This window comes from Anthonomus grandis, chromosome 9, assembly GCF_022605725.1.
Source record: "Anthonomus grandis grandis chromosome 9, icAntGran1.3, whole genome shotgun sequence".
Taxonomy (NCBI): domain Eukaryota; kingdom Metazoa; phylum Arthropoda; class Insecta; order Coleoptera; family Curculionidae; genus Anthonomus; species Anthonomus grandis.
Genome location: NC_065554.1, coordinates 24,697,204 through 25,669,078, shown reverse-complemented (window position 1 = coordinate 25,669,078; position 971,875 = coordinate 24,697,204). Strand labels below are relative to the sequence as shown.

The window sequence follows — 971,875 nt, the reverse complement described above, 5'->3', positions numbered from 1 at the left end:
ATCATACTTTACGAATACACTGGATTTAATTCAATAGGGACCTAATAAAAAAGCGTGTTCTCATAGCAAAGTAAAGCCGCAACAGAGGGCCAATGACAAACAGCCCCGGTGTAACTGGTATAAGACATTTTGTAACAAAAATGAACCTTCGCTCGCCGGACATAAATTTTTAATGGAGCTCGTATAGGGTGCGGGGGGTCTTAAAGGGATAGACGCGACGGATAGTTTATGGGCCTGCGAAATAAGTTAGAAACGAATAGAGCAAGCAGAGAAAGAGGGAGAAGTAGAAGCAGAGGAGGAAGAAGAAGAAGAAGAAGAAGAGGGAGGCCTGGAAAAGCCGGAACGAACGTCCAAATGGAAATGTTGCAGTCGTAAAGAGGGTAATAAGGCATGTTTACGGCACCTGGAAAACATAAAGCCGGACCCGGCCTGTCCAGGTACGCCTTGCTTTATTGGGTTAGGGCCGGGAATAATTGATAGATAAATGTGCGGCGCGGGAAATTGGATTGCCGCGCGCCGTCCTGGAAAAACATATTCCGTTCCCTTGTAAATATTTGATTTTTCTAATTAAATGGGGTCGTGCCCCTCCTCCACCCCCCCGCCTAGTGATTAACGGCTTAGTTGTCTTTTTTCGTCCTTTCTCTTATTTTTGTTCTGCTTTCGGAGAGTCGACATTTTGTAAATTGCAATTTTAAACAACAATTTCCCTGAAGGAGATAAAGTGGTTATTGAAACTCTTAAACTGGAGGGAGTCTTAGTGTCTTATTTATAAAGTAGTCTAAAAATTACGAATTAATAACGAAAAATTTAATAAACCACCTTGAACACGAGGCGGCATCCTCTGGAATTGGTATACTTGCAGTGATTCCTCAGTTGAGATCAGCCAAACCATTCAATAAGGCCTCGTATGAACCATGTAACCTAAAAACAAATAGTGTTGGTAAAATTTAAATTTGGCGCCAACAAATTTCAAGTTTAGGTGGAGAACGTACGATCCAAACCAGAAGCAGCTCTGTCGATAGTACCCACCCATATCGGCGCTTTTCACAATTCACCTAAACCGGGTTGCACCGACGGGACGAACTTAATAAATATACCTGGACTGCCAATTCAATGAAAAGTAAATGACCACTACAAAGGGGCCGCCATTTTGCGTGATTGTGTCCTTTCGATGTTGGCCACTCTGATAAATTTCAGTTGTGCCAATTGTAGGGAAACAAAACAATTAAAGTTTTTGAGAGGTTATGTTTACAAATACAAAATAAAAAGTTACATTTAGTTAAGAATTTAAGATAGTTGTTTGATCTGTGATTTTTCTTGTACTTCTTCAAGAATATCGTTAAAATTTATAAAAAAAGTAATCCTCACCTAAAGTGAGACAAAGTTTCAATTAACTCGGGATAGATGCACGCATTTTAAACTATTTGTTTTATTTTTCTCATAATCCTGATTCTTACAAATCTAAACTTAAACTTGAATTTTATAAATTCTAATACCATGAAAATGATGATCTTCATTTAAATTTTTGCTTGTATTTACTTAACAAATTCAGTTAAATACACTTTTATTTTCTTTCTATTTTTACTGTTACGACTTTTACTTTCCTTTTATGTACAGTGTTTCCACATTAATTACAGTTATTTAATATATTTTTTGTTGGCAACACTAAAAATGTTCAGAGTGACCAACTTCAAAAGCCACTACAAAAATGGAGGCCACAGAACACAAATATAGAGAAATACGTGTTGCCTAATGAACAGACAGAAATTCCATTGACGTTGTTGACAAAGACGGGGGCAACCATCTTGGGTGGCGTGTGGCGGGAAATTTAAGCCTGATCTATTGCGCGATATTTAAATTTGAAGTAATTTGCAGAATTACAGAAGTTTATGCGTTAACTGACGAGTGATGAGAGATATATTTAAATAAAATTTTAGAATTATTAAAATACGCTTATCAGTTTCGAAATACACCACATTTTATTAACATTGTTAATTTTAAATGCTGGGAAAAAAAATTGCATCTCAGACATCCCTCATCACTTTATTCAAATTTAGTTCTCAAGATATTGCTTATTTAGGACATTTGAATAATTTAGATATAGATACTTACCAAGAATTATAAATTGGCACGATAGATATGGGAACAAATTTAAAATAAAACAAAAACTAAACTCTTTTAAATGTTTTATTTTGAAATGAATTAAAATAAATATAACAAAGCATTTTAAAACGTATAAAAATAGTTACAATATATTCTAAATTAAATCCTGTAAACTGTAAGTATGGTATAAATAAGATCTTTTATGTAAAAAATGAAATTGTGGCATTTATAAAACATATTTTAACTGAAAATCCTAATAATTTCTGGATTTTCAGAAAACATTTTCTGCTCTTTTTTGTTTTCATAAGAGTTAAAAACATTATAAGACACATGTAACAAAAATATGTAGATAATAAATTAAACATATATATTTTTTAACCATCTATACAATTGTAACAAAATAATATATATCCACATATGAAAACAAAATCTAAACTCTAATAACAAGAACTGAACCTATTCCTTAAAATAAATCTGGCTTCTCATTGTGAATAAATTAATTAATAATTACTATTTATAACACAAATACATATGTTCAAGTTAATATGCATGTTTTTTTCTTTTTTTTTAGTACAAGCAAATAAGCAAATTTTTGGTTAGTCACAATCAGGTAAAAATGTCACAAGTCAGTGAGGTTGTCTCCAGTAAGTATGGAACATGGAACATAATAAAACAGATTAAGGCAGTATATGTATTGTCTAGTCAATATAAAATTCTAATTGGGTTAAAATTAATTATCCTAATAAGTATTTCATCCTAATGATCCAAGTATTGATTATCACAGTAGTTATGATCACAATTAAGGTTCTAAATAATACTTTAAAGGGTTTTATATTAGTCTATAATTTTACTTTAAGCAAAAAACATGATTTTAGTTATGGGTCAGTAAATAAAATAGTACTGTAAAAAGCATTACATTTACTATCAAAATGTCTCAGGTAATTAAGCTTAGATATTTTAAAAATATTTAAGCAATAATTTAAATTCAGCGATTTACTAATATTTAGCCCTAGCTATCTAATATCTAGCACTATCTATTAGCTGAAAAGTTAAAAAAACAAAATGATTCTGATTGAGTATCATGAGTATTAAATGAGGGTATTCAAGATTTTTGGTAAGCTAGTGTTACCTTGAACAATTTGTTTTACAATGTCATGCTGGTCACGAAAAGAGAAGTCATTAAAAAATGTTAATAAACCAACCAAAACTTTTTCTCTAAATGACCATGGTTATCCAAAAATGTGTATAACTTGGTGGATTAAGTCGATTAGGGAAATCAGTTTTTGAGGAGAATATGTCAATCTGAATGTCATCATTTTCTTTAAACTAAACAAATAGATGTTGTGTTTCTACTCCATCTGAATTAACTAAATATCATTTCTACTCTAGCATTCTATCTAAGTTATACAGGATTATCAGGGTTGTTAAAATCAGAACCGGAAAAGTGTTTGGAGGAAACTCGATAATTGGTGATATTTTTAGTCAGACTTACATGACAGATCTTCTTTCAAGATTCTTGTAAGGATGGATTTAATGGAAATTTTAAAAAATCTATGATTTCTGTGACTGTCTGGGGAATTCTTAATATACAAACTAGTGCATAAAGTATATTTGCATGAATATCTTAATGTAGATGAACACAAGAAAACGGAAATACTAGACATTTTCCTAGTGGAGGTCCAAGAATTAAAACTGAATTATTGTAAAAAAAATTTTAACTTAATACATCCAAGATGCACCTCAACATTCTTAGAAAACTGCACTTAGGTATGTCATAATTGAAATTTACCTGTCTCCTACTCTATGTAGTTGCACGATGATTCGATCTTGGCACGTAAAGAAAATAATGTATTAACCCATGACTCAAAAAAAACTACAAAAAGCTATAAAATTACTTAAAAACTTTAAATTGGAAGAAAATCATAAGGCTTGGCTTGTTTTCCACCCAAAGAGAACCTAAAATAGACAATCGTCAAATACGACGGTTGAAATGTCACTATTGTCATAATTGTCATATTTGATGTACGTCAAAAATTAGTCAATCAGAATCAATCGGCCATCTTGGGTGGTAGACTATTCCGCCCCGCAACATTCAACCTTCATACCGGTGATGGCGGCTACCAGTGGTAATTTTTGGGTATCGTGGCCATATGCATTAGCAGTCCAGGTATATTTATTAAGTTCCTGGCCGTCAGTAACCAAGGCGTTTCAGAATTAACCCTGTACAAAAAACCCCACGTTTCAAAATTAACCTGTGAAATCAGCTGGTTGCGACCAACGACCAACGACCGGGATTTTAAGGTGGAATCCCGGTCAAATAGATTCTTCCTAGGATTCCTAACCTAGTTTTGTATATTTTGCGGCTTAGTTTTTGTAAATTTGTTGTTGCTCAATTTTTATTTTGATTTTTTGTGGATATTTTAAGTTTATATTGATGTTCGAGTGAGAACAGTGGAAGAATAACATAAAACTTTCATACAATGTGTTTTTTCTTTGTTTACAGGTGCCGACTATAAAGAACACAAACTGATTGCAACAAAAACTGAGACCCTTAAAATGGAACAGGGTCGTTTTTGTTTGGTTTTCAGTTTCTTAAACATCAAAACAGTGGCAACCTTTTCATCTTTTCATGAAAATAACCTCCTGTAAACATGTGTGTAAACTTCACGATTGTGAAATGGAACCGGGCACAAATTAAATGGATTGCAAGAAACTGGATCCAATCCGCACAAGATCGAAATACGTGGCAAAATTTGAAAGAGGCTTTTGTTCAACAGTGGATCTTATAACCTCGGCACGATAATAAGAGTCTCTTAACTTATCAAACTATTACAGATTATAGCTTGTGACAAAAATTCATGTTTTCAATAGAACAGGCTGCATCAGTAGGTCCCCCCTTATCGTTTGACTGCTTAAAAAACGTGACTGGCAAACGACAAGCAAGCAAGCAAGTAAGCAGCGGCAGATAATGGGAATTCAATTTCCAGAACCGTCCCGATGTTAAAAACTTTTTAAGTTATTTACGTACTTGTAGCCTGGATAGGGGGGGCCATTTGTCTATGTCAGCCGTGTCGCGTTGCGCCTTCCAAAAAACTAACAACTCCCCGACCCCTTTTATTTTTGCTTTTCACTTTGCCGCGATGCCTTTTAGCTGCCTTTTTTGGCTCCGGTTTCGGTTAACTTTAAGGGTCGATCCGGGGATTTTTCAACTTCTCTTTTAATTATTTATTTTTTATGACAATCGGGGGAAGATTGATTTAGAGATTAGCGCGGTTACTGATACAGTATATGACTTGAGAAGACAATTCTCAAGAGGTTCTAATATTTTACTAAACATTTAGCTAAGTGCTTTGAAGATCTCTACAAGAATAAGGAGATCAGTGGATATGGATCAATAAGTTCTAAGTCAATGTCTCTAAAATGAAAATGGCAATCTTTTCTGAGGAGTTAATGTCCTCCGCACTTTTTGATGACTATCATAAAATAATTATTAATAAATATATTGGAGATTTTCTAATGAAGCGAGTCCCGTTGCTTCCAGAATCAGACCCTACGTAAAAAATTTGGTTTAGAGATTTGACGATCTGTATAAAGTTCTGTATAAGATAGGGATACAAAGGGTAATTAGTAAGAGATTAAATAAACGATATTTGATGATCATAGAATCAGTGGATCACTGGATAAACAACTGGTTTATATTAACATAATAATCGATTTAAGTTTTCAGATAGATTTCTTAGTTTTTGATTCCTCTAATGTTCATAGAAGCATTGTTTAAAGTTGTATTGAAAAAAAAACTTTTAGTAATACAGTCTTTTAAAATACCACACCATACATTTACTTACTTAGAATATTGATTTTTACAAATAATTACGCAGTGAAGGATCTAATTACAGTAACAAAAATTAGTGTCATATTGGAGACCAATGAAAAAAAAGAATAACTGATACTGTCATCTCAGAATATTCAGAATATAGGCTTAATGAAGATTTTTAAAATTAGATGGATTAGTTGTAATAGTCCTTTTGTAGCATGGCTCCCTAGGTCTCTAAACCTCACACCTCTGGATTTCTTTCTGTGAGATGTTATCAATAAAGTTTATAAAACTCTGAAACTGGAACATTAGTAGAATTAAAAGTACTAGAATAAGACAAGCATGCAAACCAATTTTTAGACAAAAATTATGAAAAATCTGCATAAAAAATAGGAAAATTTATGAAAAATCCATTAGAAATCATAGTGATTTTGTTAAAGGCGTTGACTTTTTTTTTATTCAGTGGCGTCGTAAGTATGCACAGAAAACTAAATAATTTATTTTAATTACACACCCTTTATAAATATTTATCAAAATTAAAACTTAAGTATCTTTGGAAAGGAGGAATCAATATAATTTAATAGATTTGAATTAAATAGTGTCCTAAAAGTAGTGTACTCTTGAATAAAAAAAAAAACAAACCTCGTTAAAACGTACGCCTATGACGTAACGCATATTTTACCTAGGCAAAATCACAGCATAAAGAAACGTTTCTTTATGCTGTGGCAAAATGTGCAAATTAGTGGGACACCCTGTATATGTATAAAGAACTGTTAGTCTATCTAAAAATAATATTGCAATTTTGGATATATCAAGTCTCAGTTTACAATACTGTTTCTATTCATCATCCGAAAATCAGTAATAAAAGAAACACTGTAAATATTAATGTTTTTAACAAATTTCTCTGGTAGAGCCATGTAATTTTTTATATAAATAAAATGAGATAGTGCATACATTTTAGGTTAAAAAAACTTGGCAAAATCCTAATCTGGCTTTAAATCATGATTCAAATAAGCTCCAAATTTATTTAAACCAATTTTATTTAGATCAAATAGTTTTCTTTCAAAGAAGTATTCAATTTTATGATTAGTGCTTAAATATACATTAACTTATTATAAAATAACTTCTAACTTGATGCAAAAAAGAGACTGATATCCTCCAGCAGACTTTAAATATTGATATTGTGTTTTTACCTTTGTTTTGTTTTGTTGATATTGTTAAAACTATTAATTTGTTAGCAACTTGAGTGTAACTTTGTTTCTATTGATCGTCATTAGGAGAGGTTCCAGCTTCTAGGCGTGATATTTTACTAAATATTTAGTTGACGGGTTTGAGGATCTTTACAAGACAGTTGATTTTATGAAATGGTTATATAGTTGATATGGACCAACAAGTGCTAAGTCGATATACTAAGGGCCAACGTCAGTTTATATTAAAATGGTAATATCTTCTGTCTTATGCACTTTTTGATGTCTTTCATAAACTAATTATTAAGAAAGAAGCTCGAGATTTTCTGACCAAGATCTGATTATGTGAAAAATTAGTTTTAGCGATTTGATGATCTGAATAAAAACCAAAGGGTAATTAGAAAGATATTATAAATAAGCCATATTTGTTGATGATAGTATCAATGGATTCCTAGATGTCTACCAAAGATATCCCGTGCCAACGCATGTCAGTCAAAGTTTAAATGATTTTATCTACTGTTAATCTGTCTAAAAATATATAATTGTAATTTTAGATATATCAAGTCTCAGTCTACCATACGGCTTCTATTGATAATCAGAATATCAGAATTAAAAAATACTGCACAAATTGCTCTATTAGGTGTAAATACAAGGAAAATATTGTGTATCTCTTTACACCAATCCTACAAAATAGATTTTAAATCTAATACTTGACAAAATCCTAATATACTTTGCAATCATGATTTAAATAAGATCCACATTTATTTTAACCATTTTAATTTAGATACAATAGTTTTTTTTAAGAAATGTTATTTCATGATTCTAAATGACTTCTGACTTGATGCAGGAAGAATTTGCTATTTTCTGGCAAACTTTAAATAGCCATATCCCAAATACTACCAATCTTATGATGAATGAGTGCAATTTCTATTGACCTTTATCAGGACAGTTACAGATTCTTGATATTTTACTAAATATTTAGGAAACTGCTTTGAAGATTCCTACAAGGATCCCAACGCAATTTATTTTGTTTTAATAACTTTTATTTGATGATTTTAACTAAGGTAGATCACAAGATATGGTCCAATGAGTTGATGCACCAAGGAACAACTGACCTCAGTCTATGTTAAAATGACAATATCTCTTAAGGAGCTTACGAATATATCCTATGCAGTTTTGGTGACTGATGATCATAAAATTATTACTTAAAACCAGCACATTTTTCTTATTACAAAGAATTGAGAAATTATACAACATGGGCTATAAGAGCTGAGAAGAGGGCTTATTTGAGGGATAAATTTTTGATTTCAACTGTGAAGGAAAAATGAGCAGAGCTGTAGAAACTTAATTTAACAGAATCAAAGAATAATAATAGAATTCCTTAACATTTAACTGAAAACCTAAACAATATAAATTCGTTTTTTGCTAATCCAACATAGGTTACTCATCCGTTAAATAATGATCTAATTCACTTTTATAGTACTCACATTAAGGAAGGTATAACAAATATATTAACTTTTGAACCGGTAGTAGAGGCAGAGGAGGCAGAAGTCACTAAAATTATATATGACATTAAAAGCAAAGCTTTTGGGTCTGATCAAATAAATGCCCACCTAATTCAACTTTGTTGCCCTCGTATTATTCCTTACATCACGCATATTATTAATGTCTGCATTGAAATTGGCTATTTTCCACAGCGTTGGAAGCATGCATATGTAATTCCCTTACCTAAAGTTAATGAACCAACTGAATTTAATCATTTGCGTTTTATAAGCATTCTTCCGGTCCTGTCGAAGATCTTCGAAAAGGTACTTGAAGGTCAAGTGAGAGCATTTATTGGTGAGTTTGATATCATTCCTTCAAAGCAATCTGGTTTTCGCCCAGGATTTGGCTGCTCCTCCGCAATGGCAGCTGTTACAGATGATCTGATTAAGTCGGTTGATGACGGGAAAACAAGTACTTTAATCCTATTGGACTATAGTAAGGCTTTTGATATGGTAAATCATCATATTCTCATAGCAATTTTGCATTACATTGGTTTTAGTACGTCATCTGCACGGCTTATTAGATTATACCTTGCAAATAGATATCAGCAGGTTATGTCTCGGGACAGGCTTTCTGACTGTCTTCAAGTTATTGCTGGGGTGCCACAAGGAAGCATATTGGGTCCTCTCCTTTATACAATTTATACTTGTAATTTTATTGACAGTCTTCAGTTTTGCAATTACCATCTTTACGCCGATGATACTCAGCTCTACTATTCTTTTAATATACGTGAAGTCGACATTGCTAACGAGAATATAAACCTTGACCTTCAGAGAGTTTGTCAAACCTCCGCTGATCATAATTTAAAAATTAATCCTGCCAAATCAAATTTTATTATTTTTGGTAATGAAGTGTCAAAAAAAGTTGCCCAGGAGCGCCTAAGTCTTAAAATTGACAATGTGAATATACCTTGTGTAAAACATGCCAAGAGTTTGGGATTGGAAATAGATAGTGATTTGCGGTTTCGGGAACATATAACTTCAAAATTGAAAAAAGCTTATTCAACTCTCAACTCTCCGTATTATTTATTCTAGTCGTCATTTTTTACAAAAATATATTAAATTATTGCTATGTGATTCGTTAGTGCTAAGCCATTTCAATCACTGTGATGTTATTTATGGGCCTTGTCTTGATAGTTTTGAATCTAGAAGGATTCAAAAAGTACAAAATTCATGTTTACGTTTAATTTATGGCGTCCGTAGACACGAACACATTTCACCGTTTTTACGTAAATCAAAATGGCTTAACATGTACAATCGTAGAAAACTACACATGAATACATTTTGCTTTAAAATTCTTAAAACAAAAAAAACCAGGATATCTTTTTGAGAAACTTGAATTTAGAGTTGATGCTTGTAATCGACCTTTGCGTTTTAATGATAAAGTGTCCATACCTAGACATCGAAAAGAAATATTTAAAAGATCATTTTCATATTGTGCGGCTAAAACTATAAACCTATTTTCACCGTCATTTTCAAACACTTCGCTGTTGAACTTTAAAAAACGACTTAAACAAACTCTGATTATTTAACAAATAGGCTCTAACTGAATTATAGGGGTAAGCTTGTCTAACTGGATCTCTTAAATAGCTGTGATTTCTTGAAAAACGGTTTTTAAATTACGTGTTGAGTTATTGTTTTTTTTTTTTTATTTTTTTTTTGATTTCTTGTGTTTTTGTTTGCTGTTTTTGCTTTGTGTTTCTATTTTTATCTCTGTATTTCTGTTTTACATTTTAAACTTATTCTAGGTATTTTATGGTTCTATGATTTTAAATTATGTGTTTGCTTTGGCCATTATGTATTTTTGTATTTTGCATTTATTTTTAATTATGTTTATTTCAATTTTGTTACTCTACCTTATTTTGTAATGATTACCTTAGATTCTAAATATTTAAAAATGTAAAAGTTTTAATTTAAATGTGTTTGGGCTTAAGCAGTGCCTTACAACACTTCGATTGTAAGGTGTCTGAGGAGCCCTTTAGGACATATTGCATTGAAATTTCTGTATTTTTGATTAATATTGTTGGTCCTAATAAACGAATTATTATTATTATTATTATTATTATTATTAAAAAGATACTGAAGATTTTCTGATAAAGAGCTCTGCTGCTTCTAAAAAATGAAAAATTAGGTTAAGAGGTTCTACAAAGATCTAAAGGTATCTGTACAAAGAATAATATTAAACTAAATATACCATATTCAATAATTATAGTATTAGTTGATTACGAGATATCCTTCAAAAACTTCTCGGTTAATGCACCAAGAGCCAACTAACGTCGGCCAAAGCTTAAATAACCATATCTACTAAATCACAATCAAATGTCAGTTTACCATATTGATCATTATCAGAAGATCAGTATGAAAAAAAAACTAAATGTATATAAATTGGCAAACAATCCTTTGATATTCTCGCATAATTCAACCTCAATAAAGAAAACCACGATTCTCCCTACTTATCGTTTTATTCAAAGTGAAATTTCCCATCGTACCTATGCCCTCATTACACAAACAAAAATAAAAAACGGTAAATCGCCCCAGATAAAAAAAATAAACAAAAAAAGTTTCCTATTTACTGCACTAGACATATAGACACTCTTCAAAACATTTTATGTTCTTACAAATTATCGAATATTCGTTATGTGCCTCTACTTTTTATCGTTTTTCAGTTCCTCCATGTAGCGATACAAAGACACTTGACTGTTGGATATCTCTGGATCCCCACCAGGATCTCTGGCATGTTGAGTCTCGATTGGTATCGATTTGTCGCGAGAATGGTTATTGAGATAATTCATAAACTCTTCTTCCACGTTCCTCTCGATCGGTTGCCCTGTATTCAGCAGTTGCTCCAAGATATTGTAGACGTTACTGCCATTTGATAAGTTATTTTTATAAAAGCCGTTCTTAAGCACCTTTGGTGGTGCCTTATCCGCCTCGGGATTCTTGGAATGTTTTCTCCTGACCAGTATGGGTGCCTGAATTAACGGCTTCTTCATCTCAACTCTTTTATTAGGGATGATTTCCTTATTAACTCCATTTAACCTCACATTGCTTCTATCAGCACTCAAACTAAACCTCTTGACAGTAGTAGACCTCATAGAACTTACGTTAGAGCTAGTTTTGATACTGTTCAACTGCTGCTGCAGCTGCTCGTTCTTCTTCTCAATTACTTTCCGTCGCTGAATCTCTTTTTGCAGTTTGTCATTGAGCTCCAGCACCTGCTGCTTCGTTTCGTTTAGATTGCCAAACTTCTGTGTACCTCTTTGAAATGAATCCAGGGTTCTTGTTTTCTTTACTGCTGGATCCCATGTTACCGCACTGGCTTTGGAAGAAGCGGTCTTCATGGGGGCAGATCTTGTTTTATGTATCATATGGGCAGTGGTGGCAAGGGAAGACTTGGATGTTGACGAATACACTGATGACCAAGTTAAAGTTACTGCAGTGGCGCACCACTGGAACTCCGGTTGCACTCCAAACTGTCTGTTTTTTAATATTTGAAAGACCTTTTCTACTGTGGCCATGTTCAGTAAGTCGTTTTGCCGCAAATCGATGATTTCTATGGTTTTATTATACTCCACGATATCGATGATCCTATTGGAAACGTTCTCTGTGAATCCGCATTTTTGCATGTCCAAAGCTTTTACCCACAAATCGTCCTCGAGCTCGTCCAAGATAAAATTCAAACCAGCATCTCCAAAGTACTGGTTGCAATTGATCGTGATTCGCTTGATGCCTCGCATTTTCCCAGCGTCCGGATTCTCATACCTTAATGAGCTGTGCCAGCTTTCGCAATACCTGTTGATTTGTTGATATTTGATCAGTTTGGCCAAGTGTTCTCCACTGACTGGGGAAAGGTTACATCCAGATAAATTGAGCACCTCTATATTGGGGGTGAAACGAAGATACGAGCACACAAGCTGACAACCCTGATCCTGGATCGAACAATTTGAAAAAGACAGGGTTTTTAACGTCTTGTTACGCTTAAGTGCCTGCAGCAAGGGCTCTAGATATTGCATAAACAACGGTAAACCATCTAGTTCTAAATAAGTAAGTACCTGTGTGGATCTTAAAGAGTTTGAGATCGACTTGAGGAGTTGCTTGAGTACGTACGCGGTCCAGATGCAACCGTACTTCCTTTTAGCGCCCCTCGCCTTTTCTTCTGTGTCTATTTCGTGTAAAAACTGGCAATTTCCTATCCTGCTTCTTATAGCGACCACGTGAAGACTGGTGTCTTGCCTTAAGGCGTTTAATACCGGGGGCCATTCTTCAATTTTCAATCGATCTGCTACGAAATCGAGGACCGTTTGGCACTTGGGTTTGGCCGGTTTTACCGATGGCGCAGGTGTAATGTTTAGGCGACGACACAACTCTGTATACCACACGTAGAAGACGTTCACCGGCTTCGGGTTGTTTTGCTTGTTGATGACGGACGATTTGGGTTTATCCATCAGTTGACCGAACGGTTGACTATTTTCTTTCGACTATTTTAAAACAAACAACATTTAATTGGGATTTATTTTAGTATTTGACAAACAAGAAAGGAAATTGACGTGACGTGTTTGATGTTTGAGTGGCAATTAAGAGGAAACAGGTGATGTACGGTGCGGTTGCTTTTGTTGTATCACAGATTTGGGTGAGTTAGGTTATCGTGAACTATATAGGGGTATGTTCAATATGTGTTTATAATTGTGAGTGTAAAGAAGTAACTAGGTTGAAGGGAAAAATGTGAATAAGTTGATAAATTGGTCTAAATCACTTAATTTATTACATAATTTATTTAAGAAATTTGATATAGAGTTGAATGAATTCATAAACTATATAAAAAATATTATAATAAGAAGTTGAGACAGGAATATGGTCGAAAAACCACCAAAACGTCAAGATTTTGGCTTACCTAAGACCTATATCCTGGTTGCAGTTTAACAATAAGAGAAGAATTGTTATAAAATGATTGTTTTTATACGTAATTAATTGGATAAAATAAATTGGTAAATAATTGGATAAACTGCAATAGAAAAACACAATTTCACAATAATACCGAGGATAATAAAAAACTGTTTGCCTCAAAGTTTGCCTCTCCTAAGACCTATATCCCGGTCGCAGTTTAAAAATAAGAGAAGAATTGTTATAATATGATTGTTTTTATACGTAATTGGATAAAGTGCAATAGAAAAATACAATTTTACATTAATACCGAAGATATTAAAAAACTGAGACAGGGATATGTCCGAAAAAGCAGCAAAAAGTCGAGATTTTGGCTCTCCTAAGACCTGTATCCTGGTTGCAGTCTATATGATACCATGTAAAGGCCTTATGCCTCAATCTTCGTTGTACCATACTTGCTGTTTGTACTAATTGTCAAATAAAAATTGTCGTTTGAAACGTACTTCGCACAATAAAAAACGTAGTCGGCGCAGTCGGTAGGATCAATACAGATTGCCAGAATAATTAAGGACTACCAAAAGCTGATTGCTCAACAGCTCTGATCCAGAAAGCTGAGAACTCACCCTGCAAGCTCCTCAAAGTTAATGTGTCTACTTCTATTATACAAACCATTACCAATGAGTTTGTAATGGTAATCCCAACTTCCTCAAAGAATAAAAATCCAGATGCTCTGCGTTTCAAGAAGAATCTTCCTCGTAACTAGACCCAGTTTGGTCCAAATACCATATAAATGTGGAGTCAAAATCCTAGGATTCCAATTTTGGAATGAAGAAACAATCCTGGACTATGTACACCTTCAGCTACCAGAAATATCCTTTGCTAACATTGAATTCCAATTATCTATTAAAAATATTCCAGCTCGACTCTATCGATCCGATCTTAATAAAAGCACTTCAATACTAGGCAAGAGTTATCAAGACCCTTCCAAAAGGAGATGACCAAATCCATCCTGCTACATGGAGTTTTGCCACAACCCTTGGAGTCATACTAATCCTGTGCTGTATAGCCTTTGCAGTATAGGAGTTATTCTTCAAGAAAAGAACAGTTCCCGAAGATCCAGAACAGAAAGAAGACGACACCAAGAATGTTGAAGCAAACATGACATCCCTGTTGCTTCAATCTTAGAAGGGAGGACTTATGGCCACAATATTGACCACTCTGTATAAATTTTTACTTACTGTAATGTTAACGTTGCTTTATATTATCTTTTGCTGTATTTGCTAATTTAGTCTATATATTATCATGTAAAGGCCTTATGCCTCAATCTTCGTTGTACCATACTTCCTGTTTCTACTAATTGTCAAATAAAAATTGTTGTTCAAAACGTGCTTCTCACAATAAGAAACATAACTGGCGCAGTCGGTAGGATCAATACAGATTGCCAGAAAAGATTTTGATTGGGCTTATTTGATTTGGTTGGACATCAGTAGGTTGATTCAAATTTAATCCAATACAAAATTGCCTGGCATTAAATTGAGTTGCGTTGCATCAGATTGGATTAAATTGGATTGGATTGGGTTCGGTTGGGTTGGGTTCGTTGGATTGGGTTGGGTTGAGATGGATTGAGTTGGGTTGGGTTGGGTTGGATAGGATTGAGTTGGGTTGGGAGGAGAGAGTCTCTCTAATGTATTGACGTAAAAAATGCATTTAGATGGACTTGGAACTCTTCGTTTAATAAACCAAAATAAAACTCTGCTTTACTACTAGGGAAGGAGAGAATATTATATTCATTGCCCATTCTATGTCGACGAAACTCAATATTATTACGATAAAAAGACACATTTCTTTTCATTAATTTTGAGATTAAATTCTACCAACTTTGGCAATACACGCTTGACATTTATATGACATTTTTTAAGGTTGGATTCGTAGACTATAATCTCATCAATATAGCAATTAACATTTTTAATCCTAAAAAAATTAATAATTTCAATTTTAGATTGAAATACACTTGGTGTTGAACTTATACGATAAGTTAAAAGATTGAAGCAAAGTTGACCTATGAGGATATTTATTGTAAAAAATTCTCCTAAAAAATCCTAACATTGCTATTTTTCTTTAGCATATTAACAATATGATTTGCTCAATTACTATGATATTTAACCCTTGTTTATTTGAGTTTAATACCTTGCTTAAGCTGTTTAATTGACAAGTTAGACTTAGACTGAAAACTAGAAATAAACTTCTTTCAAACATTATTTCAACAACGTAGTTAGGATTTGAACATTGAATTTGATAAATAGAATCAATAATCTAAGACTGTATTCTTTCAAGATGGATTAAAATTATTTAGCTTATTACGCCCTTATAATGATCCAAATCTATTACAACTATCTAAAATAATCAGTAGTACCTCATACCTGTTATTTACAAATTTGATTCAGAATTGACATATTTGCACCAGTGACTTACCTTGAGCTTAAAATATTAACAGGCTTGATTTCCATATTTGAATTTATTCCAATTTATAATCATTCATGTGCAATACTGACTTAGACGCAACAGAAACTATTTTTAAGTAAATATTTTTATTATTAATTAACTTCCAGACTTACAAACTAGTTACACCTAACCAACCTCTTCCCTTTATCCTTCCCTTCTTGATTTTCCTTGTCATCAGTTTCAACTCGTACTCGGTTCTTGCATAATATTGATTTTACGGTATGACCCATTTAATTGCAAACAGGATTTACATAATAATTAAAACCAAAACTGTGACCGATATTTTGATTTATATGCTATTGATTGAGTTGCTGATTACTTGATTTCTAATGACTTAATTTATTACGAAATTATCTTAGTTTGTTGACAGACCTTGCTGCACCCTGATTTCCTAAACGTGCATCTGTCTTTCAGCAAGCTCCATATCTACAGCAGCTATCTGTCAACAATTCCTTTCAATTGACTCAGCACAGACCACACACAAACTAATCTCTAAAAGCATCGTGCTCTATGCTCTTTGCTTAGCTCATCATATTTTTTATTACTTAATTTGAAAGGTGGTGGCAGTAGATTATATCGACGATTAAACGGCAAAAGGCCCTAAGCCGCAAATTTTGTTTTTATAGGAAACGTGCAAAAATTTTATTTTATAAAATGTATCTAAAATTATTTTTTAGTTTTTAGAAGCATATTGTCAGATATTATTGTACACTGTCATTAGTCCTTGAATGCAGACCCATCTATTTTAAAATAATTAAAATGTTGATTAGGCCTTTGTAACTTACACAGATTTATAAACCTCATAAAGTTATGTGAGTTAGGTCCATAACTAAAGTACCATTTTAAATACCTACCTTCACTAATAGGTTTAATAAAATTAACTAATTTAGACAATAATGTCTATATTTTTGGTTTAAAAACCAATAGCATTTAAGTATTTATCAAAATGTAACAAAAGTAATGAAGTAATGAATCTATGAAAACTCTTCAGTAGGATTGTCTTCTTCATCGGATTCAGGTAGAGTTAACATCATTTCTTCTTTTCCAGTAAGGTCCAGTAAGGTCTATATAATATTTTTTTTACACATTTCGGATGCTATTTAATTTCTTTGCTGCTATTGACGGCAAAGCAGGGTAAAGTGGAGGTAATTGCATATTTCTGGATCCACGTGTATCCAAGAAAATGAAATTGGGGCATCCTTAAGAGAATATTTAAATTGGACTTCATTAGATTCTTTAAGAAAAGTCATTTGGGCTTTGTATTTTTGTTTTTTTTCGTCTGATGCTTCCTGCTCCTTATATTCAATGCAAGTATTGCATTTATCTCTTCTAGGAGTATGAAAACCTATATTAAACAGACTCACTTACAGTATTAAATTTATTTTCATTTGCCCAAGTCTTGTAAAATGTATACAATCTTTTGATATTTTTGAATTCAACCGGTAAGTACTTCTTTGTAGAACTGCTCCTGCAGTAATGGGATGGTATTGCAGGTAGCATTTTTATATATTCCATAACATGTTCTCGTGTTTCCTCTATTGTTTTATTTTTTGGAATTGTGTTTTTACCTCTTCTATCGTTTTGGGGAGTTTTATGCCAATGGTCGTTTTATTGGTACAAAGCCTGCGACTTCGTTTTTCGTTTATACACAATGTAGAAAGAAGAAACTGCCTGCACACTTTCTCTTTGCTATTATTTTTAGGTAAATTATAGTTTTTTATTACAGTTCGTCGACTTTCAATGTTTTTTGTGTATTTTCTTTTCATTTTTTCAATGCTAACACAGGATATTAAAAATGAATTTTGCTCTTGTGCATTGCCCAGTTTCCAAAATTGGTTAAAAATTTCTTCTCGCTCTTCTGCTGAAAATGTTATTGTGCAATTATGTTGACATGATTTGCACGGAATTGCCTTAAGATGTCTCGCAGGAATAATTTTTTTCTTTGAAGACCAGTAATCTTTGCCTTCTGCAAGTAACTGTTTGACAACCTTTCTTTTATTTGTTTTTTTTGTCTTCTTTTTCCATCGTCCCCAATAACATTTATCTCTTCTTCGCTATTATTTATTTCTTCTTCATTATGAGTTTCCATTTCGTTAGCCACCCTTTCGATATTATTTTCACAATCATTTTTTTCACTTCGATCATGATGAATAAACACTTCAAGTGCTTTTGGATCATTCTTTTTCTCAGTATGATCTTTAGTTGGTCTTTTCCTTTTAGTATGTATTTCTTCATATTCTTCTAAGTCCGATGATTCTGATTCTTCTGTTGTATTGTAACTACTGTCATGCATCTCATCGTTGGATTGGAAATTATGTTTTTGAACATGAATAATATCAGCTTCGTTTTGATTCATCTCTTCAATCTCAATAACATTTTGATCTAAGTTAAACTGCGGCTGCTCGAATGCTGCTACCACTTGGTTGGCGAGAGTTAGCAATTCATCATCGTCAATATTCATAAGATTTTCAATTTCTTTTACATCTCCTATTTTATTTTCCTTGGTAGCATCAGTTATTAGTAGTAATTCATCTTTGTTTGCTTTGTCTTCATTCTCATTTTTTATTATATTTTGATCTTTAACCATCAGTACCATTTTCTTAGTTCTTCTTTTTAGGTTTGCCATTATAATCACAAATTCTGTAAAAAAAGCCATGCTAAGTAAGTACAATAATTTCAAAATACAAAATTAAAGAAAATTTAATTGTTATTTCATTAATTTAAATTGAACTAAATACTCTAAAATAAATAATTATGTTAAGAAAAAATGAAGGGCGTATGCCACATGTATATAAAAAAATATTGTTACAAAAAGGCCTATCCCTCAAATATTTTAAAGCAAATGGCCCTAAGCCTCAGTCATACAAAGCAAAAAGCCCTAAGCCGCATAACCTCAAATTATTCTATTTTGAAATAATTATTATTGCAACATGCAAAATATAGTTCAAAGTATCATCCAAATACTACATACCATAGACTTAGTAAAACGTAAAAACCAAGTTGTACTTATCCTAAACTTGCTTTTCTCACAAGAACTGAATGGTTTATTAAAACTTTGACGACGCTTCAGCAGGGTATAGCAGAGAGCGGGATTAAATGATTTCGACTGTCAATGTCATGTGGCTAACATAGTGGCAAACTGAAAATATTAATTTTCCCTATAATTTGAAAATATTTTGATCGTTAAAGAATAGTCTGTGGCTTAGGCCTTTTTTCATGGATTTCTCCAAAAAAAAACTGCGGGTAAGGCCTTTTATACTCAAATTTTTTTTTTAATAGGTGATACTTTTTTATGTGATTTTTTTTTTGTTGTGGCCTAGGTTTGATTTTTGTTATTGTAGCCGGTATATATATTTTACAGAGGCTTAGGGCGTTAGTTTAATAAACTCTTTTTTTCCGCTATTATTTTGAAAGAAAAATGGCATTTTCGGGAAAATGTGGGTTAGGGCCTTTTGCCGTTCAACAGTCGATATACATTTCATACATTAGATACATTTTCCTTGATCTTATTCTAAATAATTATTCCAACCTTTTGTTTCCTTTATTGATGCTCTGACAATACATCATTATATCTAAAAAGGTTGTGAATTCAATATTTCTTTCAGGCTAAAAGGTTTTCCAGAATGGCTAAAAGAATCCATTGTTACCACTATTTTTAAATATAATATAGGAGAAACAATATAATTGATTATCGACCTATTAGTATATTAAAAAAGCCTAGGCAAAATTTTCGAAAGCGTCTTGGATAAATCAATAATATCACACCTGACTAAGAAGATCTCAGAATTTCAACGTGATTTTCTTCCTGTTAAAATTTTGAGTAAGCAATAGTTTGATGTAATTTGCACTGATTGTGCAAAAGCATTTGACAAGATCAGGCTTCTTTAGTAGATCATTAATCTAATAATAAACCGAACTATCAAGCCGAAGCTAAAAAGTAAAAATTGTCTTGCCTGACATGCATATTGCTACATCGGGAGTACCTTGAGTTCTTAATTTTTTTCGATAATTTGCCTGGAAGTCTAAGACCCTCTATTGGGGTACTATTTGCAGCTGACTTTAAATTGTCGAAACCTGTAAGTACGGACTATAATAATAAGGCTAATAAGACAGTAATAATAAGGCATCTTTAGTATGCGTCAAGTGTCTAGTCACCAATTTGCTACAGTCACAGCAATAAAATCGAAAAGGTGTAGAAGCATGTCCATTCACAACAGGCATTACAACCATTCATAACATCCTACTCTTTACTCCTTTACTTCCGCTTTTGACTTTATGTAGACATCAGCTACGTAAGCGATTTTTTAATAAAAAATACTTTTGTTTTAAATGCCTATAACCTCACAAGCTACTAGACAACTATCACGCGACCAAATAATACAAAATGAATCTTAAGTGACTCTAACGTATAAACAATTGATATGAGGGAGGTATACAACAATTTTTCATTTGAAGTACGATTTTATTAGAGTTATATTCAAATATATATAAAAACTGACCCAATAAAGCAATACAAAAGAACCTCATAAAAATTTATACCCTACAGGCACATGGTGACACGTCCATTTCGGATTTATTAGTCAGCGAACTTTTCTTTTTCTTCGTTTGCAGTAAAATTATTGATTGTAATTTTTATTGGGCCATCAATGTTACCGTAATGTATAAATAACAAAAAGTCCTTTTGTCCCCCTGTATTTAATGACTTCTAAAAGAAATTTTATTACGTTTTTAATTTTGAATACTATACTTCTTTTAATAAAGTAACCCCATCTTAGTCCTTTCATATTTAAATCACTTATTTTACCGGAACCGTTATACCCTAAGCCTTCAGCTGATAAGGAGATTACGATAAGGCAATTAAATACACGTAAATAAAACAATAACATTTTATCTTATCATTTAGATGACTAACTGTCTATAGGAACACAAATATCTTAGTACCTACTGTGTTGTGGTTTTAGTGCGTAAATAGTGATAAAATGAATAACATCGACGATTTCTCTTCGCAAGAAGTAGTTATGCGTACCGAGGAAGGGAAAAGTCAACCTCCTAGACCACACTCTACATCAAAAATTCAGAATTTCCTGAAAAAATCCTTTAAAATCAGAAAACGAAGACAAGTGACCACATTAGTGACCAGTAAAGAACTCAAAGAAAACATTTCCAGACCGGAATCTGTGCAAAAATTTGTGTTAGGTACGAATTTCGAATTTTCGCGGAGTTCTATTAAATCGTGCCCCTTTGATATTACTGGGTATGGACATTTTTTATTAGTGGACGAGTTTTATGTGAAAAAACCGAATAAGATGCTTTTGACGGTGTTCTTGTTTGAGAAAATTATGATTTTTACACAGGTGAGTAATCTTATTGTATCTTACTGTAACTTACAAATTTATATTTTTTTAGAAAGCTCCTGACGAAGAATGTTATTTTTATATGGGCAGTTTAAATATGGAGCATGTGGCATTATTACCGCCAAATAAAAACCAAAAAGTGTTGGAACTTAAAGACTTTTCTACTAGCAGCAGGTTTCACAAGGACGTCATTTTAAGCTTTAAAGCTTCCTCCGAGCAAGTGCAGCTTAAATGGAAAAATACTATAGAGAAGTGTTTGTGGAATCAGTTGCTTAGAGCGAAAAATGCTCAAAATGGAAGAGAATTAGAAATATTATGATATTAATTATAAGTTATTTATAACGCTCGATAAAGTAATTCATTTATTATTTAAGTCTGAAGTGTTTAATGCAAAACCAGCTTTGATAAGTGTTAATATTTGAGTGATTTGTTATATATATTTTAATAAAATAACACTTGAATATTGACGGTTAAGAAATATTTAGTCCCAAATGAGTGAAAGTTGATTCGCCTATTTTAAAATAATTATTTTATCGTACTCCTAGTTTTTTTACAAAATTATTGTCAATCTGTGCTTAGAATAACGATTTATACTTCTGAAAAATTATGTTTTAAGATTAATTAAAAATTTGAAATTGGACCTAGGGTTCATTTAAGTTGTGCATTAAAAGCAATGAAAAATATTGATTATTTATTCAATATTACTCAGGGATATTATTAGTAAATTATATGGTTGCAATACTACTGAAAGCTTAATATCTTAGCCATGTAACTAATAAACCTAAATGTCAGGTTTTAAATTCTCTAAGAGCTCTATTTCTCAATTTTCGATTTTTTTTTATCTCTCTTTTTATGTTCTCTGTTATCCAGGGTTAAAGTAACTTTTACATAGATTTAACGGCTTAAGGGTAGTATATAAATATAAAAAATAATCAATATTAAGCATTTATCATAAGGTTTTTTAAATAGATTAATGTTAATATCTTTTGTACTTAACTATTTAAAAATGTGTACTAAAAATGCCTGGTTTAAGAGCCACCTTTGGCTAGATGTTAGGTCTCTTTAGTAAAATTTTATTCTAAAACAATACATTATAGTATTACTATATACATTTTTGTACTTAGTTATTTCATACTTAATTTTCTTACAAAGAATGTATAGATTAAAAAAAAAATAGTTCCTAAAAATGTTATTTGGCTAAATAGGTTTTATCAGAATAAAAAGCAATTTTTAATTATTGTTCCTTACAATGGAAGAAAATTACAAAAAATATTTCATCCAAAAAATGTAGTTTGCTCGAAATGTGTGAAAAAAATATATATTTCTTTATATTTGTAGTTGATTTTTTTAGGGCCGAAATCAAAACTATGGTACAATTAATAAAAAATAATTTATTATAAAAATTTATACGAATGTTTAATTTTTCAGCAGAATCACATTTACATAAATACAAAAGAAATAAGCAAAATCATTCAATTACATCAATAATTCTTAGTTTTTAACTACAAAACGTATATCATAGGCATTTAAGTTATGCAGATTTTTTAAATACTCTGACGAATTTATTTGAGTCTGCTTTGTGTTACACGTCGTATATCATTAAAAAGAGTATTAACTGGAGATGTTTTTAAAACTACCTGAACATCTTGATAGATTTTAGTTTTTTTTTGCGTCAAGTTAAAGTTATCTTTCATAACTTTTTTTGCTACTTGTATTAACTTTTTGACCTCCAAATGAATTATTTCGGTATTATTTGTACTTGATATTGATTTTTTTAAATTCAGGATACATTACAGACTAAATACAAATGTAAAAAAAACCGTGAAAAATGTGCTGAAAAAATTTAAAGATGCCAAAAGGCATAATTTTTTGAAAATCCTGAAAATAACACAAAATCAATGATATAAAAAAACCCGAGACTTTTAGAACACATGTTTATTAAGAAAATATCTTCTATCTGAGCCTATCTATATGCCCACTAAGTTTGGCAAACCCTCCGCCAAACACCCTGTATTAAGTCCGTACTATTATGTATAACTTTAGTCATAAACTTTTTTCTAAAATATATAGGGCTTGATGTTGACCCTATGACCCTTAAAAGTGAAAACTATTACTGTATACCTTAGAAGCAAGAGAAGGTAAGTAGGTCATTTTTGTTTACTGCTTTTTAATCTATTAATCTGATCAACTTAATATTTCAGTTTCACATTTATTTAAGTAAGTTAATTTAAGTAAGTTTTGTAAGTTTTATTTAAAGTTGTAACATATTTCCCTAATAAAATGTAATGTTTAATTACTTTTTTTAGGTAATTGAAGTAAAATTTCTATTTCTGTCTATTCAGCTAATATTATTTTGTTAGGTTTCCACATAGTTGAAGAGGAGAGGAAATAAAAACCCCAAGTTTCGGTCTTAAAACATCCTTTATATAGAAAGAAAGAAAGAAGAAAGAAAATGTGCTGTATTGCGTAAGAATAATCTTGTGTACAAGCGTCCTACAAGCTAAAAATTGACAAAACAATGAACAAAATTAAACACAAGAAGACAAAACTTTTTGAACATACTTAAATTAAAGATAACTAAATAAAACAATCAATTACTAAATAAAGGTAAACTTATTGACAAAACTAGAGAAGAAAAAAGGAAAAAAAACTTTCCAACATGTCCAAGGTTAAAACCTATCATTAAAAAAGTCATCCAGGTTATAATATGCCTTTGCCAATAAAAGCGTCTTTAATTCTCTTTTAAATTTCTTAACATCCGATATACAGTGCTTTTCTTTGAAGTCCCCCCCCCCCCCCCGATTTATTTTTTGAACGGGTCAAAAAAAATTTTTGAAACTTGGCATAAGTAAATTGGTCTATAGATACTATTTTTCACTGTAAACTAGGTAGTTGTAAATTCCAAGATGGCGGCTGGGCGACATCTTGAGAAAAAAATTTAAATAGAAAGGGGGGTCGTGTGGTACCTCATTTTAAATGTCTCAATGAGTACTTTATAACCCTGAAATATTAGACCCATATCTTAACTCGTTTCAAAATGGCGGCCTAATAAAAAAGTATTTTTTTTTATTTTAACGTTTTACATTTTTATGATTTTTGAATAGGTAAAAATCAGTGTACGAAAATAGATGCGTCACTATTTTATTTTGACATAAAAACGACAGTTCTAAATGTCAAAATAACACATAAGCGCCATCTTGAATAAATGCATTAAATAGAAATCTTGTGTTACCTCATTTAAAAGGTTTTATTGAGTACTTTTAATTTTAATTTTTTTACTTATGTAAATTAATGAGTTTTTGGTAAGGGAAGGCGTAGGAATAGGTGGGGAAACACCATTTACACGACGAGTCAAATGGCCAGTGTCAGAGGGTAGTTTGAGAATTTTGTGAATAAGAGCAGCTGTTTCTAAGATAAAGAGTGAAAAAAGTCTTTTAAGTTCTGCTAAGTTAAATCTCTTAACTTAGCAGAACACAGGTATCTAACTGCTTTTTTTTGAATAACAAAGACAATGTTAATTATCCCATCAGCTCTTGTAACCCATGGTTTTCGTTTCTTAGTTTTAAGCCTCATTTTAGGAAAGCGCTGATTCATCTTATCACACAAAACTTGACAAAATATTTTCATTCCAATTTACCGAAGCTGTAGCAGCAGAAAAAGCATTGAAATTTCTCCTGCTGAAAATTCTTTCCATATAATGAGATGCAGATAATACAGTATTATATGGCATTTTAGCAAGAATAGCTTCATGGTCGGAAATACCAGATGGGAGTACTGTGCATAAAACGTCATCAAAATTTGTACAGAAATAGTCAATTGTAGTTGCAAATGAAGAAGTTATTCGTGTGCGAGAAAGAACGTGCATTTTCAAGTCGTAAGAATTTAAAATACTTAAAAGAGAAGTACGTGGCAAGGTTTCATCAGTGTAGTTGATATTAAAGTCACCAGCCATTATAATCTTAGAGTGTAGGGACAACTGGGATAAAAGAGAATCAAGTTTGTCCAGAAACATAGCAATATCTTCCTATAAACACAAAGAATATATAAATTAAAACGCTTACAAAAAGAAAGAGAGAATTCAAAAACATTCTCTAACAGAAGATTATCATACTTATCAATATTACAAAATCGTTTCAATCGTTTGCCTAGCCAAGATCATGCATGGTTCCTCCATGTATAGATTTTTGACGACAAAAATTTGATATAGGAATATAATCAGTGAGAACATATATGTACCGAAGGTTACATGTTTCGCTAATAAAGCATCATCAGACCTTATAAACTAGATGACCTGCTTAATGTAGTTGAAGTCAGTCTAGGCATTTAAAGTCATTTGTAAAATGAAACCATAAGTTTGATTTCCTGGAATAAATAAGAAAAGGCTTCAAGTGCCTGGAAGAAATAAGCAATTACTTTGAATTTTTGCAAGAATTTGGAACTGAGTCAATGTAAGGTCAAGTTTAACCAAGACAAATGTGGGTACTAACTAGGGTGTCACATCTCCAGAATGTCAGAATCAGTAATGGTTTATCGCTTATTAAGCATTTTATTAGAATCTAGTATTTAAACGTAGCAAATGCTTGAAAGGAACAAAAGGAATGTTTCTGAAACATCCTCACTTTCTTAAATCGACGTGAAAAAATCAAAGAATCAACATTGTATATGGTCTCAGGTGCATAACTTAAATGGACTCAACGCGCATTTTTATATTTTTTAATAAAACAGCTCGATTAAATGGCTTAAAACGTTCATTCACTAAATGAACATTTTTTTCCTAATTAATTTATTATTTCTCTATAACAATTTCAACATTCAGCAATTTTACATAGAGTGTTTTAGCTAAACATAGGTCTAGGCATTTTTTTATTGAATTCGGCACCTATCGAAGAAATTCAAAAGTGTAAATTTAGTACTACTTATATAATGATATAATTATAAAAAAAGAAAGCCTAATTAAACGGAATTAATCCAAAGAAAATTGCCTATTTTTAACTTACTATAAAGTTAATTTAGGCATTTACAGTCATCTGTTATTTTCAACCTAAACCTCGATTTCCTTGAACAAATAAGAAAAGCCTTTAAATAACTGGACGAAATAAAAAATTATTTTAATTTCTTGGAAGAAATAGAAACTGACTCACTAAATACAATTTATTCCAACTTTAATATTTCCTAATATAGTTTACATCTAATCAGAAATATACTCTTTAGTTCAAAATTATGCATAACTTAAATGTAGACGATTAAAACCTGCTAAGTTTCGAGACTCGGCAATTAAAAAAAAAGGGTTATTCAAGTTTTGGAAACAGGGTTGCTCAAGGTTTTTAGGGATGTAAATGCTTCAATTGGCTTTAAGTCGACAAAGTTTAGATATCGAATCGTGACATTAACCTGCAATTTACGCAGGCCAGTTTCGCAAAGCATCTTTTCACTCTCGACCATATTTTTGGCATTGAGGATACAACCTTGCTGCAACTAGTAATTTTTTATTTTTTCGTCCTTTTTTGATTTAACCAAAGTAATCCATCTTTTTTTCTTGAACAATTGTATATAATAATATGTATATCTTAAATTTCTCTTCCGATCGTGTTAGTGGCTGTCTAAGATGATTTAAATAATTAGTTCTTGTTTTGATACTCTCCAGTATAATTAGATTGCAAATTTACTGTTATTTAGGAGCGAAGATGCCCTGTGAGACTTGTGTGACTAAAACTCTCGCGATTTTAATATAAAAAAAATAGCATAATCAAGCTCGTATAGAGCAGTTCCTCAAAATCACGTTACACATCTCACCTTAACCGCATCACCCAAACACGCTTAGCGATTCAGAAGCCACCTTCAGTAAATTACTTATTAGTTTCATCCCGATGGAAACCCAATTACCACCGGCTCAGGATCTGAGATAGTTATACATACTTCACACACACCGAGACCTGTTGTGAATAATTTAAGATCGGTGTGAATATCCCTCTCGGTTCGGAGGAACTTCAAACGCGGATCCAAATACGCTTAGATATTATGGAAATTATTAAATCTTGGGGGTTTCTTTGAACCGAGTCGAATTTACTTGGAGACTATATACCTTTATACGTGGGTCCCCCGATCACTTATATTTGCATTTAAATTTGTGTTTGTAGTGGACATTGGGGATTTGTTGGATCCCTTTTTTTCTCGTCTAATAAAAGGAAGTGGATATTGCGTTACATGTTTCTATGAATATCTTGAATAGTAAGTCGGAAATAGTCAATTTTCTTCAACTTAGTTGCGTTAAATTAGGTTTTCTTTTCATTATAATTATTAACGAAGATCATCCTAAATGCCTGAATTTTTTAATTCAATTTACAAATACAAAAATATTTTCCAATAATAATTAAAAGTATTTAACTAAATTAATATTATATAAACTAAACTTTGATAGGTCTTGAAGTCAATAGCAAAATGCTTAGATTTATATTGAACTTTAATAGTCTGTCTAAAATTCCTAAATATTGAAATTGTTATGAAAAGATAATAAAATAAAATTACTAAAAAGTAACGTTTAATCGAGTTGTTTTACAAAACTTTTGAAAAATATGAAAATGTGCGTTGAGTCCATTTAAGTTATGCATTAAAGACCATAAAATTTCTTTCAATGGTCATACGTCGAGGCAAGAAAGTGAGGAATTTCACAAATATTTCCCATGTTTCTTTTAAGGCATATACCTTATTTAAATAATTAATCTGTAAGTGTTTTATTAAATGCTTCACAAAGTATAAAAGATTATTTATTTTAAAGTCCTGGAAATGAAACACTTTAGTTTCTGCCTTTCAGACAAACTTGTACTAAGTGAGTTCCTATTTTATTCTGGAAGTCATAGTAATTTTTTATTTCTTTCAGGCACTTGAAGCCTTTTCTTATTTCTTTCTGGATAACAAACTTAAAGTTGATAATTATAAATGGCTTCAAATGCGTAGACTGACTTGTACTGCTTCAAATATTATACAAACTTCTGTAGTAATTTATGTGATTCGCTATTAAATGAAGATGTATCAAAAAGTGCCTTCAAATGTGCTTGAGTATGCCTATGATAGAGTCTCGTTTTTAGTAAATCAATCGCCACTAAGTAATTATTATTAGTTATCTCTAAATATTCTAGAACTGTCCTACTTTTTTTTTTCCTAGAGAATTCAATAGACAATTAAATAATTGATTATTATCGAGATTGTTATTTCTGTGAATCAATGTCTCAAAGTTTCTAAAAAAGTGCGAAAATTTGCTATAGTCACCTTCGAATGTTGATACTACTAATCTGGAAAACTGTATTCTTAAAGTTTACCTTAGCCAATACTTCGTTATTTATTTTTGAATGCTCTATAAACTTTATTTCTGTTATGAATCCTTAACATTACTCATAAAATTCAATCGTTATTAAACTAATCTTTAATTCAGTTGCGTTTTCATTTTCGCTAATTTTTTAACGAGTCTAGGTAATTCATTTGAATTAAAAGAAATTGAAAATAACTTCAATTACCTGGAAGAAAAGTAATAAATTATTGCAATTTTTTGTGGAAAGATAAAAGGACTTTAACTGCCCAGAATAAATAGGAAACTAATTCAAAAAATCTAAAAGAGTTTTAACTGCTTGGACAATACATGTCAATGCTGGAATACAACATAAATTTACGTTTAACTTAAATCGTCTGTTTAGAAGCATAGAACCCACTTGTCTTTCTATCTCCAACTGCCTGGAATTAGACAATAATTATATATATTTCTTCCAGGTATTTGAGGCAAAGAGAGACAGAAGAACTGTGTCTAAAAGCTCAATTTGTTAAAGAGAGATAATAAACTCATTATAAATACATTATTTGTTTAGATAAGCAACGTTTTTGAGGCCTTAATTGAGTTGTTTTACAAAATTATTAATAAATATAAAAATGGGCGCTAAGTCCATTTAAGTTATGCATTAAAAACCGTAAAAAATCTTGACCATTGATTCTTAACTATTGTTAAATAAACTGAAAATTTTTTGTTTTGACACACTAGTACTCATATCTGTTTTAGTCAAACTTGGTCTTCCATTAAGTGAGCTCCTATTTCTTTTAAAAAATCAAAGAAATTATTTAATTCTTCCAGGCAATTGAGGCTCTTTCTTATTTGTTCCAGAAATTCAAAATTAAGATTGAAAATTACTGAGGCTACTTTAAATTCCTTGACTGATTTCGACTACTTGGAAGCATGATAGCTACTTGGAGAAATTCAAGTTTTCAGTTTTATTGTTTGAAGGAACTACAAACTTCAGTATTTTGGTGAAAGACGAACAGATTATGCCTGGAATAAATATTAAACTAATTTAAATTACCTAAAATAGTAAAATTCATTTTCTTGGTCAAACCTGGAATAGAGCAAAAATAGCTAGGTAAAAAAAATTGCTTGGAAGAATAAAATATGAAACTTTTACAAAATTGAACAGAAAAATCAGTAGAATTTTACTGGTATGTTTCTCAAACCAAAACAATAATTTTTATAATTACTAAATGTAAAATTACTATTTTTAAATAAAGGTTAATCATGCACGTTTAAGTTATGCATAGCTGGATCAGAAAAAAAATCCTAAACAATTTATTACGTTTATTAAATATGGAAGAAAAAAATACCCCGAGGCAAAAATTTGAAAATGCAACACGTACCCCCAAATATATTTACATATAAATTATCGTCGCCAATGAGATTTGCAATATAGCTCGGCGACGATTGGTAAGCGAGTCACGTGCGACGTCTGCGAGACGGAGGCGAAATAAGGCTGCGTTCACAGTAGCGACACGTGTCCTCCTCCTTCTCCTCTTCAACCCGCCTTCCATCGAGTCCTCCTATGTCCTCTAATTTTTTACCTCCCTCGACTTTCGTTCGTAAGTTTTAATGCCCTCTACGCCCTCCATCGTGATGACAAGATGCATGTAGCGAATACGTGTTTGTGTTTAGGGCTTAGTTTTTCGTTGGGAGGTGGTTTCTTATAAAATTTTAGTTACATATTGTTCTCAACTTTTATTCATGTTTACTGCATTTTATTGCCCTCTTATACTTAATTATTATTACGTACGTTGACGCACTATACGTGTTTTTAAAGTTACCTAATTAACTTTTCGGGATTTCTGAAACTTTCTTGTAACTTGACTATTATCTGTTGCACAATGACTTCAGTATTTTAGGGGGTTGGTACTTAAGGATCAATGGTAGCGTAAAGTTGAAAAATAGAGGTAAAATTATAATGTTCAATATGCTCAATAAATATTTCAAATTTTCTTAATGTGTGCCTAATTCAATTACAGAATGCTTACGTTTTTATTAAATTTAAACAGTATCTAAAATTTGTGACACATGTATTTACATATCGGAAATTATATTTATTATTTATTTACAGAGTGACTATATCGGTAAATGAGGAACATTTAAGAACACTGTTTTTAGAAATTAATTTCTTTGCAATTTTTTTTAACAAATGAAACAGAAACTAAATAATTACTTTTTTATTTTGTTAACAAATACAGTTACCTAAATCCTTACCCATTTATTTACTCTCCCAAAATTTACTATATGTATACAGTATAAGGTAAAAATAGATTTGAGACTAAAAATTAATAAAAAGTGTTCTTCAAGATCTTTGATATATGATGAAATTAATATTCATTAATTTCATTTCCTTGATGGGTGCCGAATTCAATGGCAGAATGCTTAGATTTATGTTTAACTTAAACAGTGCGTCTAAAACTGGTCTGATATGGGTAATTAAAGAAAGTTTTAGGCAACTGTTTATGGAACTATAGAATTCGCTGTTTTTAAAATGTATTCAAAAAACTAAATTAATAATTTATTAAATATTACATCATTTTTATGTAGAAAATAATTAGAACATTTCGAGTCAATATTATTTCATAACGGATGCCTTCAATTGGATTTTCATATCTACAAAAAGCCTAATTTTTGCTACTTTTATCACGTAATAAAATTAGAGAAAAAAATTATTTAGTTTAATTTATATTAATGTTGTTGAATTGTTGTGGAAATATTCCTTAATTACCTTTTTTTATTTAACATTTCTTTCTTGAAATTTTATGTTTGTCCAATTGTTCTCTCAATAACTTAATGTATTGTAATTGTAGCTTGGGCTGATTAGCCCTAGATAAGTCCCGGTCAAAAGTATCCCTCAAAATATCAATATCTATTCCTAGCCATGTATTTAAGAACTAGAAGTTGGTCCACTTCTGTTTTTTTGACATTTTACTGAGAGAGAAATAAATAGAACTTTCTAACGGTTCATTATTACTGAGCGCACACATCCGACTGAAGATGTTGCGCTCAAATGCCTCGAGGGCGCGCCACTGCATATCCTTTGAATTTATTTTAGATAATAACTTTTTTTATACTTGGGTTACCGAACAGATGGAGTGGTCACGTGATCGTTCTGCGCCGGAGGTGTGCCCTAGAGCATCCATAGGGTTCATGACTTGAGGTTTTATTTAATTTTATTAGTCGAGCGGCTTTAGATCGTTTTGGTTGAATTTTCTGCTATTCGAATATTTGAATCTTTGCAATATTGACAAGTTGAGATTGTGTTTATTTTTTTGTTAATTTGTTTGTTAACAAATAATGGCTGACGCGCCACGGACACCCCCATTGTCACCCCCCAAGGGCCAAAATATTTGACCATTGCTGAAAAGGAAGTGATTATGAACATATATAAATATATACATATATAATAAAAGGTAAAAGCTACTTAAGTAATTCTCAAAACCAGATTATGATCATAAAATTATATTTTATTATGGCCGGGTTCATCAGAAAAAAGCGCTCCCTGAGCGCTCGATTGTTGCTCAATTGAGCTTGACAATGTTCCTGTAAATTTACTTCTTTATTACTGGCCATGCTACGTAAATTTCCTTATTTACGTGAATGGCTTTTAATTTTTCTGAATTATGTAAAATTCGGATCTAAATACCATGAGATATGTAATTTTACGTAAACTTTACCTACTATAATAATAAAATTACGCAAAAACTACGATAATATCGTAAAAATACAACCAAACTTCGAAAATTTGTAATTTTACGACAGATTTGTTAAAAGACGCGAAAAAAGATGTGGTGCCGTAATGCCGTCCTATACAAACGCGAAATTCGAGCCAATCGACAGGTTGCAACAATAAGAGGTCCAGAGGTTTTTTCGCAGGGGATTTAGTAGGTGTTTACTGTTTAATACCATCAAAAGGTGAAATTCGGTGGCTGTTGATGGTGGTGATTACGTGAATGTAATATATTATACGTTTGTTTTGCTGGGTAAGTAAATATTGGTATTTGATTATGTACAAATGTAGATAAAGAGTTTTATAACAACGTAGGATATTCAACCTTCACTGAAGCTTTTGAGTTGTGTTTTTCTCTCTACTATATTTTTGGTGTAAAATTCCCCACACCAATTAGCACTAGCTTTGAACTAATTCAACGATACATCCTCAATGATCATCCGGACATGGGAACCAAATCGCGAAAGGCTATATCGTCAAAAAAAAAAAGTAATTGCGTTAATAAAACATTTGGCTGCAATTTCGGAAACTGCCAAAAAAGCAAACCTTTAATTGACCTGAAAACCCAAAAATTGTAATAAAAACTTTAGTTCTTTGACTATATTCATCACGATATAGGCACATATTGTGCATACTATACTTGTATATATTTAAATTAAAATATATGTCATAGAGTTTTTTTTTAATTTTTATTTAATTCAAGATAAATTTAATTCTCTCAGAATTTTGATTTCACTTTAATTACTTAGGTGAATATACCATAGAGTTTTTTTATAAATGTTTAAATTCTTTAGTAGGACTGTTATATATTATTATAAGTATCTTTTTTTAAGACAATGTTTATTTTGTGATAAACTCAGGTATTTTTTCTAGCTATGATAGATATAACTATCAGTAGATAAGTTTAGGTTATCTTATTTGTTTGCTGTTTAACTGTTTTGTTTTCTTTGTTTTGTAAGGTAAGGTTTTTTAGTATTTATATTTATAAACCTTGTTTAGGATAAGTGTACCCACATACTCGTATATTTATTGAAAAGTTAGGTATGAGAGTACAATTAACAAAATTAAATATAATGCTTAAACGTTAATTAATAATAATCAGTTTGGTTAATATTAAAAATTATCCTTTTTACGTTTGCTGAGAAATAATTTTTTTTTGAGAAATGAGAAATAAAAATTTCATAAACAACAGTTGTATTTGTTATACATTTTAATATACATAAGTTGCTATTTAAAATGACGTTTTATAAAATTTATTTAAAATGCTTAAACTTACTTTAAGGTGCTTACTACTATACTTACTTACTATCACTTATTCAAAATGTTCTAAAAGCCTAATTATTTGTTTGCTTTAATTTTATAGTAAACTAGCATCAATTTTACGAAAAATTTACAGTAGAGTTGTAGTAAAAAAATAGTTAATCAGTAAAACTTTACAAGTACAGGGTTGTATTTTTAAAACGAATTTACGACATCTAAAGTAAATTTTCTTCTTTTTTTTAAAAACAGTTTACATTTTTTTCACAAATAAATTACAGCAAATTTATAGAAAAAAACCATTTAATTAGTAAAACATTACAACTTATAAAATTGTAATTTTACAATAAATTTACGATATTCTTACAATATCTGCTGTGAATTTCCTGGTTTTTTGTCGAATTTTTACAACATTAATTCAAGAATCTTACACAACATCTATCGTTAAATTAAATATAACCAGTAAATTCATTTTTACATGAATGGCGTAAAATTACAAGTAAAAGTAAAATCATCACAATTTTTACTAGCGTCATATAACCAATATTATTTGTTGGAAATTCACGTAACTCGTTTTTACTGTGTATGACAATTTTTATTGGTCCTTACTATTATAGGCAAAACTTCCAGCGCTCGGTTCTGATGAACCTGGCCAATTACACCCTAAATGTTTGACCTGGCACGATTACTTAAAAGGATTACCTATCCCTTTTCGGTAAACGCCAATATATTAACATAACTTTGCATAACAAAATACTTAAAAGGGATTATTATATCATTACCTGGCACAACCTCAAAATCGGTTTGGACCCATTTTACAGGCGACTACATTATATTTAAAAAAAAGCTGCTTACAAACCAAAGCTGTACGGTAAAATAATTTAAAATAAGTAGGCATAATTCTCCTCGTCTAAATTTGCCAAGGTTGCATTGATGGGCGGGCCTATATTTCGCGCACATCATTTACTCCATCTGTTCGGTAATCCGACTATAGAGCCTTGGAGATGTAACTTCATAATGTGATTAAGATTCTTCTTTAAATATTTACATTTTGGCATATTAAATGTATTTATTAAACCAAAATACACGCCAAATAATTATAAATGTTAATAACTGATGATCTAAAGCAATAATTTTGACACCTACATCATTTTTTCTAAGATTAATTTAAAGGTAAATAAAAAAATATATATTTTCAGAAACATTATTTATTTTCCAAAATTACTTAGCATTTAGCATATACCATTTAAATAAAATTTCTTCGATTTATTCTTCATCGACATTGGAATTTTCGGATATCCATTGTCTGTAGTGTATGAGATTAACAAAAGTAAATCCTGTTGAAAATTGACACAATGGTTTATCCTCTTGATATATTCTACCGGATGTAATTCCATATTGTACTCCATTAATAACTAAAGGTCCACCAGAGTCACCAGCACAAATTCCCCTGCGTAAGAAATTCAATATTAGTAATAAAACCTTATTACTTAATAATTATTTTAATAGTAGAATAATCAAGTAAAACCGACTACTATCAATAATGTTAAAAGACCTCTGAAAAATGAAATGTATAAATTTCAAACCAGTAAAGGTGGTTCAAAAAGAAAAAAAAAAACATAAAGAAATTGACGAAAAAAAATATAATCTGTTTTAATGATGTACTGATCTTCAATCGTAACTTCTTCACCTTTGGTTATCCTGTTTAGGTAGACAAATATTTTCACTATCATCACACAATATGTCTGCATCAGGAATTGTAAGCTTGACAGCATGTAAATCTTCAGTACGTTCGTTGTTAGACATCATACCATATCCAGTTGCTATAGCGGTCTTACCGTATAACAAAGATTCAGATTCACCTTGAGGTGGCAAACTAGTAAAAAACAATTATTTTTTAAATGTTTGCTATTACTCGTTGTTTAAAAATGTACATATATACAGGTTGGAGAATTGAAAATTACGCATTGTAAAGAAACTCCTTAAAATATATATAGTTGCTGCGAAACCAAGTTCTTCCTTTCATTTAAATCCTCTCTTATTTAGAGTAAAAGAATTTTTAACAAATACTTTTTTAACCGTCGCAGTACTACTAAACTGGCGATATTAAATGACCCGCTATTTCTCCAGAATTATCACCAAATGACTTTTATTATTAGAGTTATTTTATATGATAATCATTTACAAATACGATGAGCCCTATGTAATGAAAAATAACGCCTTAATTTTCATTATGTTATACACAGGGACCCCTATCAAAGTAAGAAGCTCACTAAAGTCACGGCGTACTAAAAAAAACAACGACTTTAAGCACGTCTCTGTATGTAGTGATCGATTCTCCAACCTGTATATTAATATATTATAACACCAATTATTACCTGATTTTATTAATTTTCTTGGAATATTCCAATTGATCTTTAAGAACTATAATTGCGATATCATTTTTCATATCTGATACTGATGGCACTCCGTTGATAAAAGCACATGTAGCTTTGAAATTTGGATGTAAGTTAATCTTTTCAACTAAAATATCCGAATTAATATGATCAATCGTTGACTTTCCTGGGGTAATAGAAATTTCCTCGGGGCGTTGTTTTACCCTAATGTAATATAAAAAGTATAGTAAAACATTGTAATATTGTAAAGCAGTTTTCATTTACCATGTTTTTTCGCTATATTTATCTGGTTTTATTACACAATGACCAGCAGTAAGGATACATTTCTTTGATATGATAGATCCGCCACAGCCTTGTCTGTCATTCAAAACGAATACCTGGTACGGATATTTATTTATCGATACCTTCTCGCCATTAACGATCCTATTCTCGAGTGCGGCCTTAAAGACAATTAATAAAATCAGTACTTACTAAATTTTATAAAAATGTCTATAAAGTTGGAATTAAAAAAATATTAACTATTTACAAGGCTTCTAGAATTTGGATGCGTAGTAGCAAACTTATTTTATTCATTTACACGGGTGCTATCGTATCATTGACAAGGTTTACATCGGAAAAATTAATAAAATAGAGACAAATAGTAAAAAGTTTGAATATTGATAATTTGTTTGTTTTTGAATATGCCAAAGAAGTGTTAATTAATTTATTCAATAAAATTTAAAAATGTTTAATTCTGAACTATTGTTGAGTTAGCTGTAATGAAGTTCATCCAGCAAATTTTAAAAATAATTTTAATTATATTTATAATTGTTGTATAAATAGATTTTTTATTTGAATGCTGTCTGACACAAATGAGTTATAATAGGTATTTTTGTTAAATAAAGTCCTGCAATAATTTTATATAATGAGTGAACTCAGTAATTGTTCATGTATTATATAACCCTATATCCTGTATACCCTATATTATGATGCTATATTAAATCTTTTACCCAAAATACTATTAAAATGTAACAAATCAAATCAAATCAAATCAAAATTGGTTTATTTGTCAAAATGTACAGTTTTATAGGTCAATAAAAATTACAAAGAAAAAAAAAATTACATTGACAAATAGGACTATTCTCTCGATTATAAAACCGTTTTCCCTAGTTAGCACAAGCAAAGAAGGGATGAAAAAGCCCTTTACAATTTACAGAAACAATTTTACAAAAATAAAAATAACGTTTTTATATAGGAATGCAAAGTAAGATATAGAATTAATTAACCTAAGATTTTAAGACAGGCAGCGGCAGTGTGACAACGGACGAGCGCAAGGAGAGAGGACAGACGAGGCGAAAAAACACCCCAAAAAAATAACCCCAAGATGCGTGCATCGGCCTAGGCTATTAAAAAATATACGTATGTATGTTACGGAAAAAGAAAGAATAAAACTAAAAACGGGATTTTAAAATATAATCTCCGAACATTCCACTGAAAATTAGCATATTATATACACATGTATATCTTCTGTTACATGTTACTATTTCTTGTATTATGTTATTATACGCATTATCACATTTTATATATCACCCTACTTGAATTAATTGCCAATTATTTGTTCCATAAGTAGTTTAGATTTTATTTGACCAGAGAAAGCTCCCAAGGGCATTTGCTTTATGTCATTGTTTAAGCCATTCCACATTTGAACAGCTACATACTTAAAAGAACGTTGAAATGCTGCGCTTCTATGCAATGGTACGATAAAAACGTTATTTCGTGTGGCATGCGCATGTTCGAATTCTTGAAACTGACTTCTTAAATTAAATGGTTGATTATTATTTACTATGCGATATACAAAATTATACATATGTAGCTTTCTTCTATTATTCATATTTAATATTTTATTATTATTGAGATAAGGCGATATATGGTTTCTGTAGGGATACTATAAGAGAATCTCATACAGGAATTTTGGACTTTTTGTATAATTTTTTTATTTTGTGAAGATAAAGAATTTCCATAGACTACGTCACCATAATCAAACAATGACAAAATAAGACTATCGCACAATAAGTACTTTTGTTTTGCCGATAAATTTCGCTTAAACTTAAAAAGTTTTTTTAAACGTAAATAAGCAGTTTTCGTTTTATTTTTTATGTGTAATTCAAAAGAGAGAGAGCTGTCAAATATAACGCCTAAATTTTTTGCCTCGGAAACAACAGGAATTGAAGTATTATCAATAGATATAGGATTTAAGGATAAGTTGTGTTCGAGCCTTTGCCTTATATTAAAGTTGGAGCACATAATAAGAATTTTAGATTTTGTGGCATTAAGCTTAAGATTATGATTTTCTGCGTATTTATGTCGACTAATTAAATCACTATTAAAATTTTGATAGAATAGATTTATATTATTAAGGTGAATTGGAATATAAACTTGGGAATCATCGGCATATTGTTGCAAAGTGGCGTGTTTTATTACTTTGTACATATCAGCCACGTAAATAGAGAAAAGTAACGGCGATACTATAGAGCCTTGAGGTACTCCCTGGTTAAAAGGTGTAAATTCTGAGTAATGCTTTTCAGACTGCCGAACCACCATAACACAACTGTCTCTATTACGCAAATAATCCTTGAAAAAATTTACACCGCTCTCTGAAATACCAATATATTTTAATTTTGCCAATAACATTTCATGGTTAATCGTGTCAAAAGCCCTACTAAAGTCCAATAAGGCCATACATGTTGGCTGACCATTCTCCTCATTTACCCTAATATCATTTAAAATACCCACCAAACTTGTAGACGTGCTAAAGTTTTTTCTGAAACCGGATTGACAATCGGGGATAATTTTATATTTATCAACAAAATTTGAAATTTGATTAAAAATATGTTTTTCCAGAATTTTAGATGATGCTGGTAGAATACTAATTGGTCTGAGATCTTTATGCTCTTTTGGATTTGAATTTTTTGGAATGGGTTTAATAATTGCCCTTTTCCACACATTTGGAGACTTTTGTTGAAGAATACATTCGTTAATAATATGCAATAAAGGACTTAAGCAAAAAGGCAAACACAATTTTATATCTTTTATAGAAATACCATCGATTCCCGTTGCATTTGATTTAATAGTCGAGATTATTTTAATCATATTGTCTCGGTCCAAAAGCTGGAAATTAAGTTCTACATTATTTATGGTATTATTTTGATAAAATTCAATACATTCTTTACTTGTAGTATCAGGTAGGGTGGAAACAGTATTAAAAAAATTGCCAATATCTGTTGGATTTGATATGTTAGTAGGTAGCTCGTTTTGATATCTTTTTCCTTTAGTTAAGAATAGTTTATCTGCTATTCTCCAAAATTCTTGTCCTTTTTTGTTTGATAATTGATTAAAAAATGTTATTTTTTCTCGTATTATAGCATGTTTTGTGTAGTTTCTTAGCTGTTTATAATATTCAAAATGAGGCTGAGATTTACTTTTCAGATATTTTTTATGAGCACGATCACGTAATTTGATAAGAGTTTTTATATTTTCGGTTATCCATGGACAGTATATTTTCTCTTTAATAATTTTATTTTTAGTCGGAGCATGTGTATTTAAAAGCTGTAAAATATGTTCATTAAAAAACTGCACTTTGTCATTAATATCTATAAGGCGGTACATCTGATCCCAATTTATAAGCAAACCATCGTTTATAAAATTTTCCATATTTATGTTGTTATAAACTCTGAAAGTCATGGATTTTTTTTTAACCTTTATGTTATCATATTGAAATATTGAATAAATCAGATTATGATCCGTGATTGTTTCTGCTATGGCAAGCGACTCTGAGTTTAATGACACCAAATCATTACTGCAAATTATATAATCAATAAGGGTACCATCACCAGTGTTCATGTTAATTCTTGTTGGTTCTGTAATACGCTGTGAAACATTGAAATATTCTAAAATAAATTTTAATCTATTTGAATATGTATTTTGTTTTAAAAAATCAATATTGAAGTCGCCTGTTATAATTACGTAATCGAAACTTAACGTTTAAAAAAGCTGGTATGCTATTGGCAGGTGCACGATATATCGTAATAAGGGCGAAAGATCGTTTTTTAATTGAGAATGATATGCCCAATACTTCCAAATTATTAAAAGCCAAATTTAAGTTGTTAAATGTTACAGAATTTTTTATATATAGTGCAATTCCTCCACCACGGCCCTCTCTGTCTTGTCTTATTAACTTATATTCTGGCAAATTGAAACATTGGGTTTCACAGTTTTTATCTAGCCAGGTTTCCGTAAGGGCAAGAAAATCAAAAGGATACTGTGACATATACCAAGAAAATTCGTCAAATCCTGTATTCATTGACCTGATATTTAAGTGACCCACCGATAGGTTTCCCATAAAATTACCTACCAAATCCTGCATAATATTTTGATTATCCGATACACGCACACTACTGAGATCATTAGCCATAATCTATACAATTAATTTTAGTTTTAGCCCCCCGTACCCCTCCCCAAGCTCCCCCGACCACAACTGCAACACCAATCCTGCCATAACCAATTAATATAAAACCCTGCATCTTCAAAACAATAACACAGCAAAGCACCGGTACGCATATATACAACCACTCCAGATATATAAATTCATACCCCTTGAAATGGCAATACCTTTTAACAACAGTTTAAAAGAAAGAAAATTATCCTAGTAGACCAACCCAAATATTAAAAACGAAATTATAACAACACCAAAACAACCCCACAGAATATTTTAAATATGTATTTAACATATTGAAAAACAGCAGAAAAAATCTAACTTTTCCTACCCTTACCTAATCCTAATTACAAAAATTATGTTCTTGTTTATTCATTAATTTCTTTTTTTCTTCAGAAATATAGTGTGCAAATGACAATAAAAGAAAACACATCAAAAAGTACTTACAATTCGGTGTTAAACACAATCGCTTTATTCACTATTTTTTAATCCGGATAATTCTATTTCGTTGCTAATTCTGTGCACAGAACCACCACACTTCACATATATGTTCCCATTAAGGGTCCATACATTTGTTTTCCCGAATTGATTTACTGCATTATTTAACAAGGCTAAACGGAGCCTTGTAAGGTCTTCCTTAATTTGGATACCACTTTTATTTAAATATTTACGCGATTTGAAAATGGACACACGCGCAGCGTCATTTGTGAACTGAACTAAGATCGCCGGTGGTCTATCGTTAAGGTTTTTAGATGGTACGCGATAGCATTTTTTGATGTCGGAATTCTGAATATTACATTTTAATTTTTTAGTAAAGAGGTCTTGAACTGTAGCACGTACATCTTCGCTTTCTTGAGCCTTAACACCAAAAATACGTATGTTGAGACTGCGCAGAGACTGTTCTTGGGAATCCATGTTGTCTTTTACTTGTTGATATTCCCCTTCTAGATTTTTAAGTTTTGCTTCCAGGGATGTTATTCTGTCATTCTGCACCTTAAATCTTTCTTCGAATTTGTTCTCAACGATCCTAGCCACCTTGTCAGCTATCTCTTGGAGAAATTTGTCATTGAAGGTGGCCATAATCGTCGATTTAATCTCCCGAAGATCGGCCGATGACAGACCCATATTTGTAGTTTTGACAAGCTTAAATTCAGCACCAAAATAGCAACTTTTACTGAAAACTTCACAACCACTGGATAAAGTAAACCTTAAAGTTTACTTTGCGATGCAGAGGAATAATTTTCAAAACTTGGGGACAATATATTTTAGAATTATTTGAGGAGCGGTCCTGAACGCAACCGATTAACTATACAGCGCCATCTGTAACACTAAATACCTTCATCTACAGATTAGATTGAAAAACCTATCAGGTATTTTGTAGCACAGCACGTGTACAATGTTTAGTAGACATTTTTGTCTTTAATTTAATAAATGATGCCATAAAAATGCTGAGCTTAATTTACAAAAAATAGATAATTTTATGGTCCTGTAATAAAAAACAATATTTTCCAACAAAAATTAATTTAGTTGGTGCAAGAACGTGTTGCTGCAGCGACATGCGTATCCCTACCTCTATTATTTAGTCCTTCCTCTATACACGTTCGGCGGTTGAAAAATTTCGAATATGATTTTTGCGTAATGTGTAAGAAGGAGACGGAGTAGAGCGAGAACAAACTTGGCTCCACCCTGGGCGGCTATCGCGTCGTCGTTGCGCTTATCAGCCCGGTTAAAGTTCGGTTGCAATTCCTCGCATACCTATGTACGTGTTAGCCGATCATGTTTACAATTTATTTCAACCTTTGGTACGAAGGATACGGTAATAAAATAAAAATGGTTTTCACTGTTGATCAAAAGATTAATATCATTAAATGGTATTGTCATGCGGATAGTGCAGAAGAAGTTGTCGGCCGTTTTATATTTGCATATCCTGATCAGCAAGTCCCTACTGCTAAAACAATTTATAATATCTGGCATAAGTTTGAGCAGTCGGGATGTGTAAATCGGTGTGCAAAATGTTCTAGTGGCGATCAGAGAAACCTCGTCGAACACCTGACGCTAGGATTGAAAAGGAGGTCAAGGTGTGTACTTTTGTGGAAGTAAGTGAACCTTGTTCTAGCTCCCAAATTTCTGAAGAAATTGATATTCCAAGTCGTACAGTGCGTGATATTTTGAAAATATAAAATTAAAAACACTCAAGAAATGTTTCCAGAAGATCAAATAAAACGCTTGGAGTTTTGTAAAACCTTAAGAGAAAAAATTGATCAAAATGACGACTTCACAAGTAATATTTTATTTACAGACGAGTCATCTTTTTCTCTTCTAGGTCGACATAATTCTTCAGTCGTGAGATATTGGTCTCGGGAAAATCTACATTTGAGTGTACCGTTACGAACTTAATACCCGCAAAAGGTAAATGTTTGGGCTGGTATTTTAGCCAATCACATTGTAGGGCCTTTTTTTATTGATGGTACCTTAAACTCTGAGAGATATTTACTTTTATTGCAATAAAATATTATACCCGCTGTACGAAACTTGGATGTTAATTTTGAGAAATTTGGTTTCAACAAGACGGATGTCCCGCTCACAACGCTAGACAAGTGCAGGACTATTTAACAAACACTTTGGTAAACGGCTTACACAAGAGGTACCATACCATGGCCTTCGCGATCTCCAGATCTGACGCCTTGCGATTACTTCTTATGGGCCTATTTGACGGAAATTCTTTACTAACACCGACATGAAAGAGCCGTTAATTTGGACGAATTGCGACTTATTAATTAATAAGAAAGCGAAGCATACTAAGACAAACTACTCAGACAGTATTTTCTAACCTCTTTTTGATGTTGTAGATCCTGGAATTTTTTGAAAAAAATTATTAAATATTTTGTAACTGACGCAAGCCATAAAAGGTACTTAGAAAACACTAGCTGTTAAGGATGTTTTTTTGACCAAATAGACTGGTAAAAAAGGCAAATCTAAGTTACTTGAGTATCTCGAGTAGTATCAGCGCTAGGATCTAAAAAGAGTCTCAAAAAAATCCAAAAAATCTGATTTTCACTGAAAAAAATTTAGAAACAGTCGCAGTTATTAGATTAGATTCCTAAAAGAGTATAGCCAATAAAGAGAAAATATAGGGACTTAATTTACGTGGGTGAGACGTATATTCCCAAATGCAGGTAGAGAAAATGGTTCTGTTCCTAATGCATATTTAACCTTGAATTATTTTAAGAATTGAAAGTGGATGAGGAAATTTCATGTTAGATATAAAACCAAAATCTATTGCGGTTTTTGATATTGTCCCATACCACAATAAACCAATAAATAAGTCACCAACTTCCATGTCAAGAAAACGAGAAATGTAAAGGGGAGTGAGAGGAATCAACCTTATATTGATAAGTCCAATAGTTCATAAACCGCAAGAGAGTACCTTTTGGCTGAATTGAAAGAATATATGACCAAAAAATACGTAAATTTTAATTTCAAAGAGTTATACAATATGGTCTAAGAAGTCTCTGTGTAAACGAGCTCCAATACAACCGACAAAAATACATTTTAAGGGAACCAACAATATACACGGTTGTGGAAGAACTTTAATTGTGTGGAAGAACTTTTAATTGGTAATTTAGATAAAAAGGATAGTGATACAGCGAGTGATATTAAAGTAGAAGAACACAGCGAACAATCTGCAATAGAAAAACTAAATGAAGACGATCAAGTATAATGCTTGATTGTTAGAAACAATAAAACATACGCTTATTTAAACATTTCTATATATATGTTTTATACCGTTCCTAATAAGACATACATTAATAAACTTGTGTTTAAATATTTTTGTTGACATTTAACATTTTTAGTCACCTAACGGGAACCAATTCAAATCACACTATTAACGAGTTGTACAAAAATAAATCATATTTACCATCATAGCAATAATAATATTAAAGCAGTTACATTCTTACGTCGTTTTTTTTAAAAATCAATAAAATAACCTCTTAATAATCAACTTATTTATTCTGCAAGTAAACGTAGCACAATTTATTACATTTCTTATTTTCGGTTTTATTTGTATACGAATACTTTCACGCTTTTGTTTGCGTATCTCACTTAGGTACTAATTCTTAAAATTTTAATACTTGACGAAAACCTTTGAAATCTTAATAAAATTAGTTTCAAGGAATAAGATATTAACATATTTACTAAAAATTGTTATTTTCCCTTACCTGCAATTAATCAATATTCAATCAAATTTTAAAAAATTAAATACTAAAAATATATACAAATAGTTTTCCAGATAAAGGTAAAATTAAAATAAACTTACTTGCTTTGTTAGTTGAACAAAAACAATTAAAACGGACAAAGTTAGAAAGTACTTCATTTTTACAATTTGTAGTAAAAATAAATAAATCGAAACTTCAATTAAAAAGTATAGCAAAATCAATGCTCTTATATACAATTTTTTGAGATATAATAAAATTTTATTTATCACGCTCACCTAAAAAAAAAATTATACTTTTAGGCGTGACACGTGTTTAAAATTATTATCAATCGTGTTGGGTCTGCACGAATTTGCATACTACACGATAGTTGTGATAAGAGACAATTTTGTCTTATATAAAAAAATATTATTTAAATAATATAAAAATGTTTCATTAAGATTTAATAGGTAAAAGAAATACTACAAATAAATCACCAGCTGATGCGATTTAAAGATCTCGCTATTAACGTTCTGCCATGTAACTGATCAAATTTATTAATTATTATTATTTCCTCTCTATATCGGTGTCAAAATGGAATATTGAAATCCGAATACGTCAATTTTTATTATTCTTGCTAATTTTTTTCTGAAAAAAATTTCTAAACAGGGTAATGGAAAAAGAATTATATTAACCAATTTCATTTTTTCGAACGGAACATCCTCTACAGGGTGTTTCGGAAAATGTGGAAAATCTCTTGGATTCAGAAAGAAAATAAAAACATATGGAACTTTCTTATAAAAAAAGACACCCTATATGTAATTTTTTTAAAAGCTTCAACTGTTGTGATGTGCTCCTCTCAGAGCATCATCAGGCTTAGACATACACCTAAACAACATGTTTTTTGTATGATCTCTTGGAGAAAGAATAGATAATATATTTCTATTTATATATTAAATCAGTTCTTTTATTAGTGTACAAACACCCTGCTTAATAACAACAATATATTATAATAACAACAATTATCCCTTTCCTGACTCAAACGAGTAACTAAAGATCTCTAACATATATTAGACCTATACTTTATAAAATTCTCCCTATAGACATTAGACGCATCCATAGCAGAAATCTAATTAATAAAAAAAAATCGCAATTTGTGAGTCAAAAGTTTTTTTTGAGATGTTTTTACTAAAATCTTGGGCAGGTCATAAAAGACATTTGAGATTTAGGTATGTAAGTCAGTGTTAAAAGATAAATTTTGCATTATGGCTAAAATAGAATCAGCAAATTAATTTTATAAGTGTTAGATGTGTACAATTTTCTTTTACAAACACAGTCTAGGTGTACAACTATTCTGTAAGTTACTAATGTATCTCTTTTTCGTAATATGTATGAAAATTTAAAAAAAAATTAAAAGATATTTATTGTCGTAAAGGTAGTAGATGTATCTTTCGGATTCATGATGCTACCTGCTTTCGAGATTGCAGGTAAAAATTGTACTATGACATAAAAAAAAAAAAATTTTCTCGAAAATTTTGGAAAACTGTTCTTTGAAAGAAAATTGTCATTTACGGTTTCAGCGACCTCATATTTGCCTAAAAAGAAACTATTTATAGTCAAGGTACATTTTTAGTGTAATAATGCAAAATAGCTTAAAATAAATAATGAAATACAAATTTTGAATGCGATATATATATTTATTTTCCTCATATAGGTATATAACATATATTAAATAAGCATTATGGATTAGTTGATAGTAATAGCATTTTTTGACAATAGCATCAGTTTAATATAGTATTTTCAATTTATTATTCTTCAATACCATTCCCTCTGAGATCTTCACCAATAACATCATCTGCTTCATCGACATCGGAATTCTTGGATATCCATTCTCGGTAGTGAATAATATTAACAAAGATAAATTCTGAGGACTTTTGACATACTAAAGGATCAGTAGGGTTAAATATAGCGGATGAAATCCCATATTGTACTTTATTTATAACCAGAGGCCCACCAGAGTCACCACTGCAAGTTCCCCTGCATAGAAAAAAATTATTTATAATTGGTACAAAAATCCTATTAGTATATTTATTTAATAGGTGTTTCATTAACAAATAATAATTTATGTTTAATTTTATATGGCAATTATTTAGGCATTTCTTTACCTTTGATTTTCCTGTTCAGCTAGACAAATCATTTCATTATTATGACATAATGTATTTGTCTTAGAAATTGTAAGGTTTACTGCGTATAAATCTGTTGTAGAAATACTGTTATACGTTAGGCCAAACCCAGTTGCTACAGCCACCTTACCATAAAAAATAGATTCTGATTCACCTTGAGGTGGCAAGCTAATAAAAAATAAAATGCAATCATGTAATTTATTATTTAAAATTGTATCTATAGCTTAAAACTTTGTTGTAGTCATTCGATACCTGTTATTTATTATAAAAGGTTTCTTTGTGAAGCATTAGCATAAGAATGATACGAAGCTATTTACAACACTAAAGATTATCTAAAGTTCATAGTGGAGCTATCAAAAAGTCCCACTTGTAACAAAGAGCACGAACTTATCAAGAGTGAAAAGCCGAACTTATTTAGGTCCTATAGAAAAAGAAAAACAGGACTGGAATTTAATTCCAGGACCACGATACGCGGGGTTAAACTGCATGTTTTATTTTTATGTAATATTTCGGATTAAAGAGACTGTCGGATTGATTTGAAAATATTTACCACATCCAGAAGAAACTATTTTCGGTAATGTATTTACAATCCAAATAGGTTCTTAATTTGTCTTAAATTGTCTAAATAAGCCTTAAAAAGCAAGAAGAATAAACACAATTAGAAGCGAATGCTTGGGATTTCATCTTTACATAAATAAATAAATTAACTCCTATTTTTTGAAATACTATATATAAAAATTTAAAAAGTTACCTGATTTTTGCAATACTTGTGGAATATTCTAATAATTTTTTAAGAAAAATTACAGCAATATCATTTTCCGCGAGGGTCCCCCCTATAAGTTTGTGGTTCTTGAATATAAATGTAGCTTGGAAATTTGGATGCACGTTTATTTTTTCAGCTGAAATAGCCGAACTAGAATCGAGAGTGCTTGCCTTTCCTGGAAGCACAGAAACTTCCTCGGGTGTGATATATGTCCTAAAGTAAGATAAAAAAAAGTATTACTATGCAGCAATTTCCAATAAGCTTAACTAAGTTTTTACCATGTTTTTTCACTATTTTCATCTGGCTTTACTGCACAATGACCAGCAGTAAGTATACACTTTTTTGATATGATAGATCCCCCACAAAAGAATCTAATACTGCCATCTAGATTTTTTCTAAATAAAGATACCTGGTAGGGATAATCTTCAATAGATACCTTTTTACCATTAACGATTCTATTGTCAATTGCTGCCTAATAATTAAAAAATTGAGTTAATATATTACATATAAATTAGGGAATACATATTTCAATATTATGATTATGCATCAATTTCCTATTACATCCACTTAATCTTAGGATCATCATAAATAAACCTGATATACTTTTAATTTTTTTTTAATTCTAAAGCACTAAGAATTTAATAAAAAATATATAAGAAAACTTTATATATGTTTTTTTTTATTTACCTGCTGTGATAATTGGACAAGCAAAACTAGAACACCAAACAATTTGAGTGACCTCATTTTGAATATTTGTAGCAAAAAATAATTGAAAATTCAATGGTACAATTTAACCAACAGGATGCGCTTATATATGGCTTTTTTAGATATAATTAATTTTTATTTTTCATGTTTCTATAAAAATTTATAACTCTTACGCGTGATACACGCCTGAAGTTATCATCAATCGTGTCAAATCTTCACGAGTTTGCATGCCGCACGATAATTGTGATAAGAGACTTGGCTATAAAAAAAAGACAATAGAAAATAAATTCTTTAGACTTAATAGGTATATTAAACTTGATACATTAAAATTTAAATAAAAAATAGACGTTTGAGTTATCAATTTATAGTTAATGGGCATAATTAAACCTAAAATATTGCGCTCTAATAAAAATCAATGCAAAAAGGATCTTTTTAGATAAAATTAATTTTTATTACATATGATACAAAATAGGAAGGACATACATTTGGAATTATTGATAAACACGTCAACATTTAAGAGTTTTAGGATCTATTGCAAGTATTATAGCCAATACTTCTCTTTATTGTTTGGTAAAAGAAAAACATGAAAAAATTAAAAAGCATTAAAGCAAGGAATATAAATCTACTATATCTCTTTAAACTAACATTGTCTAAGTGTGTTCATATTTGTATATCAAATTTTAACGTATTTATAATATTTTCATATAGTTTATAATAATATAAACCAGGCAAAAAATCTGACATAGAAATCCGGCTTTAAACAGAATTTAGTAATGTGGCTGCAAATTCTTCTTTTGAATAAAGAAGGTGAAAATCATCTTAAGTTCGGATGAATTTTATTATATAATAAATAAACGCAATAGCTGATATTTAAATGTACCCAAATTTATTGTTCTAATTTAATTAAAGGCCTTGGCGTGAAAATGATGTATGCCACATGCAGTAGGTTTTGAGAAATCGCCTCTGGAAAATCATTTTTAATCCACAAAATCAAAATTAAATTCTTTTTATTTGAATTCGGTCGTAAAAGATAAAACACCTTACCTAGTCTTATACCAATAAAAAGGTTTTAAAAAAAATCACTAGATTTACTTTTTTGGAATTTAATTTGCAAAAAAATGTGGCTTGTATCCTTTTACATGAAAAAATAAAGGTAAACTGAAAAACATAAAAGTTAAATGAAAAATAAATTAATTGTCATCACTTAATGGGTAGTCTTCATCCAAATGCTCTATATCCATCGGTAATGCCCCTTCTTAACTATCCAGTTTTTTTGCGCCAATATCCAAAAAAAAATGATGGCTTACTTTAGGTATATACGGTAGCAAAAGTGATAAATTATCAAGTTTTTTGGGGTTTATTTTTATTGGCTCCATATATTTTTGTTTTAAACATTCTGTTAAACATTGCCTTCTAATACCTTTTTTCCAATATTTACATTTTTAAAATTTTCATTTAAGTAATGTTTTATCTTTAAAAGATTGGGATTTACGCTGTCAAGATACAAATTTTGCTAAAGGCAACTTTTTCTTTTTCATCGGTAAGCTTTTTTTTAGTAATATTTCCTTCTAAAGATTTGAATGAAAAGAAGTCTTCTCTCTTCTTGCAGTAACTTTAAACGGATTGGTTCTCTTACACTAACTTACTACCTCATACCAATCTGCTGGTTCATATACTGCCTTTATCTTCTTTTTATATTTCTCTATCATAGCAAAGTCCCTATCGGGCGGAAGATGAGTATGCCCCACTACTAAGAATCTATGCTCTATGGATTCAAATACACCTTCTGTAACCAACTGCTTCCACAAGCTCATTAAGACCCAGTTCTTATTTTGACCTCCGCAATTATCTGTATATACAATAAGGTTTTTGGGGAGGTGTTCTTGTTCTTTGAAATGTTTAAAGAGAATACTGGAAATCTCATCGCTACCTCTTCTACCAGTATTCTCAGACCACATGTACATATAGCCCTTATCATTCACACAGTCATGGACTCCAAGATTATATACCCATGCCTTCCTTAAGTAAAAAGCAGGACCAGTTGTTAAAGAGGGTACAGGGAGTGCTTGCTGAAGGTCAAATGATAATAGGTATGTACCCTTTAAAGCAGCCATTTTTATTTCATTCTTTAAAGTATTTTGCATTGCTTCAGCGCGCCTTAAATGCAACTCCTTTTCTGTCTTTAACTCCTTTAGAGATTCTTCATCTTCTTTAGAATTCTCAATGTTTACATCTAGTTCATCGTATATCTTGCAGGTATCGCTTCTTGGTAGCTTAAATCCTATATCAAAACTCAGAACAAAATATCCTTCTGTATCTATCCTGACTTATAGATATTATATTTTTTTCAACCCACCAAGGCTTATAATAATCATAGTATAAAGAAGATATATTGAGGTCATGATTAATGTAAGTTTTATGAGGATTTTTTTCCTACTGTAATGGCTTGTGTATTTTGGAATAATATTAATATGGTCTCGAGCTGACTGGCAGGCCTCCTCCTATATTTTATTAGGACGCACTAGAAACTTCCCTCGTTGATCTGGTTTAGGTGTGGTTAGGCCTTCAAGCATTTGTTTGTACAGAAGCTGTAATCGCTTCTGAGACGTCAGACCATGAATGGAAATAAATTCTCTTTTACATATTTTTACATTAAAGCCATTGACCCTCACAAAATAGTGAAAACTAAACTTCCGAGAAGAGATAGCTCTCTTTGTTTTCTTGGGGTATGAACGTTTTTTTGGCAACTGCTTTATGTTATGAAATAAATACGCGTTTTGCTTGTCATAATCGCCAATATTCCAAAAATCGTCAAAAATTTTATTTTCTGTACCTTGAAGCAACATCCTACAGTTTTTGTTGGGTAATTCTGCAGTTTAGCGGTTTTTGTTAAAACTAACGAAAAATGGTCGGGTTTTTTGCAAAATGGGTGGATTTGGATATATATTTTTCACTAAGAGTGGCGGAAAGCCAAATTTTATCACGAAGAGGGTGTTATCGCGCACTAAATCACTCACTATGAGACATGAATAGAATAACGTCATTAGAATAACCCTGTATTCGATTAGTTTTGACAACAAATAGGTTACAACTAAGGTGAGATTAGGTGTGGTGTTGCCAGTTCTGTCGTCTACTGCGTTTTGTCACTCTGCAGCTTCAGCCTTGTCCCCAATGTGGCTGACTCATGAGTGCCTTCTCTAAAGTGGCGAATTCACTCTTTATTTTTTAGTCATGTGAAATGTAAGATATTATGCGTAAAATAAATTCACAAAAACTGTTTTTACCTTTTCTTGGTGGGTTGTCGACTCTGGGAGTATGTGTGCAGTGTTTTGGTTTGTTCCGTTTCTCTATCACCGCGAGGGAAACATAAGGCGCTGCGCACAGACCATAGATATACCCAACCCAACCCAACCCAACCCAAACCAAACCAAACCAAACCAAACCAAACCAAACCAAACCAACCCAACCCAACCCAACCCAACCCAACCCAAGCCAAACCATTAACACCCAAGAGTTTATGGAATGGGATGGGATGGGATGGGATGGGTTGGGTTGGGTTGAGTTAGGTTGGATTGGGTTGGGTTGGGTTGGGTTGAGTTAGGTTGGGTTGGGTTGGTTCTTAAATTGCTGAAGCACCGCTCATCAAATTTTGCGTATTTTTACAATTTTTTTTAAATGGCCTAATTTTACCCAAAAAAAATTAAAAGTGGCGGAATGATACGATATAATTCGCCGCGAATATTGAATTTTGATAGAACTTAAAAAAAAGAAATTTTAAAAATGATATACTCCTAAAAATAAATTTTCAATTCAAACAAATTTGTGTTTATTACATGTAATTGACATTTTAAGTAATATGTAATGAAACTAGTGTATAATGTTATGATTATACACTAGTTTCATTCATCATTTTTTATATGTTATGATAATGAATGAGTAAAAAATACAGAGTGAATTCTCCACTTTAGAGAAAGTCAGACTGGAGACAAGGCTTTAGCTGCAGAGTGACAAAACGCAACAAAACTGGCAACACCACACCTAACCTCAACTCAGTTGTCACCTTTTATAAAAGGTAAAAAACACGAAATCTACAGCATCACCTTTACCTTTTATAAAAGTGTATGACCAGCATCTTTGGGGTAATGGATGAATTTTTCAGTTGTCACCTATTTGTTGACAAAACTAATGGTATACAAGGTTAATCTAATGATTAATCGCGTCCTATAGTGAGTGATTTAGTGCGTGATGACACCCTCTTCGTGATAAAATTTCGATTCCTGTAAACAAACAATCCGCTAAATATGGTTATTTTAGTACTCTGACAAACATATTGGGATGATGATGACATAATGTAAATGTTATGTCAAAAAAATTAAAATATAACTTTGAAAAATGTCATACTTCCGTAAGGGAGTTGCCATAAACGTTATTACAGATATTTTAAGAAAATACACAAAAATAATGGCAAAAATACATAGCTACAATTTTCAGAAAAAATAAGGTATATGCCACAAAATAAGCCAAATAAGTTTCAAAATAACATAACTAAAATTTTCAGTAAAAGGGTTTAAGCCACATAACCTCAAATACATACCTGTTGCTCTTCACAGGATGATGCACCCTGTATTCATTTTCACTCTCTACGTAGTCTCTGTCTTTTACACTATCGTCAGAATTCCATCCACCGCTATTTTTTTCACTAGAATTACTTGAAAACTCTTTAAACTCTCGAGAACATCCGGCACGTGGGCTACTCATAATGGCGGCTTGTAACCTTAAACCGAAAATTTTCATCATACAGCAGATTTTGTGAAAACGACACTTTAGCACAATAGCGCCAACTATTGACCGATCATAAAAATATGCTGTATGTGGCTAGTACCTTTATTTACGAATAATTTCAAATAAAAAAGTCGGGTATCAGGATTTTGTGGCTTGCATCCTTTTCACGCCAAGGGCTTCAATTGAAGATGACCAGACTATAAAGTAACCTCCTGCCAGTTATACCAAACCACTTAATTGCACGTAGAGAAACACCACTCACGCCTCTATCAAATATTCTCATTCTATTTACAAATCTTACACAATGGTTGTGAATATACTGAACCTCTCCTGAATCATTTGTTAGAAGGTACAAACTATATACAGCATCACAATAAGTATAATGGTAAGATAAAATATATTAAGGAGGTACTTCTGACTATTAAGTAACTTCAGGTTAAAAAAAGGTCTTCATTATATATTGATCAATACGCTCATTAAATCTCAACTCGACATCCAAGAGTTGATCACCTACATTAACCCGAAAATTCTGGAAGATATTCCTAGATTGCACCCTACCGAAAAGAAGAAATTTACATTTACTTCATTTTAAATGAAGCAGTGGTCACTTGCAAGAGAGGTTGTAAAATACCTTATCACTTGAGGAGGAAATTACAAATAAATTGGAATATCACCGGTATATAGATGAACTGATGAGTATTAGGTATTAAGAATTTTTCATAACTGAAGGTGAAGTCAAAGTTGGTCCTAATTTTTCAGGAAAACTGGCAAAATAAGAGTATTCAAAACTGGATAGTAGAGTGCGCTCAATGGTCCTCTACAAGAGGCACCAAGAATTTTTAAAATATTTTTGATAAGTATTTAAATAATCGACAGATTTGTCCGGATGGTTCAGCAAAAAAAGTGAAAATAATGTATCAGGTGACGTCAAAGTCTTTTCTGATTTTCCAAGACTAGAGTTACAAGAACTGGACAGTAGGGTGCTCTCAATTATCCTATACAAGGAACACCAATAATTTTCAAGATATTTTTGGTGAGTTTTTATCTTATGGACAGGTTTGTCTGGATTGATCAGAAAAAATTGCAAAAAAGGTGAAGTTGATGTATAAGGTAACGTTAAAGTTTGTTTTAATTGTTCAAGGAAACTGGCATGCCCAAAGCTATTAAAACTGGATAGTAGGGTGCGCTCAGATATCCTCTACAAGAGACATTAAAAATTTTCAAATGACTTTTGACTAGTTTTTGAAATATTTATTGTAACATTCTCTTTTAAACTCTATAAAACTTTATCTTAATAAAAATTTATTAAATAGACCAGTGGAAGCCGTAGCGAACCATTACTAAGTGTTACATGGGGGGACCAATGTGTCTGGTCAGCAAGGTCAACCAAGTTCCAAATATGTGTCATCGGCTGCTTGCAACCGAACCGACTCGATCAACCTGAGTCGACATTATTTTTATTATTATCAGGCAAACAACAATTAACTGTGCTTTTAATAAGTGGGGCAAGGAAATAATGTTTAATGTTTCTGGATTACCGAGACCATCCATGGACAAACCGGAGAGTCCTGATACAGTTATGGCCAATTTATACTTTTCCTTTATTTTTCATTTATGTTTTTATTGAATGTAGGTAAATAATGATATTATTTAATTTATTTTTAATTTAGTTAAAATCTATATGAGAAAGGGAGTACTAAATGGACTCGCTGTATAATAAAATAAAGGTTATAAACTAGTGAATAATTAATAAACAACACTAACAATTTTTTTTTAATTTATTAAATAATCACAACACTTAAATAAAGCATCTTTAAATTATTATTCATCGATACCATTTCCTTCACCAATAAGAGCATTCGCTTCATAGACATCGGAATTCTTAGATATCCATTCTCGGTAGTGAATAATATTAATAAAGTTCAATCGTGTCGCATATTGACATAAAGGAGGAACATTTTTATTATTTGCACCAGATATAATCCCATATTGTACTCCATTTATAACTAGAGGTCCACCAGAGTCACCGAAACAAGTTCCCCTGCATATAAGAAAAAATACTTATTATTACGGGAAAAATCCGATTAGTACATTTTCTTAATATGTTTTCTCATAAACTGCTTTACCTAGAATTTTCTTGCTTAGGTAAACAAATTATTTTATCGTTTTCACATAATATGTTTGTTTTGGGAATTTTAAGGTTAACAGCATACAAGTCTTTAGTCAGTTTATTATCATACAGTCGGCCATATCCAGTGGCTACAGCGGTTTTACCATATAGCAAAGATTCTGATTCACCTAGAGGTGGCAAACTGATAAAAAAAATTAATTAAAAAAAAAAGAGAATTATACAAATGTTTAAGATAAATCCATTATAATCAACGGTTAAAAAGTTACCTGACTTTTTTAATACCCGTGGAACATATTAATGAAGTTCCAAGGAATATAATAGCAATATCATTTTCGACATCTTTAGCTACAATTTCTTCGTCTTTTAAGAGAAACACAATATTGAAGTCTGAATGTAGATTTATTTTTTCAGCTAAAATAGCTGAACTTTTGTCTAAAACGTTTGATTTTCCTGGTAGGACTGAAACTGTATTGGCGTTATGTTTTGCCCTATATAAAAAGAAGGTTTAATTAACTTCTATAATCACTTTATAACAACAATTTTGTTTACCATGTTTTTATACTCGTCAAATCTGGTTTAACTACACAATGACCAGCAGTGAGAATACATTTTTTTGATATGATAGAACCGCCACAGCTACCAGAAGGATTAAAAAGATACACTTGGTATGGGTAATCGTCTATGGAAACTTTCTCGCCGTTAACAATCCTATGTTCGATTGTGGCCTAAAATAAAATCATTAAAGTATATACTTTAATGAACTTAAATATATATTTGGTACTTTAATTTGATTCTTTATAATTAAATATTTGTAATTATTCACAACAGTTTGTCATTTTGTTACACAGTATTTTTCTATTACCAAATTGTTTTTCTAAAAATCTCTTGGGTATATATTAATTATTTTAATGAAGAATTATTAGACCTAGAATGAATTATAAATAGCGAAAAGTATCTTTAAAAAGTGACATTCATATTTCCTTTAAATACGTGAATTTTCTAAATTTTTTTATTAATTATACGTATGAGATTTATTGAAATAGTGACGTAATACTCAACATAAGATTAGATATAAATAAAAGCGATTATAAGGTTTATCATGTAAAGATATTCAAGAAAATTAAATAGGTACATCTAGTATAGAAATTGTGCAAGTTGTAATATAATTTTTAAAAGGAGAAATGGTTTTTAAAAATTCCGGTAGCTGAGAATGATAAACTTAAGATATCCCTTGAAAGACAGATTGACGAGTTATTAACAAATGTACAAAGTGTGGAAGAAGAACGGCGAATACTTAAAGTGTCCTTAAATGAGACTCTTGCTAAACTAGGTCATACTGAAAGCAAATGTCAGGATATTGCCAATAAATTGCAATCGGCGCAAGAAGAAAAAACTGTTGTGAGTAATTTCTTGGATTTAAATACCAATGAACTAAGAAAAGTTTCTCAATAAAAAGAACAGATCCTGGAAGCTTTAGAAATGAGCAATAAAGATAAATTAGAACTGGAAAGAGAGATTAAAAAGTTAAAACTTCTAGAGAGCGAAAGGAACTTGCTTGTAGAGCAAAATTCGGTAATTGAAGCCGCCTGCACAGACTGGCAAAAGAAATATAGTGAGGTTTGTGAAGATGTTGCAAGAAGAATCCAAGAGTTTCGCCTAGAAAAAAAAGAACTCCAACAGCTACTTAAAAAAAACAATGTTTTAAGTGAAATTTAATTTAATGAACTACAAAAGAAGTACAATGATGATATTAAGATCAAATCAAAGCATATTGATGCGTTACAAATAAAAATGGGTTAAAGACTTAAAGAAGCTTTAGAAAAAAATTATAACTTTGCTGCCAAAATTAAAGAAAAACTAACTGAAATTCAAAATAAGCATAGTAAGGAATTTGAGGCTATATCAGACAAATTTAAAATAAAAAAAGAAGGTATTTGCAACAAAGTCTTAAGAGTAAATGGCCAGCTTACAGAACAAATTAAACTTAATAATTTAATGGACAAAAAATCCCAAGACATACATAAACAATATGATTTTCCTTCCCCAGTAGAGGTGATGTCAAATGATTTTGAAACATACAAACTTGCAATGTTTGAATAACTTCAAGGAGTTTTAAGGGAAAAGGATATAGAGATAAAAAATGCTGAGAAGAGTTATAAAATGATACTGGAAGAGCTTGAAGCTCAATTTAAAAAAAACGATTGCGTTGAAGCAGCAAGGAAGAAACTGCTAGAAGATAATTCAGAGATATTGGAAAGTCTTCAGAAGTTAATAAAGGAGAAAGAAGCACTTTTCAATGAGCTTTCTATGTATGTACTGCAAGCATATTAAAATTAAATATAAAAATTTCTGTATTCTTCAGTAAAATATAAGGAATTGTTATTACCGGTTGTGATAACTGGACAAACGCAATCAAAACACAAGAGAATTGGAGAAACCACATTTTGATTATGTGCAGTAACAAAATAATCCAATTGATGAAATTTAACAAAATTGAATATATTTATATACGACTTTTTTAGATATAATTAATATTTGTTTCTCATGTTCACGTAAAAATTAACGACTTTAAGGCGTGACACTGGAGTCTGAAATTATCATCAATCGTGTTAAATCTTCACGAATTTGCACGATGCACGATAATTGTGATAAGAGAAATTTTTTTATTATTTGGTTGAAAATATCAAATAAAACTAAGATAGCTTTAATACTCAATAAACAAATATTAAAAAAGTAATTATTTAAAAAAATAAAAAAGAACGTATACCTTTATTGTTAATTTGGCACGATTTTTTTTTGAGATAATTTTTTAATTTTATTATTGTTATTGGCGTAAAATTTTCACGAATTTGTTTGACTCACGTGATAAGATACATTTTTTTATTATAGAGTCAAAAAATATTAAATATACAAAAAAAAATCATACAAATATTATTTATTTAATTTTAAATAACTTTTTTTTCGTCCTAAATTGGAAGATGAAACTAGTATCTCAATAGGCATAAGAAATAAGGTTCATAAGGGTAAAGTTGCGTATTTTGATCATTTTTATATTGCTCATTAAAATTAAAAAAAAAAAAAAGATTCTGAAAATATCATTTTTTCAATATAATAATAATAATAATAATAATAATAAATATTTTTTATTTGCATGGAAGAAACAAAAAAAATACAAGTTTACAAAATCTAGCAATAAATTTACGCAAATTATTGTAGAGCAAAATCAATTACACTATTCCATAGTCACATTTTTCATCCTGCATAATAATCATCTACAAATTGAGGATACGACGTTGCATCCTTTAGAAACCGTCATCAACTTTTTCTTGTTTAAGACACCCAATTGTAATAAACCAGATATAAATAGCAGCTATAACGAAATGAAAAAAAAACAGACGGATATGAACTATACGAAGTGGAAAGAGACAGAACTCATGAAGATATAAGAAAATTCTATAAGCAAGTGAACATAAAAAAGGGTTTCGCCCAAGAACCTCTACACTGCTGAATAATTATAAGAAATAGTTGCAAAATGCCAAAGTGGACTTACAAATAGTAACAAACCAGCTATTAAAAAAGAAATTGAAGAATGCGTTGAAGATGATAAGATGAGCTAAACTAAGTATGAGAATCTTCGAATAGCCCTTGTTCATGTCTATTTAGCTTCTGTCAAAAACGGTTTTTATTTTTGAGTTTTTTTTCGTAAAATGACCATCATTCAGTTTAAGCACATATAGGACTCTATAAAAAAAACTTCTTTAAAACCTAATCAATTACATTAGAGACAAACGACTACCTTGTTCTGTTCGTATATTAAATCAATACTTTTAAACCAAAAAAGTTCAAATTACACCACTAAAATCCACCCCGTTTTACATCCCCTAAGTCGAAACTTGCATGTTATACGGATAGCGATCAGACATGCACCCGGGAGTCCCCAACTGCGCAAATTTCCTAACCCAAAATACCTAATTACCGCTGCAATACGATTTTTTTCAGTTGCGAACCCCTAGTTTTGCAATAGTTTGTATGGTAAAAAGCGCACGCAAGACCATATGCCACTACGGTTTGTTTGCGTTAATACTGAATAACTTTGATATCAAATAGGGCCGAATGACGTTCAAAAAAAAAAAAAAAACGCGAATCATTGCCGGGACTGACTAATAAACCCGAGGGAGGAAAAGGATTGGGGGAACAACAGAAATATTGTTACGACTGTTTTTTATGTTCCGGGATTTACGTCATCGCATTTTATAGTTCCTATTTGGCATTACAAATAGTTTCTTCGAAAGATAACTGTATCCAAGGGCTTTGGAAATGTCCTAGTCATCTAGGGGCCGGACGAGTAATAGCGGACAAAAAGGTTAATTTTTGTTTTAAGAATTAATATTTCCAGAGATGTTTTAACAATGAAAACTCTCTCTTTTTCACGGAGATATTATTTAAGGGAACCTGTTGGATAACTTATTAGCTCAGGAAAGTTTGGAGGAATTTCAAGAACATTAGTGGCTGTTCAGTGCGAGATGCATCAATTATAGATTCGAAGTTTTTTCCTCTTTCAACCTCAGTTTCACGATTCTCTTTCAACAAATCAATTAAGCTACTGTCTTAGACTCCTTCGATGATATTTGAATCTTCTTATCCACCAAAAAGTACAAAACTTCCTCAAGGTTTGCAGGATGTTAACTAGTTGCTCTAAATCCTGACTCTCAGTTGGATTAGATTTTGACTTACCTCATATTTCGCATCATATTTTGACTTACCTCTTTCGATCTGATCAAGAACTCTCTCTTTTTTTTTCTTTATTGGGACCTATACAGCCATATCAAGCATCTGTATTTAATGTGTGCCGTTAGCTCTCAGGATTTTTCTCTAGATATTATATGTACCATATCACATTTGGTGGTTATTCTCGCTGGTGGATTCGATTTGAGGCAGAAAAAGCTCGAAGAACTACATTTGGTTTCTTGTCGTTCATGATGCGTCCAGCTGTGATAAACATTAAAAGCTTTATATACAACCATTTATAGTAAAAGGTCTCCAACTCTCAATGGTTACACGCGAATTGAACTCATTTCATTCTCTTCCTGATCTTGGGAACTTGGATCTAGGTTCATACTTTAATTTTATCATAGTTATAATTGCTCTAATCGCTAAGTCAACATTGTTGAAGAAGTTTATTATGTCATCACGGTCCACTGATTCTCCGGATTTCCTTATGGTTGAAGTTATTCTGACACTTAAATGGTTGTTTTTTTATAAAAATGATTGTAAGAAATCAGGTCCTGGAAGTTATTTTTTGATTATTTGATTATTTTTTCTTATTTGTCCAAGAAGTTAAATATATAGCCAACTCACTGGAAGTTAGAACCAAGTGTTGCTAATTTTTTGTTTTGACATAACTGTATAAACCTTGTGCTCTTACAGCTATGTACCTTTTCAATGTCAGATTAGAATTATTCCAGTTTTTCCTCGATAACGTTCGTTGAGGGTGCATGGAGTTGGATTATGAAGGCAATACATTGTATATACTATCCTGAGCAAAATACCCTATTCTCGTTATCTGTGATGCCACTGGTCTCATCCCATGTTGTGCCAGTTTAACCTCTTCATTTCTCTTTTCTCATTTGCCAGTTTATTAGATATATGATATTCGGATATTCCAAGTAGCAATGTTAAATTTCCACCCTATTCTTGGCACTTTCTGACGACTTGGATGTACAGGAACTTGAATTGTTAAGTTTTGTGCACAACTATAAGTCAACCATATCCAAGTGGCCGATGAAATGTTCATATAATTCCTCTATTCCAGACAGTTCAGTATTTCGTTTACTATCTATATCACTTTCGGATTCGATATTAGTTCTATCTACATTAATAAAAATCTGATCGGCAATAATTTGTACTGATGATTCTTTTGAAATATGTTCTTGTTTAATTTTTTTTTTTCAATGAGATTTTCATTTGTGGGTCGTCAATTAACAAGATTAATTGTTGCAATTACGAATGTCTGAAAGTCTGATGCATCCTGGCAAATACTTTAATTAAAAAGTAATTAAATATCTGTTCGTAGATGTCGGTATAGTTGTTTAAATTGACGTTTATGAAGGAAGATCAAGAGTAACTAGGTCAGGTTAGTGGCAGTGCCAATGCTTAACGGGAAGAAAGATGAAAAAGAGAGAAGAGGATGTTTGAATTGTTTTTTTTGTTTTGTTTCTCGATCTTCTTTAAATTGACTATTTCTATTGCTTATTTCTATTGTCAACGTGAGTGTTCAGGCTCACTTAATTTCAGGAAGAAATTTTCTATACAGATTCCAAGGTTTCCAGGCCAATTCTTTGGACAAAAATGCCAGGGACTAAATTGCTAGGATTCCCAATCAAAGACGCAAAAAATTGTTCCCATTTTGAAAAAAACCTCTAAACAGTTTTTCTCAATTTTCTTTAACCCCTTACTGCATGAATTTTTTGTTTTTTATTAAAAAAAATCTACTAGTACGAACCTGAACTCAAGATTACGTTAAAAATATTTAAAAAATTCCTTCTTTAATAATTTTTCCTTGTTTTTTTTGTTCATATATGGCACATTATTCATTAAAACAACATTTAAAAACTGTAAAAAATACCTTTATTATTTTATAATAAAATTTATTGAGTGTGAAACTTGTAAGAACAGTCCCTATCATTGTTTAAATAGAGAAAAACATTACATTTCTCGCATTTTATGAAGTTTTTTGCGCCACAGGAATATTTGCATATTTGCCTTTTATTACACCATAATGGAAGATGATCATATCATGCATAGGAAAATCGGTTGCTGGACCCCTTCTTTTCTTGTTTTGCAAATTTTCCATAGCTCCGCTTGGACGACCCCGCTTTCTAGTAGAACCAGCTTTGTTCATGTTGTTGTTTGTTAATGTTCATTGCCACCTCTTCTCCAAAGAATCCATGCATTGACAGTCATTAGATCAATAATATGAAAGAATATACGCATGTACCATTCCTTGGATCTGAGTTTGGTCCTATAGTATCCTAGCATCGAATCCAGGAGGTCGACACCTTCCATATACTACTGATTGTAGATCGTTACAGCTCTTGGACATGGAACCATTATATGTGTCTTATCCTTTTTTGAAAATCCTTTCACCTCGACTGTTGGCATACTTCCAGCATATGCTGATAAAAGGTTGACTAATTTATTGTCAATAACAGAAATTTTGGTACCATAAATTGTGGCAACATTCTCTACCTTAGCTCCTTGGCCGTTCTTTTTTAGTTCAGACTCTTTTGGCATATTACTGTTTGGCACTCAATTTATTCTAACTGTTTTTAGTAGTAACAGACCCTGTTTCGTATAAGATAAATTTGCAATGGAACGCTATTGAACCAATTATCGAAAAATATCTTATGATTGGGTACTGTTTGTGTTAGCCGCAGAACCACGCTTGAACTCACCCCTAGATCAGGTAAAATATTGGTCCGACTTCCAGCAAAAATTTCATAATCGTAGAAAAATCCGCTAACTCCACTAAGAACAAACGCCTTATATCCTTATTTGTGGATTTTTTGCGGATTATATTATTTTATGGACGAACGCGCTTTTGTAGGAATTATCTGCTCATTTACTTATAGCTAAAAATTTCTCTTTTGAAACTTTGAGTAGCTGCTCTCGTAGTTTACATAGAATCGGTCAGATTTTGAAAAGTTCATCATGTAATCCTGATTACCGGCAGCAATAGCATCGTTATTGTTCGCGAAATGTAAAAAACGTTTTATTTCCTTCCATCTGTTACACGACATAACATCTGATATCAATTGGTGACTCAGGCTGCAGTTCCAATAACTTCTAGCGTTTGGCAATTGCACTATTGACATATAAATACGGGTGCCTATGAACTGTTCTAGCTTATTTTCAGTAAGATCTAAAGGTTTTTGAGGTCTTTTTTCTATTGAATATAATATAGTTTCATAAACTATATTATTGATGATTTCATTTGTTAGAAAAAATTTGAAAAATGCATAAGGGGAATCTGCTTGCTGCAATTCAGGTGGCGGGTTAGTAGAATTGAGAAATTTTATATCTTTATCTGATGTTATAAAATGACCTCGCTTCCAAGTTGGATGATTTTTACCTCTATTCTTTATTAGACTACACCGTAATTGGTTCAAGGAAATATCATCTTCGCTGTTTGAAACGCTTTCTGAATCTGTTTCTGGGATAACCATTTTTGATTCATTATTTTCTATTGTATCGTCTTCAGAGTCTGACTCTGGAGCTAATATAATAGGAGGAATATCATCATCTGATCTAGAAGTTTTTTTGAGCCCTCGAAGTCTTTCGGATCCATTTTCCTAAAATACCAGAAAAAATACAATAATACCTGGTTCAGAAAGCATGTTGTGCCATATGCAGTTTTGCACAAAACCGGTTATATGAAATTTGTGCCATATATGAACATATCATGCATAAATACTTTGAATTGAGGTTTGGTTTATAAGGGTAAGGCTTAGGAACAGTTATTGTGCCATATATGAGAAGCAGACTTGCAAAATGCATTTTGTCCAAATTTTCCATATTTGAGATAGAGATGGCGTTGCATTCCTATGATGAAATACCAACTTTTTATGAACATTTAGACAGTCAAACTGCATTTCCCGTGTTATTAGGTGGTAAATTTCGCCCAGACAAACAAACTGATTTAAGTCCAGTCACGTTGTACTTTTAAAGCGCATTTTGTCCGTAAACGTGGACAAAACGCATTTCAATGGAGATTTTGTTCATTTTAGCGATCCACGTGTTAGAGCTCGGTGTTGTTTACAAACTTTTTATAAAACTAGAATAAAAGTATTGTTTTCGAAAAAAATGGAAGGGTTAGAAGGGGAGCATATTGTTGGTGATAGTGTTGATAGTGGCAGTAGGAAAAGACAAAGAAATATAATAAGTCGTGAGAGAAAAAAGCAAATAAGGTAATTTATAAGGTTAGGTTTTATAAATTAAGTTAATATTTTTTATTTAATCTCTAAGGTCCACCAATTTGGATATCAATCTCGACAATTTTGACGTAGTTTGTGATCATAAAAATGCTAATTTTGATTGCCAAGAATTATCAAAACAAGCTCTGCTAGAGATTCGCCAAAAGTTTTTTGAGCACCCTGACAAAATTAAGCAGGATAACTTATTTGCTAGCTACATGGATATTAAGGAGCCACAAAGAAAACGAAATCGAAAAGAAAATGGACAGCCGCATAATTTTTCCGTTAATTATTTTGTAAGTTTGGTCATCTAATATATATTTTAAAATATAACTAAGTTCAAATTCCTTTTAGGTGTTTCTTAAAGGTACTAAGAAACAAATTTGCCAGAAACTCTTTCGGGCTCTGTTCAGCGTTTCCCAAAGGCGAATAAACACAATTTCTAAAAAAATTAAAATTGGTTCAACCCTTACTGAAAAAAGAGGAGGAGATAGAAAGTCTCACAAGTTTGCAATTAAATTTAATGAGGTAAAAAAATTTATAAGCAATCTTAAAGGCAAAGAAAGCCACTACGGCCGTGCCAAATCAAGAAGAATTTACTTATCTGCCGAATACAATATTGCCAAACTTTGGAAAATCTATAATCAAAATGTGTCGGCTGATAAAAAAGTAAATTATAAATACTTTAGTAGTTTTCAATAATCACTTTAATATAGGCTTTGGTAGCCCGGCTACGGATGTATGTAATTTTTGTGTTCGAACTGCAACAAAAATCTGTAATGCCAGAAATATTATTGACAAAAGCGAACTGCAGACCAAACTAAAAGTTCATAAGGTTAGAGCATCTCAGTTCCACAAAATAATGAAGGAAGAACTACCTAGCTCAGTGTCTTTTTGTTTTGATTTGCAGCAAGTGCAGGTTCTTCCAAAAGTTCCCATACAAGATGCTTTTTATGCACAGCAACTTTCAATTTACTTCTTTTGCATTACAGCCACTAATTGTAAAAACCCAGTTTTTTATTCATGGTTGGAACACCAAGCTGGTAGAGGGGCCACAGAAATTTCATCAGCAGTACTTGATTTTTTAAAAAGAACTAATTTTGCCCCTAAGGTAGACACTCTTCGGCTCTTTTCTGATGGATGCGGGGGGCAAAATAAAAACAGCTTTATCATCCACATGCTTATGTTATGGCTGCACAGCTTTGCTCCAGAAACAATTAAGAAGATAGAGGTTATCTTCCCAGTCCGAGGACACTCTTACCACCGTCTATAGATTACAATTTGTTGTAATCTATAGACGGTGCTCTTACCTTCCAGCAGACAGAATTTTTGGGAGGGTGAAAAAGATCCTAAAGCGACACGCGGTCATAAAAACATCTGAAAAATATTGTGAACTTTACAAACAAGTAGGAGAAATTAGACAACTTGGAACGAATTAGTCATTGGTTAATATCAAAAAAGCTTCAGTCTCTTTAAAGAAAGTAATAGGAATTAGCTTAAGTAAGAGAATAATCATTAAAAGAGGTACGGTCTCAAAAGTGGTGGTAAAATCTGAATCGTTATATCGGACGGATGATCCAGCAAAAAAATTCCAAACTTTGCTAAAACCCAAAAAGCGCTTGGATCAATTCGTTCTTTCTGAAGTACGGCTTGGACATGAAATAAAACAGAAAAAACTTGATAGTTTAAAAAAATTACTTGTTACGTTATCTGTGACAAATGGTACGACACAGACCCTGAGTTAAGATGGATGGCTGAAATATTTGAAAATCTTGCTGTAAGCCATAATGAAGATCAAGAGTACGAAGATGGTGAAGAAGCTTGCGAATGCGCGAAACTGATGAAAATAACTTCATTTAAAATTTAAAAAAAAACAAGAGATATTGTTTTTTTGTTTTGTTGACATGTCTAATAATTTTGTTTTGTTTCATGTTTATGTTTGAATAGAATACTTTTTCATTTAAGACAGTTTATTCATTTTGTAAAATTATAATGACATTCAAATTGCATTTTGTCCACCAATTTTTTCAAGTTGTTTTTTCACTTTCTTGTACAGAAACTCGTAATCTAGGTCCATACACTCAATGCCATTATATGATGACATAATTTTTTTTTCTTTCATTTAGTTTTTGTATAGTAGTTTTTTGCGTTTTCTGAAAATTGGTAAAAATGGTCAAAATGCAATTTGCAAGTCTGCTTCTCATATGACCCACTATGCGGTAAGAGGTTAAAACTGCTCATTCTCTTTTAGTATTAAAATCTCAATCAAACATAGAACAAATTATATAAAATAACAATTAGTCGTAAGACTCAAAATAAAGAAGTTATGGAAAATTTTTGAAAATTGGAAAATTTCTAGGTGAAAAATGTGAAAAAAAAAATTTTAAGAAATTTTATAATTTTTTTTTTATAAATTGATTATTTACTTAAAAAGCTTCAAAAAAGTCTCCTAAAGGAGTTTTGAAAAATGTACCGGAAAAAATGTATACTTAACTTGCCAAAAAAGTAATAAGGAATATGTATCCATATGAAATGTTCATATATTTGGTTTTTATTTTTTTTCAAAAAAGAAATTTTTATTTATATTTTTAGAAAACTATTTGTTGAAGAAACCAATTGTTAAAACAAAAATTATTTGGAATATTATTGCGCATCAGATGCAATAGAAAAATAATTTTGTAGTTCAATAGTTTTCCACAATTTTTCTTATTTTTTTAACAATTAAAGGAACTATGTAAAATTTTCTTTTACGATTGAAATCGTAATCAAAAATAGAACAAATGATTAACATTTAATTATAAATTTCAAAATAACGAAGTTATGGAAAATTTTTGTAAAATTGACAAACTTTTAAGTGAAAAAAATAAAAAAAATTTTTTTGGGAAATTTTGTTCTTTTTTTCATAAATTCATTAGTACCCAATTTTCTCAAAAAAGTCTTCCTTAAAAAATCCAAAGGGATACCCATGGGAAACTGTTCATAATTGGACCATTGTTATTTCTACTGTACATTAATGATATGGTAAGAGTTTTTGAAAAGTGTAGGGTGGTATTATTTGCAGATGATACAATGGTGTATATTATAGGCCAAAAATTACAGCAAATGCAAATCGACCTAAATAATGAATTGAATAGTTTATTTTTCTGGCTTTGCACTAACAAATTGTCTTTAAATACAGCTAAATCGAAGTTTTGCATATTTGGCAAAAAGTCACGACTTAATCAAATAGACATGGATAGTGTGAGCATTACTGTAAATGGGGATAGCATTCTTTATGAGAGTAAAATTAAGTATTTGGGTACTATTCTAGATGCCAATTTAAACTTTTGTGCACATGCAGACTACGTCATTCGAAAATTCTCCAAAAAAGTTGGATTTATTGTGGAGTGGGAAGAAACCTATCCATGAGCACAAAGTTACTTTTGTTTAATAGCATTGCACTTTCGCATTTGCAGTATTGCTCCACGTTGTTGTTTAATCTGCCACCGTATAAAATACACCAGTTGTAAGTAATACAGAATAGAGCTATGAGACTGATTTTAAAATGTGATCGATATACACCAATTAAATGTATGTTAAGTGTCCTAAATATGATGTCTGTGACTGAACGTATAAAGTTTAATGTCTATTTGTTTATATTTAAATTGAAACATCGTTTGTTACCCAGCTATTTCTGTGATAAGTTAAAATCGTTTGAGGATGTAGGTACACACATACAATACTAGACATCGTCAGGATTTCGCCATAGTGGATAGGTGTAACACTGTTCAGTTACTTCATTTGATTTTATTTAGAGGCTCAATAGAATTTAATAAATTGCCTGTGATAATTAAGACCTGTGATCATGTAAACCAGTTTAGGAGGCTATAGAGAAAACATCTTTTAAATAGGGATAGCTAAGAGTATTTCTATTTTCTTTTTTTGTGTTATACATTATATTCTTTTTATGATTATAGTTATAAATTTTATTATACCAATAATTGTTGTATACGTTTTCTTTTATTACGCTGATCACCACTCTATTATACCTAATGTAGCCCTGTATGTAATGAACTTTTATTGGTTTATTATTATTATTGTAGTTTATTTTCTTTGTAGACCTTAGTACTGCTTTATATTATAATTATAATTATTGTAATGTATGTAGCTATTATGCTAAATAAACTTCTTTATTTATTTTCTTTCTAGAAAGTTATTGGTTGGAAAAAAAATCGTTAAAACAAAAGTTGTTTGGAATATTAATGCGCATCAGATGCAAGAGAAATATAATTTTTAGGTCCAATATAGTTTTCCAGAAAACTTGTAAATAACCCCTTATCAACTATATCCTATTTTTTAGAAAAGTATTGGAAATAAGGAACATTTCTTTTTAATATTAGAGTCCTAATTAAAAATAGAACAAACCCTAAAGAATAATATTTTGTCGCAAATTGAAAAATGAGTCATAAATTTTTTTTTTAATTGAATATTTATTTTGGGAAATAATAAAATGCCCAAAAAGGCTTTAAAAACTCTTATAAAACATTGTCAAAAAATATACCAGAGACAAGTTATATCTAATTTTCCCACAAAACCTTCTTTAATAAATCCAAAGGCTGGGTAATGTTTATAATATATATTTGGGTATAATTTTGGTTTTATAATTTTTTCTAAAAAATGATTGTTTTGAGAAAGAAATTGTTAAGGTAAAAGTTGTTTGGAATATCAACGTGCATCAGATCCAATAGAAAAATAATTTTTAAATCCAACTGTTTCCTTGCAAATTGGGAAAAAACTCTTAACAATCCCTCCTAATTTTCTCAAAAACTATTAAGAATATAGAAAATGTCCGTTCCTTTAAGTACTAGAGTGTATTGAAAAATAAAGAAAAATAATCTATAAATCCCATGAAATAATAAAATTATTAAAAATATAACCCGACGTTCCCCCGAAAAACCGATTCAGCCAGTAGAGTCGGTTCGGACGACGCCAGCCGCCGCGGCGCCAGGCAGGCGTCGGGTCGCCTTGCGTGCCCTAATGTCACTCATTTGCAGGGGGTTTATTGCAGCAGTAGAGTTAAAGCGTCGTGATGGTTGCAGGTACTGCTACCGCTCTTTGCTGCAACTGACTTTGTCCTCGTTTTAGTTGGAAAAGGTCAGGCATAAGGGATAGGGCAGGAAACTCGTTATTTTACTGTTTCAATACAAAAGCGTATATTTGTCGAGAATTTAGTTAAAGTAAAAAGCTTTCTTTGCAATGCATGTTGAGTTTATTTGTTTTTGTTTACAGAAAAATGAAACTTGAACTAACTGAGTTTTGTGTTTATTGAAATAAATATCTTCTTGATATTTTTCAAGTACATATTGTATATTTAAATGAATCTTTTAAGGGTATTAGTAAAAAAAATTTCTTTGGACCTCGTTTTCGAGCCTAGGTAGTGCCTGGAAGAATAAAAGCTTATTAATAATTTCAGGATTGATTTTTGAACATTTTCAGGCAAGCTGCTAAAATTAGACATATCCAGGAATCAATATAATAATTCTTTCAGACAATTTATGAAAATCCGAAATACTAAAATTAAGTGAAACTTTGAAGAACTTGCTTAGATTTGATTGGAGCAATCGGTAGGATATCCGGGAATATTTAGAATGGAGCATTTACCATCTGCAATGGATATATTTTGGCTTGAAATGCCTAAAAGAATAAAAATTTATTAATACTTCCAGGCAGGCTTTTTAAAATTTCCAGGTTAACTATAGAAATTGAGGATGTCCTGGAATACACAAAAAATGTCGTTTGTCCAGGCAATTGAGCAAAACAATTTTATTTTAATTAAACTTTATCTAGAATTCAAAGAATTCGCTTAAGTCATTTAAGTACCAAATACACTTTTCCTACTTGTAGTATCTTTTTAAAAGTATTTTAAAAAGTAATAGCCAATTAAATTATGCATATACGCAAAAGAATCCTTAATTAGTTATTAAATTAAAAAAAATTACATTTTATCTAAAATTCAAGGAATTTGCTTAAGTCATTTAAGTACCAAATACACTTTTCCTACTTGTAGTGCCTTTTCAAAAGTATTTTAAAGAACTGAGCATAATAGGCAATTAAATTATGCCTATACATAAAAGAATCCTTAATTAGTTCTTTAGGCAGTTGATTAAAATCTGGAATAGAAAAAATATAGTTCTAAATAAATTTGGGGTAATAATATTTGCAGCTATACAAAAAAAAACATTTTTATTGTTTTCCTGATCTTGTTGTTAATAATCACAATGAACATAATTTTAAAATTCCTGAAATAATTCGTAGCCAAAAATTAAAGTAATATCTGTATAGATTTTTAAATTCAATTGCACTTTTTTTGAGATTTTTTTTTCAAAATCCTTGTAATATGTATAAATTTAAATAATATGTGTATGAATTTTTAAGTTTGGCCAATTAACAACAGTCAACTAATTAGTTTTTGAGTTATGGGGATTTTGTAATTTTTTTAGAAAAAGCCCTTTTTTCTCAAAATCCTTGTTTTTCTTAAAATTCTGTACATGAACCAAGATTTCTGAAATAAATCTGTAGTAAAAATTATTCGAAGAATATGTGTATATATTCTGAAATTTGGATTATAATTTGTTATTTAATTATGGGCATTTTGTAAAATTTCTAGGATTTTTTCTAAGTCTCTGCAACATTTCTGAAATATGTCTATAGTCAAATTATTCAAAGAATACGTAGATAAAGTTTCAAATTTCAATTATGTTCTCATGATCTCAAAATTCCTGAAATACGTATTCAGTCAACTTATTCAAGGAATATGTGCATACAAATTCAAATTTGGAGTCTGGCTAGATTTTGAGTTATAAGCATTTTGTAAAATTTTTAGGAAAAATTTATTTTTTTCCAATATCCTTGTTCTTCTCCAAATTCTGTGCACACATCCTAGTGAAATTACTTAAGGAGTATTTAGGTAACACATTTAAATATTATTATTTATTTCAGCACGAATGGGTTTAGTGCCCACCTTAATTAAGTTGTACCAGTAAAAGTTACTTGTATTTCTTTAATGAAAGCAATATATACCGATACAAAAAATAATTACAAATAATAAAATACTACAAATGGAAAATTAAATACTAGTTTTAGTAATGAGAACAATAGCTATTTTAAGTTCGATTAAAACACCATAGTGTTAAAATTTTAAGGATTATGGTAGTAAATTCAAAAATAAATTTTTTGTTGCTTTAATTGGTTAATTATTTTCATTTATATATATTCTTGTATCTTCAAAAAATAAAGGAAAAATAGGATATATATACCTTAATTTAAAAAAAAAAATCCAACCTATTGCTTTTAGATTAAAAGCTATATTTAGTAAAAAAAATACATGTTTAGGGTTGGCAACATTTATTAGCGGACGTAGCTAGAACTTTGAAAACTCCGACGCAGCAAGGTAACATATTAAAGGACCGATTTCAATATACGTCTTTTTTATATCGGCTATTACTTACCCTGCATACTTCAGAGTAATAATTAATAATGCTATTTACTTAGCTTCAAATACTGGACTCAAATGGGTTAGGCGATGTAACTTTAAAAATTCATTTATTTTTCTCTTTAAACCATGCTAATTATTAAAATTCGATGAAGACTGATCATCGATCCTGGGCTAGGCAAGTGATGACTAAAGCAAATCATGAAATTAAATTAAATATGCAAAAATGTACCACTTTCTCCCAAATAAATATGACTTTATACATTTTTTAACTGTAATTAGGAAAAACTAAAATATTTTTTTCTTTTTCTTTGGAATCTATTTATTATTCCAATACAACAGGCGCATTCTTATGGAAATTTAATGAGAATTTCAAGAAAATCCCCCTCTTTTTTCTAAGCCTTGTTTGGTTAGTTTTTTTCACATCACATACGCTTTAAAAGGGAAACAGAAAACCCGACACATGGAAGTTAACCCGAGCAGGGCGCGAAAGGGAAATGGGCCCGTCAAATGCGACGGCTCCTACGGGAATCGCCTGGATTTCCTCCGCACCCGGACGCTTTCCGATTTTTACTTGAAAATCTTTTAATTCGGTTTTGTTTGGGGACGAGGCGTTCAAGTTGAGTTTTAAATTTCACGCCGGATAGACACGAAATGGCCTTTTTTTTTATCGCGACAAAAATCAATTTTATAGAAGGTGGTCAAAAATTCGATTTTTTTTTTTGATGATTTTTAATACTGTCGACCATAAGGGACTTCTTAGTGATGCTGTGTAAAAAGTACTAAATAAAGATCAGCAGACAATCGTTATCAAAAGTTGTATAAATCGCGTTAAATTTAAGAAAAGATGCTCATGTCAAGTGGTGCATTTATATATAATTAGAGAGCATCACAAGTTATGTATAACCTCTAAAATGATAATAGATATCGGGTATGAGCCTGTAACAAAGGAGCAATCCACTGTAAGGTTCTTCTCTCGATAAAAAAGATCAAATGTGTGTCCAAATCACATCGAAGCAAATTTCCATATGGCAACATTTGCATCCAAAGAAATAAGAAATTATAATCTTCGACAATAACTGTCATAAAAAAAATTGTTTTCTCAAATTATCAGTTTTTTCCCCATAACTCTTATCTGATTGCCCTATATTTCCGTTGAAAAAAATTTTACTTTTCCAATAATATGATTATTTTTTGTACATTTAAAATTAGATGAGATACATGCACTATTTGGATATTATGCGCATAATCCTCACTTTTCCAGGAGGGATTTTAAAAAAGAGCCCTTTTACACTTGCTTTTCATAAAAGCCTTTTATTGCGATAAGTTTTAAAGAAATTTAATTCAAACAGTTTCCCAGAACGCCTTCCATAAAATTTTCTCCTCAAAAAACGGGTTCACGTCTTTAATAAGTGATCATTTTATTAAAGACGTATATTTTTTCAGAATCTATAGGATATTAAAAAAAATTGGAAGTGTTTTTGCTTAAAAAGAAGTGTATATTTTGGTATCATGGAGATATTGACCTCCAAAGTTTGGGTCTTTTTATTTTTCGGGTAAATAATTACGGGGGGGATCGAATTTTTCAAAAAAAATTGATTTTTTTCCAATTTGAACTAACTATACTAGCAGCTTGCTCCGATCACCTACATCAACAAAAAACTGAATTATGAACGGGATTCGAGCAGAACTAAGGAAATGAGAGCACTTCGAAAAAAATCAATTTTCGACCTCGTTTTTCAGACCAAAATCGGCTCTAAAAATGCGATACCTCTGCTAATATGAAAGCTAATACCTTGCGGATAGTTTCGTTGTATTCGGAAGGACAAAACTAAGACAAAACCGTTAGAATTCTCCTGATAGTGCTGATGGAAGCCGAGATATCAACCTACAAAGTTGGGGATTTTTCATTTTTCGGGTATACCCCTCCCCGTATCGAATTTTTCACCAAAAATTGATTCGGAAAAAGTCATTTTTCGACTTTGTTTTTGAGCTCAAAAACTGACTTGACGAAAAACGTGATATCTCGGCTAATATAAGAGCTACGACTTTGTGGATAGTCTCGTTGGATTTGGAAGGACAAATCTAAAACAAAATTAATGGAATTTTTGAGATAGTTCCCATAGAAGTTGAGATATCGATCTCTAAAATTTTCCACATTCACTATGAAAAAAAATAGAACTTTCTTCTATTTTGTATTTTGTTTCTCTACATTTTTCAAAAGCATATGTTATATTTAATTTGTCAAAGTTTTGACATTTCTTTTTTTATTCTAAATTTCTGCTATAATTCTTTACATCCTAAATCATCATCAATAATCTGTTACATCCTCGGAAAGCTACTGCAGACTATACTTTGAAAAAAGATAAACACTCTCTTCAACTTGTATATATTTATTTTTTGAAGATATCTATGTTTCGATATTTTTTCTTATATTATTTATTTAAAAAAAAACTGTGCCTTGCTCAATTAGAAATAAGTAAAAAATCCTATAACATTCAGTTTTTGCTTTGAAAGTACGTAGATATGGGATCTATTTGCACCTAATGTAATTATAGAAAAATTTGTAAATATTTTAAAACTTTTAGACAATCATATTATTAATTAAAGAAAGTTCCCTTTTAGAAAAATCTGATTTAAGGCATTGATTTTCAAAGATTTAAGAACACTAATTCAAGCTATTTTGGAAAAAAAGCAAATGAAAAATTCTCAACCTTAGAGGTTGGAGTTCTCTCATTTAATTCAAAGGTATTAAGACTGTTTCTAAAAAAGCACAGCCGCATGTGCGAAAATGAGATGCACTTTCAAAAGAATGTGTTACCTACCCCATTTTTTTATATGAAACTCAGTATCTATAATAAAGATAATTGAGGAGAAAATTAAACAAAAAAAAATTCGTCTGCATGTTTGGACAAAACAACCGTGAATATTTTTAAAAACTGTCTGATAACTGCACCTTTTACAGAAATATTAAATTACTCAATGAGTAAAAAACAGTAAAGTTTTCACTGTATCGATTGTAAAATTTTGCAGTTGATGAATTTAAAATTACATAATACCTAATATCCAAACGGATTTATAAGAGATTGCAATTATAAACCTGATTTAATGCCTTAATCACTGAATATTAAATAAAAAACAACGAAAGAATGCCATCCATATACCTCAACTTTGTTAAGGAATTTGATAGAGTTCCTATGTTTTACAAATTAATCTTAGGAGATTAATTAGGTTACAATTCTAATTATAAATCTCTTCTCTAATAAACCAAATATTAAGCTTAAAAACCGTCTTCATAAACACTTTAAAAAAGGCAATGTAGATGTAGATGCCGTTGAAAAATGTAAGAACTTGAAGCTAGTAAACTTACATTCTATCAGGAAACCATAGAAAATAATGTAAGTATTTTCAATTTTTTATTAGAATAACGTGGTTTGTCCCTTGAAACATTTCCATATAGTCTAAGAGCTGGCTACGTAGGTCGACGGTTTAATCGGTAAACGTGAAATTTTGTTATATCCAGGCTCGGTTGTTACTGACATAGCAAGGGGCAGACCGTCACAACTCGCCCTGGACGGAATAAATGAGGGTAGAGGGTTAAACATGTAATTTTTTTTATTAAAATTTTTTGATTAGGTACAAAGCTGACAATTTGCACTAGTATAGGAGACGATATTAGAAAATAGGAAAAAAATTGTCAGAAGTCTACGCGAAAGATAAAGGGTCGTCAGAAGTCGGTAATGTTGCAAAAATTTTCGCAACAATTTTATCACTAGGTACACTTCTGACATTTTGCATACTTATTTCATAAATCAAATTGAAATTAACTGCAAGTCGTCAGAAGTCCAGGTGGAAGAATAACGGATATATTAATAATAAAATGAGCATCGGCGCTCCACTCCCAGCTTCATAATATCTCATATTTTATTTTTTTTGTCATTAGGTTCACTTCTGACAATTTGAGAACATAATTTATAATGTTTGAACATACTATTGCTCGACTGTCAGAAGTAAATTCGGAAGACATTGCTAATTGTTAATAAATTAATAATTAAAAAAATTAGAAAAAAATATTAATTTTATTTCATTAGAGATTTTAAATATTTATTGAATTTTCATATTATTATATACTGATATTTGAATATACCATTTTTTATAATAACATAACAATTGTTTTATTTATACGACTATTACAACATATATATCTAACATTAACCGCATACTTATACTAATGAATCGCGATCAAATTCAAAGTCATCATCGCTGATATATGTGGTTTCGTCATCGTCAGCTGAAACTACAAATCAGTAATTTAGTTGAATTTATAAATTGTCAAAAGTAAATTTAAAATTACCTTCCGACTGTTCACTGTCAGTGAGAATATCTTTGACTGATGGTGGCAATTGTGGTCCATCAGAGTCGCACAAAGAAAAGAATCAAACGAAGCCGCGTTTGTCCATATGTTGGAGATGTTGGAGATAAAATGTGCCCTCTCCATATGTTGACCTAATTCTACATAGCAAGGTGGCAAGAAAGAAACTTCGATATTTTTCAATTGTTTTTTTTTGAAAGTGCTTATTTGTATTTTTTATCGTATAGTTTCGGTAAAATAATTCATATCAGACTTGCTTAACTTTCTCGCATGATTTAGTACCGTACATGTTACAGACAAACGATTTAATGACCGATAAAGTGTTTTTTTTATTGGCGCCTGTATTTCCTAAATTGGCGAATGTATTTTGATAGTCTATTGATTTAGAGTTTATAAGGACGTCGTTTACCTTTTCTGTAGAATGCGGGATTATAATCGCATCCTGTCAAACCGTGAAATCCCGGTAGTGCTCTGCACAAGTCCGATTCAAGGGATTCATGTAGCGCATTAATATCAATAATCAATGACGTGACGCTTATCGGAAATACCACATTCGATCCATCATACTTTAGATTTAATTTCATGAAAGTTAATTAGTTAATTTACCTGAGACACTCCCAAAAGACGCCGATGAGTTCTTTTTTTTTTCAGGAGATGTCAATTCGGCATATTTTTGTAAGTACTTCTTTGGAATTGCCAAGAAATTTTTAGAACAAATTAAATGGTACCCATGAGTTTCAGTCACTTATTCAGGAAGATCAATGTCGCCGTATTTCATGTGCAACGCTTTACGAATATACTTTCAATACAGAAACGCAAATATATTTGATGATGAAAACACGCTAACAATCTGTACGCTTCTATATATTAAGCTAAACTGCCGCTCGTGCCCACATTCCTCCAAATTGAGCAGGTGTTCAGAAGGGACCGTATACCTGGTCATGTACAACGTACTAAATGACACAGCGACAACGCTTTAGTGGAAAATTTCCAAATGGAAATCTAAAATTTTAACGGTATATTCAAATATCATGAAATAATATGAATAATCAATAAATATTTAAAATCTCTAATGAAATAAAATTAATGATTTTTTTTTTCACTTTTTGAATTATTAATTTATTAATAATTAGCAATGTCTTCCAAATTTACTTCTGATAGTTGAGCAATAGTATGGTCAATCAATTTAAATTATGTTCTCAAATTGTCAGAAGTGAACCTGATGACAAAAAAATTGAAATACGAGATATTATAAAGGTGGGAGTGAAGCGCCGACGCTCATATTACTAATAATATCTCCGTTATTCTTCCACTTAGACTTTTGACCACTTGCAGTGAATTTCAATTTGAATTATAAAACAAGCATGCGAAATGTCAGAAGTGTACCTAGTGACAAAATTGTTGCGAAAATTTTTGCAACATTACCGACTTCAGACGACCCTTTATCTTTCGCGTAGACTTCTGAGAATTTTTTTCCTATTTTCCTATTTTCTAATATCGTCTCCTATACTAGTGCAAATTGTCAGATTTGTACCTAAGCAAAAAATTTTCATAAAAAAATTACATGTTTAACTCTCTACCCTCATTTATTCCGTCCAGGGCGAGTTCTGACTTTTTTACAAATGCTAATAAGAAAGTTGTAATTGGTAAATAGAATGTTTATAGCACTTCTTCCTTGTTTATAAATGAAAGTTCCAAAGGTTTTTTGCGAATGTTCTTAGAGTAAAGTGAAAGTTCTTTGAATAGGTTTAAATTAAATATTGTTCTCCTAATAAAGCAAAAATAAAAATTTTAGTTAAAAAAAAAAAATTTCCTTTTGTTTATAATTTTATGATTACGTAATAAATCAGGAAATCATACTCGTCTCCCTAAAAAAGATACAAAAAATTCTCGGATTACGATAACTTTTAATTCCTGTTCCCGTATTTAATTTAAAAAATAAAACACACAATGGTCAAGTTCAAGTTTAAATAATTAAGCACGTCCACCGGAAATTTGACGCTGAAGTTTATTTAGTATAAAATAACCCGCCAGGTAGGAACTTTTAATTAATTAAATATCGCTGTGTAAGACTCGTTTAATATTATTTGACAACAAAATGCAACTGCCTGCTGTTTTAGCATTTCTGGTTATTGTAGGATGCATGGTAAGTCTTCTTGAAATTATTAGTCATTAAAACATTATAAAATCCGTAGTTCATACTTGCAGTAGAATCGTAGATTAAGGTAAAATTAAAATCCTGTAGTTTCCTTCTATTTATTTATTAAACATGATTCGGTTTTTGAAGATTCCCGACATGTTTCGAATACAGCGGTGTCCATCATCAGGAGGCAAAACGTTTAGAATTGGTATCAGTTATACTATTGATTTATTCTTAAAAAACCCTGTATTAATTATTATTGTTTTTTTATTTAAATCTGAATTATAATAAATAGAGGGTTTTTTTGACATGAAATCAACCCTGCAATTAAAACCTGTTTCGGAAAACATGTCGGCAATTTTCAAAAACTGAATCATGCTTAATAAATAAGTAAAGGAAGGCTGCAAGATTTTCATTTCACCTTTACATTATTAATTTCAGACTTGCAGTGCTTGTCTTCCTCCCAAATGCGCTAGTGCACCTCCAAACACCTGCTGCTTCAACGCCAAACACGCCCTCTACACAAAATATCCCTTACTTTATGCGATTTACTTGCACAGAGCCAAAGATTTGGTGAAAAAACTGGAAGGGGTGTGTCCATGTCCTGCTCCGGTCCTTGTTACCCCGCAGCCCTTGAAGACAGTCGTAATGATGCAATCGGGATGTTAATTACGATAGTTTCAATGTAGTTTTATTTTTGAGAAAAATAAATTGTAGCCACATTATAGGGTTTCTTTTTTTTGGTCTTGAGCAAACACCGGTTCTAATACGACAACAAATTCACTTAGCACGGAATTCCTTCTCGAGGGTCCTCAATAAAAGAAAAGTCTTCGGGAAAAAGGGAGTCGCTTATCCAGGTCAATTGCGTCTGGTCACGTCCAAGTTTTGTCCGAAACTGCTGACGGAATTGGCGAACTATAAAGGATAAGCCTCCGTTGCTTGTATACTTGAGAAACACTGATTTTCTGAATTACTTTTTGGTTCTTTTTGTTTTTTTTTTTAGGCAATGTTGTTGTTTTAGGTGACAATTGTCTCCAGAGTTCCATTAATATTTTTATTATTGAAAAAGTTTTATTTCTGTATAGCTCTATAAGCTAATCTTGAAATGTCAATTTTTAAATTTAGGCACTTACGTGTTTAATTTGTAAAAGATTTTTAAAGCATCTTATAAAAGGAACATTTTTAACATCTAAGGGTCGCGAATTCTAAACATTGAATCCCTTATATGGATAAAACTAGGTACACTTTTTATATTGTATTTAATTTGCCATTATTACGTATCGCATATTTCTAACTACTCTGATATTTGATTTAAAAATATTATTTGTCCTTTATGCAAATTATGTATTTTTGTTTAATGTTATCCTATTGTTATTATCGCGATATATCTATTTTATAGGACGGTTCTTTAAGCCAGTGAGACACACTTCACGCCGGTGGGGTCTGTTAGGGTGACTGAATACAATACAAGGGATATTGACCACAGAAACATAAGGGAATGAGATTTGGAATTAGGATAACTATTCTAATTAAAAATCTAAAGTAAATACTATGGCAGATTATTGGATAATTAAATATTTTTGCATTTTCTAGTGCCAATATTAAATGGACTAGCCACTTACATTCCACGCGTAAATTAACCACTAGCATCTTGATATCTTGAGTGTATTTTTTACATTCAAAAAATATGTGATTTAGGTCACCTGTAACATTACAATTAGTGCACATATCAGTAGGTAATACTTTAATTTTGTTAAGGTGTACTGGGTAGTAAGCATGTCCAAATTTTATACGAATTATAGTTGTTTTAAAACACCTTGGCACATTTAGTTCACTATGCCAGTATGTAGAAGGTATTTTTGGAACTAATTTGCAATAACTTGTCGGAGATTTTTTCCATATTATGGGGTTAACCTTATAAGACCAAGCATACATCCTATCAATGCCTTGAAGATTATACATGTGGAGTCCGATAGTATACCATAGTTTTAGTTTCTGTCTTATAAAGCAAGTTTAAGTGCCTTTCTAATGGCACTTGCCTCAGAAGTAAATATGCTACAATTTTTGTCAATTTTGAATTGATATTGAACGTCTAAGTCAGGGATGCATATTGCTGCTCCATTGCCTTTTTCACTCATTGATGCATATACAGGGTGACAATTTCAAGAGTAGCCATGACTTATAATTTTTAAACCGTAAAAGATATAAAAAAATGCTTAAAACCGTTTCTATAGTAACAAGGGGGAACCAAAATGATGAATTTTTTAGGGATATACTATCATTCCCTTAACCCCCAGAGCCACCCCCTTAAAAATTTTAAATTGGAAGGGTAGTCGAGTGATACCTTGTTTGAAAGGTCTATTAATTCCCTATATTTTGCCGTCTTACTCATTAAAATCAATGCAACCATTTCCGAGATATGTATGTCCTTTTAAATGTTAGTCAATTCATTTTACTATCAGAATAAAAATATTTATTCTGATACTAAAATGAATTGTTAAAAGCCAAAACAAAACTCCAATAAATAGTACACTTATACTGAAATTATTGAATTGTCGGAATGGTATTTGGCGATGTAAAAAAAAGGAAAATTTTCGATGCCTGCCATTCTCGAAATATTTGTTGTTTTTTGTTTATTTAAATTTTGCCTTAAAATGTTCAATTTTTGGTTTGGTTAGTAATATCGTGGTTCTTTTTGTGATTTAAAGTTCTCTCACTGCTCTAGTTTTATTTTTACAATGGTTTATACGATCGCCGAAAGAGTTGAAATGATATTTATTTATGGTTCTCAAAATCGCTGTTTTCGTAAAAGTGCCACAATATTTAATGAGAGGCACCCAGATAAGCAGGTTGGGCATTATTACATCCAGAAGTTGGTAAGAAAATTTGAAGAAACTGGGTTTGTAGGTAATATAAAGAAAAATCAGCCAAGAATACTGGTTGAAGCAACTCAGATTGAGGTTCTTGGGCATTTTGCTATGGATCCTGGTATGTCGACTCGTCAAGCAGCAGCTGCCACAGGAGTGTCTCGTGAATCAGTACGAAAGATATTAAAAATTAATAAATTCCATCCTTACAAGCTACAGATTGTTCAAGAACTTGGTGATGACGATTCAGACAGCGGATCGAATTTTGTGAATTAATGACCCAAAAAATAATAAATGAGCCACGTTTTATAAAAAACATTTGTTTCAGTGACGAGTGCTCTTTTTATTTAAACGGTAACGTTAATAAGCAAAACTGCCGTTACTGGAGTGATGAGAATCCCCATATTTTTAGAGAAGGGCACACCCAATATCCCCAAAAAATTAATGTGTGGGCCGGAATTCTAGGGAATAATATAATTGGGCCATTGTTTATTGATGATAATCTAAATGGAGAAATTTATGCTGAAATGTTCGAAACAACTGTTGAGCCTTTAGTAATAACGGAATTGGAAAACCAAAGGGATGAAAATGGAGATCTTGTTCTTGATGAAAATTTATTGCATTTTCAACAAGATGGTGCCCCACCACATTATGTATTGCCTGTTAGAGAGTGGCTAGATAATCATTATCCAGACCAATGGATTGGTAAAAGAGGACCTATTGAGTGGCCGCCAAGATCGCCAGATCTCACCCCTCTCGATTTTTTTTTTGGGGTCACCTAAAATCGGTCGTTTTCAAAACGCAGCCTGCCACCATTGAGGAGCTAAAACAAAGAATTACACAAGAGTGCCGATTATTAACAACTGAAGTTTTTAGAAATGTTCGTCAAGAGTTTGAAAACAGATTGTACTTTTGCTTGCAAAATAATGGAAGCCACTTTGAGCTTTTAATAAAATAATTAAAGTTCAATGCAGATTTTTATTGTTTTAAAAATAGAATAAACGCAATATTGCAGAGTGTTTTCCTAGTTCTTAACCATTTGTACTAATGTTCAAATGTTAAATATTTTATGACATTTTCAAAATATGTTAATTTTATAAGAAATTAAAAAACACTTAAATAACCTTTAATAAAATATTAAAATTGGCATAACTCTAAAATAAATGCATTGATTATTATAAGTAGGGTCGCATAATATAGGGAATTAATAGACCTTTCAAACAAGGTATCACTCGACTACCCTTTCAATTTAAAATTTTTAAGAGGGTGGCTCTGGGGGTTAGGGGGATGATAGTATATCCCTAAAAAATTCATCATTTTGGTTCCCCCTTGTTACTATAGAAATGGTTTTAAGCATTTTTTTATATCTTTTACGGTTTAAAAATTATAAGCCATGGCTACTCTTGAAATTGTCACCCTATATATGTACCAAGTTAAAAAAACTGCAACAAAAAACTACTCTAAACTGTCTAGAACAAATGGAAAAGAACTCGAACTGCCTGAAAAGTAGAAATCGACTCTGTCAAATAGACCTCAACTGAAAATGACTCATGAATAATAAAACGAACTATAAAAAAACTGTGTTATAATTTTTATAGTCTTATAGACGATAAAGTCGCGTAATAGACGAAAGGGAGCGTAAGCATCGACATTTCTAGGGCCTACCCTAATAAAAGTGGGAACACGCCACGGCAAAGTTTCGCATCCTGATCGAAAGAGGAACGGAACGGGCGTCGATCCGGAACCGTCGTAAAAAGGGCGCCTGCCAGCCGGGCGTCGCGACGCGGCGCGGCGCCCACACCTGCATTAAAACTCCGATATACTACGCCTTTTTACATTATTACAAAGTACAGTTTGGGATGTGGGCGTAACATGCATTTTTAATCATTTAGCTGGATGATATATGGGAGAACGTTCGGATCATTTTGTATATTGCGAGGGATCTGTTTTTTTTGTTAAGGTTCAGATGACCTTTTGTATAATTATGGAAAAATGTATATTTTTATATTATAGTTTTTCTTTAGGAAGTTAAATCCAACATCACTGGCAATGTTTTTAATGTTCCATCGGAACATGTTATTATAAAGGGTGTTTCAATAAGAACGGAAGATTTGAATTGCGCGCCATGTTTATGACTGTCAAATAAATGTCACCTGATTATAATGTGACAAATCGAAAGTTGACAGATAAGAGTTAGTAAATATGGAGCACTACAGGTTAGAAAATTATTATCAAAATGGTAAAAGTTTAATTGCCACACTGAGACAAAGAACAAAACTTTTAAATATTAAATTCACATTTTTTTATACGTTCAAAGAATTTTTAATGTTTGACGAAATATTAGAAAACGTTAAAAAAAATCATTGGTTTAACAATATGAAACACTTCAATGAACTAACACCTAGATTAAATATAGCAAATATATTGAAATATAAGATCAAAGGATAAAACGACATCAGATCTACTGTAAGAATGAGACAAGAATATTAAGCTTTACGAATTGTTGAAAATTAAATGAGAATTTTTTGGCTTTTGTTATTTCTAATTTTTATAGACGGTCCAATTTTTTCCCTTTACGACATTCATCTAATTTATTTATTAACTTATTTCCACTTTACAGATTATATTGCAGTTGGTAATTAATTTTAAATCTACTTTATTTTGGCTCAATTTAGTCGGAATCAAGTAATATTAAATAAGTCTATTTTTATCATGTATATATTTTCTCATAGAGATTACACATATTAAAAAAGACGAGAATTTAGATGTCTATTATAATAAGAGCGTAGCTCTTATAGAGGGCCGCTTCTTTTTGGGAGTTTTCGCACGACCTCGGGACTCGTCGGATAAAAGTGCCTATAACTTTTTTTCTAATTAGGGTAGAGAAATGATTTTTACCTTTTTATAATCTAGAAATATGAGGCTTTAATCCGATTATTTACAAATTTTCATTTGTTGTTTTGTTTAGGACTGGGACGCCTTCAAAGTCAAAAAATTTTTTTCTCCAATTTTTTCAATGGGAATTCGCTACAAGTCGCAACGCTTCTTTGAATGTTATGAAACTTTACGGATCGATTAAAGTTTGACGACTTTTTTTGAAAAAATCTTTTTTTTTTTGGGAAAAAAAATCAAAAAACCCAAAAAAATGGATTTTTTTTAGTTTTTTCTGTGTAAAATTTTTATGGTGCAAAATTTTAAAAAATTTCATTTGGATTAATTAAACCTACACTCTTTCGAATAAAATAAAGTATTAAGTTTAACGCTATCATTTATACAGGGTGAGCAGGGCTCAGAAGAAAATACCCTTTTTCACACTTTTTTTTTTCCAGCCATAATAACTTTTTAGCGGCACCCGCTAGAGCGAAATAGCTTATAGGCGGTTTGTAGCGTGTGATAAGCAGAATCTTTTACAATTTCAATCGTACTTCTAAGTAAAACCGTTTATGAGTTATGAATTTTTTAACATTTTTTGACTTTGGAAATTAATTGTGCGCACCCGGTATGTGATAGAAGAACCAAAACCAATCGAGCAGATGCGCCATTCATTTTACTATAACATACTAAAATTTAGTTTTCTCGCTATTTTTATAAGTACCCTAAAAGTATTTTTTTTTCAAAAAAGTCGAAGTACGAAAAATCGCTAAAAATCTACCCACACAAGAGTCTTTTATGGCCGGCGTCTCCATGGCAACGAAAACGGCGATTTTCGCCGAAAAAAGACCCTTTTTATAATCGAAATTTAACTACTAAAACCGATTGGAATTGGTCCAGAAATGATGTTAAACTGTTCCTAAGGCTTTAAACTATTTTTCCATGTACAAATCATAAGGTAAAAACCTTTTTTTATACCCGAAATCATCGTCTGAAAATGGTCGATTTTGACGTCTACGCGCGATTTTAATGCGGACTTTTATGGTGGTTTTGACAACATGGCGTCAACGTGGATGAATCGGCTCGGACTTGCTTCCTAATTTCATTGATAAAATGGTTAAAATAGCTCAGAACTTCCTGAAATTATTACGGAAGTATTCAAGAGACTCTGGAGAATCCGAATATGTGCATATCTTTTACCAAATCGGGTTCTTTTAGCCGTGATAATTCGGCAACGTTTGACGTTTTAGCATTTTCCCTGTAATATTATAATATTCATGCGACACAGTGTCTATACAAGGCATTTTGCTAGACAAAAATTACAACACAGTGGGTCCTAATGATAAAAAAAAAATCTAATCGGGATTTAATGAGTATTATTATTTTATGTGGTAATTTTTTTTTTTGAAACTTTTTTGGTATTTGCCCGATTTGAATGAAATTTGGTATTTGGGGTTTATTTAGGAAATAATTATTGATTTTTAACAAAATTTAAAAAATTTAGAAATAACAATATTGAATTTTATAGTCACGTGATAATCAGAACTTTCTTCCTATGGGTCCGATTTGATTGAAATTTGGTATTTGGGGTTTATTTATGAAACAATTATTGGTTTGTATCAAATTTTTAAAATATTGAGTTTGAGGGTCACGTGACTATCAAAACGTTTTTCCTATGAGTCCAATTGGAATTTGGTAATGAAATTTGGTATTTGGGGTTTATTTATGAAATAATTATTGGTTTGTATCAAATTTTTAAAATATTGAGTTTTAGGGTTGGGTTGGGTTGGGTTGGGTTGGGTATCAAAACTTTTTTTCTATGGGTCCGATTTAATTGAAGTTTGGTATTCGGGGTTCATTTAGGAAATAATTATTGATTTTTAGTAAATTTTTTAAGTATTAGCTTTTAAAGTCACGTGACAATTAAAACTTTATTCCTATGGGTCTGATTTCACTAAAACTACAGTCATATTATATATTAAAGCATACTTAATTTCGAGCGGAGCTCTTATCACATCATGGTTCTGTGAAGCATGATACCCCAAAAACCGTGTCTCAAAGCTTGTAAGACATATAACGCGATTTTTCAATGGTTATTTCGACTTGAATTGTATTAAAAAAACTTTCTACTGATTAAAATTAAGAAAAATTTCTACTGGTCCCAACTGATCAAAGTACTTGTTATTGGCTGTTATATATATGGGAGGTAAAAATTAAGAGCATTTCTAGTATGATATGCTGGTAAATTAAGAGGTTACATAGGAAAAGAAGATCATCAATAAAGCCATTTAGCAACTTATAAAGATAAGGAAACAGGAAAATTAGATCTACGTCACTCTAGTCACTTCATATTGTAAATATTAGGCATTATTATTGTAATATTTAATTGTCTTAATTTTTTTTAATTAAATTTACGGGAGTCCCCATTTTACAAAATAAATGTACAAAATAGATTATTACATAATAGATAACTTAACCTAGTAAGTTGATACAATGTAAATAAATATCTAAGAACTGAGTTGACACCATTACAGCCATAGCCTGCTCAGGCTATTCTTAAAAACGGATAGTGAACTACTACGTAAATCAATGTTATGAGCGTTTAAGACACTCAGAGATCTATCGATAGGACAATGACGGCCATATTCAGTTCTGTGCATAGGAACATGAAAAAGGTCAAAATTGCGTAGAGTTCTATTTGGAACATTGAGACCCACTTTAGAAAGAAGATCAGGAGCATTAATCATGCCATTAACCAGCTTAAAGACAAAACAAAGATCAGCGTTCACACGCCTTTTGGCCTTAAGGTTAAGTCTTACCGTCATGTCCTCACGATGGTACTCGTCAAAGCTAATGCCCATTCTAAATGCAGCACACCGTAAAAATGCATCTTGATAATCCATCATCCAAATATTGAGCCTCAATCTGTTCATCACTGACCACTCACACAAAGCATCAAGGTCTTCCTGAAGTTTGGCTATATTATTCACCTGCTTAATCTGCATGCAGAGCTTCAGGTCATCAGCAAACATACTTACAGAACTATGATTGATCACATTAACAATATCATTCACAAATAGATTGAAGAGCAGAGGGACACAGTGAGATCCCTGAGGAACCCCTGAGACTACATTAGTAGGTGCAAAAGTATGCACCATCACACTCTGAGTTCTTACTATCAGAAAACTCTTTAGCCATTTTAAGAGGGAGTTATGAAAACCAGCACTTTCCAACTTGGCCAGCAAGAGACCAGCTATATGTTTTCTCTAAAAAACATATAATACGCCATATTGTTACTATCTGATGATACTATCGAGTTACACCAGATATTGGAATAAATGGCTGAGATTTTTATACTTTAATATTCACTAAATGCTCCCTTTCACAAAGACACTCCTTAAGTAAAATCTGTATTGTTGTGACGAATTCATAATGAGTTATTTTATTGGGTATTACGTCACTTATAACATTAATTATTAAAATTATTATTACTTATTAAAAATCATTTATTATTATAAATTGATTTTTGCTGTAAGTGACGTATAAAATAATAAGTGACCAATAAAATAAGTAACTCAGGGCATTCCTTAAAAAACTATAAAATTTTCATAAAATGCACATTCACAGGTGAAACCCTGTCGAAAGCTTTTTCAAAGTCAGTGTATGTAAACTTTATTTTTTCTCGAAAATTTAAAGCATCAGAAAACTCTTGGATAGCATTCGTTAAATTGCCTAAAAAGGCCTTAGATTTAAGAAAGTCATGCTGAAAAACGGATTATGTATTATTCACACTTTATGTGTGATGACATTAGGTAACACTACTTTGACAGAGATAGAGTGTATCACAATGATTGTGATTGGTCAACATAGATGCAAACATGTTAGTTTCAATTAAATAAGTTTCAATTAAATAAGGTCAATAAAGCAACATAAAGAAAATCAAAAAAGCCCATTAATAAGAAAGAGGGTATAGCCTCCAGTTCTACTGCTTTATTATCTTTTATGTCTCTTAATGCAATTAATACATCATCCATCTGAACCTGATTAGTTACCACTTCATTCTATGGAATTTTGGGGTTGGTAGCAACATCATTTGAGTAAACACAACCAAAGCAACACAAATTTTATTTCCATCATTAAATACTTCATTAGAAATATACATTGAGTTGGGGATATGAATGGAGCTTTTATTGGAATTAAAAAAGGTCCAAACCGTCTGAAAATAAAATGACAACACTTATGTTGCGTTGAATGATAGATATGTCATTTTTGTAGGCATTTTTTTATCTTATTTTTAATTTCACTACTTATGTTTTTTTGAATTTGTAAGTAAATATTATTTATTCTATATTTTTACTTTTTATAGCTTTATTTATGGCGCTAATAAATCAAACCAGGTATTTCTTTGCAGAAGTTTTATTTTTGGGTATACACAAGTCAAGAATTTCAAATTTTTTAATTCTTCTAATATAGCTCTTTTACAGCTATACTTAACAATATTATTTTGCAATTCAGTATACACAAATAAAGTCCAATTCCTATGCAATTGCCTTTATTTTATTTTTTTAAAGATTTATTGATGTACGTTGTATCTTCCTATGAGGTCGTTAAAGGTGGTTTTAAATAAATTGATATAAATTCAATACGAAATACTTGTCCGATACTGCTAATCGCTGCAAGAGAATAAGGACCGTACTTAACATTTAAATATTTTTACTGGAAGTTTTCTAATAGAAATCACGGGCAAATAAAGAAAAAAATAGAAAGGAAATTAGAAATGAGGCAGATCTTATCGAGGAAATAAATAAAAATAAAAAATGTTCTTAAGGCAAGAATTATTCATTTATAAAGAAAATCCAAGAAATATAATATAATAATATATGGTCTTAAAAAAAGTTACAACGCATTGAAGGATTATCAGAAAGTATTGGAACTCATAATTAGAAACCTTAAATAAGATTATTCCTATGCAGAAATAAGGAATATTTATAGATTTGGTCGTGGTATAGATAAAACTACATACGTCCAATTTGTTTGTGAACCTATCACTTAAGTCGGACATACTAAAAACGATAAAAAAATTAGAGACACATCTACATTTCCTGGAAGACTAGAAGCTCAGGGATTTTAAGCTAGCAAGAGAGAAAAACCACACAGCATTATAGAGAACAATATTCTTCACTTTAACTTTACCTATAAAGATCTGGAGAGACTTGAAGCAGGTAAATTAAAACCACGAGCTTAAGCTATTGAAGGCTAACAATTAATCAGAGGTGACAGTTAAGCAATAAAAAACTCCCATAACACACTTTTCAATTTTGAACAAATTTTTTTAAAACTATTTCGAATTTCCATCCATGTAATAAAACTCTTTTTTTTTCAGGTAGTTCACAAACGCTCCATTGACATTTAATTAATTTCGATAATTACATTAATAATTTCAGTCAACGTCTTTTATTCATATTTCTTTAAATTCACACTGTCAACGACACATTACTACTGTAACGCATTACTCTCCTGGTTTAATTATCCATGCTATCTGTTGAAGGTCCGTCACTTCTCTGATTGTCTGATATTGACAGGTCAGGTGACAGGTGGGGTCGTTATGGATTTAGTCGGTACTGCGTCCATTTTTCGACGACTTGTTCCCGTGTTGCAGGTAGGAGCGCACGTAAAAGGCCAGCTTTTTTATTTCCGAAGTTTGTGAAGCAGGAAGTGGCCAATATGGTTTATAATTTATGATCCTTAATCTTGTTTCTTTAGGGAACCGTTTATTTCATAATTCTGGTGCAGGATGCCCAAGATTTTGATGGATAGATAATGAAACTTAGCAAGGTGAGTGTGTCACATTTTTAACGCCATTAATTTTTTATCGACAGTGTATACAATGGCAACCGTTGTTTTAGGGTTTTACTTTTCCTCTTTATTTTTCTTCAATTGTTGATGGCTGCAGGCTGTTGATTCCCCGGGAAATTGCTGAAAGCGGTGGAGCTGGAGCTAGAGTTAGAGCTAATATTAGAGATTCCCAGTCCGGATAGCAAAGCTACAAATGGCATACATTCACAGCTTCGGTTTTGAAGGCTAGCCATTCATTTCTTGGAGGAATTTACAGGCCAGTTTATTGCATTTATTTAAATATTACTAACATAGATTTGTCTCACTTATTTACATTTTTATTAATATACCTTTTATTTCAATTTAACGTTATAAATATTTAATCAATGTCATAATTTATTACGTAAATTTCTTATCTATAATATTCATTATTTTTCAGTACCCTTTTTGGTAGTTAAGTAGATATAACACGGTTAAGGCTGATATGCCTTAGGTAAAAAGGTTCATAAACTTTCCCCTGCGTAATACAAATATATACTAAAAATTTTTCAAGTGCTGAAATCTATCTAGTAGCGAAATCATAATTTAAATGATACTTTTATCAAATTTATTTTATTCATATCAACATAATTCATAGCGAATTATTAACATTTATCAGATTAGAACATGAGGTGTGTACATATCTTTGATGTAAATATAATTTGGTTGTATTGTTGAGATTTTTTTGCCTCTTTAAATCTACCTTATCCAGGGTCACTTAATTGTTAATTGAAACCTATATACCAAGTCTTTTTCTTAGTTTTCTTTCATTTATAAAAAAGAAACTAAGTGGCGCCCTCTTATTTAATACTTATAATCAAGTTTAGATTCTTTAATAGCCAGTCATAAGTGAACCTTCGAACAATCCCAAGCCTCCAATAATTCTGAGCTACCGTCTGCAAACTCTTGGTAAAATAGTAACACTTAAAGTTAACGCCACACTGTGTATAATCATTATGACTTATTCCCAATTTTTGACGTAATAGCTTCTGGATAGCGACTCTTGGTTTTACTTGCTAAACATATTCCCAAAGGCAAAATTCATTTTGTCATTTTTTAGCAAAAAATAAAAGTCTATTTCATTACATTTTCTCCCTCCTTTAGGGTGAATTACTATACTTAGGCCTAAAACTAAACGCTTTTCCGTGTTCACGTTTTATTGTCATTGTCTTAGTATTTCCTGGAAAAAGGCCCCAAGAAGGTAAAAGCCACAGGAAATATTTGGTGAACTCAGAAAGATTTTTTTTTGGTAAACATTGAAATTTCCCCGGCTCTCCCTCTCTCTTTCTCCTTGTTGCCCTTCCAGTAGATTTACGCCCTTCTTTTTTTATACTCCCATAAAATTACTAGTAAGTCAATTACGCAACCGTAAGGTCACGCACAAGGTCTTATGGGATTTGACGGAAAAAAAAGGGCTTAAGAAGGGAAACAAATTTTATTATCGGTAGCGACGGCGGCGTCGGTGTTAAGAATATCAGTTTAAGCTTTTTATGGGAAATTTTTATGGAGGGCCTCTTGGTTTTCCTAATAGAGTTGAAAGGGCCACCAGTATAACAAATTACATCTGTTATCAAGACGTGAGTAAACTCACTAATAATAACTTAAGTAGTTTATCTTAAGCATCTCAGAAATATTAATTAAAATGAATTCATCAGATGATGTTACTGTTTTAAAAGGGGATTTAGGGGTAAAGTTTCGAGTATTCCAGGCAGTTGAGGTCATTTTTTATTTATTTCATGCAAGTAATTTTTAACTAAAGCAATTTTAATATTTGTTGAGGCAGTCAAAGCAATTTATTTATTTATGCCAGGCAATTGAAGCCATGTTGTATTTTTTCCCTGAAATTCATTAATTTCTAAATTTTCTTTTTTCCAGACCTGACACTTTCTCCCACCTGTTCTCAATAACAAAAAGCATTTTTCTTGACTTTTTGAATACATACCATTATTTTTTTGTGGTAACTTATAATGGACATAATACTGTCTCGATAGAATTTAAATCTGGCGACTGTTTTAAATACCGGTCTGGCAAAGTTCTTTGTTGCGTGCAAGAGGAAACGACAATGCTGCATCGATTCCTTAATTCCCTTTTTGCTGTTGCAGCTATAAGGAGAAATTCAAGATGCTGCACGCTTTGGTTATATCTGCGTTTAATTAGAGGGGGTGTATCAGAAACACTATCGTCCTTGACACATAGACGTTACTGTAGTTAGTAATAGTTAGTGCAAGTTATATATACTCAATGACATAAAAAGGAACTAAGGTACATCCAGAAGAAATAATTTCTTTAATTTAATTTTTTGGCAATTCGCTTTACTTGGATGGAAATAAAAGACCACAATCCAAATGATGGAGTCTAGCTAGTCCTGAAGGATTCGAGAGATCAACAAATATCCACAATACTTTCAAAAATATTTGACAAGGTACTTTGCCATCAGATGGTTCGTTATTTTTTTGATAAAGATATTATTCCGGCTACACAATGTGGCTTTGGTAACTTTGGTACCTCTGTATCTCTACTAAACGTACTGGATGATATTATTTTTTTTTTGGGGTCGGTGGAGAAATTCTTTATGAACACTGGTTACGCGGCGCCGCCCCCAGTAGTGTGGGACTCAGTGTCGAGTCTGCTTCATCCTGTACCCACTAAAACTCCACCGCTGGGTGGTGCCTTGTGGCTCCCTACACTGCGGTCTGCTAAGAAGCAGTCCTATTGTGTCCCATATGTTTAATCCCACAGGTTCAATTCTGTAGCTTCAAGGAAGTCCAGGATTGTGCCCAGTGGTAGATTTCTTATACCCCCAGGGTTTCTCTTCCCCCAGGAATGTTGCCCTGGTTTGATTAAATGCTTCACAGAAGCACAGTATGTGAAGAGTTGTTTCGTCCTCCTCATTGCATCCCCTACATAGCGAGGTAACTGATTTCCCTAGCGTATGCAGGTGTTTCCTGCTGGGCCCGCGACCCTTCGCAGTTGTTGTCTGGAGAGGCCCAGTATGTTCTCAACCTTCTTGAAGGGTGGGCTGCCTATAAGTTGTTTGGATTGTTCCATCTTTGGTACTGGATGATATAATGGACGCTATTGATAAGCAACAGATTGCTGTTTTGCCGCCTTTAGATTTCTCTAAGGCGTTCGATACGATAAATCATGCACTTTTACTAGCTAAGCTTAAATATTATGGCTTTTCAATGAAGTTTATTCAGTTAATTGAGTCTTATTTGGATAATAGATTTCAGACAATATTTATAAATAATTTTTATTTTAATCAGGCAGACATTTTGTCTGAAGAGCCTGTCCTGAAACCTCTGCTTTTCCTTGCATATACAGCAGACATTCTTAAACCTTTAAAAGTTTGTAAGGTGCAAGCGTTTGCTGATGATACGCAGATATACAGTGCTTTTCTTTAATGGCCCCTCCCCCTCTTTATTTTTTAAACAGATCAATTCAAAATATTGAAACTTGAGGTAATGCAATTGATAAATGAATATTATGTTTTAAAATTTCAAGATGGCTGCTAGGCGCCATCTTGAAAAAAAATTAAATAGAAAGGGTGGTCTTGTGGAACATTATTTTGAAGCTCCTGACGAGTACTTTATAACCCTTGAATATAAATTAAATATATTAACCTACTACAAAATGGTGGTACATTTACTAATTACCTGAATACATTAACATTTAACTTAATATATCGAATAAATACATTGAGTTTAACTGAGAAAATGTTGGAAATGCTGCCTTGAACTTTACACCGAACATTTTCAAATACACTAACTTCGATATTTCTACAAATATTCGTTATTGTCTGTCGTAAATCCAATACTGAAGCAGGTTCAGTTTCGTACACCTTTTGCTCCAAATAGCCGTCAAGGACCTGTGACATGGCCAGCTCGCTTGCCAGATTTGACACCTCTAGACTTTTTTTATGGGGCTATTTGAAGCAAAAGGTACGAAACTGAACCTGTTGAATTTTTGTGATACATTCTTATTCATTATTTTAAGTGCACACTTTTATCCTCTCTGTTCCGCAGTTAGTAGATAGAGGGTGAGAGAAATATTATAGTTCTCAAGACCTTAATTGGATTAACCGATACCTGGAAGTAGTGTCATATAAGTCTTTTATGTTTCTAACATATGAAGGTTTATGAGATCCTAATCCTTTATAAACCTATAATTGTGGCTTAATTATAGATTCTGGTTAAATAGTAAAACTGCAATATCCACCCATTAAACCATCCTCCCGTGTTCCCTATTCGGGATCGTAGCAATTTGGCCGTACTTGTTTCCCGTAACTGGCGAGTCCCGCACTAGTTTATTACTATGTCAAATTCCTAATACTCTCGGCCGTGCAATATCTATCCCGTTCCCGCAGTTATTTATGCGGGTATATACAAATTGCGAAATTGCATATTAAGCTTATTGCCGCAGTCGTAAAGGAGGATATACGCGGTCGTGTAGCAGTTTGCCCTGATCATGCAGTCTTGGATTAACCATCGTGTTTACAATTCTAAGGGTAATATTGTTTAATTGAGAGGGAAGAAGGGGGGTTCCGTAAATGGTTATATGGCCAACGGATCGCGTTTAAAATTTCCCAAGATATAAAAAGATCCCAGTAGAAATTATTCTTGAATAAAACCCCCTTATATCTCGTATAACGAAATTATGGCTGAAAGTGAGAAAATGCAAGAGACACCAATACCCAAACCCAATTATTTTATTTCCCAGGCCAATTTCCGCGCTCAACTCGATTCTTGTTTGCAAAAAGGAAAATCTCGGCTTTTCTTTTGCGCGACATTAAATTTATTTTTTTTTCTTAAGATCCTTCAAACGCCCATGGAAACTAATAAGAATCCTTTTAATCAAAAAAATTTTAATTAACTTAAGATACAAGAAAGATTAATTTCTTAACATAATCTTCTAAAAAGATTTTAGTAACTCACACATAATTCTTGCTTAGGTCAGTATTAATTAAAATATAAGTATTTATTTGGCTAATTTGCCCCAGTCTTACTGTATTTCATTTTAGTATTAAAACTCTATATTAGCTTTAAATAATTTGGCTCAATGTATTTCTTTTAGTTCCTGCTTGGAGATTGTTGTTGACTTTCAGAATGTTAATTCAAAGAGAATTGGTCATTCTAGATCTCTTGGATAAACAGGGCTGCGATCAAAATCTTACCACATCAGAACACTATTACGAATATCTTAGGATGCCATTTAAACTGAAAAATGCCTTAGCGGGTTTTCAACAGAATGTAGACAACGTATTAAGAGGCTACCAATATGAAATATGCGCCATTAATTTGGATGATATTGGTATATGTTGTATTATTTTTTAAAAAGGACAAAAATCAGATTCAAATAACTATGCAGGGGAATCAGTTAACCAGTTTAAACTGTTTACGTAATTTAGGTCTTCTGATGGATACTGATCTAGGTTTTGGAGAGCATGCTAATCTGAAAATTAAGAAAGCATAAGGGTTCCTTAAGGTTGCTCTACCCACATCTGTGCAGCAGAAGATGCAACTCTCTAATAGCCTTGTTCTGAGTAATTTTAACTTTTATGACGTAGTTTATGGCCCGTGTATAGATCAGAATGACCAATTCCAAATTCAAAAAGTTTAGAAATCCTGTTTGCGATTTATTACCAATATCTCATAATCTCAAATCAATACCAATATCTCATTTAGCCTTACCTTTTAAATAAAATTAGGTATATGACAGATTTGCACAATATAAATGCAAGGTTTAGAAATTTAATAACTCTATCAGAACATACTACCGCAATATTTAAATGGAGTTTTTTTATAACGTCTTTCGCTTATACAATGGACTTTTGTTGCATCTTAAAAGCCTTACTGTTAATCGGTTTAAAAAACATCGAAAGATGCAGCTTTTGAGCATTTGCTATTCTGACAATGCATTTACTGAATTCTTCCTTCAATGATATTTTAATCCTCTTATAATGTGTTTGATAAATTTTTCTTTATTTGTTTACACGAAGCAGCACTTTGACGTTTGTAACTAAATGCGATGATAACACCATCTTTCAAATGCTACCAGTTTGCTTATTTCAGCCGTTTTAAGTATCCATGCTTCGACACCATATAATAGAGTTAAAAATATATTGCATCGACATATTTACTAGATACTCTCAAAGTTTACGTATATTTTGTTGCTCTATGATAACCGTATAGGTATTTTGTTTTCTTCGTGTGCTATAGTTATTTATTCTTTACAGCAGATTCTCCAGGTATTCAATACTATCTATTGTTACTACTGTATCGTCGGCATATCTAAAATTGTTGACCCTATTTTATTCCTTCGGTCCTTCTGCAAGAGCTTCAAAGATACTTTAACTATAAGAGTTCAAAAAAGTAGGAGATAAAGTTCACTCTTGGCAAACATTACGCTGTAATTCTATAACTTCAGATATAAACAGTCTAATCTAATTAAACTCTAGCTTTTTGCCTCCAGTACATGTTTGCTCTTAGTATTATATCCAGAGGATAAAATTTCTATTAATTGTTCGTGTTGAACTCTATCAAGCATTTTCTCAATATCTTCAAAACAAATCTTGTTTCATGTCCAGTCATCTTTGCCTAGAAAAATTTTAATCCAGACAGTGACCATATCTCCTTTGAACCCTAGCTGGTTGTCACTTATTTGTATATTTTATTTTAATAAGTTCTATTATGAATAATAGGCGACAAAACTTTAAATTACATAACTCAGAGTAGTGATCATAAGTCACCATCAATCAACTTCAGTAGTTCGTTCAATTTCATCGGAATTAATTGCTTTTTTTACTTTTGGTCTGTTGAATAGCATGAATAACTTCTTAAACGATTTCTGGTTCTGTTTTCTGCAAAATCAAGACCTAATTCCTGCCTAGTGTCGCAAAAAAAAGAATTTTGATGTAATTGGTCCATTTTGTTTCTGGATATCTTATATCTATCATATCTGGAAGTGAAAAAATATTTTTTTTTAAATTCGTTTGCAGTTTTCTCCTACAAAATGAATGATCTTGATACCATATTTTTCTGATATAATTAGACCAAATGAATTCTGATCTGAAGTGGATAATAAGCCACTAATAATATGATATAATGTATTATACTAATTTGAATTTTCTAAATTTTTTGAGTTCTCTTTTACAGAATGAATATTATAAATTTCTAACATAATTTGACCCACTGTATACCAGGAACATCACTTCAATTTCTTCATGAATTTTGAGTGAATCAAAAGTGTGTAAATTTTGATTCATTTTCAGTTTTTATACCTGAACTGTTAATGTACTTCTTCGTTTTTCTTATCCCATTTTCAGGCAATACATATTTTTTTAAATTAAAGAGTAATGGAAAAGGCATACTTTTAGAAACTTGATATTCTTTGGGTTTACCTATTTGACTTAGAAAGAAATAGGGTGTCTTAAGAAGTAAGCTCTTTTTAGCTTTTTTACTCAGATCTCTTTGAAAATTCAGCATCAATGTACCTTTCCAGATAATTTTGTAATCCGAGTTTTCTGGAAACTCTACCTCTTACCAATAATCGATTCAATAGTTTACATTTCTAAAATTTTTTCAAGTGCCTTGAATAAGAGAAAAAATTATTTTAAATGCCTTGAAGCAAAAATAACTCAAAAGCCTGAAATAATTATTTCTTCTAACCTGTCTTTTCTTCCAGGCAGTTGAGTTATTATCACTACCGAAAAATTAATTTCTGGAGTGCAGTCGCCTGTAACCAATATTATTAATTAGTTTTGCCTGGAAAAATTAATTCCTCTAATTTTTTTGTCTTAAACTAAAAAAAGCTGTTGTCTGCAAAATCGAGACTTTATTCCAGCCTAGTATTGTCAAAAAGTGTTTCGGTTCATTTTATAAGTTGTTTGTTGATATCTGTTATCACATATGGAAGTGGGTAAATTTTGCTTAAAAATCATTTGCAGTTTTCTTTAACAAATTCAATGATCCCGATACCATATTTTTCTGACATAATTCGAACCACTGCAGACGGAAAGCATCATTTCCTCATAATTTTTCATCAAATTTTGGTCCGAAATGTCTTATTATGACTAATATGAATTTTTTAAATTTTATTTGAGTATTCTTTCAAATTTTGTTTTACGGAATGATCTTTATATTATATTATGTTTCTAACATAACTGGACCCACAAGTACATTAGAAAGCATTAGGGTGTCTTAAGAAATAAGCTCTTTTTAGCTTTTTACTCAGATCTCTTTGAAAATTCAGCATCAATGTACCTTTCCAGATAATTTTGTATTCCGAGTTTTCTGGAAACTCTACCTCTTACCAATAATTGATTCAATAGTTTACCTTTCTAGCATCAAAAATCCCCCAAGAATTCACTTTTATGAAAAATAAACAGTCTAGAAAAAAATTGTCTTGCTGAGCACAGGTTTCTGCAGCGGTTCTTTGTGACCTGCCAAAAGCTTTTAATTGTAAGCACATTTTTTATGGAATCTCGATGTACCACAGATGATACGACCTGTATATATTTACTAGGGTATTTAGCTTATATACAAAGCGAAGCACAAGTAATATTATGCATATCATAACAGGAAGCTTAACGATGAAGCTCATAATTTTAGCGTATGGGGTTTGCTCACTCCGAATGATTGAAAATGACATCAAGTGCCTTAAATTAAGCAAAAAATTACTTGAAATGACTTGAAACAAGAACTCAAATAGCCTAAAGAAATTTATTCTTTGAACCTGTCTTCTCTTCCAGAGAGTTGAAATTTTATCACTACCGAACAATTCATTTCTGGAGTGCAGTTGCCCGGAACCAATAATAATAATTGGTTAGTTTCGGTAATTGAATTCCTATTCCCACTTAACGAAAGGAGGTGACTATAATTGTCTTTTTTTATTACACATCCTTTTAAAAAAATTAAGTAAAATATTATGGATATCTAATAAGTTCTTTCTGGTAGAACCAAAAAGCTTCTTGTATATACTGTAGAAAATATAGTTTTTTTAAATGGTCTTAAAAAGGGCAAGCAATCAGCATCGGAAAGTAATCAAGGTGTATCATCCCACGTCTGAATCTCCGATCGGAAAAACAGCATTACCTGCGGCAAGAAGCGCATAAATCTGTTTGTGTGGAGCCAGCATTGCCGAAAGCGAGCCGTCGTCGTTTTCTTGGGCCAATCGATTGTGTGACATCTTGTCTTTATGGTCCACAACCCCCAACATTTCCAATTCCCTGCCATATTGCGGATGCTCCACTTGTGGAATTGCTTCATCGGGCATTTCGGGGATGTTGTTCGCTCGCCCGATCTATTTAGGTACGAGTATATATACGGATGTGGCGTATTGAAAGGGTAACATTTATCTTTAACTTGCGCTATAAATGGTACAGTTTTTTTTTATTTATTACTGTCAACGTTTCTCTTTACGTAAATTAAATACCTATGTAGCGGATTGTAACGAAATTCAGGAACACACTTTTATTGGTCGTTTTATTGCTTGCAGGGTAAAAACTGACTAAACAATTAAAACTGAACAAAATATCACGAAGCGCCTCCTTTTTAAAGCCCAATAGAATAATTTCGAAATATTTAGAATTCTTTATAGTTTATAATTCTTTATAGTTTTTGCCGAAAAAGACCAATAATTTCAGGAAAATACTGCTAGTCAAAGCAAGCAAGCAAGCATATAAATTCTAGAAAATGGAAAATACAGAGATTTACAATAATATAATCTAAATAACCTAAATTGGGGCCGAAATAAGGCCCTCAGACAAGATGAACTACTTAAAAACTAGACACTATAGAAGCAAATATAAAATAAATCTAAATATAAGTAGAACCCTAAATAAGCCCTACTAATTAACTTTAAACGAAAAAATATATATAAAATAGTACAAAAACTAGAAGAATAATTTACGTTTTTACATTTTCGTCATAGTATAATCAGGACAATAATATACTAAAACAGTCTGTACAAAATCCTAGAACATATTGCTGAAGTTAAAACAAGCAGATTTAAAACAACTTACTTTAGTCCAAAGTTGCTTCGTTTCTTAGTTATAAGGTGTAAATTTAAAAAATTAAGTCGATTTTATTTAATTTTCTTAATATTTTGCGACATACTTCTTTGAAAATTGGTACCTAGGGTTTTTTTAGTATGAGAAACTCGAAAATGGGCATCTTTTTACTGTGGCTGATAAAGAGCGCTCCATACTGCAATGTTGATGGTGTAAAATAGCCGTAACTTTTTTCCAAGTAAGGTTTTTTGTAAAGGAAACAATTTTACTAACATTTCTAAGTAAAAAAAGTACTCTTATTAAAACCCGCTAGAATTAACTGTTACCAAGATATTTCGTGTTTTTAGTCTTTCATGCCGCACCAGAATAATAAAAAATTGGAGTGAAATTTTTTGTGTTGTTACTTTTAACGTAGTTTGCAGAAAGATTTTTTTAAAATTTAATGAGAAACAATAATTTATTTAAAGTAATTTTATTTATCATAAATTTTTAACAATAATTGTTTAAAATGACCTCCGTCCATATGAATACACATATTAATTTACTATACATTAAATATTATGAAAGTGAAATACTGCGAGACTCTTGATGATGGAAAGGTAATCTAGTGAGTAAATTAAAAGTTGGAGGTAGATTTGTGCCAGTCTTTCAAGAAATTAAATATTTTTTTAAATTTCTTCCTGGTAGGTACTGTCATTTTTTATTATCTCTCAAAGCTATTTTTATGATTTACTTGTTTTCTTTTTTTTTGTAAATTTAAAAAAAGCATTTTTTCCATCTAGCCATTTTGGGTTTTCTTATTGCAACTAAATTTATGTTTAATATTACTCCATTTTAGAGATTACATGCTAGGAATTATACTTTTATTATACGTTTCTTTGAAGGATCGTTATGAATTAACATTTTATGTATGTAGTGATCAAAATTACGTAAGAAAAAATAATTTCATGATTTTAATTAGTAAGAGTAACTTCAGATAAAAGAGCAGGTGCAGCAGGAGCAAATATGTTAAAGGAAGAAACTAATATCCAGGAAAAATTTTAGCCAAGAAGAACTTCTTAGACGTGTATTTCTATAAAACCGACAAATGAATATAATACACAGAAATAATTAATTTCTTCAACTTATCTTTTTTTCTAGGCAGTGAATCTTTCTTTATGATTAATAAAAAAATACTTTTTGAAAAAAGTTATTTCAATAAAAAAACTGTTCAATTGTCTGAAAACCATATCAATCCAAAAAAATGTAAAAAATATTATTTTTCTGGAAGCTGAATTTTATCAATAAACTAAAAGAGAAAAATGACAAAAACTAAATTTTCCTAACAAAACTTTTTTAAATTAAACAAAAAATCAACATCCTCCTTATATTAAATTAAGAAAAAAGTTGTAAATTCTAACCTACTAGTTGATTATATTTGATAAAATATATATTATTTTAATACGTATAGGAAATATAAATAATATTTAAGAAAATTTTGGAATCTGATAAAAAAACATTTATTTAATATCTGATTTTTTCCATTAATTATGAGTGGAAAACTGATAAATTTGGTATATATTTTACCAAAAAAATCATATAAATTAATAGAAAATCAAAAATGCATTAAGGAAATTTAATAATTTTAGGATAATTTATTGATTGAAGACAACTTTTTTATTTTAATAAATTAATTTCTTTTTTGTGGTTAAAAAAACCTAAAATACAAAAAATTTATCATTTTTATATATTAATCATTAAAAACTACAATATTTTAATTTATATATGTACGAACAAAATTAAATAATAGGGAAAATTTTAAAATGCTATAAAAAAGGTATTTTTTAAATATTTACTTCTTTTTTGATTTGTAAATTTAAAAACCGACCATTTGGTTTATTACAAAAAAAATCATAGAAATTAATAAAATATATAGAAAAAAATTCGTGTCAGATAAAAATAAAGAAAATTTAAAAATAATAATAATTTGTTTATTTAGCAAATTTGCTACATATAAATTATAGTGTATTAATATAATTTTATTATAATGAATACCAAATACTTTAAATTAGGTAACAAGAGTACTAGTAAGTACAAACTCAAAATTTACAATATAAACCTAAAACTAGTGTGTTAAAAAGTGTAAAAATAAAAAATAAAAGCACAAAACAAAACAATCAAAATATCAAACCACTTACATATGCACAAATACAGGGTGGCCATTTGAAAACGAAACAGAGCCTATTTTGGATCCCTCAGAATATTTGCGAAAAAATCCTCGGACCCGTCAATTTTTGATTCAAGGGGGAAACATTTTTTTGCTAGTTTCGACCTTCTGAGGGCAAAGCCCTAGCGGGGGTGACAAGGGCCCCCAAAATTTTAAATGGAACTCGACCCCCCGTCGAGTGAACCCTTATTTTGAAGGTATTTTTATGTGGATTATAACACTAAAGTTTTAAATCGTTACTATTTGCCTAGTCGATACAGGATACAAAATGTTAAAATGTATAATTTTAAATAAAGGGCTTAAAGATAAAATCAATTAAGTAAATGTTCAAAATATTGGCCTTTGACTTCCATACAATAATATAGGTTTTGTTTAAACCTTTCCCGTACATTTTGCAAAATTTCTGGGGTGATTTGACGACATTCATCAATTATTCTTTGTCGCAAATGGTCTAGTGATGTTGGCTGACTAGCATAAATTTTAGTTTTTAAATGGCCCAATAAAAAAGATCTAACGGGTTTAAGTCCGGGGAACGAGGAGGCCATTTAAGAGCTCCTCTTCTTCCAATCCATTGTCCTGGAAACGTTTGGTCCAAATATTGACGAACCCTTGCAGCATAGTGGGGTGGCACCCCATCTTGCTGAAATACTAGACGATTTTCCAAGTACTCGTTGTTATTTTCTAGTATCTGCACTAATGCTGGATGAATTGTATTTTCTAATAACTCCAGGTCTCTCCTGTTAAATTGCCAGGGGCCTACGATATGTTTTAAAAAAATACCAGCCCAAACATTTAATTTTTCAGGATGTTGTGTATGCACCTCACGAAATATTTTGGGATTTGAATCAGCCCAATAGCGACAGTTGTGACGATTCACAGAACCGTTTAGGAAAAAGGAGCATTCGTCAGAAAAACATACATTAAATAAAAAGTGTGGATCATTGGCGGCTTGTTCAGATATAGTTTTACAAAATTGTAGTCGCCTATCAAAATCGTCTTTGTTTAGTTCTCGTACGAGATGCATTTTGTACGGATGAAACTTGTTTTTTTTAATATCTTCTGAATGCTGCTTCTCTTAATATCAGACATAGTTGATAACTTTCTTGTGCTCAGTGTAGGATCTTGCACAATATGGCCTAAAATAGCTACTTCATTCACCACTGGATTATCCATTTCGCGCTTTTTATTAGCGACAGACCCAGTTTCCCTAAATTTTTAAACCAATTCCAAAATGTACATGCGATAGACCTGTCGATTAGCGTGTTGTAGTGTGTTAAAGAGCCGGGCAGTTCTATTAGCATTTTCATTGTTCGCAAAGAAAAGAGAAATTATTTCAATTTTTTCAGCAAGTGAATAAACCATTATCACACTCAATGTTATAACTAACTAACTTTAAACAGCTATTTGTTTGACACACGATGATCTGACAGCAGTAATTGACAACCACTATTAAACTTCAAAATGTTGCTATAATAACAGTCTCAACAATAACCAAGAGTTCCCTTGCAGAATTGGCATAGATACCTACGGGTATTTAAAAAAAAACAGAAAGTACGGTTCACAATGTAGGAGAACAACATTTTTGTATTTCTTTAACTGCTAAATTTACAAGCATTTTTTTTCGTAAAAAATGTTGTCATGTTTTTGTAACTTTTATTAGCCCCTGCATCGACTAGGTAAATAGTAACGATTTAAAACTTTAAGGTTATAATCCACATAAAAATACCTTCAAAATCACTTGACCCCCCGTTCCATTTAAAATTTTGGGGGCCCTCAGGGGGGCGAAACTAGTAAATAAATGGTTCCCCCTTGAATCAAAAATTGACGGGTCCGAGGATTTTTTCGCAAATGTTCTGAGGTACCCAAAATAGGCTCTGTTTCGTTTTCAAATGGCCACCCTGTATAATTTAACACGATACTATAAAAGAAATTTTATTAATTTTACAGTATTTCTGAAATATACTTTATTTTTTGAAATATACTTTTATTTATTTTTATACTAGTATCTAAAGTAAAATTAAACATTTAAGATACTCTTTAATTGTTTTTATTAAAAAATACATTATTTTAAAATATATATAAAAATTTAAAAAATAATAACTAAAATCTTAAAGTGCGATAGAAAAAAGTATTTTTTAAATATTTATTAATTTCTTTTTGAAATTTAAATTAAAAAACCAGCCATTTGGCTTATAATTTAAAAAAAAATCATGTAAACAGGACATTTTTTTAAAGGGTTTCTTGAAATTAATTAATTAAAAATAGTATTCTAAGGTAATAAAAAATAAAACAAAACTTAAAATTATTAAAATTGGATAAATATCAAGAGAAATTTTTAATTAATTAATCTCAATTCGGTGAAATTGTCACAGTTTTTGACATTAGGCTAATTGCTAAATTTTGTCAAACCTCAAGGTTAAGAATTGAGGTGAGTTTGGATCATATTATATCTATTGACCAGGATATAGAGTGCACGATTTTTTGCGCAATATGGATGAATATCTGAGAAAACTCTTAATTCTTTACATATAAACTTATCGAAAAAACTTAAGGAATTCTAGGTTCTTTGAAAAATAATAGTTTTCAAAAAAAAATATAACGTACATCCCATTTTATCTCTTTCACAAAACAATACAATTTTTTTTACTCAAAAAATATATGTTATGATTTACAGGCAATATTTCTCTAATAACTTGCTCTATTCTGCAGTTTTTTAAGTCGATCAATCTTGTATCGTGGCGAGTTGATTGAGTTATATAACAAGTAATTATAAAAACATGAATACCCATATTATGAAAAGAATAACATATAGAATTTCGAATGTAATATTCATAATTAATGCCAGAAATACTGTCAGATCAATTCAAGTATTAAAGACTCTGATTCCCAATCCATCTATATTAAAAATATTAATGTGTTGTATTATGTACTCCAAAAAATATATTTTATGTGTATTATACCCATAATTATAGGAAATTAATTTACTTAAAATTAATTTAAAGAGGATATTTGGAAATATTTAGATGAGATACTATACATATTGGTGACCCAACGTTTTTTTCAAACCTTTTTACAGGAAATTACGAGACAGTTTTACCAAAAACCAAAAACTTGAATATATTAGCGAAACCTGTGCCGAGACTAAAAATAAGGACTTTTGATTATTAGTAAAATTGTAATTTGAGGGTCACACCAAAGGTTCTAACCATAGGACTTTTTACAGGAATTCGAACCTAATTTTTTTTTTAAATTAAAACTCAAAAAAACGCCTTCAGTACGAGTTCCGAGACGTATTATTTCATTAGGAAACCTCCTTTTCCTTACAAGTCACCGAGTATTTTCAACCCCGGATACGGCAGTAAAAAGATCCAAAAACGTGTACAGAAAACGCAACTAACTCGAGAACTTTTTTACGGAACCGGCCCCTAAATTGAATTCGCATTATCCAAAAGGGGGGGGGGGGGGTGGGAGAAAGAGGAGGGATGCTGGACAAATTTTTTTTTTTCGAGTCACGTACGGTTAATGCGATAACGAACGACGACAACGTCCCGCACCGACTGACAATGAGTATGATATCATTAGTTTCAATTAACATATTAATGGAATTAAAAGTGAAGTTTTTACGAAAAGTTGTAGCGATTATTTTGGTAAATTTATAATAAGAGGTTTCATCAATTTTAGATTAAAGATCTTTGATATGTTGTCTATTGTTGTAAGTTGATTAGCCCTAGGCTAGACTTCGCTTTTTGTATATTTTGGTATAATAAAGACATTATTTATTTATTTATTTATTTATTTGATTGTTTTTTGAACCAGCTTTCCTCGAGAGAAAATACGAAGAAAGTTCGAATAATTCATTTTTGGACGCAGTTTAATTAAATTTCCAGACAATTCAAAAGGAGTGATATTTTTATTCTTTAAAGCATTTTTTTCCTAATAATAGGAATTAACAGAAAACTTTTGGAAGAAATGTAAAGTTGAAAGAATTAATTTTCCAGGCACCAAATTATTATGGAATTTTGTTTTGCTAATTTTTGTGTAATTTTTTTTAAATTGCATCAAATGTTTGAAATATTTAAAAAGGGACTGTGAATTAGGTAGTTTTTAGGAAACTAATCATAATACATTAAGATAAACCAGAAATATTTACAAAACTTTCTCAAAATATACCGGCACATACGAGATTCATCAACAAAAAGGCTTCATCCATTTTCTCAAAGAGACCAGGTACAACATAAGCAAACGAAGAAAAACAACCAAGTTACGGTCTCACAAACACTTATTATCGACGATACGTATTTCGCTCTATTAGAGAATCATCAGGTCTAAAACTAAGACACCAAATACACATCACATTTTACACAAAATTGAATTGTATGTAAAATGTGATGTGTATTTTGGTGTTTTAGTATTAGACCTGATGATTCTCTAATAGAGCGAAACACGTGTCGTCGATAATAAATGTTTGTAAGATCGTGACTTGCTTGTTTTTCTCCATTTGTATACGAGATTCATTCCAAGTACTTTCTGTAATATTATATTAAAAATTATAGTATAGATGGATAGTGAAGGCGAATTTTAAAACACTTAATTGTAGGCTTCTTAAGAGTTCTGTTTATAGATTCTATAAAAAAACTTATTTTACATAAAAAATTTCGAAAATTCTCAATATAAATTAAGAAATGTTCAGAACTTTAACTGTCCATTTTAATAAGCAGCCGCATAAATAGTAAAAACGTATGTCCCGGTTAAGTACAAAATTGTCCCTAAAATAACTCGAAAACTTCCTGTAGCGAATCCAGTAAACTACAGCTAATTCGGAGAGGTGGTAGATGGAAAATATTTACGTCGTGCCAGAGCCTGGAAAATAGTTGTCCCCAAAACTTTCCAGGACTACGTCTGAATATACCTATATATATATAAACCCACACGCGCTTATGTAAATTGCATTAAAACCAGCAATAATTCGTTTTGTTGATACGTTGGGGATTCAACTGTCCATGACTCACCCCTTCAGCCCGTCAAAATAATATTCAATTAAGCAAAAACGCGTCCGCCCTCCCTCCCCAATTTACGTGTCATAAAATAAAAATAAACGGGCGCGCCATTTTCGAAAACGCTTTATAAAATTTCATTTAATGATGGTAGGCATACATATTACTACATACGGCTCGTAAAACTGGCAAAGTTATGGCTTTCGAAACGTTATGGCGGAATGGCAAGGGGTAGTGGAGGGCGAGAACTTTGCCTAGAATTTGCCCTTTTATTTGCATACTATATTTGCCTGCCCTTCATGAAATATACGATATTATTATGCAAACATGTCATTGAGGAAAAATGAGGGTTTTATGGTTCATGATTGGAGTGCCCACTTTGCGTCATGTTATATGGATTAACGGGAGGCGAAGGGATTAAAGTGATTTACACGAGTTTCTTTTTTGGAAAATAATTTTTATGTTATTGGTTTATTCAGTACTTCATTGTATGTGTATTGAGTGGGATAAAAATCTTACCGAGGAATAAAAATATATTATGAGAAGCAAAAAATGTTTGGACATATTTATTTTTGAGTCATCTAAGTCCTAAAGATAATAATAAAATTACCAAATATTGGCAAGTAATTGCCCTACAGAATAGTATATGACATACGTATATTTTATGGTTTAATAAATATACCTTGGCCATATACGGTTAATAAATATACCAATAGTTTTAATTTAAAAACTGTATTTTTGAGCCTTGATAATGAAAAGTTGTCTGGAACAAAAAAAAATTTAAATTTTTTCTTAAATTCAATGACATCTTAAAAAACTGAATTTTCACTTATTTGCGATAAAGAGTGGTACAACTACTGCAATTTTTATATTGATACGCTTGCTTTCGAGAAATAAATTCAGTTTTTTCACGGTTTACTCGAAAACCTTAAGATTATGTGATCACCTATAATTTTCTTAAAAACCATTTTTTTTAGGCAATTATCTTCTGCAAAAAAACTATTTTTCAATGACCTCACCCTTAGCCCCCCACCCACCCCACACAACTTACCAGTAAGGAATTGTTATAAAAAATCATTATTTTCCAGAATAATACGCATGAATAACAGCTGATTTTGTCATTAATATCTAATGTAATAATATAATTTGTTTATTCAAATTTTATATAATAATAAATTTATTCATAAATTTTTAATACAAAAACAATGCCATTAGATTGGATGTTATATGAAAACGGTGATTTTTTAAAAGACATTCTTACTGGGTAAATGTTTAGGGTGGGTGGGGGGCTAAGGGTTGAGTTGTTGAAAAACAATGTTTTTGCAGAACATATATATTCAATATTTAATTTAGTAAGACCGTTTATTTAAATTTGATATCATTTTATATATTAATATTTAGTATAAAAATAGCGTTTTTAGATTATACAATGTGGACAAAAGACAGTGATTTTTCAAAAGAATTTCATCAAATATATGAGGTGTAGTAACCGAGTTCAAAAACTAGAAATGTAAATCCCGTGTCCACTTTTTTCAATACCAAAATGTTCTTCCTTTTGTAAATAGAATCGTATATGATATACGTATATTCTGCAGTTTAATAAATATACCTTAACCATATATGATTGATAAATATACCAAAACCAAAAATTCGTTGAATAAATTTATATTTAACGATAATAATATATGATGTGTTGCTTGGGTTGTTAGATTTTCTAGATAAAATTATTTATGGAAAACGGCGCAGTCTTACCCGCTATACATTACGCTGTCTTTTTAGCGTGTACCCTACAACTTGTCAGCCCTACACAAACGATTTGACAATTTAACTGTACCATCTTCATATTTTTTCTCACTTGCTATTTTAGTAAAAATAGTCCTCTCTTCTTTCCTGCAATCTTATTCTCAAGTCATGATTATACAATTATACATTGCGTTACACACAAATAGTCAACTGATTTCTTACTCACGTACACACTAAATACCATTACATAAAACTAGTAAAAATATTTACTTATACTGTATTTATTTACGATTTAAAAGTCGCGCCAATGTTCTGATTGAACTGGCCCCCTAGTGGCAAAGCTTCGCTAACTTTTCACGCGTCTCCAGAGATGTCGCGCGATATTCTAAACCATTTAACTTTTGCACTGGCATACACTGTTTATAAAATTTTACAATGATTTTTCAAAAAAAGTATATATATATAAATATAAAACAGTTTTTGCGTGAAAATTCACTGCTTTCTCTATACTCGCTCGCGGTTTTACGTCCAATTTATTTAGGGCGAACGTAACTGCAGATATTAATCGCATCCCTGTACATTTTATTAACGAGTTAAACCGACCAGAGTGTAAAACGGCAGTAAAAAGGGCGGCAAAATACGTTTTAATCGCCCAATATTCCCGGCGCCTTCGGTTTACTATCAATAGAACGGTCATTCTTGCGGTTGTAAATGAAATTTCTTGTTTTTAAGGACGTTTTAGACATTTTAAACTGCCTAATAAAACGAAAGGGTAAATTTTTATTTTTAAGATTATTTCAAATATTTTTGAGGGTGGAATATTCATATTTTTAATTAGATTTTTCTTATTAACGAGGGTATTTGGAGGCATTAAAGCGCAGTTAACTTCCCGAAATATTCTGCATATATTGTAATTCATTTAAAGTCAATTGAAGCAATTTATTAAACGTTCTTACGCATTATTCTATAAAATAATATGATGTTTCATTTGCCACGTCACAACTAGGGCACAGGAGACTGCGCACCAGATATGCAGCACTGGGATTCTAAAATTACGATTCAACACAATTACTCGATATGTCTGATTCTAAATAAAATTTTTAATCGTGAGTGTCTTGCGGATTGCCTGGTTCTTAACGATTTGTCGACGATACGCTTGGGTATATCGTATGCACCAGACGATATATCTTCTTCCTTATTTAATACCTGCATAATGTGCCAGCATCCTTTTTTAAACGTATTTGTTGCATTGATTTTTTTCCAATAGTCATACCAGGTTTTCATTAGTATATTATCAAGAAGCTTTCTTAAAAACAACTAATAAATCTAATTCGACCCTATTTTCACAACCTTCTGTTAATAATAGAGGCAGAGGAAGTAGAGTTAACATTGAATGGGCAGTTTTAGTATGTCAAGATTTTATGCCACAGATTGTTACCAAAGAAGCATTGGACAAGATTTTAAATTTGGAATTAGCGGAACTACTGCAAGTCGTTGGATCCATAAAATTACTGAAATTATTGACAATCACCTTGCTGATCGATTCATTTTTCAAATATAGGAGATGAGATATTTCAAATATAGAGACAAATTAATAAATTAACATTTATGGAGAGATCCAATTTCCCTGGTGTTACAGGTCCTATTGATTGCACCCATGTTGCCATATTAAAACTAAAAGTGGATGAACACAACAAGTTTTTGTGACTTGAATTCAATTATTGTTTCCCAATGTATAGTGGTGGTTTTAAACGACATTTTTTTTATTTTAAAGAAATATTATAGGCATATATTTAAATAAAAAAACAGAGGCGAAAAAAAATTTATAAAATAAATCTAAATTCTTAAATAGTATTTATCAAAGACAATTGACGCTTCCATCTGTCAAATATTCGAGAAAATAACAAATATACCAAGAGACCTAAATAAAACGAGTTTAGCCAACGTTTAATTTCTTTCAGGTATTTTAAGTAATTTTTTTGCTTTTTATATAAATTCGGAATATTATATATAATTTTTTAATTCAGTATAATAATTTTATTTGGTTCTCACAGGCAGTAATTTTTATTACTTAGTTAGTAGTTTCACTGCTTCTTTGGCTGCCTTAAAGATATTTTAATAAACCTTTAACTGCCTGGAATAATTACAAAATTCTCTCTTTGGGTTGCTATAATATATTACTAGTTTTTTTTTTTATTTCCAAGATTTCCAGGCATTTTTAAATAATTTTGACTCCTTCTTTCACTTTTATACCTGAAAGATATCTAAAAAAACCTTCAACAGTCTGGAAAAAATTTTAAAAACTCCTTTACATGTTCGCAGGATTTTTGAATTCTAAGAAATATTTTTTGGTCCTTCGAACCGGATTTTACTTACCATTTATGTACTGCTTCTGGTACTTGATATGTATAATTTGATCTAATAAATTGGTTATTTAAATATGGTTTTGTACTTTTCTTCTGCATTCCTTATACACAATATTCATTTTTTCTGGGTTCCTTAAACCAGATTTATTTATTATCAATTTTAGCAAAATGTTATCTTGTAAGTTTTATGTTTTTTTATTTTTAAATTTATATAAATTTATTGTTTTGCAATATTATTAAGCCCCTTTGAATGAAAATTTATTAAAATTATACAACAGTGTTTGCCAAATTTCATAACTTTTTGGATTTATTTCTTAATATTTAGATTTTAGAATTGGATTTATTTCTAAATATGTAATTTATTTTTTCAGATATTCTTATTTTAATAAAAAACTGACCTAAAAGTATTTCGCGCTTCTATTTTCATAATTATTGACAGATTTTAAATAATTTTTTGGTCCTTCGAGCCAGATTTTCAAAAACGAATGGTTGGAATTCATCAACTTACCAAAATTATGTCCCATTTCATGAGCAATGGTAGTATCAACCAAACCAACTGTTGGCGAATGATCCATACTAACTCCACCAGAATATTCGTAAGTACACATCGGTCCCTTCAAGGCTTTTCCCACTACACCTTGGTCAAAACTGAATTTACTACAAAAGTATTGTTGCTATTATAATTATTATTAAATTGTACTTAAAAGTTGCTTACGTTAGCTGTTGTGCATTATCGTTTGGATGTTCTAGGATAAGACGATCTTTCCTATAATGCAATAAGCTCTTGAGGGTGTCGTCGCCGTTCTTGGAAAAAGTGATTTCGTCATACTCACTCCATATTACCACCCCCACAAGGGCTATGAAAATATTTAAGGGAGAATAAAGCTAAAAAAATTATTTTAAGGATATTATTGAGAAACATGGTTTGAGCTTACCCCATTGATGATATTAGCAATATTTTTGCAATGGTCTAAGACTCTGCGTGTACTCTCTTCTAGTTCTTTAAATTCTCTGTTGTCCACCACTATTACTAGCTCTACGTATTTTGATTCTTTGTTGGCGTTATATGGTCCCCAAATTGGGGATTTTGATTCGTCAGTCGATCTTTTATACTGAAAATTATAAAAATTATCAGAAAAACGGACATTTATTTTTAAAACAATCAATTTTAATTATAAAAACTATTAAAAGTTGTCATCCTTAAGAATTCACGTCTATATTAGTTCTTTGAACAGGGCTTTAAAATAGCAAATTTTTATCGTCAAAACAAGCTTAAAGAAATCATGATTTTCAAAATGTTTAAAGGATTAACAAACCTAGAAATATCCTAAATTTATAAACTTCCCAAGAATGGATTAGTATTAAAATGCTAAATTTCTGATGTTTTTAGGGATATAAAAGCCTGGAAGTAACATGAATTTATAATTTTCTTAAGGAGAAACCAGTATTACAAGCTTGGAGACAACTGAACTTTAATAAATTTTCCAATTACAAGGATAAACCTAAAATGCCTGGACATAACTGATAATTAATGAATTACCTAGGATCAAAATCGTATTACAACCCGCAAAAAAAAATTAGTTTTTAAATTTTCCAAGGATAAGTAACCTTGACGATGAAAAAGAAGTAAGTAAGTAAAAAAGACGATGATATATATTTGTTATTTTCCCTAATATTTGACAGATGGAAACGTCAATTGTCTTTTCTATTGATAAACACTAAGAATTTTCATTTATTTTGTTAATTTTTTTCGGACAACGAACCTTGAGCACGTTTACTTTCAGACTCTTTTAAGAAGTGGGTACGTCAAAACAACTTGAATCAATTCAATCATTTTACTCCTCCGGTCTATGCGGATACAGTAAAGGAGTCTTATGAGTTTGAAAAAATATATTTCCGAAGAATTTTACTATATTTCCAACTGCCTGGATGCAATTTTCAATTTTTTCAGCTTTTTCTCATTTTGCTTATTCTTAAAAGAAGATTAATTTAAAGTCAAGTTCTTATTTAATCAATTGACAATGAGGTGACCTTCTCATCAATTGTATGTAGTCACGTGGTCTATTCAGAGAGTATCATTATAGTAGCATTTTCACTCTCAGAAAAGATAAAGAACAAGAAACGTAAACGAAAAAAAAGCTAAATAAAGTAGAGAAACAATAAAGAAACGCACTCAGAAACCTGACAACTTTATGGAAATAAATTTTGCAATAAGCCTAGTAAAGCGACGCTTTTAGTGGTTATGGAAAGTTTATAAATGCTAGAACTATGAGCAAAATGCCCCCTACTAAATAGTTATTTCTATAGTTATCAACAGTTATACAAGCCTAAACACCAGCAAAAGTTACTGCAGCCAAATTGAAACAAATGTAAAGAAAAAAACAAAATAAAGTAAAAAACGAAACTAAAAAAGAAATGAGAAAACATGAGACCTAAAACAAAAATAGCCTCAAATACTAAAAAAAAATACAATGAAATAAATTCTAATAAACGAAAAGTGACAAATCCAAATGGAATAAAATCATTAGGGAAGCCTGAAATCAAATTTTTCCAATATTCTTGCTGACATGGAAAAATATTTTCAATTCCTGAAAGACTTTAAAAATGACCCCAAAAACCTAAAATTCATTAAAAAAAATAACCCTTGAAAAAATATAAAAGATTACTGCTAGAATCTGGAATAAAACTGAAACTAAATTTGTAGCTTTTTCTTATCTTGATTAAAGTTAAGTCCTTATTTAATCACTTGAAAATGAGTTGACTTTCTTAAGCTCGTAAAAGCAACAGCTTATATAATTGTAAGTAGTACCGTGAAATCATTGGAGAATCCGTAGAATCATTGGAATAGTATTTTCACTCTAACAAGGGACAAAGAAGAACAAGGGTAAATGAAAAAAAAGCTTAACAAAGTAGGGAATAATAAGGAAATTAAAGAAACGCATTCAGAAACCTGACAAATTTGAGGAAATCCATTAATAAATTTGGAAATAAGCCTCGTAAAGTGACGCTTTCAATTATTATGGAGAGTTTATGGCCGAATGCTCCATACTAGAAATTTATTTAGATAGTAGTACAAGCCTTAATACACTGAGAGACCAGCAAAAGTTACTGCAGCCAAATTTAAAGAAATGTAAAGGAAAAAATAGACAAGGTAAAGAAATAACAAGGAAACTAATGAGATGCGTACAAAAACGAAAAACAAAACAAAAATAGCTTCAAATACATGGAAGAAAATTACAGCGAGAATGGAATAAAATCTAATTAATGAAAAGTAATAAAACAGAATTGAATAAAATGATAAGGGAAGCCCAGAATCAATTTTTTAAATATTCTTAGGACATGGACAATTATTTATAATTCCTGGAAGACTTCAAAAATTACCCAAATGCCTAGAATTCATTAAAAAAATAGCTTTCCACAAAAGTGCTTAAAAAATATAAACGATTACTGCAAATGCCTGGAATAAATTGAAAAATTAATTAAACTTATCTTCTGAATATAGCTCAGCAATGTATAAAATAATATTTAAAAATGTCAAGCCTACCAAGAGTATATTGGTTATCAAGGTCTTTGTGTATCAGTGATTAAATTATTAAAAAGTTCCTTATAATTACAGTAGCTACGTATCACTCTTTCAAATTTGACACAATCATTAAAACAAAGAGACATAAAATCCAAGCCTAAATGGAACTTTTCAGCTAACCATTGTCAACGTAGAATTAGTTAATTGATTATAACGCAAACATAAGGAATCATTATTTTTGATATCCAGACTACTTACCAGTCCAGAATCGATTTTATTATCAAGAATGTGATAAAAAAGAAAGATCAGTTCTTCTAACTTCACTCGTTAATATCTCTGATAATTCTAAAACTATTGCTTAAATTGCTTTAAACCTTAAATAAAAATAATAGAGAACACTCCTTGGAATATTGTCCTTTTCAATTCAAGTGAATGTTCCTAGTAATTTTTCAGATATGGGACTTAGAAGTGAGTGGTCAGTTTGAAGATCAATCGGTGCTCATGTACGTCACTGCTTAAAATGTCCGATATTTTCCAGGATCTTTCCCCGGTTGCGTATGTAGTCATCCCGTGAGACCTTAGAACATTGAACGACTAGAATAAGTAAGCAACAACTTTTCAGGAGTTCAACGTGTGCCTAGGGGCAAGGGGAGGTTTTGCTTACAAAAATATTCTCCGATTCTCTCATGTTAAGCTTACACACATTTTCAAAGAGGAAATTTTCAACACATATTTAGGATTAAAAATAAAAACGCATCTAAGAGCAAAAATAATATTTTCAAATAAAAAAAAAATTAATATCGTTTTTATTCCTGAAACCAAAAAATTTGGAATGGCAACACCGTAAGCAAAACCTCACTGATGCGTGAAATGTCATTCTGTCAAATGGCTTTATGTTAACATTCGGTATATATAAAGTTTTTACTGGGCAACTGCTGTTATAAGATGATATCAGAGACGGAGAAACGTCGTCATAAACGTAGAATAGGCGATTGTAGAATAGAAATAAACCTAAAAGCTTGACTGTAAAGTGTGTGAAATACAAAAATCTTTATATTTTTAAATTTGAGTATCTCTCTGAAAATACTTATCTAATAATAGACTATAAAAAATTAAAAAAGTTTGTTCCCTTGTTTTTATTAATAGGACTGATTTTATTGTAGTCTTGGCAGAGAAATAGTATGTTAAAAATTTATCTCTTTAAACCTGAATTATTATAAAATCTATAAAATATTTAATTACCATGCTTTTCATAAACGGTAAAATTGTGTATATGTAAAGCATAATCTATTATTAATAAATATTTATCAGGTAAATCATTTTTGACGACGCCACTGGTAAAGTTTCCTTGTGTCGGTAGCATCAATAATGCGATCAAGCGGCGTTGCCATGTTGTTGCCCTTTTCTCTAATATCAACAATCATTTAACTTTAAATATGGACTTATATATTTTAATATGGACTTTATAGAGTAACTGATCACATTTTATTAAAAAATAATTCATAATTTATAAAAGAAGAAGAGCAGTATTATTTTGTGCCTATTAAAATAAATAAATTTTTATGATATACATATAGTGTTTTTTTTGTTATTTCTACATAAGCATTTGGCATCATTGCATCAGAGATGTTGCAATCAAACAAACTTCCCATAGTTCCATGACAATGCTAGTTCTAGCCCTTCAATGTTTTAAGCGTGACACAATGGTTCCCATCATCGCTGATAATATCACTAGAAAAAGACCACGATGAGACCAACTGAGATCTGTTGATCATTGGAAAGACACTGAAAAATACGACTTCTACTTAACAACGTGCTGAAGGAATGTCTTTTAAATGAAAGAACGGCTGAAACCTCTTTCGATGAGCAAATCATGCCATTTACTAGTTATGTTCACACGAAACAATTCATCCGCGGAAAACCTCATCATGTACTTGGCTTTTAAATGTACGAGGTGCGTCTGTTGAGTCAGCTTTGATACTGATGTATTGAATATATCCGCATGGTATTGAAACTATCCAATACAGTTCTTACAGGAGTTTCTATATTTACAGATCGCTACTTCACTTCAAATTCCACTCCTTGATTCCCTTCGTTAGTGTCAGATTACATTAAGACTGGATTAATCATGAGGTTACTAAAAAGGCAGCTTTACCCAGCGATAATAAACTCAAAGAAAAAGGAAGAGGATCTTTCTTGTTAGAAGAGGATCATATTGGTGAAGTGGTTCGACAATAAGCCTGCTCACTTTGCCTCATTAGGTTCTGATGTAGAACCTAAAGATGGTCAAAAGCCTGAAATAAACACATCGATATATATCAAACCTGTTACTGTTACAGATTATAATGCCTATAAGGTGAAGTCGATCTACTAGACAGAATCATTGGAAAATATTTTAACAGCGAATCAATAAATGGACTTCTCTGTGGTTGCTGATTTATCGAGCAAGGAAACAACGGATTACTTTGAGTTCAAATTTTCTATTACTATGGCACTTGTTCTTAAAAATAGTAACACTACTGATAATTTGGAAAGCTCGGTAAAGGACAGTCGTGATTTTAGCTATAAACAAAAACCGCGTTCAAAATCTAGATTTTCAGGATGCAATTAGCGCACTTTTGCTAGGTGCAAGTCTTGTAATGTCTACCTTTGTTGCAGCCGCAAAAGAATTTGTTTTCTACAGTTTCATTAATAATGATGTTCAAGAAAATGATTTCTGAAATGTACTATTTTTGTACGAATAAAGGTCTTAAGTATTTTTTATGATATCTTGTTTTTTTGCCTAAAAACTACAATTTCTTTATTAGCGACTTTTACCTTAAGTATTCATAATTTTTACCACTAAAATAGATGCCAATATCGCTCATCTTTACCTAGGATGCAAGCACCTACTTCTGAATCTACAGTATACATAAGTACTTGACCTTTTTCTTAATTTGCTAAGGCTTCTGATACTGTTCATTTGCCTGTCACTATAACCCATATTCATCGTCTGTATAAGCCTCCTCATAGAATCCTAATAGAGCCACCAAAGTATATCGTCAGCTATTAATATGTATGTTATTTATCTCTATAAGATATGACACCCCTGCTATGTCGCTAGTACCTATATACATTTCCTGCAGTGACTCCACTAGGTCCATTTTAAATTAGAACCTCATTTAACTAAAACCCCATAACTTACCCTAAAACATCAACTCAAAACATGAAAAAAATTATTTACTCCCTACAACATCTCATTTTTCCATAATTGCATTCTAACATGGCGCTCGTAGGGACTTGTTTTACTTTTTCTATTCGAACGCAACGTATGTAGTACATGCTAATAATATACACACAATACATGGCTAAAAGGCGGTGCTTTGAAAAATATGCACTTTAAATAATGTAACTCGATAAAATTCGTGTAGTTTTCCATGTAATTTAACTTTGACATTTGCAATTGACGGCACGCCATAACGTAATAAGCCGTTTAAAGAATTTCCAAGGGCGTGGGTAACGATATCAGGAGAAATGCAGCGATATATAAGAATATTATTTTCCGAATTTATTTATTAGTTTTTGCTAAAATGAACTGAATTGGTTGAGGCAAACGTGATATTTGCCCCAAAAGAACGGGAAAAATGCTATACATATTGGTATAGCATTATGATATTGGTATATACATAGATGTGGGATATAAGTACATCGTGTTCATTATAGACTACTTTAGCAAACTGGTTGAGGCCTAATACCTATCACCATACCGAGAAGTCGCTACCGTTGACGACTTTTGATTAAAAGAATAAATCTGCCGATTTGGAGTAGCTTTGGTCCAAGGACGAACGAACCGATGTTGCTATGTTGGTGAGCTATGTAGAAAAATTGATGTCATTCATAGTCAAGTTTGCATTAACAGTCAAGATGCCAGAGATCGGATGAAGAAGGTAGATAATGTCAATACCATAGACCAGAGGTACAACAATGGTGACTTGGTTTGGCATTACGCCCCTTAAGAGATGAAAGGGTTTGGCACCGAAACTTGAAACATGAGCTGGTAAGTTTTAGAGAATAAAATAAACTTGTTATGCATGCACAATGACCGAAGGTAATGAATACAAAATTTTCCTTATAGCCAATACCTAACTATTCCTTAACAGAAACACAAATAGTAACAAATTAAAGTCACAAACTGAGAGTGCTCATATAGGTTGTTCACTTATTTAGGTGGCATCAATATAGTAACAGATGTGGCATATACAGTGCATCCCAAAAGTTATGCCTAAATTCATTTAAAATTCAGGGGTGTGTTGGAAAAAAAAACGCTCGGACCCGTCGATTTTTATTTCAAGTTGCGCATTTTTGTGCGTGAAGTTTGTATATACAGGGTTGCTCAAAAATAAATTACGACCATCAACTTAATTTTTTTAAATGAAAGCACCTTTTTTTATTTCATCTTTGAATTCTACGTAGTTTCATTCATCATGTCCTATACCTAAAGTCAACAGTTATTGAAAAAAGACGATAGGAAGCTATGGCGCGCACTTCTCTGCGAATTCTCTCTTGCAAGTCGTCTAGATTATTTGGCCTATTAACAAATACCTTTGACTTGAGGTATCCCCACAAAAAAAAAGTCCATTGGTATTAGGTCAGGCGACCTAGCAGGCCATTCGATGGGTCCTCTCCTTCCTATCCACCGATTGGGAAAGGTTTCATCCAAAAATGTACGCACAGTGGCAGCATAGTGCGGAGGAGCGCCATCTTGCTGGAAAATTAGTTCTTCGTCAGGATAGTCTGGGTCCAGTGGATTTGGAAATAAAGCTAGTAATGCTGGAACTAATTCAAATTGGAAAAAATCGAGATACACTTGTCCCGTTAAAGTCCGTTCAAAGAAAAAGGCACCTATTACTCTTCCGAGAACTATTCCACACCACACATTTAGTTTTTGAGGGTACTGGGTGTTTACCTCCATCATCCAATGCGGATTTTCTGTTACCCATTATCGACAATTTTGTCTGTTCACACTGCCATTCAAACAGAACGTGGCTTCATCGGAAAAAATAATATTTGTTACTAAATTATTACTTAGATTGCACATGTTTTGTAAGTGTTCTCAAAACTCGTTTCGCCTATCGAAATCGTTATCAAATAACTCTTGCACAGGAATAACTTTGTAGGAGTGATATTTGTGCTTTTTAACTATTCGGTGAACTATAGATTTCGCCATGTGTAAATTTGCCCCAATCTGCAACAGAGGAGTGCATGGATTTTCTTCCAGAGAAAGCAAAACGTCAACTTGTTCATTTTCATCTCGAGCAGGATGACCAGATTTCAGAAGCAGATCTCTAACATGACCAAATTCTCTAAATTTAGCCTCTATTCTACTCACCACCTTTTGACATATCGGAGGACGATCAGGATGGATTTCATTGAATAATTGAGCAGCTTCTCTTTGAGTACGTCATCTATCAACAAACCCAACCATGCACAGAATTTCTCGTTCCGTTAACTTTACCATTGTGAAAACCGCGACTTTGCTCGTACACTTTTTACTTGACAATATAATTTTGCTCTGTATAAAAATTCTCAGAGATAAGGTGACTCGTAAGGTGAACTTCAATAATAATGTTCGGTCGTCTTTTTTTCAATAACTGTTGACTTTAGGTATAGGACATGATGCATGAAACATACGTAGAATTTCCCGCGAAATTCAAAAATTAAATAAAAAAAAGGCGCTTTCATTTGAAAAAATTAAGTTGATGGTCGTAATTTATTTTTGAGCAACCCTGTATATACAAACTTCACGTACAAAAATGCGCAACTTGAAATAAAAATCGACGGGTCCGAACGTTTTTTTCTTTTTAACACACCCCTGAATTTTAAATGAATTTAGACATAACTTTTGGAATGCACTGTATAATATATTTAACCAGAATACACTGTACAGTCTTCGTGGGATTAGTTTTGACAAGTTTTATACACGGTCCAAACTGGGCACAAAATGTGTAATGATTTGGTTCTCTAGGGCTCCGTTTTCGAATTATCCAAGAGTTTTTGTTTTTGGATTTGGGTTTGCTTGAGTGCTTATAGTTCTTCTAGATCTTTGTATATTGACTTGCTTAGTAAAATGGAATTTTCCTCCTGTGAACATTGACTGGTCTCGGTAGTGCCTTACTTTATTACTTTATGAGAAGCAAAGTTAAATAATATTTTTGGCAATGTGTTGGATTTCATGAGCCTGATCTAGATGATGGTGTTTGAGCAGAGAATGTTCCATTGACAAGTTTTGGTGCTCAGCAGATCCTCTTAAAGGCAATGAAATCTTTTACCCTGATTGGTGCTTTGAAATTGACAAAGGCAAATCATCATCGGAGCTCCACTCATCTTCTGTGTTGGTTTGATTTGAATTTGATGCAGTTTATTTAAGACGCCTTTGATTTTGATCTGGTTAACTTGTAACTGAGCAAGTGCAAATTTTTGTTTCGAAAATATATCCGGATTGTATGATAGTATACAACAAATTTTATAAGCTTGTACCGTTCTTTTAATTAAAACGATTGTAGTATAGGTTTTTGAGACCAAATCAGCTAATGGAAACTAAGTTACTGGAAAACCAAGCTTATTGACGTGCCATTTGTCACATCTTGCGTATATGTGGTTTTAAGCGGAACCAAAAAATTCCTGTCCAGTGGTGACTACTATGAGAGTACTGATAGAGTACACTTCTGCTAAACTAGGACTATATCTTTAAACGAGCTATTACAAAATGGTCTATCCACTCTATGTAAAGATCGCTGTTAATAGATCCAGAGTCAGAGATAACTGAAGTGTTCTGATGGAGCTTTTTCAGTTAGTTCAGTGTTCATCCATTTTCGGTGAAACGCAAGTACAGAAGGGAGATAATTAAAAAAAATTAGCGTAATAGAAAAATAGATTAAAAAAATTAGATGTCCCCTTTCACTTAAAAATAATTTTGGCTCACTGTACTTTCTTCCTTAGAAGTAATAAAACAATTAGGTACTGTTGAGGCCTATATGATTATCGAAAACATTATGCACCTCTTGGCAACCGCGTATACCTGGGTAGCTTATATCGACGGCTCCGTGCACCGGTATGAAGGTTGAATGTGGCGGGGCGGAATAGTCTGCCACCCAAGATGGCCGATTGATTGTGATTGTCTAATTTTTGACGTACATCAAATATGACAATAGTGACATTTTAACTGTCGTATTTGACGATTGTCTTTTTTAAGTTTTCTTTGGGTGGAAAACTGGAAAACAAGCCAAGCCTCATGATTTTCTTCCAATTTAAAGTTTTTAAGTAATTTTATAGCTTTTTGTAGTTTTTTTGAGTTCTGGGTTGATTCTTTTTTTTAACAAACGTGCCAACATCAAATCATCGTGCAACTACATAGAGCAGGAGACAGGTAAATTTCAATTATGACATACGGAAGTGTTTTCTAATAATGTTTAGGTGTATCTTGGATGTATTATCATTTTCCAGGATATAATTATAGATTTAATCCTATTTTGGACATATCTATGTCACTGTTCTCAATTTAACTTTTTTTTTACAATTCAGTTTTAATTCTTGAACCTTCACTGGGAAAATATGAAGTATTTCCTTTTCCTTGTTTTCATCTAGATTAAGATATTCATACAAATATTCTTTATTCACTAGTTTATATATGACGAATTGCCCAGACAGTCACAGAAATCAGAAATTTTTTTAATTGCCATTGAATCCATCCTTACAAAAATCTTTTCTGTCATGTAAGTCCGACTAAAAATGTTTGCTCCAAACACTTTTCTGGTTCTTAAGTAGAAATGATATTCACATGGAGTATAAACACAATACCTATTTGTTCAATTTAACGAAAACAGATTGACATATACTTCTCAAAAACTGATTTCCCTAATCGACTTAATCCACCTTAAATTATACACATTTATGGATGGATAGCCATGGTCATTTAGTCAATTTAGAGAAAAAGTTTTGGTTGATTTATAAATATTTAAAGTATAAAATCAAAAGCCAACTTCAAAACGACAACAACAATCTTTAAGTGGTCATTCTAAAAAACAGAAAAATATTTGACAATCTAAAATGCCTTTAAAAAAACAAAAATCCTGAATATCCTCATTTAATACTCATGATCCTACACCTACACAATCAGAATAATTTTGTTTTTTAACTTTTTAGCTAAGATTTTAGTATGTAATATCTTATTTTTTAAAATACCTAAATTACCTGAGACATTTTGATAGTAAATGCGCTATGCTTTTTACAGTCCTATTTTATTTTTACTGGCCCATAATTAAATTCATATTATTAGCTTAAAGTAAAATTATGGACTAATATCAAATCCTTTACAGTATTATTTAGAACCTTAATTATTGTAATCATAACTAATGTGATAATCAATACTTACTAATAATGAAAACTTATGTATTTTGGATCATTAGGATGAAATACTTTTAGGAGATTTAATTTTAACCTGATAATATATAATATTGTATACACAATACACTGTCTTAATCTGTTTTCTTATGTTTCATGTTGCATACTTACTGGAGACAACCCCACTGACTTGTGACATCTTTACCCGATTGTGACTAATCAAAAGTCATATTTTGCTCGTACATATGTATTTGTGTTATATCTAGTCAATATTAATTAACTTATTTACAATGAAAAGCCAGATTTATTTCAAGAGATAGGTTCAGTTTCTGTCTTTATAAGAGATTTATAGAAGAGATTTATATTTTGTTTTCCATAATTTGTGGATATATATTATTTTATTGCAATTGTAATATATATGTTTAATTTTTTATTTAGGTATGTTTGTTACATATTTCTTATCATGTTTTATACTTATGGAAACGAAAAAAAGCAGGCAATTTTTTTCTGAAACTCCAGAAATTAGGATTTTCAGTTAAAATATGCTTTATACCTGCAACAATTCTATTTTTTACATAAAAGGTGTTATTAATACCATACTTACAGTTTGCAGTATTTCATTTAGAATATATTGTAACTTTCTTATGCCCTTTTTAAAACCCTTTGTTAAATTTATTTAAATTCATCTTAAAATAAAACATTTAAAAGACAATTTAGCTTTGTTTTTTTTATTTAAAATTTAGTCCCTTATCTATCGGGCCAATTTATAATTCTTGGTAAGTATCTATAGCTAAATATCTTAAATAAGCAATAAGCAATGTCTTGAGAACCAAATTTAACTTAAATAATATTTTAGTTGATGTGTTAATTCTTGACTAAAATGATGAGGGATGTCTGAGATGCAATATTTTTATTTTTTCTCAACATTTAAATTATCACTCGTCAGTTAACTCATCAACTTTGTAATGCAACTGCAGATTACTTGAAATTTAAATACCAGGCAATAGATCAAGCTTAAATTTCCCGCCACACGCCACCCAAGATGGATGCCCCCGTCTTTGTCAACAACGTCAATAAAGCTGTCAACAGAATTTCTGTCTGTTCATTAGGCAACACACATTTCTCTATATTTGTGTTCTGTGGCTCGGTGGAAGAAAGGAAGGGGACCAGACTCCTCTTCAACACGCCGACGCGAAAGTAGCGTCTCTGCACGTTACGTAACAGTGGCATAAATTATAATAATAATAATAATAATAATAATAATAATAATAATAATAATAATAATAATAATAATAATAATAATAATAATAATAATAATAATAATAATAATAATAATAATAATAAATCATTATATTGTTCTATAACATTTACATAGTTTATAATATTTACATACATATAATGCTGGAACTAAGCATCCCTCCCAAGGAAGGGGCTGTTAAAGCCCATGCATTGCTATACACTTTTCATTATAGCACTCAAATAACCTTCACAATAATTCCTCAATTTTTGCCAGTAACCCAATTATATATAAAGTAGGCAAAAAGACCTACATTAAACCAAACTAACAATGTGGACGAATAATAATATTATTATCTACATCTACCCTAGATCTGCTAAACTCAATGATAAAAATCTAAATTTGCTAAAGGAGTTGCTGCCTGATTTTATTTTTTAAATACACAACAGAAAAATGAAATGTATTAATTTTGAATTTAATACATTTAATTTTAATCGTTTGTTTTACGTTTCTCTTATAAGTTGTAATAATTAGTTTAAATAATACATATGTAACTGATTTACATTTCTACTTTAATAAATTAATGTTTAAAGTAGTGGTCCTTCAAATTATTAAAATCGAACAAGTCACGACAACGAAATTGGTTTCCACAGACCAATAAACAGGTACTTCCTCTTATATATATAAATTCTGTCAAAGCTACTTTAAATCAACCTTTTTAGCCTTCTTGTGAGAGTTGCTTCACGAATCCCTATTGATTCTTGTATCAATCGTTCACTTTTCCCTTACATTAATTTTTTCAATATTTCGTTCATTGACCACACAGAGATAAGGCGGACAAGATTGTAATGAAGATGATCTTTTCTCAAAAGAAAGTCTTTTCTATTATAGACAGACTATCCCAATGTCAATCGACCTATCCATCTCATTGGCATAGAGGAATAAAAAAAGAGATGCCAGGATAGAACCTCCTTCCATCCTAGTTGCCTTCTTGCATAAAACACACTATTTGCTCCCTGTGAGTTAGATGTGACCTTAAAAAAACCAAATCGAAGCAATAGTATATTATGTCAAATGCTTTGGTCAAATCAAAATTTGGTGCATAAACTATCTCTTCTTTATCCAATTTACAGACCATTTTCTATTTTAGTTTGGTTGAATTTTTTGGCCTCCATTCATATTGGTGATCCACTAAAACTCTAATTTGAGCTATGAAACTCTTCAGTCTATTGTACACTGTCCTCTCAAAAACCTTCGACATGAGTTCGAGAGAGATGAAAGTGGTCATGGTGGTTATGATTATTATGGTTATGATTATTATTTTGTTGTTCACCTTTTTTTAAAATACAGGTGATGACTTTTGCTTTTTTTAATGCTGCCTGATTCGAATAATAGGTTCATGAGAGGAGTTTACTTATGAATTCTGCATTCAGGTGAAAATCTCAACAAGAGAAGATAGCAGGTAGGCCTGGTACACTGGTCAGATGGAAAGCACAAAGTCAGCCTGAACAATGTAGAACTTAGTAGGGAATTTCATAGTTATCATAAAGATTTCTTCACTGTCATTCTGAGTAATGGAGCGTATGTTTAGAGTGATAATTGAAATTTGTTACTAAAGAACGAAGCTATTGCTTTAGGATCAATAAGATTGCCATCAGTTTTTAAGAAGAGGCAATTACTTACTACTGCACCTAAGGATTAGCATTTCAAAAGGGGTGTTGATGCAAAAAACCTACCGCCCTCACTGCTTTAAAATACAATTGCATAAAACGCATTTGCGGTGTCAGTAACCCCTCCGACCCCCGATGTAAAATATTCGATCTGCGCCCCTGACGTTGCCTAACAACAACAACAACACAACGAGCGGCAGCGGCCCATTCGAAAGATAATAATTAAGACCGACAGAGGCATTAATTTAAAAGCAAACCGACACAAAATTTGTCGCTGCAAATTCATGATTCATCAAAATAATGGGTAGTAATGAATCATTGTTTGCAACCCTATCGCGCGCACTTTACGCGAGGGTTAGACTTAGCAAATTGAATGTTCTGTTTTGATTGTATCTCTTTTCGTATGTATGGGGAGGTACGAATATGTGAATATTTTGCTGACTAATTGGGTTTTAAATGTGAGACGTTTTTAATTTATTGCGGTTTTTGGCATTGTCGGATTCGACCCTGATAAGCGAGAATGTTACAGGAGCATATGTATTCTGAATGCTCCGTCCTGTATTACTATAATTTCAATTTAAGAGACTTTGATAAAGTATTTTGAAGTAAAAGAATAAATTGAAAAAAAGTGTTTTTATTAGACCTAGGACAATATGTAAGCCAAAAGCTCCAATTTCAACGCCTCTTTATATGGAAAGAACTAAATTGGGATAGAATGGGCCACCTTTTTCATAAAAGTAATTTGTTATGTGACACCAGAACCAGTTTCATAATCTTTGAAACCCCATTAAATTTGTTGGAAGATCTGCTATACAAATAAGTCAGAAAAAGAAGAAGAATAAAGAGAAACTTACTAGAAGATTAAAAAAAGAAGAATAATTAAAAGGCATGGTAGTTATTGTATTATCCGGTCACTGTAATTATTGAAATAAATAGAGGTAAATGATTGAATGAATGAAATGAAGGTGATCCTTATCAAGATAAAGAAGAAGCAGATGGAAAAGAGAAAAAAGAAGAAGTAAAGAAAGAAGAAGAAAAATGCAATTGAAGTAAATTTTTATGTCTTCCAGGCAATTGTAGTGGCTTAAAATCGTCAGTTAGGACTCTAAAAGGTGTTTTTCGTTTACTTCTTCATCAAAACTCCACCCTTTCAAGCTTATTCATCCATTGAATCATTAAATTGTAATAAACAAAGATGCCCTGAATTAATGGAAAACGTACTTTGACTGCATAAAAAATGGAATCTAAATGCTTGAAGTAAAACTGGAGAATTGCTATTTGACTGGATCAAATAAGAAACGGTCATTAAATGAAACAAGTAGTGCGCCTGAAAAAAAATAGTAAAAGCGTTAAGTTGCCTAGAATAAATGTAAAATTGCTTCAACTCCGTAGCATTCATAAAAACCGACTTCCACTGCCTAGAAAATTAAATTTGCTTGCTTGGAAAAAAAGAGAAATTACTATGTGACTTACTTTAAACATGAAACTCCCTCTAAATAAAATTAGAAATAACTTGAACTGCCTAAAATAAGTTATACTGCCTAAAATTAATAGACAGGGGCTTCAACTGCTTAGAAAATTAAATAAAATTGCTTGGAAAAAAATGGCCACTTGGCTGACTGAAATAAAAAATACCTACCAAATTAAATAAGAAATTCTGCGACTACCTATAAAAAAGGGATATAAACGATCAACTATCTAGAATAAGGAATGTCTATAATAATATAAGTAAAATAAGAAAAGACTTCAACTGCTTGAAATCCCCTAAACTGCCCGAAATAAATTAAAAATGAATTTAATTGCCTGGAATTAATGTACGAGTTCAACTGCTTAGAAACAGCAATTTAAGGGTATTTCTTGTTTGAATCAGTCATTCTATTTTGTTTTTTAGATTTTTTACTCAGCAGCTTAGCTCTCTTTAGTTTTTTACCTAGTAGTTAAATCTCATTTTTTAGGTTTTTGAAATATTTTCCAATAACTTTAGGCATTTTATTTTAAGACTTTTAATCATTTGCTGATTTTATTTTAAGACTTCAAACTATTTATTTCTATATTTTTAAAGTAATTTAAGCCAATCTTCCAAGGAACCGACTTTCCATTTGTTCTAGGCAGTCCAGATTTATTGTATAATAATTAAATAGTTAGAATATTGAACATAAAAAAGTAAACAGGTTTAAAAATTGAAAAAAATGTTTTTTTTCTACGCGAATTTACTGTGTATACACATATTCAATTAAACTCATTATTTGACTTTCAGTAAAAAAAATTCAACTGGATCCACAAATCTTTCAAAATTAATAGTCAGGCACAAGCCAGCTTGCTAAAGTCACAGTATCACGACCATATCACTAAGGCATTTAATCAAAAACATTCTATATAATTTTTCATGTCGTACTTTAGCCTTCAAGTAAATAGGACACTAGTAATTAACTAAGACCTTTCAACATAACTCGTAATAATCATAACGCAGGTCAATTGAACCTAACCTCTCATAATAATTGACATATAAAGGAGGATCGAGCGTACAATACTAAAGGTGAATTCACATGACTTAGTAACGGAATAACTAACTTATGACAGTATTCCATCTGTTGAATTCTTTTACAAGTTAAAACCCTAAGACCTTGTGCAGTTACTCTGGTACGTCACATATATTTCCTATTTGAGCTATTTAAATAATTTAATTCAAGGAAATCAAATTTATTTTCCAGGCAGTTGTTGTAGTTACTCCTTGTATCTATATCTCTTTGTATAATGATTTGCTTGATCTATATTTGACTAAAACATAAAGATTTTCCAAGTACTTAAGAAAATGCTTTTTAAATTCAAGTAATTTTTATCAAATTTCCCTGGAAGATTTTAAGAGATTTTGCACCCTGGTTGCCAATTCTAAGAACTCTATAAAAAGGAAACGTTTGAGCATAATAGATGATGCTCTAGAATCTCAATAGGTAGTGGATCAAAAATAAGTAAAAGGTTATTTGAGTCGATATAAACGCACACCGCCACACCGGTGCAAATTTAATCCTCTCGTCCGTATTTAACGCATCGTATTGTCACCTCGCCTAATGTACCGGACAATACGTCAATTAGGTTAATTGTGGCCGCGCCAGATAATTAACAATAACCCGTTTCCATGGTGAGGGAAAAGGAAAATCCCTAATGGATGCTGACCAGACACATACATATACAGAGCTCTGGTCGGCCCACGTGACTGCATGTATAATGTGTTCCGAGTATGATGTGGTTGAAATATTAGGGGACCATGGTAATTATAGCAATGGATTATATACGTAATTTGTATAAAACTGGACTTGACCACAAAATCTGAAAAAGTAACATCAACGTGTTAGTGGATGAAGAAGGGTTTGAAAGACTACTTCGCAGGATAAGGGATCAAAAATTCAGGCTAAGCTTGACCCCAAGAACTGCAAGTTTGAGAGGTTCTAAGATCCCTTAGATAAATTCAGTAAGTGTGTTGCAAGTAATGAAAAGGCAATTGAGGCTATTGCTGCACACATGGACGTTACGGAACAGACATCTAAGAGAAATTCCTTTCGTATTTGTAGACTGGAATTGCCTGAGGGTACAGATCATGTTGAAGCTGTTCTTTACGTCATATAATAACGATTTCATATCAATAGACTTGGATTAAGCTTTCCTCTTTTCTGGTGGCAAGAGAATGAAGATGCATATTGTTATAGTTAATTTTTTTTTTCAGTTGCAATTTTTGATGATTTAACTAAACGACGCTACCAACAAATGGATGTGATGAAAGAAAGAAGTATGGTAATAATAATGTTTATTCTAAGTTGGGCAGAATTTATTATTGGGATTCTCTCATACGAAAAGTGTTTTAAAATAACGTATTTATTAATAATGCGATAAGTCTCTATTCTTGTCACTTTTTTTCTTGAGTCTTGCCATTATCGAGTAGTAAGTATTGTTCTATTTATATCCAATATTCTTAAAGGAATTATATTTGATTAAGTAAAATTGGATATTGAGTAAACCAGTTTAATACTGCCTACGCCTACGCAGTCAGATTTCCGAACTGGTCATACACCACCACTATAAAATGTAATGACAGTGATGATACTTTTAGACTATAGTAAAGCAAGTGATATGTTAAATAAAACTATACTTTGCCAGAGGCTTAATTCACAAGGAGCCATAGAGTTTGTATTGGCTTAAGAGTTCCTAATTATTTGCACGTCTAGAAAGGTGTTCCTCCTGAGTTGCGGATGATATTCAAATTTATTTCTAATATTTTAACTATGATGTAAATGACCCTGTGGCATGTATGACCTTTGATCTTCAATTCATTTCAGAAATATCCAATGCCTCTAAACTTGTTCTTAATAATTCTATATCTTAGTTATTGTTGCTTGGATCGTAGCCCTCTGATAATTTCGAAATTAATGAAGGCATGATTTTGGCTCTTTTTGCAAAGAATTGAAGCATTTGGATTGACAATACATTGAACCTTGAACATGTCTTATTTACTTCAAAGTACTTATTTTAAATTAATTAAAATGAAAAGGTTCTAGTATGCAAACTATCCAGATAGTATCCAAGCTATAGAAATCTTTATTGTTCCGGATTCAAGCTCTTAAAGGATGAATAAGCTTGAATAAGCTCCTGGAGCTTTTAGCAAAGATCTAAATCGGCAATATTTACTGCCCCACCTGAAATTAAAATTACAAATATATCGACAATTTTTTTAAATATTCAAAAAAAAAAGAACTTTAACTGCCTGGAAGTAATTAAATTTTTTCCTATTTTTTTATTCTTTACTTCTTGATCATTGTATTGTGACGATATTGTAAAAACTTACAAACTAGTTGATTCTTTGTCATTTCGGAATGACACACCACACGACGTCTCGAAGGCGAATCTTCCGGAATAGTCAGCCGAGTATATAAGGAGCCGCATCGCCGCTAGGAGTTGGTTGTCAGTTCAGTAAAGTGAAGTTCGAAATATTGGCGCGAAATTTAAATAAGACATAAATAGTTGTAAATAAACACAGTGAAAATAAATATATTTCTTGTTCAAGCGATAGTATAGATAGTAGGGTAAGTGTATAAATAAATTAGTTAACTATTTTTGACTGTTTTGATTTACACCTAACTAACGGTAAAACCAGTTTCCTTATATAATTAAGGACATTTCTTATTTTATTTAGTTAGAAGTTCTTCAAATTTTTTTCAAAAGTTAAATTCCATCTTCAAGTATCCAAGCAGCACATCATATAATATTATCGTGAAATATATATTTATTGAACTGTAGAATATACGGATATCAAATACTATTCTGTTTTGGTATTAAATATTTATTGATATACGTATATATAATTATACCAAATTTAAATAAACAAACTGTTATTAGATTGGACTTTAATGACAAAACCAGCTGTTCTTCATGCGTATTATTTTGGAAAACAATGATTTTTTAAAACAATTTTTTACTGGTAAGTTGTGTGGGGTGGGTGGGGGGGGGGGTAAGGGTATTGTTATTGAAAAAGGTTTTTTTTGCAGAAAATAATTGCCTAAGAGAAAAATATTTTTTAAGAAACTTTAAATAGGTAGTAAGAAAATCTATAGTCTCTGTATGTATCCTTTTGATGAACCCTACGGTTTTCGAATAAAACCTAAAAAACCCCTATTTTATTTCTTGAAAAGCAAGGCGAATCGCTATAAAAATTGCAGTAGTTATTTTCATTTTATAGTTGAAATGTAACCAAAAATATACACCTGCTGTAAACCAAAAATAAACGTTAATTTAACTAATCATATGTTGCTTGGGTAGTTAAAGTCAATTTTATTTGCTTTAGGCAATTTAATGGATTTCACTTTTTTCCGGGCAGTTAAAGCTGTTTCTTGCATAGTTTACTGAAGATTTCTTAATTGGGTCTGTCTGGTAGCTATTTTCAAACAATTAACTGTTATTTTCTAGCCAGTTAAAGCCATTTCTTATGTCAGTTAATTAGCCAGTGGTGCCCCATCTTGTTGAAACATCAGTTCATTTTCTAGAAGTTTATTATCTTTTTCAAGTAAGTCAGTTATTCAAGTTTATAATTTTCAAATTTAATATTTGTATTAATAAGAAATGTCCAATAATATGATTTTCCAAAATACCAGCCTATACATTCAGTTTTTATGGTCGCTGCGTTTCTCGAAATAAATAAGAATTCGTATCGCTCTAGTATTGACAGTTGTGTCTATTGACTTTACCATATAAATAAAAGGAGCATTCGTCCGAAAAACAGACATTGGACATCAAATTTCTCTCACCATTTAACCTTCTCACTAAAGTACTCACAAAATTGTACACGACGATGAAAATCATCTTCATTTAGCTCATGTACTATGTTTATTTTGTAGGTGGAGTAAAATTGCCAGATTATTTCTTGACAAACTCTTTAACTGCTGTGAAGCCCTTGTATGTGACTTCTAGTCGATTAACTCATAAGGGGTTTTAGCCTTAAAGGATATTTAGATGAATACTACTGCGGTCAGTTTAGTACTGTGTTTAATAACGTAATTTTCTCTTATTTATACAAACTTAACTATATGCAATATGTGACATAATTAGTAACAATGATTAAAATGCAATAGATAAAAACTGCTGACTGCTGCGGACTGCGTACCTGGCCTCGTTCGGTTTGCTATGTTATAGGTGGTTTTATTTTTCAAGTTCAAATGATAATTATGGTAAAAAATATTATTGAACTATTTTGTATAGTTATCCCGATTTTATGTCTAATATGAGATAAGACATTCTGGCCACTCGACAAAGTGGTATCTTCTTTGGTTGACACGCTGCTGTACAAATGGAGGGGTTCAAGCTGGATTCCATTTTTCACATCTGGATTCTCTCGTTGTATTGGCTGCTTTTTGGCTGACTTCCACTTGTAATAGGAAGCTATTAGTATGTCAATTGCCAATATAGATATTACCGTGCTATTTAGTTCCTTGTAGCTGATATTCTATTTCTGTTTCTTCATTCATGAGGTCGCTTATAGAGTCAGATGGGTAGAGCACTGGTTCAGTCTCAATATTCTTGATTTGCCCTGTTGTATTCAATGTTTTTAGGTCTAAATTGACAGGTTGAACCAAAAAGGTACTTGCTGTTATGGTTATTGTGTCTCTTCTTTGTGGTCTTAGTACATTTTTCTTAGTCTTGATTAGGCAGTTCTGTGCTATCTTGATGATACATTCAATTTTTTTCTTAAATGTGCATTGCGACCCACAATTGATTAAAGAGTGGAAAAGATTTTTAGACAGGATCCAATAAAACTAAATTTCTAGATTTAAACGTCCTAATGGTTATGGTAACTTATCACGCCATTTCTGTAATATCTGGTGACGATGTTTTTATGAAAAAAGCTGTAATTTAGTGTTCTGAAGAAGACTTTATAAATATTGACATATAACTTATAAAAGTTTTACTTTTATTGGACTTCTGTCCAACATTCCTCTACTTCTGTTCAATTTTCTTCCATTCAATCAAACTCAATGAAGTTCAAGAATCTTCATTCAAGGCTTGTTTATTTTTCCAAGCTGTTCATCATCAAATTTATCAGTAATTTTCAGAACTTGCACAGAATATTTAAAATTTTAAATAATTTGCTGTCACCTGCTGCCCTAACACTAACTTTCAACCGACTTACCTGTCACCTAATTTGTCAAAAATATGTCAACATTATTATCCAGCAAATCCTAGAAAAAATCTCTTAAAAAATAAACCTACTCCACCCCAAAAAACAAAATAATGAGCAGAACAAGCGATCACAGTCAGGCATATCGTAAAAGGAAAACTTCCAGATCCAACTCTGATCAGGAGGACACCGAAGACACCGAGCGTAGAACCTCGTCGGAACCAAGAAAAGTTCGAAGGATTACTTCCAGCACTAGAGTGAGTACAGGTAAGGGATCAGCTCAGTTTGTTTGCAAATTCTACTTATTGACTTAAAAGATCGCAGGTCGAATTCCTCGAGCTCCGAAGATGATTCTCTGGACAAATGTCCGATTTGTCTTAAATGCTTTAAGAATCAAACGTTGGCGATCACGGACAGCTGCAGACATCACACTTTCTGCCTGGACTGTTTGCAGGAGTGGTCCAAGACCAGAAAGACTTGCCCAGTGGATAGAAGGGAGTATAGTTCCATATTAGTATTGGATATAAGAGGAAAGGTCACAAGACAGTTAGCCATTAATCCCGTGGTACCCAGTACTATTGGTAAGGACTATCAAGGTTCCTTTATTGAGCCATTTTTATAATTTCTCTTTTGTCTTTAAGTGATTTCATGGTCTCCGCCCTACGATGCCACTTTCTGCGAAATATGTGGACTAGTAAACAACGAAGATGGTATGCTGGTATGCGATGGTTGCGGCATGGGATTTCATCTCTACTGCCTCATGCCACCGATGGATAGCCATCCGAACGGCATATGGTTGTGTAACGACTGTTGGGATTATTATAATTAATTTTTTTTCGATGCAAACAGAAATTATCGTGTAATGAATTTATTTTAACGGTTTTATGTTGTATATCTTATTATGTAAATGTGTTTTTTATCGGTAAAAAAATACAGTGCTGGTATGCTTTAGGGAAGTGTTCATTTCTTATTCCAACATATCAAATACTAGTTGAATTTTATTTGCTAGGCAGTTGAAGTTATTTGTTAACGATAAAATTGGTGTCATAGTTAAAACTGCTTGGACTTAATAAATATCTCTCTAAACTGTCTGTAGGAAAACGAAAAATACTATTAACTGCCTAGGAAAGATTAAAAAAGAACTTTGAAGAATAAAAAGACATCTATAAAAAGTAGCTTTAATGGTCTGGAAAAATAACTGATATGACTTCTTAGATAGGGATGGTGCCGAATCGCCAATATAAACCAGGTTGTTAGGTTTAAATTTCTTAAATCAAACAACCAACATAACCTCAACCTATTGGCAATAAGGGTTACTAATATAAAAAATCCCTTATTATTACAATAATGAAACTTCGGATCTTCATGGGTCCAGGAGAGATTTCTTAAGTAATGTTAAAAAAAATATATATTTCAATGAGAAATGTATAATTACAAGACTTTTACTTTAAGAGGAGGAAAAAGATGTCATACACTTCAGTGCTAAATTTTTGGCAAAACTAAATTTAAGGCGAGACGGAGCTAAGAGCTTTGTGTGGTGTCTGGACATGTTCTATGGCATCTTATAATTCGTCATCATTTCATTCCTATCTTTGTGTTTTAGGCTTCAAACCTTGAAAAGTGCTCAGAAAACTGTGTATCTTAAAATATTATTTAAAGAAGGCAAATCCAAATAGCATATATAAACCATTCGTAAAAATCAGGTTGGTTCATTATGCATCCATTCTGTTGGGTAGATCTACCTCGTATGGCATTTTGTCGTTTTTATCTGAGGTTATCGATGAACTTGAGGCAGGTAAGAGCCCTATGAGGATCTTTCGATTATGTCAGCCAGTGGGGTCGTCTTAAATTGGTTCGCCTCCTTTTTATTATATCGGACACAATACCTGAAAATAAGAAATAAATTAGGTTCATATTGTGCTCATTTGTAGATTCATTGTCGTCACGTTAATATCTACATGGACGATACATCAGCTGTTGTTCGACAACAAAGTACAAGCAAAAGGCACATTACCGCAAAAAGCATTGCACGAGCTCAATAATTGGTTTACTCTAAACGGACTTCTTAATATCAAGAAAACAAATTATATGGTTTTTTGCACTCATCGGAGTTAAGTAAATCTTGATCTTGACATGCATTTAAGCAATAATGGTAGTTTCTTGCTACGTCAATAAACAATAAAGTTTTTGGCTTGATACTAGATGTCACTCTTTCATGGGAGGCACTCCAATGACTTGTCATTAAAATTAGGTAGCCTTTGTTATGCCATAAGAAATATTAGGTCCTTAATGGATAAAAACCAGTTGGTTTGTGTATACGGGATCCAGTTATATCCAGAGTATCCCCTAAAAGTTCCTTTAGATCGCTTTTTAGTCACCTTTAACTGTTCCATGTATGTATATTAGGGTGGAGCGAATTTTCGATTTTTGGAATTTTAATTACCCTGTATGCTTAATAGGTGCCTATTGTAACCGTTAGTAAGCCAAAAAAAACTTAACGTCAGAAAACAACTTCTTCGGCTGCTGAAAGTGCCTTAAAATTTCGGAAATTATTATGTTTTTTATTAATTTAGCGAATTTTTTATTTCTTAAAATTTAACCACCCTGTATGTTTAAAAGGTGCCTATTGTACTCTCAAGTGAGCCAAAAAAAACTAAACGTCCAAAAACAATATCTTCGGCTGCCGAAACCTCCTCAAAATTTCGATAATTAAAGATAGAATCCCATCTATCTTTAATTATCAGAGGGAGCCATTGGTAAGACCCTTGAATCGTGTGAAAATTTACCAGTCGTACAGTTTGAGAAAATTGAAACAATTTTACCATTAGTTGATCTAGAAACTGTAAGTACCGATGCAAAGTATTTAAATGAGATGTATCAAGGAATCTCTACTGGAGTTTTAAAAGACGATTGGGCTCTAAAAGCACCAGGGAAAATGTCACACTCTAGATGGCTTACCACAGCCAATAGAGTCCTAAGGTTATACGTTGCTACCAATGAGCCCTCTCAAAACCTTAAAATGTTAACAGAGTTTATAGTAAAAGTGTATGCCGTATGCTGCTTTCAAATTAAATGCCATTGGTCTTGTAAGGATGATGCTAGGCACTTGTTTAGCATTATAAATAAATCTCGTTACCTCCCTGAAGAAATAAAAAAAGGTATTGATCCTGTAATTGAGAGAAATGGATTTTTTGCGCACCCAGAACATATTTTATTAGCCATGTTAGGAGATGATAGAAAACATATTCGAACGTTAGCTTTAAGAAGGATTTTAAAATGCAGATCAACCGCAAAAACCGAGGATGTTAGAATATTTCGCGTGAATAAATTGAATTTTGATTGTCAAGATTATGTCGACTTAATTGACTGGCAAAATGTTGTTATAAGCGAGCCCCCATTAACAATGGAAATTTCGAACGAAGAACTAACTAACATGATTTCTTTGGTTCCTGATGAAATAGGATTATTAAAATTCCCTTGTCATTCACAGGCAGTTGAACGAGCAGTTAAGTTAGTTACTGAAGCCTCTATGGCGGTTTATGGCCCTGAAGCACGAGACGGATTTATTAGAGCTCCTATTGAATCAAGACAAATATTACCGCAATTTGATACTAAAAAACAATTCTTAGCAGTTCTAGAACAGAAAAAATAAAAAAAATTATTCTAAGGGTGGAACTCGAGATGCAGCCACCTCCACGTTGCACCATTCATCCACGTGGTGAGTTCTGGGTAGTTTTTTATGTAAATCTAGCTGAGAGCTGCATGTTTGGCTTTTATGCAGTTTTAAAGATTTTTTTAATTTTTACATTTTCAAGGTCATTTCGGCAGCCGATGGAATCGTTCATTCGAATAAGTCATTCGAATTTTTTTGGGTAAATAAGAACCCCGAAAGGCATCTTTTGCACACCCAGGCATATTCGTTTTCGAAAATTAGTTATTTTGGTTCAGTTTTTGCTCCACCCTAATGTATATGTCGTAGCCAGATTACGAAACCTGTCGTTTTATAAAATGCCTAGTCGTTTTATAAACGGCGGCCAGATTGTCAAATATTAATTGTCAACTCATTATTTTGCTATCTGGCTAGCCATTTAATAAAACGACTAGGCGTTTTATAAAACTACGCTGACTGCTTGGCCTAATTATTAAACCCTAAAAAGACATTTTATCGTTTGATATTATGACATTGTGACGAGTGATACAATTTTGTCTTTTAAAAAACGGCGGCCAGTATTAGCCAGATACTCAAATTTGATCCATAATTTCAGTTTTGCTTGATTCGTTTAGTTACAACTCTTCTTTAACATTGATGACATACCAGTTGTCTTGCAGGATATATGGGCATCAAAGTATTTCCGAAATGGTAGTAATGGATCAGGACAATGTCGAAGAGAATAATTATATGGATGGTAATATTATTTTACAGACAACGCATGAAATAAATCAGGTTGAAGAATTTCCAAGTTTTTTGAGTAATGCGTTAACTTCGGGGTCAACGATTATTAACTGTATAACCAAAAATCTTTGCAATTGCAATCTTTGTGAAAAGAAAGAATTAATAAAACCACAAATAACACAATGTACAATTGGCCAAAAACGTGCAGCTAACCAAATGGCCTAAATAACTAAAATAAAATTCAAGGTTTTGCAAGTGGGGGAGCATATATCTATGGAAGTTCCAAAATTTGATAGGGGTCCCCTTGACCCAAAAGGGGTACTAGGGAATATTCTGGATATACAAAATGGGGTATACCAGATAGGTCGCCTTAATCGATGGTTTTCCAGAGACGAATTAAATCCAGTTGGCAATTCTAACTTTAATCCGTTTGTCTCACCAGATGTTAATATCTCTCTAAGGGAAGCAGTTTCTTAGGTTTCGCAATTTGGAGGACAAGGTTTCAAGAAATGTCAGTGCAAACCTAGTAAACTGCAATGCTGCACTAAGAGATGCCTTTGTTTTAAGGCTCGCGGAAAATGAACAAGTAGGTGCCATTTTAGTGGTCCATGTTCCAATAAATAAACTTTTTTTTCATCAACGCTTATTTTGTTTTTTTTTTATTTAAGTAGGGTTATGTATACATAATACATAATAAGAATATTAAATGTTTATTTATTTTTGTATTTTTAGTGTTTTTTGATTTTTGATATGAATAATTTATATTTTATTAAAAACTTAAAACTAAATAGAATTCGTATTTTACAAACCGACTGAAATACTCAATTAATATTATAATTATACGAAACAATTAATATTTGACAATCTGGCCGCCGTTTAAAGCGACTAGGCGTTTTATAAAACGTCAGCTTTTATAATCTGGCTACGATAGATATATTTTAAGTGTGTATATTTGGTTTTAAAAATCTTAATGACGTATTTGTGACAAATGGTTTTTTTCATAATTATCCAACTAGACTAAGAAATGATTTAAATTGGTTGCGTACTAGATTAACTCTTTCAAAAAATTTTATTCCGAAAATATGTCCAAAAGCATTTTATAAATTACCAAATAACATAAAAAATTGCAATAGTTGGTCAAGAATAACTGGCTGTAATGTATATATTTATTTATGTTACTGTTTTATATGCTTAATTATGTTTTTGAGTGTGTAAACTAGGTTTAGTGATAGATTTAGGTATATAATGTTTGCAATTTTAGCTTCTTTAAACATCCAGTGTATTGTATTAAATTTAGATAATACACATTGTGAATTTGAATTTAAACCTATATTATACACAGGGTGTTCCTTAAAGACGTGCTAATATTTAAGGGGTGATGCCTGGACCCATTTTAAGAAAAAAAGTTGCTATGAACATGTATTCTAAACGTCTTAACTTTTGAGATACAGGGTGTTAAAGTTTCCAAAAAAAAATCAGTTTTTTAATAATAACTTAAACAATATTGTAGATTTCATGATTTCATGTGAAAAAAATACTACGCCACTGCTTTTTCTTAAAATAAAAATTATGTTTTAAATCCTCAATCGCTTTTTAGCAAATTTAATAAGGAATAATAGCAAACTTTACATAGGTTCACTAATTTTATGTAAATTTAAATAAAGTTATTTAGGAAGAACATATTAATTAATTTACCTGAAACTTTTGCAAGTACTGGTGTTGCCTTCCATGATTTTTAACAAAAATTTTTTCCCGATCCTGCAGGACAATTCTCTTATTTTCAGTCTTGTTGATGTCAGTCTTTTTCTTGAGTCTGGATTTTATATTATACATTTTTTTGTACATTTGACTTGTCGTTATTTGTGACCCAAAATTTAGCTTCCACTGTTTCTTGATCAGTTCTAGGGCTTGGCTTTTTGACTGTCGGACAGCTGATGTTTGTGACTTGGAAAAAAGTGTGGAAAAATCACGTAGCACGTTTACAAATTCTATTATGCAATTCCCATATTCCGCATATCCCACACGAATATGCGGAATGCGGCAAAATATCGAGCATCTACTGTATGTGTTCGGAGCACATACTCCTCTCAGCGAATTATTTTTATTCATGTTTATATTTTTATCATATTTTCATCATATTCATATTTTTATCATTAAAACGGAGAACAAACTAGCACTTCATGCTAATGCTCATGAGTACATACTCGGAGTTTCAACTCAAGTGTTATTTTCATATCAGCCATTATTTATTTATTATTTTACCTGCTAAGACCCAAAACAGCAACGGCGATATTTCTTACTAAAAGTCCCCTATCAAGAAGCCATTACGTCGAAAATTGGAAATCAGTCAAGATCAAGATACGAGAGTTAATCCGGGCGTGGATCCTTTTCCCTCCTTCTACCCCCCTATTCTTATTTTTGATTCCGGACCTACGGCGTCGGATATTCTCGGTTAGTTTTCGCCGTAACGGCCGGGCATATTAACTTACGTGTTCGGAATGATTATTTCCCTTTTCCTAAACAGAGTTTTAGGCGAACATCGAACGAAAAGAAAAGACAAAATAACTTGATGTATCGCCGGGGATTCCGGTACGAAATTGGAAAAAGATTGTGGTTAGGGGGGAGAAAAAAATAACTTAAATTACGTTTTGACATAATTTTAGCATCAGGCAGCTTTAGGGTGTCACGTTTCAAATATAAGAAATTTGGTTAGGAACAGTTAAAAACTAATCAAATCGTTCTTTAATTCCACCTAGATTGAGCTCAAATTTTTTCAACTGGAAATATGAGGTTCAGTCCAGGTATTACAATGTTCACGCATACATTTAATAAAAAAGATAATGAAAACAAAATGAAATGCATTTAGTTATCAGTGAAACTAGTAAATCGAGGCCTTCAATTGCCTGAGATAAAATTTAAAAAATGTTTTATATCAACTGTCTAGAAATAAGAGAAAAAAAATTGAATTGTCAAAAAAAATAACGATTTATTGCTTTTTACGTCTGTTATGAATCATCATGTCTCAAAAAATAGGAAAAATATGTGATTTTTATGATTGTTTTCATGTTTATCCTATTTCGGTTTAATTAGCGCATAAATTATCCTGATAAATTTATCAGATGACAAGTTTCTAATCAACTGTGCAAAATAATTTAAAAAAATGCATTAATTGTATAATTAGATCTTTCATAAATTAAATAAAAAATAAATCAGCTCTATTGATATATAATATTCCGTTTATTAGTAAGTATATTTAAAGTTTTGATTACAATTTTGTTTAAGAAATAGAATCACAATATCAGCAAATTTTAGTGAAAGTGGTTTATTTTTAATTAAATATTTAAAGCAAACGCTTTAATTCAATTCTAACCTGATAAAAAAAAACAAATTTTATATTTATTTATGTTTTTATTTACTAGGGAGCAATTGAAAACAGAATTGTTAATACACGCACTTACATACAATACACTGTCAATACTGCAATACAATAACGATTTTATTTTCGTTTTGTTATTTTCCACGTTTTTTTTAATAACACAACTTATAACAATTATTAATTTACTGTGAGGAAAGCGTTATGGAGAATTATTCTATTATGGTTATAACACCTGGTAAAGGTAGAAAAAGAATAGCAGATCCCTCGAAATGGAAATCTATACAAGCAAAAAGTGCAAGGTCAGTACTCATGTATTTATGTAATTAGTTAGGTACATAAAAGTACGTTTTTTGGAAGATACAGACCCAAATCGCTTGCAAGTCTACCAAAATGCAGCCATAAGAAAACCTTTGCTTGTGCTGATCTGACTATGCAGGAACTTAGGAAATTTCATGCATGCTTTTATCAAAATAAAACAAAGATTGAACAGGACAATTTTATTCTGACGCATACTTCCCAAAATGTTCCGAAGAGACGCCGTCCAGTTAAAGGTACACGCAGCAATTCAATTTCTTTATCTTATTTTATTAAAACAAAAAAAGGAACACTGTCGGTTTGCAGCAATACATTTTTATCAATTCTTGGAATCTCAAGATTTAGAGTTCAGAATTTGAGCAAAAAAATCTTATTAGATGGTTGTCCTCCCAAAGAAAATCGGGGTGGTGACCGAAAAAGCAGGCATTATGTTCAAAAAAAGCAATGAGTCACAAATTTTATTAAAAGATTAAACTGTGTAGTCTCATTACACGAGAAATAAGTCCGAACGTCAATATATGGCAAGTGATCTGAGTATTAGAAAACTTTGGAAAATAAACTGTAGTGAAAATAAAGATCTAATAGTGAAATATGATTACTTCAGGGACATTTTTACAAAAGATTTTAATATAAGCTTTCAAACCCCAGCTACAGATGCATGTTTGTCCGTGGAATAAATCAAAATAGAGCCTAAATTCTTTTTAGATTAAAAAACCCTGGATTTCCTGGACAATGTAGTCACCTCACTCTCCTGGAAGACATTTATTAAATGTATTTATATAAAAAAATGCAATTGTGATGTCAATGCAATTTTTTGCGCAGAGTGTAATAATGCAACGAGACCAAACTAAAATTAAAGTTTTAAAGCAGAGATCAATTTAAGAGAGATAATCTCCACCTCATGGTCCTCGTTGTGATCTACCTCATAAAAGTTTCTTAAATCAGGATAATTTTTGAAAAAATGAAGTTGTTGTACAGCCGTCCAGTCATATCATAAAAAATTGAAAGAACTCGTCCATTATCTCAAAGAGACTTATGTAACTAGAGAAAAAATGAAAACTCCAAGTCTCAGTCTCAAAATGTCTTTTTTATTGTTCAGGTGACATGTTTCGCTAATGAAGCATCATCAGACCTTATAGCTAGGTGACCTGCTAAGTACTCATCAGTACTCATCAGTACTTAGCAGGTCACCTAGCTATAAGGTCTGATGATGCTTCATTAGCGAAACATGTCACCTGAACAATAAAAAAGACATTTTGAGACTGAGACTTGGAGTTTTCATTTTTTCTCATATCATAAAAAATGCTAAAATCTACATTTATTTAAAAAAAATTTATTAAGGAATTTTATTGATCAAGATATAGGCTAATATATTTAGTATTATTTATTTAATTCTGAACAAATAAAAAGCCTCGTTTAAGAAAATATACGCGGTGTCAATTTAAAAATCTCTTCATCTCTTAAACTAAAAAAGGTAGAAGAATTTAATGTCGTATTCATTTTAAACAGGTAGGGGGAACAACAATCACTATATTTTGGTTATAGAGTGCGTCACCCCTTAGGCCCGAATAACCCCAGTTTTAAATGGCACCACCCTTTTTGTAATTCCTTAAATTAAAGGTCTTTTGGAGTAATTAGTATTAATCTGTATAAGAATTTTTCATAAATTTTATATAGAGTCAAAGAACGGTTAATTAAAATTAACAATTTTTTTATATTATAAGTGTTATTTTATTACGAAAATCCGCATGTTTTTAGGAAAAGACATACACAATATCCAGAAAAAATCAATGTGTGGTCAATACTTTTGTCGGCCTCTATTTATTAATAGCAAAAACATGATAATGTTGAAAACCACCATTAAACCTAGAATTGTCGAAGAAATAGGAAATCAGTAGGAACCTAAATGAAGATTTACTAGAGTGTCAATAAGATGGAGTTCTCCCGCAGTATATTTTTCCTGTGAGCCAATTTTTACATAATGCTTTTCTAGATCAGTGGATTGAGAGAAGAGGTCTGATGGAATGGCCGGCGAGATCACCAGATCTATCACCCCTCGACTTTTTTCTCTTGATTCACTTAAAAACTATTGTGTTTAAAATGCAGCCAGGTTCATTTAATTATCTTCGGCAACGTATTATTACAGAATGTGCATCTATTCTAAAGAAGAGTTTCAAAATGTGAGAAAGGTTATACTATGACATTTCCTTAACCTGTATAATATTTATACTACATTATGCTTTTTTAACTTTTTTTAGTTTTAGCATTGAAAATTTTCAAATTGAGACCCTTTATAAACCATATTATTATGCGTTAAATAATTTTTAGTTCAATATCATATCTATTGTTTTTAATCAATATTTTTATGGCTTTTTTTAAAGCCAAATAACAAAAAAATAGTCTCTTATCATAAACTATCGTGCGGCATGTATATTCGTGAAGATTCACCACGAATAGCAATAAATTTAATCGTGTGGTCACGTCCAACAATTTTTATTTTTCACTTGAATGTGACCAATAAAAATAAATTGTCTTTGAAAAAGTCGTATATAAGAGCACTGATTTTTGTTCAATTACACCAATTGAATTTTTAATTATCTTACTTCTGTAAATAGTTAAAATGGTATTTCTTCAACTTTTTTGTGTTTTAGTGGTGCTTGTTCAGTTATCTCAACAGGTAAATTAAAAAAACCGATTAAAATTGAATTAAATTTTTTATTTAAACTTTCCCTTGCTTAAATTGAATTTTGTATTTATTTACTAGGCCGCAATTGAAAACAGAATTGTTAATGGTCAGAGAGTAAAATCTATAAAAGAATACCCATATCAAGTGGCACTGTTTAGAAAAAATTCTAGATTAGGCGCTTATCAACGGCAATGTGGAGGATCTATAATATCAAAAAAATATATTCTTACAGCCGCTCATTGCGTAACTATTGAATATACAATGTAAGTGCACCATTTAGTCTAACAAAAGTCAAAAATTGTTTCTATTATTTAAGGCAAAAATTACCAGCTGAACAGGTCTTTGTTATAGCGGGAAAAACAAGTGTAGCCAAATTTGATAAACAACTAGCTCACATAAGTAATCAAATAACAGTACATCCAAATTACAAATTAGAGCTCAATTCCGAAGGACACATTGTAAAAGTATCAAATGATATTGCTCTAATAAATCTTAAGGATCCTTTAGAATTATCTGAAGAAATTAATAAAGTCAGGTGATATAACATCTTTCTAAATTTAAAATATCTTTTGATAATTTATTTGTTTAATTATCCTATATTTATAAAAGCTTTTTATAGGTTACCAAAAAAACCCGAATCAATTTCTTGGTTTTACGGTAAAACGGCGGTAGCAACTGGATTTGGCCTAATGGATAACAATGAACCCACTACAAATTTATATGCTGTGAAACTTACAATCCCTGAGGAAGATAAATGCATCCGAGATAATGGAAAGCTGATATGTATACCTGAAGACGAAAGCCACAGGTAAATATTTGCATATTATCATATAGTGCGATCTGCAACTAAAAATTAATTTAATAATAAATAAATGTTGTTTGTTTAAATAAAAACAGTATTTGTTAAAATTTTTGAATAAGATCCTAATAAAATTAATAATCGTTTGTTATTTGCGCAGAGGAATCGCTAAGGGTGACTCTGGAGGGCCCCTAGTTGTAAATGGGGTACTATGTGGAGTGATACGTGGAAGTACAGAGTTTATATCCGAATCAAGTAATTTATCAAGACTCTTCATCTTTACTAATGTCATTTACTACAGGGACTGGATATCTGAGAACTCCGATGTCGATGAACATAATACCGATAATAGTAACCATCTTAAGGACACTAGTATTGAAATACGATAAGTCAAAGATGTTACTGTTAATTTTATTACATCAGTAATAATAAAAATAAATAACCTTTACAGAAAATTGCTGAGATTTTATTTTTCCGTAAAACAGAATCTGAATATATATCAAGCTGATTTATTTTTTATGTAGTTTAAAAAAAAAATATGTAAGTGATACAATTAATGCATCCCTTTTTAAATTGAAAGAAGTCGTCCATATTCTCAAAGAGACCCTGATATAAATAGATCAAAGGAAAATAACACAAAGTCTCGGTCGCAAAAAAATTCTTTAATTTGTTAGAGTGGTGACACGTGTTTCGCTCCTAAGCGCATCATCAGACCTCAAGAAGGTTAAAAACACGCCCGACTGGGTCAAATATACACACACACTCAAATTTTAGTTGACAGTTGTAGAGAATACAATTGTTTATAAGTGATTATTATAAAGCAGATTAGAAGATTTTAGCTGAAAGTTAACCGACCTCAAAAACTACCTGAAAATAGCTCTAATAATGATCTATTATTATTTATATTTCATAATTTCAGCTAAAATTATTATTATTATTATTATTATTATTGCGTCTTTATATATATTTCCAAACCTCTATACTTGATTCTGTAGGCCTTAGGCAAAAAATTCAACAACCCCAACTGCTTGGAAAAACTCAAAATTCCTCCCAAAATAAGAAGCATCATTAAAGAAGTTGAGTAATTTTCTACGCAGTTGAAGTGTTTCGATTTACGTTCAAATGCCTGAAATAAAAACAAGATTTTTCAGGCTTTAGGCAAAAAATTTTTTAAAGTCCAGGCAATTTTTTCCAACTTCAACTGCGAAAGTTGCGGAATAAGTCAAAATTCCGTTGAAATAAGAAGCATCATTAAAGAATTTGATTCAGTTTTCCAGGCAGTCAATGTGTTTCGAAATAACTGCCTGGAATAAAAACAAAATTCTCCAGGTCTTAGGCAGAAAATTCTTTATAGTCCAGGCAGTTTTTTCTAACTTCCACTGTGTGGAAAAAGTCAAAATTTCGCTAAAATAAGAAGCATCATTAAAGAATTTAAGTCAGTTTTTCAGGCAGTGAAACTCTCGACTTACCTTCAACAAGCTGAAATAAAAAGAAGTTTTTCCAAGTCATAGGTAGAAAATTCTTTATAGTCCAGGCAGTTTTTTCTAACTTCCACTGCCTGGAAAAACTGGAAACTTATCAAAATATTTAGAAAACCTGGAAAATGTTAAAAATCTGAAAGTTTCTGCAAATAAAAACAAAACTTTATCCTAAAATTTTAAATTAAAAGAAAAATTATTTGAAGTGTTTAAAAGACGTAGAAAATGACCGTAAAGCAACGGAATAAAACGAGATTTTATTCCAAATGCCTGGAAACATCAAAATATTTAGAAAACCTGGAAAATAACCGTAAAATCCAGGAATAAAACGAGAATTTATTCCAAATGCCTGGAAAATTATCAAAATATTTAGAAAACCTGAAAAATGTTGAAAATCTGAAAGATTCTTTAATTAAAAATAAAAATTTATCCTAAAACTTTAAAAATTAAAGAAAAATTATTTGAAATGTTTGAAAGACGTGGAAAATGATCGTACAGTCCGAAAAATCCAGGAAATATTTGAAATTTATTTAAAAAATTCAGATTTTTAAAAACTGAAAAGAAAAACTTATTTTAGAATATTAAAATTATAAGATTTTCTTTATTAATTAATAAATAATATTTAACTCGGTTATAATAAATGCCACAATTTGTAAATGTAATTTGATTGGTCCATATCATCTTCTCAAGAAAATTGAGATAATCAATATACAGTTTATGAGATTTAAAATTTAAAAAAATTATTTGAAATATTTGAAAGACGCGGAAAATGAGTGTGAAGTCCAGGAATAAAACGAGATTTTATTCTAAATGCTTGGAAAATTAACAAAATATTTAGAAAACCTAGAAAATGTGAAAATCTGAAAGATTCTGTAAATAAAATCAAAAACTTATCCTAAAACTTTATAATAAAAAAAAAATATTTGAAAGACGTAAACACGGAAAAACACAAAGAGGATTATTAAACAATTTAAGTCATTTTCTAGGCAGTTGAAGTGTTTTAAATTACCTTCAACTGCCTGGAATAAAAAAAAAGACTTTCCAGGTTTTAGGCATAAAATTCTTCCTTAACCTTCTTATATAACTGAACGTTCTTTATAACAGTTGGCAAAATAGTTTGGATTTGCTAATGTAATTTTTTACAGGGACTGGATATCCAAGAATTATGATGTCGATAAAGAGAATGCAGTATTGAAGTTTAATAAATTGAAAATATTACAGTTGTATGTTGAAATTCTGGTGAGTTTTTAAAAATTTAGTGCATGTGCTTGAAATGTAAGATCATTAGAAATAAACAACTTTTACTAAAAACTGACGAGATTTTGATTTTTTTCTTAAGACCTAATGAAATTTTTTAATATATAATATTATTTATATTTTGAATGAATAATATTTAATTAGGGCAAAAAGTATTTTGTGGAATCCTTTATGGTGCTAGTTTCTTGGTTGTCTGCCATACATTCTCCTCTATTATTAAAATTCCAGAGACAGTGGTATATTCTGTACTGGTGAAAATCATCTAATGCAAATTTTCTTAAGCAAAAACAATTATAATTAAAAAAACAATAACTCCTAGTCAGTTGTTGTCCCAACAAACAAAAATTAACCGAAAAAAGAGCCCTTTCATTGATTAAGTATTCAAGACAAGAGGTTTTTCCATTAAAATATTTTTTTTTTCAGGGGACCGCATTTCAAGTAAAAACGTGCTGTTGTAATTAAATTCCTTTTTAAAAAATCAGTTAAGACCGACCTCTTTCTCGTCTTTTTTCCGTCATTTTTAATTTGCATATCGCGCCCGCGATTTTTTTTTTAATTATTTTTATTATTATACGATATCGGAGAATGCTTAAGAAACGGTTTTAAATTCATATAATTTTCCCGATGAAGAGGAACAAATAAAGCCGCTCATATTCGTAAAAATCTGGCCGCCGCAATCGTACACACCTGGATATCTTGGTTGTCTGGCAATATCCCCATATATGTAGAAATTGAATTTTTACGCGGAACATCGACGGTCTTATTTGTTTTTTTAATAAATCACGGCCGCATGTGCTTTTTATGTCGCGATTTTGGGTATATTAGACCGGCATATTTTTTTATGATTCGCTGTACACAAATATACATATATAGAAAATAATGCTGAATATGGAAACCTGTTTTGGGTATAAATTAGGTAGTTATTATAATATTGTTACTTTGATTTATGTTTTATAGCGGTTTTTATTGTTGCTACATTTAATATGACGATCTCTTTCGGACTTTTCTTTTTTTCATTATATCGGTGTCAAAAACTTCATCCACGACATTTCTGCACATGAAAATCATCAAGAGATAAAATGAGGAATCATAGAGACTACATACTGATAAACCGGAGGTACCAGAATAGTATAAAGCATATAGTTGCCTATTAAGTTGACATTTAAGTAATCTGTCATATTTGACAAATGACATTTAAGTCATTCGAGGGAGGTAGAAAAGCCATGGTCGGGTATAACTTTTTTTTATTTTATATTTTTCAATTTTAATACGGTCCTGATTTTTATAGGAAGATTACAAATAGCAGTTGACTGTTAGCTCACCATTCACATAGCCTACGTTGAGAAAGATATGAAAAAGAAAGAAAGAGAAGAAAACTAAAGTTGTCTATCTATTTTTTTTATTTCATATTAATTTTTTTAATGTCAATCTTCTGTGTAAGTAGACTTTAATCAATCCAGATTTTAATGTCACATATTAATAATACGATAGCCAGTTGATGTTTATCTGTCATTTTTGACCATTGACATTTAGGAAAAATATAAAAGAAAAGAGAGAGAAAGAGAAGGAGACCAGAGACGTGGCTCTATTTTTTTAAAATGTAATTTTTATCTCATTTTCATTTTTTTTCTTAATCAATCTCGTGTAATGTGCTTCTGATTTTAATGTAAGTTGCGTTTGTCGGTTGACGTTTAACTCATCTGCCATTTTTTGGCTGTTGACATTTAGGTCATCTGACATAATGTTTATCTATATACTCGGTTGATATTTATCTGTCATTTTTGACAGTTCACATTTAGGAAAAAATAAAAAGAAGCGAGAATGAAGGAAACCAGGGTCGTGTCCCTAATTTTTTTTAATTTCATATTTATCTCTTGTAAAACGGGTTTCATTTTCAATTCACATTTAACTCATCTGTCATTTTTTACGGTTGACATTTAGGTCATCTTTCAATATTTCAAAATTGTCGACGTGGCTCACGTCAACAATTTTGAAATGCAACAATAAAAGAAGAGAGAGAAGGAAACCGGAGTCGTGTATCTAAGTTTATATAATATTTATTTTTTCAAACTCAATCTTCTGTGTAAGACGGTTCTGATTTTAATGTCACATATTAGCCATGCCAGCTAATGTTTAGCTGTATAACCGTTTTATGCTTATCTGTCATTTTTGACAGTTCACATTTAGGAAAAAATTAAAAGAAGCGAGAGAGAAGGAATCCAGGGTCGGGTCCATAATTTTTTTTAATTTCATATTTTTTTCATGTAAAACAACTTCAATTTTTAATTGACAAATGACATTTAACTCATCTGTAATTTTTGATAGTTGACATTAAGGGAAAAAAAACAGAGAGAGAAAGAAGGAAACTAGAGTGGTGTCTCTTTTTTTTTTTAATTTCCTTTTTATTTCTTAAAACTCAATCTCGGTCAGAGGTCCTCATTTTCAATTAACAGTTGACGTTTAATTTCATCAATCATTTTTTGACAGTCGACATTTAGGTCATCTGTCACTTTTTCAAAATGGCCGACGTGGCCAACTTTCAGAAATAAACAAAAGAAGAAGTAGAAAAAAGCCATCCACGGTTAAGTATATGATATGCGATTGACAGTTGACATTTTTTTTCTGCTATCATGCATATTGGTGACCGTTGACTAATCTATGTACTATATATTACGTAGAAACAATACTACGGTAACTTGAGAGTGAAACTAAGAAACAGGAAGAAAAAAGAAGAAAACTGAATCAAACACAAGGGAAAACATGAAAAACCAACTTTAAAAACTCCTGACAAACAATCCTGAATAAATATGGAAAAGGCTTGATAGCTCTGAAGAAACAACAAGTTTGAAACCCTGGATAACAGTAGAAATACTGTATTTAATGAGTATCCAAATCATAAAAAACAAAAAACGCTTGGACTAGAAGCCGATGTGAAGCAGACTTCATGACAGCTTAAATTTCCATAAAAAAGTAAAACAAATAAAAGGCACTAACAGACATAACATTATGATTAAGAAAGACTCATTGTAAATCAGTAAGAAATTAAGCTCACTTGGTTAAAATAAGCAAAACTCCTTTTTTACGATAACCGAAAAGAAGTAGAATCAGCTGTAAGATTGTTGAAGAACGGTAAAAGTTCAGGGTATGATCACATATATATACTGAAGTGCTAAAACAAACGATAATTTATGCATAACTTTTAGAAAAGTACGTCCAAATAGCGTAAGAACTTAAAATTTATTAGCCTAATAAGCTATGCATTTAAAGCTTTCCTCAGAGTAATTAATCTTTGGATACGTGATAGATCAAAAGAAATGAGCAATGAGCATCAGTTCTTGAAGCTTTGGTCTTGCTAGAGCTTCCAGTACAAGAAATCGATAATCAACAACAATACTAGGAGAAATCTGAATAGTTGAAAAGGTTATTTAAATCATAAAACAAATATATTGGAACCAGAATGCCGAGGTGAAGATAAATGACACAGTATCTACCGAGGTTTTTGATGTAACTAAGAAATACCCAAAAAGTGGGATGGAGGCAAATCGCTAACGCAGCCAAAACTCATCAAGGGTTGTAGTGCTATCCAGAAGAAGACAACAGCCTTTTAGTTATTTGAGGAAAGTGCGGAAGATAGGACCAAAAGAAGAAGAAGAAGAAGATGCCATAAGCATAATTTTATTATGATTTCTGTTTGCCTGAAAATCTTGTAGTCCTCTTTTTCTTTATTTCAAGCCTTTTATGTTCTGGAACGAGTTTGAAAATTTCGTTTTTGGTCTGAATGTGCCTCCAAAGGTATACGAAACTGGCAGATTCACTCTTTTTGCAATGCTAAATTACTTATTTCCAGAGGATTTGCAGAATTGTATTGAGGTAAGTTCAGACAAAGACAAAAATGCAAATGAAGCATAAACACAGATTCAACTGCTGTTGTTGTGATAAAGTTTGCAGATAAAAGGACAAAAGCCAAATTAATTTTAATAATTGATTCAAGTCTTTATGTCCATAGAACATCTGCAGGAACAGTCAGAGACTTATGAATAACTCTGCAGCTTATGTTTAGTGAAAGTGGGTTTTCAAGAAGAAAAAACTTCCTAAGGTTGCTAATTTTTACAAGATTAGATTCTTATGACTCAAAGGAGAGTTACATAAACCAAATTGCAGAAATCAGATGATGTTTCAGAGGTACTCGCTTTAATCTAGATAAAGAATGAGTAGGATCATTTATGCTTGCGAGTTTGTCAAAAAGATTTTTGCCAAAGATAATGCTTCTGATGTTATATTGGACTGTATCCAATATCTTCTTTTTTAGAAGTTCCCCATTTTGCCAAGGATCACCGATGATGGTGATTCTTAACAACTGAGGATCTTTTTCTTCAGTCAGACTTGCAGTCCTCTGGACAGAATATTTTTGAGACTCTTCATCGATCTTCCTTAGTTTGTGTGAGAGGGGAACTATTGTCTTTTGGACATTGTTTTCTTATGTGACCTGCTTTGCACATTACGGAACTGCAACTTCCCGGTCATTGTATCTTCCAATAGCTTTCCTAATGCTCCACTTGACTGATTTCTTAAAGTCGTCCTTCTGTTAGAATCACATACCGGATACCAGCTTGGTTTTTGTTCATGTTCTTGATAGCTTCGAATTGAAGAGTACATGTAAGTGCATCTGCAAGATACATAATTGAATTTCCATGATCTCTTCCTGAACATCTGGATATGCCAGTCGAACTAAATATGCAACATCAATTTCAAATTCTTGTAACAATCTTGTAAGAGCCAGAAATCAAGGGATTTCTGGCTCTGATTTTTTAACACGTTGACTGCCAAGCACGAGATAACTCGTGGTGGGCAATCTATAGCCAATCGCAACTGTTTTACGGCGCCCAGTACGACTAAACTCGTGGCGTTTACGTTGAAATTTGTGGTGCTGGGCGCTCGCAATAGACCAGTAAAACTCATTGTGGCGTCATTTTTAAATTATATTTTCATCTTGTTTAGTACAGAGAAAGCAAAATGCAGTGACACAAAAAAAAATTTAAATGTTTTAGTTCTAACAAAAAGCGGAAAAACATAAACAGTGCCTTAAAAATAGGGAAACTTAATTGCTAGTGTTTAGAGATAGTTACGATAATGATATGAAGTTTACAAAAAAAATAATTAAAAAAATGTTGTTTAGTCATTTTTACTTTAGGTGGTAGTCCTTGAAGCAATATTTCCACACATAAGGCTGGTTTTTCTTCACAGACATGACAAAAATAACGTGTTTCTCGTCGAAGTTTATTCGAAGTACATACACGGTAAGGTCTTGTAGGTCGTTGTTTTTTTTCGGCTGGTGGTATACCTTCCAAATAGTGAAAATCCCGCTGCTGGACTTTTATCACCGAGAACACAGTAGGCACAAACATCTCTCTAAATTTTAAAAATTTTATGCTGCTTCCGGTCGATTCACGAAACAGCAAGTAAGCATTATGTATATATATTTCCAGAATATGCAATGCAATCTTTTTCGGCCATCTAATGGTTTTTCTTAGTGAGCTATAGTAACTTAGCATTTGATAGGACTGGTCGATACCTGACATTCCTGCATTGTAGTCCTTTATTAAATTAGGTGTCACAGAAACTTTTCCGTTCCTGTTGCGCACTTCAATCATTTGTACTTTGTGCATATTTGAAATCGTTGGGCGATAGTTGGGCGCCACAAGAAACTTCTGCTCGGACACGCCCGACCACGAGATAACTCGAAAGTTGTTTTTTTTTACAAAAAAAAAATAAATATAACATATGATATTAGAAATGTTGATTTGTAAGCCATTTTGACTAATTATTTCAATTTTGACATAGTGGCGTCTGAGAATGGTTTTTATGTAAATGTCATGGCAGTCAACGTGTTAACTGCATATGGTAGATACGATCCAGATGTGACTGACCATGATTCATCTCCAATTAGTCACAGACTTCTTGCTCTTCAAGTGATATTCTTGCAAATGACTTAATATTTAAATGAAACACTATTAACTTCGATTATTAGATAAATTAGATTTTCTTCCAAAACATCACTCTATTCCATAAGTTTCTCTACATAATAGTAATAATAACGATTAACTTAATGTGTCATTGGTGCTCTCAAACTACACCCGAATGTGCTTCCCTGAATCATCTTGTGGCCCCGAAACGACCACTCAATTACATTTTAGCAAAACCCCAAACTAACCGTAACACCTCCAAGACGTAATTTTTGTAATTTGTTCTTGTTCCCATATAACGTAATAACCCAGGTACGTTTTATAGCCAGTAAATAACTGCCTGTGCGAACTTAAACCCCGGTCCTACGTGGCTCCGCTTCATTGCCGATAAATAACTCATTTTCCGACCGAAATGAAAGTGCGCTGCCTGCTTTTTAAAGTATATTAAGGGCTACACAAGTTTCTCTTCTTCCTCTGCGGTTATATTCGGGTTTTCTTGTCTTAATTCCTCGTAATTTTTGAATAAATGCCTTTTGCGCCACGTAATCACTAATCCGCCGCAGTAGCAGAAGGAGCATAGGAATAAGATGAATCCTAGATAAGTCATGTATCTGCCCAGTTCGCTGGTAAGGATCTTCGATTTTCCGTAGACGAATATGACCGTTTGTTGCATCCTAATGTCGTCTACTTGACACGTATAGTTTCCCTTGTCTGGAACAGTCACTTCGATCAAATAAAGTGAGTTGAAGGTGTCTACTAGGACATGAGGGTTGGAGTTATCACCTGAAAGAGAGTCATATTACAGAATTTTTTTTTAAAAATATGTCAGCCCTGAACCTCTTTTTAACTCTTTTCCATTTTTCCTCCAGATAACGTTGTTTTCTAAGCTCGATTCTGGACACACAATTGTTATGTGAGAACCCTCTTTTAATACAAAATGTCTCTTGTATTTGAAGCCCTTTCCTTTGCCCACTTTCCAACCTGGAAATAAAGTCCAATATGATAATCACATTTTGCCTAATTTTTGAGATTGAATTTGCTTGAGAAATTCAGGTCAGCTGAAGTTTTCAGATCAAAAAATCCATAGATTCCATAGAACCTTGGATAATAAGTAGGCTTGAGGTAAGAAAGACTTAGAGGTCATGGGATTTTCTTTATTCTAGGCAATTGAATATATCTACTAGTACTATTGAGATCGTACTTCCAGGCATTCAAATCTTCAAGGAACAATATGATCATAATTTCACTGATAAGAATCTGGTGAAAAGAGTTGATTTTAAGAAGAAAAATAATCAAAAGGTAAATTACTAGTATTCGAATTGAATACTGATGTTGGTCATTTGATATTCCAGAGACATTAAAAAAAAGTTGTATATACATATATATAAGATTGACGAAAAGAGAAAATCTGAAAAGCTCTTGGAAAAAAACTTTAAGCAAGAAATTGTCAATAACTGAAAATCTGTTAAATACTTTCAAAGAAAACTCTTCTCCTTTTATCTTTTTTGCAGCTGATACTAAATAGCATTTTCTCATTTCCTTTTTAGAACTATTTTCCATACCTTTGTTAATTCCCTCCGCATCAGGATTACATACGCCTGTGCACTTATCTTCAATAATAAAATCCGGAATCTTAAACGTAAAATTACTGATATAAGGAAACATTTGCTGCAACCTGCTGGATCTACAAGATAATGCTGGTGCTTTATATAAATAATCTTCTGCTGGTGTCGCATTTTTAAGGTTTCCTCCATAAGGTGACAACTTAATCCTAAAGAAAAAATTGCTGTAAAAACAATTGATTTAACTTCTCAGGCTTACCTACAAACTCCAGTTTTCTTAATAACCCCCTCGCCCTTGGGCTTACCACAAGATTCACATGGTCCAGCGGTTCCCCATTGGGTCTCCAGTTCCGCATCTATTTTCAGATAATCTCTTAAATAAACAAACTCGGTTGCTGCGGATTCTTTAAACAGTTTATTAATGGGTACGAAATTGTCTTCGTAATACTCAAGCCAATCACTTATAGAACCTGTAAGGGTGATTTTATTATATGTAGATGCTACTGATTAGCTTACCTTTTTCAATTGCTTTTGACTTATTTGGGCTTACAATGTCTACAAGGAAATTGAACTTTTCCTTATTAGTTTGATCCTCAAAATGGATACAATAGTAAAACCCCACGTCATTCGTTTGAAAGTTATTGATAATCAGGCTGTGCTTGTGGTTTACTTGGATTTTGTTCTTGTTATTGTCATTGTTCATGTCTAACTATTAAAATAATAAAAAAAAGCGATTGTATGATTGTATAGCTTACTTGGACTTCGTGAGGCTCAGAATACCCCAGCTGATCAATCTTGAACCAGTTCTTCGGCTGATCGCTGAGCTCTTCATTACAAAACCGACATTGCAAAATGAGAGTTTGTCCAATAATCGCGTCTACAAGGGCATATAGGTCATCCTTATCGGATGCCACCAGTCTTTCTCTCTCACGACATTCCTTAGTTTCTAATGGAACAGATTCATCTTCAGCGTCTTCTCCATTATCTGGAACAGTTTGAAGAAGTACCGCAACTATTTGAATGGAAATATAGAAAATGGTTACGAATGCTTTTTGACACATTTTGACAAGTCAAACCTCAGTAATTTTATTGATGGAAATTGCAAGCTTATTCCAGGCAGTTGACAAGTTAGTTGACTTTTTATGATCTTAAGAAGGTAATTAAAGTGATGCACGAAAGAGAGTCAAAGTCAAGCTTAGGGCACGTCGCAGGAGATAGAAAGAGACACACATGCATGAGAGAGAGAGGCAAAGACTCGCATAAGAGAGACAGAGGCAGACATACAGAGAGTCAAGGTAATGTTAAGGTTAAGTCGCGTATTCACGTGTGTATACTCTCAGAATGTTTGACTATTTCAGGCATTTGAGTGAATACTTCCAGGCATTTCTAACTTATCTCGGGCATTGGCTCTATGTGGATTATATAGATACAGAAAAACTATATTTTAACGTACAAATGACAGTTTTAGCTTTTGTAATGACTTCATTTCAGAAAGTTCTGAATAGAAAGAAAGGGATGTTTATGTTGGATTTCTTTAGCGTTTGAGTTCACCCTAGAATTATTCTTCTAGGCATTTTTAATTTAATTCAAGCAAATAAGATTAATTTTTTTGTAAGATGAGGCATTTGATATCATTTAGGAATTCTTCCAGGGAGTTGGAGCTCTGTAGAACTCCGACCTATTTACATTATTTTTAATTTTCTTTTTAATTCCTTCAAAAGAAATATGGGTTCCACTGATTATCTCAATCTCATTTCCTCCTTCAGAATATTCTTTCATTTCTCATGTAACAGATTCATCAACATCTTTTTCATTATTCGAAAGAAATTGAAGAATACATTACCAATATTTAAATGAAATCATAGAAAACGAACCTCAATAACGGCTGCGTTTCCAAGCAGCTGAAGTCATTTTTGTTGTACTTTTAATCAGTTGAAGCGATTTATAATCTAGTTTAGTTCGTGAAAGTAATCGTGAAATGTGAAACTAAATAGGGTTTATACTTAAAAAAATATACATTTACATGAACCAATTACAATTTTGCTAAAAATTTCAATTGCTAGATATACTGGAAACTTGAAAATAAGAAAACTTATGAAATAAAACAAAAGTCTTTACAATAACATACTTAAAGCAACCAGTAGATTAACAAAATTGAACTGAAATAATCTATGGTGAGTATTTAGGAAGCCTTTATATAAAAATGATAAAGCTGGTGCTGAATTCTATGGCGGAATGGCAGTTAAAATCCGACAACGTTTCTAGACATTTAGCATCTAATTTTCATTAAATCATAAAAAAGCCATGTAGAAATCGAAGCTTGTTTCCAAAATTTGAAGTCTTTGCTTTACGTCAATTAAAATATTGAGTGAATTCTTTCAGAAACGTAAAGTAGATTATTGCTATATGATCCAGATTTTAAAACAAATGTTGAAATTTTTCCAGGCATCTGAGGTCAATTCATATTGCTTCCAGACATTGCTACTCATTCCTCCAAGGCAGGTTAAATTAATTTAATGTATTTGAAGCCATTTTAAAATCCTTTTTACTAACTGAAGCAACGTCTTGAAGGTAGTTGAAATCATAGCTTACTTCTTCCAAGAATTTGTATGTGAAATGACTACATCACTTAATGACTATTTGAGAACCACTTGCCATTCTACCATTTAATTCAGTACCTTGTCCTTTTTACAGCATGTAATTTTCGGTAACACATTTAAGCTTCCGCATCAACATTTGCCATGAAAAAACTTCCGAATTTTAATTTCCCGATTAAAAATTCCCAATTTAAAGGTAGAATTTAGAATTTAGATCGGAGAATTGTTGGTGCCGAATTCTATGGCAGAATGGCAATTGAAGTCCGATAACGATTCTGGACTGAATATCTAATTTCTGTTATTGTGATAACATCTGTAAAAATTTATACTTCTTCCCGAAAATTAAAGTCGTTGCTTTAGGTCCATTGAAATATTAATTAAATTCTTACAGGAATTCAAAGTACAAAATTGCTGTATAGTCCAGACTTTAAGATAAATGTTGAAATTTTTTCCAGGCATCTGAGGTCAATTCATATTGCTTCCAGACATTGCTATTCATTCTTTCACGGCAGGTAAGATTTTCTTTAAAAAATTAACTTTAAATTAATGTAATGTATTTGAAGCCATTTTAAAACCCTTTTTACTAACTGAAGCAACGTCTTGAAAGTAGTTCAAAACATAGCTTACTTCTCACAAGAATTTGTATATGAAATGACTACATCACTTAATGACTATTTCAGGACCACTTGCCATTCTACCATTTAATTCAGCACCTTGTCCTTTTTACAGCATGGAATTTTCGGTAACACATTTAATGTGAATTGTTAATTGGGAAGTTTATTTAAAGTCAATTTAAAGGTAGAACAAAACTTAGATCAGAAAATTGTTGGTGCCGAATTCTATGGTAGAATGACAATTGAAGTACGACAACGATTCTGAACTTTTACTATCTAATTTGGGTAAAAATTAATACTTCTTCCTAAAATTTGAAGTCTTTGCTTTACGTCCATTAAAATATTAATTAAATTCTTTCAGGAATTTAAAGTACATAATTGCTGTATAGTCCAGACTTTAAGACAAATTTTGAAATTTATTCCAGGCATTTGAGGTCAATTCATGTTGTTTTTAGACATTGAAAGTCATTCCTTGAAGGCATTTAAGATTTTCTAGAAGGAATTTAAAGTAATTTTAAGTCACTTCAAGGTCTAATCTTATAAAGTCAAGTTACTTTAATTTGTATACAAAACTACTATAGCACTTGATGGCCGTTTGAGGACCATCTGCCATTTTGCCATTAAATTCAGCACCTTGTTCTTTTTATAACCTCAAATTTTCGTTAATACGTTTAAGCTGCTGCATCAACATTTACGATAAAAGAACTCCCGAATTTTAATTTCTTGATTAAAAATTCCCGAAGAAAATATTCCAGAAAATTTTTCTGGTTAATAAACAAATTATTTCGAGAATGCATGCATTGGGTGAATCATGAATCATGAAAATTGTTGGTGCTGAATTCTATGGCAATTAAAATCTGACATCGAATCTAGATATTAAGCATCAAATTTGTGTTAAGTCATGGAAAGAACTCTAAAAATGTCTACTTCTTCCCAACATTTAAAGTCGTTGCTTTAAGTATTGTTAATGTTTTTAGAAATGTAAAAAGTAGACTATTTTGAGGTCAATTCATGTTATTTCCAGACATTAAAAGTCATTTTCTTAAAGGGATTCGCTATATAATCTAGGAAATTTATTTCTGTCTTAGCTCAGCAGCTTTTTCATTAACTATTTAAATAAAAATATGAAGAATGTCTTTTGATACCCTTTCAAATAAGTGAACCTCAATAATTTTATTTATAGAAATGGTGTATAAAAAAAAAGGAAAAACAATCAAATAGTAAGGAGCAATTTCTCGGTATATTTGCAGTGCCATTTCGCATTTCCTCGACAAAAAGACCGTCGAACGTTTATTTCAGCAATTTAAATTATCCACACATGATTTAAGAAAAATTGAAAATCCAATCGGGCATTTTGCCCCGGCAATGTCTTGTCTGTGACAGCGCGTTTTGCATTTCGAGTGCTTTGCTTTCGATTTGAACAAAAGGACGATTTTCGATCCAAATGTTGAGTATATTTAGGGGAATATTGGTAGCTCAGACAATTTCGTGAAGAATGTAAATTTACGATGTACATTGATTGATCAGCTGTGCTATTTTGAGCCCTATAAAGTCTAAGTAAGCTAGAGAATTTTACAATCACAAAATGCCTTAATTATTTTTATAGTTAGATATAAATAATGACCATAACAAGAACAGAACCCAAGAAAACCACAAGCACAGCTTGATTATCAATAACCTTCAAATAAATTAATTGGGGCCCAAACCAATGAAAAAAGTTTATTTTCTCATAAGATGTAGTAGGTTGAAAAAAGTCAAGGGCATTTTAAAAGGTAAATTGATCATCACACCTACACAAGATAATAAAATGACCCTTACAGGTCCAATAAGTCATTGGCTTGATTATTACGAAGACAAATTCCTTATATAAAGCTTCAGCATTATTCTGTCATTGAAAACTCAAAAATTAGTCCAGGCATCTTAATGATGTTTTCACTTAAATTTGAGGCAGTTCGAAAGAAAGAAAGATCTAAGTAAACTTCTCAGATATGAATAACTTTTGGAACTACAAAAGTTTCTGAGTTTATATAGGGCAATTTAGGAGGCTAAAAATTGAGTTTTCGGAACGAGATTTAAAATAGAGAATATAGAGACATTTTTGAGTATAAGTCAAAGATTTGTTAAGATATTTTTAAATTTATTTTATAAACTGCAGAAAGACTCCTGTGGATGAATATCCTGTATAAATCATCTTTTTAGATGTAAAATTAATTTAGCTGCAGCAGTTTTAGTTAAGCCATATTTTATAGCAATTTTGCCAATAAAAATCCGACTTCTATCCATGATAACTCAAAAACTATTTCAGGCATTTTAATGAAGTTTTCACTCAAATTTGAAGCAATTCCTAAGAAGTATATTCTTATGTAAAAAGTTATTGTGTTTAAAAAACTTTCTGATTTACAAGAGGTAGACCTAGACGAGTCCAAAAGTGACAGAGATCAGTTTGATCATGAGGGCGGTTTTAAAGGTCAATTCATGGTCAAAGTAATTTTTTTAAATGAGAACCTCTATATTTTATAGCGGATTCGAAAAGAGCGAGAAATTTTAGTCAAATCACAAAAAGCTCTTTATTAATGTTTCTGTCTTAATTCAACATTTAAAAAATTTTTTGGCAGATAGATCAAGCATACATTTTTAAATAACCTTAACCATCTTGATCTTGAGGTCTATTAACAAGGTCATTTTCAGGTTGTCTATAATAAATTTTATTTTGGAATATTATAAAGTTCAGAAAAAAAGACTTATTATTATATAGTTTAAATAAGCACTAATTATATTCTTTGTAGCGTCTTGAGAATAGCCTAATATAAGCCGAAAGGTCGGCAGTATTATTATCTAAAACATGAGTTTTCTTTGACTCCACATCTTTTTCACTGAGCAATAAGCATAGAAAATCTTAGGACGTATAAGTGGTCTTACTTTTTATAAATTTTACTGTGACGTTCTCTTTCCCTTTAATTTTGATCTATTAAGAGAAGACATGTTTAAAGAGGTCCTTCTAAGACCTCAACTGACTAAAACCATTTTTTTTTTAATTACTTGTTATAGACATTATAAGACATCCTTTTTAATTATGTTACTTTATTCTTTATATCAATAAAATCCTTTTAAATTTTTTACCAGCAGTTTCAGGGAAATATTATTTTTATTATATTATTATTTATTCCGTTAAATATTTTTACCGAGATCAACTGCCTGGAATAAAAATGGAACTTGAACAATTATTATCGTCAGTATTAAGTAATCAACGTTTGACTTTTTCTTTAATAAAAATTTAAAGAAATTACATTAAATGCATACCACTCTCATTTTTTAGATAAATTGTTACAGTTATTCATCCAGGCACTTGAAGAATTATCGGAATCAACTGCCTGGAATAAAAACGAAATTTTTCCAGGCTGTTGAACCATCATTATCGTGAACATTATGTAGTCCATGTTTGACTGTTTTTTCTAAACCTAATTAAGGAAATCTAGATTTAATGCATAACTTAAATGCATATGACTCTCATTTTCTTAATGAATTGTTATGAATATGTTTTCCGACACTTCAAGAATTATTGGAATCAACTTACTGGAATAAAAACGAAATTTGTCCAAGCATGGTACCATCATTATCTCAAAGTAGTAAACAATTCTTTTTTCTAATAAAAACCTAATTAAAGAAATCTTGATATTGTGCATAATTTAAATGCATAAGACTCTTTTTTAACTAAATTATTACAGTTACTCTTCCAGTAAGTAAACACTTATTGTCCAGTGGACGTACTATATTGGTCGCAAATGTCCTGCGTGGGATGGTCCAAATAAAAATACCCTTGAGGATATTCATTAGATGTCTCTTGGATAAAGAGACTTTGGATCTGAAAGGCTAAAACGTGAAACTAAAATAAAAGTGATTTTTTTTCTAAAATAAGCCACTTTGTAAAGTTTTTCTCCCATCGCTTTTATGTCCAATAAATATCCGAAAAACGTAAATATGGTTGTCCCATAAATATCCACCGGATAACCAATAAGTCACTCATACGTTTATAGTACTACCCAAAAAACGTCTATGAAATCGACTTGGGATGATCCCATTTGTGGTCCAAAAGCACGTCACACCAAAAAAAGATTTTATGACATGTAACGGAACGTGCCTGGGACTTATTGTATGTCCCATTTTTGCATCACTGGAACGTCCAAGATACCAACTTATGCTAACTGGGTACAGGCAATTAAACTATCGTTCTCTGGAATTAAACCAACACTATTCCAGGTAGTTATTATTATCGTGAACATAAGTCGTCGACGTCTTTTTTTAAAGGATTGTTGCAGTTATTCTTCCAGGTACTTGAAGAATTATCGGAGTCAACTGCCTCGAATAAAAACAAAAATTTTCCAGGCTGTAGAACCATCATTACTGTGAACATTAAGTAGCCAGTGTTTGACTATTTTTTCAAAACCTAATTATAATTAAATTTATTCTACATTTAATGCATATGACTCTCATTCATGAATTGTAACAGTTATTCCTATAAACAGTTACAGAATTATCGGAATCAACTACCTGGAATAAACACAACATCTTTTCAGGCAGTTAAACTATCATTATAATGATCATCAAGTAATCAATGAATGAATTTTTTTCTAATGTAAACCTAATTAAAGAAATATAGATTAACGTGTATAAATTAAATGAATATGACTCTCATTTTCTTAAATGGGTTGTTACAGTAATTTTTTTAGGCATTTATAAGAAGAATTATCGGGATCAACTACCTGGAATAAAAACGAAATTTTTCCAGGCAGTTGAACCATCATTATCGTGAACACTAAGTAAACTACGAGTGACTTTTTTCGAATGCAAGCCTATTTAAAGAAATATAAATGTAATGCATAACTTAAATGCATCAGACTCTCATTTTGTTAATGAATTGTTACAGTTATTCTTCAAAACACTTAAAGAATTATCGGAATCAACTGCCTGGAATAACAACGAAATTTTTCCAGGCAGTTAAACCATCATCATCGTGAACATTAGGTAAAATAAGATTGACTTTTTTCGAATGCAAACCTATCTAAAAAAATGTAGATGTAATGCATAACTTAAATACATACGACTCTCATTTTGTTAATAAATTGTTACAGTTATTCTTCCAGGCACTTGAACAATTATCGGAGTCAACTGCCTGGAATAGAAACAAAAATTTTTCCAGGCTGTAAAACCATTATTACTGTGAACATCAAGTAGCCAATGTTTAACTATTTTTTCAAAACCTAATTAAATTAATTTTACATTTAATGCATAACCTAAATGCATATGACTCTCATTAATAAATTGCATCAGTTATTCTTCTAAACAAATAAAGAATTATCGTAATCAACTACCTGGAATAAACACGAACTTTTTCCAGGCAGTTAAACCATCATTATAATGATGATCAAGTAATCAACGAATGGATTTTCTTCTAATGTAAACCTATTTAAAGAAATGTAGATTAACGTGTATAAATTAAATGCACATGACTCTTATTTTCTTAAATGGGTTGTTACAGTTATTTTTTTAGGCACTTATAGGAAGAATTATCGGGATCAACTACCGAGAATAAAAACTACATTTTTCCAGGTATTGAACTGCGTATTAATTAAACATTAATTAAACTGCGATTGACTTATTTTAAATGCAAACCTAATTAAAGAAATCTAGATTTCATGCATAACTTAAATGCATACGACTCTCAGGTTTTTAATGAATTGTTACAGTTATTCTTTCAGACCCTTAAAGAATTATCGGGATTAAATGTCTGGAATAAAAACAACATTTTTCGCATCCATCATTATCGTGAACATTAAGTAAACTACGATTAACTGTTTTCGAATGCAAACCTATTTAAAGAAATATATATGTAATACAGAAATAGTACAGAAACAGAATATAGATGTAATAAAGAAATATAGATGTAACTTAAATGCATACCACTCTCATTTTGTTAATGAATTGTTAGTTATTCTTCCAGGCACTTAAAGAATTATCGGAATCAACTGCCTGGAATAGCAACGACATTTTTCCAGGCAGTTGAACTACCATTATCGTGAACATTAAGTAAACTAGTATTAACTTTTTTCGAAGGCAAACCTATCTAAAGAAATATCAATGTAATGCATAACCTAAATGCATACGACTCTAATTTTTTTACTCGTTATTCTTCCAAGCAGTTAAAGGATCATGCTTAACTGCCTGGAATAAAAACAAAATTTTTCCAGCTGAACTATCATTATGGTCAACATCAAGTAGTTAATGAATGACTCTTTTTTCTAATGTAAACCTAATGAAAGAAATCTAGATTTTATGCATAGCTTAAATGCATACGACTCTCACTTTTTTTAACTGATTTGTAACAGTTATTCTCCTAGGCAGTTGAAGAATTATCAGGATCAAATGCCTGGAATTAAAACGACGTTTTTCCAGAAACTTGAACCATCATTATCGTAGTAGTGAACGATTGACTCTATTTATTAATATAAACCTAATTAAGGAAATATAGATTTAATGAAAAACTGAAATGCATAGGACTTTTATTTTTTTTATGAATTGTTAGGCAATTAAAGAGTTATCGGGATCAATTGCCTGGACTAAAAACTAAATTTTTCTAAACAGTTGAAGAGTAATTATCTTGAACATCAAGTAGTTAAAGAATAAATGTTTTTCTAATGCAAACCTAATTAAAGAAATGTATATTTAATGCATACGATTCTTATTTTTTTAAATGAATTTTTTCAGGTATTCTTCCAGGAAGTTAAAGTATTATAGAAACGAACTGCCTAGAATAAAAATTAAAATTTTCCAGGTAATTGAAATAATGTTAAGCTAACGTTTTAAGAACTCTTATGATGTCTGAAAATATTGATCTTTCTCACATTTAATTCTAAGTTGGTACTATATGTTGGTATTGAAATTTACATGAAACTGGCTCAATTACATATCGACTTGTTAAATAAAACCAAATTTTGTTTCAACTTTATTTATTACTCAACATTATTTAAAGCTTATTAATTTCTTGATCTGAAGACAAAGCCATATTAGTATATTGGTATTTATTTGTATGTTGAAAAGTGGGCGAAAAAAAGCATAACCTAATTCCCTGTATATCGAATGCAATAATATTTTCAATCAAACCTTATCAAAGTCCCTGAACTTGCTCCCGTATATCTAATATGTCAAAAATGTTAAAGTTTGGGGATTAGACATCAAAAACTCTATTTTAAACTTGTCGGATAACAAAAGCAAAATAAAAAAAGGAACAAACATTAAACACCTAACAAACCTTTACTTAGCCGAGCAGTTAAAGTCGTTTAGATATCGTACATCAAAAATGTAATTTCCGGTTCCTAGGAAAAATATTTCGCGGGAGGCGCTTTGAAAAGCCATAATATAACGGCGATACGCGGATAAGGAAGTGGCACGTCTTGTCGCAGGGCGATTTTTAAAAAAAGGGCACAAGGGACCCTATCTACCGTCGTTCCGACGTTGTGCCGTAATGCACCGCTGGAATCTCGCATTTTATTTCGTTTTATTTTATACGGTGAAAGGGCCCGGGCTCTCTCTCTCGGCATCTGTTTGAATTGGCGAAACTTCAATGGTCATGGGATATGTTGTTATTATGTGAAATTAAATTCTTTCTTTTTTTTCTCATTCTATTTGAAACGTCTGACTCGGTATGCATTGTCCTGGTTTTATATCATGTTATATAAAAGTTAAGCCGATATTTCGCTCAAGTTTTAATTGATAATTTTTTTCATACTAATCTGATTGAAGGCATATGGTTGGATCCTTTGCTATGGCATGGCATTCAAATCACAAAAAACAACAAATTTTTATTTCGGTTGTGTCCTTTTAATGTTGGTCACTCTGAGCATTTTCAGTGTTGCCAACAAAAGATATGTTAAATAACAGTAATGAAAATGACGACGCTGACGTTTGACGTGTGAGTATAGCGGATTGCCTAGTTTTTGACGATTTGTAAACGACGTTTGGGTATATCGTCTACAACAGAAAAATGCATTCTCCTTATTTAATATGTGGATAATGGATCACCATCCTTATTTAAATGTATTTCGTTCACTGTTTCTCAAAACTGAAATAAAATGCATGCATCTATCTCAACCTATCAAGTTAATTGAAACTTTGTCTCATTTTAGGTGAGGATTACTTTCTTTCATAAATTTTAACGAAATATTAAAGATTATTATTATGTTTTGTTTTTACTATGTTATGTTATTATTATAAGCGTATAATATTATTATTATTATTTATATTAATTTTTTTTTAGCCTCTGGTGAAGTTAGTGAATTTTTTTTTTAGTCACTTTTGTTCGCTTATAATAACTCACCCTGTATACCGATCTGGCCCAAAAAGGATACAGACATGAATTACCAAATAGTGTTTTTATGCCTAAAAATTTTAATATATTTGACAGCGTTAAAATTGAGATCTCGTGAAAAAATTAATTTTGACCCGTTTTTTTACGAATTTTTGACTTTGACTCGGTACCGCTCCTTTTGTGGGTACCGAAAAAAAAAATGGTTTACAGATCCATCATTCTCAATGAATTGAGAGGCCATATGCCAAATTTTATCGTTTCGCTAGCCATACAGCATAAAAGACTATATAGTAATTCATGTCTGTATACTTTTTGGGCCAGATCGGTATACAGGGTGAGTTATTATAAGCAAACAAAAGTGACTAGAAAAAAATTCAAACTTCTCCAGAGGCTAAAAAAAAATTATATCAGTAATAATAATAATAATATACGGTAATAATAATAAATAATAACATAACATAATAATAACAAGCAAAATAGGCAACTCTCTTAAATTCTTAACTAATTATAACCTATTTTGTATTTGTAAACATAACCTCTCAAAAACTTTAATTATTTTGTTTCCCTGCAATTGGCACTACTAAAATTTGTCAGAGTAACCAATATTGAAAGGATAAAATCACGCAAAATGGCGGCCCTCTAGTAATGGTCATTAACATTTCATTGAATTGGCAGTCCAGGTATATTTATTACGATTGTGATTCCGGGGTGTATTTCTTAGGGTAGATTAAAAATGTAAAAGTAATTTCTTGCAGTATAATATAATCATTAAAATTGGTGTTCTTAGTAATATTATAATTGTTTTCATTGGTAATTGTTCGATTTTTTCACCTTTTTCTATATCATCGTTTAATTTTCTAAATAATGTTTAGATCGTCTGGAAATAGTATTTTTCTCTTGTAAAGTGTCTAATTATACTCAAAAAACATAATTTTATTCCCATGCTTATCTTATCTAACTTTTAGAGTGAGATAGAGATATAAAAATCAGAATCCAAAAAAGGAGTGATCCAACTGCTTGTCACCTCTATAGCAGTGATACATTTCCTTGAATTTCTCTCCATATTAAATGAAACATCCTTTATATACAGAGACACAAAGAGAGTGGATCTTAATTGAACAAAACTGAAAAGTTATCCGCATCAAAAAAGAAGTAATAAAACAAACTTGCCAACCGACTTCCCGCATTAACGCCGCGTGTTCCGTGACAGCGGTACGTACCTAAAAGTTCGGCCGTATTGCACAATTTGCAGACAATTAAATTTATTTATGTCCGGTAGCGTATTAAAATTCAACGATGGTGCATAGGGTGCCTTGTACCCGCCCTTTCTCCGCAACCCCTACACCCTTCGTCCTACCGCTGCTCCATTTTACTCGAATCGGTTGCCACGCGAAAAGCTTCTTGTCACGTGAGCCAATTTTCTATAACAAAGTTTGCGGGCTTAAGAAAGGAACAAGTCACATTGGGTAGTTGCATGTTAATTTAGTGAAATATTGAATTTTACTTGGGAGAATAACTGTGGAGCACATTTAAGCTATTTATACACGTCCCAAGTTTTTCTTTTTCATTTTCATCACTCCCATATAGGTATTATGTATTACTTTTTTTTTCACAATTCAAAATTAATAAAATTTTTGTCCTGACTGACTGAATCATCATCGCAGAGCCCAAACTACAATAGCTAGAAATGTGAAATTTTGCCAACGGGTTCCTTCTATAATGTAGGCACCGGATAAGAACGGATTTTTCGAAATTCCACCGATAAGGGGTAAAAAATGGGAAAATTGTTTCCCGTGACCTCGAGAACTAAGGAGTTTGAACGAAGACTGCCCGCACCAACGAGTCGCAGGCATCAACTTAAGAAAAAAAAATTAACTGCAACAATGTTTGTTTATAATGTAGACCCCGGATACGAACGAACTTTTCGAAATTCCACCGATAAGGGGTGTTAGCGATATGATAAATATCGCTGATTAATAAATACGATTGAAAAAGTGCCTCTGTATTATTTATATTTTGGTAGACATAACAACAAGGCGGGTCCATGCGAGACTGATACCCGAGAGGTGACTCGACTCAGTCTTACCGCTCGTTCTGCATCTAACAAATCATTTTTAAGATTATTTGTGTCTTGGTTTTATAATAATTATATTATATTGATCGCGCCCCTTGACCTCCAGAAAAACGGCGTGGCAATTGTGGGTTACATTTACTATTATTGGAGGCCTTCTTCGACTTTTTTTTATTTTCACGCGAGCAACGCCGCGGGCATTCAGCTAGTAGTCCATACTTGCAGTAGAGTCGTAGGTTAAAGTAAAATGAAAATCTTGCAGTCTCCCTCCACTTATTTATTAAACATTCATTTATTTAAAATTCCCGACATCTTTCGGACACAGTGGTGTCCATCATCAGGGGATAAAAGGTTTAAAATTGGTATTAGATATACGCCCCAGGGTTTGATTACATGTCAAAAAGGCCTCTATTTATTATTATTGTTTTTTTTTTTAATTTAAAAGTTCAAACAAAGAAGATAGTAACTAACATCCAAAAGACTATATATATTGTAAACCATAAATTACACTGTTTGGAAAAAAAAATTTTTTTTGTTAAGCAGTGTTTCAAATCGCAACAACTTTTTTGACAAGATAACTGCATTCTACTACAAAATCTGAATCAACAGAAACAGACCTCAACTGCCTGGAAGAATTATTTGTTTAAGCTACTGCAAATGCTTGAAAAATTGGACAAGGATTTTTTTTTCATGCAGTATAATTTGAATTACACTGCTTGAAAAAAACAAATCAAAGCAATTCTCAGGTGTAGTTAATTTTTTTAAAACTGCCCAATTGCCTGGAAGAAGCGAACATGATTGACACAAAATGAATGACAGTGTACCTAACCACGCCCATAGTTACTGCGGATGGGGGAGATTTTGAGACCACTTTTTAGGTTAGAATTTCCATCTGTTTCGGTTATAATAATTTCAAGTGCCTAGACTAATTTTTCGTCTTTTCTACATAAAAAATAACCTTTAAAAGTCGTCTCACCATCATCACCTTTTTAAAATCTAATTTGTCCATACTAATCTAGAATAAGAGAATAAAGAATTTTATTACTTTCTTATTATATAAATTAATTTTTCCCAAGGTTAAGTCCATGCTGGCCAACGATCAACATGGCTTTGTTTTTGGCCGCTCATGTACTACAAACCTAGCATTCTTCTCTCAGTTTGTGTGCGAAGCACTTAATGATAGAGGTCAAATCGATGTTATCTACACAGACTTTCAAAAGGCTTTTGACCAGATTAACCACTTCATCCTAATAAATAAGCTTGAACGCCAGTTTGGATTCTCCGATCGCTTGATAAAGCTCCTTAACTCCTATTTAGTTGACCGCTCTCAGTTTGTAGTGGTCGAAGGCTTTAGATCTGCTTGTTTTTCACACACCTCTGGAGTTCCTCAGGGCTCTAACTTGGGCCCCCTTCTCTTTAACGTTTTCGCTAATGACTTGATCTCCACCCTCAATTGCTCTCGGTTAGCATATGCTGATGACCTAAAGCTTTTCCATAGGATCGACTCTATAGCAGATTGTGGTCAACTGCAAAAGAACATCAATACTGTACACCATTGGTGCACTTTAAACCGGCTTAACCTTGTGTTTGTGTTTCCAAGCTACTTTCGAATCAAAAGTCCAGTTGTCTTTAATTACTCAGTTAAAGGAGAGTCCCTGGTAAGGTCTACCTGTTTTAAGGATCTTGGAGTCACCTTTGACCAAAAATTTTCTTTTATCCCTCACATCGAAGATACTGTTCCTAGAGCTACTCGCATGCTGGGCTTTATTATTAGAAATTGCAAACTTTTTTCGAACACTGCCACTGCCAAAACTCTCTACTATGCATTTGTTAGATCCAGGCTGGACTACAGCTCCCTCATTTAGTCTCCCATTTACAACCAGCACATTCACCTAATAGAATCAGTCCAACGGCGATTCCTTAAATCTTTGGCATTTAAGGATGATGGAGTCTATCCTCCAAGGGGTTTTGACCATAACCTGCTGCTCTCTAGATATACTGAACGCGAAGTCACCTGCGAAGGGGAGAGAAATGCATTCGGTGAAATTCTTGTTTAATTTACTTAACCATAAAATTGACTGCCCATCCCTTTTGCAAAGGATTTGCTTTCATATACCACGCCCAGGATCTAGACAGTGTCCAGCTTTTAACTTGGACACAGCCAGGTCTAACATTCTGTACCAGAGTCCTATTCACTTTATGTGTCAAAACCTTAACACTATTGCTGATTCCTGTGACATTCACCATGACAATTTGGCTTATGGTCGGTGGGGGACGCTAGGTTCTTTAGTTTTTAGTTTGAATACATTTATTTACTCATTTTTTTCTGCTCTTTTGATTTAAATTAATTCTTGATTCTTATCCTAATTTAGTGTCGATTTTTTATTATTTATTTTCTCAAACTCACTACTTTTTTTTATTATATAGCAATTCTTTTATAGTTTAGTTGCATGAATTTAATACAGTTCATGCATTCGTACTTGTACATTTATATATTTAATTGATTCTCCTGTAACTGGGTATATGTAACCTGTTGGAAATAAAGCTTATTATTATGATTATTATTACATTTTAAACACATTATTTTATTAACCGTTTCACTTTTGTATATATAGTCTTTTGAATACTAGTTATTTTTTTATGTTTGAACTTTTAAATTGTATAAATTTTATTAATTTTGAATTGTGACGTACGTTTGCCTTTATAAAAAAAAAGTTGTGTTATGACATTTTATGTTTTGACCCCTTTAAGGAGAGAGTTTCTTGTTAGTTTTATTATATTTGCTTTTCATTATTTAATTTCACCCGTAGCACTGATGATGGCTATATGTGAGCCGAAACCGCTTTGCTAGTAGTGAAGAAAAATTATATACACGTTATACAAATCGCTTCTCGGTTTTTATTATTGTCTACTATTTATCTACGTGTACACAGTCATCTTTGCAAGTTATATATTCTTGATAAACTATAAAAATGTAAGTTTCTGGTATTTTAAAGAGCTTTTAATGCTTTTCATTGGTTTTTTAATCTTTATCCTAATTCTAAATTCGCTTGTCTTAAAAAAAGTTTTGCACTGCATTTTTATATATCTAAAATAATATTTAATTTAGTCAGAATTTTTAGAGTAATTAAGTAATTAAGCCCTTTAGAAACAAGAAGTTTTTTTTCAACTACATATGCCACTCAGGAAACTTGAACAGTTCAAATACGTGAAAATTAATAAAGAATTCAAGGCAAGTGAATTTGCATAGTCAGTGTTGGTTTCTTAAAGGTCTAGAAAAATAAAAAATAATTAATTGACTGCAAATGATTAATTGCCTATAACTAAAAAACCACTTAAAATACAAATTTGAAAATTTGTATATACACATTGTCTAAGCAATTTGGTTATGCAGCGATTTTCAAAAAATACACAGCGTATTAAGAAAAAACGCAGTTTTGGAGAAAACAATTTTTTTTTTTTGATAATTTTTATGCATATTGTCTGAATAATTTCAATATACACCTATTTTAGTGATTTTCAAAACACACAGGGTATTACGAAAAACCGCATTTTTGAAGGAAACAATTTTTTTTACCCGAAAAATTCCGCAAAATGCCTAAACTCAACAAACACTTAAAATACCAACTTCCCAATTTGCACACACATTGTGTGAACAATTTGGTTAGACACCTATCTTAGCGATTTCAAAAAATGCACAGAGTATTAAAAAAATATGAATTTTTAGAGAAAAACTTTTTTTTCCGAATAATTCCACAAAATGCCCATTACTAAAAAACCACTTAAAATACAAATTTGAAAATTTGTATACACATTGTCTGAACAGTTTGGTTACACATATATTTTAGCAATTTTCAAAAAATACACTGGGTATTAAAAAAAAGCTGATTTTTTAAGGAAACAATTTTTTTTTCCCAATTAATTAATTTACTTAAAACGAAGATCATTTAAGAAAAGAAAAAGCTACTGAGGATTCTGAGAAGGAAATTGAAAAAGAAGATCTCGGTTTCGAAATTATAGACTTGACTGAATTAACCAAGGAGAAAAAAGAATCAGATGAAGAGGTTGGGGATGATGAGGATGATTTACCATTATCCACTCTATTACGTAGTTCATTCTGACTCGTTTTTTTTGTGTTTCCCAATGTTTTTACAGTATTGAATTAAAAAAACTAGTATTAGTTAAAAAGCTGTTTTTTTAATAAATTACCAATATTACCGTAATATTACCGGTAATATTACCGATTTTTAAATTACCGGTAATTTTACATCTATACATGGGGCATATTTTTATAACAAAATTATCTGCAATAAATGCTCAATATATTTGTATAACCGACTTTCTATTAATAGTAGACATAGCAGTAAGATAACACCACCATTACACAAAACCGCTCCTTTCAAGCAATAATATACCAAAATTATTATAAGCAGACGAACCAACTAGTAATAAACTAACATAAAACTTTTATGTAGGATAAAACATAGGAGGTATTAGGATTCTGGACCAATTATTGTATTTATCATCTTGTTATCAGATCTGTAATAATCTTGTATAAAGGTATTTGGGCAACATTTATTTGCCTGAAAAAAATGTATCCCGTCAAAACATCAATAATTTAACTAAAAAGCATACGCCAAATATAAGTTCTGAGCCGCGTACCTCCGATAAAATATATTCAGAAACCGATTCGAGCCGACCTCCACCTTCCTTATCATCGGCAATTAACATGGAAGTTTCGCTTTCGCGAAGTTATTAGCTGGGAGGTTGCAAATTGTATAATAATCCAGTCAACTTTCTTACACCGAATGAATATTCATGGGGCGATTATGCAAAAACCTCCGGTCGAACCGGCTAATGTGAAAAATATGGCGAGACTTGCAGAAGTTTTTAATGGAAGGCCTTTGATACACCTATTCGGAAGTTTAATTTAAGGATCTTTTTACGATGCCATTAAACGTCTTGTTCAGTGGCCGAAATTAAATATGTTAAGCGATGCGGTATTTTATAAAAGAATGATGAATAAAGAATGATAAATGTGCATTCCAGATGCATGACTTCCGACGAAATCAACGCGAATATCATTATGAAACGTTTGAGATTTTGTTAATGTGTTTAACAGAGGGGTATTCGTCATATATTGCCAAACAAATAAATTGTCGACATTTCAACCCTAAAGTAACTTTAATGATTAATGGAGACCCTTCCCTATTATTCCTCTTAAGTTGAAAACAACAATTCCGAGTGGGTTTCCTACATAATCATAACCCGAATCGGCCTTCCTTTACATGAATACACAACTTAACGGAGACTTATGAGACAAATCCGTCCAGTCATTCTAAGCCAATATCTTCGAAACATATTTGCCAACTGGCCCAGAGCCAGGATAGACGTCAAAATGGGCGGATTTGGACAATTGAAGTTGTTGGTTTACATACACATTTTTTTTGTCCTTCGAATATGATTTTTTAGGATAGGTCTTAAAATTAAATGATAAAATTAGAAGGTGAAATGAGGTTTTCGTACGTAATCGAATAATCTACATAAGTTAAAAAATAGGATAGTAGTAAAACAACCGGTAAAATACAAACAAAACAATTAAATTTAACTTTAAGAAATACCAAATAAATGTTAAGCAACAAGACTTAAAAAAAAAATCAGTAGAATCATATCCGATGCAACTAATGAGAATATACATCCAGAAAAACATCGAGTTTAAGATTTAACAGTAACTCTTCTTTAAATTATAAGGAAATCTTTGAATACTGTAACAATTTTTTTTTTTTAACATTTAACATGATAGACGTCAGTGTTGTAGTGCAGAATTATATTTAAATTTGACGTTGTGCGGCAACATAAGTTGCCCTTTCTTCACATTCGACTTAATTAATATAAAAAATGTTGACGCGTGACTGGTCCTCTTGCAGTGTTGCCACGTTCAATTTTGTCTTTGTATCAAAATAATTTTTTTTAAGTTGTTATTATTCACATGTGAAATGATCAGTTTTGTACTGACAGTGGTGGCAAATAATTGTTAAACTAAATATTTGCAAATTTAAGTAGTCTGAGCACTTTGGCGTTTTGCGTAATTATTGTCTTTATGATTAAATTTCCTGTGTAGCAGGAAATGTTTCTAGTGGTTATAATTTGTCGCACAATTGACAGCACTAATTGCCGAACAATCGCCAAATTCCAGTTCTGTCATAATAAACTCCTTAAAAGACAAAAGCCACTATAGGAAAAAAAATAGTTTTTTCATAATTAGTCATATACATCATTTTTGAGTCCACAGGATCCTTTAAAACAAATAAATAAGTAATATACTCTCCAATAAACCTAAATAAACTCCAATAGCTGGTGGTTGTAATTTAGGAGATCACAGGTAATCCAACACAAAACCTAACTTGTTATCCAATATATCTTTGTCACAGATAAAGGTTTCATCAAGCTTAAGTATAGTACTGAGATTGCTTATAAACCAGTACTTTGTGACAAAAGATCTATCTCCAGCAAGTCCTTAAAAGTCTCTGAGTTGTCTTTGAAGAATTCGTCGACTGATTTTTATTTTTTTTTATTTTTTATAATTTTGATTGGCAAATAATTGTACAACTTTAAGCCAGATTAAGTGATTTTAAAAAGGTAGTATACTTATGATCTTTTGTTGAGTAAAGGTATGAGTGTTTATGCATAAATTCTAAGGTAACTATAATAATACAATCACTTTAAATCAAGCACCAGAGTCTTCAAAAACAATAGTTTTCTGGGATATGTTTCTGATTTTTAATAAATAATGTTTAACATGCATATTAGTGACCTGATTAAAGAGCCATCACCTGATATTAAAGTGTTTTTACTTAAAAAAGTTTATAAAATTTATAAAGCAATGTACCAATTTGGTAAATTAAAACATCGATACGAATATCTCACTTTAAATGCTGATCAATTCGTACCCCTAGGTAAGTTAATACTGGAAGTTCTTTCTATAGCTGCATTGCCGTTTCTATTGAAGTTCTTACTATCAGCACATGAATGAATATGCAAGCTTTCAATATACGTAATAATGGAAATCTCCAATATTGCATTTACATACAACTGAAAGAATTATTATCAGCAATTACTCCAATCACTTTCACACACCTTAAGTCCTATGATCCAGATAGCTTTTTTGAAATCCCTCTTAGTCCACAAACATCCATACTGTCAAGCATAATCTTATGATCTACAGTGCCAAAAGCCTTGGTTAAATTCAAAAATATAGCCAGAGGATTTCGACCACTATTTCAGATACTTTGAACAAAATTAGTAACTTTGTAAATTGCATCTATTATTAAACACTCTTCTTAAAAACGAAGCTGAGACTCAGAAATTGTATTATGTTTTTAAAATGTGTAAGAAGTTCTATTTTAATAGTTTTTTCTGCAATTTCAGTGATAAATTTTGAAGCAGCAGATTTAGGATTAGTATCAGAATAAATGTAAGTCCAACACCTTTGCTTAAAAATACTCAATTTTAGTAGTTATAAGGGTTAAATTTTTTTGTTGCTTCCAAATAAAGTAGAGCTGAATAGTGATAAATGGTTTCAAAATCAGTGGCTTCCGTTTAAAATAACTTAAATTTGAATTTATTTTTAAAAAAATATGATCTATATTAGACTCCGATTCTTCCGTTTGTTAGTGATATTATTTATTATTTGAAGGAATCCTTGAATTGCACAAATATTAAGGTATGACTCAACTAGTCTATTATTTTTTGTTAAATCGATATTAATGTCGCCTGTAAAAATGTCGACTTATGCACTATTTTTAGTTACTGCCAGGATTTCATTAATCTCTCTTCTCAAAAATTGATCGGATTTTTCCTTTTTAACTTTATTTATTTTTAATATTTTATTAATTTTCCAAATCTTCCATTTGCTTATTCAATATCTGAATTTGCTTATTCTGTTTCTTCATTTTATTTTTAATTCAATGTTTATCGATTTTTTGAATTAACTCGTCCATTCACGGATTATCAAATTTGCTAAAAATTTCACTTTTTACCATTTCTCCAATTTTCTTTTCTTGCAAAGCAGTCAATCTTTTCATCATTTTTTAGTTGTAATTTTCCTATAATAATAAAAAAGAAAAAAGGCTTATCAGTATAATTATAATTCGACTTCTTTATACTTTATTGTGCACAGTCGATAAGGTGCTATTTTATACGAACGCCCGACTTCATATATCAGAGGCAGGTGATAGGAACTGGTAGATTATCATGAATACTTTAATAAATACACAGTATTAAATCGAGAATCAAATCTATTAAGTTTTTGTTTGTGTTACGCTTGAACGGAACACATATTTAACAAAAAACTTCAGTCTGTAATAACTGGTCTGCCTTACACAGTTTGGGAGGTCTTCAAATCAACACTACTGCTAAAAGTCATGTGAGTTTCAACTGCTGATTCTAATAGACAATAAGCTGTACTTTCAAATATACATTTCAAATATACAAAAAGTTGTTCAATATCTAGAAAAAGGGCAAACATTTATATAATTGTGGAAGATCGTTCACGTAAATAAGGAAAAGCAAAGGACCGAGCACTGATTCTGCGGTCTGAACGCGATCTGAAAAAACATTTAAGGGCAGTTAATAATGATAATATTCTATATTCAAACATGCACAATAATTATTGTTCTTAATTTTTGCGTCTTAAACATTAACTTTTCGAAAAAGCGAAATTTACTCCATGCAAAAAATGCATTAGAAAATCTTCAATTTAACCTCCAGAAATATAAAAATACAAATAAAAAACCAATATGTTCAAATAGCAGTGTATAAATATATAATATATAAATAATAAATATATATAATCCCGTACGTAGAGTTCATCAATACGTAAGAAAAGTACAAATTCAATATGCTCCAGAGTGTTCCTGAGAGGTGAGATGCGATAGAAAATTAAAAAGTGAACTTTTTATCCCCTTTTGGGCATATTATTATAAACCAATCTGACTCCCATGAATCTTTGCCGATCGCTATGAAATTACATCTCTTGTCTGTAAAGTTGAAAAATACATAAGAAAAGGACATTTTTATAATGATTTATCTGTTCCTGAGAGGTGAGATGCGATAGAAAGACAAAAGTGGGCTTTTTACGGACAATCTGAGTCTGGCCGTGAATAGTGGTCTTAACTGAACGATCTTTTTACAAAATGAAGATCAGAGTTATAGAACTCATCAGAAAGCCTAGACTCCATTACATATTAATTTGAAAGTTGAAAGATGTGAATGTTGCCTAGTGGCTTAAAGCTTTTGGTTTTCAAGCACTCTATTGTTTTCTAGTTTAACTCCATTGACTAGCCGTCCTGATATCACTTTTGATAAATCCCACCCATCGTCTTGGTCTGAATGGCGATCTTCTATATTAAACAGTAGCAGGTTATCTGCGTTTTTCTATCTTTTCTGAATTACACTTATAACCGATTCTTGTTGTATCGAATTGGAATGTTTGAACCGGATATTCTTGTTCTAGTTCATCCAGTGATTTAATAACTCTCTTTCAGTACCTTTTGCACTTAAATACGAACACATAAAACGATTCAACTTTACAACTCTGTTAAAAAAAAATCCGAAATTTACGTTGACATACTCCAAAAATAAAAACAAAACCACGATTACGTATAGTACGTGCTCGATAGAACCGTCAGCAATTAGTAAAATATAACGAGGTGACACGATTAGAGTTTAAGTCCCGGTCCGTTCGAAATTAATGGTTATAAACAAGTGGTTTCGAGTGGTTCAGAACCGCTCGAGATTCGCACAATTATTGTTTTATGCCCCCTGCTCCCTCCCGAACACTTCAGGGTTCGAGGGTGAACTCTCGACTGCCTTCGTGACTGCTGCTATATTTGACCGACTTCGGATTTATAAACTTTAACGTCGGTAAAGTTTAAATTGGTTTTTCAGGTGGCATTTATGACTATTTTGTATATCACTGCGCCAACATAAATTTATATATAAAATTAAAATATCGATACCCCTCAACGTCCCTATTAACACTCAAAAACCACAGTCATAAAATTTGATAAAAAGGGCACTTCTACTATTACATCACGACAATGAAGGTGTAATTTACCCTCGTACAATGATGCGAGGTGGTGACTGAAAAGGGATCAAAACAGATCCTATTAGAGTCAATAAGATTCATTGTTCGCTCAAAATAAGGTGTAAGCAGGTAAATGTTGGGGTGGCTTATTGTGGGTTAAGTATCACATCTTTGAAAGCATTTAGGGATGACAATGGATTTGGGGTTAAAGGGTTGAGGGTTATCGATAAGTTGTAATTAGGAACATAATCAAGACAGAATTGATTCATTTATCCCGATCTCAGTCTCAAAAATTAGAAGAGGATGGGAATGAAATGAGGTTTTTTCGGGTATAATTAGACACATTACGGAAGAAAAACACTATTTAGATTCGCAGACACTATTTAGAAAATTTAATGATGGTATAGAAAAAGGTGGAAAAAACTTCTGATTATTTAACTGCTTTGTACCATATAAATTCTGATCTTCATGCACTTGTTAAAGTCTCTAGAAAAAATGAAAAAGTATAGATCCCAGAAAAATTGACATTTCTGATTTCTCATCTATATAGTGTTAAGAGAATTATAAATAAATAAAAAAATATTAAGGGGCTTAATAACAAATATAGAAATATGAGGAAAATCTTAAATTTCATTAGCGACTTGTATTTAAATAGTCCATTTGAACAACTAAAAGTAGCTCTCAATAGTTACAAATAAAGATTGTCTATACATAGTTGTCTATTCTAGGAAGTTGTGAGGTCTTTAAGGGGGTATAGTAAGGAGGAACCAAATAAAAGCACTCCTCAGGTGTCAACCTGAGGAGTTTCAACGTTTTTTCTGCAATGTTAGTATAGTCAGGGAACAGACAGTCGAAAAGACGCTTCCAAAACATCGACCTGTGCACTCGAAGATATACTTTTGAAAAAATATGTACTCTGTGGGGAATAAGTTCACGGATGCAAATCTGGAAGGCTCCATTAAATTAGCAATTGCAAAAAAGAATAAAAATATATTTTTCGATTATTTTGATTTATCGTAAAAAAACAATTTTTAGTGTTTAACTCCCGATTGTGACGCCGTTTTTCAATATTTTTTTTTAAATTCTTGCAGCATTCAAAAGCATAATCATTCTAGATTTTAACGCAATAACAAAAAAGAATATTGTATTTATACAGAATTTTTCAGATTATTTAAAAGGAGGCGCGGTACCAAACCTGAGGAGAACATTTCAACATTGAGCAAATTTTTGAACGGTTGAAGTTAGATATATGATTAATCGACGAAAAATGTGCCAAATGGAATGGAAAAGTTTTTGGTAAAAAAAAATTATGTACTGGTAACGGTTTGCGAAATACGATTTTTTTTGTCAAGCGCTGAAACATCTACTTCGCTGCTCGCCAGAGTCTGGTGCGATGGTGCGACGCGACTCGGCGACGTATATCGTCTCTGATATTAAACATACAGACAGAGCTATAATGTAGAATGTTGTGAATATTTTGGCCTTTACCGGCAAGAAAAACTATTAGTTGATAGTAACTAATTTTGATCTAAACATCATTTGATCAAACAACAGGGATTAAATTGGGTGAATAGAGAAACAAATATATTTATTTAAACAAATAATTTATATCGACACTATTCATTTGTATATTATAATAAAAACAACTATAAGATAATGATAACACAAAAATAAAAAATAAATTTACTTCGGAGTAGTTACGTTATAAACTATATAAGGCTAAAAAAATATATCAATATATTTGGGTAAGTAAACTAACTTAATTTAAATTTAAAGAACACTTCAATTTTTAGTACATTGAAGTTTGCATTTGCAGCACACATTTTCGAATTTTGCATCGGGACGAATACCTATTGTGGTCAATTTTGGAACGAGTAAATTATTTTCTCTTAAATCCCAACCAAAATCAACGGGGTTGGGAATTTCTGGGTTTATTAAAATAGCGCTCTTCAAGACAATCAATTGATACGCAGCTCTTAATATATGCTGATGAAATGCAACCTCGGTAGGTGGCAAATTCCTTATATCTGATTTACAGGTATGAAATAAAAGAGCGCGTAATTTATTTAAATCACCTGTAAATAATGGCCTAGCATACAAAATTAAAAAAAAATATCTAGCCGCGTTTTTTAAATTATTTCAATTCTGGCCAGCATTTTCAGGATAAGTAAAAAGTGCTTTTAATTCTCGTAACTCAAACTTTTTTTTAAAGCGCTGGTTTTGGCTTTTTTAAATATAAAGCTGACTGTATCACAACCAGTTAAAATGTAAATACTCAAAAGAAAACTACCCAAATTCATTTGAGCATTTAAAGACTTATCCATAGATAATTATTTTATGACGTGGTGCATTGCTATATATGTGTCAAATTTATGAAACCAGATTTCCTGAATAGATAACATAGTAATAAAGTAGAGGGACAAAACAAATATGTCGGTATCAGTGGCCTCTATTTTTATTTGACAGTACTGTAGGTTTGACAAGTATAGGATAATGGCAAATATTCTAGTGTCGGCTTCATTGTGGTGAGAAAAGTGTAGTTCTGGTAGTATTCTAGTAGTTTCGGAAGAAGATAAAGTAGTAGTACTGTTATTTTCTATACTTCGTATATTTGAGGGAATAAATACTCCGACTGCCGCATCTTGCAAGTACCTCTGGGCTTCTGGGTAACATATACAGTATCCTAGCTGGTTTAATTTTTCAATCAGAAATTTTTGTCTGTAATATAATTAAAATAATTAATCTAATTTATATTTAAAACAGTAAAAAAATATTAAAAGAACCAACCTTTGCTTTAAAAGTAATAAAGCCAGTCCAATACTTTTTGATGTCTTGATACCATTGCAATACAAAATATCTTGACATATACTGACAACCTTTTTTTTTCCGAATCCCTTTTTAGTAAAATCCTATGTTTTGAGGATGTTGTAATACGTCGCGTTATACCGTGGTGGGCCGCGGAGTTGATGTTTCAGCACTTGACAAAAAAAATCGTGTTTCGCAAACCAGTAGATAATTTTTTTTTCACCAAAAACTTTTCCATTCCATTTGGCACGTTTTTCGTCGATTAATCATATATCCATCTTTAACCGTTGAAAAATTTGCTCGATGTTAAAATGTTCTTCTCAGGTTTGGTACCGCGCCTCCTTTTAAATAATCTGAAAAATTCTGTATAAATACAATATTTTTTTTTGTTATTACGTTGAATTCTAGAATAATTAGGCTTTCGAATGCTGCAAGAATTTTGAAAAAATATTGAAAAACGGCGTCACATCGAAAAATATTTTTTTATTCTTTTTTGCAATTGCTAATTTAATGGAGCCCTCCAGATTTGCATCCGTGAACTCATTCCCCACATAGTATATTATATTGTCAAAAGTATATCTTCGAGTGCACAGTACATGATCGAATTTCGGGGTGCTGATTCGCGATAGTATTTGATTCATTAATGAGTCTCACACTGTTAATCAAATGATTTTTACTTGACATCTCTTAATACATTGTCAAATATTTGAAATTTATTAAGAGTAGTACATTTTTATGTTTTTTGAGAAATTTAAACATTATTCCAGGCAGTTAAGGTCAGATTTCTTTGAAACTGAAAAAAATTTCTTACTACAACTACACCCAAGATATAATTTTTTATTTTTTTAATTATTACCAATTTTTAATGGTTTTTTTGATATAAAAATAAATAATTGGATTAAGACACCTAGAATTAATCAGTCTTTTTAATATACAGACAGGGTTATTCACGATATATGACACGGATATTCTGGGTTAAAAAAATGGAATTATTAGAAGCGTATTAGAAGTATTTTTTAAAATAATTTGCATGATATACAGGCTGTTTCAAAGTGCAGAAACATATTAAAGTTATGTTTTTTTTTAAGGAACACCCTGAATATTATTTGATTTTTGGATTCAACAAGGTAAATAAAGGTAAGTTTTACCAAGCCTAAATATCAAAGTTTCCAAAATATTTTGTGTTTTGTAAAAATATACTGACACAATTTCGATGATAAATTTCTGAATACCGATTTTCTCTTTTTCTATCATATTTGCACTGAGGAGAAATAAATTATTAGATTTTACGCTCTACGATTTAGATTAGGATGTTCAAAACTTAGGTTAAAAATAATACAGTTTTTTCAAGGCTATAAGTTGCTTAATTTAAATATAACACCCTCTATTTTATATCATCGACAAATGTGACATTGAATCCTTCTTCAAATTTAATGAGGTCTTCCTATGCCTTAACTTTTTTAAAATACATATTGATTTTTTGCTATTTATGCTCTGGTCATTATTCTCTCAAAAACCAGTAAGTTTTTACAACAGATAATAATTTAATTAATTTCCTATTTTTTCTTTCCTCAATACTGTACATCTGGGTTATGTTGGTAGGCTTAAGTTTTCTCTGTAAATTAATTTTTATTTAACTGTTTGCATTTTATTATTGTTTTTTTTTTTAAGAATTTCGATTGTATGTGAATATTATCTTTTATGTATATATGCTATATTAATGCAAAATAAATTTGACTTTAGCATAAAAAATATATGGAAAAATGTCCAAGAATTACTAATTAATTCAAGGGTTTCAATTGGTACAAAAACCTCAAATCTAGAGAGTATTGTGCCTTTGTGAGTATTAGACTCACAAAAATAGTTCATATATCAAATTAGTCTCTTTACCTTACTCGAAATACCTTTTTTGTGAATAAAAATGTCATAGAACTAGTACTAGTTAACCAAAATCTTTCTAGGTACGTACGTAAATTTTTATCCCTAAATCATAATTTATATGTACATAGAATTCATTTAAAAAGTGTCTTTTAAAACATTGTAAAGCAATTATATAAAAATACAAGAACAATTAATTAGTTCAAGGCCTTTAATTTGTTTCAAAAAACTCATATCCTGGGAGCATTGAATCTTGGTAGATAAAACTGGGTCTAGCGCAGAAAGTATTAGATAGACAAATATGGTTCATATATCAAATTATTCCTTAAAAAATACCTTTTTGTGAGCAAAAATAGCATTAAAATACCTTAATAAATTATTAAAGAAGTACACCAATTTTTAACATAGAGTCATATTTTGTACATAGAAGTTATCCAAAGTGTGCCTGTTATAACGCCGTAAAGAAATTACACAAATATGTTAAATGACTTAGAAGTTATATAAAAATAAAAAAAATAGTGAAAAAAAATAATTATTTCAAGGGTTTCAATTGGTTCCAATAATCTCAAACATAAAGACCATTGACAAGTAAAATTGGATCGACGTCAGAAAGTGTCACACTCACAAAAATTGTTCATATATCAATACATTCCTTAGGAAAGAACCCTTTTGTAGGTAAAAATTACATTAATTCTCATAATTTTAAAAAGACTACAAATATGTAGTGACCGAAGTACCCTCATACCAAAATTTCCTTAGGTACGCCAATTTCTAACTTAGAATCAAATTTTTTACATAAATTTTGTCTATGAAATGTTTTTTATACTACTGTAAAGAAAGTATAAAATTATCTTAAATTGTTTGAAAATTCTAGGGAAAAGTGTTCAGAAATGATTCTGATCATTCTGATGAGGGATTTTTTATTTTTTTACCCCGTGATTTAGCCAAAATATTCCCTATCGTGTACATAGATTTTATCTAACAAATTTTTTCTATAACGCTGTAAAGAAAGTATACAGGGTGATTTTCAACCTATGTGCATAAAATTGGAAAATGGTAGATGAAGATCAATAATGTAAGATCAATTTTGGTTTCCGAAATAAAGTGAAACAAATGTGAACAGAACGTGTATTAGACAAACTTATTTTGTTTATTAATAACTGATACTAAACAAGTCATAATGATTGGAATTTGTTGTTTGGAATCTTTAGCAGTACTTATTTTCACACGAACAAAATAAAAGCGTCAAATGTAATGGCGCACATTTTTACAAACGAAGAACTTGTCCACATGGTTTTGGTTTACGGAGAAACGCATCAGAATGCAGTGGCAGCAGCTGATCTCAAAAATTAGAAGAGGATTTTGAGGTTTTTTCGGTATAATTAGACACATTACGGAAAAAAAACACTATTTAGATTCAGACACTATTTAGAAAATTAAATGATGGTATAGAAAAAGGTAGAAAAACCTTCTGATTATTTAATTGCTTTGGACCATATAAATTCTGATCTTCATGCACTTGTTAAAGTCTCTAGAAAAAATTAAAAAGAATAGATTCCAGAAAAATGGACATTCCTAATTTCTCATCTATATAGTGTTAAGAGAATTTTTAGTTCTTTCCTTTCCAGCCTAACAAGTACATTTAATGAAGTTTTGCTAATAAAAACACAAAAAATCATAAATAAATAAAAAAATATTGAGGGGCTTAACAATGAAGGTAGAAATATGAGGAAAATCTTAAATTTCATCAACGAATTGTATTTAAATAGTCTATCTGAATAACTAAAAGTAGCTCTCAATAAGTTACAAATAAAGGTATAGATCTAAAATTGTGAAGACAAAAAAGATTGTCTATTCAAACTATTTTGTGAGGTCTTTGAGAGGGAATAGTGAGTGGTCGATTTGTTGTTTGTGGACTGTATTAGTGTATAATATACAGTCGGCAATTCTTACGTTCAATAATGAACAAAAATTAAAATAAAATGTGAAAAATAGGTACCCTTGTAAATAAATCAACGAGAAATAGCTTTATTGGTTCAATCTCTACTGCTCTAAATCACATGCACTAGGAAGCAATACAAGGAATAATATGGAAAGGACCCACCTGATGAATACTGCTGTATGTCTTATAGATGTAAAATTGCAGATACTTTCCAACCATACCCACACAAATATCCCGCTAGAAGGATCAAAATGGTCGGTTTGTTGTTTATTGGTGTAATTCCACTATTGTTTTGGGATGGTTAAACATGTCTTCAAGCTCATTACAGATTTTTGTTGGCAATCGAGTAATGAACATTCAAGAACTTACCTGTGTTTCTGAGTGGCGCCATGTACCAACTCTTGATAATCCAGCAGATCATATATCGCGTGGAGTAAAACCAATTGACCTTATTTCACTGGAAATCTATTGGTCGGGTCCAGAGTGGTTAAAACTTGACGAATCCGCGTGGCCTAAGCTTCATTAAAAAATACCTTTTTTTGAGCAAAAATAGCATTAAAATACCCCAATCAATTATTTAGAAGTTCACCAATTTTTAACGTAGAGTCATATGTTGTACATAGAACTTACACAAAGAGTGCCTGTTATTAGGCCGTAAAGGAATTACACAAATATCTTAAATAACTTAGAAGTTATATTAAAATAAAAAAATACTCAAAAATAATTAATTAATTCAAGGGTTTCAATTGGTTCCAATAATCTCAAACCTAAAGACCATTGGCAAGTAAAACTGGATCTACATCAGAAAGTGTTACACTCACAAAAATGATTCATATATCAAATCATTCCTTAGGAAAACCCCTTCTGTAGGTAAAAATTACATTAATTGTCATAATTTTTAAAAAACTACAAAAATGTAGTGACCGAAGTACCCTCATACCAAAATTTCCTTAGGTACGCCAATTTCTAACTAACAATCAATTTTTTACATAAATTTTGTCTATGAAATGTTTTTTATACTACTGTAAAGAAAGTATAAAATTATCTTAAATTGTTTGAAAATTCTAGGGAAAAGTGTTCAGAAATGATTCTGATCATTCTGATGAGGGATTTTTTATTTTTTTACCCCGTGATTTAGCCAAAATATTCCCTGTCGTGTACATAGATTTTATCTAACAAATCTTTTCTATAACACTGTAAATAAAGTATACAGGGTGATTATTGATTTGAAATGGTAGATGAAGATCAATAATGTAAGATCAATTTTGGTTTCCAAAATAAAGTTAAACAAATGTCAACAGAACGTGTATCAGACGAACTTAATTTGTTTATTAATAACTGATAGTAAACAAGTCATAATGATTGGAATTTGTTGCTTGGAATCTTTAGCAGTACTTAGTTTGTTGGTGGCTGTGATCGTTTTCGATCGTTATTTTCACACGAACAAAATAAAAGCGTCAAATGTAATGGCGCACATTTTTACAAACGAAGGACTTGTCGACATGGTTTTGGTTTACGGAGAAACGCATCAGAATGCAATGGCAGCAGCTGATCTGTATGCCCAAAGATTTCCCCGAAGATATCACCCGAAATTTTAAGGCACTAGTTGTTGTACCCGTTTCATGTGCAGAGGGTACAAACCCTACTTCCAAGAGATTTGCCGCTTCGAGTACACTTTTGTAAGTGGTTGTTACATCACCAGCAGTTAAGCCCAAACTTTACCATGAACATTTTAGTTACGGATGAGGCAAATTTTACGCGCAATGGAATTTTCAACTTACATAACACTCATTACTGGGCTTTGGAAAATCCGCATATTACACGGAGAACATACTTTCCACAACGTTATTCTGTAAATGTATGGGCTGGAATTCTGAACGGGATGCTCATCAGACCTTTTATTCTGGAAAATTGTTTGACTGGTGCTCGGTATTTAGAACTTTTGCACAACAATTTACCAGTGCTTCTTGAAAATGTGAATCTCAACGTTAAGTAGAACATGTGGTTTCTTCATGATGGTGCTCCACCACATTTTTCACGACCAGTGCGACAACATTTAGATCGCGTGTTTCCCAGACGATGGATAGGCCGTGATGGTCCAGTTGGGTGGCCCCCTCGCTCGCCTGACGTTAATCTATTAGACTTTTATTTGTGGGGTCATTTGAAAACAATGGTGTATGTAAACGAAGTTGATACTGAGCAAGAGCTACGACATCGCATAAACGCTTCGCCTACAGCCTGGTTTGGCCCGTGCATGTACGTTTTCATGGATTCGACGAGCTCAAGTCTGTATCGAATATAATGGAAACAACTTCGAACAGTTGCTTTAAATTAGTTTAAATTAAACACGTTAAAAAATACACGTTTTTTATTTAAAAAAATATGGATATCTCCAAAACTAAAAATATTTTACTAAATTTTTTTTTTCATTATTACTCATTATTACTCATTAGCTATCATTTCCCAAATTTATGCGCATAGGTTGAAAATCACCCTGTATAACTATCTTAAATTGCTTGAAAATTATATGGAAAATTGTCCAGGAATGATTCTGATCATTCTGATGAGAGATTTTTTATTTTTTTACCCTGTGGTTTAACCAAATTACTACGTGCCGTGAATAATCCTGTATATTCTTGGTAGAGAACAGACAAAAAATTGCTTAAATCATTCAAGTAAACTACACCTTACACCGGTAAAAACTGAGACCAAAACATATGCTAATAAATCTGTTACAATAGCAAAATTAACTGTTCCCGTATTCCACCTGAGTATAGAGGCAAACTAATCAAATTCCAATTTCGATGCAGTATTGACTACAACATCATCATCACCATCAACATCGTCACCGGTTCAAATTATTCTGGATCTGTTTTTGGGGGACTGGCTGGATATCTGATAATCTCATCTTAAGGACGCGGAAATTCTGCTTAACTTTGATCATCTTACGAATGACGTACGGACGCCGAATATAAAACAGACCGACGATCGCGTATTCTTGTCAGCGCGTCGCGACGCCGCCATTATTTTTACTTTATGAAACGTAGTGGGAAAGGCTTGAGGGATATTGAAAGCATTCTTCTTCCTAAATTATGTTAGTTTTATGTAAATTGGGAGGGAGGGAAGGGGATGGTTTTTAAAAACTCCCGGCATTACAGCGTGTCGTCGGGAAATATTGCATTTCTGACGCGTCGCGAGACTGAAAGGCGAGCTGGCTTAACGCTGATGTGCCTTGAATTTTATCGCTGATTAGAAGTTTTCTTCTCCTCGTATACCTCACTTTTTTTCCAATTAAAAATCAACCTTAATTATGCTGCAAAGCGGGCTACTGTTGGTGATAATAAAATTGCCTGGAATGATTCACATTTAACGGCCTGGAAACGGGATTTAAGTTTTACTTTTCTGGGTCATTTAGCAGTTTTGATTCAACTCCAACTGGAAAGGAATTATGAAAGAGTTTCCGGCCTTATCCAAGAGCCCCACTCTTGGGTTGAACCTTCTGGACAATGATTTTTGATTTTAATTTAGCTAAAAAGAGTTTTCTTTAAAATTCTATAAAAAAATATACCTTCCTCTTCTGCTTTGCCTGCCTGAAAAAAATTAGAGAAATATTCCAAGCAGGTAACCTAACTACTTTCCATTTTTCTTTTTTTAATTCAACTGCCTGGAAAAATAGAATTATTTATTTAATGTCTTTAAGATCAGTAATAAATAAATTATTTAAAATATTAACAGCAACATGATCTCAACCTATTACTGTCCAAGTTGCCTTATATTGGCTTTTCCATTAAGCACTTTCAAATTTAGTTCGATAATCGATATTGCTGTGTGCTTTTTAAAAATGAGCATAGCACATTAAAATCTAGATAATAAAAGTTGAAACTCAAGGATCTATACTGTTACTACTTTTTTTTAAAATATGTCGCAGATACATTATATAATATGCTGATGACTCACAACATTATTTACCTCTATATTTTACCAACAGAATTACAGTATTTAGTTTCTAGTAATATAAGTTCTATGATTTAATTTAATTTATTTCTCAAAAGCGTAAGATACATAAACCGTATATGAAGTGTCACAAATCAAATATAAGATATAAAAGCGTTGCCAAAAACTCTTTTAACAAAACTAAAAACAGATACAATGAGACAAATCATTATGATAAAATACGACAAAATATATTGAAATAGAATAAAACTAATCTAAGAAAGAATGACAAAACTAAGGGTAACACGACTTAAAAAGGTTCAGGAAATAGTCACTATGTGAATAAAGCACATTCCTGGCTAAAATTGAGTTCATTCTTCTCTTGTAATAATTAAAATTTTGGAGGTATTGAATGTTGCAGGGAAGCTTGAGATGTTGCTTTAATTGCCTGGAACATTGATGAACTCTTAAAAATGATACTGGTATGTGATGGAAAGCTGAGAAAGGTAGAAGTATAGCGAGAAGATTGACACGCTATTGACCTTCTACACTCAGCACCATCAACTATGCCTATCATAATTTTTGCAATATGAATATGGTCGATTCATAATATGTGCATGCGCATAAAGAAGAATTGTGTTAATTTTTTTTTTAATTTAGTTACGGCAAAACATGACGAGAATAATTTATTGCTCAAATAATCAATATAACTGGACCAACTCAGCATAGAATTTATATTGATACCTAAATAATTTGTTCATTTATAATAGACTCATAATTAGGTCGATCCAGGTATAATTTTGGATTGCGATAAGAAGTGATTTTTAGAGTATTAAGCCGTTCATAGCACATCATTTTAAAAATCTGAATGAGTCAATATTTGCAAATCTGTGTGACTGAATTCTCAGATAAGTGGGAAATTGTTAATGAGTGTCATCTGCAGACTGATAAATTGTATGATAGTACAATTGTTTTAGTAAATAACTGCAAAATAATAACAAAAGTAAAGGTGAGAGTATTTTGCCTTGGGGCACTCCGTATTTAACATTTTGGATTTTTTACCTAAATTTGTAATTAAGCATCGTTTCTGATTTGAATGTAGTTTGGACAAATTGCCAGATATATGCGATATAGGCTAAAAGAATCAAGTTTATGACCCAGAAAGCCCTTGTTGACAACAACAATAGACCGTTTTATATTAAGCTGATCATGAATATGATTTGAGCTTTCAAAGAACTGTAAATAATATATCTGTAAATATTTCCATGTAAATAGTTTTTGACATTAAAAAAATATTTAAATATTAACCTTAATAATGGTTTATTTTACTCATAAAGAATATTCTGATATGCATTTAGTTAATGGCGATTCGCTGTGTAATGCTAGATTAGCTCAATGCTAAAAAATGTATTAACAAGAGACATCTATTGCACTCTACGTTTTCTGCACTTCATTCATCAGTGGCTGAGAGAGAGACAGGAACAAGTTATTCCAAAGAACCACAAAAGATGAAGATACCCCATTATTAACGTTGTTTATGTAACGTCTTACTTAAAGAAAACCTATATGTCATTTTCAGACACTTTAGACTTTTCCCACTGGTTGCAAAAAACCACGACCATCAGTTTTTTTTTTTAAGATTTTGTTTAGTGATAAATCCCTCTCTAGAAAGAATGGAATATTTAATATTCCTGATGCCCATTATTATTCAAATGTTGAAGAAAATCCTTACGTTTTTAAAGAAGTCACTTAAACGCTAATGAATATTTAAAACGTATACCAAAATAAATGGCTAGGAAGAAGTGGTCTGATTGGTTGGCCTTTTAGATCTCCCGATATAAATCCATGTGATTTTTCCATTTGGGGAAATTTAAAATTGTAAAATAATAAAAGTATATGCCGTTCCCATAGAAACCCAGGAACAGTTTTGGGAAAGAATTTGACATGCTTACAAATAATTCCAAAATAAAGTAGAGATTTTTCAAATAATTTGCTTAATGGACACTTAATTTAAATATTTTGTTAGTGTTGCTGTTGTTATTGTTTTTTCTTTTTAAATTAAAATAACGATTTTTCATGTAGCTTAAAGTTTATAATAAATAAAATTATTTAAACACTAGTATTTAGTGCCCAGAAATTTATTTATGATATAAAATGCTGAAAAATTGCATTGATTTTCCAAGAAGATAAATTTAGTTCATTTTAAAATACTGAACTTAAGAAAAATACTTTTAATAATTTTTTAATAAATATTATCAATTTGACAATTCCAAAAATGACTTTTATAAACTTACGCAAAAACAGTGCCTTAAATAAAGAAAACTGATGACCACAAATTTGGCTTAAAACTAAACAAATATTTAAAAAATAAAATTTATTTTAGCAAAAAGCACCGGCGTATTGTTTCTTATTAAAACGTCTTATGGACGCCACTGATGAATTTGCTTTATTAGGCTTTATTAAATCTTAAGGTGCTTGCGCAATTTAAGATACAACGATTTTGCAAAAAGATTTATTTAGTAGAAAGGTTACCGTCTATACAACATTTTAAAATAAAAAAATATTTAAATGAACCGTACTAAATGACGTTATTTTCAAAACATTGCTATGCGAAAACTCTCCAATATGTCAGTTTTGCACGCGGATATGCGGCAGTGTTGCCATACTGGACAAAATTCCATAAAGTCATTTAATGGAAGGAATAAATATCGATTTTCACTTGGAATTTCTTGGAAAACTTACAAGTTGTAAATAAATTTCCTATTGTTCAATGTTTGTATTCTAACATGCCCCAGCTGTTAATATATATTTTTTTTTAATTTAAAAGTTTTTAAAATTTTTTGATAAGGATCCCTTATTTGATATGTAAAAAATGGACATGGAAATAAAGTTAAACTAAAGTAAACCAACTGGACTTACCCCTTCAAGTAATAACATAATATGTAAGAACTAGAATATAAGAAAATAGTTTCAATCCGGCAACGCTGTAGTGATTATTTTGAATCTCCTGCATATGGTGTGTATCAAATGTCAACAAAATGACAGTTAATTACATTAAACTCTATACTATTCGTAACTGGAATGGCAACGCAATGATAACTGAGGCAAATTTAGTTGCTAGGCAACCAACAGTGTGTACGAACGGGTGTCCCCGTCCTTGTTTATCTCATTGCTTTAAATAGTGTCTTCGCTCCTATCCTTTTGGTCCAGGGGACCAGTTTGGAACGTTTAGGTCGTGTCTGTAAAGAGCCTTACAGGAATTAAAAAAAACACAAATTATCAAGTGTACTTAAATCTGGCCAGTCTGGGGGGCCAAAGCTCATATTCCAAGAAAAGAGAGGACCAGTTGTTGAGATATCATGCTTCAAAGAACCAAATGTGTTTATATAATCGCATTGTATGCTAATATAATGTGTTATATATGGCAAAATTTCTTAATTGCATTTAAATAAACTCTAAATATCAAATTTTAACCCAATCGGATCAATAGCAAAATAATTTCGATAGTCACGTGACCTGAAATTCAAATGTCAATTATCTGTCAAAATTTATTAAATGTATCCCAAGGAAAGCCCAAATACCAAATTTCCACAAAATCCGACAAATAGCAAGACAGGTCACATGACCCTAAATTCTATAATTTTAAGAATTAATTAATTCTCAAATCTCAAATCCTAAATTGCATAAATTTAAATAATCAAATTATTCAATATCATAAAACTCACCTATTACCTTTATCCATATTTACCCATATAAATTAAATTGATCAATACGGTCCACGGTATATAAATTCGATTATTTTTAAACGAATAAAAAGTGCAAATTTGTTTTTGAGCCACCCGGTTTGGCCTTGAGAAAAGCGGCATTTTTTTAAGACGTCAAAACTTTGCCGAATTTTCCTGGCCGCAATAAACAATTTCCTTAAATGGTATGCACATTTTCGAAAAGCCCAGAGTTTTTCTGATTAGACGGTACCCTTAATTGACAGCTCTCGGATAATTTTCATTAAAAATTCAAGGAAACTGTGACACCCTTCCAAAAAAAAAAACATGCCGAGGTACCTGCTGTTGGCGGCCATATTGGATTATTTCACCCTTGTGGAGACGTTTAGCGAAAAAAATGGACTTCTTTTAGAAAAACGCATTTTTTCAGTACTTGCACTTTAGATGGAATGCTGAAATTTTAGTATGTGTTGTAGAACAGGATTTATGATTTTATAGATAAGGTTTCATTTTCTAATAATGTACAGGAACGCCGCAAATGAATAGAACGCGAAAATGCAAAAATCTCAAGAACTATTAACCTTAGAAAAATTCTAAATTACACATAAATAATCGGTGCAATATAGTATTTAACACCTGAAAATATAAAATGTCCAGGCGGCGCCACTAGGAAGTTATTAGAAAAAATATTAATTTTGGGTCGGACCTTCATGAGAACGGTTAATTATTGCTCGCCCTGTATGGTTCACAAAAATTTTGATTACACGGCATTTGAAAGAGAAATAATGCAGCTTCTTTTTCTTTCATACAAACATTTTCTCTTTATTTATAAAAAATACGGATTTTCGGGCTCTAGGTGACGCCCATAAACATATAGTAGCTAACGCTCCTATAAACAATACAAAATTCATATTACTAAATGAACAAAAATCGATCGACGAGCCCATTCCTACCCGCGAATAAAAGCTCGCGCCACCGTGCACCCCCGCGCGGGAATCACCCGAACTAATCGAAACGTCATCAGCTGCTTGTGCTTTCATCGACGATGCGACGCTCGCTTGCTTAGTAAGCTTTCGTTTTTTTCGTGAATTTTTGGTTGTTTACGCGCCCCGCGACCCGTACAGTGCGAAAAATCAGTTTTTCCATAACGAAGTGCCAGTGCCAGTGAGCCCCAACCGCCCACGCATCCATTCCGGTAAGTGAAAACATACATGCACTTTCGGCCGATTCTAGGTTAGGTCCGATGAAGAACGTACGATAATATTATGGCCTCCCGTTCGATACGATTCCGCTGGCTAAATGCCTCGGGGGTGGATTTATTTAGGGGTGTATGACCTTTGAAGGGCAGGTAGAGGGATGGTGGGCTTTAAACCCCATTAGTAAATACATAATAATAATAAACATGATTTTTGTGACGCATGTCGTGTGTGATTTGACGCGCAGGCTGATTGGCCAGAGGCGGCTCGGTTGCCATGGTTATTGTTTGTTTTGGTTTTTTTTTTCTTCTAATTTTTATAATTTGTATCCTAATTAAACTTATTAAATAATGTTTTAAATGAATGAATCGGATTTAATTAAAATCGACTATTTCAATCGAAATCATGGCGTCATAAAAAATTACAGACCTAGGCACTCTAGATTAATAAATAAAATAACCAAGATGGCGTCTCTATGAGGTATGTCATTGTATATAAACAATTTCTTCAGTCTCAGTGTTAACTTTTTTGGGGATGGTCCACCTCTCGAAGGACAAATAGAGAGGGATAATTGGCTTTAAACCCCAATTGTAAATAAATAATAGTAATAAACATCCTTTTTGTGACCAATGTCGTGTGTGTTTCAATGTAAGGTAATTACAGGGCCTTTTCCCATATATTGAGATTCCCCTCTACAGGGGTTAAGTGAAAAGTACAAAAAAAAATTTCTACTGCCCTGCGTAAAGTGCTCACTTTATACAAGTCTTGTATTGTTTGTGCGTAAAATTTGGGCTAAAATGAATGAGGATTGATTAATTTTACGGAAAACCAGTGACGTACATAATATTTAAAAAAAATATTTAGTCTTCTTTCATGTATGTACATCAAAAAATGGCTCTTGATACTGAAAGGGCGTGTGCTAAATTTCATAAATATATCTAGGAAGTTAATAAAGTTATGATGAAGGAACGATTTTTTTCTTAATATTTTAACACCCTGTAGCTCAAAAGTCAAGGGGTTTAACTGTTCATCTTTAAATCACCTAAAGACTAACACCCTTAAGTGTCAGCATCTTATTCTGTAGTACCCTGTATTTACATATGTATATCATGATTGAAATGAATCATCATAGTACATGGGTTTTAAATTGTTCATTGATTGATTCAATAAATGATACATAGTGCATATACACAGAAAAATTCAAATTGAAATTAAATCAAGTCGAATTTACAAAGCAATAATAGAGAATACTTTAAGTTAATTTGTCATAGTTTGACATATATTTTTCTTTTATAAAAAATGAAAATAAGTCTCACAGAATTTAATAATTTTTAAATCAAGTCAAATTTATATGGCAATATTGTATCTAGTAGAAGAAATTTTATAAATTAAATAGAAAAGACTGAAGATTAACTGGTCATTTCTATTGTGAAATTGATTTTTGCATGTCAAGAAGTTTACGAAAATCATAATTTATGTTTTGAAATTAATAAAAAAATTGAGTCAAGTCGAATTTATGACAATCAGACGCATTGTAAAGGAACTTTTTTTTATTTCAAAGAAAGCCGTAGATTAATTGATAATGTGTCTTTTAAAAATATTTTTTTTTCGCTAAGAGATCCTCCTAAGAAAAATACACCTAATGTTCATTAAATCAAGTCGAATTTATATGGCAAGACCGCAAGTAAATTGGTCGGTGTGCGTTATATGTTTTTTTTTTATATGAGAAGGTGTCAAAAGAAATTAAAATTTACGTTTGAAAAATCATAAAAAATTTAAATCAAGTCGAATTTACAGAGCAAGATCGCAAGAAAATTGGTCGTTATGAAATATGCAATTTGTTTTCATAATGGAAGGGTTTCAAAATAATTAGAATTTACGTTTGAAAAATCATAAAAAAATTAAATCAAGTCGAATTTATAGGGCAAGATCGTCAATAAATGGGTCGTTGTGAGATGTACGATTTTTTTCATAAAACAAAAAAATTATGTTTGAAAGTTCATTAAATTAAGTCAAGTCGAATTTATAAGACACTATCACAAGTAAGTTGTCAGATGCATGATTTTTTCATGTGAAAAATTTTCAAGAAAATTTATAAAAAGAATAAATCAAGTCGAATTTATGACTTATTGCATAGGAACTTCTTTACAATTAAATAAAGAAGGCCATAAATTAATCGATAATTTTCTTTTTATTAAGAGAACCTCCTTGCAAGAAAATTAGGTTATGTTTGATAATTCGTTAAATAAAGTCTAATTTATATAGTAATAATAGAGAAAAGTGCAAGTTAATTCGATGTGATTGTAAAATATATTGTTTTTCAAAAAACAACAGAAATTTACAGAAATTCGTAAATTTTAAATCAAGTCAAATTTATATGGCAATATCGTATCTAGCAGAAGAAATTTTATAACTCAAATAGAGAAGACTGATGATTAACTGGTCATTTCTAATGTAAAATTGATGTTTCCAGGGCAAGAAGTTTTATGAAATTATAATTTATGTTTTAAAATTAATAAAAAAATTGAGTCAAGTCGAATTTATGACAATCAGACGCATTGTAAAGGAACTTTTTTTATTTCAAAGAAAGCCGTAGATTAATTGATAATGTGTCTTTTAAAAATATTTTTTTTTCGCTAAGAGATCGTCCTAAGAAAAATACACCTAATGTTCATTAAATCAAGTCGAATTTATATGGCAAGACCGCAAGTAAATTGGTCGGTGTGCGTTATATGTTTTTTTTTTTATATGAGGTGTCAAAAGAAATTAAAATTTACGTTTGAAAAATCATAAAAAATTTAAATCAAGTCGAATTTACAGAGCAAGATCGCAAGAAAATTGGTCGTTATGAAATATACGATTTGTTTTCATAGTGGAAGGGTTTCAAAATAACTAGAATTTACGTTTGAAGGATCATAAAAAAATTAAATCAAGTCGAACTTATAGGGCAAGATCGTCAGTAAATTGGTCGTTGTGAGATGTACGATTTTTTTCATAGAAGAATGGTTTAAAAAAATATATATTTTTAAAAGTTCATAAAAGAATTAAGTCAAGTCGAATTTATAAGACAAGATCACAAGTAAGTTGTGAGATGCATGATTTTTTTCATGAAAATTTATAAAAAGAATAAATCAAGTCGAATTTATGACTTATTGCATAGGAACTTCTTTACAATTAAATAGAGAAGGCCATAGATTAATCGATAATTTTCTTTTTATTAAGAGAACCTCCTTGCAAGAAAATTATAGGTTATGTTTGATAATTCGTTAAATGAAGTCTAATTTATATAGTAATAATAGAGAAAAGTGCAAGTTAATTCGATGTGATTGTAAAATATATTGTTTTTCATATTGCATAGTTTTACAGAAATTCGTAAATTTTAAATCAAGTTGAATTTATATGGCAATATTGCATCTTGCTGGGGAACTTTTTAAGCTAATTGAACAAAAATTGAATGCAAATTAACTGGTAATTTTTATCGTGAAATTTTTTCATAGAGAATTGCAACGAAATTACAATTTAGGTTTAAAAGTCCATTAATTTAAATCAAGTGCATGTTTGTATAGCAAGAGAATCCAAAAAAATTAAAATCATGATTAAAATTTCATTAAAAATTGACTCACGTTGAATTGGTATTATAGTAATGCCCATAAATCCACTTTATCTAAATGCTTATTTGAAAATTTATAAAAAATTAGAGTTAGGTGGAATTTAAATAGCTAAAAGGCTAAAAAATTGAATTACTAATTAAACATTAATAATAAAAAAGGTTATTCAATATTTCATATGTCTTGTCGATAGACCTCTTTTCCACGTTCATTGTTGATTATATTGACAATTTTTTCAAAGAGAAACTAGGAGACTTCGACTTTGAACCAAATTTTGTAGAATCAATGTAGACACAAGTCAACACTCCAATAAAAAAAGATAACAACCCCTCGACTAAAACCAAACCACCCCAAGAATCCATCAAACAATAATTTACCCCAGAGCGACAACTTTCGGGTTCGAAGGACCAAATTTTGCAAAAACGCCACTCCTGTTCCCATACCAACCACACATGCCACAAGTGATTTATTCCAAATAAACCCAGCCAGTACTAATCTGAAAACCAGAAGTTTTAAGGGGCCAACAAAGGACCCTCACACATACTCGCGTTTCTTCTTTCGGATAATGCGAACCTCGAAAAACTGGTCTTCGATCAACTCGCGAAACTAACTATATAGGTAACCAACCGGTCCCATTCTTCAATCCGCCTTTTTGGCATCTTTTTTCCGGTTCTTTTATATTGTTAACGATGCCGTTTCTAGGAAGACACTCGCTTCAAAAAAAAAAGGACAAGATGGGTTATAACCCTGTGCTTATGGTGTTAACAATTAGTAAAAAACAAAGATGGCATCACTCTTATGTATTGAGTACCTCATGGCGTATCTAGATAGGAAAAACAAGCCCAAGCAAGAAGACTAATGTTCTTTATTTAAATATATAATGTATCACTATCTAAAGCACCTTTGAGGAGAGGTAAATAAGACCAGTAGGTTATATAAGCAACAAAAAGGTCCACTATAATGAAATTGATCTAGTAATAAAATCCTTATATATGGTACTACTAAGAATGGTTTATTTGATTTCCGAGCAACTTTTCCATTTTTTTAAATTAATTTTTAAAGCGCTTTAGTGACCATTTGAAAAGCGCACACCTTAATGCAATAAATAAATATAAATGTAAATTTTACATGCTGATAAAATGTTTTTATTAATCGAATAAAAACATCCATTACCATGTAATGTAATAACCGAACATGGCGTTATTTTATATTTGAAATTTGCTAATATTTGCATGGATTTGTGTTTGGTTTCCACGTGTTGTTAAGAAGAAATTGAAAAATGAACATTCAATTATGATTAATAGTTACGATATCATTTATTTCATATATGATTGATATTTTGAATTAAATTTAATTAGTAATGTTTGAAATTGTAATATTTTGGAGCTATTACATTATTGATAAAATTCCAGTTTTTTGCGTTATTTTTATCAATTTTTAAACGTTTTTTAGATAAATTCGTTAAGGCATCTCAGGCATCAGGATTTGGAATCATTTTTATTTTCGCCTAGGCAATTGGAGTATTTTATTGTTAAAATTAAATAAAAATTATTCGGAATGTCTGCCTAAATTAAAAAGGAGTTTTTCAGGTAATTGAATTAATTTGCCATAAATTCCAGGCCTTTGGAGTAGTTCTTGATTGTCCCATATAAGCGTGGGGAATTATCTTAACTGACTGGAAGATATAAAAGATTACTTCTAGTATCTACATTTTTTGCCTATCAAAGGAGCCACCTATAACTTAAGTAGCAGTAAAGTACAATATCGCAAGGTCTAACTGATGTCTGTCATATGCAGAAATGATCACCCTAATTTTAACTTGTATCTAGAATTATTTAGGATATACTAGATAATTCCAAAATATCGAAACCTAGCTGCCTAAAGCAGCCTTATTTATTTATATTTTGCAATGCTGGAGGTACTTTGGCTAACCTGGAATCTTCCAACATAAATACTTTTTCTAAATTGTTACTATTGAAGAGGCTTTGTCTCTAGACATAAATAAATAAGTCATCGAGAGCTTATTCCAGATATTCGGAAATTTATATTTGAATGCCTGAAATTATGTTGGTATTCCAGAGTAACCCAGTTCATTTTAATCAAAACTTCCAAGAATATATTATTGCTTCAACCTCGTCTAGAAGTTTTGATAAAATTGCTCTGAAGCAGTGTTTACTGTAATGCAGGAGTTAAATTTTTTCATAAATTTCATGCTTGAGACTCATTGGTATTTACTAGAGAATGGCTCTGAACTCTTCTGAAGTCTTCAATGTTGCCTGAATCCTAATTGTGGGAGGAAAGTGAATTTATAATATATGCCAGGCATTTGGATTAGGCTGAAATGCAAAGGAAAAACTCACTTTGTCTTTGCCTCATAAATTGAAGTAATTAATATGAAGACCTGGTCTAGAAACAGGAGAGACAGAGATGAAACACTGATTGGGTTATACAGAGATCTTGGAATCTATAAAAGATATGAAGATAGTTAACTTGAGACAACGTTGAGAATTTTTGAATATTTTGAATTTAAAAAAAAATGATTTTATTTTCTTCTGAGCTTATTTCTTATCTGATTTTAAAATAATTTGCACTTTTGCATTGCTACATGATGGCGTTTTTATATTTTGTAATACGACGTTTCGTCTTTTACCAACCATTAACAACTCTCTTTTTTCTTATGGGCGCTATATTGGATTTTTAGATTTTTAAAATCTGTGCAAAGTTACCTTTTTAACGATGTATCACAAGTTAAAATTTACTTTTTGTAAAAAGTCGAATTTTTGAAAAAATTCAATTTGCCACAGTTGGCTGTGATAAACTGACAAGACAGTATATAAACTGTCATAAATGTCACTTGTTTTAAATATTTGTTTGTTTTGTTAGCATTCTAGTACAAACTGGCAGGTACTTTACTAATAATTTAAGCAATTATGGCTTTTACGAATTAAGAAAAGCAAGATATGATTAAAATATAAGATATGATTAAAACAGAAATAATGAAATAATAATCGCATTTGGAGCTAACCTAATCCTTAGTATTATTTGAAAAAATTGATCTTTTCATTTTAATGTTTTAAAATAGGTTTTTCTTTAAAATTTTTGAAGTTCAAATTTTTAAATTTTTTAAATAAATTTTAACAATTTCAGGATTTTCCGAGTCCTATTATATTATTCCAGGCATTTAAAATAAAATCTTATTTTATTCCTGGACTTCGGGGTCATTTTCCACGTGTTTCAAATATTTTAAATAATTTTTCTTTCAATTTTTAGGTTTTAGGATAAGTTTTTGTTTTCAATTTGTAATTCTAAAAATGTAAACTTTAAAACAAAAATTGAAATTTTCCAGATTTTTCCAACATTTTAACATTATTCCAGGTATATTTGGAATAAAATATATATTTATTCCTATAGGCCTTATGGTGATTTTCCATGCATTCCAAGTATAAATTTACATAATTTATCTTTTTATTTTAATGTCCTAAACTAATTTTTGTTTTCAATTTTTAATTTCAGAATTTTTTGAAGTGTTTAAATTTTCTGGATTTTCCGAGCATTCTTATATTATTCCAGGCATTTGAAATAAAATATTGATTTATTCCTGGACTTCAGGGTCATCTCCACGTGTTTCAAGTATTTTAAATAATTTTTCTTTGAATTTTTATGTTTTAGGATAAGTTTTGGTTTCCAATATTTAATTCCAAAAATGTTAACTTTAAAAAAAAAGGAAATTTTCCAGATTTTTCGAACATTTTTACAATATTCCAGGCATATTTGAAATAAAATTATATGGTGATTTTCCATGCCTTCCAAGTATAAATTTAAATAATTTATCTGTTAATTTTAATGTCCTAAAATAATTTTTGTTTTCAATGTTTAATTTCAGAATTTTTGGAAGTTTTTAAATTTTCTGGATTTTCCGAGCATTCTTATAATATTCCAGGCATTTCAAATAAAATGTTGTTTTATTCCTGGAACTTAGGATCATTTTCCACGTGCTTCAATTATTTGAAATAATTTTTCTTTGAATTTTTATGTCCTAGGCCTTATGGTGATTTTCCATGCCTTCCAAGTATAAATTTAAATAATTTATCTTTTAATTTTAATGTCCTAAAATAATTTTTGTTTTCAATTTTTAATTTCAGAATTTTTGAAAGTTTTAACATTTTTTGGATTTTTCGAGCATTTTTATATTATTCCAGGCATTTGGAATAAAATCTTATTTTATTCCTGGACTTCAGGGTCATTTTCCACGTGTATCAAGTATTTTAAATAATTTTTCTTTGAATTTTTAGGTTTTTGTTTCCAATTTTTAATTCTAAAAATGTAAACTTTAAAACAAAAATTGAAATTTTCCAGATTTTTCCAACATTTTTACAATATTCCAGGCATATTTGGAATAAAATTATATGGTTATTTTCCATGCCTTCCAAGTATAAATTTAAATAATTTATCTTTTAATTTTAATTTCCTACAATAATTTTTGTTTTCAATTTATAATTTCAGAATTTTTTGGACGTTTTAACATTTTCTGGATTTTCCGAGCATTCATATATTATTCCAGGCATTTGAAATAAAATCCTGTTTTATTCCTGGACTTTAGGGTCATTTTCCACGTGTTTCAAATATTTTAAATAATTGTTCTTTGAATTTTTAAGTTTTAGGATAAGTTTTTGTTTTCAATATTTAATTCCAAAAATGTTAAAATTAAAAAAAAAAAATAATGAAATTTTCCAGATTTTTCGAACATTTTTACAATATTCCAGGCATATTTGGAATAAAATTATATGGTGATTTTCCATGCCTTCCAAGTATAAATTTAAATAATTTATCGGTTAATTTTAATGTCCTAAAATAACTTTTGTTTTCAATTTTTAATTTCAGAATTTTTGGACGTTTTAACATTTTCTGGATTTTCCGAACTTTCTTATATTCTTCCAGGCATTTGAAATAAAATCCTGTTTTATTCCTTGACTTTAGGGTCATTTTCCACGTGTTTCAAATATTTTAAATAATTTTTCTTTGAATTTTTAGGTTTTAGGATAAGTTTTAGCTTCCAATTTTTAATTCCAAAAATGTTAACTTTAAAAAAAAAAGTGAAATTTTCCAGATGTTTCGAACATTTTTACAATATTCCAGGCATATTTGGAATAAAATATATATTTATTCCTAGGCCTTATGGTGACTTTCCATGCCTTCCAAGTATAAATTTAAATAATTTATCTCTTAATGTCCTAAAATAATTTTTGTTTTCAATGTTTAATTTCAGAATTTTTGGAAGTTTTAAAATTTTCTGGATTTGCCAAGCATTCTTATAATATTCCAGGCATTTGAAATAATCTTGTTTTATTCCTGGACTTCAGAATCATTTTCTACGTGTTTCAAGTATTTTAAATATTTTTTCTTTGAATTTTTAAGTTTTTGTTTCCAATTTTTAATTCCAAAAATGTTAAAATTAAAAAAAAAAAATTGAGTTTTTCCAGATTTTTCGTACATTTTTACAAGGAATAAAATAATTATTCCTAGGCCTTACGGTAATTTTCCACGCCTTCCAAGTATTTAAAATAATTTATCTTTTAATTTTAATGTCTTAAAATAATTTTTGTTTTAAATTTTTAATTTCAGAACCTTTTAACATTTTCCAGATTTTTTTAAGTATTTTCATGATATTGCAGGCATTTGGATTAAAATCTTGTCCTGGCATTCCAAAGTCCAAGTCCAAAGTCCTGGAATAAAAATGGAATAATTTTTCACGTCTTCCAGGTATTTCAAATCACTTTTCTTTTAAATTTAATGTTTTAAAATAAGTGTTGGTATTTAATTTTTAATTTCAGAATTTTTGAAATAAGTCTTAACAGTTTCCAGACTTATTAAGTTTTTTTATGTTATTCCAGGCATTTGAAATAAAATTTAGTTTTATTCCAAGATTGTGAGGTAATTTTTCCATGTCTTGCAGGTATTTGCAATATATAATGTTCTTATTTAATTAATTGCTATTGCGTTTTTAGGATTTTTTTTTTTAATTTGGGAAATTAGCATGTTTTTGATTTTTATGGACTGACTTTTTATGACTTTTGGACATTTAACGTAATTATGTAGGTTTTCCAGAAAACTGCATTAATTTTATATATTATTTCAGACATTTACGGAAATTTTTACGCCTTCCAGGTATTTCAATAATTTTTTTTGAATTTCCAGGATTTTTGCTTAATTTTTTGTCTTCCAAGTATCTAACGTAATTTTGTAAAATAAAATTGAGAATAACTTCAAATAATAAGGGTGTAACTCTGAAGTATTCTGAAGTATTTCTGTCTAACGTGTCATATTTATTGACAGTTTTAATATTGTCTGTCTTGTCAATTTATACACAGCCTATTGAGACAAATTTGGTTTTTTTCAAAAATTCAGATTTTTGAAAATTAAAAATATTACAAAGGAAATTTTGCAAAGATTTTAAAAATGCAAAACCCAAACATAGCGCCTGTAAGAAAAAACAAAGTTGATAATAGTTGGCAAAATACGAAATATCGTACTAAAAATTTAAAAACACAAAAAAAAATGGCAACGCAAGTGTGCAAATTATTTCAAAATCTGATAAGAAATAAACTCAGAAAAAAATAAAATCGATTTTTTAATTAATCTTCGGAACCATTCGGAATTTTTAATTTTTTTTAATTGCCTAAAGCTCGAAAATTCTCAACTTTGTCCCAATTTAACTATCCTTGTATCTCTTATAGATTCCGAGGTCTCCATGTTGAGAGTCAAATTTGAATCACCCTGTAGAGTGGCTCTAAACGTTTGTGAATAGTCTGAGTTGATAATAATATAATTTCAAGGGGAAGAAGCTGACGTTGCAGGAACAGCTAATATTGAGAAAAGTGTATCTGTAATTGTACTTCTTATTAGCAAAATACACTCAAGGTTGCAGCCCAAAAAACTAAAAACACTTTTAAACTGGCTCTACTGAAGCACATTCACCTACTGATCCTCAACTTGGTTAAGACCCCTTTGATAAACAGCCCTTATATGACTTGCCTTAATTAATTTTCCATCAAATGCACCAAACCCGATGCACCCACATCCAAACAAACCTAAATAACGATTAGCATCAATTCGAACGTCCAATATTTATCTCCCGAAACAGATAGCCTCAAATTGCAAATCGGATTATAGGGCGGGAGCACAAACAGCGCTAAATTCATTTTTAATACACTGCCCCCTTCGCCCCTTATCATCCCTCACCCCCGCGCGGGGCGCTCACCCCTTTTTGCTCGCGAAAATTGGATTTTATTAGCGAAAATATTGAAATAATCATATATTCATGTGTGTGTGTGCTCGTCGTTGTATCGAGGGCCATCATTATAATGTACTCTATTGTAATTATTATAGGCAATTTATTTAATATGGTCCAACGAGATTATATCGGGCTGAAATGGATGTAGTGCTTCATGTGGTTTATTGTTATGAGGCCAACATGCTATAAAGAAGAGTCTGAAGGATCCGCGCGTATATTAAACGATGAACATAAATAGAGGATAAAATGTTTCAATGGTTTAGTTGAGTTTTAGCGCCAATTGGACTTTCCAATCAAGATCTGGCGTACCATTTTTATTACAAAAAATTCTTACATTTTACACTGACTTCCTCAGCTCTTTTTCTTCTTGCGTACTCCTAGTTTTTCCTGACAAAGTGACATTTTGGCGCCCAACAAAATCAAAAGTAGGTTGATGGTGGGCAAAGATGCTAAATCAATTAAGAAGGTGGTTCTGTTATCTGTGAAACAAGTCATGGATCCATTAATGACGTTACAAATATCAGCATTGCCATCTATTGAGTTTTTTTTTTTTTAATAATGTCAAGGGCCAAGGACATTACAGACGGAAACTTTCAGCCGCAAATTCCACAATGTATAAATAAGAGCTCGTCGTAAGGAACACCTTCTTATCAGCATAAATTTTCGCGTGCCGCTCACCGCGAGACAGCACCGGGAGAGATACGGGATCTCTTCTCACTCCTTCTCCTGCTCCTTTTCCTGGAGCCGCTTGTGTCGCCTAATTTAAATTAAGGACCCGGTGCAGGAAAACGGGACACCTTTCGGGACGCGATATAAACAAGCGAAAGCGGAGATGCAACTTCGTAATGGGCGCAATCAGTGGCGACCTGGGAAATCCTTTCAAGAATATATAACCTGACGTGTGTGAGACGATGGGGGCTTTAGTCCAGTCGTTTGCTGGAACGAAGGTAAACAAGACGATCCGGTGACTTGAGAGGTTGTCTGTTTGCTCTTATAATAATTATCTCGGCAGTGGCTTGGATATAATTTATCAACCCTTTCTGTTGGCCCTATATAATTCGTTTCAACAAATCAACGGGCATCAAAATTTCCAAAACTGAAAAAGAAAGAAGTTCTTCGCAAGCAAAGTTGCCCATATACTCGCAGTAGTCGCCTTTATAGCCGGAGATTACGTGATTCCGCGAAAACGGTCTCTCCAAGCAATTTGGAAGAGATACAAAAACCTAATTAGAGCAATATCTTGTTCTTATTTCAGCGGGTGCGGCACAGCGAGCATGGGATATCGCTCCGCCACCACGGGCCCCGGATATTATTTAAAGCCCGTAATGAGTCTAGTTACACTCGCGAAGCCAAATTGGGTATAAACCGAAAGGCGACTAACGATCCATAAATTAGTTTTGTAAGCCCTTTAGTTTTCCTACGGCGTACGGTTCGTTTAGACGGAGAACATTTTAAACGAATTTTATAACATTGACGTTATCGCAATAAAAGGCAACGCTTGAATGATGTCGCGGAGATATTCGAAGCTTAAACTACAACTATAGTTGCAGGTGCTCAACATAATTACTCTCTGTAGTTTAAAAAAGAATTTTGTTAACAGTACAGGGAGTTCTTCAGCTGTTTTTTTCTTGCATACCCCTAGTTATTATAGAAATCATATATTTTGGCGCCCAACAAAATCAAAATCGGTCTTGATGGTGGGCAAAGCAATCAATCACCTTTGGTAATAGTACCTGAAGGCGTGGAGCGGTATAGATAAACATTTTCGATATAATAATAATAATGACAGCTAATATAAAGGTCTTACAATAATAGTACATATATAAATACATACAAAACATGATTAAAAGGGACATAAAAGTAAATATGATAGTAGTATAATGTTCCTATACCTACACAAAAAAATTAAAAAAGCTCTTAGGAATACTTGCTGAAAGGAAAAGGAACGAAATCTATATGAACAAAAACAAGTAAGATAGAGAACAGAAAAAGGTACGCTAGGTAGGCTTCTTTGTCAATAAAAAAAAAATTAACTTTTAAAACCTTCTTTTGTGATTGAATATTATTAAAATTAAGAACAAAATTATGACTAAAATGCTGAAACATGGTACTTTGATGTTGAGGCACTGTAAGTCTATAAGGAAACCTAACGTTAATACTGTGAACGTCATTAAAAGTATTCAACGCATTTTAAGGCAAAATACACTAAATTGAAGAGGCCTCCTATAATACATTTTCAATCAACGAATTACGTCATACAGGGGCCAAATATGATCGGATTTACGCATCACAAATATAAGATTTGCACTTTTTGAATGCGATATTTACTATTTGAATCCAAATTAAAACAATATACACATTCACAGTAATTAAAATTAGACAAAACAAGAGAGTTGCACAATATTGTATCAAATGCCCTACAGAAATCCAGAACTACCAACGAGGTATGTGTCTGTCAGATACGCGGAAAATCTCTAATAAATTACTATTACTATTAATAGAGATACAGTAAGCATATAACTGATCGTAAATAACTCTTTCAAAAATGTTTGACCTAAAAGTATACTAATCAGACGAAGTTCATTTAAATCAGTGGTTCTAGTGACCTTCAAAATGGGTTTGCCAATAGATGTTTGCCATTGATTAGTAAAATAATTAATTTCCAGACAACAATTAGTGATATGAGTAATATACTTAACGATAAAGGGAGTAAAATACTTACGCAAATTTTATCAACGCCACTTGCATTAGAATTTATATCTAAAAAAGGTGAGCGTCGATCACCTTATATACCATATTAATAATTGCATCTTATATGGTCCATTTTTGCTAAAAATTCGTAAATTTTAGACTGCCACAGTGCGTGCAATGCTCCAATACGGCCTGAACCACCTTAAATTCACTACATTTGTAGGTGCTTATAATAAATACTCGCAGTAGTTCACAAAAGAATTTTACTAGCTGTCCAGGCAGTTCTTTAGCAGTCTTTTTTTTACGTACCCCTAGTTATCACCAAAATCACATATTTTGGCGCCCAACAAAATTAAAAGTCCGGGCAAAGGCATTCACCGTGAGCTCTTACTTTGACTGTTTGAATATTGAATTTATGTGCACAATAGCACTAGCTCTTTATGTGCACAATAGCACTGAAATGCCATGACGTAATGATGGGTCTAAATTGTAAACAAAATGCCTACCATACAAGAATCAGGAGTGATGATCTTGACTTCTTTGCAGACATGTAAATACTCTTTAATGTTAGTCAGTTTTTTCTACATTTTCTGAAGTTCTGAGTCTGCAATATGTACTAAAAGTTATTCTTTTTGGTACAATATTATGTTAGGAATGAATAACCCTCAATCAAGGTTTAATTTTCAGCACATATTATGGCACATAAACATGTTCATAATAGAAATATTTACTCATTCCAGATCAGCCAGAAAATTTTAGCTCTGTCAGGACCACTTCCTTGTATTAATCTCCTCCCTAATTACCTTTTTGCTGAAAAATCCATTTGTTTTCATTTAGGTTTCCGTAAAGCCTTTGACAATGTCAAGCATATTTCAATCCCTCGAATTTGGAACCCTATATAACAAGTGACAAAAAAATATGAAATATTTTCCAATAGAGGCGATAACCAGAATATCGGGTCCCTGATTACATGCGAAATTTTAATACCAATTAAGCTACAACGTACTAATCCAGGTCTAATAAATCCCCCAACTATACAAGGGATTTATTAAATTAATTATTCTAGCTTATTAGGCATTACAATCGAAGCCTTGCAGTAACCCGTGCAAGCCTAACCTTATTGCCGCTATCAACAATAAGCCGAAGCGTTTCGGCATTGTGTTTCCGTTTATATAATTCGAAAACTGATCGATCCGAAATCTAATGGTTGCCCCAATCCCTGGCTCCATTCAAATTAAATACACGTAGTAATAGTTGTCAAAATAAGATTTCCGGATAACTTTCAAATATATAGTTATGAGTTCTACGGGCGCACTTTCAATGGAGGTGCTTTTCAATTTGATTGAAATGTCTGGATTCGAATACTTATTATGAACTTATATGTATGCCAGACGTTTTGGGTTGTCAATCAATTATTATAAATATTAATAGAAAAGGTTGCGGATTAGCAAGTTGTTGAGTTAAGGCGTTTTAGCAAATTATGGCTGTCTAAATTTATCTTTTGGTGACCAAATTTAATGAAAATTTTTTGGCGTGCAATTGATACAATTCGATTTCAATGCTTCATTTGAAAAAGTCAATAAATTGATTGCCTACAATGACAATAATTAAAAATCAATTCTCTGGGAATTTAAGCTTCGAGTACTTAAAATAAGAGAAGATAATTCATGGAGCATCTGTATAAAAAAGGCCATGGAATTGGAAATTACAAACAATTTTGTATTTTTATGCGTAAATGAAATAAATCCAGTCTGGAATTAACCACAAAATCATAAAATGAGTATATCACTTAGCTGCTAGGATTTTGTTGGGCGCCACAATATGAGACTTTGATAATAACTAGGGGTACGCAAGAACAAAAATAGCTGAAGTACGGCTTGGATTGGAAAAAATTAACATTGTACTGCACAAAAAGAATAAATTCAGCAGGGTCTGTTTGAGAATGAACTTCCATAAAAATAAGTCCAATATCTGTAAATTTATAGTATGTATAATATTAATAAAATCAGTCAATTTCAAAATCGCTAAAATCAGACCAAAAACCATTTGGCTCCAGGACCTGCAATAAGAAGACATTGAAAATCAATTATTTCAGGCAGTTGAATTCTTCTGTTTTTTTAGGCAGTTGAGTCAAACTTTTTCATGTAAGGTAAATAATTAATTTATATGATCATCTGGTTTACTTGATCTTGATTTATTGAAACAGTTTGATTCCATCATTGCTAATCTTCAATCATTGAATCAGTTTTATGGACGAAAATGCGATGAGATTCAAACTTTCTTAACTTAAATATTGATTCCAGGTTCTATTAACATTAATGCCAAGACTAGATCCTGGTCAAGTGATTTCTACTTTATTTGGTCACGTTGGATTGCATGCAGCACTTCAATATATTCTTATCTCAATAGCATTCTGAATATTTGATATTACAGCTTTCTGCAACTGTTCTCTACTATGTCAATGAATATTTGAAGGTTATACTTGCAATAATTGCCAGAGGCTTTAACGCTCAACTTTAACTTGGGTCATATAATTTTTTTATTATTGAATCAAATGCCTGGAATAAGATCCTAAAACTACTTTAGCGTATGAGAACGTTGCTGCTTATTTGACCGCTATCCCCAATAATCATTTTTTGAATTGCGTGATTTTAAACCAGTGCGTCATATATTCTCGTTCAGAAATATGTAGGGGTTCGTAATAATAAAACTAGAGGCTCGTAATTTTAAACGCATATATTTCGAAGACTTCCAGGACATTTTAAGACACATCGATTTTGTTCATTTTAAGACACATCGAGTTATCAGCACCACTTCACATTTATTCAGGCAAACCATTAGCCATTTTCGTAATTTTCACGAAAAACTGCTGAGGAAAGCTTCACAAAATTAAATTGAAAGAACTCGTCCATTATCTCAAAGAGACCTACGTAACTAGAGAAAGAAATGAAAACTCCAAGTCTCAGTCTCAAAATGGATCATTTTTAGACCTAAATAAACGAACTACCAAAGCTCTAACATATCACGAATATTAAGGCAATTTAAGTGGAAGAGTGAAATGCATTAAAAACCCTTATAATGCACGTGAAATATGCCCTCTTGTCTCTAAAGACCTTAAAGGCTTAAAAAAGTATAATTTCATATTCATAAGGAAGTTATCGAAGAGTAAAACTGTAAATAGAACTAAGCCCTCTCATGTGCCTCCCCAGACTTAAATTTAACATTCTTTAAATCGGCATGCTTGTTAGTTATGGTAGTATCATCTGCAAAGAGCGGTTGTTGTCAAGTAAAATCATTGCGAGGCAAAAACACCACTAGCCCAAGACTCTACTCACTCTCTACTTTTGCAGACTCTACAAATCATCGAGTTCTTTCAGTAAGTCATGAGAGACACCGAGTTCCCTTTCCTATGATCATGATCTCTCTCGTTTGTAAAGGTCGGAATGAGGATTGCAAAAATCAGTGTCGTTGTCAAAAGGGTGTTCTATGGCTGTAGATCATTATGAGGATATTCCTGGTTCATAAGTTAAAAATAGAGCACTCTTTTGCTCCTAAATCTTCTGATAATTTTAATCTTATTTAACTCATTCTTCTGCAGTTCCTTTGGTAAAATAGCTCCGTATATTTCTTCTTCTTAGTATGATCTTGATTTTTTTGACGTTTGATGTTACTGGAGCTTAAATGATGTTCAACGGTTCATAAATCTCTTCATCTTCTGGTCAATACAATCGACAAGTGCGGTGCAGTCTTCACTGAAAATAGTAAATACAGTGAATTCTCAATGAGGTTTGATGAGGAAACTAATATTCTAAAGAAATTGTCTCAATTCTTAACTATTTTCCTGACTGTGATTAACCATCGGAGTCGAAAATATATCTTCGTTTTATAGGTAGATAAGGTCCGTTTGGCTGCATCACTTGATCCAGAAAACGCTTGCTCTTGTCATCCTTTGCTTTTGCCTTCTTGGGAATTTTGGGAATAGCTTAGTGCCTCCATCCAGACCGTCGATGTATGGGGACCATAGTTTCACTTTTATTTGACCATGATGCGACGAAATGGAAGCTTTCAGCTGAAATAAACGTCTTTAATGCAGTGATTTTAACCTCGATTCTATTCTCGAAGGCTCTATAGTCATTAATGCCATGACTAGATTCTGTTCTATTATGGCGTTAATTATTTGGTAGTTATATTAACAATGATTGCCTTGCCTGCTTTCGTCTCACCATCATATCAAATATCTTAAAGGAAAAGAAGTTTCAGATTTTCAAAAGATTTTCCAGAGACTTTTAACGAATCTTGTTATTATTGAATCAATTAGATAAGAATCAGTGTCTTTGTCAAAAGAGTTTTACATGGCTGTGGATCCTTGTCAAGATCTCCTGGTTTCTAGGGTGAAAATGAAGCACTCCTTTTCACAGAAATTTTTTGACTATTCTAGTCACATTTGATTTATTCTTCTGTAGTTCCAAGGTAGAACAGCTTTCTGTATTTGCTCTCTCTCTATTTTCATATTGTTAGAGGTCACTGATGTCTAGTGAAAAAAAAAACTTCTTCAATACTGTATTTGAACCTCGACTCCACTGTAGATTCTGCTTAAGTGATTTCTGGTTTATTTGGTAACGTTGGGTTGCATTCAGCACGTCCATATATATCTATCTCAATAGCATGCTGAATATCTGATATTAGAGCTTGCTGCAACTGTTCTCTGCTATGTGAGTGGTTATTTGGAGATTATACCTGCAATGATTGCCTTGATTGTTACTCTCTAACTACCGTATTAAATTAATAGCATATTAAAGGCAAAGAAGAACAGGTTTCTAGAAGACTCTTCAGAGACGTTAAACTCTCAACTTTAACTTGGATCAATTAGCCTATTATTGAATCAGATGCTTGGAATAAGATCCCGAAACTACCTTAGTGGATCAGAACGTTGCTGCTTATTCGACCGCTATCCCCGATAATTATTCCTTGAATTATGTGAGGGTCAATGATAAACCATTGCGTCATATTTTCTTTTCCATAAATATGTAGGGGTTTGTAGTTCGTAATTCAAGTGTTTTATACTATAATAGTATTGGAGCTCATTCATGTCTTGTGAATAGATAAGGAAAATGTTATCCTGAAGAAATCGTCTCAATTCTTGATGATTTTTGACTGAAATATAGGTTCGTTTTATAGGTGGATAATGTACGATCAGCTGCATCGCGTGATCCGGAAAACCCGTACATCGTCATCCGGTTTTGCCTCATTTCGAGAGCAGCCGAGTGCCTCCAACCAGACCGCCGTCGTCGTCGTATGCGGACCAGACGCCCGATTCCGGGACGTCCAGACGTCGCGACGCCCGTCCGGATTTGACTGCGTATATATCCTTTATTAAGGACTTTACTATCTTTGGGGACAAACGGGCCCGTCCGCGATAATTTGTGTGCGTTTTCTGTTATTGGTTTTGTTGTAGTTTCTTTTTATGGCCTGATGAGTTTTCTCGTTTTATTTTTCTTTTTTTTTCGGCTGGATGAGTCAGTCTTATCGTTTGGATGATAATAACCTGGTTTTCCGGGAAAGTAGGAAAATTATGGTTCTGTTTTAGTTTTTCTCATGTTCAAGAGGCCTAAGAAAATTATGTTTTTTCTTGATGTAATAGAAGTACGTCCGAAATTCCTTAATAAATTGTACCGCACGGACTCTTGATATCAATTTTATCGCACTGCAGTATAATTCTCCAATTACCAAAGGTATCATTCCCGAATAAACCTGGCACAGGAACACCTGGATATTGAGAGTGGTGTTAAATAAAACAGCCCATAAATAAACGAAATGCATCGAAATTACCATATTTCTAGCAGCACCCTCGACCCCCCCCGCTCGAATTGTAATATTATATTATTTGACGTGTAATTAATTCAATAAAAACATTGTAATGGGGTTTCCGGATGCAGACAAAAAGCGAAATTTGATTGAGCCTACCTCCCCCCAAAAATTTATATTTATTTGTTTAATTACGGCGCCAACTCGCGTATGGGTTCCCTGTTTAAATTAAAATAATATTTTGATTTCCTTTTTAATATAATTCTCGTGAGAGTTAAAAAGCTTGTTTGACTTGTCGGGATTTTGTTAATTTTGTTTTATTTGGTTAAGCCGATGTTTGCACGGCTAAAATGCATGCACATGTTTGGATTATGACATTAGGCTTTGGGCATTTCAATTTGTTCGTATGAAATTTTTACTTTTGTACTTTTTCGAGGTAGTATAGGACCTAAAGGGTAGTTTTAATAAATTCTTTTTAAAATTAATCATTTTTTCACTGTGCATTAAATTGTTTGAAAATTTATTGGAAAAATATGCGTGCGCATTTTTCCTTTCTTTTATTTTCATTTTTCTTATTTAAAATTTCTAAGCATTTTTTTCTTAAGGTTCAATCAATGAAATTCCAAAAATCCAATTGATATAATAAGAATAATAGTGAATTTTCTTGGTTCTCCTTTAAAACTACGACAAATTTTGATTTGATATATTCGTCGAATTATATTTTATTATTATCCGTCATGACAAACATTTAAAAAGTGTAGAAAGTAGCCTTGAAAATTGAAGAATTTCTTTAAAAAAAGATAATTCTTAGGAGAAAATGTCTATCTTTAAAACCACGAAAAATTTCTTCCAGGAAATTGTGTGTATTTAGACACTTGACATGGAGAGAAAGTAAGAACTGGACAAAGAACAGTAAGATATTGAAGAACTAGAAACCACCTGCATTCTCTACAACAAATATCAAGATTTACAAAATAAATTGCATTGGTCGTTTGCTATCATAAGAACTCGTAGGCCCACGTTGGGCGCCAAAATCTCAACAAGATAAAACCGCCCGGTAAAAAAAAAAAAAAAAAAAAAAAAAACTCGTATATTAACAGCCACTTGCATTAAACAGTAATGAAGATTTAATTGTAAAAAAAGAGATTGAGTAATGCTCAAAAGAAAACTGTCTACAAAAACCTCAACCAAGATCACCTACATAGTTGAATTTGTTCATAATTAACGAGAGTGAAAAGATGACAGAGATAGGGAAGCACGTGATAGCTGCCACTAAGTTTCCTGGATGAATATTTTAATTCTTTTGGGCAGTTGAGTGCATTTAACAATGTCAGAGGGAGAGACAGAGAGAGAGGAAAGTAGGAGAGCCTGGAAGAATATTTTAATTTTTCATGGAAGTTGAGCACATGTCCTCATCTCAGAGAGACAAAAAAAGAATAGGTGAGCCTGGAAGTTTTTTAAAATTTATTCCAGGAAATTCAGTGTATTTAGCCACCTGCCAGGCAAAAAAAGTAAGAGAACAGCCTGCGAGAAGAACAGAAAGATATTAAAGAACTAGAAATCACCTGTATTCCCTACAACAAATATCAAGGATTAACAAAATAAATTGTATTGTTCGTTTGCTATCATAAGAACTCGTGGGCGTAGACCCACGTTGGGCGCCAAAATTTAACACTGCACGGTAATTAAAAAAAAAATGAAAATGTCGCGTATTTACAGCCACTGGTACGAAACAGTAATGAAGATTTAATTGTAAAAAAAAAAGAGAATGAGTAACGTTCAAAAGAAAATTGTTTACAAAAACCTTAACCAGGATCACCTACATAATTGAATTTGTTTATAATAAAAGATAGTAAAAAAAGATGACAGAGATAAGAAAGAATGTGTTAGCTGCCACTAAGTTTCCTGGACGAATATTTTCATTTTTTTGGACAGCTGAATGCCTTTGACAATCTCGGAGAGAGAGAGAGAGAGAGGAAAGTAGGAGAGTCTGGAAGAGTATTTTAATTTTTCATAGTAGTTGAACTAGAAACCACCTGCATTCTCTACAACAAATATCAAGATTTACAAAATAAATTGCATTGGTCGTTTGCTATCATAAGAACTCGTAGGCCCACGTTGGGCGCCAAAATCTTAACAAGACAAAACCGCCCGGTAAAAAAAAAAAAAAAAATTGTATATTAACAGCCACTTGCATTAAACAGTAATGAAGATTTAATTGTAAAAAAAGAGATTGAGTAATGCTTAAAAGAAAACTGTCTACAAAACCTTAACCAAGATCACCGACAATTGAATTTGTTTAAAATAAAAGAGAGTGAAAAGATGAGAGAGATAGGAAAGCACGACCGTGATAGCTGCCACTAAGCTTCCTGGACGAATATTTTTTTTTTTTTTGGCAGTTGAGTGAATTTAACAATTTCAAAGAGAGAGAGAAGAAAGTAGGAGAGCATGGAATATTTTTTAAATTTCTTCCAGGAAATTGAGTGTATTGAGCCACCTGACAGGAGTAACTAAGAGCCTGAACGAGGAACAGAAAGATATTGAAAAACTACAAATCACCTATAAACTACAGCGGATTCTCTACATCAAATATCAAAATTGACCAAGTAGATTTTATTGGTCTTTTGCTATCGTAGGAACTCGTAGGCTTAGACCCACGTTGGGCGCCAAAATCGCAACAAGATAAAAATTTAAAAAAAATAAAAACGAAAATGTCGCGTATTAGCAGCCACTGGTACGAAACAGTAATGAAGATTTAATTGTAAAAAAAAGAGAATAAGTAACGTTTAAAAGAAAAGAGTCTACAAAAACCTCAACCAAGATCACCTACATAGTTGAATTTGTTAATAATTAACGAGAGTGAAAAGATGACAGAGATAGGGAAGCACGTGATAGCCGCCACTAAGCTTTCTGGACGAATATTTTAATTCTTTTGGGCAGTTGAGTGCATTTAACAATGTCAGAGGGAGAGAGAGAGATAGGAAATTAGCAGAGCCTGGAAGAATATTTTAATTTTTCATGGCAGTTGAGCGCATTTAATCATCTCAGAGAGAGACAAAAAAAGAATAGGCGAGTCTGGAAGATTTTTTAAATTTCTTCCAGGAAATTCAGTGTATTTAGCCACCTGCCAGGCAAAAAAAGTAAGAGAAGAGCCTGCGAGAAGAACAGAAAGATATTAAAGAACTAGAAATCACCTGTATTCCCTACAACAAATATCAAGGATTAACAAAATAAATTGTATTGTTCGTTTGCTATCATAAGAACTCGTGGGCGTAGACCCACGTTGGGCGCCAAAATTTAACACCGCACGGTAATTAAAAAAAAATGAAAATGTCGCGTATTTACAGCCACTGGTACGAAACAGTAATGAAGATTTAATTGTAAAAAAAAAGAGAATGAGTAACGTTCAAAAGAAAATTGTTTACAAAAACCTTAACCAGGATCACCTACATAATTGAATTTGTTTATAATAAAAGATAGTAAAAAAAGATGACAGAGATAAGAAAGAATGTGTTAGCTGCCACTAAGTTTCCTGGACGAATATTTTCATTTTTTTGGACAGCTGAATGCCTTTGACAATCTCGGAGAGAGAGAGAGAGAGAGGAAAGTAGGAGAGTCTGGAAGAGTATTTTAATTTTTCATAGTAGTTGAGCGCATTTAATCATCTCAGAGAGACCAAAAGAGAATAGGCGAGCCTGGAAGATTTTTTAAATTTCTTCCAGGAAATTGAGTGTATTTAGCCACCTGACAGGGAGCGAAAGTAAGAGAAGAGCCTGGGAGAAGAACAGAAAGGTAATAAAGAAATAGAAATCACCGGCATTTTCTACAACAATAATTATCAAAATTTACAAAATAAATTGTATTGTTTGTTTGCTATTATAAGAACTCGTAGGTTTAGACCCACGTTGGGCGCCAAAATCGCAACAAAATAAAACCGCCCGGTAAAAAAAAAAAAAAAAAAAAAACTCGTATATTAACAGCCACTTGCATTAAACAGTAATGAAGATTTAATTGTAAAAAAAGAGATTGAGTAATGCTCAAAAGAAAACTGTCTACAAAACCTTAACCAAGATCACCGACAATTGAATTTGTTTAACATAAAAGAGAGTGAAAAGACGATAGAGATAGGAAAGCACGTGATAGCTGCCACTAAGCTTCCTGGACGAATATTTTATTTTTTTTTGGCAGTTGAGTGAATTTAACAATTTCAAAGAGAGAGAGAAGAAAGTAGGAGAGCCTGGAATATTTTTTAAATTTCTTCCAGGAAATTGAGTGTATTTAGACACCTGACATGGAGAGAAAGTAAGAACTGGACAAAGAACAGTAAGATATTGAAGAACTAGAAACCACCTGCATTCTCTACAACAAATATCAAGATTTACAAAATAAATTGCATTGGTCGTTTGCTATCATAAGAACTCGTAGGCCCACGTTGGGCGCCAAAATCTCAACAAGATAAAACCGCCCGGTAAAAAAAAAAAAAAAAAAAAAAACTCGTATATTAACAGCCACTTGCATTAAACAGTAATGAAGATTTAATTGTAAAAAAAGAGATTGAGTAATGCTCAAAAGAAAACTGTCTACAAAAACCTCAACCAAGATCACCTACATAGTTGAATTTGTTCATAATTAACGAGAGTGAAAAGATGACAGAGATAGGGAAGCACGTGATAGCTGCCACTAAGCTTCCTGGATGAATATTTTAATTCTTTTGGGCAGTTGAGTGCATTTAACAATGTCAGAGGGAGAGACAGAGAGAGAGGAAAGTAGGAGAGCCTGGAAGAATATTTTAATTTTTCATGGAAGTTGAGCACATGTCCTCATCTCAGAGAGACAAAAAAAGAATAGGTGAGCCTGGAAGTTTTTTAAAATTTATTCCAGGAAATTCAGTGTATTTAGCCACCTGCCAGGCAAAAAAAGTAAGAGAACAGCCTGCGAGAAGAACAGAAAGATATTAAAGAACTAGAAATCACCTGTATTCCCTACAACAAATATCAAGGATTAACAAAATAAATTGTATTGTTCGTTTGCTATCATAAGAACTCGTGGGCGTAGACCCACGTTGGGCGCCAAAATTTAACACTGCACGGTAATTAAAAAAAAAATGAAAATGTCGCGTATTTACAGCCACTGGTACGAAACAGTAATGAAGATTTAATTGTAAAAAAAAAAGAGAATGAGTAACGTTCAAAAGAAAATTGTTTACAAAAACCTTAACCAGGATCACCTACATAATTGAATTTGTTTATAATAAAAGATAGTAAAAAAAGATGACAGAGATAAGAAAGAATGTGTTAGCTGCCACTAAGTTTCCTGGACGAATATTTTCATTTTTTTGGACAGCTGAATGCCTTTGACAATCTCGGAGAGAGAGAGAGAGAGAGGAAAGTAGGAGAGTCTGGAAGAGTATTTTAATTTTTCATAGTAGTTGAACTAGAAACCACCTGCATTCTCTACAACAAATATCAAGATTTACAAAATAAATTGCATTGGTCGTTTGCTATCATAAGAACTCGTAGGCCCACGTTGGGCGCCAAAATCTTAACAAGACAAAACCGCCCGGTAAAAAAAAAAAAAAAAATTGTATATTAACAGCCACTTGCATTAAACAGTAATGAAGATTTAATTGTAAAAAAAGAGATTGAGTAATGCTTAAAAGAAAACTGTCTACAAAACCTTAACCAAGATCACCGACAATTGAATTTGTTTAAAATAAAAGAGAGTGAAAAGATGAGAGAGATAGGAAAGCACGACCGTGATAGCTGCCACTAAGCTTCCTGGACGAATATTTTTTTTTTTTTTGGCAGTTGAGTGAATTTAACAATTTCAAAGAGAGAGAGAAGAAAGTAGGAGAGCATGGAATATTTTTTAAATTTCTTCCAGGAAATTGAGTGTATTGAGCCACCTGACAGGAGTAACTAAGAGCCTGAACGAGGAACAGAAAGATATTGAAAAACTACAAATCACCTATAAACTACAGCGGATTCTCTACATCAAATATCAAAATTGACCAAGTAGATTTTATTGGTCTTTTGCTATCGTAGGAACTCGTAGGCTTAGACCCACGTTGGGCGCCAAAATCGCAACAAGATAAAAATTTAAAAAAAATAAAAACGAAAATGTCGCGTATTAGCAGCCACTGGTACGAAACAGTAATGAAGATTTAATTGTAAAAAAAAGAGAATAAGTAACGTTTAAAAGAAAAGAGTCTACAAAAACCTCAACCAAGATCACCTACATAGTTGAATTTGTTAATAATTAACGAGAGTGAAAAGATGACAGAGATAGGGAAGCACGTGATAGCCGCCACTAAGCTTTCTGGACGAATATTTTAATTCTTTTGGGCAGTTGAGTGCATTTAACAATGTCAGAGGGAGAGAGAGAGATAGGAAATTAGCAGAGCCTGGAAGAATATTTTAATTTTTCATGGCAGTTGAGCGCATTTAATCATCTCAGAGAGAGACAAAAAAAGAATAGGCGAGTCTGGAAGATTTTTTAAATTTCTTCCAGGAAATTCAGTGTATTTAGCCACCTGCCAGGCAAAAAAAGTAAGAGAAGAGCCTGCGAGAAGAACAGAAAGATATTAAAGAACTAGAAATCACCTGTATTCCCTACAACAAATATCAAGGATTAACAAAATAAATTGTATTGTTCGTTTGCTATCATAAGAACTCGTGGGCGTAGACCCACGTTGGGCGCCAAAATTTAACACCGCACGGTAATTAAAAAAAAATGAAAATGTCGCGTATTTACAGCCACTGGTACGAAACAGTAATGAAGATTTAATTGTAAAAAAAAAGAGAATGAGTAACGTTCAAAAGAAAATTGTTTACAAAAACCTTAACCAGGATCACCTACATAATTGAATTTGTTTATAATAAAAGATAGTAAAAAAAGATGACAGAGATAAGAAAGAATGTGTTAGCTGCCACTAAGTTTCCTGGACGAATATTTTCATTTTTTTGGACAGCTGAATGCCTTTGACAATCTCGGAGAGAGAGAGAGAGAGAGGAAAGTAGGAGAGTCTGGAAGAGTATTTTAATTTTTCATAGTAGTTGAGCGCATTTAATCATCTCAGAGAGACCAAAAGAGAATAGGCGAGCCTGGAAGATTTTTTAAATTTCTTCCAGGAAATTGAGTGTATTTAGCCACCTGACAGGGAGCGAAAGTAAGAGAAGAGCCTGGGAGAAGAACAGAAAGGTAATAAAGAAATAGAAATCACCGGCATTTTCTACAACAATAATTATCAAAATTTACAAAATAAATTGTATTGTTCGTTTGCTATTATAAGAACTCGTAGGTTTAGACCCACGTTGGGCGCCAAAATCGCAACAAAATAAAACCGCCCGGTAAAAAAAAAAAAAAAAAAAAACTCGTATATTAACAGCCACTTGCATTAAACAGTAATGAAGATTTAATTGTAAAAAAAGAGATTGAGTAATGCTCAAAAGAAAACTGTCTACAAAACCTTAACCAAGATCACCGACAATTGAATTTGTTTAACATAAAAGAGAGTGAAAAGACGATAGAGATAGGAAAGCACGTGATAGCTGCCACTAAGCTTCCTGGACGAATATTTTATTTTTTTTTGGCAGTTGAGTGAATTTAACAATTTCAAAGAGAGAGAGAAGAAAGTAGGAGAGCCTGGAATATTTTTTAAATTTCTTCCAGGAAATTGAGTGTATTTAGACACCTGACATGGAGAGAAAGTAAGAACTGGACAAAGAACAGTAAGATATTGAAGAACTAGAAACCACCTGCATTCTCTACAACAAATATCAAGATTTACAAAATAAATTGCATTGGTCGTTTGCTATCATAAGAACTCGTAGGCCCACGTTGGGCGCCAAAATCTCAACAAGATAAAACCGCCCGGTAAAAAAAAAAAAAAAAAAAAGAAAACTCGTATATTAACAGCCACTTGCATTAAACAGTAATGAAGATTTAATTGTAAAAAAAAAGAGATTGAGTAATGCTCAAAAGAAAACTGTCTACAAAACCTTAACCAAGATCACCGACAATTGAATTTGTTTAAAATAAAAGAGAGTGAAAAGATGAGAGAGATAGGAAAGCACGTGATAGCTGCCACTAAACTTCCTGGACGAATATTTTAATTTTTTTTGGCAGTTGAGTGAATTTAACAATTTCAAAGAGAGAGAGAAGAAAGTAGAAGAGCCTGGAATATTTTTTAAATTTCTTCCAGGAAATTGAGTGTATTGAGCCACCTGACAGGACTAACTAAGAGCCTGAACGAGGAACAGAAAGATATTGAAAAACTACAAATCACCTATAAACTACAGCGGATTTTCTACATCAAATATCAAAATTGACCAAATAAATTGTATTGGTCGTTTGCTATCATAAGAACTCGTAGGCTTAGACACACGTTGGGCGCCAAAATCTCAACAAGATAAAAATAAAAAAAAAAAAACGAAAATGTCGTGTATTAACAGCTACTTCTACGAAACAGTAATAAAGATTTATTAAAAAAAAGAGAGAATGAGTAACGTTCAAAAGAAAAGAGTCTACAAAAACCTCAAAACCAAGATCATCTACATAGTTGAATTTGTTTAAAATAAAAGAGATTGAAAAGATGACAGAGATAGGGAAGTATGTGATAGATAGCTGCCACCATGCTTCCTGGACGAATATTATAATTTTTTTAAGCAGCTGAGTGCCTTTAACAATCTCAAAGAGAGAAAGAGAAGAAATTAGGAGAGCCTGGACGAAGAACAGAAAGAGATTGAAAATTACAAATCACCTGTAAACTGCAGCGGATTCTCTACATCAAATATCAAAATTTACAAAATAAATTGATTGTTCGGTTGTTCATAATCATAAGAACTCGTAGGTTTAGACCCACGTTGGGCGCCAAAATCCAACAAAGTATGACCGCACGGTAATTTAAAAAAAAAAAAAAAGAAAATGTAATGAAGATTTTATTGTAAAAAAAAAAAAGAGAATGAGTAACGCTCAAAAGGGTCTACAAAAACCTTAACCAAAATTCACATAGTTAATTTTTTTTTAAATAAAAGAGAGTAAAAGGATGTCAGAGATAGGAAAGCACGTGATAGCTGCCAGTAAGCTTCCTGGACGGATATTTTAATTCTCTTGGGCAGTTGAGTGCATGAGAGAGACAGAGAGGAAAGTAGGAGAGCCTGGAAGATTTTTTAAATTTCTTCCAGAAAATTAAGTGTATTTACTTTTTATACTGAAGAACTATTTCATCACCTGTAAACTGTACTGGATTTTCTACAACAAATATCAACAAAATTCATAAAATAAATCGTATTGTTTGTTTGCTATTATAAGAACTCGTTGGTTTAGACCCACGTTGGTCGCCAAAATCGCAACAAGGTAAAACCGCACGGTAATTTTAAAAATACAAAATTGAAAAAAAAAAAACGAAAATGTCGCGTATTAACAGCCCTCGCCATAAATCAACCGGGTTCGTAATTACCGGTTTTAAAAGAACAAAAAACCGTATAAACATATAAATTTTTTACGGGTAGTTTATAGACTGACAGCATTGATAAATCCGACGGGCCCTAATCCAACACACACGAGGATTTTGTTTTTAACACATGTCCCCATAAATTTTTCGGTACAATCACCGGACGAGCGGTTTATTTAAAACGAGAGAAGAGAGAGAGGTCGGGTGGTGAGGTTTTATTGCTCTGCAATGGATAATGTGGCCCGCCAATAATTCAGCATCTTTTAGGGAAAAACAGGTTTTTCCCATCCGCGATAATCGTCAGCTTTTCAGGAATTCTTTTACCACCGATTACGGTCTTGAGGCGCTGGTTTATTTGATGCACAAACCTTGTCCAGGTTTTGTTTTGAAAATACGTGACGTCTAGTGGGAAATTAGCAAATAAAGCTGATAGTGTAAAATACCTCCTGAAAATTGTTTAAATATAAATCTGCCTGCCTGAGTTGTCGAGTTCTCCTAAAACTGGAACATCCTGTTTATGTACACCTACATCATAATTTACTTCCTCAGCAGAGTTACATGGCAGATAATTAATTAAATAAACCTGGAAAAAAAAATAATTCGAGAACAAGATATATGGATGCTATTGAGGTAAATAATTAGAAAATTCCCACCGAGCAAAAATTCTAAAAATAGCCCGAGTTTTTCTTTTGATACTCTCGGCAACTTTTCAATTTACCCCTACGCCTCTTGTGTATAAAAAGCTCAACCCGCGGAAATTATTCGATCTAACGCGGTCTCACAAAGGGGCCTCCCTCTTTTACCCCATAAAGTAAAAAACTTTCACAATAATCGGAGTTTATGCGGAAAATACATGACCGAATAACGAACGAACCCCCCCCGGATTTTTAAATTCATAATAAGCCGGGGGGGAGTAATGTTATATTATATCCGTGCTCCCTGTACGAACTTATCATTGACTCATTTTACAGTCATACTACGGGAAAAAAGTTTTTCTTTATGGATGGTTTCTTCTGGCCCTTTATGGGTTAAAGTTTTCTTTTTGAGGAAGTCATAGATTTTCGAGCGTAACGTGTTAAAAAATTCCTAAATCTTAGGGCCTACTTATTTTTTCAGTATAGTATTTAGTTATCATATCACAGAAACTTACATTTAAGAGAAAATTATCACATAATAAAAATTGTCAATTTTTTCCTTACGATGAACTTGCTTATATATCTTGGGAACATCATGCTTTATTTATAAAAATCGTACCAACTTTACTGTACAATTTACAGTACAACTTGCGCTCGTATCTTTAATCAATAGTCATAAAACAACTACCATCACTAAACATATTTAGAAGTAACTTATAAAAATTGCCTGAGTAACATGTGGCACATGCATTGTATATTAATTGTTTTTATTTTTATTTATTGTTTGTTTTTTATTTTATTAAATTTAACTTATTTTTGGCAATGTATGTTAATTACTGATTTTATCTGTTTTAAATGCTTTTAAATTAATTATTATGTGAAGTACGTTATTACTTTGCTACACCAATAAGGTTTTATGTATTTTTAAACAATAAAGCGACTCTTTGACTAAGTGCAAACTTAAGGAATTTAGCAACATTGAATCATGACATATGATAATGAAAATTTAAATTAATTACGTGAGAATTGGATTAGATGATATTGACATTCGATAGATAAATGATCGACAATTAAAAAAATATTTAATAAAAAGCATTGAAATGTACAATATAGGAACAGAAAAAAAATCTCAAATTATTTTTTCCTTAAAAACTGGAATTTAAAAAAAAATATTATTTTTGGATGTTTTGGTTGAAAACCACTCAAATCGACAACTTTTCAGCAAGTTTTAGAATTTTTCAGGGTTTTTGGAACCGATATGACGACTGAAATTTATAATCAAATTTCTGTTGTCTAAAATCGTCAGAAACAACGTCAAATTCTCAACGATTTTAAATCGATTTTAAGGATTATATATGAAATTATAATTAATTAAATAAATTCTAATTTTAGCCACTATAAATAAATAGACAGAGACTTTCCTTAAAAAATTCAATTTTAGAATTACAACCAGAAAAAAAAGTTTTCATGAAAATTTTATTGATTAATATCGACTATTCAAAGAATGGTGGAAAATTTTGGAAAAAAATCACTATATTCCATGAAAACTATGGAAAAATAAAAATGGCATTTATAAGTTTATTGATCCTTAAAAGAGAAAATTGACAATACAAAACACAATTTGTTTTTTCTTTATTTGTTTATTGTTTCAGGGATTTTAAAAAGTGACATTTTGAAAAAAAAATGGCGTTTACTTTCCAATAAAAAATTGATTTTTTTTTTCTAACTCACTCATAAAATAACGAAAAAATGGTGGAATTAGATAAGAAAATTATTATTTTGGAAAATTGATTTTTTTAAATATTTTTTCCAAGTTCCAGGATTTTCCTGGATCTGGGTTAATTAGGATTTTTGATGCCGATATTGATTATAAATTTCAGCCTAAAACCGACAGAAACAGTGTCAAATTCTCGACGATTTTAAATCGATTATAAGGACTATATATGAAATTATAATTAATTAAATAAATTCTATTTTCAACGATTATAAATAAATAGAAAGAGGCTCGAAGAAATCCCTTAGAAAATTCAATTTTAAAATAACAACCAGAAAAAAGAACATTTTCTTGAAAATTGTATTGATCAACATTGACTATTCAAAGAATGGTGGAAAATTTTGAAAAAAAAATCATTTTATTCTAAGGAAAAATAAAAATGGCATTTATAAGTTTATTGATCCTTAAAGGAGAAAATTGACAATACAAAACAGAAAATTTTTTTCTTTATTTGCTTATTGTTTCGGGGATTTTAAAAAGTGAAATTTTGAAAGAAAAATGGCGTTTACTTAATAAAAAAATTGATTTTTTTTTCTAACTCACTCATAAAATAACGAAAAAAGGGTGGGATTAGATAAGAAAATTATAATTTTGGAAAACTTATTTTTTTTAATAATTTTTCCAAGTTCCAGGATTTTCCAGGATCTGGGTTAATTGGGATTTTTGATGCCGATATTGATTACAAATTTCAGCCTAAAATCGACAGAAACAGCCTCAAATTCTCAACGAGTTTAAATTGATTATAAGGACTATATATGAAATTATAATTAATTAAATAAATTCTATTTTCAACGATTATAAATAAATAGAAAGAGGCTCAAAGAAATCCATTAGAAAATTCAATTTTAAAATTACAACCAGAAAAGAGAACATTTTCATGAAAATTGTATTGAGCAACATTGACTATTCAAATAATGGTGGAAAATTTTAAAAAAATCACTTTATTTTAAGGAAAAATAAAAATAGCATTTATAAGTTTATTGATCCTTAAAGGAGAAAATTGACAATACAAAACAGAACATTTTTTCAAAAGATTTTAAAAAGTGAAATTTTGAAAAAAAAATGGCGTTTACTTTCCAATAAAAAAATTTTTAGAGAAAAAAAAACAGATTTTTATCAATAAAATAGTGAAATAAGAAAAATTAGAATTTTGGAAAATTGATTTTTTAAAATAATTTTTTGAGTTGTTTGAAAGCGAAACTACTAAAAAAATTTAAAACTCCAAATACGTAAATAGCGGATTATTTTTCAGAGAAATGTATATTGAGCCGATTATGCCGATATTGAGTATAAATTTCACTCCATAAAATCCACTGATTTTACATTGTAGGTAAAAGAAGGAGACTTGAAGAAATCCAAAAGGAGGATCTTTAGAGAATCCAACTTTGAAAAGACAACTGAAAATAAAATTCAAAAATTTTATGAAAATTGACGCATTGGAAAAATGCTCTATTTATTGTTTTTGATGGATATTGAAAATACTAAAAACTTAAACACTGCTAATTATAATAAAAAAATTTTACGTTTAATTTTTCAGAAAAATGTATGGATTTTTGGAAAATGAGTTAATGTAGATTTTTAAAACCAAAGAGGATCTTTAGGAAATTGAAATTTAAAATGGTGAATAATTTTGTAGGAAATATCATTTAATTCTATAGAAACCATGAAAAAAATTAAAGGAAATTTTTAGGTTAAAGTACTGATTAAATAAAAATTTCAAACGAGATAACTTCCTTGCAATTCATTGCTTCTTTCCACGTCTCTATTTGCAAACATGGCTGAAGTTGAATCTTTCCCTGTACCACTTCTTCTAAATATAATTAACTGCTTACTCTGTTCATTGCACTCCTTTTAAAAATTTTTAATAAAATTAAATATTCTTTAAGGGATATTGTCTGCAGACCTTGGACTTTCTTAGGAACATTTCCATTATCCATTCCCTAATTGCCCTTAAGGTGTCATTGCCCACAAATTAAGCCATTTTGCAATGCTTACCTAACTAATAAAACTACACCATCAGTCTCCATGATTTTTATTGTTTACAACAATTTAAAAATACACTTTAATACTCGACGATTGTTCCTTCTTGGCTTCACCCATATTATTAATGCTCTTCAGAAAATTTTGAAACGCTACTGAGCTGCTGACCAACCTCTTGGGTTCTCCACTTTCTGAGTCAGTAGTAGTAACTCCAGACTCTGCACTGCCGATCCTCACTATCGGGTTGTTACCAAAAAATGGAGTTTTTTCATGCATTTTCACGGCGAGATCGTGAATTTTTTGAAACTGGCATTTGTTCCTTTCAATTAGGTCTGCTACTTTATCAGACCAGTAGCCGTTTGCTCTAGGGGTGCTACTGCTCGAAAAGCTGCTATAGTTTGCCGATGACGGGCACTTCTTTGAATCTGAGCCCATGCCAGATAAACTCAACTCGGATGCGAGCTGGTCCATACTTTCGGAGCACTCCAGGTTGTCTTGGTTTAGGTTTTCCAGATTTTTTTCTAACTGCTTTATCTTTTCCTGGATTGTTTTCACATCTATTTCTGTTTGTGATACTGATACAAGAACTTCGGCTGCGTGTTGAAATGTAGTTGACTCATGTTTGAGATCTCTTAAGTAGTCTTGCTGAGTCTTGCCATTGTTTTCATCCTTTTCTGGTAAATCTTCGCTACTGTTTCTATTGTAAAGCGTTTGTTGGGTGGCAATGAACCGTTCGTGGAGTTTATTATACTCAGTTTCTAAAAGTTTCAGTTTCTTCTCCAAGATCTCTTTATCTCTGCTGACTTGCTCGAGCTGGCGCCTTAGCTCTTCCATGTTATTTAAAAAAACTACTAAAACTCCAAATACTTAAATAAGCGGACTATTTTTCAGAGAAAGGTATGGAAGTTTCAAGGATTTGAATTTATAGGGATTTACAAATGCCGATATTTTTTTATAAATTTCAATCCATAAAATTCACTGATTTTACATTGTAGGTAAAAGAAAGATTTAAAGGAATCCAAAAGGAGGATCTTTAGAGAATCCAACTTTAAAAAGACAACTGGAAATAAAATTCAAAAATTTTATGAAAATTATATTGATCTGTTTATTCGATTGAATTGTATTGAAAATTGAAACATTGGAAAAATGCTCTATTTATTGTTTTTGATGGATATTGAAAATACTAAAAAGTTAAACACTGCTAATTATAATTAAAAATTTCTACGTTTAATTTTCCAGAGAAATGTATGGAATTTTCTAGGATTTTTGGAAAATGAGTTAATGTAGATTTTTGATACCAAAGAGGATCTTTAGGAAACTGAAAAAAATGGTGAATATTTTTGTAGGAAAAATCATTTAATTCTATAGAAACCATGGACAAAATAAAAGGAAATTTTTGAGTTAAAGTACTGATTAAATAAAAATTTCAAACGAGATAGCTTCCATGCAATTTATTGCTTCTTTCCACGTCTCTATTTGCAAACATAGCTGAAGTTGAATCTTTCCCTGTAGCAGTTCTTCTATATAGAATTAACTGCTTACTCTATTTATTACACTCCTTTCAAAAATTTTGAATAAAATTGTGTATTCTTTAAGAGATATCGTCTGCAGACCTTGGACTTTCTTAGGAACATTTCCATTATCCATTCTCTAATTGCTCTTAAGATCTCATTGCCCACAAATTAAGCCATTTTGCAATGCTTACCTAACTAATAAAACTACACCATCAGTCTCCATGATTTTATTATTTACAACAATTTAAAAATACACTTTAATACTCGACGATTGTTCCTTCTTGGCTTCACCCATATTATTAATGCTCTTCAGAAAATTTTGAAACGCTACTGAGCTGCTGACCAACCTTTTGGGTTCTCCACTTTCTGAGTCAGTAGTAGTAACTCCAGACTCTGCACTGCCGATCCTCACTATCCGGTTGTTACCAAAAAATGGAGTTTTTTCATGCATTTTCACGGCGAGATCGTGAATTTTTTGAAACTGGCATTTGTTTCTCTCAATCAGGTCTGCTACTTTATCAGACCAGTAGCCGTTTGCTCTAGGGGTGCTACTGCTCGAAAAGCTGCTATAGTTTGCCGATGAGGGGCACTTCTTTGAATCTGAGCCCATGCCAGATAAACTCAACTCGGATGCGAGCTGGTCCATACTTTCGGAGCACTCCAGGTTGTCTTGGTTTAGGTTTTCCAGATTTTTTTCTAACTGCTTTATCTTTTCCTGGATTGTTTTCACATCTATTTCTGTTTGTGATACTGATACAAGAACTTCGGCTGCGTGTTGAAATGTAGTTGACTCATGTTTGAGATCTCTTAAGTAGTCTTGCTGAGTCTTGCCATTGTTTTCATCCTTTTCTGGTAAATCTTCGCTACTGTTTCTATTGTAAAGCGTTTGTTGGGTGGTAATGAACCGTTCATGGAGTTTATTATACTCAGTTTCTAAAAGTTTCAGTTTCTTCTCCAAGATCTCTTTATCTCTGCTGACTTGCTCGAGCTGGTGTCTTAGCTCTTCCATGTTATTTGTTGCTTCTTCCAACTTATTTATTGCAAAGTTCTTTGTTTTTGTGTGGGATCTGAATTCTTTGCTGGCATTCTCCAACTTCTTTAGAAGTTGAGCCTTTTCCTGAAGCAACTCTTGCACCTGCTGATTTGCTGCTCGGCACTCTTTTTTAGATACAACTAACTGCTTGCTTTGTTCATTGCGGTCCTTTAGGACGGTATCCAACTTTCTGGATAAGGCAGCATGTTCCTTAAGAGATGTGGTCTGCAAACTTTGGAGTTCTTGGGCCAATTTCTTGCATTGATTCTCCAGTTGCTCAACGCTACTGAGGTCTGGTTGGTCACAAATGAAAACGTCCTTTCTGAATAGGGTCCTGCAAGTCCTGGCAGTACCTTCTGTGGATGTAGATAAGTTGCTCTCGCTCCTTTTCATAAGATTTGGACAACTTGTATCCAGGTTGATGCGATAACGCTTATTCAGTTGCCTAAAGTTGATTTCTGAGCTTCGTCTAATTTTAACTGGGATCTTACTAGAACTGTTTCGGTATGGATGAGGTGAGAGCAATTTAGAATAAGTTGTTAATTTTTTGGACCAGCAGAACCGAACTATTAGTTTCGCAGCACTACATATTAATACGGAAATAACAAACGTGAATGTGTTCCAGATTAGTAAAGACCATCCAAACTTGATCCCTTTGTATTCGAGCCGATGCATGTTTTTCTCAATATTTTCCACCATCGATGGGTTTTCGTATAAGTCGTTCAGCTCTTTTTTGTACCTGTGGAAGTTTGAGATGCCCAGGATGTCGGTCAGGCACAACACGATCCAGAAGACGAATCCGTACCCAAACAGGGCCCTCCAATAAATTCTCATCGTGAAATTTAGTTTGTTGGCTCGTCAGGAAAAAATTAACAAAAATGAGATGTGAAAAGTTACGTTTTTGATTCAAACGTTCAAAGTGACACGTGATTTATTGGTGTGTCAGCAATGAAATGTCTAAAGTTCTTAGTATGTTCCCAAGGTAAATTTTTTTAGTATTTCGGTAGTGACAGCGTTCTTCAAATTTGGTGTCGGTTTGCTTAATTTCATCTACTCGGTTATCCTACTCGACTGCGCCAGCTGATATTCAATAATCAGAGCGTTTTATTTCATGCCGTGATGTAATATTTTTCTTGTATAATTAGACCAATTATGCCGAAAAAACATCATTTCTGGACGATCCAGATGCTATTAAATGAATGAAACGATGATGTAGGAAATAGGTTGAAAAGCTGGGTTATCATTTATATATCCTTATCTCAGTTTAATAATTAGAAGAGTATTGGAACCAAGTGATGTTTTTCTGGTTTATTTTGACTAACTACGCCAGAAAAACACTATTTACAGGCGATCCAGATGCTATTAAATAATTGAAACGTTGATATAAGACATGGGTTGAAAAGCTGGGCTCTCATTTATGTATCCCTATCTCAGTTTAGTAATTAGAAAAGTATTGGAACCAAGTGATGTTTTTCTGGTTTATTTTGAGTAACTATGCCAGAAGGACACTATTTCCAGGCCATCCAGACGCTATTTAATAAATGAAATTATGTTATAAAAAATAGAGGGACAAACGATATTTAATAATTCTAATAGGTCTGAATTTTCAAAAAAAACAGTTTAATGTCGCATACCTACCTAGTTTTTCGCAATTAAAAAAATCCAAAGATTGCTGTGAATTAATAAAATATTTGTTTTCGTTTTAAATAGACTTTGTAGCGACTTTTTAGCATTTAGTAGCATTTGCGTAACATCTATTATAATATCTAAGATTAACAATAAATTGAAGAGCTTTTGAAGTGTTTTTTTATCGGTATTTATAATACAATAGTAAATTGGCCTTGGATTTGACATATCATTGTTACGAATTGTCACGGCAACCTGTCAATTTCTGATATAATTCGAGTTATCCATAAATTTCTCACTGTAATTATAAATTCATCATCATTGTTGTATTATAAATTATAATTATTATGATCCTAATCGCGTTTATTGTATTGTTATTTATTGTTCGGTTATTCTAGTTTATTTTTATTCGTTATTATTGAAAATGCAAAGCTATACCAGATCGGAGAAAATACACTTCTTAACAATGGTCATGATCCACCATTTGAAAAAATTGAGTTAGAGCCGAAAATACGATTTTGCAAACTTTAGAGGCATCTAGGAAAACTGTGAAAAACAAAAATAGTCAATTATATTTTTCTAGGACTACTAGATGTTAAATTATTTAAGGCACTCTAGATTGAAATTTAAAAAATCAAATAATATAAAAGTTAGATGTCAAACGTTGACATATGGGGTATTTTTCTTGTAGATTGTAATTTCCTATCAAAATATGTGAAAAAAGTTGGGGGTTCCATTTAAAATGGGAAAGTTAAGATCATTTCCGGTTAAACCGAAGGTGACAGAAAACAACTGAATACGTCAGCCAATCCCAATTTGGATGCTACACCCACTTTTTTACAAAATTTCACTTTTTTAACTAAAATTAACAAATGTATAGGGGTGAACCACTTTCCTAAGACACCAGTTTGAAAATTGGAAGAGAATGAGAACAATATAATATAGAGACCATATCTGCTGGCTGCAGCTACAGATAGAGAACATTTTTCAAAATTCAATAACATGTGCATGACCATCCTACTCGACTGCGCCATCTCAGACTGAAGAAATACACAATCTCTTTGGAATACAAATATTTGGGCTAAAGCGAGTATATATTGGTCTTAGGAACAATTGGATCATCTATATTTATGTCAACCCGTTTCAGAAGCAGACCATTTCATTTGATGTTGTTGATTTGCTGCAGATCAGCATTAATCTTATGATGAAAGGTCTCTTAAAGTATAACTTTTCACCCTGTAAGCTGTTTACAAGAAAAACCCAAAAATTAGCAGAAAATCCTTCTCCATAAATAGCTAATCCAAAAGGGCAATTTCTATCCCAATAGAGAGTGATCGTCGTCAGTCAGCGGTTTAGTAACGGGCAAACGCGTACTATTTAATCCGAAGCACGCGTGTCTAAGGGACACGTGGGATTTGGGGGGAAAAGTGTAGAAATAGAAAGGGAAACGGGAAGTGCCCTTTTTGCTGACGTCGAATTGCCCTCTACCCCCTCCTGTCCCCGAACTACTTCTAAATTAGCAAAGTAGAGGACGCAATAATGGGTTTCTGTGGCCGTGTTTATTATACGAAATGCGAAACGTATGCGTGACGTCGTTCAAGACCCGCCAACCGACCAGACATAACCCTATTTCACCCCGGTGGCTGTTTAGAGTTTAGGGTTATTACCCACACGACGGTGCGACGTGACTCTTGTAAACTGCGAGCGGTGTCTTCGATGTTATTTAACTCCGTTTTATATGATACTTACTATAAAATGAACGTAAAGAATGTTCGGTTGGAGTTTTGCTATTTTACCACGCCAACTTTGTTGCCATAATTTATATACACGAAGGGTTTTACTCATATAAGTCTTGGTTTTCTTATGTGGGTATAGTTGCCCTTAACGACAAACTATTTTCTATGATCTGAGCGGAATAGTTCGCAGGTTAAAGTGTTTTTATGTCCTGTATACTTTTCATATCCAACGGATCTATAAAATCTATATATTTAGTAAACATGATAATCCATTTCTAAAAATCTTTACTGGACTAATATTCAGCTTTTCTGGAGGTTAAAGATTTGTTATAAAAAGGTGCATGCTATAACAAAGACTATTCTTATGAACACAGTAAAAATCTAATTTATTTATTTTTAATGAAAGGAAAACACTCAGAATTAGGGTCTGCATCAGCCGATCTATATAAATTCATTATAACGAAATATTTGTATTTAAAATAAAAATATTTATTGGGAACCGTGTCAAACCCCTCTAATAAATCCATCAACGCATCTGTTTTTCTTGTTTAATTTAGACTATAAATTAATTGGACCTGCCAAATATTTATTTATCCTTTAATTGCAATTTTTTTGACCTATCCAAGGCTTTCGATGGTGTCAGAGGTTTTGGATACACCTGATAAATGCAACATCTTTGCTGATATTTACTACTTAAACTTTGTCGCTATCCTAAGCCCATAAAGCGTATTTTAAACATTAAAAAGTTGCGGTTAAATGCAGCCAGTGCCAGACAATTTATTATAAATTATTCAATAGACATTTTCATCGGATCGCATGCAACAAGGTTGTGTACTTTTGTTCGGTGTCTTATTTTGTCGGGAGCGTAGTAGGAATATGGCTCGCGATTATCGATTTTGTCATTAATTGGTCTGGAATATAATCGGCCGGGCAGGTTTTTAGTCAATCGATATGCCATAGACAGGAAAAATTTAAGTTGACTCCATATGGGTTTAATAACCTTAACAATGGGAAGCCTTGGATATAATTATGAAAGGGCTCATTTTTCTTAAATGACATTTGTTATGTATTTTTAAAATGACATTATGTTTTTTTTTGTTTCAGGAAACTGTCTAATGAGTTCTAGTAATTTAGCCTTTAATTGGTAAGTAGTGCTACGTAGTAACACAAATACCTCCAGCTAAATAATTTTATATTCAACACATCAAATCCAGTAACTTTAAAAATGGAATTTCATTAGAAGTACAATCAAAGGCCTTGGAGAGGTCACAAATAATTGCTCATAGTCACCATCCATAGTTTGTAGGGAATTAAAATTGTTTTTATTTTTCTAAGCGAAGACCATGCGTCAGTCAAAAAAAAACCATGATATCAAATTTGCTAAAAAGTGATTGAAGACCTATAGGGATGCCACTGGCAGAGAAAATATTTTTTTGCACATCAAAAAATGCGTCTTAATGCATAGAATACATCTACCAAATTTCATAAAAATGTCTTTAGTATTGTTTAGGTTCTTAGTAAAAAACTGATTTTTTTTGAAAATTTTAAGACCCTGTATCTCAAAAGTTAAGACATTTAGTACACATGTTCATAGGAACTTTTTTTCTTAAAATGGGTTCAGGAATCACTTCCTTAAATATTAGCACCTCTTTAAGTATATTATGTACTTCATTCAAATTTAATACTAACAATCATGCTAGCCCTAAAAAGAATTTTTGTGCAGAAAAATAGGAAACATTTCCTTTTGTCTTTATTAATTTAATATTATTTATAATTTTTTTTAAATTCGGTTTTTAGCGCTTTTTTTCACTACTTCTTAGGGTTAATTGATTTATCTTATTAATTCTGCATTTGTTGTTTTTATTTACGTCCTAAAAAATCATATTTTTAAAGTTATTCCTGGGTTGATTTTGTCAAAGAAATTAATCAAATATGTAAAATTTCCTTAACAAGTGCCGAATCCGATGGTAGAATGCTCGAATATACTAAATAACTTGCCTGGAGTTTTCAACTATTTTTATAGTGATTTTTTTAAAATTTACTAGTGACAAAGAAAATAGAACTAGATTAATACACATTGTTCTTGTATATCTCTAATTTATGGTGGAACTAGAAAAATATCTAATACACCCGTTAAATATTTCACAATTCCCTAATGGGTGCTGATTTTCACAGCAGAACGCTTAAATTCTATGCCATATTTGGATTATGAGTTGAAATTTTCTGTTTTGAGTAAAACTTTTCTGGGTGCCGATTTCAGTTGCAGAATGCTCAAATTTATATCACGGGCAACATGTTGGGAAGGTCCAAGAATTCAATCAGATATGTTAAGTAGGCATGAAGTGTGCCGATTTCAATAGCAGAATGCTTAAATTTATATTTTAATTGAAATATTTGTAGACTATACTACGATAGTAACGTTTTTAAAAATGTTGATAATTTTTTGCCAATTTTAATTTAAAAAATATTTTATTTGTTAAATGTTTAATATTTTACTGTATAATTTAGAAAAAAATATTTATTTTTTTAGGTTGGCTTGACCACTACGCTACTTCTGTATTAAGGATTAAATTTGTCAAAGGAATTAATCAAATGTCTAAATTTCTTTGATGAGTGCCGAATTCAATAGCAGAATGCTCGAATTTAAAAGGCTTGCTTGGAATATTTATAACATTGCATAGGAAAAACATTATTTTATAATCGTCCTTCTTAAATCTTAGGTCTGAGTTGGCTTATTATGCTACTAAGAACGCGAAAAAATATTGAATTTTTCGGTTACTGTTTGAATACTGTTCGTGTATTAAGATTATATTTTATGTGTTTGTATATAAGCAACATTAATATTCTCATTGATGCTTGGCTCTGAGATTGGGTATTATATCTGAAAATATGAGAAAATAGTGACTTTTATTTTTTCCTTATTGTGTATTTCTTGTTGTCTTTTCCACATCTTCCTTAATTCTCTTTCTTTTCCGTACCAGATCTATATTGCAAAAAAATACATTCAAATTTTGAAAAAATGGTCGTTGATACGTTGATAAAATTATAAAATCTAAAAAAGGAGGAACGTCTAGAAAAATCCTCTATACCAAAAAAATGTTTAGTGTGTTAAATTCTCCAAATAAGGAATTTAAAAAAAAAATTCATTCCTATTTTTTGCAGAAAAAAATTACTTTAAGTGAATGAGACAAGATAAAAGATTAATTTGCTTGAAACATTAAAAATTTGTCTAAAAAAAAATCAATAAATGCTTAAAGAAATATTATACTTCAAATGTCTCAAAAATGCGTATAATCAGATGTCATGATGTATATTTGTTATGTATGTATCCTTGTTTATATCAATCTCCTGATAATTTACTTTTTTGTGAGTGTGAATATGATTGTCAACGTGCATTTATACGCTTAAATCAAATAAATAATTCTAAAGAAATATGTTAATCAGTCTAATGAGGAATAATGTACAAAAATACTAAATAATACCAAATATTTAAAAAAAAAACAAAATAAGGGCACAGATTTTTAGGTTTCGAAGATAAATAGTTTTATAAATTTATGTTTATATGGTGGTTTGACCAATGTTTTTTTTTTCTAAAAGAATAAGAGCAAGAATAATAAACAGTAAAAGCCCCAGGTATAGAGTCAAGTTATTTTGATTGATTATCAAGTTTATATAATTTTATTTACAGGTGTTTGTACATCTAGGTGTCTCTTCAATGTTGTTCGACTATTAACATAGCTTGGAATGACTATATTTTATGTAACATGATTTCTAGTCTTATTACATAATGTAATACATAAAGTAACCAAGTTGATTAATAAATTTGAACTTTGAATTTAAAGTAAAATAGTTTCTTATAATTTTTAGGTTGTATAGAAAATACCCCAAAAAAATATTTAAGGTGTTTTTATAATTGCCAATCATTTTCAATTTTTATAGTGTAGTTTGTACAGTTAAAATGTATTATATACACATCAAAATGGTCTAAAGAACACTTAGAAAAATAGTTTTTTTCGCCTTATAAATTTTTATATATTTATATTTTCATACGGAATAGATACTACCTTTAATATTAAGATACCAACGAAGTAAAATAAATATTTGGGTACAAAAAATCATGCTAGAAGAGCGTTTTTTGCTACTTGCACATTTTGTCGAAATAACGCAGATTATAATTTTTAAATTCTAACGCAATATCGCATTTTCTGTGGTTCCAACCGAACAATTGTGATTTAGTTTTTATTCAATAAAAATGGAAAGACGACGTTTAACTCGAGAGGAAATGCGAAGAGCAGTCGGAATGCTTGAGGCAGGAGCAAGTCAAAGAGACGTTGCAAGAGCTTTGGATACATCTCCTACACTGGGAGAACCGTTTGTGGACAAGATATAGAGAGACAAATGATGTTAGAGTACCGCATCAAGTCCCGTCGCCAGTTACCACACCTGCCCAAGACCGTTTTATAACTTTGCAACAGCCTCTGTTTTGGTTCAGCAGCTCTCACGAGTGCATAACGTCGAGGTTTCAGGTCAAACTATTAGAAACCGTTTGCATGAGAGAGGACTTCATGCCAGAAGACCCCTAAGGGTTCCTCGGTTAACTTTAGGAAATCGAGGTGCAAGATTAACGTGGTGCCAAGAACATGTTAATTGGAATCAAGAAAGATGGGCCACAGTTCTTTTTACGGATGAGTCTCGATTTTCATTTTATCCTGATTCTGGTAGAATTCGTGTCTGGAGAGAGGAAGTAATTGAAAGTCGTTTGCGTCATGCCCGGGAAGTAGTAAGGCAACGTGGTGGATCACTAATGTTTTGGGGTGGCATTAGACTTGACGGAAAAGCGAACCTCATTTTTGTGGAAAATACAATGACTGGAATAAGTTATAGGGATAGTATAATATTGCCTGTAATTGTTTCATATTTACGCGAAATGGGCCCAAATTCGTTGTTGCAACAAGATAATGCCCCATCACATCGAGCACGGATTGTACGAATCGCTATTGAGGAAAATCAAATCAATCTTCTACCCTGGCCCTCTACCTCACCGGACCTTAATCCAATTGAGCATGTTTGGGATTGGTTAAAAAGGCAACTTCTTCAACGATTTGACTTTTTTCAAAGCGCTCTGGAGCTTCGTCTTGCTGTGACACATGTTTGGGAGGAGTTGCCCCAATAATTAATTAATAATTTAATTTTAAGTATACCTAGGCGATGCCAAAGTGTTATTAATAATAAAGGTGGACCATCTGGCTACTAGTTTAATTTGTATTTGGTGAATTTTTATTTTTATAATTTTTTTTAATAAACGGTAATAAATGGGATTTTGTTCTTTATTTTTATTTGGGCCCTAAATTATGAGTAAATTATAATCTACAAAAAAAAGTTAATAATTATTCGAATAATGTAAAAAAATTGCAATAATTAACTTTTCTCCAATCTTCTCAAAAATATTAATATATTTGTATGTGTTCCCTAGACCATTTTGATGTGACCATGAACCAAAGGAGTTGCCGCCCACGACGCCGCCTCTATCTTCGAGTATTGAATTCTACAATCAAGTGGTTCTTTACTCAACCTATTACGGCCAAGCCACCCTTCCCTATAAACCTATAGTAAGGCTGCTATAGGGTAATAGGGAATAAAAAAGGTTTAAGGGAACCCTCCCTAAATCTTTTCATGGGTTCTATGTGTCCCTAAGTTATAAAACGATATTCTGATTTTGATAATATATTTTCTTTTATATACCCGTGTGTTGACGAAGTTTTCTGTTTAGGAGATTTTAATATTATCTTTTAAATTTTAATAATCCCCTTACATCATTATTGGAAATTATAATCTCACTCAAATAATTTAAGACCCAACCAGAGTCTCAGCTACTTGCAGCACTCTTCTTGATGCAATATTTGTGTCTAATGTGTCTCTGATACATAATAAAGGTGTCATTTGCGCAGACAACGTCTCAGATCACAACTTGGTTTTCTGTGTTTAAATTTAAACAGGGTACCCATAGTTCCTAAACTAATTGAGTACAGGTGCTTTAAAAATTTTAATAACCAACTTTTTTTTACAGGATTTATATTTCCTACCATGGGATAGCATTTTATATCAAAATAATATCGGTAGTAAGCTAGTACTTTTTATTAATTTAATTCAAACACTTTTTAATAAACATGATCCTTTTAAAAAAGCAAGAATTACTAAACCTAAAGCTCCTTGGCTAACATCTGAGGTACTTCTTTTCCAAAAACAACGCAATGAGGCATTAAGGAAATTCAAGGCAACAAGGGATATACAAGATTGGGAGAATTATAAATTTCTGAGAAATCATACTCTGGCTACAATTAGAAGAGAAAAAAAGAAGCACCTTAATCTGTTGAGTAACGAAAAAAATAAACGTCAGCTTTGCTCGTCATTAAAAAAGTTTAACATTTGTAGAGATAAAAATAATACCAATATTCCGGAACACCTGTCTGATCCAAATCAAATTAACATCTTTTTTTCTCAATTTCTTCAAAATTCTGCGAATTGTGATGAACAAGTTCAGTGTTATAATAACGGTGTATTTGATAATAGCCTGCATTTCACACTTAATCTTGCAACTGTTGAAGATGTAAGTAGAATTTTAAATAGTATTAAGTCTAATGCGACTGGTGTGGATCAGATTTCACCAAAAATGTTAAGGTATTGTAGCCCCTTTATTGATAAGTACATATGCCACATAATAAATTGTTGTATAGAAGCTCACTATTTCCCCGATCAATGGAAAATTTCGATTGGTAAACCCTTATCAAAAGCTAGCCCAGAAAATTATAACGACTTACGCGTTATAAGTATACTTCCAGTACTTTCAAAAATATTTGAAAAGGTACTTTACCATCAGATGGTTTGTTATTTTATTGATAATGACATTATTCCGGCTACGCAATGTGGCTTTAGGGAGAACTTTGGTACCTCTGTAGCTCTACTAAACGTACTGGATGATATAATGGACGCTATTGATAAGCAACAGATTGCTGTTCTGGTGCTTTTAGATTTCTCTAAGGCGTTCGATACAATAAATCATGCCCTTTTACTAGCTAAGCTTAAATATTATGGCTTTTCAATGGAGTCTATACAGTTAACTGAGTCTTATTTGAATAATAGATTTCAGACAATATTTACAAATAATTCTTGTTCTAATCAGGCTCACATTTTGTCTGGAGTGCCCCAGGGTTCAGTCCTGGGACCTCTGCTTTTCCTTGTATATACAGCAGACATTCTTAAGTCCTTAAAAGTTTGTAAGGTGCAAGCGTTTGCTGATGATATGCAGATATATACAGCTTTTAAACCTGATAATCTTAAAGAAGCGGAGATTGGTATAAACAACGACTTAAATATAATAAATCAATTATCTAAAAAACATAATTTAAAATTAAATTCATCAAAGTCTTGTTTTATGGTTTTTGGAAATACAAATAAAATTACAAATATTAAAAGTGTAATAAATGTTCATGTGGAGGGCTCTAAGCTTTCGTTTGTTGAAACTGCCAAAAATTTAGGCATTGTGATGGACAGTAAGTTGAGATTCAGGGAGCATGTTAAAAAAATTGTTTAAAAATCGTTTGCAGCTTTAAAACTCTTATATAGTAATAGAGATATTCTTAATCTAAGTCTTAAACGCAGCCTATGTGAGGCCATGGTGCTCTCTAATTTTAACTACTGTGATTATGTTTATGGTTCTTGCTTAGATACTGATTGTAAAATGCGCATACAAAAAATTCAAAATGCCTGTATCAGATTGGTTTATGGCTTACGTAAGTATGATCATATTTCGCAATATTATAAAACAATTAACTGGCTTAAAATTCTACGATTGTCCATCGTAGAATTCTTAATTTTTCCACTTTTTTGATAAAAATCATTAGCAGCCCAAAGGCACCTGCGACTATAAGGAATAGATTGTTGTTTAGAGCAAATGTACACGGGGTAAATGTTAGAGCTAGAAATAAGTTAACCGTGCCGGTCCATAGGAGTGCTATGTTTCAGAGATCGTTTTCTTACAATGCTGTTCAGTGCTACAATAAAATACCTACATAATTTGTTGACCTTCGTGCAGATAAATTTAGGAGGAAATATAACATTTTTCTTATGAATATTCAAAACAATTCTCTTACTATTTAATATGTATCAAATTTGCTGTTTTTTATAGAAAAAAACTTTTTTTGTGTTATATTATAATTGGGAATATTTCTTTAGATATAACATGTTGTTATAATATTACTTCAAATGCACCCTGATCTGGTTCAGTGGAGTAGCTATATAAAGCTAGACTGCGCCAGGTTCAGGTACTTTGTTTTTTTTTTCATTAAGTTTGTAATGTATTTGAATAATAAAAGACATTTATTATTATTATTATTATTATTATTATTATTATTATTATTATTATTATTATTATTATTATTATATCAAGTAATTAATGTATTTGGTTTTGTCTGCTTGATTTTTCTTCTATTTCAGTGTTATTTGCTAAACCTTGTTAAAAAATTTGGCTTAATTTAGCAATATTTTATAAATCACATAACAAAAAGCGCCCATTCTTTAAAATATAGCTTATTTGCACGTAATTGATCTCAAATTCAATTCAAACATCAACTAAGGACTTAATAGATTTATTTATTATCTATATATTTCTAAATTGTAATGCGCGCAGAAATTCGAATCAAAACCACTCTAATGTAGAAGGCACCTTTACCACCCCTTCAGGAAAATTTAATTCATTTTTTCATTCATTTTTTAGTCCTGGATGGCGCTGAAATTCATAAGCATGTGATACGATTTCTGATATTGTTCCAGGGGGGATATGTTCTGTGATTATACCTAGTGACAAAATTGTTGTGAAATTATTAGCGACTTCTGACGACTCTTTATCTTCGTTCTAGACCACCTTCACATATTACATCCATGGCGACTGACGAGTCTGTATACAAGCTTAGACTTCTTAGTATATGCCCTACAATATAAAAAAAAATACGGGACTGCAATATTTAAAAAAAAAAATCACTACATCATTTTATTTCATCTTGACCTCAGAAATGTTAATTTAATATCAACGTTAGGTTAAATTCGGATTCTAGAAGAATGAAGGATTACTTTGATTCGAATGGCTTCTTTCTGTCATATACAGGGTGTTCGTAGTTATCATTCAAATTTTACGAATTTCAAAACTTCATTTCTCGGTTTTTTTTTTAACTGTACACCCTGCATATTTTTTAGGCGTTTAATGAAGAATTAATAAATGGACATTTTTGATTATATACCCATATTAGTTATATTTAGTTGTTTTTAAAATATTCACAATAATAATTAAACAAGCATATTAACACCGTTATCCTTAAGTGTTCCATATGTACTCCGTTTTGTTCAAAACGGAGGACTGAAATTTGCACTACGAAAATTAAAGTTTTCCCAAAAATTTTAAAATATCGCTGTTTTAATACTTTTAATTATCCTTATTGATTTTTACTTTCTAGACTGAGTTTTCATTTGAACATAACCCTAATTTCAATTCGAAAAAATTAAACCTGATGGTTTTTGGTAGCAAAAATGCAGTAGAATTAGTAAAATCAAATTATGAATGTTTGCGTAAATAATAATAAATTTCTTTTTGAAGAACTAGCGCGGTCTCAATCTTGGTATTCTTATCGATTCTCATTTACGTTTTAGTTCACATATAGAAATGTGATAATGATGAATATTAAGGCGTACCAGGCTAAAGATTCTTTTTACTAATGGACACTTTTTGCACTTTAAACTCAAAAAATGTTAACCGAATCACTCGTTCTTTCAATCTATAATTATTGTAATTTTATATATTCTCCTTGTCTTTATATTCTTCACAAAACATTTAAATTTCGATCTTAAGAAACGCCATCAAATTTCTCATAAAAATTACTGAATTAAAATGACTCAAAGTAGAAAATATTTTGGGCAATATTTTTATAACACGACATTCTGCACATTCTGTAAACATAAGAAATTTGACGAAGTTTCCAATGCCCCAATTTCGAATTAGTTTTTATACTAGATCCTTTTTTTACAATGCAATTAGCTTAATCAACTTACTTCCCGATGAATTTCGCCTCTTTAATTTCAATAAATTCAAGTTTAAATTAAAAAAATATTTACTAGAAAAACAAAATTGTCCAGTAAATGTGTGACCTAGAGTTTTTCTTTTTTTATACAGAACTTTTAATACAAGAATTTTGTATTTACATTATGGTATACTACCACTTTGCTGCCCATGAGTTTTTGTTTATGTTTATTTTTACTCTCATAGTTAAGGCCTTTGATCCAGCTAGGGTTAATTCAAGTAACAATATTAAAGTAACGAATTTAGAAGCTTTGGCTCCAAATATCTTGTTAGTGAATTTAATAAATCATGGCGGTATAAATTTGTTTGAACAGTTCGGTAATGAAAGGTTCCTAACTCAAGTGCCTAGTTTTAAGATTTTGTTCAAAAACATTCGTTCATTCGTTTATAATATGTTAATGTTTATTTAAATTTTTTGGTCTATGCGCTTTGCTCGAACCAAATACTTGTTTTCTTGGTTATTATTAAATGGTGAATAAAGTTTAATTTTGTATATTGGGAAGGTTGTTGGTACTTCTCGGGTTTTCTACCCATTAATTAGGAGTAATTCTAGTATTCTAGTATTCTTCTATTAAATTATATTATATTTATATGTTGAGAAAATAAAAGTATATAAAAAAGAAAGTAGAATAATAAGGAAGGAAGGAATTGTTTTTGGAAGGCGCCCAATTGTTCCTTAAGGACTTTTTGTTTATTCTCATAGTTCAATGTAGTATATATTTTTCTTATATTAACAGTTTGTTGTAAGTAATGGTTACGAACGTATTTTGTTTCATCTAATAAAAACCCCAACCCAACCCAAACGTCAAAAATAAAAACTGAAGGTAAGGGTGTATTGCAACTTCTTGATTTTTTTCAAAAACAAAATAATCGTCAATTTTTTCCATTTAACCAATTTTCTATTTCCAAATCCCCAATCTCATACATGCATACCGAATTCGGAACACACTGTATAAGCTGTCTTAAAAGTCCCAAAACTTCTCCCCATTAAAGAATATTCAACGTAAAACCCAATTAAAACTCTTTATTTCCACGGATGAAACTGACCATCAGTTTTCCCTTGCATGAGGGGGTAAAAAAGGGGGCCAATATCCCTTAGGAGGGTAAGTGCGTGTGGCGGCGTCTTGTAGCTGCCGCCGCCTGGCCGCCGGCTTACATAATTAGGCGGCCCTGCGTCGTCGGCGGAGTGCGTCGGCGCGTCGCCTAGCCGCCCTTTATTCCCTCCCTTTCCTCTTGCCGCCCTCCTTCCACCGTCGTCGTTCTCCTCTTCTTCCTTCCAAACCCGACCGGAGCTTTTCGCGTTTCGCAGTCAGTTCCCTGCTATCCGCCTGTACGCTTATAGCTTGACCGCCGAAAGCTTTGTATCAGTGTCTTGATGTCTCGAGGCGCGCTCTAAACGTAAAAAAAAAGAAAAAATATTTTTTGACTAAAATAAATTTCGAGTATCTAAAGTTTGTACTACCTCGCGCGCCGGCACTGCTCTCGTTTGTGCGTCGGTTCGTAAACGAATTTTTTCAGTAAAAAAAAAAAACAAAAATTGTAAAAAAAGTTTGTTTTTTTGGCGCCAGTCTAGGAGGAGAGTTTGTCAATCGCGCTTTGACGTGACTCGCGGTTGTATAGTTTGATCGAAGGCTTGTGGACACTTTTGTTGGTTTTTCTGGGATTTTTTCCGAGTTTTTCAACTAATTATTGACAACCTGTTTTTTGCTTGGAGCGTCGACACTTCTTGATTGCTGATTCAATGTGAGTCTTTAAATTTTTCATTAAGTAATCTCGACTAGGTTTTTAGGGCTTTAAAGCTCACAATTTTTTTTATCACTACCACATCTTAATATATTCCTTGCTTACCGGCTGAATTTATCAAAGAAATCAATAAAACAACCCAAATTCATATTCATTTTTAAATTCATAAACCACACAATTATTTTATTTAATGGTGGCAGTTTAGGAAAATAGCATTAGAACTAGTATAAAATGCTATTCTATAACTCACTTAAGACTTCATGATGGGTGCCTAATTCCATAGCAGAATGCTTAGAATTATGTTTACACATTAGCCACTTCGTCATTCTTGAATTTGTTAGACACGAATAAAATAAGTAAAGCTTTTCTAAGGACGCCTAAGGAAAATAATATTTTTCTTTTATTTATAATAGTGGTAATAATATTATGCGGGGTATGTAAAGATTTGAAATAATTTGTTAAAAAATAAGTTATATTATAATGGTAATTTTAATATAATATGGGATTCTGGCCATATTACGAATGTGAAAAAATATTAATGCGGTGTAAAAGAAGGTATTAATGCGTCTATACCATTAATAAATCCACTTGTTTAACTGCTATATGTAGATGTTATCTAGTATTATCCTATTCCTTTCATCTTAATTGGTTGGCTTTTAAAAAATTAAAAAATCATCAATTCGAATACATAGACTCTAATGGGATCTCAATCCCCCATAGTATTTTGTGGCACTACTATAGATCTTAATAAATTTTGTCATTACTTTTTGAATAGCATTTAAGTAGCAAAGAAAAATTTTGAATTCGCAGCATATTTTGAAAAAAATGCTCATTTTAAATCAGGATTTTGTTCCAAATCAAAAAACGCAAAAAATGGGTTTTTTCTTAATAATTAGGTAATAACCTTTTTTCATGGTACTCTAGAGTAAATAATAAAAGAAGAATAAAACATTCAAATTTTTCAATTGCAGAATGCTCAAATTTATATCATAAATAACCTGCTTGGAATATTTAAAATGATGGCTCATTTTCCACTTTTTGGCAATCTTAACTTCAAAAATCACCTAATTTGCAGAATTTTAATATATCCCACGCATTTTATTTGTTACGCTAAACATTTGATACTATTTTGCAACTCGGGTCTTATGAAGGTTAAATCTATAAAAAAATTAATCAAATATGCTAAGTTGCCTTGCATGTGTGCCGAATTCAATGGCAGAATGCTCGAATTTATATTTTAAATCACAAATCTGAAATATTTATAGCTATTCCGATCGTAAGGTCCCATTTTTTACTTTTTGCCAAATTTAACCTCAAAATTAATTTATTTGTTTTTACATTGACTTGATCATTACGGTACTTCTGTATAAAGCGTTAAGCTTCTCAAATAAATTAATATTTCTTTGACGAGTGCCGAATTCAATTGCAGAATGCTCGAATTTCTATTAATAATGACTTGTCTAGAATATTTAGAACTATTCTTACAGTTGGAATACAGTGGAATATTTTTAATTTCTGAACAATTGTTAAAATTAATTTTATTTGCCAAATTTTAATTTGCTGGACACATTTTTTTTAAATTACTGGCTCAAATGTCTAAATATTGAAAAACCATTAACTGGTTTTTATGGTTTAAATATGGTAAAGAAGAAAATCAATTATGCTTAGTTTCGTAAAAATGCTAACGTTTATAAAATGAATAATGTTCGATTTTTTACCTTTTTATAAATTCAACCTAAAAATTACCTTATTTGTAAAATTATGATTGATGGATGCCGAATACGTTCATGGATTATAAATTAAATCTGTCAAATCTTACACGAATGAAATGAGTAGAACTTTTCTATGTGCCGAATCCAATTGCAGAATGCTCAAATTTATATCACGGATAATACGCTTGAAATATTTATAATGCGTTATTTTTCACTTTTAGGCAATAGTAACTTTTAAATTATTTAATTTGCAGAATTTTAATATGACCAACATATTTAATTTTTTATTTTAAGCTTTGAAAATATTACTTTTACAAGTTGAAGAAATTTTTTAGTTGTAAGAGATATCGGTGTTAAAATGTATAATCAATTAAGATATTGGTTGCATGTTTCGCTTCTACATCATCAGACCTAAAATCCATCACATACACCCATACTACATCTATGAACTCCACGATACCACTGCGAGTAAAATTTCCTAACCACAACATAAAATAAAAAAAATAAAAAATTGAAATAAGTCCTGCGGTTTATACATCTATCTCTTATTTTAATTTACTATATAGATTTTGATACCAAAAATTTGCTCTATATCTCTGAAAATTTTACTCTATATCTGTAATTTATGTAGAATTAAAATAAAATATTTAATATACTCGTTAAGCGTTTCATATTTTCGTAATGGGTGGCAAGTACAATGGAATTATACCTAAATTTGTGCTTACAGTCTAACCACTACATCATTCTTGTATTGTGACACCAATAAATAAATATCTTGTGTATCAAATTCAATTGCAGTATGCTCCAATCTATATCATGGATAACGTACTTGGGATATTAGCAATAACACTTCATTTTTCACTTTTTGGCAACTTCAACTTCCAAATGGTTTAGTTTTACTAATTTCAATATGTCTAACGTATTTTATTTCTTATACATTGAAAAAAATAAATAAACTATTCCGGCACTTGTGTCTTATACAGGTTAAATCTACCAAAAAAATCAGACAAATATGCTAAATTGAATTAATGTGTGTCGGATTCAATGGCAGAATGCTTCAATTTAATTTTTAAATTGCATGGATTTCTGAAGACATGGTTGATGTTGATGAGCTAGTTAATGGACGTTAAATATGAAAGTTATGCTTCTTGCTTTGAAATCTATTCTAAGTGGTGACCCATTGACTTTTTGGCAATTTCAACTTCAAAATTTAAATATATATATGTTACTGTATTAATTAGAAACAATAAGATTTTTTTAGGTTGTCTTGAAGATTACACTCAGTGGTTGAGTTTGTCAATGTGAAAAGAATTAATGAGTGTCGAATTCAATAGCAGAATGCTCAACATAGTCCAATGATAATAACCTGGAAGATCGGTCAAATGAATGTAAAACGGCACGAAATTTTAAATATTAAACATTGTGTAAAGCTGTTCATACAAATCAATATTTTTTTAAATAAATCATTATCCTAGTATCTCACAACCTAAAGACGTAAAAAAATAAAAACCTTGGCAAAAAAATACCACGTATGTGATTTTTCCAAATTTTAAGCACACTAATTTTAAATGCGTGAAAATTATACTTTTATTGCTAAAATATGATAATGTCTCAATCAGCATGTATGTATTTAGCAATGTAATATACTAAGGGCTTCTGATATCATTAAAATGTTAAAATGCACTTTATACTAAAACTTCCAATTATGCCTAATAATGTAAAATTTTTAAGCCTGAATTAACAAAACCTAAATATATAGAAACTTTAGTTACAAACAAAAGTAAATCCCTTGCCCTCCAATTTAAATTTAAAACATAATTTGCGAAATCGTTTTTGTGACAAATAATTAGGATTATTTAAATAAATGCGGTACGTTAAACATTAAATATATAGAGGGACGTGTCCCGTAAGGCTTATTGCGTCCATGTGCCCGCCCCGATTTACTATTATTATTTCAATTAAATTAACAGAAACAAATTAAATATTCGGCAATATTTAATAATAATTTCATTTTCGATTTGTGTCATTTTCAAATGTTGTTTTCATTAATTAAATGATCATATAATGTTCCCTTTTAATTGTTCCCAAAATTTAATGTATAATAGCAGGTCAGCCTTTAGTAGCTAAAACACGCTGTATATGTTTTGTTTTGTCACTTTTGAGCAGTTTTTAAACTAAACGTTATTTTATTTTTAAAACTTTAATTATTAGAGTGCCTTAAATAACCTTCAATTATTTATTTTATATGAAGTAATCCCGATTTGCTTTTTTTGCAATTAGAGAAAATATTCAATATACACATTAAACATTTTTATAAATTAAATAGTTAAATTTATTTTTAGAGATTAACCTTTTCGTCATTCTTGGATCATGAGTAAACTTTGTCAAAGACACCAATGCAATAAGTAAAATTTTACTGGTGTGCTGAATTCAATTGCAGAATGCTCACATTTATATCCTTATTAACAGTAATGGAATAGTTACAATAATGCTTCACTTTCAACTTTTTGACAATTGTATTTATATTTTTTACTACTGCCTCAAATGTCTAAAAAAGTGATTTACATATGTTAAATAAGCGAATCAAATATACAAGTTATTAATCAAATATGCTGAATGCCGAATTCAGTGGCAGAATGCTTAAATTTTAATATTGTGGCATACCTTAATTATTTGTATAAGAATTTTGATAGGAACATTTTACAAATTAGTATAAAATTGCTGTTTTCACTTTACGGCAATGTTAGCTATTTTATTTGTGAAATGTTAATATATTACATAAATATTTTAAAATATTTATGGCTGTTATGGTCTAGGTTTATATAGGTTTATATCCCTAACCCAATATTGAATTTTTCTACATTTACTTACTTTTTTTTTCGTACTGCTAGAATCAATTTAAATTTGGCAAACATTTTCTCGATAAGTGCCAAATTCAATAGCAGAATGCCCGAATTTATACAATAAATGATTCGCCTGGAATATATACATTTACTTTTATAATCACGTTTTTAAAATTAATTTTTTATTTTTTGACAATTGCTCTCTAAAATTATTTTAATTTGCAAAAATTTCAATTTATGGACACTTTTAATTTCTTGTCTAAACCTTGAAAAATCTTTAATGGTTTAAGAATGTCATAAAACTGATTTAAGTTATCTAAGTTTCTTTGATGAGTGCCGAACTCAATGGCAGAATGCTTAAACTTATGTTTTAAATGACATGCCTGGAATATTTATTGATATTTCGATAGCAACGTTTAAAAAATGAATAATGTCCCATCCTTTAATACGTTTGACCAATTTAGCGTCAAAAGCACTTTATACGTAAAAATATTTACGGCGTTTTTAAGCACTATCAGATATGTAAAATTTCCTTTATGACTGCCGAATTCAATGGCAATATGCTCGAAATTATATTTTATTCTTAACTAGTGATGATATTTTTCGTTTTATTCATCAAGTATATTGAAATTTCGTCTGACTTCCTCCTACTATTGATAATAATCAACAAATTAATAAAATACTCTCAGACTATTATTACATTTACCTGTCTTTATTAACTTAGCCCATACCATCATTAGTAATTGTTGTATTAATGTGCGGTAATCACTCACCAGCCAGAGATCGCAACTGCGTAATACAGTTAATTAAATATTTAGGTCGTAATGTAGATAGGAACTAGACAGTCATATTAATTTTATATGAAATATTTAACGGCAAAACAGGAATTTGCACAAAAAAAAGTGTCGCAACGTAAGAGAAACCTAAAACCGATGCAAAATATCGTTTTACTTCGTCGGACTGGCAACGATTATTATTTCTCACAGAAGTTTTTGTGCGAATTAGACATGGACAGCTTGAGCATGAAGCGCTTTAATGCAAAAACTGTTTTTTACGTAAGAAAATGTTTATTATATAAGGGGATTTTAAACAATTAACGTTATATATTGATTTTAGAACATAAATTTCTATTCAACCTACGCCACTAAAGCCATGAACTATTAATATTCATAAATCAAGCGCACACGTAAATGAACATTCTAATAACAATTTCGTATAAATATTTAGAGGCAACTAACCGAGGTTTTATCAGAGTTTATTGATAAATTCTGTTTTATGCCTTGTTAACAAAAACCTTTTTTTTTCGTTTGATAATTTGTTTTAGTAACCGAGTTATAGCAGGTTTGTTGCTCAATACCGGAAGCATTGTAAGTTGTCCTTGATTAGGCGTTTTTTAATTTTCTATTGAAAATCTTATGAAGGCATTCTGTGTGTGAGATAAATCTATCAAAATCCATCAAGTTGAGTATTATAGGCAAAAATGGGCTTCATCTTCTATTTGCCGGTTCTCTACTGAATAACCATTACAGGTTTTAAGAACTCATCAGAATGTCGATGTTTTTTTTTGTACACTTAAGGGAATATTGTTCCCAAGATTACCCCCTCTAAAAGTTGAGTAACTCAAATAAAATCTCAATAACTACCAAAGGCAACTTAATAAAATGAAATGCAGTTAATCCGAGTTTAAGACGATTCTAATAAAACTTTTTGTTTTACTGTGAGTTTTTTAAGAGAGTTTTTTTCTTTTTCTGCTACTCATCTTCTCTATAGCCTGTTCTCTTTCCATTCCTAATCAATCAAATTTATAGTTTTTTGATGGCTAAATTTTAAAACTCATTGAAAGGTCTCATGGAGGACTGAACGGTTAACGTGTTTGCCTCAAAATACTTAAATTTTTATATAGCTTGCGATTATTAGGTTAAAAAAATCAAATACGCTTGAAAACATTTTAAACGGTCTTTTTTTTAATCTAATTACAGGCAGTTGAGTCAACAGACTGCTCTACTTCTTCTTTTTCTTCTGTAACGTCAACTGCCTGGAAGAAATAATTGATTTTTTCCTTTACAGGATTTTCTTCGTTTCTTTCTAAGCATACTGACAGTAGAACTAATCCACAGTTCTTCTTGTTCTTTGGTAACATGCCTTTTAAAAATTATTAGTATTTCTTACAATATTTAAAAAAAATATATTTTTTTTGAAGCCTACTTTATCATTTTTAAATATCTTCCAGACATTTGACGTCATGTTTTTTTCCCTAATCGTTCCTGAAAAAAGCTACAAATATTTATTTTTCTTTAGATTTCTCATTCTCTCTCTCTTCTTCTTGTTCATCTTGTATAAGGTTCTTTTTGTCTTACAGCTCAACTCCTCCATATGCTGCTTTCTCGCAATTTTAAATCTTGATTTTCTGGAACTTTGAAAGTCATTCGGAGGTCGGATGGAGGACTGAACGGTCTAAACATACACAACGTTTGTTTTAAACTATTTAAATTGTAATCTAGCGTACTATGACTATATTAAAACAGTCAAGATGGCTTGGAAAAGTTCTTGAACAATCTTTTTCTTTCGTTTTTTTTTCTAAGTCTACTTACAGGCAATTGAGTTAACCTACGGCTCTTTTTCTTTTCTTTCTGTTCCTTCGGTGACATCAACTGCCTGGAAGGAATTATTCGTTTTTTCTTTTACAGGTTGTTGAGTAATTATAGCAAAATGTGGTTCTTTCTTCCTCTACAGTTCAACTCCTCCATATCCTTCTTTGTCTCTTTAGAACCCATTAGTTATTTTTTATATCTTCAGGACGTTTTATTATGACCTTTGGTTTTCTGATGCACAATTATTTTTGAAAAATGGTCCAAATTTTTCTTTTTCTTTTCTTTTTTTTCGCCTCCAACACTGGTACTTACAGTACTTCTGAAACCCAACCAAATACCTTGACTTATGACCTGATAATCAGCATTCTTTAATTCTGAAAAAGGAATATTTGTCCATGAAATATTCCGTGATGGGTGCCCAATTCAATAGCAGAATGCCTAATATAATTTTTTATGTTATAATCCAAAGTTTTATCTATTCTATTTGAAATTGGTAAGATATTAAATTTTTCACAGTTTTAGAAAAGATTGCATTAAAACTTGAATTTTGAAATTGAAATGAGCCACATTTTCCTTACGAGTGCTGAATTCAATACCAGAATGTATAATTTTTATGCCTGAAAGAAAGTTTTTCCTTGACTGCTTTTTGGAATCTGATTTCTCTACTTTTGCCATTTTAAGTAAATTTTTATTAAATATTTCAATTTTCCTTAGTGGGTGCCCAATTTAATAACAGAATGCGTACATTTATTTCTATTGATCTAAGGTACGCCAATCTTGGATTAGTTGAACTTGTCAAGGATATCAATGGAATAAGCCAAATTTTCTAGACAAGTGCCGAATTCAATAGCAGAATGCCTAATCTATTGCCTTAAAAATCGTTCATCTGAAAATGGGAATAATATTTAATTATTCTACTTTTCTCTTAATGATTTTCTCTTTTACACTAGAATAATCAAATTTAAATAAATATATATTTTTTTTTAACTTTAGATTGACCACTACGTTAGTCTTGTATTAAAAATTGAATTTGTCAAGGACACAATCAAGTGTATTGAATTTTCTTGATGTGTGCCGAATTCAATAGCATAATGCTTAATTTTTATGACTATAAAGAAGTTTTTCTATGACTTTCTTTTTAATCCTCTACTCTTGCCATTTTATGTAAGATATATTAATATTTTAAATTTCTTTGGTGGGTGCCCAAATCAATAGCAGAATGCCCATTTTTTTTTTAAGCCCAATGTCTAAAATATGATTCATCATATCTGAAAATAGATAAAATTCTAAATTTTTCGGCATTTTTATTAATTACTTTTACTTATTTTAACCACTACGTGATTCTTGTAATATCGATTGAATTTGTCAAGTACATTAATCAACTGTATTTAACTTTCTTGATGAGTGCGGAATTCAATAGCAGAATGCTTAATTTCTGTGACTATAAATAAATTTTTCATCGACTTTCTTTTTGTTCCTTTACTCTTAAGTAAGATTATAAAATATTGTCAAATATTGCGAATTTCATGCTTGGTGCCCAAATCAATAGCAGAATGCCAACTTTTTTTATTTGAAGTTTACTGCCTAAAATGATCTTTATCATATATAAAAATAATATAATATTGAATTTTTCTACTTTTTTTAGTAATTGCTTTCTTTTTTACTATATGAACAACCAAATTTAAAAAAAAAAAAAATTTTTTTTTACTTTTAAATAGTCAACACGCTATTATTGTGTTATGACTTAAATTTGTCAAAAACACGAATCAAATAAACCAAATTTTCTTGATGAGTGCCGGCTTCAATAGCAGAATGCTTAATTTCTGTGACCGTAAAGAAGTTTTTTTATGACTCTCTTTTTGGTCCTCTACTCTCGCTATTTTCAGTAATATCCATTAAATATTTTAAAATTTCTTGGTGGGTGCCCAAATCAATTGCAGAAGTCTGCCTAGTTTTTTATTTTCAGCATATTGCCTAAAATATTATTCAACATATTTAAAAATTACTATAATCTGGAATGTTACTCTTTTTTTTATTAATAACTTTCTTTTACATTAGGTCAATAACCAAATTTAGAAAAGATATTTTTCTTTTTTACTTCAGAACAACCATAAACAATTATTATGTGTTCAATTTCTTAGGAACAACATTTTTTCAAATGAACGAAATTTTCTTGATCAGTGCCGAATTCAATGGCAGAATGCTCAATTTACTTTTTTTTGTATGTTTTTCTTACTGAAAACTAGTTCCTATGGTCCTACCATTTAAAAAAAAAATTCTATTGTAACTTCTATTAAAGCAGAACCGTTATACGTTATTTTAAAGATCATAGATAAGCCCAAAAGCTAAACCAATAATCCATCAGGACATAAGAAATCAATAAATCTAGGCAGATTCGACTCGTCAATCAAAAAGTATTAAAAAAGCTGGTCCGAGGCGATACAAAGTCGAACGGAGAAAGTTTCTGGTAAATGTCAGGCGACAAGAAAGGGGGGATCCGACTAAAATAAACTGAAAATGGCAGCCTGGGGGGGTTCGACCTAACCGTTGTCCGTCGCGTTTACTATATCTAATCGATTTTTATATACCAGGGACAATAGAAATAAAAACGATCTTGCGGGGCTGATATCGATACGATCCGGTCGACTCTAACTTAATGATAAGGCTCCAGGCGGGTATTTCAAAAGAAAAAAAAAGATGACAAATGAGCCGGAACAATAGATTTATGGCGGATCAGGTTTCCGTAATATGAATTAGGCCGTAAGGGCGCGCGCGGGTAGGGAAGAAATGAAAATACGACTTTCCGTCTTTTTAATAATTCGCCCCGTTTCCACTTTATATTTGTTTCCTTTTAAGCTTGACAGTCGAATCACGCAAATTGAGTTTTATTTGCGTTTTTCATAATAACGTGATTTTTCAGGCCGATTTATTTTTTTATGAGGGAGTGTCAAAGAGATTGCTTTTTGATCGTTATCCCTCCTATATAGATAAAGTAAAAAAAATAATTCCAGGAAAATGGAATGCATGGAAGACAATTCACAACTATTTCGAAGCCTAATTACAAGAATAAGGGGTGAATTTCATTTTCCTGCATAACCGAAAGTCCTCAAAAGTTAAAACGGACACTGTTCAAAACAATGGTGTATCTCACCCTAAACTTTTTATGAGTACTACCTGACTAGTTATTCATTAAATAACTGAGCCTCTAACTAAGCCCAGGAAATAATACCACATACTATGATAGCTATAAAGCTTGGACTCTTTAATGCTGATTACTGCTAGCCCAATCACTACTTGAATATTCCATTCTCTCAACAATAAAAATGGTAAAACTGCCCGTCTTTACCCCAACCAACAACCTTGACTTGTGACCCCCTAATGATCCTCATTTGTAAAATTGAATTTGCACAGTAAGGAATTACTTGAGATTTCTCTGATGGGTGTCCAATTTAATAGCAAAATGCTTCAATAATAATTGAATATTTCGAATCAAAATATTTTGAGAACGAATTACGTAGTAGTTAAAGTGGATAGACTTTTAAATGATGATTACTGCACACTGAATGCTCCTAATTTAAGGAATGATCTTTTCTGAAGGCATGTCATATAGATTGACGTGACCTCTTGATCTCCTTCTTCTATTTGCCTGTTTATGGGTCTTATTTGTACTTTTATGGGTTACTTTCGTATTCCAAGGTACACATTCTTCACAAGGACTGTCACATAGTTCTTCACAAATGACTCCTGCTTTGCTATTCTCATTTTATCATTATTTAAGAATATTCTTATTTAAAACAATGTTGACACTCCTGTTGCACGATCATAGTTGAGAGATTTCAGGTTAATTCTAAAAAGGCAACCAGTTTTTATACTTTAATGAACAAAACTAAATTTGTTATCAATCTCTAACAACTGGATATGTTGATATTTTAATTTTGTCAATATGGTTTATTCGAAAGGTCTTATGAGGGAATTAACTTTGTGAAATGATTTTCGTGATAAATCTATCAAAATAGCAAATAAATTTATTTTTTGGCTCTTGTAGGCCGTTTCCATATTTTTCCGTTAAATGTTGAGTGAGTATTAAGTGTAGAGAAGAATGACCTTAAGGTATCATTCCTCTTAAGATGGCCACCCCTCAAAATTAATTTATCTAAATAACTACTAAACGCAACTGAATAAAATGCATTACAGATTAACGAGGACACATTCCTTTATGTACTTTGTAAAGAGTGGAATTTTTTGTGATTTTAAGTTTTACAAAGCCATAAAAATGTTAACATTGTTACTCAAGAACTCAATCATCTATCTTGACTTTTGACCCTGATGATTCTCGTTTTTAAAATTAATTATTCGAGATTTCTCTGATGGGTGCCCAATGCAAGAGCAGAATGCTAAAATTTATGGTCCTAGTTACTTTCTTTAGTTAAACCGTTGATTGAATATTTGGGAAGATACGCAACCTTATGGGCTAAAGCGTGACCGCAAATATGCGTGAAAAATAGATGGCGATTCTCTCCAGTATGCGCGAAAATAATTTCGTCCGTCGCTTCTCATTAGTAATCGGCCGATCATCCCTGAGTCGTGTGGGAGAGTTTTTGCACAGATTCGTGTTTGCCGTATTGAAATTTGGTAGTTGTTAAAAAATTTTCTTGGATATCATAATCACAAATAGATAGATATATGTAAATGTGTTTAGTTTGTGAGACAATGGCTCCTTTAGGCAAAATTAATCAGTGTGCGTATCGTGGGTGCAATAATGTAAGAAAATGTAAAAACAATGTTCTCAGTTTTTTAAGATAGAAATATTTTTAATTAATAAAAGTTTTGCAAAATCAAATAATGTATCTTCTCTAATAAACCCATCAGAGAATTTTTCAAATTTATGTCAAAACACAATAAAATCCTTTAAAAATTAATAAAATATTACTAGATAAAATAAATATAAATAAACCAAACCTATGTCCACAGCATATTGATAAATTTTTGCATTTATTAATTAAGACTTTGATTTATAACAACCTAAAATGGGAATCTCAAAATCTTATTAGAAAATCTTTAAAAAAATCTAATTATAAACCTCACAGAAAATTATCTATTTTATCTACAAAAATCAATCCGAACTCTTAAAGATATTGTCTCTTCATGTCTATGAGAGCCATTTTCTCTTTTTCTTTTTTTTACTTTAAGAAAATTTTAAATCAATATATTATGTTTATGGTCTTTAGTATTTTAAGTATTTTCAATAATTGTTTTTATGATGAAATTCATTCATGAAAAAGATAAAAATAAAGCCTAAAAAGCCTTTAAAGTTATTGAGAAACTGGTTATAGTACGAATGGTAGCTTTCCTAATTAAAAAAAAAATCATATTTAATGAATGTCGAGTAATGTTTTCATTCCTGGAGAGATTATATTTGAGCTTGAAGAAGGTCACTTTGCTGCAGCGGTATTCTGCGACTTCTCTAAAGACTTTGACTGTGTCAACCATGGAATACTGCTTGGTAAGCTTTCTAGATATGGGTTTAGGGGAGTTGCTCTAGAATGGTTAACATTTTGTTTTGTTAGACAGAAAAAAGTTTGTTTGGCCAAATGGCAGTTTGTCTGAACTTTGTGTAGTAAGCAGGGTTCGTTTCTCGGTCCTATTTTATTTCTATTGTATATAAATGACCTGGCGTCTCTCCAGATAAGAGGATTCTTCACTATTTTTGCAGATGACACCACTATCTTATGGGCAGACAATAATAAAAGCACATTAACAAGAACAATTTCTAAAGATTTATTAATGATTAAACAGTGGTTTGATGCTAATTTGTTGTCTTTAAACATAGATAAGACTAAATTGTTAAGTTTTTATGTTCAGAGCAGTTCATGATTCACAACAAAGAATTGGAAGTGAATAATTTTAACAGATTTCTTGGAATTGTTATCGATCATAAACCTTAGTTTTATGGAGATATGTCAAAAGGCACAAACTGGCTAGACGATGTTATGCTATTAGAGTGGTTTTAAATGAACTGAGGTTGATATCTGCAAAAACGGTCTATTTTTTTTTTGTTGAAAGTTGGAACTTACTTTCATACAAAAATACCTACAGTATGGAATAACATTTTGGAGTTGCATTATTAAACGGCTTTTTGACTCGATGTTTGTTTTTAAAAAACGAGCCATTAAATATATGTGTCATAAATCTCCACAGGACATGCAGACCCCTATTTAAAGATACTTTCCTTGTGTGGCTTGTTTATTGTTGAGTCTGCTTGCCTAATATACAAAAAATATAAATTGTATCTTCAAAATAATGGCTCCTTAAAACATTATAATATCAGAAAAAAATATAATATTCCAATGCCCATCCCGAAAAGTGAACTAAGAATTCTCTTATTTACTTGAGCATAAAAATTTTTAATCATTTTCTAAATGTCATAAAAGTCTCTAGAAGTTCTCCTCGCTTTAAAAAGTCCTTAACGAACTTCTTAAAAGCAAGTATTTTATAGCATTAGAATTTTTTAAAGATAGTTAGGAATAGGCCAATAGTATATAATTAGTTTTTGGTAAAGATGTAAAGGTTAGAATTTGTGAAAAATTGAAAATACATTTTGTGTTTATACTAGTATGTTGAACCCACTATTGTGTATTGTTTTTAAATTATGTGTTAGTAATATGTCGATTAATGTGCCTATTTTATATCATAAAAGTACCAAGTCAACAAGTAGGTACCATGTATTTATGAATAAAGTATGTTTTGAATTTTTTGAAATTCGAAATTGTATTTTAAAGAGAGAGAGGTATATAATATTTAATAGGGATGATTACAACTACTCACTAGAAATTACCTCGTTAAAAAAGCAATTAAAAGGGTTATTCAAAACTGCAAGTGGCCAACATGGCGTCGACAAGAAGAGACAAAGTTGATTATGACTCTCTAAAGAAGGAACGTCGTATTTAAAAGTTAAAGATGTTAACTTGTAAATGAGAGAAAGTGTTTACAACAATGTATAAACGATTTTATTTTATGTTTTCAAATAACGCCAGAAACAAATAAAAAACCATTTTGCCAAATTTCACCTTTTCCTGAATATTAGGAAGTATTTGGCATTTTTCCAATTTTTAGATTGCATAATTAAACCATTTACTGCTCATCCTTACTTTGGGCATCTTGTATAATCGCGATGAGACCCTTCATACTGTTAAACAAAATATTTTTTTTTTTTCTTATTAACTTTTTCTAGTTTCAAGAATTAGTAATTAAGTGTTTGCCTGTATTGCAAATTAAAATATGACCTATTTTCTAAATTTTATAGTGTTGTTACACCCTTATTCAAAACCTTTTAAATTTTGCGATTTTATTTTTATATTAATTTCAGTTAAAGGTATCTATTTTTCAATATTTTTGTCCAAAAAAAGTGTACTTCACAGATCTCAGTACCCTATACAGTTTTTGAGATATTGGCTGGTTTCACAAACCCGTATTGTCAAAAATCACATTACGGGCTACTTTTTGCAAAAAATTATTGACTCTAAAAAACTATAGTACCGTATATAGATATTAAATCTTTAATTATTTAATATACTCTTTATATTTACGTGAAACCTACCTATATCATCATCTTTATTTAATATTGTTGTTAATTTTCTAATTAATAAATAAAAGCTTATTGAATTTTTCTTTTGTTTTTATTTATTTATTTTTGTCTCAAAAAAGGATTTTGGTAAGTAATTTATTATTTGTTAATAAAATTTAAGTTGTAAGAGATAGCACCTTCCAATACATTACTTGACCACCACATTTATCTAGTTATTTATGCGACATCACAGCTCATTTAAATATCGGCAATAACAAAATAAATAAAAGCGCTGTTATTATCATCGCCCTTGTCTTAAAAAAAATAACAAAACGGCCGGGCGCCCAAAGATTCCCGCGTCGTTAAACTGCAAATGGTCAATATAGCGCCGACAAAGAAAAACAAAGTTGATGATGGCTCTTTAAAGACAGAACGTCGTATTTTAAATTTAAAGGTGTCATCGTATAGGCGAGAAAAAGTGGTCACAATAATTTATTCATTTAATAAATACTTTTGTCATATATTTTGAAATAACGCCAGAAAAAAAATTAAATGATTTTGCCAAATTTAGATTTTACCTACAAAGTATTTAGATTTTATTATAAAAGGACACTATATCGCTCAACTTTCCTCTAATTATACCACCTCTATTGACGTCCTTTATAACCGTGATGCGGGGTCTTTAAACAAAATGTTTTTTTTGTTACTAGGTATCTTTTTATAGTTTTAAGTATAGTTGTAACAACTGGTAATTGAGAATTTTCCTGTGTCGCTTAAAACTTAAAATGTGGCCTATTTTCTATTTCTATTAACATCCTCACTTACAACCCCTTACTTTACAGATCTCACTACGCTGCACAATTTTTCAGATATTGAATCACATGATAAAATGGGTTACTTTTTACAACAAATTATTGATCAAGAAGTTATATTACCATCGGTATTAAGTCTTATGAATAATTTCAATTATTCTTTATAATATTTACGTGAAACCTACTTATATCTTAAAATTTGTTCCATATATTTTATGTATATTAGTTTTTAGTTAATGAAGTGCAACGGGCTTTTTATTTAAAAACTTGACCCTCTTGAACACAAAATGGAGGAAACATAATGTTTGTTGGAATTATAACTTGTATTAAACTTTGTTGGTAATTTTGTAAAAATAGCTTTTTATATATATTTATGTATTCATTTTTGTCTCAAAAACATATTTTGGTAAGTAATTATTTGTTTATAAAAATAAACTTTTAAGAAATTTCAATATGCCTCCACCCTTAAGTATATCACTTATCACTTGACCACCACATAAATGACACCGTGTTGTATGTTCAAAAAAAATAATAAAAACATAGCTGGCAGCATCATCCCATATCTTAAAAAAATATCCAACACGGCCGCGTAACCGGAGATTCCAGCGTCGTTGAAAACCTGACTCAAAGAGGCCAAAAGCCATGTCCACGCAGCTAAAATAAAATCGTTCCTAGATTTGACGCTTCGCGGCAGCACCACACGGTGCATGAAACTGAACGGCAATCCGATAGTCGACCGGGTACGCTTTTTAACACAGGATTGCGTATCTTCCCAAATATTCAATCAACGGTTAAACTTTGCTGAATTCAATGGCATAATGCCTAATTTTTAAGCCTATAACAACGTTTTTTTATCTTTTTTTGTTCCTCTACTCTTGCTATTTTAATTTAAGTTAATTTCATTAAATATTTCAAATTTCCTTGAAAGATGCTTAATTCAGCAGCAAAATGGTTCAATAATAAAACATTTCAAATTTCATGGTAATATATATTTTACTTATGCCGTATGGCTAAAACTCACTCTTGTATACATATTTTGCTTAATATTTTCAATTTTAGTGTTCAAATATTGATCTTTGCAATTAGTATAACTAGAATAATTTTTTCTAATCTGCTAACCGGTCAGAAGATTTGAACTTGCGAAAAATCCACTTATTAACCATATTTTTTTTTTTTTAGCAAATAGGAACTGTTTTTTGCGTAAACACCTGGTAAAATCACTAGAGTTTGGAAAAGTCAGAATTTGTTGAAAGCAGTTTGAATTTGTTTTATTAAAAATATTTAGGCCCTACTGTTGGGCGCCAAAGTTATCATTAGACTCACTGAAAAAATGTGTAAAGAATTGCACGACTTAATTTATATTGATGATGTTGGCAAGCTTTCAATTGGTCAAACGCAGATGTACAATTATTTCACAGAGAACACGATTGTGATACCTCTTGCGATAGTGCCACGTGCCTTATTAATTAATAAAATCTATAAGGATTTGTTACACTCAACAGAATTTTTTCAAATAGAAAAGAAACCAATGTACTTAATGTTCGAAGCTTGTTTAACTCCATGTTTTAGAAAATGTCATATTGCAAAGTATATTTGTTATCTTTCTCATACATTATATACTATCCTTTCTATTTACTCACCATGATGTTGTAATAAACTTTTATTATCTTTGATTTTGCATGTGTGTGTTTTTTTGTCTCTCCTAGTCTCTCGCCTCTATTTTTCTTTTTCACTGATTGCTTTTGGGTTAAATTGAAAAAAAAAATTAAATGCAATATGGGGTAAAGATTCAAAAAATCGACATTTTTTATTAATTTTTTGACATTACCAACATTAACTTCTCGTTAAGTTGTTCCTCCTACTTCTTGGAGACCTTCTAAAAATACTTGGACTCGACTTTGAAACGGTAATTTTCAAAGAATGAAATTTTGTTAATCTTCAAAGTTTTTAAGCAAGTGTTTGCTTTATTGACCCTACTGTTGGGCGCCAAAGTTCTCATTGTACGTTTCGTTTGTTATAATCTTATCTTGCTTGGATTTGTTTACTTTTATCTATCTAATGCATTGTTTTATACCATTGCATTATTAATTTCCTAATACTATTTTCCTTTATGTTCTACTGAACAATATTCTACTCATGTTCTCAAGACCTTAATATTTTATTTCTCTTTCCACCGCTTCCTCATATTTTTATTATAATTTAAAAAGGCCATTATTAAAATTATATTTACAGTCAAAATTCCAAAATTTGTTATACAAAATACATGGAAAAGTTGAAGTCTCAATTAATAAACCCAAGACCACGTACTCTGCGCCATATGCTTTCACTATCAAATAATAGTAGGGTTCCGAGGCCCGCGCATTCACCGAATAATAATTTATCTTTACCTTTAGCCCTGGTTTTACATTAAAATTGATCCATAAAACATCAAATAGGACCAAAAAACCCTCTCAACAAGTTTACTATAAACATATTACCAAACTTCAAATAGGCGATATATTCCAGCAGCTTCGTTCGACTCAACATGACGCCAAAATTCGCGTTATTCGATCCATCAATAATTGGTTTGAAAAACTGTCCGGCAGCTACGGTTGACGTTTAATAAGCGACACTCAGGACACAGCTGTTTGTACGCTAATTAACTTTTCGAAAAATCACAATAATTTCCATCATATTTTTGCAAAACTGTCAATGATGTCATCTAAGTACGTTCAGGCGAGACGTGGTCTGCATTACACGTTTTTCCATTGTGTCTTTTACGGCGCGCGGTAGTTAAAACAAAATGTTAATTAGAGGAACGGCCATATAATACGCTTTTAGCATATGTATATATTTACGCCGGAATAAACAATATAATCCTCTTCATTTCGCTTTTGTTGTGTACCTCGTAAGCTTTTTAAGGCGATTCACTTTGCTGGAATTAGGTAACTTTATTGTCGCCTATAGTAATACGGCGCACTGGTTGATTGTCTTCTTTATGAGTTGTAATGTTGAAAACATTAACATTGTCGATTATTTGCATGTTTTACATTGAGAGAGTCAATGGAATTCTCTTTTGTCAGTATTCTCAGGATTTATAAAGGGTCACATTTTAATGATTAAAACATTATAATTAATTTTCATTTAAATATATGATGCGTGGATCTGAGATGGGTTTTTATTGTCAAAAATTGATACAAAGTTGTTTTTTTTCATTTACTGTTTTGGATTGCCTTGACGTCTTATTTTTTTACATCGGTTTGCTCCAAATATCAAGTTCAATAGACGAGTAATTTTGAGTTTTGGAAATAGCTTGCAAAATAGTAATTATTTCTTAAAACGTCTAGAGAAGCCTTCAGAAGAAAATGTAGAGCTACTTTAAAACAATAAATTTGATAAATTCATACTGTAATGGCCTTAGCTCAATCCAAGCGCAAATGACACGTTTAATGATAACTTGGCGCCCAACAGTGGGGCAATTGTAATATAAAAATATGGATAAAAAGTGGATTTAAAAAAAAAATTCTACCGAATTTCATGTTTCAACTACATTCTGCATTGCCTCGAACTCTATTTATCTTACGTAGTTATGCTCTCTATAGATGAGAAATAATATTTCATTATTCTACTCCTCTATATCTCAAAGTGATATAAAATTAGAATCCAATATATGTACAAATGACGCAAAAGGTGCTCTATATAAATATTACTTAAGATCCAAACTCATCCAAGGAATTGTACAAGAAATATTAAGGTTTATATGTATTGGAGTTCGAAAAACATTTTTAACCTTTAAGGAGCCCATTCATTTTAAAGTCCAAAATCTCGAAAGGTATTTGATGGTACTTATATGAAATATCCAGAATAGTATTGGGAAAAGTATCCAAAACCAATATTTGTCAATAACCAAATCGATCGAAGCAAAGGTTTTTGAGATATTGTGCATCAAGAAATATGTTTGACTTTGCAAAGTTAAAAATTTTGAAAACTATTGCAAATATTTGTATAAAATAAAGAGTATAGTATTGGCCAAAGAATTTGTAATAATAAATATTGTTGAATCCAAGCAACAGTTTTTGAAAAATTAAATTTTATTTGCAGTGAGATCCAAGAAACATGATTGACTTCTAATGTGCCTACTCACTTCAAGGTCCAAAGCTCTGAAAACTATTAGAGATATCTGCATGAAATAAACATTATAGGATTGGCTAAAGTATTCTTAATAAATATTGGCCAATATCCAAATCGATCCAAGCAAGAGTTTTTGAGATATTGAAATTTATTTGCAGTGAAATCCAAGAAATGACTTCGAACGTGCACACTCACTTTAAAGTTTGAAGTACCGAAAACTATTGGAGATATTTGCATGAAATAAATAGTATAGTATTGGCCAAAGCAGTCTTAATAAATATTGTTTAATATCCAAACCGATCCAAGCAAAATTTTTCGAGATATTGAATTTCATTTGCAGTGAGATCTAAAAAACATGTTTGATTTCTAAGGTGTCTTCTCTCTTTAAAGTCCAAAATTTCGAAATCTATTAAAGATATTTGCATGGAATAAACAGTTTAGCATTGACCAAAGTTTTCTTAATAAATATAGTTTAATATTCAAATCGATCCAAGTAAAATTTTTCGAGATATTGAAGTTTTTTTTGCAGTGAGATACAAAAAACTTGTTTGACTTATAAGGTGCCCACTCACTTCCAAGTCTAGATAGGAGATAATTTTATGAAATAAAAAATAAATGGAGATATTTTTGTGAAATGAAAAACATAATCTTTGCTCTAGTATCCAGTACAAATGTTGTTTCTTCTTCCTCATATTAAAGGCCATAGAATAAGTATATGAGCCGTTGCAAGTCGTCCTCATTCTCTGCCATAATTAGGGTGTCATCGGCATGACATACGATGTTGATTGCACATGTTGTGAGTCCCTCTACTCCCTCTATGTTTTTAACCTGGTTTATTATTTCTTCCATTATTAGATTGAAAAGTTGTAGGCTTAAGGAATCTCCTTGCCCTGTTTTTAGTTCCTCTGTCATCTTTTGGTTAACCATAACAATATGTCTTATGACTCCGTTAAATCCTATGGTGAGTCCTTTCCGTATTCCATGCCTTTTCCACTACTTCGTTGACTATAAAGACAGCATCGATATTTGACCGATTTTTTCCTGTTTTTCTGATTAATCCTTATAGAATACTTGCGATGTTATTACATGTTCGTTAATTATTTCTACGCTCTTCGTGAACAGTTTTAGACTGAGCTGAGTAAGGTTATGCCTCTATAGTTTTCTGGGGATTTCTTTATTATTTTTTTTTGAATATTTTGGATTGTTTTAGTTGTTATCATTTTGTTAATAAAATTTTGTAAGTTTTGTCATTAGCTAGTGCCCTCTATATTTTAGTCCGGATGTTTTCATATTTTTACACATGTCAGTTTTCGAGTATTCATTCTTTTAGCATTCCCCGTAGCTTCTTTAGTGCTATATTCTGGAGGTAAACGTTTTTCAGAAATTTCGTGGTTCTGATTTCTTGTTTTTTTTTTCTTTCCGGTGTTTCGTTACTTTTATATCTTAAGTACGCCTCACCTTTTCCTTAGATTTCGGTGTTTACCATTGTTTTATTAACCTCAACTTTCCTTAGACCTAGAGCCTCAATAGTACTTTGGGGAATGACAAAATAATGTTATGTTGTCATTCCCCGTCATTTCCAAATTAACCACTACAAAATTAGAGAGTGACAGGTCCAAATTGAAAATATTTAGATTTCCTCCACGGGATCCAAATGGGGTTCCCGTTGGTTTTCCGATTGCTGATTTTCATACGTCCTGACAAAGGCATTACCTCTGCCTCTTTGTGCGAATCCTCTATTAAATCTACCTCTTCTATTTCCACTATAACCTCTAAAACTTTAAGGAGGAGGGGTCAGGTACCTGGTAATATCAGTTTGACGCTGGTATTGTCCTTCATAACATAACAATAATTGTTTCTACCCCGATAGTAATTTCCTCGCCTTGGCTTGTGCTGACTTGATGTGAACAACACTGCAGATAAACCGGATTTATTGCTTATTGCATTATAGCTTCTTGACATGTTCCAAAAGTTCCAGCTTCCAAAACTAATTTTATTTTTTCTGAATTTGAATTGTTTTTAGAGCTTTTACAACAATATTTGAAGCATATTTCTCGGCTACAGAAACTGGTACACCTTCGTTAATATATGCTCTCTTCAATTTTGTGGCTAAGTCCTCCACTTCTGCAGCGTATTTGGACGGCTCTTTGCTGTGCTGTCTAAGAGATAGCAATTTTGCTAATATTAGCTCTGAGCTTTCGCTTATTATGCCACTTTTTATTTTATGACTAATATCGGCTAAAGAGTCTCTATCCCCGATTAAGTCTCTAGCTCTTCCTGTCAATTTTGTTCTAACATGAGCTACAGCATTTTGCTCATTGCCTTCGCAATTAAATTGCAACAGGGTAAGTGAATCTAAAAATGACTGAAGCCTATCGACTGAACCATCAAATTCTTGAGCCAAAGTCTTGCTGGCAAAGTTAAAAAATTCAATATTTGTCATTGCCATTTTTGTAAGTGTCTGTATTTTCTGTTCTTGATACGTATTCCCTAATTCCGATTCTTGTTCTTCTTCTTCTTTTCCTTCTTCACTACACACCAATTCTTCGTCTACTACTTCCGTATTTATGATTTCAGTGCACGAGGTTGGTACCTTATAAGGCACTTTAAGAACCTGAAAGTATCTAATGACTCTATCTCTTGCGGAAGAGAATATTTTCTTAACGTGATAATATTGCTTTTCATCTAATGAACGATAAATCGAAATAACTATTTTTACAAATTAATTATAATATCTTACAAGATTATCCCTAACCTCGATATGTATTTTTTCAGACTTAGGCACTTTTGCTTTTAAAACTCGTTTTGACTCATTTGTAATTAACTGTTTTAAATTTTGCAATTTTACAAGGATCTCTGCTCCGCTTTCCGTCATAGGGTTAAATAAACATTAGTTCATTTAAAAAAAAAAAAAAAACAAAATTAAATCAAATAAATTAAGAATATTTATTGTTATAGTTATTATGGTACCATTATTTTTGCAAAATTCCCAACTTATTAATTAAAGGCCAATTAGAATTTATGCATCAACTGTTTTTTTTTTTTTTTTTTTTTTTAATTACGCAAGTAAAATATTTAAACTTTAATCGTGTTTCAGAGAGATATAGCGATATTTGGACTGCAATTCCTCATTATTCTTAGTTTACCTGAAACTAATATGTATACGTAAAGCTAATGTGCATAAAACTTTTGTTCTTAATCTGTGACAATCATGTCAGGATTCACTTTGAATAAAGTTTATAAATAGAAAATCTTCTTATGAATAACTTTACTAGCGTAGTCGAAAATCAAAAAGCCCCTGGTCCCAGCAAAATACAAAAATAAATGTACATACCATTCGGCTGCCTTTTTTTTATTTTTTTTTGTAATACTTGCATTTTCTGGACTGAACACATAGTTTATGATACCATCCGTTGTACACTACACGTCACCCGCCTGGGTACGAAGCGCCATGCTACGTGAAAGGTCTCTTTTTAGGGTCCTTCGGTATGATTTTCGCACTTTTAGAAACACTATTACCGCTAATAATACTTGCATTATATACTTGTAACTTCGGCGTGTTTTGAACTGGTCTTTCCCATTTTAATGCCCTTTGTTTTAACTTTTCTTTAGCTAAATGATATCTTTTAGGGCAGGATCGCCATGTAATGGCCCAATCACATAAGGTTCAAAAGGTGTCAAAAGAAACAACCTCATGTTTTGCATACGTATATTGTACCTCGACTGACTATCACTAGGCAGCCTAGATACCCCCAATTGGTGTTACAAAAGAATATTGCTTACAATGCAGTATTAATAATTGACACACATTAATCAGTTACCTAATAGTAATTTATAAAATATATAGAGTGATTGAGATTTAGATAACTTACTTGCACTACAATATATTTTTCGCATTACATAGATGTAAATGTTGCTTGCAAGTCCAAATCAATTTAAGCAACATTTCCTGGAATGTTTCGACGTGTAGTCCGAGAACAGGTGAATTATCTACTATTAATAAGGAATACCACACCTACGTATCAATACTGGGCGACTCTATAATAACCATAAACTAAATCCATTTCCACAAATGACGTTATGATGTGAGCGCTAATCTATGGCGTCCCACATTCCACTTAATCGAGGCACATATACTGGCCGTGGAATTTATCCAATTTAAATGATTAAACCCGAGTGAAATTTCGGGCATATTTATGTGGCCGGACGCGTTAACCTCCTAGCTGGGTTAATCAGTAGGATCATTACGGTCAAAGGTTAAGAACGCCACCGCATATCTTGGCTCGATAACCGAGAATGTACCAGGTGCGAAAACTATGGGACATTCTTGAGATAATTAGGTCTAAACGGTGTCGGTGTGTTAAATTGTGTCGTACGCCGCTGGTTTTCCCACCAAACAAACACGCCATATATGGGCAACGTACCGCGAAAAAAAAAAACTGTTCCGAATTTAAAATTCGGTAAATAAATGAATAATTCAGAGCAATTGCATCAGAGCCGGCGGCTTGTGACATCCTGTTTATGGTCCGTTTACTTCGCCGTATGCATGAGTTAAAAGGCCGGGATATCAACTTGAAAAGGGACAGGAAAATAGTAATGAAAAAAATAATTGAGGTTTTTTTCAAGTGAGATTTCATTAAATCTGACGTATTTACCGACACTGTGGTATTGTGAACATCCCCCTTCAAAACTCAAAAAAAAGACCATCTTTTCGCTGACAGTAAAACGAAAATCCACTTCGGGCAATAATACGCCCCATAATCGAATTCTAATCGTGATTAAGCAGGAAACTAAATTTGAAAGAGGACTTTCTGACTAGTAAAAAGAGATTTTAAATTAAAAATATCGATTTCGCAAGGGAGAGTTGGGCTTTAACATGCATAGTTAATCTGCATAAGCCGATGGCCCAACATGTTAAAACAAAATCGTGGGCTGTAAGAGGCAAAACAAAAAAAAAACTGAGACGTGAAGAAGAAACCCACACGAGAAGAACACGCTCGGACCCCGGTCAGTCTGATAAACCTGACAGAAGTATGAAAATATTAATGGGTCTGTCTAAAGATTACATATGATTAATAATTACGAAAGGTTTAAACAGCGGAGAAAGAGTGTGGAGAGGTTTAGACCAATAGGTTTGCTTGTAAAGGTTTAGTAACATTTGCATACATACTATGCTTTTTGTTTCATGTATCTATTTATCTCGACCAGTATTTGAGATTTTGGACTTTGAAGGCCTTGGACACCTTAGAAGTCAAATTTGCTCATGGGGCACCACTGCATATTAAATACCATATTTTAGAAAAATTTGCCTGAATCGATTTGGAACCTAAACAATATTTATTAGGAACATTTGCCTACGTACTATAATTTTTGTTTTTTGGATCTATGTTAAATACTATTTAAGATTTCCGGCTTTAAAGTGAGTGGACACCTTAGAAGTCAAACTTGTTTCTCTGACATCACTGCATAGAAAATCTGATGTTTTAGAAATTTTTCCTGGATCGCTTCGAAACTTAACCAGTATTTGTGGGATACATTTAGTTACATACTAAACTTTTTGTTTTATGCATGTATCTCTAATAGTTTTGAGATTTTGGACATTGAAGTGGGTGGGCACCTAAGAAGTCAAACTTGTTCCTCGGGCTTTATTGCATATATTGCTTATATTTCAAAAACTTTTGCCTGAATCGATTTGGGACCTAAACATAATTTATTAAGTACATTTACCTACATACTACAATTTTTGCATTACATGAATGCATTACATTACATCATTACATAATTTTTCATGAATAAATATCTCTAACAGACTTAAGATTTTGGCCCTTAAACTGAGTGGACACTTTAGAAGTCAAACTTGCTTCTCTGTCACTAGTGCACTAAAAATTCCATATTTCAGGAACTCTTGCGGGAATCGACTTGGAACTAAACATTATTTATTGGGTAGATTTGCCTACATACTATAATTTTTGTTTCGTGTAAATATCTCTTACAGTATTTGAAATTTTAGACCTTGAAGTGAGTGGACACCTTACAAGTCAAACTTACTTCTCTGGCACCACTGCATATAAAATTCCATATTTCAGAAACGTTTGTTGTTTTGATTTGGAACGCAAACAGTATTTATAGGACACATTCAGTCACATACTACATTTTTTGTTTCATGCACGTATCTCTAATACTATTTGAGATTCTGCACTTTAAAGTGGGTGAGCACCCAAGAAGTCAAACTTGTTCCTCGGACTTTATTGCATATAAAACTCAATATTTCAAAAACTTTTACCTGAATCGATTTTGAACCCAAACGTTATTTATTAAGTACATTTGCCTACATACTATAATTTTTTGTTTCATGTAAATATCTCTAACAGTATTTAAAATTTTGGACCTTGAAGTGAGTGGACACCTTAGAAATCAAACTTACTTCTCTGGGACCACTGCATGTAAAATTCCATATTTCAAAAACTTTTGTCTGAACCGATTTGGAATTTAAACGTTATTTATTAAGTACATTTACCTACATACTATACTTGTTGTTTCATGTAAATATCTCTAACAGTATCTGAAATTTTGCACCTTGAAGTAAGTGGACACCTTAGAAGTCAAACGTACTTCTCTATTACTACTGCATATAAAATTCCATATTTCAGAAACTTTTGCCTGAATAGATTTGGGATCTAAACATTATTAATTCAGTATATTTACCTACATACTATAATTTTTTCCTTACGTAAATATCTCTATTAGTATTTAAGATTTTGGACCTTGAACTGGGTGGACACTTTAGAAGTCAAACTTCCTTTTCTGGCACTACTGCATTTAAAATTCCATATTTCAAAAACTTTTGCCTGAACCGATTTGGAACTTAAACACTATTTATTAAGTACATTTACTTACATACTATAATTTTTGTTTCATGTAAATATCTCTAATAGTATTTGAAATTTTGGACCTCGAACTGAGTGGATATCTTAGAAGTCAATCTTACTCCTCTGACACGACTGCATATAAGATTCCATACTTCAAAAACTTTTGCCTGAACCGATTTGGAATTTAAACGTTATTTATTAAGTACATTTACCTACATACTAAAATTTTTGTTTTATGTAAATACCTCTAACAGTATTTTAAATTTTGGACCTTGAAGTGAGTGGACACCTTAGAAATCAAACTTACTTCTCTGGGACCACTGCATGTAAAATTCCATATTTCAAAAACTTTTGTCTGAACCGATTTGGAATTTAAACGTTATTTATTAAGTACATTTACCTACATACTATACTTGTTGTTTCATGTAAATATCTCTAACAGTATCTGAAATTTTGCACCTTGAAGTAAGTGGACACCTTAGAAGTCAAACGTACTTCTCTATTACTACTGCATATAAAATTCCATATTTCAGAAACTTTTGCCTGAATAGATTTGGGATCTAAACATTATTAATTCAGTATATTTACCTACATACTATAATTTTTTCCTTACGTAAATATCTCTATTAGTATTTAAGATTTTGGACCTTGAACTGGGTGGACACTTTAGAAGTCAAACTTCCTTTTCTGGCACTACTGCATTTAAAATTCCATATTTCAAAAACTTTTGCCTGAACCGATTTGGAACTTAAACACTATTTATTAAGTACATTTACTTACATACTATAATTTTTGTTTCATGTAAATATCTCTAATAGTATTTGAAATTTTGGACCTCGAACTGAGTGGATATCTTAGAAGTCAATCTTACTCCTCTGACACGACTGCATATAAGATTCCATACTTCAAAAACTTTTGCCTGAACCGATTTGGAATTTAAACGTTATTTATTAAGTACATTTACCTACATACTAAAATTTTTGTTTTATGTAAATACCTCTAACAGTATTTTAAATTTTGGACCTTGAAGTGAGTGGACACCTTAGAAGTCAAACTTACTTCTCTGGCACCACTGCATATAAAATTTCATTTTTCAGGAACTCTTGCCTGGATGGATTTGGAACGTGAATATTAATTATAGGGCACATTTACCTTAATGCTACACTTTTTGTTTTATGCATGTACTTCTAATAATAATTGAGATTCATGTTAGTTTACACCTAAGAAGTCAAATGTCATGTCATGTCAATGTTTGTAAAAAACCTTTGCCTATGTACTATGCTTTTTGTTTTATCACAATATCTAACAATTTTTGATATCTGAAGTCAAAAAGGCGTTCTTTAACAGCACGTTTTTTTTCTAAATGTTTATAAAGGACAAAAATAAACATTACATTTCTCTCACTTTAAAATTTATTCAAGTGTGATCTATTTGCATTAGGCGTTGGATTCACACATCCTCTAAAAAGCAAGAAAAACCAGCATCAATTAATAAACATTAAGATCACTTACTCACACTCGGCGGCATTTCAAACATGATGTCATACAAAACAACCGGTTTCGTAATAATGTCGTTAAATAAACCTGCACTTAAGAAATATCAACTCGCTGCTAGAGTGCAATATCGCAGTTAAAAGACTTTTGACTTTTGCTGAGAAACCTGCTAATAAATCCTTTTAATTAATAAAATAATCTTGTAACTACGCCCATACGAATTGCCATAGGTATCAGCGACAATGTTGCTAACTCGACCCTGACCAGCGTAAATCCGCCAGACAACAATGAGCTGCGTGAAACCCGTAGAGTCTTATCGCTCATTTAAAAAAGGCTTGAGTAAGTTACTTTGTATGGATTTTATTAAAAAAAATTAAAAGTGTCGTCATATCTTAAAAACCAATTTTTTCGAAGCCCCGCAATTCGATTTTTTTTTCGGACAAATCCAATTACCTATACAAATTTTAGGAGGCCTACGGTCGGAATCGTTTTCATCATTTTCGAGGGTCGTCTGAATATAATACGGAAACCCGTGAATGTTTCCTGAAAATTGAGAATTATTGTTGAATTAAGCCGTGGTGAGGGGAGCTTGATTAAATTCGAGAAATCTGTAAATATTGGCGATGGCAAAAAGAGGTGAGGAGTGAATCAGTATTTGCCAACAAAATCCAGTTACTTATCACTTTTGTTTTTGCTTTAAAAAAATATTATTTAATACTATGCTCTTTATTTCATGCAAATATTTGCAATAGTTTTCGAGATTTTGGGTTTTGAAGTGAGTGGGCTCCTTAGAAGTCAAACATGTGTCTTGGACCTCGACACATGGAAAACTAAATATTTCAAAGACTTTTGCATGGATTGATTTGGTAATTAAACAATGTTTGTTCAGAATACTTTTGCTAATAATACACTATTTATTTTATGAGAATATCTTTAATAGTCTTCGAGATTTTGGGATTTGAAGTGAGTGGGCTCCCTAGATGTCAAACATGTGTCTTGGACCTCGAGACATGGAAATTCAAATATTTCAAAGACTTTTGCATGGATTGATTTGGTAATTAAATAATGTTTGTTCAGAATACTTTTGCCAATAATATACTACTTATTTCATAAAAATATCTTTAATAGTCTTCGAGATTTTGGGCTTTGAAGTGAGTGGGATCCTTAGAAGTCAAACATGTGTCTTGGACCTCGAGATATGAAAAACTAAATATTTCAAAGACTTTTGCATGGATTGATTTGGTAATTAAATAATTTTTGTTTAAAATACTTTTGGCAATACTATATTGTTTATTTCATATAAATATCAGTACTAGTTCTCGAGATTTTAGACTTTGAAGTGAGTGACCACCTCAAAAGTCGAACATGCTTTTTGGATTTCATTGCACAGAAAATGAATTATTTCAAAAATTATTGAATGTACTTTCTGATACAGATTAAATATAAACTCAGATATAAGTATTATAATAGACTAAATTTTGAGAAGAAAGGTCTTCTGAGCAAACGGCAAATCAAGTTAAAACATGGTTAATAAGACTCAGCAAAAAGTTGGTCTTAACAAGAACATATTTTGTTCTGATCCAGTCAAAATGTCGACCTAAAAACTACGTTGTGGTTTCAGAAAATTGTATGAGTAGTATTAGTTAAATAAAATTTTAAGATTAATAGTCGTTTCATTTTTAATTATTAAAGTATTTAAGCTAATGCATGGTCGTTTTTCTAAGTAATATCTGACTTAATCTGGTTATATTAGAGAAATATTTTGACAGTTTATAAGTTAATGGTGATTTTGAGCAAGACCTCAGAAAATTTACTGTATAATACTGTACTATTTATTTTATCCAAATATTTCCAATAGTTTTTGAGATTTTGGACTTTGATGGGAGTGGTCACCTCAAAAGTCAAACATGTTTTTTGGACCTCCATACATGTACACCCAAATATCTCAAAAACTTTGACTTTGATGTATTTGCATACTTAACAATATTTGTTAAGTGTACTTTTGCCAATAATATATTGTTAATTTCATGCAAATATATTCAATAGTTTTCAAGATATCAGACTTTGAAGTGAGGGGCCACCTTAGAAAACAAACATGCTTTTTGGATTTTATTGGATATACGAACCATTATTTAAAAAAAAACTTTTATTTAGATCAGTCTAGATATTTAACAACTTATCAACAATAGTTCAGCCAATACTATACTCTTCGCTTCATATTATTATTTTTAATAGTTTTCGAAATTTTGGACTTTAATGTGAGTGGGAACCTTAGAAGTCAAATATTTCTTTTGGATCTCACTACATGGAAAACCAAATTTGTCAAAAACTTCTGGTTCAGTCGATTTGAATATTTAACAGTATTTGTTAAAAATGCTTTCGCCAATACTATGCAGTTTATTTCATTCAAATATCTTCAATAGTTTTTGAGATATTATAGTTTAAGTTTACATCTTAACTGTTAAATATCTTTTTTGAACCTCCCAGCATAGAAAATCCTAGAAACCTTGAATGTTAATCCGAAATCGGTCCCTGGACTAAGTAGATTACCAGAATATACCCAATGGTATATAGAATCTGTATCTACTGTTTGAGTTTCCTTAAGTTTCCTTTTTTTTGGATTTCCTTGAATTTCCAATTTTTGAGCTACTTGAAATAGCCTCCAACTGCCTGGAATTAATGATTTCGTACAGGCACTTGAGATCATATTTGCACTCCTATACTAAAAACCTCTGTAGTTTGAATCTCTCTATATTTCCTTTATTTTCTCCTTTTTTTCTTGAATTTTTGTTGAATATTCAATTTTTGAACTACTTGAAAAACCTTTCAAGTAGTAGTTTCAACAGTTTCACCATTAAAAAAAATAATTTGAATTACTAGATCCCTAATCTTTGGGATTTTTAAAATCCTATTGTAGTTTTAATTTGCTGTCATCTGCATCCAGAATATTTGATAAAAAATTTCAAAGCTTTGCTAGATTATTCCAAAATTCTACTCTTACTTTACTCTCTTTATCAATAAATGTGTTAATTTAAGTCTGTATACAGGGTGTCCCATTAGTGCGATAACAGACGATAGCTCCTTATACAGTGATACAAAAAAAAAATTTATACAAAGTTACTTTACTGTCTAAGGTGCATAACATAAAAATATTTTTGGATATACAGGGTGATTCATAAATGTGATATGATACACAACTTTTTTAATTTAAATGGAACACCCTATATTTTATTGCATTTTTGGATTGCTTTAAAAATTCTGCATATCTTTTATCAAGCATCGTCTATACCAAAACTTATCCGTTTGTGAGATATTTAATATTTTATCAAAAAATCGACGTTTGCACGTCTCCACAAAAACAAAAATAATTCACTCATTTGGGATCCTACAAGCCAAATCTTTTGTAGATTGTTAGTGCACACTCACACTTACTTTATGGTCCTATGAGAATTTGATATTCTACAGGGTGTTCGCAATACTCTATCCAAAACCTAAAAATGTAAACAACCATATCTTATTTTTTTCAAATGAATTTTTCGAAAGAGGATATGGTGAAAATGATATACTGTTTCAACTGTTTGGATGCAATTGAGGTAACTTTACTGTTTATTGGCAAGCGCAGTTAGATAATTGAAAAATCCACTGTTAACAGAATCACATGTTTTTATGTAGGTACCTACAGATTATGCAAGAATTATCTGATAAAGATTTTGCTAAACGTTTAAAAGACGTATTGAAAAGACTAGACGTTTGAAAAGAACAATTTATTAAACCTTAAACTTTAAAAACAGTAAACGGAACGGATTGAAAAGCATTTTTAAATTTGGCATTTTATTAAATTACAACAAATTTAATGATATCAAAATGTACAGAAAAGAAATTTTGCTTACTTTCTGTAACATTTCTTTATATATTTCCTCACTTCGGAATATTTTCTCACAGGTTATAAGTCCCAGGACCTAAATCATAATTTATTTCTTCCAGGCAGTTGAAAAAGGAAATATATTAAGTCAATTTGGGAGTGTGGAGCTCTATAGGATGTAAAGAATCCAGGTTCAACTGCCTGGACGAATTAACTAATTCTTCCTCTTCTCTTTTCCATATTTTCTTACAGGTTATAAGTCCCGAGACTTAAATCATAATTTATTTCTTCCAGGCAGTTGAAAAAGGAAATATATTAAGTCAATTTGGGAGTGTGGAGCTCTATAGGATGTAAAGAATCCAGGTTCAACTGCCTGGACGAATTAACTAATTCTTCCTCTTCTATTTTTCATATTTTCTCACAGGTTATAAGTCCCAGGACCTAAATCATAATTTATTTCTTCCAGGCAGTTGAAAAAGGAAATATATTAAGTCAATTTGGGAGTGTGGAGCTCTATAGGATGTAAAGAATCCAGGTTCAACTGCCTGGACGAATTAACTAATTCTTCCTCTTCTATTTTCCATATTTTCTTACAGGTTATAAGTCCCAGGACCTAAATCATAATTTATTTCTTCCAGGCAGTTGAAAAAGGAAACATTTCAGTCAATTTGGGAGTGTCGGAACTCCATAGGATGGAAAGAACCCAGGTTCAACTGCCTGGACGAATTAACTAATTCTTCCTTTTCTATTTTCCATATTTTCTTCCAGGTTATAAGTCTCGGAACTTAAATCATAATTTAATTTCTCCCAGGCAGTTGAAAAAGGGAACATTTCAGTCAATTTGGGAGTGTGGGAACTCCATAGGGTAGAAAGAATCCAGTTTCAACTGCCTAGGCGAATTAACTAATTCTTCCTCTTCTCTTTTCCATATTTTCTTACAGGTTATAAGTCCCTGTACTTAGATCATAATTTATTTCGTCCAGGCAGTTGAAAAAGGAAATATTTCAGTCAATTTGGGAGTGTGGAGCTTCATAGGGTAGGAAGAATCCAGTTTTAACTGCCTGGACGAGTTAACTAATTCTTCCTCTTTTATTTTCCTTATTTTCTTACAGGTTATAAGTCCCTGGACTTAGATCATAATTAATTTCTCCCAGGCAGTTGAAAAGGGAAATACTTCAGTCAATTTGGTATTGTGAAGCTCCATAGCGTAGAAAGAATCCAGTTTCAACTGCCTGGGCAAATTAACTAATTCTTCCTCTTATATTCTGTAACATTTTCTCTAGTTACTTCTTAAAAAACATTGCGAATTCTTTGCTTCATGTCGTTTTTGGTGGTAAAAGGCCTTTGATAAACCCGATTTTTCACAAACCCCCACAAGAAAAAATCGAGTTTTGTGAGGTCAGGAGATCTGGCCGGCCAAGCAACTGGTCCTCTCCTGCCAATCTATTTATTTAGCAAATGATCATTTAGATGGGCCCTCACAACACGGCTAAAATGAGGAGGCGCTCCATCTAATTGTAGCCACATTCGTCTTACTGTTTGTAACGGTAAATCATCCAGCTCTTCTTCGAATTCATTTTGCAAAAAATGTAGAAAGTTCTGACCGTTCACTGTCCCATCAAAGAAATATGGTCCAAGAAGCTTTGTCCCAATGATACCAGCCCATACATTAAGTGACCATCTATGTTGATGATCCAGTGGTATCACATGCCTTGGATTTACATCGTTGTATTAATGGAAGTTGTGTCGGTTTACAAATTCATTTTTATGAAATGTCGCTCCATCAGTGAACAACACAAAGTCAAAAAAGTCCTATTGCAGTTGGATTTGATGCAAAGCCCAGCGGCAAAAGTTTCGGCGATTAGCAAAATCTTGATCGCTTAATTCTTGTACAAGCTGTACGTGATATGGATGAAATTTATGTTTCTGGGTGATTCTATTAACAGTGGATTTTTTAATGTCCAACTGCCTTTCAATTTGCCTACAAGAGACATGCGGATTTTCTACTAGGGCTTGCATAATAGGCATTTTATTTTGTGGATTTGCCCCTGTTTTTTGTCTTTGTGACATTTCATAATTTAAATTTCCAGTTCTTTCAAATCTCTCCTTTAGTCTTTCAAATGCCAATCGATCCGGATCTCTGGATCCGGATATCTCGGTGCATAAACTCTGCTTGCTAGTAAACAATCTTTCTCACTTGCACCCAAACAGTAAATCATTTTCACCATATCCTCTTTCGAAAAATTCATTTTTAGTGCAAAAATGTTTCGCTTTAGTGATAAACTGACAACACTAAATCTTCTGTCAAAGTAATTGCTTGATTTTTGTGCAATTGCTATTGCAATTGTTATTCTTTTAAATTAAAACGCGACTATTGTGGATTTTAAGGGCGAAATTAGGAAAAAGTTTAAAAAACTCGATAACTATTACAGATAGGTATAGGACATGCTTAACAAAAAAGAAAGCTTATCACATTGTGAACATTTTAAGATAAAAAAATATGGGTTATTCCATTTGAAAAAAATTAAATATGGTTGTTTACATTTTTTGGTTTTGGATAGAGTATTGCGAACACCCTGTAGAATATTATCGAATTCTCATAGGACCATAAAGTAAGTGTAAGTATGCACTAACAACCTACAAAAGATTTGGCTTGTAGGATCCCAAATGAGTGAATTATTTTTGTTTTTGTGGAGACGTGCAAACGTCAATTTTTTGATAAAATATTAAAATCTCACAAACGGGTAAGTTTTGGTATAGACGATGCTTGATAAAAGATATGCAGAATTTTTAAAGCAATTCAAAAATGCAATAAAATATAGGGTGTTCCATTTAAATTAAAAAAAGTTGTGTATCATATCACATTTATGAATCACCACTGTATATCCAAAAATATTTTTATGTTATGCACCTTAGACAGTAAAGTAACTTTGTATAAAATTTTTTTTTTTGTATCACTGTATAAGGAGCTATCGTCCGTTATCGCACTAATGGGACACCCTGTATATTGAATAGGGTTGAATTATAATATACAAGGTGTCCCAAAATATGTGCCAATGTTGTCGATTTAACTACAGTTGCTGGTTATATCAAAGCAAAATCTATATTTCAACTAATTTAGGTCGAAATAACCGATATTTCTCTTAAATACGCAAGTAAACGCATTACAACTTATTTTTGTCATCGATAAATTTTAAGTTGTTTTAAGTCGGTTTTATTGCGGGTGTGTCCTAAATTTTGTCCACGAGTTATTTATGACGTTATGTGTCTTGATTATCTTTAGACAGGTCATAAACAACTTCAGCTATTTGAACCGAAAATATAATTATTTATGTTATCTACATCAATGTTATAATACTCGGTAATAGATATTTATCTTACGGTTTATTAAGGAATTAACGTTACCGTTGACTATTTTTAGGATTTCTTATCGAATTGCGCTCGATTAAATGCAGGTTTGATTGCTGCATGTTGGGACTGCCCTTGAGAACACTAACCTGACGGCTAAAAATTAGAGAATAATTCCTCTGATAAAATGTTGGTTTAACGATAACGCCATAACGGATGAATAATACTGCGACAAGTCGCAATATCATGTGTATAACTTGATTTTACATTGGCGTTAGACAAGATTTTTTCATGACCGCAATATGCGTCTGGTAGGTGGGCAGTTGTATGAATAGCTAATAGGTGTAAATGCAAAAACAACTTATTAGTTCAAATTTAATAAATTTCCGTGAAAACCTACGGTCGTTAAATATAGAACAGGCCGCAGGAACTTTTCACTTTTGAAACCTCTCACCGCAAGACGAACACTTTTAAAAAGGCGAGTGAAATTTTCAGATTCCTCAGATATTGTATATTTTTAGACGACGGCGTTAAACGAATATTTAGGTCGGTTCGAACGTTGTTTTTCCTTTTCTAAGGCGTTCCCGCTCGCTCTGTGTTATCCAGCGTATGTTAAAAATAAATTTTAACTTATGCTTCGGGTAACACGAAAGGAGTCCGAGTATCGTATCGTAAACTTGTTTTTTTATTCTATAAAAACTCTTGAATTATTCGAATTTTATTTATTTTTTGAGTAAAGCTGTATAGGGAGGTCATAAAGCAATATATAGCGTTAGACTGTCTTTGAAATAGCACCATTGTGCTCGGACATATCGCTTTCTTGTCACATCTCTTCACAGAAGGTAAGTAAGTAGCAGTATTGCTTATTACTGAGAGGTATGCAGGGAAAGTTATAATAGATAAAAAAAATACGTGAATTGCAATCGACTCTATGAAAAGTCATCTCTTCGCGTTGAAGTTTTCAAAGTTTTACAAGCTAAAATAAATATTTGATAATACATATTGACAACCCTGAATATGCATATCTGTAAAATAAAGGCTGTATTTTTTTTACTAAGTATAGTTTCTGGTCTAAGTTTAATTGAGTACTTACATTTTTACATTTAGTAAATGTTTAGGTTTATTTTATTTTAATAATTAAGAGAATTATTAAAATAATTTTTTTCCATGATTTTTTGAAAGTACAAGATTATTTTCTTGTGTAAGTTGCAAGGAAAAAACGCCAAAAATTTTTTTTTATTTTAAAACCATAATCTTAATAATTAATAGGTATAATTTCTTATATCGCTACACTGTATACAGGGTGTTATTGAAAATACTGTTTATTGCAACTTCTAAAGCTTAGAGAGAATAACTTTGATATTATAAATTATTTTGGTGTTTTAATCTAGTTTAGGTGTTTTTATATTGACTACCGACCTATTGCAGTAATTTCAGATTTCTGCACAAAATTTTGAGAAAAATAAGGATTTGGGATGAACACTTTTTAAAATTTTTAGCACAGATTTATCATGAATAGAGTTTTCGCGAGCTACTCTTCTGGCTGCAGTTACCGGATTTTCTTCCATCGCTAACAATACATTTAATTGGGTGTTTTTATCGATTTTAGAAGACCTTTGTCTTGAAACATCCCTCAGGTGCCCAACTTCTCGAAATCTGCTTTCGATTTTACTAACCGTGCCTTGGTTAATAGGTGGCAAATCTGGATATTTCTGCCTGAGTAAGTGGACAACCTCTAGCTGAGTACGACTTCTGTCCCCATAACCAATCATCATTAAGATTTCAATCTTGTGGGATTCGGATAAATAAGGCATTTTTTCAATATAAATTAACTTATTTAACAACTGGTTGAAATTCACTTTAACAGTGACACTACAACAATGTCAGGAAATGTCTCGATACCAATAAAATAAACAAACACGCCAAAAATTTACCAACATAAAATATTTCGAGACTTTTAATAATTTAATGGTTTTTTTTTTCGTATTTCTCCTTTAGATAATCACAAAAGTAAATAGGGCAATTTAATCAGGAAAAAGGGCTCTTTTCAATGAGAGTTCCTGTCCCCTTTGTCCCCCCATTTTTCAATGAGTCCCCCTGTAGGTGAAAAATTACAAAAACTATCTTGAAATGTGAAAATAAAATAAACAAAAATCGACGGGCCTCAGGAATTTTGCGAGATAAAATTTGATTAGTTTTAATTGAATATTAATTACAGGATTTTTGAAAAAAAGTGGATTTTGGAAGAAAACTAATTTTTTTTCATAAAAATTTCTTAAATCGCCAATAACTCAAAAACTAATTAATATTTCAATCTGAAACTTTAACCTCATCTTCCTCGAATAATTTATTTTATAATTCATTTTTTATTTCATGAATTTTGGATTTACGTATGAACAGACTGTTGAAAAAATTGGGATTTTGAAAAAAAATCCTAAAAATTTAACAAAATGCTTATAACAGAAAAAACCAACCAAAATCCAAATTTAAAAATTGCTTATTTCCCACGTGCCGGTTTACTTTTTAATAAATTTAACATAGGTGCATGTAACTCGAATATTGTTAAAGTACATTTTTATCTTCAAAGGGAAACTTTTTTTGAGTTAGGAAAAAGATCGGCAGATATTCACAGAAATAAAACACCGAAGTCTTTTTTTGTGTTTAAATTGACATGTCAATAATTTATATCAGTATCCTCGAATGCACGGGTCTTGAGATTTGGCTTGCAAAAGTAATATAAATATTAATTGAGATGTTTTTTTACTAGACTTGAGAAAATGCAACTTTTTTTTATTCTTTCAATTTCTTTTTTTACACGTCATCAAAGCAATGAAGCAAATGGTTTTTTCGAGAGCAAAGGAAATTTACTCCTAAATAGAAACTCGACGGATACATTTAAAAATTAAACTTTTTTTGTATAATTTTCATCTTTATTATTACATTCTAAAATAGATAACTTAAATATCAAATCCTTATAGCTTATATAAAAATTATAAAAAAAATGTTGCTTGCAGTTCAGGTATAACTATTACCTAATACAAAACGACAATTGAATTAAATTATTATATATTTATAGGTTATAGAAGCTTTTGCGTTTATTCAGTATTTAAATATGAATAAAAAATAAAAATTTTACTTTTATATATTTTAAATTGCTTAGACCCGGATTTCAGGGATATTAAGATTGTATACAGAATCTTTCGAAAAAATGGGGTTTGAAAGAAAATTGTGTTTTTTTTCTAAAAATTTCATAACTCAAAAATTAAACAGAATCCAAATTTCAAACATTTCTTGAATAATTTGACTAGAGATATATTTCAGAAATTTTAAACTTGTGTACTGGATTTTGAGCAAAACAAGGATTTTGAACGAGGATTTTTTCGAAAAATTACTCAAATCACCAGTAATTCAGAAATTAATCAAAATCCAAATCTTAATCTTTATCCACATATTTACCTTGTTCTTGGAATTTTGAAAAAAAAATTTACAAAATGCTGATAAAAGAAAAATCAATCAAAATCCAAACTGGAACATTTATATACGGATTTCTTAAATAATTTAATTAGACACGTATTTTATATATATATATATATATATATACAGGATTTTTGGAATAAATGAATTTAAAAAAAAATATTTTTTCAAAAAAATGTCTCAAATTGCCAATAACTCAAAATATAATTAAAATTCAGAAATGATACTTTTTTCACATCTTAATCGCATAATTTAACTAGAGACGTATTTTAGGAATTTTGGATTGATGAAGAATTTTGAGAAAAACATGGATTTTGGAAAAAAGAATCCTAAAAATTTCACAAAATGCCCATATCTGAAAAACCAAGCCAGAATCCAAATTTAAAAATTTATGCACATATTCCTTGAATAATTTTAGTAGACATGTATTTTAGAAATTTTAAGTTTATGCACAGGATTTTTGGGAAAAATGGATTTTATAGCAAAATTATTTCTTTTATAAAAAATTCTCAACTCGCCTATAATTTCCAAATTAATCCAAATATAATGAAAATCCAAGTATGAAATATTATACACAAATTCCTTGAATAATTTGACCAAAAACCTATTGCAGAAATTTTGGATTAATTTTCAGAATTTTGAAAGAAAACATGGATTTAAATAAAAAATTCTAAAATTTTACAAAAGGCTCATAACTCAAAAACTTGTCAAAATCCAAATTTGAAATATATACACCTATTCCTAGAAGATACGTATTTCAAAGATTTTAAGTTTATGTACAGGATTTTCGGAAAAAATGTATTTTGAAAGAAAATTACTTTTCTCCTAAAAATTTCTCAAATCGCCAATAACTCAATAATTAATCAAATATAAAACTTTATATAGATATTCCTTCAATAATTTAACCAAAGTCGTATTTCAGGATTTTGCATACAGGATTTTGGAAAAAAAATCCTAAAAATTTCACAAAATGCTTATAACTAAAAAAATAGTCATTATCCAAATTTAAAAATGTATACGCGTATTCCTTGTATCAACGATCAACGCATTATTTCAGGGATTTCGGATTTATGTACAGGATTTTGAGACAAACAAGGATTTTGAATGAGAAAGATTTTTTTCTTAAAATTTCACAATCTAGGGACTATTCAAATTTGGAAATGTATACAAATAGTTCGTCTAGACACGTATTTTAACTTTATGTATAGGGTTTTTGGAGAAAATAGATTTAGGAAGAAAAACATTAGTCACAATCCAAATCTGAGACTTTAGCCACATGTTCCTTGAATAATTTTACTGCAGGCATATTTCAGGAATTTTGGATTTATGCACAGGATTTTAAAAAAAAGAAAAATCATTTTTTCTTACAAAAAATTCACAAAATGCTCATAACTCGAATAATAGTCATATTATGGATTTCAAAATTTATAGATGTATTTCTTAAATAATTTAATTAAAGCCCTATTTCAGGGATTTTGGATACCTGTACATTCCTGTACATAACAGGAAGTTTGAAAAGATAAGGCAATCAATAAAAATGTTTTCTCTTTTTAGCTGAAATTTTACCAAGTCGGATATTTTAAAGCTGTTATCGGAACATGATATTGATAAATTAGTAGGGGGTAAAAGTGATGTTAAAGCAAGCATTATCCGAAGTTCGTGAAACTAGAATTTTGGTGGCATGTTTTGAAAATACTGTGGTAAGCTCTTTTTTTGATACCTACCTTTTAAGTCACTTTTAATTATTAAAACTAATTTAGTTAAATTCCCTTTCAGCTGAAAAAAAAGCGAATGAAGTATTGAAGAATCCAATTCAACTCATGACAATGCTATACACTACCAAGTATAGTAACGCTTGATTCTAATATGTGTTTTCAAGAAGCTTCTTTTACTGATAGAGCACGATGATATAGAGTTGACAACATTTTAAAAAACTAAAAATGTCATTTTATTTTTTATTGTATATTATATTTTTCATGTGATTTATTTTTTAGATTTGTAATATATATTTGTCATTTTTGCAATTGTCATCTTATTTATCCCTCATCAAACATTTTGTTTACAGAATTTAATTATGTAGACAAGTTATACCGGGTACTTTTAAAGCACCCATATTACGTAATTGGGCGTAATTTATCTCATTGGACAATTTAAGAATAATGATTAGCAAAGAATATTGGTTTTAAAGTATACCATCAACACCTTGATAAGCTTCATTTAAATATAGAAAATATCAAGAAGGTATTTGTTTCAATGAACTCAAAAATTGATTAGTTTAAATGGCTTCTTTTTTCTTTGTGTCCCGATCCCCCGTCCTGCTACTTTTAGATCCTGCCGAGTATATTTTTATAATTTTTGTGCTGAATAAACGCAAACGTACCGCAAAAAACAGCCTTTGATCAAATCCGTGAATTCGTGTATTTGAAGTATAATTTTTCTCATATTAAACGTGATCCTAATTAATAATTAAATTAAATGTCTCGAGGAAAGCCACGATGTTCCTTAATTTGAAAAATCTAATCAACAAAAAGGAGAACGACATTTACTTGTCAAGACTTAAAGAGCAAAAAAAAAGAGAAGGAATTAATTACGCAACCCTCTTGTCCGTTAATTTCGCGGTCTCCCTCCCTCTTTCTTCCGACATTGTCGGCTCTCATAAATACCATTTTCCATATAAAAGATAAAATATTGCGGTATTAAATTCCGCTCTCTCTATCTCTGCCTCTCCCTCTCTATCTCTAGTAGCGACGCCCGAAGATTTGCCTGTAACAACTTTGAACGTAAGCGACCGCTTTTTTAATTAGTTTCGAGGGCCAATTTGTTGAAAATTTTGGGCGGTATTAAACTTTTTGTTGAAGCGAAACAAGCTGTGCAGATATAATTTATGAGATCTTCTTGCCGCATATTGGTTCAATTATTACGCAAGAGTTGCTCTAAATTTAAATTTAAAAATTCAAGTTTATAACTTATGGGGAAACTAAGAATATGGTAATCCATACTTCAAAACCTAAAACCACTCAACTACTTATATTTGAGATATAAGTTTTGTGATGGTAACGAATAAAGGTCGCTCTATAGTGTTTGGACTTGCAGTAACCAGCATTAGAAGGTCTATTCAACTAAGGAGTCTTCTAGCTCTTTTCCGAAATAAAACAAAGTATTCTAATGATTCACGGTAATTTAATACAGGTTCCCAGAGGTAAAACAAAATTATGAGAGCAAACTTGCGAGGAAGGTTGTCAAAGAGAGTCTACCAAATATAGGCCAAGAAGACTGGAAGAAAAACCAATGAATTAATTACGAGACTAATAAATGCGCTTCAACTGTACAAATCACTAGGGGCAAATGGGATCTGCAAAGTCCAATGATATACCCCAGGCAAGTTTAATAATTTTCCAACTATACGTGACTCCTCAATAGACCTTCTGCAATTGTATTAAGTCTAGCCTAAGGCAAAGGACAATCTGTTAAACTTCAAGGTAAAACACAGTAATAGTGGTCCCTAGGCTGTACCCAAGGAAGTGTTCTGCGATATACTTGTAAAAAATTAATGCATTGCCTGGTATTCGCATATGACTTCTCGATAAATGTTAAATGTTTGACATAGAGGCCACGCATAGAAGTTAAACATTATGCAACTAAATTCAGCGCTCATCTTAAAAATTTGGCTAAGGTAAGTAACTAAAAAAATAAAAAAATGCAATAATTGACTATTTTCAGATATTATGGAAAAGTCTTTGGGAAAAATCTAGGGCTATTTTCAAAAGATAAATCTATGATCTAGAGAAATTAAAATTGCAATGCCATAAAAATATTGATTAAATAGATAAAAATAATCAAATCCGAGCAAATTGAACTTACAAATCAAACGTTCAGTCATAACTTTGGCGCCCAACAGTGGGTCAACAAGTTTTTGTATTTCTAGCGCATTTCATGACTCAATTGTATTGCGTTGAAATTTATTTTTGTTATGTAGGTATGACGAAAAACATCATTTCATTACAATCAATCCTGATGCTTGACCTGATATGGGTTTCCATGTCAAAAAATTAGAAGATTTTAAACTAACATCAATGGAATTTTCTACGAATACCAAATTAATAACGAAAAAATGAAAATATTGAACAACACCATGAACACTGGTAGAATAACCAGGATAAAAGCTCCTTAGTTGACTTAAAGAGTTTAGTGATCTGATGAGATTAAGGGATAAAACTAGAGCGAAAATTAAAAAGCACCGAACTCCAAAAATCTAGATTTAACTAATTAATATTTAAACTATGTGAATTTTTTTTCTCTTAAAATAAAAGTAGAAAAGATCTATTGACACAGTTTAAAACTTTAGCAGTAACAACAAATTGAATAACATGTTTTCATGGGCCTAATGTCTTTGATAATTTCTGTATGAATATTATACCAAAAGATGGTAGACCCTTCAAATAGCATTTAGTATAAAAGCAATATTATATGTCATAATAAATTTAGCTTCAGCCTAATTTTAGAGATAACTGTTCAAGAAACTCTTGCTTAACTGATAATGAACCAGGGGAGGTTCTGATGGCTTGGGTATCTTAGTCATTAAATTGTGCTTTTTGTATATACTTTCTCACCTCGTACCATTTTACTATCATTGGTATATCAATACTCTGGGTATACCAATTGCTAAAAATAAAGATATAAAATTTGACTGCAGAACTGGCAACTAAAGAGTTGAATAAAAATGAAATTATGTCGTACACTCTGTCGAAGTTCAGAAGTAGATTTAGTTCTACTACATCACTCTCACATTTAACTGATGACATATTTCGAGCTACTGATAATGGAAATTGTACTGTATGAGACTTCAGTAATGCGTTTGACACTGTTTAAATAATGTTTTAATTTTAATTTCAGAAATTGTCTTGAAATATTTTAGACTGTGGAAGTGAATTCAAAAAAGCATTTTATTGAATATTGGGAATATTAAAAAAATATATATCTTATTTCTTATTGGAATTGCAAAGGAAAATTGTAATGTTTTAAAATTAAAATTAAAAGAAATAAAAACGAGGTTAAAGGTCTTACAATGATTTTGCACATATTTTAAGTCTAATAATAACTTTGGCGCCCAACAGTGGGGCCTAAATATTTTTAATTAATACAAATATTTTTATGAGGTTTCCATACAATAAGTTCTTGTTTGTAAGGCCAAGAAAGTGATAAAAGGGCGATATTTGAATCTATATCGCATATCGTGTTTCTCCATTGAAAGTCTATTATTGGAGAAAAAACATGAAAACGAGAGCCTAGGAGAGATAGAAAACAAGACACAAGTGCAAGATTGCCAAGATCAAACAAAGACAAATAGAGTTTATTACAACATCACGGAGAAAAAGAGTAAATAATGTGAATGTACATGTGTTTTTACTAATTTTTTAAATATTTTGTTCATTTGACGTTTTAGTTCGATAAGAAAAAGATTATAGAATTTAGGAGCAACGTAACATATATTTCTTTGCGAATGAGATTTTTGAAAACATGGAGTTTCGACATTTTTATTCGTCATTGATCTATTGACGTATTTAGTTCGAACATTGTTTTGGCACGTTTTAAGACAAGAAGTTGTACTATTGTAGAAATCACATAAATTTAGAAATTGGAGGGACACAGTCAATGGTCTCCAATATGTTTTTTTTTTTTTACATAATCTAAGACCATTGACTTTGTGTCCCTCAAATTTTTATTATTAGGAGGACTCTTTGAGACAAATGGACTACTTATTTTAATTCAAATACCTTTAGTATTACCAAATCCATCATATAGTGCAAAGGTATAAACGTTTGTGAACAATAAAAGGTCGGAGATATTAAGGAGACAATTTCCTCGTATAAAATTTACACTCGACAAAGAATAATTTTTTCCAAGCATATCAGATGATCGGGTACGTACTCAACAAGGCGAAAATGAAGATTATACCTATCAACCCTCTAAATGACTTTTAATATCCTCGAACATCTTATCCATTAATGCAGTACGACGCTGTAGGTTATTCCCAAAAGAATGTCCACCTGCAGAAAATCCTTGTTATAGCCATCGCCAGTTTGAACCATATGTTTCTGTGTTTCTGGAGAATATATTACGAAGATTGCGTAAGGCCAATCTTACCGTGGGCCGAGAAAAGTGTTAATTTTAATTAAATAATCAGTCAAATCAATATCGCAACACAAAGCGATCAAAGGATGATTAACCATTAGTTACTTGTTTTTTGATAAATTCTCTAATACATTTTTCGAATCCCTGCATTACGTTTAGACCATCTCAGAAATTCATCCATTATTGTCCCCTATTATTTTATTGATTTGACTTGTTTAACGCAGTCACAACCTGTAGCTTCACATTATTCTTTGTGAATTTTATATAATTATTTGATGCTTGATCACCAGAAGTTTTGCTTTATCTAAGGCTCAACCGGTTTAGATGGAACCTTTACATGACTCGCATATCAGCTTATATTGCTGCTGTTGCAGTGTCAGCTGCGTATAACACCAATTGGAAGCTCGCCAACATCATTTGCACGTCTTTTGAACAAGTCTAGTGATAACTTTGGCGCCCAACAGTGGGACAAAAACAGAACACTAAATGTATCCAAAATCAACAATTTTTTTTTCTAGGAGTAACCTCTTCAAAGTCGAACCCAAGTATTTTAATTCCGGTTTAGTTCCTATTTGTAATGTCAAATACTCCCTATAGGTAATAAATATCATTTTATTCATTTCTTCCTTGTACCTGGAACTGTTGTCGAGTTATGGGCACACAAATTTTAACATTTGAGAAAATGTTAACTCTTTGTACTCAAATCGAAAGTGTATTTGAAGTGAATTCGTGAAATGAAATTGTGTAAGTGTAAGTGAATTCTTACAGCTTTCATGCACTTCAACCGCTGTCTGTCTTACCAGAATCTAATGTAGAAAAAATAAATATTATTTGGGTAACCGCTGGCAATTATTGCAAAGGCTTTCCTTTAATTTTTGGAGTCAATTGAATAAAGAATATGTTTATACGTTACTTCAGAGATCTAAAATGGAATCAGCAAGATTCACCTGTAAATATTGGCACATTAGTGTTGATAAATAATGACACTTTTCTCCTATGTTTTGGCAAATTTGTGATATGGGAAAATTGATATTGCCATAGCATAAAAACAGATTAGATAGATAAAAATTAATAAATCCAACCAAGCTAAACTTACAAATGCAGCGTTCATTGAATACTTTGGCGCCCAACGGTGTGTTTTAATATTTCCAATTAAGACAAACCAGAGCCGTTTTCGAAAATCAACAAAATTCCTTTCTAAAAGAGTGACCTTCTGAAAGTCAAACCCAAGTATTTTTATCATGTCTCCATACAACAACAGTTCCTGTGTGTCACCAACGATAATGACTGGTTTCAAGCGCGTTATCGATTTAATAATAAACTTGTCGTTTTTGGCGTGGTTTTGTTGATACAGGGCGATAAAATGTATATTCTTAATAATCTTAATGAAATTTTGTTTGCTCGCAGTTTGTTTGCTTTAATACGCTTTCGTCACTGATGCCATTTTTATCGATTCTAAAGAGAACGAACGTTGAGAGGGGCAGGGAAATTTCCCACATAACAAAGAGAGAAAAATTTGTTTATACTCAGTTTCATGTAAATTAATGAACGAAAAAAACAGAGGAGTAAATCCTTTTTAACTGAAGAGGTGTCGTACCGAGCGCGTTTTATGAAAATATGATTCCTATATACGCGAGGCATTTAAATTGCAAATGGTCGTTAAATCGCTTTTCGACTGTTATTCTAAGGATCGAGATAAAATTATACTTTGACGTGACGATACATATTTAACGTGGTCTATACATTCATCGGTCTGTTGGTGTTTGGAGTATATAATCACGTGGTCAAGACAAATATTGATTCGTTTATTACAATTTGGTCGTATTGATGCCGCCGGTTTTACCTTAATGGATTCTGAAAATGGTCGTTCGGGATTAAATTTGCTTGTTTGTGAATATTTGATGCTTGATTTAGGCCAAATGAAGGATTTACTTTAATATGTCCTGTTAATATTTCACTTATATTTGTCAGTTAATAAATTCAAAGGGGAATCATTTATGAAATCACTATGGTTTAACCATACTTTTTCCATTTTAATCTATTCAACGTTTGTACCTCGTACTTTGGCCTGGATATTTTGACATCCTGTTCTCGCCATTATCTAAATGCATCCAAGAAAGCTTTTACATAAATCACCTTTAAAGCCTGCCATAACCGTTCAAAAATTACTTCCACATAGACATTAACTGACTGACAGCGAGGAATACTAAAACAAAAGATCGTAGTCCATTAAACATTTCACGTGACCTAATAAAGTAAACGATTGCGAGAGAGGAGACGACATATACATAGAGAACGAAGTTAGAAAAGGTTATTTAGCACATGTTTAAAGGGGGGTAATGAAGGCTCATCAAAATGTAGTTAAAAGCTCGGAGCTCGCTCTGTTGCCGGGGCATTAAGTAGATAGACACCGTCGCCGATGGAATCGTCGAGATATGACAGAATCGGGGTTTATCGGATGTTTTATCGGAGTCGGAACACGTGTGTATGGACCCGAAGAAGATGATGATGGCGATAACGGAATTGGCGTCCTAATAAGACACGAAAGTTTTTCGATTTAAAAATTTTTGGACCTACATCATCAGTCTTTTCACCATATAGCTTGGAAATGTTAGAATGCAATGTTGTTAGATATGTGAACGTGTCGCAGGGCATACATTTTTAAGCTAATATGTCTGGAAACAAGAAATATATTATAAGCAAGTTCTAGGCCTAAAATCTATATTTGAATTGAAGAATATAGGCCGAAACCTTGGCAAAAAAAAAAACTTATTCTGCTACCCTTAATTAGGAATAAATTACTGGAAACACAGAAGGTTAATTTGCAACCACACTGTTGGGCGCCAAAAATATGTTGGGAATTTTGCTCTTCAAGGTTCTAATTTGACTGGTGTTTGCGTTTCAAAAATTCACATCGACTTTATGTAAAGTAAGTTCATTTTCCAGTTGTGTCTTCCTCCAACGATGGTATTTGTATGGTTTACTGGCGCACTCTAGAATACACAATGATCCTGTTCGTGACATCGTGGATTTCAATCGAAAAATGGAGAATGATTATCCCTAGTCTAAGGAGGAAAACAAGGAAGTTAATGTGCTCTTCCTATTTAGTCTTTAGTTAATTCTTTGGTTTTCTAAATCGCTGAATAGGTTGCTCGTTCCTGGTCTGTACCAGATATCCAATTTGTTTTTGAGAGTGGTTAAGATCGGTAAAGTAGTAAAATCTATCTATCGGTAATGTCGAGAGTCACATTTAGGCGAGACAAAGCGATCACTGGAGATAACGACGAATGTTTTAAAAGTTCTTCGTTCTCAAGGTAAAACCTTTGAGTTAAAAGTAGAAGTCACGAAGTCCAGCATCCGAAAGGTCCATTAGTAAAAATCCGTTGCGTTCCTGAAGTAATGCATCCTGTGTGCTTTCAGCATTAAAGTTTATTAGCTTATCGGTGGGTCTAGCGATAGTAGTTTTAAGAAGTTTCACGAAATTAGCTGAGTTTCGTAGAACGGTATTACCCTGAAGATGACGTATTATAGGCCGAAACGTTGGCAAAAAATTACTTATTCGGCTACCTGCAATTATTGGCAATTGAAAATTATTGGAAACACAAAAAGTTAATCTGGAACTACACTGTTGGGCGCCAAGAATATTTCGTGAATTTCGCTATTGAAGGTCCTCAAACTTTAGTGTTTGAGGTTAAAATTTTGATTTTTTAAAAAAGGTTTGGCAAATAAGTTTTACTTCAGTATTAACTACTAAGGAAATATATTTCCAAAGAATACATTTTTGTTTTACTACCCTGACGATGGTGTAATCTATGCCGAAACGTTGGCAAAAAGAAAACAACTTATTCTGCTACCCTCAATTGACAATAAATTATTGGAAATGCAAAAGAATAATATGCAACCATACTGTTGGGCGCCAACATTTTTTCGTAAATTCTAATTCTAAGCAATTACATTTTTTTTTATTAAAGAATATTCTGGCAAATAAGTTTTAATTCTATTAAGGAAGCATATTTCCAAAGATTACCAATAGAGAAACTTAAATCCATGATAATTATCGTATCAAATTAAAATTAGTATTATAGATATAACAAATTATTAATAGGCATTTAAAAAAAGAAAACTAGATTATCTAAACTAAGCTAATTCTTTTAATTTCGTCTAGGCTATAGTAAAATATATCGCATTGATCCTGTATAGACTCGTATTTATTGCAAGCTCTAGGTATAGGCGAAAATTTTGTTATGTTGGTTCTAGATATTGCAAGATACAAGGTTTGAGAACTGGAGTGTGTAAATTTAGAAGTTGCAAAATCTCATCCGTTTTAATTAAGCCATTAATTATTTATAAAAGAATTGTACATCTCCCAAATCTCTTCTTGCCTGGAAAAATTTTATCTAAAAAATTTTCAAGATGACGATTATGTAAGAAGCCGATTTCCGAGTACACTTTCGTATTTAAACCAAAGGAATTTAAGAAATTTTCGTTGCATATTTTCAAGCTCTTGAAAATGGTTCTAATAGTATGGCGACCAGACTTGGGAAGAATATGCCAAAATTAAACGAACACAGATGAAGTACAGGAGTTTAATGCTAGAGATATTCTCAAAGAATGATTAAAATTAAAAAAATTACCCTGACGATGACGTAATATAGGCCGAAACATTGGTAAAAAGAAAACAACTTGTTCTGCTACCCTCAATAATTTATTGACAAATTATTGGAAGCACAAAAGGGTAATTTACAACCACACTGTTGGGCGCCAAGAATATTTCGTGAATTTGGAACTTTGATGTTTGAGTTTCAAAACTCGCCTCATCTTTTGACAGGTTTGGTCAACCTTGGCAAATAGAGGCTCATAGTCTTCATGCAAAATAGGTTCTTTGATTTCTTGATACTGTTTTTTTTATTTCATAGTAGTAAAATAATAACATCCGGTACCGGTGGTTTTGATGATATTCCAAAATTAAACCCTGAAACTGAATCCTTGAAACATTTAATTCCGAGCAATGCCTTTTAATTTAAAAATAGTCTGGCAAATAAGTCTAACTTCCAAGTACTAATTATTAAGAAAATATATTTCCAGAAAATACATTTTTGTTATATTACGCTGACGATGGCGTAATCTAGACCAAAACGTTGGCAAAAAGGAAACAACTTATTCTGATACCCTCAATTGACAATACATAATTGGAAACACAAAAGATTGATTTGCAACCACACTGTTGGGCGCCAAGAATATTTTGTGAATTTTGCTCTTGAAGGTCTTGAAACTTTGACTGGTGTTGAGTTTCAAAATTCACATCGAATTTTGCAGGGTGATCAATATTGGTAATGATAAGTTCATAGTCTTCATCTAAAGTAAGTTCTTTGATTTCTTGTTACCTTTAACTTTTTTCCCCCTTAATTTCTTGTTACCTTAAATTTAAATTCCAAATAAATGTTTTTTATTTAAAAATAGCTGACAAATAAGTTTTACTTTGAAGTACTAATTATTAGGGAAATAGATTTCCAAAGAATACCTTTTTTTTTATACAACGGTTAATTTGCACCCAAACTGTTGGGCGCCAAGAATATTTCCTGAATTTTGCTCTTTAAGATACTCAAACCTTGACAGGTTTTTGATTTTAAAATTCCCCTCAACTTTTGATAGGTATGGCCGTGCATAACTTAAAATAACATAAACAATAATTTGTAAAATAATAAAAAGATTTCTTATTTTTTGGCCAATTTTCCTCCGCTCATCCCTCAAAATACGGGTTAATTATGAAACAAGACTAAAAAGAAATCCCACAGGAATAGCCGGGGAAAAAAAAAGGGGGAGACCTGTACGATCGGGCCACTTCGTCACCGTTGGCCCTATATGCGAGGCTTATCCCTCTCAGATCGATTGGTGACAGTTCGTAAATAGGTTATTCCGAAAGAAAATAAAAGTTTCCCGGGGTTTTCCTTTCTCTTTTTCGGGATTAGAGTTAAGTAATTTGTGTTTACGGGTCTGTGCCTCGATTCTTTGATGACAGACTGGAGGGGGAGAGATCCGTTTCTTCTTGTTAGGGTGCGGCTTATAAGCCTTTATTTATAACGCTGCCTGACGTGAATCAAATTTAATTTAGGTGTATTATGTTGGTCCGAAGGTCGACAAAGTAATAAATCACCTACTAGAAAAACCGCTAATTAAATCCCGCTCGTAAACTTCCTGCCTCGCCGCCGCATCGCGATAGGCCAATATATAAATGAAACAGAATCAACCTTCTGAATAATTCTTTTGTAATTTCGCAGCTATAGGCTCGTCCGACCGAAACGGTTTTAACTTTAAAAATCAACAGCACAACGGATCATTATTATTTTAGCGCGGATAATTGTACGTCTTTTACGTTTTAATTGCTATAAAGACGTTTTATAGGAAAGGATTATTTACCTTTTTGCCTAATTTACTTGATGAAATAGTAATGACTTAAGTTTAATACTATGTAGGTAATATGTATATAATAAAGTAAACAATTAAAAAGAGATTATAATACTCACTAGATTAACTTTACTAGTACCGATTAACTGATATGAAGGGTTACTATAAAATTCCTAGTCTTTCTACGATAACCAAATAAATATAAAGTTCTTGCAAGGCTAGAGCGAATTAAATACATGCAAAAGGTGTCTAAAAAATGTGTCTCTACAAATACCCCTAAAATAAATACCATATCTCAGATGGGATTTAACTAAAGCAAAATAAACACCTCTAGACGATCTTTTACGCAATATATGAGTTCTCACTCACTGCATAACATTTAATCTTGTTGGCTGAAGAAAACCTTGAATTTCTGCACATTTTGAGGATCAAAATTGAAGATACAATTCAGTCTATACTTAGTGTGTCTGCTATACTTAAAAGTGCTTAAGTTAGTCTTGGAGACATAACAAATTTGCACTATTACCTAGTGCAGATCTTCTATTAACGAATTACTCCTCAAAATGGTAGTGTCATCTAATGGTGAACTTTCCCGTTATTTTTCCGCTTAGATCATTGATATAGATTAATAATAATCAAGGGTTATTAAGCGACTTCAAAGTTGGTGTTGGAAATGTTGGATAATTGGTATCTCTCAATTTACTAAAATATGCTTCACGTCAGTCTAATTCGTTAAAATGATTCTTAATTTTAGTCAATTTCATGTCCTTAGAGAATCATTAAAAAAATTATTCCAGGCAGTTGAAAATTTAATGAGTCACAGCACGTCAAAGTTGACGTTGGCTAAATACTGACCCTAAATTTATTCAAAAATGTATTACGTCATTCTGATTTATTCAAATAACTTTCAATTTTCACTGACTCATTTTTAGGGTCCTATTAAATTATTAAAAAAAAAAAATTCCAGGCAGTTGAGTCAAGATTTAAGGCGTCAAAATTGAACTTAAAAATATTGTATAAATTGAGCCTCTAAATTGATTAAAAAAATGATTACGGCTCTTCGATCCATTAAAACAACTTTGAGTTGTTACTGAGTAATTTTTAAGGTCTTACTGAATCATTAAGAGACCTCTTCCAGGCGATTAAGTCATGATTTTACGAGTCACAGGGTGTCAAATTTGACGTTGGTAGTGTTGGACAAATTGTGCCTCTAAATTGATTAAAAAAATTATTGCGGCATTCTGATTCATTAAAATTACTTTTAATTTTCAGTGAATCATTTTCAAATCGTTAAAAAATTATTCCAGGCAGTTGAGTCAAGATTTAATGAATTATAAGGGCATCAAAGTTGAGGCTGGAAATGTTAAACAAGTTCTGTCTCCGAATCTACTAAAATATTTATTATGGTACTCTGGTTAATTAAAATGATTTTTAATTTATACTGAGTCATTTTAAGGTCTTTATGAGTCATAAAAAATTATTCCAGACCGTTGAGTCAAGTTTTCAAGTCATAATTTGATAAAATTGAAGTTGAAATTATTAGATAAATTGTGCCCCTAAATTGATTAAAAATCTAGCTACACAACTTTGATTCATTAAAATGACTCATTTTCATTTCTTGCTGAATCATTAAAAAAATATATTTTAGGCAGTTGAGACAAGATTTAAAAGTCACATGGCGTCAAAGTTAAGGCTGGAAATTTTGGATAAATTGTGTCTCTAAACCTAAAAAAAATTATTGCGGCACTCGGGTTTATTAAAATAACTTTCAATATATACTGCGTCATTTTTAAAGCCTTAATGAATCATTAAAAAAATATTCCAGGCAGTTGAATTAAAATATAATTAGTAACAGGGTGTTAAAGTTGACGTTAATAATATTGGTTAAATATTGACTCTAAATTTATTAAAAAAAAAAAATTACGTCCCTCTGATTCATTAAAATAACTTTCAGTTTACAGTGAGTGTTTTTTAAGGTCTCATTGAATTAACAAAAAAAATATTCTAGGCAGTTGTATTAAGATTAATTGAGTCATAGGGCGTCAAAGTTGAGGTTGGAAATATTGGATAAATTGTACCTCTAAATTAATTAAAAAAATTATTACGGCACTCTGATTCGTTAAAATGACTTAAAATTTTCACTGAATTATTTTCAAGGTCTTATTGAATCAATAAAAAAATCATTTTAGGCAGTTGAGTCATGATGTACTGAGCCATAGGTCGACAAAATTGAAGTTGAAATTACCGGATAAATTAATTTAAAAATTTATTACGGCACTGTGATTCTTTAAAATAACTTCCAATTTACACTGAATCACATTCAAGGTCTTATTAAGTCTCTAAGAAAATATTGTGGGCAGTTCAATCGTGATTTCAGGAATCACAAGGTGTCAAAGTTGAGGTTCGTAATGTTGGTTAAATATTGACTCTAAATTTATTTAAAAAATTACTACACACTGCGAGTCATTAGAATTGCTTCGAATTGTCACTGAGTCATTTTTAAAGTCTTATTAAATCATTAAAAAAATGACTCCATGCAGTTGTGAGTCATGATGAAATTAGTCGTACTTCGACAAAATTGAAGTTGAATTTATTGGGTAAACTGTGCCTCTAAATTGATTAAAAAATTCGCTGCGGTACTTTGATTCATTAAAATAACTTTAATTTTTCACTAAATCATTTTCAAGGTCCTACAGAATCATTAAGAAAAAATTGTCAGGCAGTTGAATCAAGGTTTAATTAGTCACAGGATGATAAAGTTGACGTTGGTAATATTGGTTAAATATTGACGCTAAATCTATAAAAAATATTATTACATTACTCTGATTTTTTTAAAATGACTTGTAATTTTTACTGAATCATTTTCGAGGTCCAATTGAATTATTGAAGAAATTATTCCAGGCAGTTGATTCAAAATTTAATGAGTCACCGCGCATCAAAGTTGACGTTGGCAATGTTGGCTAAATATTGACCCTAAATTTATTCAAAAATGTATTACGTCATACTGATTTATTCAAATAACTTTCAATTTTCACTGACTCATTTTTAGGGTCCTATTAAATTATTAAAAAAAAAAAAATTTCCAGGCAGTTGAGTCAAGATTTAAGGCGTCAAAATTGAACTTAAAAATATTGTATAAATTGAGCCTCTAAATTGATTAAAAAAATGATTACGGCTCTTCGATCCATTAAAACAACTTTGAGTTGTTACTGAGTAATTTTTAAGGTCTTACTGAATCCTTAAAAGACCTCTTCCAGGCGATTAAGTCATGATTTTACGAGTCACAGGGTGTCAAATTTGACGTTGGTAGTGTTGAACAAATTGTGCCTCTAAATTGATTAAAAAAATTATTGCGGCATTCTGATTCATTAAAATTACTTTCAATTTTCAGTGAATCATTTTCAAATCGTTAAAAAATTATTCCAGGCAGTTGAGTCAAGATTTAATGAATTATAAGGGCATCAAAGTTGAGGCTGGAAATGTTAAACAAGTTCTGTCTCCGAATCTACTAAAATATTTATTATGGTACTCTGGTTAATTAAAATGATTTTTAATTTATACTGAGTCATTTTAAGGTCTTTATGAGTCATAAAAAATTATTCCAGACCGTTGAGTCAAGTTTTATTGAGTCACAATTCGACAAAATTGAAGTTGTAATTATTAGATAAATTGTGCTCCTAAATTGATTAGAAAATTAATTACACAACTCTGATTTATTAAAATGACTTTCAAATTTCACTCAATCATTTTCAAGGTCTTGCTGATTCATTAAGAAAAATATTTCAGGCAGTTGAGACAAGATTTAATGAGTCACGTGGCGTCAAAGTTCAGGCTGGAAATTTTGGATAAATTGTCTCTCTAAATCTAAAAAAAATTATTACGGCACTCGGGTTTATTAAAATAACTTTCAATATATACGGAGTCTTTTTCAAAGTCCTAATGAATCATTAAAAAAACTATTCCAGGCAGTTGAATTAAAATTTAATTAGTCACAGGTTGTTAAAGTTGACGTTAATAATATTGGTTAAATATTGACACTAAATTTATTTAAAAACATTTTACGTCCCTCTGATTCATTAAAATAACTTTCAGTTTACAGTGAGTGATTTTCAAGGTCTCATTGAATTAATAAAAAAAAATATTCTAGGCAGTTGTATCAAGATTTATTGAGTCATAGGGCGTCAAAGTTGAGGTTGGAAATATTGGACAAATTGTACCTCTAAATTAATTAAAAAATTTATTACGGCACTCTGATTCGTTAAAATGACTTAAAATTTTCACTGAATTATTTTCAAGGTCTTATTGAATCAATAAAAAAATCATTTTAGGCAGTTGAGTCATGATGTACTGAGCCACAGATCGACAAAATTGAAGTTGAAATTATTGGATAAACTGTGCCTCTAAATTTATTAAAAAATTCGCTGCGGCACTTTGATTTATTAAAAAGACTTTAATTTTTCACTAAATCAGTTTCAAGTCCTACTGAATGATTAAGAAAATAATCGTCAGGCAGTTGAATCAAGATTTAATTAGTCACAGGATGATAAAGTTGACGTTGGTAATATTGGTTAAATATTGACCCTAAATTTATTAAAAATATTTACACTCTGATTTTTTAAAATGACTTCTAATTTTGACTGAATCATTTTCGAGGTCCTATTGAATCATTGAAAAAATTATTCCAGGCAGTTGAGTCAAGATTTAATGAATCACAAGGCTTCAAAATTCAATTTGAAAATAATTGATAAATTGCGCCCTAAATTAATTGAATAATGTATTAGAACATTCTGACTAACTAAAATCACTCTAAGTTATCACCGAGTCATTTTTAAGGTTTTCCTGCATCTTTAAAAAAATTATTCCAGGCAATTGAGTCAGGATTTAATGAATCACATGGCGTACCACTAAATTTTGATTAAAAAATGAATTACGCACTTCTAATTTATTAAAACGATTTTGAATTTTCACTGAATCATTTTCAAGGTTTATTAAATCATTTAAAAAATAATTCCAGGTAATTAAGCACCGTGTGTAAAAGTATGTACCCATTTTTAGATAAACTTCTTTAGTTTTTCGTTAATAACTCTTTATTGACGGCACCTAGGAGTTTTAAAGTTTTACTATTTTAATAACTGTTTCAAACTTATTTTTTGACATAATCTGCATCTTTTTACATAGAGTAGTTTTTGCTTTACACTTTTTTGACTTTGACGCTTTCTACTGGCTTCTATGATATAAGGTAGACAATGCAATTTGTGAATGTTAGGCAATGTTTAAATTTACAATCTTCCAGACATTGCTAGTTTTATTGTATTAGATGAAATTTGTTTTTGTTATCCGAATTTCTATTTAATGTGAAGTTCAATATATCTTATTTGAACAATAGGATTAATTCGTATCAACCAATTTTACAGTTTACCTGAAAAACAAAAATAATTGTTTCTATAAACACGTGTTTGTTACATGCCCTTATTCCAATATAGACATACGTTGAAAAATATTTTCTGGATTTATTTGAAAGTCCTTAAATCCACTCTACTGGATTATAAGGTTACCCATTATTATCCAGACACTCTAAAGCAAAAACTACACAAAAACAAAAAAAAAGAAGTGATTCAATCCCGTCATCTGGCCAATCCGCTTAAATCGCCCACCGCATTCAAAATAACGCACATCTGCTAATTGATTTGTTGTATTGTTTGGGTTATGCTAAGGTCAAATTGTTCAACGTTTATTTTCAAGCTGCCACTGCTAAAATGTTCACGAAGGATGGATGGATGATGGTGATCTCATGTTTAGTCTTTAATTTTTTTTTATTCAGTAAGTAGTACATGCTCTCGGATCCTTTAAAACTTTTATATTGGCGCCGCTTATTTTTGTTAAATATGTTGGCTCTGTTGGTGATCTCATATCACGCTTGTTTAATTTTTTTTTTTAATTATATTAGAAACGTTCGGGTCCTGCCTGATGACGTGACTGTTTATACTAAACTAATTGGCCAGTTAATTTTGGTTATGGCGAAAAAATATTTTGTATTATTGGTTCAATAAAAAATAGAGCCGCATGAAAAACAGCAATTACAGCGTGTAGTATGGAGAGGAATATGAAATATATGGGAATTTTTTAAATAAAATCATAAATGAAGCTACAAATCAAATTACCATTCAGGGTAAAGACGTGGCAGAAATAAAAAATAATAATAAAGGCATTTTAAATTACCATGATTTTTTTTTCGTTGAAAAAATCCATGCTAGGAGCCACCCGAAAAATTAAAAATTTTCAACATTGAAGGACGATAACCCACTAGAGCTGTAAGACATCATTTCATAGTGTCAAGTATTCATGTGTCTCAGATGGGTTTAAAGGTTAAACAGTTGGTTAAAAGTGAATTTTTTTGGTTTTTTACCGCATTTCGTGGTCTAGGCATACATGAAATCGTCTTAAAGTTTAAATTTTATTAACTAATGAAACCCACTAGAGACGTGAAGCATCATTTTATGGCGATCGTCAAGGATTTATGGATCTTAGATGGATTGAAAGGTCAAAAAGTGGGTAAAAAGTGCATTTTTTAGGTTTCTACCGCATTTCATGGTCCATGCATATTTGGAATCATGTTAATATTTCACTCTTATTAACTAATTGAACCCACTAGAAACGCGAAGCATCATTTCATAGCGATCGTCAAAGATTCATGGATCTCAGACGGGTTTAAAGGTCAAAAAGTGGGTAAAAAGTGCATTTTTTAGGTTTCTACCGCATTTCATGGTCCAGGCACGCCTGAAATCACGTTGAAATTTCACTCTTCTTAACTAATTAAACCCACTAGAGACGTGAAGCATTATTTCATAGCGATCGTTAAAAATTTATGGATCTCAGATGAGTTTAAAGGTCAAAAAGTGGGTAAAAAGTGCATTTTTAGGTTTCTACCGCATCTCATGGTCTAGGCATACCTGGAGTCATCGTGAAATTTCACTTTTCTTCACTAATTGAACCTACTAGAAACGCGAAGCATCATTTCATAGCGATCGTCAAGGATTTATGGATCTCAGATGGTTTGTAAAGGTCAAAAAGTGCATTTTTTAGGCTTCTACCGCATTTCATGGTCCAGGCATACCTGGAGTCATCGTGAAATTTCACTTTTCTTAACTGATTGAACCCACTAGAGACGTGAAGCATTATTTCATAGCGATCGTCAAGGATTTATGGATCTCAGATGGTTTGTAAAGGTCAAAAAGTGCATTTTTTAGGCTTCTACCGCATTTCATGGTCCAGGCATACCTGGAGTCATCGTGAAATTTCACTTTTCTTAACTGATTGAACCCACTAGAGACGTGAAGCATTATTTCATAGCGATCGTCACGGATTTATGGATCTGAGATGGGTTTAAAGGTCAAGAAGTGGGTAAAAAGTGCATTTGTTAGGTTTTTACCGTATCTCATAGTCCAGGTATACCTGGACTCGTCGTGAAATTTCACTTTTTTTAACTAATTAAACCCACTAGAGACGTGAAGCATCATTTCATAGCGATCGTCAAGGATTTATGAATCTCAGATGGGTTTAAAGGTCAAAAAGTAGGTAAAAAGTGCATTTTTTAGGTTTCTACCGCATTTCAAGATCCAGGCATACCTGGAATTATCCTGAAATTTCACTTTTCTTAACTAACTAAACCCACTAGAGACGTGAAGCATCATTTCATAGCGATCGTCAAAGATGCATGGATCTCACTTGGGTTTAAAGGTCAAAAAGTGGGTGAAAAGTGCATTTTTTCGGTTTCTACCACATTTCATGGTTCAGACACGCCTAAAATCATCTTGAAATTTCGCTCTTCTTAACCAATTAAACCCACTAGAGACGTGAAGCATCATTTCATAGCGATCGTCAGGGATTTATGGATCTCAGAAGGATTTAAAGGTCAAGAAGTGGGTAAAAAGTGCATTTTTTCGGTTTCTACCGCAATTAATGATCCAGGCACGCCTGGAATCATGTTCAAATTTCCCTTTTATTGACTAATTAAACCCACTAGAGATGTGAAGCATTATTTCATAGCGATCGTCAAAGATTCATGGATCTCAGATGGGTTTAAAGGTCAAAAAGTAGGTAAAAAGTGCATTTTTTAGGTTTCTACCGCATTTCATGGCCCAGGCACGCCTCGAATCATGTTGAAATTTCACTCTTCTTGACTAATTAAAGCCACTAGAGATGTGAAGCATTATTTCATAGCGATCGTCAAAGATTCATGGATCTCAGATGGGTTTAAAGGTCAAAAAGTGAGTAAAAAGTCCATATTTTCGGTTTCTACCGCATTTCATAGTCCAGGCACGCCTGGAATCAGGTTAAAATTTCACTCTTCTTAACTAATTGAACCCACTAGAGACGTGAAGCATCATTTCATAGCGATCGTCAAAGATGCATGGATCTCAGATGGGTGTAAAGGTCAAAAAGTGGGTGAAAAGTGCATTTTTTCGGTTTCTACCACATTTCATGGTTCAGACACGCCTAAAATCATCTTGAAATTTCGCTCTTCTTAACCAATTAAACCCACTAGAGACGTGAAGCATCATTTCATAGCGATCGTCAGGGATTTATGGATCTCAGAAGGATTTAAAGGTCAAGAAGTGGGTAAAAAGTGCATTTTTTCGGTTTCTACCGCAATTAATGATCCAGGCACGCCTGGAATCATGTTCAAATTTCCCTTTTATTGACTAATTAAACCCACTAGAGATGTGAAGCATTATTTCATAGCGATCGTCAAAGATTCATGGATCTCAGATGGGTTTAAAGGTCAAAAAGTAGGTAAAAAGTGCATTTTTTAGGTTTCTACCGCATTTCATGGCCCAGGCACGCCTCGAATCATGTTGAAATTTCACTCTTCTTGACTAATTAAAGCCACTAGAGATGTGAAGCATTATTTCATAGCGATCGTCAAAGATTCATGGATCTCAGATGGGTTTAAAGGTCAAAAAGTGAGTAAAAAGTCCATATTTTCGGTTTCTACCGCATTTCATAGTCCAGGCACGCCTGGAATCAGGTTAAAATTTCACTCTTCTTAACTAATTGAACCCACTAGAGACGTGAAGCATCATTTCATAGCGATCGTCAAAGATGCATGGATCTCAGATGGGTGTAAAGGTCAAAAAGTGGGTAAAAAGTGCATTATTTCGGTTTCCACCGCATTTCATGGTCCAGGCATGCCTGGAATCATCTTGAAATTTCACTTTTCTTAACTAGTTAAACTTTACAGTTTGTCTATATACTTTGATAAATTCTCTGCAACCCTTGACAAGCAAAAACTTGTCGAAATTATCGGAGGTTAAGTGGTAATAAACCAAAACATAGAGATTTGAACAGGTTATATAAATTCAACAATATTCAAAACATTTCTTAACACTTAACACTAACACTTAGGAATATTTATTTTTTCTGCGTTACATCACAGATGTATGTCCAATGTTCTTTGACTATTAACACAAATTGGAGTATCTAGACTGTATGTAACCAAGTGGATTAATAAATTTTCATTTAACACTGTTGTGTTTGTGAATCTTTGTTGTGCCTTGACAATATAAGAATGAAGTTAACAATACGGGGTGTTCGAAAAATAGACGGAGATATTTCAATGGGTGATTCCTTGTAAAAAAATATGAGAAAAAGTTTCTATAACCCTGGGTTCGGAAATGCACAGTTTTCAAGATACAGGGTGATTTGAAATTGAAATTTTTTTTAAATATTAATTAAAAAAAAATATATGTACTCGATTCTTTTGAAATTTTGCAGTATCGTATTAAGAGGCTAATTTAGCCCTAATTAGATTAAAATTATAAGGTCCAGTTGCGCCCCGGGGAACATCTTAGCAAATGTTATTGGCAAAAAAATGTACGCCACTGCCGTTTGATTAAGCATTTAAAAATACAACTTTTTAGCCTTTTCTATTTTTTTCGTAGTTTTATTGCATGCCACTGGACAAAATTGGTTTTCTAATTTTTGGTAAAAAAAATCATAGGTGCCTTGGAAAACAAAATCCATTTCTGCATGGAGGTTTGACATTGACAATAGTGTCAGTTCTCCTAGAAAAATAATTAATGTTAATAAAAAATTAATATTAAAAAAAAAAATTATCACCCTGTATCTTGAAAACTGTGCATTTCCGGACTCATGTTTATAAAAACTTTTTTTCATATTTTTATAAATATCACCCATTGAAATATCTCCGTCTATTTTTCGAACACCCTGTATAAACCTTAAACCAAATTATCTATATATTTTAGGCATTATTAGTTGGGTTGTAAAATGGGAGAAGAGAATCAATCATATTGTTTGAATGAAAATGTCCAAAAAATAAAACACTCAAATCCCCCTAACTCTTCATTTTATTTAAACAATGAACGTTTCCTAGTAATAAAAGCGAACAATTTGCCAAACCGATAAAGAATCTCCATTAAATTAATAACAATTCGGGTTCCAGTTTCACGAGCGGTTTCGTATATCCAAAAACGGCCCCAGGGGCGTCCGGGGGAAAACACATTTACGTTAAGTCTGCGTTATTTATTTGACAATAATGGCCCCCCCGGTTATGATGAAACAATAACGCTTAAATTTCGAATGAAAAGGTACGTTCGCTTTTTGTTTCGTTAATTGGCTTCAATTAGCCGCCATGCCGGTCGAAAATAACCGAAACGAAATAAATCATTTCTGTATTAATAAATAAAAATATATTGTTACTGTTGAATCATCACTCTATACATTTTAAAGTAATATCTGATGTAGTTTTTGAGTTATATCCTTTCTCTCCTTTAATGCGTAACGAGACGGATGGCATTGCGTGCAAAAAAGAAATAAGGTGCCAACTCAAATAGCACGCAAAGTCGTAATAAAAAGGGTGCTAAAACATTAATTAATTAAATTTCCAGTCATTGGCATAACGTGATGTGTATATCAAAATTTCATGCTGATCCCAACCCAACCACAAAATAAATCAAAACATAAACTAAAAGTAATGAGACAACACAATAAACACAAACTACCAACGCATGAGTCGTGGTGAATGAATGGTTCCGTAAGGGGGCCGCCCATCAAGTCCCATTTAGGTAACTTGCCCATCAATCATTCAAATGGTGGTACCATAAGAATAAATAGACGCACCATAAATATTACTCGTCGTATGTATGTCGAAATGGTTGATGTTAAACCTAATACGGGCAAGATAAATTCTATTTATTAAGGATGGAAAAATATTTGGGAGTATTAAGTTTTTAGATAATATGGTGCTAAGTGAAGTTGGAATTGATAAGTTAATTTCTGTGTCTGGTTGAAAAATTAAAGATGAAGGAGTAAGCCGATGATTAGGGTGTAATTGTGAATCTTTCAAGTAGCTATTATATCTTGGAATGTCTCAGTGTTTTATCATATTTTGTGAAAAAAAATGCTTCATATTTTATTAAAGAGAAATAGTATTGTTTTGCGCTTGTCAAAATAAGCATTTGTCATCATTGCACCAGAGATGTTGCAAGCAAACAAACTGTCCATAGTTCCACGGCAATGCTCATTCTAGCCTTTCAATGTTTTAAGACGACCATTTTATATGGCTCATATACAACGTCAAATCATTAAAAATGCTAAGAGGCTAAAGATGGGTCAGCAATATCCAGTTTACGATATTTACTATAGTTTTTGACAGTGTCGGCTTAATAAAATTTGTTTAATGTATGTCTTAATTTTCGAGCTATTTGGCTTCAAAGTGAGTGCTCACCCCAAAAACTATCCATTGTTTTATCCGCTAATTAGTTTAATTTTTTTCTATTTTCACACTTTAGTTTTACAGATTTTTTATGTTGAGTGGTCACCTTAAAAAGCGACTTTAGGGCTTTTAAACTTTAATCATATTCCAGGCACATGATTTTAGGTGGTTTCAGACCGACATTCTCATTTTTAAAACTTTGCCAGGCATTTGTATTTATTAATTATTGCCTTTAGGCTGAATACTTGGTCCACATCCACGCAGTTTACCGGAGCAATAGAAATTGTCAAATTTGCTCGAATACAGTCCCACCGAAGTTTATGTCGCCGTCAGGCTGTTTCTGTTTACTTGATTAAACAATTAGGGAGTAAAGCTCGACCGAAGGCTTGCAGCTAAATCTATTGTGTCGGGACCGTTTCTGCTGCTGCAACTGCAATTGGACACTACGCTCAACTGCACGACAAACTTTGTTTTAAGTAGTTTCTCGAACTTCTCCAAGTTTATTCATTCCTGCCGTCATGCGAATTCTGGATTGTTTCGAAAAAGCAGACGTTAAGATGTCGCTATTAATGTAGGAGTTGTTGTTTTACTTGTCGCGGATTTTTTTCAACTTAATGAGACCTGACATGTTGGTTTTTGTTCTTGGATAGTTTACGTTTTCTCCATTATATTGTCTGGATGGTTAATTAATATGATTTAATGAAGTGAGAAAGTTTCCCTTAATGTTAAAGCTCATAAAGTTATTAATAAATAATTAATTTAAATACCTGAAAAAATTGTAAACTTGCTTAAAGTGAGACCACCCAAAAGCATGTCACAGTGTGTGACTTGTTTTCTGCGAAAGTAGGCGTCCAACCAAAGCCATTACGTAAAAATTTTGTTTTTATTCTCAGCATGGTGTAACGTTTATTATAGATAAATAATATTGCATTTATTTCAGCTGGGAGTGTCCAAAGATAACGCGTTTCTAATAAAATTAGGGTCTTAAAGTGTATTTTGTATGGAAAAATTAGCTCTTTGCAATAATTAATTTCTGGAAAAAATTGCTGTTATATTATTAACTGAATGTGAAAAATAAGCGCCTCTTAGATAATAGAATGTGCCTACACAACATTAATTAAAAATAAAATATTGTATCTTTCTAAAAAATCCCGAAAAAGAGGAATGACTACAACTGCTCTTAACTGGAAAATAATTAAGATCTACCTAATAGCCATAAATAGTTATTTAGGTGCCATAAGAAAAATCCTTTAAATACCTGTCAAATGGATATAAGTTGTTAGCAAATAAATTACTTCATTTACCTGGAAGTAAAAAATAATTACTTTAGGTGTCGGGAAAGTACCAGAAAAGGCTTATAATTAAAAAAAGCTTCTAGTTTTAAATCCCAAGAAAAATATTAAAAAATGCTTGAAATGGCTGAAAAAATAGTATAGTTATATTATGATAATAAATAAATATTATAAAAATAATTTAATAACTAGTAAAAAATACTTACTCTGACTAATTGGAAAATAAAAGAAAATAGTTCTATTTTCTCAAAATAAAGGAAATGTACTAATAAGGGCTGGAAATAAAATGAGAGTGACTGTAAGTGACGAGACATTTTAATTTAAGTGCTCGAAGAAAATTGGAAAGCGCTCAAGACAAATAGTGCCAAAATACATAAAAATTCTTGCAAAATAAAACCAATTTCTTACAAAGTGAATTACTTGAACCACTTGGAAGTAAAACATAATACTTAAAGTGTCTGAAAAATAAAACAAGAGCATGCAGTAACTGGAAATAGAAATATTTTAATTTCCTTATGGTCTTAAATAAATAAAAAAATAATTTAAGCACCTAGAAATCAACTAATTTTAGGTACTAGGAAAAAAAGAAAGTGACTAGACAATCAAACATTTTAAAATTTTTAAGTATTCAGAGAAAATTGGAAAGAGCTGCAGTGTCTAGAAAAAAATTTAAAAATGCCTAGAAAAATGAGAATAATATTTTACAAAATAAATTGCTTCAACTACCTGGATGCACAGAATTTTTTTAGTTATTATAATTGCCTAGAAATATGATTAAAAAAAATTAAGTGCCTGGAAAAAATACGATAAGTTTAAATATTTTTTCTCAAAATAGTGAAAACGAATTTTGCTTGTGAATGTTAATTAAATTATCAAAAATAATTAAATTATTTTTATTTGTTATTGCATAAGAAAGAAATTTTAAGTGCCTTTAGAAAATTTAATTTACTTTAAGTGCCTTAAAAATATTCCCGATTTTAAAAGGTTGATAAATAAATATACAACAAATCTCAATGTGCCTGAAGGAATTAAAAAAAAAAAATCAAATGTAAAAAAAAATATGAAAGTTGCATAAAAAGACAATTGAACTATAGCTGCTCAGAAAAGTTAATTAACAATTTTATTTCCTCAAAAATAGGGAATGCGGTAATTTTAAGTCCCAGGAAAAAATTGGAATGACTTAAATAGCTTACAAGAATTATGTAATAGCTTCAATTGACCGGAAATAGAAATATTTTAAATTAGGTGCTCTAAGAAAGTAAATAAATAATTTAATTGCTTAGATAAATTAAAGAATTTAAGTGCCTCAAAAGATATAAAAAATTGCCTGGCGAGTAGAAATAAGTCTTTACGAGATAATTTAAAACAATAATAATAATAATAATAATAATATTAAGTTCCAGGAGAAAAAAGAATGACTTTAATGGTTTATATAAATTAAGTGACTGCACATAGAAGTTTTTTAAATTTATAACTATATTAGGTAAAGAATTTAAGTATTTAGAAAAATTGAAGACTTTTGGTGCCAAAAAGAAGGAATCAAATATATAGCTTAAAATGCCTAAAAATACAGGAAGAATTTAAGAGAAAAAAAAACGTCAACCACCTGGAAGTAAAAAAATAATTACTTTAAGTGTCTGGAAATTAAAATTTAAATTATTTTGGAAAAATTACTAGAATAAGAAAATAAGGAAGTTTAAAAAGTAAGAAGAAAGAAAGAAACTTCTTAAAAGAAATTAAGAAGATGTATGAATAGACAAGAAAGATTCAGATCAATGGTTTGTAATAGAATGAAAAAATAATTGATGGAAAAAATTATGTCTGGTACAAATAAATGAAAATTTAACTGGCTAAAATAACACCAATTTCTTTCCTTTTCAAGATAAAAGAAAGAAGTAATAATGTAAAGAAGTAGTAATTAAAATCAAGGATTTACCTTTAGTGCCTGGAAGAAAAGTTTTTAATTGCCTTAAAGAAACAAATAAAACAAAGAAGCCAAAAAAGATTTGTAAAATTAGAAGAATGAATGTAAATAATAAATAAAGAAGAAATGTAAATAATAGAGAAAGAGTCGTTAATAAAATTAAGAATCAATCTCAAACAGAAATGGTAGTAGTAGCTAAAAATTGTAAAGACTAAAACAATAAATAGATAAACAAATTTATGCTCGAAGTCCCTTGATAAAAAATCAACGGATTCTTTACTCACTATTTCAGTTGGAAGCGCAAAAACCTATTTATAATAATAAAATCCGTTATACATCAGATTTTATATATTCCTTCAACCCTTTAAAGCAGAATCTTAATTACGCACATTATACATTAAACTAGTCCCCCACAGCATCTTTTGCATAATTAAGAATTTCGCTTTAAGTACAAAGGGAAAGGGTTCAAAGTTATTTCCCCCTTATGTGTGCTGCAGAATCAATTGACTGACCGGTCCACGATTCGGACAGATGGCCCTTCACCCTTCGCCCTTGAAATAGTGGGAACAAGGGTTGAGATATTTTGGGGCAAAGACGTTGCGAACTTTAAAAGCAATCAAATTAACGCATAAACTAATATTTATTAAGGAATTAACGTGAAGGTGTCGGTTATTGTCGATCGTGGGTGTTTCGCGTTTAAATAATTCACTTGTCGTTTTCAATTTGAAATTTAAGCCGCCACTTTTTGTGTAAAAATTACCTGACGGTGGGCGTTTCTAATGATACACGTAACTCGAATGAAATTGCGAGTGTGTAAGACAGTTTAGATTATAGATAAGGGCCATGTTTGGGTTTCGAACATGTGTAAAATGTGATGGAGGATAAAGGAATTATTAACAAATGGATTTTTTTTATGCAACCTTTATGGCGAATAAAGCGAAATAATTTGGTGATTTGCTGAACAGGTGAACGATGGAATAACAAATTTACCGCCGAGGTTTACGGTGCAATATAAATATTTACGCTGACCCGGAATGTAGCTATATAATATTTCTGGAATATGTTTATCTAATGGATTTTACCTGTTTATGCTTAGATGATGTATTCATGGCTTTTTCATGGTTATTTTAAATATTAACCTAAAACTAGGTGCAAAAAATTATTTTATTTAAATAAAAATCGTTAAAGTATAGAGAGTTTTTGAGTTTTGGCAAGTTCTAAAAATGCTCGGGACATTGCAAAAGGAATGAAGAATTTGACTTACTTCGACTTCAAATGTTTTGTAAAATACGCTTTAAAATGTGGTTTATTACCTGTCAGAGTTGTTTTTAGCCAATGGGTCTCTACAATGCAAAATCACTCAACAGTCATCCTTCTCATATTGTTTGACATAAACTCGATATATACATTTCAATATATACATATGTCAAACATGTTATCTTCCTTTATTTGACGACTAGCTAGTGTCACCTAGAATAGTAAGGGCTTCCCCAGACGCTCCACTGCTGCTAAACAGTAAGCATCTCAACGAATTAGACAAAGGATATATTTCTACTATAACCTTCTGTTTATTCGTGTCAATCGAGCCCCAGGTAAGGCCCCCAGTCTTACCAGACAGCACTCGAGGAATTGCGCATTCGTTCCTAATTGAACAGAGGCTTTCACACCTACTTGTGCGGGCATCTTCAAGATAAATAATATTAATAAAAACAGATCTGTACAAAATTACTCATAATAGCCACATATCTACTCAAGATCAACTATTTCTCGCATATTGACCACTATTAGATTTAGCAGCCTGGTTTAACCAGTAAACACAACTCTTTTTCCAACACACCAACTTACACACATTTCTCTCAAATGTTGCTTTTTGACTGCCTCGCCAATTAATATTTTTGGGTGTCCTCTTGACTCAATGAATATTAGAGATCTTTAGCAATATACGTTATTTTAAATATATCAAGTTGTTAAGTGATTATGGAATTAATTAAATTGAGATAGAATTATTATAGATCGTTAAAAGAGTTTTGTTTTAAATGAGAATACATATATTAAAATATAAAAATATATAATATAATAAAATGATAAAAATAAAATATGTTTTACAGTTTGAAATAAATGGACCTGCTTTATTCAACATGGAAAAAATCGTTGATGTAAAGAAATTAATTGAGAGTGTCTCAACTGCCTGGAAGAAATTAATTCTTCATCTAAGAAAAATTTGGTTAATTTATAGTGTCACTGTAAACAATTTGGTCACATATTAAATTCGTGTTGGCCCTTATACAATACAAGTTTGAGAATTTGACTTAAATTGCATCTGTTTAAACGAATAAAAATTAAAACAATTTTTTTAATGTTATTATGTACATCTATGTAAATTGTGTGCGAAGTGTCTGACTGAGTTTCAATTCCCTAGACGAGATAGGATATTTAAGATATTCACCTCCAAAATCCCTTTGTTAGGCTTAGAATTTGTGAACAATATTTTGCACACTGATGAAGGGTTATATAAGAAAACTATCTTCCCAAATTCATGTCTCTAATTTTCTTATTTAAGGAAAAATCCTTAATAAAGTGTTTGACTGAGCTTCAATTCCCTAGACGAAGATTTAAACTTGTAAAATTCTTTTGTTATGCTTAGAATTTTTGAACAATATTTTACACAGTGCTGAAAGGTTTTAAAAAGAAGCTACTCTCCAAAATTCATATCTCTAAGTTACATTTTTCATGAAAAATCATAGATGATGTATAGGGCTTAGGCTCAATACCCTAGACGAACAGGCGGACCTCCAGTATCCCCTGGTTAGACTTGGAATTTTTAATCAATTTTTTACACAGTGCTGAACATCGATAAATTATTTTCTGAAATTCATGTTTCTTCAAGTTTATTCACTAAGGAAAAATCAATAATGAAGTGTCTGAGTTTCAATTTCCGAGACGAACACACTGATCTTCAATATCGCCTAATTAGGCTTTGAATTTTTAAATCCAAAATTCATATCTCTAAGTTAAATTCTTCAAGAAAAATCATAGATTTAGCATCGGATTGATTCTCAATACCCTAGACGGATTAGACGGATCTCCAGAATCCCCTGGTTAGGCTTCGAATTTTTAATCAATTTTTTGCTTAGTGCTGAAGGGTTATATAGAAATACTATCTTCTAAAATTCATGTCTCAAATTTTCTGATTTAAGGAAAAATGCCCAATAAAGTGTTTGACCGAGTTTCAATTTCCTAGACGAAGACCTCGACCTTCAATACACTACTTTTAGGCTTGGAATTTTTTAATAATATTGTGCAGCACGGTGCTGAAGGGTTTCATAGATAAAGTACCCTTTAAAATTCATATCTCTAATAAAATTCTTCAAGAAAAATCATTGATGATTTATCGGGTTTACTCTTAGTACCTTAGACGAATCGACGGACCTCCAAAATTCCCTGGTTAGTTCAATATTTTGCATAGTGCTGAAAGGTTATATAGAAAATCTATTCTCCTAAAACCTTGTCTCTAAGTTTATTTATTCAGGTAATATTCCCAATAAAACATATGAGTTTTGATACCAAGGTGTTAGCATGTTAGTTGGGGACTTTGGGAACATTGACACCTTAAATAAAACAAGTCTATCAAACACTAGGTATGAAAATATGCCTCTTTATTAAGGTTACATCTCGCTTAATCAGAGTAACATACTAAGGCAGATCACTATCATATTAAGCTTTAGTTTTTTTCCAACCAAAACTATCCTACTAATAATATTAAGAAGCATGTAATTAACTCAGTATTCTGGTGAGAGGTTTATCGAATTAAAAAAAATTAAGTCTTGGCATATTAAAACGTTGTTAGCTTAACAAAAATTATAGGTACCCTAAATAAGATATATATACAAAGAATTAAACCAGGGATAACTGAAGGTATACTTCAAATGAAGATACAATGATTAAAAAATAAAAATAATGACGCACTGAGACTTGAATACAATAATATTAAAAATATTAATAAAATTTCAGGTGATGCTTCTAATGAACTTGAAATTAAATCTAACCAAGATATAAAATATGGCAAGTCAAGTTTCTGATACCACAATTCCTCTAAATCTAATTTATCCATCTTTTTTAAATCCCATGTCGTCAAATTATATAACAAAAAATTATAATAAATAAAAACAGTTTGCCAGGTCTAAATGGCGTAATAATAATAATAATGGCGTCAAGGTGTGTTGCGGTATTTATGGATCTAGCGGAGGCCTTCGACATTATCGCTCAGTCTGAACTACTTCTTGAAAAATACGGAATTACTAGTGCAAAATCGAGCAGATAGATAAAACTAAAAATTCACGGTTAGTACAGTAAATCTGTCAAATTTGTGACGAAAAATTACCTACACACTTTTTTTGCGGAAATCGTTGAAAGAGCATACAAAAAGCCTAACTTGAAATTTGTGACCTCGACGCATACCGGGTTTGCGAAAAAGCTCAAAAGTTTTTTGGATTTCATTTATCTCGGGAATGGTAGGTTATTGGAAAAATTTGTAAGAACAAAAAATGTCGGAGACATCATTTTCTACAACTCTTCTCATTGAGTCCACTTGCTGCGATAAAAATTACAAAAAGTAGAAGTACCCAAAAAAGTGTTTTTTCGCTTTTTGGGATAGAAAAAATTTGTTTATTGCAACATTGTCAATGAAAAAGTAGTTCGTCTCAAAAAAACCTACAAAATTCATTTAAGAAATTTTCTTGGCCGATAAACCGTTCCTTAGTTATAGCGTGTACAATTAAGACCATTTTGCTTTGTATGAGGAAATCAAGTTTTTTCATACTCAAAATATTTAAAAATGTTCTTCCATATTTACAATAAGAAAAAATATTTTCAGTTGCAAAATTATAAATAATAATAATGAACAATAAAAAGAAGAAAATGAAAAATATTATTTGATTATTTAAGAAAATAGTATATGAATATTAACTTTTGGTCAAAAGAGATATAAAAAAATGTTCATGCGCAGTCATATAACATTAAATAAAAAAAATATATAAATTATCTTGCTAGAATATTCCGTGGTGGTAAACTGTGTAAGAATTCGATGAAAGTTGTTTCTTTCATGATAATCTTTGTTTAAAATGTTTTGTACTTACATTAATCCTTGTTTTATCAGCTTGTTGCGCTTATCACTATTATGTGGTTATAATTACAGTAAAATTAACTCAGTCATTACTTATTAATTCATGTTTAATTATTAAAATTGTTTATAATTCTCACTTTGATGAGGTTACATAAGATTTTTTCATTTTATAATAAAATACGAAAAAAATTATTGCTTATTATTTCAAACATTTATAATAGGTGCAATTGTTTATTTACTTATTTATTTATTCATTTGACGTGTAAATCACTCTTTTGCGATAATAATACATTGTAGTACATGAGTGCACAATATAATAATAATGTAAACAAAGTTGGAAAACTTAATAAAATTAAATTAACTTAGTTGGTGATATACATATGCAAGTATATTCGTAAAAATAAAAAAATAACATAATTATCGTGTATACATAATTCTTACAATTCGCGGGTGCATGGGAAAAAAGTTGTATGTCAAAAATAGCGAATTTGAGTAATTCGCACTTGAAGTGTTATTTTGGGCTGTGACTAAAATTTTAAACATATATATTTTTTTTTTGCTTAGAATCAAGTAGAATAAAAGGAGCATTTTTATTGTAAAGTAAATTAACTTTTCCAGTGTTTGGTATAAAATAGTATTCACATTTTTTTTGACTTACAACATTTAGATTTTTTAAAATTTTGACATAACTCTTTTTACACAATAAAAAAAACAAAGTATCGAATATAACATGTAACAATGTACGAATGTACTTACAAAAGCTTTTAAGGGAAGTAAAACTATTTAAGTCGTCCTCCAATATTTAATAAATTTAAAAAATTTATATATATTCTCTACATATGTTTCGAGAGTGTAAACTCTCACCTTCAGTTTCTATTTTTGGAACCAATAAAACTGGAGAATTCCATTCACTTTGTGCCCTTTCAACTATGCCATCTTGGCACATTTTAGTTACTTTTTTATGTATTTCATCTTTTTGTGAAAGAGGTAATTTATATGGTTTAACATAAGAAGGTGTGGCATTATTGCAAAAATGTCAGTGCAAGGGTAAGTTTCCATCATTTTGCGTTTGTACTTAGTTTAAGACCATTACTTTTGTAGTTATTCTCCTGAAGATGAGAGTTTACACTCTCGAAACATGTAGAGAATATATATAAATTGTTCTAAATTTATTAAATATTGGAAGACGACTTAAAGAGTTTTACTTACCTTAACTTTAAACACCAATTCAACCAATGGACTATTTCTTCAACTTAAAAGCATTTAATTTTAAAACAAAGAACATATTCAAATTATTTTAAGAGAAATAAAATATTACTCATCACTTGATTTATCTGAACTTGCATCAGGATATGTATCAGCATTTTTGTCTTTGGTGGTGGTCAAATTTTTATAAAAATCCGCAAAAGTGTCACTTGCAAAAAAATTTAAATGCATTTGTAGCATGTCTGACATAGAGCATTTTACACGATAAAAGTGTAACTTATCTCGTTAGACACATTGAAAATAATGGACTTACGCGTGTATAATGACTTAGTTCGTTATTCCCATACGTAAAGGAGGGTTTTTAAATTCGGCTTCTGACATAAACCAGTTTTGACAAAAAAATGACATAACACCTTTTTCACATGCACCCGCGAATTATTGAGCAGAATCGCAGCGTAATTAAGAAGTTACTGCGTAATTGAGACGCTATAAGTACGGAACGGTTTATCGGGCAAGAAAATTTTTTAGATGAATTTTGTAGGTTGGTTCGAGACGAACAACTTTTTCATTGACAATGCTGCGATAAATAATTTTTTTCTATCCCAAAAAGCGGAAAAACCCTTTTTAGGGGTACTTTGGCGCCATCTATTTTTTGTCATTTTTATCGCAGCAAGTGAACTCAATGAGAAGAGTTGTAGAAAATGATGTCGCCGACATTTTGTGCCCTTACAAATTTTTCCAAAAACCTACCATTCTCGAGATAAATGAAATCCAAAAAACTTTTGAGTTTTTTCAAAAACCCGGTACGCGTCGAGGTCACAAATTTCAAGTTAAGCTCTTTGAATGCTCTTTTAACGATTTTCCGTAAAAAAAAGTGTTAGGAATTTTTTCTTCAAAACGGCCTTTTTTGCGACAGATTTACTGTACTAAGTACATTGCTTGAATCCCTATTTATCTTATACATAAACTCCCTTTTATCGTTGCGTATTACTGGCAAGGACTCTTATGCAGACGACACAGATCATAAAGGGCATAATGAATTTAATTTTTTATGTTCTATATTTGTGTGCCTGTACTTACCCCACCTCCACAACCTTCGCTTAGGTTAGTAATTTACTATTTTCCTATATATATATATATATATTTTTATTGTCTAAAATAATTCTAGCTAAAAACTAATTTACTTTAAAGCATATTTTTTATGAAAATTAAAGATCCCTTCAACAAAAAGTTTTCGGTTCATCCCGAATGAAAAATGAACGTTTCCTCACAAACAACCCATTTTTGATAATGGCCGGCGAAATAATCTGAAATATCCCAAGATGGATTACCGTTGCCTTTTAACTGATGGAAACTCGTTTGTTTCGAGTCGTTTATCTTTATTACGAGTTGTAATATAGGTAAGGCATAATTAAGTAGCCCGAGCATAATATTTTGTGTCTGTGAATTTCATCCAAGAGAGGCCTAGCCCCCCAATAATTATCAACCGATTAAAGATAACATTCTTAAAAATGACTTGTCACGATTTACATAATACAAATTACTAAGAGGCGTTGCCCCAAGTGTTTTTTTTTGTAAATATTTGGAGCGCGGTCGGATTTTCGAGCCTAAAGTAGAACGTATTAACTCAAGCATATAAAAGTTTGTCAACTTACGTTTGTTACTTAAGCCTCCGCTGAGTACTCTAATTATTTTTTTTCCAGGTATTTAAAGTAATTTCTACATTCTTAAGGCACTTAAAACATCGCAATTTTCTTCCTGTAGGCACTCTAAAATATATCGTAAAATTCTTCTTTCAAAACTAGTTTTTCTGTCTTTTAGGGATCATTAGTTTTTTCCTACTTTTTTACCTACTTTCTGACTAAATTAATTTTTTTTATTTCTTTGAGATGGTCAATTAGGCAGTTCTAATTTTTTTTCAAAGTAGTGGAAGTCAAATTCACTACTTTGAAAAAAAATTACTTTAAATTACCGTATTTTTTTATTTCAAGCACTTGGAATAATTTCTGTTTTTTTGAGGCTTTTTCCCAACTATATAATAAAGATTTAATGCAATTTTTTTTATCGACCAATACAAGTCCTTACTATATTCTTGTAATCAATTGAAGTCATTCCATTTTTCTATTAAGTTCCACTGTATCCAGGCACTTAAAATTAATTCCTCGTAATTTATTTAATTTTATTTTTATACAATAGATGCCATTTTTACTATTTTGAAAAAAAAAACTGCCTACTACGCCAACGCTTATATTCGTGTATTTGTTATTATCTTATTTTCTCCTGGCACCTAAAGCACTTTCTATTTTCTTGCGGCACTTAAAAGTCAGGTTCGTCAAATAAATTAAAAAACTTAGATCATTCACAATTTTTTAAGTAGTTATCTGAAGAGCAAAGTATACATTGAAGAGGCACATAGTCACCATTTATTTTATTAGGAAAGCAATTTTTAATAGTAAGGAAACATCGGCTAAATGGTCATCATTTTTACCAGATTTAACTCCCTAATGAAGATTATTCTCCGTATCTCCCTCACAGCAGAAACGCGTTATTATTTTTCTCATCAATTTTCTAATTCACACATTTTCTAGATCTCATTTGAGTATATTTATACAATTTTTTTAAAACTAATTAATATAATAAAAAATATTGATTAAAGGGCCACCTTAATCAACCGGTTTAACTTCCCTAAATATTTTCTTTTGGATCCAAGTTATATTAAGGTAATATGTTTTTTTTTCAACGAGCTTGTAGGCATCTAAAGCCTTTCCTGTTTTTTCAGACATTCCAATTTTTATTTCCTTGTCTATAAAATAAAGGAAAATGAATCTAAAATATCAGCTGACCTATATTTCCCAATTAATCTATTACTACTTCTCCCTGTTCCAGACAGTAAAAGTGTTTTTTTTTCACATTCTTAAAAACAACTTAAACGGTAATAAACGTGTACTTTACGGCAATTATTATCGTTCCCTACTGAAAACATCATCATCGTAAAGACTACTTTGTAATGGCTTGTTATCGCGCACTCTCTAATTAAATCTACAAATGCAACTTGTACGACGTTCGACGCACAGAAATAAATCATGCGCCCGATATGGCAAAGATGGTAAATGGGACTCAATTACATAAGTAGCTATTATGTCATTTGGCAAATTACAACGATAACATATTAGGGATTAAATTTTGTTTTAATTGCCTAATTACATACAGTATGCAAAGAGGAATTCTCCAGTTATGCCAGCAATGTGATTAGTGCTTAATGTTATGAATCCGCCTCGGCTTAAGATGCCTCTATAATAAAATTTGGAATTAATCCTATAGTAATTAATTTTATATGGGATGATGTTGAAATTCCCCGCTATTTAGACATATTAATAAATTTATGTGTAGAACACATGGTATATTTGTATATACGTATTACATCTTTAATTCCTTACACGTACCAATTCACATTGAATTTATAAAAATTCTCCTCAAAAAATATCTACTTTCGTTAAAAATCCAGCAGAGAATTTACAACATTTTCACTCTAAATCAAATCAGTTATTCAGTATTTTTTAACTTGGGAGCAGCATTATTTCATAATACAATCCGGTTCAAAGGACCATTTTTAGGTGTGAATTTTATGGGATGGAGCTGATCTATAAAATTATAAGACGTCTTAAAGGTTACGAGTAGAAACATAATATTTAGAAAGCTACATATGAGCCAAATCAGGTTTAAGCAATTTTAAACTTTTTATTACTAAAAAGGTTGATAGTAGCAGGTTGATATTTTAAAGCCAAAATACGTTTGTAAGTAAAGAATATAAAATTATTGCCTTAACCCTAAGGTTAATCTTGTATATCTAAAAATTTTTTAAGAATGTATGGAACGTTCCGGCTCAAAGGACCAGAATTTAGACTATTCTGGTAATTTTAAAATGCTTACAAATAAGATTTTTTTGCATGGAAATACGTATAAGTTAGGTGACTCGGCTCAAAGGACTAAAATACGTACTTTAATATTGTTTATTATTATTTTTCAAATATTTTTCTTAAGATATTTAAATTGTATTCAGACTTGATTTATTCACATATAAAAAACGTGTTTTTTTTTTAACTAAATAAACTTTATAAATTAGACTCAATTAAATCAGATTTTCTGGCTCGAAGGACCAAAAATTTTTATCAAAGAAATACTTGAAGCGCATTGATGAATAAAAAAACAACTGCTGAAAAAAATTAATAATGAGGCTTATTACCTAGAAAGAAATAAAAACTGTTTTCCTTTAACTACTTAAAAGATTTTCTTAACAAGATTCAATAACTATTGTAAATATTTCGTGCAGGCATTTGAATTATTATTTGAAATACGTACCAACTACATCCTTACACGTACCAATTCACACTAAATTTATAAAAATTCTCCTCAAAAAATATCTACTTTCGTTAAAAATCCAGCAGAGAATTTACAACATTTTCACTCTAAATCAAATCAGTTATTCAATATTTTTTAACTTGGGAGCAGCATTATTTCATAATACAATCCGGTTCAAAGGACCATTTTTAGGTGTGAATTTTATGGGATGGAGCTGATCTATAAAATTATAAGACGTCTTAAAGGTTACGAGTAGAAACATAATATTTCGAAAGCTACATATAAGCCAAATCAGGTTTAAGCAATTTTAAATTCTTTATTACTAAAAAGATTGATAGTAGCAGGTTGATATTTTAAAGCCAAAATACGTTTGTAAGTAAAGAATATAAAATTATTGCCTTAACCCTAAGGTTAATCTTGTATATCTAAAAATTTTTTAAGAATGTATGGAACGTTCCGGCTCAAAGGACCAGAATTTAGACTATTCTGGTAATTTTAAAATGCTTACAAATAAGATTTTTTTGCATGGAAATACGTATAAGTTAGATGAGGTGACTCGGCTCAAAGGACCAAAATACGTACTTTAATATTGTTTATTATTATTTTTCAAATATTTTTCTTAAGATATAAGATATATACAATTTAAATATAGACTTGATTTATTCGCATACGAAAAACGTGTTTTTTTTTAAAACTAAATAAACTTTATAAATTAGACTCGATTAAATCAGATTGTCTGGCTCGAAGGACCAACAATTTTTATATTTCTTTGTTACTGGAAGCGCTTTGTTAATTAAAAAAACAACTGCCTGGAAATATTTACAATGAGGCTCACTACCTAGAAATAAATAAAAACTGTTAACCTTTAACTACTTAAAAGATTTTCTTAACAAGATTCAATAACTATAGTAAATAATTCGTCCAGGCATTTGAATTATTATTTGAAATACGAAACAATGTAGTCTCTCAACCAATTAACTCTATGAGAGAAGATGTTCCTTCTATTGAAGATATTGATGATTTATATAAATTAAAATTTTTTATTTTTTTTTTTAGAGCTGTCAAACCAAAGAAATTATGCTTGTATGCAGTGGTCTTAATTCCATAAAAAAATCCATAATTTGAGGATAATTTATGCATTTAGAAAATTGAATTACAGTAGAGAAGCAGAACATTTATCATCAAAAAGTTAATAGCTTGAAGCGGAATTGGTCCAGTTCGAAGGACCAAAAATATACCTTTTTCCCATTTTTGGGCGCAATATACTCGCCATACTTCGGGAAATGAAATATTCCAATGGAAATTGTGAGAACAGTAGTCTACTTTTACTAAAAAAGTAAACTTCTTTTCTTAGGTCTAGCAGAAGGTAGAAACAGATAGCAGATAAGACTCTTTATGTATTTAAGGCTGCTATGACAAATTTTGAAGTCATTTGGTCTTTTTATAGGCAATTTCTTATATTTTAATGCCTCGGAAACATGTTATCTGCTATTATGTTATACTCTTTTGTTACAGGCATTTACACACTTCCTTATTTCTTCTAAGTAGTTAAGATAAATTAAATTTTTATTTCTTAAAAAGGGTGAATCTAAGAAACTGGATATTTTTAAAATTCGAGATATGAAAAAAATGTCAGGGAACTAGATCCATCTCAATGTCACACGTTTATACATTTTCCTTGAGTTGAGACATCATTATCCGCCCTTTTAATAACAGTATAAATAATTTGTTATATATATTCCAGGTAGTTAGTTATTTATTTCTCTTTTTTAGCTAATTGAAATGAATAAAGTCAATATTTTTGGAAGCAGTAAAATTCCTATGCAAGCAATTTTTTAGACCTTTTAAGCCATTTTTTAAGTCAGCTAAAAGTAATCTTTTTTAAATAATAATCGTTGTTTTTAAGGTTAAATGACTTTGAAGACTTTATCCGACTCGAAGGACCAGTAGTCTACTTTGACATTGCTCCTATTATTTGAAACAATGTCTTTAAGTCCTAAATACGTATAAATTACACATGATGATTCGATTCGAAGGACCAAAAATTAACACTTTAAGCACCATGTTGCCAAAAAGGGTAACGATCGTTTTTCTAAGGTCAAATTATTTTGAAGAGTTTGAATGGCAAATAATATACTTTTACATTGATCCTATCATTTGAAACCAAGTCTTTTAAAGTCTAAATAGGAGTAAATTTTATATGAAGGTATGACTCGAAGGACCAAAAATTATCACTTTAAACACTATTTTACCAAAAACGGTAATAATAGTAGTTTTTAAGGTCAAATGGTTTTGAGGAGTTTATCCGATTAGAAGGACCAGTAATCTACTTTGAAATTGCGGCTAATATTTTAAACAATGTCTTTATAATGTAAATACGGATAAACAACACATGATGATTCGATTCGAAGGGCCAAAAATTAACACTTTAAGCACCATGTTGCCAAAAAGAGTAACGATCGTTTTTCTAAGGTCAAATTATTTTGAAGAGTTTGAATGGCAAATAATATACTTTTACATTGATCCTATCATTTGAAACCAAGTCTTTTAAAGTCTAAATAGGAGTAAATTTTATATGAAGGTATGACTCGAAGGACCAAAAATTATCACTTTAAACACCATTTTGCCAAAAACGGTATTAATCGTAGTTTTTAAGGTCAAATGGTTTTGAGGAGTATATCCGATTAGAAGGACCAGTAATCTACTTTGAAATTGCGGCTAATATTTAAAACAATGTCTTTATAATGTAAATACGGATAAACAACACATGATGATTCGCCTCGAAGGACCAAAAATTAACACTTTAAGCACTATTTTGCCAAAAAGGTTAAAAATCGTTTTTTTTAAGGTCAAATTATTTTGAAAAGTTTACTCGATTTGAATAACATTGATCCTATCATTTAAAACCATGCCTTTTAAAGTCTAAATAGGAGTAAATTACATATGAGGGTCCGACTCGATGGACCAAAAAATAACACTTTAAACACCATTTTGCCAAAAACGGTAATAATCGTAGTTTTTAAAGTCAAATGCTTTTGAAGAGTTTATCCGATTCGAAGGACCAGTAATCTACTTTGACATTGCTGCTATTATTTAAAACAACGTCTTTCAAATCTAAATAGGTGTAAATTAGTTATGATGGTCCGACTCAAAGGAACAACAATTTATACTTTAAACACCATTTTGCCAAAAACGGTAATAATCGTTGTTTTTAAGGTCAAACGATCTTGAAGAGTTTATCCGATTCAAAGGACCAGTAATCTACTTTTACATGGCTGCTATTATTTAAAACAACGCCTTTAAAATCTAAATAGGTGTAAATTAAGTAATGACGGTGCGACTCGAAGGACCAAAAATCCACATCGATTCAATCTATTCAACATTTAAATGACATTAAATCAGCAAACTAAAGCGACGTCGACCGAACCGGCAACGCGGTTGCAAAGGAGGCCGTTCAAAAAATGCCGAGTTCGCGCGCACCGTTTCAACCGCGTTGCCCCTTCAGTCGTCATCGTGTAGCGCCGATATCAACACACACAATTCAACTCACACACGCACACAGAAAATTCAAATTCGTGTTCTCTCTTGTTCCCTCCGTAACGCGCTTTCGCTTTTTTTCTGTTTCAGACGCCGAAAATATTGAAGACGCACGTGTGAACGTCCGAAACGTGGTCGTCGTCAACAACAGGGATCGCAACAACATGCGCTAGAAACCAATACAACTCTACCCGTACCAGTTCGCTTGCTCGTTGTTTTTCATAACTTCCCTGCTTCCTCCTATAAAATAATTAATTATACCAGGATCGCGTGTATGTATAACAGTGACCTATTCGTATGATGAACATTATCAGCAGCAATTCAAACGAATAATTTTTTCGCTAAAAGTGTTAAGCTAAGTGCATACTCTCTCTCTTTCTCTCGCGATTTTTCATAGTGATTTACCGCGCGTATTATTACTGAATTAAATTAACAAAGGAAGAAAAAAAAGTAACAGAAATCGCAGATATGGCTATGGTTAACCTGTTAAACGGTAAAGATTCGCGCTGGTTGCAGCTCGAGGTGTGCAGGGAGTTCCAGAGGCAGAAATGCTCCAGACCGGATACCGAGTGCAAGTTTGCTCATCCCCCAGCCAATGTGGAGGTGCAAAATGGAAGAGTCACCGCATGCTACGACAGTATTAAGGTGAGTCATTTTTTTAAATCTTGTACCGGATCGAAGGACCAAAGAATCTTAGACAGTTAATATGTATTTAATGTAGTGGATGATTTGGACTTGATACAAGGAAGGTTTTTAGATTTTTGCAAGCTCAAGGCTTGAAAGAATGTCTGAAGTAATGTAATTCATGTAAATCGTTTATAAAATTTGGAAGGCGATTGTGTGGAAACTATGAGTTTTCTTGTCATAGTTGCAACGGTCCTTGTACAAACATATTCTTCTATCTCCAATGAGATGACCAAGAAAGTCGTACCTTTTATAGTTCATGAGTATTTTTGGAGGTCAATGTTGGGCTGTGAAATTTTGGTTTTTTGAACAATCTGTACTTCCAACCTATTTTTATGATCTATGGAATGGAAACTTGCTGCTAATATAATAATCCTTAAGCCTTAAAAAATGCTATGCTGTGAGATGGCTGTCAGTCAGTTTAATCCCTATGCTCAATAAAGATGATGGTCTCTGAAACTTATGTTGGTATCTAAACTGGATTTACTCAAAAACCATTTGAGCTATATTAATGTACTCAATGTTAATGCATTAAGAAAACATTAATCAATACACTTTATTAAGGCCTCAAAACAATTTGAGAATCATGTATAAAATTATTAACCAATTTAACCCTAGTGATAAGGTTGTATTTGTATCGGATCGAAGGACCAAAGTATCTTTGTTAATTGAGATTTTAAACTGTTAGTATGTCGTTACATAATGGATGATTTTGATCTGATTTAATGGAAATTTTTGGTGTTTTGCAAAATCAATGCTTAAAGAAATGTCTAAATTGATGTAATTCCTGCAGGTCGTTTATAGAATTCGCAAGGCGATTGTATAAGAACTATGAGCTTTTTTATCATTTTTTATTGGTTGTTGTATATTTTCGGTCTTCTGATTTCAATGAGATCATCCAAAAAGTCGAAGCTCTTATAGTTTATGAGTGAAACTTGGGAATTTTTCATTGGCTGTATTTCCTGCAGATCTTTTCAGAACCTCTCATTGCTCTTATTGTGTTTTCATGATCTATGGAAATAGAACCTGCTTCTTGTCTTGTAAAATTCTTCAAAAAATTAATTTCTAACTTGGCAAGTTTTCTGCATCAGCCAGATTTAATTCCTATGATAAATAAAGATGTTGGTGTATGAAACTGATGGCTGCATTCAAACTGGATTTACTTAAAGGCCACTTAAGGTATATTAATTAAATAAAAGTCAATGCATTCAGAAAGCATTTCTTTACAAGTTTTTTTTAACCGATATAAAAATAAAGCAATCAAGCTTAACTATATTATTAATTCTTATGGTTCTTATATATTCTGGTCCTTTTAAATCCATTGAGACGTACCTCTTATAGTTCTCAAGATTTGGTGTTTTTGGAGCCCAATGTTATGGTCAAATGAAATTTAGGAATTTTTCAAGGATTGTAATTCCCCGGTTTTTCATGATTTATGGATAAATAAATATTTTCCTGAAAATTGCAAAATGTAGGTTAAGGTTAAGTTAAAAATTGGTTCTCTTTTTTTGAAAAATGACACTACTTAAGTTAAAAGCAATAAAAAAAATACATAGATAATCTTTTCCAAGGAATTGGAACATTTAGAGGACATTTGGTTTAAAAAAATGTTTTTTGTTTATTGAGAGTTACTTGAACCAACTATAATTTGAATTGTTGGGTAAATAAATTTTTTTAGTGAAAAATTTGTGTCTGAGGGTGTGTACTTACTCAAAAAATACAAAAATTTTAAGAAAAACTTTGGAAGACAACTGTAAGAATATTATGCGTTCTTTCTTCATAAATTTAATGGTTATTACAGGTTCATGCCTTTCCAAATCCAGTGAGACCATTCAGAAAGTTATACCTTTAATAGTTTCCAAATCATTGAAATTAATAATTCGGAGATTAAAAAAAAATCAAAAAAGTGAAGTTTAGGAATTGTCAAATTAGAGAATCTAATAAAACCATTTTATAAAGAAGGAGCTCACAGTTTTCCTTTGGTTGTCTTCCAAAATTTGCAATTTAAAATAATTTTTTCAAAATTTGAAAGGGTTAAGATGGGATTTGAGATCTACAGGAATTTATAAATTTCACTTTTTTGACAATGTTTATTAACCCATAATTAGCCTTCCAAGATGCCAGATATTGGAAAACTATAAGAAGTACGACTTTCTAGATGATCTCATTGGATTAAGAAGAACGATAATATAAAAGAACCGTTGGAATTATAAAAGAGGAACCCATATATTTCCCAAAATCAACTTCCAAAGTTTTGATAGATTTTTTAATTTTTCCAGTAGCTAGATTTTACCAACAAGAGTCGAGAAAATAATACAATACGATTATAAAACTTTCAATCAAAGGAATTAAAAAAATGACTAATATTAAAAATACAAACATGGCAAAAGACGATAGGTAAAAATTAGTGGAATTATTATACAAAAACAGAATATCCCGACAACGCAAAATTTAAAAGTGTAGGTAACCTATTTTTCATAATAATAAAATGAATTTTCTTATAAAATGAAAAACTTTCTTAAAAACTTTGGACAATAATAATTTAGAGAAAACTTGCTTCTTAAAATTACGATAGTTCTTGAGACATTCGAATTTTTGTTTAATGAGACTCAAGCGGCAAGTCTCATTTTAGAAGTGACCACTCACTTCAAAGTTCAATATCTCAGAAATTAATTGAGCTACTCTTATCAAATAAAAAGCATAATACTTGGGAAGGCATTCCCAACAAATACTCTTTAAGGCTCGAGCCAGTCTTAGCAATAGTTTTAGCGATATCCGAATTATTGTCATAATTATTTCTCAAAAAATTTATAGAGACATAAAATGACCCCTTAACCATTCTCAATCCACCACCATTTAAATCCACTTTCTATCTAAAATATTAAAAAAGTTACAGGCAATTTTGTTAGAGGACAATTTTTTTTCCAACTGTCTGACTCCATTTTGGGGGATTTCTCAAAAACTAATTATTTCTCAAAAAAAATTATAGAGATATAAAATGACCCCTTAACCATTCTCAATCCATCACTATTTAAATCAACTTTCTAACTAAAATATTAAAAATGTTACAGGCAATTTTGTTAGAGGATAATATTTTTTCCAACTGTCTTACTCCATTTTGGGGGATTTCTCAAAAACTAATTGAATTAAAAAAAAATTATAGAGACATAAAATGACCCCTTAACCATTCTCAATCCATCACCATTTAAATCAACTTTCTAACTAAAATATTAAAAAAGTTACAGGCAATTTTGTTAGAGGACAATTTTTTTTCCAACTCTCTGACTCCATTTTGGGGATTTCTCAAGAACTTATTATTTAAAAAAAAAATTATAGAGATATAAAATGACCCCTTAACCATTCTCAATCCATCACCATTTAAATCAACTTTCTAACTAAAATATTAAAAAAGTTACAGGCAATTTTGTTAGAGAACAATTTTTTTTTCAACTGTCTGACTCCATTTTGGGGGATTTCTCAAAAACTAATTATTAAAAAAAAAAAAATTATAGAGACATAAAATGACCCCCTAACCATTCTCAATCCATCACCATTTAAATCAACTTTCTAACTAAAATATTAAAAAAGTTACAGGCAATTTTGTTAGAGGACAATTTTTTTTCCAACTGTCTGACTCCTTTTTGGGGGATTTCTCAAAAACTAATTATTTCTTAAAAAAATTATAGAGACATAAAATGACCCCTTAACCATTCTCAATCCATCACTATTTAAATCAACTTTTTAACTAAAATATTAAAAAAGTTACAGGCAATTTTGTTAGAGGACAATATTTTTTCCAACTGTCTGACTCCTTTTTGGGGGATTTCTCAAAAACTAATTATTTCTTAAAAAAATTATACAGACATAAAATGACCCCTTAACCATTCTCAATCTATCACCATTTAAATCAACTTTCTAACTAAAATATTAAAAAAGTTACAGGCAATTTTGTTAGACGACAATATTTTTTCCAACTGTCTGACTCCATTTTGGAGGATTTCTCAAAAACTAATTGAATTAAAAAAAAATTATAGAGACATAAAATGACCTTTTAACCATTCTCAATCCATCACCATTTAAATCAACTTTCTAACTAAAATATTTAAAAAGTTACAGGCAATTTCGTTAGAGGACAATTTTTTTTCCAACTGCGTTTTGGGGAATTTCTCAAAAACCAATTATTTCTCAAAAAAAATTATAGAAACATCAAATGATCCCTTAACCATTCTCAATCCATCACCATTTAAATCAACTTTCTAACTAAAATATTAAAAAAGTTACCGGCAATTTTGTTAGAGGACAATTTTTTCCAAATTCCAAATTTTTCCAAAACCAATTTTCCGTTTTGGAAAATTTCTCAAAAACTAATTATTTCTTTAAAAAAATTATAGACACATAAAATGACCCCTTAACCATTCTCAATCCATCATCATTTAAATCAACTTTCTAACTAAAATATTAAAAAAGTTACAGGCAATTTTGTTAAAGGACAATTTTTTTTCCAACTGTCTGACCCCATTTTGGAGGATTTCTCAAAAACTAATTATTTCTCAAAAAAAATTATAGAGACATAAAATGACCCCTTAACCATTCTCAATCCATCGTCATTTAAATCACGTTCCTAACTAAAATATTAAAAAAGTTGCAGGCAATTTTGTTAGAGCACAATTTTTTTTTCAACCCAAGGAGCAATTTTCACCTTTAATGTGACTACTCAATTCTAAGTCTAATTTTTCAGACGTTAATAGGGCTACTCATATGAAATAAAAAGCATTATACTTAGAAAAGCATGCTTAATAAATACTGTTCAAGGTTCATGCCAGTCTAATTAATAGTTTTTCAGTTATTCCAACTTTTTTTGAGTGCGGCCCAATGAGCATGTTTCATTTTCAAGCTGACTAGTCAGTTCTTAGACTAATTTCCCAAATGTTAATAGTGCTGCTCTTATAAAATAAAAGGCATAATGCTGTGCGAAGCATGTTCTAGAAATTGTATATAAAGTCCAACCTAATCCAAAAAATAGTTTTTGCACTATCCAACTTTATGTCTAGTAAGGTCCAAAGAGCAAGTTTCATTTTCAAATTGACCACTCACTTGCAAGTCCAATATATCAGAAATGAATGGACTTATTTTTTTTAAATAAAAAGCATAAAACTGAGGAAAGCAGGATCAACAAATACTGTTTAAGGTCCAAGGCAGCCCAAGCGATAGTTTCCGATTTATTCGAATTTTTGCCGAGTTAGGCCTAAGCAAATTAATGCGACTATTTTTATGAAATAAAAATCATGATTAAGGCCCAAGAAAGTCTACTGTTTATTTAGAAAAAAAAAGATCTTTAAGTATGCACCCAGATATAGTTATTATGCAAGATGATGCTCCTGGGCAATTTCGTCTATCAATGAGAGTATTTTAAATCTAAGTTTAACTGGACGGGACGTGGAAGACCTTGGCCCGCATAAAGTCCAAACTTTAACCCAGTAGATTTTTAAATATGGAGGATACATGAAATCAGTGGTTTATGAAAATACACAATAATAAACCCAAGAGATCATCGATGGTAAACATTCAAACTGCTGCTAAGTCAATTGAGCAATGAGCGATTTTTAAGTGAAAGAATTTTAAAATGTATTGAAACAAATAAAATTCATGTCGAACATTTACTGGCAAATATTGATAGTTTTTGTTTTTAATTTATCTTTCCTATCTTATCGTCTATTCGAAGTGTCATAAAACCATTTCAATAGTTTATGAATGTGTTTTTTTTGAGTGCATTGAAAATTTTATATATCGATCTCTCAAAAAGGGTCAATGGTAGAAGATTCTTAAATTAGGCCTATTCTAAAACAGTTGCGGATGTTCTTCAATAATCGTAGCACCAACGACCATTAATGGAATGATAAACTGGGATACAATAAATAAATATAAAAGACATATTGAGATCATGATTGTCTTACTGCCTAAAACTGGTCCTGAAGATCTTTAATAAAATGACTTCATAGCTCAATAAAGTGAATCTACTAAGGCACCAAATCATGCAACTCTCTTCATTTAACTTTCCTTTTTTCCTAATAAACCGATTGATCCGTAATTTTTTTTTCTAGACTGAACAACAATCGTCTCAATTAGAAATACTTAAATCTCGCATCCGAAGCCGCGTTTGCACGTTAAAACTAATTAAACGCGAACAACTGCGCGATGACTTTTTGAAATGCGACTTCAGTCTCCTTAATTAGCCTCGTATTCAGCTCAATTTTACCTTTATTTCATTTCGGATGTGTGTGTATAAACGTGAAAGTAGCGAACGTTGCACGGAGTAGGTAATATTAATCTCCGGCTTAAAGGTGAACAAACTTGAAATATTACGACATGTAAATTTTCGGCTTGTGCATGCACTCCGCTTATCTCGCCTCACATCTTCGACGATTACTCTTTTAAAACTCGTCATGTAATGTTACACAACCGACCCGTTCCATCCCGTCTGGCTTTATGTACAAATAAACGTATTTATTTATCTAATGGTCTAAATATAGTCCCGACAGTCATGTTCGAAGCATCCAAGCATAAAGCGAACGTTAAAAATCTCGCGTTGTAAAATAAATGTTTGCAGATGATGATAATGTTGCCACTGGATATATAATTCGGCTTTCGGGTAAACAATGATTCTTTTCATAATGCTCTGATACGAAGCAACATCACCGGCCTAAATCAATTTTGGTATCTAATTGTGCTACGCGGAAGTGATTACGTCCCTTTACGTGTAGCGAAATGGGCCTTGATTAACGCTCATTCAAAATAAATTAACCAATATTACTATAGGGGAGACCATGTTGTGTTGTTTGTATATTTATAAAGGGATGGGCATATTGAGGATGAATAGTTGCTCTGATAGAATGAGTCCCCGGAGGCCATTTTAGGGGAACATCTACAAATATTCATTACAAGCAGATATTGGAGTTTTTCAAGGTCCCATAAGAAATCAGTTGAAGAAAAAAATATATTCAGAAGAGTATGCTCTTCAAATGTTTATTTTATTACAGGCAGTTTCAGAAATATTGCCTTTTTTTGTTTTTTGGGATTTAAGATCAATGCCTGATTTTCAGGGTCACTTTAAAGTCCAAATGCTAGAAAACTAATGGAACTAATCTTATCAAGTAAAAATCATGATATTGAGAAAAGTATTGTCTACAAAACTTGTAGGTCTAACAATATCATCCATTACCTGAGATAAGGTGGTTTGACCACTTATTATTTAAATATTGCAACTTTTGATTTTTCCATAGTCTTCTTTAACATTTTTGAAAGTAGAAGAAGAATGGATATTGATCAAATATGATTAAATTGTGTAGTGCTTCCAGTTTTAGGCAGAATGGCTTTTTTCCTAGCAAATATTTATTATGTGAATACTTCCAAGCAAGCCGTCACGTCAGCTTCAGTATGTACGTTTTTTTTAGTCCAGTTCTATTATTACACTAAGGATTTTTCAAAAAACACTTGAAATAAGGACAAAGTACCAAAAGCGTCTGTTTACGACCATTTAAAAAAAATTTAAATAGACTTTTGTAATAATTGTTTGTTCTTTCTCATTTTTTTTGTTTAATTTTTGTATTGTTTACTGCCTTTATTATGTTTTAAACATTTAGTGTTGTTCAGGGTTCAAAACAATCTAAGTAAAAATGTCTACTATAAAAGAGATATCACCCATTTATAGTAGTGGCAAGTTCAAAAATAAGGCTTGGTCTCCAAATTGACCACTCACTTTAAGGCCCAAAATCTAAGAAATTACGGTCACTATTTTCATGAAACAAAAATCATGATGATGTAAAGCTTTTACTACAAATTTTATTTGGGGTGTAAACCAATGCAATTAAAAATTTTAGAGATATCAGTAATTTTTAGCAGTGGTTCTCAAGAACAATGCCTGGTCTTCAAAGTGACTACTCACTTCATATTCCAAAATCTAAGAAATTATTAACACTATTTTTATGAAACAAAAAGCATGATACTAAGTAAGTTTTACTGTGATTATTAATCGAAAAAAAAATTCAGAGATATCAGACATTTTATGTAATAGTCTCCAAAACAATGTAGAGTCTTCGAAGGGACACTTCACTTCAAAGTTCAAAATCTAAGAAGCTAATGGATCTATGCTCATCAAACAAAAATCATGATGCTTAGAAGACCTTTGACTATAAATTCTATTTAAGTTGTATCTCAATCCAAGTAAAGAATCCAGAGATATCTGTCATTTTCATGATGTCCAAGAACAAGGCTTGGCTTTTTATAGTGATGACTCACTTCAAGGTCCAAAATCTAAAAAACTAATGGCACTATTTTTATCAAACAAAGAGCATGATGATTAGAAGATCTTTTACTGTAAATTTTATCTAGGATGTAGACCAATCCAAATTAGAAGTTTAGACCTACCTGTCATTTTTAGTAGTGGTTCTCAAGAGCAATGCTTGATTTTCAAAGTGATGATTTGCTTCGAAGTCTAAAATCTATAAAACTAATGACACTATTCTCATCAAACAAAAAGCATAATGTTTAGAAAAGCTTTTACTACAAATTGGATTAAGATGTAAACCAATCCAAATTACAATTTCAAAATATCAGCCATTTGAAGTAGTGGTGTCCAAGAACAATATATGGTCTTCAAAATGACTACTCACTTCAAGTTCCAAAATCTAAGAAACTAATAGCACTATTTTTATGAAACAAAAAGCATGATACTAAGTAAAGCTTTGACTATGAATATTATTCAGGGTATAAATCAATCGAATAAAAAATTTCGGAAATATCAGAAATTTTATGTAATAGTGTCTAAAAACGATGTAGAGTCTATTTACTTCAAAATCCAAAATCTAAGAAGCTAATGGATCTATGATCATCAAACAAAAATCATGATGTTTAGAAGACCTTTGACTATAAATTCTACTTAAGATGTATAACAATCCAAGTAAAGAATTCAGAGATATCTGTCATTTTGTCATGATGTCCAAGAATAAGGCTTGGCTTTTTACAGTGATGACTCACTTCAAGGTCCAAAATCTAAAAAACTAATGGCACTATTTTCATCAAACAAAGAGCCTGATGATTAGAAGAGTTTTTACTGCAAATTTTGTCTAGGATGTAAAGCAATCCAAATTAAAAGTTCGGATATTATGTCATTTTTAGTAGTTGGTGCTCAATAACAAGTCCTGACCTTTAAAGTGATGACTCACTTTAAAGTTCAAAAACTAGGGAACTAATAACACTAATCTTATAAAACAAGAAGCATGATGCTTAGAAAAGCTTTTACTACAAATTTTGTTGAGGGTATAAACCAATCCAGGTAGAAATTTTAGAAATAGCAGGTATTTTTAGCAGTGGTGTTAGAAAAGCAAGGCCTAGCCTTTAAAGTGATGACTCATTTCAAAAGTCAAAAATCTGTAGAACTAATGATACTATTCTCATAAAACAAAAAGCATGTTGCTTAGAAAAGCTCTTACTATAAGTTTTATTTAGGACGTAAGCTAACGCAAGTAAAAATGTAAGAGATATCAGCCATTTTTTGTAGTAATATCCAAGGAAAAGTCCTGGAGTTGAACGCAATTTCTACATGACGTGTGTGTGGACAGAAAGGCTCGTTGTTGTTGTCAGGTGAGGTTTTGGTCAAAGACAATATCTAAATATTTGACAGTAGACTATCTGAGTGTGACTGGCGAATTTGGCTACCACTTGGGATTTTCTGAAAGTAACTTTCAGCCTCAATCTGTCCATCTAGGAGTGGCTGGTGAAATGGTTATCACCACAGCATCATCAGCATACTATAGAAAGGTGTTATACTATAAGCCACTTAAAATCTTACAAAGACTCAAGCAATATACTACAGATCATTTGAGATACGAAAGAAACAGACCACTCTTAATTACTTTAATACTATCTAATTATAATTTTCTAACAATCAGATATGAAAAACTCCTTCACTCCATTGTCTCCATCACGAATCCACTCGAGAGAGACGACACAAGAGAAGATCGAAAACCGAAACAATAATTTAAATTTCGTCGTCGTCGCTGTTTGGAAAAGTGACGACAGCTCAGTACAGTAGCGACAGCGTTTCGCTGGAAATAAACGATAACCGAAAGCGAATATCGAATAAACGCTCAGAAGTGATCTCATTGTGTAATTTCTGCGCCGTCTATTGTTACCGCGATTTGCTTTGTTTAACGCCGCAGCAAGAATACCGTTCTTATCTATTAAACTGTCTTTATGTTAGTGTTTTTGATGGTCGGATGACTATCAGCGCTAATGTTATTATTTCTAGGAAGGAGGAATTCAGTCGTGAAAAGTTTTGCTTCAAAAAATTGGGTCTGCAAGGTTAAATTATTAAACTGTTCGTTTAAATTTTGATAGGCTCTATCCACCATAGCAATCTTTAATAAGCACTGTAGGATGATGTGACGGTGATAGAATCTTAAGTTACCATTAATCAGAAAAGCTGCAGTGAGGTAATTTTTCAAGCTATCAAGCTGGTTTCCTTCTTCTTATCCTGGTGTCCATTGATATAGGTTAAAAATGATTCAGGCATAGATACAGGCATGAAATGTATTGAAAGTGAGGAAACAGTTAAAGTTTTTTTACCCAAACAATATGATTAAAACATGTGTGCTCCTACCTCGAAGATTCCAAATAAAGCATGAAATAAAATGTTGAATTAAGGTTCAATTTAATCCTGGTCCCACTGTGTATCTAAACCACGCTAATACAGGTCGGACCTAATTCGTTCTAATAGCGAGAGGCTCGAAAAGCCCGAAACAATGGACGACTTCCTCAATTTTAAATTAACCGCGGAGACTTGTAAACGCTCAAGATGAAATATGTCGGGCAAATTTAGAACACGGGGCCAGAGCAAGAGAGAGAGAGAGATAAAATGGCGCGAAATAGTGCTAATTTTATTACTCGGTCTGTCGTATTTTCTGGCTAATGGTTCGGCCTGGATTTGGCCTCGGCAACACATTTTGTTATACGGTTTTAGTTTAAATTTTAAGTAGCCATTGATCTTATTGAAGCACTTAAAGGTTTTGGAAGCTGAAAATAGTTGCTGGATTGGTCTGTTCCTATAAATCTTCAGGGCTTGTAGATTTGAACATCATTTTTCTAAAGCAGTCTTTCCAGAAAATCCGTGGTAATATGGAATGTTCTGGTCAAGTTAAGATGAGTCTCCCAAGAGTTCTGACATATATTTCAACATTTTTCACATTTGACCATCGTTGTAATAAATTCTGGGAAATCTGTTAAAGTCATTGTCTAAATTGACCATCATTTCATTGCAAATCTTATAAGAGTCGACTGTCTTAACGTAAAAGTGCAGATCAAAAGTATAAAAAGAAAATTAGTCTAGGTATGACTTACAGTAAATGAATTGTCATAAAGATGACAATTCTACAATTCAAAATGTGGACGCTATCTTGGGCAAAACATTCATTCAAGACAGGTCTTCAGTTCAAAATGGCAATAACCCTCTAGTCCATTTCCCCATTCTTAGGACAATTTTGTTTCTATTGCGTAGGCATGGTTTATAGAAATACGAACTGTCTTTTGACATAGAAATTAGACTTCTACAGTTCATAAACGCATGAGTCGACTGTTTTAGCGTAAAAATGTAGATCAAAATCGTGCATAGAAACAAAATTCATCTAGGCATAACTTATAGTAGATAAATTGCCTATTGACATAAAAATGACAATTCTACAGTTCTAAATGTGGACGCCATCTTGGGCAAAGCATTTATTCAAGATCATTTTTTTTCCTAAAAATTTGGACGCGGTTCATATTAAGAAGATAAGTTTTTTTTTTTTTTTTTTTTACAAGATTGACGAACAAAAAAATTACAGATCTACAGTTCAAAATGGCTACAACTGTGTAGTCCATTTCCATTATATAAGCATGGTTTATATCAAGACGAACTGTTTTTTGACGTAGAAATTACAGTTCATAATGCCAAGTTGACGCCCAAAAGAAAATTAATTTGGGTAAGGTTCGTTGATAGATTAGCTTTTTGAATAGTGTTGCATTTACTGTTTTAAAGGCGTAATCAAGTGCTGAACAAAATATTGCGTAACTTCTTCGTTTTGATCTGCAATCCATTAATGGATCTTGCAATGGTGACCATATTTTCAATTGCCACTATGTCTAGTGGTGTGGATGTTATGTAAACCTGTCCATTGTCTTATATACTGAACCAATGACATCTTCTTTCTTACAATTTCTCTTCTGCCTTCAATGTTTCCTTCTATAATTAATTGCACAAATTTTTTATTGCGGACAATATGAACGAAGTACTTCTCTCTTTTTAATAGTGCCAAATAGTCATTATTAAAAATTCCTTTCAAATCTATTACTTGGGCTTTCGAAGGGATCTTGAGAATTCTGCGTTACACACTTAAAAATCCAACGCTTAGCTGTATCGAGAATAATCACTATTCAAATTGTTATCATTCATATCCCTCGTTCAATATGTAATGATTATCAAGTTCGAAATATCGGAGGTGCGGTCCTGTGACACCCATTTTAAAGTTTCTGTCGTCTACTCTTATGATTTCAAGATGTTACGTCACTCTCTTTCAAAAAACCAAAATAGCAACCTAGTGCCTTGAAGAAAATATCCATTATTCAACCCTTTAGATCTCGTTACTGGTTTGTTCAAAGTATTTGTAATGTGTGCAATCGAACTTCCTAATATTAAAGGTAAAAAATTTAGTTAAAACTAACGAGGTTCGCCTAAAAATAGTGATTTTATTTTTCGATCGTAATTATACGAACAATATTAAATCAAAAGCCGAAATCTAATTGTGCTTTATACGAAACGAAAGTCCGCATTGCCTTCACTTTCTGCCGGTTAATAAATTCGACGCTTCGGTTCGCTGGTTTGATATATTTGCCAATTAATTTTTAGCCTTGAAGGCGAACCGTCTCTATATCTGGCCTTTTTTTTTCCTATAGCGTTTAATGACGGTCCTCTTTTTTCCTTTTTGGTTGATAGGTAATGAAGAAAGTGGAAACAGCATCTGTGTTTTAGGCCGTGAATTTTTTATTTGTTTTTGAGTATAAATCGTCAAACATATTTAAAACGTATTTTACGTATAATAATGCTAAAGTTTTTTTACGAAACATATGATATGCTCTTTCCATATACGTTCAATATAATAATTAGTATAAATATAGGGTTTTTTAATGTTAAATCCGAAGCATATGATGTAGGTTTATATTAATCCCCTTTTGGCTTTATACGTTTATTCAAATAGGAAATTGTGTGACTTGTTCGGCTTTAAAAGCTAATACTATTTCACACTATAAAATTTTATAACCTAATCAGATCTATCATTTGACCACATAAGTGGGTTAATAATTTTAGCTCTCCTTTGTTGATAGGAAAGTAAAATTACCGAAATTGTGACCTTACTAAATGCTAGTTCTCGGCCTTTTTTGGTGTCTAAATATTATAAAACATGCCCGTATTATACGTAGATTTGACACTGCAAAATATTGTCAAATGATCTGGTCTAACCAAACAGGTCACTTATTGTTAGTCTTGTTTGTAACAGGACAAGACAGGACAGGTAGTTCTATTAATAAAAGGGACACCTCTCACCAGTATTACAAGCATTAAAAATTTGTTTGTTTTGATTCAGAAAATAAATAGTGCCACCAGTGTTCATACCAAACTATAAGGTATTATTATTCTGTCCTTGGAATATTTATAAATGCTATATGATTGACACTTAACTACAATTGAACTGCCTGAAAGTAATCAAAAATTAGCTTAAGTACTTGGAAGAAAAAGAAAACTGACGTCAATAAAATGACACAAGACGCACAATTCGCCTTCAAGGAATAATGCCAGCAATAACCTGAAATTTCTGGAAGAATAACTGAAATGGCATTGCTAGTATGATTGACACTTAAGTATACTTCAATTGCCTGTAAGAAATTATAAATTACTAGCATTAGGCAATTTTCCCTTTGTCAATGTGGCATTAGAATTATTTACCTTATTTTTACAAACAATTGAGAGTAAGTATTAAAAAACAAATTTTTATTTATTTTCGTATGAATTTCAAATTCGTATGTATGCATGCATGTATTTTTTGAAATCCAGCAGGCTTGAAAAAATTAGAACGTTGAGTAGAGGTATACTGTATAATATGTAGATCCTTAACGTAAATATGTGTAATGTACAGAGTGGCCCAAACTCTAGACTCACTAATGGGAACTCAAAAGTCGTAAGAGGTACAGTGACAATCGGTTGACAACTTCTTGCAAAATTGCCGATTTTTGTGCCTTGATACAGAGTGTAACACGAAAGTGATAATTTTAAGGCCTGATTCCTTGTCATTTTTTAACTAAAAAAGTTTACATAAGCATATATCCAAAGATGCTTCGTTTTCGAAAAATGGGATGTTAAACTTTTTTCTTAATTTTTCCAATAAATTTATAAGGAATCTTTAAAAATTCCAGAAGCATTCCTACTGGCTAAGTCAAATAGTTTTTGTGTAAAAAAATATCGCTCAATCAATTTTTTGTACGTGTAAATTTAAGAAAAGAACTAAAAATTTACGATTTAAATAATTCGATTAAAGCGCAAGCTATAAAAGACTGGCTAAAATTAGCCAAACATCTTTATAATGCAGAAGCATCGTAATATTCTCCGCTATTAAATAATCGTTTTAATTTTTATATTTTGTTAATCGCGAGAGTCTTTTTTTCCTAGTATGTGCTATTTTTTACTTGCTATTTTATTTTAATCAATCCTATAGAAGAAAGTGCATTCGATCGATGTTTAATTTATTTTATTAAAATGATAAATGCGCCCCTAAAAAGTGTGTCTAGAATTCTTCATCGATGTCTTGTTTTGTGAAATTGTATGTCAATGTTAAACTGACTTTAAAAAATTTCAAACTTTTTATAGTTTTTGTTTAAATTTAGTAAAAAATTATTACACGATACATTTTTGACATAAATTCTCTAAAAAGCATCAAAAGTTAGAAAGTCAATTCTCAAAATTTATTAATTTTAATTTATTCACCTCTCTTATACTGATCAAATATCAGTATATAAATCTTAAATTCTGATCATCAATATAGTATACAATTTATATACAGGATGGTCCATTTAACTTAAGACATCGCAATATTTCGAAAACTAAACATGTAGCCAGAAAATATTTCATGTGGAGATTGAATGGTTTCCAGGGGGCTATAAAATGACGTCATTGGTTTGACCTTGAGTAGACGTCTTCAAAGTCAACTTCACTTTTTTGCATAGAAACCTCTAGTATCTGATTTAGCGTTAAAAAATAATTAACTTTCATCTGACACTTTTTTACATGCAACCTCTCCTTTTCAAGATATTAATTCTTGATTCTTTTACGATTTTTTTCCTTGACAATGACATTAGAAACAGGAATAGCTTTGGTTTAGCAGTTCTTCAATATTGTTGTGATAAGGCATTGTTGATCAATGATCAATGCAAGTTGTTATGATACGAACATTTTCAATAGTGAACAGATCTCACGTGTTTATCCCAGGTATTTCAGGCGATTGTAAACAAATACTGATGAATAAATTAAATAAGAGATTATTTTGGTTCACAGTATTCGTTCAGTTATCATGTATTTGACTATTTTGTTGAGTGACTATGGAATGCTTAACAATAAATGAAAAAGTTGAAATGGCCTTATCTATGGTGAATCTTAACGGAATATTAATAGAGCCATTGAACTGTATACGACATCCTCAACGACGACTTCCATCGCGAGCATCATTTTATTGTGTGGTGAACCACTTTATAGAAGATGGAAGTGTGAGAACGATAAATCGATCACGAAAGAGAAGCATTACCAATCAAAATAATGAAATAGCCGTCTTAGCTGCAGTTGCCCATAATGCTGGAGTCAGCTCACGATCAATTTCTTTTTTGAAATCTCCAAAACAAGTGTCCTGAGAATTTTGAAACCTCACAAGTTTCATGTTGTCGTTAGATCAAGAGCTTCACGGGAATGATTCCCGAAACTCTTCGTGAGTGGCAGATTTAATTTTCCAATTTTTCTCCTCACTCGTACGCTAAAAACGTATCCATGTTAAAAAAAATATATATATATATACATACATTATTGCAGGTGATTAATCAGCTAAAAGCTTAAATAGCATACATTTTATTCGGCGCTTATAAAAATACGAAAATACTTGGAAACGTTAAAAGCCACTCGAAGAAAAAACAGAAACGTGCAACATTACTTTTATTATGTTTCGTGAAACTGCAACATGGAAATTTTATTTAAAATCACCTCTTGCCCGATTTTTATTTAGTTTATTCGAGTTGTGCCCGAATGAGAAATAATTGTAATTTATACGTTTTTTTTTATTATTCTTGAAAGCTGCGATATCTGAGGACAAATATACCTCAATATTTTTGTACCAAAGATTTGTACATTGATGAGTTCATCTATGTCGAATAACAAAATATAATGATATAATTTAACGATTATTTTGTTAGTAAAGTTGGCGCCCAACAGTGGGGAGAATTTTCTTCTGGGAATTATTTTGAACCATTTTGACTTTGAAAGTTACAATTTTGAAAAAGTTGATTCAAGGTCATGTGAAAAAACTTTCTCGAAAACTCTGTTGATAAATTTAGGAATTAGCCTTGGAATTTGAAAAAAAAAGAAAAATTAATTATTCCAAGGCGAGAATGCTCATTTTTAAACTCAAAAAAGTTAGAAATTTGATAATTGGAATCCATGTTTTTCTAATAAAATCATTGGATTCTGAATTCGGTATTTTTTCCAAGAATCTTAAAACCGAAGAAATTAGCGTTTAAAGTTAACAAAAGATATCAAAAAACAAGTAAAAAAAATGTTTGGCGCCCAACGGTGGGAGGATTTTTTTCTCACGTTTACTTTCTAAATAATTTTAGTTTATTAACTATTAACAGGACATTCCATTTATCTAAAATTTTTTTGAAAATACAATATTTCTTGCTTCTTCCAGAAAATTGAACATATTCTTTATAAAAATATGGTTTTACCTTGATTAAGCCTATTCCAGGCAGAACTATTTGACGGAAATAAAAACTTAGATTTCTACTACTTTGAATGAAGTTTTCCCTTGGAAGAAACTAGAATATAAGAATGAAAAATAGCAATTTTCTTGGCATTGTGTAGAGCCTCCATTCATATTGGCAAAAAATAAGAAATTTAGTTTTTCTAGCGGATTCTTTAATTTCCATGTACTCAAAACTTTCAAGAAGAGTTTAAAGACGATAGTATTAAATGGCACTTAATGTAACTATGGTGTAGTTAATCGTCATAGCATGCATTATTCGGCAGTTGAAAATCCCAGGTGGTTTCGTGCGATAGAACATCAGCGGCCATGGTCTGTGCGGTGGAGCAGTCCACTGGCCGCCACGGTCACCTGATTTGACGCCCTTAGATTTTTTTCTATGGGGTTATTTGAAGGAGATCGTATATTTCATTTATTTTCTCATTTCATATTATCATTTATTGAAATAATTTTCTGACTTTTTTTGTTTCAATTTCCTTTATTTGAACTTTGTACGTTACGATAGATACTTTCACTCCTTTTGATAGATTATCAGATACTACCTACAAGGGCATTGTCATTGTCAAGGAAAAAATTTGTAAAAGAATCAAAAATTAATATCTTGAAAAGGAGAGGTCGCATGTAAAAAAGTGTCAGATAAAAGTTACTTATTTTTTAACGCTAAATCAGATACTATTAACAAATAGAGGTTTCTATGCAAAAAAGTGAAGTTAACCTTCATTTGACCTTGAAGACGTCCATTCAAGGTCAAACCAATAACGTCATTTTATGGCCCCCTGGAAACCATTTAAACTTCACATGAAACATTTTCTGGATACATGTTTAGTTTTCGAGATATTGCGATGTCTCAAGTTAAATTGACCACCCTGTAGAAGAGTAACAGTTATTACACATTTCTGCTAAACATAAATCTGTTACATCATAGTTGGTTAATATACGATTAATATATGCCTATATGTATATACATATCCTAAGCAATACACAATAGTTAAATAAACGTTTATTTTTGGTTTACACCAGGTATATGTACATTTTTGGTTGAACTTTATAAAGTATAAAGATAAATAACGGGTAAAATATCCGCATGATATACGTTGAGCAATTTAATATTATCTTATTTATGTGTACGAAGAAGGTTTCTTATATGCTAATAATATACACGTTTAAGTATGGTATATTTAAAAACGTTTACAAAATGCTTTTAAGAAAATGACCTTCTAAAAGTCTTACAAGGTGTTAAAAATTAAAAAAAAAATGTTTTTTAAATAACTTTTAATTGATTTTTAATAAACAGACGTGTTTTATGCATCAGAGGGCAATTTTTGACGCACAAGAAAAAAAATATTTTTATCTATACACGTATATATCTGAGTGTATTAAAAGTATATCGCAATCTACACAGTGGCATATTTGTGATATCGGGGTCATTTTATCGAATATTGTGCTCTGGTAATCGAGTTTAAAAACTAGATATGTAAATCATGTGTCAATTTTTTTTAATGCCGAATTTTCTCCCTTTTGTAAACAGAATAGAGTATGATCTAAAGTTTAATAAATATACCTTGACCATATATAGTTGATAAACACACTAAAACCAACAATTTACTAAAAAATCGGTTAATAAAGATATATTTAACAATAATAATATATGATGTGTTTAAGATTTATACGTAAACATACATCTATATATACATACGTTGAAGTCGTCGACATTTTGAAGTTTATAAATCGTTTTACGTATATGTCAACGTAACAGATGGCAGTAGATTATTTTTAACCTTTATTGTACGACTCAATGGTGCTTGGGATATTCTTCAACTGCCGCAATATATTCGCGATAATCTTCAATAAAACAAACTTTGCTGCATTTTTTTTAAATAAATTTATTTGTGGGGTATTATTGCTTCAGATAAAGGGATTGCGAGCATCTACTTCAAGTGTCAAATAATCTTCAATAAAAGGGGCTTTCTTGTATTTTTTTAGTGATTCATTTTATATTTTTGGGGTGTTCATCTTCAAACAGGGATTCTGGGTATGTACTTAAACAGTCAAAAGATCTTCACTAAAACGAGCTTTTCTGCATTTTTTTTTAAAGAATCTTAATAATTTTTTGGATATTGGTCTACAAACAGGAATTTCAAGCATATACTTTAACTGTAAAATGATCCTGAATAAAACGAGCTTTTTCATTTTAGAAAAACCTCCAAAAAGTCAAAGCAATTGCATCTGTAATAATAATTGTCATGATTAAAAACAGATGTTCTGGTATAGTAACATGATGATGACCTTCTGCCGACGATAGGCCCGATTAGCATATAAAGCCAATAAATTGACGTCGAGTTGATTCATCCGCGATGATCATCGGCCTTATAAGACGTAAGAGAGACCGCGACCGACCATCGACGATGGTTACGGCCGAACAATGGATCGAAACGCGATCGAAAGCGTCTCGCCGATCCGAGATGGCACCGTCTATATATTCGATAAAGCAATTTCAGAGGCCGAACTGGTTTTTCCTTCGTGGCTGAAATCTTTGCTTGGCAACAGGCGAACACCACCGTCGAAGAGTGAATGTGCTGCTGCTGCTGCTGCTGCTGCATTTTCGTACGAAACGAAATGAGTCGAGTCGGCTTGCTTGTTCGGTCTAAGTGAAATGGGTTGAACTTTAATGTTTAGTCCCGTGCGCCGTATGCTTTGGGTCAAGTTCAAGTACTTGGAGTTTCAGTTACATGATGGATTTGAACAACGTTTCTATCTAATATAAAAAAAACCTTAGTAAACCTGATTTTCACAAACGGCTCAATACCAAAATATTTTAAACAGTCGATTATCACGCCAATACATCAGAAAGGCCCCACAGCAAAAATTGAGAGTTATCGCCCAATCAGCCTAATAAAGCATTAAAGATCGTTTAAAAACGTTTTTGAATTTACTTGGAGTTTTATCAGATGATCAATTTGGCTTTTCAGAGGGAGGTAACATCAGAAGTCACTAAAAACCTAAACAACGATCAAAAATGCATAGCTGTTTTTATTGATCTTGCTAAGGCCTTTGATACTGTTCGTCACAATATTCTTTTAAATACGTTAGAACATTATGGGGTTAGAGGTCTAGCAAAAAAGGTACTCCAAAGTTAATTTGAAGAGAGAGAACGATACGTCAAACTAAATGGTACCCTCAGCGATCCAGAGATAATAAACGTAAGTGTGCCACAAGGTACAATACTGGGACTAATTATATTTGTCATATACATAAACTAAAAATATCTGGCCAAATAGTCAGCTTTGCATATGACATGACGTTAATATTTAGAGTCAATACATGGGAAGAAGTAAAAAATACTTTGCGTGTGGGTTTTGGGCAGATAAGAGATTGGTTATGTACCCAGAAACTGACGATTAACATGGAAAAAACAAATTATATAGCTTTTTCCTTATGTAATAAGAGCAGACCACTTTTTACTAGTATCACTATCAACACTAGAAGAAACGAAGTAATCACAGTAATAAACAAAACAAAATATCTTGGAATTTTAATTGTCCAATACTTAAAATGGAGTGATCATATTTATTATCTTTGTGGTAAATTCCGAAACCCAATACAAACATTTTACGTTCTTCGAGAAATACTGGACAACAAATTGTGTTTGTTTGTGTACAAATCTTTAGTGGAGTCTCTCCTTTCTTATTGCATAATAGTATGGGATGGTACTTACAAGTCTACTCTTTAACCGTTAAAAGTTGTCCAAAATTATATTCTTAAAGTAATTTATAAGAAAAATTGACTTTACTCAACTGAGCTACTATACAACTCTAATATTAGCAATATAAATCATCTTTATATAGAAAAATTATGTTCTTTTGTACATAGTACTGATATTTCAAAAAAACAAATCACGCATTCCCAAGGTACCAGGAGTAATATGTATAATAATCTTACTTTGCCACAGAATCATAAGCAAATTAACCTTCATTTTATAGATTATTTAGGAGCAAAACTTAAAACTTAATCCCCTCTGATATTAGGAATATAACAAATCAGAAAGTCTTCAATCGGAAGGAAATTTTTAATAGTTTTAGGCCATTATTAGGATAATTTTATTATTTAAAAAATAATAGGTTATAGTGCAGATTACCAACTAATTTCTGAATTGTTTCTCTTTTCTACCTTATATTGAATTATCTATATCTTGTCCTTTTATTATTATTCTTATTATTATTATTATTATTATTATTGTATCAAATGGCTTTGAGAGCGGATTGTAGTTGTATATATATGTATATGTAATGTAGTTTTTGGCTACTTAAATTATTCATTTAAAGAAATTTAAGAAAGAGCTGGAATCCAAACATGCTAAAATAAACAAATTTCTTTAATAATATATTTTTATAGGCATACACAAGTATTAAGTTACTTAGGTGCTTATTTTGTACTTTTATAAGAATTTATGTAACGAAATTTTTGGATTATAAATAAATGAAAAAAATAAATATGTTAAAAAAGCATGAAATTGCCTGGAATATGTATATATGACATGAGTAACATGATTCTAGGGAGCTGAAAATAGGGAGATGATTAAAACTAAGTGCTTCAGAAATAACTTTAGAAGGACTACCAATGGGTGCACCGACAGCTCAATCTAAACCTTGACCTCGATATGTCGATGACACATTGAAATAAACTGAAATTAATTATTGGAACAATTTACACATTGGGACAAAAGCGATACAAACTTTCTGGAGCACATCAATAATATTAGATTAAGCATCAAGTACATGATGCAGGTAAAAACTGAATGAGCGCTGCCCTTCTTAGACCCATATGCAACGTATGAATTGAACCTCGATTAGGTATTTAATCCCGTTTAGTTCGAAAATTGTGGTTTAATCAGACGCTAAGTTGAATTTCTTACATATCTTGTTCTAATAAATTAATTTTTATCAATGACGTCCATAAGACGTTTATCGTAAATACTATTTAATGAAAATAAATTTTATTTTTTAAATCCTTGTTTAGTTTTCAGCATATTTGTATTGATGAGTTTTTTTATTTCATATCAGTAATAGAGCTTAAAAACTAGATATGCCAGTTTAATAAATATACCTTGGTCGATAAATGTACCAATAGTTTTTATTTAGAAACAATATTTTTGAACTTAGATAATGAGAAGTTGTCTAGAACAAAAAAAAACACTTAAATTTCTTTAACGCTTATTGACATAGAGATTTTTCACGTTTTACTCGAAAACCTTAAGATTGTATGAGAAAACTATACATACAAAAACTATAGATTTTTTTATGACCTATAATTTTCTTCAAAGGTATTTTTCTCTCAGGCAATTATTGGCTGCAAAAAAAATGTTTTTCGATAACCCTGCCCTTACCCCCCCACCCGCCCCACACAACTTACCAGTAAGAAATTGTTTTAAAAAATCATTGTTTTCCAAAATAATACGCATATAATAACAGTTGGTTTCATCATTAATATCTAATCTAATAACCCAGTTTGTTTTTTAATTTGATATAATTGTAGATATGTATATTAATAAATATTTAATACAAAAACAATGATATTAGATTGGATATTATGAACGAAAAGCGTTGATTTTTCAAAAGAATTTCTTACTGGGCAAATGTTTGGGGCGGGTGGGGGGGTAAGGGTGGTTTTGATAAAAAACAATGTTTTTGCAGAAAATATACATGCAATATTTATGTTGATAACACTGTTTATTTAAATTTCATATAATTTTATATATAAATATTTTCTATAAAAACAACGATATTAGATTGGATAATATAGACGAAAAACAGTGATTTTTTAGAAAAATTTCATCAAATATTTAAGGTGTAGGTAATAAAAATGGAATCCTTGGAATAAAGTAAAATTCGCTTTAATTGCATTAAAAAATTTAAAAATTACCTATATACCTTAATTACCTAGAAAAATTAAAAAAAAAATTATCGACCTTAAAAATTAAATATGTAAATCCCGTGTCATTTTCTTTAAATGCCGAAATTTTGTCTCTTTTGTATATGCTATACGTATATTGTACAGTTTAATAAATATACCTTGACCCTATACGGTTCATAAATAAATCAATAGTTTTAATTTAAAAACTGTATTTTTGAACTTAGTTAATGAAAAGTTGTCTAGAACCAAAAAAATACTGATATCTCTGTTTCTTTCTGACACTTATTAACTTATTTTAAAAAAACTAAATTTTCACTTATTTGCCATAAAAAATGGCACAACTATTGCAATTTTCATAGCGATACGCCTCGCTTTCGAGAAATAAAATCGAGGTTTTTCACCTTTTACTCGACAACCTTAAGGTTGTGTGAGAAAAGTTGAGGTACAAAAACTACAGATTTTTTTATCACCAATAATTTTCCTAAAAAGAATTTTTTTCTCAGGCAATTATTTTCTGCAAAAAAAAACGTTTTTTAATAACCCTACCCTTACCCCCCCACCCACCCCACACTATTTACCAGTAAGAAATTGTTTTAAAAAATCATTGTTTTCCAAAATAATACGCATGAATAACAGCTGGTTTCGTCATTAATATCCAATCTAATAACACAGTTTGTTTATTTAAATTTGATATAATTATATGTTAATTAATAATTATTTAATAGAAAAACAGTGCAGTTAGATTGGATTTTAATATACGAAAAATAGTGATTTTCAAAAGAATTTCTTATTAGTCAAAAGTTTGGGAGGGGGGGGGCAATATATGCAATATTTATTTAAATTTGATATAATTTTATATATAAATATTTAGTTTACAAACAGCGTTATTAGACTATGATAAAATGCAATTCTCGGATTGCTTGAAAAAAATGTAGAATACAGTAGAACCTTGGAATGTATGTTACGTTCATTTTGCAGATGATATCACTATCGTGTTGTATGCAATGAATTTAGAAGTGAAAGAGGTTCTTCTGTAAATGACATCTTAAGTCTGCTTGGCCAAATGAATGCATTTTGCCATGGAAATACATGCTTGCGGGATATCTTAGACGAAATTCACTTTAACTATGATAAGTCATGTTAAAAATAAAATGAACTCAATAATTCCTATTTATAACAAACACCACCGTTCTCTTTTTCATCTTCTCTATCCCACTTACACGTAAACGAAGAAGAGAGAAAAAAAAAAGCGGAATCGTGCAACGTAAAGATGCTGCTAATGATAGCATTTTCGGACGGACGACGTTAATTAACATACATTAGAAAAAAAAGGTACGAAGCCCGGGGGTACGTACCCATTACGGTTTTGTTCGCGTTCACGAGGGAACGGTAATAAAAACGTAATTGTTTATTAGCGCGATTTCGTGTGTTGGATGATGAAAGTCGATTAAGGTTCGAGAGCCTATCGGTCATGGTTGATACATTATATCGATTATACGTGATGTAAATTTCAACAGTTCTCGTCTCAACTTATTAGTCAAAAAAAAAAGGAAAAGTTTGGATTTGCACCATAATACCAACTAGCAGGATCGTTTTTTATTAGGTTTCAGTTGGAGTGTAAGAACTCTGGATTGGATCTCTAACATCAGACTTCCTCACTTTAGTCTAAAGCTATTTGAAGCTTGACTAGTGATTAGAAGTCCTGTCTTTGGTGTAAATAGAGTATGAATATTTCATGTTTTGCTACTGAATTTGATAATGAGCCTATATTTGTGAAAAGTCTTTAAAACTGTTGCAAAATCCTCTTTGTGTCTTCAGGAAAACTATTTCAGGTTCTAGCTTCTTGGCTTTAAAGTGATATAGTGCCATCGTAGCATTTATAAATTCTTCCAGGCAAAATCTTTTACCAATTTCCAAACAGTTGAAGTCAAAAATTGGAGATCCAAGAAGAAGAAGACCAAAGTTCTTGGCATCAAAATTGTGACAAAGATTCATAAGCAAACTATGCAATAAGGCAACCGAAAAATCCAGTTGTTTCAATTCCATTTCCTATTCGAATAAGACAGGATGCGTTGTGACAGGAGATTCTTAATAGCACAAAGGTGGAAAGTGGGTTCTATATCTATCAAAGGAATTACAATGAATGATTTTCGGATGATAGCCTGGATCTTGAATTGAATTTATTTGTTTTAGTCTTTGATAGACTGTAGAGTTCATTTTGATGATGACACTATTGCTTCAATGTCAGCTCCAATGGGTTTATTTGAGTATTGAGAAAATAATAGAAGACTATAGGTAGGATTCTTTTAGCCGATGACAGTTAGTTTGTCAAAGCTCATTTGATAGTGTCAACAACTCATAAGTTAGTAGACGATGCAATTAATGACGAAGCTTCCAGTTCTTCCAATATTATTTTTCATTTAAATAAAAGAGTGACTCTATAATGCAAAAAATGTTCCTTTAGCAGATGACACCAATATTTTGCTTGCATCAGATTGCAACGAATGATTTTAGGATGAGAACCTGGAATATTAAATTGAATTTCATTCCGCTTCAGTCTACCAAAGAGATACAGTTCGTTTTGCTGATGACACTACAACTTTAACAACAGGCCTTATTTGCATATTTGGCAAATAGTAGAAGATTATAGGTACAGTAGTTTTTGCCGATGACGCCACTCTTTTAATTGTCAAAGCTCATTTAAAGACAGTGACAAAGACCCATCAGTTAGTAGCTAGATGATGCAGTCACTCATATAACAAATCCAGCTGTTCCAGTACTATTTATCTTTTTTGCAGATGACACCACTAGTTTGGTTGTAAAAAAATGATTCATTGACATTCTCAATGGCAGAGAAGTTGGATTAAAATTAATTGAAGTGGGGACTATAGTCCCTGTTGCTAATAACAGCTCTATTTCCATTGAAACATGTGCTTTTGAAGTTCTATTGAATTTAGTTAAATTATGGTTTGAGTTTTTATGATATTGCGTTGAGTTAATTTACAGAAAAATTAAATGATTTAATTTGCCGATGACAGTACTATTTCAATTGTGAAAGTTTATTTGACAGCTACAAAGACTCATAAATTAGAAAATGATGTAATCAATTAAACAGAAAATCCAGTTGTTCCAATACTATTCCTCATTCAAATAAGATTAGACTCTATAATGCAAATGACGTTCCTTTTGCTGATGATACCTATAGAAGGCTCCATTGGGATCTGAATGATAGATATGTGGAATGTTGGTTATATATCCATAAAAATAATCACTATTAATCATTTTGTGATGATAATCTGGTTTGTGATTTGAATTTTATTATTTTAATCCTTGGTAAACTGTAGAAGCCTAATGTACATTCTATTTTACTGATTTGTTCGATTGCAACAGGTCCCTGTAAAGCTCCATGGATTTTACTGAAATTATGGTTTGAGTTTTTTTTATGGACTTTAAAGTTAAATAAATGAGATTAAGATTGGACACTTATATAATTTAATTGACTTTTACGTCCATATATTTAGATGGTCTCCTTTTTCCAATTGTTAATTGACCAAGCTCCTTTGACAGCATCACAAATTTATGATTTAGTAGATAATGCAGTCAATCAAAAAAAGAATCCAATTGTTCCAATACTATAACTCATTTAAATAAGATAGGAATCTATAATGCAAATGACGTATCTTTTGCTGATGACACCAATGGTTTGGATGCAACAGAAGGCTGCATTGGGATTCTGCATAATAGAAAGGTGGAAAATATATCAATGAAAAAGATCACAGCGAATGATTTTGTTGTAATGATGGTCTAGAATATTAAATTCAATTATTTGATTTAGTCTTTGGTAGACTATAGACACTACTAGTTCGATGACAGCTCCATTGAGTTTGTTTCAATATTTGGTAAATTCTATTAGAGTTCTTTTTGCTGATGACACCACTATTTCGATTGCAACAACTGCCCATTGAGTTTACTGAAATTGTGGTTCAAGTTTTAATGATATTTGTGACATTTTTATAACTTTAAACTTCAATCAGTCTACCTGGACACTTATATAATTTAATTGACTGGTACGTCCATATATTTAGATCTCTTCCATTTATCAATTCCTTATAAAACCACTGAGAAAAAACCCACAAAACACGATATCCGAGTCTAAAAATACAATTTAGCCACCATGTTTAACATATACATATATAAATAGGGAACACTCATATAAATTTATGAAAATCGTTTGCCTATTTCTGTCGAGTGTGTGGGCGCGAAAACGCTTTTGCCACGGCCTCGGTAATAATCTAATCTCGTCATCCTTTTACTCGAAATCGAAGAACATAGACTAGAGGATTTTTTATTGGATTAATTTGATTAATTGAACAGAAGCCTAAGGGTTTTTTAGGCTATTTTCGTAGTGAACTACGAATACCACACTGTTGGGCGCCAATAATTATTTTATCGAAAACCATCGGATTTACGAAGTTTAATACAACGATCACAAAAGGTCTTTCGGTGTACGATCGCTTTCAGTCTCGCCGTCATACGATCATTTACGAAAATGGAGTCGGATGATTATACTGGTTTGGTAAATTTCTATTATTACGAAGGCGTAATAGTACCAGCATCTATTTTAGTAAGGAAGGCCTTTACCGCTTACTTACTCTTTAAAGGGCAAGATTATTTGGTTTAATGGCGTGTTTAAGTCAATAAAAATGTTAGTAAACTAGATTTTATCGGATGAACTTAGATCACGTGAGTTGGATGCCAAAAGTGTGTCGAATGCTTTTCAGAGGTCATAGAGCACATCTTCCGTTCGCTGTGCCAACAATTTTGTTTAAGATTCTCAAAATTTCTTGGGAGTTTAGTCTGACCTCTTTCAAAGCTTGGCATTCGGGCAGAGTGATTTATTTAACAGTTGGAGTTAATTGGAACTCGAATTGAAAATTATTTAGATCTTTTTGGTTTAATGCAAAAAGGGAGAGAAGGTAGGGAAGGGTTTTTTAACTCGAATAACGGTTGCCAGATTTTAGAACCTTTGAGTTGGAAAAAGCAAATTTTGTTAACTGACTGGTGTAGTTTTTCTTTTCTTCCAGGCACTTAAAATTTATTTGCCTATGGTGGTATTTCTTGGTTATTTGTGTAGTTAAAGAATTTTTCCTTCTTCCTGGAATGTGAAGTTATTTATGAGGAAACAGTACCAGACCGAAAGTGCCTGGAATATCTTAACTGTTCCTTAAGTAAGATTCACTACCCTGGACTGCCTGCATAAAATTATAATAAAGTCTATCAACGCAAATTGCCTAAAATATATTTTTTTTGTCCAGGCACTTGAGGGTTATTTGCACAAGCACTTGATGAGCTTTTTCCTTCTTCGTAACGTGAAGGTAATAATGAAAAAACAGTCCGGTTTATTCCTGTTTTTTAGCCTCGAATATATAAGCCTGAATTTTTTTTTGTCTAAGCAGTTGCAATTCATCGAGTGATTTCTTGGTTCTTTCAAGTAGTACATTTTGATTTCCTCCTCAGTCACATTTTAAGTGCCTGGAATTTTTAAAGTATTACTTCCTGGAAATCACTATCCTCGATTTCCTGAATGAAATAATAATAATTGCCTCAATTGCCTGGAATAAATTTTATATTAAAATGGTTCTTCCAGACAGTTGATCATTTGTCAACTTCCAGGGAGTTGATGTTAATAAAAATAGTCTTACAGGCAGTTGGAAAATATTGTTTACCCAATTTTAAAAAGTTACTCATTTGGACTCTCTCCAGGAAATTGACATTAAAGAGTGTGTTTTTCCAGGCAGTTAATCACTTGGACTTTTTTCAAGAAGCAAGTCATATTCACGAAAAATTTGTTCTAAAGAGTGGAAAGGCTGACTTACTTTTTTCAGGCAATTAACCTAAAATCTGGTCTGCCTGGAAAAAAAATAATTTTACTAAATATTTAAAGACATACTTCAATTGCCTAAAATGAAGGAAAAATGAGACTCCTTGGATGGACTATGAACTGAAAAGCAAATTGAAGTGCCTGGACAGAAGACCTGATTTGACTGCTAACAGGAAATAAAAAAGTCTTGAATGGACCTAAAATTGATAAAGACTGACTTCAGCTTATTTCAATAATCCGGGAAAACTCAAAAATAACTTTGATTTCCTAGAGGAACTCCAAAATGAGTTCAACTACTTGCAAGAAGTAGAAACTGATTTCATCTGTTTGGGAAATGTGCCAACAGCAATAGAAAATCACTTTAAAAGCCTCAAGGAAGCCAAACAAGGCTGCCTGGAAGGAAACAAGATTTTAATTATGTGAGATAAGAAATTACGTCAATTTCTTTGGAAGAAGTGGAAAGTGACTTTATTTGTCTGGAAAATATTCTAGAAAATATTTAAAATGCTTATGATATGCACAGCTTTTGAACTAATTTAATTCAAGCTACAAGTAAAAAATTATTTTTTTAAGGTGAATCCTTCTCTTGCAGTTTTTTGAGTTTTATTCTGAACATAATTTAACCGCAAATAATTTCTCTACAGGAGCAAAAGGAAAGGGCGCAACTAAAAAAAATATAATTATTTTAGGGCACTATCATACCAATGGTAAAGCCGGGTCTACATTATCGATTTACTCGGGATAGTCGCAGGCGCAATTTTGGCGCCCAACAGTTTTTAGCCATTTATCATATAATTTCCCCAGACCTGGCTGTGTGGGCGGAAATTAAAAGAAGTTGAAACTGATGACAACAGGCTTGAAAAAATTACGATTTTAATCGTGTGAAATAAGAAATTACTTCACTTTCTTTTGAAGAAGTTGCAATTATACTCTGATTTCATGTTTTATATTACCAACAGCGTGCCTCAGGCTATTGAATTAAATTGATAAATCTAGCTAAAAGAACCTCCTGGAAAACTATCGTCAAATACACATTCCAGATTTAAAATTTCAGAGGCACGAGGGAAAGAGAGAAGAAGAAAAAAGTGAGACCTGCCTCAAAACAAAAACGGCGCCCATTATCCATAACGACCGCGGAACGCTTTTGCAATCGTTTCGCCGATAATAATCCTTCACTCTTAAGGAATTTCATTGTTTCTTCGGTTTTGTTCGATCGCCTTGGGGAGGAAGCGCTTTGTTTCACCCCTTTTTTCGCTACGCCACCATTCTGTGCACGCCTTGCATACATGACGTCACGTCCGAATTAGAGACAATTCATCCCTCTACCCCCTTTTTTGTGTTTTGGGCCGGTGGTGGTCAGCATCGATCCCGATTTTCTTGAACCTACTAGGGATGAGGATAAGCAGCATCTATAACTGAACAATTTGTACTAATAAGAGAGACATTAGAACAAGCATAGTCAATTAATGAGGATGAAAACTGTGACGTTTAACATGCTTTTGTAGATTAAAACATATAATTAAATTGGTCAGCAAATGAAGCAGAGTTAAGAGCTTCTAATTTATTTAAAAACACATTAATTTTAGAGGTGGGTGACCTGTAAATACATACAACATATGAGTTTAAACTTTCCTAGGAAATAACAGTTTTTTTTTTATCTAACAGATTAATAAAACTCGTAGTTGCTCGAAAATTATTATTGGTTCGGAATTCAGTCATAAGCCACTTCTGTCAATTGCCATTTGTCAGTTTCCGATGTTTTTGCAACATTGCAAATGAATTCTGTAATCAATGGCAATATTAACCTAAACGTCAAAATGATTGAAGTTGCTTCTGTCAATTGTCATTTGATAGAGTATTTGTTAGAAACTGAGAACCATTTTTTAAGGTAGTTTCCAGAATCTAGATTTTTGAATTTATAAAGTTTTCCGAACCAGTGGCGTCTGTCATAAAGAGACTGAAAATTCAGGCCTCAACTGCCTGGAATAATAAAAGAATTAAAAATAATTAAGCCTGAAATAAGAGGTAACTCTTCATAACTATGTTGCCTGAAATTAATATTTGTACGTAGAATCATAACGAAATTATTGTCTAGCTTAAAAGGCATAGAGTTTCCCGCAATAATAAATTTATGACTTAACTAAAAATAATGCCTGGAATAATATAATAACACAGTCAATATGCCTAAAATAAAAAAAACATGGTAGCACTGCCTGAGAATAATAAATTCATGTCCTTACAAACACCTATGGATCAACTGCCTGGAATAGCAAAATAATTAACACATCTAGTTACTTGAAATAATAGATTTTTAGTCATTGGACGTTTCGCCTTGAATTATCATGTTAATAGACTGTGCCTAGAATTTCTTCTAACTAAATGCCTAAAAAGAATCATGAATTTATGATTTAATTGTATAAAATGGGTAAATAAGAAAATTCTCTATTGCCTGAAATACAGAAAGTCGATAGATTTATTCCCTAACTCGATGACTCAATTGCCTGGACGAAATCATGAATGATCTGTCAGGCAGACATAAGGAAATTTATAGCTATATTGCCTTGAATTATCTAATCATTAAGCCATGCCTAGAATTGCAATGAAATAACTAAACTGCTGAAAATTTAAAATAAAATTCATACTTGTCTAAAAACTTAAATTAAATCAATACCGTCTTGAATAACAAAACGATGAATTGTGCCTAGAATTCTTAGAGTACATTGATCAAATTTAGGATTAGGCTACCTAAAAATTTTGATTGATTTTTTTAAATATTTAATTGAAAAATACTTGTGACTATCTGAAATAACAAAATAAAAAAATAATTCATATTAATCATACTGCCTGAAATGAAACAAAAATTTATTACTCTTGCCTGGAATTTAAAAAACCGTCATGGTTGAACTGCCTTAAATTTATAGATCTATGGTTTAATTATGTGAAATTTGTAAATAAGAACAACCTGCAAGTCCAATGCCTGAAATAATAAAAGCGTTCACATCTTTGAAATTAATTAATAAATATAATGACAAAATCCAAAAGCTAACTGATTTAAAATTAATTGGGTCTATAATTTATTTTAAATGTCTTTTTTGTTCTTTAATTGCTGCAGAGCTTCTTTGTCCAATGTAGGTGGTTTGATCATAAAAGTGAAAACTTAAATTTAATTTTGGAAGACGTCGTCAAATTTTAGGTTTTTAAGATGCATGACTTAATTTGGTTGAAGCTGCCTGAAAATATAAAAAACATAGTACAATATAAATATAAATAACAATATAAATATATATTGCCTAGAATTTAACAAAGATCACCTGTTAAAAAATCCCTGATCTAAAATTCCTGAAATTCAGGAATTGTATTTATAGCAGGACTGTCTGGAATTATTAAACCAAGAAACTGTGCCTAGAATTATAAAAAAATATTAGCTTGCCTTAAATTCAAAGAAAATATATGGCCAAGATGATTGATTTTTAATTAAAAGAAATTTTTAGGTTCACTCTGTTATTAGCTGAAATAAGAAATAAATAAAATCGTACATGTGCCTAAAATAAAAAATTATAATTACTGAAGTAATTTAAAAGAATAAATCCATATTTTTTTTGCCTAGAATGTAACAAAAATTTGTGACTCAACTGCCTGGACTAAATCATAAAATGATTCATAAACCAGAAATAAGACTAATTCATTTATTTAAATTAAAAATAGTTTTATTATTTTATTCCAATATTAACATTGCAGACATATAAATTGACAATGTTCCTTTTTTTACTGACATGAGAAAATTTATAAATAATATGAATGGTAATGCAGACTGAACAGCGATTATTAGAAATTTTGAAAAAACTTGATGGTTTAAAAGCGTAAAATTATATATTAATTTTAATATATTAATATCGATAAACGCAATTTTTAAATGAAAGCGATAGTACCTGGAATTACGAAATAATAAAATTGTACATGTACAGCTAAATTTTATTTAGTAGAACTATGGATTTAATATTTTTAGAGAGTCCTGCTATGACTTTTATTTAAATTTCAGGCAGTTTAATAATTTGAATATAATTCTAGGACCGCTTATTGGTTTGATAATTTAAGACAGTAGAACTATAGATACAATTGTCACATTTCTTTACATGGATTGTTTAATAATTGGAGATTCATGACCATGACATCGTTCAGGCAGCTGAATTTTAACATCAATCACACTATTTTATTATTTTGTTATTTCAGGCAGTGGAACTACATATTTCTTCCATTTTTTCCAAGATATTTCTTACAAGAATTTTGTAAAATAGCAATTTGTCAACACTGTGTTGTCAGCCGTTGTCATCAATTCAACATCACGTTAAGAGGTTAAAGCTATGATGAAAGCCGTTAATAATAATTGTTTTTATTACTTCCAAGTGTTCCGCAGAAATAAATGTAATAATATCGTGCACGTATCTTTTAAAAAATAGTAATTCGGAAGACGGTTTCTGAATACAGACATTTTGCAGTTTCGATAAAACTATACTAAAACTACTTTAGTTTTAGTGGTCTTTTGTAAAAAGCATTCTAAAACTTCTCATCGATATAATGCAATGATTGCTAATGAGATTCTGCCTTTAGGTTCTAGGCAATTTAGTAATTCTATTTTAATTTTAGGCACAGTTTAACGATTTGATAATTCAAGTTTTACTGATTTAAACAAAAATCGATCACTTAATTGCCTGGAATAATAAAACCACTTAACTACCAAGAATTCGCCTTAAAAAACCATTATCTTTCTTTTCAATTAAATTGAACTAATCGCTCACAAAGTGAAATTGGATTAGTTGTATATTTATGGTTTACAAGGAAATACTAGAAATCCGCGAACTAATGCATCATCAACCAAACATCCAATAACAATAAACGTTCAATGTATATGTAATAAAATCATTATTTATCTGGATTTTTTTTTACAAAAAAAATAGCGATTTGGCGAAAAAAATAAAAATGAGGTCACAGATGGGCTGCATTAAGAGCTCTACAAACTACACTTTAAAAGATAAACGCACTTTTATGGCCCGTTATGTACACAGATAAGCTATCGCGTTTTAGAAATAATTTATTTTGCTTATATATGGTATATATATACGGTCGCGAAATTATTTTTAGCCGCGGTCGGGTGACAACTTTAATCTCGTAAAGGTTATACGACATGTTTTATATGGAGATTATTGTGTTTAAACGATATACTGGCGTTTCATAATGGGTTGGTCAAACGTGAAACGTTTGAGAGGCTACTGGTTAATTAGCTGTATGTACCACATCGTTGACCGGAATGCGGGCTGGTTGCCAACAATATGTCTCGTCAATCAATTAGTTGCTTTATTGTCACAAATTATTTGAATTTAAGTTTTGAGATATTTTTAGGGGTCTACAGTGGTTTCTAATGGCTCACCCTATGCTGACTTAATTCCTCGGTCTTCAGAGCTGGACTTAACATACCTGCAATTTTTGCAATTCTTTATCATAAAATTATCCAAAACGCAACATAAATCGCTTGTTTCTCTAACCATTTTCCTACATCTTACATTTCAACAAAACTCATTGTTTATCTTGCTTTCTCCGCGTAAGCGACTATATCAGGCGGCTTTCCTTATTCCGGGGGAAAAGCAAATTTTCCGACCGTGTGCGAACGTAGCGGGATTTTCGACTCGGTATTTTCCAGACACGCAAAGTAGAAAATATGACATTTGCCTCGCGTCTTATATACGAATTTTCATCCTCTCCCCTGTCCCCTTCCTCTACCGGGAACTATTTTCTTCCCGGCTTAGGGGGGAAGGGGCGGGAGATGCAACCCCATCTCACCCCCTCGCCCGCCCTTTTTCATTTTTGCTTATATAAACCTCGTGCTCGTATTTTTCCTTATGGTAAATATGCCGATGTTTGAGGTGGCTTTGAGTTTGTTTTCTGAAACAACTGATAATAAATTAAAGATAATAAAAGCGTCATTGGAAGACGATCTGATTAGGTCTGAAAATAGGGGAAAACATTAACTTTTTTTAATCTTTCCAGCATTTGATTCCTCTATAACTGAGTATATTGAGGTTTAAAGCTTAATTTTACTACTTCAATTTACTAAACTGCCTGAAATAACAACAGCGGGAGACTGAAGTGCCTGAAATTATCAAATTAAGAAAAATGCTTAAAGGAAATTACACTAATGTTTAATTGAACTGCCTGAAATAACAAAAATTGAATTTTTCGTTAGACTTTCTGAAATTATAAAGCATTTACTACCTGAAATTAAAAAAAAAGTGACTTCTTTGATAATTATAAATCAATCCAACCATGCAAAAAAAAACTAATTAATTGACCTTAATAATGAGATGAGTTACCCTCTTAGGGACTCAAGGAGATTGTATCAAGTGCTTATAACAAAACAATCTCAATTGCCTAAAATTTCAAAGAAAAAACTTGAAATTTTAGGCAATTGAGAAAACTTAAAAACAACAACAACTTAATACTTTGAACTAACTAGTTCAAAGTATTAAGTTTGAAATTAAAAATATATTAATAAATCGACTTGTCTGAAATGCGTAAAAGAAATAAAGAAACCACACTTGGAGAGAATGAAATTAATCTTAATTGACTTGCCTAAAATAACAAAAATTAAATTTAACTGCCTGGAATAATAACACTATTTACTGCCTAAAACAAACAAAAATGTGACAATTCTTTTGCATTTATTATTACACCCAACCATTCAAAAATAAGTAAAGAACTTACCATAGTTATGAGGCTTGAGTATTTAAGATAACTGTAACTCTATAATAATAACATACCGGCCCATAAAAAAAATCTACAAATGCCTGAAATTAAAAAAAAAAATTATATTATTTATGGTCAAAGGTCAAGCTTGAAATAATAAAATAATATTTAACCGATTTAACTGCCTGAAATGCGTGAAAAAACTTGTAGAGAAAGAACTGCCTGATCTTACAGAAATTGAATTTGTTGTTCAACTGCCTGGAATAATAAGATTACTTATTGCCTGAAATTTATTTATTTTTTAAAATAATTATCAACCCACCTAACCCTTTAATAGTAACTGAATATTTAGTCATGTATTCACTTATACTCCAAATTCTCAAGAATGCAAGGCAACCCTATTAACTGCCTAAAATAATTTTTGTATACTAATTATAACTGAATGGCCTATAGGAGGCTCATTTACTTGCCTAAAATTGCAAATAATTTTTTTAAAAAAAGTAATAAATTGCCTAAAATTTTAAGGAAAAATATTTATAACAACATTAGTTCAATTGCATACAGCCTGAAATTATAAAATTATAATATATCGACTTCTCTGCCTAAAATGCTTGGAATAGCCAAAAGAGTTGCAGAGAAAGATAGTTTAGCAGTAGAAATAATAAAAGTTAGATTTGTTGTTCAACCTGCCTGAATTATTAAAAATACTTACTGCCTGAAATGTTTCTACTTACTAAAAAAAATAAATTTGTCCAAAATTCAAATTGGAATTATCAAATTACTCGTCTCTGCAAAATTAGATAAGTTAAATGTATTCAATTGCATGGATTAAAAAAAACATATTTTTTTAAAAAAAAGAAACCTAGATCACGAGATCATGTGCCTGAGTAATTTTTAAAAAATTGGTAAATTGTATAAAATAATAAATAGTAGTAAAGATGATCCGTTAAAAATAGTCTACAATTGTCTAAAATTTGAATGAAAAGTCCTTGTAAAAAAAGTAAGTGAAGGTATAAAGCCTGAAATTATAAAATAATAATTAATCTGCTTAACTGCCTGAAATAATATTGAAAGGAAACTCAATGTGAAAATTTGAATGGAATTTTAAGGACAAATGCAAACAACAAAAATTAAATTAATTAAGTCTCCTAAACAAATAAATTACAAGAGCCGTAATTTAACTGCCATAAAATCTTTAATTATAAAAGTTTAAGAAAATATAGTGCCAAATTCTTAAAATAAAAAAAAATCTAGAACTCAACTACATGTTAAATTGAAAAAGTCTTGTAAGAAACGGTTTTAAAACCTACAAATATAGAAAAAAAAATCCTTGAAAAAAATCCCGAAAAGATGCCTGCAATAAAATTTAAAAAAAATTGCAAAAGTTTGAGGACATTACAAATTATTTCAAAATTTCTGAAAGAGGTAAAATAGCCTTGAGTGCCTGAAACAAAAAAAACAAAAATTGCTCCAAATTTCTAGAAGACATTTAAAAAAAAAATAATTTTAAATCCCTGCAACAAAATCTAATTACCTGAATAATATAAAAATTCTTCAAAAACATTAGAAGTAACTTTGAATGACTGGAATAAATGGAAAAATTGCTCTGCATGCCTGGAATAACATAAAAAATACCCTAAATGAGAACATGAACAATTTTTTTTTAATTCCTGGAAAATTTAAAAAGAAAAAGTTAGAAAGGCCTGAAAGTCATGACAATGGTTTCAACATTCCTGGGATTTTTTTTAAAACTGAAAAATAGATCATCTTAACTGTAAATAAAAAATTTAATCCTTTGAAAATTCTAAAAAGAATCATAGCTCAACGGTCGTGAATAAAAACTGTATATTCATTGGCAAACTATATGAAATTAAAAAAGAAAACTCTTGAAAAATTTCCCGCCAAACTACTTGAGTGAAAATAATAAATTAAATTTAACCGCTTAAAATAGACAAAATAAAACTCAATAGTATGTTCCCTCAAATAAAATGAAATTTTATCTCAATTTACTAAAATTTTTAATTTATTTGTATACAGGGTGTCCGGAAGCTAGATGCAATCCTTTAAGGAAGTGATAGCTGACTTAATGTCAAACATTTTAAGCTAAATATGTGTAGGTCGAAATTTGTTTATAAATTTTTAATGGCAATTTTTGCATTTTTCTCAAGAAATACCAAGATTTCACACTTAAACGGTAATAGAGCGCAAGTTACAATTAGTATCGGAGTTTCAAAGTTTATTTTGTTTTGTCAAATTATTTTGTTCAAAATTGTTTCAAAACTTATTTTGTTTTGCAAAAATTGCCATAAAAAATTTATAAACAAATTTCGACCTACACATATTTAGCTTAAAATGTTTGAAATTAAGTTAGCTATCACCCCCTTAAAGAATTGCATCTAGCTTCCGGACACCCTATATAGGTTTAAAATTATTGTTTTAGTTAATTCAGGCAGGTGTATGTTAAATAAAAAAATAATGTAACTGCCTGAAATAAGACAATTGCTAGAATATTAAGAAATTTAACCTAAACTCAACTGACAGACAGAGAAATTAAATAGTTTGATGACATGACTACATAAAATTTTAAAAAAATTAGTCCCACTGCCTGGAATTGCAGTCCTACTCGACTTTGCAGAATTAAAAAAAATATGTCAACTTCAGAAAATAATAAAACTTGACTGCTTAAAAATGTAAAAAAAAATAACTAAAGTAAAAGAAAAAAATTACGAGACAATTTTGAGACAGTTGTCACGTAATTTGAGTGTCACACCAAAGGTTCCAACCATAGGACTAAAGTAAAAGAGTGTCTTGGCTGCTTAAACGTTAAATATAAGGAATCTGTGAGACAACTGCGTATAAAAAAAATCAAGATCCCAACCATCCATAGCCCAACCGCCGGGAATAAAACCTTTATTAATTAGTTGAAATTGCTCTAAATTAAAAATGATTAATACAGAACTCAGCTGCCTGAAATGAAGAAATTACACGACTGCCTGCATTTAAAAAAAAAGAAGTCTTAAAACCTTAAAATTTGCCAGTAAATTATTTGAAAATATGCTAAAAATCCTACTAAAACCGTCTGAAATAAAACGACAAATAAAGCTAGAAATAAAATTAACTACTTGACGTGATGACCAAAATTATGAAAGCAATTGATGGCGTGATTATATTAAATTAAAAAAAAGAGATTTTTTTTTTAATTTAGAAGAAAAGAAGATTATATAATTAGAGAAGAGAAGAGAGAGAACATTTTCTTAATATTTCCAGCTTCAGGTGGCCGATTGCTCCTTCTTTACTCACACCTTTTCTCTCTTTTATTTGTCGAAAATCAGTTAAATATGAAACAAAAAGATCCAGAATCCACGATGATATACAAATTTACCCGATCGAGTTCAATTTATTGGTGGTAATATACAAAGTATTTTTACAAGTCAAAAATGCGATAAACACAACAATACTATATGCTAAAAAATCTTACACAAACATTTAAAATGTCTTTTGGTAAAATGTCTCCCTCTAAAAAACTATAAAACCTTAACTATAACTTATTCAGGCTTCACATCAGATTTGAAAATTAAAATCCAAAAATTCATCTACTGAATAGAATGAGTTTTTGATTAATATCTTCTTTAGTTGAGTATTAAATTTAAAAAAAAGGCAGTTCTGTAAGTTAAATATATAATTAACGAATTTAGTAGTCAAAAACCCCACACCACTCCGACACCTAGTCAAATGTACATATTCCATGTACTCTATAATATTGTTTATTTTTATGTATTCACAGAAGATTTTCGAGTATATAAACTGATGAAAACGTAAGTATGCCCAGATTGGCAGAGGCTCATCTGTAGTCTTCCCTAAAGCTCAGTCCACCAAAAATTCTAATTCTCTGTTAGCATAACCGATATTAATGTTAACTAAGTATGGATTGCCGAAGAACGATTCGACCGATTTTCTTCACCGTATAATCGTATTCAAGTCAAATTAATTATTATTTTGATCGTTTACTATACAGGGTGTCCGCTAATTAATGGTACATGGAAAAACCACAGACTTCTGATGTAAAAATATTACGATTTAACTATATTTACCTATATCCAAAAGTTGATATTAACTGAGATACAGGGTGTTAAACTTTTAAACTTTTAAACTTTTTAAAACGAAAAATTTAAAAATTCAACAAAACAGTAAACTGGATGCAAAATCACAGAAAACACTAATTAAATATTTTCTGACAACTTTAAACTAATCAACAAACAACAACAACATGGCGGTTTCCTAACAACTGCGTCTCTAAAGTTCATTTGCTTTCTCATAGCTTACTTTAAAAAAGCGAATTATTTCCCGATTATATTAATTATTCAGCCGGGGTCGAGTGCATGGTGCACTAAATAATTTAAATACAAATATCTCCAAAACGGTAACTCTGAGCGACCCGAAAGTAGTATACCTTTTTTACGTAAAAAATATGAAAAAAGTATTATTTTCAATAAAAACTTAAATACAGTTAAGCACAAAAAAGTTACGACCTTATGAAAGAGAAAAAGATGTCGCAGACAGCGCCCTCTACATTGTACACTCAATTTGTTAAAAAAATGAATTTGTCGACCTAAAAAACCCCTAACTACAAATTTTTGTGAAAAAAAGTTAAATTTTGTTAAAGTTATTGGGGAAAAACAAAAAAAAAGTTTTAAGTTTAACACCCTGTATCTCAGTTAATATCAACTTTTGGATATAGGTAAATATAGTTGAATCGTAATATTTTTACATCAGGAGTCTGTGGTTTTTCCATGTACCATTAATTAGCGGACACCCTGTATAGTAGTAACTCGATACTAACGATATTTTTTTGAATATTTGATTTCACTGGATCTGCTATACTATAGAATATTTTTTTATAAATAAATGCCCATTTTTTATTTAAAAATTATATTAATGCAAATGAAATAAAAACTTTCATGTAAGAAATTTTTTACTGCAGATCTTTAAAAAAATCCAAACATTAAATATCTTCTAATACGGAAGCGAACCCTTTGAATGTTTCCTCAGAATCAATTACATTTTCAGGCAATTAATTCGGAAACAAGCGACATTACCACGAATAATAATATTTATTCGCTCTCGAATTTAATGAACGGGTTTAGGCATTCATATTGCGGTGCCCGAGAGTTCGGTTTTCCATCGCGGAAAATTAAGCGACTGTCGTTTTTGGGGAAACTTCCCGGAAAATCCGATGAGCCACTAAAAGCGACTAATAGGGAAAACTTTTAATAATTGTGCAACTATTGGCGCGGTTGATTTTTTTTTTCTAGTCGTCTTCGTGGCGGCAACATTAAAACTTACTTAAGGGTTTACCAGACCACTCGATTGAAGGATTTCATTAAAATTCCCTTCAGGAGCGGATCGTTTTTTTTTTGGCCCTTCTAAGTGCTACTGTTCGATTAAAGTCGTTTCTTTTAATACAGCTTTTCTCGATTAAGTCATTAACTCGACACCATCTAGATATTGAAATGTGTAACCTGAGAGCAGATGGTATTGTTCCCGTTTTGAAAATAAACCGAATATTTTATGTTGGATTCGGAAGGTGGAGTTGGGTCAAGATTTACTTTTATTGTTTGTTTAGGATGAATGACTAATGGGTTGAAACAATATCAACCGTGAGATTTAGGCTTAAGGTTGGGTCTGGAGGGTATTTTTTGTTTGTAATTTTAGTTTTTTATTAATTTTTTTACTTGAAATATTGAATTAAGTCATGGAATGCGAACGAAATGCTAAGAATATTCAAGTAATATGTGAAAGTGTAATTTTTGCTGCAGAAATAACCTGCAAATCTCGGCCACCGAGGAAAGGTCTCAAAACAGCGTTTTTATTTAATTTATTATTTTCTCGCTCAGTATGTGTCTATAGTCCAACTGATTTTTTCTTTCTATTTTTTCGAATCCTGACTTAACTTAAATTATTTTTGAATTGGAGCTCAATAATAATAATCAAGATTTTTTTTTGGTATTTTAATTAATTTGCGAATTGCTTTGTTTCATAGCCTTTCTAATTTATTTAGTCTTTTTCACTGGTATTTCTGTAACATGGGATCAGGTCCATTATATGTGGTTCTTAATAAATGATATTTTGAATTTAACATATAATAACACCTTCTTATTACATCTAATATTGGTGCAATTTTTTCTATACAGTGCGGTTCTTAATTGTCCCTCCCCCCTCTTATCTTTTGAATGCGGATATTAACGCAAAAATTTAAAATTTGGCACACATTATTAGCAATCTAATGAGCTTGGGACCAAAAAGTAGTTTTTGGTTCCTTTTGCAAAACTTCGGGCGGCGGGACACCATTTTGAAAAATTAAATTAAATAGAAAGGAGGGTCATGCGATACATCGTCAAGCTCTCACTGAATACTTTATGATCCTACAATATTGAGTCATTACTTCTACCCATAGCAAAATGGCAGACTTTCTAAATCTTATTTTATTATGTTTATTTATTTTTATTTTCTTTACTACACCTGTTCAGGTGTAAATTGTTTGTAAGTGTGTTGTTATTTGTATAGTTTGAATGAAAATTTGATAGAAGACCTTTACTTAAACATGTTTATTTTTTAACAACATGGAGCACCATCTCACTTTATCAGAAATGTTAGAGATTATTTGACTAATAATTGTCCTAACCGGTGGATTGGTCGTCGAAGGCCTATCGTGTGGCCAGCCAGATCGCCCGATCTTACACCTCTGGACTTTTTTTTTATGGGGCTACTTGAAACAAAAAGTCTACGTCACCCAGCTAGAATCTATCTTCGATCTACGTCAAAGAATAGTTGATGCATATCGCAATAATGAAATAGCATGCAAAATATAGGGTTTAGGAAAATAGCATGGGAGTAAGAAAACGTAGGATAGGTCGAGTTAAATATGAACAAACTACCAAAAAATGCGTGTATTGTACCGGCCGGACTTTTGTATGCAAAATAATTAGAAGTAACGAAATGTTGTGACAATTATTATAAGTGAATAAAATAAAGATTAATTAATTATCATGTGGTTTATGAATAATTAAATAAAAAAGACACTTAAAGCAAAGTAAAAAATAAATGAGAGAGAACGAAACAATACGCATTGATTTTTATCAAATTTGAAGGTGCTGCCCATGGACTTTATCATTTTAGCTTTTATTTCCAAGAAAGGTGATTAAAAAAAAATAGTCGATAGTTTTTTACATGGTCTTGTTCATTTTTTAATAAGTACTAATTTTTACAAGCCTAATTCTGGTAAAAATTAACCGCTAGTTGGATCATTAAATGCTAAATCTACGATATTAGGTCAAACGATTTTAGGCAGTGTTTTTCATGCCTTTTACTTCGTTTTACTTTTGTTGTATTCTGTGTACTGATTTAGATCCAATACTTAAATTTTGATTCATTTGCTCTACAATATCTTGGCATTTATCATAAATTTTACCATCCACCCCAGTAATTTTATTTGTTGTTTTCCTGTTACAAATTTAATTTACTTTCTTCCATTTACTGTTTTTTTTTCTGCGTATTGTTTTCGTAGTTTTCTTCTTAATTATCTTATTCTTTTTTGCTTTATTAAATTCTTTTTCGGTATTTTCGTTTTGCATTTTTATTTTTATTTTTATTGTGCTTGTTTGTTGTTGTTGACGAGGGACTTTTTCTTACTGCTGCGTACTTTTATGATTTCAGGTAGTTAAGTCCTAAGTAATTTTTTAAAATCTAATATACCTGCAATTGATTAATTTAATTTCCATTTAAAGCAGTCAAATCAAGAATTTATTTCAACGTTGCACAGTTGATTAATTTGAAAATTTTAAAAAATTTCAGGCATCTTTAATTTATTGTTTTATTTAAGACAGTTTTATTAAGATTTTTTTTTACTGTAACGTTAAGTAATTTAAGTGGCAAGTTTTCGGATTTGCGGAGTTATTTTTTGAATTCAGGCAGTGTGATTTTCTCATTTCAGACAACTGAATTCTGGATTAATTATTATTAATTTCAGGCACTTTGCCATTGATTAATATAGTTAATTGAGCTATGATTTTGTTGAATTTTTACACAGTTACCTATGAGTTCCTTTATTTTTGTTTACTGCAGTTGAGTTACGTTTTGAGTATGTTTCAGTCATGTACTACAGCTTTAGCGATTGCCTCATAGATTCCTTATATTTCACCCTAATATTGTATTAAATTATTTCTTATTATCCGCAATTGAAATAAGATGCAAAGTGAGCTGTCTCTGTAATTCCAGGTAGTTAAGTAAAGATTTTTTCAATATTAGTCTGTCAATTAATTTGATTCTCTTAGGCAGTTGAGCCCTGGATTTTTAATATTTTTTCAAAATTTAAAACACTCGTATTATAGATTAATTTATTCTATATTTTAGGCAATTAAAACAAAAATTAATTTTAATTCTGCACTAACGCAACTGATTAATTAAAATATTTCAGCAGTTAAGGCGAGATTTTTTGCGCAATTTTAGACCGTCAGATATTTAAAAAAAAGTAATTAAAGCAGTGCCGTTCTAGATTAATTTAAAAAATATATATATCCAGGATTATTAATTTTTCTATTGAAGCCATTGATTAATTTATTTTTATATTCAACGCAGTTCAATTAATATTTTTTTCCAAAATCTGTCATTGTTTAATTTATTTTTTATTCTTAAGCAGCTAAGATGCTTTTTTATTTTACTTTCAGGCAGTTACTACAAGATTGGTATACTTTTAGACCGTGAATTTTTTTAAAGCAGTTGAACCCTACATTAAAAAATCATTTTAATCTAGGATTAATTATTTTTTTAATAGTACTCATCGTTTAATTTATTTTTATTTACCACAGCTAAAATAAGAATTTTTGCAAATTCTTCAAAGCCGAGTAATTCTATAATTTCAGGCAGTTGAGACAACATTTTTCCAATTTTAGTCTGTCGAGTCATTTGATAATTCCAAGCAGTTGACCTATGGATTTCGGGCAGTTCAGGTATTTTTTTTTTAATCTAATGTCTATTTTAGGCAGTTAAAACAAGAATGAATTTCAGTTTTACTTAGACGTCTAATTTTAATATTTTAGTCAGTTGAGATAATTTTTTTTTCGAATTTTAGGTCATTGAGTATTTTCAAAGCAGTTGAGTCCTAAATTAATTTTTTTGCTTTAATTTTGGATTAATTATTTTTTTAATTTACTTCAATTAATTGATTTTTTATTATACACATATTTTTTTTGCAGTAGTTTTGTAATTTCAGGCCGTTAATACAACATTTTTCTAACTTTAGTCTGTCGAGTTATTTTATAATTCCAGGCAGTTAACCTCTGAAATTCAGGCAGTTAAAACAAGAATTAATTTCAGTTTTACTTAGACGTCTAATTTAACTATTTTAGTCAGTTGAGACAATTTATTTTTCCAATTTTAGTCCAACGAGTATATTTAAAGCAGTTGAGTCCCGAATTATTTTTTTGATTTTAATCCTAAATTAATTATTTTTTAAATTTAGTCATCGATTAAATAATTTTTCATTATCCGCTCTTGAAATTCTAAGCAGTTAGACATTAAATTTTTTTTTTTAGTTTATCTAATCATGCCATCAATTAATTTAATTTTTATTGTCAGTTTAGTTGAGACTAAATATCTTTATTGCTAAATTATTTTATGACTTCAGGTAGTCAAACTATGAATTATGTTTCTCATAATTTAAAATACCCAGAGCATCAATTCTCATTCACGGCAGTTAAAACAAGAATTTACAAATTTCAAGTAGTCGGGACTATTTTTTTTTACATTTTAGGCACTAGGGCAGTAGTTTTTATTTTCTTTATTTAAAGCAGATTATAACAGCTTTATTTATTATTTATTTCAGGCAATTTGATATTGATTAATACAGTTTCTATTTCTGGCAGTAAAAATATGATTATTTAGATAGTTACTTATGGTTTCCTTAATGTTCATTCAGTGCAGTTGGGAGAATCTTTTTTTTTCAATTTTAGGCAAATTAACCTTAAATAGCTGAAATAGTTTTTTATTTAAGTTTCAGACAGTTCAGATCGAATTTTAGTCAAGTTTTAGGCAGTTTAAGAACAACTTTCAATTTTTCTTGTATTTCAGGCATCAGTTTCGTGTGTTTTTTCTCTACTTTTGGAATTAAATTAATTAATTAAAGTTTTTTACCATTTTAGACTATTGAGTATTGAAAAAAAATATTAAAGCAGTTCAGCCCTAGATTAATTTTTTGAAATTTTAATCCTGGATTGTTATTATTATTTTTATTTTTATTATATATTATTTTTTTATTGTAGCCAATGATTAATTTATTTTCTGTTTTCGGCAGTTGAAATAATTTTTTTTTCAAAATAATTTCAGGCAATTGCTATAAGATTTTTACACCTTTAAACCATCAATTTTTTAAAAAAAATTATTTAGAGCAGTTTTTTTTTAATTATAGTTGTCGTTAAATTTGGGCTTATTTAGCGTAGCTAAAATAGGAATTTTTGAGAATTCTTTAAAACCAAGTAATTTAGTAATTTTAGGCAGTTGAGACAACATTTTTCCAATTTTAGTCTGTCGCATCATTTTATAATTCCAGGCAGTTGACCTCTGGATTTTAGGCAGTTGTAGTCAAGTATTTTATATTTTTTCATTTTATTTCAATTTAATAGCTATTTCAGGCACTTGAAACAAGAATTAATTTCGCTTTTCTATAGACGTCTAATTTAACTATTTCAGTCAGTTGAGACATTTTTGGGCCAACGAGTATATTTATTGAAACCAGTTGACTCCGAATTATTTTTTTAATTTTAATCCTAAATTAATTATTTTTTAAAATTTTGTCATGAATTAAATAATTTTTCATTATACGCTTTTTAAATTCTAGGCAGTTGGACCCTAAATTACTTTTTTTTATTTTATCTAATCATGCCATCAATTAATTTAATTTTTATGCCTGTCAGTTGAGTTGAGATTAAATATCTTAGGTTAAGTTATTTACAAATTTCAAGTAGTTGGGATTATTTTTTTTTTTATTTTAGGCACTAGAGCAGCAGTTTTTATTTTCTTTTTTTAAAGCAGATAATAGCAGCTTTATTTATTATTTATTTCAGGCGATTTGATATTGATTGATACAGTTCCTATTCCTGGCAGTAAAAATATGATTTTTTAAATAGTTACTTATGGTTTCCTTAATGTTGTTCATTCAGTGCAGTTGGGAAGAAGGTTTTTTTTTTCAATTGTAGGCAAATTAACCTTAAATAGCTATAATAGAATTAAATTAATTAATTAAAGTTTTTTACCATTTTGGACTATTGAGTATTGAAAAAAAAAATTAAAGCAGTTCAGCCCTAGATTAATTTTTTGAAATTTTAATCCTGGATTATTATTATTATTTTTATTATATATTATTTTTTTTATTGTAGCCAATGATTAATTTATTTTTTGTTTTCGGCAGTTGAAATAATATTTTTTTCAAAATAGTGTCGAGCAATTGCTATAAGATTTTTACACCTTTAAACCATCAATTTTTTTTTTTAATATTTTAATTTAGGATTAATAATTTTTTTAATCATAGTCATCGTTAAATTTGTTTTTATTTAGCGCAGCTAAAATAGGAATTTTTGAAAATTCTTCAAAACCTAGTAATTTTGTAATTTCAGGCAGTTGAGATAACATTTTTCCAATTTTAGTCTGTCGAGTCATTTTATAATTCCAGGCAGTTGACCTCGGGATTTTAGGCAGTTTTAGTCAAGTATTTTATATTTTTTCATTTTATTTCAATTTAATAGCTATTTCAGGCACTTGAAACAAGAATTAATTTCGCTTTTATTTAGACGTCTAATTTAACTATTTCAGTCAGTTTAGACAATTTTTTTTTCCAATTTTAGGCCAACGAGTATATTTAAACCAGTTGAGTTCTTAATTATTTTTTTTCATTTTAATCCTGAATTAATTATTTTTTTAAATTTTGTCATCGATTAAATAATTTTTTATTATCCGCTATTTAAATTCTAGACAGTTGGACCCTAAATTACTTTTTTTTAATTTTATCTAATCATGCTATCAGTTAATTATTAAATTGATTAAATATCTTTACTGCTGAGTAATTTTATGATTTTAGGTAGTTGAATTATTTTTCTCATATTTTAATATATCCATAGCATCAATTCTTATTCACGGCAGTTAAAACAAGAATTTCTTTCAATTCTATATAGACAAGTTATTTACAAATTTCAAGTAGTTGGAATTTTTTTTTTAATTTCAGACACTAGAGCAGTAGTTTTTATTTAAAGCAGATTATAGCGGCTTTAATTTATTGTTTTAATTCAGGCAGTTTTAGCAGAATATTTAGTCTTATTTTAAATAATTTAGTGGCAATTTTTTGGGTTTAAAGATTTTTTTTTCAGTATTAATTTTTCATTTGTGGCAGCCTCTGAGTTCTAAGTTAATTATTTTTAAATTCAAGCAGTTTGCTATTAATATAGTTTTAATTTCTAGCAGTTAATATATGATTTTTTGGATAGTTACTTATGGTTTCCCTAATGTTCATTCAGTGCAGTTGGGAGGATCTTTTTTTTTAATTTTAGGCAAATTAACCTGAAATAGCTAAAATTGTTTTTTTATTTAAGTTTCAGGCAAGTTTTAAGCAGTTAAAGTTAAAGTTTCAATTTTTCTTGTATTCCAGGCATCAGTTTCGTTTTTTTCCTCTACTTTTGGCAATTACGAGATTCAATTTAATTAATTAATTGAATTAAATGCCTGGAAGACTTCTTTTTAAATATCCAGTAGGAGCCAATTGTCCCATAAATTTAAAACAAACTATACAATTAAAATTTTAAAAAACCAACAAAGAATATCTATTTAATAAGAACTATACATTTTAATTAACTAAAACCAACAGTCTCTAATACGCTAGTCGACGGTCATGAAAATGAAAGTGGGTAAACGGCCATTACTTAATAATTAATTTATTTCATATTATCGATTAAATTACGAGCGTAATCATTGTCAAGACTGATAGCTGCTGTATTAATTTTATATAAAAGGCGACGTGTATTTTTGAAAGTGCCATTGTTATTTAAATTACATTTTTAATGGCCTATTTCATAATATTTGAGCTTTAACTCACTTAATACATAAATAACAAATGTCTGTATTTTGTTTCAGGTAAGCATTCATTTAGCGTACTAGAAAGTTTGGGTAAGTGTTTTTTTTACAAAGCCTTAGGCAAATCCTCCCCCATCCATCCAAACAAGATGTTTGTTTGTATAAAGCAACCTAAAAGGGAATTTAAGTCTAATATCTTCCAGGTTGGCTCCTTTGGATACTTTGAAATTAATTTTCGCCCCCCTTTATTCCGACATAACGCCCTGGGTGATTCGAAAGTATTTTGTTTATTGTTTTTGGTTAATTCGAGTTTGTTTAGGGGATAATTAATTAGGATTAATGGCAGGCCGGAACATTTTGATTGACTTGCTTTATTATATGATTTACGTATTTCCCAGTCTCTTTCAATGATCAAAAGAAATGCATATAAATTTTTAACTTGTAAAAGGCTCATCTTCCAGACAGTTGTCGTAGCCCGAAGTATTTTCCTATTTTCCGGAAAAACCGTCCGCGCTAATAAAAGCAAAAAGGATCCCGATAAAATAAAGGAACGTGGATGGGAAAAAAAAACTGTCACTGAATATTTTATTCCCGGATAATGGATTTCGCTCCGGGATAACCGGGATAAATAAAATGTTTTATGAGATTTAAATTTTCCCTGCATATTTTACAATTCTTGACGCGGGGTTTTTCGGAAGAAAAATGCTGATGTGCCGGTTTAACATCTCAAATGGAAAATGTAAACAGTTATTGTTTTAAGACAGATTTCGTTGCTGTCACATGAGATTACTAAGTGATTTTTTACTAAAATATTCAGCAGTTGCTCAAGACTTGACTAAATAAAGCAAATAGATATTTAGAAATGTGCTCATTCATAAACATTTCTTAGGTATATATTTCAGTAATGTTATTATATTCTATATTGTAATTTTTTGGGTGTATTGGACTATTGGACCTATTGGACTTAAAATAAATTCTTATATTTTGTAAACTGGGTTTTCAACAAAAATATGCTTGTTAAAGTGACATTTGAAAATTATTTAAAATTAAGGTTGATTTAATTAAATGGAAGATATCTTAAAAAAATAATTAAGAGAGTAAGTTAAAAATGAAACGTTTAATGAACAATTAAAATGAAATAATTATAGAAAATCGGTTAAGTAAACATCAAACTGAAATATTTTAATAGTAGTAATAATAATTGTTTTTTTTTTCAAAATAAATTTTGGAGTTTTAAATAGGCAATTTAAAATTAACGAAAAAAAAATATATTTTTTTAATTAAGTAAAATAATTAAAATTTAATCTTTCTAAATAAAAAAAAAATTAATTCCTCTGAATTATTTAATTAAAAAAAATTTAATTTAATTTGATATTAAGTTTATAGAAATTAAATAATATGAAGCAGAATAATGAAAGTAATAAAGACGTAGTCGTTTTCTTATTATAAGAAATTAAAATAGTTAAAAAATTGTTACAAAGAGTACAAAAATCGTGAAATTTTATAAGCTACGACTTAATTTAAAACATGTTTACCAAAATAATTATTTTTAATTAAGATTAAATGAAATAAGGAAAGGTTAACTTAACAAAAGGTGAATTCTGGAAATATTTAAATCATAGATATGAGTAATTTTATTTATTTACTACTTAATATTAAGTTAAATAAAATGAAAAGTAATAGAAAAAATTACCTTTTTTTAATTTTAAATAAAGAGAATTTTCAAAACAAAATTAAAATTAAGATATTTGAATTCAGAGAAAGATTGTATCTTATAAGAGGTAGAGTCAGTTTTATGAACAATAAATTTACATTTTAATGGGAAAAACCTTATCCAGAGAATTTAGAATACTGAATAGTCTGGAAAGGTGTGTAAATCGCATATGTTAGAGATCATTGTAGCTGAAATGAGAAAAGTGTTCACGTGCAATCAACCTTTGCTGCTGATTTACTTCGAATACGAATATCCTTGGAAGGATGATGTTTTCTAACATAAATGGGAACACAAAATGTACTGAAAATGCTTACAATATTCTCAGTAACAAATCGAATAATGCTCAATTGCAAGCCCATGAAGGAAAAATTGTTTTGTTGGTTAAAGGAGTTGGATGTGTATGAAAGATGAAAAGTAAGCGACGGTAGAGTCAATTTGATGAAAAAGAAATTTTAATTTTAATGAAAAAGAGCCTTATCCAGATAATTTAGAATACCGAATAGCCTGGAATGGTGTGTAAATGGCATATTTTGGAGATCATTATAGCTGAAAGGGAAGTGGTGTTCAGCTGCAAGCAATCTTTGCTGCTAATTTACTTTAATGGTGACACTCCTTAGAAGGATGATCTTTGGTTCTCTAACATAAATAGCGAATGCACAAAGTAATCTGGAAAGGCCAATAGGTGAAACAATTGTAAGATGGTTTTTGTAGGAAATCCCATAATATTCAATTGCAAAGCCATGAATGAAAAATAGCTTTGTTGGTTGTTAGATGTGTGTAAAAGATTAAAGGTTAACAAGGGCAGAGTTAGTTTTCTGAATAATAAATTTTAATTTTAATGAAGAAGGGGCTTATCCAGGGAATTTGTAATACTGAATAGTCTGGAAAAGTCTGTAAATGATATATCTTGTCGTTCATTGTAGCTGAAATGGGAGGAGTTTACACCTGTAAACAATCTTCTCTGCTGATTCTTTTCAGATATGAAACTTCTTAGAAGGATGATATTTTCTAACATAAGTAAGAAAAAAAAAACGTTCTGGGAAGACCGATAAGTGGAATATTTCTAAAACGATCTCAGTAATAAATCCAATAATGTTCAAATGCAAAACTATAACGGAAAAATAATTAGTTGGTTGGAGGAGTTGGATGTGTGTAAAAGATTAAATGTTAACAGCGGTAAAGTCAGTTTTCTGAATAGAAAATTTTAATTTTAATAAAGAAGGGACTTATCCAGGGAATTTGGACTACTGAATAGTCTGGAAAAGTCTGTAAATGATATATCTTGTAGTTCATTATACCTGAAATGGAAGTAGTGTTCACCTGTAAATAATCTTTTCTACTGATTTACTTCAAATATTGTGTACAATTTTTTTTTTCATTTTGAATCTCAATTAACATTTAATAATTATTTTAATCAATATCGAAAATCGTCGATTAATATTTGTCTTTCGTTGCTTTTTAACTTTCTTGTAAACACAATAGGGTGACAACCCTATAATAATAATATATTTAAGATTCAGGAAAACTGCTCAAAAATTAATAAATTTAATTGTTAAAATATTGTATGAGAAAATTAATTTAATAGAAAAATGACAACTTAGGTAGAGAGGAAAAATGAAACATTCTAAGGAAATTGAGATTCAATGAATATTTTTGCAAAAAAATTATCCTTAAACTTTAAAGCAAAATAACAATTTTTTTTTTACTTTTTGCTATACTTCCGCACATATTAAATCAATTTATTAAACCGTTTTGGTATATACGAAGAGAGCAAGTTGAACTCTTAACCGCAATGTCAGAATTTGGAAACCGCGCGTGCAAACTTCGCAGCAATAATGCGAAATATGGATATTCCGGGATCTGGATTGTTGACTAGTTCAAGTTTACCTTCCCGCCCATATATTTTGGCAGTTGCCGAGCTTAAACCGAGGATACTTTGGAAACGTAATATAATTGGATGCATCCGTCATTTCTTGCGGTTTAGCATTATACGTTGTGAGTAAATATGTTGACTACTGAGGACGAACTTCTAGTTATTTTATTAGGTACTCCTATATATTTATTAACTAAGCAAGTAAATTTACTAAACATTAAACTGATGTATATAGTTAAAGTCACTTTTGAGCAAGTGTCTTTTTTTTCTGGCAAATGAGGACTTTTCTTCGAATTTTTTTTGATAAGTCGTTTTTGTTTTTAGCTAAAAGGCTCCAGGAAATACGAGAATTTAAGGGGGTGGATGCATTCGTCAATTCTTGCGGGTTAGATGTACGACTTCTAAATTTGTTGTTTTCTGAAGACGAACCACTAGTTATTTTATTAAGAACTCCTCTATATTTAATATTTTGTTTTTTAATTTAAAAAGGGACAATTGTTTAAAAACACATGAATTCAAAAAAGTCAAGGCAGTTTAGATGTACGATTTCTAGGGGAAAACACATTAAAGTTTTTTTGAGAAAATTAGAAAAAAAATCGGTTTTTGTTTTTTTACTTGTGATGAATTTTTTGAATCCAGAAAACGTGAGAATTCAAAAAAGGTGAATCTGCAAACTATGATACTTGTCATATCATGAAGTTAAAATGCACGACTTCTAAATCTGTTGATTTCGGAGGACGAACCACTAGTTATTTTATTAGGAGCTCCTATATATATTTTTTATTAAGCAAACTTATATTTATATATAAATCTAAGTACATGAAGCCAATTTTGATTTCTTCCTATATGGGAAAACTTAAAATATGTCATTCGTCATATCTAGCAGTTGACAAGTACGACTTTTTAATCTGTTGATTTCTGAGGATCAACCACTAGTTATTTTTTTAGGAACTCCTATATATTTATTATTTTGGTTTTTTTTATTTGAGTAGCTGAAGTCTTTTAAGTAGGAAATGTTTTTTTTTTTTTTTTAATTTCTTCTAGGCAAGTGAGGTCCTATAGGAGAAAACTTATAAAATTTACTTTGGGAAAATTGTTTAAAAGGTTCAAAAAACACAAGAATTCCAAAAAGGTCATTGTGGTCGAGTTTTACGACTAAATCTATGGATTTCGGAGGACGGACCACTAGTTATTTTATTTTATTTACTCCTATATATTTTTTTAAAGCAAACTTATTTTTATCTGTAAATCTAAGTACTTGAGGCCCGTTTTGATTCCTTTGAGCAGTTTAAGTCGGTTTTAGACAGAAAAACTTTTTTAATTTATAAACCAAATACAAGTTTTAGAAAAATGTTTGAACAAACGTTTCTTTTTTGAGAATTTAAGCGTTTAAAGGGTCTGGGAACTAAATTGGATGCATCCGTCATTTCATAAGATTACCACTTCAAAATATATCGATTTATGAGAATGACCCTCTAGTTTTTTTATTCCTAAATATTTATTGATTAAGCAAATACATTTATTAAACAAATTTATCTAAACTCAAGAAATTCGCTTTTGGGCAAGTGGCAAAATAACTGTCCAGAGTTCTTTGAAGAGTTTTTTCTTTAATTTCTTCAAAAAGCCTTCAGGAAATACCAGAATTCAAAAGAGTAAATGCATCTTCATTATTTGCGTTTGTTCGATATAAGGCTTCTAAATCTGTCGATTTCTGAGGATGAACCACTAGTTATTTTATTAGAAACTCCTACATATCTATTATTTTATTTTTTTTATTGAAAAAACAAACGTATTCTTACTATAAATACCAGTAGTTGAGAGTTAGCTTAGTTTTGATTTCTTCGAAGCAATTTAGGCCGCTCTTTAGAAGGAAAAGTTTCTTTCGCGCAGTTGCGGTCCTATGAGGAGAAAACGCATAAAAGTTTCTTTGGAAAAACGATTTAAATGGTTCAGAAAAAATAGTTTCAAAGGGTGAACGCATTTCTTGCGGTTTAGATATACCGCTTCTAGATCTGTCGATATCTGAGGACGACCCACTAGTTATTTTATTAGGAACTCCTATATATTTATTATTTTGTTATATTAGTTTGAATAGCAAACATATTTTATAATATATATATTTTTGCAATATAAATTCAATAAGTAAAAGTCAGTTTTGATTTCTTCCAAGCAGTTTAGGTCGCTTTTAAGTACGAAAACTTTTTTTTAATTTCATCCAGGTAATTGAGGTGTTATAGAAGACTCATTAGTTTTTTTGGGAAAATTGTTTTAAAGGTCCGTAAAACACAACAATTCAAAACGGTCGATGCATTTCTTGCAGTATAGATATACTTCTAAGTCTATTGATTTCTGAGGACGAACGGCTAGTTATTTTATTACATACCCCTATATATCTATAATTTTGTTAAACTGTATAATATATTTTAATTTCTTTTCGGTTATTGAGGCTCTATAAGAAAGAGTAAAAAATTCATAGGAATACAATTAAATACTACTAGGAATACAATACAATCCACTGCAAAAGGCTCAATTTTTTATAACTCAGTTTCAATTTGTTCCAGGTTGACAGTTGGAGGCATCTCTAGCTGTTGCTCTTTCAGACAGTCTTTATCCCTTAATTTTTCACTTTTCTGTAATGCAGTTTATGTCACTCCTAGTTTTTTCAAGTAATATTATAAAAGTCATATTGGATTTTCAGTTGAAGTCATTATTGATGAAGGAAATTAGTGTCAAACTTTTACTGCTTAGAATTTATTATTTATTAAGCCCTAGAATATAAAAAATAATCGTACAGCAGTCCGGAAAACACGAAAATTGGACAAATTGGTCAATTTTCTCTCCTCAGCCCCAGCCAATTGGCCGATCCGATTGAAACTTAAACAGATTGTAACGCATCGTAGCAATTCGCTTTAAATTGAAACCAAAGAGACATGAGAAAAGTGTTAAAGATTCTTCTCAGTTTTCCTAAAGGTAAAAGTTAAAAATAAAAATTCCTAACTTAATCCTCATAGAAACTTTTTCAAAACACGTCCCAGGCATAAAAATTTAATTTGTCAAAAATTCCATCTCTCTGAGCGCAAAGCAAGGAAGGACAGGGAGGAAGGGAGGGATGGTGAAGTTGTCGGTATCGTCACTCAAAAAAGGCCCTTTGTAGCAACACGAAGGGCCACTCCCTTTATGAAAACACCGCGGGAGTGGCCGAAATTGGATTTGGTTTTGTTTGCCTTTGGCAATTTTCGGACAAGGTCGCTTTTATATATTTCGCGAATTAGCGCGCCCTCACACGTTTATACCGGTGGGAAAACAAAAGGAAAGACATTAGGAAAATTTGATTTTTTTTTCATATATTGTCCAGACTATTTTAAACAGTCAAGGATCACATGGAAATTGTGATCACATGGACTCTTGTCATTGTCTTGTAGCTTTTGTCGGCTTCTCAATTTTATTGGAGGATTTGATTTTTTCTCTAGTGGGTCATCATACCTAAATGAAAATAATTAAATAATATAAAAATAATTGAATAAGAAAACTAGGCGTTTGTAAAAATAACCGGTGTATTATCATACTTCGCATATAAAAATATTTTAATAAAGAAACTAGGGGTTTGTAAAAAAATAACTAGTGTTTCAAGTTACTTTAAATATAAAAATATTCGAACAAGCAAACTAGGGGTTTGTAAAAAAATACTAGTGTGCCATCATACTTCAAGAATATTTTAATAATTAAACTAGAGGTTTGTAAACGAATTGTTAGTGCGCGATCACACTTTAAATAAAAAAATATATCAAGATACGATATGGCAGTTTATGCAGATGTAACTAGAAGTATTTCGTACTTTAAATGTAAAAAAAAAAATTAAATATTTGAAAAATATAAGAATATTTGAAAAAGCAAACTAGGGATTTGTAAAAAATAACTAGTGTGTCATCATACTTTAAATATGAACATTTTGGAATAAAGAAACTAGGGTCTTGTAAAAAAGTTACTAGTGGGTCTTAATAAATACTTATTTACTGTCTTCTCTTTCATTAATGTTTTTTAATTGTGACAGATTCTTTGATTTAAATATTTCTGAGGATATTTTGAAGCATAAATAGCTATAGTTCTGCCTTTCTTATTTAATTGTTCTCTTTTTTCCTTCTTTTTAAGTGTATTCATTTTTATTGTTTCTCTCTTACTCCTTTTTTTTAAATTTTTCATTTTGTCAAGGCTCTTGATTCTGATTGTCTTTTTTTTTGCTCTACCTGGATATTCTGAAAATGTGTTTTTCTGTCCAGACTGCATTTCGGTACTTTTTTCTACCCCTACATTTTATCATCAACTTTTTTACTCAATTCTTGACTTTTATGGTGAAGCACCTCACACCTCAACCAGCCCAGTTTAATTTACTTATCACTTAACTATAGGAGCAACTGACTTACAAGGTGGTAAAGCAGAGCTTTAGTGAGGAGGTAAAATCCCTAATTGTCATTTACTTACCAATAAAAGCAGCTCATGCATCAGATACTGTAGCAGGGCTTCAGAAAAGAGGTAATGAGGTGCTTTTAGAAGTATCAATCAACCTCAAAATAAAAGTTACTACGCAGAATTGATCATATTGATCACTTACTAGGCAAAACTGAGAGCAAGATGAGCGATCCTTAATCCTCAATAGATCTACAGGTGACCAGAGCTTTAACGCATTAAATTAAGAAACAAAAACATTTTATCATGAATCAAATTAGGTTTTTCTCATGTACCTAGTATAACTAAAAAACCCACATTTTATTAGTAATAGGGACCCTAAATTCTCGAAAGATCTACAAATAAGTATGTTGAGCATTACTGATGATAGAATGCACTCAATTGCCTGGAAGGAACAAAAGCGTCCCATCATCAATAAATCTAGGGGTTTCTCATGTAGCATACTTAAGAAAATCACATTTTAGTAGTAATAGGAAAATAACATGCAATAGTGACCGAAAGAAGTCATATACAGAATGAAATTTTTGATCTGTACGAAGTGCATCCAGGAAGACTGTAGTTCTATTGAGGGTCTACCGATAAGGGACCTTAAATCTTTGGTATAAATGTAGTTAAATCAGTAGAACGCATGCAAAATCATTACGAAAACCAGTAAGGAGGAAGAAAAGGTAAAAATCCTAACTGGCGTTTACTTATCAACCAAATAAAAGCAGCTGATTCATCAGCTGATGTGATCAAATTTTTCTCTTACTTAAAAAACATGAAAGGCGACAGTTAGTTGAATCCATCATATCAGACCAATCAAATCGGCTCATGAATCAGATTCAATGGCATATTATTAAAGTAAATTCAGTGACCCAATAGTAATTTTTCATATACTACATTCACAATTTCAAATTATAATTTCAACACAATCCAATTGTAGCAAGTCTCTTTCGGAAACTGCACCAGTAAAACTCATTCCATGTATATTTAAGAGAGGACCATGTAGAAAACTAATCCAACAGAGTGCCGAGAAAAGTGTCTGGCTGCTAGTACGGGCAACATACTTTCCATCCTCCGCCTCAGTCAAAGTTATAGAAACCGACTGAGAGGAAGGACATTTACTCGGTTAATTTCCCGGATTGTGTTACGATAATTCGCGAGGCTCATTCACGAGCGAATGCCACTTTTCCGATTGTTTTCAGTGTGTCTTTGTTTGATTGGAACTTTGACCGTGGCGCGCATTTAACAGTTTCAAAGCGAAAACGCTCAGAAACTCGAAAGCCGAATCGTCCTGATGCTCCCAATAAAATTATAACAAACCTTGGCGCAGATCGTTGGCTTTCCGGGACACACCGGGATGCAATTTCTGGATTTTATCCGGCAGAAACATCTGTTTAATTCGCATCTAAAGGGAAGCGTCGCCTCCGAAGTCTTTGTTCAGCTAAAGGGAGACGAGAGATCTTAATATAGCTCGCAACATGTCGCGTCACTCTTAGATCCGATGGTGATATTACGAACGTGATGCCTCTACCTCCTCCTCCTCCTTATTCTCCTCCTCCTTTTCCTCCTCGACGGATGCGAAATTAGTCGAGTGAATGTTGCCAGAGATATTTAATGTAAATCATTTATAAATAATGTTGTTTGAGGGTTGTGTTATAAGGCATCTGGGGAGTTTTAACGAGATCTTTTAGCATGGCGTTTTAACGGGTTTTGGTGAATTTTAGTGCAAATTTGTTCAGACACAAAAAGTATTATTATGTACAATCATTTGTACAAATTTTTAAGTGTGCATCTGCGAAAAACGCTGAAATACGTATCTAACGAATTTCTTTGAGCAATCTGTGTACACACTTTTAATTGTGCATCTGCTTTGGTTGTCGAGTTATGAGAAAGTGATTATTATTTTCAGAAGAAAATCACTCCTATTATGTCGTTTTTAGGAACACGCTTTATATTCATTGAAAATTGCCGAAATACGTGTTTAATGAATTTCTTTGAGCAATTTGTATGCACATTTGTAGGTTTATGTTTCCTTAGGTTTTCGAATTATGAGCAATTGATTAGTATTTTGAGAAAAAATCGTGTTCCCTAATATTATGTAATTTTTATGAACACACTTCATATTCATTGAAAAACTCTGAAATACGTGTCTAACGAATTTATTTGAGCAATCTATGTACACATTTTTAAGTGTGCGTCTGCTTTGGTTTTCGAGTTATCAGCAATTGATCATTATATTTAGAAGAAAATCGTGTTTACTCCTGTTATGTCATTTTTATGAACATACTTCTTATTTATTAAAAAACGCTGAAATACGTGTCTAACAAATTTATTTGAGCAATCTGTGTACACACTTTTAATTGTGCATCTACTTTGGTTGTCGAGTTATGAGAGAGTGATCGTTATTTTCAGAAGAAAATCGTGTTCACTCCTTCACGTGAACACACTTCATATTTACTGAAAAGCGCTGAAATACGTCTCTAATGAATTTCCCTAAGCAATTTGTATACACATTTTTAGTTGTGCATTTGCTTAGTTTTTTGAGTGATGAGCAATTGATTATTATTTAGAGAAAAAATCGTGTTCCCTCATATTATGTCATTTTTATGAACACACTTCATATTCATTAAAAAACGCTGAAATACGTGTCTAATGAATTTTCTTGAACAATTTGTATACACATCTTTAGGTGTGAATTTGCTTAGGTTTTCGAGATATGAGCAATTGATTAATAGTTTGATAAAGAAATTATGTTTACTCGTATTAGTTCATTTTTATTAACAGTCTTTATATTCATTGAAAAACGCTAAAATACGTGTCTAATAAATTTTTTTGAACGATCTGTGTACAAATTTTTAAATGTGCATCTGCGTTGGATTTCGACTTATGAACATTTAATTATTCTTTGAACAAAAAAATCATGTTCACTTCAATTATGTCATTTTTATGAACACTCTTTATTTTGAGTAAAAAACGCTGAAATACGTGTCTAATGAATTTATTTGAGGAATCTGTGTAAAAAATTTTAAGTGTGCACCTGCGTTGGTTTTCGAGTTATAAACAATCGAATATTCATTGAAAAAAAAACATGTTTACTCCAGTTATGTCATTTTCATGAATTTTTACTTAAAATTGGAAACTGAATCATTTTAATTTTTGACTTTTTTCCAAATGCATTTAGTTGTTCTTCGACTATGTACTATACAATATACATATACTATTTTGACTATGATTAAGAAGCATAGTACTTTTATTTATTTATATCTTTTATTAAATGAGTTATATGAGGAATTAAAAATGGACAACAATTAAATGTAATTGGCCTGGACCAATTGCATTTGTTTTAATTTTTTAAATTATGTTTAAAATATCGTTGATAGTTACAGATTTAAGCAATAATTTATTTGCATTCAGCCTGGAATTTATTCAGGTATTTTACAGCGGTTATTTATTTTTCCAGCCCCTGCATAATTTTCTAATTTTTTCTATTTTTATTTATATTGGAATCAAATTTAATTTTTCTGTGGCTATTTGGAGCCTTTTTTAGATTTTCTAGGTAATTCAACTACTTTTCTTCAATATTTGGAATAATTTTTGACTTACCTTTGCATATATCTTTCAAGTAAACGTATTCTATTATTTCGTCCTCAGGAATACTTCTAAATTTTTTTACAAGCGTCTAAGATTTCTATCTATTTTCAGGCTTCGTTTCTATTCTTATGAAAGGAAAGCTAAATATTAGGTACAAGAGGTTTCCCACGCATTCGGTAAGGGTATCAAAGGGATTGAATTTCATTTATTTCAGTATATAGTGGGAAGCAGGTTTGGAAGAAAACTTAAAGACACTTTTATCAAATATACAACTTTGACAAGCCCTATAAGCGATTTAAAAAATAAAAACTTTATTACAAATTAAAATCTCATCGACTGCGCCCATTCTCCAGTCAAAGTAAATATAGGTTTTATATTGAATTGGTAGTAAATTCTCATACAGAAATTATTCAAAAAATGCACAAGGTATTCAGAAAAATGTAATGAAGTAACTTAGTAAAAAACGTCGCTTGGTTCCGTCATTTTTTTTATGAGGTTTTTTGAAACTTCAATCTAAAATTTTCGATTTATCGAATAAATTTTGTAAAAATCAACTTTTCCAATGATTTTAAACTACACACTTCCTCACAATTTAAAATCCTACCGACTGCGCCTATTCTCCAATTAAGGAGTACAGGTTCTATAATTAATTTTTAATCAGTTCTCCTATAGAAAAATTTCGAAAGATACACAGGGCCTTCAGAAGAATAAAGAAGTTGCCTAATGGAAAGTCGCCTGGTTTCTATTTTTTTTTTATTTTTGGAAACTTCAATCCAAAAGTTGGAAACCTTAAACATTTTTCATTATTTTTTTCAAAAAAGATATTATACATATTTTAAATTTTTCTATAAATGCATAAAAAATTTAAATTGTATAGGAGAAAATGAGGCTTAAATGAATTTGAATTATTGCCTAGCTACGCAAATTCTACATTAACAGAAAATTGATGCCTTTTTTTAAAATCTGTAGGCAAAATTTGTTTTTTCTGTTTTTTTCAAAAAAAAAAATTAAAAATGTATCATTTTTTAGGGACGAAAATTGATGTGATCGATTGAGAAAATTTAATCGAAATTACAACCTTGAGAAGCCCTTCCAGTGATGATGAATTACACACTTTATTAGAAATTAAAACCCATCGACTACGTCAATTCTTTAATTGAGAATTACAGGACGTTCTCCAAATATTTTGTAACAAATTCTTTAATATATATTTTTCAAAAGATACACAGGATATTTAGGAAAAAAATTACGAAGTGACTTGATAGAGATCTCGCCTGAATTTCGTAAATTTTTTTTAGCTTTTTGAATCTTTATTCCAAAATCGAAAACCTGGAACATTCTCCATTAATTTTTTTCAGAATAAAATTGATAATAAATGTCTTGGGTTTTCCACTGGAAAAAAAGCCTTTTAATGATTTTCGATTATTTCCTACTTACGCAAATTTTAAAATAAAAAAAAATTTTGACGCCTTTTTTTTGCGTTTTTTAAATTCTGGACCCAAAATTTGATACAAAACTGTAAGCCTAAGCTCAACAAGCTCTTTTCTCGACGAAAACACGTGAAAAAAATAAAAATACTTTATACTTTCCCAAAGACTGTGATAAAAAATTAATCGAGAAAATGTTATCAGAATTACAATATGTGATTGTGAACTACAGACTTCACAAAATTAAAATCCTTCTGACTGCTCCCATTCTCTAGTCAAGGAGAAAAGGTTCTTCAATTAATTTGTAATAAATCCTCATATAGACATTTTAAAAGATACACAAGGTATTTAGAAATAACAAGAAGTTACTTAATAGAAAAACTTCCTGCATTCTGGAAACTTCAATCCAAAATTTGACAAAACCACAAACAATTTTTGTTTTTGTTTTATTTCACGAAAATATACAGTATTTTTTATGTGTATTCTGTATTGTGCCTTTTCTTTGTATGTTTTTATACTGTTTTACTATCGTTGTCTACAAAATTAAAAACAAATCTACAAACAATAAAATATTTATATATTTTATTTGCAGCTGACAAATCACCCCAAGAAAAAAACTACCCTAACGACTTTTAATGGCCTTCAGCTAATGATTTAATAAATCCACATTATAAGTATTGTTTGTGGTCCCAACTGCCATCAAAAAAAAAAAAACAAGAACTATAAAACTTTCCCGAATCACGGGCAACAAAACGGGGGTAATAATGTCCCATGTCAACACAGGTACAATGGAATAGAAAATCAATATTGGTGGCGTCTGTTTGTCGGCTATAATCCAGCGTCGCTTTGTATTCGAAAGAAGCAGGTTATTTTATACATATTAGGATATAGCCGGATATTGGTCTTGCTGGTGCCTTCTTTCTAACTAATATGGCTTATCAAAGACCCGCTGGAAAAACTAATAAACCGGAGAACCGGCATCGTTGAAGCGAGAATTTTCAATATCGCATTGAACTAGTCGCGACTTCAAAGAGGGAGGGATTTTCCGGAAAAGAAAAAAAAAGGTTGAGGTTTCCAGAGTGCAAACAGGGATTTAGGCCTCTGTGGCCCCGGGGGGGCGTAAGCAAAGGCCATTATTAGTCGACACAGACGTTCACGTCATATCAGTTTCGCTCCCTTTTTGATGTTATTTGCTTTTTGGGGTTATGTACAAGCCTCTATATTATGGGGGAGTTATTAAAACGTCTAAGGTCTTCTTTTTGATTGATTTTAAGGGTCTTTTGTAAATATTGTTACAAGTCGCGTCAATAATAACAAATTCTCATTTCTTCCTACGCACCCACGGACAATACTGCGTGATTTAAATAAAACAAAGATAATACTAACCTGTCAACGTGTACGCGGAAAGGAGACGGGCATATGGGATCAGTGACCTCTCCCATTCGATAATAACTTGATGCTAATCTGAAAACGATCGATCATCCAGTGACAGTTGGTCATATTTAATCAGGAACATGTGTTGGTCCGATTGAAAATGATAAAGTTCTCGTTGACGTGCCTATTGTAACAATGTTAGAGCGTTGAATTAATGAAGAATTTAATGGATTTATTTTTGAAATAATTGCGATTTCGTTTGGTGGGGTTATTTTTCGATTTCTATTAAGGCCTTTCTCAGGATTTTGTTTTTTCTAACAAATGTTATTTAAATGAGGCCGAGTGGTCCTTGGTATCTGGAAAATAGTTAAACAGGTGCTGGTAAAAAATCCTGAATTATTTCCAACGCCTTTTTTGTGAAAAAGAAAATATAAGACTGACTTCTTAGTTTGTCAATCTTCCAAGAATGTAAAAATTTGCTTAAATATAAGGACTTTGAATTACCTAATTTTTCTTCTATATTGTAGAGATATATATTTTTTAATTTGTAATTAAAAAACTGATTTTCGATAATTTTTGTGTGTGTTTTACAGGATCACTTTGGTTATGATTTCGGATATTTTCCTATTTTCTCGAATTCCATATTTAAAAAAAAGTAGTTTAACGCCTAATTTTTTTGGATGTTTTAACCAAACAATTCTGCCCAAAAATGAAAACCATTTAAAAATAATATATTTACATATTTTATGATTTTTTTCTAAATTTTTCAAAATTTGAGTCAAGTATTTTGCTTTACATGTGGTACAAATTCATATTTATTAATTTTCATCAATTTTTTGATTAAAAAAAAAACTATAATTTTATCGACTTTACCTTATAAGTACAACATTTTAAATTCTATTATAAAAAAATCAATTTCAGTATTCAGTCTTTTAAGTTTTTGAAATTTTGAACTAAAAATTTGGTTTAATTCGGATTTTGAAATAATCAATGAATAAATAATAAGTAAAAGCCAGTTTTTTATTATTCGCCGATCTTAAACTATTTAATAGAATTTAAACCAAATTATTTATGTGTTCGAGGAAGCCAAATACGTAAAAAATACGTTTACTATTTTAATTTTTCTTATTGCTTTTTATTCTCATATTCTATATTAAAGAAATTTTGTTAGAATTTTAAACCCTGAAAAACATTTTTCATTTATTATACAGAAGAAAGCGTAACAGAGGGAAGCCACGAAAAATTGCGTTTATAATTTTTTTAGTTTCTCCAATTCTATAAAAAAAAAAATTAATTGGTAGTTTTTTATTTTTTTGGAATTTTGGCCTAAACTAGGAAATCTTAAGTTACTCGTAATAATAATTATTTCAATTAGTTTTCAATTAGTTGTTTCCAATTAGTTTTTCAAAAAAAAAAAACAAAGAAACTAGTTTTCATTTTTCACGTCGATGTGAAAAACAATCACATGTATAATGTTTGCCTGTTTACTGTTTTTTTTTTTAATTTTGCTTAAAAAAACAATTTGACACTAAAAAATTTCGCTCAAAATTGGAAGAATAGATGATAGTATTTAGAAAATAGATGATTTTAAAGTACAGTAAAGTTTTGTATTAGAAAAAAAATATTTTAATAAGGAAAATAAAAAAATACGCCTGTGATTCTCTATTCTTTTTCTCAATACTTTAGTAAAAAATTGCATTTTTTGTTGTTTTTTCAATTTTTGAACCCTAATTGTTAATAATAACAAAACTTTTAATTTGACATTTTTTGAACACGAAATCGTTCCCGAAATTTGAACCCTTTGGAAAAAAACTTGAAATGAAATAATTTCATGAATAAGTCATGAAAAAACTGGTTTTTCAAACTATTTAATAAAAAACAGACATTATTTAGTAGGTATGAAATACAAAATTATTCTAAAATTGAGTATCTTGGGCAAGCTTTAACAAAAGTAGCTTTTTGAAAACGGCTATTTCTTGCTTGAAATTGTGAATCCAAAACTTTGCTTAAATTAATTTTTCAACTTTTTTTAGTAAAAATAAGGAAATTCAACTTTCCAGTAGGCAAGAAAATTAACTAATTTAACAAAGGGAGTCAAAAGAAAATCACGTTTATGATTTTTTATTTGTCTTCCTATTTTCTCAAATTACGTATTAAGAAAAAATCTATTTTGTATTTTTTTGTTGATTTTCTTAACTTATAGCAATAATTATATCTCAAAAAAATCAACATTTTGTTAATTTGGAACCTTGATTGTATTTTGGACCATTAGAGCTTTGAATCCACGTCCTTTTTATCAGATTGTTAAGTTACTTTGTCGTACTAAAGGAAAATAATTTATTTTGTCGAATAAATTTTTTTAATGATTTTCTTGTTTTATTTTTCTATTTTTTCAAATTAGATATTAGGAACAAACTACAATTTTGATTTTTTTGTTGATTATTTTAGATCTGAACGTTTAAAAAATTAATTTGTACTATATTTATTTAAAACAAAAATCGTTTAATATTTAATATATAATTAAATATTATATAACATAATTTCTTTATTTTCTAAAATTATACAGGGTGTTTCCTAACTACGGTACGAAACTATACAGGGTGAATCGTTAGGTCGTTTTATGAAATAAAGGTCCTATGAACGTATGTCCGGAGTTGCTTTGTTTCTGAGATACAGGGCGATGATGGTTCAAAAAAATAAGGGTATTTTAAAAATACTATAATTATCCTTAAACCGATTTGGTTGAAATTTGGTGCAGTTATTTGAAGTTATAAGACCCTTATTTAGCTGTAACTAGATTGAAATTATTAGGTCCAGTGGCGAATCAGTGGGCACCACGTGCTTATTGTTGAGAAAAAAACAAGGCCAATAATTGTTTTGCAGCTTTTTATTTATTTTTGTATTTAAGCAACTAAAAATACAACTTTTTCGTATCTTATATTATCTTCATATCTGGCTTTGTTTTCGAAAAAAAAAAATTAAGTATCTTTAACTCATTCTAAAAATTATCCATGGACGACAACATGAAATAAAAACCAATTAATTCGATAAACAATTTCGACCTTAAAGTAAATGAGCAAAATGCCCACCTTCTGATAAAATACACGACTGCAAACGATTTGTCATTGAGTGTCTGACACGCTCAAAAATACCTGGAGTATCCCCTATGATATTGCAATTGACAATTATCCGATTCCTCTATTATATTATATTCCTCATTCACATCTAGAACAGGAGTTTTATAAACAAGAGCCTTCAGATGGCCCCATAAATAGTAATCCAGGGGATTCATATCAGGACTGCGAGCCGGCCAATTTTGAGGTCCTGCACGTCCAATCCAGCAATTAGGGTAGATGACGTCGAGATGCTGACGAGCAAGAACACTGAAATGAGCAGGAGCCCCGTCGTGCATAAACCAAATGTTGACTCTTACTTGTAGGGGTACTTCTTCTAATAAAGTGGGTAAATGGTGTTGCAAGAAATCCATTTAGGATTCACCTGTTAATCTTGCCAGTAAAAAAAAAATGGGCCAATTAGGTAGTCACCAATAATTCCTATCCAAACGTTCAGCGAAAATTGTTGCTGAAAATGAGTTTCTCTAATAACGTGGGGATTTTCGTCGGCTCAAAAATGATCATTGTGGAAGTTCACAATAGCATCTCTTGAAAAATTTGCCTCGTCCGTAAATAAAATATTTGGTACGAAATTATTATTGTGTGCCATCGTATGAATCAACCACCTCCAAACATTAATCTTGGATGAAAATCCCGAGGCAGTAGAGCTTGTACACGTATGTGATATGGATGCAGGAGGTTTCTTTTTAGAACTTTCCAAACGGTTTTTGAACTGACTTCAAGCTGCAGTGCAATCTTCCTGATACTATTGGAAGGATCTTCTTCTATCGCATCAAGTATAGCTTCTTCCAGTTCAGGCGTTGTTATAGTTTCTGGTCTTCCACCACCAATATTTCTATTAAAACTCCCAGTTTCACATAATCTTGCATGTAGTTTTCTAAATGTTTTTGCACATGGAATTACTCTGTTAAGATATCTGTCCTGGTAAATTCTTCGTGCTTCTTCCGCATTTCCATTTGCTAATCCATAAATAAAGTGCATGTCGGTCATTTCCTGGTTAGTAAAATTATTCATGATGGAGTAAGCTAATATGGAGTGATCACCATGATGGAGTAATCACTGCTAATTGACAGCTGAATTTTACTTAGCTATTCTATCACTGTCAGCTGGTCTCCAAAGCAGGTAGGTACAAAGGAGGTACTTGAATAGACTTGCCAATTATTTGTCATAAGAAGCAATGTATTTGTTATTTTGTTGTGTTTCAAAAATCTGATAATAAAAATCGTAGAAGTTGAATGTTTATTATCATAGTAAACAAGACACAAGAGACCAAAAAGTCGTGCATTGGAGGGTGGACATTTTGCTCATGTACTTTAAGGTCGAAATTGTTTATCGAATTAATTGGTTTTTATTTCATGTTGTCGTCCATGGATAATTTTTAGAATGAGTTAAAGATACTTTAAATTTTTTTTCTCGAAAACAAAGCCAGATATGAAGATATTAAGATAAGATACGAAAAAGTTGTATTTTTAGTTGCTTAAATACAAAAATAAATAAAAAGCTGCAAAACAATTAATTATTGGCCTTGTTTTTTTCTCAACAATAAGCATGTGGTGCCCACTGACACGCCACTGGACCTAATAATTTTAATCTAGTTACAGCTAAATAAGCGTCTTATAGCTTCAAATAAAAAAAATAAGGATAGTTATAGTATTTTTAAAATACCGTTATGTTTTTGAACCTTCATCGCCCTGTATCTCAGAAACAAAGCAACTCCCGACATATGTTCATAGGAACTTTTTTCATAAAACGACCTAACGATTCACCCTGTATAGTTTCGTACCGTAGTTAGGAAACACCCTGTATATTAATGAAATTAATTAACTTAAATTTTCTTTTTAAAAATCTTACTTTTATTTATAATTGGAAACCTTTTTGTTTCGGATTTTTGAAACTAAATTATTTCTCTTATAAAAATAAAATCACATTTTTGATATTCTGTTTTTTTTAGTCTTCATTTTTCAAAAAAAATTAAAATTTTAGTTAAAATGCATTTAATTGAACAAAATGCTTATATTGAATTTTAGATTTTTAAAAGTTGATTCCTTTCATAAAAATAGAATCGCATGTATCATATTTTAGTTTTTTCCTATGTTTAAAAATTGGTATATTAAATATTTTTTCTAGATTTATTAAATTTTTAACCAAAATTTTCTTTAAAGAAATTTTATTGTTGTTGAAGTTGGAAACTTTAAGTCTTATTTTAATTTAGGATACCTTAAATGTTTTACTTTGATTTTAAAGACTTTAAACCCAAAATTTCGCTCAAAACCATATAACATTGACCGATTTGAACACATTTCTTTTATTTTCTGAAAAATTTTCCGTATTTTTAAATACTTCACAAAAAATAAAATCACGTTTTTAATTTATTCGTATTTTGTCGAATTCTGTAATAAATAAACTGTCTCGATTTTTTGTTTTTGAATTTCTACAATTTTAAACACAAAACTTTATCGAAAATCAAAAGTAAAAGTAGAAAAAGTTCATATTTACTCATAAAAAATCGCGAAATTTTCTTGTAATATATATAACATTAATATAAAAATTAGATATAAAAAAATAATTTTTTATAGACATCAGGTTTTTACAGACAGCAAATAAATATTAAAAACGTACAACTATTATAAATATAAAATAATAAAACTAAGACATTTATTAATAAAACTTAAAAATTGAACGTAGATTGTAAAAAAAATTTAACAATTTAAAGATTTCTCATCTTATGAGAAAAAATATATATAAAAAACACAACATGGGCGTAAGATTATAGTTTTAAAATATCTATTTTTAATAATCGTTTATAATAATTGATAGTATTGCACCTTCATAGAGCATGGACATATTATTAAAACCCTTATAGGTTATAATAAAATTAGTGCGATTAACACTGACTTATCACATATATATAACTAGGTAAAATGCCCTTTTTTGACTAGAATATAAATACATTAGAACTAAAGAAAATTTGTTGTTGAACGGACAACATATTTAAGACATTTAACAATATTTACAGTTTGTTGTTATTTACAAAGTTGTTCTCATTTTCTGGTTAACAGATTTTATTTTGCGGTAAATTATATAAGAGTTAACAAAATGTAAATGCGGAAGAGCTATCATTATATATGAGGTTATTTTTGTGTTCATTGATAAATTTTGGCCTACCCCTACATATAAACCCTACCTTTTTAGCACACTTTATATAATGTGCAATAATCCTAAAAATTTAAGCATAATTTCATATCCCTTTAACTCAATATTACTGCTTTTAAAAAAAGTTCTATATAAGGAAAGCATAGTCCAAAAAGACAAAACAAACTTAATTAATAATGTTCCAGACATCACCCCGTTAGAACATTAAAAATTCAGCATAAACGCAATCTTATCTGGCCAGACGTTGTTCCAAGTACAACGAGACGCCATTACATTATATTCGGAAAAAGTGCTGCACATATACCGATGTCGGTTGGCACTTTAATTGGTTTTGTCTCTAATTAAATTAAGAATATTTAAGGCGATTAGGATCGGACAGGAGCGAGGGAGGACAGACAGGCCGAGTCGAGAATATACTACGGTCGTTCGTTCCTTCCCGCGCTTAAACTCATTTTATAGTCGATTAAACCTTTTATAGTGAAGCTTTTTTTTTTTTTTTTGGTTTTTACTGCTTTACAGGTAAGTCTTTTTATGGGATTTCTGCGATATTAAGTGTCTTCTTTTTTGTTCTTTTTGTTGTATGTCAAAATTGTTATGGTAAAGTGCGTGAAAAATGGAAGTAGAGGCTGGAGAAAGCTTAAATAAGCTCGCTTATTTAAAAGGACACGAACCACTATTATTACAGGTTCTCAAAAGTCTTTGAAAAACTATGATTGTGAAAGAAATATAAATATAATAAGAGACTCATAAATTGAAGTGTCTAAGAACAGAAGTTATAAATATATATAATTTTAAATGTATTAATGCTACAATTAAAGAAAAATCTGTATAAAAGACGTGTGATAGGTAAAAATGTGAGCATATGGATTAAATATACAACTAAAATAAATATAATTGTTAACAAAATTGGAACAGAAAAAGACCAATTTTACACAAAAAATTTAGACTCAAATAATCCAAAGGAGCTATGAAGGAATATATATCGCCATGGAAGAAACAAACCACATCGGATGAAATAACATCTCAAAATTAATTAGTATATTTTTGTGTATTCTAGTACCTGAATAAATTTGTAATAAATTAAAAATATTTAGACGTGTATATAATTGTCATAATAGAAACTGTTTAGTTAAGTTAAATTAATCTAAACTAGTCCAAAAGGCTATTGAGGGTTTATATTCTGGCTAAAGTTTACTTGTTTTGTTTCTTCTCTCTTTCTCTGTTTTTAGTTTTGGCTTATTTTTTGTTTATGTTATAGATTATTTTTGGTTTATTTTTTTTAGGTTTTAGCTTATTTCATTTATATATTTTGTGCGTGTTTTACGTTAAACTGTCTGATAATTACTATTTGGGATAAATATTTTTTTCCCTAATAACATTTGTAATTTACATATTAAGTACTTTTCTTCTAATTGTATTATTGATGTGGTATTAAAAAAATTTTAAGATTTTAAGGAAAAAATATATAAAACACTTGAGATACGCGAAAAGAATTACAACCATGATTTTTATTTTTCCTAGTGTTTTTTGAAAAAATGACTGGGCTTTCCTAAACTCAGGATTTTCATTAGAGTAGATGATAATTTTTTAAATTTTTTTGACATTTTGATTTTAAAATTTCCTTGAATAAATCGCTTTCTATTTCTCAATTTCTCGCAATTTTCGTCGATCCCAAATATCTCTTAAACCCAAAATCGAATGACTTGAAATTTATTTTCATTCCAAAAAATCGATGAAATTTGTCAGATGTAGTACACGTATTTTCTTTTGTAGTTATATTTACGTTTTTCATTTCTATTATCGTAATAATTAATTTCATACTTTCAATAATGCATATGCTAATTATATTTCATTCATTTCAGGTAAGCATCTACGAATTTCAACAAAAGCATCAGCAATACCATATAGTAAGTAACGATTATAATAAATGTATACTTTGTAGAGTGACCTCCATATTCTGGGGTCCTGTTGATAACGTGAAGTTGAAAAAGAAGGTTTCTTCAGAAAATTCTTTTTTTTTTAATAGATTTCTAGGAGAAATAAGTCCTTTAAAAAAAATGTTTTTATTACGTAAATTTACAAAGATAGTATACAATAATTTTAATTTACCAACCATTAGGTTACCAACTAAACCTAAAATTAAATAAAAATAGAATTACCTACACTATACAAGTTGAAAAAAAATACAAATACATTTCTTTTACATATGGATTTTAACTTTGCGCCACTATTTGCGCTAGTAAAGATTTATAAACTCTTACTCCCTTATAAATAAATGATCTTTTCATTGAAAATTCTTTAAATGAAGATATGGTCATACTTTCACTACCCAAATATAAGATATAAGCAAGAGTTTTGAATCCCATAAATACGATTTCGCTTAATCAAATCTAACCATGGATCATATATAAAATTGCAGTAGTTGGACAAGACTAAGGACTCTCAAAGCATTTTACGTAAGCATATTGTCCAAAATCAAACCTGAATCCTTGGTTACAATACCTTTAGAAGAGTAATGTTATCCAGTACAATATTTAAATTAACTTTAAGAAAATCCCCTTTAGGATCAAAAATCATATTTGATTTAACAGGGTTAAGCTTAATATTGTGCTCTTATGCTAACTATTTAAGCAAATTTATATCTTGATTAATTAATAAAGATACGATGGTCAGAATGAAAATATATTTGAGTGTCGTCTGCAAGATCCTGTGAATTACAGTATTTTAAAGCGATAAGTAAGAAGTCATATGTCGTCTGATCTCGAAAATTATAATATTTTAACTTTGCTCTTAGAAGGTCATGATTAATAGTATCCAAAGCCTTTAAGAAGTCCCAGAAGTACCAGGGCTGTGAAAAAAAAAATAATTGCTATTATTATTATATTATATATATATTCTGGGTTAATCTTATTAACATTACAATACTCAGCTGGTTGTATACAACCGTTTCAAAAACGGTGAAACACTCATTATTCTTAGGACGGTAAAAGTAGCAGGGTTTTGTACGTTAGGTGAAGATTTACGTATAAATACCTTTCAATGATCTGGAAAGTAGCTGTGCTCTATGCAACAATTAATTAGGTAAATAATGAAAATATCTACGGCAGAGACCCCTTCAGCCTTTGCAATAAAACCGTGTATTATATTATTAGTTTTAGAAACTATTAGTTTAGTTAAACAATATTATTACATTTATTTTGACTATACAAATTAATTTCCAAAAAACAATTGTAAATGCTTTGTAAATATTTACGAAAAAATTATGTCCTGTATATTTTTAGATATCTTGAAATCTTCAAGTGCCTTATCTCTCAAGGTTTAGTCATTCTTGTCATTTTGAACGGAGAATGTGTACAATACGACAACCTGTGAAAAAACATACACGCACTCACATAGAATGAGGGAATAGCTGTTGCTCAGTTATTCCCCGAACACCGCCACCCTCAGTAGGAACTAAAAAACAGCATTTTTTCCATTTGCGATGTCAAATCAGATCAAATGTCCAGAAAACAAAAGTCCTCGAACCGAGAAAAATAATCCGGGAACTCCACTAAACCCGGAAGTCGAGCGTAAGAACGGAACTTGATTTATGGTCGTGAAACTTTCACTCGGAGGCACGTCAATCTTATCTTGGGCGAGATGTACCGGATCGGAACGGATGCGACTTGCATACCCGATTGGGGGAGGGATAGAAAACGGGATAAATATATACGGAATCGGAGGGACAAAGGGCATTTAGTAAGACTTTCAAAACCGTGGAAAAGATTTAACTTGAGTCGGGAAATATATATAAGCGATAAGTACCTATCAAGTACATTTAAGTTATGCCTGAAATATTCACATATGTAATCCTAAAATTCATATTTTCTACAAAAGGATATAATTGGGAGATTTCTAACATAAATTTAACATAGTCATAACCTAGCTATCCCACTTATCCACCTCGGCAAAGAAAACATTAGTTAATGACACAATTATTAATTAAATAGAGTATAAGTCATTAGGTCAGCATGATTTGATTGTTCAGACTAATTATATCTGTTATAGTCAAATTATTTTCACTAGGTGATTAAAATCATTGTTAATTAATTAGGAAAAACACAAATTTCAATAATTCCAATTTGTCATTGGCTAAAGATATTTTCTAGTTAATTAAAAGCTCTTTAAAAAATGATAGTTGATAGAAATAGCCCTTAAGTCCTATCATTAATGTTAAAGTAATTAATTAACAACTCTTTGGTTCAACCGGAGGTAGTTAATTAAAATCCAGTAACCCCTTTTAATTAATTTATTAAATATTATTTATTTTAAAAATCTTTTTAATCTTTCTGGTTAAAATTCATGTAACTAATTAGTATTTAGTACTTAGATAGTATTTATTTTCGTAGCATGACTTGAAATTTTATTAAATTTTTTTTTATATTAAATAACAATTTTGTTTTATTTTTAATGCATTAAGTCACAGGACTAATTTTCAAATAATTAACATGATTTGTTTGCTTATAAATTATCCACATATATATCTGCTACTAGTAATTGTTAATTAATTAAGGAATACCCAAAATTTTAGTAATTTAACTTGGTTTTTGGCTTCAGATTTTTTCTAGTTAATTAAAAGCCTTAAAAAATAAATAGTTCTTAAACCATAAATTCAATTAACATCTTATTGGCTTAACCAGCAGGTAGTTAATTAAAATGTGCCAACTCCTTATAATTAAATTTTAAAATAAATTTACCAAGTGTTTGTTTTATAATTTAAGTTTTTTATTAGTCTGTGTGTTTCTAATTAATTATTATAATTAAAATTACTCTCCGCAAACAAAAACGGAAGGAAGTTAAACTAGTTTTTAATTAATTAAGAAAAGCACCAAACGATAGTAATTAACACTGTTTCATCAGCGCAATATTTTCCCTAATTAACTAAAAGTTACTCAATTGCCTAACAATTAAAAAAATAATCAAATATCTCATTTATTAACTATTAATTTACTATGAGCTGCTTGGATAATATTTAATTTAGAAGGTTAGAGTAATTTTAGCTAAATACAATAATTGTTAATAAATTTATTTATTAGATTTTAATTAACTATGAAAATATTAAACATAAATAAAAATAAAAATTGGTGTTTTTAAAGAATGAACAATTTGTTGTACATATAAAGCGTAGTTGCCTGTAATTAATTTGTACAAACGTTTTATTTATCTTATTATTTTTTATCTTTAATTAATTTTTAAATATTAACTGTGTTTTCCTTGGATAATATTTCTGTTTTATTTTTGAAGCATAATGTCATTAATTAAATATCTACAAAACTAATTTTCAATTAATTAACTTAACATGATTTGATTGCTTTTATTATATTAATAATTATTACTCCTATACTCAAATTATTTTTTTATCAGTTGCTTAAGGTAAGTGATAAGGTAAATTAATGATTGAAAACATAAAAAAGGTAATTATTTCACTCATTGGCTCAATATTTGTCCTAGTTAATTAAAAGCTTAAAAAAACAATAATTTATAAAAAGTAATTAATTAATAAATATTTGATTTAACTAGTAGGTAGTTAATTAAAATAAACTTACGCTTTCGAATTAATTTATTGAATGTTACTTAGCAAGTAAGCAATCACTATATATTTTTGTTTCTTTTATCTATCTATTCTTAATTAATCAAATTATTAAAAATTATTCTCAGCAAACAACTACATGTTTAAAAGAAGGATATAAAAGTAACTGTTATTAGTTAAAAACAGCACAAAACAATTGTAATTAACACTATTTTATCAGCCCACTACTTTCCCTAATTAACCTAAAGGTACTCATTTCCTGACAATTAAAAAATTACCAAATATCATAATAAACTAATCAGAAAAAGATTTAACTACTTTATTAAATATTAACTAACTATAAGCTGCTTGAATAATATTTCATTTCGAAGCTTAAAGTATTTTTAACTAAATATATTAAATATTAATAAATGTATTTATTAGATTTTAATTAACTATTAAACTATTAAACGTGAATACCAATTTTAATCAAAAATAAATCAAAATGAAAATTGCTGTTTTTAAAGAATGAATAATTTGTTATGCATATTCATCTATACTAAATTTAAACGTATGCTAAATTCAATTATCGGCTCTTTGGATGATGTTTTTGTCACATTTTAATTAATTAAAGTAATTGTCCTTAAAATATGATTAAATATTTTTTTGACTAGCGCTAATAAAAATTATGTTTAATTAAGTAAAGACTTAAATGTGATGGTCCTATATCACAAATTAAATATTAGTTACAAAAATAGTTAATTAACTAACTATCTAATAGTTGACTCTATCTAATATCTTATAAACCAACTAGTACTAGTTAACTAACAAAACTGCAGGTAATAAAACTATCATAAAGTAATTAATTATTAATCTTAGGCACCAGTGTTACTTTTGAAAGCAACATTTTTAAATATTTTATCCCTCATTAAAAAAAATTTATATTGCTAATGATCTACAAAAACTTTTAGTTAACTCACATAGTTCCTCTTAATTAACTTCTTAAATATTTTTAAGCATTAAACAGGTATGAACTTAATTAAGTTTTATTAAAATTAATTATATGAGCACAAAAATGCGGAACTAATGTTCAAATAGCTTTCAACATATTTTTAGATATCCAATCTACTAAATGAATTCTTTGATGCTTCTTTACGTTATTAATTTTCAGTTATTTTTAAAAAGCCTTTAATTAATTATGTAAGCTAAAAATAATTTTAATTAGGTTTGACAGGAATTAGGTATTTTAGATGTCAACCCATTTTTAGTAGTAAGTCATGAGTAAGTAGTAAGTTATTGCTGTTATTAAACAGGAATGAATTTAATTAGGTACTATTATTATAAACGACATTTTAAATTATCAACTTGCAGTAAGACTTTTAATTAAATCCAATACTTTCTAATTAACTTCCTAAATACTCTTTAAAATATTTTTTTGCGATGATTTAGCAAAAACATAAGTCATCCAGCACAGGAATTAACTTAATTAAGTTTCCTTAAAAATTAATTAAATGAACACAAAAAGTTTTAATTATCTAAACGCTGCATTGCTTAAGAACTTCTTTTCAAATAAGTTTTCGCGTATTATTAAATACGAAATTAAATCTTTGCTGCTTGTTTAAGCTTTTAATTTTTAATTAATATAAAATAACTTTTAATTAGTTAAGTAAGCATGAAATTGTTTTAAATAAGTTTGCATCAGAAATTATTTTCAATTACCAACCTTTTTTTGTGAATAAGCAGATGCGAATTTTGTTTAGTATTTAGGTGAAAAAACTGTTTTAATTAATTAAGTTTTTAAAAGGTGTCAATTAATTAATTAGTTTGTGGATTCCAAAGTGAGTCTTTTATCACCTGATGCTAAGATTTTTTCGTAGAAAGCGGTTTGGATTAATTAATTAGGGGCAATCAACACGTAGTTAATAAAAATTAGTGAAACCAGCGCAAACAGTTTTTTAAATGATTTCCTATGTTTGGTATTTTTAATTAACCAGAGGTATAGCATTTTATAATTGAAAGCTTTTAACAAAATGCCAAAAGCAAATGGCTTTTTATTAATTTTTTAAAAAAGTAATTGATGTGTTATTAAAATTAGGTTAAGCTGCGTTGTGGGATAAAAATCAAAAGGTAGCTTATTCATTATTTATTTTGGGTGTTGCGAGTTAGCGAGTTAGAGAATTTTTTAACAGTATTTTTTAAATTAAATATTTATCACAGATAAAATGTAAGAATTTATATTAAAGTAAATTTCCTGGAAAAAAAAGTCAAATTTTCAAATGTTGCCCTATAATTTACCTTGTGTATATTTCAAGAACGAAAAGGTTTAATCTCACATTTGCAGATTTCATTAAACTCCGACTTGGCCGTAAAACTTCTCCACCTGGATCCGCTCCGGGATCTCGCTTTTCTTTTGTTTCAACTCAAGCCCCCCTAAACCCCCCCCTCCCCGGACCCGACTTCTGCCATTTCTTAATTTAATTTCCAGTTCCCTCGCATTGAAGCACATAATTTTCCACTTTTATGGCATATTAAATGCTGTTTTTTATTCCCTGATTTCATTTAAGGGAATCCTTTTATATGATAGTTAAGAAGTGCTGTCTGATTGTCTTCATTTGACAGTTATGCTGCTTTTAACGTTTGAATTTTTGATAGAAAACATCTCTAATATTCAAAATAAACGCCAAGGAGAATAATGGATGGCAAAAGGATATTCGGGCGGAATGGATTATTTTAAGCCGTTTTAAAATTCACTCGAGTATTTCCGGATTGTCGATGAGAAAGGTGGATAGGAAAATCGCTGGAAAATTCGCAATATTCGCCGAAGAAATGTTCGGTTTAAATTATCTTTAGCGACAGTTTTATTTTGCCGTCTTTTTGCCGAGAGAATAAATAATAACGACGACGTCAGCCGAAAAACAACCAACAACGTCTTCGCTCTCCTTCTCCTCATCATCATTAACCATTCAGACCTATTTGTCATTCATTCAAGTCGCAGATGGTCCAGGGTTATGATGCCTGGGAATAAGCCAGACGAGCCATAAAACTTTATTGTTGGAAGTTACTTTTTGGCTTTTTTTTTAAACTAAGAAATGAGTTAAAGTTTTATGGGGAAACCACTTCATTTTGACTCACAGGATTAATTAGTACAGAGTTTCGAAGTGAATTTTTGGGGTCAAAAGAGGTCAATATCTCAGGATTTAATTGAGAAAATAAGACTAGCCACCGGTCTATAGTACGTAATTTTTTATAGTCTAAGTTTTATATTTTCAAAATGAATTAAGTGCCTTTAATTATTACGTGTTAATTAAAATTACAAATTATACAATTTTTCAAATTAAATAGTTCATAATGTTAAAAGGCATCAATAGTTAATTAATGTTTTAAATGCTAGTTAATTAACTGCAATTTTGATGAAACTTATTGGTCTAAAAGTATAATTTATTTAGTGTAAATTAAACGTAATATCAAATGATACCAATATTTAATTAATTGCCTTTAATTAATGACAGTTTTAGTTAAAATATAAATATGCATAGTTTATTATTGAATGGTTCATAATGCATTTAATGCAGTTTTCTTCATTGAAGGCCAAATTATTTACTGTAAATTAATCATGATATGAAAAGCTACTAATAGTTAAATAACTACTTTTAATTAATTAATTAAATATTTATTAGTTACAGTAGTTTTTATTACGTTAATAGACGTTAAATAAAAATATTATAATATTAACAAGTATCAATACTTTACTATTTTATTAAATGTACAATTTTGATAACAGTCTTTGGTGTTGAATTACAAATTAATAAGTTTAAATTAAACGTGATATTCAACTTTAACTTATTCAATATTGTTTAATTTGATTAGTTTTATTAGAAGTTTTTAGTTAAAACTAATTAATAATTTAAATAATTTCATTAGGAGAGATTTTGATGTGTAAATTAGTTCGGTAACGGTAACTTTAACGTGATATTAGGTATCTATAGCTAATAAGCTGCCTTTAATCAATTATTGTTTTAATTATAATATTAATATAATAATATTAATTATAATTGTTAGTAAAAATACATAAATTGACAATATGTATTTTTACTAATCCTTATATTTCCTTACTTAATTTATTAATTAGCCTAGTTTTAATCACCCTTGCTGACCTTAATGTATAAATTATTTATACTAAATTTAACGTTATATTAAAATGTACCAATATTTTAATAATTGCTTTTAAGTGGTATGATAAATATTGATTTAATAACTTGGTTTTAATGACAGTTTTTGATATATAATTATTAACTTAACATATTAAGTTATTCAATATTATTTAATTTAAATTGTTTTATTAACATTTTTTAGTTAAAATTAATTTATAATTAAAATACATTCATTGAGATTTTAAATATAAACTAGTTACTGTAATTTTAATATGATATTAACGGTTATCATATTAATTTATAATTGTTAATGAAAAATGGGTCATATCGATTGTTAATTGACCTATTAAATATTAGTTAAATAAGGCAATTTTAATTTTTAAAAGATTATGTCTCTGAAACGTTACTTTTAATTAAATATGGCACTAAAAAGTACCACTGTAGTTAATTAACTATTTTTAATTAATTTATTTTCTTTTCCTTACTTAGTGTAGTTTTGATGACATTATCAGATTTAAATTAAGTAGCTCAAAATATTAAATGATATCACTAGTTACTTATTTTATTAAATCTTAGTGAAATATTAATAATAGTCATTAGTTAAAACTTATTAACAGTTAAAATACATTCATTGATAGAAATTTTATGTGTCAATGACTAACTGTAATTTTAACATGATATTAGGTACCAACAGTTAATTAGCTGTTTTTAATTAATAATAGTTTCAATTAAAAGCTGGTAAATAGACATAAATTGACATTTGAAAGTTCACTATGTTAAAAGATATTAATTGTTAATTAATTATTGCAGTTGTGTCTTTGAAGTATGAATTACTAAGAGTATTAAAAGCTATCCGTAATTGGTCAACTATCTTTAATTAATTTATTAGTTAAAGTAGTTTTAATGACACTAAGTGACCTTTATGTATGAGTTATTTACAGTAAATTTAGCATAATATTAAAATGTACTATAACTCATTTAATTGGTGCATTAAATATTAATTAAATAAATTAGTTTTAATAATGGTTTTTAGTTAAAAGTAAAATAAACATCCATTTATCCAAAATTTAAGTGTAAGTTACTTAATGTAAATTATTCTTTATATTATAAGGTACTAATAGGTAATGAACTTTAAATGTTAATTTATGAAATTTTGCTAATATGTAATTAATATTTAAATTAAGGTAATTTCTTCAAGCTTAATTATTGTCATTAAAAGTTACCAATAGTTAATTAAGTTATTTTGTATTAATTAATTAGCTTTATTAAACGTTTTGAGTTAAAATTTAATATTAATTATAATAAGTTCATTGATTCTTATTTATACTTTAACTGTAAATAGATTATAACTGTAATAATTAAGTTACTATGCTTTTAACATTTTGTAAGGAACCAGTACATAACTAATGATTGAGTTTCTAATTAAAACTTTAATCGTTATATTAATAAATTTATTAAATATTAGTAATTTAATGCAAATTTTATATCAGGTTTTAGTTAAAAGTAATTAAAAATACATTAGTACAGACTTTAATTGTAAATTATTTATAATAATTTCAATATGGTAGTAAAAATTGCCAAAAATTAATTAATTACCTAGAAATTATGTATTAGATAACGTTTAATTAATTAGTTAGTTGATTTAGGTTGGTAATAATTTTTTCATTAAAGTATAAATTATAGCCATACTTAATTAATTTACTATAAGTATTAATTTATCTTTTATTAGGTACGTTTTAATTAAAATTAAATAAAAATTTAGAAATGCTCATTGAATTGTAAAATTAATTAAATAGATTTAAGTGTAAATAATTATTGTAGTTTTATCAACTGCCTTTAATTTAGGTATAAATAATATTTAATTAATTAATGTAAACTTGATCAAAGTTTGTCATTGTAAGTTATTTACTGTAAATTTATCATAATATTAAAATGTACCAAGATTTATTTATTGACCTGATTTTCATTAAAATTTAGTAGAGATTCGTAAATAGTCATTGAACATTGAATAGTTAGCTAAGCCATTAAATGATATGTGGTGTAGCATTCGATTAATTCAATGAATATTAAAAGGTACCAGCAGTTTATTAACTTATTTGGTATTAATTAATTAATATAGTTTTCATAACAGTTAGAGTTAAATGTAATTAAAATTAAATTATTTAAGAAAGGGTTATGTACAATATATTGTTTGGGGCTTAAATCATCATTTTTGTAAAGTGGCAATGGCCAAAAAGAATGCCTGGGTACTCAATTTAAAGTCTAATATCCAGGAAGCTACTAGGAGTATTCTGATGAAAAAAAACATGTTATGCAGAAAAGTATTTTGTACATAAATGTAGTTATAGAATCTTACTAACCCATTTTTTATTACTTGATTATTTATTTCAAAGATAAGAGTGGTATACGACCGCAATGAATGAATTCAACACACTCACCTAAGAGGGATTTTTACGTGAAAAAATTGACATAAAAAGGAAGAGAGGCGTCTTATCCTTAATAATTTATTACCGAATAACAAACCCTTTAGTGGCAGTTTAACCCCATATTTCTCCGAAAACTTATTTTTCGACAGCACGGGAGAGGGCGAAATCCCAAAACAAGGCTGTTCTACAGAAATTTAATATAAACGTGCAGGGGAGCACGCCGAGGGAAGGGAAACAACTTCGCGAGCACACAACACAAATCAAAGACGTATATTCCGATAGCGCATTAATTCCAACAGCTGTGCAGACGCCGTTGCCGAACCTCCATCTTCCTTTTGCCCCCCCTTTTTAAAGTAAAACTGCCGCAACAGCACAAAATTCCATTTTATGAATTAATTTACCGTCCCCCCGGGGCACCCCGGTGTTTAGGATTCAGGTGGAACACGCCTCGGCTTACTGATAATGACTCCGCTTTATCTAATTTATCGACACCTTTAATAACACCGAGATTCTTATTCACTCGAGAGTTGATTAGAAGAGGTTTTGATGTTGTCTTATACATTTAAGTTATGCATTTTTTTTCGGTATCTACCGCATTTCATGGTCCAGGAATGCCTGGAATCATCTTGAAATTTTACTTTTCTTAACCAGTTAAGCCCAGTAGAGACGTGAAGCATCATTTCATAGCGATCGTCAAGGATTCGTGGGTCTCAGATGGGTTTAAACGTAAAAAAGTGGATAAAAAGGGCATTTTTTCTGTTTCTACCGCATATCATGGACCAGTCGTGCCTGAAATCGTCTTGAAATTTTACTTTTCTTAATTAGTTGAACGGACTAGAGACTTGAAGTATAATTTTATTACGATCGTTAAGGATTCATGGGTCTCAGATGGGTTTAAAGGGCAAAACGCGGGTAAAAAGTGCATTTTTTCTGTTTCTACCGCATTTCATGGTCCAGGCATGTCTGAAATCATCTTGAAATTTTACCTTTCTTAACCAATTATGCCCAGTAGAGACGTGAAGCATCATTTAATAGCGACCGTCAAGGATTCATGGGTCTCGGATGGCTTTAAACGTAGAAAAGTGGGTAAAAAGGGCATTATTTCTGTTTGTACCGTATTAGATGGACCAGGCATGCCTGTAATCGTCTTAAAATTTTACTTTTCGTAATTAGTTGAACCCATTAGAGACTTGAAGTATCATTTCATTGAGATCGTCAGCGATTCATGGATCTCAAATGGGTTTTAATGGCAAAAAGCGAATAAAAAGTGCATTTTTTCGGTTTCTACCGCATTGCATGGTCCAGGCATGCCTGGAATCATCTTGAAATTTTACTTTTCTTAACCAGTTAAGCCTAGTAGAGACGTGAGGCATCATTTCATTGCGATCGTCAAGGATTCATGGCTTTCAGATGGGTTTAAACGTAAAAAAGTGGGTAAAAAGGGCATTTTTCCTGTTTCTACCGCATTTCATGGCCCAGGCATGCCTGGAATCGTCTTCAAATGTTACTTTTCTTAATTAGTTGAACCCACTAGAGACGTGAAGCATCATTTCATAGCGATCGTCAAGGATCCATGGGTCTCGGATGGGCTTAAACGTAAAAAAGTGGGTAAAAAGGTCTTTTTTCCTGTTTCTACCGCATTTCATGGCCCAGGCATACCTGGAATCATCTTGAAATTTTACTTTTCTTAACCAGTTAAGCCCAGTTTAGTTGTGACGCATCATTTCATAGCGATCGTCAAGGGTTCATGGATCTCAGATGAGTTTAAAGGTCGAAAAGGGGGTAAAAAGTTTGTGTTCCTTTAATAATTTGTCAGCATAAAACAGCGGACGAATTTTTCGTCCTCGTTCGCGTTCAATCGAAAAACTTTGTTCCCCTCCCCGGTTGCGTTAACTAACAGAGAAGAAGAAGGAAAAAAACATCCGCAGAGCCCACGTGACCAACAAACTAATCAAAAAGAACAAAATGAATAAGTTCTGCGACAAGAAGAAGTAGAAGAAGTTCGGGTCTGCGCCGGCGGCAAACTTTTGGCGAAATTTGCTAATAAGATTAAAGCGCTTCGAAAGAAAAACGACAGCGAAAAGTTATGTGACAGTCCTAATATGAAAAGATTTATTTTTTGGGGGAGGGGGTTATGGTTTTCTTTTTTTTTTACTTGGGGTGTGGGGGACGGTCTAGAGTAGGGTACTGGAAGTGCATTGAGGTGCAAATTGACACACCATTTTAGTCTTGTTTTCTATTAATTTTAAGATGATTGCAAGCGTGGCTGGTCTATGAAATGAGGTAGAAGCCGAGAAAATGCCCTTTTTACCCACTTCTTTACGTTTAAACACATCTGAGACGCATGAATCCTTGACGATCGCTCTCAAATGATGCTTCACGTCTCGACTGTGCTTAACTGGTTAAGAAGAGTAAAATTTCAAGATGATTCCAGGCATGCCACGAAATGCGGTATTTTATTTGAATTTATTACTTATTGTTTTGAGAACAGTAAATGTTTAAAATTTGCTGATGATTTGAAGTTTTGGAGATCTATTATCAGTCCATTAGACCAGGAACTCCTGCAATCAAATCTGGGTCGATTGTGTGTTGTACGAAAAATCAGCTGAGTCTTAAAATCAGGTGCGTATTTGTTAGTTCTACGCGTTCTATCTTCCTATTTGTTTTAGATATACAGCCACTCGGTGTATTAGGACTATTGTAACGAAGTTACTAAATTTTCTGTAATAATTCTCTTATTTATCTTAAGAATTACTCGGTTCTTTTTCCAACTTAAATTAATAATTCTGAATAACCCAGAAGATCGAGAGGGGATTAAAAAAAATTAGTAAGCGCCAGTAGTACCATTACACTATTAAAGATCTGGAGGTCCTTTAAGACAGCAGGTTAATCTTTGTTGATCACATCGATTCCATTGGTGTTAGAAGCTTAAAGATACTTGGGTGTGTTCTTTGAAATTACTGTATACATTAGTAAGGCCAGTCTTGTGGTACTATTCAGTTGTGTGGTCACTATATATTTTTCAACATAATTTCTGAGAGTATATGCTTTTGAGTAGGGCATTAGAATAGAGAACCGTTATTACAGTACTCGCATATATTACTTATTTACTTAGTACTCGCAGAGAGAGATTTGGTATACTGTTGTATCCTTGTACCTTCAACTGCCTGGAATAGATACAATATTTCTTTATTCCAGGCAGTTGATGAAAAATGATGTTTTATCTGAGGCAATTAAGCTGGTTTATTCCTCAATTGCCTGGAATAGATAAAAAAATTTTTTTTAGGTTGTTGGATGTTAATTATAATTTATAGTAATAGTAATTTTGTATAATGTGACAGCTAATGAGAGTTTTCCTTCCACCAGAAATGTCAATATGGAGGGCAAGTGTCAAAAATGCTTCTTCAAGATGTTCTTTTTAAAACCTCGAATTTTCATTTAAACATTTCAAATGTCACATTTTCCTTGAGTTCCTTTACTCCTCTTTAGAGGCTTTCATCTTTTTTTAAACAAAAGCTATTAAAAAGGACGTCTTAGCCTCTTAAAAACCCTTTATCGCCATTACACTTGTACAACTCCCAATGAGAAAAACAATTAATAACACGTCTATCCAATCCAAAAACCGTTGGCATTTCCCGAAAAAAAAAAAAAGAAAACCGCCTCCTTTCATATCAATTCACCTTTCGCTTTTCCCCGCACTATTTCCAAGTGGATATGACGGGACAGATCAATCGGGACGAGGAAGATACGAAATTTTATGAAGCGAACCCGGATCCAGTTTACGCTCTCCACGGCCCTTTGGCCCTTTGTGATCATCACATAATATTTTTGGGACAATGCCATTGTGTGTTGTCGTCCGCTTTCATACCTCGATGGACGCCGAAGTTTTCTTTGGAATTTTATGACGTCATTGTGGAAACTTACACCGCCGTGAGCGGGATGTTCGCTTCCTCGTGAAGTGTCGATTTTCATTCTAAAGGGGGTGGTTAGAAGGTGTTATTGAAATGGGTGGCGTTCTTGTATGTTGTCGGTGTTTTTTTTTTACTTACATTAGTTTTGGTTTACGCTCCAGAAGGTGCAAATGGCTTGGAAGCCGTACAAAGTGGAATTCGTCGGTCGTATTATATATATTTTTTATGGTTATGTTAAGGGTTTAGAGAGATTTGCCTTAATAAAATTTAGATGGAGTTTTAAAGGAATTGACCCATGTAACAAGGTTAAAGAAAGGGCAGTAGAGTTTCGGTTCAACTTATCCATTTTACCCAAGAAATTTTAACCACGCATTTTACGACAAAAACAAGCCCTAGTTTGTTATATAAACATACGTTGAGAATTTTTAATTTATTTTTTTTTATTTACTTATGTAACATTTACACCTTTTTATATATTTTTTTTCGATCAGTAGCGCCTGTACTGCATTGAGACTGAATATTTTTAGACAAAAAAACAATATGTCAATGGTTTAGTAAAAAATAAAGTTACTGTTGGTATCTTGATTTAATTTGAAAAAAAAAAAATTTCTTAATTTTTTTACGTACGAGGCAACGTTTCCGTGTGAAAAAATAAAACAAATTCTCATGCATAAAGATATTAATTAATTTAAAATTTGAGCTAATACAGAATAAAAAAATCTATCTTGTTTATTGTAAAGGAATCATAAAGTTTTTTAAATACAGCCAATAAGCTTCCCTTGGGTTCATAGGAGTTGACCCTATATGAATAAGTCTAAAGAAGTAATAATGGAACTCCTTAATGGCTCATAATTGTGTACTCATTACAATTTTTTGCATTTGGTTTCTTTGAAAATTCATCCACAAATGTCGTTTATAACCAGCCCTGAAGGATTTTTTCAGTAATATAAATACTTTTGCGATTTTTTTTTTTTTTTTTTTTTTTTTTTTGATGAGAGACTACGCCGACTTTGGTAAGATACTACGACTTTGGTAAGCGTTTTTGAAAGTTTTTCTTTTTCCCCCCTTCTTGCTCTATGATCTATGGTATGCATACTGTCATTGTATGTTAACTTACATTTTTTTTTAATTTTTTTTAACAAATATTTATGGAAGATACAAGGAAAGATACAAAAAATGTTAAACACTATTTTTTCTATCTATTTTAGAGCCCTGAGGATGAATTAAATATAATTCGAAACTTTGGCGAGAAAGAAATAGTTTTCTTTAACAATTGACCAACCTTTCAATATAAATTCTTTTAAATTTTTTTTGTGAATTATTTTATTTATTCCGTTGTCATCTATTAACTTTATAAATTTTGAGTAAAAGTTATCAGGTCCTGTTGTTTTCCCATTTTTTTTCCTGTTATTACAACTACTACCTCGTTGGTCGTAAGCAGCGGTCTAATTAAATAGTATGTGTTTTTTAGTATTAAGTTTAGTATGTTTAAGCAAATTCTGTATTATTTATAAGTGATAAAAAGTTTATATGATCGGGCAAACGTTAGGTATTTGTAATACTCAACATTTAACAACTAAAAAAGATTTTATTAAAAGTGTATTTGATAATCCGCGTACAAAAGTAATTCAACTACCAATTTACCACTTATTCCAGATGTTTCTGATAAGATCAAAAAAATTGCTAAAAAATTGAAAGTAAGAACTATTTTTAAATCGCAAAAGACATTACCATATCCATTAACAAAAACTAAACCTTTCAATAAAAATGTAATATATAAAATTCCTTTTACTTGTGGCAAATTTTACATAGGCGAAACCTGTAGACCATAAAACGCAATCATTTTCGAAAATCCAATATTATACAACAATATTATACATTTAAAAAAAATCATAGAATATAGTGGGATATTTCCTCAGTTTTAGCCAAGGAACCAATTTCAAAATTAGAAGAAGATAAATGCATAACTACTTGTTTGGTTGATTTTATTAATACATTCTTAAAATTAATTGGTATTTTCTATCATTGCATTACACCACTTTATTTTTTTTTTTAATAGCTTTTGAATTATTTGTTTTTTTCAAAACGGTTCATTTATTTATTTTTTTTTATTATTTAATTTCAAAACAGTTTTCAAAAATTTAAACAAATGTCAAATTATAAAAAAAATATAATAAAATTAATTTTTAAGAACCAGAGTTAAAAAAAGAGCAAACAAGGGCTTTAAAAAGATAAGTATATTTTTGGTATTTTTAATTTAATTTAATTTTATTTATCTTGATAACTTATTAAATAAATAGGTTTTTTATTCTTTTTCATTTCAATTTTCAAAATAAATTTAGGTAGAAGAGTGAAACGAGTTTGGAGATCGATAGATAAAACCTCAGCTCCTATATAAAAGAAAGTAAATTATTGTATTTAAGATTTATTGAACTTGGATTAAATTAAATATAACAAAAGGTATCGTTAAAGATTTCAGCTCATATCTCTAATAAATACGTAAATCAGTCTATTTTCTCCTCAAATTCAATATTTGAGCTTGTGAGGTAGTATTTTCTACATTGATTTTTACTATAAAAGTTACATAATAGCCAACAAAATTAGGAACTCATCCTAAATGTTTCCTCTGCATATTTCATGCAAGCTTCGTGTCTTTATTCGACTTCAATTAAGTTTCCGCAAGTATCAATCAGGCATATAACTTGCTTAGGCTTATAGCATATTTAACTTATTTCTCTATCTCTTCAGTCATCCATTCCTTTCTCTTTTCTTATATGACCTGCGTTATTGTCTATAGTTTTTTGAGTTCTTTTTTTATATTATTGGTATCGATTTCCGTATTTAATTGTTCTTTCAAGTACTATAGTGCGTTCTGTTTTATGCGTTCTTTTTTTTTTAGTTGTCTTTTGACGTGTTTTTTGTTTAGTGAATTTTCTTTAATTTAGGTTTTATAGTTCTGATCTGATTTGATGTCGGCTCCTGGATGTTTCTTAACTGCTGTTATGAAGTTCTGAAATCTTTTGTTAACCATTATGTAATCTTTCTGGTTTTTTACTATGCAGTCTGGCATGTCTCCAGGTGGTTTCCAAATATACAATCTTCTTTCTATATATTGCAAATAATAGCCTCAAAATGGGATCTTTGGGACTAAACTCGCTTATAATAATTGTCAAATCTTTTTTGGGGAATTTTTATTAGTATGTTGGTTAAACCATTATAGAATGCTTCAACTAGCTCATCCACTTTGTCAGCTGTGTGGGCATATACCTCTATAATGTTAGATTCAATTGTGATAGTATTTAACTGGATGAATAGGTAACAGTCTGTCTGATATTGGTATAAAGTTTGTAACATTCAACTTTGTTCATTTAAAATTATACCTACCCTATTTATATGATCGTCATTGGGATTTTCTGAGTAGTAAATTTTTTAATAGTCGACAGCACATTAACCAGGCTCTGTCCTTCTCATGATTTCTATTAATACTCTTTTCATTTCTTTTAGTCACACTACTATACTAAGGAGAGATAATGAGGTGGTTTCTTGTTGCCTTCCTTACTGCAGTGTGGAAACCACTTAAACTGCTTCAGTCATGCTTTCCGGTACTCATTTTTTGAACCAATCTTGGATCATTTCCATTATGCTTCTATATGTTACTGAAAGTGCTGCTTTCCATTCTTAGGCTAGAATTGCTTCGCCCTGAGTATTTAATTTCCTCGGTATCACCTATATCTGCGAGGCGTATTAACTATTTAAATCTCGCAAATTCCGAACTTTACTTCACTGAACTGACAACTAAGTCCCAACGACGACGCGGCTCCTTATATACTCGACTGACCATAATTCCGGAAGATTCGCTGACCTTCGAGACGTCGTGTGTCATTCCGTAATAACGGAGAATCAGCTGGTTTCTTGGAGTTTACAATATTCTTACAGAACGAATATTGTTACTCTTAAACCTTGAACGGGGTGCCAATGGTGCAAGCAGTCCTCGAAGAATTTTTGACTCATAATAACAAAGTATGCGGGCTACGATTTGACTTCTTGTTATTGGATTCCAATAAAAACCAAGAAAAATCCTATTATGGCTCCTTTCTTGCTAATAATTAACTCAATTTCGTCGTTCATCAGGTCTAGTACTACTATGCCATCCCTTAGTTCTAAATCGTTGGTGCCTGTTAAAAAACACTGAGGTATGCCATGGATGGCGTCTTCCTTAACATCTTCTTCAGTAACTCTGAAAAAAAAGTTTTTAATTAATTCCTTTGAATACTTTTAAAAGATCCCCAATAACTAATCGGGCGCAACTAATCCCGGGGCTTTAACACTAAATAAAAGTTAGCGCGAAATGCTTCCCCAAAGCAGGATAGATCCACATTTGGGGGGTTGGAAATTGTCCCCTATACCAGCTGGCGAGGCCGTTATTTTTCATTAGGTGTCTCGGTCTCGTTTCACGCAACTCGTATTGCTTTGTCGGATATACGTGGACTTAACCCTGAAACCCTCTGGGGAAATTTTCTTCCGTTCCAAGGCGAACGAATGGGAAAAAAACACAGATATCAGATTAAAGGTAGGACCGGGAGAGCGTTTGCTTTTTTAAAATTTCATACGCAGCTAAGGCGTCCCAGGTGATGCGCTAAAACAGGTTTAAATGTAAAAGGACTTCCTATCGAGTTAATTTATTTTTTCTAAAATAAGACCCGATTCGGAATTTAGGGATTCAGATTGGATTATTTGCATAGTGTAGAAAATTTCCTTTTTAAATTCTTATCGGGGTGTTTTCGTTGAAATTACCACATCTGGTGGCTTGGGGTGTGTTCAACTTCCCTTGATAACGAGTTACTCGCCAATTCTTCTGATTGCCTTAAAATTATGAAATTGCATTAAATGATTTTATTTTTTAGGGATCTTTAACTTCGTGTACTTGATTGAATCCACAAGTCGTTGTTTCCAGTTTTTTCAACAGGATCTTTAACCCTGAGCATTGATTAATTTCTATTAAGCACTTATGAGTGAAATTTATTGTTGCAGAAAAATTATGATTTCTCTCAGGCAATTGTGCTGGTTTGCTCCTCAACTGCCTGGAATAGATAAAATATTTTTTTCTTTCAGGCAATTGAGGAATATCATGTTTTCTCTCAACTGCCTGAAATAAATAAATAAAAATTCTAAAATAAAAAAACTGTTTAGAGAAAAATCCACAAGAAGTTATGTTTTCTCTCGAAAACTGTATGAAATAGATCAACCGATTTTTTCTCGTTAGGAAATTGAATAAAAATTATGTTTTATCTCAGAAAATTAGAATCGTTTGGTCCTCAACTGCATGGAATAGATAAAATATTTTTTTCTTCCAGGCACTTGGAAAATACCTTCATTTCATGAAAAGATAACAGGCACATTTTCAACTTCCTAAAGAGAAAAACGTAATTGACTTAAACAGCCTGAACTGAGCCTAAAATTAATTTATAACTGACTCATAGAATTCTGAAATTAGGTCAAATTAGGCCTAAAAGGATTCTAAAATGATATCAAATGTTTGAAAGAATTACGAAATACATCCTTAAATAAACCAAAAACTGCCTGGACGAATATTTAAATGATGTCAAATGCTTGAAAGACTTGTGAAATAGCTCAATTTTATGGGAGTACAATAGACATGCCATCAACTTCTTGAGAGAAGAATGTGATTGATTTAACCCGCTGGAGTAAGCTTGAAATTACTTCAATACTTTATAGAATCCTGAAATCAGGTCAAATGCCTGAAAGGTTTCTAAAATGATGTCAAATGATTAAAAGAATTACGAAATACAGCCTTAACTAAACCAAAAATTACTTCAACTGCCTGGACGAATTTTAAAATGATATCAAATGCTTCAAAAAAATCTAAAATGATATCCAATGTTTGAGAGATTTGTAAAATAGCTCATTTTCTGGGAGTAAAGTAAGCGTGCCTTTAACTTCCTGAAAAAAGAATGTAATTAACTCAAATAGCCTGAACTGGGCCTAAATTTACTTCAGATGCCTTATAGAATTTTGAAATTAGTTCAAATGCTTGAAAGGATTTTAAAATGATACCGAATGTGTGCCAGAATTACAAAATACATCCTTAAATAAGACAAAAATTACTTCAAGTGCCTTATAGAATCCTGCAATTGGATCAATTGTCTGAAAACATTCTAAAATGATATCAAATATTTGCAAGAATAATTGCAAATACTAGAATTAATTGCAAAATACTGCCTTAAACAAACCGAAAATAATTTCCACTCTAAATAAATAGTCTAAAGTGATACCAAATGCTTGAAAGACTATGAAATAGCTCAATTTCCTGGAAGTACAGTTGAGATACCTCCAACTTCTTGAAAGAAGAACGTGTTTGGCTCAAAAATTCTAGAGTAAGCTTGAAATTACTTCAAATGCTTCATAGAATCCTGACAAATACATAAAAGGATTTTAAAACGATATCAGATGCTTGCAAGATTTATGAAATATACCGTTCAATAAACCGAAAACTACTTTAACTGTCTGGACGAATGTTAAAATAATGTCAATAGCTTGAAAAAAATTAAAATGATATCAAATGCTTGAAAGACTTGTCAAATACCTCAATGTCTTGACATGCCTGGTAGAAAAACGTAATTAACTCAAATAGCCTGGAGTGAGCCTGAAATTACTTCAAATGTCTCGTAAAGTCCTGGAATTTGGCCGATTGCTTGAAAGGTTTCTAAATTTATATCAAATGCTTTAAAGAATTACGAAATACTGAGGAAAGAATTACATTAACTAACTCAACAAATTTTAAAATGATGTCAAATTCTTAAAAAAATTCTAAAAAGATATAAAATGCTTGTGAAATAGCTCAATTTCCTGGAAGTACAACAGACTTGCTTTAACGAGAGAAGTCAAATGTGATTGACTCAAACAAATTGGAGAAATCCCGAAATTACTCCAAATGCCTTATAGAATAGTGAAATTAGGTCAAATGCATGAAAAATTCTAAAATGATATCAATTTCTTACAAAAATTCCTAAATAAAGCAAAAATTACATCAACTGCCTGGACGAATATGGAAATGGTGTCAAATATTTTAAAGGATCTTAAAATGATTTCAAATGCTTGCAAGAATTACAAAAAGGAAGCCTGAAATAAACTCTATATAAAGTCTGGACGAATTTTAAAATGAAGTCAATAGTTTGAAAAAACCCAAAAATGATATCAAATGCTTTGAAAACTTGTGAAATAGCACAACTAATCCTGGGAGTAAAACATACAAGCTTTCAAATTCCTGGGAGGAAAATGTGATTAACTCAAATAGCCTGGAGTAAGCCTGAAATTACTGCAAATACTTTATACAATCCTGAAATTACCATGAGTGCTTTATAGAGTCCTGAAATTTGGTGAAATGCCTGGAATAATTTTAAAATGATATCAAATTCTTACAAAAATTACGAAATACATTCTGAAATAAAGCAAATATTACATCAATTGCCTGAACGAATTTTGAAATGATGTTACATGCCTGAAAACAATTTGAAATGTGTTGCGAAATTTAACCATTAGACTTGATTTAATTTTCTATATATAAAATATTTTTATGTTGTTCGATATCATTTTACGAAAAAACGTAAATCACGGTTAGAAGCTGCCAGTTAACTTACTGTCTTTAACTTATTTTATGGGAATATTGTAAAATGCATTAGATTAATAAATATGGGGCTTGATTTAATTTTTTTTGAATTTAATTTGCTTTAATAAAAAATAGAGTATTCTAATAAAAATGACCAATTTTTGTAAAAAAATGTTTAAAATTCATTCGTCTTTTATGGCCTCAAGTAAATCAAATTTTATTAAAAAAAAAATCAATGGGTTTTAGGAGTATTAGGTACAAGTTTGTAAATTTGGCCTAGAAAGCAAGTTTTATCCTCTCAAGTTGCTAGACCTTCGTATCCCAATTACGTCCAGATACCGAAATTTTTCTCAAGAAAAAAATTAATCCTGACGAAATATCTTCCTCATACTTAAAGTTCCACTCTCCGTGACGGAATATTCCGTGTTAATAACAATGAAGAGACAATTGAAAACTCTCCACCTGAAATCGTAAAGTACTCGAACAAATTGCAGCGACTGGCCGTAAAATAAACGAGTAAAGAGCGAGTCGCGGGGAGAGCGGGATCCTCGAAATTAGACTCGCTATTCTAATTTCTTTAAAAAGTTCTGACAAATTGCGACTGGCTACAAAAGCGACTGTTAATCTCCTATCTCTTCGCGCTGGCATATTATTATAACTCCGTCTGGACGAAAAATGATTTATTATTTTTGCAAGAATTTCAATTAAATCTTCGATAAGGATCGGCCAGACCTTTAAAAAAAAAGGCCGGAGATTTTATTAAAAATTATATCAAACCTGTTAATAAAATCTAAATGGAAAATACATACGCGAGCCAGGTAACAACAGTCAAAAACGCTATATTTCACCCGTTCTAAATGGATTTTTAATCACCTGTATTTTATTGTTCAACAATATGCCGGATATCGGAAATTAAAATAAACGACAGCGGTCGAAAATGAATACGCGAATGTATTTTAATATTTATGGCAGTATTCCAGTATTTATAACGAAAAAAAAAAAACTGTTAGCAGTCGAGCTCTTTTATTAATGCGTCAAATTTGCGAGGGTATTTTTTTAATATTTTGTGGCAATTTTACAAATAAGTGGACTCATCACAGCTCATGTAATAAAAAAATTGCAAATTTGACCGATAATGGAGAATTTTCGCGCCCAACTTGTGAAAAATTAATCAATCGATTTTCGACCAAGTCAAAATTTCCTATTAATTAATTATATAAAACTGTACTTCCGTGGTTAGTTTTAATAGTAATTTCATTGAATCTAGGGCGAAAATTTAAATAAAATATATTTGTCGTCATTTTATGTACTAACCATTTTCAGTACTGGTTCCCAAAAACCCTAATTCATTTCCACTAGTTACTAACTAGTTTTACTACGGTCAAATCTGCTGAGCCGCTGAAGTAAAAAAAATGGTATTTTTCAAATCCTGAGGATTATCTCATAGGAGTCGAAACGTTGACCAAAAATAAATTTATGATGATTCAAGGGATCTAACAGTTCAATAAATGAATTTGATTAACTATAATATATCATCCAAAAAAAATTGTTTAGTTCAATAATGCAGAATTTTGGCGCCCAACATGTGAGAAATTCATATTTATTAATTTGCCCAGTAATTATATTAGATATATGAAAAATTTAAGAACAGACTATAAATTAAATGTTTGTTTTTATAATCACATGAGTAGAAAAGACGAATTACATCAAGTCGATTTTTTTAACTGTAATTAAGTCTGAGTTTAAGAACTTCAGTGGTTAGCTTTAATAACCATTCTATTGAATTTAGGTCGATTTAAACAAAAATCATCATTTGTTAAATCCTGAGGATGACTTTATAGAAATCGAAACATTGACAAAAAATAGAGGTGGGCAGACATGTATGGAACTGTTGAACTCTAAATTTAAATAGAGTGTAAATTTAGTACACATTTCGATCTTTACAAGGTTATCGCCAGTATTAGCTCCCAAAAGCCCAATTATATTTTTCTAATTGCTGACGTCAATCTGATATATTTTACCGATAGATTTTGGAGATCTACTGAACTGTTGATATAAAGAAATGGTCTTAAGGATGACCTTATAGGGATCAAAATATTAGCTGAAGATAAATTTATGATCGTTTAAGGGATCTATCAGTTCATTAAATTAATTTGATTAACGTTAAAAAAAATTGTTTAGGTTAATAATGCAGAATTTTGGCGCCCAACATGTGAGAAATCCATATTTATTAATTTGCACAATAATTATATTAAAGTATATACATATTTAAGAAAATACTAAATTAGTTTTTGTTTTTATATAGGGTGATTAGAAAAACTAAATTACGTCAAGTCGATTTTTTTAATCGCAATTAAATTATAAATCAATTTCCTATTAATAAATTAATTAAAACTACAAGTTAATTGGTCATTTTATAGGAACTTCAGTGATTAGCTCCCGTAGCCATTCTATTGAATCTAGGTTGATTTAAACAAAAAAATATCATTTGTTAAATCCTGAGGATGATTTTATAGAAGTCGAAACATTGACCAAATGTATTCCTACTTAAGGCCTGAGTTGGCCAGACATGTATAGAACTGTTAAACTCTAAATTTAAAGAGAGTGTATATTTAGTGTCGATCTGATGTCAATCTGTTATATTTTATCTATAGACTTTGGAGATCTACTGAACTGTTGATGTAAAAGAAATAGTATTTTGGAGATCCTGAAGATAACCTTATAGAGATCGAAACATTGACCGAAAATAAATTTATGTTGTTTAAGGGTCTAACAGTTCAATAAATTAATTTGATTAACGATAATATATCGTCCAAAAAAATAGTTTAGTTTAATAGTGCAGAATTTTGGCGCCCAACATGTGAAAAATCTATAATTATTAATTTGTCTAATAATTATATTAAAGTATATATAGAATAGATCGATAAGTTATATCAATTCAATCGATTAATTTAATTAGCGAAAATATATCATTCAAGAAAAACTAGTTTAGTACAATAATGCAGAATTTTGGCGCCCAACATGTGGAAGCCGATATTCATTAATTTGTTTAGTAATTATATTAGGCTAATCCTAAACATGACCAAATACCAAAACAAGGAATATTGATCAAGCTTTTGCTAATTCATCAATTTCACTATGAGATTTAGACAATCGTGGACATTCTTATTTCCTGTTATTGGTAACATGCCATGTTCTGGTGTGCCAAGAAGAAAAGTTTTATTATTTCCCTGTACACTTGACCCCTGAAAAATTCATATATAACAACAATTCCATGCCATTAAGCTTCTCGAAACAATAAAAAATCAATTGGGCCAACAAAGCGCCCAACAATTTAACCTGTTCACCTTTCAGACAATCCCGAATTCTCCGAAAATTACCGAAAAACAAAAGACTTCGGGAATAAGCAGAGGGAACCGTCGAAGCGAAAACAATAAAACAAAACAATGGGGTTGTTCCGTAGCGTTACGTCGCAATCTGATGGGGGGTGGGCGGCAAAGAGGGGGGGTGAGGCGACGGGAATTTTTTAATAAAAACCACCAGGGCATTCTTGCACAGGTGTGCAAGTCTTGGGTTGCTTCTTTTTTTTTTTGTCGTTGAAGTTGGGGAGTTCATTTAAAGGGAGATCAGATGAGGGTCTTTAATAGGAGTATAAATTTGGGATTTACCTAAACTCAAATTACCTGGAAAAGCACAAAAATTCACTCCAATTGCTTTGAAGGAGTAACAAGGGACTTCAGATGCCTGTAAAAGCTTCAAAATCTACTTTAATTTCTTAAAAGAAATAAATTTAACTGCCTTGAAAAAGAGGAAAAAAAATTGAATGCTTGGACAAAATCTGTTAATGAAGTCAGCTTCATGCTTTCATGATAATGAAAGTAAGGGCTGAACTAAAAAAAATCATTAAGTTCATGTACAATTCTAAATTTACCAATTTTATGTTCTTTTCTCGCCTAAGGACTTAGCATAGTAATCCTGTTATTCTAAGGTAGAAGTCGTATATCCAGAAAATATTTTTTTGGATACAATCTGTCAAAGGAAAAATTAGGAGTTGAGTACCTTTCAAACGAAATTTAAGATCCATTCAAAGTGCTGGTTGTGGGTTCCAGAAGACACAAGTTGACACGCAAATTGTTACTTAAACCCAATTTCTTTACCGATGAAATTGATTGACCAGTATACAGGCTTGATCGGGCATTCCCAGAAAAAAATTCCTTAAGTTATTTAACGCTATTGCCCTTTTGCAAAACAGTGTTTTGCCCTTCACCCCGACATTTTCCACGAATTTTAATAAAATAAATCACAAGAACTGAGTGACGGACACGTTGACTGATTGGTAATTCATTTGGGCGAGACCCCCCATCTGTCACGGCCTAATGAAGACTGACGCGGAATTACCATACACCCCGGCCTCCCGTGTTTCATCTTTATTTAAATTTCAACTCCGCTAATCTAATTTTGGCTAATTTGAAAAGTTTTTGCCGATGCTATGGAAGGAAGAGGTCCCCGTTCAACGCGCAAGAGGTTTTCGAAACGACGTTTTACATTAATATTACATATACAGTTTTGCGTGAAAAATGTCGACATAATTTTTCTTACCAGGCCGCGTGGGCCATATACGTGCCACACCGCGAGATTCGGTTCGAGATTGCGCTCTCACCTTGAAAATTACCGTTAGTTTATTATTCGTTAATCTAATCTTGATGTTCAAATTGGCTTAGTAGATCACGTGTACTATATACATGCCACGAAAATATATACACTATTTAGAAAATGAAGCGATGATTTAGAAAAGGTGGAACAATCTTTTTCCATTTATATACCTCTATCTTAATTTGAAAATTAGAAGAGGATGGGAATAAAATGATGTTTTTCGGGTGTAATTAGACATATTACGGGGGAAAAGACTATTTCCAGGCGATCCAGGCGGTATTTAGAAAATTAAATCATGATATAGAAAAAGGTGGAAAAATTGTTATTTATATATCTCTATCTCAATCTGAAAATTAGAAGAGGATGGGAATAAAATGACGTTTTTTGGCTATAATGAGACACATTACTAAAGAAAAACACTATTTCCAGGCGATCTTCAACCAAGCTCTGTAGATCTTCTACTGTTTCGATAATATGTATAGTGTCGTCTGCATACCAGACATTTTTAGTGGGTATTCCAATAACCTCTATAATCTCTTTCTTTTCTAATAAATTCTTTCGGATAAAGATTAGATAATAGCGGCTCGAATCCTTGCCTTAGACCTGGTATTCCTTTGATAGGAGTTACTTCGTCTGATTGTACTCTACATTCTTTTCTTCACAACAAATAAATCTGATATGTATACAAGAGACAATTAAAGACCCCGCAGCTACAATTCCCAACCCCCATCATCCAGAGCGGATCTCCGCACGAGCGGCGGTAGTAGCAGCAGCAGCAGCTAACGCGAAATAATGGTTTCGTATTATTCAAAATTTATGAATAAAACACGATGACGATGCTGACAAGCCTCCGTTTCTCATTCAATTATATTGCCAGACATAATTGAATGTCGCAGTTAAGAGCTGCAATTAAAATTAACCCGAGAGTTTAAGTCCCGAACGAGGCCGGGAGACAACAGGAGCACCAGCAGGAGCAGGAGGAAAAGGAGAATGCCTGCCTGGCCTCAATCTCGCGACACTCGCTTATAATGGAAGTTTTGTTTGGTTTGTCTTTGTATCAACTTAGAAATCTTCGGTTCTACAATAGCTGTAAAGTCTGTTTTTGTGGGGGAAACTTTGGAATTTAATGTGGAATAATTTTTCTAACACAAGATTTAACTGCAGAAGTTTGTTTTTTTTATGTGTCTGTCTATTTCGGTTTGAAAATTATTTTTATATGTAGGAGCTTAATATAAAGATTAATGGAATTTTTAAAAAAATTATGAAAAAAGTTATTTCTCTTCTTCTTCTTGTTCTTTTTGGTGCCGTAAACCTCTTGCGTTCACTGAGCAATATAACGTGTTCCTTCCTCGACTTTTTGAATATTGGCATCAGTTAGTTAATTGAACCTAGAACATCAGAGAATATGTCCTTGGTAGAACGTTTTTCATTGGTATTTGTTCTGTAAGAATGGCTCATTAGTTACACATTCGAATAAAGTAGTCTTCTTAGGATCCATATTTGGAAAGTCTCTATCCTTTAAAGGAATTTGACATTTTGTGACAAGATTGCCATTCTATACAGCAGTATAGGCCATATGTAACACTTTACCACTCGAAGGCCGGATCTGGAAAATTATCAATAGCTGAACACTTAATAAATGCTTGCAAAGTAGACAACTTTCAGATATTGTAAATTCAAATATCTGGCCTTGATTCTTCAGCACTAGTCTGCAGTTTTTACCCATTCACAAACACTCACCAGACTCTTAGTACAAACCAAGTGTTGATCTACTTGAGTACCCAGAAATCCTTACTAAGTAATAGTAAGTTGATAGCAATGCCTAATGATTATCCAATAAAACCACTTTCTGTTTTGAACTAAAGCTGGATTTCTGTCTGAGAATCTATTTCTTTTTGAACCAGTTTTGAGCAGTTTCTAATTAGTCCAAAAATATGTGAAGATCAGAGAGTTAAATATTTCACTGGTTGAATTATTTACAAAACAAATAAATAAAATTGGGCCTAAAGCACTCTCCTGAACGATTCCAAGAGTAAGGTAGGCTTGGAGGCCTAGTTATTGACGTGATAAACGTGTTTCGAGCATAGTGGCTATGTGTATTCTCATCATTTCGTCGTTGTCCTATTTGTCGTTCAGTGTTGTGCCCCAGTATTTGATCTCTTGATTTGGTTATTAGCGATATATTTATGATTCTTAGCACCCTCATGCCAGCCAAATGTCTTCTGTAGCTCATGATGGATCCTACGCTAAAGATATAATGGTGTTGTTTTTATTGAATAACATGTCGTTATTCTATTTCTTACAGACACTCCTGGAATAAAAACAGCACTTTTATGACTTTTAGCAAATGGATTTTAGTCAAGACTAGAACTCCAGATATTGTCCCAATAAGAAGTAAATATTTTTTTCTTATAAGCACTCCTAGAATAAAAATTCTAATTTATGGACTTTTAGTAAATGAATTTTAGTCTTTTTTCATGAAGGATAAAAAAAAGTCTTCAGAGTAGTTCATAAATGAATAATTGCACAATTTTGACTTCTTGAGCTCAAGATATTGACGTGCCAATAAGGGACAATTTTTCCCCTGACATGAACTCCTGGGATTAGAAGACCATTTACTTGACATTTATTGAACGGATTTTTGTCATTTCTTTAGAAAAGACTATAGGAATCCATAAGTCATAAGTCAATATAAGTCAACTGTAAAATTTTAATTACTAAAACTCCAGATATTGGCGTGCCAATAATACACAAATTATTTTTTTTCTTACAGGCACTTCTTAAATACAAATTCCATTTTTTTCACTTTTGGTGAATTGATTTTAGTAATTTTTTATAAAAGACTAAAAAAGCCTTCAGAGTAATTATAAGAGTAAATTAATAATTTCTAAATTTATGTGATTACTAGAACCCAAATTATTGACGTGATAACAAAAGAAAAATTACGTTTCTTACAAGTATTTATGAAATAAAAATTTTATTGCTCTTACTTTTAGTCAATGGATTTTAACCATTCCTTCAAAAAAGAATAAAAAAACCTTCAGAGTATTCTATACATCAATATTTATAAAATTTTGACTACCAAAACCTAAGATATTCACTTGTCAATACAAGTCAAATTATTTTCTTTCCTACAAGTACTCCTAGAATAAAGAGTCCATTTTCTTAACTTTTGGTAAATAGGTTTTAGCCGTTTCTTTAAAAAAAACTAAAAAGGTGTTAAGAGTAGTCTGCAAATCAATAATTGCAAGATTTTGATTAGTAGAACTCAAGACATTGGCGTGCCAATAGGGGACAAATTATTTTGTCTCTTACAGGCACTCGTGAAATAAAAATTCTATTTTTTAACTTTTAGAGAACCGATTTTTAGTCACTTTTTTTTTAAAACTAGTAAACGTTTCAGAGTAGTCCAAAAATCAAAAATTGCAAAATTCTAGTTACTGGAACTCAATATATTGGCGTGCTAACAAGAGACAAATTTTTATTTTCTTACAGGCACTCCTGGAAAAAAAAATTCCTTGACTTTTTGTGCATGAATTTTAATTATTTCTTAAAAAATTTTAAAATGCCTTCAGGGTAGTCCGTAAATTATAATTTTTTAAATGTTGAGTTCTAGGACCTAATATATTCACTTGCAAGTAAGAGAGATACAGTTTTATTTCTTACAGGCACTCCTGGAATAAAAAGTCCATTTATTAATGAATGAATTTTAGTCATTTTTTCTGAAAAGTCTTATCAAAGTCTTCGGACTAGTCTAATGATCAGTAATTTTACAATAATCTCAATAGAACTTAAGACATTGGGCATGCCAATAAAATACAAATATTTTTATTTCTTACAGGCACAACTGGAATAAAAAATCTATTTTTTTAACTTTAAGTCGATGGATTTTACACATTTTCTCATGCATAATAACATAAATATTTCAATGGATATGCTCATGTTAAATGGCTTTTGGTAGAACTCTGGTCGGCATATCTGATACGCTTCTTATTCATTCTCTTTCTTTCCACTTCGTCTATGATTTTGTCGATGAGAAGATTAAGTAGGAATGGACTAAAGCTGTCTCATTGTCTAATTTGTCCTAAGTTATCCTACTGCTAATTTGGGTCGAGTTGGTGAGATTGCGATTGAAGACTACCATATTGGTTGGCATTTCTTTTTTCATCAACATGATAAGGGCGTCGCCGAATTGGACTTTGTCAAATGCTTTAGTTAGATCGACGAAGCTGGTGCCCGTGTGTTATATTCTATGGTCTTTTCTTTTATATGTTCATTGATATAAAAGAGCCTACCATAAGTATCAGTTGTAAACAGCGTCATTGTTGTTGGATAATGTTTTTTGTCTATCAAATATCCTCAAATTCTGGTTGCTCCAGAAGGCCACTAGTCTTCTGATCAAGCACTAGTAAAGCGTTGAGCTTCATTTCTACCGATCTACTGATGCTCTAACTTCTAGAGCCTTTAGTCCTAGTCCCATCGTGCCAATATCTTCCAGATATCTCTATCATAGAGAACTTTCTTGATTCCTTAAATCAAGTCCTTATCTTAGTTTTTTCTTAGTTTTTTTTTCACTTGAGCGCCTGAATTATATATTGAAATAAAGTATATCTGAGATCGACCTAGTTTTACTTATATGTTAGTCTGTTTTCATACATCGCCCTTATGTCATATTTTTCATATTTCAGTGTTCATAATAAATAAAATTTATAGCAATTCTTCGAATAAATTAAAATTGCTTCCAATTTTTCATGTAACTGAAAGACAATTATCTTAATGTCATTCTCTTTGTGGAAACTCTCAGGGAAGCAATATATTATTCAAAATAAAATGGGATAAAGAGGGAGGAGGATGAGGGGGCGGGATGGGGAAACAAAGCACATCAAGCGCCACTTATTCCATCCCGTCTTCTCTCGTCTCCCTTTTTTATCTGTAGGTGCGTCCTTCAGAGATTGTTTCGGGTGCGAAATGATTAAACACGCGGTTTTACCTTTTTCCCTTGACTGCCTATAGCACTTCCAGTTGCTTTTTGCACGGGGCCAATCCTCCGCACCATTTCTCTTAGGGCCCTTTTCTGACATTTAAAGGGATTATCCCTTTTAATAGTTAACTTTCTGGAAGGGCCCACCAAGTCGACGGAGCAAGAAAAAAAAAAGAGAGTTTCAAGTTGATTATTATAACAACGTTTTTTTTTAAGTAAAATTTGTATATTGTTCTTATTTTTTATATATTTCAAGTATTTGAAGTTGCTTCTTCTAATTTTTTAGGTTTCTCAGCCTATAGAAGTAAGTTCAAACAATTTTTGGTTATATTCCAGGCGTTTGAATCATGAATCGTCAATTCAGTATGTTTTCCAGACCATGGGAAATATTTTTTGCTTTTATTTCTGAAGGCAATATTCTACATATTCCATCTTTAACACTATTTCTTGTAGTAGAAATTGTGAGTGGATCAATTCCCATTGTCAGAGTATTTTTCAATAAAATGGAATTTTAAAAACAATCCTTTCTTATGAAATAATTCCTATTTTCATTATTGTTTTAAATATCTAAATGTAACGCAATAATTAATTGTATAATAAACAATAAATTGCGTAAAAATGAGTACATATTTGTAGGTATATGTAAAGAAAAATATTCGATTTTTCATTAGATTAGTTGAACAAAAAAGTAAGTGAAAATTATTAGAAAAATTTGAGAATTATTTCAATAATCTGGTTTTAGCATTTGATTATTGCAATAAGAGTGTAACAGATTTTTAATTCCAACAATTCATAATGCATTTTTTTTATTGGAATAAACCAATCAACCATGTCAATGGGTTTACCCCAATTTTTCCAATAAATTGTTATTCTGAGAGAACCCTTATATATTTTTTTGCAAATTTTTTAAGATATAACTAATAGGTAATTTGTAAAATTTTTGGAAAATATTTTTCCAAAAATAAGAGTTTTTTGAATTTAAAAAAAAAAAAAACGCTAAAATTGGTGTCAAACCAAATTGTCCAAAGAATATTCGTAGAAATTTTGAGTCAATTTTTGAGCTTAGAACGTTTTGTCAAATTTTTAGAAATTTTTTTTTTGTTAAAATTTTGTACAAATTTTAAAAAACGTTGAGATAGGTGTTCAACCAAATTGTACAGGGAATATGTATACAAACTTTCAAAATTGTATCTAGGCAGTTTTTTGAGTTTTGAACGTTTTCTCAAATTTTTCGATATATTTTTTTCTAAAAATATTTTTTTTTTAAATCTTGTATACATTTTTTTAAACTTTAAAATAGGTATCAAACCAAATTGTCCAGAGAATATGTAGGCAAATTTTTATAATTGTATCTAGTTAATTTTTTAAGTTATGGACATTTTGTCGAATTTGAAAAAGAGTATATTTTTTTTAATTATTTTTTTTATTCTTTTTAAAATTTTAAAAAACGCTGAAACATGTATCCAATCAAATTGTCCAAAGAATATTCGTACGAATTTTCAAAATTTTATCTAATCAATCTCTTGAGTTGTGAACATTTTCTCAAATTGTTGGATATTTTTTTTCTTAAAATCTTGTATACATTTTTAAAAACTTTAAAATAGGTATCCAACCAAATTGTTCAGAGAATATGTAGGCAAACTTTCATAATTGTATCTAGTCAATTTTTTAAGTTATGCACATTTTGTCAAATTTAAAAAAAAATATTTTTAAAAAATTTTTTTTTTCATCTTCTACAAATTTTAAAAGACGCTGAAACATGTATTCAATTAAATTGTCCAAAGAATATTCGTACAAATTTTCAAAATTGTATCTAATCAATTTCTTGAGTTGTGAAGACTTTCTCAAATTTTTGGATATTTTTTTTCTAAAAATATTTTTTTTCTTAAAATCTTATCTAAATATTTAAAAACATTAGAATATATGTCCAACCAAATTGTACAAAGAATATGTGGACAAATTTTCAAAATTATATCTGGTCAATTTTTTGACCTAAGAATATTTTGTCAAATAGAAATTTTTTTTTTCCTAAAATTTTGTACACATTTTGAAAAACATTGAAATATGTGCTTAACCAAATTGCCTAGACAATAATGTATACAAACATTCAAAATTGTATCTAATCAATTTTTTAAGTTATGGACATTTTGTCAAATTTAAAAAACAATATTTTTTCCAATTTTTTTTTCAATTATTTTAGATAGTTCGTCGAAAATAACTGAAAATTAGTATCTTCATTTTCTTCTTCCATGCCTTTCTATCCTATGCTATCTGTAACCAGTTTCTACCCCTCATATATTTTACATCACCAGTCTCCATTTTGGTAATTTTGATATCCATCTATCTGTGTACTTGCCATTTAATTTTAGCAATTCTTTCCACTATATCTGTCATCTTACTCTTATTTCTTAATTTTTTATCTCTGTCTTCTTTTAATTTCTGCTGTCTGATTTTCCCACCTTATTCCGATCTTGTATCCCAGATGTATGCACTTGTTGAATTTGATTTTTTATTATTGTCAATAAAAACTTCAGTTTCTTCAATTCTCATTAGTTTTGTTCTAGTTGTTGCAACATAGATTGAAGCTGATCTAGTAATTCCCGTCAATGTTAATTCGGGATAGGTTTTTAAATATGTTGGGAGAGGTCTTACCCCTCTCTGTGTTTTGACTTTATTTGTTATTAAATTTTCATCGATTTTTACATGCAAGCTGGAATTCTCATATATGTCTATAATAATAGGATCGATAGTCTAATCTGTTATTCTTAAATGCTGTTCAACTGTGTCAAATGCCTTTTGATAGTCTGCAAAAGCCAAATGAGGTTCTCAATCAAAGTTCATATAGTTTCCACTGTACTATATCGTTTTCTTAATCCAGTCTGTTCGTTTGATTAGTACCCGTCTAGTATGTGCCCAAGATGCTATTTTCCTCTAAGAAAGACAAGGGAATTTAAAACAATCTTTCCCTATATGAAGTGGCACTTCGGGAGTCATATACACGGGAATTCGCCACACATTTAACCAGAAATTACCGTCGGATTATTACCGGGAGGAAGGAATTGACTCCGGTAGCGGTGGCATCCGAGGCAGAAGCGACAGAAAATGGCCGCATTCGTAGCGAGATAATTGGACCGTATCGTCTCGGTTCGCGCTCGTAATTTACCTTCATTATGGCCCGTCTATAATGAAGGACGTGCATTTGTAGAAAATACCCGCCTGGATGGGTCTTGCAGTAAGTCAAGGTTGTAGCTTAATGGGATATTAAAGGAGAAATTTTTTTCTTGTTTTTTTTTTAGAATCTTTGGGAAGTTTTTAAAATGCCTTATGAATATGACTTGATTCCGCTTGATTATTCCTTTTACTGCAGTCCTTACTTTGTTTGTTCTTTAATGTACCAAGGGTTATCGAATTTGGCCCTAAAATCTGTAAGAATTGATCAGAAACTAGAGGTAAATATTTATGTTTTAATAGAAAAAAAACGTTGAAGAAAGTTGCTCATTGTCTGACTATTTTGTGGAAATAATTTGTTATAAATAATGAAATTTACGTTTAAAAAATCAGGATCTGGTGAGAATAAATTGAACCAGAACGTCGTCGATCAGTTATAGATCACTATATTGATCCAAATAAATTTCGTTGATCAATTTATGATATCGAGTTATGGAAAATGCATTATATACCTATTATTAGTGAACAGTTTTTATTTATATAATTAATTATGTTACGCCACTGTTATGTTTAATCGTCATCTATCGTAGATAGACATTGACATTTCGTAGCTTACTACGGCTCGGCACTCGAAGGGAGAAGCGATCGTCGTCACTTCAACAATCTCCATGCGCTCTATGTGTAAGAGTGAAAGAAAACATAATATTGCGTTGTTCACGCGTTCAGCTCAACGGAGCCGTCGCGATTAGGAGGGGTTTCTACCTTTCGATCTCTCTCTGTTACAGTCCACTATAACATAAAAACTTAACCATCACATTAAAGTTGTAAAATTGAACTTTTTGTGTTTTAATCCACCCGCAAGTAGAAAGATCCTGCCAAGCCTATTTGGAACAAAGGGAATTCTGCATTTTCATATGGTCCTTAAAGCCGGATATTACCCTATTTATCAAGCAAGCCGTTTGCAAGCCGCTACTTTGTAAAACCGAAGCCGACGCCATCGCCACCCGGTGCGTTTTTATACGTTCAAATACGTGTTCTCGAGCACTTGAAGCTACCCATGCATTAGTGCCAATGGAGTGAACTGGATTTTCTATTGCACACCTACTGCAATGTCAGGTCAGTCCTTTCCAAATCATTTTATACTAATAAATCCTATGAAATTTTAATGCTGCTGTCACTTGAACAATTCCGGTGATATTTAATTATATTTCAAACCTTTATTAGCGTTTTTTAACCAATATTCTATATAATTTTCTTTATTATACCGATTGTTCAGCATTTAATAAATTAATTTATGAATGGCTTATAGTAAAATCACACAGTAAATAACTACATGTTCTATTTTATTGCTATTTTGGTGTGATTTTTATGCATTTTTATGCAAATACTAACCAATTTTGTCATTTCAACATCGTATATTTAAAATAAAAAAAACTGTCCTTGTGTGTGTTATTCGATTTTTTTATGCTTTAAATCCTATACGACTCCTTCAAAATGCCCAAAAGAAACACTAAGCAGGTAAACGCTAACTCTAGTGAAAATGATTCTGAACAAGCCGAGCTCAAACGTCAAGTCGATCTTTATAATAATCTAGTGGCTCGCCGTGATGCCATAACCAACCAAATTAACCGTTTTCACAGTTTTTTGGAAACCAAGTGCTTAACCCTAAATGACCCACGTCTTAAAATTGACCTAAGCGCCCGACTTAACAGAATTGAATCTTTAAATACCGATTTTGAATCTATTCAGCTTGATATTGAGCAACTATGCCTTAAAAATCAGTTTGACGAAGCGAATGAGCAGGGCCAGGAAAGAGAGGAATTTGAAAATTTATATTTTGACAATATTTCTCAAGGTAAATTAATTCTAGAGAAAATTATTGCCGCGCAAACACCAAATTCGGAAGAAAACGCGAATTCTAGTTCCCCTGTGCATTCACCATTTTTTCTATCTGGTACCCAGTATGGCCCACGCCTACCTCCTATCCCTTTACCAAAATTTAGTGGTTCATACGAAACGTGGACCAACTTTAAGGACACGTTTATCTCGCTTATCGAGAAAAATTCACAAATTAATAACATAGAAAAATTTTACTATTTACAATCGAGTTTGCAGGGCGAGGCTGCTCAACTTATTAACTCTTTAGCTACCACCGAAAGTAATTACAACACCGCCTGGTCTCTATTACAAGAGCGCTTTGAAAATAAAAAGGCTATAATACATTCACATATTAAATGCATCTTTGATCTTAACCAAGTAAGGGACGAATCTCACGTAAGTCTTAGAAAACTCTTAGATGGTTTTCAAAGCAATTACAAATCCTTACAAAACTTGGGAGAACCTGTTGACCAGTGGTGTAGCCTAATAATTTATTTACTTACCATGAAACTAGACTTAAATAAACGTAAGGAATGGGAATTATTTTCACGTAGTATTGACAAACCTAAAACTAGTGATTTTATAAACTTTTATCGCAACGTTGCCGATTCCTCGAATCTTTTGATTTTAAATTAAGCAATAAAAAGCTCCAAAAACCTGAAAAACATGAATCTAAATATGAACGTAAAACTTTACTTACCTCAAATAATTACCCTACTTGTGTCTTATGTAAAGAAAATCATTTCATATACTCCTGCCGAAAATTTCATGACTTACCAGTAGCCAATAGATTTTCGGAAGCTAAGCGTGCCAACCTGTGCACCAACTGTCTACGTCCTGGACACCGTCAAGGTGACTGTAAGTCTTCATATTCTTGTCGAGTCTGCAAAGGTAAGCACCATTCATTGCTACACATGCAAACTAAACTCGCACATTCTCAAGACACACAACCTACTGCTCAATGCAACACTCAACCTCAGTCTAATACTCAACCTAACACCGCCTACTCAAGACCTTCTACTTCTACAAATACCGCATTTATCCAGCCAATTGACGATGATCATATCGATTTAACTAATTCATCTACTACCACAAATAACTCTCAAAATCTTTATTGTTCAAATGCAAGCCAAAACTCATTTATTCTGCTTTCTACAGCCCTCGTAGAAGTTTTCGATAAAAACAACCAACCTATAAAATGCAAGGCTATCCTAGATAATGGAAGTCAATCCAATTTATTAACCCAAAACCTGTTTAATAAACTAAACTTACCTTATTATCCTATTAACATGTCCGTCACTGGAATAAGCCAAAACCAAACCACTATTTCTAAACGAACCCAAATTAAAATAAAGGCTCTTCCTAATAATTTTACTTTCAAGGTATCTGCCTTAGTTATACCTAAAATAACCCAACCAATCCCTCAATTATCAATCAATGCTTCCAACCTAAATATCCCAAGTGATCTTATTCTTGCTGATCAAGAATTTTTAAATCCTGCCTCTATTGACCTACTTTTAGGTGCAGAAATTTTCTATAGCCTACTTAAACCTAGCCAAATTAAACTCGGCAAATACAAACCTATCTTACAAGACACCAAACTTGGATGGGTTGTAAGTGGACCTATTCCTATATCCTTATTTAACTTAAATCTCCAACCTCAGACTTCAAATGCTTTAACCTGCACCACCTCCGATAATGCTCTTCAGAAATGTCTAGAACTTTTTTGGAACTCTGAAGAAACCACCGAACAACTTCAAATCAATAATAAATATTCTCTGGAGGAAACAGAGTGTGAAAACCATTTTCAGTCTACCACACGCCGGGATCCTGCAGGAAGATTTATTTTAAATCTACCTCTTAACTCCAATGTGTTTATACTTGGAGACTCTTTACAAACCGCACTTAAGCGTTTTAACAGCCTAGAACAAAAACTTGCTAAAAACCCTGAAATAAAAAAATCTTACTCTGATTTTATCTCTGAATACGTTTCTCTCGGACATATGTCCGAAATTAACCCGATAAATGATACTCACCTTTCTTATCCAGCCTATTACTTACCTCACCACTGCGTTGAAAAGTCCGATAGCCTAACTACACGGCTCCGAGTTGTGTTTGATGGCTCATCTGCTTCTTCTTCCGGTTTCGCTATTAATGATTGCCTCAAAATTGGACCCACTGTTCAAAATGATCTATTTACCATCCTACTGCGTTTTCGAGAACACAACTATGTTTTAACTGGAGACATCGCCAAGATGTACCGGCAATTTTTAATTGATCCTAACCAACGATGCCTTCAACGCATTTTATGGCGCAACGAACCTCAAAACCCACTTCTCCATTATGAATTAAATACTATAACCTACGGCATGTCGAGCAGTGCCTTTCTAGCCACACGTTGTCTAAGGCAAATTTCATACGATATCTCTGAGTCATATCCAATTGAAAGCAACATCATTAAAAATGACTTTTACGTTGATGACGGAATAACCGGCTCATCTACTGAAGAATCCCTTTTAAATATCCGTAACAACCTTGTAAATATTTTTAAATCCTATGGTCTAGATTTAAGGAAATTCTATTCAAACTCTAAGATAATCTTATCTGACATGGATGACCCTGTAAATAATGTAAATAAATCCCTTGCTTTAGATGCAACCCATCATCACAAAACTCTAGGCATATCCTGGAATCCAGAACAAGATAACTTTATCTATAATTCTACCATTAATCTAAATACCAATATTGTAACCAAGCGTGTGATCCTTTCACTGATTTCTCAAATATTTGACCCTCTTGGTCTCCTCGGACCTATGATCTTGCAAGTAAAACTTCTTTTGCAGAAGCTTTGGCTTCTTAAACTTGGCTGGGATGATCCCGTACCTGTAGACATTTTTAGAATATGGAAAAATTTTACTTACCACTTGTCACTCGTTGAGTATTTCAAAATTCCACGCCAAGTAACCATTAAAAATTATACTTACCTGGAACTCCATGGTTTCAGTGATTCTTCGATAAATGCCTTTGGCGCATGTGTTTATGTCCGTACCCTGGACTCCCTAGGAAATATTTCCGTCAACTTACTTTCTGCGAAAAGTCGCGTAGCTCCTTTAAAGGCTGTATCATTGCCGCGCCTTGAGCTATGCGGAGCTTTACTTCTCTCCAGGCTAATGGACAAAATCCTAAAATCTCTGAATTGTAAGCCAAACAAGGTGTACTACTATACTGACTCCACAATTGTATTATGCTGGCTTTCCCTACAACCAAGGCAACTAAAAACATATATTTGTAACCGTGTATCTGAAGTCCAGAAAACTACTGATATAGATGATTGGCATCACATCACATCGAATCAAAACCCTGCTGATATAATATCAAGAGGTATGAGTCCTCAAGAGCTTAAATCTTGTACTTTGTGGTGGCAAGGTCCATCATTTTTATGTCAACCAGCAGAATATTGGCCCACAGATACTCATATTTCCAACTACTCACGCAAGGTTTTCGACAATGACACCCTCGAAATGAATCCTAAGTCAATCATACTTGCTTCAACTGTGCCTAAAGTTTCTATTTTTGAACTATTTTCGAATTATAATAAACTTATAAATGTAGTCGCTTATTGCTTTAGATTTTATCAGAATCTAAGGTTACCTAAATCTACACGACAGATAGGACAATTAACTTTATTTGAACGTAATCATGCCTTAACCATTTTAGTAATCATAACTCAAGAAGAAGAATTTGCTTCTGACCTACGAGATTTAAAGAATAAAAATCGTTTGCGTTCTCAAAGTAAATTAAAGGCTTTAAATCCATTTATTGATAAAAACGGAATACTGAGAGTAGGAGGACGGCTCGAATACTCTTCTCTCGACTATGAGTCCAAACATCCTATACTCTTACCAAAAAGACACCCATTTACTCGTTTAATCATCCTTCATACTCATGAGAAAAATTTCCATGCTGGTACACAGGCCACATTGTCTTTCGTGAGACAAACATTTTGGCCCATTCAAGGAAAATCTGCTGTGAAAACTGTAATTCACAAATGCATTACCTGTTACAAACAAAATCCTAAACCTTTAAGTACCCTGCTGGGAGATCTACCTAAACCTCGAGTAACTCCTTCTAGACCGTTCACGCATACCGGTATGGATTATGCTGGGTATTTCATGATAAAAGATTCAAAACTTCGAAACCGAAAATTTATAAAAGCCTACTTATGTATATTTGTTTGTTTAGCCACCAAGGCTGTCCACCTAGAGTTGGTGTCAGATTTGACTACTCGCGGTTTTCTGGCCATGCTCAGGCGTTTCGTTTTTCGACGTGGCTTATGTCAGCACCTGTATTGTGACAATGGCACAAATTTCGTTGGGGCTAATGGTGAGTTACAGGAAATTTACAAGCTTAATCAATCCCCCGAGTTTGAAGAATATGCTAGAAATAACATGATTCAGTTTCATTTTAACCCTGCTGTTTCTCCGCATTTTGGGGGGTTATGGGAAAGTGTGGTGAAATCGTTTAAGCATCACCTCCGGCGGGTAATATCAAATGACAATCCCCTCACTTATGAGGAGTTTTACACTTTCATAGTTCAGGTGGAAGCAGTGTTGAACTCACGTCCCCTTTTACCTCTTACTAATGATCCCAATGATTTTGAATCTCTGACTTCCGGACACTTCCTTATCGGCCATCCTTTAAACCTAGTACCTGATATTGATTTGGAGACTACGCCAATCAACAGATTGAACCGGTACCATATGCTGCAATCTTTAGCGCAACATTTCTGGCGCAGATGGTCAGAGCAGTACTTACATACCCTCCACGAGCGATCAAAATGGCGCTTTAAGACCGACCCTGGAAGCCTTCAAGACTCTCTTGTTTTACTGAAGGAAGAGAACAGCCCACCTTCCAAATGGACCCTTGCAAGAATTGTCAATCTTCATCCCGGGAAGGACGGTATAACACGTGTTGTTAGTGTTCGTGTTGCAAACGGGAATGTTTTTAAACGCAGTATCGTTAAGATCTGTCCTCTACCTATTTCAGATGAGTCTTGCGAATTCAAGGCTTCTAAAATGACTTAAGACTTTTACTTGATTTTATAAGCAAATTAATAACACTTTATTTTTTATTTACTTAAGTTAATTAGATAATATACTTGTATCAATTTTTAATTACCTCACGGTAATTTTTTGTTAGTAATTTAAGTTATTTATTTTGTAACCTCTTTGTTTTAAGTTGCGTGACCTTTCTCCTTTCTTTAATCAATCAAGTTGTTGAAAGATACCTTAGTACTTTCAAGGGCGGCGGTATGAACAGTTGTTATTTATATAATTAATTATGTTACGCCACTGTTATGTTTAATCGTCATCTATCGTAGATAGACATTGACATTTCGTAGCTTACTACGGCTCGGCACTCGAAGGGAGAAGCGATCGTCGTCACTTCAACAATCTCCATGCGCTCTATGTGTAAGAGTGAAAGAAAACATAATATTGCGTTGTTCACGCGTTCAGCTCAACGGAGCCGTCGCGATTAGGAGGGGTTTCTACCTTTCGATCTCTCTCTGTTACAGTCCACTATAACATAAAAACTTAACCATCACATTAAAGTTGTAAAATTGAACTTTTTGTGTTTTAATCCACCCGCAAGTAGAAAGATCCTGCCAAGCCTATTTGGAACAAAGGGAATTCTGCATTTTCAATTAGTTTTCATTATTTTCTGTAATAATATTAACACACATGTAAAAAGCAACATTCTCAGTATATTGTGTGAAAATCCGTACTATCCTCAATTTTTTGGATAACTGTTATTCATATTGAAAAACTGATTTTACCAATAGATTAATTGAACAACAATAGCTGAGCTTATTAGGGTTTATTTCAATACTTAAAAAAAATCCATTACGAGAAAACTATTATTTGCATAAAAATCTGATTTTAACATTGGCTTAGTTAGTAGTTGAAAATGAGTCCTATGTCAATGAATTTATTTCAATTTTTAGGTTTTTGACAAAACCATTGTTAGCATCAACCAATCTAACTGTACCGTTAAATTTGTTGCACAAAACAACCTAAAAACCTGAGAACCAAATTGATTTATGAATTCGTATTGAATCGTATCTTCGTGCGTTAGTCAATTCCACTTAACCGAGCCAATATTCCATCTAAAATGTTAACGATTCATCGGTTTTGCGCAATAAAGTCGTCCGAATAACCTTTTCCTTAACGTGTAATAGTAATTCGAATCCGTCGTTTTATACCGGATTACAAAACGCAACTTGCAAATTGTGTATCTATGCGTGAAGAAAAACATATCGCGCTACCAGTCTTCAGGACTCAAACTGGCCTTCGATGTTGGGTTTGTGGTCGAATTAGATGCGAATCGATATGTTCTATTGACAGTTGAGTGATTTGGAAAAAAACCTTCTTTTCACTGCCTTATTTGAACGAGTCCTTATATAATAGTCAGTAATAAAATAGGAATTAGGGTATAAGAAACTTGGAAAATCCCACCCTTAGGAGCAATACATACTTCGAGGGTCCTAAGCCGGAGAAATGAAATACCGCGGCCATATCTAACACGGAGTACTTTCTGCTAAATTGAGGCGAAGTATAAAAACGTCAAGTAAAGCGTACGGGCGGAATGATACTCTATTATTAACGACTTAGTCGGGATTAAATTCGCGAAGGGGGTATCGGGAATAAGCCGGGCGGTCTGCGTTATGAAACAACGTTTCGGAGCAAGAAAACACCCCAATTTCGCGCCTCGAATTCACCTACGTCAATTAAATTAAGGTGTAGGGATGCAAAATTTATCTTTTACCATGAGGTGAGGAAGTTGTAGTAGAAGCAGGGAGGATGATGGCCTCAGAGAGTCATCAAGAAGCGTGCGCGGCAAATCTACTGGGAGGTCGGAATCGTAGAAAAGTTGTTGGATAATGCACGAGCCAAGTCGGAGTCGAGTACGAGATTGAAGAATATTTTATTATATGCCACTCGGTGGAGGCATATTTCGTGTCGAATTGCCTTGCAGGAAATGTAATTTTCGCTAATATGAATAATATAGATCTTAGATGTTTTGGGAAAGATTAGATCTACATTTTTATTGCACATTTGCCCTTGCATCGGTACGATGTCGTCTGCAAATCTTAAATGACTTCGCTTCTCTCCATTGATGTTGATACTGTATTCGGTTTATGTATGTTCTCTGTATAGTCCGAAAGAGTCGTAAATAACTTTGAAGACATAGTTTATTTATTATTCAGATAGTCATAATAGTTCAAAAAAACTTATTGTAGGTTTCTTGGCAAAATACTCTGTTATTTCAGATAAACAGTTCGGATTTCGAAAAACAATATCAACGGAAAATGTTATTCTTCGGTTAACAAATTACCTATGAATCAAAGCAATCACTGTGCATATTTGTTGATCTCTCGAAGGCATTCGATATTGTCTACCATGAAATTTTGTGGAAAAGACTTTATTTCTTATGGCATTAGAACTATGGCTTATAAAGTGATTAAATGTTACTTCAGCCATATAAAAAAACTTTTGGCAATAAATGATGTAAATAGTACCTTTAAATAATAACTAGGGAAGTACTTAAGCGACGCAGATGATACTGCCATATTTTACTGTGGTGATTCATGGCACTCTGTAAAAGTTAAGGCTGAAAAAGGTTTTCGAAAAATTATGAATTGGCTTGAAATAAACGAACTCTCTTTAAATATATCTAAAACAAAATTCTTAACATTTCATCTTATGCAAGCAATTTGCTAGAAATTATAGTACCAGAAGCAAATATTTGGGCGTAATATTAGACACATACTTAAAATGACAAATAAAATAAGAAGTCTGTCCTCTAAATATAAACGACGATTTTTGGATTTATAATACTTATTTAAAAACGTCATATGTTGCTTTAGTCCAATCGCACTTAACCTAAGGACTTGGAAGACTTTAAAGACAATAAAAATTAAATATGATCAAAATAGGCTTTTTCCTTTTAATCAGATTCTTACTATTACCGGCATTTTTGATTTGCGGCAATTATATGTGCAAAAATTGCAATTAATGAACCTGCATTAAAAAGCCACAAAGATTTAAAAATATTTAAAATATTTGTTAGATATAGGATACAGCGGATGGACGGAGAAAGATTTAATAATTTAATAAATAGAACATAGGGTGACTAAACTAAGGAATTGCAGATCTCAAAAAGTAATTTATTATTAAAAAAATAGAATAAATAAAGGAGACAAGGAAAGGAAAAATTACTGACAATAAAATAACATATATAGGCATGACCGACATCTCGAAAAGAGATAATAAATAATGAACTCGTTAAAAAAAGTATAGGCTTAGGTCTCATAAGCTATCACGTACCAGTAGTATATTCTTACTTTGGTGAATATTATTAATTTATTGGTAAATTGAATTAATCATTTTCTAATATTTTCTTTAACTGATTTATTATTATTATTATAGCGATGGTCTATTGCGCACTCAGTGAGTCAATGATTTTAGCATTTTCTGTTGATCTATTGTATCGAAGGTTTTTTCATAATCAACGAATATCAGTGCCAAGGGTTTGTTTTACTCTGCAGATTACTCTATAAAATTCTTAATCACTGGCAGGGGTATTATACCCCTGAATCCAGCTTATTCTGGTCTGGTCTGATAAAGTCAAGCCTAGCCTCCAGTAATAATTTTTTATGAAGAGCTTGTATATGTGTGACAGTTAACTCATAAGGCAACAAGTGTGTCAGATCTGTTATTAGCTATCTTGTGTAATAAAGTAATTACTGCATTGTTCCAAGGCAATGCGGTTGCAAATACAATTTACGGACGGTACAATTGTTTTGGCCTCGTAATATTTTAAGAAACAGGTGATATTCAACTTTTTATACCTTGGAAACCGTTTTAACCATCATTTTTCTGGAAATCATACCTCGAATCCAAAAAAGCATCACCATATAAGATTCCATTTAAATTAAGACAGTTAGCATCTTCTTATATGAACGACGCGACGGTTTGAAAAATAATAAATTTCTTTGGTATCTAACTTTTTTTGTATAGAGAATTATGCAGATGGTTTTATCTGAAAATGTCGTGGGATGGATCTGGACCTCAAGTTAAAAATTGTGTTCATCAGAATGCTTTTGGTTTTAGCTTAATTTTGATGTAAACATTTCTTTAATTATTAAAAATTACTTTAATATAACACTACAAGAAATATTACCAACCTATTTCACAAAAAATGTTGGTGTATTTTTGAGGTTTTCAGCTTCAACTAATTTATCACGTTCTGAAGTAAATTTGAAAAATTAATTCCAGGCTTTTCATAAAATATTTAATTTTTTTCAGATTTTCAAATAATTTTTTATATTTTCCAGGTTTTAGAATTTAATTCAGTAATCATATTCTCCATTTTTATAGTATTGCTCCTTTAATAACTAGTACAAAGACATTGCAGAAATATATACTCTATTAGGATCTATAAATTTTTTCAGGAATATACGGTTTTTGGATAAGTCCTAGAACGTATTCCAGGAGGAACTCTACATTCCCAAAATATTACTATATCATTTCCAAGTTTTTTTAAATTCAGTATTTGCTGAACTGTTCAGGAAATTTGCTCTTTTTAAGTTGTGCTTTAATGTATAATACTTTATATATACTTTTAATTTTTATATTAGAAAAACAAATAAGTCTTTAGGAAAGTTCATTAGAATGTATAAATTAGTATATTTATGTAATGACATAATTGACTATCATCATGAGTATGTCTTTACTAATAACTCCTATTTAATTCCTATTTAAATTATTTTAATAGAAGGCATTTTCTAAGGAATTAATTCTTATATCAAATTTTTTTCTAGATGTATTACTCGAATCAGATTGAACGGTTTTAATATACATTAAAAACTTAATATTTCACATCATGGACTTTTTGATTCGATTTGCTGACGATTGCTATTAAAATTATAAAGAGGAAACATCATATTGCAAATAGTGAAAATCCAAATTTGCAATTTATTTGTAAGAAATTTTCGCCTTTTTTTGCTCGATATGCTGTTTTAACTACGGTAAGAATAGTCCAGGTATGCCTATTTTAAGCACATCACCTTTTTCTAATCTTTAAATGTTCTAAACTATACACGAAAGTGCTTATACATGATTGTCTGTAATAGTCTTGGATTAACAGAAGTTTTATTTATTTCTTAACTGTCAGTTTCCAGTATCTTAGCAGAATCTCCAGTCAGCAAATGGGCATTATGAATAATTTTTCCTTTAGTTTTCTGGATATTCATGCCCTTAGCTCTGATCTTTTAAAAACTTCCAAAACTTATTTATAATATTTCAGACTTAGACTTCAATTTAACTCATTTTTTCTAAATTATTATCTGACCTTCGAAATTCAAAAAAGTAATAAGAATTCAGAGATTGGAGGCACCCAAAGTCAATAGTCTAAGATTATGTTTTTTTTTTTAATTTGACCTTCCAAATAATATGCTTTTCTATCGTAGTGAATCCATGTACTTTACATAGTAAGGTATTAATATAAACATTAAAATTGCATGGTTTTCTATCTCTGTTTATCCCATTATATTGATATAATTCTTTGACAATTTTATAATATCCCGAGGAACTATTTATCTACTTTGCAGTAATCCTGATTAATTCTGATTTTGCTGCAGGTGATTTTTCCTTAAAACTTAAGACTTCAAAGATCTATTCAGTATTTATAAAAGGAGATACAAATGAAAAATTTAATTATCCTCTAATATCAGTAAGTTGTTCTGGTTCTATCCAAAATAGTTGAATTTGCATTCTTAAAAAGAATATCAGCTTTTGTCTCCAAAAATTATCCTCTCAGCATCTTAGTTTCAGGACCTTCCAGATACAGAGGTTGATTGCGCATACGGTGAGTGCCTTTGAGAGTGCTTGCTTATAGCAGCTTTCTTTGACTTCTCAAACGCATTCGATTGTGTCAAAACAACACTCTGCTTCAAAAATTAAAAATGAAAGAAAAATAAAGGGGTAATCAATTTATATAGGCTTATTATTTTAGAATTTGAAATCGGTATACCTTAGGCTTTAATTTAGGAGCCACGTCTTGAATTTTCTAACTACAGTTCAATTTTTCTTTCGTTACACATTAATTCTTAGGCTATGTTTTTAGGTTCAAAATGTTAATGTTCAAACAGTGTAACGTTGTTATTGAGACGGTAATTTTTTTTGATTGACTGTTATATAATTAAAGCTTGGAACCTTTAAAATGTGATTTATCTCCCTAAAGATGTAACACTTAAAGCCATCAGAGAGGTTATTTCTTAAAGGATTACGCAATTAGGGCGAGACAGAGTGTCTGGCAAACCTGTTAATTACAACAACATCGTTCTCCCATGCGAGCGCATAATTCCGTTTTCTATATTATTATTATTATTATTATTACAGCTTGTATGTGTACAGCATCAATTTGTGGCTTCGTAGAATGAATGAGATTTAAATCCACCGGAGCAGGTGTATAATGCGAGGGTATACGAATTAACACCTTTACATTTACGTACGTTAATTTTTTTATTATGAAATTTTCGGTAGAATTGTATTAAAGCCAACGGTTATTTAAAACCTCACGTCTGCGTTTTATGTTGATGGCGATTTGCGTCATACGAGATGAAGTATGGCCGATGTATTTTGAAACTGAGATGGGCTCCGGGCCCAGCATCCTATTTTTCACGAAATCGCGATATTTTTAGTTCGGACGCTAAACGAAAATAATTTTACTGTTATTTTAAGCATGTTTCGCGTATAGGTAGGTCAGATATTATCCCTGAAATATATTCGGTTCTTTACAAATAATTATCAACTATATAGTAAAATATGACATTACGGTCCTCTGCAAGATTAAGGTTTGACATGGCAAAACTCCCTTAATTAGGAAAATTCCAGGGTAGAAAACATCTGCAACATCAGCGTTCGACGATGCGCCAAAAACTTTAGGTTGAGCATCAGGAGAGAGTTTCGAAATGGCAAAACTACCATCGAAAATTAAGTCTGATTGCTTAAGTTTGAATTTTGTAAACTTTTTCACCGGACTGGATGTTATAGGAGTCTTTATAACCGTCTTTTACTCCAAAGCAGGATAGATAGAATATTATGTGAGGCTGGAATGTAATGTCTATCCTAAAAAGTCAATTCCTTTGTATTCTCCTCTTTTATGACCATCAATCATCTTGATTGAGAAGGTAATTAAAGAAGCTACTACAGTAATTCATTAAGGCCTATATTATGAACGTTTAAAATTAGGCAAATTAGTAATCGCAACCACAAAAAATATTAATTTAGAAAAAATTAATAATTCATCAATCAGATTGCTTCGACATTCTCCTATTTATTTTATGCCTTCTGTATTAAATTTTTTTGAGTCAGTTTAAAGGGAATAGTTTGTATGACTTTATCAAGGTCTTTGACTGTGTTGATCAGAAGATGCTTCTGTACAAGTTGCAGCATTATTGTGCCTCTGCAGTTCCTAAGATCTTCTAGGGTACAATATTTAGGCCAGGGACAATTTTTCAGGTTAGATATGAAGAAACTCTTCTACTCCTGTAGTCTCTACGCAAATGATGTGCTCTTTCCCAGGTATTTTAGATTGGAATGACAATATGAACGTTCTTGAGATCACAAATTATTTATTTTTTATATTGTTGGTACTATATTCATATATTTAATTTTTATTTTTTGTTTCAGGTAAGCCCTTTTAAGTACTGCAACACACGCCGCACCCGTAAGTAAACAAAGTAAAAAACTCACTATCCAAATAACTGTATATAATAAAAGAGCACCCTTTGACATTTCCGTTACGTCTCTAACAAAACGCAGTGCCAGCAATAATTTTATTAGCCAAATTATTCTATGCAAGCAACAAAAAAAAAACTAAATAAAAAAAAACCGGAGCTCGCTTTTGTTGTTTACATTCTCCCCCCGTGCTGTGCTTGTAATTTAACAAATTGCGCCCTTAATACGGCCCGGCAGATTTTCTACCGGAAAAATTAATTTTTCTACAACGGGAAAGCCTCAGGTTTATAGAGTCGTCGTTTTGTCAGAGGTGCACCAACAAAAGATGCCACTTTTGTTATGCTCTTGTTTACGTTGGGATTTCTCTTGTTCTTGTTAAAAAGCGCTGACAAATTGTTTATGTTGCTTTTTATTATTAGTTTGTTTTTTAAAAGGGTTATTCGTGAAGTATTAGTAGTACTAGACGCGGCATTTCTTTACTTTATTTGATTAACTGGTCCTACTGACTGCACCGTTTTTGGAAAATATTTATGTGTAAGCTGATTAACGTTATAAATTGAAAATGATCCTATCTCACCGATTGCGCCACACTCAAGCCACATCTGACTAATAAAAACCAGAGTTACTGGTATGCATTTGGTTCAAATTGCTTTAAATTTTTCTCCATATTTTGAAAATGATTGCATCCATCATAGTTCACCACTATCCAATTGCATTTATCTGAAAATATTCCAATCTTCTTTTTTTATCACTTTTTTAAAGTATTCTTGGTTTTAGGATAATTACATAGAGAGACCACAATTTTTGATAAATCCAGAATAATTTTCATCCGAGATTTTTCTTGCCTTATGACTAATAAAAATATAATTTTGCTGATTTCTTAGATTAACGTGAAAGTATCTGCCTGTTTTAATGATTTATCTGCTTGAGCAAGATATTAGTGTTGATAAATCCAGGCCAAATATTGTTCCAAAAACTTCCTATTGTCACATTATTGTTATTAAAATATTGATGCTGATGCTATCCTACCGACTGCACCACTTATAAATCACTTCTGACTAATAAAATTCAAAGTTTCTGCTATCGATTTTGTTTATTTATTACTTTTTTTCTTCTCGTGGTTCTGATTTTTTTTAAACAATCAAAATTTTCATAATTTTGTTCTACTCAGTGCGATTACCAGAAAAATCTTTTTGTTTTTAGTTTCAAAATTCGAAAATCTAAATAATACAATTTAAAACTCTAATAATGTAAAACTTTTGAAAAATAATCCCATCCTACTGACTGCTCCATTATTTACTTTGTTTGTTGAATTAACGGAAATCTTACTTAAAGTGCGTAAATTTAAATTTAAAAGAATACGTTAATTGCGTGTAGTTCTGATTTCAGGTAATTTTTGAAAGGTCAATTTTTTTAAATAGTACAGGCCGTTGTGGCCAGTTTTTAGTCATTTTTGCGTTAAAAACTTACGTTACTCTGCAATTAAATTTTCAGATAATTTTAATTTTTCTTTTTTTAAACTGCAAACGCTTTTTTGTAGAATTTTTTGTCAACATGCCAAGTAATTGGAGACAGATCCTTAGCCAATAAAATAAATTAATAAAAGAATGGAATATAAACCTGATTCAACTGCTTGAGTTAAAAAGAATCTCACTTGAACGAACCAAAATTAATAAAGAATCAGGTTAGTCCTAAATAGTCCAGGCAGTTGAGGATAGTTTTTAGTCAATAAAATTTAAAAAAAGAGACAAAAAATTGGCACTAACTTCCTGGGATTAACGAAAATCTTACTTAAGGTGCCTATTTTTTTTATATATTATATATAAGGCAATTTTTTTAATTAATCCAGGTAGTGAGATTGACTAAAAATGTAAATAAAAAAAACAGTAAAAATTAGCATGAAACTGCCTGGAATTAACAAAATTTTTAATATTAGAGTGTCTAAATTTAATTAAAAAAAGTTGTTTTGGGTTGTCTGCAGTGTAGATCTCATGAAATTGAGGTTTTTTGTATATTAATTATTCCAAACAGTTGAAGTCAATTTTTTGGTCATTTACCCAATAAAATTTAAAAAATACTAATATTTAACTGCCCGTAGTACAGATTTTAGTCAGTTAATGTAAATTATTTTAAATTATTCCAGGCAGTTGAGGCTAGTTTTTAGTCATTTTTCTAATAAAAAAAAAATAATCAACTGCCTGGAAGTAAGGAAATTGTTACTTACCGTGCCGAAATTTAGCTAAAAAAAGTTTACTTAACTTCCTGTTTGTAGATCAGATTTTAGGCGGTTGAAGTTAAACTCATCCTACCGACTGCTCCATTAATAATATTGTTTATACAATCAAAGGATAAACATGAATTAAATATTCTTCAAAATTTCATGCTACTGACTTCTTTTTAATAAAAAAAAATTCAAATTGCTTACAAAAGATGTTAATAAGTGCGGAAATGCCTTTCAAAAGATGTTCAAAAAGTAGATTTTTATTTTTTTGATTTCTATCGCATTTTGCTCCTCAACTACAGCTTGAGTTGCCTTAAAATGTTACTTTTCTACGTCAATATTTCCACTACTTTTTCTACGATTAACAATGAAATTTAGCAGTAAAACGAGTTTTTACAATGAAAAAGGGCAAAACTTGATATATGTTTTTTCGATTTCTATCGTTCTTTTTTTAACTTTTTTAATACAGCCTGAATTGCCTTAAAATGAATAACATTCTTCCAGTGCTATCATCCTACCGACTGCGCCACCATCATAAAAAAAATCCAAATTGCTCACAAAAGACGTTAATAAGTGCGGTAAAGCCTTATGGCACCCATAAAGAAAAGGAAACCTGTATATACTATAATTATATGGCAATTTAACGGTTATCCCATTCCGAAACAAATTACCTGCAGTTAAATGGGCCATTCGAGAAAATTTCGCCAAATTTAGCCTTAATAAATTCGGGAGTTTGGCCTTATCTCTTTGAACGCCTCAGGGCGGGGGTGAGGAGGGAGGAGGGGACGGGGGGCGTCGCGGCGCCCCCCGTCTTCTACGAACTAATCCGCGTCGAGCGAACTCACCTGAACCAAGAAGAAAAATGTTAATTAAAACTAATACGTTATCCGGTTCGCCCCTCCAGGGGGTATTAGGATTAAGGAATGCCGGGAGTATCTTTTAATTTGGGGTAGAGGCGAAACGAGAAATAATGCCGGTTTTGGGGGAGAGTAGGTTTGATACCAACAAAGCTATTAACAGTCGTTTATTTTAAAAGTGAGGGAATATTTTTTTTAAATAAAATTAGACAATATGCCTTAAATTCAACCCTCATCTCAAAAAATATTTACTAAGCACTATACTATGATTAGGCTCTGCCCATATATGTGCATTCGCAGTGAGTAGTACGTTATTTTTTCGTAATCTTTAATTATAGTGCAAGTATCTCGTCCGGTTTTTTTGAACTCAATAGGCATTGTAGATGCGTATTAAATAATTCATAAAATTAGTGCTTCAGAAACTGGTAAATCAATAAATATTAGTAATCAATTTATAGTCCTAAAAGGCAAAAAACCAATTTACTCTTTTATTTATATTTTGCCATATTTTGTGAATTTCTTGAGCTGCCAGGGAAATTTTACAGTCCAGTCACATTTTTATTTTCAAATTTAGCAGCACAGCATACCAACTAATCCAATACAACAACAACAAAAAAAACAGTTAAAAATAAACATTATCGCCTAATTACCATATTAACGTTGTTATTATTTACCCGAATGGTAACCTTGAAACTCGAATCAAACTTGTCCCATTAATCGGAGACAGTTATATAACCCCTGACCTAGAACGCATTATTATCTGGCAATTATAATAATAATTTTTTTTTTGCTCTTTTATAATGAGTTTTATAATAATTAAAATTTCATTATCAGCCTTAAGAGTACCAGAAAGTGATGCCACGTTGTCACATGCCGTTTCGTTAATAAGCCAATTAAATCTCGTTTAAAATGGCGCGCCGGTCCGTTTGGCAGACCTATCAAAACGATTAAAATCAAATAAATCTAATTGGATTAATATGGAAGAATATCAATCAATTATTTCCATTATCTTCGATTGAAAATTATCCGGACCACGGATTCCAATTGAGTCCAAATTAGTTTCCGTGCGCCCGCGTATTTTCTGCACAATTTAACCCCCCCAGTTTATCGTACCGATAAATATTGGCCGCCATATAAAATGCCGATAAATATAATTATTTTCGGATACGCGTGTAGTTTATATAAATTCGTTTTTGTGACCGGATTTATTGATATTGGCCCCTTTTGGACGTCGTAAATTGCAATTTATAATACGGACGTTTTAACATGTGAAACGTTAGTAAATTTATTTACAAGGAAAAATCCAATAAAAATTTCACTTTCTGGCTTTCACTGTAACTTGCTAGAGAATTTTGTCATTTTATAGATGAACTGTCTATTTAATGTGGTTTTTGCACCCTTCTTATTGCCTAAAGCAGCGACTCTGAAGATGTTTTACTGAGTTATCAGCGTAGGACAAGCCATCAGTCCTTTTCTCTATACAGGGTGTTACAAAATTCGGTGCAAATATCTTCTCTTCTCTATCTAAGAGCGTATGGTTGGAGTTTTTTTTCCTATAAACATGTATAAAAAAATGCCTCCCCTCAGAGCTACAGTCTGTGCAAATTGCTTGAAGAAAATCGATTATTTGGAACCGTAACTACAATTATGCGTAAATTCTTCTGAAAATGTGCATGTCCCAGTTTTTTAGATGCTCTATTCATTTTCTGTCCTAAAAATGGTGTAAATCTAATTTTGAAAAGGATTTCGAGAAGCTTATCCTTCTGATGGCCCGTATATTATTTTTCCTATAAGAAATTTGAAAATCTAGCAACCCCAGTTAGTTAGCTATGAAAAAATCTAAAATTTTTGTCTTCTGCATTTTTGTAATAATTAAGCGTTTTCGAGAAAATCGCTGATAAACGAAAGGGAAGCATTATTACAAGCGATAAAAACGAAGAGGTCTGTGACTGCTCTATTTTTGTCAATTCAAATTAATTTTATCGGAGAAATGCAAAAAATGGTAGTCATAGATTTTTTCCATGGCTAATTAAATGGTGTTCTAAAGATTCAGATTTCTTATTGAAAATATAAGATATGGGCTGTCTAGAATCCCCCCTGAATCCTTCCATAAAATTGGGTTTTCACCATTTTTGGGACTGAAAATGTCAAGAGGACCCAAAATAATGCGGACTGCACATTTTCAGAAGATTTGACGCAAAACTGTTGTCAGTGTTCCAAATAATCTAGCAGGCTGTAGCTCTGAGAGGAGGCATTTTTGGAAACATGTTTATAGGGAAAAAAAAATTATTTTGACTCCCACAATATGCTCTTAAAATATTTACACCAAATTTTTACACATTTTAAACCCTGTATACCTTTTCCCCAGAATCTTTCTCATGATGATCAAGTAGTTCATATTTATCTTCCATTCTATACAGGGTGTCCCAGCGAAAACGAAACAGAGGTATTTTTGGTATGAAAAAAAATTTTTTTTACAAAAATCTCGAACACGTCGATTTTATTTTCGAGGGGGACAACTTTTCCTTACCAAGGCACCCTCATACCAGTAACCCTCTTCGAGGGGGTGGGATCACCCCTAAAATCTTAAATAGAAAGAGGGGTCGTGTGATACCTTATTTTAAATGTCTTTTAATTCTGAATATAACTGCCAAATTTGAAGTGGCTAAAATTTTTTATCCGGATATGACAGCTTGTCAAAATTGTAGAAACAGCGAAAATGAAAAAGGTACTTTGAACTCTGTTTTGGATAATATTTTTAAAAGAATAAGGAAGTCCTAATTTCAAAGGGGTCACTTATTAATTAAGAACCCTAATACCTGGAACCCTTTACGAGGGGTTGAAAGCACCCCTTAAATCTTAAATAGAAAAGGGGGTCGTGTCATTCCTTATTTTGAAGGCCTTTTTACTCTGAATTTAAATGGTGACTTCTGAGTGACTGATGGATATCTTGTGGATATAAAAATAGCAAGAAATATCTTTACTGCCAGTAAAAGTGGAGAGATAAGAAATACCTACCCTTTTCCTTTTGTGTCTTTTAAATAAAACAAGTTTATTTAAATTACGTCAATTTATTAAATGTTCAAAATGTGCCCCGCTTACTTCCATGCAGGAATACAGGTTTTGCTCAAAACGATGCCTGACGTTTTGTAGAACTTCAGGTGTTATCATCTGACACTCATTTATAATTCTCTGGCGTAAGTCTTCTAGGGTGTCTGGTTGGGTAGCGTAAACTTTTGTTTTTAAATGCCCCCATAAAAAAAAATCTAATAGGGTTAAATCGGGTGACCTAGCTGGCCATTCCATAAAAGGTCCTATCCTTCCAATCCAACGATCAGGAAATATCTCATCAAGATATTGCCTCACACCAGCAGCATAATGTGGAGGCGCTCCGTCTTGTTGGAAAACGACTTGATCATCATAAGAATGATTTCCGCCTTCCATTATTTCTACTATTCTTGGATGTGCGGCATTTTCCAAGAGATCTCGGTACATTTCTCCATTCAAATTTCCGGGCAGAAAAAACGGACCAACAATGGAGCCGCCCAAGATTCCCGCCCAAACATTTAACTTCTCAGGGAACTGGGTATGAACTTCACGAGACTGGCCCGGATTTGCATTTGACCAGTAGCGGCAGTTATGACGATTTACGTTGCCATTAAGAAAAAAAGTACATTCATCTGAAAAGCAAATGTTGTAAATAAGACGCGGATTAACAGTTATCATATCACTAAGCGATTCACAAAATTGCACTCGTCTGTCAAAATCGTCCTCATTCAGTTCTTGCACCAGATGAATTTTGTAAGTATGGAATTTATTATGCTTAAGTATCCTATGAACACTACTTTTGCTTACTCCTGTACTCGTCGCCAATTTTCTGACACTTGTATTCCTGGCTCGGCATGAAGTTGACCTAGGACAGTTATTTGCATTGCCTCATTGACAACAACAGCATTTTGAACCTCACGCTTTTTATTTAAGACACTGCCAGATTCCCTAAATTTAGCAACTATTTCTAGAACGTATTTTCTGTTGACTCGTTTTTCTGGATGAAGGTCATTAAATTCTTGTACCGTTCTATTGGCACAATTGTTATGCCGAAAGAAAAACTCTATCATCTCAACCCTCTCTGCAGTAGAATAAACCATTGCTAATATATATTACAATACTAATAAATTTTTAATCATGTTTTAATGATCCAATAAAAAAAATTGTAAGAAAGGGTTTCAGGCATAAAGGTTTATTTAAAGCATTTTTTCCAGAATTTTATTTGGCTTTCATATCCAGAAGAAATCCATCAGTCACTCAGAAGTCACCATTTAAATTTAAAGTCAAAACGCTTTCAACATAAGGTATAACACGATCCCTCTTTCTGTTTAAGATTTAAGGGGTGCTTTCAACCCCTCGTAAAGGATTCCAGGTATTAGGTGGCCTCTTAATTAATAAGTGACCCCTTCGAAAATAGGATTTTCTTGTTCTTTTAAAAATATTATCCAAAAAAGAGTCCATAATACCTTTTTTATTTTCGCTGTTTCCGCAATTTTGACAAGCTGTTTTATCCAGAGAAATAATTTTAGCCACTTCAAATTTGGCAGTTATATTCAGAATTAAAAGACCTTTAAAATAAGGTATCATACGACCCCTCTTTCCATTTAGGATTTTAGGGGTGATTCCACCCCCTCGAAGGGGGTTGCTGGTATGAGGGTGCCTTGGTAAGGAAAAGTTGTCCCCCTCAAAAATAAAATCGACGTGTTCGAGATTTTTGAAAAAAAAATTTTTTTTCATACCGAAAATAGCTCTGTTTCGTTTTCGCTGGGACACCCTGTATGTATCATTCTATAAGTATCAGTTCCCCGTATTTTTGCATTTTATTGAAAACCTCGGTGTTTCTTATTCTTCTGATCCAGGATATGCATAGTATTCTCCTATGGAATTAAATGTCGAAAGCTTCCAATAATTAGGCCTGACAAAAAAGTTGCTCCTGGCCTCTTCAATTCTTAATAGCAGTTGAATAAATCGCAACTATTATTTATTAGTGCTCCTAGATATATGAATAATGATATGCTTCATGGACATGGTCTCCTCTGTTCTTCTTGTCCCCAAATCCAAAGTTTCCGAGAATATTTCCTTATGCTCCTGCTCCTACTTTGGCGTTAAAATCCCTAATAACGATTGTTATGTCACCTTTGTCAACTTCATAGCCCCTTCTGATTCGATGTAAAATTCTTTATCTTTTGTCGACCGTATACCTGTATAATGTTCATTACTCTGCTAGAAGTATTGATCTTCAAAGCCATTAAAGAATCTGAGATGTGAATGAAATCGATGATCAATTTCTAGGACTAAGATCCCATTCCTCTAAAAGTGTGTAGTGTAAGAGTGTAATTCATTTAACTTTAAAGGAGCACAACTTCTAAATCTTCATCTAAACATGTTCAATTAGATTCGCATCTGGACTCAACGCTGGTCACTCCAAGGTATGAATGTCTATATCGCTTAATAATACTTTAATGATAAAACGTGAATCAGTGAATGAAAATCAGTGGCATGATGAAGATCAATAATTAACAATTTAAATTTTTACAACAGCATTTTATATCGAAGGCCTTTACGGGATTGCATTACTATTGAGGCTTTGATAAAGGTTCTCCAGCAGATGAAGAACAGCATCACTTGTATCCTTGGCACACTGAGAACCAAATTGAGACTCCTTTAAGAGAGATTTTCCATAATTTTAATAAGTGAAGGAAGTAGAGGGATTGCTCTGAAATAATCGGGATTATGCTTTCCTTGCTTAAAAAAAGGGAATTACTGTAGCTTGCTTTAACAGCTAAAAGAAAGACGTTAATGTATTTGTTAATGTATCGCGTACTATCGCTAATAATACCAGTGCTGATGAAAGCAAATTTGCTAAATGTTATTGAAATTTCGTCCCATGAAGAACCTTTAGCTTTCACTTCTTTTAAGGTTTCCATGATTTCTTTAGCTCTGATAGGGATAAAGTAAAAGAACTTTCCAGACACACCATTGACACACGATAATGAGTGAGCTGAGGCAACTGAGCAGTAATATGAATTTATCGTACTGGTATCTAACTTAGTCATGCATTTCAGATTTCTTAACATCTCGTAGAGAACTAAGAATGTTCCATGCCTCCTTCTGTTTTTTATTAGCAGGCTTGATTCTATCCCGGTAATATTTAGTCTTGACTTTTTGAGTTTAATAGACGACTGCGCCTTGAAGGTATATGCAGTTAGAGATGCCTTTATGGAAACATCAAATTGACAATAAACTGCCTCATGATAATAATAATAATAATAATAATAAATCATTTTATTGTTCCAATTAATTATAACAATTTAGCAAATACAAAACAAAGATATATGAGTGAAACAAATGGCCTTTATAGTGAGCTTCTCTCCGAAAGGAGAGGCTGTTAAAGCCGTAGAAAAATTCTAAGCCGTACTTACATTTAGTTGCCTAGCTAAGCCTACTAAAACGCAAAATATTAATAAAAAGCTAAATGACTCGGTCCATTACGTTAAGCGGTGCAGAGATAGTACATGGTAAAACTTTTGAAATTTCTAAAAGTTACATTAATACTGTCTGATGGAACCAGATCCTGATCAAGCAATGTACATGTTGTAAGATAATGATCAGAAATATTAATATCTTTCACCTCAACACTAATTCTAAGGTCACTATTAAAACAAATTAAGGCAATTAAGCTCTCGCTATTTTGAGTCAATCTAGTTGGTTCAGAGATATACTGAGTAAGATTAAATGTTTCCAAGATGTTATTTAAGGCCACAGTATTAGTAGAGCATTCATTTAAAAAATTAATATAAAAATCACCCAGGCACAATAGTTTATTACAAGTTGTGTAAAAGTACAACAAAGCGTCTTCAAAGCAGGATAATAATTGATCTGACAAATCAGCATTTAATACAGAAGAAGAATGGTCTCACGAATATGAATTTCTGGATAGTCTTAAAAATAAAAGTTATATAAAAACAGAAATCATACTTTAAAATGTGAAACGCTATAGCCGCCAAAGCAATTAAGAAAATCCCTCTCGCCTTTGCTGATTTTACCCGAAGCAGTTTGTACAAGATACCGATCTGGAAAAGTACGAAATAAAAGCCGGGAGACGTGACTAAGTTGAAATTACGTTTTGTCAGGGTTGGACGGGGGAGGGGGGGGGGGGGTCAATAAAGCAACGTACACAGCGGACTTTTATTACAAACACTCTTTACGATCTAAAAATCATCGGGATCGAGGTCGCAGATCGCCGTCCCGAAGGCGCCGATTTCATCCCTTAATAGTTTTTAACGGTCTCTTGGACCCCGGGGGTGTTTAACACACATCACCTCCCTTCCTCTCCGTACCCACTCTCACACGCTCTATGAATTTTATGAGCTTTGTCGAGATTTGGTTTATGGACGAATTTGCGGCCCTTTACGACCCTTTCGGGGGTTTATTTGGATTTAGTGGGCAGTTGTTTCAATGCGGTACGCGGACACAAAGTTGTTCTTGGGCTTGCAGTTAAATATTTTATGTTTTAAAAATGAGGTATGTTTATAATTTTTAAAGAGCTGTATGACCGTACAATCTAAATTGAAATACCCTGTATAAAATTAAATTTTCTTACAGGAAACTGGATAAGTGAAATCATCTTGTTACCCTCCTCACTTCCCCCCGTATCATACTCGTCTGAATTTAGTGACGAGCGCATTTCGGGACGCCCTTTAAGAGGTCGTTACGCGCGAATTCGTATCTGGATGCTCATTCCCGGATGATTCTCGCCGAATTAGGGTTTGTCGGAGGCCCTTTGAAAGAACTTTCAATGGCGCACTTAGTTTTCATAAACACACTTTTCAGGGGGGGAAAAAGAGAGAAATGTTTTTCTGCCGACTAACGAGTCGGCTTTTAGCTTGAAAGAATCCGACTGGGGTGGCCTCGTTCCTCTCCCTCTTTCTTGCTAATGATCTGTTGCTTATACTAAGGGTGTTATGTGGCAACGAGAACGTAAATGGATACGAGGTATTGTAACAAAGAGTTTTTTTTTTCAAAGAATTTATTTGCACTTCTCGTATTTTTTCTAATTTACATAGAAGCAGAAGAAATTCAAGAGTCTTAAATTGATCAAGACATGTCAACTTTTTAAGGAACTGAATGCGGTTTAAAAAAGTATGTAAAACGAGATATTTCAGATCAAACTGATTGGTCAGGTCAAGAAATACTGCCTTTGGCTTACATCGGGAATAAATTCATAAGTGATTCAGTCAGTTGTAGCACCGTCCCATCTATCTTGCTAAATATTCGATAGTATATCCTCGAATCATTTATTTAAGGCTTGTTTGGACCTTCTTGGTTCAATCATCATGCCATGCTTGATCTCGATTTATTTAAAGCATCAACTAAGTTTTGTCTTGTAACTAGGCATATGATCTTACGGAATTTATTTCTGGTTCTAACATAGAAGTCTATCTACGAATAAACTTAATAAATGCCTGACAGTGCTCTTCTGAGTTGTTTAGTTCTTCCTAACAGGTGAATAAATCGACTCGGTTTAGTACATATAATAATCTAGTCTTCTTGATTTGATTATTACAAATAATGACATTTTTGTCAAGAAGAACAATTTTTTTACAAATAATGAAATGTACCTTCAGTCCTAGAGTAGGCTAGCAAATGGGATATTAGTCCTAGAAATTGATCATCGATTTCAAATCTACTGATTTTTCTTCATCTTCTTCCTTCGTACTTGTAGTACACTGTTTTCCGATTTTATTTCTCTTGAATATCTTAAAGCTCAAGTCCATTTCTAGCTAGGTGTCTACACAAAAACCTTCCTTTTTCACTTCTCTTGGAACAAGTCATTCACAATTAATCCAGACATTTTTAAAGATCTTCCATTTCTAGGAAACGTGCAGACTATTAAACCTTTACCTAAATTACTTTTCAGATCATGGATTGAGAAGGTCAAAATGCAATGTTATTTACTATTGGTCATCTCTTCAAGTTAATCTTTTTATCTCTTAGCACAATAACGATCTGGTGTGTCTTTGAAAGTAAATTTGTTCATGGATAAGTTGCTCTTGCTATGTTGATTTTTAGTTGGGTTTCACTGATTTGTTTTTGTCGATATTTCGACATTAACATTGTTTCCATTCTTGCCATTTTGACATCATTATCAGCACTGATAATTATTTAGTCTTGGCTCTTTAATTTTGTATAGCAAAAGCTTGCTAGATTGTTCCAGTAGCCCCATCCAGTAATTCCAGGTTTCTCATGCTAGATGGTGTGTATATGTGAATCAGATTACTTTACTTAGGATTAATTTATTGCATATTTTCTTTAACATTAAGTAATTCATTCCCTAAATTCACATTCTTAGATGAAATATTCCTCTTCATGATTCAGTTGGGTACTTTTTTGCTATATTGTCTCTTTTTTTTTAAATATGCAACGTCTTCTGGATCATAATTCATCTTGTGGATCATCAGCTCAAGGTAATGTGATTTTAATAGGGTTGGTTTGTTTTGACGAGGAAGTCTTGGTTTGTTTTTAGCTCAGTTATACTGTTCCTGGACTAAATATCCATTAAGTACTACCGATTTGATAGTGAAAGAACAGTGTTACTATTACAAGACATATTACCACTAGACTTCCTCTATCCTTATTATTGAGTATTAATTGAATAAATTTGAAAATTTTTGACTGTCTTGACTATGTCTGTGGTTGATCTTCAAGGTGCAACTGAGTCCTATTCTTTCCTTCTACTTGCTCTTCTTCTTCTTAATTTTTTAAATTATCTTAAGGCTTTAACTTAACACTCTTGAAGTTCTTCCATTTCTAAGATACCTAATTGTTATACCTTATGACCAAATTACATTCTAGATGATAGATTAATTGATTTATATTGATAGGTTTATATTAATGGCATACTTTCAATTTTAGATGATGATCAAGTCTTTTGTTTTGCGGATGATACCGTGGTGTTAATTGCAGGGGAAACATCGGAGTCCGCTTTTGCAAGGGCAGAAAAAAAATCTCTAAAAAAAATTTTTGGTTAGACAATAGTTTATTATCATTAACAAGATTAGACAAGATTTCTTGCTTTTTGTTTATCTGGAAAAACACTATCTGATTTTCAAGGTTTAAAGGTTCATAAAGTGGGTTGTGAGAGGGATGTGGGTGACTGTGATTGTGGTGAAATAGAAAGAGTAAAATGTATAAAATATCTAGGTATTTTATACCTAGATAGATGAATATTTAAAATGGACCAAGCATCTAGATCTAGAATATGTTACTGCTAAAATAAGCAAAGTCATATACAGTGTGTGTCAGCTGAATGGAATAAATTGGCTAATAAATAGATGGGAGCGTGTTGGAAAAAATGCTCGAACACATCGATTGGTTTTTATAGTTGCGCATTTTCTGTCATAAAAACTTTTTATACAGGGTGTATCAGATAACGGTGGTCAATACCAACTTGCTTAGTTTAAACATAACACCCTGTATGTTAATTAATTTTTAGATTCCTTAGATCATTTTAGACATATTTTGTATACAATGTCCTATACCTACCTTTGATTGTTTCGTCTGAATCTTCTTTTTCTTTAAATATAAAAATTGATTTAAATAAACGTTCTTTCCTTTTTCTTGGCATTCTTGAGTTTGAGTTACACTATTAACACAATTAGAATATCTCTTAAAATAATGTTAAAGTTCATAAATGAAATTAAATGTAATAGTTCCTCCTTTCCACTCTTCTTCTTTTTCTCGTTCTTCTTTAACTCCTTCTTGTTCTGTTTCGTCTTCTTCTCCTTCTTCTTCTTCTTCTTCTTCTTCTTTTTCTTCTTCTTGATTCGGGTTATCCTTCCAAGGATGCCACAAATTAATTTCAATAATCTTCACGTATGATTTTTTTCTTTAAAATATTGAACTAATTTTCATACATGAAAGTAAACTTAATAGTATCTAAGTTTCTAATATAATCAGCTTAAACTTACTCCTAGAAATAAGAGAAGTAATATTAATTTAACTTCGGCATAATTTTTAATCACCTTAGCGTAAACTATCGAAAGCCGTTATAGTTTACCTAATAATAAAGTTGTGGCGCCTGTTTCAAAACAAGAAGACGTTAATTTCCGCCAAAGATTTACCTAATTACCGGCCGCATGCAAGTTGAACAACGGCACAAATTAGTAGCTGCTTCATAGAGCCTCGACAAGCGTATTTTGAAACTTTAGCCCTTAAGACCTTAACACCGCTACCCACCCCTCCCCCTTGTGCCTCATGCCACCCTGATTACCTCTTGCAGCAATGAAACTGTAAGCAATTCCTTGTTCCGCTAACTTCTGCAAAGTCCGGCTGATACTTTAATTAATACACACCCTTTCAGTTCAACGTCGGTAGTTCAACTAAAGCTACGTAAAAAGTTATAATGGTGACCGTTAAATAGTTCAGTTAAACATAAAATATGGGTCGGGTCGTAATTCTTTTTAGTAAAAACTCACTTCCTCCTCGTTGTATTTATAGCTACGTGCAACAAAAGGCGTTTAGCGTAATACCACGTTAATCTTGCGAGGGGTAAATTTGCGTTTTCGCTTAAAATTTTCATTAAGAAACTGTCCAGTCGAGTATTTTAATCGGCGATAATTTCATACGAGGTTCGTTAGTTTACACGGGCATGTGCCAAGACTCTTAATGAATTTAATGTATAAAATGGGCAGTTGCCAGACGAGTGAGTGAGTAAGCGCAGGGTATCGGAAGCCCATTATCACGGATAGGAAACGATTAATTCCTAATTTAATTATAATGGAATATCCATACTGGCATAATGATAATGCTTATATGTATTGGAGTTTAAGCTGGCTGGTAATGATGGTTTAAGTATATTGGGTGCAAGAAGGTAATTCATGGCAGTATTTTTCTTTAACTTCGTTTATAATAATAATAGGTCTTTATTTTTAACTCGGCGAAGTTCACCATAGCTGTTATTAATCGAGCATACATACAAAATACATAAGATTAAATTTACATATTGGCAACTTAAGGTACTAACTAAGCAATGATACTTTTGTAATTATAAAGGTATACAGAAGGTAACACAAACGTAGGAATGAATGATAAGTTCAAATCTCAAATTGAAATATCATCAATTACCAGCAGTTGGGAAACCTCAAATAGTGGCAATTTATATAGGCTTAAAACTACTCTATATGAGATAAAAAGCAAAAATTCAGCTGTGGAAACCAAAATTGTTTTGATGAAACTTTTTTGTCAATTAAACTTATCTTGACTATTTTCAATTGCCTGGAAGAAACAATTGATTAATCACTTGCCTCGAATTTAAAGGAAAATTGACAAGAACTCCCGGATACTTCTTTGACTTGCCTGGAAAACACAATTGAGGACTCACCTTCCTGGACTTACAAGAAAACGAAAAGATTTTCTTTCGTCTGAATTTTCTGGAAGCGACAATCAATTACTTGAGTCGTTTTCTCATTTTTTTCACTTTTTCTCCTTTCAACTGCCTGGAATAATCAACTGTTGATGTGAGCCAACAACAAGTTCCATTTTTCGAGGCAAATGAAAATTTTTTGGTTGTTTTCAACTGCCTGGAAGAACCAATAGATTACTCTACTTAAAATTTCTTTTATCTTAACTGCCTGAAAAACACTACCGATTACCTTGTAATTTATATCATAATATAGTCACAATAAAATTTGACTTATTTATTTATTTTTTTCTTTAATTAGCAACTGAATTTTGCTTTCGAGATTTCATTTAACAATGAAAAATTAATAAATTTTTAAATCTGTCGTCTAAAAACCGACCGATATACATATGCGGGTGAAACCTCGAGATTGCGCTGATCAAAATTCATTTTTCGATATCTGGTCGAGCGATTGAGCCTCAAAAAGGCAATTTACATATTTATTGGCGTAAATATGCCAAGAGACGCTTTTTTTTTTAATGTGTTTGGGGGTTGAGTTTCTAGTGGGTCAGAGTTAATTGGATTTAAATAAAAATAATTTGACGTTGATTTTTCAGGTAATGAATTTCATTTTTTTTAAGGAAAATATTGAAATTTATTCTTAAAAATCATCAGGGGTTTTCTTAGTTTGATATTGACTTTCAATAACGTTAGTTATGGTATCATATTTTAGAGACGACAATTTAGCTAAATCGCTCTTGGAAGTCCACTTTTTTGATACATTTTTATTTTTATGTTAAAATGTTCTCTAAATAATTTTAACATTTCAATCTATATGGAATCATTTTTTTCTTTACTCATATTTTCTTTGCAAATATCCCTAAAAACTCAATTTAAATTTTCTTTTGAGAAAATATGTGTAGTGATCATGCAAGTTTGAAATAAATGAATAAATACTTATAATTAATACTAAATAATACTACTAAAAAAAGATAATCGTTTCCATATTTAATATATTAAGTTTTAAATATTTTTATTATATAAGGTGGTCCCTTTTCAAACTAAAAGATAGGTAATTTGTTGTCTATTAAATTTTTGAAATATTTTAAAAATACCGAATATTTCCAAAGATATCCGAAAAAATAAACTGCAATCCCAAATTAAGTACGGACAAAAAATCGAAAATTTAATTTTTAGGGTAAAACAGTCTTATATTTTTAACCCTTTTTTTAAGCAAAAATCCGTAAACCACGGAACTTAGTGGTATTTTATAGACATTACAGACTATTTGTGTCACGTCGTTTTTTATTTATATAATTAATTGTGTTACGCCACCGTTCTGTTTGATCGTCAACTATCGTAGATAGACATTGACATTTCGTAGCTTACTACGGCTCGGTACTCGAAGGGAGAAGCGATCGTCGTCACGTCAACAATCTCCACGCGCTCTATGTGCAAGAGTGAAAGAAAAAATAATGTTGCGTTGTTCACGCGTTCAGCTCAACGGAGCCGTCGCCTTTTGGAGGGGTTTCAACCTTTCGATGCTCTCTATTACAGTCCACTATAACATAACCTTAACCATCACGTTAAACTTGTAAAATTGATTTTTTTGTGTTTTAATCCACCCGCAAGTACTTAGACTGCCTAGAAATTAAATTTTTTTTGTTTCAGGTACTTGGGAGTATTTTATAGAATTAAGTTGACAAAAAAATCGTGAAAAATCCTCTTAACAATAATAAATAATTTTTGGATTGTTGAAACACAACTGAATTATAATAAATAATTAAAATAATGAAATGAAAACATGGTCTTTTATAGAGAGTTATTAGGCTATACAGGGTGTTTGAGAACTATGGGATCAAACTTCTAGGGGTTGTTCAGTGCAACAGTAGAATCCATTTGAGTGTTCCTACACTACTACCTACCCATGTCCGGAAATGTGTCACTACGCTACTACGGCCCTAAGATGCGTTTAAATTTAAAAAAATATTAATTATCTAAATAGGATCTGATGCATTTATTTTTACCTTTTGTTTATGATACCATCACAACAATTGTTCAAAATGTCTTCCTCCAACCTCAATACACCGATTTAAACACACTAAAAATTACACTAAAAATTACACTAAAATACACTAAAAATTTGATCCTCGTTTTGAATGATTAAATGTTGCTGTTATTCGTTTCGTATCGAGTTTCGTAGACTAAAGTCTTTACATGTCCCCACAAGAAAAAATCGAGCGACGGTAAATCGGGTGACCTAGAAGGCCAAGAAACTGCTCCACCTCTGGCAATCCAACGGTGTCTAAACCGCTGAGCCAAATACTCGCGTACCTCCATCATGCTGAAACTACATTTGATGTCTAACGTTTAGTGGAACATTTTTAAGTTCTGGGAGAACTTCTTCTAAGAAACGCAGATAAATAGGTCCTGTTAACCGTTCCGGTAGAAGGTATGGCCCAATTAAATAATCATCAACAATGCCTGCCCATACGAGAGACCAACGATTCTGATGTTTTCTTGGAAAAATTGCATAAGGATTTTCTTCGTCCCAAACATGGCTATTCCTACTATTAAAAATACCGTCTCTTGTAAAAGAGGCTTCATCGGTCCACAAAACATATCGTCAAAAATTTGGTTGTGCAATTATATGATCCAGAAGCCATCGAAAAAAAATCGAACTCTAGGATGATAATCGGCTGCAGTCATACCTTAAACTTTCTGGAAGTGGTAAGGATGGAGTTGTTGCTCGTGTAGTCATCGCCAGACAAAATCGTTACTCGTATTTATATTCTTAGCGACGTCACGTGTGCTATTTGATGGTTCATCGGCAACTCGCTGAAGCACCTCTTCTTCAAATTCGACCGTTCTTACGGTTCGAGCAACACCAGTATCATGCATCTTGGTCTTAAACATGCCTGTCTCAGCGAGCCGCCGATGAACCGCAATAAACTTTTTGTATCCAGGATGCTGTCGTTCGGGATAACGTTCATGATACAACCGCTCGTGCATTGCAGTTTGTTGCTCCGTATGCCAAATGCATATTCGCCAATTCTTGATTGGTAAAGTTTTCCATTAGCAATAAATGTTTAAAAATTGTAAGCTATAAATTTTTTAAACATGACTTTGAGAATTGACATTAATAAGCGTTGATTTTAAACAATTGTTGTTATGGTATCATATACAAAAGGCAAAAATAAATGCAGCAAATCCTATTTAGGTAATTAATGTTTTTTATAAATTTTAACGCGTCTTAGGGCCGTAGTGGCGTAGTGACGCATTTCCGGACATGGGTTCCTATAATCAAATGGATTCTTCTGTTGCACTGAACAACCCCCAGAAGTTTGATCCTATAGTTCTGAAACACCCTGTATATGCCACGTCATATTTTATCCAGTTTCGACAATCTGGAGGCAGTTTTACAAGTTAATATAGAAAATATTACAAAAACTATTTCACTTGAATGAAAAATTTCATTTTAGTTTTTTCCAAGCACTCGAAGGCATTTTAGGTCATATTATGTTAAAATTATTAAAAAAACTAACTTAACTGTCTGGACAATTTTTTTTCTTTCAGACACTTAGAGAGATATTTTATAGAATTAACAATAAAATTAAAAATTCTAGAGCAAAATTTTTTTTTTAATTTTTAAAGCAATTTTTTGGTTTTTTCGACCCTTTTACTTTTCAACAAATTATCATCATTACCAAATTTATTAGTTTAAAATTTAAATTTTTAGTAGTTTTTAACACCATTTGAACTGCTTGGAAGAATTTTATTTTTATTTTTATTTTTGATGCATTTTTCGATAAGCTGGAGAGAATTTTATAAAGAAGTCTAATTTTGTGTTAAATTCATAATATTAAATATACTTAATTCCCTGGAAAAATGTTTTTTTCTTCTTTAAGGCACTTTGTGGTAATTTATAGAACTTATTAACAAAAAAAAAATAAATTTTGTTAACAAAACTGTCGGTTTCAAAGCGAATATTCAGCAAAAAAAAATTCCTTTTTGACAAGAATAAATAATTTTTAAATTCTTAAAGCAAAACTAAACGACCGCTTAATTTTTAGTGTAAAAACTAAATTTTTAATGATTTTTTTTATTTAATTCTAATTTTAAATACAGAGATGCAGTTAATCTTTAAAAATAACAGCTTTCTTAGAGAAATACTAAATCATTATTATCTTTTTTTTTTTGCTTAGATTGACTTGGAAAAATAAAACAAAATAGCATTTGACAGTACAGAAGTCAACTTGTGGAAATTCAAACTTAAATTGAAGATGGCAAGCAATCTTTTTGATTTTTATCCATATTTGTAAAATAATACCCAAGCAAACACAAAATTAAAAATTTTAATGTTTTTTTTTTTTTAAGAAAAATGTCAAAGCTTATTTACTAATTAATAACTAATAATTTTTTGATAGGTATAGATGGTGATCAGATTTTTTAAGATTTTTCAAAATAATCACAAACCCAGGCAGTAATAAATAGTAAATTATAATATATTTAATTTATTTGAAAAGATATAGATGTTTGCTTTGTCTTGAATTGAAAGAGAAAAAAAATTTTGTTGACAGTTCTAAAAATCAAACAAATTTTTAAAGTGAACTGTGCTCTAAAAAAATTTTATTTACTTAAAACAATTGGAACTTGTAGTGTATATTTAAAACTGTTTAAATCTAAATAAGTATATTTTAGTTAAACTCAAAGAACCAATCTATTTTCTGCTTTATAGAAAAACCTTTAATTTTTCAGAAAAACAAAACAAAAATACTTTTTTTTTTTTAAATATTGATTTTTAAATTAGTGAAATTTTATTAATCACGAATTATTTAACCTCAAGTTCTGTCCATCTGAAGATTTCCCAAATTATTAATTGAGTTCACTAGTGATCTTTCGTGTTATTCTTTATGTCCTTTAATTCACACTAGAAACCTTTTTTCATATCCGAAAAATTAAGGTGTAGCAGGAGAAATAAAGAAATATTCCATTCTCTATTAGTGTTCGATAAATATTTGGAAAAGGTTGCAGTATTCAATCAAAACTTTATACATACTTGGACTGATCAAGATAAAATCTTGGATAAAATTTAAAAAAATCAGCCTAATGGTAAAACATTTGTAGTTTGAAAGTGGACCTGTGTATTCGTTAAATTACAGTTTGGAGAGCAGAAAACTTCACTCTAGCAATGGTTTATATAAGGGTCGATGAGGACTTGTACTTAGGATTACTAGTTAACGATAAGGACAGTATTACCTTGTTATTGAATTATTGTGTATACTTACTATTCAAAAAAATCATTTACATTAAAAGGGTATTCGTTGTGCATAATAAACAAAAAAAATTAAATTTTTTAGCAGTGTCAAAGAATTGATACAGTTTGGCAAAGAACTTTCAGATGTTGGAGTGCTTGAAAATATTTTTTCTTAGCACTTGGTTATCTGTAAATTGCAATCTATCTATGGTTCTGATCCTAATGAAGAAGATGCTGTATTACTAATTAATATACGCAGTTTTCAATAACTCAGTTAAGGTAATTGTATAAATTGTACACAAGCAAAGCACCTGTAGGACAAAATTAAATTGTGGTATCATTCTGTTTCGATTCTGAGGAGTTCGTTGCTTTGTCGTTTGCAAAACAAAATAGTTGTATTTGTAATTGATCTTGAGGTGGCAAATTGGATGAAAGAATTAGCAGAATTGGACGCTGAAGAGAGACATCAAAAAATCAAATAAAAGTAAATTGGTGCCAAAGAATTTAAAATTTAAATTGAAAAGGCAGTGATACTTGAAATTTTACAGGAGGATAGACTTTCTGACTGATATTCCAGAAAAGCATTTAGCAAAAATTTTACACAGTATCTTTAAGTTGTAATAAAAGAACGTTTAATTCTGGAAAGGAGCCTCGATTTAGTAAGAATCCTTCTACAGAACTTTTGCCAAGTTAGTAGATACAATCCTTATAAGTCATTTTAATGATAACGTGAAGTGAACCAAACATTGATCAGGATGCAACCTTGTTGCGATAAGTAAAATCTGTATTGTTGTGACGAATTCATAATGAGTTACTTATTATATTGGGTATTACGTCACTTATAGCAAAAATCAATTTAGAAATTTTTTATCTCACACGCTCAACAATTATTGAAAAGAAGAAGAAAATAGACTTATTCACGTATTTAAAAGAAATATGAACTTAAATCTGTAACGATACCGTTCGATATATTTAATTTAATTTAAGTTCAATAAGTTTTAAATACAATAATTTACTTGAGGTATAATAGATTTTTTTATATACCTAGGAGCTGAGGTTCAATCTATTAATCTCTGAGCTCGTTTCTTCTTTTCAATATCCTACCTAACTTTGTTATGAATATTATAATTAAAAAACGATAAAATACAACAAGAAGATCTACTTTTTTTAAAAAATACCTAATTTGAACCAACGTTTCGGTAGTTATATCTACTACCGTTATCAAGGTAATTAAAGTAAAATTAAATTAAATTAAAAATAAAATATACTTATCTTTCAAATTTTTAGTAATCCAGTCTCATCAAAATTTCTTCCTAATTCGAAAATACTTTATATACTTTTTTATATGATTTGACGGTTTATTAATAGTTTGACAAACTATTTTTAAAGTTTCAACAAAATAGTTTGTCAAACTATTAATAAACCGTCAAATCATATAAAAAAGTATATAAAGTATTTTCGAATTAGGAAGAAATTTTGATGAGACTGGATTACTAAAAATTTGAAAGATAAGTATATTTTATTTTTAATTTAATTTAATTTTACTTTAATTACCTTGATAACGGTAGTAGATATAACTACCGAAACGTTGGTTCAAATTAGGTATTTTTTAAAAAAAGTAGATCTTCTTGTTGTATTTTATCGTTTTTTAATTATAATATTCATAACAAAGTTAGGTAGGATATTGAAAAGAAGAAACGAGCTCAGAGATTAATAGATTGAACCTCAGCTCCTAGGTATATAAAAAAATCTATTATACCTCAAGTAAATTATTGTATTTAAAACTTATTGAACTTAAATTAAATTAAATATATCGAACGGTATCGTTACAGATTTAAGTTCATATTTCTTTTAAATACGTGAATAAGTCTATTTTCTTCTTCTTTTCAATAATTGTTGAGCGTGTGAGATAAAAAATTTCTAAATTGATTTTTGCTATAAGTGACGTAATACCCAATATAATAAGTAACTCATCTTGTTGCGATAATTTATCCACTTACTTTTAGAAAAATTTCACGATTTACTTGTACTTAATGCTTTGATGACAAAATAGCGTATAAAAAATTGGGATTATTGTAATAATTAATATCAAATTGTTGGAATGCAGATTCAGGACGTCCTGAGGTTATTACAGCTTGCAAACTGTTATGCCAGCTTTAACTAGAATTGATGCAGAAACTAAAGAGAAGGGTTTTTTGAAGTGGATGCCTAGGAAGTAGTGCTTATGCAATAGAACAAGCGAATTTAGAATTTCGTAAACTATTAAATCAAAGGCCTGGACCTTTCGTTGACTTAAAATTATATATGTTCCATTAAAAAAGCGTAATTTTTCAAATTACTCTTCGACATTACTTTCCCGCGAGCGTTTCCTTACTGAAGCAAGTCTTTCACTTTCCGAACCGCAGCACTTACTCGACCCACTCTAATCCGCATCGAAATACAATAAAAAGAGAGTCGGTCCAGAGCGTTTCTCTGGATTCGCGCCCCCCTGGGGCCATTAACACCCTTTCCGGACCGAAACTTTTAGTTGGCAAACTGTTAACGATTGCCCAAATGCATATTGGCAATACCCATTCGTTTTGAGTAGGTTTTATCGCACGTTCACGCCCAATTAATTCTGTTTGCTCTTCTGTCTTTTTTTTTTCTCGCATTTTCTTAATGTTATTTAAACGTCCCTTGTAACCGTGAATTTTCATCAACCGCAACGAAAATAATTTATTTGCCCTTATATAGCGTGAAATTATTTGTCGCACGTCCGGGGGCCAGTATATATGGATAGTTCGATTAGCTGGATAAATAGGAGGCATCAGACCGCTACAAAATACCATTTTACTGCAGCACATGTTAATGCGGGATGGTAAACAACACGCGGACTTGAACAAATTAGGGTTTTGCACTGTACGATTTTCCGATAAATAGGTAATTAAGATAAATGATGGCTCGATCGACACCGAGTGTATCCAGAATTATTGCTATTTATTTATTTTATTAATTATTGGGCAAATGGTGCAAATAGATCCGGTTTTTTTGGTCAATGTTCCAAGGCCTAGCAAAAACTTCTGTTTTTTGGCACAATGAGATTTGCAAAGCAAAATAATAGGTGAAGGGTCCTGTTTACTTTACAATCTTTATTTAAAAAATCCCGACCCCCGAGGTGTTATTAAACTAATAAATTAATTAAAAAATCAGTAAAAATTACATGATATTATCATAAAATGTCCATAAGAAGGGTTAAAAACAACGGCATATATAACATACAATATATTAATCCAAAAACATCTCATCACACCGTATTTTTACAAAAAATCAGAACACTTCGCCTAATAATTTGCTTTGCATAATGGTACTTTACCCTGGAGAAATCTGTGGTAATCTTAAAATGAGATTTGTTTTTAAAAGAATAAACTTTATTTTAGAAGGATTATTTTACAATTGATTGCTTAAAAAAAAACGTTTATTTTTTTAAAGCAATTTTACCAAAAAGTCATGCATTTCAATACATATCGAGCTGTGTAATTGGTGCTACGAAGAACCTACCCATCATCAAGCTCCAGAATCATAATTCCTTTCATACTTTTATCGCTTTATAAGCTCATTAACAGCATTTTTTTTTTTTTGCTTTATTTAATGGGGAGTAAAGCACTTCGAAAAGCCGAAACGATTCCGCTCTGATCCCTATCAAATGATATAAGCCAATTGCAGTCGTTTTCCCGGACCGTTTTCTTATTTCAACACGTCGAAATGGGCTCCGTTTATGCGAGCTCGCCCACTTTTTAATCCCGTCCTTAATTTCGACGCCCCATTTTCCGTACAAATGAAGCCGTAAAAATGCCTTTGAATGATCTTTCGGGAGTCGAGAAGTGTCCGGATGAAAACTTAAAGGGCGTCGTGGGGCCCCGCTTACTTATTATAAAGGGATTTTTTTTGTTGGAAGTACAGGAGAATTTGGTTAAGAAATGGGACGTTAGGACTATATTATTACTATTATCTAATTTATCTCTAAAACGAATATTCTTGAAGATATTTCATCTGATAAACAAATAGACTATAAAGAAGCCACGGTTCAAAAATCGTAAATATCTTGTTAATTATTTAATTTTCAGTCATGAGCAACATAAACAAAACGAATTATCTACCAACACCAATAAATTTTATTTATATCGCATCATTTATTAAAGAGTTATAGATATTCAAAGTATGCTCTATGAAAGCACGCCTTTGCTGCATCAGGCTTGCAGTTTTGGCCAATAACTTTTGATCTATTTTAATCATGAAATAAATTAAATTTGATCAGAAATGATCAGCATTATAATTTTATGATAACTTTTAAATCTCTAAACCCAATACTAGTGCTGATATTTCAACTAATAATAAAGTACCCTCTTCAAAGGAGCCACGACTCAAAAATCTTAAATATCTCCGTTCTTGTCTGATTTTCAGATGTAATTTACATAAACAAAGTAAAACAGTACTCGATTATTTATCAACATCTGTTATTAAAATTTTTATTGTATTAATGGTTTAGAAGTTATTAGGATTTAAAATTTGCTTTATGGTTGCAGAAAAACTAGGGGTTTATTCTTCAAATTGCAAGCGATTAAGTGAGATTCTTCTGCTTAAACCCAATAATTTTGTAATCTATGTAGTAAGAATTCGCTTCAAGGTACTTGAGAAAATTAAAAATTCAAAACTTGAGATGTTATTGCTGGAAAACTAGGGGTTCATCCTTCAAGATTATTTCATTTTTCAGTATTTGTTTTATATCGTCGTATCTAGTTTCCTAAATCATGCGCTCTTTTGAAGGCCAATTTTGTAGGTCATAAAATAGTTAAAAAAGTGAATTTTAAAATTGCTGTAATTGGTCACATCGTCTTAAACCTTACCATAACCCAATATGACAGTTTAGATAAAAATATTTAAACTGTCGTCGTAAGTGACAAACTAAAAACATCTACTAAACTATACAACATTCTGCACTACAGATTCATATAAAAAATATAGACAGAGTAACGTATTTTAAGTACCTTAGATGTTATATCACCAAACACCTAAATCCAGATGGAGAAATTGGTGTAGGATAGACACAGCGCTAACATTATTCCAAAAAATGAAACCACTATACTGCAATGACAATCTGAATTTAAAATTATGGCAGAGTATGGTAAAATCCTACATATGGTATAGGTCAGAGAGCAATTTTTATACCACTTACAAAATTAATAAATATTTGTCTTCTAAAGAAAATTTTTCCTGATGTTGCTTTAGTTACTTAGTGACGTTAGTAAATCAGTGAATTTTAGGCCAATACCATTGTTGTCTGTAATATCAAAAATCTTTGAAAAATAACAACCTGTTCACAGAGCACCACTTTTCAAAGAACAGAGGCTTTCCATAAAAAATATTCTGTTTTGTGACCTGTGTAAGGCCTTCGATGTTGTTGACCATAACATCCTGTTTCAGAAACTTTATGCTTACAATTTTGATAAGAGGGGTGTAGATTTAACAATCTCTTATTTAGCAAATAGATGGTAAAGTTGAGTGATGAGACATCGGTGAGGGAGTAATAGATGTCGGTGTTCCTGAAGGCTCGATATTGGGACCAATCATTGCAAGCAACAATAATGTTCGATTTACTCTCTTTGCCGATGATGCAACAATTTCTGAGTTTTACATGATTAAATGAAAGACTTGTCCAAGTAATTTCTGGTAAAAAATTCATATGTCTAAAAATGAAAAATTCCAAACTTTGGCACGTGATTGCAAGAAAACTAGGAGGCCATTCTCCATAATGTCAGCGATTTTTTCATAATTTGGTACTTATAAAGCGACTTATAATCCTTTAGTTTTTGAGGTCGAGCATTTTAAAGGTCACATCTAAGGCATGAGAACCTACCAAATAATATTAAATTTTTGTCTATATACTACATTGTCTTGTATACTAATTTTTTTATGATCTATGGATTGAGAACTTGCTAGTGTAGTTAGTGTAAAATCGTTGGTGAGGCATTTCTATATAGGACCCTGAAATTTGAAAAATTCCAAACTTTGGAACGGAATTGCTGAAAAACTAGGGGTTCATTCTTAAAAATTTCATCGATTGTGTCAGATTCTCGTCCTTGGTAAACTGAGTAAGGTTCGAATCTAGAAGGTTGTATCTCTTTCCTAATATAGTTGCCTAAATTTTATTAAAAAGTTCACCAAAAAGTGAAATTGAATACTGCTGTAATTCCTATATAAATCTTCTTAAAATTTTACCATAATTTAATGTTTTCGTGATCTATGCCATGAAAACTTGCCTAGTAAAAGAAATCTTCGCCTAGGGATAATTAACAAAAATGAAAAATCCTATGAATGGGATATTTGGCACTAGAGGTTCATTCTTCTTAATTACTGTCGATACTTCTCACTCTTCTTCCTCCGAGCCTGTCACTATTTCTATTTTTCATTTTATTGTAAGTGTTTTTCGTGTTGTTTTTTTTATCAAATAATTGTATACAAAGTAAAGATAGATGTTAGGTTAAATAGGGCCTTTTTGTAAAGGCTTTCCATTTGATCATCAGGATTTCTATTGAACCGTAGCAATTATTATATTATACTTTTATCCTTACAAAGCAATTGAAATTATCTAGAACGTCTCAACCCTTCTAGCTTCCGAGATTTGCCGTATTTTGAAGGCAATGTTATTGGGAAAAAATCTTTTAAAAAGAGAACTTTCAGAATTTTGAAAGTGCTGTAATTCCTATAGATTGTCTTCATTTATAGTAAAATTCCAGGTTTTTATGATCTATTGGATATAAGAAAAAATATCTAAAAATTCTATGCCTGAAATTTCCCAATTAGTAGTTTCTTCAGTTGAAGTAGGTTTTGATGAAGATTGGCTAGTTCCAGTCGATGCATTGAATTTTGTAATAAGTACAATTTATCCTACATTATACACTCTAATAATAATAAGAAGTTTTATTCATTTACTTATTTTGGTAACATTTCCCTACAATTAGCAACTATTTTTTGGAAGTCATCTCTTTCCATTTTATTGAAAACTTCGAACGCTTTATATACGCACCTCATTACCAGTAAAGATAAAAGAGACACTTTCTTAAAATCAGGAGTTTACTTAATAAATTGCAAATATTGCAACACAGGACAGACAAATATTTCTACAACGGTTAAAGAAGACATGACTTGTAATAAATCTAAAAACTGTGATATAGTGGATACAAAGTCTGTTTTTACAAATCATTTGCTGTCCTGCCAACATTTTTTAAACTTAATGGTAAACTGAGGATCAGATTGGTATTAAGCATAATTTATTAAAGAAGATGTAAATTACGAAAGCCAAGAAAAGTCCAATTATAAGAATATAAGATTGTCTAGGGCTAGTACATTCGACACTACTGTTTAACATAAGACATTAATTACCGTTCGGGTCTAAATATAGTATCTATTATAGTAAGTAAAACTCAATTTTTGAACTGGTTGGTATTACATTTAAAATATAAAACATTTATAATAACCAGAAATGGTGTTTTATTTACTATTATTGTTTAATGTTGAAATAAAATACAGGTTTTATAATTTGTATTCTTCTTGAAAATATAATTTTTCTAGGCTTGAACGCTTGAAATGAAGGAAATTTTTTTTACTTTTTTTTTAAGAAAATTAAACCAGTTATAATATACAACCTAACCTAATAGATTCAAGATATGTTAAAAATAGAAAGTTTTTAATAAACATAATCATTAAATTAAAAAAATAACGCATTTCACTACATGTTTTCGATGCTTTAATAAATGAATGCAATCAGTCACAAACACAATAAATCCAAACCTATAATCAGCTTTTTTAATGTCAAAACTTGGGTTCACCGTTGACCGACGTTCGTCTTGACGTCGGACGCCAACGTTCGCTTTTTAAATCCCATGCAACTATGTATTTCGATAATCAAATTAAAAAAAACTTCAAGCTCTAATAGCAGCAGATGTTCGACACCAGTTTCCACTTTTATATGGCAAATAACTAGGAAAACTCGGAAAATAATAAATATTTTCACGAGTGCCGCTAAATAATTTACAATTTTAATTGGAAACCGTTTTGCATGTAAATTAAAGGCCGGTATATTTACTATGTGGCTTTTTGTTCCACGCTCGATGTGCCATCATATTATTATTTGAAAAAATTTCCAATTACGCAACGGAAATTCCCCCCTCCCTCTTTTAAGTCGGGACAGCGGGAAAGCCAAGCAGCAAAGACAATTTTCTTGTTTACGGCTCTTATCAAATATGTAGGATCGCGTATAGCGCTGCATATACCCGGACGAGGCAAGGAGAGACATACAAAAATTATTCTTCCACTCCCGGTTTTGGATTCCTGTGGGAGTCGACGTATGGAGATCCCGGAGCAGCTTAACATCTTAATTGTTGAATTTTTGAAATGGAGGTGTGGAAAATTGATTTGAATATTTTAGGATGTTCGTGTTGCTGTACGGATGGAATCATGTAAAATTTTGTTGGGGAAATCAGGTAGGTAGGCAAGAAGGAGAGTCAGTAGATTTAGTAGAGTTTCTTTGAATCTGCTTTATAAATTGGCTTGGGAAATCGAGATACGATCTTCTGGATAGTCTCACTTAAGGATAGTGAATCTCTAGTTTTCCAGCAATCCCTTTCCAAAGATTGGAATTATTCATTTATTGGGTAATAGAATTTTTAAATAATTTTAAAATCAAGATCTACGATCAATGCATCCACCAGAACTAGTCAATCGTCTTTTGAGACAAACTCAATGGAATGAACTACTGATGATTTGCACAATAATTCTTCAAATTTAAGTACTATTTTTATATCCCTTTACACTATATCGATTCAATTCTTCATCTACTTTCCCTATATAAAAATGCAAATGCAATGTGGTGGTATATGCGGTGCATGCTAACAGATTAGTAACAATACAAACTAATTTTTTTAAGATTTTTGGACTATAAGAATACTGGTATATTTAACCTACATGCTAATTTAATAGAACTCAGAATTAAATATCATTATATGCTCTTGAAACACGGCGCTCTCACACAGACATGTTCTTTCTCTATAAAATAATTAACTATCAGATTGACTCGAGTTATCTAATATACCAAATACCTTTCCATATACCATATACCTTAGCGAAATTTTCGAAATTCTTATTTGCTTCCAGTCTGTTGACTGGACTCTCTGAACCTATGTATTAAGGAATTCGCCGTTAAGTCGTATGCTTTCCTTATATAATTCCAATTTTTTTTCTGTAGATTTATTTTGCCGCTCTCTTTCTATGTTTAAGAAGTGAATCAGAGATCCTTGTTCTAATTGACAAGAACACAAAATTAAAAATTTAGCACTTTATTGTATTTCTGCTCTTGTATTATTTTTTAATTTTGGATTAGTTCAGTACACCTGAAACACTTTGTAATTTGTGGCTGTTCCTTTGGGTTTCGGCCTGTTAACATCCTATTTGTTTTTGATAAATAAATAAATATACACTTACATAAATTTTCATTTTTGCTCATTTTCAATTTTCATTCAGAAGCGTATCAAGAACACAAAGTCACGGTCTCATCAAATCCATATATTTTTTTTTTTTTTTTTTTTTTTTTTTTTTTTTTTTTAAAGCCTCACGTTTTACGATCGGAGCATCATCAGGCCTAGACCTACACAGATCACATTACAACTCATTTCATGCCATCATGCCATGGGGCCCATTTGCTTGGTATGATCTATTACGGCTAATAAAAGTAAACCATCTTTATCTGTTGCTCGTAAAATAATAAAAATAATAATAAAATTATGTTACAATAATAAAATATTACAATAATGCCTATTTGCTTACAAATGCGAAGATTATCTACAAGCTAATGTTAAACTCTTAACCTTTATTTAAAAAAAATTAATTATTTAATTAAAAAAATAATAATTGCAACTATACTTATACTTTATAGTTCACCATAAGTACAACAACCAACTTTCATAAACTAGCAGTCAATAAACAATAAACAATATACCTCATCCCATTAATTCTTCCAAAAATATTGTTTCAAATTTTTTTAAATATATGCAAACTGTCATTAAACACAGGATTTTGACTATTATATTGTATGTAAAAAGGTGTGCAGTTAAATGGTGCGACATAGTAAGGGTATTATGTCAAATATTTCCACCATGTACTCGATTTCTAAGTAAGTTTTTCATATAGATATTTGGGGCTTCGGGCTTAATATAAACAGTACAGAAATGGATAATAGAAACTTAAAAAAATACAATATTTTGAGCCATTTTAAACTATAAATGCCTTGAGAGACATGATCAAACCTTCTTAAATTAAAAATAAATCGCCAACAGGTGTTTTCAATACGTTGTAAACGGTACTCAGCCTGTTAAGGGAAAACTAACTATCAAACAATATCGGATAATGAATAAAGCAAAAATACTTTGGTAGAATTATGTCATTGTCGTCTATGCTTTAGCAATTATACCTTCCATTGCTTCTTTGTCTCGCAATAAATTATAATATTGGCTATCCAGTAAAAGTCAAAATATTTTTTATCCAGGAAGCGTTTTTTTAATAAATCCAATAAAAGCACAAAAAAACAACGTGACTGGTCCAAAAAGGCCATATTTTTGACAAAAGGCGTCCCTATACTACGTCCCCGCGCACATTTCTCATTAGCAAAAGGATTTGATATCCCATATAAACCGAATCCAGCCCTAATTCCTTACTTTTTGCTAATGCCCTTACCTAAAATTCCATTTTAATAAGCTGTCATACATGCAGACATGGGGTTTATTTCCGGATAGGCCGTCGTCGTTTTTGTTACCGTAATCCCGCTAAAACTCATTTAAATCGTCCCGTTCCGTACGTGTGTTAGCCCCCCTCCTAGTTTTTCCTACTATAATAGTTACATTTCCAACCCTAAATGTTAATAAAGACGAAAAAAGGAGCAACTTTCGACCCTATTTGCTCGACGTAAGGGTCGAGCGACAAGTCCCTGAAGAGCCATCGAGATGCAGCGGCGATGAAATTTCAACTTATAAATTTTAAAAATGTCGAAAGAAGAAGGTGCCCCGGGGGGTCGCTTTGCAACAAAATAAAAATGCACCGGGGCTCGTTTGTTCCCGTTCGATCGCGTAGGGATATTTAAGGAGTTACGTACGAGGTTTATTAAAAGTTACGATGGGCATACATTATCTTTCGGTCGGACATGGTGAAATTTACGAGAGACAACTCGACTGCTTAAGTCGCAACGTAAATGCCACCTACTTAAATGTCGAATGTGGTGTGTTTAACCTCCGGTACTGTTGCTATGGGACTTTCTTTCGATGTGGTACGTCGTTGCGAATGGTTGGGTTGAGGAACATAAAAAAATTGTTATCACATGGCTCAACTGTGCCGAATAATGAAAGTATTATTACTTCAAGTAAGCCCTCTAGCGGTTTAAATGATTTTTAAGTATAATAATATTATATCTATGAAGAATTTATTTAGCTGTCAATATTTAACAGTTTATTCTGTTGCCAGTTGTCAAACTTGTCAGTCATTTTGACGGCAGCAGTGCCTTCCATCACCTTTCATGGATGAATGGTCACGTTTAAATAATTTGTTTCATCATAAACAGTTGCAAACACGGGGTAGGAACTGCATCCAACTATTGTTCGATTCTTTTCGGTGTAAAGCCTTTGATAGGAAAATCTTTAATCATCGCTCGAAGCTCACTTTTCTCCATTGTTCTCGCAGTTACCAAATGTTGTTTTTAACTGAAATTTACTTACAACAACGGGGTAGTTATGGGTCAGAGACCACACTCTGATTAGTTGCTGATTCAGAAGCAGACTTTATTTGGGCTTCATTAACTTCCTTTGAAATGCCATGCAGTAAAATACAAACTTTTGTCAACTATTGAAAGCTAGAAGCATACAAAGCATACAAAAGTTACGGAATTAAAAAAATAAATCAAAATATCGCTGGTAGTGCCCTCTATGATATAATTTAAAAAAAGGTTAATTTTAAGATTTGCTATATAAAACAAATAATACATTGTTTAAAATTTAAAAAAAATACATTAATGTTCTTATCCTGTATCTTGCTTATCTTTGATTTTCGGAATAGGAGAATTTTACTTAACCCCATTTATTTTTTAAAAAGAAACTGCTGTAAAATTATTTACTAATATTTATGGGACATTCTGTACATATCAAAAACATTTCAGATTATAAGATTCAGAATATCCTGTGAAACTCTGGTATATTCCAAGGTTTTATTATTACAATGAAAATTCCTGGGATATCTGGTTTGTGCACAATCAATAATTTTTGAAAAAAAATACTCCAAATCACAATAATCCGAACATTCTGCCACATTTCAGAAAAATCTTGAATAACTAAATTGACTTTATCACATGTACAAACACTTGCGAGAGGTCATTCAATTAATTTTCCATCTCGATGAAAATATTTGAAACAGACTTTAATTGAGATAAACAAGGAACTACTGACTAAAGAAAGAAGAGAGGTTTTAAGGTTTTTCTAGGCTCCTTTCTGTCTTCCAAATTATCTCACAAGATTTTTGTATATTTCAGGAAATTCGCTGTTAAAACTTTTGTTATCACCCAATAAACGTTTATTTTTGGTTTACACCAGATGTACGTTTTTGGTTGAACTTTAACTATAAATATTTAATAAAATGTCCGCGTGATATACATTTGGAAGAATTTATTATAATGTTTATGTTTTATTTACGTTTAACAATAATATTTATTACCTGTTAATAATATACAGTTATTATTTCATAAAAGTTAAACGTGAAAGTAAGGTATTATGTGTACTATTTAAAGACGTTTATAGAATGCTTTTAATGGATTAAGATTTTTTTAAATATTTTTTCTAAATTCGCAGCTGTGCATCAGGGAGCATTTTTCAACGTAAAAAGAAAAAAAATATTTTTGCCAATGGCCTTGATAAGTGATTTATCGTAAATATTATTCAATAAAAAAAAATAGTACACCACTGTATTTTTCTAAAATAAATTTAGTTTTTTAAATTCTTGTTGTGATCAAATTTGTATTTTTGAGTATTTTTTATTTGGTATAATTATTGTTTCATACACGTTAATAAATTTTTCTATTTTCTTCTAAACTTCTTTGTGTGTGATATTACATTAAACTATATGATATATACGTGTATGAAAAGTATATCGTATCGTACACAGCGGCACATATGAGATTTCGCAGTCATTTTATCACATATTAAAGATGTAGTGATCGAGTGTAAAGACTAGCTATGTAAATCCATTGTCAATTGTTTAAATGCTGAAATTTTCTCCCTTGTGTAAACAGAATCGTATATGATATATTTCTACATATATAATTATAAAGTTTAATAAATATACCAAAAACTGAATTTCCACTTATTTGCGATAAAAATGGCACTACTGCAATTTTCATAGCGACACGCCTTGCTTTCGAGAAATAAAATAGGGTTTTTTCACGTTTTACTAGAAAACCTTAAGATTACATGAGAAAAGTATAGATACAAAAACTATAGATTTTTTTATCACCTAAAATTTTCTTAAAAAGCATGTTTATCTCAGGCAATTATTTACTGCAAAAAAACGGTTCTTCATTAACCATACCCTTACCCCGCCACCCGCCCCACACGACTTTCCAGTAAGAAATTGTTTTCAAAAATCATTGTTTTCCAAAATAATACGCATGAATAACAGCTGGTTTCCTCGTTAATATCTAATCTAATAACACAGTTTGTATATTTAAATTTGATATAATTATATATATGTATATTAATAATTATTTTATACAAAAACAGTGCTTTTAGATTTGATATTATGGATGAAAAATGGTGATTTTTCAAAAGAATTTCTTACTGGGCAAATGTTTGGGGTGGGTGGGGGGGTAAGGGTTGTGTTAATGAAAAACAATGTTTTTGCAGAAAATATATATTCAATATTTATTTTCATAACAATGTTTATTTAAATTTGATATAATTTTATATACAAATATTTAGTATGTAAACAGTGTTACTAGATTAGATAATAACGGCGAAAAACAGAGATTTTTCAGAAAAATTTCATTAAATATTTGAAGTGTAGTAATCGAGTTTAAAAACTAGATATGTAAATCCCATGTCAATTTTTTTAAATGCCGAAATGTTCTCCCTTTTGTAAACAGAATCGAATATGATATTCTACAGTTTAATAAATATACATATACGGTTGATATATATATCAAACCAAAAATTTACCAAAAAATCGTTGAATAAATGTATATTTAACTATAATAATATATGCGTTGCTTGCCTTCTCGAAGCTTCTATATAATCTTCTGACATATTCAAGCAAAGATCCTTGGAAGAGATTTTTCAATGAGTTTTCCATTTGGGCGACTTGTATGGTCAGGATTTAAATTTAATGACCTGGATTGAATAAGATTCTTATCAAAAAATGAGTATAGGGTTTTTGGTTTGAAAGCTCTTGCTTATTAGTAAATTTGTTGATGTAAAATAAGTTTCTTTTACTGGACCATAGGGAGTTCTTTCTAAAAGAATACTTCAGAAAGACAGCTTTCAGTAAACACCGTTTGGATCCATGTTAAATTTTTGAAGTGAAATTATAAAATTCTGTTTTGGAAGTTTTTGCCTATCTTGGAACATGTCTCTTCTTTTGGACTACAGACCGTCTTTTTCCAAAGAAATTCTCGTCCCTGATATTTCAATATATGGCCTTTAGGTCCAGAATAACTCTTTGAAGTGAAATCATTTATTATTTAAAAAAACTCGTTGATGTGAAATAGGTTTCTTTTTCTGGATCGCAGGGAGTTTTTTGCCAAAATACCTCTTGCCCAGGGACTCCTGAAAGAGATCTTGCAGTATATGTATCCCTTAACCCTCTGGAGTGGAATCATAGATTAATTGGATTTGGAAAAATTTAGGAACCGTCTCATTAAGAAAAAAGTCACGGGTTTATGGTTTGTAAGTTTTTGCTTGTCAGAAAATTTGTTATTTCCAAATAAGTTTCTTCTTCTGGATCGCAGAGGGCTTTTTTAAGGAGTAATCTTGTCCAGGAAATCCTGGAAGAGATTTTTCAGTTAGACAGCTTTAGATTCACGTTAGATTTAACATTCTGGAGTCGGGTCATAAATTATTTGGACTGGAGAAATTTTGTGGAAATTCTAATCAAAAAGTCGAGGAATTCAGGATATTTGGTTGTTTCCTAATCAGGAAACCATTGAAGTGTATTCTTTTTTTTGATATTCTTGAGTAGTGAAGGGCAATTGTATTTGATAAATAATTATTTAAAGATATAGTTTTTCCTCAAAAATTCAAAGAAGATTTCTTAAAAATCAAGGTATTCTGAAAAATACATTAGAAATTAAATTATCTCCTTAAGTAACCGTACAACTTAGAAAAAGAAAAAATTTATATAATTGTCTGAAAGAAGTAAGCATGGCGCCAGCTACTTGGAAAAAGAAGAGAAGAAGAAAACAACTAACAAATCACCTTACCTACTCGAAATGGTTAAAACTACTTTAATTCGTATTCTTATGACGTCAAATTTGGAATGTAATTATGTGAGTTGGAAAATGTCATTTTAGGCAAGAAAATTTAAATTTCAAAAATTAATTTTTAATTACTAGAAAAAAAAGTTTATTGCAAAAGAAAATATTTGACACCAGAAGTGTGATCTTAACTATAATAAACTTTTGAGTCTTTTTTGGTGCATAATTAAAATGGTTACGACGATCACTTATTAAATATTGAAAGTAAGGCTGTATAAAAACCTTAAGTATTTTTGCTAGTTGATTTTGGTTAAGGAATAGTTTGACGAGGTAATTAATAAAAAAATTAGTATTAAATTTAAAAAAATTAATAAAAGCAATAAAGAGTAATTAATTTTTTATTTGTCTTGGTATTGGAGTTCTATTGCATCATTTTTCTAGTAAATTTGAACGGTTATTAAAGACACTTGCAAAAATGTTAGATACTTGGAAGTAATAAAGAATGGCTTCAATTGCCTGGAAGAAATAAATAATTAATTTTATTTAATTACCTAAATAACCCTATCAAAAATGTCATATCTTTAACTAGATTGTACTTTTGCTCATTATCTATTAAACCGATTGCATGTATATCTTACGAACATAAATCCATAAATTAATAAGAAGATCCGTCTTTTCCCACCCCGATTCTCCATCCGCTCGCTGCGCCAAATCATTAATTCACTTGAACGTAAATAATATAAACTTCGTAAGGTGATTAAAAATTCCTTGGAGTAGCGTAGCGGTGTGCTAGCGTAAGGATCTTCTATACTTTAGTCAGAGGTAACCGCATGGTATGTTTTATCCGGCGCCTGTTTATTGTAACCGAAATGTTCACCTCCGGTTTCTTGGGGCGGTCGTAATTGCATTTAAACTCCCTCGGGGCACCTGATCTACTAAATTTCACGCCACCCCCGCCATGATGCGGTTAACCCTCCCGAGCGATGATTTAAGGACACTGGATGAGAGTAATTTTCTCCCGAAATGACCGCAGGATGGCTTACAGTTCAAGCGGTTTATGGTCTTTTGGTCTAATGTGTATCTTTCACCATTATTATTATTATATATATATATAGTTCCTGTACAGGCCTGGCAAATTTATTTATTGAGTGCCGAAATTAGTATGGAGTCTATAAGGGAGAACGACAGTGCTCGACAATGTTCAATTTGGATCATATATTTTTTTCTGGAACTTACATTAACTTCCTGTTTTCCCTTACGCAGTTTTATAGTTTTTCCAGATGTTTCAGAAAATATATTCTTTTTTCCAGGCAGGTGAAAAATTTCATGAAAATGATTGAGGGCGACCTTTGCTTTCTTTATTATACACCTGATCTCTTGTGAGTGGTCCTAATTATCATTGATCATGGTCCCAGATGTGTGAAGACCACAGTAAGTATCATTTTCGTACCAAATGTGGTTCATGCTTTTTCAAGGGCCTCTTTTAGGTTTTTCTGCGAGTAGGGATTAAATATGAGTGGTAATAAGATACAATAACTCGTCAAAGAATGTATGCATTATTAGTTTGGTCATTAAAACACGAATTACTTAACAACATTCGTTTTTGTGCTATACTGACTCGATAAATGTCTGCAGTAATTTCCTTCTAAGTACAGGAAAATTATATGTATATCTGTTGTTTACTGGTAACAGAAAATTATCTCTTAATTAATTAGTCCAGAGAGAAAATGCTAAATATCCCGGCAATACGTTAATTATGCCGCCATCCGAAGGCTGAAAAATATCTTGCCGCTTCAATTACCGCCGAGACGAAAAGGCCGAATAATTATTTGGAGAATTTAATTAAAAACCGCGTTTTCTCGAAGACACAAGGGCCCTTTTTAAAAGTATAAATGGAGGTTTCAATTGACTATAAAATAAAATTAAATAAGCGACTAAATTTTCATTCAATAAAACATGAATAAACAAACGAAAATAATAATAACTCGATCACGTAATAACGTAAATGTCATCGATGCAAGTCATTAAGCGAGGGGGGGTTTATAAGTAAGTATACCCCGGGAATAAACTTGCTCGACTAACGTACTTTAAGACCAATATAGTTATTACGGAGTTTATGTACAAAAGTCGTTTTATTACCAGCGATAAATTTGCCCCAAGAGCAAAATGGGACCCGCTTATTTATAGGACTGTTGCAGGGCGAGGCATTTGGTTGACTTAAGGGGTCGGGTTTTGGCGTGTTTTATGGGTTATTACTTATTAGTAGAGGGCGCATTTATTATCGCTATAACATGTCTCTTAAAACAGTAACATCTTAGGAAGATTGACATTTTGACTACAGCTTGTCGCATAAAATGTAAGACAAGTTTTACATGTTTCATCGTCAGAAGATAGAGAATGTGCATAATTTAATTGGATGTGATTGCCATTTTGATTTTTATGCTTCATTAGGAATATTCCAGACTTTTGGGATATTACGTGAATATCTAGATCTTAGGGTCGTTTTTTCATAGTGGAAATATTGCATGCTCAATTGCTTATAGACTAGATGACTGTTTAAGAATTCTTTACATATTTTTGAATAAATAAATAATTATTATGCTTATTCTATTGAATTATTGGATATTAAATAAATGTATTTTATATGTGCTAGCCTAATATAATATAGATTAATTAAATATTGAACCTTTTAGGCTTCTTGGATATTAGATGCTTACATTTTTTAATGTTTGACGTCTATTTTAATAAAATATCCAGTTTTTAGCATTACATTGCTGTTATGTCAAAACTACTGTTTTTTTATGTGTTTTTTTTATATTAGATCCTTGAAGTGTTTAATTTAATTAGTTTTTTTATTCGATTTTTTCTGAATACCTGAGAACTAGAAAAATTATTTAAATTTTATTAGATAAATAATTCCTATACCTTTTTTATTTTAAGCCAGATCAGATCAGAACTATTAAAGTTTTAGATATTCTTGAGTGATTAAATCATTATGATCTTGGATTTTATTCAATAGCTGAGGGATATTCACATTTTGAATAAACCAGTTTTTTTTAATTGGATAAGGAAATACTTGGAACAATAATAAATTGGATAGGAGAATCCTTGGAATATTGGATACTTGCACTTTTTTTGCTAAAAATAGGTTGAACAATTATAGAAACATTTATTTTGGGTATTAAATTCCTAAAATATTGGAAGCTCAGGCATTTTTAAGTTATTTGATTTCTATTTCAAAAAATCAACTGCTTTTCAAATATCTTTGAAAAAAAGTATTCCTTAGATTTTTAAAGAATTCTTGCATTACTAAATGCTTGGAAACATTTTTTTAAATTATGATTTTTATGCTTTTAAGATAAGAATTTTTGATCGATACAATTTTTGTGTCTTTTATAGTCTAAACTGATCGATTTTTTAAAATATAATTGGATGAGAAAATCCTTGGATTAGCATTAAATTGGATAAAATGATCCTTGGAATATTGGATGCTTTCAATTTTTTTTTTTAATTTTTGGGTTAAATAGGTCTGTGGTCATGGTTTTTCTGTTTCGATAAAGTACCATTTTCAAATGTTAAAAAAAAAAATGCTAAAATTTTTAAAAAAATCTTGGATGAAAAAATTCTTGAAAACTTGGATTTTTTTTTAAATGGCTGAGGGATTTTACATTTTTTAGGAAATTTTGAATTATCCAATCTATATTGGTTCCAATATCTAAACGATTTTTTTAAACATAATTCGATTAGAGAATCCTTGGATTATTATTAAATTGGATAAAGTAACATGACTGAATAATAATATAATTCTTAAGGTATCTGTAAATCTAAAATTATACAGATATATAATAGGCATTAAATTGCATTGTGTTCTTTTCTTTCCCAATAACTGTGTGTTAGTATATAGAATAATTTTGAGTGTTAGTTAGGTTCCATCTACTCTGTAAATGGATGCTTATCTGTTGAGTTTGTATCAAATAAATAAATAAACTATCCCTTGAAGAACGAACTCTACAAGCTTTGTTATATTATGGTTGGGGTACTAAATCTTTATTTTCTTGATGCTGCCAATTACTTTGTCATTCTGCTTACCACTACCTTGTTGGATTGATTTTTTAAAATATAATTGGATGAAAAAATCCTTGGATTATTATTAAATTGGATTACACGATCCTTGGAATATCGGATGCTTACAATTTTTTTTTTTAATTTTTGGGTTAATAGGTCTGGGGTCATGGTTTTTTATTTATTGAACGTTTTAAGCTTCTTGGATATTAAATCTATGGGATATTGGTTTATTTTTTGATCCCTATTTCGATAAAGCACCATTTTCAAATAATTAAAAAAATTCTTGAATTTTTAAAGAATTCTTGGTTGGTTAAATTCTTGAAATCTTGGATTTTTTCTAAATGACTGAGGGATTTTAAAATTTTTAGGAAATTTTGAATTCTCTAATCTATATGGATTCCAATATTAACATATCTTTTCTTAAACATAAATGGATAAGAAAATCCTTGGATTATTATTAAATGGGATAAATTAACAACTGATAAAACAATTCTTGGAATATTGGATGCTTACACTTTTCTTTGTAATTTTTTTGTCCCATTTTGGCTCGTCAACTATGGAATTTATAAACAATATTGTTTTTCTTTTAAAGATTATTTGGTGGGGAAATCCTTGGATAAATTATAATACTAATTTTCCATGTTGTTTTCTCAATGTTTGAATTACCTGCTATTCCAAACTCTTGGAATTTTGCATTGATGCATGATCCTTAGGGTATTTAATGCTCAATCCTAAAAAATGCTTATTTTTTTATTGGTTTTTTTCTTTGAAAATTATTGGATTAGATAAATCCTTGAAGTATTGATATTTTTCTAATATCTGATGAACTATTGAATTTTCTAAACTTTCTTGGGTCCAATTTACACATTTTTCTTTTAGTTTTTAAAATATTAGATATCCAAGATTTTTTTTTATGTTTGGCTCCCATTTCTTACCATATTCAATTTTTCCTAATTTCCGAAGAATAATTAAAGATCTTTGGATGATCCAATTTACATGTGTTTAAATATTTTTTTTTTAATTCGGTAAAAATTATTGGATCGATAAGTTCTTGGATGACTAAACTAATTTTTGGGTTACATACTCAATTTTAGTACTTTTCATATAATTTTTTATTAATTTTATAAATTATTGGGTGCGGAAATCCTTGGATAAATTATAATGCTTTCCATTTTGTTTTGTTCAATTTTTTAATTACCCACTATTCCAAACTCTTGGAATCTTGCATAAATGCTTGATCTTTGGGATATTTGATGCTCCATCCTAAAAGATTCAAATTTTTTTGTATTTATATTTTGATTTTTTTTTGAGAATTATTTAAAATATAAATCCTTGGAACATTGGATGCTTATAATAATTTTTGGGTTAGATAGTTAGTTTTAATATTTTTCTAATATCTGAAGAAGTATTGCATTTTCTAACCGTTCTTGAATTCAATCTGCACATTTTTCATTTAATTTTCAAAACATTATAATTTTTTTTTTTACCTGTTCCTTACCATATTCGATTTTTCTGCACTAGTGATAAATAATTAAAGACCTTTATTAAATTATTACCCTTATCAAATTTTCAAATAGTTTTGGGCATTAGATCCAAAGAAATAATGTCTGATTCGTAAAATTTGCAAAATTCTTGGAAAATTATTCATGCATATTGCATAATCGATTATTGATGTAAAATCATTCCACATACTTAAAATTTTCGGATATTTTGGGAAAAATTGACGAACTTGAGTTTTCGAAATACCAATCTTTACTGAGATACAGAAATCTAGAAAGTTACAACCCTTTTTTATTAATTCAATTTTCCTTATATTTACATCGTTGACCAGCTGCTTTTCATTGAAATAACGACAAATTTTTTAGGTTTACTCTAAACCTAGCAGCCAAAAGGCACCGCCTATTTTAAAAATACAAAACCGGATCGTCAAAAAGTGAAAAAAAAGACGTACACTCATATAGAGATTTCGACAGAACACGCACACATACTCTGTCAGTTTTAACAGTAACGATAAAAGACCGTTTTAGCGGACGAAGCCTGATTTGGAACAATGATTTTTGGATTTGGCACGGATGAGAGAACGCGCCACTACGGCCCGCTTTCATATTTTCATTTCGTATATCTGCCTGGCAGGAAAAGCGCGCCGCACATGTTACAATATATAACGAAGAAATGAGATAAGCAAAAAAAAAATAGACCGGCCCCATATAACTCTTTATATAGAGCGTCTCGACGCTATTTTGTATCAAATAAAACGTACTTTAAAGATAACTCCTTTTAGTATATTTATTTCGTTTATTTAATGATATTTTATGACAATTCATTTTGCTGCTGGAAGACTTATTTTGAAACCAATTTTATTAAATAGGATTTAATTGTATTTTATTTATTTGCACTTGGTATTAGTAAAAAAATTCCATTGACAATATTTTAATTTATTTTGCATTCTAGATCATAAGACTCAGATGATAATCATCTTTCATTAAAATTAAAGTAACAAGAGAGAGAAATTCAAAAATTTTAAAACGGACATAATCAGAAGCATTTAGCCTAAATATCCAGGCAATTTCGCAGAAAAGGTAATGGAGGTTGGATCCCCAGAGCCCCCCCGCTCTAACGTTCTGAGCACTTAAGGCATAAGTGTGAATTTAAGAGGGCACGCCATAAAAATAAAAGTACCGATAGGGCCGGTAGGGTAAATGTGATTGCTCGCTGCCCCTTTTATTTAATTAGCCATTTTGGGGTTTGGAAAGAGGTATAAAAACGGACCTCGTTAATATGGAGGGTCGAAATTGGGACGATAATTTAATTAGTGGATACATTATGCTAATTGATATTTGGATCAATATTAGGAAGTTTTACTATCCAATATAAACTATTATTAGCAATTGTAGACACGACCTTAAATTCCCAATTTTTTATTAACTCTAGGTGTCCAGAAATTTTAAGGGGTGATAGTTTTTTATGACCTATTGTAGCCTAATGTTGTCCATACAATGAGGAATTTGTAAAACTTCTTTAGAGTAATTGACGTTCTCTTAGAGAAGTCGACGTGATATTTAATTTTCCTGGGTTTATTTATTATTAAATGATTGTAAATTGTACCCAAATGCATCAAAATTTAGTTATCTTAAAATGCCTATTAAATGAATTTAATAGGATTTATTATTTTAAATGTGATCAATCAGCATTTGAATTTTAATCTAGGAATATCTATGTATTCCACATTTCTCCAAGTAGCCTCAGAATTATCTGTATTACTCCTGTTTAAAGCTTCTTCAACATTCGTCATTGTACTTTCCTATGAAACATCTTGTTGACGTGATTTTATTAAGGACTGGTCCACAACTTTTAGTCTTATTACAACCATAGAATCTATAAATAATAACTCTTAAGTTGATGCAGTCTATACAGACTTGTCGAAGGCTTTCCACAGCATTCTTACAGCAAATATTTCTCATCAAGTTTATCTCGTTTAACTATTCTTATCTCTTCCTATCTTACAAGTCGCTCTCAATATGTTGAATGCTTTCGACAGAGATTAAGTGAAGTAAAAGCTCCTTCAGATGTACCACAGGTAACCTCTACTCTTCAACTTGGATGTAGAAGTAAATAGTTTGTTATACTTTAATGGCAAAAAGTTATATCATTGAAGACTTCACTAAACCCCAGATAGCCATTAATTCAGTTAACAACTGCTGCAAGAAAGGCAATTTACCTCTAAATGTATTGTAGTTTACTGTACTTTAAAAAATAATTGTATTACTATCCAGTATAAAATTGAAGAGTAGATTCTACCTAGATCAACTCACTTTAAGGATCTGAAAGTTATTTTTAACAGCTCAGTTACATTCATTTCCATATATACAAAGGATATCATAAAAAGAAGTTTGTGCGATAGCCATTGATGGTTACCATTATTACCTAAATTATTAGGCAAACTTATTCAAACCTAAGATAAAGTTCGTAGGGAATATTATTAAGAATATTCTTGTTTTTGTTCCATAACAATATTCCTGTAAGTTTTTGAGATTTAGGACTTTAGGTGAATGGTCACTTTCGGATCCAACATTCTCTGCTACAGCCATTGAAGGTTGTCATTATATCATAAATTATTTGTCGGACTATATTGCACTCAAAAGAAAATGTATAGAGAATGTTCTGCAAAGTATTTTGCCGTTTGTTTCATAAAAATATTCCTATTAGTTTTTGAGATTTTGGATTTTAAACTACGTGGTTGCCCTACGATAAGATATTCTAATAACTAGTTAATATTTTCAAAACTATTAGTCAAACTTATTTAAACCTAAGATGAAGTTCATAGGGAATATTATTAAGAATATTCTCGTTTTTGTTTTAAAGATTCGGGACGTTAAGATGAGTGGTCACTTTCAGATCCAACATCCTCTGCTATAGCCATTGAATGTTGCCATTATTTCCAGAATTATTTGTCGAACTATCTACGTGGTCGTCTTTCGATAAGACTACAAAATCATGGTTTAATATTCTGTTGACGTATGTTTCGCCCTAATCATCTGCATCATCAAACCCACTATTATTAAAACTGAAAAAGCACAATATTTCACTTACTACAACAAACACAAACATATGATCTGCATGTATACATAAAAGTACAATAAACGATTAAAATTTTTAAAATATAGCCATGAATTGACATCTATAACTAGTTTAACGTAGATGGTGTCAATATAAGTAACGAGTGGGATAATTAATGTGGTTTATGGAAGATGTAGTCAATATCGTAGGAAATGGAGATAATGGGTTATTGTGGTTAAAAATTTAATTTTATCATTAACATACTCAAAGTTGGGGCGTTTTTTTACCTGAATACCCAGGATCTAATGTTTGTATTTTTTAATATTAATATTTAGTATAAGGTCTGGTGATGCCCTATTAGGCGAAATATATGTCCAAATTAAACTTTGATGTTGTAGATTTTAAGATGTTGATTAATTTATTTCCTAAAATTTTACATCTGCATTCTGAAGACAGCATGGATCATTTCTTTGACTTATGTTAATTTATTTAAAAATTACAAAAGAATTTTTTTTCTAGAATTTTTGAATTTTTTTTAAGTAGTTAGATTGTTCCAAAATTCCATTAAACAAAATATAAGTTATGTTTAATCTAGGAACTAGGAAACAGTTATTTCATTGGGTTATTTCAGAATTACAATAAAACCTTATTCATGAGATTTCAGGTTTTCTGAATTTCTTCAACTAGTCACAGATTTGTTTGTCATTACTCCAGTTTGATTCTAGTTAATTTAAATTTATTCAGTTTATTAAAATTTCATTAAGTAAGACATACTCTTTTCTCATTTCCGAACTTGTATATTTCCAGTTACTTAAATTACAGCAGACTTTTATTTCAGGAATTCTAGCTATTCCAAATATTTTAAAGTCCTATAATTGAAACCTTTGGTGCGACTGTCAAATCACAAAACAGTTGTACCACGTATTAAATATCTTTATTTTATTCTTGACACGTAGTTAAACTGTGACACGTATTAAATCTTAGTGTAGTTTTACTCTTCTCCCGAAGATGCTTACATCATTAACGAAACACGTGTTGTCAATAAAATAAAGAGGTAAATGGCTAAGGTGGCAACATCTTCCCAGAGATTGAAGAATTCTTAGGCGTGACACAAGATCAAGTTATCCCGACAAAGTACTACTTAAAAAATATAGTACAAGTTACCATATGGAAAAGGGGCATGAGAATATAGAAGATTTTCTCAATGGTGAAATCCTGAAAGATGCAAACGATAGAGTCTACTGGGCCAGACAAATCCAAAAATATAAGGAAGTACAATATAATAAACCAGACATTTTGGCGCCCAACACACACGAACAAACTATTACCTTAGAAGACATTTCAGTTTATTCTCCTATTAACATTTTGAAAAGTATTTACTGCTTGCTTGCAACATTTTTTCTTCTTGGAAATCACATTTGGAAATTCAGAAAAAATGGATTTCCTTCATGGGAATTAGATTTTACATAGAATATTGAGGCGCAATAGAAAATATTAACATGTTCAAAACCGCATGAAGTATTTTTATTATTACTATTTTATTTGATAACAGCCAAGAATTTACATTATCATTCGGATAAGTCGGCAACATCGATAATTTGACAGCTGAAAAACTTTGCTACATAATCATTTTTAAAAATTAGACAGAAGCCGATGCTACGAACATTTTGCCCAAATACTTAATGAAACGTTGTCAATATAACCTGAATTGTCCAATTAATTTTTAAATTACTTTTCTTTCATTAGGTGCCCTCTTGGTTCCAAAGTGTGACTTTCATTAAATCAATACGTAGTTTTGATATTGCAAATCTAAAGTAAAGAATCACTAAAGTATTTCAAGCAAGAATTCTTTTTTTTTCCAAAAGATCCTGGATGGATCCTTTAGCACAGGATAATAGTTCTGCAGGGACTAATATTTATATCAAGTATTGCATTAGTAGTAGGTATCAATTCTTTCTTTTTCTGCATTTTTCATAAAACCTCCACCTTTGTCTCTGTTTACTCAGTATTCTACAGTGCATCCACATTTCAAATGCTTCTATCCTCCTGGATCTTTTTCAATGTTCACATTTCCATTAAGTAGAAAAAAACCGACAACACGTAACATCTCGCAATGTGAAATTTAAGTTGAAAAAGTTCGCAAAACAAGTTCATTTTAGTAAATGTACTTGTAGCTTTCCTATTCTGTTCCTGACTTTTCAGTTAATTATATTTTCATACACGTTCAATTTTTTATTAGGGAAGTTTTGTGAATTTACATGCCACCACTAGTTTTGTTTTATTGATGTTAATTCATATTCTTTACTGCATTCTACTATTCTGTTCATAAGTATTGGAAAATCTTTAGCAAGAGATAGATCTTTATCTAGAGTAATTAAAGCCGTGTCATTGGCATATCTTAAGCTGTTTGTTGGGATATAATTTATTTGACTTCATCTTACGCTTCCGTTGTCTTGTTTTATTGATTATTTGGTAAATCTTAGAAATAATCCTTATATCGTTTTTATCCAAGCTTTTGCTGCCAGTAGTGTCATTAGACCATCGTAGCTTACTCTATCGAACGCTTTCTTATTAATTTCATATCTAGACATTTTTTGCACATGACATTACGTGCAAATAGTGCTTTTTTCCAAATCCATCACCAATATCCACAAACAATACCAAATGGCTTTTAAGGCTTTTACTAATATTTTATTTTCATTTAAATATCCCCAAAACTCCTCAAAAATAGTCAATAATAACAATATTGATTTTCAATTCAATTATCCCGCTCAAACTGAGCGATAAACCAGTAACACTGAATGACAAAAAGGCATAATGACCCCCAATTTTGGACAACATCAGGCCCTATGTGTAGCAATAAAACAAACGAGCGACCCAACCGATTCGACAATAACCAAAAAAAAAAAAGTCGAATTCCGCACTGTCTAGAGAATGCACGATGCTATCGACCCCTTTTTTTCTCTCATGTAATTAAAAGATAAATTTTTGTAAGTTTGAGCGCCATTTTTACTACGCCGCACTAAATATAAATTAACCAGAGCACTAGTAGATGTTAAATGGTGCGTGCTTTAAAACCTTGAAAATCGAAATTAAGCCCTCGATTGAAAAAACAGAATCCCCCTGATAAAGAGAGAGAGTGAAAGAGCAAAAGAAGGGGCACACACTCAGTTTTAAATTCGTTTTCCACAAAGGGTATATACGGTTTAATGAGAGCTTTCTTTGGTAAAAAACGCTGCGGAGAGTTTTCGGAGAGCCTTTTAAAGTTGATCAGCGACGTAATCGGGCACGGCCATTGATTTTAATTGGTTAATCTGGTTCGGTTATGAATTTTTAAAAGCATTGCGATCGAGAGGGAGAAAGTTCTTTTTTTTAATTTAGGTTATCGAAGTTTTGCAGAGGAATTTAATTTTTAAATTCGGTTAAAGGCTTATTACATTATTACATTATTACATTTTTGTAATGTCTGATTAAAATGGGTTTTTTTGAAGGAATAAATTAGGCCACGTAATATAGATACAATTCGGAAAAAATTTAGTAAAGGAAATATGCAACATTAATTACTAAATCAGTTTGGACCAGAAGGAAATCCAATATATAAAAAGCTGATAAACATTCTTACTTTGGAGATATTTAATTTATATGTTGCTTATATGTAGTAGGTGGCTAAAAATGTCAACTACGATTCATAACACGCAAAATATTCGAAAAAGGACTTTCCAAGTACAAAAGCTACTGAAATACCATTACTCTCCTATAAGATACTATACTGAGGCTCTACTCTTTTTTTACAAATGTATTAAACGCAACCACTAAGGCCTCAAAAATTACTCATTAAACTGACATATTTTAAATGTACAGAAATTTATTTAACAAAACCTGCCACGTCACAAACAGTTCACAAGTTCCAACAAGACAAAACAAGGCGACCCTGTGGCAAATCAGCTACTTAGAGCTCTTAAGCCAGTCGGTCTGACAGGCAAAATTAATGGAAAAGATGGCATCGCCTGCCGCCGCTTGTCAGCTCGCTGATGCAAGCCATTTTCTATTGGAAAAACCGCCTAGTCATAAAAATGGAAACTTTGATGATGGTTTTCCGATCGATTAACATATATGCGGTTTTAATAGACGTATTTAATGGATATTGTAAGTTATAGCTGCGGAGATAATAATCTTTTAATTTAATGGATTTTATGGCCCAACGGTTTGTGACGGAATAATGGCGCAGTCCAGTAGGATAACTTGTAGTTAATTAGGTTGCATGTTTTTAAAGTTTGATAGAGAACTAGCAACATAATGGCCGATAAAGAACAGGTCACCAATAATTTTCATTTAGTTTAGTAGCTTAAGAGTTTATCATGAAAAAGTTGCTTATAGATAATTATTAATATACTTTAATGACCTAGGTTGTTTGAAATTGAGTGGCAATGTCTTTAAATAAAATGTCTTATAATAAGATTTATTTTCCAGAAATTTAAGCCATTCAGATCCGAATTTCATTTAATTTTACGATCATGAATTCTTAAAAAAAAATTTAAACAAGTTATAAATGACCTTAATGACTCCAGTTTAGTGAATCTGCAATGCCTTTAAGTAAAATTTAATTTTATTCCAGGAGCCTATTCCAAATTACTCGTGTGAGTTTTTACCAAATAATTTATGTTACTTCCAAAGTTATGTTTCGGCATACTCCAATTCACTTCGACATTAACTAATTAAATATATGCGCTTTTAATAGAAGCATTAATAGATAATGCCTGGTAAAGCTTCGAAGATAATAATATTTTAATATAATGGATTTATATGGCCTAACAATACGTAATGGAATAATGGCGCAGTCAAGTAGGTTGAATGTTTTCAAAAAATAACTTAAAAAAAAATCGAGAAAAAGCAGCAAAATGGCAGATAAATATTAGTTGAAATAATTAGAGAATAGTTGTGAATTTTAGTTGAACTTAGCATCTAAAGGGTTTATAATGAAAAAGTGGCGCAGTCTTGTAGGATAAATTGCATTTATTGAAACTTTTAAACGAATATGATTATTAATATACCTTAATGACCCAGATTGTTGTAAATTGCCTGACAATATCCTAAAATAAAATATTATCTGTAAAGTGATAATGCCTTATAATAACATTTTTTTCCCAAGAATTTAAGCCATCTCAAGTAAAACATCATATATTATTATCGTTAAATATATAATTATTCGACGACTTTTTAGTAAGTTTTTGGTTTTGGTATACTTATGAACCGTATATGGTCAAGGTATATTTATAAAACTGTTGAATATATGTATATGATATACTATTCTGTTTAGAAAAGTGAGAAAATTTGACACGAGATTGACATATCTAGACTCTTGTAAACTCGATTACTACACCTCAAATATTTGATTAAATTCTTTTGAAAAATCACTGTGTTTCGTCGATATTATCCAATCTAATAACGAGGTTTTTATGCTAAATATTTATATGTATAAAAAATTATATCAAATTTAAATAAACAGTGTTAATAAATTAAATATTGAGTATATATTTTCTGCAAAAATATTGTTTTTTATTAAAACAACCCTTACCCCCCACCCACCCCAAACATTTTCCCCGTGAGAAATTCTTTTGAAACATCACCATTTTTCGTTTATAATATTTAATCTATTAGCGCTGCTTTTGTATTAAATATTTCTTAATAAACATATATAATTTCAAATTTAAAGAAACAAACTGTGTTATTAGATTAATTATTAACGAAAAAACTAGTTGTTATTCACGTGTATGATTATGGAAAACAATGATTTTTGAAAACAATTTCTTACTGGTAAGTTGTGTAGGGTGGGTGGGGGGGTAAGGGTAGGGTTAATAAAAGCGGTTTTTTATCATATACGATTCTATTTACACATGAAAGAAAATTTTAGCAATTAAAAAAATTTACAAGAGATTTACATAGTATCACTTTTACACTCTATCATTACACCTCAAAAATGTGTTAAAATGACCTCGATATCACATATATGCCACTGTGTAGGATACGATATACTTTTCATACACGAGGATATCTTATAGCATAATAATGGAATATCATACATAATTAAATTTTGAAAAAAATAGAAAATACATTAACGTGTATGAAACAATAATTATACTAAATAAGACATACAATGAAAAATACAAATTTGTTAAAAAATGCACTTTTTTTAATTAAATAATATTTACGGTAAACCTATAAATCCGTTATGTACGCCATTGGTAAAAAAAAAATTTTTTGCGTCTACAACATTCGTTAGTTATTTGAAAAAAAATCTCATTTCATTTAACGAATTTTATAAACGTCTTGTATTAATATGTAATATTAATACACGTCTCCTATTAATATATAATAAACCTTCTTTTATCACCCGCATATTTTATCAGATATTTATAGTTGAAGCTTAACCAAATATGTACCATCTGATTTAAACCAAAAATAAACGTTTATTTACCTATCATGTGTTGCTTGGGATTCCGAATTACTCCAAGCTGTCTCAAACCAAACCAAATGACTTTAATTGGAATTGCGTGAAAATGCCCTGAAAAAAATAAAATAAAATTTATTTTTTTTTAATTAAATGTTATTTTAGTATCATGGATTCTTCCACAACGTTTGATATAAATGATTTTAATATATCCACTTAAAAATGATTCCTAAATGCCTTTAAGTAAATTATAATTTTTTTCCAGGGGCTTTTTTCATGTTAGTTCTTCCAAAATAGCTTTAAACGAAAAAACTGTTTTGCTTGGCATACTGCAATCCACTTCGGCACCAAGCAACTTGAAAATGAGTACAAAAATTCATTGAAAATTATTCCACGTTATTTCAAATTGCTCCAAGTCAGTATAAATTGCCTTGAAATTCCTCTAAATGAGAAGAACTTTTATCCGACTTGGTTAAGTTTTGATTTGATCCAAATAAATTATCAATTCGTGCTATTCCAAAAACCCACTGCATAATTCAAATGCTTTCATCAATAAATATGGTGCGAAACTTGGCTACAAATTATATAAACTGCCTTTAGTTCTAATAAAAGAATCAATAACTTTAGGACCCTTCTTCTGATCGAAGCCGATATCCTCTATATCATTTTATTTACGAAAATGAAACCCCTATCGCGTTTCCGCAAGTCCCGAAACAAAACCCTTCGCTTCCTCCACGGTTCGTTCGACTGCAGCAGTCTGCACAAACGATAAAAGGTCAGCGGACCCATTGTTGGTTTTACTAATTGCAACAGCTGTCGGGCGGTGTGCGATTTCCGTTTTAGACCAGCAACGATAACAAAAAAAAAAGACGAACTGAAAAAACACACTTTTTGCACGACCGAGTATATTAAATTACCGCAAATATTGAAAGAGAGAGAACGAGAAGGATATCGTAAAGATGGTCGGCGACGGCTCCCTATCAGATAACGAGACAGTAAAAGAAGAAAGGAAAACAATAAAAATTGTCGCGTGCGTATTTAAACACGCAAAACATCAACTGCGGGTCTTATGTACCTAAAACGACCGAATTTCCGGCATTCGGTTCTCGGAATCGATCTGTCAATGTCACCCCCGCGAATATTTATGATACGATGAATGAAATGCGTAAAGACAGCTCGTTGTAATGGCCTTGTAACTCATTGTTTATATAATGGAGATTTATGATGGGGAATTGAGGGAATACAACGACTTAAGGTTCTTCTGGGTTAGGTGTTCCATTGAACCTCCTGTAAAATCTATATAGCAGAAAAAAAAACAGATGGAATCACGAACGGGAGTTAACAACCAATTTGCGGAATCAGTGATTACTTATGTTTTTTTTGGTTCTCTGGTTACCTTGCCCTGAAGAAGCTAATAAGAAGAAACACGTGTCGGCAGGTACTACCTTTGTTTCTTCTGTTTTACGTCTTAAATTAATAACCTTATTTTGATTGAGCAGCTTATGGGTTTATAATGAAAAAGTGGTGCAGTCGAGTAGAAGGATATAAAGGAAGATAATTATTGCGTCTGAAATGAATGATTGCTATTGAACATTTTTCATCTTTCACTAGTTATTTTCCATTGATCCTTGATCACGGGAAAATAACTAATCATCCGGTGATCAATTTTTAGATATTGACCCAGTGTGGTAGTTATTCCAAAGTCAAGGTAGTCCCAGAATAGCTTGAGTGATTTCAAGTATCTACAAGCTTTCATATGGATTATTTTGAGACAGTTTGGAATAATGTGGAGTGAGTATCCAGTTACAGCAATAAAATAGGCTGCAAGGTAGACCCAGAAAAGCTTGAGCGGTTCCAAATATCCTCAAGCTTCCTTTAAATTATCCCAAAATGCATTTTAATGAAATAAATTTGAATTTTACTCCAGGAACATGGAACTATCATTTGAGCCATATTGACAAATTTTTTCACTGTTATAAATTCCTTTAAAACCTCCAATTAATCCTGTCTTTTTCTTTTCCAGGTATGTTATTCATCTAGTTAACCAGAGCGTTTAGGTAAGTTTACCTTGAACAAATTCAGCAACTACTCCCTTCACCAATATGACCTAGTGGCACACAGCTCGGCGTCGGAGCGTCTAGACGCCCAGCGACGCCGACGACGACGACGTCGCTTTTTAGTACAATACCATCGTGTGTAATTGAGAAAGCATCGCCCCAAAGTGGCGTGGGACATGCGATTTCCTCGATCCATCCGGTTTTTCACGTATGAGTTTTCCAATTATCATCGGTCATATTTATTTAACTATGAATGGGAATATTATTCAATAGCTGAGTTACAGTTATGGAGAATATCATAGAAAACTGGCATGTCTCCCAGATTTCTTCTGGTATAGAGTTGTTAAATGTAAAACCTCCTTGATTTGATAATAAGTGAAGATTTATGCTGTATGCCATAGTCTTTTTTTGGAAGAAATGTGTATTCAATTCTCCCTCGATATTTTTAATATGGATATTGTAAGAAGGGGACATATATGAGCCACATTACAAGTGAGGACTCATAAAGGAATAATTAAGCAGCCAAATGGAGTCAGTGCTCTGAAAATCTCGACAACATCTCTTGATAAAACGCATTTGAAGTTCGTTAAAGTGATTTCAGATATGTGGGGTATAAAACCCAGAACTTTTATGTATGAAACAAATTTAAGGCTATTGTAATTGATGTAGTAAGAATTATCAATAATATACCCACTTCTACTGAATCAGGCGATTTTACTTCAAGGTACATCATTAGCTGATTAGCAAAAAGAAGCTAAGAACACTGATGGAAACATTGAGAGACGTCGTTGATATAAATATTAAATAGGAAAGGTCAAGTGTGACCCTTGTGGCACATTCGATGGCACAAGAACTCTCTAGATTGATAACCTTGCAGTCAAGAGTTCTATCAATCAAGTACAATTCAATCCATTGCAGCAAGAATCAATTAACATCCATTCCCTTTATTTTACATAGCAAAATTTGGTGATTGATCCTGTCGAAGGCCTTTGAGATGTGTACAAGGCATGGATCTGAAAATCTTCCTCAAGGAAACTGGTCAGAAACCCAGTAGACTTGAAAAGATTTACATCAGTAGAACAATCAGCAGTAAAGTCAAACTGTTGATTGATAAGTTGTGACTAAAGAGAGCGAGTCATAACATCACAAATAAAACTCCCAAACATCTTAACAGGTCACATAGTAATCGTCACTATTTTTATGAATTGGAGTTATGGAACTGGTCTGTCAGCGGAAAGGACAAAATCCTGATCGAAGGGATAAATTAAATATGAGAAGATAAATAATTCTATTGAATGTAAATTGTTAAAAACAACGGTTCTTTGGGAACTGGACAAGCTCTCTGGCTATTTATTTCAGAAAAGTAATACAAGAATAGGATCATTTGCTATCTCAGGATCAGAGGACATAGTAGTGCCTCTATAGAAAATTTCGTTTGAAATCTGAACTTTATTTCTCTTGGATCTCACAGAAATTCGTCAATTTAGAATTGAGAAAAATCTAAATCCTGCGTCACCTGTTTAGTCAATTGACCTAAAGTTTCTGATGTAATAAGTCTTACCTACAAGTTTAGTGTGTTCAGTTTTTAGAGGTGGATGATGCCTATCCAACGACAATGCAGTCCTTTCTTCAGCCCAGATACAGGGTATGAAGAAAGCACATTATTAAAGTTTCATTGGTGAGGCCATTGAACAAATTTTATCGTTTGTCCATGTGCATTGAAGTATGCGACCCAATAGGCAAATGTGACAATGAGTTTTTCGTAGAGCTTGTCCAGATTGTCGTTGAACGTTCCATAGCATTCAAATAAGGAACAAAAAGATCCTGCTGTTACTAACAAGTAAATACAATGTTATGAATCCTAATTTGATACCGTGCATTTTCAGACTGAAATAAAAAGTCGTGAGGGTGGCGGTGTCGTAAAATCGATCTGTAGCAGTGAAGAACGATCGCGAATTATCCTGAAGGAGGGGGTCCCATGCCTTAATAGGATTTGTATTCCAGAGTTGGCAAGCGTAATTACGGTCTCGGAATGACTGAGAGATTTGTTTTAGTTAGATATACGTTCTCTTGCTCCATTCCCCCATCATCATCGTCGTCGTCTTTTCGTCCTGCCGGTCCCTTCGAACGCACTAAATCAGTTTTCCCGGACGGAGGAGTCATTTTCTTCCCTCTTTGAGCGCATTATACAAATTGGACTTGTAATAAACTTGTAATATTGTCATAATTTATTGGGTTGTATGATTAAATTTTACTCTTGTTTCGGTTTCTTTTGTATCTCGGTTTCGGAATTTATCTTTTTGTTTCATTATATGAAAATAATTTGGCTTAGTTTGCAGATGATACCGTTATATTGTTTGAAGGGGCAAGGTTTTTTTTGCCAGAAAAATTATTTATGAAGCATACTTTCCATCTGATTCCAAACCTGAAAATGAGCTAAATATGTTTTTAAAGTCTATAATATCTCTTTTCATTGCTTTATTAATTGCTACCTGAATCAGTTGGAAATTAATTTTTTCCTGATGTACCTTATGATATTTGGACCTGCATCTTTTCTCACGACTTGGCACTGAAAATGTTTATCTTTTTTTTTTCTGGAAATCTTGATTTCCAGAAATTCATTTTTTGCCTTTTTCCTGAAATGAAAATTCTTCATTGACTCTTGATTTTTATTGCATTATATAGACACAAAAAATTTCTAAAATTTATCAAAATTTCAATTTTGTTTCTCGTTTTTCCATGCATAAAAATTTTCATCAAAATTTCAATTTTTGCTCGTATTTTCCTATAACGAAAAAATTTGGTAAAATTGCAATTTTTTGCATTTTTGGGCCTAATAATTTTTACCAACTTTGATCTCTGGTACGAAAATATTCCCAAAATTAAGACTTTTCATGTTTCTAATTTTCATGTTTTTTCTAAGACAAAAATTTTCCTGAAATTACAATAAGTTTCTTGTTTTTCCAGGCACGATTTTTTTTTGTTGGCTTTATACTGGAATAAATAATTTTGTCATGTTTTGAATTTTCATATTTTTTTTTTCAAAATTAGGAATTTCAATTTTTATTAAATTTTTTTTTTTCAAAAATTATGATTTTAAATTATTTTTTGTATTTTCTATGCGCTTATTTCATTTAATTAGAATATTTCTCATATTATCTCTTTAATTTCTAAATTTAGAAATTGTGTTAAATATTTGTTTTTTTTTAATTTAGTTGCGAATTACACCTTAATAATCAATTCTTAAAAGGAATTCATTTCACGCAAAATAATTAAATGCGACTAGTATTTGCGAAAACATTACCTTTGTAACTATGCCAGAATGAATGATTTTATTCGTGATTTTGTATATCTTTTAGACTCCCGCGGATAATACCATAGAAATTGAAACGTTAACTAAAATATATAAATCGATCGTTTGAAATAGTTTTTTCGAGTTATATCAGACAAAAAAATGAAGCAAGTTCAAAAAAAGTTGACTAATATAGAACTATAGATTTTTTTGCGTACCCTGTTATCACAACGGTGAAATCTGCATTAGTTAACCGGTATTTCTACGATTTAAAAAATTTAAAAAATAATAGTGCTTAAATGTTAGTTTAATTAAACTTGTAATTAACCTAATATTTGAAATGCTAAATCAATGTTTGTCAACTATTTGAATCAATAGACGAAAATAGTTTGCTTAAGGATGAAGCAGCATTAATTTGATACCAAGTAAATATTAATTGATAACGACTTATTGCTTGAATTATTTCTTTAATTTTAAATGAAAATATATGGAAAATGGCTAGAGACACCCTATAGGTTCTTTTAAAAGCTTTTGTGTTGAATCAACAATTTTCAAAATGACTAACTTAAAAATGTTGATTCAAGCGATTATTTGTTCTTAATGTATGATTCCTGTTACTGAAATTATAATCTCATGTTACTGAAATCATAATTCAATCTTATGGAACCATGTTCTTTCATGGTCCCATATTCTTTTTACTTCTTCAGTTAGTAGCAGATGTTATTGCATTTTATCTGTTTTTTATTAATACTGTGTCTGTTCTATTAGCTGCTACTCTCTTAATAATTAGTATTGGTCTGTCATAGCACAAGGAGCATATTTTATGATTTATGGAGCATAATATTTGGAACTGAATCTGTTCTTACACACTGAATTTTTTTCCTTTTTTTCTGAAAATCTTGATCCAATTTTTCGATTTTTCAATTTTTTTCTCCAATACGCAAAAGTGTTCAAAATTATGAATTTCTTGTATTATGTAGACACAAAAATCTTCCAAAATATTGAATTATTCCCTTTTTCAGGCATAAAAATTTTTTACCAAAATTTTAATTTTGTTTCTCCTTTTTACATGCATGAAAATTTCCATCAAAATTTCAATTTTTGCTCAAATTTTCCCAAAACGAAAAAATTTGGCAAAATTGTAATTTTTTGCATTTCGATCTCTGGTACGAAAATATTCCCAAAATTTAGACTTTCTTGATTTTCATGTTTTTTCCAGACACAAACATTTTCTTAAAATTCTAATAATTTTCTTGTTTTTCCAGACACGATTTTTTTTTTGCTGTCTTTATTCTGGAATAAATATTTTTATCAGATGTTTTGAATTTTCATTTTTTTTTTCTCAAAATTATTAATTTCAATTTTTGTCTCATTTTCCAGGCTCGAACATTTGGCTGATTTTTTCTTATATTATCTGTTTAATTTATAAATTTAGAAAATTTAGAGATTGTGTTAAATGTGAGTTTTTTTTTTTAATTTAGTTACGAATTACACCTTCATAATTAATTTTTGAAAGAAATTCATTTTAACTAAAGAACATTCACTTTCAATTGAACGTAATTATTACTTTTACTGTTTGTATATTTAACCTTTGTAACTACGCTATAATGTTTATTTTTTAAATTTATTTGACTTTTTTTAAAGTCCCAAGGATAATCCTATAGAGATTGAAACGTCGACTAAAGTAGAAATAAATCGATCGTTTGAAATATCAGACAAAAAATTAATCACGTTCATGAAAAGTCTAATAATATAGAACCTTCATTAGTTTAAGGTTGAAATGCTGAATCAATGCTTGTCAACTATTTCAATCAATAGACAAAGATAGTTTGATTAAAGATGAAGCAGCATTAATTTGATACCAAGTAAATATTAATTGATAACGACTTAATGCTTGAATTAATTTTTTTTTTTTAATTTTAAAAGAAAATATGCGGAAAACGGCTAATGACGCTCTATAGGTTCTTTCAAAAGTTTTTTTGCTGAATTAACTATTTTCAAAATGACTAACTTAAAAATGTTGATTCAAGCGATTCATTTTTCTTAATGTATGATTCCTGTTACTGAAATTATAATCGGTACGATCTTTATTCTTTCATGGTCCCATATTCTTTTTACTTATACTTACAGTTAGTAGTAGATGTTATTGCATTTTATCTGTTTTTTATTAATACTGTATCTGATCTATTAGCTGCTACTGTCTTATCAATTAGTATTGGTCTGTCATAGCACAAGGTGTGTGTGTGTGTCAAAAACCTTATTCTAGGTCGTCTGTGTAATATGGTTTGTCAATTTTACTCGGCTGCAGCTTAAGATTTCAATGTGGATGATAAGTGTAATTTTCGTATTATCGTAATTATTGTATTTTTTTTATTATGTATCTCATGTAATTAAAAGTATTAAGTACTTATCTTATATGGCGAGTAAATATTCTGTCTTCTGTCTCTGGGTTTAGCATATAAAATACATGCATTTATTAACATGCAAAAATCCTGATGCATCCTCATTCTAGAAATAGCACTTACGTTTTAAAACGCTTTGAAAAGCAACAGTTCACAGGAAAAATTCCTCTGTTCCCGTCATATAAACCCGTCAAGCATTTTCGTTGAATTCCTATTACAAAACATGCCCTAACAACTTGTCGCGAGCAGTTCTCCCCTCACTCTTTATTCCACGAATTTCAATGACACGAACGGCCACAACAAGTGCGGACATCAACAAAAAATTAAAAAGAAAAAAAAATTAAAAACCTCCATCAGGCAGGCATCCATCCATCCAGGAAACTTTGATATATCCGAGCCGTTCCGTTCGGTGAAAATCACATCGGGTCGAAAAAAGTGGAAATCCCCGACAGAAAGGCATTAATTAACTGGCACCGGGACCCCATTGCTGCTGCTGCTGCTGCTGCTGCTGCTGACTCCTGATTGCCTAGATCGATGCAATCGCGGAGTAGCCAGTAATCGGGATGCCAATGTGCTGCGAAATTTGACAGATGACGGGCAAACCAGCCTGGACCGAGGGGGGAACATTAAAAAAGCGTTAGGGCGATCCGTGATGCTCGGTTACGCGAACCAACCCGTTTGATGGAAAGGGAGGGCTGTTTTGATTTATTGTTACTGGAAAGGAATTCATATTATACTATGGAAATTTGGAAATTATCACCGTTTAACCAAATCTTATATGATTGTGAGAGTGTTCTCTGTAGAAGCTATTCACCATAAAAACAGTAATTAAAATAGGCTTTCATTAATTATTTTAAAAGTTAGAAAAAACTAAATATTAATAAATAAATTAACATAAAAGAATCTTTGTCTACCTTCGATAGGCGAAGTCTAGCAAATTTCGCTGTTCTCACTTAACTATGTCAAGTTCCACATAATTTGATAAGATATATATGTATGTCGTAAAAGTTATATGTTAGTGATGCGAAGTATAAAAAAAAAGTTATTGTTTATTATGTGTGATTTATGTTATGATTGTTCAAAGTATAATCACATATGCGCCCATCTACATATATTGTTCTGTTGCTATTAGTATATATGTAATCGACAAAAAAGCTTCTTTACAATAAACAGCCTTGAAAAGAACGTAAATAAACGTCGGCACCTTTTTGATTTCTTGTCCTAAACCCGCGAACTCCATCTACGATAAATATTATTTTAATTAGATACCCACCTTTGAATTATCCTTTTTTATATAGGTAATAAAAATTCAAATGTGCATTTCACCACAAATCACCAAGTTCATAGTTCCTTGTCCATTTGCTTGTATGTCCATAAAAAATTGTTGGGACTTTTGTTGACATTTTGTCCGGAATTAACATGAAAATTAAAAAAATTGATTGAAAAAATATTCAATTTTCTAAGAACAAAATGTCCATATTTCTGAGACTAAGTTACTGAGTTAAAAATTTATACAAAATGACAAGGATACAAGTTCCTTTAATAAAATCATTGGACACGTAATTCACCGATGGAAAAATCCTCGAAAATTTTTAATAAATGTTTGGAAAAAAATTGAATTTTCTAGAAACAAAATACGCATATCTCTAAAAATAAAAAAACTATAGAATTTAAGATTAGCATACGGATTCTTTTAACAAAATTATTCGATGCCTATTTCATCGTTTTTTTCCAAAAAAAAATTAAAATGCAAAAATCTTGGAAAATTTTTAAAACATGCTTGGAAAAAAATTGAATTTTCTAGAAACAAAATACGCATATCTCTAAAAATAAAAAACTAGAGAATTAAAAATTGACATACGGATTTTTGTTTTAAATTATTCGATGCCTATTTCATGGTTTTTTTCCCAAAAAAAAAATTAAAAATTGACAAATCCTTGGCAATATTAAAAACATTAATTGCGAAAACATTTAATTATATGAACAGAATGCCCATATCTCTAAAACTAAATAGTTTAGCGTGTAAAAAATTAAAACACAAATTCCTCTTATAAAATCACTAGACACCTATTTCAGCGTTTTTCTCCAATATTTTTTTCAAATGGAGAAATATTTTAAAATTGAAAGAGAAATGCTTGAAAAAAAATGAATTTTCTCAGAACAATATACCCAAATATCTAAAAATAAAGAAGTTAGACAGTGAAAAATTAAAATACATTTCTCTCTTAAAATATCTATAGACACCTATTTCAGTGATAATTTTTTAAAATGGAGAAAACCTTGGAAAATTAAATAAAAAAAATTCTTTAGAAAAATAGTTAACATTCCAAGAGCATAATGCCCACTTCTCTGCAAATAAGAAAGCTTAAAATTCGTTTAATAAAATCATGAACCCCTGTTTCAGCTTTTCTTTTAATTTTTTTTTTATTCTATTAATTCTTTTTTCTTTAGGTTCTTTTTATTTTAATTATCCAGGTATTATCTGAAATCAATAAAAAAAAATACATTCCGAAAATTCAAGTTGGGAATGTATATTTTTTTTTTGTTGAAAGTCCAGTCAGTTAATAACGTTGTTATTGTATCATCAAACCAGGTGCAATTAGTAAAAATATAATCATCCCTAAAGTAAACCAAACTTGGGTCCAACATTTTATAACCTGCTGCCAAATGAAATAAGGCAAAGTAAATTCATAAAAAAATAAAATGCCTCAGTTTCTCATCATGATAAAGCAAATAAAACTACATTTGTAAGCTAGAAATTCTTGTCTCATTTTGGGCTTTTGTTGATTACATTTATGTAAATAAACTATAATATTAGGACAGCAATTAAATTTATGAGAAACTAGTTTAAGCATAAATGGAACCATTGTTATATTATACAATTAAAAAATTAAATGAACTTACCTGAAGTGAACTTCAATTTTAATTATATTAGGCCTCGTCGAAGTAAATAAGATCAATTGTAGTACCTCTATTTCCTGAGTCAGACCACACAATTCAAAGCTAAAAATAAAAAGTTTTGACAACATCGCCTTCTGTCGGTACCCCCGCTGTCCCGTCCGTCGAGCCTCATTTCTTCAAAGCCATATTGTTGCATAAACATATGGGATTTTTTATCGGGATCTGGGTGGGCCCTTATTTACTTCGACGAGGCCTAATATAATTAAAATTGAAGTTCACTTCAGGTAAGTTCATTTAATTTTTTAATTATATTAGGCCTCGTCTCCGTAAATAAGATCAATTGTAGATGTTTAAAGCAAAAATGCAACAATATTATGCTTTTACAACTTATATATATTAGGTAGAAAAAGCGAAAAACACAGAATAACTAAATAGCAATTACTATCACTAATTTAAATACCTAATTAGTGTAAGTACAAAAACAGACCAAAAAAGAACATACTTAATATATAATATTAACAAGACAAAACGTCATTTGCAAAAGTATTTTTAGAAAGTAACGGTCGTTGATAAAAGTTTGCAAAAGTACTGGACTTTTCGGTCCAGCCTGCTGACAGCCTAATAGTGTCGAGACTAACACCTTTACGGGCAGCTGCAGAAGTTGCAGCGTGCCTGGTGCTGTGTGCGGTAAACATAGAAATATCCACACCACTTTTGCTTAACATACATTTAATCCATCTACTGATAGATTGAGAACTCGCATCTTTGTGAGGCTTTTTGGGTAATATAAAAAGACTTTTGCAAGAAGTGTTTCTTAAATTTTTTGTTCGCTTAAGATAACATAAAATAGCTGTATAAACACATATTTCTAAGTCTTGTTTGAAAATGGGCAGTACTAATGTGGGTTGAAATCTGTTAGGTCCTGAGGTTTTTATTCTTTTAGGAATCTTAATTGTTATATTGTCTTTAGAAATAACTAAATTCTCTAGTTGAATACTCGCTAAAGTTTGTACCCTCTGTCCAGTTGTAAGAGCCAGTAATATGGCCACCTTTTGTGTTAAAATGTCTAATTTAATGTTTTCGTTAGAAAGAGTTTTTACATAGGTAAGAACAGTGGAAGGATCCCAGGTAACGTTGTACTTAGGTAAACTGGGTCTTAGACCGTACACTCCCTTAAAAAATCTTTTTAATCTATAATCATTAGCTAAATCTGGTGAGGCTATTTGTGATATTGCGGATCGGTAGCAATTAAGAGAGCTATAGGATGCCCCTTTGTTAAAGCGGATTGTTAAAAATTCTAAAACTAAGGGTACAGTAATATCAAAGACATCTATATTTTTATCACAACAAAATTGCCACCACAGTTTTAAACCTACGTTATATTGCTTGTTTGTCGAGTTTGATATTGAAGCTGTACAGATCTCTAATGACATGTCCGGGACTTTTCCATTTTGTAGTGCTTGCACGATAAGACTCCGGCCACCAGGGAAAGATTTTTCCAGAGCGGGTGTGGAGTTCTATGAATGGAAAAAAGAAGGTTTTTATCTGGTTTAAAGTAGACAGGATCTTGTGCTAGTAAGGAGCGAAAACCCGGATACCACGGTTGTGAATTCCAATTTGGAACTACGACAACTCCCTCAGCTTTATCGTCAATTATTTTTTGAAGGACACGTAGAATGACTGAAAATGGAGGAAAGGCGTAAAAGTAAAACTGGCCCCAGTCTAGAGTAAATGCATCCACTGCCCAAGATTCTGGATCTTTTCCCCAGGATACAAATTTTTTACATTTTGCATTAGTTCTCGAAGCAAATAGATCGATCTGTGGCTGCCCAAAAGAAGATGTAATAACTTGAAATTTATCTTGGTTTAATTCATATTCAGTGGCAATGTCGAGACTCCGGGATTCTTGGTCAGCAATTGTATTGTCTTTGGATTTTATGTACGAGGCGAAAATATAAATATTTCGTCTTTCGCACCACTGCCAAATTTCTTTGGTCAAAATGTTTAGTTTGGGAAACTGAATACTTCCCATCCTATTGATATATGCAATGGCCGTGGTGTTATCAATTCGACATAAAATGTTGACGTTAGATAGATGAGATGCAAAACATTTTAGACCAAAAAAACTTGACAGGAGCTCCAAATAATTAATGTGGTGAGTTTTCTCAGTTGGAGACCAAAAACCATGGGATTTTTCGCCATTACAACATACTCCCCAACCGCTGGGGGAGGCATCAGAAAAAATTTCAATTTTATAATTCATTGGCCCCAAAGAATTAAAGGCGAATGGGATGTTAGTTAACCACCAATCAAAATCATTTGACAAGTTGCTAGGAATCGACATGCGGGAATTGTAATTTCCATTACAACTTTGGAGAGCTAAAAATTTCTCACGTTCAAATGCTTTCGTGTAGAGCCAGCCATACTTAACTGCTGGACATGCAGACGTTAATATACCAATAAATTTAGCAAATTCCCGAATTTTACATTTTTCCCTCCCCCTAAATTGTTTAACGGAATTGATAATCTTTTTTCTTTTTTCCTTGGGTAATGACACTGTCATATTATTAGAATTGTATATAAACCCCAAATATTTACATTCCTTTGAGGGAATAATGCAACTTTTATTGTAATTTATAATAAAACCAAGAGATTCAAGAAGGGATATTGTCGCAGAAATATTATATTTACACTCTAGTGATGATTTTCCAAATAAGAGAAAATCATCTAAAAATAAAACTGATATCCAGCCTTTGCTCCTTAATACACCTAGAACTGGTTTCATAATTTTTGTAAACACTAAAGGAGCACAATTCAACCCAAAAGGTAGGCAATTAAATTGGTAGAGCTGTTTATTAAATTTAAACCTCAGATATTTTCGATGGCATTTTGCCACGGGAATAAGAGTATAAGCATCTTTAAGATCTAATGTGGCCATATAACAGTTTTGGCTCATAAGGCAAACAACGGTCTTATGGTCTTCAATTTTAAAATGATCACATTTTACAAATTTATTAAGACCTTTTAAGTTAATTATTAGTCTTTTAGAACCATCAGACTTAGGGGTTAGAAAAATGCTAGATAAAAATTGATTATTACACGGCTTAACCCTACTTACAGCACCCGTCTTAAGTAATTTACCTATTTCTTGCGAAAGTTCTTTAAACTCATTGGAGGACCAATAAGGTTCTCTAGGTATACATCTTTGTATCGGATTTTTATCAAAAGGAATTTTAAAATGTTGGATATGTGACAAAATAATTTTGTCCGACGTAATTTTACGCCAAGAGTTATTGAAATATTGTAAACGGCCTGCAGGGTCACTAACCTTGGTATCTAACGACGACGTTTCTCCGTCTGCATCGGCTCCATTTTTCTGTAAGATCTGCGACGTTGAGGGTCTCGAGTCTGAGTATAAAGGAGGGTCCTGGATTGGTACTGTTGTCGCCTGCCTCGGTATCCCCCCCGAGTGTCCTGAGACAGACTCCTGAAGTTTAAATTAGTCCTTGGGGCTCTTTTGGTTTCCTTGGGTTTAGGTGCTGGCTTGAAGGTTTTTATTGTTCGTTCCAGCTGTTTGGAAGCTTCTAATCTTTTGTCGACATTGCATCCAAAAAGCCATTCGTCCGTTGGGGCAGCTAATAATGATTCTTTAGTTATCTTATCCAGATTATAGCAGGCAAGTTCTTTTCGAGCAGATGTCTCGATATGGAAAACATCCGTAAGCAGGCGACCCGCGTCACATAAGGGTTTGATATAGGGTTTGTCCCCCTCCCCCTCTTCATTTAAGATGGAGGTGATTGCCTGTCCAATAGCCGATATACCTGAACCTATTTGGCACTGCAGTTGCATTAACCGGGTATCTCTCTGTTTAACGGACTCTGAAAGCATTCTTTCCAGAAACTCATTTAGTTTGGGGGTTCCAAGGAACGAAGCATTTTCAGGGGTCGCATACTTCTTTATTAAATCAGACTTTTCATTTGAGTCCAGCCCATTGTCCACTATACTTTTCCATGTTTCAACCATGTCTTCTTGTAGAGGAGGACCAAAAGACAATTTATTCTTAGCAACGTTGGTTCCAAACAATGATGCGTCAAAGTTTTTCTTAGTACTTGTGGAGGGCATTTCCCTGTCATTTTCATGGTGCTGGTCAGTTCCATCTGATCAGAAAAAAATTTCCATTATTAGTTTAAAGCCTCTGCTTACCAAGAATCAAGTACTTGGCGTAAGAATAAAACATAAAGGGTTTATTCAAAAAATATTAAAGCATAACTGTGTTCATAAACAGTTTAAACCAAATACCATATATTCATAGTATTAAATTTGGTAGTAGCTAGCACTTGCTAAATAAAATATTTTGGCCAGAAGAAAACAGTGTTCATAAACCGTTTAAACCAATACCATAGTAGGTAAGGATAGCCAACACATAGTGTATAAAAATATTTAATAAAACTGTGTTCATAAACAGTTTAAGCCAAATACATAATATGCGTATCCCTAAGGCTACATTTTTGGGACGTCTCTGTGTTCATAAACAGATTAGCCCATGTTTATTGTGTTCATAAACAATAAACATTCAGGAACCACTCAGTGTCAAGAATATCGGCCCACCAGCGTTATAAAGAAAAAAACAAACAACTTAAAATTATTCAGTATACTTACAATCCATTGAGTTATTATCGTCAATACGGATAATATTGTCCCCATCTTCTGGTTCATTTTCCTTCTCACTTCCACTCGAGCTAGAATCCGATGTTATGATTCTACGGCGGCGGCGGCAACGCCGCGCCAGGCTTCTTGAGAGAGAGCGAAAGGCGCGATCCGAATCCGAGCTGCTTGATGGCGATAAACAGGGGGACTTCCGAGAACCACGTGCATGATTTTTTCCGTCGGATCGATAGCGTGGGGATTTATTACCGCGTTTTAACAGTTTTGAGAGAGTTTTCTCAATATTATTTACCTTGAGAGCTAGATCACTGTCACTGTCATGACTTCTTTTACGTTTATACATTTTTTTTTTTTTTTTTTTTAATGGTTAAATACAAATATTTTGTACACGGTACCGAAAAATAAAAGGCGAAATAACTCGCGCGCGCGAACGGTCTGACACACAAAACGAGAATGAGGCTCGACGGACGGGACAGCGGGGGTACCGACAGAAGGCGATGTTGTCAAAACTTTTTATTTTTAGCTTTGAATTGTGTGGTCTGACTCAGGAAATAGAGGTACTACAATTGATCTTATTTACGGAGACGAGGCCTAATATAATAACTAGATATTTATATTAATATTGTATAAAATTGGTGAATAATTTTTTACAATAATTTTAGCAACCTGAGTCACATATACCCTTGCATCTAGGCGTCATTACTATATTACGATTAAAATACTATTAAATTATTAAAATATCTATACTGCTTGAGTATTTAAGACCCTTCCGATTTCCTTGCCTGGGGTATTCATACCCCAAAATAAGTAAACTTCAAGCATACACACACACACAAACTAACAGTGTCTGCAATGCGCCTCACCGTAGAAGCTTATGGTAATAGGGCTTCCCTTTCGGCCCCTCTGCAGCACCAGAAGGGTAATTTATGAAACTGCTTGTATAAAACCGTTATTTGATTCCAACTTCCAAAGCGCGATTTTTCGGGTGACGATTTTTCTACTTTTACTGCAGTAGTAGTAAAGACATAAGTATATGGGGCGCCGGTTGCGTGCCACCGGGTGATTTATTTCGTTTCACTACGAAATCCCGAATGCGGAATATCCGCGGAAGTCGTTCGCTGACTGGCACGTAGGTTTCAACCCCCTTTACCACCCTTAAAACGGTTGCCAGGAAAATGTCCGGAGAGAATATTGAATATTTTGGTGTTTATATGTTGGTTGTAAGCATTGGTTCAAGGGAATCCAGCTATATTGCATTTTTTTGGCAACATTTTAAAAATCTCTCATAGGTTCATTATTAGTCGGGAAATATTATGTTGACTTTAAAGAGTGTTTGGAGGATCTGGAAAATACACTGATAAGCTTTATACCAACTTGCAATCTCATGTTTTTTCATTTTAATATAGATTGTTCTGAAACATATAAGTTATACAATCGTCTACTCGAATTTCTCTCTAAATAGTAACTTCACCATAAATTTATTAATTATAAATTTACCAGCGTTGTCTACTAAAGTGAATGTTATCAATATGGAAGGTACTTCTAATCATCATTTGGATTTTTCAATTTTGCGTTTATCGAAGTATGCAAGCCTATTTTATTTAGAACGTACCGTGATTACTCTAAACTTGTTTTAGATTTTAATTTAATTCTGTTAAATATTATTTTATTTACAATATACAAGGCTCCTTGGATAACCCCTAATATTGGATTTATGATGCAACTAAGAAAAAAATCACTACATAAATAAAAACAAACAAAAACAGATGAGACATTTGGAGGCATTGATTAAAGTAGGCAAGATTGACGATCCATATGGCTGACATTATCCGGGATCCAGCAGCTTTAAAACTCTCAGTTGAAGTGTATCAAAACCATCTTCTTCCTTAATTATGGGTGCCAAGATATTTGAAGGATATACCTGTTCGATATGTCTGCCATTGATCAAAAGCGTTTTGGTAATATGAAGTTTAAAGAAAACTATTTAATTTGGTCTTGCAAGTGTGCAGGTGTACTCTGGATCATTCACTCATCTATCGTTTTTTTCTGATTTGTTAGGAGCACGGTGTCGTCTGCATATCTTATATTAGTGATGCGAACTTCATTTACTTTATCCCTATATCTTTCACTAGAGCTTTTCTGAAAATGGCTTTCGAGTAAATGTACATCTCGATATGAGAGAATTGCGTATTACTTATAAATTTTTTACATTTTTTATAAATTCATGTATGCATTATTCTTAGGAATACTTTCAAGAGGTGATACATCAGACTAATTATGCGGTAGTCATCACACTGAAAGGAGTTTGGCTTTTTTGAAATCGAGGTCAAAGTAGACGTGAGTCATTCGAAAGGGTTTTCTCCTGCACTGTAGATGGTGCTGAATAATTCAACTATTCTTGGTTTGCGATAATTTTAAACATCTCTGCACGTATTTCATCTGATCCTATAACTTTTCTCTTTTTCTCAATTAGTTCGCTCTTTATAATAGTAGATCCCTTCTCTCTGTCATGGTCCAGCTCTGTAGGAGACTCTGGTCGGTCATCAACAAGTCATTTTGGCAAGTTTTTAAATATTTCACATCCTAATGACCATAAAAAGACCGTCTCAGAATTTAATAATTTTTATAGTATTCCGAAAACAAACTCTTCCAATAACAATGACATTTTGCATTGAGTAATGCTGAGTGTACAAGACAAAATACACAGTAAAAGAATCGATCTGGCATTTGGTCAAGGTAGATTTAAATCTTGGATCATTAAATTTTATTAACTAAACTCAAATACTTTGGACTACGCTTCTCTGCATTAATCTTTTGAATTGATATTAACGGGTAAGAATAAATAATTTTTTTGTGGATGTGAAAATTAGAAAAAACATGAAAAATTACTTTAATAACGACCTGGAATAAAATCAAAAAAATGCTTAAAATAGCTAAAAGATTTTTAGAAAAATCCTTTAAATGCCAGAAATTAGAAAAAAATCATTGGAAGGCCACAAATAAATGACAATTTGCTTTAGAATCTTCCAAAGACGTGAAAAACTACTTCAAATGCTTGGAGGATTTAGGAAAATGGCTGTGAAAATCTAAAAAAGTACATTAATAAATATCTCAAATAAAATTTTAAGAAATGCTTCAAATTAAAAGAAAATCTGTAAAAAAATTACTTTAAGCGTAACTTCAAATGATGCTTAATGCCTAAAAAATAAAAATGACGAAATACTTGAGTTTTCTGGAAACCATTAAAAAGACTCAAGTCTAATGCCTGGAATAATTACTTCAATTATAAAAAATAAGTTAAATATCTGAAATATATTTAAAAACAATCTCCAAGGCTTGGAAAATGTAATACGTGAATAAATATCTCCAGCAAACATCAAATAATTATGTAAAATGACTGGGAATGAATTTTCGTAACCTGAAAATCTATGCTATATTTAAAAAATAAAAAACTACCTGGAGTAATATATCTAAAACGTTTTTCTAAGGTCTGGACATCATAAAATATATAGAATAAAGTGACAAATTATTTAAATGCCTTAAAAACTACATCAAGGGAGAATTTTAGTACCTTTCCGTTTTTCTTCTTATTATTCTTAACAACTTCTATAATAACTACCTTAGAAGTTGTCATTCACATCAGTATATAATCCAAATACAGACGAGGGGCATAAATTCATAGCGATCGTCAATGATTTCTGGACCTCAACTGGACATTTTGCACAGTTAAGGGTCAAAAGTCCACTCTTTCACTTTCTACCGCATCTCACCTTCCAGGAACATCCTGGATCATCTAGAAATGTTACTTTTCCAACGTATTTAATCCAAATACAGACGAGAGGCATAATTTCATAGCGATCGTCCATGATTTCTGGACCTCAGATAGTCATAAATGCCGATTAAAGGGTCAAAAGTCCACTTTTTCACTTTCTACCGCATCTCACCTTCCAGGAACATCCTGGATCATCTGGAAACGTTACTTTTCCAACGTATTTAATCCAAATACAGACGAGAGGCATAATTTCATTGCTGACGACACAAATATTTATTGTTCGTTAAAACGTGGATATCTCCTAGAATCGGTGAAAGCTATCCATGCAGATTTTGCTTTAATATCTGATTTATGTTCAAACCATAAACTGGTTTTTAATGCTAGAATGTACCGAATGTACCGAAATAAGGAAAAAAATTATGGATACTAATCTGATATTCGGAAATCATGTATTTAATTTATTACAGATTTGTATTTACAACTTAAAAAAAAAAGAAATTTCTCTCGACCGTTATGTTAGGCTACGACTTTGCGATTCCTTAATACTATCGAATGAACGGTCTTAGTTGCAGATGGTGGTGCTTATACACAAAATCTACTTATACACTAGCTTTACACATTATTTCCAAAATAAACTGGTTTCAAGTGTGAGTATCCATGGTAAAACTACAAGAAATTGTAGAGCTTTGTAGTACCAATACAATATGGGTGCAAAAATATAATGCCATTCCTCCTCACATATTTTCCATCTCTTCTGTAGCAATTTTTAATCTAAAATTTAAAGAAAACATTTTAAAACAGAGGATCAGTTAAGTTATGTCTTTTCTTTAAACCTCTGCACTTAAAAAGTAATTTTTTTAAGACCAGCCTTGGTGTTCATAATTTGTATATGGTAGTTCTCTTAATTAAGTATTAGCATTCGGATTTTTAAGCAACTCCAAATATTGTAATAATTTTTACTTCATTCATATGCACAGTTTATATTTAGAAACATTGCCTGATCATTGCGTGACTTGACGAAAGCGTTTGTGTTGTCATCAAATTCTTTTAGAAAAACGAGCATACTAAAGCTTTCAGGCATCTTTCAACTAATAGCTTCTTACCTATCAAATATCTTTCACTGACTGGATTGATACTTTTTACTGATGGCACCGCTGCTTTTAAAACCTACTCAAATATAAAAGTTTCTGTCTGAATACCCTCAATAACCAAATTGCGATCATAAATCGGAGCATTTCAGGCCATTTAAAGAAAGTCTTCGGCCCCGCCCAAGCCTTTTAATATCAAAAATTTATGCGAAACTACGGCCGGCCATAAAAGTTTACACAATGTTCAGGCGCGTCCAACTTTCGCAATTTGGCGTTTAAAGGTGACGTTATATTAAACGGCGTACTAAGTAAATCACCTTAGAGGGCGCCACGGTCGTAACGGGAACCGGGCGACATCTTCGGAAGTGCTAAATGAAATTTATAAAGGGCCCTTTTACCGGAAAATGTGTTTGTGGGGAAAAATATGTTACGTACATCCCACCGCCCTCCCTCCTATTCGCTGGATGCATCCGCATTCTGGAAATTGCAGTACAATTTCCCCATCGAGCATGCTTCCGTCCAGGAAACTTTGATATGCAAATAATTAGGTTCGATTGATGATTTAGGCGAGGTTATATTGATGGCATAGGGGAACAGGAAATGGAAATTTACTTTGCAATTTTACGGATATTTTTGGGGTTAAGTTGTAATGTTTGGAGATTTGACCAAGGCTTTTAATACTACTGAATGAGTTTTTTTTTTCTATATACAGATGACACAAATCAGTTGGATAAAATTTAATGTTGTAAGATATAAGACTTAATTTTAATAGTTTCTAGATGATCTGATGCAGTATTTATAGAAACAAGGCAGGTGATTAAGTAGTCTTCAGGCACGGATAAAATTTGTAGATAAATGTTTTTTTAATATATTGCAATTGACTTGTGTGTCTAATATTCCACAACTTCCAAAGCTCTAAGCAGTTCCGCTCAAGAATGTTTGACGCATGTCTTGATTTTATTGTAGTTTTTGAATAATTGCAGTTTGAATGCAGCCATAAATTCTAGAGCCCTAAAGTCATTACCGACCTAGTCTGATATCTTGACAAGTAAGTCTTAAATAGTTTTGAAGCTTTTCTTGTTTACAGAAATATATTTCTTTAAGACCCAGCACTATAGTCAATTTATTTATCCAAAGTAGTTTTGGAATAATTGCACTTTGAAGGCAGCCATGTGTTCCAGATCTTTAAGTTCCCGAGTCGTTACCGACCAAGAAGGTCAAACTAACTCATATCTTGACAAGAGATTCTGAAATGGTCTTGAAGTTGGAAAATGTTTGTTGAGAAATGTTATTTCAAGATACTGCCGTCTACTTCATTTATTTATCCCAAGTAGTTTTTGAATAATTCCACTTTGAAGGCAGTTATAAGTCCCAGAGCCCCAAGTCGTTACAGACGAAGGTGGTCAAACTGACTCATATCTTGACAAGTGATTCTTAAATGGTCTTGAAGTTTTAACAAAGTTTATTGATAAATGTTTTTGTAATGTACTGCTTTATATTTCATTTATTTATCCCAAGTAGTTTTTCAATGATTCCACTTCGAAGGCAGCCATCTGCTCCAAAGCCTCAAGTCGTTACTTACCCAGGAGACTAAACTGATTCATATCTTGACAAGTGATTCTTAAATGGTCTTGAAGTTTAAACAAAGTTTATTGAGTAATGTTTTTGTAATGTACTGGTTTTTATTTAATTTATTTATCCCAAGTAGTTTTTCAATAATTCCACTTTGAATGCAGCCATCTGCTCCAAAGCCTCAAGTCGTTACTAACCCAGGAGACTAAACTGACTCATATCTTGACAAGTGATTCTTAAAAAGTTTTGAAACTTAAATAAAGTTTATTGTAGAATGTTTTTGTAATGCAATGCTTTCTATTTCATTTATTTATCCCAAGTAGTTTTTTAATAATTCCACTTTGAATGCAGCCATCTATTCCAAAGCCCTAAGTCGTTACTTACCCAGGAGACTAAACTGACTCATATCTTGACAAGTGATTCTTAAATGGTCATGAAGTTTAAACAAAGTTTATTGAGTAATGTTTTTGTAATGTACTGGTTTTTATTTCATTTATTTATCCCAAGTAGTTTTTTAATAATTCCACTTTGAATGCGGCCATCTACTCCAAAGCCCCAAGTCGTTACTAACCTATAAGTCTAAACTGACTCATATCTTGACAAGGGATTCTTAAATGGCCTTGAGTTTTAAATATGGTTTGTACAGAAATAGATTCTGATCACTACACTTTATTTTATTTATTTATTCAAAGTAGTTTTGAAATAATTCTACCCTGAAGGCCATAACGTCCGGTGACTTAAATCATTATTGACCAAAGAGACTAAAGTGAATCATATTTTCACAAATTATTTTTAAATCTTCTTAAGTAATAAACTAAGTTTGCAGAGGAAAGTCTTCTTAATATATTCCACTGTGTTTAATTAATTCATCTGATCATAAAAACACTAAATTGACTCAAATTATTTTTAAATCTCTCTAAATTCTAACAAAAACTAACAAGAAAGTTTATTTTAAGTATATTTTATTTATGTATGCCGTTTTTTGAATAATTTCCCTTTAAGTATATCCAGGAGGTCTTTTTTTCCAACAAAAACACCCCGGACGAATATTTTTTTGGAATAAATTCAATAAAGGAAAAAAGGGCCATCAGACCCTTAAGGGCTAAAACTTCAACTTATCGACACGTTTTTCGTTTTCAATGAAACTTTTAGGGAACTTTTAGGCGTACATTATGATTTATGTGACAGTTTTTTTTATTTTGAGATTGATTAGATTGTTGAAAAGCTTATAATAGTTTTCGATAAAAACCTCGAGAATGAAGGAGTATCTTAATTAATTTGATCTTAAGAAGGAAACGTGGCATTTAAGGCATACAATTATTTTTTAAGATCATTAGTTTTTAATCTTCTTTGAAGTATCCTTGAGTGGACCGTGAAAAACTTTCATCTTTCAGCAACTTTCGGAGAGTAAACAAAAGATGACGGATCCCGGACTGGGAAGTTTCCCGGGTTCGACATAAGCTCCCGTTCGCAAAAGTTTCCCCGAGATGCAATAAAATAAAACCTGATACTACGTTATTCGCTTCCAATTGAACTCTTCTATTATAAAAGTTGTTCGGATTATTTACATGGAAAGGATAATGTCGTTCTGTTGTTTTCCAGTCTTATAAATAAATAAAGACATATTTATTCTACAGTTTTAGTACAGCAAGAATGTTTATTATTAGATGTTACAATCCGAAATCATGGTATTTATCTGTGGAGCAAATCTCCCGTACAAAATGATACGGCTCCCCGAAATCCCGCTATAATGCGCGTTTTATACAAATTTATCTATACAAAATGCAAAACCCAGGAATCCGGTGGAGCCATTGTTGCGCTCCAAGCCGGACAATTTCGGGCTTATGGCATATATAAAGCCTCTTTGACAAAATTGTTCCTAAATTTCATATTGTGTGTCGGTCAAGCGTCGCGTTTTAGAAAGTTCGGGGTCCCCGAAGCCTTATTACTTATTTAGTTGCTTGTTTGCATACATATATGCAATGGAATAAGGCTCAGAGCGTTGTACAATACTGTGTTTCCCTTATGAAGGTACATCTATATATGAGTTGTACCGTTGTTTAGATTTCTGTTACAATCCATCATAATGCTTCCAGGTTCTTTGGGATCTGACGTCTAGAAATCGGAAAAATGTGGATTGCATGTTGAAGAGTCTATCCTCTGTGAATGTTAGGTAACACGTTGGTCCAAATTGCTTTGTTCTTCTACGCCCTGCTGACTTTGGATCCCCTGGAGATTGAGGCACAACTTTTTATTTTGCATGATATGTCTGAAGTATTCCAATTTTCTGCGTTTGACATTGACGTTAGGTGTATCCATGAGATTCTGAGTATGCAGCGATAACACTACACCTCAAATGCATCTACGCATCAGTAAGGATTGACGCTTTTACCCCATATAGTGGGGTTGAGAATGTATAGCATTTTAAAATTCTTATTCTGGTTTGGATATTGGATATCGGATTGGTATCTTCTTAAATATACCTCTTATTCCTCGCGAGTGAATATTTTAAGGTGGGCTTTTCTACGACCAGTTTTCTGGATTGTTTGTTGCTCTCCTTAATAAAACACTGTTTTTTTAATGCAGTTATATATTTTAATATACACACACAACTTGAGTAAAACCTAAAGTGACCGACAAGAATGACAGGCAGACCCAGTGGAAGGGTTACTAAAATTATAGTGCATTGTCGTAATAATTTGCCCTTTTTTTTATCTTCTAGACGTTTCAGCGGAGTATTGCGAGACATAGTGTCAAAGGCCTTTGCTAAATCAGTAAATATAGTTACACATACATTTCATGCTTTGGTTTAAACCAGAGTAAATAATATAATGATTTAATAATAGTACTGGACAAAGCAAATGTAATTAAATGGATCCTCTTTGCTATCAGACTTATATAGGGGGATATATAATAATAAAATCATTTGACAGTTGTTATAGCATTTTATCCAAAAACATTTGAAAATTTGAAAGGAAATAAAAACATTATATATAATTATATTATTTGTATTTATATTAATGTTTATATTATTTTTAGGAACAAAATTGTTATACCTCTGAAGCCAATAGTGATTTGAAATTTCAAAAAATGATCTCTTAATAAATATTAATAGTTAGACTCATATTTTAGTGTTTTTTTTTTCAAAAAATCTTTAAAAGTGAATAGAATTAACATTGGAAGTTGATAAAAAAATTATAAAAAAACTTAAAATATCCAACGGCAAAATGCTCATATTTTCAAATCAAAGGCAGTTAAACATTTGGCATTTGAAACCCAAGATCTACTAATAAAATTATTGGTTTACCGTTTAATTCCAGAAACCAATTAAGGTGAATAAAATTATTCTTGAAAGTTTTTAAAAAAATTATAAAAAAATCGAAAATTCTAGGGACAAAATAGTCATATCTCTGAAGCCAATAAAAGTTAGAGATTTGAAATGTATTGAAACAAAGATTTCTCTAATAAAATAGGTGCATGCGTATTTTATATTTTTTTTTCAAAAATTACAGAACTCCACTAAAATGTCAAAGACAATGCTTATAGCTCAAAACCTAAGAAAGTTAAAGATTTGAAATTTGGAGCACAAGATCTTCTAAAAAAATTATCGTAATTTTTTTTAATCCTTTTTAAGGCAAATAAAATTAACTTTAAATGTTAACAAAGAAAATAAAAACGTATAAATTTCCAAGGACAATTCCAATGACTGATATCTCTAACACAAAGAAAGGTAAAGGCACCGATGTAAATAAATAGCTCCGCACTATTTGTGGAACTATTTACATCTGTGATAGAGGTTTAAATTTTAAAATACATTATCTACTAATAAAATTATAGATTTACCATTTTTCCGAAAAACTATTACCGGTGAATAAAATTATTCTTGCAAGTTGAAAGTTGGACAAAATAATAAAAGAGTTAATATTTCCATGGAGAAGATGCTCATATCTCCGAAACTAAGAGAGCTACAGCTTTAAAAATTGAAACGCAGATTCTTCTCTAAAATAATTGAATACGTATTTTAGCATTTTTTTCAAAAGCTTACAAAATTGACAGAAGTTAAGTTTCAAAAATTAGCTCCATTAAGTAAAAAAAAATATAGCTCAGAAACTAAGAAAGTTAGACATCTGAAATATGGAACACATATCTTCCAATAAATTTATCGGGTACATGTTTTATCTTTTTTTTTAAACCTTTTTTAAGGAAAATAAAATAAACCTTAAAAGTTAAGAAATAATATAAAACAGTATAAATATCCAAGGATAACATGCTAATATCTCTAGCACAAAGAAAGTTAGAGGTTGGAAATTTGGAATACATTATCTGGTAATAAAATTTTAGATTTACCATTAACGGTGAACAAAATTATTCTTGAAAGTTTACAAAAATAATAAAAAAGGTGAAAATTCCAAGGACAAAATGATCATATCTCTAAAACTAATCTACAGCTTTGAAAATTTAAACGCAGATTCTTTTAATAAATTAATTGATTAAATATTCTGTCATTTTTTACAAAAACTTCTACAAATTACAAAATTTAAGCTTAAAAATTTAGTTAAAAGAAAAAAAATAATAAGACAATGCTTATAGCTCAGAAACTAAGAAAGTTAAGGATTCGAAATTTGGAACACGTATCTTACCATTTTTTCCAAATCTAAATAAAATTAACCTTGAAAATTATAAAAAAGGACAAACTATTGATATCTCTAAAACCAAGCAAGTTACAGATTTGAAATTTGGATCATAAGATCTTCTAATATAATAAAATCTTGGAAAGTTCTACCTTGTTAGCTATAAACTGTAGGTTGTCGTTGACACTTTTACTGATAATTAATGTGTGTCCTCTTACAGGTTATCTGCTATAAAAATGGTGTCATCAGCTTACCGTAGTGTATTTTTTAGCTAGACTGTGTTTTATTTCTCTAGTACATCCCAAATCGAAAAAGCATAATTCCATACAATCCCTCAGAGTTTTGGGTCTGAGATGATACTTTATTTCGATATATCAATAGACGATCTTTTATGTCAACTTAAGAGTGGTCCAAAATCCATTTATTGGCATGTAAATCGGACTTTATTTGATCCAGTTCTTGAAGAGCGTTCAAGCCTATATTATAACATGGTAAACTGGACTTTTTTTATGAAAAATGAGCCGGAATCTAGAGTGGCCGCTTAGTTTTTTTTTAATGAATTTTCAGACTTGTGTGCAGAAAAGTTGTATCATATTATGTATTGGTCTTTATATTTATATTTTTTTATTGAATTTACATACATATTCTAAACAGAAGTTATTTTATTGAATGGTCAATTGGTCTTGATCTATTTTTTTTAAAGGAATTTATGGAGTTTTTTTCAGCATTTTAATTTTTAGCAGCAACCAGTGTAATCACCTAGATTTTTTACATCAATAATCATCATCAATCAAATAAATTTATATCATCCTTTTTTTTGCATGGTAAATTGACTCTGATATTTTTTTTTATGAATTTTTCCACAAAAGTTATCCTATCCTATTGCATAGTAAATTAGTCTTGATTTTGATCTGACTTTTTTAGAGAATTTACAGAGTTTTTCTTACGAAAATAACGAATTAAGATCCAGAATAATCGCTTAGATTTTTTTTAAGGATATACTATCTGTATTATTGGAAAGCAATATATCCTTGATATATTTTTTTTATTGGAGAGGAAATTGACATTGATCTAATTTTTCTTTGATTGTTATTCAATAATATATATTATTGGAATCTTAATTAGGTTAGATTTTTTAAATAAATTTTTAAATTTACATATCTACAAAAACATTATATCATCTGTATTATCGGATGGTAAATTTTTCTTCATCTAATTTCTTTTAAAATTTTTTTGTATTTTTTTTAATTTCCTTACATTTTTTGACAAAAAATTACGAATCTACATCCAATGTGACCGATTTATCGGCGAAAATTTCATAAACATTCATTTATTTTATGTAATTTTAAGACTTATTTTCCTATCAACTTAACTTTCTTTGAATTTTCAACAAACATGACCAATTAACTTATGGTCATCTTAACTTTCGATTTCATTTATAAGGGGGTGATGTCTAACTCATCATTGCAATTTAAATTGTACTTTCCACCATAAATTCCAATTTATTTATGAATTGTCAGACTTAGATTGTGTCAGATTCTTGGGTCGGAGGTAGGCGTGGGGTCTCTTGTCATGCCTGTAAATCAGAAACTCATTAAATTTTAGGCGGGAATATTCCCAGATCGAAAATCAAACGGATCTCTCGAATGATGATATTTCTGGCAATTTTTAATGGAAAATATTTTTTTGGAAAATTTTATAAAAGAGCAAGTTTGTTTTTACACAAGGTCTCGGAGAAGGGTGAATGAGGTCAGGGCTTCCTTGCCATTTTTTTAATATTTCATAAATTCCCAAGAGAATATTTGTGGCGTTTAAATAAATTTTGAAAATCAGTTATTTCAAAAATTATTTATTACAATGCAATAAAAATAACTTTAAAAATATTAAACAGTAATATATTCTTAAATAATGAAAAATCTTAATATATTTTTTTGGATAGATAATTATTAAATTTGGCACATATGCACATAACATAAATTTTAATTAAGTTACACATTTAATTATTGTTTACTTAACTGGTAAATTAGGTGGGGTGGGTGGGGGGACAAGGGTAGTGTTGGTATAAAGTGGGTTTCTTGCAGAAAACAGTTGCTTTAGAGGAAAAAATTTAATTTATCAACTATTTCAAGTTATAAAAAATTAATAATAATTTGTTTATTTTTTATCAAATCTACACTCGTCCCCCCACCCACCCCACTTATTTTACCACTAAAAAATTCTTCTGAAAAATCACTCTTTTTCAAATTAATATACATAAACAAGTGTTTGTTTGTACTAAATATTTATATATAAAAATATATTAAATTTAAATAAACTGTGTCAAAATTTCGGTCCTACCGGATTTTTTTTTAAATTTCATATAAAATTTCCTTCTGCGATTAATGATACCTCACTAGTCACTTTTTGACACTTTACCTTAAAATCGTTTGATATGAAAATGTCTAATTTTTAAACTATCAATATTTTTTAACAAATAAATTTTACCTTTATATATTTCTTTATTTTAATGGTTTAAGTTATTTGTTAATATTATTTATTTTTACAAAAATCTTTTTATTATTAAATTAATTTTCACACTCCAATAATTAAAAAAAAAATCCTTTTGCCTATCTTGATCGGTAAAGTTACTATTACATAAAGTAACATAACCTAAAAATCTACGATTCACAATTCGTCAAAACTCTAAAGAGACATTAAAAGGTTATTTGCAAAAAAAAATCGGTGCCGTTGTAGTCGTTATTCTTTACGTCCGATTTTTTGTTTTTGGTTTTTTTTCATATCAAAAACGTCCCAAAATTCAAAACAGTGTTAAATCATAAACGAGGCCATCAAGCGGGCATTACGGCTAATGGAAACTGATGCCCGGTTTAGCAAAGCCATAAATTAACCCGTAATGGATGAAATTCCATAAAATGCATTATCGACCCGCAATATTCGGGGTCCAAATCCCCACACTGTTCGGGTTATCAGACTTTTTAATAATCTACGCTCGATATGACATCGACCGTTTCCTTTTTTAATTTATTATTATCGGGCGAGCGTTTAATAGGCCACCATTTTTTTTGTTTCAATTAACTCCTTGATTTAAACTCTTAAATAAATAAGCCATTTTCACTGCCGAAGCTATTAAAAGCATTTAATTTTGACTGCTCGGCAACATCCCTTTAAGTCTTTATAGGGGCCATAAAGAGAAACTTTCAGCCAGATCGAACATCGCAGTTATTTCTCGAAGTTTTGTCGAGTAATTAGCTTGTTCTCGACTGTATTTATTGGCAATTTAAGGAATTTACTTTGAATGGCATTATTTTTTTTAATCCAGCCATTTAAACCGGAAAAAACTTCCCGAGGGCCTCTTCCGCTATCAAAACTTGCAATGTCAAGCAAAATCTCTTCGCCGCATTATTTTTACGAACAAAGTTTTCTTTAGGACGATTTTTCGTCATAATGCGAGCACTTAATTAAAAAAAAATTGACGACGCAGTCGTTAAACTTATTCAATTTAGTTTGATGTTTGAAATTCTCCTAAAAATCAAAAATTTGGACCAAAAGGAGGCCCTTGGAGGTTGGACCTTTTTTGTCCCATTACAGACTCTAGTTCATATCCATTTTTCACGGGGGAGGGTGCTGAGCATAATAAGAAAAGAGAAAACAAAGCGGAGAGCGAAATCTGGCTATTTATTCTAATGGAAGAATCATAGAAGAATTTCTAATGAACCGCTGATTTATGGAGGCCTTAATTAAAAAAGTAAAACATCTGGCTTTATGGTAAAGATCTAATTACATCAATCCCCTTCCAGTGCGTAAATATAGATGTGTTTTTCTGAACATTTATTTTGCCTAATTAGGAATAACCTAATATCTCCCTATTGTAAACGTAACCCTGCCAGGTGCCGACTCCCACCTAAATGTAGCTTAAACCGGTAAGAAATAAAGTGCAAAGATATTATACAATCATTAAGGACGTTTCGGCGGAGTCGAATTTAAATTCATGCATATGTAACAGTTTGAAAACAATCGGGATCGACGTCGGGTGAAGTGGCTCTTGACTTGGCGCCTCGACGCTTATTCAACCTGCTCCGGGATAAGATTCAATTATGAACGGGCACTAATTGGGAACGGTAAGGGAGTCCAGGGCTTCCTCGAAATAATTTGAATATAAGCCGTATTTAATAGAGATTACTCCCTCCCACCCCCTCGCCACTTTATCCCAGATAAAGGATCCAAGAATTAATCTATTGACGAACCTCTACTTATTTTCCTACCCACTCCTATATATTTTTTATTGAACGTACCTCTAGTTCGCTTGTAATGAACCCCTAAATATTTTTAGATTTGTAATTTCTTAGGTCTCCCAGGCAGCAAAAGTGATTTCGTTATATTCGTCAATTTTTTCAGCATAAAGAAGCTAGAAGTCTTTATTAAGATATATGTATAGGAGTCCGTAGGAAAATAATTAAAGGCTCGACATATAAAGAGGCAATTGACGAAAATTTATTTCGATCCAGGGAGCTTAACAATTGCAAGAATTAATATATAAGGGCCCATATTAAAGAAACTAGGGGTACGTTAATAATAAAATATATAGGGGTTCGTAGGCAAATAAGTAGAGGCTTACCAAGCCAAATCTCATGGTTTCCAATGCCTGAATTCCTTTGATATTTTATTTCTTTGCAATAAGAAAGTTTTTTTCTGTTAGGCATTTTAAAATAATTTTTTTTTCCAAGCAGCTTAACAACTGCCTGGAAAAATAAATAATTACGTTGTAATGCTGGAAAAAATGTATTTAACTTGCTTTAAACAAAACTACTAACAGATCATTGCGAAGTTTCTAACTTGGTTTTACAAACAGGTAGAAAAGGTATAAATTAATATATAGGGGTTCGTGTTAAAAAAACTAGAGTTACGTCAATAGTAAAATATATAGGAGTTCGAAGGGAAATAAGTAGAGGCTTACCAAGCCAAATCTAACGGTTTCTAATGCATTAATTCCTTTGATATTTAATTTCTTTACAAGCGTCCATAAGAAAGTATTTTTTCCTGTTAGGCAGTTTAAAATAATTTATATTTTTTCCAAGCAACTTAACATCTGCCTGGAAAAATAAATAATTACGTTGTATAGCTGGAAAAAATGTATTTAATTAGCTTTAAACAAAACTACTAACAGGTCATTGCAAAATCTCTAAATTGGTTTCACAGACAAGTGGAAAAAGCACAAATTAATATATAGAGGGGTTCATGTTAAAAAAACTAGAGGTACGTCAATAGTAAAATATATAGGAGTTCGTAGGGAAATAAGTAGAGGCTTACCAAGGTAAATCTAACGGTTTCTAATGCCTGAATTCTTTTGGTGTTTTATTTCTTTACAATAGGAGAGTTTTTTTCTGTTAGGCATTTTAAAATAATTTATATTTCTTCCAAGCAGCTTTAAAACTGCCTGGAAAAATTAATAATTACATTGTATCGCTGGAAAAAATGTATTTAATTCGCTTTAAACAAAACCACATTGCAAAATCTCTAAATTGGTTTCAGAGACAGTTAGGTAGAAAAGGCACAAATTAATATATAGGGGTTCATATTAAAAAAACTAGAGGTACGTCAATAGTAAAATATATAGGAGTTTGTAGGGAAATAAGTAGAGGCTTACCAAGCCAAATCTAGCGGTTTTTAATGCCTGAATTCTTTTGATATTTGATTTCATTACAAGCTTCCATAAGAAAGTTATTTTCTGTTAGGCAATTGAAAATAATGTATATTTTTTCCAAGCAGCTTAGCAAGTGCCTGGAAAAAATTAAACGAAATACCTCGTTTAACTAGCAAAAATGCATTTAATTTGTTTTCAACGAGATTATTAACAGGTTATTAAAAAATTTGCTTCTCAGACAGTTATAAAGGAAAAGAACATACTAATATATAGCACGTATATGTTAGAAAAACTAGAGGTACGTCAATATTAAAATATATAGGAGCTTGTAGAGGAAGAACTAGAGGCTTTTCAAGCAAAATCTAATAGTTTTTAATGCCTAAATTCCATTGATATTTCATTTTGATTACCATTTTTTCTCAGAAAGTATTTTCTTCCAGGGAGTTCAAAATAATTAATGTCCTTTCCTAGAAAAACCAAATGATTACGATAAAAAGCTGAATAATGAAAAATCCTTTCAATTTCTTTTGGGAAAAAGTTACAAAAGTTGCTTTTGAAGAGGAAAACTTAAATAATCGATTCGCTTTTTACGACCTCCTACATATTTTATTAGTTACGCACTTCTAGTTATTTTAATACGAACCCCTATGTTTTTATTTCTGCCTTATATTTTTTGACATTCCAACTAAAACAAAATTCTTAGATAGAATGAAACCTATCTCATTCAAAACTTTTATAAAGACTAATAAAAGATCCGCCACAATTTGCGAACACATTCGAGTGTCCGGGCGAACGTACATACTAATCCGGAGGTTTTCGGTCTGGATTTGGTCGGGGGGGATGAAGATAACGCTTCCGAGATAGCGTCGTGGCGTTCCAGTCCAGTGCCAGCCAGTTGCTAATAATCGGCCTGGCGGGAACAATGGGATCCGGTCGACAATATGGCCGCCATTGTCTCCGAATATGGATCCGTGCATTGCGATTATGTCGACACACAAAGACGTCAGGTGTGTGCCGCATGTTTACCTGCTGTTTACAAAACCCTAATTGTCCTCGAGGCGGTACGCCCGAAGTGGAAATGCGATTAAGACATTTGGGATTGATTGCGTATAATATGGTTACTTGCGGGTATATCGTGATGCTCACGATTAATGCGGATTGTTTGTTGAATGCTAATTTCGATGAGATGTACAGTGTGAGGAATTAGTAAGAAAATTCTGTTCTGGAACTTCTAGGTCTAATTCAGTTCTTAGGTAGAAGGCTTGGAGGTCTGGGTTACTTAAAATATTTTATTTCTTCCAGGCAATTGAAGGCCTGGTAAACCGAATTTAAAAAGACTAATCGACCTGCCTGGAAGACATAAGAAATTTCCCTCTAATTACACTCTAAAATTGTTAAGACCATAAGTTAATATATAGGAGCTCGTATTAAAATAACTAGAGGTTCGTTAGTAATAAAATATATAGGAGTCTGTGAGAAAATAGGTAGAGGCTCGTCAGATTCTAATAAGTAGATGAATGTTATTTTGTCTTCCTCTGTTTAGGACGTACTAGTTAATTCACGTACCTTTTCTACCTCATTTACCCTAAAAATTTTATTTATTTAAGTAAGGTTACTTTTTACTCACCAGCTTCTTAAAATATAATTTTTCTTCCAGGCAATTGGAAGTTATTTCGTACCTTTCTGGATATGCTTTTCTAGATAATTCAGAGAACATCTTTTTTAATTAAAAAAATACATTGAACTCAATGCGTCTCCAAAAAAAGGAAACGGGCCCAAAAATCGAAGAAAACTAAGTGCAAGAACATTAATTGAGCTGTCTGGAACATATAAGAAAATACTAATAAATAATAATTTAAAAATACAAAGGGTTCAGATTAATATATAGGGGATCGTATTAAAATAACTAGAGGTGCGTCAATAATAAAATATATAGGAGTCTGTAGGAAAATATGTAGAGACTCGTCCGATTCTAATAAGTAGACGAATGCCATTTTGCTCTCCTCTATTTAGGACGTACTAGTAACATTGACATGAGTTTTTTTACTTGAATCGCCTTCAAATTTTCATTCATTTAAGTAAACTTTTCTGGATAAAGTTTTCTTAAGAATCCAGAGATGTTTTTCGATTAAAAAAATACAATTAATTCAATGTATTCCAAAAAAAAAAATGAAGAGGATCTAAAAATTGAAGGAAAACTGAATTTATTTATATGGGCTTGTCTTAGATAACTAGAGGTTCGTCAATAATAAAATCTATAGGAATCCATAGAAAATAAATTATATAGAGACTTGTCATATGCTACTACAATCCCATTAACCTAAACTCTTTCTTTTTAAGGCATTTTCTTCTGGATAAAATCTTTTGAACTAGCCAGAGAAGCGTCTTACGAATCGAACGCATCCCAAAAGCCCGTTTTATATACAAACTAAATGAGCTAAAAATATACTGTGGGCAAAACCCTGTGCACCCTCCTCCTCGTTAACTTGAGGGAATTTGCAATAAGAAATCCCGTATAAAATATGAAACTGCCGCAACTTGTCGGACATAAATATGCCTCGGGAGAGTTGCGGCGAGCTAAGTTATGCGTCTAGGCTTACGGCCCTGGATAGCGATATATTTTGAAGTGAGCCCGATTGGTCGCTCCTTGCTATATAATGAGAGAAAGTTACCAGAACTTATTGCCCATATTGAGAAAGTGGGATATTTTGAATTAAGGTGCTGAATATCTTGCTACAGTAGGTGTTGCGCAACATATGGTTAAAAGTAGTGAGATAAAAGAAGGGGACACGAGAAAAAATGATCATTATCGAATATTAAAATGTTGCGCAACACTTTTGGAGACTTCTGATTTTTTTTTTCAGTTTGCACAGTTCAGAAAATGAAAAATACTGAAAATTAATTAAAATATTTTTTCGTTACAGGCAGTCGAGGCAAATTTTAGTATGTCCAGCCATTTTGTAATTTTCTCTTAAGAAAAGTGGTCCAATATAGTTGAATATTTTATAATTAATCTGATTTACACTTCGGTATCCACTTTCATTGAAGTGTTGCGCTACATTCTTACAAATTCCTTTATTTTCTTCAGACTACATTTTCTAGAAACATTGTCAAATATTCAATTGTTGCGCGACGTTCTTCCAGTCTCTTTGAAAATTTTAATTTTTTTTTCTTTCAGGCAGTTGGACCAGTTTTCATACATTCAGTTAAAAAAATGGTCCAGTATAGTGGAATAGTGGAATATCTTATAATAATTCATCTTTTTTCTTACTATGATCAGCAGATTTTAGCCAGGACATCATTTACAACTAATAAAATGTTGCGCAATATTTTTTTTGACTCGCTTAATCTGAAATTTTATGAGCATCATTCAGTTTTTATCCAGGACTTCGAAATCATACTCAAATATTAAAATTTATGATTTTTTTAGTACAGGCAGCTAAGTAAGGATTCATATTTTACATGTTGAAAAAGTGACCATGAATTGGCAAATATATCTACATCAGTTGTTCATAAATTAATAATTTTCTTATTTCAGGCAAGTGGGCATAAAATCGTCGAAAAGAATGATATTCACCAAATTTATCTCAAACAGTTAATGCATAAATTTACAATTTTATCATTCCAGGCAGTTGAACAAAAATTCATGATTTTTTTAGTCCAGGCAATTAATCACAAATTTATGTTTTTTACGCATGCAGAGAAAATGTCCGTGAATTTGCAAATTTATTTTCAACAGTTTATAAATTAATAATTTTCTTATTTTAGGCAGTTGAGCATAAATTTATGGAAAATGAACACTAAGAATAAATTTATAAATTTATTCCTAGCGATTGATCAGAAATTCATCGTATTTTTACTCGAGGTAGTAAAGGATGAAGTAATGTTTTTTTAGGAATTTAGAAAAGTTGATAATAAATTTATAGGTTTCTTGTTTCTGTTTAGGCAGTTGAAGATAAATTCATGTCGCTTAACATCTTTTAGGTCCTTTTAGGAATTTTTTCAGACAATTACTTAAAATATATATTTTTTTTTTAATTGAGAAAACTTTTATTATGTCCAGATATTCTGTGAGTTTCCTCTCAGAAAAATAGTCTAGTTTAGTGGAAAAGTAAGATATTTTGTTGTTTTTTTAATACATTAATATATTTTATATACCAGTATACTACAATGTTGCACAAAATTTATGTAGGCTACTGAAGGTTTAAATCTGCAATTTTGCAATTTGTGAGGATTATCCAGATTTCAACCAGGACCTCAGAATAACTTTTGAGCAGTTGCGCAATATTCGTCCAGACCCTTTACGATTTTTTTCATTTTTTAGGCTTCGGACTAACTAAAACGAAAACTGGTCTACTATAGCAGAAAATTATATCGTTATGAATTTACAGTATTTTTAGTCCTGGTAGTGAAACATGAATTGATTATTTATTTATGAATTTGGAGAAAATTACCATCAATTCATGCATTTCAATTAAACAGTTTATTATAAATTCATAATTTTCCTTTTCCAGGCAGTTGAGCATAAATTCATGGAAAAACCATGAATTCATAATTTTATACTTTTCCTATTTCTGCTCAGACTGTTGAAGATAAATTTATGTTGCGCAACATTCTTTTAGGTCCTCAAGAGCAAGAGCTTTTTTAATTTTTTAGACTTTAGAATATTACTTTCCTGTTTCTATGAGGCAGTTGAAGCAGTTTTTATTACTTTCAGCGATTGTCTAATTTTTATTTCAGAAGTCCTTAATCTAGTGAGAAAATACATTTTATAAATAATCTGTAATTTTACGAGGCCTTTCCAGATATTATCCAGAACTTTGAAACATTGTCTGATATTTACCTGTTGTGGAACATATGGCTGAACTTGCTTTAATGTAGAGTTAATGAGAGAAAAATTATCCACTATGCTGCCGGATAATTTGTAGTGAAAATTATACGATCTTATTCGGCATAAAACTGTGGAAATTCATCTGCGATTTTATGAGGGTTATTCAGATTTTATTCAGCATCTACTTACTCGTTTAATAGTTTCAGCTGCAAAATGACTCCAATGAGAGAAAAATAGAGCACCCTCTAAAACTTACATTGAAAATACCTTAACTAGCTTTCCTGTTTTTGTCACGTTTTAAAAATCCAATAAATCCCCAACATAGCCGGTATAAAGCGTCCGTTCATCTGGTAACGGTTTATTGAGAAACTAATAGGCTATTCAACCATTATAGTTTCTGGAAAAGACAGCTCAATAGAAATTCTATTATGACCCGTGGACTCGCAACTGTCTGTCTCGATAGGCTAATAATTCCAGTTTTCATATCATTCCTACCGGACGGGGTATTTCGTTAAAACCGAGTAAGTGGTTGTTTGTTGTAACGAAGGACGCGCCAAACCGAATCCAATCAATCGAGTGCTCTAAAGTTATTTATCCAGAGCGGGGCGTCCATATAAAATTCAGGAGATGCACCCGAACGTGGACAATGAAGGTTAATTCGAAAAGCGGGAGAGTGGAGGCTGGAACAATGAAAGAAATCCAATTAAAGATTGCCAGGCCAGACAGCGGTGGAGAGGGAGAGGGAGTAAAAGGACGCGACGGGAATGCGAAAGTGTTTTTTGTGTTGACATATTGTATGGGCAGAATGTATTGGGTTTGTTTGTTATTCAAATTTTGTATTAAGGGTGCTGTTCCCACTGGTATTGCTCTTTATTGAAGTTTAATTATTTCATGAGAAGGCCAGGCTGTAGAGACTTCTGGAGTGGGAAAAAGCTTTTTATGTTTTAATTTTTTTTTTTAAATTAAAGTCCTGATTTTGAACGATTGTCATAGGAAATTATTTTTCAAAAAATTACCGGCTTCGACCAGGTCAATTAATTAGTTGACTAATAGACCGCCAATATATCCTTAAAAATGGTGTAAAGTAAATAAAAAAGTGTATTTTCTGGATGAAAATACAGAACAAAATTAGGGGTTCGTATTAAAAAAAAACTAGAAGTTCGTAAGTAATAAAATATGTAGGAGTGCGTAAAAAGTCTATGATGAATCCATCATTTAATCGTGTTTTTACTCTTCAAGAACTTCAGTAACTTATCAATATCATTCGAATTTAGATATTAGAACTACTAAATTTTGCTTGATACGACTTTACTTATTTTTAACGAGCTCCTATATATTTTACTATTAACGTACCTCTAGTTTTTTTAGGATGAACCCCTATATATTAATTTATACCTCTCCTACCTATACATCTCTGTTAAACCAATTTAGAGATTCTAACGACCTGTTACTAGTTTTGTTTAAAGCAAGTTAAATGCACTTTTAACTTGCAACAGCTATACGACTTAATTATTTAGTTTTTCCAGGCAATTAAGCTGTTTGCAAAGAAATATAAATGAAATAATATAAAAATAGAGAAGTTTCTGAGTTATCTTGGATAAATAAAATGGACCGGTTAAACTGGTATCTTCAACACCAAAATAAGACTATAGAAAATTCTCCAAATTGCGAAATCCATTCCAAAATATTAAAGAGGAACTGTAATGTTTTGGGGAGGAATAATGATTTGAACAAGAACACCGTTGATACCATTTCAACAGACGTTGACTGGTCAGATGTATGTGGATTTGGTTTTGGAATGAGTAGTCAGATTTCAGGAGATTATTTTATTTTCATGCAAGATAATGCATCTCCTCATATCAATAGAGTGGCTCGAGATCATCTTGACACTGAAGGAATTATTAATTTAAATTGGCCTGCGTGTTCACCGGACTTAAATCCCATTGAAAATTTATGGGATCAGGTCAAAAGATAAGCTTGTCAGGATAATCCTGGAAAAACCCAACCCTTATTGAAGCCGTATTGAAAGAATGGAAAAACTTACCTCAGGAGAGGGTTGATAAATTAATTAGAAGTATAGCAGTACGTGTTAAAGCCTGCATAAGAGCTAGAAAAGGCAACATAGATTACTAACATTTATTACCGTCTTCTCCTCTCGACTTTTTTTATTATTTTGAAATATTGTGGTTTTTTGTCAAACTCAGAAACATATTTTATTTGTTTTTACTTGCGTACGTCGTTTTGTAGCCTTTTTGTCGTTAAATAAAACAGTTTGTAAGCAACAAACATAGTTTTTATTAAAATTTTTTTAACAAATAAAATTACTAAAAGATTTAAGGTGATTCCATATAAGTTTGGTTGTGTGTATCATTTAATATTGACTTACCCCTATTTTTTTTAACATGAACCCCTATATATTAATTTGTACCTTTCTTACTTGACTGCCTAGGAAGTAATTTAGAGATTTTTTAATTATCTGTTGGTAATTTTGTATAAAGCAAATTAAATGTATTTTTTTCAGCTACACGAGATAATTATTTAATTTTTCCACGCAGTTAATAATAATAATAAAGACTTTATTTTGACAATTTAAGTTAGATTTACAAATAATTCTATCCTAAACCTAATTGTACTATTGTGAAAAGAGGCGAAGTCCAGATGTGGAAAACCTATACAAATAGGTTTATCTACCCTGCTCTACTTGTTAAGGAAAACTAGGGGCTTAATTCATGTGATCAAAACAAATTATCAACTTTCACCTACTCAATTAATTAATTGACCAATAAAGCACCAATCTGTTAGTACAACTTGTACAGAGTTAGCAGTACATTTAAAAGGCTATTTTCCGTTTTAAAATCGAACAAGTCCAGACTTTATCCAGGATCTCATAATCACTATTCAATTCTTTCGGACTCTTGTAGATTTTATTTATCTCCTAGACTCTATAATAGCTTCTTGCAGTTAATGCAACTTTTATCACTTTGAGCAACTCTTGTCTAAGAAAAATAATTCAGTATAAAGAAAAAATGGGATTTAATTTTTTACTATGATTTTATCCAGGACATTAATTACTATCGAGTATTCAAATGTAGGTTAACAATTTTGTATGCTCTTGAAGATCTTCTAGATTAAAATCGAACCAATTCAGATTTTTGTTATTTGTAATTTTTTTTCAGTTATAATGTAAAAAACTGTTAAAATTTTCTTGACAACCCTCTACTCATTTTCCTACGAGCTCCTATATATCTTACTATTGACGTACCTCTAGTTTTTTTAACATGAACTCCTATATATTTATTTGTAGGAAGCCAATTTAGAGATTTTCTAACCACCTGTTAGTAGTTTTGTTTTTAGCACATCAAACGCATTTTTTCCAGCTATACGACCTAATTATTTAATTTTTGCAAGCAGTTGTCAAGCTACTTAGATAAAAATTATTTTCAACTGTCTAGCAGAAAAACTCTCTAATGAAAGCATGTAATGAAGTAAAAAAATCAAGAGAATTTAAGAAATAAGATCCGTTAGATTTTGCTTGACAAGCCTCTACTTATTTCTCTACGAGCTCCTATATATTTTACTATTTATGTACCTCCTGTTTTGAATGACTGTCATATAAAAACTAGGGGTTCGTTCATGAGAATTGCAAGAGATATTTTACATTTTTGTCCTTCTCATGGAAATGAGTTTGTTAGCCTGTTAGTGTTGTATAGGCCAAAAACTTGATGCCAGCAATATTTCGGTAAGAAATATCTGTAGCAAAACTAGGGGTTCGTTCACTATAATTTTTCTAGTAAAATTACCAATAAACTTATTTATCAGATAACTTTATTGGTAATTTTCTCCAATCTATGACTAAAGATTGTACGTAGAATAGCGAATCGTTAACAGTATAGATTCAAAAGTTTATTTTCTGGATAAAAATCTTCCAGAGCGTTTAAAAGACTATTCCCAATTTCCGAAAAATGTCCGGAACTCGCACACAAAACAGCCCGGCACTTTCTCCCGTCCAACACTCGAAACAGATTACGAAAGTTAGGAAAAGCTGCCACCGGGCGCCATAAAATTTGTACCAGAAACTTTAAAAATTCAGTTACAAGCCTCGTAATTTCCAGCTCGTTTCCATGCAGCGTCGGATCGCTTTGAACCGTCGCTGCCGTCCGTCGTTCCCATTTTTCCTTTACTCGTCGCATAATGGGAAACTTTGCGCTGCTGCTACCGCTGTTTTGTTATTTGGTCACGTTTGCCGACGCTCTCCCTGTAACTATGTCTTCTTCCCTCTCTCTCTCTATATATATATATATATATATATATATACACATATAAAATTCACCGGGAAGTCTAGTCAGGACTGCGTCAGAACTTTTTTCTTGTTATAGTTGCTGCGGGCAGAGACGCAAAATTTACATTTTCGACAACGCAACTTTTCAAAGGAATTTCTTGGGAGTATGTGGATAAACTGGAAGGCGGAGACCACCATATGTGCTGAATAATACATATTAACGCAATACTCACTCTCTATGCTTCACTTGACTATTGAGCTAATAATTAATAAAAAAAATATTAATTTTTGCTTTTTTTTTGCAGGTAAGAACATCCAGCGCTCAACAGTTCTGCGTAAGTAAACGAAGCCTGTAATGAACCATCATAACTTCAAGCTTCATAATATTCTGTTTATTAATTATGTTTGTTATATGCTGTTAATCTTGCATTTGCCCTCTCGATAAACATCATGCGACCAACGCAATCAAATTCTCCTCGACTCAATTTAACCCGTATAGCGGCGAACGCTACGTTTGACGAGACCGATCTCGATCCGTTTTTTGGGTTTTTGGGATAATGGCTAACGTAATTTCCTTTCTGACAGACGCAAACAGTGCATCATGTACCGAATAAATGCCTCAAATGGGAAACAAAAACTAATTTGACGCGATTGGGGTACGGCGGGGGGGGTAGCGGGGGTCCAGATTGTGGAGCTCGATGGACCGAAACAAAAAAGCGTCGGCCTCAAAAATTGCCGGGGAGAGTCGTTAAAACTGATAAAACGACCCGTGAATCGCCATATTTGTTTTCCGATACTGGATTGTCTGGATCGAGAAGATATATGGGAGATTTTCGCTCGGGTAATTATCCATTGCTTATAACGAAGCAACCAAATAGTTATTTTAGGTTATTGGATAAGAGGAAATTAAATTTAGTTTCACATTCTTTTGGAAATAATGCAATTATTTCCTAAATTAAAATTAATGAATTTTGAGGAATTTTGGCGCCCAACGAGATACGAATATAGCAGTAGAATTTCAACTTTTACAACTTTATTCCTATATCATTATTTCATTGCTTAATTACTGTCTGGATCTTGGGTTCTACACATTATTCAAAAGAATTTAATTTAATTTTTTTAAAGTATATAGTATATTTCCTTGTATGTCTTATATTCTACTACTTTGTACCTGTACATTCAATCTGCTTGCCGATATTTGCTTGGTTGGGACTGTTCGGGGCTAAACGCATTTAAAATCTGTGCAAAGAAAACACAATTTCCAGACCAACTAAAAATTAAATTTCATTAATTTTCCCATTTTTTGAATAGTGTCTATCGCATGCAAATATATTTTTTTTTTTAATTTTATCATCGCCCTCATTACACGCCTTTGCTAAGGTATCATAAAGAGTGCTAATGAAATCATGTTTTTTTATTGTAATTGAGAAAACTACATGAGAAAAACATAATTTCCAGACTAAAAAACATGAAAAATATTAATGATTTTCCAATTTTCAAAGCAACATATATTGCATGCAAATTTCAATTTTTTTTATAATTTCGTCATCACCCTCCTTACAAGCCTTTGCTTAGGAATCATGAAAAGTAGTAATGAAATCATGTTTTTTCAATGTAATGTAAGAAAAACACAATTTCCAGAGCAAACTTTAATACACAGGTTTTTAATTCATTAAAAAAAAATCCAGTACTTCCAATAATTATTAATATTTTCCAGGCAGTTGTAGTCTCCTATTTTTTGAAAGGTCCTTTACAATTAAGATAATTTTTTTCCAAATACAACTGACCTCAATTGCCTGGAAAAGTTAACTTATTTTGCCTGTAATTAAAGTCGTGGATAATTTAGATTATTTTTTCCTGCAGGCAATGGAGGTTTTTTCTTATATCGTTCATATTTTCCAGGTAGTCGAAGTCTCTTATTTTTCGGCAGTTCTTTGGTAATTCTTATTAGAGTTCTTATGTTATTCTTATTAGAGTCATTTTGATTTTTTCTAGGGATTTAGGGCAATTTTCAGGCAGTTTTTCTAGAAATGTAAGTCACTTTTGAATGACTCTATATCTCTAATATCTCTAAAAGGTAACCAAAAAAGGCTCTAAATACCTAAAGGATCAGAGAAGGTATTCCTGGACGAAATAATGAATTTTCTTAAATAATTAGATTAAATGTTTAACCAACTGAAATAAAACACTCCAAAACTGGCTGTACTAACGTCTAAGATGAAACAGGAAATTCTTCAAATGCCTGTAAAATCACTAAAAATATGAATAAAATTAACTTATAAATACCTGGAATAAATAGCGTTATTACTCTAAAAGAACAGAGGAAACGCTCTAGAACTAAATGCAAATGCATGCAAGAACGCAGAAAAGGCGAATAAAAATAAATTCAAAAGCCTAGAGTTAATCGCTCTACTGAATAGAACGGAGAAAATACTCCAAAATTGAACATCGATCGAAAGCATCCTTCCAAAATCAGGTATAACAAAACACAGATGCTATCACTGTAACTTAAAAGTGGCCGAATCTCTATTTTTTTACCCCAAAATGTTCATTTTTAAATATAGAAAATTGTTGTTTGTACTGGTTGCAACTTTTAAGAACATTGGGACAATATACATCAATGAATAATCTGCTTTTTGTTTCATGAAAATATTTCAACTACTTCTTAAGATTTAGTTACTTTCGAAATTATTGGTAGTAATAGTTGGAACTTGAAGACTATCCTGCTTTTTGTTTTACGAGAATATTCCAACTGTTTCTTGGGATCGGACTCGGAAGAGAGCCATTACTTTGAAGCATGAATCTGCTCCACTGACAACACTCACAAAGAAGTTGGTTACTTTCGAAATTACCAGTGGTACTGGTTGGAACTTTATAATATATTGATACACCATAAGTTGAGGAATATCCTATTTTTTGTTTCATGAGAATATTACAACTCGTTCTTAAGATTTTGGACTATGATGTGAGTCATTGCTTTGAAGCACCAACATGCTTCACTGCAACCAGCCCCAAAAAAGTTGTTGACTTTGGAAATTATTGCTTGTACTGGATAGAACTTTCAAGAGAATTTGTACAGCATACGTCAGGGAATTAATGCTTGTATTGGTCGTAACTTTAAATAGGGTTCGTTCGACATACGTCGAGGAATATCCTTTTTTTTTGTTTCATGAGAACATTCTAACTACTTCTTGAAGTTTCAGACTTAGCCACCAATATTGAAGTCCGCTACTTCCAAAATGCTTGGACTAGTTAAAAAATATTGCATGGATGGACCACAAATCCTTTATGTGATAAACGAACTAAAGTCATTGAAAACTTCAATCTATTGAATTTATTTTTCAGAAAAATGGACTGTTAAAGAAGTAGATCGTCGTCGAATTGATGCGTTTGAGATGTTGAGAGTGCCTTGGACCGCACGTTGGGCGCCAAAAATTGTCTCCGTAAATATTTTGAACATTTTAATTTAATTATTTTTTAGTGATGATCCTCAATTAATATTTACTACGTTTTTTTCGAAAGCCCGAAATGAATGGTCAAATTTAATATAGGAAGAAAATTCGCTGTCTCTATCCTAAGCTTCTATCGTATTTATTTTCTCATTTTTACATAAACCGGGTCTATTTGAAAATTATTTAGATATTAATCAGATAATGTCACCTGAAATTCTTCTTTATTAAATATTCTGAGCGTCCCCCCTTGCAATTTGTCAGCGTTAACTTAGAACCAAGAAAAGTTGAACGAGGGGAACTTTATAAACTAACTCGCAGCTCCGATTTATCTTTGCTGATTTAAGCCGAGCTAACTGTCCGAGTCGCCGCGGGCTTCCTCCAAACTTTTCATCAGATTATCCGTTATATTTTTACTCCATTTTAAAAGCGAGTTAAAAAGTTACCAATGCACAAAACTACTCGTTGTTTGTCCGGTTTTCCACCGAGGCTAATGAGGGAAATACGTTTCATAATGACGCGGAAAATGATGTTTATTTTAATAAACGTGATAAAATCCGCGAAAGAATTGAAATGCCGGACGATCACGACCGGTCATATATAAACGCGGTATCTGAATCTTTGGCCGAGCCGTTTCCTTTTTTGAACATTAAATATGAATGTTATTGGTTACCGCCCGCGGTAAATATATGTCGGATAACGTATATAAATAATTGAAATGGTCGTTAAGATAAGCTCCCTTGGTGTGTATGGAAGAACAACTGGTGTAATAAACGAATGCAATTTTCTTATAGTGGGAAGTATTGTGGTGATGGTTAGATCTGGCGACCGGGGAGGCCTTAGGAACCTATACTATTTACTAAGTTATTATTTTAATTTTTTTTCCTATTATTGTCTCCTCCTCAGTCATTTTTAATAATGTTTTTCGGATGGAAGGACCTTCACGTTTTTATAATTATTTCCATCCTTACTTGTCCAGGGCTAGTTGTTCGGCTTCATGTAATTCTTGGTTAATCAGTAATTTTGTTGACTTAAATATACTGAAAAAAAATTAAATCAACTTCAAGTGCTCGAAAAATAACTTGGATCTCTTGAAAAAATTTCAAAAGACTTTTAGTTGCCTGTAAAAAGTTAAAAAAATCACTTGAATGCCCTGGAATATTTTGAAAACGATTCCAAACACCTGAGAAGGCAAACACTTACGTCTGCCACCTAAAAAAAATGACCTAAATATTCTGGAAAAAAGCAAAATGGAAAAGAAAAATTAAAAGTTGCACCATCTGCCTGAAAAAAAAATAAATGCCAAGAAAGAAATCAAAAACTGAATTCAGTTGCCTGAAAAACGATTTGAATGTCTTAAAAATTAACTTCAACTGCCTGAAAAAAATTAAAACTAACGTTTAGTTACTTGCAAAAAGTAAAAAATTATTTGGAATGTTATAAAAGATCAAATTCAATTTGAAGAGTCTGGAAAAAATAAATCTGGTCTCTGAAAAAATAACTGAAAATTACTTCAGTGCCTGAAACTTCAATTACATGAAAAAAGTAAAAAATAACTTAAATTTCCTGGAATATATTAATAATGGCTTCAAGTGCCTGGAAAAAGACGAGAAATTTACATCCACTAACTGAAAAAATTACTTGAAGATGTACTAGGAAAAAAAATTAACCTTAAGTGCCCTAAAAAAAGAGAACTACAATTGTATAGTACCTAGTTGAAAAACGACTTGAATTTCAACTGCCTGAAAAAAATTAAAACTGACTTAAATATCCTAGGATAAAACCAAATTAACTTCAAGTGCCTGAAAAAAAAATTAAAAGGGTCTTCAAGTGGGAAAGAAATCGTTACTACCTGATTACACGTTAACTAGCTGAAAAACGATTTGAATCTATTGAAAACATTTCAAACCAATTTCAACTGCCTGAAAAAAATCAGAAGTAATTTCAATTACCTCGAGAAAAATAAACGAAATAAATTGAACTTCCTAGGATATATTAAAAACGACTTTAAGTGCCTGGGAGAATAAAGTAAAAAAATTATTTTCACTGTCTGGAAAAAAATTTAAAAACTGGCTTTTTGCTTAGTTAACGTAGAAAAGTAAAAAACAATTTAAATTTCAACGGCCTGGAAGAAATGAATGATTTCGGACTTCTGGAAAGTAATGGTTCCGATAATATCCAAGAAATAATGAAATTAACAAAACTTTGTTTGTCACAAAATATTTTTCAATATAACAACTTATACTATGAATAACTACCGATAGGTAATTGGCACTCTCCTTTCCTAGCAGAGCCCGTTATGAACCATTTTGAGTTAAATGCAAAAGATACATTCCAATAATTTTCACGAATATGGTTAAGATATGTTGATGATGTGTTTGCCGTGTTCGACAAAAGCAAATGCAATATTGATAATCTTTTAGAACAACTCAATAACTGGTTTTCCATCTAATAAATTTACCTTCGAACAAGAAGTTTTGGTTAGTGGTAAAACGGTCTCGTAATTTAATCACTTATCCATAAATTAAAGAAAGGTACTTCTTTACTCAAAAATCGATCCGGAAAGAGTAATTCCGACCCTGTAAAACCGCTCGGTTTCTTTTTCTCACCCGACCCGACACTTTCGGGGTTTCGCCCTCGAATTTTAATATTAATTTATTACGGGACACTTTTCCGCCTCGCGGTACGCTGAACTTCAGCTTCAGTTATTTCTCCCCGGGTCCTTAAGTAGAATTTATCGCGAGCGCCTTCTTTTTCGGGGTTTTTATTAAAAGCAATCTCTGGTACGTTCACATGCATTATTTCCTACTTTGGGAAATTAGGAGGGACGTACATTTTATATGTCTTAATAATAAATTCTTTCAAGGGAAGTTTATAAATTTCAAAACCTAGAGGTCCCTTATAAGTACATACGGCAGCACCTAATAGAACTTACGTTTTTTTTCCCTGTTTAAAATAAAATATTTCCCTTCGTTACTCGGCAATTTAATTTAGTAAAGGACATCATAAAAGCACCCATTTTTCTTCCAGTTTTATATATGGTAGCTTTAGACCGTTCTTGGTAATGAACTAGCGGGAAGTTTAATGGCTCGCCGTTACTTTAAACGGGTCGGAATTAAACTATAAACATGTGCGATCCCCTTATGAGAACGACTCATTTAATAAATTTATGGAAGATGGCCATTTTTGTCCTCCTCCCTATTCGTAACAAAATATTTCCCTAAGATAAAAATGGGGTAAAAAAAAACCGAAGGGAGAGAAGGAAACAAAAGAATATTGGAATATCCGATAAATCCTCGAGTCACCCCATACCATGCAAACACTCCAATCCGGATTTTATGTTTTACAATGCTTCACGCTAAATGAAGCATGCGAAATTGAATGGGTACACGAAGGAATAACATCTCGTACGGATTTTAAGATAAAGTTTGCGAGTTTTGGGGACACGTGGCAGTCGGCATTTTTTTTTTAGTTAAATTTTCCTGTTTTCTGTTGTTAAGGGATCAGTGGATTAGTTCCAGACAGTTGAATAGTTTTGGAAAATAATCTTGATGCCAGACAGTCTTTCCAATACCTCCTTAATGTAATATTGACATTACTGAAGCTGGAAAATTGAATTAACTTACGAGTTTCATGGGGGTCGAAGAATCACAGAAACAATTAGACATCAAACAAATTTAAGTTGTTAGTGCGTCATTATTTAATTATTCCAGGCAGTTAATTTAATATTTTTACACTCTCAGGTCATTTAGATCTGGATGACCCTACTAAATGAATAAGAAACTTAGGATTCAGGTTAGTCCCTGTGCTCTTGGACTCCATGGATGTTATCCATTGTACTTTGACTTCACTTGGCATAATTATTTTATTATTTGTAAGCCATTTTTAAGACTATTATAAACTTTATGCTACCTTACGAGATTTTCCAATCTTAAAAGCTGGTTGCTATGTTCATAGGAGCCTGAATTTACTTACAATCACTCAATATTTATGACTCACAGTATCCACTTGCCTGGAATTATAATTTATTAATTTTTTAGCACAATTTTAGAAATTAAAGGTAAAATACCCTCTGGTATGAGAGTCTACCTTTTTTGTACCAGGAAGCATAAATTGTTAATGTTTAATTATAAAATTGTTACAGGCAGTCATTATTTAATTGTTTTAAATTTTTCTTCTTCAACCCTATCTGAATGAGTGGATCTTACTGACCAAATGACTTATAAAACTGGATAGTCCATATGTTCTGATATATGTTCTGATTTGAAATTTTTAACTCGATCTTCTTGGAGGTTATGGACCTCTTTTACAATACCTACTTCCAGGTCGTATGAGATTCCTAAAAGAAATATTTTATTCTATTTGAGAGTGTTTTAAATAGTCTACATTATTTTCTTATCTTCTAACTTAAATCTTTGTCCAGAGAACTCTGATTTCCCTTAGAGTCATACCATTTTAATCAGTCATAGGTTCAAATTGCCTGGAATAAATATTTATTTATTTATTTTAAATGCAACTTAAGTTATTTTAGTTCTAAAACACCCTCTAGTATTGTAGTCCAAATTACATCATGAAATTACTTATTGAAGCGTTAAATTTAAAAAGTTCAATTAGCTAGTTGTATTATTTTGCCTGGAAGAATTCCAGATAATTTCCCATTACTTTAGGCAGTTTTTTTAATATTTCATTACTACAATATATAGCTCTTGAAGGGAAGCAGATTTTAGTTGTTTTAGAGCTTTAGACACATGCAGCAGGAAAATATTTACATTTTTATTACACTACTACCAAATATTAAAGAATTAATGAATTAACTTCAGTTGATTTCCTGAAATTATGTGTTTCAAGAACTATTACAGGCAGTTAATTTTTTAGTATTCCTGAGAGTTTTTTGATATTCTTCTTCTGGAGAACTTATCGCTCTGCTACATGCTCTTGAGATTTGAATTTTCGAAGTGACACTCTTCGAAAATCTGGGGTTTATAAACTTCGTCAAAACCTACTTCCAATTCGTGAAGAAAAAGTGCAAAGTATTTTTTTATATTACTGGCAATTTTAAATAGTTTGGGTCTATTATGATTTAAGGTTTCTTTAGTCTTGGACTCTGTGGACTTGATCACTTTATCCAGTGTACTCTGATTTTACGTGAAACTACTTGCGTATTTTCTAACTTAAGTTGAACTTCTTCTAATTTAAATGTTCTAAAATTTGTTCAGAGAACTCTGAATTTACTTAGAGGTATCCGATATTAACCAATTATACATCCAAGTGCCTAGAATAATTGAGGAGCAACTATCCAAAAGGCATTAAATCCATAATATGTTGTTTTGGGTAAAACCTTAAAAACCAGCAAGTGTTTGAAAGAAAAAATTAATTTAATTTGTTCTTGTAAAGAATGATTTTATAAACAGTTTTAGCGCAAAAAAAGTGCGGCTCCATTATAAAATGTATAACATTAATAGAAATATGTTCATATTTTAAAAGAATTTTAAAATAGTTTTGCTTAATTTGAATGCGGATTTATGTCATTTTGCTTAGTTAGTGTGCATTTATTTCTTTATGCTCAATTCTTTTTTAGATTTATTACGTTTTGTACAAAACAAATATTTCATATTATTTTCAAGGTTAATAAAATCTGAAATTTTAGTGAAAAACTTATTTTATTAAGAGAATTAACTTCTTCTAAGCAGTCACAGGTAGCTCCAGCATTGTCGTGTTGTTCTTCCTCTATTTCATTTCCACTGGTTCCCAAAATATTTTGTTCCATTCCAGTTTATCTTTTTGCTCCCATTCTTCACCAGACTCTTGAGCCAATAAATGTTTTAAAGATTTTTTCTTTTTTTCCTTAAGAGGTCTTTCAAGTTTAAGTAGTTCCATTTATAGCTGAGAGTCCTTTTTACCTTTTTTAAGTAAAGTTTTTGGAATTTTAGAAGTACTTTCATACCTAAAGTTTTCGAAGAGTGTTATGGAGATGGGTGAAGCTTGATTCTTTCGCAACACGACCCTTTTCATGTCGGATATACCGTCAGTCTTTTTTAGAAATTCTTAAAAGGGCTTAAAAGCAGCCAGTCTTCCTCAAGATATTTTACTTCTCCAAACTCGCTATATATATTGTTGTATTCTTCTGTAGGTTTGATTGTTGTTTGTTTCCTCTACTCGGCCAAATACCCTATCGGCAGATAAGAAACTATGTCCTCTTACTGGAAAGGTAATATTTATTTCTTTTAAACTCTCGGGTGATTGTTTTTTTAAAAAGTAATAAAGGTACATGGGCATTTTTGTTTTGCCCTCCACACCCATCACAGAAAAGGCGAAGTTTCTGTATATTTAGGAGGTCCAGGTAATTCAGATGGGCCAAAAGTGCAGATGATATCTCAACAGCCCCCCTACCAGCCATATTTTCGGTCCATGTATAAAACGTGGGTTTTCTTGCATTCATATCCACACAACAAAAGGGATACTAAAATGGATTTAATGCATTTTGCTTAATTCCCCGATTTTACTATAGTTGTTTCTAATGGATTTAAATCATTTTGATGAAACTGGACTGTCAGGATAATAGGTTGTCTAAAATACAGGAAATTTTGATATTCACCTGAAAAATGCTAAAAAATGGATTTAATGCGTTTTGGATAGTCGCTCCTCAATTATTCATTTATTTTATAGACAATTTTAATTGATTTTTTTCTTCTCTTCTAAGTTAAATGCTGTAAAGGTTATTCAGACTCTGGACTTATTCAAAGTAAATCTCTAATGTGAATTAAATTACATGCATTATAGCAATCAAGTTCTCCTCCTCTATTCCTGTCTCTAAAAAAATCACTGGATTCACTGGACCATTTACATTATTAATAATTATTTATGCAATTTTTTTTTTATTTCAAGCACTCGTATCAATATTTGCGTTCTCTCAAGTCATTTATATCTAAAAAAATTAATAAGAACCTAGTTATTATAATATCGGATAGTCCCTGGGCTTTTGTAGTATATGGACTTTATCCATAGTACTTTATTTAATTGTTCTAGGCAGTCCTTTTTATTTATTTTCTTATTAGTCTTATCTGGACTAATGGACCTTACTGACCAAATGGCTTTCGAAACTGGATGGTACGTATGTTCTTGTGATTCAAAACTATAGACATTATACTCTTGGAGAGATTTAAATGATTTTTCCAAGATTTTCTTGTACACAGCATCCCCATGGCTGAAATATTTATTTACTTTAAGACTGAATTTACCTAATTTAAAACAGTCTTGGAGGTCCAGGTAATTCAGATAGGCCAAAAGTGCAGATGATACCTCAACAGTTCCCCTACCAGCCATATTTTCGGTCCATGTATAAAACGTCGGTTTTCTTGCATTCATATCCACACAACAAAAGGGATACTAAAATGGATTTAATGCATTTTGCTTAATTCCCCGATTTTACTATAGTTGTTTCTAATGGATTTAAATCATTTTGATGAAACTGGACTGTCAGGATAATAGGTTGTCTAAAATACAGGAAATTTTGATATTCACCTGAAAAATGCTAAAAAATGGATTTCATGCGTTTTGGATAGTCGCTCCTCAATTATTCATTTATTTTATAGACAATTTTAATTGATTTTAGTCCTATAATACCCACTAGCATTCCATTCCAAATTACTTAATGTTCAAGTACCTGAAATAAATATTTATTTATTTCTATAGAAAGCAAGCACTTGATATGTAAAAACTTCCTGTTGTTCCTGTAATTTCCTTATCGTCCATTTGCCTGAAATAATTATTGATTAATTTTAAAGACAATTTTAATTGATTTTAGTCCTGAAATATTCTCGAGCCTTTTGTAGTCCAAATTATTTTATGATAAATGAGTTACAGCATTCAAATGCTTGAAATAATTATTTTTTTACTTTTGATCAGTTTTATTCTACTACCAACTAACTCTTCTAGTCTTGGAGGCTGTGGACTTTGTCCAGGGGCCTGTAGATAGATATAATTCTGGAATAACGATAATATTTTATTAATACCTGGAATAAGGAATTATCAAATGAAGAAGAAACTTAGAAAACTGGATAGTCCTAAAGATTGTGGATCACTATACTCATTCTCATTTTCTTAATTGACAGACAATTTTACATATTTTAGGATTCTTGCGCGTTTTACGTACTTGTCCAAGTTTTCTAGTCTTGAAATCTGCGTATTTTATCCAGAGGACTCTGAATTCACTTAGAGTCAACCCTTCTTATTCAGTCACATCATCCAATTGCCTAGGATATTTATTTATTGTCAATACTGAATTACTAAACACTATTGTGAATTAGATGTTTTTCTTCAAGAGCTGTTCGTCTTGGACTCTGTAGATCTCATCACTTTATCCAGAGCATCATTTTCTTTTCTTCTAACTTAAACTAACTAACTTGTTCAGAGAACTCTGGATATATAATAGTCATTACATACTAACCAGTTATAGAATCCACTTGTCTGTAGTAAACATTTATTAAAAACTAAAATACCCTCTAATCCTTTGTAGTCTAAATTCCTTTACGGAACTCATATGTATTTATACCTAGGGCAATTTTAATTGATTCTAGGACCTCTCCTTAAACCAAACTCTTGTAATATAAGGACTTTTTAAACTTGGGGACTCTGGACTTATCCAAAGTAAATCTCTAAGTAATCTATGTGAATTAAATTACATGCATTACAGCAGTCAAGTCTCTAGAATAAGAAATCGCTTATTTCTCATTTTTCCTGTCTCTAAAGAAACCACTGGATTCATTCCATTTAAATTGTTAATAATTATTTTTGCAAAAAATATTTTTTTTTTATTCCAAGCAGTCGTTTCAATATTTGCCTTCTCTTAAGTCATTCATATCTGGAAAATAAGATCCTGGTAATTAGAACTCGCTTGCGCTCTTGTAGTACGTGGACTTTATCCAGAGTACTTCATTTAATTGTTCTAGGCAGTCCTTTTTATTTATTTTCTTATTTCTTATTAGTCTTATCTGGACTAATGGACCTTACTGACCCAAATGACTTTCGAAACTGGATGGTGCGTATGTTCTTATAATTTAAAATTATAGACCTTATACTCTTGGGGAGATTTAAACGTTCTTTTCCAAGATTTTCTTGTACACAGCATTCCATTGGCTGAAATATTTATTTATATTAAGACTGAATTTACCTAATTTAAAACAGTCTTGGAGTTAAACTTATGAAACTTTTTAGCCTTGAAGGTTGTGGATATTTTCCAGAGGACTCCAAGCAAGATGCACTCAATATTTATTTTTAAATGGTCTTCTGGACTTGTACAGAATATATCTCCAAGTAATCTATGTAAATATAATTCCAGGCATTATAGCACACAAGTGACAGACCACCGGCTTTGTTTCAGTTAAATTGTTTATGCCAGGATTTTTTTTTTATGTAGAAGCAGCAAATGCTACGATTCTTAATTATTCCAAGCGGTCCGTTTAGCAGTTTTTTTATCCAAAAGTCTGGATTACTGCGCAATAATGAACTAGTAACTTGGAGGGCTAATGAATTATCCATGGGATCTTGAGAATTAAAGTTGTTGAAGAGGTCGATGCAGTTACCCTATAAGTTAGAGTTAATGGACGAACTATTGCATTACATGAACAGTTGAATTAGCTAGAAGTATTATTTTTCTTGAAAAAATTTTAGTTAATTTTTCATTATTCCTTGCAGTTTTTTACTACAACAATTACACTTGGATCATATTGTCTAGCTAGAGTTATATATTTTAGTTGTTTTAGAGCTTGTAATATAAGGGATTGTAACAATTTTTTTTTTAATTCTCATAATACTTATTGCTGTATATGTCTATTCCTAAAAAATCAATGGATTAAATCCTGTTACATGCAGTTATTTTCTTAATTACTCCTATAAGTTTTTCATTAATTTCCTTCCATAATATTCATATCAAGATAACTTACTAAAAGACTAACTTGAACTTCACATATGGTCAATCAATCAATTTATATAAAAAACAACTTTCCTTCACTAAACGCAATATCCAGAAAAAAGTCGTCCACAATATTGACAGACCCTCCACGATGTCTCTTCAATTTAGGTATGCATGAAACGTTAAACGGCATCAACAACCGACGATATTGGATGCGATGTAAATCTATGGTAATGAGTGTGACCCTATTCGGTATTTTTCAAAAGAGAGGGTCCCACACCCTTTCGACGTATGTCAAACCGTAGATTCTTAATAAAACCGCCAGAATGAAATTTTATGGATCGTGTTGGAAAAACGGTTTTCCAACCTTTAGAAAATCGATTTTCGCATTATAACCGTTCGGGTGTATGCAAACACGCCCCGAACTTCTATTTAATACACTTTACTGGTATATACACGTAAATATTATCGGCGGAAAATACGTTTTATTTTATTCGGCTACTTATCTGAGCTGAATTTTCTGTAAAGGCAGCATCGCAGACGACGAGAAGCAGGAACCTATATATATCTGCGGAATACTGTTATCGGGAGTCATTTTTATTGGAGAAACGAAAGTGATATAGTCGGAAAGTTTAATGGAGAAGGAACGAGCGGGTTTCAATTTGGGGAAAAACATGTTTTGAAAACCTTTTGGGCGATAAAGGCATTTTGATATGGCAGCAAATAAGGTCTTCTTTTTATTTATTTTTTTTTTATTTTATAGATAAGTAGATGTGCGAGGTTAGTTCTACAAGAACTCGGTTTTGGTATTATATTCCTTGGAAAAAATTAGCTAAATTTATGAATTTTTGTTAGAAAAATTGGTGCCCAACAGTGTGGTGAATTTTGCTCCTGAAAAATTGTTTCACAGATTCATTTTATAAATTTATGAATTAGCTTTGGAATCTAAAAAATTAAAGAATAATTAACAATTCTAAGGAAAAAATGCTCATATTTCTAAGAGCTAAGGAAAACTGATAATAAAATGATTGGATCCCTATTTCGGTATTTTCTTCCAAAATTCTTTAAAACTGGAAAAATTAGCTTTGGAAGTTGACCAGAAAAAAGTTTCCAGGGAGGAAGTGCTTAGACTGTTAAAGCACTATCAAGTTTAATCATAAAGATTCATGGTGATCCAGATATTTAAATTGTAAAAAAAATCTTTTGGCGCCCAACAGTGGGAGGGTTTTTTCACTTTTTTTTTCTCTCTAAATAATATTAGGGGGACAAGTCCTATCAACTGGATATTCATTCCATTAACCTAGAATTACCTTGGAAATGCAATATTTCTTGCTTCCAGGTTGAAGAAACTCTTAAAAAAATAATGATTTAATTTGGTAACAAGCATTTTGACCTGGCAGGACTGCCTGGAAGAAGTCAAATTCATTTTCAACTTCCTGGAAAAAATTTAATATTTCCAAAGTTCGATTAGCCTTAAAATTTGCAAAATTTAAGAACATATAATAGTTCTAAGGAGAATATGCTGATATTTCTAATCCGAAAAAAGGTAGAGATTGAAAAATTGGAACACAAGTTTCTTTAAATTATTGAACACCTTTTTCAGGATTTTGTCCGGATTTTAAAGTTCTTTAAAACTTAAGAAATTAGTTTTGGAAGTTGACAAAAACATGAGTTTCCAAAGAGAAAATGCTTAAAACTCTAGAATTTTCTTTATCATCGTTTTATTTTCAAAATAGTGTTTGGATTAGATGTAAATAAGTGTTTTTCCATAACGAATCTAATTATACCCGAGAAACATTATGTTATATCCATCCTCTTCTAAATTTTAGACTCATGTTGGGATATATAAATGAGAAATCGATTTTTCCACCGTGTTTCGATCGTCTGGAAATTGTGTTTTTCTCTCGTAATGTGTCTAATTATACCCGAAAAACATTATTTTATTCCCATCTTCTTCTAGTTTTTAGATTCAGATAGAGATATATATATCAATGAGAATGAGAGTCGGCTTTTAAAGCACCATCAAGAAAAAATTCCTAGTATTTAAATTGCAGGAAGACAATTTTTGGCGCCCAACAGTGGGATGGTTATTCTCTTGGACTTTAACTAGATCAAGCATATTATTTTTGGTAGGATTGCCTGAAAAAAAAAAGGTTAAGTTTAAGCTTCCCAGAAAATTAATTTTTGGAAAACCTGGAAGTTTTTTATAAAATAAAAAAGGGATAATTACTGGATCAACTACTTAAAACATAATAAAAAATGTATGGCTTAATTGCTTGAAATAATAAAATAATGCTCTTTAAGTTCCGAAACAAGCACACAATATTACGAAATAGAGTTTTTAACACCAGTCTTGCGAAATGAGCCATTTCTTCCTGGATATTGAGAAAAAAGTCATACTGTTACTTCTTCCAGAGACATTTCTGTATTCCATGATAGTGCTGCTGGCATTCACCACATTAATAGAAATAGTTCGGATTTACTTCTTCATGTTCTCTTAACCAAATATATAATATGCTACATTTCTAGATATCCAAACTATTTTCTCCATATCTATTGAAAAGCCTCTGCCTGAGTGGTATATCAGCCATAACGAACGCAAATGTTACAAGAGCATTATGCAGGAATAGAGAAGAAATCACATAGGGAAGCGCCTTCGCCGCTTTCCTTTGAATATCCACCTTTGAGTTTTCCTTTAAAAGGCAAAATATATTTACTTTGACACATCCGCTTTGACTCTGGATATCTCTCTCGTAGTGGCGCATCTCGACTTTTTTCACAAAGTAATCGCCAGCAGAATTTATTTTTCTACTGCCTCTCTCTAGAATAGATTTTATAAACAATTATTATTAAAAAAAAACGAAACAACGTAAAAAGGATGCCGAGAAGAGTATTACTACTCGGAATGGCCCATAAAAATCAAAAATATAATAAGGACAAAGTAAAAGGATACGCCGAGGAGTGCATTTAAACGGATTTATTCGCTCTACCAAGAAAACATGGCTTTTTTAATTTCATTTATTTCATTCCGAAAATTAAGCTTTTATGTTGCTTTTTTCGCTTTCGGATATAAATGAAATTATTATTTCATTGAGGAGCTTTGAAGTCGTTTTAATGCACAATCTGAGAAAGCTTCTTATAAATTTGATTAAATGACGTTGCATGTACCATAACTTCTGGATTAAAGGTTTGAATGTTCTTTGAGATATTTTTCTCTTTTGGTTGTTTAGAGCCGGTCAAGATGTTTTTTTTCTTGAAATTTCAATGCAACTTGATCTCCTTTGAGAAGTCTTTTATATTTATTTTACTATTGAGGCTTTTACTTTCATTTTGAGATCATAAAACGAGGAGCGTAATTTTAGTAGTTTCTGCTGTTTTTGCAATAATATACTAAATCTCTATGAGAAAACTTTTTGACAAGTGCCATCGAAATGGTACTCTTTTACAAATTTTGTGTCAACTAAGCTAATAGTGACATTGAATTTTCTATAACACTAGGTTTTGTCTCGGTATTAAAAACTTTGCTAAGAAATTAAAATTTTCCCTCCAAGGTGGTACTATTTTTAGAGATTAAGAAGAAGAACAAGATCGAAAAATTAAAATCAAAATACAGAATACACAAATTTGTGATTATTCTGAACTTTTAGAGATCTACAAAAACATTTTTGATGCTCTGTGTTCTCTTAGTTGCAAAAAAATATCACATAAATATCGAGCCTTTAGTATAACAAATTATGAATTTGTGTGTCTAATTATACCCGAAAAACATCATTTTATTTATTCCTTTATTCCCAAACTCTTCGAATTTTTAAACTGATATAGGGATATATAATTTACCCCACAGAGTCTGATTTGCAATACTTAATAAATTAACATTTCTATTTAATGATTTAGAAAAAAAAACAATTTTTAAAGTTAGTGGTTTTAATGGTGGGATATATTTGAAATTGATTTGCTTTGCTGTTCACCATTTTTCTAACAGATTTATCGTGAATTTAGTTGAAAATTTAATTTAGAAAGTAAGATGGAGAAAAAGCTTACTCACTGTTGGGCGCCAAAAAGTTTTTCTTATAATTTAAATATCAGGACCACCATGAATTTTTATAGAATTTGATGGTACTTTAGAAGTCAATCAGTATCAGAGATCCAAGCATTTTCACCCTAGCAATTCATTTTGTTATTAACTTCCAAGGCTAATTTCTTCAGTTTTACAGAATTTTGCATTTCATGTCCATTCTTGAAGTAAAGTGGCTATAATATAGCGGGTTAGGAAGGGCGAAAAGACTTTTCTACGAGAAAATAAATTTTGGAAATTATATCTAACTAGGAATCCAATTATTGTCCTAGTGAATCTATTTAGCCTGCGATCCAATTTTCAAATCTTTCACTTTTTTGGCTTTAGAAATATGAGCATTTTCCCCTTAGTGTTGTTTTTTTAACTTTATCAAAATTTAAGGTTTCAAAGTCAAAATCTCTTAAAATAATAAAACATTGCCAATTCTGCACTTTGTTGGGCGCCAATTTTACTAACCGAATTACCGAAACTTTATGAGTTCAAGATTCTTGTGTTATTCTTGGGTAATGAATTTTTTTAAGGCATGGTGGAATATATTCGTTCTCAGATATTGCAGGGAAAATTCCCAAGTTTTGTAAATTTATAATTTTTCCAAGTTTTAAGCTAATCTAGCTCAGCCAGGCATATTATTGAACAAGTTAAAATATATTTTTCGTTAGAAATATTTTCAATATCATCGTAGAAGTAAGAATTTCCTTGAGAATTCCTAATGGGATGTCCAGTTAATAATAGGTCTTGCTTCTTAATTTAAAAAGATGTAGAGAGACAAAAGGCAAAAACATTCCACTGTTGGGCGCCAAAATATTTTTTCCAATTTAAATTTCAGGAATACCATAAATCTTTATAATTGAAACAGTCCTAAACAGTTTTGGAAAAGATGCTTAAATAAAGATCCACTGATTTTATTACGAGCTTGTATAACAATTTTTAAATCTCTAACTTTTTTAGATTTAGAAATATCAGCATTTTCTCCTTAGAATTATTAATTCTTGTCTCAAAATAATTCATAAAAAAGAAATAAAAAAATCACTACACTGTTGGGCATCAAAATTTTTCTACACACTGTTGTATTTTCAAGAGAATTCAAAATAAATGGGATGTCCAGTTAATAGGCATTTGCCCTTAAATTAAAAATTATTTAGAGAGAAAAGTAAGGAAAATTAGCGCGTCGACTGTTGGGCGCCAAAAGATTTTTTTAATTTAAATACCATGAATTTTTATGATAGAATTTGATGGTTCTTTAAAAGCCAACAATTATAAAAAATCTGAAAATGTTGAAAAAATCTCCTTCCTTTCCGCATCATTTTTGACCTCAATCGATGTTGAAGTTCCCTAAAGCTAAAATTATTTACAGAGTAAAAAATTACATAATAATTTCTCACTGTTGGGCGCCAAAATATTTTTTCTAATTTAAATGCAAGGAATGCCAAATCTTTATGGCTGAGCTTGATGGTGCTTTAAAAACTAACAAATGTCAGAGGTCTAAGAATTTATTTTTTTTTTGGAAACTCCTGGATCCAATAATTTTGGAGATTGTGTAACAATTATCAAATGTCTAACTTTTTTGGATTTAGAAATATTAGCATAATAGCATTTTTTTGCTAGAATTATTAATTTTTCAGATTCCAAGGCCAAACTTTTTTAAAACAATTTTTCAGGTGTCCCTGGATCAACGTTAATAGAGTTGTAACTTTTAAAGTCAAAATCATTTTTTCACTTTCAAAGCCACCACACTGTTGGGCACCAAAATTCTTCTCCACTCTTGTAATTTCAAAAAAAGTCTAAATAAATGGGATATCCAGTTAACAGGTATTGCCCCTTATATTAAAAGTACTTCGAGAAAAAAAAAATGCTTTCACTGTTGGGCGCCAAAAGATTTGTTTTTTTCAATTTTAATACCATAAATATTTATGATGTAACTTGATGGTCCTTGAAAAGCCAAAAATTATCAGAGATTTAAAAATTTTGCAAAAAATCTCTTTCACTTTCCCCATCATTTTTGACCCCATTCGTTGTTGAATTTCCGAGGATAGCGAGAAAGAATAGAGGGATCGATCGTGAAACGACACCCAACGACAGTGAAATAGTATCTAATTTGCTAAAATAGCCTCGCCCAAATGCCATTAGAGGTGTTGAACGTTTCCACCGATATTTATGGGTGACGGGAAACGCGATTAGCGCTAGAAGATCTTATTGAGTTATACATTTGTTTTTTTTCTGTTTTCTTTTTGTTTTATACGATATCATTGGAAATCGATTGATTACTATAATTAACTAATCATCTAGGGTATGAGCTTTAATATTCGAAATTATCTTTTTCATAGTTGTTTGATATTTTAACCATCCTCAATCCCTTTTATTTTGTGGGAAAAATTAATCCAAATTTAATCAATGGATTTTGCAATAATTTAAGCAATAATAAAATTTAAGCAATTTATGACTTTATTCATTTTTGTTTAGCTAGAGCTGAAGATCTTGCTCTATTTGCAATCAAACTATTTGTAGGTCTGATGATGCCCTAGTTGTGCGAAACATGTAACCCTTATGTTTTACGAATTATATCTTTGATACTGTTAGATTCTCAATTTTTGTTTATACTGTTGAACTTTATGGAACATAAAATCTAGATCTCAAGCAAATTTCAACTGTCCAACAAAAAAAATATATTCACAAGACCTGGAATCAAACTAAGAATTTTCCAGATTTCAACTCTCTGGAAGAATTTATGAAATATGGCATTTTCTTGTTAAGCCATATTTTTTGACAAAATCATTTGTTTATTCCAGGATGAGTGCGTAAATATTACAGACAAAGCTGCTTGAAAGATGTGAACTTTTGGATTCCAACTGCTTGGAAAAAAGTTTTTGCTTAAAAGAAACTAGGATACAATAAATTGAAAACTTAGTTTGGAAAACCTTATATATTTCGAATATGATTGGTAAAACAATATTTCTTCATCCTTTTTTGTTAAACCTCAAATCAGGTGAAATCGATTTTTCAGATCAAAATGAAAAATACCTATTGAACTATATAAAAGACAAAATAATACCACAAAAAACTCGACTCTATAATCCCAACGAAAATCCGGCGATTATTAGAACTCCATCTGTCGGGGCTTTGGAATAAAACCCGAAAATAAAAAGTTTTTCCATTAGAAACACAAAGCCCGCTAGTTAGTGAAAAGTTAAATAGGGTTTTAAATAACAAATTTGAGCATTGAGTTTTTCCAAAGCCTTTTAGATTAAATCCCGAAACTCTTCGTGAGTGGCAGATTTAGTTTTCCAATTTTTCTCTCCACTCGTACGCTAAAAACGTACCATGTTAAAAAAAAAATATATATACATATATTATTGCAGGTGATTAATCAGCTAAAAGCTTAAATAGCATACATTTTATTCGGCGCTTATAAAAATACGAAAATACTTGGAAACGTTAAAAGCCACTCGAAAAAAAAGAGAAACGTGCAACATTATTTTTATTATGTTTCGTGAAACTGCAACATGGAAACTTTATTTAAAATCATCTCTTGCCCGATTTTTATTTAGTTTATTCAAGTTGTGCCCGAATGAGAAATAATTGTAATTTGTAATTTTTTTTTATTATTCTTGAAAGCTCTGGACAAATATATCCGAATATTTTTGTACCAAAGATTTGTACATTGATGAGTTCATCTATGTCGAATAACAAAATATAATGAAATAATTTAAAACCGAATTCACGATTATTTTGTTCGTAAAATTGGCGCCCAACAGTGTGGAGAATTTTCTTTTGGGAATTATTTTGAGGGATTTTGACTTTGAAAGTTAGAATTTCGAAAAAGTTGATCCAGGGACATGTGAAAAAACTTTCTCGAAAACTCTGTTGATAAATTAATAAATTAGCCTTGGAATTTAAAAAATAAAGAAAAATTAATTATTCCAATAAGAAAATGCTCATTTTAAAACTCTTCTAATAAAATAATTGGATTCCATTGGATTAATTCAGTATTTTTTCCAAAATTCTTCAAGACTGAAAAAATTAGCCCTAGAAGTTTCTAGTAAAAAAATGCTGATCTGATAGATCTCTGATATTTTTTGGCTCTGAAAACACCATCAAATTAAATTATAAAGATTCATGGTATTTCTGGTATTTAAATTGTAAAAAAAATCTTTTGGCGCCCAACGGTGGGAAGATTTTTTCTCGCGTTTACTTTCTAAATAATTTTAGTTTATTAACTATTAACTGGACATCCCATTTACTTAGAGTTCTTTTGGAAATACAACATTTCTTGCTTCTTCCAGGGAATTGAAGACATTATTGATAAAAATATTGTTTTACGATCAAGCTTATTCCAGGCAGAACTGTTTCAACGAAATGAAAACCTAAATTTAAATTGATTGTCAGGACGTTTTCCCTTGAATGAAACTAGAATACAAGAATGAAAAATAGCAATTTTCGTGGCATTGTATAGAGCTTCCATTCATATAAAAAAATTAGTTTTTCTACCGGATTCTTTAATTTCCATCTACTCAAAACCTTCAAATGGATTGGCAGAAGAGTTTAAAGACGATAATATTAAATGGCACTCAGTTATAAAATTGACTTTACTAGACAACTCCGATGAAGGATAGAGAAAACTACAATTGATAAACAGCTGCCTAGAGTGATAGGACCAGACTGGATGTGTATAATGTATACTGCTGGTGATATACCAATAATAAATCTTTTATTTTGACCAGCCGTTGTCTGTTATGTCGTTTAATTTTATAAATAAATAATATCATTAAATGTGTGCCCCTCTGTACTTCTATGCCTTGGCTTGATTTGTTATTCTTTTTATATTCTTATACCCTAGTTTCTTCCAAAGAGAAACTTGTTTCCAATCATTTTAAATCCAAGTTTTTATGACTTTCAATTTCTTTGATTTATCCTGGAAGAATCAAGGTATTCCATAGGATTCTTCAACTTCCAGGGACTCAAAACATATTTTGTGTCAGACAGTCAAGATCTAATAAGTTTTCCTCTTTTTCTGCCAGGAATATTTACTAAATCTGCTGTATGTTTTATTCTTAGACTTCTTATATAATTCTTTCTATATTCTTATCTACTATATTTTTTAAGGGGAAACTCTCGAAACAGTTGAAATCTGATGAAAAAATGTTTTAATTTTTTTAAGCAATTTTATCTGGAATGTTCGATTATTCGTCCTGGAAGAAAAAGTAAATTTAGTTCTTGCAAAAAGATCGTTGAATTGTGACAAAATTCTTTCAGGACAATGGGGATCAATATATAATTTTATACATTTTGCGTTTGATACCATAGGGTTTAAAGCGTAAAAGAAAATCCAGGTAGTTAGAACTACAACTGAGAAATTCCTAGATTTATTGAGGAAAATGTGAGTTTCAAAAAATTTTTACTTCACACATTAACCCTAACTCTTGTTAATACCACCCTATAAATCTTCCAATTTGTTCCCTTCAGTATGACCTCCCTAATTTCCTTTTTCGTATTTTTCTCAGGCAGAACTAAACTATTAATATTTACGGGCGTTAATGCCCGGTAAAGTAAAAAGTTTAAAAGAGAGCCAGTACATTTTTAAGGGCGAACGTAGTTACACAAAGATTTTAATTTTAAATCGGGTTTTACAGGCCGCCCCGGATCGAGGCACTTAATTATTGTATAACTACTTTGGCTGCGCCCGAGTAAAAAGGAACCCCGCCAAGCTAAAGTGAACATCAGGTAATTTTCTAATGTTAAAATAAACATGCATTTTAGCATATTATAAAAGGGTTATTTACGATTTTGTTCTGGTTGTTTTAATGATGGTAATTATGGAATTATAAAATGATTCACTGCGTTCTAGCGTCCAGACAGCGAGGTTTTTGTTGAAATCTAAGAGTTAAGCTTGAGTAGCTGTAACATGTATACTAGCATGAAATGCAAGGATAGTTAGTTTTTTTTTTGGAGAATTAAAGAATCATTTTGATTTTTAGGAAAACGAACAGAATTATAATGATCCTTATTATGCATGAAGACTGTTATGTATTCTAGGCACTTAAAATCAGGATCTATGTATATATTCATGAAATTTTAATTCTTGTTTCTTCTCTGGTAGATCCAGGTCGTGATAAATTTTAAATACTTTTTGTCTTTTCAGTAAAATTTCCTTAAAAAAATATCAATTAGCCACCTTTTCAGATCAATTTGTATTCCAACATCTCTGGAATAGCTTAAAGGAGCCCTTTGACCTAGGCTCTTTAGATCAATAAATAATCCGTTTGGACATCCAGATTGACCTTGTCATTCTGATAAGGAAACAACAATGATTAAATCAAATCAACGCCATCCTACCATCATGAGATAATTAATAATCCGTCAAAATTTAATTAAATTTTATTTGTTTTTCAGGTAATTAAAGTCAAAAGAAAAATGACTGCGTGGACGATAAACATAGTTGCCAGAAAGGTGGAAAATCTTGTTTTTATTTCAGAAGGTTAAAATATTTAAAAAAAATAATTGCCAGGATTATAAACAAAATTATTTAATGATCCTCATTGTCTTGGAAGAATTTAATTTTTATATTTTCAAATTTTAATTCCATTAAAAAAATCATTTTAAGTTTCTAGATAATTAATAAAAATATTTAATGACGCTTAGTATCTTGAAAGAATTTTATCTATTCTAGGCACTTAAAATCAGTCCTGTTTCTTCTCTGGTATATCCAGGTCGTGATAAACATTAAATACTTCTCAAAAACTTGCCAAAAACTTGAAAAATCATGCTTATATTTCAGAAAGTTTAAATATTAAAAAAAAAACTAATTGCCAAGAAAATGAACAAAATTATTTAATGATCCTCGTTGTCCTGGAGGAATTTTATCTATTCTAGGCGCTTTAAATCAGGATTCAGGTATATATTTATTAGTTTTTAAATCTTGTTTCTTACCTGGTTGATCCAGGTCGTGATGAACATCATATATTTCTTAATTTTTCAGTATAACTTTCCTTAAAAAATATCAATTAACCATCTTTCCAGATTAATTTGTATTCCAACATCTCTGGAATAGCATAAAAGAGATCTTTGATCTACGATTTTTAGATCAATAAATATTCTTTTTGGACAATCAGATTGACTCTGTCATTCTGGTAAGAAAACTTGACTGACTGGCTTACGAAGAGTTTCACTAGTAATCTCTCCTTGAAATAGTTAATAATACGCTAAAAACTTGAAAAATTATGTTTATATTCTAAGACGTTCATGCTAAAAAAATCACTTTAATCTTTTAGATAATTAACAATTATTTAATGACCCTAATAATCCTGGAAGAATTTTATTTATGCATCCATATATATATTTTTCAGTTTTTGATTCTTATTTCTTCCCTGGTTGATCCAGGTCGAGATGAACATTAAATATTTCTCGATTTTTTAGTAAGATTTTGCTAAAAAAATATCAAATAACTATCTTTCCCGATCAATTTGTATTCCAAAAAGTCTGGAATAGCTTAAAAGAGAGTTTTAATCTGCGTTCTTTCAATCAATAAATAATCTCTTTAGGCATTCAGATTGACCTTGTCATTCTGGTAACAAATAAACGCCATCCTACTACCATGAGACCTCATGAGATAATTATTAATTGACCAAAAAAATGGAAAATTATGTTTATATTCCAGGCACTTTATGCTAAAAACTAATATTGAATAAAATTATTTAATGACCTTCATTGGCCTAGAAGAATTTTGTTTATTCTAGGCACTTAAAATCGACGATAACAAATTGTTTGCCAAGAATCGGCAAAATCTTGTTTATATTTTAGGAAGTTGTTGCTGAAAAAAAAATCATTTTGACTACCTTTACAGTAAATAACATTATTTAATGATCCGGCTTATTCTGGAACAATTTTTTTTTTCTAGGTAGCTTAAGTGAAAAGAAAAATAAGTAAACTAACTAAGAGAAGAAGGGTTACTTGGGTAAAAATCGGTCCTACAGGCCAGGGACTTCAATGATAAAAAAACAAGCATTTGTGAGGGATTGGGAAGTGACATTTATTTTTATTAAAATGTTTTTATGATTTGCGCAGTATTAATTTATAAGGAGTTTTAGTATAGACATAGAAGCACAGATCAAACCAAAAAAAACAACGTAAACAATGCGTGTATGGAAATATCCTTATGGGAGTAAACAAAAATCTAATGCTATTTCCATTTAGAGCTTAAGATCGAATGATTCTTTTGTTTATTATGTATGTATGTTTAGAATGATATGATACTATGATATCTGTTAACCATGTTTACTCCCATTTTGACGATTAAAAATAATTGCCAGAAATCTGGAAAAGTTTGCTTAAATTCCAGCAAGCCGAAAAGATAACTTCTAGATAATAAAGATTTATTTGTCAAAATACAAATATTGTCTACAAATATTTAGGCAAAAACTACCTGGAAAGATTTTAAGGAATATATTTACAGAACCTGCGAAAAAATATGTCATATCTAAAAATATAATTATGTGCAAATGTTCCTGTAAAAATGTCAAGTTTAGATTACCAGTTCTGATATAACAAAATATCCTAATTTCACGAGAAATACATATAATTATTCCTCTAAAGCTACCTGAAAAAAGTTGAACCCTTATTTCCATTACCTGAAATATCTGGAATAACCTGGGCTATAATTCCAGGTACATCCTCTTTTAGAGCACACTGTATTAAGTAAAATAATAATTTCTATAACACACCTCAACTTCGTTTCATTTAGTAAATTAAATTTACAAAAAAAAAACACCCAGCAACATTTTCAGTTCCTCGTTCCGCCTAGTGAGTTCGGCCTTTTATCTTTTGACATTACGATATGGACGGGCGTTTTATTGTGTGTATTTTTTTTCCGGGAACACGGTGTCGTCTCCCCAAGGATGGAAATGTCACCTGCGGGACGGGCAGATTTTCCCCCACGAATTTTCCTCACCATTTAGTTTTGGCGGATTTTTTTTGCGATCGCGGAATAACCGGTTAAATGACCCTCAGAATTCTCGATTTTGGTTATTTTAGAGCGGTAGTGATGGAATTTTTTTTTTCGTTTTTTTTTTTATTGCTTACATTAGGGAGAAGTTACTCTTTATTTCTGTTGTGGGATTAAATATGAGCATTGAGATATTGGACTGGTCCTTTCTAAAATAAGGAAATTTCGGTATAATACACATTTTAGTTTAATAAATGGTTCAGTTGTGAGTAAAAGTTTGAATATTTTGAGCATGTTGACAACGTTGCACAACATTTTTGCATACATTTAAATGTAGCTCATAAGATAAGTTTCTGAGTTGCTAATTTTGGACCTCACAGAAATCTGGTTTCCGTCAAAATTTGTGATATTGTATATTTTGTTCCCTCGGATTAACTCCTGGAACCCCATGGTTTTTGACTCTAATAATTACCTCTATCAATTTTCAACACTACTTTTTTGAAATTTCCGACCGGGAAATTTCGGAACATGTCGAATACATGAGTAGTGGTTTGTCATTAAATACAAACTTCATTTTAACATATTTAATAGCTAATACCATAAGAAATTCAGATCCGATTTTGGTCAATAACAATTGAGCTGCGATCAGCTTGGCCAATACTCCAAAGCAGGTTATGTGACTAATTGAAATCAGTAAATTGATAGTCCAAATTTAAACAATCTGCATCTTTAAATTATCACGTGGTAGTATTATCCTACAAAATCTTTGCTGCGCTTTTGCAGTCCCAACAGCTACATTTTATAGATTATGCGAGCGTATTACCTGTTGGTTACGGATAGCACGTGATATATGACAATTAACAATGACATTTTCCGACAAAATTAGTGACTATTAAAGTCAGTTGGACAAGAATAATGCAATAAATAATAATAATTTTGCATCTCAGTATTAAAATATGAGTTTTCAAAAATAGTGCAAAAATATTTAAATTTTATCTCAAGTTTGTTAACATAATAGAATTTCTGACAGTTACAGTTTAATTGAATGAAAATATGGCAAAAATGTGTGTTAAATTCCAAGTTATTGAAAAATAAAGATACTTTTAATACAAATATGTTTTATTAACCTGTACAAAAAAGATGTATATTGTAAGTAAAAATAGTCATACTTATAATAATAGTATTTTTTTTTATTTTTGCACTTCAAGATTCTTATAAGTCTATTACTATTAATTTATCACAAATAATAGTAAAAATCATGATTTTGTTATTCACTCTCCTCATTTTCATTTTCGTCATCGTTATTTTCAGTGTATTCTATTTCAGAATCAAATATTTAGCTTACTAACTTTTTAATTTGCTTAGATTCTTTTTTTTTGGTTACGTCTTCCTGAAGAAACCAATAAGCAGCAACATGTGTCGATGAATACTATCCCTTTGTCATTTTGCGGAATATCCCGTTAACATAAACTTTTGACGAAAACTGGACTTGCAAGCGTCATTTGGATAGGTTTCATAGGTTGTGGGTTATTTGGCTCAAGTCTTAATGTGATATTGTGGTATGGAATTTAAATATGCTAATAAATTTTTATTTTCAGAGTTAGGTGTGGTATGTAGCTTCTGATTTAATAGGGGCGGATTTTTAGGATTTAGGGAGGGTTATCTCAGAAGTCGTGGGATTCCAGACAGTAACCCTTTATACTTTACTATCAACAATTCTGACGGTAACGAGATTTCTATAAGCTCCGAGTGAGGCCTTTTATGTTTCTACTTTTCATATAAACTCAGTTTTTTTTTTCAAATAAATTGAATATTAGACGCCCATAATTTAGGTCAACGTCAAGAAGTATGAAAAAAAAAATCGTCAAAACCTGCTTAAATTATCCATTTATTAAAATTTTCAAAAGCTTGTCAACTCGTTTAAAATTGAATAAAATTGAAAGGACGCGAGAAGGACTTCTCCTAATGGAAACATGGCAGAAAATCAATCGGTCTAATGCAGGGCTTTTAATACTTCCGAGACAAATTAGATGATGAGTGACGTTGATTGAAAGATAAAGAGAGTCCAGGACCAGGACTACGTTGAAGGAGACGACGAGCCGCAAAACCGGTTTGCCGCAAATCGAAAAGGCTCATGTCGGCTTCACGATATACAAGTTGCCCTGCCACCACCGATTGGAAAATTACCAACTCTTCAGATGAGGGAAAAAACGGAAAAAAGGGGCGCGGAAAAACAACGCAAAACCGTTTAGTTAACTTTTCATTTCCTTGTCTCCTCTCGGCTGTTTTTCGTCTTCTCCTTTTTTTTTTTTTAATTCCCCCCCGAGAGGAAACTGAGAAACCAGAGATCAACCGGCGAAACTTCGGCTTTAAGCGAAACAAAACTCATTAGTGGGGCTCTTAATTAACGGAGGGGAGTTTAAAAGTTTGTTAAAAGATCCACGGAACTCATTGAGTTTTTATATTTTCGACATGGCCTTAGTTAACTTTGGTGGAAAAGTCAATTTGGGTACTTAAGATGGATTAGCGTGTCTTGAAGTGGGAAAATATTGAATTTTTTTGAGCTATTCTTTGTCATTATATCAAGTTATTTTTGTTCAATTTTTTTTTATGTTCGTTAGGTCTGAGAACATTTATCCTGATATAGTACTTTGATTTTATATTTTAGCTAATTCTATTAATTTACCAATTCAATTCTAGGATTTTACATATAATTTCCATGTAGTAGAAAATAAGGTACTTAATTTTGAAACTTCTTAAGTTTTTGCGGGAGTATTTAAAGCTAATTTTTTGGAAATAATTAAGCATGACAAACTTATGGTTTTCCAGCCCCTCAGTAGATAATTCTTTATCTCCCAGTCATTCCTTTTAACTTTCACTACCTGGAAAAGACATCCAGGTAGAACAACTTAATTTTCACTTTTCCAGAAGGTTTTTGCATGGCAATGTCATATTTTTTTCAGCATTGGTAAGCTAAATTTTGCAGTTATTTCAGCAGTTTTGCAGGAAAAAATGGAGTTAAATTTGCATGTAATACATAAGTTTTTGGCGGATAATTATTTATTATCTAGGAGTTACTTTCCATTTTTAAGTGCGTAGAATAGACAAATATTTTTTTAAGACATTAAGCAATTTTGTCTTGTTTCCAGAAAGTGAAAATCCATGTATTTGACTATTTCAAAGTAATTTCCTGGGAAACATTTGTTTTAGGATTTTTTTTATAGAAAGTCAATATTCTGTTTTGATAAAAAAATTTTCCAGGTAATCCGTCCAGGGATATTTTTTCTAAGAAAGTCAAGATCCTTTTTTTTTACTTTTTCCTGAAAGTGAACAATTTCCTTTTTCTAAATTTACCCAGTGCAAATATAATTTGTTTAGAAACCTACAAATTTTAATTTTTACGTCTTTTGGGTAGTTCTTCCAGACCTATTTTTACATAATATTCTAGTAGAAAATACAATTTTTTTCAGGATATATAAATATGGATTTATAACTCCTTTTAGGCAGTTTCTCCTGGAAAATGAAATCCATTTTTTTAATCTATAAAAATTGTCTACCAAAGTTTAGATAATTGGATTTTGACTTTTTGTAAATATGCCTGGAAGAACTAAAAACAATAATTTCAAATTCATGGAAAAGCAAAATACTTATAAGTATATATAAATATTATTTTTAAAACATTGTATTAAAAAACTCTCTTTAAAGTAGTAAAAAAAGATTTTCAGACTCCAGATTCTGACTCCCTGGAAAAAATATATTTTTAAAATCGGCCTGGAAACGTAAAAAAAAAAATAACTTAAAATTCCAAATTTTTTTTTTTAGTAAATTGCCTTGAATTGGAAAAAAATTAATTTTGAGGAAAAAAAAGCTGTTTATAGAAAATAAAAAAAAAAAAACAGACTTTAAATTTTCAGAAAAATATTACTTGTCTTCCATGAAAAAAAAATTACCTTGAAACCGAACTGTCTGGAAGAGAAAAAATTGGATTTTTACTTTCAGAAAAAATATTCCTGGATAATTTGAGTTTGTAAAACTAAAAAAAAAACCTGCTTTGAATTAATAAAATATAAGGGGATTTAAAATCTACGTAGAAAAATGTTTTTCAGAAAAGTGCCTTGGAATTGTAAAAATGTGGATTTTGTCTTTCAGAAAAGAAATTCCTTAAAGGGTACCGGGAATTTAAAAAAAAAAAACTTTAATATAATTTTTCCTGGAAAAGTAAAAGAAATAATGTAAATTTACTAAAAAAAAAAGTCTTTAGGGGAATCTTTCTTGGAATAGTGAAAAACAAATTATTACTTAAAAAACTGCTTCAAAAATTTGTTGGAAAAAAAAATGTAAATATTCAGAAAAAATATTTTTATAAAAACTCCCTTAAGTTAAAAAAAAATTAAGTATAAATTCTCAGAAAATTGCCTTGAATTAGTAAAAAAAAAATGATTTTTGCTTCCTGGAAATAAATATTCCTTTTAAATAAGCCTGGAAAATTGAAAAAAAAATTCCAAGGGACTGCCTTAAAATAGAAAGAAAAAAATAGACTTTAACTTCCTGGAAAAAATATCGTTTTAAAGTCGTCTGGAAAATTAAATATAAAAAAAGATTTAAATTTTTCCTTAAAAAAATTATTCCTTTAAAAACTGCCAGCAAAAGTAAAAATAAATTGAACTAAAATTTAGCTAAAAAAAAATATATATTTCTTCAAAAACTGCCTTGAAGTAGAAAAAAATGGATCCTCTGTTACTAAAAAAATAGTCCGTTTAAATTTACCTAGAAAATTAAAAACTGCCTGGAAGGGTAAAAAAATATTTAAATTTCCTTACGAAAAATATTTCTTAGAAAACTGCCTTGAAATAATACAAAGAATGGATTTTGACTTCGTGGAAAAAAATACATTTCTGTGAAAACTGTTTGAAAAATTAGATTTGAGCTGCTTAGAAATAATTATAAAAGGAGAGTTTTGATTTTCTAAAAAAAATTTACTGAAAAGACTTCCTAGGAACAATAATTCTTTTAAGAACTGTCTGTTTAAGTAAGTTGTTTCTGATTATAAAAATATTTCTGAAGAAACCTAGAAAAAGCATGATTTTAACTTTCTGAAAGTATTAAACAATTAAATATGAACTGCCTCGAAAAATGTAGAGAATTCATGATAGACGTGCACAGAACAACTAATAAAAACATCTCTTATTAGGAAAATTCGTGGTATACATTCATCGCTTCCTGATGGCAACTTTGTATAAAGACCGATGTATGACATGGAATATTATACAAAAAAACTGCTACACGAGAATCCCAAATAAAAATAACAAACACTTAATGTACAATTTAAAAATTATTAATACACGGCATCAGACAAAAGCCTCTTCTGCGACGTCCACAAATCTCCGAGCGTCCCGGCCCCTCGGACGGTCCATTAAGCCCGGCGACCTAATAAAAGTAACATTTATTAGCCGATTTTCCAGCGATAAATTCATGAGATGGCCGAGCATGTCCGGAACCCCATTCTGCGATTATAAGCCGGCAATGTGTCGACGCCATATCTTTTTTGAATTATTACCATTCGGGTCGGATGTACTTATAAGATCACCACCGCATTCGGATGCGTTCGCTAAAATATCTCTTTCTCAACATATCCATTAGATGAATCAATAAAAAAATTTTTGTCAAAAGTTAAGATTACTAAATTGAAAATAAGGAAATCCTAACCCATACTATTTCTGGATTTCTCATGTTCTTAGAATTATTTAAATTAGGTATATTATGTCTACAGACACTATTATGTCTTTCAAGTATTTAATGTAGTTTTTGACATCTCTTCTTGGCTTCAAATGCCTGAAGCCCTTTTAAACTTCTTTAAGCTGTTTAATTCACTTCTTACATACCGCATGCTCTCGGACTATTATTTATTTCCAATACTTATATTATTTCGAGCATTTAAGATAATTTAAATGTTTTCTAGTCTTTTGAGCCATTTCTGAAATGTTGTGATACTTCTGGTATATTTACGTAATTTTTTCATTAATTTCAGATATTTTAAGTAATTTTTTATTTTATTCTAGGCACTTAAGTTATTGTTATTTTTTTTAAGTTATTAAAGTAATTTTTTGTTACTTTCAGGCAGTTGCAAAAATTTCTGTATTTTTTGGACGCTAACTGCCTGAATTTTGTTTTATTTATTATCCGGATTCTTTTTTGTAGGCAGTTCAATTAATATTTAAAATCATTATTATATGACTTCCAGGCAGTTCAGATCATTATTCAATTCTTCCAAAAATAAATATTTTCTAAGATTAATGCATTTTTAAGTCATTTATCTGTTAATTACAGGCAGTTAAGTCGTTTAATTTGTTCCTGGTAGTTTACAGTATTTTTGAAAAAAAAAATTACTTCCAGGCAGTTGACGCTGTTGTTCATATTCGCCATGCACCTTTTTATCAAAAAAATTGTTTTCTTATCTCTTTGTAGATTTTTCAAAATTATTTCAACTAAATTTTTTTTTGAATTTTGAGTGTAAAAAAATTTGTATGAATATTCTAAATGTCTTAATTTTGGATCTACAGGGTGTTAACACTTTTAAAGAAGGCTCTTTTTAAATAGCTTTACTACCATTATAGATTTTTTTAATGTGCAGATGTGTGTGATGACGAAAAAAATCATTTTTACCAATTAAGGGGTTTATCGTAAATATTTTTTAATAAACAAAAAGTACACCACTGAATTTTTCTAAAATTAAAAGGGTTTCTATTATAGGTTCAAAGGCTAAATTTTCATGGTTTAAATGATTTTTTACAAATTGTAGTTCAAATAGAAAAATATTTAGGATTGACAATTGCATTATGAAACATATTTAATTTTGAAAATCTTATGACACCTTTAATTCATTTAAAAAAAGTTATATGGATATTTTGTCAAAGTGTATTTAGCTTCATAAGTGTAAAGTGTAAACGAATTATGTCTGAAAGATAAGCATAACCATAATAAACCATATAACCATATTCATAATTGTTCATAGCTTTTAGTATTTGATTCCAGAGTTTCTTAATAAGAAATGTTTTGTTGATTCTTGGAAGGTATTTATGGATTTACTTGGGATCCGTATTTATTGATTAAAAGTTTGTTTAACATTATTTTGATTTTCTTGTAAAATTTTTATTAACAGTAACATATTAAATAATCCATTAATTAATATCGATTTTACTTTTTATTTATTATAATAATATTATTATAATATATTTATTATAGGTACAATTTAATCTCTTATAAGTTGGATACTAATTTATATTTTTCTTAGCTATCAAAGAATCCCTTTTAAAAAAATTCAAACCAAATATTTGGATAAAAGTCGAATGATTTATAATTTTCTGTGTATTTCCTATTTTGTCAGTATTTCTTGACATATTTATTGATTGGTTAAGCAATAAATTACCTTAGATCCGTACTCTTTCACTTTCCTTTCTTCCAAAATATCCTCAAAGCTGCCATAGATTGTAAATTATATTGCAACGTTAAATTCTTTGGGATACTAATCTTTCATAAATTAATATCTTGACATTTTTGTATTACAAAGACTAAAAAATACAATTTTTCTGAATTTTATTTGAGAAAAGGACATTACAGATCACAGTCCAATCTTTATCTCTATTTCTGACAATAAAATAAAATAGAAAAACGACAGTCAATCAAACTTAAGAAGGAACGAATATTCTCAAACATGGATGAATTTATGCAACGCTTAAAGCAACTTGAGTAGTATTTGATTACGAATAAAATAAATATATAAAAATTTGACTTCAAATCTTTTATTTAAAAAACTTCCCTTAAATCGAAAAACCACGAACTATATTAAACTTTCGCTCCCCCCCATTATGCTCCCCATACTTGGCGGTAATGGATGACCGGATAACGGCTCAGAGATGTTTCGCAGATGCAAAATGGAATTTTCCATAATCCTCTTTTGTCGGTTAGCTGAACGATTAATCACGGAGCAAGCAAAGCATAAAGAAATTCGGGAATAGAGCTAAAATTTTCTCTTATCGGTTTTATTATATGTAGGCTTAAAATAAGCTTGGCAATGAAATGTATATAACGTTATTATCTCTCTCGTAGCGATTTAATCACATCCCCCCCTTCTTTTATAATGTCATGTGAGAGGGCCATTAACGGGCCTATAAAACTCTATGGGACATTAAGCAATGGAGATTGTGGAACAAGGATTCTTATGAGGCCCTCCCAATTTGTCTTCGTATAAATCATTTACGAATCATGGAGTTTGTCCTTGTCAGCAGATTAGAGAAGCATCAATGAATGATTTATATATTTTAATTTGTAAGGGTCTTTTGCTGCAATCTTAGGAGATAAAGTTATGCTATTTTTTCGTTATAAAGTGAGGAAACTCAAAAGTATTTAAATAATCTTGACAGCAATTAGAAAATATTAAATCGGTTTGATGCAATTAAGGTGTTACTAACTATTATCCGAAGCAATTGTTCGATTTTCAAAGAGGCTTTTCAGATCGAGAAATATTTGTCCGCTTATTTACAATTCGTCGTATGTCGGTTTATAGAAATGCTCTTTTTTGGAATTTTTGAGATTTAAAAGGCTTATTTAACTTTAATTTAGTTTATTCATAAATCCTTACAAAATGTAAGCAACGAATATTTGTGTTTAAAATATTCACTGAAATAATTTTTGGCGCCCAACAAATTTTCTACTGATATATTAAACTATACTTTAGTACTAAGGTGTAGATTTCAGGTTTAAGCTAATTCTATAAGTTGCGTTTCGAGAATTCTATGATGGATTACTCTACTTACTGAGATATGGATTACTTGGTAAAAGGTTAAGAGTATCCTGGCGAAAACTGAGGTGTATATTTTGTGATTTCCTGGAAATAAGGCAAGTCATTGTCCCATGTTTAATTTGCTGTTTTTAAGGAAAACTTTCCGGTTATTATAGTAAACATACTGGTCAAAAAGGTAAGATTCAATTAAACTTAAACTTTTGGTGGCAAGTTGTAATGAGCTGGTTGCTTGAGGAAAATTTGTGTGAGGCACAGTCAAACGCTTCCGTTAGATGTCAGGGATCTTCGTTATTTCTTCAGTAATGTTAATAAAAAAATTAATAAATATCTGAGCCTGTCATTATTGGTATTGTTGAACGAAGAAAAGTTACTCTTTATGATATTCCAAATTGTGACCTGAGTTTTTTATTGAAGAATAATAATAATTTTTTTGTAGCTATTAACAAGATGTTTAGGGATTAAATTAGGATATTGCTTATTCATTGCATCAAAATAGTCATCATGGTTGCAACCCTTATAGACTCTTTTGTTTATTTCCCTCACTAGATTTCAGGAAGGAAAATCAGTATTCTATTAGTCATAGTTGTATCAATAAAAATGCAAAAAAGACCTCAGATAAAAAGCACGAGTCATTCACAAAATCCCAGTCTACACCCTCAATAATAGTATACAAGCGAAAAAGGTCCCCACTAGTTATGGGTCTATTATTAGCTCTATTTGGTTTTATAATTGAATAATACTATACATTGATGATCTGATAGCCGATCAAAAAATTTTTGTATTCTGATTTGTAAATACATTGTCAAGGCAGAAATCATTTCTTGTTGCAAAATCCACTGTCAAATTTAACCCGTAGGAATGTATCACAAGAGACAATTATTGGCGCCCAACGAATTTTCTAGGTATTTCATAAATTGTACTTAAGTACTAGATTACAGCTGTACGCGAATTCTACCGACCTACTGAAGTAATTTTTGGTGCCCAACGTTGGCCACTAGTTGAGACAACTGAGTTAAATCAAAGCCAGGGTCTAATATGACTTCTAAAAACTTAACATATGAACCACACGGTCAGAGATTAAGAATATCCTGGCCATAAGTGAAGTTTAGATCTATTGAAGCTAAGATGATTCGCAATAAACCAATTGAGCAGATTTGTCCTAGTCTCACATTTAATATCTTCCATTTAATTTGTAGGACTTGTTGAACTACATTGGGATAAGAAAAAGCCTAGGGGTTTCCTGACAATTGAACATGTCATTGATGTACCTTATGTTTATTGGGCTCTTTTTGTGATTTCTGATTGTTGTAGTATACATTCTAGGTTCGGTCGAAACAGTAAGATTCAACTAGGCCATAAACGCTTGTTGGCAAAATTGTAATTAGTTAGTAAAATTGGGTGTAAGACAGAGTCAAGCGCTTCCATTAAACATAGAAGAAGGCATAAGTATCTAATCCAGTCCATAGCTAACGCTGTTGATTTTCCTTTACGAAAGCCAAATTTTCTAACAAGAAATAAATTATATTGTATTGTTCCAAATGTATATTATTTTTGAAAATATTTGTAACAAAGAAATAGAGCGATAATTGGTGACATCATCTTCTGATACTTTATATTTAAAAATGGGTATAACTTTTGCATCTTTGAGTACATACAGTAGGAGAGACTCTAGCCAAGATGCAGTGATTCCTCTATTCTTGCAGTTTTTTAGATTTTAGGTTTTATCCTTAACCTTATTGATTATTATTATTAAAATTGAAAATGATAGTATGTATGTGAATTTAAAGGATAGTTATCAAAGGACTATTCTACTAGAATTCGTAGGAGATTTTAGATTTTGACTATCTGGATGGTATACTTATAAATAAAAACTCCTGCTGCTTCACATTCGGTCCAACAAAATACATGGAAATATTTAAATCAAGATACTTAAGTAAATTGCGCCGCCTCCCTGAGTCCTGAGAGATCTAGAAAACTGAAGGTCGCTTTCTAAGAAACAATTCTTCAGTAGCGATTAAGCCTAACTCTATACACTATAAAAATTACTTTGTATATTGACATCAATGAACAGAACTCTGCTTACCGGTTTTGAGAGGTGGAAACTTGATGGATTAATGACATTGCACGTTCCGATAATGAATAATTTTGATCCAGTATACCTTTTTAGAACCTAACAGATTTTCCTGAAAGGAAAAATGACTTCAGAGACACCTTGTTCCTACATAACAACTAAATTCAAATAAGCCTCCACTAGATCCCATAAACAGCTCTGAACTTCCCATATAAGACATCCAAAGAACTTCCTAAACTCCCGAGAGCGTCTTATACGAGGCGCGATATAAATATGTAGCACGGTCTCTCCTTCATCCTCCTCTTCCCGGAGAAAGACAAAGGAAGATCATTAATATCCCGTCGGTTCGATTTGAATTCCTGGGAGTTCATCCAGTCGCCGGCGTACGAGAAACGGGGGGGACAAATTGCGAAATTCCGGGAACCAAATGTATTACCTAATATCAGCGGGATTATTGTCTTTTCGCCCAAATTTAATCGTAAGATGTGGGGAGACAATGGGGAAGGCGGACGGGCTTCTCGCGTTTATTGTTCAGTTGTGGTAATTTTTGAGGCGGACGTTTAATAAAATTTTGGCGTTATCTTGCTCGTTCCCGTTTATAAAGGGTTTACGTGTGAGGGAGTCGCAAAGAACTCTCGAACATACATCGACGGATCTTCTCGAGCCTTTGAAACAAGTGTTCGGTTTTCAAAGAGGCTTTTCAGCTCGAGAGATATTTGTCGGCTTATTTACAATTCGTCGTATGTCGTTTTCGTGTTTACACGATTTTTTTGAGAGAATTGCAAGTAATGGAATTTTTGTATAGGTTTCATAGCATAGAAATGATCTTTTTGAGTAGTTTAAAGTTTTCCAATTGAAACTTGTTGCTTCTAAGTAGCTTAAGCATAAATCCTTAAAAAATGTAATGCAGGATATTCGAGTCTAAAATATTTACTGAGACAACTTTTGGCGCCCAACAATGTGGTAAAACGAATTTTATCGGGATTTCTCAAATGGTGCCTAAGAGCTACGAATTATAAGAGTTGTGGTTTTTTAATTGGGAATTTTGTTTTCGGATTTCTTATGGGTTATAAACTAGGGTTTTTTACTGTTATTTAACAGTATAAGCACCGAACTAAATCAGGTTATATTTAAAATCTTGGCCTTTAATACCTTTAACGTTTACAAAGAATTTCTAGTCTTAAAGTTCGAATTTAAAAGACCTACTGGACAATTTCTTGGCGCCCAACATTGTATATTTTGAAAAATTTAAAAAAAGATTTTCTATGAAATTTTTGCATAAAAACCTTATTTTAGTCATGATCACAGGTAGATTTCAATTAAAGGCGTTAGCGAGCCTTAATACAATTAAAAAAAATTCCTTTTTGCTATAAAATTATGCAAAAATATGCATAGATTAAACTATGACCAGTACATTTGGGGTGTTTCATTAAGTAATAATACAGAAATATGGCTCAATATTTTATGGCAATTAAATGATTTTTATTTAGCCTTCTTTATTAGCAACATAGATTGAGCTTGAATGTGGTGCTAAATTTAATAATTTTTTGTCATAATATGATTTTAATTTTTTAATTTGACTCTGTAATCAAAAAAGATGCACAGTTTTTTGTAGCAGAAAAATCAACAAATTATAGCCAAAGTATTCAGGTAATTATTGGCCACAAAGGATAAAATATTGCCTAAAATAAGAGCATTTATTTGTTGATTAATACGTTTTCAAATTTTACTCAATATCGAGGCGAATATGAATCAAAAAATAGAAAATATTCTTAAAAAAGTATCTATTATTACACGTAAAATTCTTGCGTAAAGTGTGGTTTTTTTAGTTAAAAATTAATTAGTTGTGGCTAAAATGTTGAGGTTAATATTGGTCATCGACTAGCAAATACTGCCTATAATTTGACGGATTAATTGACAAAATATGGCTAAAACGTTCGAGGTATTATCGGCTATTACATCTTACCAACAAAAATTATAAATTATGGCTAAAACATTTAGGCAACTATTGACCATAAGGTAGTTAAAATAGATTAAAATTTGTATTATTTATTGGCCAATGACTAATAAGTCGGTGTTTTAGCTCAAATAATGTAAATTATACTAAAGTGATATTAGTTATTAGGCCAAATATAACTTCAAATATTACTGTACTTGGATGCGACAATTTGGTATGTTTGGTCAGCATAAATTAGGCAATTAAGCCTGTTACATATTATTTAATTTATTTTGTCTAAAGATCCATTTTAGACATATTTATTTGCACCCGAAACTAAGCATTTTCCACAACTTTAACAACTTGTTTGTCTCCCATTGAGCAACTTTTAACAGTTTCAACTCCCCATTTAAATCCACTACTAAACCAACTTATTTGGAAAGTTTCGTCATAAAATCCCCCTTCCTCCTCGTCACTCCTCCTCACGCCCGGTCCAAGAGACATTTCGAAATTGCAAAACAAAACAAAGTCGTTTCCTCTCCTGCTCCGCAATCGTACCCCGGTCGACGGTAAATTAAATATTCAGAAGCAACAAGGAGCTCATGCATTATACGATACAACGGGACTCCATAAAAGAAAATTACATTTATCCCGGTAAATAGTCAATTTTGTTCCTGGATCACGGCATTCCGGAACGAATATGTCTGGCAACTTGCTGAGAATTCATTTTGGGCGGCGTTAAACTTTTATGAGATCTGTCTGTTTTTGTGGGTTTGTTCTTGCTATGTTTGTATGATCGGTTTTTTATTTATTTAACCGGGTCAGTTGAACGATATGATGCGATTTGAAGCGTAAAGGTTCTAGTGAGTGGGGGAACTGTCCCGGATAGTTTATATTTTTAAATTATTTAACACACTGTTGGGCGCCAAAAATGCGTATTTCATTAGAAACAAATTTGAGTTGATTATTTAAAAAACAAAAACACACATTGTTGGGCGCCAAAATTCCGTTTGTTTTATTACACAAAAATTTGAGTCTTGATTTAAAATTTAAAAAAAGCGTTAGGCTTTATATGGTTCAACTGTAAACATCAAATTAAATCAGTTCATATTTAAAATTCTACCTTTAATCCTTTTGACTTTCGATGCCCAACGTGGTAATCAGATTTTTTTATGGATTACATAAATTGTACATAAGTGTTACATTACAGCTGTAGGCGAATTTTAAGGGTTTGTTTTTGGGTCATGGGTATCAAAAATGCATATTTTTTATTACCAATAAATTTAAGAAAAAAAGGCCATAGTGTACCTTAAATGAAAATTAAGAGAAAAAAAATTATATTAAAATAGTGTCTGAATCGTCTGGAACTTGTGTTTTTTTGGCGGAATTTGTCAAATTACATGTGTACATGTTTTAATTTTTCGGTCTGAACTACAATTTGTAAGATGTCATTTAAACCATGAAAAACTACCCTTCTTTCGTTTTTTGTTGGAAAATATTCTAAATATAAACAACTAGGTCAAAGAATCAGAAGTTGTTTTTATTATCGAAATACTTTTAGAAGAAAAAACTTTTAGTACATATTTTTTGTTAAAAACGAAATTGAATCTTAATTAAAAAATAAACCACAGTGTTGGGCACCAAAAAGCATTTTAAATTGAAATTAAGATGTCTTATTTAATATTATTAAGTGTCTGAATCGCCTGGAAATTGTGTTTTTCTGGCGTAGTATACTTACTGTACATGTTTCTATCTCTTTTGATTTTTTCTAAGTCGCCTTAAAAAAACCACATAGGTTTAGTAAGTTGGCACTCAAAAAAAAACAAATAAAATTTCCATTTAACGACCTATAAATATAAATAAAACTAATCGAACAAAAAAATAAAGAAACTGGTAACACGCCCACGAATAATAAGGGTGTGGGCAATTGGCTACCTATCGTTAACTTGCGGGCTTTAATCATGATGAAGTTGCGTGACAGACCGCGTTTGCACGCAATCACGGTCGACGTGTTACTACTCTCTATATGGTTCACCTGATAAAGTATCGCTGACCCAGTTAGTTTTACTTTTGCTGTTAAAATTACGTGAATAATGCATACGGATGACGTGAAGCAGATATCGATTATATTCATGATATATACAGAAGTCTGTGGTATTAAAAACATGTATGCGAATTAATTGAAGTTGATGCATAGGCCTTTAGGGTTATCCTTGATATCCAATGTGTTAAAAAAAATATGCATCAATTTTTAGATAAAATTGAGGAAAAAGAAACCTATAGTGTTGGGCGCCAAAAAGTCTATATAGCTCTTAAAAAAATTTCTATAATATTTCACATCTAAATATTTCCCATGTGAAGGCAATATACCAAAACCTTGACTAGGACCCCATTTTGTCCTGAAAATATTATAAAAACGCAATAAACAATTGTACACGGCAAGATTGGAGTTTGTACTCCTCGAGGGAAACTTCCAAGATACAACTTTATCTAATATATAAAACTCGAGGAAGGGAAAAGTTCTCTTGTGTCGTCGAATACACCTAATATGCCCCCCCTACTTCGGGGCCATATGTCGTCGTTTTCAACTTTGCGCCGCTCCTCATATTCCGACGATTGAAAAATTCGTCTCTCGCGTCCGGTAGTGGACGCTTTTGATTGCTTCATGCTCAAGGAGTTTCGTCCGAGTTTCCTTTCTTTTTACGTAAAAGAGATATTGGAAAAGTTGTCTTAAGTACTTGAGAAGAATCGGATTGTTTTTTTTTGTATGGAGTGTATTATTGCAAACGTCAATTAAATATGGAGAACCTTGATAAGGTTTGAAGGGTTGATTAAAAGGAGACATTCATTTATATTTAATTAACCCTTGTAAACTTTAAGAATAAAATAAGTGGAGAAATGAACATATTCACTGAGACAATTTTTGGCGCCCAACAATGTGGTATTACGAATTTTCTATGGATTTCACAAGTTCTTTCTAAGTACTACATTAAGCCTAGACCAAATTCTAAAGTTGTTCCATTTTTTTTTTTAATAATTGGGAATTCTGTAATTTTGTGTTGGGTTTGGTTGGATCAGTTAGTCCAAGAATTTTGGACAGTTCACATTGCCTAATGTTTAAAGCCAATATCAACAGTCTAGGAATCTCAGAATGCCTTAAGCTTTTTATTGCGAAGTCCATTCTATTAGTCTAAAAATCTCGGACCCTGAACGTGAAATCGACGCTGAAGTCATTGAAGTACAAGGATTTCCTAAGACCTTTTAGGCTAAATCAATCTAGACAGTATAGCAAACTGGAATTGTATAATAGATTTTAGTAATCAATACTATTAACGTAGTAATCCTATACCTTTTAAGCCTTTCAAAGACCAAGTAAATCCTAAGTTCCAATTTCTAGAAATATGAATTATTGTCACAACTAAATTAATATTCATAGCATACTGCCATTTTTAAAAAATATGAAAATTCGAATTTCTCAAATTTTTCTGTTACCCTAGGAATACCGAAGTTTTCGAGTATTTTAAGATATCAATACTAAGATCCTAGAAATACAACTAATTTTTAATCATCAGGTCAATTCACTATTGATCCTAACATGAAAAACTCGTAGAAATTCCGGATTTTCAATTCTTTCAAGGAGGTTTTATTATACAGTGATAGATATCCTAGAAGTACCGTGAGTTTTTGAGGCTAAATTAATATTGATAGCATGGGAGACTTGGATATTTTGTAGTCCTGTTAAATCGAAATCCGTACTTTAGGCATATAAAAGGCAGACATTTTAAATCCTGGGGATACTGTGAGTTTTTAAAACCTAATTAATTATGGCAGTATGAGAATCTACATTCTTGAGGCTAAATTAATATTGACAGCATACGTCTATCAATACTATATCGTAGAAATCTTTCAATGCCAAGTCAATGATAAAATCCTAGAAATATGGTGATTTTTTCTGCTGGACAGCCTGGCAATCTTTACAGTTTTAAGGCTAAATCAATATTGACGGCATAGTAAATTTTAGAGTGTTTAATAGATTTTGGAATTCTTGATGCTTTCAAGATGAAATCAATATTAAAATCCTTGAAATCCCATGAATTTTCGAGGCTGAATTAATTTTTGAAAGGAATTTTTTCAAGAATAAATAAATACCGTTAACGTCTTTATTACTAGCGTCATCAAATGTTAATTGTAAAATTGATACCTACTCAAAAAGTTTAGATTTAAAACGTTGTCAAATGTCAGGAATAAAATTGAAATTTATTTGAAGTGCCTGGAATAAAAAAACGAAAAATTGTAAACATTAATAATTACTTCAATGGCTTTGAACAAAAAAATAGAGAACTACTTAAAAAATTTAAATAAAGTAAAGAATCTCCTTAAGTGCCTAAAATAAAAATTAAAAACGGGTTTAGATACCTAAAGTAAAATTTTAAAAAAGGAAACGTTGAAAATGGCTTGTTGGTTTAAGTGCCTGAAACAAATAATAATATAATAAACAATAATAACTGATAACTTGGAATGAAAATGTCTAATATCTGAAATAAAATAAAAAATGTCTGCCAATGTCTCAAAGAAAACTGAAAGTGACTTTCAAAATATCTTTAAATTATAATTTAAAAATATCTTAACTTTCAAAATATCTTTAAATGTCTTAAAGAAATAATAAAAAACTACTCAAACAATTAATGAGGAATTTTATTTTAATTTATTTAACTGGATTAAAATTTAGAAATGCTCCAAATATCTGAAATTAAATTGAAATAAACTCAAAAACATTGTAATGAAAGTTGTCAAATGCCAGTAATAAAATTGAAAATGATTTCAGATGCCTGAATTAAAGTTAGGAAATCTCCTTAAATATCTGGAATAAAATTGCCTTAAAATGCTTTAAAGAAATAATAAAATACTAGTCAAAAAATTTGGAATAAAATTTAAAATATCCTCAAGTGCCTGAAATAAAGAGGTTTGTCACATATCACAAAGTATGTCAGCAGCACTTCTTAACGCAGAATTAATGCTTAAATCCTTTATACAGCATGAATTTTTGAGGTCTTGTTGCTATTGACAACATGTAAATATTTATATTTTTAATGCTAAATTAATATTGAACTTTTTGAGATTTTCAAGGCAAAACCAGTACTATTACCACATACATTCCGTACTATTTTTTTCTAAGTCTTTAAAGGTCAAGTCAATGGTAAGTTATGAATTATTAAGGATAAATTATTGTTGACAGCGTATGAGGGTAATTGGGGAAAAGGTGTATATAGTCCAAGAGATTTATTTCCATTCTCAATTTAATGCGTATTAAATTTTTAAAATCCGTTGATATTTCGCCGGCATGTATTTACTTCCCCCGGTATGTCGCTGTTATCGGCCATCTTGTATCGGCACGTCAAATTGTGGGTGGAGACGGGTTTATACATAAATGTCATATGACCGTTTGTTTGTCTATAACTACAGGGTCACGTGACATATGTCTACGTCATGGGAGCGTGTCTTTAGGTAGATTATTACGGGGATAAGTCGAGAAGTATCTTAATGGAACATTTTTATTATTTTTTATTTCAAACATTTCTTCCAAGCAGTCTAAAATTGTTGAAATAGTACACATGCCTCAAAGGTAAATTTAATTTTCAATATGTTTAATAGTAAATAAAAAAAAATATTTTGCATAAATTACAGCATCTCAATCAGTAAAGTCAATCACAGAACATTATTCAATAAATATATATGATTAACTCTTCTTAATTATAGTAATAAAACCAGTAAACACATCAATAAAAATTATTGCTTCATGTATCAGTCTGTACCTGGAATAATACCATGTTAAAAAATTACAAACTAGGGTTGTAAAAGTTGGCACGTGCCAAGGACTTGAATGGTACGGACCGCATTATAATTATATCCCATTCCAGTATAAATATACCAAAGATTTCTCACAAAACTACGGTGTCATCGTTTTAAATCCAGTTTACACCGTCACTCTCAATAATTTAAATCCCATTTGCCTAAACTTCTCGCTTCACCTTCCAAGAGCTCCCACACACGTCGTCTCGGTTTTAAAAAGCAGCTTTTCCATCAGCTACATAAGCTGTCTCCGCAGCTTATCTAGCTTCACGTGCGATCCATCACTTCTGACTACGGCGCAGTCAGTCTTTTAAGATTTACTCCGACTCGCATGTTAATTTGGGTTAATTTAAGTCTTTGAAGCCGAAAGGCGGTTGCTTGTTTTATATGTAATGCCATTTGTGAATTTAATTAGTTTAAGTTCAGTCGAGGTCTATATATTTGAGTTATGGCAGTTGTAAGAGTTTTGGTTTTGTCTTAATCTTTGTTGACGAGATGAGGCGTGTGTACGAGTCGTAAGTGTTTTCTGATGAATGGAACATTCGTTGGTCTTAGTCTTGGATATAATTTTAACAGATTAAAATTGTCTTGTAAAAAACATTTTTTTCTCCTTTAAAAAAAACATCATTTTTCTGTCTCAATATTCGCAAACATAATTAAGTCGTCCAAATAGGTAAATGTTAATTACTTATAAGGCAATACACAACGCTTGAAAAAAGGACGCAAGTTTTATTTTAAGACCCATTGGCATCCTTATCATTTAGAAATGTCCTTGGTCAGTTACTATTCAGTCCTCTTGATTAATTTGATAAAAAGCTGTCCATCTGTCCATCTCTTGTGTGGACCTAAAATTCTTTCTGATGTTCTAGTCGCCATCAGGTGAGTCTGCTTACATACTATTCTGGAAGTTTTATTTATTTATTTGGGACTCGTTTCTGGAGTTAGGGGCTTATTGATTTTTTTGAAATAATTCATTTAATACAACCATGGTCTGAAAGGGCGTGTTTTAAAACCAACCCCTGGGAAGTGGATTTTTCACGCAACAAAAAACTGTTGGAATTTCTTTTATAAATAATTTAAGAAATATAGTAAATAGAAGTATAAATGCCTTAGTTATTTCATAAGAAATGTCATTGTTTTTTCAATATAATAAATAAATATTTTAAGAATTTCTGCATGCACGTTGGCATGACATTATTCGGGACTCTGCTGGATGCTGAAATTAAGTGTAAAAGAATTTGTGGAATTTTAAAGGAAAATTGGGTATTTTTTAAGCGTGGTCTTCTGGCTTATTTAGTGGTCATATTTTTCTACTTAAAGGGAGGCAACAAGTAAATACCTGGCTGCCACTCTGATGAGGTCCATTGAAAGTGTAGCGTATGTTCTTTAACGAGGAAGAATTTTTAAAATTTTTATTTTTAGAAGCAAGAAGAACTGTAGGCATTATTACTTACAGCAAAGTCGGTCTCAAAAGAATCAAAAATTGCCGTCTAAAAAATACCTGAATTTGTATTCATCGAATTTAACCTTATTATACTGACAAGTGTCAGGCAGCAATGCTTCGCAATTATTTTTTTCATAGAATTCGAATTAATTATATTAGCAGCAAGTTTTCACTTTATACATTACTGAAATAGAATTTAAAACACTATCACTTTCGCAGTCCTAAAATATGAAATTATTGGTGTAATTGTACCGAATGAACCCCTAGTTTTTCTCTAATTGTGGTTCAAAATTTGGGATTTTTATTTCTCGGATAAAGCATAGAAATTTGTCATAACTTAACTAACTTAATGGAATTATAAGAATTACAGCTCTCTGAAAAACTTCTTTTTTTTGCCGATTTTTGAACCACAAAAATAGACTTAAAAATGACTTATCTTGGACACTAGAGGAGATTAGAGCTTCTGGATAGTCTAATATGGCTTTGTAAGATCGAAAAAATGAAGCTATTGTTGGGATTATAACGAATGAACCCCTAGTTTTTATGCAATCGTCTTTCAATTTTTTTCCACTTTCGGGATCTGAAATTTCAAATTTTTTTTTCATATAGACCTTATAGAAATTACTGCACTTTCCGAGACCAGAAATATAAATTTGTCGTTCAAAATTCGGAATTTTCGCTCTCTTTTCAGGCTCTGAAAAATACAAAATTTGTCCTTTTTTGGCGATTTTTTGGAGAAATTTCAAATTTCGGAAACTAAAATAAATACGAGCTTCTGATCAACCTTAATGGCTTCGTAATATTGAAAATATGAAGTTTTCCTTGGATAAATCAACAAACGTTATAATTAAAGAATGGACCCCTAGTTTTTCTGTAACCGCCCTTCAAAGTTTGAGATTTTTCATTTTTTGGGTACGTCCAAATTTAAGATGTAAAATGACTATGCTTAGAATTTGTACCACTATGTTATATACTGGAACTATAACGAATCAACCGCTAGTTACAATCGTTGTTAAACTTAAACATTTGTTGTCTAATTTTATTTTGATCGAATTTGCTGATCGAACGACTGCACGAGCAGCAAATTCCGATTCCATAAATCACAAAAACACTGGATTATTATAGGATTTAAGACGAATTATTGGGATATAGCTCCTTAAAAATATCCAAATATCCGTTTTTTGACGATCTTTTTAACCACAAAAAAATGCCTGATTTTGAACACGACCTTAGAAGAAATACGACCTTCTAAACAGTCTTAAAGCCTTTGTATTGCCGAAAATAGTATTTACGTTGGAATTTTACCGAATTTCAGCTTCCTCATTTGAAGCTCGTTTTGCTTATCTCCTAATCTTTATTGACTTTGTTGTAGGTGTATTCTGACGAATAAAACATGAATTAGGTTATTTATGTATTCTATCTACCAAGTTTCCAAATTGCTATTAAAATTGTCTTCTAAAAGAAATGTTCCTATACAAATTGGGTGACGCAATGAACCTCGTGACTTCCTTCTTGTCTTTTGGAATGGGAAATTTTTTTATGGCCTTGACTTCTTGAGTGTAGAAATTACACATTCTGCAATAATAACGTGCTTTAAATACAAAAGTTCTTTTTTTAAAAAAATCCCATTTTTCTGTATCAATATTATAGCGGCTCTTAATTGTCTCCTTTAAAAAAAAAAAAAAAAAAAATTTGCTATTTATTTATTTTATCCTCTACAAATTTGAAATTAGGCATACATTATTGGTCATTGGTCCCTAGCTCATTTTGCAAAATTTCAAAATGGCGGCGGGATGCCATTCTGAAAAATAAAATTAAATAGAAAGGAGGGGTCAGGCGATGCATCGTTTGAAAGCTCCCAGTGAATCCTTTATGGTCTTAGAATATTAAGTCATTACTTCTACCCATAGCAAAATGGCAGCCTTTCAATATCTTGGTTTTCGCATTTTTATTTCCATCATAACACAGAAACGTAACTATTTCACTACAACAGGTGTTGAAAATATGCACAATTAACTTCAAGACAGTAAAATAATCTATTGGAGAACTCTACACGAACATTTTGAAAAGTGGCAACATCAATATTGCGGCATGCGTCAGTTATCCTTTGACGTATATTGAAGCTAGATTTTGCTTGGGTGATGTAGACATTTTGTTTTAAGTAGCCCCAGAAAAAAAAGTCTATAGGTGTTAGATCTGGCGACCTCGCTGGCCACTCGGTAGGCTCTCGAGGACCAATCCAACGATTAGGGTAAGTATTAGTCAAATATTCTCTGCTTAAGTGAGGCGTTACCCTATCTTATTGAAAAACTGTTTCCAACTCAAATTCTTCAATAATCTTAAGGATCAGTGGTTCGACTGTATTTTTCAACATGTTTAAGTTAAGGTCCCCTGTCAAATTTCAATTCAAATTCTACAAACAACAACACGCCTACAAAAAAATTACATAGCATTGGTATTTACGTATAAACAAATTAGTAGTAAAGAAAATAAAAATAAATAATGTGAAAATTTAGATTTTTGAAAGGCTGCCATTTTGCCATTTGGTAGAAATAATGACTTAATATTTTAGAACCTTAAAGGATTTAGTGGGACTTTCTATTAACTTTTGCAAAATGAGCTAGGTAAAGTAGTATTTAGGTTACTTGTGTGCCGATTTTCAAATTTTTATCTAAACGCATTGAAAATATAAGAGAAAGGGGAACAATTAAGGGCCGCACTGTATGTAATGAGGTCATCCAAATAGATAAATCATCACTTATAAATTAAACCTGATAAAGTATTCCACATCGCTTATGAGGACTTATTTTAAGATCCATTGGCAGTCTCGTCATGTGTAGCTGTCCTTGATCAGTTACAGGTCAATCTTGTTAATCAATTTGTCAAATAACTTAAAAATAAACTGGTCACACGGCATAGTGAGTCGATATGAATTTAATGCGTCTAATTCGATTTCCTTTTGAAAAATCTTGCTCGTTTTCCCCACCGAGGAGGGCTCGTTAGATATTCCGTTCTTGTCCGCATTTTCTGCATCGAATCATTGGCGAATTCGGGACGTGCATGAATTTTTAATTTGGCGTCTGCAATGGGCCTCCCCAGTCCCCGATCCTCCTCACCACCATTTTCCCCCCAGAAGGAAAAAAGGAGGATTTTTGGTCTGGTCGACTACTATCGGGCAATTTTTTCCACCGAATGATATTCCCGTCAGGTCTCGTTAGTGTTTAAGTATTTTGTCCCAGTCGACGACGTTGCGGCACCGCTAATTTCGTTTTTACTAGACAGAAATAAAAAGAAATTTTTAAAACTGCAAAGCGTTTACAAAGTTTAACCGAATTTCGTAGTTTTATTTAATATAAAACAATCGGAATTCAATGCGAGCGGCATCGAAAATAACTTTTGAGCGATAAAAACGGTTTTTATTGCCGATATGATTTGTAAAGGCATAAACTGCGAATGGCACTCGTATAACTGGGATTTTTGAATTTTTACATTAATTTATATGTGAGAGATAAAATCAGAAACTTTCGTTTATCGATTGTCGTGAAACTTTTCCATGTTTTTCTTTGCTTTTCAGATGTTGATCTTTAGTGTCAGACAATGAGGGAAGGATCGTGAGAGGACTATCGCTGATTTGTTAGGGCGACTCGACGCTTATATGAAACGTGACCGTATTGTTCTTTTATATTAGTTTTTGTTTGGTTTTCTCTGTTAAAGGGACTAGATGGGGTGGTTTTATACGTGATGATATTCTATGATTTATTTTACGTCTTATTGGAAATTTTGAAGGCCGGAAAGTGGAAAAATAAAGTTTGTTCAGAAATTCCAACTGGTTGATGTATTAATAATATCCGAAGCAACACATCATATATTATTATTGTTAAATATATATTTATTCAGTGATTTTTTAGTAATTTTTTTGGTTTTCGTATATTTATTAACCGTATATGGTCAAGGTATTTTTATGAAACTGTAGAAATACGTATATCACTTACGATTTTGTTTATTAAAAGGAGAAAATTGACACGGCATTTACATAACTAGTGTTTAAATTTGCCTAGTAGAAAATTCTTTTAAAAAATCACTGTTTTTCTTCTATAATACCCAATCTAATAACAATTTTTTTATATTAAATATTTATTAATATAGATATATTTAATTTTGTTAAATTTAAATAAACTAACTGTGTTGTTAGATTAGATATTAACGACGAAACCAGCTGTTGTTTATGCGTATTATTTTGGAGAACAATGATTTTTGAATACATTTCTTACTGGTAGGTTGTGTGGGGTGGGTGGGGGGCTAAGGGTATGATAAGTCAAAAATGGGGTTTTTGCAGAAAATTACTGGAGAAAAAAATGCTTTTTGACAAGCTTATAGGTGATCAAAAAATCTATAGTTTTTGTATCTTTATGTTTCTCGCATAACATTACGGTTTTCGAGTAAAACGTGAAAAACCCATGTGAACAACGCATATCGCTATGAAAATTGCATTAGTTGTGTCATTTTTTATCGCAAATAAGTGAAAATTTATTTTTTTTAAAGATAAGTCAAGTTTCGAAAAAAAAAATTATTTTGCTTCTAGGCAACTTTTTATTATCAATTTCACTATTTTTTAATCACACAATAGTAGATTTGTGAATTGTGACATATTGCATGCAAGGCACGCTCCTCCTAGTAAGGTTTTCATTTAGGATCATTTTCACATACGCTATCCTGTCTTTTATTACCCGAATGCAGTATAATATCTTATTTATTAAAAGTTAACATTTTGATACCTAATAATGAGTCTAAATAGTAAGCACTAACAAAGCCTTGGTCGCTTTTCGTATTACATAAAGAGTGCACCAATATTTTTTTTCTAATAGAAATTAGTCAGATCAAGTGGCTTTCAAAATCCAATAATATATGATATGCGACTGTATCAAAAGCCTTGTGCAGGTTTAAGAGGATAGTCACAACTAGATCGATGGTGCCTAGATCCATATTTTCTTATGTTTATACGATAATTTCTCCTTTTTTTAAATGGAAATAAATGGTTCGAAATCGTCGTAAATACCGTATATTCTTGTATAACAATGATACGTATATCATATATGATTCTGTTTACACAAGGGAAAAAATTTCGGTATTTAAAAAAATTGACAAGGGATTTACATAGGTTGTCTTTACACTCGATCACTACACCTTAACTATGTGATAAAATGACCCTGATATCACAGATATGCCACTGTACCGATACGATATTTTATAGTATATTAATGGAATATCATACACAAATAAATGTAGAAAAAAATAGGAAATGCATTAACGTGTATGAATTTATCGTCAAGTCGTGCAACAACAGTTCTTTCTACTGTTTTTAAATACGGTTTTTGGGTGGTGTGATCATGGGAAAAAAGTTTAAATATAAAAACCAGGGTGAAAATCAGGTTTTCGAAAAAAACGAGATTCGTCCACTGCTAATATAAATTTTTGAAAACCAAACGAGTTTTTTAAGATTTCTTACTTTGAGAAAAATATTGCTTTAAGAGATTCAAAATAGAGTTTAAAAAGATACGAATAAATTTAAGTGGTTTTTTTTTTTGTCCTTATAAGGAAACCTAAATTTTATTATTGATTATTGTGTTATCAGTTGAACAAGATTCAAATTATTAATTTTCAGTCGACGACTCATTATGTTCCTTAAGACTGTTGATTTTCAATGAAATATTTTAGGACGGACCATTTAATGCGTTAAAGCGATATTTTGGTGAATGCATCAGAAAAAAATCACGACATTCACCACATATATTTATTTATTTATTTCCCGATAATTTAGTAAACAAATATTAGCAAAAAATATAATACAAAAAATGGAAATGACCGTCGCCTCTCCTTAGTCCGACCCTTCTCTTCCTACTTCACTACTAAATTTACTGTTTTTTCAGTATTCACTAATTTGGTCTATAACAGATTAAATCTTCTTTGGCCATTAAATTATTAATATATTTATGATATATACTAGGTGCACCTGCTCTCCTAACCTTCTTTAACCCTCAAAGAATATATCGTTGTTCTAGTCACTCACACATTTAACCTTTTTTTTTTTTTGGGGAGGCTTATTTATATAAAGCCTCTACGTTGACAGGAAGGGTCTATAAACACGAGGAACTCCCGATACAATATTGAGCCAATAGGCTACGAGGGGATTTATATAACGGATTTTCTTGTCGTTTTATGATTGATTTCGACTTGAAAATCATATTTTTCCTCAATTTTCGCTATTATTAACTAATTAACGTCGTATATTTTATCCCGGGGCGAATCTGGTAAATTTTCGGGCTGTACCCTAATTTTCGGGGCAGTTTATCAACTCGGCTCTACGTGAGGTCCACGAACGGGGTCAGATTTACGTAAATAACGATTAGGGGTAGCACCTTTGTATAATCAAATAGCTTGTCTTGGAGCCTTAATTAATTTACTCCTGATAGCACGCTACACCGGGAGGAAACTACTCGGTAAACTTTAATTAGATAAAAAGATGTGAAACGGGCTAGTTTAGGGCTTAGCTCCAGACCCTTTGTTGGTTACTTCACGATAACGGCTTAAAATAACTGGTTTCGCTTGTAAAAGCAATGAAAAAATTATTGAAGAGAGAATATTAAAAGTTTTTTGTCACGTTTTTCTGTTTATGTCTAAAATTCTATCTAACAAAATTCCTACTCATATGGTGATTGCTGCAATCGCCAATCAAGTACGTGAAAAATGGAACCGAATTAAGTGCCGCAATTACCTTTAAATCTGAGTAAACCTCGCATCTCATACAGCAGATGTCGTCAACTCACGTGGATTATCTCACCGCTAGCAGCTATCGAAACAACATTTGTGCAACAATATGCCGTCGGAACAATAGATCATGAGCGGCTCGATGGCTTCGGCCCTAATTTATCCACCCTTTATCCCTTTCCATGGCGAAGCTTTGCCATCGCATTCCGTTTTAACTGATACGTCTCTCTCTGCCACCCCCTATTCACCCTCTCGCCCCTTTCACCGCTTAAATGCTGTTTAGTTACTATTAATATGAAGAGCGGCACTTTAAAGAGTCGTTATGGCCTTTATGTGCTTAAAATTAAGTGAATATTTAAGGGCTCTAGAGTTAATTAATTTTTTTTTTATTTGCAGGTATGTTCGGCGGCTTATTTCATCTACGTAGTTTAATTTGGGGTAAGTTTGTAGATAAATGGTTATAATTAGAGATTATTCAAGTATTTATTGCTTACGATTTATGAATCCTTTACTGGCTGATTTTTTTAGCACTAGTTGACCCAACTGGTTAGCTCCTCAGTTGAGAATTGATGAAATTTATATTTTGTTAAGCATCAAATATTAACTGGTAATTAATTTAATCGTCATAGCTGGAATTAGTGATAAAAGCTACTTGAATCTAAATTAATTGAATAGAATGTAACTGATAGATCATCTAGAGTAGCATCATTAATGTTAAATAGGAAAACAAGGAATATTCAAGCTCAAAAACAATCGAGATTAGTGAGGGTGTGATTGTGATTAGCTGTTGAAGCTTGTAATCATGGTAGTGACTATAACATCCAGGAATTGATTAAATTCTCTTTAGAGAAAAATTCAAATTGAATCTCCTAAAATAAATGTTAATAGAAGTAATCTAACGAACTAAACGGAATAAGAGAAAACAAAAACCAAACATAAAAAGGAGCACTTGTCTTTGGATCGCGTGGGCAATTGTCAACCGTTTTATTTTTATTTTCCGTTCCAAAGCGAAAGATCAGTTCGGCGGGATTTCTCTGGAGATCGAATCCCGTTAATGCTAGACGTGTTCCCGGGGAAAGTGGGGGATCGGACTCTTAGCCGTAATTGGCCTAGTGCGGAACACAATATCCCATTGCGAGAAAATTCGGTTTTATTTTTTTTTCTTAATAAATTATGGAGGAAATTTCTTTAAACCGGTTTGCTATTTCCTTAAAGTGATTTTGAAGTTACAATAATGCTAACCCAACTCTGTACCAAGCTACTTTAAAATAACTTGGGATAACCTAAATTGCATTACTGTAGCATTCTGGTGGGATGTTGGGCGCCAAAAAAATGCTAGCCCTACTGTTTTTTTTTTTTTTTTTTTTTTATAAGTGCCCGAACATAAAACGAAATTGAACGAAACTCATCCGACATATTCTCCGTGAACAAGCGTGGGACTTTTTAAAAACGAGATGGCAATTTTCGCGGAACACGCTACAAACACAGGGGCCGGTGTAGAGTTTCATTCGAAATTTATCGCGTATGTCATATCGCGTTTCACTGTGTCGTTCTTTCTCTCTCTTTATTTCTCTCTCTCTTTCTCTCTGGGTGGAATGACATTCATTTTGCACCCCCTGCCCCCATCCCAGTCGACCACGCGCCCTCTACCGGAAGATTAATATTTGATCAAAGTGTAGGGATCCACCATGTTTGATGGTCTATATTTGATGTATTGTTTCAATGGATTAGTTAATATATGAAGTGTATTTGGTAATATGGGGAATAGGACAATTTAGTTGTCACTGACTGGGATTTACCACTTTTAGGGGTTTGTTGTACGGGGTGGAACAATTTTAGGAATCTCTTCAGGGTCATTTTTCTAGATCGATGATTCATTTATAATAGTTCGAGCAAATAAAGGCTTACTTTAATCCAAGATGATGCTTCTCGATCATTATTGTAATAAAATTTTAATTAGTAACATATATTGGTTGGCTGATCTTTCTTTTTTATCACATTCTTGATAATAAAATCGATTCTGGACTGGTAAGTAGTCTGCATATCAAAAATAATGATTCCTTATATTTGCGTTATAATCAATTAACTAATTCTACGTTGACAATGGTTTAGCTGAAAAGTTCCATTTAGGCTTGGGTTTTATGTCTCTTTGTTTTAATGATTTGTCAAATTTGAAAGAGTGATATGAACCTACTGTAATTTGATAATAACTTAATCACTCATACACGAAGACCTTGATAACCAATATCCTCTTTTAGGCTTGACATTTTTAAATATTATTTTATACATTGCTGAGCTATATTCAGAAGATTGATTAATTTTTCAATTTATTCCAGGCTTTTGCAGGAATCTTTTTTATTTTTAAGCACTTTTGTCAGAAGCTATTTTTTTAATGAACTCTAGGCATTTGGGTCATTTTTGAAGTCTTTCAGGAATTATAAATAATTGTCCATGTCCTAAGAATATTTAAAAAATTAATTCCAGGCTTCCCTTATCATTTTATTCCATTTTGTTTTACTACTTTTTATTAATTAGATTTTATTCCATTCTGTAATTTTCTTCCATATATTTGAAGCTATTTTTGTTTTATTTCTTCCGTTTTTGTACGCATCTCATTAGTTTCATTGTAAAGAAATACTTTACCTTGTGTATTTTTTTTTCCTTTACATTTCTTTAAATTTGGCTGCAGTAACTTTTGCTGGTCTCTCAGTGTATTAAGGCTTGTACTACTATCGAAATAAATTTCTAGTATGGAGCATTCGGCCATAAACTCTCCATAATTATTGAAAGCGTCGCTTTACGAGGCTTATTTCCAAATTTGTTAACGGATTTCCTCAAAGTTGTCAGGTTTCTGAATGCGTTTCTTTAATTTCGTTATTATTCCCTACTTTATTTAGCTTTTTTTTCATTTACGCTTGTTCTTCTTTGTTCCTTGTTAGAGTGAAAATCCTACTCCAATGATTCTACGGATTCTCCAATGATTTCACGGTACTACTTACAATTATATAAGCTGTTGCTTTTACGAGCTTAAGAAGGACAACTCATTTTCAAGTGATTAAATAAGGACTTAACTTTTCCATGTCAGCAAGAATATTGGAAAAATTTGATTCCAGGCTTTCTTAGTCATTTTATTCCATTTGAATTATGTCACTTTTCGTTTATTATAATTTATTTCATTGTAATTTTTTTTTTTAGTATTTGAGGCTTTTTTGTTTTAGGTCTCATGTTTCTTTATTTTTTTTTAGTTTCGTTATTTACTTTATTTTGTTTTTTTTTACATTTGTTTCAGTTTGGCTGCAGTAACTTTTGCTGGTATCTCAATGTGTTTAGGCTTGTACTACTATAGAAATAATTATTTAGTAGAGGGCATTTGGCTGGCATTTATAAACTCTTTATAACCAAAAGTGTCGCTTTACTAGGCTTATTTCAAAATTTATTAACAACTTTCCATAAAGTTGTCAGCTTTCTGAGTGCGTTTCTTTAGCTTCTTTATTGTTTCTCTACTTTATTTAGCTTTTTTTTTATTTACGTTTCTTGTTCTTTGTCTCTTTTGAGAGTGAAAATGCTACTGTAATGATACTCTCTGAATAGACCACGTGACTACATACAATTGATGAGAAGGTCACCTCATTGTCAATTCATTAAATAAGAACTTGACTTTAAATTGATCTTCTTTTAAGAATAAGCAAAATGAGAAAAAGCTGAAAAAATTAAAAATTGCGTCCAGGCAGTTGGAAATATAGTTTTGACTACCTAGATGTAAAAGAAAAACATCGGGTATCTGGAAAAAAGGGAAAAATGACTTCAAATACCTAAAAAAAAATTAGAAATCACTTCAAGGCAGTTGGAAATTGAGTTTTGACTGCCTGGAAAAAATTGTAAATCTCCTCAATTGCCTAGAAAAAAATGCCTTTAACTGCCTGGCCAAAATGCCTTCTGAAGAGCTTAAATTTCCCTTGCCTTTAATAAAAAAAATTGGAAAAAAATAATAATTAAAAAAATAAAGAATGTATTCAAATGCCTGGAAGAAATTAGAAATTACTTCCAGGCAGTTAAAAAATAAATTTTAAAATGTCTGGAAAAAATGAAAAATTAACTTCTGGAAGAGATGAGAAATTACTTTTAGGCAAAGAAGTTAAAAAAGACTGGAAAAAATAAAAAATTACTTCCAGGCAGTTGAAAAGTTCAGTTTGCTCTTATTGTAATTTAACTTGCTTCAAAAGCCTCGAAAAAAAATAACAAATGGCTTCCAGGTAGTTGAGAAATTAATAAAAAAAAAAAAATTAAAACAATAGAAAGATGAATGAGAAATGATTCAATTAGACCTTTACTGGTTGAGAATTTTTACCGTATCAATTCTTAATAAATCATAAAATTCATCCAATGCAGGAAAGAAAATCAATACATTTTTATTAATAATGAGCAATTCCAAATTCCTGCAAAAAAAATTAAGTGACCACAAGAGCCTGGATAACATAAAAAAATACTTCAATTTCCTGGAAGAAAAAAATTGTGGACAAAGACAAAAAGATCAGGAAAAATATAAATTGACTATTTTAATATAAATTAATTAATCTTTAAATAAAAAGGCATTTCAGTCGATTTTTTTATATATCTCTTCATGAGGGTTTAGATGTTCTACCAATTTTCCTCCATTTTCTCCTCTCTTTTAATAGAAAAATTAATTTTAAAAGAAAGCAATTAAATTCGAGGTTATGAGAACAACCATGCATTTGGATACTTCTGGTTAAAAAAAAACTCTCACTTTGCCATATTAACGTTCCTTATTGAACTAAAATTTCCTAATAATTTCAATCAAATGAATCCTTTATACCGCATTTTCACGTAGATCTATTCACTAAATGGCTCTTATTCATCAAAACTCTATTGAGGGATTGTTATCCCACACAATCCATCCATCCCCTTTCCCCTGAAACAAAAGGGCGTGCGTGTTAAGCCGTACTTAACGAAATTAAAAGACAAACACGCAAAAGGGATTGTCTCATATCAAACAGGGCTAAATTTAGCCCCCGCCTGACCTAATAAGCCCTTCGAGTGTGACGGCGCTTTATGCTCTTTGAAATCGAGCATTCGGTATCGGAAGCTTTATTAAAGTGCACATGAATATTAAGAATATGAACGATCGATTGTTAAAATCACAACTGGCATAGGACATAAAATTCGAGATCTGTTAATTGTTCTTGGCTGGAGAACTACAGCTCGTTAAGCTCCAGATAAATTCTCTTTATATGAGGACTCTCTCCCTTTTCAGATGGTTATAGGGTACTTCAGGGGGTCCAAAGAAGCCATTACCTATAGTGTTGGCGTTATGACGACTTGCACACTTGGAGATTATGATTGTTATAAGTGGAACATTATTTTTATGGTAACAGTAATTTCGGAACAGGGGACGCGAATAAGGAAATAGCGGAGATGAAGAAATACGACCCCTCGCCATTTATATATAAATATAAGAAAAGAAGTTGTCTAGACGCGAAAAAGTGAGTAAGTACGTGCGCCCAGCACATGGCGTAACATATTAGGTGTACTTCGAAAGCCCCCTCGAAAGTTTCACCGGAAGATTTTCTACCCGTCAAGGGAAAATTGAGCCGTATTGAAAAGTTTCGCGGGAAACTCGAGGCCCGGCTATTGCCGTACATTAATGGCAGTTGCCAAGATTGCCTGGATCAGGGTTAGAGCCAACTTTTCGCGCCGCTGATGGCTGTCGATAAATATGGTAATGGCGGGAGTGAGACTTTTCCAGGATCAATCTACCAACGGAAAGTTCGAAGTTGTTTATTTTAAATGGGATTTTTAACGTGGATCGCTTAGGTGACGTGAATTTTTCGGATAAGTTACGGAACATTAGGTATATACGGGATTTGGTAAGAAAAATTACTTCTTGGAAGAGGATTAATAGCTACCTAGCTAATAGCTAAATGATCTGATAAGTATTTCTGTTTTTTTTTAAATATTTGACCTTAATACTCTCTAGTCTCTTGAGTTCAAGCCAACGAGAAACCAAAGAAATTTAAAGGGTCCGGAATTAATTAATTTATGATTCGATGGAAACAATGAAAACAAAAAACGTGATTCCTATAATTGATTGAATAATCAAGATTCCCTTTGTAAATCGTTACATAACTAAAAGTTTATGTAATATTTGCTATAATTAATTAAATTACTAAACAGGAGAATTGATCAGAAATTTAAAAAATATTTGTTTTAATTATTGTTAAGGTTCAATAGAACCGTGTCCGTATAGACAGGCCAGAAAAACATTATAAATTATTTGGAACCTCTGAAATACATGGAAAATTTTTTTTATCTGGAATCAATAAAATGATTAGTATCATGTTCTTGGGATTGATTAAATTATCATCATTGTCATATTGCCATTAACTAGAAATCGATGAAACAAATTACTTGTGAACACAAGAGTTATAATTTTCTGGAAGAAATAAAAATAAATTATAAAAGTCTGTAAAAGTTATAAATTCCTAGAAGATATAAAATGTCTGGAAAATCTGAAAAAATGATTTAAAAGCTCTGAAAAACATGGAAAATATTTTTTATTACTAAATAAAACAAATCTACAACTCTTGTCCAGATTTAATGAAATAATTAGCCTGGAATTAAATAAATTTTGATTGTTATAAACAATCATAAATCAATAGTCAATAAAATCTTTGCAGATCATAATTCCTAGAATTGACTGATTAATCAAGACCCCGCTTGTAAAAGATCATATTACTTAAAATCAATCTAATATTTGCAACGGTTTGATTTTTATATAATTAATTTACTAAAGGGAAGAATTGATTAAATTTTCGTTATTTTGGTTGGCCTATATTTGAATTAATTAAGCTTTTATAGGATCGAGTATTTATTATCGAAACCGACTGTGATTATTACTGGTGATCTAAATATCTTTTATATTTTCTCAACTTGAATAAATTCTATTAGATTTCTATAAATAATCATAGATCGAGATTCAATTAAATCTTTGCCAATAGTGATTTATGGAATTGATTAAATAATCAAGTCCTAATAATAAAAATTAATAATATATTTTCTTAAGTTAGATTTTTATATATTTAAGGTACTAAAGGCAGGAATTCATTTAATTATCAGCATTTTGATATGTGATTTAAGAAATAATTATTTGACCAAAAAGAATTAAAAGTGACACCAAAAGACGAGTAAAAATTGGTTGACACTTGTGGAAAACCTTTTTACAATAATCAAAAAAGTATTTTCGTGGTCTTATTTTTGTTTTCTAGGAAATTGAAATATAATAGTTCATAGTATCCAGACTTTTGTAGCTACCTTCTATTTCCAGCTGATTCACCAGTGATAATAAGATATTAATTTTTGATAAATTCCACGCAAATGCTAATAATTATTTTATTGATTCCAGAGAAGCAATTACAACTTTTTTTCCCTCAGAAATATGTTTTACACAACTTTTAATATTTTCTTGCTCTTCATGTCTTCCAGGACTTAGTGTTTTTTCTCAGGAAATTGAAATAATTTTTCGTCCAGGAATTTGGAATTGCCCATTACGAATACAACTTTATTATTATTTTTTTCCTGCATTGAACGACTAAATACAGCCTGACTTATAATAGTTTGAAAATATTTTATGATTCAGTTAGAATTGATTCGGTTAGAATTCTCAACTAGTAAGGGTCTAATTGAAACATGTCTCATTCATCTGAATATTATTTTATTGTTAATATTTAAAAATTTATTTTTATTTATTTTTAATATTTAAATTTTTAACTGCCTGAAAGTGATTTTTTATTTTTTTCGGCCCTTTGAAACTTGCACTCAGCTGTTTTGCCTGAATGTAATTTCTCATTTTTTCCAAGTAATTTTCCTTGAATTCCAGGCAAGGTATTTCTTCCAATAATTTTGGATGAGTTTTCTCGTTCACCAGTAAATTTTCTATTAATTTTTAATCAATGACAAAATTACAACGACGATGCTTAAATTAATTTCTGGAAAATTATACTAATTATTTAATTCATTCTAGTAAAGGAATTCAATTTTTTTTCCTGAATTTTGGATATTTTTTTGTATTTATAGGTAACATTTATTATCGGTCACAATAAGGAATTTCCGGTGGTATAGACGCTTAATCATAATAATTATAATAAATATTTTTTCCATATAAGAAACTAAAATTATGATAATCTAATCAAGTAAATAAAAATTCAATCATAGCAAATATTATATTGATTGTTATTAATTGACTATTTGCGATTCTTAATTATTGAACCAATTTTAAGAATCACAGTTCGGAAAGATTTCGTTGATTCTTTATGTGTGATTATTTTAAAGACTCATAAATTGATCAATTCCAGACCTACAAAGTCTTATTGTACTTACAGTTGTTTTATTGATTGCTTTAAAAGCAAAAAAAAAAACTTCAAATGCCTGAAATAAATTTAAAAATCATTGCAAATTTTCTAAAGGAAGACATACAATTTTTTTTTCAAATTTCTGTAGTAAAATTAAAAATCCATTTAAATGCCTCGGAGATATAAAAAAAATTGTTTTAGATTTTATTTTAGCAATTTATTTTAAACCGTCTAAGAAATATTCATTTTATTCCAAGCATTCAATAGTAATTTTATTATTATTTTTATTGGATTCTTTTAAGTTGTCCTGTTTTACAATCACTTGGATTTTTTTGGATTTATATCTTTCAAGCAGTTGAAGTTATTGTTAATTTCTTCCAGATTTTAGAGTCATTTTTGGATTCAAGTGACACAAAAATTACTCTTTAAAAGAAAGGTTAAAAAATAAGAAAAAAATCCTGAAAAAAAATCACATTTAATATGTTTATTTAATAAGCAATTAATTAAATCTACCGATTAAATAGAAAATTTCGTTGTAAATCCTTAAATTTCGGTTTTTGACACTTTAAATGTAAAATCGAAAATTCATTTATATTCCTTTTTCGACGATGTTATGATTGAAAAGTACACGAGTGACCATTAGTTTAAATCGGCTTATGGACAAAATATTGTTAAGATTCAGTTTCAGTAATATACATTTTCCCAAACTATTCTTTTCGACAAAATACACGTGACGAAAGTAAAATATTATTTTTTTTCTCACTTTGATGACTAGGAACTTGTTGTAGGTCCTTGAATTTTGGAAATTAATACATAATTTAAAAAATTATAGTTAAAATTTCAATTATTTGGCAGTTCCTATATTATTATAAATACTGTCAATTCATTCTTTTTTTTTGTTTTTTTGGAATTTTTGAATCCAAAACTTGGAATTTTTTTTTCTCTTATTAAATTGAACATGAAAGCGAATTAGACCAATTTTGAATAATTCTTTAGTTGAAAATATTTCCAACGAGTTTCTTCTCAACTTCATGGCCCCCAGATTTTGATAAAAATTTATTTACACAAAGATTTCGTTGGAGGTCCCCGATTAACCTTCATTGTTCTCTTAACAACAGTAAATCCGAAAAAAATTAATTGGATGCTCCAAATTTAATCTGTCTAACATCAGACCCTTTCGTACCCCAAAAGCCGAGTCCATCTGATAGGGATCTAACCTAATATCGTCCCTTCATTAAGCCTATTATGCAAAGACCGCAATTAATATGTTCCGATCACCCACTGTCACTATAGACGTCTCTTATAGCGTCTATCTCTCCCTTTTGCCCTCGAAGTGGGATCACGTGCTCAGTTTTAGATTATAAGGGATGTCGATGACTCCGTTCCTTCCGGGTTGTTATGGAAACTCCACGTGGTCGTCATTTTGGATCAATTCATGCTTGATTAGATCAAAATAATAAAGTGTTTCCATTAAAAATATAAATATGCTATTCAAGCTTCAATTTTAGTAAATTTGTCTGTTTTCGTTTTTTAATTAAACTTTAAGATTTTAATTTGATTGTTTATTGTCTCACTTTCTTCTTCATTCCTATCTATATGAAATAATAAAAATCTTTAAATTATTTTCTGTTTTTTTGGCAATCTCTTTGGATTCTGAATAGAAAACTTAGTTTTTTATAAGAAAATTTTTTAAGTCGGCCCTTTATACCACGAGAGTGAACAACAAAATCACACATATTTGATTTCAATCCATTTTTTCTCGATTCTTTTTTATTATTGCCAATACCAGGAATAAAATTAAAAATTCTTTAAAGTGCCTGGAATAAAAATAACTCTTTCTGGTAAGGATCTGTTATAGTGTAATATTAAATTTTAAGAATTCCGAATCAAAAACCACCAAAAGCGTCGCTTTGCCAGTATTAGTCACCGATTTATTAAGTATTCCTCGTCATTTTTTGTGGCTTATTGTGCGTCTTGTTTCTCCTTTTTTGTTGTTATTTTTCACATAATTTTTTTCTGTTTTGTCTTTCGATTTTATTATTGTTTGATTGTAGTTTTCAAGCAAAAAAAAAAATAGTTTAAATCATGTTTGAACATGAAAAAAGAAAAAAAATTAAAGGGATTGAGTAATTTGGATTAATAATTAAATAAATACCAGTTAATAGCCTTTTAATTATTAATGAATTTTTTTGGAAAACCTCTTTTTTGCTTTTCAGGTATTTGAACCCAGGCTAAAATAATTCAAAATGCCCAAACTAAAACAGTTAAAAATCCAAAAATAACAGTAAGAAAATTAAAAATAACTGGTGTTTGTGTAAATGTGTTTGGAATAAGTCCCTGGATAAAATCGAAAAAGGCCTGGAACAAAACTAAAAATTAAACGTGTTTTTTAGGTTTATTTTAAAAGAGTTTTAATTTAATTTCAGGAATGTGAATTAATTTTTTATTCCTTCCAGGGAATTAAAATATTTTGCTTTTCATGCATTTGAAGGCAAAAAATTAATTATATTTATCAGAAAAAAAAGCATATTCATATTCCAATTCAATAAAAACGTTACGAGGAAATTTAAAAAATACTGAGTTTTTGAGATTAAATTAATATTATTTGGAATAAATTAATAAAAACCCTAAGAAGCTTACGTCAATTAGCTGAGATTTTTCACATTGACGCGTATCCTTTAATATTTTTGCCTTTATTATTATCCTTTTATTATTTTTCTAAATTTTACACTATGATTTTGAATTTTATTTCAGGAATGTGGAATAGTCTTTTAGGCCGTTCAGGGTTTTACATTTTTTTTTTCTTTTTAAGCCAAAAATAATTCAAAATGCCTTCGAATGAAATTCATGAAACTGTCTGAAATGCATAAAAAATGCCAAGAATTTGATAAAAATTTCAGGAAAGAATTATCAAGGTGTTTGTAAACAAATAAGTCTTGTTTGAATTGACTTTAAAAGAATCCTAGGCTAAAATTAAAAATAATCCTTTTACATTTCCCAGGAATTTGAAACACACTTTTATATTTAATTTTCAATTTAATCACTAAATTTAATTAGTTTTCTTTTTCGATTTATTTAATTTTTTATTTTTCCTATGTATAATATGACAAAGTAATTGATCGAAAATATTTTTTTAAGGTTTTTGATTTCCGGTTAAAAATTTTGAATTTGTTATTCTAATACAGAATTTAAGACATGGCAACAAATGCGTCATGCGTGAAATATTTTTTTGGATTTTAAAAATTAGGCTTTTTGTCTCTTATACTATATAAGAAAAACTAAATAAGAATCTATCAAAAAACACATTCTCAAGGTTTTTTTAATTTCATACGAAGTTTCGGGTTAAAATTTAAAAAAATTTAAGATAATCCAAAAAACAATTAAACCCAATAAAGCAATATTAAATTTTAAGGATTCCAAATCAAAAACCACCAAAAGCGTCGCTTTGTAGGTATTAGTCACTTATTTATTAAGGGTTCCTCATTGTTTTTTATCGTTTATTGTGCGTCTTGTTTCTCCTTTTTTCTTATTATTTTTCACAATTTTTTTTTCTGTTTTGTCTTTTTGTTCTAAACGTGGTTTTCAACCAAAAAAACATTGTTTTAATTAAATTTGTAACTAAGAGGGAGAAATCTCTGGAAAAAAAAATTATAAAAAGGAGGTCAAATAATAATGATTAGTGATTTAATAAATATCACTTAATAACTTAATATTTTTTAGGAAACTATCCATTGATCTAGGAGGCTTGTATGTTTTGTCTTAAAAGAATCTTTAAAAAAGATTTTCAAAGATTTTTATTTTTTTTTTTGCTTTTTATTGTGCGTCTTGTTTCTTTCTTTTTCCTATCAAACTTCACACAATTTTTTTCTGTTTTCTCTTTCAGTCCTTAAGTTTGGCAAACGTAGTCTTTAATCATATATAAATCGGAAAATGCCTGGAATAAAGTTAAAATTTAAGCTTTTTTTCCAGGTATTTTAAATGGGTTTTAATTTTATTTCAAGAAATTACATTTTTTTTTGTGAATTTGTAAACAAAAATAACTTAAAATACCTGGAATTTTATTTATTAGGCTGTTGGGAAAGCATGAAAAATTCCCAGGAATCAGCAAAAATATCAGGAAGAAATTAAAAAAGTACCGGTTACTTGGAATCAATTTTTTACTCCCTAGAATAAATGCATAGATAAAAAGTCTAAATTAAAATAAAAATACCTCTGATTTCATACCTTTGTCATCCTATTACATACGCATCTTTCATTATTTATAGTGTTTTTCTTTACGTCAGCCAAACCTGCTAACTCAATAGTTGGCAGTTAATTTTTTTTTTGCTCTACGTCAACTCGCTCTTCTTTACTTTTTTATGTGTCTGTGAATATCTCTGATCATTTCTTCTTCAGGTAAACAGGTTTCCAGAAAACTCCATTGTGCTTCCACTAGTTATTTGTTAAAGAACAACCGACTTACAACTGAAGAAAATTAAATTTTTCCTAAATGCTTAAAAACTAAAGAATTTTCAGCACCATTTTCAGTTTTACACAAAATTTCCAAAAAAAAAATGCAAAAAATATAAAAAGCATTGTTTTTTCTTTACAATTGTTAACAAAACAATAAAACACAATGTCCCTCCTCCCGCCATTCGCCCCCATCAAAACACGAAACATAAACGTTTTGAAAAGCTAATTTATAAGAACCTTGGGGGACGCAAAAACTTTGCAAATTATGCGACAAAAATGAAAGATATCGTGCCACAGCGAAATTAAAGCGTTGTCGCGACTCAGACCGGCTTTGTTTTTGATTTTTCACTCGCGATGAAAAATATTCCGCCGCTCCGGCCGGTCGTGACGAATTTTAATTAAAAAACTTTTAGGCTTTTAGCCTTCGTATTGACATGCTAAATGGTGATTTACGTCGACGTGCACAACGTTCATATATATATACAATATGAGATAAATATATATTCGTCCTAATATTATTGCGAAAACGTCCAAGAGTCCTGATAATAGGCCTATTTAGAGAGAAAAGGGGAGAAAAAACTCTCCCACTGTTGGGCGCCAACATTTTGTTTGTCAATTGAATCAATTGACATTTTATGATTGATCTAAATGGTGCTTTAAAAGCCAAAAAATATTAGAAATTTAAACATTTTCTCCTAGGAAATTCTTTTTTTTTGTCAACTTCCAAGGCCACTTTCTTTAATTTTTATAGGATTTTGAAAAAAAATGCCTATACACGGGTCTTATAATTCCATTCGAGGGATTTGTGTTCTAGTTTTCAATTCTCTAACTTTTTCGGATTTATCAATATCAGCATTTTCTCTCATTAAAACTATTAATTGTTCCTTAATTTTTCAGATTCTAAGGCTTGTTTATGAATTTATAAAAAGAGTTTTCGAAACAGTGTTTCCAGATGTCCCTGGAACAACTTTCTCAAAATTGTAGTTTTTAAAGTCAAAATTGAAAATTCTCCACACTGTTGGGCGCCAATTTTACTAACAAAATAATTGTGAATTTATAACTAGGATGCGCTAGTCGTTTCCTATTCTTGCTCTTATATGGCTCAGAAAACTTCCAGGTTTTCGAAATATATAATTTTATAAGTTAGTAATCTGACTTTTTCAGAGCAGTTCTGTCAGTAATATGCTTGATCATGTTAAAATATTATTTTTTTCTAAGATTACTTTCTTAATTTTATTTTCTTCTCTTCAATATCTTGGAAAAAGCAAGAAATATTGTATATGCAAAAGAAGTCCAAGTAAATGGGGGTGTCTATTAAACTCAATTTTTAAGAGTTCCTCCTTTAAGTTTCCTCCCAGTGTTGGGCGCCAAAGGTTTTCTTAAATAATTTGAATACCAGAATTATAATGGATATTTATGATTAAACTTGATGGTGCTTCAGGAGCCAACAAATATCAGAGACGTTAGGGGCTAATTTCTTCTTTTTTAAAGAAAAATCCAGAAATAGGTATCCAATAATTTTGTACAACATTAGATGTGTTTGTGTCTATTAGCAGGTTTGCTTGAACAAATTTAGTAAGTTGGTCATTTAATATTAAAGGGTGATTGTGGGAAGGGTACTTAAAAACGTCAATATTAATCCGCTTAAAGAGCATTCGGGTTGTTTCTGGGATACTTAGGGTTTTACCGTTTAATTTTTTGAATTTGAACTTCGTCAAGGGTTATATCAATACTTTGACAGATTTTTAATTTAATCTCCTTATTTGCAAAAATAAAGGCCATTCGGTAGATCTAAATTATTTTTGATACTGTAGGTTTCGTTAAATCTGAATGTAATGTATTTGAATAAACAGCAGAACAAATGTTGACAAGAAACGTCGGGTATCAAAAGGTAAAAGAATATTGACGATTTTTAACGGTTTTACTGAAAATCTAATTATTTTCCGAACGTACAGGACAACAAAAGTACTTGTAATTGAATTTTCAAATCTCTAAATCTTTCGGATTGAGAAATATGAGCATTTTTTTTTGTTAAATTCATTCATTTTCAGATTCCAAGGCTAATTGATTGCCGTTCAGATGTCCCAAAATCAATGAATTCAAAATTGTAATATTTAAATCTAAAATATCTTAAAATAATTCTCAAAATAAATAAAATTGAAAATTCTCCACACTGTTGGGCGCCAATAATGCTCTCAAAATAATTGTGAATTAGTTCGTAAGGTCGTATGTAAGGAATGATGGGATATATTCGTCCTCAGATGTTGCTAAAAATACTTTTAGATTTTCGAAATATATAATTTTTCCCGGAAATTGAAATACAGTAACCTGATTTTTTCCAGGCAGTTTTGTCAGAAATATGCTTGATCAAGTTCTAACATTATTTTCTGTAAGACTGTTTTTAATATCTTAAAAGAATCACGAAATATTATATTTCCAAAAGAATTGTAGGTAAATGGGATATCCAGTTAATAGGCATTGCCCCTTAAACTCAAATTATTCAAACAACTTATACAAGTACATAGTGAAACTATTTAAAGTATCCAGGAAACCTGGTCTTAAATCAAAATATAAATAATGACAAAATCACTAAATAGATATTAAAAAAATTAATATTTTTGTTTCATGTTAAGGTGGCAGGTTTCGCTCTATTAAGAGCATCATCAAAGAACAGAGAACCAGCATAATAGAAAAATTAACTAGATACACTAATGTACATATTGTTTTGCTTGATACTAGGTTGACAGGAATTCACCTAAGTAAACCAAGATCTTTAGAAAAATTAAAGGTGAATGGAAACTTGGCTTTTTATGAAAACATTGCTGTCTAATATAAGAATCAGTTATGGGGTAATATTAAATTTAAAAAATTTCCGAATCAATATCCATTAAAAGCGTCGCTTTGCCACTCTTATTTACCGATTTATCAAATATTTCTCGTTATTTTTTTATCGTTTATTGTGCGTCTTGTTTCTTCTTTTTTTTTGTTGTTTTTTTATATTAGTTTTTCTTTTTTTCTGTCCTGTTTTACAATTTTAAAGTTTAACAAAAGTATCTTTTAACCAAAAAAGACAGGAAATTTTTAGCATGTATATTTTAAACGAGGATTTACAAGGTCAACTGATTTGGATTAATAATTTAAAAAAATGCCACTTAATGGTTTATCAATTCTTAATGGTATTTTTTAGAAAATTAGGCATTGATGCATTGAAACGTCTCATCTATCAGCTGTTTTTTACGAATTTTTAATTTTTTGTTTGTTTATTGTGTATCTTAATTTTTCTTGTTATTCCAAATAAAGAACCACCGAAAGCGTCACCTTGCGAGTATTAGTCACAGATTTATTAAGTATTCTTTGTTGTTTTTCATCGCTTATTGTGCGTCTTGTTTCTTTTGTTTCTTCTTATTTTTCATATTCCTCTTTCACTATTTTTTTTCTGTTGTGTTCTTTCAGTGCAGTAGATTTAAAATTTCATCCATAAAATCCATCTTATTAATTAAATCCCTAGCTCCTTCCCCATTCACTCCTTAAAACCGCGCTCATTAACTTAATTAATTGAAATAAATCATAATAATCTGAGATTTTTATTAAGCGAAATGGGTGAAAATCCCAACCCCTCCTGAAATAACTGTTCGTTCCCAGTCGCGTACTTTTAGTGCTAATTAAACCGAGTCGATCATAGGATTAAGGGACTTCCACCACCTGAAATTTACCATCCATTTATCACCATTAAATTGAAAACGATCGCTTCTTTGCTCCGTTCTTTTGCCTCACCCCCATCCTCCAGATTGATTAAACGCAAAATGAGAGCCGTCTAGAAAGAAAGGAGACTAATTGATAAAAATATCTCTGGGATATATTTATGGGCTCTCTTTTGTTTAAACGAGTTGAAAAAACAAGTTGATTACTTGATGATGCGTTTTTTATTAGGGTATCTAATAGGTGAGAACAGTTAAAAAAACTCTTTTTTATTCGACGATTTTTGAGCCCTTATAATCACCTCATCACCCCAACGCAGAGCCAACAAGAGAAGTGCTAAATTACCCGCCGTCCAGGCAGATTACTCTTGCATGTAATTTAGTGACAAAACAAGGATAAAATGGTTTGGGGGGGATCTTAGCAAGTAAAACCAGGGATCGTGTTTCGGGACGATACGCCCACATAAATTACGAGTGTTCGGAAAGGACCGTCGTCGATAAGATCTGCGGAGAAATCCCTCCGGGATGTCGTCGGGAATAAGGCAGACGTGGGGTGCCCTACCAAAAGTCAAAAAGGGAAAGATTTAAGGGTTACGTCAGATTTTCGAAAAATCGAACCATAAAACATTAGGGATTTTATTTTTGAAATATCAAAAATACGCCTGATTGATAAGGGAAATTAAAGCTTATTCAAACCCTGTGCAGATGACAGTTATTCGGCGATATTGTTTTATTAAATCCAGTTGCATATTTTACCATACACTCCATGGAGTTTCTAATGAGATTTTAGATTAATATAGGGGCGTCGACAACGAAATTATAATTAAGCCATTTTATTGAAAAGTTAATTAAATTTTTTGATATGTCACGGAAATTATTGTTTAAAATGTGCAATATATCGTTCAAAGTCAAGCTCTTTATAAAGCATTGTCAAAATTTAATAAATGATACTTTAGAATTGATCCAAGAGGTTTAGAAAAAGCAAAATGAGCCTATAAACCTTTGTATAAATAAGAATCAATGCAAAGCAATGCGAGGATAATTTATGTGAATCACGACATCTTCAGAATCGTTTCAGAAGAGTCAAGTTAAAATTAATTATATGATCAATCGATGGAATCAATTAGGCTGTATATAATTTAATTACTGTAGAATCATTTCAGAAAAATTTAATTGAGTTTAAAAAAATATTGATTATCTGAAATCAATCCAAGAAGTTAAGAATTAATTTCTTAAGATTTAGATAATAATAATCTATTTAAAGCAGTTAAGTAAGAATCATTAATATATAATAGTTGAATATAATTATTTTAATAACCATGAAAATTAATCTATTGGCCTGAGATTGAACTGATTAATAATAAAATGCCTTACAGAAAATGATTTAAGAATCGTCTGTGTCAATTCCAGATATTTTAAAATAATTACAGAAGGTAATTTTAAGGCCTTTGATGCAGAAGAGATGATAATATAATTAATGATTCATCCAGGAGACGCTTAGTTTGTTCCCGAATAATTTGAGAATCATTAATCAAAAATTCCAAGGAGTTAAGAATCATTGCAGAAAAGGCCAAATTATAATCGACTGCTTTGAATTGATTCATGTTGTTCAGAATCAATTTCTTATGGTTCAGATAATTAGTGTGTAAATAAATAATGATATATTTCCAACAGATAAGTCACCCGATTACAGGAAAATTCAACAAAAAATATATAAGAAACTTATTACAAAAAAAAATAATAAAAATTATTATATAAAAAATAGCATCTATTAAAATCAATAAATATTACAATCCAAACTCCCTGAAATTTTCTTTGATTGCCTAATGCGTAATAATTTTTGCAATGACTTTTGATCAATAAAATAGTGTTAAAAAAAAGGGTTCTTTGGTTTAATTTCCTATTGCCTAGGTAATTTTTTAAATGAAACAATGAATGTTAATGCTTGATAAAAAATGTACGTTCAATTGCTAAATACGCAGCTAGCAATTTTTTAATGATCTTAAAGAACTTGTGAAAGTGTTTGAAGCCCCTGGAATATTTTTTTAATTTCTTCCAGGAAATTGAAGTCACTTTGAAGTTTTTTCCAGAGGGTTGAATTGGTTTTCGAAGTGTTTCTCAAGGTCCTGAAAAAATTATTGATTTCTTTTGGATTTTATTTACTTGGAGTCGTTTTTCAAAATTTTTAGGTAATCGAAGCTCCTGGAAAAGTTGTTAATTTATTCTAGGCAATTAAGGTCACTTTTCCAGGCAGTTAAATTATTTTTCCACGTGTTTGAAGGTCCTGGATTATTTTTTTTTATTTTTTCTAGGCAGTTGAAGTCGTTTGTTATTTAATTAAAAATCCTCTGAAAAATATCTAAATTATTCCAGGCAGTTAAATTAGTTTTTCAGGTATTTCAAGCTGCTGAAATAATTATTCATTTATTCCAGGCGATTGGGATCACTTTTCTAAATTTTTTCAGGCAGTTTTTTAGATGTTTCAAGTTCTTGGAATAGATTTTTATTTCGTTCAGGTACGTGGAGCCATTTTTCAAAATTTTTAGGCAACTTAGTGGTTTTAATGAACTTTAAGTTTTTAGAAAAATTATTTATTTATTCCAGGCAGTTGGGGTAATTTTTTCAGTTTTTCCAGGCAGTTGAATAATTAGTTTTTCAGAAGTATCTAGTTCTTGGAATAATTATTTATTTGTTTTAGCCACTTGGAGTCGTTTTTTAAAATTTTCAGGAAATCGAAGCTCCTGGAAAAGTTGTTAATTGATTCTAGGCAGTTAAGGTTAGTTTTCAGGTTTTTTTACAGGCAATTAAATTCGTTTTTCAAGTGTCTCAAGTTTCTGGAATAGTTTTTAATTTCTTTTAAGCACTTGGAACTATTTTTCAGGCAATTGAAGTGGTTTCAATCAGGTTTAAGCTCTTGGAAAAATCCTTTATTTCTCCAGGCAGTTATGGACACTTTTCCAGGCAGTTGAAATAGTTTTCCACGTGTTTGAAGCTCCTGGAATATTTTTTTTATTTCTTCTAGGCAATTGAAGTCGTTTGTCATGTAATTAAAAATCCTCTGAAAAATATCTGAACTATTCCAGGCAGTTAAATTAGTTTTTCAGGTGTTTTATGCTGCTGAAATAATTATTCATTTATTCCAGGCGATTGGGATCACTTTTCTAGTTTTTTTACAGGCAGTTTTTCAGGCCTTTCAAGTCTCTGGAATAATTATTCATTTATTTTAGGCACTTGAAGTCATTTTTCAAAATTTTTAGGCAACTAAATGGTTTTAATGAACTTTAAGTTCTTAGAAAAATTAATTATTTATTTCAGGCAGTTGGGGTTCCTTTTCCAGTTTTTCCAGGCAGTTGAATTAATTTTTTAGGTGTTAAGTTCCTGGAATAGTTTTTTATTTCTTTTAGGTACGTAGAGCTATTTTTTTAAATTTACAAGCAATTTAAGTAGTTTTTATGACCTTTAGACTCTTGGAAAAATTTTTCAGTTATTCCAGGCAGTTGGGGTTACTTTTCCAGTTTTTCTAGACAGTTGAATTAGTTTTTCAGATGTTTCAAGTTCCTGGAATAATTATTCATTGAAACTTGTTAAAATAAAGAAGAAAATTTCCTTTTAATGGTGTTAATTGCCTGAAAAAAAATCGTTTACTTTCGATTACCTTAGTGCTTAGTTAGCAATTGTTTAATGACTTTAAATCATTAAAAAATTGTAAAAAAAAACTATTTAGACAAAAGTTGCCTGAAAATCATAATACAATGATCCTATATGCCTGAAAAAAATAACCTTTCCTTATAATGATTTCTATTGCCTAACATAATGAAATAATGATAGTAAATGCCTGGAATGCCCTTTTTTACATTTGAGATCAATAAAAAATTGTTAATATTTTTTTTCTTGAGTAATGTCTTATTGCCTAGGGAATTTTTTAAATGCCTTTCCAGGCAAAATTTTTGAAAAAATCGACTTTAAAAAGTTATTTTAATTTATTTTTTAATTGCTTAGACAAATTTTCGTTAAATGATTTCTATTTCCTGAAAATAATGAAACAAAGGTATTACCTGCATTAAAAAAATTATTTGATTGTCTGATGATTAGCAATTACTTCAGTTGAATCGCTAACATGAAAATCATCTAAAAAGTTTTAAAGAGCTCGAAGTCAAGCTCTCAACAATGTTTCATTAATTTAGTTAGAATCAGTTTGAGAAAATAAGAATTGATTTCTAAACTCTCTAAGGATCAAAATCATTTTAGAAGTTTTCCAAATAAATTCAAAGAGTAAAATAGTTAATAGTTACTAATGATTAATTTAGAAAACTTAAAGTTAATTTCACATAATTTAGAGTGATTCCAAACGAGGGACATTAAAACTGATTCAAATCATTCCATAAAAAGCAAATAATTAATTTTCTTAATAAATTCAATCTAAAGAGAATTGATTCTGGAGAGTCAGAATTTAATTTTTTTTCTAATAAAAGTTAATGGATTATTGAAGGTGGTTTTAATTTAAAAAATCGTAACCTGAATCCGAAGTTTTGCCGCTTGCTGTATAGAGATGATTTTTTGACAAAAAAAAATTTAATTCTATAATTATGACTTTAGGTTGACTGAGAATAATCAGAATTAATTTTTTAATGCTCAGGTAATGGGAGTCATGGATAATTCTTAATCAGTCCAGTCAGAACAAACTCTTAAGAATTTATTGATAATTTAGAATTGATTCGGGGGATTTAGAATTAATTTTTTAAGATTTTTTATATTAGAATATCATAGTGATTCTCTCAAAATCATTGGTCTAAATAATAAAGAAGTTAAGAAAGAATTACAGTTTTCTCAGAAAAGGTTAAATTTATCAATAGAGTCCTTAATGATTTATAATCAATTCAGAATAGAATAAATATTTTATCATGGTCATCAGTATTGATTACTTGAAGTAGATCTGCAGAATTCAGAAATAATTTGCAAAGTTGTTTAGAATGGTTTTTAAAGAAAATGTAATTATAACTCATATATTTAATACATTAATTTCTTAATATATATAATGCATCTTTTTCCATTTTGTAAAAGCACATAAATAAAAAAATAATTACTTATTTGTTTTTTGACCAAAAATATTTAAAACCAAAAGATTGAATTTATATTCAATCAACAATCACGCAAACTTGTAAAGTAATTTTACAGTTATCTGTATATAATTAAAAGAGTCTAGTTATTCAGTCTAGACAGTCAAAAAAAAGCTTTATCGCAAAAAAGTTGATTACTTATAATTAATTCCTAGTATGCTGGAATAATTTTTAAATTTTGCACAATTAAGAGTCGCCCAATAATCATTTATCTATATTTACACAATAGAAGAATTGATTTCTAAAACTTAAATTTATTTTTAATTTTGATAGTTTTTAATAAAAACAATGAAGAGTTCGATAAATATATATATTTTTTATAATAAAAAAATCCCTTTAGTTCGCAAAATAAATACTCAGCAAAAGAATGAACTTCCCAGAAAACTTCAGCTCAAGTATTAATAGCGAAAGTTGAAGTTCTAAAAGCAAACAATAGAATTTTTCATTAACTATTATTGCTGACCAAGAAACTGAAAAGAATGGGTGCTTTTTCGGCTATTAAATATTTACCTTAAAAGTTTAATTAAAAAAAAAATACTCCAGGACAATTACCATAGAGTCCTTAAAATTAGATCCAAAATTAAACCTCCGCAGCGAAATTACAGGAAAATAGGGAGAAAAAGGGTCACGCGGAAAACTTAATAAAAGGGCAAAATGGCCAAATAAAGTGGTCATACGAGTGCGTATATACATAAGGATAAGGGGGGTCAAGACGGTCATTCCGACGTCCCTTTTCGCGGTATTTTCTGACAGGTGGAGGACGTTCTGCGGTCATCAACATTCCTCCCGTGAAATTGAGATCTGGCTGGAATATGAGCGGCACGAAATTCTCCAGATATTCGCCCGGAATATGGAGGGAAACGGTATGAATATCTGGCCGAGATATGAATGCGTTTAATTTTGCATAATGGCTAAAGGGTGGCAATTGGCACGGTTATAATTCTCGCAAAAAAAAAGGCAGGATGATTAAGTGTTTTATTAACAGAGAACATTCGCACATCGTATAAGTACGTAGTAAGTTTATATGATAATATTAAATATATTTTTTTTACCTAATTTTATACAAATGAAAAGTGTTCCTCGTTTTATATTTTAAATAACGACAACAATATGCTCGTTCACGCAATATATGTTCTTTTTTTCATTATGTGAAGATATTACGAGATCTGAGTTAAAAAATTTGGTAGATTAAATTGAACCAATAAATTACATAATGTATTAATTTTATTTAAAACAAAATTACATCGTGAAAAATTGACTTATATATTATCAGTAAGAATTGTACACAAGTAAAATAGAGTAAAAAACAAGAAGAGGCTCATTGGGTCGCGTGCACCATATGTGCGTCACGAATAAAATGTGTGGAAAAAGCCTAACCTCTAATATTTGTAGTAAATGAAATGAAAAAATTTTACACTAATGATAATTAGATTACAGGGTTTTGTTTCTATATGAGGTACTATAAAACAAAAAATACTTCAACTAAAAAAGTTAAAGTTTCTCCACTTTTTAAATTGAAATTTTGCGCTTTTTCTCAATCCCAGTTTGGTCCATGTCTAATGACACTAAATGCTCTTTAGTAACCAAAAATTGTAATTTATTTAATATTTTAAATAAATATACATTTGAATACTTTTTTTAGTTCTCATAACAGAAATAAGTAGATCGAATTAAAGTAGAAAATCTAGAGGCGACAGAGCAACTCCAGACAAGACACGCTCCCGATTTATGTCGTACAGCTTGACAAACGACTGCTGAAGTTAACTTAGAAACTTTCCAGTGAGCACACACTTAGTGCTCGAACGGCGATGATATTGCGAAAGTTTACGGAAAACTTTAAATATTACGTTGTTCCGCAGAAAAATAAAGGCCCAGGCGCACTCTTACCGGATTTAGATGCCGAAAAATGCAGCAAATACTTTTCTATATCAAGAACGTTATATGTATATTAAAAAAAAATACAAAATACAATTTTATGCGGACGTTTATTTTATGCTTAGAGTATATTTACATATGTCAATCATTTTTATAAACAGTTGTTTCTCGAGTGACGTGTTTATATTTCATGCTAACTGAGCTTTATTATTGTGTTTAAAGTGATCGGCTTAAAATAATAGGAATTTAGTTCAAGTGTATAAAAGTCTAATTTTATATTAGTCTATTCGTTACTGTAAATTACACAAAAAAAACATCTGGCACTGTAGATGATACAATAAGCTTTAAGCAAATTAAAATCTTTTAATAAAACCACTCTGATGTTTACACTAATTTTGACTCTTCTAGAATCACTCCAAACTAACTTTGAAAAATTATTCTGAATACCTTGGAGCAATTCCAGGTAATCAATAATCATTCAAAAATTTATTGTGATTCTGCATTGATTATTATCATTAAGGATTCTATAAATAAATTTGACGTTTTCTAAAAAAACCAAAATTTCAGCTTTAGGTTACAATTCTTAAATGAAAGCACGTTAAGTAAAAAACCAATAAGCTATTAATAAACTCTCAATTCTGAACAATTTTGTTAGGATTAAAGTCACTAAAAAGTTAATTAATTTGCTTTTAATGGAATGACTACATTTACTTTTATTATGCTTAAAATAACTTAAATTCTTCTAAATTAATTATTAGTCATCAATTATTTTACTCTGTGAATATACCAGGAACTCGCTGTGCAATATTTTTTAATTTAACATTCAATTATATTCAATTAAAAAAAAATCAACTTTGGTCAAAATAATGTTAAATGATGTCTCTAATGATGTTAAATTTATTTTTAATAAGTGATTTGATTAGGTTTTCAAATTTTCCGAAATTGTAAATCAATAAACTTACTTGTTGCACTTTATTTTATACTTTGTTACTTTGCAATTTTGTCCCTAAAAATAGCATCGATTATAAAAAAAATAGATCAATTTTTATAGATTTTTTTTTGTGTTTTGGTCTTGATTTCCAAAAAAAACTTTCCAATCAGTTATTTTTTTTTATTTTTAAAAAAATTAGTAATAAAAATGAATTTATTTTTAAGTAAGTTTAATATTTTCCTGGATTTAAGAAAAAAATATAATTTTGAAAAAAACTATTGTGGGTCAATTTTTGATTTTTAAAAAACATTTTTTTACCGTTTTACTATTAATTTTTAATCAAGGCCTTGTGATAGGGAAATGGTACTGATTTTTTTGTTAATTTTCCAAAAATTTTATTATAAAATAAATCAGTAATTTGTGGTCAATAATCAGTTTTAAAAAATGCATCTTTTTTTTTTGTATTGTGCTCTTAATTTGAGTTAGTACTAATTATTTTTACTAATTTCTTATAAATTTGCTTATAAAATTAAATGCATTTTTATTAGCTTTAATTTTGCTTTTAAGTATTTTAAAAATTTAGGTAATATTTTAAATTTTCAGAAATTTGAAATAAAAATCAGAAAAATAATTTTTATACATTTAATGGAATAACTCAAGTTCAATGGTAAGAGTACTAAATGCCTAAATAATACATGACATGTGTCATTATAAACCGATGGATCGGCAAAAAAAAAACAATTAATTTTTTTATACATTTATTTTCTCATTTTTTCGTTACATAAGCAGTGAAAATAAATTTTGTTAACGTTTTTATAAAAAAATCAATATTTTCTTTTTTAGTTTTTTAATGAAAAAATAAACTTCTCTGCTTGGAAGCTTTAATCAAGAATTTCTTTATTTTTTAAATTTTGCGAAAATTCACTAATAAAATTAAATTTATTTTTAATAATTTAAGTTCCTGACTTTTAAGATAATATAATTGCTTGAACAAGATTTTTTTAAATTATTTAATCCTTTTTTTGAGTAGGGAATTTATTATTTTTCATAATTTTAATTTTTCATAATTCTTAGTAATGTTGGATATTTGGTTAGTTTCTCCAATTTTTCGATTGAATGGATTGGGAAATTATTTTTTTTTTACTTGCTTATGCTTATTTGCCTAAAAAATAAAAAAAAATGAATTCAGAAATTTTTGGTAAAAAATTAGTTTTACTATTTAGTTGAGTTGGTACTGGACTTTTTAAAATTTTCTAAACATTGTCTAATAAAATTAAATTTATTTTTAGTAATTTTAATTTCTTCCTTGCTCTTAGTTGGATATTTGGGAATTCTATCTCTAGAAGCTATGCTCATATTTATCATTTCTCTTATGCTAATAATCAAACAAAAAAAAAAGATTTCTGTAATTTTTGGTCAAATGTTTTCTTCGTTTTCTTTATTGGCAATGAAATTGTTTTTTTTTTTTTTTTTTATTTTTCCTCTCTTCTATTTTCTTTATTGTCTCACGTAATTTTTGTATTCTATACGAAATTTCTTAATATTTTTTAATCTTCCAGTTTTTTCGTCATAAATCAAAAAATACCAAAAGTTTTCTCGTTCGTTTTTAGTAAAAAATTAATAAATTTCTCCCACATTTTAGGAAAATTGCGTATTGTGGAATGGCAATTTTGCATGATTTTTTTCCCTGTATAAATAGGTAATTTTTTTAGTTTCTTTTCTAATTTTCCACTTTTTTTGTAAAAAAAAAAACAAGAAATACGAAAAGATTCTTTATTGATTTGTGGAAAAAACTCATAATCAAGATTATTTTACTCAGAATATTATATTAAAAGCGTATGATTTTTGCTGCATTATTTTTGAAAGTCATTCACAATATAATATATAAAAAAAACATACAGGTTGGTTTAAGCAATAGTCTTGCAATAAGAGATCCTCTCTTTAGCATGCAAATAATTTAATTAAGAAATGATATTTATATGTAAGATAAATGGACCAGTATACATGTGTTCTTATATATTATGAGACGAAAACGAAAGAATTAATGTATATGGTCTGATGCAGTATCTTTGAGCAGTTCTTTTGAAGATCTAACAGAAATTAGCCAAGCTAGTAATTCCGGTGGTTTATTAATAAATTTAAAGGAGATTAAATAGTTGGCAAGTAAAATATTGAAAATGTACAATTTTCAATTGGCCAAGAAATAATAGAAGGAATTGGCCACTATGAATACCTTAGAGGTATACCTGGGACGTGAAATATGGAGTGCATTTATGAAATTGAAAAAATTTCACACACTTTTTTGGTCAAATGCTACATATTTCCCATCTTACTTACTAGAGAGATGGACATTATTGAATCGGTATTGCAAAAAGATTGAAGCGTTTGATGTGGGTCAGGATTTCCTGGACTGATTGAGTTTGGCATGCTGATGTAGGTCTAAATACAACGACCAAGATCTTAAACACTTTAAGAACAAAAGAGTTTAAAATAAAAATTCAATATCCTAAAAACCAGATTTCCCATACAAGCTCTATAAACCTCTAAACACCGAAAAAAAAAAGTAGTAAGCTCCATAAAACGAATAATTTTATGAGCCCGTCTACCTCGTGAATAACAATACCAATCGTCGTATTTCAGACTTTAAACGTGATCTCGCAAAAGATCCCGGGGAGCACCGCTCCGAAAATTTCCAGCTACTGTTTATAAATTACCAGAAAGTTGTGTGCGGACTTTACTAGTATCGGGGAGTTTCTAAGTTATTGAGGGTGTCGAACATCGCGATCGGTCCTCCGTTAAATTTATCGCCGGGAGAATTTTCTAGGGAAAATTATGGCGCGGCCTTATGGACTTTATTAGCTGTATAGCGTAATAAAGCCATCGAAACATTTCTGTGGATGAATTCTGGAATCATTTTTTTATACAAAGTTCTGTAACAGTTTCAAAAAGTATAACTGAGTCTTTTAATTACAAGAATGTGCAACTCATTAGCCAGCAAATTTTTAAGTCCTTCCAGGCAATCGAGTGAAAAATCAGTCATTTTTTTGAGAAAATCATGCATAACCTAATAAGATACGACGCACATGTTCTAATAATAAAAAAAAACCATCGAAACTTTTCTTTGGGAGCTATCCTATGGTGAATTCTGGAATCAACTTTTTCATCTAAGATTCTGTAACAGTTTTAAAAAGTATTACTGGCTCTTTTGATTACAAAAAAGTGCAACTCATTTGCCAGTAAATTTTTAAGTTCTTCCAGGCATTCGAGTGAAAAATCTGAATTTTTTGAGAAAATCATGCATAACCTACTAAGATACGACGCACGTTTTCTTATAATAAAAAAGCTATTGAAACATTTCTTTTAGATAAATTCTGGAATCATTTTTTTTATCCAATTATTCTGTAACAGAAAAAGTATTACTGACTCTTTTGATTATAAGAAAGTGCAACTCATTTATTAGCAAATTTTTAAGTCCTTCCAGGCAATCGACTGAAAAATCAGTAATTTTTTTGAAAAATGATGCATAACTTAATAAGATGCGAGGCACATTTTCTAATAATAAACTTTTTTCGTCCTGTTTCTATGCATTTTTTTATTAAATTTAGGCCTCTTTATAGTCAAAAAAAATTAGTTTAACCGTCCTGTTTTTATGCATTTTTTATTAAATTTTAGGCCTCTTTATAGTAAAAAAAAACGAGTTTAACCTAAAATCTGTGAGCAGAAATACTCCTTTCTCTCTCTGACGGTCATCCCGACTGTGGGCACCTGGGATTAGTTGCAACGTTCCTATCCGGGGCAATATAATTGGATATTGCCATAATTCCGCCGCCACCACCGAAATGGCAACAATTCGCGGCCATTGGAAATAATTATTTCAGGAACTTACGTCAGGAATTATCCCCCGGATTCGCGACTGTTATTATTAATAATATTATACGGGATAATTGATCGGACCGTTGGCGGTAATTAGTTGTTTATGTAGAATTGATAATATTAATTAATGGGACGGGAGGGTGGTCCCCGAAATACCATATGCGCCTTGTTTCTGAAGCGCCATTTATCATAAATTGCATTATGGCTTTTATAGGGAGTTTATTTAGGTGTTTTTAAAATAAAATTGTTAAAATACAAGAGAGTTGCTTGGTTTATTTGCAGAAAATATCTGGAAATCATCTCGCGATAGTTTGAATAATCTGGAATCAGAACGACTTCACTCTTGTGATCAAAAGATATCGGTGATAAAAGCCTATCCAGGAGCTCACATGCAGTTAGATCATAATCCCCTTATTAGTGTATTTATAAGAAAAATAATAAAAGAATAAAGAGGAGTAACGTACATAAGCATAATTTATGGAAACTAAAAAAAAAGTCAAATCAAATCCCTATCAAGCCCGAGCCATTAAGACCAATTAAGTAAATTCAGCCAATTAAGAACATCAAAGACAACTTGTTATGACCTGATAAAACGATACAGATCGATGAAGTTCTGCAATTAAATTAAAGAAAAAATAAAAAAGTAATTTTGACGCATATAACAGCTTAAGCAAAATCAATCAAATAAAAACCCATCAAGCCAAGGAAAGAAAAGTGCACTGAAATAGAAACGCTACAGGTAAGGCACGAAACTTTCAACGTACACTGAAAGTTAACTGGGTCTAAACTTAAACATGTGACCATCTTAATCAACAACAAGTAATGCTGCTGAATTGAAAGACAAAACACTGACAAAACACCACCGTAGATTCCTTTACAGACCAGGTCAAAGCAGCAATAAAATCGATGAAGCAATATCCCTGGAACCGATAATATAAATATACAGGTCTTCAAACTTTTTGATAAAGACAGCATGAACTGGTTAACAATGTGTTTGATCAGATTCCGCAAACAGGATAATTTAAATACTACTCAGTCAAACTATTAGAGAGATTGCTTAAGACCATTTTGATATATAAAAGCACTGTTTTATCCCAAATAGCTGGTGAGCTACAGCAATTTAGGCTAAGGCAAGGACAGTCATATCTTGCACACGTATATTCCAAGCAGAATAACATAAAAACTATTCAGGGCATCTGGATGGGGTTTTCACTTACAGTTCGGCCTTCTTTAGTGGAAAATTTGATATACGCACACTTTTTATGATTTAAGAACTCATTGAGTTAGAGTGAGTTGTGTGAACTATGGCTCTGGACCATTCCGAGGAGTGGACCAAAAATCTTTAACAAAAGATTTTAAGTGGCATTGGAATAATATTAAAGATATTTCTTTGGGCCAGTATTGGGAGATTTTTGAGGATCATTTTGACATATAAAGTACTGTTTTAGCCCAAATAGAAGAGGAGCTACTGCACTTCAGGTTGCCAGGACAGTCATATCTTGCACACGTATATTCCAAGCAGGATAATGTAAAGGTATATTCAAGGCATCTTCATAGGCTTGTCACCTGCAATTAGGGCGTTCTTTAGTAAACAATTTGAGATGTGAACCCTTTTTTGTCCTTTAAAAACTCACTGAGTAAGTTGTAAACCGCACCGTCCTGGACCAATCCGAGGAGTGGACCAAGAATCTTTAACAAAAAGTGTTGGGTGCCACTGTAATAATATTAAAGATATTTCTTTAGAGGGTTATAAGGGGATTGTTTAAGGCCATTTTGATAGACAAAGCACTATTTTAGCTCAATTAGAAAAGGAGCTACAGCACTTTAGGTTACTAGGACAGTCATGTCTTGCACACATATTCCAAGCAGGATAATGTAAAAACTGTTCAAGGCATCTTTACGGGGGTTTGCTCTTGCAGTTAGAGCCTCCTTTAATAAACAATTTGATACAACTTTTTATGATTTAGAAACTCACTGAACTAGAGTGAATTTTGTAAGTTATGGTCCTGGACGCATCCAAGAGATGGACCAAGAATCTTTAACAAGAAATTTTAAGGGCCATTGCAATAATATTAAAAACATATCTTTGGGGCTTATAGGGAGATTCCTTAAGGCCACTTTTATACATGAAGCACTATTTTAGCCTAAATAGCTAAAGAGCTACAGCACTTTAGGTTGTCAGGACAGGCATACCTTGCAAACATATGTTCCAAGCAGAATTATATTAAAACTGTTTAAGGTATCTGTATCGGGATTCCACTATTAGTTAGGATGTTCTGTATTGAACAATTTTATGTACCGACGCTTTTTGTGATTCAAAAACTCACTGAGTTTGAGTGAGTCTTGTGAGCCATGGTCATGGCTCACTTGCAGACATCTTTATGGGGTTTTTACTCATAGCTAGAGATTCCTTAAGGCCATTTTTATATACAAAGCACTGTTTTAGTCCAATTGGCTGATGACTTGCAGTACTTAAGGTTGACAGGACAGTCATATCTTGTAGACATATGTTCAAAGCAGGATTATATTAAAACTCTTTAAGGCATCTTTCTGGGACTTTCACTTTCAATTAGGGTGGTCTTTAGTGAACAATTTGATATGCCAACCTTTTTTGTGATTCAAGAACTTCCTGATTTAGAGTGAGTTTTGTGAGCCGCGGTCATGGCTCAGTCTAAGTACTAGGCCAAGAATTTTTAACAAGAAATTTTGAATGCTCCTGCAATAGTTTTAAAGATATTTCTTCAGAGGCTTATAGATTGATTTCTGAAGATCATTTTAATATATAATGTACTTTTTTAGACCAAATAGATAATGAACTACAGCACTTAAGGTTAACAGGACAGTCGTATCTTGCAGACATATGTTCTAAGCAGAATTATATTAAAACTCTTTAAGGTATCTTTATAGAACTTTTACTTTCAGCTAAGATGTTCTTTAGTAAACAATATGATATGTCAACGCTTTTTTGGATTCTATAACTCACTGAGTTAGAATGAGTTTTGAGAGCCACGGTCCTGGCCGAGTCTAACTGCTAGACCAAAGTCTTTAACAAGAGATTGTGAGTGCCACTGCAATAATTTTAAATATATTTCTTCGAAAGATTAGAGGAGATTTTCTTAAGACCATTTTGATATATGAAGCACACTTTTAACCCAAATAGGTGTTGACCTACAGCACTTTAGGTTGCCAGGACAGTTTTATCTAGGAGACATATGTTCCAAGTAGGATAGTGTAAAAACTGTTGCAGGCATCTTCATAGAGTTTTCACTCCTAGTTAAAGCCTTCTTTAGTGAACAATTTAGCATGTGAATAATTTTTGTGATTTATGAAGTTACCTAATTATAGTGCGGTTTGTGAGTCGTGGTCCTGGGCCCGATAAGGGGTGAACCAAAAATGTATAACAAAAGATTTTGAGTACCATTGCAATAATATGAAGATATTTTTTTACAACTAAGTTGGGCTGCAGTAAACAATATTATGATAGCCGACATTCGTAATTCTTATAATCATGAACCCTTAGGGAAATTCCGTTTTTTTCTGCTCATTTTCCCCGACAATTCATATCCTCCTCCCCACATGCTAAAAAACAAAACCGTCATTTACGCGGTTCGTTTCACACACATAATATCCGCCGCCCCCAAAACCGCAAGCCGCCGATTTAATAAAAAAAACAAAAAACAGCTTCGTTTCCGTCCTCATTTTTGCCACTTGGCCGCCCCCCGCTCGTCTTTTATTTCCCCGTATGTGTGTGTTGTTTTTTTTTCTTAATTGCCTCTTCTCACTCCTTTTGAATGCATCGCACAACACAGAGGTGTAACAAAAACCGGGTTATGATCGCCATCATGGATACGACGACGACGACTCGTTTTTGCTGCCGTTCGGCGGCGGCGGCAGTGTTGGCGGACGACCTGTTGCCGCCTCCCGTATTTATCATCTTGACGCCGGCACTTCATCAGACTCCCTGAAAGCCGACCGGGGGCCTTTCATCCGCGTACGGGGTCCATCAACGAAGTTATTAAAAGCTGCTGTTCCCACTTTTTCCTTCTCTTTTTTTTTTGGTTTGGTCCCTACCGCCCCCCCCCCTCCGTCAGCACTTCGCCAAATGGACTTTCACTTCTTTTTTCTGTGTGTGTGTCTGTGGATATATTGGTTTTATTGCCCCATCTCGAAATAATATAAACGACAGTCATGTATTATTGTATAGCTTGGGCTAAAGTGGAAACGTGATGTCATGATGGGTATATAGGAGTCAGTTCCATTAGTCATTTTGTCGAAAATAAGTGGAGAGATGTAGTAATAATATGCAATTCACAACTGTTTGTATAGTGTTTTCTTCATGTTAAGCACAACATTTGAGCCAATAAAAAAAGTCTATCTCTTCAAGTCTATCGACTTAAAATAGTATAAAAAACTTTTAGTCCCTGTAGATTAAACTAGCGCAGAAAGTGATTTATAGAGAACATACCATTTGCGATTGCCTCTATGAGGAACTTGCGGGATACTTTGAAATGCCTGGAAGAAATTAGTAAATTCTTACAGGCACTTAAACTGTATCATTAATTTCTTTTAGCAATTTATTTCAGGTAAACCAAGAAAGAAACAGTTACACTTTTGGATCATATTATTTGGATCATACCATCAGATTTAACTTTAGGGAAGTTAACTATTTACTGATGTACACATTTTTTCCCCTCAGAATTGGGAATATCTGAAAGTCAGTTACTCAAACTCTCTATTCTACTCTTAGTACTTTATTTGATAAAATGGGTTTCATTTTCACGTCAAAAAAATAGAAAATATCTATTGTGGTATGAAATTATCAAACTTAAGTAGCGGGTTATCCAATTCGAGATTGGCAACCCTGCCGTTTGACACCTGTCAGAAATAAACGAAATGTGAAGCATTTTTTTTAGTTGAAGGTTTGCCATTTATAAATATGTATCGTTTAACAGTCGAACAACGTACTAAAATTATTAAATTGTTCTATAAAAATGGTGATTCTCCTGTGTCAACGTTTAGAGCTTTACGAGTTGATTACAGTCGACATAATCGTCCTACATAGCAAACAATTTCAAACACAGAAAGAACACTTGAAGAGACTGGATCGGTTACTGATACTGTAAGGCACCTGCATCACCGTAACGTTCGTTCAGCTGAAAATAACGCTGCTGTGGCTCAAAGTGTGGAGGAAGACCCAAATTTGTCAATTCGTCGGCGTGCTCAAAATTTGGGTTTGTCTTACGGCTCACTGTGGCGAGTTTTGCATTTGGATTTACGGCTCCATCTGTACAAAGTCCAACTCACTCAAGAACTTAAGCCTACAGACCATGGACAACGCAGAACATTCGCAAATTGGGTGCTTGAACAACAAGCTGTGTTGATGCTCATTTTTCGAGCAGAATTTTCTTCAGTGATGAGGCTCATTTTACGCTGTGTGGCTACGTAAATAAACAGAATTGCCGCATATGGGGTTTTGAAAATCCTCAGGTGATCGTAGAAAGGCCTTTGCATCCCGAAAAAATGACTGTATGGTGGTGTCATTGGTCCGTATTTTTTTGAAAGCAATCGTGGGAGAGCCTTATTAGTAAACTCTGAGCGGTATGGAAGCATGTTGACCAATTATTTTTGAAGAGAAATCGAAAAAGAATATCTGGAAGACATGTGGTTCCAATAGGACGGGGCCACAAGTGACACAACACAGGCCAACCGAGCTCTTTTGCAAGAGAAGTATCCAGGACGTTTAATTTCAAGATTAGGCGATATCTATTGGCCCCCAAGATCCTGTGATCTCACACCTTTGGATTTTTTTTTTGTGGGGCTATGCGAAAGATCGTGTCTACGCCAATAACCCTCAAACTCTTCAACAACTTAAAGCCGACATTCGTGAAGTTCTAGCCGAGATATCACCTGAAATGTGCCGAAAAGTGATTGAAGATTTTCTTACAAGGATTGAACTTTGTCAGAGGTCCCGCGGTGGATATATTTAAATGATATTGTGTTTCACATATAATGGAATGATTCGATCTTTAAAACAAAATAAAAATTTCCCTATATAAACTTTATATTAAATACAAAAGAATCCAGACTAGTGCTTTTCGTAATATGGCTATATGCACTCGAAAACTGCTTTTAGGCCCTCTTTAAGTAATTTCTTCTCTGAATTTTCGAAATGTACCTATATACCTGAAAAAAATTAAGCAACTGGACTCCTAGGTGCTTCGGAAATGTATCCAAATGCCTGGAAGAAATTAGGAAATTTCTCGTGGCAGTTAAACCAAAGCGAGGAGCACTTCGTGATATGGTTAGGTGCACTGAAGAAATTCTTCCGGGTACTTCCACACCCAAATGCCTAGAAAAAATTAAGGTAGTTTAACTGACATTTAGTGTTCTTCTTGAGAATGAAGATGGTTCTGAGCAGTTTCTGCCAGGCATTTGGTGAGTAATAAGTATTAACTCGCAAGATGCAGACAACTGCCTGGAAGAATTTATGATTTTTTTTCCTGGTAGTTGAACTGGATCCTGGTGCTTTCGTAGTATGGTTAAATGAATAATTTTAATAAAAAATTAATGATTTCTTTGATGTACGTCAGAAGTGCCTTCGAATGCCTGGAGAAAATTAGAATATTCCTCCTAGTAATTGAGCTAGAGCATATACAGGGTGTTTCAAATTCGACTTTCAACATAGGGATCTATAAGAGATACAAATATGGCTAAATTGGGGAAAAAATGAGAATTCTTGAGCTTGGTGATATTTAGTTTAAAAAAACTGAAAATTCTGAATTGATCTGAGGATATTCGAAAAAATATAAAATTTTGAAAAATCGATTTAATTTTTTTTTTTGAGCTTATTTCTTATCCAATTTTAAAATAATTCGCACTTTTGAATTGTCACTTTTTTCGTGCTACATAAGGGTGTTTTTAGATTTTTAATACGACGTTTCGTCTTTTGCCAACCATCATCAACTCTGTTTATTCTTATGGGCGCCATATTTGGTTTTTGCATGTTTAAAATCTGTGCAAAATTCCCTTTTTTCCAATGTATCACAAGTGATATTTTTATTTTTCAAAACCTGAATTTTTGGAGAAAACTAAATTTTCCACAATAGGCTATGTATAAAATGACAACGCAATATTTAAACTGTCAATAAATGTTACATAAAGACAAGATACACAGAAATATAGTAGCAATGTAATACCGTATAAGTGCACATACATTACTTGGGGGTTACACTTATATTATTTTCCAAATACCTCTAAATATTTCAAAAGATACTAAATTAATCTACCTACTTTTTACTCTAACAATTTTATTTCACATACCACTCGACTTTATTTTAAAGGTCTTTAAATTCCCTTTATTTTAATGTAAAATTCATACTTCAATTCATTCGTTTTAGAGATTTATTCATTTAAAGCTTGAATAAAACTAAACCATTGTCATTAGTGGAGATCAATGCATTTGGCAAAATTTTTTTGTAGATGAAGAATACACTGAGCAGTCAGGCAAGTAAAAGTTGGACATAACCCTCCTGACTTATGCAGTAATAACGATTTTGCTCAAAACGTGACCGCACACTTTGCAATATTTGAGAAGTAATTTGAAGGCACTCATTTACAATTCTTTGCCGCAAATCATCTAACGATGTTGGATAGATTATTTCTTCTTAAGCGACCTAACAAAAAGAAATCCAAAGGTGATAAATCTGGCGATCTTGGTGGCCATTGAATGACCCTTTTCTACCAATTGCGTTGGCAAATAAATAAACAATAAATTTAACAACGAAAAACATTTATATTAAAATAAAATTATATTAAGTGCTAAAATTGTCCTGTGTACACAATTGCACTCTCTTGGGAATATTGAGGACCGCCCGATTTATTTCCCATCTACTTAATCTGTTAAACTTCGTAATAATCAGAGTTAACCGCATCTCCTTAATATCTTGAAATTCTTTTTTTTATTGTTCAAAGGTAATTTTAATAAAGTTTGATTTTCTCCATAAAAATGTATCTAAAACATTCAAATCAGGAGACCTTGCCGGCCATATTACAGGACCATTATTTCCAATAACACCTTTCTGTAAAATAATTTCAAACTGGTCGTATATTGTGTGGAGGAGCACCATCTTGATGAAATTAAACTTTCTAGCAATTTTCTAAAAGAATCATGTTATTTAAATAGTCTCCAAATTTGGATCTTAGAAGCTGATTTTTATAAATACCTGCCCAAACATTTAGGCTAAATCTGGCTGGGATTATTTTGGCTCCAAATGCGTTTATTATTTCTATTAAAAATGCCAAAATCGCTAATCCATACCTTATTAAGTAAGTTTGCATTTTTGACGTTCTAATGACATTTGTATCATATTTATAATAAATTTTAATCATATCTCGCTTTACCTCATTTTTCATTTTCTTCATTATTAGTAAAATACCTGTCACTTTGTTCTACAATATTAACAAATCAAAGCATACAAATATTTAACATATATGACATTTATTGTAGTCTAAATATTGTGTTGACAATTCATCGCAGCCTATTGTGGCAAAATTGTTTTATTTGTGCAGAAATTTGGGTTTTAGCAAAAAAATTAATATTACTTGTGATACATCGTTAAAAAGGTTGGCAAAAGACGAAACGTCGCATTAAAAATGTAAAAACACCATCATGTAGCATGAAAAAAGGTGGCAATGATTTAAAATCGGTTAAGAAATAAGCTTAGAAAAAAATAAAATCGATTTTTCAAAATGTCGTGTTTTTTCGAAATCAGTCGGTTTTTTTTATTTTTTTTAAACGGCATATTAATAAACTCAAAACTTCTCAACTTTCCTACTGGCAAACGAACTCTAGCTTAGTGCTCTTCAAAAGGCCAAAAGACTTTTCCGGACACTAAACACTAACGCAATTATTCTTTGTAGATTAGTGCTCTTTGTAAAATATTTAAATGCATTGAAGAGATTCTGTCAAGCACTTAATGTATAATTTTTAGTACGAATTAGCGAAATTCATTTAACTGACTGAGATAAATAAATAAATTCTCTCTTAGACAGTTAAACTAGAGCCTGATAATATTTCTAAGATTTCCTGAAGAAATGCACTCAATTGCGTGAACGAAAGTAACAAACTTCGAATAGAATGGTTTCTACGGTACGTAATTATTACGGAAAAAAACATGGTAAAACTGTAAGGTTAAACGACTCCCCAAGGAATCTGTTGTACCCGGCGGTACTTATAAATCAAGAATAGTGAACTTACCAAAAAAAAAAACACAAGAACAAAAAAAGATCTTACACGATGGCAATTTCAAAGGAACGCAAAGAAAAAAGACGTTACACAATTTAACGACTGTTGGGGAATGTAAAGCTGTCACCCGCCAAGAGATTTATCGCAAATCTGAGTATGTTTATTGTTTGTATCATACGCAGATACAAGGACCCGATACGGCATAAAGAAATGTAGGCTCTCCTAATGATTAATTAGTAAATATTATCGGATGTTTATTAAGAAAAAAAAGGGAACACGATCTAATTTGACCTTAAACAAAAAAAAAACGCAAAAAAGGGAGAGTTCATATAGGAATTCTCGAGTACGGTTAAAAATCGCATTTGTAAGCGAAACGGCTCCGGGGGTCATTTGACGGGGGTTTTTCTTTTATTCAAGTCGCCGCCCCGCAGCTATTATGCTTTTGGGACCGATGTCTTGAATATTTGAGAGACCATCGGCACATTTTTGCCTCCAATAAAAGGAGGGAGGAGGGGTGATTGCTTGTCAAAATAAATAAGCAATTTTTTCGGGCTCAACTTCATGGATATGTAGGGATCTTTGGAAGCGAAATTCAAAAGGATGAATAATATAGGTCGTTTTACCATTTTTTTTATATCTAAATTGATGCCTCTAAATAAAGTCGTGATAAAAAGGAAATATTGGAAATTAATTAAGAAACCCAGTGCATTTTTGTTAACACCTTAACTGCCAGTAAGAATTTATTTATTTACTCAAGACGGGTGAGTGAAACTTTTCTCTCTATAATGGTAATATTAATAATAATGTATGGCAAATAATAAGTGGGTGCAAAGTTTTGACCGGTCCACAAATTAGAACTAACCCTAGAGACGAGCCCATATTACAATTACAAACCACAGCTCATACTCGCAAATGAAAAATATCTTATAAACTGGGATAGAGGCATAATAGAGCCGATATTGATATATGTAAAATAAACCGAAAATGAATTGTCCCTAATAGATATGGCAGTCCTAGCCCCTCCTAATACACATAAAAATCAAGCAGGAAAAATACTTACCTTTAGCCCAAGATCTTAAAGAGACTTGGCAGGCAAAGAGAATATTCACCATACCAGTCAGAACAACCAGAGAATTCCTTAAAGAACTGCAGAATCACATAGAAATTCTCTCAAAAACTCTCTTTTTCAACCTGCAGAAAGCGGTCATCAAGGTATGAAATTTATTTTAAATGGAATGTAGGGAAATCAAAGAATAACAACAAATTGTTCATCTTACAATTAAATCCCTCGATAATCAGAATGAATAAGTCTCGCAGTGTTCTTTTTAATTTTTCTCTTTGTCAATTCCATACTGAGATTAAATTCACTTCAAAGATACTTCCAGGCACTCAGTGTATTACTCAACTGCATTAAGAAAATTAAGAAAATATTCCTGGCAGTTGAACCAACTCTTTACTTCTTCACCTAATGAGTAATTAGGTGAAGAATTAAAGATCCTTTTATTTATTATATCTTTTGAACGCGTTAGGGTTAATAGGAACAAACAATTCTTTGATTCCAGTTGATTCTCACCATCGTCTTTATTTCCCCTAAGTGGTTGAAGAACTTAGTCTCAGTTTATGATCAATATAAGTGTATGTTGTCCTCTTTTGAATAACTTAAGTACCTTTAATACTGTAATAACCCTGTAATTGTTTTAAGACCCTGGAATAAGGCTTGTTAATTAAGTACCCATTATACGTATTTCTTAAGTAAATTAAGTATCCGAAACTGATCCGAACTCCTTGAATTCTTGAAAAATTATGAGAGTTGGCTTCTAATATCCATTTAAGTTATGCATAAAAAAGTGACTACTAATAAAAGAATTTTAAAATTTATATCAAAAGGAATTTTATTATTAAATATTTACGAATTTGGCAATTATTTTTCTTGATTTTTTCTATTCACTTTACGAGATTTAATAGTTATATAGAGCCGATCTCAAGTTCAAATTAATCACCTCAATCATGCATATTTAATTAATTTTCACTATTTGTCTGCCTGTTAAATTTTTTCCTTGTAAAAGCTATAAAAGTAAATAAAATAGGGATTGTCATAACCATTTAAGTTATGCATAAAAACATGCGAATTACAAAATTATATATTTTTTAACAGTAATATTTGTCTTTTATTAAACAGACTGTCGCGACAACTTGGACATTATAAAACAAGAAAAAAACTTATTTTAACGCGAAAATATGCATTAAAAAATTTGAAATTGTGTCACTGTACATATATCTATTGATTTTTAAATTTTCCTACTAAATTAAGTAAAATAATTGTTAAAATTAGAATGTATATTATATATAATTTTGATAATGATGTTCCTTATTGTTCTATTAAGATTTCTTTACTGTATTGTTACTAAATAATAAACTGTAACAATTTTAAGCATTAGAATTATTACTGTTAACTTTTCTTAATAAAAATGTAAATTCAATGACCCCTAAAAAAAAATTGGTAAAAAGAGACAGCATGCACCATTTCGTTAATTAACTCCAGTGAAACTCGAAGTGGAGAAAAGGAGTTGGCAGATTAGACGGGACTTGAAGGAGTTCTTCTTGCTTGTTGTGGCAATTCGATTTTCAAGTTTAATTAGCTATCCGCTCAGGGCGGCAGCGGAATTTTCAAAATTATATTTCCGGATGGAAGTTGAAGTTTGATACAACGCGAATGGTGGAATTCGCGAATTTCGGCACCGCGGAGGGAGGGCGAGAGACCTTGTCTGTTTTAATTTTACGAATGTATTTCATTTCGTATATTTATGAAGAACATTTTGGGTTTTCGATGGGGCATGAATAAATTTGTGAGATGTATTAGCATATTAATGTGCGGGTTTATATTATATTTATTTAAGTAGTTTAATAAAATGAAAATCGTGTTTTTTTGTTTGTTCCAAGGAAATCAGAAAAATCCTAAAGCTGTTCTAAAATTTGTATTGATATTTAAAAATGATTATGAAAAAGAAATCAATGGACTGTAAAGCCCTGAATGCCTTTAAGCAAATATAAGATATTATGAGCTGAGTTTAAGCTTTGTGTCTATCCTAATTATTTTTTTTCGGTCTTTTAAAGTAGTTTCAAGTTTCGGTGAATACAAGATACTCAAATCAACTCAGGATAATTTGGAGTCAATACAAAACTACGAAAAATAACTTTAACTCTACTATTTACAAAAAAATCTTAATTTTTCCCTATTTTAGATTCAAAATAATCGTAGTCGAGTATTTTAATATTTTTTTTAATTTTTTTAAGTTTTTCTTCTTTTAGAAATTTTCAATTATTTTTTAAGAAATATTCATTATCTTCGAAACGATTGCCAACATTTTAAAAATTGCAATTTCCGAAATTTTTTATTTTTTAATATTTTTTTTGTTTGCTAAATTTATTATCCATTTTACGTACTTTTTTAATGTTTAGTTACTAATTATTTTTATCTGAAAAAAACGCATATTTTCCCTCCCAGATTTTTTGTCAAAGGAATTACTGATTTAACGTCTGAAACAACGTGCATTTAACCATATTATCACTGAATTTGGCAACACCGATTCAAGTGAATTTCGTAAAAGATCGGAACATTTGAGGAAAATTTATGATTTGATGATGAGTAGATGATTCACTTTATTAATGTTCACTCACGTGTACTGTTCGCAATGCAAAAAAAAAATTGAAACATAATTTAGATTATGTAACTATTTTGCTACGATTCTTCAATAGGTATATACCAGAAACTCAGCCAAGTATAAAATTATGTGGCATTTTTATTAAATCTACTACTGGAAGTCTCTTCAACTCTCAACTATGTTCAACGACCTAGTTGCAACTTCCAGTAAGATTTTTCTCAATATCTTACAGGCCGATGAGTATTTAAACGCATAGCAAGATTTACTTATCAAAAGTCTAGAAGGGTCTTTTGAGTGCATTTAACCATCTTACAAGGACCATCTGATTCCTCGCTGTTAAAGCAAACAAGAAATTCTTTATTAATTCCAGGCAGTTGACTGTTTTTTTAAAGTCATTTAATGATCATGTAGAAAACATAAAGCTGCCGTTCAACTAGCAGCAAGAATTTCTTAATTTAGTGATACTATTTCCAAGATAGTTCTGGCACAAAACGATCAGGAAACACTTCAACAAGTAGAAGAAGCTTTGAGTTTAAAATCAGCCTTTCAGAGTTTTAATCTTCGCCCGAAGATACTAACATCGTAGGCGAAGCCCGTGTCAAGAGTAAAAAAGAAAGAGTTTTGGTTAGTGGTGAAAGTGTCTCGTAATTTGAGCGTCAAAGGTTCCAACGACAGTATGACTATAAGTATGAATTTATTTGTTAATTCCAGACAGTGGAATGTATTACTCCAGTTCACAGTAAATGCCTGGACAAGCCATTTTAGTAAATTTAATCATCTTTGAGAAAGCATGAGGCTCCAGTTAACCAGTTTAATTACTAGCAAGAATTTCTTTATTAATTCCAGCATATTCAGGAAACAAAAAAACTTATCCAAGAAGTGAAATAAAACCTGAAGTACAACAGAATGAATTGTTAAAGAATTTTCTTTGAACCAGTCGGTAGGTTGTCCTGAAATATCCAGAATAAGGCAATAACTATTGGCAATGGATACATTTTGTCTTGAAGTGGCTGAAAGAAAAAACCATTTAATAATTCTTCCAGGCAGCTTTTTCACCAGGCTACCTATAGAAATTAGCGATGTCTTGGAACAAAATAATTAATTCTTCCAGGCAATTGAGTATATTGTAAAATAATAAAATGAAAATTTCGAAGAACTTGCTTAGGTTTAGTTGGAGCAGTCGGTAGGATCTCCGGAATTATTTTGAATGCAGCAATAACTGCCTGCCATATATATACTTTGGCTTGAAGTGTCTGAAAGAAAAAAATATTTAATAATTCTTCCAGGCAGTTTTTTTAAAATCTGCCAGGTTAGCTATAGAAATTAGGGATGTCCTGGAATCAACAAAATAATTAATTCTTCCAGGCAATTGAGTATATTCTAAAATAATAAAATAGAAATTTCGAAGAATATGCTTAGGTTTAGTTATAGCAGTCGGTAGGATGTCCGGAATTATTTTGAATGTAGCAATAACTGCCTGCCATAGATATACTTTGTCTTGAAGTGTCTGAAAGAAAAAAATATTTAATAATTCTTCCAGGCAGTTTTTTCAAAATCCTCCAGGTTAGCTATAGCGATTAGGGATGTCCTGGAATCAACAAAATAATTATTTCTTCCAGGCAATTGAGTATATTCTAAAATAATAAAATGGAAATTTCGAAGAATATGCTTAGGTTTAGTTGGAGCAGTCAGTAGCATGTCCGGAATTATTTTGAATGTAGCAATAACTGCCTGCCATAGATATACATTGTCTTGAAGTATCTGAAAGAAAAAAATATTCAATAATTCTTCCAGGCAGTTTTTTCAAAATCCTCCTGGTTAGGTATAGCGATTAGGGATGTCCTGGAATCATCAAAATAATTATTTCTTCCAGGCAATTGAGTATATTCTAAAATAATAAAATGGAAATTTTGAAGAACTTGCTTAGGTTTAGTTGGAGCAGTCGATAGGATGTCCAGGAATATTTTAACTGCCTGGAAGAATAAATATTTATTAATTATTTAAAAAAATTTCCTTAATATTTTCCAGGCTAGTTACAGAAATTAAGAATGTTCTGGAATAATCAAAATAATTAGTTTTTCTAGGCAATTGAGCAAATTTTTAAACTTTAAATTAAATTTTGTATCAAATTCAACGACTTCGTTGCCATTGAAGTACGAATTACACTTCGTACTTTTAATGCCTTTTTTTTTAAAGAAATGACCGTCATAGGCATTTAAATTATGCAGATATACAAAATAAACTTTAATTAATTCTTCCAGGCAGTGAATTAGAATCTGGATCAAAAACTGAAAAATTACAATTTAACTTCTAGCAAAGTAATAATTTATTAAGTCTAGGCAGTTGACTGTACTCTTCTTCCGGGATAATTGTATTCACTTAAAAATAAATTAATGACCTAAAAAAAGCTCAAAATAGTTCCAATTTTTAAATTGTTTTTTCTGTTTCAGGTACGTTGACGACAATATAAAACACATTTTTACATCACGCGGGTAAGTGAAAATTCCCTAATTAGGAACCCGACACCAGCATTAGGAATCCGAGAGAATCGCATCAAATCAAATATGCTTTATTAAATCACATAACATGAAATATTGTTCATAATCACATCACACATCAGATTTAAACCATCATAGACAAGTTCCTATAAAACCATACCTCTCCAACTTTTTCAGCAGAATGCTGTTACTTACACAATCGAAGGCCTTAGATATGTCATAAAATACTACATTTACTCTCATTAAAGGCTGAATTGGAAAGAATTAAGAGTATAATGATTCCTAAGAAACTGTAACATTCAACAATTCCTTTGCTTCTCAATTGTCTAACTAAATGAAGGTTAAAAGGATATTAGTCTGTAGTCCGATGGTGTTTCTTTGTTCCTTCCCTTAAACTAAGGCTTTGCTTTATCAACCGTCTACTTGCAGAAAGGGTGTAATAATCAGCATCGTCATTCTTACGGGAATTCATAAACGATTTCTATAATAAAAACCATTAAAAAGAAGAAAAAAGACTCTTCCGCATTTATCTTTGCCCAACTGGGGCCGCAAAATACGCGAGGGAACATCAGAAGCGATCAAAGGGAGCGAAAACCGGCAGATATAGACGGGCCCGCTCCCAATCAAGTATAGAGCAGGTAAACGATTCCCGGGGGATTCGGGATGGACACGTAACTAACGTACGCTTTCCCGAAGGAATGCCTCGGCTTCGATTGGAATAGGAGGACGCATAGAGATATATACGTACATTCGGAGGATCCGTGCTATATTATGCTAACGTTTGCGGTGTAGTGCTAACGACTTATCTAATTTATTACTCGTATTCCAGGGTTTAAGGGTAATTCAGTAATAAGTTGTTTTTGGGCATAACTTAAATGGGGACGATAGACGTTTTCCCTAAAATATTTTAAGAGCATTTTTAGACAAGGCTAACTTATGTTCGTTAGACGTTAGTTAGACAGCTAACAACTGACAAACTCATTTTTTTTATGTCAGATTGACTGCACTATTTGAACTAGAGATTCTATCATTACTTATTGGTCTTAAATTGTTGCATCTTCCTCTAATAATTGTCCTGAACGGCAACGTCGCTAAAAGGGAACGAAGCAAACCCACTGCCGCAACTATTTGTCTGTCTCGGCGGAGAAGTAATGCATTCGGAATCCCCAGAGACAGATACGGCTTGGCAATATATGGTTATTGGGTATGTATCGACCTCCACGCCTAAACATGCATTCGCCTTCCAATTCTCTCTCCCTTTCTGTTCTCCATATCGGGTTGCAAATCATCATATTGAGTAAAAATTCCTGCTGTAAGGTTTGTCCATGGTGAAAGAAGGTGCTTTCGAGGCATAAACCGAAACCACTTCGTTAGCTGGAAGAGAGCCACTCTATGCAGAGAACTAAAAAATTATTTGCTAGCAAACAAATGGGGATGGTGAAGGGGAACGACGGGGGAATGAAGGGATAATACGACGAAGTGCGCCCTTTGTAAAATAGGGAATAATGGCCGAAGTCCGGCTATTGTTTGTTCGCTGCCCGGTCGGACCGAGTTAATCTTTTAAGTAAATCTTGTAAAATTCATTTTCTCGACAACGAGATGGCTTGCAGCTTATATTTCAGTTTGTTCCTACAGATTTTTCGGCATCGGATTTTTGTACATGGAATGGGTATTTTATGTTCTAGTCTGGAGGTACTTGGAAAATTCTGTTTCTTGATCTGTTTGAATAAAACATATTAATTTTAATGGAAAAAGTAAAAAAAATGGAAAAGTATATATAAGGGTTCACGTACATGCTTGCTATTTATATTTATTTAACTTTAACCTCCCATATCTTAATTAGTATCATTTTTTTAATAGTTGGGTAAAATACACCACTTCAAAAGTTATTAATTCTTTTCTGGATTTTTTCTGTGTATTCATAATCTAACCATAAAACTTACTTTTAAAACCGTGTGTTATTGGAATATTTAATTTTTTTTCGTCTTTCTTTTGCCTCAATTTTTTCCTAGGAATTTTAATTGAAAACCATATATGGAAAGTTTCAGTTTCTTTCTTGATTTTTCTTTTAACAATTTTACCCAATTGTTAGAATTTTTTTAACCAAAAATTTACCAAAACCTAGTATTACAAAAAACTTTTTTCATTTTTTTGCACAGTGATTTGAATTGAAAAGCCCACATTTAATGGAACTTTTTATTTTTTTCGTAGTTTGGCCAAACATTTACCTCTAATTTTTATTAAATTTTTTAAGTTCCTAGTTTCACCTAAAAGTCTTTTTTTTTTTTCAAAAATTTGGTCAAAACTCTATTACTCTTACTTTTATTTACGAAAATATTTGAATTAAAATCCTCCTTTTATTGGAGTTTTTGGTTTTTTACTTATTTTGTTATAATTTAATCCAAACATTTGAAAGATTGGTTGATTGTTATATTTTGTTCATGTGTTTTGTCACAATTTTTCCCAGGACTCTAGATTTCAAACTTACTTAAATTGAAATTTTTAAATTATTTTCACATTTTTGTTTAATAATTTAACAAAGTTTTATGTGAATTTTTTGCATTGTTATGATGATTTTATTTAAGAATTTGCCTTTAAAACTTAGAATTTATTGAATAGAATTAAGCCATAGATTTTGGTCATAATTTTTCACAACAAAATTTTCTTCAAAACCTATTTTAATTGAAATTTTTAAAGGCTTTATCATAATTTCATTTTTCCAGTAACAGTACGTTTTATAATAAGTAATTTTTAATTTTTTTTACACTTTCTCTCAAAACTGAACGGAAAAATCTGTTTTTGGAAAAAGCCAATTTTAGTGAACTTTCCTGTAAGGAATTAAAGTTTTTCAAAAACTTTGCGTGCTTCTAAACATAAAAGAAACTTTTGAGTTTTTTTGTTCATATTTTAAGTAAACATTTTTTTTGTTGTCATTTTTTGTGTCACAATATTAGCCAAAAAATCTGCCTCTAAACTTCGGTTTTTGGAATTCAAATTTTTATCGTGATTTTTGTCTAAAAAATTAATTTCTTTAATTGTTGCCTTTGTTGAAATTTTTATTTATTTTCCCCTTTTTTTTTTACAATTCTGCCCATCAAATCTCGTATTTTTTAAGGTGTTTTTGTAATGTAACCGTTTAAAAATTGTTTTTAAAATTAATAAATAATTTGAAAACTAGTTGAATGTATAAGACATGGTAATAGAATAACTAGGGGCACGTTTTAAATACGTACATTAAAGATAAAATCCTTTAGATTTCTGTTTAATTAGTCTAGTAGATTGAAATAAATTACTATAAATAAAACGAGTTAAAATTAATTTTTTTGCACATAAAACACCCACATAGTTCACAGGATCGTAAAGGAATGAACTATTTATTTACCATCAAAAGAAATCTAGTCTAGAAGTAGTTGGAAAATTCACTTTCCTGGTCTGTTTGTATAAAAAACATTAATTTTATTAGAAAAAGGAGGGATGATACTTGGGTCGAAACGCGTCTCTTCTTCAAGGCAAGGCGACCAGGAAATCAATATTAATTATTTTCTGTTCTGTCCTTTTTTAGAGTTTCTAATAAAATAACTGGAGGAATGTGAAATATATTGGAGATTGTAATGGAATAACTAGGGTTACGTCTTAAATACTTAGGTTAAATATAAAATTATTTATGTTTCTTATATATATTTATAATTTTTTTATATTATTGATATATGATATAGGTCTGAGCCATTTCAGTATGGTATTTTTATGTTAATTTTCTTTTCATTTTCACACATAATAAGATCATAAAAGAAGGAACAATTAAATCAGGGTTATAAAAAAATATATGGTTCTTAACTGAGATAATTATGAAAAAAGTTAGCACTAAAAGAATCAATATAAATTACTTAAGCTAAGGTTAAATCAATTTAATTAAACATTTTTACTATTTCATTACTGGGGTACTAAGATATTATTTATTTGTCCATTTATATAAGCCTTTACGTGCTATGTAATATACTATTATAAATACTCTACAATCGTTATTATATCGACCGTGGAACACGAAGTATATTATTAAATTCATTTCATTTTACTCATATATGCACTTACAACATATCGATCTAATGCACACATATTTCCCAACCGAAAACTATTTTATTACCATATCATAAAATTTTTGGCACGAACTTTACGTGCTTTTAAGGTATCATTTCGCTTCGAACTTCCATATATTTTTCATTTCGATATTAACCCCCTTATACGTTTGGCTCCCTTTGAAGTTTACCATGTAATATTGAAAATTAAATTTCATTTTTCCTTTATAACGTAACTCTATTAGAAATCCATACGCGGCAAAGCTTCATCATTTATATGGCCGTTTAATGTTTTTATTGTATCGGGTGAATTTATTGCTTTCGGTTGATTAATGACTCATGCCGGATATGTAAGGTTATTATATTTTCAGAGGTGCCCTTATGACTTTTCTGACCGTACGCCTGGAAAAGCCAATTAAGAACTCCAATGTTGTTTTTACACTATTGATTTAATAGGAAAATGGAAGAGTACTTTAAATGTGTACACAGTTTTTCAAGCGAATTTTTTTTGGTTCTTTTGATCGTGACAGTAAGATTTTTTGTATTTTATATGCACCTAAAGTTATAGTTTCTAGACAAACTGAAAAGCAAATAATTTCTGCACCTTATATTAATTTAAAGCCAAGTTTTTCATAAGACACAGTTGTACTTGTTTTAAACTTTGACTTTTTTTTGCAGTCTAGTCAATAATACTAATTATTTTTTAGTTTCTATGCCTGGAGACCCAAAAAAAGTACTGTAAATTCCACTCATATTCTATGCTATCCAAGGCAGTTAGTTTAATCATAAAAATTATATAAACTTTAAACTAAATGTTGGAAACATAAAATTGTGCTAAATACTATAACATTTAGGTATTTTTCTGATTTATAAAATAAAATCTAGAAAATGTACTTTTAAAAATTGACCAGAACTTTTTCAACTAAAAAAATTCCCGGAACTTGGAAAACTAAGAATATATGACTAATTTTGCTAAGATCTTCTAATATATTTTATGTGTGATAGATGACGAAATGTTGACGTAAACACTGAAAGTATGATTTAATAGCACTGCGATTTTAATTCACTTAAATGTCTGGAAAAGAACTAAAAATACTTTTTTTAAATTTTAGTTTAGGCACTCAAGTTCTGGAATAATAGTGTGAAATTACCTTTGGATGCGAAAATGGAAATACCAATGCTACTAACTCACTCCGATTGCCTCTAAATGACTAAAAGGGAATTAATGTCACTTGAAGGAACTTACTGGCAAAGACTTAAGAGTATTTAGATAATTATTCCAGGCACTTAAAATCCTGGAATAACATTCTGAAATTTCTCTTGAATGCCTAAAATTATCAAAGCATAGTCATTAACTTAATCCTATTAAATGTCTAGAAGGATAATTTTTTATCCCTTTAAATCCCTTAAAATAGAGGGAGTTACGCGTATTTAAAGAATTTTTCTACGCGCTTAATTTGATTAAAATGTCTGCACTTAAGAGTATTTAAATCATTATTCCAGGCACTTAAAATTCTGAAATAGCATTCTGTAATTACGGTTGGTGCCTAAAATAAAATAGCAAAGTCCTTAACTTAGTCTAATTTCCTTTAAATGCCTAGGAGGAGTTACGCGTACTTAAAGGATTTTTCTAGGCACTTAATTTCATGGAAATGCGTAGAAAGAACTTAAGCGTATTTTAGTAATTATTCCTGATACATAAAATCCTGGAATGACGTTGTAAAATTTTTATTGGATATTTAAAATTAAAATTGCGAAATCCCTAATTTAGTCATATTTCCTTTAAATGCCTGAAAAGGGTTATGCGTACTTAAAAGATTTTTACAGACGCTTAGTCTGTTTTAAAAGCCTGAAAAAGACTTAAAAGCATTTAAATAATTATTTCAGGTACTTAAAATCCTGGAATAACATTTTGGAATTACTCTTGAATGTTTAGAATGTAAATAGCAAAGTTCTTAACTTAGTGCCATTTTCTTCAAATGCCTGAAAAGCGTCATGCATACCTAAAGAATTTTTTTCAGGCGCTTAATTTTTTTGAGAAGTCTGGAAAAGCCTGAAAGTGCTTAAATAATTATTCCAGGCACTTAAAATAATGGAATAACATCCTAAAATTTGTCTTGCATGTCTAATTAAAATAGCAAAGTCCTTGACTTGGTTCAATTTTCTTTAAATGCCTAGAAGTCATTATGCGTACTTAAAGGATTTTTCTAGGCGCCTAATTTGCTTGAAATGCCTAGCAAAGACTTAGACTAGACTAGAATTAAAATAGCAAAGTCCTTAACTTAGTCCTATTTCCTCTTAATGCCTGGAGGGAGTTACGCGTACTTATAGGATTTTTCTAGACGCTTAATCTGATTGAAATGCCTAGAAAAGACTTAAGAATATCTAAATAATTATTTTAGGCAGTTAAAATCCTGAAATAACATTCTGAAATTACCCTTAGATATCTAACATTAAAATAGCAAAGTCCTTAACTTCGTCCTGTTTCCTTCAAATGCTTAAATAGGGTTATGCTTACTTAAAGGATTTTTTTAGGCGCTTAGTTTAATTGAAATGCCTAAAAAAAGCTTAAAAGTATTTAAATAATTATTCCAGGCACTTAAAATCCTGGAATAATATTTTGAAAATACCCTTAGATATCTAAAATTAAAATAGCAAAGTCCTTAACTTCGTCCTGTTTCCTTCAAATGCTTAAATAGGGTTATGCGTACTTAAAGGATTTTTCTAGGCGCTTAATTTGATTGAAATGCCTAGAAAAAATTTAAGAGTATTTAAAAAATTATTCCAAGCACTTAAAATCCTAGAATAGTATTTTGAAAATACCCTTAGAAATCTAAAATTAAAATAGCAAAGTCCTTAACTTAGTCTTCTTTCCTTCAAATGCCTGAAAAGGGTTATGCCTACTTAAAGGTTTTTTCTAGGCGTTTAACCTGATTGAAATGCCTAGAAATAACTAATGAGCACTTAGATAATTATTCCAGGCACTTAAAATCCTGGAATAACATTCTGAAATTTCTCTTGCCTGTCTAGAATTAAAATGCGAAAGTCTTTAACTTAGACTAATTTTCTTCAAGTACGTGGAAGGAGTTACGCGTACTTAAAAGATTTTTCTAGGCGCTTAATTGGATTGAAATGACTAGAAAGGACTTAGGGGGTATTTAAATAATTATTCTAGGCACTTTAACTCCTGGAATAATATTCTGAAATTACTCCTGGATGTCTAGAATTTAAATGGCAAAATCTTTAACTTATTCTAATTTCTTACTATACTTTCTGAGAGTGGTTTACGCGTACCTAGAGGATTTTTCCAGGAGGTCATTAGTCTGATTGAAATGGCAAAGGCTTGAGAAGGGGAGGAAGATCATAAATCTGATCATACTTTAGTATATTTATCGTCTGTGAAGACCATTTAAATTAAAAATCCTAAAAAATGCCTGGGTTACATATTGGAAGTAGTAAAGGAAAAAGTTAAAAAAAAACTCTTTTGAAAGATTCTTTGTTTCACTTTGGACGTAATTATTACTCCCTTAGTTAGACTCTGGAATTTTGTAAATTTTGTCAATCCAAGGCCAAAGCAATTAGCTAATTGACGTCAAAATCTCGTCATCAAGTATTAGAATTCTTAAAAATTCTTCTTTTTCTTCTACTTCTTCTTCTTCTTGTTTTTTATCCTCTTTTTCATCTTCTTTTTTTTTGTCTTCTTTTTCGTATTTTTTTTGTTTCTCTCTTTGGCTCGAAATCGGATTATTTATTAAAATGTTTTTTTTTTTCGTGTTTGAATTGCTTGTCTTGTTATATTATTATAAGTACTAATTTGTTTTTCTTGCTTATCATCATAGGTTTTCCATCCCATGAATGAGCTTCTCGCTTTTTCTATCCGGAATTCAATTTCTACATCTAAATACTAGTCTTAACATAACCAAATCCCCAAATAGCTAGACCTGTTTACTCGTTCTATATTTTCACTATATTACAGCTCTGTCCAGAAGTCTTTGGAGGTCATCCATAATATCTGCTAAGAGGACTGTGTCATCTGCATTCCGTATATTGTAAGCCAACGTCGCTAACGTTTAATTTTGTTTTTTTTTTCATTCTACTTTTAATAATTCCGTCCTTAAGTCTGTCATAAGTTAGAAAAAAAAATTTCTCTTAAGACCCTAGTAAGGATTTTTCCATGATCTAGAGGAGTTTTGAAAACTAATAGCACCAGCATTTCTATAACTGAAAAACGAAAAAATTTAGACAATTTCACATACAATTTAAAATAAACAAGCGTCGTTCGTCTTAGTTCGACTTAAAAAATAACACGACATAACTTATCCTTATGCCGTTTTCTTCGCGAAGAACCATTTTCCAGGCAATTTAGCCGGTCTTTGTAGCGTTTAAGCGATTGAAAAGAGCGAGTGACAAATGGCTTTGCCGACGACAAACAACTGCATTTTGTAATCGGCACCGTACAAGCGAGCGCGATGGGGTTATTGATGACGTTTCTCCTTTTCCCTCCTACTCTAAAGGCGGGTTAACCTTCCGCTAAACTGACGAATTTGTCTTTTAAATTGAGATTTTCAATTCGGCAATTTTCGCCTTTAGGAATATTAATTGGCAAACGAGTAAGAGAGATATGGGAATAATAGGGAGGATGTTTTCTTACAGGACGTCTTTTCTCCATAAAAATTAATACCAATCTTGTTGACTCATATATTCTTCATTCAACCATTCACTCCACTTGCAAATTAAACTTCTACTTCATTAAAAAAATATTTACATCAATTGACTCAACACTGAGAGAGGAAATAATTACCGAGCATTAGGATTCCACCCTAAACGAATAAATTACATTGAAACAAAGAAAAAAATCGCTTAAAGTAAACATTATCCTGATTGCATGTTATATACCAGATAAAGCGACATCCGTTCCATTACATCCCTACATCCCCTCGGGATCGAACGAGGATTAATATAGAATAAAAGCCCTTCATTAACGCCCTCGATCTTATCTCCCGCTAACCTATATTAGTACTAAACATTTTAATTTCTTTGTTAAATCGATCGTATTTTAAATAAAAACATGCTCGAAATGAACGTTTTGATTTACGTTTAATTTACTTTTTCAGGGGGAAAAAAGTCATAAGGGCGGCGCTTAAAGTGTATCCTTTCATATCCGGTATAAGTCATTAATCATTTGAAAGCAATAAATTTAACCGATAGAATGAAATTGCGGTTATTTTTATGGAACTTAAAGGGATTTGTAGTTAAAGACTTGTTTGTTATTTTTTTCGGGAAGTTGGGGATATTTTGACTTCGAAAAGAATATACAAATAAGAGAAATATTGATTTGCATGAATATTTAGTTTTGATTTAAGGAAAGCAAGAAAATACAATTCATTTGAAAAGTTATTGTATGGAATAAATTTGATTAGTAAAAAATGAGTTTAACAGTAAATAAGGCAAAATTGGTAAAATGAAAAAGTCGCTCTAACTGCAAGGAAAAAAATGAGGAATTAAGAAAAACCTAAGAAAATTGTTTTAGAGTTACTCGTTTTCTGAAAAACGACTTTAGCTAGAAAAACTAGTAAAAGAGAGAAACTATTGAATGTATTTACTATTATTATAACCACAGATGTAAATAGCTCCGCACGTATGGAGCTTTTTACATCTGTGATTATAACTTCATTTGATTTAGTTTATATTTCACTTTTTTGTTGTATTCTTATTCCTAAATAGGAAACTATTTGGCCATGAATTTTACCAATGATGCATAACTTAAAGGAATACGATGAACACATTCTTAAATCTAAAGTAATTACTATTTTGTATTTTTCTGTTAATTGGGGCCAACTTTAGATATTTCTTGACGGCTTAGAAATGAGGATATTTCTTATTATACAGGATGTCCAAAGGTCTTCATAACCGAAAAAGAGATAAAGTGAGAGAAGATTTTATTTCTTAATTTGAAAATAAAAATGTCCAAAAAAATATTTTTATTAAGTTTAAGTAGGAAAAAATGACTAGATGCAAAAAAATAATTTATAAAAAAACCCTACCTGGAATTTTTTTAATCCATTAAAATAAACAAAAGTATTACAAAAAACTGCTTGGAGAAATAAATTAAAAATCACATTTTTTGACCCTAGTTGCCAAGAAAATTTTTTTAATTGCAAAAAAAAATTAACCACTAAAAGGGATAACCGTAACTCTTGGAACTCCTGGAAAATTAAATAAAAATTAGTGGAACTTGAAAATGAAAAAAAAAATTGGATATAAGTGACTGCAACTATTTAATATGACTTAAGTAGTCATGAAAACTACTTGTATAATTGTAAAAAAACTAAACTATTAAAAGGAAAATTTTACTTATTGGAAAAATAAATAAAAAATCGAAGTACTGTTTCTTTTCTACAGAACAAGCAAAAAAATAATAAACAATATTACCAATTCTGTAAAAAGTATGATTTTTTATCAAAAACATCAAGCAACGCTTTTGACCTGCATTGACGTAAATAATGTAAGCTTTCCAAACAACAAATTTTTGGAAAAAAATGTCAAATACTATAATAATAATAAATCGTTTATTTGCCAAATTTACAATAAAGTGTTATATCTTAACTATATACAAAAATAATAAATATGCTTTAAAATATTAACAAACCTCTTATCCATAATATAGGCAAAAAGGAGGGTAATGGCAAATTTTAAAAATATTCGTGTTTAACCGGGCATTTATCCAGACATGAGTTTAGCCACTGTTTTCTGCATATGACGCTCTTTTTCCTCTTAAGTTTGTTAAAATAATAAAATTATTCATATATACAGGGTGTTTTAAATTCGACCCTCAACATGGGGATCTCAAAGTCAGAGTAAATTGAGGCAAAGTTGAAATTTTTTGAATTAAAAAATAACATGCTGTTTAAAAAACTTAAAAATGCCAAAAATTATTCCCAAAGATATTCAAATAATGCCAAATTTTGAAAAATCGATTTTATTTTATTCCAAGCTTATTTCTTATCCGATTTTAATATATTTTGCATTGACACATTCATCATGTACGGTATTTTGACATTTTAATACGACGTTTCGTTTTTTGCCAACCATCATATTTTTTTGATTGGCGTCACATTAAATTTTTACATATAAAGCCTTAGTATTTTCACAAAACACAAAATACATCGCCAGATACACACGTTGTACCACAATAAATATTTTTGATATTTAATTTTATATATTTGATATATTTTTAAAGTGCGCAGGAATCCCGTTATAAATTAAATAAATAGACGGAGAAATTAGATCTCTGTGCCGAAGATTTAAAGAATATACGTCTTTGAATCTAAAAATAAATGTGTTATTGTGTTCCCATTTACCAAAATCCAATTAAATATATTTTTTTTAATTGCTAGTGTTTTTAGAAAATGTGTTTCTTTAACCTTCTGTACCTGTTTAATGAAGGTCAAAAAAGATCAAAGTTAATCAAAAAAGAATGCCTTAAAATATACGCTCAGACGGAATTAATTTATCATAACCTTTATATTATTTTAATTAGTTGTTTAAAAAAAAAACCCATACAAGTATTATATAGAGTGTCAAAATCATTTGAACCCTTACCCTTATACTGGGTGATAACTTTTAAGGTATTTATCAAAGCATTTATTGGCTAAATCAGAAGAATGCTTTGAGCATTAGTATCAAATTACTCAATAACTACTTAAATTATTGTTAAAAAAATATCTCAATAGGGTAAAAGTAGTATAAAATAGTTCAAATCAGTTTATGCTTACAGGGGTTTTAAAACCTCACCTAAAACTAATTCAATAAAAATCCTCGGCCATGTATTTCCATTTGTCAAATTGAAATTTTAACATCAACCGTTTCCCCTAGGGAGACCTAATCCCGATTCCAGATATTATTTATTTAAACACGGTTTTTCGATTTAAAAAGCTCGCCCGGATTAATTTAACTTTAAAAGTTTTATTGTGTATTTTTGATTTTGCTTTTTTTTTCTTTTTTTTTTTATTGATAAATATACACCGCCACGGTTCGGCTATATTAAATTCCCGGAATGTGTCCGAGTCCATTACGAGATTAAAAAAGACCAGGAATTCGCTTTTCTTCTCTCGTCTCTTCGGTGTTTCGGGAGGGTCTCCGGCCACTCTCGTGAATATCCCGTGGGAATTCGAACCTTTTTCGACGTCGGTAAAGTAAAACTAACTCTTGGATAGGTGGAGAATTTCGGTAGATTTTCGTTCCGTGATAGCACTTACGGAATCTATAGTAAATATTGATTTACTCGTGCTAAGGCAACTTTAATCTTATTACTCTCATTTTCTGATTAAATACTTCTAACATTATACATTAAAAGAGCTTAAATGTTCTATTTAATAATAACTAGCCGGGCTTCATACGTACACACACACAGCACGCCATATTTTATTTATCCCTCTGAATTTCTTCTCGTATAATTTTTCACCGTTCCAACAAACCTCCGGAAAGTTTCCTGAATTATTTAAAGTCTCCCCTTTAAAGCTTTTGTTTAAACTCTGGAATATTAAATATGCTTCTATCGCGTACATATACTCGGAAGTAAATACGAAAAATGGTTGATATTTTGTTTGTATATGCGGCCGCGACGGCGGTCTTAAACCACTGAGTTTATTTAAACATTTTTAGTAATAAAAGCTGTGAGGAGTGCCTTATCTTTTAGGGTATCAATGGATTCAAATGGTTGAGAATATTATTTAGGCATCAATTTTTTTATTAAACTTTGACGATAATATATTAGGATCTTTTTAATGTTAAATTGATATAAATTGTAAAGAAGAGGGCCAAGTGTGCTACCTTCAGGTACTTTAAATTTGACAACCAAAACATTGAAGCACAGAGTCTTTTGTCTGACAAAACATGTGATATTAAGAAGCAAGCAATGACTCTCCAAAGCCAATATACTTCAAAATAGCGACCATGGTGTCATGACTAATAATGTCAAAAGCCTTGGAATAATGACTAGAATCACTAGAATCTTGAGACGCCATCAGATCATCCAATATATCAGATAGTGCAATTGAACAGCTGTAGCGAGATCTAAATCCCGACTGTTTAAGAGGTATTATACTAAATTTATAGACATATGTACTTTACTATTTGAAGCTCCATAAAAATAATCTTTTGGCGAAAGGTTATTTTTATACGGAACTATTAACGATATGAGTTATGAAGGGAATTATAAATGGACAACATAAAGAGATAATAATTGTTATATTTAAATTATCAGCTCCTTAAGATTTAATATTAATTAGTTCTTCATGAATTTCATTAAAATCAAAATTTTCATTATGGAATAAATTATTTTTATAAAAATTTAATAGCTCCGGTTTAGAAGTGTTATTATTTTGGGCAATTTGGGTAAAATATGCATTTAATTAATCAACATTTTTTAAATTATTTTAATTGTTATTAATTCACTTCATTATTCTCTCGCACGGTAGTTTGAGAACTTTTTATATAAATAAGCCTTTTTTCCAGCCCTGATGGCAGTTGTTGTTAGATTTTTTAAATCCTTATAATAGTTGCAATGAATTGGATTTTGAGTGTTTCTAAAACGCCCTAGTATCAGATTACAAAGGTTTTTCATAAGTCGAATATTGTTCGTGATCCATGGGCTATATGGTTTTTTTTTCGCTTAATATATCATAATAATAGCTGAGGCCTTAAATGAGAAATGCGAGGGAAAATTAATACACGTAGTCAAGTAACCAGGGATAACTAAATATGAGCTTTTAAAATTAATAATGGAAGGGAATAACTCTTTCAGGCACACTATTTTTCCCCGTTTCTAGTCCCACATGTTGCCCAGATACTTAAAGTTCTGATTTTTTAAATTTTCTCAATCATAATTGAACTAATTCATAAAAATTTAAAGATTCTTATAATTTTTTTTTTAAGTAAAATGTCAGTTTGACAGATAATTGGTGCTACGAAATGTGTACCACCGTGCAACTAAGGCTAGGAGGCAATTATGAAAAATAAAAAAACGATTATTCTACAGAAAAGCAGAAGTATTTTACTAATTGATAATCAAAATTAACAATATCTTCTTTGTTTTGTGATATTCTTGAAAACAGTCTTTAGATTTGTGTAAGCATAACGGAACTTTACACACTGTACAAGACCATTCAGTACGAACTTGGTGGATTCTGGTACTACATCTGGCACATCTTCGTCTTGTAGTCCTTACAGGCTAATGATCTGATGACGTGAAACGCACTTCGTGTGGTACTACTCTTTTTATTTTCTTGAAAGCTTCCGATTGCGTTTCATGATCTGCACTAATTTGGACGAAAATCTTTTAGGCGTAACCTTTTTAGACCTCTTAGTCGATAGAGAGTGAACGAATTGACGACGCAGCAATCAATGAAATGGAAAAAAATGCAAAGTTCATGCTACTATTGTAGTGCACCAGTGCCATAGGACAAGGAACAGGGATTTTACTACCATTTTTTTTACCGTTGGATCATGATAATTGGTCATAATATGGACTGCTTTTTCGTCTTTCCATTTAATCAAACTGATCCTATCAGAACTTATTGAATAATCATATTCACCTTGCTTCAAACGTTTATCTTCAGTCATTTTTGGAAGATGTTTTCTGTTCGACTGAACTGTACCACATGCATGAATACCCCGTTCTTTGAGAATTTTCAGTAACATATACGAGTTGAAAAAGTTATCGAAGAAAAGCAGGTGATTTTTTTGTTGGAGATCCTCGGTAAGTCTAAGTATTACCTTTTCCCCTAACGAATGTTCCACGTAGTCATCGGTTTTACCGGTATAAAGTCATATAAATATGCATTTGAGTCAGCCAAATTCCAAATTTTGTAGCCTCGATTTATAGGCTTTTTCGGCATATATTGCTTTAACGTACTTCGCCCCTTAAATTTTACCATTGATTCATTGATTGCGATGTTTTTTGTACAATCATAATATTTTTTAAAATTCTCCTTAATTTTATCTATAAAGGGCCTAACTTTATACAGTTTATCAAATCCTGCATCCCCTTTTTTTGGCATTACGCTATTGTCATTGAGGTGAACGTGGCTAAGCATCCAACGGAATCTATTTACAGCCATAAACTGGGAAATGTAATTATCGTGCATGTCTTCGTCGACACTCCAATAGTCTTTATAACTAGGTAGTGGTTTATATTCCCATGAGAACATTAAGACCAAGGAAAACCTTCATTTCTTTTGTATTTGTAGGACTATATTTTTTGTTTTTTTTTTTTGAAATTCTTGTTCAGCATAGAGGTTTGTTTGAAAAACAATGTCTTCTATAAGCTCATAAACGCAAGACATAAACCTTGATTCTCAGTCTCAGTAAACGGCTGGGCCGGGTTTATTAGATGTAAATTTTGAGTAGACCATGAAACTTTAGGTGGTTGATTATTTGATTTTTGTAAATACCTTGAAAGTGGGACGTCATCATCACTACTGATCATCATATCATTAGGCTGTATTTCACAGAAATCATTTTCATTGTCGGACTCTTCTGAAATAATTGATTCCTGATCACTTGGAACTTTATCTATCAATTCTAATTCGTCGTAGAACTCTTTTTCAGTCATATCGACCAATTTTAAGTCCATAGGATATTTACTGCTGCCAGCGAAAGTCATAGCCTGAAAAAAAGAAAATTCCCTTATTGCATAGTGGTACAAATTAGGGACTGCATTTATATTTTTTACATAAATATATACATCATAAAACGCAAATAAAATACAGAATAATCCGAAATGCTTACCTTATCAAAATAAAAATAACACTAAATATTTATAAACAAAAACACGTGCTTCTTGCAGCATCTAAAGGTCGGGGCACACATATCCGTACCGAGGACGCAGCGAAGCTCGGCCGTGTCTCGGTTGTCAACAACACTATAGTAATCATATGGCGAAGTCTTAACATCAGCGCACCGTGCCCGAGCATGTAGCACGTACCGCATTCCTGACGAGTGGGAATAGTTTTGTTTAATTTTCAACGGTGACGGTGCGTTGTACGGTCGCGAACGAGCAATAAAATTTAGCTATTCAAAATGGAAATTGAAAGGTTAATAGAGGAAATAAGGAAGTTTCCATCACTGTATGATCAAATAGTTCATCAGAAATAGTTCATATTGCGTTGCGTTGCATAGAGTTTTTAATTAAGTAAGAAAAAGGCAAATACTGTTTGCCTCTACTAAATTAGTGCCTCTAATAAACAATGTAATGCATATTTAAACTTCTTTGAAGAGTGCATAAAAAACTCGGCTTTTTTGGGTGGAGGCTTCAATTTATATGATTATCAAAATATTAATTAACTGCTATATGAAAATGGAACTAAATATGTATAATTTTTAAGACTCCCTGCTTTGGGAACCGCCGCTTATGGAACGCAGATATGGCACTAAATGATCCTTAAAAACTCTTGTACGCAAATAGTACGTACGGAAATGGCACGACACCAAAACAACACCACATACCGACAAACACAATTTAAAATTCTTATATTAATCAAAATTAAAAAGTTTACATGTTAAAAACTAAAATTTAAAAGTTGATATTAGAAAGATTGACCCTTTTGGCTTTTATCTTTTATTTTGTAATGTAAATAACTTACCTTAAACACACCGCTAGCCTTTCTTTTGGTGCTATTGATAACCTCCAAAAGGTATCTTTCCTCATCAATTTTTTTTCCCAATTTTTTTAGTAGCTTGTGAAACGTGGATTGTGTCATTCTAAAGTACTGATAAAATTTTTTTCGTCATCCATCAGATGAGGAAATAGTGTGCTGAATTCTCCTTCTGCAGTCCTTGCTTTCCAAGCACCGTGTATCCATTTTCTTCTCAAGTTTTTCTTTTTATTTCTGACTTTGCTTTCTTCCTCTTCATTTAATGCAATCGCTAGCGTTACTAATTCACTATTACCAAATTTCGAGAACATTTTTCTTTGAATAAATTTAATGTACCAACCCAATTAAGTTTCGATCCAAACTGAATACTTTAAAGTGCGTCATGACCGTCCAATGCGATGCGGGATGCAGCCGTGCATCCCGCATCGGAGATGTGTGTTTTGGGAGATAACGCACCGAGAGACGGCCGAGCTACGCTGCGGGCACGGTGTGGTCTCGGTACGGATATGTGTGCCCCGACCTTAATGCGTTTGACTAGTCAAGACAGGAAATCTTTATGCAGTCTAGTAAAAATCCGCATCCATGTTCATTAAATATATGGTAGGGATATGTGGTACAGAATATATGTCGCTGTGTCGAACAGGAAAATGAATTCGAAAGTTGGTTTATTTTTTGTACCACTATGCATCTTTTAGCTATTTATTTGTGGTACGATTTATGTACCACATTACCGAAAAGAGTTAAGTGGCGATTGTTGCCCCTTGAGAAGAAGAAAAAGTAAATAAACTTGAAAATTTCACAGAAATTATATTTAAAAAAAAACCCAAGAACTGTTTAATGGTGGGTGCTGTTAACATAGAAAATTTCACAACACATTGAGTATTTAGAAGAATAGGAAGATAGGGCAAAGAATTGATTACTATGACAGGTCAATCAGTTTAAACTTTATCATTAAGCGAAATGTCGAAACAGCAGTAAACGTCACGGTCTTTAAAAAATCGACAACATCGCCGACATTTTTCACGTACAGTTTGTCGAGCATGAACATAATATCAAATATCAAGTGAATATAAACCCGCGGCGTAACGAGATTTCGTCTCTCTCTTTGTTCATCGCGTGTTCGCCCTCTCGCTCCCTCTCACGTGCTAATACGAGTATTTTCGAAATGCATTCCGGCACCGGGATGCCATAAATCGCGCGTCACGTGAAAATGAAACCGAGTTATTTACTGGCCCGACGAAAATTCTGTTCATAAACGACGCCTTTATTAGTTTTTTTCAGTGCAATTTTGCATCTGTTAAAAACATGCCCGTGTAATTAATTCGCTTACATTTGACGGCTAAAGTAATTTGTTATTCGGAACGTTATTACATGCCTTGAGAAAAAAAAGGAGGAGGAAGAAATCCTTAATATCAATATATCTCTTCTGCCCGTCACACAAATCATACCATGCAGGGCTTTTCGGTAATCGCCATTACACACAATGTCAAATTCGTATCCCCATGATATCTATTACATTTTTATGGCGCATATATTTCTCGGAATGAAATTCATATTTTAGTATGGCGGAATGTGCATCCGGAATATGGATATCGTCACGGTTCACTTTTCAATTGCGAACCGGAGATATTTTATAATATAGCTTGCGGGTCCGGTCAACGAGCAACGGTCTTTTTCTTGTCTTATCAGGGTCATTCAAACATTTTCAATTGCGGTTTGTTCAATAGAAATTGGAGAAAACTTGTTTTTAATACCTATTTTTCTTCAACCCTCTCTTTTTTCCAAATAGAGTGTTTAGTAAAAAGTTAATATTGCCTAATGGTTTAAGGAAAAAAAGTTAACACGCTTGTCATTTTAAAATGTTTGAAATGTGTTTATGTTCTTAGTCTTCCTCAGGGCAGGGCATCCAAAAAAATAAACATAAGGAATCACAGACAGGAATATTACAGGAATGGGTACTTTTGTTTCTGTTCGTGATCACTTAAGTGTTTCTCTTTTTCCTGAAGAAGCCAAAGTTCGAAACACGCGTCAGTAGATACCACATTTCTTTCTTCACAAACTATTTACATTTAAAACTGTATTTTCGACCTTCGCCATTCGGGTTTCTCTACATTTATTTGAGTAGTTAATACATTTATTTCAGAACTTAACCCTGAATTGACTAGATCTGCGAGAAACATCATTGCTTAAAAATGGTATACACGACTAGTCAATTTCTCTCTTGGGTGCCAAAATACAAAGGTCAAAGTGTTAAGAGAGAACGAAAATTTTAACTAATTTGACTGCCTGTAGAAAACATCTACTCTACTTCGAAGTACTCATACACATATTCTAGGCTTTCCAAAGTAATTTAAGTGTCTATTCCAAGACTCATTTGATTGTCTGGAAATGTCTCTTAAGTACGTGCACACTTTTTCCAGGCATTTGAAGGTAATTTAATGGCTTATTCCAGGAGCTTCAATGACTTTGACTGCCTGCAAGTGTCTTCTAATTATTCCTAAATTTCTTCCAGTCAATTTGAGAAGAAATTTTCAAGGAATTTGAGAGGTTATTGCATGATTTTTCAGTCACTTTGACTGCCTGGAAATGTCTTCTAATTATTCCTAATCTTCTACCTGAGTTAAAGCAGTTTACGTCTGGAACCTTTTAACACAAAAAAGACCAAGAAATTGATATAATTAATATGTTTTAAAGTTCACCCAATTTGCTTGTTTTTGCTCAAAATTCATTTTTAATTGACTGGTTGAAGTAGATCCTACCACATCATTATCCTCTTTATTTCATACATTTTTATCTATACTATTAGATTCAATTGGATTTTCTTTTATATTGTTGGTCTTTTATATCTATTGCAAAATGGTTTTGTTCTGCACTACCATTTGATGTACGCTTTATGGTTTCAATTGCCACTTTATTAATTAGTGCTGAGGATTCAGATGTAGATATTGTTTTACTGTCTTGGCCTTGTAATTACACAGTTTTAATTAAAATTGTTAGAGGTGCTCTGTACTTTCACAGGTGGTTTTAGAATCCCGATGGTTTTTCAAGTTTGATTTTATTTATTTTTCTAAAGGAATTGATTGAAAAAAAAACTTTGCATTATATCATATTTTTTTGATTTATAGATCTTTTAATTTTCCAATTTATCTTAAATTAATTAAAGCTAATTAAATGGTCTATTCTAGTAGTCTGAGTCTGTCTGAATGCCTGTAAATGTCTTTTAAGTACTTAAAAACTTATTTCAGGCACTTCAAGATAATTTAAGGCTCTATCCGAGGGTTCTGAGTCAGTTTGACTGCCTGTAAGTGTCTTCTAAGTACTCAAAGACTTCAGGCATTTCAAGACAGAATTTGAACTTATCCAAGATTCTGAGTAAGCTTGACTGCCTGTATGTGTCTCCTATGTACTTCAAAAATACTCATATTCTTCTTCCAAGCACTTAAAGACAGTTTAAGGGTCTGTCAGTTTCATTGCCTTTAAGTTACAAAACGCACAAATATCTGATACTAATGAAGATGTTAGATGATAATTGTGACTGTAAATCCAATGCCAAAGAAGATATGAGTGAATGTTGGTGCCGTAACCTCTTTGAAAGGGATTTAATGTCTATTACCTGACATATTTTCAGAAGTATTGGGTTTATAGCATTAATCCTTGGGCTGACCATTAAAACCTAACAAAATTTATAATATGGTCATCATCGACGTTTTTTCAAATGATCTCCATTATGTATATAGAAATACCCCTTTTACAATACAATTATTTCAAGAGAAAATCATAGGCATGGTCTTGAGCTAAAGAGAGAGCAACAATGCCTCCCCCTTTCCAGCAGGACAAACTCCGTCGTTCTCTTAACCTACAACTAAGACGTGGTTATGTGGTTATTGCAAGTTTACACTACACTTAAGACCTGAGTTTGCCCATCCGGTATATAAATATTGAACGAGAGTATCAAATTTAAATCCGAAATATTGGCGTTAGGTTTCATGATTACTTAATATAAGGTATTAGTGTGTTACTTCTGGATCAATTAATTCGTCGATTTTATTCAGGAACGATTGGCGAGAGTCTGAAATTAAAAAAAAAAATATATGTGGTTAAGGAAGGACCTGGTTTATATTTCATGAAGGTTTTACGCCAAATCTCTGAAAATAATGAAGTTAGAGATTTGAAATTTGGAACGTAGCTTCTTCAATTAAATTCCGTTGACACCTGATTTAGCCTTTGTTCAGAGAAATGTTTTCAATGAGAAAGATTATTGCACTTTATCAAATTTTTGGGGTTTCTAAATTTTTTAATTTATCCCTAATCACTTGGAAATCACTTAAGGCTAAATCAAATGTCTATTCCAGTAGTCTGACTGCCTGTAAGTGTCTTCTTAATACTTAAAAACTTATTCCAGGCACTTCAAGATAATTTAAGGCTCTGTTCGAGGATTCTGAGTAAGTTTGACTGTCTGTCTGTATCTCCTATGTACTCATAAACCTATTTCAGTCACTTGAAGGTAATTTAAGTGTCCATTCCAGGAGTCTCAATCAGTCTTGACGATAAATGAACAGTCTGTGTCAGTATAAATACCTATGAGAGTATTCTAATTACTCATAAACTTCTTTCAAGTACTTAAAGACAGTTTAAAGACCTATTTCAGAATTCTGAGTCAGTTTCATTGTCTGTAAGTAAGAAAATGCCATAATTTCTGAAATTAAGGAAGCTAGAGATTTGAAATTTGGAACGTAGCTTCTTCTATTAAATTCATTCGACACCTGTTTTAGCTTTTGTTCAGAAAAATGTTTGGAATGAGAAAAATTATTGCACTATATCATATTCTTTGGGTTTTTACAGATTTTCATTTTTCAATTTATCTTAAATCACTTAGAAATCACTGAAGTTAATTTAAGAGTCGATTCCAGGATCTGAAAACTGCCTATAAGAGTATTCTAAATACTTATACATTTCTTTCAAGCACTTAAAGACAGCTAATAGTGTATTCTAGATATCCGCTAATATCGCTGAAACTAATGAACTTAGAGAGTTGAAATTTGGAACGTAGCTTCTTCTAATAAGTTCATTCGACACATCTTTTAGCCTTTGTTCAGAAAAATATTTCTAATAAGGAAATTCGCCTTTGGAACTTAAACATTTTTTTAAACTGAAATTTCTAGCAACAAAATCTCTGAAAATAATGATGATGTTTGAGATTTGAAATATACTTTCCTCTATTAGATTAATTCAATACCTAGTTCAGCGTTTCATAAAAAAATACAATGAAGAAATTCGCGTTAACATTTTTTTTATTTAAATTTTTAACAAGAAAAGACAGGACAAATAAGGTGACTAAAGAGAAGCAAAAATACTAAATGGAGGTTGGATCCATCGAGGAAGGACCCATTGATCAATTGTCGAGAGAATTATGTTTTCAAAATGCAGTAGATCAATTCAAGACACATTAGAACGTGTAGAAAAAAGAGCAGGAAATTCCGACATAATTATTATAATGAAAACATATACCAATTAGCCAACAAATCTCATTAATGTCATACTGTATATGTACATAACCGTGTTTATTTAGCCGTTATTGTAAAAACTTTTTTTGGGCCGTCGGACTCGTCTGTCAGCCGTTGTTGTTTGCATTCGAAATGAATTTGCGCTATCTCTCGTTACCCCCCTATCATCCCCCTTCCGCCCATATTATCTATGTAAAATCCTGTTTATATGAACTGATTATTGTGTCGTCCGACTTGATTGGCATTATTGTTATTAAATATTCGGTTTATGCGAAGTAAATATGAATGCGTTTAATAAACCAAATCAACTGGTTTGATAAAACCTCCCGAAATACGTCGTGTAACCCAATTGAGCCGAGCCAAACAAAGACACCAGAAATGGGGGAAAAAAAAGATCTTTCTCCGCTCTCTGACCCTTTGCCAGGGTTTTTTTTCTCGTCGTGGCTTTTCCTCTAACTTGATTTAGACTTCAAAAGGAACATCTGGGGCGGGGCCGCCCTTTATTTTGTCTTTATCCCTAAACTGGACTCCGCTTTTTTCGTCCTTTTTAATCCGTTTAGGGCCGAGAATATTGTGTTAAGGTTTGCCTTATATATTATGTAGTTTTCATGCCTACTCTATTTTTTTATTAAGGATCAACATGAAAACAAATTCATGTATAAGATTGACTATTGGATAAACACTTCCAGGTACAGGCTGTCACAGGAGTCACTAAAGTAAGTAGATCTTTTAAGCATGCATAAATTTTAAATAGGAAGGATCAGTTAAATAAAGACGACAATATTAGACATCCTGTATACCCACCCCTTCTTAATAACTAGAAAAATATTTTGTGTGTTTTAATAGGGATTCACTTTTAACTCAAAAGCCTTTAACGGATCGTCAAACACCACTGCGTATTCCTTGTCTCCATTATTACATGAATAAAAATAATTCATTAGATAATATATTGAGGACTGATGTGAAATGACGCCTTGGATTTCCTTGTTCTTTGATTTCATAAAATCCTTAATATTGAAACGGAATGAAAACGAAATTTATTAGAATTTAGGTGAAAATTATTCTTAACTCGTTAAATTTTCATAGAATTCTCCTATTTTCAGAACTATGCAGGGGAATTCACGAAAATTTTTGTAATAGAATTCCAAGGATATATATTATTATTTAGATTTTTATATGGAAATCATTGGTAGTTTTCTATAGAATTTCTTCCTAAATCGTTGAATTTTCATGGAAATTCAATATTCCTACTTTTCAATTGATGGTATTTCTAAGTTCTATGGAAGTTTTATTTTTGAAATGGAATTCCAAGAGACCTTATTTAGATTTTTATGTGGAAATCACTTGGTTTTCGGTGGAATTTCTTCCTAAATCGGAATAAGGGATTTTCCGACTATCTTCTTTCTCCTATGTTTTCTTCTTTTTTCCTATGGAATCCTTATAATTCTAATGAAATTCCAAGTCTATTTATTGGATTTTATGTAAAATAAAGTCTTAGATTTCCAGATTTATGAAGTATATAATATTGAATGAAAGACACATTTGCAAGGAAAACACTTGGCTAGTAAAGTACTTGTTTTACACTGAGTTTTCCACCGGAAAAAACTTCACTGTTATGCGTGTTATAATCAGTAAAAAATCATTAATTAACTGCTTTACTTATTTATTTATCTATGTAGTCTTTGCTGAATAAAAATTATTATTATTATTATTACTAATAATTTATTAAACTAATTTATTTCTTCTTACGGAAATACTAAGTACTGCTATTCTTTACCAATACTCAATATCAACATCAAGTTTTTTGTGTCATTCCTCTGGGTACTCCTCATGAAAATCTAGAGGTTAAAGTAACGCATTTTACCTCTTGTATCGAAAATTACTGTGCATAAAACACATACTCCTATGCAAAGTACCTTTTTTAAGTTAGAAAAATTGTATTCAAGCTGCATAATTTAAAAGATCATGACGGACGTTTTTTTTTTAATAAAAACCCACCAGACCAAAAAGATTATTTTACAAAGAAACATCCGTTTCTTTTGGAGAAGCTTAAATACATCACCGCTTATCCGTTTTTCTTGTTTCTTTCGATTCTTCTATAAGAAACAATAAAAATAAAAGGGAAAAAAAAACGAGTTTTATCTCTAAAATATTAATCTCTTCTTTACCTAGCTGGGGCTTCCTTCCTTCCTTACTCGCTATGATAATTACTAGTCCGTTCGTCTTAATTCGTTCGTTCAATATTTGTCCCGGAGTTACCGAAGCCGAAAAACTCAAACGATGAAAAGGAACAGATTTATTTACCTTCTTTTTTCGATCTTTAGAAACGTCGAGAGCGCGGATATTTTTACGTTTTAAGACTAAAAAGTCTGGGAATGAGGAGTCAAGGAACTGGAGATACTAAAGGATGTCGATAAAAAACTAGTTTTAAATATGAATTACAGCATGGATGTGCTCGGGAAAAAAAATAGAGCATGTCATCAAATCCGCTTGTTGAAAAATCTTGTTGCTTGCCTGCTTTCAATTCACCATTATACCCTAAAAAGCAGAAATCCATCATAATTCACAGTAGGAATCACATTAAAGCGAACGATATAAACTCGTTATGGTTATCTCACTTCGAACCGAACAAAAACGAAACAGAACGGATTCAATAACCACAATACGCCCGTTTGATTACTTAATTTCAAGCCGCTCGCACAATAACATTATGTTAGTAAATTAAATTTATTGTGTCGGACTAATTAAAACGAGGCAAACGACAATGGAACGACAAGGAATCCGCTGCCGATCATCGCGGAAAGCGTATTATTTCCTTTCCTTTTTGTGCTCCACCCTACCCAAAAGGGAAATGAGACTGACGTTGTGCCAGTTATTTCGAGCATAAAGGGATCGCTAAATAAATGTTTAGTCGGTCTCCCTTCATCCCCCTCGACCCTTGAAAGGAAATATTTTCGTAACAGGAGTACTGTCCGCGGACGGGTCGTTAATTTTTATATTTCAAGTTTTCCTCCTCCGACCCCTTTAGCGGCGGAAAAAGCAATTAAAAATCTCTCGACAGAAAGAGCGGCTTTCCAAGTTGGTATTTTAGTGCTCGAGCATACATTTAATGAAGTGGAAACTCGAGGTAGTTGGCGAGCATTCGCGTCAAGAAGGGCAGGATGTTTTCGTTCTTAATCATTTGAGTGTTGCATTTTTATGGTTCGTAATCCTAATTAATCTTTACTCATTGATTAGCTCATAGTATTGCAAGGAGAGGAAGAGAAAGTGTTGAAATGTAAAAGAATGCAACGAGGTACATCAATGTCAGATCAAAAATGAGAAGAAAAATAATGGGACTAATAAGCAGAAAGAAGAGGTGACTGAAGAGAATCAATTTTCAGCGAAATACTCATATCATTAAAACTACTGAAGACAAACTCGAAATTTGCATTAGAAATCACAAACTTATTTCAGCCACATGAATATAGCTTAAGAGTCTATTCGAGGAGTCAGTTTAACTGCCTGTAACTGTCTTTTAAAATAATTTGAAAGTCTTTTTGAAGAGTCTTAGTCAGATCCACTGCCTGTAAGTAACTAAAAACTAATATTTCTGAAGCTAAAAGAGTCAGAAATTTGAAATTTGAAATATAACTTCTTCTATTAAATTCATTCCATACCTGTTTCAGTGTTTCTTCAGGAAAGTGTTTGCAGTGAGGAAAATGGCCTTGGAAGTTGAAAAAAAACAGATGAAATTCCTAGCACCAAAAATGCTCATATTTCTGAAATTAATGATACTAGAGATTTCAAATTTAAAACATAGCTTCTTTTAACAGCTGAGCAGTTGGGACCAGTAGGAATTTCCCTTGATTTGGTTCAGTGGAAAGTTTTTTAAATATAATTCAAGTCGAAAATTCATTTGAAAGATTGTTGAGGTTTTTTGGGTCCCATTATGCTTCAGAGAACCAGAGCTCCGCTCTTATTTAAGTATGCTTTAATACATAATATGACTGCAGCACTTTACGTAAAAACTTTGTATTCGTAAAAATTGAAAAATTTAATCCTAAATAAACCCCAAATTCGAAATTTCAATCAAATCGGAGCAATAGGAAAAAAATTTTGATAGTCACGTGACCTAAAAACTTAATATTTGAAATATTTGCAAAAAATTTATAATTCTACCGGACTAACAAGGTTTAGAGGGTATTTTAAAACTAAAATCGATAAAAATTTGTTTAGAACAAATAAATATTTATTACGAGCAATTGGATTCTATTATTGGTTACTAAGTCATGACTCTACAGTATTTAAGTTAGAAGATAAGAAAATGATGCTCTGGCTAAAGTGATGAGATCTACAGAGTTCAAGATGAAAAGTTCTTGAAGAAAAACATCTAATTCACAATAGTGTTCACTACCTCAGAACTGAAAATAAATAAACATTCTAGGCAATTGGATGCTGTGACTAATTAAGAATGGCTGACTCTAAGTGAATTCAGAATCCATTGGATAAAATACGCCTCCAAGACTAGAAAACTTGGACAAGTACGTTAAACTCGCAACAGTCCTAAACTATGTAAAATTGTCTGTAAAATGAGAAAATCGAAATGAGTATAGTGAATAAAGTCCACAATCTCCGAAATCATATCTCAGGAACAAACGGACTATCCAGTTGTCTTGTTCATTTTATACTTCTTTTTTCCAGGTATTAATAAAATGTTATTCCAAGATTATATGCAACTATATTTAAGTCCCCTGGACAAAGTCCACAACCTCCAAGACTAGAAGGTTACAAGAATTAATTCATAGCAGAATAAATTTTATCAAAAGTAAAAAAATTATTATTTAAAGCATTTGAATGCTACAGCATTAAATCATTTTTTTTAAATTAAATAATTTGGACCACAAAATGCTAGAGGGTATTTTAGGACTGAAAATCAATTAAAATTGTCTTTAAAATTAATCAATAATTATTCCAGGCAAATGGATGATAAAGAAATTTTAGGAAGAACAAGAAGTTTTTACATATCAAGTTTCTATAAAACTTAATAAATATTTATTCCAGGCATTTGAACATTAAGTAATTTGGACTGGAATGCTTGTGGGTATTATAGGACTAAAATCAATTAAAATTGTCTGTAAAATAAATGAATAATTATTCTAAGCGCTTGGATGTATGATTGGTTAATATCGGATACCTCTAAGTGAATTCAGAGTTCTCTGAACAAACTTTAAAACGTTTAAATTGGAAGAAGTTCAACTTAAGTTATAAAATACACAAGTAGTTTCACGTTAAATCAGAGTACACTGGACAAAGTGATCATGCTCTAGAATAACTAAAATCTGCAACCCTTCAAGAGCTATGTACATATTATAGTAATAAAACTGCCTAGAGTAATGAGGAATTAACTGGAATTCTTCCAGGCCAAATAGTACAACTAGCTAATTCAACTTTTTAAATTTAATGCTTCAATAAGTAGTTTCATGAATTAATTTGGACTACAATACTAAGGATGTTTTAGGACTAAAATCACTTAAGTTGCCTTTAAAATAAATGAATAAATATTTATTCTAGGTAATTAGAACATATGATTGATTAATATGGAATGACTCTAAGTGAAATCAGAGTTCTCTGGACAAACATTTAAGTTAGAAGATAAGAAAATAATGTAAAAATGACTGTTAAAAATGTCTCAAATAGAATAATTTTTTTTTCAAGAATCTCATACGACTTGGAAGTAGGTATTGTAAAGAGGTCCATAACCTCCAAGAAGATCGAGTTAAAAAATTCAAATCAAGCATATGGACTATCCAGTTTTATAAGTTATTTGGTCAGTAAGATCCACTAATTCAGATGAGGTTGCAGAAGAAAAATTTTAAACAATTAAATAGTGACCGCCTGTAACAATTATATAATGTAGCATCAGCAATTCCTAGGTACAAAAAAGGCAGACTCTTATACCAGAGGGTATTTTGCCTTTAATTTCTAAAATTGTGCTCAAAAATTAATAAATTATTAATCTAGGCAAGTGGTTCAGTTCCATGGCGTGACTGTAAGTAAATTGAGAGTCCTCTGAACATAGCAAGCAACTTTTAAAATCGACCATTTTCAGACGATGTTTTAGGGTATAAAAAAAGGTTTTTACCTTATGATTTGTACATGGAAAAATAGTTATAGCAATTTTAGCACGATTCCAATAGGTTTTAGTAGCTAAATTTCAATTATAAAAAGGGTCTTTTTTCGGCGAAAATGGCCGTTTTTGTTGCCACGGAGACGCGGCCATCGGTTTCTTTGAAATTCATCATTGTACATGGTGATTTTTAGCAATTTTTCGCTCTTGGTACTTACTTGTAAAAATGGTAAAAAAATTAAATTTTAGTATGTTATAGTAAAATGAATGGCGCATTTGCTCCATGTAATAACGGTGGCTTAGGCTTCTCTACGCTGAATGTTTAAAATGGAAATAACTTAAAAACTGAAAGGGTTACATGAAATAAACAAGCGTACCTTTTTTATTCAAAATTAAACTGCCTTTTTAATTTTCTAGTCGTTTTAGCCATAACTGATTAGGCAAAAAAATTATATAGTAATTTACCTAAGTAACAGAGTGTAACTAACGCCCTGTATAAATATTGCAAAATTCATCACAAAATTTGTAATTTTCATGTGAGAACACATAAACTCGCCAAAGACGATACTGCTTAAAATCACAAAGCTATTAAGAAATTTTAAATTAAAATTCCAAATTTAAATACCTTGTATCTCGTGAACCTGCAACATTTGTATACGACATATTAAGCTCAATCGCCATATTTTGGTGTGTAGTATATCTAGTTCAGAGATTGCCCATTCTTAATGAATCATCCTGTATAAGCATTGGGCATCATTGCATTAAAGATGTTGCAATGCAAAGAAACTGACCGAATGGAATTTAAAAAATGAAGGAATTTGCCTGAAAACTTTCTTTGCATCTTTAAAACTGCTTCACTTCTAAACCTGGCATTAAAATTTTTTAATATTTTTAATTCAAGGCATTAAGAAACCAGGGTTCATGGCCTTAAACGTAATATATCCAAAAGTTAATGCGATGGGAGCATGTAACATAGACAACAACTTTATCAAAACGTAGTTTTAATTTTCCGGAAGGCTGCCCCGGAAAATTTCGAAACCGGACCGAAATAAAGGAACGCGGGAGAACAATATAAGCGAAATCATCGTTTTCAGCGAGACCAGCTCTCACTCTTTCCCGCAACAAAAGTGCTTGTTCATGATACGTGTATCTACCACGTATGAATGAGCAAACGTGACTGGATATGGTGTTTTATATAGCAATCTAATTCGAGTTTTCATTTCGCAGATAACTGCAGGTTAGATAAAGTGGTTTTCTCCGTCTTCAGGTCATCCATTTATTTTTTCTAAGAAAAATATAATTTAAGACTTACCAATCTCTATTTTCCCAAACATGCATCGCAATACAGGCCTTTTAATTTTGGAGACAATATTTAAGGTGATTTATACAAATTTGGTAACCATCGTAATAGACAATAGCTACGTGACATAGACTTGACTGCAACATTTAAGTATTTAATTTTGTCAAGAATCTGTCTTGATTATTAAATTAGCTAGGAAGGTAATTTTGGCGCCCAACATGTGTAATGAATGTAAATTTTTTTTACTGCAAAATATTTAGATGATTTTCATTTAGTTGTACTTGCTGTGTCTACAGGCAAGGTGTATTGATATTAAATAGAGCTTATAAATGGTAATCTTTAATTATTTATGGTATTCTTTCTTCATTTGATTGTATACTTAATAAAAATTAATTAAATAAAAAGGTGGTGCGTCAATATTTACTTTTATAGTTAGCTAAAAAATGTCATTTACGACCTATTCAAGCAGGAAACAAAGTCTAGTACTAAACAAAATTGTTTTATATTAATTATATTCAGGGCATATTTAATAATAAAATATTTCTTAATAATAATAAGTTTAGACAAGCATAAAAAAGTATTTAAGGTCAGAAGGCAATGAAGTTTAGTGCAAGATTTAACGTAATCTAAAAAATACAAAAATTAAATAACGAGAAATATTAAAATCAATAAAAAATACAATTATTTATGAAAAATTTCTATCTTGATCTAAACTTTTTGAAATGACCCAGAAATAGTTAAATTACTTCAAGAATATGGATAAAAAGTTTTCGAATTTTATTTTCAGTAGTTTTTGAGTTATGGACATTATGTAAAATTTTTGGAAAAAAAATAACCTCTCTCAATTTTTTTTTCTTAAATCTGTGTCTATTTTTTAAAAAACGCTGAAACAGGTCTCTAGTCAAATTATTCCAGGAATATGTCTAAAAAATTTGGTTACTTGATTTTTTGTTAAACCTCTAAAAATTTCGTTAATTTTCTTAAAAACACTACAACATGTATGTAGTTAAAATATTTGTAAACGCCAGGATCACTTCGTGTTTTTAAATGAACAGAAAAGTTAATAAAAATTAATTTTTTGAAAGTCAAAATAGGGAAAAAGTTGATCTTACTTGGCTAGGAAAACTTGGAGGTGGCATTCCATGGAGGGCATGGTAAAAATTCAATAATTTTGAAAATGAAACACACTTGAGAAAATTAAACCTATAAATTGCATAAGGTACCAAAAGCCGTAAAAAGTTCTTGCAAACATTTCGAATCATATCGGATTTGTCTGCAGAATAGATAGAAAAGGCATTAAAATATTTGTTATACAAAAATAACATTTAGTAGTAAAGGCCGCCAATAGAAAAAACCTCTTTCTATAAAAATCCAAACCCCTATAATATTTTTTCGGTCTGGTGAGCCTTCAAAAAAAAAAACACTCGTCGTGACCATTTAAGTTATGCAACCTGAATAGAATTCCCTTCACAAAACAATCCCGAAAGGCAATAAAAGAACGTTAAATACTCCAATGCCAAACATGTATTTTTCTGGAAACTTCAATAACAGAACCCTTTAGAAATCTTATATAGAAAGTTCGAAGGAAACCGCTTCTCCGATTCCATGAAATATAGAGTAAGTGCACTTCGCCGCGATTATAGAAATATTGGCTGCGGTCTTAAAACTTAATTAGAGTCTATTGAACGGTCGGAAGAATAGAAAACTTTCGTATTGTAGCCCGTATAGAAATAACCGCCGGGTTTCTTTTGTCGGTTATTTCTTTCTTTTCATTTAAACAATAAAATATTTACCGGCGAACGGTAAAATTCCCAGTCGAGAGTACAAATTATCTCGGGCTAATCCGGAGCGCAACCTCATAACTCCGAATTACCACCCAATTATACGAAAAACCTTGCAACGGCGCGCTTTTATGAGTAATTAAGCCCCCATGCAAATCTGTTTAGTGTTTCGGAATAGCTCTTAAAACTAATTTGTTTTAAAAACGTTGTGAAAAGTAGACCCCGAACAGTTTATGACGGTAATAAGTTGGAGAGCCCTACAACTTTCGTATAGTTTGGCTGTAAATTCACGTGGGGACTGACAGGCAACTGTCTGCTTAGTTGTTCGGTGGAAGCACTGATTACATTTTATGTTTTTTTTTCAGCCTTAAATGGGTTTAGAGGATGGTGAAAGACCCTTAAATAAGGAAGTGATGATGAGGGAGTAGTTGGCCAAGATGTTTTGTGAGCTTTTAATTGATGCCTAAATTGCCTTGAACTGCTAAAAAACATAGAAGAAAAATTTGCTACATGTAGAATTTGTTCATATTTCTACAAAATAAATGATAAAGCAAATCATTGAAACGTGCATATAGGCGCCTTCACATGTATAGTTCACAGTGCCTGTTTTTAAAATAAAATGTTGAATTGCGTAAGCTGCCTTTAATGCAGCTATGCGATTTCTCGAGCAAAGAAAACGTTTGTCAAGATGCTTGTAAAAATTATTGGCGCACTCTGTGCCATTTATAGAACATTAAAGAAAAAAGATCAGAAAAGTTGAATCTGAGTTACCTTAGAAACTTTCCATTTCAGATCTGCCCATTTAGTATCAAATTATTGTGATTAGGAATTTTTGAGTTATCAGTGATCTTAATTACGTTTTTACTCTAATGACACTAAGCCTTTCAAAGACCTATCAACCTAAATCGGACTTATCTCAGACACTTTTTATACCAGATCTACCTATTCGGTATCAAAGTGTTATAATACTAATATAACTATAATAAGAATAAATTTCTTTAAAATTTTCATTAAATATTCAGAAAGTTTTGATCAGAAGCTTTTGAGCTTTCAAGGATCTTAGGCAGCTTTAATTTTTCTCACGTAGTTTTGTCCACGAATTTTTTATTTTTTTGGATTCTTATAGGATTCTTGGATTTACAATGGACCTTATAGTTACATAAAATGTAAGTTTTTTGAGTTTGCACCACACTTCACGTCTTAATTATAGTTAGAACTGTTTTGAAATAATATTTTTTTTTCTTACACGCGCTTCTGGAATACAAATTCCATTTTCTTGAGTTTGATTCAATGGATTTTAGTTTTTTTTTTCAGAAAAAAATAAAAAAGTATTTTGGACTAGTCCAATAATCAATAATTTCAAAATTTATTTAATACAGGTTAAGATATTGGCCTGTCAATAAAAGAAAAATTATTTTTTTTTTATAGGAATTCCTGGAATAAAAAATCAACTGTCTAGGCTTCCAACAACCAATAATTTCAAAATATAATTAATAAAAGTTTAGACATTGGCATGCCAACAAGAGATTCATTTTTGTTTTCTTACAGGCACTCCTGAAACAAAAATTCCATTTTCTGGACTTTCAATAATCAATAATTTCAAAATTTAATTAATAAAAGTTTAGACATTGGCATGCTAATAGGAAATTAATTTTTTTTTCTTACGGGCACTCCTGGGATAAAAATTATTTTTTTTTACTTATAGTGAATGCATTTTAGTCATTTTTTCAGAAAAGACTAAAAAAGCCTTTAGAGTAGTCCAATAATCAATAAGGTCAAGTTGTAATGAATAAAAGTTAAGACATTGGAATGCCAACAAGAGAATAATTTTTGTCATTTTATCAAAGGCACTCCTGGAATAAAAATTTAATTTTATTGACTTTCATTTCATGGATTTTAGTCATTTAATCAGAAAAGACTGAAGAAGCCTTTAGAAGAGTCCATAAATCAATAATTAAAAAATGTTCTCTTCTAGAAGATAAGAGACAACTGCGTGCCAATAAGAGACAAATAATTTTTTTGTTATAGGGATTCGCGGATTAAAAAATCCATTTTTATAACTTTTAGTCAATGGATTTTCATAATTTCTTCGGAAAAGACTAAGAAAGCCTTTAGAGTAGTCCAATAATCAATAATTTCAAAATGTAATTAATAAAAGTTTAAACATTGGCATGCCAACAAGAGATTAATTTTTGTTTTCTTACAGGCACTCCTGGGATAAAAATTCTATTTTTTTACTTATAGTGAATGGATTTTAGTCATCTCTTCAGAAAAGACTAAAAAAGCCTTAAGAATAATCCAATAATCAATAATTGAAAAATGTTCTCTTCTAGAACGTAAGATATTGTTGTGCCAATAAGAGACAAATTATTTTCATTCTTATAGGCACTCCTGGAATAAAAATTTAATTTTTTTGACTTTCATTTCATGGATTTTAGTCATTTAATCAGAAAAGACTGAAGAAGCCTTAAGAAGAGTCCATAAATCAATAATTAAAAAATGTTCTCTTCTAGAAGAGACAACTGCGTTCCAATAAGAGACAAATAATTTTTTTGTTACACGGATTCGCGGAATAAAAAGTCGATTTTTATAACTTTTAGTCAATGGATTTTAATAATTTCTTCGGAAAAAAATAAGAAAGCCTTTAGAGTAGTCCAATAATCAATAGTTTCAAAATGTAATTAATAAAAGTTTAAACATTGGCATGCCAACAAGAGATTAATTTTTGTTTTCTTACAGACAGTCCTGGGATAAAAATGTAATTTTTTTACTTATAGTAAATGGATTTTTTAGTCATTTCTTCAGAAATTCTCAAAAAGTCTTTAGAGTAGTCCATTAGTCAAGAATTTCAAGATGTAATTAATAAAAGTTAAGACATTGGAATGCCAACAAGAGAATAATTTTTCTAATTTTATTACAGGCACTCCTGGAATAAAAATTCAATTTCCTAGATTTCCAATAATCAATAATTTCAAAATGTAATTAATAAAAGTTAAGACATTGACATGCCAACAAGAGATTAATTTTTGTTTTCTTACAGGCACCCCTGGGATAAAAATTATTTTTTTTTACTTATAGTGAATGGATTTTAGTAATTTTTTCAAAAAAGACTAAAAAAGCCTTTAGAGAAGTCGAATAGCCAATAATTTCAAAATTTAATTAATAACAGTTAAGACATTGGAATGCCAACAAGGCATTAATTTTTGTCTTTTTATCACAGGCACTCCTCGAATAAAAATTCCATTTTCTAAATTTCCAATAATCAATAATTTCAAAACGTAATTAATAAAAGATAAGACATTGGCATGCCAACAAGAGATTAATTTTTGTTTTCTTATAGGCACTTCTGAAATAAAAATTTAATTTTCTTGACTTTCATGCCATGGATTTTAGTCATTTATTTAGAAAATATTAAAGAAGCCTTTAGAGTAGTCCACAAGTTAATAATTGCAAAATTTTGAGTATTACAACTTGATACATAGGCGTGCCATTAAGAGACAATTTTTTTTTCTTACATGCACGCCCGAAATAAAAAATCCATTGTATAGTCCATTATTATTTCTTCAGAAAATATTAAAAACGCCGTTAGAGTAATGCACAAGTTAATAATTGCAAAATTTTGACTAATAGAACTTGAGATATTGGCCTGTCAATAAAAAGCAAATTAAGATATAGGATTGCTTTGGAGTTTTCGTGCAATTTGACCTTCATGTATAAACATAGATGGAATCATATCATGTATTAACTAATATATCCAGATTCCAGATGTATTAACTAGAATTCACGACTGCATCCCTTTTGACTTATCGAAAGAGACTAGGAAAACTATTAAGCCGATCCTACAGGAACTACATCACGAAGTACAGATTGGTTTAAAAAATCAACTTTTCAAAAATGAATACCATTACAAACCTACTTCCAAGTGAAAGTTTTGGACTATTTGCTATTGGTGGATAAGGGGTTGAACTTGTTAATACCTGGATCATAAAATAAAATACAACCAAACCTGGGCTGCCTACTGGGAAGACTAAATGATGTATTTATAGCAAAAATACCAATGTCAACTCGGACTATTTTCATAGAGTTATTACTAAAAAGCATTTCCCTAAGACCAACTCGTATTCAGCTTGACAACGTCGCAATCCGATTCGCCAGGCGTATTATGTGTGCGACGCAATCAATTTTAATCGATCAGAATTGAGTAGCTGAGACAGCCATCTTGCCATGTTGTCATATTGTAAGAATTTTATTTGATTCACAGATTTTTATAATAACATTGAATAAATAAAAAAAGACTTTTGCAGTAAAATAAATATCATACAGTGAAACAGGGAGGCGTTGCCAAATCTTTTGAATTAATCTTTTCCCAATCTTTTGAATCAAGGAAAACTTCTTATTTTAATGAGTTTCCTGTGTGGGATTTTGAAACACTAAAGAACTTATCCCTTAAGGGTGAGCCAAAATATAAGAAATTATAAACTCTTTTCGTAATAACGTTTAAATTTTAAATAAAAGAAGGAGAACTTAAACGAAGCTACTTTGAACCTCCAAAAAAAAAAGAAAAAAGATCAGCTCCCTTTCATCTATCCAGGAAATACACGACGCCGCTCTCTCTCTCTCTGGTTAAGTCCGAAGAACCTAAAAAGAACGCCGGAACTCTTAGAATTATAGTTTCGACAGGTATAACCACCGACGCTCTAAAAATTACAAATCCCTCCACTTTTAATCTTTCCACTTTCGCGAAAGAGGTTTTAAAACACGATCTGGATTACGGATTTTCCAAGGGTCTGGGGGCTTTAAGACGCTTTTCGATTCATCTTCTTTTTTCTTGTGACTACGGGAAACTCGGCTGGAGAGCTTTAAGGAATAAAAAAAAAACAACAATTTTATCAAGGGAGAAATGATATAGGGCAAGGCACGTCGTTTATTAAAACAAACTATCGACTCCTCTCTGATGTCGCTACACGGTAAATTAAATTTTCTTTAAAGGACCCTCTGGAAGTTCGCCTCGGAGCGGGATAAATCACCTGGATACGTTGACGTTCCCTTGCCCGTTTTTTTTGAAACTTCGACTCGAGTCACGTGCTTTCGTAAATGTCACTTTGGGTTTCTGTTTGAAATGATGATCGAAATACGAGGATGGAGTCAGATAACTCCAGGGCAAAGAAAAACGAGGGTTTTTTTAGTCCTTTCAGTTCTTTTATTTAACAATGAATGTCTGGAATAAATGGTCAGAAACACCCATTTTTGTCATGCAAACATAAGCAATAGTTCGTTGCATTTGATGCAACACCCTGATTCGCCAGTATTATCATTCCTATGAAAGCGCCTTTTTTTTGTCTTGCAAATGTAAACATAAATTCGATGCATTTACCCAAAGTGGTGGTATACCCTGATTTAACAACTGAAAATTATCATTTCATCTTGAAAAAAAAGTGAATAGTTAATAAGGAAGATACGTTCACAAAACATTTCATGTAAAAAAGACTTATTTGTAAGAAAGAGTATCTTTCTTATTCCTGATTTTGATTGTGGGTTATCAATTAATTTTCTGTTGAATATGAGTTCATTTCAAACCGACTTACCAGATGATCTTACCTTGGGTTCCAGGTATTTTAAATCAATGAATCAAAATCATTTATTGTCTTAGAAAGTAGAAATATAGCACGGGCATGTCACAGTTGCTATATAAAACAAAAATAAGATAAATGTTCCCCAGTCAGGAATTTGTCAAAGTATATGATCATACATATGATAAAAATAACACAATAAATATTAACTAGTTCTAACATTGATAAAATTACATACTAGTCGACACATCATAAAAAACATCGCTGAAGAGCAGTATTTTAACTTTAGTTTTAAAATTTACTACCAATTCAGCCAATTTCACTTCTGTAGGTAACAAATTAAAAAGATGGCTTCCAGAATCAAAGGAGACTTTAATAAAGAGGTAAGTTGTTTCTACCACAAGTATTATGCTGATATGGATTACCGACTGGAATCAGTTCAAGAAATTTAATTTTTAATTTCCATAACAACCATGCATGGGCAAATGAGAATTCCCGTTCTACGATACAGAGAGCTCATTAGCAACAGTTTTTTTTAAATGTGTGGACGGGAATAATCGACATAGATTTATTAGGACCCGTATTTTTACTGCAGCGGCTAAATGGAGAAACCTACACATTATTTTTACAAAATAAATGACCGCCACTATTACAAAATTTTCCACTTCTATTACGAGCATAAATGTGGTTTATGCACGACGGGGCTCCAACACATCTCTAAGAACCATTTAAATAATGCTTACCCACAGCGTTGGATAGAACGTGGATGTCCAGTGTTATGGCCAACACGGTCTCCTGGCCTAAACCCCTTTGATTTTTTACTTATGGGAACACATAAAACAGCTCGTTTATTCTTGCCAAATACTCAATTTTGATGTTCTTAGACAAAGAATAGAGGATCAATTTCAAACACTTTAACATAATCTCTTTTTTTCTTTTTTCAAAAAAATTAACAAGATTTTGAGAAATTAAATGTTTTTTGAAAAACGTGATTTTTTTTCATTGAAAAATCCAGAAAATGGCCATAACTCAAAAACCACTCAAAATACAGATTTGAAAATTGGTCCACTTATTCTTCAATTAATTTCATTAGACACCTATTTCAGCGTTTTTTTTTAAATTAAAAGATTTTAAGAAATTAAATGTTTTTTGAAAAACGTGATTTTTTTTTCATTGAAAAATCCAGAAAATGGCCATAACTCAAAAACCACTCAAAATACAGATTTGAAAATTGGTCCACTTATTCTTCAATTAATTTCATTAGACACCTATTTCAGCGTTTTTTAAAAAAATTAAAAAATTTTGAGAAATTATTTTTTTTTGAAAAACGTGATTTTTTTTCATTGAAAAATCCAGAAAATGGCCATAACTCTAAAACCACTCAAAATACAGATTTGAAAATTGGTCCACTTATTCTTCAACTAATTTCATTCGACACCTATTTCAGCGTTTATTAAAAAAATTAAAAAATTTTGAGAAATTAATTTTTTTTTTGAAAAACGTGATTTTTTTTCATTGAAAAATCCAGAAAATGGCCATAACTCATAAACCACTCAAAATACAGATTTGAAAATTGGTCCACTTATTCTTCAATTAATTTCATTCGACACCTATTTCAGCGTTTTTTAAAAAAATTAAAAAGATTTTGAGAAATTAATTTTTTTTGAAAAACATGATTTTTTTTCATTGAAAAATCCAGAAAATGGCCATAACTCAAAAACCACTCAAAATACAGATTTGAAAATTAATCCACCTATTCTTCAATTAATTTCATTAGACACCTATTTCAGCGTTTATTAAAAAAATTAAAAGATTTTGAGAAATTAAATTTTTTTTGAAAAACATGATTTTTTTTCATTGAAAAATCCAGAAAATGGCCATAACTCAAAAACCACTCAAAATACAGATTTGAAAATTGGTCCACTTATTCTTCAATTAATTTCATTAGACACCTATTTCAGCGTTTTTTAAAAAAATTAAAAGATTTTGAGAAATTAATTTTTTTTGAAAAACGTGATTTTTTTCATTGAAAAATCCAGAAAATGACCATAACTCAAAAACCACTCAAAATACAGATTTGAAAATTGGTCCACTTATTCTTCAATTAATTTCATTCGACATCTATTTCAGCGTTTTTCAAAAAAATTAAAAAATTTTGAGAAATTAAATTATTCTAAAGTATTCTTCCAGGAGTGCATTATAACCTAAAAAAAACATTAACAGCTTGTTATGATGCTAATGGTAATAATGTTGAAATTTTTCTTTAAATTTTTAAATAAACATATTTTTTCTATGGAAATGCAGAGTATTTTAATTAGTAAACGTACGCAAATTAAAGTTATTTTTAAAGTCAATTTTCTCGTAATTGGAACGCTTTATCGAAATTAAGTAAGAGTACCTTTTTTACGTAAAGAACTCTAAAGTTTTATAATTTTCAAATAAAATCGCAACAACTCAGAGCATAAAAGAAATAGGGATGTTTTAACCCCTACCCACCCACGTATCTGACTAAAATTTTAATTTTTTTTAATCTAATGTTTTACAGTGCATCAATTTTCAACATTTTATTGTAAAGGGTTTTTAAGTTATAAAGAAAAAATTGTCATATTAAAAGGGGAATAACTCTCTTAGGAAGCGCTTGCGGAACCATGTTAATAAGATTTTTTTGTCTTATTGTTATGCAAGGATTACGCCCCCGAAAGGGTGCTGCTTACTTTTGAATCACCCTTTATACCCATGGTCTTACCCGATAAAACTTTACAATGCCCCAATTTATTTTTGTTCATATTTATCAATTTCTTGATATCAAGTTGATTTATAAGATAAAGGTTTTTATTTAATTTTTTTACATATCATTTCAATATATTCCGACCAGTCCAAGTGTATGTCAATCATTATGCTTAGGAATCTAGTCTGGATATCTGTTTTTGCGTGATTTAGCATTGGCTTATTAGACCTACACCAATTATTAATTTCAGTTAGACATAACTGGACATAACTGGACTGCGTTGTAAGTTTATCGGATATGGAACAAAAATAATAGCTGTTATGTCAGCACAGAAAATGAATCATTTCCTATCGTTATAATAAACTGCCTGTCAGTCAAGAATGATTGAAATATGAAATTAATATCATAATCTCCAACTTTTTTCTCACAAATTTCGGGTTCACTGAATCAAAGGCATGGGAGATATCAAATAGCAATAATGTTCATTTCTGTAGTTGCTTAATTTATGCTTTAAAGTATTCTTTGGAGTGTCTCCAGCATAACTTAGAAAATTCATCAAAATCCGTAGGCTAGAAGATTTTTTTCTACAATTTTTTTAATCTCGTGTCCGAAATTTCTAAGGTGATAAATAGGGAAGTCTATGATAACTTGGGTCACAAGCACACTTCTAGTGCTTAGATCTGTTTCGTTTTTATTTGAGAAGATTCTTTTGAGTATTGTTCCACTGAAAAAAAAATCATTGAAATCCATGTAGTAGAAGATATTTTATCCGGTTGAGTTACCCTAAAGTAACTTTTTTCACAATTTTACTTCTAGTGCTCAATTAGGTATACCTTGTTTTAAAAAATTCTTTTCAAGGTTCTCCAGCTTCCTTTCAAAAAACCATTAAATTCATCTATGCACCAAAAGAGTTTGTATGTTTGAGATATCTTTCCTATAATGTTTTCTGACTTTGTCCCTTTATTGGATGTTAAGTCTTGAAACAGGACATTTAATGAGACCATAATAACAAACTTATTGTCAATATTTGATGTGTAAAATTAATTTTTGAACTTTCTTATGTTTATTGTGAAATTTTCTAGAAAACTTAGCTCTTGGGAGTGAGTGAGTGTTCTTGCCTCTATTTTTTGGAAAATGTCCCTAATATCGTCCAGGAAGTTGGACTTTTCAGCTGCTTCAACGCCTGGAAGATAAAAAACCTATTTCGAAAAATTGCTTCAACTGTCTGGAGAAATTTTTCAAAAAATGTCTCTTATCTTCCAGGCAATTGAATTCATTACCTGCTTAAACATTCTGGACGGATTAAAAATTGTCAAAAAATATCCACAATTTGGGACTACCTCGCTTGGACACCGTGACTTTAGTTTACTGGAGGAAAATCTTTTTAATGACTCCTCCAGTCCTTTTATCCATGAATGATTCTCTGGAATAAAAATAGCCAGAAACATCCCTATTTTCTCTTACGAATTCAAAGGAAACTTGTCTAATTTATAAAGTCCCATGCACCGACGTTAAGTATAAAATCGAAGCAACAAACCAACAAAAACAAAAAAAACGACAGGGAATTCTCCCCCGTTGCAGGGTTAATTTATTTAATCCACCGCAGTATGGTGGAGCATTAACAGGTCATTTTTCCAGGACGGCGTCACATTGTTGCAATATCGTATTGCTGCGGATAGGACGTCCGAATTAGTCGAACTTTAATTGGTCCCGGTGGCGTCATCCATAATGAACTTCAAGTGCCTTGGAGGGCAAAAAAGGGCCTCTCCTTCACCCCTTTGGGATCAGATTAAATATCGTGACTAGACGAAATAATATATATGAGGGAGATTTAATAACTACACTTGGGATATTGAATCAGAACTGAAGGCAGTTATATGAGCATATAGTCATGCAGGCACTTGCCTGATTATTGAGGGGGCGCAACGACTTGGCAACGTCTACTCTAACTAACTAATTAAATTGGAAAAACCACTCATAATTAGTTTTAGTTTTAGACGCTAGGTTATTGGGTATTTTAATTTAAGGTTTTGGTTATAAATTACACTTTTACTTAAGTTATTATTTTCAACTATAAATTAAATTGGATAAAGGTGCTATATACAATATTGGAATGGCAAACCGTGTCGAATCCACCAAATAGAGGTCAAAATATTGGAATTATTAAAAAAAGTGCTGAATTCTATGGTGGAATGGCAACGAATTTAGAAGTATAGGTTTTTTTTTAATCGAGGTAGTTAAACCATGCTTATTTTATAGCCGTTAAAAAAATTACTTAAAATCTAAAAAAAAGGGAAAATAATTAGCAACACATTCCATCATTGGCATCTAGGCAAGTTGGAATTTATTTTTGAATACAATGTTAGGATGACATACCATGTCAGATCAGAATATTGGAAGTATTAAAAGAAGTGCTTATTCATCAGAAAAATCGACCCTAGAATATGATTTTTTTTTAATTCAAATATACCAACAATAACTGGCTGTATTTCAAGAACTAGGAGAGGTAGGTGACTGAAAATTAGAAAATGTGTCTTACCAATAAAATGATTGGATACCTATTTAAGTATTTTTCTTAAAAAATATTTTTAACCGGCAAAACCGACCCTGGAATATGATTTTTTTTAATTTAAATATTCTAGAAACAAACGTTTGTATCTCAAGAACCAGAAGGTGTAAGGGGCTGAAAATTGGAATATGTATTTTACTAATAACATTTTTAAAGACCTATTGAAGGGTTTTTTCAAAAAAAAATTAAACTGGAACAATCAGCCCTGCAATATACTTTTTTTTATTCAAATTGAAGAATATCAAATGTGTATATCTCAAGAACCAGAAAAGGTAGGGGCTGAAAATTGAAAGATGTATTCTACCAATAAAATGATTGAATACGTGTTTAAGGGTTTTTTGGAAAAAAAATTTTAACCGGAAAAATCGACCACTCAAACTTAATTTGGGTTTTTAAAATAACTGCTTTTAAATATTGTATTAAAGATTATGCGTACTTTTTCAGATAAAGGTTAAATAACTGTTAACTGACAAATTTTTAAGATAACTTCAAATGAAACATTCCAACATTGCTACCCATGCAATTGGGAAAATGATGCCGAATACAATGTTGGAATGGCAAATCGTATGAAACCCAACAATAGAATAGTGAGAATGTTATATTTCTTGAATAAAGTGCAAAATTTTATGGTGTAATAGTAAAAAATTCAAAAGGATAGGATTTTTTTATTACTTTAGGTGGGAACTAAAAAAATGGATAGCTCCATTGCCTAAAGATATTTGTTGTTTTCTTAATAAATGAATCATTTTATAAACAAATCTTCATACTTTAATACTTTGGCAAGCAAGTGAGTGATCGGTGGCCAGCAAGTAAGTGAGTTGAAGTTCACATATCACCAGAAATAGAATGAGATTCTTCCATGATTCAAAAATTTTCAAAAAGAATTGTATCTTAAACCACTTTGACAAGATTTATCTAGAAAAGGAGCTTTTCAACATACACAACTATTAATAGTGCTTGCAATCTTAGAGGTCTTAAGGGCCAATAGTTTACAAATGCCACATCCTATTGTGATTTCAACATAGAGATTAGACGCATCAGTTATACAGCATTCATTTTCTTGTCATATCAGGATATTTGCGTAAAAATAAGGAAAGCGATCTGCGTATGCCAACCTAAGTGAACTCTGCAGTTGCGCATGCTCTTTTTGATGCATATTCCTACATGCAGAGAACTTTGAACTTTGAAGAATGAGATGCACCTCTTACCAACTCCAAAATGCACCATTCTTCACTTCGATCAACTCTTATTTCACAATCTATTCCAGCTATAAGAACTAGGAGTAAAACTGTACTCTATTAATATCAGCAGGTCAACAGTGAGACTCTCATTGTTTATTTTCTGGATACTGATTGGTCGTGAAAGAAATACAACGGTATGTACCCAAGAAGCTCATCAAACATGACAAATATCCAAACTGGTACACTCTTAAACACGAGAGCTTCCCAAATAAAAAAGATCTGCTTCAGCTGATCTCTTTAGTTTGTTTCTATTGGAAGAGCAGTCACTAATGTGGTCAGAGTCACTTCTAGTGTTCCACATTGGTTCTCTTCATCATTGATGTTGTTGACTGTTTTGAGGATGGATTGTGCTTACTGTATTACTTAAAATTCTTTAGAGACTATAGACATAAGCTTGCATAGAGACCTGGATGCTTTTATCACTTAGTGTAAGACAAATTTGATATTGAATGTCTTCAGATTCTTTAAGTGTAATGATTCACTAAGTCACACTTAATGCGAATTCTCAAATTAAAAACGTTTTTATTTTAGAACTTCTCAATAGGATTTAACCTCTTACCGCATACTGTGCCAAGAAAGCGGGGCAGACCTAGTTGCGCACTTCAGCCATAACTAGAATTAAAAAAAGGAAATATCCTTTTGCGCAAATACCAGCCCAAGAAATTCGTCCGGATAGATCGCCAGAGATGCAAATTTCCTGAGTGTAAGGGTAAAACCCAAATTACATGTGAAAAGTGTAATGTCAGGTTGTGTTTAAATAAAGATCGAAATTGTTTTCGCCGTTTTCACGTGGAATAATTAAATATTCTTAAGGTTTATATTTAGTTTAAATATTTTTTGATGTATTTATATTGTTTTTAAATAAATACATTTTCTGGTAATTTTGTTATTTTGTTTCCTATGGGAAAATTTGTGCCAAATCTGGCACATGTCAAAAATGTCATTTTTTTTTCAAAAACAAAACATTAATTTTTTTAAATATTTTTCTACTTAATCTTGCGGCATAATATCACATATATTTTTTCAACTTAAAATAAAAAATTATGCAATAAGGGGTTAAACTCGAGGACGGTGGCGTTATGCTCCAAGTCACTAATACTAAAAATGACATTTAAGGCTATAGAACCCCACCACAAGGAGCGGAAAACTGACCTGAAAACCTCAAGTAACTTTTTAAAAACTAATTTACTCAATAACGAAGTAAACTGAAATTTCACGAAGCCCTGTCATCTAATATAACAAAAACAAATCCTTAAAAAGGCTAATAAAGAGTCGGGATGAGTAATATTCGCTCTCGTGCATGAGGACACTTTTTGTAAGGGCTTATGAAGAATTCTGACGAAATTAACGCTCTCGGTGTGGATCCCTAAGGGCGCGGTCGCTGAAATAAAGCAAAATTGAGAGGACGTAGACTTAGAATAAAAAAGGGTTTTTTTGCCCTTTTTTTAAGGAAGGCAATTTTGTTTGGCAAGCAGTGAAACAATTAGAAGAATATTTCATTAAGGAGAGTTTCTGGAAAATAGAACTCATGGATATGGAGGTAGAATTTCTCCCTTAGTAGCAGTTTTTAATCGTAGATATCGTCCAGGCAGTTGAATTTTATTAGCTCGGTCTTTTTGTTAACCAATTATTGTTCGAAATGCATTAATTTCTCCATAAACGTATTTACTACCTTATTTATCAACAATTTATCTGAAGAGTGACTCCAACTTCTTGGAAAAAAATGTTTGTTGTCCAGAATTTATCAACAATTTCTCTAAATCATATTTTATTTATTTTTGATCTAAGTATTATTCCAGCGATGCATCCTGGATGTATAGGCATATTCCGTAGATTATAAGAAGGCCTTTGATCAAGTGTGTCACCCGTAAATGATGATAGTTCTGCAAGGATAATCTATAGAGAAACTAATTAGCTTTCATATGAAGCCAAAATTATTAAAATCGATGCATGTATTTTCTATATATGGATTTGTATGAAGCCTTTAACAGGATCCACATTTCTTCCAAGTCACGGAAGAACTCCTCGATAACTCCAAAAGTACTCCAGTTACAAAAACACTTCTAAGGACCTTTTTTGTAAAGGAACTCTTCAGCTTTCATATGAAGCCAAAATCAATAAAATCCATACAAGCACTTCCAAGATATTTAGATTTTCGTAAAGCCTTCTAGTAAAGTTCTCAGTAAAGCTGACCTGGATAAGAAGGACCTTAAATGCATACTATCTTCTGAAATTTTCAATTTGTTCTCGGAATACATCTTCAGAAAAGCCCTGAAACATATTGAAGATGGAAATTTTGGCAAGGATCAGAAAAAGGGCTAAATTAACTGCCTGAAATTACGAAAATATTTCTACAGGCAATTGAAACAGAAAGAAAGAGAGAGAGATTGTCACAGGATTAAAAAAACAGCTCGATCTATTGTCGGGAATTGGCCAATAATTACGTATTTCTTCCAAGCACTTGAGAAAGAGAGACAAAGAGAACTGAAAGAGTACCCTCTTGTCTTCCTCTTCCTGAAAAGAGATCAGGAAAAGGAGTCTATGAACTGCCTGAAATTACTAAAATACTTCTATCCCTTACAGGCAATTGAAATAGAAAGACCAAGAGGGAGAGAGAGAGAGTGTGTGTCATAAGATTTAAAAAGCAATTCGAACAACTGTCTGGAATTGGTCAATAATAATATATTGTTTCCAGGCAATTGAGAAAGAGAGAGATAGTCAGAAGAAGGACTCAACGAACTGCCTAGAATCACTAAAATATTTACATCCCTTACAAGTAATTAAAACAGAAAAACACAGAGAGAAAGAGAGAGTGTGTATGTATCACAAGATTAAAAGAATAAGTCGATCAAATGTCTGGTATTTGCCAATAATGACGTATTTCTTTCATGCACTTAAGAAAGAGAGACAGAAGAAGTGTGCCTTAAAGCGTAAAAGCCATTCGTCTTCTTCTTACCTACTGGAAATTTTACAATCTATGAGGGGAACAACTCAAGCAACTGCCTACAGTTACTAAAATATTTCCATCCCTTACAGGTAATTGAAAAATAAAGACAAAGAGAGATCAAAAGAATAAATCGATCAAATCCCTGGAATTGGCCAATAATTATATGTTTCTTCCAGGCACTTAAGAAAGAGAGACAGAGAGAACTGTGCCTAAAAGCCTAGATTTATTTTGTCTTCTTCTTATCTCCTGAAAATTTTAGAAAGGATGAGAGGAACGACTGAATTAACTGCCTGAAACTATTAAAATATTTCTATCTCTTATTACAGGTAATTCAAACAGAAAGACAGAGAAAGGTCAAAAGAACAACTCGATCAATTGACTGGAATTAGCTAATAATTATGTGGTTCTTGAGAAAGAGAGACAGAAAGAACCGTGCCTACAAACGTCGAACGCTTTTGTCTTTTTCTTACCTCCTAGAAATTTTAGAAAGGGTTAGAAGAACGAGGCAACCAACTGCGTGGATTTACTAAAATATTTCCATCTCTTATAGGCAATTGCAATAGAAAGTCAGAGAGAGAGGGTGTCATGAGATTAAAAGAAAAACTCGATCAACTGTCTGGAATCGGCCAATACTTATGTATTTCTTCCAGGCACTTGAGAAAGAGAGACAGAGCGAACTGTGCATAAAAGCGTAGAAATGTTTTGTATTCTTTTTATTTCCTGAAAATTTTAGAAAGGATGAGAGGAACTACTGAATTAACTGCCTGAAACTATTAAAATATTTCTATCTCTTATTACAGGTAATTCAAACAGAAAGACAGAGAAAGGTCAAAAGAACAACTCGATCAATTGACTGGAATTAGCTAATAATTATGTGTTTCTTGAGAAAAAGCGACAGAAAGAACCGTGCCGATAAACATCGAACTCTTTTGTCTTCTTTTTTCCCTCCTGGAAATTTTAGAAAGCGTTAGAAGAACGACGCAACCAACTGCCTGGAATTACTAAAATATTTTCATTTCTTACAGGCAATTGAAATAGAAAGTCAGAAAGAGAGAGAGAGAGTGTCATGTGATTAAAAGAACACTTGTGATTAAAAGAACTCGATCAACTGTCTGGAATCGGCCAATACTTATGTATTTCTTCCAGGCACTTGAGAAAGAGAGACAGAGAGAACTAGGCCTAAAAGCAAAGAATTGTTTTGTCTTCTTCTTATCTCCTGAAAATTTTAGAAAAGATGAGAGGAACGACTTAATTATCTGCCTAGAATTATTAAAATATTTCCATCCCTTACAGGTAATTGAAACAGAAAGACAGAGAGAGATCAAAGGAACAACTCGATCAATTGCCTGGAATTGAACCATGCCTACAAGCGTAAAACTCTTTTCTCTTCTTCTTACCTCCTAGAAATTTTAGAAAGGGTTAAAAGAACCACTTAATCAACTGCCTAGAATTACTAAAATATTTCCATTTCTTACAGGCAATTGAAATAGAAAGTCAGAAAGAGAGAGAGTCACAAGATTAAAAGAACGAATGAATCAACTAAGGTATGCGGGTGAAAGCTAGAATATCTTGGACTTGTTAAATGTAATGAAAGATGATAATTATGTCCTTTTGCACAACATCCTCCAAGGCAAGGTATATAGAGCTAGAGGGGTGAGCAGACTTTTTTACTCCCATTAATAACGTACTTATTCCAATCAACCTACATATATAATGAATATATTATTAAAACATTTCAAGACAATGATGATTTACTATTTTAAATGTAAATAATTCAATGCAAAAGTAGGTAAGGTGCCATTATAATGTATGGAATGGCAATCAATTTTTATCAAATTAAAAATTAGTAGGAATGTTAAAGGTCTCATTTAAAAGTAAAAATCACAAAAAACCAATTGATTTTCATTGAGGCGGTGGAGGGAGGGTGAGGAGGAAGGGTAGAAAATCTCTTTACCCAAAGATTATATCGCCCGCCTGTCCGTCCTGAAAATGAACAAGCTTATAATTATAAAGTCTGTCAGTGCTAAATCCATGTTTAATTAAAATTTAAATAAGTCGGACGAGTAGCCTGAGCGCCGAAGTTTGATCAAAGACGGCAGAATTCGGTAAGCGGGGCACGAATTATCTCTCGGGATGTTATTCTGATGGGTTTGAATGAAACCTCGATTAAATTGGCATTTTAATAAATAAAAAAGGGAGATAGGGGTGAAGAGCTAAGAAATACAATATTGTAATTACTGTAGCCCCCCTTTAAAGTGCCGACAAATTAATAATAAATACTCGAGATTCGTTTTTAATTTGCGAATTCGCGCCCACCATTCATTTGTCGGGCAATAAATTAATTAAAGGCTCATCTGAAATGGATATGTCTATGCAAATTGGGTGTTAAATATTGAAAAGTGCACGGAAATGGTTGTATTTTATTTTGATATTTGAAAATGTGGGGTGTGTTGATTCGCTGAGTAAGTTTATTTCAGTGAATAAATAAAAAATCGTAAAAAAAAGCCTCGTTGCAATTTTAATTTAAAATCCAAAAAGGGTGTGTTAGCCTTTCGAAGTATAAAATCTAGATACCTACCATCTCAGTCCAATAAGTCATGTAATGAATTTGAAAAAAATTGAGAAAAGGGGCAAAGTTGTGTGGTTTGATGGAAAAATTCAATATTTTATATTTTTTATGTTTCAACCCACCAACATTTGTTACATCAAAAATTCATTTAAACTGTCGATCACTGCATTAAATCCGATTGAAAGGAGTCACTAAAATGCCTGGAACAAAATATTTTTGTTCCCTAAAATGTATAGAAAACTATTAATATTTTCTGGAAAAATTATATCTTCCAGGCATTCTAAGTAATCAGCTACTTTAACTGCTTATAAGAAATAAAAAACATGGCTTAAAATATTTTGAAAATTATCATTCAAGAAAAATATCAGATTAATTTTTTTTGCCTAAAAAATTGTTTTCTTTTTAATACAATTATTGAAATGACTGAAAATTTCGTTACTGAAAGTCTAGAAAATGAAATTCTTATTCTAGGAGTGCCTGTAAGAAAAAAAAATTGGCTCATATTGGTATGCCAATATCTCGAGCTCTAGTAGTCCAAATTTTTAAATTATTGATTTGTGGACTACTCTGAAGAGTTTTTTAGTCTCTTTTGGAAAAATTACTAAAATTCATTGAACGTCAAAAAATTGATATTTTTATTCTAGGAGTGCCTTTAAGAAAACAAAAATTGTGCCTTATTTGAAACCTGAATATCTCGAGCCCTAGTAGTTACATTTTTTTAATTATTGATTTGTAGGCCACTTTGAAGACTTTTTTAGTCACTTCTGACCAAATTATTAAAGTCTATTGACTAAATGTTGAGAAAATTACATTTTTATTCTAGGAGTGCCTGTAAAAAAGAAAATAATTAGTCCATTATTGACACGCCAATATCAGGAGGTCTAGTAATCAAAATTATTCAATTATTGATTTTTCGGTTACTCTATATATTTTTTTAGTCGCTTCTGAAAAAATTACTAAAATCTGTTAACTAAAAGTCAAGAAAATTACATTTTTATTCCAGGAGTGCCTGTCAAAAAAAAATTGTCCCTTATTTGACACTCCAATATCTGAGCCCTATTAGTCAAAATTTGTTAGTTATTGATTTTTGGGTCACTCTAAACACTCATTTAGTCACTTCTGACCAAATTATTAAAGTATATTGACTAAATGTTGAGAAAATTACATTTTTATTCTAGGAGTGCCTGTAAAAAAGAAAATAATTAGTCCATTATTGACACGCCAATATCAGGAGGTCTAGTAATCAAAATTATTCAATTATTAATTTTTCGGTTACTCTATATATTTTTTTAGTCGCTTCTGAAAAAATTACTAAAATCTGTTAACTAAAAGTCAAGAAAATTACATTTTTATTCCAGGAGTGCCTGTCAGAAAAAAAAAATTGTCCCTTATTTGACACTCCAATATCTCGAGCCCTATTAGTCAAAATTTGTTAGTTATTGATTTTTGGGTCACTCTAAACATTCATTTAGTCACTTCTGACCAAATTATTAAAGTCTATTGACTAAATGTTGAGAAAATTACATTTTTATTCTAGGAGTGCCTGTAAAAAAGAAAATAATTAGTCCATTATTGACACGCCAATATCAGGAGGTCTAGTAATCAAAATTATTCAATTATTAATTTTTCGGTTACTCTATATATTTTTTTAGTCGCTTCTGAAAAAATTACTAAAATCTGTTAACTAAAAGTCAAGAAAATTACATTTTTATTCCAGGAGTGCCTGTCAGAAAAAAAAATTGTCCCTTATTTGACACTCCAATATCTGAGCCCTATTAGTCAAAATTTGTTAGTTATTGATTTTTGGGTCACTCTAAACACTCATTTAGTCACTTCTGACCAAATTATTAAAGTCTATTGACTAAATGTTGAGAAAATTACATTTTTATTCTAGGAGTGCCTGTAAAAAAGAAAATAATTAGTCCATTGTTGACACGCCAATATCAGGAGGTCTAGTAATCAAAATTATTCAATTATTAATTTTTCGGTTACTCTATATATTTTTTTAGTCGCTTCTGAAAAAATTACTAAAATCTGTTAACTAAAAGTCAAGAAAATTACATTTTTATTCCAGGAGTGCCTGTCAGAAAAAAAAAATTGTCCCTTATTTGACACTCCAATATCTCGAGCCCTATTAGTCAAAATTTGTTAGTTATTGATTTTTGGGTCACGCTAAACACTCATTTAGTCACTTCTGGCCAAATTATTAAAGTCTATCGACTAAATGTTGAGAAAAGTACATTTTTATTCTAGGAGTGCCTGTAAAAAAGAAAATAATTAGTCCATTGTTGACACGCCAATATTAGGAGGTCTAGTAATCAATATTATTAAGTTAATGATTTTTCGATTACTCTGAAGATTTTTTTAGTCGCTTCTGAAAAAATTACTAAAATCTATTAACTAAAAGTCAAGAAAATTACATTTTTATTCCAGGAGTGCCTGTAAGTAAGAAAATAATTGGTCCATTATTGACACGCCAATATCTGGAGCTCTAGTATTCAAAAATTTGTAATTATTGATTGGGGAACTACTCTAAAAACTTTGTTAGTTTCTTTTGAAAAAATTCCTAAAAGCGATTGACGAAAAGTCACAAAACTAATATTTTTATTCCAGGAGTGCCAATAAGAAAACAAAATTGTCACTGATTGACATGAATCTCGATCTCTAGTGGTTAAAATTTTTCCATTATTGATTTTGTTGAAGTCTTTAAAGGAGACTTTTTAGTTTTTTCTGAAAAATGACTTCAACCGATTGAATAAAAGTCAAGGAAATAACATTTTTATTTCAAGAGTGCCTGTAAGAAAAAAAATTATTTGTCCCTTATTTGACACTCCAATATCTCAAGCTCAAGTAGTCAAAATTTTTTAATTATTGATTTGTGGGCCACTCTGAAGACTTTTTTAGTCTTTTCTGAAAAAATTACTAAAATCCAGTGAATAAAAGTCAAGAAAATTACATTTTATTCCAGAAATGCCTGTAAGAAAAAATTAATTTGTCTCTTAGTACCACACCAAAATCCCGAGGTCTAGTAGTAACAATTTTTTCAATTATTGATTTGTGCACTACTCTATGTTTGAAAATATAATTGTTTGTATTATTTTTTATTGATATTTCACTTTTCGGGATTTCTACTTCAATAATTTCCTCATATTCGGTACCTAATTCCTCTTCTTTTGGTATAGGTACAGGTTCTGTTACTGCAACTTCAGGTTTGGTTTTTCATATATTTCAATGTCTGTAATTTTGTGATTTTTTAACAATTTCCTGATCCTCGGATCTTATTTCCTCTTGTTTTACTATATGTATAAATGCTGTTTCTTCATTTTTAAATTTTAATAATTCTTCACAGTCATTTTGTTTACTTGAAGTAATCGCGGACACGGATGGCCCGCATGATGCCCCTTAAATCCGACGTTTTTAAAACGAAATTTTTAAGACCGTTACAATCAATTTATTTCATTTAGAATGTCCCTTTGTTAATTCACTCATAACAAAATTAATTATTTTAAATCCTTAAGAATCTACATATCTAAAAAAATTGCAACATAGATAATTAATATAAATAGATACTAGTAATCGCTTGAAATATAGTCTCGGGCACATACAACCCGCATGACATTACAAACGTTGCCAAACTGACATATTTCTCGTGATAACATGCTGACTGATGATTTTTTTGTTTTTCAGGGTCGATGTAACAGAGAAAAGCCTCCGTGCAAATACTTTCATCCGCCGCAACACTTGAAAGATCAACTATTGATAAACGGAAGGAATCATTTGGCCTTGAAGAACGCCCTCATGCAACAAATGGGTCTCACACCGGGTCAGCCTTTAGTGCCTGGACAAGTTCAAGCGGTGGTAAGTCAGGCATGCGCTCAAGACTTCAAGAGCTTTTTCGATGTTTTTTTTTTTACTTGGGAATGTTTCTAATTTCATATTAAATTTATTTGGGTTGGCGTAATGATTTTAATCCGCTTTAGAGACACAGTGGAACAAAGGGACCCGCTGCACTTTGTCCCACTGTACTTATATCATTTTGGTACTAATATTTGTTTTGTATTGGTTTTTTGAGGTTGATCCGTTTGACAGTTTTCCTTTGACATACTTTTCACCGCAGTTGGCAATGACGCTAGACGGCCAGTATGCACATATGGTAATGTTTCTTTTGTTGGCTTATTACTTTAATTTTCCTGCATGATTTTTTATTTATTTTTTTTTCGCTTTGCCTACTTCCCGTTGCCGCAACAGTAGTAACCGTTTTATTTTATTTTATTTATGTCATAGACAGAATTCGATTAAACGAGGACTTCTGTAGTAAACAGCGTTCGTAAGATAAGCATCTTCCCATTTCTGGCGGGAGTCTTATCATTTAATTCGATCGTATATAGAAATTGACGCACAGCTGTTTATGTCTAACAGCCTTAGTGCAGAGGGTTGAAACTTGATTGTAAATGGTTTGACTTATCTTTTTGTTTGTATGATGTACATATATGATTGTTGTCAGAAACTCCTAAAGTCTTATGATAATTGTCAATGTGTAAAATAAGATAGGCTGAGGGTTTAAATGGTGCTAAAAATGGTGATTTTAGGGACAAATTATTAAAATTTAAAAACATAATATATTATTAGTTACAAGAGAATTGACTTTAAAAAACGTAATTTTCCCACTAAAGGTTTAAACTCAGTTTTGTCGCTTACTCTGAGTTAGCCTGCATCAAAAAAATGTATATTTGTAAAATTATTACTATTTGTTAAATGTATACACTGTATCAATAATATGCAATAAAATTTAAAAAAAAGTATATAAATAATGAAATGTATACAGCTGTGTTAAAATATGGGAATTAATGGCTTTACTTACGAATGTTTGTCTTAGGCCTGCTTTAGCGTTGCATGTTTACATTATTGTTGCTTCTTTTATATATTTTGCTTTTACTACTTCTATTATTAATCATTTAATATCATAATTATTTTATTTTAAATATTTATTTATTTTAATAACTCATATATTCCCTTGTTTTTACTCAAAATTATTTAATTGACTTTAAGTTAAAAGGAAATATTTAGAATTATTTTACTGCCTTTTTTTAATATTTTCCTAAGTTTGTCTTTTATGTAAGTATTAAAATTAAATTCTATAAAATTTAATTTATATTTTGCAACCAAATAAATTTTAAAAATTTACTTTTAACCGATATTTTTTAAGATTTTAACCAGGAATTGTTTTTAATATTTTTTGAAATTTATTTGATGTTTTCTGCATATCTTAGAATCATATGAAGCATATCAAAATGCTGGAACTAATTATTTTAAATTTCCCTTATCGTTCTTTTAAAAAAAAAATTAAATTTATTTTTTATTATAAAACAAATAAAAATTTGTTTCTAGTCCAAAACTGTAAATTTCTCTTCATACTTGCTGTAATTGATTTTTTATGCATATTTTAATATAAAATTTAATGAAATCTGGATCCTTTATCACTTTTAGATTTTTATTTCATATTTAAAATTAAGAAAAAAATTGCCTTTTAATCATCATAGTATTTTTTTACTGGAATATCTATCCACATTTTAAGACTAAAATCATTTAAAGGTGGATCCTTAATTCTAGGTTTCTTATTTCTCTTGGCATATTGAATAAAATTGCCTGGAAAAAATGCATTTATTTAAGACTAGAAAATACAAAATAAAAATTTAAATTTTATTTTCATTTCTTCAAAATATTGCAAATATTAGAAATAGACTAAAGATGAAATACTTATTTTTCTTCCAGGATGTTACACAAAAAATAATCGTAGAATAATAGAACGACTTGCAAAAAGCAAATATTCAATTTTTAACATTCAGTGGACGAAATTATTTATTTTAGAATATCAGTCATTCAAAATATACATATTTTTCTTCTTGAAATTTAAAGATATTTCTGGAAATTTGAAAAACTGCCTAGAAATAATGAGAAAAAATGTTCTTGACATCCAGTCGGAAAAAATTAGGCAACACTTAAACTAAAATTACCTGAAAAAGATACATTTATTTAAAACACTGAAAAATATTAAAATTATTTTAAGAAAATTATTGCTAATTTTTAAACAAGAAATATATATTCCCTATTAGTCAAATAAATTTACTAGCACCTAATTTATAAAGGCATTTATTTTTTATGCGTATTTTAAGATCGAACTTAGAGGATCTTTGAGCCACAATTTTTTATCAATTATCAAATTATTATGATTTTTCTGTTTTTATTATTTTTTTTAATTAAAAATGTACATAAACTGCCTTCTAGGCAACAAATTTTAATGTTGTTTAATTTTTGCTAAAATTCATTAGAGATTTAGATACAATTATATAATATAAATTTTTAAATCATGTTCATTTTTCTTTTATATTTAGGAATTTAAAAAGTCCATACGGTCTGTGTAATTGAATTTTATCTGCACTAAATATTCATCTGCACTGATTTTTGCTAAATTTAAAAATATTTGTATTCTACAATTTGAAAAACTTCTTTTACAGTTAACAAATTTTAATATTTCTCTCATAATTACTTAAACTAACTTTTTATTAATTTTTTTTTTTAAAAAGACAAGGTTTTTCAAATTTTTTAATATAAAAAATTCATATTTTCCCTTTTAGGTCACGAATAATTAAAAATTTTGCATTTTCGCTATTTTTTTTAAACTTGGACATTGGAACCACAAACTCTTAAAATGTGTCGACTTTCTAGTTTTAGTTTTATGTTAAAAATTGCATAACTTTCTCCCCTACTACTAATTTTTTGCTAAGATGACTTTTTACAAAGGATTATTGCTAAGAAAGGAAGCTATGCATTTTTTAACATATTAAATATAAAACTAAAACTAACACATTTTGAAAATTAGTAGACTGTGGTTCAATAAACTTAAAATAGTTCTTTTTTTTGGCATTGGGTTTTCTTAGGAGAACCTTGATACTTTGTAGCCTTTTAAATAAATATATGTATCCAAGTAATTTTACTTTCAATGCTTCCTAATTCTTTGAGGCAGGTTTTCGAGAAAAAAATTTTTTTTAAATTTTTCCTGGCAGTTTTTTTTTGCCTAATAATGTTTGCATTTCAAGAAAAAAAAAATTTTTATTTTAAATGACTTCGATATCCTGAAATAAATTAGTTTGTCTAGGTAAAATTGAATCTTTGCTTCTTTCAAGTGCCTATGCTAACTATTTTTTGTAATATCCTAGAAGAAACAGTTGTACCAAGAAGATTATCTTTTCTTTTGTATTTTCAAGCCTTTTAAATAAATATATTCATCCAGACAATTTTATTCCATATCCAGGAAGAATCAAAAGACCTAGAATGAAGGGTACAGGTTATTAAACTAAGCCCATTTTTAATAAAATTGAATGCTTCTCTTCTTCAGAATATGAATTGGCAAATGAACTTTCAGGCGGCAAACCCCTATCTCACAGGCATGCCACAAGTGGGCAGTACCTACAGCCACTACTTCGCCCCTCCGATGATGCAGACGATAATGCCCGACCCCACCGGGGTTGGCAGCCCTTTGGGGGTCGTACCTCAAACAGTCGTCACCACCCAACAGAAGATGCCCAGGTCCGACCGGTTAGAGGTAGGAAAATTTCCATTAATTCCTTTTTTTATTATTATTATTATTATTTATTTTTAATTTTTTACCAGACAACTGATGGGAAACTGCCTCTACAATATACAGAGAGCTTTTTATTATCGGCAAATCACTATTATTATTGTTATTATTATTATTTTATTTTGTAACCCTTTTTAATACAACTGACAAACTGTTATTTTTTTATGCTTTTTTTTTTAATTTATTTTCGCAGGTTTATTCTTTAGTTTTGGTCAAATAATTATGGACAAAGTAAAATCTAACAGAAGGTAATCTGAACTCACTCATTACTAACATCACTCAGTTCACCCCTCTTCTATCCATTCATCCACCATCACCCTAAAATGCTATACTAACCTGTGTGACACTTCGGGCTATTTGTCAGCTTGACAGTGATGTTTTTTTGACGGTTCTTGTCAAGGTGACAAACCCAGCTTATACAGCACATCATAGACTATGTAGTTGTCAGTTTTCCCAACCTTTATGTTGTACATATTGTCAGTTTTTTTTAGGGTTATTTTTGTTTTTAAGAAAAGTGTATTTTGGAGGTTTAAAGGAAAATATTTGCTTATTTTTACGTTTTCTAATGGGTCAAATGTTATACTTCAGTTCAGCGTTACTTGGTGTTAAATTTAGATCCGTATGTGCCATTCCGCCCTTGAACTTAGCACTTTTTCGTCGTTTTGTGCCTAAAATATCTCTAAAGCATTTTATTAATTAAGAATCAACCTACAATTACTTTTAGTAATTATTCAATTTTTCGGGTGTAAGCTGTGATGGTTAATGTTAGACAAAGTTGTTATTTATATCCCAAAGAAAATGTATTTACTTGCTTTTTTGCCATTCTGTTATTGGATTCGGCACTGTTTTTTTCAATTTTATACAGAACCACTAATCAAATATTTTCCTTTAAATCTATTTATGTAAAATACCCGACTATTGTAATATACAGGGTGTTTGTTTTTTTTTCTTGTAAATACCGTCCAAAATGTGCACCTGTAAACATTTTCTCCGATGTTTGTCTTATTATGATTTAGTTAATTTTTTCCAATGCACGGTGTGACATCAGCTGGAGCTAATAAGCTATTATCTCTCTCTCTCTTGGTCTCGTAGTGCTACAAGGCTGGTTTTCCCTATATTTTGTTTTTTAGTTTTTTATTTTTTTTGTACAAGCAAACCCTCAGGCAGCTTTGTGGGATAGAATATTATTTTATGAAAAATTGGGAGGATTTGTGATGACAATATATAGGCTCATAGTGATCCACCTTGTATATCTTACAGTGTTGCCATTATTAGCTGGTTAAATTGATGGGTCACATGACATAGTTACCTCCAACGGTTTTCGCGATATTCAGAGTTGAAATTTGAAAATTATTCTTGCCGCCAAACTTCAATTTATTTTTAACTGATTTTAATCTAATTTATAGTAGTAATAATATACATGGTGTTGCATAAATAATGATAAATAATTTAACAGCAGATTTTTTAATATTGTTTGCATTATTTTCATATATCTCCATATGTAAAAATCTAATAGGTTAAAGTCTGGACTTCGCGCAGGCCAATATATTCAACGTCTATGTCATACACAATAAATATCAATAACTAATAGAATTAATAATAAGAAAGCAATAAAAGGTAATAGATGACTTAACTAAATATAACGTAATTCTGTATCTTGGTTGTCTTTGACTTTCCGACTAGGAAAATTTTACTTAACCTGACTCTTTCGTAAAAAGTCATCTGCTGTTACATTATTTACTATTATTTATTGGATACCTTGTATAAAATATATTCATACAGCCTTATTTAGTTAGGCAACACTGCATTTTTTCTAGACCTATATACATCACAAATCCCTTATACAGAGTGTCCCGGTTACTTTACCGACATTTCTTGAGGTTTAAATCTACAGGGTGTTTTTTTCCGGCTAAAAACGAAAAAAAATTGTTGAAGCAGTGCCATACTCTCCATTTCCTTTTTATGCAGGATGATTCCAAATGTACCAGTAATTAATTAATAAAGTTTAGCACCGTTGCATTAAGCTTCTAAAACCTGTAATTCATCCCTTTAAGATACGTCTCGAAGATTTGCCTCTAAAGTCTGGGCCTCCCTGTATATAGATGATCATTTGGCCGAGTACACTTATCACAACTGGCATGCAAATATATAAACTGACAAGCGGGGCGCATAAAACAGGGCCCAACAGGATATAAAAAAAAAATAAACAAACAAAAATTTAACACGACACACTCCCGGTTTTTCCGAGCGCAAATATTTCCCGAACGGAATTGTGCCGGATCCCGGTTTACACCTTTTTTTTTCTCTCTCTCTATTTGTCCCCGGACCGTGTTTGATTTACCAATTATTAAAAAAAAAGGAAATCAAAGCCGTCAATTGGCAATTCGCACTCACACTTATTTACTCCCAAATGATCATTTATCAGGAAATTAAGGTCTGCGCAGACCAGACCCGAGGGGGGCGGGTTTTTATGCGAAGCGCAGTACCCCCAAAAAATCCTCACGCGCATCAGCCAATAGAATTAGGACGCTTGTCGGGCCTGCCAATACGAACGTGGGGCGACGATGCCGGTATGTTGGTCTTGAAGGAATGGGCCGGGAGTAACTGTACAGAAAGTCGATATTAAGAAATTATTAACTTGTAATATTAATTGAATTTATAACAATTTGTATAGAAGCATTCTTAAGCCTGGTCCACACCAAAGAGGCACAGAGGAATATTTTATTGCTATTTACGGTTACCTGTTTATTGAAACAGAAGCATTCTATCCAAACCAAGGTCATGTTATTATTGTGAATGTTTTGTTCTGTTTTATTGCTGCAACAGGAAGCGTGTGACAATATGAGTGCGTGACAATTACAGAAATATGCGTGTAAACGGACTATGAACATCATTTTATGTTAGTAAATAAAACGAAATAATAGGTGCATTTGTATAATATGTTCCTTCTTCACTGCAAGGTCGCACTGCTTTTTTGGCTGACAGAAATTGCAGGTGCTTGTACGCAAATCATTTTCTAATAAAATATGTTCCAGCACTAGATTTTTGATATGTCCGATATTTCTTTTTTTCTCTCTAGAACTAATTGTACAACCAAATTTGTAATTTTTCTCTTAACTTCAGTACTGACTTCATCGCCAAACCTGTTACATATCTCCACCTACAAATCCTGTTTTCGGTTTTTATACTTTGTATATCCTAGATTTCACAAACACTAATAAAAAATGATATCAGAGGCTTAGAACATTGAAAGGCTAGAATTAGTAAACAACAACTTTGTTTGAATTCACATGTGCACAGGCGCAGGGGGAGGAGGTGTCTTGTTTACAAACCTATTGATCGATTCTCTGTTGTCGAGTTTACACGCATTTTCAAATTTCAGCTATATATCAACACATAAAGTAATGTCAATTTAACTTATTGATGTTAGATTTTCGATTCAAAATAAAAATCTTCAAAGAAAAAAAAATTAACATCCTTATTCCTAAAACCGCTTCTAAAAAATTTGAGTTGGCAACCCCGCAGGCAAAAGCTGATATCATCTTGCAAAATGTCATCTTGACAAACGTCTTTGTATTCAAGACAATCAAGGGACAACCGTTATCATATCATAAACGTAAAATAATAAATAAGTTTTTATTTAAGAAATCTATAATAAATATAAAATATTTATTTTCCGTACGACCGAGCGGCGTTGCGATGTTGTTGCCTTTTTCTCTAATATACGGACTTTATCTACATTCATTTAACTTTGAATGTTGACTTCTTTATAGTGTATCTTCTCATAATTAATTATAGAAAATGCTTCATATTTTATTAAAGAGGAACAGTAGTATTATTTTATGTCTGTCAAATTAAGTGAGAAATTTTTATGATATTATGAAGTGTGTTTTTTTTTGGAATTTCTACATAAGTATTTGGCATCATTGCATCAGAGATGTTGCAAGCAAACAAACTGGCCATAGTTCCACGGCAATGCTAATTCTAGCCTTTCAATGTTCTAAGATCAGAGGAAAATTTTAGGGAGGTGAAACTAAAAAATAAGATATTTGAAGGATGATGAAATAGGATTTGTGACAAAGCGTTAATAAGAATATATTTGGTTTTAATGCTAGTATAAGCATCGATTTTAATTCAAATTTATACGATGTCTGCCCATTTTAAAAAATCCAATATTTTTCGGGTATTAATTACTTTAATTTACATGAAAGACAGCAAGTTCATTCAATTATAGTTCTGAGCCAAGTTTTGATGCGATGCAAAACAGACCTTTTGGTACTAGCATTGGAGGCTAGCAATGTGCACACAATATGAAATAGTATATGAAACTTTGGATAGATATATTGTGAGCTCAATGTGAAAAGCTTCATTTTTTACTGCTCTACTTTACCTTCCGAAACTTTTTCTTTTTTTGTCAAATTTTGTGCTTGGTTTAGGTAGAAGCAATTTAATCTTAAATTGAAATATTTGAAAACTTCTTCAGAGACCCATGTTTTTAAATTTTCTGTCATCATTTCAATGAGTGATAGGTATGCTGAAACCTTAAAGTATTCTTCACAGACTTTGACGACCGCAATTTCTAGGTTTGTTCACTTCTACTTCTTACTACTTGACAACGTCTAGTGACTCAGCTAATCTTGTGGCATTAAAGAAAAATTTAATTGAATGTCTACGTTGGTCCGTCGTCTGCTAAATGTTGCAATCAATATTGTTACGACTTCTGAAGCATTCGTCAGATCAATAGTTTCTTCTGTAGAATTACACTTAATGACTGCACGAGGCAGAGAATATCACATGAGAAATTGAAAATCGAGTAGATAAGCTTTAACTGCGATTGTTCCTATTCTTTGTTCACTGATTTCGGTAAGTGCTTCTACAATTTCTGGAACAGCTCGTGGGAAGTTTTCAAATTGACACCCTATATAATCCCAAAAGCACGGGCGTAAATTTTGAGATACCTTGTATATTCTAGGATATTTTTTTAATTATTAATAAATCCTCCTTCTTCCGGTGGATTTGCTATTGAATACCGTTAAGCAACAAAAAAATGTTGCCAATATTTTTTTATTTCCTTTAATCTTTGCCGCTAAGTATGGAATCAAGCAACCTATAGAAACATTCATTTCAGTCACGTTCCAAGAACACGCAACATGAACATAATGTTCCTGTGTTGCTTTCGGTGTGGACGTAGCTTTAGCATGATTTTTACGTGAAAATCAACTTCGACACCAACATACCGACCGCAAAGAAAACAATCAAAGCCAAAAAAGTCAAAATTAAATGAAACGAAACCAGGCCGAGTGCGCATCGGGGCCCGAGTATTGTGTGTCCGAGCAAACCCGAGCAACGAACACCGAGCAATGTTGTCATGTTGTACTCTGTGCTGTAGGTGTGCCGCGAATACCAGCGCGGCGCATGTAAACGCGCCGAGTCGGAGTGCCGGTTCGCGCACCCCGCCGACAGCGTGACGGCGAACGACGACGGCACGGTCACCGTCTGCATGGACGCAGTTAAGGGGCGTTGCAACCGTGACCCGTGCCGCTATTTCCATCCCCCTCTGCACCTCCAAGCCCAAATCAAGGCGGCACAATCGAGAGCCGCCTCCGCCGCCGCCGCTGTTGCTGCAAGCGCGGTATGCTAGGCAGTTGTTATAGGCTCTCCTATACCAAAGCACGCTCACTTTTCTGTTTTTTTTTTCTTTTTTGTTTTTTCTAATCATTTTTTTTATGCTTCTTGTGTGTGGTTTTTAGATGTGGCGTTATGTATGTGTTTTTTTTCAGTTTGAAGTATGTTCGCAAATAGGTCAACTCTCAATATAAACAGGTGCAAATTAATGTAGGAAGTCGACAAAATGTCTTTTATAAGTACTTAACTAAAGTTATCCGAGCACACACATTTGTCACACTTAGACTAATAAAATAATGTTAATTATAACTGTCATGGAAAAGTCCTAAACCACTACTAAAAGCGTCACTTTACAGGCATCCTCCGCAGTTTTATTAGCTATTCCTCTGCATTTTTATTGTGTATAATGCGTATTACTTCTCCTTTTTTCTTATTAATTTTCTTCATATTTTTTTCTTAATTTCAAAATTAACAAAAATGTAAAGAAAACATTTTTAATGCTGGCAACATGATTTTCTCATTTAAATCAGTTTAAGGCCAGATAAAAATCATTAACAAGAATCATTAACATCTCCTAAACAAAATCAGATAACAAGGAATTTTAAAAATTCTCTGGTGAATTTTTGATATTGTTTAATCATAATCACACAGTCTTTTTATAGTGGTAAATGGACATATTTCCAGAGTATAGAGTATCCAGAAATATTAAAAAGGCCTTATTTCTTAAAAATTTAGGCTCAAGACACCATCCTGGTACAAAAGCAAATAATTAATAATATAATTAATATAATTTGATCAAGTCCTTAGCGACAACCCAAAAGTGTAATTTTACAGACATTCTTCGGCGATTTTTTGGCCATTCCTCCGATTTTTTACTTTTAATTATGCGTTTCATTTCTCATTATTTATTTCTTTAATATTTTTATTTTATTCTGCCTTAGTCAGTCAATATTAAAATTTTAAAAATCACAATCAAGACATTAGATAAGAATTTCTGAAGGCAAATTTAAAATAAAAAAATGGGAAGAAACAAAATAAATAAGACATCAAATCATAAATGCTTGAACCTCCAATTGATTCACAGACGCGTTTTTAGGTTTCCTTTTATACTTTAAACATCTTGACCTATTTACCAAAAATCATCTATGTAAAGTTTTGTACATAATACTAGTTCCAGTACTGTATATAAGCACCTCACGAAAAATCTTAGAAAGCACTGTATTGAGACCAAACCTGCGAAAATTTTAATTATATATTTTATTTATTTATCTTGAATTAAATAGTCAGTTCTTGCTACTATTATTACCATTTTCAGTTATCCTCTTAGAAATAGAAGTTCCAAGTAGTTTTTATGACATCTATAGATCTCTTTTGTACAGGATGTACTTCTAGTCTATCCCGTATAAAACCTACCCTAGCGAAATCTTTCATCTTAGTAAACTGTCTTTTTCTCAGTAGCTGCCAACTGACTTCTAGACTCAGCTATTGTAACGCAGCTAAGGCAAAGCAACAAAACCCTTATGCAATGGTTTTTAGCCGGCTACTGCAACTGTTTTATTTTTGTTTTCGTTTTTTTTTAGTACTCCTCAAAAGTACCACTCACAGCTATTTAATTATTTTATAGGCAGTTTTTCTAGGACATCCTCTGTGCGTAGTTAGACCCTTAAATGAAGCATGTAGGCAGGCGCTGTGCAAAAAAGCTGCCCCTTCCATGTCCTCTCAATCAATTCCTCTTTTATGCTAAAAAAAAATTCACTTTAAAGATCCATATATCAAATATTTCGTCATTTTTTTAAATTATTCTTGGTCTGTACTGTATAAGGTAAGTATGTTGTAGGTTATAGGTAATTCAGTGTTGTATAGGGAGTACGAACTTAAGAAGCACCATAAGGATCTCGAAAATGGTAAGAAATACTGGAGTGTCGTTTGTAATTTGTCCGGAGAATGTAAAAAATTATTTAAGGGTGTTTATATGTTAAAAATGAAAAATCATTAAAAGCGTCGCTTTGCAAGCATTAGTCACGAATATATTAAGCATTCCTCTTAATTTTTTTATTATTTTGTGCGTCTTGTTTCTCCTTCATTCTTGTTATTTTAATTATTATTTTTTCTTTGTTTTTCTGCCTTGGTTTTTCAATTTTAAAATGTAACAAATGTAGTTTTTAACTAATAAAAAATTATTTAAATAAACCGTTTAAGAAGAAAGAATTTCTGGAATAAGTGTGACTCAGTGTTTTATTAAATGTCTTTGAAGGTAGTTGTGAAACAGGAATTAATTTAAAAAAAAATTGTTTTAAGTATTCTTAATAGTTCAAAATGTTCAATTATGTATTTTTTTAAATTATGGCACAGGGAAACTCCATTATATGTATCGATAAACTGTATTTGCATATTCTTATAACTAAAAATCTAAGAGGCGCTTTGTCGATAGTTTTTGAACAACAACGTACTACTACTTACAGTAATTTTTTTTAGCATTTTATGCACTGATCCGTTCAGTATGCAAGTGTGCCAATAAAACCAATAAAAAGCGTCACCTTACGAGCTCTTTTTCATATATTTATTAGCATTTACTTAAAATGTTTTTCTCTTTGTGGTGCGTCTTGTTTCTCCTTATTTCTTGTTATTTTTCTTATTATTTTTTTCTGCATCTGTCTTTCAATTCTAAAATTTAACAAAAGCATTTTTAAATAGTAAAGGAATATCTTTTCTAAAAAATCAACATATAAGTGGTAGGTAGTAGTAGGTAAATTTCAAACTGCATTTTATTATAATGAGATAATTGTTTTAATAAAAAAACGTATAGTGTCTAGAAAATCTTGGTATTTTGTCTCCTAACAGCAACTTTATGGTAATACTGCAAGCCAAAAAGAATAGATCCAGAACTACTTAATTTTCTAAGCCATTATGTCTTATTTGCTTCCTGATCCTTATGGTGCACCTGCAGTATTGGTCCTTCCTGGTACTCGTGGGCGCAGTTGGTAGGATGGATGGTCTCTACAAAACGTCCACTTGTTATAATTTAAGCAAAATGAATAATTAACTTTAATTTATTTGCCAGTGAAAATCATTGCGTTAGGTTTTTGTATTTTGCCTTAAAAAAACTGTTACGTGAAAAGACAATTTTAATTTAGCTTTCAGTGTATTAATTAACATTGCATGTTATTTTTTTACCTTAACCGTGATTGATTTTATATAATGTATTTTCTTCTTAGGTATGTAAACATGAAGAAACCCACAGAATAATCAATATTTTCTTCAATCGTTTAAACGTGTGGTACCTTATCATTTAGCATGCTCATATGCTTTTATATCAAATTATCACCAGTAACTGGATGGTGAGAAGCACGGTTATAAGCATTTTCTTTGAAATGTCTGGATAAGGTTTGGTGGGGAATTATTCCTTGATGGAATCTGCTTAGATTGGAACTAGTCGTTATCGTGGGACCCCAAAACCATAAATCCTTATCTGACAGTTCTTGAAATGCAGCCCCTTTCTCTCTGCGAAAATATAAAATATGCATTTGAATTAACGAAAGGGATTTCATTTGGGTAAAAGCTTTGAGTGGAATGTCGTAATATAAAATATTAGTGTTCGCTAAAAAGATTGCCCAATCATATTTGTCATATTTTATATTTTTGGTTGCCAGGGAGAGAATGGGCGTGATTTGATGAACATTTTGCTTTGACGTAGGCGGCATTTTTCTCATATATTGCTATTTTCTTGATTAAAATTTTATTGGGGAAAGGCGTCATTTTATGCAGTAAAGGGGTACCTATGCAACCAATTAAGTTCATGCTCAATACTATTTGTGTCAGCCAATGGCCAATGGACTCGTTAAAACTCGTGCCTCGACGTTGCCATATTCGCAAAAATTAATTAAACTTGAGCACTAAGATTATAGGTTAAAGACATATGTGCTTAGTGCCCTTTTACGTGAAGATTCGCATAAGAAAAGAAGATTTCAGATAGTTTTGCCTTGAAAACGACTAATAAGAAGGATTTTTCTAATATTATATTTAGTGTATGGTATATCCCATTTTGAGTGTAATTGGCAGGAAAAATCTCAAAAAGTAAGGGAAATACTATTTCTGTGGATATTTCTATTAAATAATAATCTTTTACCCGTAGAGGCATTTTGCAGATATTCTTTGGACAACAACGCCACTAGTAAAAGTAAATCTACAAAATGCGTCACCTTACGAGCTGTTTTTCACATATTTATTAGCAATTACTTTGCCGTTTTTGCTATTTGTGGTGTGTCTTATTTCTTCTTTCTTCTTGTTATTTTTTTAAATGTTTTTGTCTGTTTCTGTCTTTCAATTTAAAAATTTCATAGAAGTACATCTAAATAGTCATAGAAATTTTTTTTCGCATTACTAAGAATTTTATAAAGTACTTCAATTTATATGGAAAAAATGTGACACTTTGAAGAATTAAGTGGTAATGCAGGCCCTATTCTTAAGTATTTCAAAATTCTATTAATATTTTGAACTATTTATCATCTATTTAAATTGTACTAATTATCGGACTTTAAAGCTCGTTGATGGCATTACTGTAGAAATATCAATATTTCAAAACATTTAAATTTTCGAACTGTATTTATGCCATGTCCTTTAATGATATTTTTAATTAAATGCCTAATTATGTCTATTTAAGACCCTTTTATTATATATTTTTTAATCAGAAAAAATAACTATTTTCCGTGATAAAAAATAGAACGTATTTTATTAGAAAAAAAAGAAGTTTCGGTTATATGCCACATTTTTTACTTTTCATGTCGCCCTTGAGCGAATTTTTTAATTTTCATCCTGTATGTTAAAAACAGAAAAGAAATTAATAAAAGCTAGATGCAAAAGCTGAAAATGACAAGATTCTATTAAGTAAGGCAAATATCCTGGAATTCAACCAAAATGGGATACTGAGCATTGCCATTCCGTACATTTAGACAGCACCTGCAGGTGCCATTATGCGAGATTGAAAAAAGCTTTAATTTTAATAGTGGTAGGGCTCATTCTTAAACGCTAGAAAGTATTGTATTGTAAATTATATACAAGGATAAGACAAAAATTGAGAAGAAATACTCAAACATGGTGGTAAATTCTTAATGGAGCACTTCATATATTGAAGCCCTAAATTAAAAGCTGTCAAAAGTCAAAATTGATCATTTTTGAAATATTTCATGTTGAAGACCTAGTCACAGATTTTATATACAGGATATATCTGTGTAGTAATAAAGTTTCTGGCGATTTTAGATACGCTCTACAACAATTTTCTTCCCTTTCGTATAATACTTCATCACCAGACACTAAATATGAATATAAAGAATATTCTTAGTTAAACTAAAAACCTTCTGGAATCTTTTAAAGGGTGTTAATTAATTGAGTATTGATAATCTAAGATGTGAATCCCCGGGTGATTTTAGGGAGAAAAGTTTATATCAACGTAAGTCCTAAACCTCTTTACATTATTTAAATTTTTTTCAGTCAGTTTAGTGCATTTAACCTGGTAATTTCTTTTCTGTGGATCCTATGTCAAGATTCGAATGCATCATGCTTAAAATAATTACATTTTTTATTTTTTACCTACACTGCCAAAGTACAGTGTTCATATTGTAATAAGTTTATAGCGTTCTTCGATTTTTTGCTTCCACTCTCTTAATGCTCTTTATTTATTGTTCCCACAAAAGCTGTATTAGGAACCGTTAGACGATTGACTAGGTTAACATATTAAAAAATATATCGGCAGTGACTGTTACTTCTATAAAAAAAAAATGGTTCTATTAGATGCCATACAACATTCTTCAGAAAACTCTGTTCTCCTGGTCGATGGTCACCCTTTCCCATTATGAATGAGTTACACATATATTTTGATTAAGCATCTTCTAGTATCCAGAAATTTATACCTAATTTATCTGGTATTATTGGCCATATATTGGCCATGTTGGCAGTGCGCCTTTAGTGGAAGGAGCTGCGCTTATGAACTAAAACAAATTCACTAGGTTTGTAACATGTAGTTCTCAATAAATTTATCGCACACAGAAGAAATTAATGCAAATTTGTCAGTTTTTAGGCATTCGGATCTGGTTTTTTTGTCAAATCGCAAATATTAAATAATCTATTACCACTCATCAGGTTTCCAAAAAAAAAACCTTTGGACTCTTGGACTATAAAAGATCATAGTCTATACCCTCCCATTTGTATGATTTTCTAACGGAAGAGTCCGGTTTTTTTACCGATTTCTTAAGCTTTGGTGAAAATTTTAATTTGTTTTAATGTTGGCTGAGAAATAGACAGCTGCCATTCATCATATGTCGTCTAGCATAGGGTGTAGGGCCTGGACTCTCCTTAAAGACGTTTTAGATTGGTATTCTTCCTGATTATTCGCGGATCTCTTCTGTGATTTTAGCAGGCATACACAGCCTCGATTTTTATTAATAGGTTCCTGATCGACTGATCGACAGAAATTACATTGCAACTTTACCCTTAGATGTATGAGATGAGGATGATTTTTCTGAAACAATAAAAAAGTGCAAATAAATTGGAGAGAAATAACGTATTTCGTTTGTATTACTATTCAAGGGAGCTGAAAAATCCTGCTTACGTATTGTGGCTACAGGAAATGTTTTTCATATTTTCTTCCTTGTAATATCTTTATCTGAGTCAACATTTTCAATCGATTAAGAAAATGGAGTAGGAATCTCAAAATCACTGCTTTTTTCTTACTATAATCATGGTCGTCGAAATCAGAATTCTTTCTTCCAGAATTGTTCAAGTCTAATTTCATGATTCCGTCTAAGAGAACACCTAATTTACCCCACATACTGAATACTCCATCCCTTATTAATTATCCCACATAAACCACTTATTATGATTGTGTATTAATGATTCTATAATATTGTATTAATATTATGCACAGGGGTCAAACTGGCGCTTTTAGGTATACTATATAACTGCTATTTATGGAAGCAACATACGCTGATTAGCTTGAAAATTGTATTTTGCATTCATGATGAAATTCACTTAAAATCCAAGTAGAAACTGTGGCATCAACATTAATTTTTTTAAATGGAACTCTCTGTATATCATGTCATTTCACAATTCTACGTTATATTCTGAATACCTTTTGGATTGACTTAATAGACTAATGAAACATACGACATTAAAAAAATAAAAATTTACCCAATATTTATTGCAAATGATGTTCAATTTAAATAACTTTCATTTGTATATTTTCAATCAAATCGTTGCGGATCGATTAGTCTAATTTCTTTGCTCTTAATCGTTAACATAATTTGGTCTATTTACATAAAGTTTGAACTTCAAATAGCCTCATAAGAAAAAATTTAATGGGGTTATATCCGGTGCCCTTGGTGGCCACTCAACTGGTACTTTTCGTTCAATCCACCTGTTAGGAAAAGTTGCCTGACGAAATTGTGGAACGGCGATGGTGGATTCTCCTCGTTTTATTGAAACCATATCTAGTTCCTAGGTGTGTCAGTCTTTTGTGGATCAGGCAATAAAACGACTAAAGCATGGATAAGTTCAAAATGTAGAAGCGGTCTCCGTTTAAGGAGCCAAGGATTCGATTTTTCACACGTTATTTTTTGAGGGCTCTGTGTGTGGTATTCTTGGGTTCAATAAGGAATCTCGGTTATCCAAAATCTGTAATTTCGCCTATTAAAGTGTCATTGTTAGCATGAAGAATCTGCTCACAAAACTTCTCTTGATACTGAAAACATCTTCTAGCAATTCATGTATCAGTTGTACTTTATATGCATGACATTTATTTACATGAAGTATTTTTGCCACTCACCCTACTGATAAATTTCAATTTGTGAAAATTGTGTATACTCGCAACATGAAGATTATTCTCCGTTTCTAATAGAAGATTCAGCGTAGCATCTTCAGATACTTTTGGAAGTTTTCCTTTAGATAAATATCTTACATGGTCGTGCAACATAAGTTTTGACTCAATGTTGCTAACGGTGGATCTAGTAATTGCAGAACGATCAGCATGAGTTGCACTAAATAGACTCAAAAACCAATCTTCATGAGTATTTTAATTTTCAGATAAATGCATTGTATTAAAAAGTGATGTGTGAAACGACAACTAATATGAGTATTATATTCACAAATGCATAACCAACCTTTATAAAGTAGCTACTAAATTTGGAACCTGTTCGAAAATAATAGGGTCTACTTATTTTCTATTTAAATTAAATTCTAACATTGTTTTGCCGTATTATCTCTCTTAATAGTAGTTTTTCTTAAAATTAAAAATTTTGCAGATAGGTTATATGTAAGAGTAGCTATATAGCTAAAGATAGTCTATTTGTATACGTTTGTAATTTCTTTTTTATTTCAAATAAAAGACGATTATTATTATTATTTTCTAAAAAATCACATAAAAAATTAATGTTGGCGTCTTAGTTTTGGTTATATTGTCAAGCAGACATCCTGTAAAAATATTTTCATTGCAAAGGATGCATTGAATTAAATGGATAACAAATTAAACATTAGTTACAATAAATCTAGAATCAATTTATATGTTTTAATTTCATATGTTGCATTAGTCTGCTACGTCATATTTGACAAACCATTAATTTTAGGCATGCTTTGCTATACATTATACGAAATATTCAAGGCATATCATAGAATTGTAAAACGTCATAATATACAGCTTGTTCTATTTTAAAAAATTAATGTTGACGCCATGGTTTCTACTTGAGGCACCCTCTACAGACATTTTTTATTTCAAAAACCGTGCAGTGACAATAATAGTCAATGTGTCCAAAAAATCAGACGAAAAAAATACCTGAATTTTAAATGAATTTGTTCCTTTTATCGTGAACGCACTGTATAGGAAATGTATGAAATTCTTAGCAACATTGCTCCTTTCCTTGAAAAGTTGTAGCAAGTTTAAAATGAAAAAGGGTGAAATTGACCACTTGCGCTTCTAGTGATAATTAATTCGGTACAAAAATACTGAAAATATAAAAGAAAATAATTTCACAAGAATTATCTTTTCTTACTCACCGAGACCTGATCATTTCATAAAAGGATTAAAATGTTGATCCATTTTTGATGCATTTTCAAATTACATTTAATACTTGACAAAATTAAAGGCGCAAACACAATGTAATTAAAAGCGGTGTCTTACATTTAGTACTACAAAATCGAAATTTGTACATTTGATTAAAGTACTGTCCTATAGTGTATGTTGCTATAAACTGATGATTTTTCTTCAAGATCACCCGAGGGTTCACGCCCTATATTATCGCCACTCAATTAATTAACATCCTGCAAAGTATAGCGGACTTAAAAAGACAAACAAAAAAAATAATTGAATCATCCCTCGCACCCACCATTAACTAGAGCTGGTCTTTTTTTTTCTCTCTTTAATTTCCCCCGCCGGTTCGCTTGTTGCTGCTGTGCTGCTGCTGTTGTGCTGTGCCACACCTCCCCCACTACTACTAACTAGCCGCCGGTGAATGCTGCGTCATCGGCCGCAGCCGCGGCCTGCGCAGCCGCAGCCGCCGCCACCGTTTCGCCCGGGTTGCTTGCGCAGCCGCCGGCGGGCGGCGCCGCGACCGCCGCGCAGCTTGCGCTTGCCCTCGAGATCGGCAAGAAGAGGCCGCGCGACGCAAGCGCAGCCGCCGACAGCGACCTCTTACTGGTACCCACCCACCTTTGCTTTGCATGACACTAAACTCACTTTTGTTGTTTTTTTTTTTTAATTTTAAAGAGTCTCCTCCTCATCATCAATTTCATTTTGGGAGTTTGTGGTGGTGAGGAGGCTCTCAGGTTTGGTTTTTTAGGTTTTTTTCTTTTTTTTTTGGTTTGATGGTGTTTGCAGATTGCCTAAGATATATCCTACATTTACTTATTTTTTTAATAGTCTTAAATTGATTGCATTTTGTATTAAGACACCAAGATTAATTCAAGATCAGATAAAATAAGACAACCTCCCTTAACTTTGCGGGGCCAACCTATTTACAAAAAAAATGGTAGATGTATAAGTTGTAGAGTGTGACAGAGTGTTATGGAATTTTTTTTTAAATCCATTCTTAAATGTGGCACCATGTATTTTTAACTCATAGGTCTTTTTATTCTTATTTCAAAAATAATTATTAACATTTCATTGAGCTGTTGTTGAAATATTCTGGTTTAAAGCTTATCATTTGGTTACGAGCCTGGCAATCATTGTTTATGTTTTGACGTTAGAAACTGGTTATATAGGTATAATTTTCCAAAATAAATAATTATTGTGAAACCTATAAATTTTGATATAAAAATATCACATTGTGTAAAAAGGGTTGAAAAAGGGCTCTTTGCAGGTGTGACGGCTTATTGCCACAAGAACAAGTTTTCTATGTTCTATACAATGTGCCCAAGATAAGGAGGATCTCCGTAACCATGAGAAATAGGGAATTGGTTCAAATTAGCAAAAATTTAGCGGCTTTGGGTGCTCAATAAGATTGCTCTTTGAAATCTAAAAAATGTCGAGTAAAAAACGAATTTTTGGAAAAGAATCAAATATTTTTTTGCTTGGCGTTTATTACAAAAGAGTTTTGAAAATAAATCCTTTTTTTCAACGGAGTATCACAAGTTGTGATTCAATCATGTTTTAGGCCTTTTGTAAGCATTATTAAATTAATATGGTTGATGCCCCAAACCGAAACCAAAATGGTCGTCATAGAGACATGCCTTCTAATGTTTTCATGCCTAAAAAATTTAAGATAATAATAATATTAAAAAGGATCAATCTAGGGCCTCATATATCTAACTTAATGCCGGCTAATAAGTGGCTAAACAAACAAAAAAAAGCTAATAGAAAAGTACAAAATAAAACGTCGGTGATAATCTACGAAATTAATATACTACAATGGGAAAATAGCAGTTGTAGGAAACTACATAAAAATTAATGAAATAATTAAAATACTATTACTACTGAAATAATGAATACACCCAAAACTAATATAATTTTACGATTACGGAATATGGCCTCCATTTTGATCAATACAACTTTGAATTGAAACAATATAAATCCCTTTTTAACTTGGAATTTTCCTAGTTAAGATGGCCTATGGAATCTAAAGTTGCAACTCTGAGTTCTTATATATTTAACTTCTTTGTGAATACACTTTATCTTTTAAAAATCTTTACAAAAATAAATCAAAACGTGTAAGTTCTGGATTATTTGATGGTACATCACCTATTCATATTTCATACATATTATTAAAAAAATGTTCAGCTTTCAACCATAGTTGATAAACTGGGATAACTTCGTAAACAATGGGATTTATAAACTGCACTCATCGTCCACAATATTATTTCATTTCAGAATATTTTTGAGGTAACTAAGACTCTGGACATACTAGGAGTTTTAAGAAAGTGACAGACTGACAAATGATCATTGATTGCGTGTAGGGTATATTTCAATTACTTTGAAAAAATAACGAAAAAATTTTTGTTTTCATTATCTACGTCTGAATCCCCTTTCTCCGTTGATTTGCAATATTTCGCATTTCTCTTCATCTATATAACGCAGTTTTAAACGAGTATAACAAAAAGTCCAATATTTCAAGAACGGCTGAACCAAATATTAATCATGCATATATTTTTTAAATAAGAATAAGAAGACTGAACATTATTTAAGGACTAAAGGTGTGGCAGTTAAGAAATATTTCTTTTTTCTTACCACCCTTTTGGTAAATGAAGAAATTTTGAAGAAACTTAATTCATGTCGTCTAGGCAGTCGAAGTTATTCGCCCAGACAGTTATATAAAGAAATCATCTCCTGCTCTTTCCAAACAATTATTCCTTATTTTTTTAATGCAGTTAAAGACACTATTTATTTCCGCCTAACATTGAAGTAATTCTTTTTTTCTTCGAGGCAGTTGAGGTCATTCTTTATTCTTGCCAAGCAGTTGAGATTATTTATTCATATTCTCAAGCAGTGGAGGTTCCCTTTATTTTTTTGAAGGCAGTTATCATTTCAGAATCATCATTTATTTCTTGCATTAAATATTGTTTTTGGGAAACTATAAAGCCATTGTTTAGATCGTGAAACTAGTTACTGTTACTCATTTTTTCGTCCAAGTTTTTCTCCTTCCTTATTGACAGTTAAATACGTTATCTATTTTTTTCATTCCAGGCAATTGAAGTCATTATTTAAGGCCATAAATTGGTCCTCATTCAACTTTTCCAAGCAGTTAAAACCGAAGTCATTTCGTATTTCTTCCAGGCAGTTGAAGTTATTCTTTAATCCTGTCAAGCAGTGGAAGTGTTTTTTTAGCTTTTTTACAGGTAGTGCTTGGTCAACAAATAACTTTAAATCACTATAATAATCATTTCGACTTCCTGAAAAATTGGAAAAAATCGACCCAAATTACGTAAAATTAAAAAAAATATTCCAGGAGCTTGATGCGCATCAAATACCCGTTCAGCTACCTGGCAAACTAAAAAACCATGACCTCAACTGCCTGGAAGAAATTATTTTTTTATTCCAAGAACTTAAAACAAAGGAATTGTCTGGAAAATTGGGAAAAATTACCCAAATTGCGTAAAATAAATAAAAAAATATTTCAGGAGGTTGAAGCATATGAAAACCTATTCAGCTATCACTACCAGGTTGTTTTTTTCTTTTCAGGCAGTTAAAGCTAATTTGTATATCGTCCAGGCATTTTATGTTTTTTGATCCTCTATGCAATATTCTCTATGCAATAATATTATTTAGTTGAACGGTTGTTAGATTTATAATCTGACAAACTGAACCTCGCCTTTTTGAATATTCACTTTTATTTTTTTTATTTTGATTTGTCAATCTATAATCTGAAATGTGAATGTACAAATAAAGTCCTTAATATTATTATTATTATTATTATTATTATTATTATTATTATTATTATTATTATTATTATTATTATTTATTCATTTCTTATACATTTCTGCCCAACAAATGAGGTAATTATTTATTTCTTTCGTGCGGTGGATGTCATTCTTGACTTCCTCAAAACTAAAGTCAATCTTTTTTGTTTCGTATTAGTCGAAGTTAATCATTATGCCTTTCAAGCAGTTTGGGTCATTTCTGCAAAGCAGCTGACATAATTTATGTTTTTCAGAAAGTTGAAGTAATTTGTTTAATTGTTCCAAGCAGTTGAGATAATTCTGTTTTTTCCAGGCAGTAAAAATGGTTTTTTCGAGACAGTGAAGTTATTCTTGATTTTTTTAGCTTTTTCTCTAAAAGCCATTGCTCTAAAAATTAATCAAAAAGTGAGACAAGAAATGAGATTTTTCAGATTCAGAATAAAAGGATAAAGAATATTAAAAAAATAGTGAAAATATTAATAATGAAATTATTTATAAAAGCCATGCCATTGATAGTGCTGAGAATTTGATTCTAGCTATCTTGGAAAAGTAAAAAACTGATTTCTTAAGTATTTTTAATGAATAAGGAAACGTTCAGAAACCATTGATGGTGCCAAAAATTCGATTTTACCATTGAATTATTAAGAAAAAAAAAGAGTACCATGTTTATATGTAAAATATGCTTTTTTCATTTTTTTTATGAATTAAAAAAAAAACATTGTTTCTATGAAAAATTAATATTTTCATTGAATTGTCTATAAAAAAAAACTAGATGTCAACATGAACAAATTTAGGGACAAAATTATTCTCCTTGGTTGTCTTCGATACCGTCAATGGTAAATTGCTATAAGAGAAAATTTATGATCAAAGGCAATCTGCAAACCCACATATATGTTCATTATCCACTAACACACATTCATATAGGCACACCACCGACACTCAATGGTAGTAGTTTGTCTCTAACTCCCTCAAAAATAAAAAATAAATTAGCTTTGTACTATAGCTTTCAGCTTTTCAGAAACCACTGAGAACAAAACTGGTCACCGCTTTGCATTTTTTTCGCTTAACACACAGAAACGATTGTCATAAGAATATACTTAGATAGACTCAAACTGCTACCCTCCCAAGTTGTTAGCATGTTGTGAGGGGGAAGCTGTTTTTACTAGGGTGCTTAACCACATATACCTAAGGATTCACGACCTGTTTTTTGCTTATCTTGCTTCAGAAATATACAAGGGGTGGCTTTGAAGTTTGATGGAAAAAGTCTCTATGAACTTAATTTTTACGGTAATTAAAATAATTTTCTTGTTAGCCCTAAAAAAACAACCTAAACCTATGTTTATAAAGACTTTTTGCATTAAAAATTATTGTTCGTCAGTAAAATTTAACAAAACTGGCACACCCTGTATACTGGGAGGGAATATCAAGCACGCATTCGCTTATTTGTAATAAGGCTTTGGGGTCATTAGAGAGGTTCTTTGCTAAGAATTAAAACGTGAATATTTTATGGGAAAAAAACGCTTTCTCTGCTTATATTTTTGGTTGGCTTTCGCTTCATTTATCTCTAATTGAAAACCAATAAAGCAGCGTGTCCATTTGAGTAATCCCTTTATTGATCGAAAAAATAGTGCGAAAATCGATGAGGAGGGAGTACCAAATGGATACCCTGTACCACTCACTAAAAAGGTACCAAATAAAGGATTTTAGGTCGATGGGCGTCAAGATGTGAAGACCTCGCAAGGATCTCGCAACATTCTAGCAACCAACACTGTTAAAACAATGTCGGTTCGGTCACGAATCACGTTTGTGATTTGTGACAAATGTGATCAGTGATCGAACGAGTTTTATTAGATATAGATGTTCTAATATGTTTTTTTTTTGTTATTCTTGTTGTTTTTTTTTTAATACAGTAGACTAATATGGAGATTTTGAGGCTGTATTTTATCTATGGCCTGACTAATTGTCTAACTTGTGTTTTAGCTTACTAAGGCGTTTCGACTGTACGTTTTATTTTATTTATTTTTTTATTTATTTATTTCAGATGGACATGAAATCCGTTGGGTCGTTTTACTATGATAATTTTGTAAGTATTCTTTTTTTTTATTTGTACATTTATTTATTTAATAACGATTTAAATTTTAATGAATGGACATTTAAATATAGTATAATTTTATTATTTATTGATTTTAATTTTCAACTAATTTTAACCTATTAATTGTATCGTAATATCAAATTTTCAAAATGTTAAACAGTTCCCTTAAATTTATACAACTTTCTTAAATATCAAAACAAATCCATCGACACGGTACTGTACGGTAATTTCTTAAAATATTTTTCGGCAACATTTTATTTGATAAATATTTTTCTTTAATTTCATTTATGTTACCTTGGAGACCGTCTTTGGACACAATCTTTTTCCCAGAAAACACAAACCAATAAAAGAATTTCCATTCTGGTATTTTATTGCTGATACATTGAAGTGTAAACTAATTTTTTTCTATGTGAATAAATGCACAAATGAACGCACTACAGCCAATTTTATGCCTGCGAAACAGGTCCAACTGTTTCTGGCTGTAGTTCCTCGAATTCATATCCCAATGCGAAAAAAATAGGTCTAGGAATTAAAAAATCTGACATTATTTATAGCATGCCTCCGATCTAGATCTTTTGGGGATTTTTTCAAGTCTTCTGATATTAGCTACTAGTTCTGTATCTCCATCCATTGGCTCTATGATTTCACTGAATTATCTGGACGGCTATTTATTCAAACAATCCATAAGTGAGATTCACGCTAACCCTTAAATCGCTTGTGGTATCTTTTTTTTTCATTTCTTCATCAATATCAGTCATCATACATTCTTTTTTCAACTTGTATATCCTCGTAGTCCGGTTGTATACTTCTTGGCAGCTTTTGAGAAGGTAGCAAGTAATTTATGGCATAATATTTATGACCTATCAGCGGGATTTGTCGAAACATTATTTTGCTTTAGAATTATAGACCTTTTTAAAGGAGATGCTACATTTATCCATGGTTTTCTTGATCTTAAATTCTTACACATTAAGGATTGAAGTTGGATTGGATAAGATTGGGCTTTAAAAGATTATTTTGTCAAAGTTTTGATATAAAAATTCTGCAACACGGTGTAAAATTGTGGAACATACGGCCAGAACCGGATTAAAAAAGTGTGTCAAGAAAATCTTTTTTTTAATGTTCAGTATACATTTTTCAATACCGAATGTTACAAAGGTACTTTTTTTTCTCCATTAGTTTTACACAATTTAGCTGCAAAATAGACTTACATGTTTAAATATTACATTGATGTAAACAATTCAGCTTTGTAGTGTACGGTCTGATGATGATGAGTGAACTCATCGAAACGCATTAGTCTTAATTAAAATATTATCATTTGTGGAGAAAAATCTTCCTGTTCTTTCTAACCCACTATATTATAGTCACTTGACTTTAAGAAAGGACTACTACTTCCAAATAACTGATTTTACATCATTAAGGCCCAATCTGCCAAAAAACTTCGGAAAAACCAGGAACTTCAAAATGGTGACTATTGGTTGACTATCGCAATGTTTGCCATGTTTTAAAAGTCAAGTTAGTATGTTTCTTACAAGCAGTCGTTTACTAACAATTCAAATATTTTTAATTTTTTATGGGCGATTTAATTTTTTTTTTCAAAAAAATTCAAAAAAAAACTGAGAATCTGAGAATGTTATAATTTTAGTTACTGGTACTCAGGCAATTTGCTATTTTTAGGAGTAAAGTTACTTTATTCCTTATAGGTACTCGTTTATTAGAAATTCAAATATTTTCACTTTCTTATGGGGAATTGTTTTTACAAAAATCCTAAAAGCTTCAGAAAATCGAAAAAATCAAAAATTTTATAATTTTAATTACTGGTACTAAGGCAATTCGCTATTCTTTAGGAGTAAAGTTAGTTTGTTCTTTACAGGCACTAGCTTACTAAAAATTCAAATACTCAAATAGTGGCGTTAACTCATTAAATCCATGAAATACGTAAGATAGGTGGGAAGTAAAAATCCGTATTAATCGATCTAGTTATTTAAATATGACAGGAAGTAGATGCAGCACTATTATAAAAAATTATTCAAAAACATTAGGCTGCCTTATGTTCTAGTTGTTAGATATATGACATTATTTCATTATTATTCACTGAGAAATAAATTATTTTAGAAATAAAAATATTGCGGGCGTTTGCTCCGTTAAATGGGACAAATCCCCACAGTGTTGTTTTTTTAACAGTAAAAAAAGTGAAGAAAAAGATATTTTTTTTTTATTTAAAGAGCTTACTAAACATATAATATTATTCTCATATTCTAAAACCAAAAAAATTACTCTAAAAAGCTTGTAAGACGATATCTAAACAAAATCGATTGACGTAAAAGCGAATAATAAGCAAAAAAGTGTGGTAATAAAAAACTTAATTTAAACTGTGGTACAGTGACACACATTATTTTAAATGGCAATTTAATTTGTATTTGCAACAAGATGGCTCACTACGCTTTCACATTTCGAGATTGGCTTAATAAACAGCTTCCAAGGATGTGGATTGGCAGGCGTGGTGGAATTGAATAGCCCGCACGGTCGCCAGACTTAAGGCTATTAGATTTTTTCCTTGAGGGATTTTAAAAAAGCAAAGTTTATAAAACCTTTCCTGAAAATATTAATGATTTAAAGAATCCATATACATTAGGTGAGGTCAAACCTAAAAGCGTAGATGCTTCTAGACGAAACTGGCCGTTTTCTGAGATCGCCATCGTATTTACCAAAACTGACGTGAATGGTTGATAACGACCTGATAAGCAACAGAAAAATCCTCTAATTTATTGTCACTGCTCATCAACTGGTCTCGTGGCTTAGAAAAAGAACAAAAATTAAAATTTTGGAGAGTTATGACCTATCAAATATTGCCCTAAACGGGTTCTTTCATATCCTCATGTAAAAAGGGATGAGGCCTAACCATCCAAAGGCAGCTAAATAGGAGCATAGCTGCACTTTCAAAAGGGTTAAATGTTGTCTTAAAAGACGACGGAAATTTATTCTCTGTTGGTTTCAAAGATTCAATTTAAAAATATTCTTTGGGTAACTCAAAGATATGTGTTTCCTTGAAAGTTACTCGAAATCTTTTAAGTCTATTAACCTCTTGTTTTTTTTTGGGATTTTGCCTCAAGATTCCTGCAAGTTTCTACCCTATATGCCATTGAGTAGACAAATTATTTTTACAAACCGTGGAAGCCAAATTAAGTTTAAAAAAATGACAAAAATGTAGCGTAAAATAATCAAACTATGACGTAATCATCCACTGTTTTAAAAACTAGTGAATTTGACCAAATTATTTATAGCTATTGTAAAAGTTATGCAAAAAATAAACTAATTTTCGCTGTTTTACAATGTTTTCTCGCTCTAAAATATTTGACATATTAAGCAGCCTTTATACAGAACAGGCCACGTGGCAGGTGACTTTAAGATTTAGTGCAGAAAATTTGAAAAAGCCAATACGTGGCTTCACCCTCAACTACCCTAATATTAAACGACAAAAGTTGATTTTTTTTTAAATTTCAATTAAATTCCAGGCCTTCCCTGCCGGCATGGTGCCCTACAAACGACCGGCCGCCGACAAATCCGGAATGCCCGTTTACCAACCGAACGCGACCACCTACCAGCAACTGATGCAACTGCAACAGCCCTTCGTCCCGGTTTCATGTGAGTATCCCACCTCACCCGCGCCAACTCCCTCCTCAGCCGCCGCCTCACCCGCCATCCCAGAGACGGTATCCGGCGGTACGCAAACCCCCTCCTCCTCCTCCGCATCCACGGTGGTGACGCCGCAAGCACCGCCCCCGACACCGCAACAACCCTATCCCGCTCCTCCTCTTCCTCAGCAACCGCAGCAACAGCAGCCTCAGCCACCACCGCCTCAGCAGCAGCTGCTCGTCAAAGAAAACGAGCAGTTGCAGTTGCCGCCTCCCTTACCCGCATCGATCGCTTCTTCCATTATAACCAGTACTGCTCCCAGTATGACTAGCTTACCGACACAAGGTTTAACTGTATTCCATCACGATCCGGCCGCGTTAGCCAAAGAGGTTGCGCAACAAAACTACGCGAAAGCGATTAAGATGCAACAAGCGTTGAGTCATCAGCAAGCGATGAGCCAACTGAATCCGCTTAATTACACGGGGGTGGCGTTGAACAAGCAAGCGCTAAGCATTCCGCCCCCGACGTTTCGGTTTCCCGCCGGGGCGTTGCCTATAAGCATGGCGGGGGCGGCAGGGGGTTTGAATTTCGCCGCTCATCCCTACGCGTCCGCTTTGGCGGCACATCAGAATTTTTTCAACTTGGCTCGACCGCCCCCGGCCGCTACCGCCGCCACGTTTCCGTTTAATCCGTACGCGATGATGCGTCCGACCGCCGGTACCTACGGCGTCGCGACGACTGCGTCGGCGGCCGCCGCGTCACCGATTTTGGGTGGGGGGTTATTGGCGGCGCAGTATCCGACCGCTCAGGTGTCCGCTGCGCAGCAAATGACGAGCGTCACGCCCACCGCAGCTGCGGCGGCGGCAGCAGCGGCCGCAGCCGCAGCAGCTGCGCAGAATAACAATAACAACGTGGTTATGCAACCGTTTAAGAAGTTGAAGACGTCGTAGGATCGGGACGTGTTGCGTTTTGATTGTTAAATTTTATAATGAACTCCTTTAAGGTGTTTTTTTTTTAATTAAATTAAATTAGTTCGTTGTGTCTTAAGTGTTGTGTTTCGTTAACTGAGTGTTTTTGAGTTTTAACGTTTTTTGATGAAGTTTAGTTTTGTAACTGATTAAAGGGATAATAATAAAGCGTGACAAAGATTTTAAAAATTGCCGTTCTTGCTATACATGGGGTGCCAACTAGGGGCGCATCAAACAGGGCGGAACAACGAGTTTCTTTTCCTGAAGGTAATATTTATCAATAACGTGCTCTTGGACTAGGGTACAACTGGATATTTGTAATAAGAAGGGATTTAAAAAAAAATCTGAGTTGTTGAGACGAATTCATAATGAGTTACTTATTTTGTTGTTTTGATAAAAATCAATTTAGGAAACACTATTTTACACGGCTTAAATATTGAAGAGAAGAAGAAAATAGACGCATTCACGTATTTAGAAGAAATATCGACATAAATCTTTAACGATACCCCTCGTTTTATTTAATTTAAACTAACTTCAATATATCTTATATACAATAATTTACTTGAGACATAATATTTTAAATATTAAAATTGAAAAGAATGAATAACCTATTTATTTAATAAAAAACCTGCCTAATTTGAAACAGCGTTTTATTATCTTTTTTTAATCTCTTGTCTGCCATTTTTTAATGGTTCTTAATTCAAAATTAATTTTAATATACTTTTTTAAGATTTTGACGGTTGTTTGACTTTAATAAACTGTTTTGAAAAGTACAAAATATTTGTATTTAAGAGTTATTGGACTTAAGTACTTAAATTAATATAACGAAAGGTATCGTTAAAGATTCAAGTTTATATTTCTTCTAAATAAGTCATTTCCTTATTCTTTTCAATATTTGGACGTTTGAGATTGATGTCTAAATTGATTTTTACTATTGAAGTGACGTAATACTTAAGAAAATAGGTACTCAGTTGCTACCAGCTGAAATAATGAATCCGCCTTTCATAGTAACCATAATTCTTCTTATTAATACATCATAGAGAAATAATTGTAACCTAAAATATTTATAGTGAAGAAATAGTCCATACTTGCAGTGGAGTCGTAGGTTAAGGTAAAATGAAAATCCTTCAGTCTCCCTCTACTTATTCATTAAACATTTAGTTAACTTAAACTCCGAAACTAGAGGGAAATTTAAGTTAACCAAATGTTCAATAAATAAGTGGAGGAAGACTGAAGAAGTTTCATTTTACCTTATAATAATTATGCTCTACACTGTTTCTCTGCCTTTTTCAATTTTTTTTCCTTATTTCTGCCTCATCTTTTTTATCATTTATCTTCTGACTTCTTTGCACCAAAACCATACCATAAAAATCGCCCAATAATTTGAGCTCTAAACAGAACATTTTACGAATATACCACGGTTTTTGTTTAATAAGAATATCCCCTTCATTTCTTAGATCTTGAACCTTGCAGATCAGGAATTATTCGTAGGTGGGATCTACTATCATAAATATGCCAATATTTCCTACATATTTGCCTGGACTAATTTAAACCTTAAGCAAGATTTTTAAAGAATACTCTATTGAATATCATACTTTTTGTTTTATATAAACTGTCTAATTATTTTTTGAGATTTTGGACTTTCCGGTGAATGGTTAGTCTTGGAGACCAGAAATTATCAACTGATATGTAAGATGAGTAAATATACCAATATTTCTTAAATTTTTACTTCTCCTAATTTAAACCCTAGACAAGCTTTCTTGAGAATATTCTAGGGAATGTCCTGTTTTTTTTTTAATAAGAATATTCTCATTAATTTTTTAAATGTTGAACCTTGAAGAAATATTCTTAGATCCCACAACATAAAAATGCCAATATTTCCTATATATTTGTCTGGACTTATTGAAACCTTAAGCAAGCTATTTAGAGAATATTCTATTGAATATCATACTTTTTGTTTTATATAAATTGTCTAATTATTTTTTGAGATTTTAGACTTTCAAGTAAATGGTCAGTCTTAGAGATCAGAAATTGTCCATTTATATGTAAGATGAGTAAATATGCCGATATTTAAAATTTCTCTTGTACTAATTTCAAGCCTAGACAAGATTTCTTGAGTATGTTCTATGGAATATCATGTTTTTTTTAAAATAAGAATTTACCCATTAATTTTCCAAATTTTATACCTTGAGATGAGGAATTATTCTTTGCATTATTCTTGTTATTTATTATATGAGAATATTCAGACTTTCTTAGTGCGTGGTCACCTTGGATGAAAATTTCCTACATTTTTGCCTGCGCTAGTTTAAACCTTAAGCAAATCATGAGAATTAACATATAATTAAAGAAAACAAATAAATTCAACGAACTCCATTGAAATCAATTTATTATTATAAAATATTCCTTTTTTTCAGATCATCCATTTGGCTTGTTTACCTGATTTAACTTTAAATATGTTTTAGTTTTTTTTCTAATTCTTGCTTCTCCTATAAGTCTCTAATCCTTAAATGCATTTAAAGATTTTTCCATTTTATTAACTGGTTTCGTAATATTCAATAATCCGAGATTTATTGTATAAAAAGAAAAAATCTAACGGATTTAGGTCTGGAGATCGGTCATGGAGGTCACGGTTGTAGACTCCCCATGACCTATCTAATACTAGGGAAGTACTAAATCTTCATGTTATACAGTTACCCTTATGTGTAGTGAGAGTATTGGTTTATCCACCGCCATTTCCTGTTTAATCTATTATAATTTCGCGAGAGGCAAGGTAGTCATGTAATTTTCCCCATTTTGAATTTAAGATGTTTTCCTTTTAAAAATAAATTATATCGATTTTTAATCTGAATATTAGATTAGTTTAATACGTATTCAAAATTCTTATTTTACAAAATATGTTTTATGTGCCAATACTACAAATGACTCCATTTCAACGGTATTTCGAGTCAGGAATACCCTAAGGATTACCTAGGGAGGATTATATATTTTTAAAATGTGGAGAACATCTAGTTGTCCAATAATAGTCCGGGAGCACGTTATCGGCAAATATTACCTTCTAGATAATAAACTAGTTTTGGTGCAAAGTGAAAAAGCAAAAGTATTTCGGATCAAAAGTCCTCATTACGACTTGCTTTTGAGTTATGAGAGACCCTGATGTATATCCGCCCTACATGGTTGGTAGATTATACCTTTCCCACCCAAAAAAAAAAGTGTTTATTTAGTTAAAAATAATTCAAACACGTTCTAGTCAAGAAAAATTAAATTTAAAAGAAATAAAGAAAATTGAAACAAAAATTGTTACAATCGTGCTGAATACGGTCCTGTGTGCCGGTAAGCGAGTGCCTCAAATCTGTGATACCCTATATCACCCGAAACGCTAAATTTTGCACCGCTTGATAACTTAATTCACACTCTTACTCCTCCTCCCCCTTGTTCCCTCACGAGTCCTCTTCATATGAAACTAATCCTGACATGGAAGAAACGCTCGCGCAGAAGCGTTTTTTCCATTATTATTGGTGGATAAGTTTTCTATAGGCTGTATTGTAAATTGTAAGCGATCCGATGTTGATCCATTCCTAACTTGCATGACTACGGACTTATAAATCATATTATATTTATTTAAATTTAAAATTAAAAAAAAAAACGAAAGAGAAAACCCGCTGAATGCATGGTAGAACATAAAAGAACGTATATCTGTTTTAGAGTTGCCATTTTCAGAGTTGTTCGTAGTTTTTTTTTCTGTTAACTGACCCAAGAGATTACCGATGGCCGGTGGTCATAAAGTCATGGTATCGCTATTATACGCTTTGATTTTATTTTATTATTTAAACACATAAAGACGCGATAAATCAAAATTCGCTTTACTGTTTATAATAAATGACTAATAATCTAGAACCCCTAGAAGCTTCCATTACATTGCCTATATAGAATATTCTGCTTTCTACAAGACATTTTCTGCTTTGAATGACTTTATGGCCGTTTTTTTTCAAATAAATAACGTCAATATATATATATATATACGAGAAATTTGAAATAAAATGCATGAAGCTTCATACACCACTACTCTTCTTCGTCATCATGAGTGTCTTGCGCATGGGTGAAAGAATATTTTATGATTTTTTTTTAAAGAAAACAGCTGGGATATGTGCCTTAAATAGTTGCTTTAATTAAGACAATTGTGTGCTTTAACCATGAAATATGGTGTGTGCTTAAAGACCTTCTTGAAATCAGTTATATTATGCGCAGACCAGGTACTTTTCAAGATTATAGAGTATTCTTAGTGAGAAAAAGATTTTTTTGTGGGTAGTTTATGTGGGTTGCTATTAAATTGTTGGGTGAAAAAATCATTGAGAAAAAATGCGATGTCTTATAAGCAGAGTGCCAATTACAATTATTGGGTCAAAAATTGCTAAAAAGGGTACCATGGGGTTAAATTGATTCTTAAAAAGGTCATTTGATTTTAGGAAATGTATAAATTTTTATTATCTCAAACACTTAAAAATTAGGATAATTCCATTGATATGACCCTATTTTTTACGCAAAATTTGAACAGTAGTTCATCAAGTTTATAGGATCTGTATTTACTTAGCATATGAGTTCTATAAGGGTTTATTAAACATTAATGGACATAATCCTACTTATAAAAAAAAAGTTTAAGGTTATGACAACTAAGCCTCGAAGGTTTGACACATACCAAAAATTTAATACAAATAATTATAATAATTGGTGTTTAAATAGAAAGAAAGAGTTCGTAATAGATTGAAGATAAATTGCTGTTTTTTCCATTAAATTGATAAATATTTCTAAAGAGTTTAAACGAATTTAACTGCCTATGACTGGGTTCTATAACTCAACTGCCTGTAATAAATAAAACATTTAACTGTCTAAGGTTTTTTAAATGAATTAATGGCTCAACTGCTTTGAATCAAGAATGAACTAAATGAAGAAATAAATTATAATTCTTAACTTGAATATTTTATTGGAATTTAAAGGAAATATCCTGTTTTTTCCAGGCAGTTGAAGTGATTTTTTTAATACCTGGAACTAGTTTTTATTTAATTTTTAAAAAACGAGGAAATTTTTAATATTAAAAAAAACTTGGAAAAATCATTGAAGTTCGAGGAAACCTTGAAGAGAAATATTTTTCTTAAGTTATTGAACTTTTTAAAAAATCAAAATAAACACGTCGACATGGTACTCATTTTCAGCTACTTTTTACTCAAAAATTAAATGGTAAAATCAGATTTTTTATTATTTTTAATAGTTCTTCTAAAATCATAGAACTTTCTTAAAAATCAAGATAAGCCCATCGACATGGTACTCATTTTCAGCTACTTTTTATCCAGAAATTGAGTGGCTAAATCAGATTTTCATTATCTTTAATAGTTCTCCTAAGTATATAAAACTTTCTTGAAAAACTACGTGCCCTAACAACTATATATTGGGACAAACTAAAATACTTATGTAATTTAATTTTTAATATACTTCTATTTTCTAAACTTGCTTTTTTTAATGTAATATTGTTTAAACAGTTAATCAATAACAAAATCTATTCATTAGGAACGCAAAAACACAAAATATCTATTCTAATACACCAAATTATTTAAAAAATGCTAATATTGGGTGGCAACTAAATAATGGGACAGACGCGAACTTCAATTTTTAAAATGGACTTACTTTTTGCCTAAAAATTAAGTGGCAAAAACAGATTTTCATTATCTTTAATAGTTCTCCTAAAATTATAAAACTTTCTTGAAAATCAAGATAAAACCATCGATAATGGTACTCATTTTCAGCTACTTTTTACCTAGAAATTGATGGGCAAAATTAGATTTTCATAATTTTTAATAGTTCTTCTAAAATCATAGAACTTTCTTAAAAATCAAGATAAGCCCATCGACATGGTGCTCATTTTCAGCTACTTTTTATCCAGAAATTGAGTGACAAGCCATTGAGTCAGATTTTCATTATCTTTAATAGATCTTCTAAAATTATAAAACTTTCTTGAAAATCAAGATAAAACCATCGATAATGGTACTCATTTTCAGCTACTTTTTACCTAGAAATTGATGGGCAAAATTAGATTTTCATAATTTTTAATAGTTCTTCTAAAATCATAGAACTTTCTTAAAAATCAAGATAAGCCCATCGACATGGTGCTCATTTTCAGCTACTTTTTATCCAGAAATTGAGTGACAAGCCATTGAGTCAGATTTTCATTATCTTTAATAGATCTTCTAAAATTATAAAATTTCTTGAAAATTAAGATAAACCCATCGACATGGTACTGATTTTGAGCTACTTTTTACCTAGAAATTGAATGGTAAAATCAAATTTTTATATTATCTCTAATAATTTTCCTAAAATAAATTATTATACATAAAATGGCCTTAAAAATCAAGATAAACCCGTCGACATGATACTTATTTTCGGCACTTTTTACCCAAGAATTTAACAGTAAAAATCAGATTTTCATTACCTTTAGTGATGCTTCTAATATCATAAAACTTTCTAAAAATTCAAAATAAACAAATCGACATGGTACTCAATTTCAGCTTCTTTGCTCCTAAAAATTGAATAGCAACTCCAGATTTGTCATATCTTTAATAATTCTTATAAATTAATAAACTTTCTTAAAAATCAAGATAAATCTCTCGACATGGTACTCATTTTCAGCTAAAAATTGAATAGTAAAATCAGACTTTCATTATTTCTAATATTTCTCCTAAAATCATAAAATTTTCTTAAAAATCAAGATGAACCCCTTGACGTGGTCCTTCTTTTCAGCTAATTTTTACCTAGAAATTGAATCATAAAATCACATCTTCCATTTCTTTAATAATTCTTATAAAATCATAAAACCTTCTTAAAAAATCAAAATAAGCCCATGGAAATGGTACTGATTTACAACTACTTCTTACCCAACAATTAACCTCTAATAAGTCATCATTTCATTATACAGGTATACAAATCATTATAAAAGCACTAGAAAACTGCAAAAGAAAAACAAAAATATGCTGGTTCATGCATTTTATTTAAGACTCTTAGGAATTCTTAATTGTTCATACTAATTAATTTTATTCTAATCCGAGTGGCCTAAAAACTGAATCCAAGGTAATCTTCTTGGGCCAGGATCGTACTAGAACTCCTATAGTCACTTGTGTATAAATAAATTCTTATTAAATAAAACCCGTGTTAAAAGATAATTTCGCAATATTTCTTTAAAAAAAAAAAGAAAATATAGAAAGTCTATTTTTGTTCCTCTAGTTGTAATTTTTTTGTAATTTTAGCCTACAAGGCGATTTGTTGTTTTTTTTCGTTTGTTCTTTCGAGTTTTTTATGAGTTGTCTTCCTGTTTCTGTTCTGATCTCCTGCACAGTCTGTGTAGCGCACAAGGGGACGCGTCCTGGACGATTTTCTTTTCATTAAAATTCGCCTAAAACCATATTAATTAATTAAGAAAATCTTCTTGGACCATCCCCGTACCAGTCATAATAATCAATGCTAAGTTTCATTAGTACTTAGAGCAAACCTATAGTAGATTTCCATAGACTGGTTTCAATTGCCGATAATAAGTTCCTTTATTTTGAATTAAATATTTAAATAAAAAAAATGGAATTCTGCTAGTTATAAGTATATCGGGGCGGGAGGTTAAAACTCCCTCTCGGTATACTACGGCTGTACGATTTGAACTTAGCGCTAATTTTCTGTGGTGTTCACAAAGTAGTAGTTTTTCATATATTTCTATGTAAGATATAGGCTAGTATATTATGTATTATTATTACTATTATTATTAGCCCCTCCCCTAATTGATAATATAATTGACGACGTGTCTTATTAGTTAGCGTTTAACTATATAATAATATTAATGAAGAGTTATGCGTAAAGGCTTAGTAATATGGAGGCGGTATTGGCTTTTTTGGCTTTAAGTCTATTATTATGTGCTTACAAGGATTCATTAATTATTCAAGGTGCTATGAAATGTTTTTTAAAAATCATTTAAAATTAAACTTTTTTGATAATTAAATTAACCAGTTGATGCCATCGTTTTCAGCTATTTAATAATTGAGTGGAAAAATCCGATTTTTTTAATTTTTTTTTCAAAATCTCTTTATTTTCCTAATAAATCTATAAATATAGTAGGGGAGAGTGGAGTGTTTTGGGGTCAAAACTACTTCAAAAATTTTTAAAATTTCTCAAATTGAAAACGATTTACATAAAATTCAAAATCATTGACGATTTATGACTGTTTACAAAGAAACGCATTTTGGAAATTTTAAAAGAGAGTTTTGAAGCAGCAAATCACAGAAAATTGTATGTTTTGATGAAATAGATAAAAGGACAACTTATTAGTTATTATCTAGGTCCTAGTGATTATAATTAATATTATAGTTGTAGAGGCTTAAAAAAACGTGAAAAAATGGGAAGCATACATTAGCAGGAAAAAAATCGGCTTTTTAATATTGTTATTAATTTTCCCAAAAAACACTAAATTTTCCTAAAAAACAGTTATAAATCTATGGTCATAAATTTCTTTTTGAGCTACTTTTTACTCGGTAATTCAGTAAAAAAGCCAGGTTTTTGTTATTTTTACAAAATCAAATTTTTTCCAAAATTGTAATACTCTTTGACCTAGTACTCTTTTTCAAGTATTTTTTTTACCAAGTTACAAATTAGTATTGTTTGGTTTTGGAAGTATATTCATATTCCAAAAATCTTCATCTTGGGCAATCTATAGTTTTATTACATTTTATTGTATCAAATAATAATACGTTTTTTATTATTTCACCAGTAAAGTTGAATAAGTTACTTACCTCTTGAATCATAAAGTTTTTTTTGGGTCAAATATAAACGTAAAATTTTTCCTTATTTTTTATTACTAATTGTAACTTTGGACCTGGTAAACATTTTCGTTTTTTTTTAACATTTCTCTATTTTTCCTATTACTTACTCCCTCGTCTACAGTGACGTTTCATTAAAAAATTCGTTTATTATTTCATGTGGACTTGCTCCAATAAAACTATTAATTTTGTCAATAAAAAGTCCACATCTTTTAGTCGTATTTAAAATATTTGCAAGAAAATTAGTGTATAATAAGTTAATGCATCGAGATGGGTATAAATGCGTTCGATTTTTAAACGCAAATATCATATTTCATTTAACAAAAAAATGGTTAAATTTTTGGGAAGCTGTTCTTATATCCTCTTCAGTCCCAAGGAATTGTTTTACTTTTTTTTTGTGAAACTTTTAATAAAATACGTTTATTGGGATTTAAAAAAAGCAAAAAAAAAATACTACAGAAAAAAATATGACATGTCCAGTATTTTGGACAATTGGACTTAAGTCTCTAATTATGAAACTCAAAAAAACATTGCCTCTCTGGAGAAATGCATAAATAAAGCTTACGGCAGCGCATATAGGAATTTTTGTTAATAACACTGCATATTGGTAGATGCTCATTACCAGTGGTCCTGACATCTCTTGGTGGCATCTCCGACTTCTTGCATTTTTTTAGCAGGTTGACTTGTTTCTTCATCTAATGAAGAAGTTGGATCTTGAAAACCTTTTGCTTGTGCCCCAAGGGCAAGAGATTTCCCGATATACAGTTTAAATTCAAGTAAATCCATGATAGAGTTTTTTCTATCTCCACGAGCGAAGCAGTCTTGGCGGTATTCAACCCACGAATTTGTAATTGCCAAGTCCACAAAATGCCAGAAAACTCTTACCGGCCATTTTTTTGTTCGCATACAAATGCGATAGTAAGATATTAGTCTATCACACATGTCCACTTTTCCCATAGAATGGTTGTAACTAGTGACAGAGTTTGGACATGAAACAAGAAGGTACTTATTATTTTTCTTGTCCCATCGGCGTACTTCTGTTACTGGCGCAGAGCCTAAAGATGTTGATGCCATTGTTACTGATCTATTGTCCATCCATTTCAAAGGAACTCATCAAAAAAAACTCATCAAAGGAACCACTACCATTCGAGAGGAGCTCTTTATCATTTTTTATTTTGCTCCTAAGATCTCGCGGAATTCTGTTGTTCATAATTGTCCCTGTTCCCAAAATTCCTTTTGTTAGTAAATGATCCAGACACATCTCGTGAGAGTAAGTAGAGTAACGATCAAAATAAATTATGTGCCTTGGCGACAAATCTTCTGAAAGCTTCTTTACAACCGATCCACCTATTCCCAAATTTTGATCGGGAGAACCATCTGGCCAAGTTTTTGCACCTTGATAAATCATAAAATCTAAAACCAGTCCGGAAGGTGTAGCTAAAACAAAATTTTTGAGTCCTACTGGATTTGGCTTGTTTTTAACGTACTGTCGGAAAGCAGTAGTGCCTGTGAAGGGGATCATCTGCTCGTTGATGATCAATTCTTTACTCCTTGGTAAAGTAATACACTTTTTACGAATCGCATCGATGATAGGTTGAACTTTCCATAGCCGATTTGACTGCTTTAGAATGTTAACAACATGTGGAAAATTTCTTAATTTAGAAATACGGTCTCTAGGTAGCTGAGTAATGCAAGATATTTCAATTTCCTTCATAAAATACAACCGCAGCCGTGGAAGTACAAAAATGCCCATTAAAATATGTATTCCAGTTCGATATTCTTTGGCTGTTGACTTTAGTGGTTTGTTTTCATTTGCTTGCATGGCACGAATATTACTTTGTTCTGATAAATTTTCCCAAAAATAATCTGAAAAGTATTCATAAAAATAGTTCAGGGGTGTCCAATACTCATGATCATCTTGTAACTGCCATTCCGGATCAAGGTAGACATCTTCTCGACTTTCAAAAACATTTCTTTTCCATTTTACTTCTGCGGTTTTATTTTTTGTTTGCTCCTGGAGAACCTGCTTTCTTATTCTGGATAAGGGAACATTATCGTCATCAGACTCCTCTTCAATGGTATCAGAAACCGAATCTGCGTCTGCCGGCGCCGGCTCGTCGTCTTCATTATCATTTGCCTCAATTGATTTACTGTTTTCGGCGGTGATTTCCTCATCATCATCGCTCAAGTAGAAGTCACTGTCATTTAGAATCTCTTCAAGATCTTTATCCGTCAATAATAGACTAAATAATATAATAATCAGACCAAATAATAACAACAATAAAATTTCAAAATTTTTGGGTTAAAAGTAAAAACTTGAACCAAATACAGTCCCGACGTCCAAAATACTGCACAAAATCAAAAGCCGAACATACATTTTCTGTACGTATATTTGTTGATTTACTAAATAGCAGTCAATTTATTTGATTTTAATGAGTATTTTATCAAAACAATCGAAAATAATGCAACGTTGCCAAATATTTTTAACCAAATATTTTTTGGCGTATGTATGCACGTTCAACCCGCTGCACGGCGGGCCCAAATCACGTTAAGTCGTCGTGAGCCCGTACTAATATATTTTGAAAAATGTACAGCGGGCTGGACGTGTGGACTGAAGAGGATAAGAACTTGTTGAATATTGAAAAGTCCATATTTTTTTCAACAAATAGAAAGGATATATTTTCAAAATTTTTATTAAAAAAAAGTTACTACTAGTTACTAATAGTTACTAGGCTTTAAATAATTTATAACAACTTTTAATAATATATAGTATTTTTTCAATAATAAGCCTTCCAAAAAAACGCATTTTGCCAGGATTTCAGAGTTTCCATTATTCTCTCAAAAGCACAAATTTAAAAAAAATATTTAATAAATCCATCGTCATGGTACCTACTCCTTTTCCGTTACTTTTTTTCAAATAACTAAATAAATTCACCAAATTTCCAATTTTTTTCCAAACACATCTCGTGAGAGTCAACAAAGATCAAGAGATTGGATTAAAAATCCGTTCAAATTTATTCGGCTTTTACGGAATTCAAAAACACGCAATCAGAAATAACAGAAAAACTTTTTTAATTGCAATACAAAACTCTCCTAAATAATCTTTAACTTATTGCCTTAAGTTTTTAAAATTAATGTTATCACTCCATAGCCGAATATCCATAGAACATCCTAGACGACAATAATATTCCAGATTTAAATGCCAAAATAAGCCTTTAATCTTCGATATTTTCAAGCCTTTACGCTTACTTACGTTTACTAGTACGTATGTACAAATGAAAAAAACGTACATACGTAAACCTTTGTGATGCATGTTAAAAAAAAATATTACGATTAAAGAAAAATCAACTAATCTTAAGATGGTATTTGTCTATAAATCGACTTTTTTAGAGAAGTTTAGGACACAAAATGAGAATCTTGCATTTTTTAAGTAGTAAATTATTATAACAAAGAAAAAAAAATGTGTTAGACATCAGGACATACCATCGCTATCTAGTAGATTGTTTTTTGTGGTCCTCGCATGCCTTCTAACGGTCCTAACCAAAGCTTGGGCGTGTTTGTTTTTTCTTTCCAGATACAGTAATTAGGTTTGGCCAGTGTAATTTAACAAACCCACCTTTTACTGTACGCTTTGGCAAGTCACGACGTATGCTAGAGAATCTTAGTTTCTAACCTTATAGTGTATTTTTCATTTATTTTTTTTTTAATTGCTTTATTCTTGAAGGTCTGACGCGCGTGCGCCTATAGGTGGCTTTATTGCTCGTGATTTTTTTGTTACTATAATAGCAAGTTCAATGGAAGGAGAGAAAGGGGGGGTTAAATAGTTAAAAACACCCTGTACTTTTAATTTTTAACTCCCTTGTTCCATTGGACTACCCTTAGTGCTTCTCTGAAATACAAATAGACTGCTGGAAAATGTTTTCTTTCGATTATCGCTTTATAATTTAAAATGTTTAGGGTTCGTGCATAACTTAATTGGACATGAGGGACGTTTATTAAAACAGTTCGTTTTCTAACTTGTGTGCAGTAGACTGGGCCAACAAACCGACTTTTTAAAAAAAAATGTATTGAAGATGTTGTTCAAGGGTTAGCAAATAAATATCGTGAAGGTTTGAGCCTTTAATTTTGATTTTTTATATGTGCGTCTGTTTTGTGCGTACAAAACTGTCAAACTAACTAAGTAAAAAAAAATTATTTGCACATATTTATAGGTAATTGAATTCTCAAATTTTTTGCCAGAGGAGCCGTTTCCGAATAAGCAAGCTTTAAACATTGGAGTATATTAGATTTTACCTTTTTTATTTTGGAATTTTGTAACTAATAAAACGAATGTGGGTATAGAAAAGAAAATCATAGATTCTTATAGGGAATTTAATGCTCTGCAAAAAAGGTCTCTTAAAGTTTTTACATAAAATCAGTTTTTCAAAAGTTCTTTACAATTTTAGTAATAGTAAATATTTAACTTGAATTGTAAACAACTTTTAAAAGAGTGATTTTTTTATAAAAACATTAGGGACCCCTTTAGGAGTCTACATTGTTTTTTCCTATATAATTATTTGTTAGTTACAAAATTCCAAAATGAAAAGGGTAAATCTAAAAAGTATGTCAATGTTTAACGCTTGATTATTCGAAAACAGCTCGCCTGGCGAAAATTTTCAAAGAGAGTTTTTTTATAGGAATTTTAATTTCCTATAAAAAAATGTGCAAAATATTTTTTTTATATGCATAGTTTTGGCAGCTTTGAAGCAAAAAATGAAAGATGATAAATAAAAAATCGAACTTTAAGATGATACTAAAAGTCGATATTTTTTTAATCACCCCCGCTACAATATTTCCGATACATTTTTCAAAACAATTTTTTTTTAGTTTCATAATATGCCCATTTCAACTAGAAAAAAAAAATTAATTTTATGCCTTGGAACCATATACAGGGTGTTGTTTTAGAAAAGAAATGTGAATATAATTACAAAAAACATTTTATCCATTTGGATTTTTTAAAATTAAAATAACTCCTATTTTTGTTAATAAAATATTTTAAATTCACTTTTTAGAGCTCACTAATTAGTCTTAAAATTCAAATTTCAGAAGAACTCGTATGGGTTATTCCACTTCTTCCACCATTGTTTCACTCATTTTTATCGGATTAATCAATGAGGAAAACAAAGACAATGCTCACTTAAGCTGCCCAAAAGAGCTGCAGATTTGGCATTTATTTATTTTATACCTAAACCAAAAATATCTTATATTCTCCAGGAATTTAAGAGGAAAACTTGATGTTGATCATTAAATCGAATGTGGGATACAGATGGAAATTACGTTAAATGCCTGGAAGAAAATGGAAAATAACGTCAAAGGCCTGGAATATAAAAAACATTATTTCCAAGGCCTGGAAGACAGATACGGTGTCTCTTAAAAAGCTGCAAAACAATAAGAACTCTTTGGAGCCCTTGGCAAATAATTGACACTTAATGAAATAAAATTCCATAAAAAATTACGTCAAGTGCATAACTTAATTGGACATGATGGACGTTTATTAAAAATAATTGTTTACTAACTCGTGTACAGGGTATGGTTAAAATAAATTTGATTTTGTGGTTCAGGATGTGCGAATTTAGTACGATGTTTAATGATTTAAAAAAAGTACAGAAATTGTTCTATTTGGGTTCAAAATCCAAAGGCTCTCGTATTCACTGTTCCAGCTCCTACAATATTCATTTATTCATAAATATATACATGGAGCAGCCAATGAGGAAAAAAGATACAAACGAGCTTCAGATTTGGCATGCATTAATTTTTTATTTAGACGAAAAATATATGTTGTCCGGAAATTTGAGAGGAAAGCTTACTATTGAATCAGTCTTCACAAAAAAAAAAAATTTCTGGAAAATTTCAATGAAAAAAACTACGTCGGGTGCATAACTTAATTGAACATGATGGACGTTTATTAAATAAGGTCGTTTACTAACTCGTGTACAGGATGTGAATAGTTTGTGAGATTTTATAATATGCGCATTTTGTGTGAAAAGGTACAAAAATTGTCAAATTTATTAAAACTTATTAAAACCTCCTAAATTTACTATTTAGAGCTCACTGATTAGTCTCAAAAACCAAAGGATCTCGTTTTGGTTATTTATATTGAATCAAAATTTCATTTCTAATGAGGATACAGGAGACAAAATGTTCACTTGAGTTGCCCAAAAAAACTTCAGATTAGGCTTGCATTAATTTTTTATTTAGACCAAAAGGGAGGGATTCGAGGAGGAAATATTGAGTGTAAAAAATCGTTGAATCGGGTTTTTGACTTACCGTCACTGTTTTATGAATACTGATAAATCATATACAATATAATCGATTGTTTGGGCAATAAATCGAATAGAGGATTCAGATGGAAATGAGTCAATTTTTTACATTAAGTGCTTGGAATGAAGTGGAAAATTACTTCAAAGGACCTCAAAAACATGTAAACTATAAAAAAAATTTTGGAATCCTTGGAACATATTTATTTTAAAAATGGTGGCAAATCAAAATGGAAAATTACGTTACATGCTTGGAATATACTAAAAATATGCCAAGTATCTGGAATAAAAAAAAACGACATTTCCAATGCCTGGGAGACATAAAATGTGCCGCCAAATACATTAAAAACTCAAATTGACACACAAATTTATCAACAAACTAATTAAAGGCCATCATTTTTATCGAGCTTTTTTTCAATGGTTTAAATTGGAGACTCTTCAACATATGTACAACTTTTGAGTATTTTTGAGAAAAACATTCTGATATTTGAGTGGCCATAGTTGAAATAACAGCTGGTTCAAGTTCCGCACGCTAGAAGGCAGTCTCTGACGTTAATTTTATATTTGTGGAATCCCTGGAAAATAGTTTTTAATTACTTCAAATGCATGGAATAAACTGAGAGGACGGCAAAAATATAGAATATAAATAGCGTACTTTCCAATTGCTGAAAAACAGAAAATGTGCCTCCAAAAATCTGTAAAACATGAAAAACTCTCTGGAACCTTTGGAAAATTATGCATATTTTATGGAAAAAAATTATAAAAAAATTACGTCAAATGCATGGAACGAAATGGAAATATACGTCAAAGGCCTGGAGTTCTTAAAATCACAGCTGTGATAAAAATGAAAAAAGAACTGAAATCTTGTAATTCTAGTCATGGAATACTGCAAAACCACTGTTGTTATAGACTTTTCATGCCAATTAAATGATCGATTTATTAATTAACGATTTAATAAAACTCTTTGGAATTTCTGGAAAATCATGGAAGAACCAGTGGAAAAAAATTACTGGAAAAATTACGTTAAATGCATGGAACAAACTGAAAAATTAAATCAAAGGCCTGGAATATAAAAAACCGTCATTTCCAAATCCTGGAAGATATAAGCAGTGTCCTCAAAAACTTGTATAATAAAAAATAAAAAAAGTATAATAAAGTTATGAAAAAGTCTTTGAAATCCCTGAATAATGATGGAAAACCTATGAAAACAATTACATGAAAAATTACGTCAAAAGCCTGTTGGCAATTATTGGAAGGGATAGAAATTATTACTTCCAATGCCTTGGAAATCATAAAATGTGTATCCAAAAACCCGTAAAACATCAAAAACTCTGTAAAATCCCTTGAAAATTATGGAAAACTAATGAAAAAAAAATTACGTTAAATGCACGGAATAAATTGAAAAATTAAGTCAATGGCCTGGAATATAAAAAAAAGTTATTTCCAATTTCTTGAAGATATAAAATGTGTCTCTAAAAACATGAAAAATTGTGCCTGGTAATCCCTTGTAAGTGGCGGATATTCAATGGGAAAAAATATGTCAAATGCACGGAATAACATGGAAAATTGTTCCAAAGGTCTTTAAAAACCTGTAAAATGTAAAAACCATTTTGGAATCCCTGGAGTTTTTTTTAAATAATGACAAAATAATTATAATTAACCGATTTAATTGAATTTTGTGCATATTTTCAGGCTATGGGCACTAAAATTAGATTGACGTAATTTTTTGATTTGGTACACCTTATATATTATTGTATTATTAGATTCCGAGGGAAATTCTGAAGAAATTGATTGATCACATTTAATTTTCTTTCGATCTTTTTGTTCACTTTATAAGTCTAGAAAACCGAGACTTTTTAACGTAAATGACACTTTTTGATGTTCTTTTAAGGGCTAAATGTAATTAAATCCAAATATTAATTAATTAAAATTAAACAGTTTCAGAGGAATCACCCTCAAAAACCACCATAATGAAGTTTGGCATGTGACCACTCAAATTTATTGGAATTTTATGTAGAATCCAAAAATGCAATAAGATATAGGGTAAGCATCTATTTTCGGGTGCTATTAATTAACGTACACGATAAGTTTTAATCGATAATTTTAAGTGATAATCCCAATTAAGGTGCTCGAGACTTTCTAAGGCTTCACCCTGTGTATGTGTTTTTGTCTGTATCCAAGTATGTCATAATTTTTAAATGCGATACACTATAAACCACCCAAAAACCTTTACTAGATCATGCCCAAAAAATAGAAGGTGAGTTAATTATTTAGTAAAAAAAGTACTATAATCCCCTTAGGGTTCTTTCCATGCATAACTTAATACGTCACGAGGCTTTACGAAAAAAAAGGCTGCCATAACACGCTTTCTTAAATTTATCTCGTATTAAGAGTCCGATCAACACTAATTTAACACCAACCAAACACATTAAAGCTTAAGTGTACACCTGCATACCTCCTGACTTGCCTGAGGCTTCCGACACATCATGAAACTTACATAAAATCGTTTTCGATCGACCACTAGAGGGCGTGCGGGTGCTCGCGTATCAGCTCCCTCTTTAACATCTAAATGTAGTGTCTTATATTTATTCGGGGCTGTGCTGATCACGCTTTAAGCTACTTTTTTTTTTTTAAATATGAGATCAAACAACCTGGTGTGGGGTCACGTTGTTAGTAAATTTATTTTTAGATTTTTTATTTTATTTTCGTTTTAACTTAATTGCCCTGGCAATTATTATTTGATTTTCTTTTTGATGATTTAAATGTGTACTGTATCGTTTCTAATCCCAGGTGTATGTATCACTGCTACTTTTTGTAATAATAATGCTTGGAAATGCATGGATAATTGTTTTATTAATAATTTTTGCTTATTTATTTCGACTCGACCTTATTCCTTCATCCTTATTGATTTGACCCAGTTTTTATTGGTTAATGGGTCTGTATATCAGACCAGAAATAACGAGCGATATACGAAAAATAAAAAAATGTTTCTCGCTAGTCATCTGCTTATTTAATATTAACATTTTTTTATTGTTTTGTATGGTCTATACAGGGTGTTTCAGAAGGAGTTGCCAAACTTTACACGAGAATATTGCGGTAGACATACTTGCTCTGAGAGATACAGAGGGTCAAAGTTCTTTTCACTATATATTTAAATGCGAAAATGGCAGAAAAATCTGTTTTAGTTTATTAAAAAAAAGTAGCGAGAACGTACTTTAAAATAATTAGGAGAATGTGCAGAAGGGTAGTACTGGTATTTATTATGCAAGAGCCATTACTATGAACTACATAAACAGATTATCTAAAAATTGGAATTTTCAAGAAGAATCATAGGTTTACAAAATTGTCGGATTTTTTTTAAATTTTTTTGGAAATGCCAATAGATCTTTAAAAACATATAGAAAAGTATTATAACAATTTCTTCTCAGTTGGAGACTTTAAAAGATATTAAAGTTTAAATGAGTATAAATGCATAATCTAATTCAGTATGATTCACATTTTTACAAAATTTTGGATTTATTTTAAATTTTTTTTCGGAAATACCAATAGATGTAAAAAGTATATAAAAAATTATTATAACAATTTCTTCTCAGTTAGATAATTTACAAGGTGTTAAGATTTAAATGGGTACTAATGCACAATTTAATTGAGAATTATTTACACGTTTTTAAAATTTTGTTTTTTTTTTTTTACTTTTTTTTTGAGAATCACAAATGATCTAAAGAACATAAAAAAGTGTTACGACAATTTTTTTCTCAGTTAGATACATTACATGATATTAAGGTTTTAATGGGTATTAATGCATAATCTAATTCACTAGGATTCACATGTTTATAAAATTTTGGACTTTTTTTTTAGGAAATGCCAATAGATGTAAAAGACATATAAAAAAGTATTATGACAATGTCTTTTCAATTAGATAATTTACAAGGTATTAAGGGTTAAATGGGTACTAATGCATAATTTAATTGAGAATGATTTACATGTTTTTAACATTTTGTTTTTTTTTTACTTTTTTTTTGGAAATCACAAATGATCTGAAGGACATAAAAAAGTGTTACGACAATTTTTTTCTTAGTTAGATACTTTACAAGATATTAAGGTTTAAATGGGGATTAATGCATAATTTAATAGAAAATTATTCACGAGTTTTTGAAAATTTTAGAATTTTTTAGAAGTCCTTATAGATCTAAAAGGCATAAAAAACACTTTTCTCTTTAGACTGAATACTCTAATATCGCTTTTATTAATTCACGTCAACTATATCATAGTACATTTAATTTTTTGCCAAGGAATTATAAGGGCTCAGAAACTATTGATAATTGGGTTCTGAGTCAGTTATAAAGAAAATAATTTTTTGAATAATTTGATCCTTGTCTCATTGCTCTAAACCAAAGAGTGTCTGAGCTATATACTTTTATGTCAAGGCACTCCCTTGGATATGTGATTGCCATTAAGTAATAAAATCATTTTTAATTCAAAAACTATGGGTTGTAGCGTTTTGAATCAGTAAGGAAATCTGTAGATAATAGCAATAACAAAATTAGAACATTTTAAAGTATAAATGGGTATAAATGCATAATTTAATTGAGAATGATCTACACGTTCTCAAAATTTTCAGTATAATTGAAGTTTCGAAGTTATCTAGGTATGTTTGAGCCACTAAAACCCAAATATTTCGAAAACTAATTAAAAATATGAAACAAATACATATTTTTATTAAAAACTGTGCTCTATATAGATATCGTTTAAAGTGCCAAACTGTCCAGACAAAACTTTCCAAGATATCCAGCTCCAAGTTTAGATAAGAGCCCAATTTTGCCTATACTTAACCTACTTCTACTAAAACTGAAATATCTTAAAAAGTATTTGAGATAAAAATATGAAGTTAATGACATCATATGAAGAACAGAATTCCCTAGAAATACTATTCAAGGTACATAACAATCTTAGACTTTCCATGATATTTAGCTCCCAATCCAGATGCTGAGTATAATATTTCTTTAACCACTAAAAGTCAAATATCTCAATAACTTTATAATATGTATGTAGTATCTTTGTGGAAACGAGTGATGCAGAAATCTTGACAGCAAATCCTGACATACAAAAAATTCTTCTTGCAAAAATTAATCTATGAACTTTGACCTTTTATCTCCTTCAAATACCAAACCGTCATATTTTTGCGTAAAACTTGGCAACATCTACCTAAGAAGTGCTTATGATATTTCAGAAAAGAACACTCCTGAGGAGGAGTTCTTGCGTATAACATTTTATTTTTTGTGATTGTGTACGACTTGAAACTCGTAAGCTTTGATCACACTCGAACTAACAAAACATATAAACGCTTTGGTAGTTATTGTGTTTAATATTTTATTTATTTTTTTTTTTTGTTACACTGTGTGTCTGTCGGTCTGTTAGTAGATTGCACCGCCCTTACTTATTTTTAGGTTATAATTGATCTTATCACTTACCCGTAATTAAAAGAATTGGAACGCTTAAGAGAATATGAATATTTTGATTTCTTTAGAATGTTCTTCTTTGGAATATGTTTAGGATTTTTAAAAAAAATTGTTTCAGGAAAATAAGATTTTTTTAAATTACGATTTAGTCATCAGCTTAAAAATCAAACACGGTGCTTTAACTGGTTATGGTTGAAATGTCGTTTGGAAAGCATCATTTTTAGATAACACTATACGAAAAGCTTAGTATTTCCGAAATTAAAACTTTGACATATTTAGGCTCAGCACATCATTTGAACTTTGATAATATTTGGAAAGAATGATTTTCGGTATAAGGCACTTCTTGTCTCATGAGAATATTCCTATTTATTTTTTAGATTTTGAATTTTAAAGTCGATGGTCACTTTGCAGAATTCAATATTTTCCTTGGGTAACACTCTACAAAAAGCTCTATATTTTTAGAATTATAGGTGTGACTTATTTGGACTTTGGACATCGTTTGGAAAGCATAATTTTCTGGATAAACCATGTTTTATCTCATGAGAAGGCTCCTATTAGTTTTTTAAAACTCGGACTTTATAGTCGGTGGTCACTTTGCAGAATTCAACATTTTCTTAGGGTAACTTTATACAAAAAGGTCTATATTTCAATAGTTATAGCTGTGACATATTTGGAGTCTAAACATAATTTGAAAACCATAATTTTCTGGATAATATGCTTTTTGATTCATAAAATTATTCCTATTAGTTTTTTAAATTTTCGACTTTAAAGTCAGTGGTCACTCTGCAAAAATCAAACACCTTCCTTGGGTAACATTCTACAAAAAGGTCGATATTTCCAGAATTATAGCTGTTTATACTAGTTTTTTATAACTTGGACTTTAAAGTCGGTGGTCACTTTGCAGATTTCTACATTTTCTTAGGGTAACACTCTACAAAAAGGTCTATATTTTACTTATAATATCTGTGACATATTTGGAGTCTAACCATAATTGGAAAACCATAGTTTTCTGGATAATATGCTTTTTGATTCATAAAAATATGCCTATTAGTTTTTTAAAATTTCGACTTTAAAGGCAGTGGTTACTCTGCAAAATCAAACATTTTCCTTGGGTAACATTCAACAAAAAGATCAATATTTTCAGAAGTATAGGTTGATCTATTTCTGTTCCAAATAAGGTTTGGAAAGAATAATTTTTTGAATAAGGCACTTTTTATTTCATGAGAATATTCCTATTAGTTTTTTAAATTTTCGACTTTAAAGTCAGTGGTCACTCTGCAAAAATCAAACACCTTCCTTGGGTAACATTCTACAAAAAGGTCGATATTTCCAGAATTATAGCTCTGACATATTTGGACTCTGGACATCGTTTGAAAAGCCTAATTTTTTGGATAAAGCATTTCTTATCTCATGAGAATGCTCCTATTAGTTTTTTATAACTTGGACTTTAAAGTCGGTGGTCACTTTGCAGATTTCTACATTTTCTTAGGGTAACACTCTACAAAAAGGTCTATATTTCACTTATAATATCTGTGACATATTTGGAGTCTAAACATAATTGGAAAACCATAGTTTTCTGGATAATATGCTTTTTGATTCATAAAAATATATAATTTCGACTTTAAAGACAGTGGTCACTCTGCAAAAAATCAAACATCTTCCTTCGGTAATGTTCTTCAAGAAGATCAATATTTCCAGAACTCTGGGTTGATCTATTTCGATTTGAAATAGGGTTTGGAAAGAATAATTTTCTGTATAAGGCACTTCTTGTCTCATGAGAATATTCCTATTTTTTTTTGCTGCAAAATTCAACATTTTCTTAGGGTAACACTCTACAAAAAGGTCTATATATCAATAATTATAACTGTGACATATTTGGAGTCTAAATATAATTTAAAAACTGTAATTTTTTGGATAATATGCTTTTTGTTTCATAAAAATATTCCTATTAGTTTTTCAAATTTTGGACTTTTAAGTCGTTAGTAACTTTCCAAAAATCAAAAGTCTTCCTTGGACAATCGGGTGCAAAAAGTTAGATATTTCCAAAACTATTGCTTATACTTACTTGAACCCAAAACAATATTTGTAAAAAATGGTTTCCTGGATAACATGCTTCCAGTTTCATGAAAACATTTCTATAATTTTTTCCTATTATTAGATTAAAATTCTTCTTGGATACAAAAAGCTCAATATTTCCAAAACGATTGCTTCTACTCATTTGAACCCAAAGCAACATTTGTGAGAAATAGTCTTCTAAATAACACGCTTCAAGTTTCATGAGAATATTCCTATTAGTGATTCAGATTTTTGATTCTAAAATTTGCGTCATCAAGAACAATATAAAATGAAAGTAATAAATAGAACAGACCCACAGTGTACAAACAAACCAAATTAAAAAAACAGAATAATAAATATATTATGATTTGCCGTTGGAAAGCTATGCCGCTGTATTTATTGTTGTGTGTCAAACCCATGATATATACGTCTGACATCTATGTTCATTTTTTCAGGTGTCGCTGAAATACCCATACTCAGTAAGTGTCCTGCATCCATTTATTAAAAACGCTTTAAACGCTTATAGACTAGATATAGTACGTGCACGATCAGTACCAACCGATGTTGGACGTACTATACACACGTCTATCCCGAATAAAAAAAAATAAAAAAAAAGATTAACATTAAAAACAGTCTAATGCCATAGCTTGCCAACTGCAAATTTTCTTTGACTTTTGAAGCATAGCACAGAAAGTAAAATGTTTTTTTTTGGATTTTCTTTTTTTTTTTAGTAGACTTTGAAGAGACAAGGTGGCAAAATAGTGTGTGGTAGCATATTAGTTTGTTTTCTTGGCGCTCTCTGTTATACGCTATAGCGCGTTCTTTCTTGGCTTAAACTTGATTTGGCTGGCTATACCTTAAGTGGTACCATTTTGGTGGGGTAATTTGAAAAATTGCTATAAATTATGCGATCATGTTTTAATTTTCGAGGTTTTAAAGACTTTTTTTACTTTGGTAAGCAACTGTCAGTGGCATTATGAGGTTATGCTATCCAAAAATTATTTAAAAGTACTTAATTGTTAAAGAAAAAAGAACCTTCGAATATAACGGTCGTTTGCTCTCGATTTAAAAATGCCTTTAAAACGGAAAATTGCCTCAGTTGGCAACACTGGTTTAGTCGTGGTACCAGGAATGAACATGGAAAATTTTGGAATTTGACTTTTAATATGAAATTCCTGTATATCAGGAAAAACTGGAAATTGGCGTGCTGGTTAACCAAATTTTGAGCAATTGCAAATTTTTAATTTCAGCATGTAATGTTTAACAAAGTTCATGTTTATCCAGTTTGGATTTCGTTAGTTCTCTAGAAAGGAAAAATTGACTGCATTTGGCAACACTGATGCGTTATACGGAATCATCAACAAAATTTTATAATGCAACGTTGTCAAGTGACTTTGTTTTTATAAAAGATTCTGAACGATAATTTTTCATAACACTAATTTGAATTTTTTTGTTTCTAACAATTCGTTGTAGGGTTTATAATTCTAGGACTAATAGGATTTATATTTTCTATTAAGGGAAGATTCTGGGCAATTGGAAAAATTGTAATTTACGTGTGATTATTCTAGAATTATTTAATAGGCAATGTTGCCCAGTACTTTAAGTTTTTTATAAAGGTCTGTATTTTATTTGAGTTTATTTGAGTTAAAAGAGGAAAAAGCTGTTTAGATTATTAAATTAAAAATTAGAGGAAAAACTCCTTGCAACAGTGTAATATGCCCGCAATCATAATATTTCTTTGACGCGACGTTGCCAAGTAATTGTGTATTTATAAAAAATAATTTGTCATAACACTAATTTAATTTTTTTTCTAACAATTCCTTGTAAGTTTTCTAATTTTCTATTTAGGAAGGATTCTTGACTGTTGACATTATTGTAAATTGATTGTCAAAGTGTTGCCAAGTGCTTAATTCTTGTGAGTTTGAAATATTTGATATGACTTTAATCTAAGAAAAACAAAAAAAAAATTGGTTTATGTAAAAAGGCAAAATCTGTTAAAATCAATAAATCAAAAATTAGCGGCACGAAAAATTGAAAATACGTGGCCAATTTTGTGGCTTCCTGAGCTTGGAGCTTTCTGAGCAAAACACGTCATTTCGGAAAATTTTACGCAGCATCCAAAAATCGACTCATTTATAGCATTTTCTCAAGTTAATGTCCCCCAAAACGGCCACACCTACATAATATATCCAGCCTACGCGGGGTATTCTGGAATACATACCCCCTTCCTTGTATGACGCTTATCTATAATACCCTAAAAGCCAGAATTAAATTTAAAATGGTGACGTCGAACTACAAATATATGCTTCAGCTTGTGTAATGTGCTACGATGTATAGAAACCTGATACTATCTCTGTCATATATACATTTTCTAACTTTCTCACGCACACAAAACAAGTTCTAACAAATTTCGCCAGTGGGGGGCGTACAATCTTGGATTGATTGGGGTGCAATTAATTTTCCTATGACGTTAATAAATAAAAATCTCTACGAAAATAGGAGGAAGTTGTAAATTGGCAACCCTGGTGCATCAGCTTAGTCGCTGATTACAGCTGACATTTGACAACTAAGGCATATACCAGTTGTCTGTACTGGTCGTAGGAAAAGTAATTATTTAAGGGTTTCTATGACATTTCATGCCCCAAGCATTTTATATTTAAATGTACTGGAAAGTCGGGAAATGGTTTAGGAAGGACCACTTTATGCCTTTATTAACAACGTTGTTGATGATATAAATTAAAAAAGATGCATACAGTTATTGAGAGAGATGGTCTCTTGCAGAGTTTAAAGTTGGCAACGTTGTATGCAAGATTATATTATACGTTGCACAGATGACAGCAATAATAACTGATACCAAAAAATTATTCAGTAGTGTATTTATATGTGTTAATTCGCTTGTCATCTGTCATCAATGTCATAACTAGTAATGACTCTGTGATTTCTTAGTCAGTTTGTGCTCAGTTGCATCCGACCATTTTGACGGTTGTCATCGCAAATGACAACAATAATGATCGTATCATCTGCCAATGGTCGAGTTTTTTTACATTTTTTAATATGAAATTTATTGCATTTTTCATGAAAAAAAAGTCATTAATGACAGTTAGGACATTGACATAACAAATGACCTTTATTATCAGTATAATATAAAAGTTTGGTTATATTTTCTATATTAAAATTTCTTAATTTATTGTTTATAGGATAAACATCTCTAATAATTGCGTGCCAAATAAATTAAACTAATGATTTTTTCATTAAAAAAATCATTGATGACAGTGACGACATCTAGCGATTATGACAATTATTACTTGCAAACTACCAAGTATGACGTTGACAGATGACAACTGGTATAGGAAATTAAATGAATATTTGAAATATTTATTAATAAAATATAATATTTATAGATAAATATAAGATTTTATTTACTACATTCAAATTTCTTAATTTATTGTTCATAAAAAAATTCTATAAATAATTACATAAATAAAATTAATTATTGTTTTTTTTTTTAATCAAAAAAGTCATTGTTGACGATTATGACTTCCAATGATTATAGTGACAACTACCAAGTATGACGTTGACAGATGACAATTGGTATGGCAAATGACAGCATGTATCAATAGAATAAAGAGTTTATTTACTATATTCAATTTTTTTTATTCATTAATCATGGAAAAAAATTTCTAAAAAAAAATTAAATGATTAAATTTTTTATCAAAAACGTTATTGGTGACAATGATGACATCCAACGATTATAGTGACAACTACGATGTATGACGCTCACAGATGACAATTGACATAACAAATTGCTTCATTTATCAGATAAAATATAGAAGATTTTATTTACATTTTCTACATTCAAATTTCTTAATTTATTGTTCACAGACACAATATTTTTTTTAAAATTACGCGGACAAAAAATTAAATTATTGTTTTTTTATCAAAAAAAATCCTTAATGACAGTAATGACATTCAACGATTAAGTTGCCAACTACCAAGTATGACGTTGACAGGTGACAATTGACATGGCAAATGACAGCCTTTATCAATAGAATAAAAGAGGTTATTTACTATATTTAAATGTCACAAGGAAACTCATTTCACGTCTCTCTATGTCATAATGCAGTTTACTACTCTGCCGGTAAGAAAAAACGAACTAAAATCAGTGGTTATAACCTCACTTTTGACACCTAATAAGAGGTCCCGATGTTTACTTATTTTTTGGAAGGCCGCTGGGTTGCCAGTGGCATAAAAACAAAATAAAATATGAAGACAGCCTCTTCTAACCTCACTTTTTACTTTTAATTTGGTATTATTTTATCACGCCTTCATCATAATTGTGAACTGTCATTGTTAAAATACAGACTGCTGCGCCACGGTGAAAAAAAGAACGAACTACAACTGTCAAGTTTAATTTATAACCTCACTTTTCATGTGAGGCAGTTTTAACGCTCATGACAGTTAGCAACTTTGACAATGAATCAGATAAAAAAACACTTCTGTATATGTATTAATTCGAATTAATCTCAAAGTCAAAAACGTCTCCTAAACCATTTCCAGTAAATTTCATTATAAAATGCTCAAGATTTAAAACGTCGACCCTAATACACTAATTCCGGAACGCCATTATATAATAATCCTCAAAGCACATTGCACCTGCGCGTCAAACCTAACCTCAAATGGAAAAAATTCACGTGACAAGCTGATCGGGGGTCTACGTAGATGCTTCTTTTGTTCTACTGCGATTGTTTTGCTATGTGTGGTAATTAGTGGTAGGTATTCTTCTAGAGGATGCGACAGCGTAATTATGAAAAAATCACAGGTGTAGAGGGAGACCTTCAAGATGCTATTATTATGGTGGTTTATTTAACATAATATTTATTATATTATACCATTACGTTTGCAGACCTTCCAGCAGCCTAGACTAATTTTGTAGCAGCGCAAAGTTGTGTCCCTATCACGTAACAGCTTTATTTTATATATCTTTTTGATTCACTGCCTTTAGTCCAGTTATTTTAGACTTTTAGTCTGGAACTATTGGACTAAAGCGTGGGAAATTGGCCTTTTTATATATAACAGTTTTGGCCGCTTTGCTTCTTTTTTTTTAGGACTTGATACAGTATTCAAGCTCATTTTTTGGTAGTAATCAAGTTTGTAAGTAAATACCCTTTTACTGTGTTGGCTTTAGTAGTATTATTGTGATGAAATGTGATTTTTTGGAATGATTTATTTATTATTAGGCCTTTAGGGTTATATACATATACAGGGTGGTGCAGCTTGTCCCCAAATAAACCGGTTTCATTTCATAACCCCGTTTAATTAATATTTTTTTAAATTTGTGACCCACTGTATTTATAAAATGAATAAGATGCTTACTGGGTTTCATTGATACAGGGTGCATTAATAGGTTATGTTTAAATAATCCTTCTCCCCACCCCTTTTCAAAAAAATTTTTGGAATAATATTTTTTTGAATAAAAAGTGACGTATAGGACACGCACCTTTTTAAAGTCAAAATGGCGGATGGACGCCATGTTGGTAAAAAAATGGAGTGGGGAGGATCGTAGCAATGTTAAGAATCTGAAATATAATTTTTATTTCATTAATGCCGCGACCAAAATTAGATAACATTTTGCTGTTAATTTTAATATAATTATTATTTTTGTAGACAAAAATGTACACCACTGCTTAACAACGTTTTTGTACTATTTTTTATTTCTAAAAATTAGATTTTCTTCTTGCAAGTTTTGGCACCCATACACACCTCACTTTGACGGGCTCTATCTTTATTCCACGGTGATCTGACAAAGATGACCTATAGGTAAAAATTGTTCGTTAAGAAACGCCCTACAATATTGATAATAACTATTCTTAATGTAAAATTATAAATAACAATGTTATATGCATTTAAAGAAAATAAGTCCATAAATATGATCGATACTCAAAAAAAAAGATTTGAAGATTTTTTATAAAATTTCTGTGCAACCTTCAGTAAATTGAGGGGACAATCTCATTGGGACAGAGAAAGAAGGAAGACGAGAGTGAGACACTATAAATCAACTTCCTGGAAAAATATCTTGATTCCTTCCAGGCAGTTGAGTGCACTCAATCATTGGACAGAGATGAAAATTCATTTGATTAACTGACAGAGAGAGAAAGAGACTCTAAATCAGCTCTCTGGGAGACCAATTTTATATTTTTCAGGCACTTCAATTTATTTGATCATTGGACAGAGATGAAAATTCATTTGAATATTTGACAGAGAAAGAAAGAAACTGTAGATCAACTGCTTGGGAAACAAATTTTATATTTTCCAGGCACTTGAATTTATTCAATCATTAGACAGAGAGAGAAAGGAGACGAGAGTGAGACACTATAAATCAACTGCCTGGAAAAATATCTTTATTCCTTCCAGGCAGTTGAGTGCACTCAATCATTGAAGAGAGATGAAAATTCATTTGATTAACTGACAGAGAGAGAAAGAGACTCTAAATCAGCTGTTTGGGAGACAAATTTTATATTTTTCAGGCACTTCAATTTATTTGATCATTGGACAGAGATGAAAATGCATTTGAATATTTGACAGAGAAAGAAAGAAACTGTAGATCAACTGCTTGGGAAACAAATTTTATATTTTTCAGGCACTTGAATTTATTCAATCATTAGACAGAGAGAGAAAGGAGACGAGAGTGAGACACTATAAATCAACTGCCTGGAAAAATATCTTTATTCCTTCCAGGCAGTTGAGTGCACTCAATCATTGGAGAGAGATGAAAATTCATTTGATTAACTGACAGAGAGAGAAAGAGACTCTAAATCAGCTGTTTGGGAGACAAATTTTATATTTTTCAGGCACTTCAATTTGTTTAATCATTGGACAGAGATGAAAATTCATTTGAATATTTGACAGAGAAAGAAGGAAACTGTAGATCAACTGCTTGGGAAACAAATTTTTTATTTTTCAGGCACTTGAATTTATTCAATCATTAGACAGAGAGAGAAAGGAGACGAGAGTGAGACACTCTTAATCAACTGCCTGGAAAAATATTTCTATTCCTTCCAGGAGTGCACTCAATCATTGGACAGAGATGAAAATTCATTTGATTAACTGACAGAGAGAGAAAGAGACTCTAAATCAGCTGTTTGGGAGACAAATTTTATATTTTTCAGGCACTTCAATTTATTTGATCATTGGACAGAGATGAAAATGCATTTGAATATTTGACAGAGAAAGAAAGAAACTGTAGATCAACTGCTTGGGAAACAAATTTTATATTTTCCAGGCACTTGAATTTATTCAATCATTAGACAGAGAGAGAAAGGAGACGAGAGTAAGACACTCTTAATTAACTGCCTGAAAAAATATTTTTATTCCTTCCAGGCACTTGAGTGCACTCAGTCATTAAACAGAAATGAAAATGCATTTGATTACCTGATAGAGAGAGAAGGAGACTCTAAATAAGCTGCTTGGAAGACATATTTTATATTTTCCAAGCATTTGAGTGTATTTAATCATTGTACAGAGAGAGAAAGCAGATGATAGTGACTCACTCTAAATCAACTGCCTGGAAGGCATAAAAATATTCTCCCAGCATTACATTATTTGACAGAGAGAGAGAAGGAGACTCTAAATCAGCTGCTTCAAAGACAAATTTTATATTTTTCAGACGATTGAATGTTTTCAATCATTGGATAGAAAGAGAAGGAGATGAGATTGAGATACTTTAAATCAATTGCCTGGGAAAATATTTTTATGCCTTCCAGGCTTTTGGGTACATTCAGTCATTGGACAAAGATGAAAATTTTTTTAATTACCTGATAGAGAGAGAAGGAGACTCTAAATAAGCTGCTTGAAAGACATATTTTATATTTTTCAGGCATTTAAGTGTATTTAATCACTGGACAGAGAGAGAAAGGAAACGAGATCTAAATCAACTGCCTGGGAGAGTATTTTTAGTCCTTCTAGGCGGTTGTGTGCACCCAAACATTAGACAGAGATGAAAATGCCCTTTTATTACTTGACAGAGAGAGAAAGAGAGTCGAAATCAGCTGACTAAAATGTTTGATAATGCTTCAGTGGCGCTTCAAAAATCAGCATAATTTATATTTTAAAAACCACTAGGTGTTACAGTGTTTTTTTAAGAGAAAATTTTAATGGAAAGAAAGTAACTAAAAAATCCAGTGGCATCCAATTTTTGAACAAAAAATTTAATTGAGATTTCCACTTAAAAAATTCAAATTTCAAAAACCAGTGGCGTGTATTAATTTTTACCTTTAACATCAATCAGGACCATCAACTATTTGAGGCGGCACTGAAATGAAATAAATAATTGTTTAATTTCATAAAAATTATATTTAAAAAACCAGTGGCGTGCCTATGAGCAAATTTGCCGCCATTTTTTTGACGTCACTTTTTATTATAAGGAAGCATATAAATAAATTTTAATACTTCTTTAATACATACCTGATATATTAACGATATCAAAGTAAAAAAAGTGAATACAGTGGCGCCCAAGTTAAAAAAATCAATTTAAGGTCGTTTTAAAAAAGTTGAATGTTTTTTTCAAGAACAACCAGTGGTGTACAATTATTTTTTTCACCTGACTAGCCCTTATTACAGCTTTTCAAATTAAATAGGGAAAACCTTGACACCCTGTATCTCGAACCGAAAAACTTTATCACCTGAACATTTACTCTTGCTGTATTTTTCCTGCACCACCCTGTATACACCGTTTAAATTTTAAATCCAAGAATGACAAACCAATTTCGTTTGCTTTCTTCTTTTTTTTTCATGCTTCCATGGCTGGCGACGCATACATTTATATTTCTGTCTCTCTCACATTAAAATAAATAACTGCTTTAAAAAAAAAAATTAATAAAAAAATTAATACTACTACTACTACTACTACTACCATCCATGAACTCTATATGGCTCTGTGTACTTTGCGCATTATTAAACTATTTGGGCTGGCTGATGACATTTTGTTGACGCTTTACGCACCACCTACCCCCTCCCACATCTTGTCAATGCATGCAATGACGTCATCGTGGTAGTCAGTGGCGCGCCTACGAACGCGGCCTTTGTGGTCTACACTGACGAGCAAGGACAGGTATTCTTTTGATTTTTTTTTGTTTTTTTTTTTAAATATTTAAGCCATTTTATGCTATGTGAAAGAATTGACCAATAACATAAGTCTAATTGTAGAATTTTATTTTATGTTTATTAATATTTGTTTTCGTACGCCTATGGAGTTTTTCTTAGGTACCAGTTATCATTTAAAATGGAGTAAAAATAAATTTTGTTTTAAAAAGAAAATATTATGAATGTCGCCTTTTGGGACGCCACTGCTCATTTTTAGAAAAATATTATTCCAGTGGTGGAACGAACAGTAGGACGCCACTGTTCTTTTGATTTTTTTAATGGGAAAACCCCGATTAACATTTGCTTTGAAAAGTAGGACGCCCCTGGATTTTTTTTTACGTTTTTAAAAATACTTTTTTGACCTTTGGACCGCCACTGCAGGTGGATCCTGTCTGGAGTCTTGTTTCATTAATTTTTATTAAGAATATTTATTCCAGCGGCGGCACAAAGGACTGGTTTAAAACTAAAAATAAATAAATAAATTGAAATAGCATGAAACCAGTGGTGTACATTTTTCCAAATAATTCTTTACTTTTGGGAACCTACTGCATTCACATCATTTTTTTTTAATTGTAGTAAATTAATTTGCATTTATAACTATTACAGTTGATAAATCCAGGAGCGTCCCATGGGAAATTTCAAAGTTATATTCTTCAAAAATAATGGTATGCCACTGTCCTAATTTTTTTATAGTAATAATAAGCAAAAAAAACAGTGGCGTTGTCTAAAGAGACTGAAAATTTAAATTTATATTGTTAAAAAAAATTGTCTAATGCTGTTTTATAGTTTCAATAAATAAAATGAAACAGTGGCGTTACCTTAGGAGACGCTACTAAAAAAATAATATTTTTTCAACAAATTAATCTGTTTTCATATATTTAATAATTCTGGAACGCCACTACGATTTAATCCTTGTCTAATATTGTCAGGAGTTCTGGAATTTTGTTTTATTAATTTTATTACAAATATTAGTTCCAGTGGCGGCACGAGGGCTAGCTCATAGTAATAAAATTATTAGATGCCACTATTTTTTTGAATATTTTTTTATTTTTCGTAAGTTTATTTGAACCTGACTAAATTAGAACCAATAAATCCATGGTCGTTTGTAGATCGATGTGAAAAAAATGTTTTCAAAATTTTTGTTGTTGCTCACAGATTAAAAAATGTATTAAAAAATAAAATAACTAAAGTTTGAAAAAGATTATAAAAATTGTATATTCTTTATTTATTAACGTAAATTTTTGTAAAAAATACTTGACTTTTGGTAAGCCATTCTCATCATATAAATTAACAAAATATATTTTAACTTATTAAAAATTTAAATTTATATTTGCGAAAGAAATTTGTATGCCACTGTTTAAATTTCCGATGTTTCAAAATTCCAGAAAAATCAGTATCGAATATGTCCCTCAATGTACTTAAAAATCTTTAAGGACTTGAATTTATAAAGGGAGAAAATAGATTAATTTTGAACATTAAATAGAACTAGTTAATGGTAAAAATATCTGTAGGGTGATAAACATTATTTCCTTGTTCACCTATATAAAGGAAAATACATTTATTAAAAAAAAAGACAATAATATATAGAGCAAAGAGTACCATAGTACAATCTAAAGTAGTTTTGCAGTTCATCTAAATAGTGCAATCTAAACTAGATTGGTTACACAATTCAACTTTGTAAAGAAAATGCCATTTTGATTTTTTGCAAAAATGTAACAATATCTATGATGTGCTAATAAAATTAGACGAACTTACAACAACAATTATTTAACTTATCATTAAACTCCAAGACTTAATATTGGTCGATTCTTTACTAATACACAATGCGTGCTGGTCTTAAGCTAATTTACTGAAGCTGAGTGACGCTAGATGACAGGTAAAGTAGTTTGACAGGCAGAAATTTTCAGTAGAAAATAATAAGTAAAATTTATTATATTCACATTACTACATATTTTGCAAACCGATTGAGAAAAACGAGTGTTCAAACTGGAACAATATAAATATTAAATTGTTGTCGCTGGGGCACCCTGTACAATAAAATAATACCTTTATTGTCAAATAATTTTTTATATGAACCGTATAGAAAATCAATTAATTAAAATTTGATAACTCGTCGGTACGATCGCTCTGTAAAATACTTAATACTGGGGCTTAATTTCTTTATTATTCCCTACTCAAAACCAACCCTGTCAATTGTCAATGAAAAGTACAGCTTTTTAGTTCTCCAAACTATACCAGCAACTCCCAATAGCTAAAGTACATCGTTTTCAAAAAAAAAACATCCAAATTAAAACAAACAAAAACATTACGGACGGGCCCTAATATCACTTTTCCAGTCCGTTTTTCTATCCATTATGAGTTGTTGGTATTGTTGGAAGTATCTTTGTTATGAATAATAAAAGAGACATTTTCGCTTTTTCATTTTTCGGATTTTTTTTCTGTGTGTGTGCCACTCACAAAATTCGAACATGGCTTTTGAAGAAATTAATTTTTTTTTTAGAGGAGATTTTCAAACATTCTGCATGACGTGAATTTTAACGTTTTAACGCTTATTGTCGGCTTGCTAGTTCAGCTTTAAACACTAATCATATAATTAACGATAACCGCTTCCAAATAACTTTAGTGCAGAATGCTTGAACTTGATCTGTAGCCCTTTTAAGCGCATGTGCATCTTGATTGACTCTTTTTTTTTCTTAGAAACTTTTAATGCTTTAGTAGAAAATTAAATTCCTGACCTAAAGAAGTCCATCCAGGCTCTTCGAAGTACTGTCTAATAATTATACTGTTTTTTTTTAATTTATTTTTGTTTGTCTAATAAGTGAAGATAATAAATTTCATGTTTACTTTTTGTTTTTTCAGTTACTGGACACCCTCCCGGTGTGCCAAGATTTTAATCGAGGTCTTTGCACGAGGCCCACTTGCAAGTTTGTACATCTTCAGGAAGGTGAGTCGCAATGAGAAGAGAATTTTAATGTTTTTTTTTTATTAACCCCATTATTACTACAACACCCTAAAATTTATTTATAGTAGAAAACGAAATTTAGCCTCGTTGATTTTCAAGCTTTTGTTTTCGACCTAGTCCGAGTATAGTTTGCACCAGTGTAACAAATAGAAAAGGATTTTTTCCAGTCAATCTTTTTTTTTTTATTAGATAAAAGCCATGAAGTTACATTATGTGTAGCTCTATGAACTAAGTAGGCATATATTTAAGAAATCTTCAAATGTCAACTTCCAAATTTAAACACTAAACATGTCAAATTTGTTCAGACGATTCTAAAAACAGTTTACAGAAGGAGCCGTTATCATCTACCGGTAACGAATTCCAAACATCGAACACTATTTGGCAAAAATATTTGACGTGTTTTTGTTTTATAAATCTGTTTCTTTAATTTCAAAGTATATTTAATTCGCGAAGTACGTATGTATGTAAGTATGTATGCGAATCTTATGTACACTTTTGTCTTATGACAGTTTAATTTTGTACCTCTTAAACAAATGAAAAAAGCCATTTAGCCACGTTGATTGTCCCTCTGTGGGTGTAGTCTAGTTAATATTATATTTTTTTCCTTATGCTAGGGTAGTAATTAAATATTTTATTTTACACCTGCTTGACTTATGAAAAACGTCATTTGTCCTCGGTAGATCTCTTATGCGATCTTTTTAGCCCTACTGTTCCAAAAGTAAAACGCCATTTTCTCATCCTTTATCAATTTATACAATCTTCGTTTCTTTTCTTAATAATTTAATATTTGCTTCTCTCTTTGATTAATAATGTAATATTTGCTGCCTATGAAGAAGTTACTCTTCATAGCATTATATCAATTTACGCTACTTTTACAAATCGAAAGCGCCATTAATAATTTAAATATTTAAAACGTCTCGAGTGCTTCTTAATACGCGATGGAAGTAAATTTAAACTGACATAGGGATATATAACTGATAATTTGATTTTTCCACGTTTTTTTCTATATCATGGTTTTATTTTCTTAATAGTGTTTGAATCGCCTGGAAATAATGTTAATTTAATTAACTAAAAAGCTAAATATGGCAACGTCGGAATCGGTCCTGCATACAGACGTTTCTCAAGTGGCATCCTTAACATGTCAACTGCTCCACCCTTCCCAAAGGCTTGACAGGGCACATTTCGTTTTCACATTTGTCAAACTAAAACAATAATTAATTTTTCTTTGCCAGTTAAGTAAAGTTCTTTTAATTTACAGGAGAGGGCGTTGAAGTGATCGACAACCGTGTCGCAGTATGTCGCGACGCGGCCAAGGGGCAGTGTTGCCGGACCGTCTGTAAATACTACCACATCCCCGTGGCCCTGCCCCCCGCCCCCGTAATGGCCGCCCTCGCGTCCTACCTTCAGTGATCAACAACGACGAACAAACACCGAAAACAAACTAAAAATAAAAAAACTCACCCTAATATATTTAAAGAAAAAAAAAAATAAAATAAAATAAAAATTATAAATTATGTATAGCTTTACGGCTCGGGGTATAGGCTGTCAAAACTGTCATAAAAAAACGAGTACCGTGGTGGCCGTCTGTCTCCCCCCCTCCCACCCAAACCAATCGTAATAATATGTTTATATAATAATTATAATAGACATTTATATTCTGTCATATGATGACGTAAATGAAGAAGAAGAAGAAGTAACTATATTGTTTTTTATGGATATTATGTCGTTAGTGTAGATGAGGGTGTGTGGATAATACTTTGTTCTCTTTCGGGGTCACGGAGCAATTTGTCCAGAGAAATTTTTACGACTGAAGTTTCTAACAATAATAATTATTATAATAATCGTTAACTGATGCTCTGTGTATGTACATAAATTTATACAGGGTGGCTTTATTACTCACTAACTAGGAAATGGTTTACGTTTACTAAGGGGCCACTACTACATCAATCACACTACTTTTACAAGTGGAAAAGGCCATTAAGGCAAATTTCAACTTTATATACAAAAAAATTTCTCTTTATGCCTTATGATTTATTGAAATAAAGTTTTAATTTTAGCATATTTTTAAAGAAGTTTGGTCAACATATTTTTGGCCTGCCCTAGTAACTGTAACCCTTTCACAGTTGGCAACACTGTCCCATTAAAATTGTAGCCGCCCTGTATATTTTTTCAGATAACAATATTAAAAAAAAATGTTCAAGTTCCTCAACTAAGCATTTAAAGTAATTAATATTCATTTCTCGGAGACAAAGTTTGACTGTTGTGATATAATTGAGAGCGAGAGAGATACAGTGTGAATGTCGTTTAGTATTTTCTCCGGTGATTTTTTTATTCTTAGAGGAATAAAAAAATTTACTGCGCCCCTTTGTAAATATTTAGTACACGTAGGTTCATACGGACAAGAATTAAAAAAAAAATGAAAAACTCGCAGTTTTAAGGGAGTTAATACTGATTATTCTTCTTATATACATAGCGTTCTAAAAGTTTACTAGGTCTAAAAAATTATATTCTATAACAAAAGTGTCGTTATACGTTTGTATTCTAAAAATTATACAAAAAAAAATTACACCTTATATACATCGAGAACACGTTTTTGTTTTTTTTTCTGGAAAAAATCTGTACGGAGGCAATCAATATTGGAAGAGAGAAATGCAAAAGTTCTTACTAGGCAACACCGGAACGTCCATGGAAATTTAGCCGCTAGTAAACATAATACGCATTGGTTGGCAGTTGACAGGCGTCATAAAATCGGTGAGCAGTGTTGTCACCTTAATAGTTTTCTAATTAATATTATGTCAATTTTTCATTAAAAAATATTTTATTTAATTAAAATCTAGAAAAAAAATTCTAAAATTCTAGAAAGTTAATGCAAATTAATTATTTCTAGCTTCTGTCATTAGACAGTTCAAATTCCTTTCCTGATAACTTATTCAGGCTGTTAAAGGACTCATTTTGAGTTTATTCCAGGCAATTGAACATATTTTTGGTTTATTCCGAGCAATCTAGTTCATATAATTCAATCTAGTTCATATAATTCATATCTAGTTTTAAGTTGTTGACGGTCAATAATATATTAATTAATTATTTCAGGCAATTGAGGGATAATTTTAATTAAAATGCCTAAAATTAAAAAAATTCTACAGAATAGTAAAATGAATTTCATCTTAAGGTGAATTAAATATGAACTATTTTATTATTCCAGATAGTCGAGGTTTAGTTTTAATTAAAATGCCTCGACTGCCTGGAATTTGAATATAATTTTAACTTTGATGTCGTTAATAAAATGATTAATTATTCCAGGCAATTGAGGCGTTATTTCAATTAAAATACTTACAATTTAAAAAAAAACTACAGGTGATGTTTAGAATTATAAATTAAATTTTGACCTTAACATTAATTAAGAATTCATTCATTAATTATTCCCGACAATTGAGGCGTATTTGAAATTTAAATATTTAAAATTTAAAAACAGGTGAATGTCTATAAATATAAAATAAATTTTAACTTAGACGTTAATTAAACATTAATTAATTAATTATTTTAGGCAGTTCAGGTTTATTGAATCCTAATTAAAATGAGTCGACTGCCTGGAATTGTAAAATAATTTACTGTGTGGTCATTAATAAATCATTTAATTATTCCAGGCGGTTGCTGTTTAATTTTAATTAAAGTGCCTCGACTGCCTGTAATTATAAATTAATTTTAACTGTGACGTCATTGAAAAATTAATTCATTATTCCATGCAATTGAGGTATATTTTAAATTAAAATATTTAAAATTTCATAAAAATACAGCTCATAATATGTCAATAGTAGTAAAATAGTCTAATTATTTTAGGCAGTTGAGATTTATTGAATCCTAATTAAAATGACTCGACTGCCTGGAATTTTAAAATAATCGTAAAACACTTTGACGTCATTAAGATATAAATTAATTATTCCAGGCAATTGAGGCACAAGTTTAATTAAAGTACTGTAAATGTAAAAAGTTTACAGGTCAACATTGTCTAGAAATGTAAAATAAATTTGAACTTTAACATGGAATAAAAATTAATTAATTAATAATTCTAGGCAGTTACGGTCTAATTCTAATTAAAGTGCCTCGACTACCTGGAATTTGAAAATAATTTTAACTTTGATGTCGTCAATAAAATTATTAATTATTCCAGGCAATTGAAGCGTAATTTCAATTAAAATACTTACAATTAAAAAAAAAACTACAGGTGATATGTTTAGAATTATAAATTAGATTTTGACTTAAACATTAATTAAAAATTCATTAATTATTCCAGACAATTGGGGCTTATTTTAACTTAGACGTTAATTAAACATTAATTAATTAATTATTTTAGGCAGTTCAACTTTATTGAATCTTAATTAAAATGAGTCGACTGCCTGGAATTGTAAAATAATTTACTGTGTGGTCATTAATAAATCAGTTAATTATTCCAGGAAATTGAGGCATAATTTTAACTTCTACGATAATTTCAATTATAACTAACTACAGGTGTTATGTCTAGAATTGTAAATTAAATTTTGACTTAAATGTTAATTAATTAATTATTCCAGGCGGTTGCTATTTAATTTTAAGTAAAGTGCCTTGACTGCCTGTAATTGTAAGTTAATTTTAACTGTGATGTCATTGATAAATTAATTAATTATTCCATGCACTTGAGGTACATTTTAAATTAAAATATTTAAAATTTAATAAAAATACAAATCATATGTCTATAGTTGTAAAATTGTCTAATTATTTTAGGCAGTTGAGATTTATTGAATCCTTATTAAAATGACTCGACTGTCTGAAATTGTAAAACAATCGTAAAATACTTTGACGTCATTAAGATAAAAATTAATTATTCCAGGTAATTGAGGCACAAGTTTAATTAAAGTACTTTAAATGTAAAAAGCTTACAGGTCAACATTATCTAGAAATGTAAAATAAATTTGAACTTTAACATGAAATAAAAATTAATTAATTAATAATTCTAGGCAGTTAAGGTTTAATTCTAATTAAAGCGCCTCGACTGCCTGGAATTTTAAAATAATTTTAACTTCGATGCCGTTAATAAAATTATTAATTATTCCAGGCAATTGAGGCGTAATTTCAATTAAAATACTTACAAATTAAAAAAAAACTACAGGTGATATGTTTAGAATTATATTAAATTTTGACTTAAACAATAATTAAAAATTAATTCATTAATTATTCCAGACAATTGGGGCGTATTTTAAATTTAAATATTTAAAATTTAATAAAAAACAGGTGATATGTCTATAAATGTAAAATAAATTTTACGTTAATTAAACATTAATTAATTAATTATTTTAGGCAGTTCAGGTTTATTGAATCTTAATTAAAATGAGTCGACTGCCTGGAATTGTAAAATAATTTACTGTGTGGTCATTAATAAATCAGTTAATTATTCCAGGAAATTGAGGCATAATTTTAACTTCTACGATAATTTCAATTATAACTAACTACAGGTGTTATGTCTAGAATTGTAAATTAAATTTTGACTTAAATGTTAATTAATTAATTATTCCAGGCGGTTGCTATTTAATTTTAAGTAAAGTGCCTTGACTGCCTGTAATTGTAAGTTAATTTTAACTGTGATGTCATTGATAAATTAATTAATTATTCCATGCACTTGAGGTACATTTTAAATTAAAATATTTAAAATTTAATAAAAATACAAATCATATGTCTATAGTTGTAAAATTGTCTAATTATTTTAGGCAGTTGAGATTTATTGAATCCTTATTAAAATGACTCGACTGTCTGAAATTGTAAAACAATCGTAAAATACTTTGACGTCATTAAGATAAAAATTAATTATTCCAGGTAATTGAGGCACAAGTTTAATTAAAGTACTTTAAATGTAAAAAGCTTACAGGTCAACATTATCTAGAAATGTAAAATAAATTTGAACTTTAACATGAAATAAAAATTAATTAATTAATAATTCTAGGCAGTTAAGGTTTAATTCTAATTAAAGTGCCTCGACTTTAATTAGAATAATTTTAACTTCGATGCCGTTAATAAATTTATTAATTATTTCAGGCAATTGAGACGTAATTTCAATTAAAATACTTACAATTTAAAAAAAAACTACAGGTGATGTTTAGAATTATAAATAAAATTTTGACTTAAACATTAATTAAAAATTCATTACTTATTCCAGACAATTGGGGCGCATTGTAAAATAAATTTTAACTTAGACGTTAATTAAACATTAATTAATTAATTATTTTAGGCAGTTCAGGTTTATTGAATCTTAATTAAAATTAGTCGACTGCCTGGAATTGTAAAATAGTTTACTGTGTGGTCATTAATAAATCAGTTAATTATTCCAGGAAATTGAGGCATAATTTTAACTTCTACGGTAATTTCAATTAAAATACTTAAAACTAAAAAAACTACAGGTGTTATGTCTAAAATTGTAAATTAAATTTTGACTTAAACATTAATTAATTAATTCTTCCAGGCGGTTGCTGTTTAATTTTAATTAAAGTGCCTCGACTGCCTGTAATATTGTAAGTTTATTTTAACTGTAACGTCATTGATAAATTAATTAATTATTCCACGCAATTGAGGTATATTTTAATTTAAAATATTTAAAATTTAATAAAAATACAGATCATATGTCTATAGTTGAAAAATAGTCTAATTATTTTAGGCAGTTGACATTTATTAAAATTTAATTAAAATGACTCGATTGCCTTATATTGTAAAATAATTTACTTTGACGTCAGTATTAAATTAGTTGATTATTCTAGGCAATTGCTTAATATTAATTTAAACGTTAACTAAAAATTAATTATTCCAAGCAGTTGAGTATTAACCTTAATTAATCCAATTCAACTGCCTCGACTTGCAAATATCTTTGAAGTTTAACGTCATTAAGAAATGTATTAATTATTCCAAGAAATTGAGACATCACTTTAATTAAAATACCTGGAATTGTAAAATAAGTTTTACTTTAATGTCAATAATACTTTAATTAATTATTCAGTTCTTGAGAAATTCATTATAATTCATCTCAAAAGTTTGCTCTGCTCTTGAAGCCTATAGAAATTTCTAAAAAAAAATAAAAATGTTTCCACGCATCTGTCAACTGTCAACCTAAAAACCTCGCCTGACGTACGGCGGCCATCTTACTTAATCGACCAATTGCCAGTACAGGTTTTTTCCTCGTTTAAATCCGTGAGAAAGAGTGAGAGAGCTTCCACGCCCGTGTAAAACACACGTGACCGTGCTTTATTTACGCTTGTAGTAAACAGAAAAAACGTCGCATCGTCTGCTAGGTTAGCTTCTGTGTTGCGTATGCCTCCTTGTCCCCCTTTCCCTTCGCCCCATCTCTATTTAGCCTCCCTTTTTCCCTAAAAATAATATTAGAGAATGCTTTTGGTTGAGTTGGACGGGTTTCGGGTGATGCGGTGCATCATCACCTCGGACCACGCCCACCGAAAGGGAATTCGCTATTGGGGGTGATTTGCCCAAACTGTCGCTTTTAGTAATTTAAAAAAAAAATACGCTAAAAAATTATGTACCGGGTGTCCCAAAAACGAGGTGCTCTGAGGCTCGTTTTTTGCGACAATCAGTGGCGTAGCATGAAATTGTCAATACTTTCGTTTTTTTTTAAAGAAAAATGTGATACGTAATAATGCCTTAAAGGCGCTTCCTTTTAGGGACACCCGGTATGTATATATTAAACAGTATCCTCGCTTGGTTATTTTTTTTTAGTTAGGTTATAATAAACTAATTAATATTTATTTAAACGACCGGTGACTTCACTGTGATAACTTATAAATATTTTATTATTATTATGATTATTATATTTTTTATCCACTCATTATTAAATAATTATTACGTTTTCATTTCCCAGACTGTGGTTTTAGAATTATTAATTTTGACGAGTTTGGAGAAATCATCCTGTATATATATATATATTAATTAATGATTACTGGCTTCTACAACCGACCCTTGTTAAATATATTTTTCACATGTGGAAACCAGTAGTAAACACATCGTTTTTAAGTTATTACCATTAAGTGTTAAACTATTTACCCTTTTTGCTATGTACAGGGTGATTCAAGTAGTGAAATGCAACTTAGCCACCCTATATGCAGGTTGTTACTAACTAATAGGTCTATCTGGCAACCATATATCCTTTGCGTCAAAATGCGAAGCCTTTTTTTTAATTTCTATTATTATTAAAAGTATTAGAAATATTCTTCCAGGAAATTGAACTAATTAATAGTGAGGATCAGGCTTTAGTTGAATTGCCTGGAAGAATATTCTTATTTATTCCAGGCAGTTAAACTAAAAATTCAGGCAATTGAACTAATTGAAAAATAGCCCAATCAACATGCAATTCTTTTTCATGCATCAAAACGTTGACACAAAGAATAAAGGTTTAAGAAATTGCCCTACTAACTTAAAACACCCTGTATCACTACTATAATTAAAGTATAGAAGCAGTTGGTACAAAACTACACCTTGACATGTAGTTTTGCGTCAAATACACATGCGCCTTGTAGCTTGTAGGTATTATTTCTAAAAAAAAACAATTTGCATGCATGCCTCCCCTCTATAGTGGTTATTCTATAATTATTCTAGCGGTAGGTTTAGCTTTAGCTGTTATTTTTAGTGCATGCTTTAGCTTTAAGCTGCGCTTCATTGTCGGGATGCGTCAGGAAATTGAACGAGGTAAACGGGGTCAAACTATCGCCGCGTTTACTCCGGTTAATTTCGCGCGCCTTCCGACCTTTTTTCTCGCTTTAGCTTTTATTTTTGTTAAACAGTTTGTTCTTAATCTTAACCATGACAATTGTTTTTTTTGTCAAAATTTTATTTTTCGTTGTCATATTCGGCTTCCAAATTCGAAATTTTTGATAATATGTGATTTTGTTTTTATTATGATTCGTACACGAACGATTTTTACAGTTGTTGTTGATACTTACGTACGTAGAGAGATCTTTGAAGTTTGACTATTGAAAAAGTCCTTTTGTAACAACGCTTATCATGTAACGGTATTATCGGTTTATTTGTTGTTTATTAGGATTAACAATTATTTGGGGGGAAATTAATGAACCTTTTAAGAGATTTGCAGTAATTGACTTATTTTTCATCTGGAGGTCAGAGTTTTAATTCTGTATTAACTGTAGTAAATCGAAATAGACCAATTAAGATGGTACTCTTTTTCATCTACTTTTTCCAATAGTTTCAATGGTAGAATTAACATTTTGATAGCATTAAGTACTGTCCCGATAACAAAAAACTTTGACGAAAATCATAATAACTTAATTGACATTGAACTCTTTTTCATTTAACTTAATAGTGAAGGCCAAATTTTAGTACCATAAACCGTTCACCTAATATCAAAAAAAAATGGTAAAAATTAGAATATGGTACTGCTTTTCAGCTACTTTTTTCCCTAATGATTTCTATGGCAATTTCTACTCTTTGTAAGTATTGCCGTATCAAGTGAAGCAAAGTAAAAAGTACAGATATTTGAAAAAATAATAAGGATAGTGGCTGTTAAGTGCTTTTAGGCCAAATATATAAAAAACCACTGGATATATGAAAAAATTGTTAGAACACATTCTTATAGAGCAGAATTTGCATAATGATGCGACTTCTGAGCCATTTTTTGATAGAACCAATGAAAGTGCAGATATTTGAAGAAATATTTCAGGCTGTTGTGCCTCATATCCTTTAAAGCTAATTATGCAATAAATCAGTCGATTTATGGATAAATTGCTAGACATCATTTTAATTGAGCATAATCTGGGCAGTCAAAATTTTGATACCATTAACCTCTCCCCTAATATCACCAAACTTTGGTAAAAACCATAATAACCTTATAAAGATGGTACTCTTTTTCAGCTATTTTTCCAACAAACTCAATGGTGAACTCAAAATTTGGATACCATTATCCCAATATCCCATGATCAAAAACCAAAATCAGGAATCTATTCATTTCAGCAATTTTATGGATCCTATTAAAAAAACGCTTCTTACGCTATCGGAAAACTGACCAACTTTTCGACTATACCACCGTTCGAACATTTGGTCCTTCGAACCGGATACCAAACAATTGCTAATCCTAATAACGAATAAATAAAAAAAAAATATAAAGTAGAACTAACAAATATTTTTTTGCTTGTTGCTTGATTATGGCTTTGGCCCCCTCCCCCTCGCCGCCGCCACCCTCCTCCTCGCCCCCATTTTCCCTTATCAGCTTTATATAGCGAAACAAGACGAACCCTTATACACTCTGTCGTAATTATAAATAATGAAAATACGTTTTGTTTGGAAATTATTATTATTATTTTTTTTATTGTTATATATATTTAAAAGTCGCGTTTGTACACGTATGTCGTAGTAGTCAGTTGCCTATAATATAAATATAATTTTTAAATTAAAAAAAGAATGAACATTTGATATTTATAAGTATATTATATATTTTTATATGTTATATTGTGACATGTTTTTTTGTTTATTTATTTTATTGATTTTTGTTGTATTTTTTCGTTTTTTTCTTCTCGGTGACTGACCGCGGGCGATTTAATATATTCTTATTACCTACTAATTTTAAGAAATAATTAACATCGACCTAATGAAGATAGATTTGTAGGCTCTTTATTGTATCGGGGTCAGTGGAAAAGTAGTAGTAATTTTTCATTAAAGTTTAGTTATTTTTCCAAATACCCCGGTAGGAGAAATAGTTGTTGTTATTAATATATTTTTAGGTACGTCAAAATTTTTCTGAAAAACTACTTACTATAGTGAAACAGAGTGATTATAAAATAAATAACTTGGGCCACAATATAAGAAATAAATAAAAAAAAGAAAAATAATAAAGGACTTCTTTCCTGCAGTAAAATCTGTATTTTATGGCTGTAATGTCATAAATTGTTCAATACAATATGAACAATTTAGGAAATTACGGATGTTTTGTTGTATATAGGTCTACGGTGGCTCGATTATTTTTTCATTTATCAACAACAATTTTGTGATATATTTTAGTAAATGTTGTTTAAGTCACATCACTATTGCCCTTTTTTATACGAGGCAAACCAAAACCGCACCGACCGTAGCCAATAGTGTTAATTTAACCGAAATATACCGGGAGGATATTAATTAAAAGTTCCTAAAATCGCGGTATACGGGGTGGCCATTTTAAAAATGTATCACCATTTAAATTTGAACTCTCCCCATAAACTTTTTAGAGGGACATTTTATGCTCTTGGTTCTATGAACAGATTTTTCATTGTTTATTGCATTGTTGTTAATAGCGTTTAACAGCGAAATTCAGCTTTTTGTTTTATGACGAGATAAAATATTGACTCATACAAACAGAAAATAGCTCTGAATGTCACTTCGAGGGTCTGAAAGAATCAAAAAACGCTTTTTAACGCAGTTAGGTGGAAATATAGATAAAACAAATATTTGCATCGAGTAAGGCATGAATATGGAAGCCTTTAAAGGTGCCATTCCAGATATTTCAGAAATCAAAATAGCCTGGAAAGGCAGTTAGATGACAGACTTCAAGGATAATTGCAGAGGAAAGGTCCATATTATCCACTTTCTAACACAACCTGTGGAACCCGGCTCAATTAAGCTAAGAGTTGGAAGATTATTATGATGCTCAGCATTATTGCAATCTAAAATATGTTTGAACAACTAAAATCTTATTCCAGGCACTCGTCGGCTACTCTAGAAGAAGCGAAGTTAAGAATAAGATGGCACAGATCCAGAATACAAAAAAACAAATAGATTATTTGAACAAGAAAGAGTTTACCTTACACAATATAGCAACAACTGACTGTAATAAACCAATAACTTAAGGTGTATTTCCAGGCAGTCAAATTATTACTGCTAGAAAGTTCCTATTTGATGCATGAAAAAATATGGTTCCCAATTTCTGGATAAACAAACAAGTAATTTCTTCGAGGCAGTTGGACCCATTTTATTACCTCAGATCGGTTTGTATAAAATTTATTTTTTAAAAAACTGAAAATTTTAAAAACTTTCATGAGTGCCAAAACGCACCAAATATTTCAGAGAGGACAATTTTTTTAATTAATGATTAAATTTTGCGTTTATTCGCAAGTAATGTTTTCTTAATAGGGGTCCTTTTAATTATAATCGGTTAGTTAAAACTCCGAGAATAAATACAGGTGAAAAAAAAGAATTTTCACCTGAAAATGTTAATTTTCTTAATAGTGTTTGGAATCTGGTTTTTTCGATTTTCAATGATTCTTTGGGTTCTTTGTGTCTTAGAGAAGATTCGGAACCGTTAGATTTTCCGAAAAAACTCTATATTGCTTTATCTCTTTCTATATTTAATAACTTTTTTGTTTTTTGTTTTTTTGTCAGTTTTCCTGAAATGTTTTTCAGTTTTTGTTAGAAAAATGAAGAAAATTCCCGCACTAGCAGCAATTCCTTTTAACTCTGTTAAGTCATGACTAGTATGTCACGGAAAATCAAGTACTATTGGGTAAATTGCCCTATAACTTTTCTTCTCATCCTTAGATTGACTTGATTTTTAATTTTAAAGGTTACTTGGCATGTTCTTCTACTTTTCTAAAAAAAGCAGAAAAATCTATGAACTAGAAGCATTTTTATCGTGATTTTGGCAAGTCAAGTTTAGGATATATAGGGAAACCAAGCACTATTGAGTAAATTGCTTTAGGCTCAAAAATTACCAATTTTCGATTTTTTCTCCTGGGAACACTATTGACTTTTAAACGACTTTTCCAACATTTCTAAAATACCTGGAATCTCCTAAATTATTTGGTACTACCGTGAAAGTCGTACTGTTAATATTTTTCTAGATATGGCTCTTTAAAGTTAGGAAAAAATCGAGTTTCACCTAAAAATTTCAATTTTCTTCATAGTGTTTGGATTTTAGTTTTTTCGATTTTCAATGGTTCTTTGGATTTATTGCCACATCTTGGAGAAGTTTAATCAAGATCCGAGACAGTTGGATTTTCCGGAAAAACTCCATATCGAGGAGTAGGTGTTGCATAAGAATGACCAACTTTGAAATTTTTTTTTGGGAAAACTATTGACTTTCAAATGAACTTCTGAATGTTTCTAGGAGACTTGGACCCTTCTGAATCGATTGGCACTATTGAAAAAGTAGAACGACTAATATTTTCCGAGATAGAGGCCCTTAAAGTTGGGACAAAAATCGATTTTCACCTAAAAAGTTCAATTTTCCTAATAATGTTTGAGTTCTACTTTTTTCGATTTCCAATGGTACTTTGGGTTCCTCGCAATGTCTTGGAGAAGTTTGCCTGAAAGAAATCCAAAAACACCTTCTACCTGAAGGAATAAAAAATGTATTTGACTGTCTGAGAAACAGAAAAATTACATGGATTACCTGCAAAAAAATTAAAACATGACTTCAAATGTCTGGAAGAATACCTTCCTGGAAGAAGGAAAAGCTAATAGTACCTGAAAACCTGCAAAACTATTTTTTTCTACCATTTCTAATTACTCAATGTTTGACATATGACAAAAAACATCGTAATTGAAACACCACATTTTCAAAGTTTCAGAAGACAAAATCCCTGTTATTATCCCGGATTGTTTTACTTTAAATGCATGTACAATTATTTCCAGTTGCTGGAATACATACAAATAACACCAAATGCCTGGAAAACTATGTTTAAAACATGAGAAAGCTGAAAAATATGTTTAGTTCCTGGAAGAAAAATCACGGTTAAGAGACATAGCAAATGACATATTAAGCCTAGAAAACATGACAAAAATATGTTAAATATTTAAGAGAGTTGAAAATTTGTTTCCAGTTCGTGGATATTGAATGCCTAGAATAAAAAATATATTTAAACGCCTAGAATATAAATTACTTTAAGACCGTAAAACCTACGCCACTAAAGACATAAAGAATTATTTCCAAAAGTCTTGGAATAGCGAAGAAGAACATCCAATTTCTGGAATATCTGGAAGTAAAAAAAGAGAAAAATAAAATGACCCTAAATATCCAAAACAAAATTTAAAGTTTCTTCAAAAGTCGAAATTGTCGCCTCTGAAATATTTGATGCATTTTGACATTACGTCATTGAATTCGGCACTCACTAAATTTCAGTTTCTATTAAAAAATAGGCTTCATTTACTAAAGGTTTGTAGGAACATTTTAAAGGTTAATCAAAGAAAATACCTCCATGGCGAATGAAGTTATTGCAATTGTTCATACGTGCCAAGGTTAAATAGATATAATACATAAAGATGGTTCATTTTTGCATTGTTACCCTGTATATAAACTGAGCTACTGTCGGTCCAATGATTTGGCTAGCCTCGTAAAAATAAACATGAAGAACTCATATATATAAGTTTTTCGTCGAAAAACGCCTGAAATCATACTGTTTTCAAAATTCACTTAAGGCAATAATAATTATTTTTTTTTTTTTTTAATTAATGAAAAATACCTTGAAGATTGATCTCATCGAGACGAAACGTTTTGTTAATGCAATAATAAGATTTATATAAATAATGGAAACAATATGGTTTGGGGTAAAGTTAAAAACAGAAAAAAAAACAAACACACAGTTAATTTTAGGGATATTTTTTACGATTATTATTGTGCAAAAATCAGGCGAAAGTACAGCAGGAGTGGCGGTCATCTTAAGGAAATTTACTATTACTACTACTACTACTAATACTACTACTATTATAATCAGATTATTTTTTGAGAAATATAATTATAATAATAATAATAATAAATTTATGGTTGTATAATAAATATATATATATAATATAATCCCGAAAATATTATGCCTGTATAGAAGAAAAAAAAAGTAAACATAAGGCACTTATAATATTATATTATATGGTTGTAAAGGAAAACAATATTCGAACGAGCGATTAGATGACCCGCCTAACTGTTGGACTTTGTTGGCATGCGCGTTAAGTTTTTCATTTTTTTCGTAAATTTTTACTTAGGGCGCATGTCCGTTTGTAAAGCGTGCGGGAACAGGAAAATTCGATAAAATTCGAGACGTTTGCCGACGATCCTTGCCTAGTCAGGATGTTTCTTTTTTTTAAATATTCAATTAGTGCCATATAACATTTTTTTTACACACCCTCAATAAAATTATTAAATTAAATTTAATTTCTTTCCTTGGTTGAGTCAAGCATTTTATCAATTTTCACGGTTCACGCATTGCGTCTCATAGACGCTACGATATATGATATATAATTAAACTATTATTGTTTATTATTAATTAATTATTATTAATATTGTATAAGAAATAAACTAATGATGTGATGATGATCGATTAGATCATATACAAGGGCTTTTAGGCCCTCATTTTTCTGAATATAGTAGAGATAATAATAAACCATTATGTGAAAATACCCCTTTTGTTGTTTTTTTTCAAACCCTGGTAAAACTGGAAAATTTTTTAAAAAATCATCTTAAAAGTTTTGATATGGAAGTCTTATGATGGGATATGAGCATGTAGCAAGCAAGTAAATACATTTTTAATACCATATTACCAGCGGCCTTATTACACGAGAATTTACTGGGAATGCTGACCCACGGAAACAGAAAATAGCTCTTAATGTCCCTTCGGAGTTCTGGAAAAAAATTATTTTTTTTCAAAAGAAACAAAAAAATCGAATCGAGTTTCTGGAAGAATAAAATTAGACTAAAGGGTCTTATGTTACAAAGCTTAAGTCAGGTAGGAGGAAAAGAGACAAAATAAACATATTTCAGAATAGCCTGGAAAGGCAGTTAGATTATTGATTTTAATAATAATTATAGTGGAAAGGTCCATAGTGCTCACTTCCCATGACGACCTATGGAACCTGGCTCGACAAGGCTAAGAATTGGAAAATTATAAAGATGACCAGCGTTTCTGGAATCTAATATACATGTTTGTACTCCTTAGAGCACCTTAAAATCTTCCAGGCACTCCCCGACTACTAAGTCCCAGTGAAACTAAAGAAATTAGAACAATTGCTTGCAAATTTTTTTTTAATGCCTGGAATGATTCTTTGAACAAAAAAAAAATTTACCTACCTGGAAAAAACACAATACAGCAACGGATGACTTCAATAAATCAATAGTTGAACTCATATTTCTAGGCAATCAAGTTCATTGTTTGTTTCTTCTAGCAAGTTCCTATTTGAGCTAGGGAAAATGTAGACTTATGCCCAATTGCTGGATAGACGAAAAATTAAGTCGATCGCTCGTAAGAATCAACATATTACTTCCAACTGCCTGGAAGAAAGAAAAAAATTAAATCGAGTACCTGGAAGAAACATAATATGGGTTCACTTGCCTGAAAGAATTGCCACAATAGCTTTGAGTTCCTAGAAGAAACAGCCTGGAAGACTTTCTGAAAGTGACTTAAATCATAAATTACTCTAATTTTTTCTACAGAATTTATTCCATGATTTCTCCCAGGCATCAGATTTCTTTAAAAACACACTGAAACTGGTAGATCAAATAATTTCTTCCAGGCATTTGGAGCCATTTTATCACCTCATATCGATTAGTATAAGGCCCATTTTTCAATTAGAACTAAACTATTTAAGAATTTTCATGGGTGCCGAATCCCATGACGGAATGTTAAAACGCACGGATTATTTCAGGCGGCACAATTTTTAGTTGATGATTAAATTTGTGTTAATTTTGGAGTAGTGTTTTTTTGAGAGCAGGTCTGTATAATAATAATAAATTAATTGGAACTCTATGTAAAAAATACAAATAATAGAAGCTTGGGTTATCATGCCATGAAGTTTCCTTATTATTTGGAAAAACCGAATAACATTTGGACTATACACTTGTGGATTGGAATAATAGACCAGTTGGTTTTTTTTTCACGTCAGTAGGACCAAATCTTTGGTACATAACTTTTGACCTACTGATAGAGAAGATAGAGAAGAAACAAAAAAGAGTTCAGCTCACTTACACACACAAGTAGAGTACAGCACACAAACAAGGACGATCATAAGTAAGATTATAAATTTTCACAGTTTCCTTGCTATTTTCATGGATTTTTTTGCCTTGAATGCCTGGAAGATACCAAAAAATTATGCTTGGAAGATGTAGAGAATTATTTCATAGGCATGGAAAATGCAAAAAATTATTCGCACTTCCTGAGAAACCTGAAAAATTTTTTCAATTACATAACTGATATAAAAATTAATTTTTAATTAGTGGAAGACATGAAATGACTCTGGATGAAGCAAAAAAGACACTAGCTCTTTGGAAAAAAACACAATGTAGCATCGACTGATTTTGATTGCGGCACTTCAAGCCAATTTTTGGCATTGATGGCTGCCATTTCTTTATTCGGTATACTTTCGGAAATCCTACAGACTTCTCCAACAAAATTAATAAAAATTCCTTGAGTTTCATTATGTTTTACTTCAGATTTTTCTGAACTGCCTGGAAGAATAAATTCTTATTCCTTCCAAGTATTTTATATGTATCACAAGCTGCAATTTCTTTAGTGGGAAATTTACCATCGGGTTCAAGTGTAAGGGCCTGGATCCTGACTTATCTGTCTCTTCTCTTTCGATGGTGACGGTCAAAAATTGGTGGACAGAGATATAGGATGTGCAGTTGATGATACATACTGTAAATAACAGCGAATAGATGGAAAATATAATCACAAACATCCATTCTAGGATATACATTGGAATTAACAACATTAATAAACTGCCTTTTTTTGTAAATACAAGTAGATTACTTGCTCCAAGAGGAATCGAGGCAAATGGGAAAAACTATGAGGCTTTTGATTGAAAAGTTGTAAAAGTTCAAAGAGACCAAATGAACTGGAAGTATTCGAATAAAATACTGGAAGTACTTATGTTTTTCTTGTTAAAAAAAAATGCAATTCAAGGAGGTCTTTAATGTATTGTAATACAACACAAGCCATAACACATAAAAACTCAAACACTATAAAAATTACACCCTGGCACCGTTTGTTCCATTTCTTTCATTAACAATATTATTTAATTAAAGCAGCTTAAAGACTGAATCAATTATGAGTTCAAATCTGCCTCCGATTCTTTTGGCTTGAATATAAAACACTAGTTGCTTTATTTATTTAATCTGTCTTTTTGACAATAATTATAAGCTGTCTAGTATTTATACCGAGGATTTTTAACTGATTTAAATTGGCCCCAAATTATTTAAAATTTTGATTAAAAATAATCCGAATTCCTATGAAAAATTCGAGTTCTAGATATCTATTTAGGAATATACTAGTGCCTCTGAATGTCTGGAATAACTCTCTTTATTTTTTACAAGATGTATTTCATTTCAACTTTTATTCATTTTTGTTTGCTCTAATCAATACTTTAGATTAAAATGAGCCACTTTAGAGCCATTCAAATGCATCTATCAATGACAATATGAATTCGTGGTAAATTAGGTCTTATTAACTCACTAAAATGCCTGGAATAATTTACTAAATTTTTTTATAAAAGTTTGTAATTAACGTAGGTCAAGTTAATATATTCTTGTTTCTATAGTAACTCAAAACCCTGGAATGGTCTCTGTTGGTTGAAAAGAAGTCATTGAATGCCTAGAATAATTCCCTTTATTATTCTTTGTCACTTTATTCTTGTAAAGTTATTTTTATCTTCGGAAACCTATAAAGCACAAATCAAGAATCGTCTTGAAATTTATCATATTGTCTTGTGACGAAGTTTTTAATAAATTATCCTGTAATTTAGAAAGTAATGAAGAAATTACTGTGGAGTGAGTTCTGTACCTTCTATAGTTTCTGAGACAGGAATAGTGACCGGATAAGTAAATACTTGCTCTACTAAATTTGGGTAAAATAGCGACCACAGTGTAACTTTTTTAGCCGTTCGTTAAGTGTGAATTAAAACACTCGATACACAGAACTGGTCAATTAATTTATTAACACACTTACAATAGTTAATTACGCCGTATATACCGTCAAATGGGGTTAAGTGAATCAAAATATGTGGTTTTTTTCGTTTTTCTGCCAAAGTATTAAATTAAAAAATATGTAAAAAATATTGTAGATTCTGGTAAACGTCTTAAAAGATTTTGTTAAAACTTGTAAGCATTTAAGCATGGGAAGTCCTCCATTTTTTTTGATAAAGTCTGATTCACTTTACCCTCCGGTTTGGGGTAAAGTGAATCATGTATTAGAAGTGCTGTAAAATTCACTTTAAACATAATGTGGGTAAAATGAATCAACAAAAAATAAAAAAAGAAGATTTAAACGGAAAAAAACACTTAAAAAAAACAAATTCTTTATTCTAAAGGTAACAAAAGTAAGATTAAGTAACAAAGTCTTATTCTATAACACATTCTATCACAGAATATTAAGGCTTTATAAAAACAACAAACTTAGGAACTTTTCTTTAAACAAAAATGGCACTCTTGGTAAAAAAAACTTAAGTCTACATACAAAACATAGGAAAATTAACAAAAAAGAAATTACTCCAACTTTTTAAATTCGTCGTTGTCTAAGTTAAAAACAAATTTACCCCTCTTGAAAGACTTTTGACGCAGTTTTCTAATAATTTGGTCTTGGCTTATTAGGCAAAGGTCCTGTATTTCTGGATAAACAAAATACCCCTTTTCCGAGTTTCCCTTTTTTCTCATGGCATTTATAGTAAATTCTTTTTTCTTTAAACAATTCTCGATTTTGCCAACAAACAATCGATCTCGTTTCTCGGTTGGAAACTTTGCAATAATAAACTCCCCAATCCTTGGCTCCATGGATAAGTCTGTGTCGATCATGTAAGTATCATCATTCGATGTCGACGGATTTGGATCAAACTCGTCAAAGTTTTCAACAATATTTTCGAAATCACTTAGGGAAAATTCTTTATCTAACTCTCGATCTAACTCATCATCCGATATTTCCAGGGCTCTTCTTTCGTTTTTTTTCATGTTTTTTTTAGATGATTTTTTTGTGGCTGTTTTATCTATTATCGTTGATAATAAACTTTGACTTGACACACTTTTGCCAGCCTCGATAATAATTTTTTTTCCTCCCTTTGTTGATTGATTCGGGGTGGTTTTTAAATTTTTTAGGTGACTGATTATTGTGTTACTCCAGGCCTGATCATTATTCTCACCATTTTCATCGATGTGTAAATTTCGTGGAATTTTATTTAAAACTTTGTTGGGATCGAGCGGAAAAATTCCACATGCCTTAAAACCAGCAATGGAATTTTCTTTCGACTTTATGCCAACCTTTTCCACACTCTGTCTCAGCAGCCTTGGAAACTCCGTTTTAGGAATGACTCCACGGTGTTTTAGTTTCCATTGTTCCAAGGTGGATCTCCATGCAGCTTTTAAAGGCCTAAAATACGCGACATCGAGCGGTTGAAGCAAATGAGTTAAATTGGGAGGGAGTAAGACAAAATCAATTTCATTATTCTCACATTGCTGTACGACATTAGTGGTAATGTGGCAATTTAAGTTATCGCCTATTAAAACTTTACGCTCAGCAAGCTTTCGAAAATAAGGCATGACAATTGTCTTAAACCAGTCCTCAAATATATCAGAGTCAAACCATCCACTCATGCTTCTGTTATATCTTGCTCCTTCAATTCCTCCCTCTCTCCAACCATCATAGGAATGTTTTGCCTTGTATACCGTATATGGAGGCAGTAATGTTCTATCAGCGGCTATTGCAAACATCACAGTTGTGCTGGTCTTTGAGGAGTCTATTAACCTATGGGCATGCTTTGCACCTCTTTTTGTAATTACTTTAGCCGACCCGGGATCATCCACAAAATTGGTCTCGTCGTAATTGATAATATTTTGAGCAGGGACGTCTTTCAACGTGACCTGCAAGTTTTCAAAATATTTTTGAATAACCTCGCGGGTTAATGCACCTCTAACGCGTTTTGCATTTTCAGCCAACTTAACGGTAAGGTCTTTATTTCTGCTCATAAAACTTTTGAACCAGTCCATCCCTGGCATATTTTCTTTAAATCTGGAATTCCTTACTCCTAGTCTATTTAGATATTGTTGCACAATTGCTCTAACATCTGTACTTTTTAATGGGAATCCCCAGTCGGCGCAAATTTTAATTGTCTCCTTTAGTCTTAGCTCTTGCTCACCACTTAGTACAGGCTGTCGACCATATTTTAAAGAATGTTTGCCATGATATCTTCTTTGAATGGTACTGAAAGGTACACCAAATCTTTCAGATGCTTGTCTCATGGACATATCACCTCGTCTAACCGCTGCCACTGCTCGACGAACATATTCTTGATCGTAGTTACATTTTCTCTGCGGCCCCAATTTTTTTTTGTAAATTCTCAGCATGCTAAAAAGACCAAAACTAATAAAAAAATATTTCTTATATAAAAAATTATTTAAAAAAAAAGTTCTAAAAAATTTAATCATAAATTTACAGCGCCACTTAAATGATTCATTTTACCCATTAAAGTTACCATGTTAGAAAAAAAAAATGCTAAAATTCAACAAAAAAAAAATTTACTAAAAATTAAGCACAAATTTGTTTATTAATGTCTAATAAACACATTAATTACATTCAAGTAAATAAATATTAATATTGATCACTTCCGCCACCAATCGTTTCCAAAGTTTTGTAAAATACAAAAAAATCGTTTAACCGGAACATGTCGTTATGGTACTCACGTGTATTTTTTTGAGCAGCGAAACACACCCTACCACATACAAAGACATACTAACGAGGTCATCTCGATGCAATAATGTCACTATATGGGGCAGGTCTGCGACGGGATCGACTTTTTTGCGGAAATACCCGATTAATTCATTTTACCCACTATGATTCACTTAACCCCGTTTGACGGTATTTATTAATATCTATATTATATAATATATAATATAATATATATAAGTCCAATTCAAATAATCCGCCAATATTCTGAACTGAACAAACTGTCAACCGGCCTCCTAGTGGCGACGCAGCTCCTTATATACTCGGCAGACCACCGTTCCAGAAAATTCGCTAATCTTCCACGCTTCTCCAGAGATGTGCAGTGTGTCCACTTGCGGCATTCCTTTTACCTCGATACACACTCGTAAGAAGTACTTATAGATTCATACCTCGATCATGCCAAGCTGAAACAGTATACCTACAGGTGTGGAAAACCTGATACCTTATTTTAATCTGTAAGAATAATGCCAGTTTAAAATTAAATAGGCAGTCAGCTACAGTTTTTTAGTCGCACTAGACAGTCCTAAATTTCCTCTCCGCTCTTGATGTGTACGGAATGCGCAGTGTTACGTTCTGAGCGTTTTACGGGGTGACGCCTTGCCTTTCTTAATAGTGCATGACAGATTGTGTGTCTGTCATCTTACTTCTGATCTTCTTCTATGCAATAAGTAGGACCGCGTCTACAGTCACCATAATAAGGGCTATCGAAGATTACGAGCAACTGCATTTACTCCACACACATTAGATTGCATTCATATCCTGTGGGTTGACTTTTTTTTATTTTACTATTGACCGTTTCATACTTTAGTTTATTTTGAGCTTTACTTGATCCGTCACTGCTTTAAAAAATACTGTCAAGCTATCCTCGTTATGTTCCTAATAAACCCATTTTTCATGTGAAAATTCATAATTAAACTCACTTTTTCAATTCACCATTTTATTTGCACATAAATTATACATTATTAAGTTTCTCATAAATATACTCACAACTATTAAGCATAATATTCAAATCACAAAAATACAAATTACTCACTCATGAGTTAACTGGGCTTCGGTCAAACAAAACACGGGAAAATGACGACTCTCGTTAAAACAAAACGTCGGTTTGATCTTGGGCCGATGCCCGGCCGCCAACAGACGTAACAGCACAAAATTAGTTTTAGACGTTCTCGCTAGGGGGATCTCGGCAGGTCCGCCTGCGGCCAACAGTTGACCCGCCTGGGCGAAATGACGTCCCGCGGACAGGAACAACGGTTCCGAACCCTAAAATAAATAATAATTAAAAAAGAAATACAATAAATAATGTCAAAGTGGTACTTGGCATCCTGCAGCCTGCGCGGCAGTCCTAAAGTCCCTATAAGTAGCGGACGGGGGTGCCGAAAGTCTTGTAAATGCGGCGAATCTGTGCTCGAATCTCACCCTTTCCCTGTCAAAACCTGGCAGGGGGGCGTGTATAAGCCCTTCGCGTAAAATGCCTAAAAGTGCCTAAAAAAAATCACTAATCAGTTCCTAAAAGGTTGAATTGATCCTTGAAAAGTATTTTATGATCATCAGTACCGACCTGATATATCATGAAAAGTGACCAAGTTTACCGCAAGTTATGCTAAGTGGTCCAGAAAAACCGCATTGATGACGAGTATTTTTGATTGGATTGTCGAGACATGGATTTGACCGAGATTCAAGCGGTTGCAGTAAAACCGCACGAATATAAGGAATATTAAATTGGTCTGGTGAAAAATTGTTTCTTGTTTCACCCAGAATTAGAATGTCAACAATTTGAAGGTTACAAGTTTGTAAAAATGTCAATATCTCAAATATAAAATGCATGCGCTCTATATAAAATGCATCTTTTGAGTTGTGACGTTCTTCTATAAATGGGGTGATATTATATTAGATACAATTATAGTATAACTGACTGTATAAAACACTTTATTTAATCCGAACTAGATATTTTATTATTATTTATATGTATATTTTTTTGAATGGAAATACACAAACTTTATCATGTTTCCAATTACATTTATAGCTGCTTTGTGAATTTAGTTTTAAAATAAACAGTATTTTATGATTATTCTTCTAATTTATTTATTTCTTCCAGGCAGTTGAAGCAGTTTCTCATAATTCGTTTTGTTCCAGACCTCTAAAGTAACACTAAACATCCCCAGGAACTTAAATCAGTTATTCCTGTAGATTGCCACGCCTTTTATGATAATTTGAGTCACATGTAGGTTTAGTTGGTTCTGATGTTCCTATTCTTGCTAAAAATTATATTTTTTGCATTTAATAATAATAATAATAATAATAATAATAAGTCTTTTATTTGCCACTGTTTACATGATACTATTTAACAGATTTATTTAACATCTTTAATTATAACTATTTACAATAATGGCAAAAATGAGGTTAAAAAACAATTTTAAAAAGATACAGGTTTAACCCCCTGTGTAAAGTAAATTACAAACTCAAAAAGAAAAAACAAAATAATAAGTCCAAATTATCTATAAATATACATATTTACAAAATAATACCATATTATCTATATTACTCATAACACAATCCTATACTATTCTACACACACGCCACACCCATACATGTATATTGACATTACCAGCATAATAAATAACTACTAAATAAAACTAACTAACTATAACTAAATAACTTGTAACTAAATAACTATAAATAATAACACAATAACGCTCAGTGCCAAATGAATGCGATAAAAATTTAACAGGTTTTACAAAAATTATTCTATTCTCGTAAAAATTTCTTATAAAAAAACCTAAATCAGCCTAATGATAATCTTTTAAATCTTTCAGGAATTTGGTTATATACGATATATATGTTAAATGAAAAAGATCGTTCGTAAAAAGATGTTGTGTGCAGCGGCGGAGAGATTAATCCTCTATGCCTTAAATTTAAGGAATGAACATCCGTTCGGAATCGAATTTTGTTTGTCAAATACGAGGGACAGTTAGAATGAATTACCGAATAAAATAAACTTGCAGCATGTAACTTCCTTCGACATTCCATAGAGAGCCATTTGGTTTCACGCAGTTTGTAGCTTACCGGTTCGCGGCGACGGATACCGTATATAAATCGTAAACAAGATTTTTGAACCCGTTGTATTCTGTCTTTATCTGTTTGATCCAAGCATGGCCCATACACCACGTCAGCAAAATTAAAATGACTCAGCACTAATGCATCATTAATATTTTAATATTAACATTTTTATTTCAAGCCCCTTAGATGGTCCTAACTTACATAATTCTGTTAACCCACATTTGGTCAACATTTAATTCGAGCAATATCTCGTAACCCACTTAAAAAGCTCAAAATCTTGAATAAATCATTATTTTTCTTTTTACGTTCATACAGATATTTTTTTTGTTGAATATCCAGGATTTATTGGTTTAAGGTAGCGTCGCCACTCACGTGTAGTTAGTTTTTTCTCCTCCTTTAAAAAAATTTCATGGGGGTTACTATTGCATCTTAACCGACGATATGTATATTTTTTTTGAATGGAAATACACAAACTTTATCATGTTTCCAATTACATTTATAGCTGCTTGGTGAGTTTAATTTTAGAATTAACAGTATTTTATTATTATTAGTCTAATTTATTTATTTCTTCTAGGCAGTTGAAGCAGTTTCTCATCATTCGTTTTTTTCCAGACCTCTAAGTAACACTTTTTCTTATTGCCAGGTAATTAAAATAAAATTGTCGACTGCCTGGAAACACATCTCGTGAGAGTTCCAGACAATTGAAAGTTATTTCTGGGTTAGTCCAGGTAGTTCAAGATAATAAAATAAATAAATTTTTTAATAAGTATAATCTACGTTAACGTAACTCCTGTGATGATAGAAAGCTTCTTCATATTGCAAATTGACAAGACTACGAAACAGAATCAGCATAAACTGGATTTTTCGAACTAAACGTTGATTTTCAGCCGTTAATAATAACAGAATAATTTAGTCCTTTTCGGTCTCTCACGGGAATTTGTCCAATAAATATGGTAAGCAATAAGAACTCTAAAATAAACAATAACTGCGACAATGACAATGAATACATTTATTTGCGATCTTTGTGCGTCGAAAATACACAAAAAACGTAAGAGTTTAGCTTGATGGACAAGCAAGGAAGTCTAATATGTTTAATTTGTTGAATGAAATGAAATATAAGCACCCATCAAACCTAAAAGCTGAAGTAACTGAACTTAAAAGAAAAGAAATCAACATTAACAAAATTGCTACTTATTCTGATGTTCCAAAAAAGAACTAAAAAACAATGGGAGATAAGCCATCTCAAGTACCTACACTAATTATGAAATCCAAAACTGACTTGGACACTTAAACTTATTTAAGATAAAATAATCCCCAACCATTTGCAAATAGGTGTGAAAAATATTAACAGCACCAAAAAGCAATTGTCCAATGCACCACATAAGAGGAAAAATTCAGTTTAAAAAGCAAATGATACAAAATTAGGAAAAACAATCTACGCTAACATACTCAAAAAGAAAAAACTTCGAGTTAACGTTGTAGGATTTACAGATGACCAGAAATCGTTGAAGACAAAATAAGACGATAAAACCATAAAACAAAAAGATGACTTCTAGTTACTTACAAAAAAAAGAATCAACAAGAAAGGTCTATTATTTTTCAGGAGTGTCGATTAGAAGTGTGCTGGAAGTTTATCAACTCTGGAATGGTGTGTATCGGATGGAATCGCTGTGCCGTGTATGAGAACGTCCCCTTTACAAGATGCTTAAAAAGTGCCAAGGATATACTTACAAAAGAAATGTTTGCATTAATAACACTGTATGTGAAGCCTGTGTAGGAGAACACGAACATGTACATGTAATAAACAAGCACATGTAAAAGGACTCAAAAAAAATGTGATAACTACATCTCGGGAAATAGAAAATATAATTTAAAACACAAAATAATAAAAAAACATGTTCTTGAAAGCACAAAAAAAAGACTAGGTAGTAATGGTTGTAATTAATCAGGATGATATTTTGAATAACATGGATGTAGGCAACAATTTCTTAACTAAGATGGTTGATAATGAAGTAAATATGAATCTAAATATTTTTAATTTAGTACATGTAAACATCAGGAGTGTAAGAACAAATTTTAATGAATTAATTCCCATGATAATTTTAACATAAGAGGTTATGTAACCTTCTATAATGAAGGCAAATATAATAAAGATGATGGCTTTATAATTCTGATAAAACCAGAGTTAGAGCCAATATCCACCACGGTGTGTATATAACTTATGGGTATATAAACTTCCATCTATTTCTAAAGATTTTTTTATCCAATATTTGGAAGAATTCTTAAGTTTGAATAATAATCAACTAGAAATATTTACTGAAGATGTTAATATAATTGTAGATAATAGTGTTATTAAATATACAACACTTACGTCCCATTTAGTTTATTTATCTTATATAAATACAATTACACGATCAGACACAAATACTAACCTAGATCACATATTCTTAAAGAGGAAAAATATTCCTTTATAGAATTTAAATCATTTGTTCTAGACAGCTGTGTTTCAGACCATTTTTCAGTAATGATAAATATCGGTTTAAAAAATATGCCTAGAAAATCACTAGTTCGCCAGCAAGAAATAGTATGAAACAAAAAAAAATAAATGCACAGTCTTAAAACCTTATTAGCAGAACAAGACTGGATAATAATAACAGACATAGATAAAGGTTATAAAGTAATGAACATTTTTTTGAAGTCTAAAAAGTACCTCTTTACATTACAAGGAATACAAAAAAAAATAACGGTTGGATTACAAATAGCGGACTTCCAGATGACCAAGAAATGGCTTTCGTTATCAATATTATACAAAAATTGGTGTGAAAATGGCAAAAAAAATCCAATCATCATGGCCCAATTTTGACTCCAATTACCTATAATGAGCTCATAAAACACATCAACAATCTTAAATATAAAAGTTCTCCAGGGGTATATCGGCTAATCTGATTAAACAAACACAAGCGAAAATATTCGAGCCATTAATAACAATTTGGCGTCAACATTTTGAAGGTTACAAGTTTGTAAAAATATCGATATCTCAAATATAAAATGAATGCGCTCTATATAAAATGCATCTTTCGAGTTGTGACGTTCTTCTATAAATGGGGTGATATTATATTATTAGCTTGAAAGTATAGAACTGTTTAAACACTTTATTTAATCCTAACTAGATATTTATATGTATATTTTTTTGAATGAAAATGCGCAAACTTATAACTTTATCATGTTTCCAATTACATTTATAGCTGCTTTGTGAATTTAATTTTGAAATAAACAGTATTTTATTATTATTGTTATAATTTATTTATTTCTTCCAGGCAGTTTCTCATCATTCGTTTTTTTCCAGACCTCTAACGTAACACTTTTTCTTATTGCCAGGTAATTAAAATAAAATTGTCAACTGCCTGGAAGTAATTTCTCATTTTTTCCAGACAATTGAAAGTTATTTCTGGGTTAGTCCAGGCAGTTCAAGATAGATAAAATAAATAAATTTTTTAATAAGTATAATCTACGTCAACGTAACTCCTGTGATGATAGAAAGCTTCTTAATATTGCAAATTGACAAGAATACGAAACAGAATCAGCATAAACTGGATTTTTCGAACTAAACGTTGATTTTCAGCCGTTAATAATAACAGAACAATTTAGTCCTTTTCGGTCTCTTACAGGAATTTGTCCAATAAATATGGTAAGCAATAAGAACTCTAAAATAAACAATAACTGCGACAATGACAATGAATACATTTATTTGCGATCTTTGTGCGTCGAAAATACACAAAAAACGTAAGAGTTTAGCTTGATGGACAAGCAAGGAAGTCTAATATGTTTAATTTGTTGAATGAAATGAAATATGAGCGCCCATCAAACCTAAAAGCTGAAGTAACTGAACTTAAACGAAAAGAAATCAACATTAACAAAATTGCTACTTATTCTGAAAAGAACCAAACAATAATGGCAGATCGATAATACACATGCGGAACTACAACAGCCACTTCTTCACATAACAAATCAAATCTATAAAGCTAAACATATACCTCGTAAGTTTGTCAATCCGATTAATAACAGTTGTCACCCCAATTTATAAATCAGGACCCAAAAATGTCACAACTCAAAAATATTTGAAAAAAATCTTAAGTACAATTAGGCGGAAAATCAATACGGGTTCTTACCAAGTTGTAGTATTTCAAATGCCTTACACAAACTTACTTCAGACGTTCCAAATCATCTTAACCGCATTAGAAAGTGCCTTGATGTTTACATAAATCTCGCTAAGGCATTTGACACTGTCCCAGATAATTTACTTTTTGAAGATTATGCGGTGAGAGGAACTGCAATAACGCTGATGACAAATTATTTAAAAAAACACAGATGGCAAGTTGTTAAAATAAATAATATTTTAAGCAAGCAAGAAGAAATACAAATGGGAGTCCTACAAGGCACAGTATTGGACCATGTTATGTTTATAATTTATTTAAATTCTCTTTTTAAAAATAAATAATCAGGTTATTATTTCCTATATACAGCACTACTATTTAATGGCACAGACTGGGACCAAACCAAACAATATGCCATAGAGGGCCTTAATCAAGTGAAAAATTAGCTGACAAAATTTAAATTGCGCCTAAATGTTACAAAAACGAACTAGATTGCGTTCAATCACAATTCCCCATGGATAGATATAATCAGATCAAAAAACAGAACATACAAAGCATCTGAGAATATATATGGAGCAAAATCTTAAATGGTATGTACATGCCAATTATCTAGCAAACAAACTAAAAAAATTGGTATATACATTTTATATAGTGAGAACTTTCCTAAATTTAAAAGAACTTATTATAATCTATAAATCATCTGAGTCATTCCTAGAATACGATATTTTAATATGGTAAGGATTGTATAAGAATAATTTGGCAACCTAATTATGGTACCTAAATATATCTTAAAGATTATTTATAACAAACCAAGACTTTTCCCAACAGATCAACTATTTACGGAGCAAATAACGAATTTAAGGACACTATACATTACAACAATCTATTCATATCAAACCTCGCATAAAAATCTGTATAAATCATATCCATAATACAAGTTTGAGGACCAGAGGTGAAAATATTAATTTATCTTCTGCTTTTTATAGTAAATTAAATTTAAAAAAATCGAAAGTTAGCAAATGATTTAATAAGTATGTTCACAGTCATTACCAAAATTTTGTCACACTTTTGTCATAATATACTTATCTCTTGTATTTAGATACATATAAAAAAACATATGTTGCACAACTGATGGAGAACATTTATTTTTTTTTATTATTGATCAGTCTAGGTTTTTAACACGGTTCTTTAGTGAAGGTAGAATCAAGAGTAGACTTATCACAATTGTTTAAATAACAGGAAACAACTTTTCTGTGAAATATCTACGCACACAGGTGCTTTAGGGACACCTAGGCGTTAGGTTAAAACAAATAAACGTAGCAATAAGATTTTTTTTGTTTGCTAATAACACATTCTGTTTATCTATGATCTTAATTTGATTAAATGTGGTAGGGAGCCAGGGTGTACTGATCCCTCTAAATAAAAATAAAGTGCAGTGCAGTTTAAAGGTTCCTGAAATAAATATTGTCTTACTTTAAAGTATCCCCCGGCCAATTGTTGTAAAGCCTGCAAGCGAATGGCATCCCGAGCATGCGGTCTCGGTCTTTTAGCGGCCTTGTTCGGCTTTTGTCTTCGGCCCCCTTTTCCGGTAGATGGCGCGGCCGCGGTACCATTCCAGGCCTCCTGCAACAGGCTGTCCGCCCTGGAAAGTGTCGAAATCAGCCAGGAGTAGATACACTCGTAGAGGTACCTAGACGACATTGAATAATTGAGTGTGTTTCGTGTTTATATGTATTAAAATATATACACTGCGCCCCACAATTAACGTATAATTTTCAAAATTGTTTTATTTCAAATATTTGTGAATCCAAAGGAGTACATGTATTGTTAAAACTGGACTATTGACGGTTGATTTTCGATGAATTGTAAACCAACGCATACCTTTTAGAGGGAAAAAACGAACAAAGATAAAAACTGTTTATATTGATCTTTCTCAATTCAGAATTTCATGCGTTTGCCTAACAGTAGAGTTGATATTCATTGATATTCGACGTGATTTTATGATTACTTATTGAGTTCTTGCAAAACGAATCCGCCGCAACGAGAAATTCGCAAATTTATCAGAAGCTCATTGTGTTAGAGTTGTTACGGTATACTCAAATTGTATGTCAACCATCTCCAGAGAGTCGGTTTGCACAAACTAGTAGCAACATTAAAAGACCAGGCCAGGGTCATGGAAGAGTTACAACCTTTGCTGAAGACCAATTTCTACAAATTCGTAGTAAGATAGACATGATAGAGTGTACCGAAGGTCAGGAGAACGACATACAGGGTGATTCAAAATTGAGTTTAAAGATTTGAAGGGCGTATTTACCATCCAAAAATAAGAACTTTTTTTCATATAAACGTATGTCATAACTTGCTTCGTTTTCTAGATACAGAGTGTAAAAATTTTTTAATAAAATCGGTTCTTTATCAATTATTCAAAATCCTTTCAGCCGATTTAAACAAAATTTGGTAATAATGTGTGCCTGGCCCTATTAAAACAAATACGTAAGTAGGGGGCTGTGACTTTTGTTAGCAATAATTTGTTTTTCTCCATAACCATGACATATTTGTCATTATTGACGTCCGTTTTTGAGGCCAAAAATGGGCTTCAAAAATGCCATATCTTAGCTATTAGAAGAGCTACGACCTTGCGAATGGTCTCGTTGGATTCAGAACGACGAAACTAAAACAAAGCCGTTGGAATTTTCCCGATAGCTATAATAGAAGCCGAGATATCGACCTTCAAAGTTTGGAAGTTTTCATTTTTCGGGTATACCCCCCCGTATCGAATTTTGTCACCAAAAATTGATTTTTTTCGAAATCAAACTAAGTATACCAGCGTCTTATTTGAGTCACCTAGATTACGAAAACATCGGGTTATAACAGGATCGGAGCAGAACTAAGGGAATGAGAGCACTTTAAAAATCCTGAAAAAGTCGTTTTCGACGTCCGTTTTTGAGGCCAAAAATGGGCATCAAAAATGCCATATCTCAGCTATTAGAAGAGCTACGACCTTGCGAATGGTCTCGTTGGATTCAGAACGACAAAACTAAGACAAAACCGTTGGAATTTTCCCGATAGCTCCCATAGAAGCCGAGATATCGACCTTTAAAGTTTGGAATTTTTCATTTTTCGGGTATACCCCCCCGTATCGAATTTTTTCACCAAAAATTGATTTTTTTCCAAATCAAACTAAGTATACCAGCGTCTTATTTGGGTCACCTAGATTACGAAAACGCCGGGTTATAACAGGATCCGAGCAGAACTAAGGGAATGAGAGCACTTTGAAAATCCTGAAAAAGTCGTTTTCGACGTCCGTTTTTGAGGCCAAAAATGGGCATCAAAAATGCCGTATCTCGGCTATCGTAAAAGCTACGACCTTGCGGATGGTCTTGTTGGATTCAGAACGACGAAACTAAGACAAAACCGTTGGAATTTTCCCGATAGCTCCTATAGAAGCCGAGATATCGACCTTCAAAGTTTGGAATTCTTCATTTTTCGGGTATACCCCCCCGTATCGAATTTTTTCACCAAAAATTGATTTTTTTCGATATCAAACTAAGTATACCAGCGTCTTCTTTGGGTCACCTAGATTACGAAAACACCGGGTTATAACAGGATCCGAGCAGAACTAAAGGAATGAGAGCACTTTGAAAATCCTGAAAAAGTCGTTTTCGACGTCCGTTTTTGAGGCCAAAAATGGGCATCAAAAATGCCATATCTTAGCTATTAGAAGAGCTACGACATTGCGAATGGTCTCGTTGGATTCAGAACGACGAAACTAAAACAAAACCGTTGGAATTTTCCCGATAGCTCCCTTAGAAGCCGAGATATCGACCTTTAAAGTTTGGAATTTTTCATTTTTCGGGTATACCCCCCCCCCGTATCGAATTTTTTCACCAAAAATTGATCTTTTTCGAAATCAAACTAATTATACCAGCGTCTTATTTGGGTCACCTAGATTACGAAAACGCCGGGTTATAACAGGATCCGAGCAGAACTAAGGGAATGAGAGCACTTTGAAAATCCTGAAAAAGTCGTTTTCGACGTCCGTTTTTGAGGCCAAAAATGGGCATCAAAAATGCCATATCTCAGCTATTAGAAGAGCTACGACCTTGCGAATGGTCTCGTTGGATTCAGAACGACGAAACTAAGACAAAACCGTTGGAATTTTCCCGATAGCTCCCATAGAAACCGAGATATCGACCTTCAAACTTTGGAATTTTTCATTTTTCGGGTATACCCCCCGTATCGAATTTTTTCACCAAAAATTGATTTTTTCGAAATCAAACTAAGTATACCAGCGTCTTATTTGGGTCACCTAGATTACGAAAACACCGGGTTATAACAGGATCGGAGCAGAACTAAGGGAATGAGAGCACTTTGAAAATCCTGAAAAAGTCGTTTTCGACGTCCGGTTTTGAGGCCAAAAATGGGCATCAAAAATGCCGTATCTCAGCTATTAGAAGAGCTACGACCTTGCGGGTGGTCTCATTGGATTCAGAACGACGAAACTAAGACAAAACCGATAGCTCCCATAGAAGCCGAGATATCGACCTTCAAAGTTTGGAATTTTTCATTTTTCGGGTATACCCCCCGGTATCGAATTTTTCCACCAAAAATGGATTTTTTCGAAATCAAACTAAGTATACCAGCGTCTTATTTGGGTCACCTAGATTACGAAAACACTGGGTTATAACAGGATCCGAGCAGAACTAAAAGAATGAGAGCACTTTGAAAATTCTGAAAAAGTCGTTTTCGACGTCCGTTTTTTTTTTCATCGACTTCTTATCCGCATATTTCTGTTTCTGGGTAATCTTAACCTTAGGACACATTTTGTCTTAAATACCTTCAATATCCTTGATACATGTATCAGCGTAAACTTATATCAGCACTATTCTTGTTCCACTTAATTAAATTGCAAGCATTTTTTCAGGTAATTTTAGTTTTTTAAAGATCTTTGATGAAATTGAACGGTTCTAATATTTTCATCTTTCGCCACGTTTAAAGAAATAGACAATATTGAATGATTGACACTGATTTTTAGTGTCAGATGTACATACCTCATGTTTCAGACGCCCGTCATTAGTGACTATAAAATCAATTATTGTTTAGCTTGCAGGAACTATTCTGGCGTATCTACAGTCTGCGTAAAACCATTTGTCTATATATATTTTTTTTTAATTTTATTACCGAAAACTTTTTTTAAGAAGATCGAAATTAAAATCTCGAATGGTTTTATTAATTCCAGTAAAATTGCTAATTTCATCCAGATATTCAGAAAAGAAATTCAAAAATTTGCCTTTTCTGGTTCTCAAGCAAATTCAAATCACTTTTATTAACTAAGGCACTTTAAAGCCTTAATGAATTTTTCCCCATACCTTTGTACTATAACATACCCTTGTACTATAACATCATTTTCATATTTTGTAATACTTTTTAATTTGTTAAATTTACTGCCTCTAACTTCTTTCATTATTTTTTGATATAGTGGTTTTGAAAATGTTATAGCTTATAAGAAATATGTACTGCTTCTTCTTTAAATTCTTCTTGACTCACCAGTAAATATAATAGTATTCATGCTCAGCATAAAGTTCCAGCTCAAATCCCGCCAACAGGTACAAAGCTTGCGCTCTCAGTGTATGATACAGGGCCCAAGTGGCAAAATGGGGCCGGGGCGGCACTCCCAAAGCCAAAGCACACTCCGCATCCGCCCTTTCTGCATCCTAAATTAATTTCTTCCAATAAAAACCCTTAGAAAACACGCTCACTTGTCACTTTTACCTCTTGTAACATGGCAAACTCTTCCAAAAGCATCGCCAATTTATCCCGTTGTCGTGCCCGATTGTGACCGCTCAGTTGCAACAAAAGGGCGGCAGGCCGGGCCGCCCTGGCCAAAAAGTTCTCCGCCGCCAGACGGGCGGCCGGAGGAGCTCTGCTACCTAAATTAAATCATAAAAAACACGGTTTAAGTGAGGTTATAAGGGTCGTACTTAAAGCATGAGGGCCACAAAACGTCCTAATGGCTTCCCTAAGGGATTCTCTGGACGAGCCCGTATTTAGGGCGATTTTTCCTACGAGCTGCAAGGAACTACGCGATACCAGGCAAGGACCGGACTGACTGAAATCTGCAAATAATTCCTGAAAAAAAGGCATTTTTTGTAACTAAATTAAACTGACGAAATTGTATTTATCGTCTCACCACTGCTTGGTGAAACGAGGTCAAGCCTTGGGCTTTACAGACAACTTTAAACCTCTCCAGCATTTCCATGAAGTGCGCCATGGCCTCCTCCCTTTTTTTGATTTTCGTGTATCTTGGGAAAGTCGGAGGGAGTAGTCTTTGGTTTATTGAAGGTTCAAAGCAAGCCATTTCTTCCTCACCTGCAGCCAAGCAAAATTAGGAAACCTAATATTATTGACAAAGACTAAGACACATATGTTCGTTGCTGTTACCATTATAATACTACAGAACAGAGTTTACACAAGTCAATATAATAGCCTTAAACAATTAATATAAGCTAATACTTTATAAGACATATAAAATTATGGTTTAGATATTTATTAGTACTAAAAAAAATTCGATACAAGGTGCTGCTTTAAATTTCTTGTATCTAGAAGTGTTTTTAGTATTAACGTGAAGTGGTTATTTATTCAATATTAGTTATAGTTGGATCAATGGATCTTTGCGTTCACGTCACTAAACTATCATTCAACTCAACACAAATGTTTCTCATCCGCTCTCTTGCTAATTTAGACAAATTAAATGAGAAAGAGCACAGAACGTAAGTCTTCAAAATACTCGACCTATGGTCGGAACGACAGTTATGAGTTAGACAGGGACAAACATCCGATCGCATGTCTATGATAAACTTTCAACATCATTGGCTCCCCGTCGGGTTTTAAAATCGATTATTTCCTTCCTACCGTTTTCGCAAGAATGTACTAAATATAATAATTTTTTTATATAGAAGTATACTGGTATAATATATGTTTTATGTTTAGATATTAAAAAAATAACTTGTTTTCTTCTAATGAAGAAAGGAAACCACGGCTTGTAAATAAAACAAGTTTTAATTTAGAATTTGCTGTAATAACACCTCATGTTTAGTCCATTCTTTGGAAAGTTCTTTGTACATCTTAGATCTTCGTCTGCAACCACAAGCAACCATGTTTGTTTATGTTCTCGACTTTGCTTTGCCTTGCCAAAGAGTTTTAGAGAAATTTGATTTGTTTTGTTTTCTTATTTACTGTTGATTGTTGTGTTTTGTGTTTGGTTGAAGGTCTATTGAAATAGTTTTTTGCCAAACCTTTTTCTGTTTTACAAACAGTTCTTTTGAAAAGTTATTTTGTGCCATTCGGTATTTATGTTTTTATGATAACTGTGTATGAAATACCTTATGTCAAAAACTTGGAATTAAAAATAAATATGTATCTCAAAAAATTCTATGAAGTACCTATTGCATTTATAAGTAGAAAAGACGTGAGAAATTTAAAGAAATATTCTACCGGTAATAAAGAACAGCAGGTTGAAATAGGCAGCAAATAGCTATAAATAAATTAGCTGCCCTAAAAGTGACAATATACTAAAAACAAATTTCAAAGAATCGCAGATTGCATCTCTGGCGAAAATCGCCGCCACGGAAATTGGGCATGAAAACCTATTATTCTTTTTAAGTTTAAAAATTAAATGCCGCCGCCACTGATGCTGGTTTGACAACTGATTGATTCATATAAACATCGACCTTGATGACGTAAACGCAAAGATCCATTGATCCAACTATATTTCTCCATTTTCCAGATATTTAAGTTCATATCTAGATTTTTTAAACAGAAAGTTATTTCATACTTTAATTAGTATAAACAACCCATAATTAATTTTTTGCAGGCACAAATTTATGTGAATTGCCTGGAAAACTACGTAATAAGAAAATAGTTGAACTTATTTCTTGGAGAGGAAGTATATTATTAATATAAAGGAATGTATATTTTTTGCCAACAGTTTATGTACTTTTTTTATTTTCAATTATCTAAAGTAGTTTCCAGATCTTTCAAGAATTTCCATAATCTTAAAAATAATTATTCCAAGAATTTAAATTAATTTTTCTGTAGGTACAAAACTACTTTAATTGCCTAGAAAATATCACTTTAATAAGTGATGTTGTAAGTTTCATTGCCTTGGAGATTTAAAGGTTTTTGTTTATTATCGACACTTGAGGCAGTTTAAGTAATTTTTGCTATTTTCCAAACATCTAAAGCGATATCCAGGTTTTTCTAAAGGTAGTAATTTCTATAAAACTGCTGCCTGGAAGAAAAAATTAAAAACTTTATAAGTATACCAAACACCGTACTGCTCTTTTTCAACATAGTTTTTTTCTATTTGGGATCCAAAGTGTAAATTGACTGAATTTGCAATAAGCTCTCTCAACAAGCGCTTAAAAGAAAACTCTAAAATGTTATGCTTGGCCAATATTTATAGTATTAATAATAGGATTCTATTACTTTTAGGTTTTGCTTCTTTTTTTTACACATATACTCTTTTCTTTCCTTACATATCTATATAAATTTTTTACTATTATGTAAGTGCTCTATTTGTACTGATATTATTTAAAGATGTTCTGTTAAGTCAAGTTAACAGCCTTAACTGCCCTTCGTATAAAATGCTTATTTAAGTTAAAACTTAATTAAACGAGTTGATATGAGATAAAAAGAAAACTTTATTATCACTTACAGGCATTTCCGATGGTAATTCAAGCACTGATTTAGATATTGATCAAAAATTTCGTAGTTATTATTCTTCATTTAAACATGTAAGAGAATGAAATATATATATATAGGCTAGAAACAGTCAATATTTTAAGTTTAGAGAAATAAGCTCTATTGTCTGCTCTAGAGTAGATAATTCCTATTTTTTAAGCATATTAAAGATATGCTCAAATACGAACGAGTACATGCAAACAATATAGGCTAACAAAACAACCTTAGTTCATAAAATTCACTATGGACTATGTTTCGAAGAGCAAAGACGGGAGCAAAAAAAGGCTTCTAGTAAGCCACCTTAGAACTGATACAATCAACATGTCCATCTTAGATAAGTTTAGAATTGATTTTAGTGCCCAGGAAATCAACTAATTAATATATAAGAAGAGTCTGAAAATTTATAGTATTTTAGTTTCATATCAAGAGTTCTGAATGAAACACAGTCTAAAGCTTTGGTTAAATCGCAAAAAGTGACCTCAGTGAACTTTCCGTTATTTATCAATTGATTAATATTTGCTAGTATAGTAGATTTTGCATTTCTAAAACGATTAAATTCAAAGTAATCTGTTATTCTAGATTTTAATGCTTTTTCAATTATTTCTGTTATGTTCCAAGATTGGACCGCATTAAAAGTATAAGTATATGTGAATGAAGAAAATGTTTATTCAATAACTTTTGACGATAATTGAAAACGTTTTGACAAAAAACTGCTTACACATTTCTTAGTTAATTGTGTTGGTTCTCTAAGGATTAATATTATCATTATCAAATAATACTTTCTTGTACACAGGGATAACTCTAGAGATTTTAAGCACACTGAAATAAGTTTATTTTTTTATTTATATATTGAAAAGTTTGACCACAGGATACACAATCAGACTCACAATATCTATATTTAATTATTATATACTATAAAAGTACCTACTATTTTTGTTTTTTAATAATATAAAGAGATCCAGTACGTCAACATTACTTACTTGGTCAAACATAAAATATGTATCAGGCAGATTTAAATAAGATATATGTTAAACACAATACTCTTCAGCAGTTCTCTAAGAGTGGTGTAGGCTATTTGTAATGTTGAGGGATATTTTAGTGAACAAAAGTATTAATATCTAGATAATTGGGTCTCTGTCTGTTTTTTACTTTTTAAAATATTAAAGTTTACACATACTAAAGATACTTACATACTTACAACTACTACTACTTGTATACTTACATACTTACAACTACTACTACTTGAAAGTGACCAGCAGAAGGCCTATAGCAAATTTCAGACATTTCATTGCATTTCTAATTGCATCACAAATACCACCCAGATAGGAAATATTTTTTATCTTTATTATTTGATAAGATTGCCACTTCATCATGTATATGAGGACATCTAAGTGTGAAAGACCAACATAACTCATATGATTTCATCCTATTTCAGCCAGTGCTCACTGAATCAAATTATATCAAAATTAACACATAAAGCCTCAAGGCCGCTACATTACAAATAAAACCATTTTAAGATCACAAAAAGCCATTTAGTGAGAAAAATGCCTTCTAAATGCCATTAAAAAAATAATTTAATTGGTTGTCCCTAACTAAAAAAACATTTTTTTTATTCATACCTTCCTTAGCTCCCACTCCTAAATACACTGTATCCTTCATGGTCTGCAGCATTTCAATTCCACTACTGAGCAGTCTTTGGCAATCGTTCAAGGAATTTTGCTGCTGATCCTCTTTTCTCAATGAATTTAGGACCTGCAGGAAGATCCTGACGAATTTTATTCTTGCAAAGATGGCTTGAGCTTCAGACTGAAAAAAAGTAAATTTTTATTATTAAAAATAACACACAATCTACAAATTACTTACATTTCCAACTTCACTCTGTTTATTCCTTGATTTCCTGTGCAGCTCCTCCTCGACTTCCCTCAACATGCCCACCATTCTTTGTTCCGAAATATCAGGGGTCAAATGAAACCCATACTGCATAGGCTGAAAATCCTCTTCTTCATACACCATTGCCCTGAAAATCACATAATTCAATAATAAAAAAAATTATAAACCCACTAAGCGTACTTATGAATGAGATCTTTTATGACATCTAATAATTTATACACTGCCAAGCAAAATACTTTGAGGGCCCTGTCTTGGGGGGCATAAGGTCTATGTAAATATAGACAAGTAAACACCTGAAAAGTCCAAATTAATTGAGTGAAAAAAACAAAGTGAATCGCTTACAGTTTGTGCCAAAGAATGCCCTTCTAACCAAGATACTAGTCTAGCCAATGTTCCGTCGATAATACCAAGCAGAGTTGATGCTGGTAAGTCATTTAAGGGCAGTAACTCATCCTAAAAATAAACTTTAACAAGGAATTTTTAAATATGTAACAGTCTTACAGAAACAGCTTGTTCAAATGATGTTATTTTTCTGGCACCCCGGTTACAGAGCATTCCAGCATCCATTTTGGGGTCCATCATCTCTATGGCAGACATGGCTTCAAATAAGCCAAATAAGTCATCGTGTAGCAGTTCTCCCAACTGTAAATCTATGGTAAAAATGATAGAAAAAATCTAAGATTCTTTATTAGTCACAGCTATTACATGGTGAGGTAAAATTACTTAAATGGTTTTGATGGCTCACCTTTTACGCTTTCTTTAAACACATCACTAATTTCTACCCAATTTTGTCTAGATTTAGTGGGATTTTCAGAGGGAACAGTTGAGTCAGGGCTTTGTGGGGGCCTAAAACATTAATTTTCGAAGAAAAGAGCTGAAAAGTAGTGGAGAATGAAGTAAAATATAAAACTAAATATTCTTACTCTTCATTTTCCATATTGTCACCTTCAAAGGGCCCTTTTTAATAATAAATAGATAGGTTTTCAACCTTTATAGTCAATCAAAATTAAAGATAAACAACATAACATAACCTTATAAGATGTTTAACGTCAATGCCAAAAAATGTGTCAATGTGTCCAGTGTTGCCGCGGTTAATTAAATTTCCCCAGATTTAGAGGATTTTTCGTGCGTTTAGGAAAAACATTTTTCTCGCCATCAGATTGGTGTCTTAAACTGGGCACCAATATAAATTTATGAATTTTTCCACATTGCATCAATAGATTAATACTTCTTAGATACGACGATCCATAAACGACAATAGAACACTGAACCGTCGCCGAGTAGTACTGACCGGAAGCGAGAATGGGCTTCTGACATTATAATAGCGGGAAATTTGAAATTCTATTATGGCGCCAAATTTAAATTTCACTCGACGATACCGTGCGCTTAAAAAACGCCACACTTTTTTTAAAAACTACAGTAAGCAGACTTTTATTTATTTGCGTACTACAACTTCTGACTAAATACATTTCTTTGGGTTTCAGAAATTAATCAAAAAGTATTACAATAATAGTATGAGAAGGGATTGCTGATTTGTCTACTGGTCAGTTACCAACTCTAAGTGACTATATGTTTGATTTCTGTGATCACTACAAGACAAATTTAAGAATTTATTCACAATGTACCTCTGTAAAATACTAAAAAGCCATTAAATAATCTAGAAATACTTTTGCCAGAGGTTTCTTAGATAAGGTACTAACTTAAGCTAGTCGCCAACAATATTTTTTTATAATACCTTGCATAAAAAAGAATAAGAAATAAAAGACGCTCTTGTGAACAAACTTTTTAATGCTAAAAACAATTAAAATCCTGTAAAAAAGTATCATGACACCACACTTCTTGATCCTCCAATCTATTTTCCTTAGTAACCTTCTCCCTGGTAAAATCCTGAGGAATAAAAATTTCATCATAAAAACCTTCACTCCTATGAATATCTGCCCATCGCCTGGCCACTTCAGGAAATGGAGTTTTTCTGAAGAGCATACAATGCATATGTGGCAGCTTTTCATACTTAACCCTTACAAATCCATATTTGGCCAAAACAAATTGCCAAGATTTAAATATTTTTATATTAGAGCCTATGTGGTTTGAGTCGGGAGTAATTATTGCCAAAATACCCTCAAATTTTAGTAAGTCATAAGCATTTAGGCATATCTTTAACCTTTGCTTGGGGCTAGGAAGGTACTCTAAAATTAAACTGAAAACTATGATATCGAAGAAGTTTTCCTGTAGACTAATTAATGTTCCATTTTCAATAAAAGTGGCGTTTCCAATATTGACTTTAAGGAAATCACATTTTAAGACTTCTGCATTAGCCGGTGCAATATCAACGGCCATAACATCAAATTCCTTGAAAGTACTGAAAGGGTTGTAGCAGCTACCTACATCTAAAACCTTCAGCCTTTCACCCTTGGCAAGTTGACCAAGTTCAACCACTTCCCCAAAACTATTGTTCTTATGAATCCTAATTTCTTTTTGCCAATATTTGTCCAGGCAAGAAAAATATTCGATAGTACTATCGTATACCCACATAACTCTTGAAATAACTTTATCGTTGTTCTGGGCATTGAAGTCCCAGTGCTTCACGGCCAAATCGTGCATTGCCCGAGCGTATTTTCTTAAATTTTCTTCATTGCTGCAGTGGTTTTGCCAAGCGATTTCGGATCCTAAGGTTTTGGTTTCATCTCGTAGCTTTTTGTGGACGGATTTTATGAAATTTGCTAGAGTTTTATGTTCTGTAGACATTTAAAAGGCTTAGGACAATCATCAAGACATCAACAATATAAACACACAAACAAGGTTATGTTACAAGCGAGGGGAGGCAGGTTGACATATGACACATCAATGTCAATTAAACAGCTGATATTTGTGATTTTTTGTGAGTTAAGGTGGGTTCATAAATTCCGTACGGTATGCATTAAGAAGTAACATAAGAAGTAAGCTCCATGCAGTAAGGATCGTGCGAATTCATAATATAAAAAGTGTCAATTTATGTGAAAAAATCTATTAAGTTTCGTGAAATTGAGAAATCAAGGAAGGGTGAGTTAATAAGCTGGATATGTATTAGCTTTGGGGAACAAAACTTAAAAATAAGTGTTATATATAAACCACCCACTGTTAATAGTGGTAATTTTTTCCCATATTTAGAATATATTATGCGTACTCACCCTAAAAATCATTTAGTTGTTGGAGATATAAATATTAATTTGCTTGATGTTTCGCAAGTAACCAAAGAGTACAAAGATTTAATAGCATTAAACAATTTTAAAATTAATAACTCGATAAATGAGGAATGCGCTACTAGAGTTACCAGTTTATGAAAATCTCTTATAGACCATGTTCTTAGCGATTATAGTGGTAATTTAAGTTGTAAAGTTAATGTTAAAGAAAATGCAATTTCAGATCACAAACTTATATTGCTTGATATTAAAACACCTGTGCAGTTTTATAAACCAAAAGTAGATTATGAAGTCAAATCTGTAGATCATAAAAAATTTGTAAACTTATTTATACAAAAAATATTAAGCATTAACGTAACAACTTTTCAAGAATTAATTAATTTAATTAATGAATGTAAAAATAAATCTCAATATACAAAAAAATTAAGAATACGAAAAAATAACACCTGGATGAATATTGAACTTCTTGAGCTTATCAAAAAAAGAGATAAAATATACAAAAAGAAAATTAACCAACCCGAAAACCTAACTATTATCTCTGAATTTAAAAACATAAAAAATAAAATTAATAATAAAATACGTGCTTTTAAAAATAGGTATTTTCAAACCCAATGGAATTTAGCTGGAGATAATGTTAAAAAGCAATGGGCATTTATCAACAGCTTAATAAAAAATAAAAAATCCAAAGTAATAATTAATGAATTAATAATTGAAAATAACATTATTAATTCTCAGCTTGACATTGCAAATAATTTAAATACATATTTTTCTCAGGTCGGTGAATCAATAGTTAAAGATTTGGAAACGGAGATTCAACTATCAAACGAGATTTTTTCTATTGATGAAGTCTACAATGATAGTTCTATTTCTATAACATTAACTAATAAAGAGGAAATATCAGAAATTTTAAAAGAACTAAAAATAAACTCAGCACCTGGATATGACGATATTACGGTTAGGGACATACATAATCTTGGAGAATACATAATACCTGTTTTGGTACGGTTAATTAATAAAACTATACAAAAAGGGATTTTCCCATCAGAGTTAAAAATAAGTAAAATTACACCTCTTTTTAAGTCAGGTAATAAAAGATATATGAAAAATTACAGGCCCATTTCAGTCGTTAGTGTATTCTCCAAGATTCTTGAAAAAATAATAAAAAATAGAATGTTATCTTTCATTAACTCTTGCAATCTATTGAATGATAAATATCAATATGGCTTTATAAAGAACAGTAGTACACTTGGTGCGGTTGTGGATTTTGTAGACTGTATTTCAATGGCATTAGATAAACAACAAATAGTTATAGCTGTCTTCATAGACCTAAAAAAAGCCTTTGATGTAGTAAGCATAGACATTCTTTTAGACAAATTATTTAAAACGGGATTTAAAAATGTATTGTACAGCTTAATTAAAACATATTTGTATGACAGAAAACAGTACGTAAAGCTTGACAATATTATTAGTGAATGGTTATCTAACACCTACGGGGATCACAGGGATCCGTTCTTGGACCTCTCTTATATATTCTTTATGTACTGAATCTCAAGTTAGCCAAGCTAAAAGCAAGATATTTTACCTTTGCAGATGACACTGTACTGGTATATGCTGGAACAGATGAAACTTCTTTAACACAACTTATTAATAATGACCTAAAATGTTATCTTAAATGGCTGTTTTCAAATAAATTAAAGATTAACATTGAGAAAACCAAATACATGATATTCAAACAAAAAAATAAGTCAGTCAGCAATAATCTAAATATTAATATTAATACTGTAATATTAGAAAAAGTGTCGAATATTAAATATTTAGGTTTGCAAATAGATGAAAATTTAAATTGGTCACTACACTTAAACAAAATTTTTGATAAAACAGTTCCAATGCTATCTGCCTTATATAGAAGTAGAGATTATTTGTCTGAAAAAAGTAAATTTCAAATTTATAATGCCTTCTTTCTCACACATTTTAGGTACCTCTTGCCAGTATGGGGTATGTGCGGTGAAGTTAATTTTAATAAGGCTCAAATTTTGCAAAATAACATTTTGAAAATTTTGTTTAATTTTGATTGGCTTACAAGTTCTAATACAATTTATTCAAATTTAAGTTTAAACAAATTAAAAGTGATATTGGAGATAGAACAATGTAAACTTGTATATAAAATTATAAACAACAGACAAAAAAGTAACATAAATATTATGTTTTACCATAATGTACATAATCATCAAACAAGATCACTAAATAATGTTTATCAAGTTTCTACAAGAACTAACATAGGTTTAAGAAATCCAATTACAGATGCAATTAAAACATTTAATAGTTTACCTCATTGTATAAAAGATATAAATAACTATAGATTTTTTGTTAAAAAATTAAAAGATTTAAAAAATGTTAATTAATTTATGTATAAAAAATTATAAGCAACATTGCAACATTTGTTTACTATAGATAATTAATTACTGTTTTGTTATTCTCGGGGCCAGTGTTTTCAAACACTGATTGGAGAAATTCTTAAAACTCGTTATACATTGTATTATTGTGGTTAAATAAATTGTTTCAAAAAAAAAACGTAAGAATTAAAAAAAACGTAGCAAAATTCATTCTGTCTCTCTTTCGGAATATTTTCCTCTCTGAAATCTTTACTAGCCTACCCCTTTTGATTAGTTATATTGGCGAACATTGATGATCACTTACGATTCCGTAAGAAGTATGGCGCAATAACTGAAATTGAACTATTTCATGCATCTTAGTTCTTACTGCTTACCGTACAGAATTTATGAACTAGGCTTTACAGGCTTTGAATGAAATGATAATTAGAATTTAAAATACACACCCCACAAAAATTATCGCATCACTAGTATTTTAAGATATTTTTTAATATTTTTTGGGACAATTTGTATATGTATCACCTTAAAAGATATTTCTGGTTTCTTATCCTGGACAAAAAATGATCGGAATTTCTTTCATATTTTTTTGAAGCAAAAATGCTCGCGTAGATTATTCCTGTGTTGGCGAATGCATTGAGATCGAAAACGTTCTAAACAAATAGTGTTATTCTAAAGTGAAAATTTAAATTTATTGTTAATAATGGATGTGCCTAAACGTTTAACAAAAAGCCGCTAGAATCATTGCGCTCATAGAAGAGGGCCGCAGTCAAAGATACGGGATAATGGGATTTCAACAAAGCACCATATCCAGAGTTGTTAATCGCTACCAAGAAACAGGACAACTATCCAGACGCCCCGGACAAGGCCGCAGAAGGGTAACTTAGGCAGTAGATGATAGTTACTTAAGGTTAACGGCTTTAAGAATTAGGCATACCACCTCTAGAAGACTGCAAATAGATCTGTTGGCTGCTCCGAATAAGCCTACAGACAGTTCGAAATAGGCTAAGAGAAGCAGGTTTACGAGCCAGAGGTCCACGTCTTACCAGAGAACATCGAGTAGCAAGATTGCAATTTGCTAGAGAACACGCAAATTGGAATATTCAAGATCGGTCCAATATTTTATTCACGGATGAATCCAGATTTTGTCTATATTCATCAGATAGGCGTGTACCAGTATATAGGCGATGTGGTGATCAGGTTAATTTTTGTCAAACTGAAAGCTTTGGTGATGGCTCTATCATGGTTTGGGGAGGAATTTCTTTTGAGGGTCGCACGGAGCTAGTACCAGTGAATGATGGAAGACTAAATGCTGACAGGTACATAACCGATATCTTAGAACCCCATGTAGTGCCCTATATGCCATATATCGGTGATTCTGTGCTAATGCAGGATAATGCTCGTCCACACGCTGCTAGAGTTGTTCAGCAATACTTAGAAGAGGTCGAGATACCCACCCTAAATTGGCCTGCGCGTAGCCATGACCTTAATCCGATAGAACATGTCTGGGACCATCTAAGATGGCAAATTCAGCAACATCCAGCACCAATAAGATGATCTTCAAAATGTTCTTTTTGACTTCTGGGCAAACGTGCCGCAAGAATACCTCCAGAACCTATTTAGAAGCCTTCGAAGACGAATGGAAGCTGTATAATTAGAGCCAGGGGCGGTAACACACGCTATTAGAAATTCATTGGCTTAAATAAAGTTCATTTTTTTTGTATACATGTTTTGTACAATTTTTTTGATTTTTGTATGTTTTGGTAAATCAAAATGTTTGTCCTCTGTAGATTGAACTGATTTAAAATAAATGTTGCAAAAGTCGTATTATTTGGTGATTTAATTATCAATATCAATAAAATTTTAAAAAACAGGCAAAAAATTTAACATATTTAAGAAATAATAAGTGATGCGATAATTTTTGTGGGGTGTGTACTTGACTGTATTAAGATTTAAATATTATTTTTTGCACTATGTTTTGTTCAGCAAACAGCCTTTTATTGCACATCACACACGAACCTAATAAATATACCTGGACTGCTAATGCATATGGCCCCCATACCCAAAAATGACCATTGCCTGGTGGCCGCATTTTAATAGTAGTTGTGTCCTTTTGATGTTGGTCGCTCTAAACATTTTCAGTGTAGCCACCAAAAAATTAGGGTTGAGCAAAATTTCACTACCTGTGAATCATTCACTGTGAATAAAAAATCACATTCACGACTTAACAATGAATCATTGTTGTCATTGTCAATGATATTGTCTTTAATTTTTATTTACTTTTAATATTTGTACCCTAAATATACCCTTAATATTTGTATCTGGGTAGGAACTATCCTTAACACAATAAACACAGAATAGTAATACTTTCCTTATTATTATGCGAATTCACTGCCATGATATTAAACTACACGATAAGCAAACTCGCCAACCGGCGCTCAATCGTGAATTCACGTTCACAGGTTATATTCACAGTGAATAGAAAATCGCGTTAACCTTAGTTATACCTGTGAATTCAAATTCACGACTTAGCTCAAGCCTAAAAAATATAATCAATAGCGGTAATGAAGTTAATGACGCTGACGTTTGACGTGTGACCTGTCACGAATCAAAGACATATTTTAGCAAGTAAGCACCTTACTCGGTTGCCTTACGATATCTTAAGCGTTAAGTCATCACATGGTTGCCATCAAATTGCGTCATGTCTAACAGCAGTCAGAGTCTAAATATTGGCTTTACCTTTTATCGGTATTGAATTCGTTTTGAAGACTGGCCTAAACCATGAAAATACTCATTTGTCTTAAGTTTTCAAAACGTTTTGAGTCTAAATCCGATCTCCTGCATTTTTAGGATCAGATCTAAATTGTAACAAAATACAAATTAATTTCGCTCTGAAAACGTTTATAAAGGGCAGACATTTGCCCAAGAGGAAATACAATAAACAAAACAGTTACTGGCCTAAACATAACCTCACTCGTATTTTTTTCCACAGAAATAAACACAAACTAATCAAAAATCAATTTAAAAAAATATCCGTGCAACTCTTCACTGTATTTGCTGCAAATCTATTCGCTCTTTTGATAATTTATTCTTTTCTGCATTTTTATTTAGTTTGGATGTCTTAACTGTCTCATATACATTAATATTAAATAAATTAAAACTAATACTAAGAAATAAAATGCTTCTCAACTCTAAAAAACGCTTCTCAACGCCTAAAGCGCCTTACGGTACGGTTACGTCATACTTTAATTCAGTGACTTAATCGCAAGAATGATATGTCTTAAAGACGCTATAGGTGCTTACTCGCTAAAATATGGCTTAAGATCGTGCCGGTAACCACTAATTGACATGTATGACATTTGAAGTGTCATTTATTGTATATCCCTACCTCTATTGAGTGGGGGCCTGTCCATTCTATTATGTCAGTGTGTTTATCTTCTTTTAAAAAAACCCCTCCATCTTTCTTTTGCTGTGTGTTGCTGTTGTGAACGGTTCTATTACAAAAATCCCATCAAATCTTAGCCATCTTTCAATTTCCAATGTATTTAAACATCCGAAAAGCCTTCGCCCTCTATCCTCTATTAAAATGAGTGAAGATTTCCAAAGCGATTGTACAGAAACCAAAACTTTAACCCCAGAAGAGAGTCGGGCCCTAGAATACCAGAATTCCCGTGTTGTAAGCGACCACAAAGCAAATTTACTAGAAATCCAAGCTAAAAAGCATTGGGACTTATTTTACAAGAGAAACGAAACACGTTTTTTCCGAGACAGACACTGGACCACCAGGGAGTTTTCTGAACTATTGGGGGACAATGGGCCCCAGGACGAAAAGGTATTATTTGAAATCGGTTGTGGAGTTGGAAACTTTATTTATCCTTTGCTAGAAGAAAATTTCAATTTGAAGGTTGTCGCTTGTGACTTGTCTCCTCGGGCAGTGGAGTTTGTTAAGAGCAATCCCTCATATACACCTGAAAGAATCAAAGTGTTTCCATGCGATATCACTTCTAATGAGGTCTTTGATAACGTTCAAGCTGACTCCCTTGATATAGCCACTCTAATATTTGTTCTCTCAGCCATTCACCCCAATAAGTTCCTTGCATGTTTACAAAACATATTTAAGCTTCTTAAGCCTGGTGGACTTTTGCTATTTCGGGACTATGGTTTGTTTGACATGGCACAACTAAGATTTAAGCCAGGGAATAAAATATCTGAAAACTTCTATATGAGGCATGATGGCACTCGAACCTACTTTTTTTCAATTGATTTTGTTAAACAATTGTTTGAGGAGGCCGGTTATATAATTCATGTAAATTCTTATATACATCGAAGGACTGTAAATAAGAAGGATAACATTGATGTGCCAAGGATTTTTATTCAAGTAAAGGCACAGAAGCCAAAATGAGTGGAATTATGACTATATGATGATGTAAGTATTTTTTTTTTATTTAACATTTTACTACCTGCTCATAATGGGCTTACTGCCAAAACCAGATAAGTGATATTTTGCATTAAATGTGCACTTACCTTGAATAATTGCCAAAACAAGTCTACATCATTTATTTCCTTTCCATTGTCCAACACTTATCTAGTTTATGCAGTACATTTCTATACAAATTTTGGTTACGAAAATCCACTAAGTGCAATAATGGTAAAAATGTACTTATCTTGTTTTGGCAGTAAACTGATGATATGTAGAATGGTAACATAACATAAGACTATAAGAAATAAAACAATATCAAGTTTTAAACAATAACTCTTAACAATTCATATAAAACATGTATGTAACTAGTAAATGTGTGCAAAGTTCTCCCTGTTTTAAAATATTTTAACTGCACTGCACTACTTCTGCTATGTTGTATGTAATTGGCATTGGATTTTATAGTCTTATTTTAGGCTTAAAAAATTTCTTTCATACTTGGTTGTACCAGTAGGCTTGAAAAATATGCTCTGGATAGGTATAACAGCTAATTTTCTTTTTTTAATTTAACCTAATAATCTATAACATTTTTAAGTTGGTTGCCAAATAAAGGAATATTACTATTATTATTGAAAATAGTCAGGTTTTGTGCATTAAATTGGAATTCAATTATCAGGAATTGATCTGCTCCTTAAATACACCATCCCAATAAGATTATAATAAGTTTCAGCACATTAACATAGGCCATCATAGGAGTTTAATATTTATTAATAAAACTAAAAGTGATGAGATTTATCACCGTTAATGAATCATTTTTTGATTATTTGGTAAACATGCACTACCAACTGAGTAATAATTTTAAGAAAATTAATTAATAACTGGTAAGAGCCTTATAAAACTCACTGCTTTTAAATTTTTCAGTTTGGTTTTTGTATTTGGGAATGCTGATGAATACTAGGACTAAAAGACACTTCATAAGATCAGGTAAATACAGAGACATACACATTTTAAATTGATTTATTTTTCTAGATTACATAACTAAAATATAATTTAGAGAAAAATAATTATAACCGGTAAACTTGTAAAGAAATGTTAATATCATATTATTAAAATTATTGAGTAATAAGAGTACGAAAAGTCCAGAATTTAAAATTGTTATATTTTTTATAACATAGAATCAATATAGGTTCTAAAAATTGAATCTGCTAGTGTGGAATACCTTCAATGTAACTAAAATGGTCTCTAGAACCTAGGAGGTATACTACATATTCTATTTGCCAAGAGTGGTTGATCAAAAATACCTATTTAATATGCATGCTCTTTACCTAAGAAAAATAATAATATATAAATACATAATAATAAGACAGGTAGTATAAATATATATTTCTAACCACTAACCTTTATTCAGTTGAAGTATGTGCTATTTATGTTTTGTGAATTTACAAATTTGCCCACTCACATAGTTCAAGACTGACTGAATATCTTCAAGGCACATGTTTAACCCAACATTTTCAAAACATAGTTATATCTAAGATTTGTTAATAACATGGTAACCAAATTCTAATGCATAATTCCATGCTAATGTACTAAAAGTTAAGAACTTTTTCTAAATTTCCTATAATATATCTACCTGGAATATGTCTGGTATTATCTACTGTAGATATTATTTAAACAAAAATGGGTGCATAAGTATTTTTCATGATAAGACATTTGTAATACAGTATAATAATAATCAATCTTCTGCATTTATTGTGAACTACAGGTAATTTATAATAAATAAATCTATGGATAAGGAAATATGGTCTATAATATGACATTTTTTAGTAGAGAGCAGAATCCATTTGACCTAGAATTTAGTTACCTAGCATGCCGTACCAGCATTTGTAATACTTAGGTTTAATATAATAAAACCATTAACATTACATAAATGAATGAAAAGACATGCACAGTTATGAGAATAGCTTCCCTCAAGCCTAATTATCAATACATGGAGAATTGTATTTATGTACTTACTGTATCAACAATTTACAGCCAATAACAAATACAACAAAAATTTAATCAAAAACCAATTGAACTTACTACAAATGAGTGAAAAAATTGGCTGCTGTTAAAATAAATTAAAAAAAATCAATGGGAATACATATATTGAATAGTTTGATTACACCAAAAGCTGGTTTTCTAATGAGTGAACATGTGGGCTAAATTAAAGCCTATCATCATTAATGCACTGAGATTCAATGCAGTTAAAAAAAGCATTTAGGACTTACTTGCATTTATTTTTAGACCATCTACCTATTTGTCATTTGAAGAAAATTCATAAATATACTATTAATTATTGTGTTGTTATCTGGTCTGAATGGGAAATATATTTGAGAATTGTTAGGGTACATTTTCTATAAATAATACGCATAATATATTTTACATAAAAATACAGCAAAATACACTTAAAATTTATTTCTATAAATTCACCATTTATAAGATAAATTTATTTAAGATTAAAGGCTTTTAACAAATATTGTAGTTTGTTTTATATTTTCATTGTATCATGTAGTAACTATTAAATATTTATTAACATTGCACTAGATTAACTAAAACCGTTTCAAACTTTTATGATGACTGCATAGTTCAGATGAACATTCTGATTACAACTAGCATCTTGTCTTTCGCTCCTATCTGATATTTATTAAAAATTTTTTATAATAACAATTTATTTATCATGCCTCCATTATTAAATTGTATTTGTTTTCAGAAAAAAGGCATCACTGCAACAGGATGGTTTGTCAAAGGAATATTAAAATAAAATGTAAGTATATATTTGGTCCTATTCTGATTGAAATGATTTAATTTTTTTTAATGATGACCGCATAGTTCAGATGACTGTTCTGATTACAACTAGCATCTTGTCTTTCGCTCCTATCTGACTTATTTGTTTGATTCATTTTTATGACTAATAGAGTGTAGTAGTATATAAATGTTTTAAAATTTGTTTTTATTGCAGACCAGCTTTACTAAGGAGCAACATAGGGTTAATCTACTATGTAAGTAAATATTTAGGTACTTAAAAGATAGTTTTAGTTATAAATATTTGTTTTATATGATGACATATTTCACCTTTAATGAGTTTTTAATGATTATATGGAAAACATGCACTACCAACTGATGTGTAAAATTGCATAAACCATTGTACATAATATAAAATTAGCTTTTCTGATGAAAACATTTTTTTCAGGGAATCCTCTACTGTGAAAGAAGAAGATATTTCAAAAGGTAAAGTAGATTTAGGCAACTTCATTTATAAATTCTTACCTGGAAACATGATGACTGCATAGTTCAGATGATTTTTCTGATTACAAATTGCTTTTTGTCTTTCGCTCCTATCTGATATTATTGATTATAGTAATTAATATGATAAAATTTATATGAGAATGTTATTTAAAAAAATAATAATTTTAGATTATAATGATGCATAATTGACTGCAAACTGGAACAAAACATTTGTTGGAAAAAACACTTAGGAGGAAATGTCTCTTATCCCTAACACAATAAGGTTAGTGTTTTAGTTACATTTTGTTTACATTGACTTTATTAGTTTACTTTAAAAACCTAAAAAGTTTATATAATTTTAGTTTATTTAGAAAAGAAATACAAAGACCAAATTGAACAAATAAAATTTTATTTTTAATACAGTTGGATTCATAAATCTTTTTCATTTACTTTTCTCTGAGGCTTTTTTGATTGGGTCCGCCAATCAAGGGAGACTAAAGGCTTTAGGTATTGCATATTCTCTTTAGTGGATATCTGATGAATATTGATTGATAAGGTTGCCTCTGACTTTTGGATTATTGTGATTATTATACTGCAGTTTGGCCAAACAGTAATGTTTTTTTTTAAATGATGACATCTACTCACCTTAAATGAAGCTTAATGATTATTTTGATAACATGCACTACCAACTGATAAATCAAAAATATTTATTACTTTTAAACTGCTTTTGAAAATTGTTTTTTATTTTGTTTTTTCTTATTCCAGATCGGTTTTTGATGAGCTAACAAGAACGTTAAACATTTCTTAAGGATTATGTTAAGAATATTTTGAGATAAAATAATAAATATTCGGTTAAGGAATGTGTGTTATTTTCCTATATAAAAAAGTACGCAGAAGTTCTTTAAATTTTCTTGTAATAAAGATCATTTCAAGGCAATTTGTTTAGAAAATAATTTAACTATTCAAATTGAATTGTAAACTTAAACTTTCAACAGCTATTTTACCATAAATGGTATATTCTTTTTTGTTAAATGAATTTTTGATTCACTGTATGTTTATAGTAGAAACTTGCTTTTGAATCACCTTGTATAATGAAATGCCCTAGTGAAAGTTATGTTGGAACAAAGGCTTACGGTAGACAGTTTTTGAAGATGCATATGTTTTGACGCTTAACATAGACATAAACGTTATCTTAGCCGCTGTTTGACAGCTCCCCAAAAAGTGTTTTCGAAATAGTTGATACGTTTACCGCTAACCTAACGATAGCGCAAAGCTTTATTTCCAAGAAATTCGATTTTATTGTTTTCTTTGTGATTATTACTCCTTAAACTTTCTAACCTCATTATATTTAATATTAAACAAACTATATATTTTACTAATATTTGGTCTACAATATTATATCTAATGATTTAATTAGGTAGCGTTATTTAAAAATTAGAAAGTACCTAAAGTTAGAATATGATTATGTATTTTGCAGCTCTAGAATTAGACAAAAAATATTATATATGATGTTCTATTTTGCTGGATCAACATAAGGAATATTTGCTAGGATGTCCATTAGAAGTATTTGGTCATCTTCCTGATTAAATCTGACTACTTGTGGTGTTGAATTGAAATTTATCAAGACACTGGAATTTAGATTTGGATTGGTCACTGTTATGCAAAGTAAAAAAAAACAAATTTATTTTTACTGTTTCAGACGAGAGGAGACTAAATCGGTATATGCCTAGAATCCCCGATATTCTGCTTGTTGCCAGACATAATATTTACTTTTCTTTTTTGAAAAATTGTCCGAAATACTCCATAACAATTTTTCTTTACGCAATAATATCTAAATCTAAGTGTGCCGCACCATAATAAAACTACCCGTTTTACTGGTCTACGACGGTCCTATAAATAACTCAGCCAAGAAATCAAAACACGAATTATTTTTTAAAATATAAACTTTAATTGAACGAACGTAACAGGGAAAGGTTTTCTCGATAACTAACTTACAAAAGTATTGCGTCAGCGGAGTAAGGCGACAGTGGCTACGCCCCGCCAAAAGATGTACTTATCAAGAATTATAGACTAAACAAAACATTCCTCTTTTTAAGCGAAACTGTAAGCCGGCCAGGATATATAATAAAGGTAGGTATATAATAAAAATGATTATACTTTTTGCTTAAATCTATAAATAAATGCCTAATGTTCCTAACACTAAGCATTTTTTATGAGAGCAAAAATGCCTCCCTAGCCTTTCATTAAAATTGTACATATTTCATTTAAAAATGGTTGTTACCTAAATTTTTGAGAAATTAGTATACGATTTAGCATGACCCTATGTATGTGCCTAACATACTAAATTTGTCGATTTCAGGGCACAGCGTCTAATCTTTTAAGGATTATTTGATCTTGTCTTCTTCTTTGTTTATGTGTGATTGTGTTTTTTTGTAATAAATATTGGGAAACTATACATTTTGGTAAAATGACAAAAAATTAATTTCTATTGTGTGTGATGCAGTGCAGTCAGAGACCAGAAAACTACTTTATTAGTTTATAGGCAACTTCATGTTACAATCTCACTTTTCAAATGACATTTTAATTTTATGATTTATTATTTGTCGTTCGACCCAATCTATACGTTGATGCACAGAAAATTAAAAAAGTTGTGTTATCTTTTCTTTTATATCAGTTAAAAGTCAAAAAAAGATAAAAAATAACTTAAAAAAAAAACTGGTGAATGCGGCGGGCATTTCTATCTCCCAGGGCATTCACCAATTTATTTACCTAGCTTTGTTTAAAAAAAAAAATTGTACTTTTTAATCATACCTAAATAATAAACGAAATGCAAAAAGAAAACTAATTATTTTAATAACGAAAAAGAAAATAAGGGATTGCTTAGAATGTACAAGAAGAAGTAGCTAAAGCGCTTGGAATTAGTTTAAGAATGGTGCAAAAGGTTGTATATGAAAACAAGAACAATCTTATTTCCAAGCAGGAAACAAAGTGTAAAAGGAAGAAGCCGAAGACTGAAGATTTAATTGAATGTGTAAAAATTAAGTAACAAATTTGACTAAAAAAAGAAACTAATTATAACTATAATTATCACTAACAGAGTCGGAAAACTCTTCGTCATTTTCCGAATCTTCTTCAAATGGAGCAATGATCAATGGTTCAACTTGGATATCGAGTACTTTTTCTCTCTTCCACCAGGTTCTAATAATGTTTTCTGTGTGATCCACTGATTTCCGCCAATACTCCTTTGTGATGTGATTCAATGCCTCATTCCAAACAGCTTCAACCTGGTCAGATCTAAGCCCAGCACCCACATGCTTCTCATAACAAGATTTTGACCCTGCCCATATAAGCTCAATGGCATTAAACTGACAATGGTATGGTGGCAATCTTAAAACTTCATGTCCATATTCACGTACTATTTCGTCAACAGCATATATTTTCAGCGATTTTGCAATTGAAAGAAGTTCGGATTTTAGCATATATGGCAAGAGATTCTGATTTTCTTTTACTAACCATTCATAAATTTCGCTTTTTCTCCAACTTCCATTTGGTTGTTTATTCAAAATTCTTGAATGATACGACGCATTGTCTAATACTATTAAGGAAGGTGCTTGCAAGTTCGGTATTAACTGTTCCGTTAACCATTTTTCAAACATTTCGCAATTCATATTGTCATGATAATCCATACTTTTAGACTTAGAAGAAAAAATTAAACTTGCACCTGGAACGAATCCCGTTGAAGACCCGGCATGTAAAATAATAAATCGTTTTCCCTGACCACATCCTTTTTTTCTTTTCACGCTTTTCACAGATTCATCTTGCCAAGATTTTATTCCACTCCCGTTTGAAAATATCCAAGTTTCGTCTAAGAATACCACTTTCCTTAACTTTGATTTTTCATTATGTGTATATTGTCTTAAAAATCCTATTCGTTGGCTCACAATATTTGGTAGTTCACACAAATATCTTCTATTGCAGTCTTTTTTATAGCGAAAACCTATGCTTTTAATTAATTTTGATAAAGCAGAAAGTCAAATTTCCAAAGTGCCGCGTTGCTTTAAAACATCCCCCAGAAATGGCAGCGTTATATTTGTTTTTAGCCTATATAGTTCATAAATTCTATCCCTTACTTCCATTTTCTCGCATCAAAAACGGCTTTTAAACAAATCTTGGAATTGTAACTTCAACGGCTATTTTCTCATTAATGGTGAGTTCTATTTAGTTATGTAGGTACCCTCTTTAGATTCACTCCATGAACGTCATAGAAACTTATTATTTATTTATCATTATCTTATGTTTATGCCGTTACTGTTGATTACAATTTTTATTTATTATAATTTTTAAACTTAACCTTGAAAGATTTGAAAAATCTATTTAGGTGAACCATGAAGTGGGCGTACTTTAGTTAGCGTTTGTTGATCCATGTTAATAAGTACTTTAGCTTATTTTCGAGCGATAGTTGTTCTCTTCGACGGTTTATGTACTCACTTTTAAATATTTTTAAATGTACCTATTTGTACAAATGTTACGAAGTAAACCCCGTTAATGTACGCTATTGCTAACGTATAGCAAGCACCATTATTTTGATCGACACTAGTTGATAATTTAGCGGTTTTTTTTGTTAAATAGCAGCAGTTTACCAATTAAATCGTGAATCACATAATAACGTCTTTCATATGTAATGGCCATAGCAAATTCTTTGACTATAAATTCGTAAAAAAATATAAATAAATTGCGTTTGTAGTAATATACTACATAATGTGTATCGCTTCATGTTGCTACTGGACAATGCACCTAATAGTGTAATGTAGCGACATGACAAATGTTGACAGCAAAAAAAGGCGCGACTTTTTTTAAAACATACTTTGGAACAATAACAAAATAAAGAATACCAAATAATTTCACAGGAACATGAAATTTCATGTTCAATCATTCAATGCATACCTTCAGGTAAAATTTAAGAAAAAACGCTTAAAACAACATTCTTCCTTGGAAGAATCTAGAAGCTAACAAATCACCATTTGCTAACCTAAGCGAATCAAAATGGGGATTAAAGACTTATGGACCATTTTTAATCCTTTCTGTGATAAAAGACCATTATACGAACTTCAAGGCAAAACTGTAGCTATTGACTTATCTGGTTGGATATGCGAGGCTCAAACTATAAGAGAATACCAAGGACAACCGAGCCTGTACCTGAGGTAAGTTTCAGCTCTCACCTAGCACTTACTCCAACCTAAACTGACTTTTACAGGAATTTATACTTTCGTACCTGTTGTTTATTACTGCTGGATGTGTTGCCAGTATTTGTGTTAGAGGGAGAAGCACCAATGTTAAAATATGACACTATCGCAACCCGTAATGCAAAACAATCAAAACCAAAGACTAGGACTCGAATCAAAAAAGGTAGAACTGGGTAAGAAAATCATTCATTTATTCATACAAACCTTAACATGATGATATGTAAGAGATCAAGTTAGTTATAAAGGAACTATTTCATCAACCTGTAAAAGCCAATACGGTATTCCCTTAACATTAACCAAGAGAACTAAACCTAACCAAAACATAAAAAAAGAAAAAATTCCAACAAAAATATATGAATTAAAATTTCTACACATCTTGGCTCAGATTCCTGCTCCCTTAACATATTAATAAAACCTTTAACTGAAAACGAAGTTAAAACCCTGCTTTCATATTTGATCTTGCTATAAGAACCTCTACTTATCCAGAGGTTTGGAAAATTGCTAAAATTATGTTAATACATAGGAATAATGTAAAATATTGAATGGACCCTGTCTCTCAAAGCTATGGAACACAGAGGAAAATTGTTTATACAGATTTTTCAAAGGCCTTCGATAGGTTGGACAATGGTCTTATCATTCATACAACTCTTTGTCTCCTATCCAAAGTTTTGTTGAATTACTTAAATCAACTCTGTGTTGGATAAATTGTTTAATACTGAGTGGTTGCCTTCAAAGGAGCATTCTTAAGCCCAATAATCCCTTCTATATTTGTCAATGATATCACTAGGACTGTCATGTTTTAGAGTCCTCTATTTGCAGAAGACTTATAATTTATTAATTTCTCATCATAGAAATTAATGAGTATTGTAAAGAAATGCTTTAGCACACTGGTGTAAGCCCCTAGAACATGTTAACTCTACAAGAGATCTGGGGGTCATAATTGTGAACAAACTCACATTTACCAAACATATTGATAAAGTTGTTAGATCTTCCTTGAAAATTCTTAGTTTCAAAATCAGGTCAATAAAAGAATTTAAAAGTCTCATTATCTTATATTGTGTTGTTCTGTTGTTGTATTAATTTGTGTTGTTCCCTAACTATAATGTCCATAAAGGCAGAGTTGAATATATGCAGCACAGTTCAATATACAGTTCAAGGGAGTATGACCATAGGTTACTTACTTCTGGATCAGGGGATTCCACACAATGCAGCCATATTTAGTAAAGCTCTGACAGTTTCTAATTATAAATCCAAGTTTCTTTGTGGCTGACATTGCAACACTATTAACGCCTTGGTCAAGCATTATCATAGGATTCCTCACTTCAATTTTTTGCTAAATTTTAAAAAATGGACCCTATATTTGAGGAGGGGAGTCAAGACAAATCTTTTTAACACCATCTACAGATGAAGAAATCAATGAAATTATAAATGAACTAAAAAAAAAATGCATCTCCTGGAAGTGATGAAATTACAACCTCTGATATAATGAATGTAAAAACCTTGGTAATATCTATCCTTGTTCGCTTGTTGAATGAGATGCTTAGTAATGGATGTTATGCAGAGTGTTTAAAGGTAACAAAAATCATACCCATTCATAAAGCAGGAAATCAATATGAACCAACAAATAAAAGGCCTATAGCTCTTATTTTAACACTATCTAAAATCGCCGAGAAACTAATCAAAAGAAGGATAATAAAATTTGTAGAAAAAACTTTTAAATTTGATCCACAACAATACGGATTCCAGAAATCTCTGGATGAGAAATGTCATGTGTTAGCAGTGTTCATTGATCTTCAAAAAGCTTTTGACACGGTTAATATTAAGATACTGCTCAAGAAACTGTCAATGGGCTTTAGAGGCATTGCTTATAATTTAATAGAATCTTATCTGGTGAAATGTAAACAGTATACAAGTCTGAACAACAAAGAAAGTAAAACCAAAGAGACTATCATGGGTGTACCACAGGGATCTGTCCTAGGTCCACTGCTCTACCCTATTTACGTGCACAGTCTGTCAAAAGCCACCCTTAACTGTAGATACATAATTTTTGCTGATGATACCGTTTTGCTGTTTGTCGGTGAGTGTCTCAAGGAAACAAATGTGTATCTAGCCAGATGGTTATTAAGAAATAATTTAAAAATAAATGTAAACAAAACTGTATATATGGTGTTTAGGAATAAAAATAAAAAAATAAGTGAAACAGACATTAAAATAAACAATAATCTAATTAAAAAAGTTGACTGCTACAAATTCCTTGGACTGTATATTGATGAAGAAATAAATTACAAAAATCACGTCTTTCATGTACAGAAGAAACTGTCCAGTGCTTGGGGTGCTATAAAAAGATGTGCGAGTTATTTGTCTGATGAAATGAAAAGAGCGGTGTATAATGCGTTGTTTAAATCACATCTGCAATACATGGGTACTATTTGGGGATCAACAACGAAAACACTGGTAAAGTAGCTTCAAAGACTACAAAATCGGGCTATAAAATACATTTATAATTTACCTAGGTTGTTTCCTACTGCTCAATTATATAAAACATACCAATTTTTAAAAGTTGAACAGATAATAAGTTTGGAGCGATGTAAGTTATTAAAAAAAATTATAAATAATGATCTTAAAACTAAGGTAACTTTAAATAAGAGTAGTGACTCACAATTATTTAACGAGGGCAAGACAATGTGTTTATCTAACAAGATCAAGGACTGACAAGCGGAGAAACGGTGTAATTAGCCAGTCAATAAGAATAAGGTGCTATAACGAACTTCCACCATTTATTGTGTTTATAAAAAAATTAAAAAAACATTTGGCGGAATTAAATGCTGTGTCTGAATGACCTATTTTGTTGAAACTAAAGTTTTATATTGGAGAAAATTTATATAGTTTTGGTATTTTTTGTTTTGGGGTTGATTTGTGGGTTAAAGGGATAAATATTGAAAGTGTTAATTTTTTTTTATAGTTTATCTAAGCTTATATTATCATGTATACTTAACTGACTATTTAATTTAAATGTTGAAATATTCCTAATGAAGGACTTGTTATCAGTTTTGTAAACTGTTTTAAGTTCAGTAATAAAGTTTATTAAAAAAAAAACAAATTTATTATTTTATTTATTTATATTTACAATAAAGCAAAACAGCTACAAAAGCCAAACAGGGGATAAAAGAAGTAACAGTATAATTAAAAATGCAATAAAATAACTTCTTGTGTGACTATGTTGTCAATCCAGCACGGTACAACATGAGTATAAACATTATAATACCTAGACATATATTGATATCATGTGGTAAAGCTCAACTATATGACATCATTAAACTACATATTTTTTGATAGTTGTGTTAAAAAAGGTCAAGATTAAAGGTCAGTTGAAATGATGTAGAAATAACCTCAACACTAAGCTGCCTAGCAATAAACCTAGAAGTTCTTTGGATACTTTTGGCCTTTGATATGTCCATGTATGTTCTTTGATGTAAGTTCAGGAAAAAAGATAGGAGGGTCAGTGTGTGAATGTTTGTCAAAACTTCTCCTTTTCTTCAGTTATTTTTTGTTCATTATTTAAAGTAATATATATTATTCTTAATAGGAATCTGTATTTGTGAATCTGTAAAAAAAATCGAATCAGAAAGTTAGTTTAATGTTGCAATTATAACGCATTGATGTCTGACAGATTAGTTAGACATCTAAATCTGCTAAATATTTCAAAATGGTAGTATTTACCTCACTGAAATCCTTCTATAAAGAACAGATTATCGATTATCTTTTTATTGCTGGCCTCTTGGACCTATTGGATGAAGGATGTTGATATTTTTGCATTAATTTAATTAAACAGTTGTATAAATTATCAGAGTAATTAATCCTCTTAATTTTCTCTTCAATAGTTTTTAAGAATAATCTCAAATAATCGGTCTTCACCACTTTTTAGGTTTTAGCAATTGAAATGTGATTCAAAGATAGGCACATGTCATAATCAATAAAGCAACTCTTGTGAATTAAACTTCTTCCATTTAGTATTCCAGGTGATTTCGTCGAAATGTCATAATTTATTTCGGTCAGATTTAAGATCAATTAAGTTATATTATTAACTGTCATGACGTCGATACAAAATTTGTGTATAAGCCATCAGTTTTTCCCTCTGTCCATAAAGAAGCCAAAGTTATTTTAATTTTAAGAAATCTTTTACCCTTTGATAAACTATCGCTGTATATCTTCATTCTATTTCCAAAATTTTTTAATTGTGATTTATTAGTTTTTTATAATCTCACAGACAATCTTGTTGAGCTGATTCAGGATACGTTGGATAACATTAAAATATATAGTAGCCCTATTGATCTGTATGCTATATGTTTATATAAAGCTCCTGCTGCCGCTGTAGGTGACTTTTTATTTAGACTAGAAGTGTTATTGTCTGGTTTAAATGTTTTTTCGAAAGTAATTTTGTGCGGAGATTTTAATATTGACTGGTCAAATCTGTCTAATAATTTTACAAACCAATTACTTTTTAAGGTCTTATAGTTTAAATGTTGTAGTTAATAATCCAACTAGAATAACTTCTAACTCTACCACTCAAATTGACTATGTGTGCACCAACATAGATGCAAATGATTTTAATTGTAATGTTATAAATTCAGGGCTCTCTGACCATGAGGCTATTGCATGTGATTTTTGCATAGGTCACAAGAGTCAAATGAGGGGAAAGAGAAGGGGCAGAATTTATAGCAAAAAAACCTATAGTAGCTTCTTGCAACTGGGTAGATCAGAGGATTGGCAGCGCGTTTTGTCTACTGCAAGCCCTTTAGAATCATTAATAACAACATAAATGTTTTCCGATAAAAACCTTAAAAACGAAAACAAAAAAAAATTGGATTACCAAGGGTCTTAAGGTGTCTGCTAGAAATCTTAGATCACTCCACTATATTCGGAAATTTTATATAAATAACATTGCTTTTATTAACTATTTTAACAAATATAGAGTACTGTACAGACCAACAATTAAAACTGCAAAGCAAAGATACTTTAAAAGTCGTTTAGGTAATTCAAATAATGTTCAGGGGGAGGCTTGGAAGATAGTAAATGAATTAAGAGGTAAACGGGGCAATATTGTAAAGGTAAATATTGAACCTGATAGGCTGAATAACTTTTACTGTACCATAGGTAGTAACATAGCAAGTGAAATTCAGGGTTTTTCCAACTATAAACAGTTTTTTGAGTATAGGGCTGGACCATATTCTTTCTTCTTTTTGCCAACTGATCTAGTTGAGCTTAAGTCTACTCTAAAGGAGATAAAGAAGAAAAATACGTCTGGCTATGACGAACTTAATGTACGGTTATTTTTCAATTTACCTGATTCGGCACTGGAGGTACTTGTATCTGCAATTAATCATTCTTTCAATAATGGCCAATTTCTCAATTGTCTTAAAGTAGCCAGAATCATGCCTTTGTTTAAGTGGGGAGCTTCAGAATCACCCTCTTCTTACAGACCAATAGCATTGCTTTCCACCCTCTCAAAAATCATCGAGAAATTGGTTAAAAAGCGACTTATGTCATTCTTTGAGTCCTTATTTTTGAGCTTGAACAGTGGTGATATTGTTGCAGCAGTGTTTTGTGACTTGACCAAAGCATTTGATTGTGTTAGTCACGAAATACTGCTGTGGAAGCTTGAGCGGTATGGATTCAGAGGTCTGGCTCTTCAGTGGTTTGGGTCTTATTTGCATACTAGAATGCAGAGTGTTTCTGTGGATGGTGCCCTTTCAAGGGAGCAGCTTGTGACTCATGGTGTTCCTCAGGGTTCAGTTCTTGGGCCACTTCTATTCCTCATTTATATTAATGACATGGCCAATCTTAGGATCACAGGTAAATTCATTCAGTGTGCGGATGATTTAAAAATTTTATGGCATGACACGAGTGCGATGAATCTAAATAACACAGTTAACAGAGATATTGTTGAAATCAGGAAATGGTGTGATTCCAACAAACTGTGTTTAAATATTTCAAAAACTACTGTTATGAATTTTAAATGCAATTTAAATAATGTGTTTTTGGAGAATCACATTCTAAACAACTTAGACGAAAATACATTTTTAGGTTTATTTATTGATAATAAACTAAATTTTTAAGGCCATATCACGCAATTGTGTAGAAAAATATCAGCAAATTGTTATGCTCTTAAAGTGGTCGCAGGAGAGGTTGATTTTGATATGGCGAGAAATGTTTATTTTTCTTTAATTGAGTCCCATTTAAGGTATGGTTTGTGTTTCTGGGGTGCATGCACACATTACTTATTTAATAGTGTTTTTGTTTTGCAAAAAAAAGCGATCCGATGTCTGTGTAATGTGAGTATGAGAGAGTCTTGCAAACAGCTATTTATCACTCATAAAATCCTAACGCTTCCTGCCCTATTTATATTGGAATCTGTTTGCCTCGTTCATAAGAAATTTAGAAATGTGAACACAACTAATAGACATGAATATAGCAGTCGACGAGCTAGTGATGTGCTCTTGCCTATGCCTACAAGTTCACTGATCAAAAGAACTTTTATATTTGATGGTAAAAAACTCTTTAATCATCTTTCTGCAGATTTGAAAGGTATAGGTAGCTGGAAACTTTTTAGAAAACGTGTTAAAAAACTCTTAGTTGCAACGGGCTATTATGAAATAACTGAATTTTTGTCGGATAGATTTTAGTCATTTTTACCTTTTTCTTGCAGGACTTTAGATATATTCTTTATATTTTTTACACCATATCATTTCGCCTAATTTATTTCTGTGATAAATTTTTTTTTTTACAGTTTTACATTTAATAAAATTGTATATTTTGAGAGTAAATAATATCTGTTTGTGTTATACATATTGATACTCTTGACATTACATTAGCTTTGTATGTTTTGGTTCAGAGTCTTGGAGGAGTATTTCTGAAGAATGGGGGATGTTGTTGGTTTTACCGGTATAGGTAAACCATATTCATGGAAGCAGAATGCCTTTAGGATGATGGACCGTAGCATGCTAAATAACCTTTTTACATGTTTGTGTATATGTTTTTCTTTTTTACAGCTTTGTCAACAAATGTACCTTTATGACAATAAATCATATATTGATTTGATTTGTTTTAAAAAAAAATGTCTTTGCAAGGAATTATGCACTACAATCTCCATATTAATTGGTCACATGGGAAGAACAGGTATCAATTCTTGTCCAGAATCATCTACCTGATTAGATCTTTGAAATCATATGTTTACTACTAAGAATGTCATATGCTTTAATTAAAGATTAGTACCTTTGAAGTAAAAGCCTCAATGCATTTAGTGTATATTTATTATCAATAGAAATTTCATTCATTTCATTTTGATACCGCCTTTATTTAAAAACTGGCTGGTGAAAAAGTATTTTTCTGAAAAAAAAATATTATTCACAGAAACGGCAATATATCATTTTGTGATCTACTAGACCTAACTTTCCTTAACTCTAGTGGACCTAAAATCTCATTATGCGCTGCAAATAAAGTTCTTTTATATAAAATCACCCAGAGAATTTAAACAAACAATAATTAAATAAATTATTCCAGATTCCAATTTGTTCCTTAACCATTGTGAAGATCTGCTCAGACATATGGGTCTTGCCTGTTTAAAAGCAAAAGGGGAGGCCGAAAGCCTGTGTGCTGCCTTAAACGAAGACGGGGTAAATTATTCATATTATAATTCTTGCATATTTTTAATAATAATTATACTGTTAAAGTTAGTTGACGGATGCATCAGCCAAGACTCCGATTGTTTCGCTTATGGGGCCAAAAAGGTTTACAGGAATTTCTCGATTTCCACACAAGGGGACCCACCAATCTGCCAGTGGTGGGTCTGTGGACGTTTATGACATTAGAACAATTTGTGATGGATTGAAAGGATTACTTACAAGTAACAGTAAGCAATATAATAGAGGGTGTGCAATAATGGTTGATTTTTGCAGATTTTGGTCGTAATAAAATCGTTGCCATGGCTTTACTTCTGGGCTGTGACTACTCACCTGGTGTCAATGGTATTGGCAAAGAGTCTGTATTAAAGTTTTTCGATACATTACCTGATATCCAAGTTTTCAGTAGGTTAAGGTAAAGGTATTATGGCTTATCATTGTTCCCTATAAAATTCCTATATTTATTCTTAGATTATGGAGGACTGACGCTGCAAAATTCAACCATTACGAGGAAAAACTAAACAATCAAAATATTTGCATCACATGCGGACATGAAGGGAAAACGAATATACATTCAAGAAACGGTAACTGTTGGTAATTTTATACAAGGCGGATTTTCAGAAATATATTATTTAGGGTGTGTGGCGTGTAAAACTAAACAAGGCTGCACTGAAAACGCTGTGCATAAAATGACACGTGCGGCCATGAAAAATGAAATTTTTTATACGCAGTAGGGCTATTCAAGATCCGAATTTTCCAGATCAGTCAATTATAGATGAATTTCTGAAGAGAAAAGAGGAGATTAAGCACTTGGATTTGAAATGGAAGCAGCCGAATTTAGTGGGGTTTGTTGTAAGTATATGGATATTTTCTGTTTGTAACGGTGTACCACAAAACGGGGTTATGTTGCATTAAATTGCAACTTTTGAGTTTAATTTTTCGTTATTGTGTAGATTGTTTTGGAAAAAAAGGTAAAAAATACAGTAAATTCCATTGGGAATTTTATCAAATTTATAGTTAAACATCTTAAACTGGCGTTTTCTAATATTATAAAGGTAAGTCGATATGTCCTTTACCCTTGGCTATATAAGTTACATTACAATTCCAAATCTCCTTAAAATTAATTTTTTTTACATTTTTACAGCATACATCTTCATCCTTTTGCATCGTCATAAATTTTATTCATGTTTTTTTTTTAAATATATTTATGGCATTTAAATTCAAATTCTTTATTTTTTCTGGATTGCTATGAGGTAATTTCTGGTATCTTCTAGACATTAAAAGCCATTCACCAATTTACTCCAGGCATTTGAATCGGCTTTTAAATTAATTTCAGTTATTTCATAATCATATTTTCAGAGAGTTAAATCCCTGGTATATGTTCTTCCAAGTATTTAAAGTGATATTGCTTTTTTCCACTTAGACTGAACCACTAAACTGCTGTATTTTGATTACTTTCATTTTGTCGTGAAATGTCACGACAACGTTTATAGTCACAAAGTGATAAAGTATTAATTTAAGGCATTATTTATTAATCAATATTTTCAGGCCTGCTTTTAAGGAACTTATTGGCAAGAACTTTATTGCCCAGAATAATTCATATTGTATAAATCAAGATTCTGCTTTACCTGTTTATCTTGATCCATTGTTTTTTGGTGGCTTCTGAAATTTAAATTCAGGCTTAAGATTCTTGCAAGTTTCCAATTTCTTTCGGATTTTTTTACATTTAATGCAATTTTTAGACCTTAAAATATTTTTTTTTATTTTTCCGGGCATTTGCAGTGGCTTTAAATTTAATATGAAATTAACGACGTCATTTGAGTGTTTTTTAACCATACAACTATTTTATTAAGTTTCAACCCACACAGTTGATGTAACGTTGGTGTTTTCCAGGAGTTCCAAGCTAATATCTACTTCCTATGTATATCGACGTAATTTTTGGCGTATTCCAGGCAGTGAAAATAACTTGAAACTGAATCCAGTGTGTTATTCCAGGAATATCTTTTTAGTTTCAGATCTGTGGCATAATTTTTTTAATGTTATGTCAGGCTTGAGAACTGATTCGAAAAATTTAATAATTTTTTATATGTATTCCATGTTTTTCATTTAAATTAATTTTCCATTTCTACTTATTTTCCTTTTTTAACTTAAGACTCTTTTTTTATAGAGGAGTAAACTTGTTTAATCAACTATCTGCCACGTTAAAACAAATAAATAACGTCAAAATATCTAGGAATAAACTAAAACGGCTTGTTGTAAGCTTTGTGCTCTATGATATCAACGAATTTAGCAACATGTTGAAAATCACTCCTAAACATCTGTACTTTGCACAGTTTGTTAGTATTTTTGTACTTATTATAGTTTCTGAGTTTTATATGTGAAATTAGGGTATTTTTCCTGTTTTAAATAAGGTTCTTAGTTACTTACAATGTATTAGTTTCTTTCTCCAGACTTGTCGTATTCTGTTGCCCAGAAGAAGGCCTAAGATCAAAACGTTGGCATAAAGAAATTTTTAAGACTTGGAAGTTTTATTTGGCTCCATAACCAACTAAATCTAAAAAAATCAAAAATAATTAAGTGTCCTTTCCATTTTGAATTAATTTCGCCTTTATTCTGCTTAAATAACTACATTTTCAATGAGTGTAAATGGCTGATAAATCAATATTTATTCCAACCAACTATTTCGAATCTATTTTCCCGAAAACTGCTATTGATAAGCATAAAAAACTGATTTACATAAAGATTCATTGCAGAATTGCTGAATGGATAAAAAATAGTAACTTAAATGCAAACATGATATAAAGATATTAATTGGTAATTAAATAAGTCGATATGCACGATAAAAAAAAGTACCAAAAAAAATGCCTGGAAAATGGACAGAATTATTTAATGATCCTTTTATTTCTCAGAGAATTTTGTCTATTCTAGGCACTTAAAATTAGAAAGAAAGGTTACTCCTAGGCGATAAAGAATCTGGCAAAAACGTGGAAAAATCATTTTAATTTCCTGGAAAGATTTTGTTTATTCTAGTCACTTAAAAACAGAAAGAAAGATCACTCTTAGACGATAAAGTATTATCCATCCAAAAACCTGGAAAATCTTGTCTACATTCTATGAAGTTAAAAAACAATCATTTTGACTGTCTGGAAAATGTACGAAATTATTTATTACTATATTAAAAAATATAAATAAAATCAATATAATAAACCAAAAATTAATCTTTAAACCTAAATGATTGCTTTTAGTTGTTTTTTCCTACTTGAAATTCTTAATTTGCAGAAATTCACCAAACGGCATTTGAATTGGGACGAAGTTTACTCAGTAGGAAAGATCGTCCCACTTTTAACTAGATGGCAATTGAAACATCCCAATTTTTTTCAACTTGGAAACTTCAAAGGCTATTTGGTACCTAAGAGGATTAAAAAGGAGCGATGTCCAAGAGGTAAGTCACGGCAAAGGATTTGCACTTTAAGCACTAAAAATAAATAAATAAATAGGATCGAGAAAAAAACTATTTCTAAAATTAAATATAAATTCAACTTCAACAAATAAACAATTAAACAGCACGACACGTTCTGTATTTTTTGCAATGTAAATTTGGTGTTACAATTGTTTCATAGCTTTATTTCGTAATAAATAAATTAGCTTTTTGATATACTTTTTTAAATTTATCGGCACTTTTTCATTGGACATTTTAGTAATTATATTACATGTTAGATAATCCTTGCTACTACTAAAAAAGAATCAGTAAATTAATTAAAACTTATTGATGTGTCTGATTTAGTTTTTAGTTGGAAATTTTGTTTATTTTACAAAGATGGGACTGGACAAAATTGGTCACAAGATTGAGGAATTTCGCTTATTGTAGGCAGAATGTTTTTAAAAACTTTCGATCGATAAAAACAGGCTGCACACATAAGTTTTGGATCCAACATATCAAACGTCTTACTATAGTCAAGCAACATTAAAGCAGACTGTTTTCCTTTATCCATACAATTTACAATATAATCCAAAATGCTCAGGAATGTTGTACTTGTACTTAATTCTTTGCTAAAACCAGATTGACGTCGGCAAAAAAGTTTTTTTTTTGCAAAAAAACCGATGATTTGTGGATAAATTACTTTCTGAAAATAACACTTAACAAACTAATTGGGCTCAAATCTGAGTAAATTTTAGGCTGAGTAACTTTTAAGACTTACTTTTGCTTATGGTAAATTCGTGGCGGATTTCCATTACCTAGGAAATTTACATTCATTAATAATTCTATTGAATATATCGATGGTGTAGCACGCAAATGTGGTAAGTACAAAAATGTTAATTTGCAGGAACTTCATTTTTAAAGTTTGACTATTCGTGGTATTAGATTCTTAATTAGCACATATTTTGTTTTTACGTTTTTAAGTAAAATTATGGTGTTTTTAATTAAAACATTCAACTTTTTTTTTGTTTAAATTTATAATTAGGCTTGAAAAAATTTAATTAGAATTGACTGCCTGCACTTAACACATTTGTTGTGCTACATTAAGGGTAAGAGGTATGAAGTAACTACCAGTTACTTCACTAATTCTAAAATAAAAGTTTTTATTACTTTATTACTTACTAGCTAAGTACATAATTATTGTTTAACTAAAAATGACTTAAGATTAGTAATATAACTTAAGATTGGTCATCAGATTTTGTTTCAATTAGTTTAGCAGAATTACCTGCGGAATTCCATTTATAAAAGAAACATAATCATCCGGTATTATTTTACGTTTTAATAGAGAAATTAAATCAGATTCCTTTTTTTGAGACACTGGAAGTCTAGAACTATATTTTGATCTTAATTCTACACATTTCCAGGTTTTCTTTTTTCTAGGCTTGCCTTTTTGAGTTATATCAATTTTTAGAAATTTTTCGTCGGAAAGGGCATATTTATAGAATATGGTAGATGGTTTTTCCTTCTGGAACCGAAACCATTTTACATGCAGCCAGTTGACTTTTTCATTATTGGTGTTATGTGTGGTATTTGCAACAATATCGGACACCAATTGTTGTAGATCAAAAAAGTCATTAATCTCTAAAATATTGATATTGTATGGACGAGGCTTAATCCTTGCCATTGAAATTAAAAGAGCCCATTCACGGGTTGAATAGACTTTTTTGTGTTTCTATGCCCTTTCTATAGTGGCGTGCATCGAATCAGCCTCAAGGTAGGAATGCCCAGACTCCATAAATTTTATCAATTATTTTAAGGTCTTTTGTTACGATTTTGGCCGCCAGCAGTATCGGAAAATGATGCTACATGAGTTACTGATTTCGGTAAATTAAAAAGGTATTTAAGAAGGCAAGTTTCTATCTCTGCGCTTCCCTTATTTCCATGAGTCTCATCCCAAATGAAACAATGGCCATCAGAATTAGATCCATCAAAAATGGTAAAGTTGTAAACATTGAGTTTGTGTTTGTAGAAAATTTGGTTGTCTCCGGCATGTGGAACAGAAAGAATAGCTTGCAAGTCAAGTGTAATGGCCCTAAATGGTTTACCTTTTTCTTGTATTGCCTTTTTTTTATCTGCAGCTTTCATGTCCAAGGCTTCCTTTTCGCGTATCATGATCTTCTTGTAAGTCTGCTTTATCCTTTGCACTATTATAAGCATTGCATTGAAAACACTGGTCTTTCTTTGGAAGGTAAAATGCCAGTGTAGGTTCATATTCATGGAAAATTTTTTGATAAACAAACCGGGAAACTGGTTTCTGATCTTTTTCCATGCAATAATTTAAGTACATTCTATACATTATTGAAATGTTCAATTCCGAAGAAAGATAGTGTTTTGTAGAATCACGCCTACAATCATGGGACTCAATCCTGGGAAAACTATCGATATGATTTTTAACAAGCTGTTTTATTTCTTCGGACGTATTGTTGGGTGGAATGGTATCTCTTCTTCTATCATCGGTTTTTTCACGGCAATCTCTGTACCACCACGATTGACGTAAGTTTTACCGCTTAGTCTTAAATTCTTATTTATTGAAAATTTCCAAAGCTTTCTATTGGCCTTACGGCATTTTTTTCGTTTTTTCGGTAAATCAGAATTAGTCGGTAAAACGTCGTTGGATGTTAATAACACTTTTTGTTTTCACAACCTGTTTTCTTTGTTTTGGCGAAAAGTGTTCTTCATCAATATCCGAATGTTCATCCCCCCTCAGAAGGTTCATAACTTGAAGTATCTTGAAACGGGTCACTTTCATGATCTATGTCATCATTTTCATATAAAAATGAACCTTCTGAAAAATCAACGTATTCATCTGATGAAGTCGATAATATTCGTGTTTTTCCTAAAACAAAAAACATACATTATTATGCGAGTATAAAACTTGTATTCCTTAAACTTAATAAAGAAGATGATTGAAGTATTATGTGCCAACCTTTAAAAGCATTTGACGTTCCTGGTAGATTTTGGCTAAGATTTAATAACGGATTTGTATCAGGAAGAGGAAAATCCTCTTTTGCTAAGTCTAAATCATTCGTTGCAGGTTGAAAGTTTATTTTGTCAATGTTCTTGGTTGCTGGAACGACTATATTATCCACAGGTGGTGATATTAAAATACCAGATAAGATATTTATCGATGTACTTGCTTCTCTTCCTAACAAAATACCAAATAATAGTATACAAAAAAAATAACTAAATATATTAGCATACAAAGGCACTTCTTAAAAAGTAAAAGCGACGATTAAGTAAAAAATACTTACCACCTTGGCTATTATTATTAGCAATTAATGCTAAATTAACAATTTTTTTTTGCCCTTGATGACATACTAGTTTTTAATACACTCGCAGGATAAAACTGATAAAATCAAATGTCGTACTTTTACTCTGCCAAAACAAAACAACAAACAATTTTGAGGTTAGAAACGGGGTAAGTACGGCATTTGGAGATTCAGAGCATCATCTATTTACACGCAAATGTGTTAAGTGCACTTAACACATTTGATACAGTAGCCTGTAGTTTTCAAATTTGACAGAAAAATGGACTTACCACATTTGCGTGCTACACCATCGATATAACTTACAATGTGAATGCTACTTGGACAACAAAACTTAAGCATTTTTAATTCAACTTGATATGACCTCGATGCGTTTGACTTCGGAATCATGAGCTAAACTCACCTCAAATGCACTTTAAAAAATTGAATTTCTATAAAATGTTACCCTATCTAGATCAATCCTGGGACATATTTGCTGAACGGATTTTATTAAGAGATTATTTTTGTCAGAACTCCGAAGTTGCTGGATCTCTCTGGAATACTATAAATATCTTTATTAGAAACTTTCATATTAAGAGTTTTCCAAAGATGTTGACTATTATTACTTCTGCTCAAAAAATTCACTTGTGTAAACATATTTCTTACCCTCTTGGAATTTTCCCAGTCACCATAATAATAATCATAATAACAATAAGTTTATTCAAACAAAACCCCACAAAAGGTTAACCTTGTTCATAAAAGATTTAACATAATCTAAAAAATAAAAAAATATAAATTAAAAAAAGAGAGAAATTAATAAAAGATACAATAAAAAAAAAGAAAAGAAAGTACCTACAGCTAAAATATTCACAATCGATAGACAGATATATATGTATTTATAAAAACTAATCATAATACATTCAAAAATATTGAAACTAGTTACAATTATAAGAATCTATCGTGGTAAAAACTGATAGATTGATTACTGGCATTTTATTCTTCTTTCTCTTCATTCTAACCTGCTAATAACTACTTATACTTAATGAAATTTAAGGTAAGAGGTACCACATGTATAATATGTCTAAATTGGGTTGGGTTGGGTTGGGTTGGAATTACGTAAGATTTACATAATTACATAAGAATAAGTACATAAGATTTACATAAGAATATTATTTTAAGTCATCGTCGAGTAATATCCGGGGTTCTCATTCTTTGAAAGAAATTAATAAATTATCTATAAAATTGTTTAAATATCCATTTTTTAAGTTTTGCCTTTAATAAATAAATTGGATTTATTGTTAGGAAATCTGGAGGAAGTGAAGCATTCACTTTTGGGCTTATACACATGTAATAACGTTGTCCTAATGTAGTTTTAACTTTTGGTAAGCAGCCAGTTAACTTTTTTTACGTGTCTCATGTGTATGGGCTTTCATATTTAATGAATCATTTTTTTTTAAACTGCCTGAATGGCTTCGTTTACAACCCAGGGATTTATTAGATCTATGGATCAAATGATTATATTTATTTAGTACAGCTCTGTTTACAAGGATTGATGTTGAGGGTTAAATTAGCGCAGGATTATCTCTAGGATCAAAATGTCAGTTGAAGGGAATTTATCAGTTTAGAGGAAGAATTATAGGAGATAAAGACCTCTAAATCTTTGAAAATGTTATTGTTGTTTCAAAATAAAAAAAAAATAAACTAATAAATTAAATATCTTTTTCAAGGCTTAAACTTGTCCTTCTCTTTCCTCTTTTCTTTATTTTTGTGTACAAAATAAAAACCTGGTAAGCTAAGATGCAATAAAATGTCAAACCTGTCATTTTGGTACTTTAAAACAGGTCCTAAGGTATAAAAAAAATAAATGTAATCTATTCTGTTTGGGAAGATGTCATATATGATCCAAGTATTAAATATTTGGTACACGCATTATAAACGTAGCTAGTATTAGGTTTTGAAAATGCCTCTTTCTATTTTGTATTAATAAGAGTTATTCCTTAGGTGTGCCGAGTTACGAAATAAGTTGGTCGGATCCCGACGGATTTTTCAAGGGAATCATCTCGGACGAACAATATAAAAGAAAAAACGTCGATCGGGAAAAACTGTGGTCCACAGTAGAGCCGCAACCCTTGGTTGAAGCCGCTTTTCCGGAACTGGTGGACGACTATAAAAAATCGAAAATTAAACCCAAAAAGCCGAGGAGAAGGAGAAAAATAAGTGCTAAAGCAGTTGATGCAGTTACAGCCCAGTTGGGTAATATTTCGATAACGGAACCCGTATCAAATGTCGACCCCAGTAATGAATTAGGTGCTAAAAAGCGAATTCAGTTCTCGTTCGAACCCGACAAGAAAAAACATAAAAAAAATCCTCAGAGAGATTGGTCTCAGTTAGAGGAGGTGCAAGGAATACAGCACCCAGACGATTTAAGGGATTATTTGGCGTATAGCGATAATTTAGTAAAAAAAGCGGTACAAGAAAACCCCCCTCAAGTATCCCAAGGAACAAGGCGGAAATGTCAAGATAATTTTTTGAAACAAGCGGTTATAAACTCGTACGCCACCCAATTAAAAGAAATGCAACAAACCAGAAGGAATTTGACTGAGACAAGCGATGATGGGCTACTAGATCAGGCAGCCGGCGTAAATTATCCCATTGACAATAAACGTGCAAGAAAATACGATTTATGGAGCAACGAGCAAGCCCTCCAACCTTCCACCTCGACAGAACCAACTTCGGATTACAATAACGCGTCCTTTGATCCGAATATTTCTTCCTTTGGAGACGAAGACGACACGAACGTGACCGTTCTCGTGGATAATATCCTCTCTAGAGGATGCCCCGTCGATTTTGCTGCAATGGAACCGGATAGTTTGAGTTCCAGTTTTTTCATAGCGGAGCATCAGGAGAACGACGTTTTTGAAAGTACCGTGAACGATTTTATTTATGTAAGTAGCGACGAGGAGGGTGAGGGCGAGTTGGAGAACCTAATGTTAGTAAGTGAACACCCTACCGATGAGGACGACGGTCTTAGTAACCGGTCTCATGAAAGTTACTGTGATTACGAGTATGTGCCTTTACATGAAAGACTTAATCCTAAAGTTGATTAACGTGATTTTTGTGACTGAGACAAGCGGTTTATGGTAAAGTGGGCAAGTCTTTGAGTAAATGGATAGGATAAAACTAAAAGATTTTTTGTAGTAAAAATAAAATAGGAGCTGACTATAATAGAAGTATTTAAATACAATATAATATAAACTTATCATTATTGTGGCAGCATGATTTAAGTAAGTTGTCCAAATAATAAAAATATTCACATTATTTGTATATTGTTAATGTAAGTAAAAATATTACATTGGATGTAGACAACGACAATTTCATAATTTACTTTTGATGTGCATAAGTTTTATGCATAAAATATTTGTTCTTTATATATGTTACGGTTAGAACCCGAAATTGAATAAACCTAGTTTTAGCCACAACAACTTAGCTGGGTAAAACGCGAATAAGTTTAATGACTTCGTGTCTTATCCGGATATCCTAGATCTATCCAGTGACCGTTGGATAAAGCGGTACAATTCAAATGTAGGTACAAAAATACTATATATAATACCTGTCCTCGCGTGAATTTCTCAAAAAAAATTTTTTTTCATAATTTTAATACCCTCTCTCACTGGTAGGCTGGGAAGATAAAAATATTTTAAGCTAAAATATTTGACTCAATTCGACTTAAAAATATATTTAATTTTCCCAAATAAATTTTGATAATCATATATATTTAATATTATGTATTACAATATTAACGTCTTGAGGTAGCGAGGAAGACTTAAGTTGAACTTTAATTTCAGATTCGAACACAGCCCTATACGGTAATTCTTTCATGATATGCCTGATTTTTAATTATTTGAACGAAACTTAGTACTTTTTTGGTCACTCCACCAAATCACAAGCATATTTTGGACGTCCTGATTCGCTCACTCCACACTTCCTTGAGATTGACTGTGTCTAGGCTTACCATGAACAATTTTCAGCCCGTCCCACATGAAGCACAACTATTCAATAATGCCCTTAGCAAATTCCCGACCTAATTAAAGAAAATAACATTTACCGTGACTGATGAGCAGTGATGAATTTATCCAGAACGATACATAAAGGTTTTTTTTAAATTTGCTTACTATAGTAAAAGACCTCACCCTTATACATCTTATACGAAATATAGTAAAAAAGGAAAGTGACCAAAATCAAAATGACTAATATTCTTTTGTATAAGTGGCAATATCGCAATGTTGAAAGTATATTAGATAAATAGAACAGTAATTATTAATTACCAAACTACCCGTATAGAAATGACTCTACTTACCGTTATTTGACTGTAAAATGGACGGTGCTCCAAATGTACAAAAAATATCTAGTAAATTTTTTGCATCTTCTTCAGTCGTCTTTCACTGTAAAGGCCTAATTTGGACGAATTTTGTCAAGGGGTCTTGGTAGAATATCAAGACCTTTTCACAAAACCATTCATTTCAATCATTTCTGAAAAAATCATGGGCTTGACAACAAGACCTTTTTTAATAGATTTCTGTTTCTTTTGACATGCCACACACAGGTATATTTGAGGTATTTCATGATTATTTCCTGCGAAATAAAAATTATATTTTTATACTTTCTATTAACTTTTTTAACATAGGGTGCTTTTCGCCAAGTCCGAGAGCCATGTGAGTCTCATGTAGAATATCAAAAATATCTTCGGATTTGACAAAATCCCTTATATTTGTTTGACTCTCCGCAACAGGAGCAATAAGTCTTCCAACTCCACCAATTACACAAACGTCAAATCTTATCAATCGACGATACTGTAAAGCCGATTTACATTTCGCTTCCTTCGCCACTTTTACAGACTCCAAAAACTCACTAGACTGCATAGAATTTATACAAGATGTATATATGTCTTTATATGACATGAATTCAAGAAGCATTTCATTAAATCGCCTCTTAAAATGCGAAGATACTTCTAAGTCAATCATTTTCTTGCGCTATCTGGAACTGAACTGCCTAAATATTGCACCGTGCAGTTTTATCCAAGAAACATTGGAAAATACTAGTATTAACCGGATAAATCTAGAATAAAACGATAATTTGGACTTGATCGTGTTCTAGCCTTTAACATATATACCTAAATAGGCAAAATTCCTCCCCTTTACCATAAGCCTTTGATCTTTCTATTTAAAGAATGATTTGTATTTTTGTATGTTTTTTACATTCGACTTCTTTATACATATTGTTTAATGATAAGTATACATTTTTAATGCATTATATTACTGTTTTATTTCTTTTAATACTAACAAAAACCTTCCTAAGCTGAGTCATCAAATGCATGAGAAGGCATTTGAACATGTGGAGATTAATATTGAGTGAATTATTCTATTTGCCTATACGGATTATTTGCTGAATGCCCCTGGAACATCCGCACATCTGTTTCCAGACAGCACACATCCTCCAATGGATGTCCACTATTAGTCCAAACTAAGTCGAAATGTCCATGGATTAATAATGGAAATCCTATGGATAATAATTTCAATCCAATGGATTTGACAATCACTTTGTCAATGGAGTTTCATGGACCTTCCAAAAGATTCTTGAGTCCAGTGAATAAATTTTCTTGAGAAACTATAAATAGAATCTTTATAGATATTCTTGATACTAAATGAATAAATATGAATAGCTTTTGGATTGATATTTAAAAAAAGACCGTAGATATTCATGCTTGGTCGAAAGTCAAACGACGCCTTATTGAATATATTGATTGACCATTCGGCGATCATCGATCATCACAGCGGCGAGTTTTTAATCGAGTATAAATAAAAAAATTAAAATACCTACTAATTTCCGAAAAACAATTGAACATAAACGGAAATAACAAATTGAGTTAACATGAGTTAATTTTAATATGGAACGTGTGTGGCTTTTGCTATAATGGGTTTTTGTGAATTGAAGAAAAATTATATTTTAAAAAGAAAAAAAAATTAAAATCGAGATGTTAATGAGGCCTTCTGGATATTTAGGATTATTGGATTATTTATTATTGGACTGATTTATATTTGACATATTAATCAGTCTTCATGTTATAAGCATGTTAAGAAATGAAAAGATTTGAATGAAAACGAGGTGTGTTGGAAATTGGCAACTTATTTTTTAAGGACTTAACGTAGGTTAACGTAGACTTCATTTTTAATATTGCCCTAAACGTAAAACTCTAGCGGACTAAGATCAGTTGTTAAAATTAAATGTGTTCAGTTCTATTCCCTTGGGGAATACATTACCATAGACGAAATGCTAGAGGCGTTTAGGGGACGTTGCCGTTTCAGACAATATATTGCCAATAAACCAGCAAAGTATGGTATCAAAATATATGCAACAGCCGATGCAAGAACATTTTATACCCACAATTTGGAGATATACGCTGGAAAGCAACTCAATGGCTAGTTTCAATTACCTAATGATGCAGCAAGTGTCGTAAAACGTCTTTTTACGCATTGCAGTGGAAGTGGTAGGAATGTAACCGTTGACAATTACTTTACTTCGGTACTGCTAGCGAATGATCTATATCAAAATCACAGACTAACCTTAGTAGGAACGCTAAGGAAAAACAAAAGGGAAATCCCTAACTTATTTCTAAATACAAAAATTCGTAAACCTAAAAGTAGTGTGTTTGCATATGGGAAAGACCCCAATCAATGCATGCTTACATCTTACATACCAAGGCCTAGCAAAAATGTTCTTATGTTATCCACATTCCACGATACCGACGAAATTGATGTCGAATCTGGTGACGAACATAAGCCTTCGGTTATTACATTTTATAACCTTACAAAGGGAGCAGTGGACGTTGTAGGCAGGATGAAAACGGAGTACTCCGTTACAAGGATAAGCAACAGGTGGCCACTTACTAACTTTTGCTCAATACTAAACATTGGAGGAATAAATTCCAGGATTATTTATACCTCCAACACCGGAAATAACGTTCCTCGAAGACAATTACTTAGTGAGCTTGCAAAACAACTTGCTAAACCTCATTTACTAAAGCGTGCTAGAATTCAACATTTTTCAATCCCCTTGAAGCAAAAAATTCGAAATGTCCTTGGTTCTGAAGCACCTCTAGCAGAACGAGCCAGCGAAGAACGAATTGGTACCCAGCGAAAACCTAGATGCTCTTTTTGTCTAATCAGAAAAAATAGATTTACAAATTACCAGTGTGATATATGCTCCAAACCTATTTGTAAGGAAGATACGATAAAAACTACAGTTTTATGCCAGGATGCCTGTGTTATGCAAGAAGACGAATAGACTGATTGCACTATTTTAATAATTGTCTTTTTGACAACGATTCTGTTCATTTAATTTCTAATACATTTTTGTGTGTTTAATGTTTCCTTTTAATGGCCAAAGTGCGAATTTCTGTTTATTTTACGAATGTACTTTATGTCTTATGTTTCTTGAATAAATGTCTTGAAAAAAAACAAAATAATACCACACTGTATTTTATTTTTATATAAAATTGTCTGAAATTCATCTGTTAGATTAAATCTAACACGCGAGTGACAACGTAATAATTAACCGCGCGAGCTAAGGTTCTTATTTCATTCTTTGTACGCCTCTGATTCTCTATCTGTTTCCTGTTCTCTTAATTTTAATATTGTTTGTTTTTTTGTTTAGGATATATTTTTTTGGTCTACTGTTAAATACTACTATACTCTTTTTTCCAAGTATATATGGCCTATCTATTGAGCCATTATCCGAGCCTATATCAGCTGTTCACACCGCACGACATCTTTGGAAACACGTGGAAAATTAGCGATTTTTCTAGAACTATCATGGTTTAGTGTGTATATCGCCGCCAGGAGGCTGGTTCAAGTCAGAATCTTGGCGCGACTTTTAAAATCAGCATAAATAGTAGTAAATAAATACAGTGTAAGTAAATATTTTTATGAATCATGTTTAGTGTTTATGTACGTGTAAAATAAATCAATTTCCTATTTTTGTGCATCGGGTGTTTTAAATTACACCTAACGGACGGTAAAAATACTACAATATCGATAATTTTTTGCTATTAGTTTATTTCTCTCTAGATTTGAGTTGATGGTTACGTTTGCCCTGATGAAAATTTGTTCAGGATGTTTTATGTTTCCATTGGTACTTTTCCAGGTCCATCTGCTCTGTGGGGATTTCTGGAAGAAAGAGTTCATTATAAACAGTTGTTATGTATGGTATGTTAGGTATGTGTGGGTATATCCTCTTCTGTTTCCCATCCTATTTAGGCCTTTAAGTCTCCCAAACTATTAACAACTTAGCATAGCATTTTCGATTATATAGGATTCTCGTATAGTAAGTAGTTTTATCATTTAATCATCAGCTGTGCTGGTTGGGACATAAGTTTGTATTATGTGTAAATTGTATCATTTGTTAATCATCAACGTCACTTAAGGACTCTGTCTGAAGTGGCTTTCATTTGTAAAAAACACACATTTGAAGAAACGTCTGTAGGTGACAAATAAATAAAACAAATATTTAAATACAGAGAAAAATTTTAATTTAGAAATTTTTAATGTTGATATGGTATAATTATGTACAAGGGTAAAAATCATCAATAAAAACAAGAATCTTACAGAAATAATCTACAAATGTAAGTATAAAAACAGTTTTAAAATAAATACAGACCAAATATGTTGAATATTATTACAAAATGAACGTTTTTACATCCAGATTTAACCTTTTTTTTTCGTCGATTGATTATTCTAAATAACATAACAATTACCACCGTGTATGGTCTAAATATTAAATAAAAAATTTACTTTTCATGAAAAAAAAGCGAATCAAATCCGGAGTAAAACTTTGGCCTAGAATTCAAGAAAACTAAATCTAAATAAAAATTATTACACAACAAAATCTCCTTAACAAAGAGAAAAAACTTTCTTCGCTAAACGTCCTACACGAATTTTGTTTAAAAATGTGCAATTTATACAACACTTGCTAAATATTATTTTATATCGTCGTTTAAGACAGAATTTTACGTATTTGAGTTTATTTTTACATTTAACATTAAACGCAAAAAAAAACTGAAAAAGAAAACACACACCCCATATGGGGTGTGCTTTTGTTAATCAGTAAGGAAAAAAAATTTAATATTGCACAATTTCCGTTATGTATGTACGTATATTCTCGCCATATTAGTTTTGTCTTGAATTAAAATTGTACTTAATATTTAACGATATGTTCAAGGGAAGGTCAATATTATACACAATATTTGGAAATTAAAGCTATTTTTATTTTTTGAATATTGAGATCCTAACCAATCTATTTATGTTTTGTTTGTTCGAGATAAGTTTGTTACTGGCCTGGCTGTGTTTATATGCCCATTAATTAATTCTACTTAAGCTACAAAATTAAAAATTTCAAAATTTAATTTCTGTAAATTATTATCTGTGGTGCCGTTTTGATTGTGTTATTATTTACATTATTTAACAAGATATAGAAATGAGACCTTTTTACATCTAAAAAATATTGCATCTTATGTACTATAATATAATATAAAATCATACAAGAAAATTGTGGGAAAACGTTAATTTTTTTTTTTTGATTAATCAATCATCAGCGAGAACGTAATTTTAAAATTAAAATTAGTAAACTTATTTATATCACAAAATGTTTAAAACATCCTTCGTATCTTTATAAGGGGGGTGGGGTAGGGGGAGGGGTTAAAACTCTTTATAATAACGGGTAACAGTCTTCTTTTAACTACTAAAAGTTGCTCTATACACATATTTGGGGTGTTATGTTTCATTTATATACACGGTATATAAATACTACGCCCCTGGCTTAAATAATTATTTAAAAAAATTGGCAAGACCATACGATTTTTCTTTTTTTTTTTGTATATTTTGTTGTCCGTTTACAGGGTGGTCCAAATGTATTGCTTAACACTATAAAATCTTAGAAGAGGTAGGAGATAATAAGGGTCAAAGTTGGGCAGTTGTTAAAAAATGCTCGTATAAATTTAATAGTCAAAATGTTTCCGAAATTATATGGATTTGATTTTTTTCTTTTAGAACATTCTCAGTTCTCCATTTCTTAAAAACCGGGCAACTAAGTGCCGCATTTTACGAATAGGATCTGATATATTATGTTAGATGTCTTTGTGCCGAGATGTCCCGAGCCTTGAACAATAAAGATATATAGCGCAAGCCTATATAGAGCTGTAATTATTTTTTTTGAAATTTGATCTTCCAGGAACCAGGAAACGTACTTAAAAAAATGTTAGGCACCTCTTTTACAGTTTTTTTTTAAGAAAAACTAGATGGTCCATAACTCGAAAACTAGGACATTTAAATTTTTGAAAACTTATGCCATATCACAAACGATAAATATGGTATTGAACAAAAATGGATTTTTTTTTTGGAAAAAATACTAAATTACGCATAACTCAAAAGTCACGAAACATACAATTTTGAAAATTTGTACAGGCGTTCCTTAATTGATTTCATTGGATCTTCATTTCAGTATTGTCCGGAAACTATGAAGGGCTTTGAGAATAAACCGTTTTTTAATAAAACCATTTTTTTTTGAAAAATAAAACAAATTGGCCATAATTTGTCATTCAACAGGAAGCATGCAATTTTGAAAATTTGCATAGGCGTTCCTTTATTGTTTTCATTGTATATCTATTTCAGTATTTTCTAGAAACTATACAAGGCTTTTAAAATAAATTGTTTTTTACTACAATCAATTTTTTTTTTTTTGAAAATACCCAAAATGTTCATAATTTAATAATTAGGAAGAATGTAATTTTGAAAATTTGTTTAGGCGCTTCTTAATTATTTTCATTGTATCTCTATATCAGTATTTTCCAGAAACTATACAAGGTATTAAGAATAAACAATTTTTTAATAAAACAATTTTTTTAAAAATAAAACAAGATGTCCATAATTTAACAACCAGGAAGCATACAATTGAGAAAATCCGTATAGGCGTCCCTTAATTGTTTTCATTGTATCTCTATTCCAGGGTTTTCCAGATACTATATAAGGCTTTGAAAATAAATGGTTTTTAAGTAAAATTTTATTTTTTTTGAAAAATACCCAAAATGTCCATAATTGAGCAACAAGGAACCATACAATTTGGAAATTTTTATAAGCGTTTCTTAATTATTTTTAGTGTATCTCAATTTTAGGATTTTGTGATACAGGTCTTTGAAAATAAAGCGTTTTTTTAATAAAGTTGATTTTTTTTTTAATTGAGATCCTTGGCCTTCCCAGTATTTTCCAGAAATTGAATAAGTACTTACAAGTACGTACTATATTAAAAATATATTAATATAATAAGATTCATTGAATATCTGCTTTGGCATTTTCCAAAAAAATACATAAATTCTTCAGGAAAAATCAATTAATTATGATTTTTTTTTATTCCAAAAAAGTCCAAAACTCAAAATCCAGGAAACACAAAATTTTGAAAATTTTTATACGCGTACTTGATTGAATTCCTTAAATACCTATTTCAAAAAAATTGAAATTTTTAGCATAACTCAAAAATTAAACTAGCATACGTACAACCTAAAAAATGCGAACACATATTGCTAAATTAAATTCATTGAGCACCTACTGCCCAGCATTTAAAAAAAAACATATAGAGCCTTCAAAAAAAATTAATTAATTATGAAATTTTTTTTTAATTTAAAAAATGAACATTTTGAAAAAAAAATAAGAAAATGCACAGGACAAACAAGAAAAGCAAGAAATTTTTTTTTAATTCCCAAGATCCCTATAACTCAAAAGCCAGGAAACGCAAATTTTTGAAAATTTGTATACGCTTTCCTTAAATAGTTTTAGTGGACACCTACTTTGGCATTTTTTAGAAAACATACACAATCCAAGAAAAACTGAATCTATTATAAGAAATGAGCTATTTCTTCAAAATTTACAAAATGCTCATATAAGTTATTAACCATTTCTATGGAGTTTTCTTCCAGAAACATTTTTCTATACAAATCACTATCTTACCATACTTACACCCCCCGTTCTCTTACCTCTACCGAAACTTCAACGGTAAGCCTCCAACCTGGACCACCCTATACCGAATCATATAATAATAAATTAAAAACATCACATTTTTGTTTTTAGTAAACATAATACTAACAATGAAAGTAACTAGTCAAGTTTTTAATCCTTGGGATCGGATGATTGCACTTGTAAAATTTTTACAAAACAAAGAAAAAATTACTTTTACACTGGGAATAGTCAGTCCTCTCAAAGTCGTCCATTCGCAACGAATTTCCACTAAAAGATATCACTAAATTTATTTCTCGTCTATTATAGGTAAGAACATTTTTGGCTTAGTTTTCACTGACGAATCACATTCACAATCCTTCTGTTGGCAATGCGTATCTTCTATGTACAATTTAACATTTTTTTTTTGGTATCAGTTTAAAGACTCCTCTCATATTTTTATAATACTTGCGTTCAATAATCCCACCTTTCGTCCTCGTTTTCAGTTTTCACCTCTTTTCTTTCGCTGTTTTCGTCTCGGTCTTCTTCGGTCGTTTCCGTTTGGGCCGTTCCGACTTCCTCGGGTTGGCTCGGCTCGTCGTGCACGTTCGACGCCTCGTGACTCACGCTACTCGTGTCACTTCGGTCATCTTCGTATCGGTCCAGGACCGCTTGAGGCTCCACTCGGATCGTTTCTTCAGTTGAACTTCTCCGAGGGTTGTAATTGTCTTCGGTTTGCATCACGCAGACCTGTTAAGTTAAGTTAATGGTTAGCATAAGTGAAAACTGGAAATTAGGGTTGACTTACGCCATTGATGATCACCTCGTCTTGGTTACTTTGGCTTTTTTCTTGGGTTTGGGTGTTTTTTTCTTCTTCCCAGTGGGGGTTCACCCACATGGGAGCGGCGGGTTTTCGTCTGGAAGACCTTCCTTGATTTTGACTTGCACTGCAAATAAATTAACCTCTGTAACTCTTGTAGTTGGAAAAAATGGGTTTTTAAGATCTCAATAAAAGTCTCAATCTTACCTAGAAATATTTGCTTCTTTGCCGCTCTCATTCTTGCCGTCGTCTTGCAAACTCCCAGAGATATTCGAGTCTTCAGAGCCGACATTCGATTCAACATCGTCCTCATCTTCGAACTCGTTGGGTTCTCGTTTCAGTGAGGTCATACTCAGATCCAACCCGCTCATTTGTTCCTTAACCGCATTGTTTAAGGCCGAGAGGTCGCCCAGGTCAGCGGTGGGTAAAAGACCTCTGGAAATCAAAGCTGCCAGTCCAGGATTAGCTGCTAAATAAGGAGGGTACGGTAGGTGCACCCCCGAAAGCCCCATCCTCTCTTTGCTTAGTTCCATTAGTCTTTGGTTCAGTAGCACTCTAAACTGCACTGGATCGAATGGTTGCTGGGAAGAGTTTTGGTCACGTGGAGGAATGTCTGATGGCATACCGTGGGGAACTTGCTGTTTCAGTCTCATGCGGTGGTTATGGAACCTAGAATAATAAGGTCATTTAAAACTCATGGCTGGTAATCAAGAGGATTTTAATGGATAAATCCGTACCAGTTTGTGATCGTCCTGCTGCTAAGGCTCAACTCCTGCGCCAAAAACTCAATAGTAGCAACATTGGGGTAGGGATCCAGAGCGAATGCGAGCCTCAAAGCCTCCTTCTGCTCCTCACTAAATAACACACGTTGCTTCTTAGCGTTTGGAGGCCCTTGGGGTCCTGGACTGTTCGAATGGTAGAACTCAGAGGTGTCGTTGCTCGAGGTATCGCTGGAGTTATCATGTCCAGGGCCTGAGCTTCTTCGTCTCTTATTCGCTTCCCTCCTCTCGTTTTTCAAGGCTTGAAGCCGATCGACGTTGTGGGTGTCTTGAAGCCACAGTTGCATCCGAATGAACGGTTCTCGTCCTTTGATCGAGAGCATGTGCCAAGGTTTCGGTTTCGAGAGAAGTTCACTTACAGACCCTTGAGATAGACCGAGAACTGCCTCACCAAAAATCTGGAAAAGAACACCATAAAGTGAATAATAATAAGAATAATAATATTCTTTATAGTAAGTATAAGGTTTTTTTTTAGTAGAAGTGCATTCTTGAATCGGAGTGACTATACTCAAGTATAAGTATACAATGAAAAGGCAGAAGTGCAGTTGAACATAATTTGTTCAGCTGATTTATACACTTATCCTTAAGAAGAAGAAGTAGACATATGCTGCTTCAATAAAACAAAAAAGATCCTAAAACTAACAAACTTAAATAATTTTTCTTTTGATTATTGGCAGAATTATCTAATAAATCAAGAAGATTGGGCAAAGACGGGACATAGTTTTTAATATTATTAGAGAAAACCGAGATAGAGCAAACTTGAAGGGCAGAAGGTAGACTATTAAGTCAGGTGAGATGTAAAAGATCTCTTGAATTTTGCGGATTAATGTCTAGGTATATATTAAATCGCACTTTAAGGGTATAAACATCTATCCTAAATGTGATTCTTTAAAACAAATATTAAGGAGACTTTAACTTTATTATTTTATTCTATAATACAATGAATGAAACGTCTCTATTTCATATTTACGCACCCAATGGCCTCCTGGTTTATGACTTGCTAGTTGTTTACTACGAATACCATGAATAAATCCTAGACAGTATTTCCGAACTCGTTCTATTTCTTCACAATACTATGCAGTTAAACAAGAACCATAAACACCATTACAATGATTAAAAATAGAGAGAACCATTAAGTCGCATATTTTTTTGATGAAAAAATGTCTGGAATTATACAGCGTGTTAATTTGAAAACTTTCAATGGAAATATCTCTGAAACTAAAAAAAATAATAATGCGCAATTTGGTAGTAATGTAAGGGGAACGACAAAAGATCTTTTGGAGTAGTATCCACCTGCACAATAATTTTTTCGAAATTGTATAAACGGTTAAATAAAGATATATAAGTTAAATAAAATAAACTCTGTTTTTATGAAGCTTTATTTTATCTAATTAAATGCACAAAATGCATTCGATTTTGGGCTAAGCTAAAGTGTAGTATGTTTTCAAATTAATTTCTCACATTTTAAAACACTTCTCGTGGAATAGATACACATTCTGTAATAATCGATTGCCGAGGATCATCGAGTGAGCCAGAGAAAAAAGTCGAGGGGTGTTAGATCTGGTGACCTCGCTGGCCATTCCACTGATCTGGAAACGCTTTATGTACAAATTGCCTCATAGGAAGAACATAGTGGCGTGACGCTCCAACTTGTTGAAATATAATAAATCGTTTAGGTTTATATCCCATAAATATCCAATCGATTTTCTATTTCTTCAACAATTTTAGGTTGAATGGTGGTTTCCGACATTTCCAAGTAAATTTGGCCATTAAGAGTACCATTACTTAAACTTTAAACGTTGCCATAAATCGCTATAGTTTCTCATCTTCTCTTCCCCTCATATTTTCTTTCATATCCTGATCCTCTTCCCATGCTCCCGTTAGGTATGCTCTTTCTTTTTTCAGTAGAATATTTATTATTAAATTTTTAAATTATTGTTTTTTTTAAATTTTTTTTGGGCCTCAACAGAATTCAGTGAGCCTTTTGTGTAAGGGATATCTCTGTAAATCTGAATATTATGGCCTGTTGCCTCACCTTGCATTATTAGCTTTTTTATTTAGTTACAAATTCTTCGATTTTTTTTTTGTTATTGGTAAATACTGAAATACTCAATATTTAGTGGAATTTTGTAATATTTGAAATTTTGTAAAAGTTGATACACCTACCTATTAGTATTCTTTGTGCTTAATTACTGTAATTTCTTGGTGACTAATAAACGTCTTAGTAAATAGAGACCCGACAATAGTATTACTCAATATTCCTATCCACCCATTGACTTTTTGTGAGAATTTCTTGTGAATACTTCTCCAAAAGACCTTTTATTCAGGGTATCCATATGGGGTGGTGTCATTTAAAATTTTGGGGTTGGTGTGCATCGGGCCCAAAGGTGATAACTCACCCTATAATCAAAATATGGTGGTTATCAAATTGCGTTTTTCTAACTTTTTTAGCTTCAGAGATTTTTTGCATTGAAATTCTTCAATTTGACTCGATATATCGACTCCTCAACCAAAGCAAAGACAACAAGTCCTAAAAAATATTAATCAACTTCCTAAACGCTTTCAGTATTACAGATCTATCGAAACTTACAGTTCATAATAAAGAAACTTACAATATAACGTGGAATCATTTAAATATTAGCATTCGCAATTAATTAATTACCTTCTGTCCAATGTTATGAGCCAATAAAGCCTCTTTGATCTTGGTAGTTATCACTTGCGTATCCAAGTCTTGTGTCAAAGCGGCCATCTCGTACACACTTGGACTCATATGCTGGTGCATTCCCCTCATCCCTTGATGGCCCATGGGCGAGTGGTTCGGAATACCATGTCCTCCCTGCATGCTCTGCTGCTGTTTCTTCAGCAGCTCTTGGTTCTGCAAGGCTATAGCGTGGTGGGGTGGAAGAGCAAGGTGATTAAGTAGTTGGGTCTGGGGCATTTGGGTTGTCGTTGGTGGACCGAGTGGTGAAGGTTGAGGTTGGCCACCTTGAGGTGGACCCAGTTGCAGAGACGACGGAAGAAGACTCTGGGAGTCGTGTTGCATTTTGGTTAGTAGACCGGCTGCTTCGGACAGCATTTTTGGGTTGGTTGGAAGCGTTGGTTTGGAGAGTGACGCTGCACAAGCTGACATAAAATATAATTGTCACAAGTGATGAGGAAGATCACAAACTTGCTTACCATTGCCATATCCTCCAGTCCTCATTAATTTCTCGGGAGCAATTTTATACTGGCTAGCCACCAGCTTATGGACCGCGTCATTATCCTCAAGGAACATCTTCATTCTAATAAAAGGCTCTCTGCCCTTCTGCGTTAACATGTGCCAAGGCTTTGGGCGTGCCAGAAGGTCACTCACTGACCCTTGGCTCAATCCCAATACACTCTCTCCAAACAGCCTCTGAGAGATCGAGTATTGGCTCAATTGCTCTTTCACTTTCTTGACGATATCCTCCGTGTTTAAGTTATTGTAGAGATCGAACTGTTGCTGGGTGATTGGAGGTAGGACAGCCTTCAGTGGTCGCTGAGTGCTGGTGTGGTGAGGTTGAGCAGGTGGTTGTGAGATCAGTGAGTTGGTTATCGAGGCCATACGTTGAAGGGGAGACGCTGCTGCAGAAGCTATAAGTAATGATGAATTTATTTATTTATTTACTTCATATATCGACATACATAAATATAATGCATAGCATAGATAGACATTCAAAATTACGAATTATGCGCCTAGATAACCAAATATCTGCATATGCTCCCAACAGTTTTAACGAAAAAAAAAAAATTAAGTATACCCTAATCATTACAAAAATAAAGAGCCACAATAATAAAACATACAATGGAATACACATCATCCTACCCCCAACCCTAATTCACTTTCACAAAAATGTTCACTAAATGTTTTGAACCTATAAATACTCTTGATGTTGTTTGGAATTAAATTAAAAATTTTGGTGCAAGATAGTTTAAAGATCTCTTGTTCAAATTTGTGTTAATTTTTTGAGTAGTAAGTGTTTGTTTACGCAATTTCTGGTATTATAAGAATGCATTACATAGTTGTTTTTTTCGTTAAAAAAAATATCGCTGGAGTATAATAGATTTGTTGAGTAGCGCTTATTTTTTTCAAACACAACTTTTAATATATAGTTCTGCACTATGTTTAAGGAACTTAAAGAATTTTGATTCAGACCTCCCCATACAACAATACCATATCCGATAAGTGACTCCACCAAGGATTTAAATACGGATATTAATAATTTTTTTGCATAAGATTTGCCTCCTTAATATATAAAATGTTCGTAATAGCTTTCGAATATTCTTAGTTAAATTTAAATGCTTAATCACTGTAACACTGAAATATTTAGTAAAAGAGACCTCTTTAATTACATCTTCATGTTGAGTATCGTAACCTATATCTAAAGAATGGAATGTTAGGCGGTTTACTTCAGTTAAAGAAAATGCAATGTGTTTTAGATATGTTGAGTGAGAGCTTAAATGTGTCTAACCATATTTTTATTTTATAAATTCCCATAATTGTGTTTCTCCTTACTTTATCCCAAGTATTCTAAAAAAATGACTGCTGTGTCGTCGGCATAAGATATTACAAATCCGTTCACAATTTTTAGATTTATTAGTGAATTAATATACAAAATTAAGAGTAACGGGCCCAGTACGGTTCCTTGAATTAACTGGTGTTTCTAGTATAATTGCACTAAAGGAGTCTTACCAGTGAAATCCTCACTAGTAGGGGTCATGGGAGGTAGAAATAGTGTTTCCAATAGGGCTGGAAGCAGTGCTGTTACCGCCAGCTCCGGTTCCAGGTTCTATTTTGGGCCTCACCAAGCTGAAAGCGCTTCCGGAATGTCTGGACATGGAGTCGTCTCCGTCTTTGTCCTTGCTGACTTCGTCCATACCGTTGACTATCTTCATTTTGTCTTTTGGAAGGGAGAGGTCTTGGACACCACCGTTGGATTGCGTTAAGGGTTGGGGTGCGCTTTGGCTTTGTTGGTTGTGTTGGGCTAACGCTTGTTGCTGTAGAGCCAGTAACCCCAAAGGCATTTGAGCGGAGGGTTGGGTTTGATTCAGTTTGGCGAGTTCGCGATGGTAAGCATCAAAAAGCCATCCGGATCTCTTCTGATCTATCCAGAGGCATGTTGCTGAATAATTGTGGGAAAAACATACTGTATATTAGTTTAGCACTGCTCTTGCCGTAAGGTTGGTAATAGTATTAATTTAAAGGGTATTAAAGCAACTCACCCCTGTGGGAAGCCGCCTTCTCTAGGGTTCCTAATGTCTTCCATGCGTCTGCCCATGAGCTTGGCCAGTTCCTCTTGGTAGATCCTCACGACTTTTTTCCTGGGAAATGTCGTCGTTTTCGTACTTCTTAAGGCGTTTGCTTAGTGAGGATTCTTTGGAGAATGGGCTGCTGCAGCCGTGTGGTGATTTGGAGTCTTCGTTACTGTGGGTGTCGCACTCGGTTTTGATGTGAGTGAACTGGTTTGCCTCACTTAAAATATGGGCGATCCGTTCGTCCGTGAGGTCCGATTCGGGTCGTCCGAAGGGCATCGATCCGTCTTTGCCTGAGGACGAAAAATTATCTGTAAGGATAATTTGGGAAAAATTGGTCTTAGTTAATTTCATTATTGATTCGTTAAAAGTAGTACATTTTTTTTGTATGGTGTGGATGGTAATTTAGTTGTTCTGCTATGAGGGTGCAATTTTCTTAAATGAAGTTTACAAAGGGAGTTTAATGAGTTCCTTCGATATTTATCGGTATCACCGAAAATTATATAAAAGTTTTTTACGGGTTTTTATACATGCAAGGGATCTTTTGGACACGCGAACGGTAACTACTTGAATCACGCCTAGGTTTGGTTATTATTTTGCGAAGTGTTTTTTATTTGTGGTTTCTTTACGGATATTGGGTTTTTGATCTTTTTGATTAACAAAGAATATATATAGAAGGTTAAGGATCTCTTTAACCTTTTTTTTCTTTAAGAATATATATGACTTATGCGTGTTTTTTACGAAATTGGGCGGGGTTAATAAGGAAAGCAGGGATCGTTTAAAGAAATTAAGATAATACGAAAGCAGTATAATTTGTAAATACACTAATATTAAATTTGAATTTAAAATAAAATAAAACAGTTAAAAATGACTAAAAATTAGTTTAAGGGTGTCTAATTTTTATTCATGTAGTTGTAAACATTCAAGATTTTACTTTTTTTTTAAGAAAAATAATTGTTTGTTTTTTTTTCTAGAAAATTGTTTGCAAAACATTTTTGATAAAATTTGGATTATGAAAAAAAACTATAAATACCTTATGCATATGTTTATTTGCATTTAAAAAGAAATATACTAAGGCTATAATATCAATGTAAATCAATTACGTTAAAATTTATTCAAAGTTTTGTTTCACATAGTTAAAAATAAAAAAAATCAAAGAAAACAATAAAAAACTTGAATCTCCTGGAAAAAAATTGTTTCAAGTGCCTGAAAGAAAGTTTCCTTATGTTCAGTTTAATTTTTCTTCCAGGCAATTGACAATTTTAAAGAAAACAATGAAAAACTTGATATTTCAGCAAACAAAAAAATTGTTTCCAGTGCCTGGAAAAAATATTCATTAAATTCAATTTTTAATTTTCATTAATACATTTTGCATTCGAGCAGAAATAAAAACTTTGAAATTCCAGGACAAAAAAATTGTTTCAAGTGCCTGGAAGAAAGTTTCCTTATGTTCAGTTTAATTCTTATTCCAGGCAATTAAAACATTTTTTTTTCCTGGTTATTTCAAGTTTTTCATTCAACTTTAAAAGAAAACAATGAAAAAGTTAAAACTCCAGGAAAAAAACCATTTTTTTAATTTTTAAGGAAAACAATAAAAAGCTTGAGATTTCAGGACACAAAAAAAATTATATTAATTGCCTGCAAGAAAGATTCCTTATGTTCAGTTTAATTTTTCTTCCAGGCAATTGACAATTTTAAAGAAAGCAATGAAAAACTTGATATTTCAGCAAACAAAAAAATTGTTTCCAGTGCCTGGAAGAAAATATTCATTAAATTCAATTTTTAATTTTATTTAATACATTTTGCATTTATTTAATACACATGAAAAATTTGAAATTCCAGGACAAAAAAAATATTTCAGGTGCCTGGAATAAAGTTTCCTTATGTTCAGTTTAATTCTTCTTCCAGGCAATTAAAACAATTTTTTTTCCTAGTAATTTTAAGTTTTTCATTCATCTTTAAAAGAAAACAATGAAAAAGTTAAAACTCCAGGAAAAAAATATTTTTTTTAATTTTTAAGGAAAACAATAAAAACCTTGAGATTTCAGGATATAAAAAAATTATATCAATTGCCTGGAAGAAAGATTCCTTATGTTCAGTTTAATTTTTCTTCCAGGCAATTGACAATTTTAAAGAAAACAATGAAAAACTTGATATTTCAGCAAAGAAAAAAAATTGTTTCCAGTAGAAAATATTCATTAAATTCAATTTCTAATTTTATTTAATACATTTTGCATTTATTTAATACACATGAAAAATTTGAAATTCCAGGGCAAAAAAATTATTTCAAGTGCCTGGAAGAAAGTTTCCTTATGTTCAGTTTAATTCTTCTTCCAGGCAATTGAAACAATTTTTTTTTCATGGTTTTTTAAGTTTTTCAAGAGCTTCAATTTCAAGTTTTTCATTTAACTTTCAAAGAAAATAATAAGAAAATTAAAACTCAAGCTTGAAACACTATGATGAAAAAAATTGATTAGTTTAATTTTTTTTACATTTGGTAACTAGGCAAAACACAAAATTGTTTCAAGTGCCTGGAACAAGATAAAGAATTCGTTAATTTTGCAAGCAGTTCATTTTTAATAAAGCAATAAAGAAAAAAAGAAAAACTTAAATTTTTGGGATACAAAAAATTGCCTTAAGTCTTTGCGAAAGAAATCGTTAAGTTCAGTTTACTTTATTATTTAATTTTTTTTTAAGAATTCAAAAATTGTACAATTTTAAAGAAAATAATCAAAAACTTGAAAGTCCAGAAAAAAAACAAATTGTTTTAAATGCCTGGAATAAAAATTTCTTATGTGTAGTTTAATTTTATCTAAATTTAATTTACAGGCAGTTAAAAATTGCCATATTTAAAATTTTCCATTATTCAAGCAATTCGGTAAATTCTGTTAAATTTTCTTTAAATTTTTCATCCAGGCAGTTGAAAATTTTAAATTTTCAGAGAAAACTTGAAATTCTAAAAAAAAAACAAAGTACTTTGATTACCTGGAAAAAATTGTTAAATTTAGTTTATTTTTTAATATATTTTTTCCAGGCAGTTGAAGATTTTAATTTCCAGAAAAAATAATAAAAAAAATGTAGGAAGAAAAGTTCAATTAAATTTTCTTAAAATTTTTTTACAGGCAGTTAATATTTTCAATATTCAAGGAGAACAATTAAAAAATTGGAAAATGAAAACAAAAAATAAAATGTCTAGAAAAAGTCGTTAAGTCCAGTTAATTAAAAAAAAAATAGTTTAATTTGCTGTAATTATTGTCTTAGGAAAAAACAACGAAGAATCTAAAATTCCAAAAAAAACCAAATTGATTCAAGTGACTGAAAAAAAAGTTATCAAGGTCAGTTCAATTTTATTTCAATTTAACTCACAGGCTTTATATCATTATAATAATAATTTAGAATATTATTATATAACTATTTTAAAAATTATAATTCAGGAATTAAATAAAATTGATAATAAAAGGCAAAATTATTTGAAAAAATATATTAACTATAAACAATTAAAACAAGATGCTTACTCAATAAATTGGATTTTTTTATGTTCTACATAACATGACACAGTCCTTTATAAATAATATTCTTAATAAAGTTTCAATCTCTAGAAAGGGTTGGAACAAGGAAAAACTTGAATTTCCAAGAAAAAAAAATAAATTGATTGAAGTTCCTGAAAACAACGTCATTAAGTTCAATTTCATTTTTTTAGGCTCTTTGTTCGCATCAAGGTTTTTCATTAATTAAAGAAAAAATTACAATTTTGATGCTGCCTGAAAAATTGACCTGCCTGCAAGTGTCTTTAATTACCTAAAAATTTACCCATTTATATGAGGTATTTCATAACAATAATAATATATCCGTGATAGAAATGTAATAAACATGTTCGTGTTAGCCGAGAGGATATTCAAATACCTTTAGGCTAATAGAATATGGGATAAAACAATTCGACCATAATTACACTAAAAAAAATGTATAGCGGTAAAAACAGTTTCTCCAAATTATCGTAAATGACATTTTAATATTCGCTTTGAATTGTGTATTCGGTCATGGGAAAAAGGCACAAAAGACCGATTTTTTAAAACTAAAAATTTAATCTCTTAATTTATTTGTTAAGCTTTTTCCTTAATAAAGATCATTATTATTATAAAAACTAACAAAATTAATATGACAAAACCCGTACTACATACGATGGCTCATCGTTTCGGGGAGACAATGAATCAAGCGTTGAACCGTTGCTAAGTTATTTTGTTCATTAAAATTGTTTCGATGATTGTTTTTGTTGGGCGTGAGTGTATCTTTTCGATTTGTCTCATTTATTTTTCCTCCACATAAATTTGCGCCACATGACAGTTCTAGATCGGATATAGATTTCTTATTAAAAAAAAATAACAAATAAATTTGAGAACCTCAGGGAATTTCATATAAAACAAGAAACTCATAAAAAAAGGTAAAGCTCAGGTAAAAAACATCTCGAAAATGCGCGATGGGATAAAGATCATCGTCGGGGGGAAGTTATACGACCCGATCGTAATGCCGACCCATCAGAAATTCACAATTAAAATCTCGTAAACATCATCGGATTCGGCCCTAACGAGCTTATAATTGGCTTTAAAAATCATCGCCCGTATTACCTATAATCAATTTTATAACGCAAAAACGCAACGGGCTCCGGTCCGGTAATTTATATCTCATCATTGTTAACATTACCGACGAGCTCGCAGTCACAGAACGAAATCATATTAACAAAAAAAAAACTGGAAAATTTCCTATTTGTTTAGGGATAACGTTCACAAGTTTGACAACACTTTTCCTGATCTGTTGATAACACCTAAAATTTTCTTGCAATTGGACTTTTCAGGCTTTTAACCAATTAGAAAACAAATTATTTCAAGTGCCTGGAATAAAATTTAATTAGGTTCAATTAATTTTAATTTAAATGTTTCTAAAAAAGAATTTCAAGAAAAAATAACAAAATGTTTTAAGTGTCTGAAAAAAAAATCAGGCATAAGTTTAATTTCTCTACCAAGCAGTTAAAAATTTTTAATTTTCACAGAAAACAATAAAAAACTTGTATGACATTGAGCGGATTTGAACACGAGATCCTTTGGATGCAAATGGGATACCATGCCAACTACGCCAAAAATACTACAACTGACTACTAGTGACGACAATTACGTACAATTAAATTATGCATTTCAACTGTTGAAAAGATAATATAGAAATAAAACTTTGAGAGTAAATAAAGTATTGCTACCTTATTAGCAGAATTTTTATTAATATTTATGTATAAATTAATTAAGCATTTTAACAGTCTAGCTTATTTTTTAATTTTAAAAATACGTAATGACGTAAAAGTAAAAAAAAGACAATGAAAAACTTGGAATAAAAATAAATTATTTTAAGTGTCTGGAAAAAATCGTTAAATTTAATTTAATTTACGTTTTTCTTCCAGACAGTTGTAAGTTTCTCATTTTTTCGCATAGGCAGGTAATAAAAAATTGAACAATTTAAACTTTATAATTTAAAAAAATATATATTTTTAAATTTTTAATAAAACAAGTTCACCTTCATATTATTTTCGTAAAAATTAGGTTCAATAAAACTTTATTTCAAGTAGGAAAAAATCGCTTGTTATTTCCAGGCAGTTGAAAATTGTCAATGTTTCCTATTTGTTTTATACGAAAGAGATATGCCTGAAAATAATTTTTCTACAAAATAATGTTCCAGAATAAAAAAAAAACATTTTTGAATTCTGGATAAGTCAAGTTTACCTCAACACAATCATAGACCTTTGAAAATTAGACTCAGATTCATTACGTTAAGTTTAGTTTTATTCAATTTTTTTTTCTTTTTAGTTTTTATTCGAGGACATCAAAAACGTCCAATGTTTCTCATTTTTTCGTGTAAGCAGTTAAAAAGAAAAAAACAGCGATTCGAACTTCTTGGAAGTAAATTTTTTAATATTTAATTTTCATAGTTAAAGTGCCTGGAAAAAATGAACAAGTATTTCCAGGCAGTTGATATTTGTCAATGTTTCTCATATGCTTTTGTATATTTTAAGAAAAAATTATGCCTTCGAAGTAATTTTACAATGGCCTTAGAAAAAATGCTTTAGAATAAAAAAAATAGATAACATTTTTGGATTTTGTATAAATCAACTTCACGCCAATACAATTATAGAATGAAAATTAGACACAAGTTAAATTTAACTTAATTTATATAGAAGATATATTATTTAAGTGCCTGGAATTACATTTGAAGTTCTGTTTGGTTTCATTAGATTTGTTAAAGAAAACATTGAAAAACTTTGACTGGCTAAAGTAGATTTTTTAATTGCCTTGATAAAAAGACTCCATAAAAAAATATCTTCTTGATTTTTAATAAACCAAGTTCACTTTTGGTTCATTGATATTTGGGACTTTAAATTCAATTTTTTAAGCATTTCTTTTCACAGAAATGATCTGATCTTTTTAGAGCACATATTTGTTGTCGCAAAAAAATAAAATCAACTTTAAATAGTAGGAAAAACCATTATTTTAAGTGCTCGGAGAAACCTAATAAAACAAAAATAATTAAAAAAAATTGAACTGCCTAACAGTAATGATAAGACGTTATTTTTTCAAATATTTCCATAGCAAATTTTTAGCAATTTATTTGATCTTAGAGTTTCAAGTCGAATTTAGTCAAGTCGACTCTATATTTTTTTCATGGATTTGAAATGCCAGGAAAAAAAAACTAAAATTAAAAACTAAATCTAAGTCTAAAACTAAAATTTTGGAAAGCTTTATAGAATTGATATACAAATAACCACTGCATAATATTTAAAAAAAGATTATCTGTAGAAATCAAAAATATATATATTTTTAAGAAATTGTAACGGATCGATTTTTACGTTGAAATTTTTTTTATATAAAAAAATAATTCCTTTTTTTCATAAAATTGTCGGAAATTTATACCAATGGTGACACATTAATACATAAAAATAGACTAACACGTCCCATTTACCAACACACACAATAAATACAATTGTCAACGATTTGCACCAATGCTTTTCCGATAAAGATAGCACCCATTTCATCCATAATTTGTAATTTTTACAGGAAACCAAATCGCTGAACCGTAGAGAAACTAAAAAAGAAATAAATACATTTTTAACATAAAAGTTCATTTTATAAAGAAAAAAAAAACGACGCAGAGCTTGAGTTGCCCTCGTTCGCTGTCTAAACAAGAATTTTATTCAAGATTGAGTTTAACTATTTTTTGATAATTCTAATCGAAGTAAAATAAGTCGAGTCACGAAATTGTTCTGTTCATCATGCTAACCCGAACGATTTTAATGCTATTGAACCCCCCCGATATACCTCGATGTGATATTAAAACTAATCGTCTGATGTGCTCTGAAAAACTTCTAACGCTAATCGGTTTGATAGGCAATTAACCAGTTAACGATTAAGAAATTATTAAGAAAAATCGAAACTAAGGATTAAAAGTTATTATTATTTGGATACAGTTAACGTGTGTGTTCTACTTTTACCTAAATAATAATAATTTTATGGCCCAAGGCAGTTTCTTCGTTTAATTGTTCGGTAACACGAAGAGCGTTAAAAAGAGCTTCTTTTTTTGTCAATTGTTTAGTAATTATTATGTGAGGGGCCAGTATAAAGAAGCAAAAGGTGGGGATTACATGGTTTTAAAGGCAATAAAGTCCTGATTTTATAGCGTAAAATAATGTTGAATTAAAGTTTAATCGCGTGTGTCAGCGGGTAATCAGCTAACTATAAAGAGTAGTTTTAGCATGTTACTTCTTTTTCCTCCTTCGATCTTACCTTGAAGGAAAAAGTGAATTCATAGCGTTGTCCTCTTATAATATGTTCTAAGTATGATATTTTTCTACGTGTTTTACTTCAAAAAGGTACGATCTTCTATTTGTACTTTTAAAGAACTTCTAAGGGGTCTTCTTCTATTCTTCTCAGATACCACGTCTCGAATGCTTTCAATTTATTTATGGGACTTATTTAAGTCCAGGTCTCTACACCGTACAAAAGAACGTAAGATTTTAGCATACTGTATCTTAATGTATCCCGTTGACTTTAGTACCTATAGGGTTATCTAAAAACGACTTAAAAAACACTCTTTCGAAGTACATATAGAAGAACATCGGTGATGTCAAACGCAGCCTTGTCTTACACTCTTTTTTTATATCCAACTACTCTGGTTCAAATTGCTGATTAATCGAATGTCTTTACTATAAGGTCCGATATTAGGAAGTCATGTTTTACATTGTCGAAGGCCTTCTCATAATCGATGAAACACATGCAAACATCCTTTGTATATTTAGTCATTTTACAATACAATGTAATTTTTGTTGCTTTATATTTTTAGAATATTTTATCGATTTTTATGCTTCATAGACTAAGGAAAGCATTCGCAAAAAAAACTAAAATGTCTGGAAACAAATTACCATTTATATATTGCTTAATTCTTGATAAAATAGTACAAGGATATATTTTTTATTTTTAACCTACCATGAACCAAATATGAAATATAATTTTAATAAGATAAAGAAATTCCTAAAAAATTAAAAACGTTTCAACTGCCTGGAAGAAACAAACAATTATCATTTAAGGGTTATAAATTTTTGGATACTAATCATAGAATAGAAACATATCTCTCATGTTCTCCAAGAGACTATACAAAAAAAAAACAAAACAAAGGTAATAGCATAAAGTGACGGTCTCATTAAAAATATATGTATAATTTTCATAACCCACACATGTTTCGCTCGCTTCGCTATTGGAGTATCATCAGGTCTAGACTTACACCTGTACAGATCACATTAGAAGTTATGACTGATGTTGAGCGAAACACGTGTAGCTTACCGAAATTATCCATTATTAATGAGACCGTTTCTTTGTGTTTTTACCTTTGGTTTGGTTCTAATCACAGAATAACTCATAAGGAAAAAAAATAATTCCTAAAAAATTAACAAGCTCTTCAACTTCCTAAAAAAAACTTATATTCTTAAGGATTTAGGAGATGGAAAGTATCCTTGAAGTTAAAAGAATTATTAAAAAAAAATAAAGAAATAAAAGTGAACAAAGGAGCTATAGTCCATATGAAAAAATAAATCCGTAAGAAGTTAAAAAAGCCTTAAACTGCCTGGAAGGAACAAAAAATGCTCATATAAGGATTTATAAATTTTGAGATACTAATCATAGAATAAGTCATAAGAATAAAAAATTAAAGAAAAAAACCCTGTACATCGGATGGATTTCATATTAAATTTATTCCTACTGCCGCATTATTACAAATACAGATATTTAATTTTTTTGTTTCCCCTCCCAAAATTCCTATCCTATGGTTTTTTAATTTTTTCTGGACAGTTTTGCTTATTTTTTTAAAATTCCTTTTTAAATAGTTTTAATGTAATTATTTATTTTTTCCAGGCAGTTGCAGTATTTATTTTTTCAAGGCATCTTTTAATGTTTCCAGGCATTGGGGTATTTGGTTTTCAAGCATTTAGAGTAATTTTTTATTTATTTCGGACAGTTAAGTGTTTTCCACTAATTCTGCATGTCTTTTAGGTAGTTAATAGAATTTCTGTACTTTAAATGTGACTTAAGCTATTTTAGGTTTTTCTGTCTTCGTTAGTTAGTAATTTTACATGTAATTACTGTCAACGATAAATGATTTGTAAAGTATTAAATAATTAAAATAAATACGTTTTTTATTTTAATTTTATGCAGCTGGAATTTTCCAGGCACTTAGAGTCAATTTCTTCTTTAAGACAGTTGAAGCATTTTCTGTTTTTTTCTAATAAAGATTCATTTGTTTTAAAAGAAGAAAAAAACATTTATTATAGATTTAGGAGATTGAAAACATATCTTTGAAAATCAGGATTTCAAGGATGTTTTTTTTATATTTAGGAGGATAATAAAGGTGCTACAGTTAGGATAATAAATAAAACTTTTTTTTAATTATCCTAAAAAATTAAAAAGCTTATTTTATAAAAAAATTATATAATATAATTTTATAAAAAAAATCTTAATATTAAAGAAAATAAATACTTAGAAAAAAATCAATTTTCTAAGAAACCAAAAAGATCTTTTATTGCCTGGATGGCACAAATAGAGAATTTGTAGGAATTTTGATATTTTAGTGCCTGCAAAAAACGATTGCATGAAAACAATTTTTTTTAACTGCCTTTTTTAGTAATTTAAGAATTTAAGAATTTTTGAAAACCAAATCCTATGCATCCTTGGACACGATGGCATACAAAGATGATTAAATTAAAAAAATTAAGAAGTTAATTTAAAGAAATCCCTATATTGCGTGAAACAAATAAATAAATTAAATAAATTGAAAAGCTCTTCAGCTATTTAAAATAAGCAAATAAAGAATTTGTAGGAACTATTGCCTTTTATTACATGGAAAAATAATTAAAAACGCTCTTAATATTTGCCTAGAAAAACAAAAAAATATTTTTTAAATATTTAGGAGAATTAGCCAAAGTTTACTTATATTACGGAATATTTAAGAGGGTTGACATAGGAGCTATTAAACCGGCGGCAAAGCTCTCAAAAGTCGTCGTCTTATAACTTATTGAGACTATAACCGTTTGATATATTGGGTCATTTTACATATAAAAATTGTTATGGCGACGTTGGCAATTGGTCGGGGCATTCTTGACAGCGAAAAAACTAAAAAAACAGCATAAATTCAAAAAATTGATTTTTTAACATTACCTTGTCAAATCTTGCAAACTACTTGACGTATACGATTTAAAAAAAAAATAATATAAAGAGCATACTTCGTTGTAAATCATTGTAAAGTCGGATGATACTGACGTGATGGTGTTGTTACTCTACTTTTATTGGAATAAAGACAAAATGAATTCATTGGAAATAATTATGGAAAAGGGACACGCCATATCTTCGACAAACAAAAAACGATTTATTCCAATTTACTTTATAGCGAATCATTTTGGAAAAGCAGTATGTGATGAATTACTAGCTTTTCATGCACTCACAGGCTGTGATACAACTAATTCTTTTTTTAATATTGGAAAACATCTGCATGGCAAACTCACAGGCTGCGATACAACTAATTCTTTTGTTAAAATTGGAAAAAAATCTGCATGGCAAATGTATTATCGATATCACGAAATTCTAGATTTGCGATATTTAAGTTTAATTAAAACAATCTTGTAAATAAATTCGTAAAAAATTAAAACGCTCTTTAACTGCCTGGAATAAACACATAAGCAAAAAAATTTAAATAATCACTTATAGATTATTTTTGAAACAAAATCCTTTTAAATGATTTAAAAAATTACAAATTACTATCATTGCCTGAAAGAAATAATGCAAATGAATGCAATAAGAGAGCTAAAAAATACCACCTATATTATTTTTTCATTAATATAAAGCTAAATAATCTTAAAAATGTATATACAGAGTGCATTTTCTGTTATTGTTATGACAAAATTCAGGAAAACTATGAACGTAGGTCCTATACGTATTTTGATAAATTTAATACTGTTGTAAATATTTTTGCTAAATTGTAGATTTCCAGTTTAGTAAAATTATGCAATAAATTAACAATATACATAAGGGGTTATGGTTATCCATAAAAATAGTTTTTATTTTTTGATGCAGAAGACCAAGAGGTAAGAAAAACCAATGACGTACAGATTATTTTTCAAAAATATTCAATTTAAATGCTGATTGACCTTCAATGGCAAATATTAAATTGTATATCGGAAAATTGGTTTGTATAAATAAAAACTGCGTTCCATACATGGATATCAAATTTATGTTAAAAAATTAATTTCTTGCAATATCACAAAAAAACTCCTGTATATCTCGTAAACTAACAATTCCTCTTTCTTCAATATTTGCTTGAACATACAATATTGCTTGGCAAGTCTTTTGATGAATTATTCTGTCCAATTAACCGAACGACACACTCAACAATTTAATAACACAATTACCTTTTTCAATCGAGCAAAGGAAGTAAAAAACCGCCTTGCGTCACGTACAAATACGAGCACCATCATTAATTTTATTGTAAAAAAAATCGTCTTATATTGTTTTCGACTGTCCGCTTTTTCTACTTAGAATTAAAACTAATAAATTCAATTAAATAGCAATCAAGAAACTGGTAGACCGTGAATTTGAAATTTTTAAAAATAATTTCGTGTGATTCACGTTTCCTGTCGCTCGGTAGGCGATTAAATCGGAATTAATAAACTGTACCGAAACGAGAAATAAACACGCATTTAATTCCCTTCGGCCCTCAACCCCCCCATCTATTCAATATGTCACCTAAAAATTTTCCAATTTTCATTTGCGCGCACGGTCATCTGAAATGCACAATTTCCAATTGAATCGAAAGAATGCGTTTTTGTGTAGCGACTATTCTTCCGCAAAAAACAATATCCGTTTCGCATTAGTATCAATGGATCCCGTACATTTGCAAATGACGGACTCATTTTCCATATTTTCGCAATATCCAATCGAAATATAACAAAAATAAAAAAAAACATCGTTCGCCTTGTATCCCCCATCGGATAAAATCGGATTGACAGCGGACTGACCGCGTTTATCATTTTGTTTTCCCGCCCGCGTCACGGTCAACTTATTTTTGAATTTTTAGACACAACATAATATCGGGAATTCGTCCGCGTTTATTGACGTTGATGTCTCAATTTAATAATGGCACAGAAACGACATAATTATAATAGAAACTATGAGAAGTTTGAACCATTGTTGCTTTTTTATTGTCCCATTCATCGGTTTTCGTTGGTGCAACAATTGAAAGCAAATGATTTTTGTCATTTATTTGTTCTACAAGTTACTGGGAAATTTCTTTGGTTATAAATGCACAATATTTAGCGGCTGAAATATCACTTGTAAGTGGGACATATACATATTTCGTTGAAATTTTCTTTAACAGAAAAAGCAAATAAATGTTCTAATAGTCTCCTGAATGTACTGCAACGAACCAACCTGCCCTTGTTCTTTCAAAATATATATGGAAGTTCAATATATGGTCCTTGCATAGATAATACTTATTTGCTATTTCAGTTTTGATCATGGAAAGGTAAACATAAATCATTTTACTGATATAAGATTAAAAAAAAATAAATAAAATTGTGGTCTTCACATTGTCTGATCTCTCTGATCTGAAGATCCTTGGCATTGTAAAAAGTGCTTATCAGAAGGATGATTTATTTAAAAGAAATGTATAAAAAAATAATCCTGCAAATGATTGATTATGAAGATTACAGACACACTCGAATGCAAGTTCATGCTATGAAAAATTTCCCAATTTTCATCCTATATCGAATAAAAAAGAATAGCAGTTTTACGAACTTGGACTTGTAAGGCATATTAAAAAAGTAGCTGCGAATTTTATAAGTGATGATACCAACTTGAGAAAAATCCACATGCTTCTGGTCAAAAAGCAGCGCCAATGTTCGACGTTATCCATTCATCGATTATTCGAACATTGAGAGAAAATAAACTATAAATTGATATCAACTCAGGAATTTATGGAAGACGATTTTGATAGGAGAACGGATTTTTGTGAACAAATAATGTCAAAATTAGATAACAATAAGATCCAATCAGAGTAAGTTTTGTTTTCTAATGAGGGCACCTTTACACTTCATAAGGTCCAAAGAAAATCAACACTGGATGAGAGAAGGACATACTTAACACCCTAAAAAGTTCAATATTTGGGCGCGAATCGTTAGAGATCATATCATAGGATAATAATGATAATACTGCTCCAAAGTAATGTCGTGCCAACTTTGACAACCTTATATTCTGATACACCAAACCCACAAGTTCCAGCTAATATCGTACGCTTTCAGCAAGATAGCACCAAATCAATATCCGGCAGTACCACAACCGAATTTTTTCAAACCAGTGGATAAGGAGATCAGCATCGATGGAATGGCCAGCGCGACCTCCTGATCTGACATCATTAGACTTCTTTTTTTAGGGATACGTCTAAAATATTATCTGCTTCACTTAAAAAGACGGGTAAGGAGTGCGATTAGTTTGGTCACGTCTTGTTAGATGAAATTGCTATATTAATTATCCTCTTCTACCTTGATATTAATGTTTTTCTTGTTGTTTAATTAAAAAATAAACACAATTACTTATTAGTTTTTTGAGTGTGCTATAACGGATTTATTTAATTAAATAATGTTTTTAATGTTAATTTTTGCAATAAATCGGGAACACTTAATATATCCGAAACAGTTGAAAATTGGTATAGGACATTGTACATACATGAAATATGTCTAGAATATTCTAAAAAATCAAAAAATTGAATAATATACAGGGTGCGGCATTCAGAATAAACAAGTTTATATTAACCACTGTAACATGATATATTATGTATATTTTTTTTATTGAAAAAAATAGGCAAGTAAAAATAACAATGGACGTGTTTGAGCTATTTATCTACTATGGATTTTATCTATATATTCCATTTGTCTGATACACACCACATGTGGTCCTTGCATAGATAATCATACTTTAATAATAATTTAAGTTTTTCAAAGCTCTCTCCTTTGATGATGAGTTAAGCTGGTATACAGATAACTGATGAAAGATTGGCAAAATACCCAAGAAAAATGTATTATGATACTTCGAAGAATTTCCCTAATCCTGGAGTGCTTCAAGAGCCTTTAGTGCAGAAAATTTAAATTTCGTTGGAATTTGCCCTAACAGGAAAAGGGAATAAATTTCCTTTTATGCTTAACTGCCTGAAATAACAAAATTATGAATAGGTGATTGACTGTTTAAAATAAAAAATCATGAAACCATAGTTATCTGCTCTAAATATTTGAGTCATGAATTTATGTTCAACTGCCTGAGCAGAAATAAAAAAACTATGTATGCATTTGATGATCAACTGTTTGGAATAAAATTGTGAATGAATGTTCACCAAATGCACCAAGACATAAATTTATTTTTAACTGTCTTAATTAAAAAAAAAAATGAATTTATGCTCAACTTTTTAAGAAAATTATAAATTTATGATCAAATTTGTGAACTGATAATTTTTCATAAATTTGTGCTCAACTACCTGGAATAGAAAAAGTGTGAATTTCTGATCAACTGCACGGAATAGGAGAATTAATAATTTATGATCAACTTTGTTTGGAATAAACTCATGACCATTTTTCTTGAACTTGTGCTTAACTGCCTGGAATAGAAAAATTATGAATTTATGATTAACTGCCTGGACTAAAAAAATCATGAATTTATGTTCAACTGTCTGGAATGAGAAAATTATAAAATTGTGATCAACTTTATTTGGAATAAATTTGTGAATTCATGAACACTTTTTATGAACTTGTTCTTAACTGCCTGGAATAAGAAAATTATCAATTTATTATCAACTGCCTGAACTAAAAAAATCATGAATTTATGCTCAACTATCTGAAATGAGAAAATTATAAATTTGTGATGAACTTTATTTGGAATAAATTTTTGAATTCATGATCACTTTTTATGAACTTATGCTCAACTGCTTGTAATAGGAAAATTATGAATTTATAATTAACTACCTGGAATTTAAAAAATCATAATTTATAGTCAACTGTTTATAGAATAAATTTGCAAATTCATGATAATTTTCTCTAAATGCATAAAAAATATGAATTTATGCTTAATTGCCTGGAATGAGAAAATTATAAATTTATAATCAGCTGTTTGGAATAAACTTGTTAATTTATGGTAATTTTTTATTAGTTTATGCTCAACTGCCTGGAATAGGAAAATCATGAATTTATGATCAACTGCCTGGAATATGAAATTAGTAATTTATGGTCAAATTTGTTTGAAATAAATCTGTAAATTTATGCTCATTTTCCATAAATTTATACTCAACTGCCTGGAATAGGAAAATAATGAATTCTTAAAATTGAAGGCTTACTGCGTTGAACGTTACAGTTTTACTGTGAGGTTGTAGGTTCGAATCCCGATAGTTCCTTTTCACTTTTTTTTTATTATTTTCTTGTATTCAAATTCTATGCTATTATTTTTTTATAAATTGTCTGTTGATGCTCTTGGGAACGAAACACGTGTCACCATTTTAAGTATCATTAATTAATAAAATTTGTTAAGACCGAGGCTTTGAGTTGTTCTCTTGAGAAGATAGACGATTTTTTACAACCAACCCTTGCTTTTTCGAAATACCTATGGAAGTACAATATGTGCTCTTTACATAGATAATGATACTTTGATAATTATTCAATTCATTTAAAACTCTGTTCTTCGATGAGATGAATTACGCTGGCATACAAATGAATAAAAAATCAGTAAAGGAATAAGAGATGGCAGAACACCCAAGTGCAGACATCTTCCATTTACTAGAATACACAGAACGTTGGATCAAACCATGAAGTCTAGTCCACTAGACCAACCAGTCAAGAAGACCCACTAGTCAACCCACAATCAACATTAAGTTCAGCAGTATTCTTATAATTAAATGATTTTTTAATAATTAATCAATAATCCTTACCTTTCTTTGGTATCAAGCTCTTGAGTAACATGATGGCGTTTTCATCACAAGCCCACGCGTGCATCTTCCTATAACTGTCCCTTCCCTTTTCCGTCAACTTATCCCAAGGTTTAGGCTTGGACAATAATTCGGACACCGTACCTTGCGACAACCCCAAAACGTATTTGGCAAACAGTCTTTGCCCGATATTATGGATCGACAGTAGCTCCCTCACTCTACGAGCTATATGCAACGTATCTACCAATATAAAACACTTACTCAGCAAACCGGCTTAGTATTTAAATGAGCTATACTTACCTAAGTTCTGTGACGCGTATTTATCCATATTGTACCGAAGCATCTCTTGTAATCGGGCCTCCATGGGGTCTCCTTTGGGGATCAAACTCTCCCCGAGCCTCCCCACCATCGAACCAGGAGCCATACCGAGATCCTCAGCAAACTTAAACGGCGAACGATGATCCTCGAACCTATAAGGACTCTTCAGCGAATCCTCAGTCCTCAAGAAGTTATTCACAAAAGTAGCCGCCAACGGAATGTTATTGTTATGGTTGTTATGGTTATTGTTGTCCTCGTGCGGACTCTTCGGATTACCGTTGACCACGAGGTTCTCTGTGTGCGGACTGTGTTGCCCAGCCGAGGAGTCCAACGGTTGGGGCGTGGAGGCGGTACTGCTCTTCTCCGCCCCCGTATGGTCCAACAAGGGGGTGGTGCTCTTCACCAGACCATCTGAAGAAGGTAAAGCGGGTGATTTTTGGTGAGATTCGATATTTTTTCGCCACGACGAGACGATTTCCTCGCCGAGGAGGCTGCCGAATGCGTCTACGTTTTGGAAGGGATGGGGCAGGGTGGTGGGTGGTGATTGGGGCAGGTTGGGGGGTTGGAGTGTCGACTGATGATCCGTCACCCCTAGAAAGAAGTGTTAAAGTGAACATTGGAGGTTTGAGGTTGTTAGTTACAAAGTGAACACATATATGTTATCTAGTTGTTAGACAATTAAAAAAAAAAAAAACAGTAAATTGAGGATTTGTCAGGATGGGGTGTGGATAAATTATTTAATGCTGATTAGGCCACGTTACTCTTCTAACCAGATCTCTTATAAGGAAGAAGCGATAAATACTAAAGTTTCCAAAGTTCAAATTCTTCTAGAAAGTTGAGATTGAGATTGACATTTTTGACAAATGAAGTAAGATGCATGACAATATTTAAGGCGACCAGTAAAGTCAAAAAACAGAAAAACTTGTTGGAATATTCTGTTGAGATAAAAAGCGTGATATTAAGAAAAGGGTTCGCTAAGAATGATGGATGAAGTTCAAGTCGATTCAATAAATTTTCTTCAAAATATTGCATTTTTTATAGAATGGTATCCAAGGAACACGTATGATCTTCGAGTAGACTGCTCACTATTAAGACCAATAGCAAAAGACCTATTAAGAATATACATAATATTCATAAAACCAACAAGTAATGGACCAAAGTATTCTCTAGAAAGGATATTTAAGGCAGATGTCAATCCCAGATTTTTTTTCTGAATTTTGAATTTTTTACATAATGGAGTCCAACGACTACTTACTCAATTTAGAGTCTTAAATCTGAAGAACTACTGGGAATATTCTCAAGAAACCAAAACAAGGTTCTGGAGAATGTGCTTTTCAGGAACAGTATTTAGAGTTCAAGTATATCGAAAAATAAATCTTTTTAATTTTTTTCTACGATGGTGCCCAAAGCGAACGTGTGACCTTAAAGGTGACCACTCACTTCAAAGTCCCATATCAAAAGAACTAATGAGAATATTTTCATGAAATAAAAAGCAAAGTATTGAGAAAAGCGTTTTATAGAAATTATATTTATGATTAAACTCGATAGAATAAAATAATTCTATATATTGAATTTTTAATTCGATGTTCTTCAAGGAGCTCCTATGATCTTCAAAGTGACCACTCATTTGGAAGTCAAACATATGAAGACTAATCGGAATATTCTTATGAAATAAAAGGCAAAATATTGAGAAAAATGTTTTTTGGAACATTTTTCTCAAATTGTTTTATATTTATATTTTTTTATATTTATAATTTCTCAAAGTGTTTTATATTTATAATTTGACTCAATGGAATCAAAATTATCTAAAATATTGGATTTTTTATACGATGATGTCTAAGGAGCACTTATGATCTTCAAAGTGACCACTCATTTTAAAGTTCAATATCTAAAAAACTAATAAGAAATTATGTCGTGAAAAGAAAAGCAGAGTATTAAGAAAAGTGTTTTTTAGAAACTATGTTCAAGATTTAACATGAACCAATCAAAAAATTTTCAAGATATTAAATTTTTAATAAGATGATGTCTAAGGAGCATCTATGTCATCTTCAAAGTGACCATTCATTTCAAAGTCCAATATCTGGAGAAATAATAGGAATATCCTTATGAAACAAAAGTAGAGTATTAATAAAAGTGTTTTGTACAATCTATATTTAAAATTCAACAACATGCAATAATTTGTTTTTTAAATATTGAATTTTTATTGCGATGGTGTCTAAGGAGCCCCTATGATCTTGAAGTGACCACTCACTTCAAAGTCCAATATCCAAAGAACTAATTGGAATATTCTGATGAAATAAAAAGCAGAGTATTAAGAAACGTATTTTCTAAAAATTTTATTTAACTTCCGACTCAATCGAATTAGACATTTTTCAAATATTGAATTTTTTACATGACGTTGTCCAAGGAACACCTATGATCTTTGAGGTGACTGCTCGTTTCCAAGTTTAATATATTACGAACTAATTGGAATATTCTGTAAAAGCAAGGTACTAAGAAAACTGTTCTCTAGCAACAATATTTAAGTTAATTCAAGGATTTTTTTAAAAGTAAAACTTCTAAACGCACGCTTGAGTTGCAAGCTGGCGAATGCGTTACGAAAGCGTTACGAAAAGTGTGATCGGACGATGCGAACGGTAGTTGAGAAGGAGCTATGATGTAGTAGAGATAGAAAGAGAGAGAGTATATTAGGAACAAGAGAGAGCCCTGCGCGCGTACATTTTCTTTCTCTCTTCCTCTCGGAGCCAGTGCATGGAGTATATATATATCTCAGTCATCACTCTGTAGGAGCAAGAGAGAGCAGTGCGGGCACACATTTATCTTTTTCTCTTACTCTTATAGTGAGTGTATGCAATAAAGTCGTGTGGCTCAAGCGCACTAATTTTTTAAATATTGAATGTTTTATATCATGATTTCAGGGTAATCAGTCACTTATATGGATCACTCATTTCAAAGTCCAATAAGTAAAATTTGTTTTGCAATATTCTTATTGAATAAAAAGCATAGAATTAAGAAAAACATTTTCTATAAGTTTTTTAGAGTAACTTGGTTGAAAATAAATTTAAGAGTTATTACTATAGGAACTCCATTAATTTGCAAAAAAAAAAACAAATATAACCAGCCTATACACGAAAATCAATAAAAACAAAATAACACACATTAAACATAAAAAATACCGAGCGAATTAAACACCCGGATCACGCAAACCTAAAGAGAACAAAAAATCGATGGAAATCAGCTCGGGTCAACGGGGTGGCCTCCACTTTCAATTTCCAAACGAATTTACCATTTTTTTTTTTCGCGTTATAAACGCAGTTAAGCAACAATTTTATTATTTTGATTGTCGTTAGATTTGTGAAACCGGTCGCTTTATTGTTTCTAGTTTCGAGAGCGATATTGTTCTTCGGGCCAACGATGGCGTCATACGTGGGAACTAGTTTTTATTTTTTTGACGAAATCTGTTCCCATTTTAAAGGCGAATTTACGTATTCGTCTATTCGGGTATTTCAGGTTAAAGTTCAGAGCCTAATTAAATTAAAAAAAAAAAAAAATTGGAAATCTAAGTTGTTGTAAATATTAAACGAAATTGCCAACGATAATTACGTGAGAAATATACCTAATAATCCAGCGGTGCGCGAACAATAAACAGTTAATTAAATCCCCGAAAATAAAATGAGCCCGAGCTGTTATCTGTTGTGTATATTCATGAGGCACGAATATAATTTATATTAAATTTATTTTTTCGGGTTCTAATTAGAGAAATAAATTTTTGTTTTAATATGGGGAGGCAGTGGGGCGTGCAAAAACGGAAACTATTAGTCAAAAATCATGTGAAGAGATCGAAACTTAGATACCGATTAAAAAAAAGAAACATTAAAATGTATTAGTTAGTATTTCCGGTTGTATCAACTGACCTGAAAAACATTTTTTTTTGCACATACCTTCGCTTTCTCTGGAAGGACTTTTGTCTCTTTCTTGCACATGATGATGTATCTTTGTCTTTTCCAGGAGCAATTCGATGTCTTTGCCTTGTGGATTATTGACTAAATCGGACTTTAATATGGTCACTTGTCTTTTAAGTTCGTCATAGTCTTTTTGGGTGTCCAATTTGGATTCGAGTCGCACGATGTGCTGTCTCTTTTGTTCCAGCTGCTCTTCCAGTCTCGTTATTTGGGTGATGGAGGATTCTTGGATTTTCGTGATGCACCCCTGCAGTCTTTGCACCTCTTCCAGAAGCTGATTAATCTAGAATAGAAATATTAAGATTTCTTTATTGGTATAATAAATTCAGTTGACGTAAATTATGTTGGTAATAAAATTTCTGAAAACGTATATGCTAATAAAAAATCCTTGATCCAAATTAAAAGTGAAACAATAAATATTATGTTCATAGATGTTAGATATGCCAAGGCAGATATTCATAAAAATTAAAATGTTCATAATTTACATAATACTTTAGTAAATAAATGGGAATTTGTAATTTTTTTATTATGCTGTTTTTATGGGGATTATGTGCTCGGTAGGTTTAATTGTTTATTGTTACGAGTTTCGGTAATATAATGGTAATTCATGGAAATAGAAAATCATGGGTTTATGGTTGGCTTAATGGAGCATCATGATATCTTTTTTTAAACATAGGGTGATTGATTAGGGTCAAAACTATCATTTGAAACAATGTGAAAATTTGGTAACAAATAGCATATAGATATAATAAAGTGGATAGATAATTTTTTAAAATATTTTCAAGCAGTTAAACTTGTATTAACTATAGTAGGAAAAACCATTAAGATGCCTTTAAGTTTTGTTTTTTTAAGCATTTAAAGTCACTTTTAAATTTCCGTCAAATAAGACAAAAGTCCAGGCAGTTAGCGTCGTTTTTAAAATTTTACAATGTAGGTAAAAAAAATATTACAAGGTATTTAATTTTTGAATCTTTATGCAATTTCCCTTTAAATTCAAGGAAGTTCAAGTAGTTAAAAATTTTTTTACCATAGTAGGAAAATACATTAAGATATTTGTAATTTTTATATGTTTAGACAGTTAAAGTCACTTTAAAGTTCCCTTTAAATAAGAAAGAAATCAAGGCAGTTAATGTCGTTTTTTTAAATTTTTTCACTGCAGGTAAAAAATATAAATAGGTCGTACATTTTTGAATTTTCAGGCAGGTACAGTCTTTAAATGTTCTTAATTTACCTTTTATTTCTCTTTAAATAACTTTAAATATTCCTTTGAAAAAATTAAACAGTGAACCTTAACTTTCCATTTTTCTATACTACTATACTATAGTTAGATAAAATATCTTCAATTTTTATTTTTTTTAGGCAGGTAAATCAGTAAAAAATTCCCTTTAAATACAAAAAAAATAAACAGTTGACGTTATTTTTTAATTTTTGCGCCATAGTTAGAAAACATTATACAATATCTGCAAATTTTGTTTTTTTAGGCAGTTAAAGTCGCTTCAATTTTCCCGTTAAATAAAAAGAAATCCAGACAAATGACTTTATTTTTTGAATTTTTCCACTATCAATAAAAAAAGAATAAAATGTCTTTAAGTTTTGTGTTTTCAGATAATTAAAGCTACTTTAAACTAAAAAAAAATCCACAAAATTGACGTTGTCTTTTAATTTTCTCATTATAGTCAAAAACACATTAAAATAACAGGTAGTCAGGAAACAGTGTTCAACTACCTGGAGCAGAAACATAATTTGAATTATTCCAGACTGGAAAATCACCAATTTCCTTATTCCAGGATAATCCTTTATTCCTCAACTGCGTGCAATAAAAATATAATTTGAATAATTTAAAGTGGGAAATAGATCATTTATGTTCTTATTCCAAGCAGTCGGGAAACACAGAGTGAACGACTGCCTGGACTAGAAGCATAATTTTAGTTATTCCAGGGTGAAAAAACATAATTTTCCTTATTCGAGGATAATATTTTGTTCCTCAACTGCCTGAAATAAGAAAATAGTTTAAATAATTCAGATTAGGGAGTACATAATTTATTTTCTTATTTCAGGCAGTCACAAAACATAAATTGTTTGACTGTTTGCACCAGAAACATAATTTTAGTTATTCCAGTCTGGAAAATCATTAATTTGCTTATTTCAGGATAAAATTTTGTTTCACCCCTCCCTAGAATATAAATATAATTTCAGTTATTCAAATTGGTACGTACATCAATCATTTTTTCATTCTAAGCAGTCAAAAGCACAGACTGCTTTATTGCCTAGACTAAGAACATGATTTTGGTTACTCAAAATTGAAAAAACATAATTTTCCTTATTCCAGGAACAACATAATTTGAATTATTCAGATTAGGGAGTATATAATTTATTTTCTTATTCCAGGCAGTCACAAAACATAAATTGTTCTACTGTTTTGTACCAAAAATATAATTTTAGTTATTTCAGTCTCGAAAATCATTAATTTCCTTATTTTAGGGTAATATTTTGTTTCACACCTCCCTGGAATTTAAACATAATTTAAATTATTCAAATTGGGAAATACACCATTTACTTTCTTATTTTAGGCAGTCAGGAATGCAGAGTGTTTGACTGTTTGGACCAAAAACATAATTTTAGTTATTTCAGGCTAAAGAATCGTAAATTTTCTAATTTTAGAATAGAAATTTAGTCCTCAACTGCCTGGAATTATAAATACAATTTAAGTTATTCAAATTGGTACATACATCAATCATTTTTTCATTCTAAGTAGTCAAAAGCACAGACTGCTCTATTGCCTGGACTAAAAACATGATTTTGGTTACTCAAGATTGAAAAAACATAATTTTTCTTATTCCAGGAACAACATAATTTGAATTATTCAGATTAGGGAGTATATAATTTATCTTCTTATTCCAGGCAGTCACAAAACATAAATTATTCGACTGTTTTGTACGAAAAACATAATTTTAGTTATTTCAGTCTAGAAAATCATTAATTTCCTTATTTCAGAATAAAATGTTGTTCCACACCTCCCTAGAATATAAACATAATTTCAGTTATTTAAATTGAGAAATACATCGTTTACTTTCTTATTTAAGGCAGTCAGGAATGCAGTGTTCGACTGTTTGAACACAAACATAATTTTAGTTATTAAAAATCATAATTTTCCCTGTTCTAGGATAAAATTTTATTCTTCAACTACCTAGAATAAATATATAAATTAAATTATTTAAATTGGGAACTACATCAATTATTTTCTTATTCCAGGCAGTCACAAAACATAAATTATTCGACTGTTTGGACCAGAAACATAATTTGAGTTATTCCATTCCAGACTGGAAAATCAACAATTTCCTTATTGCAACATGTCTTCATATTTGGATATTTTTTTAGGCAAATAAAGTCGCTTTAAAATTTCCTTTAAATTAAATAAAAAAAATCCACTTATGTCCACATCTTCTCATATTCTCACTGTAGATGGAAAAAAACACTAAAATTTCTTCAACTTTTGGGTTTTTAGGCTGTTTTTTTATAAAAGTCCCTTTAAATTAAAAATAACATATAGGTAGTTGAAGTGTTTTATTTTTTTTACTGTATTAAAAAAACCATATTAAAATGTATTTAATTTCTGTATTTTGAGGCACTCTAAATTTTCGTTTAAATAGAAATAAACAGTAGCTAAAAATTAAAGTTCCTTTTAACTTTCTCTTTGTAGTTAAAGAAAAACATGCCTGTAATTATGTGAATTATTGCATTAAACATAAGCATTTATCAATATACAGGGTGTTCAATGAAATAACCTATTCCATTGATAAATTTTCAGTTTTTTATAATCAAAAGCAAAAAAATTGAACTCTGATAATTGATAACCACATTTCATAAATCAATTCACAAATTAGTTCAAATTCACTTTTCCAGAGAATAACTTTACCGTGGAGCCATTAAAAATTTCAAAAATTCAAATCACAATTCCAACATAAACAAAAAAAAAAACTAAATTCAACTTTTTGCCCCTTGTGGCGTTTGCCGCATCCGAAAACTTCCTAACGAGCCAAACTCGCCGACTAAACCATACGATTTTCCAGATTTTAAATTATTACACTTTTTAACCTTTAAATTAAATCTCAATCGATCGCTTATACATTATACAATTAGGACATGGCAAATTTCCTATTAAATCCTGCCCTTTGGCTTATTAATACTCACGAAAGCCCTTAAGGTTATCTTAGACCTAAAATCTATGAATTTTTTTCTCTCGATTAATAATTTATTGTTTAACGTGCGCCCCTGTTGATGATGGCAATTACGGCGAAATCAATCAATAAATGAAAATAAAGACATTTTAGTATAATCTTCCTTCGGTTCTATTTTGAAGGCATTGATTAATTTGGGGGGGCAAAATCGAAACCCCGAGGGAAAAAGGGGTTTTCGCGAGGGAGAAGGGTGAGTTTTGCTTATGATGAAGCCCCCTCTTGTACGATTGTTTCGATGAATAACAGGATTGTTTCGTGTTGGAAGAGTTGAAAGTTTAGATTCGGTGCGATATAAAACGCGTTTTTAAAGAAAATATTAGGAATTGTAAATTTATACTGCTTTTTTTATTGAATTTTTTTAATTCCTTTTAGGTACCTCTTTTTTTGATTTTTCAATATTTTTTACCTTTTTTTAATATTTAAAGTTTATTGAAATGTAGAAGGATTGAAGCAAAAGAAGTCCAAGAAATGTCCAGGCAAATTAAGTTTATTAATGACGTTGGAAAAATTAAAGCATGGTGACAAGAAATTGCCTGAAAAATGTTAAATTACTCTTATATGTAACTAAAAAAATTAATTTAAGGTAACTTTAGCTACCTAAAAATGTGATATTTCATGGTTGGAATGTAATAAATCCATTTTTTTAAGGTGACTTTAATGGCCTAAAACGTGACTTCCAGGATATTTTGACATCAAAGGTTTATTTTAAATTTACTTTAAAGAAAATGAGATGGGGATATCAAAGTGAGCATTCGATTTTTCCTATTTTTTATATTATCGTTTCATCTTCCAAATAGTGTTTGGATCGCCTGGAAATAGTGTTTTTCTCCCGTAATGTATCCCGAAAAATATAATTTTATTCCTATTTTCTTCTAATTTTTAGATTGAGATAAGATAGATACCTAAATATTTACAAAATAATTACTTTTATTATTCTCTGCAAAATTTTTTTTTACTACAGTGAGAAAATTAAAAAACAACGCCAACTACTTGAAATTCTCCTTTTTTTAAAGGGAAATTTAAAGTGATTTCAGTTGCCTGAAAAAATTAAAATTGTGGACATTTTAACGTTTTTCAGTTGAGTATAAAAATTATTAAAAGTCAACATCAACTGACAGATTTTCTTTTATATAAGGGAAAATTTAAAAGCGACTTTAACTGTTTAAATATGCAAAAGTTGAATAAGTTAAAATCTTTTTCCAACTAGAGTCGGAAAATTCAAAAACGACGTCAGTTGCCTGGAATTTTTTTTTTTATTTAAAAGAAAAATTAAAATGATACTTACTGCCTAACAATACAAAAATTAATAATAAGACACTTTAATTCTGTTTTATTTACGGTATAGGAATTAAAAAACAACGTCAACTGCCTGGATTTTTTCTTTATTTAAAGAAAATTTTAAAGCAACTTTAACTGCCAAAAAACCAAACATTAAAGACATCTTAATGTTATTCTTACTATAGCTAACCTTTTTTTAGCCACCTGAATTTCTTTAAATTTAAAGGGAAGTTGCCTAAAAATTGAAAAATGCCTAATATTATTTACCTAGAGTATACAAATTAAAAAAAAAAAACGATGTCAACTGCCTGGAATTTTTTCTAAGTTATAGGAAAATTTAAAGCGACTTGGACTGTCTAAAAAGATAGAGTTAAAGGCATTTTAATGTTTTTTTTACAGTGAAAATAAGGCAAGACGTAAACTAAGTGGATTTTTTCAAAATATATGATTTTTATTTTAAATATGCCTTGAAATTAAAATATGACAGCAAATGCCTGGAATTAGTTTTTCAAATTTAGAGAGAAATTTTTAAGTAATTTATACTGCCTAAAATATAATATTTAATGCTATGGACATTAATTAATCCATTTATTAGGAAAAAAGTTTTTAAATGAGATTTTAATGATCTAAAAAGTCTCAGAGCTTTAAAGCTTTCTTGGCTTAAAAGGGTTATTTAAAAGTTATTTTAACTTACAGTATCTTTAACTACCAAAAAATACGAAAATTGAAGACCAGTCTAAAACATTTTGTCCTTTTTCTTTGAAATGTAACTGTCTAAGATCATAATTTTCGTCCTGGAACCAAAAAAATCAAATTTTTTGATTAACAAAAATTTAGTATGTTTTTAATTACCTGAAATTCTTAATTAATTAAGAAATAGAATTAATATTTAAGTGGATTAAAATTCTTTTGAAATTCAACATATTTTTTTGTAGGTCAAATTTTAAATCTTTTCAACTACGTAGTAAAATTGAAATATGACCGCAAGTGCCTGAAATTTTATTTCGAAATTTAAAAAAAATTTAAGAGTTACTACCAAAACAACGCAAAAATTAAAGATACTTCGATAAAATTAAAGATACTTCGATAAATTTAAAGATACTTACTGCCTAACAATACAAAAATTAAAGACATTTTAATTCTGTTTTATTTACAGTATAGGAATTAAAAAACTGAATTTTAAAGTAACTTAAAGACATCTTAATGTATTTTCTTACTATAGCTGAAATTTTTTTTAATTAAAAATGAAATTGCCTGAAAATTCATAAATTTTTGATATGATTTACCTACAGTATGAAAATTAAAGAAAACGACGTCAACTGCCTGGAATTTTTTCAAATATATAAGGAAATTTAAAGCGACTTTGGCTGCTTAAAAAGACAAGAGCTGAAGGCATTTTAATGTTTCTTTCCTACAGTGAAAATATGACTAGACTTGAATTAGTTCTCCAAATTTAGAGTGTAATTTTAAAGTTATTTGAATTGCCCAAGAGTACAATATTCAATGCTGCGAACATTAATTAACCTATTTATTATTTAAAAAAAAATATGACAGCAAGTGCCTGAAATTATATTTCGAAATTTAAAGAAAAATTTAAGAGTTAACTACCAAAACAAGGCAAAAATTAAAGATACCCTAATATTAATATTCAAAAATTTAGTTTAGAAAGTACTAAAATAAAAAAAAAATCATCAATGCTAAAACAAGTGAATTTTTTAGCATGCATTTATAGATGTGGTACACATTAAAAGTATGATGATGCTTTGTTTAAAGCGAAACATGTAACCTCACTTTATATTATAATTTTTCCTTTGACACCGATGCTTAAATCGTATTTATATTTAGGTAATATATAAATATTTTACTGCAAAGGTGCATAGCTCTTACAAATAAGAAATTTTCATATTTTATTGTTTAATTAAAAAAAAAATAACTTAGAAGCCAAAAAATGAACGGGTTTTGGCAAATAAACTCATCTAAAAATAAACGAACGCTTGAGCCCAGTCATAGTGTAATCATTGTAACCCTCAACCCATTCATAAACTCGCGCTTTAAGGAAACAATGATAATCACATGGCCTAAATATAAACAAATAAAGTAGCTTAACAAAAAAAAACATAAAAACAAAAAAAACAGCACCACTTACGTGATTTTTTCCATCCGCCATGGTGCTTTTAAACTGTTTTCCGTTAAACGATATTCAAATGACTGTCTTGATAACTGATAATTAATTTGTAAATCAGAACAATCTCCGGTATATCATATTATAAATAAATTAAACTTAATAAATTTATTATAGCAAAAGTAAACTGAGATCCGATTTAATCCCTGATAATGATAAAGAAATATAAAACGATGGTTGATGGTAAACATTTATTTAACCTGGTAGGTAGATATTATGATATTTAATTTTAACATTGACGCACATTTAAATCGGATTTTTCAAAATGACTAATTTAAAATTAAAAAATCATGATCGTAAATCATTTAAAAGATCGAGTTTATCATATTTATCTGAGATAACCAGACGGGTGTAAAATATGGCGCCTAACGCCCTTATTGGTGGAATAAATATATCATTGCGCAAATATAAAGTGGCTTAAGTTTTACTGCCTTTCATTCGAAGTGGTTTTGTAATAATTGTAGTAAACAAGTTTGTATATGTATACACTGATAAAGGCTGATGATGATGGCTTCTTTCGTTTTACACACCTTTGTGTATCTTCGCAGCCAATCGGCTGGCTGCTTGTTGTAATTCAGGAATGTTCGGTTGTTTGATTAGCCTGATCTGAACTCTGGTGATTTTATTATAACATTGATGGGACTACTGATCGTGATTATCATGGTTACGTTGATTGGGTTTTCGTGGAATGTTTGAGTAGGTTTTTTATTAATAAATAAAAAGAGTTTGTAGTAGAATTTTCATTAAGAAGTCGTATAACATAAAAAAGTTATTTAAACAATTTTGAATTTTATGCTTTTTATGAATGAAAGTTTCCAAATGAAAAAAAAAATAATTTCAACTGATAAAGGACCAAAATGGATTTTGTGAATTAGTTCAAAGACAGTTTAAATTACTAAGGCTTCAGTTAATTAATGACGAGGTTTCAAGAAAGGTTAGAAATATTAAAAATTTGAGGCTTTCAGATTACGATTAACATAATTGAATTTAATGAAAAATTTGTATTATTTTATTATAATTTTTATGAAATTTTAACTTAAAAATACAAATTTTCCCAAAAACTTCAACCCTTCATAATATAGTAAATATTCAGCAGTTTTCATTAATTTTACTAAAAAATTAAAAAATAATTTGAATTTGAAAAAGCATAAACCACCCTTAGGCCCACCTTAATAATGTTTAAAGTAATAAAAAAATCTGTTTACATTTAATGAATCTAAATTCATTTATTAACCTAAAACCTTCATGTCATAGAATTGACTTGTTATTGTTTAAATTAATATACGGAAAAAAATGTATTTTGAAAAGGGCTGAATATCGATTTTCTTTTAGATTTGTGACAAAGTGTTAAATAAAAAATACAAATTTACCAAAATTTAAAGAAAATCCAAAACACTATTAACCAAACCTTTAAGTCATGGAATTTGCCTAGCATCATTGAAATTAATAAACGATCAGCTTAAATTTAATTTCATTGCAGTTTTCATTAAAAACTAGACAATTAAAAAAAACTACAAAAGGTTTAACCTTTAGGACATTTGCTGCGTACTATGGATTAATTGTAATTTTTGTTAATTTTAACTAAAAAATTCAGCAAAATCACAAATTTCTAAAATTAAAAAATAATCTTCAAAAATGTATAACTCAATAATTAAGTTTAATTATGAAAGATATGCTTAAAGGTAATGAAATTTGTATTAATTAATCTTACAAAATAGTTACAAAATTTTCCAAAAATGTAATAACCAATAACATTAAGTCATTTGTACCTATTAATCTTATTTAATGCAATTTTCAATAATTTTATTAAGAAAATGCAGAAACAATTACAAATTTCTAAAAATAAACAAAAAATCGTTAAAGTCAATAATTTTCATTTTATTTTTTTAAATTTATTAATTCATTAATAATAATAAAATGATTCAAATTTTCCCAAAAATTGTGTCCCAGAAATTCATGAACCTTTAATTCAAGTCATGAAATTTGCCTGATATCATTTAAATTAATGAACGATCAGGTTAAATTTCATTTTATCGCAGATTTCTTTGATTTAACTAAAGAGTTAGAAATTTAAAAAAACTGCGAAAATTTAATAACGTCTAACATTCAAGGCGAGTTGATCAGTTTAAACTTATGGTTATTTTCATTAATTTTAATTAAAAAATTCAATACAATGTAATGAAAATAAAAAAAGATTAACAAGCTTATACTGAATCTAGTTTTTATTAATTTCGACTGAAAAATAAAAAAATACAAAGTTTCGAAATTTTAAAGAGACTCAAAAAATTTATTCACAATTTTAACCTTCAGGTCAAGGACTTTGACTTTAAATATTAATTAAATCATTTTATATTTGTTGCTAATTTTATTTTTAAAGTTAATTCCATTACAAAACATAAATACAAATATTTTATATTTCAAAAAACATTAAAATAGTTTTTATAAGCCTTGACTAAAATATTAAATAGAAAAAGAATAGAAAAGAAAGAATAATAAATTAGAGATTTGATATCTATTATTATAATAATTATATGAAGAGTGGTAGAAAAATTGGAAATTTTAATTAAAAAAATATATTTCTAAAACCTTGAATTTTACACGATACATTTTACACTAAAAACTCTTTAGTAATGAAGTAATAAATTTTGGAAAAATGTTGACTATTTGATCTAATAACTAAACAATAATAAAACGTGCACCACAGCCATTAAAGTTATGCAGTTAAAATATGAAAATCCTCAGATTTAATTAAAAAAAAATATTTATAGACCTTTAGACACAGAGAAATACTGTTTAAAACTCAATTCAATTTAATAAAAACCAAAATTCAGTAGGCTTTTTTTTTAACAATTTTATTGTAAATGTCATTGAAGTAAAAAATCACATTTCACAGAAATTACAAAAAATTAAAACCGTCTAACTTTCAGGTTAAGAATTCTACTCAATATCATTTAAATCATTTTATTTAGTCCATTTTTAAGGTAATATACCTTGCAAGAAATAAAATGTAGTTAAAAATAAATACAGATATTTAATATAAAAAAAAACTTAAAGTTTAAAGTTATTCTCGTTAATTTTAACTAAAATATGAATTAATAAATTAGAGATTTAATGAAGAGTTAGAGAAGCACAAAACAAAATAAAAACACAAAGTAAAAGTTTGTTTTTATTTTGTTTTGTATTTTATCTACTAAGTCACTTGTACTATTTTAGCAAAGAGTGACAGAAATTTCAATTAGAAATAAAAACAAAATATTTTTAAAGTCTTATAATTTAAAAAAAAATAAAACGTGCATCACAGCCATTAAAATGCAGTCAAAATAAGAAAATCCGCAGATTTAATTGAGAAAAAATATTTATAGACATTTTATTTAAAAATTAATAATTTACTTATATGAAGCTAATTTATTTAGCTCATTATCATTATATATTGAGATATTTGAATACCTTAGAAAGTCCTAATTTTCATTGGACATTTAATTCATCTTTGTAGAAACTAAATAAAAATATTTGATATTTACAAAACCTAAAAATTTAATGTTATTTTGGTTTACCATGACTAAAATATTAAAATAAATTAGAGATTTAAACAAGAGTGAGAAAAGAATAAAAAATTTTAATTAAAAAAAAAAAAAACATGAATCACAACCATTAAAATTATGCACTAACAATAAGACAATCTTTAGATTTAATTGGAAAAACATTTTTATAGACATTTCATCTACAATTAAATAATTTCCTTTTAGAGAAATACTGTTAAGGCCTATACCAGCTTATTTATGCAGCTCATCATCATTATTTATTAAGATATTTGAATACCTCAGAAACTCCTAATTTTCATAGGCCATTTAATTTAATAATGTACCATCATGCTCATCTCCATATAAATCCGTCATAGTTATTAAGTTACAACTCGCATACTTTTCTCACATGCTGTTTCCATATCTCGAAATCATCAAATGCCTCGCGGAACCCTCCCCCGTTAGTTAATCCGACTATGGCCGCGCAAAAAATTTAAATATCTCGAAAGCACAATGAAAACCTCAACAAGAAGAAGATTTTTCCGTCTGAAATTGCAATTACGACGCATACAAACGTATCCCGAGGAAGAAGAGATACGGATCTGAACAATCATTGGGTATAAAATTACGCTACATATTTATTTGTTCGTCCGTAGAACGAAAGAAGATTTAAAATAAAAAAAAAATTCATTCGCATAATTTATACAGGTTGTTTCTACTTTACTCCCCCCCGAAAGTGATTAACAATGTTTTGCCGCGGCTCGATGCACTTCAATGACCCACTGAGTGTTTTATTTTTTCTTTTATTACCCATTGTTCACGTGCGTTGTGTGTATGTGTGTTCTGCTTAGCTCGTCTTAACCGAAATCTTCGATATATAATTAGAAACAACGAATCCGGCTTTTCAACGTTCCGTGTTTCGAACGTTCGGTTTTATTTGTATTTTTTGTTCGAGGCATCTCAAGGTCTTGACAGACAAATTACATTTAAAGATTTAGGTTTCAGTTTACTCCATCTACATGAACAACATTTACCATTTTATGATACAGTTTTGAAACAAATGGTAGAGGTCAAGGTTTGGCTCATGACTAGTAATTCTTTATGATTCACTCAATCAAATGCTTAAGAGAAATCACAGAAGACTGCTGCGGCTGCGTCACCAACATTCAAGTTTATGCAAAGGTCTTTCAGAGAGACAAACATTGCATCATTCATGCTAAAACCATATTTCTATGATCTTAGTTAGACATGGTAAATGTGAGATTAGTCTATAACTAGCAGGCACTTAGTTCGCCTCATTTAAAGTTATTTGGAAATGTAGCGGTTTTAAAAAAACATTAATTTACAAATGCATGAGAGGAGAAAACTTAATCTAGAAGACATTGAAAAATCTTAACAGACAATCCATTAATACCAGCAGAGTGTTTATTCTTTGCTTATGTACATCTGTCTGAGTGAAGTAAAAGGAGTCCTTGACAGAAATGCGTCAAGTAAAAGTTCCTGGGTCTATTTTCAGGTTTATGTTATCTCTCAGCTTATCTGCTATTGAACAGTAAGACTGATTAAACACATTTGCGTCAATTAGATATTACTCAGTTTTCACTAAGTTACTTCTGAGTTCATTTATAATACCCCAATTTTCCTTGGGTTTATTGTGTACCATCTCCACTCAAAGAGAAGAACAAGAGAATTCTATATCATGTTCAGTCTATATTATAAGCCAATTAGAAACAATTAAGATTAGACTTACTATAAAATCTGCCAACATCATTTTTTTAATTAGTTTTTCTGCAGGCAGATTGATCCTAACTAAAGTAGGCAAATAAAGTTTTAGCTTTAGTAGATCAGAAGTTATTAACCAAAAACGCTGATCTTAAAGTAACAATGACCTGCTGGAGTGAAGCAAAATTCAAATAGCTATATCTCATCAATGACTAACTAGCCAGAAATTAAAATGATATTTTCGCTCACTCACTCTTTAAACTGCTTATGAAATATTAAAAAATATATTTCCAAACGCAGTTCGACCACAATATACAACAAATACCCCCCAGGATCCCTCTCCGTTTTACCACTCGCTTTATGCCACCCCAATGCATCTTTGTCTCATTCATTAGCGACTTGAAATCAAGCATTCCCGATGAACGGTGAGGGGGGGACTAAAGGGGAGGAAGGTCTCTTTTCTCTTTATATTTGAGGGTATAATTATTGATTATCGAGTCTATCTGGATATGTATGCCTGGAGTCAGTCGTGAGTGAAGAGGGAGGGAGGACGATCCATTGATTAAGCTATATGGAAATCTCTCACCCCTTTCGGGGGTAGATCTGAAGGCTCTGCTGAGTGATCGGCGAAAGGCGTGCCGATTAATATTTTTATGGGGAATCGATACCGGGGAAATTGGGAATATTGCTATAATGTTAGGAAATTGGCGAGGAGGGTGCGTGTTTGAACGTTGTATGGGGTGAGAATATTTCAGTTTTAAAAAATCATGTCTCCTGATGTGTTTTCATAATGAAGATGTAAAATTTACTTATTTCCTACTAGTTTCGGATATCGTATTTTTACTTTGTTGACTGCAGCCCGGAATAACTTAGGTATACCCATACCCAACCAAGTTCTAAGGTTTTTTAACCATGGGATTCGTTTTTTACCCACACTTCTCTTTCCTAGGACTTTTCCTTGCAAGATAATCTGAAATAAGTGAAATCTTTTTTCATTTCTCATTACGTGTATCAAATATTGGATCTTTCGTTTCTTTACAGTATTAACCTCTTCCTTTTCCTTGTCTATTATACTAATAACCTCAATATTTATCATGTGGCCTATCTATCGTATTTTCAAAATTCTGCGATATAACCATAAATCGAATGCTTCCAATTTAATCATTGTGGTTTCAGTAAGTGTCCATAATTCTACCCTGTAACACATGACAGAGAACACATAACAATGCATGAGTCTCCTGGTGTGCAATGTTATGTGATGGCTTGTGAATAGATGTCTTACTTGCTGAATCCAGTTCTGGTTTTTTTAATTCTGCCTTGTTTCTTCATTGCTAATTCACCAAAGTTCCGAGGTAATTAATACTACTCACTTGTTCTATAGGTTTTTGTAAGATGACAGTTATTAATGTTGTCTTTGCCTATAATTAATATTAATGTGCAGGTCATAGAGTTAACTGAACTCTATTATTCTATTCAGGAGATTATGTAACTCTTCTATGCTATTCGCACAAACGACCTTATCGTCTGCATAACAAATATTGTTAACTCTTTCTCTATTCAAGGATATTCCTGAATCTAAGGCGTCTCACTCTGCTTTACACCCCTCAGTATCTTCCTTTGCTATATTGTAACAAAAGCTGATTGGTTCCAGTACAGGTTGTCTATTATGTTGATATTCCTTTCATCCAAGCCTATATTTTTTGGAACTTCTAGCATTTTTCTATATTTTGCTCTATCAAAAGTCTTTTGGCAGTCAAGAAAACATGCAAAAACGCTACAGTTGATGTCTCTGCATCACTTAACTAAAACTTGGATGGTTATGACTTCTCTTTACTGTATCTCTGAAACCAAACTGTGTAGTTGCTGCTATTTGATCTTCATAGATCCTGTAGGTTCTTCAGTGTGTGATTTTTAGAAATAGTTTTGGTATAAGTCAAATATTAATTGAAAATAAAAAAGAAGAAGCAGTAGTGGAAGGGAAAGAAGTGAAGGAATAAGAAGAAGATGAAAACAGTGAAAATTCTTATGGAACTATCCAAAACATAAAAAATATTCATATAAAATTTTCTCTCCTGAAGTTTAAAACAAAGGTAAAAGATAAAAAAGAAGAAGAAGAGAAAAAGGAATAAAAAAAAGAAATACCTGAAGAAGTAGAAGAAGAAGAGAGATCAAGGAACTTCTGGATTCTTGGCTTAAACAGTCGAATTTTTATAAATTTTATTTAATTAAAGGGTTAAAAGGTGAGAAGGCAGTATGGGAAGAAAATTACGTAGATAAAGATAAAGAACATGCAAATAACTTCTTTTTATTAATTAGGCATTAGACAAATATTACTTGGGAATAAAAAAGAAGGAGAAATAGTAGTGAAAAAAAATAAGAAAGAAGAAGATGAAGACAATGAAAATTTTTATAAAGATAATTAAAACGTGAAAATTAAAAAAAAACATTTTTCCTAGAATTTAAATGTTGAATACTGATTTTTTCGTAAACTGGGTTAAACCAAAGTTAGAAGATGAAATGGAAAAAATTGGAATAATAAGAAAAAGAACAAGGACAGGGAGAAGAAGTAGATAGTCAAAAACGTTCCGGATTCTCGGATAAAAAGTTCGAATTTCTAGAAATTTTATTCGATTTTTTTTTCAAATATTCAAGACATGTAATTTAAAAAATATATTGTTTGAAGCGTAAAATTTTGGTTTGACTAAAGCAGATCAAACAAGAGTTAAAAGATGAAGGAAGAATAGGACAAAATTAAGCAGATAAAGAAGAAGAATTATTTTTTGTCATCAATTTAGTATTGAACAAATATTACTTGCCAATAAAGAAGAAGAAGAAGAAGACATAGTAGTGGATGAAAAAGAAGTTAAAAAAGAAGAAAATGAGAAACAAGAAGACATTGGAAATTGTCCAAGAAAATTCAAGGTTTAAATTTAAGAAAAAATGTTTTTTTAGAGTTTAACAATCAAAATCTGATTTTTTGGTAAACCAGGTCAAATGGAAGTTAACTCGAAGGAAACTCCTAAAAGTTCACCATCAGGAAAGACTCAGCTTTAGTATTGAGACCACGAGTGTTCTAATAAAAATGGGTTAAGGTACTAGTGTTAACTGGTGTTAATAAAGGCGAAACTAGTTTTTTGCACCTACTACCTTAGAAGATCCACCAGAATAACTTATCTAGAGATCATTTTTACCCTTCTCCCTACGACGTTTTAACTTGGATTTAGTAGCATTCAATTTTATTGTCGTCTTTGTCAAACTTGTCCTTTTACAATTTATAAAACATTTGTCATTATCTGTTAAATTTTTAAAAAATTGAGAGATCTGGGGAGAGGAAAATGCGAAAATTCTTTCATTTGTCATTACGACATGCATTGCCCATCATAACTTAAACAAAAGCTAAGTTAACCGTATCTGTTTACCGATCTTGCGTGTAAATTACCTTGAATTAACATATGTCAGTTTCAGTTATAAACGCAAGCAATTCAAATTGAACTGTAAAATGCCTATATTAGATAAATGCCCAAAAAAGCGTGAACTAAAGAAAATTACCTGGACTCTTAAGAGAGAATATTTAAATTCCTCAAAATACTTCAAAGTACCTTAATAGAAAAGCCAGAATTTCAAAGAACTCTTAAATGTTTTTCAAAAAAATTCAAATAGTTTTAAGGGACTGGAATTTAGTTCTAGAACTTGTAAGATGACTCTATTAAACTTAATGTGTGCTCGCCTGGACTAGTAGTATAATTTAACATTAATATAACCTTAGAGTACAAATATATCATTATGATCAAGTTTGTATCTTTTGAGCGGCCCTTAAGGTAAAGGGCAAATGGTAGACCTAAATTACAATGTAACACTTTGAGCAATTAAAACTACATAACTTTTTTTGTATTGAATTTGGAATAATAATCGGCTAGCGTTATTTTTTATTTTGGTATTCAATATTTACCGAGCCGTTAAAATTCTTTCTATGTGAACTTATTAATTTTTTCTAGTTTGTGTTTTTTCTTTACTATAAGTCTATATTAGAGAACTGAATATAATTATATAAAATTTTATACAAATTTAGATTCTCTGTTATGAGAATAGATTTCAGATTGAATGCTAAATTAATTAAATTCCTAACATTATCAAAAACTATAGGAAGAATATTTTTAAGATTTGAACAACTTAATATACATTGCTCTAAGTCTCCAATTTCTGCACAATCGCGAAAATATTCTAATTTTATTAGAGCAGTTGACAAAGGTTTTCTTATAATAAGCATCTACATTGATTTTTTTGGTCAAATTCAAAGCTTCTAGCTTAGTTCGATTTAGTTCTTCCACATCTTGTGACACCTGATCCAATTTACTGTAGTGATGATTATTCAACAATGAAGATAAATTCGGACTATCTAGCAATGCTTGATATAAATAAAATGATGTTAGCTTTTTCAATTTCAAAGGTAACAAAGAAGAGGAAGGAGGAGAAGAAGAAGTAGCAAAAAAAAAGTTAGTAATTAAGAAACTTTTGACTTCTCGGTTAAAAAATTCGTCAAAATTTATGTAGACGACTAAAAAACTTCTAGATTTCCTTTGCTGAAAAATTATATTTTTGTTGTACATTTTATTAAATTTCTTCCCTTCTCTAATTAACCCCTTTGACGTACGCCCGTGACTTACGGGAGATGGAAGGGCCGAAAAATACGGGTAGAGATCTAATATTTAAATTAGACGAAGGCCTCTTCTTTCCCCGTGGCAACCCTTATATTCAGATCGGCCGTGATGCGTGTGTTACGTATATATACATCGGCGCTCCGTTTTTACCTTTTCTAACCCTTTTGAGCGGCCCTTAATTAGTAAAAATTTCCGATCTCCAACTTCGGGCCCTCCGCCTGATTGATTGTGGGCCCCCCCTCCATCCCGGATACACTCGGTCTGAAAGGGTGTTTTTTCAATCGCGATGCTGAATTTTTCATATCCCACTTCGCGACGCGTGATTTCCATTTTTTGTTTTCTTCTTTGTTTTATTCAGGCGTACGCTGTAGAGCTATTAATTGATGCTCTTCACCCTGTATATAAGCAGTGAGTTCTAAACAAATGTGTGTACATCCCCGTTCGCCTAACGAGGCCCCAAGACAATTTCCTAACGCCCTTTGCATCGCACCCCCGCCCTTGTTGCGATTGACTTTTACATTAGAGTCCCCGTGCCTGATACCCATTTTACTAATTACAATATGTCCCCGATGTGTCGTTTTTCTTAAACGGTTACTCTTGCCGATCCGATTCTGATTAAAAAATCTACTCGATGGGTTTTGGAACGCGAATGACATTTGTTCTGATGTGTAATTTATTATTCTGGTTAGAGAAAGTCGCTTCTTTAAAATGCTAATGGCTGAAGTAGAACTTTGTGCTCTACAAATTAATGCAAGGCCCGTAAATGTCAATCTCATCTATGTTTATGCTCCTACTACAGCAACAAGGATTCTCAAGTAGACTAATTCTTCAAGACCTTGCCACAGCGTGATATAAATATCATTATGGGTGATTTCAAACGAAGAACTGGAAAACGTGGTGATACTCTGACTACATTTGCAGTAGAATATGATTTGTTTGTAGCCAATATATTCTTTCAGCACCATCCTAGAAGATTTTACACGTGGAAATCAAATTATGGGAAAACTAGGAATCAGATGGACTCGTACTTATTAATAAGAGATTTAGAAACAGCATTAGAAGAATAAAAGCCTGTCTAGGAGCAGATGTACAATCAAAACTCGTTTATAGGAAGAATGAAAATCAGGCTTAAGGAAGTAGAGAAAAACCTTGAAGGAAGATAGATTTTAAAATTATAAAAGATACAGCCACAAACAATTTGGTAAAAATTGAACATTTGACAGAGACTGAAGAGCAGGAAAATGATGGAAGTGAATGTAGAGGAAAAGAGTTCAAATATTCTATATATTTTTATCAATGTCATCATAATTTGAGCAATTGATTGCCATGAAACTTTCTTAAGTATATAAATGTAGAATAGAGAATTGAAGCAGACTGGTACAAGAAGTAGAAGAAGATGTCAAAGGAAACAATGAAGATGACAGAGAAGCAGAAGAAAAAGTGGTAGAAAATAAAGAAAGCAGTGGATATAACTCACGTTTTAACATCTAATAATGACAAAGTAGATCAACGACTATTTAAAAAATAACTTATATATTGTTAAAAATATATCAAGAGCAAAAGAATGTAATAAAGAAACATTAGATTAAAAGCTAAAAGATGAAGCAGACAAGAAAAGTAGGGCTGGAAAAGCAGTTGAAGAATATGAAGATAAAGAAACTTGTAATCATGTAATAAAGAGAGTGCAATAATTTATCAATGTCAGATTAACTATGGATAATTGAAGATTGGAATTATGCTAAGTTCTTACTTTGTTAAATGCGCTATTGCTAGGAATAATAAGTAAAAGAAGAAGACATGAAAAAATATAGAGAAGAAAAGGAAGAAGTGGAAGTTGAAGGCAAAGAATAAATAGACAACAGAAAAGGTTTACTCTTTAAATTTGGAAATTAAAAATGGTTTCTTTAACGCTGCCCCCAAGATGCTCCATACAATATTTTAAAATAAACTCTTAATTAAAGTATCTGTATTTTACCCTTAATCTCTCCTTTATAGAATTTTCGGCTATTGATCATAAGTTATGAGATGAGTACAATTTGTTGCAGAAGAGTTGTAGTTCACTAAGGTAACTAAGAAGCTTCATAATTTAAGACTATCAGAGAAGCAAAGAAACTGATGATGTGGAATGTGAGTGAGTGAGAGTTTAGTAAAAATAAGAAAGAAGAAAAAGAAGAAGAAAATCTAATTATTAAAAGCTGATAAGAGTGTTGGAAATAGGGGTGTTGTAGAAATTCTGTCAGTGGCCATCATCCAGTCATCTAACATTCCTAATAAAAACATTCTTATCATAAGAGTCCTTATTTCAGAGGGTGAACATTTTCTATCAAATATTGTCGATAGAACCCACTTACCTAATTTGTATGATAATTTATTATTATCGAAATCAGAAAAAGGTTTTTGTTCGATGGTCATAATTAGGCCTGATTAAGATGACCAAATTTTCTTTATAAAGCTTTGCTCCTGTTATTAAAAAGTCTATACTTACTTTTTGGAGTAAAGTGAAAAGTAGCTTGAAAATTTCGAGTATCTTAAGACTTCCAAGTCTACCTTATACCCATGAACCCTAGAACACCAAGTTTGTATAGCTTTAGCAAAATATAGCCTTCAGTGAAAGACAGCACCCGAAGAAGAGGAATCTATGATGCAACCCAGCTGGTATACGAGAACTTGAAGTATGGACTCCAAACTGAATACTGAGGTACACTGAACATTCTTTCTGCTGATTCAACACCACCTCACAAGAGTCAAGAGTGACATAGTCAAAAGCCTTACATAGGTCATAAAAAGCAACACTAGTAAGCTGCAACGTGTGGAAACGTGGCTGACATTAGATTCCTGTGAATAAAAAAAAACTTGTTGTTGGGACAAGCATTTCTCAAAAATCTAAGATAAAATAGGAAATACCAATTTTGAGAGAGAAATCTTAATCTCGTCAAAATCAATAAAAAATGTAAATGTTTTGCAAATAATTAAACTCTCATCTAACCCCCGTCTATGCCCGTTAAAATCTATCTCGACTATCAAGTCTGAGGTAAATTCTGCGAAATTGACTGTTTAAATTCGGGCCAATCTCAAGAGAAAACTGCTCGATATCCGGATATCATTTTAAAGATAAACGTCAATCTTTAATAAAACATTAATTGGAGAGATGGCGCATTAAGTTAGTTGGATTGGCAGGTTCATTTTAATCTGTCACAACTCCGGATAAAGCGATCGGTTATCGTTTCACTTTTGGGGAAACTTTGTACCTTTTATCCGTTATTATTCAAGTAAAACCAGAATTAAATTATATTATTAAAAATGTATCAATAAAAACGATCTAAACGAGTATGGTTCTGTAACGACCTACCGTAGATTTATACTACTTTCACGATTTCGTCTGTTAATAATATTAAAGAGAAGAACCATCATTTTTTTTCGTTGTTGTGAAAGGCAATAGAACCATACCTGTGTGCAATTAAGTTCGTTATTTTAAGTATAGGTTGGGTAATTTTTTATAAATAAACATTTCACCTGCTGGAATATACGTAAGGAAACCCTCGTCTCCACCACTGGTATTGGAAAGAAGCCCATCAGCATCGAAAAGGGAGATACATTATTATCAATCCAAATGGCCTTCCCTCCTTGCCCCCCCTTCCCTAACTCCTCCGCTTGTCTTTAAAAGCATGCGATATTTAGAATAGGTAGAAATAAATGATTTTGCACACGTGGAACAAAGAGGGATGTTCGCGGAACTACAAAGGCGGAACGAGGATGACCGATAATAATCAATCGATTTAATACTTGAGTCTTCGTGGGCCTAGAACACTAATTGTCAGATATAAGGGGATGATCGCGCGTGAAGGGGGTTCGCAGGGTGGAATACGACGAGGGGATCGAGATATAAGAGAAGCTCCCGAATTGCATTTTGGGTTTTTATGAAACGATATGGGCTTTTGTTTCGCTTTAGTGGTGAATCGAGGCTTTGAATGTAATGAGCGTTTAGTGATTTTTTAGGAGCCAAAAGAGTTGAATATTGAAAGAAAATTAATATAGATTATTAAAGGGACACATTTTTAGCATCAAGAGTTTCTTTCCTCAATATGGTTGCCCATAAAGCTGTATTTTGTTGCTGTTTTCTGACATATAGCCGTGGACTATAAAAATCGCCATGTTCCTTCTCCCCCTCTCTCAAATAAGGTGCGCGCAACGTCTATTTTCGTTCGGCGGCACCTTTGAAGTCAGTCAAAGTCACCGAAGAATTCTTATCTTCAGATTAATGACCGAGTAAAAATAATATACATAAGTTGTTGCTACTCCTACATTAATCTTTTTCATGAAGCATCAGTTTAAATTGTGTCTTCAGCTAAAGTACGCAATTCATATTTTGATAAATTCTAAAAAAGAAAGAGGGTTTAGTCTTCATATATTATCAACAGAGCAGTACTGTTTCTTTGTTTTTCCTGTTTCCATCTTTTTTTGTCTAGTTTCAAATGATTATTGGTGTTTTTAGTCACTTTTGATATGCTTAGAATTGCTTTCAGTGGTTATTTTTCTCTTCAGGACTGATGGATTCATCTTCTTCGGTTGATGCTAGAAGATGTTATTCATTAAATGACTAATTGCTCATTTTAGAGTAGACTGTTCTAATATTTAAATCAAATCAATATAAAAAAAACATTCCCTTAGACAATTGAACCTTCTCCTCCTCCTCCTCCCATAAATAACCTTCGCCATTTTTAATTCTTTTTTTTTCATCTTCTTCCGCCCCCATCCATCATAATTAATTCCTTTCAGAAAAAAAAGGGAGGGGGGATGAGACCCCGTGGTGGCATCATGTGAACAGAAAAAAAAAACAAAAAAAAAAGCCGAAACAAACGCTATCTAATCAGATTATATAGCCTACTACGACGGGCTTTATGCCTTATTCTTTCAAAGCGATTTTAATTTTGGAAGTGAAATTTATGGTGATTGGGTGAGTTTTAAGTATGACGGGACGAAATGAGGGAGAACAATTTTATTGGTTGTAGCTTCCTTCCGGAAATGAGTTATTCGAGGAAAATTTTTTCTTTAAATGGGATAACTTATATTGATAAGAGAAACGAGTGAGTTATATGAACTTTTTAGGAATCAACTACCACTTGTCGAATCAATTAAAGTTCTAGCCTAAGTATTAATTAGAAATGCTTTTTGTTCATCATGTTCTTCTTGTGACTTATATTTTAATTATTTAGTAATAAATTTGTTCATGTTTTCATGAAATGATGACCAAAGAGCCACTGAATGATCCTCACTTTTAAATAGAGACATATGAGCATTTTTCTATTTTAATCCCATGAAAATATGTCACAATTAATATTTCTTAAGAGAACTAATGCAATTTATCAAAAGAATGCCTGGTAATAATAAAGCGAGTCCCGGGTCTGACTTAATAACGTTCAATTTCGCCCCCAATAAGACAAATTCCGTTATCCACGTATCAAATAAAGTAATCAAGCGAGGAGAGTCGATGTAACCCTTCTTGAACACCTCGGCTACGGCATATTAATTTCGTGGAGTTTCAATTTTGCCATCGGTGCCAGATTTAGCTAGTAGACCCCTGATTTAACTAGATTACGTCAATATAAATACAATTTATTTTAGGAATTGCTTGAGTTGCAACGTTGCCTCAGTAGATTTTCTTTTAGTGAGTCATTTTGTGTTGCTCTAATAATGATTCAGTTCTAGTTCAGCTAAATGAAAGTTCAACTCATACGTCATGGAAGTTAGCAACGGAATCAGAAACGAAAATCAATTTTTGCAGTCGCCCAGACAAGTTCTGTCCGCAATATATTTTTTAAGAATTTAAATTTAATTTTAAACTTATAAATAAAGTTCAGGGAAAACTATAATTACGTATTAAGAGATGAAAATGAAGGGGGTGGCTAACACCCATTCAACCCATAAAAAAAACGTGTGTCTCTGAGATATATGGTGTATTTTATAATATTTTATTTACACACCAAGATTGAAGATATAACAATATTTTTCACAATTACTGTGATGGTATTTTAATTATTTATTATTTTACAAGCATTTATCTTTCATGCTGCAAAAAAATTAAATCTACACCCCTCTTCTCTATACGTAATTATAGTTTTTTTCTTGACTTTATTTTAAATATTTAAAATCAGATTTACTCCTTAAATATGGAAAAAAATATATTGCGTGCAGAACTTATCTGGGCGACTGTAAAAGTTGATTCTCGTTCTTGATTTTGTTGCTCATTGTCAATTTCTGTTGCTTTAAGGCAGTTGAACTCTTGGTCATTTTCTGTTAAATTAACCCTGTAAAAATTGGGCTCTAATTAGCTTTTTATTGAGTCATTAACTATAAAAAAAAACCTTTCCAAAATAAGAGAGGGGGATGAAGGGGTGTTAGCCACTCTCTGAACATCGTTTGTCTCTAAGATATGTATTGTATTTTATATTCTTTTATTTACACAACGAGTTTGAAGGTGTAACAAAATTATTACCAATTACTACAATTTTTTAAACTTTTTAGGGGTGGCTTACGCCCCTTCATCCCTTGAAAAAACGTGTGCGTCTGAAATATATGGTGTATTTTATAACATTTTACTTATACACCGAGTTTGACGGTGCAACAAAATTGTGAACAATTACTATGATTATTTTATTTATTTATTATTTTATAAACATTTATCTTTTATACGGCAAAGAAATCAAATCTACACCCCTTTTATCTATACGTAATTATAGTTTTTATCTTTACTTTCTTTTAGAAATTTAAAATCGGATTTACTCCTTAAATATGGAAAAAAATATATTGCGTGCAGAACTTATCTGGGCGACTGTAAATGTTGACTCTCGTTCTAGATTCTGTTGCTCAATAGTCAATTTCTGTTGCTTTAAGGCAGTTGAACTCTTGGTAATTTTTTGTTAAATTAAGCCTGTAAAAATTGGGCTTTAAGTCATTGACTACAAAAAAGAACCTTTTCAAAATAATTAATTTAAAAAACCTACATCAAACTAGGCACGATACAATACAACAAGACGAAGAGGAAAAAAAGCGAAATACTCGCCATGCATATTTCCCTACGATAAATATATGAAAATATATTCATCAGGGCGGTAATACGAAGGGAAAATTCGCAATTCAGAGGCGCCCTTATAAACATAAACCCTTTCGTTTTAGCGGGGCGGGCAAAATCAAACATTTTTGGGTTTATCTTAATGAAATTTTCGTACGTGTACACACGACGGCATCAGCGAGGCGTTGCTAGAGAGTGACTCATTTCCATAATTGATTATAAATATGTGGCGGCGTTGTGTTTTAAAACCCTTTTCCTCTCGACTCGAACCGCGTCTCGAAGGGTGTAGAATAACCCTATCAGTGACGTAGAATTGATTAAAATAAAAAAATGTCTTTGTAATAATTTAATTTTTTCCAGGCATTTGAACTAAATTTGTATTTTATTCCTAGTTTTTGTAGTCATTTTGTAGTCAGTCTTCCGTGGATTTAAAATGGGTTTTCACATTTTTCAAACTCTCGAAGTTATTTTAATGTCAAATCATTTTTGTATGATCTGAACTAGTTTTTCATTTTATTACAGGTTTTTTAAGTAATTTATTCATTTCTTTTATTCATTCATTCAGTCGTTTTAATATTTTCCAGATATTCGAACTAAATCTACATTCTATTCCTTGATTTTGTCATTTTTGTGAGTCTTCTGTGGATTTAAACATTATTTCGCATTTTTTAGACTTTCAAAGTTGTTTATACGAGGTCTGGTTATTAAATAACGAGACGTGCGTGCCTAGAGGGCGCTCTAGACGGGTGGGGAAAAAACGAGTAGTGCGCTGGGTATCTAGATATCTTGTCTATGCACGTACCGAAACACGTTTTCGTCACTATTATAGTATTCGTGCAGTAGCGGTTTGAAACGAACGTGTTTTTTCTCGTGCCGAAAACCATGTGTGACGAAAAACAAAAGCAACGTATCAACCTTAAATTTCTCGTTAAATTGAAAAAAACTCCAACTGACTGCTATACATTGTTGCAAGAGGCCTATGGGGAAAATTCTCTTTCTCTCGTGCGCGTGTTCTTGAATGGTGTAAGCGCTTTAGTGAGGGCCGAGAGAGCACTGAAGATGACCAGCGCTCAGGTCGCCCTGTCACTATTTCATCTCCGGAAACAGTGACCAAAATCAACCAAATTGTGCGTGCAGATCATCGAATGAGCACCCGGATAATTGCCGAGGCTGTAAACGCCGATAAAGAAACGGTTAGAAAAATTTTACACGGGGAATTACGCATGACAAAAGTCTGTGCGAAATTGGTGCCAAAAAACCTGACTCCTGACCAAAAGCTCTTGCGTCAACAGGTCTGCTCAGATTTCCTTGAAAGGTTAGAAGAAGCTTATTTATTACTTGCGACGAAACGTGGATTTTTCAATACGATGTTGAAACCAAGCGGCAATCGATGCATTGGAAGACGCCTGAATCGCCCAGAATAAAAAAGCAAGGATGTCCAAATCAAAATTCAAGGCAATGTCGATTCGTTTTTTTTTTGACATTAACGGTATAGTGATGAGTGAATGGGATCCAGAGGGTCAGACTGTCAACCAGACTTACTATTTGTCGGCGCATTGAAACGGCGCGAGTTGTGGAAAAACAACTCGTGGATTTTGCATCAGGACAACGCACCTGCCCATAACGCGCTATCTGTGAAGCAGTATTTGGCCGGTAGGCGCACGCCAGTGCTCGAACACGCGCCGTATTCGCCAGATTTGGCCCCGTGCGACTATTTTTTGTTTCCGAAGATAAAATTTGCTTTGAAAGGGACCCGATTTGAGTCGATGGAAGCGGTAAAGCAAAAAATGGCAGAGCTCCTAAAGGTCCTCACCAAAGAAGACTTCCAGCACGGCTTCGATCAATGGAAAAAACGTATGGAAAGATGTGTGGCGTGGGGAGGGGAGTATATTGCAGGGGAGCACTCGAATGTGAATTTTTATAATAAAACCCTTTTTCTTAACCAGTCTTGTTATTTAATAGCCAGACCTCGTACGTCTTCAAGGATCTTGAAATAGTTCTTGTATTACTTCCAAGAGCTAAAGTAGTTCTATGTTTTCCAGGCATTTGAACTAAACGTGTGTTCTATTCTCCAAGCTTTTATAGTAATTTTTGTGTCTTCTGTGTATTTAAAATATTTGTTTACATTTTTCAGACTTGAAGTTATTTTTATATCGAAACCATTTTTGTATGACCTTCAGGAATTTAAACTAGTTTTTCATTTTATTTCAGGTTTTTCAAACCATTTATTCACTTTTTTTAAAATTTTTTTTTGTCATTTAAAATTTAAACTAAATATTATTTTCCAGGTTTTACAAGTCGCTTGAATGTTTTTTTCAGGCATTTAAACTAAATTTTCATTCTATTTCAGGCTTTTGTAGTACCTTTTTTATGTTTTCCAGGGATTTAAAATATTTTGCACGTTTGCCAGAATAGTGGTAAATTTGCATGAAAAACGTCCTGATTCGATTAGTAATTGAAAAATAAGAGACACAGTAGCACCCTTGGTCGTAGTCCTGGTCTTAATTTTTTAAATAATTCCTGGATTTTTTTTCTATTTCTACCTAACAATTGAAGGCATTTTAAAAATGATTGGTTTTGATATCCAGGTTTCTGGTAAAAGTCAAATTTCTTCCAGACTTTTTTTAAGGCAATTGAAATAATTATTTATGTATGTCATAGCGTGAAGTGCTATGGGATAGAAACCCAAAAGATTAACTTTTTACACCATTTTTGTCATGAACACCCACTTCAGACCCAAATGCTATGAGAGATTGTAGTAAAATGGTGCCTGTAGTTGCCCAAGATGCATACTTAAAAAAAATTCGCAAATATTGAAATTGCAATTGAATGTAATAGATAAGAAACATGTGGTAAAGGTCTCAGTTAATGAATATATTTTTAAGCAGTTCGATTTTATACAGTGCAACTGCATAACTCGTTTTTAGTTAATGCAGTTAAATATTTAAAAAAATCAGTTCATTACAGTCAAGATGTAATGATCCAAATTATTTTTGTTGCTTTAAGGCAGTTAAAGTCATTTTTTTATTTTTCCAGGCAACTGAGCTTTGTAGCTCATGTAGTTAGAAATTACAGCAAATATTTCCATAGATCTTCGTAGTAGTCGTACTACTCATTATACTGCATAGAGTGCCATAAAATTTGGCCTTTTGTGTCAGTCAATTCCGCTGTTCCGTAAAAAAAAAAGCCAATTTTTGGGTAGGGTAAACCTCGTTTGTTTGTTTTGTGGATTCAACCAAGGCATTTAATAGTGTCGACTAGGTAACGTAATCAAGATTCTAGACCAGACCAACATCGATTATCAGTACCAAAGAATTATATACAAGAACTGGACAGCAGAAGTAACAAAGGAACGATGGACTGTCTGAGGACGGGCATTTGGACAAGGTGACAGTCTTAGTCCGCCCATGTTTAACATCATTGTGGACCAAATCATTGAGAATATGAAAAAAGTGAACCATGAATATAGGATGTATTATGCTATGCAAATGATGCAATCCTGGTAGAAGACATGCGACCTTTATTATACAAGACGAAAGTAACAGCACACAACAGAAAACACATGGTCAATTGTTATCTAATAAAGATTTGTATTGATTTAGAACAGTTAAAGTAATTTCTTTATTCTTCCAGTTAGTTGAACTCAATTTTAGTTCATGTAGTTAAAAGGTACCAAAAATCGTTTCATTAACTAATTTCTGTTGATTCAAGACAGTTAAAGTAATCTTTTAATTTTCCAGGATATACAGCTATTATTCATAGGAGATTTATATGCATTTTTTGATTCTTTAGGGAAGTGGATGCTATGCAGACGAAGCAATTTTTACATTGCAACAGAAAAAATACAGTCAACGGTAATCTCTAAAGCACCCATAAAGTGCAAACTGGCAGTCGATAACAGATGGAAACATTCAACTACCTAGGACTGCAAATATCAAGTAAAAAACCAAGGCATAAGAACAACAAGAGTTAGCAGATCATCAATTCATTCATTGATTTCAAAAATTAATAGCTTTTGATTTTTTAGGAATTACAAGCTATTTTCCTTTGCTTGAAGGAATATATTTTTATTACATATAGTCACTATCCCCTTTTAGCAATTCTAATACTTATTTTTTCTAAAACTATTTATTTATTTTGTAAATCAATCCAGGAAAATGTTCTAATGCTATTTGACTCAAAGTCCAGTTCATCGACTCAACTTAAACCTCAAAATCAAAAACCAACGAAGATAAAATGTCCAATAAAGTTGCAACAATTGATAGCCAATGATCCAGAATTTATTATAATTTAATTACCTTTGATCCTATTTAAATCCTCACTTGACTCTTTATAAAAACTCAATCACTTTGGTTCGAATATCTCACACCGACTGATCAAAAAAAAATCAATATTTTTTGCATCAATCAAACCAATTGTGCCAAACTCCGTTGATAACCTTTACAGCCCTCTATAATCTTTTTTCTAATATTTAATTTTTTTTCAAATTAATTGAACATCAACGGTATGACGACACATTATTATTCGATTAGGAAATAATTTTTTTTTATTAATAAAAAAGTCACATCCTAGCAGCTTTTAAATGAGATCACACACGCAGGGGTCCATTAGATTATGCTCAATATAATTATTATTATGTAATTTTTAAGATATCGATATCCTTTATCGCTTACGTAACATTAAGGTTATTGTAAACTTGAATATTTCGGGATTGAATGTTTTTGTAAATAAAACATTTTTTTTTATAAATATATAACTGAGGGATTGTGCAAGCGATCCACGGATTTTTAACAGGTAATTAATTTTCGCCTCTTTTTTTTTGTTCCGCCATTAACAATAAAAAACGAACGTAATTTAATAGTTTAAAAATTATTGTGCAAAACACCTTTATGAAATATTCATGGATAGTTATTGACTCGGTAACGCCATCGTTTGCCGATAAAGAGTTTTCGGAACGAGGATAAATTATTAAGTTTTACCGTTATTTTTGCGTTATATAGTAAACGTATTGGAATGTTTATAAATCAATTGAACTCTGGAAAACTCTATTTCCTATTTTGGACACTGCAATTAATTCTATTGATAAAAGGTTTATTTATCACATATATTTAAAATTATGTAATTTTAAAACCCTTGAATATCAATTTTTACTCCAATAAATACATTATCATTGATTTTATTTAAAAAATTGAAATGTTAAATAAAAACTTGTGTGTTTATTAATGTTTATTTTTGGGTCCTGAATACGTACCTGAAAAATTGATATTTCCTCATGAATCAGCCTGTATATGAAATTTACAGTCCTAATCTGTATATGGCATATTTAAAAAATAACAGTTTTTCTTCTTCCAGGCAGTTAAAACAGTGTTTTTTTGTCTCACCTTAATGGTATATTTAAAAAAAAAAAATATATATGAGACTAAAAATTTAACCGCTGACAACACCGCCTAACGATTATTATATAGAAAATTAATAAACAGAAGCTTATAGCGGCGTCAAACGATGTCCTCTCCTTAAAGATCTTTAACTAAAGTGGGATTATAACCAGAGTTCGAATTTTCTTTACGTCACGATGCCGAAAACCCAATAAATATGGTATTAAAAAGTGACGTGGGAGAGGGAAACCGATCTGAAAAACTTTTTTACGGCAACTTACTCTTGTTACTTTCGATAAACCGATTAAAGCGGGATTTCTGATCCGTTTAAGAAGTATTTTTGGGGCGTTTTGAGGGTATTACGTCGGCTCTTTGTCCCATGATATTTCTAAGTGAAATTTACTGATTTAGTGTAATTTTCATCGTTTTGTATTTTCATGATAAAGTCTAAGTAGCAGTATTTCAAATCAGCGAGTTTTTCACATTCGTGCAAGTGTGTAATGAAAAGAAGTCGATCCCCATGTGTTTTTTTAAAGAAGACCTTTTTTAATTTTTTTTTCGACGTTATTTCTAATTAGGGTTGATTAGCTTCGAAGTTTATTTATCTCACCCCAAGCCACCGGCCATGGGAAAAAAATAACGAAAAAGCACACATTGATAAAGTTAAATATTACTACTGATTTGGTGTTTCCGTTTCCTCCCCTTTGATAAATGAACGTTCATCATATTTTATCGAAGTTCATTGGCTCTATTGCATTGATTAGAATTATTTATTATCTATTTTGTTTCCCGATGCAATTTTTAATAAAATCCTTAATGAACGGCAACATCGTAAAAACGATTCATTTTTCCGCCGAAGGCTTACATCAATATTTATTTCTCCTTTAACACTTCTTAATACACAGCAGCTGTTTGCTTTCTCATCGACGTTAATCGTCCAACGACTAATTACAAAGTGTTCATTAAAGATTTTTGTCTATTTATTTAATTTTTTTTGTTCGGTGTTGTCGTTTTAATGTTATATCTTCGGGATTGTATCGATTCATTAATTTTATTTTTCTCAAGAATTTTTGCATGAACAACGAGCGCCATTTTTGACGAGCTTAAAAATCACAGAACCATGAAACAATTGGATATTCTGCAATAACAAATGACTTCGGGCAGGAAATGATGCCGTCGTTTTTTTTTTATACATAAATGACTGAATATATTGGAGTACTTTTCGAATTAAGAGCGTAATTTAACGTTAACGTGTACTCTTTTCAATTATCAATTTTTTTGATGATCAAATTAGTAATTATAAAATTATATGATAGACAATTATTTTCTTGCAACTTAATAATAACTTTGTCGCGATTATAAAGCAGCTATAATATATTTTGCTTAATTAAAAAAATTATCGAAATTGTTGTAAGAGGAATATCCTTGTCTCAATAGCCATTCAGACACACACATAATATTCAAAAGATAGAGAATATTGAAAGCATTTAATATTGTGTGTAGCCTTTAGGATATTTGAGACCTGATTGTAGTAGAATGAACTCAAAAATGGGTTGAGTACCGTGACATATTTGTGGGAAGGATTTTCGTATTTAGCATGTTTAAAAAGTCCATTACTAGGGTATGATTTAACTTTATGAAACATGATTGGAATAAAAAAAAATTGTTACAGGATATAATGCTTTAGCATATACTTCGTCTCAAATAAATAAACCGTAATTTAAAACTGATTCGATAAGAGCTAAGTACACTGATCTTAAAGTCTGAAAAGATAGTACATCTCCAAACGAGTAGATATTAAGAAAAAAAAAATTTACATTTAACCAATTATTTATGAGATTTAAGCTACGCTCCGTAATATCTCTCATTTCATGTATTTTCTTCATAAAAACTTGCAGTGTCCACTGCGTAAGATACGCGAGGCAATTTACTGAGCATATATTATTATTGTATTTAATAAATAACAATAGTGCAAGAACTGTACCCTGAGGTACTCTGATTGAGATTGCCTGTTTCATACCACTTTCATCAATTTGTTTTTTGTCCAAAGCAAAAGGAGTGCGAGACACCAAACCTCGCACTCCAATGTCTTCCATGTGGTGCTGTATCAAAGGCCTTAGCTAGATCTTAAAAGGTACCCAAACATATTTTTTATTCAATTGTTAATCAAAGAGGTTAGTTTATGTACTGCATCTGTAGTAGATAAGCCTGGACAAAATCCATATTTATATTGAGATATAATTCTATGTACATTTAGAAGTTCTTCAGGCCAAGTTTTTAGACTATTGTCAAGAATTTTTGCAAAATTATTTATTTTTGATATAGGCCTCAAGTTACATAACTCTATTTTCGAACCGTCTTTATGAATTGGTGTTCCAATAGACGTCTTGAAGCTTACAGGGATGGAATCAGTTGTATTCATAATATGAGTAAGTGGCATCTTTAGATTTTAGTGGTGCTTTCTTACACCACTTACTCAAATTAAAAATCTTAAAAAAAATAGCTTCAGCTAGTCGAACTTTCTTCCTTGTTCTGCTGTTCCGCAGTAAAGCTTTGACAAGCAAAAACGATGTTGAATATCATAGTCGCAAATATTAAACCTAACCTACAAATTCATAATGATTATGTTTGAGTTAAAGTTCAGATTTCTTCTTCTTCTTCTTCTTCTTCTTCTTCTTCTTCAATAGATCATATGATAGTGCTGTCATCTGCAAAACTTCAACAGTATGAAGTATCTAAGTTATAAAGGTCTTATCAGCATTAAAGCTTATTATATTCTTACTTCCTATAGAAAATCTGACATTTAACCCATTTGAACCGCTAGTCCTTTTAAAAGGACGAAAAACATTGTTTACGTTTTTGACAGGTAGGCGCGTTTCAGCTTCTATTACATAAGTGGCAGTAGTAGTACTCAAAACAGAACACCTGTTTATCCATTATTGCACGTTTTGAGGTTATATTTTGTGTATTTTGTCATTTGTTGCAAAATTGAAATTGGAGCGAAAATAAAACGCAAAAAAATTAGTGCATACAAAAGAAGAAGGTAAGTTTACGTTTACAATATGATACTTAACATGTCTTTTTTGTATAGAAAATTTAAAGCGAACATTGTGATGATTACAAAAACATAGCAAAGTTTGAGTTTATGTGTCCCTGAACTATCTGGTCCTTTTAAAAGGACTGTAGGTTTAAGGGATACTATCCACTTTTTAAACACACTTCAGAGGACATCGACAACGTTGCGGATATCCCCGATGAGATTATTCTTTTTCCATCTGAAAACGCCAATGACTATAACACGGACGAAGATTCCGGGGACGAAAATGACGTCGTTTTGAATAATTTACCAGGATCGCAGTTGCGCGGAACTGTAGAAATTCTTATGGGTGAAAATGAAGATGATGTTGGGGAAAATGGCGATGTGATAGCAGAAGCAGATATAGGAGCTGAGGAAGGTCAAATATCAAACGTGGTAGAAGGTGAGTGGGATGACGAGAATGACTTGCCTTTATCTAGACTTGTTCAGAGAAAAATTTAAAATTTTCACTATTTGCTTGGCAAAGATTTAAAGGAAACTTTGCCAGCCTGGAGTCCTGTTTCTCACACACAGAACAACAACCGTTCTTTTGCAAGTCTTTTCAAATCTTTTTTTGATCAAAATCTTATTGAAGAAATTGTTCAGTGTACAAATGTATATGCCGCACAAAAAAATCGTTAAGCGGATGTAACAGTTGACGACATATTGCTTTATTGGAGTTTTACTTGTAAGTGGGTACTGCAGCGTGTCTAGGAAAAAAATGTACTGGCAAAATTCTGCAGATACAAATAACACACTCGTTTCTTCTTCGATTTCGAGAGATCGTTTCCAGTATTTGATGAGCAATTTTCATTGCGTTGACAACAGTAATTTAGAGAAAGATGACCGATTTACAAAAATAAGACCACTTTTTCATGAACTAAATAAAAAATTTTTACAATTTGCTCCAATAGAAGAAAACTATTCCGTGGATGAAGCTATGGTGCCTTATTTTGGGCGCCATGGCTGCAAACAGTTCATCAAGGGAAAATCCATACGATGGGGTTATAAATTCTGGGTAGGAACTACTCGTTTGGGATACATAATGTATTTTGAACCTCATCACGGGTCCACTATCATTTTATCTGAAAAATATAAAGACTTAGGATTCGGCGCATCTGTAGTCTTACAGTATGCAGACATCTTAGAATCGACAGGATTTAGCAATTTTCACATCTTTTTTGATAACTTCTTTACGTCATTGTCACTAATAAAAGAACTAACATTTAGAAAATTAAGAGCTACTGGATCCATCCGAGATTACAGGCTGCCAGAGTGCCTATTGACTGATGTAAAGGCTTTCAAAAAAAAATCCAGGGGTGATTACCAGTATGCTTTGTTCGACAACGAATTAGTTATTTGTCGATGGAACGATAATAATGTTATAACCATTGCTTCTAACGCTTCTTGCATACTGCTAACAAATAAAGTAAAGAGGTTCTCACAAAAAGAAAAACAATACGTCTACATTGATCAACTTAAGCCAATAAAAGGTTACAACGAAAATATGGGGGGTGTCGATCGCAGCGATCAAAATATTGGGCAATACCGCATATCAATAAGAGGGAAAAAATGATATTTTCCATTGGTCAGAATGCATGGTATTTGCACAGATTTGATGGGGGCAAACTCGATCAATTAGCATTCAGAAGAGCCGTAGCCGTTGAACTATTAGAAACACTCAAGGTCTTGAATAGACGTGGGGTCTCAAGAAGATCAGGGAGTTACAAAGAACATTCTCGATATATGATCGAATTGATCATATGGTGGTCTACCAAACCAACCAAAGGAAGTGTGGAGTTTGCCGCAAGAAGGCTAATTTTCAATGTGAAAAATGCGATATTGGACTGCACCCCAAGGACTGTTTCCGTCAATTTCACACTATGTAATTTCTAAAATTACTTTATTTGTAATAATATTGTTTAAATCAATAAATTTTTTTTTCAACGTTGTTTTACTCTTTTAGACATGTATATACCTACGGTCCTTTTAAAAGGACCCCCTTTATTTAAAAAACTGTTATTTGATTTTTTTTTAAACATTTTGCCCCACCATTGTAAACTCACATAATGGGTTTTAACGTGATTTTTCAGAAAAAAATTATTTAGGGTTATATGGGTTAAAGAGAAAACTTGATAATTTCAAGGTTCGTTTTGTTGAAGATTTGGCTGGCTAAAATGGAAATTTCGTGGTTAATCCTGATTGATGATTGATAGATATGGATTCTGTCCGGTTAAGTTTATTTAAAAAATCAACTTCAATTATTTGAATTTTCTTTGATAAACAACTGCCATGTCGAATACCATGGTCACAAATATTAAATATAACCTACACTAAAAATTGAGATCTCTTTTTTCTTCTTCTTCTTCTTCTTCTTCTTTTCTTCTGCTGCTTTCAGATCATTTGTTGGATTGTGGATTTTGGACATATCCATACCGAACTATTTAAATTCCTTTATCTGCTCTATGATTCCGCTGCTAATTGCTTTATCTTCCATGATTTTGTCCATGAGAAGGTTAAATAGGTATGCACTAAGGCTGTCTTGTTATCTGATACCTTCTGGTGTTGGTATGGTGTTCCTAGTATAAACAGCTCTCTTTAATACTAAGTACTGAGCACAACAGAAATACCAAACGAGCACAACAGTCCCCATCTTCAAGAGAGGACTAAAAATATCCCTCGGCTACAGGGAAATTACCTTATTGAATAAAACAATGATGAAGGTCATGAAACAAATAGAAGAAGGTCATAGAATATAAAAATCCGGCATTCATCAGCTTTGTCGATCTAAATAAAGTATTTGAGTCCAACTAGGCGACGTCATAAGAATTTTGGTGGAAAAAAATTTTAGGTAATCTCGAATTTCAATACCACCAACTCTACTAAAGTTGAAGTAGGACCAGATACTTGGAAGAGTAAATAGCTTCAAATTAGAATAGTTGGTTCGAAATTCATGCAAACGGAGCAAAATCTAGATAACAATTTTTGATAAAAAAGGTCCAATTATATTTTAATTAAACCTAAACTATAAATGATGAAAAAAAGTGCGAACATACGCAAAATCATAATGATAATATTGATGGTGATGATAACTATGTCTCAAGGTTAAACCATATTGATATGATAGTTATGTCATCTGCAAACACTACAACTCCTAAGTTAGAAAAGAGTGGTTACAAAATTCAAGTTTCTAATTGATTCTCTAAAGGCTATGATTTTTTGACCTTTTATTATAGTTAAATTGATTATTGGTGTCATCCTTGATTCTAACATAATTTTCTGCTTATGAAAAATGTTTTTTAAGTGAAAATTCAGCTAAAATAGATCAGATGGTGCTAGTAGATCGTTACAGTCCCACTTTGTATACAAAATCTTATTTTTTTTAAGCACAACTTGATCATCTAAGGTTAGTTTTTTCAAGATATGAGAATTTTGTAGTAATTCCTGATTGATAATGATTCAGACCCAAGCTAAGGTTGTCTTTAAAATCAATTTCTGTCGTCCGTCATAGCTCGGTGTTTCGTGTAAAGAAAAATTATTTTTTTCAGATCTTAAGGGATATTTAAAAAATTCAATTTTTCTTGGTGAAAACCCCAAAAGTCGACTTTTTTTATTTGCTCTTATAATATTTTTAATTTAGTTTTTTGACAAAAAAAAACAATTGTTTTCACTGACAAAAAGTTATGACTCAACAAAGTAAAATGTTCGGTTGCGTCCCTTTCTGCTTAATGAAAGTGTGTGGAATACAAAGGGTTAAGCTCGCCCTCTTACTGTTATTATTGAGGCCCTTGAATGCGAGATAAAATTGCGTCTGCTTGTAATATCCCAAATAATTTAAAAAGTCTCAATTTAGACCACTAATAAACCCTGAAAATAGTTGAAACTTTTCTTAGTCGGCCTAAACCAATAAAATCGTACGTAAAAAGTACTTTTATTAGTAGTTTTAACGTACGTTTATTTTAAAGTAGAGGCAGGCAGGCGGACCCTTTCTAGTTAATTCGTTTCCAAAAAAACCTCGAAATTTTACGAGGCTTTTATACTTTAATGAAAGTATTCCTATCGAAAGTTTAATTATAAAAATAAAAACAACATTTGTCAAGAAGATGGGGCAATTCGGAAGCGAGTTTAAAACGGTAACAGCTCATAAAATTCTAGAAAAACATGTAAGTAGTGTCATCGGCGTGTAAAAAAAAAATCGGAAAGCCACATATAAAAAGTCAAAAATAGACTAGATTTTCGGTAAGTGGGCATAAAAAAACATAAGAAGCCGTACCCGTGTATTTTTGTTTTGCCTCTATCGTTTAATTTATTCGATTTTTAAGAACTGCGTAAAATGTCACTTTTAACAGCGAAATGGGACAAATTTATCGAGGGATCGGCTCGTAAATACATTGGAGGAATCTATTAAAAAGTTTTCGGGTGTTCGATCGTTAACAGATAAAAATCGAGAAAAACACATGTTTCTTCCAGGGCCCGGTTATTTTTAGGAAATTTGTAATTATGGCGGATTTAGAGTGTGACGAGGAAATCTGATCAAAGAGGACGCGTGATATATCGACAATAAATTGTCATATCACATAACGTTAGGAATTTCGAATTTATTATCTGAGATCATGGGCTTTTAAGTATGTTTTATTTTGTTTATTTGGTCTATAGGGTCAACTTTAATAAACTTGAAATAATCAGGGTTTGTGTTTTTTATTGCAGAAAACAAGGCTTTATAAAGGCTAGTTGATAAAGGTAACTGGTTTATTTAAATATTGTTTTTTTTTCGATATTTTGTCAATATTTAAAAAAAATAAGAAAATAGAAAATGTTGTTTTCCAAGTTTTTTTTTCTAAAGATCTGTTTGGTTGAAACCTCAAAAACTAGCTTAGAATGTGTTTTTCAGGCATTTGAATTTTTTTGTTCAGAAACAAAAGTCCAAAGCAGAATTTTAGTCAGAAAAAGTTTAATGGTTTGCAGTTGACAGCACTATCATGTTGCACCTACAACACTAAATAAATATTTTTCCATACGCAGAAGCTTTGCACCTTTCAGGTCTAATCGTTTGCAGACGACAGAACCTTCATTAAACAAATACTTTTTCCATACGCGGAAACTCCCTTTTTCCATGTCATAAGCGGCATTCGAGTTGGCGATCGCGAACATACCTAAATCGTAGAATCCGAGCGATTTTATTTATTTTTGCCTGGGCTTTTATTCGGTGTAGTATCGCATGCAACGTTATTATAAACCTGCACTATATTCCGAATAATTTAGTGCGAGCGATTTTACGCGAGATAGGGGCAAAATAGGCAAAATACTTTCGGTTTGTTATAAATTATGAAGTAAAAGGGCCTGTGTACCGATGCGACGTGTAACGCGTACATACGAATGCCTTATTTATTTGAATACTTTAGATAAGTCAAAAAGTCGATTTGTTAGCTTTAACGGCCGCATTTGCATGTCTAGAACGGATTTAAAACGGGCTTTAAGGAAACGCCGCGCAATGTATTAAGAATATCGAGCTTTTTTTTTTGTTTAAATAAATTAATAAATGCCTTGCTAAGTATGTATGCATATTTTACCGACGCGTGTGCTATATGCGGGTCAATTTACCCACATACACCGAAAAAAAAAGCGAATTTATCTTCAACCTCGTTTCCATCTTTGAATTATATTAATCACTTAAAAATAATCATTAATAACCTTTAAAAGGGCTTCAACCTTCATTAAAAACCCTCACTTTGGTCCCGGAATAATGACATTAGGCCCTAAAATAACGACCCAAATATATACACACGGCTTTGAAGGTATATAATATAGGGAAAATATGTATTATGTTCCTTTCTCCATATTAGTATCGAATTTCTAATACCCTTCAATTTTACTTTGTTTTAAAACACATTTAGGGGTTAAGGTACTGAATATACATGTTTTGTTTAAAGGCTAAATAAACCCTTTTTTATATGATTTTTTAAATGCTTTTAATAGTCATTAATTTTTTCATATACTTCAAACAAAATTAAACAATAATTTATAGGTTTGATTTATTTTGTAATGGATTTTCTTGATTTTTCCAACATTTCACGATTTTTTGTCTTAATTGCAATAAAGTCCAAAGAAAAGCTGATAAAATTGATGAAAAGTGTTATGAAGATAAAGCTCGATATAAGAAAAAATAATAAAAATCCCTGGAAAATATATTTTTTCTTAATGTTTTTTTTAACTGAATTATCGACAATATTTTTTTTTTAATTAAATTAATATATTTTTTTTGTAAATCGTTAAAATAAATTTTAATACATTTTATTGATTTTCAGTTATGTACAAGCTAAATTAACTGAAATTGATATAAACAAAGTTCCAATTGGTCCATATTTTTCTATAGGATCCTAGATTGAAAAATTCTATAAACAAAAACAGATTTTCGAAAATTTCTTGATTTTTATTAAAAATCTGATTCGGAAATTAACAAATACATTAAAAATAACTCGATTTCAAATTTTATTTTATTTATTTAAGAAAGTCGAAAGGCTTGTTTGTTTTTCAGCTTTTTTATCGATTTTTTAGTTACCCCAATACCTATACAATTTTTAATTATTTAAACCCAAGACAAAAAGAGTTTGGATTTAAAAAAAATTACAAACATCTGGAGCATAAATTATAAAATACCGGAAAAATTTAGATTTTTAATTTTTTTGTTTTATACATCCAAACTTATGATACCAATCTAAATAACAAAAAATAATATTAAAAAAAAAATTGTTGTTTTTTTTTTTTAATTAAATAAAATATTTTTGTAAATCGATAAAATAATTAAATTTTCTCGCTTAAGGCGATGTTTAGTTAAGTAAAAGCCAAATTAACTAAAATTAAATCGAAAAAAAAATTAAGAAAAATAAAAACAGCTATTTTTCTTCTAAGAATGATTTTAAAAAATCAAGTCTAAAAATCCCTGGAAAAATAACGTTTTTAAAAAAAATATTTAAAATTTTCGTGAATCGTTAAAATAAATTTAATACAATTTCTCGCTTAAGATGATTTCTAGTTAAATAAAGGCTAAATAAATGAAAATTAAATGAAAAAAACGTCGAATGCTCCATATTTTCCTATAATATTCTATATTGAAAAATTGAAAAAACCAGAACAGATTTTCGGATATTTATTGATTTTTTATACAAAATTGATCCAAAAATTAAAAAATACATGGACAATTTTGATTTTTAAATTGTATGTTTTATACGTGCAAATTCACGATACTAATCTAAATATTATAAGAATAAAAAAGTTCATTACTGAGTATTTCCTCGTCTTAATTAAATAAGGCGAGTAAAATTAAATCCACAAAAAAATTAAAAAAAATTAAAAACCGTTTTTTTTCTAAAATTAATTAAAAAAATTCAGCCGGAAAATTTAATTTGATCTTCATTGTTTATATTTTTCGTTATTTGAAAATTAATTAATACATTTTTCGTAACTCTTTAAATTGTACTTAATACGCTTTCTCGCTTAACAAGATTTTCACTTAAGAAAAGCCAAATTAACTGAAACTAAACCCAAAAAAGCACCAATTGGACAGCATTTTGGAAGTATGTGGATTTTTGATAAAAATTTGATCAAAAAATTAAAAAACACATGAAAAATAAACCGATTCAAAATTATTTAATTTATTTAAATAAAAAACTTCTTTTTTCAATACATATACAGTTTTAAATTATTTGAACGTAAGAAAAAAACTGGATTCTTTATGAAATCTTGGACCAAAAAACTGCAAAATACACGAAAAAATTTGATTTCTAAATTTTAATTCATAAAAAGAATCGAACATCCTTTTTTTCACTTTCTTAGAACACTCTTAATAACTAACATTAATTTAAATCAAAATGAGCAACTTGTGTCTACATTAAATGACATGCTTTGATACGAGTACCATTTGCAAATAAAAGACTTAAGTATTCTTGTACGGAAAAAATACATAAGCAAAAACACTTTAATTATAAACAATAAATTCCACAATAAGCATGCTTCTTGTCAATAGACTTTATTTTTTAATAAAACTAATCCTTTCTCCCCCGTTTTCCAATAAAAATATTAATATTTCCATCAAAACTCACCCGGCGGCCCTCCATCATATTTGTCGTGATTTGATTCGAAACAAACGGGGCTAAATGCCCTCCCCAGTATTGCCGCACGAAATCCCCATTTTTTTTTCACATCGAATCTAACAACTTATATTGAATATTGTTGTCAAAAGGCATTAAACGGCATCGGGACGTATCGAAAAACAAAAGAAACGCCATAAAAGGGGAGCGCAACACGCGAATTGAAAATAATAAAATAACGTACGGTGAGGACGACCGGTAACGTAGGAAAATCGGGACTTTTCATCTAGAAAAAGAATCATTTTCCAGTCAAAAGTTATGGGAAAAATTGAAGGAGAAACCTCCAGTCCATCAGCAAAAATGCCTCTGGGGATACAGGTTATATAGACTTCTATTATAAGACTAATAGAGAGATTATCTTAGATTCTCATTGGAGAATGAATCTCATCAAAGCAGTCACAGCTGCTCCAATAACCATTGTGATCCACAATTCTTTTGCTCTTTTTTTTCTGGACTCCAAGATGCAGTTTCTTTTTCAAAAGCTTTCCTTCAGTTCTTAAGAACTCGTAAATTTCATGGATTCTCAGTATTCGTAGTATAGTATCTTTCATTTTAGGTACTATGAATTTTCTGCAGATCTATTTTCTATGATACAACGTCTTTAGGTTCCTTTTTAATCAGAAGCAATAAATCTTTAATTAAAATATATGAAGCACTTAAGGTCATCAGCAAAACAAAGAAATCTTGGGTAAAGAAAACACTGGGACACACAAGAAGTGGGATCCTTGAGATTTCTTTTATGCACCCTTAGATTTGGAATTGTGTACCCTCACTAATTAAGTGCGATCTTTAAGGTAACTCTGAATCTACATCAACATACTACCATCAGTACCAGCTGTTTCCGATTTCTGCATGAAAATAGTATGATTGACCGTGTCGAAGGCCTTAGAGAAGTCGGTATATTGCGTGGACATCACCGGAACAATCCAAAACCTTTGACAAATAATTCACATTAGTTAGCGTTATTAGAATCAATAGATCTTCCTTCCTTTAAGGATCCCATGTTGTTTCTCCCTAATAGTGCAAGGTCATAAATTCGATATAGATATATTGACAATTTCTTTAAATAACTTATGAATCGTGCTAAGCTTACACACTAGTCTAAGGTACGTAATATTTTTCCTATTTGTAGATTTGTATATTCGAAGTTAATAGCTGACCTTACAAGACTTAGGAAATATTCCAGTTGAAAATGATGTCGAGAGGTCGAATGATGGAAAGTTTTTAGCTCTACGTAATTTACAAATTTCCAAAACTGTCGGTTGTTTCTGTTTCTGCCTTGTTTATATGCCAAGAAATGCTGTAGACGTAGGAAGAAACCTTTAGTCCATCAGCCAAGGAACCTATGGCATACAAGTCCTATAAAGAATTTTCTTTCTTCTACTTTCTTTCTATACAGACTTCAATGATCAGACTAATAGAGAGATGATGATATAAAATATTTTCACTGGAGAATGAATCTCATCAAAGCAGTCACATTTTTCCAAATAATGATTGTGATCCACAGTTATTCTTTTTTGTGGCTTTATTGTTTGCATTTTTCTCTGGATTCTTAGATGCAGTGACTTATTCAATATTTGTAATGATTTAAAAGAACGAAACTGTATGCAGTAAGCTAATATCGAAAAAGTAAATATTATATGAATAAATTATTAAAAAGTAAATAAAATGATCGTGAAATAATATTAATATCTCAGTCTTTAAATATTTCAAAATTACGGTCTGTGTTACATTCATTATATTGAAAAATGATAATATTATAAAAAGTACAACTTGTATCATAGGTTTTGACCGGTTCATGTTTAATGTTTAAGGCATTTATTTGACAATTTTTAACATTGGACAATTACACATTAAATACTTTGCAGAAATCATCTGCGTGACATTGTAAACAGAAATATGTAAAATGAAGAGAGTAGAAAAATACAAAACAATCAGATTGACATTAAAAAAAAAGATACTGCATGAATGAATATGTTTTATAGACAGGGTATAATATATAATATATATATAATCAATTAATAAGGTAATACAAAATATTATATAAAATAAAAAACATCTACAAATTATTAGTTTCTTTTCAGTCTATGAAACCAATATGCTAGCAAGGTAAATACTTCTATGGATAGGAAGTCGTTTCTTGGATTCTTAGCATTTCTGCTATTGTACCTTTCCTTCAAGGTATTTTGAACCCTTTTTAGATCTGTTCCCTATATAATAATTATTTATTTATTTTATTGGGTATTACGTCCTATTTCAGTAAAAGTTAATCAAAAAACCTCTGGTATACAAGCTCTATAGACTTCAATGATAAGACTAACAGAGATATCATCTCATATTCTCACTGAAGAATGAATTTCATCAAACCAGTCACAGTTGCTTCAATTAATAATTGGGATCGGCATTTTTTCCTTTTCTGGTTTCATTTTGACCATTTTTTTTTGACGATACCAATGACGCCTTCAAGGTTTCTTTTTGATCAGAAGTGAATAATTAAAGCGGTACTCGATTTAAAAAGTCAGTCTCAAATTTACAACTAAAAGGATCTCAAAAAAACTTCTTCAATTTATTAAAAAAAAATTGAAATGCTGTAAAGTAAGCAAGGAATCATCAGACAACAGATCCGACATAAAAAAAATCAGTCCGACTTAAATAATGAATTAATTTATTCGAATAAACGTAATAAATAACAACCATTTAACAAACCCAACATGTTCATTCCCTCTCGATCTATTACCTATGATAAGACACCTGGAAGGTTTCTTTTTCATCCTAATTTAAAAAATCAGTCCAAAGGTTACATTCTTAATTAAAAGAAAAGACCATCCACCAAAAAAAAATCTGAAGATGTAAGCAACCAGTCTCTATTTATATTTACTCCTTCGGAGTCATTTTGTTCAATATAAAATCTATAAAGGTCCATTCAATTTCATTCTTCCTTAGTAATTTTATCCACATTAACATGGAAAACCTTAAACTAGTTTTATTGGAAATTGATTGTATCAGGTACCCCCAAGTGCACATTTAACTCATATAAAAACTCACCTCTTTATCCTTGGTTGCCATTTCGGATTCGAAACTTTGCCTGTCCATGTTCGATGTGTCTTTGTTCTCGCAGTTGTTCGTTCCATTGTTGCCAGACAGTTGTTCTTTAAGGGTTGTGACTTCTTTCTCCGCCAGGGTCGCCCTCTGTAAAAGAAAAAAACGTTTTTTAAAAAAAAAATCGTAATCCCTATTGTTCTTAAGGGTAGATCCAAACACCCTTCTGCCAGCCGCTGGCTTAATGGATCTATAAAACCGAAGATATATAATCCCGATATGTCATATCGTCGAATTTGCATATTGACCATGAGAAACAGTCATGCCATACCTCCGTCTTGCTTCTTGTCGTGTATGCCAATAGAGAGGTGAATAACATTTTTATTATAATGGTCGATAAGGGGGGTTGATAATATTTTTTTTTTCGGATTACACATATAGGGTGAGTCACATAACTGGTTTTATTGGTTAATGGTGAAATTAATAGTGGGGTTGCTCATCTGCATATGGCGGTTGCAAGACGTTGGTTACGTGAGTTTCGCAATATATAATACGCGTCGTATTCGATATTTTTTAATATCGTTTTGCCCCCCCATGCGAATAAATATGGCGGATTCGTATATTCGGCGTCTACGGGGTTGATTTATGGGGTTTCTAATCAGAGAAAAAAAGTCGGGGATTTAGATTTGGGTTATTAAAAACCGCCGAATTTTTTTGTATGGGCCGGAATACGTGATGGGCCATAAAAAGATTCCCCACTATGGGGTTTGAGTGGAAGTTTTTTATAGGGTTGAAGAATCAGTTTTTTTTTTAATGTGCAATATTAAAGCCAAGTATTTTTTTGTCATTTTGCAACATTTATTTTTGTTGTTTTTCCTGGTTCAGAACCAATTACCTTCGAAATCCGTTTTTTTTTAATTCTCTGGTAATTTAAGTAATTTTTGTTTAATTTAAGTTTTTTTTATTACTTTCTGGAAAAACTATTATATGTTTTTAAATGAAATAACTTTATTTGCCTAAAAATTTTTTTTACAGTTTATATCACTTTAACTGCCTGAGAAAAATGATATTTTTGCCTTGCATTTGTTAAATTAATTTTTTTTATTATTACAGGCAATTGAAAAAAAAAATAAAATTTTTTCACATTTTATGCATTTTCGGGTAACTTGAGTAAAATTATTTTTTTTTTAATTTCTTGATCACTAATTAGTGCCTCAATTTTTATACAAGAAACAATTTTTTTTAATTCTACATGGTTTTTCAAATTTTGAAATTCTTATTGAAAACAAATTACGACTAGTTTTTTATTACATGGGAATTTTTTAGTTTTTAGAACAATGGTAAAATCCCTATAGAAATTACATCAACTGTCTGGAAGAAATTAAAAAAATGCCATTTTGAGGAACTAAATAAGTGGTTTTCTATGTATTTAAAGTAGTGTCTTTTTAATTAGAAAAAAGGCTAGAAGTACCCAAAGAATTGACTTCAACTCGCTGGACGAATTAAAAAAGTACTTACAAGATTTTTAATATCTCAAACACCTCCAAGCCTTAAAAACAATATTTATACCTTTTTCTATTTGTTAAAATAATTTTTCTTATTCTTACAGGCCTAAGCTAATTTTTTTAACTTCTTGATCACTGTGCACAAATGCCTCAATTTTTATGCAAAAAACATTTTTTTTAACCTACATAATCTTTTAAATTTTAAAATTCTCATTAACTCTTATTTAAAAAAAAAGGACCTGGAAATTACTATAATTTCCCTATAAAGAATTACTATAATTCCCTAATTGAGAAAAAATCCTCAGCAACTCATAATACACATAAACAAGGTTTGCAGCTGGTTTAAAAATGTCCATTAATGTAAAAAATGCAACGTCATAATATTTTGTAGAAAAAGACAATAATATTAAGTTTGGTTACAACATTGAACCAACTTAGTGAGATCAAGGACTTGTGAGTAGTGTATTAGTGAGTGCTGAAGTTCAATTGCCACTATATTTCTATAGGGAAAAAAGCATACCAATCTCTGGGGTTCCTTATTAAATATAGTAAAAGCTTTAAAATTGATATAGTTATGAGGACTATAGGGAGACCATATTTCGAATATGTTTCCCAAATCTGGATGCCTTTAGCCCAAATCCAGATAGATCACATTGAGAAAGTTCAAAAGCGGCTTCTGAGATACCTCTATTTTAAACAAAATAATGTACGTAAGGATCATTTTGGTGTAACATGATTTTTTGTATCTTAAATGGTTGTTGAATTAAAGCCATTTTTTATCACGAAATGTACAATAATTAAATTTTTCTTTTAGTGGCGAAATATCTTTTAGTCACTAGAGATAAATTAATTATTTAATGTAACAGCATAGGGGCTTCCCTGAGGATGATTTTGGTGTATTAATATTTTTTGTACCTCAAAGGGTTGTTGAGTTAAAGCCAGTTTTGTTAAGCAGGGTGCATTAAGTAGTGTTTTCTTTATATTGCTGATATATTTTTTAATGTAATTCAAAAACCACTGGAGATAAATTAATTATTTTTTGCAAGTTGAATTTTAGCCAGTTTTATCAATCAGTGTACAAATTCATTTATGGTCTCATATAGAACATGTTGGATAATTCTGATATTCAAGTTTATCAAATTGAAGAAATTGAAGTATGGTGGATTAAAGAATTTGTTATATTTTATTTATTTTCAGGTAACTTAATAACTTAGTAATTTTTGTTTATATTTTTTAAGTTTCTTGATCACGTATAAGTGCCTTAATTTTGATGTAAAAAACATTTTTTTAACTCCATTGCTATTTAAACTTTAAAATTCTTATTAACTTTCACTTTTCTTTAAAAAAAATGTTAACGACTAGTTTTTCATTATATGGATATTTTTAAATTTTTTAGAAAAACAGCCTTAAAGTTCCAGTGGAAATTACTACTGCCTGAAAGAAATAAAAAAATTACTTTAATTCTCTAAAAGAAAAAAAATTCTCAATAACATAAAGCCGTCTGAGTTAAATTGCATTTTAGGTATAAACCTTAAAATGTTTTTTATGCATTTAAAGCAATTTCTTGACTCTTAAATTAATTACTCTAGCTGCCTGGAAGAAGTAAAAAAAATTCAGAGTATTTTTTGGATCAAAAAAATGGCTTAAAGTGCCTATAGAAATGACCTCAACTGCCTGTAAGAAATAAAAAAATAACTATAATCCTATAAAAGATAAAAAAATCCTTGACAACTCAAAAAAGTCTGAGTGAAATTTGATTTTAAAATTAAATCCTAAAATCGTTTTAAGACACTCTCATGACTATAAATTAAATAACTTTAACAGCATGAAAGATGTAAAACAATCCTTTTAACCATTTTTAGGCATTTAAAGTAGAGTTTTCTTTTAAATCAGAAAAGTGCCCTAAGAGAGTACCTTAAGTTCCTGGACAAACAAAAAACTACTTTCATTCCCCAAGATGAAAAAAGTTTCGGGTTAATCATTTAGACCTCAATGCCTCCCTCACTCCTCACAGTTTCTAACCCCAATTAGGCTTCATTTATAACAACCAATTGTGGTAAATAAATATGCCTTCTTCAAACCCAACTCTTCAGATGTGCTCCTCACAAATCCCATAAAATAAATAAGCCGTCGAAGAACGGACGAATCTTTCGAGCACATGTTTCGCCTTTTTTTACTTATAGAGAGCCATCAATATTTATTTTTTGTCGCTGACATCTGGCAAAGTCTGTCTCTCCTTAATAAGTCGCATTCTTATGCAGGAAACCTAAATCATTTCGGGAGATTCGGTGTGTTTTTTTATCTCTGTTGTCATTTAATGACTATAATCACTTCGGTTCTATATTTGGCATTATATTGAACAAAGAAGAAAAAAGAGTCGTAGTGTAGCGTGTAGGTCGAATGAAAATGATGTTATGATTCAGCCTGATCGGGACAGGGCGTGGCCCCTGTAGCAGACAAGCCGGAGAGACAACCCGGTGACTTATTCTTTAAATTCTGAATAATCTGAATATACATTAATAAATATGAAAATCAATTAACCAGCCGCCGTATTGTTTACGTTTCGTGGTTTTGTTTTTGTAATTTCAGGGGGTCATTGTTTCGGATGTTGTGGGTTTTCTACGGGCTTTAATATTTATCTGACGTCGCCTCTTTTTTAATATATACTCTCCTCCAACTGGTTAATTATTAATACATCTTGTTTCTGATTTATTTCACTTGCTTTCGCAGAACCTTATTTGTGGCATTTTTTCCACCCTCTCCAATATACATTTCGTGTATAAAGGGAAGAGCCAATATAGTATAGCCACCCCAATTTTCCCGTATACACCTTATTATTAATAAGCCCCCGAATCGCGCCTCCATAACGCGAAGCTATATATTTTGATTTTTAATTCAAAACCTCCATAGCGCAAGGTGTTTTATGGCCCTGATATACCCACCGATAATAATGATCTTATATTATATTCCCTTGTTTTTTTCACCTCTCCCAAGGTTTCTTGCTTTTACTATGGTTTATGGTTATGTTAGTTTAAGGCAAATATACATTTTAAAAGAGTACCTATCAATTGAGATAAAAAATATGATTTATTTCTATATTATTAGCAAAATAATTTAGGAACAAACTTCTATAGTGTTCAAAAGCAGTGCAGGATTTTTTTTTTCAGACGCCTTTAAATTAGTTAAATACACATATTGTAAAGAGGGACAAAAGTACGATTGATATTATATTTAGAAGGTAATAGTAAGTCTTAAATAGTCTTGTATACACATCTGGAATATGCCTCAAACGTCTGGTCGTCTGTACCATCATTGCGTCTCTACATAATTAAAAAGGTACAAACACGTTTTTTGAGATTCTTATATGTAAGAAAAAATAAATAATTCCCCAATGTCATGTCATACAGGGCAATATTGAGAATATATGAGTTGGAAGACAGCATCAGGCAGTAATGTTCATTAATTTCTTCGTAATAAATGCTAAATACAGGAGTTGTGATTTTATAAAGCACATTTTCTTTAAGGTACCAAGGACTAGATTAACAATAACTAGTAAATATCTGTTTTACATAAATATCTGTAATTCTACGTCTTCAATAAATAACGGATTTGTAATAAAGTCTGGAAGAATGTTGATATATTTAATACTAAAATAAGAAAAATTAAAAAATTGCGTAATACATGGTCTAATGTTTCTAAGTATATCTTATTTAGAGTCCATTTTTGGTTTAGCGTTAGTATTTCTTGGTTTATTAATTTGTGTTTGTTTAGTCTTTTCGTTGTTACATATACTTCACATATAATTACTAGTACTTCGTTTATAGTGCTCGTGAAGTTTTTTAAATAATTGAATGAACTATTAAAATATTTTGGAAATATGCCAGAAAATATGTTGGTTAAAATTTTTAATTAAGACTATAAGAATTACTGTTTAGGTCCCATTCCTTGCATTTATCATTATACTGAAAGACTGATAGCAGATCTTTAATATTTTGTATTTCTTTAAGACAAAGGAATTATTTATACTGTTATTATCTATGCCTTAAATATTTATAGTTGTTCGCTGATTTCTTTCAATTTCTTTTTGATTTTTTCTTATAATAATATTTTCAGTTTTAGTTGCACCACTTTTTATTCTCTTTAAATTGTTTTTTTTAAATATTACTATTTTTTTTAAACAATTTTAATAATTAATAAATATGCTTCATAGTCGTTTAAATTGTCATTAAAAATTTAGCGATTTAATATAAAAAAGTGTATTATTTGTTTAATTAACAAATATTGATATTAATAAATACAAGTTACTTTCAGTTTGATAAATAATAGTTCCTTGCTTTAATATTCTTTAATACAATTTAATTTTTCGGAAAAAAAACAATTTTTCTTAGGAATTTTAATAATTGATTAATGTGCTTCATATTCATTTAAATTATGCATCATAAACCCCAACAATTTAAAACAATTTATTAAACATTTCCAACAAAAATTAAAATGCGCTTTGGTTGTTAAATAAATAATATCTTAATTTGTTTATTTATTTATTATAATTTTTTCGTTGTTCAAAATACTAATATACTAGTAGGCTTGTTTGGTATTCGAATATTGTAGTTTTATTTACGATAAGAATTTGTTTTCTAGATATTTTTTTGTACACATATAAATACGGCATTTAGGTATAATTTTGTACAAACATGTAAATAGCAAATATTTTTCTGTAACACATTGATCAATTGATTGAATCTAAGGTACAATTTAAATTAAAATAAAATATAAAATTTATCTTTAAATTTTAATAATAAATACATGTGCGTCATACCCATTTAAATTATGCGTTATAAAAACTCAAGAATTAAATTCAATTTTTTTCTTATAAAAATCCAAATGTCTCTTATCTATTTAACTATGAATATTAATAAAGAATAAAATTTTTATTAAATTTGATGAATAATAGTGCATCCTTTTAATATTTTTCAATCCACGTTTAATTAGAAAAAGTGCTATTAAAAAAAAATGTGCGTTATAGTCGTTTAAATTATGCATCGTAAAAACCCAAGAATTTAATGAACTTTTTCTTATTTTCAACATAAATCAAAATGTAGCTTCGCTATGTAATTACATAAATAAAACTAGTGAATAAAATTTAAGCCTAGTTTGCATTAATTTCATAAATAAATATTTTCAAGTAGAAATTTAATTTTAAAAATTAAATACACAAAGGTGTCACAGCTATTTAAAAACGCACAAAGTAAAATAAAAACTTGATACATAATTAAACAGGCAACAAACGAAACTAACAATAAAGAACCAATTTCTGAAACCTTGAATTTGAACCAGAAAAACTTGCTTAACTTCTTTATATTTATGCCACCAAAATTAAATTAAATTTTTTTTTTAAATTACTTAAAAATTTTAATTAATTTACCATTATACTATACAGGAAATACTTTCTCTAAAATACTTTAACTTGGTTTCATATGGGTACATATTCTTAAAAAAAATTATTAAGATTTTGTTAAAAATTACTACTTACAGATTCATTGATATTAGAACAATGGCAGATGCTATTCCAATTTTTACTTTGGAATAACATATATATCGTTTCTTTAAAATTAAACTTTAAATTATTTATTGATTTATATATTTTTGTTCTGTTTTCTCAACTGACACATGTACCTATGTTAATAATGCTATGTTATGTTCTGTAGATAATTTATTATTTATTGACTTAAACCGGTTGGAAAATTTAAGAAAATAGGTCTTATTCCAATTCAAAATGCAAAAGTCTTTAAGGAGTTTTTGAACTTCTCTATTATAACCTAATTTGACCATCTGAAAAAACAAGCCAATTACTTACCTTAAAATAAAATAATTTTTACATTTTTTTCTTTTGTTTTATTTAAACATGTCTAGACTTAACTTGCTTCATCGCATTTTCAAACCGAAAAAAAACTGTTTTATTGAAAAAGCGTTGACAAGGTACGTTTACATTATCATTCATAATAGTCAAAAGAAGTGCCATGTGGTATATATTTAGACATCCAAATGTTATTCTTCGACCAAAAGGCAGCGTGTTCATTTAAAAGACGTTCAAAAGTAATTTCTCAAGTTTAAGTGGCCCCCGTTAGAGATCACTTTTCCATCGATATCGTGCAAGAAAAAAACCCTTTAATTATCATTAATTAAAGATTACTTTCGCGGTTTTTTTCCTCCTTACTGCCTCTCCCCTCCGTTCCTTTTTTGGCGCGTTGGAAATTAAGACCACTCCATTTTAATTTGATTGGGCCCTTGAAGTTTCAAATTCTCAAAGTAAATCTGTCGATATCCCGGCTATATTTCGCGAAAGTATCTTTCTGACTGTTTAATTACGAAAAGTTTTCCGGAGTCAATCCCTTTTTAGAGAACCAATAAGTCCACGTCGCTAATTATAACTTAATTAACTTAAGTGAAGGCTTTCGAAGGTTTTTTTTTTGTAGCAACCAGCCTCAGGATGGTTTGTTTAATTGCAATCGGTGAGGTTTAAATGAAGTTTTAAAAATAACGAAACCTAAGTAATTATGTGGGACGAGTTAAGTTTAATAAATGGATTTGTTTTTTTACATTAGAGATTTTAACCCATTAATTTTTCCCAATGTCTATGAGTTCTAGAACCAGGTGATCCAAACAGAATTACCTAATTTTTCAACGGATATCCTTACACCTTTATAACCAATATTAATTTCCAAATAACTCCCATTAACCGAGCCAAAAAAAAACAAAAAGCAAAAATCCAAACTAATTCAGGCCCAACATAAAACAATCAGGCCGATTTAAATAAAGAACGCATTATTCGAAAAAACGTATTAAATGACAACCATTCCAACAAACTTAACATGCAAATGATTGACTGTGAAACAAAGGACATCTGAGGGCCCCCTTGTTGTTGTTTTCCATCAACAAAAGAAAAGGGTCGCGCCACTAAGACCTCGTGTATACGTCAATCACTCCTACGCCGCGTTGACCACGGCTTCCTGTCGTATAAATTTTATTTATAAAAGGTCTTATTGCTAACTAGGAGCGAGATCGAGCTGCTCACAGGACCCTATTTATTATTTCTAATGGACAATTTCGTTAATTGAAAGAACAATCATCGGGAGCGTTAAAAAAACGCGCGAATGTTTTTTTGAATGAAAGGGTTTCCGGTGCTTTTTTATATATAAGGACAAAACAAATTAAGTCAAACATAGGTGGCCAGGATACATTTTCTGCTATTGGTTTACAATTACCCTAAAAAATACATTAAATTATCATATCAAATAATCAAGGCAATATTCAAGGTTGACTTAGTGGAAGGCCAAGAAACTGAAATTTATTAAAAAATTCATAATAAAATAAGTAGATAACATGCTGGACATATCCAAATATACATATATCAGAATTGAAGTTCTACAGTTCCAGACAATAAGAAAATTACCTTTTAATTTGCCTAAAACCTAGCCAGAGGCATTTCCAGGCCAAAATCCTTATTAAAAAATAAACATGCATCATGTCCATTTAAGTTATGCCTTAAAATGTACTTAATAATTCGCTAAAAATGTTGTAATTTGCCATCGTAATTTAATTTTTTTGTCACGTTATATTTGTTTATTTATTTTGAAGCTTTGTTCTATCAATATACAAAATCTATCCACATTTAGCAGCATTAAGAAATACTAAATATAATTTGCCAAATATGGTCTAAATTTAATGGACTCAATGGATTAAATATTCGGTGCTTTTTTATCTATGGTTTTTAAGAATAAAACAAATTGAGTCAAACATAGATGGTTAGAATATATTTTCCATTATTGGTTAATAATAACCCTAAAAAATAGATTAAATTGAAAGCTTACTAGTTAAAAAGCCAAGAAACTGGAATTTCTGGAAGGTCAAGGAATTGAATTTATAAAAAAAATTTTAATAAATCAAGTAGATAACATGCTATACATGTTTACTTATTTTATTTATTTATTAACAACAAACCACCTGACAGGTAACAAACCCAATTATAAGGTGAATAAATAAATAATAAAAATTGTACAGAAAATAACTACGTTACAGATTGGATGACTATATAAAAAAAAAGAAACTGAAGGCTACAAAAAAAAATGAAAATACAAGATTAAACCAAGTACTGAAAAACGAGATAAACACTAAATATAACTAAACAGTAAGAGCTTTATTGCTATCAAATTAAAATAATACAGAAAAATGTTGTACCTCTATATAAATACCAATAGTTTTAAATATTACGTTACTTTACGGCAGTATCTGCAAAAAGATCGGCGTACTTTGACTTAGAATTGTATGGGTTACACATTAAATAAACTGGTGAAAATTTTAGAATATCTGTACAAGGTGTTTGTAAGGAAAAGAAATTTCTGAGGCATATATCAGAATTAAGGTTCCATAATTCAAAAAATTATGAAAATTACCTTTTAACTTAACCAGAGGCATTTTCAGATTGAAACCCTTATTAATTAATAAACATACATCAGATCCATTTAAGTTATGCCTTAAAATGTAGTTAATAATTCGCTAAAAATATTGTAATTTTCCATCGTAATTTAATTTTTTTTCACGTTATGTTTGTTTCTTTATTTTGAAATTTTGTTCATCTTTTCACATTTAACAGCAACAAGAAATATTTAATATAACTTTTCAAATATAGGAACTTATTGGACTCAATAAATTAAATATTTGGTGCTTTTTTATATATTAGGTCAGGACATATTATATACTAGTGGTTAATAATAACCTTAAAAAATACATTAAGTAATCATAGAGGCAATATTCAATGCTTACTAACTAAAAGCTCAAGAAACCGGAATTTCTGGAAAGCCAAGAAATTCAATTTATAATTGTATTAAAATAAGTAGATAACATGGTATACATATCCTTATATACTTATAACAGAAAGGAGGTTATTTAATTCTAGACATTATGAAAATCACCTTTTAATTTTCTAAAAACTTAACCAGAGGCATTTCCAGACCAAAATCCTTGTTAATAAATAAACATGCATCATGTCCATTTAAGTTACGCCTTAAAATGTACTTAATATTTTGCTAAAAAAGTTGTAATTTTCCATCGTAATATAATTTTTTTTTACGTTATGTGTGTTTATTTATTTTGAAATTTTGTTCATTTATCCAGCCCTAACAGCATTAAGAAATGATTAATATAAATTGCCAAATATGGCCCGAATTTAGTGGACTCAATGAATTTGGTGCTTTTTTATATATGGTTCTTAAGAACGAAACAAATTAAGTCTAAATAATAAATTATTGGTTAATAGGGACCCTTACAGTACACTAAACTACCAAATAAGCTAAATTTAACTTCAATGATAAAAAGTCACTAGACTAACCGTAATATTGACTCTTCTTCTTGTAAGTTAAACATTCTCACAATTTCCATCACTGAGAACAATCATCTTAAGACTATAAAAATTTAAATCAAACATGGATGGCTAAGGATACGATTTTCTACCCTCAGTTAGTAATAACTCGAAAAAAACCACCCTTTTATAAGACAAAGGGCAATACAAAAGTTAGATTTGAATATTTGATAGTGATTTATAGGACTACTTTTGCGCGGGGTTAGATAGACCGAGCCTACGCATTATATGTGAAATCGCTAAGGGGTGATTTAGCCTTCGGGGTGTATATGAAGTCACTCTGGTTTGCATAGATGGAATATTTAATAACACTATAGGAGTTCGATATAAATCATATTGTTATTATTGTGGGGGTGAACAGCAGGAAGCGTGCATATTTTTTTCTTGAATTATTATTTTTTTTTTTAAATAAGTTTAAATTTAAATAGTTTTTCTGTTTATTTATTGTACTATATAAAACAGCTAAAAGGCCAGTTATAGATACCATTCTAATAACTTGAAAGTATGACGTCTTGTAAACTAGGATAATTCTTCATTTTACTTATTTCTATGTAAGATGTTAAATACTATTTTAGTTCCTCGAATGCCTGTGAGAAAATAAACATTACTTTAAAAAGTTAAATATGATTATAAGAAATTTCGGAATTTTCAGGCAACAAAATTCTTTACATAAGGCAGACTAATGAGAAAATTAAGAAGTCATTAATTGGAAGTAAAAAAATCACCTAAAAGCACAAGAAACCTATTTTTTAATTTGACTTTATCTGCTTACACTTAAACTCACTTTAAGTTAATAAATACTATAAATTCGGAGAATAAATAGGCGTTTCATTCATGCTTTATTCATTAACCAAGCCCTAAGAAATCCAAAATCAATTTTAAAGTTTTGAAGTGGGTATTCCAAGAAGTCAAAAACAAATTAGCTAAAAGCATCAAAATTCGGATTTTTAAAATTTTACTCTTTAAAAAAAACGACTTTTAACCACTAAAAAACTCAACTTTAATACCGTTTTCTTCACTTTCTAACTGATAAATTTTTATGGCTTACTTACCCTTATAAAGTCTATCCCATTTTAACTAACTTTATAACAAAGAAAACCGTATAATAATAGAAATTATTATCAAATAATAAGAATTAATTTGTCTAACAATGGACCACTGTGCAGCCTGAAATTGTAAGCCAATTATAAACAGAATGAATACTCGTTAATTCTGAATGCTGATCAACAGAAAATCGGTATTTCCGATAAGACACATCTGCGTATGTACAATGTAGCGTGTTATATATATATTTTTTTAAATTGATAATTGCGTTATTTTGTTAGTCATCTATTGTTAAAGGTTTTGAATGGACCTGTCTACGTAAGCGTTAAGTGAAAAAATTAGTAATAAATTTCTTATTTTCTCGCTTACAAAGTTGTACAGTCGCGTTACAATATACCAAAGTGTTATGTTCGACAAACACATAATTAAATTACTTGATAAGAAGTCGATTGGATCGGCACAAATCCGGCTTACGAAGAATAAATGTTTATCAATCGTCGGAGTACGTTACTTTGTAAGTGATATTTTGAAAAGTTATGAGAATATCATAACTTTGTTATAAGCAATATATGAGTTTCTGAGAAATAATAATAAAATACGTGTCTAATGTATAAAATTTTAAACAGAAATTGCTCTTATTTTTGTTATGACACAAAACGATTTAAAGCTCTTAATGCTTTGAAAATTCTTAAGGACACATATTGAATAACAGCAATAAAAGTCTGTTTTTCGTCAGTTATCGATAACCGAAGTGGCTGAGTGGAGCTTTTAAGTGATTTTGAGATGTTAGACTATTAAGAGGGCTGGAATGATTTTTATTTTGATTTTTTTTAATTAACTATAAAGTTGATATTAATGGGTTTATATAGTAATGATGATGATGATGATCATTATTTATTTATTTTATATTTTTAACTGTTTTAATTATTGTACTGCCTTTATTACAAGTTAATAAATATTTTACGTTACTAATATTAGTTTTTCAGAACGTTGTTTTATTTACACTACTTTAAATCCCTCGGAAGAAATATATATTTTTATAAGAAAATGAATATTGCTTCAGGTACCCGAAAAAAGCAAAATGCTTAAGCAATTAAAAAACTCGAAAAAAATTATTTAAAATATCAAAGAGAGAAAATCAAAATAATTTTAAATGACTGGAAAGGGCAAAAAAAATATTTTTTTAACTATCTGCAAAAAAATGACTTTTATCAACAAAAGAACTAAATCAACTGAAAAAAGCTAAAAAGGTTCCCAGGTATTAAAAAAAGAGAAGAAGAAACAAGTTATTAATAACTCGTCAACATTAAAGAAGAAAAATCATCAGCAACGTTATATGGATATTGCATCAATCGCTTTTGCACACTTTCTTGTGATATCATAGCATCAAATTCAAAGAGTAGCTACTGTGCGGCGGATTAAGGAGCAGACGACAGGCATATATTGCTTGTGACAGTTGACGGACTCGGATGCACATGAATGAGTGCATTGTCAGCTTCCGAAGTAATAGCGGTTATTCTACAAAAGCGCACTCTTATATATTTATGTTAGATCTGTAGTTTCTAGCCTTGAAGAGGGTTCCAATTGAAGAAATTAGTTCTTTTAAAGTAAAAATTGCAGCACTGGAAAACGACAAATACGCATTCTCTTCTGAAACTATTTTATATGAAGTGAGTGATAAAATCAAGATTGATTAAAGTCTTAGTATACTGGGTCTACAGCACGAGGTGAATTGTAGAGTGCCACGTGTGGGAAAATCAATAACACACAGTGCATTAGTGTTGAAATAGTGAAATCAGCACTTAAAGCAGGAAATAAACTGAAAAACTCAAGGTTTAAAATTTCTAGTGACTAGACCAAAATGTAGCCTTAAGCATACAATTGTGCCAAGGAAATAACGAATGCCAGAAAAGTAGTATCTCAACGAGAGAGTCCGATAGTTTCTCAATGAATTCATATATCAGAATGTCGCATAGAACAACTTTTTGCTCTTTGTCAAATAATTAATATGTGTTTATTACAGTTACACAGGGAAGTGTATGAATGGCATGGCGAATCTTTTGAGCATTGATGGTCTATCGTCAAATGATGAATTTGGTCTAACACTTCAATGTCCCATGGGGCTCTTCAATTAGCTCAATCGTTTATTAGTTATCTTAACTGTTTTCAGCTTAATAAAATATCCAATAGTAAAAATATGTTCTTAGATTTAGCATTTTCTAATATCTGTGACGTACTCATTACTGTAGCTTCTGATCCACTAGTTCAGAGAAGTGTTCATCATTTTAGCTAGGAGTGTACTGTTGAGGGAACAAGAGTCGACAGCTTGGCTTACTATGAGTATTCCTTTGATTATAGAAATGTTACCTATAGGGAAATTAACAACATTCTGACTTCTATTGAGGGAGTCTTTAAATATGAATGATTTGAATATAGCTACCAATATATTTTATGAAATAATTGCCACACATGTGGCAGACTTTGTTTAGTTGAAAAGGTATGGAACTTCTTTAATTTCCTAAGTGGTTCTCTTTATAATAGAGAAAGTTGACTTTGTAGAAAATAAGAGCTTAGTTTATGTACGCAAGATCGCACATTTGTAAACTATAAAAAATTTAAGTAATTGTAAATGGTTAATAATTATTTTGGAAATTTAGGAAATTTATTTCAATGATAGATCAAGCCATTCTCTGTTAAATACACTCTATTATAATATTTAGTCTGCTTCTACTGGTCAGAAAATTGCTAATCTTTTTAGGCATTATATTCAGACAGTTTATACTGATAAGCAACATTTGCCATTTTCAGGTAAGACAATTACCGACAATAATGTTGATGAAGATAACAAAAGAGAAGATATTGGAGCAGATAGTAACTTCCCTCAAAGTTTTCTCTAGATACTGATGGTCTATCTACCTATTTTTTTAAAGCAATGTGTTTACACAATTACCTTACCATTATATTTTTTAATAAATCGTTGGAAACCTCAGTGTTTCCTGATGCCTGTAAGGTTAATTATGTGGTATGAATTTGATAGAGTGAAGCTAAAGATAATATTGGAAATTATCGCAGTGTCTCTATCCAGTCAACTATTCTTAAGCTGTTTGATTCTCTAGTTGCTCAACAGCTTTGATGGTTATACAAAAAATTAATATCTGACTCTTGTCATAACAAATCTACTCTTGCGAATTTGATTACCTAGCAATCACTTATTCTGAAGAGCATAGACGGGTATGATTAAATAGACTCCATCTATACTGACTTTTCCAAGGCATTCGATCGGGTTACCTTCATATCCTATTAAGGAGGTTGGTGAAACTGAATTAGAGTTATGATTTTCCAGTATATTGTTTAATCGTGTAAATCATATTAAAATTGGGGCTTTCTTGTCTGATACCATATATGCTAATTCAGGGGTTCCTTAAGGCACTAATACACTGTTCACCTTTACTCATTACTTTATTTGTATATATGATATAACTTATTGTTCTGAGATCAGGAAATGTCTAAAATTTGCTGATGATTTGAAGCTTTGGAGATCTATTATGCGTCCATTAGACCAGGTACTCCTGCAACGAGATATTTGATATACTATTTATGTTTAAAATTGTTGGACTGTCATATTCCTTTAAATTCAATTGGTTTTAATCTATTGTACCAACAGCCAAGACACCAGTCAATATTCTATATTTCCTTTCACAGAACCTTGTATGATATAAATATCCTTATCGATAGGAATTTGACTCTAATAAATAATCTTAATATTGATATATTGAATATGTTTTTAAATCAGTTGAGAAGTTACGCTGCTTGAAATAATTGAGATTATACAAGTATTATTATCAATAATTTAATTAGTATTATTATATATTATTTTATTATATTTTTTTTTAGAGTGTTATTTAGTTTTAACGGCTAAGTAACGGAATTTTTCCCGTAATTAATAAATAAATAAAAAAAATTCTTTTTAAGAAGGTTTGAGTAGAACAACGGACTCACGTTAAATTACCGTAAATGTGACATAAATACGTCAAAAACAATTTTTTTTTCGTCAAGAAAAGATAAAAACTAACGAAATACCTATACTATATTCGACTATACCTTATTACTTCTCTATAGGTTCTCATAGCCCTTGACATTTACCAATAAATATAGGAAATTGCCTATTAAAAATATTTAGATTGACTACGTATGGGGTAAAAGCACATGTTTTAGTTTATTTAGAGTTTCCTGCCACCTTAGGCCGCTCTTGAAAAATCAAGGTTAATTTTTTCCCACACCAGCATAAAATCCATTAAAAGCTTAATTAAACACACTACTTATAAACGCCCATTTATGCTTTATCAGCTAATTCCTTGAAAGTTTAAACAAAAGATGAGGTGAAGCTTTTTTTTATTCTACCGAAACTTTCATGCTCCTAAAACAAAAACAAATGCAAAACAATTTATGAAAATGTTATTGCAGCTGTCACGGCGATGTCGAAATGCATATTTTAAATGTTCGTTTTTTTTTTTTGTTTTTGATGAATATTGACATTAAAAATGGTTAATTGTTAAAACAGGCGAGAGCAGCCGCCCAGGGGAACAAAGGGAATTTATTTTTGATTTGTTTCGTATTTGAATTCGTTGAAAAGTGTCATATATTATATTGTTTTAAAATCCCGATATGGATGTTATTAACACTTGCTATAAAACCCGATTTAAATGGTGAAAAAACGAGAAGAATTAACGTCGAAGCAGACCAACGTCTACTTTGAATTCCACCCTAACTCATCGGGAATTTTGTCACTCTTTGATAGCTAATTAGTCTTCTAGGGGTTAGCGTCCCTTATTTTACGATTTTCAACCCTTTACGCCCCCTCGCCTCTCTGCCCCCTTTCACTCGAAACGTCTATATTAGTCTCCCTTTATTTTACGTCTTTGAGGGTATATTTTAATATTGAGAAATCGAGTGATTGTAGCGTGAAGGAAAATCGATGATGGTGAGGAGATTCGGATTTTAGGAATTTATTTTTGACGTTTTCGCAGAAGGTTTGTCAATGAATATGAGAAGATTTAATGTAATTTATGAAGAAATTAGTTCATTGAGAAGTTGTTAATAATTAATCATTAAAAAATTGATTAAATTCAGTATAATAGAAATCAGATTTTTGACTTAGTTTTTTTTGTTTTCTTACAAGCAGTTAGAGAAGAATTATATAATTTATATTAAACAGAGTTAAAATAGTTTTTGATTTTCTGAAAGAAAATAGACTTGAGGTAAAGAAATAGACTTACAATCTTCCTCTCTATGGTGTAGTGGAAGTTGCTTTTTAATGTTTTTTTAATTTGTTGAAAAAATGTGAAATTAATGAATAAAATTAATTTTTTTAAAAATTTTTCAGTTACTTAAATAAATTTTTATTTTTGTACCGGCAGTTGAAAATAATTTTAAAACTTTACTTTCTGTTGTGTACTTCAAGCAATTTTGAATTTTATTAATTTTTTGAATGAAAGGTATGTCTCTGTAAATTTTTTAATAAATTAAAGCCAATATAATAGAAATACGATTTTAGTAATTTTTGTTTTATTGCTAGCAGTTAAAGAAGAATTGAAAATTGTCTTTAATTTGTCGCTTGTAAATAGTTTTTAATTTTTATTTAATTATTTTAACTAGCTGAGAAATTAAAAATAACTTCTTGACAATCGTGACTCGCCTAAAGTAATTTTTAATTTTTTTACAGGAAGTTGAAAAGAAAATAAAAATAATTAAATTTTGATTCAGTAAATTGAAGTAATTTTCTTTTATGACTTTCTCAAAAAAATATAAAATGATTTTTAAAAAAATTAAGGTAAATAAAAAAACCTGTTATTTTCCACCAGGCACTTTACAAAACTAATAAATGTAATTTCTTGTTATGCAATTAAGGTAATTTTCAATTTTCTCTTTTGACTTACTGAAAGAGAAATAATTGACTTTTTTGACTTTTTTTAGTTTTTACGTGCATATTTTTTTAAAAAAAATGTTATACCGGCCTTAAGAAATCAAATATTTCGTTTTACATAACGTTAAGGTAACTTTTTCAAAGTCAAAAAAATTCGTTAAATATTTTAAACATTTAAAAAAGTTTTCGGAAAACTTTTTTAAAAAGGAAGAATTTTATTTTAAACAGTTTAAAAAAGTCTAAAAACAATTAAGAAATTTCTTAATTATCCTTAAAGAGATGAATGGAAATATTTTTATTTCTGTCTCAACTGCCTGTACAAGATAAAAATATTAATTTAACTGTTAATTTATTATTAAATTATTATTATATTAATTAAAAAGACATAAATATGACATAAAATGTATAAAGACATAAATGACATTGAAAGAAAAAACATAATTTCTTCCAGGCATTTAAAGTCAATTAACAAAATTCTTAAATCAAAAAACTACTTTAACTGTATAGAAAGAGAATAAAGAATATATTTTTTAAAAATGCCATAGAGAAATTAAAAACCATTTTAGCATAAAAATAAAAAAAAATTAAATAGACAGTGAAAGGAAAAAATAAACCTGTACAAAAATATTTAAAATGAAGTGGTTATGACCATTTTGAAAATAGGAAAAAAAAATTATAAAATAACAAATAATAACGTTGTTAATTTTTTCCACATTAAAGAAGTTTCTTAAATCTGCCTCAACTGCATAAAAATAGAAAATAAGAACTTTCCACTTATATATAAATGGCTATAAAAACGTACTTTAGGAAATTGAGAAAAAAGTAATTTTTCTTTGTCTTTTCTTAAGCATTAATTTTAGTTTTACTATGTACTAACTGCTCACTTTCCGAAAAAAATGCTTCAATTTTAAAAAGGCAAAAAAAGCAATTCTTGGCTCTTTTTAGCTTATATTGTGTAACTAAAGTCATATTGCAATAAATCAAAATAGTTCATAAAAGTAACTGGATAGAAGCGCATACTAAAGAGTTGTCACCTTTAGTTCCAGTCCGCAAAACCAATAATTTCTGGCTCTTAAAAAAGCTAGACAAAGACACCTTCTGATACTTCGGTTAATCAAAAAATTCAAAAAAATACATGGGTTGGTAATATTAAAAACAAAATGAAACTTTATTGTAGATTTTCCCATCTAATAATCCTTAATCGGATCAAAGTGCATCAAAGAGCCTAATTTAGTACGAATTTTCAAACACGAGACGACGAACCTAAAATTCTTCAAATCATTAACGAGCGGATTTATTTCATTTCGGGGTCCTCGAAACTACGCCCGTGTACTTCTCCTCTCTCTCTCTCTGGCATTCTTCGACATAATTCCGGGCAAAATCCTTAACAAAATTAAAGTTCCCATCACTTCGCCGTATATACGCGAGGGAGGAAAAAAGACGGGAGATACGACGGACGGGGGTGGGAGAGGAGGACACATGACTCGCAGACTGAGTAACTCTAAACTCTATCTGTTAATTTCATTAATCCCTTCAGTAAAGTTGCAGGAATTTCGGAGACATCACTTTTCTGAATTCGCTTTGGATTTCCTGATGCGGATTTTGTTACGGATTGCTAATGACTAACAATATTATTTCGAGTGGTGAAAAGAGGAAAGAGGGTTTTCGCCTTTTTTGTTTCTCATTTAAAAAGAATTTTATTAAGGTATACGTGGCTGCTGTTTTTGATGTTTTAGCACTGATGATGTCAATAAGAAGAAACATAGGTCATAGATTAGTAGAGGCAAGTAGAAAGAGGCAGAGTATTATACTATAAATTCAGGTTAAAGTTCGTAATTTTTAATAAAAATGACCAAAACTCTTTAGGTTTTTTTTTATATTCTCAGTCATTCCGGAATGACACAGCACGACAGCTTTGGAGATGCATAAAAGGTCCGCGAATCTTCCGGATTTATGATCAGCCGAGTATATAAGGAGCTGCGGCGTGGCTGGAAGTGAATTGACAGTTCAGTGAAGTGCAGTGCGGAATATTGGCGCGATATTTAAATCAAACAAAAATAGTAATAAATAAATACGGTGAAAATAAATATTTCTAGTAGTTGTAATTTCGTAGCTTCAACTGCCTAAAATAAAATAAGGATATTGCTGTATTTTAATTAACTACCTATAAAAAAAAATATTGTCTGCATTGTGGGAAATAATTTTATACTTTCACGCAACTTAGTTAAAAAAATTATAAAGGCAAGAATATAAATTGGCAATTGCAAACGGAAAATTATAATTTTCATCTTTTTTGTTCACGCAAATTGACTTTTCTATTATAATAAAAATACCATAATTTCTCCCCTTTCAGCCAATGAACCTTCATTTCCCCCTAATTCTCTTAAAACGACCACAAGTTACTCTACGTACGTCACTGCTATGAAAAACCAAAACTTTCACACACATGGAAGGCGAAAACGTAGAAAAGGGAGGCGTCAAGAGATATACGTTTAGTCCAATTTTCAATAGGGTTTTAACTATTAACTGTTAACTTTATTATCTGGAAATTCAATTGTCTTTAATGGACACGTCCAGGGCGCGCCTTAATCCGCTTAAGAGGGGAATTAGCAGTCCTCCAGTTTTCTGGATATTTCTGGTATAGTGTGCGAGAAGTTAAGGAGGACTAGTCGTGTACGTATGTGGAAAAATTTCGGGATTAAGGAGAATTAAGAGTTTTAAATCAAGTCGGATTTACATGGACATTTTGTATGGAGAAATGGTGTCCTTTATCTGAATTTCTAAAAAGTTTTTAAATGACTTGAATTGCTTCATAAAATTTAAAAAAATGCCTCAGGGGCTTTTCAAGAAGAAACAAAAGAATCTCTTAGGCATTTACAACAGTTTTTGGTTTTTTCCTACTTTCTGGAAAATTAGTAAGTAGCAAGGAATTAAATACACCTTTAAATTTGGCTATTAAAAGCAAAAAATAACAAAAGTAATGGAAACAGAGCAATTTTAAGCAATTGAGGCAGAATCAGGCAAAAAGCAAGACCTAATCCCTCAAAGACCAGTGCCAATAAAGAAAAATTTTTATTAATTAAAAAAAATTACATTCTCTCATCATATTGTTTATTGGAGAGCAATCTACCTCACTAACTAAGAATAACCCCTGTATTTTAAACTTTAATTGATCTAAGAAACCAGAAAATTAAGATAATTAATTAATGAAATACCTTTATATTAAATGCTATTTGCAATAAAGCATATAAACAAAACTGATTGGATTTTTCTTCTTTACTGCAGAGATGCAAATTGAAGAACTCTCGACTATGCTTCTGTAGGACACCAAGTATAGATAGCATTATGCAGTTAAATTAATTTTTCATCTTGTACACAAAATTGAGATGATGAATTCTTTTTGAAAAATTTAGTAATTTTAATTTGGATTTTAATTTTTTCAAACTGCTTTAAATTTTTTTTAAGTTTCCGGAAAATTTTGAAAATGACTCAAATGCCTGGAAAAAAACATTTTAAATAAAACTTTTGATTTTTTAAGGTAGTTAAATGATTTTTTTTATGCAGTTTCCATGCCCACTCGCTCACCAGATTTAAATCCTTTAGACTTTTACTTGTGGGGACATTAGAAGAGTTAAATGTATTCGGACAAATCACTTGGCAGGACTGACCTGCTTCGTGAAGTTAATAATATCGCATATAAGTATTATTACTTTGGTCGTATTTGCAAAATTTAGACTAAACAAACGCAATTCAGACTGGTGCTCAACAAAAACCGATGTAACTTCTTTGTTATCTAGGCTAAAATTATGATTTAAACCTTGTTGGATAGACAATAAAATTAATTTTTCAGCTATCCTCAAAATTTAGGTCTGTCACGAATTTTTGATTGTTGCTTAGAAAAATGTATTATTACTGGTATAGTTACAAATATTAATTTAATTACGTTAGGTAGACAGATATCTATTAACGAGTCATAAATTTGTTAAGAAATCATTACTGTTTAGGATATCTGCGAAATTTTGACTAAACAGACACAATTCAGATTATTGTTCAACAACAACTGATGTAATTTTTTTACTAATCTAGAAAAAAACTTAGATTTAAAAACTGTTGGTTATCCATCAATTTATTAATTTATACTGTATTTTAAATAGGTGGAGAGTAAAACAGTGTACATTTCCAAGAGTTTCGTGGTCATCCATAGGCGTAGGTAAACTTAGTTCCTAGTTAATAAATAAAGCGAGAAAACAGGTAGGGTTCGAATGCTATAAGAACGGTACAAGTAGAAACAATTTTTAAATGTAACACAAATTAGCATAATATTAAACATACTAATTTGGCAGGTAATAAAAACACAGAGTATAAATATTACTTTAAAACTATTAAACATCGTAGTATAATACTACGTCGCGTCGTAGTATTATATATAACATACACATATTTATAACACAGTATATAAAAAGTAAAAAATGGATCAGACGCTTACTACGTGATCTACTTCTGCATTGTCAGTCAATGAAAAAGTTAATGTTTTAAATGAGTATGATTGTTTAAAACACGACTACTCTTGTTTTGCTGTAGGTGAAAATGAACAGGAATGTTCCTGAATGACTGAAATAGGAAAATCTGTTATTAATAGACTACTGCAGAAAAGAAAGGCAGGGTGTGTGAAGACAGCTTTTCATCAGATGACGAAGATTATAATTTTTTAAAATTAATTTTGTTATTTTATTAATGTTTATTTAAATGAGATGTTAAGAAATACAATTTTTTATGATTAAAAACATACTATGTATTATTATTTATATTTTTTGTAACCTTTCCAAAGAGTCCTAATACTTGGTTTCATTTATATTATAGCAATCTTCATGCCTTCATGTCTTTGTCGTACCATGTATTTATCCAATGGATAAAAAGAGAAAATGCTCATAAACCGGGCAAACCCGCGTGGTATTACCTGCACTCCGTAAAAAAAAGTCGCATACATTATTGGAGGGTCACCTTGTACCTCTTTTCCCATTTTTAATAAGGTCTTATTACTATCTCCCTATTTGAAATAGACTATAGAATCTGCTTACAATGTGAAGGCGAACTTATTGTAAAAAGTTTTTCCATGGTAGAGTTTTAATTTTTCCTTGTTAAATACAATTAATTTCCTCGATATTATTGTAGCTTTTGGCACTACAATACTATGCTATTTAAAAAAAAAATATATCTTGGTAAGAAAGCCTTTGCTGGCCCATGTTTAAAGGACATTTTCGACTTGAATTTACCTAGTAGTAGTACCCAAGTATACCGCTTGTATAGAGCAAACCTAATTTAATATTTGACATGCGTTTAAGGTTATTTACATTGTATAATCACTTGTAAAAAATCCCGAAAGACTTGCCGACAAGGGCGATTTATCCCGCTCGGGAACCCTTACAGAATCGCAGATCAAATTATCGAAGAAAATGGACTTATCCAAGCATTAACAGTCAAACAAAGGCATTAGAAAATCAAACATTTTTCGACGGAGGGAAGGTCGTTTTCTGCGGAGAGTTTCCCCGGGTGTTTCTTTGTTTAAAACGCGTGTTTTACCCCGATTTTCTTTTATTTAAGCGTCCCCCATTCCCCATTTGAAACTTAGTTTAGTTAAAACTTATCTTATCTATAAACAAATCGGAAAAATAAACCGTCTGACTGTTGTACCGATTTTTCCGACTCGAGTACATAAAAATGCCCCTCTTTCCCCCCGAGAGGGGCAAAGGGGGGCCCCACGGGGGGGAGGCCGGCCTCCGAGCTCATATACCCGCCCATCCGCGTCTTTTCCCCCCGCTCGATTTCCAATTTTATCGCGGCAGCGCGTCGCTTTAGCCTTGGCGATCGTCGAACGATTTTTTTTTCCTTCTTCTTACCCGATCGCCACTGGACTATACTACGACGATTCGTCTTTTGTTTTTAAAACCGATGCATAACTTAATGGCACACGAGGCTCGTTTCATTTTTAAAACGCTCTTGTGTGCTCACGGTTTGTTTTATTTGGTTTTGTTGTTGTTTTTTCTGGTTTCTCTTCGTCGATCGAAGAAGGCGCGTGCGGTGGCCTTCGTATGTTCATTTATAATTTGAAAAGTTGACTGCCGCCATCTCCTCGCTGCTCCTCTTCTTTCCCCACTGGTCTATAATGAAAATAAGAAGAACATGGAAATATGAAATATGTCTGATCGTCGAGGTTTCCGCATCAATGCTTGCTCGCTTGCGGTTGGTTATACGTGGAGTTGTGTCGGAGATGGCTGACACGGTTATGCTTATAAACCAGATTCGAGAGTTGTTTTCTTTTTTAAAGGGTCTTGCTCCATCTGACTAGTTCAACTTCTGTAGTAATTTGTAATTTTGTTATTAAGTTAATGATGCCTTATTATGTAGGTACATACTCGGTAAATAATTGAGGTGTTTTTCTTAGGCAGCTCTTTTTTTTGTTTGTTGAAGGGTGCACGTTGAAGGTCAGTACCATGCTTATAAAGCAGCTGTATCTAATACTGCTATACTACTTAAAAAGTCAAGAAATAATATTAAACTATAATGTCACAGAAGTTACTATAGAAGAATCACGTATATCTCCTTTATTGGTAATTAATTTACAGTCACTGGCATAATAACCACAAATATTTGTTATGTTCCCAGAATGTTATACAACATATACACTTAATAAATAAATAGGCTAGTCAAGGAAGGAATAAAAATGGATTGAAAATGTCGAGTGTTGAGGTATAATTTTCATTTATATCGCTCATAACCTTTTGTGTGGCTTTCAAAGGAAAAATTACCTTTAAATTTTGTTAATATTAGAAAATCGTAACCGTATTAAAAAAAAAGACCTTTTAAGACTTTTTTAGTATTTTTTTTAAGGAAATTTATAAGCGAAATTCACATGAATTCAGGACATTAAATCATTAGTGCCTAACATCGAAGATAAAGATGGTGGATAATAATCCTGTCCTCCTTTATTTGCGTTAAATAAATCCTTTATTTAACGCAAATAAAGTCACGGAGTCTCCTATGCATGTTTTTTATTACTCATTGCTATGGGCAACGAGCTGGCTTTTTAGGGAGGTAAAATGGTTTTTATTTTTTTAAGCGAAAACCATGTGTCCGTTAAAAAGAGATCAAGAAATCAAATTTGCTTAGAAGTAATTGAGGATTTTAAAAATATTTTTTTTATTTTAAGAAAAAGCAGTGGCGTAGTATTTTTTTCACTAAAAATATTCAATAGAAGTCCTATAGGTACGCCACTGGCAGAGAAAATATTTTTTTGCACCTCAAAAAATGCGTCTTAATGCATAGAATACATGTACCAAATTTCATAAAAATTTCTACATTATTGTTTAAGTTATTATTAAAAAACGGATTTTTTTTGAAAACTTTAACACCCTGTATCTCAAAAGTTAAGACGTTTAGGTCATATGTACATAGGAACATTTTTTCTTAAAATGAGTCCAGGAATCACCCTCTTAAATATTAGCACGTCTTTAAGGAACACCCTGTAGAAGCAATTCCCCTCATTGATTGTGCCGAGACCGAAGAAGACAGTAACGAAAGTAATGATCAATATGAAAAAAACTTAGACCATCCTGGTCGTAATATGCTTCAAACAACAGGTGAAATAGGTGGACTTTCTTCAAAAGGTGACGATATCAGAAATTTCCATATCACTATAATATATGGATGCGTAACAGTTGAAAGAAGTAATTAGGAATTAGAAAGCAGTGATCCGGAGATGAATATTTCTCATGGAAAAAAACTGCTATTCCTAATTACAAAATAAAGAAAACTTGTACGCCAAAGTCATCAAGCAATGCAGTCACTAAATTTTCAGTAATCCAATTTATATGCATTGCAGAAGAAAAAGGCTGTAAGTTTAACATCACTACACAAGTGAATAGAACTTATCAAATGCATGATGGTCTGGAGAAAAATTTACCAATAGATAAGAGCATGAATCCATATTATGGAAAGCACTACGCCAAACAATTTATAAAAGGGAAACTGGTGAGGTTTGGTTTCAAAAACGAGGCCTTGGTACGGGACACATGATTTCGTTTGATATATATGTTGGAAAATCCAATACTGTAAAAACATTTGGTATTGGAGAAGATATTGTCCTGTCACTTATAAGGTCAGCAGATATTTAGTCTCATACTAGCTCTAAATTATTCTTCGGTAACAATTTCTCATTTGGTTATGAAGGTTTATGGGTAACCGCTATGATTCAGGATAGTGAAATAATGAAGTGCCCTCTGCAAAACTCTAAGTAAATGAGTCATATGGTTTTCAGACCACTACTGATGATGACGCATTAGTTGTACGTTAGAAAGAGAACAGAGTTTGCACTTCTATAACAACGTTTAGTACTGCAGAAAAAAAAACTGCATCGAGATGGCCCAGAGAAAAAAAATGGGTACTAATAATACTACCCATTTTTTTATTTTTGCAGAATATCACTTGATAGCGTGTTACAGTTGGTGGCTAATTTTCATCTATCTATTTGATGCTACGGTTGTCAATGCTTATTTTTTCATAAAAAAAACTGCCCCCTGAAGACGATTGCATTGTAAGTTTATTGACATTTCGAAGATATGTAGCACTCCATTTCATGAAAACCTATGGAAGACCTTTAAGTCGTAATAAAATAACGCTAGATCCCTTCCAGGATGTGGCAGCCGAGGAAACCATCTTCCAGAATATTCAGCTACAGATTAGATTTTGTAAAACCAAAGCAAAATTTATTTGAGCAAAGTACCAGGGTTAGACGTCATCCGAAAAACTGCCTTCTGTAATATCATTCCAAATAATGTCCTAATGCAATCCGTTATTAGATATGTACTTCAAAATAAGAAGAAGTAAGTTTTTTAAATACAGTTGATTTTAAAGACACATTTGTCTTAGTTGATGTAAAAGTACCTTCTTTATATAAAAAAAAACACTTAAAAAAATTATGCACTAAAGGGTCACCATGCCAATCTGGATTTTTCTTCTTGCTGTGGAATAGAGTCCAGACATTTAATTTTTTTTTTAATCTTTAAGAAAATGCTTATCGAGTATATAAGATTTTGTTTAGTTAACATCATTATCCTGCAAGGTGAATGTCACTTTTTATCTCTCTTTTTTGCCTAAATGCATGTACTTGTTCATACACGTGGTAAATTTAGATCTTCAGTGCGGATATACGAGGTTTTTACGAACATTGTACTTTTGCATTAACTATTTATGAGATATGACTATTTGCATCAGTAAAAGTAGTTTTTATTTTTACGGGAATTTCTGGAAAACTGTTTAAAAAATCCTAATTGTCTTGAAATAATAACAAATGATGTTTTTTTATGAGAGTTTAGGATATTTCCTGTTTTCTTAGAGGCAATTGAAGACAACATACAAGCGTCATATTTTCTTTCGCTTAGGCAGTTAAAGCAGTTTTTGTTGTTTTCTGACTTTCTGGAACACTTTTTAAGTGATATCAATTGCTTGGAAAATACAAATATTGTTGATTTTCTAAGGGATTTTAGAGCAAATTCTGTTGCAGTTTAAGCATTTTTAAATTTGTTTCTGCATTCTTGAAAACATTTTTAAATAACTCTAATTGTCTGAAAAAAATCATATATTATCCTTTTTTCATATTACAATAAAAAAAAGAATAAAAATATTAAAATTTTTTCTATTTTTGAAAATAATTTTCGACTTTTATAGACTTACTGGAAAAACTTTAAAATGAATTCAATTGCCTGGAATGAATATTATATTTTTTTATTTTCCCTTATGCAGCTAACGCGATTTTTAATTTTTTTTAACATCATGCAAAACTTTTGAAGTGATATCAGTTGCTTGGAAAGTGATTTTCTGAAAGGCTTTTTAAATGACTCCAATTGTGTAAAGGGATTTTAAAAAAATACGTTTCTTGTCTTTATATTGACTTTGGACTTAACCAGAGAATATAAATATTTTAATTTTTTTATTTTTTAGTAATAATTTCTGACTTCTTAAAAAACCTTTTAAATGGCTTCAACTGCCTGGAAAGAATCATGTTTTTTAACCTTTTCCTCCTTAGGGAAAGGAATTAAAAACAGTGGTGCAGAGAATCCTGCAGATTGCCTTTCCCGTAGTTTGTTACAGAAGCAGTTGCTCGAACATCCTTTGTGGTTTACTGGCCCTCCATGGTTAAAATTATCTAAAGGCTCGTGGCCAACTCTTTTTGAGTTTTACCCAGATAATGACGCAATGGTGCTTCAAGAAGAGCGCAAAGTTATTTCTAATTTGACTATCCCAGAAAATCCAGATGTCGTAACTATATTGCTCGAAAGGTTTTCCTGTTTTCCTGTCATCAACATAACATTGAATAAGGAAAAAATGGTAAAATAAAAAATTCAAAAAAAAGAGATGCTGCATTAATTTTTTATCCTAAAGAGCTATTTATGAGTGAAAATTACGTTAGAATAATTATGCATACCAGGCAAAGGCTTTAAGACAGATTTTTTTTAAAAGGTAAAAAACACGAAATCTACAGCATCACAAATACATTTAATTACGAAGGTTACATGTTTCGCTCGACTAGAGCATCATCAGCCCTAAACAATAATTAAAATTATGTAACCCGAAAAAAGGTCAAAACACCTGACATATAAGTAAACAAAGATTACAATAAAGTGGCACTATCTATGTACAAAGAACTCAACTAAACAATCAAATCACTTTATAAATTTTAGAAATCTAACCATCATTTAAGAGTCTAGAACTACTTAAGGTTACTAAAAACTAGGTGACCATCAAAATCAAACCTTTCATTAACACAGGACAGATCTGGGCTTTTAGAAGCTTTACTAATCTCCATTGTCTCCAACAAGTCTAGTTTTTTACTTTTGTTGCATTGATGCAGTATTTTTATATTTTGGCTGTCAGGAAAATTATGTTTGGAGTCGAGGATCTGGTTACTGTGATTTCGGTATTTTTAAATTTATTATATTGGGCCTTGTGTTTACTAATCCTAGTAGAAATCTTCCTACCAGACTGGACGACGTACACTGCAGGGCACTCTTTACACCTAATCTCATAAACTCCTCAAGAAGATAGCGGGGGTAGTTTATCTTTAGTTTAGCTTTAGTTTAGTTTAGTTTATCTTTCCCTCTTAAGTAATAAATCTAAGAATGGTAAGGTGTTGTTCTGTTCCCGTTCGATTGTAAACTCAATTCTAGAGTGAAGAGAGTTGACATAATTATGGAAATTTGTAAGCTCTACCTCACTTCCATTCCAAATCAAACATGTATCATCCACTTACCGTTTATAAAAGATGATGTTATTTTTAAAATTACTGCTCATTATTTTTGTTTCTAAGTTCCTAAGAAATACGTCACTAAGAAATGGCGATAAACAAGAGCCCATTGCTAGTCCTTCTTTTTGTTTGAAAAAACGGTTGTTAAATTGGAAAAAAATTTTGATCTAACATAGTAGAAAGGAGCAAAAGAAGATTTTCCACCAAAAGTGAATCAAGTTTCCCCCTGAGAAGATCTTTGACTAAGACCAGACAATCAGCGGGTGGAATGCTTGGAAATAAGGTTTTCACGTCTAGCGATATAAGCTGGGCTGTATCTGGAACGTGAACATTCTGAATACATTTGGCAAAATTCACTGAATTTGTTACAGAATATGGCGCTTTGAAGTTTGAGACATTTCTAAGAACGTTGTTAAGCCAAGATGATAACTGGTAATAAGGGGAGTCAACAAAGGAAACCACAGGTCTAACTGGCATGCTAGTTTTATGGACTTTTGGCAACCCATATAATAGAGGTGTTTTAGGGTTCATGGGATTTAGTTTTTGTTCTTATTTGATATATCCGTTGACTGTAGAGCATTTTCAGCCTCTACAGCCAATGTTTCCCTAACACATCGGTCGGTTCTAGTAGGAAGATTAAATTTGAAATTCTTGTTAGGAAATTTAAATAAAATTATTAAATAAAAGACTTTGATTTCTTCTTTCAACCATGATTCTCTAGCCAGGTCTAAGGCTTTTCTACCTGCATGAGTTCTTGTTTTGCATTGCAAAGAAACGAAATTTGGCGTAAGGTGAAAAAGCAAGCATTGTTGAATAAACCATATCTTCAGTAGGTAATTCTTCCTTGAGATAAGGTTTTTCTGGTAGAGGCGGATGAGTGAAGCTTGATTAGTATTATTTAACTCGAAAAATTCATCCATTATCCCAAGATTTCGTGTTTTTTACCTTTTAAAAAAGTGTATGACCAGCATCTTTGGGATAATGGATGAATTTTTCGTGTTTAAGACTGATTGATAAAAAAATCGAATTTTAGAAGAAATAAAAAAAATCACCATTTGAGGCTGTTATTTACTGCTTATTTTATCTCAAGTCACTAGACTAAATTAATTTTACAATCTAATATTATTTTTTGTAAAATTTAAATAAAATTAAATTTTAATTACATCATTAACCACAAATAAAATATACCCTAATAGATCATAATCCGATGCCAAAGACAAGAGATAAATTTCAACGTAGTATATTAGCAGTATTGTATGGCGTCAAGAAGGGAGAAAATATCGAGAGAATGTATAGCGATAATTTATCAATTCAGTTCGGAAAATTTGATTATAAAATAATTAATCCTAAAACCGCTGTCTAAAAGTTTCTGGGCGAAATTAAAATATATCGACTTCCCACCGGAAATTTTCGAACTTTCCGATGATATATTGGATTATAAACGAACATTCGGGATATTTGAAGAGATGATCCGACAAAAATAACCGTTTAAAAACCAATTAAGAAACTTAAAAAAGGCAAAGTCACAAATCCGACCCGGCGACGAGTTAATATGGAACGTTCGTTATAGAGAAAGAGACCTAAAGAGACATGTGTTTTCGATATTTCAAATTCAAATACCACCCCAGACATCATACATCGAAAAGCACATGTTCGGGAGTTTATTAAAGCGATTTTTCAAGCCTTTTGCTTATGATTCTCGTTTTGTTTCAGACATGAGCGTACTATATAGGGATTTTCTATAGAATATGCTATAGGGTTTTTTGGGGGTTAAAAAAATTAAGTTATCAGTTTTTCTTTATAGTCTAATAATATTTTAAAACTTACAAACGGATTGAAGGACCAAAAAAAATATTTCTTTTTAGTTTCTATTTTATTTGGGTTATTATTGATTGACATATAAAGAACCTAAATGCACCGCCACTGTTCAAACCATAACCGGACATGACGGAGTAACAATTTACTAATTCTCATCAATCATAAACTTATGAGTATAAGTGAATAATTCCGATTTGCTTTATTGGACCAATTGATTGTTGTTCGCTGGTCATTGTGTGCCCGTCTCTTTTCATACCGTTTAATTGCTACTAAACAGGAAGTTATCTCTTTCTAAAGGGCATTCAATATTATTGCTCATATCCTTTTTCTGTTTGTGTGATATTAATTTTTTTATTAACTCAATAGGAGTCAGGTTATTGTCGAACAATAGAGTGATGCGCCGTCATAAATTCAATAAAAGGTATTTTTCACACAAATAAATTGTTTCGTATGTAGCACCACAACCAGACTAATTAAAAGTTAAAAAATAAACAAACCGATGGAAAAAAGCCTCGGAGGCATTCGAAACCGAAACCAAATATCCGCAGATGCTGGTGATCTTTTATGAAGACGATCGTTAAAATTTTATGTTTTTAATGATTTTATTGCATAGTTCTCTCCGTTAGTAGATAAATATCGTTTATAAGAGTGTAGTGCCGATTTTTGATGTCATTAATAAACATCGCGTCTCGGCATTTTATTGCCAGTTTGTTCTCAAAGTTTGTTTACTAATTAAAAATGCATCTGGTTTTGATCGAGTATCCACCTTGTAGTCTTTTTTGGGGACCACCGTCATCGTTGAACAGCTTTTAATGGAAATAATTATGCATAACTTAAAAGCATACGATTATTCAGAGATTTTTAAACATGATTTTGCTATTTAGAACGATAATAGATTTTCCCATAAAATGTTTATTCCCTATTTTCGCATCTCCCAATTTTCGAAACTCAATTACCGCCATAAGGGGTGGCGAAATCTGGTCCTGCCTCGCATCAGCGCCACGCTTTAATTCTATTTTCTCAGCTAAATGTAAGAATTCCACATGAATTACTTTCGTTTGTCATTTTCCAACGTGGCTTAATTCCAAATTTCTAACCCGTTTTACTCCAATTTCACCCCTTTTTGCTTCTTAGTTATGCAACGGTGAACTCTACAATAAACATTATTTGCCCCCCTTCCCTCTCTTTAAAAATGTTCAATAGCAGTGACCTGAATCAATCAATAAACCATTTAATCGCTAACCAATTTAATTAATTAGGTTTTGATTGGATCAAAGTTGACCTCGAGATCGAGAAACAATTATCAATTATATACTCAATTGATACATCACACTCTGATAAATGGAGGGAGGAAAGGAAAAAAAAAAGGGAAAAACAATGCAAAACAAATGACCATCGTCGAAAGCCGATTTTTCCCACGCCTTCGAATGTTAAAAGCGGGTTAAATTTCGTTCCTGCGGGAAAAAAGCGGGGCCACGGCACCGCAGGAATTCGCCGGGAATTCAAAGATCGTTTATTGGCAGGTTCTCAACTTTTTCGGCCTGATTTGCTGTGAGAAAGGCATATACGGGTATTTTTCGGTCAACGAGTTATGCACCGCCAATTTTATGTATCGATATCATATTGCTGGGAGATAATTATCATTTCGATGTGACGTAAGATAATTAGATCAGTTTTTTGATAACTAAGTGTGGAGGGTCTTTTTCAATTATTTCATCAGGTCGTGATGAGCTTAAGGACGCTTTATTTGCACTCTTTCTTTATAGAGTATTCAGTTTCAAAGGTCCAAATCTCATGATTGAGACAATATCTGGATTACGTTATAAGCCAAAAGATCTGAGTTACACCCAACGAGAACCTGCTGAACTGAAGAAGAATCCAAATGGTCATATCTTACAAACATTCATGGATACAATGAATATAAGATAAGGCGATAATAAAAAATATTTTTTCCAGGCAATTAAAGCCATATAACATCTGTTCCAATTAGTCTATTAAAACCAAAAAATATTGTCAAAAAACAGGAAAAAAATCATACTAGACCTATATTAATTGCTAATCAAACTGGTATTACACCACAACGTTTAAAGGTAAAGAATCTTCATTATAACGTCTTTTATTCAAGTTTATGCTCAGCAAGCAATAATACCCGAACGGAAAAAATAAAGATAACAAACCCATTTTTTTCCCATGCTAATCTACGAAAACCACATTGTCCAGAATAAGCATATTGGATCATCAATACCATAATAATAAACAACAGTCGATTCGATTAAATACTGATTAAAGCAAATATGGTTAATCTCGCACTTTTCGCCACCAGTTGAATATAATCGATGGTGACTCATCGCGCCAATTAAGCATTAAGTCATCGATAGCTGGGTGTTATTAGAGTCATTAAAATAAAATGCATAAAATCGTTTTTATTGTTTTACACTGTGCTTTATATGGTCATCCTGAAACGACGATTTACCCGTCGAATTTCGAATAGATAGATCGTTTTTATAATAATACCGGTGGAAGTAACAAAGGCCTATTAAGGAATAATATCGATCCGTGGGAGTCACAATAAGGCATTCGAGACGAAATAAAATCATCTATACAGCTTAGGAGCATTTATTTTTACTCTTTGACATGTAACAAGCAGACATCACGCATGTTGAGTTTGAAGTAATAGACAGGGGCGTGTAAGAATTACTATTATTATGATTATAATTGTAGAAAAATCGACCGCTATATCGGAGGCTCAAGATCATCAGACCAAAATACAACCCATCACAATTAATACATCGAAATGACTTAAAGAGAATAATATATGATACCGTCACCAGAACAATTTCGTATATGAGGCTAATATATAAATATAGATATCAAAATGATAGAGAAAGCATTCAGAACCATTTAAAGCAAAAAGGCATGTGGTCCAGAGAACACCAAAACTAATCAGCTTTCTCAAACGGTACATAAATTAAGAAAAAAAAATCCCATTAAACTGGAAAGAAGCCTAGACAACATCTATACATAAAAAAGCCCAATAGAAAAATTCTTAAAATCCTAATGGAAGTAGAATATGAACTCCATGAAATAGAAGAGCAAGCAGGCTTTCATGCTAGAAGGTCATGTAAATAAGCAAAAAGTTGCCAGAAATCGAAAAATCTATCTTTTATTTGTTGACCTTACAAAAGCCTATAATACAGTCCCAATAATAAAAACTGTAGCACATTTTGAAAAAATCCTTAATTTATAATATGGCAATAGTTGCAGTAGAATCGCTGTACAAGAAGGCAACACCAAAAGTGGAAGTGGAAAACAGTTTCTCAGCAGAATTCTTGATAACAAAAGAGTTGCGTCAAGGTTCTTGTCTCTCTCTATCCCTCTCAGGGGAAGATATCGGGCTCTAAGATGAGCATACTATTAAATGAGAAGATAACCCTTTACACCCTTTATTTCGCAGATGATCAGATGTCATAGCACAGGAAAAAGAAGGCCTGGAATTTGTGACTCGAAGACAGTATCTATGCATAGTGAACATCATCGATTGGCACCAGAATTAAACTTCTAGCAAACAGGAGCTAAAAAATCTGGATTGGAAAAAATACCCAAATATCAAATTGGACAACCTATGGGAGTCCAAATAGTAATACTAGAAGAAATCGAAAGCAGGTATTTAACATGGTATGGGAATGTTAAACAGATCGAAGGAAGGACAAACCCATCCTGGATAGTAGGTATCCAAAAACCAATAAGAGAAACTTACATCCAGAAAATTGGAACAACAGAAGAAGCTGGAAAATTGGAAAGTAGAAAATGCTATAAGACTGTTTCTACCTTGAGGTTCAAGTATAAATGAACCACACAAGCATTAGAAGTACTTGGCAAAAACTCTGAAGTAGAAAGTGCGGTCAATATAGTAGCTATGATATTTTGTTCCGATGACGTAACTGGAAGGTTAATATCAGTGACAAAAGGTGCCATGAAATCTTCTGAATAAATCTTTCTATCGATAAATTATATTCTAGAAGTCTTAAATCCTGAAGTACCATGTATAACTGTCGTAACTTTCCTAAAGCTCCATTAACTAGTTTCTAATTTTAAAGGACCAAAAAAATCCACGATATAACAACGGTTGTATTTTGTGGCTACTGTCTGGTAGAAGTGTAAGTAAATGGATATCATTGTTACGACACAAGTTAACATCAGCCAAAAAAAGTGACTACTGTGGTTATCTAATATCAACAACATTAGATTCTCTTTTGTCTAGTTTATCTTTTTCTCTTTTTTCTTAATCTGTGCTTTGATCATGGTCATCATAGTTGTTGTCTTGTACACCATTCCTAAGTATCTATCAAATACTTTGGGTTCAAGGTATTTCTCGAGCTTCTTTAGAAATACTGTGAGTAAATGTGCCTATCTTTCTACTTTGAGGTTTGTCTATAAGTAAGTCGTCTCCATTTTCCTTTCTGTTGGTTGTCTCCTTTTCTATTTCATTAGCTATTAGGCCAAAGATCAGGTTGGTCTTCTAGTTAGTCACTCCTCCTTTTTTTGTTGTTGATATGTTAACTCTTTTTACTTCGTCTACGTTTTATGCTTTCTTGGTCCAGAGCAATAGCAACACTCTAAGTATGACCAATCAAATCATTGATATAACTCGAAGTGAGGCTCTAGAAAATAATGAAAATAATCAGGATCTTTAAGTGAACTTCTGATTTCTGTCAGTACCTCCCATGAACATAATTTTCTTCCAAACTTTCAGTTCCAGTGATCCATCATGTCTTATGTAAGATGTTTCACGTGCTGGTGGTCTCAAGAGTACTTAATCTGTATTTTTCTTAATCTATCAAATGGTTTAATAGAGCTAAAGATTCCAAAATATCCAGGAATTCTTCAGAATTGAGCTGGTTTAAGTAAGATTATACCACTAATCATATGAAGTGTTATCTTGTACATTATTCCTAAGTATCAAGTAATCTGGTGAGCCCTTCTTTAAAAATAGTATGGATCAATATGCCTCTCTATTTTGAGGTTTCCGTATAAGTGCCCTCTCATGTTTCTTTATGTTGGCTGTCTTTTTTCCTATTTCGTTAGCTATCTGGTCAAAGATCAGTAATTTGGTCACTTTTTCATATTTTACTTAGTCTAGCTTATTGTTCAACTTATTTACTTGATCTATTTTAAGTTTTCCTGCATTATGGTTTACTTTAATTTTTTCTTTTTTTGTGCTTTTATCATGCTGTCTTCTCTTTGTCTATACAAGTACTATGAGTGAATGAACGCATTTTTGCTGTAACTTTTTTAATTGCACCATCCGAAGTTTCTTTTTTGCTTACCATCGTCAAGCTGATTTTTTTCTAGAGGCTTCATATTCACCCATTTGGTTAGTTTTCTATAAAAACGTTGCACTTACCTAAAAAAGAAAGACGTTATAAGCATTTATCGATTTTCTCAAATTTTTAATGGTCAAAATTAATTTTTTCTGAAAAATAAGTGAAGGTAGTCATGGGTGCAAGAAAATTTAATTTATCTTTCATAGAAATTGAGAAAATGGCGGAAAACTTAAATAAAAAAAAATTAATTTTCTGCAAAAACTATGCGAAATTGCAAACCTTTTTTTTATTGCAGTAGATAATAAATCTAACTCTCGATGAAAAACCATTCTATGTTTTTTCTTGACAAACTAATAATAGAGAAGTTATAAGCATTTTCCAATTTTCTCAAATTTTTCGTGGTCAAAAATAATTTTTGTGGAATAATTTTAATTAAATTTTTTCGTGAAAAATGTATGATTTATGGGGAAAACTTTTTAAGCAAAAGTTGTTGGGACTAATCTGAGGTAGTCAAAAGTGAAGAAAAATTGATTCTATCTTTCACAGAATTTGAGAAAATGGCGGAAAAGGTAAATTAAAAAATCGGATTTTCTAGGAATCTATTGGAAATTTGAAACTTTTTTTTAATGCAGTAGATACTAAATTTAAACCTGTATGAAAAACTATTCTATTGTATTCTTCAAAAATGCAATAGGAAAGAAGTTATAAGCATTTTGTAAAATTTGATTCGTTTAAAAATTCAAAAAAACCTAAAATTATTTTTTTTTAATTTCTGAAAATAATTAATTTTAATTTTTTTCTGAAATTTTTAATAATCAAAATGAATTTTTCTGGAAAAAATTTATTTAATTTTCTTTTTGAAAAGTGTGTGGATTTTTTAGGAAAACTTTTTAAACAAATGCTTTTAAGAACAATCTGTGAGTATTAAATTTAAGTCTCTATATAGAACTGTTCTATGATATTCTTTAAAAAAGCAAACGAAAAAAAGTTATAAGCATTTTTTAATTTTCGCAAATTTTACTCGCTCAAAAAATTGACCAAATTAAACACATAAATCGAACAATAAGAACGCCACAAAGATAATTAATATTTAATTGCCCTTATACAGGCTCTATTTCCGGTAAAACAGAAAGTGGCATTCAATTTTTTTTTTGAACAGTATCAGTGATCCAAATGCTTAAAAAACCAATGAATTCCTCCCTAGTCTCCTTGTCACCACAGTACATATTTAACGATACTTAGTTGTTCTAAGGATAATATTATTAAGGTAGAAACCAATCCAACAATTAAAACTAATTACAACTTTGGGTGCCAATACAATCTTTACTCAAATGGCAAATAGCTTGCCGAAGGTCGATCATTTTGGTTAGATTAACTGGCCATCTTTATTTGGTAAACTGTTTGCCAAACATCTTGTATTATTAAGCTTCATTTCCTTTTTTTTGAGAGTTTAATTGGGAGGTAAGTGCTTTTTTTCATAAAAAAAAGTTAAAAATGTCTCAATTGCCTCTTCCTCCCTTAAAAAAAGCAACACCAGGAAACCGAAGAAGCAAATAATCCGATCACGTCTTAAACGTTTCTTACCCCAAATTCTACTACACCAACCCCTACTAAAGAAAAAAACGAAGTCTCAATCGGGGTTTTTTTCACCCTCCAATTTATCGGGAAGGTGCATTCCTAAGCGTACGATAGACAGGAAATCGTTCAGACGTGAAAGCTTTTTTCAGGATTCGGGAAGAGTCTCCTGGTTAACCGAGGTCGGGATGCAACAAAAAAACCCTTGATAAGAAAAAGGTGTTTTTTATATTGCCAGGCATACGGAAGACAGACAGAGTTTCCTGGTTTTTTTCTTATCCAGAATAAGCTATTTCTAGCACATTTTAACGCGTCAAATATTATTAAGCTGGCATAATAAATATCGTGTTGTAAGATGCGACCAGCAATTAAAAGAAACTAATACGAAATGGACATGGATTATGAGCGTAACCGAAAGGAATCGTTGACGACATTTGGGAAATGCGGTGTGTATTTTTAGTTTAAACCGTATAGCCGGGGCAGACGAAAATATTAAAATGACATATGTCTCGAGTAAAGATTCCCAATAAAAGACACTCGGATAATAATTAATGCTTCTGAAAATTAATGAACAGTCTGGGATACATGAGAAAAAAAATGTGGGGCTTTTTTAGTCTCGTGAATAAGCTCGGCTCAGTGGCGTAGGAGGATATTAACAGTTTTATGTACTTATTATTGACAATTGCACTTAACCGCTTCAAATATTTAAAATAAAAATTCATAGGCTGAATTATCCTTAAAAATTAGTGAATACTGTGGTGCAACTGCAAGTTGTAGATCTTTTTTTATGTTAATGGACTAATGACTTATGAGTGCCTGGAATAAATATTAAATTATTAACTGTCTGAAATGCAAAATAGTCAGTCCGTGATTGAAATAATTAATTAAAAAGGCAACATTTATGGTTCAAGCCCAATATTAAAACAAAAACAAAATTTCCTAATGATTTGCTTGAAATTTAATAAAAAATGTGGCTAAACTGCCTGAAATAAAAAAAAAAACAAATTTTGATACTAATGCAGCAAAATTTGAAGCAAAACTACCCATTAAATAGAAATTTTGACTCAGCTGTCCTAAACTTACATGACTTTATTTAAATTTATAAGAAATTACGCTTTTACAGCCTAAAAATGAAAGCCTAGAACATCTACAGATTTATTAATTAGCTACTAAAAGTAAAAATGAAAGTTGAAGTTAATTAATAGTGGTACCTAAAACTAAAGTAAAAAATACAATTTGTAAGAAAAGTGCTTGAAAATTAAAGAAAAAATGATGTTTGGCTGCTTGAAATTACAGATGTGGAAAATTCTAGGCTTTATTACCTAAAATTATAATTATATAAAATGCAAGGCTTAACTGCCTGAAATAAAACAAGTGCCTAAAATTAAAAAAAAATATATTTAACCAACTAGAATTAAGGGTAAAGATAATTTAAAACAACTGCCTGAATTTAAAAAAAAATTGGATGAGCTTTCTGGAAAATTCAAGTCTTTATGATCTGAAATCATAATTATGTAAGATGCAGAGCTCAGGTGCCTGGAATAAAACAAATTTAAACTTATGACTTAAGTGCCTAAAATGAAAAAAAATTGGTTCAACTGACTGGAAATAAAAGAGTTATTTAATAACTTAAGTGCCTGAAATTTCGAAAAAAGAATTGGCTTAGTCAAGCAGTCGCCTAGGATTACAAAAGGGTGAAATTTGAGGCTGTACTACCTGTAATTACAAATAATAAATATTTAAGGATTTATTGCCTTTATTTATAATTGTATAAGATAAAAAGCTCAACTGCCTGGAATAAAACTAGAATAAACTTATTACTTCGGTGCCTATAAATAAATTTAAAAAAATGGCTTAACTGACTAGGATTAAAAGAGTTATTTTATAACTTAACTGCCTAACATTAGGAAGAAAATATGGATAAATTGCCTAAAATTACAAACAGGGAATCATATTTTGCTTCATTTTTCTTAGGCAGTCGAGCTTTAAATTCTGATTTTTTGTTAAATTTCAGGCAGTTATTAATTTAGTTTTCATTTCAGGCACTTAACAGAAATAAATCATTTTTCAAAAAACATTGGTCTGTAACTGGAAGTTTTTAGTTTGTTATTTCAAGGCTCAATTAATTGCGTAAAACTCAAAATAAAATGTGGCGAAATTCCGTGAATTGATAGATATGGAAAAGTCATGGTTTTAGTACCTAAAATTACAAATATCTAAAATACCGGGCTCAACTGCCTGAATTAAGACAAGAATTAACTTGACTAAAACTTAAAAGAAAAAAAATTGACTTAACTGACTAGAATTAAAATAATTTAGTCATGACTTAACGGTCTGAAATTTAAGAAAAAAATTGGATAGACTGCCTAAAATTACAAATAGGAAAAGTTTAAGGGTCAACCTAACTGCCTAAAACTAACAAAATACCGTGACCAGATGACCAGCCTAAAATTATAATTATGTAAAATACACTATTCAACTGCCTGGAATAAAGAAATATTAAGCTATTAACTGTCTTAAATTTTAAAAAAATACTAGACTGCCTAAAATGACAAATTTGTAAAATGCTTGTAAAATATAAAACAATTAACTTATGATTTAACTGTTTGAAATATTAAAACTGTTGATCCCTGGCTGAACTGCCTGAAATGTAAAATTTTGAAAATCTATGGCTTACCTACCTAAAGAAGATCATTCCATTGCAAAAGGTTTACAAAAAAAAGTATAAAGTATAAAAAATTCACGAACCACTTGTACAATTTTATTAACAAAACCATGGGTTGCTTGAGAAACATAAGCTGCCTAAAATAAAAAAATATGTAAGATTTATGGCTCTGCCTAAAGTTCTTATTTCAAGGCTTAATTAAGAAACTTTGCCTTAAATAAATTATTCTAGTTTTGGGGTATCTAATAATAACCCGTAACAGGTCATTCCTAAAATCTATTCTAAAAACGTTACACATTAAAATGAAAAGAAGAAGAGTAGATTAGCACGTGGTATTCGCATTCCTGGCTCAGGTATTTAGCGGCAACTTACGACCGGTAATAGTCGAAGAATCCACCTTAAAAAAATCAAAACTGTTAAAAAACAAGAAATGTGGAAGAACAGGTGTGGTGGAGAGATAAAAACCAACAAAATTGCCTATAAACCGACCAATAAAAATCTTTGTCGAAGGAGGAAAAAGAGCCGATAAAAAAGCGATGGGGCATGGTTTCGTGGAAGATAATTTAACGACTCATAATCGTACTAATTATAAGAAATTGTTAATGTTCTGTTTTAATGGTATATGAAAAAGCTTCCGCTTGGAAAATATCTACTCGTTACCCCCTGGCTTGTTGAAATACCAAAGGAACGACCTTGAAACATCAAACGTCCATTTTACTCGTTTCCGTACTATAGTCCGAGCTGATTATAAAAAAAACCGTACGCGTAAAAATTTTTCAATTTTCTCGGTGCCCGCCAAAGGACAATAAAAGCAACCCCGACAATTAATTTTCCACCAAAAGTCGTTTGGATTTCCCTTTCGTACGTTTTTTTTTGCGAATCCCGTATCCATATACTTTCTGGGGGGCCCCTCTAATATAAATGCGAGAGAGCGAAAACAAAAAAATACATTCGTCCAGTCGTCAAAAATGAATTCATATAAAAATCTGATATATTCAATGGCATATCTCAAAAATGCTGCTGAGGGTCAATAAATTCACCGCCCCTTGAAATCGCCAAAGGGATGAGGGCGAGAGGAAATTTTTAACAGGGACGTATTTGGTTATTAATGAACAATAATTAAATGAAATTGTAGGAAAGTTTTCAATATAGTGATTTTTATCAAAAATAGTGAGTTTTCACTAAAATGTTTTAGTTCTTGGAGCCTTTATTATGAATTTTTATTAAGAAACTAAATTTATCTTAAACTGTGACCAGAGCCTCAAAAGCTTGTAAAAATCAAAATGTTCATTTTTGAATAAAGGGTTTTTTAGAGGTCAAACACATTTTTGGTTTTATTTCTACAAGGAACTGCTTTTTTTCCTAGTAGTTAAGGACCAAAATAAAGTTCCTAATACCGTAATATATGAAGACTAATCTCTGCACTTTCCAAATGTTTGATTTTAGGCAGCTAAGTTGCATAGGTGACTCATGAATTATCTCTCTAATTTTAGGCTATAAATTAATAATAAATAATTTTCAGTTCATTAGAAACAGTTCATTTGGTTTCTTTAATTGCGCCTTAAATCTAGAATTTCAGGCAGTGTCCAGGACAGTCATGAATTTTCTTGTCTTCTCTAATTTTAGCCTATAAAATCTTGATTCTTCTAGGCAGTTAATTTTATTTCAAGCAGCCCACTCATAGCATCTATTTTTGTTCGAATATTTGGTAGTTAAGCTACAGATTTGTAAATTTCACAGAATTTGTTTGTTTTTTATACTTTTTTTATTTATAGATCTTAGGCAATAAAGTAATCCATAAGTTTGTTCATACATTTCAGGCAGTTTAGCTAGAGATCAACAGTTTTAATATTCCAGACAGTTAAAACATAAGTTTATTATTTTCCATTTTAGGGAATAAATAAGTTTATAATTTTTTTATCCTAGGCAAATCATCCTTGAATTTTATATAGTTATGATTTCAGACAATGTGGCTACGTATTTCTTTATAAATACTAGTCAGTTGGGTCAATTTTTTTTTAACTTTAGATATTTAAGTCATAACTTTAATCTTGTTTTATTCCAGGCAGTTAAGCCTTTCATTTAACATAATTATAATTTCAGGCAATAAATTCCTGATTTTTTCATATTTTTAATTTCAGATAGCCCAGTTTCATTTTTTTCTTAATTTCAGGCAATCTAGAGAATTTCCATATTTTTATTTTTAGACAGTTAGGTTATACTTTTAAATATATTTCAGGCAGTATTTACCAATTCGTGGGGTTTCAGTTATTTATTTCAGATAGTTGAATTTTCCATTTTACATATTTTTAATTTCAGATAGCCCAGTCACATATTTTTCTATCTTAGATTCCAGGCAGAATTTAAAGAATTTAAAATTTCGAAGAATTTAAACTTTCTAGAATTTAAAATTCTAGGAAGTCGAGTCTTGAATAGATATTTGTGAATTTCAGGCAACTCACCACATTTTTTTTCAAATATTTAGGCAGTTAAGTTATGATATTATTATTTTTGATTGCAGGCAGTTGAGCCTTCGTAATTACATATTTTTAATTTTAAATAGTCCAGTTTCATATTTTTAAAAATTTTAGACAATTTACTAATAATTTTTTTTATTCCGGGAATAGATATTTGTGAATTTCAGGCAATAAGCCATTTTTTTTCCAAAATTTCAGGCAATATTCAGCAATTAATTAAATTATAATTTCATATTTCAAGACGTTGACTTTTCCAGTTTACGTAATTTTTTACTTTAGGTAGTCTAGCTACATATTTTTTTTAATATCAGGAAGTTTACTAACGATTTTTTTTTGAATTTTGTGAATTTCAGGAAATAAAACATTTTTTTTCAAAATTTCAGGCAATATTTAGAAATTTATTAAATTAAAATTTCATATTTTAGGCAGTTCAATTTTCCTTTTTACGTAATTTTTAATTTTAGATAGTCTGGTTACATATTCTTTTAACATCAGGAAATTTACTATTTTTTTTTTTAATTCTAAGAAATTAAAGCCTTGAAACAGGCTTTATTTAGCAAGTCATGAGATTATTATTTTTTATTTCAAGCAGTTTACTTTATTTTTATTTTAGGAAGTTGAGCCTTAAATTTCAGGCAATGTTTTAAAGATTTTCAGCTCATAAGTGATAAGACTGATATTTTACATTCCAGGTAATAGGGTTAGAGCTTCGCATTTAATATAAATTTAATTTCAAATGGTCTAGTAATTTTTTTTTTGAATTTCAGACAGTCAGCTCTTGACTTTATTATTTTTTATTTTAAGAAAAAAAAAACTTTGAATGCATATTTGTAAATATAAGCCTTTTACTTTATATAATTTTAATTCAAAGTTGTTTAGTCACATTAAAAAAAAATCGGGCAATTCATGACTTTATATTCTAGGAAGTTGAGCTTTGAATGCAAGTTTGTAAATTTCAGGCAATTAATCAATTTTTAAGTCTTAGATACTTATGTTAGAATTATTTAGAATTATTTATATTATTTTTATATTTATATTATATTTATAACAATTCAGACTTAGACCAGTTTATATATTTTTCATTAAAAGTTGTCTAGTCAAATTAAAAAAAAATAGGCTGTTAGCTCATGACTTCTTTTTTATATTTTTCATTATTCTTTTTCATGCCAGGAAGTTGAACCTTAAGCCGTTGAGGCATATTTGTAAATTTTAGGCAATTAATATCATATTTCTTAAAAATTTTCAGGCAGTTAAGTTATAAGGTTAATATTTTTGATTCCAGGGAATTGAGCCCTTTCGTTTTACATGTTTTTAATTTCAGGGCTCTTATTTAGTACAAATTTAATTTTAAATGATCTAGTCATAATTTTTTTTTAATTTCATGTAGTTTAAATTATGAAATTATTCTTTCTTATTCCAGGAAGGTGAGCCTTGAATATATATTTGTAGATTTCACGTTTTTAACCAAATTTTTAATATTTTTAGGCACCCAAGCAAAGATTTATTTCCTTCACTCCAAAAAATTAGGAAATTATGAAAATCTATATTACTAACATTTTAATTTCAGGCAATAAAGTCTATAATTTATTATTCCTTATTCCAGGCAGTTGAGCCTTGAACTTAGGTTACTTATACATTTCAGGCTGCACACCCACAGTATTTAGGCTTATTTTATAAATTATTAACATAATCGATGTTTTGAAGATAAATGTTAAAAAAAAAGGTTAAAAATCAACAGTTTTATATCTGAAAAAAAAAACGTTTTTTTGAGTCTGAAAATTTTTCTCAAAATTGACATTTTTAGTCTATAAAAGTTGGAAAAAAAACGTCTTTAAAAACCTATATACTAAAAAAGTTATTTTTAAAATAGGGCTTTTTAAAAAAAAAATCACAGATATTTTTCCAAATTTTTTTAGAATTTCTTAGTTCCCCTTTAAATTCACCTTTTTCAAAAATATGTAAATATTCAGTAATGCTCAAAAAGCCATTTATTTTTAGTAACATTGTGCTTCTAGAGTCAACATAGGTCTCACAAACATCCCAAATACGTCCCTGCCTAAACAAAAAGGGGTAACTAAGGGCCAGTAAAAATTACTAATACGTAAAGGCATTATCAGAGCATCGGGAGAAGTATAAATTTGGACCGAGGCGTATATATCGCCGCCGACTATAGAGATTTTTAAGGGAGATTTTTCCACCAAAAAAAAAAAAAAACACGCGTTTCTCCTGAACCGAAAAAGAGGGGCCGGAAAGTGGCGATATTAAAGCCAAAATGAAGGGTTATGAAAGATTTTTACGGATTTTTCTGTCCCGTATAAATCATATAAGCTATAGCCCGGGACCCCGGGACTCTCGCGTATCGGAAAATCAGAAAATAGCCGGATTATAAAAGTAACTAATGCCTTTGTCCGTCTAACAAAAAAAAACCGAGGGAATATTAAAATTTTTAAATTCTATTGAGTCTCGTGAGGTTTTATGACAGTTTATTCAAACCGCCCTTAAGTTTGCTATTATAGGGAGTCGATAAATTTCGCTTATAAGAATTGTTAAAGGAAATTAATAAGGACCATGTCGCACGGACACGGGATATCCCATAGCGAGCCCCATGGGTCGATAATGACCCAAAACAAATATATTGCGGACATTGCAAGAAACGAGGTGTCGGGTAACCTTGTTTCTTCGAGTGTAGGATCCATTAATCATTAATTTTTATTTATTTATTTTTTTAAATTCGTCGTTTAAGATATGGGTACAATGTAGCCGTGAGTTTTTAAAAAGATCCGCTTAGTTGCTTTATTTGAAAAATTAATGGATTTATTAGGTCAGATATAGTAAAGGGTTAGTTAGGATTATTACGCAATTTTTTTGAGAAGGTGACACGATCCCTCTCAAGCTTTTCACATTGGCACTAAAAGACTTATTTAAAATATTGAATTGGGAAGAAAAGGAAATCAATATAGATGACAATTACCTCAACCATCTGCGCTTTGCAGATGACATAGTCATAATAAGTGGAAGCAAAATTGAACTTGATTGATCTCTCTCGTTTGTCAAGATAAAAATTACGTATAAAAAATACTATTTCATGATGATCCAGATATAACTGAGGCATGAAATGCGGTAGGATGCAAGAATGTTGAGTTTTTAGTCATTTTGTCGTATACAAACCCATTTGAGTCCCAGGAATCATTAAGGTAAATTAAATATGGTGTTGGGCTCACATATAGACAGAACACAAGAATTATTACCCCTACGCATAAATGGGGTAGAATTAGAGTTTTTAAGAGTTGTGGTGGTACCATAGGGTAGAATGGTACCATAGGGTACCATTCTTCATAGGGTAGAATTAGCGAAATTTATGTATGTTTTGCTCCAATGCTAAGTCATCAATTAACTACGAAAGTTAAATGCGCTATGGTTTTTTCATTGTAATGAAACCTAAAAGTTAATTTTATACTTGTTCGCAAATCAAAGTGAATGCAGTTGGTTCTTTAAGTAAATTGTCTTGCTGATACCAAAGTCCACTTCACCTGAGTGAGCGTTCGTCTCTTCTCGGTTTAATTCTTGAACCATTAAAGCGCTTCTCAAATTTAAGTTTTAGACAATAATATTTCAGGTAAATTTGTCTATGTAGGTGCCGAGTTCAATATCGGAATGGCAAAATCTAATGATCCACTATGTACTTTATAAACCGATTGACTAAATTGGTAATTTTGTGTGCCAAAATATTAATAAATTTTCCAAAATTTTCTAGTAGAGTAGTCCCTATTGTTCATGCATGAAATTTTCGATTACGTATTATAATCAATCCCTAAGTTTGAGGACAGAGTGGAATACTGCCATTCCATCATTGAATTCGACACGTTACGAAAATAATTATTTCACTAACGTTGTTTAAGATTTCCTTCAGAGATGCAATAGATAAAAAGAAGCTAAATTTAAGAGAACTATGGAAACACTTAAAGACATTACTCATAAATATTGAATTGCGGTCGAATGCAAGAACCTTGACTTTTTTTAAAAATTTCTCCGCATATAAACCCATTTAAATCCCAGGAATCATTGACGATCGCTATGAAATGACTTTCTTCGTTTGTCAAGATGACAATTGTATATAAAAAGTGCAATTTCAAGATGATCCAGGGTATTACTGAGGCATGAAATGCGGTAGAAAGCAAGAGAACTGACTTTTTAGCCATTTCTTCGCATACAAACTCTTGTAACTCCCAAACAAGGCGGGTTAAGCTTGGATGGATGGCTTACAGAATGTTAAATCACATACAAAAATCAAGATACATCAATTGGTTTAAAGTAAAGGGTATAGGAATCTTGTATTTGGAATAGAGACGATGAAAATAACTCAAAAAAACGCAACCCTGTTTAAAAATAACACAGAGAGTTATGAAACTGAACTGATGAATGATTGTCATAAGTCTGAATGATCGAATAAGAAATATAGAAATTAGACGTCGCACAAAGGTCATGTGGACGTAATTGCAAAATAAAAATGAAGATTTAAAGCACATCCAACCCCAGTTTTTCAATGTTTGCAATTAGCGAAACTAAGTGTTGATCCCGATGATAATGAGTTATCTTATCGAAATTCATTACTCTTGAAACAAGATAAGCATTTTATCTTATGCAGACTTCCTTATAAGAAAGTATCTTGCTTATAAGGCATTTACTCTACTTTCACAAAGCCAAAATAGACTGCTTACAAAAAAAAAAAAAAAAAAAAAAATTGGAGATAGGTCGGATTAACTGGAAGACTCCTACGATAGAAACCTAGAACATCAAAAGAGCAAATAGGCCATTTACAAGAGATGGTCAATTGACATAAGTAAAATAGCAGGTAGAAATCAGCTATGGGTTAAAAAGAATAAGATTGCAAACAATTTTTATAAAAGTACTATAGGTTCTCAAAATTCATTTAATTTTCTTAAAATTTAAATAAGTCAATAAACTACTTCAAAACAAACGGCTTTCTTGCATCACAATTATTTATTCAATGATGAATTTAATTTTCTTAAATGTAGAATTGTGATATAAGATCTCCAACTAACTGCGTATCCTAATGCAATTCTGTGACATATAAATAAAACATTTTTATCTTAAAAAGTGAGGGTGTTGTGAAGTCTTTGCGAATTGAATTACCTAGTATTCAATGTTTTGCTCCAACATTAGAAAAAACCATATCGCATATGTCTTGATAAGTTTAAATTCGATGAGTTATAAATCTTGGTTGCCAATATTGCCTTTAATTCTAAGTATTTTATCTCAATACTCTTGGGAATAGTGAAAAAAATTGCTTCAACGAAAACTGTCCTAAATACCCAAATGCTTACCCTAGTCTCAGGTTTTTACCCTCAAATTTTTTTATCTTGGTATGAAAAAAATATTTTAATATTATTAGTAGCTCCCAAGTTATGTCCAAAAATGCCCCTTTAAGAAAAACATTTTTTATAATTTCATAAGAAAGCTGAAAACTAAAATTGTACACCTAAGCAAAAATATCACCTTCCTTCCTTCTACAAATAAATTTCTTAAACACCTTCAATAACAATTTAATATTAAAACGCCAATAAACCTCTAAAAAATGCATAACCTTTGAGGCCACGACGCTCACTTTCTCATTAAACCCCAATAAAAACAAACTCCGGACTCTTTTTTGAAAAATAAATTAATAAACAAAACCAAAACCACCCATTAAAGGGCTCATTATGGCCCTACGCCGAAACAAGTGAAGGCGAAACTCCAAATGCACTCTCCCTTCTCTCGTGTCATGCGTGACCCTTTCTTCGCGCGAGGGGCCTGTCAGGTGGCGCCCTCCCGGCCCTTAACGTTCAAGCCTTGAACTTTACTATAAAACGCGTGAGCAACAAATCAGCTCACTTTTATCGGGTTAAAAGTGATTTTTTTTAAGGTGTAGCCTGTAAGTGAAATAGTACTTTATTTTATTGACACATTTTACCATATATACACTCGAGGCCGTTAAGAAAATTGATAGGTTATGCGAAGCGAACGTGCCTCGTTGCCATTAGTTCTAGAGGTTGATAGTTATAAATATCCGCCGATGGGTTTGGTATTGATACTCGGACAAGTTGGACGGACGATAAAGTTGGTTTTAACGGGTTTTAGTTGGGATGAAGTTTTGTTGAAAAATTGTTTCTTGTGTCAGTGGTTTTTCTACCTTATTAGGGTATAAAGGCATGGATTTCGTCTAATTTGTAACATGTGTGAAAAATAGCTGTTTATGTAGTTATTCCAGCCCATTATTGACACTATTAATAATAGCTACCATGTTTATCGTCAATCATTAACTTCAAAATCAATATTTCTAAAATAATTACTTTCATTTATATAAACCTTAACAGCATTTATGAAGAATACTTTTTTTATAATTTGCTTTTTATAACCTAAGAAGGTTTTGGGTGTTAAAGTAGACACCTTGAATATCAAACATACATATTCCTTCATAAAATTACATACAAATTCCAATATTTTTGCATAGATCAGCATACATTCTAAATATCATTAATACAGTTTATTCTTTTCAACATTTTGCTTTTTATTTCATAGAAACATTCTCAGTAGTGTCATAAATATTGATTCTTGAAGTGATTCACTACCTTGAAAAATAGAAATAATTCTATATAAAAAGGACGATATTTCTCTTTATTTATTTATTTCACTTAAAAATCCTAATAGAATATTTGCCTTAAAATCGTTTTATTTAACGAACATATTCTTACCAGTTGTCCCCTTTAAGATAACTTCTATTTCTAAAATTTTTACTTGGACAAATCTGAGCTAAATAGGGCATTGTAAAGCAACAACAAGAAGAATATATTAATATTAGTCAGGCATAACTTAATTGGACATGCTACACTCTTAATTAAAATTACCTTTGTTACTTGGATAAGTTAGGCATGACAGATTATTTATAGTTTATCGGATATTAGATTATATAACAATAATTCTTAAATTACTTCCTGGAAAACAATAGATCACCGTAGGATTAATAGCTTCACTAAAGAATAGTAATAAATTAAAAAAGCAACTACACGTCTATATAAAGTAATGCAATCCACAAACAATTAAATAAGCTAATAGAGACAAGGCAAAATTTGAATATTACCAGATAAAAAGGTGTATAATATAGTTAATAATGAAACAGGCATAAACAAAAACCAAAAGAAAATCAATTTAAAAATAATAATAAAATGAAGTTTTCAAGATACATTGGAAAAAGATAGACTTTTAGCATTTAGTGTTAATAATAGTGTACACTTAAATACAACACTGAAAAATGAAAAATATTTACATAATCATTTGAATGCTCTGAGTTGATTTCTAAAAGTCCTACTAAACTGTCTTTGATATAATCATTAATTGAAAAAATGCCTTTCTTCATTTAACTGTCGCTGTAACTTAATCTAATATATATTTCCAAAATAAGCGTTATTCTATTCAAAGAAATGCAAATGCGTATCAGAAATAGATCTTTTTTAGTAAAAGTAAGAAATCAAAATTATTGCACATTATTATCCAACTCGTATAACCAAAGTACAGTTGTACTATCTTCAACCAAAGCTAAAAGCATAAATTTAAAGGAAATTTTAAAATTGTTATAGTTGTTTCAGATTCTAGTAGCCTAGCAATATTCATTAGTGAAAAATGCCTTAATCAGCCTAATGTTACCAATAAGAAATTCTGATAACCAGTTCAAGGTGTTAATGCAACTATAGCCTTTTCAAATCTATTATTAATAAAGTTTAAAGATAATTCAGTTTCATACTCCAATACTGGACACATTTTGCTCAGTGCTAAAGCCCTTGGTTCCTTTATAAAGGAAGAATTAGGCGTAAAAGAGTAATTATAAAGTTCATATTATTAGGTATTGGATGTTAAAGTCAGTCGTCAGCTTGAAAATTAAACATTGAGGAAACTCGAGCTAAATAAACCAATTTAGAGCAAAAACATGCATAACTTAATTGGACCTGATATACTCTTAATTGAAATTGTCTCTAAGGTTGCTAATAGAGAATATTTGTCTCACATTTATTTTGTTTTGTTTAATAAGAATATTTTTACTATTTTTTGGAATTTATATATTAAATGACCTCGTCATTCACACAGAAGTCCTTACGATTCAAACATATTAACTTCCAATATTTTTAAAATAGTTTTTTGTACAAGTTAGGTATAATAAAGAATTTATAGAGAATATTCTTTAAATATCATATTCTATGTTTTACGATAACATTATTTTTGCTAAATTTTTAGTTTCTTATCTAATCCTTTAACGTGAAAATTTTGCCTGATATCTCAGTTGCTGTAGATCTAATATTATTTTTTCTTATAGTCAGTATTGAAGACAATAAAATTTTCTTTAAAAAAATGTATATAACTTTAATGTAATAATAATAGTTTTCAAGAAATCCTGTATTAAAATATGGATAAAGGGAGTTTTAATCTAAACCTCTAAGGTTGCCATTTTACTTGATATCTCAGCTGCTGTTGATCTGATAATATTTTTCCTCATAATCAAAGTTGTAGACAATCAAATTTTATTTAAAAAAAAATATACAATTTTGATGGGATATTAGCAGATTTCAACTAATCCTAAATCGAAATTTGGATGAAGAAAGTCCTGAAATAAACCGTCAATGTGAATACTTTGCTTGATACCTCAGTTGCTTTTATGATATTTTTTTCATAATGGATGTTTAAAAAAAGTAGTTATTTGGAAAGTTTAATATTTTTCTAAGAACTCTAGTAATTACTAAAGCCATATATTCCTAAAATTATTTCCTGGACATATATCTTAGATATTGGATATTAATGTGAGTCATTTATTACCTTGAAAATTAAACATTGACCTTTACACACTAAACTGATGTCTGACCTTAAGACATCAGTATAATGAGAATATTCCTATGGATTTTCCTAAACATCAACTAAAATTAAAACAAAATCTTAGGTACTACATAAAAAAATACTATTTGCAATGTTTTAAACCTCAAAGCTTAATTATATCTTATTGATATTATCTGTTTGGTTTTATGAGTATATTTTTTTAATTTTTTAAATCATTTGGACTGAAGCAATAACCTAATGAGATCCTTATGGTTTAAAGCCAATTTGTTTTATTTTTCAACTACTATAAAAATACTTTTAAACCGCATAATAAACCCGGTCTGTCAGCCATCAATTAACCGACTTTCAATAAATCCAAATTTAAATCCTAGGAAATTTACGGGGCACGACAAAAAGTCCTGAAGGAAATTTACGAGTTAAAACAATCGGATTAAAAGAAGATCCTTGACGCTTTGAAATGTCGATGTAGGTTTTCGATCCCGCGGTTTCGAACAAAAAATAGGAAAAAAAAAACGAAATCCGCCCGATATTTACGAGAAACAGAGGCCTCCGAACGTCATTAAGACAAATTGGGATCAGGTCTTCGGGTGAATGTTTGAAACATTTTGTCCAAAAATAAATTCCGTGCTATTAAAAGGTGTCACTAAGTTCTTTTATTTTGGTTAAAGATAGTTTTAAAATGACAAATTAAGAAACTAGAAAAATCATTAAAACAACACACAAAGATATTTTACACCTGACACGATATTTCAAAACAATTTTTGTTAAAGCGACAAGTCTAAATTTAGCCGAGAGAAAGGAGCGCAGCAAGGGTCTCATTCAATAGAACGAATAACTCGTTATTTTTAATAAAAATAACGAAAAACCCCCCCATTAAAATTGAAATACCAAAGATTCTTATCGTCTAAATCGAATGCTCATTCTGGAAACGAATAAACGACAGTTCCAGCGAGGAATGCCATTTCGTATATTATAAAAGTTATTTAAAGGTTCAATATTGGTGACTTGCTTGCGGGACCTCAGTATTGTCATGCAATACACCTACTTTAATATTAAATTATATAAGAAAATTATGATTAAATCGGGTCCAGAAGTGCTAAAAATAGCCGGTGATGATAAAAACCCGACACTTTTCGTGCCCGTTTATAAAGTTTATTATTATTGAAACCCAACCCAGCCGAGCCGCACTATCAATAAACATAATTTCATAAATTAAAACCTGTAATTTGCACTTTTGCTATGCACGCTTTATGCAATTTATGGAGTGGAGTTAGGCATTTTTTGTTTTTGGTTGAAATATATGAAATACACGAGATAAGCGCTGTTGTCGGATGTATTTAGGTCAATTAGACTTAATATAGGCTTTTTTTTAGTGCATAACTTAAATAGATAAGGATTTTTTTATATAAAATATTTTAAAATGAATTAAAAAATTAAAAAATATTTGCATGAAGGAAATGCAAATTAAATCTGATTTTCCTATTAGTTATTGACAATAAATAAGATTATTAAAAGATTTGACAAAATTGAGTTTTTTTATAGTAAACTTTTTAAAGTTTTCATTCATTATCCAATTGAATATAAGACCTTTTTTCAATTTTTAAGGAAAAGATAAATTCTGAAATTATTGGACATGTTTAATTCCCTGTAAAAAATATATATATAAGATATTTAAGCAACTACGTCATATAAGACCCTAGTTATTAGACTTATAAAAATTAATTAGATCTAAACAAAGTCAATCTCAAGCCGATTACATGTTATTTAATATTTAAAATATTAAATGACAGTAGAGGAGTTTCAAGCTGATATTGGATCAATCAATAATCAAAAGAGATAAATATTTTTATGCATTTAAAGAAAATAATTACTTCCAAACAAATAAAAGTTTGCATTAAAACATAAACAAATTATAGTTGAATTAAATTTTTATAGGTTGCAATATAAGGTATCTAAACAATTAAATAATTAGTATGTCATTATTTTTTATAGGTTGTAAGTAATTTGAAAAATAGACCAGGATTTATGCATGATACTTATTATTTAAAAAGTAACTTTTTAAATTTCTTAAGCAAATAAATATGCACTTTAGATAAACCTCTATTAATTTATTAAATAGACGTCACTTCAAAAAAATCATTTATCTTGTCCTTCATAACCTGATTAGACACGACACTCCTTTAATATTATTAACTATATAGGGTTTCTAAACAATTTAGTAATTACTATATCATTATTTTTTTATGGTTCGTATGTAATTTGAAAAACAGACCAGGATTTATGCATAACCTAATTGGATATGATACTCCTTTGATTAAAAAAAAATACTTTTTTTAAGTTTCCCAGCAAATAAATAGGTACTTTTTAAAAAAAAGTAAAATAATAATAAAATAAACTCCAAGTGTTGGGATGTAAAGTCAAAGGATTACACGTATTTCGCCTATACTAGGCATCATCAGATATTCTTGTGCGATCACTAATAAATAAGAAAAAAGTAAAAAACACGATGCAAGTCAAAGGTAGAAATTAAATGCTAAAATTGATAAAATAGGACCGTGACTGGTTACCACACACATCTTGAGATTTGTGACATGAAATTTAATTTATTACTATTTAAAGTATTTGAAGTTCTCAATTGACTATGTAACCTTTTTCAATTTTTAAGAGTATATATTAATGTATTATTGAAGATATTTAGGTTCTTCTAAAAAATTACTTTACTAGATATTTAATCAAATAAATAAATATGTTGTATAAAACCTTGAGGTGAATTCAAAAAATTCATTAATCTTGCCCTTCATAAGGGGATTGTACATGACACTCCTTTAATAATAATAACTATATAATATTTCTAAGCAATTAAATAATTACTATATCATTATTTTTATTTATAGATCGTAGGATATTTAATAAACAAACCAGAATTTATGCATAATCTAATTGGACATCGTACTTATTTATTAAAAAGTAATTTTTTAAGGTGTTCCAGTACATATGCACATCATTTTATGTAATGTGAAGGAAAAACATACAAGTTTACGCAAACATATACTTTAAATAAAACAATTTTTTTTTCGTTATTTCATTCAAAATATCCATATTTTATCATACTTTTTTATTTAATTGTATTTGTTTTAAATTTTCTTTAAAGAATTTTCGGCAATGACTTTATATCTAATGTTTGATGTGTCAATTAATTTCTTTAAATTTTTTTTACTTTTCTTGTAATTATAAGATTCTATTATTAGGTTTTATTATACTAGGAAGCACCCCATATACTATATATGTACCTTATGTTTAGGATTTACGCATAACCTAATTGGACATGAGACTTTTATAAAATTAATAATCTGATCAGTAGTAGGTTAATTGAGACCAAAAAAAACTGGAATTTATGCATATTTATCATGCATAACTTAATTGGACAAGACGCTCCTTTAATAAAAAATTACTTTTCAAGGTTGCTCAACAACTAAATAATTAATTTTAGTGTATTATAGTTACTGTTTATAAGAAAAAAAATACTAGGTATCATAAATAATTAAATTGACACATGCCACTCTTAAAAAAATGTATTTAAAAAAATAATTCTGGTCCTCAAATAAACTTATTATAAATCGGAAGGAACTAAATATAATACAAAAAAAAGTGGATTTTTTTCGTCAAAATTGTGCTGTTTTATTTCAACTGAAAAAAATAAGGAAATGTCAACGTTTTGAGTTAATTATAACTCATTTATTATAATTTTGTGTCTATCTTAAAAGAAACTTTATTAGAATACTTTGATTGTAGTAATTAAAAAAAATCCTTAAATTAAAATAAATTATTCTTTTAAAAATTCCAAGCAAACAAATAGGTACTTACTTTTATATTAAATAAAATTTTTTACTGTTTGCATGTAACTTAAAAAGAAAAATGTATTTATGCATATTTGAATGTAAAACTCCTTTAATCATTAACTTTTTAAGGTTTCTATGCAAACAAAAATTTCATCGCTTCTACATAGTTAAAAAAAAGCAAAAATATATCAATATTTATCATTTAGAGAAAATAAAGATTATTTTTTTCTTAAGTTGTCAATCAAATCAATTACTTTATTAATTATTTAAAAAAAAAACAGGAATATATGCATATATATGATGCATAACTTAATTGGACATGATGCTCCTTTAATAAAAAATTATTTTTTTTAGGTTATTAAATAAATAAACTAATTTTAGTTAAATAGATACTATGAAGGAAAAATTACTAGTTTATGTTTAACCAAGTTGTCACATGACACTCATGAAAAAGTTAATTAAAAAAAAACAATTATTCCTGGTTTTAAAAAAGGTTTGAACTGAATGTTGAAAAATTAAAATTTTACATCCAAATTTGGAATTTTCGAAGAAAAAATGTCCAGAGTATTTAATTGTTATTTCTTATAATCTTGTTCTTGTCTTGAAGGAGACTTGAATATTTTAATTCTAGTTAATATTTAAAAAATACTTTTAAGAAGATTAAAAATTTAATAAAATTAATGTGACAAATGTAATAATTTTCCATTTGAAAATATTTTGTAATAGTACTCAAGTTTAAAAAAATATTTATTTACTCACTATGACACTGTCAAAAAAAGTAAACATGACACTTTCGAAAAGCCTACTGTAAGTCAAGCTAGTATAATTTTACAGCTTTGAATATTCTTTTCAAAATATATCCACTCTTCTTCCCCAATTTTCCCCTCAAAAACCCTGCTTTTCATCGCCTAGACTTGAAAAAATCAACCAATCAGTCCCTTCTTTGGTCACAACAACGTACTGACCTGTTGCCAAAATTGCGCCAACAAATAAATTCGTTCCTTCTTAAAAAGCCACTCCATACTCTGCATGGTCTGGAGGTCCATTTCTCCACCGCTGGGAGGAACGTTGGCCGCAGTCGTCGGCTGCATCAAGACCACCCTTTCCTCCAACTCAGCCAGTTTGACCACAATTTTCCCCCTTTTCCAACTTGTTGTCGAATGTCCCGTTTATTGGGGTAAGGTCATTTTCTCAGCCATAGCGGCATAACTTAATACACTAAGACGCTCACTTTCTTATCAAGCAAGTTTCGTCCCACAGTCCAGTCCGTCACTAAAAAAAAATCACAAAAACCAACAGAGAAAAAAACCAGTCTCGATGCAAGTAATAACCCAAAATCAATCACGCGCGTATTATATTAAATCAGTTCGAGAAAATGCACCTCGTCGTGCGAAATCTTTCTCTCTACAAATAAAACGAATGTCACGTGTTCATCGGAGAAGAGACTTCCCCGTACTGAATGACATCCGAAACTCCTCGGTGCAACTTTACACACTCTCGCCGGCAGCGTTCTCTCTCGCACCGTAATACGCTCCGCCCCTCGTATTGGTAGGTGCTGCCCTCTGTCGATCGCCAAACATCTGTCGATCTCTTTCTAATACATTGCAAGACGGATTGAGAGGTTCTGGTCCGTCTCGAGCCGGCCGGGCCAATAGTGGATTGCTTTGCTTCGGATATATTTTCTTTTTTCCTAGAAATCGAAGTGTGCGCGTATATCTTTTACCCCTTCCTTCCTCCTCCTCTTGCTCTCCACCTCCTCTAACTCTTCCTCCTCCTCCTCCTCCTCATCCTTCTGCTCTTATTTTATATGTATTGTATGTGTTGTTTTTTTTTCTCGATGTGTGTGTGTGTGTGGGGGGTGCGGTGCGCAATATTTTCGTTTTGTCTTTTTATATGAGCTATGAAAGTGGAGAAGATGCTTCAATAGGTATTAGCCCTGGAGTTGTATAATGATTATGATGCTGTATGATTTTTAAGTACAGGTGGATCTCAGGTGTTTTTGCCTGTAAGACTGAATAATAATGAAGTCAGGACGGATAAATTTGCATTGGAAATCATCTAATTGACCATACGTCTCATAATAACACTTTTACTCTTAAAATTATGCATAACTTAAATGGACCTGACAACCGTTTCTTTACTTTAGTTATTTTATTATAGGAAATAAATGTTTATATTGATGATGGTTTATTAATTCTTCTTTTATTTAAAAGCTGAAGAAGTTCTGGTATGATTGAACTTTAGAGAAAAGATTTTTGCCCCTCACGAAAAAATTACTTATAAGTATACATTATTATTTTAAATTAAATATAAATTTTCTAAAAAATTACGAAAATTTAAGTATTTTGATTAAATTGTTTGGAATAGATAAATATAAAAAATAAAATTGTATTTTAAATGCTTCTTAGAAGTTAAAGTATTCTTATTTTCTTCCAGGTAACCAAGATGATGAAAATAAGCAAAAGTTAGAAAAATATTTTTGGACTAAGGAATCCTTAAAAATGTTATAAACCTAAATATTAAATTTGTGATAAAAATATTAAGATGCTAAGAAACTTGTACAAGGTTAATTGAAAAATAATTTTTTTAAGAATATTTGTCAGTTTACATACAATCTTAGCTTTTTAAGAATAAGAAACCGGCGTATTATGCATAACCTAAATGGATCTTATAGGCATTTATTTAATTTAATAAATACATAGGTATATTCATCGTATATAGTTTAGTCGTTATTCCAGGCAACTGGACAGGAGCACTGTCTAATTATGCCAAAAATTGTAAATAAATAATAACTCCGACTGCCTGGAAGAGTTTTCTCTTTATTCCAGGCAGTTGGACACGTCAATCGTCCGTTTTTTCAACAACTTTAAACTTTCTATCGACGTTTTGATCTCTATGAGGTCATCCTGAGAACTATATGTCGCAGATCGTCTTCGTTAATAATATTAATTGTAGAATCATAATAAATACAAGGATTTATAGAATTTTTGAGGTCTACAGTTAATTTTTTTTAACCATCTACCTTTGGAAAATAGAAGTGTCCAATTAACATATAACAAACAGCTATTATCTAAATTAATCGAAGTAAGATGAAAGCTAAGAGAGATGGTAAAAATTAAAAAAATCCTAGACCACGAAAATCTTATAAATCGTTGTACTTATTATGGCTCTATAATAAATATTATTAACGAATACGATATATGATGCATAATACAAAGGATGATTTCATAGAAACCGAAACGTCGACATGAAAATATAAATCAGTCATCTGGAGTAGTTCCTTTATCTATAACAAAATAAAAGAAATATAAATGTTCTTTTTTTATTGCAAAAATCACAAGGAAAAGAATAAAATAATAATTAATATTAATAAAGGCATGATGGTGAGAAATTTAAGATCTGTAAAATACGGTCCACAAGAAATCTGATGGGTAAATTTCAGCATACATTTAATGGCTTATAAAAATTACTACGCATAACTTAAATGAATACGATAACCAATTTCTTACTATCTCAAATTAATAATAATTTTTTTTAATTGTTTTTCTTCATTTTAGTTTTAAAAAAAGTCTAATACGTGTAGAATTGAAGTTGTATTTTATTAGTTCTTCTTCAGGCTAAAAATAAAGGAATACTATACACAATACAGGGAAGATATTACAAGTAACTTACTCATGCGACAAAAATTGATTTATTCGACTTATCATAGTGATATAAAAAATAATCAGTATTTTAATAAATTAATAAGTAATAACTAAATATTCGTCGTGTTTACCTTAAAAAAAACAAAAATTATTTTAATAAATGTAAGAAATTAAATATTACAAGCAATTATTACTGTTTTACCTTAAAGTCACTTTTATATTGTATGATAGTGTATTGGCCAAATATGAAGTAAAATATGACTTGACCCTATTACTGAAAAAAAGAACTGCCAAATTCAACTAAATGGTGTACTTGACTCATATTTGTTTGGGAGAAAGTGGTACATATTTAAATTGATGCTACTTTAGTTAGGTTTATCAATTTTGCATAACTGACTTAGTCATAATTCATTTGACCAATATTTTAATAAGTCAACATTGAAAACTATTTAAGTAAATATTTCAGATTAGTATATATACATATAAATTTAATAAATAGATATAGAGTAAAATAGATATGCAGTTTATTACAAGGAATAAAACAATTTTTGAAATAAATATTCCATAGTTTACACCATGCCCTTTTATTTCAATAATTCCGGTATTATCAGAGCGAGTAAATTTGCATTAGAAATGATGAACGGAAATAACGTCTTATATTAATAATTATATGCTTAAAATTAATTTAAATTAATATTATATACATAATCAATCAAAAGAATATAAAAATATAAGATTACTGAAAAGCTTAAAAGTGACCGCACATGCATAACTTAAATGGGCGATATAACCTTTTCTTTACTTTATTGATTTTAATACAAGAAATTAATGTTAATTTATAGTGCAATGTTTATATTGATGGTCATTGAATAGTAAAAAGATTTGAAACGTAACTGAATAATTTCATTCCAATCCAAATAAGTAAATAAAAATTACTTTCACGAAAAAATTACTTAACGGAATATATTATTATTTTTAAGTATATAGTAAATAAGTTTAAATTATGAAAAATTAAATATTGACTAAATTGCTTTGATGGTCTATAAAAAATTCGAGGAGTAAATTCAGCTTAGATTTAACATGTTTTTGGCTAACAAAAATTAGTATGCATAACTTAAAAGAATATCATAACATAGTATAGAGAAAATATTGCAAAAAAATTATTGATGCGATAAAGAAATTATTTGTTTGACTTATCATGAGGATGTAAAAAACAAACAGTATTATAATAAATAAATAGGTACCTAAACAATACATAAATGTTAAAAATTACATATTTTCCTTCATATACACCGTTCTTGCTATCAAGGTCAGTTGACGTAGAAATCAGGACTGTTTTATTTCGGCTTTCTTAATTATTTCAAAGAGTTTTATTGTTGTTCTTATTCCAAACGCGTAGTGATACAAAATGTGAAAAAAAAAATTAAATTTGATTTGAGAATTTAAGAGCCATTAAGTCACCAATTGCCTGGAAGAAGTCAAAATATATTTTAATAAATTTAAAAAAATGAAATATTACCAGCAATTATAATATTTCTGGTTTTTTTAAATTTATCATAATACATCAGCAAAAAATAGTGTAAAATATGTCCTGACCCTACAGCGTACAGAATTGAGAACATAAAAAAAATAATAAAATGTTTTATTAAAATAGAATTTAGCACTAGATAATCCTAGTTTTCTAGAGGTTATATATTTAAGGGCGTTAAAATAATGTTTTTATCCAATCCAGTGCCTTACAATAAAAAAATCATAAATAAAACACATTTCTTATTACTTTATTGAAGCGTTATGGAGTTCTTATATATAACTTAGTTCAGACGTTCAGCTGCTATGAACTATGCTTATTAACTATGAATTATGGCTATCAGCCTCTTAAAAAGTTAGCTCGGAAGAATGATTTTCTTGGTTTTTTTCAGTGTAACTTATGATACCAATAAATTTTAACGCAGAAACTTCAATTCGTACTAAAACCTTTTGTTATGTGAAATTCAAGAATTAAAATAACCCAAAAATCATTATAGATCGGTCATTATGCATAAGAAATATATAGAATTTTTTGTAAAATGTAAAAAAAAAACACCTAGAGGGTTTAATTTGTTATAACGAAGATGTTGCCGAATTGGTGTACACCCTGTCTACTCAAATCATCATCTGTTTGCCACCCTTTTTGCATAAAATTACTACACATTCGTTACATATAAATTAATCAACCATCAAACGGATTCATAAGCAACAAGACACCCGCCCTGCCCAATTCCCACCGAACGAGTCCCGAACAATTTTTTCTCATGAGCCACCTCGAAGATCGATCCTATGCCCCTATAATTTAAAAAAATGCCCATTTCGGGCCCCTAAATTAAAATCCGCATATCAACCCTTCGTCTTTATTTTTAATTTCATATTGTAATTCGCGATTGAAAGATGTCAGACCTCCGCGCTCACCCGATCCGTGCCTATTCGAATTACGCACCCTTATTAGCGGTATGCATTGTGACGGTATTAAT

General features: G+C 31.2%; 18 protein-coding genes, 2 long non-coding RNA genes and 3 other non-coding genes across 25 annotated transcripts; 11 read left to right on the top strand and 12 right to left on the bottom strand.

The window, feature by feature from the left end:
- Positions 1 to 11,091: 11,091 nt before the first annotated feature.
- On the bottom strand, positions 11,092 to 13,226 carry LOC126740654 (protein Cep78 homolog). Its single transcript, XM_050446772.1, has one exon. It carries the CDS (start codon positions 13,091 to 13,093, stop codon positions 11,294 to 11,296), a length of 1,800 nt encoding a protein of 599 aa, XP_050302729.1. The 5' UTR covers positions 13,094 to 13,226; the 3' UTR covers positions 11,092 to 11,293.
- Positions 13,227 to 20,953: 7,727 nt separating this feature from the next.
- On the top strand, positions 20,954 to 21,852 carry LOC126740394 (uncharacterized). The gene is made up of 2 exons (XM_050446388.1): positions 20,954 to 21,385; positions 21,438 to 21,852. Exons 1-2 carry the CDS (start codon positions 21,011 to 21,013, stop codon positions 21,702 to 21,704), a joined length of 642 nt encoding a protein of 213 aa, XP_050302345.1. The 5' UTR covers positions 20,954 to 21,010; the 3' UTR covers positions 21,705 to 21,852.
- Positions 21,853 to 34,892: 13,040 nt separating this feature from the next.
- LOC126740552 (chymotrypsin-2-like) lies at positions 34,893 to 45,017 on the bottom strand. The gene is made up of 5 exons (XM_050446637.1): positions 44,888 to 45,017; positions 36,363 to 36,538; positions 36,081 to 36,302; positions 35,393 to 35,578; positions 34,893 to 35,152 (listed from the first exon to the last, which is right to left on the bottom strand). Exons 1-5 carry the CDS (start codon positions 44,942 to 44,944, stop codon positions 34,969 to 34,971), a joined length of 825 nt encoding a protein of 274 aa, XP_050302594.1. The 5' UTR covers positions 44,945 to 45,017; the 3' UTR covers positions 34,893 to 34,968.
- Positions 45,018 to 46,438: 1,421 nt separating this feature from the next.
- LOC126740316 (chymotrypsin-2-like) lies at positions 46,439 to 48,551 on the bottom strand. The gene is made up of 5 exons (XM_050446281.1): positions 48,396 to 48,551; positions 47,987 to 48,180; positions 47,697 to 47,921; positions 46,928 to 47,113; positions 46,439 to 46,799 (listed from the first exon to the last, which is right to left on the bottom strand). Exons 1-5 carry the CDS (start codon positions 48,450 to 48,452, stop codon positions 46,571 to 46,573), a joined length of 891 nt encoding a protein of 296 aa, XP_050302238.1. The 5' UTR covers positions 48,453 to 48,551; the 3' UTR covers positions 46,439 to 46,570.
- Positions 48,552 to 54,955: 6,404 nt separating this feature from the next.
- Positions 54,956 to 57,855, bottom strand: LOC126740438 (chymotrypsin-2-like). The gene is made up of 5 exons (XM_050446462.1): positions 57,713 to 57,855; positions 55,876 to 56,051; positions 55,593 to 55,814; positions 55,322 to 55,507; positions 54,956 to 55,236 (listed from the first exon to the last, which is right to left on the bottom strand). Exons 1-5 carry the CDS (start codon positions 57,767 to 57,769, stop codon positions 55,017 to 55,019), a joined length of 861 nt encoding a protein of 286 aa, XP_050302419.1. The 5' UTR covers positions 57,770 to 57,855; the 3' UTR covers positions 54,956 to 55,016.
- Positions 57,856 to 78,179: 20,324 nt separating this feature from the next.
- On the top strand, positions 78,180 to 79,006 carry LOC126740789 (uncharacterized). The gene is made up of 2 exons (XR_007662000.1): positions 78,180 to 78,287; positions 78,723 to 79,006. It is a non-coding gene; the product is annotated as an uncharacterized LOC126740789 (long non-coding RNA).
- Positions 79,007 to 106,519: 27,513 nt separating this feature from the next.
- Positions 106,520 to 126,125, bottom strand: LOC126740158 (snake venom metalloproteinase atroxase-like). The gene is made up of 5 exons (XM_050446088.1): positions 126,087 to 126,125; positions 112,147 to 112,323; positions 111,927 to 112,096; positions 111,720 to 111,868; positions 106,520 to 106,635 (listed from the first exon to the last, which is right to left on the bottom strand). Exons 1-5 carry the CDS (start codon positions 126,123 to 126,125, stop codon positions 106,520 to 106,522), a joined length of 651 nt encoding a protein of 216 aa, XP_050302045.1.
- Positions 126,126 to 133,686: 7,561 nt separating this feature from the next.
- On the top strand, positions 133,687 to 134,631 carry LOC126740466 (PHD and RING finger domain-containing protein 1-like). The gene is made up of 3 exons (XM_050446498.1): positions 133,687 to 133,947; positions 133,998 to 134,261; positions 134,322 to 134,631. The coding sequence occupies exons 1-3, from the start codon at positions 133,794 to 133,796 to the stop codon at positions 134,507 to 134,509; spliced, it is 606 nt and encodes a 201-aa protein (XP_050302455.1). The 5' UTR covers positions 133,687 to 133,793; the 3' UTR covers positions 134,510 to 134,631.
- A 9,666-nt stretch (positions 134,632 to 144,297) lies between these two features.
- On the top strand, positions 144,298 to 145,704 carry LOC126740385 (chymotrypsin-2-like). Its single transcript, XM_050446373.1, has 5 exons — positions 144,298 to 144,441; positions 144,529 to 144,713; positions 144,767 to 144,985; positions 145,070 to 145,258; positions 145,410 to 145,704. The coding sequence occupies exons 1-5, from the start codon at positions 144,385 to 144,387 to the stop codon at positions 145,636 to 145,638; spliced, it is 879 nt and encodes a 292-aa protein (XP_050302330.1). The 5' UTR covers positions 144,298 to 144,384; the 3' UTR covers positions 145,639 to 145,704.
- A 7,246-nt stretch (positions 145,705 to 152,950) lies between these two features.
- On the bottom strand, positions 152,951 to 156,667 carry LOC126740393 (uncharacterized). Its single transcript, XM_050446387.1, has 6 exons — positions 156,265 to 156,667; positions 156,026 to 156,218; positions 155,769 to 155,979; positions 155,510 to 155,718; positions 154,785 to 154,928; positions 152,951 to 154,730 (listed from the first exon to the last, which is right to left on the bottom strand). The coding sequence occupies exons 1-6, from the start codon at positions 156,568 to 156,570 to the stop codon at positions 154,399 to 154,401; spliced, it is 1,395 nt and encodes a 464-aa protein (XP_050302344.1). The 5' UTR covers positions 156,571 to 156,667; the 3' UTR covers positions 152,951 to 154,398.
- Positions 156,668 to 194,499: 37,832 nt separating this feature from the next.
- On the top strand, positions 194,500 to 723,637 carry LOC126740475 (muscleblind-like protein 2). Its single transcript, XM_050446506.1, has 11 exons — positions 194,500 to 194,715; positions 234,968 to 235,007; positions 326,212 to 326,766; positions 689,612 to 689,782; positions 689,997 to 690,077; positions 693,348 to 693,527; positions 698,953 to 699,195; positions 708,673 to 708,867; positions 714,103 to 714,144; positions 717,666 to 717,911; positions 718,017 to 723,637. The coding sequence occupies exons 3-11, from the start codon at positions 326,590 to 326,592 to the stop codon at positions 718,734 to 718,736; spliced, it is 2,055 nt and encodes a 684-aa protein (XP_050302463.1). The 5' UTR covers positions 194,500 to 194,715; positions 234,968 to 235,007; positions 326,212 to 326,589; the 3' UTR covers positions 718,737 to 723,637.
- LOC126740474 (uncharacterized) lies at positions 510,834 to 514,543 on the bottom strand. Its single transcript, XM_050446504.1, has 3 exons — positions 514,107 to 514,543; positions 512,776 to 513,604; positions 510,834 to 510,964 (listed from the first exon to the last, which is right to left on the bottom strand). Exons 1-2 carry the CDS (start codon positions 514,453 to 514,455, stop codon positions 512,784 to 512,786), a joined length of 1,170 nt encoding a protein of 389 aa, XP_050302461.1. The 5' UTR covers positions 514,456 to 514,543; the 3' UTR covers positions 510,834 to 510,964; positions 512,776 to 512,783.
- A 4,575-nt stretch (positions 723,638 to 728,212) lies between the features above and the next one.
- LOC126740157 (piggyBac transposable element-derived protein 1-like) lies at positions 728,213 to 728,668 on the bottom strand. Its single transcript, XM_050446087.1, has one exon. It carries the CDS (start codon positions 728,666 to 728,668, stop codon positions 728,213 to 728,215), a length of 456 nt encoding a protein of 151 aa, XP_050302044.1.
- An 18,248-nt stretch (positions 728,669 to 746,916) lies between these two features.
- LOC126740156 (muscleblind-like protein 3) lies at positions 746,917 to 755,204 on the top strand. The gene is made up of 4 exons (XM_050446085.1): positions 746,917 to 746,938; positions 750,455 to 750,510; positions 753,402 to 753,486; positions 754,763 to 755,204. The coding sequence occupies exons 1-4, from the start codon at positions 746,917 to 746,919 to the stop codon at positions 754,912 to 754,914; spliced, it is 315 nt and encodes a 104-aa protein (XP_050302042.1). The 3' UTR covers positions 754,915 to 755,204.
- A 20,915-nt stretch (positions 755,205 to 776,119) lies between these two features.
- On the bottom strand, positions 776,120 to 794,123 carry LOC126740496 (N-alpha-acetyltransferase 35, NatC auxiliary subunit). Of its 2 annotated transcripts, none has more exons than XM_050446529.1 (14): positions 793,969 to 794,123; positions 793,791 to 793,891; positions 793,547 to 793,695; positions 793,388 to 793,498; positions 793,226 to 793,338; positions 793,019 to 793,172; positions 792,775 to 792,961; positions 788,604 to 788,782; positions 788,395 to 788,542; positions 788,186 to 788,343; positions 787,961 to 788,127; positions 783,887 to 784,103; positions 776,517 to 776,684; positions 776,120 to 776,462 (listed from the first exon to the last, which is right to left on the bottom strand). In XM_050446529.1, the coding sequence occupies exons 1-14, from the start codon at positions 793,980 to 793,982 to the stop codon at positions 776,229 to 776,231; spliced, it is 2,100 nt and encodes a 699-aa protein (XP_050302486.1). In that variant the 5' UTR covers positions 793,983 to 794,123; the 3' UTR covers positions 776,120 to 776,228. The 2 variants fall into 2 exon arrangements, with proteins under 2 accessions (XP_050302486.1, XP_050302487.1); XM_050446530.1 differs by having other exon boundaries at positions 783,887 to 784,055.
- Positions 794,124 to 794,815: 692 nt separating this feature from the next.
- Positions 794,816 to 795,856, bottom strand: LOC126740387 (S-adenosylmethionine sensor upstream of mTORC1). Its single transcript, XM_050446378.1, has one exon. It carries the CDS (start codon positions 795,788 to 795,790, stop codon positions 794,837 to 794,839), a length of 954 nt encoding a protein of 317 aa, XP_050302335.1. The 5' UTR covers positions 795,791 to 795,856; the 3' UTR covers positions 794,816 to 794,836.
- Positions 795,857 to 797,397: 1,541 nt separating this feature from the next.
- On the bottom strand, positions 797,398 to 798,121 carry LOC126740506 (uncharacterized). The gene is made up of 2 exons (XR_007661927.1): positions 797,807 to 798,121; positions 797,398 to 797,550 (listed from the first exon to the last, which is right to left on the bottom strand). It is a non-coding gene; the product is annotated as an uncharacterized LOC126740506 (long non-coding RNA).
- A 3,871-nt stretch (positions 798,122 to 801,992) lies between these two features.
- Positions 801,993 to 807,148, top strand: LOC126740550 (tRNA N(3)-methylcytidine methyltransferase METTL6). 2 transcript variants are annotated; one of them, XM_050446634.1, is made up of 7 exons: positions 801,993 to 803,037; positions 803,950 to 804,012; positions 805,778 to 805,831; positions 806,027 to 806,066; positions 806,258 to 806,295; positions 806,482 to 806,575; positions 807,058 to 807,148. In XM_050446634.1, exon 1 carries the CDS (start codon positions 802,198 to 802,200, stop codon positions 803,011 to 803,013), a length of 816 nt encoding a protein of 271 aa, XP_050302591.1. In that variant the 5' UTR covers positions 801,993 to 802,197; the 3' UTR covers positions 803,014 to 803,037; positions 803,950 to 804,012; positions 805,778 to 805,831; positions 806,027 to 806,066; positions 806,258 to 806,295; positions 806,482 to 806,575; positions 807,058 to 807,148. The 2 variants fall into 2 exon arrangements, with proteins under 2 accessions (XP_050302591.1, XP_050302592.1); XM_050446635.1 differs by lacking the exon at positions 803,950 to 804,012.
- LOC126740829 (small nucleolar RNA snR60/Z15/Z230/Z193/J17) lies at positions 805,628 to 805,713 on the top strand. The gene has a single exon (XR_007662015.1). It is a non-coding gene; the product is annotated as a small nucleolar RNA snR60/Z15/Z230/Z193/J17 (small nucleolar RNA).
- LOC126740824 (small nucleolar RNA snR60/Z15/Z230/Z193/J17) lies at positions 805,876 to 805,957 on the top strand. Its single transcript, XR_007662010.1, has one exon. It is a non-coding gene; the product is annotated as a small nucleolar RNA snR60/Z15/Z230/Z193/J17 (small nucleolar RNA).
- LOC126740823 (small nucleolar RNA snR60/Z15/Z230/Z193/J17) lies at positions 806,334 to 806,418 on the top strand. The gene has a single exon (XR_007662009.1). It is a non-coding gene; the product is annotated as a small nucleolar RNA snR60/Z15/Z230/Z193/J17 (small nucleolar RNA).
- Positions 807,149 to 811,140: 3,992 nt separating the features above from the next.
- On the top strand, positions 811,141 to 831,247 carry LOC126740534 (flap endonuclease GEN). The gene is given in 11 exon segments (XM_050446608.1): positions 811,141 to 811,493; positions 811,547 to 811,698; positions 819,096 to 819,208; positions 819,266 to 819,358; positions 819,360 to 819,438; positions 819,491 to 819,629; positions 819,686 to 819,798; positions 819,851 to 819,933; positions 819,935 to 820,066; positions 822,494 to 822,656; positions 827,939 to 831,247. Coding segments are annotated over 11 exon segments (2,331 nt in total). The 5' UTR covers positions 811,141 to 811,335; the 3' UTR covers positions 829,045 to 831,247.
- Positions 831,248 to 837,618: 6,371 nt separating this feature from the next.
- LOC126740368 (homeobox protein cut) lies at positions 837,619 to 967,167 on the bottom strand. The gene is given in 16 exon segments (XM_050446345.1): positions 837,619 to 838,722; positions 838,781 to 838,919; positions 839,000 to 839,461; positions 839,530 to 839,969; positions 842,234 to 842,694; positions 842,749 to 843,183; positions 844,283 to 844,319; positions 844,321 to 844,671; positions 844,673 to 844,712; positions 844,813 to 844,916; positions 844,918 to 845,153; positions 861,379 to 861,615; positions 861,676 to 862,284; positions 865,635 to 865,938; positions 909,967 to 910,110; positions 966,690 to 967,167. Coding segments are annotated over 16 exon segments (4,401 nt in total). The 5' UTR covers positions 966,816 to 967,167; the 3' UTR covers positions 837,619 to 838,446.
- Between the last annotated feature and the right edge of the window lie 4,708 nt (positions 967,168 to 971,875).

Coding starts and splice junctions, on each gene's coding strand:
- LOC126740654 (XM_050446772.1), bottom strand. CDS start 13,093: ATGGATAAACCCAAATCGTCCGTCATCAACAAGCAAAACAACCCGAAG.
- LOC126740394 (XM_050446388.1), top strand. CDS start 21,011: ATGAATAACATCGACGATTTCTCTTCGCAAGAAGTAGTTATGCGTACC. Junction 21,386..21,437: donor AAATTATGATTTTTACACAG/GTGAGTAATCTT, acceptor ATATTTTTTTAG/AAAGCTCCTGACGAAGAATG.
- LOC126740552 (XM_050446637.1), bottom strand. CDS start 44,944: ATGAAGTACTTTCTAACTTTGTCCGTTTTAATTGTTTTTGTTCAACTA. Junction 35,579..36,080: donor AAGAAAATTAATAAAATCAG/GTAATAATTGGT, acceptor GTTTTTTACTAG/TTTGCCACCTCAAGGTGAAT. Junction 35,153..35,392: donor CCTAAACAGGATAACCAAAG/GTGAAGAAGTTA, acceptor TTTCTTACGCAG/GGGAATTTGTGCTGGTGACT.
- LOC126740316 (XM_050446281.1), bottom strand. CDS start 48,452: ATGAGGTCACTCAAATTGTTTGGTGTTCTAGTTTTGCTTGTCCAATTA. Junction 48,181..48,395: donor TTGTCCAATTATCACAGCAG/GTAAATAAAAAA, acceptor TTTAATTATTAG/GCAGCAATTGACAATAGAAT. Junction 47,922..47,986: donor GAAAATAGTGAAAAAACATG/GTAAAAACTTAG, acceptor ATCTTACTTTAG/GACATATATCACACCCGAGG.
- LOC126740438 (XM_050446462.1), bottom strand. CDS start 57,769: ATGTGGTTTCTCCAATTCTCTTGTGTTTTGATTGCGTTTGTCCAGTTA. Junction 55,815..55,875: donor TTGACGAGTATAAAAACATG/GTAAACAAAATT, acceptor CTTTTTATATAG/GGCAAAACATAACGCCAATA. Junction 55,237..55,321: donor CCTAAGCAAGAAAATTCTAG/GTAAAGCAGTTT, acceptor TCTTATATGCAG/GGGAACTTGTTTCGGTGACT.
- LOC126740158 (XM_050446088.1), bottom strand. CDS start 126,125: ATGCGTTTTATGCAATTGTATTTTAAAGCAGTGAGGGCG. Junction 112,097..112,146: donor TTGCTAATATCATCAATGGG/GTAAGCTCAAAC, acceptor TAATTTTTTTAG/CTTTATTCTCCCTTAAATAT. Junction 111,869..111,926: donor GATAATGCACAACAGCTAAC/GTAAGCAACTTT, acceptor ATACTTTTGTAG/TAAATTCAGTTTTGACCAAG.
- LOC126740466 (XM_050446498.1), top strand. CDS start 133,794: ATGAGCAGAACAAGCGATCACAGTCAGGCATATCGTAAAAGGAAAACT. Junction 133,948..133,997: donor CAGCACTAGAGTGAGTACAG/GTAAGGGATCAG, acceptor TTGACTTAAAAG/ATCGCAGGTCGAATTCCTCG. Junction 134,262..134,321: donor CGTGGTACCCAGTACTATTG/GTAAGGACTATC, acceptor TTTGTCTTTAAG/TGATTTCATGGTCTCCGCCC.
- LOC126740385 (XM_050446373.1), top strand. CDS start 144,385: ATGGTATTTCTTCAACTTTTTTGTGTTTTAGTGGTGCTTGTTCAGTTA. Junction 144,442..144,528: donor TTGTTCAGTTATCTCAACAG/GTAAATTAAAAA, acceptor TTTATTTACTAG/GCCGCAATTGAAAACAGAAT. Junction 144,986..145,069: donor GAAGAAATTAATAAAGTCAG/GTGATATAACAT, acceptor AGCTTTTTATAG/GTTACCAAAAAAACCCGAAT.
- LOC126740393 (XM_050446387.1), bottom strand. CDS start 156,570: ATGTGTCAAAAAGCATTCGTAACCATTTTCTATATTTCCATTCAAATA. Junction 155,719..155,768: donor AAGAAAACTGGAGTTTGTAG/GTAAGCCTGAGA, acceptor TTTTTTCTTTAG/GATTAAGTTGTCACCTTATG. Junction 154,929..155,509: donor TGCGGAGGGAATTAACAAAG/GTATGGAAAATA, acceptor CTTTATTTCCAG/GTTGGAAAGTGGGCAAAGGA.
- LOC126740475 (XM_050446506.1), top strand. CDS start 326,590: ATGGCTATGGTTAACCTGTTAAACGGTAAAGATTCGCGCTGGTTGCAG. Junction 326,767..689,611: donor CATGCTACGACAGTATTAAG/GTGAGTCATTTT, acceptor TTTGTTTTTCAG/GGTCGATGTAACAGAGAAAA. Junction 714,145..717,665: donor CGTTTTACTATGATAATTTT/GTAAGTATTCTT, acceptor ATTAAATTCCAG/GCCTTCCCTGCCGGCATGGT.
- LOC126740474 (XM_050446504.1), bottom strand. CDS start 514,455: ATGTATAAACGTAAAAGAAGTCATGACAGTGACAGTGATCTAGCTCTC. Junction 513,605..514,106: donor CGATAATAACTCAATGGATT/GTAAGTATACTG, acceptor TTTTCTGATCAG/ATGGAACTGACCAGCACCAT.
- LOC126740157 (XM_050446087.1), bottom strand. CDS start 728,668: ATGGCATCAACATCTTTAGGCTCTGCGCCAGTAACAGAAGTACGCCGA.
- LOC126740156 (XM_050446085.1), top strand. CDS start 746,917: ATGGCGGATGGACGCCATGTTG. Junction 746,939..750,454: donor GGCGGATGGACGCCATGTTG/GTAAAAAAATGG, acceptor TCATCGTGGTAG/TCAGTGGCGCGCCTACGAAC. Junction 750,511..753,401: donor ACACTGACGAGCAAGGACAG/GTATTCTTTTGA, acceptor TTGTTTTTTCAG/TTACTGGACACCCTCCCGGT.
- LOC126740496 (XM_050446529.1), bottom strand. Junction 793,499..793,546: donor CATTTGAACAAGCTGTTTCT/GTAAGACTGTTA, acceptor GTTTATTTTTAG/GATGAGTTACTGCCCTTAAA. Junction 793,173..793,225: donor ATAAAAGATCTCATTCATAA/GTACGCTTAGTG, acceptor TGTGATTTTCAG/GGCAATGGTGTATGAAGAAG.
- LOC126740387 (XM_050446378.1), bottom strand. CDS start 795,790: ATGTCTACAGAACATAAAACTCTAGCAAATTTCATAAAATCCGTCCAC.
- LOC126740550 (XM_050446635.1), top strand. CDS start 802,198: ATGAGTGAAGATTTCCAAAGCGATTGTACAGAAACCAAAACTTTAACC.